This window comes from Tamandua tetradactyla, chromosome 15, assembly GCF_023851605.1.
Source record: "Tamandua tetradactyla isolate mTamTet1 chromosome 15, mTamTet1.pri, whole genome shotgun sequence".
Lineage (NCBI taxonomy): Eukaryota > Metazoa > Chordata > Mammalia > Pilosa > Myrmecophagidae > Tamandua > Tamandua tetradactyla.
The window spans coordinates 87,335,227-88,450,937 of NC_135341.1; the positions used below are offsets into that span (position 1 = coordinate 87,335,227).

General features: G+C 46.4%; 3 protein-coding genes, 1 long non-coding RNA gene and 1 other non-coding gene across 7 annotated transcripts; 3 read left to right on the forward strand and 2 right to left on the reverse strand.

The window, feature by feature from the left end:
- Positions 1-32,201: 32,201 nt before the first annotated feature.
- CHST2 (carbohydrate sulfotransferase 2) lies at positions 32,202-34,153 on the forward strand. Its single transcript, XM_077130321.1, has one exon. The coding sequence runs from the start codon at positions 32,202-32,204 to the stop codon at positions 33,717-33,719; it is 1,518 nt and encodes a 505-aa protein (XP_076986436.1). The 3' UTR covers positions 33,720-34,153.
- Positions 34,154-177,150: 142,997 nt separating this feature from the next.
- On the reverse strand, positions 177,151-735,377 carry SLC9A9 (solute carrier family 9 member A9). Of its 3 annotated transcripts, none has more exons than XM_077130322.1 (16): positions 734,782-735,196; positions 720,033-720,235; positions 690,935-691,012; positions 684,517-684,593; positions 584,535-584,650; positions 549,624-549,729; positions 470,256-470,394; positions 467,063-467,168; positions 442,377-442,465; positions 388,227-388,340; positions 386,492-386,603; positions 368,221-368,374; positions 288,479-288,530; positions 270,263-270,342; positions 178,921-179,026; positions 177,151-177,756 (listed from the first exon to the last, which is right to left on the reverse strand). In XM_077130322.1, the coding sequence occupies exons 1-16, from the start codon at positions 734,954-734,956 to the stop codon at positions 177,463-177,465; spliced, it is 2,001 nt and encodes a 666-aa protein (XP_076986437.1). In that variant the 5' UTR covers positions 734,957-735,196; the 3' UTR covers positions 177,151-177,462. The 3 variants fall into 3 exon arrangements, with proteins under 3 accessions (XP_076986437.1, XP_076986438.1, XP_076986439.1); XM_077130323.1 differs by lacking the exon at positions 734,782-735,196 and adding an exon at positions 731,886-732,749; XM_077130324.1 differs by lacking the exons at positions 549,624-549,729; positions 584,535-584,650 and having other exon boundaries at positions 734,782-735,377.
- On the forward strand, positions 633,071-635,749 carry LOC143657689 (uncharacterized). The gene is made up of 2 exons (XR_013162949.1): positions 633,071-634,017; positions 634,189-635,749. It is a non-coding gene; the product is annotated as an uncharacterized LOC143657689 (long non-coding RNA).
- Positions 735,378-756,468: 21,091 nt separating the features above from the next.
- LOC143658208 (U6 spliceosomal RNA) lies at positions 756,469-756,575 on the reverse strand. Its single transcript, XR_013163209.1, has one exon. It is a non-coding gene; the product is annotated as a U6 spliceosomal RNA (small nuclear RNA).
- A 68,860-nt stretch (positions 756,576-825,435) lies between these two features.
- Positions 825,436-844,919, forward strand: DIPK2A (divergent protein kinase domain 2A). Its single transcript, XM_077130325.1, has 3 exons — positions 825,436-826,092; positions 837,158-837,461; positions 842,046-844,919. Exons 1-3 carry the CDS (start codon positions 825,436-825,438, stop codon positions 842,375-842,377), a joined length of 1,293 nt encoding a protein of 430 aa, XP_076986440.1. The 3' UTR covers positions 842,378-844,919.
- The last annotated feature ends 270,792 nt before the right edge of the window (positions 844,920-1,115,711 follow it).

Consider the following 1,115,711-nt stretch of genomic DNA (forward strand, 5'->3'; position numbering starts at 1 on the left):
GCGCATAGTCTTATTGGGCTTCCCTTGTATGTGATGGATTGCTTTTCTTTTGCTGCTTTCAAGATCCTCTCTTTCTATTTGACCTCTGACATTCTGATTATTAAATGTCTTGGAGTATGTCTATTTGGATCTATTCTCTTTGGGGTATGCTGCACTTCTTGGATCTGTAATTTTAAGTCTTTCATAAGAGTTGGGAACTTTTTAATGATAATTTCCTCCATTAGTTTTTCTCCTCCTTTTCCCTTCTCTTCTCCTTCCGGGACACCCACAACACGTATATTTGTGCGCTTCATATTGTCTTTCAATTCCCTGAGTCCCTGCTCATATTTTTCCATTTTTTTCCCTATAGTTTCTGTTTCTTGTCGGATTTCAGATGTTCCATCCTCCAGTTTAGAAATCCTATGTTCTGTCTCTTGAAATCTACCATTGTAGGTTTCCATTGTTTTTTTCATCTCTTCTACTGTGTCTTTCATTCCCGTAAGTTCTGTGATTTGTTTTTTCAAACTTTCAGTTTCTTCTTTTTGTTCTTTCCTTGCTTTCTTTATATCCTCCCTCAATTCATTGATTTGGTTTTTGATGAGGTTTTCCATGTCTGTTCGTACATTCTGAATTAATTGTTTCAGCTCCTGTATGTCATTTGAATTGTTGGTTTGTTCCTTTGACTGGGCCATATCTTCAATTTTCCTAGTGTGATTTGTTATTTTTTGCTGGCATCTAGGCATTTAATTACCTTAATTAGTTTATTCTGGAGATTGCTTTCACTTCTCTTACCTAGGGTTTTCTTGCTGGATGAATTTGTTGTCTATCTGTTCTTTGACATTCCGTTGTTTAACAGAGGAGAATTTTTCAGTTCTTGTTTTCTTGCTTCTTGCCCTGCTTGTGTGGTGCCTTTCCCACACACACACTTAGGAGGGTCTACTTAGATATGATAGACCCCAGCCAGATTTTCCCAGACCAAACTGGCCTCCTATCAGGAGGAAAGAGTCACCTGCGTCGGTTTTCCCTGAGGGTGAGACCCAGCAGGTTGAAAGACTTTCCTGTGAAGTCTCTGGACTCTGTTTTTCTTATCCTGCCCAGTATGTGGCGCTTGTCTGACTGCAGGTCCCACCAGCATAAGATGATGCGGTACCTTTAACTTTGGCAGACTCTCCCTGCTGGGGGCGTGGTGGAGACAGAGGAGAGGTTGTAGGCTGGTTTTAATGGCTTCAAATTACCAAGCCCTGGTGTCTGAATTCCTTGAGGGAGGGATTACACCTGGGTGGGGCTTCACCCCTCCCCTGGGGAAGGCACAGGCTCCAGATAAGCCCCCAAAAGAGCTCACTTCTGCCTATGCCTGGGGCAGTTGCAGCCTGAAAAGTCCTGCCGCTGTATTCAGAGGCAGTCAAGCCTTTGTAGAAACACAGCCACAAAAACCTCTGTTTCCTTTTTTTTTTTCCCCTTTTTCTGTCAGTCCTGCCCCCTTTGCGCCGGGGCAAAAATGAGCAACCTCCGCTTTGATCAGGTTCACCTGAGCTGGGGGCCTATTTTTAGTAGTCAGAATTTGTTAATTAGTTCCACAATTGGCGTTTGATTGTGCCCAGTCCCTGCTGCTGGTAAAGTCCTTTCCTTTCCCCTCTGGGAAGTGGCCTGTGGGGGAGGGGCGCTGGCCGCCGCAGCTTTGGGAACTCACGGTTCTGGGGGGTGCTCGCAGCCGGTCCAGCTGGTCCAGACTGGGTTACGCTGTGTGTCCGGTCGCTGACGTGGCCCCAAGAGCCATTCTGTACTGTTTCTGGTTATTTATTAGTTATTTTGGAGGACGAACTAAAACGCGCACGTTGTTAAGCCGCCATCTTGACCCGGAAGTTTCGGCATCAGCCTTTCTTGAGTGAAGGTAACCTCTTGTTGGTGCCTTAATTTGGACATTTTCACGGGCTTAGAACTGTAAACTTGCAACTTAATAAATTCCTCTGTTAAAAGCTGTTCCATTCTGGTATATTACATTCCAGGAATTCACAAACTGAAACACAGGCTCCAGGGTTCCATGGGTCTCATATCGCACCCTGCAGCTCTATCCAAAAGAGTGAGTTTGGAGGCAGTGCCCACTGAAGAGCCAAAGTGACCTGGTCATGTTCCAGTGGTCAGAGCTACAGGTGTCCCTAGTGGCAAGGTGCTTTCATCCAGCTTTGGGGCATGGCTCGATGTGGCTGATAACTGTATAGATTTGGGACTGCAGAAACTGGCCTTGCCGAAAGCTCAGATGGGGAGACACCATGCTTGGCATAAGGAGCCTGATTTAAACATGTACGCACAGCAGTTAAAAGATAGGTTTAACTTCTTCTTTATATTTTTACTAGGGTTATGTTAAGTAACAGGTAGAATATAATTTACATACTTGCCTTGCTTTCTTTAAAAGTCTCTTTTTGTTGAAGATAGTTCCCTGGCCTGTAGAACTTTCAGAGAAAGTTCTGTAAGAACTTTCGGAGAAGCATCAGAGTAAAACAATGTAACTGACAAGGAAATTGGGGTGTTCTTGTGATGTTTGAAATTTAGAAATAACTAAAACTATAATTTGAAGCACTATACTGTTGTTTAATATTTTGCAGATCAGTAAGCAACATAAGGTTAGACATTCTCAATTTTTGTAACATTTTTTGAACATATCTTATGCAACTTATAATGCATTAAAGGAACTTTGCCATTTTTAGCACTTACTTTTTTACAAGCTGAAAGAACAAATGTTTTGCAACAGTTTGGAATATAAATATATCCTTTAGGGTTTGACCTTGAGATAGCAAAATGTCAAAGGTTGTCAGGTTTGAAACCATATTTGGTTGCTTATTTAACCAAAGTTAAGGAAAAGACAGTTCTTTTAAAAGTGAGAACACTTGATTTTTTTTAAACCAACCAAGGACATAATAAAGTCAATCTAAGTCTGAAAGAACTTAGGCCTTCTGCCTTTTACACTGACTATTCAGAAAAAACTTTTATAACCTCTTACTAAAAATGGATCAATAATTCAAAGAAACTATTACTTTAATAGAAAAAACTAAATTCTAGTTTTATATCAATATATTATTTGATAGTAAAGATTAAAACATTTATAAATAGACTTATCAAGTCTTCCTTAACTTTGACCATGATTTCCTCTTCCACAAACCTTCTATGACTTACTATATCTTTTCAGATTTTGTCCTACATTGTTTTCTTTTTTTATCCTGTACAACCAGTCATTTAGGTCAAAATTACTCTCTTTTTCCTTTTAATACAAACACATTCTTTATATCTTTCATACTTAAGTTACCAAAATAATTTTGGAAACCGTCTTTAAGCAAACATCTTACAACATACAATTACCATCGAAATCAAACTGGTCAGAATTATGCCAAATACTTAAAATATTTTAGTTAATGCATTTTGAAACAGTAATATACAATATTTTAACAAGGATTAATGGGACATATAGGTATTACATCGTTTGATTTGATTGATTTTGTGTGAATTTTGAAATCCATGAATAAATATATATATATTTTCTTTTGCATGGGCAGGCACCAGGAATCGAACCCAGGTCTCCGGCATGGCAGGTGAGAGCTCTGCCACTGTGCCACTGTGGCCCACACTTCCATGAATATATTTTGTCTTTATAATTTTGTTAACCCTTTAGTGGCATATTAGCTTTATGTCTACTACTATAAGGAGCTGAATGAGGGCACAGTGGGAGCTAGCTTCACAGAATGTATAACAGTTATCGAATAAGCATTTGAGACGGTGCCTGACGCTTTTGCCATTTGCCTCCCCATGGCTGCTTCCCTATGCCCACCCTAGCAGCCTCCTCAGCAGGTGTGGGACGCACTAGGCAGGTATGGGCTAAAGCATTTGCTTCTTGGTGACTAGGAGAAGTTTTTCCCAACATACTTAATTCCAAGGCAGAGTGTTCCCTCATAACCACAGCTTTATTTACAGGCTACTCCAAGACCTCCTGCTCTCTCCTGCTTTGCAGTCCTGTCCTAGTTATTAGAAACAGAAAGGATGGTGCTCATAAGGTCACTCAAGGTGTTTGGGGCCCTGGGGACATCTTTTGTGACTTTTTCCTTATGTCTCTGTCTGACTGGCCTAGAAAGTAGGAGACCTAATTGGAGAATTAGATCTAATTGGAGAATGGTGTTAAAGCCACGGGTGCCCCTTTGAGGGCCACAGCTCTCTGCACTGCATCCTCTGTTGGGGACAAGCAACACTACAATAAAAAATTAACTTTTTCCTTTTTAATTATGTGGTTGGTAGGTCATTCCAATTTTTTCACGAGGCATCTTAGTGGGCTGTTGACTGGAATGCTGGATCCATGGTCCACATTTCTGAAAGGAGAGAGACATGGGATACTCAGTCGTGGAGGCCTGGCATCCTGTGTGCCCATCACTGAGGAATCCCTGCAAATCCTCCTTACCCCGGGCATCTGCCTGGGAGAGAGCTAGAGCTTGTGACTTGGAGATGGGTGGCCTGAGCTAGACTCAGAGGGCTGGTGAGCTGGCTTCTCACCTAGAGCTCCAAGCCACACAGCTGCTCCTTTCTCACCCTTTGCAGAAGGGTGTTTTTTGGAAAGCTTCACTCATGACCCTATCCAGGAACCAACATGAACAGAGAGCTTGGAGAGAAGGGACTCCTGCTCCCCCATTCCTAACCCCAGGTCCCTCCTGGGGAGGAGGGTTCCCATAGGGAGGAGAGTGACAGGAGGATGTCTCTGAGAGTGCCTCCAGGCCATCTGCAGAGAAGGAGATGGAAAAGTATATGTTTTAAAATGTCTTTGGGGGCAAGTTGATAGAAAAGGACAGGCCAGGGGCAAGGAAGAATGAATATCCTCAGGGGGAGTATAAGCGCCACAGGAAGACTAGAGTGCATGTTCCACAAGGAGTTCTGAAGTGGATACTAGAGAGGAAGGAGTGGGCCATGGTTGGAGGAAGATGAAAAGGAAATAATGGGAAGAAGAGTCTCCCAAAACTGGAGGCAGAAGGGACAGAAGACACTGAGAATTCTCACTAATCATTGGTCCTGACCAAGGAGAGAGAGTCAAACTCAGGGCCCAGACAGGACTTTCCTAGAGAGAGAACCAAGGGGCTTGGCCATAGCAGGGTCTTAGATAAAGCAAAAACCAAAAAGCAGAATAAGGAAAGAGAAGACAAAGACTACTTCAGAAGATGCAGAAAGGGCAAGAGGCAGATGTGCAAGGGCTGGAAGGGGAGAAGGTCAGAAGAAGGAAATATGAATTAAGAATGTTTCTGAAGGTCAGACACGTCACAGCCCCCCAGGGGAAAACAGAAACCATAAGGAATGCAAGAACGGGGAGAATGCTGGCCAGGAAAAGAAAGATATGGAGAAAGGGCCAAGCCGTGCAGCAGGAATCAGTGTCAAGGGGCATGGGTTATGAAACATAGTTCTGTGGAAAGTGACTGTTGCTGGCTGGCTGGCCACAAGATGTAACTGGAGACAGGCATGCCAAACCAAGCCCTGCTCCAGGTTTGGAGTCTCGCCGCAAGAAAGAATTCAAGGACAAGAAAATATAGTGAAGGCCAACAGCAAGACTTACTGAAGGGAGTGTAGATGTGAAAATAAAGTGAAAGCAAACAGCAAAGTTTTATTGAAGGGGGCGTGCACACTAAAGGAATTCGCATGGGAGAGCTCAAGGGAGGGTCACGCCCTGAGTGGCACGGGCTGGCTTGTTTTGCAGGGGCTTTAGCTCACAGTAAATTTTGATTTTCCCTGGGTTCCATGACTGTTAGGTGTTCATATTGTTTCAAAAGAGTTGATTACCACCTGCGTTTGTGGCTGTTTTGTCATGCACTTGTCACATTGTTTCAGAGTTCTTTCTGTGGGCCTGGAAGGAGACTAGCGTTCAGCCTTCCTGGTCTAGTGATGTCCTTTCAGGACCGGGTGGAGAACTCGTGGTCGTAGCCCAGATGCCCCATTCTCTCCTGCCTCAGGTTCACTGTGGCAGGTTCCCCTTCTTGAGTATGTTCCACAGTTAACAAAAAAACAACAGAAAGCTAACAAATAAAAATCTTCCAGGCATATACAAAGGCGACCAGGACATTTGTTAAGGGGTTAAGAAAAACTATCCTATTGCCAATTTCTCCCAGTATTTATTATTCACTATCCAGGAAGGTACCCATTTTCCTGTCACTTTTTCCCTCCTGTTAAAGGAGAAATATCAAAGAGGCCTGACGTATTAACATGCATCTGGAACTGAGAGTTTAGTTTTTACTTGCCCATTGCAAATATTCAAGCAGGGTAAAAGGCTATGCAGCAATAAATGCTCTCCTTAGCCACTCCCGGTAGCCACCACTGTGGGTCTGGATTTGCTGGAGATGGTCTCTGCACCCACAAACGCGCACTACAGAGCCTCCCCAGGAAACCGTATGCCTGGCAGACATTAGTGACCCATTTCAGTAGGGCTAAGGACTTTGTGCTCGGTAGTACGAGACCATTTTTTAAGTATTTTGGAAATGACCATCCTGGTTGTCACGCAGGGTTTTATGTATAAGATGAAACACATAATAAACAGTGTTTGCATTTTATTAGATATCTGTATCTATATATCTAATGGACTCAAACTCTACCCCTTGTTCTCTATACTTTTAAAAAAATTATATATCCTGGAGACTGTTCCACCATGCTCCAAAAGACCTACCATATTTTTTGGAAACCATGAAATCCTAGAAGTGGATTTTTTGGTCCAATTGAAGATGTATTCTGGCATTGACAAACTGCCCTCAAAGAGTTATCTGCACAATTGTGAGAGGGCTTGTTCCCAGTCGAAACTGATGGTTTTATTATTACAACAGGCAACGAAGCCTCACAAATGACAGGCACCCACTCCCGTCCATCCATCCACACCAGGGCTGAGAGAACTGGTGTCCCACTGTTAGCCTAGTGACAATAGCCCTGTCCTCGGCAGTCTCAATCTGCTAAATGCCAGAGTGATTTGTTTAAATTAGACACGTCTCTTTTCTGCACCATCCATCTGTCTTCTTTGGGTACAGTCATCGTCCCAACCCTAACTGTTCCTTTAACGGTTGGTTTAGGTTCCTTGTTACTCAAGCGAGTACTATGCAATGGGTTGGTTTAAACAATGGAAATTTATTCGCTTCCAGTTTTGAGGCTAGGCGAAGTCCAAATCAAGGTGTCATCAGAGCGACGTTTTCTTCCTGAAGACTGGCATTCTGGGGCTGGCTGCTGGCGACCCTTGTCCCCGGTTCCCCTGGGGCTGGCAGCTGGTGACCCTTGTCCCTGGTTCCCCTGCCCATGGCAGCCTCCACCTTCTCTTCTGGTTCCACTGACTTTCAGCTTCTGGCTGCCTCCTCTGTGCCTTTTTCTCTCTCAGTGACCTTCCCTCTATGGCCATCAGTAACTGGATTGAGACCCATCCTGGGTCACATCTTGCTTCATCAGAGGGTCCTATTTACAAGGGTCCAGACGCCCAGGAGTGGATTACGTGTAAGGGCACCAAACCATCACAGACGTGAGCAATCCTGTGGCGCTGACCCAGTAGTGAAATCTTGGACAGCTGTGCAGCTATCTGCTGCCAGACTAGACAAGGGAATGCCTCTGAGAGCTTCGTGGAGGTTTTTTTTCCTAGAGTAAACTATTCCAAGAAGTCTAAGTCAAAATTTTAACAAGCAGCATGCTTTTTAAAAAATTGAAAAAATTTTAAAAGTAATTGAAGGAGTCACTGCTGCAGTAGGGAAGCAAGACGGTGCATGAGAATATAACACTGGGCTGGAATAGCTCTTTCAGTTGAGCTCGGTACCAAGATCAAGTCCTAGAAAACGTGTTCCGAGTCCTCTGCGGGAAACCCAGGCCTCCTGGGGTGCTGGCTGCACAGGGAAGCACAGAACCACTGTGTGCTCCTTTCACTTTGCTGGCTGTCTGGGTGTCGGTAGCACTGGGGAGGGTCCCTCCCCATATGGCAACAGTCTCCTCTTCTCTGGAACCCCTTTAAATAAAGTCCCCAGGTCAACAGAGGTGGCAGCCCTCCCCCAAGTCCTTATGTCTTTTAAGTCTCAGAGTTGAAGCTTACATTTCTGAGGCTGCAAAAATGCCCAACTCAGGGTATCAACAGGCAGTGCTTTTCCGGAGCCCGGCACAAGGCGACCTCGGCCCCCCGTCACCGGCTCCACATGGCGACGTCTGCTGGGCTCCGCCTTTGCTCTGGGTTTTGTGGCTTCCAGACCTGGCTTCAGTGGCTTCCTCTCTGTTGCTGTGGCTTCTCTCTGTCTTCTCCCAGCTTTGCTGGCTTTTCTCTCTGAGCTTTTCTGGGGCCTTTTTTTCTGTGTCTTTTATCCTCTTGTATCACAGAAAGGTCTTACTTTTAATGTAGTCAAATGTATATGTTCTAGTTTGCTAGCTGCTGGAATGCAACTCACCAGAGACGGGCTGGCTTTCAATAAAAAGGGATTTATTTAGTTGAGGTATAGTTCTTCAGAGGAAAGGCAGCTAACTTTCAACCGAGGTTCTTTCTTACGTGGGAAGGCACAGGGTGATCTCTGCTGGCCTTCTCTCCAGGCCTCTGGGTTCCAACAACTTTCCCTGGGGTGATTCCTTTCTGCATTTCCAAAGGCCTGGGCTGAGCTGCGAGTGCTGAGATGAGGTGTGCTGAGCTGCTTGGGCTGTGCTGCGTTGAGCTCCCTTATTTAAGCACCAGCCAGTTAAACCAAACATCATTCATTGCAGTAGGCATGCCTCCTAGCCGCTGCAGATGTAATCAGCAACAAATGAGGTTCACGTACCATTGGTTCGTATCCACAGCAATATAACTAGGCATCTTCACTTGGCCAAGTTGACAACTGAATCTAACTACCACAGTATAGTTTTCCTCTCCTTGGTTAGTGCTCTTTGTATATTACTTAAAAACTTCTTTCCCTGATCATGATGATGAATATGCAACTATGTGATGATATTGTGAATTACTGATTATATATGTAAAATGGAATGATCAAAAGTTAAGAATGTTTGCATTCATTTGGTGTTTTTTGGTACTTAAAAAATAATTTAAAAATTAATAAAAAAACTTTCCCTCTTGAGATCTTTAAGCTAGTCTCCTACATTATCTTCTAAAATCGTTACTGTCCTACCTTTCCACTGAGACTGATAACTTAGTTGGAACTGACCTTTGTGTATAGTGTGAGGTACTTGTCTGATGCCATTTCTCCATGTGGACACCCAATTTCCAAGCACTGTTTATTGAAAGCCTTCCTCTGTCCCATCCTTCTGCAGAGTCCGTGTTGCCACAGCTCAGTGTCCATATCGTATAATATTATATATGTCATATTATAATATTCTGAAAAGGCGCTGTGAGTGAGTCGGTGCCCAGTCCAGTCTAGGCCGCCGTCCCTGCCCATCCTGCGGCCACATCACATCCTCTCAGCTGTGACATGTGAGACCAGGATTTGATGCCGGGAAGATGGAGTCCGCCCACTTGTCCTCCTCGAACGTTCTCGTGGCTGCTCTTAGCCCTCTGCACTATCTACTGGCCGGCGCTTCGAGTCAGTGCTTGGGTTGGTCCAAATAACCACACTTGTCATTTGCAGAAGCGGAAACTTCTGAGCAGGATATTTTTAAGGATCTTGGCACATTGCAGTAAATGCTCTTCTTGAAAAGTGAGACCAGTGCGTACTCCCCCAGGCAGGGCGGGGCGAGGTTTCAGTGGTAAAGGATGACAGATGTGCTTTGAGATTTAATTTGGGCGGGAATATAATGTTGACATCATGACTCAGCTCCTCAAAAATATACATCAAATATATGAGCCTTAATATGTTTTGGCTTTTGAGTAGGTAAAAGTGCCATGCCTAATGTCAAACAGAATGTACGTTTTCTCATCATTGAAACTGCATGTGTGGTACCTGAATTAAGAAAATAATTTATTACATGATATTCTGAAAAGAAGGTATAAATACACTTAAAGGCAAGGCTGGTGTTTTATAAGTTCTTTTTAACTTTTTTTAAATTGTATAGTATAACATATATACAAAGCAAAGAAATAAAAAAGCAATGATTTTCAAAGCACTCTTCAACAAGTAGTTACAGGACAGATCCCAGAGTTTGTCATGGGCTACCATATCATCCTCTTAGATTTTTCCTTCTAGCTGCTCCAGAATATAGGAGGCCAGAGGGCTAAATATTTTTTTAATCACCACAACTGACTTTTTTCATCCTTTTTTTTTTGTGTGTGAAAAATAACATATTTACGAAAAAGGAGGACAGTGCAATGCCTGCCATGCTGGAGACCTGGGTTTGATTCCTGGTGCCTCCCCATGCAAAAAAAAAAAAAAAAAAAAAAAAAAGCAATAAATTTCAAAGCACATCACCACAATTACTTATATATATAACTATCTTTATAATACACTAGATCTATACATTCTTTTCCCTTTTTCTCTTTGTATTCTTTAAATTACCCTTCATGGTACTCTTCAATTCTCTGCCCTCCTCTAGACCTCCCTCTCCTGTCTTTTTTTTCAGCCAGAAGAACTCCTTTTAGTATTTCTTATTGATTCTTTCAGTACTTCTTTTTCTGTGAAAATTTTAATCTGTCCCTCAATTTTGAAGGACAGTTTGGCTGGGTACAGAATTCTTGGCTGGAATCTTTCAGGATCTTGACTATATCATATCTCTGCCTTCTCACCTCTAGGGTGCTACTTGAGTAGTCTGAACTCAGTTTTATTTGATTTCCTTGTGTACTGGTTTGAAAGGGTGTATGCCCCCTAGAAAAGCCATGTTTTAATCAAAATCCCATTTCATAAAGGTATTCAATACTGTATGTTTGAAACTGTAATCAGATCATCTTCCTGGATGATATGATTTAGTCAAAGGTGGTCGTTAAACTGGATTAGGTGATGATATGTCTCCACTCATTTGGGTCTTGATTAGTTTTTGGAGTCCTATAAAAGAGGAAACATTTTGGAGAATGGGAGATTCAGAGAGAGCAGAGAATGCTGCAGCACCACGAAGCACCACCACCCAGTGACCTTTGGAGTTGAAGAAGGAAAATGCTTCCCGGGGAGCTTCATGAAACTGGAAGCCAGGAGAGAAAGCTAGCAGCCGTGTTCGCCATGTGCCCTTCCAGACAAGAGAGAACCCTGACTGTGTTCACCATGTGCCTTCTCACTTGAGAGAGAAATCCTGAACGTCATTGACCTTCTTGAATCAAGATATCTTTCTCTAGATGCCGTAGCATGAACATTTCTATAGACTTGTAATTGGGACATTTTCTTGGCCTTAGAACTGTAAATTAGAAACTTATTAAATTCCCCATTTTAAAAGCCATTCCATTTTTGGTATATTGCATTCTAGCAGCTAGCAAACTAGAACACCTTGTATGTAGTAGATTGTTTTTCTCTTGCCACTTTTAGAATTTTCTCTTTAACATTTGACAGACTGATTAGTGTGTGTCTTAGGGAAGGCCTATTTGAATTTATTCTGTTTGGAGTTCTTTGGGCTTCTTTGACTTGTATATTTAAGTCCTTTATGAGAGTTGGGAAGTTTTCCCCCATTATATCCTCAACTACTCTTCCTACTAGCCCTTTACTCCTCTCTTCTCCTTCTGGGACACCATTGATTCTTATATTTGTGTGCTTTGTTGTGTCATCATTTCCCTGAGTTCCCATTCAGTTTTTTCCATCTTTTTTGCCATTTGCTGCTTTGAGTCTTCAAAGTCAGTTATCCTGTCCTCTATATCACTTATTCTTTCTTCTGTCTCTTCAAATCTGGTGTTCTGTGCCTCGAGTTATTTGGTCAACAGGGTCTTTAATCTCTGTCATTTCTGCTATTTTTCTATTTATTCTTTCAAATTCCTCTTTGTGCTCTTCTACTGTCTTCTTGATCTCTTTTATGTCATTTTCTATCCCACTTACTTTATTGAGTAGAGTTGTATGAACATCGTTGATTAGTTGTTCCAATGTCTGTGTCTCCTCTGGTGTTTTAATTTGTTCATTAGGCAGGCGATATCTGTCTGCATTGTGATATGCTCAGTGAGCTTCTGCTGTCTTCATGGCATGTAAATGTCTTGATGGATTTCCTTTGGGAGTTGATTTCTTTCAGTAGTTTAAAGCCTTGTGTTTGCGGGATGGTTGTACAGCAGGGAGCAGGGCACGGGGTGGAGCACTCAGTGCAATGATTTGTTTCAGGCGCAGGTTGGGGATGATACGCTGCTGCTTGTGAAAGTGGGCGCCCAGCGGCGGGGGAGGATGTAGCTGTGTGGGTGCACCTGTCTGGAGGGTGTAACCCTGGTGGGTGCTGGTCTAAGGCATGGGGCCCTTTGTGAGCAGGCGTGGAGCTGTGGCAGCAGGTCAGCGTTATGCCTTTGTGGATTGGGGGCAGCTGTGAACCGTCTGCACAGGTCGGCACTTTCTCAGAGCTGGGAAGTGAGGCTGAGGGCTGTGCACATACACGGTTCTAGGACTGCTGTAAAGTGCAGTTCCCAGAGCTGAGTGATGTGATTGGGGGTCCGTGTGCATGCGTGGGCCTGGGAGTGCCATAAACGGATGTGCTGAGCTCAGGGAGGGTGGGGTGAGGCTGTGCGACACTGTGGGAGGGGGGGTCGGGGGTAGCCTGGATATGGAGGTCAGTGCCCTCAGCCTTTATGCGCTGGCAACAGCCTGCAGTGAACAGGGAGGGGGAGGCAGTGCTCAGGAGGGGTGCAGGAGAGGTGGGCTGGGCTGCACTTGGGGTGGGTGGGGGGCAGTATGTGCACTGGGGGCTGGTGGGGTGGGTGCGCCTGGAGCGCCGGGAATGGGAGCGGGTGACGGGGCTCGGGTGTGTGGGGTTTGAGGTGAGTTGCCAGTCACAGGGCTGCACTGGTGAGGGTAGCGCACCCAAGGAATGCAGCCTGGCTTACTTTCTAGTCCCGCACTCCTGTCCGTGCTCTCCCGCGGGCTCCGTGCCTCTGCACCAGGCTCCAGCTTTCTGCCTCTCACTTCCTCGGCCTCTGCAACCAGGGCTGCCGCACTCCTGAATTGCTGCCTCAGTCGCCCTCCTGTCCCTTCTCTAACTTTTTGTGGAGCAGGGCTAATCTCCAGCTCATCTATTCGGCCATCTATCCACAAGTCCGACCTTGTTTTATAAGTTCTTAACTATAAAACCTAGCAACAAAAGTAAACTGTGTGTGTATGTGTGTGTATAGTTTATACAAGCATTTCAAAAGAATTCTCGGATTCTGGGTACATGGGGTTTGTTGGTGTCTTTTGCAATACGCATGATCCAGGAATGGAAATATTTACCATTAATATGAAAACAGTCGTGTTGTGAGCTGGAGCCGGAGCTGCAGGTGTGCAGAACTGGTTTGGGTGCCTAACCAGAAATGCAAACCTCTGGGGTCAAGGGAAGGAGACTGGAGGATTAATATCGGACATTCAACCCTACACCAAGACCCGAACTGAGAAACCCACTTCGTTCTCCTCGCCTGTACAGAGTGTGACCTGACATGAATGAAAGGGGTGACCGGGCGCATGCACGATGGAAAGTGCAATAAACGAACAAGAACTCCACTTCTCTCTCCGTCGATGAGCATTCTCACCACACTCAGACCACATGCTGGTCAGGTGCTGCTTATGTGGATTGTGTGGCCGGAACTTATCGCATTGGGGAAGGAACTCATAGAGTGAAATTTATATTATACGAGGGACTGAGCCACTTAATGGGGCAGTTAAACAGTGAAAAGTTGCAAAACCAATTTTACAGCCAGAATGCTTGTGCGTTCCTTCATTCGTTCACTCAGTGCACGCCTCGTGCAATACACGCCTCGTGCAAATCACCTGTGTTAAGTCCCGAAGTGCTTTTAAAGGGGTCTGTGATGGGCAACAAAATGTTCAGACTGATTTCTTACACATTAGTATGTCTACCTTTTAATTGAAACATCATCTGTTAAAATATGGTCCTTGTTTTTGAGAAATTTTTAATTTGGGTGTTGTGTTTCTGTAGGAAACCTAACAGTCATGGTATTGGAGATAGTTTTTAGGGTAATGAAAAATTATTTTCAATTTTAGTCCTAGGCTTGTCTGTCTTTAACATTTTCTAATATTTGTTAATCCCACGTGCCCCTCGCCCACCTCCTTTTTTTAAAAAAAAACACAGAACAGGTCTAAGCCTTTAATGGATTATCATCTGACTGGAATTTGATCACTTCCTTTTGTTTTGTTACATTTAATTTTGTTACTTTTCATTTCTAGAGCATGGTAATAGTTTCCCATTTATGGTGGTGATATAGAATCTCTATTTTAAATAAGCAATAAATGTAGGTTTGGTCTTGAACAGTGAGCCAGATAAAAAGAAATATGAAATAAACAATAGGAAACTGATATTAGCACCTGGTAAAAAAGAAAAGTGAAAGTGGTGGCTGAAGGAATGAGTTTAGGGAACCGCACACAAAGAGAAATAAAACACGCATGTGCGTCTCTGTAATAAGCATGAAACACAGGGTTTGCTGCCTCTTCCTCCAGTAGTAATTAAGGAAGGCTCCTTGGAGGTTTTCAGCCTGGTTTTCTCTGGGTGGAGAATGGCATCGGAACAAGGGGCCTTCCATATGGGGGAAATGACTGAGGCCGAGGGCCATCTTGTGTGCTGCCACCCCTGGGGCTCCCCAGTTTGAGTGTGCAACAGGACCAGCTGGAGGGTGTGTCCACCATGCTGATTCCCTGGCGGTAAGGCTTCAGTGGGTAGGAGAATGCAGGAGTGTTTCCATCTCACTTTGAAAAGTCCTTGGACCTCAATTTGAGAAACTCTGAATCTAGAGAATAAACACAGGGCTGGAGGTCAGCAAGCCCTGAGCCCCGAGTCAGCGTTCTCTTTGTGGTCAAGAACTTGCAATAGAGCTGGGTTGCTTGCAGGCTCCTCGGTTCCTCTGGGCAGTCAGTGCCTTCTCTCAGATCACGTCTCTCACATTGCCCACGAGGCTCACAGATTTGCCACCAGCCAGGTGGAATTTCTATAGGAAGGATTGGGACGAGAATTCTTGGATGTGGGAGGATGGAGAGGGGAAACCTTTTCTGCATTCTCTCCTTCTGCTTTCTCTATCAGTTTACGGGGTTAAGGCATTCAGGCATTCAGAAGATGTTTCCATTCTTTGTCGGGAGATTATAAGTGCTAGTATCTGTAAGTTGCTTTGGAACTAAACCGTGATTGTGCAAGCAGATGATATTATCTGTCTTCTACTGACAGTAAGAAGCAGCAATGTGGGGTGTCCTGCAGGTAAATAAAGACTCTGTGAATCGGGAGGAACCACAGGGTTAGACTAAATATGAGCTCCAAATGCACACACTGCAGCTTCAGCACTTTGCCTTAAACTACCAGATGGATAATATTCTGTTAGGGGATGAGATTCCGGGTTATTTAAAAGGATGTGAAAGATCGCTGACCCAGGCTGGTGCAGTGGGCAAGCTGTGGGTGCATCTGCAGCTATTGAGCACAGATTTCCAAGGGCTTCCAGTGGAACATAAGTAAACAATTGCCTGCCCGAGTAACGAGGGAGTTTCGCAAGGGCTGTAAACCCCCGAGCTGATGGCAGCATGGCTGGCCAAGTAGAGACGCTTACAGATAGGATGTCATCTGGCCAACACGAACTGAGCGGCACCATCTCTCCTGGGGTCCTCTCCAACGTGGCACTCCAGGCAGAAATGCCGATGTGAGAGAGATGCAGCGCCAACGTGAACGGTGCACAAGTGTGAAGACGTTGTGGACAGAACCACAGGAGCCAGGGGTCCGAACGCTTCAGAGCAGTGCCTTGCATATTAATTGAGGAGAATTAATATTCACCATAGGGAAAGGGCTTCCTTCCACCATTGGTGACTTTTTCCGTCAGGTGCAGAACTACGCGCTAGGATGTGCATATCAGATGTGTGCTTTTTGCATACAGGGGCCAGGCTGGCCATGGCTGGATTTTCCCCTGCATTCTCCAATAACGAGCATAATGCAATAACTGAAACCACAGATCTCAAGACCATCCACCAGTCTCTATGTCACCGGAGGAGTGGATGTTGGGAAAAAAGAAACAAAATATCCATCATGAAAATGATGGAAAAATCAATCTGGGTGAACCAGGTGCTTGTCATAAAAATCAAAACAGATGGAATCTCGGTACAATAAATTCCCAATTCTTTATGTTGTACTGAAATTTCATCAAGTCAATTAGATGCTGAAATAAATGACAAATGGGTCTTGGTTGGAGATAAAACAATGCATTTTCACAGGAGGGCTAGGGATTAAGATATTTGTTGAATTTGGACTTTGACCTATGGCATTAAAATGTAGATTGTCTCCCAAAAACTGTAAATGGGGCACAGATTTGCACAATAGACTTTTTTGCATAACAAATTGTGTCCCAATAATGAAATCATGCATAAAAATAGACAGCTAACAAGGCAAAGGAAAAGGAACAGTTCAACATATCAACAAAACATTTTGTGCTGTAAAAATGAAAGTGGCAGAAACTGAGCCTGAGTTCAAGGTTGCCGCTTTGAAGTGAGGAGAATGACGTGTCACGTCATGACTGGGGAAACAGAAATCTGTAGAAGGACGAGAATGCATCATCTGAAAACTAATGAGACATTACATTTTGAGCCAGAAGTGCATCCAACTGAGCCAAAGTATACAGAGTTGACAGAAACCTGAAAATTTGGAATGTGGGCACCGTGCTAGAAGGTGAAAGCAAGAAACAGCCTGATAGTCAAGTTAGAGAAGATGCAGAAGGAAAGAGTCTAGACTGAGAGCTGCTTCCTTTCTCCAGTTCCCCCCGTTGGATTTTCTATCCCACGACTGTCAAAACAATCATGTATGAAATTGTACATTAAACTTCATTCACCGATCATCAGAGAAATGACACACATAAGCATAGAGGTCAGCTGTGGGAAATGACTGTGTCTTTGCATAATCGTTCATTGCTAGGTTACAATAATAGAGGTAAAAGTGTTAGAACAGAATTTCCTTTCGTGTGTGGCTACATGTACCCATGTAACCGAGAAGTTAGGGTTTAACAAATGATTATGACAACTGAATCATTATATAGATATTTCTTTTTACTTTGTGGTGTATCAAAATGGCCAGAAGGAGATACCTGAAATTGCTGAACTGTGCTCCACTCGCCTTTTGATAATGATTGCATATAACTACATTCAATCTTGTAAACTTGTGATCTTAAAAATCCTTGTGACTGACCCTTACTTGTGCCCCTTTTATCTGGTTTTTCAACTTCAGAGTCTTATCATCACAAAAGGCAACCCCCTAGTGTCGCTGAAGGAAGCTGAGTCAGCTCATGACTAACCATGATTTGTTCTTGTAATGGTGAGCTTAGTTCTAGCATAGCTCCGCTCCCATCGCTGCCAAAAGTGGGCTTTGTAATGGTAACAATTCCACGTCCCATAACAGCTTTGAACTCCTGAGACTCAGGGAGACAGAGTTTCAGGCTGGTAGGTCTCTGATCTGCTTTACACTAAGCAATAAATTCTCTCTCTCTCTCTGAAATCCCTGTGTCTCAGGAAATGGTCATTTGAGCACATTGGGCCGAGAACCCACCTACTTTGATCCTATCAATCTGGTGGTCCCAGAAGGGACAAAGGGGCCCAACCAGCAAGAAGAGCAACTGCCCAGGGTTCTGGGCCCCAGCGGGACAGGTAAACCGGGCGTTTTGTGGCTGCTGGCCTCTTATCCAGGGCTCGGCACCGACATCTGATGGGACGGGTAGACCATCAAAGGAAAAGTGGTTGGGAGGTTTGTGTTCTGTGGACACGGACCTGAGGTCCCCCCACGCTCCCAGGATGACCCCTGCACCCTGCTGTCATCGGGGTCCCCGGCAGTACAGGGTCCAAGGCCCTGCCCTGAGGTGGACTGCCAAGTGTAGTCCTGGAAAAGAAGTAACCCAACAATTAATTGATATTTAATGAAATTAAGTATGCCTGTTTAGCTGTTAATTGGTGTGTTACTTAAGTGTAGTAAGTGTTTTAATGCCTGCTTAAGTGTTAACTGGTGTGTTTGGTCTAGTTATTAATTGATGTCACTTAAATATGTAAGTGCTAAGTGTCTGTTAACATTGTTAGTTGGTGTGTTATTGCATATTGTTCAGGTGTCCCTAATTTCCGAATGAATTTTGATTACTAAAATTCATCAAAATTGGAGATTCTAATTCTAATAGCATTCCCAAATGTAGTTGGGCTGTATTTTGAAAAACTGGAAAGATTTTAGTTATGAGCTTATGAAAAAACAAATAGCTTATTTTTGTAACAGTCTAGCCTCAGAATGATTTAGAATCAGGGAAAAAATGACCTGAAAATGGTGCTATAGGAAAGGACACTGTATTACAGTTAGAGTTGTTCTGCAAAAGAGCAGAAATGGGTTGAGATGAGGTACAGTCAGTCCTTTACTTGTCCCTCTCAAAAGTCTATTTCTCTATTTATGTTTTGTGTGTGTGACTAACTTTCTATTTGTGTCTGTCTGCTGTTCACTGTATATTTTCATATCTCTGGCTAGTAATAGCAAATTAACACATATTTCTTGAAGAGCTGTGTCCACTTCCCTTAAAGGTAAATCAGCAGTCCTGGAGTCCCCCTCCCTCCCCCACACACAAAAGAAAAGTCATCCAGGCACCAGGGTTCAAAGCCTTAGTTTTTGTAATGACTATAAAGAAACCTGGGCATCAGAAAGAAACCGCCCTCTGAAATTCTCCAAAATTAGGGCTGCCTTAGGAAAATGGAAAAGACTTTTTCCAATTATCCAGGTCTTAGCTTTAGATGAAATAAATCCAGTAACTGGAAACAATGAAAAGAAAGGCATAGGAACTCTCATCAATACTGAGGCCACCATAGGGATCTTACCTCCCACTACTCTCCTTTAACATTCTTATAAACAGGTTCGGCAGACCAGGCCTCATACTTTTTGCCTCACCTGTCCTGCCCCCAGGCCTAACCAGCTAAGGCAGCCGTGGGGGAGGGGCTGGGTGCAGAGAGGTGGGGGAGGGGCTGGGTGCAGACAGGTGGGGGAGAGTGGGCTTGATTTAGAATTCTTCCTACTGGGTCTGGAGATTAGAAATGGTGGACACAGAGGAAATGCTTTGGAATAGACCATGTTTGTTCTGAAAGAATTCCCCACTTAAAATTATTATTTTTTCCAATAATACTGTTGCAATAACAACTGTAGGAAACAAAACATTTTTAAAAGGTAGTCTTAGTACAGGGGTAATTGAATAGTGCTCATTTGAATCTACTACACACTCCAGAAAGGACTACGTCATTTTAATCCATTCTTGTGGGGACAGATATATTGTTGGGTGGGACCTTTTGATTGGGTTCTTTCCATGGAGATGTGACCCACCCCATTAAAGTGGGTCTTAAACCCCTTTCTGGAGTCCTTTAAGAGTGTTCATCGAGAAAGAGAGCTCAGAAAAATGCCCCAGGAGAAGCTAAGGGAGAAAGATATGCCCAGAGACATTCTGGAGACAGCCACTGAGCCCAGGAGCCCAGAGAGAACCAGCAGATGTCACCAGCCACCTTCCCGTGTGACAGAGGATCCCGGATGCCATGGGCCTTTCTTCAGTGAAGGTATCCTCTTGTTGATGCCTTAGTTTGGATATTTTTATGGCCTTAGAACTGTAAATTTGTAACCTAACAAATCTCATTTGTAAAAGCAAATCCACTTTGGTATATTGCATTCCAGCAGCATTAGAAAATTGAAACATGGAATATGATATAATTGCTGAATTTCAGCAAGTGAAAGAAAATGCTCTGGAGAGTTATGGAAAAATTTCCCTGGATTTATGCTTAGGAAAAATTAAACAATTGTAGTATATTTTCCAGAGCTTGATAGTCAATGTATTTTTAAGGTTGTTCATAATTTTAGGATACCATGAAAATAAGGGAATAAAACAAAGCAAATACAGCTAGAAAAAAATGCTGTGACAAACTTGTCCTAGTCCTGTTTTTATGATGACTTTTTCAATCAAACAAATACAATTTTATTCTACTTAAGTATGTTCTCAAATTTACTGATAAAATAAACTAGCATTCATTTAGATCTGCTAGATATTTATTATGGTAAAAAGAACTGTAAGTTTGTGCTTAATTGTTATTATTCTGACAAATTATTTTAAAAATAATTATGTTTTGTAAGATGTTTAAAGATAACATCAAAGATCTTTTTTGTTAACTTACAGTATGCAGGTAGGTAAAATATACAAGATGTGCTTTGTTACAAAAAGTGTGTAGTTTTATCCTTGAGAATGTGTGGGACAAAGCCTGAGTGAATATGGAAAGTTGTAGAAGGTTTGTGAAAGTGAATTTTGTTTGTGGTAGTCGTTACACTGACTACAAGTCCGAATGGATATGGGAATTTGTAGAAGGTTTGTGAAAGTGAATTCTGCGTGTCACAGTTAATGCTGACCAAAATTTGATAGACCTGGTTATAATTTTTTTTAAAAAGCTTTTGTGTCAAACTGTGTCATCATACAAACCTAGAGTATAGTTTTCTCTCTGTTAAAATAATGTGGATTGTTGGTCTGCTCTTACTGAAAGATTATAAAAAGTTTTTTTTAACCATCTCAGTGTTCTGTCTAGAACATGATGATTATGTTCCACCTGTTAACTAGTATAACCCTAGTAAATGTGTAAAGGTGAGACAGGACAAAACTTCTGCTGTTTTTTGGTTGATGACCCCAGTATAAATCAACTGTCAAATGTTTTTATTTCTGAGATTAGCTTCATTTAGAAAATGATGATAAGAAAATTAGGGCCTAGATTGTAAGCTCTGACAGCAGTCACATTTATTCCTGACCTTTAACTGTTACTTCTAAATTCTGACAAAAATGCTGGACTGTTTGTGTATAACCTGATAGTTCCCTGGAACTTTGGGTGTCTGTGTGACACCTGAGACTCACAGTCAGAGTTCTATAGCTCTGAAAGTCGACACTGCTCCATACAGCAACTGTTAAAGAAGCTAAAATAGAGATCATTCAATTAAAGACATGAATGAAGCTGACTAAGGTAAATCAGAACACAGGATAAAGGATGCTATTTTAAAACTTCAACTTCTGCATGAGACCAAAAGAAGACTTGTTTTATTCAAAATTTAAATTTTCTATAGTAGACTAATTTAACCTGTTTAGTCAGTTTATTTAAACAACCTAATTATATGGAACCCAGAATAGGGAATGAGATCTTGATGTTCTGTACAGGTTAATGAAATGCCCTGATGCATTTCACAGTATTTTGGGCAGAAAATGAAAAAGCATTTGCAAAGTACTGGAGAAAAAAAATGTGAACTATAAAAATTCCCCACCTGGGGAATTCCTGCTGTTCTCTTAAGCAACAGAAGCTCCCAATTTAATAAGCCAAGCCCTTGATCTTGAGGTTTGCCCTTATAAAACCTACATCTGTAGCGGCAAAGCTAAGCCTACTTATAATTAAGGCCTAAGCGTCACTGCCACAGAACCTCTTTTGTTTCTCAGATGTGGTTACTCTAAGCCAAACTCTGCAGATAAACTCATTACCCTCCTCCTACATGGGACATGACTTCTAGGGGTGAAAGTCTCCTTGGCACGGGGGACATGACTTCCATGGATGATCCTGGCCCTGGCATCATAGGATTGGCAATGCTTTCTTGACCAAAATGGGGAAAAGAAATAAAGCAAAATGAAGTTTCAGTGGCAAGGAAATGTCAAATAGAGTTGAAAGGTTTTTCTGGAGGTTACCCTGGTATAAGCTTCATACATTGCAAATAGTCACAGCCAGAAGTATTCCTGAAAACCCTAAGGAATACCCTGGGCTCTATCTAAGATTCTATACAAATTTTACTACTTAAGTTTATTTTTCAGAAACTTAAAGCCTCAGGATTGTTCCTATGCCAGATAAGTCCTGAAACCCAGAGGTACCAGTCTTTCTGAGAACATCAACTGGTTTCCTTCCTCCACCCCATAATGTCGATGCCCCTTTTCAGCATGAACAAATTAGAATGGTCATCACTCAGATACCCCTGAAGATTGAGAGAAAGATCAAATGAGAGGGAGGTGGGGTAACTGAGAGGTTAGGATTCAACAAATGGCTATGGTTGCTGAATCACTGTATAGACATTTCTTTGGCCAAAAGGAAATACCTGACATTGCTAAAATGTAATCCAGTTGCCTTGATCTTCGATAATGATTGTCTATCATTATCTTGTGACTTTGTGATTGCAAAAAACCTTGTGACTGACACCCTCTTTGTCTGGTTTTTCAACTTTAGAGTCTTAAAATCACAAGACAACCCCCTAGTGCCATTGAAGGAAGGTGAGTCAGCTCAGAACCAACCATCGACTTGTTCTTATAATGGTTAGCTTAGTCCTAACCATTTAGAAATAGCAGCTGCATAGACTAGTTTTTGTAATGGTAACAATTCCATCTCCCCTTGTTTAAATCTATAAAAACCTTGAACTCCTTAGACTCAGAGATTTTTAGGCCTATAGACCACATGATTTCCTGCCTTTTGCCTAGCAATGACTATGTCTCTCTTTGACAGTGTCTCAGGAATTGACCGGCCTTTGACCGGTATCACTATGAGTCTTGTGACATGCCAGGAGAACTTTTCTTTCTTCAGAAGGAGCCAATGTCACAGTGCATTCCATATATTCCAAGTATAATTAAGTGCTGCTATAATTTATTTTTCTTTCTGCCTAATGTAAGCAATGTATTTCTGTTGCTTTTTAAATATGGAAGTTGAGAATGATGGACTAATTCTGAGAATCTGTTGGCACTGTTTTATTTATTTTTGCGCAAAGTGCAGACCTTTGTTAAGTTGTGTAGATTGTGTCCCCACAAACGGCTGTAGTGGAGGGAGGGAGTGGTTCTGAAAACCAGCCTGCATCTGTTCACAAGCTGTGCACCCGGGCACGGAGTGGCATCCAGAGAGGGGCATCTCTTTCTAATTTGCACAAACGCACTACATGGACTAGCAGTCGCCCTAGAAAAAGCCTCCACTACCCATCTGTATTAGTTGGGGATCTCTAGAGGAACAGAACCCACAGAAGAGGTTGTATACATGAGATGTATAAAGGTGCCTCACGCAACCGTGGGGACGGAAGAGTCCAGAATCTGCAGGGCAGGCTGTGAGGCTGGCTTCTCTGAGGAAGGGTCTGGAGGACTCCACAGGAGAGGCTCACTGGCTGGAGAAGAGGTAAAAATTCTCTTTTCCCTTAAAAGTCTTCAACGATTGGATTCTCTAGTCTGTGAAAGACACTCCCTTAGTTGATGGCAGATGTAATCAGCCTCAGATGCAATCAACTGACTGATGATTTAATACACCAGCCTTTTGGTTTATCCACTGGCCATGACATATCCTTGCAGCAATGGTCAGGCCAGTGCTCGCCTGACCAGACAACTGGGCACCATCACCTGGCCAAGCTGACACTGGAGCCTGACCATCACACCACCTGTAACCCATGAAGCAGGGAGGGGAGAGCGGTCCACCCGGCTGCACGACGCCGAGTGTAAAGCAGGGAGGGGAGAGCGGTCCACCCGGCTGCACAACACCGAGTGCAGGCCCAGCCCAGAGTGGCCGCTCCAGCATACACAGGTCACTCAGGGATCTGGGCAAGATGCATCTCCTGAGGCTGGAGGTCTGGGGCCTGAGAATCTGCATTTCTGAAAACTCTCAGATGACGATGGTTTGGCTGACCCACTGACAGTGGGTCCTAGTCTCGAAGGAACGTCCACCGGGCTCTGGCTGCCCCTTCCCGCCGGTCGCAGAGACCGTGACAACGTGGTGCCGACAAATGACAGCCCAAACACGCTGAAGTGACCCTCTGTGGCAGGGGTTTTCAGTGCGGTTACTGGACCAGCAGTTCAGCCTTCCTGGGAACTGGGGGGAAATCTAAATTCTCAGGCCCCCCCCCCCCCCCAGGCCTCCTGGATCAGAAATGCTGGAGGCGGCGCCCGGGAGCCTGTGTTTTCACAAGGGATCCCGGTGATTCTGACACACAGCCTTGCTGTGCTCTGGAGTCATATGGAGAACTTGAGAGAAATACTGATTCCCGTGGGCGCACCACGCCAGCCTTCCGCAAACGGAACATGGTGGTGGGGCCTGGGCGTGTGCAACTCTGCGATGCTGAATCCCACAGAGGGCTGTAAGCAAGGCCGGCCTGCGGCCACACTGGGGGACAGGCGCTCCCCGAGAGCACCACTGTTAGGTGGTGACGTACTGGGTGAAGCAGTGCCCGAACCGACATACTTCTCGGTGACGTCTTTGTTGAATTGCAGTTCTCTACTTGCCCGCCAGCGACTGCTGCCTTCCCATCCGCGGGCCTCTCCCATCCTCAGGAGCAGCTGGCTGTTGATGAGTGCGGAGGGCAAGCGCGGGTGATGCCCAGCCTTTCCACCAACGGGACGTCTGTTTAATTCGTGTCAGGGTCCCCCAGGGGCCCAGGGGCTGTAAGTCCGCGATAAGGCAGCGGTGGAAGCCCGGAAGCGCACAGAGCGCCCGGGCCGGTGCCTGCGCCCTGCTTATTGGACCTCGGGTGTGGGCCCCACCCCCACTCCCTTCCCATCCACCTCTTTGCTCCCTCAAACCCCCCTTTCCTACAAACCTGAACCAGAACCCCAGAAAAAAGCCCTCCCTAAACCCAATCCCCAGATGACTTAGGGGTAAAGAAGGTGATGGCGCACCACCCTTCCTTCTTGTAGGTTTGGGTTCTTACCTGCTTCATCCCCCCAAGGGAAGGAGGCCCTCAGCCCTGGGCCCAGCCTGGGTCGGGGCAGGACTCACTACAGCTAACCCCGCCCCCAGGGCTGTGCCCTGCTCCCTACCAGGAGCTCTCAGGCTTTGCCTGGCCACTGTATGGGGGCAGCTGTCAAAAGCCTCACAGATGGGGAAACTGAGGCTCAAAGAGATCATGAGTTACAGTCCAAGGACAGACACCTAGTAAATAAGCTTGTAGGGAATCCTAGGTCTGATTCCAAATTCTGTGCACAACCCACTATATCTTGTTTCTAAATTTTGAGGAACTTGATTCCTTCTATCAATAAAGAAAGGGTTTTCCAGGTGACAGCCTTTTGTTAGATACTGTGCTACGTGAGGTCTGAGTCACACTGAAGTCATGGGATGTCACAGTGGCCGTCCCTTTTTTGATTAAAACAGAATTCCATTACAGCAGAGCCCACGGATGTCCCATGGAGTTTCCCACTAATGTGACGTTATCTCCGCTTCCTCATGACAGCTGATTTTGGTGACTGGTGCTTATTTTTAAACGTGTTTCTGAGTATGGACTAGAACACAGGTGCTAAAGCTTCTCCAGGCTTTCAAATGTTGTGTTTCAAAATGCCCTGAGGATTATCTTTCCAGAAGGGTCAGGACCAGATGGCAGAGAGTTCCAGGCGTCTGGAGCAGGGCGGGGTGGGGGCAGCCCTCTTTGTGAGCTGCTTCGGGAGCCCTGTCATCTCCAACGCCCAGCTGCTCAGGGCCGGGCCCCCCCCGAGACAACAGCTCTGCACTGAAGGGGAGTCCCCGTGACAGTAACTTCAGGCCTGGCGGGAGGGGCAGTGAGTGGTGAGAGCAGGGAATCCCGACTTCAACCCTCCTTTAGTGTGCCCCAAATTCTTGAGTCGTGGAAATTGAGGGGGAAAGCCAGCGGCAAAGCAAATGATTTCCAAAATGCTTGAAGACTGTTTTCTAGCTGAGGATGGAACAGGACACAGCTTTTACTGATGTGGAGACGCAGAAAGAGATGACAGGGAGTGGATCACCCTTTTCCAGGCAGTAGTTTCTCCAAGAAGCCTTTTCTAGAAGTTAACCATCTCTACCCACCTTGGCATGCTAAATACCGCACACAACATGCTGAGATCTAGCAGCAGGTCAGATCATCAGGTGGTGGGGCACAGACTGTACCAAGCGTCTTTACGGAACTGAACACTGACATCACGCCACAAGGCTGCATCAAGTGGGCTTCCCCTAGCTCTGCTGTGTTCTGTGCTAGGCTGTAGAGATGGATTTAAGGACACAATCCGCTTTCTATACCACATGCCTTTTTATAAGGACCCACATTCAGTCAACACATATTTATTGAGCACTCGGATTCCAGACACTGTCCTAGGACTGGGAACACAGCAGCAGACATCACATGAATGGTGCTTACAATAAAAGTTTTCTTGGTTTTCCTGCATCAGGCAAATGTCTCATTAAACCAACAAACAAAAACCTCTTGTCTTTCTCTTTCTCTTTATCTCACATCCTTACTATCTTTTTAAAAAAGGGGAGGGCTATAATTAAATAATAAGAGACCAGCAGGCCCTCAGGCCCAGGGTCAGGAGACACTGACGATGGACGTGGTTTCTGGAAGTAAACCTGCCTAGGAAGGTGTCCTAGTTAGTGCGAGGGCAGCCCCGGCAGCGGCCGTGATAGTCTGGGAGGTGTGAGGGGTGAGGTCTCGGGTGGGGCTCCATAGGGTGGCTTGCTGGCTTGACATCGGAATCTAAAGGCAGGACTCAAAGAGAAAGCACGGCCTTGAGGGCAGATGGAGACCCAGTGGGCACACAGGAGGAGCTCAGTACATGCAGTTTACGCGAATGAATGGATGAATGACGGGCCCTTCCGAGGAGGGCACAGCTGTCAGCCCAGCTCGGGTGGCACACTCACCCGCCTCTGGGGGAGAGGAGGTGCCAGCCCCCCGAGCCCCCCGAGGTCACACACAACGGGGGATGTAGTTCAGACACTGGTACCAAAGAGAGGGGGGTGGGTGCTGGGCTGGCAGACCCCACAGGATGCCTGTCCAGGGAGGGGCACTGAGGACGGCAGGCGTAAGGAGGGGTTGGAGCGGCCACGCTGCCGGCAACATCTCCTGCTCCACTGCACTTGCCCCTGTCTTCTACGGCCGGGCGAAAGACTGCAGAAAAGCCCCAAGGCTCTGCGGCCAACCTTCAAGGCTGGGGTGTGATCCAGGTAGCACACAGCAGGGCGGGTTGGAGAAGGTGAGGACGCAGAAGATGCACTTCCGGGGGGGGCGGTTTGGGCAGGAGAGCTGCGTTTAAACAGAGGCAGCAGCAGGACGCTGGTTTGGTAAATAGCTACGTGTGTTCTTACAGAAGCCATGCTGCCTTGACGCTGTTATGCGTCCCAGAAAACACCATGTTCTTTTAATCCAATCCTGTGGGTGCAGACCTACTGTGGCTGGGACCTTCTGATGAGGTTGTTTCCATGGAGATGTGGCCCACCCAACTCAAGGTGGGTCTCACTCCTTTACCAGAGCCCTTTATGAGAGGATAAAAGATGAGCAGTTTTGGAGAGAGCTCAGAGACGCTGTGGAGGGCTGAGAGAGACACCCTGGAGATGCGGTGAGACTCCTCCAAGGACACAGAAAATGCCACTGGAGTCAGAAGCTGACAGCCTGGGACCTGGAGCCCTGTGCCTTCCAGGGACAGAGGTGTCTCCGCTGCCAGTGGCCTTTCTTCAGAGTTAACGTATTGTCCTGTTGATGCCTTAATTTGGACATTTTCATGCGTTAAAACTGTAAATGTGTCAACTAATAAATTCCTATGGTAGAACCCTGCCCATTTCTAGTATATTGCATTCCAGCACCTTTAGCAAACCGAGATGTAAACCGATCACGTTTCTCCAATTAACACATTGCTTTCTAAAGTCTAGCGTTAAGGAACCCCCTTCGGGCACTGTAAACCAGGCAAGCACACCCCGGTCAGGAGGGCTTTGTGATTCAGGAGCTTCAACCCTATGAGCCGCTTTCTGTTCTTTCAACACAGCTGCCTCATCGCCAACTCGGGGCCTGAACACTTGCCGTTGCATCAGCATTGTCCCCCAGTTTTCACATAACTGCCTCTCATTCTTTGTAAGGGTCACCTCCCAATTTAAACTAGCCACCCCCAGACATTCTCTAAACATTCCTCTATTTTGTTTTCTTCATAGCATTTGCATTCTCTAAAATAATCTTATTTTGCTTGTGTGCAATCTGAATGTCTCCCATCTAGAGTTTAAATTCCATGCGGGTAGGGACAAGACCTGTTTCACTGGTGCATCCTGCAGGGTTAAAGCAGCACCTGACACCTGGTAGGTGCTTACTAGATATTTATTGATATTAGGTCATCCTTACATTCCTGAGATAAACCCAACTCAGTCACAGCATGTATCTGTATCTATATAAATCACTGAAAAGGACCTATACCTTTTCTTCTATGAAATACACCACCAGCTACTATTTCCTTAGAACGAGTTGGGGGAATGTTCTCTAGTAAAGTTTAAATAAGATATAAATGATCTGGTCCTTTTGATTTTGGTAGGACCAAAACTTAAACCCTTCTGGGCCTATTGTTTTTCAAATGGAAACATTTCAAATTATTGCTTTAGTTCTTAAAAATCTTAAGATTATTCAGGCTATTTCTTTTTGAGACAGTTATTGGCAATTTTTTTTTCTCAGAACTTGACCATTTCCATTTAAGTTAAAATCCGCTGTTTAAAATTAAGTATCGAGTTTGCCTTGCGAGGGTCCTACCCTGTGTGATGGGCTCATGAGTTTTCATTACGTTATTTAAAACTATAGAAAGTAAAGAAGGGGCACATTTGGACTAATGACAGTAGAGTATCCTAAATCAAGGATTATGGGTAATCCAGTTCTTTACACTCAAGCCCGCTGGAAACACGAAGCTGTCGAAACTATGTGTGAGTGATTTATGCTGGTGCCTGGCGGTGCCCAGCTCTCTGTGCATCTTCAGGCAGGGTGTTAAGGCAGGCGCTGCTGCGGCGGCAGCCCACTCTGCCCGAGACGCTGGGAGAAGGTGGCAGGAGGCTCCCTCTACGGACTGGTACCGGGCCCACAGCCACATGTGAGGTGACCTCCCTCACCTGTCCAGAATAATCAAAGCCCCAGGCTGGGTCCCACCAGCAGCTCTGTTCCACATCAGAGGCCGCGAGAAGGGAGAGATGGGGGGGGGGCACCCTGAAAAAGACCCTGACTCACAAGGAAGTCAATAGAGAGCTGAAGTTGAGGATAGCCCCAAGGCGTGGCCTGGTCCCCTGCAAATGGAGTTATCATTTGACCTCTTATATGCCTGGGCCCTTGCTATGTGCAAACCGTAAGTGGATCAAAATGAAAGGGAATTTCAAACAAATACAGGCAGGATGGCATTGTCAAGTTTTTGGATGTCACTATTTGTAACAAAGTTTGGAATTCGCCATAACACTGTTGCAAAATGGTAAAATATTTGCAAGCAAGAAAGTGGGGACGCAGGAACCTGTCACTTAATGCCAGCTGAGCACTCACAGCTGAGCACACAGTGGGCCGGTGGCAAACGGATTTACTATTTTGTCAACTCCAGGAAAGTGGGACCAAATTGCAGCTAAAATTCTTTCTATGCAAACAATTGTTTTAAAAAGGGTACTCCCATCATATAGCTGCAATTCACACGCTTTCCCGGAGGAACAAAGCCCGAGTCTAAATTTAAAATGTTCGAAATTATTTTTCTTAGTATCATGCTGGATTATCAGCGTTGAGATTTTCCTGCTTCATCAGCCATGCAATGAGCAGCATAACTTGAGTTTTGGGAGGAAAGAGCAGAAGATAGAAGAGGCAGGAATATTTGGGACAGCTGGGGAAGGGAGGTGGGCGGATCCAGAAATGGAAAGGTGAAAGTCACTCAACTAGGCTCCGCCACTTTCGCGCGTGCCCGGAGATGTAAAACGCCTGCCTGCGGTGATGGCGCCCACAGGTCCTTGCTCGCTGTGGTGAAAGCTGTACCTACGATTCTAGTTCTACCCCTCCCTCCACTTGCCTCTTCTGTCTTAGAAACGCCCGTTCCTTGCGCTTGATCAGCACCACAGGGGAGCAAACGAGCTGAAATCTACCCTAAGACTCAAAGATTTTTCTGGGAAACGGGACTAAATCAAGTTCTGTGAACATTTTCTACCCTTTAACTAAATCCATACGAGTCAAGTTGCTTTCCAAAAGTCCTTAATGACGCAAACTGCAACATTTTAAATTTAGAAGGCTCCTCCGACTGACAGAGGTTGCCCAAAATAGTACAAAGATAAGTTCACAGTAACTTCGGTTGTCAAACTTCTAAACATGCATTGGGGCCGCAGAAAACGCACCCACCGTCCCGCGCACCGGGCGGGCCGTTCAGCTGCCCGCGCAGGCCGCAGCCCCGGGCCAGCACAAGTGTCCTCATTACAGGTGAACTTGACGCCGTAGCGGGGGGGGGGGGGGGGGGGGGGGGGGGGGAGCGAGACCTTTCCTCATTACCTGAGGCGGGGGAGGGGGGAGGGAGCGAGACCTTTCCTCATTACCTGAGGCGGGGGAGGGGGAAGGGAGAGAGACCTTTCCTCATTACCTGAGGCGGGGGAGGGGGGAGGGAGAGAGACCTTTCCTCATTACCTGAGGCGGGGGAGGGGGGAGGGAGAGAGAGAGGGGGAGAGAGAGAAAAACACTTTAACCCAAACCAAACAGAAAATGACTTTCCACTTCCAACAGTGTTTCCTTTGGGATCAAGTCCTTTGATCTCATCTCTAAAACCAAGAAGCAAGACAAGTATTTTACTGTAGAGAAGAACAAAAAGTTGTCCCCCACCCCTTCGCCCCGGACGTCAAGCGCGGCGGACGCATTATTACGAGCCCGAGAAGGGGGGGACATGGAGGGGAGCGAAATAAAACCCGAGCGGCTCTGCCCTGAGGCGGGTGGCCGGGACACCCCGTGGGGAAACGTAATCGTCTTCTTTGGGCCCGGGGTCAGGAAAATTTATGGCTTCCTCGGTGAGGGAGAAGCCGCCGGCCGGGCCTTGGCGGCCGAACGGGGCGCCCCGCGGCCTCTTCGCGCTCCCGAGCGCGGGGGCGCCCACGGCTGTCGCGGGGGCCCGGCGTCACGAGGCCGGAGTAGAGCAATTTCGGCCCAGCCTGGAGCGCCGACCCCGGCCGGGAGCAGCAGCGCGGGGCCGCCAGCGGCAGCCGCACGCACAAGCCAAGGGTCTCGGCGGCTGCGGCGCGCGAGCGCTCGGGGCCCCGCGTCGGCGCCTGGGCGCTTTGGAGCGGGAGCGCACGGAGGGCGGTGCCGCCGCAGACCCGGCCCCGCATCCCCCGGCCGGAGGGCGGTGGCGGGCGCGGGGCGGGCGGAGGCGGAGGGAGAGGGGCGGAGGGGAGGAGCCGCTGCGACGGACGGCGGCGCGCACCAACCCGGCGCGGGCAGGCGGGAGCCGCGCAGCGGCTGGCTGGAGCGCGCGGCGGCCGCCCGCGTAGGGGGAGGCGGGTAGCATCCTCCTCCCGTGCGCCGCGCTCGCTCGGCGGCGGCGGCTGCTTCCTCCACCCGACTCCCTCGCTGGCCAGGAGGGGAACGCGTCGGGGACGGCGCGGGCAGGGCGGCGCTGCGGGCCGGCCTCCTCCGCCCGGGCGGGTTTTGGCAGGGTCCCTACGGGCCGGTCGGAGGCGGCGGAACGGCGGGCACAGCGGGCGCAGCCCGCCCGGGCATCCTCACCGTGATGGAAGCCGCGGCCGCCGCGGGCTCGCGTTGCTGCGGGTCCAGCTTGGCCGCCGCGGAGACGGGAAGATTCGCCGCGCGGAGGCCGAGGGCGCGAGAGGCAGAGCGGCTTTGCCCGGGGCTGGGTCCGGCCTGAGCGCCCTCCCTGCACGCCACCCCCAGCCGGCTGGGCCCTCCGGAGCGCCCGAGCGCCGGCGAGGGAGGAAGCTGCGGTCCCAGGAGCGCGGGGGCGCGGCCGGTGGAGCCGGGACGCGCCGGTTCTTGGCCAAGTGCGGACCAGGGTGCCGGGCCCGGTGAAAGTTTCCGTCCCCGAGCCGCAGGGCGTCCGCGGCCCAGAAACTCTGCCCAAGGCTTGGGCTGCCTCGGGCCGGTGTGTCCCGTGACCCGCTCGGAGGGGCGAGGGCGCCCCAAATCGAGGGACGAGTGACAGCCGCGCGGACTGTCGGGCCGTGATCCGGGGCGTGCCCGCGGCTCCAGGTGAGCGGGGTGGCCCGGCCGACCCGAGGATGGGCGTTCCTTCGGCGGAGGTGGGCGGGCTGAGGAGGAGGGTCGGGGCGCCCCCGCTCACTCCGTTCCCCCTCGCAGGTCCTTCCCGGAGCCGCTGCCATGGGAGAGCCAATCCGGGGCGCCGGGGACCAGCCGCCGCCGCCGCCGCGCCCGCCTCGGAGCCGCGGCCCAAGCCCCCGCGCCCGCAGCCGGCCCGCAGCGTCCCCGGCCCGGGCCGCCAGGCCCCCTCCGCCGCGCGGTCGGCCGGGGCCGCGGTCCCTGTGATGAGCCGCAGCCCGCCGCGAGCCCTGCCCCCGGGCGCGCCGCCCCGGCTGCTCCCCGCCGCGCCCGCCTCCGCGCCGCGCGCCCTGCTCCCGCCGTGGCCCCGGCGCCCGGGCCGCCGCTGGCCCGCGTCCGCGCTCGGGATGAAGGTGTTCCGCAGGAAGGCGCTGGTGCTGTGCGCGGGCTACGCGCTGCTGCTGCTCCTCACCATGCTCAACCTCCTGGACTACAAGTGGCACAAGGAGCCGCTGCAGCAGTGCGGCCCCGACAGGCCGCCCCCGGCCGCGCCGCCGCGCGCGCACGCCCACCCGGACGCCCGCGGCCCGCCCCGCCCGCCGGCCGCTGCCGTCGGCGCACCCCGGGTGGGGGTCGCAGGGGCCCCCGCGGGCAACGGCAGCCGGGGCGGCGGCGGCAAGCGGCAGTTGGTGTACGTGTTCACCACGTGGCGCTCGGGCTCCTCCTTTTTCGGGGAGCTCTTCAACCAGAACCCCGAAGTGTTCTTCCTCTACGAGCCGGTGTGGCACGTGTGGCAGAAGCTGTACCCGGGGGACGCGGTTTCACTGCAGGGGGCGGCGCGGGACATGCTGAGCGCTCTCTACCGCTGCGACCTGTCCGTCTTCCAGCTGTACAGCCCCGCGGGCAGCGGCGGGCGCAACCTCACCACGCTGGGCATCTTCGGCGCTGCCACCAACAAGGTGGTGTGCTCCTCCCCGCTCTGCCCCGCCTACCGCAAGGAGGTCGTGGGGCTGGTGGACGACCGCGTGTGCAAGAAGTGCCCCCCGCAGCGCCTGGCGCGCTTCGAAGAGGAGTGCCGCAAGTACCGCACGCTGGTCATCAAAGGCGTGCGCGTTTTCGACGTTGCAGTCCTGGCCCCACTGCTGCGCGACCCCGCCCTGGACCTCAAGGTCATCCACCTGGTGCGCGACCCCCGCGCCGTGGCCAGCTCGCGCATCCGCTCGCGCCACGGTCTCATCCGCGAGAGCCTGCAGGTGGTGCGCAGCCGGGACCCGCGCGCCCACCGCATGCCCTTCCTGGAGGCCGCGGGCCACAAGCTGGGCGCCAAGAAGGAGGGCCTGGGCGGCCCGGCCGACTACCACGCGCTCGGCGCCATGGAGGTCATCTGCAGCAGCATGGCCAAGACGCTGCAGACCGCGCTGCGGCCGCCCGACTGGCTGCAGGGCCACTACCTGGTGGTGCGGTACGAGGACCTGGTGGGGGACCCGGTGAAGACCCTGCGGAGGGTGTACGACTTCGTGGGGCTGCTGGTGAGCCCCGAGATGGAGCAGTTCGCCCTCAACATGACCAGCGGCTCCGGCTCCTCCTCCAAGCCCTTCGTGGTGTCGGCACGGAATGCCACGCAGGCCGCCAGCGCCTGGCGCACGGCCCTCACCTTCCAGCAGATCAGACAGGTGGAGGAGTTTTGCTCCCAGCCCATGGCCGTCCTGGGCTACGAGCGGGTCAGCAGCCCGGAGGAGGTCAAGGACCTCAGCAAGACTCTGCTCCGGCAGCCCCGGCTCTGAGAGTGGCCCCGGGGAGACCTGCGCCCCGGGTAGACACCCACGCAGGCACTGTGGTGTGTGCAGGCAAGCAGACACGGCCCGGACCCGAACAGAGGAAGCCCACTGCTCTGTCATAGATGTATCATGTAAATAAGCGCACAGACACTTGTTGTCAGTGTTCTGAGTCGTTGAATTTCAAGGACGGCCACAGCACACACATCGTGTGTGTGGAAAAGGCAAGACTGGAAAGTTGTGACTAGCCGCCCTTCCTCCCTCTTCCTGCCTTTTCTTCCTCCCCTCTCCGCCCATTCTGACCCTCTCCTCACCTCCCTTCCATTTTCAGGTGGGATGCTGATGAAATCAAGTTGCGGTAGCCCAGATCTTGTTTACAAACTTTTTGTGGTATCTGTGAATATGTAAAAGAATCATTTGGATGTTGGGGGGGGGTGGGGTGGGCAGTGAAGGGAGAGAACGTGGTTAAGGAGAAAAAGCCCCATTGGGCATGGCAAAACAAGGAGGCATTCATCCAAAAGAGACTTTCGTGTAAAAAGCAAAGGTTACATGTGAGTATTAATAAAGAAGATAAGAGATAATATTCATTTTTATATCTGCAGCCATGGCTCTGGGTTACCTGTGTCACTCCTGTGAAGCTGCAGACGGAACTGACTTTCCACCCCCCCCCCACTCTGTCTGATTCCTGGAGGATCGTTACCATGGCAGGGGTGGGGTTGGGGGTGCTTCTGACTCTTTGATAAGAACCAGGGAGTTGTTTTCTCACAAATAACCCCCAGCTTGCCTGGTGTCCATTTCTGGGCTTGGGAACAAATCTGCAAGTTTAAAGGCAAAATCTAAGCAGGGCAGTGGAGGGAAAAGCACACAGCACTGTGCTGTTCAACTGTGAGTCCAGAAAGGAGGAGGCAACCCCTTGAGAGGTGAAGGCATGCGGGGCTGACCGCTGCTGAGCTGGGGACGGGGGACCTCGGAGCACTGGCCGATGTTTTGGTGCTGAGCTTAGGTCAGAAAAAAACTTTTAAAAATAAAAATAGGTAATTAAGGAAAGTTCTGATGATCAGAACCCAAACCTCAAAAATTGTTCGGGACATATTGTGGGTGATGAAGCCACGTCTTTAGTTAGAAAAGTGGCAGAGGTATGTGTTTTCTGCCCCTGACACAGCGGGCGGGCATCTGAAAGCAGGGAGGTTTTATCTGAGAACCTAAGGGCCCTGGCAGGCTTTCCCTCTTCTCCCTCACCTTCCATCCAAATTAGTGCACGAGAGAATGTGAACTTAGAAGGATTTACTTGGGACACCTGTGGGTCTTGTTGTTTTTTATCGAGCTTCCTAAAAATAAATTCACAAAGGAAATAACATGCTTCAGGCAGAATAAGTCAGAATAGACCAAGAGCTTCCTTTAGATGTGAAAATGAATTATGGGGGAGAGGAAAAGATGAAATTTGAGTTAGTGTGTAGGATTTTGAGATGTGATATTTTGGGAGAAAAGTGTAGAATTTTCCTACGGTGGCAATGGTGTGGCTGCTGAGCCCATTTTGAATTGAAGCATTCTGCAGAATTTTATATTACAATAAATTATGAAGCTGGAATAGGAACAAGAGACTGTGGTTATATATTACGTTGCGAGTGTAAGTTCAACATCCTCATGGTTTTATTTAACTGTAATTTATTGTATCTCTGAAGCCCAACATGTACAGGATAAATGCTGAGGATTTGTATTGGGGGGGGACTAATGATGAAAAATAATACGTAGGAAAATATTTTAATATGAGATTACTCTAAAGTATGCAATTAAAGTATAATGTAAAATCTAACTACACTGTTAAGGATTTCAAGATGAAGCAGACAGGTTAAAAAAATATATCAGCTGATTTTATCATCTACAATGATTGTTTCTTAATTTACTAAGAGTTTTTTTGTTTGTTTATTAAGCCACATTGCAGTTATAACACATTGATCATGCTTTCCATGATATTTTCGTGGCAGCTCCTAATGCTGAATTATCTTCAGCAGCAGTAGAATATCTATAATAGCTTTAATTTAAAAATACTTTAAACTTAAATGAACAAAGTAAATATTTATGTTGAAAGACTATAGATGAAACAGGCTTAGAGGAAATTAGGACAGCATCATTAAAAAGCAACCACTCTGAATAAAATGACCATTTGAAAACAAATTTCATGTGGCACTTAATCACAGTAAAATTCATGCCTAGGTTTTAGATGGAAGGATTTCTAAGCAGTTGAATTCATTCTTGTCTCAGTATAACTGAAGACTTTAATTGCATTAAAGTAGAATGACAATGTTTTTGGCTCTTGTACTTAAAAATAATATTAGCTGCTATGTGAAGTCCTTGTAGCCTGCAGAGCCCTCCTGGCCTCTGCTCAGATAACATTTTAAGCAAAGCATCCAGAGTTCCCCTCTTGTTCCCTTTGAACAGTTTCCTCCTGTAGTCCCCTCCCCCTTTTTAGCCCCCCCTTTTTTGGGTGGCAGCTATGTTCTCTCCATGCCACCACTCCTGTGCTTTGTGATTTGAAAAGGTGAATTGTTGCTCCTGTAGATTAGTGCTTTGCTGCCTTCTAGGAAAGCGAGACGGGTGGTGTTTCCACTAAAGCCGAGACGGGCCTATCAGTGGCCTTCAGCCTCTGCAGCTTAGAGGAGGAGAGAAGCAGTTTTGGGCGGTCACAGGCTTCTTGCAGCCCCTGGGGTAAGCAGAGCTGTGCCATGCCGGGTAGCAGCAGAGCCTGTGACCGGTTCTAAGGCAGCTAATATGAAAGTGATCCTTTCACCTCTCCCAGCCTGGCAGTGTGTCTGTCAGCAGGAAGAAATACCCTTCCGAGCAGGTGATCAGAGAGATGTTTATTCTCAGCTTCTGCTCAGTAGGTAGCACATCTGACTTGCCCTTTTGGCTTTGCCATGCCTTGTTGAGCAGAAAGCCTTTCAATGGAACATACACAGCGCGTCGGTCAGCGGATATGCGTTTGGAGCAAGGCAGGGGCGCAGGGTCCGGCTGGGTGCCTGGGTTGCCAGGAGCTCGGGCCTCTCAAAGGCCCCGTTCAGACTGGCCCGTGGGCACCTGGCAGCCGGGCCTGGGGCAAGTCGGTGAGCATCAGCTTGCAGCATGCAGTGTGTGCTTGATGAACACATTAAATAAAGTGAATGAAATAAGTAACTGTCAGATTTTGAAAATGCTCAAAAGGCACCAGTGGAAGGCATGTCAGCCTTTGGGCGAAGAGGCCAGGCTGTCTGCCTGAGGTGCCCAGGGAGGTGGCCTGCAGCTCTGTGCAAGGTGGGAGGTGGGCAGTAGGAGCACCCACAGGATTTCCAGGGAGGTAGGCACAGACCCGTGCTGCCTCCTCAACTAGAAGGAGAAATGCAAACTGTCTGAACAGAGAGTTTCCAAATGAGGGTTAGGGTTTTCCCTGTCTGTCTTCCCGTGGCATTGGCGACGTAAGGGCAGGGACCAGGGCACAGCTGACGCGAGGGCGCGGCCAGGTGCGCAGGGAGGCTGTGCAGCCGTGGACAGCGGAGGCGTGGATGGGTGTGCCCCGGGTGCCGTGAACGTGCAGTCCAGAGGGCAACGAGGGTCCTGGGCACAGGGGTGTCACTTCAGGGAGTTTGTCTGCCCTGGAGGCTGGAGGCAATGGCGCTGCCAGGCCCTGTGCTTCCCTGCCCCTGCCCGGCCTGGGCTTCCATGCCCCGCATTTCTGTGTCACGCAGAGTACAGTTGTGGCTTAACGATGCTGTCACTTTCAAATGAGTGTGAATCGGGCTGAGGTCATTAAGCTAATATTCCCTGAGCCCTGAGCAGTGAAATAAAGAGCATTTGTAAACCTGGTCGCTAGAGATGCCTTCGGCAAGACCCAGAGGTAGAGGAAAAGGCATGTCTGGAAAAGAGAGCATCAGTAGCAGCTGAGGGGTGGGGCAGTGGGGTGCCTCTTTGATCTCAGGCCTCCTGAGAGTGATGCTCAGTTATTATATCAGGAACTGTGACAGTTCTATGAGGGCCCAATGTGGACAGGTAGTAAAGGAAACTGTGATTTGAGGGATGGCTTAGCAGGTGCGATGAGGTCCCGAGGGGGAGATGCAGTTTACAGAGCCCTTTTGTCATTTACCTCGAAGAGGGCCTTTTCAAATCGGTCATGGCTAAAAAAAGGAATTTGTTCACATACTGTCCCTCCTTCCTGGGCATCCCAGCTGCTGCTTTTGCTGTTCAAGTAGGAGCCACTGAGCTGCTCCAGAACAGGCTTTGGTATGAGTCTTTAATAATTGAAATTACTGTGCTTGACTTTTATTACATCTGATGCAATTCTGCACACACTTAATCAGATTATGCTAAGGAAATTGTTAAATTCTGCATAACACATTAAGTTTGGAGATTGGGAAACTTTATGAAGTGGTATTGGCGGGTGGCATGGTTTATAAGCTTGAAGGAGCCTCGTAGGACTAGGAGCCTTTGCACTTGGTGAAACAGGGTGGCCGGGGCCGAGTCTTCACTTTCGGGTGACACATGCCTCTGCAATCAGATGTCAGAGGTGTGTCTGGAAGCCTGAGCCTTCAGGTGGTTGATGCCACCCTGCCCAGCGAACGGCCGGGAGAATGATCCCTGTCACCAAAAGCTGTGCTCAGAGCCATTCCGCAATGGCTTGTGTCCCGAGCACGTAGACAGGGATTGACAGAGGTTTACCTTGAAGCCCTTTGTTCTCCAGGAAGTAGCAGCTATTTAATTTGCAGGGCTTAGTGCAAAATGAAAATGTGGTGCTCCTTTGTTCAAAAATTACTGAACATTTCGAGGCAGCAGCAGCAGAGCATTAGACCAAGTGCATGGGGCCTCATGGGACCGCATGGGGTGCAAACCCATGAAGCTGGTCCTGCTTCTCACAATGCTTAGGTTCAGGCAAGAGCAGACACGATGTGCTACAAATTCCTGGAAGACGGGCATTAAGGTGTGAGTTATTTATGTAGCCATAATTAGATAAATCCTAAAGAGATGGGTGCACTTTGTATGAAGAATTCTAAGAGGGTGGGTGCCCAGGTGACAGGTCATCTTTGGTGCCTGCAGTGTGACTGACCATGCCCTTTTGATCCCTGGGGTAGTTGGAGGACACCCAGGACAGACCCTGGGAGGCACCGAGCCGTGGCGAGCCATGCTGCGATCCGTTCACACCAACAGATCTGCCATCTTCCCTTTGGATAGAAAGCGCAGGCTCCTTGTCCTTAGCACGCGGATGCTGGCATGACCTGTTAGTGATATTTTCCCTTTCCGTCTGGAACCAGGGTGGGACTCTGCCCCGATTTGCTTGATGTGTAATAGAAAGATTTCATCCACTGAAAAACAAAAGGTCAAGTGACACTGAACTTGAGGAGTAAAGATACTCTCTCTGCTAAGCAAACTGGCGGGCTCCTCTTTATGATAGGCAGACTCAGCTAAGATGACTTTTATTATAGATTGGCTATGTCCCCTTGTCCTGTGCATGACAGTTCTCCAGCTTCTCCTGCCCCTTTCCCTGCCTCCCTACTCCTTCTCTGCTTTGCAATAGCTACTCATTATCTAAGGTGCTAGATCTTTTTGAAGCTTTAATGTATGAGCCCTGCTCCAAGATGCAGACCTGCCTCTCTGTCTCTACTCCCTCTGCGGCCTCAGCACGAGATCTAGCAACCAGTGTCACTGCAGATGGGGATTATTTGTTTACAGGCTGCTTCCCCTTCCCAGGCTGGCTCCTTCTGGGGGCGGGGCCTGGATCTCGTTTGTGTGCACATGCCACCTCTCGGGAGCAAAATGGTGTTTCATAAAAGGGTGGGAGACACATGACATAGCCCCTGGCAGCCCGAGCAGAAGGATGGGGGCAGGACATTGCCAAAGAGCCTTTGGAGTTGGTGGCCTGTACCTCCCAGGGGGGCACAGAGGAGGCTGAGAGAGCAGGGCAGATCGATGTGGGTGACAACAACGCCCGTGGAAGGTCTCGATGGGGTCTTTCCATTTTAGTGTTTGTAAAAGAGAAATAGTAAATGGGAGGTCAGAAGAGAATGATAACAATTGAATTACAGTCAATAAGGAAGGAGACAGTTTTGAAAGGGCTGAGTAGGAAAGTATATCATTGGAAAGTACATTTGGTTTTGACAAGCAGAGATCCCCTTTTAACCATTTCAGAGATGGGAATTTTTCAAGAAACAAAACAGAGGTTTAAGTATTACATTTCCATATTCAAATGTCCCAAGCACTCAGTCTCTAGAACTGACTTAATTCCTGGGAGGCCTTAAACTATTCAATGTTTTCATGTTCAGCATCTTCCGATAAGGATGGTATAGGTTATTCCTTTTTAAAAGAAAAATAGAATTTCCTTTCTGAGATTATGGCATTCGTATTTATGGTTTTAGCCCTGTTACTTAACCCAGTTCTGCTTGATGGTGAGAGCAGAACTTCCCAAGGATGTGAATTCTCAGTTCAATTTATTTAGGTTAAGTCTTTGCTGCACAAAGCTTTTCATTTATATTTCCACACTTCCCAAGTGACTTCTCAGTGTGTAGAGCTCTTTATAACTCTCACCATTTTCAGTTCACCTTCAAACGTCCTATGTAGCAATGGGGACGATGGGGATGGTGGTGATGGTGGTGGTGATGATGATGATGGTGATGATGGTGATGGTGATGGCGGTGATGGTGATGGCGGTGATGGCGATGGTGGTGATGGTGGTGGTGATGGCGATGATGGCGATGGTGATGATGGTGATGGTGGTGATGGTAATGGTGGTGGTGGTGGTGATGGTGGTGGTGGTGGTGATGGTGGTGGTGGTGATGGTGGTGGTGGTGGTGGTGGTGGTGGTGGTGATGGTGATGGTGGTGGTGGTGGTGATGGTGATGATGGTGGTGGTGATGGCGATGATGGCGATGGTGGTGATGGTGGTGGTGATGGCGATGATGGTGATGGTGATGATGGTGATGGTGGTGATGATGGTGATGGTGATGGTGACAGTGGTGACGGTGATGGTGGTGATGGTGATGGTGATGGTGACAGTGGTGACGGTGATGGTGGTGATGATGGTGATGGTGATGGCGGTGATGGCGATGGTGATGATGGTGATGGTGGTGATGGTGATGGTGGTGGTGATGGCAATGATGGCGATGGTGATGATGGTGATGGTGGTGATGGTGATGATGGTGGTGGTGATGGCGATGATGGCGATGGTGATGATGGTGATGGTGGTGATGGTGATGGTGGTGGTGGTGGTGATGGTGATGGTGGTGGTGATGGCGATGATGGCAGTGATGGCGGTGATGGCGATGATGGCGATGGTGATGATGGTGATGGTGGTGATGGTGGTGATGGTGATGGTGACAGTGGTGACGGTGATGGTGGTGATGATGGTGATGATGGTGATGGTGGTGGTGGTGGTGGTGGTGGTGGTGGTGATGGTGGTGATGATGGTGATGGTGATGGTGGTGATGATGGTGATGGTGATGGCGGTGATGGCGATGGTGATGATGGTGATGGTGGTGATGGTGGTGATGATGGTGGTGGTGATGGTGGTGATGGTGGTGATGGTGATGGTGACAGTGGTGACGGTGATGACGGTGATGATGGTGATGATGATGATGGTGATGATGGTGATGATGACTATACCATAGTTTAACCTTTGTAAAGCATTTGTTATGTGTTGGTCACTGTGCAAAACCCTTTAGATGCATGATTCCATCGGATTCTGCCCGCAATCCTTTGGAATATGTATTGTCTTCATTTTACAGAGGGGAACTACAAGGTTAGACAGGGTAGGTAGTTTTCCTAAGTCATACAGTTAGTAAGTGGCAAAGCTTCTTTCTTTTTGCCTGGTACCTCAGAGATCACAGTGTTTCTGTTTAAGGGATACCAACAAAATATTGAGCCCTTTTGTCCCAGCCCAAGGCTTTCTGAGAAATTCATCCTGAATGCTTGGGGCCATAGGCCTTCTGCCAGGGAACAGGTGCCAGCAGCATCTTTAGAGATGTATCTTCTTGTGCAGCAGAAGGCAATAAATAAATGTTCCTTTGAGTGCTGTTGGTCGAAATTCCTCTCACGATGGCCATTGTTTAGTAACACATTGGAATAGGCCATTTTGGTGGTGGAAAGATGTATAAAACCTGAGCAGGAGTCTCAGGGGTTGGGAGAAAGCGCTTGAAAGGAGTGAGGAGGAAGAGGTAAAGGGATGAACAAGAGGGAAAAAGCAACATGACAGGATGTAGGAGAGAGACAGCGGCCTCCTCAGAACAGAATGACCAATGACAAGGCACGTTGGTGCCTGGCATGGAGTGCCCCTGCTGCCCTCTAGTAAAGCTACTGCCACCCTCATCTGGAGCAGGTGGGTCTTGGGTGGTGAAAGGATCAGGGTCATACTGATTAGATGACGGGCAAAACTGGGCCAGTGCCTGCAGGAGGTGAAACTCAGTAGAGTGGCGGTGGCAAACTCATTGGATGCAGGACCTCTGAGGTTGAGTGTTGGTTTACCCCAGGAGTCCCTGGAGTTGGCTGAGTGGAGGGGAGTTTCTCTCCAACTGTGAGATGGGATTCTAGGCAATCTTATTTTGATTTTGAAGGGCAAGGTGGCCCTGTGAGCTCAAGGACCAGAGGGTGCCTGGGAGGCTGATACATGGCTTGTAATGCCACAGGCTGTGCAGGTGGGAACTCTAACAAGGAGCAGGGGGCAGGTGGAGGGTTAGGAAGTGGAGGCACGCAATAAAAGCTGATGTCATGAATACATGGGGAAAACGAAGTTCAGAGAGGCTGAAAGATGTCCTCAGGGTCCCAATCCCACCTGGCAGAAGGATAAACTAGAACTCGCAGCCCCTGACTTCTGATTGTGGATTCTGGCATGTTCTTACCCTAAGACCTTTTACTTCCTTAGTTTCTACCAGTCTTTTGGACACTCCAGCATTTGTCACTGTCCTTAGGGAATGCACTGGGGTCAGAGGGGTGCTCTTTGGTATTCTGGTCAAGCTTCAGTAGGAGATGAGGCTGAAACGAAAGCAGACAGCTGAGTTTCTGGGTGGTCTCAGAATGCCTTTCTATTAGGCATCAGGAAAGGTTCTTTGGTTGCAAAACTGATTCAACTAGATTGAGCAAAACAGGAAGTTAACTGGAAAAGGTGTGAGGAGCCCATAGAACTGACGAGCCAGGAAAGAAGCTGATTTCTTCCTTTCTTTCTTCTTTCTGTATTCTCTCTCTCTTTTTCTCTTTCTGTGCTGGTTTGAAAGGATATATGTACCCTAGAAAAGCCATGTTTTAATCCTAATCCCATTTTGTAAAGGCAGCTCTTTCTTCTAATCCCTATTCAGTATTGAATGTTTGAAACTGTAGTTAGATCTTCTCCCTGGAGATGTGATTTAATCATGAATGCTTGTTAAACTCGCTTAGCTGGAGGCATGTCTCCACCCATTTAGGTGGGTGTTGATTAGTTTCTGGAGTCCTATAAAAGAGGATACATTTTGAAGAATGAGAGAGATTTGGAGAGAGTAGAGAATGCTGTAGCACCATGAAGCAGAGTCTGCCAGCCAGCGACCTTTGGAGATGAAGAATGAAAATGCCTCTTGGGAGTTTCATGAAACAGGTAGCCAGGAGAAGAAGCTAGCAAATGATGCTGTGTTCGCCATGTGCCCTTCCACTTGGGAGAGAAACCCTGAACTTCATCAGCCTTCTTGAACCAAGGTATCTTTCCCTGGATGCCTTAGATTGGACATTTCTATAGACTTGTTTTAATTTGGATATTTTCTTGGCCTTAGAACTGTAAACTAGCAACTCATTAAATTCCCCCTTTTAAAAGCCATTCTGTTTCTGGTATATTGCATTCCGGCAGCTAGCAAACTGGAACACTTTCTTTCTTTTTTTCTCTTTTCTTCTTTCTTTCTCTCTTCTTTCCTCTTTCTCCCTCCTTCTTTCATTTTTCCTTTCCCTCTCCCTATCCTCTGTCTTCCTTGCTTCACACATTTGGAACTTAAAGTCCTGGAAGAGAGAGATGGGCTGAGTAAATTGGGCTGGGTGCCTATTCCTGGGCACTGGGCAGGGCCCCTGGACTGCAGTCCCATCCACCTGCACACAGTGAGGGGATGTGGTTGCCCAAAAGAAAGTCAGAGTGTTTTATCAAAAGAAGGAAGAGTGGATGCCAGGCGCTCTCAAACCAATGAATGTTCTCGATATTCATTTATACAATTTACTATCATTCTTTCATTACCTTAAATAATTAATGCTGCAGTCTCGTGAGTGCGCTCCATGCCAGGCGGTTCACTCTGCATCGCTGTGTTAAATGTGGGCAGAGGCACACTCATCAGCTATACCTCTATGTGTGCTGGACACAAATAAGACCATTCACTTATTCAGTTTTAAGTAATGCAGATAAACGGTACTCATGAAATTAATGTAGTGAGAGTCACGTAGACGGTGTATTTTGTGATGTGCTTTTCCTTCAGGTTTTAATAATGAAGCCATCTTGCACATCTATAATGCTTTGTACCTACCTGGAACGGCACACACTGCTGGCGTCCCACCCGCGGTGCTCTCTCCTTCTCTCTCACTCACGGAACCTTAATTTTGTTCAGGGAGGCAATGTGCTCAGCCCAGAATACCCCTCAGCCTCCCTTGCAGGTAGGAATGGTCATGTGTCAGCCGGTGAGATGTGAGTGTCATGCAGAGGCCCATCCCATGCAATGAAAAATTTCCTGCTCCAAACGCCAACAGTGGTTCTTCAGCAAATACTGAGCTACATAAGCCAAAGAGAAAGAGGTATACAACGGCTCAGAACCGGGAGTGAGACTGGCCCATAATGATACACAGTAAATGCTGGATGGTAGTCATGTCACCGTCACCGTCACCATCACTGGCATCGTTGCTATTTTGGGCATTTATGGGTATAATGAATATAAAGGTTGCTTGATTTTCTCTAGCTGCTGCTTTGGGGAAAGGTGGAAATGATGGCTAGTTGAGGACGGGTAGTGAACAGGGAAATGTAGGAAGGACACCTGATGGGCACTCTCATGAGAGCAAAGGTTGTCATACATGTGGGGAGGGTTGTGGCAGGACATGGTGGTCAGGATCTGAGGTGGTACAGATACTGGTCAATGACTAGGGTGGTTGAGGGTCCCCCACACGGGCACTGAACCTATGGAGAATGGGTCAGGGGTCACGGTGGAGAGGAAGTCATCAAGCTAGGCTTAACTCTTCAGGTTAGTCCCTGGTGTTTGAAGATGACGCCATCTCCCACCGCTTGTTGGGTCTCCTCATGTCCCAACGCACAAGCCGGCCCGTTATCTCATCAGTATGTCATGCCTGTGGAAGCTTCTGTTTCAGCCCACGCCAGTGTCTCCTTTTTCTTTAAGCACAAGTTAGCACTCAGCTGCACAGACTGGCTTCAGATTATTTGCTGTGTGTCAATCTGGTCTGTTTGCCAACTTAACTTTTAATCTCAGGAGTGATTGAAGCACAGTTTTTACTGCAGGAACCTTGGAAATAGTGAAAGAAACATTTCTGGAGTGACTGATGCACAGCACGGCTGGGGTGGGGTGGGGTGGGGTGGGGAAGGGTGGGTCACAGGGCCCTTGGAACCCTTCACTGGTCTCTTCCACACTGGCTGCCATGTGTCTTTGCTCTGTGGCTGGAGACTTCCTTCTCTGAGTGTATGTGTACGTCGTGTGCAAATGCGTGTGCGTATTTCTACTCATGCTGATCATTCGCATTCATCAGGCACCCGTGTCCTTCCTGTTGTCACCTCCCGCACGTGCTTTGATCACCTTTCGGTTTCGGCTGCCCAGTACCCAACCTCTGACGTCCTGTTGAGAATCGTGCCTCCAGTTCCCTGGCGCGTGTGGCCGTGCTGGAGCTGAGGTCGCGTGGCCTCTAGGCCTTCCCATCTTGGCCAGAGTCTGCCTCTGCTGGGTCCACAGTCATGGGTCCTGGCCTGCGCCCAGGAGCCAGTTAGAGCGGTGAGGGCCTGAGCCTCTCCTGGACGGCTGGGCTGGGCGGCGCGTCTGCTGAACGGGAGAAGCTGTAAGCACCGCCTCACTGTGACTCCAGGAGGGAGCCCAGCTACAGGGAACAGCTGAAAGATGGGGGGCAGGGGAGAGAGAAACTGGGTTCGGGTGACGTCGTTTCAGGCCTGTTCCACACCTGCAGTCAGCCCTACCCCAGGCTTTGCATTTTCCAGTTATTTCTCTCTTTGCTTGACCAACTTTGGGCTTTTGCTTCCTCGTAAACCAAGGACCCTGAGACTGTGGCACCTAGCCAGTGTATCGTCAGCGCTCGCTGCTGTGACACGACAGCCTCTCGACGCAGTGCCCTCGTCTTATCACCTTTCTGCCCCAATGGTGATAAGACACCGCGTCTCTTTAACTGGGAATGGAAAGATCTGGAGCTCACGTCACAGCACTGTCATTCAAAGTGGGGTCCTCAAGCCAGCAGGTCGCTGTACCCTGAGCCTGCTGACTCAGAACTAGCAAGACCCTCAGGTGACCTGTGCGTCTGCTAAAGCTTGAGAAGGGCTGTTTGCTGGCCCCTCTGGCCATCCGCATTTTGCAAACGTCCACCCTGGAGCGGTGGAGCCCTGCACGAGAGTGCCATCTCAGTTTAGGTCCCATCAGTAGTGGGCAGCTGGCCTGCTGATTCTGTAAGTGGATAGGTAAAGGTGCTCGGGAAGCCAGGTGTGCTGTCTGCAGAGGGTCCAGCCCCAGGTGAGGGAAGTGAGGGAGCCCCAGGCTTCGCCATGCCTGCACCCCTGGAACCACACCTGACAGTTTGTTGGAGGAACAAGGGCTTGTGTACTTGTGATTCTGCCCCCAACCGCGGGACTCCCCTTAGGTGGGGAGCTGGCGGAGGCTCAGAGCAGCCCGAACCCATCACGGTCTGGGGGTGCCACAGGGCAAATGAGTTCCAGGCTTCTACCCTGCAGCAGTGTAGCCACTGACTGACCCCAAAGTTTGGTTTTTAGAGTCTTCTTGCATACCTAATATTAGGAGGGTTAAAGGTAGGCAAGCACTTCATAAACGAGGGAAAAGATTCCCATAATATTCCCATCACTTAGCTTTAATTTCAGGGGATGAGAAGGTTTGGCTTGTCAGATGCCCTAAGAATTATATTAGCTATAAATGACACTGTGGGTCTTGTTCTTTTTAAATTTATTTCTGCTCACCCCATTTAATGAGGATGTATTTCTACCCTAAGAGTTTTATACCCAATGGTAAAACATGAATTTTGAATGACTTCATAAAGACAGATCCTATATGCAGGTTTTTATACATGCGTATGTGTCATATAACCTGAGAAAAAATGATTTGCACAACTTTTGAATGACGTGGGGCAAAAAAATGAGTCGCTTCTTTTTGGTAAGTTAATAATTTGTTTAAAAATGGACATTAGGAGACTTGAGGCTGAGGGCAGGAGAGGAGGGCGCCTGCAGCCCTGGAGCCTGGCTTGGACTCTGGAAGTGGGATGGTGGCTGACTCAGGTCTGTGGAGATGTGTCTCTGGAATTGCCAGTCTCAACCCCAGGCTTTTCAACTCACCTGAAACCATGCCATCCCTGGGGCCGTGCTTTCTTTCAGCCCTCCCCCCTGCAGTCCTTCTTACCCCCGAGCCGCAGCCCCTGTAGATTTGCCCAGCTGATGCCTGGGTCATTTTGTACAGCAGTTGTTACAAAGTGGAATCCAGCAGGTGATGGTGATTTGTCGGCCTCCGTTGAGTGTGATATCTTAGCCACTCTGTGCCTTGCATATACTTGATCCTCACGGGAGCCCTCTCGGCGGCCACCCCCCACATCCCATTTACCAACAGGGCTCAGAGAGGTAGAGTAAGGTGCCTGAGGTCACAGAGCTTGGATCGGTTGAGCCAGGCGCTCTCACTGTGGAGCCCAAGCTCTTAACAACTGTGTTAGTTAGATTCAGTTGTCAACTTGGCCAGGTGAGCATACCTAGTCTTGTTGCTGCGGACATAAGCCAACGGTATGTGAACCTCATCTGTTGCCAATTACATCTGCAGTCAGCTAGGAGGCGTGTCTGCTGCAATGAGTGATGTTTGACTTAATTGGGTGGTGCTTAAATGAGAGAATGCAATGTAGCACAGCCTAGCAGCTCGGCATTCCTCATCTCAGCACTTGCAGCTCAGCCCAGGCCTTTGGAGATGCAGAAAGAAGTCACCCCGGGGAAAGTTGTTGGAACCCAGGGGCCTGGAGAGAAGACCAGCAGAGACCATCTTGTGCCTTCCACGTAAGAAAGAACCTCAGTGGAAAGTTAGCTGCCTTTCCTCTGAAGAACCAACAAAATAAATCCCCTTTTATTAAAAGCCAATCCATCTCTGGTGTGATGCATTCCGGCAGCTAGCAAACTAGAACAACAACCAACTTTACTTACCACCCAAAGAGTTTCTACATGTGCTTTTTTTTTTTTTTACAATGACATGGCTGTTGTCTGTTAAGTTAAAAACCTAGAATGGGCCTGTTTATTTGCCAGGAAGAGGAAATGATCACACAAATCCTTTAAGTGTGGGTCATTACTTTGGGAAACGTGTTCTTTTTCTCAGGTTTTTTTTTTTTTTTAACCCTGCAAGTTATCTAATCCAAAGAGCCAATTAGGATCTACTTTTAATTTAAAACATCATCTTCCATCATCCATATTTTGAATCAAACGAACAGTTTTAATAGAAACATTCTGTCTGGGTCTATGGGGAAAGCAATTATTTCCATTTTGGTGCTACTTTGAATCAGCTGACGTGGAATAATTTAAGAGGACCTATTACCTGTTTTCATAATTGGAAGTGCAACCAGGGAGCTCGGCAACCCCACTGTTGACAAAGATGCACATTTAAAACTTGTAACACATAGAGATCGCTTTTTAGGGATTGGGGCCTCCGGGCACCACGACGATATCCTGTGATGTTCAGAGTGGTCATCTCCTGTGGTGTTAACCACTGATGCACAGGGGCGCGGCCAGCGCTTGTGCGTTTGTAACGGCAATTACTGTTTCCCACGACAGCACTGCGTCCGCGCGGCAGGAGGCGGCTGCATGCACAGGCTCAGTTACGCATCAGCTCCGGCCTGCAGAGCAACCTGTAAGAGGCAGCAAGCCAGGGGGCTGCTGATTTAGTCTTCCAGTTGGCCGGAGACATCACAGACTGGTACCCACCAAAGACCCAGAGCGGTCTGTGGGATTTTTAACTTCCTCATGCAAGAGTTCTTGGGTGCCCCTTAACTGTCACCAAATATTCGGGGAAAGCACTGTACCTTCCCCTTCTATTTCTATTCCATGAAACGCTGTCATTTACCAGCTGGGCACAACTCTGAACTAACCCTATTTTGCTACTGATTTATATGGCTGGCTAGAAAATGAAATGAGCTGGAACCCCTAGTTTGGGCCAACTCTTTCAATGCCTGACATTTGGATATTGAAATAACTGTAACTCTTCCTTCCTAGACAAACAAAAACATAATCCACAAACATGTTTAAAACTCTGATTTGGAAGTGAGCAAAATGACATTAAGCAAGGAAATTACGGTGAGACAGATCTAAGACTGGCAATAAAATTAGTTAGGATTAGGCTTTCTTTAACATCTCAGCAAATGGTAACTTCCGTTTATTATTCCATCTGAGCTGATATTTTTCTCTCCTTTCTCCTTCAAACCAACAAAACAAACCCTGAATCCACAAATATATATTTAAGGACTCTGATTTGGAACTAATGGAAATGGTATTAAGCACATAAATTTTGTGTTTTAGTTAAAATGCCCTTTCTTTTTGATTCATGCAACTGTACCTACAGCTCGCAGGGCACCAAAGAGAAATTAATTAATCTGGAAAAAAAAATATCAAAGGCTTTTAACATTAAACAGCCTTTGCATGTTCATAAGCCATCTGTGCTGTGACTTCACCCGCCAGCGCCCTGACGTTGCCACACTAGCTGTCCTTGCTAAGGACGGTGGGCAGGTGCCCGGCTGAGTGCAGAGGCAGCAGCCGGCCTGGTGTTTTGCTGAGAGAGGCCCTGTGAGCGGCCTGGGCTCAGCTCAGCCAGGCCTCAGCTCAAGTCAAGGGCAGGGCAAGCATTCCCAGGGGCCTGTGGAGGTACAACATCGGATTTCTTCCTTCCCTGAGCACTGGGTCTGATTTCACTGGTACCTTCTAGCCCACGTACCTTGGTCCAGGTTGGGGCAGTTATATTTATGCCAAGGATATTTTTCCACTGGGCAAAACAACAGTAGCTGGGAAATTCAAGTTAGACTCTGAAAGGTATATACTCAATAAATAATTCAGCAGAAGCGTACAGAGCAGTAGTTTTCAGGGACACAGGCATCTTCTCTGCCCTTCCTCCCAGAGCATGCACTGTGGAAGGGACAGCCCCACACGCATCGCAGAGGCAGCGTGACAGGTGCCAGGGCAGGCGCCTTCTGGACACTTGGGGTGCACAGTGGAGGAGGAGCCGACCCTGGCTGGATGGGGTCGTGCAGCCAAGAGCTCCCTTTTCTCCCGGTGGGGTCCGGCCAGGGCACCAGGTACAGGGCAGGTGGGCAGAGGCCCAGGAGAAGCGCAGTAGGACTGGGTGTGTAGGGATCGTGAGCCACGAAGCTGGAGCGGCAGGGGGGCTGCTGCTGGGCTCCCCGACCAGTATTCTCACATCTTGTGGTGTCGAATCGCCAGGCTTCAGCGAGCACGTGGCTGCCGAGAACAAAGACTACATTTCCCAGCCTCCCTTGCAGTGGGGCGTGGCCGGTGTGCAGGTTCTGGCCAATGAGGAGTGTGCAGAGGCGGTGGGCGTGTCCTCCGTCCCCGCCCCTCCTGCTTCCCGCTGGCTGTTGGCAGGGGCGCCCTGGCCTGTGGGGTGGCCCCGCCTGGGCCTGGGCACTGGGGGTCCCTCAGCAGGGACTGTCACACTCATGTGGGCGTGTAGAAAAATGAACTCGCTCTTGTTTAAATTCCTGGTAGTTTGGGTTTCTGACAGCCACGTATCTGTATCCAAGGTCAGCAGGAAGCTAAGCCCGGCCAGGCCCTTCCCTCTGGCCCCCGGCGAGCTGGCAGGGCAGAGCCCGCTCACAAGGCTGGGGTGCAGGGCCGACCTAGCCGGGCCGAGCCCCCCGCTCATGGCTCTGCATTACAGAAAGGGGGTTTACCAGGCTTTGTAAGCGGGGCACGAGGAAGAATAATGATGAAGATGATGGTCAGAGCAGGCGACCTTCGCCGAGGGCTTTCTCTGTGCTGGGCGCTGTGCTGCGGACTTTGGTGTTCTTTCATGCAGTCCCCACGAGAGCCCTCTGACCTCGCCAGCTCGTGGAGGAGGAAAAGGGGCGGTAAGTCATTTGTCCAGAGCCCCGTCATGAAGCAGTTGGAAGGGGCTGGGGAGCACCTGTGGGTCTGTGTAGGCAAGTGTGGCCAATGGTGTGGCTGAGGTGGGCAGTGGGGCGCAGGCACCGGGCAGTGCCTCAACCCTCGTGCCCTCGGGCCCCTGCACGCTGTTGGGGGCAGACGGCACACGGTCTGGTCTCTGCACAGCTCGTTCCGATCATCCGCTGCCTCCCGATTGCCAGCTCCAGGAGCAACCCTAACCAGAACCAATAAAAAGTTTTTCTTTACTTTTTAATGCTTCATTTTGGAATAATTTCAGACTTACAAAGAGCAGCAAAAATAATGCAAAAAATTCCCATATGCTCTTCACCCAGCTTCCCCAAATGTTGACATCTTCTGTAGCCACAGTAAAGTGATAAGAATCAGAAAATGGGCACTGATGCCAGGCTACCATATAGCCTGGCGACCTCATTCACATTTCACCGGCTGCTCTCTAATGTCCGTTTTCTGGTCAGGATCCGATTCATGATCCCACGTTGCATTTAGTTGTGATGTCCTCTTAGACTCCTTGAATCTGTGACAGCTCAAGCCTCAGTGTTGGTCTTTCATGACCTGGACACTTTACAAGAGAACTTACTGGTCAGTTATTCTGCAGAATGTCCCTCAGTTCAGGTTTGCCTGATGTTTTATGATGATTAAATTCAGGTTATGCATTTTTGGCAAGAACGCCATGGAAGTGACTTTGTGTTCTCCTCAGTGTACCTATTGGGAGGCACATGGCTTTGACTTGTCCTATAGCTGGTAATATTAGCTTTGATAACTTGGTTAAACTAGGCTTGACTGGTTTCTCCATTGGAAAGCTACTATTTCCCCCATTGTAATTAACAAGTATTTAATGGGGAGATACTCTGAGACCATATAAATATCCTGTTTTCATCATTTTTGTGCTCAATCATTTTAGCACCCATTGATAATTCTTGCCTGGAACAATTATTACTGTGGTACTTGTCAAATGATAATTCTCTATTTCTGTCATTCCTCTACATTTATTAGTTGGAATTCTACTGCAAGGAAGAGCTTTCTCTTCTTTCTCTTGTTTATTTGTTTATATCAGTATGGATGAATAGATTTTATTTTATCCTGTGGGTAATTAGTTATAACCATAATTATTTATTTTGTGGCTCCAGTTGTCTGAGCTTTGGCCAGTTGGTTCCTGTGCCATTTTGACATATCTCCATGATTTCTTAAACATTTCTTACTTTTTTTGGCACCAGGAGAGAGTTTACTTTGTACTTTCCCTTCCCTGTCCTGGAATCAGCCTTTTTCTCAAAAGAGCCCTGATTCCTTTTAGTGGAGAATGTATTTAGAAATTAAATCTGGGAGCTACAGCTATTCATTTAACCAGAACAATTTTAAGTCTTAATACAAGAGGGCTTAGGTTGTGTTGTCATTTTTTATTCTTTCCTTCTCAGTTTCTTCTTTATTTTTATGGTCTGTGAGGTATCAAGACAAGCTACTGTTCTACAGAACTATCAGTGTGTATATTTATTTTTATTTACTGTGTTCCAGTAAACATTTGTTGACTATTTACTGCTCTAATTATTCATCCTCCTATACATGAGTACCAGAATTTATTGCTGCTAGAGCTGAGATGAGAACAGGTTATTGATAATCTAACTGGTTATATACTCGTATGATTTGGTGTGAGTAGACTATGCCTCTTCAATTACCTATCAACTTGGCCCATTTGCTCAAGCTACAGGCCAATTCAGTGGAACAAAAAAATCAGCTTGGCTAGTTGCTTGGCATTGCTAGACTCTAATTACCTAACTACATTGTTCATTTTTCAAACAATTGTGCTGTTTTATAGAGACAGCTTTAGTTAGAAATTTAATTTCCCAGTCGGTAATACATTTTCTGAGATGGCTGCATCATATCAAAGCTCAGGGTTTCTAATAATTCAGAACACCCAAGCCCTGAGGGGTGTCATGGAATTATATGCATAGCCAACAGGTAATTTATGAGTTCCAAAGTCAAGTCTCTCATTGCAGAAGCTAATCTGTTCTGTTTCGGTGAAGGATGTCTCTATTTCATTTTCATTGGATTCTTCATCAAATCGCTGTATAGATCAAACAGGAGTTTAGTGAGAAATCCTTGGAAGAGGATTCAATCATGTTGATTTAGCCAACAATTTCCCACATGGGTAATGCAGTTATATGAATCAAAGCATCCAGTTCTTCTTATTGAAGAAGTCAAAGGCTTTTCTACATTGTGTTTGATGAGTTTGGTGGCAAATGATAGATTAAGAAGGAAAAATGCAAGATTTCTATAGAGAGAGGAGAATTAGGAATTCTATATATTCTTCTCATAAAAATGCTTTTTTTTTTGTTTTTGCAGTGGATCATAATCAGTTCCCCAAAAGATAAGCAGCTTCTGAAATGCTGAAACAATCAAAGCTGGGCTTTTATTATAAAAGTAGTTACTACCTGAATAGGATGTGTTCTGGCCCAGACCGTGCAGAGGTGGGCTGGGGCTGCTGTGAGACTGATAACATGACAGGCAAAGAGACAGACATGGGTTTATCGGGACTTATGAACAGGAGAAGTTCTCCAGTGGCAGCTCTCTGGACATTAGCGCCCACAAGGGATGGGGGAACAAGGAGTCATGAATGATTTTAGAACAAAGACATTCCATATGGCATGAGGCCATCAGGTCTCTAGCAGAATCACTGAAGGGGCCTAGGACCTGATGCTTTACTAAGATTACTGTTTCAATCTAAGATTAAATCAATGCATCTTACACCCGTGGTTACATCTTCTCCTCCACCCCCCCGCACCCCCCTCCCTGGGGACACTGTTTACTGTCTTGACCTTTGTCCTTGGCCAAAGCAGGTCCATTCTGGGCCGTTTAGGAGGGGCTGGGCTCTAGGTGCCACAGATGTTATCAGACTTTACTGGCATCGTCCTTCCAAACAGAAGGACAACCCCAGCAGGCTTGGTAGGTACATCCAGGTATCTCTAGGGCTTCCTGTGGGTCTCAAGAGATTGCTTCAGCAGTAGAGTGCTTCTTAAAGTAGTTCTGCTTTTATAATTGTGCTCTGAAATATTAAGACCACGCCAAATCTTCCAGCCCAGCTTCTCAAGGTACAACAGGCTACTGGTTTGAAATCACTTGAGAGCATCAGTTCGTCATCCAGAGCTCCTGATGGAGGGAAAGTCAAATTCTCTCACCCTAGCACAGAGAGCCCTGTCTTCCTGTTTGGTGCCCACGGCCCCAGCCAATGGTCCTCAGCTCCAGCTCTCCTTCACAGGTCACCCTCGAGAGTAGAGATTGTTGCCCTCAAGAGAAGTATGGGCTGAGGAAGACGCCAAGCTGACCCAGATCAATGGAGTTGGCAACAGGGCATGCGATTCCTCGGTGTTTGTTAAAAACCTACAACCTGGTGTTTTCCAAATGGCTTTCCAGGAACCCTCTCCCACCTCCTTTGAGTCCATGAATGCATTGTTGCTGTTAGTAATTGCCTCGAAGGGTTCAAGAGAGAGTTCTGTAGACCAGTTCTTGTCTGCAAAGACAGTGCTGAAATCTTCCTACTCTCTGGAGATCCCGTGCCCATGTTATCCATTTTCTCTCTGGGAGACATGCCTGTGCTCAGCCCTGGGGAGCGAGACCATCTGTTTAAGGAATGCCGCGGTATGAAGATCCACGACATGGGACACTTTGGTGGAGAAGGGAATGGGCCATGGCACAGACCCCTCAGGGCCCTGGTGCTTGCAGTGACCTCAGCCTGGAAAGCCCTTCCCGAGTTTTCTGCCTGGCTATTTGCCTCTTGCCATTCGGACCTCAGATTGAGCAAACCCTCTTAAGAGAGCCTTCCCTAATTGCACAGGCACCCTCTTTCCCACTCCCGGTTTTATTTTCTTCATAATACCCATCATTATCTGATATTATTTCGAACGGGAATGCTGAGTCCGGGTGGGAACGGGAATGCTGAGTCTGCATCGGAACGGGAATGCTGAGTCCGGGTGGGAACGGGAATGCTGAGTCCAGGTAGGAACAGGAATGCTGAGTCCGAGTGGAAACGGGAATGCTGAGTCCAGGTGGGAACGGGAATGTTGAGTCCGAGTGGAAACGGGAATGCTGAGTCCGGGTGGGAACGGGAATGCTGAGTCCAGGTAGGAACAGGAATGCTGAGTCCGAGTGGAAACGGGAATGCTGAGTCCGAGTGGAAACGGGAATGCTGAGTCCAGGTGGGAACGGGAATGCTGAGTCCGAGTGGGAACGGGAATGCTGAGTCCAGGTGGGAACAGGAATGCTGAGTCCGAGTGGAAACGGGAATGCTGAGTCCAGGTGGGAACGGGAATGCTGAGTCCGAGTGGGAACGGGAATGCTGAGTCCGAGTGGGAACGGGAATGCTGAGTCCAGGTGGGAACGGGAATGCTGAGTCCGAGTGGAAACGGGAATGCTGAGTCCAGGTGGGAACGGGAATGCTGAGTCCAGGTGGGAACGGGAATGCTGAGTCCGAGTGGGAACGGGAATGCTGAGTCCAGGTGGGAACAGGAATGCTGAGTCCGAGTGGAAACGGGAATGCTGAGTCCAGGTGGGAACGGGAATGCTGAGTCCGAGTGGGAACGGGAATGCTGAGTCCGAGTGGAAACGGGAATGCTGAGTCCAGGTGGGAACGGGAATGCTGAGTCCGAGTGGGAACGGGAATGCTGAGTCCAGGTGGGAACGGGAATGCTGAGTCCAGGTAGGAACAGGAATGCTGAGTCCGAGTGGAAACGGGAATGCTGAGTCCAGGTGGGAACGGGAATGCTGAGTCCGAGTGGGAACGGGAATGCTGAGTCCAGGTGGAAACAGGAATGCTGAGTCCGAGTGGAAACGGGAATGCTGAGTCCAGGTGGGAACGGGAATGCTGAGTCCGAGTGGGAACGGGAATGCTGAGTCCGAGTGGAAACGGGAATGCTGATTCCGAGTGGGAACGGGAATGCTGAGTCTGAGTGGGAACGGGAATGCTGAGTCCAGGTGGGAACGGGAATGCTGAGTCCAGGTAGGAACAGGAATGCTGAGTCCGAGTGGAAATGGGAATGCTGAGTCCAGGTGGGAACGGGAATGCTGAGTCCAGGTGGGAACGGGAATGCTGAGTCCAGGTGGGAACGGGAATGCTGAGTCCGAGTGGAAACGGGAATGCTGAGTCCAGGTGGGAACGGGAATGCTGAGTCCAGGTGGGAACGGGAATGCTGAGTCCGAGTGGGAACGGGAATGCTGAGTCCAGGTGGGAACGGGAATGCTGAGTCCGAGTGGAAACGGGAATGCTGAGTCCAGGTGGGAACGGGAATGCTGAGTCCAGGTGGGAACGGGAATGCTGAGTCCGAGTGGGAACGGGAATGCTGAGTCCAGGTGGGAACAGGAATGCTGAGTCCGAGTGGAAACGGGAATGCTGAGTCCAGGTGGGAACGGGAATGCTGAGTCCGAGTGGGAACGGGAATGCTGAGTCCGAGTGGAAACGGGAATGCTGAGTCCAGGTGGGAACGGGAATGCTGAGTCCGAGTGGGAACGGGAATGCTGAGTCCAGGTGGGAATGGGAATGCTGAGTCCAGGTAGGAACAGGAATGCTGAGTCCGAGTGGAAACGGGAATGCTGAGTCCAGGTGGGAACGGGAATGCTGAGTCCGAGTGGGAACGGGAATGCTGAGTCCAGGTGGGAACAGGAATGCTGAGTCCGAGTGGAAACGGGAATGCTGAGTCCAGGTGGGAACGGGAATGCTGAGTCCGAGTGGGAACGGGAATGCTGAGTCCGAGTGGAAACGGGAATGCTGAGTCCAGGTGGGAACGGGAATGCTGAGTCCGAGTGGGAACGGGAATGCTGAGTCCAGGTGGGAACGGGAATGCTGAGTCCAGGTAGGAACAGGAATGCTGAGTCCGAGTGGAAATGGGAATGCTGAGTCCAGGTGGGAACGGGAATGCTGAGTCCAGGTGGGAACGGGAATGCTGAGTCCGAGTGGGAACGGGAATGCTGAGTCCAGGTGGGAACAGGAATGCTGAGTCCGAGTGGAAACGGGAATGCTGAGTCCAGGTGGGAACGGGAATGCTGAGTCCGAGTGGGAACGGGAATGCTGAGTCCAGGTGGGAACGGGAATGCTGAGTCCAGGTGGGAACGGGAATGCTGAGTCCGAGTGGGAACGGGAATACTGAGTCCGAGTGGAAACGGGAATGCTGAGTCCAGGTAGGAACGGGAATGCTGAGTCCGAGTGGAAACGGGAATGTTGAGTCCGAGTGGGAACAGGAATGCTGAGTCCGGGTGGGAACGGGAATGCTGAGTCCGCATTAGGACAGGGCTGTGGCGCCTGCATCAGTCACTGCCTGAAGCTCCCAACCTCTCCTGCAGCAACAGCGCATGGCGGCCCTCGCTGGCCAGTGCTTTTGGGGACACTTCTCAACTGTAGTCTACATATCCTCACGGCTGTCTGTCTTCTGGAATCTCATTACTATTATCCCCTCTTTGGAAAGGTTGGAAAACATGGATGGGGTGGCCAGTGCAGAGCCATTTGCCTCTTATCTTTGCAGTCTTCTTCCCCAGCTGAACACTATATAAGCCAAGCAGTTGCAGGGTCCAGGCCAGGAAGCTGTCAGCCATGTGGGAGTGTGCTTCACTCTAAGTCATCCCCTAATGTGGGGGTGTAGGTGGAGGTCTGCTTGACTCAAAAATTCTGGGGCTGATGCTGCCTCAGTGGGGCAGAGAGGCGTCGTACGATTCGGCTGCCTTGCTGTGCTGTGGCAGATGCCTGCCATCTGACACCTCTCTCCTTGCTTATCTCTCCCTCCCCACCCCAATTAATATTGTGAAAGGGCAGTATTTATGCAATACTGCATGCCGAGAGGCCTTTTGCTCCTAATTTAGGCTATTAAAATGCCATTAAGAATTGCACAGCACATTTCAGCACTATTTTCCTTCGTTATTTCTTATTGAAGAACAACCATGTGGAAAGGAATGCAGTTTGTTTCCGTGCAAAGTGGGGCTCATTTTTCAGGGAGGTTTATGATGCGCGCTGGGGGAATTGATGACGCCCAGACTCCACTGCCCCGTCCAGACATGGAGTTAGCACACACGATTTCTTCCTGATTTTGTTCAGCAAAGATAAGTATAATCAACATGAACATTCCAAGGCATCTATTTTACATATTTGGCTGAATAAATCATCGTGGCCCCTTCATGGGAGACAAACTTCATGTCGACCATGGAGTGTTTTGCAGCCTGTGATGTTTTTATTCTTAAAAATAAAGGAAGATTCCTTTTCAATAAAGCATCACGTTTACTGTACTATGCAAACACCTCGTCAGAGGTTCCGTCTGTCACTCCCACATAAAGCTGGTCATCCGGAGACCAGCTCACATGTCCAGCTCACATGCCACAGGAAACTTTTCATGAATATATAGACTACATGCAGGGCTTGTTATTTTTGAAATTTTGGCCCAATTTACATTTTTTAGCTATTAAAGCACACACAGTTTGATGTTGGCTTTGACCTTTTAAATTGCTACAAGTAAATCTTGGGCTAAAAGCATGGAGAGTGTGAATAATTATATTTTGTGAAAGAAGCAGGTTATGTGCACAGGGGGTGACTGCACTTACGGTAATGTGTCTCTTAGACACGTTTCGATGCTAGATACGGTGTAAACAAGAAAAACAGTATTTTTTTTTAATCGAAAAGTGCACTTTGCTTGTGGATGGCTGCTTTGCAAATAAGCTGCTCCTGGGAACAATCCTTTGCCTCGCTTTCGTCCCTGTGAGGGGGGTTCTCCTCGACACCCACCCACAGGCTCCCTTTATGGTTCCGTGGGAAGTCAGAGCTCCTTTAGGCAAAGTCCTGCTGACCTCTGAAGGGAGGCCAATATTGCCTGCCCTGCCCTGTCACCTACCTGAGGTGGGTGGAAGCGGCTCCTCTGGGACTCTCCACTTCCAGTTAGAGGGGACAGAAATACACTTGCCGAGTGCCAGCCCCAGGCCCCAGGCTTTACATCCTTTAGCTCCCACAGCCCCCCACCACACTGGGGCATACACCACCCACACCCATTTTACTCACAGGAAAACGGAAGTCAGAAGTTATTCCCAGGTGGTGGCAGGCAGGAGAGGTGGACCCGGATCTGACTTGAGACACTGGACCAGGCTCCAAGCATGGGGACAGGCCGGCTGTCCTCTCAGGGGTTCCACCATCCAGCCTGAACGAGGAAGAGAGCAGACAGCCCAGAAATTCCAAAATCCTGGAGTCCAGGGGAATATGTTATGCAGAGGATGATGCTTTCTCCTTGGGGACAAGACACCAACCGTGAAAACTCATGAGTTGTGATTTTTTAAAAAATTTATTTTATTTTATTTTTTTTAAATACCAAAAACACGTAACAAATGCAAACATCCATAAGTTGTGATTATTAAATAAATCAACTGATTTGAAACACATACAGGTGTGGCATCCCCCAGAGGCAAACCTATGCCAGGGTGGGCTTATTCCAATGATGCTGTCAGGGCCCATAACACATGTCTCCGTTCCTCCCCCTCCATCCTGTGCTGGGCATTGAAGCGCCTCTTTGGTAGAAATGGAGGAAAATGCACAGGGTTTAGTGTCCTAAGATGATGGTTCAAACCTACTGTTTCGGTTTACTAAAGCTGCTGGAATGCAATATACCAGAAATAGATTGTCTTTTACAAAGGGGATTTATTACAAGTTTATAGTCGAAGGCCATGAAAATGTCCAAATTAAGGTGCCAACCAGATGACACCTGGACTCTGAAGAAAGCATCTGGAACGCCTCTGCCAGCAGGGAAGGCATGTGGCTGCATCTGCTGGTCCTTGCTCCCTCTTTGAATTCCATCTCTTAGCTTCTCTTAGCTCTCTCCAGGTTCTAGGTCCTCCAGGGTCCTTGCTTGGTGTCTCCAGGGACATTTCTATCTGTCCTTTCTCCAAAAATGTCTCTCTGTTAAAGGACTCCAATAAGTGGATTAAGACCCACCTTGAATGGGCGTGGTCACATCTCCATGGAAACCATCTAATCAAAGGACCCCACCCAATGATGGGTTTGCCCCCTTGAGACTGGATTAAAAGAACATGGCTTTGCTGGGGTACAAAACAGATTCAAACCAGCGCACCTGAGTTCCACTGACAGCACGTTAAATTACTTTGGGCCATTTACTTGTAGGCTGACTTTTCACTTCTGCCTCTGTGAAATGGAAGCAATCATTGCTCCGTCATCAGCTGAGTGTCTCCAATGCGGTCTGTTTCCAATGTTGGTCTTTATCTTTTGAAGGTGGGTTTCATTTTTGGAAGGGAGCTAAGAGCCGACTTTGGGAAGGAACTATGAATAAGGCGGTTGGTGTGTCTGCAAGATGCCAGGCAGTTTGACACCATCTGAGCACCGAGTGCCGGTGCTGGTTTCCTTGTGTGATTTGTGAACTGGCTCTGAGGCAGTTTCCAAAGTGGTTTCCTCATTGGCATAATTGTTGGGAGAAGTGTAGTGTCTTGACTCATTGGGATGGAAAAGTTCTGTTTCTAATACTCTTTTATGAGCCATCTGATGCCTTATGGGACTTGATTTCCTTAGAGACCATTGTTGAGTGTTTACTATTGTTTATTCTTGTAAGGCCTTGGCCGGGGTCCTTGGGTACTTAATCCATTCACGATATGGTGAAACTTGATGGGATATCAGTCGGGGTACAAACCCTGTTCCTTACTCCTTATGCCACGGCCTTCGACAGTTCACTGAAACTCTTGCTGCTTCAGTTTCTGAAAGCAAAAATGGGAAAATGTTACCTTTTTTGCAGGATTGTTGGAATGGTCAGGAATAATTCATGAAAAGTGTCCAGCACACTGCTGGTATGAAGTGGGTATGCAAAAAATTGGTAGCTGATGGGTTGTGGTAAAATGACTTCTGTCATCATTTACGTTCCTTGAGCAGAAAATGATAACCATTTCGACAGTTGGGTTTAAAAACTATGTAACAGCAGTCAAAAACATTCAACAAGCTAAGACTCTCTCGAGCATTTAGGGGCTCTAATACAGTTTTTAATAATCATTTACCAATGCCTATTTTGTGGCCAACGAATGAAGCATTGAAAGAGATCTGGGGTCACTGGAAGCAGTGGGAAAGTGAGCTCCCAGAGGGGCAGGGAGAGAAAGCTTGCAAAGGGAGGGTAATTGAAGACCCAAATAAGAACTCTAGTGTGTCCCCATGTTACTGTGCCAGGAACAGGAGACAGGTGCTGCGATAACCCAATCCACCGTGTCTTCGTCTGCCAGGACTGCCGTGACAGTACCACAAACTGGTTGGCTTAGGCGACAAGAACTTACTGCCTCATGGTTTTGGAGGCTAGAAAATCCCAAACCAAGGTGTCAGCAGGGCCATGCTTTCTCCAGCGTCTGTGGCGTTCAGTGGCAGCCCCGCGCCGTCCCCTGGCCCGGTGGCAGCCCCATTCTGTCCCCTGGCCCGGTGGCAGCCCGGCTCCGTCCCCTGCCAGCTCTCCCGGGCTTCTGCTGACAGCTGACTTCTCCAAGCCCAGTGTCCATTTCCTTTGTGTCTGAGCATTTCACCCGCATGGGCTAAGAATCTCCGATTCAGTTAGGCCTCATCTAAATAGGCTTTTCAAAGACCCTAGCCTTCAGTGAGTCTACCACCACATCTTCAAAGGTGCAGTTCAGAGATGGCTTCGTACCCACAGGAGCGTGGACTGAGACTTGAAGGTGTCTTTGGGGGAGGAGGGACACCCACCAAAGTGAAAATGAAAACGATAAATGAGATGATAACAGCATTTACCTCATAGGATTGCTGCAAAGTTGAAATCGATTCGTATATGTAAAGTACTTAGAATCATTCAATAAATATTTGCTTAAAAAAATCACTAGACCGGGAGGTGTGAGGGTGGCTCAGTGGTAGAAATCTCGCCTGCCCTGTGGGAGACCCGGGTTCGATTCCCGGCCCATGCACTTCCCAAAAACAAACAAGCAAGCAACCAAACAGAAAACAAAACAAAAAAATTCAACAAATGGTGCTGCAGTAACGGGATACTCGCACAGAAAACAATGAAATGTGACCCCACCATACAGCATCCAAAAAAAGAAATCACTGGACTGGGAGTTATTGAACATCTGCTGTGGCTCAGGGGACAGTGCTGGCCGTGCCCTTACTTACCCTCATCACGTTTTTAGGCATGTCACATGTTCAACAGAAGCACCATGAATTAAAACAAAGAAGGAAAGGAAACGCGGAATGAGTTAGGAGGGTGGCCAAGAGATGCTTCTCTGCGAAAGTGACGTTTGACGTGAGAAAGTGATGTTTGCCGTGACATATGCTGAACTCAGGGTGCTCTTATATCAGAGGTTGGAGGGAGAGAAAGTCTAACTTTCAGTAGAGTTTCAGACCTGGGACACAGTCACATCGTCCTGTGGTCAGACTATGATACAACAGAAATATTCTGTTGTTCCACAGTCATCCTTTTAATGGAATTGATATTGGGTAATTATGGGAACAAGTGATAGCCACAAATTATGTGGCTGAAGGGAAAAATTAGATGCACGTTCTACACTTTTATTATTATTATTTTAAAATTTATTTTTGTTTGATTTGTTCTACACTTTAGGAGTGTTGTTTGCCTTGTGCACCCACCTGATAATTCTAATTCTGGTTAGACCCATTTGATAGATTTGGAAAACTGAGTTACTGACAAGACAAACCTATATACAAACTTATTACCAGTACACATTTGTACATTAATATAAAATACCAGTGTTCTTTAGACAGCTGTCCAAACTCGGCAGCTGACAATGTTTGCACTGAATGGCAGAGTCTGCTACTTGTGTGGGCTGCTGCTTGTGGTTGCATATGGCACGGTTGGCCCAACTCTTACGGTGGCCCTGCTTGGTGCCTACCCAATATATAGTTCACCTTAATAACAGAAAGGTGATTTTGTTGGCAATAGATCCCATTAAAAACATACACTTCTCCAGACTCCCTTGCAGCTATGATTGGCCATGTGACAGCATTCTAGTCACTGAGTTATAAACAGAACATTTCCAGAGATTTTTGGAAGAGCATTTGCTTTGGGGTACAAATGCTACCCAGATGTGGATGTGAGCTCGAAAGTGCAACAGCTTTTTGGAACCATGAAGCAACAATCATGAGACTGGAGGCTTAAAATACGAGCCTGGGTGAGTAGAAAGAAGAGAAGAGCCTAGAGTCCGGATGCCAGTGTTAATCTCTGAGCTGCTGAGCCCCCGAGTGCCTCTCATGCAAGGCCAGTAAATCCTTGTCCATTTAAGTCCCCGACAGTCAGGCTTTCTGTTGTCTGCTGCTGAACACATTTCTAACTAATACGCACAGCTTCTGCAGCAATGGGCTAGCAGATATATACAAATTTCCACTTTTTGAAATAGGCACTCGATTTCAGGTAAAAACAGAGAGTATATGAGCAGACAATGGAAACAACATATAGTCTAGTTCTCTGTAGAACTTCCTGGAGCAAAGAAATTCGAATATTTCTCCCTCCAAAGTAAAGAGGGCCATGTGGAGAGAGCAGGGGTGAAATGCAGATGTAACTATGACACTTATGAACTGCTCTCGCCCATGCAAATCATCTCCCTCCAGTCCCTGGTCCAATAAACATTAGTTATGTCCTAAATCAAGAGATGCCAATACCACATACCTGTGGTTAAAAAAATAAAATGAATTGGACCTCTCCAGAGACATTTTGCTGTCACGTGTGCTTTGGCAACCACTGTCTGGCTGCAGGAAAACTTGCTGTCTAAATTCCTTGTTGTGCAAAAGAGATTTTTTTTCTTTGTATCCAACCTCATTTTTCTCACCCTTTGTCCTTGTGTTGTTTACGGGGCGCAGCTGAGGAGCGGGTTGCAGAGGCACATTTCACCATATGTTTCATAAGTTTTATGACCCGCAATTGAATTTGCTTTTTATTCCCTGGGCAGGCTGAAGCGCTCCTTTCTGGGCTGTAACCCTTCAGCCGGCCCGGGCAGGACCTTCTATAAAAATTCAAAGTGGGCAGGCGCTGTTCACTGCCGACGCATTTGTTGGCAAATGCCATCGTCCGCCAGGATCTGGGCTCTCAGGGAATGACGCAAGGGCGGCAGGTCGCCTGGAGAGCGGGCGGTGGCAGGCAGGGTGTGTGGCGCAGGCCCCTGGGGGCCCGCCTGCCTGGGTGGGGCCTCGCTGCCCCCTGGCCTGCTTGTTCTCAGAGCCCAGATCTTCAGCCTCTCAGCTGGTTCTGAGAGCGGCCAGCGTCTTCCCAAAGCCCTCCCCGCCCCCATACCTCTAGATCCAGTCGGGCCCCCCACCTCCAAATGGACAGCAGCTCATTACCGACCTGGCTGGACGCTACATACTCGGGAGTAAGTGGGGTGGGGGGTCGTGCCGGCCTAGGTAACTGCCCCCCGACCCGCCCTGCCACGTCCCCACTTGGCCCTCTGCACACTGGCTTCCAGCTATTCACTCCGTGTGCTTTGCATTCACTCGCTGTGCTTTGCAGAGATGTAGGCAGGTAAGCTGGGTCTGCTGTGTGCTTTGCTCTGTGACGTGGTTTTACAGTGAACAATTCGTCTTGCAGCTCTTTCCATGAAGGCGTATTTTTTTCTTTTAATGGCTGCATAGTATTCCATGCCATACTTTATTTAGCCTCTTTTCTTTTGGAGTTTATAATTCTTTACTAGTAGAAAAACTGCCCCAATGAACACCCACGTGTATTCATTACTTTGCTCAGATATAAATTTTTTTTTTCTAGAATAGATTGGGCTTTTTTTCTAGAACGGAATTTCTGGCTTGAATGTTATTTACAGCTTTGATCTATGCCATCCAACAATTTTCTAAAAGGCTTCACCGATTTACTACTTCTCTGACAGAGGGGCCTAGAGCTCAGTCGTCTAACGGCTTCACAGACACTGAATTCCCCTTTCACTTAAAGTGGCTGCGCGTGGGTGTGATTTCCTGCAGCAGGGCCCTGCCGGGTGCACCTGCCACGCTCCCACTGCGCCTTTGCGCAAAGCGCGGCAGTCCACGCGGAACCCCGGTGGTTTCCCTCAAGCCCCGCCTTTCCCCGAGAACCAGGCACAGCTGCCCTGGCCTCTGGCGTCGGGAGTGACGCAGCCTGCTCTCTGGCTCTCCAGACTTCTGTCCTTCCCTGTTTGGTCCACGGGATTTGTGCCTTCCTGGTTCATTCTGGAGTGTCCCCCATTGCCTGCTTTCACCTGCCGGGCCCCCCTCCGGCCCCCAGACCCTTCCCTCTTCCAGAGGGGGTGGGGGGCAGCTCTCCCCCCGTCCTCCCCCCCACGTCAGCCTTTGGCTGCTTTGTGCTCCAGCACACACGGTCCTGGGTTTGAATTGAGATGACACTTGATTATATCAGAATTCAGAGCCTTTGGGTAACTGCCCCACACGCCTGTATTTTGTTCCGATCCAGATTATAAAACCTTTTTTTTTTTACATGGGCAGGCACAGGAATCGAACCCGGGTCCTCTGGCATCACAGGCAAGCATTCTTGCCTGCTGAGCCACTGTGGCCCGCTCCCGATCCAGATTATAAAGCCTTGATTTAAAAGGCACCCTATTTTGTTTTCATTTTGAATTCTAAAAGGTTCAAAAAGAAAAAGGCTATTTATTGACTACCTACCATGGATAAAGTACTTTCTTAAGTACTTGTTTCATTTCCACAATAACCCTGAAAAGATGCGTTCATATTTTCAGAGGGAGGGCATTACATTGCAGAGACATGAAGCAGCTTTGCCCAGCCGGGTTCCCCTGATTCAAACTCAGGCCTCGTCACTCTCCATCGGGCCGCGTCCGCCCGAAGGGTGCTGGCTGATACGCGCTCGGGGCCTCTGTGTTCCCGGCGGCTGGAGCTGAGTATTTCTTGGATAATGACAATGTGCCTTCTTTGCCCAGAAAGCTGAGGTTTTGGAAACACCTGCCCCAAAGTATTTACGCTGTGTGCTTATTTTCCTCTTTAGATACTTAAAAATGCACTTTTTATTCCTGGAGGCTGCCCATGCCAAAAAAATAAAAAATACATTTTTATTTTGAGATAATTTTAGACTTACAGAAAGGTTGCAAAAATAGTACAGAGGGTCCCACATACCCTCTCCCCAGCTTTCCTAAATAACGTAGTTATGAACAATAAGAAATTGACCTTGGTACGGCACTGTTAACTAAACCATAGATTATATTAGGATTTTCCAAGTTTTCCCACTAGTGTCTCTCCTTCCTCTGTTCCAGGACTCAGTTCTGAATGGCACATTTTGCACTTACGCATCGCGTCTCCTGATCTATGATAATTTCTTGGGTTTTCTTTGTTTTTCCTGACCCTGACAGTTTTAAAGGGTCCTCACGAGGTATTTTGTAGAATATTCCTCAGCTTGGATTTATGAGAGTTTCTCCCGATTAGACTGGAGTTGTGAATTTTGCACACTTTTCAGGGGGTTCTGTGACATCCTAACATCACATCACTGAGACAGCAACCTTGATCATTTGGCTGAAGTGGTTTCTCTGCTGTAAAATTTTTCCTTTTGAAATTAATAAATATTTATTTTGGCAGAGAGAGATGGAGATTATGCAAATATCTTGCTTCTCTTTAAGTCATCATACATTAATTTCAGCATCCATCGATGGATCTGGTCTCCAGCACTTATTACTGGGGTGTTGCAATTTTGCACATTCCTTCTACATTATTTAATTAGATTTTTTCTATAAAGGAGTGTTGTCCTTTCTGTTTATTTGTTTATGTATTTCATGCACTCAATCATCCATCTATCACAATAGGGACACAGTATATTTATTTTATTGTTTGGGTTATAATCCAGTATGATTGCTACTTATTTTGTTGCTCAGACTGTTCTAGCTTTTGCCATCGGGATCTCTTTCATATCGGCTCCTGTGGCCTTCAGCATCACCCTCGCCACCTTTTAAAATAATCTCTTTACTTTCTGGCATCACAAAATGCTCCAAGATCATCTTTTTTTTTTTTAATTTATTTTTTTATTGTGAAAAATAACAATATATACAAAAAAGTCATAAATTTCAAAGCACATTGCAACTGTTATTGGACAGATTTCAGAGTTTGGTATGGGTTATGGTTCCACGATTTTATGTTTTCCCTTTTGGTTGCCCTAAAACACTGGAGACTAAAAGAAATATCAATATAATGATTCAGCAGTCATACTCATTAGTTAAATCCTATCTTCTCTGTTATAACCCTACCTTCTCCTTTGATCTCTCTCCCAGTCTTTAAGGCTGTGTTGGAAAGGGGTGTCCATAATATGGGATGGGGGTGGGACTAGGCGATGCTCTGGAGCGGCTGACCCGATGGGTGTCAGGATGTCTCTGGCTTAGGACCCATCTGGAGGTTGTAGGTTTTGGGAAAGTGATCTTAGTGCATGGAAACTTTGTAGAATCTTAGATGAAGCCCTAGGTGTTCTTAACGGTTGGCAAGAATGGTGCTGGTTGGGGCTTAGCAAACCCTGATAATTCTATCTAGCTGAAGCTTGTGTAACTAAGTAGCCTCCAGAGTAGCTTGTCAACTCAATTTGAACTCTCTCAGCCACTGATACCTTATTACACTTCTTTTCCCAGGCTCATCCTGGGGTCCTCTCCCATGCCACCAGGGAGACTTTCACCCCTGGATGGGGGGGGGGGGCAATGATTTTTCTTGCAGAGTTGGGCTTAGAGAAAGTCCACATCTGCGCAACAACAGAGTCCTCTGGAATTAATTCTTAGGCGTAACTCTAAGTAGGCTGATCTTCTCCACTACCTACGTAAGCGTCACAAGAATAAGCCTCAAGATCAAGGGCTTGGCCTATTGGGTTGGGGGTCCCTAATGTTTAAGACAGTATCAGGGGTTTCCCCAGTGGTAAAGTTTAATAGTTCTATATATTTTCTCCCTTCCCTTGGGGGACTTTGCCAATGCTTTTAAAATTATCTTCTCAACATCCTCTGGGATGTATCCAGGCATTATACTAAGTCATACAGAGTTACAAACCCTCTTTCCCATCTGGGCTCCCTGTGTTCGGGTTGCTTAAATGATCTCTCCAGACGGCTGAGTTAGATTATGTGCTACAGGAAATTTAGGTTTCAAACAGAATAAACCTCTCTTCCTTTGGTCTAATGGGGTAGGTGAAGTTCTAAATACAGACGATGTCCTCCTTACCCCTGCCCTTTGATTTACCTTAGTCTTGACCTTATCAGCTTTGTTCTTATTTCTCATTGAACCCTGATCTCTTTTTCAACTCCAACAGTTGCTGTGTGTGGCAATGCTAACCTTCAGAACTACAGAACCCCTACTCTGAGTCTTAGGTGTCACACAAATGGCCAAAGTTCCAGGGAAATACCAGGTTATACACACAGAGCACAGCTTCTCAGAATCTAGAAATAACAATTACAACTCTGATAAATGCGACTGCTATAAGAGCTTGCAGTCTAGGCCCCAATTTTCTTATAAGTGTTTTCTAAATGAGACCATATGATATTTACTCTTTCATGTCTGCCAAACTTTGCATCATGTAACGACCCACAGGCTCATTCACAACGTTGCATGCCTCATGACTTCATTCCTTCCCGTGGCAGCACAATCACACGTGTACACCACAGTTCGCGGTCCTACTTCTCAGTCGGTGCCTCCTTCAGCACTTGCATCCATGGGGCATCATCCATAATGCCTGCAGTCAACAGTCCCCGTCTCATGCTATCCCACTTAGAGGTACAGTCATCAACACCCTCAATTTTAGACGGTTTTCATCGCTCCCAAGAGACTAATAACCTATCAACACGCCCTCACCAAATAGAAAATCCCAACCTCCCCTTACCTCTTGTCCTCTGTCCCCCCGACCCCATTATCTACCCCTGGTCTTGCCGTGGTACCGCTGATGTTTTCCTGTTAACTGTGGCCCATAGCATGCAATCAGAGTTCTCCCCCTGTGCCCCGATATTATAAACTCTTTGTACAAGATTCATGCCTTTGACGTAGTTCAGGCAAGAACTTATTTATGTGTGCGGTGTCATTTGGTGGGACACACGGCTCTGTACAACCCCTTGCAACCATGTTCGCCTTCGGCATGGTAATCTTGCTTACATACCCACGGCTGACCAGCCTTCCCTCTGCCTTTCCCCTTATGTTTAAGTTCAGCCTCCTTGTCCAAGCGCATCTTATATTTCCCTGCCCACCCCCGGATCAGTTTCTTCTCCAAGGAGTTCTGGTTCCATTTGCGGGAGACTGTTACGTGGAACCTAAGAATGGGTCACTCGCTGTGCTCATTGTTACTGGATTGCTGTGGCTGCGAGACCCTCTCAGCTGGACAGGTGCGGGTATAAGAACCCATGGGTCTATGTGTATTTATTTCTCTGTTCATGTAGCTGTATAAACATGAGACATGAGCATGAGTTCACATTGCTACCTGAGGCTCTGAGCCAACACCACAGGTTTATTCTAGCCTTTCCCCCTTTCCTTCTTTGTAATTTCTTTCCCTAACAGAAAGGCCCGGGTTCTCATTTTCTAGAGTGTTTTTACCGATATGTTCAATGCTGTTATAGGTACAAAGTAATTTCAGAATTGCTAACTCAATACTTGTATGAGAAACAAGTTTACCAATTAGAGTTCAGGGTCTAGGTGCAGTCCTTTTGTCTTCAGCCTCATAGGATCCAGTTTAGATACTGTTTCTTGAAGTTTTTGGTTCCAGATTTCCTTTCTTCCTCACCTTTGTCCGTGTGGATGTGTCATACATCCGTGACACCGTTAGATCCATCTGTCGCATGGCCAGCGGGATGAAGTGTGTGAGGCTCAGGGGGCGTGAGCAGGGCCTTTGAGAAGCAGGAGCCAAGCTGGAATTTGTGCACTGGTGAGTGAAGCCCACCAGCCTCACCACTCCACTCTCCAGGACAGACCAGGCTTCTTGTTTCCTGGTGCCAGTGACTCGGGACCAAGTTTTGTCCACAGGGGTCAGGTCAGAGGGCTCATTGCATCACGTCCCCCCAGCTGGCCACCTGCCACAGGACATAAGCCCATGGGCTTCAAGGATGAGTAGCTGGGAAAGGTTTGAGTCGTGCAGGAACAGAGGATTTCAGGACAGTGAAGCGAGGCAGAGACCCTACAAAATGAGAGCTTATTCCCTTACCTCCTTGTCTCTTGAAACAGCCCCCATTTCCCCACTCCTTAGGCCTCCCAGGTGAGTCACCTCCTGATTCCCACAGTGGGTTCTGATGCTGCGGTTCACCAGTGCAAAAGGTGCCTGCGTCAACCAACCTGAGATTCAGTTAGGATTCTTCGGTCGTAGGCAACAGAAAACAGCAGTAGCTAGTTTAAACAGAAAGGAAACAAGTGGTGGTGAGTAGGAGGTTGGCCGCAGGATTGACAGAGAAGCTTCTGGGTCCTGTTTCAGACTCAGGGACTGGGAAACTCTGGGGAGCTCCTGAGCCGTCAGCATGAAACCATCTGCTGAAACCTCTCCTTGCATCTCTCCACGCGGGACATTTCCTGGGATTGTCGAACCTGGGGCCACTTGCCCACCTCTGGGCTGGGGGAAGGCAGAGCACCTTGAGTAGAGACCCACTGCTGGGAAGGGGTGGCGAGCCCCAGAAGGCAGATGCCATCGCACTCTGTGATGTACTCATCTTCATGCAGCCCATTGTCGGCACCAAGTTTATTCATCAATAAGGAAGTGAAGCAATTACATTCAGCCAGTGGTGTTAACTTCAGGCCCCATCTTGCTGCCAGGGGTGGGCGAGATGGCGATGAGTGGCCTGGCTTTGGTACTGTCCCAGCAGGCTGTTCCTCAAGGCGGTGTGACGCCCGCGGTCAGACCGGGCGGCTGGAATGTCCATCTAGCCTCCCTCGAGCCAGCCTTTCACTGGGCAGCTGCGCTATTTGCTTGAAGTCCTGGGGTTTTCCGGATTTCCCCTTTGATGAAATCCTCCAATAAAATCCAAATAGAAATTAGATTGACTGTGAGAGGCAGCTTAACACAATACCAAACTTAACAGAAATGGCTTTGGAGTTAGAAAGACCAGAGTTCACATCCTGGTGTGGCCACTCACCTGCCGTGAGTTGTTCGATGTCAGCTGACATCTCCAGGCCTCAGGACCGCACCTGTAAGGGCTCTGGGCACGAGCTGTGGCGTCAGACACCTGGGTGGAGTTCCTGGGCCATACCCCTCACCACGTGACCGAGCCAGGTGTCTTTTCATCTATTTCTTACCTGTAAAATGGGGTGGGGGCAGGAATTCCCTCCAAGTCTTGATTTGAGACTCACGTGAGACCATTTACATGACCGGCCCGTGTTTTTATGATCCCAGAGTTTCCTCGAGGACCACGTGAGCGCTTGTATATGGGGTGCGGGGCGTAGGGCCTGCCCAGTGCTCAGCCCTTAATAAACGCTGCCAGTGTTAAGTGGCTTAACTGCGGCTGGTAAGTTATCTGTGCTTTTCTCCCTTTGTGCGGATGACTGAGTCCCTCTGTAGCGACATATATATGTTGAGCAAATTGCCTTGTGCCTGGTGAGAGAATTGCTTTGCGGTTTTTCCTTCCGAGCACCCCGGAAGATTCCAAAGATCGGAGGAGACGTTCGGAAAAAATGTTTATAAACCATTTGATTCAACAATGTAACGTCCTCTTGAGTTACCAAAAGGGTGAGCTTTGACCTTAATGATAAGACTCTATTCATTTTTAACATTTAATCATTTAAATAAGGAGAACAGCAATTGCACAGTGCTTTGTGTGAAAGCTTGAGTTCTTTGTCCCAAAGTTCCCAGAGCTGTGCTGAGGCTTTCACTTTGCCTTGGAGACAGACATTTGACGGTGCTGTGCCCCCAGGGGCAGCCTATGGATGCCATGCATGTGGGTTTTTTTTATTTATTGTTTTTATTATTTTTATTTTTGGGTGCATGGCCTAGGAATCGAGCCTGGGTCCCCCACCTTAAAGGCGGGGAGTCTAACCACTGAACCACCTGCATGCCTGTGGCTTCAACGCTGCACCCTTCCTTGACAACCGGTCAGAGCAGCCCCTCCTCCACCTGCACTGTGTCCTCTTCATTACTTGTTCTGCCATGCGGCTTATACATGGCTTCTGAATCCGGGGACACTGCCCCCCGTTCTCATTATTTCCGTGTGGATTATTTCCTACTCTCAGTGAAATCACTCCATCATCTCCTCTCAGGGATGTGGTATTTTTTAAAATACATATTTTTATTGAGAAGTCTTTACACACATATGGTCCATACATGGTGAACAATCAGTGGCTCACAGCATCATCACGTAGTTGTGTATTCATCGCCACGGTCATTTTTAGAACATTTGCAGCACTCCAGAAAAAGAAAGAAAAAAAAGAAAAAACTCATACATCCCATACCCCTTACCACTCCTTCTTATTGACCACTAGTATTTCCATCTACCCAATTTTTTACCTTTTATCCCCCTATTTTTTGTTTATTATCTTTCTTTTTTTACTCATCTTTCAATACCGCGGACAAAAGGAGTATCAGACACAAGGTTTTCACAATCCCACAGTCACATTGTAAAGCTAAGTAGCTACACAGCTGTCTTCAAGAAACAAGGCTGCTGGAACACAGCTCTACAGTTTCAGGCAGTTCCCTCCAGCCTCTCCACTACTCTTTAAAAGGGGATATTTATATAATGCATAAGAATAACCTCCAGGAGAACCTCTAGACTCGATTTGAAATCTCTGAGCCACTGACACTTTCCTTTGTCTCATTTCTCTCTTCCCCCTTTCAGTCAAAAAGGCTTTCTCAGTCCTTTGATGCCGGGTCCCGGCTCACCCTGGGAGTTCTGTCCCACGTTGCCAGGGAGGTTTACACCCCTGGGAGTCAGGGACAGGCCATGTTGAAGTATTAATTTAACTTCTCATTAAGTGTGCACTGCCCCTTGTGCGTGGGGGGTGGGCTCCCTGCCTCTTTGTCCCCCCATCGCCCCAGGTCCCTGCGAGTAGCTGTGTCTCTGGCCCGCTGAGACTTGGCCAGTGTGGGCTCCCCCACCCCCCGCAGCTCAGCTCCACGACCTCATGGGGTCTGGTGAGACTGGCCTTTTAGTTCTCCAGAACAGCTTCTCAGGGTCTCCCCTGGAGCCTCCTCACCTGACTGTGCCCACTGCGCAGTCCTCAGTCCCTTGCATTCCCTTTGTCATGTCGATGACAAAGCTACAGTTTTCTGGCAACTTCTAGTTTACAAAGTGACTCGCGTGCTGTCTGCGCAGAGCCTCATCTTGCCTGTGGGAGGGGGCAGAGCGTCTCCACGGGGTCCAGTCTGAGTCGTGTGCACAGGCGAGCAGGGCCTGCGACCCTGAAAGTTCCCGGGATGGTCCGTGACCTGCAGCCCACACGGACAGCCCAGGCTGTCCACGCTGCACAGCGAGATGTGTGACCCGAGAGGTGCAGTGCGTAATGGAAGTACATTTGTGGAATGTAATTTTTTGGGATTTTAAAATGTAAAAACTGTTGCTGTTGAGCATATGTCATTGAAATCATCGAAGTTAGAGAAGTGTGTGATGTGACTCTGGGGTGGTTAAGGAGGAACCTGGAACGTGAGCGAGTTGAGAGAGAAGTCTCAGGGCTCTGAAGTGCAGAGCTTGGCCTTGAACTCAAGTCTCCGGGCTGACTCGGGCTCTTTTTGTTCTGAGGGACTCTCACCATCACTTCACACCTCTCTGCTTCCATAAATGCACGTTGTCCGTTTCCTTAATTCCCGAGTGCTGCATAGGAGACTTTTTCCCACTGAAATTCTGCTAATTTTGCAAAATAAACCCTGTATTAGATGTCTACTTTGAATCTCTCCAAATAGTAAACTGGGGGCTTTAGGGAATTTTGTGTTGTGGGAGAAATGTCATTGTATTCGTGAGGATACACACATTTTAAATTTTGTTCCAGAATTATTTGACAGTTTTAAAACTCCTTGAGATGAATTCCTTTTAGTTTAAAAAATCCACCGTTCTTCTGCTCATCCGCAGTACCCCCTAGTTACTCCAGTGTAGGGACCACAAACCAATGCAGAGAGCTGGAAAAGCTGGCTGCCAATCTCTACGGGAGAGAGCAAAGACACTGCTCATGATGGGGAAACTGAGGCAGGACCTGGAGACCGCTCATGGAAAGCAAAGTGTCTTGAACCAGCGATGGGGGCAGAGTGCCCCACTGTTCGACAGAATACTTGTGTTTCCATCCAAAGAAAGCAGTTGTTGAGCACCTACTGTATATGTGGGGTGGTATTGTACTTGGAGGTATAAACAAATTTAAGACCTGGCTTCTGCTGACTTAAAAGAAATATTGTAGGGAAGAGAAGGACAGGCTTGTGAGTTGACCAAGGCTCAATTAGAAAATGATGCAAATTGGTATGAGACCCACCATGGCCGTAACTAAATTCATTTTCTGAACGCAACTGGAGTTGGAAAGGTGTGATTGAGGAAGAGTAGGATTGTTGGGACGTCTTTCCTGGGGGACGTGGAGTCCAAGTGGGTCTCTGAGGGATGGAGGCCGTATAGGGCTATGTTTGCAGGTGGGGTCTTTGTAATCAGGTGCACCTGGGTGTGAGGTACACCTCATCTCAGGGCTCGGCTCACCTGGGTAGGGCACCTCGTCTTTCTGAGCCCCAGTTTCCTAATCTGTAAATCAGGAAGAGGCATGACAAGGAGGTTGTGCTGGTTTGAAAGGGTTTATGTACCCTAGAGAAGCCATGAGTTAATCCTAAGCAATCTTGTGGGAGCAGCTGTTTCTCTTAATCCTTATTTAGTGCTATAGGTTGGACACTTGAGTAGGTCATCTCTGTGGAGATGTGCCTCAATCAACGTGGGTATTAAACTTGATTGGATAGAGGCCTGTCTCCTCTCATTCTATGTGAGTCTTGATAACTTTACTGGAATCCTATAAAAGAAGAAACATTTTGGAAAAAGAGTGATTCAGAGAGAGAACAGAGCAGAATGACATAGCCACGAGAAGCAGAGTCCACCAGCCACCGACCTTTGAAGACGAAGAAGGAAAATGTCTCCTGGGGAGCTTCATGCAACAGGAAGCCAGGAGGGAAAGCTAGCAGATGACGCCGTGTTTGCCATGTGCCCTTCCAGCTGAGAGAGAAACCCTGAACTTCATCGGCCTTTTTGAAGCAAGGTATCTTTCCCTGGATGCTTAGATTGGACATTTCTATAGACTTGTTTTAATTTGGATATTTTCTTGGCCTTAGAACTTTAAACTAGCAACTTATTAATTTCCCCTTTTTAAAAGCCATTCTGTTTCTGGTACATTGCATTCTGGCAGCTCGCAAGCTAGAACAGATGTGGAGAAGATCAAAGGAGAAAACATGGTAATTTGACGAAGTGTCAAATTATTTCAGTGGAGGAAAAGACTGTGTTTTTTATTTTAATTTAATTTATTTTATTTTTTAAATGCCAAAAAAACACCAAAAAAATGCAAACATTCCTATTTTGATCACTCCGTTCTACATATATAATCAGTAATTCACAATATCATCACATAGTTGCATACCATCACTGTAATCATTTCTTGGAACATTTGCATCTATTCACAAAAAGAAATAAAACAAAAACAGAAAAAAAATTTATACATACCACGCCCCTTACCCCTTCCTTTCATTGATCACTAGCATTTCAAGCTAAATTTATTTTAACATTTGTTCTCCCTATTATTTATTTTTATTCCATATGTTCTACTCTTCTGTTGATATAGTAGCTAAAAGGAGCATCAGACAATCACAAGTCACACTGTGAAAGCTATGTCAAAAGCAAGGTTTTGACAATCACACAGTCACACTGTGAAAGCTATGTCATTATACAATCATCTTCAAGAAACATGGCTACTGGAACACAGCTCTACATTTTCAGGCAGTTCCCTCCAGCCTCTCCATTACATCTTGAATAACAAGGTGATATCTACTTAATGCGTAAGAATAACCTTCAGGATAACCTCTCGACTCTGTTTGGAATCTCTCAGCCATTGACACTTTGGCTCATTTCATTCTTCCCTCTTTTGGTTGAGAAGGTTTTCTCAATCCCTTGATGCTGATTCTCAGCTCATTCTAGGGTTTTTCTCAATCCCTTGATGCTGAGTCTCAGCTCATTCTAGGGTTTTTCTCAATCCCTTGATGCTGAGTCTTAGCTCATTCTCGGATTTCTGTCCCACGTTGCCAGGAAGGTCCACACCCCCGGGAGTCATGTCCCATGTAGACAGGGGGAGAGTGGTGAGACTGCTTGTTGTGTTGGCTGGAGAGAGAGGCCACATCTGAGCAACAAAAGGGGTTCTCTTGGGGGTGACTCTTAGGCCTAATTTTAAATAGGCTTGAGCTATCCTTTGTGGGGTTAAGTTTCATATGAACAAACCCCAAGACTGGGGGCTCAGCCTATAGTTTTGGTTGTCCACACTGCTCATGAGAATATCAAGAATTCAACTTGGGGAAGTTGAATTTTCCCCCATTCTCACCATTTCCTGAAGGGGACTTTGCAAATACTTTTTTATTCACTGTTCAAATCACTCTGGGATTTATTGGGGCATCACTCTGGACAAACCAACAAAATCTCATGTCCTATTCAAGGTTCCATGTACTTATGGTGTTCAGTTAAGCTGTCTACATAAGTTATATCAGGAAATGCACTAGTCAAAATATAAATTTTGTACCAAATAAACATTTTTTTGCTTTAGTCTCACACATAGGTCAAAATTTAAAAATATTAATTACCATCTATTTTCAGCACCCTGCAGTAATGACATTCCTTTGTTCTTCCTCATGCAAAAACATTTTTAAAATTTGTACATTGTTCATTGTACTCTAGGCATTCCTAGATTACACCATCTCAATCTTTACCATCTATCTTTCTTTCTGATTTCATTTATGTCCCCAGTCCTCCTCCCTCTATCATTCTCACATGCAGCTTCATTCAGTGTTTTAACATAATTGCATTACAGTTAGGTAGTGTTGTGCTTTCCATTTCTGAGTTTTTATATTCAGTCCTGTTGCACAGTCTGTATCCCTTCGGCTCCAATTACCCAGTATCTCACCCTATTTCTATCTCCTGATGGTCTCTGTTACCAACGAAATATTCCAAGTATATTCACTAATGTCAGTTCATGTCAGTGAGACCATACCATGTTTGTCCTTTTGTTTCTGGCTATTCCCACTCAGCATAATGTCCTTAAGGTTCATCCATGTTGTTACATACTTCATAACTTTATTCTGAAAAAACCATGTTTTAACAAACGGGGTTGGAACAACTGGCCATCCATACGGGAGAAAAATGAGCCTCAACACCTATGTCAGTCCATATGCAAAAATTAATTTGAGATTGATCAAAGATATAATACATAAAAATCAGAGCCTTAAAGCTTCCAAAAGGAAGCACAGGAGAAATCTTGTTGATCTTGGAGTTAGCAAAGACTTCTTGATAGGAACATGGAAGGCATGAACCATAAAGATAAAACTCATAAATTAGACTGCATCAAAATTAAAATTTGTGCTCATCAAAAGACGCTGTTAAGAATATAAAACAGCAAAACAGACTGGGAGAATATATTCATAATGTATATAACTGACAAAAGACTTGTATCCAGAAAATACAAAGAAACCCTTTTACAATTCAATAAGGAGACAAACAACCCAATAAAACCATGGGCAAAAGATCTGAACAAAAACCTTACAAAAGAGGATGTATGAATGGACAACAAATGACACGGAAAAATAGTCAATGTGTTTATTCATCAGGAGACAGCAAATGAAACTACAGTAAGAAACTACTCCACAGTCATGAGAATGACTAAAATTAAAACTATGGGTGATACCAAGTGGTAGAGCGGCCACGACATTCAGACGCTATCGGCGGGCATTCAAGTGGCACAAGCTCTTTGGGAAGCCGTGTGGCAGTTTCTTATAACATTAAACTTACCTCTACGCTGTGACTCGGCCATTAAACTCGTAGGTGTTTCTCCAGGAGAAATGGAGACACGTGTCCACAAAAGCACTTGGACAAGAGTGTTCCCAGCAGTCTCAGCCGTGACTCCCTGAGGTGGAAGCCAGCCCGCTGGCCGGTGAAGGGAGGAGCACACAGTGTGTCTTCATAGAGCTGAAGCCTCGGCAATAAAAAGGAACAAACTGCTGGTACATGAAACAACATGGGAGAGCCTCATTATGCTGAGTGGGAGAAATCAGACGTGAAGCAGCACGTCCTGCCTGGTTCCGCTTATACTGAACACTGGGACCGGCCAACCTAATGTACAGGGATAGAAATCAGAACAGTGGCTGCTCTGTGGGTGGGAACTGATCGTCAAAACACATCCAGATGAACACGTAAGGGAGGGCTGTGTATTTTATTCTATGTAAATTAATCATAAATAAAAAAAAAGACAGCATAGGCAGTGCACCGTGTATGGTAACTTTTGGCAGTGGCAGCAGTGGGTGTGGCAGGTGTGGATGACACCTCCTGGGTTTAGTTTTGTCCTCAGACCACTAAACCAGGGGCTCTGTTGACCATCTCCCTTGCCTGGCAGGTCCCGTGGTGTGCACGTGGGACTGTTCCAGTTTGCAAGTTGCCAGAATGCGATATACCAGAAAGGGAAAGGTTTTTAAAAAGGGAATTTAATAAGTTACAAGTTTACAGTTCTAAGCCTATAAAAATGTCCAAACTAAGGCATCCTAGAAAAGATACCTTACTTCAAGAGAGGCTGATGGGTCAGGAACACTCTGTTCGCTGGGTAGTCACATGACTGGCATCTGCTGGTCCCCTGCTCCTGGGCTCCGTTGCTTTCAGCCTCTGTTCCTGTGGGTGCTCCTCACTTTGCTTCTCTGGGACTGGCTTTCATCTCTTGGCTTCCCTTGGCTCTCTCCAGGTTCTGGCTTGCTTAACATCTCATGGCGACGTCTGCTGGGCTCCAAGCATCTCCTAACATCCGTGCCTCTGTTCTCTGCCTATCGGCTCTGCTCTGAAGTTTCTGTTGGTTCTCTCTCTGTCATTTCTGACTCTCTCTAAAATGTTTCCTCTTTGAAAGGATTCCAGTAAATTGACCAAGACCCCCCTGGAACGGGAGGAGTCACATCTCCATCTAATCAAAAGGCCATACCCACAACTGAGCATGTCACATCTCCATGGAGAATATCTAACCAGAAGTTTCTAACCTACAGTAGTGAATCAGGATTAAAAGAAATGACTGCTCCCACAAAATTGGATCAGAAATAAAACATGGCTTTTCTGGGGTACATGACACTTTCAAACTGGCACAGGGACTCTTGGCAGATGTTAGGATATTTTCATTCTCCTGCTCTCATGGATTCACCTTGCCAGGACAGTTCATCTGGAGAGCACTTCAGAAATAAAAAATTGGGCCATTGATGCTTCCTGAGTTCTTATTTTATGCATTCTCTGTCTGTTTCTCTCTTTCTGTGTCTGTCTGTCTTTCTCTCTTACAAGCACACACACTCCCACACATACACTCATGACCTCTCTCTTTTCTAACTCCCCTCTGCTTCAGCCCTCCCCTTCCCTTCCCTCTTTTCTATTTATCACCTTTATCCTACCTTATTCCAAAGCCAATTTAATGAAACTTATAAATAAAAACACATATCAACCACTGAGCAAATTGGTATAAGAAATCAAAGTAAACCCGAAGCCACTAAGGAACACCCACTGTTTGGCCCTGGGTCCTTGCTAGAGACGGTCTGTAGGTTTGTCTCTGAGCTCCTGGCCATGACCGCCAGAAGAGAAACATGGCCAATCACTAAGCAGACCACAGAGCAGAGCCGCCCAAAGCAGCTTCCTGAGCTCACATCCTTTCCTTGGAGCCCCAGGTTTTCCACTTATCTGCTTAAATAGTGGGTTTGGGGCGAGGAGGGAAGGATCTGGAGAATTGTTTTGCTCTTGGCTCATTTTCTTTGCAAGGAGGCATGGAGGGTTTCCCTCTGGAGGTGAGCAGCACTGGGGCTCTCCCGCCAGCTGAGATGGCGCCATTTGTCTTCCCAGTTCCCCTTGTCCGCTGTGTGGGCCAGCCTGTCCCACCACCCCCCGTTCATCCTCACACTGTTTTCTGCAATTTCAGTTTGGATGCCAACACCTTTCCTTGAGTTATGATCTGAATGGCGCACCCCAGCAGAGGTCTCTTTCTCCTTGGCTGTTTTTCTTTTATAATAGTAGACTTGCTTTTCCCCCTTCCCCTTCCCAGAGTTATTTTAGACTCTTACCCCTCTGAAGAGTTTTAGCTGTAGCTATCAAGTGCATGGATGCAGGCGTTTGTTTTAGATGGAGAGCCCTCTTCCACTGGCCCTGGGAAGAATGAGCTTCCTCAGTGCCAGCTGATGCTGGTCTTGCACTGTTATAGACCTACCTTCTCCGGGTCTTAAAGAGTCACTTTCCCTCAGAGTCTGCTGCTCGGTAGGTGGACACGAGATTTTCAGAGCGCCCACTGGGATTAAATCTCAACTTCCGAGTGGGGCAGCTGCTTGTAGAGTCAAGGAAACATGGATTGCAGGTTTCTTCTGGACTGGCTCGTGGCGGGAGCTTGTGCAAGTCCTGTGAGCTTTCTCGGCTGCCTCTTCCACAGTGTAATTGAGGAAATCACTTCAGAAGGCCGTTGTTGAGGTCAGACCGGAGAGAACATTTGAAAGTGCTTTAAAAATCTGATCTATCATCTGAGAGGATGGTGTAGTAGCCCATGACAAACTCTGGGATCTGTCCTGTAACTACTTGTTGAAGAGTGCTTTGAAAACGATCACTTTTTTCTTTTTTTGCTTTGTATATATGTTATATTATACAATTAAAAATGTTTAAAAAATTTGATTTATTAAATTATAACTCTGCCATGGAGAGGACAAGAAGGAAATATATTTTGTAAATTTGATCAACAGCTTTGAATTTACAGGTTGTATTCAACAACTTGGTAGGGGGACAAAATAATTATGAAACATATTTCCTGTCCTCAGGAATTTCAGATAGAGTTTGAAGATTGTAAATGTAAAATGTAAAACATCTACTCCTCCCTACCTAAAGTTTTTTTTCTTTTAGTCTGAAGGTTTTGAGGCCAATTTTGTTTCTTGATCTTTCCTTCTTTAATTAGTTAGCTGTTTCTTCCTGACATTGGAATCTAGACATTCCCCAAATACCTCATATCTTTCCTGACTTAAATGGTATGTTTTAGATAACGAGGGTTATGTAACTCATCACATTTCCCTTTTTGCTCTGGCTACCAGGAACCTCAGAGCTACTTCGACTGCTTAGTTCAGAAAACCATGATTAGCAATGAAAATCCAGGTGGTTGAAACACTTCCTTCTCAGTTCTTTCTTCCACTGGAGGTCCTGTTTTGGTTTGCATTTTAATATATTTCATTTGGTGTGTGTTTTTGCAGATCCCTTTTGGGGATAGAAAAGTGTATAAATAACACCAACAAAAAACCTTTCCTATGGGAAAAAATGCATCTTGGCTTCTAATTCAGGTTGTGAGGAGAATCTCTCCTCCTGCCTCAGCGGTTGATAAAAGAGCTCCCTGGAAATATAAAACAGCTGTAGCAACCAAGGGCTCCCACTGAAGGAATGAGGTACTGGGTGGGAGGCACTAGCCACAGCGTGAGGATGAGTTTTGGGCTGGTTCCTCCATGCCAGCCTAGAAGGATCTGCTCAAGCAGACACCCTGGTTGTCATTTTTAGGTAAATGTACAGTCAGTGCTCGGTTCTCCACTGCTTCCCAGACCTCAGTGTGCACTGGAGTCCCCTGGGGATCTTTTTAATTGGAGATTCTGATTTATTAGGACTGGGCTGCTGTCTGAGCATCTGCGGTTCATGTTTGAAGAGCAAGAACTTTACAAGTCACTCAACCCAATCTGTTAAATGGATGAATCTAACTTGTCCATGAGTCAGACGATGATTTCAGAACTGACTATATCTCTAGCCATATCTTCTCTGAAGAATCCTAATTCTGCACAGTCCCTAATTTCCACCTACCTGCTGAGCATCTTCACCTAGAAATTTATCTCTTTAGCATGTCCAGATAAACCTCCTTTCTTTCTTCCCTTCCCTCCTGGCCCACATCGCATTCTGGAGTCTGTTCCCAGAGAGAGTAGACTGTGAGCTGTGATACCGTTGGCCGCGAGTTGTCTTCCCAGGGTGAGAGGTGGATAGCTTCTACCTTCCCAGGGACCCAGGAGCCCACAGGGCCTGGTGCCCATTGGGTGCTTCTTAGATGCCTGTGGACTGATTGACGTGTGTTTTGGTTTGCCCAAACTGATGAAATGCAGTATTCCAGGAATGGGTTGGCATTTAACAAGGAGGATTTACTAGCTTACAAGTTCACAGTTAAAAGGCCATGAAAATGTCCAGATTAAGGCACTGATGGGATGATGCCTCCTCCCCAAGACCGACCACGGGTGGCCCTCAGCCGGTCCTTCTGGCCGGGTCTCGTTGCTCTCAGCTTTTGTCTTCTTCAGTGGTTTCCTCTCTGTTTTCTGTGTGTCCTCTCTTTTAGCTTCTGTCCCTCTTAGCTTCTCCGGGGCTCTGTTCTGTCCCGCCTTGGGCACTCCTCAATTAAAATGACCTAATCAAAAGGTCCCACCCACAATGGGTCTGCACCCTCAGGAACGTACGAAGAGAACATGCTGTTTCCCAGGGTGCATAACAGCTTCAAACCATCGCAGCTTGTGATGCTGAGCATTTTCGAAAATCGAGGAGACACTAGGAAACTGACAGCATTGGCTCCTCTTCATCAACCACTCCTTGATTACAGAGGCAAAGGCAGAGGCCAACGTATGTGGCACCAATCCCAGTCCATCAATAAATCACTGTGAAGATTGAGATTCTTCTCAAGAAATCAAGATGTGAAGAGGTGTATGTGTGTGCAGGCACTGGTGAGTTTGGGTCAGTCTTTCAGGCAGTCCCCCTGATGCTGATTTATCGCACACTGGGCTACAGAGACTGAAGGTGATCTTAGCCCAAGGACTGTGGTTGGAGAAAGCCATAAGGTGCCACGTGGGAGTTGTGTATGAAGCCACATAGCTCCCCATGCCACATGCTCTCTGCTGTGGCCCTTTTCCACTCTCCTGATGCTCCATCACTTTCCTTCCTGCTTCTGCAATTAACCAGAATTTCTTGCCTGTCCATATAAAATACATAAAACTTAACACTGGCATCTTAGAATTTACATATCTGCATACATAGACAGACTTCTTTCTATTGAGTTATCCCCTTGGACTAAGAGTCTAGTGCCTGAGTAAAGGAAGTCCTCCATTTATGTTCTAAAACAGCAGTTGTGAGGTGTGTCAAGTTTGCCAATCGTATAGTCTAAAAAATAAATTGGGCAGATTTAGGAGTTTCTTTGCAGTCATGTCATCCTCAATGACTTGCACTTGATATGATCTTGTGAGTGAGTGGAGGGAAATGTTTCATTCCAATCAGTGAGTGGCGACTTGTGTACATACCCCACGTCGAATGGCGCGCCTTCTATTTTGGAGTTTCATTTTTTTTTTTTTTATTTTTTTATTTTTTTATTAACGGAAAGAAAAAAAAAAGAAATTAACACAACATTTAGAAATCATACCATTCTACATATGCACTCAGTAATTCTTAACATCATCACATAGATGCATGATCATTGTTTCTTAGTACATTTGCATCGGTTTAGAGGAACTAGCAACACAACAGAAAAAGATATAAAATGTTACTATAAAGAAAAGAAATAAAAGTAGTAGTAATAGTAAAAAACAACAACAACAAACAAACCAACAAGCAAACAAAAACAAAAAAAACCCTATAGCTCAGATGCAGCTTCATTCAGTATTTTAACATGATTACTTTACAATTAGGTATTATTGTGCTGTCCATTTTTGAGTTTTTGTATCTAGTCCTGTTGCACAGTCTGTATCCCTTCAGCTTCAATTACCCATTGTCTTACCCTGTTTCTAACTCCTGCTGAACTCTGTTACCAATGACATATTTCAAGTTTATTCTCGAATGTCCGTTCACATCAGTGGGACCATACAGTATTTGTCCTTTAGTTTTTGGCTGGATTCACTCAGCATAATATTCTCTAGGTCCATCCATGTTATTACATGGTTCATAAGTTTATCTTGTCTTAAAGCTGCATAATATTCCATCGTATGTATATACCACAGTTTGTTTAGCCACTCTTCTGTTGATGGAGATTTTGGCTGTTTCCATCTCTTTGCAATTGTAAATAACGCTGCTATAAACATTGGTGTGCAAATGTCCGTTTGTGTCTTTGCCCTTAAGTCCTTTGAGTAGATACCTAGCAATGGTATTGCTGGGTCGTATGGCAATTCTATATTCAGCTTTTTGAGGAACCGCCAAACTGCCTTCCACAGTGGTTGCACCATTTGACATTCCCACCAACAGTGAATAAGTGTGCCTCTTTCTCCGCATCCTCTCCAGCACTTGTCATTTTCTGTTTTGTTGATAATGGCTGGAGTTTCATTTAAAGCCCCAAAGCTGACAACCCTTAGCATAGCTTCCTGGGGAGCCTCTGCTCGCAGCACCCCAGCAGCACCTGCTAAAGAGGTGGCCAAATTGGCCAGGCCATCCTTTGGCCCAACAACCTCTTCAAGCTTGTGTAAAGAGAAGCCTAGAAATTTAAGGGCATCCTTAAGGAACTTTAAGGATGGAGAGAACTTTAGCTCTTCCTTCCACCCCAAGAGCAGAGGCTTCCCCAGGGAACCTGCCTTGGATCACAAAAGCAGCTCTCAGCTGGCAGGTTCGCCAACCCTCCTCCACCCCCCTTTCCATGCCCCCACGGTGGGAGGGGATGGGCGGAGGAGGGGAAGGCAGGAGAGGGCAGTGGACGCACGGCTGCTGTCCACCCTCATTTTGCTCCGGGTTGAGCTGGGCGTGGGCTGGCGCTGAGGCAGGGGGACCTAAGCACTGAATTGTCTGGGACCGAGCATGAGTCTCGATGACACAAATGGGCTTGTTCTTAGATGACAGTGACTGGGAAATTCAGGATCCGCCTTGGAGGTTGTCGAGGGGTAGAGAAGGGAGACCCGGCAGGGTGGTGGGTGGTGGCGGGTAAGAATAAAACTGGCTCCTGTTTGAATTCCATTGGTGTTCTGACCTTTCAATTTGCTGGCTGCCCACAGACCCGTGGGTGCCCCGTGGGAGGGTGTCCACCCGTGACCTCCACCTGTCCCGGGTCTCAGGGGAAGAGGGACTTTTGGGCTCGATCCTCTTTATCTCCCAGCCCTGGGCCTCAGGAGTGATGTGAGTGCTCAGAGGCCTGGTTCCAAGACGTGCCCTGGGCAGGTGTTCTGATAGTGTCTCCCTTGAGACGTGTTTCTTTGGATTAGCAAACAGTCTTTTGCCTTTAGGAAGTTTTTGATTGAAACACAACTATTTCCAGGAGGACATCACCACTCAGTGACTTTGGGCTGATTGTCTGAAGGGACCAAGTCCCCACCCCTGCTCAGAGGCCTGCAGAGGCTCCCTAGTGCCTGTGTACTTAAGTCTGAACAACCAGGCCTGGGAGCTGGTCCCGTGCCCCTGTTCTGGTGTGGGCACCTCCCCAATTCTCCCCCCACTCCTGGGTTGTGACAGCCCTCCCGCAGTCAGCTCACCCCTCAACACGCAGCTTGCTTCCTGCTTACACGTCTGTCACTCTGCTCTCCCCAGCTCCACCTTTTAAAAGTCTATGCGTTGGGCTGGATGCAGATGCCACCTCCCTGTGGTCTTCCTTCAGGGAAGACTGCCCTCAGGAGTTCAAGAGAGGTGAAGTCTCAGCAGCTCATTAAGGCAAGCACAGCACTTCAAACAGTGGTTTTGAAGTTTCTTAATTGACATCTCTCACTTCATCCTTCCCTCCCCCATGAGCTCCTCCCTGCCCCCTCCCCTGCTGGCTCCCAGGCTTTCTGCAGGAGTTGCCTTAGGGACTTGGCTGGTGGGAACTCGCCCCCACCTTCCCCCATTAGTAAAGGTCAAGGCCTTTAGGGCTCCTGCTCCCATCATCTCGTAGCTTTGTCAGGACGCAATTCTAGTAGAGCACTTCCTGCCAGCCTTGGCATTTCCTGCGCGGCTCCCTTGATGAAGGGAATGCTTCCTGGCAGCCCCTTCACTGGGCGAACACATTCTACGCCATGCAGAATCCTTTGCACGTTGTAGGTGCTTAGCAAATGTTTGGTGAAGGACAAGTCTGCGAGGCCTTAACCAATAGAAACAAAACTCCAGGGGGACGCGAAGTCAGAGTGAAAGCAGAGCAGTACCAAGAGGTGGAGGTGGAGGGCGAGGGCCCAGGACCAGCCTCCGTCGGCCGCCGTCTTGCCTGGGCTGGACCTGAGCCAGCGCGCCCCGTCCCTGCTCACGCGGGGCCCCAGATACCCGCCCTGGAGGAGCCCCACGACCTGCTGGTTCTGCCTCATCAGGCACACTCAGGCGTGTGTGTCTGTGGTGCAAGAGGGGCAGGCAGCACAGGTGAGGGGGCAAGCTGCAGTTTCAATCACTCATTTCAGTGTGTGAGGAAGAGGGTTGTGTTTTCAGAGCATTTCCCCTGGTGACGAACTTCATGTCCCTAAAGCACAGGTCCAAGACATGACCACCTTTCTTGGCTGCTGGGCAAAATGTAACAAATCATCGCGTTCAGACCAGAAAACACAGGAGTCACACCGGTGTTTCCAGGATTAAATCCTCCCTCTTCCATGCAGCCCTCCTGGATGCCTCCCTCACAGAACAGGCCATAGTACTCAGTACCTGATGCTCTTGCTTATAGTGTCTTCTTAATTTTAGTTCATTTCCTTAAAAATATAACTTCTGTCTTCCATTTACTCAAGTCTTATCTCCTCTGCTGCTTCCTTTTGTTCTTATCACATGAAACAAAGTGTCAAGCATGTAAGAGGAGCTCAACAATGGGTCGTGACTCCCTCATGAGACTTGCTAGGGCGTGGATGCCGCAGGGGGTGGTGTTTAGGGGTGTAGGGAAGGAATTTTGGAAAATCATTTCCAAAGACCGAGTGTGCAAATATTAGTGGAAGTGACCGCTCTCCAGCGACCTCAGGAGCTTTCGGCAGATCAACAGACCTTTACAGAAATAAACCACAAGTGGCTGCAAAACACAAAAGTTCACATCGCATCCGGTGTGACTCTGAGAAATTTCTGCAGCATGAGGAAGTCCGCTGCCCTCGACCTGAACTTGAGCATTCTGTAGGAATTTGGGGTCTGCAAAATGCTCATAACATTGCCGACAGAGTTATGTTCTTATCCATAAATCACAGCTGAAACTAGAGGAGCCGACTGAATGACAGCAGAGAAAAATCTCCGCAGAGATAGGGTACGTGTGTGTACGTGCGTGCGTATTCATCTGTCTGTCATCTAGCTACCTAGATGCGGATATCGGTGTGCAGGTAGGTGTGTGTATTTGTGTAAATAGTTATCAAAGTAATTGGCAACTTCATTTCCATTTTTAAATCACGTTTCTGCTAAGAAAAAACAAATTGGGATGTAGCTTAGCAAAAAACAAAAAATATGGAGAATAATCGAACTGTTTCTTAAACAGTTTTCTTGTATAATGAGCGTCCTAGTCATTTTTGCCAATGAAAGTGTTTTCATAGTCTCAGAGTGAGAACCCGAGACAGCCTCCCATCGGGACCAGCGTCCCTGCCAGGGCGTGCTCCCTGGGGGTCAGGGCGTGCTCCCATAGGGTCAGGGTGTGCTCCCTTAGGGTCAGGGCATGCTCCCTTAGGGTCAGGGTGTGCCCCCTTGGAGTCAGGGCATGCTCCCTGGGGGTCAGGGCGTGCTCCCTTAGGGTCAGGGTGTGCCCCCTTGGAGTCAGGGCATGCTCCCTGGGGGTCAGGACGTGTTCCCTTAGGGTCAGGGCGTGCTCCCTAGGGGCAGGGTGTGCTCCCTAGGGGTCAGGGCGTGCTCCCTTGGGGTCAGGGTGTGCTCCCTAGGGGTCAGGGTGTGCTCCCTTGGGGTCAGGGTGTGCTCCCTAGGGGTCAGGGTGTGCTCCCTTGGGGTCAGGGTGTGCTCCCTAGGGGTCAGGGCGTGCTCCCTTGGGGTCAGGGTGTGCTCCCTAGGGGTCAGGGTGTGCTCCCTTGGGGTCAGGGTGTGCTCCCTAGGGGTCAGGGCATGCTCCCTTGGGGTCAGGGTGTGCTCCCTTAGGGCCAGGGCATGCTCCCTTAGGGTCAGGGTGTGCTTCCTTAGGCCCCTGGTCTTTAGTGAGTTCTTAACTCTGCCAGCCCCCCAGGCCGCCGCAGCCCCCCTGACCCCACCCTGCCCCGAGCTTGCTGTTAGCGCAGGATCAGCCTCCTGACAGACATTCCAGAAATGCGCCTTGATATTCCTAACTCAACAAGCTAAGGCGACCTCGCAGTATCACTCCTTAGCAATGTGTGCATTCGCCCTCACCACCCTCCGGTCCTGAGTCCGCGCTCACTTATCTACCTGTCCCGACGGCCCTGCCTGTGAAATATTCCCCCTTTGATTGCTGCCCTCGAGCTCAGCTCACACCTGTTCTTGCCTGCCCAGGCCATGGCGACAAGTAGCCATCTGCTCTCAATTCCCTCTCAAACCACCCAAGCTGCCCCCGAAGCCTTTCCTACAGTGTGGCTCAAATTATGGCCCTCTCCCTCAAAAACTTTTGCTGGGCACCCCCTTCCTACTGCATCTGTCTCCACCAGAAACCCTTCAGACTCATTTTCTGCAACTCTCTCCGCCCTCTGCCTCTGGTAGAACCCCCAGGCAACTCACTATCACTCAATCACATGTTCACTTTCACCCCTCTGTGCCTTTACCCTATCTGCTCCAGGAAGACAACAAAGAAATGTTCTGTAACCTCCCCACCCCCCTCCCCAGCATCACTCTTCCTTTGAGATCTTTTTAAATGACTTTTTCCAGGCTGCACAGAGACTTTGTTTACCTTTCTATCTCTCCCTGGCATCAAACTTTGAGCTCATAGAAGGCAGGACCTTGTCATTTTATTTTTGTTTATTCAGGTTCAGCTTAGTGATGGATATATGTTGAATCTGTTCTGTACCCCAGAAAAGCCATGTTCTTTTCATCCGGTCTCGTGGGGGCAGACCTGTTGTTGGGTGGGACCTTTTGATGTGGTTGTTTCCATAGAGATGTGACCCACCCATTCAAGGTGGGTCTTAATCCACTTGTTGCAGTCCTTGAAGGGAGAGCATTTTTGGAGAGAGCTCTGAGCTGAGAGAAGCTAAGAGAAAGAAAATGCTCCAGGAGAAGTTAGAAGAACCCACAGGAACTGAGAGAGCCATTCTGAAACCAACCCAGGAGAGAAGGGCCAGCAGACATCGCTAGGTGCCTTCCCACATTTCCTAGTTTGCTAGCTGCCGGAATGCGATATACCAGAAATGCAATGGCTTTTAAAAAGCAGAATTCAATAGGTTGCAAGTTTACAGTTCTAGGGCTATGAAAGTGTCTAAATTAAGGCACAGGAGGTTACCTTCACTTGAAAAAGGCCGATGAAGCTCAGGGTTTCTCTCTCACTGGGAAGGCAAGTGGCAACATCTGCTAACTTTCTCTCCTGGCTTCTTGTATCAAGCAGGGGGCATTTTCCTTCCTCATCTTCAGAGGTCTCTGCCTGTGTGTGCTCTATTGCTCTAAAGCTTTTTCCAAAATGGTTCCCTCTTGAAGGGCTCCAGTGAGCAACCCCACCTTGACTGGGTGGAGAAACATCTCCATGGAAACCATCTAATCAAAAGTTACCACCCACAATTGGGCATGTCACATCTCCATGGAAATAATGAAAAAGCTCCCACCCAGCAATACTGAATGAGGATTAGAGAACTTGACTTTTCTGGGGTCCACCATAGATTAAACCAGGACATCAGGTGACAGAGGAACCCTGATGCCATCGACCTTTCTTCAGTGAAGGTATCCTCTTGTTGATGCCTTAGTTTGAACATTTTTATGGCCTTCGAATGTAGATTTGTAACCTAATGAATTCCCTTTGTAAAAGCCAATCCATTTCTGTCTGCTGTATTGCATTCTGGAAGTTTTAGCAAACCAAAACTAGTGCTCGATAAATTCTTGTTGAATAAATGAATTGGCACCTTTGTTGTGAATCTTTTTTTGACCCTCCAAGGCAAACTTATTGCCTCATTAATGCAACTATAACATTTTTATATATTTCCTAAGGTTTTTCTCTTTGTATTTAGTCCCAGAGATTTTCTACAATGTGTATTGGTATGTTTTCTTTGTGTTTGTACTGCTTGGGGCTCGAGGGGCCCTTGAATCTGTGGCCTGTTGCCTTTTGTCCACTTTGGAAATTTCTTGGTCATTATTTCCTCCAATACTGCTCTGTCCCTTTTTTCCCTGCTTGCTTTTTGGGATTCCAGTTCTATTTTTGTTAGACCTATCTACTTGCAGTCTTTTTCTATCTTTTGTCTGGACAATTTCTACTGTACTAACTACCAGATTACTAGGCCCTTCTCTCACTGTGTCTAATTGTCTGTTATATCTATCTATTGAATCTTAATTACCAATATTTATCAGTTTTAGGATTTCTATTAGATTCTTTTTTATATATATATGGATTCCAATTCTCTGGTGAAATTCTCCATCTTATCTATTTTCTTTAATTTACTGATCACAGCTGTTTTAAAGTATTTCAATAATTCTTGGGTCTCTCTGGAGGGTCTGTTTCTATTGTCTATTTTTTCTCTTGGCCTTGTTATATCTAGTAACTTTTCTATTGAATGCCAGACATTATGTATAAAAAATTGCAGCAGTTATAGATAGTGCTTTTTTTCTCCAGAGATAATTTATTTTACTCTCCCAGCACTCTGTCACTGCTGACAGCTCTGCCTGCTTTCTCATAGTCTTAGAGATCTTTCTCTGCTTCTCTATAGGTGCTTTTCATGAGTTACCAAATCACTCAAGGGGAAAAAGTGGGTCAGATGGTGGGGACTCTTCTCTGTCTCTTCTCTTTCCTGGATCTCGGCCCCTTAAGTCCTGCAGTCTCAGTAGCCCTGAGCTACACTTTCTGTGTTGCCAGTTCTGTGAGACGGTAAAAACTCTGCTCAGGTTTTGTCTCTTGGCACCTGCTTTCTGCTTGTGTTCTTTCACCCCTCGGCGCCTTTACCTTCTGTGCCTCCAGGAAGACAACAAAGAAATGTTCTGCAGCCTCCCCTTCCCCCTCCCGTAGCATCATGCTTCTTTTGAGATCTTTTTAAATGACCATTTCCAGGCTGCACAGAGACTTTGTTTACATTTCTGTCTCTCCCTGGCATCAGACTTTGAGCTCATAGAAGGCAGGACCTTGCCATTTTTTATCTTTGTTTACTAAGACTTTCCATATATGCCCCTTACGAATCAGCACATGCCTTGAGAAGAAATTTGGTATAGAACGTTGGACTCACTCAGGGAGTTTTCCCAACCCTTCAAATCTTGGCTTCCTCGATAGACTCAGTGTCTTCAAACATACATATTTTTTCCATTTAATGACATTTTTATAGTTTCTCAGTGGGAAGACTGGTTTGCTATAAGTTGAGTGTGCCACAGCTGGACGTTGGAGTCAGTGACTTCTATTATATTACTTTCTTCTACTACAAAAGCTGGGTATGTTTTATTCTCCCCTTTATGAGTCCAATTTATTATTCCATTTATATTTTATAAAATACTAATATGTTTGTTTAACAGATATTTCTTGAGCATCTCTATGGGCCAGATGCTGAGGCTAGGGCATTGAATAAGACGGACAAGGTCTCAGCTGTGGCAGATGTGTGCTAGTTGGAAAGAGCAGAAATAAGGAGGTGTGTAGAAAACTAAAGTAGAGTGCTGGGATGGAGAACGGGGGGCTGCTTACGGCACTCCCTAGGGGCATGATCTCTAAGGTGAGCTCTACCTGGCAAGGAAAAGTCAGCCACCAGAAGGCCTGGGAATTCCCCGGAGAGGGAGGAGAGAAACAAGGACCCAGTGTGTTTGCTAAAGCGGATTAATTTTGTGAGATTCCAAATTCAAATTTGCAACATAAGTTTTTTTTTTTTTTAAATTTCAGAGAACATTACTTTATACACTTTGAAACTTAAAAATTTTGCTAAATAATTGCCTCTGAGTTATAAGTGTGTGCTGCACATGAGGTACTTAACTCAGGTAGGAGTCATGAATATTATTTATGGATCCTGAAAAAGTCAAGACTGCTGTAGTAGGTACACTCTGGTGGCCAGCCTCACTCGCTGGCAGGGAGAGCGGAATCAAGTCTTTCTTTCCATTCAGAGACAGTAACTGTTTCTTTTCCTTACCTTTAAGTCTTTATTCGTATATGCAAACATGCTATTTTTTTTTTTTTGCTTGACAATCAAATTAATGACATGGTTTCCGTGAGCTTATGGTATTTTTATTAGTTCTCTGTATCAGTCAGGGTCCGAGCAAAGTGCAGACTCCAATGCACTTAGTTCTGCAAAGAAGAGCTGCCCCAAGGGGTGGGAAGGGCGCCCCCCCCCCCCCGCAGGTGCTGAGGCCCCAGGGGTGGGAGGGTGGGGGGCCCGCAGGTGCTGAGGCTCCCGGAGGCCCCGCAGGGAGCCCGCCCCTGGGGGGTGGGAGTGGTCGCTTCAGCCCCCAGCGCCTGGCACAGGAAGAACCTTCCTAGACCCTTCCTTCCTCCTTCCTCGTCCTGCGCGTCCCCTCGGGCCACCAGGGCACCCGCCGCTGGTGGAGCTGGTAACAGCCGGTGTCGGCCTCGGGGGACGGGCCTCACGGACCAGGACCACGGCTGGGGCTGGTGAGGGGCACAGACAGGGCAGCGACACGGGCTGGCTCCCGAGGCGCCGCGTCTGCGCCCCTGTCGTGCCCGGTGCCACCGCCGCGATTCCGCGTGGAGGAGCCGCTCGGGCGTCGGCGCGCGTCTGCAGCCTGGGAGCGGGTCGCAGCAGCACGTCTAACCAAGCTACGCGCCCTGCTCCACGGGGGCGCACGGCACTCGCCTTGCAGGAAGGGCCCGGCCTGGCCTGCAGCCGGGGGACGCTGCGACGCGGACTAAGGTCCGTCATTAGTGTGAACCCATCCTGTGGCTTCCTCCCCTGGTCCGGGGTCAGCAGGGCTTGTGTGATGAAAAGTGACTGTCGCAAACTGAGGATAAAGAACCCGAAGGGTTTTCAGTCATCCGCCCTATCTTCAAGGGCAGAACGTAACTTTTAGGAAAGTTGAAATTGGTCTGGGATTATATGAGGACCCGAGGAAACGTGGGGTGGAAGGGGGATTCTGAGACAGTCTTAAGGCCTTTTGTGGGTGGCAGGAGGAGACAGTCCTGGAGAGAGAGTGACACCAAAGGAGAGGTCAGGGAGCGGGCTGAGCCTTGGCGTTCTCCAGGGATAGTTGTTCACGCCCACACACGCTGCTCAATCCAGACGGGCTCTGGAAATGTGTTTGGTGACGAGGGCTGGTGACACGGGTGACCACGCGATGTCACGACACAGGAGCAAGGATGGTTTCAGTCCAGCAATTTAAAATAGCGAAACCTTTACATTCACGTCCCAGCTACACAGACACACCCATGTGTGCTTGTCCGCCCACGAAACACACGAGCATGTGCACAAGTCCCTGTCCCCACGCCCAGAGCTTTCATGTCCTGAGGCAAAGTTGCCTTAAGTCCGCAGGTGATATTTTTCTCGAAAATATCCCAGACTGAATCATCTCTCATTTATATATCTGAACATTGTGTATTTTTCATTCTATAATATTTTTTATTCTTGTCTAACTTAAATTTCCGTAGTTTCTTTTCACATTGCTTAGTCGGGGAAGGGTTAAGGGATACGTCGTATTGGTTCAGAGGATGCAGCACTATTTTATTCCTGAGAGCTTGAAATGATTTGGGTCACAGACCACTTTTCAACAGTTTAGTTGGTATTTACCATTCTATATGCTTTATGGACTTTAACTCGTCTAAATCTCATAGCAACGCTGGGAAGTAGGTACTACTATTATTATCTTCCAGATTATACATGTGGGAAGCTAAGATCGTGCACAAGGAGGCTAAACAGCTAGCACTAGGCACAGGGTACAGCAGTACAGGAAGCTGTACTCAAACCCTGCAAGCCTGGCTGCAGCATCTCTGTGCTGAACCAACAGGCCAGGCTGGCTGTCTAGAGTGGAGATGTGAGTTTATGGTAATTCCATTGCCTTGGGGTTCAGAGACCCATATTATGAATTGAAGTGTGTTCTAGTTTGCAAGCTGCCAGAATGTGATATACCAAAAATGGAATGGCTCTTAAAAAAGGGAATTGATGAAGTTGAAAGTTTACAGTTCTAAGGCTGTGAAAATGTCCTGATGAAGGCAAGGCTATAAAAATGTCCAAATTAAGGCATCCAGGAAAAGATACCTTGCTTCAAGAAGGCTGAAGATGTTTGGGACTTCCCTTTCAGCTGGAAAGGCACATGGGACATCTGCTAACTTTCTCTCCAGTGGCTTCCCCGGGGCTCTGTTAGTTCTAGTGACTGTGTGGGCTCTAAAACTTTCTCCAAAGTGGTTCCCTCGTAAAGGGCCCCAGTAAGTGACCCCACCTTGAATGGGTGGAGACACATCTCCATTGACATTAACTAATCAAAATTATCGCCCACAATTGGGTGGGTTACATTTTCATGGAAACAATCAAAAAGCTCCTCCCCAGCAGTAGTGAAGGAGGGTTAAAGGACATGGCTTTTTTGGGGTCCACAACAGATTCAAACTGGCACAAAGTGTCTACCAGACTTTTAAGCCAACATTTTCAAATGTGCCCAGGATTTAAGTCCTCACCTTAAAATTTGTTGGTTAGGATGTCACCATAAGAAAACTCACTAATGTTTCTTTAGGTAACGAAAGGAAAGGATCTAACTTAGCATTTCCCAAAATGTGTTCACTGCAGAAATGCTCCCTATAAAAAAGGTTTCCATCATCAAATAATGTTTGGAGAGTATCACGGGCTATATCCATGTATCTGAGATTCGCGCCATACACATTAAAGGTACTGAAAAGGCCTGTTGAAAAGAAACTTGTTTAACTTTTTCTAACCATGTGTTTACCAAATTAAATTGACCAAAGAATTATTTTTTTCACTACACACTTATTAACACTTGACAATTTTGCACTGGTTCCTTAGAAATCAAGGCATAGCTTGGAGATTTCTAGAAGGCAAGTAAAAAGTGAAGAGTGCCCCCCCCCCCAAAAAATTAAAAAGGCCAGTAAAAGAAATAGGGATGCGGATTCTTGATACTGTTTGCTTGTTTGTTGGCTTGTTTGCCTGCGTGGTCTACCCCCACCTTCAAAACTCTGCAACAATCTGCTGAACTCGTATTTCCCATCGTTGGATAGTGTTGTCTTTCCTGCTCTTAGGCAGCTGTAGGAGTGAGTCCGGGAAGGACGGTGAGGCGCCTGCCCGGCCCTCCTGTACGCGGTGGGACGTCTCCCCATGTGAGCCCCAGTCTGTCTGACATTTCAGAGTGATTTCTGAATGCTCATGAAGGGCAGCTTCTAAATCCAGCTCTGGTGAGAAGCTGTCGCGTATGTGAGAGGCACAGCGGCGGGTGCCCACGGCTGTGTGGAAGGGTGGGCGCCACACACACGGAGACAGGGTCCGGGAGAGTGCGAGGACAGGGGGCGCTTGGCGAGGGGGTTCATTCTTCATCCGAGGCTGTGGGGCGCTCACCGTCAAGCCCCGATTTATCTTCCTCTGGGCTTCCCGACCACACTCTGAGAGTGTGACTGAGAACCTAGTATTCCCTCTTCCCTGCCATCTCACACACACACACACACACACACGCACACACACACACGCACATACAAACACACAGCCTCACCAGGAGCGTGCGTCAGGTGTGTGTGACACAAGGGCTCCATATTTCTGGGGGCCGCTGCTGTCGGCACTGTGGCCTGCTGGGCTCCCCCCTCCCCGCCCCGGGGCAACCCCCTCCCCCCAGCTCCCCTGGGCCCTGCCTGCTGGGCGCCTCTGGGCCATGCTGCACAGTGCCCAGAGATGCATGGAGAGCACCGTTGGCCTCCCACAGCGTTGTTGCTTGGGACTCACTCCCTGGGTCGGGACCCCCAGGGGCTCCTGGGGACCCGGGCCTCAGGGCTCTTGCAGCCTCGTTTCAATCTCCTGCGAGACGTGAGGGCTGCAGGGAGGAGGCTGCTCTCTGGAGGTAAAATTGTGACCTGTGCAAAATGAACTCTCTCCCACGGCCCCTGAGGACCATTTAGTAAATGACCCTCACAGGTCGCACCACCGCCCTGGGGTCCTGGAAGATGGAGCTGATGTCACACGGGTGAGCAGTTTCCTCCCTGAGAACATGGGAGCCTGCACAGGGCGCTGGCGTCGGGTGGCGGGGCCGGTGCTGCTTGGCTGAGGGTCTGCAGGACAGGGCGAGCCTGCCTGAGCTACCCCGGAGCGTTGGAATCGGGACTGGTCCCTGGAGCTTCTGGAAGGGCTCAGGAGGGTTCCTGCGGATTCTACAACTGAATTCCTAACCAAAATTGGCCAAAGTGACATTAACAAGTACAACAATAACTGTTTACTTAGCTCCTATCAAGTTGTGGCAAAATGGAAGGTAACTCATATATAGTATGCCATTTAATTTAGCAGCAACCTCTCTAAGGTAGGTTTTTAAATATTGTTATGTTATGGAAAAAATGAACCTTTAGGGGGGTGAAACCCCAGGTTCAAGGCCGTGCACTTAGAACACAATTCAATGAGGGTTCAAATTCATTAATTTATTCAACAAATATTTATGTGTCAGGTAGTGTTCCAGATGCTCGGGATAGAGCAGGGAACAAAACCCCAAAAGGTGAATAAGGTATATCAGATATGAGATGAGATGTAGATAAGATGAGAAGTGTAATAGAGGAAAAAAAAGCAGGGAATGACAGTTCTGCTTTATATGGGAAGACATCAGGGGCGTCCTACGGGAAGACATCAGGGGCGTCCTACGGGAAGACATCAGGGGCGTCCTCTAAGACATCAGGGGCGTCCTCTAAGACATCAGGGGCGTCCTACGGGAAGACATCAGGGGTGTCCTACGGGAAGACATCAGGGGCGTCCTACGGGAAGACATCAGGGGCGTCCTACGGGAAGGCATCAGGGGCGTCCTACGGGAAGACATCAGGGGTGTCCTACGGGAAGACATCAGGGGCGTCCTACGGGAAGACATCAGGGGCGTCCTACGGGAAGGCATCAGGGGCGTCCTACGGGAAGACATCAGGGGCGTCCTCTAAGACATCAGGGGCGTCCTCTAAGACATCAGGGGCATCCTACGGGAAGACATCAGGGGCGTCCTACGGGAAGGCATCAGGGGTGTCCTCTAAGACATCAGGGGCGTCCTACGGGAAGACATCAGGGGCGTCCTACGGGAAGACATCAGGGGTGTCCTCTAAGACATCAGGGGCGTCCTACGGGAAGACATCAGGGGCGTCCTACGGGAAGACATCAGGGGCGTCCTACGGGAAGGCATCAGGGGCGTCCTACGGGAAGACATCAGGGGCGTCCTCTAAGACATCAGGGGCGTCCTACGGGAAGACATCAGGGGCGTCCTACGGGAAGGCATCAGGGGCGTCCTACGGGAAGACATCAGGGGCGTCCTCTAAGACATCAGGGGCGTCCTACGGGAAGGCATCAGGGGCGTCCTACGGGAAGACATCAGGGGCGTCCTACGGGAAGACATCAGGGGCGTCCTCTAAGACATCAGGGGCGTCCTCTAAGACATCAGGGGCATCCTACGGGAAGACATCAGGGGTGTCCTACGGGAAGGCATCAGGGGTGTCCTCTAAGACATCAGGGGCGTCCTACGGGAAGACATCAGGGGCGTCCTACGGGAAGACATCAGGGGCGTCCTCTAAGACATCAGGGGCGTCCTCTAAGACATCAGGGGCATCCTACGGGAAGACATCAGGGGCGTCCTACGGGAAGGCATCAGGGATGTCCTCTAAGACATCAGGGGCGTCCTCTAAGACATCAGGGGCGTCCTACGGGAAGACATCAGGGGTGTCCTCTAAGACATCAGGGGCGTCCTACGGGAAGACATCAGGGGCGTCCTACGGGAAGACATCAGGGGCGTCCTACGGGAAGGCATCAGGGGCGTCCTACGGGAAGACATCAGGGCGTCCTACGGGAAGACATCAGGGGCGTCCTCTAAGACATCAGGGGCGTCCTCTAAGACATCAGGGGCATCCTACGGGAAGACATCAGGGGCGTCCTCTAAGACATCAGGGGCGTCCTCTAAGACATCAGGGGCATCCTACGGGAAGACATCAGGGGCGTCCTACGGGAAGGCATCAGGGGTGTCCTCTAAGACATCAGGGGCGTCCTCTAAGACATCAGGGGCGTCCTACGGGAAGACATCAGGGGCGTCCTACGGGAAGACATCAGGGGTGTCCTCTAAGACATCAGGGGCGTCCTACGGGAAGACATCAGGGGCGTCCTCTAAGACATCAGGGGCGTCCTCTAAGACATCAGGGGCGTCCTACGGGAAGACATCAGGGGCGTCCTCTAAGACATCAGGGGCGTCCTCTAAGACATCAGGGGCATCCTACGGGAAGACATCAGGGGCGTCCTACGGGAAGGCATCAGGGGTGTCCTCTAAGACATCAGGGGCGTCCTCTAAGACATCAGGGGCGTCCTACGGGAAGACATCAGGGGCGTCCTACGGGAAGACATCAGGGGTGTCCTCTAAGATATCAGGGGCGTCCTACGGGAAGACATCAGGGGCGTCCTACGGGAAGACATCAGGGGCGTCCTACGGGAAGGCATCAGGGGCGTCCTACGGGAAGACATCAGGGCGTCCTCTAAGACATCAGGGGTGTCCTACGGGAAGACATCAGGGGCGTCCTCTAAGACATGGTGACTTTGGAGTAGGAAGATGAAGGGAGTATTGGAGCAAGCCATGTGCATATTGCAGAAGCAAGGAAACAGTAGGTGCAAAAGCCCTGGGGTGACAGCATGCTTGGAGGGGTCAAGGAAGCAGCAGACAAGTGTGACTGGAGCAGAATGGGTAAGGGGGGAGAGAAGGAGGTGAGGTCAGATGGACGGCCAGGTTATGGATGACTTTATAGGGCACTCTAAGGACTGTGGTACTTACTCTGATTGCCAAGGAGGCTGTTTGGAGCATCCTAGCAGAGGCATGGTGTTGGTCTGCTTACACATTTCAAAGCTTATGTGTTGAGGATAGACTGGAAGGGGGCAAAGGCAGAAGTTAAAAGACCCACTAGAAGGCTATGGCCATAATCTGGGCATGAGATGATAGCAGCTGGGACCAGAGTGACAGCAACACGAGTAGGGAGTGTTCTGAATGCAGGGTCTGTAGGGTTTGCTGACTTACTGGATTTGACCTGGGAAACTGGATGGATGCCATTGTCATATACTAGGATAGGAGAGACTATAGGAGGAGCAGCTGTGGGGTCGGGGGTGGATCAGGAGTTTGGTTTAGGGTTAGTTAAGGGGAGATGCCAATTAGACAGCCAAGTGGCAAGACTGAGTAGGTAGATGTACATACTGGAGTGGAGTCTGGAGCGTGGGGCAGAGGTCTGGGCTGGAAATAACAAAAACGATGGATTCCCCATTGTGTTTTAAACCACAAGCCAGATAATATCACAAATAAGTGAATGTGAACACAGAAGAGAAGAAGTTAAGAGGACGTTCCCTGGAGAACACCGGGAAAGTCAGGGAGATGAGATGGAAGCAGCACAGAAGACAGAAGAGAAGTGCAGTCAGGAGAAGGACCAAGGGCGGGTGGTGTCCTGGAAACCAAGTGGTGATGCAAGGACAGGTGTGACCACCTGGTGACGCGCTGCTGGCAGATCCAGTCGGATGAGGATGGGAATTGACCATAGGATCCATCATTCAACAAGAACAAATGGATAAATTCAGTCCACAGAGCTGTTTGGGCAAAGTGGTGGGGCTGAGAGCCTGATCAGAGTAGGTTCAAAAGAGACAAGAACGGGAGGAATTGGAGACAGTGGGTATTAAAAATTCCTGCGAAAAGTTTTGCTGTGAAGTGGAGCAGAGTACTGACATGATGGCCAGAGTGGAGAGTGGAGTTATGGGGTTTGTTATCTTAAAGAGAGCTGAAATTAGGACAAGTTTAGGTGCTGATATGAATGATTTAGTAATGAAAGACAAATGATGATGCAGGAAAGATGGGAGAAATGTGGAGTAACATCCTTGAAAAGGCAAAAAGGGTAGGAATAATCTTGTACAAAAGAAGAGTTGGTCTGAGAAGCGTGGGCAAGTTATAGAAGGTGGTAGAAAGAAAGCACAGGATATGGGATCAGGTGCCCGGGATTTGAAGCTGCTCTCGCCATGGCAGCATGGGGAAATCCTCTTCTGGTGGAGCGCCTGTTCTCAGGGAGATGGAAGCAAGGTCATCAGTAGAGAGGACGGATAGAAAGGAGGCACTGGAAGCTGGAAGAGGAAGGAGAGGGTGAAATCTAGGAGAGTAGGAAATGAACGGCCTTGTGAAATGCAGCAGGGGTGGTGTGTGACACAAAAGGATATAGAGAATGCTCTTCAATTTAGAAGGACACCAGTCTGCATAGTTGTATGTTTACCTCCAGCCACGGGCAGTTTGAGGGCAGGTGCTGATCAAGTGGAGGGCCAGACTTAATTAAGGCTGTGATTTTTCCAGATGCATAAGAAGGAAGGAGAGAAGTTGAAGGAAGTGATTATAATGGTGAAACATAGATTCGAAACTGGGAGGAGGGAAGTGAGCACATGGATAATATAAACGAAAAGCTCGATATGTTTTAGATATGGATAGGCCCAAAGAATTGTGGTCAGGCTACCAGAGGGAATGAGGATGAGGGTGAATCGTAGCTAGGCAATGCGAGGATTCAAACTGAGAGTATGAAGACCAGGAAGTTATCGATGCTAACACGGTTTGGGACGTGACCATGTGAACTGGTGGTTGAAGCAGGTCAGTGATGGGGAAGGAGGAACAGATCATTGGAGGGAGAGAAGTTAGGAATCGAGAAGCCAGAGCATTGGAAGTTTCATTAACATGGATTTTTTTTCTTTAACTATTTTTATTGAGCTAGCTTCATGCACAGACAGATCAACATGGATCTTGACATCACAAGTGCTGGTTTGTGTTTGTCTCTGAACTAGCTAAAAGTAGCAAAGAATGTGGGCATGTGGCCCAGCATCTGGAGATGACTGCAGCAAGGTGGGTAGCGGGTGGTGGAGTCCGATGGCATGCCATTCAAAATGGGGGATTGTAGGGAGAGGGGAGGTGTCAGTGAGGGGCCAGCAGGCTGTGCACTCCACCTCCAGGCCTGATGGGGGCTGTAAGGACAGTGTGTTCGGCCTTCCTTTACTACCCTACACAATTCAACATTGACCCCAGTCTTGTATACATGTTCTGTCAAACAAGAGCCCAGGCCACCTCGGAGAGCAATTTAGGCATCATCCTGCATAAGTCAGGATAGGCTAGGGTTTGCTGCAGTAACAAATTACCACCCAAATCTTAGCAGATTAAGCTTATTTACTGTTCACACAAAAGCCATTTTGGGTCCGAGCAGCCATCTGTCATGTGGACCCGGCAGCCTCTTGGAGCTTGTGGTTGCACTGTCCCAAATGAGATCTCTCCCGGCAGCATTGCACCAGGACAGAGGAGACGGGGGAATTACAGAGGGGCTTTTCACTGCCTCTGCTCCTAAGTGACATATTTCACCTCTACTCATGTCTCTTCAGTCAGAACTGGTCACACACCCAACAGGATGGCAGCAGGGATTCCTCTGTGCGCCCACAGCTCCCTCTGCACCCTCTATCACAGAACCTGCATTTTAGTGTTAAAACTATGTTTCTGTGCCTGTCCTCTCCCCAAGACCATGGGGAACAAAGGACTGCCTCTAACTCATCTTTGTATCTCTGGTGCCCAGCTCAAGTCCCAGACACATAATACCATAAAAATATGTATGAATTGAACTACTCCAACTGACTGATGCAGGATGACATACGAGGCAAATGAAACCCAAAAGATGAGTGAATTCAGAGAGGGGAAGCAACTGACCTGAGATTATCCAATAAGAACTAAAACAAAACCCAGTAGAGTTGAGGTTTTCACCTCCAGCAGTGCCACCAAGTGCTGTGAGTGGGGGGGGGGGCACCTGGCTGAGCCCATGTCCAGTTCTGTGCCCCTGTGTCCACGCTGTGCTTTCTCAGATAAAGCAGGGGACTTTTCTTCCTATAAAGCACTGTGTGCTAATCAAACCATGTACCTGGTGGGGCTGCATCTACCAGAAGGGGTGTCTTCTTCTAATCTACACCGAGGTACCTTAAAGGTTTGTGATGGTTCCTCTTCTTTCCATGGGAAATGCCAAACACCTGGTTCCCTTTAATCGCCCAGGGTTGGCGACCCGGCCTCTACGCCCTGCAGGAGAGTAATCATCCTTAGGGCTTCCATGGATGGGTCGTAGATGGATGCTTCATTCTTCACCCCTCCAGTGACATGTAGATTAGCAGAATAGCCCCCACTCTATCTCCTTCGCTACATTTTCAAACTTGCAAAGGGCAGTGATTCGCCCAGCATACGAATCCTGAGGAGGCCCCTGTCCGTCCTCCAGACCCACTCACTGCTTTGAACCTCAAGAATGGACAGCTGGTCGCCGGCCATCTCACTTTCCTCTTGTGACGCTTCCCGGACAGATCCCATTGTGGACCATGGATCCTTTGTCTTAACCCTTAATCACAGGCAAGCTCTCATCGAATGCTCACTTATCCCCACATCGCTCAGGCCGTCTGCCGTCTGACCCTTCTTCCAATTCTCTTCATCTGTTCAAACACTTCCGCTGGGCCCTTTGGACCCATCAGTCAATTCTCAACTCTGTCCCTGAATGCTCCTTTTACCTTCCTGTTCCAGCTGGAACCTGGCTCTCCCAGGACGCTGCTCCCCCCGCAGAGCTCTTGAGTAGGGGCTTTTGATTTCATATCCCATGGACCTTAAGGCTTGAAAAATGGGTGTCTCTTCCTCACTCCCCTTTGCTACTTCTAATTAATCATTTCTTGCTTTCCACTTCAAAGACCTCAGCGCCTTTGAAGTACATCGTCAGATGTTCCCACCTGCTACCTCGCTGCTGTCATCACTGACCTCGGCCCTCGGTGCCCCCAGCGCCTGCTTTGCTCTCTGTCTCCACTGCCAATGGCGAGAAGAGTCAGCATGTTTTGAGTCCTCTTTCTGCCCCTGGTGTTCTTGCAAGCACTCAGAAAGCATCATTTTGTTTAACTACGGCAATATTCTGAGATAGGTACAATTGTCCTCATTTTACAGGTAGGCTCACTCAGATGCAGGAAGGTTTTAGTCCTTGGCCCAACATCAACCACAGACCGTGAGAACTGGAGGTGCAGTCTGGCTCCAGAGCTTATGCCCTCAAACACCACATTAAATTGTTTATGTGTCACTGTTCCTGGCAACAGTAACGCTCATCAGGGTTCCATCTGACACTCTGGCCTCTCTCTTCCTTAACCTCCTTGGTTCCTCTGCTTTACCAAAGCTGCCCATTCCACTGGTCATACCCGTGATCTTGTCACTATTTATAGTGGCATCATCTCAAAATAGTAATTTCAAGTCTCCCACTGTCTGGCATCACCTTCTCTCTTTCTGATTCTCCTACTATTGTACTCCCACTTCAGACGTTCCTTAGCCTTATGGAAACCTCAAATCTAACAACTCCATTGACCCTGCTATTGTCCCCTGATATCCTCATTTCCTCTTAGTGGAAGGCAGGAACAAGATGAAGGAGCGCAGGTTACTTCCTGTTTCAGTTATATAATGCTGTGTAACAAATTGCCCCAAAGCTTAGTAGTTCAAAACAGCTATTTTATTTGCTCATGATTCTGGGGGTCAGACATTTGGGCAGGGCTTGGCTAGAAGGTTCTTCTGCTCCACATGCATCACTTGGGGTCCCTCATGAGGCTGGTTGTGGTCAGATTGTGGCTAAGATCGGCACACCCATGATGACTCCGTTCACATGTCTGGAACCTTGATGAGGCTGGCCCCCACTGTCTCTGTGGACTACCCCTCCCCGTCACCCGCTTCCTCCCTCTCCCCTCCCCCCACTGCCAAACTGAGGCCTCACTACAGGCATATAGCTCAGGCTTCTTTTCATACCTGGAGCTCAAGGATAAGCATTCCAACTGCCAAAAGAAGAATCTGGAGATCTCCTAAGATCTTGCTTCAGAAATTACACAGCATCATTTTTGCAGTCTTCTGTTTGTAAAAACAAGACACGAGGTCAGTCTAGATCTAAAGGGAGAAGAATTAGACCCCAGGATAACACGTAAAAGTGCATGTGGAGGGGTGTGAGCAGAGCTCAGTGGTAGAAGCCTCACCTGCCATGCAGGAGACTCAGGTTTGATTCCTGGCCCATGCACTTCCCAAACAAACAAACAAACAAGCAAACAAACGAACGAAAAACCAAACAAAAATTCAACATATGGTGCTGCTATAGGGGATACTTACATGGAAAAAGAATGAAATGTGACCCCCGCCATACAGCACACAAGGGAAAATAAAAGCGTGTGGAATGGGAGATATTGCTGCAGATATCCTGGAAAACTCAGTCTGTGGTGATGCCGTGCGTAATTCTTCCTTCGCAAACATCTGTACGTCCTCGCTGCTCTCTTCCCCTGGTCTTGTCATTCTCATGACCTTGGAAAACCTAACTATCAATTTATTCCATGCCTAAATATGAAAGTTTAATGTTTTTTTGAAGATATATCACACAACTTTCCCAAATATTCTCACTTTAAAAATTATTACCATTACTACCATGAATCTCAAATCATCTCTGAGGACTGTTCGATGACCTTAACACAATTTCCTGATATTGTCTCTTTCCCACTCTTAGGCAGGACCATTTCACACCTCTTCTCCCTCCTTAAATCCCCCAAAACATTCCATCTTCCCCCCTGAGTTGGGGTTGGCTTTGCTTCACCCTAGAAAAATAGACATCTAAGAACGCCCTCATTTCCCCACCATCATAGCCATGTCTCTGCACTCACACACTTCGCCCTCCATCCTGTGGCACTGTCTCCCATCCAGGTCAGCCCACCACGCATGCAAGGCATCCTCCATCCTTTCTCACCTTAGCAAAGACGTCATTCCTGCAGTTATCTCTCCTCTCTCCATTCTCTCTCTCTTTATTGCTTCATTACCATTACATACAAATGGGTCTTTATATTACCTATCTTAAACAAAACAAAGCATTTCGTTGACTCTCTGTCCCTATGCAACTACCAAGACACTTCTTTGCTTCCCTTCACGTAATTCCTCAGAAGAGATAGCTGTCCTTCCTAATCTAATTTCTTGCCTCTTCTTCCATTCAATTCACTCCAATTGAGTTTCTGTCCCCCCTTTTCCACTGAAATTGCTCTTATCTCACTGAAGCCATCGGTCAGCTCTATGCCTTCATGTGCCCTGACCTTCGGGGTCCAATGTATCTGAGCCCTCTCTCCTTCTTATCCTGTCTTGGTTTTAGTGACACCATCATTTCCCTGGTTTACTTCCCACCTCACCAGCCACTCCTGACTCTGCTGGTTTTCTCTCCCCTACAGGATTTCCAAATGTTGGCATCTTCTCAGTTATTTTCTGGGAAGTTCTTCTTGTCTGTATTTACACTTTCTTCTTGGTGATCACATCTAACCCTAATGCCTTAAATGCAATTTATACTCTGGTGGCTTCTAAATATTATCTCTAGTGAGAATTTTTCTCCTGAACTCCAGACGTGCACATCTTCATATTTCTATGTGGATGGCTAATAGGCATCTCAAACTTAACGTGACTGAAGCAGGACAATGGATTTTGGCATCTATTTCCCTCCCCAAACAGCTGCTCCTCAAGGGCACACTTGAGTGAAGGGCACCATTATCCATTCAGTTCTTCTGGTCAAAAATCTAGCAGCAGCAGTGGATCTCTTGCTTTTCTCCATGCTTCCCATCCATCCATCCATCTTAAAATTCTTCTACTCCACCTCCAAATATATCCTAAATATAGATATGATTTTCCATCTTGATGGCCATCATCATAGTCTAAGCCACTAGAACACCTCCTGGCTGCTTGCTCTACTTTCACTTTTGCCTGGTTACAACTTATTCTTTTCATAGCAGTAAGAGTCAACTTACTAGCAAACATCAGCTCATAGCCTGCTCCCCACCCCTGCCCCCGTTTAACACCTTTTATGACCTTGGATTTCAACTTAACAAAATTCAAATTCTTACTCATGGCCTGAAAGAACCAGCAAGACCTGACCCCTGGCAAACTTCCTGAACTCAATCCTTCTAGCTACCCCTTGCCCAGACCGTTCCAACCAGCTGGCCTTCTTTCTGGTCCAGCTCCCTCCAGTCTTAGGGCTTTGGGTGTGATTCTTCTTGTGTTGAATCCTTAGTCCCCAAATCTTTGCATGGCGACTTCTCATCACTCCTATCTCAGGTCAAATGTCATCTCCTCCCAGAGTTTTTATCATCCCAGATAAGGTAGATTTCACACCCCCCCTTGAGGACATTTTATCATATAATATCCCATTTTCTTCAAAGGCATCACTATCTGAAATTGGCTTACTCATTAAATTGTTTCTGTGTTTCCTGTCATCTCCCCCACCATAATGTCACTTTTTTGAGGGCAAGGACGTTATGCTGTTAATACATAGACAAGGCCTGTACGTTCTCTGCTGGTGGGACCAGTGCCCTTTGATTTAAGTATAATTGCTCTGCATGTTATAATGAATTCAAACATATGAGAAGAAAATTCAAATAGTATCAAGACATAAATAAAAAGTAAAATTACCCTTCCTTCTGTCCCCCACACCTCTTCTTCCGAGCCCTTCTCCCAAGAAGTAAGTTGGCTTTGGAAGTTGTAGAGTCTAGCTCGTTAGCATCGTTCTACTCCTCTCCTCTCAATTTCTAAAGCTATGTTATTGTTTAAAATGCTATCTATTGGTTAGTTTTATTACTGTGATTAGCATACTTAAGCCACTATTTTTTTGATTTCCATCATATAAGAAGAAAAACTGTGTATCTCCTACACTTCCTTCCTCTATTTTCCAGTCCCTCCTCTCTCAGCTTTGGCCGGTACTCTTACATGATCAAGGTTTATTACATCCATATTCTGATCTGTAACTATAATTAAGTCTTCTCTGCTTTGATGATAGGTTGGTTTCTTAAAATTGAATACCATTAAATAGCAATTGGAAATTGTGATTATGTAAATATTATTCAGTGGAGAACCAAGTAGTTTGATTAGACTTGTACAGAAGGGAAAAAAATCCTAAATCACTAAATCTGTCACTCAAAGGAGAACGCTCCAAACTTCAAGGTCAAATGGATTCTAGGTTTTCTACTCCATATACCTTCACTTCTCAAAATCATACATTTTAATTGGCTTTAATTTGACATGTGACATTTCTTGACAAGTTTGTTTCCTCTTTTCCAACATCTCTAATTGCCTCCCTTTTTCTTGTGGATACCAAATTTAAAATAATAAAAATAAACTTTTTAGAGAACTTACTAAGAGCAAGTTACTAAATATTTTGTGTGTGTTATCTCATTTAACACCTGCAGTGATCCGATGATATAGAAGTTATTTTATACCCTCCTTTCAAACAAGAAAACCTAGCCTAGAGAGTGTAAGGAATTGCTCAAGGTCACATAAATATTTTTTTATTTGAACCAGACACTCTGATTTTGTAGGCTGTGATTTCAACCATGTTGCAATGTCTTGGCCCATGTTGATTAGTATATTTTCAAGCTTCTTAGTAATAGTGTTATTGAAGTGAATCTATCTTTTTAGTTGAAGACCTTTCTGGAGGATTTCTGACTTCCTGTTTTGATTTGACCTTCCAGTTTTGGTACTGCTGCATTGCTGTCATCTTGAGATTTTATTGCATTGCACTTCTCATTTGGTCTGCATAGCTTCCTCTTTCTTTGATTTTATTTAAATTTTTGCTGCTATACAATGATAAGTACGTTTTTCAGAAAGGGTAACTGGGAAGAAAAATTTACATATTCTTGTGTGCTTGAAAATGTTATTGTATTCTCATGATTGATGGTTTGATTAGCTATAGAATTTAAGCTGAAAATAATCTTCCACCCAAATTTTGAAGGTGTTGCTTCATTCTCTTCTAGTGTTCAATGCGTTTGATGAGAAATCTGATGCCAGTTCCTTTGTAGATAACTATTTTTTTCCTCTCTGAAAGTTTTATGGTCTTCTCCCTTTTCTTTTTTAGATGTTTCAAAATTTCCTGAGGCTATGTTTAGATATGAGTCTTTGTGCTTAGCATTTGTGGGTCCAAGATTTCTGCTTGCTTCGGCTCTAGGACATTTTCTTCGATGATTTCTTTTTTCGCTTCTTCTCAAACTCATTAGATTAGTATTGTAATTCCTAGAGTGAAGTTAGAGCAACTGTATCTCTATGTTTTTCACTTTTCCTTTTTTATTTCTACTTCCTGTCTTTTTTTTTTTCTTTACTTTTAATCTATGATCATTGTCTTGACTATCCATTGATTTTTCATTTGGCAATTATATTTTAATTTCCAAATGGTTTTATTTATTTTTCTGTACCATGTTTAAGTATCCTGTTCTATCCTTTTTTGGTGCGGAAACCTGGGATTGAACCACCTATTCTATTTTGATGGATGCGTTCTCTTTTCAAATCTGTAAATGTCCTTAGTAATCAGTTACTTTGTTTGCCTTAAAGGTTCTCCTTCATGCTGTTGATGTTCCTCAAATGTTTGTTGAGCCTTGGTTGCTTGTTCTTATTTGTATTAAAATGATTAGATTGATTTATGTGCTCCACTAAGCTAGCTTTCTTCTGTAGATAAACAGATTTGTTTCTGAAACACATTTCACCACCCTTCTCTTCTCCAACAATGCCAAAATAGAGTGGACTTTACTATGGGGCACCAGCATCTTCATGAGAACCTTTAGCATTCTTAAGGCAAATATTCAGTACCTTTATAGAACAGAACTCTGGCTTTCTGTGGAGGCCAATAGGTGGCTGCCATGGACTCTAATATGTGTGGAAGTGGAGGGGTAGAGGAGATCTGGTTTACCTGTTTTGTATACAGTCCTTTAATCAATTACTCTGATTATAACCCTAAACATCTTTTATTTTGAATTTTGCCTTCTGAACTTTTCCATTCTGAGCTTGGAGACCGTGATGGTCAAGATTGTGTATCAACTTGTCCAGATTATGGTGTCCAGTTGTTTGGTCACGTCAAGCCCTGGTCTGATTGTTATTGTGACCACAGTTCATGGACTTAAATCGTCAGTATGCTGATTGCATCTGATTACAGCTACAATCAGTTGAGCACATTGTCTTCAATAGTGAGAGAATCTCATCCAATCAATTGAAGGCCTTAGAAGGAGAAGTGGTGACTTCAGCAGTCAGGAAAGAGAATTTCCATCTCTACTCCAGCCAGCTTCTCCTGAGGAATTCATCGAAAACCTTCATTGAAGTTCCCAGCTTGTAGTCTGTCCTAAGGAATTTGGACTTGCCTATCCCCATAGTTGCGTGGAATAATTTTTATAAAATCCCATAATATTTATAGATATCTTCTGTCAGTTCTGTTTCCTTGGAGAACCCTGACTAATGCAGAGACTCTAGAGGTATCTCCTCCAGAAAGAATGGCTCCAACTTCTGCCTGAGCCTTATCTTCTTTGCCTTCTGAGATGCAGTTTCCTATGCACTGATTTATCCCCCAATAGAACTACATCTACTTTTTTAAAAAGTGCATTTTTAATTAGGTTGTTTGTCTTTTTGTTGTTGGATAATAGTATTTCTTTATATATTCTGGATATTAAACACTTATTGGATATGTGTTTTCTAAATATTTTCTACCATTCTGTAGGTTGTCTTTTTACTTTCTTGATGAAGTCCTTTGATGCACAAAACTTTCACAATCTAATGAAGTCTCATATATCTTTTATTTTCTTGCTCATGCTTTTGGTGCAAAATCTAAGAAACCACTGTCGAACACAAGAGCCTGAAAATGCTACCTTATGTTTTCTTCTAGGAGTTTTATAATTATGGTTCTTATATTTAGGTCTTTGATCCATTTTGAGTTGATCTATTTTGTATATGGTGTGAGGTAGGGGTGCATGATCATTCTTTTGTGTATCAACAGCCAGGTTTCCAGCACCATTTGTTGAAGAGACTGTTTGTTTCCAGTTGAGTGGATTTGGCATCCTTGCCAAAAATCAGTTGGCCACAGATGTGACAGTATATTTCTGGAATTTCAATTTGATTCCATTGGTCTATGTGTCTGTCCTTGTGCCCCTACCATGCTGTTTTGATTACTATAGCTTTGTGATAAGTTTCAAATTTAAGAAGTGTGAGTCCTCCAAGTTTGCTCTTTTTCAAGATGCTTTTGGGATCCCATACTTTCTGTATAAGTTTATGACTAGCTTTCCCATTTCTGCAAAGAAGGCTATTGGAATTTTGATTGGGATTGTGTTGACTCTGTAAACTGCTTTGGTCAGAATTGACAGCTTAATGATATTTAGTTCTCCAATCCATGAAAATGATTTAGGTCTTCTTTGATTTCTTTCAGCAATGTTTTGTAGCTTCCCAAATACAAATCCTTTACATCCCTGGTTAAGTTTACTTTTAGATATTTGATTCTTTTAGTTGCTATTGTAAATGGATATTTTTTCCTTGATTCCCTCTTCTGATTGTTCATTATTAGTGTATAGAAACATTACTTATTTTTGCATGTTGATCTTGAACCCTATCGCTTTGCTGAATTCATTTATTGGCTCTGATAGCTTTGTTGTGGATTTTTTCAGGGTGTTCTATATATTGGATCATGTTGTCTATAAATAGGGAAAGTTTTACTTCTTCCTTTCCCGTGTCTATGCCTTTTACTCCTTGCTTCCTTATTCTTTTCTATAAGCTTCAGAATTATTTAATCATAGTCTTTCATACCTCCAATTCTACTGAACTTTTGTTTGGGGGTTGTATTCAGCCTATAAATTAATTTGAAGAGAACCAAAATCTTTATACTATTTAGGCTTCCTAACACAACATGAACTATCTTTAAAAAAAAATATATATATATATATAGTCAGTAAAATATCTGCATGTAATATCTTTAATAAATCCCTAAAATCTTTCAGAAGTGTGGTTTGGTATAAACAGGTCTGGGCCAGGAACCAGGAAATCTGAATTCTTGTCCTAGCTCTGCCACCAATTGGCAATTGAACTTGGACAGTGGACACCCTTGGGCCTCAGTGTTTCCACCTGCCAAATGGGGACGTCTTGATTAGGAGTTCTGTAAAAGCCCTTATGGCAACAGAGTGTGTCTATGAATCATGATGCAAAATTCATACAGCAAACGGTGTCCACAGGAGAAGACCACGGTGCCATCTTCACCAGTGTTCTCAGAACATGGGGTGAATACACCCACCTACTGCTCCCCAGAGGAAAGCCTCTTAGAGACATAACTGTGGACTTGATTCCACTTCTTACATTTTCCAGCTCTCAGTGCTGTGATAAAAACAGATATATAGCTTTAAACCACCCCACAAGGCCGTTGTTGCAGTTCTAAAGCAGGGGTGAGATGTGTACTGCCCGTGGGAGGAGGTGGGCCTCATGCTGAAGGCATGAAGCTGCAGGCACTGTTACCATTTTGCAAAGCTCCAGGGATGCCAAACAAAAGGAAGAATGGCTTTGAAGGCTCCTGCCATTTCTTCTTAAGGATTAGGAGGAAAACGAGGCTTCTAAGAGCATGACCAAGCATTTAATACCCTCTTGAAACCCACAAAACAAAAACACAATCATCTTCATCTCATGATTAAAAAAAACAAAACCCACAAAGGACAGTGGCTTTGCCTGATCCCGTTAATTGGATTATAAAGCTTAGAAGGAAATTCTCTTGCAGCAAAGTGGCCAGAGTTTTATAGCTGGGAAAGAATAATTCAGAGCAGAGCTTCAGGTCTACCCAAGACATTTCATCCCCAGAAATATGGGGATGGATTTTGACATCTTAAATGGTTTTAATCTGCACAACTTTTCCTACCGCTTTTGAAACAATTCCATTTCAAGAACAATGGAAGCTCAAACTCGGTTTGGTGCTAGCCATTAATAGCTGTCATTTGGATGAATATTTTTGAAAGCTTTGTTTTTTTCATTGTCACAAAAAAAGTGAACTGGTGATGCATAAGCTAAATGTATGAAAAGAAGAGCTTAATATATGGCAGATAAAAACACAGCACACATGGAAGGAATGTATTATGGACATAAGCCATAAAAAATGTTTTAAATTCCTTTTGGTGTTAAGATACAGCATAAGAAACCAGTCAATTTCTGGGAAGTTACTTGAGGCACTTTGCATATAGAATGTTTATTGCAGGATGGCAGCTGTGACCTGGAATGCGTGGAGTCACTTCTTGTGAACGCTGCCTCCCGTCTCTGTCCAGCTGACAGCATCTGGAGGGCGTGGTCTTGCTGCTTTAAGAAAAACGATTTACGGGGTGGACAGACATTATCTGCTCCCCCCCCCCCGACGCCTCTGTACTGTAACTTCATCTGCAGCTGGCCTGCACTGTACGGCTGGAGGTTTGTGGCTGCCACGTCCTTTTGATGTTTTCAATATCAAGAGAAATATGTTTTTGCTTCCAGTCTCAGAAACCTTTTTTTTCAAAGGCGCCATGGCATAAATTCACCTCGTTTGTGCACACTGAGATCCTTTCCCAGCTGGCCCGGGAAGCATTTAATCATGCAAGAGGGAGGGGGCTTCGTGTGGGCAGAAGAGTCATGAAAATGCTGTGAAAACGGCAAGCACAGAGAGGGAGCATAATAAGCCACATTTAAAAACCAACAGGCAGAGAGGGGCGAGGGGGGCTTAATGGTAGAATTCTCCCCTGCCATGCGGGAGACCCAGGTTCAATTCCCCATCCATGCACTTCCCCCCCAAAGAAACAAACAAACAAACAAAAAGTTCAACAACTGGTGCTGCTATAACGGGATACTCACATGGAAAAAGAATGAAACGTGGCCCCGGCCATGCAGCATATAAAAAAACCCAACCTGATCATTTTCTCTGACCTCACCCCTTTCCTATGCCCAGCAGGGGCAGGCACCCCTGTGAGGCCGGCTCCTGCCCCCCACCTGCCCCCACTGCCCCTTGGGGTACCCTTGGGAGCAGAGCCCAACCCCCACTGCTGATCCCATCACCACCCCCCCCCAGCTTCTCTGGCCTCCTGTGGGCTGCAGCTCCAGGCTGGGATGGTGCTTGCTGGTGCTTCTGGGGATCTGGGTGGGGGGTGCTGGCTACTGCCCCCCAGGCCTGGGGCAGTCCACAGGAAGTGAATGGGCTTCACAGGTTCTGCGGAAGGCCGGCCCCCTCTTCCCAGCCTGTACAGACAGAATTCTCCCACAGATGGACTCTCCTGTCTCCTTCTGTCTTTCTGTCTTGCCCTGTGTCCTCTTCCCTCTCCTCTGTGACAACGTCATTATCTTCCTTTCTCCCCTCTTACTCTAGAAGGCAGCAGATGGGGAGAGGGTTTCGGAGGAAGACCAAACATCACATACCCATTGAGAGATCATTTCAGAATTTTCTAAAATGAATCATGGTTGCATGGCCAGGAGAAAATGTCCCTGGGGTTTTGAGAGTAGGGATGCTGCTGTTTGCACTTTAATCAATATTAAAGAGACAAAGACTCCCCAGCAGAGAGCTGCTTTAGCAGTCGAGTCTATTCAGTAAATAGTGCCCACCTGGATGAGCAGTGCCAGAGAGCTCCTTCTTTTGTGCGTGCATGTAATTACTTGTCATTGTATCTAAATGTCACATCTGGCAGAGCTTATCTTCCTTCAGACATTCACAACAGCATCCACGATGGGATTGCCAACAGGAGATTGCTCGGCTCTGGAAAGAATCGTTTTAATGGTACAATATTAAGAGCATGAGACTTTCCCCTTCCTTTAAAAACATGTGGGCAAAGGAAACCAGAAGGGCAACGTCCCGAAGAAGGCATCCGGGTGTGCAGCCTGCTGGCTGCGTCCCTCTGCAGGAATGACGCGCCAGGACAGGGCGCCCTCAGAGGCGTGAGCCGAGCGTTGTCAGGGTTCAGCCATCTGTAGCACTGACTGGAGAAGCCAGCTGCGGGGTTCCAAGAGCAAACAGAGCTCTGGAACCCGCTGGCTAAATACCTTCTCTTTACCGTGCCATCCACCGCAGTTTGACTTTGGGTCAACCACCCTCTCTCCCACCTTCATCTCAGCCTGAGAAAGTCTGTCGAGGTAGAAAGCTGCAGCCAGCCTCGGCAGCTCATCGCAGAGAGGTCTGTCAGTAACCTAGCAACAAGGCAGCAGAAGCAGCCTCGTGCTGTTTAATTTTTCGATTAATGAGATGATAGTCACAACATTTTGCATTTAAACGGCACAGTCTCCAGGGCCCTGTAGCCTGCTGTGAATAAAGAATCTGGATGTGCAGGAGCCTACCCCCCCCAGGGACGGGTGGCCCCACATTACAGATGGGTAAACTAGAGCCAAACGTTTCCCGCAAGTGGCAGAGAAGCTTACAGAAGGAATTGCCAACCAATGGGGCATTCTGAAGAAAGGGAGAGGCCCACCGGGCCTCTGTTTCCCCCCATGGAAACGTACGACACCCAGGGGGCAGAGACTGTGTGTTCTTTATCTGTTTTGAAAAGTGCTGGCCTTATGGATTGCTAAATTATAAATGAAATCAATGGGTCTGTCTTATAGCCTCACTGCTGACCCAGGAAATCAACTACAGGAGAAGTTCATAAGACCTTGTTCGTTTTCTAAAAGTGTGCTTATTTTGTGATTGTTTTCCGAAAATGTAATTCATTTTGTAGCCGAAGACAGATATTGTTATTTTTCTACTTCTCCTTTGCCAACAGTGGTGGTTTGAAGAATGGCCATGTGGGGTAGAAGGAGGGGTGAAGGGGAGAATGGGGGTGAATGGGGAGAATGGGGGAGAATGGGGGTGGAGGGAAGGATGGGGGTGGAGGGGAGGATGGGAGGAATGGGGGTGGAGGGGAGGATGGGGGGTGGAGGGGAGAATGGGGGTGAAGGGGAGAATGGGGGTGAAGGGGAGAATGGGGGTGAAGGGGAGAATGGGGGAGAATGGGGGTGGAGGGGAGGATGGGGGGTGGAGGGGAGGATGGGGGGTGGAGGGGAGGATGGGGGTGGAGGGGAGAATGGGGGTGGAGGGGAGGATGGGGGTGGAGGGGAGAATGGGGGTGAAGGGGAGAATGGGGGTGAATGGGGAGAATGGGGGAGAATGGGGGTGGAGGGAAGGATGGGGGTGGAGGGGAGGATGGGGGTGGAGGGGAGAATGGGGGTGAAGGGGAGAATGGGGGTGAATGGGGAGAATGGGGGAGAATGGGGGTGGAGGGAAGGATGGGGGGTGGAGGGGAGGATGGGAGGAATGGGGGTGGAGGGGAGGATGGGGGGTGGAGGGGAGAATGGGGGTGAAGGGGAGAATGGGGGTGAAGGGGAGAATGGGGGTGAAGGGGAGAATGGGGGAGAATGGGGGTGGAGGGGAGGATGGGGGGTGGAGGGGAGGATGGGGGGTGGAGGGGAGGATGGGGGTGGAGGGGAGAATGGGGGTGAAGGGGAGAATGGGGGTGAAGGGGAGAATGGGGGAGAATGGGGGTGGAGGGGAGGATGGGGGTGGAGGGGAGGATGGGGGTGGAGGGGAGAATGGGGGTGAAGGGGAGAATGGGGGTGAAGGGGAGAATGGGGGTGAAGGGGAGAATGGGGGAGAATGGGGGTGGAGGGGAGGATGGGGGTGGAGGGGAGGATGGGGGTGGAGGGGAGAATGGGGGTGAAGGGGAGAATGGGGGTGAAGGGGAGAATGGGGGAGAATGGGGGTGGAGGGGAGGATGGGGGTGGAGGGGAGGATGGGGGTGGAGGGGAGGATGGGGGTGGAGGGGAGAATGGGGGTGAAGGGGAGAATGGGGGTGAAGGGGAGAATGGGGGAGAATGGGGGTGGAGGGGAGGATGGGGGGTGGAGGGGAGAATGGGGGTGGAGGGGAGGATGGGGGTGGAGGGGAGAATGGGGGTGAAGGGGAGAATGGGGGAGAATGGGGGTGGAGGGGAGGATGGGGGGTGGAGGGGAGAATGGGGGTGGAGGGGAGAATGGGGGTGAACGGGAGAATGGGGGAGAATGGGGGTGGAGGGGAGAAGGGGGGCAGAGGGAAGGAGAGGGGCGGGAGCTTAACGTGCACAGGAGGTTGACTAGGTTGGATTTACATGTGAGGAGATGGGCAGAGGTGACAGGGCGGACATGGTGAGTGGAATTGCAGCACTGAATTAGGAGGGTGACTGTGATTGAAAGGGGAGGTTTAGAGTTGAGTATGTCACTAGAAGAAAAGCTAGAGGATAAAACACAGGATGCATAACACACGAATCCCTGGTGGGTGGTGGCTGTGACTGATAGTGCAAATACAAAATGCTCTTTCATGAACTGGAACAATCCACGTCGCTATTACAAGGAGTTAATTATCAAGGGGTCTATGGGAACAAATGCACCTACTGGAAATATGGGCTCTAGTTGTTGGCAACATTTTAATATTCTTTCATCAGCAGTAACACATGTACAGCACTGATGCTAAGTGTCAATAATGGGGGAGGCTTAAGGGGTATGGTATGGGATTTTGTGTGTATGTTTTGTTTTTGAGTAATGAAAAATGCTCTAAAATTGAGTGTGGTGATGAATGCATAGCCATGGGATGATACTGTAAGCCGCTGATTGTATACTTTGGATGAATTGCATGATATATGAATATATTTCACCAAAACTGCTGAAGATACTGGCCACAAATTCTCTCCCTACTTCCATTGAGAGATGGGGTCTTTGTACCCTCCTGTAGAGTGTAAGTGGGATTGTGACTGATTCAACCAATAGAATATGGTCAAAGCTGATGCCACGTGAGTGGCAAGGCTGAGTCACAAATGGTGACACAGCTTCCATCGTGCTCACGGGAACACTCGCATCTGGGGCTCAGGACAGTCATGTAAGCGTGAGGTTGATGTGCTGTGGGGAAGCCCAGGTCACATCAAGAGGCCGTAGGCAGGAACTCTGGAGAACCGTCCCAGCTGAGCCCAGCCTCTGAGTCATTTCCGCCCAGGCACCAGACGTGCGAGTGAAGAGGCCTCCAGGCGATTCTTCTGGGGTGGAATAATTCATGGAAGCCCCACTCACGATGAAACAGATACTGGCCATCTCCAAATTGTCTGTGGGTACAAGTGAACCATTACCGTTTCATGCCACTAACTTTAAGGAAATTTCCCGAGCAACAACACAACTGGAGCACCGTGGCAGGGCCCCAGCTGTCCACCCTCTGCATTCATCCCCAGGCTGAGGCCCTTCCTCAGCTCCTGAGGGTGGGCTCTGACTTATCTAGGACCGCCGTGGTGTAGACTGGGCGCGGTCATGAGGGACATGTCTGTCCAATAAGGTGAGTGCAGAAGTTTGTTGGGGCTGCTTTTGGGAAAGTTGCAGAGCTGGGTGGTTCTCAGGGCTACTTTTGCGTGTTGTCTGCACATGATACCCACACCTGCGGTGCCCGTCCTCGGTCTACTGGGGGAGTGAGCGGCCCAAGAGGACTCGCCGCCAAGGTGGGCAGGGCAGGAAGGAGGCTTGAGAAGCTGCGCCTTGATGGTGCTCAACACTGAGCCACCGAATGAAGCAATCTTGGAACTCCCTGTCTTTGGACTTCTCATTATGTAACATAATCTCCTCATTGTTTTATTCTTTTCACATTGGGTCTCCTAAGGGCTTTAGCCAAAATCTCTAAGCAGTCCTTGATGTTTCAGAGCACAGACAGGTTTTGGTTCTAAAGATCTTGGTTCAAATCTTGGTTCTGCTACTTACTAGCTATGAAGCTTCGAGTTGCTCTGACCCTCAGTTTCTTCATCTATATAATTAAGAGAAGGATGTTTTCGTCATTGGATTCTTGGGAAGGTGAAATCTTTCACTCAACACGTATTTGCTGAGTGTCTTTGATGTGCTGGCACCTTCTTTCCACGTTGGGGAAATAACTTCCAACCCTTACGGTGCTTAGATTTTAATGAAGGAGACAGACAGTAAGTAAAAGAGCAAGAGAATCTCAGATGGCGGCAAAGGTTAATGAAAAGAGGTATGTAAAATGCTCAGCACCGGGCCTGACACACAGAAAGCAGTCAGTAAGGACTATTTCCTTTTTTATAAATGTTAATAGCATTGTAGTCACCATCAGGAAAAGGACAAAGTACTTGAAGCTTGCTTTGGCGGGTACTGGTCTGAAGTTTACTCCCTCAGGATCGGGAATTGGCTCCTTCCTGTGCTCCACCCCTCCGGAAGAGTGGAGACAGTGAGTGACTGTCCAGGAGTGGGCTCCGAGGGAAGGCGTCACCCTCGGGCAGCGGGCAGGGGGAGGCGTGCAGGGTCAGCAGGCACCGGGGCTCGTCAGGAAACCCCACGCCTGTCCGTGGCCGCGCCAGCTGTGAGGTGGGTGGACGGGCCTCTCAGAGTCCATTCCCCGAGGTCACGCGTTGAGTTGTGGGCGGGCTCGGCTTACTCTGCGGCTAGTTCAGGCGCTGCAGCACCGGGTAAGCAGGCTAAATACCTGAGTTTTTGAAGGAAGGTATTGACCATGCTTTTGTAAAGTATCTTTAAACGTAATGGGGTCCAAGGAAGATTGATAAATGAAATGTCATGGTTCCCAACCCCAAAGGGCAGGGGAAATTCTATGAGGTGATCCTCTTCTGAGCCCCACCGTCCGCAGAGCCTGAGTGATCGTTTTGCATTGTCTTATTCCTCTGTTAAGGTGTTCAATTACTCTTTCCTTTTCCTTTTTCCTGATATTTCACAGCTCGTCAATGATTTGAAGGGCTGAAGAGCAGTTGGATACCTGCCCCCACGTCTAGCGGAGAGCCCGGGCTGAGGGGCCTCCCGGCCGGGTGCTGCCGGGCAGAGCCCAGGTTCCGCTGCTCGGACCTGGCCAGCCTGAAGCCTAAATGCCCTCCGCTCACGTTGCCGCACCCTGAGCTGGATGGCTTGCAGCGGAGGTGTTTGGGTTGCTGCTGCCAAGCCCACAGGCCAAAAGAATAAGCGGTGTCTGCTCAGCCCTGGCTTCTGGGCTCTTGAGAAGCCAGCTGCATAGCTGTCACGTCTGAGGGCTGGGCCATGGCCACTCAGCGGTGCAGTGCCACCTCCAGAAACGCACACACAAACTGTGTGTGTGTGTGCACACACTTGCTTCTGCTCACAGCAGTATTTCCTGGAGCTCAGGATGGCATGCTTCCTGGGAGACCGTCCTGTTCCGAGAGCTCCCTGCAACCTGGCAGAGGATCACAGCTGAGTCACTATGGGTGCCCGAGCCCTGGGCCCAGCTGGCATGGGGTGGAGGGGCCCCTCAGTGCCGTCCTTCGGGGGGGGTGGTCTGTTAGGAAGATGAGTGGTTGCCAGCAGGTCCCCTTCCTGTCTCCCCAACTTCATCTCTTCCCTCTTTTGTCTATTGAGAAACTACTTGGGTTCCTGGTTAGGTCTAGGTTTGAAAGCCACATTTGTCATTTAGCCACTGTTTGACCTTGGGTAAGTTATTTAACGTCTCTGAGACTTTTTTTCATCCCATGGAAATAAAAACCATGCTCAGCAAACAGGACTGTCGGAAGGACTCAACGAGCCCACGCACAGCTCCGTGCCCAGTGGATGTCTCGTTTTAGACGTCCCCTTGAGAACGCGAGTGTTGCATCACATCCTGGGACACATGAGTGCTTATTGCTGGGCGCTCTCTCATCACTTCGTGACAATTAAAGCAGGGATGACAGGAATTAATAGAGAAGATCAGATAGGTGAGAGAGAATCTTGTAGGAAATGGGTGATAGCCACAAAGTTATGGATTTTCTCACCTTGTAGCTTCCTCTGGGGTCAGGCCTTTTAGGAAAAATTACTTTTTTTCCCCATCCAATTCTAAGGTACACACTTTTGTCACAGTTTAATATCTCGGAATTTTAAATTCATTTTACAACTGATGGCATTTATATTTATGATTGGCTTTTTTTAATGGTGTGAAATAAGAGTGTACCTTTCATTGATGGCGCCCTCGTTTTGATGCAGGTGATAATACTTTTTATAAACAGTGTCACCTTAGGAATCTGGGGATCTTCTTACGGGACTCTTAGAACCGTCCTCTCCACTGCGGGAACCATTAGCACCTGTGGGTTTTGTGAGGTGCCACAGTGTAAAATACTTGCTAGATTTTGAAGACTTAGTAAGAAAAGAAAGAATGTTAAAATATCTCATTGGTAATTTTTTAGCTGATTACATGTTGAAATGTTATTATTTTGGAAATTTTGGGTTAAATAAACTGTATCATTTTAAATCGATTTCACCTACTTTCCTTCTTTAAAATGGCTGCTCGAAATGGAAACGTTCCCAGGCAGCGTGCATTACATCTCTCCTAGGAAGCGCTGCCTTGTCGCGAGGACCCTGGAGAAGGGGAGGGGTCCCCAACCTAAGATGCGGTTCAGATGCTGAGGCTGAGTAAGCCACCCCCCATCAGGGAGTGCCAGGAGCACAGTGACTTGCCTAAGGAGGCTTTCGAGGAGAGCAGGGTGGACCCCAGGCAGGACATGACCCCACGAACTTGGGGTGGGTGGGGGGTCCCGCGTACACTGGCAGACGCCTTCTAGGTTTGAAAAGGGGGAGCTCCCCAGCTTGCTGATCAGCTCTCCCACATGTGAACGAAAGGGGAAGAGCGAGGGGCGGGCTTCAGAGTTGTCAGCAAACATCCAAAATCCGAGTCTGGGTTGCATTTCCCTTGCCTTTACTGATGGGGTGCAGACGCCGAAGTGGCGTGACCTGCCCGAGGCCCTGCAGCAGCGGCAGCTCCCGGAGAGGAGATCCCCCTCATTCCCGCGTCTCAGGGCAAGACACCCTGAAGGACAGAGGACTCTCCCCCAGGGCAGCGCTGACCCCTGGCACTGTGCCGGGGAGGGGGGCGGGGTGGTGGGCAGGCTGGCCTCAGCCCCAAGCCGACTTGGCCCTTGGTTGCTGACAAGCTGGCTCAGGAAAGTGACTTGAAAAGCAAATACTAATGCAACATAAAATAAAAGGAAGTCAAGAGTCCAAAGAAAGCAAAAAGCAGCCCCTGGGAACTGAGTGGGCATTGTGTGCTTGCATCTTTGGACGTTGAAGAGGCTTTGAATGGAACCAGGAGGCTCACAGACCTGCATTTTGCTGGAGGATTAAAAACTTCCAGACAGGTTATTGGTCCAGGGACAGAGGTCTCGCATTGCAGGAGCAGAGCTTAGATGCTTTCAAAAGAAAGAGAAATAAACTTAAACTTACTGGGGTTCATGTCAGTATTCCAGGAGAGTCGCTGGGACAGTACAGCGTGTACCTGGCTACCTACAAACACTCTGGGGACGGGATCGGCTCTAAACCCGATTCTTTTTCTGGCTCTCGGCTTCTCTGGCGTGTCAGTGTTTTCTGTTTATCACGCAAAAATAAATCTGCATTTGTTCTGATCTTTCTGGGTGTTTTTTTCCTCCTTGGAAACAGAACAGCCTACTTAGTAGAAGTTACTTTGGACAAAGTCTGGAATAATTAATCACCAGTTTCAGCAGAGTCACTGGGACCCTAGAGCACTCTGCCTGATGCTTTCCAGTAGGAGGGACTGGGATTTGCTGATCCAGAGCTCTTCCTAAGCTCGCTGCAGCGCATCCATACGATGAAGTGCTACTCAGCAGTCAAAAGAAATGAGTTGCTGGTAAATACAACAAAATGAATGAGTCACAACAGCAGTATTCTAAGTGGAAGAAGCCAAACCCCAAAGAATACCTATTGCATGATTCCATTTATAGGAATTTCTAAAAAAGGCAAAACATTTTTTCTAACTGAAGTCACAAAAACTATTTTTCCCATCAAAGTTTATGTTACATGTACAGATGGAACCCTATAACATATCCACAGTAAGCAATAAAATTGGACAATGTGTGACTCATAATGTATTCATTGCCTTAATATACACAGTTATTGATATATCACTGTTGACCAAGTATAACACTTTTGAAATGAAGACAGATATTTAAATACATCACTTAATTATGAATAAAATTGAATAAATAAAACATTTGACTTAGATAAATGGTGAAAGAAAAAACTTAACAATAAAAATATATATGACTGTCCTAATTTGCTAGCTACCAGAAACAGAATGGCTCTTAAAAAGGGGGAATTTATTAAATTGCAAAGTTTACAGTTCTAAGGCCATGAAAATGTCCCAATTAAAGCAAGTCTATAAAAATGTCCAAATTAAGGTGCCAACAAGAGGTTACGTTCACTCAAGAAAGGCCGAGGACATTCAGGGTTTCTCTCTCAACTGGAAAGGCGCATGGCGAACATGGTGACGTCTGCTGGCTTCCTCGCCAGGCCTCTTGCTTTCATGAAGCTCCCTCAGGTGCATTTTCCCTCTTCATCTCCAAAGGTCATTGGCTGGTGGACTCTGGAGTTCTCATGGCTCTCTCATCCATTCTAAAAAGGACTCTCTCCAAAATGCTTCCTCTTTGAAAGGATTCCAGTAATCTAATCAAGATCCACCTGGAATGGGTGGCACCACATCTCCCACAATCGGGCTGAGTCACATCTCCATGGAGATAATCTAATCAAGTCTCCAACTTAAAGCGCTGGATAGGAATTAAAAGAAAAGGCTGCCTCCACATGACGGATTACGATTAAAACATGGCTTTTCTAGGGTACACAATCCTTTCAAACCAGCACATTTTACCCTTTGGACCCTAAAAATGATGTTTTTTTTTCCCATATACATAATATATTAATTACATCACAGTATCAGAAAGCCTTAAACCATTTCAGTAACAATATAAATACAATACAATGTTAAATGACAAAGACTTTCCTCTAAATGCCAGATATTCATTCTGCGATCTTTATTCATTTAGTCCTTTGCTCAACTGGCATTTATCCTGCAGTTATTGTATGCAAAGCAGAAATGAGCAAGATAAAATTATTGCATCACTATAAGTTGAAAATAGAGGCAAATAAGCATATGCTTAAAAAAGCATGATTTTAAAAAGTTCCATATGTGTTGTATAATAGATACATTCAGAAGCTCTTATGAGAATAGAGAAGAGGTCGCGTTAAAATCTGTTGGGATGGGCAGGCCACGGTGGCTCAGCAGGCAGAGTTCTTGCCTGCCATGCTGGAGACTCAGCTTTCATTCCTGGTGCCTGCCCATGTATTAACAAAAATCTGTTGGGAGGAGAAAGAGTTTAGGTGGTGGGGAGGGAAGTAAGTGGAGAAAGGTTTTAAAGAGGAGCTACTGGCTACATTTGATTTGAGTCTTGAGAACGATGAGTTCGTTTACCTGTTGATGGGAGAGGCCTTCCAAGCAGAAGTGGCAGATGGAAGTGTCAGGCCTTGAGTGACATGCTGTGCTCTTTACTGTGAGATCAGTTTGAAGGGGAAGCTTTTGGTGGGAACAAGGAGCACCACCTGCTTTTACCAGGATTGCTTAAAGACAACAAACAAAAAGAGCTCCTCCTACTCCATGGCCAGCAAGAGAATTTAATAACTGTTTGCACACCAGCCTGCCATTGTGTGACATGTGGGCCACGATGGACATACAAAGGTGAGAGCCGTGGATAAGACTTGGTTTCTGATACTGAGCTCAGAACAGTCTCCTGTTTGGTTCTGTTTTGAACTGTGTGGGGGGAAGTGACTTATGTTTAAATAATTCCAACTTATGTCATGGCAAGTACCCATGCCAGGCCTGGGGTAAGGCAGTGCCACAGTTGTGATGTCATCTCTACCGATTCTGTTGTTTCCTTAACTGAGATGTTTTCTGCTTGGAGAGGAGCTCTGTCACCCATCTTTTATTTTCTTTCTTTCTTTTTTTTTTACATGGGCAGGCACCAGGAATTGAATCCGGGTCCTCTGGCATGGCAGGCAAGCATTCTTCCCTACTGAGCCAACCCATCTTTTCTTTGATAACCAATTTACTAAGTTTTTGGACTTAAACGAACAATAAGCATTCTTTCAATCATTAACAAAATAATGTTTCTCTAAATATTTGCACACTACCTTACACAATGGATACATGACAACTCAGGAATTTGAGAAGCTATTCCCTGCCTTCCAGGATTATTAAACAGTTAATTTTTATGAGTCTGATGCATTAGATTCTCTGGAATGCTCTGAACACTCTGAGAAGAGGACAAAACACACAGAATATCACAGTGACTGCAGAACTTATTATTATTGCTCTAACACTATGGATTTTAATACTTTATTTTTTATCCGTATCTGCGACCTCATTGTCACTCCTCTTCTCCCTGGGGTAGCAGTAATTTTACTGCACCAAGTAGGGTGTCTTGTTCTCAGTTGCACCAGCTGATCTGTGGTCTGGTTTTCAAAGTTCAAGATAATTTAAACCAGATCCCCAGTCCTTTGGCTGGCCCACTTTTTAATTTGTTTCCCTTGCTACATCCGGAGAATTTAGGCTTTTGAGGCTTTCAGTGTTTCTAAGCTTGTTTTTTACATTGTCCTGCCATTATTGTATGTTTTCCAGGTTTTTTAGGTATTATTTATGCTTTCCTAGTATTGCATGGTTAACAAGGCCCCTAGAGGCTGAAGTTGGGGTTGGGGATTGAATCGCGTACCCCACAGTAGACACATTCTGGCCTTAATCCACATCCCTGTGACTGTGACCCGTCTGCAAATAGGACTTTTGAGGATATTATTATTAGTTAATGTGTGGGCTCATTTGTGATAGGCCCTTCAAAGGCCCTGTTTGGTGAGGCCAAATCGAAGCAGGATGGACCTTAATCCATATGACTGGAGTCTTGATAAGCAAAGGAAATTGGACGCAGAATCAGAAGCTGGAAGTCAGATGCAGCCAGACAGGGAGGCAGCCGGACAGGGAGGCAGCCGGACAGGGGGCAGCCGGACAGGGAGGCAGCCGGACAGGGAGGTAGCCGGACAGGGAGGCAGCCGGACAGGGAGGTAGCCGGACAGGGAGGCAGCCGGACAGGGAGGCAGCTGGACAGGGAGGCAGCCGGACAGGGGGCAGCCGGACAGGGAGGCAGCCAGACAGGGGGCAGCCGGACAGGGGGCAGCCGGACAGGGAGGCAGCCGGACAGGGAGGCAGCTGGACAGGGAGGCAGCCGGACAGGGGGCAGCCGGACAGGGAGGCAGCGTGCGACGTGATGGGGGGTCAGGGACCGCAAGAACCGAGGCACCATGGAGAAATCTTGGCCTGTCAAGACCTTGATTTTGCACTTCAGCCTCGGAAACCGTGGGACAGTGAATGTCTACTGTTTGAAACTACCAGTGGGTGGGATTTGTCATAACAGCCATGGCAACTGAGACACCTAGAAAATTGCCTTCTTTGTTCTCTATAGAGGATGCTGTGACGTGACTGCCAGCTGACCCCTTCTGAGTAGATGAGCTTACTCCCTGCTCTAGTTTGCTAGCTGCCAGAACACGATATACCAGAAACAGAATGGCTTTTAAAAAGGGAAATATATTAAGTTGCAAGTTTACATGTTCTAAGGCAACAAAAATGTCCAAATTAAATCAAGGCTATAGAAATGTCCAATTTAAGGTATCAGGGAGAGATACCTTGGTTCAAGAAGGCTGATGACATTCAGGGTCTCTCTCAACTGGAAAGGCATGTGGTGAACACAGTGTCATCTGCTGGCTTTCTCTCCAGGCTTCTTGTTTCATGAAGCTCCCCTGGGGGAGTTTTCCTTCTTCAGCTCCAAAGGTCTCTGGCTGTGTGGATTCTGGTGGCTCTGAAACTCTCTCCAAAATGGTTCCCTCTTAAAGGTCTCCAGTAAGCAACCTCACCTTGAATGGCTGGAGATACTTCTCCATGGAAACTGTCTAATCAAAAGTTACCACCCACAGTTGGGTGGGTCACATCGCCATGGAAGCAATAAAAAAGCTCCCACCCAGCACTATTGAAAGGGGATTAAAGAACATGGCTTTTCTTTATCTTTTCACAGATACAAACCAGCACACTCCCCCAGTGGCCAGGCACCTTGCCTGCTAATAGCTTTTAGTCCGGCCCTTCTCCACAGACTTTCCTTGGCTAAAGAGAGCTGCCTTACCCCAGCAACTGGTCAATGCGGGGGTACAGAGGCCCAACGATTGGCTTCAATTTGAGACACCTCTGGAGAAACATTCTGGTTCCAGAGCTCCCTGTGGGGTTGGTGAGGCCCCGGTTACAGCAGCATCACTGCCCAGCTTCCCCTCGCTCCATCTGCTTCTTGTCCTGCTCCCAGGTGTCAGCACCCCCCAGCACCCCCCAGCCAGAGTGTGTGCCCAGGGTGCCCACCTGTGAAGACGGGTGCCAGGCGCAGTCTAAGAGGAGTGTCCTGAGAGTTCACCCCTGGTACGTGGCGGAGTGCAATTGTCAAAACTGTCATTGGTGGTGAACTTAGAGGGTGGAGAGGGACTCACTGGCAGGTATGATCTCTCAGGCATGTGAGAGGTTCAGGGAAAAGAGTAATTTTTAGGGTTGTGGAATTGGATGGTTGTTGATGGGAGTTATCAAGGTATTGGAGAGGAAGGGCTGAGGGTGGTTGCGGCAGTCAGGTTCAGGTGCCAGCTTGGCTAGGTGACAGTACCCAGGTGTTCTGATGCTGTGGACTTCAATCATCAGCACGTGAACTTCATCCATGGCTGATTCCACCTGTGGTTGGCTAAGGGGGTGCCTTCCCCGATGAGTGAGCCTTCAAAAGTCAGGTGAGACGAGCACTCAGAACAGCTCAGCACAGCCAGGACAACTCAGCTCAGAGCTCAGAGCAACTCAGACCCAGATGTTTGGAGATACACAAAGGAATCACCCTGGGGAAAGCCTCTCGAATGCAGAAGCCAGGAGAGAAGGCCAGCAGATGTCTCTGTGCCTTTTCATGTGATGGAGAAACTCAGAGGAAAGCCAGCTGTCTATCCTCTGAGAAACTGTAAATTTGTAACTAAATAAATGCCCTTATAAAAGCCAGTCCATCTCTGGTATGTTGCATCCGGCAGCTTTGGCAAAATAAAGCAGTGGTCAATCTCCAATTTAAGGTGAAGTGTGAAAACCAGAGCTTTCTTGGCAGTGTACAGAGAAACTTTCATTTTCTGCAGCAAAAGGGCAAAAAAAGCTTAGCATTAGGTGTAGTACTTAGTTATAAGGATGATGGTGCTCTCAGGGAAGATGAATTCCCAAACCTGGCAAGTCTGCCACACCAACATCAGGGTGGTGATGAGGACAGCAGGGGACTCTGGGACTTGGGCTAGGGTTGGCAGGGTCTATGGAATTTAAAATCTTAATCCCTAGAGTGTCCTGAACTCTTCGAGCCTGTAGAAAAAGCAAACTCCTTTAAGAACTTGTGCATCTCCTTTCTTGAAGACAAGGCAGAGGTCTCTGCCTGGCAAGAGAACCCTTGCCTTCATCCGCACCACCCCCAGACTCCATCTTCACCTCTTCTCCTGGTCACCAGACCAATAACTAGAGTGAAGTCCTCACATAACCTTGCCAGAGAAAGGATGGACCTGCTAAGGAAGGACAGGAAGCTGGAGGCGCTGGCCAACGTGTGGTAAATGGAGCGGGAGGAGTATGAATGAAATGCTGGATCAAGGGTGAGTGGAATGAAAGTCGCTTAAAGCAGAGTTTATCAGTATGGGAGTGCTCTCCTAGTCTCCGTGTTTAACACCTTGATAAGGACCCTAGCAGGTAGCACATTGCCCTGGAAGCTTGGGGAAAGTGCTGGCCACACCAAGTAAAGTAGAAATCCTGGAACTGCTGTGGTCGATGGGTAGAAGGGATCAAAGCTTCAGAGAAGTAAGCATGTGGAGTGGATACACCGTATAGGGTAAAACTCACCAACTAACTGTGTTCCATGGAGCGCCAGAAGATCCTTCTGCTCAATAAAGCCTCAGGAGTGAGCTGGTAAGAGGACAACCAGTGTCCCCGAGTTCCGTGGTGGCTGTGGGCTGAAGGCCGGGGCTGACAGTGGAGACGCTCCTTCAGTAATGAGTCCGCCAGCAGCAATGGGGACGATAGGATCCTGGTGGGGGCACTTCACTGTTAGACATGAGGAGGGCACAGTCATCGTAATTAATGGCAAAATCAAAGTGGCAGTCAGGGCTTGACCCACTGAGAGCTAGGGAGTGGCGAATAGAATCAGCTTCCCCATAGGCAAGATAGATGGGCAGCCAACAAAGGATTATCTGATCCATACAATCAAAAAGATTCAAGGATTGATTCTTAGGAGATTGAGAGCCACCACTCCAATAAAAATCCACAATGTCTCTTGCCCAGTTTCCAGAGCTGAACCGGTTTTTGGACTTGGAACTTGACGATGAGGGAAGGACCCCCACCGCCCCAGGGGAAGGACCACGTACTACCATGGCAGGCGAATATGTAAAGATTCCTCCCAGCCTTCCCCCAGGGGCCTCCCGCCATTTACCCAGTGAACTGTTCACTAGGGTGAGGGGAATGACCAGGCATTTCAAGGGTTGTGGGAAACAGGGTCTGAGTTGATGTTAATACCTGGGCTCTTGAAGCATCCGCGTGGCCTCCTCTTGGATGCCCTAGTTCCAGCTCAGAGTACACTCGGTCCGTGGACTTATCTGTACTTCATTTCCCTGGAGCAGACATACTTTGATAATTGTCAGAACTCCTGTATGGGTTCCTTGGTTTTAAAGCTCAGAGCTATTCTAGTGGGGACAGCCACGTGGAAGCCTTTGGAGATGTCCTCTTCATGGTCAAATAGCTGCTCTGGTGGCCCTAATGAGCCGTGCCTCCCAGTACTGAAGTCGTGCAGTCCCCTCCTGCACTGGATCTAGGCTTGGGAAAATGGACATTAGAGGCACAATGCAAGCAAAGGCTTAACGAGGTCTGCACAGAGAGGCGCGTTTTCTTGGAACGCTTGCTCCTGGGATCCAGCTGCCATGCAGAGAAGCCCGCGCTAACTGCAAGGAGACAGAGGCACCAGGTGGAGAGAAAGATCCCAGCCTTCCAACCGCTTCTGCTAAGATCACAAACCTGCGGTTGGCATTCCAGCTCCGGCTGCTACCTGACTGCTTCCACGTGAGTGACCACGAGCCAGACTAGGATAACGACCCAGCTAAGCCCCAGTTAAATAATGGCCATGCTAATGATAAAGGCGCAGCTGTTTTAAGCCACTATATTTTGTTATTCAAGATCAGATAACTGAAACAATTGTAAATAAAAAACTTCATCTTGAATGGCAGATGTTAATATCCTGGTAAGGACCTAAAGAATGCAGGGGAGGTATCTGCCTTCCTTTCCCCATTTAACTCAGCAGTGTGGCCCCTATGTGATGGCCACAGTGGACTGTCACAGACTCCATCACGTGGTTGGGCCCAATCGAAGCTGCTGTGCCAGATGCAGTATCATTATGAGAGCAAATTAACGTAACATCAGGCATGTGGCATGTGGCCATTGATGTGTCATAGCAGAGCAGTTCTCCTTCACTTATAGGCGATATTATCGGCTCTCCTGTACCCTGTTATAATATAGTTTGAAGAAATCTGGACCGTCTGCACTATCTCAGAATTCTGCAGAGTATCTCACTGGCCCACGATATCAACGACCTTGTGCTAATTGGACCAGATATGCACGAAGTGGCAAGTATGTCAGCAGCCTTGGTGAAGCGTTTGTGCTCCAGATGGTGAGAGATGAACCTCAAGAAGTTCAAGAACTGGCTACATTAGTGACGCTCGTAGTGTTACTGTTGTCTGGGGTATGGATGCCAGACATCCATTTCAAAAGAATGGACAAATTTATCTTGGACAGCCTACTTTCAATGTGGGAGCATACTTATGCATTTCACACTAGGGAATATGGTTTTCATCCATTTACTGAGTCACATGGAAGGCTGCCAGCTTTGAGTGGGGCCCAGAGTGAGAAAGGGCTGGGTGTGTCCTAGGCTGCAGTGTAAGCAGTTACATACTTGGGCCATATGATACAGCAGGTGTTATAGCATTAGAGATACCGATGGTGGGAAAAGATGTAATGTGTAGTTTATGACAAGCCCCACAGGAGAATCACAATATAGACCCTCAGGCTGTGAAACAAGGCTCTATGGCTAGCAGCAGAGAATATATAAAACAGCTCCTGGTGTGCTAGAGGGCTCAGGTAGAGATGGAATATGTGATCATAGGACACTAAGTTGCAGTGGGGTCAGAACTGCCCATCATGAGCTGGGTTCTCCCAGACCCACCACGTCATGAGGTCAGGTGAGTGCAGAGCAGTCCTGTATGGGACAGAGGTGGGACACGGGTAGGGCCTGAGGCACAAATAAGCTACACAAGCAGGTGGCCTAGAGCCCCATTCATCTATCACATGCAGCAGAACCCTGCTCTTTCCTTACTCTGATGCCCTCATTAGGGGATCCCTTTTGACCAGCCGACAAAGGAAAAAGAGCTAAGATTTCTTCAGGGTGAGTAGGCTTAGTAAGTGGGTACAGACCAAAATGTGTTGTTTCTCCCCTACAGCCCCATTTACGGGTGGTGCTAAAAAACAGAAGTGAGCAGAAATCGTCCCAATAGGTAAAGCATTGAATGCATCTAATCATCCATGCTGAAGAAGGAGAAATGCCCAAGGTAAGACTATGAATGGATGCCTGGAAAATGTTGCATGACTTGGCTGGTTGGCTAGGGGCCTGGCAGGAAAAAGCCTGAAGATAGGACAAGGAGATCTGCAAAACAGGGGAGTGGTTAAAAAGCAAGAAGACCTTTGTAACATGAGTTAATGCTGACCAGGGAACCTCCCGTGGAAGAGGCACCGGACAACCAGGAAGACAGAATGACTTGGCCGGCACTCACCGGCCAGTATATGGATGGAGTAGCCACGGTGGCCGAGATGGGATACACATGGGCCTGGTCACATGGCCGTCCACTTTCAAAGGCTGACCTAGCTACTGCCACTACCGAATGCCCAACCTGTTGGCAATAGAGAGCATTGCTGAGTCTCCAGTACGGTACCATCCCTTGCTGTCCAGGTGACAACCTCGCTGCTTCCACTCTAGAAGAGGGAGAAGTAATTCACTTTGACTGGAATTGACACCTTGCAGATTTAGGTTTGCCTTCCTATGGGGCCTCAGCCCTCCTATGTGTTTTATCCATTGACATGGGATCCAGCAGCACGTCTCACTGGACCAAGGCTTACTCAACAGCAGAGGAAGTATGCCAGTGGGCACATAACCATGGGGCCCCTCGTCCTTTTATGCACTGCACCCTCCAAGAAGGTTATAGTCTGAGACAGCAATAATTCATCCTTTTGAAGGCATAGCTGTGGTGCTAGCTTGGAGGTAATACCCTGAAAAGATAGGACACCATCCTCCAGCATGGAGCACAGACCGTAAATCAACAGCTGCTGTATGGCACTGTATCCCCAGTAGGTGCAACACATGTGTCTGGAGAGCAGAGGATGCAGGCAGGAGTGGCCCGTTCACCACTGCTGTCATGGACACATCTGGGGAATTTTTGCTTCTCTCTTCACAACTTTAGATCTATAGGCCCTGAAAATTTCCCCTGGTGGACACTAGATGAGTCCCATGAAACTTAGGTATAGCTTCACATTGAGCTCCTTGTACCAAGAGACTAGCAAGTAAGGAAAATAGTTTCCATTATGACAATTAATTGACGAAGATAATCAGGAGATAGGACAGTTGTTGCCCTTTGGGTGCAAGAAGAGGTATGTTTGGCACTAAAGGATCCAATAGGGTGTCTCTTATATGACTAATTTTGAGGGTACATGGTCAATTGTTTCATCGTGGGCTGAGAAGAGAATGGTAACCAGGAATTTAGATTGCTCACAGAGCAGGGAACTCTAGATTGTCAGAGGAGCCAGCTGAGAGCGCAGGAGTCTAGAACTGGTAGCAAAGGGGGGAGATTTGAGTGTCGATGGCGGCTCAGGTGACTGGTTATCCCCGTTTGCCTAAGACTGCCCTGGTTTAAGCCCCAGAAGTCTTGCACTGGGGCCCTGAGTCTGGGTGAAGTGGAATAATCAGTCACCCTGCTTACAACCTTGAGACCACCTGCAGTGATGGGGCGATAAGTGCCTCCCGCTAAGCTTCCTCTTGCTAGTTTCCTCTAGAAAACAGACCAACCAGGACCCAGGAGGGGCTACTTCCTGATGAGGTGAACTTCTAGTGTGAAGCGAAGGGCTCTGAGTGGTGCAAGAGCGGCTTGCCATGAGCGCCATCTTGCACCCAGGTGGCTCCTTCAGGCTCGAAGAACTCACCCCTGAGAAACGCTGCATGCCGTGTCTCTCAGTGGTCCCTTTCCAGTTACGCCTACCTCCTAGGATGTAGCCTGGCCTAGGGACTGATCGATGAAGGAGTGGTAAAGCCTGGCCCGCTGCTCGGTTTGGGGCATCTGATGGCCATTCCTACTTCATCAGTGCCCACGGGATTGGCAGAGGCCTTACTTGCAAATGCGTCTTATCTCAGCTGCTTCCATGGTCCTGTTTCTCTCATTCCCGTATTGGAATTGTTCCCAAGAACATGCTGCAGTAAGCACTGCCGGCCAGCCTCCATCGCAGCGCCTGCTTCCGGGGACGGCTGGCCTATCGGAGCCCGTGGCGGCAGGTCTGCGACGCGTCGGTGGGCAGCCCTCAGGGCGCCTCGGCCCCTGGTCGCCGTGCCCGCCGCTGGCGCTGCGCCAGCCTTCCTGGGCTTGCTTTAGTTTCTTTCTTTCCCAAAATTTCTCGGCCTCCTACAACTTCTTTTCTTATGTTCACTATTTCCTGCCAATCCAGGTTAAGAAAAAAAGTAGATGTATTTTCTTCACAAACCCAAAAATGTATAAAGAAGAAAAAATACTCAAAATAAAGCTCTTAAGCCATAAAATTAAGCATAATTTACTGTTTTTCACATTTCTTTTGTATTAAACTGTCTTTCTGAATATATATGAACATTTTTGCTAGAGAATTATTGATAATTCATGGTCTTTCACACACCCACACTAACTTTTCTCAATCAACATAAATTGTCTCAGTCTATGATCAGATTGTCCCAACTTGACCAGCTGGAGTCTCTTCACACGGGCTCCTCTTACTTTTACTATGGACCCTAACATTATCCTGGCTTATTCCAGGCCACCGAGTGAGCTTTCTTCTCCATATGACATGGGTCCTGCTATGCTTCAGGACTCCTGGCTCCTCCTATAACCCCACAGTTGCCTACTAGGGGTCACACTGAGTTGGTGGCTGGCAAGATGCAGCTGCTGCTGTTGGGCCATTTTCAGAAGTGACAGCCTGGAGAAGACAAAGTCGTGATCTTATGCTGATGTTTCCAGATTGGTATTCCATGGTGTCGCTCCTTCTTTATTCATGGTACCAGGCTCTACTGATCACTAAAGCCTTCTACCGATGTGGCATTTTTGTTTAATTTTTAATGACAACTACTCTATTGTTACCCAATTTTAAGATGCAGAAACTGAGGTCTTACAAGTTTAAGTGCCTTGCCTGAGGCCAGAAACACAAGTCACTGGACAGGATTGCATCCCATCTTTTCTATTTCCAGGGTGAAATGCACCCTGTGAATGCTGGAACACCGTCCCTCTGTTCCAGCCAGCTTACCTCTTCGCTAAAATTCAACTTTGCTCTCATCTCCTGAGCTTGTTTTAGCCTGGCTCCCTCCTTTCTAGGAACATAAGTTGAAATGATTTTCCGACAGCCGTGCTTAAGTGTGGTGAGAACACCTCAGACCTCCCTGGTGGGGCTTGGGGTAGTGGTCAGAGATGGCAGAACTGCTGCTGGTGTTTTTCCGACCAATTGGTTCGAAAGCTAAGATTTGCCACATATTTTGTTAAAAGCTGCTGCATCAGTTATAATCAATTCTTAGCTGTGTAATCAGGATCTTTCATCCAGGAAACATGTCCAGAAATGGCCGGGATCACATAGCAATGTATATTAAATATTTTGTGATAGGATATCTTATCCTCCCTTTATTAAGACACTTAAGCCGGTACATTTTTTGGTGTTTTCCTAGCCCACTGTAACAATGTGCTTTCTTAGAGAGCTACAGCTCTGCCCACACGGATGTAGTCCTGGAAGAAATGTTTGTTCCACCTGATTTTGCTTCTTTGGCACCAGTTCATTGGAGCAAGTTGGAAACCTGACCCAAAATGAGCTGACCAGATCTTTTTCTCCTGGGAAATTGTACCTGAGATTAAGAGAGAGCCCAGTTAAGAAGGAATGAAGTTGTGAGGCATGCAACTAGGTGAATGAATTTTACAGACAGTATGTTGTATATAATGTCAGAAACAAAAAAACAAATATTATCATGCCTCAGTCATACAGACTAACTATAGTGTACAAACTCAGAACTGAAGTCGAGAGCGTGGATTATCAGGTTGGGCCTACTGTGAAGGGTCCTAGAATGCAAGCTCTTACAGCAGTTATATATATTCAGGAGTTGTAACTGATATTTCTAAATTCTGTGATACTGAGCTATTTGTGTATAACCTCTCAGTTCCCTGGAACTTTGGGTATTTATATGACACCTGAGACTCAGAGTTAGGGCTCTGAAGCTAAGCAAGTCAGCAGGACCCCATTTAGCAACTGTTAAAAAAGCTGAAGAAGTGATCAGATTTCATCTAGAGATATGAATGAAGCTGATCTGGGTAGGACTAAGGTAAACCAAAATACTGGGTAAAGGACGATACAACCCGTTATTTTCAAACTTCAACTTCTGTGTGAGACCAAAGGGAAAGATTTATATTTTGGGTAGCACATTATCTACTTTAACTTGTATGGTAAGTTTACTTGAACACCATAATTACACGGAATATTGAATAGGGCATGAGATCTTGCTGGTTTGTAGAGGCCAGTGTGATGTCCTGATATAACCCAGAGTAATTTGTGCAGAGAATAAAAAAGTATTTGCAAAGTCCTCTTGGGGAGCTGGGGAGAAAGGGGGAAATAGTCAACTTCCCCATCTGGGGAATTCCTGAGATTCTCACAAGCAGTGGGAACAACCAATTCAATAGGCTGAGCCCTCAGTCTTGGAGTTTGTCCCTGTGAAGCTTATTCCTGCAAAGGACAGGCTAAGTCTACTGATAATTATGCCCAAGAGTCACTCCTGGAGAGCCTCTTTTGTTGTTCAGATGTGGCCTCTCTCTCTAAGCCAGCTCAGCAGGTGAACTCCCTGCCCTTCCCCCTACATGGGACATGCCTCCCAGGGGTGTAAATCTCTCTGGCAACGTGGGACAGGACTCCCAGGATGAGTTGGGACCCAGCATCAAGGGGTTGAGAAAACCTTCTTGACCAAAAAGGGGAAGAGAGAAATGGGACAAAATTAAGTCCCAGTGGCTGAAAGATTTCAAACAGAGTCAGGAGTTTATCCTGGAGATTATTCTTATGCATTACACAGATATCCCCTTTTTAGTTTATGGTGTTTTGGAGTGGCTGGAGGGAAATACCTGAAACCATTGAACTGTGTTCCAGTAGCCTTGAATCTTGAAGAAGATTGTGTAATTATATAGCTTTTCACAATGTGACTGTATGATTGTGAAAATCTTGTGTCTGATGCTCCTTTTATCCAGGATATGGACAGATTCATTCAAAAGGATTAAAAGCAAATAAAATAGAGAGAGATAAAGGTAAAAATGAGGTAGATTGAAATACTGTGGGCCAATGAGAGGAACGGGTATGAGTTCTTTTTTTTCTTCTTTTTATTTCTTTCCTGAAGTGATGCAAATGTTCTAAAAATGGTCATGGCGATGAATACACAATGATGTGATGATATTGTCAGCCATTGGTTGTATAATATGATTGGACTGTATGTGTGTGAATATTTCTCAATGAAAATATATATAAAAAAGAGAAGAGAGACAGAGTGTGCCCAGTCAGTCTGGGCTGGTCCTTTGAGGAGAGAAGGGCATCTGTGGAGCTCTTACGTTCACCTCCTGCTCATGAGTGCAGAGAGCCATGGAAGGCTGACTGCAGAGGGAGCAGAGAAGTAGATTGCCAGAGAGCTTTCCGCTGTTGGCATTTACCTCCCATGGTCCCATTTTCCTTTCACCGTTCTGAGAGGCCCCTACATCCTCACAAGTGCTTTTGTTTCCTCTTTAAGCCAACTCGAGTTATTTCCTGTTATTTACAACCAAAGCGACTTAACCAAGACATGGGCTCTGTGGCCTGCACATATTTCTGGTGCCAGCAGGCTGCTGTATGAATCTCCTGACCTTCTCTCTCTTGTCCCCACACCCTGTCCCCTGCCGTCTGTCTCTCTCTCTCTCTCACTTTTCTCCCAAATCTGCATTATGACTGTGCATCCAGGTTACAGAGGATCCCTATTTCGACCCAAAGACTTTCTTGACAAGAATCCCATAGCTACAGCTCTCAGCTTTGAGGGGTGAGATAGGCTGGAGGGCACACCTCCCCAAATGCAGCTCATGACCTATTATCTGGCAAAAATAGGCCGGATCAGTGTCCTGCCCTGAAAGCAGCCCTCTCAGTTAAGCGCGCTTGTCTATTTCCATTTACATGGCCATCAGCAGCCCCTTTTACAGAACAGTACCCAGAAGGCGAAGGGAAACTAGGTGGCTGGTGGTCCTTCCTGTGCTGTCTCATCCTTCTTCAAGATTCCTTAATACAGGAGGAGAGAGACTTGACAGTGCTTCTGCCCCTCAGTCAAAGGGAATTAAACTGCAAGGGGTTGGCTTAAATATATCCGACAAATCTCTATTCAAATTCAAATGCTCTTGTTTGTCCAGGCAAAGGGAAGACAACCCAAACTTCAGTACAGCCCAACTTTTCAGAAATTTGGAAATGGTTTGATAAACTGTCATACATGCATACTTTAGATAGTTAAGACAAAATCGTAAAGCAATGGTTTGCAGTGATGTATGTACGGGAAGAACTCTAGCTGCAGCAGAGGCTGTTCATTGCCCTGGATGCCTGTAAGGTCAGCCCTTTCCATGATTTCTAACCGGGCACTTCACGGCCAGCGGAGAAGACTAGCTTTCCTACCACCCTTTGCAGCAAGTTTGTAGCCATGTACCAGGTCCTGGAATGAGCAATGGGGGCTCGTGAGATGGACACCTTCTGTGATGAGTTCTTAAGAAGAGAGGCATATCCTTTCTTCCTCTTTCCTCCATCCCTTGGAATGTGGTTGGGATGGCAAACCCTCTTAGGCCTTGTGGATGTGGGATGGAGGCTGGGAAGATGCCTGACCAGGTCGATGGAGGTTGAATGCCTGGCTCACTGGGTGGGGCGGAGACCCAGAGGGCCTTGGGCCATCAGCTTGGGGCCTTTAGGCCAGACAGAAGGAAACCTACGTCTTGCTAATTTGGATCTCTCTCAGCTGCAGCCAATCTTAAAGCCTAATTAGTATCTTTTTCCTTTTTATTGATAAATCTTAACATACAAACATTCTTAACTTAAAAACATTCCATACATGGTGTGCAATCAATGGCTCACAATAGTATCACATAGTTGTATATTTGTCACCATGATCACTTTTTAGACGATTTGCATCTCTCCAGGAAAAGAAATAAAAAGAAAAATGAAAAAAGCTCATACATACCATACCCCTTACCCCTCCCTCTCATTGACCACTTGTATTTCCATCTACATAATTTATTTTAACTTTTGTCCCCCTATTATTTGTTTATTTATTTATTTTAGGTGCATGGTCCAGGAATCAAACCTGGGTCTCCTGCATGGAAAGCAAGCATTCTACCACTGAGCCATCTTTGCATCTCTTGTTTATTTTTTTATCCATATTTTTAACTAGCTTTTCCTTACTCTAGATAAAAGAAGAACCAGATACAAGGTTTTCACCATCACACAGTCACATTGTAAAAGCTATATCATTATACAATCATCTTCAAGAATCAAGGCTATTGGAACACAGCTCTACAGTTTCAGGTACTTCCCTCTAGCTTCTCCAATACACCATAAACTAAAAAGGGATATCTATATAATGCATAAGAATAACTTCCAGGATAACTTCTCGACTCTTTTTGAAATCTCTCAGCCACTGACACTCTATTTTGTATCATTTTCCCCTTCTGGTCAAGAAGGTTTTCTCAATCCCTTGATGCTGCGCCCTGGCTCATTCCAGGGTTTCTGTCCCACATTGCCAGGGTGGTTTACATCCCTAGGAGTCATGTCCCATGTAGGGAGAGGGCAGTGAGTTCACCTGCCCAGTTGGCTTAGAGAGAGAGGACACATCTGAGCAACAAAAGAGGTTCTCTGGGGGTGACTCTTAGGACTTAGCCTACCCTTTGCAAGAATAAGTTTCATAGGCGTGAACCCCAAGATTGACGCCTTTGGTTGTTCCCACTGCTTGTGAGAATATTAGGAATTCTCCAAATGGGAAAGTTGAGCTTTTCCTCCTTTCTCCCCAGTACCCCAAGGGAACCTTGCCAACACTTCTTTATTGTCTGCCCAAATTACTCTGGGATTTATCGAAACATCATACTAACCTGGACAAACCAACAAAACCTCTCCTATTCAAGATTCCATGTACTCATGGTGTTCAACTAAACCGACCGTACACGTTAAATTAGGGAATGCACTACCCAAAATACACATTTTGCACTAAATAAACATCTCTCCCTTTGGTCTCACGCAGAAGTTGAAGCATAAAAATATGACGATATCAAATCCTTTACCCTGTTTAATTGATATCTTAGGTAAGTAAGGAAAAGAGATTTATAATGTGCATAGTGTGATATTTTAAAAAATTGGTGAAAGGAAGACTCTACCTTTTACTTAGATATGCATACTTAGATATACGAGGATACGCACATATCCTTGTAAATGTTTAAATGATCACAAGGAAAAGTGGGAAAGTAGATGGCTGTGCTATTAACTTTGATTTCTCAGGAGTTAGGTGGGGAGAGGACATTCATATTTTTCTTTCAGCGTATTTTTCTGTTGTTGCTTGATTTATTAAAACAATCAAAAATATTTTTTTAATTTACAGAAAAAATATTATGAGTCTTCCCAAATGAGAGCCACTGGCGTGGGGGAGCCCGTCTAGCTGGGGCAGGTGGGGGCTCAGCAGCTGACCCCCAGCGCGGGATGTGTGGGGGAGGGGCCCGCGTGCCCACGATGTTGGCGTGGGTCATCCTTCCGGACGTGTGTCTAGACAGGAGTCCTCCTGGTCTCACGCGGTTAGGTAAAGGCTAACGGGGAAGACGGATGATTTGTATTAAAGAAGAAGAACCACTGCATTTTGCACAAAGTTGTCCCTACATTTGCTTCCGCTGTGGAGCAAACTGTGGGAAGCAGGAGATGGCACGAGTGGGGGAAACAAATCAACTGTGGGAAGACATGCCTTGGTGACTCCTGGTCAACTGCCTGCATGGTCAGAGCTCGGGTGGCAGGGTCAGGGAGCCTGCGTTTACGGCACACAGTGGCACAGAGACACAGTGACACAGCGACAGAGGCACAGCAACACAGAGACAGAGTGACACAAAGACACAGCGAGACAGCGGCACAGAGACACAGTGACACAGTGACACAGCAGCACAGCGACACAGACACAGTGGCACAGTGCCGTCGCCCCCTTGCCCCCTTGCCCCCAGGGTGCACAGTTACCCATTCGTGATACTGCTGCAGATGGAAATGAATATTTGGAAACCACAGGGGGAAAGCTTCCAAATGCCTTTTCTAAGCAGTTGTTCAGAAAAATATTGTTTTCACACTCCACTGTACCTCCTTATTTCTCTGATGGAAGAAGTGAATACCACAACTGGAGTGTGCCAAAGTTTGAATCTGCACTATTTATTGAGCCTAGGAGCCATTTAAAATAGTCCCTCCACTTTACCAAAGAAAGGGAAACCAACGACGTCCTTTGCTTCCCCTTACTGTAGTGAGGCAGAAAAGAAATCAGTGGGAAGGGAAGCATGTGGCCTAGGCACGTTTGGAGCAGAGTCTCCTCCAGGACCAAAATAAAGACTCAGAAGAGCATTAAACAAATGAGAAGTGACAGCCTCAATGTGACGTTGGCCAAGGTGTCCTGGCATGGTAGAGAGATGGGCTTTGGAACCAGGTAGCTCTGGGTTAATTAACTCTAGAGTAATAGGATGTTCCAATAAAACTTTTTTTTTGGTACCAGCATCGAGTAGGTCCTCAAGACAATAACACTGACTAACACTCCTAAGTGAGGTGTGAGAGCACCACACACGGCTTCAAAGGATGTGCCAGCACCACACCCCTCAGCCACCAGAAGGAACAAAGGGATTGAGTAGAGAGTGGAGGAGAACTTCTGTTTGGGAAGTTGGGGCAGTTTTCCTTGACCACATATCCAGGGAAAAGGGCTTTGATGGGCCCACCCAGAGAGCTTGACGTGTGTCCTAATGACCGCTGGCTGGTGATGCTCGGGGAATTGAAGGGCCGAGAGGCTGTGGTCGCCGAGCTGCTCCGACAGAGGCGCAAGCCAGATGACCGTCACTCCCACACCGACTGAGCTGAGAGAACATGTTCCCTTTAGCCTCGATGCTGTCCCTGAAGGAGCTGATGGCGGGGCTGTCTCAGACGCCATCCCAAAGGGCTGCCCAGAGAGCCCAGGCAACCTGGCAGAGAATGCCGCTGGGACCACTGGACCCAATTTCAGGGGAGATGCCACAACCTCCCCAGACGCGCCTCAAAACGAAGACTGAGTTATACAGGGCCGCCAGGCCTAGGCAGCAGGACGGGGGGGTCTGACCGCTAAGGGGGACTTGCAGAGCTGCGTAGACACGATGCTCACACAGTCTGACTGCGTAGACTGATGCCCTGCAGTCACAGGGTAAGATGTGGCCTCAGCATTAAGGCGAGGCCGGGCGTCTCAGCCAGAGGCTGCCTGGCAGGAGAGGTCGGGGCACAGGGAAAGCCGCCACTGTCCGCCCTCTTCAAGGGCTGCAGCATGTACCCTCACTCGGAGCAGGAGCCATGGAGGGTGCAAGGGGTACGGAGAGCAGGGCGCCCCCATGCAGCCTCGGTGGGACTTCCTCAACCCCGCGGGCCTTACGGGGTACTTGTCTGTGACACCAGCTCCAAGGGCAGAGTCTTTCGAGAGTGTCAACCAGGCCGGATGGAAGTCATATTCTTACTCTCATCAGTAAACAATGCTGACAAGTGGGTACAACCCACCCCCAAATTCTCAGGCACGTGGTTATAAAGTAACAATACTATTAATCTGTTCATTTCGCCTTGACCAGGAGTGGGTGCCCTGCTTTATTGGGTAAAACAGTTCAGGCTTCTCCCAGGTGTGCTGGGATTAATCTTGGCGCATCAACTCATGACGGTCTCTGTCTCGTAAGAACATTCCTGCCCGTTCCTTCTCCTTGCTCTTTAACCCTAGGGGAGGTGGAAGCAGCCAGAGGAACAGAAGAGAACATAGGGTCAAAACAGAGAAAGAGAAGGACAGTTGGGACACACCTATACCTTTCTCAAAGCAAGCCTGACCTGCGGGCCAGGAAGATTTAATTCTATATGAAGTTACAACTTCTAACTATTAAAAAGGATTAGATATTTAAATTATTGTGCTGAGATTTTCATTGACTGGAAGTAGCTGGAAAACTTTGTAATTAACACTGAAGGACCATGAAACCAAAGGAATGATCTGAAATGTCATCTTGTGGGCAGAGGAAACATTAAACCTGCAAACAGGCTTGAATGGGCAGGGGAGAAAATTATCCATCTGTTAATTATGTCACATGAGTTGGATTCTTTTACTATATTGCTTATGTAAGATAATAAAAGTAAAATGGGATGAGTGCTAAGGAATGGCCCAGCAATTTGGAGTTGTTTAAAAGAAATAAGTAGATAGCTAGGTAAGCAGATGAGGGGAAACTTCCCTTCCCCTCCCACCAAACCTAACTAAAAACAAGCACTGGAGTCTTTTTATTTGCTCAGAGTAAGACGTTTACAGACTTGGTTTGGTATGGGATGAAGGAAAACAGCTTCAGAGACCAGGGTCACAGGTTTAAACCTGGTTTGCAGGGCTGAGAAGGGAAAGCGCTCCTGGGGCCCAGTGAGTGAGGCCAGTGACTGCTGCTCTCCAGCCCCTTCCAGTCAGTCTGGGACAACGTGACTCCATCCCGCCCTTTGGATGAGGGCAGAAGGCGGGAAGCCTCCGAGAGACCTGGCTCTTAAAGTCCCCTGGGCAGAACCTCCAGATTCCTCCTTTGCTGCATCCATGCCCTTTACTGCCAGGTGTTCAGGGTGGGGCAGACAGAAGACGGAGGTTCTCCTGGCCTGCACAGGACTTTGCATAAGCAAGTCAAGCTGCTGAAGTGTTGGGCTATTCTATGGGTTAAACTATCCTGACTAATACATGGAAGCTAGGAAGAAAAGAAGGAGCAGGAACAAGGAACAGTTTTCACAAAGGTCTGAAGGAGGAATTGGTGTTTCTTTTAGATCTATACTTGTTGGAGAGAAGAGGGAATAAGGAAAGAGAGTAGAAATGACATTAAATAACTCTACGGTTGCATTAAAAAAAGTTCAGTAAAAATGAAGAGCATATATACAGAAATGTACGCAGATCTTAAGTACATAGCTAGAGAAATATTCATAACCAAACACAACTGTGACCAGCACACAGATCAGAAACAAAACCTGGGATCCCAGAAGCTTCCCCCACGGCCGTCAGCCTCGGGCCTGCAGGCCTGCACACCATCCTCACCCGCAGAGCATGGCTTCACCTCGGCCTCATCCTGCTCACTGGTTAGAAAACAGTGGGGAAAAGATGATTCTCTCTCCTATCTCCAGTTAAGTTTCCATAGTATCCAGAAATGTAGAGCTTCTCGAAATTTCTTAATTTTTCTAGTTGTTCCTAACAAGTAGGAAAAAAAAACATAAGTAAATGGAATAAAATAATTATCAAACTGAGCTTAATTTTTAGTGAATTTTATTTCAATTTCATTTTCTTTGAAAAAATATTATACATTTTCATCTGTTCCTAAAAAAATTGTAAAAATGAGTTACACAGTCGATCCTCGTCATCTGTGGATTCTGTATTTGTGAGTTCATCTACTCATTAAAATTCACCTGTAACCCAAAATTAATACCTGCAGTACTTTGGAGGTCATTTGCAGACATGCATAGAGTGGTGAAAAATTCAAGTCGTCTGCACGTTCCCAGCAGAGGCCAATCAAGGTGGTGCTCTGCCTGGTGTTTCAGCTCTCACATTGTGAACAAGTGTCCTTTGCAAGATGTGGTTAGTGACACATTTTCACATGTGCTTGTGTTCGTAAGTGTGAAAAGGCTGTGATGTGCCCTAAGAGAAGAGGCACGAGGTAGAAGAGTTTGGTTCAAGCTGGGTTCCCATGCTGCTGGCTGGGCGCTCCATGCTAACGATGCAACAATACATGTTAGACATGGTGTCTGGACAGAAACACCCATGTAATAGCATCATGCATCCATCTGTTGTGACCAGATGTGCAGAGGCACCTACCCTGGTCATTCCCCTAGGCTCGCCAATGGGTCAGTATTTGCTAATTCCACATTCACAGCAACTTCATAGAACATTAACTACCATAAGCAATGAGAATCAACCGTGTGTGTTACCATGAAGAACATCTTATCACAACTTTAATAGTAGATATTTTACTAAGTGTGTGGTTTGAAACTGTTATGTACCCCAGAAAAGCCATGTTCTTTTTCCTAATTCAGTCTTGTGGGGGCAGGCCTATTGTTTGGGTGGGGTTCTTTTTTACTGTTTCCGTGGAGATGTGACCCACGTCATTTGAATAGGCTGTTCCCATAAAGATGTGACTCTTCCCATCTGTGGTGGGTTTTAATCTGCTTCCTGGAGTCCTTTAAGAGGGAACGCTTTGGGAAAAGCTCAGAGCTGACACAGACAGAGATGTTTGGAGATGTAGAAGGAAAATGCCCCTGGGGAAGCTGTTTGAAACCAGGAACTAAAAGACCAGGAGATGCCAGCCACCTGCCGTCCCAGCTGACAGACGTGTTTGGGCCCCATTGGTCTTACTTGAGTCGAGGTCTATTTCCCTGGATGCCTCAGTTTGGACATATGTATGGCCTTAGAACTGTAAACTTGGAACTAAATAAATCCCCTTTATAAAAGACAACCCATTTCTGGCATGTTGCATTCTGACAGCATTAGAAAACTAAAACACTAGGCAAATTGTATGGTCATAATCTAATAAAATTAAAAACCCATGTGATGTATATGGGGAGGTAAGGGGTATATGAGAACTTTGTACTTCATACCTGATGTTTCTATAAACCTGCATCTGCTCAAATAAATAAATAAACAAATAAAAACATGCTGAAAAGTAACGAAAAAATAGTCACTACATAGAGCAAAAGAATAAATAGATGGTACTTGAATACAATTGGAAATACAAATAATTTGCCATCTGAAGTCAGAGCAAATGCTATTCTCAGAGAAAAATTCATAGGCTTATGAATTTTATGTTTAGTTTAAAGATAAATGTTTATAAGGTAAACTTTAGTTTAGTTTAAAGATAAACGTTGCCCATGTGAACAAATTAGATAAAAACAACCACGAAATAAACAAGGAAGAGAGAATTATCATCGTTCGTCAATTTGGAGACCCACCTTGTCCTTATTTTTGACATCAGTGGAATCAGAATGTGTCCTGAATTTCGGTTGACCACGTGTCCGTGGGACAAAGTTGTCAAGGTGCGAGCATGTGCGATGCTGGCTTGTCCTTCCTGGTGGCGTGACTGAGCCCCGGCACGTCAGCCAAGAACCCCTGGAGCGCTGTCTGAGGAGGGACTGTGAAAGCCGGTGGCTGTGTGAGACACTTCCAATAAGGACCCAGCCCAGGCACTTCCAGAACGGGACTCAACAGTGTGCAAGAAAATCTTGGAAGCCACGGTGGAGCACTCTTTTAAGAGAGGCCGGATGACCAGCACTGAGGACAGCACCGTGTGGGGAAAATGAACATGGATGATCGAGTCAACCAGTGATTCAAAAGAATTGGACTCTCGATGAGAAGGTAATTAAGAATAACTTAAAGCAATTTATTTTGACTGTATTTCTTTTTATGGATGCATGAGAGAGATATTAAAATTTATGCCTAAATCAATCTTAAAAGTGCTTTCAATAAGTACAAAATAAGCATTCTAAGTGATGAGAAAGCCTATGTCTTAGTTTATGGGAAAGTGTTCTGCTTTTCTTAGGGGTATCCAAAATAATGATGAAATGTGAAAATACAGTCCAAAGCTGAAGTTAATGAAAAAGGAAACTAAAAGAGTAGATGCATAAATCAATATAAAATCTGATTTTTTGAAAAGATTATAAATGTAAAGCTTTCATGAGCCAGGTTAAGGAAAAAAAGCCTGAAAGCAAAACTAAACAAGATTAAGAGTAGATAAGAGAGAGCCATGGACACATAAGGCAGAGGCTGAAACAGTAGCAGAACATTATATGAAACTCTGGCAACCCAAGGTCAAGACCAGGGGTTAGCAAACTTTGTCTTTAAAGGGCCAGGCAGTAAATGTTTCAGACTTTGTGAGCCAGGACACAAAATCAAAGATGATGTATAGAAACTTATATCACCATTTAAAATGCAACCATTAAAATTTTTTTTGAAATATTCTTAGCTCTAGGGCTGTAGAAAAATTGGTAGTGAGCTGGACTTGTCTTGTGAGCCATTGTTTGCTAACCTCTGTCCTGGAAGAAAAGAATGATTTCCCAAATAATTTCCCAAATTGATCCAAGAAGAAGTGAAAAGTTTGAATAGAACAATAAAAGATGAAATTAGGAAAGCACTTGAAGATCTACCAGTACAAAGGGCGCCAGGAATGGATGATTTCACAGCTGAATACTATTTAATACTTTCAAGAACAGATACTGTCAGTGTAATTTAAACTATCTCCAATCATCGAAGATGACAATCCCCCAGGTTCATTTAGTGAAGCAGCCTAACAGTTAACGCCAGACTATATTTTGCAGCAAAGTACACAAAACCTATATTGTGAACAGACATAGCTGCAAAAGTTAAAAGTAAAGTAATAGCCAAGTATCAAATCAGTGCTACATTATAACAAAGAGGAAAGGCAAAGTTAGCCAATATCAGAAAGTTTATTAATATAATTCATTATATCAACAAATTAAGAGAAAAACCACATGATCAGCATAATCACGCTTCATAGGAATTTGATTTTTTTTTTAAATCCCTTTGTCATTCCTATTAAAAAAACTCTAAGTAGATGGTAATAAAAGAAAGCTACTTAAATATAGTTAAGATTATTTTTGGGAAAAAACCTAGGAAATAGTCTAAATACTGAGATGCTAAAAGCAATACAATGCAATTCAGGAAATAGACACTGATGCCAACTGCTACCTTTATTGTTTACTACTGGGCTGGAGGGTCTGACAAATGTGCTAAGACAAACCACCAAATAACATGTATAAACATTGGAGAAAAAAGAACTAAACTAATCACACGAGTCTACATCTAGAAAAAACAGGAAACGCTAGTCTTAAATATTACTAGAATTATGAAAGTTTAGTTATGTGGCTGGACACTGGCTTTTCTTTATTCTAGAAGGAAGAACTTAGAAGTGGAAACGGGGAAACATTGCATTTATAATACCAACGCAAATTCTAAAGTATGACTAAGAAAGAACCTGCATGAATTAACTACAATATCAAGCGGAAAGGTGTAAAACATCATCTGAATGAGTGGAGAAATAGCCCATTCCTGGATGGAAAGCGTTATTAACATAAGAATTAATTATGTTACTATTACTATATTAACTTAATTCAATTTCAGTTAGAATGCCGATGAGGGCTTTTTTTTTGGGGGGGGGATAACTTATTATGATCCCTAATTTTGCATGGAGGAAAAAAAATCCTGTAACAGCCAATCAACGTGCAAAAGGAAGCACAGCGAGTGAGTCCTGGAACGCACCAGGAAGCGCCGCGGGAAGCCTGCGTGAGCTCGGGACACCCCAGCAGGTGCACGGTCCACAGTAGGTCCTACTTTACGTGAGAATTTGGACATGTAAAAGTGGTATTGAGATTCGGTGGAGGAGCAGTGATTTATTTAAGAAATAATGTGAGCACAGTAGCCTAGCCATTGCCAAGAAAGTTAAGGTGGATTCTTATCTTGTATCATTTACGAAAACGGACGAGCGGATGGAGGCTGTGCGTCTTTCCGGCCTGACGCACCTGCGCACCTCCAGCGGCCGTGTCCCAAGTCTTCCCGGGAGGAAGGGGCCGCGGGGGGCACAGCCCAGCACCTCTGCCGGGCAGCGGGCAGCGAAGGTCTGAGACGTGGTGAAGACGGGGCGATGGTGGGGTCGGCTGAGGAGGGACAGGCATCCACGTCCCTGCGTCTGTCCAGGGCTGGGTCAGTGCTGCTGCTGGACATGTCCTCAGAGGCTTTGCCGAGGCTTTGGGCAGGCCTGCCCACTGCCCCCTGCCCACTGCGCCCTGCCCACTGCGCCCTGCCCACTGCGCCCTGCCCCCTGCGCTCTGCCCCCTGCCCCCTGCCCACTGCGACCTGCCCCCTGCGCTCTGGCCCCTGCCCACTGCACCCTGCCCCCTGCCCACTGCGCCCTGCCCCCTGCTCACTGCCCCCTGACCCCTGCGCCCTGTTCCCTGCCCCCTGCACCTTGCACCCTGTCCCCTGCGCCATGCACCCTGCGCCCTGTCCCCTGCCCCCTGCCCCCTGTGCCCTGCCCTGCCCCCTGCCCCCTGCCCCCTGTGTCCTGCTCCCTGTCCCCTGCCCCTGCCCCCACCTCCTGCACCCTGCGCCCTGCCCCTGCCTCCTGCGCACTGCCCCCTGTCCCCTGTGCCCAGCCCCCTGCCCCCTACCCCCTGCCTCCTGCCTCCACCCCCTGCCCCCTGCCTCCTGCCCCCTGCCCCCTGCGCCCTGCCCCTGTGCCCTGCCCCCTGCCCCTGCACCCTGTCCCCTGTCCCCTGCTTCCTGCTCCCTGCCCCCTGCATCCTGCCCCCTGTCCCCTGCCCCCTGCCCCCTGTGCCCTGCCCTGCCCCCTGCCCCCTGTCCCCTGCCCCCTGTGCCCTGCTCCCTGTCCCCTGCCCCTGCCCCCGCCTCCTGCACCCTGCACCCTGCCCCTGCCTCCTGCGCACTGCCCCCTGCCCCCTGTGCCCAGCCCCCTGCCCCCTACCCCCTGCCTCCTGCCCCCACCCCCTGCCCCCTGCCCCCTGCCTCCTGCCCCCTGCCCCCTGCGCCCTGCCCCCTGCCCCTGTGCCCTGCCCCCTGCCCCTGCACCCTGTCCCCTGTCCCCTGCTTCCTGCTCCCTGCCCCCTGCACCCTGCACCCTGTCCCTTGCGCCCTGCCCCCTGCTTCCTGTGCCCTGCCCCCTGCCCCCCGCCCTGCTCTTCGCCCGCCACCCACTCTTCTCTCTGCTCACTGGGCGTCCAGGTGAGCCCTGGGCCTGGCCGTCCTGGGGGCAGCACCAGGGCAGGCTTAGCTTAGGGGCCGCTGGCCATGGCCAGCCTGGGTCTGGGTCTGTGGGGTGTGCAGGGCTGCTGTTTTCTGCTGGGGGGAGCACTGGGAGGGACTGCTAAGGCATCCACTGGGGGTCCGCTGGAAGGGCTACTGGGGGCTGCTGGGGGACTGCTGGGGGCGCCCCCTGTCCTGAACAAAGGTGGGGTGCGGAAAGCGTCTCTGCCCTGCTCAGGGATGGGGCAGGCGGCTGATCTCAGAACCTGAAGGAGAAACTTAGCTGCAGAAGCCAGGCTGTGCTGGGGGCTGTCCGAGACAAAGCCCTCCTAGAACTTTCTAAGCTGCTGTGGGGGTTTTCCCAGGCCTGGGTGGGCCCAAGAGGCTCTAGCAGCTGCAGCCCCATCTCGCTAACCAGCTGCGGCCTGGAGAGCTCCCCAGGGGTGCAGTGGTCAAGGGGACTGAGGGAAGGAAGGCGGTTCTGGGGTCCCACAGCCCTGCTCTCAAGCTCCCCTGAACTACTCACTGCCTTGGCAGCTGGTCTCTTTCACCATGTGATGAGTGTGGCACCTCACAGAGCTGCCAGCAAGGGTGAATATTGGACCCCATCATCTGCCCCACAACTTGTCCCCCTCCCGGGGTTCTGTAATCCCGGGGTATCTTTAGCATCATTTGTACAGTGTATATTTATTATGTTACATTTTCATGGTTTTCTCAACTAGACCGTAAGCTTCTTGAGGACACGCCAGCCCAGGCAAGACTTTTTTCTTTAGGATAAAGTGTTCTCCATCTTCCCCATTTTCACTTGATTTTGATGAGACCAGTTTTCCTCCTGTGCACAGGCCCTGGTCCCGTTTCACCCGTGTCCTTCCCAATACGTACCCTCCCCGTTAAATAAGCCCCTCTTGTTGGACGTTAAATGAGCCCCTCTTGTTGGACAGACCCCCACAGAGGTGGACTGACTGGCCCAGTGCTGACCTGGACCTTCACACCCCTCACTATAGAGTCTGTACGTCTTTGGGGTCATTCCATGCGGGAGCTTCAAGACTCCCAGAAGCGGAGTTGACATTATAGCCCCAGCAGGGAGGTGGGCAATTTTAGCTGCCAGGAACAGAAAGCCCAACTAGTAACGATGGACTAAACAATAAAGACGCTTAGGATCTCATGTAACCAGAAGCCATTCCCTAGGCCTGGCTGATAAAGTGGCTCAGCGATGCCATCCAGGACTCATGTCCTCTCCATCCTCCTTCCCTGCCATCTGCAGTGTGTACCTTGGTTCTTCCATTAGCCCCATGTGGTTTTCAGATGGCTGTAGTATCTCCAGCGTCCCCCAGCCAGGAGGCAGGAAACAGATGTCTTCTCAGGCATCTTCCGTAAAGCTCCCAGAAGCCTTCTCCGTATCTTCCATTCCTATCCCATCCCATCTCATTGGTCAGAACTGGTTCCATGCCCACCCCTCAAACAGCCAGCGGAAAGGAGAAGAGATCATCTTGTTGGGTTTGATAATGAAGAGTCCCTCAAATGGAAAAAGGCCAAGTCACCCCTGAAATACAAGGCTCCCTAAGCCTGAACCAAGTCATGGTTTACCTGATGGCAGGAAGGACAGGGTAGGGGACTGCACCTGCTCTAGTGCAGGTGTCACTTAGATACTCAGAAACTATCTGTTTCTAATCAAAGTGTGCAAGTGGCTACCTGTGACATGAAATATTCTCAAGCACTGTGAAGAGAGCTTATGTGCTCTCCTTGGTGAGAGTTATTCTGGAATACTATATTGCATCTAACCCAAGAAACTGCTAGGTATAAGTGACACCATTATGTTATGAACTTCTAAGAAAGAGGGTTCTTTGAAACTCGGACATGGTATCTCAGCAGTAGCTCTGTGTGACCCCTGGGTCTGTAATTCTACTCTCTTGCTGCTTTGAATTTCCTTGTCTCTTCTAAGGGTTCAGCCATGACTCTGCTTTCAGTTGCATTGCTCAAAGTGGGACAAAGGGAACAGCTTCATGTTCTGGTGAATTTCCTCTTTCTTGTTTTTGTTTTGGGTTTAGGAAAACCCTTGGTGGTTGTTTGGTGAGAGAGTATGGAATGACAGTTGTTCCTGTAACAACATATATTTGCCTCACAAATGTCAATTTTACGTCCTTGTTCGCCTGTTTTCTGTGTATACAATGGCTCTTTGTCTGAGGGCAGAGCTATAGAGGAGTCTTTTGAGGACATCTTAAACAGCCTCGAACCCCAACACGCATCGCCTCAACCGTGCATTGAACTGATCGAAAGGAGGCCATAGGAACAAGCCTGCCAATGGCAGCAGAGGCAGCAACAGCTATTCCGTTGCTGTCTTGTTCCAAGACACATCTTGATTTGAAAGATGTTAGCATGTGGGGGAGAAACGTCTTAGAATTGATGAAATATAGGATGGTTGAACAGTGTGATGCAGCTACCGATGGCGTCAGTCCTTCAGTGACGCCCGGGAGAGTGCTGGATGCTCAGAGGGCAGGGAAGGCAGGGTGGCAGGCGGCAGGGGGCAGGGGCCAGGGCAGCAGGGGGCAGGGCGGCAGGGGACAGAGGGGTAGGGGGCCAGGGTGGCAGGGGGCCAGGGGGCAGGGCGGCGGGGGGGCAGAGGGGTAGGGGGCCAGGGCGGCAGGGGGCCAGGGGGCAAGGCGGCGGGGGCAGGGAGGTGGGAGCAGGGGCCAGGGCAGCAGGGGGCAGAGGGGTAGGGGGCAGGGGGGCAGGGGCCAGGGCAGCAGGGGGCAGAGGGGTAGGGGGGAAGGGGGGCAGGGGGGCAGGGGGCAGGGGGCAGGGCAGCAAGGCAGCAGGGAGGCAAGGAAGGGAGGGGGGCAGGGGGCAGGGGCTCGTTCTAATTAGATCAGAGAAACAGGAACCACTGCTCTTTGCTGAGCTCGTTGTTCAACATGAGTGGTCACCGCTGGCACTTGTAATTTTCTTATTGCTAATTGGACAAATGCTTGTGTCATCTGTCATTTCCTGCATTTGTTTTCTGCTTCACTGCACTCTTTGCCAGGGCAACAAGATTCTGTGAGAAGAAAGAAGTGAGAGAGCGAGAGAGCCAGTGAGTGAGCCTGGGCAGTCTTCTGTCCAGTGAAGAAAAACACTCACTTAAAAAGAAGTTGTTCCTGGGACGCAGGGATCCCCCAGCCTGAGGCCGCAGCAGGGACAGCACAGGCTCTGCGGCTTCCCTGCTGGGAGCACCGGCCGCCTCGCTGGACCCGAGGGCGCTCAGGCTGGCTGGGCTGGGGCTGACCCTGCAGACGGGAAACAGCCAGGCCCAGGCCAGACCACCGAGGAGGAGCAGATTTTCAGGCAAAAAGAAAAAACAGAGAGAGAGAGAAGAGGGCACCATGCATAAGAACCATCCTGCGTGATGTCAAGGAAGTGAAAAGGGACTTTCTTTTTTGATGATTTGCTGAAGAAAATAAGCCCTTTTGGCAAAGTTCCATCCGCCTTGAAGTTTGTTGTTCTTCAGCATTTTGGTCCCTGCCCCCCCCCCCCCACCCCCCCACCCCCCCCACCCCCCCACCCCCCCACCCCCCCACCTCCCCACCCCCCCACCCCCCACACCCCCCACCGCAGAGGCCCCCCACGGGGCGCGGAGCCTGCTGGGCTGTGAGTGGCTGGGCCAGCTGCAGGGTCAGCTGCGGGCAGGAGCTGCTGGCCGGCAGCCCTTCCCCTGACCTTCCCCTGACCTTCCCCTGACCTTCCCCTAGCCCTTCCCCGCACCCCTTCTCCGCGGCCCTCTGCACCCCGCGCTGTCCCCCGACTGTGGGCGGATTTCTTGAGATCCATCTTCTTACTTCCCCCAGCCTCCAAGACGGTTTGCGTTTTCCTCTAATATTTGCATTTTAAAATTTCACCTCTTTTCCTGGAAACCAGCAGAGGAAAGGACATGTTTTTATTTATTTATTTTGCAGACAGTCTGGGGTAGGGCCGCGCAGCCGCATGTGCGTGGGGCAAAGCCCGTCCCTTCCTCGCGAAAGCGGCCCTGGGCGCGGCCGCCCCGTCTGGGCTCGCGTCTCCGGAAGCGGGGCTGGGATGGGCGCCCCTCCCGGGGCTGCGTCCAGGCTGAAATGGGGCCTCGGGCTCGTCCTTCAGGCCGGAGCGTGGGGGGTTCAGTTCCTCAGCGGCCCTGCAGGTCGCGTCCCCGCCGAGGCAGGACTGTGCCCTGACCCGTGGTGACCGCGCCCACCGCCTCCTGACCCCTGCCCACCGCCAGGCCTCTCTTCCCAGCCCGCGGTTTGCAAACCCGCGTGCCTACAGCGCCCGCCCGCTCACCCCCTCACCCCTCTCTACCCACGTCCGGGGGCTCCCCACGCGCGTGCCTGCCCGCCTCGCCTCCCTCCCCTGTCCGGGGCCCTGAGCCCTGGCGTCAGGAGCGGTCCCAACCCGCCTCCCGGCTTCCCTCCCCTCCCGCTCTCATCCTCTCTGCCCTCTGGGGATCTCACCTCCTCTCCGCAGGCTGCCTGAGCCCTACACCAGCTCCACCTCCTCCACGCCTGCCAGCCTTCCCCCATGCCCTCCGCTCTCGGCTCTCCTCGCCCTGCTCTGCCCTCAGGTTCTCCGCATTGCAGCCATCTCCACAGACTTGCACCCCTCCCTGAATGCTGGGCCCTTTAGCTTTGCATAGACTCCTCCCTCTCTGAAATGCACATTCCCTAATTTTTTTGTTGGGTTATTCATTTCTTCGTGAGTCAGCTCAGGGGCTACTTCCACAAACCCTTTCTCACTCTGCTCCTGGGATCTGGGGAGGCACCCCCTGTTGCGTCCGAGGCATTCCCTAATCACAACCCTTAGCACTCTGAATGCCAGGAATGGGTTTTAGCTCTGGCTCTACCATGCCCAGCCTCCAGTGGCACCCAAAAGAAGTCCAATAAATGCGTCCTGAAAGTGTGAGTGGGAGAAGAAAGGAAGCACTGCATGAGACGTAACCATCGCTTGATGGGAACGCACCTGGGGGTAGATGGTCTTCCAAGGCAGGGTCACACGTGGCAGGGTCACATGTGGCAGGGTCCACACGTGGCAGGTCCACACGTGGCAGGGTCACACGTGGCAGGGTCACACGTGGCAGGGTCACACGTGGCAGCGTCCACACGTGGCAGGGTCACACGTGGCAGGGTCACACGTGGCAGGGGTCACACGTGGCAGCGTCCACACGTGGCAGGGTCACACGTGGCAGGGTCACACGTGGCAGGGTCACACGTGGCAGGGTCCACACGTGGCAGGGTCACACGTGGCAGGGTCACACGTGGCAGGGTCACACGTGGCAGCGTCCACACGTGGCAGGGTCACACGTGGCAGGGTCACACGTGGCAGGGGTCACACGTGGCAGGGTCACACGTGGCAGGGGTCACACGTGGCAGGGTCCACACGTGGCAGGGTCACACGTGGCAGGGGTCACACGTGGCAGGGTCACACGTGGCAGGGTCCACACGTGGCAGGGTCACACGTGGCAGGGTCCACACGTGGCAGGGTCCACACGTGGCAGGGTCACACGTGGCAGGGTCCACACGTGGCAGGGTCCACACGTGGCAGGGTCACACGTGGCAGGGTCCACACGTGGCAGGGTCCACACGTGGCAGGGTCACAGGGCTTCCACGCTAGGCGGTGAGTGACCCGTGTGCCATTGCCGTTACGTGCACAGGACAGGGCTCCAGCCGCTCACTCCCTCTCCAGAGTGAAAACGGCATTACCTCCAGGGCCAGTTCGGAAGCTGAGCTTGGTATGGACAGGGGTGTGAGAGGGCCGGCTGGGGACTGTCTTGGGCTCAGGCCTGTCAGCCCGCCTGGCGTCGTGAGGGCGGCGCAGTTACCAGGAACAGGAGTTGCCCGGAGTTGACCCTGAGCTACCACTGCAGCCCTGGGATAGCACCCGCCAGCTTCCGGTAGGAACCTCCGGGCAGGTCACTTGCTTAACAAGATCTTAGCCAGCTGAGTTACTAGGGCTTTCCACTTAGGACTTTAAAGAGACAGGGAGAGGAAAGAATTAAGAGCGCAGTGTAGAGAGAATCAAGTACAGCTTTCATCCAGAAGACACATTACAAAATAGATGCACAAAGATCCTACATATGCTAGAGCCTCCTTACAGGTCAACATCTGGTATTAATTTGCAGTTTGTGAAATGTGGAGCCAGCTAGGATTAGGGGTGTGAGTTCCAGGCCCTAGTTAGATTCTCTTCTTCCATGCTGCTGGCCCTGATCCATGACAGTGTCCCGTGGTGACGAGTCCCTCACGGATCCGTGCTGGCTCACTGCACATGTGTGTGCCATTCTTCACAGAAGCCACAGCCAGGTTACAAGGAGTTCCCTGTCTTTTACACGGCACCACGTACAGTTCTGTCTTTCAGGTTGATCGGTAGCTTTTCACTTGGCCATTTACTCCTGCTCTCACATGTCGAGGTGGCGCCCCAAGCCCACACTTGGTGCTGGAGGGATTTTTTTTTTCCTCCAGCAAATGCCTTCTGCAGACACCTGCCCCTGCCCCGTTTCTGTGACATATCTGTGAAGAAGGACAAATAACTTCCCAGTTTCGTCTGGGTGGGTTTTGTGAATCCCGCTAGATTTAAAGAGGGAAAGAGGAAGGAGAATAACTTCAGGCTTGTGTGTGCCTCAAAGCGCTCCCCTTCACGCACAACGTCTTCACTCTTTGTGTCCATGAACAGTCACTCCCCACCACATGAGCTGTCCATGAAAACAGGCCATTTGCTCTCTCACTGGGTTTGGCTGTGATTGAAGAATCCTTGTGAGATGACTGATACCAGAGTTGGTCATTTAATTCACACGTGCATGGTGTAGCGTGAAGATGGCAGTGGAGGCCCGTTGATGGGTCAGCCAGGACCTAAGATGGCGACCACGCCATGAGGCTGGGCTGGGCCTCAGCCGGACAGGAGGACAACTAGACGCGGACTGTGACCTGGGCGTTATTGGAGCCAGCTACGTTCAGAAGGGACTGGTGACTGTACTGGATTTTATAAATGTGTAAGTGGTAGATTCAAGCCAGTGCCGTCAGGGAGCCCTCTTCCCTTTAATAGGCGAGAAGAGTGGCCATTGGAAGGTGACTTCTTACCCATGACATCTCTGTTAGTCAGGATTCTCTAGAGAAACAGAACCACAGCAGAGACCTGCAGACATGAGACGTATCAAAGTGTCTCATGCACCCGTGGAGAAGGAAGAGTCCAGAATCGGCAGGGCAGGCCGTGAGGCTGGGGGCTCTGAGGAGGGGTCTGGACGGACTCCACAGGAGAGGCTGGCTGGCTGGAGGAGCAGGGAAAGGGGCCCTCTTCTTCCCCTGAGGACCCTCTAGGGGCCACTCCTGACGGTCAGTCTGCACCTTGACGGAATATATCTCTTTGGCGATACCAGACTTGGTATCTCCGCCCCGAGACCAAGCTGGGACGAGCCTGCCAGCAGTGTGGTCTTTGGATTCCCCCCATTCTGTACCCCAGGCCTGCCTCTTCCCTCTTGTGCCCCAGACTCTGCTGTCAGACTGAGTACAATGCGATTGATTAGGATTCTTCTTTTTAAATTACAATTACAGCTCGGTTTTGTTTCTTTGAAATTACACTCTGGTCCCCTTGATTGGAGTTTGAATGTTCCCAGTCTCTTCAATAACACGTTCCAATCTTGTGGTTTTTATTTCCACAGATGGCTGGACTCATGCATTATGTATGGGGTTTACTGGTGATGTCTCAGGGGACAACTTTATTTGAAGTGTTTGCTGGGAACCCTGGCCACCCCCTGTCCTGCCCACACGTGTGCCCTGGCCATCTCACCCTCAGGGGGGCTGCCTGCTCTTCTCATGGAAATCCCACCCACAGGCAGGCAGAGGTGTACAAGGGGGTCAGAGAAACAGGTTTGCATGTTTCCTCCCAGATTCCTGAAGGGAGAGGGACTGTTAAGTGTTGAAATTAGGTTAAAACTGTTAAAAGCATATAAACGGCTTCACATCTTGAGAAACACGGGTTGTGGTTCTTTTTGTTCTGCCACAGTGCAACCCCCCCCCCCCCCCGCCGTGTTTTTCATCATTCTAGAACAGAAAAACAAAAACCAACGTGACACTTGAATGCGGTTTAGTGGATGGTGATGCTTTGGTCACAACATCTCCATCTTCATTGTAATGTTGCCAGCTCAGCTTTGCTTCACTTCAGCGCCCGTCATTCTCCTCTCCCTTCAGTGCTTATTTCTGCTATGGTTGGTTGTGATTTCTTACTTGTAATTGTGCTTAGTTGAAAACGATGCCAGAACAATTGTCCTCTGTCTCCTGGCATTCTTCAGAGGCTGTGTGTGTACGATGGCTTCTGCGTTCTCTCTCTTCTCTGTCTCCTCTCTCATTATCACCAGCTTTTCCTTCATCTGGTTCACAGATTCCTGGGAGAGGCTGAGGAGGGATCGTTCACGTCCCAGAAGGAGGAAGAGCAACTGCACAGGCTTATCACCGCATCACGGTCTTCCCGCTGGCCCTCGCCCGCACCCAGCTCCCTCCAAACACCTTAGTTATACACCGTACGGGTTAAACTCTCGTCCTGTCTCCCAGAGAGCCTGCATTTGTTCAGAGGCCTTCACTCCCAGCCGCCTTCCCACAGAGGTCTCTCTGTCCTCTTCTGCAGCTGGGCCGTCGAGCTCCAGCCCTTGGACTTGACCTGCGCTCTGGAGGAGCGGCCCAGTGTGGGGGATGCATCAGTGGGCCGAGGACAAGGGATGGAGGAGAGTTTATCCCTCAGCCCTGGGACTCTTTTGAGATTAAAGGCACTCTAAGTGCTTGTGAAATGCTGATGCGTGGAGAGAAAGAGGCAATAATTCCCTTCCCCTTTCCAGGTCGCCTGAGAAGGCCACGTCTAGACGGGGTTAGAGGGAGCAGCTACTATTGAAACAAGTTTGGAAAATGACTAGAGGTCATTTTGATTGAGCTGCTGTGTATTTTTTTCTTTTTAAGGTGCCTGGGTCACTGCTTATAGGTCCATCCTTGTTTCTTCTTTCTTATAACAGGCGTGTTTTTTGGGGCTGTTGTGGACTGGAAAGTATTAGTATTTTTCTTTAACTTCAGGTGGAAAGCCTCCTCTCTCTGTTCCTGGGCCGACTGTCCAGAGTACTTGGTATAAACGAATTTATCATAGGTTTGGAAAGTCACTTCCAGGGATGGAGTTGTCTGCACTACAGTTTGTTTCTTGAAAATCCGGACATCTTACTCTGACATTAAAGATGTGGTGTTTCAGCTCCCACGTGAGAGGTTCAACCTATTCAAGACCTCGACTCTGCCCCTGGGGCACATCACCTGAGCAACCCAGCCGAATGATGGATTATAGAAATAGTCTCCACTGGCATGCAACGTCAAGAAGTAAAAAAAAAAAGTCTTATCACCCATTTAAAAAAATTCCATGACCCCCTTTCCTCTTGAAAGCGAGAACATTTTGGTGAGTAAAAGGACAGAAGATTTATTGTCCACTCTTTGTATGACATGTTGAAAAACTATACGTGGTGGCCACAATTTGATATGATATGCATCTTTTAAACATTAAATCCAGACCCTGGCTTAAAATGCCATCTAAATGTCAATGATTCCCATAAAAGGGAAATGCCTGGTGTAGTCTGTGCTGAGGAGGATGAGACAGAGGTAGGTAGAGCAGGGCTGCCTCTGATGGGACTGCCCCAGTGAGGCCCAGCCTCGATCAGCAGGTGCCCAAGGGACTCACAGATGCCTGTGCTAAACAAATGCTTACTGTCTTGTGTCACTGAGATTTTGTAGCTGTTTTTTATGTAGCAATAGCTGACCAAAATACCCTATTTCTCTCCTGCAGTCTTGAGAGTCCATTTTAATGACAGCAGCTGGGTGATACTTTTAGATGGCAGAGTTTGTCAGTTACTTGCTGTGACCAATGACATTTGGTTCCCATTTCAGTATGAGTAAACCAAAGTCCTTACGAGAACTTACATGGAATGCCCCTTTCCTCCTACTCATTTCCTTTCCGATTGATCTCATCTTCCACAACTCTTCCCGTCGCTCGCTCTACTCTCACCACTACTGTTTCCTGGCTATCCTTGGACATGTCAGGCAAGCCTGGAAGCCCTGTAGACATCTCCATGGTCGACTTCCTTGCCTTTGTCAAGTCTTTGCTCAAACGTCATCTTCCCATAGAAGCTTCCCTGGTCATCCTTATTTAAAATCCTAAACTCTGTACCACCCCCCACCCTACAGTCTCAGCTTCCCTCACTCTGCTCTATGGCACTGCATCCCCATCAGTTGGTGACATACAATATGATTTACTTACCTAGGTTCATTCTTAAAGTTGGTCATCTTCTGCTAGCATGCAAGCTTTACGAGGGCAGGGATCGTCTTTGTGCTCATGGATGCGTCCCAAGTACCTGGAGCAGGGCTAGGCATATTGTAGTCATTTATTAAAAATTTGTTGAATAAATAAGGGTAAAAGGTATCTTGGTGACCACCAAGTTCTCTCTGAATAAAAGTGGTGTGTAGATGGACATTTTTAGTTGTCTGATAAAGACCTTTCTGGCCACCCAACAATATTTGGTCAGTATGATCCTAAAGCACCTTTCTGGGTCTAACTTATTGGGCACAAAACAATTATTTTCTAAATGGTAAGTCTTCTCTGTAGCAAGGGCTTTTAGCAACAAAGAGAACAAAAATTATAGAGCAGTTTTAAAACCTCATTTATCAATCATGTGACAGCCTAGAGCGGATATATATTCTATTAATTGGTAGCATTGTTCAATAGAAAAAATGAAATACCAGCTAGCAAATACATATGATCTCAGCTCTTAACCTCTATGTGTCCTAGAGCTCATGCTTGTTTTCCCTCTGTGCATACTGTTTATAATTAAAAGTTTCTTAAACTTTTTGGCATATGTGTAACCCGACCATTTTTGCCAATAGGTATACATCTTTTGCAGCTTGTGACTCTTCATACAATTTGCATCAAATTTGTTGATTTTGCACTGTTGAGTTTAATTTTGGTTAGCTGGGGCAAAAGGAACCTTGTCATACATGGGCAAATTTTTAAAAACTTTAAAACTTTGAACTTCAAAAACATAGAGGGATTTCTGTGAAAACTACAGTTACTATTGCATTTCAGATGTGTGGCATGACTGCGGACAAATGGTTTTGTTGCTTTATCTCTGAGACCACTGAAGTGCCTGCAGACCCCTTGAGAGGCAGCTAAAGAGCACCTGTTAACTGGTCCCAAACCTGAGGATGCACTTCTGGCCCCTTGTCCTCAGCTGTGGTCCAGTGACCAGCAGGTCAGTGTGGCCTGGAATGGTGACCCTCAGGCCTCACCTCGGACCTTCTGAATCTCAATCCTCCTTTCATCAAAGACCTCAGGGAATTCGAATACATACTGAAGTTTGAGAGGCATCGCTGTGGCCAGCCGTTTCCAAGGAAGATGGTTAGCAAAGGGTTTGCTTGCACTCTCAAAGGAGGGTCCTGCTCTGCAGCCCCGTAAGGACGGCAGTAAACCCCAATTTAACAGGCAGCCCTTGGCCGAGTCAGTCTGCTCCTCTCCATTTCTAGCTGCGCAGACTGTGGGGTCTGGGGTGGGGGGAGGGAAGGGGGGCGGGCTCTTGGTTAAGGTTTCCCCGGGAAAGGGACACAGAGACCCACAGCCAAGGTTGGCCCAAATTTTGATGCAGTTCTCATCTTTGCAGCCAGTGATATGAAAAGGAAACAATTTGAAGTGATTTGGCCGAAGATGTTACATGGTCATGGGGGCCTGACGACAACAGTTATTTTTTTCTTCTTTTATCCAGGCAGCAGCTGTGGCTCCCTATAAATGATATCCCAAACGCATTGCTTGCCAGGGATTCAGAACTTGATGATTCGCAGGTTTTTGAGTTGGTGTGTGTATGACGGGGCAGTGGGCTTGGCACAGCATGCAGTTACACCCCGGGGTCCAGAATTGGAATCTAAAGCCATCCTCATCACTTGCAGTTCCTTTTAACCCTTGTACTCCTTATTGCCCCGTGCAAATACGACAAGTTTGTTCTTTCCACAGGCCCTACTCCCTTTTGTCTTCACAGCCTCTTCTCCCTTCCCCTGGGCAGTCCTCCCTGAATTGCCACATTTTGAAATCTTTCACAGCTCCTCCCAACCGTCAGTTCCTTAGGAAACCGCTGATGGGTTTCTGCAACCAGATGCCATCTCTTCTTCCTGGGAAGGCCCTGCAGGCTACTGTTTTCAACCCTGGTGGTACATTGGACTCACCTGCGGAGCCTAAAACACCCCCCATGGGGGGCCACGGTGTGAACCCCAAACCTGCCTCAGCCAGCGTGGAAGGCGGCCGGGCCCACCCCGGCTGCTCCCTTCTGCTCCGCAGGTGGCTGTTGTCCTCCGTGGCCTGACCTTGGGGAACCCCATGAATCTGTGAGGCGCTGTCTGGCTCCCACCACTGGGCTGCCGAGGGCTCTAGTGCCCCAGCAGACGTGCCGCAGCCGGCAGAGTGGGAGCAGAGGCCCCGGGGTACACATCCGGCTCCCCCTTCCCTCTGCCGTGGATCGATCCAGTGGTCCTCAGCTGGGGGTGATAGCTCTGTGTTCTGGTTCCATGGACGTAAGCCAGGGCTCATAGTGGGAAGTTCCCGGGGTGGTAGTGAGGATGAAACTTCATACACGGAAGAGTGGGGCCCACACCATAGGGTTAAATAACAGTTTTCCTTTTGTCATGTTTCGATTTCCCATCTAGAGATGACGCCAGACACGATCAGGCTCTGCCCAGCTGGGGCTTCATTCCATTCATTTCTGTTTAAATGCTCTCCGTCCACCATGTGAGGAGGGGAGAAGGGGCTTCAAGGGAGGGGTGACTGAATTTCCCTGAGGGCTGCCTGCAGACCAAGACTGCTGAGCTTCACCACACGCCCTGAACTGTGTTAGGTCATGTGATGGGGGGATGGCGGGGGGGCGCGGAGGTGTGGGGACTGGCCAGCTCAGCGCTGCCGCTCAGCTCGTCTCGTCCCCCCTTTACCACCGTCGACTTGGGGAGCCCCTCTTGCCTGCCTGCTGATGGTGATGACGAGTCGGCCTGGTGGATGAGGCAGTGAGGGGCCAAGACGTCGGCGAGAGAGCTGCTCCCTGGACCCTGGCATTGCCCCTTCTGCTCCGTCTACGGCACAGATGCCAGCTCGCCCGTCCAGGGGCCGACACCGGCAGCTTCTCACCTGCATCACCAGCCACGAAACAGGAGGGTTTCAAGTCTGCTGAGCTAAATGAAGAAAAGGATGACGCCCGATGTTGAGAGGCATGTGAGACAGGTGAGCTTCTTATTCCCTTACCCCCACCCCCAGCTGAGGCCAAGAGCTGGCCTGGCCCGAGTGGTGAGTGGACCTGAAAGCCCCTTTGCTAATCTGACAGATGCTTCAGGCTTTTGCCTCGGGGCCCTCCTTGTCACCACCATTTCCCCCTGCGTGTGCCCTCAGGGAGGAAGGGCAGGAGATCGGACCGTGAGAAAATCAAGACCTAGCACGGAATGTGTTTTTATGAAACAAATCCCTGAAGGGCTCTTCTCAAAGGCATTTGACTTTATCCAACAATTTCTCTGTTTCGTTTCTTCCCTGTGAATGTTCCCCTTGCCTCCGCGCGAACCCTGATTCCCGTCTCTCCGTCTGTCTCGTCTGTCTCGACCCCTCCCTACTTTTGGTGGGCATGGCTTCCAAGGCCCCCTGAGAAGGGTGCACGCGGTGAAAGCATTTTGGTATGTGCTGCTCCATAAATACCTTTATCCCACACTCACACCTGGCTGATAGTATTCCTGGGTATAGAATTCTAGGCTGGAAATCATTTTCCCTCAGAAAGTAGAAGGCATTGCCCTAATGCTTTCTGGTTTCCAGTATTACCGTTGAGAAATCTGATGCCATCCTTATTCCATACCCCTCATCTGTGATGGCCCCTCCTTCTCCACCAGAAATCTTTTAGGTTCTTCCTGTCCCTCAGGGTCCTAGCTTGTAGAGTGGTACTCTTTGAAGTGTGTCTTTTTATCTTTAATGGTTTAATCTTGAGACTCATATATTTCAGGTGTTGGAATACACACAAACACATACATGTATATATATAGCAAATATTTAAGATAATTAAAATAGAAATAATTGTAAAAATAATTTCTTCCTCTCTGTTTTTTTGTTTCCTCTTTCTGGGACTCAAAGTATTCTGATATTTGATCTCTGATCTGATCCCCTATTTTTTCCTCTTTACCTTCTATTTTGCATTCATTCTTTTAAATTCTTTTTGGAGTATATCCTCAAATTTCTCTTCTAGATAGAAAATTTTAAATTTCTGCTCTCTAAGTTTTAATTTTTAAGAACTCATTTTTGTTCTCTGAATGTTTTATAGCACCCTATTCTTTTTCCAGGGATACAATAGCTTTTCTTATCTCTCTGAAGATATTAATTCTAAAATTTTTGAGCATTTCTTCTGTTCTTTGTATTATGTTGGTTTCTTCTGAGTTTTAAAAAAAGTTTTAATTTCTGTCTTTCATATATGAGGCTCTCCATAATTGTCTGTTGATTCTTTGCTGTTCATTTATATTCCAGAGTAAGGCAATAAAAAAGCGAGTTAGCAGCTTGTCAAATGGAAGCATTCACTCCAAGGTAGTGCAGAGTACCTGCCATGTTTATCTTGATGTGTTAGTCACGGTTTGCCAGAGAAACAGAACCGACAGGACTGTATAGGTAGAGACAGGGACGATGGGTGGATTTATAAGGGGGAATTGTTTCACACAGTCATGGGGATTGGCAAGTCCAAATTCCGTTGCACAGACCCGAAGCTGAAAACTTTGATAAAGGTAATTCTGAAATCTGGCATGTCTGAACTCTGTTAGGCAGGCCACAAGCTGGAAACTCAAGTGAAGGTGAATTTGTCTTCCCCAGAAGAAGCTGGCTCTTTGAAATTCTTCTTTTTGACTGTGGAAAGCCTTAGTTCTGCCTTAAGACCTCTAACTGATCAGATGAGGAGATTCCTGCCCTGCCCCGCCATTGCTGAGGGAAATTTCCTGTGTGGATGTAGATGAGATCAGCTGACTACAGATGCTACAAAATACCCTCCTGGCTACAATCAGGCTAGGGCTTGTTCGACCAAACAGCTGGGTCCCATAACCTCCCCAAGCTGACACACGAAATTAACCATTACAGGTGGCGATCTCAATTGCTGAGGCCTGTTCAGTTTTCGAGAGTTTCTTGATAGTTTATTGCCAGTCTTCTCTGAACTGGTCAGATGAAGATACCACCTATGTCAGTGCAGAAAGGTTATCCCTTCTCACTGCAGTCTCCATTCTTCCTCATTATTCTATGGACGCTGTTTTGGCAAAGTCACCAATGAAATCCTTAATCAAATATCCAAAGCATAGTTTATATTTTCATCTTACTTAAGCTATCTGCTACCTTTCATGCTATTGACCACTCTGTCTCCTTCATTGCCCTTTTTTCTTGGACATCACTCTCTTGTGAGTCTTCTTTCTGACCATTTCTTCTCAGTTTCCTTGGCTGCATCCTCTTTCTTTGTCCATCCACTTTTCAGTTCTCTGCCTTATTCCCTCATTCATCTCATTGTCAGTAGTGCTCCCCTAGGCGTGTGTGAAACAGAATCACCTATGGTGCCTTTTGAAGAAAAACAGGCATGCACGGTTAGAAGTTCTGACACTGTGCTCTTGGGGAAGGCAAAGCAAAAACTCTGGGCAGGAGGCAGATGATGGCGATGTGAGTTATATGGCATTTGAAAACTCTTCAGTGAGTCCATGTGCACATCTTCCCCTCCAAATACATATCTGAAGCCTAGACTTTTCACCTAAACTTCACGCAGATCACATCGTACACCCCAGTGACTCTGTCATAGGAACCTCAGTCTCAGCATGTTCAAAACGGAATTCGGTGGCTTTTCCCCAAACTGTTTCTCCTTCCAATTCCTTATCTCTGTGAATGGCACAAAACCAATCATTGCCCTCTCATCTGTGGACAATTGATCTTTGAAAAGGCGGTCAAGCCATCCCCGCTGGGATAGAGCAGCCTCTTCAATGAACGGTATGTGGGGAAATGGACATCCATATGGAAAAGAATGAAAGAGGATCCATATTAACTCAAAATAGATCAAAGACCTAACTAGATATTAGAACTAAGACCATAGCACTTGTAAAAGAAAATGTAGGAAAATATCTTATTTCTAGATATTTCTTATTTCTCTCTGTATATATATCTTATTTCTAAGTCTAAAATATCTAGACCTTACACCCAAAGTGTAAGCAATGACAAAAGAAATAGATGAATGGGAACTCTTTAAAATTAAAAGCTTTTGTTCATCAACATCTTTTTCAGGAGACTAGAAAGGTGGTCTATGTGATGGGAGACAATATTTGGAAACCACATATCAGATAAGGGTTTAATATTCAGAATATATAAAGAGATTCTGCAATTTAACCATGAAAAGACAAACAACCCAATTTAAAAATGGGCAAAAGACATGAAGAGACTCTTCTCAGAAGAGGAAATGCAAATGGCTGAAAGGCTCATGAAAGGATGCTCAGCTTCCCTGGCTATTAGGGAAATGCAAATCAAAACCACAGTGAGATATCACCTCATACCCACCAGAATGGCCTTAAAAAACAAAACAAAACAAAACCCAGAAAATAACAAGTGCTGAGAGGATGTGGAGATAGAGGCACGCTTTTCCCCTGTCAGTGGGAATGTAAAATGGTACAACCCCTGTGGAGGGCAGTTTGATGGCTCCTCTCCTCAGAAAGCTAATTATAGAATTGCTGTATGATCCAGCATTCCCATTGCTAGGTACCTTATCAGAGGACATGAAGGCAAGGACACAAACAGACATTTGCACACCAATGTTTATAGCAGCATTATTTACAATTGCCAAGAGATAGAAGCAGCCCAAATGTACATCAACAGATGAGTGGCTAAACAAGCTGTGATATCTACATACGATGGAATATTATGCAGCTGTAAGACAGAATAAAGTCATGAAGCATGTAACAACGTGGATGGACCTTGAGGACATTATACTGAGTGAGATTAGCCAGAAACAAATGGACAAATACTGTATGTTCTTACTGATATGAGCTAACATTAATGAGCGAACCTGGAGAATTTCAGTTAAGAACACAGGTTATCAGGAGACAAAAATAGGGTAGAGATTGGTGCTGAAGGAATACAGATTGTGCAACAGGACTGACTGTAAAAACTTAAGAATAGATAGTACAATATTACCTGACTGTAGCACAATAATATAAATACTGAATGAAGCTGAATGTATGATAGAGGAAAAATGATGATGATTAAATGTACAAAGGAAGAAATGTTTTTGCATGAGAAGGAACAAATGAATGTCAATATTGCCGGGTGTTGAAAATAGGAAAATGGGAAAAAATACAATCAATACAAGGGAAGGTCTGTAGTCAACAGTAACATTGTAATATGCTTCCTTGGAATGTGACAAAGGCATCATGCCAAAACTAAATGTCAGTAGGTGGAAGGCATGGGGGAGGGGGAGGGATTCTTTGTGGAAGAAAAAGAAATGTCTTCAAATAGATTATGGTGGTGAAGGCACAGCTATACACTTAGGTTGGATTGTATGATGTCTGAATAAAACTTTAAAAATGAACAGAGAAACAAGTGAGAGAGAAAGTGCAGAGAAAGAGCTGTACCTATTCTATCTGCAGGGAAGCTGAGAGGGTCAGCCCTCAGAGGGCAGGGTGGTGGGTCCACAGGAGGCCAGGGGTGGGGCTGCCATGTGATCCTGCAGCCCCGCTGCTCAGTCTATACCTGGAGGAACTGAGTGTGGGGACAGAAATGGACATTTGCACACTGGTGTTTATGGTGTTAGTGTTTGTGATCCACAATGGATGGAGGTGGCCTAAGGGGAAACTATGGTGTTTACATACAACGGACTACTGAGTGGCTGCAAGAAGGAATGAAGTTGTGAGGCATGCAACTAGATGAATGAACCTTAAGGACAGTGTGTTGAATGAAATGTCAGGAACAAAAAGACAAATATTTTCATGCCTCAATCCTATGGACTAACTATAATATAAAAACTTGGTGAACTGAAGTCGAGAGTGTGGGCTATCAGGTTGGGGCCTATTGTAAAGAGTTCTAGATTCTAAGCTCTTACAGCACTCACAGTTGTGATTTATTTCTAAGATGCTGAGCTCTTTGTTTATAACCTGGTTATTCCCAGAAATTTCGGGTTTTTATGTGACTCCTGAGACTCAGAGTTAGAGCTTTGAATCTATGAAAATCAGCAGTACTCCATGCGGGAACTGTTTAAAAAGTTAAAAACTGGATCAGACTTCAAGCAGAGCTATGAAAGAAGCTGATCTGGATAGGACTAAGGCAGAGCAGAATACAGGGTAAAGGATGATATCGTCCATATTTTAAAACTTCAACCTTTGTGTGAGACTAAAGGGAGAGATGTTTATGTGGTGCAAAATTTATATTCTGGGTTGTGCATTTCCTAATTTAACCTCTATGGTTAGTGTCAGGTCTCAGAAAAAGAACTTTACATATAAAATGGACTGCGTGACCTGGGGCCCCCTGGCTTCTTTCAGCTTCTTTGACAGGCCCTGATGAGGTAACAGGATAGAGAAGCACAGACGTGCTGATGCCCCAGCCACCGGAAGGTCACTGAAGCAAGGCCAGATAACCAGAGGCGTGAGGTCATGGCCGGTCCTGCCTGATAACCCCTGGCGGTGTCTGCAACTGCACGTCACACCTCCCCTCCCAGCGTGGTTTTTTCCCTTTAAAAATCAGGCTCTCAGAAACAGAGCAGGAGCCATTTTCTTTCCTTTTTGCTGGCAGGTTCCCTGGCTCCCACCTGCTTTCTCCCTGCTTTCTCCCCTCAATAAATCTGCTAAGCTCCAACTCACTGTCCTGCACGGATTCCTTATTGACTCCACACCTAACAGTCAGTTTAGTTGAACACATAAGTTCATGGAATCTTGAACATGGTGTGAGACTTTGTTGGTTTGCCCAGGTTTGTGTGATGCCCTTTTATATCCCGGAGTGATTTGGGCAGTGAATGAAGATATTTTTGTAAGGTCTCCTTGGGGCACTGGAGAGAAGAAGAAATACTCAACTTCCCATTTGAAGAATTTCTTACATTCTTGTAAGCAGTGGAAAGAACCAAATCAATAGGCCAAGCCCTCTATCTTGGGATTCACCCCTATGAAACTTATTCCTGCAAAGGATAAGCTAAGCCTACTTAAACTTTGTCCTAAGAGTCACCCCCAGAGAACTTCTTTTGTTGCTTAGATGTGGCCTCTCTCTCTAAGCCAGCTTGGCAGGTGAACTCACTTCCCTCCCTATTACACGGGACACGACTCCCAGGGGTGTAAATCTCCCTGACAACACGGGACAGAAATCGCAGGATGAGCTGGGACCCAGCATCAAGGGGTTGAGAAAGCCTTGTTGACCAAAAGGGGAGAGAGAAATGAGACAAAATAAATGTTCAGTGGCTGAGAGATTCCAAACAGAGTTGGGAGGCTATCCTGAAGGTTATTCTTATGCATTATATAGATATCCCTTTTTAGTTTATGGTGTATTGGAGTGGCTGGAGGGAAGTACCTGAAACTGTTTAGCTGTGTTCCAATAACCTTGTTTCTTGAAGACGATTGTATAAAGATACGACTTTTACAATGTGACTGTGGGATTGTGAAAACCTTGTGTCTGTTACTCCTTTTATCTAGGATATGGTCGGATGAGTAAAAAAATATGGTTAAAAATAAATAATAATAGGGTAGATGGAAATATTAGTGGCCAATGAGAGGGAGGGGTAAGGGGTATGGAATGTAGGAGTTTTTTATTTTTCTGGAGTTATGCAAATGTTGTAAAAAACGATCATGGTGATGAATATACAACCATGTGATAATATTGTGAGCCATTGATTGAATACTATATATATGGAATATTTGTGTGCTAAGATTTATCAATAAAATATATTTAAAAAGCTGTATAGTTATACAATCATCTTCAAGAATCAAGTCTATTTGATTACAACTTAACAGTTTTAGGTATTTCCCGCTAGCTACTCTAATACACTCTGCTTTATTATTATTATTATTTCTTTCCTTTTATTTGCTTTGGGTTTAAATTTGTTCTTTTTTGCCTTTCTTAATTATGTGAACACTTATTTCAAAACCAAGCTTATAATGCTATAATGTTGCATTTTCATTACTGCTTAGGTCAAAATATTTTTAATTTTTGGTTATAATCATTTTGACTCCTGGGCTATTTGAAAGTGTGTGGTTTAGTCCCAAATATTTGGGATCTCTATTTTTATCTTATTGTTATTCTAATTTATTCTTATTGCTTCTAATTTAATTCCGTTTTGGCCAGAGAATGTATTCTGTAAGGTTTCAGCCCCTTGAAATGTGATGCGGCTCTTTTGTGACTCCAGCTGGTCTATCTTGCTAAACATTCCACGGCTACGTGAAAAAAACACGTGCTCTGCAACTGTTTGAGCAACACCAAATAACTGCAGAATAGTTAGTGCAGTGTTCAGTAAATGTCAATTACGTCAAGTTGATGTTTGTATACTTTTTTCATCAGTTATTGATCAAAGTGTCCAACTGTAATTGAGGATTTGTGTCTTTACGGCATATAGAATTCTGGTTTTACATTTTTTTTCTTTAAGCCCTTTGAAAATATTATTCCACTTTATTATTATTATTATTTTACTGGTCTCCATCGTTTCTGATTAGAAGTCAGTGGTCATTTTTTTTTTTTGTCTCCGCAAACAGAATACAATACTTTTTTCCTCTGGCTCCTTTTAAGGTTTTCTCTTTCTCTTTAGTTTCAGCAGTTTGACTGTTATGTCTAGGGTGTTTTTCTTTGTATTTATCCTGATTTGAGTTCTGAGCGTCTTTGGATGACAGTCTTATCAAATTTGGGACATACTCAGTCATTATTTATTCAAACATTTTAAATTCTCCGTGTCCCCCCGTGGTCTTTCTAGGACTGCGGTTTCCTGTATGTTAGACTTTACATTTCTTCCTTACGTCACATGGGCACTGTCTATTTTATTCCTGTTTCCTGTGTTCTACCAGCTGGGTAATGTCTATTGACCTTCAAGCCCACCGTCGCTTCCTTCTGGGGGTCCCATCTCCCCTTAAGCCAACCAGGGAGTATTTTCCCTTATTGATTATGCTTTCTGGAAGGCAGTTTGCCAGTTCCTCAGGAAGCTAAGTATAGAGTGGCCATATGACCCAGCAATCCCATCGCTAGGCATCTACTCAGAGGACATGAGGGCAAGGACACAAAGGACATTTGCACACCGATGTTTACAGCAGCATTATTTATGAGTGCCAAGAGAAGGAAACAGCTCAAATATCCATCAATGGACAAGTGGCTCAACAAGCTGTGGTATATACATACAATAGAATATTATGCAGCTTTAAGACAGAATAAAGTCATGAAACACATAACAATGTGGTTGAATCTTGATGACATTATGCTGAGTGAAATTAGCCAGAGACAAAGGACAAAATAGTATGTATGGTCTCACTAATATGAATTAACATTAATGAGTGAACCCTGGGGATTAAAGTCAAGAGCACAGGTTATCAGGAGATAGAAATAAGGTAGAGATTGGGCATTTAGTGCTGAAGGAACAGAAACTGTGCATCAGGACTGATTGTAGAAATTCAGAAATGGATAGCACAACACTAGGTGATGGTGGCACAATAGCAAAGATGATCTGAATAGAGAATAAAGCTGAGTGTGAGTGTGGCTGAGGAGGAGGGCTGGGGGCACATATGACACCAGAAGGAAAGAGAGAGGATAAAGTCTGAGATGGTATAACTTAGGAATGCTTTGAGTGGACAGTAATGGTGGTTAAACATACAACTATAAGAATATTTTTGCATGAGGGAGAACAAACGAATGTCAGCATTGCAAGAATGAATTGATGTAAACAGTTCAAGGTGTCGATAATGGACGGTTTACAGAAAAAAGTACAGTCACTGCAAGCTGGGGTCACAGTCAACAGTAACAGTGCAATGTACTCCCACTGATGGAACAAGGCATTGTGACCCAGCTAAAGGTCAACAGGTCAGGGATGTGGTGGGGGGCGTGGGATATGCGAAGGAAAAGTAAACGTCTTCAGGGAGATTGTTGTGGCAGAGGCATGGCTATGTAATTACACCAAGAAGCTTTGATTTTTCACTTAGGTTGGATTGCATGATGTGCAAATAAAACTATTTAAAAATGAGCAGAGAGAAACAAGTGCTGGAAAAAATGTGGAGAGAGAGATGTACGTATTCACTGTTGGTAGGGAAGCTGAGAGGTGCAGCCCTTGGAGGGCAGGGTGGTGGGTCCACAGGAGGGAGCTGGGGTTGCCAAAGGATCCTGCAAACCCCGTTGCTCAGTCTATACCCAGAGGAGCTGAGTGTGGGGACACGAATGGATTTTTGCACACTTGTGTTTACTGCGGCAGTGTTCATGATCCACAATGAATGGAGGTGCCCTAAGGGTACAAGGACTGAGGGATGGACAATGGACCACTGAGCAGCTGCAGGAAGGAATGAAGCTGTGAGGATGCAATGAGGTGAATGAACCTCAAGGACTGTATGTTAAATGAAATGTCAGGAAAAAAAGACAAATATTTTCATGCCTCACTCATATGGACTAGCTATAATACACCCAGAGAACTGAAGTCGAGGGCATGGGCTATCAGGCTGGGGCCCGCTGTGAAGGGTCCTAGACCGTGAGCTCTTACAGCAGTCACGTGTATTCAGGAGGTGTAACTGTTATTTCTAAATTCTGAGTGATTGCACTATTGTGTACAGCCTGGTTGTTTCCAGAAACGTTGGTTATTTATGTGACTCCTGAGACTCAGAGTTAGAGTTCTGAAGCTATAAAAGTCAGCATTCCCCACACAGCAACTGTTCAAAACGCTGAGAGAGACTTTGAGTAGAGTTATGAAAGAAGCCGAGCCGGTGGAGCAGAACACAGGGTAAAAGATGATATCGTCCATATCTTAAACTTCAACTTCTCTGTGAGATCAGAGGGAGAAATGTTTATTTGATGCAAAATTTATATTTTGTAGTACATTACCTGATTTAACTTGTATAGTCAGTTTATTTGAATACCATAATACATGGAATCTTTTTTTTTTTTTAACATGCGCAGGCACCGAGAATCGAACCCAGGTCCTCTGGCATTGCAGGCAAGCATTCCTGCCTGCTGAGCCACCATGGCCCACCCAATACATGGAATCTTGAATAGGGCATGAGATCTGGTTGGTTTGTACTGGTTAGTGTGATGCCTTGACAGATCCCAGAATAATTTGGGCAGAGAATAAAACAAAGTCCCCTTGGGGGACTAGAGAGAAATGAGGAAATATTCAACTTCCGCGTCTGGGGAATCTCACAAGCAGTGCGAACAACCAAATGTATAGGTCAGCCCTCAATTTTGGGCTTTGCCCGTCTGAAGCTTATTCCTGCAAAGGACAGGCTAAGCCTACTTATAATTATGCATATGCATCACCCCCAGAGAACCTCTCTTGTTGCTCAGATGTGGCCTCTCCCTCTCATGACACGGCATGTGAACTCACTGCCCTCCCCCTACGTGGCACATGACTCCCAGGGGTGTAAACCTCCCTGGCAGCGTGGGACAGAACTCCCGGCATGAGCCAAATCCTGGCGTCAAGGGATTGAGAAAGCCTTCTTAACCAAAAGGGGGAAGAGAGAAATGAGACAAAATAAAGTTTTAGTAGCTGAGAGATTTCAAACAGAGGTAAGAGGTTATCCTGGAGGTTATTCTTATCATTATATAGATATCCCTTTTTAGTTTATGGTGTATTGGAGTAGTTGAAGGGAAGTATCTGAAACTGTAGAGTTGTGTTCCCGTAGCCTTGATTCTTGAAGGTGATTGTATAAAGGTATAACTTCTACAGTGTGATTGTGGGATTGTGAAAACTTTGTGTCTGAAGCTCCATTTATGCAGGGTATGAACAGATGAGTAAAAAAATAGGGATAAAAATAACTAAATAATAGGGAGATAAGGGGTAAAGAAACAATTGTGTAGATTGAATTACTTGTGGTCAATGAGAGGGAGGGGTATGGGGTATGGGATGTATGAGTTTTTCTTTTTATATCTTTTTCTGTAGTGCTGCAGATGTTCTAAAAATGATCATGGTGATGAATGCACAACTATGTGATGACATTGTGAGCCACTGATCATACACTTTGGATGGTCTGCATGTATGTGGATATTTTTCAATAAGAATATGAAACAAATATAAAAATAAAACAGTGTGCTTGGTATGATTCCAATTTGTGAAATAATGAAAATTAAATGTATACCCCTTAAAAGACTGAAAATACATGATTTGTAACATTATTTATGGGTGATTGAATTATGTCACTTTCATTTTTTTAGTTCTCATATTTTAATTTTATTACAAATGGCTCCCATCAACCTGCTATACTTTTGTAATCAAAATAAAGATGCTGAAAAACATTAAAAACAAAATGACCGTCATGTAAACCTTCAATTTGGGCTCATCCTTTCCTGGCCCAGTCAATCGCTGCGGACTTCTGCAGGCCCCTGAGACTGACCTGGCCCCGGCCCCTCCCTGCCGTCCCCCTGGTGGCCCCTCGGCACCCCTGACCTGGGCTGCTGCAACACCACTTGCAGCTGCCGCACCGCCCCCAGGCTCTCTTGCCCTCCTCTCCCCACTGTCCACGCAATTATCTTCTCGGCTTTAAACACTCAGTAGCTTCCGGTTCTCCCCTGCTCATGGCCTGACTCCTCAGTTTGGTCTACACTGCCAGTGCTGTCTCTTATTCTTCCATTTTCCCACCCCAAACACACCTGGTACCGTAGCCAGGTGGAATAAATTACAGTTCCTTGTCCGTGCCAGGCGGCTCCCGCCCCTCTGCCTTTGCGGTGCTGGGTGCTGGGACCTTCGCCTGGACCACCCTTCCATGCTCAGTCACCCAGCCCGCTCCAGGGCCAGCCCCGGGCACACCTGCCGGGCACAGCCTCCTCCTCTTCCTGGATCTCACTCAAGTGTGACCTCTGGTTGACCACGCCTTCTTCCCCCTCCTCCGACCGAAAACCAGGGCCGCCCTCACAACTGACCACTTCTTTGTATCATCCTTCTTTAACTTAGACACAATTCAGTGCCAGTGTCTATATTACTTCACTTACTTGTATTTTCATACCTTTCAGTTTATTTTAATACACAGCAAATACAATAATACGGTGTCATTGTAAAAGTGTAAAATAATATAAACTAAAAGGAACCTTTGAGTCAGCCTTCCTAATCCTACTCACCTTTCTGTTATCAACTTGCTATAGATCCTTCCAGAATATTTTTTCCACTAATGACGTGCCTTGAAATCGTTCCAGGTGAATGCGCACAGTCTGACCTCAGGCTTTCCAGCCGCTGTGGAACATTCTCTGGTATGGGTCTCCTGTGGCTGGTTAAACTCCTACTATTGATGGATATTTTGGTTGTTTCCAATATTTTGGACAGTTATATATACAGTGAATACCCCTTTTTTTTTGTTTTTATACCTCTTTAGTTACATGTGACAACTATTTCTTTTCTACAGAAATACCTAAAAATAGGTATTCTGGGTAGAATTATATACATTTGATTCTTCAGATTATTTGTATTTACTAGTTTTTTTTTCCTTTTTTCATGCATTGGTAAGAGTTCTTAGTGTTTAAAGAATTATACTTACTCAGATACATCCATACACACGTGTGTATATATATATTTTCTCTCCCAGTTGATTTTTTGTTTATAATTTTGTTTTTTGTCAGAGGTTTCATATTTTTATGTGATCAAATTTATCATTCTTTGTTGGTTTATGTCTTTCATAGAAGACCTTCACAGACCAAGGTAATTTACTTAATATTTTTTTTCTTGCTATCCTATTCTTTTGATGTTAATGTTATGTTTAAATTAATTGGAGTTTATTCTGTGTGTGTAAGAGGACCTTATCTAATTCTCTTTCTTTTCCAAATGGAAGGCCAATTGGCCTAACCAATTTATTGAGTACCATAACTCTCTACCCCCAAATTGAAATGCCATCTTTTATGAACTACATTTTAAAATACGTTCATATGTCTTTGTCCATACTCATCAGACTGTCTGGCTCTCTTTGCTATCTTGGTTACCATTGAGTTTCCATATATTTTGATATCTAAGAGGGACCACCTTTATTTCTTAGGCTTTGTGTCTTGTCCTACATGGTATTTGATAGATAGGACTGAATCGCATTTGACTTTGAATTTCAAAGCCTTGTTATGTAGTTTGCATCCACAAGTGTTAAATGATGTAAATGAATAAACCCAGAAGCTATCTGTGCTTCTTTTTCTCACTGCAGTTGCTGCTAAAAGACTTTGTATTCTTAAGACTTCAAAAAGATCATGGTGAAAAATACCAACTTCCCAGATTTTATTCCATCTTTTATTATAGCCCAGAACTTTCACCGAATTATTTCATAAAAGTCTTATTACTTACTTTGTTTTTGAATAAAAAATGCATGCACAGTGGACAAAACTCAGAAGATGCAAAAGCGAAGTCAAGTTCTTGAGAGGCACCACGTCACCAGTGCCCCCATAACTTCTGGGTGCCATCAGCTGTGCCCGCACCTGCAGTCTTCAGCCCACAGTGTGCCTTGGCGATCATGCGATGGCTATGGCCCGACTTATTTAACCAGGTTGGCGATTAAGTTGTTTCAATAAATAGCCTTTACGTGTATAATTTCTCACAGATCTAGAGTAAAAGTCCTACACATGACACTGGTGAGTAAGGGGCATTTATATTTTCAGTTTTGATATATATATTGGATTACCCTCCAAGAAGTTTCTAGAGACTTCACGGATGAAGCGTTTGATGACATCTGCCACCAGTCATCAGACTCGCTCAGACAAGTGCGAGTACCAGCAGGGACACCACAGAGGCTGCAGCAGCGTCCCTGATGGAGTGGAGGTGTATGTGTGTGCGTGTGTGTGCGCGTGCGTGTGTGCGCGCGTGCGTGTGTGTGCGCGTGCGTGTGTGTGCGTGTGCGTGTGTGCGCGCGTGCGTGTGTGTGCGCGTGCGTGTGTGTGCGTGTGCGTGTGTGCGCGCGTGCGTGTGTGTGCGCGTGCGTGTGTGTGCGCGCGTGCAGGTGGTGAGCTCAGGAAAGAATCCCAAGTCCCTTAGTTCATGAGAGTCCTGTTTAAACCTCTGATAATCAGTGGACGCATTACTGGTTTGAATAAAGCCCTTTTGCCTTTATTATTCATCAGAAACTGGCCGAAAAGAACAGGCTTGAGCTTCGTAGTTCTGATGCTCCTAATCAAAGTGCGGGGCATTTTTTCAGATTATAAATCCTTCACAACAGGAGCATGAAGAGGATTTGGTTTTAGGGATTGCTGACGGGGACAGGAGCTTCTGCTCCGGTCTGGGGCTGATTCAGAGAGAAGGAGGTGGTGATGGCATCTTGAATCTGGAAGGCGGTAGGCAGGGGACAATTTCCTCATCCTCAGGACGCCTGCCCACTCGGGGTCAACCGGGTCAAAGGGGCAGCCCCACCTAGAGACCCCCTTCCCTGTTTCCCTTGTTAGTGATGGCTCAGGTTGTTCGGCTGGAAGGACACTTTTTCTGAGCAGGAAGAGGGCTTTGCTGGGGGATGGGGGTGGGGCAGATGGCTAATTCCGGATCCCCTCTTCGGGTCTTGGCGCTGATGTTAGACTGTGTGCCCTCCCCTCCCCACCCACCTCAGCTCCATCTGGGGTGATATCCCCTTCCCTTCTCTCGACTCCTGCAACCTTGGTCTTGTATTTTTTTTGCGGGTGGGGGGCAGGGAGGGTGGTTCTCCTTTTTCCTGGTGTGTCTTTCTCCACAGACGGAAAGAAAGTAAACCCCCAATTCTCAACTCTTTCTTCCACATGAAGGGGCAGAGATGAGATGAACCTTTACTTTCCGCCTTTCCTTCCTTTCTCCTCCCGTATCTGAACCCCTTCCTGGGTTTATGGCCCCTGCGGTGGACAGGGAGGAGGCTGTCCCCTCCCGCCTGACTCAGTCCGCTTTTCCGGGGCCTGCCCCATCCTGCGCTCCTCTTATGCCCCTCCTGTGCCCTTCCTCTTCGGACCCCAGGACCTTTGCACGCCCGGCCTCAGCCAGCACTTGGAGTATCAGAGCTCAGAGCTGCTGGCTGGCAAGAAAAAAGTCAATGCCTGCAATAAAGCATTTGCCAACACCACGGCGCCTTATAATGAACATTTAGGATTCAGTCAAATCAGAAAAGTTGGTGCTTCGCCATTTGCTGTGTTTTCCTGGGGTGGTCCGTCTATCCTTACGGTCTCCCCGGATTCTCCAGTTTGGAAAGCCGCAAGGTGCGCGGCGCTGCGCCGCGTGCGTTTGAGGCCCGGGACGCGACCAGCGCCCCGCACCCCGCCCCACCCATGCGCCCAGGCGCGGAGCCTGCGCTCTAGAGTCGACCCCCGGGGAGCCCGTGTCCCTGCGGCCCAGGGGCCTAGGCCTCGCGACTGGACTCAAAGCCGTGCAGTTGGTCTTGGGAGTGTGGGGCGCAGGGAGCTGCCCTGGGGCGTGGGTGCGGCCGGCACAGGGACCCCATCCGTGTCTATGCCGCGTGCGCGCCGCTCCCGGCCGGCCACGTGTGCCTCTCCCGCACAGTCTCTCAGAGCCCGGGAGCAACTCGCGCGGGGAAAGACGGCCAGGCGCGCTGTGCAGGTGGAAGCGCGCGTGGGGCGGGGAAGCCATCGGCGCTCCGGAAAGGGGCCGTGGAAAGCGCTCTGCACCACCCGGGCGCACCGCGTGGCCCGCTAGGCCGTAAAAACACACAACCCACCACTTACTAAAACCTGGACCTTCCGCTCAGCTGAGTAGCGACATTTAACACTCAGAAGCAATTGTTTCTTAAAAAAAAAAAAAAAATTCAACTTTCTTTAATGAAGAGAATACATTCGGAAATGCAAGCGAAGGGCCGGGGGAGCCATGTGCAGAGAGGATGCCCCGTGCAGAACCAAGCACAGATGTTTCGTCTGGTAGCAGTTAGGACCCTCCGTCCCCTGTCCACCTGTCCCTCCCTCCCCCCTTCCCCTTCCCCATTCATTAATAAAAATGGCTGCTGTCAAAACAATTAAATTCAGCTGCGTAATAGAGAGGCGTGATGATAAATTCCGGTTTCTCCAGACACAGAGGATGCGCGCGGCTGCGTTGGCTGCTCCCCGCGGGTTTTGCGCTCACATCACATTTTCCAGCCGCGGCTCGCGGCCCCCGGGCGCGTCTTGGCTCCCCAGGCCTGGGGAGGCCAGCTGACCGTGCTGGGGTTGACCGGGAGTGGACTCCAGCCTGAGCGCATAGCTGCCGAGGCCCAGGTCCCCCTCGTGCATGCTGTCCAGCCCGGGGGCCTGGGGTGACGCTTTCGGATCCGGTGTCGCAGGGGGCCCGAGGGCCGAGGCGGCCGCCTCCTGGAAGCCCAGGGCCAGCTCGTCCTGGCTCACGATGCACTCGGCGTCCTCCTCTTTCAGCTGCTCCTGGACGGGGAGGAGAGACAGACCCTTCACAGGAAGGCAGAACCGCAGTGGCGCGCCGGGCAGGACAGTGGGGGCCCCCAGCCTTTGCCTACCTGCCCCGTCTAGCCGTGACTGCACTTCCCACCCCAGGAGACCGCGGGGGCCCCTGGGGAGTCAGCGCCCAAGACCCACTGCGCAACCGGAGCCTGGGGAGGGGGGCAGTGGGGAGCGGCTGGGGGTCCCGGACCCCCTCCGTTATGGGAGGAGGGGGGAGAGCGGGGGCATTCGGGCAAGTTAGCAGGCTCCCGGGACATCAGAGCAGAGCAGCTCCCAAGGCTGTTTTCCCAACAGCCTTGGGAATCACAGCATTGCGTGTTTTACTTTAAACGCTGTCCTCACAGCCTGTTCCCTGGGCTGGGTGGCCCGAGCCTAGGATGGGTGCAGTCCCTGGAGAACACTGGCGAAAGCACCTGTATCTGGTGCAGCTTCCTCACACCGGGCTGCCCGATGGAGAGGGCTGAGGCTCAGCGCCCCTGCCCTGGGTCCTGGGGGGGACAGGCAAATTAGGTGTCGGGGAAAACTGCTGGGGGGCTGTACTGGGTATCAGAATGACCTGGAGGGCTTGTTAAGGCACAGGCTGCAGGGCACCAAACCCAGAGGTTCTGGGGTGGGTCCTGGGAATTTGCATTGACACGTTCCCTGGGGATGCGCTGGACAGGGGACCTCAGTCTGAGAGCCACTGCCTGTGGGGATGTGCCTGAGCACAACAGACACCTGGCTTCCCTAGGCTTATGGGAGAGGGTGGCTGACCGGTGACCTCACAAGCCACCGCCCACTCTCGGACCGCGCTTGTCTCCAGTTCCCTGACCTCCGATTTGTGGTCATGATTCTAATTGCTTCTCAGCACTTTTTATTCAACTCCCTTGAGCTATAAAGCACAGGCCTAATATTCAAAATCTCCAAACACAGCAGTTTCTGAGGACACATTACTTCTTTTATGTTTTCTAAGTCCATTTTATAGTTAAAAATACTGGTTATAATAAACACATTGCATATTTAAAAGAAGAATAAACCTAGATCAGCAACAGCGGAGAAGAGGAGATAAATGCTCCTTGGTGCAGTGAATTTTAGAAAAGGTTTCTTCCTGAGGGGGCAGTCCCGGCCCCCCTGGGGACGTGTACTCACCCCGTAGGCTCGGGGGCTGGTGAGCAGCCTGGAAAGTGGGTGGCACCATTCAGGTAGCGTGGTGGTCAGCGGAGGGCCGGAATGGGTTAAGATCGGCTTCAGGTACCTGGGAGGCCAGTTAAGGAAGACTCGCCAGAGGGGCCAGGGCTGAAGCGTCAGCCTCCCACCCGGCAGGAGCCTTTGCGTACAGCACAGGGGGCAGTCCTGTTCACCTTTAAATCCCCTTCTCTGTCACCTGGGGAGCGATTTGGCCGGCAAAACCGCCCCCTCCCTCCCTCCTGGTAGCTTTCACCAGGAGCGATGGCGACTGGACCTTGAAGCCGAGAGAGAAGCGCTTTCAGGGTCCCTCTGCCAGCCCAGCCCCCTTCCACGTCTCATCTGCTTAGAAAATGCGTTTTTAAGAATCACCTTAAACAATAGCATAAAAGATTGTGCTTTCCTAAAACTGCACACACAGCTTAAACCACCAGTAATTTTCACAAAGAAGGCAGAGGTATTTCATAAAACGTTGACTAGTTTTAGAGCTGGGTAGTGAGTACAGGTTGTTTTCCAAAATACTTTATTTTCAGTATTCAACACAGTCACTTTAGACTTCATACATCAATGCATCGCTATATAAAATTATGTTAATAAGCCTGTGCCCGCTTGATTCTATTGTCTAGCACCTGTCTTCCTCATCTTTTCATCCCAAAGCCCTCTAAGTTAAAAGAAAAACCTGTTCAGCTAAAGCCATTATGTTTCCCGCCAATCTATCAATAATGAAATCCCCAGAGGCTGCCACAGATTGCCTTACTTTATTTTTTTCTCAAAGAAAGGAGAGGAATTATTTCACCATGCCATCAGAAATGACTTTTAAGCTTTATATTATTTCCTCTGTTGGAGACTATTTCACCTCATCAACTCTCTGAAAAGCTATCATAAATAAGGAAAGAGGAAAAATGGAAAGCAGTGAATGCTGGCCAGCATGTGGAGACCTGCAGCCCCACCCCCGGCCCCCAGGCCCCGGGAAGATCTTGGAGGTGGTTCCACTGGAGCCTTTCGTGGTGGGGCAGCCCCACTCCGGTCCCTCTGGCTACTAAGGCCCCAGCAAGGCAGCAGCAGAGTGGAGGACCATCAAGGCACGGCCTCAGGGTGCTGTGAACAGAGGACCCGAAATGACGCTCGAGTCTGTAATTCCATCTCTGCCCAGGTACAGGTTGAGGTTCAGAGCCTGGCATTTGCAGTGACATCTTGTAATTGTATCTACAAATCTGAAAAGCCTGGAATGGTCCTCCATTCATTTTCATTACAGACGGTTATTTCCTCCATCCTAGGGCTGAAGAAAGTGAGGCCTAAATAATTGAAAGTTTCTCTTTGCTGTTTGAATCCACCATTGTCATCCCTGGCAGAGAAGAATGTGTCAGGGCAGGATTATGCGTGGGGGCCAGGTGGGTTCTGTGGAGGGAAAACCCCAGGCTTCACCGATGTGGGTGAGCTGCATACCCTCTCAGGCAGGGCACACCAGGACACAGGAGCTCGTTAGATTTATGGGACACAAAGGTCAGTGAAAAATGCTTTCTTAAGGAGGTGAAGTAGACAAGACATGTACAACTGATGTGAAAATCAAGTACAGTCCAGCCTATTTTATTTCCAGATGGAAAAGTGACAGTAAGTAAGCAACATTTTTAGAAATGTCATAGAGAAAAAGGAAGAGGTCTGTTAAGACCTGGGAGACTGCCATAGTTTGAGGATCTCAGGATGCTAAAACATAAAAATGCCAAAATAATGTCACGAACATAAAATGCAAATTTAGAGTTTTGTTACGTACATTTCTTCTTTTAATCCTGAGAATATATCTCTTTGACTCTATGTAGAATGTTACTGGAGCTAGTAATTAAAAGTTAAACTGGCACCTTTTTGTGCCTGTCAAGCCTGGACAAAATGGCCATTTGACCCCACGTGGACGGGCTTTGGGACAGTGGAAAGGCTCTGTCACTTTACAGATGTGACCTGTGGCCCCTCTGAGCCTAACAACATACATGCATAGAAGTGGCTTGTAAACTTAACGTGCGATACAAATGATACTTACTTTTTTATTGTTACTCATTTTCTGAGCAAGACAGTTTCAGAAGAAACTGGAATGTCAGTAACTGTTCAAATAATGGCAGAGAAATGATACTGAGGGAAAGGTGAGAGAACAGCATTTCAGGTATTTGGTGTAGCTTTGGGATTTACAGATTATTTAGTGGGTAGGAAGATGTAAGCTACCCCTACACTGAAAATAGCAAATTGGGTTAAACATTGTAGTACAGTGTGTTATCCTGAGGTGGTGGGGGTCGTGGGGCAAATGGGGGTGCTGGGAAGCAGGCGGTGCAGTCTTGTCTGTTCTGGCATCTCTGTAGCTGCGAGTTGAAGGAATGCGGCCCACCCTGTGCGGCTGTGAATGGAACGTGCAGGGAAGGTCCGTCCATAGCCACGGGAGATGTGGGCAGAGGCTGCCCTCTCCAACATCTTGGCTGCCTAGGGCTTGCCGTACATTAGGTACTCAAGGATGACTGTCTAACTTATAGCATAGGAGAATGTTAGGAGGTGTTCTGAGTGATGGAAGTAAACACTGGGTACCTGTGCTGTGGGAAAACGAAGGGAGCAGGTTATCACTGCAGAATGAGGGTTCCCTGAGGATAAAAGGCTCAGAAAGGTCAAGTTGAAGGTGGAATTCCTGGGCTTGAGTTACTGACAGAGAGAACAAGGAGCAGTGTAGGAACCACATAAAACTCAGGGCATTTAAAAATAACTTTGTTCCATTCACTTAGTCATTTGTTCCTTCATTCACTCACATGTTTTTTTTTAGTATGCCAAACTGCTGAGATAAAGAGACAAGGTATTCAGGCTGGGAAACTGGAAATCAGCAATTCCATTATAGAACTGTCTCCATACTGTGCTCAGCTTGAGGGCAAGGCCGTCTCGTTCAGCTGGATAGAGAGCTTGGGAGGGTTTAGATGCACGAGAAGTAGTTGTTGAATTAGAAGAGATGGACTGAGCGAGGGTAGGTAAATGGCTCAAGACCTCCCTGCCAGCCAGTTATTGGCAGAGCTGGGCCGGAGACCAGGGACGCTTCCCCGAGAGAGAGAGAGAAGGAGAGAGAGAGAGAGAGAGAGAGAGAGAGAGAGAGAGAGAGAGAGACGTACAGGGAGCAGCCAGAAGTGAAAGCCAGCGGAACCCGGAAGAGAAGGGGGAAGCCAGGCGCCGCCACGTGCACTGCCGCGGGACAGGGAGCCCAGGGTCAAGGCTGGCCGGCAGCCAGCCCCGGAGCACATCTTCAGGGGGAAAGCATTGCCTTCAGGACGGACTTTCCTGGCCTTGAAACCGTGAGCCAATAAATTTCCATTGTTTAAGCCAACCCATCGCATGGCATCTGCTTTGGCAGCCAGAAAACGAAGACACTCAGCGATCTCTGGTAAGTGGCTGGATATCCAGGGTTCCTTGAATTATTAAAAAAGGAAGAAAACTCTTTGGATCTTAAAAAAAAGAAAATCCAACTGCAAATTTTTCAAAATATACTATCTTCCCCATCAGCTTCTAATATTTGTTTGGAAAGGAAGATTCCATGTTGGGTATTTTTGGTGCTGCTTGTTTAGCTTCTTGAATAACCTAGAAATGTGTCAAGACAAAATGTTAAGCTCGGGAGTGGGGAGAGAAAAGCAACGATGACTTTTCTTGTCTTTAAAGAGCATCAGTTTGAGAACAGCCATGTGGCCCAGGAGAGTAAGTGAAAGCTGCAGCTATGCCCCACATGTAACGTGTGAAATAGGAAAGACAATTGGCAGATGCGTTTTTTTCCTTTGGACTGAGCTATCAGCAGGTCCAAAGCTAAATTTAGTGCTGAACTGAACTAACATCTAAACTACCTGTTAACATTGATTCCCCACCCCCTCTCTTTTGTTTGTTGGTTTCTGTTTCGCTCATTTTAAATCATCAGGTTTTGTCTCTTGTAAGTTGCCAAATCCAACAGGTGCATCTCTCGCTCACGCCCAGCTTTGTGTGAGGTGGTCTCGGGTAGGGTGGTGAGAAGCAAAAACTCCCAGCAGAAGTCCATGTCTGCAAACGGACACAGATCTTTCCAGGGAAGTGAGCTCCACCGCCGCACTCCACCCTTTCCTCTGTCCCTCCTCAAAAGTCTGACCTGAGAGTCTTCTGGCGCTATCGTCTATCTTAGCTGTCTCCAAGCTTGCCTGATGCTGAAGCTCATCTGAGTCATCTGCAGAAATAAAGATTTCATCTCCTCCGCTGTAGATGCTACTTCAGCAGGTCACAGCAGTGGCCTGGGACTCTGCATTTTTAGCCTTTACCTCTGGCGACTCTGGTGATCAGGCGTGCCTGGAACACAGCGTTCTTTCTCCAGAATCCTGCCCTGTGCCTGAGATTCAAATCCTAAAAAGGATGGCAAGTTAGGGCACAAGGCCATCACTTTTAGAGTGAGGGTAGCTGTAATGTGACCCCATCGTGTCTGGAGCCCAGACCCATCTGAAGGTACCTGCAGCCTGCCTGAGATGGGTCAGCGCTTGGCTCACGGGGTGAATGCGTGATTCCATCACATCTGGGAGTGGCTTAGCGAAGCCTCTCATCTCAGCTTCTCCAGGAAGACTTTGCGCCTCTTGGGAGAATTTGTATATATTTGTATGTATAAGCTTGATAAATGGTCTTGCTATGAGGATAAAATGCTTGCCAGTACACAGCTGTGTAAAGAAGGAAAGCACATTTGTCTCTGTACAGAGTTCTCAGAAACACTCCCCACTCCCACACTCTTTCCTTTATGAAGCGTTTCCACATGTCTTATTTTATCTTTACAACCACAGGGTGGGTGACATATTCCCATTTTATCGATCAAGAAATGTGTAAACAGATGGCTTTTCAACCATCTTCTAATCTATTCTTGCCTCCATTGCCAGAGTGCTTTTTAGCTTCCAGTGCCAGCTCGCCACCAGAAACAGCCAGGGACCCCCGCCAGGTGGATGGGAAGGAGAGGTGACCCTGGCGGTGGGGCCCACGGCTCTCCGAGCCCGCGCAGTCCTACAGAATTACCAGCTGCCACTTGCTGTCAGCTCGCTGGGTTACCACACAGACCCCGCGAAGCACCCTAACTGAAGGCACTCCAGAGTGTGTACAGCCCTTTGGGTACCAACATTCAAACCACACCCTTTATGCATCTCCTAGAAAATGCAGCCTAAGACAGCGGGAGTGTCCTCGCTCTTCCCTTTGGAGGTGTCAGATTTTGTCACTGAAGACTTGCCATCTTGTCTTCGCGGCTAAGTACGAGTCGAGCCATTTTGCCAAGCTGGTGCTTAGGATTCTGGGCAGAGACGTCTTTAAGAGCTTAACCAGAGAGCCTTCTTCTTTAAGTTGTTTAATCTTGCTGTCCTCTTCGGCCCAAGGGAGGAATTCCGACTCTGCACCAGATGGGCACTTGCAGAGAATGTGTCTGGGTGTGGAATCCTGCCTTTGCAGCAGCCACTTTATTTCTAGGAGGAGCTATCAAGATGGCACTTTCTCCCAGGCCAGTCATCAAGTTCAGCTTATAAAACAAGGGAAAAAGGCAGGGGTGGTGCGATGGTGGCTTAGTGACAGAATTCTCGTCTGCTGTGCCTGAGACCTGGGTTCGATGCCTGGGACCTGCCCGTGCAGTAATTGGGTTCAATACTTTATAACTAAGAAGTTTAGTGAGCCTATGCTGTTTTGAGTATAAATTAATGCTACTAGAAAAAACAAACAAAAAGTAAACAAAGAAAAGGCAGAAACACTCTCCTTTATTCCTAATGAGGTATTCTCTCTCTCTCCCCAGCCCCCTCCCCAACTCTTTCTTTCTCTCCCTGTGTCTTTGTCTCTCTTTCTCTCACCCCCACTTTGGTCTTTGTCTTTGTTTCTGTTCCTCCCTCCCTCCCTCCCTTCTTTCCTCTCTCTCTCCCTTCCCGCCCCCCACACACCCCTCTTCAGTTGACAATCCTAAACTGTACCATCTGAAGGAGAAGTTGCCACAGGAACCGGCAGCAGCAGAAATGAAGTGATAAATGCCCGCGCAAGAGCGCGCCAGGAGGGAGGGGGCGGCGGGGGTGGGTGGGGGTGGGGGCGGGGCGGGGGTGCCCCTCAGCCCCCGCTCTGAGCTTTCTCGCAGGTCCCTTCGGGGGCGGGGCGCTCACCCTCAGGACCCCCCCCCCCCCCCAGCCTTTGCAGACTGCCTTGGCCAAAATGCTCCAGTGCAGTGTTTCCGTGGCAACGCGCCCTTACACCGGGCAGCCTCATCTCCTTGTCTGGAAGCTAATTGTTTACCTCTCCAGCTCCCTCTCTAGACTCTCAGCTCCTTAAGGGCAAGAGCTGTCTTATTATTTTTAAAAAATCTTTTTTATTGTAAAAGGAGACAGAGATAGAAAACCCCACGAACCAAACGCGCAGCCTCGCAGGTTCTGTCCAGGCGAACTCATCCCGCGCCCGGAAGCTGAACTTCGCCGCTGCCCGGGAAGCCCTCCGGGTCCTATCCCAGGGACCGTCCCCTCCCCCAGGTGGCCAGGCACTCATTTTTATACTAATCACTTACTCAGTTTACAGTATAGTGTTTTTTTTTTTAAATCCAAATGTGCACCCCTGGACACTACAGTGTAGTCTTGCTCATTTAAAAACGTGTTATGGCTTCTAACCTCTTTTGACCTGTAGGTCTCTCCTCCATTCTTTTCATTTCCTTACAAGAAGCTGGTTTGTTTGGCCTGGAGTTTCCCACAGTCAGGTTTGTGTTCCCTGCACACTCATGTGTGGCTCACAGCTCCCCGCGTGGGTCTGCCCGTGGCATTTCCGCAGAGGACAGACAGCTGGACTCAGAGAGTGGCTCAGACTCACAGCCGGTGGTACAGGAAAGGCAGGATAAAGGCTCCAGGCTTCCCCTCCATCAGTTCATCACTCTGAAGATGACTGGCTCTTTGGTTAAATATCATTATGAACTAATGGATTTAAAAGTCTTTGCAATTATCATCTTTATTGAAGCTCACACGGACCCATCTTTGGTCAGTTAGTGTTTTTCCATGCTGGCTCCTGAGTCCTTTTGACGTGATGCTAGTATTTTTTTTAGTGCAATTTTATTGAGATATAATCACACACCCTACAAGCCATCTGAAGTGCACAGGGGTACACAGTACCATCGCATAGTTTTACATACATAACCATGATCAATTTTAGAATATTTTTATTACTCTAGAAAATAAATAAAAATAAAAAACAAAAGCCCAGTCATCCCATACCCCTTACTTTGCTCCCTATTATTGACCCTAGTATTTGGGTGGTACATCTGTTACTGTTGATAAAGGCTGTTGAGACATCACTGTCAACTGTGGTCCACAGATGATGTGAGTGTCTTTGACAGCTTTCCTATTGTTTGTGTGACACGTTGTTCTAGGCACATCTTGTATATTTCCTGTCTCAGACTTGGAACCACCTATTTCTCCAAAATGCCCTGGGTTCTTCTCTTGAAAAATGGTATTTCAAGGACTGGACCCTGGACCCTGTAAGCTGTCAGGGGCTGTAACCATTTCACACAGGCTTTATCTCCCTTAAAAAAAAGGTGTTTGGGCGCCGGTTGCTCTGAATGTTACCCCAACAGGAGTTAGTGATTTCTGCAGCACTATTATAATTGATCCCACTTATATCACGACACTGAACAAAGCAGATGTTTCCAAGAAAAATATCTCAAAAGTTAATAAGAATCCAAAAAGAAAAATTGATGGTGAAGCAATGCAATTATCAGAGAAAGGGGCTAGAAATGTAACTGAAAAAATTAAAAAACACTCAAGCATCTGTGGTCTGAAGGAAAAACAAAGTATACCAATCTGAAACAGATAAAGACAACATCCAACAAGAGAAAAACCTGGAAGCCTCTTTCAAAGAGTAGCAGAGTATTCACAATCTATGATGGAATTTAATAATAGCAATTTTGAGTAACAATATTAAGGAAAACAAATCCAATATCATCTCAACTGTCTGAAGAAAAGATTGCTACAACTGTGTGAAACACTGGGAGTCCCTCCTAAACAGAAGAAAATCCAGCTAATTGTCAAATCCACTGAAAATGGAAAGGGCAAAGCACAGAGCTAATGAAGAAGGTCTGGCAATATTGCGGGCGGACCATGGACCCAAGGAGAAGTGTCCTTATAAGATCAGGAGAAGAAAAGACAGAGAAAAGGTCATTGAAGATGAGCGGCAACTGGAGTGATGTAGCCACAAGGGAAAAGGCAAGAAGAGCCCCTGCCCAGAGCTTTCAGAGGGAGCATGGGCCTGCCCACACTTTGATTTCTGAATTCTGCCCTCCAAAGCTATCAGCAAATAAATTTTGTTCTTTTAAGTCACCTACACACAAAGCCCTGATTTGTAGCATTTTCCAGTTTCAATGGTGTTTTAGTTTGTTAAAGCTGCTGGGATGTAATATAGCAGAAATGGGTTGGATTTATAAAGGGGATTTATTAAGTTACAGTCTTACAGCTCGAAGGCCATAAAAATGACCAAACTAAGGCATCCAGATAAAGATACCTTGGGAAAGGGCTGACGATGTGCAGGGTTTCTCTGTTGGCCGGGAAGGCGCATGGTGAACATGGAGACGTCTGCTAGCTTCCTCTCCAGGCTTCTTGTTTCATGAAGCTCCCCCAGGGGCGTTTTCTGTCTTCATCTCCAAAGATCTCTGGCTGTGTGGACTCTGTTGGTTCTGAAGCTTTTGCCAAGATGGTTCCCTCTTAAAAGGTTCCAGTAAGTGACCATGCGTTGAATGGGTGGAGACACATCTCCATGGAAACCACCTAACCAAAAGTTGCCCCCGCAATTGGGTGGGTCACATCTCCATGGCAACAACTTAATAAAAACATACCACCCAGCACCACTGAACGAGGATTAAAGAACGTGGCTTTCCCAGGGCCCACGTATGACCTTAACCCTCCCACCGGGGATGAGCGGTCAAGCTGCCAGCGCGAAGTCCCCGGATGTGACGACATTTGCCCAGCTGGCTGCCCAGCTGCTACAAGCCGGCATCAGTATTTCACGAACTCCCACAGACACTTCCAATACAAGTTCAGGAGTCTGTGATTCTCAAGGACAAAGGAAGTGCAGAATTAGATTATTCCATAATGCCTCTTTGGTTTTGTCCTATATTACACACGTGGTCATCTCAGAATACCAATACTGGCCTTTCTACCATAATTACTGAAACAATGAAAATATCTTCATTCTGACTGCCCAGTGAAACGAGGGAAGTGCAGTAAAGCTGTCGGCGGCTGAACTACAGCTGCATGGCCAGGATATGTGGCCATTGCCTTCCAGGTCTCCCCCGGGTCCCCACTCAGCCCCCTGCTCTGTAGGCCCCTGTATATTCACTGCTCACCTCCAGGCCGTGCCAGTGTCCCTCGAGTCACTTTGACTGTCTGAAGCTTGTTTTTTACTAGTTTTCTCAGGAATGCTCATAGGAATAGTATTCTCTGTGTGTGCATGTAGTGATAACAGTTTTGCCCTCTACGCTTTGAAAGTCAGTTTTACTGGACATACAACTCTGGGCTCATAATTTCTTTGAGTCTCTTAAATATGTTATTCCATTTTATTTTGACATAAAGAGTTGCTCCTGAGAAGTCTAATGAAAATAGAATTTTCTTTCCCCTGTAAATCACATAAATTTTCCCCTAGATGTCCAAAGGACTTATCTTTTTTCTTAAACCTTCATTAATTTTACTAAAACTTGTCTGGCGTTGGTTGTTCAGGGTTGGTGTGCTCAGGTTTGTGTGTGCTCTTTCGATGAGTAGTTTCAAATCTTTTTTTATTTCAGAAAAGTTTTCTTGAATTACAGTTTTTAGTATTTGCTTTGTTTTATTGCTTTTCTTTTCTTCAGGGACTCCTGTTTTCTGGATATTTACTCTTTGCCCATCTGCAATATTTTGTCACTTTCCCTCAACTTCTTTTCATCTTTCTTCGTTTCTTTTTGATTACATTTTTTTCTTCCTCTTCGCCTTCTAGTTCTCTCAGGGCATTTATCTGTTGTGTTTATTTGCTCTTAGTCTTTATTTCTGAAGTGATTGGTTTTTCTTTTCTTTTTACTTCTTTCAGGAGTTCCTGAGATTTTCTAATTCTTGTTTGTCTTGTTCTTTCACGTCTCGGATCATCTTTTTAATGTCTTTTTAATTTGTTTTGGTGTAATACCTTATACTTTTGATCTGTTTTATGGACAGTCTTTCTGGTATGCTGTAGGAATAGTATTCTGTTACTTATTCTCCTTTTTCCTTATGATACCTCTGTCTGGGATTTGGCATCTATTCTTTCTGTTGTCCGTTTTTATGTGAAATTAGTTTTTCTGAACTCACAGAAGAGGCGGGGCCGGGAGTCACTCCCCCCCCCCCCCCACTTCACCCCGAGTTCCCTCCCCATGGGTCCCGGGCTGCGCTGGGTGTGGTGTCTGCCTCCTGAGCTCTCCTGGGCCGCTGCTCTCCCGGCTGACCTGGATCTTGCCGTTTTTTGGTCACTATGATCTCTGTCCCACTCTGTTTGGATTCCACTCCAGGCAGTTTGCCCTCAGCGTAGGGCCCTGCTCTGGAAGGAGGGAAGCCGTGGGGCATCCACTTTTAGAGCTCAGGAGGGCCTTGGCCGCCAGCGCCCCTGCAGCGCCCCTGCCCCCAGGGCCCTCACTGGCATGTAGTGGAGTAGCAGAACTCGCCCCTGCCAGGACTCCAGGCTCAGTGCTCCTTTTCCCAAAGGGGCTCAGGGATATTCCATCAGATACTGAGGATCTCTCTCACCTATTCAGACGCGCCCATGGCTTCCCTTTTCCTCCTGCACAGACGCATGGGCTATTGGCGACGGAACGTGGTGTTTGTGGGGATATCTTGTCCCTAGTTTTGTTGTGTGCCCATGGGGTTTTGTTTTGTCATCTAATTGCTTGGCCGGTTTTTACGAGAGGATGTGGCCTGGTTGGAAGACAATGCTGGTGATGCCACTGCCGCTTCTCAGAATCCTTCAGGAACTGCATTTTATTAGAAATGTTACCCTTCATGATGAGTGCCATTATTAAAGAACGAGGACATGGTCTGTTAAGATTTTTAAACTGCGTCTTTGGGAGCCGCCTCAGCTGACTAGCGACTGTCCATGATTCGAACTATGTAGCCGAGAATTAGAAACGGGCTTCAAATGAGGCCCTCAGCCTTCTCTGGCCACTGATAGACAAGGAAGGTCTTTCTAGCTATTCCCAGATCCCTGTATCTACCAAAATACGTTACAGATTTGTATCTTTGCATTCTCTGTTTTCACTGCCTGGAACAGCCTTCCTCTCTGTCTTTCTGGGAAGGTCTATTAATTCTTTGAAGCCTGTGGCATAGATTGCTATTTGCCTGCCCAGTATGCAGTCTCTCTCTCCTCCTTACAACAGACACTCTGGTCTTTTGGGGTGTTCTATTTCTTCAGCAGATTGGGGTGACCAGTGAAAAGGAACTTGTTGAGGGGGACTTCTAGAGAAGCTCCTTAGAGAGAGCATCCCTCTGTCCTCCTCTCCTCTGCCTGGGACTTGAATGCCCTGTCTGGAGCTCCAGCAGCCATTCTGGTGTCATGAGGTAAACATAAGGAAAAAGATAGGAGGACAAGGGAATACTACGACATGGTGATGCCTCATTCTCAGCTGCACATTGTCTAATATCAGAATTTTTTTACATGACATAAAAACCTATTTCAACTAAACCATTGTGATTTGGATTTTTTCAGTTACATGCAGCCAGACATAATCCTAGTGGCTACATGCATTCACGTAGTTTTCCCTGTTCCACAACTAGATAAAATATTTCACTGGGGCTCCCACAAGACTTCATTCTGACCTCTCCATTTATATTTATCATAATATCTCAGAGTTATTTGTGTATTCTGAATTATTTGACTATCATCTTCTCAGTTGTTAGACGGGTTGCTCCTTCAGAGAAGCATATGTCTCATTCCCCTTGTATCTGAAGTCCTTAAAGCCTGGAGAGTCTTCTCAGCCCATGTTTGCTGAATTACATTGTGACTTGAAAGGGACTCAGGGCTTTCTGTTAATATGCAGATTCTTTTGGGGAAGGCTGTCACCTGAGACCTGTGCCTTATTTGGGGTTTAGCTGGCGGGAATCAAGCCTGGAGAAATGACAGGGGTGGTGGTTCAGGAGAGGGGGAGGCTGGCACGGCCTGGAAGGAGAGTGGGAGAGGCCCTGCTGTGCACTCTCCCCTCTGTGGATTCCCCTAGGGCAGCTCTTGTTAACTGCTGAGTTCTCCCGCACACAAAGCCTCCCCCGAGGGGTCTGAGAGCAGCCCCTGCATGGGTGAGCCTTCGCCTGCCTCCTGCGCTGCGGGGCGAGCCTTCTCTCTGGGCAGCGGGTATCGCAGATAACCAGCTCCTTGCACAGAGCTGCGAGCCCCCTGCTTGTCCTCACGCTGTCCCCCCAAACCACTTAGGAAGCGTCTGGCACTCTTGGACTGCAGGATTGAATGAGGCGTGTTTGGGTAATATGTCTTTGGGCCCAAAGCCCTCAGGTCCTCAGTGCAAAGCCCTTCTGGGCTGGGGAGAAAGCCCGCCTTCACCCTTGAGTGACGCACGGGTGCAGGAGAGACAGCGCTGCCCGCAGCACCCACCCACACGCGTCTCGGTCGGGAGCTCACGCCACGCGCTCCGAGGGGGGCGTAGAGGCCACGGAAACTGCCCTGTGGATGAAAACCGCTCAGAAACGTTATCGCCAAGGACAAATACTGTCCTCTGGCTAAACAAAACCACTAGATGGCAAATTATTCCTCATGATATGGTTGTTCTCTCCTTGTAAAAATAATAAAAAGATATTATTATACATTTGCTGCGTGTGTTTGTGGGCTCGTTTTAATAAACAGTCCCTCGGTCTTTTTTGTAAGTTGCAGGTCTGAACACTTGAGCCAAATGTTTCCCGTCCGTGGCGGGAGCTGTCCCGCCTGCCACAGAGGAGAACGCACCGAGTCTTGATACAGTTTCTCTCTCCTAAATCAAACCTTCCATTTGCCACGATTCTCTACCATTGCCTCGTAGCTGGGAGTGGACAGCTGAGCGGACTGGGGGTGTGTTCATTCTTTAAAGTGACATGATGTGGCACTTGCATTCCCAAATGATAATTGTTCTTTTCTCCTTGCTAATATCCAATGGCTGCTAGTAGTTCCGTGAAAGATTCATTTAATGCTAGCTCCAGAAATTTCTGTAGGATTTGGCTCTCGGCCTTTTTGGAACCCAGTTTGAAGTCAACCTCAGGAACCGGGAAGGCTGAATTGATTGTGGCCTTCAGTCAAAACCCCTCTCTAAACGTCTAGCAGTATGAAGAATGTTCCCTCATTTATATCCTTTCTCTACCAGCAGCGGGCAGGGGTGGGAAGCATTGGCAGTTTCTCAGGAACCTGAGTAATTTGAGGATATTTCCAGCTCAAGCTGAACCTTAGAGATGGGAATTTGATGAGGAAAAGGAGTCTTAGGAGATTTCCACCTCAGCCTAGCAGGATCTTGGCCTTTAGACATCTCTGGACATGTAAGACGTCATCAAAGCGTGCAGGAGGCCGTGCCTGGCGTGGGTCCTGCAAGCCGGCCGAGCTCTCGGGTCTTGGGGCTTCCTCCCTCCTGCCCCCCGCCCACCCCAGTGTGGCTTGCAGAGGCCGGCACCCATGGTCTCCGCCGGGGCCAGCACAACTTCCTGCGGACACACTGAGTGATGCCAAGCGCCCTCTGGCACCGTGAGGTTCAAATGCCCTCGCGTTCCTGCTGCTCAGCCACTAATGGGGCAGGGAAGCTCAGCGCGCGGGTCCGAACGCTGCTGCCAGCCCTGTGGACACGTCCTGCTACTTCTACTCCTTGATTCCAAATTCTATAGTGTCCTACCTTCCCGATCTAGGTTAGACCAAAGCCAGCTGTCTCATGTGCCTGAGCCCCCGCTCCGCAGTGCAGAATTTGTGGTGCCCAACATTTACGGAACACCGTGTCTGCTTGTCGGATTGCAGAACACACCGCGTGGACCATCTCCTTCAGCCCTGTGAGGCCACTTTACCATCACCCGTTTTGTAGGTAAGAAAACGGAGGCACAGAGAGGTGAAGGACCAGCCTGCGGCCACACAGCCAGGAAGCGGTACAGGCCGGATTCAAGTTCAGGCTGCAGCAGGGCCGCTGATTCCCTCCCTCTGCTCTGGAGCTGAGGACGGGTCGGGTGGCCTGGCCTCGGAGGACACAGTGGAGGTGCCGGTCCGAGTCCCCTTCACCGCCCCGAGTCCCCTTCATACCCCGAGTCCCCTTCACTACTCTGAGTCCCCTTCACTACTCTGAGTCCCCTTCACTACTCTGAGTCCCCTTCATGCCCCGAGTCCCCTTCACCGCCCTGAGTTCCTTTACCGCCCCGAGTCCCTTCACTGCCCCGAGTCCCTTTCCTGCCCGGAGTCCCCTTCATGCCCGAGTCCCCTTCACGACTCTGAGTCCGCTTCACGCCCCGAGTCCCCTTCACCGCCCCGAGTCCCCTTCCCGCCCCGAGTCCCTTTACCGCCCCGAGTCCCCTTCCTGCCCCGAGTCCCCTTCCCGCCCCGAGTCCCTTTACCGCCCCGAGTCCCTTCACCGCCCCGAGTCCCCTTCCCGCCCCGAGTCCCCTTCATGCCCGAGTCCCCTTCACTGCATCCTCCGAGGCTCTGGGCATCGGGCGCACCTGCAGCCGGCCGAACCCGGGGACGGGGCTCCTGGGCTGGGCTGGGGGCAGGGCCGGCCACAGCGCACATGACAATATTTGCCCTGGGGGACTGGCTGGGATTGTAACATCTCATCCCACAGGTCTGCAGTGTCCTTGAGGAAAAAGAAGGGAAGGTGAGGAGAACAGGGAGACAATCAAGAGCAACCGGCGTCTCTCATCCCTTCCCCTTTCTTCCACTGAAAGTTCTGGGGCTCTAGCTGTGCGCTGGTCGTCGGGGCGTTTGGGGAGCTGAACCCGCAGCTGAGGCTAGATGAGATGCGGCTTGTGGCCCCGAGCCAAGGTGAGGCTGGACTCCAGGGGCGGCCAGACAGCCAGAACCGGGACTTCTCCTTCACCCAGCACAAGGGGGGTCAGCGACGGCCAAGAGCTGTTGATTTCGGCAGCTGGGGGATTTTATATTCCACGTATCATCTGCTTGTGATTTTCTCCTAACTGAGCCCTGCTTTCCTGGTGCCGCTTTGAAAAGGAGGTGCACGCCTGCTTTGGAGGCAGCAGTGGCGGGAAAGGGTGGGGGTCTCAGGGGCTTCTCAGGGGCTGTCTGGGAGTTCCTGCGAGGCCCGGGCTGGATGGACAGTGCTGGTGGCCGCAGAGACCCTGCCACCTTCCTGAGGACTTCGAGGAGGCCAAGCCAAGTGCTCCAGCGCTCCCTCCATTGCTTCCGTGGGCTGCAAGTCCTTGCCGCCACCCAGAGCCCCAGCAGTGAGTCTGGCATTGTGGAGTGGCCAAGGTGGCCCGGTGTAGGTGCCGCCATTTATGCCCCTCCCAGCTCCCCCCTGCTTCCACCTGGGCCTCGTGGAGTGTTGGCACTCAGGCCACCACTGTACCGCATTGCAACATGGAGAGAAACTCTTTCCCCGTGGACTCTCTCAGGCCACCGCTGCACCGCATTGCACCGTGGAGAGAAACTCTTTCCCTGTGGACTCTTCCCTGTTCGGGGACATGGCTCTAGATCTAGATCTGGAAAGCAGTCTTACCAGATTTCAATTTCTGCAAACAGTCATCAGAACATCACGTTTGGTGTTCTCCCCAAGAAGAAAACAACTGAGGCTCACTTTAGACTCTTTGGTTGGATAATCCACACGCCTGCAGACAGATGACACCCGGTACCGCGGCAGCTCACCTTTGAGGCATTTTAGCCTGTGCAATTAGAAATCTTAAAGCACAGTGAGGTTCCCCTATTTTTGGATCTCACAAGGAGTGTGCCAGCAAATTGTCCACTTCCCAGGCTCTGCTGCCCTGGGGTGGTGTGTGCTGCGAGCAGGGCTGCCCAGGCGTGTCCAGCAAGGCAGCTGACAGGCAGCCAGCACTGACCAGGAGGAAGCAGCCACACTGATAACATCTTCTATTTCGGACTTGACTTTTGCCTTGGCCAACTCACACCTTGGGCAAAAGTTTTTGCTTTGCCAATTTAGGAACTTGCTAATAAACCGGTATTTATTTGATGATTTGAAAAATGGCTTTTGAAGGGGCAGATATCAAAAAGTGTTATGACTCTCCCCTCTTTTGTCTGCCGGCCCGCCGCGCGCGCGGCGCCCACGCCCCGCAGCAGTGGACCCGCCCGCCCTCCTCTCCCCTCTTCCGCCTTCACCAGCTCCTCCGCCACCAGCCTCGACAGCCTTGCCACCCTCACCTTTCCTCCTCCAGAACAGCTACTGGGGGAGTGGAGATAATACAGAGCAGCTCCCGGAGCCACGAGGGAGATCAAAGGGACGGCGTACCCCATCCTGGAACGGCTGACTATCTGGGAGAACCAGCTCCGGTGAGATCACCAAGGGGCACGGGCTTTCCTGGGTGGGACGGCAAGCGACCGGAGTCCCTCCCTTCCACCTTCCCAGGCCAGCTGGTAGAATTGGACAGGCGGTCCCCTTAGGCCGCGGCGGCTGGTGCCCCCACCACGCGAGGCCCCCTGGACCAACTGAGAGAGTTGGGTCGGAAATCCCCAGACAACTGAGAACAGTGACCGGGGGATCCCTTCCAAACACGTGACTCCCCCGTCCGGCTGGGAACAGTGCACTCTCCCGGGCTACGACAGCTGGCGCCCTCCCGCCACGCTTGGTGCCCCGGGCCGACTAGCTAATTCGGCCGGACGCTCTCCTGTGATGCGGCGGCCGACGACCCTCCCCGCATTCGGAACCCCAGGCCGGCTGGGATTCTTGCAAGATGTTTCAGCTGCCGAACCTCCCCTACGGCAAGAATTTTCCAGAGTTAAAGGACCCACAGCAACTTTCACTGGTGGAACCCGTAGACAAACGTGTGCCACGAGTGCCACCTACTTGGCAGGATAAGAAAAACAGAACCCAGAGATTTTACAGAAAAATCTTACAACCTGTGGGGTCCAACACTCAGGGAAATCTGACTAAATGCCCAGACGCCAGCAGAAGATAACGGATCACGCTCAGAAAATTGAACATATGGCCCAGTCAAACGAACAAACCAATAGTTCAAATGAGATACAGGAGCTGAAACGACTAATGCTGAATATACGAACAGAAATGGAAAACCTCTTCAAAAACGAAATCGATAAATTGAGGGAGGACATGAAGAAGACATGGGCTGAACATAAAGAAGAAATAGAAAAACTGTAAAAACAAATCACAGAACTTATGGAAGTGAAAGATAAAGTAGAAAAGATGGAAAAAACAATGGATACCTACAATGACAGATTTAAAGACACAGAAGATAGAATTAGTGATTTGGAGGATGAAACATCTGAATTCCAAAAAGAAACAGAAACTATCCGGAAAAGAATGGAAAAATTTGAACAAGGTATCAGGGAACTCAAGGACAATATGAACCGTACAAATATATGTGAAGTGGGTGTCCCAGAAGGAGAAGAGATGGGAAAAGGAGGAGAAAAACTAATGGAAGAAATTATCACTGAAAATTTCCCAACTCTTATGAAAGACATAAAATTACAGATCCAAGAAGTGCAGCGCACCCCAAAGAGATTAGACACAAATAGGCATTCCCCAAGACACTAACTAGTTAGAATGTCAGAGGTCAAAGAGAAAGAGAGGATCTTGAAAGCAGCGAGAGAGAAGCAATCCATCACATACAAGGGAAACCCAATAAGACTATGTGTAGATTTCTCAGCAGAAACCATGGAAGCTAGAAGACAGTGGGATGATATATTTAAGTTACTAAAAGAGAAAAACTGCCAGCCAAGACTCCTATATCCAGCAAAATTGTCCTTCAAAAATGAGGGAGAAATTAAAACATTCTCAGACAAAAAGTCACTGAGAGAATTTGTGACCAAGAGACCAGCTCTGCAAGAAATACTAAAGGAAGCACTAGAGTCAGATACAAAAAGATAGAAGAGAGAGGCATGGAGAAAAGTGTAGGAAGAAGGAAAGTCAGATATGATATATATAATACAAAAGGCAAAATGGTAGAGGAAAATATTATCCAAACAGTAATAACTCTAAATGTTAATGGACTGAATTCCCCAATCAAAAGACATAGACTGGCAGAATGGATTAAAAAACAAGATCCTTCTATATGCTGTCTACAGGAAACACATCTTAGACCCAAAGATAAATATAGGTTGAAAGTGAAAGGTTGGGAAAAGATATTTCATGCAAATAACAACCAGAAAATAGCAGGAGTGGCTATACTAATATCCAACAAGTTAGACTTCAAATGTAAAACAGTTAAAAGAGACAAAGAAGGACACTATATACTATTAAAAGGAACAATCAAGCAAGAAGACATAACAATCATAAATATTTACGCACCAAACCAGAATGCCCCAAATCACATGAGGAATACACTGCAAACACTGAAAAGGGAAATAGACACATATACCATAATAGTTGGAGACTTCAATTCACCACTCTCATCAATGGACAGAACATCTAGACAGAGGATCAATAAAGAAATAGAGAATCTGAATATTACTATAAATGAGCTAGACTTAACAGACATTTATAGGACATTACATCCCACAACAGCAGGATACACCTTTTTTTCAAGTGCTCATGGATCATTCTCGAAGATAGACCATATACTGGGTCACAAAGCAAGTCTTAACAAATTTAAAAAGATTGAAATCATACACAACACTTTCTTGGATCATAAAGGAATGAAGTTGGAAATCAATAATAGGCGGAGTGCCAGAAAATTCATAAATACATGGAGGCTCAACAACACACTCTTAAACAACAAGTGGGTCAAAGAAGAAATTGCAAGAGAAATTAGTAAATACCTAGAGACAAATGAAAATGAAGACACAACATATCAAAACTTATGGGACACAGCAAAGGCAGTGCTAAGAGGGAAATTTATTGCCCTGAATGCCTTTATCAGAAAAGAAGAAAAGGCAAAAATGCAGGAATTAACTGTCCACTTGGAAGAGCTGGAGAAAGAACAGCAAACTAATCCCAAAGCAAGCAAAAGGAAAGAAATAACAAAGATTAGAGCAGAAATAAATGAAATTGAAAACATGAAAACAATAGAGAAAATCAATAAGACCAGAAGTTGGTTCTATGAGAAAATCAATAATATTGATGGGCCCTTAGCAAGATTGACAAAAAGAAGAAGAGAGAGGATGCAAATAAATAAGATTAGAAATGGAAGAGGAGACATAACTACTGACCTCACAGAAATAAAGGAGGTAATAACAGGATACTATGAACAACTTTACGCTAATAAATACAACAATTTAGATGAAGTGGACGGGTTCCTGGAAAGACATGAACAACCAACTTTGACTCAAGAAGAAATAGACGACCTCAACAAACCAATCACAAGTAAAGAGATTGAATTAGTTATTCAAAAGCTCCCTAAAAAGAAAAGTCCAGGACCAGACGGCTTCACATGTGAATTCTATCAAACATTCCAGAAAGAATTAGTACCTACTCTCCTCAAACTCTTCAACATAATCGAAGTGGAGGGAAAACTACCTAATTCATTCTATGAAGCCAACATCACCCTCATACCAAAACCAGGCAAAGATATTACAAAAAAAGAAAACTACAGACCAATCTCTCTAATGAATACAGATGCAAAAATCCTCAATAAAATTCTAGCAAATCGTATCCAACAACACATTAAAAGAATTATACAACATGACCAAGTAGGATTCATCCCAGGTATGCAAGGATGGTTCAACATAAGAAAATCAATTAATGTAATACACCATATCAACAAATCAAAGCAGAAAAATCACATGATCATCTCAATTGATGCAGAGAAGGCATTTGACAAGATTCAACATCCTTTCCTGCTGAAAACACTTCAAAAGATAGGAATACAAGGGAACTTCCTTAAAATGATAGAGGGAATATATGAAAAACCCACAGCTAATATCATCCTCAATGGGGAAAAATTGAAAACTTTCCCCATAAGATCAGGAACAAGACAAGGATGTCCACTATCACCACTATTATTCAACATTGTGTTGGAAGTTCTAGCCAGAGCAATTAGGCAAGAAAAAGAAATACAAGGCATCAAAATTGGAAAGGAAGAAGTAAAACTATCACTGTTTGCAGACGATATGATACTATACGTAGAAAACCCAGAAAAATCCACAACAAAATTACTAGAGCTAATAAATGAGTACAGCAAAGTAGCAGGCTACAAGATCAACATTAAAAAATCTGTAGCTTTTCTATACACTAGTAATGAACAAGCTGAGGTGGAAATCAAGAAACGAATCCCATTTACAATCGCAACTAAAAGAATAAAATACCTAGGAATAAATTTAACTAAAGAGACAAAAAACCTATATAAAGAAAACTACAAAAAACTGCTAAAAGAAATCACAGAAGACCTAAATAGATGGAAGGGCATACCGTGTTCATGGATTGGAAGACTAAATATAATTAAGATGTCAATCCTACCTAAACTGATCTACAGATTCACTGCAATACCAATCAAAATCCCAACAACTTATTTTTCAGAATTAGAAAAACCAATAAGCAAATTTATCTGGAAGGGCAGGTTGCCCCGAATTGCTAAAAACATCTTGAGGAAAAAAAACGAAGCTGGAGGTCTAGCGATGCTGGACTTTAAGGCATATTATGAAGCCACAGTGGTCAAAACAGCATGGTATTGGCATAAAGATAGATATATCGACCAATGGAATTGAATAGAGTGCTCAGATATAGACCCTCTCTTCTATGGACATTTGATCTTTGATAAGGCAGTCAAGCCAACTCACCTGGGACAGAACAGTCTCTTCAATAAATGGTGCCTAGAGAACTGGATATCCATAAGTAAAAGAATGAAAGAAGACCCGTATCTCACACCTTATACAAAAATTAACTCAAAATGGATCAAAGATCTAAACATTAGGTCTAAGACCATAAAACAGTTAGAGGAAAATGTAGGGAGATATCTTACGAATCTTACAACTGGAGGCTGTTTTATGGACCTTAAACCTAAAGCAAGAGCACTGAAGAAATAAATAAATAAATGGGAGTTCCTCAAAATTAAACACTTTTGTGCATCAAAGAACTTCATCAAGAAAGTAGAAAGACAGCCTACACAATGGTAGACAATATTTGGAAATGACATATCAGATAAAGGTCTAGTATCCAGAATTTATAAAGAGATTGTTCAACTCAACAACAAAAAGACAGCCAACCCAATTACAAAATGGGAAAAAGACTTGAACAGACACCTACCAGAAGAAGAAATACGGATGGCCAAGAGGCACATGAAGAGATGCTCAATGTCCCTGGCCATTAGAGAAATGCAAATCAAAACCACAATGAGATATCATCTCACACCCACCAGAATGGCCATTATCAACAAAACAAAATGACAAGTGCTGAAGAGGATGCGGAGAAAGAGGCACACTTATCCACTGTTGGTGGGAATGTCAAATGCTGCAACCACTGTGGAAGGCAGTTTGGCGGTTCCTCAAAAAACTGAATATAGAATTGCCACACGACCCAGCAATACCATTGCTAGGTATCTACTCAAAGGACTTAAGGGCAAAGACACAAACGGACATTTGCACACCAATGTTTATAGCAGCATTATTTTCAATTGCAAAGAGATGGAAACAGCCAAAATGTCCATCAACAGACGAGTGGCTAAACAAACTGTGGTATATACATACGATGGAATATTATGCAGCTTTAAGACAGAATAAACTTATGAAGCATGTAATAACATGGATGGACCTAGAGAACATTATGCTGAGTGAGTCTAGCCAAAAACTAAAGGACAAATACTGTATGGTCCCACTGATGTGAACCGACATTCGAGAACAAACTTGGAATGTGTCATTGGTAAGAGTCCAGTAGGAGTTAGAAACAGGGTAAGATAATGGGTATTGGAGCTGAAGGGATACAGACTGTGCAACAGGACTAGATACAAAAACTCAAAAATGGACAGCGCAATAATACCTAATTGTAAAGTAATCATGTTAAAACACTGAATGAAGCTGCATCTGAGCGATAGGGTTTTTTTTGTTTTTGTTTGCTTGTTTGTTTGTTTGTTGTTGTTGTTTTTTACTATTATTACTACTTTTATTTCTTTTCTTTATATTAACATTTTATATCTTTTTCTGTTGTGTTGCTAGTTCCTCTAAACCGATGCAAATGTACTAAGAAACGATGATCATGCATCTATGTGATGATGTTAAGAATTACTGAGTGCATATGTAGAACGGTATGATTTCTAAATGTTGTGTTAATTTCTTTTTTTTTTCTTTCCGTTAATAAAAAAAAAAAGTGTTATGAACTAGAGAGAAAAAAATAAAAATTCTTTTATGTCTTCCTCACACTCTGGGAACGTCCCAGCCAGGACTGGCCATCGGGCGTCCCCTGAGATTCCGAGCAGCGTATCTCGGCGTCACAGGTTCCTGAGAGTGGGAGAGAGACAGGCCGCAGATTGTCCATTGTTTCTGAGTTGTCCTTGTGAATTCTCGTTCCTGTCTCACCATGCAGGAGCTGACCGTGTAGCTATTCCCTCAGGGTTTGGAGTCCCTCCTGCACTAGTCACACAGGCCAGCACAGTCATTTTCCTATTTTCTGCTCAGTGCCTTGTCCTTCGGTGGTACTGGAATGATGGAGAATGAGTTTATAGCGTCTTTGCCACTACAGACCTTTGTGCTTTAATTAGAACTAGAGTCTGGGCTAAGAGGAGCATTTGCATGAAGTGAAGTGAAGGAGATTTGAGATTTTATATATATATATATGTATCCCCAGAGATGAACTATCTGATTCTCCAGTGAGTCTCATTTACTCTGCATGCCTGCTTATGCCCAGGTGCAGCTCTGCAGTTGATTCTGGCCTGGGCCACAGACATGTCTTCCGGAAAAAACAAATTTAGGCTTTTGATCAATTTGTCTTTATTCAGAAGAGCTGAAATGGATTGGTCATTGCTTCTACTGCTGACAACAGTTCAGCAGGAAAATATGGAACATTTCCTTCTGAACGGAATTGTAGTGAATTGAGAACTAAAGAGCTTATGGAAAATAGCTTTCAAATGATTATTTTTGTTTGCGTAAATGCTTGATTATGGTGATTGTAATTCTAGCTATACACAAAGAGAACATGGGAGAAAAGCTAAACTTGGGCTCCCTTTATAACAAAAGCCAAAGAATACATCACACTTTAGAAAACTCCGATGCCCATAGGGTTCTTGGGACTGCTAAGTAAAAACATAAGCATACAGTCATGTTCTACTTGTTTGCATTTTCAGGGACAAAAGTTCTCTTCTAGACATCTTTTAAAAAGTTGAATTTTCAAGTTCATGAAGTAAAAAGCTAGAGTAGGGGTCCCCAGGGGCTCGGTGACGGTGGGGAGTGAGGGGTTACGCTTTATCGGCGTGGAGTTTCTGTGTGGCGACCGGGAGCTCTGGGAAGGGGGCTGGCGATGGGGCACCACCCTGTCAGGCTAAGTCACACCACTGAATTGCATTTTTGAAAGTGGTTAAAATGGGAAATTTTGGGTTGGAAATGTTACTGGAATAAAAATCTTAAAAAGGTGCATGGGTGGTTCAGTGGTAGAATACCCGCCTTCCACACGGGAGGCCGGGGTTCCATCCCCACGCCATGCACCCAAAAAAAAAAACAACAAAAAAATTTGTTTTAGAGTCTGAAATTGGCCCTGGTTGCTGGGACGACCGAGGAGATGAGGTTTGCATGCCCCTGCTCTGTGGGCAATGGCTGGCTTCTGGGGCCACATGGGTGCCCCTGGGGTGGACGCCGGCGGCAGAGGCCCTGCCTGCCCCACCACCTCATTCCTGTCCCCGGGTGGCTGCAGGGGGGCAGCTGCGTCCTGCTGCTGAGGGGACGCCCCCGCCATGGCACCGTGCTCCCCTGAGGGAACGTCCCCTTGCTCTTTGCTTGGGACGATGGTTACATGCGCGTGGTCACTTTATACTCAGAAACATGGACGCCCCGGCCCTGACGCCAGAGATGGGGGTTGAGTGGGAGCCTCAGGGCACCTAGGAAGCCCGGGCTGCCGGGCTGGGCTCGACGTGCTCTGGTGGGAGGCAGAGCCCTCCCCTTGTCCTGTCCACTGGGCTGACCCTGTGAGGGGCTCAGGGGCCAGCGGAGGCGGAGTGACTTTCAGCCTGGCCCAGCTGGGAACGCCGGCACCCTCGGCTCTGCTCGGCTGGGGGTCTGCGCTCCGGGGGGCAGGAGGTGCACGCCGGTCACCACCTCCCACGACAGCACCCAGGTGGCCTGCTGCACCCGACTCCCTGTTTGTTTCGCTCAGCTTCAACGATGTTTCTGAATCTGTTTTTATGGCCCTTTGTCTCTGCCCTTTCAGGTCTCAATGCTCTGGAAAAGGCCGAGGGCTCTCGGAGACACAGCAGGACACTTCCCATGTGTCCTGGTCAGAACTGGACCGTGTCATAAGATTCCACAAGGGCTCCGTGCACTGGGGTAGCGCTCCAGAAACCCACAACCTGCAGATGGGTCCCTGGTCCAGATCTAAGTCCTAAAATGCAGAGGGCCCAGCCTCTCCAGAACATCAGCTAGTTCCATCCCCCTATACCATATTATCGACAGCCCCTTCCAACATGAAAAAGTTAGAATTGCCATAGTCCAAATACCCCTTACACGTGGGAGAAAGATCAAAGGTCATGGCGGAGTTAAACAGAGAACAAGGGCTAACAAATGAGTATGATTGCTGAATCATTATACTGATATTTCTTTTAGTCTCCAGTATCTTAGAGTAGCTAGAAGTAAAAACTAAAATTATGGAATTGCAACCCATACCAAACTCTAAAATCTGTTCTACAACTAGTTGTTGTGCTGTGCTTTGAAATTTATTGCTTTTTCGTATATATGTTATTTTTCACAAAAAAGAAAAAAGGAAATTGATTGTGATGATAAAAAAATATTTATTCTTTCTAGCCTCCTATATTCAGGAGCAACTAAGAGGATGGCATTGTGGCCTATGGCAAATCTGGGATCTGTCCTGTAACTACTTGTTGGAGAATGCTTTGAAAACTGTTGTTTTATTTCTTTCTTTGATTCGTTATACTATACAATAAAGAAAAGTTAAAAAAAAAGAAAAAAACCCAAAAAAACAGTTGGCCATAGATGTATGGGTTTATTTCAGAACTCTCAATCTGATTCCACCGTCTGTATGTCTGTCCTTGTGCCAGGTCTATGCTGTTTTGATTACTGTAGTTTTGTAATAAATTTTAAAGTCAGGAAAAAAAAACCGGATCCGGTCCCCCCTCCCCCCTACTTCCAGCCCCACGCCTCCACAAGCCACCCTCCCCTCTTCTTCCTTGAGCCCTAGGTGTGACCTCCAGTGTTCGCCTCCCTTCCTCGCCACGGTACCTCGGTCACCTGCTCCTGCCTGTTTCACCTGCCTCAGACCCTCCTGCCGGCTTCTGTACACCCAGCCCCTGCCGGTACCCCTGCGCCTGCACCTGGTGGCTCCAACAGCCTCCTCCCGGGGCCTCCGGCTCTTTTGACCCAATCCACCGCCCCAGCTCCATCCCATTCAGAGTGGCTCTTCCCCAGTGTAGACGGGATCACGGCACAGCCTTGCTTACTGCACCCCCGAGGCTTTCCCTGGGCCTCAGCGGGGCTCCCGGCTCCTGGGTGCAAAGCAGCGGCCTCCTCACGACCCATCTCCTGCCCGCTCCTCCTCGCTGCACCTGCCGCATCTTCTCTCCCCCTACCCTTTGCATCTGCTGTTCCCTCTGCCTGAATGCTGATCCCTCCACTGGGGGGGGGGCGTGTCCTCATTAGGAGAGGAGGACACCCAGACACCCAGACACAGGGGAGGCCGCGTGAAGGTGGAGGCGGGCAGTGGGCTGCTGCAGGACAGGTTGGCGGCCTCTGGAGGCTGGAGAGTGGTGAGAAAGGGGCCCCTTGGGGATGCTCCACCAGAGGGAGCCCCCCACCCCCCCACAGCCTACACCTGATTCCACTTCTAGCCTCTGGATCCGCAAGGGGATTCATTTCTACTGCCTTGAAATAACAAGTTTGGGGTGATTTGTTACATCACCCCTGGGGAACTAATACAGTCCTCAGTATCTTATATAAAAGACTGAAGGCGAAGGCACGATGGAGGCTGAAAACAACGAGAATCTGTCACGTGGTGCAGACGTGAGGGTCTGAGGGGGCCTCTGCCTGCAGACCCCGCCGGCAGCCTCCCCTGTCTGGGCCTTGGTGTTGAGGCCCCTTTGCCTCCCACCCCCCCCGGCCGTCAGTCTCTGCCCAGCACAGACAAGGATGTGCCACTGTAGCATGTGGGCGGGTCTGAAAGGATCATTGCCCTAGAAAAGCCATGTGTCCATCTGATCCATCTCGTGGAGGCAGCGCGTCTTCTAATCCCTACGCGGCACGGCACGTGGGAAACCTGAATAGATGATCTCTACAGAGATGTGGCGTGCCCAACTGTGGGTGTTAACCTTTGATTAGAGGGAGATGGGACTCCACCCATTCCAGGTGGGTCTTGGTTAGTTTACTGGAATCCTACAAAAGAGGAGGCATTTTGGAGAAAGCTCACAGCCATGAGAGCCCACGCAGCCAGAGACCATCAGAGATGAAGGAGGAAAACGCCCCTGGGAGAGCTTCATGAAACAAGAAGCCTGAGACAAAGCGAGCAGATGTCGCCATGTGCCTTTCCAGTTGAGAGAGAAACCCTGAACTTCACTGGCCTTTCTCGAGTGAAAGTAACCTCTTGATGGTGCCTTAATTTGGACATTTTTATAGACTTGCTTTAATTGGGACATTTTCATGGCCTTAAAACTGTAAACTTGCAACTTAATAAATTCCCCCTTACAAAAGCCGTTCTGTTTCTGGTATATCACGTTCCAGCAGCTAGCAAATGAGAACACTTGCTAACACCCCCAAAGGTCTGAATTCCAGAGCGATCCAGTGAAATGAAGCAGAGCAGCATGCTCCAAAATGTGCCCCATGAAAGACAAGTTCCTCAGGATGCTAATAGATGTTAGGCATTAAATGGGTTCTGGGCCCAGATGAGTCACGGAGAGGCAGCCTATTTCTTTACTGCTGTGGTCTTTCTGAGCAGCGTGAAGCGAGCAGATGCTGCAGAACCTGTCCCCGTTACCTCCCCATCTGCTGGACCCCACGTCCCGTGGAAGCCATTTGAGAATCAGTGAAGTCATATGGCCCACACATCTGCAGGCAGTGGAGGGGCCAGCCCAGGGCCAGGCGCACAGCTGACACCCAGAGGCTCTTTGCTGCCCTTGGCCTGGGAGGCGTCCCTGGGGGGTAGAGGGTGGGGTGGGGGGCCACGGGAACCCTGCCAGGCCAGCGCTGAGGAGGCTCGGGTCTAGGCAGGACTCGAAGGGAGAGCGACGTGGAAGATGGTGAGGGGGAAGGGCGCCTCTTGCAGCCCGCCTCCCCCCCAGGCACCCCTCCTAGTGTGGAGGGCCAGGACCAATCAGTCAGGCCCAAGCAGGGAAAGCACCCCCACATTGGGGTTGAATGTCCCCGAGAGTTAAACAATAACCAACGTTAGGAAACTGAGAGAACGGGATGTGTTTTGGCAACAGCTAACGGCATTTTTCCGCTTCTATGATACGCTTACTTGCTAGCAACTGCAAAACCACAACATGATTTTAGCCTTTATAAGCACACCTAGAAAACCTCTGGGGGCTGCTCTCTGAATCTTCCTTCTTAGAGGTTTCTGAGGCAGTAGCTAAACTGCCAAGTTCATGCGGCCTAACTTCAGCCATCGGCACTTGCCTCGGGTGGATTCTGCTGACTCAGATTCCTTCTGGTCTCGAAGGAGAGCAGCTTGAGCAGTAAAAGTCCAGGCCAGGGTTTAATCTGGGCAGGCGCCTGCCCACTGCCGACCTCCCAGCACACTTCTCACCCTGCCCCTTGTGAGGCTGCTCTGATCACGTGCCAGAGCAACTGCCGTCTCGTGCAGCCGCAGGGGTGCCAGGGCCCTCGGGGCAGCTCCCAGGAAGGAAGAAGATAAAGCTCCTGGGCTCGAAGCATCAGGGAAGCACAGCGCAAACCCAAATATAAAACTACCCAGTAGTGGAGGAAGGAAAATACAATCGAAGTTAAATCCAGCCCCCTCAGAGCAGATTTAAAAGGTCTGCCTTGAAGAATTTTAGTAGGGTTACTAAACAGTTGATTTTTTTCCCCTGAGATACCATTTCTTCTTGCAAATTAATTGCATATCCTTCTTTCCTGCTGTACCCCTATTGCTTTAAAAGGAGAAAAAGTCAGGCAATGTCACAGTGAGATTCTGCTGCTGAGCCGATATGAGCCTCACATGATGAGTCCAGCTGCAGAGATTGTTGCCTCCTCTGCTCCAGGCCGGAAGGTGTGGGATCTCCACACGCTCTGTCCGCTCTACGAGCCACCCACCTCTCGGTGCCCTCCTGGTTGTGCCGGTTTGAAGGGATTATGTACTCAGAAAATCGATGTTTTAATCCTGATCCAATCTTGTGGGGGCAGCCATGCCTTTTAATCCTAATTCAATGCTGTGGGTGGGAAGCTCTTGATTAGATTATCTCCATGGAGATGTGACACGCCCAATTGTGGGTCTGACCTTTGGAGTAGAAGGAGATCAGATTCCACCCATTGTAGGTGAGACTTGATTAGTTTACTGGAGTCCTTTAAAAGAGGACACACTTTGAGAGAGTCAGAGAAAACAGAGCCAACAGAAACCTCAGAGCAGAGCTGACACAGATGCTGACCCATGGGGAACAGAGACATGGGTGTTTGGAGATGCTTGGAGCCCAGCAGACGACGCCATGAGATGTTAGCAAGCCAGAACCTGGAGAGAGCCAAGGGAAGCCAAGAGATGAAAGCCAGCCCCAGAGAAGCAAAGTGAGGAGCCCTCACAGGAACAGAGGCTGAGAGCAACGGAGCCCAGGAGCAGGGGACCAGCAGATGCAGCCACGTGACTTCTCACCTGACAGAGGCGTTCCTGACCCATCGGCCTTGTTTGAATTAAGGTTATCACCCCTTGGATGCCTTTGTTTGGACATTTCTATAGGATTTAGAACTGTAAACCTGTAACTTACTAAGTCCCCTTATAAAAGCCGTCCCAGCTCTGGTGTTCTGTGTTTGGGCAGCCAGTAGACTCACACGCTGGCCCCACCTGCCGCAACCAGAACGGCAGGCCTGAGCCAGCTGCTGGAACGCCAGAGGCCACTGCACTGAGCACCTGGGAGCAGGGGCGAGGCAGAGCCAGAGGCCCCAGTGCGGTCTCCACACGTGAGGAAGATGACCCTGCGGCCACCCCCCGCCGGGTCACACTCGGCCTCAGGTGCATTCGGGGCTGCCCGGACGTGCAGCCAGATGTGTTCCCCAAGCCTGTGCTGCTACAGGGCTGTTTGGGCTTCTGAACTGGGCTCACACAATCATGTCTTCGGTACAGACGGGTAAACTGAGGACCGAGTGCAGATTCCTGCGCGCCAAGCCCCTGGAGCACGCCGGGGCCCGGGCTCTGCCCACGGCACACTGCCTACCCTGGCCGCCTGGCCTTGCACTTCCCTGGGCAGCCCTCGAGGCTGGGGGACGGCCACGGCAATGGAAGGGGCAGGGTGGCCTGGAGGACCCGTCTCCCTGCCTGCCCTGGCATTCCATTACTCTAGGCAAATCCACGTCCTGCTGCTGAAAACGGGGTCCCTTCTGAGTGCACCCCTCGAGGTCTGCCCCTCTGGGCCGTCCGAAAGGCAGGACGCCGGTGCGGGTGGACCAGGTGGTGCATCTGCACGCCCAGGCCCTGCCTCCTGAGGCCACTGCCCTGCTGCAGCAAGGTGGGTCTGACAGAGACCACCCTAGCCCCCAGCCCCTCCCCCCAAAAAAGACGGGGGGACCACTAGAGACGGAGCCGGGGCTGATTCCTGACTCCCCAGGTGGGGACAAGAACCAGAAGTCCCCAGAGGCAGATGTGAAGCCCGACTTCCCTCCCTCCCTCCCTTCCTTTTTAGTTTGGGGGAGGAATCCTGTAAATGAAATGAGAATCGAAAGTGAGCCGTGCAGCCCTGGTGGCCGTGTGGGCACAAATGCCTCCCCCATCTGTCTTTATACTGTAGCGAGTTTAGGATACATAGTATCGCGTTCCTCATCCCTACATCTCCATGCTTCTATCAGTTCATAAATAAAAGACACAGCCACTGGGGTAGAATGTGTCACTTGTCTGCAAGATCCCTCCCGCAGGGGTCGTCCCGCCCGGGGAGCTGCACTGCCTGCGGGGACCGAGGTGCGGGTGGGGTGTCCCCGTGACCCCTCGTTCCTACATTAGTGCAGCACCTCCAGCTTCGCGCCGCCAGAGTCCATGCTGCGTGCACACAGCTAGCAGTCACTCCTTGCAATGCTTTTGGCCACGGGGAGGGGAGATCGATCTACCCTGTTTATCATGCCATGGCCATTTCTCTGTGGCACACGGGGGCATTGTCCCGGTGCCGCCCCCCCCCCCCCCCCGCCCAGTGCCTCTGGAGCAGAACCTTGGAGGTGGGCCTTGAGGTGGCCCTCAGAGGGCAGGTCACCCCCTGTTGCTGGACACAGCCTGAAACTGGGGCTGGCGGCTGCGAGTCTTAGGGTGTCACTGTCAATCACAGGAGCTGGTCGGAGCCTTGCTTGGCCTGGAATGGGAAGTTCCTGGGTGAGGTGACACCAGAGCCCTGGGCATCCTCAGAATCAGAGGTTGGTCTGCTGAGCACAAGGGGATTGCACAGCACGGTTCCCACAGCGCCCGCGTGCTAGGGAGCCCGCCTTTCCCGGAAGCCAGTGTGCGGATGCTCCCGCAACCCTGCAGGCCGCAGGCACCGCTGAAGACAAACAATCTACCCGCGCAGAGAGTAAAAACAGCCAAGATGAGTTTCATAAACCCGCCTTCTCACACACATCTGTAAAAACAAATAGAACAGATACGATGAGCTGATGGAACACAAATTCATATAAAATATTGTGGAATGCACTCAGCCAAGCCAGGCTCTGGGTGCATTGAGAATAATTCTGTTTCTGGTAAACTAAATTACAAAAGGTTGGATAAAAAAAAAATCAGTGGGCTAGTATTTATGTTCCATTTTAATCTAGGGGCTCTAGTAACGTCTACTGGCCAAATACGGTATTGATTTTTCATTGCTGTGGGATTCACTTAACCTCAACCAAAACGAAACAAAACCGAACCCAAATTGCGGCGCGCAGCCGGTGGTGTTCCCGGTGGGAGAGGCCCCTGCGGCGCTGTGGGGGGCGCAGGCGGAGCCGGGTTTGTCCGCTTCACCTGCTAACACCTTCTCTGGTGCAAGCCCCACATCCTGGCGGCTACTTCCAAGGACGATGACCACATGCCCACGAGAGAGCAACAAGGAAACCCAGAAACCTCGTCAAAGGGGCTGCTTCAGACAGAGTTAGAAGCTCCAGTTTCTAGAGCACACCACGTTTTTCAGGGAAGCACGGGGATCCTAAGTGGGGCACCCAAACGATGGAAGAGAAGAAATTCACAGACCAGGGAGGGCAGGGGTGGCGCTGGCAGGCCTGTGCATGGTAATTCTCATAACTGCCTCATTTAAATTTAAACTGCCTTGACTTTGTAATTCACACATCAGTGCCACCGTTTTGCAGATGAAAAGAGTGCTCAGAGAGGTTAAGCCTTCTGCTCGAGGTCACACAGCTCCTGCCGAGCAGCACTGGTCTTCCAACATAGGTGAGCCACATTCATGCTCTTTCTATGTGTGGCTCATGGAAGAAACAGAGAAAAAGTACGTTTAAAATAACACTGTAGCACTAACATTTACAACCTCAATTAATCTTCATGACTTCAAAAATTTTCACCTACAAAATGAAGATGCTGACTAGAAAATAATTGAGGTCCTATCTGTGCAACATTTTCTGATGTGGTGTCACTGGTTTAGGGAAAGGGGAGGTTACCCTCTGGCAGTTTGTGAGCTGAATTTGGTTTGCAGTTACATTTTGCTTGGTCTGTCCAATTGATAACATTTTTTAGGCAACATATAACAACAACCACAAAAGAGGAAATTCATAAGAGTATGAACTTTGTTTCTCCTGAGAAATCAGAAGATCTGACAAAGTAATGCCCCTGGTTCTAAGCAGTAGCTGCTCATTTAGATGGTTCTGGAATTCTCCACTTTGTAATAGTCCCCATCAACCCTGGTACACCCCTGAGGATAAAGCTAAATGTCAATTGCTTTTACTTGTTTGTTTTCCTTAAATCTGGCAGGTCCTGTCATTGGCACTGCCAAGAGATTTTTAATTGTTTTCAGACCATTTCCAACAGTCCTGCCATCACATGGCACCATCTTTTCATAATAAAAAGTGGAACAGAGAGTGGGAATGTGTGCAAGAGCTCCTGTCCCCCCACCAGCTGGTCACAGGACCCTCCTCTGCCGAGCGAGGCGTGTGGGCCCCCCACTTCCTGGTGTGTGGCACCATTTTGAATCTTTCGTTATCATCCTGTGCAAAGTGCTCCTTGTTTCAAGAGCCTGTAACACTTACTAACATGTGTCACAGCCACCACGGCTGCAAACCATTCTTCCTGGCTTTTACCCCAGAGCCAGCCGTGGTGGCTGTGAATGTGCCTGGCAGGGGCAGCAGGAAATGGAACTTGCAGTCCTAACAGTGACAACTGAATGTGCACCTTTGGGCTGGTCACAGGTTTGCCGAGAGGCCTCTGCTGGACTCAGCCTCAAGCAGGCGGGGAACAGTGAACTGGCCACCTCGGCCCTCTGCAGTAGGCCAGGAGGTGCCCATGGAGATCACGGACCTGCATTTTGGCAAAAAAAATTATTCAGCCTGGGGGGCTCTTGACCCACGCGGGGTGGGAAAGGCCGAGGCGACATTTTTGACTGGCCTCTGAGGCTCTCCAGGGCTGGCGTTGGTCCTGAGGGTCGGGAGGGCGGCCGCCTTCTCGAGGCGCAGGCCAGTCACGGGGGTCCCCTGTGTGGACAGACGCGGTGACCAGGAGCTGCGTTCGGAGGGCGCAGGGCAGGGCTGGGACGAGCAGACAGGCTGTGAGGTGTGCAGCTTAGACACACGGCCCGGGCTGACCCGGACCTGCGCCCGCCTCCTCCTCACCGCGGTGGCCACGGCCCTGACTGCTGGGTGGGGGACGGCGTCGCCCACTTTCTCTTGGGCATTTGTTTCCCTAGTTCTGGGTGTGGCAAAGAGGCTCTCTGGTCTTCTGAAGAGCCAAGGTCGGGCTCCCAGAAGAGCTTTTGCAACGCTAGCCCTGCTCTGGCGCCGATGCTGCCGGCGAAGAGTAGATGCAAAGGGTTTCGAGCATGTGTCAGCACGGCTGGACCATTGCGCCCTCTGGGGCTGGTCTAGGCTGATGGGCACAGAGGGCCTCCGCCCAGGGCTAGCCCCAAAGACCCAGGAGTGGCCGGTGGTCGGCACTCAGGGCCTTGTGCAGGTGCCCTGGCTACAGCAGCCTGCCGGAGTTCTGGGGTGGCCCCAGACGCTGGGCGTGTTTGCACGTGTCTTCAGCCCTGGGCCACCACTGTCGCTCTGTGAGCTGAGTTACTCCATCTCTCTGGGCCTCAGTTTCCTGCTTCCCCAAACGGGGACCACGTGTGGAATGGAACTCTGGGTGAGCAGAGCCCCGGCCCGGTGTCTGGACACAGTAAGGACTCGAGATATTTCAGTTCTCTTTTCCTCTCTGACTGCCCCTGTTTCCACCCCAGCAGAAGGGGTTGAATGCACGGGAAGAGTGTTTATTATTTTATTTGTCATCCACCATTTCTTTTTCATTTCTAACACATTACTGCTCTTTCCTGGGAAGTACACAAGGCTGTAAGATGATGAAATCAGCATGTAAATTTCAGCTTCTTTGAAAGCTAAGCCCCTTAAGAAGCCTTATTTGCAGAGAAGCCACAGCTGTAGTGGGCCTTCGGCACAGCAGCCGAGAAGCCCCAGCAGGACCATCCCAGTGGTCCTTGAATTAGGAGTGTCAGCGTCGCCTGATGGCGTCACGCTGCAGGCTGAGCCCTGGGACGGGCAGGGTGCGGCCTGCAGGTTCGCGTTCCCTGCGCGGTCCCAGATGCTGTCTCTGCTCCCGGGCTGGGGACACACTCAGAGACCCTCCGCTCGGTGGAAGGAGGTGTGCAGGTGACTGGACACCTGGGTTCTGGGCTGCATGACTGCGGGCAGGTCACTTAACCCCAGGAGACCCAGCTTTGCTGTAGTCTGGTGAATGCGCCAACAGCATAATTCAGGGAAAGTATAGTTTAGAGCAGTTTCCTGACCCTTTTCTTGCAGTTGTTCCCCCCACCCCCCTCCCCCACTAGGCTGATGGAGGGCCTGGCAGGGGAGGGCCTGGGGGGGAGGGGGGAGGCAGGGACCAGCACATCCGCAGCCTGCCCAGAGTGCCCAGCGCACAGGCAGGGAAGGCCTGAGCAAGTGGCTAGGAGGATGTGTTCTCTGGCCCGGGAGACCGAGGCCAAGTCCAGAGGCCACCTGCCTGCATGGCCGGCTGCCAGCTCACCTGTCCCAGCCTCAGCTCGGCCATCTGAGAGCCGGGCACAGCTTTCGCACCCATGTGCAGGGCTGCGGGACGCCGGAGCCATCACAGAGAAATGCCGGGGGAGGTTACCCAGCCGGTCGCGCCCCCAGCCGCAGAACCCTGCGGGTCACTGTGTGTGGCCCCACCCGCCCTAACTGGAGGCGGGGGATAAACCTCTTCAGTATCTGGACATGTAATCTCTTTCTCTTGGAGGGGGAAGTGCTGTAAAATAGTAATTCTCAAACTTCATTGTGCGCACAAAACCTGGGGGCCTGGTTAAAACCCAGATTCTGGTCCAGTGAGCCCGGCTGTGGCCTGAGAGTCTGCATTTCTGAGCAGCTCCCCACTTGCCCCATGGGCCACCCCTGAGAGGCTGCACTGCCCGGGGTGGGGCGCAAGCCCAGCTGCACCTCGCCATCGCCTGAGGACCTTCTTCCACGCCCAGCCCAGCCCCCAACCCAAGCCAATCACAGTCTTGGTGGTGGGGCACCCAAGCAGCAGCGATGCCTGATACCCCCCCACCCCCCGTAACTCCAGCCTGCTCACGCGTTTGGGAATCAGCGTTCTGCAACACTGGCTCTCAAATTGGCTGAGAATTGGGGGGGCTTTAAAACCTAATGATACTTGGGTCCCACCCCCAGAAACTCTGATTAAACCTGGGGTGCTCCTTCAGTTTCAAAAGCTTTTCTAGGTGATTCTAAGGAGCAACAACATTTGAGACCCACAGCTCTGGAGTATGGCACTGGGAGAAGCTGCGCTGAATTGTATTCCAGAAGCTGGAAGTTGTTACTGTCCCTTCCGATGGATGCCTTTTCCCAAGGAATTTTACACTGAAACGTGGCCAAAATAAGAACATTAAAAAAATGCAAACCCCTGTTTATTATCTGTTTTCCGGAAGCCGGGCTGTCCAGTAGCTCAGGAACTGGCCCAGGAGAGCATTCGGCCCCCATCCTCTCTGCACCGTCTGCTGTGTGACCTCGGAGGCTCCGTGGTTAGGTTTCCACATTTCCTCATTTGCAAAAGTCGGCTAATCCTACGAAGTGACCACTCGACGGGCCTACGGTCAGATGTGACTTCAAAAACGTCCCTGCCGCGTGGGCCTCCACCATGTTCTGATTTGCAGACTAAATTTAGACATTTATGCAAAACGTACAATTTGCAATCCTTGAAAATCTGTCACATTTACACTATAGTCCTCTCTCTCTTTTAATGGTGCCGATTGCTTCCTGTTCCAGTCACACAAAGTTAAGGCTTAACACATCCCAGCGACGCAAGGAAATCAGCAAGAGTGAGGAAATGACCTTTTCAAAGCTGTGGTGAGAAGACCAGCCCGCCAGGACTAGTCTTTTCTCCCGTGGACAAGGCCATCTATTTTTGAGGCCGAGGAGCTGAAGAGAACTTGGCTTAGGGCCATGGGGACAAACAGGACGTAGGCAGAGGCGAGGAGTAGCTGGGACACGGGGATCCTGCCTTTCGGGGAAGGATGAAGCAGAGGCTCCTAGAGTGGTGGGTTTTAACCCGGAGCAGCTCAGAGCCACGGGAGAGCTCAGCGGGCACACAGAGGCCAGACTGGGGAAGGAGGATTGGGTTTTGCCAAGTTCCCCCGGTGATTCTGGCACTGACCAAAGTTGGAGAACCAGTATTCTGGAGTACTCAGCTTTCCCTTGTGCCCGCCGCCGGTCCCAGTTAATGTCTTCCCAAAGGAAAAGAGTCAGGTTGGCTTCTCCTGGTATGCATCACACTGGCTGCTGTTGGCTTTCAAGCCACCAAAAATCCAGTTGGTGGAGTGTTCTTGGAAGGCCGAAGGAGGACGCTCTTTGCAGGGCTGCAGGAGGGAGAGGAAGAGATGCTGCTTCCTCCTTGGGGAGCTGCCCCCACTCCCAGAATGAATGAGATGAAGTGGGGGCACCCACCCGCTGGCCCTGGATGCCCCAGGGTGGTGTGGGGCAGAGCGGGGCTGAGTCCTGTCCTGACCTCAGTCTGCTCGGACTCTCAAGAGGCTGGACAGGGGCTCCCAGACCTATTGTGACCCCCCGCTCCCCTGGGCACAGCTGGCTGCCCTGGGACTCTGGGTAGCAAGTGGGGGTGTGGGGTGAGGGCCTGGAGCTTTTGTGGTCTGTGGGGGGGATTGAGAGGAAGGGGAGGGCTGGCAGCCCACGCTGCTCTGGGGGTTGCCTGTATTTTGGCTTTTGTGAAATGGGCTTTTATGGTTTTCATTAGCACTTGTCAAACGAAATTGAGTGGGTGTTTGAGAAATGCCTGCTGAAGAAATGAGTAAAGGAAGTGCTAGAAAGATAAAAAATCAGGTAGCACAGAAGAGTCAAAGCATGCCAGAAAAAAGAGGGGAGAAGTGGGTGAAAATAAGCATGATGGAAATAAAGATGAGGGGAGATGCCGAGGAGCACTGAAGAAATGAAGTCCCAGGATGAGAAGACTTGCGGGGGTGGGGCAGGATGAGGCAGCCAGAGAAGAAATCGAAGACGACAGGAGGGAAAAAAAGAAGGGCAGTGATGGAACACGTGAGAAGTGGAGATAAAGGGAGACCAGGGAAGAGCCGGGAAGGGGGGAAGGGGTGGGGGTAGGATGGGGGGCGGGAAGGAGGGAGGAGCGGGAAGTTGCCCCGGGCTGCCCAACTCCTGCCAAGAAGAAGTGACTGCATCCTTGGGGACCAACTCCGGCCCAAGAGTGGCAGGAGGGGAGAGACAGCCAAGCCGTACGTGGGGCCCACCGGTTTCTGGAATTGGCCGTCTCCAAACCTCAGGGTCCTCGAGTTCTCAGCTCTCCTGTGGGTGTGCAGGGCTCTACCCCGCTTCAGCCCCCGAAGCCCCGGCCCCTGCGGTGGCACAGGCAGCCCCTTGGCAGCCGCCCCGCCCGCCCCATCCTGCCCGTCTGCCGAGGCCGCCCGGCTGCAGGCGTTTCCCTTCCAGACTTCCAGGCCCTTCCGTCTGCTGGGCCCCGCGGCTCCCGGGCTGCTCCTGTCCGCCGCCCCCAGGGCCACGCAGCCCATTCACCATGTTGGCCAGACCAGCAGGGAAGGGGCCTGGGAGGCGCAGGGCGGGTGAGAGGGAGGCGCAGCCAATGCCCGGCCACCTTCTGGCAAACCACATGGCAGGGCGAGTGTCCCTGCACACTCTGACACCAGCTCGGCTGAGGGTCACAGAATGGAATTTCATAGGCCCTGGTCTCCTTTCTGTTTCCCAGGCTGAGAGGAAGTTACTGTCAAGCAGGGGGATGGCCGGAGGGCCTTAAAATCCCCAACGTGAGGCTGGCGGCCTGGACCACCTGGTCCTGCACCCCTGGTGAGCCGCCGGGGACCCCGTGCTGGGGCCGAGCCTGGACGGGCCTGGGCTGAGCGTGGCGGCCACGGGCGCAGGTGGGGGGGCCGTGTGCCTGACTCCCGAGCCCAGGTGTGAGCGCTCACTGCCCGGGGTGGGGGCACACCAGGCCAAGACAGGGTGCCCAGGCTCGTTTCCACATGGTGAGGTCCTGGCAGCGTTCGGGCTGGTTGAGGACGTGACTTCAGGTGGACAGACTTGATAAAGGTCCAGCAGAAGCGGTTCATGAAGGAGCCCCCAGGTCTCGCCCCAGAGAAGCCAATGAATGACCGTCATCACCGCTGACCAGGCAGAGGCTGTCTGACATCTCTCCCAGCAGAGACAGTGTGAGCCATAGTGACTCTTCACAAAATGTCCCCTCTGACTTCCAGAATCCGTCTCCTTTAGTGCTTCTTTTTAGTAGGTTGGTTTCCCACTCTCCCAGGCCTTCGAGAGTACTCCTATTAAAATCTAAGTCCAGCGGCCTTAAATGCCTTCGGTTTAACCCACAAATCTTTCCAAGGGGTGACGCAAGCCCGCACGCCCTGAGGTGAGCAGGACCCCCACCCCCACCCCCACATGTGCAGTGTGGCGATCGCAGGGGCCACCTGTGAGGGACCCCAACCCTGCTTGCAACGTGGGGTCCACCAATTTATTGATTAAGAGCTTTAAGAAGGTATGTGATCTGGTCCTGGACCAGACACCAAAATGCCAATGAATCTTTTGGATGAGGAGACGTATTCCCTTTTGCTTCACGCAGGCAGGGAGCGAGCAGGCGCAGCCACCCATGACAGCTGTTTGTTCAAGATCTGCCTCCAACAGGTGTGGGCCGCCTGTGGGGGCCAGGGCAGGAGGCTGGCGGCGGCTCATCGGGGAGCCCGTGGGGCATGTCTTCTTTGGGCAGGCGACCCCGTTCCTCCTTCTTAAACCCCGGCCTGGGTCACAGTCACTCTGCTGGGCTGACGGTCGGAGCAGACGCCCTGAGTGCAGCTCTGTATACTCTGCTCGTTTGTTCTGGGCAATCACACACGGCAGGTGTGCTGGATTGGAAGGACAGCGCACCCCAGAAAAGACACACTTAATCCTAATTCAGTCTTGCCGGGACAACTGCTTCGTTTGATCCCTATTCAGCGCTCTATGGTGGAAACTCGATTAGATTATCTTCATGGAGATGTGACGCACTCGATTGTGGGCATTAACTGTTCTTTTAAGAAAACCAACACTACACTTAGAGCCGCCCACAATGGGTGCGCTAGTTCTTAGCCACAAGCATATTTAAACGAAGTATCCATATAACCATTGTAAAGCCTATTGGCACAGTAAGTTTCATAAACTGATTTAAAATTAAGGCAACAAGATAAAAATCTATATATTCAGAAAGCAAAGTTCTTAAATTCAAAGTATTAAACACTAACTTAGATACCATTTGATCATCTATTAAAACCGGGAATGTTCTCAAAACATCAAGTAGAAAGTTCTTAGAAATATCTGCATTGCTATAATAATGACCTATGTTACCTAAAGATACAGATATTTTTACAATGAACATATGGAAGTCTTAACCACCTAAAATGGATACTTTAGTTATCCACAGGCATATTAAAAAATGTCTAAGTAATCATCATAAAGCCTGTTTGTACAAGATGTTTCATAAACAAATTTAAAATTAAAGAAAGAAAGGAAAAAAATCTATAGGTACAGATATCAGAGTTACTAGAATTCTAGTTATTAAATAGTATCTTAAATACCATTTTATTAACTATCAAAACTGTGTGCATTCTCAAAATATCAAGTAAAAAGTTACACAAATATCAACTTTGCTATAGTAGTGACTATGTGACTAAATATTTTCAAATTTTTGATTCCAGGAATTTATTATCTAATATTACTGTAACTGCTCATAGTTTTTTAAAAACCATTTTTTAGTATACAAAGAAAAGAAAGAAAAACAGCTATAGTTTTCAAAGCACACCTCAACAAGCAGCTACAGACCAGTTCCCAGAGTTTGCCATGGGCTGCCATGCCCTCAACTCAGACTTTGATTAGAGGGAGATGTGGCTCCACCCATTCCACGTGGGTCTTGATTTGTTCACTGGAATCCTTTAGAAGGGGAAGCATTTTGGAAAGAGTCCCCCATTTCACAATGACAAGTGCCACAGCCCACGCAACCAGAGACCCTGGAGATAAAGAAGGAAAACACCCCTGGGGGAGCTTCCTGAAGCAGGAGGCCTGGAGAGGAAGCCAGGAGACATCGCCATGTTCTCCACGTGCCTTTCCATTGAGAGAGAAACCCTGAACATCGTCAGCCTTCTGGAACCAAGGTATCTTTCCCTGGATGCCTTAGATTGGACATTTCTGTAGCCTTGCTTTAATCTTGAAATTTTCACGGCCTTAGAACATGTAAACTTGCAACTTTTTCAATTCCGCTTTTTGAAAGCTGTTCCATTTCTGGTATATTGCATTCTGGCAGCTTGAAACGAGAACAGTAGGTGATACCGCTCTACCCATTTTGCAGCTGAGAAACTGAGGCTCAGTGAAATTTAGTGAATTGACAGAGTGACACAACTCATAGGTGGTGGAAGTTAGGACTGGAATCAGTCGTGTCCTCAACGTTCGAGACAAGACTTCATAAAAGTTGACAACTCCTTGGGTTTCTTACTGTGTGACAAGGATGCTTCCTATTTCTGGATGGGGAGAAAAAGCCCAGGGACGGGGCTGCCTCTCAAAATATACATAACTCTAGCTGAATAGTCTCAAAGGAAATTTTTTGGCAAATTTGATGGGTCTAGCAATAATGGTCAGTTCTGTTTCAGGGCCTTGATCAAAACTAACTGCCCATCACTCATCTCACAAAAAGAATGACTGAAGATAAGAAGTGTGTATCTACAGGACTTGAGTCCTAGAACTGTCTCCTCGGTTTCTTGCTCAGCTGTCAGGTGATGGAGAAGAAGGCTAGCTGTTTGCCAAATTTGGGTTTGTTTGAGAACGGACAAAACAGACCAATAAAACCTCCTCCTGTGATATGTTCTATGAATTGTTCTTCTCTCTCTCTCTGTGCATGACCTGAAAATCATAGAGATGGAATTTCTTTAAAACGTTTTCTAAAATGTGAGACTGACAAATATGGACATGATTTTCCTTACTCTCCCGCTCTTCTCCCCAAATGGACAAGACTTTAATGTGCCACGTGGGTGGCAGGGGGGCTGTGGCACAGGCGCTGAGCGGGCAGGCGGGGGCTGATGGCTGATGATCGAGGGGCCCCTGCAGGCTGAGCTCCTGCACCTCTCTTCGGCCCTTGATGGCTCGCCCTGTGGCGGCAGCTGGAAGCCAGGGTGGACTCCAGGCCCTGTGGCCTCCTGCCCCCAGCCCACTGCCCGGCACTGCCCACCACCTCCAGCGAGGGTGGCACCTGTACCCCCCAGACCTGTTGTGAGAATTAAATGAGTTAACACACGTGGAAGGCGGTAAGCACGGTGCCTGGCACGCAGTGAGCACGCAACAGCTAACTGTTCTTCTATGCTGAGCGGTCCCTCTCCCCAGGCCCGTGGGCTCCCCGGAAGGCCCAGGCCATGTGTTGTTTCGAGCGGCCAGCGCCTCGGAGAGTGAAGACACCTGGGCGAGCTCGTCACCACCGGCTGGGCAGGGGTTTAAAGCCACCCCCGGTCCAGGTCATGGCTTCTCCTACCCAGGGATTGTCACAGCCAGAGCTCCCTCCTGCCCCTTTCTGCCCAGCAGAGCCAGAGGATGGGCCTGAAGGTGGGCGCAATGCCGGGGTCCCTGGACAAGGCCCCACCCCGGGCCTCTGCCCCCACCGCCCCCTGCTCCTCTGCTCCCCTCCAACCCTGGGCCTCTGTGCTCTGGGCCCCACGCACAGCTCTGCTCTCCCTGCATCTCTCCACAGCCTGGGAACATGCTGTTCCTGTGCCTGGTCACCCCGTGTATCCTGCAGCTGCCCCAGGGAGGCTGCTCCACTGCCTTTCTGGGGGATACTGCCCGCGCCCCTCTCCTTCCCCCGCAACGCGCATGTATCTTGGCTAGTGAGCAGGGTCGGCCCAGGGGACCCCAGAGCAGGCGATGCCTGCTCCCCCTGGCTGCGAGCAGGAACCCTGTGCAGGGCAGCTGGCGAGCGCTACCGTTCCCCATCCTCACACCACAGCTTGGCCAGGAGCGCAGGGGGCCCAGCCTGCCCGGGGAGGCTTCACGCACAGGGACGGAGTCGAACGGAGGTGCAGTGAGACGTGCAGTAGGCCCTGGGGAGCTGCCGGCGTTGCCTCTGTGCCCTCTCACCCTGCCTGTGACCCTGTGGGCGGAGCACTGCACCCCTTATTCTTCACACAAGGACAGCCACGCCCAGCACAGCAAGCTGATGACCCTTGAGCTGCCTCTGGGGCTCTCTGCACCCCACTGTCCCCTCCCAGCTGTGCCCACTGTCCCCTCCTGGCCGTGTCCACTGTCCCCTCCTGGCCGTGTCCACTGTCTCCTCCTGGCCATGCCCACTGTCCCCTCCTGGCCGTGTCCACTGTCCCCTCCCAGCCATGCCCACTGTCCCCTCCTGGCCGTGTCCACTGTCCCCTCCCAGCCATGCCCACTGTCCCCTCCTGGCCGTGTCCACTGTCCCCTCCCGGCCATGCCCACTGTCCCCTCCTGGCCGTGTCCACTGTCTCCTCCTGGCCGTGCCCGCTGTCCCTTCCTTGTCATGTCCACTGTCGCCTCCTGGCCGTGCCCGCTCTCCCCTCCTTGTCATGTCCACTATCCCCTCCTGGCTGTGCCCACTGTCCTCTCCTGGCCATGCCCATTGTCTCCGTCCTGCTTGGGTTCTGATCGTGGCTGTCAGCCTGCCTGTTCCCAGGCACCTCTGCTCTAGTCGTGGTCTCCCATCTGCCCCTGGGGTGTCCTGACTTTGGGCATGGCCCCTGGGCAGTGGCCTTGATTAGGGCTGGGCGAGCTCAGCATCCCTTGCTTGGCAGTGAGGTGACCCATTTATCTTGGCTTGCCTGGGACTGTTCTGGCTTCGGCACTGAGAGGCCCCATCCCAGGAGCGCCTGAGTCCAGGCAAAGCGGGACAGTGTTCCAGGTTGGCAGCACCTCCCAGAGCCCAGCAGCTCTGTCGGGGAGACCCCACAGGAGCCCGAAAGCTAGTTCTCGGTCTTCCCGGCACGGACACCTGGATTCTGACGCGATGGCACGTCAGCCTCCCCAGTCTCAGTGTCCCCTGCAGGCCTCGCTGCCACGCTCACCAGTGCACCTGTGTCGGCCACCTCGGTGCAAGGCCGTCGGTCCTGCTGAAAGCAGCCTCTCCTTCCCTGTGCTTACTGAGGGTCTAGTTGGCCTTCAAATCCTCTCATGTCCAAGATTCTCTCCCTCCAACCCTGAATACAGAAGCCAAGGGTTTGGCGAGCACGTCTAGACGCCAAAGGCCAGCCTGCTGCACACGGGGCAGGTGAGGCATGGGGGAGGGCCGCAGGGCGTGCAGGGAGGTGGGCAGGTGGCTGACCCTCACCCCCTCCTCTCCTAGCCCAGCAAACACTGCAGGCGCCTTAACAATTGTGCTTTGCCACTGTGCTTCCCTGAAATTTTTCTCATAAAAATAAAAAGGCAATAGAAAAACAAACAGAAAACTTTTTCTTTGGATTTGTGATGTGATTCCTTCCTGCATCCTGCCTTCCTCAGCAAACCGGGCTGCCTGGCCTGGCCGGGTCTCCCGAGTCCCTCCCTGGTGTCCACATAGGCAGGAGTCTTCTCTCTCCTCACGTGCAGACATGAGTTCCAGATCCTCTCTTCTGTTTTTATCGCACTGTAGGGTGAATAAGCAGATCTTCCTTTAAACGCACATCTTCTTAACCTTTAGTTTCCCTCTGCTGGGACTATCCAATCATTCCCTTGGAAGAGAAGGCTGGAAGGAGGGAAGGAATGTTCTCCTGCTCCAGGTGGGGCCCACGAGCCAGCCTGGCAGGCAGCTGAGCATGTGTCTGGTAGAGACAGAGGGAGGGAGGGAGGGAGGAAAAAGTCTTTCTCTTCCTAGAAACCCTGTACCAACACTTCCTGAGATAAGGACCAGCCTTTTCAGTTCCAGGGAGCAGCTCCTCTTGGGGAGCTCGCGTGCCCTCCAAGGCATCTCACAGCCCTGGCTCGGGACCCAGCTAAGCGTGTCCTGCTTCAGGAGGGACAAGGACTGGGGGTTATACTTTTAGGCTCTACCTTAGTTTAACCCAAATTGCTTCTGCTGTGCTGTTCCTCATCGAGAGCAGCGCCCGACTCGACGGGAGGGGTTTGTGTTTTGCTCTGTTTTGTGCTCGGTGTTCACCGAGCTCGAGGGCAGCCCGCTGTGGCCTCTGTTTTCACGCAGCTTAGGAAGGAAACTCCAGAAGGCGTATGCTCGAAGGAACTGTGATTTCCAGCCAGTTCCACTCTGCCTGGGGGTGAGGTTTTGTAAACTAAGGGCAGATCCAGTAGGCAGTTTCTTCCTTTTTCACAGGCCTGTGTAATCATCTCCTTTCTAGGAGAAAGTTGTGTAAATCAGGGTCTGCTATGAATTTTCAACTGGTGTCAGACCAACTCCAGAGTTGGGGGGCCTGGAGTGGAAAGCTGGGGTGGTGTGGCCTTTTACAAAAGAAGACCAGAAAGTAGTAGTTTAGTTTGGTTTTATTTAATCCCAGTTTAGAATCCAACTTTGTACCAATTTCAGACACAGATTCTTCTGCCTCCTGCCTCCCAGCCTGACGAGGGGAAGAGTGCTCGTCGCCGAGCATTTGACAATCATTGCAAAGCAGGTGCAGGCAGAAGGGGCAGGGCTGCTGGCTGCAGGGTGGCACATGCAGACAGAGCACGAGAACCAGGGACTCCAGAAAGTGTCACGTGCTCATGAGACTTTGCAAACACTAGTAAGCCCGAGGGGGTCATAATTTTTTTTTCTTGCACGGGCAGGCACCGGGAATCGAACCCGGGTCTCTGGCATGGCAAGTGAGAACTCTGCCGCTGAGCCACCATCGCACTGCCCAAGGTGGGCATAAGTTTTTATTCCCAGAAAAGTAGAATGAAAATGTAAGTTCTAGAAAAATACTTTGGGCTTAAAATCATCCAGAGCTAAGAGTGTCCCCGGGTCAGACTGGATGGCTTCTCTGGAAGGATGTGGGTGTCCCGTGGCCACTCACATTGGAGGTCAGGGGATGGGCGCCTAGAAGGGCCAAGTGGCTTCCCAAGGGGCGAGCAGGGGAGGGCCTCAGTGGGAGCACCAGGGACACTTCCACATCCCCTTCCGCGGAGACTAAAACCGGCTTCTTGTCCCGTCCCGTCAGCGGGAGTCGGCGGTCCTGGCTTTCTGAGCAAGTCCACTGCAGGCCAGCTGGCCGTGGGTCAGCCGCGTGGGCAGGGCGACCTGGTCTGCCGGGCACGCCGCTCCGGGGGGCGCCTGCCGAGCGCGGACAGAAGGGAGCGGCCTCAGTGGGCCGAAAGGACGCCGGGAGACCCCTGATGGCCTGAGCCAGGACACGGCCACCCTCAACCAGAGCGCCGTACTTCATCGTCTGGGCCAGGGGACGAGCTTCCTGGTGGCGAGGCGCAGTGGCGCATTAGTTCTCACAGGGTCAGAACAGCCTTCACTAGGACACGCGCGGGTCTGCCTTCCCTGCTGACGGGCCGTTCTCCTCGGCTAGTCAGGAAATTAAATGAACAGAAACGTTTAAATATCGAGCTTTTATCACACATCGGTTCGGCACGTAAGTGTTGACGAGGCCTTTGCAGTGTCACCGCAGGTGGGCCCAGCACTTGTTTTGAGACGTGTGTGTATGGTCCCGTTTTTACAGATAAGGAAACTGAGAGCCTAACGCGCAATTAAGGCAGTGGCAGAAGTGGGCCTTAAACCCAGGACGTCTCGGTCCAATTCCTAATTCTCTTTCTACTCCACCACATTTAATTTCTCTAGGCCACAAGAAATTCTTCTCTATTGAAACAGGAAAGTAAACGTCACTCCTGGGCAGGACAGGTGCTTCTCCCATGGGTAACTACACTTTCTGCCCCCCACCCAGGAAAAAGAATGGATTATTTCATAAGCATTGGAATTACAGTTCAGTGACCGGAAAAGAACTTAGATGCAAAATACACCATAAGCAAAATTAAATTCTAGATAAACATTAAATTACAGTAACAAAAATGTTAAAAAGAACAACAGAACTCTGATGGAGAGCAAACATTGAAAAGCACCAAAAGAAACAAACAAAAATACACGTGGCCATATAGAGACTTAAAGCTTCTGTGTGTTCAAAGAAAATGACCAAAATAATAGTTAAACAATATAGCAAACAGCTCATACAAAATAACAATAGGAATCCTGATCATAATACATGGACAAAAGTCAAGAACAGACAAAACTCACAAAATAAGTGAAGCTAAAAAATGCTGAGGGATATTCAAGTACACCAGAGCCTAAGTCAGCATCGAATCACCGCGGCTAATCTACTAGATAAAACCTGAAGAGCACAGACCTGACGTGGCCGCGGGGTTCGCATCGGCATGCAAACCCGCAACGTTAACGAGCTGAGGGCTGCAGGGCACCCTTGCCTGCCGGGTCCGGCTCTGAGTCCTTTCCATCACAGAACAACCCGCGCGGGGGAGGCTGTCAGTTCACTCCACAGCAAAAACCAATCGCAGGAAGGCTAAGGACTGAGAGACAGGAGGACGCCAGCCTCCCCGGGGGAGACGGGGTGGGGCTGGGGCTCAAGAGCTCACTGGTTGCAGTTTTTAAAAAATTGTGAAATATATATACAAAGGAGCAATACATTTTGAAGCACACCACAACAGTGGTTATAGAACAGATTTCTGAGTTTGGTATGGGTCAAATGCCACAATTTTAGGTTTTCACTTCCAGCTGCTCTAAGATACTAGAGGCTAAAATAAATATCAGTATAATGATTCAGCAATCATACTCATTTGTTAACCCTACCTTCTCTGTACGACTCCACTGCCACCTTTGATCTTTCTCCCACTCTTTAGGGGTGTCTGGACTGTGCCCATTCTAACTTTCTCATGCTGGAAGGGGCGGCCGGTAATAAGGGATGGGGGATGTAGCTGGTTGTGTTCTGGAGAGGCTGGGCCTCTGGGTTCCAGGACCCATCTGGACCAGGGACCCACCCAGAGGCTGCAGGTTTCTGGAGAGTTACCCCAGTGCATGGAACCTTGTGGGATCTCAGCTCGAGCCCTGGGTGCTCTTGAGGGAGGAACCACGTTTTTTATCTTGAAGAACAAAAGAGAATAACAGGGAGGACTGGACCAAGTAAAGCATGTTAGAAGCAGTGATATATCGAGTTTTGTTACATAAAATAAAACTATTGGGAAAAAGTCTCTCCTCTTTGTAAGAACAGAGGACGTGCATCTGCTGTGGAGGGGAAAGCGGGTGTTCTGAGCGTCCTTTTGTCTCCTCCCTGCGCCCCTGCTCACTCCACTCCACGCTCACGGACGCCCCACGGAACCGTCATGAGAACGACGAGCGAGGATGCCAACCGTATTTCAGTTTCTCTGAGATCTTCCTAAACTCAGTCTTCGAACATATTTCGAATATACATTACACTTCCCTACCCACTGGGAAAAAACCTGAGTTAATCCTTTTGAGGGATGAAATACGTTCTGTTTGTCCACCAGAAAGTGAAATAAAAAGCACGAAACCCTGATCCATGGAAGGACAAGTCTGAAGGCTGCCAGTTTTGTCTGTGAAATCTTTTTAAGTCACAGAGAATAAAAAGTTCTAGGAAAGTACTCAGCCGCCCTCTCCCTGGTGGAGGGTTTGGTCCAGCTTTTGTCACTGAACCAGAAGTGGTGTGTGCCTGTCAGGGTGGGGTTGGAATGCAGGGCGACAGGGATTGCCCACCGGCCAGTCCGAAGGCACAGGAACGAACTCTGCAGGAAAAGAGAAGTGGTTTCCGAGCAGAGCCACAAAAGCTCCTCTACAGAAGGCTGGTCCTGCTGTTTCAGAGGCGTGCGTGCTTGTCTGGAATGAGCTTTCCCTTCCGAATCCATCCCCAGAGGGGGCTGGGGGCTCCTGCCCCACACCGGGGCCTGTGCCCAGCCTTCCCAGCCTGGGCAGCCGCTCGCCAGGCCCCAGCAGGCCCCGGGGCCCATCACCCTGCCTTTCTGTCCGGTAATGAAGATCTACTCTGCTTCATGCCTCTGACAGAGAAGTAAGACTCTTTCCCTGCCTGCAGCTACTTCTTCCTCCAGGCAGTTACCACACCGCCTGGGAAGCCTTCTCACTCTCGATGCTGTCCCTCCTGCCACAGTGGCGGGCCACCGCCTCCTCTGCCCTCGGTGCCGCTGTCACTGCTTCCCACACCGCCAGACAGGTGGGAGCGGGAGTCACCCCCGGATCCTGTTCCCAAGGGCTCAGACCAAGAAGCGGTCTGTGCTGTGCAGCGAACCCCACTGCTGGCGCAAAGAGCCCAGCAACCCTCCACCCCAGAGAACAGGCTCTTCTTTAAACATGCTCCACCTTTCTTTCCAAATGCCCTACTTCGGAGTCTCTCTTCTGGGCAAGTGCGCTAACTTCTTGACTTTGGTGAAGCTATAGTATGGAATGTTCCACGAGAAAAAGAACACAGGCTGCGGGGGTTAAGCCAACAACAACATAGAAGGAACCGGTCACCTGCAGTGGACCAGCACCTAGTCGAGGACGCACAGGCCATCAGGGCCACCCCTGGGAGCCCTTCAAAGTAGGCTTGGCCGCTGCTGCTTCTGCAGCTGAGGACGCGGGACCTCAGGGGGTTACCTGACCTGTCAGGTGGAGAGTTGTGGCTCAGGGGCTTACCCAACCTGTCAGGTGGAGAGCTGCGGCTCAGGCGTGGCTGAGTGCAAAGCTCCAGGGCAGCGGCTCCTCAGGGCAGGTGGGGGACCCCATGGGGGCAGGGTCCTTCCTGACGGCTCCTCCTGTCCCCTCCTCTTCCTCTTCCCCGATGCCACAGGCACGCAGCGTGACAGGTGATCAGTGAGCACAGCCAGGCCTGCCCTGGACCTGCGAGGAGCAGGAGGAGCCCAGGGCAGCCCCTCGGCCCTGACCCCGCAGCCACCGCAGCAAACCCAACTCTGAGGCCCGTCTGTCTCCAGCTGTCGCCCTGCTCTCTCCCCGGAGCCCCAAGGTTTGATGCTCTCCCGGCCTCCTCCCCGAGGCTGCAGGGTTATTCCTATGGTGCAGGCGGAGAAACGTGTGTCCTGAGAGCAGCGGAGGAACGTTTGTGAACACCGAGCCACACTGACCATCTTTTGACCTTCTGGCTTTTGGGAAGGTTTGGGTCGTTCCCCTCCTCCCCTCTGGGTGGAGGCAAGGCAGCTCTCTCTTCCTTCGCCCGCCCTGGGGCAAGCCCTGGCTGAGCCGCTGGCCGCTCCTGGGAAGGTGCATTCCACTTTGATTCCACACTTGCTGGGCAGAGCCCATCTCCGATGGGTGGCGAGGCCAGGCCCAGTGCTGAGCTGGCCGTGGCACCTCCACGTGCCTCTTCGTGGGCCGAGGGTGTAGGTGTGTGGGGGTGGGGTGGAGAGGGAGTTCAGGGGTCCCCTTTGGAGGAGACCACAGGTGGAGGTCCGAGCACCTCCCCATGGCTCCTGTATGGTGACCTTTTTAAGCCCCTGTCTCCCCCTGGACCTTGTGTAAGAACAGGGTCTGTCTTCTCAGATCCATCCCAGCTGAACAGCTTGTTAGCACAAAGTAGGTGTTCAATAAATGCGTGCTGGATGAACGGAAGGACAAACACTGCTGCCTCATGCAGTGCACACTCCTTGGGGCTGAGAACCTGAGTTACTCTATTTCGTCTGACGTTGGTTCCCGGGCTCCTGCCTGCTCCCTCTCCTCCCGGTGCCCTCGGACCCTTCCTTCTCGGACCCGGGGTCATGGTAAGGCTCTGCCTTTGAGCACAAAAGGAGCGTCTGACAGGCTTGGAGGCGGGAGGATGGTTTGAATGACAGCTTTCCAGGGCTTGCAGGGGACCCAGCGACACAGAGCAGCTGTTTCTACTTAGGATGATTGGCAGGTGTCACTACAAATGAGCCCAGTGTTGAGAACAGAACACCATGGAAACAGACCCTTCCAGACCTGGCCACGGCCCGTGGATGGAAGGAAAGGAGTTTCTCCAGCTGACGACCAAGGAGACGTCTTTCGGTCCTGTTGTCTTGTGGCCGCAGTCCCCTGCTGTGGGGTGACTGGCCGGGAGCAAGTGCTCCAGAGCTTTCTGCAGAGCTGGAGGGAAGGTCGGCCCACGCCAGGGCCCGGAGGCGGCACGCAGCAGCGATGCGGCCTCACAGCGTCCAGCCCTCAGCCAGGAGCTGGCGGGCAGTGCTGGTCCCTGAGCCCTTCCACACCTGGGAAATGGGACGTAAAACACGGTTCGGTTTTCGAAATGTTCTCTCAAGAGAGCTGAGTCTAATTTTCAGAAACAAATACCCCCAAGGCATGATACTCAGGGAAATCCAGAGGCCTGTGGTCATTCATGTCCACACAACTGGGCCGGCCTAGAAGAAAGCCTGAGACGGGAGAAAAATCAAAGAAAGAAAGTCAATTTTGGGGAATAAATTAAATTTAAAATGCATCAGCTGTGGGTCCAGCACAGACAAGCAGCAGTACATCTTCTGGTCATCTAACCAATGGAAGCCACATCTTGTTCCCATTAGCTGGGCACACAGTGCCGGTGCTGATGGCTCTAAAATCAGATCTCTGCGAAGGTTTCGGCAGCCCACCCTGAGAGGGCCGGAGGTGGGTGGGGCGGCGGCCAGTGCAGGTCCCATCGGGCCGGTTCCCTTGTGTGCTGCCCGGAAGGCCTGCGTTCCAGGAGTGGACGTGCTGCGGTGGCCTCGACCGCCCCGAGCTCAGCGTCCAGCATGAGAGCACGTGCCCGGTCCACGCCAAACGTCCCTCAAAAACTGGGAAGTGCTGCCTGGTACTTTCCAGCCGAGGTTTTTATTTTCTTTCTACCCCCAACCCCCCCCACACCTAGTTTTCCTAAAAACCATGTGTCCGGATCTTGGAAGAGGACCCCTCCCAAACGGCAGCACCCCCAGGAGGGCTGCGAGTCGCCGGCAGGCCCAGCAGACACGAGTCCACGCAGCAGTGGCCCTGGGAACGAGTCTTTCCAATGGCTCGGACACAGGCGTCACGCTGATTTTGAGGAAATACTTGCAGCCTGGGTCTGCCTTATCCACCCACTTTGGGCATGTAAATATGAAGTCAGGCATCTGGGCACAACCCTGCCCAACAGGCATGGGTGAAAAATAAGACCATGGGGAAAACGGACCCTTCGGGAGCGCAGCTGAGCAGCAGGGTGTAGTGGACACAGCGGGGAAGGAGTAGAGGACGACATGACAACATTAAGGGCAAATTCTCGTGGAGAACCGAAAGCACTTGCCAGCCTGACGGCACCTCACTCTCCCATCAACCCACTGGGAAGCTGCTGTCGTCAGTTCCAGCAAACCAGATGAGTAAACTGAGGCCCCGAGAGGTCCAGGGGCTCGCCCAGGACCACCCTGATGGGAAGGGCTGGGGACAGGTCCAGTCTCAGCTCTGACCCGAGGGACAGCGTGAGGATTAAATTAGACAGTGCCTGGAAAGTGCTAGAAGTGCTGAAAGAGCAGCCCTTGCTGAGCATTAACCATCGTTACCCACACAGGTGATGTCTGCAGGCCTCTCCCAAGAGAAAAAGAAACGTTCTGCCCTCCATCAGTCAACCTACTACGCCCTCCACGCTGAAAGACCCTTACTGTCCCTCTGCAGGAGAGAGGGACAGAGGGACGAGGCGGGGACGTGCCTGCTCCCTCTGACCCCCCAGGCCACACCAGCTGTGAGCAGCCAGAGTGAGCTTGTGTGGGGAGCCCGCCCCGGTCCTCCCTGGCCCTCCCCTGGCCCGCCCCCAACCCTCCCTGGGGCCTAGGAGCTGCCCTTCTGCAAAACAGCCCGTGACAGCGCCCAGGGGCCCACGGCAGAGCAGACTGACCTCACTGCCCCTCGCGCTCTCAGACTGACGTGTCAGTGCTGCCAAGACTACCAGACTTCCTAGCTCAAAATCCTCCCATCCCCGCCCCAGCAGGAGGGCAGGACGTCCAGCGGGCAAGGCGAGGTGGATGAGCCACCTTCCACCAAGCTTCCCAGGACGCGACCCTCCTGCCCCCGGCACAAGCAGACGTCTGTTTCACTTCTTTTTAAAGAAAGCAGCATCTATGCACTTCATTCTTTTTAGAGGGTGGAAATGCCGTGTCCCATTTCCCTCCTTCTCTCCCCATTCCAATCTCTTTCCACACCTCTGCCCCAAGGTGGGATTTCTGAAAGAGTGTTACAATCCAGCAGGGGGATGACTGCTGATATATATTCTTCTTCCTATTTTTTAGATGATTTTTAAAATTATTCATATAGCATATATTCTATCCAGAAACCTCTTTTCAATTTTTATTATTTCTCAATCTACTTTCAAAAACTAACCCTATGTTGTTTGACCATTGACTAATAAACGTTCCCAAATGCATTTTACCCATTTTTCAACAAATCAAGGCTGAGGTATTTTGAAGGGAAGATGAGACATAAACAAATTAAAATGTATTAGCAAAAGCCGTCATCACTGCAATCCTGAAAAAAGAGAGACGAGCTGGCACTACTGTATCATTTCTTTCAGGAACCCAAAGTAACATTCAGTTGACTCTGTGAGGTAATCATGAGAGAAATGTCAGTAGGTGCGTTTTTCCCAGACGGAAACAGGGGGACGTGGTTTGCTTGTGCAGAAGGCACAGTCTAGTCAAGTGAACTTGGAAGCACATACTGACCTCAAAGTTAGCAAACAAATATAAGAACCAATTGTCCTGAAGCGTGAATGGACCCAAATAAAACAGAACGGCCCCCCAGCGACGAGTGGCGGCCCTGAGGATGGAGCACATGCCCTGGTTTGCTGAAGTCCCATTATCTCCCCTTGACATGGTGTGGCGCTCAGTACACCCCTGCCAGACCCGGTCCTGCCGCCTTCCTGCGTTTATGTACCGCTGCCTACACAAGGCTCGATGTACAGGTGTGTCATCTGTGACCAAGAGTCAGGGCAAAAAGAGTGAGAGCCAGGAGATGCTAACGGGAATAGAAGGCGTCTTGGGAGAGATGTGCTTGAGCTCGTCCCTACGAGAGAGGAGCTGATGAAGGCTGGAGGGAAGGAAGTGGAGAGGGATAGGTTGGGACCACACTGAACAAAAGTGGATGGTATCTGATTTTATCTATCGCTAGCTTTGGGTTCTGGGGAAAATCCCTTAACTTGATTTTGATTTCTTATAATAAACAACTTCAATTTCTTATGATAAACGTCAGCTAAAAAAGAAAAAACACCCACTGTGATAGTGAAGTTTACATGTCAATTTGGCTAGGGGTTGGTGTCCAGTTGTTTGGTGAAGCAAGCACTGGGCTACTGCTTACTGTGAGACTATTTCATGAACTTAAATCAGTAGTAAATTGGTTGCATCTATGGCTGACTGCATCTACAATCAACTGAGCAGACTGCCTTCGGCAACAAGAGAATCTCATCCAATCAGGAGAAGGCTTTAAGGGGAGGTGTGATGACTTCAGCAGTCAGAAGAGAGAATTTCCATCTCTACCTCAGCCAGCTTCTCCTGGGGAATTCATTGAAAACCTTTGCTGAGTTCCCAGCTTGCAGCCTGCCCTATGGAATTTGGACTTGCCCATGCCCCAGTTACATGAGATAATTCTTACAAAAACCTCATCCTATTTACAGACATCTCCTCTCCCTTGCAAGCACTGAGTAATCTCCCCACCATGCAGGGATACTGGAAGCTGTCACAGATTTGTCCTCGCAAGTGGCACCTGATAAACTGGAAGCCCAGTCAGTGGGGGTGTGATGGGAACTCAGCCCCTGGGAGCCCACCCCTGTGGGCTGGCACCAGGGTCCAGGGCCACAGCCTGCCCGGGCTCTCTTCCTAGGTGCCAGGCGGACATTCTTTTTGACCTTGGCAAAACCCCCTCGACTGTTGCCTTGTGTTTCCCAACAGGAGCTAATAACATGCACCTACAGGGTTTGGAGTGGATTAATCAGCTAATGTTCGTCAAGTGCTTTGAAGGTCAGCGCTACCTCCTGTGAGAGCTTTCCGTTACTGTTTATGAGTGGTCAGTTCCCCTAGAAAAAGAGGCTGCCTCGCCAGGGCAGGGGCTGCTTCCCATCGGATGGAAATGTTTTCATCTGTCAGAAGAAAGAGTTTCGTTTAAACAGCTGGGCATATTTTTTCTGGAAACAGCCTCTGTGAATTGGCAAAAAGGCTGCAACTCCCAGAGTATTACTGCCATTTGTCTTTTCCCCAGGCTGACACCTGCAGCCTGTTATAAGCCACAGACTTTTAAAAGATGGACGGTGCTGGGGGGAGAGGCGCGTGGGGCAGGCGACAGAGCGCTGCGGATTTCTGCAGAGACTGCAGTCTAATCCCCTCGCAGGGAACATCCACAGGGCTGTCAGGGCACAATGCGGGCAGAGGGCACAGAGGCCAGGAGGGCGAAGGGCAAGCACCTTAGCACCGAGGTCTTCCATCCTCCTGACTCCGATACAGGGTTGGCAGTCCTCAGCTTCCCCCAGGCTTCCCGGCTGGGCGGGCTGCTGTGCTCACAGGTGGCCTCTAAATGCCCGTCGCTTGCCCTTTGGGGATCTGCGGTTCTCGGCCACCGGGCTGGCCTCTTCAGAGGAGCTGGAGCGGTGGATTTTACCACTGTCCACGTCACCTGTCTGCCTGCTCAAGCCTGTCTCTCTCCACTGCACCTCGAGCTCCATGAGTGCCGGCACCGCGTCTGCCCGATGTGCTAAGTTCCTGGACCAGGCTCGGTGCATTGCAGCTGCTCAGCACGTCCGGTGGACTGGACACAGTCACGCCAACGAACCAGATTCCCATCTAGAGAAGGGGAGTGTGCATGCCTGAAGGGTCCGAGAGGCTCCGGGGAAGGCGGCGAGGCCCTTCTCATCTGTGCTTGGAGGCTCAGTTGACTTATTGCCTCCACTGCGGAGCAAGGAAGCATGTTTGTACTCAAAGCCGAGAGGGAGGGCAACGCGGGCTGTGTGGGGCCTTCCCTATGTGCCGAGGAGGTGCTGGTCCTCCCGCCCCCCCAGTCCTCAGAGCTGGCCACCTGAAGCCTCTCACCATCCAGGGGCATGTCCCGAAGTGCTCGCTGGCTACACACTCCCAGCCGGACGGGCTGCCCTTCGTTTTGGGGCTTCCCGGGTACTTTGCATGCTCTGCAGTCTCGTCCAGTGGGACCGAGGGGGCAGCTGTGGGCCAGCTACACCAGAACATTTTCCCCCACGTGAGCTGCAGGCCCGAAGAACCTGAGATGGTTCAGCCACTGCATCGGCGTATATTCCTTCTCATAACTGAGCATTGAAAAATTCAACTCAAATACTATAGAATGTCCATTGCTCCTGGTTCTGAGTTTTGGCTCTGTAAGGAAGCTTCTCCTCACGCTGGAATAGTGGTTCTGAAGCTAATCCACAGGACAGGTCCTCGGAGGCTCAGATGCCAGCCATGGCCTCTTGCCCCAGGCAGGTGCTCACCCCGGGGCGTTTGGGTGGTGTCTTTAGGCCGCTGCATGTGACCTCGGAAGTCCTGCCCTGCCCGGGCTGCATCTTCTCCCTCAGCTCCACATGCCAAAGGGGGAAGCGTTGTCACTCTTTCTCTTTCCTACTTCTCAGAACAGGGGGAGAGTGGCAGAGCCAAAGCCTCTGATTTGAGGGGAGACAGTGGCGGAGCCCCAATCTTTTGGCTGACCTCATCTGCCTCTTTTTTTTAGACAGCTTGCCAGGGAAAGAGGAGGTTGGCAGATGGCCCTGGCTGGACTCTGTCCTTACCGGCTGGTCATTTAATCTCCCTAAACCCCAGATTCCCCACACTTAGGAAGTACTGTCTCTGCAAGGACTGAGTAAAAAAAAATATATGCAAGTAAAACACTCAATGCGTGCTTAATCAGTGAGAGTTTGAGTCCCAGGAAGGGCCTAAAATATGGTCTTATTATTTGTTAATAGATCTGTGGAGCAGAGTCAACTACTTCTCTCTAATTCCCTCATCCTCCATAATCCCAAACTGCGAGGATGCTGTGAGCAGGAGCTCCTGAGGACACGACAGAAGCTTCCGGAAAGCCGTGGCCAGTTTCACTGGGCACATCCCATTGGGCTCTTTGGAAGCCCAGGGCCTCAGGCCAATCGGCTTTATTAGCAGCTGCATCAACAGGACCAGGTAACAGGCATGGACTAGCTGTTGGTATCCATTTGTAGCTGCTCAAAGCAAGTCCTGCAGTCTCGGACTGTGCCTTTGGGATGAGCTCAGGGCATGCGTGGAGGGACGGGCCGGACAGCACTTGTTCATGGATCAGATGTGCACATGCACCCTCCGTAAACAGCCATCGCAACAGCCCTGGTTTGCTGCATCGCTGCAGGGGGTCTTTATCTGTCTTTTTGTGGCTGAAGCGCCAATGACACTTGGCACTGGTTTTCTATTCACGCAGGCAACTGCTCTGTGGGTGCTTTATGCAGTTGGTTCTATGTGAATATTCGTAGAAAATTCCATAAAATGATGTTAGCAATAATGGAAGAAAAATTCTGCAAATCTCGGCTATGCGGTAAAAGGAGGTTCTGACAATCTTTGGACTCTATTACTGGAGAAACGAACAATTTGAAGGGCTTGGGGGGAACAATAAGAAGAAATTTCTGCCTATGGCCACTCCATCCTCTGCTGGCCTTGCTGGGAATCTTTGTCACCAGGCCCCACACGGTGTCCGGAACCCACTCTGCTGAGCTTCTAGGCCTGGCAGGCACATCCGACGTGACCAGGTGTCAGCACCCAGGCAGGGACACGCTTTTTTGGCAAGCCAAGTGACTTTCTCCTCTGGAGGAAGCAGGACTGACCCTCTGGGCAGCACTGGAGAAGACCACTAGACTGAACTGTGGAAACAGACCTCCATGAGGTGCTGCCCCTGACAGGTGGCCCTGTTGGGCTTTTCTTAGAAGACTTGCTTTCCCACTCCCTGAAATCATTCATTTTCATTCTCTGTCCTCTAGCCTCCCCAGCTGATGACCGGATCAATACGCTACTGAAAATATAGAGGTGCCATCATGTAGTAGATGGGCGGCTGCGCTAGGCTGCGGGAGAAGCCGGCGGCCTCCACAGGAGTGCAAGTTTCTGGAAAGTTTCTCTTGTTGGAAGCACTTGGAGAAGGAAAGCAAGGAGCAGTCAAGGGCACCATGAGCTGAGACCTGGAGCTGACGACACGCGACACTCACAGGCAAGATGCCCGGGCCACCGAGCAGAAATCATGGAACCAGAATATGCAGTTGGAAAGTAGGATGTGGACCTAAATACCCAGGAGCTCCCCCATCGGTTAGACTGGTAAAAAATTTAGTGCAGATGGAATATATAATTCCCGTGGACTGGTGGGTACATGAGCAAACTGGGGTTAGCAAAATTAATAGAACATTAAAATTGTACTTTAAGAGCTAAGACATCTAATGATGTCCAAAGAAATTACGAAGTTTCCACAGCCACCAGGACAAACATATGACTGATTTTAATGGATCTCAAATTTGTCTTAAAGCAACAACCTTCTGCTCATTGTTTCACGGTGCGGACACACCCACACATGAGGTCAAAGAATTCCAGCTGATAAACATCACCTGGACATTTGTAGGAATATATTTAATATATATATGCCCATCAGGTTTTCAGGCTACGGCAGGAAAAATGCAGCACCATTATTTTTTCTCCTATCAAGGCACTCTCATGTGAGCATAAACCTGGAGTACTCACAGTAGAATTCAGGTTCACAGATGAAGGCATGGCAAGAAGTGTCAGATTGCTGTGGGAGGATACGGTGTCTGAAAGCTCATTTCAAGAATGAAAAACGCAGATGGCATCCTTCATCTACTTGCTCCGTGAAAGAACTGCAGTTTAAGTGGTTTAAAGCAGCAGGAACTATGAATAGTGTCGCACATTGTGTTGATGTTTGAAGCACTGGGGTTGATAACTATGAGCAGCATCAAAAATATGTTCAAGATTGTTTTGATACCCGTATTTCTAATTAAAAAGTTGGGGGTGTCAGTGGATTTTTGTTGAACGTCGTCCCTGTGTGTTACATGTAACAGACCTGCTAAATATTTGTTTGCAGTCTTTGTTTAACAAACCATGCATTTACATTTAAGTGAAACCAACAAAAAGGAAATAGGTGTAAGGTTGCGTGATTCTGAGATTAACGTTAGTCTTAAAAGGTAAATAAAATACGGAAAATAAGAAATACATACAGTTCCCACCCTCAAACTTGCAGACCTGCCTCCCTTGCCCTCTGCTCCTACCTCCTTCTTCTCACACCTGCTTGTCTCCCCCTCAAAGCCCAGCCGACCCCATGGGCTCTCCATTCCTCTCTCACACCTTTGCCGGGGCCTCCGTTTTGGCTCTCCCCGCTGCGCTCTCCCTCCCTGCTGCAGGCGACGCACCCAGCGCAGGGCTCTGCAGGACACCGCAGGCTCTGTCGGCACCCGTCCTCAGCTCCCTCTACTTGGGGGCCCATGTTCTCCCTTTCCCTTAGACTCCAGCCACGCCCTCCCCTCCACGTCCTTACTTGCAGCCTCTTCCCCCTTTGCCCCCCCCCCGCCCCCGTGGCCGTGCGGGACCTGCCCTGGCCAAGGCCGCCAACGCGTGGGTGCTGGGCAGAAGGAGGCTCTCGGGTCTCCCAGCAGCCAGCGGGCACCCTGGTCCACGCTGCGCCCTGAGCTCTCAGCACCCTGCGTGCGCCACCCCCCCACGACACCCGGGCCCTGTGCACTGCTGCCCCCAGCTGGGCTCAACAGCGTCCCTGAGGTCCACCTGGGGTCTCCGAGACGAGAGCTCTGGGCGCGTCCCCACCCCGCTGCCGGGCACAGCTCGGCTTGGGTGTGAGCCGTCTGGGTGTGAGAGCGGCTCTGCCTTCCTAGGGGGGTGAACTGAGAGCGAGGCGGGGATCCCGGGGGAAGACACCTAATTGCAGATACAGCTGGGCTCTGGAAGCCCCCACCCCGCGCCCACCCTCTGCCCTAAGTGGCCCCGCTCAGGTCGCAGCGCTGGGGTCAGCCCTGGCTCCTCCTTCCCCTCGCCCCACCCCCAGGCCTGGGACCCCCGTGCAGCCCAGAGCCCAGTGCACCCCAAGCCCTGCCCCTCCAGCCCCCAGGCCGGCCGCCTCGTCTCTCGCCTGCACCTGCGCCACAGCCCCGACCTGGGCCCCAGACACAAGCTGGCCCCCTGCACTCCCCCACCCCGCAGCTGGCGGGATCCGCAAAAGGGAGGGGAGATCCCGTGACCCCCCTGCTTAAAACTCTTTGGTGGGGTCACTTAGTTAAAAGTCCACACTCCTCACCCTGGCTCGCCTGTCCCTGCTTGCCTCCCTGAACTCCCGGGATCTCCCGCCTTCACACCCACTGTCTCCCACACCACCAGTCCTCTCTGTCCCTGAACCCTAAAGATCTGTCTCCCCCAGGCTTTGCTCCTTCTGCCAGGAGCCTCTCCCAGCCCCTCAGGTGCTGGTTTCTTCTCATTTTCAGTCTCAGCGCCCCAAGGCGCTGCCCTCAGTCCTCCTCTAAAGGTGCGTGTCCCTCTGTGGTCACTCTCCACGGCCCCTATGGTGACCGTGCCGTGCAGCTGTCCCTCAGCGCCTTTCTGCTCCCCTTCCTCACTGGACTCTAGACTGTGTGCGTCGTGCCAGCAGGGCCGTCCTTTAGCTCCAGCACCCAGGTCAGTGCCTGGTGCTTGGTCCTAAACAATGGTTTGCTGAATCAATGATGCATTATATCTCTGTGCACTTAAAACTGAGGGTTGTGTGTGTCTGTCACGGCCGTTTTCTCTTGCTTTGTCCTCCTGGTTCTTGCAGATGGTCATCGAGGCCAGTGGTACCCCTTGTGCGGAAACAGTAATTTCCTTCCCACAGTCCTTGACCCAGTTCACAGGGTAATGGGCTCAGACACCAGGTTCTCAGGAGCACCCAACCGAAAAGCTCAGAAATGATTCTCTCAAGCATTCTGAGAGTATGGGGCTGGGGGGCTGGAAACATATTCCTCATGAGAATCAGCTGGAAATCCCTCGTAGAAGCTCGCTCAGACAGAAAAGAACGCGGAAGGAAGTCTAAATGTTCCAAAATGGCAAATGACAAATCTGAGAGCCAAACTTCCTCTCTTAAACAACCACTACCTCTCACAAATACAGGAAAAAATCTATAAAAGTAGACGTGGGGGAAATGAGCAGTAAAGGAATTTTCCTCCCGACTCTGGGGAAAACGGGAAAACCAGCTTAGACTGTGGCCCAATAGAGGAGAGCGGAGGAGTCCCTCAGCACGTGCCGTTTGGAGCAAATACGGATTTCAATTCAAGAAGAAAAGAAGAAATAGCTTTTCTCTGGTTTCTCTTTTCCATCTCCTCTTAAACTACTACTAGTAGATTTTGATTTCATTTCCGTGAGGATTTTCCTGCTTCCTGATCATTTGAACGTAATTGATTCCTAATCCCTGAAGCCCCCTGACCATATGCCCGTCCCACACGAGTCTCTTCTTCCACAGACATCATCTGTCTATGGAGACACAGACGCATCCCTCCAGCACCCTTCCCTTTCAACGCACTTGGGGATATAATTTGGGAATAGCAGGACTTGCTGACACTAGCACCTCGGGGAGTGAGTTTGTACACTGGTCAAGGCCATGGCTGGAGCTGCCGATTTTCCAGGCTATCTGAGGAAAAATCAAGTACACCCAGTAATTTATTTTTATTTTTTTTATGAGGAACAGTACCAATTCTTCCGCATTCTTTCCAAACTCTCTGAGAACTAAACAGTCCAATCCCCAGCTTCCACGTTCCAGCAGAAGCTGTAAATTTGCATCATAAGACAGTCTCACTAAGGAAATAAATGTTCTGAAAGTCTCCACCCTTCCTGCCTGTGACGCCAACCGGGCGAGTTTGTGCGCAGCTGATGGCTTATTCTGGAGGCACAAGTGCTGGCCTCTTTCCCTAACGACAGGTATTTTAATCAGGAATAGACAGAGCTCTAGAAATTAGAATCGGAGCACCCTTGGAATGCTACCGAGTAGTTTGCAATCCCCTTGGTTTTATGATCTCTGGTGACAGCAGAGATCGTCTCAATGAACTACCGTGGGCAGCCTGAGCACACGGCAGCGGTCACTGTCGCGTCTCAGGTGACCTTGTCCCACCAGCTTACCGGGATGTGGCGACCACGCTGCAGTCTCCACGCCCCTCAGCATCTTCAACGCCTCCCCTTCCCGACCTCCTTAACTCGAAACCCAGGCGGCAGCAAAGCCCAGCAGGCTGCCACCTCCTTTGTCAGACCTGCCGACCCTCCACCTGGAACTCATTTCCATCACCCCTTAATCCCCGTGGTGAGACGCTCGCCTTCTCCTGGCGTCCCGTCTCCAGGCACAGGCTCTGCCTTCACCATCACCAGCTGTCACTAGCTGCTCCAAGCTTGTTCTTCCTGATTGCTTGATTCCTCCCCCATATCCTGCTTGTTATGGACCCCAAAGACTGGGTTTTCTTCTCTGTTAAGGCCACCAGCCTTTGTCGGCAAAGGCTTTTCTTTCTTTGAGCTGTAAAATATTGCACTGCCAACTTTGCCTGTCCACTTTCTGTCCACTTAAGGATCTTGCCAAAGGGCTCTGAGAACAGGAATTCACTGCCTGCTGCGGGCCCCAGACTCTCCACCCCAGCTAACCTTTGCCCCTGGACCTTGCCTGCTGGTAGGGAAAGGGCATGAAGTCAATCAAAAGAATCCAACGATCTGAGGATGGGAGACCCAGCTCGCCTCAACCCCAGCACTGCGCTGCCGCGTACCACCCTCGGCAAATCCGGCGGGCTAAAGGATGCTGACCAAGCACAGCCTTACATGGGTCATTCGTTGTAGGGTGAGGGCGGGCAGGTGTGTGTGTGCATGTGGGGTGGACATGGCAGCAGGGAGCTGGTGGGTGAGGGCAGAGGAGAGGACGGGCACCAGGGCCAGGACAGGCTACTCAGCAGCGCCCGGGGGGACAAAATAGCCAAAAGAAAAAAAGTCTTAGGGCAAGTAAAGGGCCCTCTGTGTTGACAGCATGAAGTGTGAAATCATTAATAAGCAAAGCAATTTTGATTTCCTATTGAGTCTTAGGGGGGTGAGCCGACTGGTCACCCTGTTTCCCAGGGCAGCGCGCGGGTGCCGGCACCTACTCTGCGCTCCTCCTGCTGGCCCTTTCTCTGCCCCTGGGGACGCGCTCCTTGCAGTGCCGGCGGGGCCTGGTTTCTGTTGTTTTAACCCGCCCGGCGGCCCAGCAGTCCCGTTTCTGCGTGCGGCGGTCCCCCTCCCCATAAGGGACTCTGGGCGGCGTGGGTGCTGCGCCCTGCTCTGCACCCCTCCAAACGCCTCGCCCTGCGTGGGCCTCGCCCCCCTCGCCTGGCTTGGCGACTGGTTCTGGACCTGGCTCTGACCCGGGTTTTTCCTCCATCACACGAGAAGGGGGATAATTAGGACAAAAGAGTGAGGAAAACGCTCCCGGATACTCACACGTGCAGTGCACGGAAAGCGGGCTTTGGGCGCACGGGGGGGAGGCAGGTGGCGAGCCAGGGCGCCTGTGCCATGACGGAGATCAGAGCGGCTGCAGCACGGGACGAGCCCTGTGCAGCCCGACTGCGTGTCAGAGCGGCAGGACCTCAGGGCACGAGCGTGTACAAACAGAGCCTCATACACTGGAAGCTGAGAGGCTTGTGAGTAGAATAAACCGAGTCCTCTTATCTTAAATCCAGTACCAAGTGGTAGCGAGTGGACTCGATTCACTCCCCAAGTTGCACGTCCAGCAGTGCACCAGGGGCTGGAAGGGAGAGTCTCAGCCCCTCCCAGGATGGTGCCTGGTAGTGAGCTAAGCAGGTCTGAACTGTGGAACCAATGGGCCTGGAAATACCACTTCCTCATTAATCTTCCGTTAAAAGTACTCAGGTAAGTGTTTTGGATATTATTTGGAGAATGTCTCTTGAATCAAAAATTTATTTTCAGTGGCAAATGTTTCAGGGCATGGTTAGCTACATTTTTCTGGGTGTCAAACACACGTTGTTTCCTGAAAATCATAACATAGCTTCCTTCTGTTCTTAGCAGGAGTGACATAAATACGGATGTAACCCATTCTCTTGTTTCCACAATGCGTAACTGCATTATAGCAAATGTCAATAGCAAATTAACTATCCCTTTGAATGTTTCAAATATGACTTTTAATTAAGCATATTAACCTGATGTATCATCGTTTGAGCCGCAGCTAAAATAAGATTATCTGCACTTTAAACTTCTGGATGCCTGTGGAACATGAAAAGGACTTTATGAGGCTTGCATTAATGCATATTTCATTATAATGTAATTCAATATTAGATATTCCGCTTATGTATAGAGCCAAAGTGGTTTCTGCTCTGTAGCAATGCCTTTTTTTTTTTTTTTTTTTTTTTAGAGAGAGGGAGGAAGGGAAGGAAAGACAGAGAAGGAAGGAAGGATGGAAGGAAGAAAGGGAAACATCTTTAAACATTTTCTTGTTTTATTATATTTTGTTTGTTTGTTTGTTTTTTACATGGGCTGGGGCCGGGAATCGAACCGAGGTCCTCCGGCATGGCAGGCAAGCACTCTTGCCCGCTGAGCCACCGCGGCCCGCCCCAATGCCTTTTTTAAATGAGTAAACCATAAAGAATCTGGAAAGCTTAACTGTTTGTGAATCTCAGCACTGCTTCCTTTCGGTTGAGATCTCACCTTTAGTTAATGGTCATGTTTCAGAGGGGATGGAATGAGAAAGGATGGGGGTGACGTCTGTTTTTTACAGCACTGACCGATTAGAGATACTCTGCGGTGAGCACTGCTCCTTTACCCAGGAGCCGGCTGGGCAGCTTTGCCGCACCGAGCAGCTGCTGGCATGCGTCGCTCTCGAGAGGCCCCTGAAGGGGCTGGTGAGCTGCTGTGACCACGAGCATGAGCCCACGTGCAACACGAAGGTGTGAAGGAGCCCCGGAGCCGAGTGCATGGGCCCTGCACGCCGCCACAAAGTCTCCTACACCATATTTCCAGGAGACCTGCCACCATTTTTCTAGCTTCCCGAGTTCCTTCTAAGTCAATGCTAGCATTCAATTATTTCCTGTTCACTCAGGAAGAAAATAGGCCTCAAGACTGAAAGGAAAAGCTGCTGTGGGGAGTGGGTCTCCAGATGGAAGTTTTCCAGCAGACTGTGGTTTGTGACTCAGAATGAGCCCAGATTCCTGGGCCATACGGGCGGCAGCAGAGCTGTAGAAACGGATCCAGCCACTCAGCAGACAACTCCCGAGGGCCTACTATGTGCCAGTTACTGGCTGAGTACCGGGGAAATCAAGACGAGTAAGGGGTACTTTGTGTCACCAGGAAGTCCACTCATCCACCCACTCATTTGTTCAACAAACATTTACTGAGCATCCTGCACTGCCAGGTACTGTACTGCAAATATTAGGGGAATTAGATGTGTAAACACAGTGTAAATTACCGCCTGGTGTGACAAGTTCAGTTGTAAAAATCAGGAGGAAATGCTGTGCGAGCATAGAGGTGGAAGGAGGGAGCAGCCTTAGCGATCCTTGCAGTAAAGGTGACATTCAGCCTGAATCCTGAGGAAGGGTCAGGGGGAAATGGGGAGAACGGACGGCAAGGCCATTCCAGGCAGCGGGGAGGGCGTGAGCAAAGTCACGGAGTTCAAGTTTCGCGATGAGAGGAAAAATAAGAAGTCGAATGTGGGTGTAGCTGCAGAAAATGCAGCTGGAGAAATCACCCGTGCAGGGTGCCAGAGCTTTGACCTTATTCCGTACGGAGGGAGTGGCAATCCCACGAATGCTGGACCTGTGCCACCAGGATCCCTGTCTGCACGGGGCCCCGGGAAGCCACCAGCAAACCTCAGGACAGGCGGGCCTGCTACAGGCAGAGGAAGCAAACCGAGGTTTTCCCACAGGGTAATTAACGACAAGACTAGATATAAGGATTAAGGAGAGTCTTTTCCCAAATGTGGATAGGGAGAATCTTGAATCAAGAAAACGAGTAAGAAACGGCTTAACTGTTTAAGTTGGTGACTCTCCACCCTGGCTGCACATCGCAGGTCCTGGGAGGCTTGTGGAGACCAGCTGTGCTCAGCCACACCCCAGACCCATTAATTCAGAAGCTTAAAAACAACGGCCCAGGGCCCACGAGCACAGGGGAGCGCCTCGTGTCTGGTGTCTCCTAGCGGCACAGTCGTTCCACAGAAGGTTTTACCCTCCAGGTCACCTGGGCTTGGGGAGAAGGAAGGTGACCTGGGCAAGGAGGCCTTTTCTCTTTCCTCAAGCAGTACTGACAACCCGGCTTTCTCAAGGGGCTTGTCTGCTGACTCTGCACAGATCCATACTTCATTCAATTTTCCAAATACGTATTGATAACCCCCGACTTATAAATGTGGTCACCAGGTCCCAGAGACTCTAAGTAACTTGCTTATGACCCTAAGGCAATCTGATGCCAGAAGTTGCGTCCTTTCCCCGACTCAGTGTTGCTCGCAGGGCTGTTGTGGGAACCACACGAGACAGGAAATAGGAGAAAGGGCCGTTGGATTGTGCTGCTGCACTCGGGCTTGATCCACTCACTCCCGGATCTGCAAAGCCCCGGCCTCCCACTGTGAATCAGGTCGGGGGGGCGCCTGTGGCCCAGGAGATGGCCGGGGAGCTGGTGGGGGCTGGGCATTTCCCTCCGGTCAGCACAGTCCCTCCCAGCAGCCAGGACTGTGACCCCTGTCACCACACAGCACTAAGAAATGCTAAGCCTTTGGAGGCATGGTGGCTCATTTTAAATGTCCTTTTGCAAATTCTTCTAGAACTAAGGTTTGTTTCCCCAGTTGCTGTTTAACAACAAAGCAATGCTCCATGCTGCCTAATTATCTGGAGTGTTCTAGAACTCATAGGTAGGAAACTAGCGGTGGCAGGAGTATTCTCAAGAGAGAATAACTTCTTACTGGGCCTAAAGCCTTAATTCTGGAATTCGTGCACACAGCCAAGGCAGATGTCACAGCGGCACCTGCGATGGGTGTTTCACTGGCTGGAACTCACGCGCAAGCCGCTGGCTGCTCTGCGGCCATGAACTGGGCACAGAGAGGCCCGCTGTAGCCAGGCGAGCCTCAGCACTTGTCCTGCCAGGAGAGGATGCACAGTGAGGTGCACGAGAGAGAGAGAACCCCGAACTGGAGTCTACCGCTTTCAACCATCGGATGGTATTAATCCTGGCAATGGAGTTACGGAAGGGGTGTTTTATTGGTGTTTTGATTTATTCTCTTATGCATTTCCTTAACTTCTGCTTTTTGAAAATGTGTGGTTGGAAGGAGACCCTGGAACTGGGTTCTGTGGGGCCCCTGGATTCCTTGTGGGGGAGGGGCGGGCTCCGTGGACGTCCCGGGGACAAGGTGGGCGAAGAGGGCTGAACTCTAGATTGCAGGCCTTCCATCCTCTCTTCAACCAGCGTCGTTTTGCTCTTATTAATTTCACATTGAAAACAAATCTGCTGCAGCTGTTTTGTCTAATGGGGTGAAGAACACCCCATTAGAGGTAAGACCCCGGAGCAGCACACTTGCATATGCCGTCTATAGGACTTCTTGCAATCTTACTTGTCGGGAAATGCAGTTTTGTCTGGAAACAAGTAGCCAGAGCGTAGCAGAAAATATTGTCACAAAGCCCGTGAACTTGACTCAGGAATCCGGATCGACCGTCAGGCCCTAAATCCATGGCCAATGGGCTGAAAATGGGCTTAGAGATAGTCTCTGAGTTCACAGTACCAGCAGAGGCCACTGGAAGCGGACGTCCTGGGGGGCGAGGAGGCCACAGCGGGAGGCAAATCAGCTTTAACTGCCCACTGTTGGGGACACTGTCCCAGGGTGGGTGCGGGCGGGACACTGGAATCGGAGAGAGTTGTGTTCACGACGCAGTTTGGCCCTCTTCTTGCTTTGTGACTTTAAGCCTCAATGTTCTCATCGGAAATGGCCATATCGGCCATACCTGACCCATGCTGTTCCTGTGCAGATGACACGAAATCATCATGTGAAGTACCCGCCAGAGCCACAGAAAACGAAGGCTCAGGAATGACAGCTCTGGTGCGAAGTGACCTTGAGCTATTTTACGTACAAGCCCCAATTCTTGAGGGCGTCAGAGCATCGTGACTATGCATAATAACTAACGCAAAATGGTAACTCCACATCACAAAAATATGCCAAGTTATGCCTAATAAGGCAGAAGACTACATAATACATTTCAGAAAACTTTTCAAAAACATCATGTTCAAAATAAAAACCACTTGAACAAACTAGCTTTAGTTATCTGGAAAACTGACACAAGTAGAACCTTGTTATGGCACTGGTCATGTGTGCTATGGCGTTCCTTTCATTAAGTTCATTAAAAAACTCCAAATTAGATGACTAAACTACAAGTAACTTATATATATATATATATATATATAGCTTCATGGGCAGGCACTGGGAATCAAACCTGGGTCTCCGGGCACGGCAGGTGAGAACACTGCCACTGAGCCACCGTGGCCCACCCTAACCTTTATATTTTAAGGAAGGGTATTTATAGACTGTAGGGGAGAGAATATTGTAGGGGAGAGGATGTTGTAGGGGAGAGGATATTGTAACTTTGCTATCAAATTGTAGTCCCCGCAGTGAGCACAGCTGTTGACACTGCTCTCATCTCCATGACTGGCCCTGTTCCCGTGGGTGGGTGCTGGCAGCTCGGATAGATTAGAACCTCCTGTCCCCCCATACCCTCTACCTATTAAGTGTGGTCACTGGCCTTCCTGGGGCTTTACCACCTCCCCTAAATTGTATTTTGGTACCTGTGCTCTACCTGGATGTCACCTGTGCCCTGCCTGGATGTCACCTGATAGAGATCACCTGAAATGAAATGATGCAAAGTGCCTACTTCCGAAGAGTTGACGAGAAGCTGTCCACTCCTGTTTCCTGCTCATTTATTGTATCTGAACGACTGGGTGGCAGTTTTGCAGAACTTCTGGGCTTCCCCAAACTCTTGTGTCCACCTGCCACAGCAGGTGCCCTCTGGGACTCTTAAACACAGAGATTCCCTGGTCCTTCCTGCAGGCTGTCTAAGCCAGAATCTTCAGGGGTGGGGCCAGTGAACCAAATCGGAGCTGCCTCCAGGCTTGCAACCCTCGAGGTAGAGGCAGCATGACAAATCCGGGTGCAGGTGCTTGGGGAACCAAAGAATGGTGCGGGAAATCCCCAGCCTTGCCTCCGAGCTCCTTTCCACCTGGACCTGTGCCTTCCTTGTTGGAGGAGCCTCTCCCTGGGTTCTCTGAAAGTCAAAGCCCATTGCTGCTTCTTCTCGGAGCCAAGAAAACCAGCCGCGGCCTCAAGAAGGAGAGTCACACGCGTTTAGCTTTGCTATCCTTGAGGAAGATGGTGAAAGAAGCAAAGCGGATGCCTGAATGCCAATCACGTCAATTTTGTATTTGAGACTAACATGGATGACCCTTTAACTAAAACGTTAGTTACTTAGGCTCATTTGTATTTGGGGAGATGTGAGACAGGCACCCTGGTAGCACAGGGGAGAGCTGGCCCTGTTGTCAGAATGGTCCTGGAAAGTTTGGAGAAAGAAAGGAAAGGCTTCTCATCTCACTGCGATGCGTCTGTTACAGCTGCCCACCAGTTGTGCCTGTGCGTTTTGAGAGGCTTCATTACAAATGCAACTAAATCCTGTTTTCTGTCTGTTTCCATTTGCATTAAGACTGTAGCACAGCGAAGGGCATCGTGAACATTTTTGGTCTGATTTGGTCATTGTGTCTTTCTACTCTGGCCTGAAAATCCGGACAGGTGGGCAGGTCGGTGCTGCAGTTAACAAACGTCCTGAATGGGGGGAGGGCACCAGATGGGGGGGTGAGAGAGCTGGTCAGCTAGGCTTCACCGTTCATTTCTGATCTGACTCATTCCCAGCTATCTCTGTGCTCACATCTTGGGACACCAGGCAAATACAGTTCAATGATTCTTTAGAAACAGTGATGCATGCCAGACCAGGTGAGGGCCTTACAGGTACACCTCTGCCAAGGGGCTCTCTGCCCACGGGGTCTCTGCTCAGGACCTCTGTTCACAGGGCCTCTGCTCAGGACCTCTGTTCACGGGGCCTCTGGCCAGGGGGCCTCTGCCCACGGGGCCTCTGCTCACCGGCCTCTGCCCACGGGGCCTCTGCTCAGGACCTCTGCCCACGGGGCCTCTGCTCACGGGCCTCTGCCCACGGGGCCTCTGCTCAGGACCTCTGCCCACAGGGCCTCTGCCCACGGGGCCTCTGCTCAGGACCTCTGCCCAGGGGGTCTCTGCCCACGGGGCCTCTGCCCACGGGGCCTCTGCTCACGGGCCTCTGCTCACGGGGCCTCTGCTCAGGTCCTCTGCTCACGGGGCCTCTGCCCATGGGGTCTCTGCTCAAGGGGCTTGAGGAAGGGTCAGAACGGCCCAGGGAGCATCTTCAGCTTTGCGAGAAGACAGGGCGACCAGCCTGAGGGCTATATATCTAAGCTGCAGGGTTATTAACGCCACCAGGCATGTGGGCAGGTGCTTGGCGGTGTACCATCGTCACTATACTTTCCCCCACTTTTAAGATTAGAAAACCGAGATTAGAAAAGGTTAGACAATTTGCCCAAATAGTCAGTTATTAAGAGAAGGAGCCAGGAGTTTGAACCCATGTGTTTTCAATCCAAAGTCCTTTCACATTCCACAGCATCCCACACAGCCTTTAACTTGCGACATGAACGAATGCTATGTGAGCTGGGATGTCTTCCCTTCTCTTCTCTGTCGGACGTTGTTGGCTCATGAGGGATTTATAGCCAAGGGCTGGTCCAGAACGCCGCGGCCCTTCAGATTCCATAACTTAAATCTCCTTCGTGCCTCCCACACCAGGCTCTGTGTGCATCAGCAGCCTAAGGGATGGAAGTTTGGCTTCCCCACACTTCTCCCTGCCACCGATGGTTTCACTCTCAGTCATTATTAATAATTATTTGCAAGTCCCCCAGGAATCCGCTTTGCCGTAACTCACACTCACTTCATCAGCGTTGCCTTCAGCGTGGAGGGTCATCCTGTGCTCCGTGGACAGGGGCCCTCACCTCCTTCCCGGCTAGTCTACACTGGCTGTCATCTCTTCCTCTCGTAATTAATTGCACTTCGCACAGCTGCACATAAGCAGAGTGGTGGGAGGGAAGAGACATAGCTGCCCGCTGTCCTGCTCACCTACTCAGCTCAAGCCTTGGATGAGGATTTTCTCTGCTTGAGTCCCGGGCTGCTCAGTTCTCACCCAGTGGATGGCATTCCTTTTTCCTCTTCCCTCTGCTTTGTTTGCATCGTCCCCTCTCATATCTCTGTGCTACTTTGTTCTCCTAATATGAGTTAATTACCCTTCAGAGCCTTTTCACTGATGCTCTTAAGGCTTTCCATCACATGATATTGCCACATCATTCACAACTGCTTTAGTGCTGGTGAACAATAGTTATTAGCAAAAGAGCAGACTGCTGAGGTGTATTTCGGAGTTCTCGATCGTCAGGCCTGCTCTGGGGCTTTTCGTTCACATCCGCAGTCAATTCTAATCACGGGTGCCTGTGAACCCACTGTTTTCTGACAATTATGAATAGGACTCTGGGAGTGACAACTGTTTCTGTAAAAGGGAGATGTCGGCTGGACTCTGGGGTGTGCGATGCTCAATTACATCTCTCAAGGACTGTTAACTGATGCAGGAAAAAGGAATGGGGCCAAAGACCAATGTATGAGAAAAATCTCAACAGCAGTTAGGACGCAATACAGGAACTCTTTTCACATCACGATGTTGTAAACAAACTAATAAGTGACTTGGAATCATGTTGACTAAGTTCACATTCGAGGCCCTTTGTATTATTACCCCACGCTACATCTCCTGGGCACCCTTATTCGTTGTCACCCAACAAACTACAATTTCATGCTTGAAAGGCCTAATAAAGCCTTATATTCCAGATTCTGCGCACAGCCATGCCAAGCCACAGAAGTTAAGTGGAAAGCAAATGAATGAGTAAAACAGTGGGCAGAGGTTGAAAGAGAACTGCCATTACCGACTTGAAATGACACAAGTCTCTTCTTGGGATGCGTGAGTTTCTGCTATCGTTTAACTACAGGTCCATTTTGATTACTTGCTGAGCCAACATCTCCTTGAGGTGCTAATAAGTGGTTGGAACTTCTCAATGGAAAGCCAGATGGGCCCCTCAATCCCAGCCATTTTGTAGCTGGTAGAGTCCTTTGAAGGCTCTCTCAGGGAAGTTTCATTTCAGGCCACTGACAGCTTGCCTGTGGCTCTCTGTATCATCTTCAGCATTTCTGCTGGAAAGAGCGCACCAGCTCCCTGCCCTTTCTCAGATACAATTCATGTGAACTGTTTGCCTTTACCATGTCATCTGCATTTCAGAGTACACTCAGCAAAGGTCCCTTGCTCAGGCCTTATCCTCACTATCACCAATGGTTCTCTTAAGACCCAGATAAACCTGTCTCCAGACACCTTCTCATTTGCTCTTTCTAAGATGACAGTAGGAATGGCTGGTTACTAGGAATGAAAAGAGGGAAGATGGGGAATCCATCGAAATATGTCAGTTGTCCTTATTTGAAGGCTTTCTTCATTTGAGAAGAGCCTAACTTTCACATATTTTGGGCAGTGAGGGTCATTTAAACGTCATCATTTGCAGGTAGAAGAATCAAAATTAAAGCTGAAAATGATGCTTAGGTATAAGAAAATTCTTAAGACTACCTCTCCCGCATCCTTTAGTTTGAAAAGTCTTTGTCTAAATGCCTTTGTTGCTTACCAGTAAAAACAATCAATTCTTTTCTCTGGGTTTATCTCAGGATAGCATTACTTTGGCATGATTAGGTGTCAATTTACTTTAATTAAGGTCTTTTTTCTTTTTTACTATTCTTTAGCACTTCTATTATGTAGGTTCTTGGAGCTGAGGGCTTAAGGGTGCCTAGCGCTCATGAACATTTGGTCATGGGAACATAAATCTGAGATGGGTTCAGCTGGGGGGCCTCAAATGCCTGGAGTTAAAGATTTATGGCATTTTAGGTGGTTTGAGTGGTGCAGAATAAAGTTTACGAATCACAGTTGTCCACTCATAAATGGAATGAGATGCAGAGGAGAGCAGGAGAAGGAGCCTAGGTTGTGGCTGTACGATGCAGATTTAGACGGAAGAAGGAAATGTAGGAGGACTCTCCACAATAGTCATTGTTGGGTGTGTGTGAATTTAAACACAGTTTGCAGGAGATGATGAGGTGCTTTCTACGTGTGATGAGTAGGGAAGCTGTGGGCAAAGTGGCTGGGGAGAGATAGCAAGAGGAATAACAGTAGGTTCAGATACTAATTTGGGAATTAAAATTCCTAAGGAATTTCTGAACCCTGCTCAAGTAAATGGAAAATTTATTTCTTTACCAAAACTATTCCAAGAAGCAAACGCATAAAAGGGTGCTGGGGATTGAAACCTTTCACAAGTGATGCGATGTATTAAAATAGAAAAACAAGAGCATGAATTGATCATGTTTTCTTCATATGCTTACTGACATGGACAGGGGTGCATCCAGATTTTGTGGGGCCTGAAGGTACTCAGCTGGGAGGCTCCCCCTTAACCGCAGGAATGCATGTTGTGAATGTAAGTAAGCCCAGGCCCCTGAGCAGGGCTCCTGCCAGTGAAGGGCCCTGAAACCTGAGCTGCACGGGTCTCAGTGACTCCTCTCTGCGGGTGGAGCTGTGCTATGAGGACACCTCAGCAGGTGAGCCGTGAGGGTCAGAGACCGTTCCACACCACGTGGCCATGGGCAAAGAGCATGGCTTCTGTCCTGCAACTGCATCAGCCAGGCAGAGGCAAATGTGGACACCATAGTTCTAAGCACCACAGCTTAGCGAGCACACCTGAGTGTTTGCCGCCAGGACAGAGACTGTGCTGTGGGCTCCTTACGGAAAGGCCTTCTCCACGAACCAAACACCAGACCTTCTGCTTCCTTGTGACCAGCAGACCCTGATCCAGAACTTTCTGGGCCGGAAGATTCCTCTCATGAAGCTCACTGCGGACATGTTCCTGTTGATTACTGACCAGCTCAGATTTAAAACACCCCACCCAACGCCACCCTCTGTGCAGCAACTAGAGCAACCTAAGGTACTAGTAAAATTACCTTCCAAGCCAAACAGCTACCCAGAACCGAATCTGTCAAGCTCCACTGAGCAACTTGTTATAAATCAGGCTCTTGTAGACATAGAGACACACCCCTGTGGCCGTGCCCAAGGAGTCTGAAGATGAACTGCAAAGATTCCTCCCGGGTGATGTATTTGATCACGCAGTTTGGGTAGGGTGTGAGTCGTGTGTGCAAGTGCAGACACGTACAGCATACACACACACACTCAACATGTGTCTCCTCCTGAAAGGTTATTCCTTCATTGCATCTTATCTGTCTGAACAAATTGTCAAAACAATCCTCGAATGCTTGATAATATAATCCTCAAATGCTAGTAATATAAAAATGACTGTAATAACAGAGGTGCCACCATTACCGTCCTTGGCACCGGCACTTTTACTGTTTCTCAAATCTGCAACTGGCCTATTTTCTAGTCTTTATTCCTTTATTCACTGAAGTGACTGAGAAGGGCAGTTTGGGTGCCTGGAGGAGGAGAAAATGGTTTTGACCTTAATAGATGGTCTGACTGTGCCGTGCATCCCATAGACTTAATACTAGAAGAGGCTGTGGGTGTGTTTTTCCTGCGTCTCTTCCTCTTTATTGTGATGGTGACTAATTGTGTGGGATCACGTGCACACAAGCACGCGTGTGATGGGAAACGTTTAATTCCCCTTGATCTTTTTTTCATTGTGTGTGGAGGCAAGAGCAAGAGGACATTCTTTTAAAATTCTTTCCTTTTTCTAGGCAAAGTATGGGAATAGAAGGTGAGAGTGAGTCAATTCTCAGAATAAGATGCTCTACCAAGATGTAAAGAGGGAAAAAAAGTCATTTTCAATAGCCTGGAGAGAACTGCCACAGTCAGGGGTCGATCAAATCAATGACATGGCTTCAGAATGTGGTATTGGCTTCAGCAAGAAAATACCATAGAGAGCTGACTGCAGGAGTCTCTGTCGTGTCTGCCAAAATGGATTTAAAGTTTCTACTGGAATTTGGAGTGGTGGGAGGATGGCATATTTACCATCGATTCTTCTGATGGTGCCAAAGATGATTCATTGTTATGTATAAAAAGAAGCACTTTGTCTGCTGTTCATGCATCAAACATGACAGAGGAGATACATTTTCTCCTAGGATATTTATCCAGCATTCCTGCCTCAGAAGCATGGAGGGCCCATGAGTTCCCAAACAAGGAGTCTCTATCTGGGGCACGAGCCCCTTAAGGCGTCTCGCTGCCTACCTGAGCAGCGTTCTACCTGAGCTTTCAGCAAGGTGTAATGGCCAGTGGTTTGAACAGCCTGCGAGTTGTGGCACTCGTGGCTTTACCCATCGAAACCATGTGATGCCCAGAATAATTATGATTCTAGCCTTGGGGCAGGAAGTTATTTAAGTGAAAGATTATTTACAAAGGGAACAGCAGGAGTGAGAATCATGTAAATTAGATTCATTAAATGGACAGATTCACTCAGTTCATTTTAGGACAATTTATGCCAGTTCTCTCTGATGTCATCTGTTCAGGTTAATAATTAGCCATGCTTATTATAAACTGACAGAGGTTCCTTTGTGTAATGGCAGAAGGAAGCACATTATTTGTGAAAGCTCCTATGAATACTGAGCTCTCAATATGGGTACAATGGTTTATTTGCAAATGCAACTCTTATTTTCCCAATGACTCAATATGCTGATGCATTTAGCACCATATTTCCAGGAGGCTTTAAGAAAGAATAGATTTCTCTTTACTAGGATATAAACAGTCAGGACCAAAAGAGAATAGAGTGATATGTTCATTCTAAATCTGTCATGCTTTCTGCTCAGAACTAAAGAGAGTATCTTTCAAGTACATTGAGACACATCTCTCTCATGGGTTAAGTTATAGATCTCTTGAGAAATATAACATGATGATGCCAATTTACAAGATTTTGTGAATAGAAAGTTAACTTTAAAACTGTTTTACAACTCCAAGAATGTAAGACATGTAAGGCAGGCACGTACATAAGAAGGTAAGACACTGCTCCACTTAGACTTTTTGAAATTTCTGCTTTAGCTTCAATTCTTTATGTGTCTCAGTTCCATATGATTTAGTGACTCTGAGCTTGAGAAGGAAACAAGAATGATGCCCACTATTGATGTTGCTTCTCTTTAAAAACACAAAATGTTTCCTGGTATGTAATTGTTCTTTTTTTGAATACGTGTTCTCCTACAGTATTTTACACTTACATCATTTCCCCATTTATAATTCTTTATTGTTTCAGTGTTTTTTTTTTTTTAAATAAAGTGTTATGTAGTTCTTTAAAAGATTTCAGCCAAATCAAAACGCTTGTAACATTCTAGACTATGAAGGCTGATAATAAATGGTGAAGGTTGTAAAGTTGCTGAGAGATGATTTACAAAGTGGATGAGGGAGAGGGTACCTGGGTTGGCCCCTGAGCTTTACATTTCTGTAACAAAGTGGAGGAAACCCTGCACAGGGAGCACTGCCCGACTGCCCGCCGTGAGGTTTGGAAGGAAATTCTTGGGTCTGGTTTTGGACATATTGGCTAGTAGCTGTCTTTCAGGTATTCAAGTGGAGACAATATGCAAATTGCATCTATGTCTGTGGATTGACAGTGTATACATTTGATTCATGTTTGTTTCTGTGCGATTTCAATCCGACAGTATTGGAGTCTGACAGATGGAGACACTTGGGGTTAGGGCCTTGGATAAAACCTTAACTCCAGCCTTTAAAGGACGAAGGAAGATAAGCTGAGAATTAATGGCCAGAGAAGGAGGAGGGAACTCAGAGAGCTTAGGGAAGACAAGGGAAAGAGAATTGTAAGAAGAAGGAAGCAATCAATGCTATTATATGCTGCTAAAAAGACATTTCAGAAAAGAACTGAAGAAAGTCCATCTGTTTTATAGGTATGGAGTCCACTGTTGATCTAACAAGCTGGTTGAGGTACAAGACAGAAATAAGTGGGTTGAGCGCTGAGTGGGAGGAGAACTAATGGAGACACGAGTCCAGGGAACTTCTGTGAGAAGTTTGGCTAGGTAGGAAAGAGGCAGACAATAGGTCAAGGGGTTGTAAGATGAATGTCAGTTTTTATTTATGTCATTGTTGTTAAATGGTTAAGACTTACACATTCTAACAGCCAAATCCAAGGACCTATTTGAGAAGTAATGGTTGACTGTAGAAGACCAAGAATTGGGAGGGATGTGAGTCAAAGAACAGATGAGGAGATCTGAAGGAAAAGAGAAGGTATGGAAGGAGGCTAGGCTTGAGGTTTGGTGGCTCCATGGGAGGAGATGCCATCTGATCACTTCTAGAGTCTCTAGGAGTAGGAGCTAAGGTCACTGTTGAGAGTGGGTGGGAGGTTGTAGGGTTGGAGGTTTGAGGAGAGGGATGTAGGTCTGAAAAAGTAACTGAGGTTACAAGTGTCCAGAGAATTGAAATAGGATAGTTGGGCGATACCTAGAGTTGGCAATCAAGAATTTATATCCACTGGCATGTGATCTCTCCAGCGGAGCTTGGCAATGCCCCCCAAAAGAGAACTGGGCTCCCCACTGCTGTGGGTTTTGCAAGAAGGGTGCACCAAAAATATGATGGACTAAGGAACCTGGAGGGTTTGTAAGAATGTTATTGAAATGACAGAGCATAGAATTCAATCTGGATAAGCAGGAAAGTGAGGAAAGAAAGGACAGATGTTAGTGAAGTGGAGTCTCCGTCAGGTGGAGGAAGAGTCTCATCTATTCACAGGCCATCTTTACTAGAGTTGGTCTACAGCAGGGAAAAATGTCTAGTTCAAAAGTTATAAATCATTAAAGCCACTTAATATAAGGAATTTTTTTTTTTGATGAAGCATAAGGGCAAAAGAGAATTAAGTCCATTTTTAACAACTCTCCCAAATTGGCAGGAGGGCCCAAGCACGGACAAAACAAATTCCAAAGACAAGCCCAAGCTTATATATATTCTCATCTGAATATAGATCTCTCTGTATGTACCAGTTGAACCCCTCAGCATAATGAACTTGAAAAAAAACAGCTCTATCCTTTTCATTCATTGTGTACAAAGAACTTATAGTCCAGTTAGGGAAAATGGAAGAGGAAGATGAAACCATAGTTTTATTCAGAGGAGAAACTCATTTAATTTTTCTGTTATTCTCAGCAAAATGAATGCTGACCTAATTGCTAGAGAAAACAGATTCTTAATGTTGCAAAAAAACAAACTTTAAAACAATAATTTTAAAGCCTCTTTTCTTTTTCTGTACAGAAATACTATTTTTCTTAAAACCTTTGGATAAAATGAAAAGGGAAATAAATAAAACACTAGCTATGCAGAAAAAAAGAGGGAAAAGTGTCAAAGAACTTTTACACCCAAACTCCACAAAACTGTTCAGATGACTATTGTCCATTTCCTTCCAGAGTGGTAAGTAAAGTCACCAGCAAGGGCCAGTCTGTAACTCCCTCCCCGCCCCCCAGAAAGGAAAATGATTAGTTATTCCAGAGAAGCAAATGGAAGCAAATGGAATTTTCTCTCAGCAACTGAGCCTCAAATAAACAAGATGCACGTGGCTGTGTAAGGCCGGCCTCTGTGGACGTGGACGAAGCAGGACTGGAGTCCCGGGCTGTGCCCAGCTAAGAGTCCAGGGGTCCACTTTCCTTGGATGCTCCACAACCCCCAGCAGTGGTTCCGCTTAGACAGGGGGTCCTGCTGCTCGTGGAGTCGAGGCAGAGGTAAGTCCTAACCCAGGCGTCCCCAAGGTGCTGCTTTCTCCCCGCGCTGCTCCCTCCGGGGCTGGCTGCCGGCGACCCTTGACTTGTCCCATGGCACGTGGTAGCCTCTCTCCGCCTTCCCCTTCTCCTCTGGTTCCGCTGATTTCAGCTCATGGCTGCCCCCTCTGTGGCTGTCTCTCCCTCTGTCTGGGTTTCATTCTGCTTAGAAAGGTCCCGGAGCTGGGATTCGGGACCACTGGACGGGGTGGGCTGCACCTTGGCTGAAGCGCCCTTACCCAAAGGCCCTCTACATGGGCTCACCCGCAGACCTGGCCAGCGTTCCGGCACGTGCCTTGCTGGGGCGCACACAGCTTCCAGCCGTCACGCTGTGAGATGACGGGTAACAGTTGTCCAGCAAGGAACCCGAGGGGTATTTCACCACTGGACTCGGCCACGTTCGGGCTCAGCAACTTTCACAGGCATGACAGCCATCACCTAGAGCCGTCCTGGGGACAGGCTCATGCCCGGTTTCATCAGATGGTGGGTGTGGGAAGGGCAGGAGTAAACTGTGCTTGTCTGATCAAGTGTGTGGTTAGAAGGCCAAAGGGGAAAACCAAGAAGGGCACTCAAAGGAAACACACAGTGAGGAGTGAAAATGAAAGTCAAACTCCCCCAAAGAGGAGTTGTTAGAGGAAACTGCAGACATTTTTGTCTAATACTGGGAATAAAATGGAAACTACATCTGTCTGAGGGCCAGAGCTAATCAGACAAGGTCAGGAAGGGCCCTGGGGGGGACACAGGAAGATTCCTGGGGGGGGGGGCGTGGGAAGGGCTCTGGGGGATGGAGGCGTGGGAAGGGCCCTGGGGGGAGTGGGTGTGGGAAGATTCCTGGGGGGGGGCCTGGGAAGGGCCCTGGGGGAGGGGGTGTGGGAAGATTCCTGGGGGGGGGGCGTGGGAAGGGCTCTGGGGGGGGCATGGGAAGGACCCTGGGGGAGGAGGGCATGGGAAGAGCCCTGGGGGAGGGGGCACAGGAAGAGCCCTGGGGGAGGGGGCACAGGAAGGGCCCTGGGGGAGGGCTCCTATTCTGAGCTCTGTGTTTGGTGCCTGCTTCTCTGAGCCGTGTTTCCTCTCTGTAAAGTGGGAACGTGGCCTGCCCTGTGCTGTGACAGCCACCGCCACGCTGGCCAGCCTTCCTCTCCCATCAGTAGCCATTTACTGATGCAAGATACCTATCTTCCCAACCTTTCTGCTAATACTGGACGTGTATTTTATAAATGATTGTGCCTTGAAAGGATTGCTCCACACCAAGATGATGAAGAATATCTGTAAGACGGCATTCAGATTAAAGAGATGCATAAAAAGATGAGCTCGTGCCTGCCCAGAGACAGGAAGGTGCCTCCTTTGCTTCTGTCCGAAATGAAGTAAAAGCAGGGCTCGCTGGAGAGTGGCTGAGGGCAAACAGCCGCTGACCGCAGCACGCTTGCCGGACTTTCCATTCATTCTAAATAAACGATTTTATTTACTTTCTTTCGTTCTCCCATATACTTCCTGTGATTGAATCCCTGGAAGTACATAACTGGCATATTAACTTCCTGGGGGCCTAAGAAAGCACCTTTATTTATGATATGTCATATAACGATAAGAACCATTAGATGACAACTACACCACGTTTCTGAGAAATAGACTCCAGGTGTGTAACTGAGAGCCAAGCATCTATCTCTCTCCTGTTTTCATATAAAGCCAGGCAAAAATACCCTTGTTTATACAAGTGGATTTTGTTTGGTCAACAAGAGGCCAAGTTCTTGTGGAATCATTTGTTGAAGGGGATCCCTTGTGCAGTATGGTTTTGATTGAAAGCTTAAATAAACATGAAAGCCTGAAAATTGAGCTCCACGCCCTGGGCCTGTTGGGAAGGGAGAACTCTGCATGGGCCTTGGGCAGGGGAGCCGCCCCTACTTGGGTAAGGGGCAGCTGGTGGCACCTTCCTCTCTCTGCAGCTGAGGAAAGCCAGGCTTGGGGACTGGCCCCATCTCATGTGGTGAGCAAGCCGGGGCCAAAACCCAGAGCTTCTGACTGGTCATCTTGCTGCCTTGGGGCCCTGGGGTCCAAGCTGTGCTCTACATCATGACCGCTGCTTAGCGGGAACACGCCTGACGTCTCACCTAAACAACAGGTGACCTGACGCTTACACGCAATGAGGGACGAGAGGGCAGTTTATTTTAATGGCCAGATGGGCGCTCACGGGGCCGGAGGGGGCAGCTGCCCCTGACCTCTGCTGGCTGCGGCCGGGGGCCCCGCCCTCCCCCTCCCCTCTGGAGCAGCATATGGAATAGTCCCACCTCCTGTGCCTGTTCCAGGTGGGAGACACGTGCAGGACACGATGGCATTCTAGCCCCTTCCGAGCAGGAAGAAAGGTCAAGGTCGCGTTGCCTGAAGATCTTGTGGCTGGGCTTAGGGGTGTGTGCTAAGGGGAGGGTCCTGAGCCCCTCTGCTCGCGCAGAAGCAGGGGCTGACCTGGGTGTCCCTCCCCGCAGGGCACTGAAGGGTGTGGGGCACAGCCAGGCGTGGACCCGAGTAACTACAGTGCAGCCGCCTCTTACCCAGGGCCTGTGCCCTGGACCTGTCCCCAGGGCCTGTCCCCTGGGCCTATTCCCTGGGCCTGTACCCTTGGGCTGTCCCCAGGCCGTGCTGCGACCCCCACCCCCCGGCCATGCTGCCCCCTGGCAGTGCTGTCCCCTCCCCCACCCTGTGCTGCCCCCCGGCTGTGCTGTCCCCCGCCCCGCCCCCCGCGGCCGTGCTGCGGCTCAGCCTTTCTGAAACAGGACGCCGTGTCATGGCTGCCCCTACCTACAAATCGACCGGCTGCTCATTCTCTATGAACCACGGCCAGGCACCTCCACCTAACACTCTGAATCGTTACAGATTTCCTTAAACTTCCTTCTTCAGTTCCCTGCTCTCCAACAGCCAAGCCTGAAGGTGCCAAGGGACAAACCTCACTTGACCCAAGTCCAGAGAGTGCTTTCCTGCATCTCCACCTAGAAAACGTTCACCCACACACGGTGCACGTGTTGGGTCCTCCCTGTTTTCACACTCGGTGCCTCCGGCTGCTCCCTCCGAGAATCCGGGTCCCATGTGGCACGTGCGGGTGGGGTGCTCACCTTGCCCGTGAGTGGGCAGCAGGAGAGGCGGGAGGGCCCCAGGGTCAACATCTGAGGGCTGCACACATCCAGGTGTGACAACGCCTTTTGGTGGCAACCCCCACTGACACGGCGTCTATATCACAACTGCAGTGGGTAGCACACACGCCGCACACGGCAGGACTGGTCATAAAACAGCGCTGACTTCTAACGCTGCAATGCTCCTTCCTATCTTCTCACGTCTGCCTTCATGTAATTAAAAAGTGCAGGTTGAAAATTGATTTTGAGAAGCACTGGGTCCTGATCGCAGCTTGAGACTCTGCTTTAAACAGTATCTGTCTCTTTTAAATGTCCAGGGCAATATTTTAAAGATTTGCAAGAGACTGAACTAGAAAGGCCCGTGTTGTGGATGTCATCCGAGAAACACGAGCGTCCTTGCAGAGGGCAGGAAGGCCTCAGGCTGGAGACCCTCAGCTTGTCCGGGCGGGAAGGGCGAGGACAGGGGTCCTGCCGGGCTGACGGCTGAGGAGGGAGCGTCCAGTCCGCGCTGGGGCATGTGCAAGAGTGGGTTTGGGGGAGCTAGAGGTGGGGGAGGCGCATTTGTGGACCGAGAGGAGACTCATGTGCTTTCCAGATGCTTGAGGGTGGCAGGGAGTCAGCTAGGATTTAAGAACGATAAAGAGGTAGCAGCATTCCTTTATGCTCAGCGAGTCTGAGAACCTCCAGGCCCGTAAAGCTGTCACTGGACTTAGTGTCAGTTCAACTTTATGAAGCACTTGACGTTTGCGAAGTGCTGGCACAATGACCAATTACCATAATGTCCCTCTCCTGGGCATTTCCGTCCAGGGGAGCCCCCAGGACTTCACACCAGGTGTAGAAGGAAAGACCAAGTGGGGAAAAAATTGGTCAAACTAGGGACAGGTCAGCGGCCCAGGGGAAGCCGGGCCTGGGGCTGGGGGTTCTAGCTGGGGTGCCTGGGTGCCCCCTCTGCCTCAGCACCCGGGGGCTAAGGGAGAGAAGCGCCCCGGCCACTGCCGGCCACCGTGCAGGGAGCCCCCGAGCAGCGCGTGTCCGCGTGAAGAGGTGAAGGGGAGACGGAGGCCGGCCCCCAGTGCCCGTGTCCGGAGAGAGGGGGAAGGTGAGGGAGGGGGTGTCGGGGTGGCTGGGAAAGGAGGAAAGGGACGAAGTGTCCGCTCTCCGGTGCCAGCTATTCGGTGTGAGGGGCAGGCGCGCCTAGGCCTGCGGGGGCAGGAAACCAGTCTGGCCGCGTCTAGAACACAGGCCAGTGAAACCTACAAATCCGGGGATTTCGGGGAATTTCAGGGAAATGGCTTCAAGGGATGCTGAAGGCAATGGCTTGAGGGTGTGTCTGTTTCCCTTGGAGAGGCCAGCTCTGGGCTTCTCCCCGGGCACCACTGCTCAGGCCCCCGGAGGCTGCGTGGTCCAGGAACGCGCCCTTTGTCCTTGAAGAAAGAGCAGATTTTTCTTTGAAGCTGAATTTTTTTTTGATGCTTAATCTAATTGAAGTTGAATTTAATTCAAACATTTCCTGTTAGATTAATTAAAACCTCTGCCAGAAATTCTCATTTTCCTGACCATGAGTCGGAAGGTGCCGGGAGCGGAGTGGACAGACCTACTTGGCCTCAGTTATCTGGGCCCACCCTGGCAGTGACCCCAAGGGAAACTTTTTTTAGTGGAAATTTAAGGCTCAATCTCAATGAAATGATACATTTCTATTTTAACACATTTACATTTTGGACCACATACTGGGTGTTCCAAAATACCTTCCAAATTAGAATGAGAACCTTCTTGTCCTCATTTTGTTTTTCACTGTAGAAAACTCGTGGGTACTTTCCAAAACGACTGCGCAGGGTTGTTTCAGTTCACTGTTCCCGTGGCACGCCTGTCCACCTTCCCCAGCCACACGCCATCCCCATGGCAGCGAGCGATACGCGCGGCTCTGCGCCCACAGCACCCGGCAGCCACCTGCGCCGGCCGAGGCAAGCCGCCCGACTGCGCACCTGGGACTGCCCACGCTGCCACGCCCAGCTCCGCGCCCCGCCCAGCTCAGCGCCCCGCCCGGCTCCGCACCCCGCTCAGCTCCGTGCCCCGCCCAGCTCAGCGCCCCGCCCGGCTCCGCGCTCCACCCTGCCCCGCGCCCCGCCCTACCTCGCGCCCCGCCCAGCTCCGCGCCCCGCCCAGCTCCGCGCCCCGCGTGACAGTCACTCAAACTTAGGCCGTTCTCCTACCCGTCCCTGTGCCCAATTTGTGCCTTTGCGCTGTTTGCGTGGACCCCAGACCCTCCATCCTAGGCCCCCACCCCAGGCCCCCCACCCCAAGCCCCACCCCCAGACTCTGCTCCTTGCACACTCGCCCTCTCTTCTCACCCAAGGTTACATCTTTGCGGCTTCCCCAGGCTCCACTCTGGCTGTCTGGCCCCTTCCCCCTGGCCTCCCGGCACTCTGGGCTTCAGGAGGGTCTGGGGTGGCGGTGGGCTCGCAGCCTCCATAGGGGCTGGTGTCCCTGGGCAGCCGCCGCTTCCTGCTGGCCTCCGTAGCTTTGAAGCTAAAAGGCACACTTAGGTGTTGTCTAGGGAAGAAATATTAAAACTAAACCCACTTAAAGAGATTGGAGAATATTTTTCATCGAGCGCTTTTTTTCTTTTTTTCTGGGGGAGGAAATGTAACTCGACCCAGTTCAGGAACAGTCAGCCTGTAGGTCCCGCTGTGCCCATCACACGGATGCACGGGACTGCTGGGACACACCGCAGTGAGCTCAGATGCATCGTCTGAGTCACCACTAAAAATGTATGATGAATGCCAAGGGAGAGCGTTCGGATTGCGCTCGGCGTCGGGAGGCCACGTCCCGGCCTTCGCTTTGTGGGCTCCTCACGGTTCCCTGGAGACGCCTCCTCTCTCTCCTTCCAGCGGTCGGCGCACCCAGCAGGCACCTGCCCTGGCCCCCTGTCCTCGGTCCACGCCACGCCTGCACGAGGACCCGCCCCCACCTGCCTCCCTCTGCTCCCAGCGCCCTTCCTTCCTTCTCATTACTTAATCTCACTTACGGAATCCCAGTTTCTCCGTGGGCTCTCCCCACGTGCCTGGAAGAACACATCTATTTCTCTGACAAGCTCTCCCTCCATTAACCACCAGCTAACTCATCCCTTTGCTCCCTCGTATTTAGAGCTGGGCTGACGTGCTCCGAAGGCTCGGCCACCACCGGCCCGTGAAGCAGACCTGCGCCAGCACAGGGCTGTGGCCGCCGTCCTCCCGAGCGCCGGGTGCCGCGGCCTCACGCACGGATGCGCGGAGGAGCTGCCCACTACGGCGTCCGCTGAGGCTGTGGGAGGCCAGCACCGGGCCGGTGGCTCATGATCGTGCTGGCGGCCTGCGAAGACCTACAGCTGAGGAAGGGTAGCCAAGGCGCAACTAAAGAAAACTTAGCCCAAAAACTCGTTTTCCCATGGAGAAGCAATGTCAAAATGAAATTCAATACTGGCAACAGGAAGATAATACGTCTTACTGTCTTTTTCCTTCTCCTTTTTAAAATAAAATGATTCAATACCAACCTAGAAATCTTCAAATATAACACCACACTGCTAATGACAAAACACCGTGGCTTCACCGGAAAGGTGCAATGGAAAGATTTCCTTTATCATGGGAAGACACAGGAGGAATAATTTTCATCAAAGGCTTGCAGCGCTTCCATTGTGGAACAAAAAAATTGCTGCACTTCTCTATCAAATCAAAATTGCTGTCTGTGGTGTAATTTCCAGGAAAATAACCATGCGATGGGGGACTATAACTTAAAAAATTCATATATGGATCAATCAACCGCATGTGCAGACCAGGGACAAACAAAGAACAGCCTAACACCCAGAGACACCAGCTTACTCAAGATCAAACACGAATTCCATATGATTTATAGCTTAATAAACCTTCCATTTATTAAGACTTTGTTATGGTAATAGAATATGGCTGCTGCAACTAAAATTATTACAAATGTGTAAAATAATGGAAACGTTGGTCACTTAGAGATAATAAATGGCTATGAATGAGACTACTAAATGTATTACATGATGCTTCTATTTAAGAGACCAACAGGTAGTGATAATAAAACTAATACTTATTGAGCACTGTTCTAAGTGCTTTAAATTAATTCATGTCATCCTCAAAACAAATCTATGAGGTTCTATTGTCCCCATTTTGCAGTTGAGAGACTGAGCACAGGGAGGCTAAATAACTTCCCTAAAATTACACAGCATGTAAGTTGATGGACCTGCAATAGCAAATCCATATATCCTGACCAAGGAACCAGACAGCTATTTGATTAAAACCAATAATGGAATGTGCAAGTGTGTCTTTATAAAATACGTAAGTTCATGAAAAGGCATTTGAAAGTCAGAAATTTTACAACAGAACTGTACTGGAGACCAGGCTGTGTGAGAATCTGCTCACGGCCTGCCCTGGCACCCAGGACAGAGGCTGGACATCATCGGGCTCTTAAGGAGCATTTAACAAACAAATGACTGAAAATGAATGAGGTGCTTCTAAGAGAGCGTTCTGCACAGTGTTCAATTGATGGTTTTTGAACTGGAGTTAAGGAATTTATTTTGTGACTCTATCAGGGGAGGAATCACCTTGTGATTTTTTGTTTGCATAAATCCAGATTTTCAAAGTATTTGCTTCAAGTGAAGATGAAATGCAAGAGCATTCTCATTTAATAGAAATGTTATTGGCGTCTCTATAGGGGTAAAAGCAAAAGAATCCCGGGCTCGCTGCAGAAAACCCCGTTTTTGTCATGGGACGCACAGCTGTTTACGCTCACCGGGGGGACCCATCATGTTCAGGCAACACCTCACAAAACCAGCTCACCACCACTTGTCAGGGCCTTGGAGGAGTTTTTCCTTTACTAGAGAAGTTGTACGCTGACAGAACGAGCGTGCCTTAAACCCAGGATCCCCACACTGCAATGCATTCAGGCCAGAGGCTCTGGCCCGGCTTAGCTGTTTGAACTATGTTTTGGCTCAGAGAAGCGAGGGGACGAGTGACCGTCAGCAGGAAGGTGTTTCAATATCTAACCCACTTTTCTGTTGGATTTCGCCGAAGCAGAGGTTAGTATTTACCATTCCCATTACACGGAGACCCACGTGACGACCTGGACAAAACTTCCAGGGGCGGCTGAGGTCCCCTGCAGTGGTTCCACCACAAAGTCGTGGGGACGGAGAGAGGCGGTGCCTGCTCTGAGTGACTTTGACTCGCACTCCCTTGGGTGAAAACTCTTGCCTGATCGACAGGGTCTTTCCGCCCGGCACCCGTGAAGACAAGGGCCCAGTGGACAGGAGGCACAGCCCACGTCTCAGTGCCCACCCCGCCTTCCCCGCTGCCGCCCAGGAGCCTGCATGGCCGCGCCCGGCTCAGGTCTGCTCAGAGCGCTCCGACACAGGTCGCTGTCTGTAGTCGTTTACTGTTTGTTCAGGGTCACGTGCGGGTGTGTTCTGAAACCGTGGCGTGGGTAACACCCACCTCACAGGTGCGGGCGTCCCTCCCCACCTGATTGGGACAGATGGGTGTTGGCGGAGGCCCACAAGGAAGTCTCCCCCATGAACTCTGGGGAGGCCAGTGATGTAAGGGGACATGGCGCATGACTCATTTCATGGGGACAAAAATAAAGACCTCACGCGGGACCCCATGCCTACTTCGTGAGCTGCTGGACCCTCAGTAATTAACTATATTGCCTGCACATAGTAGGCATGCAACAAAGTGCCACTGGCCATGGGGCATCTCACGTGCATCTTAGGCTGCCCTCCCGCCTGCTACTGGACGAGAATTACCCCCAGGCCAGCCTTGTCAAGCCTTTGATGAGCCTCCAGGGAATCTGCCGTGTTGAAACTACAAACCGCAGGCAGGCACACTCACAACATCACACGTGTCGTGAAGCCGCCCCGCCGGTGAGGGCCCTCCCTGGGACCAGCAGATCCTCAGAGGACTTGGCTCCGCCCTCGCGGACGTGTGCCAGCCCCAAGCCCACCCGGATCCTGGGACGGGCCTTCTCCCCACTCTGGGCGCAGGTTCCCTCATTTATAAGAAGGGGCCACGGTGCTAACATCCTTGTTCCTTTGAGAGCTTCTCGTAAAGCAAACTTGAGTCACTCCCAAGGCCACAGCACTCGCCCAGTAAATAATTCATGGTGCTTCCGCTGGCCAGAACAGGGAACGCTGCAATGCAGCTCCCTCATTTACAATGGAAATCTCTGCTCCCAGTAATCACATCCACGATTTAAAATAAGCATGACTGAGTGTTACATAATGAGTTCTGCCAAGCTTTAGGAGGGGAATTTGTCTTTCCTTCCTCCCGAGACTAGAGCACTACATTTAAACCCTTGGTGCTGCTGACCAGGTGGGACGAGCTGAGGTCATGAGGGCTGTCCCGGCCCGGCCCCTAGTGTCCCTGCATCCCGCTGTGGGACAGGAGTGCCTCTGGCACCTGCCACTTTCCTTGCCTGACTCTTCAAGACGGAGGACGCTTGAGTTGCAGCCGCAGCCCGGCATCCTGCCTTTGAGTTTTGTCGGTGTGAATACAAACCAGAAAACACCAGCGAGCCTCTCAGATGGGAAGGAAGCCTCAGCCACGTGGCTTCGGGTAATTCTGCTCCCGTGTCAGCTTGCCAATCCATTGTCATCTTTGTGCTTTCCTTACACTTATGTAAAATGTTGGCAACCGCATGATATTTTCAGGTGATGCCGGTCTACGGGAAGTACTACAGATGATTTTAGGCTTCCCTTTTTATTTTGGAAAAGATCTTTTTTATCCTGTGTCATTCCCATTTATAGGATTAACATATACGCATGCTTAAGGAGAGAGATAATACATGACGGAATGGAAGGAAACTCTAGGAAGCAAACAGTCCAGCAGGCTCATTAGTTACCTATGAACGAGGCCACACGCGTCCCCAAGTGAGCTGTAACCTTGTGATGGTACCCAAGTAATTAGACCTGATGTCTTAAAATCCAAACAAGGGGCATCAGTTTCTGCTTCTGACCTCCTGTTCTAAGAGGTTGTTTGTGAGGGAGATAAGGATCTAAAGGTTTGAGTTTGGAACTAATAAGATCAACACACGATTGGAGAAGAGATGTATCCAAAGTCAGGCGGGTGGAGAAGGAGCTGCGAGCCGAGCCGGCTGGGTGTGCCGTGGGGGTTGCGTGAATAAACCCAAGGAAGAGCAGAGTAGCCAGGGGAAGGCTGACCTCGGAGGCCACAGGGCCCACGCTTGCGGGGAGCGGGCAGCGAGCGCCGAGGCTGGGGGCAGGCATCTGCCTGGGGGTCCCTGGGGTGCCAGGGGCAGCTGTGAGAGCCCCCTCGCGTTTACCTGCTCTGCCCTGTCCTGCTTTCAGACCCACTTAGCTGCCTTCTGACCACTGATAGGATTTCCCGCTCCATCCATCTCTGCAGCGAGTGCACACTGGATAGAGGAACTTCGATTGCTTGGTTCACCATCTAGTCAACAAGGCCCATGGGCGGCTCGCTGCCCAGGCCCCACTCTGCGCCCTGAGCTCACACCACTGAGGGGAGCACAGCCCGGCCCCCAGCCTCTCGACACAAACAGTTAAAGCTCAGAGCGCGGCAGGGGGGCTCACGTGATATTCAAGAGGTAAATCCGGGAAGGGGTGAGGCCGTGTTTTGGGCTCACAAGGAATCGAATCTAATCTAAACACAGAGCAGGAAGGGAGGCTGGTGGCCGGTGAGGGACGCTCGGGCAGAGGGCACGGTCTGCAGGCCCTGGGCGGTCGGAGCAGAGGGGGAGGGGCCCAGGAAGGAGGCGAGGCCAGAGGGACCCCAGGCGTCGGCATGCTCTTGCGCCTTCGCACCTCTGGGAAAGGAAGGTGCTGGTTTGGGAATTGTGGGGCCTGGTCTAAACCTCTGCCTCCCCTGACCATGACAGGGGTGAGTCCACGTCTATGACACTGAACCGTCCTGGAGGCTTTGGCTCTGCCAACTCTGTGCCCCTGAAAAGCTGAAGACACAACTCCAGATCCCTCAGTGGTGGTGTTCTCGGGTGACCAGCCAGGAGCCCAGAGATTTCTGGAGATGTCTGAGATGTGAGCCTTGTACTATCTAACACAAGGAGTCATGATTACTCGCTGCTTCAGTGGTGACTTTATGAACATATCAAGACACAGCACTTTCCATCTAGAGTAAGGGACATCGTGGAGATAGGGTTGTCAATGACAAAGCACATTTAAATATTTTACGATGCCTCATCTGCATGATGAAATTTTACTGAAATGAAAGTTGAGCAGCTCCAAACTATGTAATCAATTTCTTTCAGCCTCATGACAATGTTTTCTTGGCCCAGGTCAGGTACCCTGACCCAGGCTGGGGGTCCTCCCTGCGTGGGCGCACACCACCTGGACTTTGGACAGTAGTATGACCGTAAATGCCAAGGGGACAATTTGTCTCTAAAAATCAGATTTATCAAGAGGTCACCGGTCAACCTGGTAGGCTTGCTGTCCTGTGGGCATAAATTCAGAGCACTGAATTTATGAAACAAAACCCCATTGTCTAAGTGAAAACATGTCTGCAGTGAGGACAGCACAGCAGTTTCTAGAACGAACACACTGGAAGACACATTACCACCAGAGGAGGTATTACTGAGAGTGTAAATCTGTTTTCCCTTTCGCGAGGCTATCCATATCACAGGTAAAGAAACCCCTGGTGAAAAGTGAGGTGAAAACTATGACATCATCTGAATTTAGTGTCACTACTCTAAGCTAAAAATTAGTGTGAGTGTCCCCTTTCATTTTCCAAGTTTAATTTTTTTCACTTCTCTTCATTGGAGAGCCCTCTTCAGAGCACTGTCAGAGTTTGTACAAGTACATCTTTTACCTCTGTTCTGCTATATCGTTTTCTTGCAGGTCAGATCATTGCAACCAATCAGGCTTTAGGTTTACTCCTTAGCCAATTTTTAAAACTTCGTATAAATGTGGTTTTCAGATACTGGTAAGCAATGGAAGCATCAAACTCTGTTTTCACAGGAGCTGTCACATGGACGACTTAGCCCTATGAACAAGCTTACTTTAGAGAGACCAGGAAGGCTTCTGGTAATTAATGAGATACCAGAACCTCCAATTAATGGCCAAGACACACTGCTTTCAACTTATGCTGTCCATCAAAGCTCAGGGTTGAGCGAGACAAGTTATCTGGCCATGGGTAAGAGAGCCATGAAAAACAGAACTGAAACCTTGGGAAACCTGGACCTTCCTTATCAACATTTTGCAATTCTGGAGTGCTCTATTTTTGCAGAATTGCTTCATAATTCTCACATGGGTTTCTTTTGCTTATCTCTGCAATATTCAATTGGCCACTCTCTTTGCTTCTTTCTTATTTTTTCTTCCTGTTCCCCACGGTCATTCTTCTAACTTGTTTTCTTTTCTGTCCTCCTGTGAATTCCCTGTATCTCTCCTGCCTCCTCACTGCTCTCCATTTTACCTCCTCTTCTTCACTGATACTTTGAGTTTTTTCTCCCTGTCTTAATACTGTTCTCCCACTGATCGGTTGTGGCCTTAGTCATTCATTGCCTTGGCACTTAAAATCACCCAGCGACTACACTTTTTCCCTGAAGGCAGAGGGGTTTGGGACTGTGGCTGATTAGCTACAGAGACCCGACGCATTCAGTTTTCAGCTCAGCCCTTTCCTTTTTTCCACGGTGCCTTTTGCTTGGGATTAGAAATGGACCGCTTACAGCAGCACACAACGGCAAAGAACCCCAGGCCTGATTCTCAGCCCTTCAAATCACATGCAAGGCGGGTCTGAGCCGCCCTGTTTACAATGATCGCCAGGATTTAAAAATTGCCCTTCGGTGGGAAAAAGCTCACTCAAGTCTGCCTAGAGAACAGAGTAGTGCTGCTTTGTGATACGATGGCTCCGACCCACTCTCCTCTTCGTTCTTCCCCAGGGTGAGACAAAAGCACACAAAGGTGTCCCTGAGAAGAGAGGGTAGGAGCTCTGTCTGGGTCACAAAGACTGCCAAGGCTACCGCGCCAACTCGACCGGAAAAGGCTGGGCTTCCCAAAGGGAAGGCCGCGGAATAACTCGGTTCTTCAGGACTACACGGATTTGCCACCTGGCATTGGAAGACAGTAGACTGCCCTAGAAACACAAAACACCTTTTGATCCCGAGAGCGTTCTCACCTAAGTATGGACTACACCGTTTTTAATTTTCTGAAATCATTCTTCAAGCACGGCTATGAATTGCTTTACCTGGGTGTGTTTCCTGCAGGGCGGGTGTGCAGGTGCTAGTGACCCAGCCCTTGCACTTGCAGCCGTTCCCGGCCTCGCAGCAGCCGCCGCGAGCCATCACAATCAAAGGATACTTATGGTCAAAGCCGTACCACACCCTGAAGAGCCATGCACTCTCGGTTTTCGTCGTGCTTTTATCCACGCTGTTTGCTTCCTGCAGAGAACAACAGAAGAAGCCACTGGGTAAATGCTAGAACACATTTTGATATTGAAATACGTGTCAAATCAAATTAAATTGAACTACATCTGAAGAAACTTTCAAGGCGTGGGCATTTTCATCCAAAGAGCGAAGCAGTTGTCAGGCAAATGGACTCCGAGATCTTAGTGGGGGGAAGAGACTCTTGTGACATAATGCAACATTTACTTTTCTTAATGATCCCAATTTTATTGAACAGCTAAGAAAAGCCAATTTTTGACATCAGTAAAAAGTGATATTTCTGTCCGATTGCTGCAGAGGGAATTTTGCAGTTTATGTCTGTCAAATTACGATGGCATTTATTTATGGGTTACCAAATGGCCAGGAGTAGAGGGATGAGAGCAGCCTAATAATCGTTACTCTAATAGTCACTCGTTTTCCTTTTGGCAGATCACCACCAGAAGCTACGGTTAGTTTTTGATATCTTCCTGCTTAGAATAATTGGATGCGCCTGTCCCCCAACCCCTCCCTACCCCCTCCCACCCCAAGAGGGCCACAGAGGGGAGGAAGGAGAAAAGGAATTAAGGAAAAAGAGAAAGTATTCGGTGAGTGTTTATGTGGGCACAGAAGAGGAAAACAAGAAAAAAAGGTGAAATATTTTGTGAATTCTGGGGACAAATGATACTGAACATTGCAGTCTGGTAAGGAGGCTATTCAGCACATTTTAAACTCCTTTTGTGTATCCCATTTTGCATGTTAAGAGAAGACAATTCCAAGCTTCACTCAGTTGTCATTGTTCCTAGCACGGAGAGCATTTATATCGTAATGCGGACTTGTTGCTTTGCTTGGGCCTGCATTTCCCAGTGCATCTCCTGAACCGCAGTGTGGGTCTGCGGTCCGGTGACCAAGTGGATGTTCTTCACTGAGCGTGACGACACGCAGAGACGATGGCCAGCCACGGGCTGCACAGCTGGCGCCCAGTTAGCCCAGGATGATCTGCTTTCATTCTATTTTATTGTATCATATTTTATATTATATTACATCCTATCCTATCCTATCATGCCATACCATATGCACCGACTTTTTGCCCTTTCCCGGCCAGTTCCATTCTTGGTTCATGATGGCTAGTTGAACACAGAAGGCTGTGCACTGTGCCCTGTGAAACATTTATGTACCACGGATGCTGCAGTTCTGTCCCTCACAAATGAAACGGGAGTACAAGAAAGTAATGCATGGTCCATTTTTATTAAGCAATTTATCCTTTGTCTAAAATGGCTGAAACATTTAATTCCCAATGAAACTAAAACCCAAGCCGGCAGACCTATCACTGATTGTCCTACGCTCTCTGACTTTTACACCCTGTGCCCGTTCCCAAAGCTTCCCTGGTGTGACTGTTCTACACGATGGAACGGGAAGGAAAGCTTCAACAACGCTCAACGGCTCTCTTCAATGCAGGCCTTTTCAGACACTTTGATTTATAAATGACCCTGTAAATTATAAATTTGGAGAGCATCGTAAAACTTCAAGAGGGAAATGTTTTTCAAACTTACTTATCCATGAAACCCATTCTTCATTCCCAGTTCCCCTCTGTGAGACACCAATGGTCTTTTCATGGAATGTAGAATTCTGCAGAATGCTGTTTTCCAGTAAAGCTGGAGTGCCATCCTTGTTATAGAGCTAGAATCTATTCATCATGTTTCTCCAGGAACGATACCAGGGTGTCTGGTGCAGTTTCCTTCTCTGCATCTTTTGCAAAGATGGCACATTTGCACAATCCCTGCTGTACACAGTGTTTCCTTCACCACCTTTGCAAGTTGCTTCGGTGTTGCTGTGTCCCCAACAGGCACAGTATGTTGGGGTTCAGGTGCGAGAAAAAACTCGCTCACGCTGAACTCAGCTGGTTGAGAAAAGCTCTGGGACAAACAGCAGGGATTTTCTTCTTCTTTTCCTTAGGAATGAGAAGGACCTGGGGGATTTTACCCATCGACAGGCACAGGTAATTTCTGATAGGTGATCGTATCTACCGATGATGTGACTGTAATTGAGGAAAGTGGATGACGAAGACTGTCATCCAATTACTGTTTTGTCTGCTTGTTAAACGACAGGCTGGGAGTGCAGCCAGAGCTCATCCTGCAGCCAGAAGCCCGGGCTGCTAGGTCCAGCCTGCAGCACGTGGCTGAGTGACGCTCTCTCTGGTCACTGAGTCTTCCCGGTCACCAGCTCCGCCCGGCTGATTCACAGATCAGGACCCAGAGACGCGCTGGGAAGGGAAGACAAGGGCCCAAGGACCAAAACCAGAGCGGAACCCAGGACTGCTGGACCCCAGAGACTTCGTGCTGTTATTTTCTAACTCGGTCTTTAAATTCTCAAAAGCAGGAAATTCTGGAACAGGCCACGTGGCCCTGTGGGGCTGCAGTTTCCTTGCCTGTAAAATTGGCTGCAGTCATTGGACTGTCTGGTCATCAAAGTTCTAATCATTTGAAAATATCGAGTTCATATTCATTTCAACAGAGTAAGAGCTAACATTTCTTAAACCTTCGTGATGTGCCAGACATGAAGTGTGTTCTGTACATTAACTCATTTAATTCTCAGAATAATTTGCTCCAATCTGTTCTATTGCTAGTCCTGTTCTACTTACATGGGGAAACAGAGGCAATGGAGGCACAGAGTTTTCCAAGCACACGTGTGGCCCCTTAGCCACTGAGATGCCTCTCTTTGGGATGTGACTCCTGGGGGTGAGTGGGGAGCAAAGCAGGATGGAGGGGTGTCTGAAAAGAGGGACAGGTCAGGACATGGGGGTGCCAGCGCAGGCCAAGACAGAGAAGTCACAGACCCTGCGGCTGTAATGAAATGCGAGGCCCCCTGAGTGGGGCGAGCTGCGGGGGGCTCTGAGAGTGTCCCTGTAGAAATGTAACTTCGCGGCTAGGAACTTCTTTGGCCTTCTGCAAACTGGTTCCAAGGATTCCCCCGTCTTAGAAATCCTGCCAGCCTTCCCTTCTCTGTTTCTTCTCCTGAGTAGTTTTTATTTCCTAGGTTAATCCTGCAGTACGCACAAGTTCTCCTTAAAGTGCACACACTCTACTTCTAGCAAACTTTCCAGGGATAGTTTTGTCTGCCAATGGAAGCAATACATATTAGGTGGCATTTTGGGAAAATGTTGACTCCTGGAATCTTTTATTTTTTTAACTTTATTTTACTTGGGAGACTGGAGATGTTATTCCTTTCACTACTCTAGAGACAGATAAACTGTACTCCAGTTAGAATAACACATTCGTGGAGCACGTTTTCCCTGATGGTGGAAATACCACTGGTAACCCAGCAATGATCTTTCTGCAATCCTAGATAAAATGTCCAGTGTATACCTTAAATATCTATTGGCCCACTTCTGGATCTGTTCATTTATTTCTCTTAGGTTACTGATGACTTAATAACTCAGTTATGAAAGTCCATCAATAAATGCGTGGAAATAAATGCGCTCCTCTGGTGTGTGCGCTGCTTGTGTGCTGGGGGTTGGAGCTGGACATGCCGGGGTGGGGGGGGACACCGGGACAGGGACAGGGAAGGCAGTGGCGAGGTGGCCTGGAGAGCTGGCCCTTGGGAAGGTCCAGACAGGCAGACCACGGCAGGTGGCAGGGCCACCTGGAGGTAGGGACATGCTGGTCCCCAGGGACGGTTGGTGTGAGCAGCGTCCAGAACTTGGTGGCACTTTCTTTCTCGCCAGCAGCATTTCTCCTCACCCGGAGTTTCCTTCCCTGGAGGGTGTCCTGGAGGAGGGCACGCTGGAGCAAACAGGAGATCCAGACCCTGAATGCCGAGCTCCGCGATCCGACTTGCCACTGGGTGACGCGACCACACCGCGAGCAGCCCCACGCCTGAGGTCGCAGCTGTAAGTGGGAACAGGAGAGCCAAGGGCGTCGAGACTCAACCGTCATTTGCCCTCGGTACTTCCGAGAAGCAGAACGTTTGATGTGTCTGAGATTTCTGTTTATTATCCTCGATTCTGGGAAAATTTTTAAAAGATTGGGGCATTTGATAGCTTTCTTTTTTCTCCTGACGCGAAGGGACTAGACCTGAGGTTGGGAAGCGACTGAGCACAGCAGGGGCTGGGTGGTGGCCTGCCAGGCGTCTCCCCGACCCTTAGCACCTGTCCAGGGAGGGAATCAGAGGAAAAGCACAAGGACCTTCTTTATTTTCTGCTTATTCGAATCCCTGAGAGAAGACAAAAGGCTCTGGTCAGAAATCTCTGAGAACAAGACTCTGAAGCAAGAAGGGATTGTTTGGCTGTAGTAAAAGGGAACTAAGCAAATGTAAATACATTCCTCTGTCAGCTTGAAAACCTGGGCCCTCTGTTAAGCGGCCACCACGTGGGATCGCTCTTCGTTTCAGCAGGAAGAGTCCATGTTCGTGATTAGTGGAAGGTGCATGGAACGATAACAAGGACAAATAATTATCATATCCACCTTAGTTCCAAAGCACTTTTTAAAATATTAAGTGTGAATGGAATTTGATAGAAGTACTTTGGTCCTATCAACTTCCCACAACTTGCAGTACGTTTATGTAGTAACTTCAACTTGATTGCCTTTATTTTCTAATTACCGAGAAGAGGAACAGCTTCTGTGCCTCTAAAGAGAAGGATTTCTGGGTTTTGAAGAGGGAGCATTGTATGGCTAAGTGTCAAATAGCTAATTTTTTTTTTGAATTTTCAGCTTAAAAGGCAAATCATTTATTCTTGGCCTCTACATAGAAAGTACTTTATATTAAAATATTTTTACTTTCCCCACACCAAGATAAATGCATAAATGTTCCCTAAAAGAAACAGTCAGAAAATGCATGCTTAGGGGAAAGAATGAAGGAGCAAACCAGTCAAGGATGGGTAACTGTTACAACAATCCACGAACATCACAGATACGCCACGAGGTGCCCTAGGCTCACGGTTTAGGAAACCACAGGGAAGGGCCTGCTTTAGACAACTGCCTGTGTCCAAAATCCACATTCACCCAGGGAAAAGTACATAGCTTGGTCAAAATAAATACAATGTAAATCTGTGGTGTCTTTAAAATGTAGGTGTGCAAGTTCTTTGATATGCCTCCTTCTTGCAGGCAGAGCCCAGTTCCCCTCCTGATCGTGTGTGCATGTTGTGAGTTATTCCTGACCAGTTACTGTGGCACAAGGAGATGGGCTGTCCTGAGAGGAGGTCAGAAAATGGCCTTGTGCCTTCCTCTCGGCTCTGAGGGAAGTCAGGGGCCAGCTCAGGAGAACCCTCGGGCAGCGCTGCGGAGAGGTCAGTGTGCTGAGGAGCTGAGGCCTCCCCCCACAGAGCCACGTGGGGGTCCGTCCCGGAAGTGGCCCTTCAGATGACACGGACTGGTGACATCTTCACTGCAGCTGCTTCAGATACTCCGGATCAGAAACATTGGGTCAAGTGGCTTTCAATCTCCTGTCCCATAGAAACAGCGAGATCATAAATGTTTGTCATTTTGAGCCACTGTGCTTCGGGAAGGCTTGTTATACAGAAGTTGACAGCTAACATAACTGTGTACTGGAATCGTAAGTTCTCATGCACATGGCATCGGGTAGGAGTTGGGATGAGGTAATAAAATGAGGTGGCATGACATGCTTTTGTTTTGTATAGTTGTTTACAATTTACAAAGTGTTTTCACAAAGGTACCATATTTGAGGCAGAGAAGACATTTTTTTCCCTTAAAAATATATAAAAATTTTTCTTTGTGCAATATGTCCATGCTGCAGAGAGAAGATTGAGTACAAACATATGAAATGATGGCAGGAGGAAGTCCTCATCATCTGGGTTTACCTCCTTCACTATATTTTTAACTATTGCCTGATTTATCATATAATTTAGTTACTTTGGTAACTTTCACATACATGCATACCTACATACACATACATGCACACATATCCTAAAGGAAAATTCATCTTGGAACCAGAGATGATGGACGATCCTATGCCCAGGTGACAGCCCCAAACCACAAATACCGTAGCAGATGAGTTTCATGTCTAGACTTGTGGCTCTGGTATGCAGTATTCTGTATTTATTTTTTATTTCTCTAGAAAACCACTTAAATCACTTTCAAAATATATAATGGGGACTCCTCATGGAATAACTGTTATCAGACCTTCTCTGAAATGACTAATATTATGTGTTAAGTTAGTATGCTGTGGTGTCCAATTTGGTCAAATACTCATCTATGTGTTTTGTGGGTGAAGATATTTTTTAGAGGTAGTTAAAATCTGCAGTCAGTTACCTCTGACGACCTTTGATAAAGTGGTTGGTACACATCCCATCAGCTGAAAGCCTTAAGAGCAAAAACAGGTTTCCTGGAGAAGAAGGAATTCTGCCTCAAGACTAGAACAATATCAACTCCTTCTGAGTTTCCATGTTGCGAATCTCTTACAGATTTCACTCAAGGCTGCAATGTCAGATCTCGCCTTGAATTTCCAGGCTGTCAGCCTGCCCCACGGATTTCAGATTCACCACCCTGCAACTGTCTGAGCCAATTCCTTAAAAAAGTCTCTTTATGGACACACACGCACATGCACACACACATGCACACACATGTGCACATGTCCTCTTGGTTCTGTTTCTCTGCAGAATCCTGACTGATAACAGTCGTCCTCCATAAACAGCCATAAAATTGGACAAAATATACGAAACAGAGCTTTCAGGCATTGGGCAACTCCCAGGAAAGGGCTGTGATCCTTGCAAGGGGGGAAACAAGTCTGGGAGACTCAGTCTCCTTTCCCACTTTCAGTGCAGAACGGGCAGCGGCCACTGGCAGCTGGGTGTGGCCGCAGTGGCGGCAGCTGTCAGGGCAGTGCACCCTGCGGACGGAGCTGGGCAGGGCCCAGGGGTCCATGTGGATGTTTCCCTCAGCATCTTGGCAGGGGAATGGGCTGCACAGGCACAAGGGGAGGCTCACGGGTCCGGCAGAGAGCGACTGTCATGAAGTGAGAAATAAAGGGAGTAGCCAGAGGTTGCACAGTGCAGGGATACACTGGCCTTTGGACCAGAGAGAGCTGAGCCTGAGCTGTGCAGCTGAGCCACAGAAAAAAGCATGATTTGTGAGTGAGACACAGAAAAATGTCCGCACACCAAGACTAAGGACAAATGGAAATGGATCAGTCCTAGTGAGCTTAAAGCCAGACCCTGAGAATTTTAACTATCTGACGGAACAAAATTCAGTTACATTTCTAGCACCACAACATACTCCAAACTGCCCACACTGTCACATTTATAAAGTTCAGTGCGTAAGCAAAGGGTGATAGTCGAGGAATACAAAGGAAAGTATGACTACAATCAAAGGAAAAAGTAATCTGTAGAAGCAGACCCAGAGGTGATCCAATGTTGGAATTAAGCTTAGGGCTTTAAAACAGCCATAAAGTATATGTTAAAAAGGTGGGTGCAGTGCATGAATGGATGGGGAGTCTAAGGAGAGAAATATACACTGCATAAAAAAAGAACAAAATAGATATTCTAGAACCAAAAAGTACAATATCTAATACAAAATACTCCCTGGATGGCTTGAGAGGGAGAAACTGACAGTGGGCTTGAAAAGGGATCAATAAATATTATCCAGTTTGTAGAACACAGGAAATAAGAATAAAATAGAACATGCCCCTGTGACATAAGGAAGAAATATAAAGTCTAATATATATGAAACTGGAGTCCTAGAAAGACCACGGGGGGAACATGGAGAATTTAAAATGTTCGAATAAATAATGACTGAATATTTCCCAAATTTGATGAAGACTGTCATCCAAAGACACCTGGAACTCAAATCAGGACAAATACAAAGAAAAACACCCTAGACATAAGAGTCAAACTGCTGAAACTAAAGAGAGAGAGAAAAAAGGAAAAAAAGGTAGCGTTATGTTTGAGGAGACAAAAAAAAAAACAGAACAAGACCACTGACTGCTCATCAGAAACAATGGAAACTAGTAAAATAGTAATAATAATAGTAAAAAGGACTAATATTTTCAAAGTGCTTAAAGAAACAAAAACCTGTCAATCAGAATTCTATATGCAATAAAGACAGACAAATCCTTAATTACAGTTGGACACTTTGATCAGTAACTTATGGAATAAGTATACAAATATGAACTTGATGTAACTGACATTTACACTGCACTAACTATTCTGCAGTTATTTGGTGTTGCTCAAACAGTTGCAGAATGTGCAATTTTTCACGTACACGTGGAATGTTCAGCAAGATAGACCAGCTGGTATCATAAAAGAGCCTCAGCACATTTCAAGGGGGTGAAATCTTACAAACTATATTCTCTGACCAAAACAGAATTGAATTAGAAGCCAATAACAATAAGATAAAAATAGAAATCCCAAATGTCTGGAATTAAACTGCACACTTTCAAATAACTCAGGGGTCAAAAGCATTATAACAAAACACTTAAAATATTTTGACCTAAATGGTAATAAAATGCAACATTATAGCATCATAAGCTTGGTTTAGAAAATAAATAGGGCTTGAAATTAATGATCTAAGTAAGATTAATGACCTAAATAAGAAAGAAACAAAAAGAACAAATTAAACCCAAAGTAAATAAAAGGAAAGAAATAATAATAAAGCACAGTGTATTGGAGAAGCTAGAGGAAAATACCTGAAACTGTTGAACTGTAATCCAATAGATTTGATTCCTGAAGATGATTGTATAATTATCCAGCTTTTAAGGTGTGACCATGCGACTGTGAAAAGTTTATGACTGACACTCCCTTTATCCAGTGTAAGGAGAGAAGAGTAAGAAAAAAAAAGACAAAAAATAATAATATGGGGAGGGGTCATGGGATGTTTGGGCTGGCCTTTTTCACCTTTTTTTAAATTTTTATTCTTATATTTATTTTTTTGAAGTAATAAAAATGTTCAAAAAATCGATTGTGATGAATGATGATACTGTGAACCACTGATTGTCAATCTGGATGATTAAATGGTATGTGAACATATAATATTTCTCAATAAAATTGCATTACAAAAATAAAAAAAACAATAAAGCACAGAACAATGAAATAGAGCCCTAGAAAACAACAGAGAAAATTAACAAAGCCAAAAGTCAGTCCTTTAAAAAGTTAATGACATTTATAAATCCCCATGAAAACAAATCAGGAATAAAAGAGAAAACACAAATTACCAATAACCGGAATGAAAGAAAAGATAGCGTTGCAGATCTTACAGATCTTACAGACATTAAATGGGGTAAGGGAAATTAAGAAAAATTTTACACTGACAAATCAACAACATACATGAAACAGACAAACGCCTTGAAAAATACAATTTACCAAAGCTGGCAAGAAATAGAAAATATAAATAGATTGATATCTATTAAAGAAATTAAATTTGTAATTAAAAAACTCCTTAGAAACAAAGTTCCTGACCTTGGGCGGTTTTACTGGTGAAACCTATAAAAGAGAACTCTCATGCCGACCCCCGACAAGGGCATGCCAAGAAAAGGAAAGTGTAGCCCAATGTCCCTTCTGAATGTAGACTGCATGGAAAACGAGGTTTCCTGGGATGATGGAAATGCTCTGCATCTTCATAGGGTATGGGTTGTACAGATTTTTGCATTTGTCAAGACTCAACAAACTTTGTGCAATATATGAATAAATAAATGAAGGATTGAAATAATGGAAAACTCAAGCCATTTTCCCAAGTCTCAGAGTCATTTTGCAGTGGAGCGTCCCTTTGCTTTCACCCTAGCCACACTGCATTTTTGAGATTGAGATGGGCAGAAATGGTATCACCTTGCACATGAAGGAAATCCATGGCATTGTCAGTTGCTACTAACCAAAGTTTAAAGGTGACCTAGGTGCTGAAAACATTAAAATAGAACACAGAAATTCATCTACCCATGCTCAGAGTCCACATAAGTCAACTGGTCTCACTAATTTCCTCTTGCTCTCTACAGTCTTATACTTTCCACAATAGTCAGTGTGGGACTTTTCAAATGCAAATCAGATTTACCACTCACCTACTCAAAACCTTCTAACAGCTTCCCACTGAACTCACTATAAAGTTTACCTTGGGTATCAAGGCCCAAATGATCTACATGGTAGATTAGTTGCATTAAAGGTCCCAAATTTTCAGCCCTTTCTATATCCATGGCTTTTCCCATGTAACTTTGCAGCCCTTTTGGACTAAATAGGAGCTATCTACGTATACATCTCTTCTCAAGGCTTAGTCCTGGCTCAGCATAGCACTGGACTGTTGTCTTGGGAAAGTTTCTTTAATTCTTTGAACTTCAGTTTCATCACCTATAAAATGGGGTAGATGCCTTGACTAGTCAAGGTAACAATTAAATATAATAATAAATATAAATCACCTGATATATAAAAAGTATTCAATAAATTATAACTGTCACCTCTCTCCCTATTATTTCTGCTTCTTCGACTGGGTACTTGTAGAAATTATTAGTAAGATAAATGTGCAATTTAGTCCCATGCAGGAAGAAGTTAGCATGAAGTGAGCTGCTTTTGGATGTACAAACCATGGGAAACAAATTTACTGTTGGCCAAAGGTAGACCTAAGATACTTGCTCTGAAATATGCATTTTGTTTTTTGCAAAATACCATTAGTTACAATGTAACACACACAAAACTCTCAAGTGGATCTGATCAATGGCAGCACCTATGTGATGGTTAATTTCATTTGCTAACTTGGGGAGATTATGGTGTCCATTTGTGGGTTAAGTGAGCACCAGCGGAGGGTTACTGTGAGCGCATTTTGTAGATGGATTTAATCCTTAGTCAATAAATTGCATCTATGGCTGACTTCACCTATAATTAACAAAACAGCACGCTCTCAGTGGTGAGGAAGTTTTCCTCATCCAATCAGTTGGGGATTGTCCTAGCCTCCAGGTTGCCATGACAAATACCCCAGAACGGGTTGCTTTAAACAACGGGCATTTATTGGCCCGTGGTTTTTGAGGTTAGAAGTTCAAAACGGAGGTGTCAGCAAGGTAACGCTTTCTCCCTGAAGGGTGTGGCATTGTGGAACTGGTTGTCATTAATCCTTGGGCTCCGCGGTGTTCCTGTCATGTCGCAATGCATTTGGCAATGTCCTCTCCCCTCCTCTAGCTTTCGGCTCTGTTCACTTCTGCCTCCTGGCCCCTTTCCGTGGCGTTTTTATACAAGGGCTCCCGTTATAGGATTAAGGCCCAGCCTGAGTCAGTGGGCCACAGCTTAGCCAAAAATAACCTCTTTAAAAGATCCTATTTACAATGGTTTCACACTGACAGGAATGGATTCAGATTAAGAACATTTTTTTCTGGGGTATATAACTCAATCTGTCAGAGGTCTTAATGTGAGAATGGAGGATTTCTGAAGTTAGAAAGAATTTCTGCTGTTTGTCAGCCAGCCAGTTTCTCCTGGGGAAGACAACCTCTCGGTCACTGGAGTTTTCACCTCTGGCCTACCCACCAGAGTTCAGACGTCTCAGTCCCCACAGTCACGTGGTCTGTCCCACCACAGGCGACTCTCTCTCTCTCCACATGTAGATACGTGAGCACATGTACTCCAGCAAAACATTCTTACTCTTAATCCACCCCTGTGGGCCTGAGCCCATTGTAGGAAGGACTTTGTGATGAGGCCACCTCCGTTCAGGTGGGGCCCACCTCAGTCAGGATGGGTCTCAGTCCTATTACTCGAGTCTTTTATAAACGGAGTGAAATTCAGACAGAGAGAGGGAGAGAACGTCAGAGCAGGAAGATGAGGTTAACGGAGCCCGGAAGAGAAGGGAGAGGCCAGGAGAGGCTGCCATGTGCACTGTGAAGGGACAAGCTGAAGACCAAGCTTCCCCAGAGGCAGGTCACGGAATGCTCCCCGCCTTTGAGGAGAAAGCATCACCTTGGTGGTGCCTTAATGTGCACTTTGTTTTTTAGTTTCAAAACTGTGAGCAAATAAATCCCCATTGTTTAAACCAACCCTGCTCATGCTATTTGCTAGAGAAGCCTTGGAAACTAGGAAAATATAACACGTATTAGTCAGCGTTCTCTAGAGAAACCGAACCAATGGGAGATATCCGTAATATAAAATTTATAAAAGTGTCTCATGCAACTGGGATGCAGGAGTCCAAAACCTGCAGGACAGGCTGGGGGGCTGACAACTCTGAGGAAGGGTCTGGATGAACTCCACCAGAGAGGCTCGCCGGCTGAAGCGGCAGCGAAAATTCTTTTTTCCCTTAAAAGCCTTCAACTGATTGGATCAATTCAATTGATTGGAATATCTCATTTGCAGGAGATATTCCCGTAGTTATCGCAGATGTAATCAGCCACAGCTGGGATCAACAGACTGAGGATTTAATGCAGCAGCCTTTTGGTCTATCACCCACATGAAATATCCATGCAGCAATGGTCAGGTCAGCGCCGGGGACAGACAACCGGACACCATTGCCCGGCCAAGTTCACACCTGAACGCAACCATCACAAAACATGCATCTGTTCTGCTTCTCTGGATAACCCTGGCTAATATAGCCTAATACCCTAATATGCCTAAATTCTACTTCTGAAATATTTGTAGGTGGAGCGGCGTGGCCTCTACCTTCTGGGAGACCGACCCCAACAGTACAGCAGCAGTGAGCGAAGCAGGACAACTGCCCATAAGTGCTACATCTGCGGGACGAGTATGTGGGGTCCATTAGACTGTTCTCTATAAATTTATTAGGAATACTCGAAAATATTCACAATAAAAAATTAAAGTTGTAGTTCATGAACAGGTCATCGGTTCATCTGCTAATTAACCTCTTTTCTTCCTGAGCCTGCTTGTGTTTCCAACCCCAGCAACCTCTGGTAACCACGAGTAATAAGTATGCATTGTGCAGAAAAACAAATAGTTTTATTCTTTCCCAGACGGCCTCTTCCGGCCTTTACTCTGGGTTCCGGCTGTCTGGGAGTTGGCAGGCAAGTCCTGTCCACCTTCCTTACAGCCGTGGCATGTTTACACGTACTTTGTTGCATGCCTTCTCAACCTGAGTCTTTTTTATGGAAAAACCCTAATTCCTTTCATGCTCATCCCTCCGGCAGCAGCTCTCTCTGCTCAGTCTCCGACATCGCCTTCTCTGAACCTCTCTCAGCTCCACCGTGACCTCCTTGCACCACAGTGACCACAGCTGACCTGCCAGGTTACCTGCGAACTTAAACGACAATCAGAGCCAGCTCCCCAATGAAGGAGCTATCGGAAGCAAAATAAATCAGCATTAAGAGAGCATGCAGGGAAACAAGCATAGCTTTAAAAAATGAAACTGTGTTAAGGAAGGTGGAAATTAGCCTTGTAACAGTTGGCAGGGTGGAGGTGGGAGAGAAATGAGTTGTTAAAAAGGGTTGATGAAGATGCCATCACTTCCAAACTCCACACCTCCAAGATTACCCATCACAGATGCAATAAAATCAAACAATATAGGGCCGATGATGAGGCCCCTCCACCTCCCCGCCTCCTCTCTATTGCCCCAGCTCATGCACTCCGGCCTCCGTGGCTCCTGCTGTTGCACCTTGACCACTGCGACCCCCGGCCAGTGGCTGACTCGCTCTTCTCCCAGATCCTGTCTGGCCTCTGCTCTACCCCACTCCCTCAGACGCCTCCCTCCACCACACTGCATCCTCTCACCTGCCCTACTGTTATTTCTCCCTGTACGGATTGAGTCATTTCCCCAACGACAACTTTGAGGCTCACCACCCCGTCCTGAGATGTGAACTCGTCTGTAAATAGGACCCTCAAGGCCCTATTACTATGAGGCCACACTGAGTTGAGGGCGGGCCTGGATCCACTCTGCCGGAGTCCTCACGAGCAGAGGACACTGGGCACAGCAGCAGCAGGAGACAGAGCCACGGGTCAGGTGGCAGAGGTGGAGCATGAGTGATGGAATGCTGGTGAGCCACAGAACGGTGCACATTTGGAGGAAAGAAGGGCCTGTTCACACCTTGATTTTGCACTTCTAGTTTTCCAAACCGTGAGACAATAAGTTCCTGTTGTTTAAGCCAACCAGTCTGTGGTGTTTATTTCAGCAGCCTAGGCAAATAAGGCACTCTCTGAATTTATAGTATGTGGTTGTGAATACCCTTTTATTACCAGAATATAAGCTCTGTGAAGGTGAGGATTTTGAATTGGCAACTGCGGCATCCTGACACCTAGATTTGGGTCTGACAAGCGCAGGTGCCAATCATGACCTGTTGCATGCACGCATGAATGAATGAACTCATGCACAGATGCATGCATACTGGTTAAGACTGTGGTTTCTGTAACCAGACTGTCTGGTTCAAATTCCAACTCTGCCAGCTGTGTGCTTTTGGACAAGTTTTTCTTTTAAATTTTTGTATATGCAGCTTCCTTATTTGTAAACTGGGGATAATAATTGCACTCCCTCATAGCACTATTTGGGAATTAAATGAGTTAATACAGAGAAGGTTCTTAGAACAGCGTCAAGAAAAATTGTCAGTGCTCAACAAATAGGATGATCATGACACTGCGGAAATGGAAAAAGAGAGGCCACAGTTGTCTGGGGGATATTAAGAGTGTGATGCCATTTACATGCTAAATAAAGACGTACCAGGCAGAAAAGGAAAACCGTGACATTACTAGGTAGTCACAGCTACATGCTCCTATTTCCAAAATGTTACCTCACTTTCCACAAACAGAGAAAGAAGAAACTCATTAAAAAATAGGCACAGGTAATTGTATATGTGTTACCGGACAAAGGCCGTGCATTCTTTTACCTGCTGCACTCAAATGACCAATTCCTGAGACCACAGGGTTTCAAAGAGAGAAAAGTGTTTATTACCAGGCCCGTAGCGGGAGAGCAGATGCCTAGCGGTCCAAAATCTGTCTCCCCAAATGGCAGTAATTTTGATAGTTTTATAGAATTAGAAGATGGGCAGGTTTAGGGTAATGAGCACAGGGGCCCCAGATGATGACATCAGAGGTGATTTAAATGCTGAGCATATGTGGATTACATGCTTAGTCACAGGCCTTTACATGACGATGGGTGTGAGTTGGGTATTATAGTGAGGAGCAGGTGGCTTGTAGGTTACAGGCTGAGCTACTGCGCACATCGGGTGGGCCCGCTGTGGTTCGGTCCAGTCTCGGTTACCAAGGTAACTGGACCTGGGGTGGGTTAGTTCTGGGCTGACCAGGACCCTCCATGAATAAACATTAGGGGCTGTCATTAGTGATGCCAAGACTCTAAAGGTGAAAAACTGGGTAACTGAGTACAGATGAAGGTCAGTCCCAAGGTTTTTACAATCCCAGGGGCAGAAGAAAAGGGTTACACAACCATTATCAGAGATCAAGGCAGCTGGGTAACAGTTGAGAGATTTCAGGAATTTCCCTCTGTCTATTCCAGTATACCAGAAAGCAAAAAGGAGTATCTATATAACGACTCAATAATCAAAATCTTCCCTTAAGTCCTGATTTCTCAGTTACAAACATTTATTCTTGAATTTGAGAGTGTAAGAGCAGTAATTTCCATAACATCCTGCAAAATTTTGTAGGTTTTGGTAAATGAGAATAGGGTCCTTCCTTTTTTTTTTTTTCTTTTTAGGTTGACCAATACTAAAATTATACTATTTGTAAATGTAAATTCAGTTTAATAAATGCAAACCAAGTGGAAACAGTCAACCCTCCTAAGAATTAAGGTTATGCTGTGCAGTCTGACAGAGCAGCACAAGCTGAGAACAAGCAGAGTTGCCAGGCAAAATGAGGGCAGAAAGGCTGTGACACACGGTTTGGAAAGTACCAAAAAATACTTTCATGCAGGTCAAGTGGCAGACACACGGACACGCTGTGGTTTGTTAATTCTGGCCAGACCCCAGGCTTTTCCGTACCAGACATTCAGGTAAGAATTACTTCAAGGAGTGGGAAAAACTTCTTTCTGAAATATGACTATTTCGGTAGTTAAACGTTATTGCAAATAAGAACATTTCCAGGATGCATCTTACAAATAAAATTATTAAGCAGCAGAAGATCAGTAGGAACTATGAAAATTAGATTAAAGCTAGTTACTTAACATTTATATAGTTTTTATTGTGTTCCTTACATGGAGCCCAAAGTGAAACATTTATTTAAAAATATAGTGTCCTGGGAAATTTTGCACTGCTTAAGGGTTGATTTTTTTCCCTCTAATGATATGAACTCAGTATACTACTGATTATTAGTTTCTCTCCCTGATTTTGGCAGACAGTTTACTTGTGCTTTGGCTACAACAAGTACATAAGATTTATTTGTGATCTGCTTATTCAGGATTCTTTTTATCCCTCTGGCTTTGGCTTTCTGCTTTATATATATATATATATATATATATATATATATATATATATATTTATTTTACTGAATTTTAAACTTCTTTAAAAATCTATTTTGCTCTATTTTATCATGCCAGATGGTGGTATAAGCTGCCGTGAGTCCTTTGTAGAACGAGATGGATTTGGCTTCATGAATCAAGTCGGGTAGTTTTCATAAACACAGTTTGCCTGGATTCTAACGACAACCTGGAGAGGCACACCTCATCATCACTCACAGTTTTACAGGTAAGGAAACGGAGGTTTAAAACATGTGAAAAACTTTCGCAAGACAAGACAGCAATTAAATAGCAAAATCAAGAGCAGAAACCAGGTTCCCTGACTGCAGATACCACGCAGGGTTTACTGCACTACCCTGCTTATCCCATTTCCCTACAAAGACACTGTCCATGGCTGTCAATAGAGTTATTACTGAATTAAAATGGTGAACTTTTTTTTTTTGTTTTAAAGTACCACGTGAATGAGCTAAAATTAAAAAAAAATTTTAATTAACAAAGGAAGGACTTAGGCCACTGAGAAATATTACCAATAACTACACATGGTTGCATGAAGATTTCCTTTGATGAATTTTCTTGTTCTCTTTTTTTTTCCTTTTAAAGGAAAAGATACAGGAGAAGGATAGAATTAGATAAAAGTCCTGCTTGCAGGAAGGGGGCTGGATTAGTTGTCCTACAGAGGATGGAAATGTGTTTTAAGCAGCAGCTGCTGCCAGGCCCCGCTAACTTCTCAGCCCGGTGTGAGATGGGGAGCTTTCTTCCTTCTGCTCCCCAAGGTTCCCGGGCTGCCACCCCCTGGGCGGCCCCTCAGGGCTCTGTCCTGCAGTGAGTGTTCCCCGGGCCGTGAAATCGTGTCCTTAAAATACACGCAACACAAAAATTTAAAGTATTTGTGAGCCAGAATCATCACCTGCTTTGTCTCCTGCCCTTTCTGCCAAGCAGAGTGAGTCCTTCCTGTTTTTTTATATCTGTGTGAACCAGCAAAACAGCGTCTTTCCCAGCACACTAACCTGGGGTGCCTCCTGGGGAGACTCATTGGAAAACACAGAAAAAAAAGAGAATTGGATCCTCTTTAAATCTCAATACGGACATAACATAATTCATTAAGCAACATCACTTAAGATATTGCCATGTCTGCCTACCTACAATTTCAGCAAAAGAGGCAACAATAGATGCTTTGAAGTACTGAATTAAAAATGACTAATGCAAACTTGCCAATGTCAGACTTGACTCTGATATTAGGTTCAAGTTCAGAGTTTGGAGAAACTTTTCCCGGGAGAAATGCACATAGCTCTGAGCAGTTTTCCTGAAGGTTTTTCTGGCCGCTGCAGACAACGGCTGCTCGGTTAAGTCAGCAATGGCTCACCCAGTCTCTTTGTATTTTTACCCATTTCTATTTCTATACACGTATATCTGATCATTGAGAAGCCGTGCAGGAGAACCAGCTCCGTTTACTGTGTGCCCACCATCCGCTGGCCCACTGTTAAACCTTTTTATAAAATAAGCAAGCTGAGGCCAGGAGGGTTTGAATAAATGCCGCCAGAGGTCCCCCGCTGGCGCGATCCTGGGCAGGGGTCAGCCCCGGCGTGGCCCCTTCCTAGGCGGATCCTGCCCATGTGTGGGGCTCCCGCACTTTCTGCTGCCTCAGAGGCTGCGGGTGCGAGCTCGTCCCAGGCGCCCTTGTGCTAATGCACTAAAGCTATTGAGCAGTCCCCATTCCCACGTGTTTTCTAGTCTTCTGCTTGGTTTAAGAGCAGAGGCTCCTGTATAAAAAGGGCCTCTGGCCGTGTGCCGGACAAACAGACAGAACAGGAAGGAAACTGTCAGGTGCGGGGTCTCTGACTTGCCTGCTGTGAGGTCGCCTCCTGCTTCACACCCTCAGCCGGGTCCACGCCAACCCTGTTAAAGAAGACGGGAAACGGTGAGTGCCTCGGGTGGACAAGACCTTCTCGTGGGCCAGGTTACCTGGCCCCAGCACCTCGGGAATCAGAGGAAACGTCTGGCACAAAACCATCCTCCCACCCCTGCATCCAAAGAACCTGAAATAGATGTATGGTCACAGGAGAGCTTGCAGAGCTGGACCTCAGCCCGGTGGGGGAGGCCGAGCACGGGCAGCTGCTCCCGGGGCTCCTGCCCTACCAGGAGCAGGAGCCGAGAACTGCAGTCGGGAGGGAAGGCAACCTGTGTCCTCGCAGGGCCCACGGACCGCTTGGTCCTGGAATGTTCGAGCCCAGCCCCCGAGCAGGCTGCCCGAGCAGCAGACCCCATCCTTGTCCAGAGGCTCACATGGCTGCTGACAGGGGGGTTCAGGTGAGTGCGGCCGAGGCTTAGGCGACTTGGGGGAGCGCCTCTTTAAGAATGCAAAGATACAAGCATAAAGTTAGGTATGGACATGACTTTTTAGAAGGAGAAAATAAGTCACAAAAATTTACCAATTTTTTTTTTAAGCTGGCACATGCAGCAAATATCTCAAAGTCCACAGAAAAGCCACATATTTTAATTAACTGCCTGACACACTCTAGAATAACTTTTTCCTCTGCAATTTTGGCTGTGCGTTTTGATAGCCTTTTCATATGATAATGGTTTTGCATTAGTGAGACTAGAAAGCCGGAGCATTCTTTCCTTGTGCAAGACTCATCAAAATTATGGATGGGTGGGAAGCCCGAAAGCGCTTCTTCCCCACAGACAGCCCAGATTGCTGGCTGCGGTACTGCTACAGGTGAATGCCCCCAAACTCAGGAATTCCAGTAAATTCCATCGGATGCGACTCCCGTGCCACGTGCAGTGAGTTCACAGGTGTCCCTGCCGCACCACTGAGGATATTCCCGAAGGAAAATCAGCTGTTTCCACCCGGCACCAAACAGAACTGAGTCTGCTGCTTTGAACGTTACCCATCCCATGGCTGGAGAATCCCCCAGACCAGCTTCGGGCCCAGGGCCCTTCCCGCTCGTTTCCGTTGCCCGGAGATGTCCCAGGGGCATCCCACGGCCCCGCAGTCCGCACTGCTCCCGCATCCTGCAGATGGCTGGACACCAACAGCGGCCAGAGCTCAGCCAGCCCAGGCCGCACGCGCCCCAGCTACTTTCCCCCCACCCCCCACCCCGTGCTCCAGCTCCTTCCCCAATGCCCCCTATGCGCCCCAGCTCCTTCCCCGACACACCCCATGTGCCCCAGCCTCCTTCCCCGACGCCCCCCACGCGCCCCAGCTCCTTCCCCGACGCCCCCCACGCACCCCAGCCTCCTCTCCCGAAGCCCCCCACGCGCCCCAGCCCCCTTCCCTGATGGCCCCCAAGTGCCCCAACTTCCTTCCTGGGGCCGCCTGCCAGGAAATGGGGCGTACAGAAGTCGTTTCCTGAGACACTCAGGGCCCCACGTGCGAGGCGGTGCTGGGGTTCTCACTGAACGCGAGCCTTCCTCCCTCTCCCCAGCGGCCAGGGCAGCGGAGGCACGATGGGCGCGGGTTACGGCCCCACTTTCTTGGGGCGCTCCTGGAAGAGCACCCCCAAGGCCCCGCCCCGTCCGCCCCGCCCCGATACGGCGTGCAACACCCTGCCATGCCCACCACACCTGCCACGCCTGCCACGCCCCGCCAGGCGCGCAGCACCCCGCCATGCCCACATCGCCAGCCACGCGCGCAGCACCCTGCCCTGCCCACGTCGCCTGGCCACGCCCCTTCACACTGATTTCACCCATTTCCAGCTCCGCTGGGCCAAAGCAGGAGGACCCCCACGTCCACCGGTTCTCGCCCTTACAGGCACGCAGTCAGGGAGTTTAACGAGAAAAAAATTTTACTGTAATTTAAGTGCTCTGAAGGCAAGTCACAGAGGAGCGTTACCATCTTTCGCTTGCAATTTTACTGCTCTGATAAAAGTCCTGCCGAATTAAAGTCCTGCGGAATTATATGTCCATTCCCGGTCTCCTCAGACAGGGCGGGGAGGACACGCTGACCCTTACTGGGGGCTCGGGATGCCGCTGGCCTCATAAAGGCTGACGCTCGCTGCGCTGCTGCACTTTCCTAGAGGTGCAGGAAGTTATGCCCACATTAAACGGTCCCTGGCTGCTATTTTCTTCTTTTTAAAAATTCTCATATCTGCCAGTTAGTTGACTTGATTTCCTGGCTGGGACACTGTGTCAACACATTGTCCCTCATATTTCTCCCATCTTCCTAATTCAGTCTAGGACCGGATAATCTGATAACCAAATTTAATACATTTTCTTTTTAGTTTATATAATTAAAAAAATAAAATTCAAATATTATGGAAGAATCTACAATAAATAAAATGCAGTTCTCTGCCTCTGAGGGCAATTTTCTGCATTTTCTTGGTTGATATAGAAAATGATGTTGACATGCATGGCACATTTACACAGTCTCCCTGGGGTTATGCAAACACGCCAGCTGCATCTGCGTCTTTCTTTCCTGTTCAGGAAAGCGCGTCAGAGTTTGAAAGTGACATTATTTTGAATTCACTCACATCTATGCATGAGAGATCATTCACGTACTTTGGTTGTGGGTGGTTGTTAGAAGACACAATGTCACCCTCGCTTGTGATGACACTGTCTGTTGTAGCTCTGCAGGTGAGATCACAGATGTGCGGGACAAAGCTCAGCCTCCTGAAGTGATTCCCAAGGCCCTGTAGCATCTTTCCCTCCGCTTTGAGCTGCCTTTTCTGATTCTTTGATCCGGACACGGCTTTAGGTCTGGTAGCTGCCTTGCCCTGCTCGCGCGTGGGCATGCCTTCCCCACGGACTGGATGTCCTCTCTGCAAACTCACCCACCGCCCTGACCTTCCACGCAGTAGCCCTCCTCTCTCGCTCCCCGGCCTGGACCACATGTCCTGGAGCCCTTCCGTGGGTAGTTCCCCCATCGCCTGATGTTTCTGCGGACTGAGACAGGAAGTACCTGTGCCTCTCCTCCCAGACCGAAGCCTTTCTGTGGGCACCTGAGACTGTCCCTCTCTGTCCATGCCAAACCCCAGTCCCCTGTGTGCACCTGTCTGGTTGTGCCCGGTCCTGCCTGACACGCCAGCCCTGCTGGACCCCCTGTGAGCGCTGACAAGTGAACCCATGGCCCTGCGCCGTGTCCCTGCCTGAGCCCAGCTCTCCACGTCAGCCCACTGGGGTCGTATCAGAGCCCACTTCTCAGGGGTATGCTGAGGGCTAAATGAATTAACACCTGTGAAGTGGTCAGCTTGGAACCTGGTGTGTGGTAAATACTCAAGAAGTATTGGCAGCTATTGTTGAAATTATTATTTTTATTATTATCAGTACTTTCTATCCATGGGGTCAGAGCTGAGCCCTGTCTCGCTTGATTGTGCACCAATTTTAGAGATAAAACCTCCTGGTCTCTAATTGACTCCATAGCAGCAACTGCAGCACAGCAGCCGGGAGAGGCCAGGGAGTTCCTGTTTCATAATAAACATCATTTCTATTTAAGGAAGGCCCAGCTTCCCAGGCTGGAATTCATAATTTATTAATAAGCTGGTGGTGAGGGAGAGGAAGAAAGAGGGAAAGGAGGGTGTCTGAAGAGCAAGGGAAAGGGAGGATCAGGGCAGAGCTAAACAGAAAGAGAGTGGAGAGAAGAAGGGTGAAAAGGAAATAACTGAAGAGAGAAATAAAGGGCCTGCATTATCATAAAGAATGGGTGCAGGTAGGATGATAAGTAACTGCAAAAGTGCCTGTGACCTTAGAAATGGGAAACCCAGTGGGGCTGGCTGGACCACCACACAGATCGAGAAAACATAGAGAAACAAAAGCCGGTGAGGATTAAAATGCAACAAAAAAAGCTGGTTAAAGTTTCATAGGCTGTTTTGCATTTCTGATGTACCTTTTAATTTTAAGCAAGTTGAGCGCTGCTGTAAGTGAGCTTTGCACGCATTCCCAGCTGTGCCCTCCGCCTCTCACTCCAGGCTCCTCGTTTACAGTGAGCTTCCAGCGCCATGTTTGGAGAAAAACACTTCCCTTGTGCACCATAACCCGCCCCTCCCCATCCCGCTTCCATTCTTCAGTGAGTTTTAGTAGACATTAAAACCTCAGGATGCTCCCATATCCAACCAGGGAGGAAAAGAAAGCTCAGACTTTGGGGTTTTTGTCGAGGGAAAGCAAGGTAAGTAACTAACAGAAGGTTCACTTTTCCCATTGCAGCCAACAAAATCCATTCTGATCCTTATCGCTTAGCACCTCCAGAAAGGCAGAGAAATATTACCAGGGCTTCATTCCATTGTGCGGGTTTCAATAGCCCTAGGTGAGCTTTTGATGCTTCCGAGCCCCCTGCTGACGGGGGCTGGGTGGTGGGGGAGGGTGAATGATTTCCTCTAAGGATGATAGTTGATGGCCAAGTGTGAAATAGGACGTTTCTGGGAAGGGAAGAGAGACTGGATGTTGAGTGCGTAAATACCGTGGGACATGAAGGCGCCTGAAGGGGCGGCTGCCTTCGGCTTGGGGACCGTGTGCCCCCAGGGGCTGAAACCTGGGGCTTCACCCCAGCTCCAGATCAACTGAATAAACATTAGTGGAGCTGGTGCATGACCAGAGTTACCCAAATACAGTTGACCATTTGAATTTCTAAATGTGTTTTGGAAAAAAAGGAAATGGACTAAAGTAAGTGGAAACACACACCTTAGTTCTCTTGTGATTTCTGTGTGGCGGAGTCGCTGGAAGCATGGACCTGAAACCAGCCTACGTGGGTTCAGTTTCATTCCTATCACTTATGAGCTATGTAACTTTGGGACAAAGTACCTAATCTCTCCACATCTGAGTTTTCTACACTGTAAATGGGGATAAGCATGTTCCCACCTTGGGGGTTATTATAAAGATACATGAGTCTGTAAAGCCTTGGCTGTCACTTAGAAAGCGCTCAGAAATTAGCCGTGGTGGTTGTTGCTGTTGTGATTATTAGGGAGAAATTGATGTACCTTAGAATGAGTGGTAAGTACACTCCAGGTGAAAGTCAAGAGTGGATTTTCCATCTCTTACGTCATACTCTAATATAAATGGCCTTGCTGCGTAAATGAGTGTAGTAAACGTTTACCAAGCATTACTCTGGCCTGCTCTGTGGCAGAGGCTGGGGTGGGAAGGTCAGAGACAGGACTGCTGCCTCACTGACCCCAGGTCTAGCAGGGAAGGCAGACAGTGTGAATAGAGAAGTACAGTGTGACGTGACAAGCACTGCAAACAGAGTTATCTGAACACACCGAGAAAGAGCCCAGTGGAGACCGGCTACAGAGGGACTGAGTGCGTTTCCCAGTGGCCGGGCACTGAGAATGAGGAGGAGCTCCCTGCGGACCAGGCTGAGCACATAGCACGGCAAAGGCACAGAGGTTTAAAGAATCAAGTCGATTTGGAACATTGCAAATAGCTCCGTGTGGCTGGGCTGTGAGGGCTTTGCAAGGTGATGGGGGCAGATTTGCTTTGGGTGAGACCAGACGGTAAGTGGAGGCCAAATTATGAAGGATTGTGAATGCTACACGTACTTTTTGTCTTCTGCAGGAAGTAGGGGATGAAATAACTAGATTTTTGTTCTAGAAAGATCACTGGCGGCATATATTGCAATATTGAGAAACTAGAGGCATGGAAGTCATTTGGTAGACTATTGCAGTGGTTCGACCAAGAATCTGTTAGGGTCCCAACTTACATAGTCCTGATGGAGAGGAAGAGAGAGATTTGGAAGGGGGACTGGTACATGACAGGCTGATTGCAGGGTGAAGGAGAGAACAGTGCTGAGATGTCTCTAAGTTTCTAGGCAGGGCACTAGAAGGGCTTGCCCCGCCATTAACCACATTAAGAAGGACAAGCAAGGGTGGGGATCATCCCCCAGAAACATACTATTAGAAAGATGGAGCTGGAGCTCAGGGTTAGTAGGGAATGAGTGAAGCAAGATTCGTTCTGTACGTTCTTACAACTCAAGAAAAATAGGCCCTCCTCCTCAAAAGTTTTAGCTATTTGCCAGTCTAAAGTGAAGGTTGAATTTAAGGGGTGATGGGTTAGTGGACTAGAAATACTCACAGAGGCTGCAGAAGGGTGCGGCATCTTTGAAGAAAGTTTGAGCATCTGGTGTAAGGTGGGCTGTAGAAAGGCAGGTGGGAAAGAGGCCCTGGAGAGTAGATTACCGTAATCTTAGAGAGAAGTGAACATCTGCTAGATGAAAGCTGTGGCACTGGGAGTAGAAAATTTAGATTTGGATTAATAAGCCTTTGATGGGATAGTAGCACATGGGAGTTGCTCAAATTAAGTCAATGTGGGCTTAGTATCGGTAAAAACAACAGCCCCCCCACCCCAGTACTCTATCCTTGGGACTACTTGAGTGGCGAATGATGAATTACATTAGAGATATTTTGAGTCCCTTGGTCAGCAGCTGGATAGGTGGTTTTGTATTTCTATAAGAACACCAGTTTCAGAGCACAAAGGTTCATGTGCACTGAGAGGAGTACTTGGAGATACTGACTTGGAGAGACGGGAGTAATAAAATGACAGATCTGCCCATGACGGGAAAGAAGAAAGGGAGGCTCTATAATCTGAGGACACGAAGGATGTGACACAATTGTGAGGCCTCCACAGGACGGTAAACATGCGACTGGACATGATGCTGAGGCACAGCTGACCCTCTGGATTCCACCAGGGCGTGATGCAGTGTCACCAGCTGGGTCACATCATTGCAGGAGTCTAATTATTTATCAAATTGAAGGCAGAGTGAACACGAAGGTGGCCTAAGAGGCTCCAGGGTGCCATACCCCCACAGAAACTTTGAACAACTAGCAAAAAATTGTCAGAGCAGCTTCCTCAGAACTCTGGAAAACAGTTAATGGGTTGCAGTAACTGGGCAAGTGCTGCATGAACAAAGCACAGCTTAAGAAAGGAAGGCGGAGCTCATGGAGCCCTTGCAGGCCCGTGCCTCACCCCTCTGCCTCCCCTGAGTGGAGTGGAGCCAGCCTGCACTCCCGTTGCGGGTTCCTGCCCTGTTTCATAGGGAGCAGAGTTATCCCCGGGCACACTCTGTGAGGCCTGGGTCTCAAGGCCAATCTGTATGAGAGACTGAGTCAGGGAGCTCATCATGGGTTTACTATCCCAGAGCTTGTCCTGCGGGCACAGAAACAACGTAGGAAATAATTAAGTCAATGCGACCCGGTACAAAGGACTAACTGCATTAAATCATATACTGGAGCACCCAGGAGGGGTGAAATTCTGTTTCATTGGGGGTAGAGGGAGTGCTCAAATGGGGAAATTCCAAAGGCCCTGAGCAAGCACAAGGGCAGACAAGAATCTCCACAAAGGATCAGGTAAGAGAGAAAGGACCCCGATTAACGTTCACTTCTGTTGATCTTCTTGCAAGGAACGCTAAGCTCTGAACAGAGCCAATCTGCAAACACTGTGTAAGGAGATTTTGCTTTGTGCTGTTGTTGTTACCTCCTGGCACTCCAGGACATCTTTGTCATATAACTAGCTAGATAAAAACCTTGAGGAACAGACAGCTCAGGGAATAATCCCAGAGTTAACTCTTTCAAGTATTAATATGTACAAGGCACAAAAAAGATCACAAGACAAATAAGCAACAAAAAAGGAAATGATGGCCCGTCTAAAGAAACAAGACAAAAATCCAGAAACCACCAATGAAGAGAACAAGGCTTTGGACACACTGGACAAAGACTTCTTCTTAAAAAAGATCCTCAGTATGGCCAAGGAGATCAAGGAAAACATGGAGAAAGAACTAAAGAATATCAGGAAAACAATGAATGAACAATATGAGATCTCAATAAAAATTTTTAAAGGGAACCAAATATTTTGGTTGAAGTTGGAGTTGAAGGCAGCAGTAATCAAAGGAAAAAATTTCCTAGAGGGTTCTGACAGTAGATTGGAGCTGGCAGAAGAAAGAGTCGGGGATCTAGATGGCCATTCAGTGAAACGATTCAGGCTGAGGAGCAGGAAAAACAAAGAATTTTAAAAAAGCAAGTAGGGCCTAAGAGACTTGTGGGACACCACCAAGCCGACCCATATACACGTACGGACGTTTCAGAAGGAGAGAAAAAGAGAAAGGGGCAGAAGCCTTATTCAAAGAAATAACGGCAGAAAACCTCTCACATGTAATGAAGCACCTGAATATGCATATTCAAGACGCCCAACAAACACCAGACAGGATAAACTCAAAGAGAACAAAGCCTGACACATAAGAAACAAACGGTCAAATGTCAAGGACAAGTAGAGAATTTGAAACCTGAAAGAGACATAACATAATATCCCCTGTGATGTACAAGGGAGTCCCAATAAGATTAATTAGCAATTTCTCACCAGAAACCATGGAAGCAACAAGGCAGTGGGTTGAGAGAAAGTAGCTGCCAACCAAGAATTTTATATCTGGTGAAACTTCCTTTCTAAAACTTCCAAAATGAAGACGCGATTAAGACACTCCCAGGTAAACACAACTGAGGGAGTTCGACCTGCCCTGCAAGCAGCATTAAGGGAATTCCTCAGACCGAAACGAAAGGACACTGGACAGTGGTTCAGAGAGGCATAGAAAGATAAAAATCTCTGGTAGTGGTAACCACTTGAGTGATTATAAATGCCAGTATATTATATTGTATTTTTTTAGTATGTAACTCCACTTCTTAATTCTAATATGTTTGTTCTAAAATTCAAATGTATATAAAGTAATGATGAATCTATGATTTTGGACACAGACTGTATAAATACATACAACAAAAAGCTTCGGGAATGGAGGGTTATAGGAATAATGTATGTGTATGTGTTAAAGTTAATTTGGTGTCAAATCAAATGCTATTGTTATAGATTTAGGAAGTTAAATTTAAGCTCCAGGTAAACATAAAGGAAACATATAAAAAATATATATATAGGAAGAAAAGATAAGGTTTTCAAAATGGTACCATATAAAAAATAAAATAAATATTGAAGTAGGCATTAATGGAAGTATTGTGACCAAAAAGAAGGTATAAGACTTACAAAGACAAAATAGCAAAATGGCAGGAAAAAAGTCCTGAATTATCAGTAGTTACTAAATGTAAATAAATTAAACTCTACTATGTAAAGGTACAGATTTGCAGACTGAGTACAAAAATGTAGCTCAACAATATGCTGCTTAAAGAGACTCACCTTAGAATCAAGACACAAGTAAGTTGAAAGTCAAAGGATAAAAAAATATATATACCTGCAAGTAGTAATCAAAAAATATCTGGGGATCTATACTAATATCAGATAAAATACAGTTTAAGTCAAAAACTGTTACTAGAGACCAAGACAATCATTGTCAACTAATAAAGGGGCCAATTCAACAAGAAAACATTCGGAATCCAAAACCACGTTAAAAAAATTTTAGGCACCACCATTAAGTGGGATTTATTCCAGGTACGAAAGGATGGTTCAATACAAGAAAAATAAATTAATGTAATACACCACTGTGCTGGTTTGAAGTTGTTATAAACCCCAGAAAAGCCATGTTATTTTTCTTGATCCAATCTTGTGGGGCAGCCATGTTTCTTTTAATCCTCACTCAGTATTGTGGGATGGAAACTTTAGCTTGTTTCCATGAAGATGTAACACACCCAGTTGTGCATGGGAACTTTTTATTAGATGGAGATGTGATCTCACCCATTCCAGGTGGGTCTTGATTAGTTTGCTGGAGTATTTAAAAGAGGAAGCATTTTGGAGAAACTCAGAAGGGACAGAGCCAACAAGAGACCTGGAAGTTTGGAGATGCAGAACAAAAATGTCCCCAGGGAAGCAGTTTGAGACCAGAAGCCAAGGGACCAGCAGATGCCAGCCATGTGCCTTCCCAGCTGACAGAGGTGCTCTGGACCCATCGGCCTTTCTTTAGTCAAGGTATCTTTCCCTGAATGCCCTAATTTGGACATTTTTATGACCTTAGAACTGTAAACTTATAACTTAGTAAATTCCCTTATAAAAGCCATTCCGTTTCTGGTATATTGAATTCTGGCAGCATTTAACAAACAGAACAACCACATTAAAAAAAAAAACATGATCATCTCAATTGACACAGAAATGGCAGTTGACAAAATCTGACACCTCTTCTTGATAAGAAACAGTTTCATAACTAGGAATAGAAGGAAGCTTCTTCAACAGGATAAATGGCCTATATGAAAAACTGACTGCTAACATAATACTCAGGTGATGAAAAACTGAAATCTCTCCCTCTAAAATCAGTAACAAGGATGCTACGATGGTCAGTTTCATGTGTCACCTTGGCCAAGTGGTGGTGCCCGGTAGTCTGGTTGGGCAAGCACTGGCCTGTCTGTTGCTATGAGGACATTTCATAGAATTAAATCATGACCACGCTGGTGGCATCCACAGCTGACTGCATTTGCAATCAACTGAGGGGAGTGTCTTCCTAATCTAATCACCAGAAGGCTTTTAAGGAAGATTCAGAAGAGACGGTCTCACTCTCTGCTTCAGCCAGCCAGCCTCTCTTGAGAGTTCACTGAAGATCTTCATTGGAGCTGCCAGCTTGTGGCTTGTCCTACAGACCTTGGACTCTACATGCCCATGATTACAGGAGACACTTATAAATTTCATATTTACAGATATCTCCTACTGATTCTGTTTCGCCAGAGAACCCTAGCTAATATAGATGCCCACTGGAAGTTCTAGCCAGAGCCATTAGGCAAGAGAAAGAAACAAAAGTCATCCAAATTGAAAAGGAAGAAGTGAAACTTGCCTTATTTACTATTCACATGATCCTGAAAAATCCACAGCAGATGTATAAAAGCTAATAAATGAATTGAGCAAAGTGTCAGGGTACAAAATGAACTTGCAAAAATCAGAGTGTTTCTGTACACTAGTAATAAACAATCTGAAGAGGAGATGAAGAAAAAAATTCTATTTACAGTATTAACTAAAAGATCAAATATCTAGGGAAAAAAAATCTAAGGCTGTAAAGAAAACTATACAGAAAACTACAAACCATTGTTGAGAGAAATCATAGAGGATCTAAACAAATGCAAGGACATTCTGTGTTCATGGATTGGAAGACTGAATATTCTTAAGATGTCAGTTATACCCAAAGTAATTTACAGATTCAATGCAATCCCAATCAAAATTCCAGTAGCCTTCTTTGGAACTAGAAAAGCCAATTGTGAAATTTGTATCAAAGCTTAAGGAACCCTGAATAGACAATGCCATCTTGAAAAAAAGAAGAGAGACATTGGAGGACTCAGGCTTAAAAGTTATTACAAAGCCACAGTAATGGAAACAGTGTGGTACTGGCACAAAGACCAGCATATAGACCAGTGGAATCAAATTGGGAGTTCAGAACTACACCCTCACATCTATTGAGTGAATGCAACTGATTTTCCACAGGTATCCCAAGGCCAGGCAATTGGGAAAGAGTAGTCTGTTCAACAAATGGTGCTGGGAAAATTGGGTCTCCATATGCCAAAGAATGAAGGGGGGACCCTTACCTAATACCATATACAAAAATCAATTCAAAATGGATCAATGGCCTAATTATATGAGTCAGAAATATCAAATTCCTAGGAGAAAATGTAGGGAAGCATCTTCAGATCTGGTATTAGGCAGGCTTTTTTAGACTTTATACCCAAAGCATAAGCAATAAAAAAAAAAAAGCAGGTAAGTGGGACCTCATCAAAATTAAAAACTGTTGTGCAAAAAAAAAGACTTTATCATGTAAGTAAAAAAGTTAACCTACAGATTGGAAGAAAATATTTGGAAACCACTCATCTGATAAGGGTTTAACATCCAGAATATATCAAGAATCCTGTAACTCAACAACAAAAAGTCAAACTACCCAATTAAAAAAGACTTGAATAGACATTTCTCTAAAGAAGGTATACAAATGGTCTAAAAGCACATAAAACAACGCTCAATATCATTAGCCACTAGAGAAATGCAAATCAAAATCACATGCGCTACCATTTCACAACCACTGGAATGGCTACTATTAAAAAGATGGACAATTGCGTTGGAGAGGATGTGAGGAAATAGTGACACTCACTCACTGCAGATGGGAACGTAAAATGGTGAAGCCACTGTGGAAGACAGTTTGGCGGCTCCTCAGAAAGTTAAATATCAAACTACCGTATGACCTGCTATCCCACTTCTTGGTATATGTCCCAAAGAACTGAAAGCAGGGACTCAAACAGGTATTTACACACTGATGTTCATGGTGACATTATTCACAATTGCCAAAAGAGGGAAACAGCTCAAGTGTCCCTCAGCCAACGAACAGATAAAGAAAATGTGGTGTATACAGACAATAGATTATTATTCAGCCATAAAAAGGAAAGAAGTTCTGATACATGTGACAAGGTGTTCTAGTTTGCTAGCTGCCGGAATGCAACACACCAGAGACGGATTGACTTTTAATAAAAGGGGATTTATTTTGTTGGTTCTTCAGAGGAAAGGCAGCTAACTTTCCACTGAGGTTCTTTCTTATGTGGAAGGCACAGGATGGTCTCTGCTGGTCTTCTCTCCAGGGTTCCAACAACTTTCCCCGGGGTGACTTCTTTCTGCATCTCCAAAGGCCTGGGCTGAGCTGCCAGTGCTGAGATGAGGTATGCCGAGCTGCTAGGCTGTGCTACCTTGCGTTCTCTCATTTAAGCACCAGCCAATTAAGACAAACGTCACTCACTGCAGCAGACACGCCTCCTAGCCAACTGCAGATGTAATTAGCAACAGATGAGATTCACCTACCATTGGCTCATGTCCACAGCAACAGAACTAGGTGCCTTCACCTGGCCAAGTTGACAACTGAATCTAATAACATACAAGGTGAATAAACTTTGAATACATCATGTTGAGTGAAATAAGTGAGATACAAAAGGATAAATATTGCATGAGCTCACTGATGTGAAATAATTAGAATAAGCAAATTCATAGAGTCAGAAACTAGAATACAGATTTCCAGCAGCTGGGGTGGGGCAGGGACTGGGGAGCTTCTATTTGGAGTGATGGAAATGGTTTGTTAATGGATAATAGTGATGCTATTAGCAGCACTGAAATATATAGTTGACTAGGATTAAAAAGGGAAACTTCAGTTGTATACATGTTGCTAGAGTAAAGATGTAAAAACGTAGGACCACACACCACAGTGATTCCAAATGTAAAGTATGGACCACAGTTAATAGCACAATTAAATATTGTTCTTTCATCGCCATAACAAAGTTGCCACTCTACTGCAAGATGTAAATGATGGAGGGATTTATGTGAACTCTATATTTTTCGGCATGGCTTTTCTGTCAACTCATAACCTCTTTTTTAAAATTGTATTAAAAAACTGAAACCAGATGGATCAGGGATTCATCTAACATTCCTGCCCTGGTACCCCGAGGCCGCATGACATTGCTTTTCTCCCCAGGATTAATGAGGTGGACAGATCCCATTGGAGACCACCAGGCTGGCCCCTCTTGAACCCTCTGCTGGCACCGTTGACTGAAAGTGCTGGGTGACAGCTACAAGGGGCAGGTGGCATCATCTTTAGGAGGCAGAGTGCCTGCGTAGGCTGTCCTACCACTGGTGTGACCGGAAGAAACTGTGCTTCGGCTTCCTCCTCTGTAAGACGGGCACGTGAACAGTGGATGTCTTGGGGGTTGGGGATATATAAGGTCAAAGGGGCACAGCACAGGGCCTGGCACCCAGGAAGTGATCGGACATGGTGGTAGCTGTTTTGGATGGGCTGATTGCTGATGTGTTTGCTACTTGCCCCTTTTGGATAATTGTGGACATCTCTAGCAAAGCAGTTATATTTTATGCTTCCTCACCAGGTCAGAAAACAGATTTTACTGCCGACACCCAGGCCCCAGGCGGGTTCATGTGGAGGGGAGACTGTGGTGTGGAGCGACCAGGAGGGGCAGGCAGGTTCTCGATGCACAGGGAACCGGGGCCCAGCACTTAACACGCCTGGCCATTCGGAAGTATATTTGGGGAAGTATAAACACGCCAAAAACATGATGTTCTTTGAAAGATAAACACCAATAAACAAGCACACGTCACAGTCACAAACGCAGCTCTACATCCTGTTCTTCATGCTTGTCAAAACTTCCCCTGAGTTTGAAGAGTTTGGTTCTGCCAGGATGACAGAGCTAACCAAGGCTGCAGATGAGAGTCAGTTAGAGACCGGATGGAGAATGCATGGGCGGACTCATTTCTTTTGACCTCAGCACAAGCACATGGACACCGTTTGATGGGAAGACAGATGTGACAGCTTATCAAGTCATCTGGTCTTGGGGCAGTGAGGGATCTATCAGAGCCCAGCCTTCCAGGTGGATTAGCGAGTTTACATCCCAGTGTGTGACCAGGTGGGTGTCTTCTCAATGTCAGCGTGAAGACGCTGTACAGGGTAAATAAGAAAGAGTTTCTTATGGAATCTACAGTAGTTGTAGAATTCTACTGTATGTGTTGGTATGAAAAGCAAAGCGGTTAAAATAAATCCCAGCCTGGGGTCTTAGCAAGTGGAAAGCCTAAAACTGAAAGCTATTTTGGCTACTTCACAGTCAAAAGAACAGGCTACTATGACAATGCCAGAAACACTTCCTCTCTTACTGCAAAGTATCCCAAGTTCTAGAAATAGATACAAGATACTCTAGGTGGAGCTGGGGCAAAAATCCCAGATTTCCTTTAAAGATCACGCTTGGTCTGCACGGCTGAGTGGAAAGCCTGAAAGGGAAGCAGCCTGTTGGAACCGTGCTCTCTTGATGCAAGGAACAGATTCTTCCTATGAGAAATCATCTACTAAACTCAAGAGTGGGCTGTGACAATTGGCAGTAAACACACGGCACAGTCATTTAGAGAACCCTCTAACTCCTCTACCCAATCATGCAGGAGAAACTTTGACCCAGCCTAAGCAAACGAGGACCAGGAGATCTTCACGTGGAAAGATGCCCTGAAGAGAATCCTAAGAAGGATTCTTAGGAATCCTTTGCAAAATTGATGGAGATTTACCTACAAAACAACTAATGCAAAATGTAAAATTCCAGTGGTTTGTTCGGAATCCTACATCTCAAATTGGCTTTCCCTGTTAGCAGGGCAGTTACTCTATAAGACATTTTGAGAAAGGTACTTTCCCAAATAATGACCTTCTCTAAGTGCTAATGCCTGAACTTACTTGGCATGGGATAAAGAATTTCATTCCCCATTAAAAATCAGACTTAAAAGGTGAAGATTTGGGAGAGGTAATATTTGGACTTATATCACACCAGGTACAAGTGACTCAGTGAAAGAATCAGATTTACTTCTGAGGGACAGAGGTGAGAACAAAAGCCCAAGGGCATAGGCATGCTGGAGGAGGGAAAAGGAGGCAGAGGGACGAAAAGGCAGCTGGAGGCATAAAGTTATAATGGTAGCAGCTACAATGTACTGAGGGCTTACAGAGCACTGGGTGATAATCATGTGTTATTAAAGGATATGGAGGCGGGGAAGGGGATGTGAAGTTGCTGCTGTAACACCATGGATTTTATTAATGAAAAACAAAAAAAGGGAGAAAGAGTTAGAACCCACACATTTAAGTTAGTCATTCAAAAAGCACTTGAGTTGAGTTCCACAAATAAGTATGAGTGCTGAATCATTATACTGGTATTTATTTTAGCCTCCAGTACCTAGAGCCGCTAGAAGTAAAAACCTAAAATTGTGGGGCTGTAACCCATACCAAGCTCTGAAATCTGTTTTACAATTAATTGCTGCACTGTACTTTGCAATGTGTTGCTTTTATGTATATATGTTATTTAAAGAGAAGGCGGAACATAACAGAGAAGATAGGATTTAACAAATGAGTGTGACTGCTGAATCATTATGTTGCTATTTCTGTTGGTCTCTAGTGCCTTGGAGCAGCTAGAAGAAAAAATGAAAAATCATGGAACTGTAACCCACACCAAACTTTAAAATCTGCTCCTTATTTAACTGTAAAAATATTTGGAAATTTATTTATTTGTATACATGCTATATTTCACAATAAAAAAAAGTTAGAAAAAAGTGCTTGAAACTGGGCTGTATAATAATTTTCATCATAAAATTTGTTGCTTTTAGCTATTCTTCACCAACATCTTACAGTTGGTGCAGAATTATTAACTATGTGGACTTAAAACGTGAAAAAGTCGCCAAAGAAAATTGTTTCACTAAGACTAATAAATCACTAAAATTAAAACATCTTTGGGATAACTAATAGCTGCCAACACCATTATTTAAGAACACAATTGGAAGTAGATGGTTTGTCATAATCTCCACAAACTGACAACTGGAATATTATTTTTCCTTTGAGGTGAGTAACACTTTGTAAGGTCACAAGATGCTGTTAATAATTAATGCCCGGCTTTGGGATATACATATATATAATCTCATACATTTAATGAAAAACCTTCTTCCCTCTTCCCAGGGGAGAGTTCAGTCAGAAATACCAGTAATAATATTGCAAAATTTTGGTTTTTGCTAAAAATGAATAAATATCTTAATTGCAAAAGGAAAATTGACAGGAAGAGATAATGGGTAGGCTAGGAAATTGCTACTGCATGACTCATCAAAAGAGAAGAAAATCATTTGAGCTTCCTGCTGAGAGGGATTCAACTAAATCACTAGAAAAATAATGCAGTTCTCTGGCCAAATCAGCTGCTATTAACAATGGCATTGGAGCACAGGCTTGCACTGTTGTGTAAAAGTAAAATGAATATTTAAATTTTAAAAAAGTGGAAGAGCTCATGGTTAGTGCTAGAACTACACAGAAAACTGCACCTTGATTTCTGAATCGAGGGTTTAAAGTCAGGAAAACTAAAGGGAGTTGAGAATTGATGAAAATGCTACTGGGAAGAAGAAAGGAAGAGACGAAAGGAGTGGATAAAATCTGCTATAAAACAGGTTCTCAAATTATCGTGGAGCCTACAGAAAGCACACAGTATGGGAACAGAATTAGCATCAATTTGGCAGAAAATGAAATAATGAGAGCTGAGTAGATGGTCATGGGTGATGTAACACTCAGGCTTTTTCAGCCTATCATTTCCGGAAGATAACTGTGGCAGCTTTAACAACGTGGGATACACGCTGATAGTGTTCCCAACACCACACCCAGGCTCTAAAACGAAACAGCAGTTAGGTCGGGTGGACTTCTTCATTTATTTCTTCTTTCCCTCTTTCCCTCCCTCTCACACGGGTTTAAGATATATTTTGACAATTATTGCATGTTAGATATTTTGGTAGATACAAAAAGGATGTTATGTCAGATTCGTCCAAGGAGTAACTATTTTTTATTTCCTTGAATCTAAAATGCCATCAATTATAAGATATAACGTTGTCTTCTATATCTCTAAGAAGAAATTTTGCCAATTATATTTGTGACACAATTGATTACAAGACACACCTTGATCTCAGAGACGTCAAGTTGTGAAAAATGTTCATGTTAGAATCTCTGAGATACCTACACAAAGTAATAAAACTCCAGGGTTCAGTAACAATGCCAGACTGCAAAACATACTAGCATCTGGACATTTCACATATGATTAGTATATTAATTGACCTATCCTTGGAAGAAAAGTTCAAAGAGATATTTTGAAATCTTTTAACAAAATGTTCTTTTAATACTAATGTATTAAATAAGTCATTCATTCCAGGTGGACCACAGTGGCGCAGTGACAGAGATCTCGGCTGCCATTGCGGAGACCCGGGTTCGATTCCCAGTGACTGCCCGTGCAAAAAATAAAGGTAAATTATGTTTTAATTCTATTGCAAGCAACTCCAAGTCACTGGGTGAAATTAGGGCTCAGAATAGGGTGAGACGAGAAAGCTGTGAACTCTCCAGGGCCAGACAAGAGAAAAATGTCAGCATGGCGCTCAGAGGGAGTGTCACCTTACGTGGCATGTCAGAGGCACCCCACCTGCATTGCCGTCATCTTGACTCGAGATGAGAGAACAACTCACAGGGGTTTTTGCTACCACACTCCTGGAACTTCAGGAGCTGTGCCGGCTGTTTCCATTCCCCCTCTAGATCTGTTCTCCCTGCTTCTTTACACTGTCCCAGGCTTTGGGATGCTGGCCAGGGCTCTCTAGGGAAGCAAGCTGACATTATAGTGTGAGATAATATTATGAGATTTTTCATAGGAATTGGGTCACGTGACTGTGGCGATGGGCAAGTTTGAATCTCACTGGGTCAGCAAGGCGGGAAGGGCGATGAAGGTTTTCTATGGATTCCCCAGGAGAAGCTGGCTGAGGTAGAGGTGGAAATTAACCCTAACCCTAACCAAAGCCTCTACTCTTAGTAAGCAACTCCTTTTCTTTTTTCCTTACAGCTACTGTCTGGGTTCTGGTGAATACTCCCTGTCCCCACCCCTTCAGGGACAGGCAAGTCACTGGCTCTAGCGTGGGTTACTGGGCCATCATTAGTTGGCTTTCTTAAACCCACATCTTTGTAAGCAGTCCTTCTATTAATGCTCTTTAAATCACCCCTTTTGAAGGTGCCACTTGTTTCCTGGCTGGGCCGTGAGTGTTCAGTTACTCTCTTCTGTAAGCACGCCACTCCAGGAAGGGCTCCCTCGGGCAGGAAACTTTGCAGCACTTGAAATTTCTTAGGGAACTCCAGAATATCACAAACAAATCTTTTTAAAAACAGTTTTTTCCAAGCCTTCAAGTTAGGATTGTGTTTTTTACTGTTTCTCTAAATCCACAAATATCCGTGCCCAACTTGCTATAAACTGTAGCTCTAGGGTAGGGCAGATTTTAACAGGGACTTCGCGTATAAGCCTTGATATCTGCCAACTGCAGATGGTAGAACCTAAGTGGGAAAGACGAGTGTGCAGGACAGAATCCACTCGGGACCCCCAAAGGCGAAACGTGCTTTGTTCCATTCCCCAGTGTAGGTTATTGAATTCCATACAGACATGGCGTCCTCAGAAGTCTTTCTGGAAGCTGCAAGTGTGCCTTGTTGAAGCAGTGATGTGGCTCTCGCCATCTCCGAATAACCTGGACCCTGCTGCTGGGTGCGGCGAAGACGTTCACTGCAGGCTTAGAACCGTGAGTGGAAGGGACCTCAGGTCACCTGCCAGCGTCCCAGCACAGGTGAGGCTGCTGACAGCCACAGGCATTGGCTAACTCACTAGAGTCTACAAGCTAATAAGTAATGCAATCAGGACTTCAGTCGTTACCCCTCCAATGTTGCACGTTCCTCACCTGACATAAAGTAAGATAAGGGAGGTTATGAAACTTTTTTTTATCCTTTGTTGGGAATGGACTTTGAAGAGAAGTGTAGGAAGTGAAGGAAAGACTGACATGTAGAAATTAATGGAAAATACTTGTGACTAGAGGTGTCAGTATATAGTAATGCAGAGTAACTGAAATTTGGAAACAATATTGCTAGTGTGGTGTAATATGTCTTGAACACTAGTAATTCACGTAACGCTTTTGTGATTATCTTCACACAATTGAAGGCCATTTATACCATTAGTTAGTTCTATAAGATTTTTCTTAAGTTTTTTCTCTTCAATTTTGTCAGTTACTCTTTCATGGGGGGGGTGGTGGTCTATTGTTAAGTGCATATATGTTTATAATTGTGATATGTTCCTGATGAATTGATCTTTTTATCATTATAACATGTCTATTTCTGTCTGTAGTAACATGTTTTTTTTTCTTACAGGTTATTTTATCTGATATTAATATAGCTACTCCAGCTCCCTTTTCGTCACTGTTTGCTTGGCACATCTCTCTCCATCACTTTTCTTCCAGCCTATTTGTATCTTGGAATCTAAAGTATGTCTCTTATAGACAGCATATGTTGTATCTTGTTCTTTTATCCAATCTTATGGTCTTTGCCTTTTTTAAAAAAGTAGTTTTATCAAGATATATTCACACACCATACAATCCATCCAAAATGAACAATCAGTGGCTTAGAGAATAATCACAGAGTTGTGCATTCATCACCACAATCAATTTTAGAACATTTTCATTACTACAAAAAGCAAGTCCCATACCCTTTATACTCTTGTATTACTGACCCTTAGCATTGGTGTGGTACCTTTGTTCCCACTGATGAAATAATATAATATTACTGTTAAGGACAGTCCATAGTTTGCATTAGGTGCATTTTCCCCATCCATCACCCTATCATTAACAAGCTGTAATAGTTACGTATCTCTGTCCTAGTTCATGAAAGAACGTTCTTGTATTGTACTAGTAACCACAGCCATCATCCACGACAGTGTTCACTGGATCAGATGGTCCCATGTCCAGCTTTACTTCTAGTGACATAAACGATCCTAAACTTTCCCTTTCAACCGCCATCACACATTTCAGCCTGTTAATTACACTCACGATAATGTGCTACTATTGCCTCAATCCCTTTCCAGACATTCACAATCAGCCTAATTAAAAATTCTGCACAAGTTAAGCATGAGCTCCCCAGCCTCTAACCTCATTCTATCTTCTGATAACTTATATTTGAGATTTTAGCTCTACGAATTTGCCTACTAGAATTAGTTCATATTAGTGAGATGATGCAATCCTTATCCTTTTACGCCTGGCTCATTTCCCTCAACACAACGTCTTCAAGCTTCATCCATGTTACAAGCTCAGGACTTCTTTCCTCCTCACAGCTGACTAGCAGTGCCTTGTGTGTAACCACGTCTGGATGATCCACGCATCAGCTGGTGGGCACTTGGATTGTTTCCGTCTTTTGGCCACTGTGAACAATGCTGCAGAGACTAACAGAGTGGACGTCTGCTCATTCCTGCTTTCAGTTTTCCTGGTTATACACCTAGAAGCAGGATTGCGGGTCTGATAGCAATTCTACGCTTACCTTCCTGAGGAACCGCGTTCCACAGCGACTGCACCACTGGACACTCCCATTTACACTCAGCGAATGAGCGCTCCTATTCTCCACATCTCTCCAACACTTGCAGATTTTTATCTTTCAGTACTAGCATTCTAGTAGTTGTGAAATGATGTCTCATTGTGGTTTTGAGTTGCATTTCCCTAAAACTAGTGATGTTTCATGTGCTTTTTAGACATTCGTATTTCCTCTTTGGAAAAAATGTCTATTCAAGTCTTTTGCCCATGTTTTGATCAGGTCGTTTGTTTTTTTTATCATTGAATTGTAGGACTTCTTTAAATATCCTGGATATTAAACCCTTATCTTATCAGATTTGTTTTCCAAATATTTTCTCCCATTGATATGCTGCCTTTTCACTTTCTTGACAAAGTCCTTGGAAGCACAAAATTATTTAATTTTGAGGAGGTATCATTTAACTATTTTTTCTTTCATTGCTTGTGTTTGGGTGAAAATCTAAGAAATCATTATACTACAAGATTTTGAAAACACTTTACTATATTTTCTTTTAGGAGTTTTATGGTACTGGCTCTTATATTTAGGTCTTTGAGCGATTTTGAATTAATTTTTGTATAGGGTCTGAGACAGGGGTCCTCCTTCATTCTTTTGGATATAGATATCCAGTTCTCCCAGCACCATTGTTGAAGAGACTGATCTGTCCCAGTTGAGTGGAGTTGATAGCCTTGTCAAAAATCAACTGACCATAGATAGGAGGGTCTATTTATGAACTCTCAATTTGATTGCATTGGTAAATGCACCCATCTTTATGCCATTACATGCTGTTTTGACTGCTGTAGCTTTGTAACATGATTTAAGTTCAGGAAGTGTGAGCACCCTGACTTCATTCTTCTGTTTGAAGATGTTTTTGGCTACGTAGGGACTCTTGCCCTTCCAGAAACATTTGATAACTGGCTTTTCTACTTCTGGGAAGTAGGATGTTAGAATTTTGATTGGGTGTGTTGAATCTTGTATTAGTTAGGGTTCTCTAGAGAAACAGAACCAACAGGGAACACTTGCAAATATAAAATTTATGAAAGTGTCTCACGTGACTGTAGGAACGCAGAGTCCAAAATCCACAGGGCAGGCTGCGAAGCCGATGACTCCAATGGATGGCTGGGATGAACTCCACAGGAGAGGCTCACCAGCCAAAGCAGGAATGCAACCTGTCTCCTCTGAGTCCTCCTTAAAAGGCTTCCCATGATTGGATTTAGCATCACTAATTGCAGAAGACACTCCCCTTTGGCTGATTACAAATGGAATCAGCTGTGGATGTAGCTAACGTGATCATGACCTAATCCAATGGAATGTCCTCATTGCAACAGACAGGCCAGCGCTTGCCCAATCAGATGAACAGGTACCACAACTTGGCCAAGTTGACACCTGTCCCTAACCATGACAAATCTGTAAATCAATTTGAATTAGAATTGAGATCTAAGTGACATTTAGTCTTCCAATCCATGAACATGGATCCTTCTTACATTTAGTTAGGTCTTCTTTGATTTCTTTTAGCAATGTTTGATAGTTTTCTGTGTACAGGCCCTTTATATCCTTGGCTAGATTTAGTTCAAGATATTTGTTTCTTTTTGTTGCTATTGTAAATGGAATTATTTTCTTGATTTCCTTCTCAGACAGCTCATTATTACTGTATAGAAACACTACTGATTTTTACATGTTGATCTTGTATTAAGTCAATTTGCTGGACTCGTCTGTTAACTTCAGTACCTTTTATGTATTTTGGGGGATGTTCTATAGATAGCATCATGTCACCTGCAAAGAGTGAAAGTTTTACTTCTTCCTTTCTAACTTTGATGCATTTTATTTCTTTTTCTTGCCTACCTGCTCTACCTAGAACTTCTAGTGCAATGTTGAATGAATAACAGTGGTGACGGTACACATCCTTCTATTTTTCCAGGTCTTGGAGGAAAGTTTACAGTCTTTCATTTCTGAATATGATGTTGGCTGTGGGTTTTTCATGTATACTCTTTGACATGTTGAGGAAATTTCCTTCTTGTACTACCTTTCAAAGTGTCTTTATCAAGGAAGGATGCTGGATTTTGTCAAAGGCTTCTTCTGCATCAATTAAGATGATCATGTAGTTTCCCCCTTTGATTTGTTAATGTGGTGCATTATATTAACTGATTTTCTTTCTCTGAACCACCCTTGCATACACTGGCTAAAACTCACTTGGTCATAGTGTATCATTCTTTTCGTGTGCTGTTGGATTCAACTTGCAAATATTTTGTTGAGGATTTTTACACCTATATCCACTAGAGAGATTGGTTTTGTAATTTTCTTTTCTTGTAATATCTTTGGTATTAGGATGATACTGGCTTCATAGAATGAGTTAGGCAGTGTTCTCTCTTCTTCAATCTTTTTTGGGACAGTTTGAGCAGGATTGGCATTAATTCCTCTTGGAATGTTTGGTAGAATGCGCCAGTGAGGCCATCCGGTCCTGGACTTTTCCTTGTTGGGAGGGTTTAGATGACTGATTCAATCCCTGTACTTGTAATTGGCCTATTGGGGTCTTCTGTTACTTGTAGAGTAAGTAAAAGTTGTTTGTGTATTTCTAGGAATCTGTACATTTCATCTCAGTTGCGTAATATACTGTTCTTAGTATCCTCTTAGGATCCTTTTTATTTTTGTGGGTTCCATAGTAATGTCCCCACTCTCATTCCTGGTTTTGTATTAGTTGCATCTTCTTTGGTTTTTGTCACTGTCAGTCTAGCTAAGAGTTTGGCAATTTTATTGATTTTTTCAAATAACCAATTTTTGGTTTTGTTGATTCTATTTTTTATTCTCAATTTCATTTATTTGTGCTCTATTCTTTGTTATTTCTTTCCTTCTGCTTGCTTTTGGGTGAGTTTTTTTTTTTCTTTCTTTTCTTTTTCTATTTCCTTCAGTTGTGCAGTTAGGTCTTTGATTTTAGCTCTTTCTTCTTCTTAAATACAGACATTTAGGGCTTAAATTTCCATCTCAGCATTGCCTTTGCTTCATCCCCTAAGTTTTGATATGTGTTCTTATTTTCATTTGTCTTGATATTTACTGATTTCTTTTGCAATTCCTTCTTTAACCCACTGATTGCTTTAGAATGCATTGTTTAACCGCCATATATTTGTGTATTTTTCAGTTCCCTAATGTTATTGATTTCCATCTTCATTCCATTATGGTCAGAGAAAGTGCTTTGTATAATTTCAGTCTTTTAAAAACTGTTGAGATATGTTCTGTGCCCCAACATGTGCTCTATCCTGGAGAATGATCATTGAGCACTTGAAAAGAATGTGTACCTGCAGTTTTGGGGTGAAATGTTCTGTATATGTCTGTGAGGTCTATAGTTCATTTATCATTGTGCTGGGTTGAAACTGTTTATGTACCCCAGAAAAACCATGTTTTTCTAATCTGATATTGTGGGGGAAGACCTGTTGTGGGTGAGGCCTCTTGATTAAGTTGTTTCCATGGAGATGTGACTCACCCAATTTGGGTGTGGTTTTTGATTAGGTTGTTTCCATGGAGATGTGACCCACCCAGTTGGGTGTGATGTTGATTAGATTGTTTCCATGGAGATGTGACCCACCCAATTCAAGGTAAGTCCTAATCACTTTTACTGGAGTCCTCTATAAAAGGCAGAAAACATGGAGAGAGCGCAGAAGCAACACAAGGAAGAGAGAGATGAACCCAAGATACAGATGTCTGGAGATGCCAGAAGCTGAGAGAGTCATGTGAAAGCGGAACCAGGAGAGAAGGACGGCAGACACAGCTATGTGCCCTCCCACGTGATGGAGGAACCCAGACGCCAGCTTCCTTTCCTCCAGGAAGGTATCCTCTTGTTGGTGCCTTAATTTGGACATTTTCATGGCCTTAGCACTGTAAATTTGTAGCCTAATAGATCCCCTTTGTAAAAGGCAGTCCATTTCTAGTATATTGCATTTTGGCAGCTTTAGCAAACTGGAACAATCATTTTGGTTCAAGTTGTCTGTTTTCTTATTGATTCTAAATGTCTAGATGTTCTATCTAGTGATGAAAGTGGTGTATGGAAGTTTCCATCTATATCTCTATTTCTCCCTTTGGCTTTGCCAATGTTTGCCTCATGAATTTTGGAGCACCCTGGTTGGGTGCATACATTTGTATGATAATTATTTCTTTTTAGTGTATTTCTGCTTTTATTATTATATAGCAACTTTATCTCTTCTAACAATTTTGTATTTACATTCTATTTTGTCTGCTATTAGTATAGCTATCCCAACTCTTTTTGGTTACTTTTTGTGTGGAATATCTGTTTCCAACCTTTCACTTTCAATCTGTTGTGTCCTTGGGTTTAAGGTGAGCCTTTTGTGTACAGCATATAGATGGGTCACATTTTATCCATTCTACAAATCTGTATCTTTTGATTGGGTAGTTTAATACATTAACATTCAATGACGTTACTGTATAGGCAGAGCTTCCATCATTTTATCTTTTGGTGTTTATATATCATATCTGAATTTTGTCTCTGTTTTTACCCTTTTAGTTAGTCACCCTTACTGATAATCTTCATGTATACACTCTTCTGTCTTCTCTATCTATCCTGCAAAGCTCCCTTTAGTATTTCTTGTGAGACAGATCTTTTGGTTGGCAAACTCTCTCAGTTTCTGTTTTCTCTGAATATTTTAAACTCTCCCTTATTCTTCAAGGATAGTTTTGACAGATAAAGAAAATTTGGTTGGCAGTTTTCCTCTTTCTGTGTCTTAAAAATATATTATACTGCCTTCTGATCTCCATGGTTTCTAATAAGAGATTAGACCCCAGCCTTTTGTGCCTCCCTTGTATGTAATGAATTGCTTTTCTGTTATGCTTTCAGGAGTCTGTCCTTATTTTTGGCATTTGTCATTTTGATTAGTATGTGTCTCAGAGTAGGTTTATTAGGATTTACTCTGTTTGGAGTACATTGTGATTCTTGAATATGTATATTATGTTCCTCATAAGAGTTGGGAAATTTTGGCTATTATTTCCTCAAATATTCTTTCTGAACTTTTGCCCTTTTCTTTTCCTTCTAGGATGCCCATCACACATGTGTTTGTGTGCTTTGTTCTGTGCTTCAAATCTCTGAGCCCCTGCTCAATTTTCCCCATGCTTTTCTCTTTTCTTCTGTCTGTAAGATTTCAACTGTCCCATCTTTTAGCTCACTGCTTCTTTCTTTCTTTCGTGTTTAAATCTGTTGTTGTATGCTTTTAGTGCATTTTTATCTTTTCTATTGTGTCTTTCATTGGCATCATTTCTGTTGTTTCTTTTTATATATTCAAATTCTTCCTGTGACACTCACACAGTCTCTTGTTCACATTCTTTATCTCTGTAGCCATAGTTTCCTTCTTCTCTTTGAATTGATTTAGGAGATTTGTTTGAATATCTTTGATTAGTTATTCCAAATTCTGTGTCTCTTCTTAAGTTTTAGTTTGTTCCTTTGATTGGGTTATATCTTAATCTTTCTTTGTATGGCTTGCCAATTTTTTTTCTGGTGTGTAGGCATCTGATTATCTAGATGAGTTGACTCTGGAGGTCACTTTCTCTCTGTTGCCTAAGGTCTCCTTGTTGATTGGCTTTGTGCTGAGGCTCTTATTTGACACTTGGTTCAACTTACTCTAGATCTTTATAATAGCTCGTGTTTAACTGATTAGATTTTTTCAACTCTTATTCATCTAATTCTTGCCCTGTATATACAGTACAACTAAAACACTTGCTTTCAGCTTCTTGTTCCCATGGGTTGTGTGCTCACTCTCGCTCTCTCTTCATTCCATTTATAAAGGACTCCAGAAAGAGAATGAAGACCCACCCTGGGCCATGCCTTAACTGAAGTCATCTCATCTAAAGGTCCTACTTATAGTAGGTTTAAACCCACAAGAATGGATTAGATTCAAGAACATGATTTTCTGGGATACTACAGTTCCAAAACTCTCCAATGGGGAAAAAACCCACATGATTATCTCAATTGAGGCATATAAGGCATTTGACTAAATCCAGCATTCCTTTTTAATAAAAAAACATAGAAAACTAGAGATAGAAGGAAATTCCCATAATTTCCCAATATGAAAAACACACTGCTGGCATTATATTCAATGATGAAAGGCTGAAAGCTTTCCCTCTAATGTCAGTAACAATACAAGGATGCCCACTGTCACCACTGTTAATCAACATTTAAGAAAAAGGTATATGAGTCATCCGAATTGGAAAGGAAGAAGTAAAACATTCCCTATTTGTTGACAACATAATGCTATATCCAAAAAATCCACAAGAAAGTTAAGAGAGCTAAAAACTTAATTCAGTCTAGTGGAAGGGTACACAATCAACACCCAAAATCAGTAGTGATCTCTACATTAGTAACGAACAACCAGAAAAAGAAACCAAGAAAAAACTCCATTTACAATAGCACCTAAAAGAATCAAATATCTAGGAATCAATTTAACCAAAGATTTGAAGGACGTGTGTACAGAAAACAATACCCATTGCTGAAAGAACTCAAACAAGACCTAAATAAATGGAAGGACATTCCATGTGAATGGATTAAAAGAGTAAATACTGTTAAGGTGTCAGTTTACCCAAAGTAATTTACAAATTCAATGCAATCCCAATTTAAATTACAAAATCTTCTTTGCACAAATGGAAAAGGCCACCATCAGATTTATATGGAAGGATAAAGAGTCCCAAATAGACAAAACCATCTTGAAAGAGAAGGAAGACATTGGAGGACTCATGTTTCCCTATCTTAAAACTTATTACAAAGCCACAATAATGAAAAGGCATGGCATTGCCACAAAGACAGGCATATAGACCAATGGAACTGAATTGAGAACTCAGAAACAAACCCTCACATTTATGGCCTATTGATTTTTATTTTCCTTTTTTTCATTAATTAAAAAAATTAATAACAAACAAAACATTAAGATATCATTCCATTCTACATATACAATCAGTAATTCTTAATATCATCACATAGTTGCATATTCATCATTTCTTAGAACATTTGCATCGATTTAGAAAAAGAAATAAAAAGACAACAGAAAAAGAAATAAAACGATAACAGAGAAAATAAGATTATACATACCATATCCCTTACCCCTCACTTCCATTTACCACTAGCATTTCAAACTAAATTTATTTTAACATTTGTTCCCCCTATTATTTATTTTTATCCCATATGTTCTACTCTTCTGTTGATATAGTAGATAAAAGGAGCATCAGACACAAGGTTTTCACATTCACAGAGTCTCATTGTGAAAGCTATATCATTGTTCAATCATTATCAAGAAACATGGCTACTGGAACACAGCTCTACATTTTCAGGCAGTTCCCTCCAGCCTCTCCACTACATCTTGAACAACAAGGTGATATCTACTTAATGCGTAAGGATAACCTCCAGGATATCCTCTCGACTCTGTTTGGAATCTCTCAGCCATTGACACTTAGTCTCATTTCACTCTTCCCCCTTTGGTCGAGAAGGTTCTCTCAATCTCTTGATGTTAATTCTCAGCTCATTCTAGGGTTTTTCTCAGTCCCTTGATGCTGAGTCTCAGCTCATTCCAGGATCTCTGTCCACGTTGCCAGGAAGATCCACACCCCTGGGACTCATGTCCCACGCAGAGAGGGGGAGGGTGGTGAGACTGCTCGTTGTGTTGGCTGGAGAGAGAGGTATGGCCTATTGATTTTTGACAAGTGGGCAAAGACCACTCAACTGGGAAAGGATGTCTCCTCAACAAATGGTGCATATATTTTTATAATTATGTTTTCTTGTTGAATTGACCCCTTTATCAGATATAGTGACTGTCGTTGTCCTTAGTAACATTTTTTGGTTTAAATTCTACTTTATCTGATATTAATGTAAATACCCTAGATGTTTTGTGGTTACTACTTACATGGTATATATACTTTTCATATTTTACTTTCAACCTACTTGTATCTTTGATTTTAAGGTGACTCTCTTTAAGCAGCATATTGCTGAGTTATATTTTCATACCCATTCTGCCAATCTCTACCTTTTCACTGGAGAGCTTAATCCATTTACATTTAAAGTAACTATATCGATACTGCAGAACTTTCTTCTGCCATTTTGTTATTTTGTCTTTGTAAGTCTTATACTTGTGTGTCCTGGAATAATTTGTGTGTGCGTGTGTATGTATCCCAGAATAATTCCATTAATGCTTACGTTCATATTTATTTAATTTTTTGTTTTGTGTCATTTTGAATTTCTTCTCATCACTTTTGGCATGTATTTTTCATATATTTCCTTTGTGATTACCAGGGAGCTTAAATTTAACATACTAAATCTATAACCATCACATTTGATTAGATTACAAAATAACTTCAATAGCGTGTACATACAAAGTTCGTACACCCTTCCGTCTCCCCATAATTTGTACCTTTTACAAAGTACATTTATCCATTGTATGTCCCAAACCATGGATTTATCATTACATTTTATGCATCTGAATTTTAGCTACTGTTGGAAATAAGTAGTGAAGTTGCATACTAAAAAATATAATACAATGGTATTGGAATTTATAACTACCCTAATTCTCACCTTTACCAGAGGTCTTTATTTCTTTATGCCCCTTTGAACTGCTGTCTAGTGTCCTTTCATTTCAGTCTGAGGAACTTCTTTTAGCATTGCTTGTACGGCAGACCCAGTGGAAATGAACACCCTCAGTTTTGTTTTTCTCGGTCTGTATTAATTTCTCCCACATTTTGGAAAGAAAACCTCACCTGAGATATAATTATTGTTTGGCAGCCATCTTCTGTTAGAACTTTGAGCGTTTCAACCCACTATCTTCTTGTCTCCATGTTTTCTGATGAGATAGCTGCACTTAATCTAATTTTGACTTTCTTGCATATAACATGTTGCTTTTCCTTTGCAGCTGTCAGAATTCTCTCCTTGCCCTTTATATTCAGCAAATTTTTCCAAATGTGAGGGGTGTATTTTTCTTTAAGGTTACCCTGTTAAGTGTTTGCTGGGATTTTTGGATGTGTATATTCATATCCTTCATTGAATTTAGGAAGTTTCCTGCCATTATTTCTTTGACTGGGCTTTTTGCCCTTTCTCTCTTCTCCTTCTGAGACTTTCCTGTGTGCATACTGGTTTGCCTGAGGGGGTCCCAACAGGTCTCTTATGCTCTCATTGCTTTAAAAACATTTTTAATTTCTTCTCCTCAGCTTGAATCATTTCAAATACCTTGTCTTCTAGATCAATGATTCTTTCTTCTGTCAGCTCCAATTTGCTGTTGAACTCTCTAGGACATTTTTTTAATTTTACTTATTGTTCTCAACTCCAGTACTCTGTTTGATTCCTTTTTAAATTTTTTCTTTATTGACTGTCATATTGTTCCTTCGTTGCTTTTTTGATATCCTTTATTTCTGGCTGTATATTTCCCTTCATCTCCGGAGCACACTGACTCTTTTCCTGCTACCCTGTAGTTCTTTCTCTGTATTTTCCTTTTTCTCCTTTATGCTGAAGACGGTTCTTCAAAGCCTTTGTCCAGAGTGCCCGCATCTGGTCTTCCTCGTTGATGCTTCCTGGATTTCTGTCCTTCTCCTTTAGATGAGCCATTACTTCCTTCTACTTTGCTTGTTTTGTAATCTTTTGCTACACACTGTACATTTTATTATTTTAAAATGTTAACTCTGGATTTTATTCCTTGAGATATCTATTTCTTGAGTTTGTATCCAGCTAGTGATATGACAGAAATTTTCTTGAGTGTCAGGAGCTAATGAATCCAAGCCAACCTAAGCAAAAGACAGCTTCGCTCCTTTGCAGACTGGCACTGCTCTGGCTGTGTGCTGCATCGGGCTCAGCATCCTACCAGGAGGATCTGCCCAAGGAAGCGCAGCGCACAGGGCCGCCCCTGTCCGTCTGGACCTGGGTCATGCTCTGGGCTTCTGCTTACTGGTGGTCTTAGGAGTTCCCCACGGACAGGAGCAGGCAGGCCCCTCTGCTTCCCAGAAAGCAGGCCTTCTCCCTCTCCCGCTGTTCTTCAGGATTAAAGGCAGGATGGCTTGCCCCAGGCTGCTCACTGCCATTGTTTCTTACACTGCCTCTGTTGTCTCAAGCCACTTTTGCATAGAGGTCAAATTCTTGGATGGGGGTGGGGGGAGGCATACCTGAGAGGAGTTCCCCTGGTCAGTTTTCCCAGGCCAGCAAGGCCAGGCCCTGGAAAGGGAGTGTTGGCCAGTCCAAAATGCCCTGGAAAGGGAGTGCTGGCCGGTCCAAAATGCCCTGGAAAGGGAGTGCTGGCTGGATCCAAAATGCCCTGGAAAGGGAGTGCTGGCTGGATCCAAAATGCCCTGGAAAGGGAGTGCTGGTTGGATCCAAAACTCCTGGCAAAGGGAAGAGGGAGGGGCCGTATAGGCACCAGGGGCTTCTCCATGGTTCCCCAAAGCTGTGTTTTCTTGTCTCAGCACCTGCCCACCAAACCCAGCTCTTCAATCCCCCTCCGCAGCTCTGAGGAAGTGTACCTGCTTTAGTCTCTTATGCCTTTTTCTGGAGGAGGGATCTGGAGCAGTGGCTACCCTCAGAGCCGGGACACCAGAGATTTGAAGTAGCTAATCAAAAGTGACGATCAATCATGAGACTGCAGCCCCTACCCTGCTCCGGCACCAGTGGACATCCACAAGCTGTGCCAGGGGTCAGACCCTGCTGCCTGCCGCGGGAGTGGGGGATGCGCCACATAACCTTGGACACAAAGCACCATTTACGGGTATTTACCATAATTTACCAGCCTCTTCCTCTCCTCCTCTGGATGCCGTTCAGTGTCCTCTAGACTCTGGAGCTTCAAAACAGCTGATTGGGTAAGTTCTCCCCTATTTAATAATTGGACAGGTTTATTCCTGGGGCTTCTTACTCTGGCATCTTCCCACAATTCCTCATATAAGAAATTGTTTTTTAAATTAATTAAGAGAAGAAAAGAGAACAGATAAATAATTTTGGTGTCTTTTGGCTGCCATCGTTACCTTTACCAGTGATCTTTATTTTTTATGTGAATGTGAGTTACTGTCTGGTGTCACTTCCTTTGAGCTTGAAGAATTTCCTTTAGTTTTTCTCATAAGTTAAGCCTGCTTGCACTAAACTCTGTCTCTTTTAGCTGGGAAAATCTTTATTTCGTTTTCACTTTTGAAGGCTAGCTTTGCTGGATATAGAATTTGGGGTGGCATATCACTAGTCCTCGGGGTCCCCCACGGCAGCACCTCTGCCCTGGAGTGTGAACTGGCTGCGGGATTAGTCCCCAGTATTTCTTGTCTGCTGCACCTGACGTAGAACCTGTGCTCTCTGGACAGGAAAGGGAGTGTCATTCTTCTCAGCTCTGCCTGGAACAGTTCTCCTCCAACACACAACTCAACGGGAGGGCGTATGAGAACTAGCCGCCTGCCCCTCCCAGGGTGAAGCTGCAGCCCGGGGACTGGGGGCTGGGGGGCGTGCAGGCCCCTGTCTCTCTGCCTCTACCCTGGCACTGAGCGTCTGCGGGCAGAGTGGGGTCATGGCGGGGAGGGAGACGCTTGCTCTGGCTCAAATACGAGCAACTACTGCTGTTTTTACTAAAACTGAATAGATTTTCTTGAATAGATGCTCCTCTGTTTTCTGTATGCCTTCAGAACATTTTCAAGAGGATTTAAATGTTTGTGTTTAGTGATTTTCCCCATTTAAATCGCTCTTTTACTCAGGGGGTTATACACAGTTAGTTTGGAAGTCCTACTCATTTTGCTTTTTACAAGTTTTGTTTTATCCTAAGCCAGAATATCTGTGAAATAATGGTTTAATGTGCTAGCTATTTATTTTAACACCCCTAGACCACGAGGTCCTCTGGACCCAATTTTTGTTTTTCACTTTCTTTTTCGGGTAGGTTTATTGTGAGGATTGCTATTTTATGATTTTTTAAATTCTTTCTATAAGTGTTCCAAAGCACAAAGAGAAATCTTACTTATTTTAGGAAATAAAATAAAACTAATTTTGTCTTTAAATTACCACTTAGGTCCGCTGGACCCTTTTACAAATCAAAGCTATATTATGGGACTTTATTGACCTTATTTTTCTATATATTGAAACAATTTGCTATTTCATCATCCTAGAAATTATACCGTCATTAACTTATTACTTATTTCCAACAATGCCCAAAAGTCTAAATTAATAATAATATAAAAAGACCGATGGGGTCACCTGGATACAATAGTGAAATATCATGACTATTTTATCATCCTTCAATTTTCCGATTTTATATTCTTCCAAGTATTTCATTATCTATGGAAAAGGTAATAAAGAAGAGAGGTAACATTTTCTTTGTAGTCTGCTTTTACCTTTCACTGAAGATAGATCAGAATTCAGAAATTTTCATTTCTCACCTGTTCTGATTTGCCAAAGCTACCAGAATGCAACGTACCAGAAATAGGTTGGCTTTTACAATGGGGATTTATCAGCTTACAAATCCATATTTCTAAGGCTGTGAAAGGGCCTAAATCAAGGCCTCAACAAGATGATACGTTCTCTGAAGAAAGGCTTCTGGCATCTGGGTCTCCTCTGTCACGTGGGAAGGCACATGGCTGCTCCGTCTCTCCTGGTTTTGTCGCTTTCAGCTTCTGGCTTCAGCGGCTCTCTCAGTCTCTGTGGATGTTTCTTCATCTCTCAGCTTCTCTGGGGCTCCTCTGAGCTCTGTTTTTCTCTGCCTTTATCCTCTCATAAAGGATTTCAGTACAAGGATTAAGAACCTCCTGGAATGGGGTGGGTCACATCTCAACTGAAATAATCTAACCAAAAGATACCACCCACAAAAGGTCTGTGCCCACAGGAGTGGATTAAAAGAACGTGGTTTTTTCTGGGGTACGTAGCAGCACCAAACCAATACATCAGCCATACTGGCAAAACGAAGAATATCGACAAAGGAAGACATTTCACAGTTATCGGAAAAGGAGACAAGGAAACTTTATACTCTAATAGTGCTGGTCAAATTCATTGTATTAGCAAAATCTCAGTCCTTGACTCTTCAGATGACAATATCCTATTAATTTTTTTTTAAACTCAAGAATGTATGATTGAACAAAATATTTCTAAGAGCAAAAAGGAAATACGGAATTCTCATCCAGTTAATGATTGAATAGGAAGAACTTTATCATGTAATATTTTGTGACAAGAACTGGGACCATTGCACTTTACTAAAAGATCAAGCACCATTACGTTCCATCTTTTACAATGTGGCTGAGCCAAAGTTTACTTGAGATGATTTGTGAGCGGATAAGTGCTGAATCAGGTATTTACATAAAGAAGATTGGAAGAAAATTAAAACAATTTAATAGACTCCTTATTCTAATTGCTCTTTTTAAATCTAAAATTGAAAATGTTTTATAATATGGAACTAAGAAGATAGCTTTCTCTTCAACAAAATTACAGTCATTTAAAGTTGAGAAAATTCTTTAAATATTGCAATTTGATAATACAAGAAGAAGAGCCAGAAGGAAGGACAAGCTAGAGCCTCTCAGCAAAGGATTTGAAATTTGTACTAAGTATTTACAAAAGGGCTCAGTTCCAGGTTCATGCAAGATAGTCAAAGAGTAATTAGCTGCATTTAGAGGATGTTATCCATGACAGATGTGCGTGAGTGTGCGTGAGTGTGTGTGTGTGTGTGTGTGTGTGTGTGTGTGTGAGAGAGAGAGAGAGAGAGAGAGAGAGATAGAGCAGAAAAATATAGAATTAAAATTTGGGTTTCTTCTGTTCAGATTCTTATTAAAATTTTGAATATTGTTACTTTTCTGTATCCTTATTCTTAGTTTTGAAAATCACTTGCAAAATATTAAAAAAAAAATAAAAGTTAAGAAGAGAGTTTTGGACCTAGATAGCAAACAGTGACGACTACATTTCCTGGCATATAGAGTGTTAAGAAATCAATACATAACTAAAAATGTTTGAAGTTCATTAGTGTGGGGCAGGATACGGTGGCGCAGTGGCAGAGTTCTTGTCTGCCGTGCCAGAGACCCGGGTTCGGTTCCCGGTACCTGCCCATATAAAAAAAAAAGTTCATTAGTGTCCAACCTAAAGCAACCCCGCGTCCACGTAACCCACACCTCGGGCACGGGGGAGCGGCGAGCACTGATGGTTTGGGAGCAGGGTGACCTGGGCTTGAATTTTGGCCCTTTTAGCCATGTGACCTTGGACAAGGGACATCACCTCTATGAACCCTCATTTCTTCATCTATAAAGACAGGGTGATAAAACCCATTCTGCGGAGTTTGTATAATATTCAGTGATGAACATTTACTAGAATACAGCATAGTTCCTAGAATACAGCAGGTACTGTGTAACCGTGTGTTTTCTCCTTCTTTCCTCTCGGGTATCAGCCATCTTTGGTGAGGAATATTTGCATGACTACATTATGACTAATGGACAAATATGTCTAGCCCAAAAAAAAGATTTCAAAACAGAAGAATAGTACATTTTTGTTTGCTTGTTTCTTAAAAGCATACAACCAAGTGAAAAGAAACACAACTTGGTAGATAAACAAGGTGAAGGGTGTTTATACAAGGTTCAAAGAGGAATGAAAGGGTTATATTCTGAGAGCATCATACTCACTTCCAGGTTAGAGAGAGGCCTTGAGGGTCTTTCTTAACATCTAGTACTTTTGGGATCTTCAGTGCTTCATGTATCTGTTGAAGTTTACATTTTTTGAACACAAGACATCTGATTATTTCTTGGTTTCCCTGTTGATGATTTCATTGCCAAGGAAATGAAAGCTAGCCCAGGGTTCATTCCAATGCTGATCCCAGGTTATGGCTTACGCTCCATTCAAGAAAAGGGGGGTCAGGACAGGGAATGACTTTAAACGATGAGTTTAGGTTAAGGTGACCTAAAGCAATGTGCTGGCCAAGCTTTAACGTGTAAGCATCTGAAGACCTTGTTGAAGGAAGATTCCAGCTCAGTAGACGTGGGTTGGGCCCGAGATCCCACATTCCTAACAAACTTTCAGGTGGGTGCAGCTGGTCTCTGGCTCACAGGTGAGGAACTGCAGTCACGTGGCCCAGGCCCTGCTTTGACCGAGCGAAGGCGCTGAGCAGAGTGGATGTGGTTAAGGAGCCTGTCTGGGGACAAGGCTGATGACAATGTCAACACTGCAGCCTTTGCATGTTTAATTTGTCACCAAAGAAAACATTAAAACATGAAGAGATTCCCGCCATGGTGGTCACCTCTTCAACCAATGACACCACCTGAAACAGCCTTGAGTTCTAAGCAGAGCGTTTTTTCAGAAATCCGGAACTTTCCTAAGTCAGATGAACTTCTCCACATCCAATTCCCCATGACTCAAATCCGAAACTGTCTCCTTTGGAACATGATTAAAAGTTCATTTTCAGCTAATGCAAAGAGACGAAAACACCAGTACAGATGAGAAGAGTAATCTTAGCACATGGGGCTGGTGGGGGATGGAAGGCAGCACCTAAATTTCCTAATTGGTACTTTTATTAACTCCACAGAGATAGACTCAGCTTTAAAAAAGATAAAAATCAGGCCATTTTGCTGTCGTTTTACTTGAACTGCTAATGAGCATCACCAGCCAGGAAAGATGAGAACTGACTTTACGAAAGATCTGCATAAAAACAAAAAAGAAAAAGAAGCTATCCCTAGGTGTATTTTGACAACTTCCTATAAATGAGGCTAGTTAATTCTTGGCTCAGGAATGCTCATTTTCTCTAGTGACTGTATCAGTGGTTCTCAGAAATGCTGTTCTTTGGGTGTCTATATTTTCCTTGGTCATAAATAGGCCTTATTTGGACGCGAGGTCAGCCTGTGTGCTCGTATTCCCTTCACACTAACGGCATTAACTCCAGGCACTGGGGCTTCACTGTAAATGATGGGATGACCTATTTCTTTCGACTGAGAAGTGGCGGGTGTAAAATTAGTTATCTGACCTTCAATGGCTTGAACCTGGGAGAACGTATTTTGGGGCGCTGCAGAGGCATTCTCAGATGCAGGACGGGCCTGAGGTCTCCATATGGTAGGCAGGCTGCAGAGGCATGGGAGAAGACACACCTCGTCCAGAACAATGGGTTGGCCCCTCAGTTGTTTCACACCCACCAGCAGTGCTCCAGAAGGTTTGATTAAAATCAGCGGCCAGTATTCCAGGTTCCCATCCAGTCACAGTCTAAGCCTTGTCACCAAGAACTAAGTCAACATGGCACAAATCAGTGGTGGGGTTTTATGCAAATATACGTTGCCTAAAGCTATCATTCTGCATCAAAGACAAAATCAAGAGAGCATAAGCAGAGAGACAGGATAGAAGACATTCTTTCTAGAATGTGGCCCCATCACAACGAAACACCATCACTGACCTACTACTTTTCCTAGAAGCTACATAGGAAGATAGCTGTGACGGGTCAGTTGTAGTGTCAGCTTGGCCAAGTGATGGTGCCCAGTTGCCTGGTCAGGTGAGCACTGACCTGAGCATTGCTGCAAGGGTATTTCATGGCTGTTTGATAAATTGGAAGGCTGGTGTATTAATCACCAGTCAGTTGATTGCCTCTGTGGCTGATTACATCTGGGATCAACTAAGTTGTGTCTCCCACAAAGAGATAATCCAGTGAGTTGAAGGCTTTTAAGGAAGAAGAGAGACTCTTTACCTGCTTTTCCAGCCAGCCTCTCCTGTGGAGTCCGTCCAGACCCTTCCTCGGAGCCGCCAGCCTCACGGCCTGCCCTGCTGTTTCTGGACTCTTCCATTCCCACGGTTGCATGAGACACTTCATACATCTCATGTTTACAGGACTCTCCTGTGGTTCTGTTTCTCTAGAGAACCTTGACTAACACAATAACTTTACATGGGCACGAGGCCATTTGTTACCAGATTTGTTTGAGAGAGTTATCTGAATATTAGAAAATCTGAACCGGTGCATCTTTTGTTTGCTTTCTAAGACCTAGACCCCTCAGTGGCATGTTGCTGGTGTCCTAGTCTGCCAGGGCTGCTGTCATAGACACCACACGCTGGGTGGCATAAGTGGCTGGCATTTATTCTATCACAGTTTTGGAGTCTAGATGTCCAAAATCGAGGCGTTGCCAAGGCTGTGCTTTTCCTGGCGACGGGCACACTCTGGTGCTGCTGCCATGGGGTCCCCCACTTGCGACTCCGCCTCGTCACAGGGCGAGCTGCCTCCTCGGTGTCCTGTGGCTTCCTCCAACCTCTGGTTTCAATGGCGTGACAGTGTCAGAACCTCCTTTGTTTAAAAGAACCCCAGTCATGTGGATTCAGGCTCATTCTGTTTAATTTGGCCTCATCTAAATAGGATCTTTAGAGATACTATTTAAAAAAAGAGTGCACACTTAGCTTACAAAAGCATCTTCAAAAGTCTATTTACAAATGGGTTTGCACACACAGGATGGTGGGTGAAGACCTGAACGTGGTTTTATGGGGAAAATGATTCAACACTGGGGTGCTGGGGTGCAGTGGTCGGGGGGCGGGGAGGATGAAGAAAACTTAAATTGAGCTGAAGTGCGAAAGCCTTATATGATAGTCCCTGAGCCACAACTGTGAGGCTGTGTTGAGTTACTCAGGAGTGTCCCTGGAGAAGCACTCCTGTTTCCTGACCAGAACAGTGAGTAAATAACGAGGCCTGGCTGAGGAAATGCTGAGCTTTCCTGCCGCCCCCCGCCCCTCCCCCCCAACTCCTAGCGCAGCCCCTGTGAACCATAGGAGAGGAGCGGCTTGGAGGGGGTGCAGTCCTTGACTTTTCTGGGAATCGGCCTATAGTAAACAGGTAACTCTTTGCTTCTTTGTCACCTGGGGACACCTTCCTGTCACCTCCTGGGGCAACATGGGAGTCCGGGCTGACTCAGGCATGTACCAAGCAGGTGCTCACCCCATGCAGGCATCCCAGACCCCGTACATTCAAAACTGAGCGTCTTATCTTCCCCCGAAAACATCTAGATTCCAAAATTCAAACTCTTATTCACCTTTGACTCTTCCATTTTCTCACGTAGTACTTCCTGCTCATCCTGGTTCCCAGACAACTTCTGAACTCCTCTCTTCCTTTTTGATTCAGATACTTCTCTACACCTGGCCTCCGTCACCTCGCTGCAGGATTATTTCCACCTTTTATCCCATGTCCTTGCTGCCAGAATTGTCTCCTTTTGCACTTTGCTATTCTTTTTCTAATTTTTTAAGTTTAATACTTAAGTTTAATTTCTATTCTTCCTTTATTTTCATTTTAATTTTTCTAAAATAATGAAGGCATTTAAGGTTACACATTTCCCTTTAAGTAGAGCTTTAGCTGTGTCCTGTAACTTCAGCATGAAATGTTTTCATTTTTGTTACTGCCTGGGTAATTTTTACTTTTAGTTTGGATTTCCTTTTAATCAACAAGGTTATTTAAAGTAATTTTTCTTAATTTTCAAGTAATTACATTTTTTGGCAGTCTTTTATTGCTGATGATTTATAGTATCATTGGATTATAATTAGAGAATAGGGCCTATAAAATTACTTTCTTTTGTCCTTTCAAATGAAAGAAAGAAACTTTGGCTGGGTGTACGATTATTGGGTCATAATCATTTTTTCTTAATAACCCTTTTTTAATAGGTGGTATTCCAATGTTCTCTAGATTATAGTTGCAGTGGGTTGAATAGTGTCCCCCCAAATTCATGTCTACCTGGAACCTCAGAATGTGGCTTTATTTAGAATTAGGGTCCTTTTGATGCTATTCATTAAGGATCTTGAGATGTCCTTATGAAAAGAGGAGAGATACAGAGAGACGCACAGAGACCATAGGCCACGAGCGGACGGAGGAAGGGATAGAAGTGGAGCTGTCAGAAGTCAGAGAGTACCGTCACCTCCAGAAACTGGGAGAGGCAAGGTGGGATTTTCTCCTAGAACCTCCGAGGGACTACTGCCTGCCGACCCTGCCCAGACTTCCAGTCTCCAGAAGTACAGAGGAGATTTAAGCCCCCCGGTTTTTGGTACTTTGTCGTCAGCCCTAGGAAACTAATACGGTGACGTTTCAGATGGTGAGAAAGTAACCTGACATTTCTGTTGGAAAGTTTCTAAAGTTTTCTTTCCATCTTCGAAATTCAGAAATTTCACCAGAATCTATGTCCGTCCTCCCTCTCTCAGTTTGTCCCCTTAGGGACCCAGTGGCCCTTTTAATCTGAGCAAGCAAGGATTTTTTCAGTTTAGAAAATGTTCTCTTCTATTATTTGCTTAATTATTACTTTCCATGCCCCTGTTACTTTGTTCCCATTGCTAACACAGCAGAGCCTCTGGGTTTGACCTCTAAATGGCTTCTCTTTTCCCACGTGATTTTTATTTGGGGGGCAAATTCACCATGTCTTTAGATATTTCTTTAATTTGATTCTCCAGAACACAAATTCTATTTTCAGCAGTGAGAATTCATTTTAAAAAATTTAACTATTGGATTTCCAAAATTATGAGTTATAGTAAGACTTTTTTTTGCTCTAATTATATCTCTTTGACCTAATTACTTTTATTAACGTCTCCTCCCTCACTTCTATTAGTTTCTGCTCTCAGTGGAGCTGCCTGCTGAGTTGATCAGTGGGTCTTTTTCCCTCTGGCTCCACAGTCCCCTTAAGTGGGTCGTACACTCCTATCACCTGCTTGCCTCCGTGTGCTCCCCTGATGCCTGCACAGGGCAGCCCGTGGGAACGGCTCTCCCAGGGGTGACGGAGCAGGGGCAGAAGGTGTGGCGTGACTGTTTCCGCGGCCTGCTGGCCAGCGAGGAGGCAAACGGCTGCCACTCTGCTGAGGCCCAGATGGGGTCTTCTGACAGAGGGGTCCGGTCTGGCTCAGCAGGGGGGCCTCGTTGAGACGGTATGACTTCGTGACTGCTTCAGGTTCCATTCTCAGTAGTCGGGAGAGACAAAGCTCCTTTCCAAGGGGACAGAAAGAATCTGCTAGATGGGTTCCTTCAAAGAGCCACAAAGTCCACGGCCTTGTTCTTGAGAAAAGATGAGGCTCCTTCCTGCGGTTGGCTACTAGATTTTGCTGAGCGCCATGTTCCTGCCCTGCTCTCCCTTTGATGCACCTCCTGGCATCTGCCTGCAGCCTCACTTCTGTTGACTCCAGAGGCAGAACTGAAAAGTGCTGGTTACAGGGGCCGTGCTTTCTCCCTGGAAGCCTCTTCTCAGAGTGCAGCTCTCTTCTGACAGCTCAAGCATGACAGCCCAGCACTCTCAGTAACTCCCCATTTCCTTCAGCACCACATCTAAATCTCAGGCCCTTTGGGTTGAGCCCTCCTTGGGCTGGGTCCATCTGACTGGGCCACGTCCCTGTTCTCTCCAGGCCCGCCTCTGCAGCCTCTGCACCATCTCAGACCCACACCCGGCTCCCCCGTCCTGTGCACACCCCACCCCTTCATGTGGGATTCCCATCCTGCTCCCTGCTCTGACCTGTGGAACCCTTTCCACCTCTTACAGGGAGGCCAGCAGGGATTTCTTCTCCCCCCATCAGTGCCTCCACAGCTACCTGCTCGTTCCTCAGTGGCGGCACCTTATCCAGACTGCCTCTTCTTAGGTCACCGGTATCCTGTCCACCCTCCCACCCCATGCCCGAAAGGCCTGGTTCATCTCGCCGCTCCCTGCGGGCGGCCCGGCTCTGTGGACAAAGCAGTTGAACTGAATACTGTGGATGAGCCTGAGCTTTGGCCCGTGAAGCTCTGACTGGAGTTTGAAAGAGGAGCCGTGGCCCTGCGCACGGAGGAACTGAGGCCGCCACCTTTCCAGAAAGCCCCCGAAACCCACAGGAAGAGCTTCCCGTCTGTCCCCCGATCCACAGCGGTGTGGCCAGACAGGGCGTGACCGAGGGTGGAGTTCCAGGACCAGCGGCGGGCACGGCAGTCCCGTCCCCAGGTGGTGTGGGCCACGGTCAAGCACAGCCGTGCCAGAGAAACCCAGTCCAGGAACGGGCGATGCATCAACAGGCTCGTCTTAGGTGGACCTTAAACAGATGAGCTCGGAGGAGGGAACGCCTCTGACGCTTCAGGAAGTGGGAAAAGCGGCGTCCTGCTGAGAGATGCTCCAGGTGCAGAGGTGGCAGGGGCGGGAGCCTCAGTCCTGGGGCAGGCGTGGGGTGATGTCCACGGCACTCGCTGTGAGGTAGCGAAGCCGACCCCCCAGAGGGGAGACCACCCGGGTCTGGGCAGGTGGGAGCAGCCGTGTTGGGGGGAGGGTACGGGAGGGAAAGAGCCAGGGCCTCCGCCTCGCCCACGGCCACCCAGCTGCGGCGCTGAGAAATCAGCAGAGAAACGCTGCCCAGGGCCTGGCCGGAGCTCCGTGACGGTCCCTTGCTCTGGGGCCCCTCTGAGGAGGCCGGTGTCAGGGGCCACTCTGCTGGCTCCGGAAGCCATGCTGAAAGTCCGAAACACAGCCTTCCCCAGGCGAGAACACACAGCAGCTCCTCCCGGCAAGGGGCCTGCTGCTCACTTTAAAACTACATCGAGCAGGCTGTTACTTTAAGTGGATCCCGTAAAGACAAGGGCCAGTGCCTGCCCGGGCCGGACACTTAGCAGGTCCTGGAAATGTGTGCGGAAAGTGGAAGAGTCAGGTAGAGAAACAAAAAAGTTTCTTTTTGGCCTTTGTGTCATTTATTTTTTCGACTACATTCCAATTCTTGTCTTCCTCTTCACAAGCCCCCTCAAGGCTTAAACATTGCATGAATGTGTGTGTGTGTGTGTGCGCGCGCGTGTGTGTGTGTGTGCGCGCGCGTGTGTGTGTGCGCGCGTGTGCATGTGTGCATGTGTGCATGTGCATATGCACATCAGAGCCTGCAGGTTGCTGATGGAACCATTTCTTGGGAGAAGCTAGACTGCAAAGAGGTCAAACGCCAGCTCATTTGGGTTTATTCCCCAAGCCTTGTGCTGTCTCTTGGGGAGGACATGGAGGAGAGTGAAGGAGAGACAGTTATTTTACCAGGATAAGGTGCAAGGATGCCGGTGTGCTGGTGTTGGCCATCCACTCCAAAGGGAGATGCTGACAGTGCAGAGAAGAGGCAGATGGTAGGAGGTTCCTGAGAGGCAGGAGGGGATGGGACCCAGAGCTGGTGGAGCGCTCGCCTTAGGGACAAGGAGGAGTGGAGTTTTCTGCTGGCTCAGGAGGCTCTTTCCACGCTGGGTGACCCCAACGCACTGCTCTCAGGGTTCTGAAAACGCCCCTTATGGATTCTCCCCACGCAGCCATAGACTGCGGACGCTCAGCCTGTACTGTCCAGAGGCCAGGACAACGGGAGAACCACAGAGGATGGAGCAGCCAGGATTTTGTAGCTTTCGCTCCCTAGTTCAAGGAGTGTCATTGCCTGTGCTTTTTGAGCTTCCTTGATGCTTTAGTTTGCTAAAGTTGCTAACATGCAGATACCATAAAATGGGTTGTTTTTACGATGGCGTTTTATTAGTTTATAAGTGTTCAGTTCTGACACCGTGAAAATGTCCAAATCTGGGCATCATCAGGATGGTGCCTCCTTCCTGCAGACAGGCTGCTGGTGGCCCAGCACTCCTCTGTCACGTGGGAAGGCACATGGTGGCATCTGCTGGGCTTGCCCTCCTCTTCCAGGTTTTGTTGTTTCTGGCTGCTGGCATCAGTGGCTTCCTCTCTGTTGCTGTGACACTTTCCCTCAGCTTCGTGTCTGTCTCTAACCTCTGTATATTTCTCCCTCTGCATTTCATCCTCTTATAAAGGACTCGAGTAAGGGGATTAAGGTCCCCCTGGGGCAGCCTCCACTGAAACAACCCAATTGAAAGGTCTCACCCACAGTAGGTCTCTGCCCAGAGGGATGGGTCAGCTTTAAGAAGATGATCTGGAGTTCCTAAGGCTTCAAACTACCATATCTGCTGTGCCGTTCTACTACTGGACTAATTTCGTCTAATCTTCCCAAGAGAGAATCAGACCAGCAGGAGAGTCTGTTCCGAGCACTGAGAGGCTGACATGGAAATTGAAGATTTATCTTCTTCCTGCATCTGCTTCCCGGTCCTCAAGGTGAGGCTGTGACGGTAAAGAATTCAGTCTCTGGAACCAGACCCCTTGGGTTCAGCCTTTCTAGTCTTGGTACTAAAGCGCTCATGCTTTCCTTTTCTCAGCTGTCATACACCATGTGGAGATAATACCACCTGCCTCATAGGCTTGCGGGTGAAAATCAAGAAAGTTTATACTTATGAAAGTTTTATATGTAAATATACTTGGCAATGGTGAATGCTCAGGGTTTACAGGCCCTCTTCCTTGAGCTCATCAACAAGAGGCAGATGGAGATTCCCAGAGCACCACGTGGGAACTGGGGCCTTGGCACATGCTTCCAACAGAAGGTGCTTCCTGATTACATTGGAAGAAGGCGGGAGCCAGCGAAGATGGCTGCAGGTCTGGTGGTGGGAGAGCAGAGGCTCAGCCTGTTTTCTCAATGAGTGCGAAACAAGGCAGCCCCTAAAGGCCCGCGGGGAGTGGGGGGGGGTGTCTATGGGAGGTTTGTGAAGGACAGACAAGGCAGGACTTAGAGGAGAATGAACCTTCTAGAGAAACCTAGTAAGCTTGCTGAGCAATGCTGAGTGCCAACACTCAGGAGCCCAGGTGCAGCAGGGGGAAGGCGCCCAGGTGAGGCAGGGAAGGCGCCCAGGTGAGGCAGGGAAGGAGCCCAGGTGTGGCAGGGGAAGGAGCCCAGGTGTGGCAGGGGAAGGCGCCCAAGTGAGGCAGGGAAGGAGCCCAGGTGCGGCAGGAGGAAGGAGCCCAGGTGTGGCAGGGGGAAGGCGCCCAGGTGTGGCAGGGGGAAGGCGCCCAAGTGAGGCAGGGAAGGAGCCCAGGTGTGGCAGGGGGAAGGCGCCCAAGTGAGGCAGGGAAGGAGCCCAGGTGAGGCAGGGGGAAGGAGCCCAGGTGTGGCAGGGGAAGGCGCCCAAGTGAGGCAGGGAAGGAGCCCAGGTGCGGCAGGAGGAAGGAGCCCAGGTGTGGCAGGGGGAAGGCGCCCAGGTGAGGCAGGGAAGGAGCCCAGGTGTGGCAGGGGGAAGGCGCCCAGGTGAGGCAGGGAAGGGAGCCCAGGTGAGGCAGGGGGAAGGCGGAGCTGCTTTCAGACCGATCGTCCTCGCTTGTGCAGATGTGGGCCCACAGTGCACTGAAGTCTGCTTTTACACCACAACATGTGCGCCGATTTTTTTTTTCATAACACTTTATGTGAATGATGAAGAGAACTGAATGAGAGGGTTCTCACCTTGTTGCAGCTACATTTTCATCTCCTGGTCCCTCTCCCCTGAGATTGCATGTGCATGGCCAGCTTGTTTGTGCAGGGCTCTGGTCAAAGCTTCCATGTCCTCGGTGCACGTGGCTTTGGGAGCTGCGCTTTCTTGTCCTCACCCAACTGAGCTTCACGCCAGTCTGTGCAGAAGGCTGGTGACGGCCATAGCCAGGGCCAGCGTGGTGGAAGCCCCTGCTGTCGGCCAGGCCTGGCCTAGGCGCTCTGCCTGTCCTCACTCACTCCCTCCTGACTGCACCCCCACCTCACAGGTAGGGCCCTCACAGGTAGGGCTTAGGTGTCTCCCCTGAGATCGCACAGGAAGTGTCAGGTGCAGGGTTTGCCTGGGCAGCCTACCTCTGGGGCCTACGCTTTGTGCCTCTGTATTTCTCTAACGCAGCCTTGAAAAGCAGCTTTGTTATTTATTCTGTTTATTATTTGTATTTATAATAAATACTTTTTATTGAAGAGGAAAGCCAAGACTGAGAGACTCTGTCTCTCTAGAAGACCTACTTGTTTTTAATGTTGTTGATAGGCCCTGCCTACCTCTGACTGTGCCGTCTCCTTTCCTTCCTATTTCTTTACCTCCTTCCTCCCCGCATCACTCAGGAACAACGTGACCAGCGGCACCCCCAGCCACCCGGATGGCCAGCCGACCTCTACTCCTGCAGGGCTGCCTCGTCTCGGCACGAGTGAAACAAAGACAAAAACACTCTCACTGTACTCCCAGGTCTCAGGGCCAGACAAACATACAGGCAAATTCTAACAAAGAATACAGGCAACCCCGAGTCACCAGGTCTTGTGAACAACAAGCCACAGGAAGAGGCAAAACAGGTCAATGGTGCTGAATTTATTTCTGCTGCAGTGGGGAGTCTTTAGTCCCTGGGCGGGTGCCAGCTCGTCTGGTTCTACTGGAGCCACCTCAGGCCCCAGCATCGTGCTGCTGGGCTTCCCCAGCCCAGGGAGCCTGGGACGCAGGGCTGAAGCTGAGGTTCACAGCTACATTCTCACAATGTTGATTTGTCTTGTGGTCCAAATGGAACATGGCCAGGGGTCCGCAAATGAAGTGGAGTTCCTGTTTCTTGTGACTGGGCTGAACAGAAAGAAGGCGGAGGCGGTGGGGCCTCTCACAGATTGGATTCGAGTGGGACCCGCTGTTTACTGGCTGGGCAGCCAAGCCGTACTTCCCTAATTTATGAAAGGGAGAAAGTAATACTTCCCTTGCAGAGATGTTGTACGAATTAGGAATGACTTCGTAAAGTTCCAAGTACAGTAGCCATTTGATGATTATCACACAGTTAAACCTGTATGACAAAACATTTTCTTAAATGATGTTCTCTGTCATTGGAATAGCCTTTTATCCCTCTTAGTTCTGACAGCCAAAATCTCACCTTGGTAGGATTCAAAAAGGTTGAAAATGCCATAAAATTGCAACTTATTGTTATACTGAACTGCTATCTTTGGAAAGTTATCAGTGACCTGTATATAAGAGATTACAGCAGCGTCTTAACTTGGGGTGGACTCTCTATTACTCTATATAGGTACAAGTCTAGTTATTATTATTATTACTATTATTACTTAATGATGAGGAGGAGAAAGGTGAAGGGGAAAATTATTCATCGATCGTTTCTATCTAGGAAGCACTGTGTAGGTGGTTTTGCATGTATTTATATATCACAACCATCCTGGGAGCTTGGTGATAGAGTTTTTCACATTTTAAAGATGAAGAAACAAGGCTCAGAGAAGCTGAATCATTAGCTCAAGGCTGCACAGCCAGAGAGTGTCAGGGTCAGCGTGGCCCAGACCCTGTGCTCTGTCCCTGTCCTGGATGGCTCCTGAAGCTGTCCCTGTGATCGGAGCTGATTTACAGACGAAGAACAGCAAATCCAGTGCTATTCTGTGACCTGTGCCAGGGGACACAGGCAGGCAGCTATTGAAGAGGGGAGCCAAGGCCGAACCCCCACTCTCTAAAGGCCAGGCCAGTTTTTCTCCTGTTCTCTGAGCCCTCTGGGGCAGACAGCATAGCGGCAGAGTGAGAACACAGGTTTATTGGTGTCAGAGAAGGGCCTTACAGGTGTGGGAAGGGAACAAAGAAGAACAGACGTTGTGATGGTGTTGGCCTAGAGTCGGACAGGAATACATATGCGCGCACATGCGTCCGTCATAGGTGTGAACATGCAGGTGAGCTCCTTTCTCTCCCCTCACCCTCCTGTGCACACACACAATTCCAGCTCTACTGAGAGGAACTTGAAGCTGCAAGGAGCCTGCTTCTTGGCTGTAAAGCACCATCCTCCACAGAGAGGAACCGGAGCTCCCAGAGAATGGCTGATGGCAGAGCTGGAGCAGGGAAGGCACAAGGGGAGGCTGAAACATCTTTTGGAGCCAATTAACAAATAAATGCTCCCAAGATGATGGGAACATGTCGAAAGGGGAGAGCAGGCGGTTCAAAGAAGCCTCCGCTAGCCAAACTGAAGACAATTTGAACATCAAAATAAATACCGGTAGTGTCAGATTATCAGCATAGGATACAATAGAAAACCATGAGTCCATGCTGACCCAAATAAAAATGTGAATGGTTTGGAGCTGATGAAGGCCAGCATATCTATGCAGCTGCAAATACCTTCCCAGAGAATGCTTATTGATTATGGAGGGAAAGAGAGCGACTTCAGAGTGGAGACACTTGGTTGACACCATTTCAGCTGAGCGATTAAAGTGAAGATTATTAATGACGGGACAAATCCAAATTGTGTGCTGCCCAAGAGATGCAATGAGAAGAACCCAGAGTCACTGCTGTGATATCCCTGCTAGGATGCAAAACTTCAATCTAATCATGAACAAATACTAGACAGACCCCGAATGAAGGGCCTCCAGCAAGCTTTCTGTAATCTTCAAAATTATCAGAGTCATGACAGTTAAGGAAAGACCAGGAACGGATGTGGATTAAAGGGGACGGACAACACTGCAGGTAAGCCCCCGGAGCAAGGTTACTCTGAACACAGCCTTCTGCTTTGAAGGTCATTATTGGAACAGCTGGCAAAGCTTCAGTGGGGTCTGAGGATTACTTGGGAGTCATGCTGTGAATGTGAAGCTCCTGTGGGGGGGGGGGGGTTGGCAGTTTTGGAGAAGAATGACCTCTTTTCTTTATCAGGTTCCTGCACTAAAGTACGTGCAGGTGATGGAGCATCGAGGGGATCACTCTCCAGTGGTGTAGGAAAAATAGTGTTGTACTTGCCATTTGACAGTATTGTGTTATACTTGAATTTTATTTGTAAGTTTGATATTTCAAAATAAAAAGTTATCTCCCTCCTTGTCGAAAACCTCAAGCCAAACAACAACAGAAAGGAACACAGGTATAGCAGACTGGTTAGACACACACGAGGCTCTGGGTTTGAATTCTGGCTTTGCCACTTTCTAGCTACGCAAATTTAGGCTTATTTGTGCTTTACTTACAAAGCCTGTAAAATGGGAATAACTGCACTGTCATAGGTTCCTTGTGAACGTAATGAGCTGACAAACGTCAAGTGCTTATACTCGTGGCCCACCTTCTCCTCAGAGCGTGTGCCAGGGACAAAGGTCCTGGGACCCTTTCTGACTTGTTCAGAAGAATATAATTCAGCAGAAAGCCTCCGCTCTGTGGTCAGTCTTATTATGGTTGTAGATTTTAAAAGCAGAGGAAGTTTATATGACATCGTTGGATCCACATCCTTAATTTCGGTGCAGGGTCCAAGGAGACTTAGAGTTTCTTTATATAATCATTATATCAGGCTGAAATTCTGTTAGGAACAATCTCGGCATTAGGAGGAAGAAGAGGTGATAATCACATTGACAGGATCTCTTAAGCAGTTTAAATATATACATGCGTGGTCTATTACAAAGCATTAAAGTGTGTCCACTATCAACAGTGGCTAATTCAATTAAAAATGGGCCTTCCTAATTGAAATTAAAACAAGGTTCTGATTGGAAAGGAGAAAGACAGACCTTTGCTGATTCTTTGAATGTTTCCTTTTCTGCCCTTTGGATATTTTCTATCAGGCTACAGTAAAACAACAGAGTTGCGGATTCGGTTGGGGTTGGGGAGTAAAGGCAATATTTTGCAAGCCATCTGTCAATGCATGTTATTTTTTTGGTTCCTCTCCACTAATCAAATTCAGGTTCAAGAGCCCCAAGCTATTTTCCAGGGAGCTCCTGCCAACATGAGAGCAGATGACCTCTGAGAAAGCCTCTCTGCGCTCCCATTTGACATTCTCTGAACATGTTACTTTGAAACATTTTAGAAGGTTCACAATGACCGTTACTAATATGACAAAACAGGCCCCACCCCAACTCATAGAAAAGGCTGAGAAACTTCAGCTGGGGCCCAGCTGGAGAGCAAGTCCCACTGCAATATGTCCCTCTTCCAAACTACAGAGCAAGGCTCTTTTATACTTTTTTCTCAAAAGGGACAGAATTTTTGATGCACCTTCCAGATTCCATTTTTATCAGTGACATAATGGTGTCAACTCTGTGAAGGGGAGAAAGAGGAACAGGCAGCAACTGGTATTACATCGTTAAGTGCCCAAGAATCAATTACATCCTTGCTGAGACAAGAGGCAATTTTCCCATTTAAACTTCACAGATGTACAGACTGGGAAATTATTGTTGGGTTGTTGCTTCCTTTATTATAATTAACAATTAAAAAACCCATGTTATAATGTCATTAGCTGTTTACTGGCTATTACTGGTACAGATCGTAGCCGGGACTTTACTTTCAAGGAGATGAACTACGAAGGAAGTATTTTAATCAGCCCCCTTGGTATTCAGCCGCTGGCGTAGAAACATTCTGGCCCCTTACAATTAAGACACCAGAAAATTTCCACACTGCTCTAGCTTTAGAAGAAGCATCTTGTGGAAACCTTTCCATTTCCTTTCTTAAAATACCCAGCTCAGAGTTCATTGATTCCCCATTTTTGGGAAATATGGTAGCAATTTTCTTATTTTATCTTATCTTGATGTAGGCTCATCTTCTTACTATTTTACCATCTTTCTCAAATACACACACGTGCAGCAGGCCAGAGAAACACCATCTAGTAGACCTTTTGTGACAAACCGTGGGGACCACCTGTTCGCAGGCAGCTGGTCATTTAGGTAATAAGCAAGACCATGGTGGACAAAAGTACCAGAAAGGGAAATTGTCAGGGGGAATAAAAGGTGAGTGAGCATAACTGTAAGAATGAACGCATACAGGGTGCTACGTGCCGGGCACTGTTGAAAGTGCTGGGTGCTCTGCTGACGTAGTGACATCTAATCCTCCGAGGAGCCTCTGAGCTCGTGCCCATTAAAATCTACAGGGGACAGAAGCACAGGTGGCGTGAGGAGCTGAGGGACTAGCCTTGGCCGTGCCCAGGGCGGTGGCAGAGCTGGGACCAAGGCCAGGCAGCACCCCGAGTCCAGGCGGCGCCCCGAGGCCAGGCGGCGTCCCGAGTCCACGCCTCCAGCTATGTCCAGTGGCCTGGTCTCTACGAAGCATTATGGTGGCAACTAAAGCACAGTCTAATCCGTTTTTGTTTTTGGTTTTTTTAAATCCATCAAAACGAAGTAAAAGAGGCTTGAAAAGCAACTTCTTCATATCCTGATTGACAGTCGGCACTGACTGGATTCCTGGAGCAAGTGCCGTTGGCTTGCTGTGTGCCAGGCTAAGGCATGGAGCCGTCTAAACGCCCAGAAAATACCCAGGCACATGGCGGGCACGGCTTATATTGAACACGTTTGTGCACAAAACAGGTGATCGGAGTCCCCCTTACCTCGCTACGTGTTCTCAGATTCAACATCTAAGAAAAACTACCCCCACAGTTTGCCACATAAATTAAACTATTTTTAAAAATATATTTAAGCCATTTAAAAAAATATTTGAAACTCCTCTTGGAGCTTCTTCCTGTGAGAGTGGAATACATTTTATCTAACAGGTATCAAGTGAGACATTGCTTACTTTACCTGATCCTTTAATAAGTAGGCATTGCGGCAACTTACAAGGAAAACGAGAGCTCTGCGGGGCCCAGGGCGCAGGGCGGGTAAAACACAGCTCCAGAGGCTGCCGGCTGGAGCACAGGTCACACTCAGGGTAGTGGGCGGGACCGCGAGGGGCCTGGGAGCCGGTGGGGGCCGCCGGTGCTGTTGGTGGGATCTCTAAGCAGTGACACCTTGAAAGTGGGGAGCTACGACCACGCCCCCCGGGCAGCTGGGGGGAGGTGTGCCCGTGGGGAGGGCATGCAGGGGGCAGTGAAGGCAGGAGGCGCAGAGGCACCCATCACTGCCTGGGACAGCCCTGCAGCCGGCCTAAGCCCACAGGCCACTCGCCTTTGCAGACATTTCCTGACGCCTGTCGGGGGGTCCCCAGGGGATTGGAGCCGTCCCCTGTCCCCAGTGAGCTGGCAGCGTGTGAGGCAGCAACTGTCTACCACCCACCCCCCGACACCTGCCTCCTGCTTACCGAGTGCCCGGAGGCCGGGCTGATTTAAGACCTCGGGCGCTGGGCACCCACGCTGCACCTGCCCCTGCCTTTTCTGGGGGACGTAGTGGGAACGGGACCCTGTCTGGCCCCGGGGGTCTGCAGTCTAACCCCTCCTCCATCCATCCGGCGACCCCAACTACACCAGCTGTATTAGCAGGCAGAGGGGAGCTAGTCACCGAATAAAGGAAGAATAAGAACTAAAACAGGGCCTCGTTAGAACCACATTCCCAGTCCATGCAGAAAAGTGCGCGCGTGATCCCAGGTTTTGGAGAACTCTACAAAGAAAGACGCTGTGACGAAGAGCAGGCTGCATGGGCATTGGCGTTGGAACGGCTCTCCTGTCCCCATGACCAGCTGGCTGACCATCCCCCAATTTTATACCTACTGAAGGCACTTCTCAAGGCGGGACTATGACCAAAGAATCAGAATCCAAGACACGATCCAATCGGGCCAGTGGCTCTGACGGGTTCCCTCCATTGTGAAGCTGCACCTCTGGCCTAGTAACTTTCCTTTCTCTGAAATTAACAACGAATATTAGCAATAAATATAGCCTTTGGGCTGTCAGAACTTTTTGTGCAAATTTAGATGGGCTTGATCATGGGATTCGATCTAGATAGATTTGCTCTTCATGGAACAGTAGGAAATTTATATGGCAGCTGCAGATATTCCCTCCTTTTAATCAAATGTGTCAGAGCAACACAAGCTCTGCTTGGCTTTGTGACTTTTCTCGAGGGATGGGTGCTGCGCCCTTTGGAGGGCTTTATCTCACAAACGACATGGAGATTTATTTACTTTTATTCAAAAATATTGTGGTAAACATTTTTTATTGTGTGTTTCAACATTTTTTGCTTATCTCCTAGATGGGAAAGTACGTGATAGCTGATAGGCATTTCAGCAGGAGATTCATTACTCAGGCGGTTTTCCATTTTCAGATAGAAATGAGTAGAAATTATCCAATTTCTCTTTCTATAATAATGTCCAATACACTTAGTGTCCAATTTCACGCTGTCCCTTGATTTATAGCATTTGCCGGATTAACTGTGATTTGCTGGTATTATTGAAGGCTGGGCGTCCCTTAACCATTTCGTCACCTGGGGACAGGTCTGGGGACCCGCGCCGGGGATAACCCTGCCTGACTCTTGAAGATGCTCCAGAAAGCACTGTGTTTTATCCTTGTTACTTGCGTCCAGCTTGTCCCTCCCTGTCCTGAAGCTTGAGGGGGTATGCGAATACTTGAAGCAGCAGGAGATTCTGAGAGCCTAATAAAACCCACTGGAAAGTCAGGTGGGGGCAAGGAGCTGCTTGGCCGCGGTGTCGATAGCTTGCAGCTCAGACCACCCAATGCGCCGTCACTCTGTGCGCCACGTTGCTCCGAGGGCACCTTCCCACGAGTGGCGGGTAGCACGTGGGCTTTGCCACTTACTGGCTGTGTGACCTTGAGCCAGCTACTCAATCTCTCTGGGCCGTTTCTTATTTTTAAAACGGCGACAGTAAGACGACAGAAGATAAAGTACATGGCGTATGTCGTACTAGGCAATGACCTCCCCTGTCCAGTGAGCTTCCCTCAATTTAGATAATGTTTCCAACTCCCTTCAAGTCCCTGCCCCATTCCCAAGGCTTCTCTGACACCTGCTCAGTGACGTCTTCCCACGCCCAGTGGCCCTTACCCTCTGAGTAGGTGATGCCACGCTGACATGCCGATGCAGAGACAGGCTCTGCAAATAGATTGAGTCACTGAGGTCAAATTGAGTCATTTGTGTTTCTTTGGTTTCTTACAGAGTGTAGCTGCTTCATATCTAATTAGTGGCTGATGACTTAAAAAGAAAAAGAGAGAGAGGCAGAGAGGAAAAAGAATGGCCTCTTAGGTTATCTTTTTGCTGAGTTATAATTTGTTGTTCAGCCTTCATTATGCCAGCGCCTTCTCTAGCCCCCTGCACTGAGACGCGCCCTCATGGAGGAGTGTCCTGTAGTTTTCCTTCCCAGTTTTTCTGTTATGCGGTAATTTTCCTTTCTGGCATCCTATTGCAACTGCCAACCACCTCAGCCTCCGGCTGCCGACCCATGCAGTCTGAGGCCCCGGTTGAAAGAGAAACCCTCGCTACTCCTTATTTATCCAGAATCCTACCGATTCCGCCTCTGAGACCCCTCGCTCCCACCTGCTCCCTCGGGCCCACTGTGCTCCCCCAGGCCACACCTCAGCTTTTTCTTACCTGGACCCGACCCCGTAAGCGTCCATCTCTCCCCACCCTGACCCACACCAAGGTTTGCTGCCTGCTCCACCTGACTCAGGTGTGACTCCCTGCTCCACCTGACTCAGGTGTGACTCCCTGCTCCACCTGAGTCAGGTGTGACTCCCACCAGGTTGCCCTCAGCTCCACAGCTCACTGCAGAATTGCCCTCTTCCCACCGATCTGGTGCCCAGGACCCTCCACCCCCTGCCCTCTCCCCATGCCCTGTGTTCCAGCCTAACCCAAGTGTATGGCTCCTTCCCCCAGCCCTGCCGGCCTCTACTCTCCTGCCCCACCCTGCAGGCCTGGACACTGTCCTATCTCAGGCCTGGCCCCTGGGCTCTTCTCTTGGCCTTTGAGCTTCCCCGTCCTTGAGCAGGGGCCAAGTGCCTTCCCCTTACATCCCTAAGACCAGGTCAAGACTCCTCCTCTTGAGGGCAGAACTCATGAGTATTTGTCTCAGATTTTTAAGAAATGTCTTTTTTTTCCCATTATAAACCCAAAGTACTTGAATCTCTGGTTGGAGGGAAGATGTTCACGGACAGAAAGTGAGAGCTTGAGCCCAATAGCCTCATACTTTTTTGGTGAAGAAGATAGCAAAACCAAGATTTTGAATTAAGAGTTTTAGGTAAACTTGGTAAGAAAAGCTATAATGCAGTGGCCAATGAGAGGGAGGGGTGAGGGGTATGGGATATATGAGTTTTTTCTTTTTCCTTTTTATTTCTTTTTCTGGAGTGATGCAAATGGTCTAAAAAATGATGATGGTGATGAACACACAGCGATGTGATGATGTTGTGAGCCACGCATTGTACACTACGTATAGAACGTGTGAGTAAAGATTTGTCAATAAGAGTTTTTTTATAAAAAGCTATAATAATTTATTCCAAGTCCAGTAAAATTCTTAGTTTCCATATTTCCATTTCCAGTTCTAATTCTATGGCACACTATGCTCTTACCAAAAATCTGCAGACTGATTACAGAAAATTCTGGAAAATGTGGAAAGTAAGTGCCAAGGAGAATCCCCTCACCTGGGGTCTACCTGCTGCTTGAGGCAGCAGACTTTCAGTACCTCCCCTGGAAGGACGAACGGATGAAGTCAAGCTTCTCAGGAGCGGGCAAGCCTCGGAAGGGTTGGTCGGGGGGGCGGCAAGCCTAGGCGGGTTCCAGGAGCCCAGGGGAGTGTGGGGGGTTTCGGGGGGACAGAAGTGCATCGGGTCCTCTTCCCAAGGCCCTCGGTGTGAGGGCTTCTCGGCACACAGAAATCCTTTCCTCTGCTCTGCTCGTCACTAACACGCCGGGAGGCTAACAGGGTTATGCCCGAGACAGGACTGCTCAGCACGCTGACATCCTTTGTGCCTCTCCCTTCCGGAGGGACACGCTAGGGCCCAGGGCAGGAAGGGAAGCCAAGACCCTGCCGGCGAGCCTCGGGGCTGAGCCAGCTTTGATGCCTGCTCAGCGTAGCGGTCTCCCAGGTCCAGCCGCGAGTCTCCCCACCCTCCCTTGCACCCTCCCCAGGGCAGGCCTTCCTTGCCTTCCCCTAGTCCTTCTCTGGCCTCCCGTTTTAGTTCTCTAGGCTATCCAAGCAAATACCATGCAGTGCGTCAACTTCAACAGTTGGAGTTTGCTAGCTTACAGTCGTGAGGCTAAAGAAAGTCTAGTCGAGGCAACATCAAGGCCATGGGGCAAGTTCACGGGGACATGTCCTCGTCTCCTCTTTTCTTCCAGATCTCGTTTCACCTCCTGCTCCCTGTGGCCTTTTCTTGTCTCTACCTGAGCTTCATTTCTCATAAAAGATTCCAGTAATAGGGTCAAGACCCATCCTGATAGAGGTGAGACACACCTTCGCTGAAGCAACCTCACCAAAAGGTCCCACTTGTGATGGGTTTATACCCACGGGAATGGGTTCCATTTATGAACTTGTTCCAACCACACAGTCTTCAGCTGCTGTGGACCGAGCACCGCCAACCTGTCCTCCCCGCGTCTCTGCAGACACCAGTGCCGTGGGCTCCCGTGACGTGGGCAGAGGAGGGTTGCAGCCCAGCGGAAGCTCACGCCGAGCCCACTGGGGAGAGCACTGGGGGGTGGGTAGGGGCCTAGGGCCGGCAGGTCAGAATGACCTCCTTCCCGCACACGCCGCCCCCCCCACCTCAGGTGGCCTAATAAGCCAGACCCTCCACCCATGAAACTGACCACGAGAGTGCTCAGTGTGTGAACGAGGCCCTGTCGCCCATCACTGACCACGAAACATTTTGAGGCCTTCAGCTGGAAAGTGCTATAAATGCAAAGCGGCCTCAGCTGGCTCATGCTCAGCCCGTCAGCAAATGCTAGGTGAGTCACAATCCTGTTTCAAGGAGCCCCTTCCAATGTGGTCAGATGATTTGTGAAAATCAGAGCAAAATCAAGTCCCTCTCCCCTTGCTCTTCTTCCCGGGGCTGTCGTGTGGCACTGACTTCCCGCATTCCCTGCCTTGCCCCCCCACCTTCTGCTGGGGGCCACCTGCACCCCCCAGAAGGCACAGGCTGCTCCCGTAGCACACTCACCCTCGGCCAGGTGGGCCTGTGCCAGGACAGGCAGCAGTGGGTGCAGGAGGCCGGGGAAGGGCTGGGCAAGGGGCGCCCAGCGGGGCCACCCCAGCGCCCTTGGGCTGTGGGGCACTCAGTCCCCTCTGAGGCTCTGAGGTGCTGTCTGAGCTACAGAGCTGACAGCCAGTCCAGGGAGCAGCTCCTCTCTGCTCTAGGAACGAGGCCCGAGGCACCTCAACAGGCGGGAAAGTAGGTCAGGTTAAATTCTCCGCGCTGCAAAGCGTCCTGGTTAAATGACGGGAGGGCTGTCACGACACCACTGCTGGCGGCTCGAGGCTAGAAGGACAGCCTGCTCCCGGCTGACCGACTGCAGGCGGGGACCAGCAGAGCACTTCACTTACCAGAAACGTCTATTCTGCTCAGAGAAGACAAAGAGCCTTCAGGAGTGTTCACGAAATAATTTCCATCCAAAGCCAGGCCAGAAACACAGAGCATGACCGGTACAGAGAGAGGTCAAGGCCAGGGGCACGTGGAGGTGCGCGGTCTTCAGGTTAAATGGCCAGGCTCTCCTGTGGCCACCGGACAATTACAGAGGGCAGCTGTTAGCTCGGCATTTCCTTTTTCAATGGTAAATCAATGGATCCTTCATTTTCACTAAATTGTTTTCTTGCCCTCCAGGGAAAATATGACACAAGCATAATGCAGAGGCAGAAAGGAAAGGCCAGGCTGGGACAAAACATTTAATTAAATCCCCTTTTACAAAACCTTCCTTCAGTGTGATAAGTGGGTGAGGCCGAATGTGCTTGTACAGGCGAAACAATTAACCAGGTCGTGACGGCTAATGACAGGCGGGTCCATTGCAGGTGGTGAAGCGCCTGCTGCTTGTCGTGAGCGTGCTGGGCGGGGGGCCCAGCGGCTTCACAGAGACGTCGCACCCCTGCGCTCGGCCCCCCCATGGAGCAGTGGTCAGCGTGCGAGGGGCAGTGCCCGGCTTCCGTGCTTAGGGGGCAGGTGGACAAGGTTCTCCTGGTATCCTGTGGGTGTGTGTAAGTGCGCACATGCGTGTGGCAGGGCTGGGAAGCAGAGGAGGAGTGGAGTGAGTGTGAGGAGAGCTATAGAAGGACGCTTCCTCTGTCTGGTCCCCAGACATGTCCATCCTGCAGTCTGAGAAATCATCTCATTCGGCCTTTCCCAGGCCAGCTGGTCACAAATCACCTGGAGAATGTTTTAGAAACCTGGTTCCCTTGGCCCCGACTGGGACAGAGCAACCAGGATTGCCTAAGGGGGGTGGGGTGCTGTTTCACGAAGGTGCCCGGCCTGGGACGACCCCCAGGGCTTGGGGCCTCCCGGCGCTGCCCCGGTGGACGCGGTGGCTTGAGGCACGCGGTGCTGAGCTGCAGAGGGGCAGGGTCGCGGCTCCACAGCCCGCAGCCCCCAGGCCCCCGAGACGCTGCCCAGTGCCCGCCGCCCGGGCCTGCGGGACTGTCGCTGCTGAGACCTCTGACTGACGCAGCCGTTCCCGGCTGCACTCAGGCCCGCTGGGGTCGAGCCCGGCGCTGTTCGTATCATAAGACGCCGCTTGCGATAGCCTTGCTAGGGTCATCCATCTGCTGATTTGGTCAAACCGAATAAGTATCCAATTCGTCCGCAGTCAACGCGCGGGCCCGCCCACTGTGTGTCCCACAGCTGCGGGTGACCGGGGCAGAGGCCCACAGCACTGGCTGTGCTGGAGAGTCACCCGGCCCGGGGAGCACGGCCAGAGGAAGACGCACGAGCCGGAGGAAGACGCACGAGCCGGAGGCCCTGCACGTGCTGGGCACTCCTGGGGGCCCTTCGCTCTGGGAGCCCCCGTGGGCCCTCCACACAGACCTGCTGCCAGAGGGGAAATGCCCATTTTACAGGTAACAAAGAGAGGTGCAGGAACGGGGGCTACCTGCCTACAGTCACGTGGCTAAGAAGACCCAGGGATGGGAAGCCTGCTGCTGGGTCCCAAGCCCATCCCACCGCTGTCCAGCCCATGCTGCCTCTGGCTAAGCTAGCTGTTCTTTAGAGTCCACTGTGGACCCAGAACCAAGGGTAAGGGGTCAGGGAAGGGCCCATGAAGGAGAAGTCTCCAGAGATGAGCACCTGGTGGAAGGGGCATAAAGCAGGAGAACTGGGGCCCCAACCAGCCTGCGAGGTGCCTGGAGGAGGCTCAGAGGCTCACCTGTTCATGCCTGCAGCCAGGTGGTTTTCAGCATGTCTGATCTGTTCTCCCAACCAGGCGCCAAACCCCTTGAGACCATGACCTCCTTCCCTGGAGCACCCAACAGACAGACAGAGATGGGGACAGAGAGCACCGGCTCCTGGGCTCTGAGAGAAGGGGACTGGGGCAGTCTGACTTTGCCCTAACACCTCCCTCTGGGCTTTACATGAAGCCGCTGCTGCATGGGCTCCGGAGTTCAGAGCCCACCCGGTGGGCTTCCCTGTGCAGCAGAATTCACCAGCGCAAGCAGCATCGTCTTCATGCTCGCTTAAACCACATTCAAACTGCACTTCTGCAGGGAAGGGGAGCTAAGATGCAGCAAAGGGCACAGGAAACGAGGGCAACGTGGGCTGATGAGAGCCGAGAATGTATGCTACTTCTGTTTACGACTTTCCTCTGTGGGGGAGACCCGGGAAGGATGTTACAATCTCTGAAAGGCCAGCAATCTCATAGTGTTTCCTGGAGGAAACTGAAAGGCCCTTCCAGGCGTTCTGATGGTTTCTTCAACAGCCGCTCTGTGACCGCTGCTCGCACCCAGCGTGGTGCCCCTGTTGTTGGTTGTCGGTGGACTGGACACACACTCCACCAGGTCCCGGGGGCTGCCAGGGAAAGGAGCAGTGGGGCTGGGGGAGGTAGCTGACCGCCCAGCGCGGGTCTTCACTGAACACAGCGATACTCCTTCTGGAATGAGCACAATTCTGGAATGGTCACGCTTATGGCAGACGCCACCACACTGCTAGGGGAGTCATTCCACAGAGCCTGGTCACAGAACTGGAGATTTAAATGTGACAACCTGTCACTGTTCCTGTGAATTCTATTTATTGACTCAAGGCCAGCTCCGTCTTGTGATGTTGGGAATTCTGTCCATGTTTGTGTGTCACCCTTCCACGTGGGCCTGGCTTCTCCAGCGCCTCGTGCTGATAGAGATGTTCTTGTGGATACAGTTTCTTCCTTTTCCTTTCTCGAGTTTTCTACCCTTCCCCTCCCCTCCATCAAAACCTACCCATCCTGGTACCACTTCCTCTGGCCCCAGCTTTCAGTTGACTCAAGTGGCAAACGGTAATTGATAATCTTATCTGTATTCATGAAAACGTGGGAAGAACTAAAACCCATTTCAGTTCTTACCCCAACCCCGTCCCCTCCACTTGGTGGTGAAATATCTATTTAAAGGGTGCTCTTTGGAGACTCGAAGGGTGTTTCAGGCCAGGTGAGGTGGAGCCCTGCCAGGGAAGGGGGGAGTATATTGTGATCAACTGGGACCCTCACAAAAACCTCAGCATGAACATTTTTAGCATCAAGCTAGCATTCCCACTGGGTCAGATACCTAAATACATATTCACAGCCACATTCTAATTAGCTCTCAATCTCTCTACTTTTATAAAGGACCCAAGGGTTAGTCAAAGGTATTCAGCCAAGTAAACATATTCATCTCTCAAGCACTAGGACAACTCAAGATTGTGATTGCTAATTTCATGTGAGACAATATTTTTACTTTTTCCCACCAGAAAGAAACCTTGTCATCTTTCAATGCTTGGATTATAATGCAGTATTGTGTGCCAGGTGGGGTGTGCCTGGGACTTTCCCGTGGCCAGCCTCTCTATAGTGCCTTCTCTTGGAGGTCCCCACTCAGCCCTATTCGCTCAGGTAGTGCCTTATTCAACACACTCTTCAAAATTTCCTCTAGGCAGGAGGTCATTTACTCATCCATCCATCCATCCACCCACCTGTCTGCCCACATGTCCACTCATCACCTGTCCATCCATCCACCCACCCGTCTGCCCACATGTCCACTCATCACCTGTCCATCCACCCATCCATCCACCCACCTGCCTGCCCACATGTCCACTCATCACCTGTCCATCCACCCATCCATCCACCCACCTGCCTGCCCACATGTCCACTCATCACCTGTCCATCCATCCACCCACCCGTCTGCCCACATGTCCACTCATCACCTGTCCATCCATCCATCCATCCACCCACCCGTCTGCCCACATGTCCACTCATCACCTGTCCATCCATCCACCCACCCGTCTGCCCACATGTCCACTCATCACCTGTCCATCCATCCATCCATCCACCCACCCGTCTGCCCACATGTCCACTCATCACCTGTCCATCCATCCATCCATCCACCTACCCACCCGTCTGCCCACATGTCCACTCATCACCTGTCCATCCATCCATCCGTCCACCTATCCAACCATTTTTCCAACCATCATTTTATCAAATCAGGCCACTGTGACTTCCTCGCTCAAAGATCTTCAAATAGTTTACCATCACACTCAGGATAAATCCAACTCCTTGCCCCAGCTAACAAGCTCATGATTATTTTTCCTACAACTCTGCACTGTTCTCACTCTGCTCTGATCACACTGACCTTCGTGTGTTCCTTGAAGGCATTTTTGCTCACTATTCCTTCTGCTTATAATCTTCTTCATTGAGACACTCTAACAAAAAGTCATGTCCTTAAAAAAGTTTTCCTTCCTAAAAGATTCCACACTGTCACCTCACCCTACTCTACTTTTTAGGCCCAGCACTTACGTGAGATCATCACTGGAAAATCACAGACATCACCTCTTCTCCACCTGTCACTCCCACTGCAACGTAAGCTTCACAAAAGTGGGAACTTGTCTTCTGCTATATCCCCGGAACCCAGAGAAACGCTGGTTACATAGTAGGCATTCAGGAGTAGTTACTAAATAAACAAATAAATGAGTGCATGCTGGCAGTGTGCACTATATGACCCCATTTTACAGGTGAGAAAGCTGAGAGCCCTGCCTAGGTCTGACGCCAAGGCCGGTGTGCTTTATCCCTAACCTCCATTGTCTGCACCTGCCCACTGGGCTCCGAAGACAGGGGGGCTCAATCCCGCCCTCAGGGACCGGCTCACAGGCCACCGGAGGGGGGCCCCAACAGTAAGCAGACAATCACATCAAGGAGTAATCAGTACCTAGAAACGGCCCAGAGGAGGGAGTGAATACTTAACGCCTATGAATCTGATGTGGACAGAAAAGTTTTCCCAGTCAAAACGGAAAGGCCACTCGGGTGGGCGATCAGCAGGTGCCAAGGCCCCGGGGCGGGAAGGGCACCCCGAGGCTGGCACAGGTGGGAGGGCAGGTAGGGCTGCAGAGGCAGGGGCGGGCACAACGCAGTGCTGCCCCCTGAGTGCAATGAGGACTGAAAGTGGCCATTTTATAGAACCTGGCATGATGAACTGTCATTTAAGCCATGTAAAGGACGGCTGAGAACTTCAGTTTCCATCCCTGGGAAAGAAAGACGTTTTTGAATCCTGCGTAAACCTTTCTGGCTGCACAGACACACTATAGCACAAAACGAGACACCCCTTCAGGTTAGAGAGAAGGGCAGAGGGGGTACTGTTGGAAAAGACTGCATTTTAGAAGCAAGGTTTCAAGTAATTTGTATCACCACATGTTTTCCATTTATGATTTCTCAAAGCCAAAACAAGGGCGTCTGTGCTGCTCGCACATGTGCCCCCCCCACTGCCAAGGCGAACATCTTTTTAAGGCATAACCTCATTTGCTGTTCCTCTAATTGCCGCTGTGTAATGCTCTATCTATGTTAATTACTGTTCTAATGGGCTGCCCGTGCCCCGAGGTGCTCTGTGAGGGACGCCAGTTAGGAAGTGAATAAGCAGGGAAACCTGCAAACCCGCAGGTGAGGAGCCCCCTCCCCCAAACCTGCGTCCAACGAGTGCTTTGCTTTCCGGCCGGGCACCGAGCGCTCTGAGCAGCGGCCTCTCTTTCTCTCTAAGTGTCGAGACTGAGGTGTGATGACCGCGGTCACACCCTGGGAAGGGAGGCGACACCCCTACAGGCTCTCTGCTCGCACGCCTGAGCGTGAGCGCACATTCTCAGTGAGCCTTCAAAAGTAACAACAGCCCTAATGAAGGCAAAAGTAGAGCTTTTCCACTTAGCGCTAGGAGCAAGTGAATTGTGCTTCTCTTGGCCAGGAAACAAATTCCACAGCCCTTCACCCGGGCAGGTCACCCTCAGCCGTGCACTAGCCACATTCTCGGCTTAACACACTCAGAAGCGGTGGGTTGGCTCTGAGTTTCCTTCCTTGAAGCCTCTGGGGTAATAACTTAACGCCCCTCCACTCGGCCCCCACCCTGGCTTTTATTTCCTCATTTAAGCACAGGCAAGGGCAAAACAATAGATGAAATTTCATAAAACAGTAGAGATTACGCCTACATGTTTTTACTGACTTCCTAAAAACACTCTGGAATCGGCTCCAACTGTGTTTATAAATGAAAAAGGAAACGGGGCTCGACACCCCAGCCGCAAAATTCTTTGGTCCTGAATTGGCCCGGTGCCTCGATTTCCTTTTCACAAACAGGGTCAGGTTGTGAGGCCAGCTGGTCACAGGCGAGGCTCGGCCTCCCCTAGTCTCAGGCCCACGGCGTCAACGCAGCGGCCACATTCCCACTAAGCCGGACGCTTCGGGGGCCCCAGGGGGGCAGGACAGGCTCGGGAGAGTGAGAGAGGACAAGGTTACCAGGTTGCCCCCTCCCCACTGCACACACACCCTCGCACGCGTGCACGCGTGTGCACACACACACACACACACACACACACAACTGTCTCTTCAGACTCCCACCTGGGAGCTGCATCCGGTGCCTTTGTATAACAGCCGATTTTTAAAAACTCCTCTGTCCATGTCCAATCACGGAAACAATTTCTCTCCAGTAATAACTATGTTCAGTTGCACATGTAATAATGGAGTCAGAATTTCATCCAAAGTGGATCCCTTCATCGGCCTGAGCTTGCTGCAAGGGGCCGGGAACTCGGGTCAAATTCTTTCTTTTGAACCTTTTGCCCCCTCCTCCCCCATCCCACTCCCACTTGCTAGCTTGGCTTCTCCAGGGTTGGGGGGGAGTGGAAGGAGACGACGTAAGTGGGCGAGAAAGGCTGCATTTGACGGGCACAGCCATGGCGGATGCTGAAAGCTGACCCATGTGGGCAATGGTGAGAGCTCTTCGGAGACCCAGCCAGCCCTGGGTTGTCTAGAAGCTGCGGTCTCCTGCGTGGACTGTGCACATCACCCACTCCGGCCCCTGCACATCTGACTGTGCCCCTGACTTTTTTCTCCTGGGATTCCCCATCCCTCCAGGTGACAATTTGGGGCAGGGTCTAAGACAACTCCCTCCAGACTCCGTCTATCATGCTACACATCAGTCAGTAAGAAGCCCACTTCTTAGATGTGCCTTGGGTGGAAATTTAGCAACTTCCCAAACCGTGGCTCTCACTCTGCTGTCACAGGCCGCTTCAGCCAGCGTCTGACCTTTCAGGTTTCTCAGGTGTGAGCCGGGCCCCAGTTCACCGGGCCCCCCACACTCCTGAGGGCAAACTGGTCACTGTTCTCCCCAAAGCCCCTCTCATAGGCTTAACATGGGGGACAAGAGAACTGCTACCCGCTTCTCGTGGGAGGTGGGACCCCATGGAATATGTGTAGACACGACATATACCATGTCAAGCAGAAACTTTTACAGGCACCGAGAAGTTTCTGCCCTCTTGCTCCTGGCTTCTGCCACAAAAGCACAGCATGTTCCAGGTAAGGCTGCTCCCTTAGTCTGGGCATAATAATGAGAAAAGAAATGGCACAGAGACCTGCCCCACCTGCAGCCAAACCAAGTCATGAAAAGCTGCGATGCCAATGAGTAAGGACCAGTCACACAGCCCCGGGCCGACTCCCAGCTCTTCTGTAACACGAATATGGAATACATCTTTGTGGTTGAAAATCACTGAGATTTGAGGGCTTTTGTTTCTGCAGCAAATACTGCCTTATACACTGGCAAAAGAGTGCCTGGGGCGGGGGGGGGGGGGCGTTAGGAAAAGGAGAAGAAGTGTGTCTTAGAAGCTGAGTGAAGAAGCATTTCAAGCAGGAAGGAGGATCCACTGTGTATAAGGCTTCGGGAGTCCAAAGGAGACGGAAAGTGGGGCTTGACCACTGGATTTAGTCACGTGGAGGGGAGAATGGAGGCTAATGAGAACAGCCTTGGTGGAACGGTGGAAGCCATGCCTGACGAGAGTAGGTCAAGAGAGAGTGCACCTGTAGACACTGGGTAAATAACTCTTTTGAAGGGGGAGTCAGAAAATGGGGCTGTAGGTGGAGGTGGATTTGGAGGCAAGAGACATTTTTTTAAAGATGAAAATCATTATATGGGATTTTAACATTATCCAGTGAAGAGGACAAAATGATGATACGAGAGAGAAGTGAGACCACTGCTGCAGTGTTTGTCAAGAAGTGAGAGAAGCTGGACCTAACACACACACAGAGTGTGGGACAGAGCCAGGCCTGCGTGCCCATCCCGACACCAGGGAAGGCGGAGATTAACCGCTCTGAGTCAGGAGATAGGTAGCTCTGGTGGGGACATAGGAAACCATCTTCTGATTGCTTTTAATCTCTTAGTTAATTGGGAAGCAAGGTCACCAGCTGAAGGAGAAGACTGAGGAGGAGGTGGTGGGGGTTGCGGAGGGAAGAGAAGACAGAACTTGTTGTCTAGCAAAGTGGGAGAGTGAACGGGCTGGGATCTTGAGAAGACTGACAGGCTCTGATGCCTACTACACGCCAGGCGGGCCGGCAGCTGGGGGCCAACGGGTGGAGACCCAGAGCTCATCCTCGGAGCCTGTGGTCTCAGGTGGAGCAGGGCTGCCTTCAGATACATGCACGGGCGCTGTGAGGAGCCACCTGTGAAGAGCGGAGGTAAGGGATGGCGACGGGAGCACAACGCCGGAAAGGAAGCATTCCAACTCGGAGCTGGGGAAGCTGCTTCTCAGAGGCCACAACTGACTTAGACAAGAGGGAGAAGCAGGAGTCATTTAAAGGTGAAGGGAAAAGGCCATCCTGGCAGAGAGAGACGCCTGTGCTGAGGGGGCAGCATGGCATGTTGGGTGGAAATGAGATTATGTCAGCGTGGGTGAGGAATAGGGGTGTGTGTGTGTGCTTGTGTGTGTGCACACACAGACTCATGTGCACCTGTTTCTGGAAGGAGGCTGTATAGGAGACCAAGCAAGTCCCAGAGATACATATGCCGAACCACGATCAGCAGCGTTCTATGTTCCCACTTCCGTCTGACGTGCCCCGTGTACCTGAAGCCATCTCCTTCCCCGCCCCGCCTGGGGGCCCCGCCACTTGTAAATGTACTTAGTAGAAACCCAAAACACAATATTGCCGTTTATGTTTACAGTGTGCATTAGAAGCCATGGGACACTGAACAGTTCCAACTCAAGGAGAGATTAATTGTGAAGATGGAAACACAGGCCGGATTTCCATGTCACTTTGGTGTCCTCCTGAGTTACACAGACTAGTGACTGAAAAAAAAAAAAAGCCTAGCCAAATGTTTGTGTTAAGGATTGGATACAGAAATAATAAGTAAAACAAAACAAAAAACATCAAAATCCACCCTTTCACGTTATTAGTTTACTCCTGCAGTTTTGTGTTTCCTTTGTTCTGAACAGAAAAAATTCTCTGTCTGAAAACCACTGCCTCAGAGTTGGCCTTGAAGAAAGGAAACAGGGCAAATCCTGGTTTGTCAATTCCCTGTGCAGCTTCTGTTTAGAATGGTTTGCTGTCAGCAGACCCTAAAGGGGACCCTGACAACTTCCTACTAAAACATTTTTCTGAAGTCCCAGAAAAGGCACACTTCTCCAAAACCACTGAAAACAAAAAAATAGCAGACAACAAGGGTTACAATCTCATAGAAGTCTTCAATAATTAGAAGGCTGATGGAGCTCTTTTGAGAAAAGCCACCAATGACCTGTCCCTACCCAGCCTTCTAAATAGAGCTTATTTGTCTGTCTGTAGGATGGCAAAAACACGTTTTGTCCATGGCCCTGGGGCCCACCCAATTTGGAGAACTTACGTTGATGACAATAAAAAATTTGTATGAGTATTACTTGTTAAGACAGATTTAAACTCTAACTCCTACTTCTTCATACAGCTGGAGGCTGACTTTCTAGAAAATAAAAAGGCAAAAACTCATAGTGCAGGGTGCAAGGAGAGGGCCAGCGGTGTGGTGACAGCTGCACACAGGCAGGGATTGCTGTCTCTTCTGTCCTGTGCTCTACCCGGTGGCTGGCACAGGGCAGAAGCTCCAGAAACATTTGTTGAATAGACTGAATGAATGAAAGAAAGGGTGTGGGACACAGGTTGGCCTTTGCGATGGCACACTGCATCCTCACCCTAGGAGGAGACATGAGCCATCAGGAAACCGTGAGGGGCAGAAGGGGACATGCCCAGGAGCTAAGTCAGATGGGTTCAGAAAACTAGGCGGTGGGGACAGCAGAGAAACCTTGCCAGGGCAGAGCTTCATGGGTGGATATTTGCTCGATCCTGGGGACCGGGTCATAGGTGTAACACGTGGGTCTGCTAGTCAGGGCTCTGGGAAAGGTGATGGGCAGTGAGGGGCCAGCCACAGGCCACACACCTGCCTGCTGGCAAATACAGAGTCCAGGGGGATGTCTCTGCTTTCAAAGACAAGGAAATCACAACTGCGCTTAGGAACACGCTCCACAGAGTGAGGAAATGGGAACCCTTCCCTTAGAAGACACATAAGGAAGTTTTAGAAAACCTTTAGGCATCTTGAAAAACATGCAATTATCCTAGACTCCAAGAGGCAGGCTGGAAAGTCACCAAGGAAAGCATGGCTTACACTGCCCATGCTTAAATTAATCCAACCTCACTGGAAGGCAACTTGGCAGAATATATTTTGAGCTTTAAAAAAAGATTCTCCCCTTTGACTCCCTGATCTCATTTTTAAGAATCTAACCTAGGAAAAAATAACCAGAGAAACAAATATTTTTATACATGGATGAAATGGTCACAGGATCACTTATAATAATATATACTTATTCTAGTCTAATATATTCTCATGACAACTTGGAGGAAAAAACTTAACAACAGGTCCGAATTTTGTAAAAATAATTATTTCCCCAAAAGTCTATAGTCTTAAAAAAGTACTTCAGGAGCATTTTATTTCAAAAATAATTTCCCAATGTTTATATAATAATCATATTATTTTATGCTCACAAAATTAAACATTTGCTTAAATGCATGGCAGTGGTTTATGAAAAATAGAATTAATAATACTGGGTCAGGCATATCCATTTTTTCCGTTTCCTTTGAGGATCCCATCAAAGCGACAAAAATACTCTGCAAAAAGGAGCAGATCCATGGCAACGGTGAATTTAAAAAAAGAAAAGGGGAAGGGGCGGTTGGATGACTTTGATGGCAGACCAGAGTGAGGTGCAGTCCACAGGGCAGCGGCTGCGGTGGGGAGGGGAGCCGCAGCTGGGAGAGCCCCCGGGGGGCAGGCCGGGGCAGCAGGTGGGGCCCGGCGGCCCGGGAGGGGTGGGAGGGAGGGAGGGCACCCCCGGACCCGCCTGCCTCACCCTGCCCGCACCTCAGCGGAGCTTTCTACACAAAGGAAATTAGCCGGGTGGGGACCCCAGTGTGGGGCTGTGTCTGAGGAGGAGGAGAGGAGAAGGCTGGAGGGGAAATGAGACAAGCTCTGGGTCTGAACTGAAGCCCCCAGACTAGAGAAAGGCAGCCAGAGCTCCCCGAGAAGTGTGCTAGTGGCAAAGCGGCTGAACCGTCATCTCCAAACGGGTGTCGCTTCATTACTGACCAGTCGTCCTACGCGTGGCCAATCCAGGGCCCGGAAGAGTGGAACCCCTTCCCCATAACAATAAATAAAAAGGGGAGAAGAGAGATGCTCTTCCAGCGTCCCTCTGGGGTTCTTGCAAACAGATCTCTGCGCTGAGTGCCATGGCTCTGTGCTGAAGCAAGCTTCTGCCCCTAATGGGCAATTCCCTGTCTTATGCAATTTCTACGAAGTGACTCCGTGGTAGAATCCAGCACTTATTTTTTAAAACTCCAGCTTAAATCCCATATTTTGGCTATGTAATTGATCTTTAGGGTAGATGTGAAATGGGAGTTTTATTGCAACTCTTTGGATTTTACATAGTAATTTTTCTTAAGCAATTTCATTAAGGTTTAAAATGTGTATTAGCACGTAAAAGATTATTATAGCTTAAAGAATATGATTTTTTTCTGGAGAGAAGGTAAGGAGTCCTATTAAGGGATGTTGACCACAACACCGAAATCTGTTTCAAGCCTCGCCCTCTGACTGCTCCCTGATAACTGAAACGAACAGGGGAAATACTGCCTGGTACTGACAAACATGGCTTTTCTATGTTGCTTCCACTTTTCATTTTAGGATTCCACATTACCAGGCCCAGGAGATAGAAGAGTAAACCTCTAAGGGAGATAGGACCATTTTAAGTTGAATTTCTTGGCTGGGAAAGACCTACCAGACAAGTGCAGGCATGCCAACATTAATATCAGAGTGAAATTTAAAATAAAAAACATTAAATGGTGCGAGAACACTACATAGGCATAAAAGGCAAGTTTGAAGTTTCTGTAGCTCTCATAAAATACTGTATCTCAATTAACACACATACGCACACACACACACATATACATATATATAATTAAACATGCAAATCCTTGATTACCAAAAAAATTATACGTACCTCTTTCAGAGTCTGATACATCTATTAAATTGTAGGTAAGGATATAAAGAATTTGAATAACATAATCAAGAAACTCCATTTAACAGACACCTTCAGAACTTTTCTTCTTAAAAATAGCAAAAGAGAGGGCGAGGGTAGTTCAGTGGTAGAATTCTCACCTGCCATGCAGGAGACCTGGGTCTGATTCCCGGTCCACGCACTTCCCAAACAAACAAAGAAACCAACAAAAACCAACAAACAAAAAATTCAACAAATGGTGTTGCAATAATGGGATACGTGCCTGGAAAAAGAATGAAATGTGACCCTGCCATACAGCATTCAATTAAAAAAAAAAAGCAAATATGTATTTTTTCCCAAATTTGTCACATGCTTAGTCACTAAGAAGATCTTATATTTTAAAAAGTAGAGTACTTACAGGTTGTAGTCTTGTAATTCAATAAATTAGAAATAATTTTAAAATGACCAAAAATTATAATCATCTTGAAATTAAAAAATTCTCTAACAGAGAGAAATTAAAACTGAAATGACCTCGAATGTAATAATTGAATCAGGCCAGGATCATTAATGGATGCTAAATACATCAGGGAGAAGGTGGTTGGAAACAGGATTTCACACAGTACCCATCTATGGCCCTACAGGTAACAACTAATTGCAAAGCTAGAAATGCACGCTGACAAGTGAACTCGCCGCTGTAACTGTGTGTTCAGACTGGGCATTCCCAACAGCTGGGCAGCCTGACCCTATAAGCCTGCTGATGTGAGACGCACGTTATTAACCATATATCACCAACAGAATATTTTTGCCAAAAATGTTCAACCTGAATCTCAAGGCTGAATCTAATTTCTAGTGTACAGGAAACACAGTAGAGAGAAGAACATATTCATTGATGCTGAGAAAGCAAAACAAATCCAGGATGTGGAATAGTCTAGAAAACAACTGACCTGGTTTCTTCTAAAAGATATGTCATGAAAAAAATTTAGAGGTGGGGAAACTGACTAAAAAGACTAAAAAGAAGGATAACTAAATGCAATACAGACCCTGATTGGATCCTGAATTATTGAAAAAAAAATATTTTATAGATTTTTTTTCAGTAATTGGGAAAATTTGAATACGTACTAATATTAATGGTACTGTTAATTATTTTAAATTTTATCAGGCATGATAATGGCATTTTTGTTATGTTAAAGAATGTCCTTGTTCTTAGAAGATATATTTAGGTAAGAAGTGCATGATGTCTCCCTGCACTGGTTTGAATTTGAGGACCCCAAAAAGCCCTTTAATCCTCATTCAGTATTGCTGGGTGGGAGCTTTTAAATTATCCATGGAGATGTGACCCATCCAATTGTGGGTGGTAACCATTGATTAGATGGTTTCCATGGAGATGCGTCTCCGCCCATTCCAGGCGGGGTTGCTTACTGGAGCCTTTGAAGAGGGAACTATTTGGAAAGAGCTTTAGAGCTCACACAGCCAGAGTTGAAAATAAAGAAAGGAAATGCCCCTGGGGGAGTGTCATGAAACAAGAAGCCTGGAGAGAAAGCTGGCAGATGTAGCCATGTTCGCCATGTGCCTTTCCAGTTGAGAGAGAAACCCTGAACTTCACTGGCTTTCTTGAACCAAAGTATCTTTCCCTGGATGCCTTAGATTGGACATTTCTATAGCCTTGCTTTAGTTGCGACATTTTCACGGCCTTAGAACTGTGGACTTACAACTTAATAAATTCATCCTTTTAGAAACCGTTCTGTTTCTGGTATATTGTATTTTGCCAGCTAGCAAACTAGAACACTCCCCTTACAGTCAAATGATTCAGAAAAAAAAAAGAATACATAAAATACTTCATTTAAATATATTTAATATATAGGCCTATTGAGAGAAATTGAGAAAGCAAAATTGGCAAGGTATTTTAATAATGGGCAAAACGGGATGAAGGGTGCATGGGTATTCATTCTACGAGGCTGAAACATGAAATTGCCAAAACTTGATCATTCATGAGCTACAAAACAGCAATTTTATACTTGGATAAACCAGTTCCAGTAAGAGATATTGGGTAGGTCATTAAAATCCTACTATTTACAACCAGCTTCCAAAGCATTGCCTGTTCAGTGCCTGGGTTTTGTTGAAATCCCCTGGGGAGTTTTGCTCTTTGCGCCTGAGCTCAGGACCCAAGTTTGGGTCTGCCTCTGCTGCCCCGTCCCAGCGTCGGAGTGGTCACAGCATTGTCCACTCTGTCCTGCATGTCCCCACTCGCGTCCAGCCTGGGATGTGGGCAGGGGCCTGCCCTGCAGTTTCTTTCCTAAAGCCTTCTCTATCCTCTCTAGGGTCAGCTTGGGGGTGAGCCCCAAAGTCTACACACAGCTTCATGGGTTTGAGTTCCTTCTTCTCCACAAATTCTTCCATACTTGCTGACTCCCCAAAGCCCCCTTTTCTGGGCTTCTGGATAAAAGGCCAGGGGTCTGGTCTCCCTCACATGGCTGCACATTCCCCATGCTGGTGCCAGACCCAAGGACCAGCGGTGGAGGGGCGAAGGGCTCAGCCAGCACGGGGATCCCCCCCGGCAGAGGCCTCTCCTCTGGGGGAGTGGGAGGGTCTGCCTGCTGTGTTGTGTTGCCGCGCTGCTGCGGGACCACTGGATGAACGAAGAAAACAACCACAGAAAACTCGGGATGCCCCCTCTTCTGAGCCATAGGAGTCCCCTTTTCTGCCTCCTGTACTAGAAACAGAGAATTTCTCCTGGAGTTCTTCCTTTCTCCCTTTGCATTGCCTTGACTTGGGCCAAGGGATCCCAAGGGGAAGAATGGAAAATTCACCGCTGTTTTGGGAGAACTCCAAGTTCTGGTTTCATTCCCTCATCTTGTGACTACCAGGCAACCCCCTCTGCAGCCTTTATAGTCAGCCCCACCCATCGCATTTACAATCACCTCACTCTCAGACGTCAGTTACCTAAAGTAAAGATATGCCTATTAAAGTAAGTTATGTAAATTGGATCGTATTTTATGGCACTGTAATAAATCTTTCTCCTATGAGCAGGGCATCCACTGTGTGGGAGACTCATTAAGTGGGTGCAGCCGCTGGCACTGCCATCCTCAGCAGCACATCGGAGAGGATGGGTAAGAAGGAGGCTGGCGGATGACAGCTGGCATTGTGGAGATAAAAACTGCCATCTCTACAGCTGGGAAGATTCTGCACGTAGAAAGCAAAATAAATAACCTAGATGGCACTGGAAGCAAATGTGGCAACCGGTAATTCAAAACACTTGTTATATACCTAGTATATTTTATGTCAACAACAGGTTACTGCAGTTATCTGGTATCTCTAATATTTTTACATGTCAAACAAAATTGATTCAAACAATTAACATCTGGATTTATGAGATACTTTTAGAAGAACCTCAGGAAAACAGAACAATTTTAAATGGGGGTTGGGGATAGGGAATATAAAGTATAATTTATTGGTTTTCCATGTTTCATAGAAGATAGCATCTCTCGCGCCTGTCCCTCGCAACAAAACGATCCGGACTATACAATCTGATACACAATCAATACAAAATAATAACATTGACACAAATCAATAAAATGGTGCAAATTAAATATTGGAAAAGTTGATAAGCAAATATATTGAGAAGGAAATACAGGCATGCTCAAGAAACGATCTTGCTGGGCGGCTGGATGAATCTAATGCTTTCTGAGAGCATATTTCTTTAAGAAGTTTATCGTTTCGAATGCAGGAATTGGCGCTGCCTGTAAAATTGATGAATCCAGCTACCACACAAAATGAACTAAGCCCTCTAGAGACTATTTCTATTTTCCATTTAAGCTGAGCTTTCACAAATACAATTAATTAATAACAGTGTATATGCATGTGTATATAAACATATACCTTGGGTAACAGAAAAGCGCTTGGATGAGAAAAGGTTTACGTGCCCTCCCCACTACCTGGGACATGACATCCGGGGGTGAAAGTTTCTCTGGCAACATGGGAGATGACTCCCAGGGATGAATCCAGACCTGACACTGTGGGATCAACAATTCCATCCAGACCAAAACGTCTGCTCTTACGCAAGCTTCAGGCAGACCTTGCTACCTGCCATAACCTGCCAACCCACAACCAGGACCATTCCAGCCAATCCTAAAGAACACCTAGGGCAATATATAAGATTCCGCAAGGATTCCAGGTACTAGAGAAACTTTCCAGAAACCTACAACCTCCAGATGGGTCCCTGGACCAGATAAGCCCTGAAACCTAGCCCGGCCTCTTCAGAACATCAGATAGTTCCATCTTCCTACCCCATATCCGTGACAGATCCTTCCAATATCAAAAAATTCAGATTTCTTTTTAGATTTTCCATAGCCCAAACAACCCAAAGAGAGATATGGAAAGATCAAAGGTGATGGTGGAATTATACATAGAGGACAGGACTTAACAAATGAATATGAATGCTGAATCATTAAATTGATATCTCTTTTAGTCTCCAGTATTTTAGAGCAGCTAGAAGTAAACCTAAAATTGTGAAACTGTAACCCATGCCAAAGTCTGAAATATGCTCTACTACTAATTGTGGTGCTGTGCTTTGAAATTTATTGCTTTTTTGTATATATGTTATTGTTCACAAAAAAGAAGGAAAAAAGTTGATTGTGATGCTAAAAAAGTATTTAAGCTCTCTAGCCTCCTATATTTTGGAGCAGCTTAAAGGAAAAATATGAGAGGATGGTCTGGTAGCCCATGACAGACTCTGGGATCTGTCCTGTAACCGCTTGTTGAAGAGTGCTTTGAAAACTATTGCTTTTTTATTTCTTTGCCTTGTATATATGTTATACTGCACATTACAAAATGTTTTAAAAAAAAGGCGTCTGCCTGCAAGCAGGTGTGTTTAACTCTGCTACCATTAAGATTAAAAGCTACTACTGAATGTTCTTTATCTCTGCTTGTATCTCCACGGCAGCTGTTAATAAAAACTTTGTGACCAGTGGGTATAAATGATAAAGAAAGTATTCTGGGATAGGTATAAACAGAATTTTAATATTCCACTGGAGCACTGACCGTGGGGGTGCTGCCCTCCCTGAGGGCCCTTCCCCAGCACTGGGCACAGGCCAGGGGCCAGTCGTGCTGCTGCTGCCTCGGGGAGAGGCTGCACGCAGGCTGGTTTGGGGTCCTGAATGTGGCTGGGGGTGTGTGTGAAGGTGATGAGGGGCACATGGGGGGGTGTCCTTGCTGAAGTCCAAGTCCCTCACCCGGCCACTTTGGGTCAGGGCTGGCCCGGCAGAGAGAACACCTGTCCGAGGGATTTCTTTGCTGCGTGAGCAAGTCAGTGCGCGTGAGGGATGAGGGCTTCCTGCCTGTGCCTCGCAGTCCTGCCCTGGGAGCCCCTCTGCCCCCCCAGAGCCCTGTGCACCTCGGGGCAGTGGGCGTGGGCAGCTCGCGGGGCCAGGCCGGACACACGCACTGGTCAGTCACAGGCCCGTTCCGGGGGCCTGGCTGCTGCTGTTGGCTCCATAGCCCACGGGGGCAGGAACCGGGGGGCTTCTCCAGACCCCCCGACCCTACTAGCTAGCTGCCGTTATCGTCCCCAAGGCACCGGGAGGCCATGAACCGGCACCCCACTAACCGAGACCTGGCTCCGAGAGGGAACCCACAAATCCTGGCTGTTACTTTTAGAGACTTTTGGACGTCCCCAAATCTGGAAGCATAGAGGGCATCTCTGGAAGATGCAATGCACTTAGTAAGGTCCTCTGGAAGATGCAGTGCTTTCCATGCTACACTCTGCTATTCTGAGGAATAGCGCCGCTCTCTGGGGGAGCCCGGGGTCTGCATGGTGGCAGGGGCTCCAGCCTCATGCGCTGTCCAATGACAGCTGCTTAGCTCCACGTGGTACCCAAAACCGAGGATGGGGTACTGCCCACGTGCTGATCATCTGGTGCCATGCTGGTGAGCCCACCCTGTCCCCCCTGCCTTCCGGTCCCTGTCACTCTGTCCCCTGCCGTCCTGTCCCTGCTGGCCTCTGATGCCTATTTGTAAGCCCGTGTGGTTATTTGGCGGCTGACCCTGTTGACCCGCCTCTGCAGGTCAGAGCCCCACCTTTGCTCTCCTTTGCTCCCCAGCTGGCAGTATGGCTAGCACTGCAGCCTGGGGCCGGGAGCCCTTACTGACCACCAGGGCAGTCCGCGGGACAGACAGGGTCAGATCCTCATTGCTAGACCGTTCTGCTCCTTTTTATGTGAAAACCTCCAAAGTAAGTTTGGAAGAGTCCTTTTCTTTTTCTATAGAATTTTAAGAAACAAAGGTCTGTGATCTATTTCAAATACTGCATTAATTTGTTTTATTATCATTTTCAAAGAAAATAAAACAACTTCAGGGCAAAAACTTGAAACGGTGCTTAGGACAGGATTAGTAAATGAAGAATTTGTTTCATGTATAAAGATCATTCTGAGTCACTCTAAGCCCAGGAAGATTGCTGTTTTAAACTCATTTCCATCCAAATATCAGTCATATTAACACTATCAATATTTACCTAATACAGACCATTTTATTCTCTTCCCACTGGGTAGTGTTTGGCAAATTGTATAGGGATTAGAAAACAACTCAAGTACATATGTAATAGTTTAAGAGACAACAATTGGAGAATTTAAAAAAGAAATAGAGACAGGAAGGCCATATAAAGTATATAAACAAATCATATACCAAACAAGAATATTTGGGTTCATTCAGTATCACATTTGGATTCCTGCCCCTCGGTTTCCTCACTTCTATCATTTTATTAAAGCTCCAATTTACTTACATTCTGGTATTTTATGGAAAGAATCTGACATGAAAGTTGGTTAATGAGATGTTGCTCTCTAAACAAGCAAAGGCTAATACAGTTTAAGTGATGGGCACCTCTGAGTTTCTAGTTTGGTAACGTTTTGAACCATAACAGGGAAGAGGAGCATATGATGGCATCAGCATAATACCACTGTACCAAATTCATGCCGTGTGTGTGCACGCGTGTGTTTACACAAACCCTAACTTAGGGGCCTATTCTATTACGTTCATTCTCTTATGTCCTATTTTCCTCCTACTGATCAATAAATGATGACCCTTCCTTCCATGGTGAACCTCCCTGTGCTACTGGCACTGAGGAATTTACATTGCAGGGTCACCCAACTCTGCAAATGAAACCATTGCCCTCCCCCCTATGTGGGACATGACATCAGGGGTGAAAGTCTCCCTGGCAGCATGGGAGATGACTCCCAGGGATAAGCCTGGCCCTGGCACCATGAGATCAACAATTCCATCCTGACCAAAAGGGGGGAAAGAAGTGGAACTAATAAAGTATCAGTGGCAGAGAGTTCAAATAGAGTCGAGAGGCTACTCTGGAGATCGCTCTTATGCAAACTTCAGTTAGACCCTGCTCCCTATCATAACCTGCCAAACTCCAAACAGGACCTCTCCAGCCAATCCTAAAGAACACCTAGGGCAATATATAAGATTCCACAAGGGTTCTAGGCACTAGAGTAACTTTCCAGAAACCCACAACCTCCAGATGGGTCCCTGAAATGCAGGGGGGCCAGCCCTTCCAGAACATCAGCTAGTTCCATCCCCCATTCCCATATTATCAACAGCCCCTTCCAACAAGAAAAAGTTAGAATGGGCATAGCCCAAATACCCCTAAAGAGTGGGAGAAAGATCAAAGGTGATGGTGGAGTTATTCAGAGAACGTCAGGTTTAACAAACAAGTAGGATTGCTGAAACATTATATTGGTATCTCTTTTAGTCTCTAGTATCTTAGAGCAGCTGAAGTAAAAACCTAAAATTGTGGAATTGCAACCTATACCAAACTCTGAAATCTCTTCTACAACTAATTGTTGTGATGCGCTTTGAAATGTATTGCTTTTTTGTATATATGTTACTTTTCACAAAAAAGAAAAAAATATACATTTCTTCTGGCCTTCAGTGTTTTGAAGCTGCTAAAAGGAAAAATCTGAAATAGTAGAATGGCAACCCATAACAAACTCTGATATCTGTTCTGTATCTACTTGTTGAAGTATACGTTGAAAACCACTGTTGTTTTCTTTTTTCCTTTGTATACATGTTATATTTAACAATAACAAACATTAAAAGTAAACTGCAGGCTCACGCATGCCTGGGTGGGACAACCCAGCTGCATCCGGCTGTGGCTCGCATTGGCCCTTCTCCACCCAGAGGTAAGACACTCGAGCAGCGGCTCTCCAGGTGTGGTTCCTGGGCCAGGGCACCAGGTTACTGGGACATTCTCCTGTCTCAGCGCAGACCTCCTGGATCGCAGGCTCTGGGGGTGGTTCCGGCGACTGGGTCTTAGTGAGCCCTCAGAGAGGCTTGAGAGCCAGTGGTCAGCACCTGGTCTCGCTGCCCTGTCCATCCGCCTGGGTTGACTTCCTGGGCATACCCAGACCTAGGAACTCCCGTTCTCCCCTCTGGCTTCCTCATGCCTGGGTCCTTGGCCTCAGAGCCCTACTCTAGGTGCCAGCTGAGAGCTCAACCTTGCCCTTTAGTCTGGGGTGCTGTCATCTTTCTCTAACATTCCCCTGCCCTGCCTTTAACCCTCTTCCACCTCGGTTGGTGGCCAAGCCTGTGCCGAGTCACTTGGGCCACTGGACTACCCACTGAGCCTCTCGATGACCAGGCAGTCCCATGCTGTGTCCACCATCATGGTACGGGATGGGCTGGCCTGCAGGCACCTTGCCCCTGGACACGGATGATGGCATCCCTCTCTTTCCTCCTCAGGCCATGTCCTGCAGCCTGGGCAATTGTCCTTGGCTGTCTAAGGCCCTGCTCCAGCCCTCTCTTCTCCCCATGACCCAGGAGGCTGTGTATGCTGTGACACTATCTGAAGCCAGTGGGTGCCTTTGGAAAATGCTGTGAGAGTGACACAAGCATTTTGATAAAGGGCCAACTCTAAAGAAAGACGACAATGGAAAGCAAGTTATATTTGAATTACTTAAAGGAGATGGCTGACATCACTAATTTCAGGCTGTGAAAGGTTTACTCTACCTGAGAGGGCATTCAATACTTTTATCGGGAGGGTTTCACTGACCTCCGGCTTTGCTTTCCAAGCCCTAATTTTCCATGCACGGATCCACCTACTGAATTTTATTTTCCAGAAACCTGAACACACCACCATCTTCCTGACAGGTCACTGGGGGCCCAGGGCTCAGCTGGGAATGCAGTGTGTGCTCAGCCACAGAGCTGACCCACGGGCACTGCGAAAGAAATCGCAGGCCACGTTATATGCCCAGAAAATAATTCAGCAAGCATTTCAAAACCCTTCATTTACCTTTGCTCAAAACCCTTTTCTATGCTTAGTAACATTCACATCTTCAGGAAATGCTTTTACTCCTTGAGTTTGGTTTAATGCATCTCCACTTGGCCAGGCTTAAGCAAAAACTTTCTTATACTGCACATGTCATGAGCCCTGTTTCTGTGCTCGCCTTATCATATGGGTAGAAAACCATCAGTAAGTGCCTACAAAAACCACTTGTGTCTGTGGTTGTATTCATCCATGCCCTCTGACGCAATGATTTATTCAGTGCCTGCTCTGGGCCCGGCACCACCATCCCTGTGGGTATGAGATGCTCTTGGAAGACTGATCCCGGCTGGGTGGCCTGCTGTTCCGTAAGAGGTGGTGGCATGGGGGGCTTTTCAGAGAATGGGCAGGACCAGGAGAGCCCTGTGGTCCCCAAGATGCACGGATTTGAAAATAAAATATTATTCACCTAAAGCACTGCTACACGGTGGGATCAAAAATGAGGATTCAGGTGAAAGAAACACTTAAGTCAACAGCATTTTAAGAAACCTTGAGCAGCTCTCCGAATTGGCACATGTTTGTGAAGTCGGTCGCCCCAGCACCAGGGTCCTTGCGGTGAGCTCAGGGCACTGCCTGTTGTCCCTGGAAGTTCCTACGCTGTGCCTGAAGCACCCCATGTGGCTGAGCAGCTACTCATTAAACATTTTAAAGTCATTCCTATGCGCCTAGTTCTGTCCTAAGTGCTGTCAAGGATTAAAAACGAACCAAACAAAACAGCCCCAAAGGCAGAAGATGACATCTCACCTCAGATGCCTACAAGCTTTCACTTTCTCCTTGATACTCCAGCGTCCTCTGAACAAATCCTACTGGACTGAAATTCTACTGGACTGTGAGTCTCTTGAGGACAAGACCCATGTTGTCCTCATTTTTGTAAACCCCACGGCATATCGGAGTGTACGCAGTAAATGTTGTCAAACGCAAGACAGAATAGATAAGCGCATTCCTGAGCATGGACAGACCCAACGAGCCTCATCCTGGGTTTCCAGGGCGCTTGGGAAAGCGGGTCCGGTTGGTGTTGGGTCATAACCGACTCATCCGGGGAGGAGTGAGGGTGAGCGGCGCCCCAGGGAGAGGGGTGCACACAGCTGACCCCCCCCCCAGGGAGAGGGGTGCACACAGCTGACCCCCCCCCCCAGGAAGAGGGGTGCACACAGCTGACCCCCCCCCCCCCCAGGGAGAGGGATGCACACAGTTGACCCCCCCCCCCAGAGGCGGTGCACGCAGCCGCCCTGTACTCTGGCCCACAGCCCCTCTCCACGCCCCCCGGGTACGCGGCGGACCTGATCTGCAGCCACGCGAGCATCGGGGTCGTGCCTCCTCCGAACACCCAGACGGTGCAGAAGACGAGCAGCAGCGCCGTGGAGAACATCATCTGCTGCGGCTGCGACTCGGTGTCCCGGATCGCCAGGGCGAAAGCGATGGCGCCGCGCAGGCCTGCGGAGGAAGCGAGACGAGAATAACCAACGGGCCCGCCCCGACCGCTCCATCGCTGTCTTCCCAGTTTGCTAACACGGTTAATGTTTTTAAATTTAACTTTCTATTCTGGACCATCGTAGCTGACACTGAGGCATTAGCAGCGCTGCAGAGACGCTGGTGGCACTCCGCTTCCGCGGAGACGGGCTGCGAGGCCACAGTGCGCTGCCTCCACGGGACGCGGCCTGGTACCGCCAGGGTGCCCGACGTCTCCACCCAGGACCCTCACGCTGACAGCCGCGCTCCTCTCCCTCCGGTCCTGGCCCCTTCCGCAGTTCCCCACCACCACTGATCTGTCCAGCATTTCTGCAACTTCTGGACCATTCTACTTACAAATATGTCAGGCAAGAAGGAGCCTTGGAAATTAATAAATAAATATCGGAACATTATTCTGCATGGGTACAACTCTTTCTAAAAGTCTATACTCTCGACCAACCTGTCAGAACTCCCTTTTTTCCTTCTTTAATAACTTGGTATGCTAATTGAATTTTTACAGATACATAGGAAATACATCTGCAAGAAGATGCATTTTTAAAACCTCCAAATATTAAAACTTCAAGTCAAAGTGTAATGACACTAATAAAAACAGAAATGTAGACTCTGAAAAACGGTAAAAAACCAGTTAGGAGACGAAAAGAGTCAAAGTGGAAGGTCCCTTTCTGGTGCCCAACGCTGGCAAGACATTTATCTGTTGTTATCAAGTAACAAGGCAAATAACAGTTGTAGCGACAGCAAATGTAAGTCAGAGAGGGAGTGGCTTGGTTACTTTTACGGGAAGGTTTAAATCACATTCATGTGATTTCAGTGGCCTACTTTTAAATTTACTCTAGCATCCAGCTTTCTCGTTTTCCAAACCTTTAGTTACACATTAAATGAATTTTAAAAATTGGATTCACAGTAGAATGAGGAAACCTATAACCAGCCCCGGGTTTCTGACTTAATACGCTGGGATTGTCCCGGAGCGCGGCAGCTCCAGCTCCAGTGCTGACCCACGGGGGCTTAGCACGCTCTGCCCAAAACAAGGGGGCTTCAGAGTAAGAGAGGAACATTCATGCCAATTATAAAATACCTTCCAGGAGCAAATGTAACAGGGTAGAGAAATTGTTCTAAATCTCCATGTAGACAAGAAAGTGGCCTAGAGATAAGGAAGATAACATTTGAGGTAGATATTAAAAAAAAAAAACAAGCTCTCAGAGCTTCTGCGCACTGCCATGGAAAGGTCCCCCACTGCCCATACACGCTGCCATGGAGAGGCCCCCACTGCCCATGCACACTGTCATGGAAAGGTCCCCACTGCCCATGCACGCTGCCATGGAGAGGCCCCCACTACCCATGCACACTGCCATGGAGAGGCCCCCACTGCCCATGCACACTGTCATGGAAAGGTCCCCCACTGCCCATGCACACTGTCATGGAAAGGTCCCCACTGCCCATGCACACTGTCATGGAAAGGTCCCCACTGCCCATGCACGCTGCCATGGAAAGGTCCCCCACTGCCCATGCACGCTGCCATGGAAAGTTCCCCACTGCCCATGAATGCTGCCATGGAAAGGCGCACGCTGCCATGGAAAGGTCCCCACTGCCCATGCACACTGTCATGGAAAGGTCCCCACTGCCCATGCACACTGTCATGGAAAGGTCCCCACTGCCCATGCACGCTGCCATGGAAAGGTCCCCCACTGCCCATGCACGCTGCCATGGAAAGTTCCCCACTGCCCATGAATGCTGCCATGGAAAGGCGCACGCTGCCATGGAAAGGTCCCCACTGCCCATGCACACTGTCATGGAAAGGTCCCCACTGCCCAAGCACGCTGCCATGGAGAGGTCCCCACTGCCCATGCACACTGTCATGGAAAGGTCCCCACTGCCCATGCACGCTGCCATGGAGAGGCCCCCACTACCCATGCACACTGTCATGGAAAGGTCCCCCACTGCCCACGCACACTGTCACTGGGGACAAAGAGTGCGGTTATTAATAACCCTTAGCACTGGGGAATGTTTTAATAATGCTCTCTCCAGGAAATACAAATGGTGCCATCAGTGAGTGGAAACGCGAAGGGAACAGTCTGTCCCGGACTCATGTACCTGAGAACTTACAGGTCAGAGTAAGGCTCCTGGCAGTGCCTAATCAAAGCACCTGATTGAGGATGGAAGGAGACCTTTTCATTTTCTCTTTTCCTCAAGCTCATATTTCTGGAAATGTCCGTAAAGCAGCAGTACTCCAAATTAGGTGGTGAGTAGTAGGTGATGAGACTGTAAGGTTTTCTTGTTATTATTATGACTATTAATAGTTTTTGACGTTTTGAAGTTTTGTGAAAAGGAGAAGATTTGTAAAAAGGAGAAGAATATAAATTGGGATAAAAAATAAAACTTTTTATGGTATGCTTCTTGGAAACTCTTTCATGTTAGCAAGGGCAAGGAAGCATGCAATCATTAATCTTCCTAAACCTGTTCAATAATATATTGTTATCATGTTAAACTGTATAACTGTGCTCTTAAATCTAAATTATTAATACATGAGCAGTTTTGATTTAAAAATCTACTCAGAAGATATCTGCCATTCTGACTTCTAAAAATATAGAAATTCTGTGCATAAACCGCGCTGTATTTACAGAGAGGCAATGTAGAGATCTCTGGAAAGAAATGGGAAAGTGCAACAACTGCTTTATATTTGGAGGGTGAAAAAATGCTGCGTCTCAGGGCCAACCCCCCAGCTGTGGACAAGAGGGTACGTTCTCTCTCACCCCTCCCCCAGAGAACATGGAGAGAGGATGTCTTTGGAGCTGGCATGTGTGGCATGTGCCACATGTGAGAAGGCGTGGCGGCAGGGGAGCACGGAGAAGCTGCTAAATGGACAAAGGGCAGCTAATTTGGAGTCCAGATAGGAAGCGCATTGCCTATGCACTCTCATCCTTTATAAAACCCAAAGTTTTCTAGCATGTTTTGAAGTGTAGACAAATATCAGACCAATAGCTGTTCATTGCCCCACTCCATACGTGCATATTGGCCACCTCTGCAGAGGCCCCGTGCGCACGGGTCCTATCTTCTGAGCACCAGGGATTTGGGAAACACCGGACTTCTAGATGTTAATAAATTGCTTTAGACCACCAGCAAAATACTAGAAATGAAAATTTAAGATTGATTTAAGGATTCTTGTTTTACCAAAACACCTACCATATGACTTAGAAATTCAGGAAATCTAGAATCCATTGTTAAAACGTGTGTTGTTTTTGTTTTCTTATGGGTAGTCTGACTGCTGGATTTACTTTTTCTTTTTTTCTCTTTGTTTTAGCCACTAATAGAAATAATTTTCTAATTTTGGGGTTGATAGACTATATACCATTTCATTTTAGATGGGTTAACCATGTAGAGATTTTGATGTATTGTACATGCACAGTGGGAAATCATCTTGGGGAATAAAGGAATTACCTGCAATTAAATGTGGTTTCATTTAAAATTGGCCTTGAAGGAATTCTTGTGTTAATTATGCTGGCATTCTGTTCATAACAACAGAACACTATTGAACCAAGGAGAGCTTCGCTGTGGAAAACACACAGCTTCCCGTTTATCTTTAAAGGGTCAAGGTGAGGCTTTTAGTCAGTTTTAATGCTGTGAATGTGTTCTGAATGGGTGACCATCAGGTGTTTAAATCACAGGATTGAGGGTACTCCTTAGGACATCTTACTCAAGGTGTGACGCCACAGGCAAATGGTGTAAACTGAGCTCTCACTGGGTGCAACGGGGAGGATGTTTGGGCTGTTCCATTCCAGGGTCCACTGTCCTGTGAAAGCGGCTCCCTTAAAAGGTGGAGCGTGATAAGCTGGAGTGGGTGCTCCGAGTGCAAGCAGATGGGGACAAAGGTAAGACCCCCGAGTCTCATTGGGGCTCACAGCGCCATCATCCCCCCCAGATATGCCGTGTTTGGGGCGCTGAGATCAAAGGTGGTAAAGAAGAGCCTGCCTACGTGGTTTTCCCCGCCTGAATTGTCTTCTCCCACTCAAATTCTCGCCAGTTCTTTCCCTCATAACCCTCACCGGCATTCAATCCCAACAGGTTTTCCAAGCGCCGCTGAGACACTGCTTCCTCCAGGAAGCCTCCTTTGATGCCCAGCAGGATGGGGCCGCCTGCTCGCCCTGTCTGAGCACTCACCACCTCATATTGTCACCGGCTGCTCCGTTTATCCACAACTCCTAGCACAGTGCCAAGCATCCAGTGGGCGCTCAACAAGTGTTTGTTGAATGAATTGGTGAATCTTCTGATTTTTCATGAGGCCAGAGGACATTTGGAAAAGTGATGGCTACCTCCCTATGGAATGGTGACAGTTTCTGCAGGTTCAGCTTCTGCCTTCTATTATTTGAGACCCTCCAAGTGCCGCGCTGTGAGCCCGGGGCCCAGGGCTCTGTTCTCAGGCTTGCCCCCAACACACTGCCCGGTCATCCACAGGCCGCCTCCTCCGGATCTCCGCTGCCTCCTCTGTGAGTGGAGCCGTCTGTGCCAGACTCGTGGTCTCAGTGAGGTGCGCACGCCAGGAGCACGGGGGAGCTTAGACATGTCCCATCACCCCTCACTCATCCAGCCTCCTGGAGCGGCAGATGCTGAGTTACAGGGAACACAGGGGAAGCCAACGACCGGGCGAGATGTGACCCCAAGCTCTTTTCACTCCCCCTGCACCACCCTGGTCCACGGGGCCTCCCGGCCTGACTGTGCTGCTAGATGCCGTGGGCCCTTGTCCTTCCAGGCTGCCCCTCCCCACCCCACGTGCTCGGGACAGCTTGGCCCCACCAGGCTTGGTGAGGCCATGCCCCGCCTGGGCCCACTGACCTCTTCTTCTCCACTGGACACTGTCCACATCAGCAGGGCAGCCTGCCCTCTTCCCATAAATGGCAGTTTTCCTTGCCTCTGTCACTGTTACATTGTCAACGCTCAGCTTCCCCTCTTCAGGAATTCTGCCTTCCCTTCAGGCTTCTCCAAACCGGACCCCTTCGAACCCCCTTCCCACCTCTATCCCACCCTCTCAAGCTCTCCTGGATTGCCCAGTCCACATAATTTTCCTTTTCTTAGAGATCCTACGAAACATATTGCTCATGCCACTTGTATTAAGAAATTATAAACTGAGGTGACTCAGTGATTTCTTGTGGTCTGTCCACTCCCCCCAACTCTTAATCTTTTAAAAGGTAGAAATTATATCCTCCTTGAGCAATTCGTATCTCTCCCATAGTGATCAGAGCGTGAAACTGCAAATGCAGTCGTTTCAGACCGTCTGGATATGAGGCAGTGATGTTTGCACAGTTATTCATTCATTCATTCAGACTCCAGGGCACAGAAACAAATAGAGACAGTCCCTGCCTTAAAGAAGCTTCTCAATCAGTCAGAAACAATAAAACGTAGACATATACTATGTAAGGTGCTAAGGGATAGAGAGTTAAGATAGAGAGTTGAGGGTGTGAGTGTGTGTGTGTGAGTGTGTGTGGTACAGGGTGGCTGGGAAGGCCTCCCTGTTAGGTGGTATCCGAACAGAGACCTGAGTGGAACATGGGAGAGGCCACGTGGGTGTCTGGAAGAATCGCAGTTCAGGCTGAGGGAACAGAAGGTGCAAAGGCTGTCCCGGGGGCCCAAGGGCTGGAGCGGAATGAATGGGTGCTACAGAGGCAGATCTCACCGACCCTTGTAGGTCTAACAAAGACTTAATTTTGGTCTGAGCTGGAAAGCTTGGGAGGTGAGTAGGGACGTGATCTGCTCTGGGCTTACCAGGATCACTCTGGCTTCGACACAGAGAAGAGATTCCCAGGCCAGAGGTAGGGGCCAGTGAGGAGGCTGCGGCGTTAGTCCAGGCAAGAAGTGAGAGTGGACCAGACCTGCGTGCCAGACAACGCTGGGAGTGGCTGGTGCTGGGTGCCTGTCAAAGGTAGGTGATGTTGGTGGATGGGTTGGGTGAGGGTGGGAGAAGACACAGGGTTTCCATGGGGGCCTGAGCAGCAGGAGAAATGGGGGAAGTGGTGAGGAGAGCGGGACTGGGCGCATGCGGTGGGGAGAGCGGGACGGGGCGCATGCAGCGGGGAGAGCAGGACTGGGCGCATGCGGCGGGGAGAGCGGGACTGGGCGCATGCGGCAGGGAGAGCAGGACTGGGCGCATGAGGAGGATGGAGAGTTATGCAGGGTCGTAAGAAGTCTGAGCTCTGTTGTCACCCAGGCGGAGAGGTGGAGCCGGCGGCTGGTCTGGGTTAAGGGGAGTTTAGGGCCTTTTTACTGGAGAGTGGGAAGACAGAAGCCCAGTTTGGAGTTTGAAAAGTGCAGGAAGGTGAGTTTCCTGTAGACCAGTTTTGGTTTTGCCGCTGCTACCCCTCTTGCCTGCTGCCAGGCTGTCCCTTGGCTGGACTTCCCTCAACATCTCAGTCCCCGGACAGGTGGGTCCTGACCATCCAGTCTAAGTGCCACCCATAACCTGGTGCCTTCCATGTGTCTTTCATTGTCCTTATCACCATCTGCAACATCATGTTTATTTTTTAATTTTTAAGACACTTCTTCCTCCAACAGGAAGCGAGCTCCCTGGGGCATCCCCTCAGCAGGCGTTCCTTCAGCAGTGCCTGGATGCATACATGAACGCATAAGGAAGTGGTCACATTGGGGATTTGAAAGCACACCTGGAACCCAAAAGGAAGGGAGCAGTAGACAGACTGGAGTGCAGAACTGGCCATGAGATGGTACACCATCCTCTCCCAAAGAACTGGCCTGTAGCTGAGTGGCCCTGTGGTCTCCTTCATCTGGGACATAATCCTTTACATTCCCCATTTCCTTTCACTCCAAAACTGTTAGGGGGTTGATCCCAAAGACTTAACACAGTTTTATCATTAATCTGGTAAATCAAGCCCTGTTTTGGGTCTCTAATTGAATTACATATTGCTTTTACCCTTACCAAAGTACCACAACCTTGCAAAAGGTAACTGCTTTCAGCAAAAAATGTCAGCCTGATTTCAAAATACATTTTCTAGAATAGTGCAAACTTGCTGAGCAGTTCCATTTTCAGTTCAACATCATTTTATCACACACAGGTGAAGCCAACAGATTGTTTCAGTGGGAAAACCTTCCACATTAAAAAATAGATTGAGTTTTTCTGGGAACTAAGTCTGTGTTAGACTAGGAGAATTTTCTTTCCTTCATCTCTCTTCCTGAACTTGAATCATTTAAAATTAAAACCACTGAGGAGGAATGCAAGCTTAGCTTGTATATTTATATATATTTATGCATAAAATGCAGTTTGTTTTGAAGCCTGGGGTAGCCAGGGAAGGTGATTATAAATAGGATAAGCTCAGTTGCAGCAGCCCCGAAGTCAACATTCACAGGTGCCTCGGTTTACTTTCATGGATAAGATGGATGGAAGTGGTGGTAAACTGTGGATAATCTTTACCAGTAGGTAACTGGAGTCTTCAAAAGAGCACACCAAGGGTAAGGCTAACAGGCTAGAGATCAAGAAAGGTCAGCATTCTGTGAACAGCAAACTCAACTTAAGCAAGGTTGTGTTCCAAATGACAACTTAATAAGTTTCCCATTCAGAGCAGTCAGTCTCTACTGAGCACTTTTGCCCTCCACAGGATATCTGGCCCCGTCTGGAGACGGTTCTAGTTGTCACAAGAAGGGGAGTGTGATGGCCACCCAGCGAGCAGAGGCCGGGGATTCTGCGAAACATCCTGCAGCGCACTGGCCAGCCCAACAGCGAGACTATCTGCCCTACACGTCAAGAGTTGTGGAGCTTGAGAAATCCTGGGTTAGACGCTGTAGCGCATTTTCCACAGAAGCTACATACTCAATGGTGACAGCATCGCTGCTGGAGAGGACTATTTCAGTAGAGAGGCCATGCGGCCACTAAAATCCATTTAACCCTCGGTGGTGTATACAGCCAGGTGTGACCATGCGGCATTCTCATGGGTGAGTGAGGCCAGAAGTGACCAGAAGTGGGACAGGGCTTTCCAGAAGTGGCGGCTCCTGTGCCCGCTCCCTCCTGGACCCTCCCCATCGACTCCGTGTAAATCGTAATGGGTCCCTATCGCAGTGATTCCTAAACTCAAACTACATGAGAACCCCCGGCAGGCTTATTCAAACGTGGATCACTGGACTCCGCTCTCAGAGTCTGAGCCCTTATTCTGGGGAGGGGGTGGGGGGCACAGAATTTGCATTGCTAACAGGTTTCCAGGTGATGCTGAAACTGCTGCTGGTCCAGGAATGGCCCACCTAGAGCCCCTCCCAGGGAGTTCTGAAGCCACGAGATGGACGTCTCGGAATTTCTGGTGGAGAAGAGACGCCGTCCACCCCTCCCTGGTCAGCGTCAGCCTGGACTGGGACATGACCCAGTGCTGTGATTAGGCCACTGAATTTGGGGGTCTACGTGTCAGAGAAGCTTACACCACCCTCCACATTTACCTAAATTTGGGTTTTATCATCCTTGTTGAATATTTAATCCATAATGGACCTCAAAATTCATAGTTTGGAGTAAGAGTTTGAGTTTTTAAGGAAAGGGGAGAAGAAAATTTCCTTCCCCTTTCCTAGGAAAAAGATCAATTCCAGGAAACATTTTGGAACGGGTACTTTGCCTTTTGACCCCTACCGCAAGTTTTGCCAGGTCTCCTCTCTCTTTGCCCCTTTCTCTGAATCTCAGACATCTGAAGCCCTCATTTTGCTCTACGCATTCCCAGACTACCCTAATCTACTTTGGACTTTTCCAGTCAAACTCCATTTTCCTCAGACAACTGAAAGGAAGAAAACAATCAGAAGAACTTTGTTGAGGAAACATAGCACACAAGCCTGCCTGAGGGCCGTGCATTTAAAAATTCTCGTTAAGGCCCGTGCTCTCATGCCCGTGGTCTCAGGGGCACTTGCGGAACTTGCAACAGCTCCGGGAAAGGGCAGTGAAACCTTTCCAGGAAAGGCTGCAACTTACAGGCAGGGTGCCTTCCTCAGCACCTCCCGCTTCCCTCGGCAGGGAACCATGGGCCCTCTGAAAATTCCTGATGCTGTTAAAAAAAAACCAGACACCTTTCAGGCTGGGGCGGTGGGGGGTTGGGAGGTGGGGCTGGGGAACCTGTTCGTTCTTATCGAGGTTTGGTCAGTATAGGAAGGACTTGGCTGCCCAACGTGGCAGTGACAAACGGCTGATAAATTACTTAAGGCACCGATGGAAATTGAGCACAAGGCATTTTTAAATGCAGCTGCTTTTTGCTCATTTGCACATCTAACTTCCTTGAGTCATCCTCAGTGACTTCTAAGCTGCGTCCCTAGAACCTAAGTGTTTAGGAGAGCAGAATTAGAAAGATTTGTGCTGGGCACAGATAAACTTTGCTTTGAACCTGGTTCACTAGAGTTGACAGTTCTCCAAGGTTTTGACTATTCAGTGCCAAAAGAAGCAGACAAATTAGAGAGTAAATTCAGGAAGAAAATGGGGAAAAATAATGTCGTCCATTTGTCTGCTTCAATGGACAGGTTAATTTGGTAAAAACTGTACCAATCAGATATCCCAAGTTGTGGCTTCTGGACATCCTGAAAAACCTAAGTGTTTTTCACCTAGGGAAGTCCCTGAATTAAATGATAACATGATTTATTTTCCTGTACTCGGACACTAGCTGAGGGCAGGCAGAGGGCACAGCACTCTGCCCCGTCTCTTTCCGTCACTCAGTGTCTCTCAGACGCAATGTGCTCTGGCCGGCCACACAGACAGGACAGTCCAGCCCGCCACAATGTCTCGCCACTTTCTCACTCTCAGTAACTAATGAGATGTCACATTTCACATGTGTCAAGGGTAAAATCCCGGAGGGGCGATGACACATTTCTCTCACAAAGGCGGGACTTGGAGTTCCTCGGTTTTGATTCATGAACTACTGCCAGGAATCAGGCACTGCTGGGGCCAGGAGCAGCGTCTCGACACAGTCATCAGAGGGAGGGGCAGGGAGGCGGGTCCCACACGTCTGTCCTCCACAGGCATGCTGCCTGCATGGGCAGGCCGTGTGCCCGGCAGTGACAGTCAGTCAAGCCTTCTTGGGAATGAAAACTGTAATTTCTGATGGGAGGTTTTCCTGAGAGCGGTGCTGAGTTGATGAGTTGTGTGTCTGTGGAAGCACGAAGCCTTGTCATCCGTGGTGGTCAGAGAAAGTGACGGTGACTCCTCTTTGTGGAGGGTCCCCCAGGTGGCGGGCCCTGGGCTGGGCATTTACATACATTTTCCCAATCAGTTTACATGTCGTCCATCTAAGGTGAGTCTTCTTACCCACTGTCCAGTCTAGAGACTGAGGTCTGGAGAGGGTTAGTTTACCAAGTGGCTGAGCATGCTTCAAAGCCTGAACTCGGTGCACTGTGCCAAAACAGTAGTTTCTGGTTAGAAAATATCGAGGTGTGCCAAACAGCAAAACCTAATTTGCTGCTTAAAAATGCCAGAGCTAGTAATTCTTATTGTACGTTTATTTTGGAACTAACTGAAGAACGATAACGTTTTACTCTGATAATAAGAAAAAACAACTCTGTGGGGCTGGCCCCAGTTCTAAGCTATTTTTCAGCTGCTCTGAATTCATCATAATCACATAAGCTTTTCTCAGCATTAAAAACTCAGAGTACTTACTGGGACCTGCCCTATGGGTCTACTGTTTTTTGTCTGCTTTTTCACAGCAATGCAGCTTGTGGTTATTCATTATCTAAGCCAACTTTTTCGGTGACGGCTTGACGCCCTGGCTGAAGCATTTTCGGGATTCATTTCCTGGGTAGGCTGGTGAGCCCCGTCCCCTTCAGAGACCTCAGAAGACTACTTTCGGTGGCCACTAGGGGCACTAATTCCTTGCCACGGAGGGAGCCACGTGAGAGTGACGGGGCTCAGTGGACGCTCTTCTCTGGTGGAGAAAAAGTCCTGAGGCCGCCCCGTTCACTAGTTCTAGTGGCCCTGTTCCTAGAAAGGAAGAGCGAGCAACCCAGTGAATTGTACAAGCTATGGAGGAACCCATTGCTAATGGGAGCCATGTAACTTTGCAACTCAAAGTACCAGGGCAGGAAGGAGACGCAGTCGGGGAGAGGGAGAGGAAACGAGGATTCTTGGCCAAGACATGTTTGATAGCCCCTGCTTCAGCCCACAGGGTGGCCGCTGCCAGCTGTCTCTCTGGAAGCATGAACAAGGAAGAGAGAAGAGAAGGAAGAGCTTACTGCTTTGGGGGACTCAGACTCCTAGAGAACCCTGAAGGTGCTTGTCATGGGTTGAATTGTGTCCCCCAGAAACACATGTTGGGGTCCCAGTCCCCAGCACCTCAGAACGTGACCTCATTTTGAATGAGGTTGTGGCTGATGCGATCAGGCGAGTGAAGAAGAGGCCATGCAGGGATAGGCTGGGGTCCCACCCCAATGCAACTGGTGTCTTCACAGAAAGGAGAGACAACACACACACACGCACACGCACACACACGCGCACACACACGTCAGCCATGCTCCTGTGATGGCAGAAATGGAGTTGTGCCACAGGACAAGAACCACCAGGAATTGCCCCACTTCCAGCAGCCGGGAGCGATGCAGGGGGGCGCGGCGCTGGAGTCTGATTTGGGGCTTCTGCCCTCCGGGGCTGTGAGACAATAAATTTCGGATATTTTGAGCCACCTAGCTTGGGGGACTGTGCTATGGCAGCCCTAGAGAACGCCTCTTAAGAAATCCTTCTTCCTAAGCTTAAAGCTAGTGCGAGCCCGGTTCTTGGTTCACACTTGGCACATGTAAAGATCTCAAGGTTTTAAATTAAATCTAAGGTTTTAGCTGGAAGACAAACACAGCCCCAAACACAATGCAAGCAGAGTTTTAAAAAATATTCTCAGGTCCAAATGCTATTTTTAAGAAAGTGTTAACAATGTTTCCTGATATCAACATTGCAGGGAAGAATTTTTAACCAGAAGTGAGAAGGTAAAAAATGTTTTCTTTCATTAAAAAAATAATAAAAAGGTCTTCATTTGTTGATCTCTTTCCCAGAAGTACTGTGGCCAGCTCCCGTCCGTGGGCTCTGCTGTGGCCCAGGGAGGTCCCAAGGCTGCTGGAGAGGGAACGGGGGCTCCCTAAGAGGCAGCCTGAGTGACAGAGGGTTTTAGCTGGTGGACAGTGGGGTCAGCCATCGCTCGTTCACCTCTTCATCCGCCAAGTGTCTGTGGTGCTTCTCCTCTGTTTCAAGTGGCAGGCCGGGTGCTGGGGCACAGCGGGCACCGGCCGATGAGCATTTGCCCCGCACAGCTTCCGGCCCTGAGGGTGGTCGGGAGGTCAGCAGTGCGCGGTGATGCCTCGGCGACAGGAGACGTCCTGAGGGCTGGCAGAATGGACCCCCGTGCAGGACTGAGGAGATGCAGAGGCTTCCTAGTGGAAGGACGCCGAGGTGTGTGCATGCAGGAAGGATCCGGGCAGGGGCACAGCCTGACTGCATGGGCGGGGGCACGGCTGTACCCACTCAAGTTGGAGAGAGACAGTTATGGCGAACGGTGCCACCTGACTGGATGGCAGGTGCAGGCACGGGGCGCAAAACTGCTGTCCAGCAGTGCCTAGAGCCAAGCAGGAGGTGTTGGGATGGGTTGGAGAGGGAGGCTCAGCAGCGAGGACATGAATGGCTGCTGTGTCGGGGACGTGTTTCTCAAACTTCAGTGTGCGCACGAATCGCCTGGGGACCTTGTTGGAATGCTCAGTGTTTGGATTCAGAATTTCCAGGGAGCTCCCATGTGATGCTGAAACTGCTGGTCCAGGGACCACACTTTCGGGTCCCAAGATCTAAAGGGTGGAAGTGCTCCTTTTCCATGCTGGCTGCCACTGGCGGGGGGCAGGCCTCTTGGCTTGCTGGGGTGCCACTGGCCTGGGCGGGCACAGGCGCAGGTTCCTCAAACAGTGACCTTCAAGTTCAGTGTTTCCCTTTATGTCCTTCATGCTGTGACTGTGCGGCCGGATAAGGCCCCTTGAGGGGTTAGAGTCCACAGCTGGCTCCTGACCAGGCTGCTGGGTGGGTCCCCGAAAGGCCCAGGGAAGGCGGCCGAGATTCTCCAAGGAACAGGCCTTCCCGGGGCTGCAGGAGCTGGCGCTCGGTGGGCTCGGACAGGGGCCACGTTCTCCCAGCTGGATGGAAAGGAAAGCGAAGGCTAATGGGACATTGTTCACAGTTGTTTCTCATCCCTGCCTCTCTCCTAATCCTTTGGTGCCGGCAGCTATTTGAATGTTAACGATTGCTGGCGGACAGCAAAAGGAACAAGGAACAGCGCTACCAGCAAAGCCTGGTAATGGTTTTCCAGCTGTGTGAGCTCCGAGCTGAAGCTTGTCCCTGCCCTTTGGTCACATTTTCCTGGCAGACTCTTTCCAGTCGCTTTCCTGAGTGGGCTGCAGAGCCGCCGTGTCTGAGGTCCAGTGCTCTGTCCCTGCTGCCTGGCACCTCCAGCCTGCCCAGGGCCCCCTCAGCTCCCCTCCTGTCCCGAGAAGCACAGCGGCTCTGACCGGCCGCCCTGTAGCCCCCAGCCACAGCTCCCCACTCAGGTGGTCTCAGGAAGGCTGCCGGGCTCAGTGGGGCTTGGCATTTCTCCTCCTTCCAACAACTCCCAGCTGATTTAGTTTTAAATTAAATAAAAATTGCAGCGCACGGATTTGAATAAGGGCAGGAGGCCTGATCCTTCGCAGCGCATCTCCTTCCTTGATGCAAACCACAGAGCGCTTCGGTTTCGAGGGGGCTGAGGGCTGGGGGGTTGCTGCTCACCACGGCCCGCGCTCAGGGCCAGCTTCCCCGAAGCCCCTCGTGCTGGTGCCTCATGGCCACCGGAGCTGGGACAGCCTCCCAGCCTTGGCTTTAAAGAAGGGCTCAAGACGTGTCAGGGTAAACGTCCCTGGTGGCCTCTGCACCGCACCTGCGCGACCGAGAACAGGTTCTGCATCACTGAAGCTTCCCACGATGCCAGGCAGACCCCTGACCCTGCCCTCACGTCCTCGTCTTCATGTGCCGAGGCGTCGGGTGTGTTGATTAGCAAAGTCTTTAAGAAGTAAATCGAGGGGCATCTATGACGGGTGAGAAATTCAACCTGACTGTGCTCTGTTGAATTGCCTCTGGCGGGACAGGCTGCAGGGGTAGGGGGTGTGTGGGGGTGTCAGGTGGGGGGCACAGCGGTGGGGCCGGCAGCGGGGTTGTCTACCAACAACAGAGCTTCTCTCCAAAACGTCACTGAACCCGAGCCGCCTGCACAGCCCCAGCCCCTGCTCCCGCTCTCACCGCCCACCCCTGCCACCCCCCGACGACAGCGGTAAGCAGCTGGGTCCCTTCTTTTCCCTCCGGATGTGCCCAGGTGGAGGCAGGTCTGCTCTAGGTTTTGTGAGGCCTCCTGAGCTTATTCATTTCGGGAACAGCCTTCAGGCAAAATACCAGGAAAGTAGCTTACAGGCTCCACGGTCTGGGAAGGGTCCTGTGTAATGGCGATCAGAAGCTTCAACCTCACTCACGCCACCGTGACTCTGCTTCTGTTTGGACGGTCTCACCCGCTCTTCTCCTACCCTGGGCCAAGAGTGTGTGCAAGGTGGGGGTGAAGGAAATGGAGAAAGATGTATCCAGTGGAAGGTGTAACTGACTAAGGCAGAAATTTCAGGTTTTTGTCTGCTGGGTCTCTGAACTTCTCAAACGCAGCATCTTGGGTGCACGAAGCTCAGGCTGAATCGAAGCTGTTTTCGGGTCCCAAACCTCCTAAGAGCCTGGCCCACGTCTCTGTCTCTGTTGAGCCAAGCACTTATCCAATAAAGTGCATCCATAAATGTCTTCTAAATGCATAACTAGATGATTGCCAGTGTATAAATCAACTCCCACTCCCACTTTAGATGGTCATTGTTGCTTAGATTTTCCAAGGGACGCGTCGCCAAATGTATCTTGAGCTCTGCAAACAAGGCTCCATCCGAGTCCATTAGTGACACAGCCAGATTCCACCAGTGAACTGCTGAAGTCACGCTTCTTACTGGAGCACCGAAAACGCTCTAGGCGTAATTAAGAACACTGGACTACATTAAGGGTGACACATCCTTTAAGGGACTGGCTTTTCCTTCTGGTTTTCTCACGTGCTGTTCTCACACACCCAGGAAAGGTCAGAGTGTTATTTGACCTGCTCTGTTATTCCTCCTCTGGTTTATGCTACCTTAAGCGGACCTATTAAATTCTTCATTTCCTGACAAATACATTGAAAACTGAGGTATAACAGTTCAGAATTCATGCAGGCTATCAAAGCTGAGTCTGGGGCATTCCCTTTTGAGGAAAACGCCAAGGGCCTGTGGTGAACTCACCGATCCTTAGTGCATAAGGAGGGACGAGCGGGCACAGTGGGGTGCAGAGGGCTCGTCCGTGTGCTCGGTTTGTTGTGAATTGAAAAGGGTTTGGTTTGCACGAGCATGTGTGAGACGTGCCGGGGTTGGCCTGGGTTAGGAAGGACGGGGCTTTACTTTAACTTTTATTCTCATGACTGTGAGGGTAAATTCCAGGCAGCATCTGGTGGGTGAGAAGCCTCTAAACCCGAAGTCAGGAGACCTGGATCCAAGTCTCGATTTCATCTCTGATCGGTTGTGAAATTATGAGCGAGATACTCAAACTCAGTGTTCATTTTGAGGTGCACAAACAGACCTATAATGCCTGATCTGTCCATCCCAGCTATGAGTCTCCAGACGGTTCCAATGTAAGGTCTCAGAAAGGTGTAGAGGGACTTCAGAGTTGTAGCATTTATGATCCCTTTACATAATCATGTAACATTGCATTCTGCTCATCTTAAAGCTAAGAAGGCAGCTTTATCTTGGAAAGTACAATGTTCTTTCCTCCTTTCCAAGGAGCATCATCAATATTATTGACTTCTAATAAGAATGATATTAAAAATATAAAGTAATCCAATCTCTTTGTTGTTTAGGTTTATTTCAATGTGGAAAGTGCATGAAACAAAAACCTAGTCAAATAAACAAAAGGAAGCCCACTTTGGCTCAAGGTGACTGCAGCCCTCGAGGTCAGGCTGCTGAAAGAATAAGAGTGAATGCCTCTACGCCTGGCCGGTGACGTGGACACCGGACGTGGAAGGCAGCAGGTGCCATTCTCTGGACACAGCAGTCATATGAATGCAGGTACCTCGAAAAGCTGGCCTGCTGGTCTTGTTCATGATTGGGACTAGATGATGGGTGTTCCTATGATTTAAACTAATAATGCCAACTCCATCAACGTGGTGGAGTTCGTATGTCTCTTCTGGAGGGTGGAGATGCTTTAGAATAGGGCCAGAAAGTAAATATTTTAGACACTGCAGATCCTACGGTCTCTACTGCAACTACTCAACTTTGCTGGTAGAGCGGGAAAGCAGCCACAGACAATGTGGAAACAGAGAGGGGACAGCTGTGGTCCAACATTATTGACAATAACAGTCCCAGGCCGGGTTTGGCTTGAGGGCCATTGACTGCCGGCCCTAGAATGTGTTAGACAGTCATAAAGACATCACCAAACTGTGGGGCCCCGCACGCCTCCCGGCTGTTACCATAATGCTGGTGTCTTTCGGTTCTTCAGGCAGCTCCAAACCTACACCTGAGCAACCACAGAGCGGCCCAAACCCCGGAGAAGCTATCAACCATTTGGGCGTAGACTTCACATCCCAACACGGCTATAAAAACCTTGCACCCTTCCCAAAGCATTCTTCAAGTAAAGCCTAAAACGCAGCATTCTAGTTCTGAAAATAGGCACTGGGTTCCAAAGTAAAGCTGCAGAAGTTTTGCCGAGAGATGTGCTTTCCAATTTCTAAAAATGCTTTGCCGAAGCGCAACACAGAGCTGATTTCCTAATTACGAGTGACCGGTTTTGTCTTTTGCTTTCCCCAAAACCAAAGTTCACTGCTGTTCTAAGTGGAAGTTCGTCTAGTGGTCTAGATCTAGTTATCTTCTTTATTGCTGTCTCACACCAGCACATCTGGAAATGTAGGGAAGCCCTGTGAGAGGACTTCAGACAGTTATTTTTAACGTTGGCTCTCCCTTTACCCACACTTCAATAAATCATTCATCTGCAACGTGGGAGCTGTCCCCCTTTACTGTGAGGACCGAGCTAGGGTGGAAATGCAGGTGAAATAACCTTGTGTTCCCAAAGTGCTTCTGGGAACGTGGATTATAGGAGTGTTGGTCGGCTGTGGGTGGAATCTCAACAGACCTGGGCTCGGGGATGAGCTTGTCCTTGGCCAAGTGACTTAGCCTCTCTGAGATGCTGAACCCCAGTGTCTCCAGCTACAAACTAGGTCAGTATCTGCTTCATCGGACTGAAACATAGCAAATAGTGGGCATTCAATAAATAAAAAATGTTAGTTTCTCTTACTTTTTCCACATTCCCCTATGTGCTCCAAATTATATTTGCTTGCTCTGTTCTGCTAGCAGATTTTTCCCTTCCTCTATCTTCCATGAGCTGCCTCTGAGCGGACTGTGAGTGCCACACAGAGAGGCAGTAAGAGAAAGGTCCTGGACAAAGAGAGACTGACGGCACGGACACTGGACAGAAAGAAACTGCAGTCCCCGAGGCAGTTTAACTTCATTCACTCGTTGTCTCTTGGGAAGGAGCCTTCAGATATGGCTGAGGCCACCAGGACATGAGCTTTTTGGGAGCAGAGGCCTTGTCAGTTTTCTCAATTACTGCCTACAAGGGCTCTGGCACCTGGCAAGTGTCAATTAATATTTGAGCAGACTTAGGAATGACCTGCTTTTGAATAAACCTTGAGAAGCTCCTGAGGAGGGGCCGGGGAAGGAGTAGGCTTCCTTGGAGAAGGCACTTTCAAGTGGGACAAGGATGGCAGCATTTGCACACTGCATCTCGAAGCCCACACTTTGTCAGATGATAGCTGAAATCTCCCGATACGACAGCCCAAGTTCCAGGTGTTGGCCTCAAGACCTTTCTAACAAGGCTTCCTGTAGCTTTCCCTTTCCTTCTGGAAAGAGAAGTCCTGCTGTTGCTGAGAACTTACAGGTGCCCGGACAGCACGGGCACACAGAGGCCACATCCCCCAGAAAGTCTGGGAGCCCTGGACGGTTCTCCCTGGGGTCTGAGAGCGTGCACCACACACAGTTGAGGGAACCTACCCGAGAACATCATCACGTGCTGGAAATTCCAGGGGATCTTCTGTTTCCGGCCCAGATTCAGGAGGAAGGAGAGAGGATAGATGTTGCAGGCTCTGGCAACAAAAATCGCTAGCTGTGGATGGGCGCAGGGCAGTGTTGAGGAAATTGTTGCTGCAATAAGATGAGAGCCCTAAAGCTTAAAAATCCTCTAGCTATTATGACTCAGAAAGCAGAATAAGCATATCAATACAGGTACGCTCAACTTGCTTCCAAAACGCATATGTTAATGCCACTTCCCTTCCAGACATAATAGAGAACTCTGCCTTTCTCTGAACATATCTTGGTTTAAAGCTGTTAACCCAATGCCATTTTAATCACTGTAAATTTTCCTGTCCCATTTGGGTTACTGACGGCTGACTCTCTCCTCAATTCCACCGTGAAATGTGAGGCAGAGACGGTTGAGAAGATGTGGCATTATCTTCTCAAGAAGCACTTTAAAAAGGATAAATGTACTTCTGCGCATGATTATCATCTTATTATCCACCAGTTTATACTCTATCTGGCAAGCTTTGCTTATTTTTTTTTTCTTTTAGTGGATTTAATTTTGAGAGGACTTGCTGGTCTAAACGTATAATACAACTTCTGCTTCAAGAAGCATTTTACTAAAATCCAGGTTTTACCGGTTAAAAAGCCTATGGAAATACTGGTGGCATCCATCTCTCCTGTCATCTTTGACTCCTTCCCTGATGGACTGTGTATTCTGAGCTCTCTGGGAAAAGGGAGCTTCTTCTTAGATTAAAATTTGCATACAATTTGAGGATTCAGCTGAATGCTCGGTGAAAAGAGGGCGAAAAGTGAATCCAGGCACGTGGGATGGGGTTTAGAGTGTGGGTGGAGTCCCCTGGCTGCTAAGATGGTCTTTCTGCAGTCAGAGGGCCACCTGCTCATTTCCCAAGTGGGAAGAAGGACAGGGCTTCTGTCAATCTTCCGACTGTCCTTGGAAATATCCCCAGCGGCCCAATAGCCTATGGATAGATGGGTTTCCACTAAGGTTGCCTCGTGCCCAGGCCGAGAGGCAGGAAGGCCCCGGTACTTAAAATGTGGTCTAGATTTTCTCGGTCCTTGGATGTCTCGGCAAGGGGGGATCTTATTAAAATAAATGGAAAGGTGGAATCTTATTAAAATAAATCTACAGGTGTGTGAGATTAATACTGTTGAAAGCACATTCATCATGTTAATTTCATTTGACCTTTACTCTCTCAATCTTATTTTCAAAAAACTCCCTGGATAAAAAAATATTACCACCTTTCAATGCAAACATTTTCAAAGCTCAATAATTCTGACTGCCCATTAGAGGGTATAATTTTGATACCCTCTAACGCAGAGTAAATCTATTTGTCAATGAAGAGCGGATTGCCATAATTGTTCATGTATATTATTCATTATTTTGGTTAATATGAATACTTGAAAAATGTCATTCCCTTTTTAAGCTTTTTCTTCTTTATCCTCCTAAATATTTTCTTATGTCTTTAGTATATGTTTAATCCAAAACTATATATATAAACTATATATTGAGCACTTAATAAAGGCTCCCATTTCTTGGGGTGCTTTTTCTCCCCTGGCTTGGAATTACCTGCCTACTTTGACGTCGAGCTTTACGTTGAACCCGAGAAAATGACTTCAGCAGTTTAACAAAACAACCAGGGAAGTGAGTGGGGTCCCCCCTGGGCGGCCCACGCCCCGTCGGAGAGGATACAAAGGCTCCGAGGATGAAAAGGGCATTGAAGACGTGATTCTGGAACGTGAAGAGCGCCAGGCCCATGTAGCAGAAGATGACGTTCTCGGCCAGAAAGTTCATCACTTCAAACAGCTGCAAACAGAACAGAAGTAAAAGCCACGCGTTATGTCCCGGGTGGGTTCACTCTCCGCGCTCGCCTGACGAGGGCCGGCCCTCCTGGGTGCTGCCCGCGGGGCCTCCCCGGCTCTCCTGGGTGCTGCCTGCGGGGCCTCCCCAGCTCTCCTGGGTGCTGCCCGCGGCCCCCCCCCCCACCCCCTGCCCGCGGGCCTCCCCCCCGGCTCTCCTCGGGTGCTGCCCGCGGCCCCCCCCACTGGCTCTCCTGGGTGCTGCCCGCGGCCCCCCCCCCGGCTCTCCTGGGTGCTGCCCAGGGCCCCCCCCCCCGGCTCTCCTCGGGTGCTGCCCATGGCCCCCCCCCCCCAGCTCTCCTGGGTGCTGCCCGCAGGGCTCGCCGGCTCTCCTCGGGTGCTGCCCACGGCCCCTCCCCCCCGGCTCTCCTGGGTGCTGCCCGCGGCCCCCCCCACCCCCGGCTCTCCTCGGGTGCTGCCCACAGGCCCCCCCCCCCCGGCTCTCCTGGGTGCTGCCCGCGGGGCCCCCCGGCTGTGCAGGCTCCCAGGTGCCGCAAACGGGCACCCGCTCCTGCCGCACCTGGCTGGTCTTGACAACGCGGCCTCTCCGTGGGACAATTCTTACCAAGATGACAAAACATTCTCTGTCAAGAAACTGAAGCCACATGCTTTGCTGGAGGTGCACAAGTGTTTGACCAGGAGAGCCCTCAGCCCCAGCCTCTGCAGACCTGCATTCTAACAGCCTTAAACAAATGATTTGTCCCGAGCAGGCAGGGCAAACTCGGAGAAGTTGGAAAGTTGGAATAAGGCTGGATGAAGATACTATTTCCACACTAGAATAATCAGTATATTTCAAACTTCAGACAATGAGACTCATTAAATTGACGGATGTAGCATATCCATTGAATGTCTACAATTTCTAGCTGGTAACAAGAAAATGATTAATGCCAGGCGTCAGTTTATGTCATGAGAAGACAGGAGACACATCATCTTCAGTCAGAAGAGCAGGTGATAACATGCTATGCAGAGAGATACCCTGAGATCATTAACTAAACAATTTAAATTGACCATGAAACACATTCTCCAACTGCAGCTCGAAAGTAAGATTTGTCCAGGGCCTACAACAAAGGCAGATTTGGAAGAGACTTCATGCTCCAGACATTTCATCTGAAAGTTTCTGAAACGTCATTCTGACCTGCATAAATCATCACATTGGGTAAAATTCTTGGGTTGGATTTCTCTTGGCTTTTTCAGGACTCACTATTTTTTTCGGGTAACGCATTTGCAGCCCCATAAATAACACCTGATACAAGCAGAATCTTGCCAGAGGCATTATTCAAAACCAGTAATAGAAAGAAAGGATTAGAAAAGACAGAGCTCCTTTTGGGGCACTCATTGCAAATTCTAGGGCCATCATCTAAACAAATACTGGCACCCAGATACCCAAAGAAAACCTGGAAACAGGGAGGTAGGATGGGGAACAGTTTTCTATCTCATTACATCTTTACTTTCTTAAAAAGTGAATTTGGCTGCCTAGCTTTTCACATTAAAGAAACAAATGTCCACGCTCAACTCCTTGGCCCCTCCCTGTCCCGAGGTGGATTCCTGGTCTCCAGGGCACTCAGGTGGGAGTGGACACTTCTGCCCCCTGGGTCCAGGCAGCCCCTTCTTAGTGGCCCATCCTGATTCCCCTCCGGGGGTGCCACCACTTCACCCCACCCCCGGCTCTCTCTCCCACAACTCAGAGGAGGAAATGCAGTTTAGGGCTAAACCTCTCAGATCATGGGACAGCCAGAACCTGCCTTTCTCTGGCCAGTGGGTTGGGTTTGGGAAGGGGTGTGACACATTCAGAGCCAGAGAAACTCCTTGAGGCGTCTGCAAGCAACGCCAGACGAATGCGCCCACCTCCTCACGGGGAGAGGATGGGAGACGTGGCCGGGGAGCGGCTGCAACCACTCTGTGAGCAGAGAGAAACGTGGTCTGAGAGAGGGCCTTGCCTGAGCACGCAGGGCTCAGTCTTCCCCGGTCAGCCCCTTCTCGGGAGGACCTGCCTCAGACATCTGAATGGAAGACACTAAGAAACCACTTTTCGATTTTAGGCCAGCTTCTGTCACTTAAATAATACTTTCTCCTTTACAGTCCTGCAGTAGTTAAAAAACACCATTCAGTTCCATACAGATTATTTTTAAAAGGGACGTAGGGTCAACTTTTGTATGTATTTCAGAAATAAAAAGTCCATTTCCCTCCTTCCCACCCAGTTTCACGCCATTCCTCACCTTAAAGGGAGAAGAAAAGTACATGAAGAGAGTCAGTTTTTTTGCTGTTGGGATATGATGGGAATTTGTTCTACTAATTTTACCTGAAACTCATGGTTTTACATATTTAATCTGAGAGATTTGCTTCCCTCTGATAACCCAGGATTTTAACTTCACTTAATCATTAAGCTTATTGAACTCCCTGACATAGACCCAAATTACAAGTAACTTTATACACACATTGGACAAAAGTCCTATTTTGTGCTTAAGTCTGTTTCTGAATGCACCCTTTGTTCTTATTATTTTCCTTTTTTGTGCCAATTGTACACCTTTTAAAATTAATATAGATCCATGTTTCCTGACCTACTTTAGCTGGAATTCTTCCTGGTTCTAGGTTCATGTTTTCAAAAAATGTTTTTATTGAGATTAAGTCATCTAGGAAAGTACATAAATCATATGTTCACAGTTCAAGATAAAGCATAGGATGTCGTCAGCACCCAAGCCCACTCTTGCTCCCTTCCAGGAGGCTCGTCCATCCCATCGTAAGCACTGATAGCACTTCCATGACCACAAGTGAGCTCTTCTTGTTTCTGTTTCATATGAATGGAATTGTACAATAGATACTCTTTTTTTTTGCTTTTTTTATTTTGTTCTCTTCATCGATTTTCAAATATTAAAATAATTTAATGTTATTAGAATAATTCTTACTTGGTCATGATTATTATCTTTTTTAACATAAACCACTGGATTTTACTTTCTGTAATTTTGTTTAGGATTTTGTGCTTATGTTATGAAAGACTGGCCTAAAACTCCCTCTTGTCTCGTCTTGACCAGGTTGTGGTGTTTGTGTTGCTCACGTCTCACAGAACAGGCTGAGAGTGTTCCCTGTTCTCTTCCTTAAATGCTGAGAAGACTTATGGGCTTGGAAGTTTCTTTGTAGGAAGATTTTAGTTAAACATACAATTATTTTAATAAATACAAGATTAGTCATATTTTCTTTTTTAACTTGGGCAGGGACTGAGAAATAAACCCTCTATTTATTTATTTATTTATTTAATTTCTTTACATGGGCAGACACTGGGAATTGAACCCGGGTCTCTGACATGGCAGGCAAGAACCTGCCACTGAGCCACCGAGGCCTGCCCAGAATCTATTTGTTTTTGTATTAGGTTTAGTGAGCGGTATTTTTCACAGAATTTGTCCATTCCATCTAAGTTTTTGTATTTGTTGGCATCAGTTCTTAATAGCCTCAATATTTGTAGGGTTTGCAGTCAGTCTTTCCCGACTACCTTTACTTGGCATTCTTCGTCTTTCCTTTTGCATTCTTGATGAATCTTGCTAGGGAGGATTTTCTTAGTTTCCTGGCTACAATCACAAATTCCCAAAACTAGGCTGGTTTAAACAGTGGGAATTTATTGGCACACAGTTTTGGGGCTAGAACTCCAAAATCGAGGCATCATGGAGGTGACGGCTTGTCCCCAAATGCTGTGGGGCTCTTGGGGAGGGCTCTGGGCCCCTGGCTTTCCCTGCGCAGCTGTGGTGGCGGCATTCCTTCCTTCCTTCCTTCCCACTGACCCCCAGCTTCTCACTTCCTTACTGCGACCCTCACCCCTTCTCTACAAGGCCTAAAGCGATTGGATTACATCCCACCCTGCCCCGGCGGGCCACACCTCAACTAAAACCGCACCTTACCTGGGGCTCCATCCACGGGACGGATTCCGGTTCAACTGGAATCTCAACTAGGTCGTCAGTTTTATGAATGCTTCCAAGAAGCTTGGTTGATTTTTCTGTCTTGCCCTTTATTTTTCCTATTTCATTCATCTCTCTCTTATCTTTACGTTTTCATACCTTCAACACGCTTCAGTTTCAAGTTGTTTTATCCAGTACTGTGGTCCTTCCAACTCCTGACTGCCTTGACTCCTTGTCAGTCCCTTCAAACATGTGCATTCTCAATTTCTCCTTAATTTTATTATTACTTTCTGAAGGAGAGTTGTTCGGATGTCAACAATCCCTGTTGTTCTCTGTTTATTTTTCCAGATGAAACTTAGTATCATTTTGTTAATTCCCTCTTCTTTTTTTTCTTGTAGTATTTTATTTTGCGCAACCCAGAAAATATTATGTTAATTTTAGAGAGCTATGTTATAATATTGTAGGGGGAAAATATAATTTTATAAATACATTTCTTTCAGTTCATATGATATCTGTATCTATTCTTGACTGCAAAAGGTATTTAAGGTTATTTGATATTTTTAGTCATGTCTTATATAAAATGATTTATACCTGTTTCTTAATTCTTCATTTAGAATTATTTAGAAAATATTTCAGAAAAAATTGGGTAACTATTTGGGATAAAAAAACAAAAACCAAAGATGGATTTCTAACTCCTCCTTATGCCAAAATAAATTCTAGATGAAACAATTTAAATGTGAAAACAAACAAACAAGCAAACCAAAAAACCCCAAAACAATGAATGTATTCCAAAAACTGCCAGTAATTTTTTAATGTGGGTTTAGGTTTATTGTCATGAAAAGATGTGATGATTCATATATTTAAGCCTTCATTTACTTTAAAAATATTTATTGAACACTTACTGTGTACTTAGTAATGTACTAGTTTCTGGTGATGACAAAATAAAATATTTTCACTCATTAAAAACCCAAACAAACAGAAATGCACAGCCTCTGCTCCTCTCCTAATTCTAGCCAGGTGGGTTTCATAGTCAAGCTTTCACCCGCATCTCCCGGCAGTTTCCAGCCTCCTGGGGGCATGGACTCAGCTTCCCCAAGCACAGGAGCCAATTCCATAAAACGAACATCTTAAACACACAGATGCACATATAAACACACATATGCACACACAAACACACATATGCACACACACAAACACACATGCACACGCAAACACACAATGCACGCACAAACACATATGCATACACACAAGCACATATGCACATGCACAAACATACGTACACACAAATGTGCATATGCACACACAAACATGCATATGCACACACCAACACACACAAACGCATGCACACACAAACACACATATGCACACACAAACATGCACACAAACACATATGCATACACAAACACACATATGCACACACAAGCACACATATGCACACACGTAACCTGCTGGTTCTTTTTCTCAGGAGGAACCCCTTGACATACATGAGGTGGGAGAGAATTTCATTATAGGACAGGGCGACAAGAACTGAGAAACGGGTATCAATTATTTTATATAAGATATGACTAAAAATATCAAATAATTTAAAGTACCTTTTATAATCAAGAACAGATACAGAAGATCATATGAACAGAGAGAAATGTATTTACAAAGCGTCTTACCTACCCGTGGTGGCACCAAGAGCAGCATAGCAAGGGACGTCCGCTGGGCCCCGAGAGCCGTCGCAGCTGGAAGAGGGAGTGCAGGGCAGCGGCTATCACCAGGCCAGGAGGCCAGCCTTCTGTGCAGCGCACCTCACAAGCCTGCATTGGGCTGGGGGGCCTGGGGGCAGCGGGCAGACCCCGCATGCCCTGTGGACCCTGCAGTGCTGCTCCGTCCACTGGGCTGGCCTCTCTCCACCGTGTGGGTTCCGTGGCCTGCCTTCTCGTTTTCTCCCCTGTGGTGGCTTTCTCTCCTCCTATTTTGGACAGCTCTTCTCTTTCCTCTGTTGTCAGCTCTTTTCTCTCCTTCTCAGTCCTGAACACTCGTGTAAGCTGCATTGTTCCAGCCTTCCCTGTTTCCAGCAATTTCAATGGCAAAAAAAAAATCGTGTCCTGGGGGCAAGGAAGGTGCTCTCTTCAGTGCAGTCCTGACCTCGTCACAGAGAAACCTCGTGTGAAGTCCCACACGGTCCCGTCACGCCTATGTTAGACCCATTGTACTGAAATGGCTAAACGCCCTCTGGTACCGTCATATAACGGCAGACATTTTAACAATTCTATATGTATTGATAGAGCAAGATACCCAAGATCTCTTGTTAAATAATAAAAAGCAAGTTGGAGAAATAAAGTATAGATTAATGTACATAAGAATCCATCTGAGTGCATTTACATGTCCATACACAGATAACTTTTACTTTTCACCTTACAGGCATCTGTATTACTTAAATTTTTAAGAATATGAGTATATATTACTTTCATTGTTTAAAAGCTAAATTAAATAAGAAACAAAAATTTTAAAGTAGACTAAAATCTTTCCAAATGTTTGTCTTTGTTTAACCCTGCTTCAGCTGCAATTCTTAATCTTTTTACTTTTAGAAAGTTATGAAGCCATTTTACCTATTTCTAGGTTTGTTTTTAAAAGTTTTAAGTATGAAAAAACACAAAGAACAAAAACCTACTTAGCTTTTTGTGGAACATGCTTTTCAGAGATCCCTCTCTTTGTACATCCATAAATGTAGAGACAACGTGCATGACGGGACGTACATCTGACCGTACCACTTGCCCAATTTATTTTCATCAATTCAGTAACATTTCAGAAGCCCCTTTCCACGCCACGAATTACGAATCTACTGTGCGTTTCTAATGGCAGCACAATATCCCCTGCATCTTCCTACGGAATGTCATTCAGTGTCCTGATTATAGGACTCGTGGTTGTTCCCAGATTCCCCCCTAAAAAACAATGCTCTGTGAGCATCCTGGCACAGAGCCCCCTCCCCGTTTCCATCATGACTCCTTGGGTAAAATCCCTGGACATGGGTTTCTTCAGCCCGAAGGCATATACTAATTCCCCTTTTCAGCATCCTATGGGTCTGCCCTCCCGAAAGAAGGAACCAACTTACCTTTCTCCTGAGGGTACAGAGTTGCCCTTTCCCGCACCCTCTTGCCAATGTTAGTTTTATCAATTTCTAAAGACCTCTGGCAAACTGATAGACTCATTTATTTTCAATGATAGATGGCTGTTTGCATGTTTAAAAAGGTTCCCCCCCCCAGGGAAGTAGCAGCACCGATCAAGCACTCCTGTTTACATTGGTATCAGCATTCCTCTGCATGAACAGACCTTATAATAATTTTCTTCTTGGGCCAATTGATAGAAATCTGTAGGCAAATTCAACTTTGTGTTTCACAAGAGAAAATCTCTTGAAGACGGTTTCGAAGGAGACTCTACAGCAAGTCCCCACGCGGCCCAGCCGCTCGCCAGGGCTCCTCGGTCTGGCCCAGAGTCAATCCCTGAGGGGATATTTTTGCTTGGTTTATTTATCAATTGGGGGGTGGTTAAAAATTTAAAATAAAAATCTCTAACACCCCTCCAACCGAATAATTATTATAATACATCTCAAATGACCCAGTTCACTATTCAAAATGAAGAGCCTCGAATCTACTTCCTCTTCACGCTGGGTCAATGAGAAATAACTTGACCCAACATTTTATTTTCTAGTACAGTAAACAACATTTCTTTTGTTTCCATTAATTCACAGCTTGTGATTATTTGGATGGAACCCAGGTTAAAAGTAAATTTTGCTTAGCAAAAAAGCTTTCTTTCAAGGAAAAAAGGAAATTAGTGCAAACAAGACTGGAGAAATATTTAAACTGTGTAAGAGGACATCTGGGTTAAAGCACTCTTTAAGTTCACGGAAACATTCACATGTTAATGAAGAAACTTACTCTGGTCAGCAAACCTTGTTTTCTGGAGTCTCTTAGATTCAGGCTGAGTTATTTACTGTATTTACTAGACATAATATTTAAAGAAAAATAAGTCTCACATCTATTTTATACTATATGTTTACCACTAATTCTGATGGACTTTTCCCTCCTATTTGCAGGAAAGAATGAAATGTTTCTATGTTATTATGGTTCATGTGGAGAATTATTACAACAGTTGAATATACCCTAACAGTAATTAAATTCACATGAATTCTGTGATGTGGCTTTGATTTAGCTTAGACTTTGAGACAATCTGTCGACTTGCATCTATTTCTCCAAGAAGTGCACTGAAATTCATTTCAACCAGTGTGTTAAAGTACTTAACAAAACCAGAGGAAAAATTAAACGAATTTTACCACAGGATTAATTGTGTTCTGCTTTTATTTTATTTTGTTTAAAAAATGTGTCTTTATTCCTAACTGAGCGTTTTTTTCACAGAATAGCTCAGATTTTATATATATACACTATGGAGGTATGCCATGGCTATTTTTAACAGCTGGCATATAGGGGAATACTTTCATTCCAGTGTTTGGGAATTTGTAAACATCCCAGTGAATTCTGTTGAAACATGAATGTCTGCTCCTGGGGGTCTGAGGGGGGCGCCAGGAAAGGCGTTTGAGATGAACCAGTCAGCGTCCTTTGGGGGCAGCGGAAGCCCCGGTGGCTGTGCTGTGCTGAAGGCCTGTGACCCTCGCCAGGACATGCCCGGGGAGCCGTGCCCCCAGGGTGCTGAAGCTGGCGTGCCCAGGTGGCACGGGCGCAGGCCCTCCAGAGTCACGGCGTGTGGCAATAACACCAATACCACGACTTCTGAATTAGTAATACCAGCGGGACGCCTATATTTTAGGACCTAAGTTAGTGCTAGGGAATATTTAAAGGGCTTTCTCTTACTTTTTGAAAAAAAAAAAAAGACATTATACAGCAACAAAACCAACAGTTGGGTAACTTTATTCCAATTTGACATTTGTGAACTTATCCAAGTAAAAGCCAGGAATGGAAGAGCGAGCTGCCCTGGCTCCACCCAAACCCTAAGCCCCCAGCAGACGCCAGGGCCCGCCGCAGTGAGATGTTTGTTAGTATGTGAGGACATGGACTGTTTTAGAGTTTGCTAGGGCTATTTTCCTACAGACGTCTTGTCTGATCATCAGGGCAGTTCTGGACTTGGCAGGGAAGAGATCTGTGACTGACACATTCTCTCCCGGTAAAGAAACCCCAAAGGTAAATTCCTTCCTACCCAACCAGCGGAAGCAATAAGGATGGCTTGGCATGGAGAGTTATCCTCTGCCAGGTGTCTATTTTCCCACCCACCCATCCACACCAAACTCCACCCCCCCGCACCAAAAATAAACTTAAAAACACAGAAATTAAAATCAAAGCTCCTGCTATGTATTTATAGCTTCAAGACAAGGCTCCTTTCTGGACTCTGCACTGTGCCCGAAAGTACCAGGTGATGATGGCACAGCCTCTTACATGGCCGACTGTGAGAAAACCTTCTTGGCATGTGGACGTCCTGACCTGCGGGGCTCTGAGCTCAGTCTTCAGGCTGTTTGGGCTTGTAGGGCGCAGAGGAGCCCCCTCGAGTGCACAGAGAGTGGCCTCTTGGTCATGGATTCCTGTGTTTGAAAATTCTCGAGCTCCCTCAGCATTTCTGCCTGCGACGCAACCCCCTCCAATCCCTGTATCTCACTGTCTGCTTTTAAACATAATTTTAATTTTTAGAAACATGAGCATTTCAAAAGCACAGCAAATAACGAACACAGCAAACACAGCTTAGAAAGATGAATAGGCATCATTAAGTAAAGTTAATACAGGAAATAAATACAGTTACAGCTATAAGGAATTGAGCCTCATTAAGCTGAATAAATACTGAATAAATACTGTAGCCAGACTTTCTTGAAATCCTCCAGCTTATAACTTAAGGGAAGGTTATTTTCTCTGAATCTGCTAAATTACTTTAGCCAATAAGCACTGATAATAGTCTTCTTCTTTCTGGAGGTTCCCCACTTTTGTTTCTTCTTTGATTTCTTTTTTCTTTTTTTGCTAATAAAATGAAAGTCAGTATACGGTTTTATTAGGTCACATTTAAGTTAATATCGTATCGAGTCAAGATTAGCTTCTCATGTCTGCAATTTCTCAGAGTGCTTATTACCGTGATATTGATCAGAAATAAAGGTCTTCAAACACGACTGGCCTCAGATCTATTTCAATGCATTTAAACATGCGTGCACACACCCCGACACCCAAACCCCACGCGGTTTAGAATCGCACGTTTTAAGGCTCGCGCCACTGCGAGTGTAGCCGAGAACCCAGCCCAGGCCGACTGCTCCAGTGCTCCTGCCCAGGGCTGCCTCATGGCCGCCCCTTCCCACACTCCCCAGGGACGCAGACGGCATCTGCACCGCTCTAAACGGGGGCAAATCCTTCCTTAGGTTGAGCTGACATCTGGCTCTTTATCACTGGAAGCCACTTCTCCTGCTTCTACTGTTTTGGGTCCATGGAAAATAAACCCAGCAGGATATCATTTTATTTCAGGCTACTTTGCTCTAACAGCAGAGAGGGGCTTTCCAGCCAAACCGTGGCAGTAGCGGCAATGAACTGGACAGTGCCGGCAGCCTCAGCCCTTCCCTCGCTCGTTCTGCTGGTCTTGAAAGGAAGCTCTGCTGGATCTAGAGAACTGCCCAGTCTGGAGAGGTATGGTAATCCGAGTTACATTCAAATAAGTGCTCCCACAAAGGCAGCTTCTCAATAAATCTAACCGTGCGGACCCGTAGAAAAAAATTAGAGTCATGGAATAACATAATTAGTTTCTCTGTAGTTTTTCAAAAAAATACTAGTAAAGAAAATTACCTTGTTGAAGCAACATATTTTCTTTGTGGAAATTAAAATAATGCTTAAAAATCCTTTAATAAATAACCGAAGAGAAACACTGATACTAATGTTAGGCACCGGCATGAAAAATTCACACATTAAAAAAAAAAGGTTAATCTTTCTTTTCTTTAACTTTTTTCATTTAGCTTGCTTAATCTCTTTTCTTATTAATCTTGTGTGCCTTTTTATATTTTTAATTAGCCTACGCTAAATTCTTTCTTGAGTGGGAGTAAGAAGAATATGCACAAATAAAAATGGAAGATATCTAAAGAGATCATTTTTCCATTACTTAATAAATGCCCACATCCCAGCCCTTGACAGTCACTGAATAACCGCCCCACGCCATGCGGCTGAGCACGCATCCACCGCAGGAACCTGTGCCCTCTCCGCACTGAGCTTTACCATGCCAACAGACAGACTCCTGAGCCCCACTCTCCTGGGACGTGTCTGACCTCCCCGTGTCCTCTCATTTCCCTGATCGAAGAGTTGCAAACTAAAATACCAAGGCTTGAGAACGTTATTTACGATCAGCTGTTTCACAAAGAAATGCTTAAGACCGTCAGGACAAATGGGAAGCACTGCAATTAAAGCAGAATTAATGCAAAAGGGCTTTTGCCTCCAGTGTTTTAGAGTCGGAAGTTGCCATCTGGAAAAGACACTGACTTGGGTCGCCAGCTTCAAGATCGCAAGAGTTTCCTTGCTTCATGTTCTGGAACTGCGAATAAACACTGTTCCCTATCGTAATGCATTTGTCAGGTGTAAATTCCTTTGATGAACTTTCTAAATTTGTTAATTTTCTACCTTATAATTTTGTATTTTATATTCTACTGTGATGGTACAATAGTAATTAGAATTTTTCAGGCACTCTGGAGGACAAATTAAACTAATTTGCCATCTAACCTACTCAAAGTTTCAACTTTTCCATTTATTCAGAGTCACCTTTTAGGCAATATCTGGGGGTAAATATTTCACAATCCAGAAGGTAAGGGAGCACAGATGTTTCTCTTGTATATACCAATATAATTTAAGTCGAATACAGGTAGAAAACACTCAACTTCACACTATATGTAAACAGTAACGTTCAAAACCTTAATTTTTGTTCTCCTCGTGGAGAACAATTTTTGTTCTCCGGGTGGGCAGACTTAGTTGACAAAAGAAAGAAAAATTACAACAAAGGGTTACACATCATTTTCATTATGCAAAAAGGTTTTGCATTCAGCTTTTGAACTGTGGTAAAGCAGGCTCCGGGAAGACACACACCACAGCATTTGAAACTTAGAGTAGAACATTGGTTCTGCTGGGCATGATGAGAAATGGGACAGAGTGAAAGCATCTATAAATCTGAGACATCAGTGAAAATGAGAGACAAAATATATGACATTTGAGTCATGCTATTCAATTGAAGAACAGCTATCAAATGATTTTAATGAAGGCAGGAATATCAATAAATCAACAGCTGATGAAAATTGTTCGCTTGACCTGTTCCTTTGTAACAGCCAGTTCAAACATAGTGAATGTAGATTGTCAGTAACCATAGTGGATTCCAGAGAACTCTTAATTTAAACCGACTGACTTTGTTGAGTTTTCTTATTCAATGAAATTTATAAAGCCCTGCTCCACAAAGCTTTTTTGTATTGAAGCTACTGCATATCTCAACAATATAGGCAAAATGTCAAAAATTATGAATTGCCACAGTACTAGAATATATTTCTTTTTGTTTCCAAGGAAGGCAGTTATATTTTCACATAAAAATCATGCATGCATAAATCAATTTCAAATGCAAGCTTTAGCTTTGACTTATTTTAGGTGGTGTGGGGCTAATTTATTCTTGTTCCAAATTGTTTAGGTACTTCAAAGTTACCCTCCCAATGCCTCAGGAAGTCCTCTGGGGGTATTATGTGTACACATGACAATTCTAAAACACTAGTTCATAGTCCAAACAAAGAATATACATGTATAGAGGGGAATATCTATAGATATTCACCAGAAGCTGTTAATCAACCTTCATTCTCTAGTCTAACCCTCAAATTCTTCTGTAAAACATACTAATTCCTTCTGCACACTTAATGCCGATGGCTAATGGGATAGTCTCCAGGGTTCCCAAGAAACCAGCTTCCATGACATGAATTTTATGCCTCAAGAAAGTCAACTAAGTGTTTTCACAAATATGTTTATTATGCTTTCAATTGGCATTTGTAAGTATGTAATTTAACTATTTAAATGAATTAAATATGCGGAAGGAAGAGTTGATGTTTCTGCAAACCTGAGTCAAATATAGCAGAAAAGTTGCAATTAAGTTGAGTTGCTTAGAAAATGCCACTTAATTAGCTGACAGCAGGACAACTGAAAAATTTTGCTAAAATATATAAACCTCACGGTTTCTTAACTCATATTGCTTTGCCAATTACTTTAAGTTCTTGGCTCCAAACCAGAAACAGAAACTGGAAATACTGGCTGATATATTTTGAGTGTGCTTTGCACAAGAAAGATGACCCAGAACTCTAATATTCAAAGGAAAAGCCTCGACTCTTCAGCAAAAGATTGGCAAAGAATATGCATTTATATATTTAACGTGAAAATGAAATGTCGGGGGTATTTAAGTCATTTCAAAAACGATTTCGCATTTTAACTAACTTTTCTGTTAATTGACCACTTCTGATCACGTGTTAAATAGCGTACTAAGACTCTGAGTGTGTGCTCCTTCTCTATTTTGACTATTTTATTTTTTAATGTAATATTTCTATTTGGTTCTTTCAATGACTTCTAGTATCTGTTTTTTTTTTTTTTTGAAGGTGTGGACTTATTTAATATTCTCTCTGATAGATATTTCCACACTGGAAATTACATCTCCCTGGTTGTGAACCAGGAAATTTAAGAGCACCAGGTGCAAGAGGTTGAGATGCTTAATGCTTCCCCATCTTTTTTTTTTTTTTTTTTTTCTAGTACCTGTTTTGTATTACTAATACCCGGCTTTTTTTCTCTTTAAGGATACTAACTGCAGCTATTTTAAACTCCTGGTTCCAGGAATTCTGCTTCTATGTGGTTCCGCTTTCGGGCTCTCCCTCGGAGTGTGCATTCATTGAGTACGTGGTCAGTTTGGCCCGGGAGCAGTGTCTTCCCGGCGTCTCTCCGTTGGCAGAGTGGACGAGGCAGGGCCGTGGTGACAATGTCGGTGTCACTCCCGCTGATTTTCAGCCGAGGGGAAGGACTGAGCTCCGGGCTGGAGAGAGCCCTCAGCACCAGCAAGTGCTTGACCACTCGCGTCCGGCCAGTCTCCTGGGCAACTCCTCTGTGGATTCACCTTCTAATCCTTCTCTTGAAGCATTGCTGGAACAGACAAGCCCCTAAGGTGTCTTCCGTCAGCACCAGGGCTTCAAGGCCCTAGAGATGGAGAAGTGGATGCCCAAGGGCAAGCCCCTGGCCAACCTGCGTCTCCTTCATCAAGGCCTTCACTGCCCCGGCCTGTCCGTGGGCCCCACAGTGGATGCCACAGGTGTGGCTGTGGGAGAGCAGGTTGGAAGGTAGAATCTCCTCCTCAGCCTCTCCTGCCACCTCTGCTGGCTGCTCTCCAGGCTGTGACCATCCTCCATACCACTTCAGGACAATCCCTGGACTCTTCAGGCATTTCGTATAGTTTTTTTAAAATTATTTTCTCAGCTCCATGGTTTCCTCTCAGTCATATAGTTTCCTTAGGGTTGGTTTGGGAGCCAGCAGCTGAAGCTAGTTTGCACTCTCGTAGGAACCAGAGCCCTGATCTGGTTGGTTTCTTTCTTGCACAGGCAGGCTCCGGGAATGAAAACCGGGTCTCCAGTATGGCAGGTGAGAATTCTGCCACTGAGCCACCGTGGCCCGCCTTGGAGCCCTGATTTTTGAATCCCGTTTTGAAGTTGGGTTGCTGACTGAGAAAGAGGACCGAGGGATTCTCCTTCCTGGGGGGATGTGCTGAGTTTACTTTGAGACCGACTGCAGTCCTGGGCGGGACTGTGGGACTGAAGGTCGTATGTGAAGCATCACTGGTGGCACGTGACTCCAGCAGGGCAGCTCCAGGTAAGCTGGGAATACGACGGGCCAAGTCCCCAGCCTCTCTGGGACGCGGCACCTCCCCCCATTCTGTGGGTAAAACGATCATACCTTTCACATTTTTTGCCTCTTTCCAATTTTCAGATACTTGTTCTTCTGTCTTCTTCCAAGTATAATTGTACTTTTCCACTGGATGTCCTATTTTTAGTTTAGGAAACCACCCAAAGAGAACTCCTTCTCTCTTCTGCACAGATGCTGAATATCCTAGAAGCTCACCTTCTGGTAAATCAAGCTGGATACTCAAAAAATGGGAAAGTTACAAACAGTTTCCTAAAGAAGATAGGCAGACGAGGCAAAACTAGTAGTCTCTAAACTTCGCAAGCCCCAGACCACATTTGTGGTGCTTGTCACAGTAATTCAGCTCCTACTAGAGCCTGACATACCGCAGTACTCCATCAGTATCTGCTGAGTGAATAAAATGATTAAAAAGGGAACTTCAGGAAACAGTTTGGTGGCACTGCAAATATATTCACCTTTGGCATTTGGGAATATGTAATAAAGTATAGGATGTATAACCTTGTACTGAACAATTCCACTTTTTGGAATTTTCCCTAAGGAAGTATAAGACAAGTAAAAATAGATTTATATCCTGGGTTTCACTGCTTAAAATAGAAAAGATAAAAAACAACCAAAGTATATTTCAATAGGAAAATATTTAAAATAAATGATTTTAAAGAGATTAAACCTCTAAAGGCTCACAGCTACATATGATATTTCATATTGTTGTATTCCCCCTTTTGTTTTTTTATGTGTTTTTTTCATTTTTTTTCACTTTTATTTTTACTGTGCTTCTCTTTCTTGCCCTTAAGTCCAATCATGTTTGATTTTTAAAAATTTTTTTTTAATTTAAGAAAACAGACAATACACTTAGAACCACCAAAATGGATATCTTAGGAGAGAAATGAGACAAAACAAAGTGTCAGTGGCTGAGAGATTCCAAACAGAGTCGAGAGGTTCTCCTGGAGGTTATTCTTATGCATTATATAGATACCCCTGTTTAGTTTATGGTGTGTTAGAGAGGCTGGAGGGGAGTGCCTGAAACTGAAGAGCTGTGTTCGGTACCCACGTTTCTTGAAGATGATTGTATAATGATACAGTGTTCACAATGTGACTGTGTGATTGTGAAAACCTTGTTCTGATGCTCCTTTTATCTATGATATGGACAGATGAGTAAAAAACATGGATAAAAAATAAACAAATAATAGGGGGAAAAGGTTTAAATTGGGTAGATTGATATTACTGGAGGTCAATGAGCTGGAGGGGTAAGGGGCATGGCATGTACGGGTTTTTTCTTTTTTCCTTCTCTTGCTGGAGTGATGCAAATGTTCAAAAAAATGATCATGGTGATGAATACACACCTATATGATGATGTTATGAGCCACTGATTGTAACCATGTCAAGAATGTTCATATGTCAAGAATGTTCATATGTCTGTTGGTTGTTTATAATAAAAATATTTTAAAAACTGCAAAGCTCTCAGGAAAGTTTAATAAACTTTCTACTCTGGGTAATCCTTCAACTAGTTACTAATTCAACCAAAAGTCTTTGCTTTGAGACCATATTCTCCACCTGTTCACAAGGTCAGCATGAGAACCCCTGGGTGCAGAGAAGCCCCAATTCACAACCTCCATACTTTCCTGACAGAACAGTCCAAGTAATAAAAACCCTGTCAAGGAAGGAAATGAAGCACTTCTGAGATCCAGGTCTTACAATTTCCTGCTTATTCTTCTCAACGTACACAAGCCACCTCTTTAATGCCCCACGCTGGAGCCTCAGCTGGAAACAGCATGAAGTCAAATGGTCTGTGGTTTTCTAAAAACTACCTTCTTTGCTTCTTGTGAAAATCCTTCAGAATCATTTCTGTCCTCCTCGCACCCTCAACCACCTTGGTTCTCCTTGCCCCAATCTATTTCTCCCCACAAGCTCCCATCTCAGTACTGATATTACCATCCAACCAAGTGCCCAGCCCCAAACTCAGGAGTCATCTTTGAGCCATCTCTGTCTCTCATCCCATATTCCAATCACCAGCAAATTCTACTGGCTCTGACGTCAGATATGTCCTACATCGGTTCATTTTTCTCTTAATTGCCAGCAGCCTCGCCCAAACCATCCAGCCTCCTAAACTGCTGTGTCCCATTCTAGATTCCCTAAACTTCATACTTCACCCCATGGCTGTGTGAAGTCAGATCATTCTACTTCTTTCCTTAAAACCCTCCAATGATCCACACTTCTTTCCGTGGCCATAAAGCCCTGAATGTCTTGACCCCTTTGCCTCTTCAGTCTTATCACATACCATGGTCCCCAACACTCACTCAGCTACTCAAGCCTTCTTTTTGTTCTTCAAAAACCCCACCAAATTCTAGCCTACCTTAGAGCCTTTTCACTAGTCCCCTCTGCCTAGAACACTCTTCTCCAGCCCTTTGCGTGGTCTCCTCATCGTTCAGGTTTCAGCTCCTTAGAGGTCAGTCCTGATTACCCCACTGAAGTCGCTGTCGGCTTCCCTCATCACGTTCCTCCTACTGTTGGCATGTACTTGTCATGATTCAAAATTACCCTGCCTGTTTTACTTTTGTCTCCCCCTTAGTAGACTATAAATTTCATGAGTGTACATATGAAAAAAAAGAGCCACCAAAAATGGATATCTTTAGTTAATTTAACCATAGGTATATTTTAATAAAGTATCCACATAATCATTGTAAAGCTTGTGTTTGCGCAGTAAGTTTCATAAACCAATTTAAAATTGAGGCAACAAGGAAAAAATCTACATATTCAGTAGCAAAGTTCTTAAATTCTAAGTATTAAACACTAACTTAGATACCATTTGATCAGTTGTCAAAACTGTGAATGTTCTCAAAATATCAAGTAGAAATTCTTACAAATATCTGCATTGCTATAGTAATGATCTATGTTACCAAATACTTCTCTGATTTTAGGAAAATATTTAACGATTAACATATGGAAATCTTAGCCACCTAAAATGATATCTTAGTTAGCTTATCCATAGGCAAATTTAAAAAATATCTAAGTAATCATCATAGAGCCTGTTTGTACTATATGTTTCATGAACAAATTTAAAATTAAAGCAAGAAAGGAAAAAAATCTATAAATGCAGATAGAGTTACTTAAATTCTAAATTAAACAGTATCTTAAATGCCATTTGTTAACTATCAAAATTGTGTGTGTTCTCAAAATACCAAGTAAAAACTTATCACAAATATCAACTTTGCTATAGTGGTGAGTTATGTTACTAAATATTTTCAAATTTTTGATTTTAGGTATTTTTAATATTACTATAACTGCCTATAGTTTTTTTAAAACCATTTTTAGTTTAAAACATAACACGCACTTACAAAGAAAAGAAAGAAAAACAGTAATAATTTTCAAAGCACACCTCAACAAGCAGCTCCCAGACCAGCTCCCAGAGTTTGTTGTGGGCCACCATGACCTCATCTCAGATTTTTCCTTCTAGCTGCTCCAAATTACTGGCAACTTTATCAGAGTCATAATAATGGAATCATATAGTACCTGTCCTTTTGTGTCTGACTTATTTTACTCAGCATTATGTCCTCAAGGTTCATCTACATTGTCATATGTTTCAGAACATCATTTTGTCTAAATGCTGCATAAAATGTATGCATATATCACATTTTGTTTATCCACTCATCTGCTGATGGCTGCCTGGACTGTTTCCATCTCTTGGCAATTATGAATAATACCACTATGAACATTGGTGTGCAAATGTCTGTTTGTGTCACTGCCCTCAACTTTTCTGGCTATAGGCCAAGTACTGGTATTACTGGGTCATAGGGCAATTTAACATTTAGTTTTCTGAGGAATCAGCAAACTGATTTCCACAGTGGCTAAACCATTTTACAATCCCACCAGCAGTGAATGTATTCCAATTTCTCTGTATCCTCTGCAATATTTATAGTTTCCTGCTTATTTAAAAGCAGCCATTCTTACAGGTGTGAGGTGATATCTCATTGTCATCTTAATTTGCACTTCTCTTAGCCAATGAAGATGAGCATCTCTTCATCTACTTTTTAGCCATCCTATTTGCTCCTCAGAAAACTGCCTATTCATATGCTCTGCACATTTTGTAATTGGGTTGTTTGTTATTTGGTTGGGGATATCAAGTCTTTATCCAACATGTGGTTTCCAAATATTTTCTTCCATCTAATTGGCTACCTCTTCACCTTTTTAACAAAGTCGTTGGAGGCACAGAAGCTCTTGATCTTAAGGAGTTCCCATTTGTCTATTTTTTCTTTCACAGCTTTTGCTTTTGGTATAAAGCTTAAGAAACTACCTTCTATAACTAGATATTGAAGATGTTTCCCTACAGTTTTTTTCACGAAGTTTTATGGTACTGGCTCTTACATTCAGGTCTTTGATCCATTTTGAATTAATTTTTGTATAGGATGTAAGGTAGGGTTCCTCTTTCATTCTTTTGGTTATTGATATCCCATTCACCCATGCCCATTTATTGAAAAGACTATTCTGTCCCAATTCAGTGGATTTGGGGGCCATATTGAAGATCAAATGTCCATAAATTTGGTGGTCAATCTCTGCACTCTTGATTCTATTCCACTGGTCAGCCCTTCTGCTTTGTGCCAGTACCATGCTGTTTTGACCACTGTGGCTTTATAGTAAGCTTTGCAGCCAGGAAGTGATAGTTTTCCCACTTCGCTCTTCTTTTTTTCAGGATATCTTTAGCTATTCAAGGTCTCTTTTCCTTCCATATAAATTTGATAACTAGCTTTTCCAAATCTTCAAAGTAGGTTGTTGGGATTTTTATTGGTATTGCATTGAATCTGTAGATCAGTTTGGATAGAATTTCAATGATATTCAACTTTCCTATCCATGAGCATGGAATATCTTTTCATCTATTTAGGTCACCTTTTATTTCTTTTAGCAATTTTTTTTGTAATTTTCTGTGTCTAAGTCCTTGACATCCATGGTTAGGCTTAATCCTAGATATCTAGATATCTAATCTTCTGGTTGCTATTCTGAATGGATTTTTTTCCTTTGTTGTCACCTCAGAGAGGTCATTGTTTGTGTATAGAAACATTACAGATTTTTGTACATTAATCTTGTATCCTGCCACTTTGCTGAATTTGTTTATTAGCTCAAGTAGTTTTACTGTAGATTTCTTTTTTTTTTTTTTTAAGTATAGGGTCATGTCATCTGCAAATAATGAAAGTTTTACTTCTTTCCTTCCTGTTTGGATGCCTTTTATTTCTTCCTCCTTCTAATTGCTCCAGCTAGTATTTCTAATACATCATTGAATAATAGTGGTGACAGTGGGCATCTTTGTCTTGTACCTGATCTCGAGGGGAATGCTTTCAATTTCTCACCATTAAGTATGATGCTGGCTATGGGTTTTTCATATATGCCCTTAATGATATTGAGAAAATTCCCTTCTATGCCTAACTTTTGAAGTGTTTTTTTTTTTTAATCAGGAAAGGATGCTGGATTTTGTCAAATGCTTTTCCAGCCTCAAATGATATGATCATGCGATTTTTCCCTTTCAATTAGTTAATGTGCTGTATTATGTTGATTGATTTTCTTATGTTGAACCACCCTTGCAATCTTGTTATGAATCCCATATGATCATGATGTATAATTCTTTTAATGTGGTGATTTGCTAGTATTTTGTTAAGAATTTTCGTATCTATATTCATTAGGGAGATTGGTCTATAGTTTCCTTTTCTTATATTATCTTTATCCAATTTTGGTATTAGAGTGATGTTAGCTTCATAAAATAAGTTAGGCAGCGTTCATTTTTCTTTATTTTTTGGAAGAGTTTGAGCAGGATTGGTGTCAGTTCTTTTTGAAAAGTTTGATAAAATTCTACTGAATTTTATCAGTAGAATTTGAAGCCATCAGGTCCTGGGCTTTTTTTTGTGGAAAGATTCTTGATGACTGATTGGATCTCTTTACTTTTAATTAGTTTGTTGAGTTCTTCTATTTCTTCTCAAGTCAGTGTAGGTAACTTGTGTGCTTCTAGGAATTTGTCCATTTCATCTAAGTTATCTAGCTTGTTGTCACATAGTTGTTCATAATATTCTCTGATGGTTTTTTAAAAATGTCTTAATGATCTGTGGTAACAACCCCCTCTCATATCTGATTTTATTTATTTGTGTCCTCTCTCTTTTCTTCTTTGTTAGTCTAGCTAGGGGACCATCAATTTTATTAATTTTCTCAAAGAACCAACTTTGAGTTTTTTTGATTCTTTCTATTGTTTTATTGTTCTCCAGTTTGTTTATTTATGCTTTAGTCTTTATTATTTCTCTTCTTTTATTTGCTTTGGGGTTAGTTTGCTGTTCTTTCTCTAAATCTCCAGGTGAGCATTTAAATCCTCAAGTTTTGCTTGTTCTTCTTTTCTAATATAGGCACTTAGGGCAATAAATTTCCCTCTTAGCACTGCCTTGCTACATCCCATAAGTTTTGATATGTTGTGTTCTCATTATCGTTTGTCTCCCAATATTTACTGATTTCTCTAGCAATTTCTTCCTTGATCCACTGATTATTTAACAGAGTGTTGTTAATCTCAACATATTTGTGAGAGCTCTGGGCTTTGGTGATTATTAATTGCTTTGTATAATTTCAATCTCATTAAATTTGTTGTGACCAGAGAAAGTGCTTTGTATAATTTCAATCTTATTAAATTTATAAAGATTTAGTTTATGTCACAGTATATGGTCTATCCTAGAGAATATTCCATGTGCACTAGAGAAGAATGTGTATTCTGGTGTTTTGGGATGTAATGATCTATATATGTCTATTAGATCTAATTCATTTATCTTGTTGTTTAGGTTCTCTACTTCCTTTTAACCTTCTGTGTGGTTGTTCTGTCTATAGTGGAGAGTGGTGTATTGAAGTCTCCCACTATTACTCACGATATGTCTATAGCTCCCTTTAGTTTTTCCAATATGTGCCTCATGTACTTTGGAGCTCCTTGATTGGGAGCATACACATTTATGATTGTTATTTCTTCTTGGTGAATTGTCCCTTTTATTAACATGTAATGTCCTTCTTTGTCTCTTTTGGCATCTTTACATTTTGTCTTCTGCTTTCTTTTGGTTACAGCTTGCATAGAAGATCTTTTCCCATCCTTTCATTTTCAATCTAACTGTGTCCTTGAGTCTAAGATGCACCTCTTATAAACCAATATAGATGGAGTATGTTTTTTGATCCAGTTTGTCAGTCTGTATCTTTTAATTGGTGAGTTTAGTCCAGTAACATTAAGGTAAAAGCAGTTCTTGATTCTACCATCTTGTCCTTTAGTTTTTATTTTTCAGATTTATATATTATTTTCCTTCTATCTTTTCCTTTAAATACCTTTACTCATATTCTTCAGTTCTGTGCCCTCCTCCAGACCTCCCTCTCGTGCCTTTTTTTTTTAATCAGCTGACAGGGCTTCCTTTAGTATTTCTTGTAGGGCTGGTTTCTTGTTGACTAGTTCTCTCAATCTTTATCTTTGAAGATTTTAATTTCTCCCTCAATTTTGAAGGATAGCTTGGCTGGATAAAGAATTCTTGGTTGAAAGCCTTTCTCCTTCAGGATCTTAAAAATATTGTACCACTGCCTTCTTGCTTCCATGGTGCCTGTTGAGTAGTCTGCAGTCAGTCTTTTGTGTTTTCCCTTGTGTGTAGTAGACTGCTTTTCTTGTGCTGCTTTCAGGACTTTCTGTTTCTCCTCAACAAAGACAGGTTCACTGTCTCTGGGGAGAAAGCATCACCTAGATGATGTCTTGATTTTGGACTTCTCCTTTTCTCAAAACTGTGAGTGAAAAAAATTCCCATTGAGTAAGCCAACTTAGCGGTGGTCTTTGTTTTAGCAGCTGGGAAACTAATATAGACTGAATCAGCCCATTAATCAGAATAAAAAATAGCTTAGAAACCATTATTTGGATCTTAATTCCAATTAATTCACAAATATTTATTGACTGTCTACTTTGTGCAAAGACTATGCTAGCCACGGGGGATACAATAATGAACAAAGCACAACCCTTGCCTTCAAGCAGTAAAGTCAAATAAAGGGACTAAGAGTTATGCAGACATGTCCAGCTCCTGATGCAGACGCCACACGCCCTCCCACCATGGTGGGCATTTAACTGGCCCCAACTCTCTGTCTCCCAGCTTGTGGGAACAGTCGAGGTCCACCTCCACACGGCAAATGTGTCACCACTTATAACCTCTTCTCTTAGTCCCTGATGTAGGAGAAAGACCCGAAGCTGCCAGCACGCCCACCAAGTATAACAAGTTTTCAAGATGAGAAAGGAGTGGGCACATTCAGGGTGGTGAGGAAATACCAGACCTGCTGCAGACCTTGTGCCACTCAACACTACTCCCGTATCTACCGAAGCCACGGCACAACCTTCCCCCATGCCATTATAATCACCACACTGGAAACCTACAAGAGTATAAGAAAGCACAAGAGGAAGTATGCTCAAAATTCCCACAAAACACACTTTAAAACATTACTTTGAAAAACAGAGAAAGAGAAACAGGAAGAAGAGACAAAGTATGTTAGTTTCTCATTAGGCCCACTGTCAACCTCTTGTTACACATCTGCTTCTCATCATGCCTGTCCCGATGTCTGCTGGGTCCTGGGCTGTTAGTTATTTTCATACAGGACCTACACAACGAGGTCACTTCCAGTCCCCGAAGTCCATGTGGAGAAAAAGGGAAAATGTCAGTAATTAACCAGCTATTGGGGAGACACAGATTCAGCACCTCCTGAAACATGTACAAATTCCTGGTTTACAGATTTCAGGAGTGACTAGCAAAGAGGACAGCATTTACGTTTTTTCCAGGTATCTTTGATTTATTACAAAATAAGGTCATCTTTGCTTCCAAAGTACATGACTTTAAAAGACAGAGAAAAATTGACTTGCAAACTGAAGTGAAAAAATGTAGATAAATAAGTGACATTTTCCTTTTTCAAAACTCCAAAGCCTGGGAGAACTTTACATTTTCTTTAGTTTTTGGGAAATAAATGAAAAAATAAAAATTACTATATAATTCACTTTATCCAATCTCAAAACTAACCCCAGTAACCACACCTGCTCATGCCTTGTACCTCTTAGGATCTTCTGATACTTAATGTGGAATCATGAAAAGAAAGTGTTAAATTGAAAGACACAGCTTGAATCCCAACTCTTTGGGTGCAAGCTGTGGGAATTTGAGAAAACGGAGATTTCACTCCATCCCCCGTAAAAGCAGGGAATTTAATGCCTACTGCACAAGGAGGCTGTGATGTAAAACTTGTAGCAGACATGAGGGGCTCAGCCAAGGTTAATGGTTATGGGTACATAGTTCAGTAATGCCCTCAGTGTCCAGCACTTAGGGATGTTCAGTTATAAAGTTTTGAAAAAAAATAAATTAGGAGACATTGGATATATTGTCTATAGCTAATGTGAGCAGGTATGATGATGTGACAAAAACACTGATGGTACACGCACATTTATTTATCTTTAGAGCCACCGCTTAGGCTGTATGAAAAAAAGAAAAGAGTCCAAGTCAGACTTCCCTCTACTCAAGTGAAAGAAATCTAATGGTGAGGATGTATTTCTTTGACAAACCGCAAGGACGTGATTTGGGGCCCTTTCTGCCTGTTTAACGCCTTAGCAGAGCAGATGGGAGTGTGAGAAGGGAAGACCCAGGAAGTAAGACGAAGGTCAAGAAGACTTTCTCAAAGAAACCAAGAGGGGGTTGAAAGAACGGACGGGTTGTCCCCAGCGCAAAGGAGAATGTGAGGAGAAACAGCTAGAAGAGCCGGAGTTTGAAGGTCCCAGGGAAGAGTGGGTGCTGTGGTCTCTGATGCCACTGGGACAGGCGGGGGAAAGTGCGGGGGCTGAGCTGAGACAGGGATGAACTCTCTGCGGTCAACGTCCAGCTGAAGGTGAGGCTGCTGCGTGGAGACGTTCAGATGGAGGAGAACGGGAGTCAGCTTGGGTGGACCAGAGAGACCGGTGTGGCCATACCCTCTCCTTAGGGTGTCGATGGCGGTTTTGAAATGCTCGACAGTCAACAATGCCGCTTATGCACATATTACTGAAACAAGCGCCTTGAATTATCTACACCAATCACTTGGACTGACCATCATTACAACAAATTAATGGGATCCGATTACTCGAGACCCTACCCCCGTGCTCAACCAGGATGAACAAAGCATGCTGAACACTATACAGATACCAAAAAAGTTGTCATTCTGTGAAAAATATGGGCTACTTGTTTTAAAAAATGCCAAACGAAGATGCAGTTAACTTAGGAACTCGCTTCTTGTATTTTTAAACCCAATGGGAAATGTCCTTTCTGTATTTTCATGACTGTCATTTAAATGAACACAAGCCCATAATGGAAAGGCCTGGTCTTGCACGGCGAGCCCAGAGGTGCTGGTGAGCGCTGTTATAGGCTCGACAACCACCCCGCGTGACGCAGGCATCAGTGCACCCGTGCTTCAGATGACATGTCTGTGCATCAGAAAGGTCAAGTGACGTAATCAAGGTCACAAATAAGTGACAAGTGAGGATGCTAAATTTGGCTTTTTCTGCTTCTGCATCTTTCTGAATCTCACCCTGGAAATCTTGCGATCTTCTCTTTGCTCTGTGAACCTCCTGGGGGGAGGAGTTCATGGTTTACTCTGGGAATTAGCATGCAAAGGTCACCGCGACCTTGGAGTATATTTCGGAGACTGTGAGTATGGAGGGACATTTTATCCCTTTAAAACATACCCTCTCACTTAGTGACTGTCAATGAGTTGCTGTGAGATGTTATTTAAATTGCTGCATAAATAAGAGAGAATGAACTTCTAAACGTCTACAGGTTGTGAGAGAAGAGAAACAGATGGGATCCAGATGCATTTATCCGGCCAGTAATGACAAAAGAAAGAAGAGGAATTAGAATTGACAGGAAAATGTTTTGGTAATAAGTCACAGAGGGAAAAGCAGGATACAAAATAGTACATAGAGTTTATTCTTCACTAAATTAAAACAGCTAAGAAAGACTGGGATGAAAAATGCCAAAATAGTAACAGGTTTTCAGTGGTTGCCTTTACCTAACAGGGTTGGTTTTTTTTTTTTTTGTCTCATTCTGTTTTATATTTACCCATATACTGTAAGAATTGTTAGTTTTATAAACAGGAAAAAATTAACTAAATCAAAGCCACTGTGGAAACCTTTTGGCAGGTGGCTGTGATGTCTGAGCCTTTCGAATCCACCAACCCTCACACCCCGAAGTCCTGGTCACCTGGGGTGGCGGCCACCAGGAGACGTCTGCACCTGGGCTGTCCAGCTCAGAGCTTCGGTTCCCTGTGTCGCCCTAAGGGTGCAAAGGAGCCACCCGGGGGGCCTAAGGAGCCGGCTGCACCCGGGCATTTGGGAGAAAGAAAACTCCAGTGCTTGCTGTGACAAGGACGACTCCTCTTCCTCCTCCTCTTCCTCTTCCTCTCTCCTCCTCCTCCCTGTGTGTTAGCATCTCTGCCCCTGCAGGTACTTTAAAAGAACAAAGAGCCCCTCGGAGCCCCGCACACCCCCCCAGCCTTGTTGCCTCGGCCTCCTCTCAGCTCACCTGGAGCCATCAATTACATCTCTAAGAAGACCGAGAACAATTTATTCAGCTTCAATGTGCTGAGAGGAAAACCTCCTATTTGGTAACATTAATTCTTGAAGCCGATTCAAAAACAATTTTCATTTTTTGCCAGGCTTTGGGGCTTTGAAAGATATTAATGTGGACAGTCTTTGAAATATTGGAACTTGGCAGCCGTTAGAAGGGCCCTGAACTGTTGAAATAACGTGTATCAAGCTTCTTGTGGGGTTAGGGCTTGGGCGCCCCGGTGCGTATGGGCGGGCACAGAGGTGAGCGATGCCGTCTTCTTCCTTTTTGGGGGGCGGTGGGGTGTGTGCGCGTGGGCCGGGAACCAGACGTGGTCTCCAGCTTGCAGGCGAGCTTTCTACCACACAACAGCCCATGCACCCTGCTGCCTTCATTTTAAAGCCTGTCCGCTCCCTAATATGGATCAGGTATTTCCTATTTTAGGGTAAGTTTGTGCATCTCTGGTTGTGATGTGCCCCCTGTGCCGTCTTAGACACTTAGAATTGCAAGAATGTCAACAGCGACAAGAGTTCAATGGCACGTCTGCGCTTGTCTCTTCCCTTGGACAGATTTCATTTGTTTATTTTTATTTTCTTCTTTATCATTTTTTTCACAGGTATCATGAGTGCTTGCACTGCTGTTTTTTTTTAGGCCTTACCGTAAGAATAAAACATCATTTTAACTGAGCACATGAACCGTACCCAACATGGGCGGTGCCGACATGGCTGAAGCGTCTGGTAGGGGACAAGGCTGGACATCTTGCGATTCTTTACTAGAATTTTCTGTTGGTTCAGAAGAGTAAAAATCAGGGAACATCACACTAAGCCGAAGTAGCTGGGTCGGCTGTTCTCCTTTACTTGCCTAGCTGTCTTCTGTCATGCACTACGTCTTCAGCAGTACTGTACCAGACTGTGTCAGACCCCATGCACTAAAGGCAATCCCATCGACCGCGCTCCATCCATTTTCCCTCTTGTCCTGCAAAACACACTGATGTGCCGACGCTACTCTGCCATGCACGGATAAAGGCCAGACACCTGAGCGTGGGACTCAGGCGCCAGGACCACCTGCTCTGCCTGACCCAGCTCTCCGCAGGCCTCCCAGGAGTGGGCAGCAGAGTCAAGGCACCCATCCTACAGGAGCAGGGGAGCAGGCAGGGGTGAGGGGTGGGTCCAGCAGGCCTGAGGGGGCACACCTGGGACAGGTGAGGGCAATGCCTCAGGGGAGGGCAGGGCTGTGGCTGGCCAGGTCTAACTGGTCACAACTGAAAGTAGGCACTTGGGGTATGGGTGAGAAAACCCTTCCATTGCGTTTTCTTTGCAAGCCATTTCTGCTGGTGGATTTTATGGAACCACAGAGGGTGTGTTTGCTTTGGGATCAGCTTCTGTTGGTTGGTGCAGGTCCTGCCCCACACTTGGGGCGCTGTGACCTTGGCAAGGTTACTTTGCTTCTCTGTGCCCTCTGCCCCTCGGTGAAATGAAGATGAGAACAGAATCTGCCTCATAGAATTACTAGAAGGATTAAACAAGTTCATGCATGCATCTGCATGTTGTAGGCTCCTCAGTAGATCTTACCTATTATTTTGTCATCATGACAATTTTGGATGTTTTCCTTGGACATTTAAGAAATAGGAAAGCACAGAAACAGAATCTGCCTATGGCACAGTGGTGGGGGGACCAGTTAGCTCCACTTCATGGGGGCCTCTCCCTGCTTCAGCACTCAAAGTTCTGTGTCCGGTAACCCCTACAGGTCCTGGCAAAAAGCAGGGCAGCTGGTCCCCCAGCCGCGAGAGTGGGAGCTCTTTATAAACAGAACATCGAGCTGTTATCAGCAGAGTTCTGGTTGAATCAATGTCAAACATCAGCAGTCATATGGCCCAACTTAATAAAAAGCCCCCACGTGGCTAGGAAGGGCTAAGAAGAAGAAGGGGCTTCTAAATTTTGATTTTCCTCCAGATCATTTTTGTCCCTGTAGCTCAAAAGAAGGAAAAGGCAGCAAACACCTCTGAATGCTTACCGCATGCCAGGTGCCGGATTAGCTGGTGGGTCAATTGTTTTTTCTCTTGACTGCCCCTCAGGACCATTGGTCAGGAGAATCAACATGAAAAGATGGAAACAAGAGCAAGTACCAGCATTATCTGCAAGAGGAAAATGATAAAACCGGACGGAGAGAACACACAGCATGGTAAAGGAGAGGAGGGACCCCAGTTGGAGGTGGGAGGAGACGGTGGGGGGCAGCCAGGCCGGGGCGCTGTGCGGGTCCAGACGCCTGAGCAGCCGGGGTGGGGGGTGGGCAGAGGCCCAGCCCAGCCCCCGCAGCAGGAATCAGCCTGTTGAGGGCGGGAAAGGCCTCCGGAAGGGGCCGACTGCAAAACACAGAAACGGTCATGAAAAACATACCTTAAAAAAATAGAAAAAAAAGATTTCGGAGAGGAAAAAGTCCAAGTTCATGTTGGCTTCTGGAAAGGCCCAAATAGTTTTTAATTCATCTGAAGCATTTTGGCTCCATTCCTACCAGAAACCTGTAACTGTCTGTGACATGTGATCCTCTCCTAGGGCTTCTGAAACAGGGGCGTCGGGCAGCTGTGTCTGGGGCAGGCGTCCTGTGAAAGGGCTGTGGGGGTGTGGGGCGGACCCAGGTCTGCTTCATACAGTGGTCGAACTGAATGTGTCAGATTAGGGAGTTTTGAGAAAATCTCTTGACAACTTGAAGCGAAGTTGAGCACAGGGAGAACAGAAGTCGGGGTTTACCATTTCGGGAGCCCTGACGCATCCCGGGCCTCTGAGGGTCGGAGAAGCCAGAGAGGCTGCTGTGCGGGTGCTGCTCACCGCCAAACGGGGGCTCGTGAGCCCAAGGTCGGGACTGGGCACGACGCCCAGGGCTGCCGGTCTAGCAAATTTGGCAAAAGAGCAGATTGGCAAAGAAGCATCCCATTTTGTTTCTGGGTTTCAGGCGGGAGGTGAGGGGCCCCCCCGAGAGTCCAGGCTGGAGGAGTGAGGAGGCGGAGCCGGGGCTGGCGGCTGCCTGGTCCCGAATCACATCACCTGCCTGAGCGCAGTGGCAGCTGCAGGCCCAGGCAGGGGGGCTCCTGTGGCCAGAGTGGACTGTGGGGTCTGTGGCTAATAAATAGGACGCGGTGAATAAGCAAACGAGGCATTCAAGATACACAAATACGAAGCTGGTGAGTGAGCCACCCCAGCCGATGGGAAGGCGCGTGCCCGCCTCCTTAACCCTGCAGCCGCTGCCCCGGGAGAGGAGAGCGGCGAGGGTGACGGGCAGGCAGCTGTGGGGCCTCGCGTGGCTGAGCCGGCCGCCCGCCTCTCCCCATGGGTCTGGTTTTGCCCGTTCACTGAAGGGTTGCCCGGCCGCGCTCCGGGACCTGCTTGTGTTGACCTGTGCGCTTTCAGCACTTGACTTGGGGGGACAAAATAACCCCTTTCCAGGCCAGAGGCTTGAACACAAGATGTTCCTGCAGGCCCACAGGCCAGCACTCAGAAGACACAACAAAGCCACACCACAAAACGAAGTGTGACATGGACACCACCTGCTGTGAACCACAAACGCTGCATCATAACTCACGCATGTGAAGTCCTTTTATCCCCACAGCCACCTTTTTCACCCCACAGCAGCTACTTTGTGAGGAAGGAACACGTGGCCAGCGCTGACACATATTCCGGCCCTGGAGCAGGGTCTTCATTGCTCACGTACAGGTGGGCTCAGCTCACCAGCCCTCAGCCCTCAGAGCTCAGATGCTTCCTCAGCCAGGAAACCCACACCAGGGCCCCAGATGTCTGCATCCCTGACCTCTGCTCTTCACTCCTTGGAGACCCTGGGGAACGCAGCTGAGTCTTAGTTCTTTGGGTTCACAGAAGGGGCTAAGGGAAGTTTTCCATGTTTGGGGACAGGGACTCGGATGAGGGACAGAGGGACCCACCAGGGAGGTTGTGGGCACCCCCACCCCCCGCAGAGGCCAAGGCCGGGAGAGGCGTCAGGCGGGGGGCGCCTGCCATACGGAGCTTTCGGAAAGGGGGGTCTGTGCAAACCTTCCTGTGCTCCTTCTCCTCCACACCTGAGTCCCTCACGCCCCGTGAAACACAGCATGTGGGTATAAACTGAGAGAAGCGGTATGAAAATGCTGGAAGGACCCGGCTGTCACTAAGCAACAGGACAGCGCTCGTCCAGCCAAGTGGGCCGATGCTGGAACCGCAGAGCCACCCATCACACGGCTGAGAGGGAAGCTGGTGGCACAGCATCTTGTGAGGCGGCAGTGAGGACCCAAGGCGCCCCAGGAGTCCCTGAGCTCAGCAGGAGGGGAGACGGTCCCGACATCCTTTGCTTTCCTCAGCCTCCTTCTCTCAAGCACAGGGTTAAGGGCACCAAGGTGACGTGATATGCTAGAGCAGCACAGGCGGACGAAGAAGCAGAGGGGGGCTCTGTCTCATCTTAAACCAGACATTAAGATTTGCAAAAATGGTAAAATAACTCAAGTTATTTATGTTAACATGTCATGGTTTGTTATTATTTTAAAATAAATTAATATGTTTCTCTTTATTAAATTTCTAAAAGCCTCATTTACAATTTTAATATGATAAACAGTGACACGTGTAATCATGGTGTGCAGGTGAATGTTTAACAACTGCCCCCTCGGGGTGGCGGGGCCCTGCTTTGCAGTGTTTGATTTCCCACCACGTCTGATTTCAAGCTACCAACAGGAAGTCCTGACTGTGGATTTGAGAAGAGACGTGCACACTGGCTCTCCCGAGCTGGTTCTAGCTGGCTCTAGCACGCCAAACCAGGTGTGATGCATTTAAACATAAGCACTTTGGGGACTTCAATCATTTTAAAGATGTCCTGAAAGCAAACAGTTTGAGAACCATTGATACACAACTTAATTACATTAAATATATATATACACATGCATGTAGGAAAGTTCTGGAAGGAAATGCACCAAACTCTAATAGAGGTTACCTCTAGGGTAGGGACATTTAAATTTTACTTTACAAACTTTTGCACTGCTTGATTTTTATTAAAAAAAAAAAGCATGAAACTCAAATCGAAGACGTCAAAGAATAGAAATCCATTTTAAGGTCTAGAATTTGCTCACAGAACTCTTAGCCTCAGTTTCCAAATTGATAAAATGCTTCTGGTATAGGCTGGTTTGAGTAATAGGTTTCCTGGCCCCAGAACTCTGTGATTTGGTGATATTCCCACTCATCCTAGTTACTCTTCTCTTGTATAATTACTTTGGGATGGCAGGGAAGAGGAGGGCAACGAGGAAGAGGGCATGCTGCGCCAGGAACAATGAACAATTGTTTAAACTAATCAGTCAGTGAGTCTCCGAATATTTATTGAACACCACCATGAGCCAGGAACTCTGCATCGGAGATACGTAAAAGAGGAAATAAAACCATTTGAAGAAAGACGGAAGGACATCCTGCAGCCAGAGTGCATTTAAAGAAATGCAAATAGAATGCTGCTGTGCCCCAGTTTAAACCCCTCCGTGGTCTCCCATTGCTCAGAAAAGACCCGATGCTGTGACGGACGGTGGGTCCTCCCTCTGCCTCGCCATGTCACCTTGGTTGGCCACCTGGGCCCCCAGGAGCTCTCCTGCACCTGGCCTCTGCCCGCATCGCCCTCTCTCTTCCTGATGCTTTTTGCTTGCGCGGACCTGGGGCGTCTCTAGCTCTCAGCTGCAGGGTTTCCCCCAAATGCCTCCTCCTCTGACCCCCATCTGGGCGGGGCCTTTGTCTCCTAACCCCAGAGCCCCACCTTACTCTTCCTTGAGCAGCAGTGCCAGGCATGGGCTCCAACCAGGGCAGGCCCACCTGCAGTGGGGTGGGTGCGGCGCTTCTCAGCTGCCCGCAGGTGTAAACTGAGCAGCCACCCTGGGCGCGCACATTGCTGGTCGCTGCACGGGACGTGTGAGCAGAGCTGTGCTGCCGCCTCCCCAGGCTGGCACCGCGCGGCTGGCGGCGGTCGGTGCCCGAGGGCAGCTGGGTCTCCATCCGGTCAGTGCCGCCCGCCCGGCCTCGCAGTCCCCACGGAGCCTGGGACTGGCCTAGACACACATGGGATAATTCAGAACTTGCCTTCTCTGGCTTCGGGGAGGCCCAGCCAGGTTTTAATAAGTTACAGAGTGGTAGCTGCAGCCCCAGAAGAGAGACCTCTGATAGGACGGACACCTTGAGGTCTGGACACGGCACTGAGGGAGGCTGAACAGACAGATGCCATCCACGTGTGAGCACGCCCAGTGCGAAGCAGAGCAAAGCTGACCTCTGTTGTGCCGCTGCACAGCCGTGAAAAGAGCTCTACAGCTTTAAATGTCAGGCATCTCAGAATCATTTGGAAGTGGAGATATTTTTAAAAATGTGCCTGGGAGAGGGAGAAAAAGCATTCGAAGCAGACCATTGTTGCAAACACGCTTCTGTCAGGGAAAGGTCTTTGGAGCTAAAGCGAAGTGGCATTTCTTTGTTAATGAGGCGAACATTCATGAAGAGCTATTATGCATAATTTTCAAAAAATAATAATGTAGATCTCTCTTTTAATGCAAAAAATGTCTGGGTTTAGTCCACCTAGCCTATTATCTAAAATATAATACAAGTTCTAACATAAGCATCTATGAATAAATTGAGTCATATCCTGCAAGTTGGAGCAATTCATAAAGCTATGGCAAAAGATTTTCTTGTTAAAGATTTCATATGGTGAAAAGTGAGCATAATAATCACCTCACCCAGATTTCACTTAAAAGCAGTTGTTTATGGGAATTAATCCCTCTTTACACATTGAAAATGAATTCACTTATCAGGAGATACTGTGACACTCAAGATTAGTTCACAGTAATTAAAAGGTGAAAATGTTTCAACGATCAGGTAAATCTGGAAGTCAAAGGAATAAAAAAATCATTTGATGTTGCTTTATAAAATTTCGAATGAAATTCTAAAATGATTTAAAATGATATGTGGCTTTTGTCCAGCAGAGTCACAAACCAAATCATCTCTCTGGTCACCTAAGTCCGAATTTGAGACGTAAAGCGTGACTTTGTGCAGTTTGGCGGACTTACAAAAAGTGAGTGCTTCACTGCTTTTCTCCAAAGGGCTGCGGTGCAGTCTGACATCCCGTGGTAACACTCTCTCCCGGAGCTCCACTTTGGGACCTTTCCAGGCTGCCCTGCACTGCTGCTCCCATGGGCAGGCGAGGGTGTGGACGGCTTTGCCCCTTGGCAGGCAGACCTCTGGCTCCCGTGGGGGTCCAGGCAGCCAGTGCCCCCAGGTCCTTCCGTCTGCAGAGCTCGGGCCTCCTCCTGGACCACCCACAGCACAGTGGGACGGACTCGCCCACCCGAGTCCCAGGTGCCGCCCCACAGGGCAGCTGTCGGAGCTTCTGTACCCAACCACGTGGCTGCACAGCGGGACGTCTTGAACTGGGCAGATGAGCCGGGATGTGGAGTGCGGGGGTCAGGAAGATGCATTTGGGGTAAATACGTTCGGTTTGGCTTGAGGTTTTCTTTGAATTGCAACCCTACTGCAGTCATTTGGAAACTAAGGTGCACTTAATGCTTTTCTTTAAAAAGGAAAAAAAAGCTAAAAAAAAAAAGTGCAGTCACTTTTTGTGCTTTCTGACATAAGCTGAAGCTCCTGAGGCAGTTTAAAATCAAAATCAACTTTCTCTTCAAATAAATTCCTGGATTAAGCCCTTTGGAAAAAAAGTGATAGCAAAAGAAACTCTGATTGTGTACATCATCAGACTGCTCAGGCTGACAATAGAAATGAAACCAGCCTTCTCCAAAGGCAGATCTAAAACCCACCCCTGTATGCCACCACTTAAATCATAATCCTCCACCAAAGGCAATATTCTGGAGAGAATTAATCACGTAAAGCACGTGAAAGTGTTGAGAAGGCACTTCATATATTTATGTTCAAGTCTAAGTAAAATTAAACTATTGATGAACATACAGATTGGAGCAAGTTTTAAAGACAGCTTAAAACACTTTGCGCTATTCTGTCACGGAAGCTGGGAAACTTTCTATACCACAAAATCCACGAGCGTGTATCATTTCTCAACAGGAAATAGCATAGTAAAAGCAGAAGCCCAGAGTCAGGTTTTGTCCTTTCACTTTCCACCAGTAATACCTGGGTGGTATGTGTTCACATCTAGTAATGAATTTACATCCATTTCCCCCCTTAATTTATTAAAAAAACATTCTATGATCAGCTTGAAATAAAGCATTGAAATATACTTCGGGGAACAACATCTTTCTTTATTACTGAGTAGTGGAATAGTATCTCTCTTGTGGTCATATGGGCACTTAGTAGACTTTTGACTTAGGACTGATTAAAAATGTGTCCTTTGGAGGGGAGGGAGTCAATGAGTAAAATAAGGTATTCTAAGTCACAAGCTCTTGAGAATGCTGAAGAACCTAAAATTGCCAACACAAACATGTACAACATTTGCACATAGATTATAACTTTAAATACACATTTGATTGCTCTTTCACATTTATATATAAATCAATTACATTTCCCTCATCCTCTTCACAGATCATATAAATGACCAGAGCTTGCCTTTCCCACAGCTTCTGAGCAAAGACGTGACAGCATTCCTCCAGAGCCACTGTGATAGAGAAGCTGAGTAAAATCACTGGAATTCAGGAGACACCTCCTCAGCCGATGAGGTTAGAGATTTAATTTCAGTATCTCAACCCTCCAGAGGGCTGGCCCTAGAGGACCACCTTGGCTGGTGCTCCTAACCACGCAGGTGGAGAACCTGCGCCCTTCCCCAGAACCGAGTCCTGTGTGGTGTAGGTTAGTACAGGTCAGTGTAGATCCCACACTCAGCAAACCCTACTGTATTCCATGAACTTCATCCCCTGCACATCACCTTGTGAAATCAAGACGGGAAGATGAGATCGCGCTGTGGGATGCTTTAATCGCCGACTGGAGAGGGGTGGCAGGTGGTGAGATGGGAGGAGAGCACACACGGCGCCAGTTCCGTCCATGGTCCTCACCCATCTCCACACGGGCGTGGACCCCCCGACAGCCCCGGTTCCTCCCGCGGAGCAGAGCCGAGCGAGCACCTAACTCACCGGGTATTGCCAGGGGGATTAAGCAGACTAGTAACCACCAATAAAATCTGCATGTTACCAAGTTGCGGATGGAAGCAGTGAGAGTGGATGCCGGGAACCAGGTCGTCCTGACCGAACCCCCATTTCCTCTGTGGCGGGACAGTTTCCCAGGCTGCGCCCCCTGTGATGAGGCTGTGACCCTCCCACCGCAGACCCCAGTGCGGCTTTCGGAGGTGCTGGCGGCCCCGCTGCTCTCTTTAGTCTGGCAGTGTCCCGAATCTGAGACTTATTTGGGTAATATCTCCAAAACATCCCAATCTGTGACTGTAAACTGTTTACACAAACACCCAGACCTTGAAGGTTCTGAGTCCTCACTGAGCAGGGTGGAAACGGCCCCCGCGCCTTCCTCTTCCCTTACCTGCTACTGGGAACACAAAGGGGGCTCGTGAGAGACGCTGAAGCGTCGCTGCCATCAGGGTTGCTGGCCCTGCCGCCCTAAGGAAATCCGTCTGCAGAAGACGCTCCGCATGGAGACGCTGCCCCGGGGGCCCAGCGGGCAGCCTGCGACCCAGCTCCCCCCTGCCAGCGTCCCGGGTGCTCCGCGTCCCACAGTCCACCCGCCGGCCCTGCCTTCCCGGAACCTTCCAGATTCTCCCCCCGGGCACCCGCTGGGCCGGCCGAGGCAGAGTTCACCCAACGCTGTCGCCCAGGCCCGCCCAGCACCGGCAAATCCGGACCCCGGGACGTGGGGACGCGCCTCGCGCTGTGCCAGGCAGCCAGGCCCAAGGACAGCCTCTCGGGAGCCTCGAGGGCCCGGGACCCCATCGTTCCAGCGGGGCCCTCCCGGCGCCTCAGGCCAGGCCGCTGCTTTCGGCCAAGCTGCCCCCGCTGTCCTCGCTCCGCCCCCGCTGCTGTCGGTGGCCACCATCATTCCCGGGTCGTCCCCTCCCGGGGCACCGGCCTGGCTCGCGTTGCCGCACTTGTTTCTCTGCAGCCACCAGGCAGCGCCTCCCGCCCGGTGCTCAGTCCTTGGAAAGGCGGTTCCCTAGGAGGTCACTGGGCACCCACTCAGGACCTTTCCAGGTGGCCGCCCGGTGCTCTGGGAAGACGGAGCCGCCCAGCTCAGTCTCCTGTCCCCAGGGAAGGCCACTGTCTCCCGAGCACGGAGATGGCTTCCGAAGGCCACGCCCCCTCCCAGCACCCGCCCAGGACGCTGACCCTCAGGCCTGCCGGCCGCCTTCCCACTCACAACACCTTCCCGCTGGGCCGTGGCCCCGTCTGCACTCTGACCTCCTCCATCAGCCCCCCGCACACGGCGGTCACTGCAGGGCGGGGCCCAGTGACGGGTCCAGTTCCAGCCCCTTCCCTTGGCTGTCTGGCCTCGGACCAACCAGGAGTCAGGGTGGATACCTTGCCAGGGCCTGGGAACTGTCCTGAGTCTTTACTGAGGTATTTTCTGTCCAGAACCCAGGGGAGACCCTTAGGGGTGGCTGCCTTACCTACCGGCCAGGTACGTGAGCGCCAGCAGCAGCCCTCCATTAGGCTAATGTTCAGCAGTGCCAACGACGGAGGAACTGTGCCCTTAAAATCAGAATGTTTTCCCCCAGAACGACAGGGGGCCTCAGAGTCTTCCAGTCTCTTATACTTGGATGAAACAAAAGACCCTCGAGACCACCTGCCCCAACTTGGCACTATTAAAAGCAATCCAAGAATCAACCAATAAACCAACACAAAGGGGAAGAGTAGTGATGCTTTCCTAAGAGGGCAGCAACCATTATTAATTCATGCCAGAAAGAGCACAGTAATTTCATAAAAATGAATCACTACAACAACAGCCTGCACCCACCATGTGAGAATGAACACCTGCACAGGGTCATAAAAAGTCAGTCCTTTCCCTGCGGCACCAGGGAGACCCCCGGGGCTGCTCACTCGCGTCGTGTTGACCACCCGGAACCTGCAGGGCCTCCACCTGCCCGAGGCCAGCACTCAGGACACTGAAACCCTGCAGGTCTCAGGTCACAGGCCAGCTCTGAGCCCCTCTCTTAGCCTTCTCCTGGTTGGCCGAGAGAGCTTTTACACAGGCCCTGCATTGTAGATCCCCACATTTCTAACAGAGCAGCAACTTTTAGAAAGGAAAAGCAAGGCAGAGGATGGGACGAGGGCTGGGGTATGAAGCCATCATCTGGGAAACCCAAAATAACACTTTCTGCAGATGTGAGTCCAAGACCCTATTTTCACAGATCTCTGGACAAAGACCAGTTGTGTAAATCCAATTGCTTACAGTGGCTAAGAAAAGAAGGTTGGATGTGCTTTCCCAACAGAATCATTCCTTTATTTCCAGTCAGGTATCTTTGGCCCTCCAGTCTGTCCTTGAAAATTTAATTTGACTGGCACAAGGTACACTATACAGAGGGAGAAGAAATACATTGTAAAGCATGGTATATCACAGCTTGGAACCAATGGGAAAATCTATCAGAAATAGCTTGTTAGCTGGATTTTCACAGAGAAAGCAGGTCCATGATCACAGATATTCCTCTCTCCCTCAGGGACAGATTGGTCACTGCTGGCGCCAGAAAGTTCTTTTTCAATACAACCCAGAACAATTGCCTTAAGTGACTTTCTTAAAACTGAACGGTTACTTTCACTTGGATTTCTCTCTCAGGTACTCTATTCAGAGCTCTGTGTCATATATCTGCTGATGAGATTCTTTGGATTTTTGAGCGATGCCTCCAGAAGCAATTCAATTTCTCTCCTGAAGCTATTGCACAAAGGATTCACATTTTATTAAATCCATTTGCTGCATCTTTCAAGGCCATCAAGAAAATGACATCCTTAAATTAGGCAACATTCTTTAACAAACACACACTTGGGCACACATATTCAGCCTTGGTGTTTTCTGTGCGGCATCAATAAAATTTAATTAAAATGAGTAGAAAATTACAGTAATTTCCACTTATCATCCCCAAATACCATTATGGGACTAAAGCCCTTCATACCTGCACCTATCAAACAGGGCGATAAAATGTAATGAGCTATTAAAGGGGGCTGTGCCGTTGCCATCCTTAGAAAATTTAAAGTAATAATGGGCAGCCATCTGTCTTGAATGTCATCAAAGCAGGGACCAAGCCAGCTGATCTCTTAAATCCTGTTCAAATAAATTGTTCCATTATGCATCTAATCATACCCATACGTAGAAGGTATGTTGATATCCAAGCATTAACGATGGTGCTTTTGGTTTTCTAAAAGTGAAAGAAATGAGAAAGCAAAGCAAGAAAGAAAGGAAGGAAGAATGGAAGCAAGTCATCTCTTGGCAGGGTTGAAATTCTACCTACTTAAAAAGAATATGAAGCTGCTGTTGTAGCATAAAGACAATAAAGAAAACTAAATTTCAGAAGATGCTGAAAGAGGTAAGTTTATTTTGGAGGAGGCTTTCAAAGATAAAAATGAAAAGTCAAGAGAAGGCTCTGTAATCACCTCTGGAAAGAAATTTGGAGGTGAATTAGCAGGGGCCACAAAGAAGGTGTCTCCTATTGGATCAGACAGGATCCTTTCCTAAAGATAGGCTTGGGAGGAGACTCTGATACAGAGCCTTTTATGATGGCAGGAAGACGCAGCAGAGGGAAAAACAACAACAATTCTCAATCACTCTTAGCTACACGGGACACTCATGAATCCTAAAGAAAGAGGGAGCCAACAGCAGCAAAATGGAATAAAATACCGCGTAGAAGATAAAGAAGTGAGTGGGACAGAAGATGAGAGAGCACCAAGGCTGGGGTGAAAAAGACAGGACACTCCAGGCTCTATGTATGGAGGCCCTGGCTGGTCAGCGGTGAGGCTGAGGACAAAGGGAAGGGGTGGTGGTCAGCAGGGACAGGGGCACTGGGGATCACTGCCCGCCATTAAAGAGGATGAGCAAAAGAAAAGAAACCCGAGGAGAGGTCAAAGGATGGGATACTGATAAAAGGAGAAAGCAAAGAAATAGAAATGAGAAAACAGTAGTCGAATGGATAAATATACCCAAGTACTCTTTCTTAAATTGATCAGTAAAATATGCCTAGTTCAGCAAGCATCATAAAGTAAAAAAGGGAAAAACACATACACATCAATTTTACAAGTTAAGGTCTGTAATTGGAGACGTGAAAATGATGTTAAAAAAACAATAACAGGTCACAGCACATAACTCTATTCTTTGTGTGACCCTGAACGTATTCTTATCTTCTCTAAGGCTTGTAAAATCTGACAGTATTTACCGCATGGATTTTTTTTGATGACTGTTAATTGGGATAATTTATGGGAAATATATCTTTTAGTGCCTGGCACAATACTGTGTCAGAAATTGTTATTACAAACATTTAAAAGCAATCTGGAGATAAAGGATGGTTTACCAGAAAAGTATGCATGGTCAACATTGACTGGAGAAGTAGAAAATGTTCAACCATGAAAGAAACGGAAACAATTACTAAATAATTACTCCCAAAAAAGGCACCAGCTCCTGTGTAGGCTTAAGGTAGGTCCACAAATTAAGCTCCTTTCAACAGATGGAACTTAATTCCCTCCTGTAATGAAGAAATCGGGATTTAAGGGATGATTTTGATTACTGGATCATTATATAAACCTTCCTTTTTGCATTCTGGCATATTGGAATAATCAGGGAAATACCTGAAACCTCTAAATTATTATCTAGCTGCCTGGATCTCTGATAATGATTGTATAGCCTTTTTCTTCTGTCCTAGTGATTGTAAAAACCATGTGACGGATGAACCTTCATTTGTACCCAGTTTTTCAACTTCGGAGTTTTGTGATTACTAAAGATAGCCCTAATGTTTATTCAAGAACGATCTTGGGTCCTCCAGGAGCTAACCCATCCCCAGTCCAAAGTTACCTTGATAACCGAGACTGGACCGAACCACAGTGGGCCCACCTGATGTGCGCAGTAGCTCAGCCTGTAACTCACAAGTCACCTGCACCTCATCCCGCCATTCTCTTCCGTACATTCTGTGACTAAGCTGTAATCCGTCTGCACGTGCGCCACACTCAGCTCCCCTCTAAGGACATCCTGTGGGGACCCTGTGCCCATCCTAAACCCTGCCCACCTTCTCTCTAGTAAATCTACCCAAACGACTGCAGTTTAAGGGCTGCTGGGCCATCTGCTCTCCTACTACATGTGTAGTAATAAACTCTTCTCTCTCTGAAACCCTGTGTCTCAGGAATTGGTCATTGAGTGCATCAGACAAAAGGACCCACGGCCTTTGTCTGGTAACAGTCCACTGAATGTGGACTGGCCTTGGAGACTCGCCTCTGACAAACAGAATATGGTGGAAATGACAGCATGTGACCTCAGAGACCAGCTTCTCAAAAGCCCTGCTGCTTCTGTCTTGCCCCTCTGCCTCTGGAACCCTTTGCTCTGGGGGAAGTCAGCTTCCTAGTGGCGAGGACACCCAGGCAGCTCTCGAGGCACGCGTGGTGAGGACGTGAGCCGTGGGCTGAGCCCTCCTGGAAGAGCACCTCCAGCCTCCGTCCAGGCTTAAGAGACGGAAACTCTGCCCAGCAGTCTGTCCGCAACCTCAGGAGCCAACCCGAGCCAGAAAAAAACAAACAGCTAAGCGCATGTTCCTATGTTCCCTGGCCTTCTGAAACAGTGAAATAGTAAGCTCGTTGCTTTAAGTTTTGGGGCAATTTGCTGCAATGCAGCAGATGACTAATATGCCAAATACTGCTTGTAAAGGTGGCAAATGAGTATTCTTGCTGGCAGGGTGTATCGCCTGAGCACCAGTCTATGTCCAGGACCCTAGACTGGAAAACTGGCTCTAACCTTCAAGGAAGTCACCCAAACTTCTTGGCCGAGGGTTTTCACCAATAAAATTCCAGGTTTAGAAATTTATCTCTATAGTCCCACCAGCCCTGCAACTTTTTTGACTTTAGGGCTTAAAATTCTCAACTGCACTTATATGCGACCATAAGACAAGTACAGATGTGCAGTTAAGAGAGCAGCATAGATTTAATTGATAACTTACAGCCAACTGTAGCTTCGGTAGGGAAAACATTTTACATGAGTAAATTTCAAGGGGAAGCACAGTCATGTCTGACCTATCTCTATTTCTCACCGCAATACTGGCCCCTGGAGGTTCTGATACTGAGGGCACTGAGCAGTCATCTGTGCCCCCATCCTGATGCGGGGGCTGTGGACTCAGGCTTCCTGGTTAGGGGAGGGCCCACCCGCATCCATTCTTTCTGGGCACTGAAAGTACAGGGTGTCCTTGCCTTGATGTGCGAGCTCCACTCTCATCAGCATTTAAAAGGGAACACTTATTAGCCGAACTACTAAGTGTCCTTTATGCAGTATAATGAGGTTCATTGAAAAGAATCACCAGCTTAGCGAAGGAGAAATTTAAACACTTTGCCATCATTTATAAATTCAACCCTTCTAGGATAGTATTTTTAAAGCTACTTTGAATGAAGGGAAGAAGAAAAGGGGCTGAAATCTTGACAAAAGAAATGTAATTAGAGTAAAAGAAAAAAATGGCCTTTTTATGCTCCATGAAGCTATCTTTGATCTCACTTCTCCGAAGCCAGGGAGGCTGGGGCACTGCTGCTCAGGATGTGCCCTCCCTACTGTGCCTCGGAGCAGGGAACTGGGATGGAACATGACCGCTTTTGTTAAAAATGACAGAGGAAAAATGCACAAAATCATAATCAAAAACTACTGTAATGCAAATCAATAAAGCTGAGACACACGGCAGGAAACTCACACAAGTAATGGAACTGAACTTGATCTTTCTTTCAGGATCTCAGAATTACCCTAGACATTTGGTTTATGCGTCGACCTTAAATTTAAATTAATGCATTATATCAGAGTTCAATAAAACCATTAATTAGCATATATTGTCCTCCACTCTGTTTTTTTATCTTGGAATGTTAATGGTCATAATTCATTCATTCATTAATTCATCAAGAACTTACTGAGCTCCTAAGTTTAAAGCTAAACAAAATGGGAAATTTCCATAAACATTTCATAGAGATTGTGACATTCCCAGTGAGTAGAAGGGACAAAAATATGTCTAGAGCAAGTTGAGATAAATTTAGATGTTAGACATGTAAGTAATTTATCAACGGTAAGGGCAGTAAGCAGCTGGACTGATCCCAAGCACTGAGATGGATGCAGGACAATTGGTAAGTCTGTTCATCAACTATACCTTAGACCTCAGAGACAGCCAAGAATGCTTCTGATTCCAAATGATCTTTTTTTTCAGTTCTCCCTCAGCAAAACAAACACCATATGCTTTGTAAGGCACAAATCTAATTATCATCATCACCCCGTGCCTAAAAGCCCTAAGTGACTTTTAGCTTTACAGGATACAGATCTCCTAAACTTAGTAACATAAGGTCTCCTCAGACTCACCTTTCCATCCTTAATTCTCAGCTCTGTCCCACATATTTCCCTTCCCTCACCCCCAGTCTACACCCCATCGTACACCACCAGGCTTCTACCCACCTCCCCTCCCCAGACAACCCCGGCTCTGGTTACATTGAACCATTTCTTTGTTTCTGAGACTTGTCAAGCTCTTTCTTATTTCTGTGCTTTTTATATTCTGCTCCCCTTTGTTTTCATCCTCCACTTTTTTTGCATGATTATCTCCTAATAATCCTTATATCCAACTCCAAAACACCCAACCCCCAAATCAGCTTGCTTCCCATGAACACCTTGCCTTGAGGAAGCAATGACTTGGTTTGGTTCCCATGACAAGTTGTGTATCCCTCTGTTAACAACTGACACATGGAGTTGGAGTGTGTGCATGTGTGGGCCTGCGTGTGTGCGCAACCCTTGCCAATTTGGGGATGTCTTGAGGGCAGCAACCATGATTTGCCTTTGTCTCCCTAGCTTCTGGCATGGTTCCTGCCATATAACTGCCAAGCCATTAGTGCATACAGAATACTGCTTGAATCGAGAATCTGGAACCCCCTGAGTCAGCTCAAGGGAGGCTGAGTGAGTCCTTTCCACCCTAATGCCACAGGCAAGTCTTGGAAAAAGCCATTGTATCTGTGTACATCAGAGCAAAGGGTTTTCCTAGGAAGAGCCTCTTTTACCCCTGTGTGAACTAGAGATTCTATTTATTAATTGCCTCTTTCTTGGATTTGATTTGGCATCGTATTAAAATGGTCTGCTCAGTGATGTGACTTCTAGATCAATGGTGAATTCTGATCCTTTCCCTTATCTCCATGCATTACAGAAAGTGATCCCTGTCCTATCCTAGTCTGGAAGAAGGAACTAAATGAATATCTTATGTTCCATGTTAAGTTACAGGATACTAGTGCTAGATCATGGGCCTTTAAAAACCAGTCATTTAGTTCAATTGTTCATTTTACAGATGAGGAAACTGAGGCACATAGATGTCAAATGACTTATCCAAGGCCCTTCTATGATAGTTGAGATGGGGGCAAAACCCAGCTCCCTGGATTCTCAGCCAAGTGATTTTTCCATCACATCTTCTTGCTTTTCCTACATGCAACACTCTTTCCTTGAATTTTCTTACAAAGTCATGCAAAGCACATCCAATTTGACTCCCATTGTCTTTTTTATGGGAAAGTTAAATTTGGATTTGCATTGCTGCTTTTCCATTCAATGGTGATAAACACTAAAAATATCTCAGGGAATGGAAATAAAATAAGCATCTGGAAAGAATGTGCTGTAATGAAGATGTCATTGTTTGTCCATGAATGCTAGCCCAAAAGTCTGGCCTTCCAAAAGCAAATGGGTGAGAACATCTATGTCCACCTGAACCTGTGTTTCAACAATAAATTAAAATGCTGCTGAAACTGGTAGATTGTAAGAAGCACTGGAATCGAATATAAGAAAAATGAGTAGGAGTTCTGGGAACATGGCCGACTGGAGTAGCTCGAGGTTGGCCCTGCTCCAAGGAAAAGTTAGAGAAGGGACAGGAGGGCGACTGAGATGGCAATTCGTGCGTGGGGCTGACCTGGGAGAACCTTCTGCGTCACATAGGGCGGCCTTAGTTGCAAAAGCTGAGAAACTGAGAAGCCCAAATCTGGGCCCTGGTGTGCAGGCGCGGAGCCCACAGGAGTGCACGGACAGGAACACGGGACTAGGAAGTAAGCCAGGGTGCCTTCTTGGGCGTGCTACCCTCACCAGCACAGCCCCGTGACTGGCGACTCACCTCACAACCCACTTACTGGAACCCCATTACCCGCTCCCATTCCCGTGCTCCAGGCGCCCCCACCCCACCAGCCCCCAGTGCACGTAGCTGCCCCACCCCCCCACCCCAAGTGCAGCCCAGCCCACCTCTCCTGCTCCCCTCCCGAGCACTGCCTCCTCCTCCCTGTGCCCTGCAGGCTGCTGCCAGCGCTTAAAGGCTGAGGGCACTGACCTCCATACCCAGGCTACCCCTACCCGCCCCCCCCCCCCCACAGTGTCTCACAGCCTCACCCCGCCCTCCCTGAGCTCAGCACATCCCTTTACGGCACTCCCAGGCCCACGCATGTGCACCGGCCCCCAATCACGTCACTCAGCTCTGGGAACCGCACTTTACAGAAGTCCTAGAACAGCACGTGCACAGCCCTCAGCCTCACTTCCCAGCTCTGAGAAAGTGCCGACCTGCGCAGCCGGGTCACATCTGCCCTCAGCCCATGCAGGCACAATGGTGACCCGATGCCATAGGTCTGTGCACGTGCACAAAATCCCCGCACCCTAGACCAGCACACACCAGGGTTACGTCCCCCAGACCGGTGCACCCGCACAGCTACACCCTCCCTGGCCACTGGGCGCCCACATTCACAAGCATCAGCGTAACATCCCCAACCTGCACCCAGACCTGCCCTGAAACAAATCACCGCACTGTTGTGCCCTGCCCCATATCCTGCATCCTGCTTCACATCCACCCCACAAACACAGGCCTTAGACTACTGAAAGAAATCAACTCCCAGAGTGAATCAAGCAAGATATTTACATGCACTGAAAACAACAATAGATTATTAAGCATATCACAACGCAGACAGAGTTAGCCCAGCCTAATGACCAAATTAAAACACCAGAAAAGACACAGATGCTGGAACAACTAATCAAAGATGTCATATAACTCTACTTAATAAAATAAGTGAGATGGCTAATGACATAAAGGAGATCAAGAAGACAGTAGAAGAGCATGAAGACGAATTTGAAAGAAAAAAATAGAGAAATAATAGACATCACAGAGATTAAAGACTCTGTTGACCAAATAAAAAACATACTAGAGACACACAACATCAGATTTGAAGAGATAAAAGAAAGAATAAGTGATTTAGAGGACAGGATAACTGATTTCAAACACTCAAAACAGCAAATGGCAAAAAAAGATGGAAAAATTTGAATTGGATCTCAGGGAAATGATGGACAAAACAAAGCGTGCAAATAAAAGAATCACTGGTGTCCCAGAAGGAGAAGAGAGGAGTAAAGGGCTAGGAGGATAAGTTGAGGATATAACGGGGGGAAACTTCCCAACCCTCATAAAGGACATAAATATACAAGTCAAAGCAGCCCAACGAACTCCAAACTGAATAAATCCAAATAGGCCTTCCCCAAGACACATACTAATCAGTCTCTCAAATGTTGAAGAGAAAATCCTGAAAGTGGCAAGAGAAAAACAATTTACTACAGACAAAGAAAACCACATAAGACTGAGTTCAGACTATTCAAATAGCACCCTGGAGGTGAGAAGGCAGTGGTATGATATATTTAAGATCCTGAAAGAGAAAGTCTTCCAGTCAAGAATTCTGTACCCAGCCAAATTGTCCTTTAAAATTGAGGGAGAGATTAAAATTTTCAGAGACAAACAAATCCTGAAAGCATTTGTCAACAAGAGACTGGCTCTACAAGAAATACTAAATGGAGTTCTGCCTGTTGAAAAGAAAGACAGGAGAGGGATGTTTGGAGGAGGGCACAGAATTGAAGAGCACCAGTAAGAGTAACCAAAAGGATAAAAAGAGAAAGCAGGAAAAGAATATATATTTCTACCAAATAAAACAAAAAAGATAAGATGGTGGATTCAAGAAACGCCTTTTTGATAATAACTTTGAATGTTAATAGACTAAATTTACCAATTAAAAGATACAGATTGGCAGGATGGATTAAGAATCATAATTCAGCTATATGCTGCTTACCAGAGACTCATCTTAGACACAAGGACACAAATAGATTAAGTGTGAAAGGATGGAAAAGATTTTCCATGCAAGTTATAACCAAAAGAAAGCAGGAGTAGCTATACTAATATCAGACAAAATAGACTTTAAATGTGAAGACATCATAAGAGACAAAGAAGGGCTCTATATACTAATTAAAGGGTCAATTCACCAAGAAGATACAATAATCATAAATGTTTATGCTCCCAATCAAGGAGCTCCAAAGTACATGAGACAGACATTGGCAAAACTGAAGGGAGCGTTAGATCTTTCAACAATGACGTCAACACACCACTCCACTCTCCTCTATAGACAGAACAACCAGACAGAAGATCAACAAGGAAATAGAGAAGTTAAATAATGTGATAAATGAATTAGACCTAACAGACATATATAAGTCACTGAACCCCAAAACACAAGGATACACATTCTTCTCTAGTGCTCATGGAACATTCTCCAGGATAGATCATATGCTGGGACACAAAACAGGTCTTTATAAATTTAAAAACATTAAAATTATTCAAAGCAATTTCTCTGATCACAATGGAATGAAGCTGGAAATGAATAACCACCAAGGAACCAGATCATTCACATATATGGAGGTTAAATAACACACACTCAAACAACCAGTGGGTCAAAGAATAAATTGCTAGAGAAATTGGTAGCTAGCTGGAGATGAATGAAAATGAGAATACAATTTATCAGAACTTATGGGATGCAGCAAAGGCTGTGCTGAGAGGGAAATTTATTGCCAGAGATGCCTATATTAATAAACAAGAAAGAGTAAAAATCGAGGACTTAACTGCTCACCTGGAAGAACTTGAGAAAGAACAGCAAACTAACCCCAAAGCAAACAGAAGAGAAATAACAAAGATTAAAGCAGAATTAAATGAATGGGAAAATAAAAGAACAATAGGAAAAATCAATAAAACCAAAAGGTGGTTCTTTGAGAAAATCAATAAAATTGATGGGCCGTTAGCAAGACTGACAAAGAAAAAAAATAGAGAGGACGCAAATAAACAAAATCTGAAATAAGATAAATGACTAATGATCTGACTTAGCTGAAAGCATAATACTGATATCTGGATATTTACTCCTTCACTCATTGAAGGATTACGTATAAATGATGCTTATCCCCATTGCTGCTACTATCCTCTCTACTAGTCAGAAAATATTTAGTAGGAAGCTATGTAATTTGAACCAGAAAGTCAGAAAATTTGCTTGTTACCTATAAGCCCTGGCAGGCCCTTTAACCCACCATCTTCTCTTTACTGTGTCATTCCCATCGGCATACCGAAGAACTGTTAATATCCCTCCCGCAGTAAAAGTAAAAGAGGCTATTTCCTTTGACCCCATTTTTTCCTCTCCAGCTATGGGCTGGTTTTGGCTCCCCTTCACAGTGAAACTCCTTTGAAAGCCTGTCTTCGATATCTTTTCTCGCCATTCTCTCTTGACCCCAATGCCAGTGGGCGCGGCTCCCTGCTGTTCCATCGCTGTGCCCCTCACTCATGTCACCAGCAGCACTTACACACTCTCCTTCCTTGACCTTTCAGCAGCACTTACGCACAACTCATCACTCTCCTCCTTGAGGCGCTCTCTTCCTTGACTTCCAGGACCCTGCACTTCCCTAGGCTTCCTGTCGCACACTGGCCACTGCCTCTCAGTCTCCTTACGTCCAGACCTCCTAACCCTGAAGAGCTGTGGGGGCTCTTCATTATCACTGCCTTAGGGGTCGCGCCGGTTTCACGTTTTCCATGTGATCTCCATACTAATTACTCCCCAAATTATATTTGCAACCTGGACTTCTCTCTACTCCTGCATTTTATGCCCAGCTGGCCTCTCAACAGCTCTGCTGGCTGGCTAACACACACCTCAAACGTAGTGAGGCAGTGCTGGATTCCCCCAAACCTTCTCCTCTTCTTCAGCTGACATATGGCGCCCCCAGTCTTTTAAAACCTAAGTGTTATCACGTTGTTCCTCTACCTAAAGTCTCCGCCGCTTTCTCACCTCTCTCAGCCCCTGTAGCCTGAGCCGCTTCACTGCTTGGTAGCGTTTCTCATGCCTGGCCTCGCTTCATTCCCCAGGCCGCAGAGTCATCCTGCCTCAGGAGACACTGAGACTGTTGTCCCCCAAAACTGAAGCTCTGCTCCAGACGTCCCCAGGGCTGCTTCACTTACCCCTTCTCCCTGCAACCCTCCTGCCCACTCTACCTGGAGTCGCAGCCCTGCCTTCCGAGGGGCACATTTCCCAGCTCTCTTCCCTGCTCTACTGTCAGCCTTACACCCGACCATGAACACATTATCTATTTCACTTATTTACCTTGATTACTAAAGCCCCTTACTAGAAACTCTTTTTTGTTCACTGTTGTATCCCCAGCACTGTGGCAACTGGCCAGCACAAGGTAGTTTCTTAAAAAATATTTGTTCAGTGAATGAAGGTAACTAGTGACAATGTAAGGGCCACCTGTACGTTAGAAAGGTGAGTAAAAAGTAAACCAGCACTTCACACATGTTAGGGTGCAATGAACGTCAGTTACTCACATGCTCACATGCAACAGATACCAAGAGTATCTGTTGGGAACAATTTTAAATTGGGAACTGCACGGCAAGAAGGAGAAATCCAGCTAAAAGGGATGGCATGGGTTGGGCCACGGTGGCTCAGTGGCAGAGTTCTCGCCTGCCATGATGGAGCCCCAGGTTCGATTCCCAGTGCCTGCCCATGCAAAAAAAAAAAAAAAGGGATGGCATGGAAGTGCAAACTTCTGCCAGCCAGCCTCAGTGCAGGTGAAGACGTCTGGTGGAAACACGCTCAAGTTTGGTCCTGACAACGGGTGCCCAGGCTCACCTCGCAGGGGAGGGGGCAGGGGGTGGCAGCAGTGCGGACGGGTGTGGGCAGGCTCAGGGGTCTCCCTGCAGTTTTCGGAGCACTCTAGGCTTCATATCTTGTGTGCTGGCCCCTCATGCCACCTCGACTGGCCCAGTAGCTCTCAGTCTCGAGGCAAGAGACGGCACTTTCAGAATCTGTATCTCTAGGACTAGATGGCTCAGCCCAAAGCAAGAAACGCTGAGTTCAGGGAAAGATCCTGGGCATTTGTTCATATGCTCTTTAATAGGATTTTTTGTTCTTCAAAGTACAGATCCACTTGGAAGGTAACAGCCTCAGAGTGTCTCTATCGTGCTGCTTCATCCCTAATACACGGTGATATCATGTGCTTTTTCACAGGTTGGAGCAAAATTTAATTCACCTACATCCAGAGGGGGCATTATCAGTTAAGAAACATATTGTAAAATGAAAACGCAATTTTACAAAAGGCATTATAGTTCCTGAAGCTATAAAGAATATATAATTCTCAAAAGCCTTTGTGTCCAGATACAGCTATTTGATTAGCTAGTACAGACACAGCCCATGAATAAAAATTCCTTAGTAAATCATATTTCCATTGGATTTTATAGCACAAAGTTGATTTACAGGGACTTTTCCTAGACTTCACTAACTGACCTCCCACGCTCCCATTATTCAGACCTGGGAACAAAGACAAAGAGTCTTGTCCCTCTTCCCTCCTGGTCGTGTGGACACAGTGTGGGGAGAAGCTCTGTAACCATGTGTGACATCACATGCTACTTCTCAAACCTTTCTCCCTGTCAGAGAGGAAAGAGTCGCCTCCTCTATAATATATGCCTGCATTTTTCTTTGCCACTGATTTCCCACCAGGCATTTGAGCTCTGCCTGCAAGCCTGGCCGCCTCCGTGGCCGAGGGCCTCTGACCTGTGAGGTTGAGGTTGGGTAAAGGGCACAGTCTTACAGCTTTCCAAACGGTGACCTCAGATTCCAGAAACTGCAGTGTGGATGTGTGAGAATACATGCCTGCACATACATGTACGTATGCATAAACATGCATATATGTATCAGGCATGTGCGTATTATGAGATAGGAAAATAAAGAGAAGATGCCAGCTTCTGATAGAAAGAAAAGGAATGAGGGAAGGGATGGAAAGGGAAGGGAATTGGTACTCCTTAAGCTGCTACTAAGAACCAGACACAAAGTGAGAGGGAAATGGGGGAAACTGGGGTGGGGGTGGGAAGGTGCAGTTATCTCAATGTTAAAGAACAGGAGGAACTTGTAAAAATCTCCTTCCTTAAAGGAGAGGGCTATAAACATGAACGCTGGCAGCCGTCAGGGAGGCATGTCCAGGCATTCAGGGGAAGCACCGCAGGCTGTGGGGCACTGGTTTCTGGCTCTGTCTCCCCGAGGTGCTGGGGCTGCTGCCTCATCATGCAGTGAGTTATCTTTGAAGTTCTGCTGAGCGGTCTAGATAGCATGACTGAAATGTGCAAGTCCCTAAATAGGGTTGAGCTTCCCAGAATACAAATGCTCAGAGGATCAAACAAGGTGTGGCTCAAATAGTCCCAGGCATTTCCTTTTAAACCCTAGAGAACAGTGGTGGTTTTAGTAATTAAAAGGATCCCAGAAGGCTATACATACTGATGACTATATGAGTGTGTGTGTGTGTGTGTGTATATATGATTCCTTAGAATTCTGTAGATTAAGTCTTGTGATTCCTCTGACGCATTGAGGTGATAGGCAGAGGGAAGGGTGACCTTGCAGAGTACACGGGTAGGTGGGCGGCAAGGTGAGGTCTGGTTAAGTACGGATGTGGCAGAGAGATGGATGGAAGCAACAGCCGTTTTGGAAACCTAACACAAGCCTGCAGGAACTCCTGTTTAGGAATTCCTCGTGAATTATGGGTCTTGTTTAGATGTTGCTTTTGCTTTCTCCATTCCCTCAGCCCCAACATCATATTAGATGTTCTCAGTATCATTGGACTTATTCTAGGCACTTCTCTAGCACCATTTGCATTTTGGGATAGGTTGGAAAATTTGGCTCAAGTTGCTCATCATATCTTACATCCGTGGTCCCTGCCAGATAATTTGTTTTCTCATGGTGGGCAGAGAACCCGTTCAGCTTCTTGATTCTGGACTTGGCCATATGCTTTTCTTTGGCAAGTAGAATGTTTCTGGAGATATGATGCAAGCATGGGCTGATGTGAGCTTGCACACTGGACTTGCTCTTTTCCCGGAAGAATGGAGGCACAAGGCACTGGCCAAGATGCCCCTGTGAACAGAGCCCCCAGCAAACCCTCAGACAAATAAGTGAGGCCAGCTGGGACGAGCACACCCTCAGCCTAGCCCTTCTAAAACAGCTGAACCCTGCAGATGTGTGACAAAGAAGTTTTTTTGTTGTTGTCTGCCACTTGGGCTGTGTTGCAGTTTATTCCACAGCAAAAGCTAACTGGTAAGTGCCATTCAATCGACTCTCCTAATTCTGCTAGAGTGCTATTTCTAAAATAGAATTCTGACAATCCTAAAACCACCCCAGTGACTCTCCATTACCCATAGAATGAAGTTTAAACTCCTTCACAAGCACATGAGTCTTTTCAGGAACTGGCCTTTGGTTACTCAAACACTGTACCCTATTAGTTTTCAGCCCTAAACCAGTTACTAGGCACACTGAACTACCTACAAGGCTTCAACGGACTGCTTCAGAGAATTTTGTCTATGCTACTCCTTTGGCCTAAGATGACTTTCCTGCTAAATTCTTAGCCCCTCTCCCAACTTGAACCCACATCTTTACCTAAGTAACTTCTATTTGCATTTCAAGTCCAGGTCAGGTGTCACCTCTGGAAACTTTCCCGACTACCACTGTGGGAGGACATGTTCCCCAGTACCCTATACAGTTACACCCATCACAGCCTCATCACACGGGTCCACAGTTACACCCATCACAGCCTCATCACACGGGTCCACAGTTACACCCATCACAGCCTCATCACACGGGTCCACAGTTACACCCATCACAACCTCATCACACGGGTCCACAGTTACACCCATCACAGCCTCATCACACGGGTCCACAGTTACACCCATCACAACCTCATCACACGGGTCCACAGTTCCACCCATCACAGCCTCATCACACGGGTCCACAGTTACACCCATCACAGCCTCATTACACGGGTCCATAGTTCCACCCATCACAGCCTCATCACACGGGTCCACAGTTCCACCCATCACAGCCTCATCACACGGGTCCACAGTTACACCCATCACAGCCTCATCACACGGGTCCACAGTTACACCCATCACAGCCTCATCACACGGGTCCACAGTTACACCCATCACAGCCTCATCACACGGGTCCACAGTTACACCCATCACAGCCTCATCACACGGGTCCACAGTTACACCCATCACAGTCTCATCACAAGGGTCCACAGTTACACCTCATCACAGTCTCATCACAAGGGTCCACAGTTACACCCATCACAGCCTCATCACATGAGTCCACAGTTACACCCATCACAGCCTCATCACATGAGTCCACAGTTACACCTCATCACAGTCTCATCACAAGGGTCCACAGTTACACCCATCACAGCCTCATCACATGAGTCCACAGTTACACCCATCACAGTCTCATTACATGGGTCCACAGTTACACCTCATCACAGTCTCATCACAAGGGTCCACAGTTACACCCATCACAGCCTCATCACATGAGTCCACAGTTACACCCATCACAGCCTCATCACAAGGGTCCACAGTTATACCCTCACAGTCTCATCACAAGGGTCCACAGTTACACCCATCACAACCTCATCACAAGGGTCCACAGTTATACCCTCACAGTCTCATCACAAGGGTCCACAGTTACACCCATCACAGTCTCATCACACGGGTCCACAGTTAATTGTCTGTTACACATTTTTATCCTCACCATCGAACGTGATAATGAAAGTTTGGAAGGCAGAGTCATATCCTGTCTGTTTCTGTGAGCCTAGAGTGAACATGCAGAAGCAAATGCTTGTGGAAGGAGTTGATGTCTGCCTGTGTGCCCATATGCAAACAGATGTGCTCCATAGGGGGGACACCTCGTGCTTGTGCGACAACTAGCAGTTGAGTTTGTTGGAAGAAAACACCCAATTAAAAACCAAGCATTGCTTCCTTATTCGTCTTCACCTCTTCCTTTCCATGTAACTACCCAATTTCACAGGCTTCCTAATGCTCTTAGATGTAAGTGACTGTGAATTATTACTGACTCTGTGCTTTCATCATCCAGACTGACAGTCTGTTATCCCTGTCTGTCAGGAGGGAGGGACGAGCATAATTCTATTTTTGCTTACCAAGAGAACTGTTAATGGTTACCCTGGAGGGAAAAAATCTCTCTAGACATAATGAACCAATAATGAAGCCTTAAGCTTATTTTTTTTTTACTAATGAAATTCTTTCCAAGTGCACAGCCAGAATTGCTACATAACCATTACCATGTGAAAAGAGACGAAGTCTGTAGTGATGCTTTTCCCTTTACCTGTTTGGTCCTCATTTTGGAGTCCAGTGAGAGATTGTTGTAGGTATAATGTGCCTGTGTGACTCCACAGAAGAGAACAGCAACTATCCCTGAAATTAAAAAGAAAGACCAGTCAAAACCAATTTTCTTTTCTAAATCCATGGGTAGGTTATCCCTCCTTGAAAACGAAATTGGTATTAGTAGAGTTAAAATGACTAATAATCAGTAGATTCCTCCTGTGTCCAAATGATCCCCAGCCACCCTCGGAGGTAAATGGACAAAAGACCGTATAGTCAACTCTGGACCTCTCACAGCTGGGACAACCCTTCAATAAATTTACTCTAAATGCTGGTGCATTGACGCAAAGGCATGCTTTCCACCGTGTACCGTGAGAAGGCTCACATCATACCGTAGTTCAGTGTTAAGAGTCATGAGTCACAACCCTAAAACAATGACCAGGGATTTTTTGGCCCTGCCAATGCTTCTACTTGCGAAGCAGGAGAGAGAAGCCCTTGTTTGCTCCTAAACCTCCTTGGCAAGCCTGAGCGCTCCATCTTCTGCAGTGGAATGATCCACTGATCAGGGCACACACTTCCTGGAGGTAAGCTGGGTTCCTCCCACCAGCAAGCGGGCCATCAGCTCTCCTACCGGGCTGCAGCCCTGTCTCCTAAACCACCACTGGACCCAGCTGTAAAGCTGCAGAAGACACAGGAGCACCGAGGCTGCAAGGCACAGAGGCGCAGCAACCTTGCTACAAATGTGATGTTTGCCCCTGGATGTGTTATTCTCTGTTCTTTTGCCCCTGGGTGGGGGTGGGAGTGGAGTGGGGGCTCCACTCCACCTCAGAAAAAAGATTAGAGTAATTATGGAAAATTGGGTATAGAGGAGGGCTTTGGGAGGAAACATAAGATGTAAATATTCTGCAACTGAGACCAAGGGGATTGAATGGAATTTTAAGGAGCAGAATCTTTCCAACTAAAAACACTCATAAATTAAATGCTGATGATTCTTAAGAGTATAGAGATATGTGAGTTGCATATTGACATGTCAAATGAGGCTGCAATAAAGAATTTTAAAGTACCAAGTCTATTTTTTCTTATATAGAGTGCATGCTTTTACTCAGATGTCGGTTATTTTTCTGGCTGGCATTTGATAAAATATTGCTAAGACCTTTTTTACATAATAGAAGTACAGAGACATTTATTTTATTTATTTCCTTTTACTATTATACTTCAAAACTTTAAACCAAAAGAATAAAAACGAGGGAATTTTGTTAAGAAATACATATTCAGCAAGCATTTCTACAGATTTTTTATAACTGTTCAATTTCTTTGCCTCTCTTCAAAAATTCTTAGGGAAAATGCTTATAAAATATTATAATTTACCCTTCAAAAGAATTTCTATTAAAAAACAACCACTATCAGGGAAACTTTTAGGGTGCTAAAGCTTCTCAAGTACCTCAAGGCACTAGAAGATTGCTGTGCATGCTGCTTTGTCATCAAATGTTTCTCTTTATTTATTTAAACAGGTGATTTTTTCTGTTTCTGCCAGTTCTGTAGCCTGACACAGGTTTTCCCGGGTGAGGTTTGCTGACCCTTGCACTGTCCAGGAACCGTTTTGACTACATATTGATCCGTGGAGTAGTGGGGTGGGGTGGGGTGGGGAGGAGAGTGACTGGATTCATCTCAAGAACAGAAACAGGCAACAGAGAAATTCCACAAAGGACAGGGAAGAGGATGAAGACTGGCCAGACCCCTGCTGTGCGCCAGGGACTGTAGAGTTTCATTCATTCGCATCATCTTATGTAGTGCATTGTTTTATCATCTCACAGCAGGTGCACCACGATTAACTGACCCTTTTACCATGTTCCCCTCTTCAGCGTGCCATCTCCAATCTCCTTGCTGCTCAGGCCAAAGTACCGGGCTCACCCTCCACTCTTCCCCTCCCACTTTCCCCAGCAATCCTGTTGGCTTATCCTTCAGCACCTATGTGGTACCCAGCCACGCCGCAACACCTCCACCTCTAGCGCGTCCCTTGTGCGGATCATAGAGACAATCTCCCTTTCCTGCTTTGCCCACCAGGCCCCCATCCCGCCCCCACCCCCAGTCAATTCTCCACCCAGCAATAGTGATTCTTTTCAAACAACTCAGCCGTGTCAGCCCCTGCTCAAAATTTTCTAATGGGTTCCCCTGGCTTAAAAGTCCCTGTGTGGTCCGTTCCTGCTCCCTCTTTGTCCCGTGCCTGCCCCTCCTGCCAGCTCCGCCTTGCCACACATGCACCAGCACGGCCGCTGCGGGTGCCCTGCACTTCTGGGACCAACAGCTTGGAAGGTCTTTGCCAGCTGTCCCCGTCTTCTGCACCTACCTGATGTACAGCATCGAAGAGCCCTTCTCTCGCCTCTGTAAAGTATCCCCTCTCAGCATTCTCTTCCTGCCTACCCTGCTTGGTTCTCCTCCACACCATCTCCAGCCACCTAACACTTTATACATTCATGTGTTTGTTTTCCGTCTCCCTGCCCTTCTCTTTGAGGGGACTCATGGGTGCCTAACCCTGACAGCCAAATTGGGAATGCACGGGCACTCAGAGAAGTGGAATAAATGCACCGACATCCTGATCCCATGTTACAAGAAACTGAAGTGGTTTTTTTAAGGTCACCTTGAAGTGGCAGAGCTGAGATTCAAATTTAGGATGTCTGGCTCCAGAATTCGGCAGACTGTGCTTTTCTGCCCCGTAGACCGTCTGCGAGTGTTTGAAGGTGAACTTCAGCCGTCCGAGAGCATCATTTCCGAGATCTCGGGAAAATAGCCAGAGGTATAATGGCGAAGACAAGACACCTGAGCTGGCTCCTCAGGTGAAGCCTTCCCTCCAGCGCCTCGTCGCCCTGTGTTGTCCTAACACAACGAGAGGCCGTGTCCCTCTAAACACAGCTTCAGTTTTGTGTCCCACAAGCAATGGTGAAGAGCGTGCCCAGGTGGCCAGAGGCTTGGTGTTGTGATTCAAACAAAACAGAGTCGCTCTGGGCCTTTGCATGCACCATCCTAACCACAGGGCTTCCTGATTCCTTCATTTGCATACATTACTGTAATTAGCACCATTTTAACATTTTAAAATATCTTATCTTAAATACATGTGTTATCTACACAACTCTCTACCATCGACACAGATTCAAAGTGGACAGTTTCTGTGTTGCAAATGTACATTTCAGCTGTTATTACTCTACCTACCCCCGTCTCCTGGTACTGGCTGTGCCCTGACAACTCTCTTAAATACTCTGGATTTCAGCAACTCAGGTGTGAAAGGAGGGAGGGCAAGTGCTCCTTGTGGCAGCGGGCACACTGGTGCCTCAGCTCCGAACCCACCTGTGACGGTGAGGGTCTGGTGCCAACCTGGCCAGGTGACGGTGCCCAGTCGTGGTGTCAAGCGCGCGCCGGCCTGACCGTGGCTGCAGGATATTCCGTGGCTGGTTGATCTGCGGGCAGGCTGGGGGACGAACCATCAGTCAGTGACGGTATCTGAGGCTGGCTGCAGCTGCCATCAATGAAGGTGCCAACAAGATAATCAGCTGAAGGTTTTTAAGGGAGAAGAGCGGCTTTCACTGCTTCCTCAGCCAGCGAGCCTCTCCTGTGGGTTTCATCCAGACCCTTCATCGGAGCCGCCAGCCTCATGGCCTGCTCTGCGGGTTTTGGACTCTTCCATTCTCATAGATACATCAGGCACCTTTATAAACCTTGTATTTGCAGATCTTTCCTGTCGGTCCTGTTTTGCTGGACAACCCTGGCTAACACACCATCCCGGAGCTCTGTGATCCTGGGGCCAAGTCTCTGCAAATCCCATTTTTGCTTTGCCAGTGGCTCCCTGTTGGGCTGTCACTACGGGGAACCAGAGAGACAGGGAGGCAGGAAGGGACCTGCTCCTTCCCATTAGCCTGCAGATTCCCTCGGCTTCATCCCAGCCATGGCCCTGCAGCCTGGTTCTGACCAGGGCTCCAACCTTGTCTTTTGCTGTTGGTTTTACCCCTGCACTTCCAGGACTGCCTCATGGCACCCCTGCGAGAGCAGGAGAGGGTAGGGTCCTCTCCCAGGACACTGAGAGTCTCTTCCCTTGGCTCCCCAGTCCACGCTTGCACTTGCTCTCTGCAACTGCATTACCTCTGTGTGACTCGAGTGGCCCCCTTTTCCTTTTTGGCTCTCCACCATTTGTTAAACCAATTTCCTACACTAAACTTGGTCTGTAAAATAGCCAGGGTGGTTTCTGTTTTGCTGACAGAACTCTGACGGCTACTCTCTTGCAGCTCACTTCTCCTTCTAAATTTTGGTAGTTCTTTGGACTCAATGAAGGTTTGTCATTTGGGAATAAGATCCAGCCTGCATCCTCTCCATTTTAACTGGGAAAGTGGAGGAGCTTTCCACTTTCTAGCAGCTGAGACACTGTGTGAAATCCCAGGGGACTGGACTTCAGTTCTTTCCAAGTGATGTGAGTGTGAGCCTTAGGTGGGGACAAATGGCTGGAGGAGAAAGTCAGACCAGCCTAATGCAGAGGCATGGCCCAGGCTTGGGCATGTGTTTCCCAATTCCCAATCCCCAAAATTTTGGCAAATGATCTATCCAAAATGCAAGAGCTCTCCAACGGCGGAGTGGTTGCCGGGAAGTGTGAGAAGCTCTCCGTCATCTGGACCGTCTGGGTTGACTGATCCTCTCTCAGGGCTGTAGTAAAAAGGAGTCCTTCATAAGGTACAAGTTTGGATTTCTCCTAATTCCATGGGTCTGCATTTTCCTATACGTTTTATTATTAATCCACTAAAATCAACAGACTGACTAGTTCCCTTAATTTAGGCTGTTTTTTGTTTGTTTTTAGCTTAGGCCAAGGAAATAATATTGGATCCAAATCAACCCTTTAGATGTTTTGAATAGAGGTAACCTAACTCTTAAAAAATAAAGACAAGATAAACTTACTGACTTTTAAATATTCTTGGTAATACTGACAGACAACTCTTTTCAAGTAAAAATTTTAAACCTATGTCATTACCATACCCTGTAAATGAAGTTCATTTTTTTCAAATAAGGTACAGGATTTAAAAATGAACTTAAAGGGCAGGCCACAGTGGCTCAGCAGGCAGAGTTCTCACCTGCCATGCTGGAGACCTGGGTTTGATTCCCGGTGCCTGCCCATGAAAACAAAACAAAATAAAAAAAACTTAAAAGTTTTCTGTGTAGAAAAGAATATTTTGAAAACTCTAGACAGCAAATTTTCCAGTCAAAGGACATTGAACATGGTGAATTTTTTTATTTCCGTGGTCTAAGCAGCAGGGTTTGTGTTAGGGGTATGGTTAGGGTTAGGGGTTAGGGTTAGGGTTCTACCACTGTCTTCTGCATACCTCAGAAGCCACCTGACCACATCCAGAAGTTCAAAGTAGCCCAAGAATCTGTGGCTTAACCCGATGAGGGAAGAGAGGTTTCAGCCCTCTGACCAGCACTTTGGTACTAAGTATCCTCTCACCTTGTTGTGGCTTGGCCCTGGCCTTAGACAGTTCAAAGGAGCCTTTCTCCCACTCTCACACCTTTAGGACCTAGCTACAAGTAGAAGACAGTTCCGTAGGACTCAAAAAGTTTTTGTTATCGTTTTATTTTGGCTTATAAATATCTTTTTGCTAACTTAAAAAAATAATTATATTTTTGTGCTTTATTCTCCATTTTTCTTTACAGGATTTCCAGGAGTAGCAGGTTCTATGAAGTAATTTTAGTTTCAGGGATTGCTTATCCATCAAGGATGTTTGAAATGTTTTCAATTTTTCTCTATTTTAATTATTTATTACTTATATTTAATCCCAGCAGAACTAGACTCTGAAAGAAATTACTCATATGAGATAAAATTAAGAATTTCGTTTACCATCAAATAGTTAAAACACACTTTTGTTTCTGCCCCTGAAAAGAAACAGACCACATCTTTTGATCTTGACATTACAAAAGTGGAAATTAATAATAATAAACAAAAGCATACCTAAATCCATGTATGCATTTGGGATTTTAGAATAATTTCATTTCAATAAAATTGGGGTTGATGATGAGATCATATTTGAAATTTAATATTACAAAAAGTTATGGGGATGTAAAAAAAAAAGTTATGGGGAAAAGCCAAATAATTATTTAGAGGAAAATTCATAGCCTTACGTGCATTTTGCTAAAGACAAAACAGCTTGAGAAGAAATGGACGATTTCTTCGAGAAGCTAGATAAGAGACATAAAACATGGACTAAAATGAACTAGAATAAAAAACTTAATAAAGAAAAATGGGAAAAATAGTGAAAGAGAACATACAAAAAAAGCAGACAGTCAATAAAATTAAGACCAGCGAGGGCCATGGCCCTCAGACCCTGGGCAGCTCAGGCCTCTTCCTTCCTGGCTGCGGGTGTGAAGTGGGCCATGCTGGGCGATGAGGTCCCCTCTCTAAGATTCGATTTCCTCTCTGGATAGCTCCCCCTGCCCCACAGGGCTGCTGAGAGCATGAAACAAGATGACAGGTGGTATAATGCTTTATAAACTAGACGCTGATAAGTACAATGTTTTCCTACAATTACTAGAAGATGAAAAGAACAAATCATAATAGGAAGAGTAACTTGGAGAAGCTCATTCCAGGGATAAGCACGGTGACAAGGACAACCATCCTATTCAACTCGTTCCTGGGGGCTGAAATGCAAAGCATCTAGCACGGGCCACACATCCTATGCCCTAGTCAGTGTCTTCTGTCTTCACTTCCCCTTAGCTACTGCATGGAGAAAAGCAAGTGAAAATGTGCTCCTTCCAGCAATCCGAATTCAGACCATTATCAGCCACACCACACTGGAGGCATTGCAGGTCTTTGAATTGGCCCGGGGAAATGTGATTCACCCACTCCAGTAAGCCATTGAGGTAGAGCAGGGTCCCGGCTATGGGCACACGAGGGCGAGACCTCAAGCAGCTCAGGTCTCTGGTCAGATAACGGGACACAAAGACACCTGATACCAGGTGAGACACAATGGGTGGCAAGAAGATAAGAACTCTGAGAGGGAGAAATGTATTTCCGGTTGGCAATGATAGAGAGGTGAGGAAAGTTTTCCTGAAGGATGTAAGGCATGTTGGTCCTGAAAGATGAAAGGAATTTGGGGGTGTAAGGTGAGGGCTAGAAAATTCAGTGTGAGCAAAAGGAGACTGTGCTGCATCTCCTGGGAACCTGTACTTTGTCAGTTAGTTCACTTTGGGTATTGATCTGTTACAGGTGAGGGAATAAACACATATGGAATCAATTAATTACCATTTTCCTAAATACAAAACTTAGCAGACCCAACAAATATACTCAAGGCAAAGTTCTCATATTATTAGAAGTATTAAAGCATTTATCTGGCATGTTTTATTAATTATAATATTGATAAAAATTGGAAATATGGAGCATCTAGTAGGTCTATCTATTGCTGGCAAAACATCATCTCTCTTTCCCAGCAAACATGAAATCTGATTATTCTGTCTCCGTCTGTGCTGGAAAAATAAGCAGTCTTTGAGTGCAACTATGTTACACATCTAAGACCTTGGATTCAGGTTGCATTTATGGGGTCCTATGGCAGTGCACACATCTGGGGCCACTTGGTGTGTAGGAGCTAAAAATATCTGGAACCTAAAATAAATAAGGAGGTCTGAGAGAAATCAGGTAGTGGACTAAAGAAAATAAGAGGACACATTTCTGACTGATGTTTGTGCATACGATTGCCTTTCAGTGTTTCCCCAGTGGGATTTCAGTGGTGGGTGAAGCCCCGGTGGACTGGCTGCAGGGACTCATTTACGCAATTTTTCAACAAGAACTAGAACCAACACTTTTTGACACCAGCTAAAAGAGCCGCTTTTGAGAGTCCATAAAGAGGCACACAGTTCAATTCAAATTAATTGGCAGGCAAAGAAATTTAGGAAACAGCATGAGGAGGTCCACAGTTCTTTGGGAAAAATAAAGATTCCATTGGTAAGTAAATTCTTTCCAGAGAGTACAAGTTTCAGAGGACAATGAACGCCTTTTGGTTTGGAAGAGGGCCACTTGCACTCTTCTCCACGATTACCACTCGGAAAGCACCATGCTCACCAAATACTGTATATGTGTTACCTGACAAAGGCCGTGGATTCTTTTGCCGAATGCACTCAATAACCACTTCCTGCGACACCAGGGTTTCAGAGAGAGAAAGAGCTTATTATTAGGGCTGTAGTAGGAGAGCAGATGGGCTAGTGACCCAAAGTCTGTCTCCCTGAACTGCAGTAATTCTGATAGTTTTATTAGAGAAAAGAGGCACAGGGTTTAGGATAAAGAGCGCAGGGGCCCCAGATGATGTAGTTGGGGGGGTCTAGTTATTGAGCATGGGCAGCTTAATTACATGTTTAGTCGCAGGTGAAAAAACAGCAGAGTATTCTAATCAGGTAAAGGTGTCCTGTAGGTGAGATCTAAGCTACTGCACATGTCAGGTGGGCCCACCGTGGTTAGGTCCGGCCTCCATTAAGAAGAGAACTCTGGACTTGGGGTGACTTACTTCTGGGTGTACCCCAAACCCTTCATTAATAAGCCTTAGGGCTGTCTTTCATGATCCTAGGACTCTAAAGTTAAACCACTGGATAAATGGGTACAAATGAAAGTTAGTCACAAGGTTTTTACAATCATGGGCACAAGATAAAGGCTATGCAATCATGATCAGAAATCAAGGCAGGTGGATTTCAGTTCAGAGATTTCAGGTATTTCCCTCCATCTATTCTAATACACTTGGAAAGTAAAAGGAAATATCTACATACTGATTCAATAATTACAATCATGTGTTAATTCCTAACCACAGTTACATGTATATTTACATCCTTCCATGATCAAGGTTCAATGTGTGATGGTGAATTTTACACACACACACACATACATATATAAGCATTATCTTGCAGTTGGAGGCTTGGGATCCATCTGGTTTTAGTCCTGACACTTAAATAGTTGGATGATTGCAATTTAAATACATTCCCTGGTCCACTGTTTCCTCCCCAATAAAACAAGGAAAATGGGTCGCATTAGCGGCCTTCAAAGTGCAAGACACCCCACCGAGGAACAGAAGAAAACAGAAGAGCGTCATAGGTTTTAATTAGTATTTTTCTGTATTGTAAATACATATGAGGACACTTGCAGACAAAAGGAAAATAAATGTACATGTATGGAGGTGCATAATAAACTATTCTCTGCTTTTTCACCAACTAGGGTATGTAATAAGAAATTCTGGCCATCCCTACTCTAGATGACCTCGAAATACCTTCCAATTTCAAACATCTGTGGCATGAATGATTCACTCTCTACATTTGTTTCGAGGCCTGCATATAGAGTTGAAGGATTGCAGGGGTTCCACAGTGCCTCGCTGAATTTCTGTCAACTAAACTGCCCAGTGTCTCCCTCTCGACCCAGGGCTTCCCCAGGCAAGATTTACAGCCTGCTTCTGGGAACCGTCTCTGACCAGTAATTGCCTGGCAGATACAGGGGCTCAAATGCAGCATTTTCAAAGGAATGAATCTGTACTGTAAGAAATGTGCATCTGTTTTGAAAAGAGAAAGCAGGGCTTAGTTTTTGATCCTCACATCCAAACAGTAGCAGGGGCCATTTTCTTCTAACATTTAAATTCTCTTATTCGAGAAGATTGTCACCTAAAGTCTGTGCTACTGATAACACTATTCACCAGTTCTCTTCTCATTAAAAGTTGATGAAGCCTTCAGCTACAGAAGCTGAAAAATAAATGCCTGTCACATGCAGCATGATTTTCTTTGACATTAAATGCAGATTTGAGGGGTTTCTAAGACTGAGAATATTGCATTTTTGGAAAGGAACTATTGATTTTATCATTAGAACACAGAAAGAGAATGAGTAAGAAAGAAAAGAAATGTGCCCAGCTCCTTGACTGTACTCTGAGAGGTTTTAAGGTTGATGGGCTATTTTTCCATGCTACACTTCCATTTATTTTTGATCTAGTAAAAAGAGACATTTCTGATGGGCTTCCAACTACTGCCACTAAAAATGAACCTGGAACTAGGAAGTCAAAAATTTAATGAAATGGAAATCTCCTTTAGGGAACATGAAAGAATCCAAGTTTCCAAAAAGTACAATTATTGTCTAGTTCACCATATTTGGCAACCCTATAGTGGGCAAATTAGTCAAGATATGTGGAATATGAGAATAAAGAAAACAGCCCCAGTCTACGTTTATTCCTGGTTTCCCCAATGCAGAGAATAGACATGCATTTCAAAGAGTGAATTCATGTTTAAGTTCCAGGGTTTCTAAACTTCCATTTAAAATAAAATCCCTGTGTAGATTCTTCATAATTTAGTAGTGAGTATTGATACAAATTAATCTGTAACCTGGAAAAGAACAAACATAAAGTCCTTTTTTCTTAGATCCCTGGCTTTCCACCGCAAATGCTGGTTTTCATCAGGCTTACCACCCTGCCTTGTCTCTTCAGTTTTCATTTCCTTGGAATCAGCTAAGACATTTATCCTTATGCTGCCCAAGTCTCTAACTGATCAGCAGCTTTGCCCCAGAAGCGCCTGCCCAGAGCCTACTTGTCCTTTCCAGATGGCTGTTCCCCACTTGTGTAGAATCTAGAAGGTTCCTAAACGAACTGACTGTGTCTCCTTGTCCACTACACCCACCCGCATCCCGTTCTGATCTCCAAGGACCCAGGATCAAATCAATCCCGTCTGGATAGAGGGGCATGCACATCATCCTTGACTCCCCTTTCTCCCTCATCTTTATGCTTACTGCTCGTGTCGCCTACCTTGTGACGATTTTCAATACGCTTGTGAAGAATATGGGTTCTTGAGAAAGAAAGAACAATTTTGAACTTTCCCTTTTTCTCCATGGCTCCCAGCACCACGAGTAGATGTTAAATAATGTCGGAAAACATTTACAATGAAGAAAGCAGGCATACATTTGTCCAGTACTCAGATTACATGTGCAAGGTTGGTTGAATATTGAAATGATGAGCTATTGGTTCAAGTCAGTGCAGGTGTGAGTTAATGAGCTACTGTGCAAGGAGATGGATTTGCACCTGTGTTTACTGAGATGGCACCCAGGCATGTTTGCCCTTGGGTCAGTGTGTTGGTTAACTAATTCCCTTCAAGATTTTGGGGGCCTTTTACTATAGCCGGCATCTCCAAAATTTTGAATCTCCAGATTTTATTTTTAGTTTGGAAAACACTCAGCACAACTCATTTGTTAGTGAATCCACCAGACTAAGCTGGGTTTACATGACCCTATCCACATGAAAGCAGGGCCAGTTTCAAGCTAAGAGCTGTTAGCTGATGACCTGCTCTTAAATGCTAAAACTGGCTAGATTTGTTTTGTGAAACAATTCAAACTACATCCTCTCCTGGTGATTCGTTTCATTTACTAGCTCCAGAAACACATTTCAGTACTGCGATGTATCAGGGGCAAGCCGAGTCGAATGCACACATTTCTGAGCTAGAAGCCTTCTCAAGAATTTCAGACCCATCTTTTGCCAAACTGAGAGATGATACGGAGATAAGTAATGAGCTGACTGACTTAAATCAGGTGAGGTCTCAACACATCCATGACTAGCCATTTCACTTGGCAATCTCTCCTCTTTTCCTATTGTTATAAAAGAAAGACTTTCCCAAGTTCTCCTTTTCCTGCTTGCTTATTCTTCAAAAGCCTGTCAAGAGTTGATCTGATGAATAGGCCGGACCTGAGTCTCCAAGTGTCAGCTTTTCCTTGCCATGATGATGTAACCGGGCACTTGTCATTAGAGACTCACAGAGAAACAGGTTTGGGTGATGGGATTGAGACAGATCAGCCCTTTATGTTGTGTTTGATGCCTGTGTGCTGAGCTTCTCTTTCTTTCAGACAGCCTGGTCAATTCCTCTGTGAATGAACCAGAGTGTCACTTGGTTTTATCCTTCTATGTTTAAATTTTTTTTCTGAGTCTTTCATTCTCTAGTATCAGATTACAAAGTCCGACAGAATTAGTTAATAGGGTTTTTTCCCCTTCAGATTCTAAATCTTTATTTTCTTAGATGGAAATCATACTAAGATGAGTAAATGGTAGGCTCTACTGTTAAATTTTTGGATGAGAAAATGAGGTATGCCAATGGATCCCTCCTCCCCATCCTTTCCCTACAACAGATATAAAACATGCCCCAGGAATCTAAAAATGGAAGCTGCCTTATTATAGCAGTGCCTGGAAGCAGGGGACTCATTAGATGCAACGTGAACGTTGCCATGAGAAATCTTACTCTTCGGTGTTTAATGACAGCCGCTGGAAGTTTGCTTCCGGCAAAAGCCTGACCCCACAAAGTCTCAGCTGGGAAACAGATTATAAAAATGAATTTTTGAACAACCTTTCCAGCTGTGCTTTTTGGTTATCTTTATAAACTGAAAAGCAGCTTCGATGACAGGCTTCAATCCATTAGAAATTTTGCTATAAATAATACTGCAGAATTATTTTCAATACTCAATTTGAAATAATGGCTCAATAACCTAATGACTTTTAGAAAAAAGGTCACTGCATAAGAAGAATTCCACCTGACAGGAAATTAGGTATGTCTGTGCAGCAGCGCCTCATACGGAGAAGACCTCAGGGTGATGTATTTTCTCAAAAGCCCCATTCTGTCTGTGTATAAATGTCCCCCATTAAACAATAATAAAGTCCTTTTGCACGAACAGTGGGGAAAGTGGAGGTACCAGTTAATAGGATGACTTATTCCAAGCCGCCAGCAATCAGCAGAAGGGCCAGAGAGTGCCAGCCTCTCTACCCCTCCATGGCTGATTGTGTAAGTAGGACAGTCACATCCTACACACCCTCTCCTTTCTCTGCTCTCCCAGCTTGCAAGGCTTCCCCAAAGCCCGTTCCTACCTGCACACGTCCTCTCCCTGGAAAGCTCTCTTCTCCCCTGCATTTTACATTCATCCTTGCCTTCCCAAATCAAAGTTTTCTCAAACTGCACTTGTATATTTCCAATAACCGAGAACCCGACTCATGGGTAATAGAAATGCCATCCTTCATTCGCATGCCTATAAGCACTGGTTTCCGCCAAACTGAGTTCTTTTATGTGACTATTGAACATTTGCAGGTGCAATTTCCAAGAGACTGAAACGAGGTGGCTGCAAATGTGGCCCTTGAAGTAAAAGATGATCAAAATAAATCAAATGATCATCATCAAATTAGTAACAACTGGAAGTGAAATCAGAAGATGGGGTAATGAGCAATCCTCCCCCCTCCCCCACTGAAGTGTTCATAATGAATCTTATAAGAAGCCAAATTAAAAAGGATAATGAACATGGTGCAGACTGTTTTTAAAAGCTTGATTCTATTTGCCTGTCTCTCAGGATGCACCTGGCATGAGCTGGTCTCAAGTATCCTGGCCAGGGGGCCGTGTTGTCTTTGAGCCTCTCCTTCCTTCCGACGTGTCACCATGTTAGGAGGGTTCTTCTGCTGAAATACCTCATCGATTATTCCTTCCATTGTACCATCTAGGTTTCTTTGTTTGAGAGCAATAGAAACCAACTCTGGCTAACCTAACAGAAAGGGATTTCGTGGACCAGTGTTTCAGTTCTCAGAAAGGGGGCACCGGGGCAGCTCAGATGCAGGTGGCAGGAACAGACAGTCTCAACAGGCTCTCCAGAAAGTTCACATCCGCGGTACAGAGTGTCTAGTTGCCCTGACTTTAGATGTCCTCATACCACCTTGATTAGGAGATGGTATCAGGTAGCAAGTGTCTATGCAACACCAGGACATGTTTACCAATGGAAGTGAGAACAGATGTTGGGCAGCCAGACGCAATCCATGCCCACCACATTTCTCTAGACAGGGGTCTTGCCTCCTCATGTCTACATGCCCTTATTTTAACTTAATAATTGGAAAAATGAAGTTGCTCATTAATAAAATTTATGCTGCATCCTTCAGTTGGTCTATGGATCTGTTCTAGAATATCCTGACCAGTGGACATATAGAAGCTTCAGGAATATCATCAGGGGAAGGACACTCATCACCTTGGAAAGCAGGCTGTCAGTCATTTTTTTGAAATATTCCTTTTGCTGAGCTACAATCATGCACTTCATCGCTCAGTGTATTTACTGAGTATCGTCGATGCTTCAGCCACTTTCCTGGGGCTGAGCAGGTGTCACGGCCTGACAGTCTAATATGCCCTCTGTCCATCAGTCTTAATCCTACACCTCAGCTCCTGTCCTGCACTCCAGAGCTATAGAGTAAGTCCAATAGCATATTAAAATCGAGATGCAAATACAAAATTAATAACGGATTAGAGACTGTAATGAAAGAATTTCCATTCATTACAGCACCCAAAAATACAAAATAGCTTAAAAAGACACTTCACAAGAAATTTGTAGGTTCAGTTGAAGACAACTATAAAAATTTACTGAAGTCCATAAAAGAAGACTCGAGTAAATGGAGTGACACAATATGCTCTTGGATGGGAAGACTCAATATTATAAAAACATTTCTTTTCCTCAAATTAATCTAAAAAATTAATGCAACCACAATCATAATCCTAAAGTTATGTTTGGAACCTAAGAAAGTTATTCTCAAGTCCATCTGGAATAATAAATATCTGAGTATAGTACAAGCTTTTGAAATTAAGGGAGGGAGGACTCAATTGCTAGATATTCAAATAAATTGTGAAGGTGAAATAATGAAAGTGGAGAAGATCCACGGCTCTGCGGAACCAGAGAAAGTCCAGAGCATATATGTACTTGCATTGACAAATACGCATAAACATATTTTAAATTTGTAGGGAAAGATTGAAGGGTGTCAGGACAAGTGGATAACCAGGGGAGGGAGGAAATCAAGTCCCTGCTATACCCAGCACGTCATACTAAAACAAATTCCAGATGGATTCCAAATGAAAAACTAAACCAGACAATTATTGAAAGAAAGTATACATTATCGTTAATAAAATTTTGAGCTTTCTCAGCAGAACCAAGAAAGGAGGAAATAAACTTAGCCATATAAAATTTGAACATGTCTACATCAATCCGTTTCTTTACTCAAACTGTAAAATATTTAAAACATATATTGAAAAATTAAAGATTATTTATAGCCTACATGAAAATCTAAAATTAATTTTCTTAATTAATAAAAAGCTCCTAAAATTCAATGTGACAAAGGTAAGCATCTCAGTAGGAAAAAAAAAGGACAAAGGGCATAAGAGGTAGCACACTAAAGAAGAAATACAAATAACCAATGACAAGTAATTAAAATGCTTGTCTTCACTAACAATATAATAATGCAAATTAGGATGAAACGGAACTTGATGAATATCAAATTAGCAGCTATTAATAAGATTAGGATTGTGAAGATGTAAATGAATGAGTGCTTGCTTACATTGTTGTGGGATGTACAAAGGGATACAAACTTTTTAGAGGACAATTTGAACACATTTCTCTCAAATCTTAACATTTTAGTCTTCTTCTTAGCCCAGAAATGTTATTTTTAGCAGTTGTAGGAAAAAAAAATCCATACGTTTAGCTGTAAGGATTATCATTGCAATAATATTAATAATATTAAACCGTAAACAATCAAAAGGCAGGCAGATTAAATTATGGCAAATCCACATAATGCAGAGGTAGAGGCGACAGTAGCACGTGCCCGTGAAAATAATTGATGGTGCTGAAATGTGCGTCAGTACGGTGGCAGGGGACGTTCTGAGTCATGCATGTCATCAGAAGGAAGGCAGGAGAGTAAAACATAGGAATGTATAACATGCATCTTGGGGTGGACAATGTCTGTGATTAACTGTACAAATACAAAAAAGCTCTTTCATGAACTAGAGCAGAGATTCGAAGCTATTACACAGAGTTACTAATAGAGGGGCATACAAGAAAAAATGTACCTATTTCAAACTACGGACTTCAGTGGCCAGGACTATTTTATCACTCCTTTGTCAGCAGTAGCACATGTACCACACCAATACCATAGATCAATAATGGGGGGAGGAATAAGGCATATGGGGGGATTTGGGTTTTCTTTTTTACTTTTATTTCTTTCCTGGAGTAATGAAAATGTTCCAAATTTGATCCCGGGCTGTAGGCACAACTATGAGATGATGCTGTGAGCCAGTGTCTGTACACTTTGGATGGTTTCTATGGCGTGCGAATAAATCCCAATAAAACTGCACTACAATTTATAATACTACAGAAGTATATTTAATGTAATGAAAAATATTCACCGAAAATTGTTGAGTGCAAAAAGCAAGTTATTAAAAAATAAGAAAATCATAATGACATATTTGTATATATATTGTATGCATATATGCAGTTAAAGTATATATGTGTATATGTATATAATTAGATAGGTACAGCAAAATATGAAGAATATTTATTAAGGGCCAGCAATAATGGGCAATAAAGATCATTCTAATTTTATTTCACTTCTGTGAATCTGGATTTTCTTAATTTTCTACAATGATTTGTATCACTATGCTATTAAGTAAGGAAAAAATAGAAAATAGCTCTTTAAAAACAGGTTTACTTTGTTTAAAGCAGCAATCTTTTGTTTTCCTTCTTCAAATGAAATCCTAAGTGAAAATCCAATGCATGGCACCAATCAAAGGGTGGGTTTGCATGCAGTAGGGAGCACAGGCTGTACAAGAAGAAATAGACTCTGCACATATTCAGTCCTGGAACCTCAGTTCCAATGTTATTTGAAAACTGAGCCTTTGCAGGCGTAACTGGTTAAGATGAATCCATTCCGTGGGGTGGGGTGGGGTGCTGACTCAGTGACTGGTGTCCTAGTAGGGGGAGAAAAGAGATACGCAGATGGACTCACAGAGAGAACTCCCGTGACAGCCGGGCAGAGACTGGAGAAGGATGCCCGAGGCTGTTGGCAATGGCCGGAAGATAAGAAAAGTCACGGAACACCTTGTCCCCTTGTACCTCCAAGCACACCAGCCCTGCTGCAGGTGATTTCAGACCCCTGGCCTTCAGAACTGTGAGAGAAAGAATTTCTGTGGTTTAAGCCACCCGGTTTGGGGTGCTGTGTTTCAGCAGTCCTGGGAGGCAAATGTGCAGGTCTAGGGCACCCCCCCCCCTTGCATGGAGGGCTTCCTGGAGTCACCCCTTTGAAATGCCACAGCTTTGGGGACATCTTCCCAGTGGCAGAGCCTCATGTCCAGGGGACTTCCCTGTCCTCTATGTAGTGCCGTGCCAGAGACCCCCGTCAGCCACATGGCTGCTGGCTCGACAGGCAACTCATAAACTCTGTAGTCGCCTGTTTTATTTTACTTTTCTCTATTCATTGTTGCAGATCCATTTATTAAGCATCTTTTAAACAGTTTTCTAGATCTCAGCTTCCCATCAGAATAATTTACCTGTGGACTGGAACCAGAAGGCTTTCATCACCACCTTGAAATGCCCTCACAGAAGTATAACCATAAACCCTAACTTCAGATGCCACTGAGATGGACACGGGAAGTGAAGACATGAGGAAGGGGCTTCCATTATCTTGAACCTATTACCAATACATCGTCCACTATTGCATCCAAAGGCCTTTACATAAGGATGCATGTGATAAATTCCTCTAAAATTTTAGTACCAGAAAAAAAGTTTACCCATTTTTATAAAAAAGTATGGCTTCTCTTTATGATGCTGGATTATTCATATATAATTCTTCATGCTTCTGTTTCAGCCTTGGCTGCCAGAAAGTTTGGAGCTACATTTATGGTCAAAGCACAACCACACGTACAGTAATAATACTGAATGTTAATGGATTAAACTCCCCAATCAAAAGACATAGACTGGCAGAATGGATTAACAAACAGGACCCATCTATATGCTGTCTACAGGAAACACATCTTAGACCCAAAGATAAACATAGGTTAAAAGTGAAAGGTTGGGAAAAGATATTTCATGCAAATAACAATCAGAAAAGAGCAGGAGTAACTATACTAATATCCAACAAATTAGACTTCAAATGTAAAACAGTTAAAAGAGACAAAGAAGGATACTATATATTAATAAAAAGGAATAACTCAGCATGAAGACATAACAGTCATAAACATTTATGCACCGAACCAGAGTGCTTCAAAATACATGTGGCAAACACTGAAAACACTGAAAAGAGAAATAGACACATCTACCATAATAGTTGGAGACTTCAATTCCCCACTCTCATCAATGGACAGAACATCTAGACAGAGGATCAATAAAGAAACAGAGAATTTGAACAATACAGTGGGTCAAGGAAGAAATTACAAGAGAAATCAGTAAATATCTCAAGGCAAATGAAAATGAAAACACAACATATCAAAACTTATGGGATGCAGCAAAGGCAGTGTTAAGAGGGAAATTTATTGCCCTAAATGCCTGTATCAAAAAAGAAGGAAGGGCAAAAATACAGAAATTAACTGTCCATTTGGAAGAACTAGAGAAAGAACAGCAAACTAACCCCAAAGCAAGCAAAAGGAAAGAAATAACAAAGATTAGAGCAGAAATAAATGAAATTGAGAACATGAAAACAATTGAGAAAATCAATAAAACCAGAAGCTGGTTCTATGAGAAAATCAATAAGATTGATGGACCCTTAGCAAGATTGACAAAAAGAAGAAGAGAGAGGATGCAAATAAATAAGATCAGAAATGGAAGAGGAGACATAACCACTGACCCCGCAAAAATAAAGGAAGTAATGACAGGATACTATGAACAACTTTATGCTAATAAATACAACAATGTAGATGAAATGGACAACTTCCTAGAAAGGCATGAACAACCAACTGTGACTCGAGAAGAAATAGATGACCTCAACAAGCCAATCATGAGTAAAGAAATTGAATCAGTCATTAAGAATCTCCCCAAAAAGAAAAGTTCAGGACCAGATGGCTTCACATGTGAATTCTACCAAACATTCCAGAAAGAATTAGTACCAATCCTGCTCAAACTCTTCCAAAAAATTGAAGAAGAGGGAAAGTTACCTAATTCATTCTATGAAGCCAACATCACCCTCATACCGAAGCCAGACAAAGATATTACAAAAAAAGAAAACTACAGACCAATCTCCCTAATGAATATAGATGCAAAAATCCTCGACAAAATTCTAGCAAATTGAATTCAGCAACACATTGAAAGAATTATACATCATGACCAAGTAGGATTCATCCCAGGTATGCAAAGATGGTTCAACATAAGAAAATCAATTAATGTAATACACCATATCAACAAATCAAAGCAGAAAAACCACATGATCTTCTCGATTGATGCAGAAAAGGCATTTGACAAAATTCAATATTCTTTTCTGTTGAAAACACTTCAAAGATAGGAATAGAAGGGAACTTCCTTAAAATGATAAAGGGAATATATGAAAAACCCACAGCTAACATCATCCTCAATGGGGAAAAACTGAAAACTTTTCCCCTAAGATCAGGAACAAGACAAGGATGTCCACTATCACCACTGTTATTCAAGATTGTGTTGGAAGTTCTAGCCAGAGCAATTAGACAAGAAAAAGAAATACAAGGCATCAAAATTGGAAAGGAAGAAGTAAAACTCTACAGATGATATGATACTATATGTCAAAAACCCCGAAAAACCCACAGCAAAACCACTAGAGCTAATAAATAAGTACAGCAAAGTGGTAGGTTACAAGATCAACACTCAAAAATCTGTAGTGTTTCTATACACTAGTAATGAACAATCTGAGGGGGAAATCAAGAAACGAATTCCATTTACAATTGCAACTGAAAGAATAAAATACTTAGGAATAAATTTAACTGAGAGACAAAAGACCTATACAAAGCAAACTACAAGAAACTGTTAAAAGAAATCACAGAAGACCTAAATAGATGGAAGGGCATACTGTGTTCAGGGATTGGAAGACTAAATATAGTTAAGATGTCAATTCTACCTAAATTGATTTACAGATTCAATGCAATACCAATCAAAATACCAACAACTTGCTTTTGAGAAATAGGAAAACCAATAACCAAATTTATCTGGAGGGACAGGGTGCCCCGAATAGCTAAAAGTATCCTGAGGAAAAAAAATGAAGTTGGAGGTCTCAAGCTACCTGACTTTAAGGAATACTATGAAGCTATGGTGACCAAAACAGCATGGTACTGGTATAAAGGTAGATATATTGACCAATGGAATTGAATAGAGTGTTCAGATATAGACCTTCTCATCTACGGACAATTGATCTTTGATAAGGCAGTCAAGCCAATTCACCTGGGACAGAACAGTCTCTTCAATAAATGTTGCCTAGAGAACTGGATATCCATATGCAAAAGAATGAAAGAGGACCCATATCTCGCACTCTATACAAAAGTTAACTCAAAATGGATCAAAGACCTAAACATTAGGTCTAAGACCACAAAACTGTTAGAAGAAAATGTAGGGAAATATCTTATAAATCTTATACTTGGAGGCGGTTTTATAGACCTTACACCCAAAGCAAGAGCACTGAAGAAATAAATAAATAAATGGGAACTCCTCAATATTAAACACTTTTGCGCATCAAAGAACTTCATCAAGAAAGTAAAATGACAGCTTACACAATGGGAGACAATATTTGGAAATGACATATCAGATAAAGGTCTAGTATCCAGAATTTATAAAGAGATTTTTCAACTCAACAACAAAAAGACAGCCAATCCAATAACAAAACGGGAAAAAGACTTGAACAGACACTTCTCAGAAGAGGAAATACAAATGGCCAAAAGGCACATGAAGAAATGTTCAACTTCCCTAGCCATTAGAAAAATGCAAATCAAAACCACAATGAAATATCATCTCACACCCATCAGAATGGCCATTATCAACAAAACAGAAAATGACAAGTGCTGGAGAGGATGTGGAGAAAGAGGCACACTTATTCACTGTTGTGGGAATGTCAAATGGTACAACTGCTGTGGAAGGCAGTTTGGCGGTTCCTCAAAAAGCTGAATATAGAATTGCCATATGACCCAGCAATACCATTGCTAGGTATCTACTCAAAGGACATAAGGGCAAAGACACAAACAGACATTTGCACACCAATGTTTATAGCAGCATTATTTACAATTGCAAAGAGATAGAAATGGCCAAAATGTCCATCAACAGACGAGTGGCTAAACAAACTGTGGTATATACATACGATGGAATATTATGCAGCTGTAAGACAGAATAAAGTTATGAAGTATGTAACAACATGGATGGGCCTTGAGAACATTATGCTGAGTGAGATTAGCCAGAAACAAAAGGACAAATACTATATGGTCTCACTGATATGAATTGACATTAGTGAATAAACTTGGAGAATTTCGTTGGTAACAGAGACCATCGGGAGATAGAAATAGGGTAAGATATTGGGTAATTGGAGCTGAAAGTATACAGATTGTGCAACAGGACTGAATATAAAAACTCAGAAATGAACAGCACCATACTACCTAACTGTAATATAATTACGTTAAAACACTGAATGAAACTACATGCAAGAATGATAGAGGGAGGAGGGCTGGGGGCATCAATGAAATCAGAAAGAAAGATAGATGATAAAGATTGAGATGGTATAATCTAGGAATGCCTAGAGTGCATAATAATAGTGACTCAATGTATAATTTTTAAAAATGTTTTTGCATGGGGAAGAACAAAGGAAAGTCATTACTGCAGGGTGCTGAAAATAGATGGTAATTAATATTTTAAAATTTCACCTTATATGTGAGACTAAAGCAAAAAATGTTTATGTGATATAAAATCTATATTTTGACTAGTGCATTTTCTAATATAACTTATGTAGATAGCTTGATTGAACACCATAAGTACTTGGAATCTCGGGTAGGACATGAGATTTTGTTGGTTTGTCCAGAGTGATGCCCCGATGAATCCCAGAGTGATTTGATCAGTGACTGGAAAAGTATTTGCAAAGTCCCTTTCGGGGAATGGTGAGAACGGGGAGAAATTCAACTTCCCCAAGTTGAATTCTTGATATTCTCACAAGCAGTGTGGACACACCAAAGCTTTAGGCTGAGCCCCCAGTCTTGGGGTTTGTTGATATGAAACTTAACCCCACAAACAATAGATCAAGTCTACTTAAAATTTAGGCCTAAGAGTCACCCCCAAGAGAGCCTCTTTTGTTGCTCAGATGTGGACTCTGTCTCCAGCCAACACAACAAGCAATCTCTCCCCCTCCCCCTGGCTACGTGGGACATGACTCCCAGGGGTGTGGACCTTCCTGGCAACGTGGGACAGAAATCCTAGAATGAGCTGAGACTCAGCATCAAGGGATTGAGAAACACCCTAGAATAAGCTGAGAATTAACATCAAGGGATTGAGAGAACCTTCTCAACCAAAAGGGGGAAGAGTGAAATGAGACAAAGTGTCAATGGCTGAGAGAGTCCAAACAGAGTGGAGAGGTTATCTGGGAGGTTATTCTTATGCAATAAGCAGTTATCACTTTGTTATTCAAGATGTAATGGAGAAGCTGGATGGAACTGCCTGAAAATGTAGAGCTGTGTTCCAGTAGCCATGTTTCTTGATGATGATTGAATAATGATACAGCTTTCACAATGTGACTGTGCGATTGTGAAAACCTTGTGTCTGACGCTCCTTTTATCTACCTTGTCAACAGACAAGTAGAACATATGGAATAAAAATAAATAATGGGGGGGAATGTTAAAATAAATTTAGTTTGAAATGCTAGTGATCAATGAAAGCGAAGGATAAGGGGTATGGTAGGTAGAATCTTTTCTGTTTTCGTTTTATTTCTTTTTTTGTTGTCTTTTTATTTCTTTTTCTGAATTGATGAATATGCAACTATGATGATATTGTGAATTACTGATTATATATGAAGAACGGAATGATCACATGTTAATGTTTTTGTTTGTTGTCAAATTTTTTAAATTAATAAATAAATTTAAACAAGCAAACAAAACAAAAAACAAAAAAGCACAACCAAAGACAGCAGCTCAAGTCTGCATAAAAACTACCCCAGAGCATTGAGTGTTTACCCTCAAGATGGCCCTGTGATACATGCGCCTCCTTGATGAGTTGTCTCAAATCCTATTTGGAAATAGGCGAGGATTAAATTGTAAACAAACAAATAAAAACATAAGTAATTTGGACTAAAAAGGCTTGGTCTTCGGCTACAGAAGGGGCTCCTAGAGACTCTGATGTCAGACCCCACCCGGGCATGTGTCTAAACCTGCATTCTGCAGATGACACGTTCCTGGGCATGGGCCTTTCCGACACCCAGGCCCACTGCCTTTGCCCACCCCACACTGCTGCTGGGCAGAGGGGCTCCACGAGCCTCAAATAAGGACCCGTTTCACAGGGACGGTGAGAGAGTAAGGTGCCAATAAACTTTCCACGGGCCGTTCCCTTTACAGGAGTCAGCAAAACGACCTTGTGAAATGACCAGTATGCAAAAAGACAATTTTCACACATGGACACGAGTAGTGCTTGGACAGGGTGTGTGTGTGTGTGTGTGTGTGTGTGTGTGTGTGTGTGTGTGTGTGTGTGTGTGTTTATTACAACGTTCAGCAGGAGACTAAAAATATTAGCTGAGCTAAGACAACTCTTTATCTTCCTGGAAGGTCACGTATTTATTCCCATTGTTAATCTTACTGAGGTCATTTTACACGTTCCACGTGGCCCGGGCACATAACGTGGAGGAAACGGAACACGCCTCCCAGGCCAGGCCTCCCCAAGTGCATGCAGGGCCCCCGGGGGGTTTCTGGAACTGCAACAGGGCCCTGCCCTGGCGTTGGGGCCAGCCGCGCCCACGGGGGCTCCAGCCGGCAGGGCTGAGGCAACACCACGAGGGGCGGGTGTTGGTCCGGTCTCCCGCGAGGCCCGTGGGCGCACCTGGCCCCGCTTCTCGGCCCCGAGTCGGATAAGCCCCGGCTTCCCGGAGGGCGCAAGGCCGGCCCGGGACTCCTGCCAACACCTCCCTGCTCTTGGGCCCGCCCCGTACCCCGCGGTGGAATCCCACCCAAGGCGTTGCTGGGCGCTCTGCGACTTCAGTCCCAGTCCCGCGTGGCTGTGGGGCTGGGGCATGACTGTCTCCCTCCCTCAGTCTCCGCGTGGCTCCCGTGGGCGACCACAGTGGGCGGCGGGCATCGCCGGGGGTGGGCAACGCGGGGGGCGGGCATCACGGGGGAGTGGGCATCGCGGGGGGCGGGCACCGCGGGGAGGCGAGCGGCCACGCTGGGCAGAGGGCAGCTTAGTGCTGACCCCGGGCGCGGCGCCACTCCCCAGCCCCCAGGGCCGGCCGCCCCCTCGGGGCCCTGCACGGACTCTCGCCCGACGCCCGCGCCTCGAGTTCTGGCCCCGCAGCCAACCGACGCGGCTGGAGGCGCTCGCATCCCCCCCAAAGCCCCGTGGGCGGCCTCGCGTAGGCCAGGCCGTGTGTGGACTCAGTGGCCCTCACAATCGGCGGCGGAGAAGAGGGGACAGCACCGGAGACTTGTGTTCAGCGTTCCGTGCAGAATGGACCGCGGGGCCCGTCCCTCCGGGCAGTGGCCGCGTCCTGACCCGCGCGACTCGGCGAGAGACCCCCGCGCGCTACCGGGCTCACATCACGCTCCCCCCCCCCCCCAGCCCACACTCACTCATGTGCCCGCACCCGCTTACCCCCGCGCACCGCCGCGCACTCCCGCGCACTCCTGCTCACCCCCGCGCACTCCCGCGCACCCCCGCGCACCCCCGCGCACCCCCGCGCCCGCGCACCCGCTCGCACTGACCTGTGAGGCCGGCGGCCTCGGCGCACAGGAAGGCGCTCCAGGACAGCAGGAAGAGCAGGCCGGTCTCCAGCAGCGGGAACTCGCACAGCTTGGTGAACTTGGTCAGGTGAGGCGGCGTTAAGGACCACAGCGCTGACCGCGGCCTGGCCGAGGGTCTGCTAACGGGGTCCGCAGGCCGCACCCCAGAGCCGGGGCGCCAGGACCGGGGCCGAGGCGGGGGCAAGGCCCAGGAGAACCAGGCCGGGCCGGGCGGCTGCCCTGGACCTCGCCCGCAGGGCCCCGGCTCCCGGGAGGGCCGCACGCCCCTGCCGGGGAAGGCTGCCTGGGGTAGCGGCCGAGGGGAAGGCGAGGCGCCGTTTGCGGGCAGCGTGCACCGGCCCGGAGGCCGCCTGGTCAGCACTGCGTCAGTTGCAGACAGGACAAAGGGACCGTGCTCCAAGTAGGCAGAGGTCGGGTGTGGGCGAGGACCAGGAATGGTGACAGACGGGAGAGGGATTCACTGTGCTGGGCCCCACCCGTTTGCGCCTCCAGGGCAGGCTCCACGTGCCCGAAGAGACCTCAGCAGTGGGGCGAGCAGCAGCTTGGCCATGGGGTGCAAGCCCAGCCCTGCCCTGCCAGCACTGGCTGTGTGGTTCCAGGCAGCCAGCTCGCCACTGTGACCCTCACGCCTGTTTTCTCTGAACCGTCTATAGGAACACTGCCTACTCTGCTTGTGGGTGGAGGAAATGAGATGTGGAGACTGCTGTGTAAACGTCTACAAGCACACAATTCCGAGAGACAAAATTCTGTGGGGTTGGGAGTAGAAGCCTTGGGAGCAGACCACCTGGGTTCAAGTTCACTGCCTAAGGTAGACGAGTCTCTTGACCTCTCTGTGCCTCTAATTCCCCACCAGAAATGGGGATAATAATGCAGAGGCGAGCAAACCAGCTAGTATGTGTTAAGTACTCAGAATAGTACCTGGTACACCTGCAGCAAGTGATATGTTTTTCTATTAATGTGATTTAAAGTAACTTGTTCTGTAAAATGTCTTTATTGGAAATTGAACCAGTACGGATCTGGAAGCATCTGCAGGAAAAAGTGGACTGCCCTCAGAAAGCTTTATTTCTGGGGACTTTGCTCCTCCGAGTTCTCTCTTCTAATTTATTTTATACAAAGGGCTCAGGCCAGTTTGAGTAACAGGATCTCACTGGCGATAGGGCAGTCTTTCCTTTCAACCCCTTCCAGAGAGCAGTTCCGTCGTGGGTCAATTCCCAAGCCCAGGTCCAGAACCCAGGGGCCTACAACCTGAAGAGCCTTTGCCTCGATTGGACCAGGTACTGAAGTTGTCACGCTGGGTGGGATGGTGACATGCACCAGCCCAGCTCACAGCCTGGGTTTGTGATCGCAAGATAAAGCCATCAGTGCTGAGTGACCTGCCCATGCGGCTGAACCCGAGCCCCTCTCCTGTCTCGACATCCTTTCTTCCCCATCTAATCCAATCTCCTGGCAGATTTCTCATCTTCAAGAATTTTTCCCCTTCTCTTATCAAATTGTTTCCTTATGAATTCGTAACTTCCACATCTAATCCAACCTTCCTAGCAGACTTCCGATCTCCAGGAATTTTTCCCCTCTCTTACGGAATTGTTTCCTTGTGAGTCCGTAGCTTCCCCTCACATCAGAGACAGGTTTGTTCTGACTTCAGTGGCTCCGCCGGGCACAGGCTCTGGGCTGAAGAGCCTGAGTTGGAGCCCCCCCGGCTGTGTGACATTCTGGTGGTTCTGCCTTTGCCAAGTTGTTTAATCTTTTTGTGTCCAAGTTGCTTCATCTCTAAAATTTGGATAATAACGGTATATACCTCCCCGCATTTTTGTAAAAGCTGAAATAAGCCAGGCAAAGTGTGTAGGGTAATGCTGGCATGTACAAGTTCTCAGCACATGTGAGATGAAGAGGTCACTGTTAAGTTCATTAGGACTGATGTGCAACCCCAGGCTGAGCCACCTCGGCCTCTGTGAGCCTGTTTCCTTATGTGCGAAATGCAGATAAGAACAGCTGTGCTCATAGGTTTGATTAGGATGAGCGATATATACAGAGACCCAGGCACATGGCACACATTCCCTGAATGTTTCTGTCATCATCATAACTCTAAACAACATGTGACCTTCATCATAGTGCCACCTAATAATTAAGGGGCGATAGGGAAGAGTGACCTGGCTTCTTTTCTTTTTAAGGCCAATTCTAGCACTGCATATCTGAAGACTATCAAGTCTTAAAATGTGCCAGCAAGAAAAAGCAAGGGCATCAGTACTGGCCATTAGAGATTCAAAAGGAAGAACCAAGGATCCAAGGTCAGGAGTAAGACAGGGTGGACTGGGGGTGACCGAGAGGGTGTGCTTAGCTCGTTTTCACACTTGTTGGCTTCTGACTCACAGGGTAGGCCCAGGGCAAAGTTCTCTGTGGGTTAAACAAGTACTCAAAGCTGCTCGTAGAGGGACTGCGAACAGAAACGATGTGTTTTTCACATCTGGGCAGCTGTATCGTCATATCCCTTCTTTTGTAGTAGGGGTGGGGAAAGGGTAGAGGTCCAAGAGGGCAGAAGAGGAGGGTCCTCAGGTTGAGACCGGCCTGGAGGCTGCTCGCTTGCAGCAGTCAATGCAGAAGAGCTGGGGAAAGCCGGGTCCACGCCAAGTGAGCACTGAACAGACGCCATGGACAGAAGCAGGGCAAAGGGTCAATCCCCAGAGCCACTGGGAGCAGAGAGAGAGCGAGGAGACGAAAGGGGTCTGGGCCAGCAAAAGAAAGGGCAAAATGTTGGGGCTCTTTTTTCACGAAGATCTGCCCAGAGATTGATCGAGCAGCTGCTAAAAGCCTACATTCTGTTAAGGGTTTCTAAGAAGAGTCTGAAGATAAAAACACAGCAAACACGGACTGCCTCCCACTAGTGACAAGTTTGGAGAGACAAGTGACACACTCCTGAGACTAAGAGCCTCACAGAAAGTGACACTCCAGTGAGGATGGGCCGTTGTGTCTGGAATGATACAGGCATCGTTTCTCGACAGACTCCTGGCCACCGTTATGATTCTGAAGATAATTTGGGGAGCAGGATTTACATGCCGAGTGGGACTTGGCTGGCCCCTGGCCACCACAGTACACGGGGACCAGCCTCAGGACCATGGCGGCCCAGGTCTCGGGACCACCACACACACACAAAGGATATGAGTGCTGTGACGACCGCGTAGGCCGACCCCATGGCAAACGAGCCAGCGAAGATCGCCAGGAAGTTCCCCGCGCTCTGAAAGAATGCCGCCGCGTCGAATGCATTTGGGTTCTCCTTGGGGCTGTAAATGGATATAGAACTGCGAAAAGAAGAGGGTGAAGACGGTGAGTCCAAACACCAGAGCCCAGAACTCAGTCACCTCCCTGGGGAAAGCACCTTGTCCCAGTGGGAAGAGTTTACAGGAACCCCTCGGGGTGGGGAAGGCAGAGGTTTAGCAGTAGAGCGTGTTCCCCTTCCTTACAGTCCAGTCCCAGGGGACCCATTCATTGCTGCCAGTCAGTAAACATTTTTATATTGGCGGAGTTGTAAAGAATATTGTTTCTGAGCAAACAAGGCATGAAAGCATGGGAGGTGTGTAAGAGTCTGCTGAGAAGACAGATAACTGTAAATTATTTAGTGACCATATGTCTTCAGCTCTGTTATATATTCACAAATGCTCCTGATAAAAAGTGCACTTTTATGGCCTGTGCACAAATGGGTGATACAAATCATTGCGTGCTCAAAGTATTCTGCTGTGATCTTGTCATAAACCGCGCAGCATCCCTCTTCTCCAGTGTAGCCCTTCAGGAACAGCCCCAAAGGTGTTTGGAGCGCCCCAGTTTCATCCCCAGGGAGCAACTAAGCCCTCATTTTCCCATGGAAACAAATGGCAGCAGCTGCCCAATGTCATCTTTTATGTCCCAGTTCTGGTGGCTGTCGGTAGATTTATTTCCATACAGAAAAAAATCAATCCACCAGTAGGCAGTCTGTTCGCTTAAATATTTTTGAGGATGTCATATGTGCTATTTTTTACCAGGGCTTCGAATCCCAGTGTGTTAATATCAAGGACAAGGAACATCCTATTTTAGGAAATAACTCTGTATAGTAGCATTAAAATGAGCAGATGTTTTAGAACCAGTAGCTTTTGGGAGTCCAGTGAAGTAAAGTTTCAGATTTTTTGTTGTTGTTCTTGCAGTTTTTATTTAAATACGTGAAGTCTTTAAAACTAATCAGGAAAAAAATCAAGATTTGGCAATGGGTTCTGGAAGGGAAGTGGTAGCAGTGTAGAGAGCAGAAAGTTCACTAGACACACTCACAGATTAGCCTGGTTTTACACAGATGCAAACGCATCTTCTTTGGCTTGGATGATAAGAGCATTTTAACTCTCTGACCCGCCTTTTTGTATCCACAGACTAGCTGAGAGACCGTGGGGGAGCAGATTCCGTTCTCCTGCAGCGAGGTCTGCGGCATGAAAGAGCAAGTTTTAAATGTTCTTAGCTGTTGCCTTGGCTCTTTGACCCCAAAGCAGGCCACATGCTTCTGTTTTGACCCTGTAATTGGATAAGGAGGGTAAATGTGGATCTTCAATGCAATCCTGAAATTTATGCGAGAAAAGAACTGCCTTTGAAGTGCTTTTCTTTTTGTAAAATTGTGATTTGTAGAAAAAAAAAGAAAGAAAGAGAAGAAAACCCACATTTGGATCCTTTGTATCCAGCAGTCCTGGGAAAGCGGGGTTTCAAAGTCCACGGTCCTTAGGAAACCTGGGGCCCCAGAGGCGAAGCTTGTAGGGCTTCTCCTCCGCGTTCACCAGCACATTCCTTCATTTCAGTGAAGAACAGAAGCGGTGAGAAAACACGCATCTGCATCCTGCCTTCCAAGCAATGGTTTTTGCATAGTGACACAAGTTTGTAAATAATTCTCCTCAACTGGGAGGCTGCAACCTGTAATGTGGCCCTCAGACCATGGGGGTGTGTGTGTGGGGGGCCAGACCAGCAGAGGGGAAATCACTCGGAGCCTTAAACTGCATGCCGAGTATATGTAAAGCCCTCACATTTACACAACACAGTCCTCTCTCACCTACACTATAATTCCATCCGATCCTATAACATCTCTAGGAGATAAACAGGGGGGATTGTTATCTCTTCTTTCCTTCATTTTTTTGGGGGTTGGGGTGGGGTTAGTAAGAGAAACTCAGGATCAGAGAAATGTCCAAGACTCACAGCTACTAAGTTCAAAGTGTAGGTCTCGTGTTTCTTCGTGAAGAAAGCGATACTGTTGGGGGGAAGACAGCCTGCAAGAAGGTGGGTGAGTGACGGTGTTGAATCGACTGTAGAGGCAAGGGCAGTGCTGACAGCGCGTCTTTCATTTCCAGGTCTGGGATGGAACACGGCAGCCCTTGTCTGTGCACGAGGGTGAGAGCAGAGCCCTTGGCGTAGGGCAGCGACAGCCTCCCCTCCCGCCCACCAGCAGGGAGGGCTCCTGGACCCTGAGCTTCTGCTGGTCCCGGCCCGGGTCTTGTTTCTCCTTGGACGTCCAGGACACAGCCTGGTGCCCCACACAGGTCCTGTGTGGACGCTGGAGAACACAAAGGCCAGGCAAAGGCCACGGACTCTTCTGCCCGACGTGCTCAGTGACCACTTCCTGAGACCCCAGGGTTTCAAAGAGAGAAACAGTTTATTACCAGGTGTGTCGTAGAGAAGAGGTGGCCTAGCGACCCAGAATCTGTCTCCGCGAACTGCAGTAGTTCTGATAGCTTTATTAGAGAAAAGATGCACAGGGTTTGGGATAATGAGCACAGGGGCCCCAGATGGTGTAACTAGAGGTGACTTAATTAGAGCAGGCGCAGGTTGGTTACCTGCCTAGTCACAGGACGCATGTAAGAAGATGGCAGCCTTCATATGGCGATGGGTTTGGGTTTTGGTATTATAATGAGGAGCAGGTGACTTGCAGATTACAGTCTAAGCGACTGCGCATGCCAGGTGGGCCCACTGTGGTTAGGTCCAGTCTCGGTTACCAAGGTAACTGGACCTGGGGTGGGTTAGTTCTGGGCTGGCCAGGACCCTTGTTAATAAACATTAGGGGCTGTCTTTAGTGATCACAAGACTCTAAAGTTGAAAAACTGGATAACTGGAGCAAATGTAGGTTAGTCACAAGGTTTTTACAATCCCAGGGACAGAAGATAAGTCTATACAATCATTAGCAGAGATCAAGGCAGCTGGATTATAATTTACAGATGTAGGCATTTCCCTCTGTCTACTCCAATATACCAGGAAGCAAACAGGAGTATCTATATAACAATTCAGTAATCAAAATCTTCCCTTAAATCCTAATTTCTCTGTTACAATTGGAGGCAGGTTGATTGGACAATAGGAGGGAAAGAAGGAAGAACTGCAGGAAGGAGGCTTGCAATGCTAGTTGTCTCTTGAAATTACCCATCATTCACAAAGCTTTTTTATTTAGGTCATCAATCCCAGCCTAACAGTGACCTTGATCTTCTTAACAATGTGTCAACAAATGGACATGTATGGCTGTGTGGTCTTGGGCATGCTATTTAATCACACACAGATTCAGGTTCATCATCTGTAAAATGGAGATAGCAGCTTTTACCCCCAAGCCATGTAGTGAGGATATGAGATAGATTTAAGACTCATATATATATATCTTGTGAGCTTTTGGCCCACTCACTGAATGCTTATTATGTGCACTCAAAATAACCACTCACTGAATGCGATCATCATCATCATCATCAACTGCTCAGGGTTTCCACAAGCCCCCCAGTGATGAGGGGAGTCTGCGCGCGGCACTGCACTGGCCTGCCTCTCACCGTGGGCAGGCGGGGTCTTTCCCAGCACCCTGGGCCCCGAGGCTGCTGGAGAGGAGCTGGTCGCTTTTACATGGGGACAGCAGGGTGTTGGGGGAGGAAAGCGCCTGGCCAGGCAGGCAGTCCGGGAAACAGTCACTGGACCCAGGCTACAGGACTGCCCTAGGTGGCGCGGGGCTCGCGGCTGGGTGGGTGGAGGTCGGGGCTAGGCGGGAGGAGCATCCTCAGCAGCCTGGGAAGGAATCCGCTCCCAGGCAAGGGCCAGGCCGGGCGCTCAGCTTCAGCTGCATCTTCTCCCATATTTAGTGAAGGACATTCTACCGGCAAAGTCCTCTGGCTTCTGGTGAGGAGTGAAGCCAAGGAAGGAGAAGCCCTAGGGCCCTAGCGCATTTCCCCACATTTTAGGAAGTTGTTCCTCCAGGCTCTAACCCCTAACAAACTAGACTTAGTTAGACTCTAGACTCCAAGACTCTCTGGTTTGGGCTCTAGCATGAGACCCCTGGATTGGGAAACAACAACTGCAGAGGGTATTTTCTTTGGAAACAGATGGGTGTGTAGCATCTCCACTCCGACACGAGGGAGGGATATCATTGTTATGGCAAGTTTGTTCCGTTGGACTTGAAGAGAAAACCACCCCTCCCTGCCCCAAGGGAGATTCTCGGTCTACCGGGTGTGTATGCTGGAGGGGACCCGGTCTCTGCTGACCGCTGCGGTGGTGGTTCTTGGGACACCACTCTGGAAAGAACTGTTTGTAGTACACACTGGTGAAGTGGGACCTACAATCCCCAAATTTCTGGTAAGGAATTTTTGCGTTGGATGGAACCAATGTCCTAGAAAATGATATGACCTGAAATAGATAGTGGTGTTTAAATATGCATCTCATAAATTGGAAATAAGTCTGAGCTACTGAGTCGTTCTGTTCAGGAATAGATTATTCAGCAAATATCTGTTTGGCGATAGTGTCTTGTATCCATTCTCAGAAATAAACACATGCAGTCTCTTTTATTAACATTTCGAAATGGATGAAATATCCTAAATTCCTTTGATGAAAGTAAGGGGGTGAGCACTTTGTTCACTGCACTGATTGTGATTCACAGACACCATTGTGACTCCAGTGTCTCAACAACCCACCTTTCCACAGGTGACACTCCTTCAGGCGGTGGCCTCCCAGCTTAGCTACTTCAGCAGGAGCGAAGAATCTGGAATCTGAAGTCTGGGTGCAAATTTTGGATCTGCCCTTACTGGCTTCATGACCTTGACTGAGCAAGTTACTTCTCTGTCCCTCGGTTTCCTTTAGAATAAGGATGAGAGTCACAGGGCCCGTGGCACAGGATTGCATGAGCACATGTGTTTATGAAGCACTGAAATGGTGCTAGACAAGCATCCTTCTGCCACCAGCACGCCCGTGCTTTCTCTTAAACGGGGGCCTGGTTTAGCTCTGAAAGTGTGTCTCAGACTAGATGACCGGTCAGCACCTCAACCCAAACAGGGCCAAGACCCCATAACCTGTCCCCCCAGCATTCTGACCGACTGGCCCCCAAGGTAGGACTTCTGGGTCACAGGGGTCATGTGAGCTTGTAATTGTTTTGTACGGCATGCCTGGCACTCAGTAAGTGCTCAGTAAACAGCGATGGAGGAGGAGGAGGGATTAGGATTGGGAAGGAGGAGAGGAAGAGGAGGAGGTGCGGTGATGCTGAGGGTGAAAACGAGGTCACAGGTGTGGGAATCACTCCATAAACGACACCACCAGTGCCGCCAGCTCTGTGACGGTCCCTCTTCCTGAGTCATCTCTCTCCCGATTATGACAAATTTCTTTGAGATCACCCAGTAGTGGTCAAACATCAGTGTCCGCTCCTATCCGTGACCGTCACTGCTAGATATTTTGTCCCACAATTACTCACAGCACCTGCCCAGCGACCTCAGACCCCTGTGGCGGTTCTTCGGCAGTAACACCCTCTCCTGACTGTGCGCCCAGCTCCCCGCGCCCACTGGCCGGCCTGTCACCTGACGGGGACAGCCTTGCTTCTCCCCCAGCCCCCCTCACTTCCTTTGTTAGGATGAAACCAGTGTCGTGTTTTAAAGGAAAGACTTGAGCAAACACACTGGATATCTTTTAGGATTTCTATGAAACTAATCATTAATGAGAAAAAGATTACAATAGCCAAGGGTATACAAAAGGACCTTCCATTGTCTTTTCCACATGTTTAAGCCCTAATAAAAAGTTTTTAACTACTGACACAATGTTTGTGGAGAAGTTCTTGATTGTTAGAATATAAATGAGTTTTCCCCAATTGCTTCCAACTGTACTATATTGAATCCGTTTTTGTGCTGGGTAAGTAGCTCTGTTAATGATGTCTTGGTCAAATTCTATTATTTCATTTCTTTCAGTTATTGAAACAGTGCAGTCCAGCTTAAAACCTAAATCTTCAAAGCAGGATTCCTCCCCACCCTCGGCAGCATCACCAGGGCAGTGGGGAGCAGGGCCTGGGAGCGGGGGAGAGGGGCTGCACTCTTCCCCCTCCTGGGCGCTGGATCTCCAGGTGTTAGGGTCAGGGAGGAGGGTGGGGGGCTCTCTGCCAGGGCTCCCCTCTTGGTCCCTCTCCTGGAAGCATCTGTTGACTTGGTGGGACCTCCCACTTCTATTTTGTGGCAACCCCCCTCCAGGGTGCAGCTCATTTTCCACCAGCCCTGCCAGCTGCACCTTCCTTTTTACCGTGGCTTGGATCCATGGCCACTGGGCAGCTCAATGACTCTGCCCCTCTTTAAACCTCCCATCCATGGGCGACAGAGCAGGGCGCTGGGTGGGCTCGCGCCTCCTACCCCCAGATACGCCAGCCAGGGACCCTCAGTCCCCGAGCACCTGTGCACTCCCACAGTCCCAGGAGACTCAGCCAAGACTCTGACTGACGTCCTCAGCTCCCCTGGCGCTCCCTCAGCTGGGAAGGAGCTGGCAGCCCCGCCTTTTTGCAGGTAGCCTGTCTTCTCTGAAGACCCCCGCCCAGGCCCCTTTGCCCGGCTCCAGGAGAGGAAGGCACTCTCTGGGGAGGGGCTCAGCCTCACTCCACAAACCCTGCTCCCTCCCAGGGTAGGGCCCACTCACTTTTCAGATGAGGAGGCTGCAAAAGGGGTAGGGGTGGGGACTGAAGGAAATGATACCAATTCTGTTGCTAATTAATAAGCAGATGGGCCCAGGCTGCTGTTCTTTTTAGTCTAGAGCTATTTAGCGACTTTTGCTTTCAGCTGTGAGTTCTAATTCCAGTCTGGAAAATGCTCCCAAGGACACAAGACACATTTCAAGGAGAAACAACAGAGAGGGACAATGAAAATGTTTAAAGGTTGTTCTATTAGTCGGGCCTGAGTATCACTGGTAAGAAACAAACAGAAGAAAAAATAATTACAGTGCTGTTTTGTGTTTAAAATTCTTTATCCCTAAAGAAAAAGACAGAGAGAGAAACAAGTGGGTCTTTATCTATTATTTATCTTTTAATAATGGTACCAACCTGCCCTTTCTTGGAGAACTTGCTTAATTATGAATAAGGAATTGATTTTTATGGGGCCGAGAGTTGTGTCTGCACACTGGAATTCACTCTGGTATCTGCTTGTCCACTATTTTGGTTTATGTTCTGCCAAAGGCTGATGAAGCTCTGTGAAGAGACCCTGCTGTAAAGCAGGATGACGCCAGGGGTTGGGGGCACTGGGAGAGCTGCCTCTTAATCACTAGGGCCCTGCCCGAAGTTGGCCCAGCTGGAGCCCTCAAGGTGTCACTTCCCGAAGGGCAGTGACTGCTGGGTGGAGAGGCGTGTATCCGAGTCAGAGATTCACTCTCAGTTTCTGGGAGACCGTTTGCTTTGATGACTGCTCCCTAAGAACCCAAGTTCATTCCAGAGAGTGAACGGCCCCCAGCACGTTTCCCAGATTTTTGAAAAATATTGTTTTGCCATTTTAATGTCAGGCACACCAGAAAAAGACAGTGGGATTCTGCGGGAACATGAGTTGGTGGGTCACGAACGCTTCCAGACTAATTCCATCTCGGGATGAATGAAGTCTGGGTGGGGTTATTCCTTCAACAATTTACTGATCACATACTAAGTGCAGATGTCGTTCTGGACACTGAAGAGACAGCCAGGAGCATAGCAAAGCTCCTGACCTCATGTTCCTTACATTCTAGTGGAGAAGACATGAAATAAATAACAGAGCAGATAAATGCATGATTTAATGGCAAGAGATGAAAGCGGAATGTGAGAAAACAAAGCCGCAGGAAGGGACAGGATAGTGACAAGCACAGCTTTAGTTAGCGTGGTCAGGAAGACCTCTTGGAAAAACATTAAGTGGGGTCTTGAATGAAGTGAAATTTATCTGTTTGAAGCAAGAAGTACCTTCTGATCCTGAGGCAGTGACCTCAGTGGGTCTGAGGAGCGGCGAGCGGGCATGTGGGCTGGGGGAGGTGAGTGAGGGGCAGGCAGGGCTGCAGGAGGCCAGGGCCTTGTCAGGCCTTGAAGGTCATGGTTAGGATGTGGGATTACTTGCAGGGGTGAAAGGGCAGCCCCTGGAGAGAGATGGTGCAGACCATTCCAGGTGAAGCTGGAGGAGACAACAAGGCCCCGTGTGCTCCAAGGCTGGAGCAGGCCAGGCCACCCGTCTGGATTCTGTCATCTGGAGGAGTCCTGACGGCCACAGAGGACTGCAGGACAAGGAGAAGGAGCCTGAGGAGGACAGCTGAAGGAAGGACTAGAAGGAAGGCTAGGTGGATTTAGCAGGTACAGCTGCAGCTGCATTTGCAGGATGATCACACGGAGGGAGGACTCGCCTCGTTTTGTGTTTCCAGAAGGCGCCAATGTCCCAAGGAAAGAACATCCCAGGGAGACAGGCTTCAACCTCTTACTCTATTTCAGAACTGGAAAATGGAGTGGGCGCTCTAAAAGGGTAGTAGTTCTCTGTCATTAGAGATACTTAACTGTAGAGTGAACGAATTACCTGCTGGGTGTGTTGGAGGAAACCTGTGCCCCACGTCCCTGGTAATGAGACCTCAAAGTCTTGCTCCCTCTAGAGTCATGGACCTGGTGTCTGGTTTCCAGCTTCCTCCAGGCACTGCAGGAGAGGGATGAAGTTTCCCGGGCTTCCTGGGCCAGCTCAAATCCCACTTTTTACTTTCTCAGGGCTGCTGTGACAAATGCCACAAACTGGTTGGCTTAAAACAAGAGAAATTTGTTCTTTCACAGTTCAGGAGGTCAGACGTCAGGCATCGAGTGTCTCCAGGCCATGCTTCCTCAGAAGCCTGAGAGACAACCCTCCCCTCTTCTGCCTCTGGGCTGGCGGCCCTCCTTGGAGCGCCCAGGCTGGTGGCTGCATCGCTCTGATCTCTGCGTTGTGGTCACCGGGGCTCTCCCTGCATGTCTGTGTCTCCAGGTCCAAATCCCCGCTTCTTGGTTGGCTCTCGGGCCCATTCTCATCCAGCCTGACCTCTTAGCCTGATTACATCGGCGAAGACCCTATTTCCAAATAGGGTCAGGTTTACAGTTCTGGTGGGCATGAACTTGGGGGGCTGTATTCCATGCAGTCCACTTGCCACGGATAGCGTGAGCAGGAATCGTCCCTCCACAGGGGATGCACCGAGGGCTTAGTCTGAGCCAGGCTGATAATGACATCAAGAACGGGTACAGATTTCAGCACCCAAAGCAGCCTTTGACAGGTTCCTAAGTGGCTCTGGCCCATTAAGTTCCAAAGGTGACAAAGAGAGCTCTGAGTTTAAAATTGGTTAAAAGGGAAGAAGAGTTAAAGGAGGTTTGTTATGAATTATATGTGCGTTTTCTTTGAAAGGAGATCTTAAATTACTTTGCAATTTAGTCTGAAAAGGCCTGTCAGAATTGAATTAGTCTGTGGGCTTTGAGAATTTTTCTCTTACACCTAATATTGAAAGGAAAGTGAATTTGAGATAGTACCAAAGATAAAAGTAACTTGCAAATATTCTTATTTCTTTTTCTTTTTAAAGCAGAATAAGGAATTTGAGTCCCACTACTGTGAGTCTATTCATTTAAAAGAGAGAATAATTCTCAGGATCTAAGGGGAATTGTGACCCTTTGGCCAACTTTTCAGTCCCTTTTATCCTCACTAATGAAATCTTAGCTCCAAAGGGTGCTGTGATATGTGAAATTTTTAGTCGTAATAGTTAATACGACGAAATGGAGAAGTAGGTTAATAGCCACTAAAGATGGAAATCTACCTAGAATTAAAATCCAATCATAAACAGGTGCAGGCAAGACCAGAAACTAACTCTCAAAGTGAAAACAGAAAATAAGGTCGGGTTCTCAAATATTTTATGAGCACTCCAATGCTTATGTTAGCTGTAGACAGCATTGTGGTTTGCTTATTATATGTCTGCTCTGTGAAGCACTGTGCTAAGCATTTTTATGAGCATTATCTTACTTAATCCTCACAGTAACTCTCTGAAGGAGGGCCCATTATTATTTCCATTTACAGTTGAGGAAACTGTGGTGTAGAGAGATAAAGTAACTTTATATATTTCACCCAACTTAATTCTTCCAACAATCTAATGATGGAGATATTGTCCTTACTTTACAGATAAATGACTCAGGAAGGTTGATGAACTTGCCAAAGCTTTCCACCTGCTAGTAAATTGAGCAGTGGGATTTGGTTGGCTCTCCCTGATGTGTGGCCTGGCTACGATGCTCGCTAGGGGCTGGGGCACTGGGTCTGTCACGTGGGCATACACCCAGATAAACAGCTCCACAAGTACTTCCCCATCACAGGACTGAAGCAAAGACCACCTTTGGAGGGGAAAGGTCTGAGAAATTCCAGTCCTACTTTGCAAGGACAAAAAATTTTTCAATGCATCCATTGCAACATGAGGCATTTTGCTAACACCCAAGAACAATTTACATGCTGGGATTGCTTAATGGAGACGTTCTCTTCCTTACTGAATTTTAATATGAAACTATATGCCATGTGTCCCACTGCAAAGCTATTATGGACCCCAGAAAAGCCATGTTCTTTAATCCTGGTCAATATTGCCGGGTGGGATATTTTTTATTGTTTCGGTGAAGATGTGACCCACCCAATTATGGGTGGTAACTTTTGATTAGATGGTTTCTATGGAGACATGTCTCCACCCATTCAAGGTGGGGTCACTTACTTGAATTCTTTAAGAGGGAAGCATTTTTGAAAAAGCTTCAGAACCGACAGAGCTCACCAGCCAGAGAGTCTTGAAAATGAAGAAAGAAAACGCCCTCAGGGAACCCACCGAAGAAGCCTGGAGAGAAAGCCAGCCGACATCTCCACGTGCTTTTCCAGCTAAGGGGGAAGTTCTTAGCATCACTGGCCTTCTCGAGCCAAGGTATGTCTCCTTGGGTGCCTTGGTTTGGACATTTTTATAGTCTTGCCTTAATTTGGACATTTTCATAGCCTTAGAACTGTAAACTTGCAACTTAATAATTTCCCCTGTTAAAAATCCATTCTGTTTCTGGTATATGGCATTCAGGCAGCTTTGACACACGAAGTCACCACGTCTCGTGGCTCTCCTACCAACACCCACATCCCAGCTGGTCATTCTTCCTCTGGTGACAACTGTCCTTCTGCATTAATTATCTTCCTCTGCCTCAGTGTCTTCGTCTGAAAATGGGGATGAGAACAATGATGCCCCCTCCAGAGAGTGGGGATTAAATGTGTTTACAAGAGACAATGCTTAGGACACTATCTTGGACAGAGAAAAAGGACTGCACAAATGTTAGTTGTTGTTACTGCTGTTTACATTAATATTGTGGGGATGATTCCATATCTTTCACCATTTGCACAAAAGAAGTAAAAACAAAAACAAAAACTCTGAGCTCTACTTATAAGAATAAAGAGGCATTTAAGTATTCCAACTAATCTATCAGAACCTTATGATACTGTTCTGGGGCAAAATGAGCAATAAACTCACAGATAGATCAAATACTGAGTTCATCCTTTCTTTAATGAGGCCCGTGGAACCGGAGCTTTTGGGAAAGTATCAAATGGGGATGCATGCTGGCTGTAAGCAAGTGCCAAACACCAAAGATGCAGGGTTTCCTGCAAATCCGTCGCGCTGAGCTTCTAGCAGCCTTGCTGGGGAAGGGGACACCACAGTAGATGTCCCGCAGAAACCCCGCTGCGGTGCCCGAAGGAGAATAAACGCTGCCTGAACAGAGGGTGCCCACGAACCTGTGTGGAATCGTGGGTTCACAACCGTTAAGGAGAAAACACGAAACCAAAGGAGTTTGCTTTCCTGGCGCTCTCCGGTTCACAGCTCACCGCATGCCGCACGGAGGGCAGGAGGAAGCAACGACAGGCGTTCGCTGGTTTGGGGCTGCGCAGCTTCACATGCGCTGCGTGCTGAGGGCGGCGGGTGCAGCCAAAGGAAATGCTTGTTTCCACGGGCTTCGCACAGGCCATGGGTGCCCTCCTCACGCGCTGCCCTGAAGCCCCCGTAGACAGACCCACCTCCTCTTAGGGACAGCTGCGGGGGCGGCCTGATGGCGTCCCACCTGCTGACAGGCCATCTCTCAGGAAATACCTGCACGGGTCACCTCACTCCCACAGACCCTCTCCCTTCCACCCCTCCATGTATTTGCAATCAAGTGAACATCTGGGCCCCAAATCACAATTCAGGTTAATTAAGAACTTGCATTCATCTGTTTAGTGTTGCAGATCATTTCACTCGCGTTCAAGGTTATCTTTGGGAGTGAAGCACTAAGTTTCCTTAGACTATCACCTCTTACCCCGGCAGTTGGCACCACCACAAAGTTCAGTTTTGTGTGCGAAGCAATATTTGTTACGGACCAACAAATATTTCCAAAGGGGGTTCTGCTTCCACAACTATGCTTGTAAAATCCCATTACACGTTTCCAGTGGTTGCAATAGAGCTGGGATCACAGTCTGCTGGAGCTGCTGTCACCACTCAGCCGGGGACGATGTGGACTCAAGCCACATTTAAATCTCAAGCCAGAAACATTTTGAAAGAGCCGAGAGAGTCCCAACTCTGCGCCTCACGCCACAGGTCACAAGGCCCAGCGGGGCAGCAGGTTCCCTCGTGAGTACCTGGAGGCACTGGGAAGGCCGAGGCTGGGGCGCGGGCCTGGGGGTGACCCATCGTCCCTCAATGCACGGGGGAGCCTCCTTCCTTTCCACCAGATGCTCGCCGTGGGCCCAGGAACCCTCAGAAGACTGGACGAGGGGTTCACAGACACTGACAGGCCGGGGCAGCAGTGGCCGAAGGAGAGGCCTACCCTGACTTGCGAAAGGGACACGCAGGGCCAGTGAGGACCTACGTGGCCCCTCGTGGGAGCATCGTAGGGCACCGACCCTGCGCCCTGGACCACACCTTCTGGGGCTCCCCTGGCCATCGGGGGCTGCCCTGGGCATGGGGACACGCAGGCAGTGGATAGCAGGTCCCACGGGGCAGCTCCAGACCCCAAGCCCAGGCGAACAGGACAGCGAGGCTGCGAGGTGGTATCACACGCGTGAGATGGGCAGAGGTACAACTCCGTGCTGACACCACCCAGCCTGGGTGCATGTCCGGGCTCGACCCGACCCTCCATGTCATTTGGGTGCTAAGTCTATTGATTCAACACGTGCATGTCCCGTGGCCCAGACCCGGCGTCCACCCCTCCGGCTGCGGTTCTGCTGCTTGGCTCCGCCACAGGCCCCAGCGGCTCACAGGGCCCAGGGCAAGAGGGACAAACAGCGGGTGCCCCCAGGAACGCGGTGGGGGAAATACTCCTTGAGAACTAGGGCATGAAACAAGTGACCCACTGGTAATAAAGCATCTGGGATGCAGAGGATGTCTTGTGAGATGGATTAAAACTAGAGACTTCTTCACATGGTGGCTGAGAAGGGGAGAGCGAGGCAGCCAAGCCAGTGGCGGAGGGAGCAGGCCACACAGGTAGCCGGGCAGGTAGCCGGGCAGGTAGCCGGGCAGGTAGCAGGGCGAGGCTCCTTCTGGCTGGTTCCCGCCCCCCCTTCCCACCTGTGATGTGTGTGCGTGTACAGCAGCAGTTGCGGCCCGGTTTGCCTGTATTGTCCCTCCATCTGCCTAAAGGGTGTGTAACTCGTGTGTACTGCCCTCAGGGGACTGCATTAGAGATAAATTGCAAATTCTATGGGCGAAAGGACAGAATTCAATCATGATACTTCACTAGCTCCTCTAAATGATCTATATTCATTAGAATTTTACTGAAACCTCCTCCCACCTTCTTGGAAAAGTCAGCTTTTAAAAATGCCGCAGGTCCATTGTTAGAGAGCATCCACATGGAAACGGGTGAGAGGAAAGAAGGCAAATGCCATTTAAATAAAAGAGTAAAAAGGACGATGGCTCCTTTCAGAGGCAATAGGTGTGTGTGTGTGTGTAACGGGGTAAAGGAACAAGGACAGAGGAGATAGAAATAGATTTTGAAAATCTTATGCTGAGAAAAAGCAAAATCCCTGTTTCTATTTAGGAAAAGTCTGCTTTGTCACTTAATGCTAATTCTTGGTCCCTAGCTAATGATTAGCTGTAATCATCAGGTGGAGTTTGGTGAGTAAGTCAAGATTATGGCACCTTGACTTCCTATGAAATGCGAAGGCCTCATTAACTTCTAGCACAAAAAAAGTACGAACATCCCTATAACCCAAACCGGAATCTGGGTACTATAACAGAACAAGTGTCTCTGACTTCTCAGCCGTGGGTCACCTGTCAATCCCTGACTTTGGCAAAGCCACTCAGCAGTGAAGAGAGAGTGGTTATTGGTTCCCTTAAAGTGCTTACAGTGAACATGTTCAGTCCTTAAAATCCTGGATTTAAAAGAACTTAATAAGTAAATTCCCAAAATGATGAGAAAAAAAAATCTTTTGAAACCACAAAAAAACTACCAAAATATAAAAAGAGTTTGTTGGTAAGTTGAGTGATCACTCTGCGCAGTGCCAATTTGATTTTTAAGTCTTAAATACTGAGTCTGAAAAGCATATATAAAGACATTCCTTGCTCATGGACAGGAAGGTTAAATATAGTTAAGGTGTCGATTCTACCCAAAGTGATCTACAGATTCAACACACTACCAATCGAAATTTCAACAACCTACTTTGAAGACTTGGAAGAGCTAGTTACCAAATTCATCTGGAAGGGAAAGAGACCCCAAATAGTTAAAAGCATCCTTAAAAAGAAGAACAAAGTGGGAGGATTAACACTTTCTGGTTTTGAAACTTATTATAAAGCCACACTGGTCAAAACAGCGCACTGATCAATGGAATTGAATCACAAGTGCAGAAACAGACCACCAAATCTATGGTCAACTGATTTTTGACAAGGCCCCCAAATCCACTGAACTAGTATAAAATAGTCTTTTCAGTAAATGCGCATGGGAGAACTGGATATCAATAGCCGAAAGGATGAAAGAGGACCCCCATCTTACACCCCACACAAAAATTAACTTAAAGTGGATCAAACACCTAAATATAAGAACTAGCACCATAAAGCCTTTAGAAGAAAATGTAGGGAAATATCTTCAAGACCTAGTAATAGGAGGCAGCTTCCTCAACTTTACACCCAAAGCACAGGCAACAAAAGAAAACATAGATAAATGGGAACTCTTCAAAATCAAATGCTTCTGTACCTCGAAAGACTTTTTCAAAAAGGTGAAGAGGCAGCCAACTCAATGGGAGAAAATATTTGGAAATCACACATCAGAAAAAGGTTTGATTTCCTGTATATAAAAAATATCATCCAACTCAACAACAGAAGAAAGCACCCAATTATAAAATGAGCTTAAGATATGAACAGGCATTTCTGTGAAGAGCAAATACAGATGGCTCAAAAGCACATGAAGAGATGCTCATTCTCACTGGCTATAAGGGAAATGCAGATCAAGACGACAATGAGATACCACCTCACAGCTATAAGAATGGCTGCTATTAAACAAACAGGAAATTATAAATGTTGGAGAGGATGTGGAGAAACTGGGACACTTATGCACTGTGGTAGGAATGCCTAACGGTGCAGTCACTGTGGAAGACTGCTTGGTGGTTCCTTAGGAAACTAAATATCGGTTGCCCTATGACCCAGCACTAGCACTACTTGGTATATACCCAGAAGAGCTGAAAGCAACGACACAAACAGACATTTGCACACCAATGCCCATAGCAGCATTATTCACAGTTGCCAAAAGATGGAAACAAGCCACATGCCCATCAACAGATGAGTGGGTCAACAAAATGCGGTATATACATGTGATGGAATATTACGCAGCAGTAAGACAAAATGATGTCCTGAAGCACATGACAAGATGGATGAGCCTTGAGGACATAATGCTGAGTGAAATAAGCCAAACACAAAAGGATAGATACTGTATGATTCCACTTTTATGACCATGGTGGCTGAAGGATGCATTGACTGAGAAGTAGATTGGCAAACTATGGTGTGTACATATGATTAGATATTGTGCTGTTACAAAAAGGAACGAAGTTGTGAGGCATGCAACATTATGGATGAACCTGTGGGACATTTGGTGAGGCAAAATAAGCCAGAAACAGAAGAGTAATTATTGTATGGTCTCCTTTAGAAAATGCTTATAAGAAAACAGGGGCCTAGATTATAAGTTCTTGTAGCAGTCACATTTAGTCTGGAGTGGTAATTGCCATTTCTAGATTTTGAGTGGCTGTTTTATATATGTATAACCTGGCATTATAGAGATAAAATAGAAACTGATCATGTTGGGATTAAGGTAATTCAGAATACAGGAGTAAGGAAGACATTGTCTATATTTTAGAACCACACATACCCTTTAAGACCAAAGGAAGAAAGGTTTATTTTGTCCAGAAACTAAGTTTTCTGTAGCACATAATCTCACTCAACCTGTCTGGACAGCTCATTTAAACAATTGAAACCCAGGGATCCAGAATGAGAAAGAAAACACCTTTAATCCTGTATAGCTTAAAGTAACGCCTGGACACATCCTAGAATATTGTTGGCAGATAATCAAAAAGTATTGGCAAAGTCCCTTGAGGGATGGGAGAAAAAATATGCAACTATTAAACTTCACCATCAGGAAAACCCAATACCCTGTCAAACTTTAGGGACACCCAAATCAATAGGCCATGCCCTCCATCATGAGGCTTACTCTTGTGAAGCTTATGTAGGTAGCAGAGAAGCTTAGACTACCTATAGGCATGCCTAAAATTACTTCTGGAGGAAGTAATTGTTGCTCAGATGTGGCCTCAGTCTCTTTAAGCCCAACTCTGCAAGTGAAATCATTGCTCTCCCCCCTACATGGGACATGACATCCAGGGGTGAAAGTCTCCCTGGCGACATGGGAGACGACTCCCAGGGGTGAATCCAGGCCTGGCACCAGGGGATCAACAATTCCATTGTGACCAAAAGGGGAAAAAGAAGTGTAATTAATTAAGTATCAGTGGCAGGGAGAGTTCAAATAGAGTTGAGAGGCTACTTTGGAGGTCACTCTTATGCAAGCTTCAGGTAGACCTTGCTACCTATCATAACTTGCCAAACCCCAACCAAAACCTCCAGCCAATCCTAAAGAATACCTAGGGCAATATATAAGATTCTACAAAGGAGACTTCCTGGAAGATGGCGGCTTAGTAAGACGCGCGGATCTTAGTTTCTTCTCCAGGACACCTACTAGGGGAGTAGAAACGATACAGAAAGCGCCCAAAGCCACAACAGAGATAAAAAAGACAGCGTACCCCAACCTGGAACGGCTGGCTGGCTGAGAGAAGCAGCTTGGGTGAGATCGCCAAGGCGCGCGGGCCTTACTGGGCGGGGTGGCAAGCGGCCGGAGTTACTCCCTTCCCCCTTCCCGGGCCGGCTGGGAGAATTGGAGAGGTGGTCCCCTGAAACCAAGGCGGCTGGCGCCCACACCACGCGCAGCCCCCGGACCAACTGAGAGAATTGGATTGGAAACCCCCAGGCCGCGGAGAACGGTGACGGGTGCGGGAGGCCCCTTCCAAACCCGTGACTCCCGGGGAACGTGCACTCTCTCGGGCGGGCCGCTGCCGCTGGCGCCCTCCCGCCACGCTTGTTGCCCAGGGCCGACTAGGAAATTCGGACGGGTTCTTTCCCTGGCTGCGGCGACCAGCAACCCTCCCTGCGTTCGGACCCCGGGCCGGCACAAGCCGCTTCGGCTAGCGAACCCCCAGGACGGCGAGAGTTTTCCAAAGTTTAAGGTCCCACAGCACCTTTTACTGGTGGGACCTGCAGACAAACGTGTGCCACGAGCGCCACCTACTGGGCAGGATAAGAAAAACAGAACCCAGAGATTTCACAGAAAAATCTTCCAAACTTTTGGATCCAATACCCAGGGAAATCTGTCTAAATGCGCAGACGCCAACAGAAGATAACGGATCACGCTCAAATAATTGAAAATATGGCCCAGTCAAAGGAACAAACCAATAGTTCAAATGAGATACAGGAGCTGAGACAACTAATGCTAAATATACGAACAGAAATGGAAAACCTCTTCAAAAACGAAATCGATAAATTGAGGGAGGACATGAAGAAGACATGGGCTGAACATAAAGAAGAAATAGAAAAACTGAAAAAGGAAATCACAGAACTTATGGAAGTGAAGGACAAAGTAGAAAAGATAGAAAAAACAATGGATACCTACAATGATAGATTCAAAGAGACAGAAGATAGAATTAGTGATTTGGAGGATGGAACATCTGAATTCCAAAAAGAAACAGAAACTATCGGGAAAAGAATGGAAAAATTTGAACAGGGTATCAGGGAACTCAAGGACAATATGAACCGCACAAATATACATGTTGTGGGTGTCCCAGAAGGAGAAGAGAAGGGAAAAGGAGGAGAAAAACTAATGGAAGAAATTTTCACTGAAAATTTCCCAACTCTTATGAAAGACCTAAAATTACAGATCCAAGAAGTGCAGCGCACCCCAAAGAGATTAGACCCAAATAGGCGTTCTCCAAGACACTTACTAGTTAGAATGTCAGAGGTCAAAGAGAAAGAGAGGATCTTGAAAGCAGCAAGAGAAAAACAATCCATCACATACAAGGGAAACCCAATAAGACTATGTGTAGATTTCTCAGCAGAAACCATGGAGGCTAGAAGACAGTGGGATGATATATTTAAATTACTAAAAGAGAAAAACTGCCAACCAAGACTCCTATATCCAGCAAAATTGTCCTTCAAAAATGAGAGAGAAATTAAAACATTCTCAGACAAAAAGTCACTGAGAGAATTTGTGACCAAGAGACCAGCTCTGCAAGAAATACTAAAGGGAGCACTAGAGTCAGAACCAAAAAGACAGAAGAGAGAGGTATGGAGAAGAGTGTAGAAAGAAGGAAAGTCAGATATGATATATATATAATACAAAAGGCAAAATGGCAGAGGAAAATATTATCCAAACAGTAATAACACTAAATGTTAATGGACTGAATTCCCCAATCAAAAGACATAGATTGGCAGAATGGATTAAAAAACAGGATCCTTCTATATGCTGTCTACAGGAAACACATCTTAGACCCAAAGATAAACATAGATTGAAAGTGAAAGGTTGGGAAAAGATATTTCATGCAAATAACAACCAGAAAATAGCAGGAGTGGCTATACTAATATCCAACAAGTTAGACTTCAAATGTAAAACAGTTAAAAGAGACAAAGAAGGACACTATATACTAATAAAAGGAACAATTAAACAAGAAGACATAACAATCATAAATATTTATGCACTGAACCAGAATGCCCCAAAATACGTGAGGAATACACTGCAAACACTGAAAAGGGAAATAGACACAAATACCATAATACTTGGAGACTTCAATTCCCCACTCTCATCAATGGACAGAACATCTAGACAGAGGATCAATAAAGAAATAGAGAATCTGAATATTACCATAAATGAGCTAGACTTAACAGACATTTATAGGACATTACATCCCACAACAGCAGGATACACCTTTTTCTCAAGTGCTCATGGATCATTCTCAAAGATAGACCATATGCTGGGTCACAAAGCAAGTCTTAACAAATTTAAAAAGATTGAAATCATACACAACACTTTCTCGGATCATAAAGGAATGAAGTTGGAAATCAATAATAGGCAGAATGCCAGAAAATTCACAAATACCTGGAGGCTCAACAACACACTCTTAAACAACGAGTGGGTCAAAGAAGAAATTGCAAGAGAAATTAGTAAATACCTCGAGGCAAATGAAAATGAAAACACAACATATCAAAACTTATGGGATGCAGCAAAGGCAGTGCTAAGAGGGAAATTTATTGCCCTAAATGCCTATATCAGAAAAGAAGAAAAGGCAAAAATGCAGGAATTAACTGTTCAATTGGAAGAACTGGAGAAAGAACAGCAAACTAATCCCAAAGCAAGCAAAAGGAAAGAAATAACAAAGATCAGAGCAGAAATAAATGAAATTGAAAATATGAAAACAATAGAGAAAATCAATAAGGCCAGAAGTTGGTTCTATGAGAAAATCAATAAGATTGATGGGCCCTTAGCAAGATTGACAAAAAGAAGAAGAGAGAGGATGCAAATAAATAAGATCAGAAATGGAAGAGGAGACATAACTACTGACCTCACAGAAATAAAGGAGGTAATAACAGGATACTATGAACAACTTTACGCTAATAAATACAACAATTTAGAGAAAATGGACGGGTTCCTGGAAAGACATGAACAACCAACTTTGACTCAAGAAGAAATAGATGACCTCAACAAACCAATCACAAGTAAAGAAATTGAATTAGTCATTCAAAAGCTTCCTAAAAAGAAAAGTCCAGGACCAGATGGCTTCACATGTGAATTCTACCAAACGTTCCAGAAAGAATTAGTACCAATTCTCTTCAAACTCTTCAAAAAAATCGAAGTGGAGGGAAAACTACCTAATTCATTCTATGAAGCCAACATCACCCTCATACCAAAACCAGGCAAAGATATTACAAAAAAAGAAAACTACAGACCAATCTCTCTAATGAATACAGATGCAAAAATCCTCAATAAAATTCTAGCAAATCGAATCCAGCAGCACACTAAAAGAGCTATACATCATGACCAAGTAGGATTCATCCCAGGTATGCAAGGATGGTTCAACATAAGAAAATCAATTAATGTAATACACCATATCAACAAATCAAAGCAGAAAAATCACATGATCATCTCAATTGATGCAGAGAAGGCATTCGACAAGATTCAACATCCTTTCCTGTTGAAAACACTTCAAAAGATAGGAATACAAGGGAACTTCCTTAAAATGATAGAGGGAATATATGAAAAACCCACAGCTAATATCATCCTCAATGGGGAAAAATTGAAAACTTTCCCCCTAAGATCAGGAACAAGACAAGGATGTCCACTATCACCACTATTATTCAACATTGTGTTGGAGGTTCTAGCCAGAGCAATTAGACAAGAAAAAGAAATACAAGGCATCAAAATTGGAAAGGAAGAAGTAAAACTATCACTGTTTGCAGACGATATGATACTATACGTCGAAAACCCGGAAAAATCCACAACAAAACTACTAGAGCTAATAAATGAGTACAGCAAAGTAGCAGGTTACAAGATCAACATTCAAAAATCTGTAGCATTTCTATACACTAGTAATGAACAAGCTGAGGGGGAAATCAAGAAACGAATCCCATTTACAATTGCAACTAAAAGAATAAAATACCTAGGAATAAATTTAACTAAAGAGACAAAAAGCTATATAAAGAAAACTACAAAAAACTGCTAAAAGAAATCACAGAAGACCTAAATAGATGGAAGGGCATACCGTGTTCATGGATTGGAAGACTAAATATAGTTAAGATGTCAATCCTACCTAAATTGATTTACAGATTCAATGCAATACCAATCAAAATCCCAACAACTTATTTTTCAGAAATAGAAAAACCAATAAGCAAATTTATCTGGAAGGGCAGGGTGCCCCGAATTGCTAAAAACATCTTGAGGAAAAAAAACGAAGCTGGAGGTCTCGCGCTGCCTGACTTTAAGGCATATTATGAAGCCACAGTGGTCAAAACAGCATGGTATTGGCATAAAGATAGATATATCGACCAATGGAATCGAATAGAGTGCTCAGATATAGACCCTCTCATCTATGGACATTTGATCTTTGATAAGGCAATCAAGCCAAATCACCTGGGACAGAGCAGTCTCTTCAATAAATGGTGCCTAGAGAACTGGATATCCATATGCAAAAGAATGAAAGAAGACCCATCTCTCACACCCTATACAAAAGTTAACTCAAAATGGATCAAAGATCTAAACATTAGGTCTAAGACCATAAAACAGTTAGAGGAAAATGTTGGGAGATATCTTATGGATCTTACAACTGGAGGCGGTTTTATGGACCTTAAACCTAAAGCAAGAGCACTGAAGAAGGAAATAAATAAATGGGAACTCCTCAAAATTAAACACTTTTGTGCATCAAAGAACTTCATCAAGAAAGTAGAAAGACAGCCTTCACAATGGGAGACAATATTTGGAAATGATATATCAGATAAAGGTCTAGTATCCAGAATTTATAAAGAGATTGTTCATCTCAACAACAAAAAGACAGCCAACCCAATTACAAAATGGGAAAAAGACTTTAACAGACACCTCTCAGAAGAGGAAATACGGATGGCCAAGAGGCACATGAAGAGATGCTCAATGTCCCTGGCCATTAGAGAAATGCAAATCAAAACCACAATGAGATATCATCTCACACCCACCAGAATGGCCATTATCAACAAAACAGAAAATGACAAGTGCTGGAGAGGATGCGGAGAAAGAGGCACACTTATCCACTGTTGGTGGGAATGTCAAAGGGTGCAACCACTGTGGAAGGCAGTTTGGTGGTTCCTCAAAAAGCTGAATATAGAATTGCCATACGACCCAGCAATACCATTGCTAGGTATCTACTCAAAGGACTTAAGGGCAAAGACACAAACGGACATTTGCACACCAATGTTTATAGCAGCATTATTTACAATTGCAAAGAGATGGAAACAGCCAAAATCTCCATCAACAGAAGAGTGGCTAAACAAACTGTGGTATATACATACGATGGAATATTATGCAGCTTTAAGACAAGATAAACTTATGAACCATGTAATAACATGGATGGACCTAGAGAATATTATGCTGAGTGAATCCAGCCAAAAACTAAAGGACAAATACTGTATGGTCCCACTGATGTGAACGGACATTCGAGAATAAACTTGAAATATGTCATTGGTAACAGAGTTCAGCAGGAGTTAGAAACAGGGTAAGACAATGGGTAATTGAAGCTGAAGGGATACAGACTGTGCAACAGGACTAGATACAAAAACTCAAAAATGGACAGCACAATAATACCTAATTGTAAAGTAATCATGTTAAAACACTGAATGAAGCTGCATCTGAGCTATAGGTTTTTGTTTTGTTTTGTTTTGTTTTGTTTTGATTTTACTATTATTACTTTTATTTTTTTCTCTATATTAACATTCTATATCTTTTTCGGTTATGTTGCTAGTTCTTCTAAACCAATGCAAATGTACTAAGAAATGATGATCATGCATCTATGTGATGATGTCAAGAATTAATGATTGCATATGTAGAATGGTATGATCTCTAAATGTTGGGTTAATTTCTTTTTTTCCGTTAATTAAAAAAAAAAAAAATAGAGAAGGGATAATTGGAGCTGAAGGGATACAGACTGTACAACGGGACTGGATATAAAAACTCAGAAATGGACAGCACAATACTACCCAATTGTAATGCAATTATGTTAAAACACTGAATGAAGCTGCATGTGAGGTATAGGTTTTTTGTTTTTGTTTTTTTTGTTTTTTTTTCTTTCTATTATTGTTTTAATTCTTATTCTGTTGTCTTTTTATTTCTTTTTCTAAATCTATGCAAATGTACTAAGAAATGATGAATATGCAACTATGTGATGTTATTAAGAATTACTGATTGTACATGTAGATTGGAATGATTTCTAATTGTTTTGTTAATTCTTTTTTTAATTAATAAAAAAAAAATAAATAAATAAAAAAAAAGATTCTACAAAGGTTCCATGCACTAAGGTGACTTTACAGAAACCTACAACCTCTAGATGGTCCCTGGACAAGATAGGCCCTGAAACCTAGTCTAACTTCTGCAGAACATCAGCTAGTTCCATCCCCCAATCCCATATTATCAACAGCCCCTTCCAACATGAAAAAGTTAGAATGAGCGTAGCCCAAATACCCCTAAAGAGTGGGAGAAAGATCAAAGGTGATGGTGGAGTTAAACAGAGAAAGTTGGGTTTAACAAATGAGTTTGACTGCTGAATCATTATATTGTTGTTTCTTTTACTCTCCAGTATCTTAGAACAGCTAGAAGTAACAACCTAAAATTGTGGAATTGCAACCCATACCAAACTCTGAGATCTGTTCTACAGCTAATTGTTGTGCTTTGGTTTGAAATTTATTACTTTTTTGTATATATATATATATTTTTGTGTATATATATATGTATATATATATTTAATATATAAAAATATATATTATTTTTCACACACAAAAAAAGGTCAATTGTGATGATAAAATAATGTATTCCTTCTAGCCTCCTATATTCTGGAGCAGCTAGAAGGAAAAATCTGAGAGGATGGTATGGTAGCCCATGACAGACTCTGGGATCTGTCCTGTAACTACTTGTTGAAGAGTGCTTTGAAAACTATTGCCTTTTTCTTTCTTTGCTTTGTACATATGTTACACTATACAATGAAAAAGTTAAAAAAAAAAAAAAAGCATATATGATCTGGTTCTGCCAAATGTTCATTGTGAAAATTCTCTTGGACTTGGTCTTCTACATTGCAGTGCTAGCTTCCATTCGTTGAGGTCTCTCATGCTTCAGACCCATGATGTACGTTTTACAAATGCAGCAGCCCCATAGGTAGATCATATTACAAGGGGAAATTGGAGAAACTGAGGCAGTTAAGCAATGTGTTCAAAGTCACAGGGCTGGCAAATGGCAGAGCTGGCCTTAAATCCGAGCTGATCTGGTTCCAAAGCTCCTGTCTTGGCCTCATCTCTCTCGCTGGCCCCACAAATGAATTTAACATTAGCAGGTCTTTGCATCAGTGAACAGTTACACGTGAGGTCGTGCTGGGTGAACGCTCACTCTCCAGCCTCCACTGGTCCTTACAGCGCCAAGTGTAACATCGGCACATTTCTGAATGTCTTTCCTTAGGGGTTTGTTTTAATAGCAAACCAGGAAAAACAACAACTGTGGCCCCCTAAGGGCTCTCCCGCCAGAGAAGCACTTTTGGGACTGAGAAGGCCCAGGACTCGCCTTCCCCAGACCTTCCCTTAGGCTTAAACAGTGTTTGTGTTTGAAAGGTGGAGTGTTTGGCTTTTTATCTGGCAGGAAGCAGCCTATCTGTCCTCGGTGACTACTAAGGTTTACAGATAATTAAAACATCATTTCTCAGTCAGAGTGGAATGCACCTCCAAAGGAAGACTCCTGGGGGCCAAGGAGGGAAGCAGTATGTGAGGACTTCAGCACACCTGGGAAGAGTTCTCCTGCATACCTGATTCGTGCTTCACAACACGGAGGGTGTGGAGTGGGGGCTCTGCGCAACCCATTTAGTTTCCGTCTGCTGAAACAAATACCGCACAAAGGGTGGGCCCAGCCACGGGAATTCAGTGCTCACCCTTTCTGGAGCTAGGAAGCTTCCTTTCCCCTGAGGCGGGCGGCTCCCGGCCACTGGCCACCTCTGGGTGCCTTGGCGATGCCCTCTGCTCCCTGCCGGCCCAGCTTCCTGCAGCATCTCCTGGCTCCTGCGGGGACCCCTCCCACGACATGTGGGCCCCCCCTCACCAAAGCCATCACTGGCCCTTTTCCGTGGCGGCTGGCGCACACAGGAAGGGGCGAGGACTGGTTTCTGGGGCCCATCGCTGTGGACCGCCGCGCAGCCCCAGTCCTCGCCGTGTCCCGGGCAGCCTGTGGCATGGTGGCCGGGCCATCCCTGCCGAGCCACCAGCCTGCTCGGGGGCCCGGCTCCCTGGGTCGGGGCAGGGCCAGTAGTGGAGCCCACTCGTCCACGGGAAGCTAATTAGGTGCCTTGGGTGCCCCCGGCGAGCCCTTCTCTGCTCCCTCCACAGCTGCCCGAGGCCACCGCGTTCTGGTAACAGAAGGGTTCTGATGAGGTCGAAGCTCATCTCCCTGCCTTGTTCTTTCCTGTGTCCTTCCTACGTCAGGATTTAAATAAACATGTTCTCCATCCTTGCCTAGGAGCATGAAAATAAAAGTCTTACAGAGTTCCGTCCCCTTTGAGTCTCGCAGCTAGGATCTGATGAAATTCCACGGACACACAGTCAGGGGTGGGGAGTGCACACACACGGATCAGGGTGGGGAGTGCACACACACGGTCAGGGTGGAGAGTGCACACACGGATCAGGGATGGGGAGTGCACACACGGATCAGGGGTGGGGAGTGCACACACGGTCAGGGTGGGGAGTGCACACACACGGATCAGGGTGGGGAGTGCACACACGGTCAGGGTGGGGAGTGCACACATGGTCAGGGTGGGGAGTGCACACACACGGTCAGGGTGGGGAGTGCACACACGGTCAGGGTGGGGAGTGCACACACACGGTCAGGGTGGGGAGTGCACACACACGGTCAGGGTGGGGAGTGCACACACGGTCAGGGTGGGGAGTGCACACATGGTCAGGGTGGGGAGTGCACACACCGACCAGGGGCATGGGGAAGAGTGCGCAAACCACAAGCGTGAGTTCCCCAAGCAATCCCCGCAGGTCTGGAGGGGCTCCATTGACAGAAGCCGAGCCTGAGCCAGAACGAGGTGGCCCTGGTGACAAGCGCTGTGAATGCCGCGAGGACGCCGTCCGTGGCCCCATGGCGGAGCATGGGCGGGCCACTCTGACTGGGCTCCCTGCCCACCACGCCCGCTCCAGCAGGCTGCACTGGCTCACAGTAGAGTGAAGCAGTCCCTGACCGCTGGCCGGAAGGGGGAAAGGCTTTGTCGTCTGCCCGAGCAGGATGGCATGGTGCCTTCCTGCACATCTCCTACAGCCCAGGGCGGAGACTGGCCCAGGCTGCACGGCCTCTCCTGAGTGAGGAGATGAAACAACGCGGACACCATATCCCCTACCAATGCTGGGATGAAATGTGATTTTGGTGGCAAAATACATGCTCTAAAGCTTTAAGTCCACAACTAAAAAAATATGGAATAATTTTTATTGAAGTGATTTGAACCTTGTGAGAGATAAATCAGATACAAATCCTGATCTCATTTCAACACACACGAACGCACACTCAGTATCCACATGCTCACACTACACCCAAATCATCTCATCAGGTGTCAGGGTTGTTCGGAAGTGAGCAAAGGACTTTGGTTTTGATGGATATTTGTGCAACGCTTAAGGCTTGTTTATCGGATGTTTAAGGGACCACAGCTTTCTTAGGTTTTATTATTTCCATAAGTTACCCAACTTTTGACATCACATTTCCCTTTTCTCATAGCTAAGGGGTTCCTGCGGAATGATCTGGCTGCTTCCAATAAGGCTGCGGGGTCATTTCAATGATGTGACATTGTGCTCACAGTGGAAAAAACTGAGTGTAAAGCATCTCCTCACCCAGTGTCATGGTTGAGTTCATGTGTCAACTTGACCAAGTTGTGGTACCTGTTTATCTGATTGGGCAAGTACTGGACTGTCTGTTGCAATGAGGACATTTCATAGGATTAGATCATGATCACGTCAGCTGCATCCACAGCAGATTCCATTTGTAATCAGCCAAAGGGGAGTGTCTTCTACAATTAGTGATGCTAAATCTAATCACGGGAAGCCTTTTAAGGAGGACTCAGAGGAGATAGGCCCCATTCCTGCTTTGGTTGGTGAGCCTCCCCTGTGGAGTTCATCCAGACCCTCCATCAGAGTTGTCGGCTTCACAGCCTGCCCTGTGGATTTTGGACTCTGTGTTCCTGCAGTCACGTGAGACACTTTTATAAATTTTATATTTGCAAGTGTTCCCTGTTGATTCTGTTTCTCTAGAGAACCCTAACTAATACATCTTGGTACCAGGAGTGGTTCTTAAGGAACAGAATCTTAAAAATGGGTTTTTATGAATGGTTTTCTACTCTGACTGGGCTCAGAGACACTAAGGACTCTGATTCCCGTAATCAGAATGACACTCCCAATCCATGGAGTGAGTTGGCAAAGGAGATAGTCAAAATATCATCATTCGATTCTCCTAATGCTTCGCTTGTACAAAGCCAGACTCTGGGGGATAATGTTTTTGATATCTTTACAGACTTTTGTAGAAATAAGAGTTATAGAGATGTTGGTTGGTTGTTGTTAGATACACTGGCTACATTAAGGGGTGAAAGGGATGGGCTTAAGGCTTCAAATGAGAAGCTTAAGTGCTGTGTGAAAGATGTAGACGTTTCTATGAGTGTTCTGAAGGAAAATCTTATTTCCTGTAGCCGTAGACTTGAGATCTCTGAAAATCAAACTCAGAATCTTATTGTTAGAGTAGCAACTTTACAACGTAAACTGAAATCTCAGTCTTGTGTGGTGTCTGCCGTTAAAGTGAGGCCATTGATTGGAAAGGAGTGGGACCCTGAAAAATGGGATGGTGACATATGGATTGATAATGATGTTGGGGGTGAGGTTGAAACCCTAGACCATGCTGAACCTTCTTTAGATAACCCTGTAATAGTCTGCCCTGAGAGCATAACCGCCCTACCTCCAGCCTGCCTTGAGTAGTTGGCCTCCCAACCTCCTCCTGAAGAGATTAGCCCTAGAGTGATTAATCCTGTTTCACCAAATGAAACTGCAAATGAAGGCCCTGAAGTAAATGGCTTGCAAGATATTTCTAATTCTTTTCATGACCCACCCCCACCACCCCTCATTTCTTCCAGACCTAAAACTAGACTAAAGTCCCAACAGGCCCCTAAAGGAGAGGTGCAAAGTATCACACATGAGGAGGTATGTTATACTCCAAAAGAACTGTGTGAGTTTTCCAATTTATATAGACAGAAATCAGGGGAATATGTGTGGCAATGGATTTTAAAAGTGTGGGATAATGGTGGGAGGAATATAAGGCTGGATCAGGCTGAATTTATTGATATGGGCTCACTAAGTAGAGATTCTGCATTCAATGTTATAGCTCGAGCAGTTAGAAAAGGTGTTAACAGCTTGTTTGGGTGGTTGGTTGAAACATGGATCAAAAGGTGGCCAACATTACCCGAGGTTGAAATGCCAGAACTGCCCTGGTATAATGTAGATGAGGGGATCCAGAGGCTTAGAGAGATTGGAATGTTAGAGTGGATTTATCATGCAAAACCTGCTCTTACACCCCAGGAATGTCCAGAGGATGCACCTTTTACCAGAACAGTAAGAAATAAATTTGTGAGACTAGCACCATCATCCCTAAAGAGCTCTGTGGTTGCACTTCTCTGTAGGTCAGATATTACTGTAGGAACTGATGTCACTGAGCTGAAATCCTTAAACACAAAGGGGATGACAGGATCCCGAGTTGGCAGAAGCCAGGTGGCAGCACTTACTCACCAAAGACAGGGTAGACGTGGCTATTATAATAGACAGCAAACTCAAAGGAGGCGTCAAAATTATATGACATGCAGAGATTTGTGGCATTGGCTAGTAAATCATGGGGTACCTAGAAATACAATAGAAGGGCAGTCTACTAAATTCTTGTTGGAGCTGTATAAACAAAAGAGTTCTAGGTCAAGAGAACAGAAGTCTAACCTGAATTACAAAAACACAGAGTCACGGCCCCTTAATCAATTTCCAGACTTGAAACAGTTTATAGACCCTGAGCCCCTTGAATGAAGGGGAGGCCAGGTCCCTATGGGGGAGAAACCTGTTACACTGCCACAAATTTATACTGTTAACCTTCCTCTAAGTCTTCCCCAAGGAGACTGATGGTCTTTTATGAGGGTAACTGTGCACTGGGGAAATGGAAATGATCAGATATTTCGGGGATTATTAGACACTGGTTCAGAAGTGACATTAATTCCTAGGGGACCCAACACATCACTCTGGACCACCAGTCAGAGTGGGGGCTTATGGAGGCCAGGTGATCAATGGAGTATTAGCTCAGGTCCATCTCACAGTGGGTCCAGTGGGCCCCTGGACCCATCCTGCAGTTATTTCCCCAATTCCAGAATGTATAATTGGCATAGACATACTGAGCAACTGGCAGAATCCCCACATTGGTTATCTAACTCGTGCAGTGAGGGCTATTATGGTGGAAAGGCCAAGTGGAAGCCACTAGAACTGCCCCTACCAAGCAAAATAGTAAATCAGAAGCAATACCATATTCCTGGAGGGACTGCAGAGATTACTGCCACTCTTAAGGACTTGAAGGATGCAGGGGTGGTGATTCCCACCACATCCCCGTTCAACTCTCCTATTTGGCTTGTGCAGAGAACAGATGGGTCTTGAAGGATGACAGTGGATTATCGTGAGCTCAACCAGGTGGTAACTCCAATTGCAGCTGCTGTTCCAGATGTAGTATCATTGCTTGAGCAAATCAATACATCCCCTGGTACCTGGTATGCAGCTATTGATCTGGCAAATGCTTTTTTCTCAATAGCTATTAGTAAGGACCACCAGAAACAGTTTGCTTTCAGCTGGCAAGGTCAGCAATATACTTTCACTGTCCTACCTGAGGGATACATCAACTCTCCAGCCCTATGTCATAATCTTGTTCGCAGAGACCTTGATCATTTCTGCCTCCCACAAGATATCACACTGGTCCATTATATTGATGATATCACGTTGATTGGATCTCGTGAGCAAGAAGAAGCAACTACTCTAGATTTACTGGTAAGGCATTTGCGAGTCAGAGGATGGGAGATAAATCCAACAAAAATACAGGGGCCTTCCACCTCAGTAAAATTTCTAGGTGTCCAGTGGTGTGGGACATGTCGAGATATCCCTTCTAAGGTGAAGGATAAGTTGCTGCATTTGGCCCCTCCCACAACCAAAAAAGAGGCATAATGCCTAATTGGTCTTTTTGGATTTTGGCGACAACATATTCCTCATTTGGGTGTGCTACTCCGGCCCATTTATCGAGTGACCAGAAAAGCTGCTAATTTTGAGTGGGGACGTGAACAAGAGGAGGCTCTGCAACAGGTCCAGGCTGCTGTGCAAGCTGCTCTGCCACTTGGGCCATATGACCCAGCAGATCCAATGGTGCTGGAAGTGTCAGTGGCAAATAGAGATGCTGTCTGGAGCCTTTGGCAGGCCCCTATAGGAGAATCACAACGCAGACCCTTAGGATTTTGGAGCAAAGCCTTACCATCTGCTGCAGATAACTACTCTCCTTTTGAGAAACAGCTTTTGGCCTGCTACTGGGCCTTAGGAGAGACTGAACGCTTAACCATGGGCCACCATGTTACCATGAGACCTGAATTGCCTATCATGAGTTGGGTGTTGTCTGACCCACCAAACCATAAAGTTGGACATGCACAGCAGCACTCTATTATAAAATGGAAATGGTATATACGAGACAGAGCCAGAGCAGGTCCTGAAGGCACAAGTAAGTTACATGAAGAACTGGCACAAATTCCCATGGTTTCCACTCCTGCCACATTACCTTCTCTTTCCCAGACCAGAGCTATGGCCTCCTGGGGAGTTCCTTAGAGTGAATTGACTGAGGAAGAGAAAACTCGGGCCTGGTTTACAGATTGTTCAGCACGATATGCAGGTACCACCCGAAAGTGGACAACTGCAGCATTACCACCCCTTTCTGGGGTGTCCTTGAAGGACAGTGGTGAGGGGAAATCCTCCCAGTGGGCAGAACTTCGAGCAGTGCACCTGGTTGTTCATTTTGCTTGGAAGGAAAACTGGTCAGAGATGCATTTGTATACTGACTCATGGGCTGTTGCTAATGGTTTGGCTGGATGGTCAGGGACTTGGAAAGACCATAATTAGAAAATTGGTGACAAAGAGGTCTGGGGAAGAAGTATGTGGATAGACCTTTCTGAGTGGGCTAAAAACATGAAGATATTTGTATCCCATGTGAATGCACACCAGAGGGTGACTTTAGCAGAGGAAGATTTTAATAATCAAGTGGATAAGATGACCTGTTCTGTGGATACTAGTCAGCCTCTTTCCCCAGCAACTCCTGTCATTGCCCAAAGGGCTCATGAACAAAGTGGTCATGGTGGTAGGGATGGAGGTTATGCATGGGCTCAGCAACATGGACTTTCACTCACCAAGGCTGACCTGACTACAGCCACTGCTGAGTGCCCAGTCTGCCAGCAGCAGAGACCCACACTCAGCCCCCAATATGGCACTCTTCCCCGAGGTGACCAGCCAGCTACATGGTAGCAGGTTGATTACATTGGACCACTCCCTTCATGGAAGGGGCAGCGATTTGTTCTAACTGGAATAGACACATACTCTGGATATGGGTTTGCTTTCCCTGCATGCAATGCTTCCGCCAAAACTACTATCCGTGGGCTTACAGAATGCCTTATCCATCATCATGGTATTCCACATAGCATTGCTTCGGATCAAGGAACACACTTCACAGCAAATGAACTGCGGGAATGGGCACATGCTCATGGAATTCTCTGGTCTTACCATGTTCCCCATCATCCAGAAGCTGCTGGATTGATAGAACGGTGGAATAGCCTTTTGAAAACTCAATTACGGTGCCAACTAGGTGGCAATGCCTTGAAAGGCTGGGGTAATGTTCTCCAGGAAGCTGTATATGCTCTGAATCAGCGTCCACTGTATGGTGCTGTTTCTCCCATAGCCAGGATCCATGGGTCCAGGAACCAAGGGGTGGAAATGGGTGTGGTGCCACTCACTATTACTCCTAGTGATCCACTAGGAAAATTTTTGCTTCCTGTCCCTGCTACCCTGAGTTCTGCTGGTCTACAGGTTTTATTTCCAAAATGGGGTGTGCTTCCTCCAGGAGAAACAACAGTGATACCACTGAACTGGAAGTTAAGATTGCCACCTGGTCACTTTGGGCTACTTATGCATCTGGATCAACAAGCCAAGAAGAGGATTACATTATTCTGGGGTAATTGACCCTGACTATCAGAAAGAAGTAGGACTGCAACTACATAATGGAGGTAAAGAAGAGTTTTCTTGGAGTATAGGAGATCCCCTAGGGCGTCTATTAGTACTACCATGCCCTGTGATTAAAATCAGTGGAAAACTACAACAACACAATCCAGGCAGGACTACTAATGGCTCTAAAACTTCAGGAATGAAGGTTTGCGTCACCCCACCAGGCAAAGAACCATGGCCAGCTGAAGTGCTTGCTGAGGGTAAAGGGAACATGGAATGGGTAGTGGAAGAAGGAAGAGATAAATATGAACTTCGACCACGTGATCAGTTACAGAAACGAGGACTGTAATGCTGTTTTGTTCATGTTTTCCTATTTAGTTGTAAGATATCAAGTTTAAGAATGAATGTTGCCTAAGGATTTGCACCTTATTCTGGAGAGATTTATTGTGTTTCCAGTTATATGCAGGACAGTTGAGTATTGTCAGGTAAAAGAAAAAATGTGTGCTTTATTGTTTTCATTTGGAAATTAAGTATGGTCTAAGGTGATATATATATAGGTGCCAAGTTGACAAGGGGTGGACTGTCATGGTTAGGGACAGGTGTCAACTTGGCCAAGTTGTGGTACCTGTTTATCTGATTGGGCAAGTGCTGGCCTGTCTGTTGCAGTGAGGGCATTTCATAGAATTAAATCGTGATCACGCCAGCTGCATCCACAGCTGATTCCATTTGTAATCAGCCAAGGGGAAGTGTCTTCTGCAATGAGTGATACTTAATCTAATCATGGGAAACCATTTAAGGAGGACTCAGAGGAGACAGGTTCCCTTCCTGCTTCGGCTGGTGAGCCTCTCCTGTGGAGTTCATCCTGACCATCCATCAGAGTCGTCGGCTTCACAGCCTGCCCTGTGGATTTGGACTCTGCATTCCTGCGGTCACGTGAGACACTTTTATAAATTTTATATTTGCAAATGTTCCCTGTTGATTCTATTTCTCTAGAGAACCCTAACTAATACATCCACAAATGGAGTCTTGAACACACATCATGGAAGATCTTTTCTAGCCTTCTTCATTCCCCTTCTTAACATCTGCAAAATGGAAGAAAGCTCTGAAGCCTTTAGTACGAGCTCGTTAAAGCTGTCACTAACCTCGGAGCTGACTGAAGGGGACACGTAGTGGGCACTCAAACTTGTCTAAGTCACTCACTGCTCCCGGAGCAAATTGTCGCCAAAGCCCCCCTTGGAGGGTCAGTGAGGCTCAAAGGGAGGAGGCGCCTGGCCACCGCTGGGCTGCCCGGGGACGCGGCAGGAACCGCTTCAATCAACGCCCCAGTTGTCGCAGCTGCACTCAGTGTCCTTCTGTGGGGGGCATGGGGGTCCGGGGTGAAGGACAGCCGTCCTCCCCGGACTCATCCCGAGAGCTGGTACCAGCTGGATTTTTCTCAGAAGTCTCCGCTTCTGCCTCTCAAGCCCCTGAGCGTCCCTGTCCCCTTGTACATTTCTTTGAACATATCCTCATGCTTTTTTCTGTTGTAACATGGAAACGTTAGTGGAGGAAAATCCACGCTGGTGGAAGGAAGGGCTGCATTATTCTGAGAGCACAGCTCTCTTCACCAATACCAGCGTCACTGCCACTGCTCGGTAATAAGTGGCTGCAGCAGTTGCCACGGAGATTTTCATTTTTAAAAAATGTATCCACACAAAGACAGCCAGGCGGCACCCCAAAGCAAGCCCAGATGTAGTGATGCTCCTGCCTTTTGCCGAAAAGAGGGGACACGGCTGTAAGTCCGGGTGGAACCAAGGAGAAACCAAAAGGGTGTCCTGACACTGCACCCGGGGACCTCAGGGAGGGTCGATGCCAGCCCACGGCGGTTCCATTTCTGAGCAGCTTCCTCAGGCACGTCGGCGCTGTGTACAGAACTTCCCCCAGTAGTCGCCCCTTTGCCCTGGTTCAGAGCATGGAAGGACCTCCTGGTCCCCAAAACCCCACCTGCTGCCCCAGGACTGCCCTGTCCACCTGAGGGCCAGTGCGCCCACCTGCACCTCATTAGATCACTGCCAGGGGGCCAGACACCGGCTAAGACCTTTCCCTCGTTCCAGCAAGCAGAAGCGCCACCTGCCTCGCCTGCTGTGTCCCCAGGGCAGTGATCAGTTGTCCCTTGTAGGGACACCAGCGGGGCCAGGGGACTGCTGTGAGCTCGGCTCCCCTGCTGGACGATGCCATGTCTCAGGGAGTGGAGCTCATGTGTGTGTGTGTGTGTGAGCACACGGGGCCTGCTTGTTTCACACGCCCTGATCTGCATGCCAAGCCAGATGCTAGAAGTCGTGCCTGATTCCACGAAGGACAGGGTAGGAGGGAGCTACGAGCCTGACAGGTTGGTGCCTTCGGCCCTCGTGCTGTCACGTTAGTGCCCTGCACACGGTGCCTCGTGGGACCGCAGGGCACAGGGCCACATGCCCCTGGGAATAGGCCCCAGAAGAAATTGAGCATATTGTTTGACCTGCCAGCACCCCCGTGCCCCTTCCCCATTGTACATCAACATGTAAGTCTTCAAGAAAACACAATTATGCTTCTGGATTTCTTCATATTTCACCAAACAATCAGTTACAGCTATTTTGTGGTTACTGAAGGCATGGAATTATAAATAGTAGAAACCGCTGAATTCCCGGGGATCTAATAAGAATGGGAGTCTGCTCGTAAAGCACAGGTGATTGTTCTCAAGGCCTGAATGATCATTAACCCTCGTGCTGGAGCTCGTGGTCAGATGCAAGGGTTCCGGACGTGACCTGCAGGCAGTCCAGGGGGCTGGAGGGCGTTGTGCCCTGAGTGACCGCCTGTGCTACGAACTTGCAAAATATCACTTCGCTCCTTTTTCACAGTTGTGATGCAAATAGTGCTACTAGTTAACCCCAGGAGCAGAGCGAACGGTCCAGACTTTCTCAAGGCGCTGTGAAGGGTTAAAATCGCTTACATAACTCTCCTTCTTGCCTATGTTTTTCCTTTTTTCAAAAAAATTGAAAAATAAAATAAGCGTCATAAGGCCCCTACGAAATCAAGTGTCTTCAAAATATTTCATCTGCCTTCTCATCACCTCTTAAAATAAGAAGCCAAAGGAAAGATGAAGAATGAAAACCATGCAGCTCATGGGTTAACTGTGCAAACGGTCGCTTCTTGGCCTCCTGCCCCCCAGCCCAGTGCTGCTTCTAGAGCGTCTGCTCCCTGTGGGCAGCAGGGACCGAGAGGGGCTCCCCACACACTGATGAGACCCCCACAAGTGCGCTGGGGACAGACAGCGGACCAAGGCACCCTTGTTCGTCAGCTGTGGACGCCACCACCAGGAGGCCAGTCCTGGCAGTCCGTGGCCACCCAGGTCCTCTGCCCAGGTGCCCCGGAGGTGAGAAGTGGTCCCCGGAGGGTGTCACAGCCTCAGGATGCGCCGCGGGGTGAGCCCAGGGGCGTCCCCACGGCAGGCCGCAACCCCTCCCAGGTGCTGTCCGCCCCGTGGGGTCCCCCCCAGGCTCAGGGAAGAGATCCCAGGGCTGCACCCAGCCAGGGCTCAGCGGGGCCAACGGGACCAAGCAGGCGAGTGTGCCCTACTTTACAGCCCTGCTTTCCTTCGTGTGTGTGTGTGTGTGTGTGTGCACGCGTGCAAACTTATATAAATCTAAAATGTCCTTTCTTATCCTTTCTCAAACACTCAGTTCAGTTGTGTTAATCCCCGTCGCAGAGCTGTGCCCCTGCTGGACGACGTGTTCTAAGGGAGTGTAAGGAGGCGGTGAGGCGCGAGGATGCAGGTGAGCAGCACGCTGCGAGTGTGCCCGTTTGTGCATGCCTCCTTCTCACACCTGGAAAGCTGGGGGGAGGGGGCAGGTCTGAATAACGAGAAGAGGGGACTCATTTTCCAAAATATCTTTTCTTTGGTGAGACTCTCTCCACTGGGGCTCACGTTCACTCACTCAGTGGGGTTCCCTGAGTGCCCGGTGCCTGGCGCGGCTGCAGGGGTGGGACATGGGCAGGTGAGCCTGGGCAGGCATGAGGGCAGGGAAAAGACAACGAATAGTGAACCAGCATCTGCTGAGGGGGGAGCTGTGTGTGCCCCTCCAGTAACAGGATTTACGATTGAGTTTAGAACAGGAAAGTGACTTCACAGGCGACATCTCACTGGAGCTCCATCATATCCTACGACGGGTTTGCACACGTGGAGGCTGTGCCTGGGGGGGTGACTGGCCACGTTCATTCCAGCAGGTGGGGCAGGGTTTGAATTCAGGACGGCGATCTCCAAAACCTCGCTCTGCCACTGTGTGGCCCACACCCGAGGGTGAGGTTTAAAATGTGTTCACCTCAGCACAGTTTCTAATCCACTGATCGTTCTACAAATCCGTACGTTCGGCCCCGTCCCTGGTGCTGATTTGCAGCCGTTCAGTTTTGAGTAAAGCACTGCTTTCAGATTAAGTTCACTGTACAGAATCTGCTGGAAGGTGATTTGAGTCATTAGCAGTTGGAAGGCCTACCCACTTTTCCATCTGGGCCACTAAATAACTCACCCAGACAGGGCCGGCGGGCGTGGGGATTCAGAAGGTGGCGTGGGCCCTTCGCTCTGGGAGTTTATAATCTCCGAGAACAGCCGGGCGCGGCACCGGGTGTAGGACAAGTGGGTGTCCAGGACGGTCAGGGGTGCAGGGAGGACAGGGAACTTTGTGGAATGGGCCCTGTGCTTGCATCTCACTCTCTGTCTTTCCCCTGTGCCCGCACATTCCCACGTGCCTGCGAGGCAGCAGGGCCACCGTGGGGACAGAAGCGCTGGAGGCGGCTCTGGGGACTGAGCAAGCTGGGCTCCGGCCTAGCAGGCAGCGCGGGCAGCAGCAGGAGCAGTCCTTCCCTCGGCCCGGGGCCATGGACGCGCTCAGTGGATGCACAGCACCCACCCCCCTTGGTCACTGTGGCGGGTCACTGCATTTCCCTCCTCCAGCTGGCGCACCGCACACAGGGGTGAGGATCCCACCCTCTGGATTGCTCAGCGGCTCCTGAGAGCCCTCGGCTAAGGCTGACGGGAAGGCCTTGGGGACCGCCAAGGGTTATGTCGTCCTTCTCCCCGAAGGGACTCTCTACAGCAGCTGTCAGACGGACACTCTGCCACACAGGCCCCTCACTGTCCCGTTCACAGACGGGGGACGCCAGTCCTCCAGTGAAGTTCTCTGCTCAGTGGACGTCAGAGTGCAGACCAGGCTGGCCAGTCCACAAGTCCCCGTGCCCAGCGACCCCACCAGCCACCTCCAGGGGCTACTGGTTTACCTAAACCTCGGAGGGGGCCTTGCAGCCCGGCCCTGCGAGCCTCGGGGGTGCTCCATCGGAGGGGACGCGGCCCCCGCATCCCCGAGCCGCTCCTGCAGCCCTCCCTGGAGGACCCCCTTCCCCACGGCACCCCTCACTGCACTTACCCCCACTCCTGCCCCTCTCCCTGCGCCCCTCCCCCCTCCTCCCACTGCACCCACTCCCTGCTGCTCCCCAGGACGCCTCCCGCTGCATTTCCGGCTCGTGCACCCAGGTCCTCCTCGCCTTTTCCTCGTATTTGGTGTCAATTCCTAGCCAATGCCATTCTTCAATTTTTTTTTTTAAAGTATGATTCCTGACTCTTTCCTCAGCCTCAACAGCATCACACAACAGGTGAACTGCGCCGTTGCTCTATTTAATGTTTCCAAAGTCAGGGGAAGAGAGGCGGCTGCCTGACCCTCCTGTACCAGTGAGACGGGGAACTCCTTCCCAGGCAGCTAGACACAGGCTGGGGGGCTGGCCCCCCTAAGAGGTCCCCGCCGTGACACCCAGTCCCACCAGCTCAGCTGCTCAAAGCACCAACTTCCAAAGGACTTAGCTAGTTCTCAGCACCTCTCTAACTTCTTAGAAATTCTTATCACGTAAGTACATGGCTTTAATTCAATTTAATAATAATCATTATTGTGTCTCTTCTAATTAATATTGCATTCTTTTTAAATATTTTCATAATTTCTTTCAAAAGGCTATAGGAAACACAGGCACAAAAGGAGCAAGTTTTCATATTGTACAAAATGAGAGAGACTGAATCTGTTTTTCCTGACTGAACATGACATTGGATCTTAGGTCTGCAATACTGGGTGCATTCCTTAGCCCCCCTGTAAAATAGGGGTGGTAATACTACCTCATTTTCTCTGAAGGAGTCTCTTTAATATTATAAATGGTTCCTCTCCTTCAGTTTCAGTTCTGTCCCAGAGGGTCATTTCAGATGCAATCCTACTAAAATCAGACATTGGAAATGGCATTTCAAAGACCTGTGGCTGAGAACGCCCTGTCCAAGTGTGGAGTTACAGGCTGTGCAGCCAGGGCTTCCCCTCCCACAGGCTACGTGCCCAAACTGCACTCTCGAACCCTTTCAGTATTTGAGTGCATTCAGAGGTCTTTGAGGGGACTGCTGACTCCAGAGGGAAAGAAATGGCACAGAGTATACATTTTCCTTGTGTCACCTTGAACAGGGGGTGTGTAGACCACACATCGGAAGTGCGAGGGGACTCATAAAGCGCCTGGCCATGGAACATCCTCCTGGAGCAGCCCAGCTCCGGGGTGGTCCCAACGGCCCCCACTGTGTGCATTCACAGCCCCCCCTGGTCCCTCCACGCCGCACAGGACTGGTCCGTGTGACCAACAGCATGTGGCAGAAGTGAGCCTCGTGTCTCTGAGGTGCGGCTGAAGTGTCCCTCTGCTTCCATGGTGGTGGCTCTCTTGCTTCCTTGCATTTTCTCTCTTGGCTCGCGTGCCCTGGGGGAGGAAGGCCCACGGAGAAGGCCCTGCAGTGGGAGCAGCAGCCATGCAGGGCTGTGGAGGTGACCCCCAGTCCCCGTGAGGCTTTGGGGACCACGGCCCTGGCTACCGCCTGACCGCTGCCTCCTGAAGCTGAACGCCAGGCCACTGTCAGGTAACAACTGTTGGCCGTTTTCAAAGCTTTGGGGTCGCTAACGTTGTCACTTAAGCTGTAATGGCGTCTCAGATCAGATGGTCAGGAATACTGAACTCAGACATCTGAAATGGCATTTCAAACACCTGTGGCTGAGAACGCCCTGCCCAAGTGCAGAGTTAAAGGGTTTACACCCAGGGCTTCCCCGCTGTCTGCGGCACCTTCGCAGGGCTTTGCCCCGTTAGGAATGAGGGCTTTGGGTTCCTTAGGTTCAGTTTCTACAGGGCCTGACTTGAGAAGTTCTGTTTGAAGAATGTCTCTGCATCTTTCCTAAAACTATACTCAAGGACGCTGTCCTCTAGGCCACCCTTTGGGCTACTTCGCACGGAGGTCAAGAAAAATCTGAAAGTGATTTGTGTGCTTTCTTTGCTGGCTTTTTTATCTACTTCCCTTTTCACTTTACTGCCAGGAGGCTCTGAACAAAACCTGGTGCTATATGTAGATTCTAATTTGTGCCAGATGCCTTTTTTTTTTCTTCATGTGATAGAGGTCTTACTTTCTGTTACTTTCAGTTTCCTTTTTGAATAAAATATTTCTCAGCTCTTCAGGCCAACCTAAGTCCTTTGTGGAAGTAAGTCCTTTAGACACTGTGGACTTGCCGAGTGCCAGCTGCACGCTGAGCGGGCGCCAGGCTCCGGGGTGCAAAGACGAATAAGATGAGAAGCAGGGCCTGCTCCTAAGAAGGTGAGGATGCACGGATGAGCAGCTGCAGGGGCAGTCAGCGATAAAACCTGGTGACAAACAAGCTCTCTTGGGAACAGCAGCAGGGCGAGAGAATGCTGTGGAGAGAACATGCTTCTGACCTGGAACGGCAGCCAGCTCCAGTCCCGACAGAGAGGCTGGGGGTACTGTGTGCTTACAGAGTTGTCCCGGCCAAGGTGGGGAGTCTGGTGTGGCCAAAGGGATGGCGGAATGGAGGTGGAAGTGTGTGGGTTTGCAGATCAAAACCATTTAAACCCTTCAGAGTATTTTGGGAGCACAGTTCATTGGAAGAGATTGCAGCACAATAAAGGCTATTTTGCTACATTAGCACTGACCAAATTAATAAATAGCTAACCTACCAGGGGTTATGATGCGATTGAAATGCAGTTTATAGCACTGCCACTCAGCTGTGATACTGCTGAATTCTTGCAAAACTAGAAAGAAGGAATAATTTAGAAGAGGAAACACGCCCAACTCTTATTCATTACTCACAGATTCTGTCAAGTTTCCAGTGGAAACAAGAGCTAGAGAGAGTTCTGGAAGCCCTGCTCCCAGTGAGCTCACTAAAGCATGCAAAGTTGCAAACGCACCAAGGCAAAGCAAAAGTACAACCCTCTTCTCTGCCTCTTCAACCATTCTGGAACCCACCCTGTTCACATTTGCTACGACTGGTCTAAACGTTTTCTTTACAGGTCCACAGATCACCCCCCCCAAACACAGCTTCTTTTGGAGTACATCACAAGATCAGCATCCGACCTCGGTGTGTTAAAGAGGGACCGACATGCTAAGGGTCCAACTAGCAGAGTCATCATCCCTTTACATATTTATTAGGCTCGTAGGTGTGACTTATTCCACAGCACTCCATGAGTGTTTCTGCTTTTTTAGACTGGCGTTTGCTGGACCACACCTTTGCTGGAGAGGCAGCAGCTGCCTGTGGAAATAAAGAGAGCTTTGGGGGCACAGGCATTCTGGAGTCAGCAGACTAATCAGGTCTGGCACAGAGTGGCAGTGTGGGAATATCCACTTTTCTGGGTGATTTTGTTTGTTTTCAAGAGAAGCTGAGAATCCGAATCATTATTTGAAATTTGCCAATTTTTAAATGTTGGCAACTTATATCAAAGACTTAACTGTGGTGTGGATTAAACAAAACGCACCTGCAGGAGGCATCCGACCCTGGCCCACAGCGTGTAGCTTCTCTGCAAACAGTCACAGTAGCAGAGATTATCTTTGGCTCATATTAAAGGAACTGCACAAAAGCCACTTCTAAGACTTCTCAATTGTTTTCAATAACTTGATGAGATGATTTTGGTGCTGAGAGCAGGGCAGGTACAGTGCCCTCAGAAGCTCACTCACAGGGGATTCTAGCAACAGGTACGGCTAATCGGATAACGAATTTTCCCTGGTATAAATGCGTGCAAATTTATGTGCACATTAAAACAACTCTGTGAACTGAACCCTCAAGGGTAAGAAATCCTCAAGGGTAAGAAACAAAGGGAAAATTCAAGGCAAGATGATAAGATCCAGTAGATGCTATGAAAACACAACCTTTTGCCCTGAATAGTATAAATGGATGTGGTTAAAAGGAGAAATTGTAGGTTGTACATAGGTTACTAGATCAAATATTTTTTTAAAAAAAACTTTGCAAAACATGATTTTGTGTGCTTTCTTTAACTGACCTGGAGAACCATATAAACCAAAATAATTCTCTTTTTTACTCTACCTTTGTTTCACATGAAACTAAGAATCAAAAATTGTGAAAACGGATAAAAACTTTTTTATCTTCTCCTACCGTGAGGGAGATGCAGAAAATGAATGATAAAAAAAGGAACAACTAGCACCATAAAAAATAGAAATAGCAGCACAATCTGAAAGACTCTCCAAAATGGGTGCATTTAAAATGATTAAGGATATGTTAAAAATAAATAGAAAGCATAATGAAAATACAGAGCTACAGCCAATTTGAAAAAAGAACAAACCAAAATCTATAGGCAATAAAATTTAAAAACTTAGTTGGGACAGTTAAGAAGAGAATTAGAAAATATTATCTGAAGAAATCACCTAGAACACAGGTAAACAGAAGGGAAATATGAAAGAGCTTTAAGAGGACTGCAGAGAAAACTGAAAATTTTCTAACATACATTAATAGGTTTTTCATAAGAAAGGAGAGATGAGGCAGATGTAATATTCTAAAAATTTTTTTGTGGAATTGAAGAATCATATCAAGTACTGAGTGGAATAAAGTAAAATTAATACATAAACTTGCTGTAGTCACACTGAATAATTACAATATATGAAGAGAAAATAAAAATCAGCCAGAGATAAAGGCAGCTGCCTAATAAATGAATAACAATTACAGAGCATATTTTAAATCCAATAACCACAGAATCCAAAATTAAATTTTCTACTACCTCTAAAGTTTTGAGGAAATATATTTGTCAACTTTGAGCTCTATACCCAGATGAATGATCTGTAAAAAACAAGGATGAAATACAGAGAAATTTTAGCAGAAGGCTGAGATGACTCACTAACTACAAGCCCCTGGTTAAGAGAACCATTAAAGGAGAAACTCCAGAAAGAAAAAAACCGAACACTCAGCAAGGGCAAGAGGCAATGCCTAGCACAGGTGCCGTTAGACATCCAGATACAACAAAATAAGCACAATTTTCAAAAAAATTTTATTAATAAAACCAATCAGCATACAATATGAACATTCCTTTTTTATCACACAGTTGCATATTCATCATCATGATCATTTCTTAGAATATTTGCATCAATTCAGAAAAAGAATTAAAACGAAAACAGACAAAAATTCATTCATACCACACTCCTTACCCCTCCCTTTCATTGATCACTAGCATTTCAATCTAAATTTATTTTAACATTTGTTCCCCCTATTATATATTTTTATTCCATATGTTCTACTCGTCTGTTGTTAGGGTAGATAAAAGGAGCATCAGACACAAGGTTTTCACAATCACACAGTCACATTATTGTGAAAGCTATATCATTATACAATCATCATCAAGAAACATGGCTACTGGAACACAGCTCTACATTTCAGGCACTTCCCTCCAGCCTCTCTGTTATGCCTTAACTAAAATGATAAGCACTAATTTTAAAAATAAAAATGATCATTTAATGGTCAAAACCAAGGAGGAACTAAAATATTAGGCAATTAATTGCATGAATGATAGGAAGGGGTAGAAAGAGATAAAGATAAAGTATTTTAATTTCTCTGAACTGTCCAAGACGATGCAAGAGATATTTATTTTAGACTTTGTTAACATTTAAGGCAATGACTAAAAGGATAGAAGAAATTAGAATGAGTCATTTCACATGAGTGGAACAACAACAGCCCAAAGGGACATAGAGAACTCGATAGTCAATCAAAACAACAGGCAGAGGAAAAGCATTTGCACTGAAAGCACAGAATAAGGTGCTTTCGATAGAGTGCTATAAATAGATGTAGGTGTGGATACAGGTAGGAATTCTCACGTGAGTAGGAGATATGTACAAGGCTGTTCGCATGGCATTTCTATAATGTGGAAATATGGCAACAAGTTTAGGAGAAAGAGCAGCAGAATGGTCAAATAAATTATGATGTATCCTATCATGTAATATGGCATAGCAGTTAACATGACTGAGTCATATCTACATTTACCAAAATGAATAAATTGTTAAAACAGCTGTGAATGGAGAAAGCAAGTTCTAAAAGGATAATCTAATAGACATCACAAACTGGCTGTCTAAAAGTCATTAATACCCGTCCCCTTTTACTCCAGTGTCTGTCTCTACTAAGGAAGCTGAAAAGCTAAAATATTTAACTTGTTGTCCTGTCTTGTAGCAAGAGGTGCATCAGACGAGTGAAAACTCTGGGAGTCTTTCTCTTCCCAAATAAAAAGATGAAATTCAACAAGTGGAAGACTTGGGCCCTTTGTCCTCCCTCTTTGCCCTCCCTGCATCTGACCTCCCAAGGGTTAGAAGCCAACTTGCAACCAGAGGTCAGACGTGACATCTGAGTATGGTGAAGCAGGACCCCATGTAACATCTCTGCCACTTTTGATGACATCAATGGGCTACTGTACCCCACGGGACCACCTTTCCCTAGACTTCTTGTTATTTGAGACAAATAGCACTAGTAATTATTAAATACCCTGCAGAAGGACTTTTTTATTATTTGCAGCTGAATGTAATCTAGTCAATATAAGTAAGTACATTATGATATCATTTACGTGAATTTGAAAACCCCCCAAATGTAGATATTATTTACAACACTTAGGGCATGTTAAAAAAGGAGTCTAGAAGGCATAAAATTGACCTTAGGATAGTGGGTACCTGGGGGTGGGGGTGGGGAGGTCGGTGAAGTGAGTTAGAAGGAAGGAGTATGTTTCAGTTTGCTAAAGCTGCTGGAATGTAAGATACCAGAAATGGATTGGCTTCTACAAAGAGATATATTAAGTTACAAGTTCACAGGTCTAAAGTCATGAAAATGTCTCATTAAGGCATCCAGGGAAATGTACTTTGACTCTGAAGAAAGGCTGATGACGTGTGGGGTTTCCCTATCACAAAGAAGGCACACGGGGACATCCTTCTCTCTCAGCTCCTGATTCCAGTAGCTTCTCTCTAAGTGTCTTGGCTTCTCTGAGCAGTCTCTGTGTTTCACTCTCAGCATTTCCAGATGCCTGTGTCTTGGGTTCATCTCTCTGTTCTCTGTTGCCTCTGAGCTCTCTCTATGCTTTCTGCCTTTTATTCTCTTCATGGAGGACTCCAGGAAAAGGATTGAGGCCCATTTTGAGTGGGCGGAGACACATATCCATGGGTACAACCAAATCAAAAGGCCCTACGCACAAGTGGATGGGGTCACATCTCCATGGGAAAAAACCCAATCAAAAGATCCCACCCGAGAAACAATATGGAACTATTAAACTCTCCCACCAGGGAATCCCCTGATACACTGTCGAACATGAGGGACACCCAAATCAATAGGCCAAGCCCTTGATGCTAAGGCTTTTTCTTGTGAAGCTTGTGTAAGTAGCAGAGAAGCTTAGACTACCTATAGGCATGCCTAAGAGTCACTTCTGGAGGACCTCTGTTGTTGCTCAGATGTGGCCTCAGTCTCTCCGAGCCAACTCTGCAAGTGAAATCATTGCCCTCCCCTCTGTGTGGGACATGACATCCAGGGGTGAAAGTCTCCCTGGTGGCATGGGAGAGGACTCCCAGGGATGAGTCTAGCCCTGGCACCATGGGATCAACAATGCCATCCTGACCAAAAGGGAGAAAATAATTGTAACAAATAAGGTTTCAGTGGTTGGGAGTTCAAATAGTTGGGAGGCCACTCTGGAGGTCACTCTTATGCACACTTCAGCTAGACATTGCTACCTACCATAACTTGCCAAATCCCAATCAAAATCATCCCTGCCAATCCTAAAGAACATCTAGGATATTATATAAGGTTCTATAAAGGTTCCACAGTCTAGGGTAACTTTCCAGAAAACTACAAGCTCCAGATGGGTCCCTGGTCCAGGCTAGTGCTGAAATGCAGAGGGGCCAGCCTCTCCAGAACATCAGCTCCTTCCAATATGAAAACGTCAGATTTGGAATAGCCCAAATACCCTTAAAGAGTGAGAGAAAGGTCAAAGGTGATGGAGTTATACAGAGAAGGTCAGCTTTGACAAATGAGTATGAGTGCTGAATCAGTATATTGACATTATTTTAGCCTAATAATTTTAGTTATTGTAACCCATACCAAACTCTGAAATCTGTTCTACAACCAATTGTTGCAATGTACTTTGAAACCTATTACTTTTTTGTATATATGTTATTTTTCACAAAAGAGAAAAAAAAAGAAAAGGAAGAGTATAATAGAGAAGATAGGATTTAACAAATGCATATGACTGCTGAATCAATATATTGATATTTCTTTTGGTCTCCAGTGTCTTGGAGCAGCTAGAAGATAAAGTGAAAAACCGTGGAACTATAACCCATGCCAAACTTTAAAATCTCTTGTGTAACTACTTGTTAAAATGTGCTTGGAAATTTATTGCTCTTTTGTATATATGTTATATTTCAGAATAAAAAAAGTTAAAAAAAAAAAAAGATCCCACACATAATAACCTGTCCCTGCACGGTTGGATTGGAAGAGTGTGGCTTTTCTGGGGTACGGGGGATTTTCAGACCAGCACAGAGTATGAAAGAAATGGCTGGGACCACAACTGCTGCAGCAGTTTTATTCTTTTAAGAAGAGTTATCAAGTAAACAATAATCTTAAAAAAAAATTCTTAGTAACAGGTACATGGTTTTCTCTGCATACTTGTGTGTAGCTGACTTTTAAAAGTTTTCTCTAAAGCAACAGCAAAAAAATGTTGACATGAATGCAAAACCTGCAGTTATCTCTGATGGAACAGGGTCACAGCACTCGCTGTGTGTGGATATGGTTCTGTAACTTCCTTATCTGGCCCATTTCTGCGTCCAGTGAGTTCCTTAGAGCAGGGCGGGAGGTAAGGCCGTTCCCCCTCGACCTGTGCTGCATGCAGGTCAGCTGCAACCACAGCTGATGACCTAAAAGAACAGAGAGCTGGGAAACCTTTATGTTGCAACAGGTTAAGAAAATAAAAATTCTGGGGAGAGTGTTCCAAGAACCTCAGCTGACTGCATCTAAAGAATGTGGGCAGGAGAACCTAACAGTTGGTGCTGGGAATCAGTTAGGCCAAGATACGGAATGATGACAAGCTTGAAGAATTCTCACTCCTGGGCCAATCTGCCACAGGGTAGTCTAGCCGGGTATCAATAGTTTTTCAATTATATTTAAAATCTCTTTACACAATCTAGCATTTGGGCAGCAAGCTAGCCAGTATTGTAGCTATTAATTTTTAACGAAATTTTATCTATATAAGATATATATTCTTATTACCATTTATTTGGATTTTTTTCAGATTTCGTGCTCCCATAAATTTGCTGACTAGTGCCTTGTTATTCTTGCATGTCAAACTTTCCAGATGAACTTTAGCATCATTTTGTCAAGTTTAAAATATCCAGTCTGACTCTCTGAGCAGCCAGCCACTGTCACATACTCCACTGCCACAGGATTTTCACTGTCTTGAGAAGCTGCACCAGGGAGGGTGTGGACTGGGGAAGCAGGCACAGGGAAGGAGAAATGGGATGCAATGCTGAACGAAGCAGGTTAAATGAGAGGCCAAATAATGACCTATGACAACCCTGGTCCTATTCCACAAGACTGCTGGATCAATTTATATCTCCTGTTCGGGAAACCTTATCTGGGGAAACTGACTGATTGCCAGAGACTGAGATTTGGAGGCCCAGCCAAAGAAAGGGCAGGTACCCTACCATGAGGCTCACCAGTCGACAAGCCCAGACCTTCTCATCCACTCAACACCACTGTCTTCTCGGGCATTTTTGTTCCCTGCTCTTACATGCGGAGAATCATCTAACCATCTCCATAGCATGAAGGAAAAACACGGAACAAAACAGATAAAAACAATTTGGAGAAAATAGAATCAGTTTAAACTTCCAAAACTATACCAATATTTTCACAGACAAGAGAAGATATTGTATAAGGAAATAAGAATAGAGGACTAGAAAGAGAAACATTCTTTTTCTCAAAAAAAGAGAGCTTTTAGAAATCAAAAATACCATCCTTGAAATTTAAATTTCAATTAAAGGTTTATGTGATAAAGCTGAGGAAATCTCCCAGAAGGGAGATTAGTTATAGAGGTAGACAAGTAGGTAGGTAACAGGTAGATAAATAGATTTTCAGATGGCTATAGATTAAGAACTGAAAAGTAGAAGAGAAAAGATAAGAAATGAAAGGATCAGGTCAGTGGGTTGAACATCTTAATATCAATGGAGTTCCATAAAAAGGGAAGAAAGAGTAGATGAAATGATCAAGGAAATAGTATGAGAAAATTTCCCAGACTGCAAGATAGGAATTTCTAAATTGAAGAGAGTGGCTATAAAACTATGAGAATAAATGAGTTGTTGATGGGAACATGCTATGAGAGAAAAAGAGCTGGGGACAGAGACTTAAGGCTCATTTGCTAGTGTGATCAGGAGAAAGAGATACAAGAAGACACAACACCAAAGAGGGAAGCTGAGGAGAGAGAGATGGAGATTCGGTCGTGCAGTGTGGGAATGAATTAAGTGTGGAGAATCCTTAGAGGAAGGAGGTTAAACAGTTCTTGACACTTCAGAGAAGAACAAGCCTGAGCACGTAAAAAAGGCAGTCCAAACAGCATAAAAGGAGTGGAGCAGCAGTATGTACAGGTGTGAGAAAGGAGAGCAGTGCAATTCATTTACTAGTTTTGGAGATGTGAAGAAGGAAAATAGATTAATTGTAAAAGCATACAGCAGGGACAAGTGAAGAAAGGGGAAATATGGGCATATCTCAAAAGAGAAATAAGGAGATGATACAGAAGAAGAGATTCAAGATAATAGTCAAAGAGATGATTTAGAAACCAAGGCTTAAAATGGACACAAAGAAATGGGGAGTCTGAGTGAAAGTGTTCACTGTAACAAGAAAGAGAGATCATTTCTCTGAGAGTGGAGAAAAGATTAAGAAGATGAAGGGAGGAATAATGATATGTTAAGTTCTTGTGATGGTGTTAAGAGTTCATCTATAAGAGATGACATGGTTTTCCTCTCCATCAGAGCCTAAGTCAACGCTTGAAGGAGAAAACCAGAAGGAGGGGAGAAGAATTGGAGGTTTAAGGAGCAGGAGATGTATCTGAAATATGCTAAATGGTGGGTGATTTGGCGCTCTGTGCCCCAGAAAAACATGTTCTTAAACTTCCCATTTCTCCTAGTGTGAACTCAGTGTAGGTGGGACCTTTTGATGAGGTGACTTCAGTTAAAGGTGACCTAGAGCAATCAGGACGGGTTCTTCATTATATTACTGGCAGAGCGAAATTCAGAGAGAGAGAGAAGGTGAGAGTCAGTGGAACCCCGAAGAGAAGGGTGAGTCCAGGAGAGGCACCGTGTGCCCTGTCACCATGAGGACCTCCCACAGCCAGCCCGAGAAGGCCGGTCTTCGGGAAGAAAGCGTTGCCTCAATGACACCTTGGTTTGGACTTCCCCTAGCCTCAAAACTGTGAGCCGCGACATTCCACTGTTGAAGCCGACCCCTCGCGTGGCATTTGCTTGAGCGGCCAGGGAACTAAAACACACAGTAGGACGCCTGGAGGAGAGGGGGGTGAGCAAAGACTGCTGAGCCTGGCATCTGCAGCCAACATCTCCAATGGGGACACCCCAGGGACTGGGTGGTAAAAGCGATTAGCTCGCAAGCAACTTGTTCAATAAGGCAATTTAGTCAGAAGAATGAATTTCCAAAAATTATCATCAACGCATTTTTTTTTCATGAATAGATAATTTGGATGTTCGTTTGGTTAAAAGTTTTATGTGCTTTAGAATTTTTTTTGTAAATTTCCAGAATATTTTTCTTTCATTTTTCCTTTCTTTGGTTTTCAATTCATGTTTTTGGTGATTATGTCTGTATCCATTGGAATAGCAAAAAATTATCAAAGAACAGTTGGAAAAAACACCTAATACCGACAATGGGAGACATAACTGTAGGTTCTTAAACACTAAGTAGGACGTAATACTATTTCTGAGAAAAGGTATAATGTATAATTTATGTCTATGCACGTGGGGGGAAGTCACAGATGTGCGCGTGGGGATGCTGGCGGCGCTGTCTCTAAGTAGGCTGGGCCCAGTGCTGACTTTTAATGTACTCCTTTCTGCTTGTCTACAATTCGTAGCATTCTTCTAAAGGACATAATTAGCTTTATTGAAAGATAGAAAGCAATAAAAATGCCCAAAAAAGAAAAAAATACTAACATTGTTTGGACTAGGGTTCTTTGCGTTTTGTCTTTAATAAAGTTTGGGTTAATTCTTTGTTGAGTGTCTGCTCAGCTGCCAGGCCTGCTCTTCGTTCTCCTAATACACCATCTCATACCTTTAAACAAGTTATAAAATCACAGTACAGTGAATAGAGATATCCGTTTTTAACCAATTTTTACCCTTAATCTATTAAAAACATTTCCAAATAAGCAAGGCAGGCATGATCCCTAATCATGGAGTAATTAGCTTTTTTCTTAAATTAACAGATTTTTGAACATTCATTCCCCATGTATTCCAAAGAAACATCAACCAAAAATCAAAAACAAAACCAGAACAGAGATGCTTAAAGAAGAAAAAACATGATAAAGCTGATCTGTAGCAGCTTACTAATACATGAAGGAAAAAACCCCAGAGGTGCAATATTCATTTGTGAAAAAAACAATTGATGGATTAATGGCTTGGTGGAGTGTGTCTGCCGTCCACTGCTTTCCCAGCTGCTCTAAACCCAGTCCTGCTCTGTATAATTAGGACGGCTTCCTGGCTTTGCAGCCGAGAGGAAGAGTGTGGAGCGGCTGAGCGTAGGTCCAGGGCTCCAATGTCACATGCCCCATGCTGAGCGCCCGAGACAGGGCAGGCAGGGCCACTTGTAGACGACAGCTCGGGGCCGGTCGTGGCTGTTGGAAGCATCTGGAAATGAGACCTGAGCGTGGGCCACAGTTCACCGCCCCCCACCCCCGCCCCGGCCTGGGGTGGCTCAGGGTGCTTCCCTTAATTCTTCTTCTTCTTTTATATGTGGGAAATCTTAGCTCATTTTTTTTCTTTTTTTGTGATAAACAACATATACACACACAAAAAAGCAATAGATTTCAAAGCACAGCACAACAATTAGTTGTAAAACAGATTTCAGATTTTGGTATGGGTTACGATGCCACAATTTCAGGTTTTTCCTTCTAGTTGCTTCGACACTGGAGACTAAAAGAAATATTAGTCGTGCTCATTTGTTAAACTCTGCCTTCTCTGTATAACTCCACCATCACCTTTGATCTTTCTATCCCTCTCTTTACGGGTAGTTGGGCTGTGGCCATTCTAAATTTTTCATGTTGCAAGGGGCTGTCGATAATATGGGATGGGAGGATGGAACTCGCTGATGCTCTGGAGAGGCTGGGCCTCTAGGTTTCAGGACTTATCTAGTCCAGGGTCCCATCTGGAGGCTGTAGTTTTCTGGAAAGTTCTGGAAAGTACACGGTGGTTCCCTGAATCCTGGCAGGGGCCTCCTACGATGGGGACAGGCCACCTACAAGACGCCTGGCGGAAAGCAGAGGTTCACAGCTGCTGGTCCGAGGTGATTCCAAGGCGCCCAACAGTGCTATATGCGCTTCCAAACGCCCTTTCTCACCCCCCCTTTGTTTAGAGCAAAACTCACCCAAAGTACCTGCAGCTCATCTGAGCTGATTTGAAAAAGTGTGGACGGGACTTCCCAGTTGGTTTGCCCCAACTTACATTTTCATACATCCCTGAAGGCAAGCTGCAACACCACTCACGGAAATGTTCCTGTCTGCTACCCAGAGGGGACTACTGTGCATTCAACTGGAATAGTACAAAATAGACAAAAGGAATTACCTCAATAGCAACTTACTTAAAGAACTGCCTTAGAAGCCGGAAGCATTTTAAGAAAGCTAATGGGTCCAATATGGATTTTTTTCCTCTAATGCCAAAAAAAGAAAAAAGAAAAAAATAACACAGCAGGGGCTGAAATATGTGACAAACAATTTGGAGACAGCTGTGCTGATTGCAATAGTCTCCCAATAATATACTGCTTGCATTCTCTTCTCAGTTTGATTCCTCGATTCCAGGAAGCATTGAAAAGACACAAAACATTTTCTTATGGCAAGCTGCTTGTAACATGATCAGATACCTTCCTTTCTGTATTGCTGTGCTGTCCTTGGAATCAAATGATTTGTCTAACTCAGGAGGGTCTGAGGTATGCTTTCCTCTCTCCTTCCCTCCTGCCCTTTTCTTTCTTTCTTTCTAAGAAACATCTTAGAATTGAGAAGTATGGAAGAAGAATTCCAAATATTAATAGAGAGTGGTTACTTTCCTGGCAGTTACAGACATTAACTTACTGAAAAGGAAATTAGGTATAGAATCATGAGGAATTGGGTAAAGGATCTATAATTTTATTTATTTATTTATTTTATTTTATTTTTTACATGGGCAGGCACCGGGACTCGAACCCGGGTCCTCGGGCTTGGCAGGCAAGCATTCTTACCTGCTGAGCCACTGTGGCCCGCCCAGGATCTATAATTTTAATGTGCTCAGGGTTCTGGCAATCAGAGTCTTCAAAGCAGGTGCAAACTTCTCAAATTTTGCTATTGACTTTTATGACCACAGTCACAAAACCTTCCACAAATACTAAGCTCTTACTGACATGCTGTATAGGATTTTTGGTGATTTTTAGCTTTGTTTACATTTTTAAAATTTCACCAGCCCTTAGTTTTCACATAAGCTATGATGGTAGAGTTGCAATTTTCTTTCTTTTGTCTTTTTATAATCCGCCATCTAAACGGCCCACCGGCATCCCTTTTTACACTTCTCACTGAATTGTAGCACTACTTTTAACACAAGCTTGTGTGCACGCGTGTCCATGCGTTGTTTCTTAGTGCTCCATTTCACTCATCTGAACTTTTATTCTTGCACTGCTACCACATTGCAGTAATTATGATAACTTGATAAAGAATAACACTTTTCAATCCCTGGTTGTACAAATTCTTTGCCATTATTCTTTCTTTTAAAAAATGGTCTTGCATGTTTTCATACTTCCTTCGTTCTTCCACATGAAAGTTAAATAATATTATCCAATTGAAAAAATGGTCATATGGTTTTATGGGGGAATTGCAGTACATTTAAAAATTAATCTGGGGAAAATGAGCATCTCTTAATACTGAGTTTTTCTCTCTAAGAGCAGAGCATGTCTCTTCTCCATTCAAAATTTACAGCTTCCTTCCTACAGGCTCTGCCTCTGCTGCCAGGTGCCACCTGCTCCTACCAGGCATGGCAGTGGTCAGCCCCTGAGTGGGCCTGGGCCTGTCACCTGTGGGAACTGTCCCCACAGCACGCGGCCTGGGCTGGTCAGCCCCTGAGTGAGCCTGGGCCTGTCACCTGTGGGAGCCGTCCCCACGGCACGTGACCTGGGCTGGTTGGTGGCGCTGCTCTGGGCCAACCCTCTCAGCATCCCCTCACTCATCGGTGGGCTGCCTCACATCCCTGCTGACCCTCCTCTCCTCCTAGCCTTGCTCCCGTCTCCCAGCAAGCTGCATATTTCAGTCTCGAGTGCGTCCTCCATCATTGCAGCCTCTTTTCTAATGAGCAGAGCATGTTCAGAGGCCCCTCCAGCTCGGGAGAAAATAGACTGTGCAGAGCTCTCCCTTCAGATTCCAGGCACTTTAATCCACAGTCCTCCAGCAGACAATAGAGTATATCTTACCGATTGCCTAATAAAAAGAGGAGAAATTGCTCTCTGAATGGTCCATAATTGGATCGTGGCTTTTCTCGCAGGGCATTCAATGGGGGTTGGTATCCAGGCTGATTTAAGGGTTTGTGTCTCTTTATTAGCAAGAGAAAGATGTAAACCACAGTTAGGGCATCGCAAACTTTCCATGGCCGGTGGGACCATCTATTCAGAGTCCACCCTTACCGGGAAGCTTTTATGTGCAAACTGTGCTACTTAGGTAATTATACGGTGATCTCGGCTTGTAAAAAGACAGCCTCGAGCCCACAAATGTTAAATACAAAAAAAAATAAAGGCCAGGAAAACTTAAGTTCATGTATTAAAATTCTCACAGAAGATGATTCAGAGTCAATAATAATAGCAAAATAAATACAGCCATCGTTTGTTGAGCTCTTATCACACACAAGGTGATGTAAGCAGTTTATCATTTTGACTTTCCAACAACTGTATGAGGGATTCGTCATCATTCCCATTTTACAGATGAGGAAAACAGCAGCTTAGGAAGATTAAGTTCCTTCTCCAAGGTCGCCACTGTAAGTGACAGAAGGAGGAATCCAATAGGCAGGTACTAACTTACAAGTCCGGGGACTGGAAAGCATGGCACCCTGCCTCCCCCCTTCCTCACCATCTTCACGAATTCTGAGTTCGGAGAAGTGTGGTTATTGGGCTTTATAATGTAAACCATATTAGAAATGACATATTAGAAATTGGGAGGTTGCTAGAAGCGCAAACACTTGGACCTGAAATTTAAGGAGGAAAAATGAAGACTATAAAAGTAACACACAAACATGCCAAAAAAAAAAAAAACTGGGGAAACTGAGCAAAGAGGCAAATAGCTCTGTACACCCCTTAAGAGCCTCTGAGGTTATTACTCAATTAGAAAGGGAAAGAAAAAGGCCTAATTATTTATACTCTATTCCACTTAAAAGTATCAAGAAGTTTCCCAGAGGCCCTTAGGGATGGAGGGTTAGGAATCACCACCTCAAGTTGGCTTCACAGACAGAAGCGATGGAGGGACACAAAATGCCAGGGTTGGCCCAGCCGATGCTGGTCATTGGCGGAGCTGAGCGAGGCTCGGCAGTCCTGGCCTGGGTGATGTCTCTCAGGAAGTTTCCCATGAATGTGGATAAAGAAAAATTATCTTGTTGTGTGACACTGTTAAATCAACCATCTGCATTTTCTATCAATGACTTCTTTTTTGCATGACAAATTGCATATTCTGTAAGTGTCTGCCTGAGAAATGACCATGATCTCAGTGTAAAGGCAGAGAGAGGAGGCCGTGTGGTGGGCATGCTTAGGGGCAGGTGCAGCTCAGGAGAAGTCCCCTTCTGCAGGTGGCATTGGAAAGGGTCCGACTGGCTTCCAAGGCAGGCGTCATGAGTTGGGGATGATGGGTGCCAAGGCTAAAGGAGGATAAGGCACTGCATACAACGCAGCGTGGTGTGCTGAGAGGGACAGCAGGAAATGATGGGGTGACCGCGTGGGAGCCAGCGGCCACCCTAGGCCCCTGCCCGGCCTGTCACCTGTTTGTCCAAGTTACGTGTTTCTGGGACACGGCACGTTCATTCATTTACATGGTCTACGGCCACTTTTGTGCTTTTATGAGGTGGAAGCTTACACTGTTCATAATCTGGGTTTTTAGAGGAAAAGGCTCACCAACCTCCAGCTCAGAGCAGAGGCAGGCAGAGGAGCCTGTTGCATGTGACGGCTCCTTGGCCTGATCTAATTGCCGTGCTTCATTTGCCTGTACACTGTGCTTTTGTCTGCTGGGTTTATGGAAAAGTGAAATATTTTCAATGCTGAAAAATTAAGAGAGTTCACATTCTTTGAAAAATCCAGATTTCTAGTTCCCCCTGAAAAATCGAAGGGCCTATCAGTTTTGGAGCTACTTTTCTACACAGCAAAAATTGGATGGAGCTCAGAAGCATCATTCATCTTCAGACAGAGTGTGAGTTCTTGATTTTTCCATGATCTTCCTATTCCCTCCCTGCCACCTCACTCCTCGGTCTGCTCAGCCCTGTCGGAATCTGCACTCACCAACTCCAGAAGACACTGGACAGGAAGGCGCAGCAGGGGCAGCCCAGTGAAGGCCCAGGACTGACTCGGACCCTGAGCTGGGGGGCCACGGCTCTGCCCTGACAGCTCAGCCGCTTCAAGAAGCCTGTGTGGGCAGCAGGAGGGCAGAGTGAAGACAGGAGAGATGGGAGGCAGCGAGGGACGCTCGGAGGCTTTGGAAGGAGCCCAGGCAGGACTGAATAAGGCCTTCACTGCCGAGGGAGCGAAGAGAGAAATGGACCCTACGAGTATGCACTGGCCGTCAAGGGCACAGCTGGACTGAGAGGCAAAGAGAGACGAGAAAGGCCAGAGCTGACAGCACCACCCTTTGTGGGATGCTGGGGACAAGGGCCTCGGCCCCCAGGGGGACCGGCACCTGCCTCCTCTGGCCAGCATGACCCATGGCCTAGGGCTGCATGTGCCGGCAGCTGGACTGGGATGCGGGGGCTTCGACCTGAGGAGTGCAGGGAGGCGGGGTGGGGGGCCAGGGAGCCGGCCAAGGGGCATTTGGAGTCAGGGCCCTGGACCTCCCGATAGGGACAGGACGAGAGAGCCTCCAGGGGTGCAGGGCCAGTCGGGAGCTGGGGGCCAGGGTGCGTCCAGGTCTGGATGGACAGACAGAGGACGGTGCGGGCCCCACCTGCCTCCTCCCCGTCTCCCCAGTTCTGTCTCCAAGACGAAGGGTGGCTCCCGACGGGGGTGGGGGTGGAGCGGCTGCGCCGGGCCGTTGGCAGCACGGGGGGCCCCTGCTCTGCCCAGCCGCCCAGGCCCGCGCGCAAGTCGGCCTCCCTGTGGACGGGCCTCGTGGGCCTCCAGCCCCGGCCCTGCTCCCACCACTGAGACCTGCGCCCGCCGTGAGCGGGACAGAGGTTATCCCAAGGAAACAGGGTGTGCAGCGGACTTTGCTTTCAACTTGACTCCGTGTGCTCCAAGTGGAGGCTGAGGACGCCCGGGCCTAGGCCACTGGCCTGAGGAGACACTGGAAGGGGCTACAAAACCACGACGCCTGCCTTCTGAGACCATGACAGCCCCCCAGCCGGGTCACCACAATGGCGAAAGGAATCGTACAGAAGCGAAGATGTGTCCTCAGCAAGTCCCAGGCCTCTCCCTGGTGCGTTCAGAGGAGCCGCTAAAGCAATCTCCCAAGCCCGGTGTTTTATGAGCTTTAGAGAGACTGAAGAACGTCCACAGACAGCAGCTTGGAGACACCAGGGAGAACAAGGAGGTTCAAAGAAAACGCAGGATGTGCCGTCACTGTAAAGAACACACCGTTTCTGAGGCAGAACCCCACACCACTCAGCCTTTCAGAGGATTGTCATTTTCTGTGCACAGAAAGAAAAAGCATTTCCAAACAGTATTAGAAATGCTAACATTTCTAATATTTTTAGAGAGGAAGCTAACTGAAAGCAAACTGGAAAAATTATGCGTGTCGGATAAAAAAGGGATTTTCAAATTTGCAAAAATTTACATTTTATACATATTGCACACATTGTTTTCGTGCAGAGTATTTGACAACTAACATCTTGGCAGACCCTTTACTTAGTGTGATGCCTGTGCACAGCATTTCGCATGGCCCCAGAAAAGGATTCATCCTGTGACGTCATGCGGTGTCAATCCTGAGGAAAAGCCCCCAAATCTGCGTCTTACCCGGACAGAGCGTGGAGTAAGAGGATAAACTGGTCGCCTTGAATGTCTTCCCTGCCAGCTGACTCGGGAAGGCCACCCCAAGGCCAGCGGCCTGGGGACCACCTGAGATGAGGCATGTCCAGGAACGGCCTGGTCTTCTCCCGTGTCTTGGCAACCTCTGGCCCAGCCAGAAGCAGCGGCTGGACCACAAACACCATTTTGATGGCGCTTTACGGTTTTCGAAGACCCCACCTCCTAAGTCTTCACAAAAGCTGCCAGCTGCATTTGCTAATGACCGCAGTCCGCATCAAATAGGAAGTAGCTCGCCCAGGGTCCCCAGGAAGTGGCCGAGGTGGGGCACCTCCTCTTCCCTCTGCACCCCTGGTCACAGCTCTGCCTCGGCCACACGGCCAGCAGGGAGGCGTGGGAGCCCCCACTCCCCGTCAGCAGCCCCTGCCTCTGACAGTCACGACATGGCCCTGCAGTTCATTTTCTTCTCTTTGTAGAACCTCTTTTTCTGATACTCACTCCATTGATCTCACTTAAAATTGTCCCAGGTGTCTGAGCAGCGGACCCACTAACAAGTATTTTGGGTAGGTAGTTTAACTCCCCGAATCTCCAGTTTTCTCAACTATTAGATGGAGATAATAAGTATATATCGTATTGTTTTCGTGGGAGGCTCATCAGATGAGGCGATATATGTAAATCACTAGCACTAAACACATGGTAAACAGTCATCAAATGTTAAAATTTAAAAATTGGCACGAAGCTGCTAATGGACAACCTTGGCTGGAGAAGGACATTCATTTCTCTAATTATTCTGTGACCTTCTAGGAGGGCTGGCAGTTACTCACTCACTCTATGCGACGTCTTAAAAGGAACTTGCTCTTGCTTAGAATGGGAGCAACTGGAGGGTGGAAACTATCCCCTACGGGACAGACGGCTGTCTGTGGAGGGGTGGAAAGATTACGAGGTAGAGTAGCACACGACTCACTCTATAATACTAATCGTTAAGATACAGGCATGCATTTGAGTCATTCAAATTGGTTATTTTTGTAAGACTTGGCTGAACTATGAAATTGTTGGTCATCTGGCCAACACTCTCATTTTATAGACAAGGAAAACAGGCCCAAACAGTATGCAAATATGTCTTTGGAATGTCATAATCAAAACAATTTTACTTTCTCCAAGATTAATAAATTCAAATTTTCATATGTCCAACAAAAGTAGCAGCTCAGTTAAATATTTCTCTTTTGTCGTAAAGATGAAAACAGACATAAATATCATCAATAGAGGAGCTTCACTATTGATGTTTTTCCAACTGAAGTCTCTTTTTAGGTAAATTCATGACCATCTCTCTGTTTCCTCTGGAACAACTCCATGTGGAGAAGTCACTTTTGTGGCAGCATTATCAAAGTGAAAAGGGAATGCTTTTTTAAAATGTAACCAACTACAATCAGTCATCGCTTAGGGGGAAGCACAGGCCTAAAGGAACAAATGTCCTGCCTACTCAGCTCACCAATCAATCATTGGACAGTCGATGACTAAGCTTGACAGCTCACCTGCTCTCTCCACTGCCCACACACCAAATATGCATGAGTGTCTACTACACAGGGAGCTGTGCTGGGCGATGGAGATACACAGATGGCTAAGACGGATGTGGCCTGCCCCTATGGGGCTTACGATATAGGTGGGGGCAACGGAGGACACACGAATAAACAAACAAGTAATTAAATAAGTACAAATTGTGGTAAGTGCTATGATGAGAGAGCGGTAATGAGAGTTACCAGCATTCAAGTTACTTGTACTAAAAAAATGATCTGAAGTTCAAACTTATACTGGCATCTGAATACTTATTTATTAAATCTGGAAACCTCACCAGTAATAGAAAATAGGTCTGAGTTTGGGTGCGTGTGTTACGAGGTAGGGGAGAACTACTGATAGAATGGCAGACAGATCTTACCACAGAAAAGTCATTGAAACTGTGAGATGTCCATTTGTCTAAAAATGCTCACCGAGGACCTCAGAGGAGCCAGATGCCAGGCACGGGTGTGCCAGTGGTGAGCAGGACAGAAGCCTGTCCTGCCGTAAGTCTCACGGAACAGCTGGGGATGTCAGACCAAGGCAGCAGTGAAATCATATTTAGCAGGAGGATGAAAGATAATCCTCCTAAATCACACATATTTCCTCAGCTGCTCAATAAAAAAAAAAGTGTGCATTTTTGATGATTTCAGCAACCACTTATCCTAACCTTGGCCAGGGGGAAAAAAAGGAGTTGGCAGAAAGTCTTCCGCTCTCCTTTACAATAATTGTCTTTGGATCATCCATCAATAAGGTGTCTCAGATCAATGAGAAGTAAATGAACTCTCTACAGAGATTTCAGTCTCATTTAAATAACTCCTCAAACCAGTTAGCTCAAGTGGGAATAAAAGGGCAAAACACACAAAACAACAACAGGATCAGTTGACTGAGCCTCTGTGTCCCGAGAGCAGCAGAAATATTCTCAAAGTGAGAATGGACACAATTCTAGCAATATGGCTATCTTCTGGAAAGTTCCAGGATAACCACAAATACCTTAAACTCCAGTGAGTTGTCCGTTTGCTCTGAACATATTGGTATGTTTTGGGGAAAGAAGTGATTCTCGTAAGCGCACAAAGGCATTCGTTCTGCCACAGTCCTGCCTTGGCCACTGTCTATGAGGTTTTTTTCAGAGAACATCCATTTCATTAATGATAATGCAGTTCGTGGGGGAAAATGAGCAGAGATTGGCTTTTAAGTCTTGGGTTGAGTTTATTATGTGAAAATTTAAGAGGAAAAAATGAAATTCTGATTTACAGCTTATTTTTTAATTTTCTCATTTGAACAAACTAAAATTTTAATTCATATTCCAATGTATTTTATGAACATTACAGGCTTTGCTTAAAGTACGTTTCTTTGAAAATGGTCTTACCTAAGATTATTCAATGATGACTGGCCTAAAATAAAATCTGATAGGATGATAGTAGAATGATAACTTAGTAATTCAGAGAGCGGTCATATCAAGCTAATATTACATACTTGTGGCAGTCCATTCCTCCAGCCTATTGATATCTTTTGGGATCTCAATATTTCTTTCAATGTATTTTCTATACATCTCAGATTCATATCAATTGCCTATCAGTTGCAAATTGGACAAGCCTTCAGTCTTCCTCTGGAGCTCATCATTAATACAAATATTAAACGAAGTCCCCAAAAGAGCCCTCTGCCAAGCTACTAGAAATATCTGGCTTTTATTGCTACATAAATCAATACCCAATTATTCAAGTTTGCTTTCCCCTAACTTTCCATATTAGTTCCCAAGTTTCTGATGAGAGGCATAAATCCAAAGAAAATTTAGTAGGGATTAAAAATAATCCCTGCATTTGGGTCAAAAGCTCTAATGCACTTTTGGAACTGAAGAAGCAAACTGGCTCACAGGAGAGCTACTGGGGTGGACAGCAGAATCAGAGCCTCATGTGAAATGGAAGTAGGGATTTGCAGAAGATAAAACATTTAATTCTTTTTGATAGTTTTTTTTTTTTCAAATATGTAGAGGGCTTCTCTATGAAAGAGAGGTTACTCTCGTTCAACGCTGAGGGGAGCAAATTCACACTGCCCAGGATTGCCCGGGTGTGTGAAGACAGCCAAGTCAACTCTTCCTTTGCCTCCTTTCTTAGATTCATGAGCACAAGAAACAGTGCATTTCCTCTGAGCCTTTCCATTATAAAACCACTATGCAAACTCAATAATCCATGGCAAATGACCCCTGGCCTCAGTTTTTGGACAACACATGACTCATTGGAGGCCTTGCCTGGATTGATTAAGGGGGGAGGGGGTGCAGTCACTTCTTAACACCAGCTGGTCACTGCCAGGGCAGATGGACTGACGCTGTCCCAATATTACTAGATGTTCTAGTTTCCTCAAAGGAAACCAGAAATCTGGATTTTTATGTTAACTCTCTTTATTGTTAAATCTGGGGGGAAAATTCAAATATTTCTAGAAAACACTTAGTCTATCAATGCTGGGCAGGCATCACAGAACGCAGACTGCCGGTTCCCACTAGCTTCCCAGGCGCTGGGCAGGACCGATGGCTGGCAGGCCCAGGCAAGCAGGGAGAAAGGGACAGGAAGAAAGAACCCACTGCCCCTAAAGCTGTCTCCTTCCTGGGAGACCATGGAGGGAGCACTGGAGGAACGCCTCAGAAGGCTGGCCCGTCCACGCCTCACTCTGAGAGTGGACACTTCCACACAAAGCTTTCTCTGGGAGTTCAAGGAATGGAATCAATGATCGCTGGAAGGTTCTTGAGCATGTTTGAGAAGGAGGTTGCATCCTCAGCCTTGCAAAATGATTAGCATTTGGAGGCAGATGATTTGGGAAGGCATTGCTGGCTGATGCAACAGCAGAAACCAGAGTAAAGGTGGAAAGTAGAATGGCCTGAGATGGGCATAGCAATGAAAGATGCTAATGAAAGCGGACGGTTTATGGCAAGTAAACCACCGGCTCGCAGACTGGCCACCTTAGCTATGCTTGGTTCTCACTCTGTTAAAAATTAAAATTGGCCTAAGTGCTTTTGGAGGCCATGCACCCTCACTTGGGGTGAGCACCCCACTTCCTGAGGGCTTGTGACTTGAGTGTCGTTAATTTACATAACCTGCGTGGCTCCTGGACTACCTGCTCTCCAACCCCTGGCAAAAATTTTGTTTATATAACATATTTTCCTGCTCAAGTTCACTGTGCATAAATCTGACTTCTCTTTAACATTCTCATACACTTAGGAATTTGGAATCTCACATAAAAAATAACCGAAATGGAAATTTTTCTGGGTTTGATTTGTAGCTAAAGAAAAGTTTCATTTACATTTTCTGAAGCCTACAAATTGGATGATACATCTTTCTTTCATATTTGGATGGTTTGATAAGCTTTCTCCACAGTGTGGGAAACAGATGTACTGTTCCACAAACCTGAACACAACTCTGAGCAAGGGTCTTAGGCCTGCACTGGGTCTGGTTGCAGAGCAACTGATTGAGCTGCCAACCTTTTAAAGTATTGACTGGTTGGCCAAAGATTTCAATATTTAACCCATTATTCTGGTATCATGGACACATCCATTCCTAGGGTTTTGCTCTCACAGTTTACAACTAGGTTTTGTTGTCATGTAAATACCTTATACTGGTATAAACCTTTTATAAGCACCTTCCCATGGGCTCCTCAGCATATATCCATACCTTCATTCATCGGTAGAACTACAAATAATAGAGGGCCAGCTAGTACACCAGTGGCAGGTGCTCAGGTTACAGCAGTAGCACAACTCAAAACTTCTATTATGTGAGTAGATGAGATATTTTTATTCCAATTAAGCATGTATTTATTAATTAAATCATTTTTATTATAGAATAAAACAAGAATAACTCTAATCATTAAAGATTAAGGCACTGCAAAAGTATATAGTGTAAAAAGGCAAAATGGCATTCCTTTACACTTATATGCACTTATATACAAATGTTATTATTTTGTAAAAATGAGATTATGCAATAGATGTTTTGCAGAAACTTTATTTTCTAACTTAAAAGTATCTTGAGATTTTTCCATGTATATACCTTTGAAGGATGCCATAGCTTTCTATTGTTTGTATGTAACACAATACATTTAATCCCCTTCCTTATTGTTAGGCTGTTTGCTTTTTCTCCTGTCACAATGATGCAATGTATATGTATCTTTGTCTATATAAGTAAATATTCATTGAGGTAGATGACTAGAAGTAACTTTGATGGGTCAAAAGATATGCACATTTAAAAAAGAAAAAGGATATGCACACGTGCTGGCTTGAAGCTGTTATGTACCCCAGAGAAGATATGCCCTCTTTTCTTGATCTAGTCTTGTGGGGGTAACCATGTTTCCTTTAATCCTGATTCAATATGGTAGGGTGGAACTCTTGACTAGGCGGTTTCCATGGATACGCGACACAATCAACTGTGGGTGTGGCCTTTTGATTGGATGGAGATGTGACTGTGCCCATTCAAGGTGGGTCTTGATTAGTTTACTGGAGTCCTTTAAAAGGGGGAACATTTTGGAGAAACCTCAGCTGCAGATGCTTGGAGAACAGCTATTTCAGAGCTGACCTAGACACAGACATTTGGAGATGCCTGGGGTGCCAACAGAGAGAGAGATGCCTAGGTACAGATGGTGGAGATGCAGAGCCAGCAGACGTCACCATGTGCCTTCCCATGAGATGCTAAGCAAGCCAGAACCCAAAGTTGTGTCTAGAGGGGCTAAGTGAAGGCCCACAGATGCTTAGAGAAACTACTGGCATCAGAAGCTGGAAGCAATGGAACCAGGAACAAAGACCAGCAGATGCCAACCACGTGCCTTCCCTTGTGGCAGACATTGGCCTTTCTTGCTCAAGGTATCTTTCTCTGGATGCCTTAGTTTGGATATTTTTTTTGCCTTAGAACTATAAACAATAAATTCTCTTTTTAGAAGCCATTCCATTTCTGGTATACTGCATTTCCAGTAGTATTTTGCAAACCAAAACAGCATGTTTAAAATTTTGGCTAATAATGACAAAGCTCCAAATTTCAAAAAGTGTATAAGCTGCCTGATTTTCTTCATTCTTGACAACACTAAATATGAATAAACTATTTAAATCTTGTGATTTACATATATAAAAAATGTCTTACTTTATTTCCCTGTTTATTAAGTAAACTTCATTTTATACTTGACTTATATATACATACAAACCTACATATACATTTACACACACACATATATAGCTATTAATTACATGTTCATATTTTTTACCCAATTTTCAATTGCATTGTATTCTCACATTTATTTGTTGGTGCTCTTTGTGTATTCAAGACAATGTAATTGTCAACTGTGTTGCAAATATCTTCTTCTAGTCTGCCATTTGTTTTCTAAGTATTTATCTTTTTAAACTTGTGTATAGTTAGAGTGGTTAATTTTTTTATTTACTGATTTTAGCTTTTGAGTCTTATTTAGGAAGACTGTTAATATTCCAACATTATAGAAATGGCTTCTAACATTTTCAGAATTTTTTCTTAATATGTACTTATATCACCCCTCTTGAGTTTCTTTTAGGAATTGTGTGAATTAGGCTTTTAGCTTTTCCCTAAAGGAATAACCCATTGTCCCATAGTGCTTATTACAACATCCATCTGTTGTGTTTATAATGGAAGGACAGTTTGGCTTGGGGGTTCGCATTATTTTCCTCAGAAATGAATATGAGCTGCTTTTCCATCTCCCGACATTGCATGTCACTCGGCTCAAGTCCTGGGCCCGTCTGATCATTTCTGCTCTCGCGAGGGAGCTGCATTTTCTGTCTGGATGCCTCCAATGTTCTTTATTTAACCTTGAAATTCAGTGACTTTACAACATTATTTCATAGAGCAGAAGATTCCAAATGAAATCTTCCTGAAATACAGTGGGCCCTTTAAGTTTTTCAAACCAATTATTGTATTCTTTCAGGATAATATTATTCTATGGTGTTTTTGAATATTCTTCACGTTTTCTCCTCAGAATACCCATCTGCCTATCATCCATTTCTGTCATATTCTCTGCGGTCATTAGTATATGTTTGTTCCTTTTTTACTTTGCTTTGTGTTATTTACTCAAGCTCATCTTCTATATCCCTAACAATGTTTTCAGAGAACTTCATTCTACCTTTGCTCCTTTGAAAGTGTTGTTGAACTTTTTAGTGGTGTTATTTCTTTGCCGGTTTGTCTCCTAAGCTCTGCCAGGACATTTTTAAATCCTCTTGCTTATTTTATGTCTCTTCTATGAAATCTTGAATCTCTTCTCCAAGCATTTTTGTTTGCTTGATATTTAGGGAGAGAGAGAGAGAGATCCATATTATTTGCAAATTCTTCAAGATAATGGAGAACTCTAAATTTCTGTAATACTTCAGTAAATTTGTTTGGGGATTGCAGATCCTTCATTGGCTTAAATTTCTTTCCTCCACTCTTTTTTAAAAATGTAGTTTGTATTTCTGATGAACATGGCTTATTTCCTCCTCTTTGGTTATTACCTATTTTTAAATGGAACTGGCTATTTATTGAAGAATAGTATGGAGAAAGCGGTGACATAGGGTGGTGTAAGCTGAAGCAGACTATAGTTTTAAGTTGGGTTTTATTCTGTTTATCCATTTTTGCATAAGAAACCACCCAAAACTTAGTGGCGACAACAGCAATCATTTATTTTGCTCACAAATCAGCAGTGTGGCAGGGTTCAATACGCTTAGCTCATTTCTCCCCATATGGCTTTAGCTAGAGGAGCTCTAATGGGGCTGGAAGATTCACTTCAGAGATGGACCCTCCCCATGGCTGGCCAGTCTCGCTGGCTGCTGGTCCCTCTTCAAGTGGACTTGCCCCAGTGTGATTGGCTCCCTCACAGCATGGCGGCTGATTCTAAGAGTGAGTGCCCCGAGACACAGGACACACTGGCTGCCGGCTTATGAGGGCTCAGAGACTGGAACAGTGCCCATTCCTCCACAGTTGTAAGGTCTAGGTTCAAAGGGAGGGAACACAGGCCCCCACCCCTTGATGGGAGTAGAGTAAAAGGATGGGGGCTGTACTTTAAAACAGCCACAGGATTATCTGCTTCAAGCATCTGTCACCAAATCTGTTATTTCCTTTCTGCGGGGAATACATCATTTTGCAGTTCATTGCATTCCAATTGACATGGCATAGAGCGAAGCCCCATAAGTTACAGATGAATTATGTTTTGATTTGGAAATTGCTGCCATCCCTCTCCACCCAAATAACCTCTAGCAGCAGGCCTGGCTAGGAAATGTGGCTCGTGATGGTTTCTCCCTCATCTGCCATTTTGAAGACAATTCCCCACCCCACCCCCATTTTTATGGCCCATCCATCGACTTTGTGCTCTAGACAAAGGGACATCGGCTGGTCCTTTCAGGAACGCAATGTGCTGACGGGGTGAAAGGACTGAGTCAGTTTTCAGAGAATTTCTGTATCTTGTTCAAGGTTTCACATCGTTTGGCAGAGATACTTCATACTTCAATGTTTTATGATTTATGGTTTGGAGTTACGGCTATTTTCCTACTTCATGAGCCATGAAAGTTTCATCTCTATTTCTCAATATTTCTCCTATTTTTAGTTTGTCTTGATGGAATCTGAGTAAAAAAAGAGTATCCTGTTGTCTTCAACAAATGTTCCATATGAACTATAGAATCTCTTTTTAAAAATATGTTGGGAATTTAGAAGTGAGATTCCACTACATTTACTCTGAAGGGAGAGATTATTTGGGGGAAGTTGACTCTGTTACACGATTGCGCCTTCTTCTATTCCGTGGTGGTTCTCTTCACTCATTGACACTGTCTTTTTGTCTTCTCTAAAGTGTAAGATTTTTCTTCTCAGATATCTTATTTACTGAGTAAGTCTATTTTATCTATAGTAGACTCTTAAATCCTTTTGCAAATGAAGTAATTTTCCAATGACATCTTATCATTAGCTGTAACTGAAGCATAGGGAAGCTATTGGCTTTTGCGGGTCAATATTATGTCCGGCCGATATCTGAGCTCTCTAATATTCTGTCATTTGGGGCTTTTAGATTTTCTAAGTAGTCAGTTATATCAGGTCATCTATTAATTATTTTATTTTGATTATCACAGTTTAATTCTCTATGATTTTGCTTTTAAATTCAGCTTACCCCAGTTTTATGGACACAATGGCCTTTTATATCTGCGTGAGTAAGCAGCTACACAGGTTTTGGGTTTTGCTGTCCTACAGTGTTGTTTCCCCATAAAGCTGATCTACTCTGTTTTCAAAATCTACAGCTTCAGTGTAATCTCACTTCTGAGATCCCAACAGACTTTTTTTTTAATTAGGATAGATACATATAGTAAAGCTGCCATGAAATGCGAAAACTGAGATTTGAAGCGGTTGCATGATTTACTTACTCTCAAGAAACTTTTAAGTGATGCAGAAACCACACAACCAGTCCAGCCCTCACTTCCGCAAGAAACAAAGCACATGGTATCCATGTTTGAAGCATGGTCCAAGATTAAAATATCTCACCAAAGCTTTCACTAGAATTACTGATAAAAATAAAATTGGATGCATACATATGCATATTTTTCTATTTTTCATAACTTTCAAACTTGCCAATGAAACAGATAAAAGTAGACAGTTTATAGAATTATGGACAAGGTCTGAAAATCTAGATGGTCAACAGAAACATAATTGAGAATCAACTCTGCTTAGAAGAAATTCTGAACTCCATGAAGGTAAGGTGGGGAGGTGATGGTGGGGAAGGGATAGAAATGAAAAAGGACAAACCACCAAACATATTAGGGTTAGAATTTAACTGGCAGCCTCAGATACAGCATGCTTACATGGATGGCATTAGATTGCTTGTGACCAAGTAGAGTTAAGCACCTTTAGAAAAATCACAGAAACCACACTGTGATTCCAACAGTACAGGATAATGCCCGCGATGGGGTGGTTTGGGTTTTAGGTGTCTCATTTCAAATATAGATTCACTGGACACTCACTCTGCTATCTTTTGAAATAAAAACCCATTTCTTTGTTTTCCTTCTTTAACACTATCTGCCATTCTGGCAATGAAAAAAGAATGATATATTCAGGACCCCTGGGACAGGAAAGTTGATAAGAGCTCTCGACCTCTTTCCCATAAACAACCTGTATTTTAAAGCTATTAACACAGGAGCTGGGCATCCAAAGACAGTTCATTTGCCACCCTGTGGCTGGTGAGGTCATCAGGCTTTGCAGTCAGGCTCTGGAAAATGGGCCTGAGTTCGCTCTGAAAAGCCAACCAGCTGCTCCTTCCCCAAGTTTCAATCTGATTCCCCGCGCATTACATTCTCCCATAAGGCACAGCACATAAAGCCTGCAATGAGCCTGCCATGTAAATCCATTACAGACCCCAGGAATAGAAACAGAGCACATTCTCAAGGCCAAGAGAGAGCTTTTAATTTAAACCAAAATTATTATTGCATATTGATTTGGTCCCTTGTTTCCCGGAAAAAAATGAGAACTGATTACCTGAAATAAAGGGCATTTTCTTGCTTGTTTAGAATGAGAAGTAAGGGTTAAGTGCGTTAGAGACCAAATATGCCTTTGGACTCAAAAGTCTTAACCCAGAGCTCCTGAGACTATAGAGTTTTCTTTATATATATATACACCACCCCCCCCTTTTCTTATGAAGACAGAGCCGTAGCTTTCTTTGGACACTAAAAGAAGAGCATGTCCCACCCCTAAAAGCAGTTCAACATTCATTGTCTTAGATGACAAGTGTCGCAGGCTTTGGGAATATCACCTTACGTGAGGCTAAACTCACGGGTGTTTCTTCTCACAGGTGGCTTTTCATCAACGACCTGACACCTGGTTATGAGGCCCTCTTGTCACGAAGCCACCATCGTGTGAACGTGTGCCATCTGTTACCATATAGGGAGGTGTCGCTATCACCCCCCTCCCCATCAACTATTAAAGGACATCAGATGACACAGATGCCCTCAGGAATGATGACAAACTTGCAGAGTATCAGTATAGGAGAAGGCTGGTCAGTCAAGGAAGAAACGAGAAAACCACAGGTGCAAACCCTGCATGCGACCAACCCAACCTTACACAGACAATGCCAGATTCAGCCATTCCGCCAAACTTTGAGGAGTTTTTAAATATTTTATGTGTAGAGCTGTCAAGTACTTCAAAAATGTCCCGTTGGAGAAAACACTACCTTCACAATGAAGGAGGCAGACAGACATCCAATCCAACCATCTGTCCTCTCCTGTGCCCACGCCCACCACACCACCATCTGGATATTATCTGCCTATGTGCAGGCCCATCTACGGGAAAGAACGCTTTTAGTCATATAACCATTGGGTATTTATAATGCTGGTGACAGTAATTTCCTGCAGCGGATTAATACAGTGGGTGCTGGTCATGATTTGGCTTCCCATGTGGCTTGACTCTCGGAAGAAAATGAGCTAATCACGGCAGCATCGGGGCTTTGGTCCCTGGGTCTGGTATCTGCTCCCTGGTGTCCAGCTCTGCCACAGGTGCCCATCGCCCAGCGTGCATGGCAGAGTTGCTTTGCTGTGACGGGCTCATCCAAGGCCCGGGTGAGGGAACATCATGGGCCTCCAAACGAGTGAGCCAAATTGTCACGCAAAGGCTAAACCGAATAGGAAGCTACCCAGACTCAGCCACAACATCCAGCAGAAGACAGAACTGCCTCTTCCGACTTTCTCTCAAACCTGATTTGTTGCCTACAAAACCAGCTCAAAGTCAATCATGCACATAAAAGAAAAAAATCCAAAGCATCTCCATCATAGAGCATTTCAACGACTGGTGTGGAAGAAAATGTCCCTTGCTTACCAGCCATGGAAGTTATCTCTGCCCAGGTACTGTAGAAACCTGAACAGGTGGATTCCCAGTGCAGACCATAAATCTAACAAGAGAATGTGAAACAATCAGAATAGAGTCAAAGGAGCTAATAAACAAAAAGAAAATAATGAGTTCTACTTCCACGGTTGAAGACAAGAGAGCTACAAGGAGGCGAGCCTAAAATCCTGGACAGAACTTTGGAGAGAATCCAAAGGAGATTCTTCACCAGCTTCCTAGTGCCTCAGAACCCTTTGCATCATTTTAAATTGTTAAAGAATGCCTGCAGTATCATGCCAGATATAAAGCAACTTCAGCATTTCTTATCTACATTGAAAAGGACTATCTTTTTAGTCCTTTTGTCAGATTCTTTTGCGCCATTTTCAGAAACAGATGAATATGATCACTTGAGTTAAAATTGGATTGTTTTAATAAGCAGAATTTGTGCTGCAATCTCCAATTTATACAACATCTTCTCTCCATCCACTGCACCTCAGTGTCCTTCATCTCTGAATATTGTGGTAGATTATGGAGTAACTGGCTCTACCTAGTTTTACCCTCCCCATTAATCATTATCATTAATTTCATAGTCATTTCTTATTAGATTTATTTATTGTGGCCAATGATAAATCTGTCATCCGTGTTGTTTTCTGCTGTGGGTAAACCATCGTCCTTCTCTTGTTGTTTTAAGATTTCCACTGTGGCTTTGTGGAGCTCAGGCTTCACTATGATGTATGTGGATTTGCATTAGTTTTAACTTTTCCATTGGTGCTGTTTCAATTTCTCTGTTCACTTCTGAAAAGTTGTCATCTAATACCTCTTGAATTATTGCCATGAATAGATTGTCTTTACTTTCCCCGTTTGAATCTCTTATTGATGTATTCTGGATTTTTTCATGCTATGTGCCATGTCTCTTAAGCAGTTTTTCATATTTTTTATCTGTACTGCATTTGGGTTTACCAGCTGGATTTAATCTGTGATTCATCTCAATGAGTTAGTTTTCAATGTCAATAGCCATATTTTTCATTTTGAAAAGTTCTTTTTTCATATTGTACTGTTCATTCCTAATTTTCTGGCTCCTCTATGTCTTTAGCAATTTTTAATAAGTCCATTTAGTAATCTTTCTCACATTTTTGTAATTCTTTTAGTTTCTTAGGGTGCTAGTTCTTTTAGCTTACTTTTATTTTGTGTATCTCCTGGTTTTCTTTTGTGATGTTTCTCTTTGCAAATTTTCCACGTGAGCTCATCTTTAATTAACCGCCTGCTACCACACCCCACTGCGGGATTTCCTTCTGCTTGGGCTGAGGAAGTATCATTTCATTTGGCTTTTTGGGAATGAGGAAGGGGAATGAGGCTGGGGAAGGTCTTTCAAAAGTCCTTACATTTTTTGTTAATTGACTGGTTTGCATTTCCTATGTCACAGCTGCCCGTGCCACAGCCCAGGGATTTTAATTTCTCAAATGGCAAGTTTCTTTATTGTTTCTTAAGACTGGTGGACGGAGTCTAACTAAGAGAGTATTTTGAGATTCTAAGCTTTTTTCTAAGAACTCTGCTCAAGTTCTATTACAGTGGTGAGTTTACAGACAGGGCTCTGATGTGCATCAGAAGCAGGACCCCAGCTCTGCAACCGGCGGCCAGTGGCCGAGACAGAATTAGTGTGGCTGCTGACAGCAGTGGGTTTCCACTCTTGCTTTGATTTCTCTTGGTTCCTCACACCTATGGGATTTCCTTTTTTCTCTCCAACATCAGCTTTATAATTAGGAAAGAAGTTTTGTCTCATGTGATGAAGTGTCTCCGTGTGTTTGTGGTGGCACAGGGCCCGTCTGCTTCATTTCGAGCTGCTGTTTCTGAACATCCTGCTATCATGAAGCATGGAAGTCAAGGCTGCGCAGTGTCCTTTGTGCTTGTCCTCCCGCCACCTTCTCCACAAAATTGACTGCGTTCCCTGGCCATGGGGCTGGGGGGGTGTCCAGGCCTGGTGGTCCCCGCACCTGGTGCCTTGGGGTGGTGAGCAATGACCTTGTGTGGCCCTGAGACACCAGCAGAGCCAATCTGATGCTTCTCTGAAACTCCCAGAGAATGAAGTGTTATTCCAGCCAGAACAGAAGCCTGGGGCTGCCGCAGCTACCCTCTCCTACTTCACACAGTGGGCTGTGAGGCTAGACATGCAGAGGAAGGCAAGGCTAAGGGAGAAGAAGAAACAGGAGAAAACGTGTTTGGATCCCTGAACCTCAGCATGTCCAGGGCCAACTCAACGCGGTGGGGACTTACCTTTGCTCAGGCTAACCTGAATCGGGTTTTCATTGACTGCACCTGACACGTTCACCAGTAACTTAGAAAAAGCTACAATGGAACTGAGATAAGGAACCATCCACACCTTTATTTTGGGAGGTCAATTTGACAATTTGCCTGGCGTGGAGCAAAGCGAGTGCTAAGTCCTAGGGCTGAGTTCCAGAGAAGCTGCAAGTCTGATCTGAGAGGCAAGTCTCTGAACCTGGGAGGGGACATGAGGAGCTGGGGTAGGGGAGGTGCCAGGGAATCACCAGGGAGCAGCGACCAGGGACTGGGGATGGGTGAAAACGAACCTGGCCGCAGCCACAGGGAACACACGCTGAGAGCCCCCTGACTGCCCCCAGCTCAGCCCGGCCTGCCAGCCGCTTCCAGGGGTCCCAGGCGGCCGTCCTGTCTGTGCCATGGGATGCCACCTGGTGTCCGAAAAGGGAAGCTGGTGTGGAGCTGACTGCAGGACGGGGGGCCATAAGCAAAAAGGGACCATACGTCTGTACGTAGGAGCCCAGAGTCCAAAAAAAAGGCATCCAAATAGGCAAGTTTCACGTTGATGATCAGTTTCCAAGGCAAGTATCAAAGTGATTACCTTCGGAAGGATGTGTCAGGATATAAGAGACTTATTTTTAAGTGAAAAGATTCATGAGAAATATGCTTTCTGGCTGTGATAACAGTTTTAGCTTATTTCCATCAAAAGGCACAGCCTTCTTTCTCCTCTGCGCATACAAGTGGGGTCAAATGCAGAAGCAGCAAAGCCAGCGAGGAGGACCACAGAAACCTCTCACGTACTTGAAAGGAGCAGAACGGAGACTGTTAAACATCTGTCCTCCGGACAGGTTCTAAAAAGCATGAGTGACATGTTTCCACCCACACCTGAAAGAGTACAGTAACTCACTCCCTCAGTAAATATTTGAGAAGCTACTGAATAACGAGCTGCATGCGGGGTTAGAGAGGAACACAACTGCCCTTCAAGGAGCGTGCGCCTCACTGATGGATGACGGTAGTGAGAGAAATAATGGAATTTCTTAAGTGACAAACTTTTATAACCAATCCCTACACAGCTGTATTCCCAATGAGGCTTAGAGCCAGGTTTATGGCATGTATTAAATCCCATCATGTCTGTCCTTTGAGCTGGAGTTCCCGAGGGCAGGGCTGGGCGACTCGGCCCCCACGTCCGTATCTCCATGCCCGCACGAGGTCAGGTAAACGCTGGCGCTCAGTGCATGCTTGGTGACGGGCTGGATGACGCCTTAGCCCCGTGGTCCTTGGTGTCTCACGGCCGACCGTCAACTCCTCTGTTAAACCGTCCCTAGACACACGGGTTTCTCTCACTGTCCTTCACGCCAGTGCCAGGCCTTCCCCGCCACCCCACTTAGATGACCTCACTGGTCAGAACCACTAAAGACAGCAGAACAGCCTTTAAAAAGAGAAAATCGGTGCTCCAGGTTACCTTCTCTTGAAACGATTTATATTGAGTTTCCTCGTAAGTTTTAACTTAACAGAGAATAAATGCACCTAGCATACATTTATACATCTGCGAGAGGCCACTTAACAATGTTAGATATTTTATATCTAAGAAAATTTGGAGGCTTTTTGTACACTGTGAAATTATTTCAAAGGTTGATGTTTTGGTATAATACTGGCAATATTTCTGTTTTGCAAATAAATGGCCTCAAACACCCAATAGCCTTCTGCTCTTTTGCCAGCAGAAAAAACAACAAACAAAAAACTTCAAACTTCTGCCTCTGTAATCTGCACTTAAATGAAAATTGCCAATTACCAACTGTGCTTTTAGGATGGTTTGGGTCAGAGTTAACCAGAGTCAGATCATTTATATGGAAATATAAGGAAAGAAGAAAATAAAAATTCCTATGATCCCACCCAATATTTTAATATTATATATAGATATATATGGCTAAGTTTTGTGTAACCAAAATGGAATCTTATTGTACACACCATTTAGAATTTTTCTCATTTTACCTCTATAATATATTATGAATATCTTTTCACATCAAAAATAATTTGGGGGAGATGGCAGGGCCAATCAGTTTTTAAATGACTGACTAGGATTCCATGATACTGCATTACAGTTTCCTCAATCACCTACTAAGTAAGTTGGAGAGCTCACACTTCCCAAGCCCAGGCTTACCCAGGCAGAGTCAAGCTCACTGAGTGTGCAGTTGTGGAAATTCCACAGGCAAAACATGACACTCAATTGTTGATGCAACTTGTTTTATTTCATTATTGATGGAGCTGAACTTATTTTAGTAGTTATTGGTCATTTGTGTTTCTTCTACTTATTCCTTTGTCCATTTTTCTGTTGCTATGCTTACCTTTTCTTATTGATCTCTGATATTAATAGTAATATCAGCAGCTAATGTTTATTGACTTTTATGAGCTGGGCCCCACTCTGGATGTTTTATCTGCTCCCGACCAGGGAGGGAAGGGCCAACCCTCCCTAACTCACAGACGAGGCGGCGGAGGCACACAGAAGGTAAGCTACACCAGGTAACACCACTCGTAAATGGGATCTATTAAGGAGATTGCAATTTATCACGGATGCAGGGAAGGCGACCTGCCAGCGTGTATGTTGAAAATGCTTTCCTTGGTTTCTCATTTGCCATCTAATTTTTTTTTGTAGTGGTGTGTGCCTGCTAGGATGTCTTGATGCTATTGCCGTCATATAAATGGACCTATCCTGGATGGTATTGGCTTTTAGTATTGTGTTAACCTGAAGAGGAATATTTTAAATAGATGCAATTCAAACACCTAAAAACATTTAGGTAGTACAGAAGGATGAAAAGTGATAAGTTAAATTAACTCGTCCCCCTTTGCTAAAAAATATAAATTTATCTCCTAGCCATTTATGTTTTTATTGCTTCTGATTGTTGCCCTATGACTCCAAATATCATGCACACAGCTCCATTTCTTGATTTATCAACTCCAGAAAGAATCTATTGATTTTTTACTATGACAAATGCCAAATTTTACTTCAGCTGTCCCTTCCTTTCTCTCTTCACCTCTGCTCAACTTCCACAGATAATATAATTTTGGTTGCAAGTACCATCATAACTCTAAGTAATATATTTCAACCTCTATTTCTTGAGCTCTCAATTTCTGACAGTCTGTCTTAATTAAGTGGTTTATGCCTAATGGGGCAAATCACATGTAAAAATGGTTATTCTCTATATTTCTTGGATCATAAAGTACTGTATTTATGACAGAGCACTTCACTGGAAGCAGGTCTACCTTTAGTCATTTAACGAAACCAGAGAGAGCTTTGTAAGTAGAATGAAAGATAGTGATATAATTGGTGACATAAATTGCAAGAATATTTATATTTATATGGCATAAATTACATGGATTATATAGACTGCAGAGCCTTTTCACCTGCATCGTTTTAGTTATTGCTCAGGGTTCTATAATGTATACAGAATAACTCTTAAACTTTGCAGATAAGGAAGGAAGCACAGAGAGCTGCTTTGAGTCACTCTAGTGGCCTTCTAGGATTTATCTCTCTCTCTCTCTCTTTTTTTTTTCTTTGGAGAGGGAGGGTTCTGCCCAATATTGTTCTCCCTTCCCGTGGCAATATTACCGCAGAGGAAACTGCCTTCCCACTCTCAGCACCTGTGCTTCCAGGTGGAGTCAATTATATCCCTGAATTCATGGAGCATGCGCCAATGAGTGTTCCGTCCCCATGGCCACGGGAATTAGCTCCAGGTGGGTCTGCAGCCCCACGAGAACTACAGGGTCTATTACGATTTGGGCTGGTAATGGTGGGACAGAGATTTCTCTGCTCCAGAAGAACGACGCAGCCTCTGGAGGTGCTGGCCGCCGTCTTGCGCCCAGGAGAGGAGCCAGCCACGAAGACGCTGAGACCTGGTCACGTCACTCGCCCTCCTTGAGCCATTTCTCTTCCTACTGTTCAGTTCTATGAGGCAACAGAGATTTACTTTCTGTTTACCCCCGTTTGGGTTGGTTTCCTGTCTAATATAACAGTGCACAGTTACTTTGTGACTTCAGTTCTTTTGACTTCAGAACTACTGAGTTGCCTCTAAAATTAATGTCTCATCCAGGATTCAAAAACACACACCCTTAAGACTTCCACAATATATAGTCTGCCTTCCTTCATCACCTTTTAAACAACCTTTGGACAGATCCATCATGCGGAACTCGTCCATGAGCCAGCAGGCATGTGTGTTTGGGCCTGACATTCTGTGTATACTTGAAATAGCAGGACAAATCAGAGTTAAGCTAATTTCAAAATTTTTTGTTGATGTTATTTACTAAAGGGAGTTCACACACATGCAAAAAGATTATGAGGTCACTTTCATTTTATGATGAATATTTCTAGATAGTTTTAAATTGTGGGAATACCACTCACTGCCCGGTGCTGCTATGTTTGAGAGTTGTAGCCGTCAAATTCAAGTTTAGGCCTGGTGTCTAAAATTCAGAACATATTTAGCTTAAGAAATTATTACAAGTAGCCATTTGCTTCTTAAACTAGCACAGCAAAGCTGATTTAATTTAAAATGTAGCTAAGTACTAGAGTTATATTAGAGCACAGTATTGTTATAATACTAATAATTAAAATTTTAAAATGTTAAACTCGAAGAAGATGGCTCTTAAACAAGGAGGCCGGAGGGAAGACGCCGAGAAAGCAAAGGAGAGCGTGTAGCTGTGCCTAAGGGTCTCTGCAGGCCCTGCCAAACCTGAGGGCTGTGCATGATTCAGCTTCTTTATTATACCTCACTTCCCTTGGGAATATATGGCTTTTCTTTCCTGTGGTACAAGAACAGCTTTACCATTATTCTTAGACTTCAAAACCACAGAAGGGTGGAGCTGAGAAAGGGGAAACACAAAAGCACCGCGAGTACTCTGTTTCCAACAATTTGCCATGTAGAGAGCAGATGCACTTGTAAAGGCAGGGATGCAATGCTGTGCGGTGAGGGCAGCGTGGAGGGGTCTGCAGCAGGGAGGGGGCTCAGCCTGTGGGGAGGGGGCTGAGTAAGTGCTGAGGGACTTGACTAGGCAGTAAAAGAGGCTGGAAAGGTCAACCAGAGCAGCGGCACCCCTGCGTGCACAGGTGTGGCGGCCCCACGCTGAGCTCTGTCAGGGCACATGGCCTGGCTTGGTGCAAAGGGAAAGAAAAGCGGAGAGATCATTTTTCATCTACAAGTCATGGAAAACATTTGTGTGATTTTTAAACAGGGCGTTCCTAAAGTAACTAAGAAAAAAAAATATTTGGAGGAGAGAGTGAGGAGGGAATGTTACAAGGAGAGAAAATATGAGTATGTAAGCAGATGCATGGAAAGAGATTGTCCCACATGTGGTAAATGAAGTGGATGGCGCAAGTGGGTGAGCAGCTGAGAGAGCTGGGGAGTCCAGTGCACAGACAGTTCTGCAAGGGGAGGCAGCGGTGGGCCATGCCTAGCTGTCCGGGTGCAGGGCGTGCAGGGGCATCCGCCACTCGGGAGCCCTCGGGGAGGGGCTGGTGGAGCCCAGGTGCTCCACGGGCCGGGGGGAGGCTGTGGCTTCCACAGTGTGTCATCTGGGGCCACATCCTCGTGCCCCAGGAGGGCCTTGATTCTAAGGGTCACTCTGGGCAGTGCTTGAACCCTGAAGGCCGGGAGTGCAGATCTCAGCTGGGGAGGCTCAAGGCTCATGCCAGGGAGAGGAGGCCGTCGCGCGCGTGTGAACCCGAGGTGCTCAGCGCGCACTGGGTGGGTAGCGGGGCACAGCGCGGCCCCCCGTAAGGACCACACTGACCCAGGACAGACTAGTGGCTGCATCAGATGCCCCCAGGTTTCCACAGCCATCCCAGAGGGCACGGTTTTAATGGGAAGTGACTGAGAGAGGTAGAGCTGAAAGCAGAGGGACATAACCTCCCCCGCCTGTAGCTGCGGGAATCCTCCCGAGCTAGTTTGCACTTTGGTAGCTTGGCTTTGCTTGGCCTTTTACAACTTGGTGGCTCAGGAAGTGCAAATGAGGGACCTGGCAGTTTTGCTTCATTTTAATTTTTGCTCCAAATACTCCTTCAATATTAGTCTTTCTCAGACAGAGATTCCTGACACCCCCATTTTAATTGTTCTTGGTCTTTCCTTAAAAGTGTCCTTTCGCATTTGTGAATCTGCCCTGGCTTTTGCACTCAATTTGCACTCGTTGGTATTTTCCTTCAATGCAGGAAAGACACCTCTGCGAGGCAGAGCACAGATAAGCTTATTTCAAGACTCTCACTTGAAAGTTGTGAATTTAACGGCAACTTTGGGGCGGCAGCCTTAAGAAATGTCAACTGGAAGAAAAATGAGTAACATTGCCCTGTCCGTTCCCAACTCCCCTCTGTGAGGTCTGACTTTTAAAAATCTTTTGTTACTTCACAATCCATTTTCAAATGCATCTGAAGTAATTAACACCCTGAATGGACTCCTGTCCTCATGTTTAATTATCAGATGGCTACTTTCCTTCGGGATATCTGACAGTTGCCAAAAATGTTGGTCTTAATCTAAAACCGAGCGAGACCCCTGACACAGTGAAAGCCACTGGAGTGGCATTTATGAAAAATAAATGGTGACTGTCTAAAGGGGAGGTGAGGAAAGAGCCCTACTTCTCGCAAAAAGAAAATTCTTCCAGGACGGAGGGAAGATTACATCAGGTCTCAGCTGCAATGCCATCAGCTTCGCTTGTCACGAGATGAATTAAAGATGTGCTCTTATAAAGCATTGCATTAGGATTGAGAGATAAAAAGCATTCTGAGCCTCCCGTAATAGCTCCAATTTGCCAAACTTACTATAAATACAAAGGTTACTATTAGCTTGCTATCTGGAAAATAACTTGTACAAGGAAAAAACTTAAATGACAATTGATCTGAAATGAAGTAAGCTCATTTTTGTGCATTTTAGGAGCTCCAAGTGAAGCAGCTAAATATATGTGCCAAGAAAATAAGAGCTACCCTCTGGGCAGTGAATTGTTACAGGCTGGAAGCACGAGGTCCTTTAACAGTATTAGAAATTAGGTGCCTAATGAACTGTGCCCCATATGGGAGGTTTTCTGCGGAAACAATTCTTTAAAAGGTAGAAACTGTCCACATGTCTATGACCTAAACGACATGCATGAAGGCCATCAGGAGTGACCATCAGGAGTGGCCATCAGGAGTGGCCATCAGGAGTGACCATCAGGAGTGGCCATCAGGAGTGGCCATCAGGAGTGACCATCAAGAGTGACCATCAGGAGTGGCCATCAGGAGTGACCTCTGCGTGGCAGCGCCTTCCCACAGGGTAAATGCAATGTAGGCAAAGTTCTGGTACTTACTATGTAAGGACTATGGCCACCGCGTCATTCAACACGCTCTCCCCAAACAAAAGGGCATAGAGGTCGGGGTCGACGTGCAGTTCATGGAAAATGGCCAGCACCGTCACTAGAAAGACACACACACAGGCAGGGTCAGCTGGAACAAGGCCACGGCGTCCGCTGGGTTGTGTCTACTCCTAAAGCTCTCGTTACCTGCCGATCTTCTCAAACCCATCCTCGGAACCGACACCTTTACTCAAAGCCCGCCAGGTGGGTGGCACTGCCCGGCCTCGGGAGCTCCCCGGGCTCCACGCTGCCTGCAGACAGCGAGGGGGCTTCACGCGCTGTGCCCTGCTTACCTTCTCAGCAGCATCTCCTTTTGTGCCTTCTGCCCACTCTGAATTTCCCAATTCCCTTTGCACTTTGGTGCTTTCTGCGAGAACCGAGTTTTTCCTCATCCACCTGCCACCATCTCCCCATTCTAAATGTGTAAACACACACTTCATGGTACAAAGTATATATATGCCTATTTATTCCACCTTTAACACCCTCCCGAGCATCCCCCGACCCCCTCAGCAGGCCCTCCTCACTCCTTTACGCTGTAGCATTTGGGTCAAACCACAGACCGTGTCACAGAAGGGACCGTGGGCTCCTTGGAGACCAGGCTCATCACACATAATGCAATGCTCAGCAAACATGCAGGAAGTGCTGGAAGCACAAGTGACCAAGTGGATGGGTGGATGGACAGATGGACGCTGTGGCCACAGTCCACCTCCTTGAGGGGAGCAGGGCCAGCGCCTGTGTGAAGACAGACGAGAGTGGGCTTGGAGGGCGTGTGTCCCACAGCCACTGCGTGGCCACCGTGCGCCCTGCAGGTGTGTGAGCTGCTGCCGGGTCACAGGGCAGCGAGCAGCCACAGGCGGATTACTGAGGGTCATACAAACTATTCAGTGTCTTGATATTTGTGACTGATATGTAAAGTGTGAACAGCTATCATTAGGAAAATGATCCATTGAATTCATTACCAAAGGGGGAAAATGGGTGGTTGAAATGATACTGATACAGTTTTAAAAAAAGACTGTTCTTCCCAGAGATCCCAAATAAATAATATAATGGTGTCTAAAAAATGCTACGGGAAAAGCATGTGAGCTCTAACAGCTTAGAACATGAAGCAAATAATTATTCCTGAACAGTTTTGGATACATTACACAGGGAGTTCTTTAACAGTAAGTGGGAGAGAAAAGGTCTGGTTATATAAATGAGTGTTAACAGAGAAGAAAAAAAGGCAGGTTGAGACCAGATTTTGAAGGCTCTGTAAGTGGGATCAAGAAGTTTGGAGCAGGTGCCCGTGTGGTTTGCTGGTCGGACGCTGCCTGCGGTGCAGGAGACCTGGGGTTGACACCAGCCCATGCACCCAGAAAAGGTTTCGAGCGTGTCCTGCTGCAGTGTGGCATCACGAGAGACCTTTAATCAGACGTGTAACACGATCTAGTTTGAGTTCTGGAAATAAAGCTCAGGCACCTGGGTGGAGAGCAGAGTGGACACAGGTCTGGAGACTTTCCCAATAGCTCAGGCTAGACGTGAGTTGTACCGAGACAGGAGGAGGCCTGGTTCGGACCCCCAACCTGGACCCACCTTGCATGTCCAACAGCTGCCATTGTTCCTAACACTCCCACTTGCCGGCCCCTCGCCCAACGCAGGGACACAGTGAGTCTTTTGTGGGTGAGCAAACGAGTGGTGATGTCAGAGCAAAAGAGCCAACACCCTGAGACACGTGGGGTGAGAACTGGTGGGTCTTAGTACCTGAGAGGAAGAAAGGAGGGACTCTGAGTGTGAATCTTGAGTGACTGGTAGATGGGGCTGCAGAGGAGAAATTAGTATGTTGACAAGGGAATCACACTAATGATTTTGAACATGTTGACTTAAATAGCCAGGTGGATTTCAAGTGGAAATTTCTAGAAGGAATTTGGAAATAAAAAGTTGTGTCTATACAGAGTGAAGGCAGAAGAAGGAATTTGCAGGTATTGAGCATATTCAGAGGACATGGGGAAAACACATAGAAAAAGAAGAGAGAGCGTGAGAGCTGCTCTGGGGATACTACAGCTAAGGGGTGGATGGAGAGAAAGGAACACGAAAAACACACGGCACATTTGCAGACCTGGTACTAAGCATGAACACAACGCCAGCTGGAAGCCAATGCATTATGAATTTCTGTAAACAGATTTTATTTACTAGAATGAGGAATACTGACCTCAACAACCAGATAGCAGAAACAACAGAAATAAAATGTCATGAACTGGCACGACAATTGGCTAGATCCCATTTCACCAGGCTTGCCACTGGTTTCGTTATTCTAGCTGAATAGACCCTTGATCCTAATAAGTACAATGGCAGCGATCTACTCTCCCCTGGTAGGTAACTGGTCACATTTGTCAGAGTCTGCAGCCTTTGCAGGTGGCAGGGGTTGGGGTGTGGGGGCAGCAAGCAGCTCTGCGGGGGTCTCTTTTTCCTTTGGGAGAGTAAAACAGGGCATAGGATTAAAAGCAAGAGGTTTTCATTGGGGGTTTTAATGAACAGCATTTTCCTTTTGCTAGGATTCTTTGGAATAAAAGAAAGTTAGTCTTAAACTAGAATGCCCCATCATGGAAGCTGTTTTGTTGACTTTAGGGCCTATAGCTACTTGTATTTCCAAGATCTGAGATGATCTGCAGCTCATCTTCACCCCCAGAGAGGCTTTTTGTGCCAATAAACAGGGGCATAAAACCTTGGGTTCCCTTCCCAGCTTCCCTGTCCTGATCTCTGCTTGCCCTGCGGGTAGACTTTTATTTTTTCAACGAGAGCTCTATTCCTGTAGTCATTGAATAGCCAGTTTTGTTTAAAATAGCTCTGACATTCCTACGATTCCTTTTGCACAGAAAACTGAGCTCCATTTCATAAACAATATCCCACACGAAAGAAAAAGCTATTACTTTGTGCATTCCCATCTACCCTGAGAAGAAAGGGAACAGTTTGAAATAAAGCCAGGCAGTGTGTCCTACCAGAGGGAGTATTTGCTGGGCCCACAAATGAGTTGAATAGGTGAGTCAGGAAATTAGCCACCCACTGTGCTGCTGAGCTTGGTGTTTTTAAAAACCTCATTTAATGAGCTCACTGGCAGGGTTCAATCTTCCACATAATGTCCAAGAGCTCGCCGTCGCCTTTGCAGGAGAGGATCTTGTCAAATGTCTGTGCACACGCTTGGAGGAGCCCCCCACCTTGCTGGGTCTGCAGGGAGAGCCCAGACCCCACACAATGCCTGGCGAGATGAGCCTTCCCGTGATAGCATGGGGCACACTCCAGACACCAGCAGCTAGGGAAGGCAGGAGACCTAATCTGAGTCTTCAGCCTCTGATCTTATCAGGGGATTTGGTCATTGTTGCATCTGTCTTACTTTAGCTGTGTTCATCTCCTAGTGGCAGGTTCTAATGTGCCACCTGGGGTTTGGAGCTCCTCCGACACATCCCCTCTCCCTACGTGAGTTTTTAGAGGGAGAAAAATCTACTCTGTCTGTCAAATTGATAATAAGGCCTACAAGCACATATAATCTTATGTCCAAATAGATCTACATGAAGACACAAACACACAAACTGCCCAGGTCAGGGAAGTGGAGGAGTGCCATAGCCGGGGAATGCCAGGTGTCTTTGGAGATCCCTGAGAAAAGAGTTTCCAAAGTCAAATGGTAAGGGGTGGTCTGGGGGAGAGGGTGACGAGTCGGTGGGGTGGACTGTCCTAAGAAGCTACTGCTGAAGGAACGGAGAGCAAGACAGCAATAGTCTATGGGGTGTAAAGCCAAGCGAGGCTTTCTCCTTGGCTTCTAATTTATAGATTGACAGGAACCAAGGAAAGTGGGACTGACAATAGAGAAAAAGGAATGGAAACCAGGGCCAGCCGGGAAGGGCATCTGCTGAGAGTCTGGGGAACGATGCACAAGCTTGGGACAAGACGAGGGTAGAAAATGTCCAGAGTCTGTGATGGGGACTGAATTCAAGTTACTTGAAAAAAGCTAAGGTTAAAGATAGCAGAACTTTCGATTTTTGAAGGGAAAACCCTAGCATTGCAGTAATATGATATTTTGATGAATTTCTTCATTTCAAGAGTCTTGTTCTTACTCCAGTTCTACTGTCACATCAAAACTGATCTTTCTCATCTCTTGGTAGTAACCTCACCTGGAGATAAAAACACAGGTAATGACTGTCTGACCCTGTCAGTATCTCATTGTATTTTTAAAAATGCTGTGCAGTTCATTGTTGCCATTTCTGCTGCTGGTCATTTTACGCCACCCGTTAGCAACTTCTAAGTCCTCAGGGTGACGTGGTGCCGGCCCCTTCCCTGGACTCTCCATCAGCAGCTCCCTGACCCCTATTTTCTTGGCATTTCACAAGGAATTTGAATTTCAAGTGATATTTTGACATGGCAGCTCCCAGCAGCCGGGCAGAGGGCCTGCCTGGGTGGAGGGACCCACACAGCAGCCCCCAGCCCCATCACCCTAAGGCTCCATTCAACCTTCCTGAAATGCGGCTCTCCCAGCAGAGTGTTTTCTGTGCTTTTGTTCTGCAAATGAGTATGTCTGACACTTGTCCACGACACATGGTGTGGCAGTTAGGTTCAGTTGTCAACTTGGCCAGGTGAAGGCACCTACTTCTGTTGCTGTGGACATGAGCCAATGGTACGTGAACCTTATCTGTTGCTGATTTACATCTGCAGTCGGCTAGGGTGTTTCTGTGCAATGAATGATGTTTGAGTTAATAGACTGGTGCCTAAATGAGAGACTCGGCGTAGCACAACCCAAGCAGCTCAGCCCAGGCTTTGGAGATACAGAAAGGAATCACCCCAGGGAAAGTTGTTGGAACCCAGAGGCCTGGAGAGAAGACCAGCAGAGATCACCCTGTGCCTTCCCATGTAAGAGAGAACCTCAGTGGAAAGTTAGCTGCCTTTCCTCTGAAGAACTAATGAAATAAATCCCCTTTTATTAAAAGTCAATCTGTCTCTGGTGTGTTGTATTCCGGCAGCTAGCAAACTAGAACAGATTTTGGTACCAGGAGTGGGGTGCTGCTGCGGTTTGCAAATACTAGATACATTGGAATGGTTTTTTGGATGGTTAAGGGGAAGATTTAGGAGGAACTGTGAAGAGAATGATGGAGAAGTCCTGTAGTGCGTGAAGAGACTGTTGGTGTAAATGGAACCACTGCCAGTCTGGACAAAGGGGGACACAAAAGGGACAAATTGGAGTTTCCAGAATAAGAACCATGGAAGCTCAGGTCTGAAGCCAAGAAACCTCAGCCAGGAGAGTGGACCCACCCATATACATGGAGAGGGTGAGTTTACACTGAAGGGTGAGGATGAGTCTCCCACCTTGTTGCAGTGGAAGAATCATGCAGCCTCAGGCCTTGGAGAAGGTACAGCATGCTCCTTGGGGGACTGGGGAGAGCCTGGCTGCCACCACATGGAGGGGTTGAGCGTGTGTCCTGGAAATGGCAGAGAGCCCAGGGGTGGCCCCGATTCCTGAAGAGAGTGGAGCTGAGAAAGAAGTGGTCTCCTCAACGGCCCCTGAGGTTGATTTGGAAAGAGGTGGGCCACTGCATAGGCCCTTGGAAAGGGTGGGACTGCCACTTTCTAAAGCTGAAGGATAAATGACTTTCAGACTTTGAAATCCAATGGTCTTTGTCCTACAGGTTTTCCTTCCAATTTCTCCCTATGGAAATGAAAACCTGTCTCCTGTGACTGTCCTTCCTTGGCATATTGGCACCAGACAACTTGTTTTTGAGATTCATAGGTCCACAGCCAGAAGAGAATTTGTGCCACTTTAATATCGTTTAAGGTGATGCATATAGTTGTCAAGTTGACAAGGGGTGGACATGTGGTAGTTAGGTTCAGTTGTCAGCTTGGCCCAGTGAAGGCACCTAGTTCTGTTGCTGTGGACACGAGCCAACGGTACGTGAACCTTATCTGTTGCTGATTTACATCTGCAGTCGGCTAGGAGGCGTGCCTGCTGCAATGAATGATATTTGACTTAATTGGTTGGTGCTTAAATGAGAAAGCGCAATGTAGCACAGCCCAAGCAGCTCAGCATACCTCATCTCAGCACTCACAGCTCAGCCCAGGCTTTTGGAGATGCAAAAAGGAATCACCCCAGGGAAAGTTGTTGGAACCCAGAGGCCTGGAGAGAAGGCCAGCAGAGATTACCCTGTGCCTTCCACGTAAGCAAGAACCTCAGCTGAAAGTTAGCTGCCTTTCCTCTGAAGATCTATATGTTAACTAAATAAATCCCCTTTAATTAAAAGCCAATCCATCTCTAGAGTGTTGCATTCTGGCAGCTAGCAAACTAGAGGACATGGTAAACCAAACATGTCTCGGGCTTCTGCAGCTGAAAGCACATCAGCCCTGACGGGGAGAATCTTGGCATCCTCATAAATGAGACAGTATTTTTCCATTTTAAAAAGGGTGATTATTGTATAAATGTGTTTTCTTTTTCTCAGAGAGGAAAGGGGGGAGGAAATTCTCCTGTAGCCTTTTCTACTATCTTGAAATATTGTACATAGAGATAATTCAAGAGAGGCTTTCCAGGAAAGTTGTGGTTATCTGGAATAGGCTGGAAGTTCTTTGGCGCCTAAACCTTCTCAGTGAGACTCCCAAGGAGAATCAGCACATGGGCTGGTTTTGTCAGCCAAGTTCTGCGATCATACTCCTAGAGACACGATTAGAAAACCTAAACCTCCTGAACTAGGTCAGAGAGACAACGCCAGATCTAGAAAGCTAAGCACTAGACGGGACGTCACCGAGGTCATTCTAAACTAGAAGTCACATAAGATCTCAAGAAAGATTTAACCCTCAAACACTGCAATTTAATTTTGACCATCGACGAGATATATCATTTTGGAACTGAGTTATAGCGGAGGGAACTCCAGACGCAGGTATACCTGTGCAGTCTGCGCCACGGCCCCAAATGTGGTCCTGGGAAGGTCTGCAAAGTCAAAACCATTTTCACGATAATATGAAGATGCAACCTGCCTTTTTCATTCTTATTCCTTCATGAGAATACAGAGGAATTTTCCAGAGGCTGCATGGTATACGATAGTGAAACAGAGCCAATGCAGAAGCAGATGTGAAAATCCAGCTGTCTTTTATTGCTCGTTAAAGAGATTTGCAAAAATGTAAAGTACTGCCACTCTTCCCATTAAAAATTTTTGCTTGGGAAAATGGGTTTATTTTTCATAAAATATTATGTTATACTAGTAAGAAAAGGGATTGTTGCTATTGTAAAGAAATCAACCAATTAAATAGTTTCAAATTTCTCTTTTAATTTCTAATATGGTAAATGTTGATAGATATAATACAAATGTAGAACAGCTCTTAGGGGTCCTTCCTAATTTGGAAGAATTATCAGAAAGAGGGGGACCACCATCCTAAGGCATTTGTTGTGGGTAACGAATGGACATATTTCTTATGCATCTAGAATGACACTAGCTAAAACTATCCTGAGAGAAATGAGAAAGTAGCCGCTCAACTCGTTTTCTATAGAGCTTAATTCTCTTATGGAACCGCTGGAAAAAGCTGCCTGGCTCTTAACACCCTTTGCCACACAATAATCGGTAGATTCTTTGGGCACACATGTAAAGGATTTCTAATAACTTTTAAATGAGGAAAATGATTCCTTTAAAATTAACTCCTCACGCATTTGTAGAATCACGTTTCTGTCACTGGTATCCAGGTTTCTTCGAGTGCTTTGTGGCTGAGATTGCTTCTTCAGTATATCCAGTGTATCAATTCACAGTCAAACATCCACAGTCTACATTCTTTCCCTGACTTCAGACATGGCCGAATGGTGTTTCAGAATAATTTATCCCCTGTTGCTTAAAACCTAGCAGCCAGTGAGAGGAGACAGAGGTAATCAGAGCGTGAGGAGGTTTTGCAGCAAGAAAAGAAGAATAAAGATGATATACAAAGATCAGAAAGGGAGAAATCTGGGCAGGGAATGTTTTTGGGTCCTGTATCTCGGAACTTATGGGCTGAAAGCTGCTGGCACTTTTAGCCAGTGCTTTAAAATCTTTTGCAGCAACGCCTACCACAGGGTATTCTAAAGTTAACATTAGCAAAGAACATAAGCATTTAACAAAGTCCCAATTTTCTCAGGAATGGGGTTTAATGAGCCATGGTGCAGTTTAATAGGGACTCTGTGGCAGAGCCGGTGTCTGAGCGATGATGGCTCACCCTGCCGTACGCGCCTCAGGAGCGTTACTTAAGCATTTTGCCATTTAAAAAATGAAAATGGTGGTCAAGGGGTTGCCTACACGTCGTGAAATAAAGGCAGAGAAAAGCTCAGGAGGGCCATAAGGAAACCAAAGCATGGAGGGGCCACCAAGAAAACCAACACCTGGAGATAAAACGATCAGTGACCCGTCACATGTGGCAACTGTACAGAGAGAGACAAACCAAGAAGACATGGGAGTCGTGATCACGACGCACACACAGAAATACGAGGGCCACGCAGGTTTCCGTCTTGCTGCGAAGGACATGAAGTTAGCGCACGGCTCAGGCCGCCATCTCCCCGACTGCGACAAGACCCCAAGGGACGGGAAGAGATACTTCTAGTTGCAGAGGGCAGGTGGCGGCTGGTGCGGAGCCTGTGGGGGGAGGGAAAGAAGGACACAGAGCCACCCAGGGGCCACTGCCTCCAGCCAGTGGGGCAGGCCGAGGGACCCCCGCCCCCGCCAGGTGTCCCCTTGAAATCCCCGGGACCTGTGCCTAGTTACAGTACATGCAAAAGGGGCCTTGCAAATGTAATAAAGGAACAGGCCTGAAAATGGGGAGGTTTCCTGGCATATCCGGGTGGGCCCAGCCTAACCTCAGGAGCCTTAACAGCCGGGAGGTTCCTGTAGTCAGAGTCGGGGGTGCGGGGGAAGGAGGAGGAGGAGGACGGCGGTGCAAGGGGTCTCCGTGTGAGCGAGAGTCACCTCCGTGGCCAGCTCAGAACTCGGGGCACTCACCTGCAATGGCTGGGAGGAGGCCCCCGGAGCTGAGGCGGACCCCGGCTTGTCAGCTAGCAGGAATGCAGGTCTCAGCCCCACCCTGAGATCGCGGCCCGCACAGGGTGGGAGGCCAGGCACCGCGGGTGGGCCCCGGGGTCCCTGCTGCCATCCTGGCCTGGTGGGGCCTGCAGAGAGGCCAGCCCGGGCACCCGCCTGGCCCACAGAGCGCCAGGTCACACGTCTGCGCCGCTTTCCACGCTAAGCTTGTGCGAGTCTGTTACAGCAACACGGGGAAATAATGGGCCCTGCTGCCCTCTGACAATGAGACGTACAGGCCTGCGGACGACGCCTCTGCAGCGGGAGCTTTCAGTATCTGGGGAAGTGGCTAGAGGGACGCCTCGTTCTCAGCCGTAAGCACGGCCTGCCCGCCCCAGTGCACGCGCAGAAAGGCCCCCCCTTCGATAAGCCACGTCCCACCCAGCTCTCTGCGAGCAAGGCCGCGGGTCCCCCTTCGATAAGCCACGTCCCACCCAGCTCTCTGCGAGCAAGGCCGCGGGTCCCCCTTCGATAAGCCACGTCCCACCCAGCTCTCTGCGAGCAAGGCCGCGGGTCCCCCTTCGATAAGCCACGTCCCACCCAGCTCTCTGCGAGCAAGGCCGCGGGTCTGCGAATGCAGGTGCAGCCATCCGTGTGGGGTTGCTCACCGCTCAGCACTGCACTCGCTGACTCAGAACATACTGCTCTGTGGTTCATCCAACCACCTGGTCTCCCGGCACTTATCCCTCCTGAGCCATTGCACCGAGCACAGGTGCTGTGAAGGGGTGGTGCTGAGACGGGGGTGGCACGACGCAAACCAGGGTGGAAGGCGGGCACAGTGGAGCAAGGCAGCCCGAGAAGAGTCGACCGAGAGCAAAACAGCTCCGAGGACGAAAGCAAACACTGGCCATTCGTATTTCTTATTTGAGCTTCTCTATATTTCCTACAATTTTTTACAGATTTTTTTTCTGTGTTTTTAAAATAATGAACATGCATTAGTTTTAGAATCAGAAAGAAACAAAAAAGCCGTTAAAAAATCTGGTGAAACTTAAGGAGACAAGGCTTGGCACTTGGAGTCTCTTTCCAAGGCCCAAGACGCCATGTGTGAAATCTCTGCCCAGGCCCCGCTCAGGGCTCCCCCGCCCCGGGCTTCCAGACTAGTCACCCACCTGCATGGTGCCGCTCCCGCCTCGCAAACGTTCTCCCCCGTTCCCCGCAGGAGACCAGCTCCCTGGGTTTTCTCCCTCCCCTTGGTAAACCCACTCCTTTAAGGTGGGTGTGGCCCAGGAAGGTCCCCTCCGTTCTCCCCTTCTCATTCTGCAAACTCTCCGGACAACTGGGCCTCACCCAGCCATCCTGACCTCCTGACCCTTCCTTCCCCTTCTGCGGCCACAGCCCCACACCCAGCCCTGCTAAGGCTACTCCATGTGGCGTGGTCCCAGGTGAGCCTACTGCATGGGGACAGGTCACCGACCCTAACCTGCCCTGACATCTCACTCTTGAGCCGCTGGCCTAAGGAAATGGCATCACCACCTACCCAGAGGCTTTTGTTTGCGTCTGAAAATGCTGTGATGTGTCTTATTTGCTCTGGGAAAATCTCTGTCTTTAGAGAGTGTAATATTAAGAGACACTGTGAGACGATCCACTCTCTGCAGTTGAGTAGTTTACAAGGTCATCAGGAAGAGAGAGAAAGCAGCAGTTTCTAAAGGTGCTAAGTTATACCAGGTACTGCAGCTTGAGCTAGCTCTGTCATTTCTGAAATTTCAGCTTTCTGCAGTAATCCTTCCTGGACTGGAAAATGACATAAAAATATCCACTTTCAGTTGCAGAAAAATGCATATTCATATTTGAAAGCTGCACTTTAAAAAACAACCTCCCATCAAATACCCAGCAAATATTTCAACTTCTCTTGAATTGGTCCTTTTAGAAAACATTCGGTCATCTTTTCATTCCTGGTATCAGTTTGATCGTCTCTGTATCACCAACATCTTCATAGTTCCTGGCCCACAGCGGGCGGTGAATGAATCTTTATTGAATGGATGAATGGATGAATGAACGAAGGACACCCGAGGGTCCTACATCCCATGGCCAGCTCCCCGAAGCTCAGACCCTCTCCTGCCTCTCTCGGATTCTCTCACTGGGACAGATCACTGCCCCGCGCACTCATTAACTTGACAGGCTTGTTTCAGAACCCGACTCCACTTCAGATCAAACTCAGAGGAATGCCCAAGGCGTCTTACCTGCAGCTCCCAGGTGAGAGGCCAGTCCCGGTCCTTTCCAGCCTGGGCTCCGGATTGAGGAAGCGGCTCTTCCAGGGATGCTGGTAGAGTCCGAGGACGTGTCTATTAAAGCTGCCATGCCAGCATCCCAGGCCCTGAGCAGCTCCCCGGGCCGTGGAAGTGCAGACACTGCCCTGCTCACCTGAGAGGAGGCGCCTCTTAGGTGCTGCCGGGTCACCTCACTCCCTGCTGTCCAGTCCAGGCCCTGGTATTGGCCTCAGGCAGCTAGGCTGAGCCCCAGAGGGACCCAGCCAGCCCCAGGAAACACGCCCAGAGAAACTTCCTACTGCAGCACAGCACAACATCTTCTTTAACACATACATGGAATGTAGGCTGGGTACTTTCAAAACTGAGAATGAACTGCTGTCTTCGAAACGCAGCCATTCCATCCCCCAAAACTGCGAGGGAGAGAAAGGTCTGTCAGCCCCAGCTGCTTCCCAGCTGTCCACAACACTGCGGAGTCGCTTCAAATGGTTTGTCAGTGCCTCCTTGAACACCTGTCCTCAGAGCACCTGGAGTTTTGCTTCAACCACATCCAATATCCCGAAGCGTTTATCCAGTTGGCTGCCACCTATTGTCTTCTCCAACTGCGTCTGTGGGGCTGAAGTCCCCTTAGTGGGCTCCGGTTTCTGAAGACCTTTGTGCCAGAGCCCCATTCCCAAGCCATCATGCAGCGGGGGCTCAGCTCGCAGCAGACCCGGCTTCCCCGCTGGATGGACCACGAGGAGAGAACACTGTCCGTGGTGGTTCTAGCTGACACTCTAGCTTCTCTGATCACGCGTAAGCTCGTCTTGAGGTGGAGACTTTAAGCCTTCACAGAGACCCCCCCAACAGGGTGGGGGGGCCCATGCCCTCCCCCCTTTGCTCCTGTAGCTGCCTGGGCTGCATCTTAAACCCACTGCCCTTTGCCTTCTCCACACCCCCCATTAGACCAGCAGCTTCTTGTGTGTCACCCCACCTAGCCACCCTTCAGTGTCCGGCTCACAGCAGGTATTGATTAAAAACGTCTTCAGTGAAATTGATAGTAAAATGGGAATGTGACTGTCAGGTTTCATGCTCATCCCAAACTTGACTGGCCCATCAATGTCGTGAGAAACAACTCTGATGTAGGACAAAGAATGCCGCAAATGTCTTGTGTCCCACCTCTGTCACCCAGGAGCCTTGTGGATGTACGTGGACCCCTTGAGTGTCCTGAGCCTCACTTCTCTCCAGTGGAGAACCTGGCTGTGGTGAGAATCAGACAAGACCATCGGCATGCAGGCACAGAGTTGACGGGCATCACTGGAAGATGGGCTCCAGGTAGAAAAGCCCACGTGGCGCTCTGAGTGTGTTGTTGCGTTGATCTCTACATATAGACTCAGGGGCAGCCATCGCCTTCATGGGTCAAATCAGGGTGTACTGATTTTCACAATGGCACAAATGAGCTAAAGTCAAGAGTATGTTTTGATCACTTACGTTAGTATGTTACAAAAACAAAGTCTAATAATCTATGGTAATAGAAGCCCTGGCTCTAGTTTCAATCTTTCACTGGCATTAGAAATCTTGAGAAAATCCGAAAATTTCCCAAAGCCTCAATTATTTCACCTAAAAAACAAAAACAAAACAGGTCCTCTCTATCCCAGAAAACTGTGTGAAAATAACTGAGATGCTGTGTGTGTAAGCTATTTGAGCTCTGTGAATGAGATACACAATATACATCCAAGCTGTTATTTTTATTTCTGAATAAATTTGCCCAAGAATAGAATAAATAGTGACGGTGTTTTACAGACCTAGCTTTTTGTAGAGGTTTTTAAACTGACGGGTTTTAACATGGAGTCGGGTAGTCACAGAAAGCACAGGTGATATGCTAAATGACACCGCACAGGTCTGAAAAGCAGACTCACAGTGGAAGTGGCTGGCCTGTCCGTGAGTCCCCACAAGCTGTGCCTTCGATGGGAAATGCACAGAGTCTAATATGCTCTCATGTCCTCAGAGGTGTGATTTTGTTCCCTCTGGAATTCAATGGAATTGAAAAAAGACCCTAAATTCCCTCAGGCTCCCCTTCTCCCACCGCAAATCCAATACAATTCTTTTCTGCACAGACCAGATGCTATGGGTACAGTCACCCGAGTTTTTCTACAGGTCATGGGGCATACGATTCAAGGAAATAAACCTGATATGCCATGTGAGCATTTTTTATTCAGAATATGGGTATAAAACCATCCCAACCTCTTCCTACACTGCTCAGCAGACATTAAATGGCTGTGGCCTTTGTTATCTGAGCCAGCGCTGGCCTTGAAGGAACTGCTTTGTAAATTGCAACTTGTCTCTTTTTTATCCGCACATAGAGAGGTATTCAGCTTTCTCTTGAGTTTCTGTGTAGAACACAATAACGCCAGCGATGAGAACCCGCAGACTTCGCGCAGTCTGAAGGCGAAACGAAGAGGCCAGAGCCCACAGGGTTAAACAGAACAATCGGCATGATTTTACAGAGAAGACATGATCCAAACAAAAGAAATAAGTGAAGACTACAATTAAATTCTGAAAAACAACAGTGGCGAGAGATGTGATCAAAGGGGCTGGCGGAGGGAAAAAACCTAAAAATTTAAAGCTCTTCCGATTATGACAGTGTTAGTAATCATTTCTCCCATGTTAAAAAACAATCAGGATTTGATCTGGGGAGTTCAACGACAAATGAAAAGAATGTGAGAGAGAGCCCAATGGAATCACCCTGACTGAAGAGGTTTTCTCCCAAAATAACAGTTCTGCTTTTAATTATAGGTTTTTGGATCTGTTAATCAGCCATTTTCCTCAAGGCTAAACTCTGTAAATAACAGGGAAGGAGTCACCAAAATGCCCCATTTAATTAAAATGAATTAAATTAAAAATATTTTATATACATGGCCAACCACCATCGTTTATGCAGATGCTCCCTCACGCATCTTCGGGAAGGTTTTTTCCCTTTCTTTCTGTCTTCCTCTTTTTTAACGTGCTGTGCTTCCGCGAGAGCTGCTGTGGAACGAGGAGCATATGCCTGGTAGTTAATACCTATTTTTATCAAAACAGCAGTGCAATTCGCACCTCACGCGTGCAGTGGTAACCATAGTAACCCCACATAGAAAGGGCTTTCTGATTATCAACACGATCAGAGGTCAGACAGTTCGTGGGCCTCTGGAACAGCCGCCCTGCAGCAGCGGGAAGGACAGAAGGGGCCTTGCTTTGGTTTTTTGTGTTTTTGGTTTTTTTTTTTAACATGGTTAAGGAGAATAGTGGCTGGCAAATGCTTTTATTTTAAGACGCATCCTTCCTCAACGTGTTAATGACAGAAAAGACGAAAACTCGGGCTGTCCATTCCTCCAGTGCTTCCACCTGAGTCGGCCGAGGAGCTGATAATGATTTTGCCAAGTCGGGAGTTTGCTCCGAGGGAGACCCCATCCGCTAGCTGTGCAGCAGGGAAGCTGGATCTGCGTCCATGCGGTCAGCAGAGGAGGGGTCAGTCCCTGCAGCCAGGGCCGCACCCACGGTGACTCAGGCATCCAGGGGGACCCAGGGGCGCTCCATCCTGGGGAGCCGGTGGAAACAGCAGATACGAGCAACCCAAACACAGCTCTGAGCATGCCTTTCTCGTTCATGGGTGGGTGGGCAGGGAATGGAAAGCTGCTGCCCGGGCTGACCTTTCCACCAGAGGGGCTGCGACCTGTGTGATCCAGGACGGGGGCCGCGGGAGGAGCCCTCATGCTAGATTTCGTAAGGCCCAATGCGACGACAGGTGCAGCGCCTGGAAGCACAGGGACGCTGCTCTGAGCTGTAAGGGTCTAACAGACAGCTGGTGGTACACAAAGGAGGGAAGCACGTGAGGAGAAATATAATTTGGTTATTTTTTCCTTTTGATGTCTTTACATTTGGGGACTGGATGAACAAGTAATGACATATCTCAAGGGGAAAAAGCTTCATCGTGGCCACCTGAGAAGAGAATGGATATCTGCCAATTTGATGTTCAATAATAAATAAATAAGAATGTTATGGTAGTGTTATCCAAAAATTCAATAAATGCCTCAAAAGAATTGATGGTTAGAAATAATTTATTTTTAAGTACTTAACACTTTTATAAATAATTTTCTATACAGTATTTCATTTGATCTCACAACAATCCTGCGGCAAAATGGAAGTTACTTTCTGTTTTGTTTTTACAGTACGTGTTTTGAGGTGGAAACTGAGCTTCAGAGAAGTTACCACAAATGCCTCAAAAACCGTGCTCCATGCACCCAAGTGCTCGCCTTACCTTAGGTGATAGCCACTGCCATGTCCAGCATGAAGCGTCTTCGCCCCCAACCCCCGCAGGTAGCTCTTCTCCGGGTCACACGCCCATTTCATTTTTAGTGGCAGTTCCTTTCTGGATTAAGAGTTTATGGTCTGTCCCTAACTGTTCTTCTTTTGGGCAGAGTCTCCCAGAGTGTGCTCGGATGCTCTGAGGCCCAAACAGAGGCGCTGGCGCCGCCGTCCTGGTGTCCGAGCTCTCCATGCACCTGGGGACCTGGTCTCTTAGCACCAGGGTGGTGCCCGGCACCCCACACAGTGGCTGCTGAGCATGCTGGCATGGGGAAGGGGCAGTGCGGCTGGCAGAGCCTCAGCAGAGAAAGCACTGCCCCCAGAGGCAACGTCTCCAAGGTTTCCTGGCAGTGCTTTCTACATCTCTGCAGACTCCTGGGAACCAGGACTTCGGCAGCTCACGTTCCCCAAGGAGGCAGGACGTGTGGCAGGAGAAACGTCACTTTATTACACCTATGCTAAAAAGTCAGCGCCACCCTGGAAATGGCACACATGCCCTACAAGTGCAGGGAATGGGGTTATATTTCCAACAGCCTAGAAAGCCGGCACCCCTCTGCCACCCACCAGGCGCACTCACACGTCGGTTGTTGTACCGCTCAGGTCTGGACTTGTGGCACACAGCAATAGCGTTTTCTGGAAGCTTGTTAGAAATGCAGACTCCTGGACTCTGCCTCTGAGCCCTGGGATCAGACGCTCTGGAGATGGGCCCAGCCATCTGCCCTTCAGCAAACTCTCCAGGTGAGCTTTAGGTGCCCTCAGGTTGGAGACCCCCCCAGCAGAGAGCAGGACACGACCTGGCCAACATCCAGCTCCTTGGGGAGGCCACTGGGACACTAAGGCCTGAGGAGACGTGGCTAGCACAGCCCGCCCTGCGAGCCAGGACTCAACTGGAGCCCCTGCCTCCTGCCCCCAGTAATGAAAACAGCCTGAGGTTAGGCCGCGGGTCCAGTAGAGGCCGGGAGGGCCTGGCAGAGACTTTGACTTCGCACCTACGAGCCCCTCGGCTGCCCCTTTCAGTACACGAACGAGCACCCATGTAACCAGACAGGACAACGCCTGACAGAGTTTTCTAGGTTCGGTGACCCTGAGCCGGGAGTCTCCTTGCCGAAGCCGGCACCTGCGGCTCACAGTCCTGCCACACACACACGGGGCTCTCGAAGCTTCAGCTGGGAAGCGAGTCAAGCTGCACGGCTTACGTGGACGTGCAAAGGCTTCGCATTTTGTTTTTTCACTTCGTGACGTGCACGAGATCATTATAGTTCGCGCTGTTCTTTAAGATTTCTCATTACACTTCCCAGGGATATTTTTAAAAGACTGGCTCGTTCTCTCACTTTCATGAAATTTTGAATGTTCCTTTTTCTTTTGCATATTCAAATATGCTCCCACACAGTGTGACCGCATCGCACGCTTTCTTTCTTTGATGGTAATACAACCCTTCCCTCCTTCTGACACGTCTCTCTTTTCCCCGTCTTTTCCTATCCTTCAGTCACACCCCCTTTCTACAAAAATCCACTTTCACAATCTCACATGTGCCCTGCGATTTCACTGTATCCTCATGGCCATCACACTCGTGTGCACACACACAATTTGTAACACGCCAGAACTTTCAGCTGAGGAACAAAATAAGAATAACACTTTCCGTAGTGAGAGGCTCAAGTGGAAGAATTGAGCCCCAGACCAGCGCCCCGGCTCCTGTGAGCGTCACCCCCTTTAGGGTGGGGCAGGGTCTCGGGGGGCGGGGGCTGGGGGCAGCTGCACTGCGGACGCCTCGCTGCGCTTGGCCGGGGCCCGCACGGCCGCACATGACACGGGGGCCCGCATGCCCGCACGTGACACCGGGGCATATCACCCTCCTCGCCAGCCTCAAGGATCGAGGAAGGGGCCTTCAGGGAGCCCAAGATGCCACCCGGGGCTCGGGGACAGATGAGGGAGCTGCGGCTGCTTGGCTGGGGGTCCCACGGGCTGGAGCCCGGGCCTTATAACTCGGATGGAGCTGCCTGCCTCTTCAGCGCCCCCCGCCCCGGCCTCGTAGGACTCAGAAAACGCACCTCACATGGGGTCCTTCAAGACCAGCCCGAAGGCCAGGTGTGCGTCCAGCAGGTGGGAAAGCGGTGGCCCACCGAAAAGCTACTTTAAAGGGGACAGTGGAGAGTTCCTAAGTGCCGCACTGTGAGTCCTGATTTTCAATGCACAGTGATACATATACACAAACGCAGGTATAGGTTCCTTATCTATGGGTTAACACATGGGGGGAATCATTGCTTTACATTTTTTGAATCATATTATATATATTTTTTTCTGCTTCTTGCTTTAAATAGTCAGCAAAGCCTCCTAGGAAATCTTCAGGTCAGCTGGCATACTGACAGTCCACCCTTTTCAATGCTGCATGGCATGGAGCCGCTGTCCTACAACCACCCAGGAAGGCTGTGCGATGGAAACGAACTCAGCCTCCTGTTTTCTCCCGCCACTAAACAAAAGTTGCAGTAAACATCCTTGTACATAGATCCTTACAGACCAGTGTTTTTACTCGTGAGGGACAGACTTCCAGGAGCCCGGCTGCTGGGTGATGGAGGGCACATGCCTTTTACATTATAATAGCTGTTACCAAATTGCTTTCCAAAACTCTGTTAACGATTTAAATTTCCACTAGAAATGGAAATGAGTCCACTTTTCCCTGCATCCCTGCCAGCAATGACTGTTTCTCGGTGTTACAATTGTCAGCTCGCCAGGGGTACATGATACGCTGTTCCTTTTCTCTGCATCTCTCTGACTTCGGATGGATTTGCACAGCATTTCACATTTGTGGGCCAAGCGGATTTGCTCTCCTGTGAATTGTCTTCTCATACTCTTTGTCCATGTTTTTCTGTTATCTATCACCAGACTGTCATTTTAAAGTGATCTTTATAAACTGAAGAGAGTAATACTCGGTCTTCTGTATTTAAATGGTTTTTCTCCGATGTGTCACCTGCTTACTTTGTTTCTGGCATTCTTGGCCATCTGAAAGTGTTTTGTTTGTATATAGGCAAATACTTCTCGTCTTTATGTATAGATTCTGGGCTTCGATTCTTTGTTAAGAAGGATTTTGCTACCCATATTCTGTAAGTATAGACTTTCAGATTTTCTTGCAGAAGTTTTTTTTTGTTTTATTTTTCATTTAGTTTTTAATCTTCCAAATGTATTTTTTTTTGTAAATTGTTAACTAAGTATCCACATTTATCATCTTCTAAATGGGTAGCCGGGTCAATCGTGTAGGGAGCATTTGTTAAATAAACCATGCCTTTCCCTCTGAACTGAAACACCGCCTCTTCCGTATTCTCACTGACACTGGGGTCCATCTCTGCATTCTCCATTCTTTCCCACCGGTCTCGCTATTCCAGGGTCAATGTCATATTGATTTGATTGCAATGGCTTTGTATATTTTTACCTCTGGTTAGACCGTTCCTCTCATGCTTTTATTCCCCTTTATAAACTATAAGGTAATTTTATCCAGTTCTAAGTTTTAAAGCGTTGGGCTTGCACCGGAATCGCATTCAATTTTCATGTTCAGCTGAGCACAACTGAATCTGCGTGATGGCAGTCTCGCCGCCACCAAGATGCTGCCCTCGTGCTGGCACGGCCTCTCTCCTGAAGGCCAGCGGTGGAGAGAGCCTAGAGAGAAGCATGGACTTGAGCTAACAAACAGCAGCAGAAATGACTCAGAACCCACGAGGACTCCATGGAAAAGGAACGGGGTAGGCGGGGCGGTGAGCCGTTCCAGCAAAAGGCAGCTACACGCAACAGTGGACAGAACCACCGTAACCCTAACCCTAACCCTAACCCACACAACAGTGACAAAAGGAAGTAGAAAAGCCATTTAAGCCCTGTCCTTTCAGCTCACTTGAATGTCCACAGGATGCTCACCGCCCAGCCCCTGCTGCTGACCACACAGGGGGACGGGTGTCCCTGGGGTGCTGCCAGGCAGGGGGAGAGGGCCCCTGGGGAAGGGACCGAGGACAGATGGGACTGACGGCTGCAGGCATTCTCTTTCTCTACAAATACTGGGGCTGGCGGACGCTTCCTCTCAGGCTGTGCCTCCCCCAGCCCACACACTACCACATATCTCCTGGGGACAGGATTTCTCAGGGTGAGAACCACGGGTTTAGCGAGGCGACAGCAAAGGAAGTGAGGCTCGTGTCCAGTACATATTGTCAGCTGCATGGCTGATGCTTCTAAAGGAACGTGAACAAACACTGCAAAAAACGAGGGACCTGAAGGCCACTTTTAACCACTTTAAAGAAAAAGCAACAAACAGAAAGAAAAGTATTAGAATACACATACCAAAAATGTAAAATAAGCATATTACATATAGAGGGACAGGGGACATAAAAACAATAGGAAATTCTAGGTATTAAAATACAGCAGTTGGGAAAAAGAACATAATAGATAGGATAAATGGGATAATGGATACAGCGGAGACAGGAATTAGTAAAACGGGAAATCAGATTGAGGAACTCTCCCAGCAGGAAGTAGGAATGAAAAGGTACAAATGCAGCTTTAAGAATTAAGAGACGTGAGGGACAGAAATAGAGGTGCGGCATCTAGATAAAGGTAATCCTGTCAGTAGGTTAAAATTAAAATGCAGAGAAATAAATATGTAAAGGAATAAGGGAAGGAAAACAACGTTGAACCTATAATTTTATATAGAGCTGTTCAAATTTGAGGATATAGTGAGAACATTTTCACGCCTGCCAGGCCTCAAAAAGGTATTTTACATAAAGACTTAAATTAAACGACGTTTTTGGAGGAAGTATTCAAATAAGATGAAAACTCCAGAAGCTGCTGGAAAGTTGAAGAAAATTAACAGGGATCATATAGCGTGCTAAAGTTTTGTGCTGGTTAAAAGTTAATTTAGGAAAAAATCTAGGATCACAGAAAAGAAAAAAAAGAGAAAGTACATCCATAATTAAATCTTCCCATCCTGGAACATGGTCTATCTCTTCATTTTTTTATATCTTGGTTTATGTCCATTGTAAGATTTCATATTTCTTTCATATCAAAGTTACCCTCAACTACTTGTAGTTTTGTAGATACTCTACATGTAATATTTTCTGAATCTATTTCTAGAAGCTTGTCGCTAAACACAGTGAAAATGTATTGGATTTTATATATTTATCTTATCTTCAGCCTACTCACAAAGTTATGTTTTTAATTCAGTCTTTATATTAGAGTAAAATAGCAAAAAAAAAAAGGTGTCTTTTTATGCCACTTTTTTTCTTACTGCATTTCCTGGAAACTGTGCCAGAATCTTCCACTTTCCCCTCAGGGCTGCCACCCTTGTCTCAGAGCTGCCAACTTCAGTGCTGACCACGACAGGCTCACACACGTGTGGTCAGGGCTGGGCAACAGGGAGCCCAGGAGAGATTAGGAGAGTGGAGACTGAAACCCTGGTACTTGTTTCCACTAGTTTTCCCCGAAATGTGGCCCTGTGATGGTTATTGCATCCGACGAGTGACAGACTCTGCTAACGTCCCGCCATTGGGCTCTAGTAGCTGCCCCTCCCTGTGGCCCCTCAGATGCGAGGCCTGACCCCCGGCCACGCAGTGCCCACTGCCCCAGCCTGCACTGCGCTCTGCCCGCTGGGGACGACGCTCCCCGAGGCACCCACCTGGCGTTGTCACCTAGGATGACACCAGACACGGGATTTGGGTGCAGACCTCGGGCTGTGCTCAGGCAGCCTCGCTTTATCCCCTTTCCCTGAGGGATTGTACCCGTGACACCCTGCTATGACCAGGTGGCTTGTCCTCACTGGCACATCATGGGGCTTATTCTCCAACTGGTTGGTGAATTTCTTGGTGTTAGGCCACTCTTGTTTTCATGGGATATCTTGCTTGGTTAGAGTTACTCTTCTTTCGATGCAGTTATTGACTCAGCAAATCTTCACTCATGGACCATTCTGAGGCCAATTGTGGCCCAGGCATGGGCGATACGTCACGGAACAAGGTCACCGAGCTTGGACAGCTGACATAACGATTGTGTTCGCTGGTGTTTCACTTCAGACCTCCTTATTTATCATCCTAAGTGGGGACGGTTCTGTTTTCCTATTTTATTATTACTTTTTTAGGCTTTTGTTTTGACATTATGCCATCTTCTTAATGTAAAATTGGGGATAATTTCATTTTTTTACATGATCTTCACTAGTTTAATTTTTGTCAGAATTTTCTGAACTTTAAAAGTTAGATATAATTCAGCTGGGAAGCTATCTGGGCTCCTGGTGGTCTTTCCGATCTCTTCTGTGGTAGTTGATCTATTCAGCATGTCCTTTCCAGTACCCAATCTGGTTGGGTTTTTTTGCATGGGCAGGCTCTGGGAATTGAACCTGGGTCTCCGGCATGGCAGGCGAGAACTCCTCCCATCGCACCACTCCAATCTAGTTTATTTTGGCTTTCTCTCTTTCCTCCTTAGTCAAGCTCCTGAGAATTTCACCTGTTTTCATGATCTTTGCAAAGAACTGATTTTGGAGTCTATCTATCTTTTTGCTTTTATTTTATTTTATTTTATTTTTTGCTGTTATTTTTCATTCTATCTTCCTTGGCATTTGTCTTTATAATTTTTTTCTTTCTGAAATCTTCTAGTTTATTTCATTGTTCTCTTTCTAATTTCATATGGTGAGTTCTAAATTCCTTTACATTTTGCCTTTCTTCTTTAATAATGAAGATATTTTATGCTATATATCATCTTTTGACTTTCCTTTGGTTTTTCTTCGCATACCACATATGGAAACATTTTCCTCTTTGATGCAAAAGTTATGTAGGGGCATATTTCTGAATTTTCAATCTGTTAAGATATTTTCATTCTTTTTAATTGATTTTTCTTGGATTCTTTTTTGGGGGGATTTGAAGATCTTTATTACTTGTATAAAAATGTTACATATATTTTATTATTAATAAATTAAATATTAGAAAGAATTACAAAGAAGAAAAAACGCTACTCCAAATCTTACTCTTTTCTTGTATTCTAAAGAGAGAATGTTGCCAGTAAAATATCTGCCCTTAAAAACTGCTGATGTTTTATATGTAGCTAACCATATGCTCAGTTTGTGAAGTTATCCATGGAAAGACTAGGAACTACTATTACTCTTCTCGCTGCTTAAGAAGGGTTAGGGTCTATAAACACTTCATACGTCAAGTTGAGTAGAGGCTTGTTTCAATTTCTTACTTTTAATTCTCTACTGAGTATGTATAATCCTAAAAGACCTTTATTGAAGTTGCTCACCATAATTGCATTTCTATCAAATTCTTCTTGCATTTCTAGACTTTTTTAATATTTTAAAAGTTTAAAATTTTTTAGCAACTGTGATTTTGTTGCATACACTTTTATGACTGCTAAATTTTTCCCCCAAAGATTATGTTTTATCATATATTATGCCATTCTTCATCTTATTTACTGATATTAACCTTTAATTGTACCATGTCTGATATTATTGTCACTTGCATTTTTTTGTGTTTGCATTTGCCTGGTATCTCTTGGGCTATCAATATGTTAGCAAGCTCCTTTTTTTTTTAATTACTTCTTAAGTGTGTTTTTGCAAAGCAGATAAAACTGGATTTGGTTTTTAACCAGTCAAAAGACTTTTGCCATAATAAATCCTTCTATTCAGATTTAAAAAAACTGATTCAGCTGTTAGTTGGCTAGTCTGTTTCTATGTATGTTACTCAGGCATAGTACTCTTGCTCATCCTAAATATCTTTTTTTGTGTTTAATTTCATACAGTTGAATGATATCTTGGCTAGTACAGGGTACTCGAGCTGTAGTCATTTTCTTTCTGTGCCCTGAAGAGAGTGTTCCACTGTCTTCTAACATCAGGTGTTGCAGATGAGAAGTCCAGTAGGAACCTGGTTCTTTTTATTTGTAGGCAATTATTCTTTCTGGTTTTACCATTGCAAAATTTTCTCTTCTTCCCTGTAGTTTAAGAATTTTGCCAAGATACATATTTTAGGACTTTCTCATTAATCCTGCCTGGAATTGGGTGAGATCAGATGGTTTTAGTCTGCAGCCTTGGTATCTCCATTCATCCAAACTTTGTTTCATTATCCCTGACTCTCCATCTGTAGCTTTTTCTCCTCTTAGAACTACTGTTATTCATATCCGATATCTCCTGGGTTTACCTTCCAAAGTTGTTTTCTTTTCTATGTGATTTCATCTCTTTTATGTTTTCACTCTGTGCTCTAAGAGTACTTCTCCCATTTCACCATACATGAATTCTGGCCTTGACTGCACCAATCTTTCCTTTAATTTATCTATCTGTTAAATAGATTAGTTGAAAAACCATGATGCTTATTTGCCTTGGATACTCTTAAGCATTCCTGTTAAGTTGTTTAAACTGTCTTCTGACTACTCCAGGAAGTTTCTTTGCTGGGCTGAGCTCTGTCCACTCTGACCGATCTTCTCTCAGACTTCTGGGAGGGCTCAGTGCGTTTTGACTATTCCTTGTTGTCTCATTGAGACTGAAGACTGGTTGCTGGACTATCCCTCAGGCTAGAAGTCCTAAGTGGTGGAGGGTGAGCCAGTGGGCAGGGGACAGCACGCTACCCCAGAGGCTCCCGCCCACCACCAGGGCACGAGCAGTGACTCTCCACCCTGGCTCCCATCGTGGTCCAGAGTCTCTGTGACACAAGTCCTTTCAGTGTCCATAGATTCCCAGGCCCCATCTAAAGACGTCTCTGAGGTTGGTGTCTAGGGGCTCGTGCTGCTGATGGCAGAGAAGCCCAGTGCCTGTTGCTTCTGTGGGGACACTCGAGCTCAAGGCTTCACTGTGGCTCAGCTGGACAGAGGCATCAAAAGCTTTTGGCCTTACGGAGTCAGAGTGTTCCGAGTTGGTGATAAAGGGCAAAGTGGCCAGGGAAGGGCAAGGTGTCCAGGGAAGGGCAAAGTGGCCAGGGAAGGGCACCACCTTCCCAGATCCACTGCTCACTTTCATGAATTTCAGAGCAGTTATAAAATGAATTTTCAAAATGACAATCCTAGTCATTTTCACCTCTTTAAGCCCTAGTTTGCACTTATGTAAAATAGGAATATGCAATTAAATGATTCTAAAAGTCTCTTTCAGCAAAATATCCTAAACTTCTCTTTCAAATTATACTTTATATCATCTAAACACAAAGTGGAGACATTGTCTATATCTCTGATCCAACAAAGCGGCTGTAAATACAATTTGGGAAATCTAAACACTACATTTAACGTTTGATGATATTTTAAATATTGCATTAGTTTTATTGCTGTTGGAACAAGTTACCACAATCTTAATAGCTTAAAATAATACAAATGCATTATCTTATATTTCTGTAGGGCAGGCATCTGAACTGGGTCTTATGCGTGAAAAGTAAGAAATGTGTTTCTTCCTGGATGCTCTAGAGGAGAGCCCATCTTTTCACCCTTTCCAACTTTTAGAAGCCACCACATTTCGTGGCTTGGTGGCCCTGTCCCTCATCTTCAAAGCCAGCAATGTTGCATCTTTCCGTCCCATCTTCCTCTGCCACAGGTGGGAAAGTCTTGCCTTCTAAGACCCATGTGGTTAGAGGAGGCCCACCCCGATAATCCAGAGCCATCTCCGCATTTTAAGGTCCGGTAACTAATCACATCTTCAAAGTCCTTTTTGCTAGGGACTTCGCAGATTCCTAGCCCGGGCATGAGCACATGGATGCCGCTGCGGGGCCGCCATTCTGCCTGCCACAAACATTAATGTCAACATTTTCGGTGTGATGACACTGTAGTTATGTTTAAAATGTGTGTTTGAAATGTAAATTTTTTAAGAACTGCTTTATCGACTAAGGATCCAGCTAAGTTCTGTATGTTGCTTACAGATGATATAAGGAGTGATCTGAAATAGTATTATAGGATATTTTTGCTGAAAGAATAATTCTAAGTAATAATTTGGAAGGGATGAATTAGGAAATAGTTGACATGTTGTCACCCCCAATGAAGATAATCGATTGATATAATCAGATCAGTGGATGCAGCTGAGATGGAAGGCTGATGGGGAGATTCACAACGGCAGGCGCCTAATGCAGCCTGAACCCCCGATCCCATGTGGCTTCCCTAAGAGTCGACAACCAGAGAGTGTGGCACTCGGGCATCATTCACAGCAGTGCCTGTGTAGTGTTCTTGCCAAGACAAAAGGGGCAAACCTGAATCTGATCATGCCTTACAGAAATATGAGTGACAGAAACAAGTTAAATGACACCACTAGGAAGCAAGACAAACCCAGGACATGGGACATTCTTGAAAGAAAAGGCAGGGAGAGACAGCACTGCTCTGGGCTAAAAGAATGCGTGATACGGCAATTATATGTCACGTGTGAACTTTGGCTCCTGATGAAAGGAAAAAACGCAAAAAGCAGGGAAAGTTGAATGTGGACTGAGTATTAGATGATACCAATCGAGTATGGAAAATTTTGTAGGTTACTGATGGCTTCATGGTTACTAAGGCAATGTCCATAATTTATAGATGCAGCCCCAAATACCTAAGGGTAAAATGATAATATCTGAGGTTTGCTTATGAAAAATCACTATGAAAATCAATGTAAAAACATATTCTCGTATTTTAACCAAAGTGAAATGACCACATTTCATAGATGACATGTCCAAGGTTGACCAAGAAACTCACAAATGAGTGTGATTGGTCAGGGAAGGGCTCAGCTAACTAGAACGAAGATTCGTGCAAATCCATTAATAGTACCAGGAAAACATACAAAAATATTCATGCCTCATTGCATTATGCTGATGCTAAGATAGCAGCCCACCCCGGTCCAGCTTACAAATAGTAATATTAATATAAAACCAACAAAAATAACAGTAACATGCATTATTCCATAAATCATCTAACAAACAAAGTAAGTCCCATAACCCCATTTGACACTTGTAGAAACCGAGGTCCACGTGGGTCACTTTGAAGGGGGACTCAGAAGCAGGTCTGTCCCATGCCATGGCCGGTGGTCCTAGCCAATGCCAGTATTTAATGACTGTCATATTTAGTCCATAAATATCCGCTGTGTACTGTGCAACAATCAACTGTCATTTTGTATTCTGAGGCATCTGTAGACACTTAGACAGTAGTCATTAGATATTATTTAATGTTGATGAGGCTAAAGATAAAGAAATGGGTCCTACTAAAGCACCATGTATCTGACTTGTTAAATGGAGAGTTAGAGTAATAATTTGCCTTGACTCAATTTTCAAACTTTAAACTTCACGTAAAAGCATTATGTACTGTATTTTTTTTCCAACTGGCTGCACAGTTTGTCTCTATTTACTCCATTTAGATAAATGTGGAGTCTTGATATTGAGTCTACCCAATTTAGGGCTATTAAATGTGTCGACATACTTTGAAACAGAACTAACATAATATAAATGTCAAGTTTCTTGGATCTGTGACAAGCTACATTAAACACAACAGCAATGAGCATTAAAAAAACAAGTCTGAGACTGGCAGGCTTTAAAAACTTGCAATTCATGTTCAACCAAGGAAAAAGGAACAATTGAAACACTAAGGCAGGAGTTTATTTAATCTGATTTTCTCAAGTCAGAGACTGCAGTACTTGTGATTTTGAATGGCAAATAAGGGGTATTTAAATGATACAAATATTTATTCTCACTTCTCTTTGCTTTGCCTCTGAAGTATTGGTATAAACTAGGCTAGGGTTTATTTTGTGCTGGAGCAGAAAAATAAGACTGGAAAAAGAATTTAGAGAGAAAATTTCGGACATATCAGCTCAATCTTACAAAAATAAACTGCCTGTATTTCACCAAATGCCATAATTTGTGCAGTACATTGAATCTGTGTCCAATTATTTCATCCAATTTTACATTATTGGGCTGTTTCCTAAATGGTTTATATTTTTGGTTTACCACAATTCCATTTATGTATCACTCTCTCTTTCTGGCTATACAGATATCTATTCCTCTCTCTTTCTTTCTCTATATTTCTATATGTGCAATAGAAATGCAGTGCAAGCCACATGTGTAATTTTAAATTCCTTAGTGACCACATTTTAAAAGTAAAGAGAAAGAGTTGAAACTAATTTTAATAACATATTTTATCTCAATAGTAAATGAAAATTATCATACCTATGTGCACACAATGTAAAAATTGTTGAGCTATTTTACATTCTGTTTTTTCACATTAAGTCTTTGCAATCCGGGGTGTATTCACACACTCAGCACTCGTGGGTTTGGACCACCCACACTTCGAGGGGTCATGGGCATCCTTGGCTGGGGGTCCCCTACCGAACAGGTCCTCCCGGGAGTAGCCTTATTCCTCGTTACGGACATCGGGACACCCTGGAGCAGTTCTCTTGGGAGACAACTGGCGAAGTCCATAAAGCGAGAGTCATTTCTTCTCATTTTGAGTAGTGAACTGATAACTTCGGGAGTACAAAATAGTGCAGCTGTATTTGAGATTCAGTACAGTTGGATCGTATGAAATGAAGACACTGGAATCCAAATGGGGAGCGGGGGCGGCGGACGGTGTGCGGGGTGCGGGGGCGGCGGACGGACGAGGTGGCGGAACGTGCCCACCACAAGCGATCGGGTGTGTCCTCTGGGCCCCAGGAAGCGGCGGCTTCGGGAGAAGTCAGACAAAGACAGGGGATGGGTAGGGTGTGCGCCTGGGGGACTGCTGCTGTGGCGGTGCTGGGAGGCCCTGCTGGGGGGCGAGGGGGTGGGGGGCAGGGGGGGCAGCGAGAGCAGAAGCCCTGGGGCAGCCTCAAGCCGCATCTACCCAAGGGTGAGCACATGGCCACGCCACCGTCCCCAGGTCTGTCCACACACCTTAAAGACCAATCTCTATCCTGCCACGCCACGCAAAGGGACATTCCAGACACATTAATGAAATAAAATAAACACCCAGTCCCTTGGATAGTATAAATTTACCGATCTGGGATCTAAGTAAACGAAAGTGGCAGGAGGACAGCTCATGGTCAGGGGATCCTGGAGAGGTACTGTCCACTGGTAAAATGTGGGTAGTAACTCCAGCATCTATCTCTAGTCATGGGGTACCTTTATTCTATTGCCATCCTGTCTACTTTATAGACCCATCTCCCCATTTTCCTGCTTTCCCTCTTCTGTGCCAACCTGAAGATGAGCTGACCCATTTATCTAGCCCTCCAATTCCTTCCATCTTCCCCTCCCCTGCCATTAACCTTTCGATGCCCTTCAGGGGCTCTGCCCTGCTTTATCCACTCGTTATGAAGTGTTGATAATTACTTGACATCACCAGCAAGGTCTCTGCCAGTGAGGAGGGGTGGAAATGAAGTCAATCAAATTATAGTCAAATCATCCAAACCAGAATTAAACTGAAAATTGACTGAGGAGAGTCTGAAGCATGCAGGAAGAGTTACATTTGGAGAGAAATGTGTATCTATAAAAAACAAATAGGAGGAGAACTTAGGAAGGTTTACTAAGGTTAAATGGGAAAGAATTCATTTTAAAAAGGCCAAGAAAAATCAGACCTGGAGAGCACAGTCTCGTTCATAAAATAGTGAGTCACAATAATTTAGGCAATAAATGAATAATTGTAGGGTACGATTAACTGGGTGTTTTAAGGTTGTTGAAGATCTTAAATTGCACCAATTTAGATTCAGTGTGCTCTGACATAGCAATTAGCTCGCGGTGAAAGGAGGGAATTTCAGTTCTCCCGGCCCTGGCCAGCCTCCTGGTCCTGAGGTCGCCTCCAGCATTGGTTGAACTGGGATGGCGAGCTTGGGGCTGACTTCCACTTTCTTTAAAACAAAAGCTTGCTTTCAAGCAAAAAAACTATTTGTTTCACAGGAATAAGAAACGTGAACTCGGGTGGGCCATGGTGGCTCCGCGGGCAAGAATGCTAGCCCGGGTTTGAGTCCCGGTGACTGCCCATGTGAAAAAACCACCACCAACAAAAAAAAAGTGGACTGTTAGCGGTGGAAGGATCCTAGAGCTCCAGTGGAACTTTCTCATTTTACAGATACAGAGTCAGCTTCCTCACCTGTAAAATGAAGGAGTTGAGAGAGATGAGATGGAATATCTCCCACTTCTAAGGATCCATAAACCTGGGGAGGCAAAGCGGCCACCCAAGTGACAGGGCTGGGCCAGGCCTGACCAATGTGGACTGGTTCTCAGGACTCTCTTTGTAGTTGTGAGACATTTTATGTTTTAAGAAATTAGATCAGCTCAGTTGTTTGACTTAGGCAGATGAGAAAACATTTTTCTTTTCATTTCAATCATCTTTCTTGCCTCAGGGGACATGCCCAGCCATGGGAGCAAGGCTTGGAAGCCAGCTGAGTCCTTCCCGAGAACATGGGAAGCCTAGGCTTTCAGTGTCGGGACCAGGAAGGCTTTTCCACACTCAGATTTGTGCCGTGGTGACAGAAAACGGGAACAGACCTGAGAGGCGAGTGGCCCAGCCAGGGCAGGAGAACAAGCCCCCCAACTGGAACCCTCAGGTCCAACCTGCCTGTCCCTGGGCTGCAGGAATGGAGCGAGACACCCCAGCACCAACTCGGCACCCAGACCAGCCCTCCTGGGGAAGGAGCCCCAATCCTGGACACCTCTCGGGGCCCTGAGCCTCTCCAGGCTTACCAAGGGTTCAGACCTGAGACCCTTCTCATGCCTTCTTCTTCCAGGAAACAGGTTCAACTCATCCATGATACCAATAATGCTTTCTGCCCTATACCATAAGCAAAACAAAGCAGCAGATGACAACTGGGAAAAATATGCGTATCTTAAATTTTGAAGCTAATATTAAAAGGGCTTCAAAAACTGGAAAAGTAAAACACCAACAACTCTACTGAAAAAGGGCATCTTAGGAACAGGTAGTATTCAGAAAAAAACAATGCCTATGACCTCTAAACATAAGAAAAAACATTCAACTTTACTTATAATAGCAGAAATGCTGAATCAAACCTCAGGGAGATAGCAACCTTCACTTATCACATGGGTGAAAATCCCACATGTTGACAGCATGGCGTGCTAGCACAGCACTGAGGCACAGGCACCACCATTCCTCGTTGGTGGGGTATAAAATAGTGCAAACTCTATGCAGAGGAATTTGGTATATCTAGGAAAATTACATATGCAGTTACCTTTTGACCTGCTTCTAGAAATCTTTCTCAAAGATACACGGACAAAAATGTTGAAAGCTATTAATTTCAAGGTTATTAAGTGCAAGACACCATTCATAATTACAAAAGACAATAAAGAACCCAAATGTCCAACAACAGAGGAATGGTGGAATAAACTACAGAGTACTCTGCAGCTTTAAAAGGAGAATGGGAAAAGTCTCTAAATTTTGCTAGAGTAATCTCCAAAATGCTGTTAATTAAACAAAAGCAAGATGAAGCACTGTGTGTAGCAGCATATGGGAGAGGACGTGTGTGTGCACTCACTGATTAAATGCAAAAATGGAAGGATAAAATAAAACCGACCAGAATAGCTGCAAATTTAGAATAGAAGGGACAGAGATGGAATCTAGATTTCCCTTGTTTTGTTTTTTGGTTTTTATTTTGGAATCCTATAGATCTTTAATCTAATTTGAAGACAAAAATTAAAAGCAAAATGAAACAAAGGAGCATTATTGTATATTGGCTTATCGCCTAAACCAGAGGAATTATTTCAAGTTATTTTAAATCAGATTATTTCTTATATGTATATCCATTGTGTATATCCCAAGGTTAAGAAGAGCCACGAAGAAATCTTTCCAGTAGTCATATTGCTAGAAATAATGTGTATTATAATTTTGAAAATAAACATATATAAGTAATTACATATTTAAGTAATAAGAAATTCTATAAATGTAGTAGAAAGAAGAAAAATTAAAATATGTAAATATAAATTCAAGGAGTTAAGTAAAACCCTTATAATCCAAAATTTGAACTGAAGATATTAATATGAATTTGTGATATAATATCTCTTTAAAAAAAAAGAAGAAAAGGTCTAGAAATAATGAGAAACCCAGAAACAATGAAAACCCTTAGTGTACAGACTGTGGTCTCTAAACAAAATTCCTCTAAGAAGAACCAAGGCTTCTTGGCGAAATGGCTGATTCCAGGTCACGGGCAGGAAAGTTCTAAGTTTGAAAAACTAGTTCTACCCCAAAAAACAAAAGACTACCAAGGACCACTGGGGTCAGGCCAAAAGGACACAGGATATACCTGAAGAGGTTGCCACTTGTCAACGATAGAATATTTTGATCATTAAAAAGAATAATGACACACAGGTACCTTTAAAAAGTTAAAAAAGGGCTCAGACTTCGACTAGCAATGTGAATGAAGCTGATCTGGGGAGGACTAAGGCAAATGAGAATACAGGGTAAAGGATGATATCATCCATATTTTAAAACTTCAACTTCTGTGTGAGACCAAAGGGAGAGATGTTTATGCAGTGCAAAATTTATATTATTGGTAGTGCATTTCCTAACTTAACTTGTATGGTCAGTTTAGTTGAACACAATAAGTACATGGAATCTTGAGAAGGGTGTGAGATCTTGTTGGTTTGTCCAGGTTAGTGTGATGCTCTGATGTATCCCAGAGTAATTTGGGCACAGAATAAAGAAGTATTTGCAAAGAACTGGGGAGAAAGGGGGAAATATTCAACTTCCCCATTTGGAGAATTTCTGATATTGTCACAAGCAGTGGAGGTAACCAAATCAATTGGTCAAGCCCTTGATCTTGGGGTTTGCCCCTATGAAGCTTATTCCTGCAAAGGATAGGCTAAGCTTACTTAAAATTAGACCTAAGAGTCACCCCCAGAGAACCTCTTTTGTTGCTCAGATGTGGCCTCTCTCTCTAAGCCAACACGGCAGGTGAACTCACTGCCCTCCCCACTATGTGGGACATGACTCCCAGGGGTGTAAATCTGTCTGGCAACGTGGGACAGAACTCCCAGGATAAGCCAGGACCTGACATCAAGGATTCAGAAAGTCTTCTTGACCAAAAGGGGGAAGATAGAAATGAGACAAAAAAAAGTTTCACTGGCTAAGAGATTTCAAACAGTCGAGAGGTTATCCTGGTGGTTACTCTTATGAATTATATAGATATCCCCTTTTTAGTTCATGGTGTATTGGAGTGGCTGAAAGGACGTACCTGAAACTGCTGAACTGTGTTCCAGTAGCCTTGTTTCTTGAAGACGGTTGTATAAAGTACAGTTTTTACAATGTGACTGTGGGATTGTGAAAACCTTGGGTCTGATGCTCCATGTATCCAGGGTATGGACAGATGAATAAAAATATATGGATAAAAAATAAATGAATAATGGGGGGACAAAGGGTAAAATAAATTGGGTAGATGGAAATACTAGTGGTCAATGAGAGTGAGGGGTAAGGGGTATGGGAAATATGAGTTTTTTCTGTTTTCTTTTTATTTCTTTTTCTGGAGTGCTGCAAATGTTAAATACACAGCTATGTGATATTATTGTAGGCCATGATTGTACACCATGTATGGAATGTACGTATGTGAACATTTATCAATAAAAATATTTAAAAAAGAATAATGACAGCAGTGGATGGAAACTATACTACAGGACAATCAATTGATTTGGTAAAGCACTTCTTTAAAGGAGAGTATGCGCTAATAAATGCAAAAGTTGGGACAGAATTAACTTACCCCTGTTTCATAACCTTAATTAAATAGTGGACAGTTGGTGACCAGCAATGTGTGCTAAAACCAGCAGGCGGAATGGGGAATTGTACAATGGAGGGCACAAGTGTCATGTGAGGATAATATTAAATTCCAGAGTCCAGCTGGCAGGCCTGGGAGTCTGCAAGTACCACCCGCGGCACGCGGGGTCCGTGGTGCTGGGACGGGGGCTGGTTCAAAGAAGAGGAAACAGCAACCCTGATCTTGGAGATGTCCTGGTAGTATCAGCTGTGCCTTGATGTTTGGATGGACATAAATAATTCCATAGGACATCAACATAAGATGGTCACTCTGGCCACGAGGGACCGAGACAAAAAACACCGCCATGTCATCACATCTAAACACAAAGTAACCAACCGCATCCCAACCTCAGGACTGAGCAAACACCCAGCAGTGACTCTGAGTGAACACGGATTCTGTGCCTCATGCCATTTTAGGGTCAGTCTAGCTTTGCCTCTGCCGAGATAAGATTTACTAACACACTCAAGCATGGCCCTGCCCCCCCACTTTCTGACCCTCCCCAAACCCTCTCAAATTTGCCAACATGAGCCCAAATCCTGTAATGATTCCTTTCGAACGCCCTGACACTGAGCCTCCCCCGTGCCCGTGTGTCCTCCTGGCCACAACACCTCAAAACCCCAGCTGGTCAGCCAGAAGTGGGGTGGGGTCTGTGCTGGGGAAGCCACGCAGCGAGGTGGCAGCCAGAGCCACCAACGGCAGCACCGTTCACAGGGGGACAGCGGGATGGACTGCACAGACGGTGCCCGGTGCTCCATGCAGTGACCTTCCCCGGATGGAGCCTGCCTTGGATCCAACCTCCAGCTCCCAGCCCGGATTCCAGCTCACAAGGAACAGGGGACGAATTAAAGTACTGTGCTGGATGCAACCCCCTGACCAACTGTCTCGCTTTATTCCCAAACGCCATCCCAAATGTTTCAGTGGCAGTAATACTAGGAATTGGTGGGTAAAAGAGACTAGACAGACTTGACAATTATAATGTTTGTTTGGATCCTGATTTCATAAGTTACCATGCAAATCAATAACAATATTCATAAGACAATTGGGAAAATCTGAACGTGAGAAGATTGCTGATACTATTGAAGAATTACTGTTAACTTTCTTAGTTTGTATAATTGCAATGGTTATATTTTTTAAGTATCTACAAATAAAATGATATGATGTCTGGGACTGCTGTTGCATAGCCCCATCACAGTGAGTGGGGGACGTAGATAAACAAGATTTGCCATATTTGGTCATTGCTGAAGGCTGTATGCTTTTACTATGCTCCCTATTTTTACACATGTTTAAAATGCATCATAGTGAATAATTATAAAAATATGTATATATTTTACCATTTAATTCAGTAGATTATTTTTGAAAGAAGATAGGAAAAGGATAAAAATTATGGAAGATAGCTGAAAATGCTACATGTTCTAGAGAAATAAACTAGAAAAAAAATTCAGAGTCTTTCCCATGTCTGAAATTGTTTCCTGATCCGAGCGCTTGAGAGACTAATCACCTGCTTCATTTACTAGTAATCACAAACGAACGTGTCAGCTGCATGTGACAAGGCGTAAGGAATTGTCACTACACGGCCTTTGGGGGGACACTCAATTTAAACGTTTGATGCTTCCAAGGATGAAAATGGTATTGGAACCACTACCTGGGTCTGTGGCAGACATCAGCGAACCGAAATACAAGCAGTCGGTGAAATGAAAGTCCCCGGTTCTCAGCTGGCCGGCGTAGATCATAGCCTTCACAAACCCGTACATGATCACCCTGTCGGAGAGAAAAGGAGAAGACCTTCAGTGCCGGCCGCGTCCGCGTGCGCCCGAGCTGGGGGAGCCCCGGTGACCGCGCTGCCTGAGAAACGCACGCACAAGTGACCCCCAGGCCGCGGCTCGCAGCCCGCTGGGTCTGAAACTCTCGGCTCTCGAAGAGGACGCTCTCACCAGATGTCACAACCATTCACCTGGCGAAAAGTCACACCGTTTTACAGCACACTCCCATGGAAGTGAGGAAAACTCCAAGAACATAAAAAAAGGATTGTCAGACGTGGCCCAGCGAAGTGTCCCCACAAACCCAGCTGCTACACTGACATCTGGAAATGGGCTACTTTTCAGTTTCTGCTGTTTCCTCTGCTGGGGGTGATTTTTGGGAAGGGTCTCATGTTTCGGTTCTGTCACTGCGGGGAAGGGGAAGTGGGCCCTGGGAGGGTGCTCGGTCAGCGGTCAGCTAAGGGTGGACAGATCCCTGCCTCTCCTGGGGGCACAGGGCAGGACGGCTGCGAGGCCACAGCGTGGGCAAACCCAGCACCCTGTGGATAATGAATCCTGAGATGCTCATGTCTGCACCTGGCAAGGAGAGCTGTTCACCCCACACACGGAACACAGATACCTGTTCCAGTTGTCATTTACCATTCTGGAGCATCATAAATCGCATTGAATTATTTAATTAACTGACAGATTTTCCTAAACCCCCTGTGGGGGAGGCCCAGAGATTGTTGGACCAAACCATGACATCGCGGTAAGAGTCCAAAGAACTATGGGCTGTCAGGCCCACAGGCGCATGCTTAAATAATCTCATTTATTTGAAGTTTGATTTTGAAAAAGGTTCTGAGGTGGTGAGTGTGACTGAAAGGCTGGAAATCAGATATCAGGAATCAATTCCTTCAGTGAACAAGGATGCCGAGGTTCAGATCCTGCCGAGAAAAGCTTCCCTCTGAGAGATGCCTCCCACATGCCCACGTTGCATGGCGGCCGCTGCCTGTCCCTGGCTGTCCGACCCTGGGCGGCATCAAACTCCCTGGTGTCCCTGTCATTGCTGCAGGGTTGGGGTGACAGCACAGTTGGCCGCAGCATTGTGACGAGGAGACCGGCGGGGACACTGCACCCCGGGTGTCCGGCGCGGGTAACATCGTGGTCACCACTAAACAATGGTCAAAGGGGCAGCTGCCACGACTCAGCACGTTCTAGCGCTTCGCCTGTTCTCATGGCTGCAGTCCACCTGTGACCCCGGGAGGCAGGCTGTGTTCTTACTTGCAATACACAAATGAGAAAGGTGAGCATCACAGGGTTCGGGAACACGCTGAGGGCCCCGTGTGGGGGAGGGGCTGCCCCTGCGCCTGGGCCTGCAGCCGCCCCGGCATGTCGCCAGGTCAGGATTTCTGGACATGTTCTCCTGTGACGTGCTCTCGACCACCCAGAGGTGCTTGTTCTGGGTAGCACAGAGGGACAACGGCAGAATAGCCCCGGGATAAGCAGTTCTGCCCTCCGAGTTGAGGTCCACGTCGGGTCGAGCAGGGAAACCCACCGCTACCCTGGAGGGTGTGGACCTTAGGGGAGTGGGCGGACCTGGCCCAGCCTGGAGGAACAAAGCTATCTGAGAAGGGAAGGGCCAGCAACAGGAGCTGGGAAAGCTTACACGCAGAGGGCCCTGGGAGGCCCTCGAGGCATCCCATCACCTGGCATGCATGGGTGGCTGCGTTTGTCCACTCTGTACACTTGTCCCTTCAAGAGATATTTACCCTGAGCCCCTACTGCGGGTCAGGCCCTGCACTAAGGAGCTTGAGAAACCTCCCCGAAGGACGTCCTGCCCTCACAGCGCTCATCTTGTAACAGGGAGAGGCAACAACAAGGACGCCTTTGAATCACATCTCTCGTCCGTCTCATTCTCTGATGGTCACATTCCTGTGGAAGTGCTCCTCTGCTGGCTCCATGATGCTCTCCGGCCAGCTCTGTGGTGCTCCCCGGCCAGCTCTGTGGTGCTCCCTGGCCGGCTCTGTGGTGCGTCTCTGCCAGCTCCGTGCTGCTCCGTGGCCAGCTCCTTGGTGCTCCTTTGCCGGCTCGGTGGTGCTCCCTGGCCGGCTCCATGGTCCTTGCCGGCTCCATAGTGCTCCCTGGCTGGCTCCGTAGTGCTCCTCTGCCAGCTCCATGGTGCTCCTCTGCCGGCTCCGTGCTGCTCCCTGGCCAGCTCCGTGGTGGTCAGCCGTTCAGATGTCCTGGTGCTGAGCCAACTTCACTAGCATCTTCTCTCCTTTGCGCTATGCTTCAAATACTGAGCAGCAACGCACTCCAGGCTCAACATACACCTTGTACTCTGGGACCGTGTTTCTGAAATCTCTACCTATTAGTTAGTTTTGCAGGTTATGAACCTGAGGCTTAGAGAGTAAGAGTGCTTGCTCCCCATTGCAGAATGGCTATGAAGTTGGGGAAGATAAATGTTCTATGTGTGTATATACTGCCAGCCTTGGCAAGATTCCATGAGAACTAGAGCCTCATGCACTATTGGTGGAAATGAAAATTAATAAAATCCTATGGAATCAATTTAACAATTCATTTCAAAACTATTAAAAATGTTCATATTCTACAACATTAAATTGCTTTCTAGGAATTTATACCAAGAAATTAATCCAATATGTATGAAAAGATGTGCATTAAGACCTGTTTTTTTCAAGTTTGCAATAGTGAAAAATTCAAAATAATCTAGAAGTCCTGTGACTAAATTAAGGAATGCATGTATGATTGACTAATTGAGTACAGAAAAATTAAATTGAAAAGCATTATAAAATGGTAATAAATAGTGATTTATACTTTTATAAGGACTGAGTATATATGGACATAAATATGAAAAAGGCTAGAAGGACAGAGCCCTTGGTGCTAATGTTACTACAGAATGGAATTCAACGTAACTAACTTTTTTGTTTTCCTGAATTTTTCCAGTCCTTTTAAAATATCAATAATTAAAACAACACTGAACATTAGTGAGTGCTATTATGCCACACAAAAGGCATTCATTGTGCTATTTAATCCCTATAACCCAAGAAGTTAGGTACTATAATTATCCCCTTTTTACAAATGAGAAAATGGGGTTCAGGGAAGTTGACTCACTTGCCTCAGGTCGCAGAGTCAGCTTATGAAACAGATAGATTTGAATCTGGGTAGCAATGTCAAAGAGGTCAGAAAGCTGACACACTCAACACCAATTCCATACTGTTTTTGAATTTCTTTTGAAACCAGAAAAAAACACACATGCACAGAAATTGCTTAATAAAGAAAAAAAACAGTAAGTAATTTATTTACTCCAAATCACACCTAAAATAACTCTAATTCCATTTACTTCCTTGAGATAATACAAGAATCAACCAACCAACAAACCAAACAAAACTCAAGTGTCTGATGGGGACTCAGCACAGTCATTGCTGTGCTGATAACAATGGCCACTTATAGAGGCTAATATTTACTGTGCATATATGATGCGCTGGGTGCATTTTATAAATGTCATTTATTTATACTGTTATGGTTTTCATCACTACATCATTATTAACAAAAACCAATTAGTTATGGATAAATTTACTGGGGCCCACAAAGTAACCTATTAGCAGCCCCCATGTTCCCATGCAGTGGGCCATCCCATCAGCGCTTCGCTGGGAAGCTTCCAGACGGCACAGGATACAGGGCGGGCATAGTCAGGTGGCGAAAGGGAATCCAGAGAAGTCCAGAGTGTACGATGCCATGATGGTGGCAGGCCTGAGGGAGAGGATCTCCAGAGGTCAGTCTGGCATCAGTGACCATCTGTGTTGCAGAGGTGGTCAGAAACAGGGGTCACTCAAGAAAAGAAAAATGGGGACAGCGCTGATTTCAACAACTAACCATTAGTGCCTGCCCACTGAAAACCAGAATGTGGGCACCACGGGGGATTTCAAATGGACAGCCATGACCAGCCTTCCAAGGCCAGGGTGTCACAGGAGGGCCATCGTGTCACTTACTCCAATTAGGTGACATGATGGGGACTGGAAAAAAGGCTCAGCACAATGTTGCTTACTCAACTAAGTAAGCAACACTAATGAGTGTTTATGAAGCACCACACTTTAAACTTTCATGTGCTTGTTTCACATTAGTAAAGCACCACTCCTAAATGCGTGTGCTGAAAATGCTTCCAAACAAAAAAGTTCCGGAAGGTGCAATTTCTCAGATGATTTTTAAATATGTCATCTTGATTCCAGTATCTTTTAAAAAGAATACATTAAAAAATAGCCTTCGGCACTTCCGGAGAAGATGGCGGCTTAGTAAGACGCGCGGGTCTTAGTTCCTCCTCCAGAAAAGCAACTAAAGAAACAGAAACAATACGAAACAGCTCCCGGAGCCACGACAGAGACCAAAAAGACAGCGTACCCCATTCTGGAACGGCTGAACAGGCAGGGAGAATCCGCTGCGGTGAGATACCTGAGGGGCGCGCGTTTTCCCGGCCGGGGCGGCTGGCGACTGGGGTCCCCTCCACGCATGTGGCTCCCCGGTCTGACTGGGAACGTTGGATAGCGGGGCCCTCCCGTCACGCTTGGCGTCTCGGGCCAGCTGGGCAATTTGGACCGGCACTCCCCCAAGCCGCGGCGGCCAGCGACCCCCACTCCACGCGCGTTTTCCCGGGCCAACTGCGAGATTCGGATTGGCAAGTTAAAGGAGCCACAGCATCTTTTACTGGTGGGACCCGCAGACAGACAAGCGCCACGAGCGCCGCCTACTGGGCAGGAAAAGAAAAACAGAGCCCAGAGATTTCACAGAAAAACCTTTCAACCAGCCGGGTCCCACACCCAGGGAAATCTGATCAAATGCCCAGACACCAGCAGAAAATAATGGATGACGCTCGGAAAAGTGAAAATATGGCCCAGTCAAAGGAACAAACCAATAGTTCAAATGAGATACAGGAGCTGAGACAACTAATGCTGAATATACGAACAGAAATGGAAAAACTCTTCAAAAACCAAATCAATAAATTGAGGGAGGACATGAAGAAGACATGGGCTGAACAAAAAGAAGAAATAGAAAATCTGAAAAAACAAATCACAGAACTTATGGGAGTGAAGGACAAAGAAGAAAAAATGGAAAAAACAATGGATACCTACAATGGTAGATCTAAAGAGACAGAAGCTACAATTAGTGAACTGGAGGATGGAACATCTGAATTCCAAAAAGAAACAGAAACTATAGGGAAAAGAATGGAAAAACTTGAGCAGGGGATCAGGGAACTGAATGACAATATGAAGTGCACAAATATACGTGTTGTGGGTGTCCCAGAAGGAGAAGAGAAGGGAAAAGGAGGAGAAAAACTAATGGAAGAAATTATCACTGAAAATTTCCCAACTCTTATGAAAGACCTAAAATTACAGATCCAAGAAGTGCAGCACACCCCAAAGAGAATAGACCCAAATAGGCGTTCTCCAAGACACTTACTAGTTAGAATGTCAGAGGTCAAAGAGAAAGAAAGGATCTTGAAAGCAGCAAGAGAAAAACAATCTGTCACATACAAGGGAAACCCAATAAGACTATGTGTAGATTTCTCAGCAGAAACCATGGAAGCTAGAAGACAGTGGGATGATATATTTAAATTACTAAAAGAGAAAAACTGCCAACCAAGACTTCTATATCCAGCAAAATTGTCCTTCAAAAATGAAGGAGAAATTAAAACATTTATAGACAAAAAGTCACTGAGAGAATTTGTGACCAAGAGACCAGCTCTGCAAGAAATACTAAAGGGAGCACTAGAGTCAGATACGAAAAGACAGAAGAGAGAGGTATGGAGTAAAGTGTAGAAAGAAAGAAAATCAGATATGATATATATAATACAAAAGCCAAAATGGTGGAGGAAAGTATTATCCAAACAGTAATGACACTAAAAGTTAATGGACTGAATTTCCCAATCAAAAGACATAGAATGGCAGAATGGATTACGACCCAGCAATACCACTGTTAGGTATCTACTCAAAGGACTTAAGGGCAAAGACACAGACGGACATTTGCATGCCAGTGTTTATAGCAGCATTATGTACAATTGCAAAGAGATGGAAACAGCCAAAATGTCCATCAACAGACGAGTGGCTAAACAAACTGTGGCATATACCTACAATGGAATATTATGCAGCTTTAAGACAGACTAAACTTATGAAGCATGTAATAACATGGATGGACCTAGAGAACATTATGCTGAGTGAGTCTAGCCAGGAACTAAAGGACAAATACTGTATGGTCCCACTGATGTGAACCGACATTCGAGAATCAGCTTGGAATATATCATTGGTAACAGAGACCAGCAGGAGTTAGAAACAGGGTAAGATAATGGGTAATTGGAGCTGAAGGGATACATACTGTGCAACAGGACTAGATACAAGAACTCAAAAATGGACAGCACAGTGATACCTAAGTGTAATGTAACTATGTTGGAACACTGAATGAAGCTGCACCTGAAATACAGTTTTTTGTTTGTTTGTTTGTATCTTTTGCTTTTGTTTTTTTCTTTTTCCTTTTATATATATATATATATATATATATATATATATTTTATTAGTATTATTATTTTAATTCACTTCTCTATATTAACATTCTATATCTTTTTCTGCTGTTTTGCTAGTTCTTTTCCTAAATTGATGCAAATGTACTAAGAAATGATGATCATACATCTATGTGATGATACTAAGAATTACTGAGTGCATGTGTAGAATGGAATGATTTCTAAATGTTGTGTTAATTTCTTTTCTTTTTTTTGATTAATAAAAAAAATAAAATAAAATAAAAAAATAGCCTTCACCAAGCTCTGACCATGTCTATGGTGGAAGACGTTCCCTCTTGTTGGCCAGGACAGGTGAGGGGATGTGGTCATTGGAAACACAGCTGGGTACAGTCATGTGAACTGTCAGAGCAGCCCATCCCCGCCGGTGGGAGAGCAGGACACAGCCCACTTCACAGAGTCCATGCTTCTGCGGGGAAGCCTGGCATCAAGCGGGCTCTATGATCTGCGTCTAAACTTCTGAATTCTATACCCATATATTTTCCTTTTGGTAGAAGTTTCTTTTCCCATTTTATTTGCGTGCATTTCTACTAGTTCCCTGCTATAAGAAATCACCACAAAATTGGTGGCTTAACATAACAGAAAATCACTCATGTTCCTGGAGACCAGAAGTCCAAAATCAGGGTCACCAGGTCAAAATTGAGGCATCAGCAGAGCTTCCCAACCTCTGGGGACCTTAGTGAAAAACCCATTCCTTCCACTCCAGCTTCTGATGATGACGGCATTCGTTGGCTTGTGGCTGCATCACTCCAGCCTCTGAAGCCAGCATGTTCAAATCTCTCTCTGCTCCACCTTCATATTGCCTTCTCCTCCATATGTGTCCAATCTTCTCGTGTCTTCTCCTTGTGAGGACACATGACATTGCATTTAGAGCCCACCACGTGATCCAGAATAATCTCCACTTCAACATCTTTGCCATATAAAGCAACGTTCACAGGCTCCACAGACGAGGATGATGGCATCTTGAGAAGCCATTATTCAGCCCATCACCATGTTTTATGGATAATTTAAATCTCGTATTTCCTCATATTTCAAAAGCATGAATTTAAGGGCAATATCCCACTGTAGAGGCCATAAATTCTCATGCACTCCTGCATTCATTAACATGCTAACTCATTCATTCAACATATTTGCTAAGAGTTATAGTTTCTACCATCAGGGAGCTTACCTTTTATTAAGGGTGCCAAATATTTAATAACTAACTTGCAGTTTATTATTTTAATTAACATTGTGATGAAATTTTATGGAGAGAAATAAAGGTTAGTATAAGGGTATATAACTAGGGAGACATGTCTTGGGGTTCAGAGAAGGCTTCCGTGGGCAAGTGCCATTTGGGCTGAGATCTGCAGGAGGGTAGGAGATAGGAAAGAAAGTAGTGAAGGGTGCAGCTGGAGCTGTGGAGATCTGTGCAAAGGCCCTGAGGACTGAGTGAGAAACTAAGAGGTGGCGGCCAACATAGAACATAAAGGAATAGACGGGCTGAAACCTGGTGCTGAGAGGGCCAAGGACCAGATTATTTAGGGTCCTGTAGATCATGTGAAGGATTTTGATCTTTATCTTATGAGCAAGGGGAAGGTCGGAAAGATTTTAAGACAGGCTGTATGTGTGTGTGTGTGTGTGCGTGCATGCGTGTGCACGTGCACATGCGTGCGTTTTTCCATCAGATGGAGAACACTGAAGGGGAAATTTATTCCATGGAGGAGATCACAAATTCATTTCTGGAAGTGTTGAGCTTGAGGAGCAGGTGAGACATCCAAGTGGAGAACCTGGACAGACTGTTGGTATTTGGATTGGATCTCAATGAGGGATTTGGCAGGAGACAAATTTGAGGATAGACACTGTGCGCCGGGCTGTTGCAGTTACGCATGAGAGTAGACACTGTGCACCGTGCTGTTGCAGTCATGCATGTGAATGACAGTGTCTAAAGGAGACAGAGTAGAAAAGGGCTCACAACTGAGGCCTGGGAACTCCAGCATATGGAGGTCAGACAGAGGAAGAAAAGCCTGCAGAGGTCAACCGAGAACCAGTGCACAGACATGCGAGCGAAACTCCAGAAGACTGTCCCAGAAATGAAGGGAAGAGGTGTTTTCAGGAAGAGCATAATGAAGTTGAGTGGTGCCCAAGTGGTCCATTTTATTTAGTTACTCTAAGTGGGGGGTAAAGCAAGATGAGACTGGGTCAAAGAATCTGTAGAAAATGAAAAAACTGAGAGAGGTAACATATCTAACTCTTCTGGGAAGTTTGATGGTAAGGAGGGCGTGGTATATCTTAAGACTGGAGGAGATTTGGATAAAACTTGAATTGATAGTAAAAGAGTGAGGAAGAAACTGTGAAATTCACATGTCTTAGGGGCTCACAAAGAGGAGTAAAAGAATGATAATTCTATTTTACCAAGATTAGTGACACGAGGCGGTGAGTCTGCTTTTGGGTGGTGGAATTCTACAGGGCTCAGAGGGTCCTTGTGGCCACATGACTCCAACAGGCATCAAAGGGATGATTCTTCTCTTTTGTCACTGTCTCATACTCCATTATACAAATTAAGAAGTTACTATTCTGAAAGCCTTTACAAGTCCTAATTAGAAATGCAAAGATGAGCCAGACATCTCAGGAAGGAGAGATAAGCCATAAACATAAACAGAATGCATATGGAGAAAGCTCTAAGTGTCCTGTGAGCAGAGCAGAACAAATGCCCTGAATTCACAGGAGAGGAGACGCCCTCTTACTTGAGAAATCAGGAAAGACTTTGAGAGGAAGATGGCATTTTGCTCAACCTAAAAAATATATCTAAGAAGTGAGACTAACTATAGTGTTCAATCTATAAGTTCCAACTACAGTTGTTTTTCCTGGACTTTAAAATCTTTCCTTACTGAAGATCATTCTTCTTGGAACAGTATGAAGAGTACAAATGAAACCCCGCTTTCAGCAAACTGGGGAACCACTTGCTATGTGTGCTTCTGAGGAAATGAAGGGGGAAGTCTTGTTCTAGTTGAGGTGAGGCTCCACTGTGGTTCTCACCTCAGCACCCAGTATGGGCTGTCCTGTCCCCAGGAGCCCAAGAAGCCCGTGGAAACTTCTGTTGTAGCTGACGCAGGCACTCAGATCCCACAATGCCCCTTGTCCCCTTTGGTCCCTCCTACCCTTCCCACCTCCCTCTTGACTTTGTTCCTTCTGCTTCACTAGAAGGGCAGGAAAGAAGAGGATGATGAGCCAGTTGGGTGGCCTGTGCATGTGTCAGAAGAAAATGGGGGCCAGGGGAGGCCTCCCTCCACTTTCTATGGTGACAGGTGTGCCACTGCTCAGCTCCTACATCAGTTATCTTGTACAGGGAACCAGGAAAACTGCCAACCGCCTTGCCTTTATGCTCTTCTCTTCTAAAAGGGGTAGAGGGGGGCAAGAAGGAGATGGTTCTATGGAATTTCTGTCTGCAGGCTGGAAGAATTTTAGAGGAAGGAGATGGCTCTATGGAATTTCTGTCTGCAGGTCGGAAGAATTTTAGAGGAAGGAGATGGCTCTATGGAATTTCTGTCCGCAGGCTGGAAGAACTTTAGAGGAAGGAGATGGCTCTATGGAATTTCTGTCTGCGGGCTGGAAGAATTTTAGAGGAAGGAGATGGTTCTATGGAATTTCTGTCCGCGGGCTGGAAGAATTTTAGAGGAAGGGGATGGCTCTATGGAATTTCTTCCCGCGGGTTGGAAGAATTTTAGAGGAAGGAGATGGCTCTATGGAATTTCTGTCCGCAGGCTGGAAGAATTTTAGAGGAAGGAGATGGCTCTATGGAATTTCTGTCCGCGGGCTGGAAGAATTTTAGAGGAAGGAGACGGTTCTATGGAATTTCTGTCCGCAGGCTGGAAGAATTTTAGAGGAAGGAGATGGCTCTATGGAATTTCTTCCCGCGGGTTGGAAGAATTTTAGAGGAAGGAGATGGCTCTATGGAATTTCTGTCCGCGGGCTGGAAGAATTTTAGAGGAAGGAGACGGTTCTATGGAATTTCTGTCCGCGGGCTGGAAGAATTTTAGAGGAAGGAGACGGCTCTATGGAATTTCTGTCCGCGGGCTGGAAGAATTTTAGAGGAAGGAGATGGTTCTATGGAATTTCTGTCCATGGGTCGGAAGAATTTTAGAGGAAGGAGATGGTTCTATGGAATTTCTGTCCGCAGGCTGGAAGAATTTTAGAGGAAGGAGATGGTTCTATGGAATTTCTGTCCATGGGTCGGAAGAATTTTAGAGGAAGGAGACGGCTCTATGGAATTTCTGTCCGCGGGCTGGAAGAATTTTAGAGGAAGGAGACGGTTCTATGGAATTTCTGTCCGCAGGCTGGAAGAATTTTAGACGAAGGAGATGGCTCTATGGAATTTCTGTCTGCAGGTCGGAAGAATTTTAGAGGAAGGAGACGGCTCTATGGAATTTCTGTCCGCAGGCTGGAAGAATTTTAGAGGAAGGAGATGGTTCTATGGAATTTCTGTCCGCGGGCTGGAAGAATTTTAGAGGAAGGAGATGGCTCTATGGAATTTCTGTCCGCGGGCTGGAAGAATTTTAGAGGAAGGAGATGGTTCTATGGAATTTCTGTCCATGGGTCGGAAGAATTTTAGAGGAAGGAGATGGCTCTATGGAATTTCTGTCCGCGGGCTGGAAGAATTTTAGAGGAAGGAGATGGCTCTATGGAATTTCTGTCCATGGGTCGGAAGAATTTTAGAGGAAGGAGATGGCTCTATGGAATTTCTGTCCGCGGGCTGGAAGAATTTTAGAGGAAGGAGATGGCTCTATGGAATTTCTGTCCGCGGGCTGGAAGAATTTTAGAGGAAGGAGACGGCTCTATGGAATTTCTGTCTGCAGGCTGGAAGAATTTTAGAGGAAGGAGATGGCTCTATGGAATTTCTGTCCACAGGCTGGAAGAAGAGGTGGGCAGGGAATGAGGTGGTGGCAGGATGACAGAAGGAACGGGGGGGAGGGGTCATTGTCAGGGGCAGAGATGCATGTGTTAAGGTTGGAAAATCCCATGCTAGGACATTCTACCACCCCAAAATTTATTTGCAAACACCACCACCAAGACTATTGCACTCCCACAGCTCTCTCCCTCTCTGGCCTCCACCCACTTTTTAGCTGCCAGCCAACTAGAGCATGGAACCTTGGGTCTGTCTTCTCAGGGCCTGTCACTGGGCAGGTGCTCTCTGGCCCTGTGAAGGGAAGGAGATGGTGGTAGAAATGAGATCAGATTTAGGGAATAGGGCTAGGAGAAGGAAAAGTGGGGAGAAAACTACATTTGTGGAGTCCTTACTCTGTGCTATGATAAGGCACCACGATAAGAGGTTTTCATATATTATATAATTTAAGCTTCCCACACATGCACCCAAAACAGTTGGGCAACCATCATGATTCTTATTTTACAGACAAGGAAATCTCAGTAAGTGGCAGAGAGGAATTTTAATCACATGTTCCTTTATGATTTTTAGTGTTTGGTACTAATTAGAAAATTTAATATACGTTTTGCCTTGGAAAATTTAATATACCTTTTGCCTTGGTTTCCTTAAAATCTAAAAAGCCAAGTATTGTGCTCTTTGTTTCTGGTGGAATATATTAGAAATGAATGTCACAATGGGACTAACTCTTTGAGGATTGGAAATGGTCTAGTAGACTTTCCTTTTAAGCATTTCACTTGACTGTAAGAGGGTATGGAAAGCACTATGGCTTCCATGATTTTCCCTCCCAAACAGTTCTGTATCTGGCTTCCTTTGGGACTGGAAATGGCCCCCATGTGTTTTTGAGAATGGAAAAGAAATACACCGTTGTCAGGTCCCAAGGAACAAGGTTTAGTGAGTCCATTTCCCACACTTCCGGATATCCACTTGCCTGCACACTACTCATTTTCCTGGCCCGTCCTGATGCAACACTTACCCTTGCACTTTTGTGCCAATTCCTGATCTAACAGAAGCCTATGTGTTCCCTGCAGGAAGTCAAACATTCCTTCTGTGAAGTGCTTCAAGGCTCTTGGAGGAAATGTGATGTAAATCCCAAGCATGAATGTCGAACAGACGTAAATTGCAAACATTGACATGCAATGAGATGTAGAGATAAATTGCAAGATGAACTTCACATGGGTGAGAACTTGACCAGGCATCCTAATTGTACGTCAGCTCGTATCTACTAGCTGGGAGCACAAAGACGAATTTGGGGGTGAGAAAGGATCGCTTCTGGGCCTTGAGCCAGCATAGAGCCCCCTCTGCTGCCCTCTGACCTACCTGAAGCCCACCCATGGTGTAGATGGAGGAGCAGTGAGGACAGCGCAGGACTCAGCCACACCCACTAAAGGGGCCTGCACCCCAAGTCATAACCTGCTTCGCAGAGCTCATCAGCCTGTGCCATTGTCCTGGAAGCGTGGCTCCTAAAACGTGAACTCGGCTCTTCATTTCCCTGTGTTCCCTGGGGATCCTGCCCTCTCCTCCTTTCAGAAAACCTCTCAGTGGTCACTGGGTATAATCACTGCTCTCTCACCTCCATCCCTCCCTCAGCTTGCACCCCCAGTGGCCACCCCCTGGCCCAGTTTTGAAACTCCCTCCTTTATTTCATCCAGGTCCTAAACGCTCCCCACGCATTCCTCCTGTGCCCAGCTTACCTTACTAATTTGAAGAGAGACACCAAAGATGGCTCTCGCCTAATGTCCTCTTGGTTCCTATTCCCACTCGATGCGCATGGTGCCTAGTCTGCCAGGGGTTAAGGAGTCACAAAGGTGAGTCAGAAGTGGCTTCTGTCCTCTAGGAGCCCCCACTGAAGGGGGAAGATAAGCACCCTGTGTAAGCAACTGGACCACTAAGGGAAAGCTGAAGATCAGTAAAGCCATATGGAGTTAGGAGGAGCGTGGGGGAACCACGGCGTGGGGGAAGGAGGCACGGAGGGGGGGGGTTGCCTTTACCAAGGGCAGGTGGGGTCAGATGAGCTGTGGCAGGAGGAGAGGAGGGACAGTCACTACAGGAAAAGGAGACAGGTGCCACCAAGACAACGGAGGGGCTGTGCGTGGGCTCTGAATAGCGAAGCCTGGGGATTCATTCTGGCGGCGTCTTCCACCACGCCTTGCAATCTAACCTGGTGGTTCTCAATTTTGCTGCATCCTGGAATCGCAGAGGGAGCTTTAACGACCATGATGTCCAGGCCTCAGATGAAATAAAGCAGAGTCTTGGGGGGTGGGGCCCAGCACCAGTGTTTTTAAAAGTTCCTCTGGGTTTCCAACATGCAGTCAGGTCCAGGGCCATTGCTCTGAGTCACCATCCGCGGGTGACCATGGTCGGGCCAATTACTTGGGCACCTTGTGAACAGGAGGACCCAGTCAGCACAGGGCCTGAGAGTCTGCACTTCCTAAAGCTTTCAGGTGGTGCAGCTTCTGGTCCGGGCCACGCTTCACGGGAGACTCCGAATGAGGAAGCACTAGGGAAGCACGTAGCGCAGCCTCTTTGTGCACCCCGGCTGACGGCCAACTCCTCAAGGGGCATCACTTTGCACTCACAAGTGGCACCTGACCGACAGGCACTGAATACAGGTTCACATACAAGTTGGACTTAGTGCCTGTTGCTTGGTGACTTGGTTTCCCCGCTGATTCGTGGGACAGCATGGTACTGAATAGCAGGTAGGTGTTCGCATACCATCCACCTCTCAGCTCCAATTAGAAGCTTCGTGAAGAACAAAATTAAAATTAAAAGAGCAGAAGAGAGGAAAGAATGTCTCAATCACTGACATGTCACCTATAACTCCACTGAAATGGTTGCTCTCTAGAATCAGAGGCCCACTCTTTGTCATAGGGATGGAGACGGACAATTGCTTCGGTGTCTTACCTCTGATATTGGCCATTGCAAAGTCTTACTGAGTTTTCAAAAGTGGTAAAGAGAATCCTTAAGCTTTTTTTTAATATCTTAAAATCTTAGTAAAAAAATTGTATGTTATAGGAATACTGTGCCAGTTACGTAAAACAACAGGTTTCTTTGCTTTAGGCTAAATTTTGTCAAATCAGAAGATAACATGCTGACATGAAGCTCTGAATGAAAGTATAAATGTGTGTGTATGCATGTGTCTGTGTGTAATCACACACATCTATTTATATGCATTTACATAGACACACATAAACGTGTACACACACACACATATACATATAATCTTTCATTAATAAGAAGTAGGGAAGCTTCTAAAAACTGTTTCAAACAAGAAATTCACACAGGCAAAAGCAGCAAGGGTGGGGCCTTGTGCCCTGGGCCTCTACCTTCACCTAAAGACACGCACATGAGTCCTGAGTCATCCCTGCTCACCCTTCAGGGGATGTGGGGAAACTGAGGCCCATCATTCTCCCTTCACAGATGAAGTAACTGCCACAAGGGGTTAGAGGCCAATCTTACACCACACCAGCTGTACACCCCCGTCTTCCTCATAGGGTGGGAAAAAGAAAAAACCTGGCAACAATTCAGCCCAGAACCCCTTTATTCTGGGGTACAGAAGCCAGGACCTGTTCCGCTGACCGCTGGCCAACGCCACGCTGAACCTGGCTGTGGCCGAGCCAGGCCTGGGATCACTTCCTTCTCCTGAAGAGAATTTCCAGAACTGGAAGTTTCCAGACTCACTGCGGGGTCTGGGATTTCAGAAAGGGAATAAAATAGTGATTTGAATATAACTTGCTTCATCTGTCACTCGCTGAGAAGTTCCTGTCCCTTTCGTAGTCCCTCAGGCATGTTTATTTTCTTCAGCTGTGCCATGTGAAACCCTAGAGCCAATGGCTGGTTGCAACAGAATGGAAATAACGAGAAAATGCACCTTTCTGCATTTTCCCCGATCAGATCCGTTTCCCAGCAAGTAGCAAACTCATAAATGATGTAGATGTTTGAGCATTTTTAGCTCAAATTAAGATGTTACACTATTTACTGTTTGATTGATGGCTTTAAAATACATCATCATTGTCAGTGAGGAGCCTGAACGAACAACTTATCTTGCGAGTGATGGAAATCGAACATCAATTCCTTGTCCTGATTCTTCTTTTTCAACCATGTCAATATATGTTTTGAAATCTTTTTGATCCAGAATGTAGGGCTTCAAATGACCCACTTTGCCTGTGATGCGTGGAATAAAACTTGTTACTTGAGACTCCTTTGTAGCTCAAAAGTGGGCTTCTTTTGTCATATTTCAAAACACTTTTCAGAGCAGACAGACTATTGCCATGGGCTTCTCTTCTAATCACAGAGTTTATCCACTATCAAATATAGAAGAATCATCCCGAATGTGTTAGGAAGCAAGAAAACAATGAAACATTCACTCTCATAAAATAATTACTCCCTTACAGGTCCTGAGCTTGGAGTCCGCTATCCATCTCCACCCGCCCCGAGCAGGGCAAGAATCTACTACAGAAGACACAATTCAACTTGCTAAATCACACCTCTCCCAGGTCTTGTCAGGATAGCATTTACAGTCCAGACTGCAGGGCTAGGCCTCCGTGGGGCCTGACCCGTTCGGGGAGTAGTCCCGATGAGTGCACGGCCACTTGGCCTACCCCACGCCTGCCTGCTGACGTAGGCCCCACTTCCTGCCCACTTCTCCCGCCACGTGTCCCAGGGACCAGCCACACCCTGGTAGGCACCGGACTGAAATGCAGACGGCGCTGCACCCGTCTGGCTCGTGCTATGAGTGGGCGCTGCACTGAGCTGCTGGTGGGAACTGCACTGAGCTGCTGGAGGGGACTGCACTGAGCTGTGAGTGGGCGTTGCACTGAGCTGTGAGTGGATGCTGCACCCGTCTGGCTCATGCTGTGAGTGGGCACTGCACTGAGCTGTGAGTGGATGCTGCACTGAGCTGTGAGTGGGCGCCTGCCTGCACAAGGCAAAGAACAAATGGGCCGATGGCTGATGATTTGATTCTGTAGCAACCCCATCCTTTGGGGGAACAGAGTCCCTGTTACTCACAAGGGTTATTGGATCTTTAAGGACACACCATAGAAGGAGAGAATAAGTGTCTTTTCCTTTATGAAAATGACAGAGAAAGAAGAGAGAATTGAGCTCATTTAATAAGCCATTAATACACTGTTCACTGAGCACCTACTCTGTGCCCAGCACTGTGCCCGATGGTAGGGGTGAAATGGGGAGAAAGGTAAGAGGCAGCTGCTGGAGCACACAGAGAGGGGACGGTGTTGACAATACAGTGGGGTCAGCGCCTCTGCTTCTTTCTAAGCTTTGACCCCAGGCAAGTTGGCTGTCTCCTCTTTTCCTCAGTTTCCTCCTGCAGGAAATGGCAGGAATAAGAGTATCCACTTCTCTGCGGTTACCAGAGAACCACGGCTATACAGGTCTTTAATTCTCCCACTTCTGTTGGAAAACACAAAAGGCCATTTACCATTTTACATCTCACTCAAATAATGAACAAACTGAAAAAGCTCAGCTCTGAGAACCACCAAGGGAAAACTTTAATAGATTGTTTTCCACCTAAAAACATATGTTTTCATCTAATTTCATTACAGAAATCTGCCAAGACCTCACTGGGAAGAGATGACTTGTTACTGATTCTTAGTCCCTGGAACTTGGGGCTGTGGGTGGTTTTGTTGCAAGGGTGTCGGGGTGACAGCCCTTCCCGGCACCCTGACCCCAGCACAGGGCCTTCCTGCAGAAGAGTGGCAGGTGCCCACTGAGGGTGGTGAAGGTGAGCTTGTTATAAGTCACAAACAGGGTTAGACAACCACACAAGGAAAATACTCAAACAATATGAAATTCTCAAGGTCCTGTGAAATGACAAGAGCCAGTGATAAGAGGAGACAGATCCAGGGCAAAAGGAGGAGTGGGGGAGGTGGGGGGCCACCTCCACGGAAGCACAGGGCACCCATTTGGGACACGCCAAACCCATTGTATTTAGCATTGGTCTGAGCTCTGTTAAAGTGGCTTCTTGCCCAGATACTCCATTAGGAAATTGCCCCCTGAAAATGCTGCAGAGGCTAGAAATGCACCAGATGGGCAAGAGGTGTTGGGCTGAATTTGCTGGCTGTGAGGAGTCAAGCAGCCTGGCACCAGAGCTCAGACTGGATGCCCAGATGGAAAAGGGAAGAGGAGTTGGTCTAGGAAAAAATTAAGGGGTGAACGTTACAGAGTCAGGTCAACCTATTGAAACACTGTCTCAAGAATGCAATAGGAAGTGATTGTCATGGGAGGTAGTGAGCTCTAAGGTCACTGCAAGCCCTTAAAAATGTTACGGTTTGATAGAATTTGAAGGCACATATAAAGGCATAGGCTGAGGAGAACATGGGAAGCTGTAATTGACAGTGTTTTCTAGCATTTAGTCAGTTATCAAAGCACAAATAAAAACAAGGTCGACAGTACCCAAAATAAGTTTCCAGGAAATGATTTTGTCAACTGCCAGCCTTTTCCCAACCTGATGGTAAAGTCTTCACAAATGCTTTGATTGGGTTTCGAATGAGAACAGATAAAGCTCTCCTTGTCTGTGTCGACTGTCTCAACCTTTCCAGGAGAGGGGGAGGCACTCACAAAACTCACTCAACTCCCCCAGGACTGGTTTTCACTTCCCCAGGGTGACTCTGAGCAGGGGCTTGGCAGCCTCCCCAGCGCATGGAGTGCCAGGTTTCCTGCTCTGGCTGCGAGCGGGGCTGAGGACACCCCAAATGCGCCAACTCTGAGCCAAATCCAAGAACTTACCTACAACCCTGGAGTTACTTCAGTGCCTCTTTTCTTAGTAAAGGTACCAATTTCACCCCCCAAACTGGACACATCTCTAACTCTTTACTGTGCCCTCCACCTGCAATCCCTCACTAAAAACTGCCATTTTATATCTCAATTCGTCTACTGTCCAGTGCAGGGTGACACCATAACATCTCTGATATTTCCTGGGCCCCTCAAATGCTCTTGCTGTGTCCCCTTGCTTCCCACCGATGCAGACAGAAGGGTCATTCTAAATCACAAATCTGACCATTTATCTCCATGCTTAAAACACTTGAGTCATTTCTGATTCTTTCAGGTTCAAGGCCAAAATACTTAAGGAGGTTGTGCCCTTCCAAACCCATTCTCCCCCCTTCCACACCCATTCTCCCCCCTTCCACTCTGCCCTGTACTGCGAGAAGCTGGCCTGCAGGGCTCTGTCCACGGGCTCCCTTGCTCTCTGGTGCTGGTTAGATTCCACCCACGGGGAAGGTAGGGAAGGCACTGGCAGAGGACAGGGGTGAGGTTTAGGTTGGAGTCTGTATACTTTTCTCCCTCACTTCCCTTCCCTCCCTATGTGAGTTCACTTCATCCTTCAGTCAAATGTCACTGCTCCCTTCAGGTGGTCCTGCCCACACAGCTTTCTCTCTGGGCTCTAGGAAACTCCTTCTCCTTCAGATGGGAATGATGACCCACTCATACCAGTCCTGGGATACTGAACTAGCCCCTGTAGTTTCTCTTCATCCTGACCACATGTCAGAAATGGTCCCCAACATCACCCTCTCGAGGACCCACCTGGGGGCCTCAGGCAAGATCCTCCTCATCTGAGGTTGTAAGAACCCAGAGGAAGGACACTGAGGGGCAGCCCCCTGCAAGGGTCAGTCTCACGCGGACACCGAGGGGCAGCCCCCTGTGAGGGTCAGTCTCACACGGACACCGAGGGGCAGCCCCCTGCAAGGGTCAGTCTCATGCAGACACCGAGGGGCAGCTCCCTGCGAGGGTCAGTCTCACGCGGACACCGAGGGGCAGCCCCCTGTGAGGGTCAGTCTCACGCGGACACCGAGGGGTAGCCCCCTGCGAGGGTCAGTCTCACACGGACACCGAGGGGCAGCCCCCTGCGAGGGTCAGTCTCACGCGGACACCGAGGGGCAGCCCCCTGTGAGGGTCAGTCTCACGCGGACACCAAGGGGCAGCCCCCTGCGAGGGCCAGTCTCACGTGCCACCATGGCTAAGCTGCTAGGGTACAGCACCCGATGAGCTAATCAAATATGAATCGAGGTGTGGCCACGAAGGCATTTTGTAGGCGTGGCTATCATCTGCAATCAGATTGTCATTGATAATGTGAATGGGCTTCATGCAATCACTTGAAAGACTTAAGAGCAAACAGTTTTCCCGGAGAAGAAATTCTGCCTCAAGACTGCAACATCAACTCCTGTTAGAGTTTCCAACCTGCCAGCCTGCCCTACGGATTTCAGACACGCCGGGATCTGCTTCTCTGGAGAACCCCAATGGGTACACACCGTAAGGAAGCCCGAGGAAAGTCAAAGCTAGGACCTCAGCCCAGAAGGGGATGCCGGTTCAAATGGTGGTGGCCGGGAGAGTGAGGCCAGCAATGTGGCGACCCAGGGGGAATCGGTGAGCAAGGGAAAGTGCAGATGGCAGAAGGCGAGAAAGGAGGATGGCTCGAGAGCGAGGGCGCAGGAAGTTACCGAAGCGCTTTGTGTAGCTCCCTGGGTGTGGTCTGCACGTTTGGGAGGACTGGGGGGCAGCAGCACGTTCACACACCACCAGGGAGCTCGGAAGTGGGGCAGAGAGGAAGAGGACGAAATGCAGGGTTGGAGAGGGAAGTGGGCAAAGAAATGACAACCTTTCGCTGCTTTGCCATCTGTGGCTCACAGAGCTCAGAGGTGCCTCCTCTGGTGCCTCCCAGGCTGGGGTGCCACAGTGGGGCCCCTCGACATTGCTCAGGGATGTCCTAACACTAAACATTACCACCTGCAGATACCGTATTTCTCTCACTCTGGTGTGCAGAGGCGTCACCTAGAGACCTTGTTAAAATGCGGACTCAGATCTGGGGTGAGACAGAAGATTCCGCATTTCTAGTGATTTCCTACATGGTATCGACGCTGCCAGTTAATGGACCGCACGGATCTGAGGTCTGAATTGCACACAGGCAGTCATTTCCCTGTGAGCATGGCCCCTGGCTTACATTCCTCACCTACCACAGAAGTTGAAACTGGCCATTGAGGGCTTCCAAAAACTGTTTGAATTAGTGGCGAATAATAAAAGATTATAGACTACAAGCATCTCTTGGAAAATGAGAAGATGTGGCATGCTTGGCCACCATCCCACGTGCGAGCAGTCCGGTGACGTCCTGTAGAGGGGCAGCGCCGTCAGCCTCGCTCAGCCTGAACCCCCCACGCTGTCTCACCCCTGGTGGTTCCCATCTCTCGCCTCACCTGCCCAGCCCCGCTCTGCGTGTGCGTCTGTGAAGTCGATAGACCAGTCTGAGCTGAAAAGTGCTTGTTTAACGGAAGGGTGTTTTGCTTCCAGTAAAGTTGTTTTAGCATTCAAGAGTGTTCCCCGTTTCAGGGGACCGCGCCCCCGAGGTGGAGGCTGGCGTCTGCCGGCCCACCCAGAGCCCACTGTCCGCCTGCGGAGAGGTTCAGGGACAGCCGCGCGGGCGGCACGAGGACAGGCCTGACCCCGCCGTGTGCACGCAGTGTCCTCGCGTGGTTTCGGTCGGGGGCTAATCCTGTCCAGGGACCGCCGAGCAGTCAGATGGGGAGGCAGACCCCAAACCACAGAAGCCGGCGATCACACAGGCTCTGGGGGATCACACGGGAGAGGAACGAAGGACTGAAACCAAGAAAAAACATGTAGGACACAGTGTGTCCACATGAGCCTTGCCTCAGGAACCGGGGCATGTGCGAGGCTCTGACTTGTGCGTGCATTAGGAACGACAAAACGAGGAAACATCCAGGAAGAACAGGATTCTTTTCCGCCCTGCGATCCTCAGATGGCGAGCCCGCCCGCCCTCTGCTTAGACTTGAACTGTTGGATTTTCCGTCCTCTTACCTACTTCTCTCCCCACACAGCCTCTGAGAAGACACGCAGAGGAAAATGTTTTGCTTGTCTGATTCTTTCATGTTGTTGTTAAAACACTGTCCAGGACACCAGCTGCTCACCCAGGGTGACCGTTTCTGTTCTGGACGTGGAACTGAGACGCTGGACAAAGGGTCCAGGGAGCCACGGGCAGTGAGTCGGGCAGTGTGCTGGGGTCCGGCCCAGCGCACCCCACCTCCCTGCAGCAGGGGTCCCCCAGCACCCCACCCTGCAAAGCCCTTCACGCGCGCCCCACTGGCCTGCTGGCACCCACTCAATTCGGTCTGATGCCTCGTTATTTTATCAGTGATATTGTGGGCGCACGGAGGGTCCTGTGTCCGTGCAGTGCCGGCACCCCGCCTAGTGCGCCGTGCTTGCTACAATGAGGACAGCTCCTCCCAGCCACTGCGCTGCCAGCTCAAGTCCACGGTGTAGCGTACGGCTCGCTGTGTTCTAAGGCGCAAGGACTTACTCCCGCTCTCTTCTGAGCCTTTCACGGCCCCCGAGGCCACGCAGCCTGTTCTGCAGCAGCTCCCCAGGATCAGCCGGCACCCCGACAGCTCACAATTTCCTGTTCCTCTCTCCTCTCTCCTTTTATCAAAATTTACTGAACCAGAATTCCATTCCTTTAGGATGCTGTTCTCTGAGTTACAAGGTGGAGCTGAATATAAGGGAAAGGATATCTGACTTGTCTCTGAAACGGGTTCCTCTGCAAGCACCGCTACTGCGCAGCTGTTTAGCCAGGACCCCAGCAGCCGCTCTGCACCCCAGCAGCCGCTCTGCGCTGCGAGGTAACAGAGCTAAGGGCAGTATCATGTTGACCATGCAGCGCGCAGCATGATAAACGGTATTTGAATCCTATACAAACGTTTAAAAAAATCCATGCTAATAGTGTCGAAGGCATGGATTTCTTATAGGTTCCATCAGCTCATGTCCACTTCTTGGTAGGTCACAGGACATGATGGCCAAGAGGCTCTCACCTCGGGCATTTGTTTCGTGGCAGACGAAGCTCGTGTTCGCCTCTGCAGACAGGTCCGTGGAGTCAGTCTGGGTGCGTTGTCGCCTTCTCATCCACGGCATGTCCGGGCAGGGCATGTGGCCCCTCAAGTTCCTTCCAGTCCATGGGGCCCCCTGCGGCCACGGCAGCCCACTGGCCCGTCAGGATGCTTGATGATCAAATAAACTGTAAACTCAGACTCTGCTTTACTTAGAGAAAATTCTCCTTTTGTTGCATCTTTAATAAAAACACAGATGAAACCATACATTCCTGACATATCCTTCAACTCTCAAGTAGGACCTCTTGGGAATTAGAGGAATTAAAGAAAGACTATGGGGTCGTGGGCCTTTATGTACGTTTGCCTGGATTAAGCTAGCTATTGCTTTGTTGGAGGGGCTGCTTGTTCTCCCTAACAGAGCGATGGCGAGACTCCTGAGGAGTCCCCCAAAGTCATGAGGGAGGGGGTAGCCCTGGGGGCTGCCAGATCCACAGTTTAACCTGAAAACAAAACATATGCCAATACTCGCTGAGCAATAGGACTGTCTGATCAGATTGCGCTGCTCCTTTCCTTTGTGCCTCCACACGTTGGCGCCTGCTGTTTACTCTGCGAGGACACGTCCCGCCTCTGCCACCCCGCTCTTCAGAGGCACTGAAACGGCCCTAGCACCCCTCACGCTGCCGCAGAGACCCCTCTCCCTGGGTGCCCCCTGGCCCCGCCCGCCTTCCCTGCACCTTCCCTGGCCGGACTGTGACCCATGAGGCTGCTTAGAGCAGCTGTTTATTTACTGCAGACTGGACCACAGGTGCCCAAGGGCACCCTGTGTGATTGTGTGTGTTGTCATGCACAGGGCAGCCACACAACGGGTGCTGCCTGAGGCCTTTCCCAATGAGTGAAAAAGAAGCTGCTGTGTGGTAAGATATTAAACTGTCCCCAAGTCCCCGTTCGGCCCTCTTGTCCTCCAATATGGGGTGCCACCGTGATTCTTCACTCAGCAACCCCTATATCAGCTGAAGGTGGTAATACTTTTTGCAGGCTTGGGTAAAGAGACCCAAGTTCAGTCAAAGTTCCATGCTCCACGGAATCCTATTGGCTTCCTGTGGGAGAACATCTTGCTTCTCTGCTGAGTAGATACGCAATAATAATTCAATTGAACAGATAATTAATCTACTTTTTCTCCAACACTTGGCTGTCATGCCTACCTCCAACACGTTTTCAAATGAATGTTCTAAATTAGGCCACGATTGAAATCTGTAATGATTCTGACCCAGGAGATCTGGGATGTCCGTACGTGCTCATATGCATATAATATCTGCTCATACAGTGTCCATGTATGTATGTATGCAAGTGCCACACTTGTGTTCTTTACTGAAATTGCACCACGAATATTCCAGGGGTTCCATTCATGGAATGGATGCTGGCATTCCATGAAGGCCGGGTGCTGGCAGCAGCTCCTCCCCGGGCCTCCAGCGCGCTCGGCTCATCTCCAGGAGATTGCAGAAAAGAAAAGGACAGAAAAGAAAAACCCTCGGCCCCATGGAAATCTGTCTTGTTTCTTCAAATTGTTTGTCACGGAGCAGGGGCATGGTAGTCCTGCTTTTTGATTCAACTCTGACCTGCACGGCCTCAGGAAATGGGACTCTCCTGTCGGTGTCAGAAATCAGAGAGCAGCAAGTGGAGATCAACCGAGCAAAACATTTTTCAGAAATGTTAAGGTTTGCTGTTAGATCTCACTCAGCAATCTGACTCATTGATGCCTACTGAAAACACGGCCTCTAAAAAGACTTTCCTCAGCCCAAACAGTGTTTCTACGTGCACAAATGTTCTGTTTTAAAGACCGTGCTGGAGGGAGGGATGTTGGGGGTGGGGCAGGGGGGGACCAAACTGCCTTGTCACCAGGTCTGAGCGTGGCAACGCTGTCCTTTGTCCTGAACATAAAAGGCTAAATTCCTCCCGAATTCTCGGCAGGTTCAAATGAGTGCTGTCCGCAATGAAAACTGACCGCGCCCCGGGGGAGCTGCTGCCCCACGTCTGACTTCCCGCCCCCCCCGCCGGCTGCACAGCCCCTCACGGCTCAGGCTTCTTCCTGTTCTGCCTTGTCAAAGCCCCTGGTCTTGGCTTTCTTTTCCTGTTGTTTCTGCTTCCTTGTGTGTGGTGACATTTTCTTTTCACTCCCCCACTCTTCCTAAATTTCCTTCTCATTTCTAGCCAATTTTGTCTTCAGTGGCCACTAATTGGTCTCCGTGCTGCATTTTCCAAGACTGTTTTCTGTTTATTTACCCATTCTCTATTCCTCAGGCTCAATTATTTCTGAAAATTGCTGTTTTAATATTTGTTGGGAACCAGCAGGGCTCAGGACACCACTCACTTCCCTCAGCTTTCTCCTAAACCTCGCCTTCAGATAAAAATGAGCCCCTGTGTAGTGCCCACTCCACGTCCCCGGGTCCAGCTATTGCAGACGCTGCCCATTTCCACACAACTTTCAAACTGTCATGTTTTTGCTCTCTGTCTCCTGACTGCAGTTTGGTTCTTACCCTGCTTTAGTCCCCTCCAGTCCACTCAGCTGACTTGGTTTTGGCGACCTTACAGATAAATAAACCCCACAACACATAAATCTGCTCGCAGCTTCAGCATCCGCCTTCTTTAGGTGATAAAAGTAACATATGTCCCTGGGAATGGGATTGATGGAACAAAGATGGCTTTTAGAAATCAACAAACCAATAAGCAGAAAAAAAATGTGTTCCTGAAAAGCAAGGTCAGAACAAAATCTGATGAGCAGCTACCCAGGAGGAATTCGATGCTAAACCAAGGCCAGGTGTCCTGGAAAGAGAGGCCCAGGCGTGCCACTGCCTCGAGCTTCCGTTCAGCAAGAAGCAGGGACAAAGGGCCTCAACTCCTGGTGTACAGGTCCCGGGGGTTCAAGGCGGAAGACCATTCTCATTTTTCCTGGTAATTCTAAGGAGCAAAGATTTTCTACTGAGAAAGCTGGGTGGATTGGTTGCGCTTCTGAAAATGTCTGTTTTCAGTATCATTTTCAGCCCCGTGGGAGAGATGGCTCCACGCTGGGCGCAGCCCATGGGATTCACCTCCCCTGAGAAAGCTGACATCTTAAACTTGCGGCACTTTGAGCTCTTGGACCCAGAGGGGAGAGGGGGCTGGGTCGATTATCCCGAGAGCAGCCCCGTGGCCTCACCCCCACCCAGGGGCCGTGAGATGTGGGGAGTCTCCCATCCCCCAGACTGCGGCCTCGGAATCTGCATTTTAACAAGATTCCGGGTGATGAGAGTGTTCATAAACAGGTGTTGAAAAAGCTCTCAGATATTCTTCCAACTCCCAGGTGGATTTCTTCTGGAGGTGGAAGTGTGGCCCCATCAGAGGGAAGCGGCGGAGACTTCCCCTGCAGCCCTGCTCCATCTCACTCCCTGCACGGACTGTCACCTCTGGGAGCCTACCTGCTCGGTGACCTCTGGTGTCTACCTGCTCGGTGACCTCTGGGAGCCTACCTGCTCGGTGACCTCTGGTGTCTACCTGCTCGGTGACCTCTGGTGTCTACCTGCTCGGTGACCTCTGGGGGCCTACCTGCTCGGTGACCTCTGGTGTCTACCTGCTCGGTGACCTCTGGTGTCTACCTGCTCGGTGACTTCTGGTGTCTACCTGCTCAGTGACCTCTGGTGTCTACCTGTTCGGTGACCTCTGGTGTCTACCTGCTCGTGACCTCTGGGTGCCTGCCTGCTCGTGACCTCTGGGGGCCTACCTGCTCGGTGACCTCTGGTGTCTACCTGCTCGGTGACCTCTGGTGTCTACCTGCTTGTGACCTCTGGGTGCCTGCCTGCTCGTGACCTCTGGGGGCCTACCTGCTCGGTGACCTCTGGTGTCTACCTGCTCGTGACCTCTGGGGGCCTACCTGCTCGGTGACCTCTGGTGTCTACCTGTTCGGTGACCTCTGGTGTCTACCTGCTCGTGACCTCTGGGTGCCTACCTGCTCGTGACCTCTGGGGGCCTACCTGCTCGGTGACCTCTGGTGTCTACCTGCTCAGTGACCTCTGGCGTCTACCTGCTCGGTGACCTCTGGTGTCTACCTGCTCGGTGACCTCTGGGAGCCTACCTGCTCGGTGACCTCTGGTGTCTACCTGCTCAGTGACCTCTGGGGGCCTACCTGCTCGGTGACCTCTGGTGTCTACCTGTTCGGTGACCTCTGGTGTCTACCTGCTTGTGACCTCTGGGTGCCTACCTGCTCGTGACCTCTGGGGGCCTACCTGCTCGTGACCTCTGGGGGCCTACCTGCTCGGTGACCTCTGGTGTCTACCTGCTCAGTGACCTCTGGCGTCTACCTGCTCGGTGACCTCTGGTGTCTACCTGCTCGGTGACCTCTGGGAGCCTACCTGCTCGGTGACCTCTGGTGTCTACCTGCTCAGTGACCTCTGGGGGCCTACCTGCTCGGTGACCTCTGGTGTCTACCTGTTCGGTGACCTCTGGTGTCTACCTGCTTGTGACCTCTGGGTGCCTACCTGCTCGGTGACTTCTGGTGTCTACCTGCTCAGTGACCTCTGGTGTCTACCTGTTCGGTGACCTCTGGTGTCTACCTGCTCGTGACCTCTGGGTGCCTGCCTGCTCGTGACCTCTGGGGGCCTACCTGCTCGGTGACCTCTGGTGTCTACCTGCTCGTGACCTCTGGGGGCCTACCTGCTCGGTGACCTCTGGTGTCTACCTGCTCAGTGACCTCTGGCGTCTACCTGCTCGGTGACTTCTGGTGTCTACCTGCTTGTGACCTCTGGCGTCTACCTGCTCGGTGACCTCTGGCGTCTACCTGCTCGGTGACCTCTGGTGTCTACCTGCTCGTGACCTCTGGGTGCCTACCTGCTCGTGACCTCTGGGGGCCTACCTGCTCGGTGACCTCTGGTGTCTACCTGCTCAGTGACCTCTGGCGTCTACCTGCTCGGTGACCTCTGGTGTCTACCTGCTTGTGACCTCTGGCGTCTACCTGCTCGGTGACCTCTGGCGTCTACCTGCTCGGTGACCTCTGGTGTCTACCTGCTCGTGACCTCTGGGTGCCTACCTGCTCGTGACCTCTGGGGGCCTACCTGCTCGGTGACCTCTGGTGTCTACCTGCTCGGTGACCTCTGGTGTCTACCTGCTCGTGACCTCTGGGGGCCTACCTGCTCGGTGACCTCTGGGTGCCTACCTGCTCGGTGACCTCTGGTGTCTACCTGCTCGTGACCTCTGGTGTCTACCTGCTCGTGACCTCTGGTGTCTACCTACTCGGTGACCTCTGGTGTCTACCTGCTCGGTGACCTCTGGTGTCTACCTGCTCAGTGACCTCTGGTGTCTACCTGCTCGGTGACCTCTGGGTATTTACCTGGAAAGCCCCTTGGGGAAGGCACCTGCCTGCAGGGAGTCGTGGCCACCTAGCACGGCCTCTTGTAGCTACCTCCTGACTGGAAAATATCAATGAACATCATTTTCAAAACAGAACCAAAAAATAGCTCCCTCAAATCATGCAAATTTGAAAGTAAAACCCCAATGACTGCTTCTGATGAGAAGAGTCTAATATACTGAACATTTGAAAACATTAACTTTTATGAACATCTCCGTGAGCAACACCAGACATTTCACCTGCCCCGAGGAAGTGTGGACTTGACACAAGTGGCATTGCAGGAGCTGGCGGCCACCCTGGCGGGGAAGAGGCAGGACAGGGCAGCCAAGGGCGCCTGGGGGCGCAGGTGTGGGAACCAAGCCCGGAGCTCACGCACCTGGCCTAGCTCCCCGGGCCCCGCTGGCCGCTGTCTACCCGCCACCACGGCCTGTGCGCTGGGGACCCTGGCTCTGATGGTCACTCTCCCCGCCTGCTACCAGCTGACGGCTGGGAGGCCAGGAGAGCGTCTCGTCCCTGTTCCCAGCCCGAGGGCCTCCCAAGGCCGACGCGTGTGCCGAGCAGTGGTGGCGGGGCCAGTGGGGCAACTGCCCAGGGCACCTGCAGGGCAGCTACAGACGGGTCACTCCCTAAAACCCATCACCCGGGACACTTAGCGTGGACGCTGTCACTACACGTAAGTGACGACTCCGCCCAGTGAATGTGAAAGGTCACCTGCTCGCGGTGGTGACTGTCTCACAAATATGCGATTAGGTCGCTGCTGGCCTGGGATATTTTGACCTACTCTGTGACATATCTCTTCACCAGCTAAGCCACTTGTCCGTAAAAAGGTCAACTATATGGTGAGAAGAGGGGGCAGGGAGGCGCGAACGTACACTTCTGCAGCCAGAGTTTTCAGAAGTATGGACGCAGGCCGTTAAATAAGGTGTGCAGAGCTGGTGAGCACAGCTGTGCCCCTGCTAGAACGCCCCCGGGACGAGCTGTGCTCGGGAGGGCTGACGGACGCACAGCAGCTGGCGCGGCTCCCTTTCCTCTTGCCTTGGGTGTCGAGGGAGCCGTGACAGCTCAGCAGACTCACCCTCGGGGCTCGCTGCATCCGGGGAGTAAAAGTGATCCCTGGAGGAGCAGATGGGGCGTCTGGGGGGGTGGGATGGGGGCAGATTTGAACCTGAGATCCCACCCCACAGAAGGTCACGGGCGACAAGAAGTGAATCGTGAATGGTAAGAGAAGAGGCTGCCTCCCAGTCACAGGACAAACCAGGACTTTAAAGGCCTCGAGCTTTAACACGACAAATAAACTGTAATTAACAGCGTCAGGCACATAGCAGGCAGTCCATTAAGTATTCGTCAGCTGATACCTAGAGATAAAAAGTGTCTGGGCTCTCTCCAAGCAAAGGATGCAACTGCCTGAAACCACCTCTATTCCTAACCACGGCACCTGAGCCACGGCTGCCTTGCTAACGTGAACAGTGGACGGTCACGGAAGCCTGCATCCTGACACGCTCTCGGAGAACCTACCTCGATGGAACTGCTGCTGCCGCTGAAAAACCCGCTCCGATGGCCGGGGGCGTGGCCCCGTGAATCACAAACATGAGGGAAAGGGGGGCCCGTGCCTGACATTTGCAGCACGCCACGACAGACACGTGTTTCTCTCACAACCGCGAGGCCATTCTTCGGTGAATCGCATCCTATCTGCCCGGGAAGGCTTCTGTCTCTTTACTGCCAAAACCGGACGGCCAGCAAGACCCACCTTCCACCACAAAATGGACCTTGGCTTCAAATATGGACAGTAAAGAAAGAAAAATAAGACGGCTGAGAATATGAAACACCCCATCTTACCTAGTGGTTTACCCTTCATCAAGGGAGAAAATACCTTTGCCGACAACCCCCTGCAGCGGGGCGCTGCTTTACGAGTGCCAGGGGTCTGCTCCCGGACCACCCGCCCTGCAGCATGCTCAGCCACTGTGGACATTGATTTATTCAGCAAACATTTTAATGACCCTATTTGGGTCAGGCACAGAGAAGTCACCACCTTCCCGCGCCGGCCAGGCAGACGTCACAGCGATGGTTCCCTCCACTATGCCCGCAGTGTATTTCTATTGCGTGGTTTTTAGATCTTGTCCCTCTTAGCTGCTGTGAGTTCCCTAGGCAGAGCTGCTGTTACTACGTGACTAGCAGGAAGAACCGCGTCTCCAAGGAGAGCAGCTATTCGGGGGAAGCACTGGGCAGAGCGTGAGCGAAACCAGCCCAGTTCCTGTCCCTTCACAAGCTGACAGACCAAGAGAGGAGAGAGCCGGTATATGGTTGAAATGTCTTTTGGTCACGTTAGAGCCAGCAAGCAACACATGCCGTCTCGTAATGTAAAGGTGACGTAGCCCTGCTTCCATGTTCGGGCTTCTCTGCTGGCCCCCGCTGCCTCATAACCTACTGCACAGCCCCTCGCTGCCCACCCCACCTGATCCAGGCGATTCCGGCCTCCCCACCCGACCCATCCTGCTCCCTCCGCCTGCACTGCCCTTCCTCAGGCACGTCCAGGTTGACCCCAGGCTGAGTTAAGCCCCATTCCCTGGAGCCTCCACATTTCCAACTTCTTGCCTTGGCCTTGGAATCTCACAGGTTTGCTGTGAGCTCACACTCCCGCACCTTTCAGCTGTGAGGTCTTGGATACGTTACGTGGCCTCTCTGCACTTCCATTCCTCACTGAAAACCTGGTGTAATAGTCTCACGTTGCAGAACGTGATGCGGAATGAATGACATGGTGTATGTAGAGTGCTGGCATGAAGTCAGGGCTCTCTAAATGTTAGCTTTCCATTTTAATTTCCTAGTTGCCCAAAAAGTGCCCAACGGTGGGTTAGTTTAGCAAGAGGAATTTCTCGGTTAGCTGTTCCAAAGACTAGAAAACTTGCTTCCTGCTGTGGTCAGTATGTTCCTGCTGCCCAGCCATTTTTGGGGTTTCCTTGGCTCTTCTCCTTTCTCCTCCAGGTTCTACTGACCTTCCGGCCTCTCTTCAGTCTGTCCCTCTGTCTATAAGGGACTCCACCACTCAGGTTAAAGCCTGACCTGATTAGTCGGGCCACACCTTAACTGAAGTCCCATCTGGGGAGGTCTTAGTTACAACGTCCGCACCCACCAGAATGCGGGCTAAGACCAGGAAGATGCCCAAGCTGGGGCGAGCAAGCTGATCCACGCCGCTCCCGGTCCTGCCTCCCGTGCGTCTCCTCCACTGGTCCAGGCCCCCTTGAGGGGAAGAACTTGTCCTTGTCTTTGCACTCCTGGATCTGGGCGTGTGAGAGAAACTCAATAGAAGCATAATGAATGACATCCAGACTCCCCAGGGGGGCATCAGTGCCTTTGCTGACCACAGTCCCTCTCTGCCCCTGAGTCACCTCAGGCTCCCTCTGTCCACACTACTGGGCTTCCTCCCAACCCAGTTCATGGTGATTTCTGACCTCCTAGAAGATTCTCGCCTTACCTGCCCTTTTCTTCCCGAGTTCCCTGTCTTCACTGTTCCTTCTTCTGGAATGCCTCTCCTAGGCCGGCAGCTCCCACTGCGGCTGGCCTCTTTTGCACCAGGCGTTATTGGGATAGTCACACCTCTCCCCCACCCCCATCCCAGAGATCGCCCATCAGCTTCCATTGGCCAGAATTCCATTTGCACGTCCACTCCACTGCCAACCAATGTCTGGCAGGGGCCTGGCATATGACTATGGGATTGACCTTTGCACTGTGGAAAAGGTTATCACCCATGTGGTCAGATTCATGGATAGACGGTGGAAACCTAAACAAAATAAGGGCTCTGTTAACAAGGGGGAAGAAGAGAGGACATTGGGGAGCAGGCAAAAGAGCACTCCCTGCAAGTCTAAGTTCTGAGTTCTCAAAGCTGGGCTTGCACTCTCCTGCTCCTCCCTGGGCCTGAGCAGAGTCTGTAAAAGAGTGAGAACATCGCTCCGTCCTCTTACCAACCCTAAATCACTTTCCTCTGCCTCATGATTTTCCAGCTCCACAGCTTCTCTAGCTCATCGTCCCTTGTGGGCTCAGCCTCACGCCACACTCTGGGTCAGAAGTATTCGCATGTACATGCTGCTTTCTCCTCTCGAGGACTCTTCCCATCAGGATGACCTGGAAAACAGGGTCCTGTGACAGCCAGGGGCCCTTAAGATGCGACAAAGTTACCCTTGCTGCACCCCTGACCCAGGAAATGTCCTGGAGATGATGGTCTCTCTTCTCCCTTGGTGGCCAGTTGTAGGGTCTCCTCCACATCCATTGCCCATTTCTGAGTGACCCTTCCACGTCCTTTGCCCAGGTCCCCTGTGAACCCAAACCTTCCTTCCCAAATGATGACACATCCCCATGGTCCGTTCGCTTCAGGACTGTCAAAGGATGTGCGCTGTCACTTGAAAGGGTGCTTCAGGAGCTCCTTGAAGCACTTCTCTTGCCTGCCATCTGTTCAGCCACAGCAATATGTCCAGGAACTGCCTTGACAGCTTCGTCTGGTCCACTCTCGGTGCATGGCCTGCCCAGCGGAGTTTATTTACTCAGCTCCTGTTCCTGAGCGCTGGCTCTGCTCCAGGAACCCTGTGTGCATTGGTGACTGTGAGCTGTCACTTGATGTTTTTTGGAGCGTGTGTCACTGATTCAGAGGAATGAACTTGGCGACAACAGACGGCCCAGATCTCACACCTCCAAAGGTAAGCACACTGTGCCATGAATCCAAAATACTCTGCTTTGTCTGAAACTTGGTGCGAATTCATGCCTCTCTGTCAAAAATTCACAAGCTCTCTAATTCAGCCCTCAAAATCCTATTCAGTATTTCGTCTGTAGCTACCTTATATTGTGTTGACTCTGTAATCTAATCATGGAAAAAGCAGAGTATCTGTCTACAAAGAAAAGTGGAGCAGCTCTGCAAAACTTGCCCTAAGGGACAAAGAGCTTATCCAACGCTGCCTTCAGCTGCACATGTGAGTGTTTCACTGGAACCGATGGGCCTTGCAGGTGGGGATCTCAGGACAGCTTTTTACCACCACAACCTTAACTTCTCATTAACAAAGCCATCGCTGAAATGTTTAATGTCCAATTTTACAATAGACAAGTCCATGCTTCAGTAGAGTCCATCTAAATACTTCATTAACCTCCTCCCGCCGATACCACCTGGGAATTCAAGGCACTGCTCAGTAGTGTCCTCTAAGGGAGCTTTACTTACCCACAGAAAATAATGGTGACCACTTTGTGAACTTCAGATACAGGAAACTTAGATCAGAGAAATGAAGAGTGGTAAAATGTGGCATGATTATCACCAAAGCAAGTTTAGCTTAGAACGTAATGCTGTCCCGTTGACCATGATGGACGGTACCTGGGACACTGAGCAGCGACGCTAAGGCCAAAAAGTGGTCAAACCATCAGCTGGCCTCAGCGTCGTTAATGGAGGTCTTCATTTTGCCTTCTCTCTTCGATATTTGGTTTATCTTCAAATAATCTCTTCCATGAGCTATTATTACTTCTTTCTGGTCTCACATCAGCTTTCAAGATACAATATTTTCCATCTTTGAGTTTCAAAATAGACCATGGCTAGAGTGAAAATTGGCTTTTGAAATTTTCTTAAAATTCTTATGAATATCAGAAGCAAAGGCCTTGGAAGACTCTGGACACAATGAATAGATACAGGAGAGTCAGACATCAGCTGAGCCAGCTTTTCCCGTGCCCCCGCCCTCAGCTTCAGGTCCAGACCAGACACAGTTTTCCAGGCTGTGAGGGGAGATGAGCTGGGGGTGGGGTGAAGAAGGGGGCGTCCACACTGGTGTGTCCTGGGGCCTGGGGAAGAGCTGCCACTCCCCATCACCACGGATGAGCCCCAAGTAGGCCCCAGGCGCACAGCCCCCCAGAGACGGAGCAGAGAGAGAGCTAGGGGGGGCGCACAGCGGGGCCTGAGCCAACCGTCCCGTCCCCAGGGTGACCCTGGCAGAGACAGACCAGACAGCAGCTGACCCCAAAGGCCTTGCTGAGGCAATGAGGATGCGGTGTCCCTGCTCGCAGCAAACCCCAGCTGCAGATCTAGCTGCAGATGTGGACAGAGGGTGGCGAGAGTCCACATGTCCACTTCCATCTCCCCGTGACTCCGGGGATTGAAGGAATCCCTAGGAAACGAGAAGGAGCACGCCCTGAGCTGCCTGAGGGTAGCCTGCACTGACTAAGAAAACATGGAGCTGATTTAGATTAATGCAACTGGTCAAGATTTTGTTTCTGCTCCCGCATAACGGTGATTTGAGTAATAGAGCAATAAAGGCTCATGGCTCACACAACAGAACTGCTCGACCGATTATATGCTTCTGTAATCTATAGAAAATGAAGAGAAACACAAAAATCCCAGGAGGGTGTTTATTTTTATAAACCCCTTTTCTTATTAGTTTATTTTTATTTCTTTTTTGTAAGCCTTAAAATTTTTTCCCCAAAGTAGTTTGACCTTTTCTATTATTAGAAACAAAAAAATATTGGTTATAAAAGAGAAAGAATTCACTGTAATTATCAGTTTGTGAACTTCAGAGGAATGAAACGTCAGTAAGATCCCATCCAGGACTTCCTGTCTTGTGAGATGCAGAGAGCCTGCGAGCACCTCTGCAGGTAGAGAGCAGGGAGCATGGGTCACTCATCCAGTTCCCGCCCCCACTTTTCCTTGCAACAGAACCCGAGTTCCCCAGGCAGCCTCTCTCCCTGCACTCTGGGGGTGCGCACGGCCAGTCCCAGGGTGACGGGGAGTCACCTGGGCCAGGGGGAGTGGAAGGCAAATCTGGCCAATGGAATCTGAGCAGCAATCTGTTGGGTGTGGGTAAGCATTGTGGGAGATGTTTCTCAGCTCTTAAAAGGAGACTCAAGGAAGAAGTAATCCCGTTTTGCTTCTGAATGTCAGTATGTAAGAAAGAGATACCAGGAAACTGTCAGCGACTCTGACATGAGGGGAGTCAGCTGGAGAGAAGAGATTGGAGATGGCAGAGTAGAAGGATGGAAGGAAACTGGCCTTGCTTTAAGTGCTAAGTTAACCAGTTGGGAGACCCCGAGATGTCTGCCTATTTGAGGTAGTAAATCCACTTTTCTTCCAAGCATTTTCTTTTGTGTTTGTTTCTTACCTGTGGCACCCTTGTATCGCGTACATATTAGTACATTCTACCATAATGACTGATGTACTTGTTTCCTACCCTCCAGAGGCAACTTTGACCTTCCATTATGAACACCTGAGGACGCTGACCGCGTTTTAGTTGTTTATCCTTCTATACCTAACCCAGGGCAATGAAAATGGGGGCCAATGGATTTAAGCTGAACAAAAGAATGAAGGCGCACTGCCCTACTACCTCCACTCTTGGGGTCTCATGATCAGAATAGCCACAAGAGATTTTTTGCTTGGGATCTGCGGGAAGGAAAGGGCAGCCTGCTGGAAGCCACATGCAGGCAGCCTTTTCAAGGGGTTCACAACTCAAAGGAGGGAGGGAAGGCAGAGCTGGCCCCTTTCTGGTCTTCCATTCATGAAAGCTCAGGATCCACAACAACCTCTCGTGACTTATGAGCATTTTGATCACGAAATGAAACATTCCAAAAAGAGACTCCTGGGGAGGAACCAAATTGGAGCTAAAGGAATAAGCAACCGACCAGTGGAGACACAGCAAGGAGAGCCTGTCCATTTGACTCAGTAATTTTTTAAAACTATTGATTGTTTGCATTTCTTTACAATTTTATTTTTTATCACACGGAGGGATGACCTAGTCTTCATTCGCACAACACTTAATTAGCTCTCAGCACTAGTTAAAATTTTGTTAATTTCATAGAAAAAATATAGTCATGATAGCAGATATTGCTACCGCAGACCAACGAGATACAAAAAGGAAAATGTGAGATGACAGCCTTACGGAAAGTGTCCACGACAAGCCCAAGATTTTCCTGGTGGGCCACATGTCAGGAGCAGTGAGCAGTCTCCTGCAGAGTGACTTTCCCTCATGCCTCTTGTATTGGTAGGGTTCTCTAGAGAAACAAAATCAACAGGGAACACTCGCAAATATAAAATTTATAAAAGTGTCTCACGTGACCACGGGAACACAGAGTCCAAAATCTGCAGGGCAGGCTGTGAAGCCGACGATTCCAATGGAGGGTCTGGATGAATCCACAGGAGAGGCTCGCCAGCCGAAGCAGGAAGAAAGCCTGTCTCTCCTGAATCCTCCTTATAAGGCTTCCAGTGATTAGATTAAGCATCACTCATTGCAGAAGACACGCCCCTTGGCTGATTACAAATGGAATCAGCTGTGGATGCAGCCGACATGATCATGATGTAATTCCATGAAATGTCCTCATCACAACAGACAGGCCAGCACTTGTCCAACCAGACCAACAGGTACCACTACTTGGCCAAGTTGACACACAAACCTGACCATGTCACCTCTTCTGCAGCCTCCATGCCCAGGTGGCAGCCACAAAAGCACATAGGAACGAATGTGGCCCAGTTTCCTACATTCCAGCTCCTGGGGAGTGAGTGTGTGTTCCAAGATGCTTTCAGAGCAGGTACTCTGGCATCCCTTTCTCCTTTTATTCTCTCACATTGCCAAGTCTCATTGCCAAAGGATTTTATCCTCTGAGACCCCTGAAATCTATTTTAGGGGGCTGTGGTTATTCTTAAATTGATTATGAAGTATGCAATATATTTAAAAGAATACATGAACACATACCCATGAATCTGCTACCCAGCTTAAAAATAAAATGTGACTGATACAGTGAAAGGTCCCTCCTCAGTCACCCTCTGATTTCTTTATTTCTCCAAATAGGACAATTTTCTCCAGCCTGCTCAGTAATATATTGATGTTCAAGAAATACAAACACTAGGAAATTGTCTACATTCACTCATTAATTCATTTATGCTTTCATTCAACATCAAGAGTCCAATGTGTGCAAAGCAATATGAGAGCAGTTTAACCAACCTAGCCCCCAAATTCTATAAGGTAAGCCCAAATTTTCCCAGTTTATATTCAGTTAAACAGCAATGGCTGGTTACCATCTTTAGGACAAGAACTTTCATTAGTTCAACATCATTGCTAAATCACCGTTCACCTTCTCTTCTCCAGTCTCATAAATCTCAGTCTCTTCAGTTCTCCATCTCAAAGCTCCTTCTCTAATTTCTAAACACTCCTGTGTCTCTTCTCTGGCCTTCTCCAAACTCTCCATGTCCCGCCAGGTTGCCTCTGGAACCACAGTAATGAGCAAAAATACCTACAGTTCCTGGGTAAAAATGTCAGCACTCACCGTTTATTGAGTACTTGTTATGTTCTGGCTATTGTATATGCATGTCTGTACATGGACTATATCTTATCCCATCAAAATCCTGCTGGTGAGGTGCATAGAAAATCAGAATGTAGCGTGGAGAGATTCAGTAATGCATTCAAGGTCACAGTGTTGGAAGATGAAATAAGGTCATGCTGCGTGGCCACGTACTTTATTCTGCTCTCTCCCGAGAGGCTAAAAGAAGTCCCCGGTGGAGTATCTTGAAGCTAAGGTGTGATAAAGACAACCAGATTATGAATTGTGTGTCATTTGCACTTTGATCAAGATGCATTTCTTCAATCGTGCTACAGCCCAATTGGATCTACTTAAGAAATGACAATAATTAGCATTCCCAGGGCCAAACAGAGAAGAAAGAAGAGTCTATCCAATAGGGCAATCACTGGCAAAATAAAAATGAGCACATGTGAAAACCACACTTCTTGCCCTCTTGGGAAAATAAAATTGAAAGTAAACTCTCTATTCCCGTTCCCCTAGAGGGAAAGCAATCGCTGGAATAGCTTTTGAGAACCAGCTGCCTAAATGAAAGTCTTAATGATTAAGACTTCTCCAATCAATAATGTGAAGCAGAAAAGTCGACAACGGACTGCTAAAGGCCTAAAATGAAAGGACTCCTGCCCCTTTGGGGAACTCTAGGATCTACCTTGACAAGTAATTTTTTATTCAACTCTTGCATCCTATATTTAAAAAGAAAGAGTATGAGTAAAATTAGACTTCTATTAACACTTCGGTGAGCCTGGGGAAAGTAAAGTTAAAGGTTAAGACATTTCTCATTGTCCAGCAAACACAACCAAGGGAAAGAAGTGAGTCACTGCCCAGCACAGGCCCTGGACAAGCGTTCAGGGACGGCTGACTGCGTGAATGAAGCAATGAGCCAGAGAAAAGCTAAGGAGAAAATAGGATGCTGTAAAAACATTCAATCGACAGGCTTCCTTTCTCTCAGAGTTCATGCTCACCAAATTACTAATTTGATTTCACAAATATAATAATTCCAAGTCTGGCTGAACCAAGTAGATGGCTCTCAAATACATCCACTAAAAGTATACTGTTAGTGTGTAAGATTATGGGTTTTAGAGTCAAAGAGACATGAGCTCAAATCCCTGCCATTTGCAACCTGTGTGACTTTGGGCAAGTTACTTAGCCTAAATCTCTCGTATTCTCCTTTCCATCCATCTGCTCCATCTCATGGGTTCTCATTTCTCTACTTCTTGACTGTGAAACCTTGAACATTTATGGGTTATGCAAACACCTTCCCTTGCATATTTTTAATAAGCAATGCTCTTCCAAGAATCCAGACCTTCACATATGTTATGTTCTTTTTCTGGCACCTTCCCTTTGGCTTCATGTGTTCTTAATGACTTCAGATGCGTACATCCCTGCCCCCATCCCCAACTCACCACCTCCTCCTGACATCAGATTTCACCTCTCCCCTGCTCCATCCTTCCCGTCCCTGTATCCGAACAGTTCTTCACCCGCTGCCTTACGTGTATTTGTCGATAGTCCTGTTTCTCCGACCAGTCTGCAGGCTCCAGGAAGGCGAGAACACGTCCTCTTCGCCATCCTCTCGTTATCCCATTACAGCCCCTACCACGCAGTCATCTTACAAACTTTACTGAGCACCAACTACTTGCGAGGCCCAATTCTAGGTGCTTTAATTCAGAGGTCAGCAAGGTAAGATCCTGTCATCCTACAGCTTACATTTTAGTGCCAGAGACTCAACGACTGCTGAAGAGACTCAAGCACAGCCTCAAGACGGGATTTGTGGAAATAGCTATTTGTTCCCTCTTTCCCATCACTTCACTTTTTACCTAAATTGTGGTGGTGGTTGTTTACCTAATAGTGAGAAGATGGAAGAGTGAGAAGTCTCTCCTCTTTACTCTTGCTTCTCATGACGGTCAGAATGAATGACTGCGGTAGATGACATCTGTAAGACACAGGCAGCCTAAGGCTGGCTCCTGTACACGAGGGCGGAGGCCGTTTATTGACTCACTAATCAGTTACTGAGAAAGGGGAGAGCATGATGACGGGCCAGTAATGAGACAGCTCTTCCAAGCTGCCAGCTAATCACATCTGGTTTGTAAGGTATAATCAGTTCTGCGTCAGGGGGTAGGGGACATTACGAATGTGGTTACTTCCTAAATAAATTATTTTCCACTTAATCAGACAATCATAATTGGTGTATTTGAATGAATTATTTTAATACCCTAAGGAAAGCGAAGCTCAGATATTGAGTCATTCTAATAATATTCTTTAATTAAGATATCAAGTTACAGTATTTCAGATTATTAACAATTTATGGCAATAATAACTCGATAGATTTCATGTCACATTAAAGATGTACAGGCAGTAGGTCTCATTTTAAGATTTGGTCTGGAAGGATCACGCTTTCTAGGTCTTTTACATGATTTTGCCACAAAAACAACATTTTCTGCCTCGATATTTTAATTAGTCCTTTAATTGGATTTGTCTATCTGTTCACTGAAAAATTAGGTTTTTTCTTTTTCTATTTTCTTATAACTCATTATGTTCCAGGTACATTTAATGTGCTTCCTGTTAGTCATTTGCCTTTTCGGATTTTTACCAGGATGTTGTCATAGGAATTGGAAGCATTTTTTATTTTTGGAAGACAGCAGGTAGAATAATTAGATTTGAATCACAGGAACAAATCTTTGATTCAGTATTCACTCAATAGCCAGAATAAGAATCTTAGGAAAGAGAGTCTGCATACTCCTGTGAGCTGCAAAGCTGAAGAGGACTGTGCTCATGATATATGTTAACCTCAAGTTCAAACATTTCAAGGATGAAGCTCTTATTTATTTGGTTTCTGTAAAAAACATATTTTGCTTATGAGCTATACTTATGTTTTTTTTAATGTGCTGTTGTACAGGCTGATATTTATACACTGATGTTTTATACAGGCACCCACAGAAAGCTTCACTTCCTAATATTTCCCAGCATTTATGTTGGTGTTTTCTTAATTTTACTGAAGCTTTTACTACAGAGAAGTTGGATGGTTTAGGAAAATTACTGTGCAGTCAGAATACTCATATTCTCGCCTTCCCTTGAGACCTTGTCGTCACCAACGAGGACAAGAACACTCAAACTCACTCAACACTTGAGACGTGCCACATGCTCTCTTCTCACTTTATGTGCCACAGCTCATCCAATCCTCACAAAAGCCCTATGAGATTATGTGCTGGGCTTTTAAATTTTGAGTTTTGTAAGGGATTAGCATGTATTCCCATGACCTTTGGGCTTTCCCCTTCAATCACAGGGGCTGGGTGGCCCTGGAAGGCATCCCTAAGACCCCGTTTCCACCTGGTGTGCCCATCTAGGCTGGAGGGTGGGCGGGAGCGGGGGCCACTCCTTCTCCTCTGGCCATGGCGGGTGGGCGGGGGGGGCAAGGAGGGCGGGCAGGTAGGGGGTGAGCTGGCGGGACGTGGTCTCACAGTAGGGTACTCCTTCTGCAGCCAAAGCCCGTTCCCAGAGAGGATGGCCTGCCTCGCCACTGCACCGTCCACACTGCCTTGCCAACACACTGCCTCGCCACTGCACTGGCCACACTGCCTCACCACTGCATCGTCCACACTGCTTCACCACCACACTGCTTCACCACTGCACTGTCCACACTGCCTCACCACTGCACCGTCCACACTGCCTCACCACTGCACCATTCACACTGCCTCACCATTGCACCATCCACACTGCTTCACCACTGCACCATCCACACTGCTTCACCACTGCACCGTCCACACTGCCTCACCACTGCACCATCCACACTGCCTCACCACTGCACCATTCACACTGCCTCACCACTGCACCATCCACACTGCCTCACCATTGCACCATTCACACTGCTTCACCACTGCACCATCCACACTGCTTCACCACTGCACCGTCCACACTGCCTCACCACTGCACCATCCACACTGCCTCACCACTGTACTCTCCACACTGCCTCACCACCACACTGCCTCACCACTGCACTGTCCACACTGCTTCACCACAACACTGCCTCGCCACTGCACTGTCCACACTGCTTCACCACCACACTGCCTCGCCACTGCACCATCCACACTGCCTCATCACTGCACTGTCCACACTGCCTTGCCACTGTACCATCCACACTGCCTGCTGCTGCAGCATTCACACTGCCACCAACCCTATAGTTTTGGACTCAAGTTGCAGCTTCCCCTTGAGTGGCCAGCCTGCCTGTGAACTTTAGACTGGTCAGCCCTACGGTCATGTAACAGTGTGTGTGTGTGTGTGTGTGTGTGTGTGTGTGTGTGTGTGTGTGTGTGTGTGCGCGCGCGCGCGTGCATGTGCGTGCGTATGTGTCTTTAAAACTGGTTCTCTGCAGGACCCCGACTGACACAGCCCCTGTTGTTATAATGCCCTTTGCTTGAAATCCCCAGGCTGGATCTGCTTCTCTCACTGAGTCCTTATCACTGTAGCGAAATCCTAATATCACCCCATTCCACAGGAGGCCACACACTCACCCCACCTCACACGTCACACACTCACCCCACCTCACAGGTCACACACACCCCCCACCTCTGGAGGTCAGCAGTGAGTATAGCACTCGAGCCCCTGAGAGCTGAGGTCTTCTGCATCCACTGTCTCCCCACAGGGTCCCCTCTTTAGCTCATGAAAAATGCCTTTCACATTGGCATGTTTGTGCTACTCTAATATTTATGCACTTTTACCTACTTGTGACTCAAACCATTAATAAAATGTTACTATTTGCTCTTATTTTTTATGTGCTATCTAAGGACTGTCTTTTTCATTTACACATTTTACTTGTAAGAGCTACAGGATATCCACTGTTTTTGACATGATATATTTAAACATTCCCCTAAAGTTGAACATTTAGAGGAATCCCAACTTTCACTCTTAAGTAATGCTGAAATGATGATATCTGTTTCCAATTGTTTCCCATATTTCATATTGTAGCATAAAGACAGATTCCTGAAAAATGGGCTACTTTGTCTCAGAATACAAGTTTTCTTTAAGATTTTGATATTCATATTTTAAAACACCCACCGAATGAGCCAGTAGAGCAAATTTGAGGTATGTTTCCAAACTAGACAAAATTAAAAAAAAAAAATTGAAACAGATTCTCTTCCTTTTTTTTTCTGTCCCAAATGACTTCCTCCCTCTGACACTGTGACCTGTACCAGCAACAGTCCTGTGGAAAAGGAAGTCAGACCTGAAGAGAGCACTTTCCATCCACCGGAAGATGGAGCCTGGTCGCCATGAAGGGGGGATGACAAGGACCGTGATGGCTCTTTCTTTCAATAAACTGACAGGCTAGTGTTCGCTCACTGACCTCACCTTGCCTTGTGATCAGTGACCACAATAAAATTAAGGAAACTCCAGGGTCCGAGTTTACTTTCATCTAGACACCTAAGAATGTATTTGGAGATTCTGCCGGTGATGGTGACATCCACCAGGACAGCATCTGCAGCATCAGTGTGTCCTCTGCTTCCCCCCGGCCCCGCCTGGACACCTGGGGATCAGTAGGAAATGCGGTAGACCCAGGTCTACTGAATAAGAAGCTCTGGCGAGGGGCTTGGCCACCCCTCTGAGAGGTTTCATCACCACCCCCGTGTATGCCACGGTGCCTGGTTCCTGCCACGCCCTTGGAGATCGTGACTCCTCGGTCCCTATTCCATAACGACAACGGGGACTGGGTCCGCTGGGTTTTGGCAAAGCTTTAGCACTGCCACCAGCACGCATTGAAGATGCTGTCAAAGTCCAGTTTCTTCCCAGGAGACCCTGGAGTTCTCTAGATGCACTCATTGGAAGAAGATGCTAACTGGGTGAGAAGATGGCCAAAGTATGGATTGACCGTTGCCTCACGTAGGATAAAATCATATGAAACTAAATCAGAGATAGCAGTATAGCTACCTTAGACAAAAGTCCAGAGAAAGATTTACTGTGTTGAATGGCAAAGAATGTAATTTTGGAGGATGGGAGACTGAAGTAAGATTCTCAAACAGTAGCGCATTAAAAGTAGAGTTGGGTGTGATGTAGGTGAGCACTGTGTGTCAACTAAATTGCAATTTCCCAAATGTCAGCCATTCCCCATCACTGTTAATTTTCATTAAAATGGCTCAGTTTTAAAATTAAAAATATATCTTTGTCCTAATAATATTTATGAAATAATAATATTGATAGGCTAGTTATTTTTTTTCTAGTGCACATTAAAATAAATGCATATCCTATAAAAAAGAAGTCCAGTTAAAAACCATGTCACATCCATTAGTGATATAGTTTGGTAAATGCCATCACAGGGTCCCAGGGTAGATTACAGGCTGTGACATGAGACTCTCACTATACTACAAACATATGAAATGAACTTACTGCAGGGGCTGAGCAAAAAGTGTTGACAAGTAATTTTGGAAATGAATGGAGTTTCTAAGACTCAAGACAAAACCTTTATTAACCTGCCCACGGGTTAATAAAACTGTTTTCTCTGAAGGTAAGGGTTCACAATTCTGACAGTGCTGTACATGCACATGGTGGAACTGAGCGATTAAGTGGATGGATGACGCCTGGAGGGAACTAGGTCTCTCCTGGTTGGCGTGGGAAGTGCAGCTCAGCAAGGGAGGGGGACAGAAGACCCCAGGAGGTGATGACGTAGAGGGGGAGACAACAGGAGGGCTCACATTGAATCTAATACAGAGATGGTGGCTACATACAGCAATGCTCACAGCTCTACTTACACATGCCCATGCAGGCAGCACGGACACAGTTATTTCCTCGCTCTGTCCACTGAGAGCAATGCCACTGCCCTGGCAAAGGGCACCCCGAGCACTCAGACTCTGGTTTCTAAAACCATTCTCCAAGGAAAGGAAGCAGGACTTCCCAGAGGAATGGCCGATTCGAGGACTGGGAGAGGAAACAGACAATGTGAGCCTTGGAGCAGTGTATAGTGCCAGAAACTAAGGAAGCACTAAAACAAAATAAAACAAAAAAGAAAAAAGAATGATGGGAGTATGTCAAAGGCACACGGGGGCCAATGGCTAGAACTCCCAGTGGTCCAAGTTGGAACAATTCGACCAGACAAATAAACACTTCGGATTTTTTTTTTAAAGAGAGAGGGAGGAAGGGAAGGAAAGACAGAGAAGGAAGGAAGGATGGAAGGAAGAAAGGGAAACATTTTTAAACATTTTCTTGTTTTATTATATTTTGTTTGTTTGTTTGTTTGTTTTTTTACATGGGCTGGGGCCGGGAATCGAACCGGGGTCCTCCGGCACGGCAGGCAAGCACTCTTGCCCGCTGAGCCACCGCGGCCCGCCAACACTTCGGATTTAACCCCAAAGTGTAAAATAAATATGTATGGGTCCATACTGATATAAATAAGGATCAAATAAGTTAATAAATGCAGGAGAAGAGACAACTCTCCCATGCAGAATTCCAAATTAATTACGCAGGTATCGCACCCCAAAGGCGCTCAGTGCGGCCCGCGCGCTTCCTTCCCACGCGGGCAGTGTGGGACCGGCCAGCGGGCCATGGCACAGGGCGGGACGCAGCGCAGGGACACAGCAGAACCAGCAGCGACAGACCCTGTCCACCGTGTGTGCTTTGGTTTGACATGACCTTGAAAAAGGACACTTCACCTCTGTGGTCTTGTCCCCAAACCCATCGCGCAGTCCCGAGCGGCGCTTCGGACGAGGACAACAGGGGCGGGCAGCCTGCACAGCTCCTGGCCGGGCCTCGGGGCAGGCGGCCCAAGGGGACCTCAGGGGACGTGGCAGCTAAAGGCGGTGTGGGCTGGGAGGTGGCCGCCTGGAAGGGAGAAAGGACATGAGGCAAAGTGGGGGTTGTGGACTAAACATGGACTTCCGTGCATCGTAGCATGCCAGCATGGGTTCATCAGTTGTACGAGTTCACCAACAAGTGTGAGATGTTCACAATAGAAGGAAGCGTGGGTGTATGTGTACTTGGGGACGGTATATGGGAATTCTCTGTAGAATCTGCTTACTTTTTCTGTAAATCTAAACTATTCTAAAATACAAAGTCTATTATTTTTAAAAGTTAAAAAGAAATATATATACCCCAAAACAGCCTGCTGTGCATCCCCAGGGCTTCCTCTTGAGCTCATCTCGCCAGCTTGGGCAGCACTGTGCTGGTATACGCCCATTTGGGGGGTAACGGGGTCCGCACAGGGGTGGGGGCACCTTGGCCATTTTCAAGCGGCACTGGCACATGCTGAAAATTCACATGAATGCCCAGGAACGTGCTGGTTGCTGTGCGTTGGTTTCCCGCGGCACCCCTCATTGCTTTTAGAATGTTCTTTACAGATGAGGATTCAGCCTGAATGGCTTTGGCCATGAGAAACGCCTACAGGCAGCTGGACACCGGGAGGCTTGCCAGCCTTACGCTTCGCTGGTGCAGGCTGAGCACCCAGCAGCACCTGGCCTGGAGCAGGGACCCACGCGCCCCAGGCACCGGGACACAGAACTCAAGGGGACATGCAGTCTCAAAGGCCACCGTCCCTAGTGGCCCCGGATGATGCCAGCTCTCCACGCGGCGTGAGGGTGCAGCTATGTCACAGCCGTGCCCTGGCCTTCAGGTGCACAGACTCCTGCTCAGCTGGAAAAACCCGCCACACCCTTCCCCCAGGGGACCTGGACACAGCCTTCCCATCCCCTGCCAAAGGGTCCCTTGGGGCCCACTAACAGTCCTGCACTGCCCCTCACCGGGCTCTGCAGCTGGTGTCCTCAGCTGTGCCCGCTGCCCCCCAGCCCGCTGCCAAAGCCCTCCACGGCTGAGCCACAGGAGTGGACACTCCCTTCCCCCTCCCTCCCCTCCTCTCCTCCCCTTCCCCCTCCCCCTTCCCCACCTCTCTTCCTTCTCCCCTCCTCACTCCCCCTCCCCTCTCCCCTCCCTGCTTCCTGGCTCACTGGCCTGCCAGCCCCCCATGCACTCCTCCCACCCCAAATCACTTCCTGATTTCCACATCGTCCGCCTCCATCTTATTTTGATAATTATTAGAATTCACCATTTTATGCTCAAACGGTTTAAGAGGCTTCAAAAATCTCCAGTGGTCTAATAGCTTTTTTAGTCAAAATGATTAAGTGAAAAACAGCTTTAGATGTTTCCTGAATTAGGCAAGTGAATAACGATGAAGTCTGATTAAGCAGAGAGGCAGAGAGATGGAGTGTGGACCAGGGGTGGCTCTTTGCACTCGCTGCTGACTTCCAGGGGAAGTTGCCAGTGTGGGAGGAAGGAGAGGCTGTTTCTCCGAAGTGTGTCCACTAAGGGAGACCCACCTTCAATAAGGGGGAGAAGCCGAGCCGGGCATTCCTTTGGAAACCATTCCAAGGCTAATGGCTAACGAAGGCCCATTTGTCCGACTCACCATCCTCTTTGTTGTTTACTCTTCAACTTTGAATGTCAGAAGCTTTTTAGAAAAAGCCTGACCTTTACACAAAGGAGTTTTTTCAGTTTAACCTCTAATTTAACATGATTAGCATAGAAAATTCAAGTTTGATGCTCAAGCAAAAACTTAAAGGACAGCAAGACGAGGCTTCCAAACAGAACACAGTACAGAGACTGATGAATGAAAAATACTGACTACGGGATATTTTTAAGCAACCAAGACATGTTTTTATAATAAGCTTGTCTAGCTGCAAAGCACTTACAGATACTTTTATTGTTGACGAACAGAAAAAGGCTCCAGAGAAAGAAGAGTTATGTTCAAATAACTCAAATGATCACGAATTATTCTAGCGATAGATAATTATCTCCTATAGCTAGGAGAATTATCACAGATTTATCTCTTGGTCTGTTCTCATTTTAAAGCGACACTGTATTGTTTTAAGTTCATTTTTGCTTCTGTGTCATTCTAGTTCAATAACCAGCCTAGGTTTCTGGAAAGAACAGAACAGTGAAATTGTCCTTTATGAAAACTTCAGTTGTGCACTGCGGCCTTTATGGCTTAACTCTTCAGATCACTTAAAGGCTTGGAGTAAGAGGGTGCAGATGCTTGGAATGCCAGGGCTGCTCCGTATTTTCTGGAAATTCTTTTGATCGAGGCCTTGACCTTGGGTAATTTAGATTTTGAACTCGCATATCATCCGCGGTGTCCAAGTTTACATCTATTGTATGACAGGCGCTAAGGATAAAACGTTGCTTAAGACTAACAAGGTCCTTAACTCAAGAAAATTGCATGCCAATCACAGAAAAAAGAATACAACCAAACATATGAGAACACTTTGGAGGCTGATATGATATGATATGATAAAAAAACATGACGGACTGCCTTTAGATAGGGGGTCAGATGAGTTCTCGCCAGGACAGGGACAAACAGCAGAGATGTGGATGAGAGACAGGACCAGGTAGCATGAGAAACTGCAGGAGCCAAGGCCCTGTGGCAGGAAGGAGCTTGGAGTTTCCTGGGGGAGAACGACGAGCCGTGTGGCTGGAGAACGGTGCATGGAAGAAAGAAGGAAATGAGGGGAAGCCTAAAGGTGGGAAGGGGCTAGACCAGGTCTGGCATGGCCCACCAAGGCAAAGGGGAGGAACTTTATTCCCAATAGGGAGGGAAACAGTTTGGGGGTTTTAGGCAGAGAAGGCATGGTGGAGAATGGAGTTGGGGTGCAGGTCCAGGCGTGGCTGCAGGGGGTGGGTTTGGAGGCTACTGGAGGAGCAGGCGGGAGACCACGGTAGCCGGAACTTGGCGGGTGGGGCTGGGGCACAGTCAGTTGTTCAAATGGTCGCTGTGGCTTCCCAAAACTACGCAGGGTCTCTGTTTTTTCCCTTTGGGACCTTTAACCCCAGTTCTTCAATCATAGCCCTTTGCAGCACTTATTCACATTGTATTTTCATTTTCTTAATGGTTTGTTTCTGTCTCTCTCTCGTGTGCTAAATTGTGAGTTCTCTGAAGACCTGTTTTGGATATAATTTATCTTTCCATTTCCAAACTCTAGCCCAGTGCCTGGCATCTAGCGGTTTCTCAATAAATGTCTATCGAATCTAATTAAAATGCTGAATTGAATTCAAGTGCTCTATCTCAAATTTTCAGGAAAAAAGCTTGTCATAGGGCCCTGCCAAATTGAATTCTCAAATAATTTCTCTCCAATGCAGAAAGGGTTTGCCACCTTCCTGTTAGAAATAAAAATGGAGCTACCTGGCCCATGTACTTCCCCAAAACAAACAAGCAAGCAAACAAAAATTCAACAAATGGTTCTGCGATAACAGGACATTCACATGGAAAGAGAATGAAATGTGACTCCTGCCGCGAAGCTTACACAAATAATGGTGCTAAGTAACGCAAGCAAAATCGGAGAAGCAATCGGTTTAACATCCTTGCTTTTCTCAGCCATCCGCGTCATTTTCCTCCCTAGTTATGGGGAAAAGTGATGGAATAAAACATTTTGTCACCACTGACGCGGTCTTTACGTGTCCACTGTGACCAAACGTCAGGAGTCGGTTCGTGGGGCAGAGACGGGGCTGTGCTGGGTGAAATAACGGCCTCCCTTCCCCAAGGACAGCAGCTCTCGGTCCCTGGCCGGCCGCTGCGGCTGGCATGGAGCCGGGAGGGCTGCAGACGAGCTAAGTAGCCGGTGGCGAGGTGAGCACACTGTTCGCCCGGAGGCCAGGCGGGGCCCGCGTGCAGAGGGGACGCGGCTGCCGACGCCGGAGAGACACGACGCAGCCCGCAGCCCCGCGGCTCGGACACCGACGACCGCGGGCGCCCGGCAGAGCCGAAGACGCACCGGACGAAGCTTCTGGAGGAAACACAGCCCTGATGTCACCTGTATTCTGGCCGAGCCATGCTGATTTCTGACGTTTGAGATGCCCCCTTAGGGACCTGGTCTGCGTCCCATCCTTCGTGGCCTCCTATGTCACCTCCTCGCCTACAGAAGGGGAGCACCCTGAAAGTGGGCAGGAGCTCAGCCTCCTGGGGGCCCCTGCTCTTTGGAGTCCCCGTCCCGGTCCCGGCCGCCAGGCCTTCGGGCAGGGGCGAGTGGAGCCCAGGGGTATGGCCCCCAGATGAGCCCCACCTCCTATCCAGACCGGGTCCGGATCTTCGAGGCGCACCAGGTCCTGCCTTGCAGTCCCAAGCCCGCAGGTCTTTTCCCCAGGTCGGGATGGGGGCAGGGTATGCCGGCAGCCAGGAGCCAGGACGCGCAATCCCACCGCCCCCGCCTTCTGCGTGGATTTGGAGGGCGCCACTTTGACCTGCCCTTCCGGGTCACCGTGGAGAGAGGCTTGTTCTTCCGGGGCTTGTCCTTCCAGGTCACTGCGGAGAGAGGCTTGCCCTTCCGGGTCACCGTGGAGAGAGGCTTGCCCAGGTAGAAGAGCAGCACATGGCCCCCAGCGGTCCGCGGGCTTTACTCGTCGCTTTATTCAGGTACAGGTGGGCAGCTCCCATCTCTGCCTTTGTCTGGGCCGCAGGTGGGAGGCGTGGACCTGTGGCCAGCTCTGGGCTCAGCCAGCCCACGCCCCTGACCTCCTCTCTGACCCAGCATGACGGCCGAGAGCTGCTGGAAGAGCGTTTGACTTCCTGCATCTCTTTGAGCAGATCGTATATGCGTGCCTGCAGGCGGCTGCACCCGACGGGGCCAGAGCTGACGACGGGAGGGATTGGGGCTGTGGAATGGATTCCAGGTCAAATCGGTGGTGCATTTAAATCCACGGAGCCTCAGCCGCCCCCGTCCCACTGCACTGGCCTCGGAGTCTCTCTTCTTGCCTCCATTAGCCATTTCCCGCAGAGTTGCGGGGCGAGTTTTTATCAAGAAAATTAGATCACATGACTCCCTTGCTGCAAAGTATCAGAGGGTTTATCATCACATTTTTTAAAAAGCCAAACTCTCCACCAAAGCCTGTGGTGGGGCTGCTCTCTGCTTCCCTTCCCCCGCCATCCCCTTGCTCATCTTTCTGCGGGCCCACTGACCCTCCCTCGGCTCTGTCCATCAAGCCTCTGCATCCCCCTGGAATGTGCTGCACCCACATCTCACGACTGGCTCCCTCCTGAGCACATCCCAAGTGGACGCCGATTCCTGGTCCCCATTTCCAGACACTCCATCAAGCACTGTAACTCGGGGTTTGCGTGTGTGCTCCCTCATCCGTCACCTGCTCCTCCTGGTGAAGGCGACGTCCCTGAAGGCGGGGGTCTGGCTGACTCGCTCCCTTCCATGCCTTCTGTGCCTAGCATAGTGCTTGCTCATGTTTAGTAAAATGGTACACAAAGGATTCTCCAGAAGACAAAGACAATGGACCCAGCAGAGCTGCAGTTGACAACACCCGGTGGTGAGCCAGTTTGGGTCCGGTAGGAGCGCTTCAGAACGGACAAGCACACCAAGGGACGCACACACCAGGGGACACACGTCAACATGCATCTGCTCCTCACATTGGAAGAATGCACCCCAGGTGATAAGGCACTTTAACGTCAGCTAGTCATTGTGACTCCCCCACTTAGCAGCACCCCAAATGCCTTTATGAGCGGCTAGGACCAGAGGGCTGCTGAGACCTCACTGCAGCGCCCCAGCTTGAATCTCCGTGCTTCAGCAGCTTCTCCTGCAAAACTGCAGCTTTGATTGGGCTATTGACTTTTCCTCTTTTGACACTGCATCACTGTCTCCTGCATGAAAATGTGTCATGGGACACTCCAGGGGCGAGTCCAGCTCGGGCTCACATCAGGCTCTTCTGAAGCCCAGCTGTTTTGCCTCTTCCTCTGCAGGGCATGCGCTGGTGTCCCCCTGCTGTGCCACCTCCTGCCTCAGTGACCTCCTGCCCTGTGTGGCAGGGAAGAGCTTCTCTTTCCCATCAGAGAAGGGCGGATCCCTCCGCTGGGGCTCTCAGAGCCGTAGTTACTCCACTCTCGCTGCTGTTGCTTTTTCTGCCTTGATTAAAGAGAGCCCTACAGACACCTGGTCCAGGCACAAGGCTGTGCAGAGCTCATCTCATGGAATGAGGATGGCTTATGCATGCTTCTGCCTTCGTCCATGGAGCGCGAGCCTCTTGAAGGCCAGGCCGAGCAACCATTGCTTCCCCAGCACGTGGAAGCCCATCCAGTGAGCCAATGAAGAACAATCGTGCATACGTCTAACACACACACAGATTACAACTAGCTTTCTCCTTGACTGCAGTCATTTGTTCATTCAAGGGCAGCTGCACAAGCGATGCAAGGCCACTTATGCCTAGATGGTTTTTTTTTAATGTATTCGTTTGTTTACTCCTTCCCAAACACACACATATGTACTCATGCTTTCCTCATAAAAAAAGGTTTCCAAAGTTTTAAACATGTAATATATAATGCAAAGGGTATACTTCAACTATATAAAATGGTTGAAGGGGTAAAAGAAGATGTGAAAATATAGATGGCACTAAGTAAAGGTAGGACTAAAGCTCACACTGCAGCCCCAAACACCCAACCCCCTAAAGATGCTCATAACAGTGTATTATAAGCATGTGAATATAACGTTTCATCTTCTCAAAGAAAAAGTCAGACTCACCACGAAAAGCTCCAGCACAGAAGAACTCGTAGGCTAAGAATTCCAGGTCTGGATATTTAACTAAGAATCTTTCTCTCCTTCTCAGAAAAACATGCCAGATGCCAAAGATTAACTATGCTATTTTATGGTATTCATGCTAATCGTCTTCTAATTCATTCCAAATAAAAGGCAATCTTTCGTAGACTTCAGTAACACATCCCGTAACACAGTACCAATGAGGTGGCCGCATTCTGCTGTTGGTCACTACGTAACATCTTAGAACCAGAGTGGAGGAAAAGGGCCGGTTTGGATAACACATCTGCCTTGTCTTCCCCTGATTCCAGGCTTGAGAGACTCAGTCCTTGATTTGCTTCTTACCACCGTTCTCCGAGTCAAAACTGCCCTTGAAAGGCCTTTAATTGCTACATGAGGCCCAGTTTCCCAGGGACACTGAAGTTTGAGAACCGCTGGAGAGAAAAGGAACAAAAGAAGGTCATTGTGCAGCTGTTGGGGTGTTTACATCACGCTGCCTTTCCAATACGCGGCGAGCTGGGCAGGGCCCCAGCTACGCACGTGTCCCGCCGTGCTGCTCCTAAGAGACACCCTCCATGGCCTGAATTTGTTTCGGTAGATTTATTATTGTCAGGATGAAAGCCCCCTAGCAGGGACCCAGAGAAAGAGACAGGGAGACAGAGACAGCTCATCAGCTCCTTGGTGAAGTGCAGGGCACTGCTGGCCCTGGTAATGAGGTTAAAAGTGGCCGTAAATTCAAAAAGAATACCATGAACACATCAGAGGGATAGTATTAATAATCCTATCTCCAGCTACGATAAGTTATCTCGAACTTTGTTCTGTCAATGGCACCATTAATGGTTTCCGTAAATGAAACACATTTGAGTTTTCGCCAGCATCTTCTGTAGCTTCTGTTTACTTCACAGAGTCCCAAATTTCCTTGCACTATATGTCTTTAATCCTGCAATCAAGGCTTTAACCCAAGTCCTAAGAGCTAAAAACAGGAGTTTAATTAATTAAAGCACTAATTGAACTTCCCCATTACTGATACATTAGTTCCTGCTCTGACATAAACATTAATCAAATTCGCTGAATAACGCAGCCCCTACCACCCTCACCTGGGAGGACAGGTCTGCCCGCTGCTCTGCAGAGGTGGCACGTGCCCCCCGACACCACGTGGTGTTTCCAGTAGGTGCTGATGAGGGCGCTGTGCTCCAGCACGGGGTGACAGCGCAACACAGCAGAGAGTGTAGATATATGTGTGTGTGTGTGTGTGTGTGTGTGTGTGTGTGCGCGTGTGCACACACACACATACAAACACACATACAACATTATATGTGTTCTAGACACATGCAAGTATTTGTTTTCCCCTTGAGAAGTAAACTCAAGGGAGAAAGAATCTTTCGAGGAAATAGTTTGAGGTATTTCACAAGAGCTTTTGCATTTTAATGAAGTGGGCCATTTGGATTGCAGCGGGAGGGGCAGCGGGTTTCTTTTAATGATGTGATTAGACAAATATTTATACATTTTTCCTCTGTTGAGCTTCAGGCTTCCAGTGGTGGCTGAGCGCCGGCGATCTCCTCTGCAGCCAGCAGGGCCTGGCCTGGGGAAGCCGGGACCCTCCCGGGGCCCTGGGGCCGCCCCGACTTCCTGCCAGGTGGCTTCCTTCCAGCGCCACCGCGACCCGGAGGCCGGGAGAGCGCCAGGCCGGTCCCCTTGTGCCCTGGACAGCCCCAGGCTTGGCGGGCCGCCCCGGCCCAGCTGCCCGCGCCCCAGCATCCCTCCCCAGCCGGACAGCGTGGCAGCCCCCGAGGCTGGACAGGAGCGGCGGCCTCAGCGTTGCCCCGGGGGCAGTGGGCCAGCTTGGGGCCCGGGAAGTGCGTGGCAGCTGAGGGAGGCCGGGCAGAGGTGGCCTTGGGCGCAGCAGGCCATGCCCTCCTGTCCTCATCCCGGGAGGTGACAGAGGCCCCTCTGTCACCTCTCAGATCCTCACCCAGCCCTGCGGACTCTCCCCAAAGTAGACTCACCGCAAAGATGTGTAAATAAACTACAAAGGCTCAGGAACCGCCTTCGTCCCAGGGGCAGCGTGGACACCATCCCTGCCCTTTCTGAGGAGGAAAGTGGGGTCCAGAGCCCTCGTCAACAGCGGGGCGGGGGCTACCTCTGCGCTGGTGGTGTGGGAAACGACTCAGAGTGTCTACGGAATCTGCCGCCGTCCTGCGGACTTTGCACCTTCCCCTTTGTCCCTTCACCACGGGCAGGCTCATGATTGTCCAGGCGAGTCCATGGACTTCACACATCCCTGCCCGGCCAAGCCGCGACGTGCTTTAACACGCTCACCAGTCTTTACACGGATGTGCACAGGAGAAACCTCGCAGCTGCCCCGTGGGCCTCTGAGGCGCCTGCTGGGGACGGGGACGGCAGGGGGACGCTGTAAGGAAACCTGAAAGCAAGGGCGAGAGCGTGGTCACAGCTCTAAAGACTGAGGGCTGACCCATAGGCGGCGATGTCTTTGTCCCCAGAAGCCATCCCAGGCCTGGCTGTGTGCACAGAGCTCCAGCTCGGGAGACGGCGGTTTTCAAGTTATCACCAGATGCTCTGAAAAGGGCTTTTGTGCTGAGCTTAAGGCAGCTCAGTTTAACTGGCGGTGGGTAGAGCCCTCTTAGTGCAGATAAAAACGGGAGATAAGCCCTGCTCCCACAGTCTGCTTCCCTGGGAGATGGAAAAGAACAGAAGTGCTTCTTCAGAGGCGCATTGTGGCTGAGCCTCTTGGGACCCAAGGTCTTCCCCTGGAGTTCACGTTTGCCTCCAATTACAGTTTCCTGGGTGAGGAGCCCCCTCGCCAGTGACCCTGCTCTGAAAAGCTTTGATTTATTTAAGGAGCAGGCAAGTCCACTCGCTTAGATACCCCGCCCCAGAAAACAGCTGACAAGAAGCTTAAAACCAGAGCAGGGGGAGGTTTTATTTCCATTTCTGTGGCGTCCAGGCCTTTGTCCCTTCTCTGTCCCCAGCAGCAGGACTCCAGCTCACCTCTGCTTCCAGGCGGGGCTTCACGCTCAGGTATTTTACTACATTCGGCAGGTTTTCTGCCTCCTGATCTGCTCCGAATAGGGATTTGGCCTACCTGGAAAACAGCGGTGGATGTTTCACTTGCCCACACCGAAGCGCACATGCAGTTCTGGGGACAGGTGACTCACTAGGATTCCTAGACGGCGAACACTGATTGGAAGCTCCCCCTTCCTTTCCTTCACCTGGAAATTGTGAGCCATACAGGGGTTCAGCTCTTCTCCAGACGACTGGGTGGGGGGAAGAGCAAGGCGGAGCTCTGGGGACGTCCGCAGAGACCACCCCCACCCCCAGCCGGACTCCCCCGGCCTCTGAGTCCCCAGCATCCTGCCCGAGCACCTGTTCCCGTGATCGGCGCCTCAGCGCAGCCAGCGGCCCCCGCAGTTCTGACACATGCAGAGCCGAGCCCACGCTCACCGTCAGCGTCCATGAGCTGACACGCTGCTGGCTCCCCACTGCAGGTTGGGGGCTACCTGTCCAGCCCACTCGGGACTTACGCTTCAGTGGACCCCAGCCTCGCTAAGGTCACTTGCTTACCAGGGCTGGCCATAAGGACCGATAATAACTATAAATGTAGGGAAGGGTTTTGAATTTAATTTTCTAATTCTTTACATGGAGAGGGGAAGAGAAGGGCAAAGGAGAAACCACCTGCTCAAAGGAGGGATCAACAGGCGTGTGGGAACTTCCCCTCCAGCCAGCGAAATCTGGATGCCTCTGGATTTCTTTCTCCTTCTAGAAGTCAAGACAAGGCCTGAGGTCCAAGCACCTTCCAGAGTTTTGGGCAGGCCCTTTAAAATCACCTGTGGAAAGCTCCCAAGGAAAGGTGTGGAGAAGGGGTAACCAGCCAGTGGAATTAACCCTGAATCCACCATAGTGGAAAATCGAGAGCAAACGGGAGCTATGGAAAAATGTAGGCAGTGAGAGGATAAAGTAAGGGAAGGGCCCTTGCAGCCTGCATCAGCTCTGGGACTTTCCCCTGTTCTCATCCCTCTCAACAGGAATAAGGTTTTGGGTTGGGAAGTACTGCCAGGACTACTTTCTATTCTTCCTTTGTCAGGGTTTTCCTTTCCACGCTCCCAGCAAGTACATTTTGCCAGGGGTGTGCTTTCTCATGCATGAAGGGCTTCAAGATGGCTTGCTCTGAAAAGCATCTGCAGACAATGCTTGGGAAATGTGCTAGCCCTGCCGTCCAACTGCCTTATGGACACGGAGGCCTCAGTGGGCCTCTGTGGAGAACAGACTTTCCCCTGTGCGAGTGACCACCGAAAAGGACCAGCCAGATGAAAGCGGCAACCAGGAGAGGAAAGTGACAAGAGGGAAAAAAGAGAAATGCAAACTGAGCCCGAATTCCTGAGACAAAGCCCAAGAAAAAGACAAAAGCTTCTGGAGATGTTCCAAAGGAAAACTGGTTATGCAGAAGTTCCTCCAGGAAAGGGATATTCTATTTGAGGATTAAACAAGGGTGGGTGGTAAAGACAGCCCAGGAGCTCCAGCATCAAAGGGGCCCCAGGGTGCCAGGGCCCTGCCTGCTCAGGTGCTTTACGTGATGGCAAGTCCTTCCCTTGCTTTACAAGGCAACATCCAGTTCTGCCACGGAGAAGCCCAAGGGCGCTTGGCTTGGTTTACGGCACCTGGACAAATGGTCATTTTCAGGGGAGCTGATGTTTCAGGGAATTATAAGAGCTGCACTTGAGTGATTTACAGCCCATCAAACCTTGCTATGGACATATAATCTCATAACCACTATTTGCGAGCGCAGAGCTGTGTGCACGATGGGTGATTTAATGAGCTCCAGTCATTCCGAGAGGGCACAAAGGGCTGGCAGGCTGCTCCCCAGCTGTCCCCAAGCCACCTCCAAATGGAACTCCAGACAATGTCCACTCTATCAGCAGGGCCCAATGCCTCAGTTTCCCTAAGGTGATCCCGTTGGGACGCACACTGGCATTCGCGCTTGTAGACTTGGTGATTGGAGACACCGGCTGCCTGACCCCATGTGTCCTCAGGTGCTCAGCTGGTTCCAGGCCCCTCAGAGCCAGGAGGGCAAAACGGGACACCCAAGCCACAGGAAAAGCAGGAGATGCCTACCTCGGCCTGTCTCCTGGATCACGGAAATTCAATGTAAAATTTACAAGAGCTTCTTTTATGAATGCGAGCTTGTCAGAGCTCTATTAGGAGCAATAGGGCTCAAATCATTGGAGAAATATTTATTGTAAGGCTCCTATGGAGCCACACATATTGTCTGATAAAACCGTCAGGGGGCAGATAGAGAGAAATATGGTAGGATTGCTAAAAATCACTGAAAACAAATGTCATGCTCATTATTCACCAAAAAGTGTTTGCAGTCATTTAAAATACACTGTCATAATATATATCTAGAATGCCAACTATTATCTATAATATATATGAAAATATATCTGCGTGTTTGTATGCGTGTGTGTGTGTATAATTTTTAAATTATAGGGAGATGGTTGGAGAGAATTGTGTTAGGTATCAAGCAGTAAATTTCTCTTTGGTCTTCCTAGAAAAAGAAAGAGAAGTAAGGACAAGACACGTGTGAAGGACACCATATGACCGCTGGGGAATCCTGGCAGCTGAGGTTCCGGCAGGGAATGTGCTCTGGGCAGGCCTGGGCCCACCCTCCCCTCCCGATGCCTCCCGCCGGGTCGCCCCCCACACCACGTGAAGGGTAGGCGCCCACCCCTCAGCCCTCACAGTGTCTCGTAAAGAGAAAGTTCCTAGGGACCCTTCTGTGCCCGTGGTCACAAATCAGGGAGGTGAGCGCTGCGGTCCCATAACTAGGCGTCAGGGCTCAGGGAAGAAGGCGTCCTCTTCACAGGGCAGTGGAGGCAGCTGGGCTGTATAAATCCTGGAAATAAATCAGTTAAAGCCCCTGGCTCACCAGGCAACGGCTTTAGTGCGGAAAAAAAGGGGTACTCTTTCGGCATAACCACAAACCATCGAATTCTAGTACCACTTTTTTAGTGTGCTTTCTTCAAAATATCGATGCCTCAAATTGCCTGACAAACTGGTGTCACCAGGCATCTGCCTTGGGATCTTTTTTTTTTTTTTTTTTTTTTTTTTTTAAAGACAGAGAGAAGGAAGGAAGGATAGAAGGAAGGAAGAGAGGAAGAAAGGGAAACATCTTTTTAAACATTTTCTTGTTTTATTGTATTTTGTTTCTCCGTTTTTCGTTACATGGGCTGGGGCCGGGAATCGAACCGAGGTCCTCCGGCATAGCAGGCAAGCACTTTGCCCGCTGAGCCACCGCGGCCCGCCCTGCCTTGGGATCTTTTCCTTACACTCAGCAAGCTCAGCAGGTCCACGAGCTCTCCAAGAGCAGGGGTCGCTTCTCTCCGCTGGCCCGTGAGAGCCCAGAGCCAGCGCGCTGGTCTGCCCAATTGGAAGGGTCTGCGCTCTACTTTTGTAGCAATAAATACAGGCAGGCTGAGACTTCAGGAAGAGTTACACTATAAGAAGACATGCAATAAAAGATTTTCAGACTGCAAATTCAGCTCAAGAGATTGGTCTCTCCAAATAACAGTGTACGTCTCCTTTTATTGGGCAATGAGAATTACATAGTCCATTCTTCAGCTTATCCAAGGAAACTCTGAGTTAAGTTAAATGTTTGACTGAAGTAACAAATCAATCCTGGTAGCTCTAGTCCTTTTAATTGACCTCTTATGTAGTTCTGTTTCTATTTTCAATTGTCCTGTGTCTGTAACCTCCCTCAAAGCCCTTTAGAAAAAGCATAAATCATGTGTAAACAAATGTACAAAACAAAAATACTTTTTGTCGAGTCCTGGGTGAATTGTAGGCTGAACGAGCAAAGCCCCTGCGGGCACCGAGGGAAGCTGGGAAGCAACAACTTCCTATAATGTCCAGGAACTACCACGTGGCAGGGCAAATGGCCCGCCAATCCCAGAGGGCAGTCAGCCGAGCCGATGCAGGAAAGGACTCGAGCATGCCTTCCTTTCCAGTGACACAGACGTGTGACCCAGACTTCAAGTCGCCAGGCAGCTCAAACGTCTTCATGTCCTGCGGGCACTGTCAGTGAGCGAGGCAGGACCACGGGAGGAGGGGCCCATGGGGACATTGAGAATGCACCCCCCACCCCACTGTTTGAAGTGAAATTTTTATAAAATATGCTCCAGGCCTAGCAGATCCCTCTGTTGGCCATCACCAGTGGCTCCATGGCCAGTTGGTGGCCCCTGACCTGGCTAATCCTGATATTTCACCCCACTGCTGTTTCTCACTGGTGGAACTGCTGGCACGTGGGCTTGGGAAATTCTTCTGTGAGCAGCAGGTCCCTGAGCATTACCACATCCAGCGTCGCTGGTTGCCCAGGGACCAAATGCCGTGGCCCCTTTCCACAGCCAAAAGCATCCCTGCACCTTCTCTCCCTGGGGAGAGCCAGCGCGTCTCGTCCCGTCACTCACCTTCTCCGTCTTCCGACACCCCCACAGCTCTCGTTATACTTTTGGATCTTCACAAAAGAGATGCAGCACTATTTCAGGATTCCAGAAGGACAGGCTCGTAGGAGCCCCTCCCTCCATCTTACGCTGGATTAGAAAGCCAACCCAGGGAGTGCTGGCAGGAGGCAGGCAGATAATGAGATGAAGGGGAAGAGAAGGGGTCAGATGCATTCATGCAGTCATGAGGCAGACGGCACAGCCAAGGACGTCTGCAGAGGGGAGGCAGGAGCCCTGAACTCTGCCACCACTACACCCTTCCTCACAGCTGCTCCCTCGCATCCTCTCCCAACACCTGGAGCCTTCCCAGGATGCCCAATTTGAGAAACTCTGCATTTCTGTCTTTGGTCCCTAAGTAAAGGTAGAATCCTGCCGTAACAACTACCACTTATAATACCCAGTTCTATGTAATGAGGCCACTGCCAACTCATTTTCCGGAGTCCACGGTAACCCCAGGTTACTCTTATGGGTAGAATTAGCCTCGTTAAATGAAACACTCAGGTAGGATGGCTGTGTCCCTGAGTCCTGCTCATTCACCAGTCAGCCTATTTACGTGCCTGTTGACCCAGCGCTGTGCTCATGCACAGAAATTACTTTGGATGATCACAAGGGGCAATATCTTAGCAAGTCCGGCACTGATTCTCAAAGCAAGGCTTCTTCGCTGTTCCCTGGAGTGGACAGGGCCGGCTGCCTCTGGACACCCAGTGGCTGCATTCTGGCTCATGGGCAGAAGCCTCACATCTTACAGATGGAAGAAGGTCTCAGGGACGTGAAGACAGAATCTGTCTGAACTTGAGGTTATTAAGAAAGAAGAGAAAATGAGGCAAGGGTAATAGAATGTAGGTGCCAGACAATTTCAGAATTCAAAGTGGAGGCCAGGCACAGACCTGCACGGCCAGGTGGACGTCTGAGGGCAGGGAAGGGCAGGAGCTGTGACAGATGCTGAGCTCGGTTCCAGCAGACCTTGCTTGACTAAGTAATCCTGCACATTTTTTAGAACATCTGCACCTCTTAACAATATTGACAATATCAACAATTAATATTTCCAGGTGAAGATATTGGGGCATTGTATTGATAACTTTGCACAGACTGACTCTTATCTTCTCATCATAGGGGCACCTCCATTTTACAGGTGAAGAAACTGACATAGGATGGCAGCATTTGCCAAGTCACGTGGGTGCAAAGGGGAGAAGTGGGGAACTGAATGTGGACAAGTGGTTCTAGACCCCCGCTTTTAACCAAGAGAAGGCGCAGCCTCCCACCACGCCTGGCGCGCTCTGATATTGTTTGGACAACACATCCTTTGAGAACTCCACGGCGTCCCCAAGGACGCCCCCAGAAACCTTGGGTGTCCCTCCCTCCCTGGGCAGAGCCGTTCTGGGAAGGTGGACACCTGGCCTGGCACTAACCCACTTCGATTTCCTCCCCCAAGCCCAGAGAATTTGGGATTGGGTAGAAATTAGCCATCAGTTGGATAGTTGTTTTGTTTTTCGCTGAGAAACGGTCAGCACCGAGGCTGTAGGACGTCCGCCTCTTCCCCCGAGGCCTGCCGAGAGGCAGAAGGAGGGGCCCGGCGGGGGGACACAGGAAAGGTCCAGAGCAAGTTCTTCCTCACTCGGGGAGGGCTCCCAGCCACCATTCCAGACCCTGCTGAGGCCAGGTCCTGCCCGGGATGGGCTTCAGTGGACACCCTCCGTCCTCAGAGCAAACACTCCTCCCTCTCGGCTAAGCTGGTCTGAGCTGGTGTCTGTCATTTATTATCAAAGGATTGTAACTAAAGTACCACCGAGAATCCGTGACGCGGCTCTCCCCATGCGTGTTTACCGTCCCACATGCTTATCGACATTTCATCAACATTTTCTGTCTTCTTTCTGATAAAGGACCTTTTCCTAAGTCCTACTGAGATCTAGTCTTAGAATAACGATAATTCCGAGGTACTGGTAACCCCCCTCCTACCTGGGAACGAGGAAATCCAACCAACCCCCAATTGGGGTCTCTACGCCCAACCTCCAGCCTTTACTGTGGCCATTTTGGCCCCTTCCCCCGAGCCCTGGGCAGTGAGGACATGGAGGTCATGTCCTGTCCTGTGCTGCCCGCTGAGTCCTCCCAGAAGCCCCCTGAAGAGACTCCATCTCCTCATGCGCTTGTTATTGCTGGAAATACAGAGAGGACAGTAAATATCTGCTTTATGGAAACAGCTTTAAAGTAATAATCACCATAATGACTACTTTATCACATCAAATATCATAAATATCCTTTTATTTTGTAAAGTAGCCTTCAATTTGAATGGTGGTGCTATTTTGATAGTTTACCAATTTCATTAAAGCAGAATTCTAGGGGAATCCTTAATAAATAAAATGGCCCCTGATGGAAACAACTTCTATATTCCCACATAATATTTCACAAGGGGCTGCTGTGTTAGTGTAATGAGCCTGTGACTTAACTGGGGAGGTGAAGTGAGGATTCTACCTGTGATTATTTTCTCACGTCGGTCTGCAGATGAACACACATGGAACAAGGGGACTGCCTTCTCCACTCCCCTCGTTTATAGGCTGGGATGCTGCTACAGGGCAGGGTCCCAGGAGGAGTCGCCCAGCTGCAGTGGGTCTGGGTGTTGCTGACCGTCCCGATGGAAAGCTCAGGCTCGTCCTCACCTCAGGAGGGCCTTGTGTTGCCTTACAGGCCTTCTGACCTCAGGAGGCAGGTGCACACCTGAGGAGCGGAGGTGGGCTCAGGTGAAGGAGCAGGAACAGCCATGGGGGGCTGGGTCCTGGGGAGGGAGCCCTCTTTCCTCTCTGTCATGGGCTGCCCTGTGTGTTTGGTGCCACTTGTAGAAAGAGGGGATCGGGCTCTTGCTTCTAAGCATTTCTTGACATGCTGGAGCATCCTTAGATGCCTCCGTAAGACGCAGCCAACCCGCCCCACCCCCACCAGGGCTCTCGTGGTTTCTTCTCCGACCGCCCTGTGGGCGGACCTGGAAATCCACGTCCCCTTTCTGAGTCAGTTCCCAGCCTGGGCCTCAGAGCCAGGTAAAGTGGAAGTGCAGGAGACCCAGGCGACAGCGACAGCCAGACACCCACAGCGTCACCAAAGCGAGAGCAGCTCTCCAGAGCCCCGGAAACTGACAGCCTTCCACTCGTTTTCACCTTGACTCCATCTCACTCATCTCTCAACAAACAAACGTCCAGCGGACAGGATCCAGCCATCTGATTTTTGGCAAATGCCTTTCTAAAGAGATCAGTTCAGATAACTGATGTGCGATTAAGTCACCGCAGTTATAAAGGAAGGAGAAGCACCGAGCGCCTGCATCCTTTTGTGTAATGAAATACTAGCCCGGGTTTTACACTCTTGCTTTCCAGTCAATTCAGACTCCTGTGATAGGTGTTACTGAAAACCTCTGAAGGGCTTGTTTGTACATGCCAGATTTTCTTTAATATACCTGCTGACAAATAAGTCTACTCCGCAATCTTTCAAAAGAAAAGAGCCATAAAATGAAGCGGAAAGCAAAATAAAATGTTTTCCCATTTCTTCATTTGGGGCCCAGACTGGACGTGGCTCAGGATCCCCCCCTAGTGGACTTTCAGCGCCATCACAGCTGCCGGGAAACCGCGGCACGGGGGTACCGGGAGCCCCAGGTCCGGGGGACGCCTGTTCTTCCGTACACAGGTGTGCACGAGGGCCTGAGGTGGGAAGGCCGCGCTGCTGCCTCCGTCTGGGAGGACCCTTGTCGTCTGTCCTGTTCCCGGCAGGTCTCTCTCTGCCAAGGCGTCCGACCCTCCAAATGCCATTCCTGGCCACGTCCTCGGCGGGCCATTGGGTTCACCCCTTCCTCTCCCAGCGCCTTTTAAAACCCCACCCTGGTGGGGAGGGCAAGGGAGAGGAGCGACTGGCCATTTGTGACCTAGTTATTCGCTCTTACAGGAAGTCAGATGGGGAGACTGTCGGTGGTCCTGCTGTGGGTATGGGGGCGCACGGGCAGCCGCAGGGCGCACCGCGGGCCGGGGACACCCTGACGTCTGCGCGGCGCCCCAAGACTCACCCGCGGCCCGGTGCCGTCTCCCGACAGGTCCCGCCCGGCCCCATCCTCGGGACCCCGGGGCGCACAACCACCCGCTGCGGGGGAACAGCGAAGGATTCCTTCTCCCCATTTCCCGCCTGCTCGGCACGATGTCTGCGTTTTATTTTAGGCTCCCTGGTTCATCGCCCATAAACCGAGACAGCAGCCCCGCCCCTCCCCAGGTCGAGCCCTGTTACCCTGCCAGGGCGCCAGGCGAGAGGACAGGCCCGTCCAGGGTGCAGGGGGTCTCCTGTTGTCACTCTGCTGCTCCGTGGCAGCCAGCCCCTTTGTCCTGACCGGCACATCACATGTGGTAAATAAATGCCTACTAAATGAATTAAGTGGCATTTAATTTTTATAACTGTTCTTCACTATAAATAAACAAACACCATCAAATGTGAGTTGGTGCTAAACAGTGCAATCGAGGACACACTAAACCTGTGGTCACTAAAGTAGGTCAGTGTGCCCATCACCGTGGACCCTGTACGGCCAAAGTCAGTATTTTGGTCACGTCAGACTTGCATTTTTCCTTAGGGTGGTGGGGGACGCCTGCACCCATGGTCCCAGGTCCTCCCCCTGCCACCCCTCTCCCAGGAACTTTTCAGGGTCCCCCCTCTGGCTCAGGCCTCAGTTGTGTGGCTTCCGTGACCCAAAACAGGAGCAGACATGGCTCAAGAGGAGACGTGGGCCAGACCGTACATGCGTCCTCCTCTCTCACACTTCTGCCATACCTGCGAGGGCGTGCCCGGCAGGCCAGCCTGGGACGCGTGACATGCGGTCAGTGACTCTCGCCCCCTCTGCCACTGCTGGGCGAGTGAGGAGGCCAGCTGACGGGAGGCCCACTGCAGAGCAGAGCTAAACGACAGGGCCTGCCGCTGCCCTGAGCAGCTGATGTCGTGCTGTTTGTATTTTCTGCATGGACAGCACTGGGAAGCGGGAACTCTAACGCTGCACCGCCGTGGCCCGCCCCGTGCCAGTTTATCATGCAGCATTGTCGAGGCACTAGAGGCTGACAGAGGACGCAGCCAACTTTTGACATGGCTGGAGGAGGCCGGGGAGGTTCCGACTGGACAGTGGTGAACTGTAAGCAAAGGGGAAGCACAGTTCGGGCAAAAGCTCTAGGAAGGCAGGGCCAGAGGGAATGAAAGTGAAGGGGTCATGCTCAGGAGAGGCTGGTACTTTGAGGGAGAAAGTTTGATAGGATCTAAGGCCAAACCGCAAGCCTAGACTCAGAATAAACACATTTAGCTAATACATATGGTGGGAAGGAGATACCGGGGTGGAAGGAAGGTAACCAAGCAGGGGTTTCCTTCACTCCACATTCGGAGAGGCTGATGGCCTCAGCCGTCTCGGAATGAATTGCAAATGCAACTGTTTCTACAACCCGGCCTCAGCTTTCTCAGCTGTAAGTGAAGAGCAGACTGGCAGAGTGCTGCACCCCTGCACACACCTGGAATTCTATTATTGCAGTGTGCTCCGTTACGGTCCTGGGAAATGAGCTGTAACAGCGTGGCCGCCACGCCTGCCGCCTGGAGCACGGAGACCTCATCAGTGCGGGACTCCACCACCATCAGGGCTGCCCAGCCTGGAAAACTCCTCATGGGAATTATGGTGATAATACGGCCAGGGTGGTGAGAACACTGGGATGGAAGGACACACACCTCGCCTGCATCTCCAGATCCCAGTGACAGTGTGTGCAGATGGAGGTTCAAAGAGACCACCATGGCTGAACTTCCTGCACAGCTCTCCTGCCATGGTGCCGCTGGGCAGGACTCGCAGCAACAGCGGCAGCTGGGGTGAGTGTCCACCTGCCCTTGGACGCGCCGCACCAGTAAGCTGCTCGCCCTCCCCCTCCCCAGAGATGTGGGAAGGACCCGCCCCGTAGACCACATGGTAAGACACAGGGTGTGTGTGCGAGTGTGTGCACGTGTGCACGTGCATTCATGCGTGCGTGTGTGCACGGGTGTTTGTGTGCGTATGCGTGTGCATGTGTGAGTGTGCGCACAGGTGTGTGCGTGCGTGTACGAGTGCGCGCGCGTGTGCACGTGCATTCATGCGTGTGTGTGCGCACAGGTGCACGGGTGCTTGTGTGCGTATGCGTGTGCATGTGTGAGTGTGTGCACAGGTGTGCGCACGCGTGTGTGAGTGCGCGCGCGTGTGCACGTGCATTCATGCGTGCGTGTGTGCATGGGTACATGGGTGCTTGTGTGCGTATGCGTGTGCATGTGTGAGTGTGTGCACAGGTGTGTGCGTGCGTGTGCGAGTGCGCGCGCGTGAGCATGTGCATTCATGCGTGTGTGTGTGCACGGGTACATGGGTGCTTGTGTGCGTACGTGTGTGCATGTGTGAGTGTGTGCACAGGTGTGTGCGTGCGTGTGCGAGTGTGTGTGCGTGTGTGCGTGCATGAGCAGACAGACATGTCTGAGAACAGGAAAGTGAACCAATGAGTTGATTTCCAGGGGATATTATCAGACCGTCGCGTTCCGGGAGGTGAACTGGGGAAACCTGCTCGACCTTGGCTAGAAGACAAGCTCCCCTGGCCGGGGCCCGCTCCTCACATCGCAGGCTTTGAACAAACATTTTCTCTGGTCTCTACTTTTTTGTAACAAAGAAACTTCAGTGCAATCCTGCCACTCTCTGAAGCGAACGGCGCACCTTTTCACGGTAAGCGTGAGTTCTCCTGGTCTCACAGCAGGTTTTTTAAAAGAATGCACGTTTCCATGAACGTTCAGAAACAGCAGCCAATTTCCTCAACGGACGGTCTGTTCAGACGTGGTTTCCCAACCACCCCTAACACCCCACGCATTTCTATGACTCCTCCTCGTATGCCTCCTGATGATAAAGCTGACCTACTGCGCTGGACGTCACCAGTTAGGCAGCGAGCACGCCTTTCCAGCCTCTCCCTCCCTCAGAATTTTGTTAAACATTTTCTTGAAGAGTGTTGAGAGCCCTCTAACGTGTGCGCCGCTTGTCACCGAGCGGGCACCAGGCCTTTAGAGGGAGATGGGTGACGGCCATCGTGACCCCAGCCACTCCGCCTTGATTGTCCAGCTTTCTCTCCAGCCCCTTTCCCCTCACATCCTTCCCACTGGCTCTTCCTCTTGCTTTCGTACAACCCTCACTGGCACCTGCCAGACGCTTGGGGCACACAGGTGAGGATTTGGGGCACACAGGTGAGGATTTGGGGTACACAGGTGAGGGTTCTCCGCCAGGTTACAGATGGTGAGAAAGGTTTGCTCTGCTTTTTAAGTGCGTGAATGGTTATTCTCTCAGGCCAGGTGTACAGGATGAGCAGCACAGCTCATCTACACAGGGGTAGGACCCATTTAGGGTCCCAAAGAGCTCCGTTAGGTAAAAGAGCTCCTTACTGTGCCAGCCAGGAGACGCGGGTTCTGCTTGGAGAGGCTCCAGGGGTGTGCGCTGCTGAGCAAGGAAGGCTGAAGGAACTGCTGGGCAAATGACTCAGACAATAGAGCTCTGGGACGATGTCTCCACTCAGCAAAATGCGAGACTGGTGGAGGGAAGCAGAACTGCTTGGAAAAGTTTCTGCCTAACATTAGTTTTTAGAAAACACGAATGGTCTTTTACCACTCCACAGCAGTTAGGATAAACACTCGCATTTCATCACCTTGACAAAAATGTCCACCATTAAATATGAAGAGTTAAAAAATTGATGGGGTCTTTTAGTCTGTTGGAAGAGGTGAAGCATAGATTAGCGGTTAGGAGCTTTCACTCGGGTTCCCCATTTGTTAACTGTGAGACTTTTGCTAAGACACGGAGGTTTTCCAAGCCTCGATTTCCTCTTCAGTAGACGTAGTGAAAACAACATGACAAGGACTAAAGGAGAAAATGTGTGTAAAATACTTAGTAACTGGTACCTAGCGGATAGTAAATATTACTACCAGTCACTCCTAGTGGTGATGATTACTACTAGCAATGATTACTACTAGTAATACTAGCAACACACGCGTGGTCTCCTCAGCCCCAGCTGCACTGAACCAGCTTTGGCCCTGCAGCACGTTTCCCACTCACAGAGAAGCACCTGCCCCTCCAGCCCCGCAGGTCCCTGCGACCCTGACCGGACGCGGGAAACAAGCCTACTAATTTGTAATTCCATGTGAACTAAGGAGTAAAAAGTACCCACAAACACACAAAAATATAGCACCAAGTTAGGCCAGTACTGATGCGAAAAGGTGGCACTCAAAAAAAAAGGTCGGTGAAATACAGCAAATCTGTGCTGGATAAATAACACGAGTTGTTTATCCCTGGCTGCAACCCCAAACCTTCCCCTTCCCTAATGTGACACCAAGATGGATGATGTCTCCACGCAGTGCACACATCCTTGAATGCAGGGACAAAATAGGGCGACGGTATGTGAAATGCCCAGGGCGCTGGCTGCAGCTGTGACCCTTCCTCTCCTGGGCAAGGGAAGATGTATCTGGATGCAAGTCACCATGCATGCTTTAGGACAGACTAGGATTCATGTTAACTACTTCAAAAATGCAAATAATCTTCTCATTAACTTTATCCTTTGTAATAAATTACTTGTACATATTTTTTGAATAGGAGCATTCAGCATCATAAATATATGAATTCTCTATAAATTTATCTATCAATTTAATTAAATCCTAATAAAAACATCTAGGTCTGGATGATTTGGTGTGATTCAAATCAAGGCGATCCTTAAATTAATATTGAAAATAAATAAACAAGAATAATTGGGAATCTCTGGGGGGGGGAGGTGCAGGAAAGAAACTCTAGCCCTATCAAATAGAAAAACATTTTACAGGTAGACTATTTAAGATAATAAAGTACTGGTACCTAAGAGAAGAAAATCAATACAACAGAGTACAACATAAACAAGAATAGATTCAAATGTCTGAGAATGTATATAACAAGAATGGTATTTTAAATCAATGGGTGAAAGATGGATCAATGAACAGTGCTATGGGAACAAGTGGGTAATTATTGGGATGTGAGTGTGAGGTCACAGTGGAGCTCCACACAGAAACTTTTATACCAGATAGTATAGAGAGATCAAATAATTGATCCAAACACAAGCAAAAAAAATTATGAAAGCATATGAAGAAAACAAGGGAAAAAAAATTCAGACTGGGCTAGCTTTTCCAAGAATGATCTAAACTCCACAAAAGAAAGGTTGATAATATCTATTATATGAAAGAACATATTTCAAAAAAAAAGTACCATAAAAAATGAAAAATGGAGGAAAGTGCTTGCAACTCACACCACACAGGGCTAGCCTCCTTGATATATAAAAAGCCCCTACCATCCAGTAAGAAAAAGACAAAATACATAAAACATATCACAAAGACCATTCACCCAAAGGAATTATAAATGGCGCTTAAATTATGATACTCAATCTTACTCACAATAAAGAAATAAAAATGAAAACTAAAAAAGATAACATTTTTCAACTATCAAAATAACAAAGATAAAAAATTTGTAGAGGTGAAAGGTCCTCCCTGCATGGTTCTACCTTGAGCCTTACTTGAGAGCAAACAATGATAGAAAGGAGCAAGGAGCTGTCCCACTAGGCCTGAGGTGAGCGAGTGACAAGAGCCTGCGGGACGCAGGGGAAGGAGGCTTCCCAAGTACAACACACGTTCGCCGAGTCCAGGAGTGTTAAGATGCAGTCGCGCCTCGTGATATTTATTTCCTTTTTGTGACACTTCGGGTGGGATCATGATTTGATTGTAAGTAGAATATGATGTTTCCCAGAGAAGGGCAGTGACTGAGGAAGTAGGGTGGACAAAGCTTGCGCTCCCAGATCACTCACATACCTGGTACTCCTGCACACACAGCCGCCGGCACAGACACACGCCTCGGACTCGTGGAAGACGCGCCGTTGGGGAAAGACTTGGGAGTCAAGCTCAAGGACAGCTGAAGATGGCGAGTGAGGAGTTCTCTCCTGTTCCATCTCCGCCTCCTTGTAACTGAAACGCCAGGAAGCTCCTTAATTATGACCCGGGACTTGGTGGCCAACTGGGGTAGACTCGATTACGGAGACGCTGCGTTTCCCGCCTGCTCCTGTCGGCTTTCCCTGCCACCTGGCTGTGAAGCGGACGGCGACCTCGCAGACTCTTCTCTTCTTGCTGCCATTGGGGCCGGCCGAGGAGGCGTCCACGCGCGCTTCTGGCTCACCAGGGAGTCGAGGAGTGGCCGCGCCCTCTCCCGAATCAGGGGAGCTGAGCCTCCCTTCCGGACCCGCCTCCGGGCGGGCAGCAGGGACGGGACAGGGAGACACCCTTCGAGGGTCCCGGGACATGGGTGGGGGTGGGGGTGGGGTGCAGCAGACTCTTTCTCCTGGGCACCGACACGGCCAGGCTGCTGGCAGCCCCGGGAGGCCCGACTGCCAGGGACAAGGGGGGACACGGAGACCAAGCCTCTGCAGGCCAGTGCCGCAGCCCAGCCGCCAGCCAGCACCGTGACGGCTGTCCCCGGCGCCTGCTGCTCCAAGCCTCTTGGGACTGGGCGCAATCCCATAGAAGGCGCTTTCGTTTCAGCCGCCAGCACAGGGTAGCCCCAAAATGGAAAAGGATTTTAGTTATATGGAACAAAACCAAAATCGTACGGTTTGTACGCTCAGGCTGGTGGATTAAACCGGGTCTAAATACGGACCTTTTGGAGGGAAGTTTCTGGTTGGAAAGACCTCAGATCCCAGGTTCAGGCAGGGGCAGCGTGCTGGGCGGGGGCAGACTTGGTGAGCATTTCTGGGTGCCCCTGCCCCACTGTGCCCCAAGGGGAAGCAGTCCGAGGCGGGTGGAGGGTGTCCCCAGGTCATGGGAGCCCCCGGGGCCCTTTAGGGGCTACTCATCTAACAGAGGGCCTCTGCCACGCCCATGAGGGTGAGCGAGTGGGGCGGTGGCACCCAGGACCGGGCATCAGGAACAGGTCCCAGGGCTGTGACCAGAAACATGGCATTGCTGCCCCCACGGAAATTCTACCCGGCAGCTCCAACTCCGCGAGCGTGGCGTCAGTTCCGCCTTTCCACCTCAAATTCCAGAGAACACTGACCTCTGGAGAAATACTGAAACGAGTTGATTGTAACTATGTTAAAGGGTAATACTTTGAAATTATCATCACCGAGGACCACAGTGGGTTTTAACAGTTTTGTTCTTTTTTCCCCTCTTAACATGGAGCACCATACGCTGCCCAGGCCACCAGCTGCATCAGGCGGAGGGCTTGTGCTGGCCAGGGCGGCTGCGCTAACCTTCGTGGGACCGTGTCATGTGCTGCCACGTGGCTGCCGGCAGGCTCTCCGCCTGGCATGGGGACCCTGCTTCGTGGCGCCTGCTGGCGGCAGTGGCGTCGATATTCCCACAACGACCAATTCCAAGCCGCCACCGCGAGGTCCCTGCACACAGAGGCGGGATGGCGCAGGCAGGAGCTGGCACTCGTTCCCAGCATGCGGCGGATGCGAGGAGCACACACGCCTCGGCAGCTGGATGCCGGCAGAACAGGAGAGAGCTAGGAAGGGTGAGCTTTGAGGATGTACTTTATCTTTAAAATACCTTACGCACATGCTGACATAATTTAATTTTTAACAATGCCCATGTTTAATAACCAGCTGGGTTGGCCTCGCAAGGCCACATGGGCGGGTCCAGCCTCTACCACCTGGGGGACACGTTACAAATGTTTGGTCAATTAATTAGTTAATTAAGAGTGCCCATGAGCACCTAAAGTTTTCCAAATGAAAATGCAATAAAAGCCCAGGTTAGTTGCTTAGTCAAGGAAGAGTGTCGTGGGGAGAGCCCACAAAGGGCCACCCGGCGTTGCTGGCGTCCCGGAGAATAAATCTGTGCATGGTCACCTGGTCTTCGGGGTCTGCACCCCCACCCAGTGGTGGGGTTGTAGATGGCACCCCAGGAAAGAGCGGTGGGTCCGTTGTGGCCTTTCTGGGGGGGTTTCTCAGCTGGACGAGCGCTCAGCAGGGAGGCGCACAGTGCCCCCACCCCAGCCGGCTATGTCAGGTGGTTTGGGCAATGCAGCCGGAGCCCCAGCCCCAGCTCGTCCCGTTCCCCACTGTGCCCTGCAGCATGGCCCATGGGCTCTCCAGACTGGGTTTACCCAGCAGGGACCTGAGGGTGCCGCCACCCCCAGCTCTCAGGGTGCACAGGGCCAGGCGGCTTATTGTTAGGACGCAGCACATCATGGGTGCGCTGTCACCTCTGGTGAGGCAGCGCAGTGCTGTAAGGGACAGTAGGTCCATCACGATGTACGTCACTTATCATAAAAAGTGGAAAAAGTCAGACAATTTTTAGAAGCCCAAAGTTGAACCAAATAACTATTTGATCATTTTCTAATTCTAGAAGGTTTCAGGTTTTATGCACATTTGCTTGCTCTGAGCCCCACAAACAGACCAGCTTCTTACTTGGGCCAGCTCACCCCAAAGCGAGGTGAAAATCCCCCATGTGCCCCCCTCTCTCTCGGACCCTGTCCCCTGCACACACACACACACACACACACACACACACACACACACGCCTGCTTGCCTCACTCTGCTCTCAGCTTTCCTGCTCCACGAGCCCCCTGCCTGTCCACACGGGTCCTCCTGCTGGGGTGGATGCTCCCAGGCCATAGCTGACCTTCACGCCAGGGCCCAGGCAATGGCCCCGTCCAGCTGCCACCCCTCCGGCCCCGCCCAGCGGACCCCGACCCCCATAGGGCTCTCGGCAGCAGGGACGCAGATGCGCTGAGCGCACGGGCAGGAGGCGGCCAGCGGACCGAGCCTAGAGCCTCAGCCTGGGGAAGTGGGGGCCGCGCCGGTCTGAATTCAGGGTCAGTGGGGCTCCAGAAACGATGAGCATGTAGTTTCCGCGGCTTAGTCGATGGCCGATGATTAATACCATTAAAGAGTTCCCTTCTTTCAAAAGAGAGTGAGCCGCGCCAAACCGCGCGCCATCCCCGGGCAGATCCGCTGTCACCTAGAGCCGCTCTGGCCTCGAAGAGCTGTCGGGCCTCCCCTCGGGCCGAAGTCTGCTTCTACATAAACGCCAGGAAAAAGAACAGCCCCGCGGAGCCGGCTCGGAGGGGTGACACGGACCCCACCCATTCCCCAGGAGAGGGCACCGCGGAGGAGCCGGGCGGCGTCCGTGACCGTGGGGGACGGCCTCCTCCCTCGGCCCTGGCAGGGGTCCCTGTGCCCAGCCGGGACAGCTGCCCTCCACCTGGCCGCCACCCGGGCGGGCGCCAACACCCCCTCCTCACACGTCTGGGCTCCCCCGATTCAGATATCTACAAATCAGTTTACCAAAATGGCGTTTCACATCTGCCTATGGAAGCACACCTTTTTTAAAGTCCCAACTTTTCTCTCCACTAGGCAACGAGATTGTAACATTGAAACGAGGTTCTAACACTGAAATTGTCTTGAAATTCAGATTTTCCAAAATACACTGGGGCCTCCCAGCAGCCACATCTTGGCTCCTGCTCTGTGCGCCATGAGCAGCTGGAAGGCAAGGGCGTAGCTCCACCGGTTTGTTTTCTGTTCTGAGGTTGCTTTATAGGCAAATCCGTGGGACAATGGCGCTATTTACACGTCCTTAATAAAATCTGCCACCTTCAACATTTAAAGGTAAGTTCTTGCAAACTAAAGCACTATAATTTTTTTCCCCTAATTTACTTTTTTTTCTGCTTTCCCAAACCTTGGATTTATTCATAATGTTGGCAGTTTGTCAGGATTCTAATACTTTGAACTAAAAAACTACCTATTATTCCCCTCCCTAGAAAGTTAGATGTATAAATTTCATGCACAGCACTCTCGATCTCCGGGCCGGCCCAGACCTTCCCTCCACCTGCGAGTCCAGGTTGTGCTTGGACATTTCTCCTGGCGAGCTGATGCTCCTGGAGGGCTGGATGGGCTCACACCGCGCAGCTGCAGACCATGAAAAAGCACGAGAGCTGGACAGCAAGGCATGGCGGCGAAAACAGAACTCTAAAGCATTGCAATGTCGACTCTTCCATGCTAAGAGAAGAAATTTATAATATTCCCTTCCTTTCTCTGAAAGGAGAGCATGGGCAGTAAGCCATTTAAAATAGAAGCGATTTTCCGTAACTCTAAATTATCCTACGGATTCATGAATTTTCATAAACTACCCAGTTGTGTGGGGGAATTATAATTCAAAGTGATAAAACAAAAAAGATTCATAAATATTATTAGATGTTGAGAGAAAAAATCTGACAGAATCTAAAAAGAGGGGGTTACTTTTCTAGGTCAGAATTCTTTTTAATCCCAAGCAGTATTTTAAAACGATATTTTATTTCTCTGTCCACAGAGGCGCAGCTCACACATAACACGGTTGGAATATTATCTCAACTGAGGAAACTGTGTCCCTCCACATGTTTCATTATTTTTAGAAAGATGATAAATTCTGAACACCTTTCATCATAAGAGCAAAGAATTTTGCAAATTCACTTATGAAAGTGTCAAAATACATTCTCAGTGAAGGAATTATCCTGGGCGGAAGCAGAGAATGTAGAATATTCAGGAGCCCATCAGACAGGTTGGCCTGGGCCTCCGGGAACCCGGGGGTGCTGCCTCTTCCTGGCACATTCTCCCTAGGAGCTCCCAGGCTGTGCAGCTCCAGCCAAGGGCTTGGGGGCCGGATACCTCAAGTCGGCAGTGCTGAGCCCTGCAAGGTTTCATTCAAAACCAGACAGGGGAGTTACCTGAGGCCCCCTGCCCAGACCACCTAACCCACATGCCCAGTATTGAACTGCCTCCTGCTCTCTGACTCCACTAAAAGAAAGTTTGAACCAAAGCTTACCTGGGCCAGGATAATTTTTATCAAAAATCTCTTTTAAGAAAAAAAATAACATTCCTTAAAACATTAGTGGAATTGAGAATTGCTCTGAAGAACCAGCTAGTTACCTAGTGAACTTTAACTATTTTTTTTTTTACCCATAACCAAAAGTTGATTCCTTCACCAGTCTCTCTTCTTAAAGGAAATGCCCCTGCATGGGTGCACTTTTGAAGGGACTCCTTGAGTGCTGCTTCTCAAACACTATGGGGAAGGAGTGCTTTTTTTTGTTTTAACTATGATTACTACTTCCAAGCTATTGTCAACTATACTTTGGTACAATGCAGTAAAAAAGAAATGCTTGATAACTGACATTTTTATGACACACAAAAGATAAGCCAAATTTTTATTATTAGATTCAACAGACATCAAAACTCTTCCCAGCTGCTCTGAACGTCCCCAGATGCTCTCTCTCTGGGCTGGACTTGCTCTCCATGGGCCAGCTGACCCAGCTCCAGGATCAGCCCCAGCTGCAGACAGCACTGGGAGTGAAGGTACTTCATCCCTTGTAGCAGAATTGCAATAAAACTTTGACATGTGCTCCTGACTCAATTGTTTGAAGAGTTTTATTGGAAATTATTTGTGCTAGTTTGCAAGCTGCCAAGTGCAATATACTGGAACAGGAATGGCTTTTAAAAAGGGAATTTAATAAGTAACAAGTTTACAGTTCTAAGCCTATAAAAATGTCTAAACTAAGGCACCCAGAAAAAGATACTTTAACTCAAGAAAGGCTGGTGAGTCAGGAACGCCTCTGTCAGCTGGGTAGTCACATGACTGGCATCTGCTGGTCCCCTGCTCCTGGGCTCCATTGCTTTCAGCCTCTGTTCCTGTGGGGGCTCCTCACTTTGCTTCTCTGGGGCTGGCTTTCATCTCTGGGCTTCCCTTGGCTCTCTCCAGGTTCTGGCTTGCTTAACATCTCATGGCGATGTCTGCTGGGCTCCAAGCATCTCCAAACACCCATGTCTCTGTTCCCCAAGTGTCTGTATCTGTGTCAGTTCTGCTATGAAACTTCTGTTGGCTCTGAGTCCTCTGGCATTTCTGGCTCTTTCCAAAATGTTTCCTCTTTTAAAGGACACCAGTAAACTAATCAAGACCCACGGGTGGAGTCACTGGGATGGGTGGAGTCACAACTCCATCTAATCAAACGTTCACACCCACAGTTGGGTCAAGTACATTTCATCCTGTGGTGCTTTAAAACAAAAATCCCATGACTAGTGCTGAGTGCTGGATTCTTTAGGATAGGAGGGGTGGAAAAGAGAATGACTGCGGAACTCTGGAGAAATGCCTAACCAAGGTTTCCTTGTCACCTCACCCAACCAGTGGGCAGAGAGGAAGAAAAAAGGAAGTTTGGAAATCATCTGGCAACTGTGAAAGAAAATACCTTTAAAAATAGCTGTATTTTCCTAATCAGATATATGAAAAATTAGCTAACTTTAACAGGAATAGAAGAAAAGTCTTTGGATATATTTCTGTACTTTTTCCCTGCAAGAAAACTAATTTCCTTACAAAACATTATTCTCTGGAAGTATCCAAACTAAACTGCATATCAGGGGAAGAAATGTATTAGTTAACCCTAAAGAATGATTAGGAATACAGTTTCTGAAAACCATAATTTTTGCTGCAATTGAGTGAGTTGTTCTGGCTTACCTGCATACTCAGTGTACATAATTTTCTCTGTAGATTACCTAAATAGACTTCTCCAAAATTCCATGAACTATTACCAACACTGGTAATTGACCAGTTGACCTTTCCAATGACATAAAGTTATACTTTCTGTGTCCTAAGCAATTTGCACTGGATTTTCCTTTATTTTTGGATCTTGCTCAGGGATGTCTTTTGGGGAAGTTTCATATCCCAGGAGGCTTGATGGAAAATCATTTATGTTAAAGATCTAAGTGTGTGTGTGTGTGTGTGTGTGTGTGTGTGTGTGTACATATGTGGTGCTATAATTATTTATCTCCACTCTCATAAGCCTACTGTAAGTCAGGTTCTACTCACACCTCTCTCAGACTCTGCTTGCTGTACTGAATGATTAATAGAGGGAAGGGACTGGAGGGTGGGCTGTAGATCAGGGAAGAGACCCTAAAATTAAATGAAATAGGTATTATTCCCCGTTTTGACAAATAATAACCAAAGGTGTTTGACAAAGTAATTTAACGTCTCTAAAACTCAGTTTTCTTATTCATAAAATAGGATAATTCCTGCCCCTACCTATTTCACATGTTACTGTGAAGTACAAATATGATAACCCATGTGAAAATATTCTGGGAAGAGGGTGAAGAGCTATGGAAATCGTGCATTTTGCCCATTTTTCTAACATTAGAGTAACTTTCCTACGTAAATGATTCGGCCATGTTGAAGAGAAACTTTTCCTTGGAGCACGGACATCCACGAGAAGCCACCTACGTCCTCTTAAATGCGTCTCATTCTCATAAATGCATCTCCTGTACTCATGGGATACTGCTCACCTTTCCTGCACTCTTAATTTCTCTCTGCGGGGATGAGGCCATCACTGCATTTCACCCTGTGAAACACGGAGGATAACTGGTTAAATAGTCGGGTTGTTAATCTCTGGGAGATCTTACACTTGTAACCCAGAATAGACACCTCTTCGCTGTGAAGGCCACATTTTGACGGTCATGAAGGCAGTTCCTCCGCATGTGTTAGGAGCCATAGATTTGCCTGGATAGAGGAAAGCCCAGTGACAGGATAACAAAATATACAAAGTCGATGGAAAACAAAACGCACAGGTGAGCTCTGAAAGAAATGACATGTAAGATCCAAACAGAAAAAACAGCTGATGAAGTAATGGTATTTGGAGGGAAGAAAATGCTGGGACATGACATGCAACAGAAAAATGTAACGAGGAGGTTATTTATGGTCCTGGCCATTGAGAAAATGTCAGAAATGTGCTGACTGAGCCACAGTCCATCAGGGATTGGAAATAAAGTGTGATCACTCTCATCAAAAGCATCTGTCCGATCATGACTTTGTCAATAGTGCAGCTTTGATATTTAAAGAGGAGAAGCAAAACTCTAGGAGGGCCAATAGATGCATTCTGTAAAACAGAGAAATAAGGTTAAACATGACCAGTTAAGAAAGCTCGGCCTTCACAGCACATATTCTCTGGGACTGGGAGGCCGCCACCACCCTGAATTCAGCTTTCAGTGATGTTACCAGGGTCCCCTGAGACAGTGGCAGAGATACAACTGCACAAGGGTCATTGCCAAAATGTTCAACCAATGTGCTTCCCCTAAAAGGAAGAGGAACCAGTAACATGGTATTGTTTGCAGACTGGGGAAAAAGAAGGATTCTGGGAACAGAGGTTCCAAGAAAAATCCAGTTAAAATCAAATTAAATTCGTATAGTTGTAGAAACCATGTTTACATCTTGGAGGAATAAGAAGTGGGTTCAAGACATGTAAGTAGGAGGTCGGTGGGCAGGAATGTATGAGAATAGAGATTAGAGTGCCCATCACACCGTCGCGATGACCCTCGAGGGTCCACCTGTCCACGGAAGCTGAAGCAATGGCGTCATCATGCATTCATGGCCCTGCTGATAATGAGGTTTGCCACTGGAAATCTTCTACGTGCAGTGGGAATTAGCAGGCCAGGATGAAACAGAGCAGTCAAGCATCTCGGTGTGGTAGATAGGATGGACTTCAATTCACTTCACTGGGACCATTTCATTTCAACGACATCACGGTGTAATTGCCAGCTCAGGTTGAGCAGCGTCCACGCCGGCAGTGTGGAAGCCCTTCGGCCGGAATGCTGGGCATTTCTCACTGAGATGGCTCTGGCTGGCCAACGGGAGCCACGGATTACTGTCTACATGACAAATAAGCCGTATTTGACTCAGACACTGCACAGCCATGGGCTGCCATATAAACTTGTGGGTGTGAATGATAACATTAATTGACTGGGTTTAGTTTCAGTGATGTCTGGGTAAAATGGATTAAATGTGGTAAAAACCATCTCCTTTCCTGTAATCTGTCCTTGCCAAATCTTAAGCATTAAGTATTCCTAGCAGGGTTGGGAGTATGGCAGAGCAAACTTTAGTGAGCCAACGAATGGCTCGAGCCCCCTTGTCAATAGGAGTTTCAGACTCGGCAGGTGTGGCTTGCCGTTAGCGCCAGGCACTGCCAGTCCAGCCCACAGCCTTCGTGAAAGGTTAGCAACGAGGCTCTGGACTCACTTACACCTGGAAAAGTTGCTTGAGCGATCTGAGCCTCAGGAGTCTCATCTGTAAAATGGGAACAAAGTAAGGAACTCCCTCTACTATTTGTGGCAAAAATTAAATGCAGAATGGCCAGTTCAGTACCAGGCACAAAATACATGCACACTCAGAGCACACATAAAGCTAGTTCTTAACAGTTTTGTTGTTACCACGATCTCTTTGTCAACAAAAGGATATGCATATCTCATGCCTCTTTGTTAATTCTTTGAATCACATGTCAGCATAATCATTGACACAAACCAAAAGCAAGGTGGTAAACCCTAGGAGGTAAACCCTACAGAGCGCCTGAGGCAGGGGTGGGAGGGGGCGGTGCACCGTGCCCCAACGGTGCTGTATTCCAGTCAAATCCAAAGCAGGCTCATGGCTAAAGCGAGAAAACTGATGGTCACACATGCCGGCTGCTATCACTGAATCTCATCCACAACCAGCCATGCACTGTCAGTCCCACCACCCGACACCTCCCAGGGCAGCCAGCTAGCCTGCCTGCCCCCTCCGCCTCCTCACCTCCTAACGGCTCGCTTGCATCCTGCCTGGATCCCTCACCTGCATTTGCCATGTTCCGGTTAGAGCGACATTTAAAATGTGCATCTCCCCTGCCTGGCGTCCTGAGTGTCCAGAAGCCATCTGAACCTGTGACACGGGCCCAGCAGAGGCTCCGCCATGCCAGGGCTGGGCAGACACCACTCCCTCCGCCTGGAGACTCTTCCCCCGAATGTGAAGCTCTTAGGTTGGGAATAACTTCCCCACATTGGACATCATCTCTCCAACAGCCTCTCCCACCCCGAGTGCCCTCCCACTGCCCTCCCCTCCCCGTCACAGCCTTGGTCACCCAGACTCGCCCCGGCCTCTGCTAGTCCAGCCCTGCCCGCACCCCAGCTGCACGTCTCCCCGCGTCGGCGGCCCCCGTGAGTGCAGGCCTCCCTCACACCCCAAACGCCGGGATCGCTTTCTTGTTTACCAAGACTGTTAAATGACAGCACTTGGAGGATGAAGAGCTGACAATAACACTATGTTTGATTTTATTTAATTAATTTATTTATTTTGGGGTGCAAGGTCCGGGAATCGAGCCCAGTTCTCCCACATGAAAGGTGAGCATTCTACCACTGAACCTCCCGTGCTCCCCGCAATAACACTTTCTAATATAATACATCATACTATTTATAACAATGTGATATCCTTATGATATGCTGCAAGACACAGAGTGAAAACTTTCTATCCTTTCTGAAAGACAAAAACCATACAGAAATGTCCCGTTTCAAGGGCAGAAAGGCCCAACATCATAAAGATGTCAGGTCTCCCCAAAGTGATTATAGACTTCCAGCAATTCCAGTCAGCATCCCAACAGGGTGAGCAAAAGAATTCCATGATTCCCCTGTAGCCCCTACCAAACTTTAAACTCTGACCCATAACTACTTGTTAAAATATACTTGGAAATTTATTGGTTTCTTTGCATATATTATATTTCACAATAAAAAAAAAGACTAAAAAAAAAAAATTGAAACCTGACCAACATAGTAATTTTTAAACAACAACATTGCTTAAAAATAGTGGAAATCCACTCCCCCTGCCATTTGCCTTGTTTATCCTATTAGATGTCAAGATTTGATTACAAAAACGCAGTAGTAATTAAAACAGTGTCTTCACACGCTAGACCAATGCCCGCGAGGGCTCTGCCTGCACTGGGCGTTACTGAGGTTGAGTGGCGAGGTGGCTGTCGCATGCTTCTGGAAGGGGCCCTGGGTGTCACACGTTCCATCGCGGGACAGCTGCCTGGAGAAGCGTCCGGCAGACACGGTTGGCGCCCGGCACAGGCCCAGTCTCGGGGGGACGCAACCCCGCACCCCGCTGCTGGGACAGGGGATGGAGTGTGGAATAGTGACTCACTGAGAATTGTCAAGGAAAACGCACCAACTGCATCCAAAACCATAGCATGGACAAAGCTTAGAGAAATGAGTGGAAAAAATCAAATGGCTGGGCCAGGTGGAGTGATGTGCTGTCTTTTAAAGCTCCAGGGTGTGCAGGAATGTGGAAACACTGTAACTAGACTTGAGAGAGTGGGGGGTGGGGACGGGGAGGGGCAGGAGGGGAGAGGTGCACACAGGTGGGTCTACACTTCGGAAATGTCATACTCATGCTTTGGTGAAGGATCCATGGATTTCTACTCTTTAGTTATGCTTCAAAAGATACATACATACTACATAATTATTTTTGGTTTCAAATATCACCTATTTCTAAATGACTCAAATAGATGCTTTGGCATGATATTTACCTTCTAAATTATTTTATCAGAACCTCTTCATTTAAGTCCAGGAAAAGCGCAGTGAGGGCTGGTGGCATGGGTTCTGCAACATCACAGGCTCCCATCACCCCAAAGTGCCGCTGTTCCCTAAGTGCCCACCCCAGCCAGGCACGCTCGGCGCACACCCGGCCCGGTGCACACCCGGCACAACACTCCAGGCAGGGGCGTGAGCCGTGGCAGGCGCCCCCTCCGCAGAGGCACTGCTGCACTGACACAGGAGCCACTGCAATTCCACGTTCTCTGCATGGCTGGAGGTGAAAAGAGCAACTGAAATTCTCAGTAGAAATAAAACATTTCCACCTTCCCCACTCTACCTGGACGAGGCTCAGTGTGGGCTTAGTGTTCCGTGAAGACTCTTTGCCTCAGTAGATAAAAAGCTTAGTGAGTTGTGCCTCCTGCCTCATTCTTCCTTGAGCTTTCTGTGTGTTTTTCCTCAAAATGTTTATATCCAAACCACAACATACAAGACATTTCTTAGTAACTGGAGTCGTCAGGGCAAAAATTCTCTGTACACCTGGTTGGGGGATGTCAGGAAGCGGAACGCAGTGAGTTGGCTCCATACATGCAACTTGATCCTCTAGCTTATTTTTCCTCCGTCACCTCAGGTTTCATGCAGGTTCTGAGGTCCGCTTTCTAAACTGAGCTCTCACCCTGGTATCTTTGAAGACATCTTAAAGTTTCTTCCCGTAGTAGACCATTTGCCCAGAAGGTGGCAGGCCAATTTCTGACATCTCTGGACGCATATCCCTTTGTCTCTATCAGGACCTGGAGTCTATTTCCCCACCTTCAGGCTCGGCTACCCATGTGATAATTCGACACACCATGCAGCAGAAGTGGCGCTGCATGACTTCCTGCCTTGGGCATCAAAAGGCCCCGCGCTTCGCTTCCTGCTCCTGGAACGCTGCCCTGAGTCCACCACGTGGAGAAGCACCCCTACCTACAGGGAGAGGAGATGCTCCACTGAGCCGAGGTCAGCCAGACCACCTAAACCCCCAGAGCAGTTCTCCAACAGCCAGGACCAACCACCAGACGTGACAGCAAGGCCATTTAACACACCCAGCCCTGGACAGGCAGCTAGACGGCTGTGGTCACAGGGACGACATCCCACAAGAGCCTCAGAAGAACCGCCCAGAGGAGTCCAACCCAAGCTGCTGAGCCACAGAGCTGCGAACAAATGAGACGGTGGTTGATTTAAGCCACTAAGTCTGGTGGTGGTTGGTTACACAGCAATGGGTAACTGGTATACCTCCCTTATTTTCTTTTAACCTTTCATCTGAATGCCACTGGTGTGTGTGTGTGTGTGTGTGTGTGTGTGTGTGTGTGTGTGTGCTCACATGTAGGAGATGAGCCATATTTACAGTACCTCTTCTACCAGACTTTAAGTTGAGAAACAGTTTTCATTTGTCCCTCAGGGTACTGGAGAACGAAGTTGAACTGGGTGATTCTAAGGCTTGAATATTTCATTGAAAAGGAATCCCATAGTTAGAATCCTAAGGATACACTGTCCAGTTAAATGTAAATTTTCTCTCAGGACACAGTACTTTTCATCTACTCTTACACATTTTTCTTTTATTAATAAACATTCTATTTTTTTTCACCTCAACAATCTCAACGTCATTTTTTTTCTTCTATTGACTTTCAACATTTTTTATCATGGAGTTAGGTTTCTTTGCTTTGCTCTTTGATTCCCTTAGAACTTGTCGCTTTTTCTCTGTTCTGTCCAACCCCTCTCTTTCCTGACATCATCAAGGCTGGGACCGAAGGAGGAGGTCGGTGAATATGCACAGACCCATGTGGCTCTGATGAGTTTGTCTCCTTTACCTACAATCACCTCTCTAGTGTTCTCCACGGCCCTCCTTTCTTTCTCTCTTACACTTCATCCTCCTCCTGCTGACAGAAATGCAGCCCGGGTGTGCTGCGATACGGATACAAGATGCCACAGCGTGGAGCAGCTTGGGCTGCACTTGACAGATCAGAGATTGTGCTTTCTTATTTGGCTGTGTCAGGGCAATGGCATATTTAGTTTTCTCTTTGACACCAGTGACAGCTATTACTGTGCCAGCTCAGAAGCCAGAGAGCAAAGGAAGGCACAGAGCAGGCAGGGGCCTCCTAGCAGTTTCAGTCCAGCGCCCCTGCTGTGTGCAGCCCCCGAGGTGGGGTCACGGCACACTGCGGCCAGACACAGGCCCACAGGCACAAGAAAGAGCAGGCGTGGGGGCAGCGGAGCAGAGGGGCAGAGCGGGGCTCTAAGGCTGGCGAGAGCAAACCCAGGGCTCCTGGAACAAGCACCCTTAGCACTTCTGCCTCTGCTGCCAGTGTGAGTCGCTCTTATTAGAACACACAGAGAGACAGAAGGAGCAGAGCTTCCCTGAAATGCAAGTGCAATCAAGCAGAGCTTCATAAATCTATTAAATTGCCCTTCTGCTTCTTTCCCTTTAATTTTCTTTTTAACATAATTAATATGTGCAAGAGAACATACAGGAGGTATACACAGTCATAAACTAAAATAAAATACTGACTACCTGGAAACATACCCCACCCAAGAGCCAGACACTGCCAAGAACTGAGACCTTCCCTGTCTTTCTTTCAGCCTATTCTTCAGTCTCTTCCCCCAAGTGACCACTTCCCTGAAGTATGCGTTTTAATTCCCTCACTTACTAAACTCACCCACATGTGCCGTCATGCCTATGCACGTGTGTGCCTAAATGACAGTTTCATTCGGTCTTTCACAAACACTATGAAATGACGTCATTCCACACAGAGTTTCGCAGGCCTCGACTTACACTATTGGTTACGCAGTTTGTTTTTAATATTCAACCTGCTTTCGCAGATGACTTTATTTCATTGCTTTTCTCTGCTGTGTAATATTATACTACGTGAATTTACTTGCCTAGTCTCCTTTTCATGGAATCTGGGTTTTTTCAAGAGTTCTGCTATTATGAACAGTGTTGCTACAAATACCCTTAAACAAGTCGCCTGTGCACAGGTGTGAGTGATTTTCTAAGGAATATACTCAGAAATAAACTTATATGTAAATAAATATATATGAAGTAGATGAAACTATATTTATAAATTTAAAAATTATATATTCAAAGATATATATGTTGGAGTAAATTTATAAGAAAGCATAAAGAACCAATATTAGATAAGGCAAGAAAATACAGATAAATTGAATTTCATCAAAATTAAAAATTTTTGTGCATCAAAGGACTTTATCAAGAAAGTGAAAATGCCACTTACGGATATTTGCCAATCATGTATATGGTAAGGTTTAATATTCAGAATAGAGAACTCCTACAATTCAGTAACAAAAAGACAAACAACACAATTTGAAAATGGGCAAAGGACTTGAGATGACCTTTCTCCAAAGAAGATATACACAAGACCAATAAGTATAGGAAAAGATGCTCAGCATTGTTAACCATTAGTGAAATGCAAATTAAAACCCCAGAGAAAGAGCACTTCACATCCACTAAAATGGCTATTTTTAAAAAATAGTAACAAGTGATGGAGAGGATGTGGAAAACTTGGAACCCTCATGTACTGCTATTGGGAATGCAAAACGGAGCAGCCACTTTGGCAAACAGTCTGCCATATGAAAGAGCAATTCTACTCCTAGGTATATACACAGAAGAACTGAGAACAGGACTTAAACAGACGCTTGCACACTAATATTCATAACAGCATTATTTAAAACAACTCAGTGTTAGAAACAACCGTAATATCCATCAACAGATGAATGAATAAACAAAATTTGGCATATCCAAACAATCGACTGTGATTCAGTCATGGAAAGGAATGAGGTTCTAATACATCTACACTGTCAATGAAACTTTAAAACAGTATGCTTGAATAAGCCACTCACAAAAGGACAACTATACGTGAGTCTACTTACGGAAATATCTAGAATAGGCAAGTTCATTGAAACAGAAAGGAGATTAGAGGTTACCAGGTATATTAGTTAGGGTTCTCCAGAGACACAGAACAGACATATATAATTTAATGAAACATATATATATATTGTTATAAGATTTAGTATAGGAATTGGCTCATGCAACCATGGAGATTGGCAAGTCTCAATTCCATAGGGCAGGCCTCAAGTTGGAAACTCTGATGAAGGTGAAGCTGAATTCCCCATGTAGCTGACTGGCTGAAGCAGACCCAAGGATTCTCTTTTCTGACTTCTCAGATTCTCAGTTCTGGCTTTAAGACCTCGAGCTGATTGGATAAGGAAACTCTTCTCTCTGCAGGGCACAATCTATGACTGATGCAATCAAGAGCTCACAGATGCTAGTCCATGCCCAAAATGTTCCCCCGAAACTATCAGGCTAGAGTTCGCTTGACCAACAACCAGATACCAGAACCAAACGACACAAGACATTAACCATCACATCAGGAATTGAACAGAGTGGGGAATGGGAAGTTATTGCTTAAAGCATAGGCAGTTTCTGTTTGGGGCAATGAGAAAGTTTTGGAAATAGATACTGATGATGGTTGCACAATGTTCTGAGTGCACCTAATGCCACTGGGTAGGACAATTTAAAAAATGGTTGAAATCACAAATTTTACAGTATATATTTTTCATAGAAAAATAATTAAAATAGGCAAGGAATTCTGAAGAAGAATATCTTTTATGTTTTATGCTATAAGAGATAAAGACTTGGTATGAAGCTATAGGAATTAGCGTAGTGTGATATCAGTATAGGGTTAGATTATAAACCAATCAAATAGACTCAAGAGTCCAGAAACAGAAACCACTACACATAGTTGAGGAGGCATTGCAGATTCTGGGGAAAGATCAGCAAGTGATATTATAATAATTGGCCATCCCTAGGAAGAAAAATAATAATTGGATGTTGTTCTAGTTTGCAAGCTGCCAGAATGTGATATACCAGAAACAAAATGGTTTTTAAAAAGGGGAATTTATTAAGTTGCTAGTTTACAGTTCTAAGGTCATGAAAATGTCCAAATTAATGCAAGGCTATGAAATGTCCAAATTAAGGCACTGACAAGAGGTTACCTTCACTCAAGAAAGGCTGATGAAGTTCAGGGACTCTCTCTCAGTTGGAAAGGCACATGGTGAATGTGGCAATATCTGCTAGTTTCCTCTCCAGGCTTCTTGTTTCATGAAGCTCCCCTGGGGGCATTTCCCTTTTTCATCTTCAAAGGTCTCTGGCTGTGTGGACTCTAGAGCTTTCCAAAATAGTTCTCTCTTAAAGGGTTCCAGTAAGCAAGCCCACCTTGAATGGGTGGAGACACATTGCCATGGAAACCATCTAATCGAATGGTCCCAGTCACAATTGGGTGGGCCACATTTATATGGAAACAATAAAAAAGATTCCTCCCAGCAATACTGAATGAGGATTAAAGGACATGGCTTTTCTGGGGTCCATAATAGCTTCAAACCAGCACAGATGTCTATTTCACATAATATACAGAATTCAGTTCCAAAAGATTGACTGAATATAAAAGGCAAAACTTAAAACATGGTAAAAGAAAATATAAGAAAATATTTTTCTGATCCTGGGGGTAGGAAGGGATTTATTAAACAAGAAACAAAAATGCTAACCATGGAAAACAAGATTTATAAGTTACACTACATTAAACTTAAACACTTCTGTTTATTATTAAAAGGTACCTGCAATAAAGTTGAAACACAGGCGACAAACTGAAGTTAAAATATAAGCTACAAACTAGGGAACAATATTTACAACAAATATAACTGAAAATGGATGATATTATAGAAAATATAAAGAACTCAGAAAATTAATGAAAATATTTTTAAAACAACTCAATAGAAAAGTAGATTAAAATCTTGAATAGGTATCTTATGAAAATATAATCAACCTCATTAATAATTAGGGAAGTACAAATGAAGACTACAATAAAAGTTCATTTTGCAACTACTAGACTGGTGAAAATGAAGAGTTGGAGAGGATGTGGGTCAACAGGGACTTACAAGCATTGCTGGGGTGGGGTGGGGGGCAGAATTGGTACCATCCCTTTGGGAAACAATTTGTCATTGTTTTGTAAGAGTGAATCCATATACCCTATCCCAGCAATTCCACTCTTCCATATATATTCAGATCGCCATCAAACCTGGTGACACAGACAAATCCATAATAACCGGGTTATTGTTAATTCATTACAGCACCTAATAAAATAACAGTGTGCGTATTTCCTGACTTTACGGGTGCCGGTCTGCCTGCTAGAGCACCCCTCCCTCCTCACCAAGCTGCTGACAGCTGACATCCTCTCTGCCCCAAGTGTTTCTTTGCTCAGGATCTTAAAAAACAGTAATTCTTTGCCTTTATGGATGACAGCTCCCCTGAGAATCTGATGAAATGGTGAAATCTGTGCAGATATTTCCCCATTTACAGATAGTTCAAGAGGATTTTACAGATAGTTCAGGAGGGTTCACTGTCTCCTGAAACCGTCCTGTGCTTCAGTCACAGAAACCCACCAGAGGCCCTGCTCCCTGGTTGAGAATCCATCTCCAAGCCATTCTCTTTCCGTGGCTGGCGCCCAAGGCATGAACTTTCACCCATCCGTCATCAAGGAGTGCACGACTTCAGGTTTGGGTTCTAAGCTAGCAAATGGGTCTCTTCTTCCAGGTTCTGGAGTCAGGATTTTAAAGCTCCTGAGCTTCACGATAACTTCCCTTTCTTCAGGACAGAACAACAACCACTTCAGAAGTAGCCCCAAGGGCATTTAGGTGTGAAGGTCCCAGGGGTCAGGTGCCAGGCACAAAGGCACAGGAAGCACACCCACCAGGCCCCTTCACACCTGTGTCTCCTGGACACATTGGCAGGGATGTGGGGCACAGTTCTGTCGTGTGTTGCAGCAAAGAACCCAACAGGAGAATCAGCACCCAAGGAACAAGTATGAATAATATAAACAACCTCATATTTGAAAATCTAGATTTTTCTGAGACATTAGGAATCCAGCAATTCTAACCAAGTAAATGGATTCATGCCATCCCTCCAAATATTTCCAGTAAGAAAAAAATAGGTTCCAGTTTGCATTAGATTTGCAGTTAATTCTTAAATATTCATATTTTTCATAGTTTCCATGAAGCTACAATGATATATGCAAGAAATTGAAATAATTCAGAGCTTGATTTGTCTCACAAACAAAATGATTAATTATAAAACTACAGGAATTATAAAATACATTACAAGGAGGAGGAATTCTAAGAGCATGAGTTCTAGAGTCAGACTGACTCTGCCACTCACTACCGGTTACTGACTGTGTGCCTGCGGGCAACTCTCAATCTCAGGGTCCTCGTCTTTGAACTGAGGGTGCAAATAGCACCCTAGGGGTGTCGTGAAATAAAATAAAATAATACATGAAAAGAAGCTGAGGTTGATGCCACACACACGTGGAGAATTTTAGAATGAGTTCTTATAATTAATACCCCACTTTTGGTAATTTAGATCTCTCTGTCTTTCTCCAAATATTTTTGAAATTGTGAAATTTGTTTTAACTCCTCATTATCAGAGAAACTAAACGAAAATCATTTTCATTGCTTAAAGGAAAACACCCTGTGGAGACAAAGGAATAATTTCCATAATGGAGGAGCTGGATAGAGAAATATTTCAAAAACATGGTGGGTTTTCAGAAGGAGATATATTTAAGGTAATATTTCTTAAGTGATAAAATTGGAGGAGGTAGTTGAATACTTTAAAAATAGTTCATCATTAAAACTATATATATTTCTCTGATTTTATTGCCAGAAAGGATATTGTTAAAATTTCCCATATAATATGAAATCTGGTTTACATCTAATGTTTGAAATGAAGTGAATAAAGCTTAATTATTTGTTCATTCATATGAACCTGAAGATCACAATTCCTATACAGTCTCATGAGTTCAGCTCTAAAAGCTACCTGTGGGTTGCCTAGATAGAAACCTACAGCAGACATGCTTCCTCTTTGAGACAGAAAGGATGTAGATTAATCCTAGGTCCCATTTATCTGAGTTTCATTCTTGCCCCACAATCATTTGCAGTAGGCGTCACATTCTTATGAATTTCTAACCCTGGGCTTCAGGCCATCTATCAGCTGACCGCCAGCACATCAGTCATCACATCCGCTCTCACTGCCCAGCGATACAGAAACAGGCGCCATGTTCCCCACCCCCAACAGGACAGATGCCCTCGATGGCAGGGAAACATCCCTCCATCCCATCCTTCCCCATTAAATGACTTTCAGATCCACCTGCCTATGAAGTTTTTCTGAGCCTGAACTGACTGTGCGGAGTCTCTCCTCTTGCCCATGCCATGCAAGAATGGGTCTATCTACATAAACCAAGATGGTCTCTCTTCCCTTAAAAATGTTAATTCCTTTTGGTGAATTCCAAGATCAAGACCCCCACTTAGTGAATATTGATTGACTCACATATTTATTTTTAGTAATGAGATGTAGCCAACATAAGTAAAGCTGTTTTTTGGCATTAAGAATCTGATTTTGGGCCGCGCGGCGCCCACGCCCCGCAGCAGCCGAGCCGCCTGCCCTCCTTCTCCCCTCTCTTTCTCCGCCGGCCCGCCGCGCGGCGCCCACGCCCCGCAGCAGCCGAGCCACCCGCCCTCCTTCTCCCCTCTTCCCCCTCCTGCTCCGGCTGCTCTCCAACCACCACGGTGCCCTCTTCCCCTGCCTTCACCGTGCTCCTCCGCCACCAGCCTCGACAGCCTTGCCGCCCTCACCTTTCCTCCTCCAGAACAGCTACTGGGGGAGTGGAGATAATACAGAGCAGCTCCCGGAGCCACGAGGGAGATCAAAGGGACGGCGTACCCCATCCTGGAACGGCTGACTATCTGGGAGAACCAGCTCCGGTGAGATCACCAAGGGGCACGGGCTTTCCTGGGTGGGACGGCAAGCGACCGGAGTCCCTCCCTTCCTCCTTCCCAGGCCAGCTGGCAGAATTGGACAGGCGGTCCCCTTAGGCCGCGGCGGCTGGTGCCCCCACCACACGAGGCCCCCCGGAACAACTGAGATAGTTGGGTCGGAAATCCCCAGACTGCGGAGAACAGTGACCGGGGGATCCCTTCCAAACACGTGACTCCCCCGTTGGCTGGGAACAGTGCACTCTCCCGGGCTGCGACAGCTGGCGCCCTCCCGCCACGCTTGGTGCCCTGGGCCGACTGGCTAATTTGGCCGGACGCTCTCCTGTGCTGCGACGGCCGGCGACCCTCCCCGCGTTTGGAACCCCGGGCCGGCTGGCATTCTTCCAAGACGCTTCGGTTGCCGAACCTCCCCTACAGCGAGAGTTTTCCAGAGTTGAGGGACCCACAGCAACTTTCGCTGGTGGAACCCACAGACAGGCGTGTGCCACGAGCGCCACCTACTGGGCAGGATAAGAAAAACAGAACCCAGAGATTGCACAGAAAAATCTTTCAACCTGTGGGGTCGAACACCCAGGGAAATCTGACTAAATGCCCAGACGCCAGCAGAAGATAACGGATCACGCTCAGAAAATTGAACATATGTCCCAGTCAAACGAAGAAACCAATAGTTCAAATGAGATACAGGAGCTGAAACAACTAATGCTGAATATACGAACAGAAATGGAAAACCTCTTCAAAAACGAAATCGATAAATTGAGGGAGGACATGAAGAAGACATGGGCTGAACATAAAGAAGAAATAGAAAAACTGAAAAAACAAATCACAGAACTTATGGAAGTGAAAGATAAAGTAGAAAAGATGGAAAAAACAATGGATACCTATAATGACAGATTTAAAGAAACAGAAGATAGAATTAGTGATTTGAAGGATGAAACATCTGAATTCCAAAAAGAAACAGAAACTATCCAGAAAAGAATGGAAAAATTTGAACAAGGTATCAGGGAACTCAAGGACAATGTGAACCGTACAAATATACGTGTAGTGGGTATCCCAGAAGGAGAAGAGAAGGGAAAAGGAGGAGAAAAACTAATGGAAGAAATTATCACTGAAAATTTCCCAACTCTTATGAAAGACCTAAAATTACAGATCCAAGAAGTGCAGTGCACCCCAAAGAGATTAGACACAAATAGGCGTTCCCCAAGACACTTACTAGTTAGAATGTCAGAGGTCAAAGAGAAAGAGAGGATCTTGAAGGCAGCGAGAGAAAAACAATCCGTCACATACAAGGGAAACCCAATAAGACTATGTGTAGATTTCTCAGCAGAAACCATGGAAGCTAGAAGACAGTGGGATGATATATTTAAATTACTAAAAGAGAAAAACTGCCAGCCAAGACTCCTATATCCAGCAAAATTGTCCTTCAAAAATGAGGGAGAAATTAAAACATTCTCAGACAAAAAGTCACTAAGAGAATTTGTGACCAAGAGACCAGCTCTGCAAGAAATACTAAAGGAAGCACTAGAGTCAGATACAAAAAGACAGAAGAGAGAGACATGGAGAAAAGTGTAGAAAGAAGGAAAGTCAGATATGATATATATAATACAAAAGGCAAAATGGTAGAGGAAAATATTATCCAAACAGTAATAACTCTAAATGAAAATGGACTGAATTCCCCAATTAAAAGACATAGACTGGGGCGGGCCGCGGTGGCTCAGCGGGCAAGAGTGCTTGCCTGCCATGCCGGAGGACCCCGGTTCGATTCCCGGCCCCAGCCCATGTAAAAAACAAACAAACAAACAAAATATAATAAAATAAGAAAATGTCTAAAGATGTTTCCCTTTCTTCCTCCCTTCCTTCCTTCTCTGTCTTTCTTTCTTTCCTTCCCTTCCTCCCTCTCTCTCTAAAAAAAAAAAAAAAAAAAAAGACATAGACTGGCAGAATGGATTAAAAAACAGGATCCTTCTATATGCTGTCTACAGGAAACACATCTTAGACCCAAAGATAAATATAGGTTGAAAGTGAAAGGTTGGGAAAAGATATTTCATGCAAACAACAACCAGAAAAGAGCAGGAGTGGCTATACTAATATCCAACAAATTAGACTTCAAATGTAAAACAGTTAAAAGAGACAAAGAAGGACACTATATACTATTAAAAGGAACAATTAAGCAAGAAGACATAACAATCATAAATATTTACGCACCAAACCAGAATGCCCCAAAATACGTGAGGAATACACTGCAAACACTGAAGAGGGAAATAGACACATATACCATAATAGTTGGAGACTTCAATTCACCACTCTCATCAATGGACAGAACATCTACACAGAGGATCAATAAAGAAATAGAGAACCTGAATATTACTATAAATGAACTTGACTTAACAGACATTTATAGGACATTACATCCCACAACAGCAGGATACACCTTTTTTTCAAGTGCTCATGGATCATTCTCAAAGATAGACCATATGCTGGGTCACAAAGCAAGTCTTAACAAATTTAAAAATATTGAAATCATACACAACACTTTCTCGGATCATAAAGGAATGAAGTTGGAAATCAATAATAGGCGGAGGGCCAGAAAATTCATAAATACATGGAGGCTCAACAACACACTCTTAAACAACAAGTGGGTCAAAGAAGAAATTGCAAGAGAAATTAGTAAATACCTAGAGGCAAATGAAAATGAAGACACAACATATCAAAACTTATGGGACGCAGCAAAGGCAGTGCTAAGAGGGAAATTTATTGCCCTAAATGCCTTTATCAGAAAAGAAGAAAAGGCAAAAATGCAGGAATTAACTGTCCACTTGGAAGAAGTGGAGAAAGAACAGCAAACTAATCCCAAAGCAAGCAAAAGGAAAGAAATAACAAAGATTAGAGCAGAAATAAATGAAATTGAAAACATGAAAACAATAGAGAAAATCAATAAGACCAGAAGTTGGTTCTATGAGAAAATCAACAAGATTGATGGGCCCTTAGCAAGATTGACAAAAAGAAGAAGAGAGAGGATGCAAATAAATAAGATTAGAAATGAAAGAGGAGACATAACTACTGACCTCACAGAAATAAAGGAGGTAATAACAGGATACTATGAACAACTTTACGCTAATAAATACAACAATTTAGAAGAAATGGACAGGTTCCTGGAAAGACATGAACAACCAACTTTGACTCAAGAAGAAATAGACGACCTCAACAAACCAATCACAAGTAAAGAGATTGAATTAGTTATTCAAAAGCTCCCTAAAAAGAAAAGTCCAGGACCAGACGGCTTCATATGTGAATTCTATCAAACATTCCAGAAAGAATTAGTACCTACTCTCCTCAAACTCTTCAACATAATCGAAGCGGAGGGAAAACTACCTAATTCATTCTATGAAGCCAACATCACCCTCATACCAAAACCAGGCAAAGATATTACAAAAAAAGAAAACTACAGACCAATCTCTCTAATGAATACAGATGCAAAAATCCTCAACAAAATTCTAGCAAATCGTATCCAACAACACATTAAAAGAATTATACATCATGACCAAGTAGGATTCATCCCAGGTATGCAAGGATGGTTCAACATAAGAAAATCAATTAATGTAATACACCATATCAACAAATCAAGCAGAAAAATCACATGATCATCTCAATTGATGCAGAGAAGGCATTCGACAAGATTCAACATCCTTTCCTGCTGAAAACACTTCAAAAGATAGGAATACAAGGGAACTTCCTTAAAATGATAGAGGGAATATATGAAAAACCCACAGCTAATATCATCCTCAATGGGGAAAAATTGAAAACTTTCCCCCTAAGATCAGGAACAAGACAAGGATGTCCACTATCACCACTATTATTCAACATTGTGTTGGAAGTTCTAGCCAGAGCAATTAGGCAAGAAAAAGAAATACAAGGCATCAAAATTGGAAAGGAAGAAGTAAAACTATCACTGTTTGCAGACGATATGATACTATATGTAGAAAACCCAGAAAAATCCACAACAAAATTACTAGAGCTAGTAAATGAGTACAGCAAAGTAGCAGGCTACAAGATCAACATTCAAAAATCTGTAGCTTTTCTATACACTAGTAATGAACAAGCTGAGGCGGAAATCAAGAAACGAATCCCATTTACAATCGCAACTAAAAGAATAAAATACCTAGGAATAAATTTAACCAAAGAGACAAAAAACCTATATAAAGAAAACTACAAAAAACTGTTAAAAGAAATCACAGAAGACCTAAATAGATGGAAGGGCATACCGTGTTCATGGATTGGAAGACTAAATATAGTTAAGATGTCAAGCCTACCTAAATTGATTTACAGATTCAATGCAATACCAATCAAAATCCCAACAACTTATTTTTCAGAAATAGAAAAACCAATAAGCAAATTTATCTGGAAGGGCAGGGTACCCCGAATTGCTAAAAACATCTTGAGGAAAAAAAACGAAGCTGGAGGTCTCGCGCTGCCTGACTTTAAGGCATATTATGAAGCCACAGTGGTCAAAACAGCATGGTATTGGCATAAAGATAGATATATCGACCAATGGAATCGAATAGAGTGTTCAGATATAGACCCTCTCATCTATGGATATTTGATCTTTGATAAGGCAGTCAAGCCAACTCACCTGGGACAGAACAGTCTCTTCAATAAATGGTGCCTAGAGAACTGGATATCCATATGCAAAAGAATGAAAGAAGACCCATCTCTCACACCCTATACAAAAGTTAACTCAAAATGGATCAAAGATCTAAACATTAGGTCTAAGACCATAAAACAGTTAGAGGAAAATGTTGGGAGATATCTTATGGATCTTACAACTGGAGGTGGTTTTATGGACCTTAAACCTAAAGCAAGAACACTGAAGAAGGAAATAAATAAATGGGAGCTCCTCAAAATTAAACACTTTTGTGCATCAGAGAACTTCATCAAGAAAGTAGAAAGACAGCCTACACAATGGGAGACAATATTTGGAAATGATATATCAGATAAAGGTCTAGTATCCAGAATTTATAAAGAGATTATTCAACTCAACAACAAAAAGACAGCCAACCCAATTACAAAATGGGAAAAAGACTTAAACAGACACCTACCAGAAGAAGAAATATGGATGGCCAAGAGGCACATGAAGAGATGCTCAATGTCCCTGGCCATTAGAGAAATGCAAATCAAAACCACAATGAGATATCATCTCACACCCACCAGAATGGCCATTATCAACAAAACAGAAAATGACAAGTGCTGGAGAGGATGCGGAGAAAGAGGCACACTTATCCACTGTTGGTGGGAATGTCAAAGGGTGCAACCACTGTAGAAGGCAGTTTGGCGGTTCCTCAAAAAGCTGAATATAGAATTGCCATACGACCCAGCAATACCATTGCTAGGTATCTACTCAAAGGACTTAAGGGCAAAGACACAAACGGACATTTGCACACCAATGTTTATAGCAGCGTTATTTACAATTGCAAAGAGATGGAAACAGCCAAAATCTCCATCAACAGAAGAGTGGCTAAACAAACTGTGGTATATACATATGATGGAATATTATGCAGCTTTAAGACAAGATAAACTTATGAACCATGTAATAACATGGATGGACCTAGAGAATATTATGCTGAGTGAATCCAGCCAAAAACTAAAGGACAAATACTGTATGGTCCCACTGATGTGAACGGACATTCGAGAATAAACTTGAAATATGTCATTGGTAACAGAGTTCAGCAGGAGTTAGAAACAGGGTAAGACAATGGGTAATTGAAGCTGAAGGGATACAGACTGTGCAACAGGACTAGATACAAAAACTCAAAAATGGACAGCACAATAATACCTAATTGTAAAGTAATCATGTTAAAATACTGAATGAAGCTGCATCTGAGCTATAGGGTTTTTTTTGTTTTTGTTTGCTTGTTGGTTTGTTTGTTGTTGTTGTTTTTTACTATTACTACTACTTTTATTTCTTTTCTTTATATTAACATTTTATATCTTTTTCTGTTGTGTTGCTAGTTCCTCTAAACCGATGCAAATGTACTAAGAAACAATGATCATGCATCTATGTGATGATGTTAAGAATTACTGAGTGCATATGTAGAATGGTATGATTTCTAAATGTTGTGTTAATTTCTTTTTTTTTTCTTTCTTTCCGTTAATAAAAAAAAATAAAAAATAAAAAAATAAAAATAAAAAAAAAAAAAAGAATCTGATTTTGAAAACCAAAGAGGAAGAAAGGAAGGAAGGAAGCAAGCAAGCAAGGAAGGAAGGAAGGAAGAAGAAAGGGAGAGAGAGAGAGAGCGAAGGACACAAGTGCTAAAGAAGTGTGGAGCAGAGGTCGATCTTGTCAATGCTGGTGGGGAGGTAGAGTGGTGCGACCCTCCAGAGGGTAATGTAATGGATCCACAGGAGAGTAAATATAGGGTCGTCACAGGATTAGATGATCCCATTACTAAGAATATACTCAGAAAAGCTGAAAGTAGGACAAAATAGGCATTTGCACACCAATGTTTATGGCAGAATTATCCATGAGAGCCAAAGGATGGAGGTGGCCAAAGGGTCCATCGACTGAGAAGCAAAGGGCAAGCTGTGATATGGACACATGATGGAATATTGTGAAGCTACTGGAAGGTGTGAAGTCATAAGACATGCAATGAGGTGAATGAACCTTGTCAACATTATGTTGGGTAAAATAAAGCCAGAAAAAGAAAGGACAAATACTATATGGTCTCACTTAGAAAATACTTATAAGAAAACTCGGGCCTAGATTGTAAGCTCTTACAGTAGTCACACGTATTCCTGAATTTTAAGTGTTATTTATAAATTCTGAGATGCTATGCTCTTTGTGCATAACTTGGAAATTCCCTGGATCTGTAGGTAGGTACTTGTGTGACACCTAAGGCAGAGTTAGAGTTCTACAGCTCTGAAAGTCAGCATTACCCCATATGACAATTGTCAAAGAAGATGAAATAGAGATCAAACTTCAATTATAGATGTGAGCAAAGCTGATCTGGTTGGGATCAGAATACAGGGTAAAGGATGATATTGTCTGTGTTTTAAAACTTCAGCTTTTGTGTGAGAAGAGATGTTTACTCTGTCCAAAAGAGATGTTTATTCTGTCCAAAATTGAAATTTTCTGTAGCACAGTATCTAAATTAACCAATCTGGTTGGTTTATTTAAACAATCTAAGTACATGGAACCTAGAACAGAGAATGATGATTCTTTGTAGCTTAATGTAATACCATGATATAGTTCTAGAGTATTTTGAGAAGATAATAAAAAAGTATTTGCAAAGTCCCTTGAAGTAGTGGAGAAAAAATATGGGATTATTAAACTTCCCCATGTGGGAAATTCCTCATATTCTTTCAGGCACTGGGGACTCCCAATTAAATAAGCCAAGCCTTCAAACTTGAGACTGGTCATTAAGAAACTTGTTTCTATAATGGTAAGCTAAGCCTGGTTATAAACACGCCTAAAAGTTATACCAAGAGAACACCTTTTGCTGCTCAGATGTGGCCTGTCTCTAAGCCAAACTCCACGAATAAACTCATTACCCTCCCCGCTATGTGGGACATGTCTTCCAGGGGTGTAAGTCTCTCTGGCAACATGGGACATGACTCCCAGGGATGAGTCTGGCCCTGGCATCATGGGATCTAGAATGCCTGCTTGACCAAAAGGGGGAACATAAATGTAACAAAATAAGGTTTCAGTGGCTAGAAGAGTTCAAATAGAGCTGATAGGTCATTCTGGGGGTTACTCTTATGTAAGCCCAATATTACAAATTGCTCAGTATGCCAAGACCCAGCCATTCTACTCCTGAAGACCTAAAGAAAACCCAAGACTCTAAGACTCTATAAAAGTTTTACTTATTAAGTTTATTTTTCAAAAACTTAAAACCTCCAGATTGTTCCTATGCCAGATAAGCCCTGAAACGTAGAGGTACAAGTCTCCCCCAGAATAGCAACCACTTGCATTCTTCACTTCATAATGTGGACACCCTTTTCAGCATGAAGAAGTTACAACGGTCATAGCCCAAATATCCCTGAAGATGGAAAGAAAGATCAAATGAGAGGGGGGAGTTGTGACATAGAAGTTAGGATTTAACAAAGGATTATGACTACTGACTCATTACACAGATATTTCTGTTTCACTTTCTAGCGTATTAGAACAGCCAGAAGGAAATAGCTGACACTGGGGAACTGTAACCCATACTAAACTCTGAAATTTGCTCTATAACTAGTTGGTAAACTGTATATTGAAATTTATTACTTTTCTGTATAGATGCTATATTTCACTATAAAAAATGTTAAAATATAAACTAAAGTAAAGAATCTGACTTTGGAGCCCGACTGCTGAGTTACTATGGTGGACTGAATGCTGCCCCCACAGACAGGATCCAACCCCAGCCCCAGCGAATGGGTGTGAACTCATTTGCATATCAGACCTTTGAAGACTCTGTTTGGATGAGGCCAAATTGAGCAGGGCAGGGCTGAAGTCATTGTTAGCAAAGGAAATTCAGACACAGTCAGGTCCTAGAAGCCAGAGGAGAAGACAGAAAGAGACAGATTTCCATGTGATGGGCGTAGAGATACAGCCACCACGAGAACACAGCAGACTTCAGAAAAGTCATGGCCTCTGATACTTCGGTGTTGGATATCAAGCCTCCAGAAACTGTGAGACAACAAATTCCTGCTGGTTAAGCCAACCAGTTTGTGGTGTTTCTCATAGTCATTTGGGGAAATGGAGTTAGTCACCAATCCCAGTTCTCCAACTTACACAGTGTTTCTCTCTCTAAACCTCAGCTGTCTAATTGTTGAAAGAAGGTAATAATAGTTTCCACTAAATAGGATTATTTTGAGGTTTAAATGAGATGATCCATGTAAAGTATTTAGAACATGTCATGGCACTTTTTGAGCTCTCAATAAATGGTTTTTATTATTCTTATCACCATTAATTTGTCAGAAAACTGTAATTGATCATTTTCTAAGGCTCGAGTTTAACTCACATAATGGACTCATAAAGTTATGAAAGGGCCAATTTGGCCTGAATTTAAGAACGTGCCTCTCCCTTTAGAAGTTCTGAAATTGTATCTTAAAATCTACAGCATAAAATAAAATTTTGCTTAGCATTCTGGAATATATAAAACAATTAGTCTCGCCAATATTTTTTCCTCATTTCTGCCCATAAGACAAATGTACGTTCACCCATCTCCTCCTGGTTACTAAATCAAATTCAGGTTCACATTCTACAATTCTTATACCACCTGATCTCTGTGTATTGGACACTGTTGACCAGCCCACCTCCTCTTCTCTTGACCAGAACACCTCCCCTGCTGATTTTATCCCCATCTCTCAGCTTCAACACTTTCGGGCCTTTCTGCAAGCACCTCTTTCCTTTCTTCAAAAGCACTGTTCCTAGGTCCCTTTTCCTCTCACTCCACATGCCCTCTCTGCATGACCTCATTCTTTCCCAGGATTTCAACAAGCCACGACTCCATGGCCACTTTTGCAGCCACAGCCTGAATCCAGCATTTCCATCTTGGTCTATGGAAATCATCTCTCACATGATCCCTGGCCACTGTTTCCCCCACACTGAGCTGATCTAGGCTTGAATTCTAGAATCAATAAATATTTAGCAAAGAAATCAGTGCAAAATTCCCCTGCTTTCAGATACCAGTGACAACATCTCCCAACAGCACCTTGGCCTTCTAGCAACACACCCTGACTGCTTCCTAAGAGAAGGGCTGGATAAGTGAATATTGCACGCTTTTAGCTTAAGTTTCTTGGGTTAAATTATAACATCTGTAGGCAGTAAAATTAATGGTAGACTTGGCTGTATGAGACAATTTAATACATCTACAATATCACATGCAGAGTAGCTGAACTTTTTTTCAGCAAGGCAGCTCAATTTTATTGAATAAAACTGTAAGCAAAATTGGATTGGTTCACTTCCCAGTGCCTGCCCATGCCAAAAAAGAAAAATTGGATTGGCTCCACCATTTGTAACCATATTTTGCTTTATGATGAAGTGCAAAGCAGAGTTTGTATATTTAGATTTAGGGCTCAGCAACACAACCAATAAAATATAATGATAAAAGTCTTCATTATTCAGTGTATTGACCAAAATGCCATGCAAGAATCAAACAACTCTGCTGGTATCTGGAGATGTATGTTTCAGACAGACTGTTCTCTCGTAAGCTTCCCTTTAGAAATGAAAGCTTTGATATTACTATTGTACCCCACAAGTGGAAGTAGAATCCTACAAAGAAGATGGCAGCAGGAGTGCAAAAGATGGCAGAAGGTATTGTGCGTATCATCACTACTTAAGCCAAATAAAGAATGCAATGTGTTTCATATAACTCAAGTCAAGGTATCCAGATTTCCTAAACCAGAAGTCCAAAACTCACAGAGAAAACCTGACAATGTAATTCCAGTTTGCTTTGATTTGAAGCTCTGTGTTTGTCGAAAGACACATAAGCCTTGGAACTGAGTCAGAAAAAAATGTGTAAAAGTAGGATAAACTGAGAAAACATAGACAATTCACCCAACCAACATGAGTCCAAGAAATGTGAGATTCTTCCCACAGACCCAACAGCCAGCAGGAACTCGGGCTCCAAATGTCACTTACCCTATGACGATGCAGGAGATGGCAGTTCCCAAGAAGGCATACGTTAAAATAGATCCCAAGTTTCGGAAAAAGTGTCTCTGGGGAGAAAAAAAAAATCATACAGTGCATTAGCATTTTTCTTAGTAGAGCAGGAAATAAAAACTAATATATATATTGTGATATCAACATGGCCATGTAAGACATCCCCTGGAAAAGCCTCCTTTCAGAAACAACTAATAAAAGGTCAAATCCCACTTGCTGGGAACTCTGGAGGATGATAAGATGGGAGAAGGGCTCCACAAATGCTCAACTGAAGAACAAGGCAGACCCCGACCTGCTGGCCTGGCCCACACCCACACTAAGAGGCGCACAGAGGGGCGTGGCCCAGGCAACCCCCCAACACGGATGTGGGCCATAGAGCCACTCACAGCACCGAGTCAGAGCCCGATTCTTCCAGGCTCAGGGACAAGTCTGCAGAGACCCAGGGCACAGCAGACGCACAAAAGGGCCTCCAGGAAGCAAAAGAGATCACAGCAGGCGCGTGGGCAAGAGGGGCACATATTTAACCCAGTCTCTGCTTGCTGGATCACCTAAATGAAAAAAAGGGACTTTTTCGAACACTGACTGTGGTAGTTAGATTCAGGTGCCAACTTGGTCAGGTGAAGGTGCCTTGTTATATTGCTTTGGACATGAGCCGATGGCATGTGAACCTCATCTGTTGCTGATTACATCTGCAGTCGGCTAGGAGGTGTGCCTGCTGCAATGAAGGATGTTTGACTTAATTGGCTGGTACTTAAATGAGAGAGGTCAATGTAGCACAGCCCAAGAAGCTCAGCATACCTCATCTCAGCACTCGCAGCTCAGCCCAGGCCTTTGGAGATGCAGAGAGGAATCACCCCAGGGAAAGTTGTTGGAACCCAGAGGCCTGGAGAGAAGACCAGCAGAGATTGCCCTGTGCCTTCCCATGTCAGAAAGAACCTCAGTTGAAATTTAGCTGCCTTTCCTCTGAAGAACTATACGTTAACTAAATAAATCCCTTTTTACTGAAAGCCAGTCCGTCTCTGGTGTGTTGCATTCTGGCAGCTAGCAAACTAGAACACTGACCCATCAGGCTCCTGGGTCAGAAACCTTGATGGGGAAATAACTCGAGTCAGTAAATCCCCGAAGAGGGAAAAAATAGGGGAGAACTGAACTGCTGTAAGGCAGGACAGGTCCTAGGACTATAAAGTATGATGAAAAGGGGTCATTGAGTGAGGGAAACAAACAAGTCATAGGCCCTGGGGAGAAAATTCTGCAGAAAACAAAAAGGAACAGATCAGGATTCCTGGATAAGGCACTGAGGAAAGGAAGCTTTCTCCTGGAGGTGAAGCCATCACACATGAAATGGCAATCTTAGCTGTACTGCATGTCTAGGCAAGAAACAGGTACAGTAAACCAGAGAACATCTGAAGAGTCAAACGTGGGTTACTCTAAGTTGCACCAAACATGAAAGAAGGGACTCAACACATGGCCTACCTTCAACAAAACCTTAGGCAAGAGGGAGAAACTGACCTTCAGATTTCACACATCAAAATATCATATACCCAGACATAAGCAAAAAATTCCAAGCCATGCCAAGAAACAGGAAGATACAGCACAGTCAAGGGAACAAATTCGAACTTCAGAGGAGATACAGAATTTGGAACAGCTAATCAAAGATGTTCAAACAAATCTCCAAAGTCGATTTAGGGATATGAAGGAAAATATAGATAGAAATAAACTAACTGTAGATATTGAGCTAAAGGATATTGAGGCAATGTATGAGCAAAAAGAAGAATTAGGAAGTTTGCAAAGAAACAAAAAAGAAGTTATGGGGATGAGAAGCACAATAATGGTGATTAAAAATACACTAGAGGCATACAACAATGAATTTGAACAGGCAGAATAAACAATCAAAAAAACTAGAAGACATTGAAATCATGCAGACAGAAGAACAGATAGAGAAAAGAACAGAAAATACTTGAGCAGTGTCTGTGGGATTTGAATGACAGCATAAAATGTGCCCACATACTCATCATGGGAGTCCCAGAAAGAGAAGAGAAGGGAAAAGGGGCAGAAAGAATATTTAAGGAAATAGCAGCTGAAAATTTCCCAACTCATATGAAAGACATAAATATAAATGTCAAGCTTTTTTCCTCTTGCTTGCTTTTTTTAAAGAGCAGATCAGTGATTTGGGAGTCGTTTAATACAATACAGAGAACCTACGGGGAAAACTACAAAATGCACTGGATACCTCTGCCAGTGCCCTTTTCTTGTGGTCACAATCAGGACAAATTTCTTTTTATGTTACTTTTATTTAGGGTGTAAATCAAAGCCGTTGGCTTGACCATGATACACAACCATTTGTGAAATGCTTTTCATAAGTAACGCTGCACATTAAAACACTGGAAACTGAATGTATGTGCTGATTTGTATACTTGACGTAATAGAGTAAATACTGTATTTTGACGTAGAGGAATGGGGCTATTTCCAGGCAGGAAGAGAAAAACTTCCAGCCAGGGGCTTTATACTGATCATAAGATGTCTTCCTGTCCCTTTCTCCTTGCCACAGGCCACGGCAGGTCCTCAGGGCTCACCACCAGACAAACCTCAGTCGCAGCTAGAAGACCTTCCTTGGAAGGAACTAATGGAAAGGAACTCGCAAGGTGAGATTTGACCTTTGTTTTCAAATAAGTGGTCTGAGTTTTTCTTCTTAAAGGAACAGTGTGAGTTTGTTATATCTATCTATCTATCTATCTATCTATCTATCTATCTATCTATCTATCTATCTATCTATCTATCTAAATCATCGCGGGTTGCAGGTTTCAGGTGGAGTCCAGCACTTCCTTTGCACACAGGCATGAGAACAGGCCGGAGTGCTCTGCTGGTGCCTGATGGCGGCACCCCCGTGCCAGCCCCCAGCACAGTCCCCAGGTCGGGACAGCGAGTGTCCCCAGGGCTGCAGACTTGGCCACGTGTCCTGCATTGCTTCCCACTGGGCACAGCTCCAGGACGGAAAACTGCCTCCTGCAGCCAAACAGCAACCTCACGCTCCCCACAGCCAAATAGCCTGCAGGCCCTTGGAAGAGAATTCCCATCCTCAGGCAGCCGGCCCTCCAGGCACCCTGGCTCAGGCTGGGAAGGAGAGAGAAGAGACAGGGCTCCCACCCGTGCAGCCCCCTCTGCCGTTGCCCCCTCGCTGCCCCCGTGCTGCTGAACCCCTCTGCTGTCTCACACTTCATGAAAAATAAACACAAAATGGTTCAAAGACCTAAATATTAGAACCAGGACATAAAATTCCTAGGAGAAAACGTAAGGAAGCATCTTCAGGAACTTTGCTAGGCAGTGGTTTCTCAGCCTTTACAGCTAAAGCATGAACAACGGAGGAAAAATAAGAAAATAGGACCTCACCCAAATTAAAAAAACTTTTGTGCATCAAGGACAAAAATGAAGTGACAACTTGCTCAATGGGAGAAAGTATTTGGAAACCATATATCTGATAAGGGTTTACTATACAGAATATATAAAGAGACCTTACAACTCAGCAATAAAGACAAACAACTCAATTTTAAAATGGTCAACGGACTTGAATAGGCATTTCTCCAAAGTCTACCTGCAAATGGTTAAAAACAAATTAAAATATACTCAATATCATTAGCTACTCAGAAAACGCAAATCAAAACCGCAATGAGGTGCCATTTCACACTCATTAGAATGACAACTATTTAAAAAAGAAACCCAGAAAATAACAAGTGTTGGAGGGGATGTGGGGAGATAGGAACCACTTCATCACTAATGGGAATGTAGGATGGTGCAGGCGCTGTGGAAGACAGCTTGGTGGTTCCTCTGTAAGTTAGGTATAGAATTATCACATGAACTGGCCAGCCCACTTCTGGGTATATACTCAAAGGATGAAAGCAGAAACTTAAATAGAGATTTACACACTAATGCTCCTGGCAGCATTATTCACAACTGCCAAAAACTGGAAGCAACCCAAATATCCATCATCTGGTAAATGGATAAACAAAGCGTAGTAACTGCACACAATGGACTGTTACTCAGCCTTAAAAAGGAGCGGAGTTCTGGTGCCTGTGGCAGCCCAGATGAACCCGGGAAGCACCACGTTGCGTGAAATAAGCCAGACCCAACAGACAAGCACCGTAGGATCTCACCGCTGTGAAACACTTAGGACAAGCTCACAAAGTCAGACTCCAGCATGTCTGGGGTCTGGGGTGGGGGCTAGGAAAGGGAGTTAGTATCTAAACTGTGCAGGTTCTATTTCTATTCTTGACTGTGAAGTGTTTACAATGCAGAGTAGGGATGTAGCACAGCATTAGGAGGACAATCAACAGTGCTGAATTGTGAAGTGAATGTGGTTAAAAGGGAAAATCTTAGATTGCATGTATGTTACTAGAATAAAACTAAATAAAATAAAATCATTGCTTGTATGACACAGTGAACCTATTTTAAATGACGGACCACAGTTAATTGTACAATTATAAAAAAGTTCTTTCGTGAATTGTAATGAATGCACAACCCTTAAAACAAGATGTTACCTGGATTGCATGTGACAGGAATTCTGCAATTTAGGCATGATTTTTCTTAAACCGACAAGTTCTCTAATAAAAAAAAGTAATGTATGCATTTCACAGTCCCATCTCTCCCTTACTATTTAGGCACATTTTGTGCTTGGAGCCTTAGTTCCTGGCTGTAGCATGTACGGGTGCACTGCAGGGGACAGAGCAGGAAAGGATGCACCGGGAGATGAGAAGGGAAGGGGGAAAGAGACAAGTGCCAGGACAGACTGGACATGGCACGGGAGGAAGGGATTGGGGCTATTTCCAGACAGGAAATTAACAGAGGGGTGATTAACAGAGGACGTACTTTTCAAGAAGTTTTCTTCTCACTGGAATCCCTGGAGCATATCTAAAAACACTGCTCTAAAAGACAGAAGTTGCCTTGTGACTTTTCTTGGAGCTCTGAATTGTATGTCTCCTGAGCGTGACTTAGCAAGACTCGGCAACCTGTCACGGCTCATTTTAATGGATCCGACATGGGATGGTGCCTAGGACTGGGTCTGGGATGGCCTGGAAAAAGCCAGCCTTCAGAACAGTCCCAAATGCTGCCTGGCAAAGCACCTTTGCAGTTCTTTAAGTGGGGTCTGCGTGGCCAGAACTGACAGCGAGAGGAAGTCCGGAGAGCAGAAAAGAAGGTCTGATGAAGCAGCTGCCTGGCTGCCGGCGGAGACTGTCCCAAGGCCGCACATCTCGGGGTGAGGCTGGCAGAAGAAAGCAGTCCTGCCTCTGCACCCCAAAGCCCTCAGCCAGAGCGTCACTCTGCAGCACAGGCAGTGACAGCACTGCACTACAGCAAATCACTAATTCACGAAGGGCATGCATTTGGGCTATGTCTAAGTATTGCCAGACAAGTGGATAGAAACAGCAAAGCTGAATTTTTTCTGTCTGTATCGGGAGCTGAATATCAGGAAAGCATTCTTGCGTTTTCACCCTGATGGATGAGCCCAACTTAAATTAACAAGCAAACCCTGTGGTTACCCATTACTAGAACAGCACTCACTTCCCAATAGAAATATAATGCAAGCCACGTACATCAATTTTTAATTTTCCAGTAGCCACGTTAAAATAAGTAAATAACAAATGTGGAATGAATTTTCACAATGTTTTATTTAATCCAAGTTATCCAAAATATCACTTTGACATGAAAGCAATATAAAACATGGCTGAAATATCTTACATTCTTTTTTTATTTTTTAATTTTATTATTTTAAATACCAAAAACCACCAAACAAAGGTTGTGAAAACCTTATGTCTGATGCTCCTTTTATCTACCTTGTCAACAGACGAGTAGAACATATGGAATAAAAATAAATAATAGGGGGAACAAATGTTAAAATAAATTTAGTTTGAAATGCTAGTTATCAATGAGAGGGAGGGGTAAGGGGTATGGTATGTATAATTTTTTTTCTGTTTTCATTTTATTTCTTTTTCTGAATAGATGCAAATGTTCCAAGAAATGATCATGATGATGAATATGCAACTATGTGATGATATTGTGAATTACTGATTATATATGTAGAACGGAATGATCAAAACAGGAATGTTTTCATTCTTTTTTTACTTGAAGTCTTAAAAATTTGGTATGTCTATCACAATTAAAGCACATCTTGATTCAGATTCATGACATTTCAAATGCTCAGCAGCTCATATGCCTAGCTGACAGTGTATCAGACAGAACAAATTTAGAAGAATTACAAGGATGTCAGGTTTGAATTGGTGTTACATAATCTAAGATAATAATATTCTTACAAAGACCTAAGTTCATAAAGTAACTGGTTCTCCCTTAGTGATAGTAAAATTCTCCACTTAATGATCAAGGAAAAAATGTACCGCTCTATACTTACCTTCTTTAGGCTATATCCTGCATGAAATATAATCGGTGGCAGTAAAACATTGAAGAAGATTTCCGGATCAAATGTCATCTGCCAGGAAAGACAAAGTGCAGTTAGAACAATTGTCCTTGGGGCTATTGAACAATGTGTTTTAAAGCAACTTAACTTTGCTAAGGTTGGATGAGGCATAGTAACATAATACTAAATTAACAGAGGTGAAACTAGGAGAAAAATGCAAATGTATGAATTCATTAATGCAGTCTAACTGTAAAGTTGTACGTTAAGAGTGAAATCCATCCTACAGCTAACAGGAAAGCAAATCCTCACAGAGACTTCTCTGGGCAAAGAAAACGTTCCCATTTATTATAGTTCATTCATACTTTAAATGTTTTCATTTTTTTTTCTAGCAAAAGGAATTAGTAGGTCTCAATTATTTTCACTTCTGGCCAGCATATATTTAAAATTTTCCCAAAATACAATTTTTTTTTAAATCTTTTTTTTTTTTTCACATGGGCAGGCACCGGGAATCAAACCTGGGTCCTCTGGCATGGCAGGCGAGCACTCTTGCCTGCTGAGCCACCGTGGCCCGTGCCAAAGTACAATTTTTAGGGGAATTTGGTCTTGGTGGGCCCTATTTTACCCCATTCCAAAGATGATTTGGTGGAAAAACAAAAATGTGAAAATGTTTTTTTTCCTAGTATTTGTGTATTGAGTTTTACTTAAATTAAAAAACAAAAAACAAAAAACTTGCCCAGAAAAATAAGAATAACTTGGTGTGAAGTGCAATGAAATGAGGTGTAGAAATTCTTGAAGCCAGTATCAGCTATTTGGTGAAATTATAATCTGAAAACAAAACTCAATCTTTGAAGATTTCCCAGACTTACCCCCTTCTCTCTCTACTTCTCTCTACCCCTTTCTTTTCTCACTGTCTTTCTGTCTCTCATGCACACACGTGCACACACGCGCACACACACACACACGCAGAGAAACGCCATGCACTGTCACCACTCGTGCCTTCTTACCACCACACTCACAAGTCTCCCTGAGGGCAGACTCACGCCATCCCTTCCTACCTCTGTGCTCTCTCATGCCTGAGATCTCTTCGCACTCCCCTAGCCCCTTCCCAGCAGCGTGTTCATGACAGCCCTCGTGTCAGCACTGGTTTGTCCTTCACCATGTCTCCGTGAAACCGGGAATTTCTCTGTCTTAGTCAATTCCACCTTGACCCCTCCCCCTGCCCTGTGCCTAGCCCATGCTCATGAAATATTTGCTGTGTTGGATTAAGAAAGATCAATTACTTCTAATAGTCCAATCTATTAAACCAAAATGACTTATGCTTATCCCCGTCACTGTAAGTAAGGACTAGTTGAATAAAAGCTCACAAGGTCCTCCCTCGGCAGAGCCGTCCACTCTGGGTTGGGTGGGCGCGGTCTCCGGGTCCCTCTCCCTGCCCTTCTGGCCACCTGCCCGCCCTGCCCACCTGCTGCCCTCCCTCCTGTCCCCGTCATGAACGCAGGCGCTTGTCCCAGCCACAGCCCGAGGTCACCCAGATCCCTGGCATGCGTGACCCCTCCCAGTCCCCTTCTGGGGCTTGAGGCCGTGCTCTTAGGGGAACTCTTGCCCCACCAGCTCCCCAGGCCAGTACGTGGGGACCCAAATCCAGGGAAAAGGAGATCTGATGAGCCAGTCCGCCCCGGCCTGGCAGGTGCACACACTGGCTGACTTGGTGGACACCGATTCCTGGTGCCCATAGCAGGGGAGAGGCCCGGCCGGTGCATCCCTCTCTCCCTCTCTCCTGGGGGAGCTGGAGCTGAGGCCAAGTTCCTGAGCTTGGAGTGCTGTGTGCACACACCTCTGCATCCACCTCTCCTTTCAGTGTTCACTGAAAACAAATACTCTACACAAAGTAGAGGGACGGATGAAGGAAATGAGCTTGTGGCCTGGCCCGGCTCTCACTGGGCCGACCTCACGCTTCTCTGTCTCTACTGTTCCCTGTGTGCTGCGCTGGCTTCTCCTACTCAAGAGTAAATGACTACCGCTAAGCGTGTGCCGCTATTCTCACCTGTCCCTCCACGTAGCAGCTGGTTCACTACCTGACAGGCATATGCTGCTGTTTGTTAACTGATCAGAGAGCACGCTTGGGAAATCCTCAGCACAGGAACATTTCTCATCTCTCACATGCCTGCCCCGGCTTACCAGAAACTATGACTACCAAACACCCGGGGAGGTCAGCTGAGAGAAGGAAAGATGTTTCTGAGCTCGGGCTTCTCTGTCCGGTCCCGCATGGGTGTCTCATGCAGCGGGCCTACATAACAGACTGGACAAGGGGTCATCTAGTCCACTGGCATGGTCGTGAGCTCATTTGCTCCAGGTTGAACGCTAGGTGCTGGAGAGCAAATGGTGAATAAGTCCATTTCACAGAGAAGTAAACCGAGGCACAGAGAGGTTTTGAGTTGTCAAAATCAGCAGATGGCGGGCCTGGAGTACAAACCCAGGTGAGCTGGGGCTCCCTGGCCTCACTTGTGTCCGTATACCCTCTAACATCCTGCGTCTCTTGAAAAGGAGGGGGAACCACTTCCATCCTGCCATCACAGAGCTCACGTTGGCTTCTTAAGTCTTCCTCTAGCCCACACCTTGCCATCCTTGGGGAGAATTTTCTTAGAAGTCGTAAACAAACCTGGTTGCTCGCTAGGTATGTGACTTTAAACCACCATCCTTAGTGTCATTTTCTTTAAAACTGGGTAGAGACTAAATGGGAAATTCATTTATTAACAAAATAGTCATAAAGACGGTCATGGTGCCAGGACCTGTGCTAGACATCACAGGCAGGCAGGTGAGCAAGGCAGTGTCCCTTCCCAGGGAGCTGTGAACACAGATTAAACCAACCAACTAACTAATACACTGACCAGCAGCCATTCTGTGGGCTGTGAGAGCTCTGAAGGAAACATCCCAGGGCTGCCCCACGGGAAGACGAGGCGGGACTAGGTTTAGAGGTGGGGACCCCTCTGGGAGACAGTGGCATTTAGCCGAGATCCCGACGCAGGGAAGGGCCGCGCAGGGACCTGACGAGGGAGGCCCCCGGGGGAGGTGCGAAGGCAGAACAGGGTCAAAGCCTGGTGAGAGGAGGGAGCTGACGAGGGTGGCGCGGGGCGCTGTGGGGGGACGCCGAGTGCAAAGGTGGGGAGGTGGAGCGGGGAGGGCAGGGCTGCGCACGCTTCGGGAGGCCCGTGGGCGACGGCTGCGTGTCCCAGGTGAGCGGCCCGGGTCGGAGGCAGAGAGCAGAGCGCAGCCCCTCGGCCGCGGAGACGGAACGGGCAGTTGACGGGTTAGATGTCAGGGATTATGGGAAAGTAAGCAATCACTTCCAGATTTCTGGTTTTTGGTTAAGTAAGAAGGCTCAAAAGCAGTGCTTGCTAAAGAGTAGCTGCGCAATAAGTTTTCTCCTCGCTTGCACATATTCTGACGTTCTAGAAAAGGTACTACTTACAGACACGTTTAAGCTGCAGTCAAGTCTTGTAACATGGCTCCTTCAAAACCCTTAATGAAGTTCCTTTGGATCCAGTAATCCACCCAATATGGAAAAAATGCTGATTTGGCCATTCCATATATAAAACCAACGTTCACATTACATTATTTTCAGGAAATCAGTGTAACTCTACTAGGTTTCGTGTTTGATGATTTTTTCTGGGTCTTAATACACCTGACCTTTGGTCCACAAATTCTGGAGCGGCCTTTGGTCAGAACCGATGTCCCACCTGCCCTTTGGCGCCCACCGTGACCTGTCGGCTTCCGGGACCCCGGACCGGTGCCGTGGAGTGAGACCCTCCTGCTCCGCGAAATGAGAGAGGAGCCGAGGAGAAAATGTGCAGGGCTGCAGGTCCCGGGGTGTGAGGAAACCAGGAGGGTCTCTAGGTCGTTTTGGGGAAGCGCGCATCGGTGGATCGGGGGAGAGCGGGTGGGGCCGGTGCCTGGGATCCCTGGGTGGGCTGCAGAGTATTGGGGACGTGCGACAGGAGGGAACTGACCTCCCGGCTCCAGCCTGCCCAGCTGCTGCGGAAACTGCCCCACGTGGTTGCGATGGGCAGCGCCTGCAGGGAGCCTGGGGGCCAGTGACTGTCCACCTTGGGGCGGGCCTGGGGGTGGGGAGGGATCACCTTTCGGATGCAGGAATAGCCAGCTGCAGACGTGGCGTCCAGCAGGCCCCCCAGCGCTGCTCATCAGCGGATCACCTACATGCTGCTTGGCTCCCCAGTCCCCAGCAGAGCCCCACCCTCGGGCTCCCTGGTGGAGCACACCCTGCTGAGCGATGCCCCCCCCCCCCCAGGTACAGCGGCCCCCTGCTGAGCACGCCAACCTGGAGTTTCTCAGGCCAGAACGGGCGGGGCAGAGGGAGGCGGAGCCCACCATCGCCATCTGCTGGCGAGAAGGGGTAGTGCAGGCAAGCTAACTCGCCTGCCTAGGTCTTTATTTTTATTTTTTCTTACTATTTTTTTCTTTTCCCCCTTTTTAAAGTATATTCTTTCTGCACATTTTTATTAGTACTATAGTTGTTTTTAATCATTTTTTATTTTTATAGCTATTTTATATTTTTATTAATTTCTATTTTTCATTTCACATATTTTTTATTATTCCATTTCATTTATTTTTATTATTACTATTTTTCTTTTAAATTTTCTCTCCCTTTAGTGGGCACGAGCTTGACTTAACTCCCAGTTTATCCGGGGGTTTCTCATTTTGATTCCGGGGCCTACTATTCTTGAGGTGTATTTTGTTTGGTTCTTGTTTTTGTATTTCATGTTTTCATTGTATTATTATTTTATTACTATCTCTTTGTTTTGTTCTTTTATTGTGTGTGTGTATAGGCTGGCAGGCATTCTGCGCCTGAAGTCCCCCTGCACCCTGGCCTAGCTTACAATAGACCCTCAGGTTGAACTGTATCCCCTACATGAGATCCGAACCTTGATTTGATGGAGAGTAACTGACATGGTGCAACAGGAAACGTTCTGCAAAATCCAAGTAAATACATAACTTTAGAAGAGTGAAATACACCAACTTACAAAATAACCATATTAAGATAATCAAATACCCTGAAAACCACAGAAAATGACAAAGCACAAGAAAATCTAAGCAGAAATGGCCCAGCCAAATGACCAAATCAGAATTCCAGAGGAAATGCAGAATATGGAACAACTACTTTATAAACAACTTTATAAACAAGGATGTTTATAAAGAAATAAAGGATATCAGTAAGACACTAAAAGAGCATAAAGAAGAATTCAGGAGGTTAAATAGAAAATTGGCAGATCTCACAGAAATGAAACATACAGTAGAACAAATAAAAAATATATTGGAGACACATGATGGCAGATTCGAAGAAGCGGAAGGAAGAATAAGTGAGCTAGAAGATAGAACAATAGAACTAGAGTGCACAAAAGAACAAATGGCAAGAAAGATGGGGAAAATGCAGCTGGATCTTAGGGAAATAATGGACCAGGGGCGCTGAAATATAAGAACCACTGGTGTCCCATAAGGAGAAGAGAAGAACAAAGGGCTGGGAAAGTTAGTTGAAGATATAATTGGAGAAAACTTCCCAGCCCTTATAAAAGACATGAAATATGCACATCAAAGAGGCTCAGTGAACTCCAAATAGAATAAATCTGAACATGCCCAATCCAAGACACATACTAAATAGGCTGTCAAGTGTTGAAGAGGAACAAAGTCCTGAAAGCAGCATGAGAAAAGCCATCTACTACATACAAGGGAAAACACATAAGACTGACTGCAGACTACTCAACAGGCACCATGGAAACAAGAAGGCAGTGGTATGATATATTTAAGATCCTGAATGAGAAAGGCTTTCAACCAAGAATTCTTTATCCAACCAAGTTATCCTTCAAAATTGAGGGAGAGACAATGAAAGATTGAGAGATCTAGTTCACAAGAGACCAGTCCTATAAGAAATACTAAAGGAAACCCTGTTAGCTGATAAAAAAAAGACAGGAGAGGGAGGTCTGGTAGAGGGCACATAACTGAAGAATTTGAGTAAAGGTAATTTAAAAGAAAAAAGAGAGAGAAGGGAAATAATATATAGATCTGACAAATAAAAACTATAGGACAAAATGGTAGAGTCAAAAACCAGTTTTACAGTAATTACTTTGTTAATAGACTAAATTCATCAGTTAAAAAATATAGATTGGCAGAATGGATCAAAAAACATTTTCCATCTATATGCTGTTTACAAGAGAGGCATCTTAGACCCAAGGGCACAGTTAGATTGAAAGTGAAAGGATGGAGAAAGATCTTCTATACAAGCTGTAACCAAAAGAAAGCAGGAGTAGCTATACTAATATCAGACAAAATAGACATTAAATGTAAAGCTGTCATAAGAGACAAAGAAGGGGGTGGGCCATGGTGGCTCAGCAGGCAAGGATGCTTGCCTGCCATGCCAGAGGACCCGGGTTCGTTTCCTGGTGCCTGCCCATGTTAAAAAAAAAAAAGAGAGACAAAGAAGGACACTACATACTAATAAAATAAATAATTCACCAGGAAGAAATAACAACCATAAATGTGTATGCTCCCAATCAAGGAGCTCCAAAATACATGAGGCAGACATTGGAAAAACTGAAGGGAGCTATAGACATATCACCAGTAATAGTGGGAGACTTCAATACATCATTCTCCGTTATAGACAGAACAACCACACAGAGGATCCACAAGGAAGCAGAGAACCTAAACAATAAGATAAATGAATTAGATCTAATAGATATATTAAGATCATTACATCCCAAAACACCAGGATATACATTCTTCTCTAGTGCACATGGAATGTTTGCCAGGACAGATCATATGCTGGGAAACAAACTTAGTCTTTATAAATTTAATAAGATTGAAATTATACAAAGCACTTTCTCTGGTCATGACAGAATAAAGTTGGAAATTAATAATCACCAAAGAACCAGAGCTTGCACAAATATATGGAGATTAAACTACATACTCTTAAATATTTAGTGGATCAAGGAAGACATTGCTAGAGAAATCAATAAATGTCTGGAGATGAATGATAATGAGAATACAACATATCAAAACTTATGGGATGTGGCAAAGGCAGTGCCGAGAGGGAAATTTATTGCCTGATATGCCTATATTAAAAAACCAAGAATGACCAAAACATGAGGATTTAATTGCTCAACTGGAGAATTTAGAGAAAGAACAGCAAACTAACTGCAAAGCAAATAAAAGAGAAATAATAAAGACTAAAGCAGAAATAAACAAACTGGAGAACAGTAAAACAATAGAAAGAACCAACAAAACTAAAAGTTGGTTCTTTTAGAAAATCAATAAAATTGATGACCCCCTAGCTAGACTAACAGAAAAAAAAGAGATAGGACACAAATAAGTAAAATCAGAAGTGAGACAGGAGTCATTACCACAGACCATGAAGAAATAAAAAAAATCATAACAGAATATTACGAACAACTATATGCCAACACATTAGATGAAATGGACAATTCCTAGAAACACACAAATTACCTTTACTGACTCAAGAAGAAACAGATCTCAACAAACCAATCACAAGTTAAGAGATCTAATCAGTCATCAAAAATCTTCCCCAAGAAAAAGCCCAGGACCTTTGATAAGGCCCCTGATCTACTGAATTGGGATGGACGAGTCTTTCCAATAAATGGGCGTGGTAGAACTGGATTTCAATAGCCAAATGAAAACCTATACCCTATACAAAAATTAATTCAAAATAGATTAAAGGCCTAACTGTAAGCACCTGTACCATAAAACTTCTAGAAGAAACTGTAGGGAAACATCTTCATGATACAGTGATAGGAGTTAGCTTCTTAAAGTTTACACCTAAAGCACAAGTTGCAAAAGAAGAAATAGAGAAATGGGAACTCCTTAAGAACAAGAGCTTCTGTGCCTCAAAGGACTTTGTTAAAAAGGTGAAGAGGCAGCCAACTCAATGGGAGAAAACATTTGGAAACCACATATCAGATTAAGGCTGTATGCATAAAAAGATTATACAGCTCAACAACAAAATAACAAACAACCCAAATATAAAATGTGCAAAGGAAATGAATAGGCACTTTTCTGAAGAGCAAATAATCTGTATTTACCATCTGGGCTGAAAAGCATATGAAGAACTGCTCATCTTCATTGGCTATAAGGGAAACTCGAATCAAGACTACAGTGAGGTATCACCTCACACCTGTAAGAATGGCTGCTACTGTACAAACAGGAAACCATAAATGTTGGAGAAGATATGGAGAAAATGGAACACTTATTCACTGCTGGTGGGAATGTACAATGGTGCAGCTGCTGTGGAAGTCAGTTTGGTATTCCTCAGAAAAATAAATATTGAATTGTTTTATGACCCGGTGTGCTGGTTGGAAAGGATTATGTACCCTCGAAAAGCCATGTGGTAATCCTGACCCAATCTTGTTGGAGTAGCCATTTCTTTTAATCCCTGTTCAGCACTTTAGGTTTGAGACTTGATTAAATTATCTGCATGGAGATGTAACTCACCCAATTGTGTGTATTAATTAAAGGGAGATGTGACCCCACTCATTCCAGGTGGGCCTTGATCAGTTTGCTGGAACCCTTTAGAATAGGAAACAGTTTTAGAAAGGGCCCTGAAGCAGAGAGACCTTCGGCCCTGAAGAAGGAAAACACCCTTGGGGGGTCTTCCTGAAACAAGAAGACTGGAGAGAAAGCCAGCCGACATCACCGTGTTCACCATGTGCCTTTCCAGTTGAGAGAGAAACCCTGAATGTCATCGGTCTTTCTTGAGTGAAGGTAACCTCTTGCTGGTGCCTTAATTTGAACATTTGTATAGACTTGCTTTAATTAGGACATTTTCATGGCCTTAGAACTGTAAACTTGCAACTTAATAAATTCCCCCTTAAAAAGCCACTCCATTCATGTTATATTGCATTCTAGTAGCTACCAAACTAGAACACCTGGCAGTACCAATACTCAGTGTGTACTCAGAAGAGTTGAGGGAAGTGACACGAACAGACATTTGCACATCAATGTTCACAGTGGCACTATTCACAATTGCTAAGAGATGGAAACAATCCAAGTGACCATCAACAGATGAGTGGATAAACAAAAGGTGGTGTATATATGTACGATGGAATATTATGTAGCATTTAGACAAAATGATATCTCGAAACATATGACAACATGGACGAAACTTAACGACATAATGCTGAGTGAAATAAGTCAGACACAAAAGGACAGATACTGTATGATTCTGTTATTATGACTCTGGTTATAGCTGCCAGTGTTTTGGAGCAGCTAGAAGGAAAAATCTGAGATGACTGAATGGTAGCCCACAACAAACTCGGGGACCCGTTCTGCAGCTGCTTGTTGAAGTGTGCTTTGAAAATTATTGCTTTTTCCTTTCTTTTCTCTGTGTGTGTGTGCATATATATATATATAATATATATATTATATATATATATTATATATATATACACAACAACAACAGAAATGGTAAAAAACAAACAAACAAAACTATAGGTAGATATAGGAATATTGGATAAAATAAATTCCTGAAATCAAAAATTTGAAAATGTGTCGCAACATAGCTCACTACCATAACAAAATTGATATTTGTAATAAATTTCTTGAGAATGCACACAGTTTTGATAGTTAATCAAATGGTGTTTAAGATAGTGTTTAATATTTAGAATCTAAGAAACTCTGATATCTGTATCTATAGATTTTTTTCCTTCCTTGCTTTAAGTATGAATTGGTTTATGAACCATATTGTATATACAGGCTTTACGATGATTACTTAGATACCTTATTTAAATATGGCTATGGATAAACTAAGATATTCATTTTAGGTAGTTAAGATTTTCATATGAAAATTGTAAAAATATTTGTTTCTTCATATTTACCTGAAATCAGGAAAATATTTGGTAACATAGCAACTATATGTTCATATTTACCTGAAATCAGGAAAATGTTTGGTAACTATAGCAATGCAGATATTTGTAAGAACTTTCTACTTGATATTGTGAGAACATTCAGAGTTTTGACAGTTAATCCAATAGTATTTAAGTTAGTGCTTAATATTTAAACTTTAAGAACTTTGCTATCTGAACTTGTAGATTTTTTCCTTGTTGCCTTAATATTAAATTGGTTTAGGAAACTTACTGTGCAAATAGGCTTTACAACGATTATATGGTACTTTATTTCAATATGCCTATGGTTAAGCTAACTAAGATATCCATTATTGGTGGTTCTAAGTGTATTGTTTGTTTTCTTAAATAAAAATATTAAAAAAAAAACTCAAAAAAAAAACTGATGCAGTAAGTTAAGGGAAAAACAAATCCCTTCAGCTCACATCTAAGTTGTCCTCTTGTGTAAATCAGCTGGAACTGATTGACCTGCGTGTAAGGTAAGCGCGCACGTGCACACACACACACACACACACACACACACACACACACACACACACACACACACACACACAGCCGAGCTGCCTGCATTCAGACCACCAGCTCTTTCACTTGGGCAGTTCCCTAATCTCTCAGCACTTCAGTTTCTTTTTTAAAACTGGGATCATAATGCACTTAATTCATAAGGCAGCTATGAAGATTAAGTGAATCAGTGTTTGTAAAGCCTGTGCAGTACTGCCTGGCACCCAGTAAGTACTTTATGTAAAAAAAAAAATTTTTTTTCAGCCAGACTATTTGGAAAACTTTTCCCAATGCCAGGAACTACAGAAGGTTACAACTATGTAAAATGTGGGCAAAAGTTTTAATTTTCCTTCCAAATTTACTCTCTTTTCTGAAGTTATCAGAAACACCATTATGGACCTGTTTTTATGAGACCTCGGAGAGACTATCAATGGCATAGTTCAAAGTTTTCACAGAGATCCATTTCTGAGTGCTGGAGGGATGAAAAGATGCAGCTGCAATCATCAGAAAGGGAGAGACCCAGTGGCGCAGCAGTGTGGACAGAAAATCCCTTGCCTCAGCAGTTTTTCTGCAAAAATTGGGCTAATCACACAACCAGCACATTTCAGTAATCAGCCTGCCCCGTTCCCTGCTGGGAGGCTGGCTGACATGCTATTGGTTTCTATGTCTGGAGCAGCCGGAGGAGCTGGCGGGCTGAGAATGGTATGCAGCATACAAGGATTTATTTGTATATACAAGACAGATTCGTGTTTCCTTCAGACTTGCTGCGAGCTTAGGAACTGCTAACTCACAGTTCTGGGAGTAACTCCAAACCAGGCGATTCCTCAGAAATGTCTGGAGCTGCCACTGCACAGACCTCCAGATGGTGGCTCCACATGTCACAGTCCTCGGATGCAGTGTTCAAACTCCCTAGAAGGGAGGCTGCTTTTAAGGCTCCCGTTGTTAAAACTCTGCCACTGTAACTCGAGGGGAAAAAATCCAAGAAAGGGCTGAATGAAAGAGCAGAAGGATAAAACTGCCCCAGCTAAAGCCATGTCATCTCTTTTAAGACAAAGCTCACAAACCATGAGTGTCCCACAGATTTTCTGAGAGGATGGAAATGGTCACCACCATGAGTGCTGTCGGACACGGTGGCCACTAGGCACACAAGCTACTGCACGCCTGAGCTTCAGCCATGCGGCTGAGGAGCTGGACTCTTAATACCTGTGGAGAGTGGACATTCAGGAGCACTTTCACAGACAGTGACTAGAGTTTAAAATTCATCCCATCCCCATGGTGGACTGAATTATGTGCCCTGATATAGACACGGGCCTGCTCTTGACCCACACTGCCCTGGTAGTACTCGATGAGGGGTTAGATGGTCTACTGCACTCGATGAGGGGTTAGACGGTCTACTGTACTAGATGAGGGGTTAGATGGTCTACTGTACTTGATGAGGGGGTTAGATGGTCTACTGCACTCGATGAGGGGTTAGATGGTCTACTGCACTCGATGAGGGGTTAGACGGTCTACTGTACTCGATGAGGGGGTTAGATGGTCTACTGCACTAGATGAGGGGTTAGATGGTCTACTGCACTCGATGAGGGGTTAGACGGTCTACTGCACTCGATGAGGGGTTAGACGGTCTACTGTAGTAGATGAGGGGTTAGACGGTCTACTGCACTAGATGAGGGGTTAGATGGTCTACTGTACTCGATGAGGGGTTAGATGGCCTACTGTAGTAGATGAGGGGTTAGACGGTCTACTGTACTCGATGAGGGGTTAGATGGTCTACTGTACTCGATGAGGGGTTAGATGGTCTACTGCACTCGAGGGGTTAGATGGTCTACTGTACTCGAGGGGTTAGATGGTCTACTGTACTCGATGAGGGGTTAGATGGTCTACTGTACTCGATGAGGGGGTTAGATGGTCTACTGTACTAGATGAGGGGTTAGATGGTCTACTGCACTCGATGAGGGGTTAGATGGTCTACTGTACTAGATGGTGGGGTTAGATGGTCTACTGTACTAGATGAGGGGTTAGATGGTCTACTGTACTAGATGAGGGGTTAGATGGTCTACTGCACTAGATGGTGGGGTTAGATGGTCTACTGTACTAGATGAGGGGTTAGACGGTCTACTGTACTCGATGAGGGGGTTAGATGGTCTACTGCACTAGATGAGGGGTTAGATGGTCTACTGTACTCGATGAGGGGTTAGATGGTCTACTGCACTCGAGGGGTTAGATGGTCTACTGTACTAGATGGTGGGGTTAGATGGTCTACTGTACTCGAGGGGTTACATGGTCTACTGCACTAGATGAGGGGTTAGATGGTCTACTGCACTCGAGGGGTTAGATGGTCTACTGTACTCGAGGGGTTACATGGTCTACTGTACTTGATGAGGAGTTAGATGGTCTACTGTACTCGATGAGGGGTTAGACGGTCTACTGCACTAGATGAGGGGTTAGATGGTCTACTGTACTTGATGAGGGGCTAGATGGTCTACTGTACTAGATGGTGGGGTTAGATGGTCTACTGCACTAGATGGTGGGGTTAGATGGTCTACTGTACTAGATGAGGGGTTAGATGGTCTACTGTACTCGATGAGGGGGTTAGATGGCCTACTGTACTAGATGAGGGGGGGGTCACTGAAGCAGCCCACCTGGTAGAGGAGACTTTAAGAGGTAAGTATTATATAAGCTGTGTGAAAGATGTGATATTTTAAAATACTGGGACTCAATTCCTAAAATACCATGTCATCTAGGGAAGAAAAAAGCATCAGTCTGCTCACAAGGATGCAGCAGATCTTAAATATCATCTCACCAGTGCGTGGCTAGGACTGTCCTGGTGTGATGCTCACAAAGGTCATCACTGGAAAGCTTCTCACACTGGGGAGTAGATGTGTGAGGGGTCCTGAGTTCATCAGAAGGGCTACAGACACAAAATTTCCCTGGGCCTGAGTACTAAGGCATCCAATGACTCAATATAACTTATTTGGAAAGAAATATCAGGGTTCTACTGAATTACTAAATAAATTAGCCACTAAAATAACTGCCTAGTGGGGAACTCTAATTTATGTGGCATATTCCTTCCAAAAAGGTCTTTCAAAAACATTGTCTCATCAACTCTGACAACATTCCTGAGTCATAGCTGGTAAATGTAATCATCCCCATTTTCCAGGGACCGGGGGAGAAATTAATGACATGCTCAGCGTCAATCACCATGACAGGCGTATCACGGGGAATGGGATGTACAGCATGGGCAAATTAAATGTGTGCTATCCAACGGAACGCCAGACTAATAACTTAAAATAAGACTTCAAAGGAGTTGGACTGAGAAATAGGCTTGCTTTATTTTGGCAATTCCTGATGCCTTAAAATAATAAAAGCTATTAGCACAATAATGGTTTCAAACATCTTCAATTCTTTGTTCATTAAAAATTTAACAAACCTCTTCTCTGCTGCAGAGAAGTCAAAGATATATGATGCACAGCCAGATTCCATGAAGGTTATAGTCCAAGAAAGGAAAGGGTCTGTGCAACTTCAGGACAAGCACTGGGACACGCTCTAATCAGAGTTCTCTGGGACACCACCCTGGGCTTATTGCTGACCCTACAGCTCGGCTTGATGTTGATGTGGCATGAGCTGGGTTTTAAGGGATGAGTAGGAGTCTGTCCATGGGGCATCAGTGTACAGAGGCATGCTTCTTTACCTCCCTGGGGTAAGTGAGCCAGGGTTCAGCAAGCCACAGAGGAAACTGGCGGCTCCCTGAAGCTTCGGATGTACTTAGTAACAAGTCATTTAAATACTTAAAATATAACAAATATATATGTATATGTATTTTTAATATCAACAGAAGACTTCAAAGGAAATGCTTTGGGGCAATCAGCTTTGGAATGCACTTGGAGGCAGCTCTGGGTGTGCATTTTCTTTCCTTTGCCCTAAGTTATGCTTTAGCTTAAGAATCACTGAGGTGACAAAAATAACAGTAGACTCAGAATATTGAATGAAAAATATACCACTTTCTGATTAGATGACCTTGGTGTATTTATTACACTGACCTCAGTTTTCTCATTTGCAAAATGGGCATGCAACCCCAGCCTCCTAGAGTTGCTTCTGAGGATAAAATGTAACAGTGGACTTAACCAGCCCCACTTAGTACCCAGCCCTGACATTTCCCTCAAAGGAGTTCACTGTGCCTAAAACTAAAGGAAAGAAACCGCGGAAGCAACGATGTGGGGCCGGAAGGCATCGGGTGCCATGGGGAACAGGAGACAGCTCAGGGTCCTTGCAGGCAGAGGGAGCTAAGAGCCCACAGCGGACACTGCCCAGGTGGAGGGCCTCCCTCTGACCTGTTGCAGATGGAGTTCAATTACACTTGCTCAAACATGGAGAAACGTTGAGATCTGTTTTAAACAAATAGGATTAACTAATAAAACATTGGCGACTGGGAGTAAAAGTTGGCACAACCTCTAAGAAGGCTAATTTGGCAGAGAGACCAAACCTGAAGTGCCTCATCTGAGAATTCATCTGCAGATACGCTTGCACACGTGTGGCGTGGCAGAAGCACAGTAGCGTTTGCCACAGGCAAGCGGCCGGGAACAGACGTAAAGCAGTGGGGATGGCTGCCGCACGGGGGTCAAACCAATACCGGAGGGCCCAGGAAACAGCAGAGCGCGCACCTGTCGGGAGGCATGCGGTCCCCGCCTGTGAACGCACCTGGCCGCGCTCTACATGGTGTTGCTGAGTCTAAAGAGCCGGATGCCGAGTGGCAGGTGCACCCGGGGCGGCAGGAATCCTGTGGGCTCAGCCTCCTGGGCAGACGCTGGACCCGACGCTGTGCGGCCAGCGGGATGTGGACGGAGGTGCTGAGCGTCACCCCCAGCCCGGGCGCACAGCCCCAGGGGCTCTCCCACGCCCCCGGACCTCTCGCCTGTGGTCTCTGAAGTCCCAGGGGCCAGCGTGGAGCCACCAGGGCTGGAGAAGACCCGGCGCCCCTACAGCACAAAGACCGGTGCGGAGGAGACACCAGCGGGAAGTAACCCTGCTGTCCGAGTCACTGAGGTTTCTGGATGGTTGTTAAAGCTTTTGGCTATTCTGGGATCTGTGTAATAAAAGCGGCATAAGATATTCCCGTCTGCACACAGTTTGGCCGTTGGTTGCCTCTGGGGGGCTGATGGCAGCAGGGGGTGGCAGGAGATCTCCCTGTGTGCGGGGGACTGGGGAGCCCCCGCCCTGGCTGCACATCTCCACAGAGCGGTCCACTGCTCAGAGCAGCGCGTTCCGCGTTTGCTCCCACGGCGACACACACAGAAAACGAAATGACGATGACGGGTCAGGGGACAAACTGGGGGGACTCGAGTCCAGGTGAGGCTGCTCATGGCCGGAGGCTATGGGGGAGCCTCTGCTCCCTCCTGACCCAAAGTGGCAGAATTAAGGACCCTGTGAGGCACCTGGCACCCCTGCGCCCACCGGCAGGGTCGCCATCCTGAGCCTGGGCCCACAAGACAAGGGCCCCCAGGGAGAAGGCCCTGGGGAGGGGACAGGCAGCACAGGGGAGGGGAAGCTCAGGGCCGGGGAAGCGCAGAGGGGAGGGGGAGCAGGAAAGAGATGGGTCCTCACTGCAGGGCTGCCACATCCACCCGATAAAAACACAGGACACCTGTCTAATGCGAATTTCAGATAAGCCACAAATGAGTTTTTAGAATACTGTCTTTGTCGCACATGTGGCACATGACTTAAACTAGAAAATCATTCATTGTGCCTTAGAAATTCACACTGAACCGCGTGTCCTGTGTTCTTCCTGGCACTCCCACCCTGGTGTGAACTGCTGAAAACAGGTAAGCATTTGAGGAACAAGGCAAAGTCCTTTCAATTTCATAACATGGGAGTTGCTATGGATTCTCATTTACCATCAACCGAGAAGCAGGTACAGGAGGTAAGGCAGTGAGTGCCAGGAAGGTGGCACCCCAGGGGGGTTGGGGGGTGACAGAAATTGGGGAGCAGGGCAGCAGTCGAGTCACTTTCAGGGACCTAATAAATGGTTCTGGGATGAGACAGGGATGGAGGAGAGGGAAAACCAAAGGACAAAGGCCACAGGGAGGAAGGAGGGAGGAGAGGACATCAGAAAATAGAGTGGTAAGGGCAAAAATAAATAGGATGTGCTAAATAAGTGAAGGAAGTTGTGCTGGTTTGGAGCTATTATGTACACAGAAAAGCCATGTTTTAATCTTGATCCAATCCTGTGGGAGCAGTCATTACTTTTATTTCTGATTCAATACTGTAGATTGTAAACCTTTGTTTAGATTATATTCATGAGATGTGACACACCCAACTGTGGGTGTGACCACTGATTTGATGGAGATGTGACTCACTCATTCAGGTGGGTCTGGATTGGTTTACTGGAATCCTTTAAAAGGGGAAACATTTTGCAGAGTCAGAAATGACAAAGAGAGTCAACAGGAACTTCAGAGCAGAGCTGACACAGATGCTGACCCATGGAGAACAGAGACATGGGTGTTTGGAGATGCTTGGAGCCCAACAGACGTTGCCATGAGATGTTAAGCAAGCCAGAACCTGGAGAGAGCCAAGGGAAGCCAAGAGATGAAAGCCAGCCCCAGAGAAGGAAAGTGAGGAACCCCCAAAGGAAGAGAGGCTGAAAGCAACGGAGCCCAGGAGCAGGGGACCAGCAGATGCCAGCCACGTGACTTCCCAGCTGACAGAGGCTTTCCTGACCCATTGGACTTCCTTGAATAAATCTTCCCTGGATGCCTTAGTCTGGACATTTTTATAGACTTAGAACTAAGACATGTAACTTATTAAATTCCTTTTTTAAAAGCCATTCCAGTTCCGGTATATCACATTCTGGCAGCTTACAAACTCACGCAGATGTTAAAGAAAGTGTAACAGCAGCAAAAAGGCAGAAAGAATTAAGGTTGCAAAGTGGAGGGGAGAAACCCTTCCTGACACATTCAGACCAGTGCACCTGCCCATTCATTGTGGCTCTTCCCCCAGAGGCGCCTGCAGAGCCGGGCTTGGGATGGACACTCATAGAGAGACAGGCTGTCCCCCAGGACCCACCAGGGCAGGGGTCTGCCAAGCAAGCTCTGCGTGCCCAGCTCCACAGAGGGGTGGCCGTGAGGGGGCACTGGGGCAGGGGAGAGGCATGGGGGGGGACGCAGGGAGCTCAGAAAGCCATGCTTCTGTTTTCCGGTCTCTGCCCGAGCAGTTTTAATTTCTCGCCTTTTAGTCCTGTGAGTCTGCCTCTTTTCTTTGAGTGGAGAGCCCCTCTGCTGAAAAGCTGTGATGACACTGTCCCCCAGAGACAGCATGGCCACCAGGGCTACCCAGAGCAGCACTCTTTCTCATGTTTGCTTCCAACAATTTTAAAATGTTGCATCGGAGGTGAAGCTCCTACTTCCCCACTTCCCCAGAGGGATTTGATGCGTGAAGTTACAGAGCACCCTTTCCTTCCATGAACGCATTCTTACATTTCACAGATCTGTATCCACAGACAATAATTAGCATTATGTGTGCATTTTTAAAATGTACACACATTTTAGAAGTACCGTTTTGCACTCCAGTTTTCACATTCAACATTGTTCTTGAGATTTACCCACACTTATTGATACATGTGGATCTTCCCCATTCACTTAAACTGTTTGATGGCATTTTATTGGATAAATACATCATGATCTGTCTTTTCCATGCTTATATTGATGGGCAAGTAGGTAGTCTCCAGACTTTCACTACTGCTGAAATGAACACAAGGCTGCTCCTCCTATAACACTGCTGGCATCTGTGAGCATTTAGGGGCCGTCTGTCCACGTAGCTTCCAGCACCAGGGCCCGGCTCCCGCACCCCTCACCCTTTCCCTCGGTGCTTCTGTTGAAGAATTTGGCCTTCATGGCAACAGGCAAATGGGGATTCCTCTCCCCCCAGAAGGCTGCAGTGACCCAATCACCCCCATCGACGACGGGGGCAGACCCTGCCCTGCCACGGACAGCATCTGCCCCTGGTCACCAACCCTGGCCCATAACCCATCACGGCTGACCGCCGGGCGGACGCTCTGATTCCCCATCAGGGATGTTTCCAAGTGACCTGGGTGGCATCCGGGGAAGCTGACCCTATGGCAAGGCACACCGCTGGCATTACCATCCTGGCCTCCCCCTGCTCCCAGCGCCTGCCCAGACCCACACGGCTCACTGCGGCCCCAGAGTTTCTGGAACTTTCTCAATCTGGAGGCATGTTGGTGGTCGAGATGAAAAAGGCAGTAGAAATCCTGAAATGAAGTCTTTGTCCACATGTGCGTGAGGCTCTCTGGGGAAAATGCTTAGAACTGGAACCTCTGGGCGCTGACGTATTTGCTTCTTCAACTTGAGTAGACATTGCCTAAATTACTTTGAAGTGGTTATACCAATCTACACCCCACAGCAGCATATAAGAATATTTCCCCACATTCTAGCCAATACTTTATAGTGACAGAATTTCTAATTCTTGCTTCTCTGACAGGCATGAAATGATATTACATTACTATTTACTCTGCATTTCTCATTCTTCATGAATGAACATACTTTGTTTAGTCACCTTTTGTGATATCATTTTAGTGAATTTTCTGATAGGATCTGTGCCAGTTTGAATCTGTGGTGGACCCCAGAAAAGCCATGTCCTTTAACCCTCATTCATCATTGCTGGGTGGAAACTGGATTAGAATTTCTCCATGGAGATGTGACTCACCCAATTGTGGGTATTAACCTTTGATTAGAGGGAAATGTGAGGCCACCCATTCCAGGTGGGTCTTGATTAGTTTATTGGAATCCTTTAAAAGAGAAAACATTCTGGAGAAAGCTTCAGAATGGCAGAGCTATGAGAACCACAGAATCCACACAGCCAGAGACCTTTGGAGATGAAGAAGGAAAATGGCCCTGGGGGAGCCTCATGAAACAAGAAGCCTGGAGAGAAAGCTGGCAGACACCGCCATGTTCACCATGTGCCTCTCCAGTGGAGAGAGAAACCCTGAACTTCATCGGCCTTTCTTGAGTGAAGGTAACCTCTTGTCGGTGCCTTAATTTGGACATTTTTATAGACTTGCTTTAATTGGGACATTTTCTTGGCCTTAGAACTGTAAACTTGCAACTTAATAAATTCCCCCTAACAGGAGCCATTCTGTTTCTGGTACATCACATTCCAGCAGCTAGCAAACTAGAATAGTATCCTTTCCTCGGTGTTGTGGACTGACTCCCGTCCCCCACACAGACATGTTCAAACCCTAAGCCTACCCCTGATGTGAACCCATTTGTTAGTAGGAACTCTGAAGATGGTATTAATTAAGCTGAGGCCCAGCTGAGTCAGGGCAGGCCTTAGTCCAGTGTGACTGGGGTCCTTGTAAGCAGAGGACGTGTGGACACAGCAGGAGTACAGGCAGAAGGACAGATGTCCACGTGATGGAACACATGCTGAGCAAACCACCACCAGGACACTTCAGCCTTCGGAGAGAGCAGGCTCCTGCCAGCGCCCTGACTGTGGACAGCTGGCCTCTGCAAACTGTGGGACGGTGAATCCCATCGCCTAGGACACCTGAGTGTGACGTGGGTTAGAGCAGCCAGGCAAACCAAGACACTTGGAGTGACTCTTCTTGTTGACAAGCCCTTTACATACTCAGCTTACTAATCCGTTTTGGTTATTTAAGATTTCAAATATATTCTCCTAGGCTCATCACCTCTTGCAACATTTTTAACTTTGTCTTTTAACTTTGTTTATGCTGTCTTTTTTCATGCAAAATTTTAATATTTTAATGTAGTCAAATTTCTTCTTTTTTTTTTACCTTATGATTCAAGCTTTTGGTGACTTCTTTGAAAAATCTTTCCCTATCCTGATATACTAAAGATACTTCCTCCTAAGGTTTTATAATTTGCTTCCTGCAGTTAGGTCTTTAAGTCATCTCAAATCTGTTTGTCATATGATGTGAAATAGGGATGCAGTTCATTTTCTCCACATAATTAGCAACTTGTCAGAGGAAAATTATAGGTATTTAATAATTTGTCCTCTCCTTACCGATTTTGGTTGGCTCTTCTGTCATTTGTCCAGTGCTTTTACAAAGATCCACAGGCACTTATCCTAATAAATATTTGATATCTATTATCTGATTTCTAGTCTGTTCAATAATTCAAAATTTAAGAAAAGCTTTATGTAGGCAGATTATTCACTGCAGCATTATTTATGGTAGTGAAAATAGAGAAACAACCCCCAAACTGAGCACATGTATATTGATTATACTGTGATTTTTAAAAGCCTGGGAACTTATGATAGTAAGTCGATAAAACAAGTTTAAAAGTTTTAGAAATCATCTGACTTAAACTACAAAGGAAAAAACACACATATAACACACCTACATGGAAATTAAGCAAAATTTACAGTGGCCACCTCATGTTGTGGGATTATTTGGATCCTTCCTTTTTTTTTTTTTTTCAACTCTCCTACCATTCTCAAAAGTTAAAATTTTATGAAGTTATATCACAATGTAATAGGACCACTAATAAAACTCTTATTTTTAAAGCAACCCTCTGGACTTTATCTCAGCCTTGACCAATCTTTGTATTGACGGTGAGTGAAACAGCACTTTCTAATCCCCCAGAGTACGCCAAAGTGCCCCAGCGCCCGGCGTCTGCTCTGTGCCTCACAGTTTTCTGGGCTCCCACGGGCCTTCCCAGGCCTCAGCCCCTGCGTGTGTCAGTGCGTTGCCATCCCGAGGCTCACCCGGGAGCCGTGTGCAGGGGCCACACGCATGGCAGGTGTGCTTGCGGAGACGTGAGCCAAGCAGCTGACTTAAAATTTACGAGATGATTTTTAAAGATATGCTACACTCACCTAAAAAACTGTGCATTAAAACAACACAAAACTTCCCCCATCGTGCCCAAGCAAGACCTCCACCCTGGGGGGAGATGCAGGATCAGAGCAGATGTGCATGGGGTGGGGAGGCAGCAGAGTGACAGCGCACTGACAGCCAGCACCTCTTCCCTCGTTGCGTCTTCAAAACAACCTTCTAGACTAGGTATCGCTGGTCTCTGTTCTATATCTTGGAAAAATTGAGCTCACACACGTGACCTTGTCCAAAGTTTCAACACTAGGTGTGGAGAGAGGGGATCTGGCCCCTGTGGAGCTGAAGATGTCACATGCAAGGTCTGCGCTGAAGATGTGAAGCTCTAACAGTGGAATTTCAAGGGGCAGCTCCGTGGTGTGCGGGAATGGTCTCTCCAGGATTTGGTGAGGAGCCCGGACTGTTCACATTTGACAACTTCTGTCATGTAAACACTCCCGCCCATCTCAAGTTTCACCCCTGGTGTCACATTCCCGAAGGTTTGATAATCAGCTGTCAGGAGTCAGGGAGGGTGAGGCACCCCCGCCACTCCACCGCACACTCTTACTCCAAACAGGCGGTCAGTCGTCACTCAGGCACTTGGCACAAACTCTCCTAGAGGTCCCCACTCTATGGTGGTGTAGGTGGACAGTGCGGCCTGACCAAGACTGACCTCTCCCCCCACCGGACTGGCCTCTCCCCCCACTGGACTGGCCTCATCCCCCCCACCCCCCGAGGTTCCGGGGGAAGCAGGAGCACCCATGGCCAGGAGGCGGCAGGCGCTGGCACAGCGAGCTGGAGAAGGGAGCACCTGGGCACAGCTCTTCTCGCCACCTGCCCGCAGGCGCCGCCGGCCCGTCCCCATCCCCGTTCCCCGGCCCTAATAATCTAGAGGCGCTGCGGGGAGGCAGCTACAGCTGTCCCCCATCCCGCCCTGCCCACCCCGACTCTAGCCCACCCCAGCCTGGGCTTAAGGCTCTGTGGACTGATGATCACAAATGCCGCTGGAGTGTGGCCGCGCGGGTCCTTCGGGGCGTGGGTCCCAAGGAAGCTCAGCAACCCCTCAAGTCACACAAGGCCTGGGCTGCCTCCCCTGTGCACACGGGGCCCCGAGGCTGAGACAGTGTTAACGGTTTCAGAAAAGAGCAGCATTTTAAAAGAAAGATGTTTTTTTTTAAAAAGTTAAACAAAATAGACTATAAGGAACTATCCTGGACTCTCCACACAGGCCTGGGGACACAGCGCGCCGTTCCCATGTCCCCACGCCCTTCCGTGCCATCCCCGCGTCCCGTGCCACCCCCGCGTCGCGTGCCATCCCTGCGCTCCTTCCTGCTCACCGTGCATGAGCACAGCACTATAACTTTTCCAAGACTCAGTGCAGGGAAAACAAGTCGGGGAAATCGAGGCATTGGGTTGCCAAGTCCCGGCCCACGGGGGAGCCTTGCCCCGCGCCCGGGCCCCGCGGCCACGGCTCTCGCTGCTCCTTTCCCGGTGCGTGTCTCGAGGACTTTGCGCAGACAGACGTCTGTGCTGACAGCACCCATGTTTCACTCGCGCTGCCCTTGCAGGACCTAAACCCAGAGTGGGGTGTCCAGCAAGTGTCCAGGAAATAACGACTCGCCAGATGACTAAATGAAAGAAAACGTTAAAACCTAAGACAAAGTTTCTTTAAAATCTTGGGACACTTCCGAGGTCATCTCACAGACAAGTTTTCTGCGAAGTTGCACATGGGTGGAAGAAGACAGCTGAGACAAGTTTTACCTTTCTTTAAAAACGTTATTCTTAATGAAAAACAGCTCTCAACTTATGTTTCCAATGCAACAGCCAAGACTGTTTAAATCCCCTTTGCCACGTTTGAGGGGCTCCAGTGCCATCTCAGGAGGTAGAGCCGGGGCTTGTCAGGAGAAACACAAACCATGATGCCCCTTCTCGGCAGAGTGAGGAAATACTCACTAGCATCTTACCAGTGCCACTGCAAACCCGGCATGTTGACTTCTCCTCATGATGCTTGCTTTCTCTCAGTGTGCCTACCACAGTCTTAAGGGAAGTTTCTTTCCATTACTTTATTTTATTTATCCTCCCCAAGAGTGTCCTGGTGCTAGCTGCACACACTGGGGTCGTGGTCCAGTGGCTACCTCCGCTTAAGCTGTTCTGGCCTCTGTAGTCAGAATAATCACGTAAATGGAAAGACTGCGGAGTTTATAAATAAATACATTTGAATTAAAACTCTGAACCACAAAAAGTCAAAATCATTATTTAAAAAATTGGACAAGGAGAGAAAAATAAGGACACTGACACGTTAATGCTGCAAATAAAACTATTTTTAAAATTCATGTGATGTGCTGTTTTTATAAGGGCTTCCAGAAGTTATCTCTAAAATACACAGTATTGTACAAAACTGACATTAGCTCCATTGACCTATTTGCAGCCTCGTGAGTCTCTTTATTGAAACAAAACAGGACAGATTACTCAGCAGTGGGACTTAGTTCAAAATAACTTCCCTCACCAAGTGATATACTGTCACTTGCCACACAGGAAGTGAAGAGCTAGCAAAATTTTCACTGAGTTGGTTCCTCTGGACCTTTAGGTTATGGTCAGCTGATTTATGAATGTTAGGAAGTATGAATATAGCTGCGGTCACGACTGTTTCAGAACTTACTGGGTCTGCAGGACCTTTCCAGCCGAATGGCCTGCTGCGTCTTCGAACTCAATATGGTAAAAACACAGCGCATTAAATCAACGATGAATAAATTAGTGATGGGGTAGATTGATTCTCTCATGTATCAGTTTCAAACCATACTTTCAAGTCCCCCCTACAAATGATCCCCTTTCCTAATTTCTTCCAGCACCCCTTTTTCCACTCTCTGCTGTTCTGTGAGCTCACGTGACTAGGACAGCATACGCCGTCTCCCCTTCCTTCCGCTGCCAAGTCGGTCCAGAACCCACGGATTCTTTCTCCTTTCTCCCCCTCTGTCTGCTGGATGCTGTCCAAACGTAGCTCCACCTGCCTCTGGCTTTTGCTCTCTGCCCTGGATGCGGCAGCCTGACGGTCCCTTGGCTGTTTGCCAATAGAACACGAGAACCTTCTACCTGCCTAATGCAAATCGAGTGGGCATTGCCCAACCTGCCGGCCAGGGCCTCCACCAGCCAGCTCTTTCCCTGCTTCCACCTCTTCTTCTCCCTTCTGTGCTCCAACACACTGGGGAAGCTTGCCTTTCCCCGAATATTCTCTACCCCCTTTCCCACCTCCACAGCATGCCTCCCCCTCTGCCAGAACGTCTCCCCAATCCTCACATAGCACCCCAACACCACCAGAGCTCTACCGCCTTTGCCTATCACCCCTAACAAGAAATAGTATTATCCCCTACGCCTGCCAGCAGAGCTTGATCTATTCCTTCGATGCCTGCCCTGCAGTGTTATCTGTTCATTCACCCTCACTGTGTCCCCCGCTAACCAGGGATTCTTGACCATGTCTTATTTCAGAGTCAGAACTCAGTGCCCTGCTGCTGATGCTCAGTTTGTTTGCTGGAAGGATGAATGACTAAATGAATGAATGATGGCGAAGGTCCTTTTAGCAGCTGCTCTCCAAAAGCAAGCTTTGCACTTCCTGTTGACATGAAATTCAGAAAGGCTTGGGAGACATCTATTTTCATATTCCTAAATATTACATGATAACATCTGTAAAAACCACTGTGTGACAGAAAGTAGGCCCCAAAAGACTAAAGATATCTAAAGATGCATGTAGACCTACAGAGGGATTGAACAAATGGTGTTGGAAGCACTGACTGGCCAGAGGCAGAGTCACATGGTCTAGTTTTTACTCTCTCAGAAGGTTGAATTCATGATATGCACCTATTATATGAAAGTACATTATTTTCATCAAACTTGAAGTGAAAATATTTTTTCTCTTCTATACTTTTATCTGCATTGAGCACTGAACAGAGCAGGTTTGGCATATGTTATTTCCTGAAATTCTAAATGACTCTGCCTGAAAGCACAGAACACTGCTGCTTATATAAACACCAACCACTTCACATTTTCCAGTTTCATACTTTCTTATTGGAAGGAACTCACGGAGCCATCAAGGCCAGCCTGTTTCCAGGGACGGCAGTGCCCACCCATCCCAGAAACACTCGTGCTCTTACAAACCTCCCAACAGGAGATCACACAGCATGGCAATTCGTTCCAGCCCCTCCAAGTCCTGGATTAGGAATTTCACCAAGCCTCTAAACGACATTTTTCCAGAGGAAAACCTATTTTCTCCATCCTACTTTTGGAGACACAGACAAATCCTCTCTGTAATGTGCGCCACGGGGATTTGTCGTCTGCTAAGGCTTCCGCCCTCTTCCCGCAGGCCTGGCTGGGCCCCTCTGGCCACCACACATCTCCCGTCCCCCCAGCTGCGAGAGCCCATGTGTCTGTCCCAGAGGCCCTACCCTCTCTTCCCAGGGGCCCTAAGGGAGCCTGGGTACAGCAGCGTGGACTGTGATGAACCGCTCACCACTGAGGGTCAAGGGCTGAGGCTTGGACCAGCAGAGGCTCCCTGGCTCCACCGAGCAGTTTCCGTGGAAATGAACTCACCGTCTGCGGGCCCGCATCCAAGCTCAGGGCACACTTCGGGTGTTGCAAGCACTAGGCTTCCTGCATTCCATGCCCTCCGTCCAGCTCACTGGGCACAGAGGCAAACGCCACAGGACGGACAGGCATGGCCAACAGGAGGGTACTGGGCACAGTTCTGAGCTAGGGGACCATCAGCAGCACAGCAGCAAGTGTTCAGCTTTCTGGTGCTGGTGTCGGTGGGTCTCAGGGCACGCGGGCTCATGCGCCCGCCTCCTGCCTCCTGTGACTCTGGGCCACGGCATAACTAGAACCCCATGCTCAGGAGGTCCGGCCAGCAGGCTCACACAATGAGAGTGTGGATTCAGACCAAGGACACCTCGTCTCTGCTGCCCACCTCAATCCCCCAAGCCCTGGCGATAACTTGCCAACACTGCATCTTTCTCTCCGATGTGACCCACCAGACCCTCAGCTTTCACCCATTCACTGATTCACTCATCTAGGGCCTGCTACGTGTCAGGCACCGTGTTTGGAGATACGTGGTTGATAAAAAGGCATGGGCCCTGCTCTTGTGCAGCTCAGCCTACTGGGCCACAAAGGGTGTAAGGGTGCTGAAAACAAGCAGAGACATGCACAATGTCGCGTGGTGCTCAGTGCTGCAGAAAGAGAGAAAACCAAGATAAAGTGAGCGAAATCGGAAAGGCTTCTCTGCAGAGCTGCTGCTTCAAGCCAAGACTCTGGGGGTAAAAAGGAGGCTGACTTTAGAGGGCAGGAGTAAAAGCATCTTGGGCAAAAAAGAATGATGCGTGTAGGGTCCTAAACAAACACACGGGACACTTGGCCTTTTGAAGGCACAGAACAAAAGGGGTGGTGGGTGCAAGGTATGAGGAGTGCGGGAGGCATGGGGCAGCCACCTTCCCCAGGGCCGCCTCTCCTCGGGGAGGGCTTACAACAGAGGTTCCCAAACTCTTCTGCATGTGAGAATCGTGAGAAACAGGCCACACCCAAATCCAGTGAAAACACAAATTAGGGGCTGAACCACAGACCTCAGGAATTTTGACGCTCCTGAAGTGATTCCAAAGTATATACAAGTTTGGGAACCAACAACTGAAATCAATACTCATGCCCCAGTTGCTGCTTTCACTCACCACAAAATGATGAGGTTCGGTGTGGTCAGCTCCTTCTAAGCTAGGGGCTGTCCATGTGCAGGTCAGGCCACTGCCCACCTCTGTCTCTAATCTTCTTCCCCTCCCCCGGCTCCACCCTGGGCTCCCTGTTCCCCATCCAGGCCTGAAGCCCTGGACCCTCCTTAGACTCTTCCCCCATCCTCACCTGGCTCACCTGGCTCAGCTGAGGCCTCCCGGCCTCCCCATCCCTCACCCTTTCCCCTGGCCACCACGCTTTGCGACTCCCCACCCCTCCCATCCTGCGCTAAGCACCTTTCTAGACTCATTTCCTTCTGCCTATCCAAACAACAGCCACCCTTCAAAGCCCTCTGAAGCCCCACCTCCTCCAGGAAGCCTACCTAGCAAAACAGGATGCACTCGAGGCATCCAAAGTCTGCTGGGCCTTCGTGTGCAGAGCACAGAACCTGCCTCAGGGAGGAGCCAGAGTAGCCCCAGCAATTTAGACATTTCTCCAACCTCACCTGCATTCTTTCAAATGCAAACACTTAGGTGTGGCTGCGGATAAAGGAATCAGGATGTCAATAATGTAATAACGAAATTACTGATGAGTCATTTATTGGCAATCTTGGTAGAGAACAAAATTGTCAAAGGAAAAGGGGTAATTATCAGCAGCCTTGGGGTCGACCTGCTTGGAGAAATAGTGCTGCTTGGAAATGCTTTGAAATCAAGCATTGATCAAGATAAAAAGGGGCAGGAGAGTGAGGGGAGAAAAACCTTTAATCTACAACCAAACTGAAACTGAAGTATGTCTTCTAAATTATAATCCCATGTTGTTTACAAGGTCATTTTTTAAATTATGTATTTCAAGATTGGTAATTTTTATTATCCATGTAGCAGAAAGGATCAAAGGGAGAGATAATCCAAAACAGCAGACACTTCAGAAGTTGCTCCTATTTATTTCAGACACACATTATTTAATTTGCTTTTTATGTGCTTCAATTTACCTTCCTAACTAAATATCACTTAGGCTAAGTATAATTAGTTTGGTTTTCCTGAGCGCTCACCAGATGCTAAAAGGAAGTTCATCTAGAAACGTGCTGGTGGAAGATAATGTGGAAACAATTACTATGAATTGCACAGAGAATCCTGAATTAGGAAAATATGGCAGACCAAGTACCTACACTCCTGCCCCAAATGCTTAAAATGGAAAAAAAAAACAAATCCACTTTCAAAAGAAAGCTAAATCCGTATGGGATGAAAGTGATAAAATTCACCTCAATAATATCAAGGAAGTTCTTCAGTCTGACCCAAAAGGGTCTGGAATGAGTCATGTAAAATTCTCGTTCTTAGCATGTACCAGACAATATGAGAAAAGCTTGGAAAACTTTTTCCTTAACCAAGAACGCACTCATTCCAAGATTGATCAAGCAACCACAAGAGGTAACCTCATTTGTTTGTAACCCAGAGTCTAGAGATCAGAAGGAAGCGTTCCTTCCAATAACTGAAGTGGTGTACAAATTTTCAATAATAAAACTATTTTTTAAACTAACAACTTCACAAGTCTTCTTTTTCTAAAAGTGATGGAGTCACAAGCTATCCAGGTAGACTGCGTGCCTGTGCATTTACCAACAGCCAAGTGGCCGGTGTGCCGTCCTGGCAGCCAAAAACTAGTCATCCCAGATCGAAGTTTGCAGGTGAACATGCCTCTTTGTTCCCTCCATTCTCCCTTTGGCTCAAGGGAGCGTTGAGCCCGGCAGTCAGCTGGCAGCACACACACCGGCAGTTAAAACACTCATGTGAAAACTTGGTTCAGGTGTCATGAAAGGTAAAATCAGCTGAGTCATCATCTTTTCCCTAAAGTATCTGCAGCTTACAAAACAATTATATTACTACCTCCACCACCCACTGCTGCCAGAGTCTAGGAAAAAATGCACACAAAGAAACTCACACAGCTGAGCCTCCAATAAGAGCGTAATTCAAGATGCCAGCCCCATAGTTAACAAAGGGGACCCAACTGTGTAGAACTGTAAAAGGACATAGGGGTGTGTATGTGTGTGTGTGTGTGTGTGTGAAAGCATCACACACAGAGGATCATATTTGATGCCATCGTTTAAACTGGAAAACAAGCAAACAGGACCAGTCAGGATTCTTACCTTTTCTAGTACAGCGTTGCCTTGGTGGGGACTGATGTTGTGCTGGCTTATTTCCCTTTTGTATTTATATTCATAGACTTGGTCAGTGATATTGATCAGCAGAGTTGATGGACTGAAGGCCAGTTTCCCACAGTCATAGACAGTTCCACTCTCCATATCAGTTGGTGCTGTAGCATATCGTAAAATTAATCCCATTATGAGTCCTAAAAGAAAGAATAGATCATTGCACTGGAGGAAAGCAGGCTGCACTATTCAGTACTGGATGCTTTTAGACATATGATTTGGAACCTGTAGAAGTGGCGGAGAAAGGCTTAAGTCACTGCCCAGTTAGGAAAAGTGTTCACTCTTCCATAGACAGCACTTCGAAGACTAATGTGTTGCTAGAACATCTGTAGTGCACGCGTTGCTTGAACCCCCTTCTAACGGACCTGCGAGTCTCGGGGAGGTGAGCTACCCACCTCTTCCACCCACCGAGTTCGTCAGGACAACCCTCGCTGCTGTGAGCTGCTGAACAGTTAAGCCCATCAGGAGGTGGGACTCCCCTGGAGGACGTTTCTGGTCCGCAGACTGGCACGTGGCCTAAGTTAGCCCATGCAGACTCAGAGGAGGCACCTGTGCTCAGTGGTTGAAGGGAGAGGGGGGTTTGCCGGCACTCTCCCTCAGGATGAGATCAAGGCCATGTGTCTCTCCAGGTTTTGCTGTCAGGTTCATCTCTTGTGACCTTCAAAGCCAACACGCTGCACAGGGAAGGGTTGTGATGCAGGGAGAACCTGAGTCCCGGGTCCAGTCAGTGACCCACTGCATCAACCTCCCACCACTGCCTAGCTGTATGTAGACTTGGGTTATGGGAGATAATGTGTTCTCTACCTTCTCTAACAATTTTGAATCAGGTTTCTGTTTATGAGCAGACAAATGTGTTTTAATGACACACTGTTCCTTTTAGTGAAGGGGTGAATACGAGTGAGAACCCTTGACTTCTCAAGGTCATTGCTTTTTTAGGATGCTCATGGTGACCTGATAACTGTGGACTCTTAGTATTATATATGTATTAAGTAGCAGCCAAGGACCTTCAGAAATTTAAACATCCTTCCATTTAGATAAATGACCCACAGTTCAGTCTTTGAAGCATCAAATGAGGAGGTTTTGCTACTTTCATGGGAATTCAGTCACCTAATAATGCTTCATTTATTAATAAAATATTTTGGGTGTGTATTTGGTTCCAGACAAATTTACGGTTTAGAAAAGTATTAAAAAGGTCCCAGCGCCACAGGAGCTCAAGTTTGTACAAGTGAAGACCATAAGCCAACAATTATAATCCAGCATGACACAGGCTGTACCAGCTGGTAGGTGCTGTGCGTTCTACGGGGCGGGGAGGAGGGAGCAGGGAGGGGGAGGGGAGGGGAGGTTATGCCGTGGCCGAAGGTTCTGGACCCGCTTGGCCGCACCCCAAGGGTGGAGAGGAGTCACCGCTGGGCTGAGGGCACAGGGCTGCTGGGACCCGGCCTCCCGGCCTGCCTGAGGAGTAGCAGCCGGGAAACCCTCGTCTGTCAGAGGCCAGAGAGGCCAGACACCCACCCGCGGCCTCGGATGCCCTTCCAGCGCCAGCACGTCCCCTCTGGGCTGTGGCCGCATGCTGACCCTGCCTGAAGTGTGCAGTGAGCGCACGCAAGCACGGTGACGCGCACGCAGGTGCCAGGTAAAGCAGGATTACTAGTAGGCAGAAGTTGCTAACGGGAGGTTTTGTTTAACCACCCACACAGACGTACAGGAGAGAGAAAGCACCAGTGAACTGTGCGCAGAAGGAGAGCGGGTGACCTCTGTCATGACACTGAACACAGACACCCCTCCTGCTGGCAGACCCGAGATGCGCCAGCCTGCCAGGCAAGGGGCCCAGCCCGCTTCCAGGCTGTGGTCCCCACAGGCGCTGCGCAGAGATCCGCCCCAGGGCCAGATGGCGGCGTCACCCTCTGCGGGTATGGAGGCAGTGGCAGGCAGGCGCCCTGGTCCAGACGCATGCCCTGCCCCACAAGGCGTGGCACCACGGCACGGGGGCTGCTCTCGCCCTGACCTCTCCCAGCAGCGCCCAGGCCCCACGAAGTTGGGCAGCCGACTTCATCCCGAAAGCACTCGCTGTCCTACAAGGTTCACCTCCCCGAGGGGACCTTCTCGGATGGCACCTGGGCTGGCCGAGCTCCCTCATCCTTGGTTCTCAGGGCACCTCCCGCGCGGACCCCACGCGGCAGGGTCCAGCTTTGCACCGTCCACGTGGCTTAGCGCCGCAGAGGCCTCACCTCGTGCCTCCCCCAGGCCCTGCCCCCCCACAGGCAGAGACGACGGGACTCGCCGCATCTCCTCTTCTCCAGGGCGCCCAACACCTCAGGAGGAAATCTGGCCCAACTTTCTCCAAGCCCACATCTCTCTCGGAGTCAAGAAGAGAAAGATCCTCCGACATTATGTAGTTGCCAGCGACAACCATTTTTAAGTGCTCGTATGTGAAGATGTCACGGTGTCAAGGTCCTTGCAAAGCTCTCAGTGCGGCCAGCACAGAGCAGGCGCCCTGCTGCTTGTGGGGTCAGGGGGGCAGGGAGGGGGAGACGTCAGTCAACACGCAGACAAGGAGCACTTAGGAGCGTGCGCCTCGCCTCCTGGGCTGGCTTTCACTCCATTATCGACACTCCCTCTGCTTCCATGTCACAGGCAGGTAAGGCTTTATTTTAGGACTTATGTGAGTTATAAAAATGAGTGCAATATGGCCCCACCCCTAGAATATTAAAGTGTCTTAGTCCTGCAGCCCCCTTCTTCCTGCCCAGTCCTGCTCTCCTCATTTCCAGGAAGGATAGGGTGCAGCCTCCTTTGATTAGTTGTAAGTCTTTTAGTATATCCAACCTGCGTTTTATAAGCACTTCTCCTCACATTTATCAGCAGTCATTTTACACGATGCTGAAGCATTTTCCTAAAGGGGCCGAAGCATGTTACTTAGAGGAATTAAGATGGGGATTTACTTTTCAAAAAATGTTTCTTAAATGAAACAGATAAAATGAGTTTTAAAACATGACAGAGTTAAAATCCCTTTGGCTGTGTTCAAAATGGCACTTGTGTTTACACACTGTCATACGCAGTGCCACGCTGTCTCGCACAACCCCAGCAGGCTCCCTTCATACTTCCTGTCTACAGGGATGGTGCCCCTGGAAATGCACAACGCTTTGAGCCCGATTATGCACAGGAATCTAATCCGACTATTACCAGGGTATATGTTTAAATGTCGACATGATATTGGAGAGAATTTAGGAGGCTAAAGCACACGCAGATTGTAGAACTGAATTTTGTGGTTCCTTCAATCCCAGCGCCCTCACTGGCTATGAAGAATAACCTAGATGTATGAGTCATTGTCCCTTCCCTAAAACAGGAATGCAGACCCTCAAACGATATGACATTATGCGATGTTTCAGCCCGAAGAGTGGATCAGACACTGAAGACTGCAGTTCAGCATCCATGAGCCCCTCAGCCGTCTACCCCCCTGCTCCCCACGGGCAGGTGCACAGAGGAGCCGACCTCACTCCCAGCTCCGGGGATGCCCCCATCCCCTGCTAATTGCTTCCAGAATGGGTATGCGACCCTGTTCTGGTCAAGAAGAGATAAAGGCAACTTTCTGGGGAGCGTCTTAGAAAAGTTTTCTCATCCTAAGCAATAGACCCAGGAGAGACGAGCTCTTGTCTTTACCTAGCTCTCCTGGGTCCACTGGGACGCCAGGAACTGACGTGGCCACCACAGCTGCTGGACCATGAGGGCGGAACTGCGGATAGCAGAGGAAAGTTCCTGCATCCTTGATGCCACCAGCAGGCTGCTGAGTCCTCCCTCCTGAAGGCTGCTCTTCTCTGGACTTCCAGAGCTAAGAGATAATAAAGATCCCTCTTGCAGTCAGGATTTTTGCCCCTTGCAGCTGAATGCATCCTAACAGATTTGAAAGTTTGTTTGTTTTATAAGTGAATGTACAAAGTCCTAAGAGAGCCTAAGGAGAGACCAAATGACCCAACCCCTACCCCCAACATTTTGGGGGAGCTCTTTACAGAGGAGGTTCTTAAGGATGAGAAGGAGTTTTCCAGGAAGAGAAGACTGGTGGGTTTTCTAGGTAGCAGCCCAAGGAAATAGACGCGCGTGGTCCTAAAGCGGCATCTCAAGCAACTCGGGGTGGCTGGCTATGCCAGCTAAGAAAAAGGGTCCTGGCACAGTAGGTAAGCTGCGTGTTCAGGAAGGAGGGGAGTCAATGAGAAGGTCTTAATAACTGAATAAGCGCCTTGCTAGGAGGCAGATTTGCTCTATTTAGGACAGAGAAAACAGCACCTGGAGACAATCACCTGAAGAAAGAAAAAGAGAATTTAAGTACAATGAGAGTATAGACAGGAAGTTAACATTAAAACTAGTTTATAGTTGTGGGAGGGGCAGTTTAGAACATCTAAGCTGAGTGATGTCAAGGTTAATGGGAAAAGAATGAAACTCAAAGAAGGATGTTTGCATTAGCCAGGTTGTCTAGAGAAACAGAACCTCAGGAGAGATCTCGTGTGATGGGGATGGAAGGTCCAGAATGCGCAGGGCAGGCCGTGAGGTGGCAGCTCCCATGAGGGTCCGGACGGACTCCGCAGGAGAGGCTCGCTGGCTGGAGAAGCAGTGGAAGGTCTCTCTTCTCCCTTAAAAGTCCTCAGCTGATTGGATTCTCTCATTGTGGGAGCCGCAGCTTCGTGGATGGCAGCTGCAACCAGCCTCAGATGCCGTCACTGACTGATGGTTAATCCCCAGCCTGCCCGCAGATCAACCAGTCACAGAACCTCCTGCAGCCACGGCCAGGCCAGCGCTCGCCTGACCCGACAACTGGGCACCGTCACCTGGCCAAGGCGACCCCAGGACCTCACTGTCAAGTGTCGTTTACTGTTTTTAGGATTTTTTATAGGAGGAGACGCTCCAAGCAGTGAATCAGTCACACAGATTCAGAGAATATTAGTGCAGGGTTCCAATATGGGAGTGGACAAGCGGGGCAGGGCATGACAAGCACTCTAAGGAGACCAAGTCAGTGAACAAGTCTCACCCGTCTGTTGGCGAGCACTCACAAACAGCAGACTCTAACTGGCGATTCCAAAATTTTACCCTTTTTATTTGATATTTATTTGCCACTCTCCAAACTTATGTAAGTCTTTGTCAGAATATGGATTTAGCGAGATGATATGGGTTTGAATTTCAAAGTTCCACATGTATTTTCTAACATTTCTTTCTTGGAAGTTTAGTTTTATCCCGGATTTAGTCAGGGAGGGACTGAAAGTAAAAACACACACTGCCGCTGCTATCTCAGGGCCTTTATTCTTTCTCTGCTCCCATAACTCTCGCTGACTCAGAGGGCGGGAGGGAGGGGTGCTGCTAACAGACACGCTGTTTGATTGCTCTGAACGGCTCTCTGTTAACCTGTGCTGGGGATGGAAAGAGTCCCGGGATGAAGTCCCGCCAGGTAGCCTGGCATGAGATGGCTCCATTGTCTACTCCAACGTGGGAAGTGGTCCATCAAGCCGCTCCACCCTCGCCCTCTCATTCAAAGTTCCTGTCCTCTTATTGGGCAGGGTCACGATATGGGAAAGGACAAAAAAAGAAGAGGGGGAAAGGTGCCCGGCACCCACCCATCCTGGGCACAAAGCCAGCACCTGACCCCACACTCACTCACTCACTTGCTTCACGGGACTCGGGGTTCCTGCCGTGGCCCCCCACCATTGCACTGCAGAGAGCTGCTGTCCTCGGGAAATGTCTCTGCCACCAGCTCACACTTAGCGACCACCCTTCCCTGCCGGCATCTTAGGAAGTTGTTCTAGTTTGCTCACTGCCAGAATGTGATACACCAGAAATGGAATAGCTTTTAAAATGGGGAATTTAACAAGTTGCAAGTTTACAGATCTAAGGCTGTGAAATTGTCCAAATTAAAACAAGTCTGTAGAAATGTCCATTCTAAGGCATCCAGGGAAGATACCTTGGTTCAAGAAGGCCAGTGATGTTCAGCATTTCCCTCTCCGCTGAAAGGCACATGGCGAACACAGCGACGTCTGCTGGCTTCCTCTCCAGGCTTCTTGTGTCATGAAGCTCCCCCAGGGGCATTTTCCTTCTTCATCTCCAAAGGTCGCTGGCTGGTGGACTCTGGTTCTCTGTCCTCCTGTCGTGGTTCGGAGGCTCTCTCCTCATCCTCAGAAGGCACTCTCTCCAAAATAGCTTCTCTGTTATAGGATTCCAGCAAACCAACAAGACCCACATAGAATGGGTGGAGACCCGCCTCCATCCAATCAAGTTAAATACCCACAGTTGGGTGAGTCGCAGCTCCGTGGAGATAACCTCATCAAGTTTCCAACCTACAGTGCTGGATAGGGATTAGAAGAATTGGCTGCTCCCATAAGATTGATTAGGATTAAATCACGGCTTTTCTAGGGTACATAAATCCTTTCAAACCAGCATAGACGTTTACAGAAGACACTTAGACATATCTAACTACATATGTCCTGACAAAAACAAATGATTTCTTTATGCAAGACAGTCTATTTTTATCTCCCAAACCTGAGGTGGGGCTTTAGAAAGTATGATGAATAGTGAACGAGGAAGGGGTTCCCCAAGTTCCCTCTCCACCGCAGAGGGTGATGAGTGAGAAGGAGGAAGAAAAGGGTCAAATAAAATAGAGGTTCTCGGAACTGCATGTTTATTTTATTCTCCTAGTGAAGGTGTTTTCAGGCTCCAGGGTATCAGAGGGTTGTTACAACAGATCGCTGAACCTCGCCCCAGGGTTTCTGAACCTCTAGTCAGAGCCCAAGAATTTGCATTTCTAACAGTTCCTGGTGGGCTGCTGCCAGTCCGAGCCCCCTGCCCTACAGTGCGGCCGTCTCAGACCATACTTCCTCTTCCTGCGGCCCCAGAGCCCAGAGACATCCCTCAGGATTCCGCTCTCTGCCGCTCTCACAAAATTAAATCAGTTCCACCCACCTGTGAGCAGGTCCCCTTCTGCCGGTAGCTGCTGCGCCCCGGGGGCCGGGACCTCCGCCCGCTCCCCACATTGCGAGCCCCTCGTCCCGCATGGACAGCATCTGTTACATGAGAGCAGCCCTTCCAGGGCCACAGGGGGAGGCAGGTGAGAGGATGGGGCCTCCCGTCCTGGGCTTGAGGACCGTCCTCTCAGTTCTCAGCAAGCTCCTCTGTGTCTCCCAGTCTCCATTTCCTCCCCTGTAACATGCAAATGGTCATCCCACCTGGTCCTGCAGACACAGCCAGGGCCTGGGAGGCCAGTGCAAGCCCGAGGCCCAGCTCAGACGTGTAGGTGCTGATTTTGGTCAAGTTCATGAAACTTTGGTGCCTCAGTTTCCCTATCTATAAACTGGCTACTGTGAGGAGTAAACGAGTTATACATATACTTAGAACCACACAGTTCACCAGTAAATGCCATTGTTTTAGTATTTTTATTATATTTCACCTTTATGACTTCAGAGACATTTTACGGATCCAGTCCTCCATGCCCACTTCCGTAACCATAGGATTTTCACTGAATTCAAATACCACAGCCCGCATGAAGGAGGCAACTCGTACACCCATTTCCTTGATGTGCACATTTGGGTGGGGTGTTTGGACCTCCGGGGGAGAACTCCCTCCAGCCACTGGAGGAACTCAGGGAAAGGGCTTTCTCTATTGTTCCTTTGGGATTCAGAAGCACAGCAGGATAGAAAGGGATTATTTTATTAAAATCAATTTTAAAAAATCTAGAGAGAGCAACTGCCCCCATTTCCTACATGATTTCACCCTTTTTCTGCAAATGCATCATAGCATGGAAACTCTTGCCCTGGTCTCTGAAGTTCATTATAATCAAGCATTTTACAACAAGAGACAGAGCAAATTTAGTGTTCTGTGCACCTATTCCAAATTGCCTTCCTTGTGGGGCCTTCAGATTAAACCAGAGCCACTCTGCTAAGGTCCACGCCCTCAGCCCACCAGCCGAGTCCTGAGCACGTGGCCAGCCCTCCATGCACAGCTGCTCTACCTTGTTCTCCTCGTTTTCGGACGTGAATGCAACAAGATTTACTGAGCGCACGTTACAAAGTCAGAGCAGTGCCTGAAAAGACTCAGAGTGGGAAAAAACGCAACTATGATTCTAGGAGAAAGGACTGGGTGTCATCAGAGGTTGTGAGTTCCAGGCATGAACCACTGCCGGCAGCAGGGGAGGCCGAAGGTCCCTGGCGGGTGAAGTCAGCCTGGACTTAGGGTCCTGAGGAATCACAAACCACTGCTGCTGGAAGGGGGCCTGGTGATGAAGACTTCATTTCTTCCTCACTTTACAGAGAGGGCAACTGGAAGACGAGAGGTGCAGTCACACGTACCAAGTGATGCCTCTGCTTACGGAAAGAGCAGGACTAAAACCCGAATCCCAAGAAGGGGTCAGTGCTTGTTCCCTAAAGCATGCCGCGCTTCAGTGAGTCAAGAGCCTCAGAAGGACCTTCCAGGAAGGGGGGCGGTGAGGAGAGGGGGAAGCACCTGCACAGACCAGGCCGTCCAGGAGTTCATGGGCAGGGGCAACTGGACAGGGGAAAGGACCACAGCAGGCCCAGCACCACCGACTTTATCCTAAGGAATCTCAAGCAAGTGCCAAGATGGAATTGATGCCTTTAAATATATTTCCAGAAATAGAGCTTTTAAAAAAGACCTAAATAAATGGAAAGACATTCCACGTTCATGGATTAGAAGACTAAATATTGTGAAGATGTCAAAACTACCAAAAGTAATTTATAGATTTAATGCAATCCCAATAAAAATTCCAGCAACCTTCTTTGTAGAAAGGGAAAAGTCAATCATCAAATTTTTGTGGAAGAGTAAGGGGCCCAAATAGCCTAAGATATCTTGAAAATGAAGAATGTTGAAGCTCATATGTCCCGATCTTAGAACTTATTATGGAGTCACAGTCACATCAGAACAGCATGGCACTGGCACAAGGCAATGGTTTCTTAGACTTTTATACCCAAAGTACAAGAAGGTACAAAAGAAAAAAATATATAAATAAGACCTCGTCAAAATTAAAAACTTTTGTTCCTCAAAGGATTTTATCATGAGAGTAAAACGACAATGTACACAATAGGAGAAAATATTTGAAAACTACATATCTGATAAAGGATTAATATCCAGAATATATAAAGAAATCCTTCAACTTAACAACAAAAAGACAAATAACTCCATTTAAAAATGAGCAAAAGACTTGAATAGACATCTCTCCAAAGAAGATCTACGAGTGGCGGGAAAGCACATGGAAAGACGCTCAACATCATCAGCTCTCAGGGAAATGCAAATCAAAACCACGAAGAGATACCATTCCACACCCATTAGAGTGGCTGGCATTTTTTAAAACTGGAAAATAGCAGGTGTTGGAGAGGATGCCGAGAAATAGGAACACGCATTCATTGCAGGTGGGAATGTAAAACGGTGCAGTCGCTGTGGAAGACAGTTTGGTGGTTCCTCAGAAAGCTAAGTGTGGCACTGCCACGTGACCCAGCAATCTCACTGCTAGATACACCCAAAGAATTGAAAGCAGGGACTCAAACAGATATTTGCAGACCAGTGTTCTAACTGGCGTTACCCAAAATCGCCAAACGATGGAAACAGCCCAAGTATCCATGAACTCATGAATGGATAAATAAAATGTCGCATAAGCCTGCAGTGGAATATTATTCAGCCAAAAGAAGGAATGCAGTCCTGGTATTCCCGACAACACGGATGAACCCCGAAGACATTAAGTTGAGTGAAATAAGCCAGACACAAAAGGACAAATTTTCTATGATCTCACTGTGAGACAGTTAGAACAAGCAAACTCATCGAGTCAGAACTGAGGATGTAGCTGCCATGGCATGGGGTGGGAACGGGGAACGGGAAGTTAAGGCTAAAGGGTGCAGGCTCCTGTGCGGAATGAGGGAACTGCTCTGGTACTGGACGGTGGTGAAGGCGGCACACACTGTGAACGCAGGTAACAGCACTGAAGTACGGATATCTGAATGCGATTAAAAGGGAAATGTTCGAGTATGTAGATGGTAACAGAGTACCATTTAAAAAAATCCATGAAACCATACTATGCAAACAGTGACCCCTGAGTTAAACCATGGACTTCAATTAATATGCATTATAAATATGCGTTCTCATAAACTGTGACAAATGATCCACAGCAAGGTGTTGGCGACAGGGTGTTACACGGGAATCCTGTATTTTGTGCATGATTGTTCTGTAAACCGACAACTTCTCTAATAAAAAAACAGGAAAATAACTTGGTGATTCACTGTGTGACTTTTTTCTTTAAATCTTGAAAAAATTGCCGCTGACTATTAAATTGGTCCCATCAAATGTAAGTATACCCTGCATATCAGAAAATGCCTTAATATGATTTAGTTTAACAAATTCAAAATCTAAAGCAATTTAAAATTTCCTTACTACTCTCTAAACAATAAGCAAAATTTCCAGGAGACGGGACCAGGTATTGTAAAGCCATGAAATCAAAGGTAGAATTCTTAAGAGGTTTAAATTGCTCCTTCCTTGAGCTCAGAGGCCAGCCCTCAAGGGCAGGACATTCAAGTGGCCTTTAAAGTGCGGACCACCTGTGATATGCTGCGGAATTCTTGATGCTGGCAGAGAACAAGGAGGAATTCTTCTTTTGTGAACAACGAGTAAGGGATGCAGGGTCCTAAGTGAGCAGTGCTAAGTGCACCAGCTGCTGTCAATCAATATTTCGACCATTAATAGCCATTTAAGCTTTTAGTCCAATTTAAATGAACATCACTGTTCTCGTTTGCTAGCTGCCGGAATGCAACACACCAGAGACGGATTGGCTTTTAATAAAAGGGGATTTATTTTGTTGGTTCTTCAGAGGAAAGGCAGCTAACTTTCCACTGAGGTTCTTTCTTATGTGGAAGGCACAGGATGGTGTCTGCTGGTCTTCTCTCCAGGCCCCTGGGTTCCAACAACTTTCCCCGGGGTGATTTCTTTCTCCATCTCCAAAGGCCCAGGCTGAGCTGCAAGTGCTGAGATGAGGAATGCCAAGCTGCTTAGGCTGTGCTACATTGCGTTCTCTCATTTAAGCACCAGCCAATTAAGTCAAATTTCACTCATTGCAGCAGACACACCTCCTAGCTGACTGCAGATGTAATTGGCAACAGATGAGGTTCACGTACTGTTGGCTTATGTCCGCAGCAACAAGATTAGGTATGCTCACCTGGCCAAGTTGACAACTGAATCTAACTAACACAATCACCATGGCTTAAATTCTAAACCAGAAATGGATTCTCCTCCTTCAATTTCGAAATAATGGAGCCATACAACGTCGTGAGAGACAACTACCCATTACTGCTCCTGGTGATGTTATGGTGATGCCACTGATGTTTAAAGGCATCCTATGGCCCATAATAATAAGAGAATAACTATTTTTCAATTAATGGATTATGTGTACTTGGAGTATCGGATTTATTCTCACTCAACACAGTTGAAGACCACACATGATTTTTCTCGTCTCCACAAACCTTCACATGATTATAAGGTTAACAACAGTAACTGTAAAAGAGCAGTTAAATGCTCCGTTCAATCACTTTTCACCCCAATTTACTCTAATTAGGCATTTTGTCTGCCCCCAATTCCTAGAAATTTTGGATTCCCAGGTACATTGACAAAAATCAATTGCGTTTTGGAAGGACACTTGACCCGTGTCAGTGGAAGCACAGCAGGACGGCAGATGGTGGCTGGGCACTACAGGAAACTTGGTGCTTGAGAAAAATGTTTATGGTTCTCAACACAGAGGCAAATGACACATTCCAAAGTACTCACCAAGAGCCAGAGCAGTGCTAAGTCCAGAGAGGAAATGTCAGTCACGGTCACTGATAAGCATTAGGTACAGGATGGTAAAAGATGTCTCGCTATGAATACTTGCATGTCTTCAGGATGGGGAGAACAGAATTACAATTTGCTCTTAAAAGTTATCTCCTTTAAAAAACTTTTACAAGTTTATGCTTTAAATACAGTTTATTTTTTTCCCTACTGATTATCACCATCAGGAAGCATGTGTCCCTCTGACTGACGAAAGCATTTGTCCAGGTTTTTCCTGAAGCTCCATTCTTTTGGACTTCCTAGAAAAAGGACGCACCTCGCTGGTCCTGAGGCATAAACAGCTTGAGGGAGCATCTGGGTGCCAGACTCATCCTCTCTCCAGAAATCACTGAAAAAATTACTTATAGTTAAATAGCTGGTACATCCTGTAGTAGAGGGATGGAGGCTGAGCCCCTGCACAGCCGTTGTCTATTTCCAAGCCTTGCCTTCCTCATCTGTAAAGTGAGGGTGCTGAACTTTTAATTTCTAGGGCTGCTTCCCTGTCTGTGAAGTCCAACTGGCTGGGCAACCGTGTCACGTGACTTTCCCCTCATCACTACCAAGCGTTACTGTTAGGACGCCCCGAATTTTGTAGCTTTGGACTATTTTATCACACTGACAGAAAGTCCCCAGCAAACATTCTGGACATAACATTTAGGTCACTCCTAGGGAAGACGTAAGGTACTTCCAACGCCATCCAGTGGGCTGTTGTCAGGGGCCATCAGCGAGAGCCTTGGGACACGCACGGGCCACGGGGGAGCACGCGGGTGCGGCCACAGCCGTGCACCAGGTCTGGGAATCACTTCACTTCTCGGGGATACAGCCCCTGCCTCTGTGAAACGAGGGGCTAGAACAGGTCAGCTTTCAGTGCCCCTTAAATCCCAGCAATGATGATTCCATGACAACAAAAACATGAAGCAACACTAAAGTATGTCTTTTCATTATTTAAATAGTGAAAGCTAATTCAGTGGTGCTCAAAGTAAGGCACTGCCTATATATACATATACACGTGAGTTAACAAAATCTGTGTCATCCTTTTACGTTGCACATTGTTTTGGAACTTGCTCTCAATAACATCAGCATTAAAAAATGCATGAAAAGACAGATCAAATGGGTCCAGTCAACCCAATCTCTATGAACCTTAAGCCTAAACTGCCTTAGGAACAGAAATTTAGAGAAACATCACCTCAACAGACCACTGTTCTAATATTTTATGATTTCCTTCACAATTCAAATATATTTCATGGAGTTTACGAGGCTTAAAAGTATTGTGGAATTTTTCAAGTATATAAAGTAAAAGTTGTATTTATGTACTGCCCATACATAATAACAATAATTTCGTTACCAAAATTTAATCAGTTTCACAAGGTAATGTCCACATCACAGGTAACCTGCAATTGGATGATTCATAAACCAATCGATTTTAGGACTGTGAAGAAATTGCACCCTCTAACACAAGTTTGTAATCTTCTGACTCTGTGCTGTTTTGCTAAATCATATGGAGCCCTGTAATGCCAAGAATGACATCGCGTTTGGCCTCTCAGATTACATCCTCTCTGCTTGTTGATTATTTATGAGTGAACTCAAGAGGAAGCCTCGTTGATGGAGGACCAGAGCCTGGAACTTTCTATCAGAAAGCACCACTTCCTTTCTGTTCTTCTCTTCAACCTGATTGTCATGTTTGTTCTTTTGTCTTAAATGACAGTTTTGCTGTGTGCTTTAAGGCCCTTGAAAGAAAGGAACGTAACTCACAACTAGCAAAAAGAAACGACACTGCTTAGCCAGAAACTTCTGTCTTTTGGTTTGAGACTCTCACGGTGGGTGGCAGCTAAGCACCGGAGTTTCAGATCCTTAACTCTGGGGTCAACGCAAAAATGTGCATTTCTCCTGTCCCTGAATGCCAGGCGCATGCAAGAGCTTTATATGAGGGAAGCCCAAATACAAAAATATACTCTTTTCTATGAATTACAGCAGTGCTTCACCTGTGTCCATTTGTTCCAAAGTTCCTATCGGTTATCCAGCTGCGATGAGAGTGGTGAAGTGAGCGAGCACGTCAGTAATTCAATTTTAGCAGTACCTGGGTCTTACACTTGACTTTAAAAAGTGAGAAAATAGACTGGGTAATCTCTTTATATTTTATCAAACTTTCTGAAATGGAATGAGGTAGTAAATTGCATAGAAAGAGCAATACCTCGAGGGGTTCAAGACCTTCAACAAATGCATTTACAATCTTTGGGCTCCAAAAAACATAAGAGATATGTAGAAAATAATAATCATAGTTATAGTATTAATAATAACACATTTAAAAGTCTGAAACCAGCCTGAGAAATGAAAGGTACTGCATAAAAAAACCTCATGTGTGTGCCATAAGAAAATAGAACATTGCCCACATAATTTGAACGAATTTGGATGCAGTTATTCCAGTGGGAAGGGGGGATGCATCTCTGCAAGACTTTTCTTCTCGACCCTAGCTGATGTTATTCCTAGAGTTTTCCAATGCTCTTCGGACTGCCTTGTGCAAGAAAGCTGCGCTCTGTGACATCTCTGCACAGTGTCACTATAAAAACAAACAGCTCACCCTGCCCGGCTCTCCCACAGGACAATGGACCTGCCTCTGTCAACAGACGAGCATTGTGCGCCGCCCGAGAGCGTTACCGGGACTCTCACGCTGTGACAAGGCACATCCCGGAGGCTTGCTTGGAAAGGGCTGGGAGCTCACTACGCTGCAGCACCTCTCATCAGGTCCTGACAGCTCAGGCGGCACATTTTCTCCCGTTTCGGTACTTGGCCATCTAAGCGCAAGTCTCTAACTACGCCAAGCAACACGTTTCCCGTCATCCCACAACTGCACACTCACCGTACACCATCGCTCCTCCAGTTTCATGCAAGAAGCGACATCGATGGTTTTTAAACAGCCAGATGGTCAAAATGGTAAGGATGAGCAGAAAATTAAAGACGAGCAGCTCCACGGCTCCCTGGCGCTGAAACTGGTACTCCTCCTTGCCCGACGTAAACCTTGGCCGTCTCTCCATTCTTCGGGCCGCTCAGACCGAAGCCTGGCTAGGGCTGCCTGGTAAAGGGCTGCCCGAGGCGCTGTGGCTGCTTGAAATTTCAGGAGAAGCGCTGCCCCTGAACTCGCTCCTTCCCGCGCCTTCTGCCCCGGCTTAGGATTCAGCTGGCTTCTCCCTGCAGCTTCCTGTTTCTCTCTTAAAGCAGCCGCGCGGCTTTTCCACCGCGCGCCCTGTCATCACGGCCTGGCAGGCAGACACGCTCCTGGGGCCCCACGTTTGCAAGGCGGGTCTGAGCTCTGGATGCACGGTCTCATCATTTCAAACGTGTCTTCCTAAAACCAGCTAACTGGTGAGTTGTAGAAAATACTGAAAAAGATCACCTTAGAGCAGCAACATTGTTTTCTCGGTTCAGAAGCCAGTTCCCAAATCAGAACCTCAGCATGCAGAGAGCTCTTTCCTCTCCAGCCAGAGCCTGCGGATGGGGTGGGGGTGATAGCTCTGGACTGATCCAAAATGATTTCACAAGGATCTTTTTTTTTAAGTTGAGAAGCAAGAAAGAATTTGATGGGTGACTCTGCTTTTTCCTTTTTATACTTAGTAGTCGCAGGGCATCATTTAAACTCCAAACCAGTTGTTTTTCTTTTTAACAAGAGAAAAATGAAAGCCAAAGACGAAAAGAACACCCTGCCCCCACCTCCACAGCTGTGGTGTTTGGATATGTTAACTCAAAAAAGAAAAGATTCTAAACACACATTTTTGAAGGAAAAAGAAAACAAAAATGCATCCTCAGCAGTGCCACGTGCTTGGATTTCTCGCTGTGTATCTTCTGTGCACATCCTGGAATCACAGACATCATGGCAGGCCACAGCCCCCTCTGGCCAGGCACAAAGCAGCGTTGCTCATTGAGGACTGGCTGTGCCCCCGGGATGGAAGGTTCCAGAACCCCCGGCTCTATTGCAACACTGAGAGCTCCTCCCTGGGCCACTTAGCAGGCCGGGCCAGTTTGATTTCATGCTTGTAAGCTTTAGGAGCAAGCTCAACGCAATACTATAATGACAGACTCTGTTTCTCTGTTAGCAAGTGTTATAACTTTTTTGCACATAACAGTGCAATCCTGTCTATAATGGGATTAGATAGCTCCGAGGTTTAGTGAGTTTTCTCATTTCATGATATCATTATAACTTAGGTATATTAATCATCAAGTGTCCCCAACCTTGACAGAATTAGCATTCAGTTTATAAATACAATGTCAATATTTATTGACTAAGGTGGGCCCCAAAATGTCCTTAAAGGATCCTATTTGCCATCTAAACTAGAGCTCAAATATGTAAATACTCTTTTGAGCTAAATAACTTTTCAAAAACAGCATCATTCACAGAGAAAGTCTGCCGACTGCTTGCTATAAAACTCTGCTGTTTCAGCTTCTTTCTGCAACTTTCGAAGTCGATTTCCGCTCTGGGTTTAACTTCGCGGGGAGCATCAAGTGCACTGCAGATGCTCCCTAACACACGACCCTTTCTGGCAGGCGTGTGTGATGACTAATTTACAAACTGCTCTGAAACCTGTCAGCCAATCCTTGCAAGCAGTCTGTGGAGCTTTGCAGGCAGGTTCCACCTTTATAATTTTGCAACTCCACAGGTTTAGTCTTGAGTTGTTAGATTTACAAGATAACTAAATTCGAAACCTGACAGCTTCCTGTTCATTTATTCAACACCACCATTGACTTATATTGGTGTTCTTTAGTCGCCATCATTCCTTCTGGGGAGAACAAGCTCTCTTTGGTTGTATTATTATGACATACAGTTCCACCCTCTTACCCAATGATGTGAAAGAGGCCCATAAAGTGTTTTGATTAGACTCTCATTTTTAATGTTCTAAATTTGATGTCAGCATATTCAAATCTGTATGTTTCACATTTTTTAAAAATCACACACATGAATTTTCTTGAAAAACCTCTTAAGATCTAACCCACTGGGCCTTCTCCCCTATGTGCCTCACTGTTAGGGTTGTGCAGCTGCCTGGCTGCATGGCTGTGTGGCTGTGTGGCTGGGTGGCTGTGTGGCTGCATGGCTTCCTGGCTGTGTGACTGCATGGCTGCATGGCTGTGTGGCTGCCTGGCTGCATGGCTGTGTAGCTGCATGGCTGCATGGCTGTGTGACTGCGTGGCTGCATGGCTGTGTGGCTGCCTGGCTGCCTGGCTGTGTGGCTGCGTGGCTGCCTGGCTGTGTGGCTGCCTGGCTGCATGGCTGTGTGGCTGCCTGGCTGCATGGCTGTGTGGCTGCCTGGCTGCATGGCTGTGTGACTACATGGCTGCATGGCTGTGTGGCTGCCTGGCTGCATGGCTGTGTGGCTGTGTGGCTGTGTGGCTGCATAGCTGTGTGGCTGTGTGGCTGCATGGCTGCATGGCTGTGTGGCTGCATGGCTGCATGGCTGTGTGGCTGCATGGCTGTGTGGCTATGTGGCTGTGTGGCTGCATGGCTGTGTGGCTGCCTGGCTGCATGGCTGCATGGTTGCATGGCTGCATGGCTGTGTGGCTGTGTGGCTGCATGGCTTCCTGGCTGTGTGACTGCATGGCTGCATGGCTGTGTGGCTGCCTGGCTGCCTGGTTGTGTGGCTGCATGGCTGCATGGCTGTGTGACTGCATGGCTGCATGGCTGTGTGGCTGCCTGGCTGCCTGGCTGTGTGGCTGCGTGGCTGCCTGGCTGTGTGGCTGCCTGGCTGCATGGCTGTGTGGCTGCCTGGCTACATGGCTGTGTGACTACATGGCTGCATGGCTGTATGGCTGCCTGGCTGCATGGCTGTGTGGCTGTGTGGCTGTGTGGCTGCATGGCTGCATGGCTGTGTGGCTGCATGGCTGCATGGCTGCGTGGCTGTGTGGCTGTGTGGCTGCATGGCTGCGTGGCTGCGTGGCTGTGTGGCTGCATGGCTGTGTGGCTATGTGGCTGTGTGGCTGCATGGCTGTGTGGCTGCCTGGCTGCATGGCTGCATGGTTGCGTGGCTGCGTGGCTGTGTGGCTGTGTGGCTGCGGGGCTGCTCCCTTTACAGTTGGCCTGGGGCAGGCCCTGCCCACCCCACTGATGCCCCCACTGAAGTCATCGGAATGGGAGGGCCCCCAGTGAGACCCCACCATTCCCTCATGCTGAGGTGGAAGCTGAGGAGAACAGGGACCCAAGGAGACTTCTCTGGTTCTTTCTCAGAGAAGTAATTAAATCCTATCTTGGAGGATTTTTCCCTGAATATCATTGTATTTTTGACATAATAAAACTAAGAAAATGAAGTAGAAATGTTATTGATAGGGCCTTCCCTCTGGACCAGGAAATATGCTTGGGAATTTAGTTTAGTCTAATTTATCTTTGTTAGAACCCTTTGCAGACGAGTGACTGGCGGCTCAGGGAGCACTGCTGGTGTGACCCTCGGGGAACACTGCTGATGTGTCCCTCTGGCACTGATGATGCATCCCTTGGGGAGCACTGGTGAGGTGTCCCCCAGAGAGCATTTGTGAGGTGTCCCTTGGGGAGTGCTGGTCCCTTGGGGAGCACTGTTGATGTCTCCCTTGGGGAGCACTAGATCCTCAGGGAGCACGGCTGATGTGTCCCTAGGGGAGCACTGGTGATGTGTCCCTAGGGGAGTATTAGTTCCTCAGAGAGCACTGGTGATGTGTCCCTAGGAGGGCACAGCTGATGTGTCCTGGGTGTAGAGCCAGTGGGAGTTGGACTTGCAGGTGTAGTTTATTTACAGGTGGAGTTTAGGTGCCTTGAGGTAGCATTTCAGCTCAGGTGATTAACTCCTCCCAGTTTGTCCAGGACTTCCTTGGTTTTGACACTGGAAGTCCTGTGTCCCAGGATACTGGCTATCCCCGGCAGACCAGGGCAGGGGGTCACCTGACAGCCAAGGCGCCCCAGACTCCCCAGTCCTGTCCTGACAGAGGTGCTGGCCTTTGTGAGATGCCGAAGGAGACACTCACCTAAAGTGGGGCATTGGTTAGAAACCGGGGTGCTAGCTTCCTTCTCTGTGTCACCCTCCCTGCGAGGGGGGGGCCTAGGGACCTTCGGTGTCTTCCCTTCAACGCTCTTTCTAAACAGTTCATGACTAGAAGCTCTGCGTTCCCCCTTTCTCTGCTGCTCCTGTTTATTTCTCTTCTGTTTGCACTTCGTGAGGAATTTGGGGAGGAAGACTCTGATGCTATCATCGTTCCACAAACGTCGCAGCGTGCCTAGTTTAAAATGATTTCTGACCCAAGCAAAACAAAACAAGAAGTCCAAAAATGTAAAATTCCGCCACTTGCTCTGACCAAGCCTGGGAAACGGTGCGCAGGGGAAGGCGGCATACGCTGACGGTACCCCTGCCTAGTTATTCCTTTCTGTACTCGTTTACTTTTTAACGTGTTTTTAAATGATTTCTTCTGTTAAATTGGTTTTATGTTTTCTGAGATGGAAGCAAAGGTTTGAAAGCAACTGGAAAGTCTTCACAGGAAACAGATATACTCTGTATTTTTTAAAAATAGCTACTTTTTTTTGCATGGTTAATTGGTCTGAGTGACATTTTGCTAAACCTTATAAAAGCACGGAGTGCTGGGTCCACGCGGCTTCTAATGAAAAATTTTGAGATGGGGCCTGAGATCTGCATTTTGTGCAAGTTCCTCAGTGTCGCTGCGGCTGCTGCTTCAGGGAGAGCATCTGAGAACCGCTGTGGGAAACACTTCGCAGGGATCATCTCAGTGAGTCCTCAATACCTTCTGTGACATCCTACACCAAGTCTGCACAGGCCAAAACAATTTAACAAGTAGAGGCAGGAACTCCATTCAACCACGAAGCAAATGAGCCTCAGTTTCTCACATTAAAATTAAGAAATGTGATCACAGTATTTAACAGCAAGTGGCAGGACACATCATTACTTGAAATTGCCTAGATTTTCAAGAAAAGGAGATTAAAAAAAAAAACAAACCAGGTTAAGTCCATATACTGCTCTTTACGTAAAAGAATAATTGTTTTATAAGAAAAGGTAAAATAATGATTCATGCAAATACAAAATGAACACATCAGAGATATTATTTAACTAAATTGGTTTGGAAACAAACAAAACGTTAGAATTGGTTTGAAATAGAATTTATTGAGAGGATGCATGCACAGGTCATAAAATAAACTTACGAAGAGAGGCAGAACTGGTTTTTCTACAGTAGGCTGGGATATAGCTACTTTTTTTCCCACAGGACAGAATTCATTTGCATATCTGTAGACAAAAATCCCATCTACTGCTTCCAGTTACGGCTCAAAGGTGCAACACCATGTCCCAGAACGCTGAGCAGTGTTCTCCAGATAAGGCATGGTTTTCCCTTAAAAACAGTCGATGTTTTTGGTCTATGTGAAAGCTTTTCATAATTTCCATGACACAAGGTAAAAGTGTTTTCCACCCTCTGTCTTATTTGATCTAGACAGTGACTCCGTGGAGGGAGCTGAGGAGAGAGCTGAGGCCCGGCCACGCCTCCCAGCCAGAGGAGAAAGTCCCCACCCCACGTCCCCACACCCCAAGGCCCCGCCGCCCTGCGCCTGACAGGGCCAGCCTACACTGTGCCCCTCACCTGGCCCGGCCCCCTCACCCGGCCCGGCGCCCCTCACCCGGCCCGGCGCCCTCACCTGTCCCCGGCCCCCTCACCTGTCCCCGGCCCCCTCACCCGGCCCGGCCCCCTCACCTGTCCCCGGCCCCCTCACCCGGCCCGGCCCCCTCACCTGTCCCCGGCCCCCTCACCTGTCCCCGGCCCCCTCACCCGGCCCGGTGCCCCTCACCTGTCCCCGGCCCCCTCACCTGTCCCCGGCCCCCTCACCCGGCCCGGCGCCCCTCACCTGTCCCCGGAGCCCCCACCTGGCCCCAGCACTAAAGCCATAGCTTGTGGGATGTGGTAAGAACAATGCAAGCCTCTAAGTTTTGTGATGCTCTTGAATCTCGTGGCAAGCCGCTTCTTCAGCTCTCCTTGGAGGGGAGAGAGGGGTAATGGCTCTTCGATGCCCGTCTTGAGGCACTAAGAGAACTCTGCACTCTACACACAAAGCCCCGAGCTGGATTGTGCCCGCTCTTCTCTCTTGGCTCGGTCAGCTACTACAACAAGGACTGATGTTCTCGTTTTCTAGCTTTTCCAGTGAAGGGAAACTTGCTCTTTACTCCGTAGGCTGCCGGGCTGCTGAAATGCAGTGTACCAGAAATGGGGCAGCTTTACGGACAGGCCCCTGTTGGCGTAGGAGCTTCTGTGAGCGCGTAGCTCCGAGGCCGTGACAACGTTCCCCGAGGGTGTCACCAGGCATTGCTTCCTCCCCGGAGACCAGCTGCTGGGGGTCCTGGACCCTCTGCCGAGGACACGCCACGGCGGCCTCGCGGGCACCCCTTCTGTTGTGGGTTCCGCTGCTGGCAGCTTCTGTGCCTCCCTCTGCCTCTCTGGATCTCGCCGTCCCGTGAGGGACTGCAGGACGAGGGTGGCAGCCCTCCCTGATGGAGGCGGCACATTCGACCTTAGGATCCTACTGACCCAAGACCTTGCGTTTGGGGGGGGCACCCCTGCAGGATCAGCCCCCATAGGCACATTCTTTTTTGGGGTCCAGCATGCCCCAAACCTCCACACTGTGGTTTAGTAAGCCAAATGGCCTCTCTGCACAAAAACCAGGAAATCCATTTTTCAGAACTAATACTTAAAGGCTTACTGTAGCCTAATCTAGCCTCCATTCCATCCGTATTTTATAGGTTCTGTGCACTTTGAAACTTTAATAACTTAATTTATAGGTACGCTTGAAACTTTTCTTAAGCAGCACCTAAGCTGAATTTTATTTACCCTTAGGGCAATTACATTACATATTACACTCTGCGATGTGCAGGAAGGCTGCCTTGGATAAGAGGGTAAATTGTGTCCTAAGGCCTGAAGTTAAAACGCTCTATCACCTGTGGAGAGGAAACTCAATTTGCTTTAAACTGTCCTTTTCAGACGATGTGAGCATGCCTAAAGTGTACGTTTTAAATTAAAAACTTAAACACCACATACAGATGGTGTGAAGAACGTGTAACTCGGCATATCCCACATACCCCAGGCCTGCCTTCCGATACGTATCGAATCCATAAAACCGAGAACCCATTTCCATCCAGACCAACAAGTTGTGAAGGATGTCACCAGACGACGTGATTTTATTTCTGTAAAAACATCCTACATGACTGTGGAAGTGACAACAAACTAACAAAGCAAAACGGAGCTCACAATAGCAGAGCTTTTTCTGTAGCCCCATATATTGATCTAACCCTTCGTTACTTTAGCTAGGTGTGGATACCTAAAGAATGAAAATTATTTTATTCAGTTAGAAAATGTATTTATCTAAATAACCCATTCTCACTTCAAATCCCAGGTGAAGGAAGGACTATTCTCTCATAATATAATCAGGGCCTGTAAACCTCAATTAAAGCTGTAGCAGATGCTGTTGTGAGAGCTGTTGAAAAGCCTCTTTCAGAGTCTCCTATGCCACCAGAAATTACTAAAAATCTAGATGAGGATGAACGTTTGCTCACCCTTAGTATTCTTGCTGAAAAGTAAATTTAAAGAGTTCTCGATAGGTGCCTCTGGGCTTCAAAACTTGAAAGACTGTAAAAAACACACAATTTAAATGTTAAATGAAGAATCTTAAAAAAAAACAAACAGAAATATTTTCCTAACTGTACTTCGAACATACTTAAGCCTTGTCTAAAACACTATAATCTTGAGAAACGTCAAATTTGGAAGAAGAGCGAATAGATCGCCAGCAATATGAAGTTTACGCAGTGTGGACTCCACCGGAGTTGACTCTCGCAGGTGCCCCCCACGTGGCAGTAGAGCTGCTCTGCGGGAGACACGTGGCCCAAACCCCAGCTCCTGTGTCCAGCATCTCAAGGGAAGGAGAATGAGACCGAGTCACCCTCGTGGTTCTCTGGGGGCAGGACTGACCCCCTGCAGGGGAAAGCAGCGCCGTGTCCCAGCTGCCCACTCCGCTCTCTCGAGGGGCCTCTGTTGAGGGGGGCCAGAATGCACTCAGTTCGCCTTACCTCCAGCACGCAGCGAGGGCTGGGTGTTCACCCCCACTCAGTCGTCTTTCCTTAAGTTTTGTTGATCTACACCGGGCAACTAGTGAGCCCCATGTGCTGGCTGAAAAGGGCTCAAAACATACACTATAAAAAAACATTAAAAAGCCCCAATTTGAATATTGATTCTTTGATTATTGAATTACAAAAGAAAACATTTGACTTCAAAATCCAAGTCCCCTTCCAAATTCTTCCTGTCTTTACTTTCTGATTATTGGATCGCTCTCACTACGGTAGGGCTGGGGCAGAGCCGACAGCTGTCCCGCTCTCCATCGGGGACCCTGGAGCTCCTGCAGCCTCTGAGCCACTGCCAGGCTGAGGGAACCCAGCCACAGGCTCTGCATGCGGACCCAGGCACCCAGGGCCCACTGCGTTCCCTCCGCCGCGCCAGGGACCCAGGGCCCACTGCGTTCCCTCCGCCGCGCCAGGGACCCAGGGCCCACTGCGTTCCCTCCGCCGCGCCAGGGACCCAGGGCCCACTGCGTTCCCTCCGCCGCGCCAGGCACCCAGGGCCCACTGCGTTCCCTCCGCCGCGCCAGGCACCCACGTCTCACTGCGTTCCCTCCGCCGCGCCAGGCACCCAGGGCCCACTGCGTTCCCTCCGCCGCGCCAGGGACCCAGGGCCCACTGCGTTCCCTCCGCCGCGCCAGGGACCCAGGGCCCACTGCGTTCCCTCCGCCGCGCCAGGGACCCAGGGCCCACTGCGTTCCCTCCGCCGCGCCAGGCACCCAGGGCCCACTGCGTTCCCTCCGCCGCGCCAGGCACCCACGTCTCACTGCGTTCCCTCCGCCGCGCCAGGCACCCAGGGCCCACTGCGTTCCCTCCGCCGCGCCAGGCACCCACGTCTCACTGCGTTCCCTCCGCCGCGCCAGGCACCCAGGGCCCACTGCGTTCCCTCCGCCGCGCCAGGCACCCACGTCTCACTGCGTTCCCTCCGCCGCGCCAGGCACCCAGGGCCCACTGCGTTCCCTCCGCCGCGCCAGGCACCCACGTCTCACTGCATTCCCTCCGCCGCGCCAGGGACCCAGGGCCCACTGCGTTCCCTCCGCCACTCCAGGGACCCAGGGTCACTGCAGGCTCCAACGCTACAGCTTAGAAAGCACACGCGCACCCCCAGTGCCGCTGAGTAGCTGTCCCCAGTAGCAGGGCCAGTCCTGAGAGGGCAGCAGGACAGTCCAGCCCCACGTCTGAGTGGCATCCACGGAACATGGCGGGCAGTTTATCCCAGGGTACCGTGGGGACCGCAGTTAGAGAAGTGCCCTCAGCAAACCCTAACTGAAGCGGCGGCGGGTATTTCTGAGTGGGGATGTCCATGCTCTCTGTCATGTGCTTTTCCCCCATCTTGTCTCTCCTCGACGTTTCAGTCATCACAGCCTCGAACACCTCGCCCATCCCACTGGCGGGAGAACGATTCTTTCCGCTGCATCTTTTCCCCCAGCAGTGGGATGTGACCCTAAAGTTCTATTTCCGTTTGTTTACCCATGAGTTCTGCAGGCTCAACAGAGTTCTGTGTGTTTTCCTCCCGGATCAAAGCTCCTGGCTTCCTTTCCCTTGAAGGCCAAACATTTGCTGCGGGGTCCCTGACATGCAATGAGTGGAGTCTGGGTCAGTGGGACGCGTGCACTCGCCTTCCTCACCCCCGGGGTGGGAAATCCCCCCTGCCCACCAGATTGCCTGGAATTTGTCTCTTTCGGAGTTTATCTCTTTTGCTTCACGTTTCTGACACCTGTGCTCAGAGTCCTCACCCGCGTGCGTTTCCTGGGTCTTTTCCTCAGAACCGCAGTTTTATTAGCCTTGCTGTCTGAAATGACTGGCTCATCCTCAAGTGCTTTGCACAATGTTTGACGCGTTCTCTGCTCATCTTCCCACTTCTTCCATCACGAACGCTGCCCAGCTTTTCTGAAACCGCCCGGTGCAGCCTTCTCCACAAGGTTTCCCAGGGTTGTCTCCTTAGTGCCACTTGAAGAGAGGGCACGTCTCAGAACACTGGAGAGGAAATGCCGGGTTTATTCAACAAGTGAATAGCAAGGAAAAAAGATGCAAGGAAACCTAAAGGACCCCTCAGTCAAATGCAGTGTGAGAGCCTTATTTGGGTCCTGATTCAAACAAACCGATTGATTTTTCTTGTTTTCAGAGGCAAATATGAAACAATGGAGCTATCTGAACGATGACCACATATTACATAACATGAAGCAGTTGTTACTATTTTAGATGTGAAATGGTACTGTGGTTAAATTAAAAAAACAATCCTGACTTTTTTGAGATAATACAGATGAAATCATATGATGTTGGGATTTACTTTAAAATACCCCACAGGTGGCGGGGGGCACGGGGAGGTACAGATGGACAGGGTTGGCCGGACAGTCATTGCTCCTGATGCTGAGAGATGGGCACGGGAAACTTCGACACGCCATTTTCTCTCCTTTTATGTGTGTTCGGAAATTTTCATAATAGAAACGTTGAAAAGAAGACAAGAAAAGTCAAAAGCCTCTCTCACCAGTTTTCTTGACCCCTCTTCTCGCTGGAGCGACCCTCCATAGCTCTCCTGACCTCACCGCCTTCATGTGACCTCTTTGAGTCCTTCAAACCCTCCAAAATCTTAATCCCTAAAGCATCTCCATTTCTCCCAGTCCATCTTTCCACATGGGAACCCAGAATTTCTCTAAAGGAGAAAGCTCTTTCTCTGCCCCTGTCTTCCATCTCAAGGCATCTGCCTCCCTCTTTCTGCCACTTTTTTCTTCTGTTGCTATTCTGGTAGCAAGAATACGCCTCCTTGAAACTGCTTTCTTTCCCCAGAACATCACTAAGCAAACCCAATTCCTGATGACTGAGTGTGCTAGGCAGAAATCTTTAAAAAGTTCTTCTAATCCTTCACTTCATAATACAGTTTTGTTTTAGCCTCTTATTCAGCTTAAAAATGGGATCCATCCCCTGCAGAAGGGCCTACCCCCCCTTTCTCTATCCCACCACCTTCCCTGGGTAAAACCACAGGCAGAATCTCGGAAGCCCACACGCGAGCAGACTCTGTCACGAACCCAGGGCAGAGCCAGCTGAAGACTTTGTGGTGGGGACAGGGTCGGCCAGGAATCCAAACCTCAGAAACCCAAAGACCCTCTGCCCATGATACAGTCTAAGGGAAGATGGGTCAGACCCTGGGGCGGCTGCTGCACGGCTGCCTGCCGCTGCCCGGCGCCTACGGCCTGAAGACCAGAACTTGCCTACCGGGGTTCTGTGTCCGGGGGAGACCCCATCACCTTCACAGTCTCGAGTTCTGATATCAGACCTGGCTGAGAAGCATGGGGACAGCAACAAGATGCGCTGAAAGCAGTATTCCTTTTTCCCAAACTGCCTAAAAAGTATCAAATAGTGCAGACAGCTTTTCTGGGTGGACTTAACTGGAGCTCTGTTTCTGACTGTCCCTGTGCCCGATGCATCAGCTGTGGCCCAAACCAACCCCCAGGCCCTGCCCCAGATCCCCGGTGTCCCAGCGTGGCCTCTGCTGCCCAGGGGCCCAGCTCACACACAGGCTTGTTTCCCGGCTAATGCATTAGTTTGGGAGATCTAAACTCTCCTCTGCTTCCGGCAAGGGCACTGTCTGATGGAGTAAACACAAAGAATACACTGCCAGCTGTGTCAGGGGCTTGCTGGGCTTCTGACAAATCCTGCTGGAGGAGGCAGATTGGGCCCCACACTTCCTGAGACTCAGAATCTGTACGTTAACTTGGGGGTGTGTCCACTCGCCCCACCAGCTGCCAGGACCCACGTGGGCAACGCACAGCGTCCCCAGCCTGAACTGCACAGCATCCCCAGCTTGCACCACATGCCATCTCCAGCCTGCACGGTATGCCATCCCCAGCTTGCACTGCAAACTCTCTCCAGCCTGCACTGAACATATCCCCAGCCTGCACTGCACACTGTCCCCATACCACACTGCATGCCATCAGTGGCTTGCACTGCACAGTGTCCCCAGCCTGCACTGCACAGTGTCCCCAGCCTTCACTGCAGTGTCCCCAACCTGCACTGCACAGTGTCCCCAGCCTGCACTGCAGTGTCCCTAGCCTGCACTGCACAGTGTCCCCAGCCTGCACTGCGGTGTCCCCAGCCTGCACTGCACAGTGTCCCCAGCCTGCACTGCACAGTGTCCCCAGCCTGCACTGCAGTGTCCCTAGCCTGCACTGCACAGTGTACCCAGCCTGCACTGCACAGCGTCCCCAACAGGGCTGAGAGAGAACGAGCAGGGACTCTGCCTGAGGAAGGGCCTTTGCCAGGTGGGCCGCGGCATGGCCACCCTGACCTTGAGCTCGGAGGCTCGAGGAAGGAGCGGGGACACCTCCCTCTCTCGGAGCACAGTCCCTCCAGCTCAGCATGACCCAGGGAATGCTGCGTTTTTCAGGAGGGGGGGTGGGGCACACGCCCCCTCCCGGACTGTTCTGAGAGGGTGGGAGTGTTGGCCAATGTGCCCTTCTCTTCCGGGCAAGGTCCGACTGTCTGGAGAGGAGACATTTCCCCCCACAACTCGTAGGTCTGAGGTTTTAAAGTCGGGGAGACTACATGGGGAAGGCCAGAAATTCAAGCGAATCGCTGCCTCAGAGAGAGTTATAAATTTCAAAAGTTTTCCCTACAAAACATCCCAGAGGGATTTACTGTGGATATTCAATAATGTAACTGGTATCTTTGCATAGTAATATTTCTACCAAAATCGCCCAACCCCCAAGCCTCTCGCCCGCTCTAGCGGGGCTTGCCTGCACGTGGACCCCCGCGCTGTATCTGCACACCGCAGTGCCTCCACCGCCTGGTTCCCAAGGTCAGGCCTCCGGACCCGCGATGTCAGCACCGCGTGGAGGCCGGGCAGGCCCCACCCAGCGCCACAGCGCCAGGAACTCGAGAAACAGGCCCCGAGTTCCATGTTCACAGCCCCGAGAGGATCTTGATGCCCACTCATGTTTGGGAACTGCTGGTGCGAGAGGTGACCTGAGGGACGCCTGAATGAGGGAGCAACAGGTGACTCAGGTGAGAAAGTGAGTGGAGCCAACATGCAGACACAACCGTCGTACAGGCCGGGTTAAAACAAACGCTGAAGTTCTGGGGTAAATAACTGCTGCACACACCAAGGCTTCGGGAGGACGATTCTTTAACCCAGAGATGGATAAATCAGATGCTGACAGGACCTTCTTTGAGAAACAGCTGTGTGGAGCCATGTCTGTGGTTTGTTCTCTGTCTTTCACCACGCAGAGGGGCGGCGAGCCTCCTGCTTGTTCTGGGGTGTTCTGTCACTCTGCTCCCCTCCATGCCCTCCGCCCTTCCCTGTGTCAGCCCCAAGCCTGCAGCCTCTCGGGGAGCATCTGCTCCATTCTCGTGTCCTGGCCCCCATTTGTAATGGGGTCCCACGGTCACAGGGCAGGTGGATACGAAGGCAGCACACCTGTGTGGACTTCAGCTCGCCAGGTGGCTGTTGGGGTCAGGCACAGGCACCCGCCCTGCCGTGCACCGGAGGTCCCGGGTCTCAGAGGAACTCGGGGCATGTGGAGACCTGGCTCCGGACTGCCCTCTGGTTAGCAGACCCTCAGCCTTTGCAGCCGCTCCTCTCCTGCTCACGCTGGCTTTCTGTGGGACCCCGGTCTGCTGCTGAGCCCCCACCCCCTCCTCGGTTCACCTGGTCCTCCCCCGCCCGGTCACTGGCACTGCCCTTCCCGGAGGCGTGACTGGTTCCAGGTGGGCACTTGTTCCTCCTGAGCATCTGCCTCTCGGGACGTGGGCCCTGCGGGGGCCGGGCGATGAGCTGACAGAGAAGGCCTGAACAGCGGTCACTCAGCATCCCTGGGGGACGGGGCTGCTGCCCCAGGGCCCGGCTGTCCCCCCGTGGCCCCCAGGCCACCCCGAGGCCCGGCCGTGTTCCCCCATCCCCCAGGCTGGTGGCGCAGCGGGTCCTTCACGGCCTCTCCAGACAGAAACAGCAGCGAGCATTTATTGCTGCTGCATTATCCCTTTTCATCCCCCCCATCCCCGAGTGAATATCCTCATTTGCCACAAGAAGACATTCACTGTGGAAGGAGAGCAACTTGCCAAGTCCCCTCAGCCGGGCAGAGGTGAAGGGACCGGAGAGCCCGGCTCCAGAGGCCGCCCCCCCCAGTGCCCCAAACTGGGTTTGAAGAGAAACCTAAATGAGCAACGTAGACTTAAGTCGTTTGGGTAGTTCTGCTTGAATTTTTTTTTTTCTTTTCCCCTCTGTGATCTCATATCATGTCCATTTTATTAAATCAGAATTTGGATAGAAGGTCTTAAAATACGTACATTTATTCTTGAAAATAACATCATTAATTAAAGGTCAAATGTCTGTTTTCATCAAACAAACCATGATTAAAGTTGCCAGGGCATTTTCTCGGGATGAAGCAGCACATTTCTGAATGAATTTCTGAATATTAATTATTCGTTGCTTCCTTCTTTAAGAGTGAGCACAAACCCACTAGATTGTTATATTTCATTTGCCCCTGTGTTTTCAACAGTTACTGAAGAAAGAACCAACCTCTCACTGCCCACACGGATGCACACCAGGAAGAGAGCAGAGGGTCCTGCCGTCATCTCTGTTGTGTCAGACCTGGGTGAGAATCTCAACGCACAAATAAACTCAAGTTCATGCCTGGGAAGAGAGGTTCTTTCCTCGTTCTCTTCAAACAGTGTTGGGCATAAAGACATTTTACTTACGAGTATAGGAGTTCTATGTGATTAACTGAACATTCATTTGAACCTATATATAAAGTAAATTTTTAACGTACTAGAGGCTTCCTTGGGCTGTGTCCTGCCCTGCATGTTAAACTTAGAGGGAAAAGCCAATTCACGTGGAGCTGCCAGGCTTTTGGACTTTTCGGTCTGAGTCTGCCATGGCACATGGTATCTCTAAAAAAGTCTTTGAAGAACCTTCTGTCTTCATTTCTTCCCTTATAAAAAGATATTTTACAGTCTAGTAGAGAAATTCTGAGGGTTAAATATCGAATGATGGCAAAGCACTCTCCAAGTACTAAGTGGGGTTATTAATAATAGAGGAGAAGCAAGCTTCATCTGAGTGGTTGGAGGGAATATGAGGCATATTTATTTCACTCATTTATCATCACAGTGAAACTTCCTCTACTTTGAGCTACTCAGAAAACATCTGACTACTTCCTTTTAAAACCTAGCCCTAACCCTAATTCTTTTGAAAGTTTTCAAAATATTTTCACACCAGCCATCCTGTAAGAGCCCTAGAGAAACTCCAAGAGGTACAGATAACAAATCATGTACGGATGAGGCTGCAAGGAATAGAAAACCCTACATGCGGTTGCCTAAGCAAATGGGGGGTTATTATTATCACTTAAGGAGAAGCCCCGGGGTAAGGAGCGCAGGGCAGAGGCAGGGGCTCAGCAGGACCACCACGGCTCCAGGTTCCTGCTGTCTGTTCCCTCTACTGTCCTTGGTGATGAGTTAGCTTGTCACCGCACATTCACAAATGGCTGCCATGGCTCCAGATACCAGATTTATCTTCAAGGCAGGCGCATCAGAGGGAATTAGCCCTACTAACTACATCTGTTCCTTTATCGGGAAAACAAAAGCTTTCTATAAACTACCCTAAGCAGATTTTCTCCAGAGCTGGGTCAAGAGAGGCCAGCAATGCATGTGTCGAGCTTTCCAGGCTCTAAGAAGGGAGGTGACAAGAGAGAAGGGGTTGAGAAAGGCTTTAGGGAAGCTCAATGCTACTGTTGATGAAGAAACGGAGGCACTAAAAAGTCAACTTTTGAGAGAAGAGGCAAAACAAAAGCCAACTTTTTAAGGTAGCATGGCAGAGATTCAATCAGATCTGAATCTCTCTGCTCAAGTGAAAATACATGAGAATAACTTGTAGCGTAATCTAACGTGTGTGATTAGGTGTGACCAGGCTGAGGTGTCCTGTGTGCTTACACATGTGGTCCCGGCAGAAGGGCTCCCCCTATGTATTTCTGAATTCTGTTTGCTCTTGTTTTTAAGGAATTGTTCTTTATCAGCAGTCTCAGCACAGTCTACTCCTTCCTCTTCTTCTGTTCCATTAGGAAAAGCCGCTCGTCAAGTTTGTGCTGAACCCAGAAAAGCCTGCTCTTTTCACCCATTCTTGTGGGCACAGATCCCTTGGGTGGGGCCTCTTGATGAGGTTGTTTCCCTGGAGAAGTGACCCACCCCATTCAAGGTGGGTGTTAGTCCTTTTACTGGAGTCCTCTAAGAGGAGAATAAAGACAGAAAACAGAGAGACAGAGACAGAGAACAGAGAGATGAAACATAGTGAAGGATGCAGAGAGAGAAACTCCCCAGAGATGCCAAGAGACGACCTGCAGAACACAGAGCTCAGAGACTGTCCCCAGAGACACAGGCAAGGACACATGGAACCTAAACACAATAGAACCCAAGAGTCATGGACCCGCGGATGCCTTCCCATGTGACGGAGGAACCCAGGTGCCATCAGCCTTTCTTCAGGGCAGCTCTCCTCTTGTGGACACCTTGATTTGGACATTTCCATGGCCTTAGAATTACAGCTTGTAACTTATTAAATCTCCATTGGTAAAAGTCAACCCACTTCTGGCCTATTGCATTTCTGCAGCTTTAGCAACCCAGAGCAAAGGCACGCGGATTTAGTTGAAGACGTGAGTTATTCGACAGAGTTCTCCTGTGGGGCATCAGTTCCGTGGCTCCCTTGCTGAATCTGTCAGAGTCTGACTACAAGAGAGAGAGCTGGAAAAGAGGCTGTGCAGGGAGTTGGGTACGTAGGTAATTGTTGGAGGGGCCAGGGGACGGGGGTCCAGAAATGACCTCTTCACCAACAGCATGGAAAACCCTGCCAGGAGGGCTGCCACCTTGGACATTTCAGGATGTGAGAATTCAGGAGATGGCTTCAAACACTCTGCGGATGGAGAGGTCAGGAAGCCGCAGGCACTGCCTTCGCTGTCACGGCGCCTCTCCACGCACGTCGGAGTTGTGTTTGTCTAGATTTCTGCTCCAGAAAATCTCAAATTCCTCCCAGTTATGTTTGCCGGTGAAGGCCGTGCAGGAGGGCAGCCCCTGGTTCTCGTCCACCTCGAAGACCCTACCGAAGTGCATCCGGTTGGCAGAGCCTAACTCATGGTCAGATCCCCAGCTGGCAGAAGTTTGGGAAAGGTGGGCCTTGGCTTTCCAGCCTCTGCAGGATGTGGGGCATGCTTGGAGGGGATGGAATTGACGCCGTGTGCTCATCGCCCACATTGATAGCACTGCCTTCTGCAGTAGCCAGAGTTCTCTACGGAGTCCACAGAAGATCCATCCATCTATCTGTCTATCATGGAAATATCTTGAGATTTGTATAAGAATTGTCTCATGTGACTGTGGGTATGGGCAAGTTCAAACTCCACAGGGCAGGCCCCAGGCTGGGAACTCTGATGAATGCCCAGGAGTAGTGGCCGGTGTTAGGTCCGGGGATTAAGGGAGGCCTCTATGGCTGGAATCATGATGTCACTCCGGAACGGGAGGTGAACCGTTACAATCAAGGTCTTTGCCCAGCAAACATCTATTCACAGACATCTAACCACCTGCTGCTCAGCCCACTAGCATAATAATCCTTTGTTTAATGTGCCGCCCCTTTCATGTCATCACCTGACCCCTGCCCTTAATAACTGCACTCACCAAAGCCCGTGTGCGGACTCACCTCACTCCCTCTTGGGCTCGGTGAACTCTGCCTGGGAGCGCAGCCAATAAAGCATGCTCATTTACAATCATTTCGTCTGCTTTCCTTTCTCTCAAATACCTCATATCTCAAAACCTTTTGGCCAGCTGAAACACAGGTGGAAATTCCCTCTTCTGACTGCTGAAGTGTTCACTTTTCCTTTTCAGGCCTTTGACTGATTGAAAGAGATGCCTCTCATTGCTGAAGGCAATCTCCTTGGTTGATTGTAGATGCAATCAGGCATAGATGCAATCAACTTATTGACGATTAAGTCCATAAAATAGCCTCATAGTAACAACCAGGCCAGTGCTTGCGTCACCAAACAGCTGGACACCATCCCCTGGCCAAGCTGACACATGCACTTAAACATCACACCTTCCCTCCCAAACACGGATGAGAGACGGGTCTGAAGGTTTGGCAATACAAGCGGTTTCCCACCAGCATCTAATTTGTGGTCATGACTTACCCACATGCCTGAATTTAATGGGCTCTAAAGCCTACTGAAGACGGCTTCACTCAAGATAAATGACCCAGGATATCAAAACTGGCATCTTGTGTACAAAGACGATAGTCATTGTCGTGACTCATAGAGGACCCGCTTTGCCCCAGACGCTGTTGTAAGTGCTTTACGTGAACTAATTCGTTGAAAAGCACAGCAACCCTATATGGCAAGAACTGCTACTGAATCCTCAGAGGTGAGGAAATTGAGGCATGTGGGTCGCGTCATCTGCTCAGGCTCCTGGAGGTGGCCGAGCTGGGCCTGGGTTTGCACAGGCGATGGGACTGCAGTCAAGACCCTAACAACCACGGTGCGTTTCTGCTCCACAGAAGAAGCTCAGACGTTGAGCCATGCGGGCCACTCTGCCTTCCCCAGTCCCCTTTCTGAGTGACATTGGGGACTGCGGGCTCCCTAATCAATGGCTCTGGAATACTGCTAGGGGAAGAACCCCAGATGGTCCTGATGTAAGAATTTCTGCTCAAACAATCCTGTTTGCCACTGATTTCTCTCATAAAATTAGAGCTTGAGATTGTCTCTGAAATAGAAATTCATACCTGAAGCAATACATTGCTTTTACCAGCGTTACCCAAAGCCACACACATAGGGTCACAGTTTCCCCGACTCAGGAGAGAGACTGGAGAGTCACCTTTGGGGCCAAATATTACAGGGCCTGTCCTCAGCCATGAGCAACTGGCCTGAGGTTGTGCCTAGGATATTTAAACTGGACATGAGGCAAAGAGGCTTCACTCTTCTTGGGTGGCCAGACTGTGGATTGTGAGGCAGGGAAGCCGAATGGTCTGAGATGGTGGTACCCAGGAGGAGAACTGAGCAGGGATGGCCGAGCACTGACCGGGAGAGAAGGAATCCCAGCAGAAACCAGACTCAGGGTTAGTTGCACTTGAGCCCCAGCTACACTCCTACTTTATTTCACGAATGTACTCCAGAGGTCGTCCTCGAAACTTCCAAAAATGTCTTCTCTGTTCTAGTTAGTTATTGCTCTGTGACTAACCACCCACGATCTAGCGGCTTAAAACAACATGAATCAGTTTGTTCATGAATCTGCAATTTGGGCAGAGCTGGGAAGGATGGCTTTCTCTGGCCCTCAGCGTCAAAGGGGGTGGTGTGAAGGCGAAGTGGGGGGGCTGCAGGCACTGTGAGCTGGACCACACGCCTCCACGGCTCACGTGGGTGACCGTGGGCTGGACCTTGGCTGGGGGAGCAGGGCACCCTTACACACCTTTCTGGGGCTGCTTGGCTCTTCCCACGTGGAGACAGGGCTCAAGGGCAAGCATCCCTACCCCTTCTGGATTTAGCCTTGGAAATCGCGCGTTACCTCCACCGCGGCCACGGGCCCAGAACCAAGGGGAGCAGCGAGGCCAGGCTGTAAGAGGAGCGTGGGATGGGAGCTACTGATGAAGCTGGCTTTGGCGAACGTAGCTGCCTCTTTAAGGTGATGCTGTGTTACTTAAAATAAAAGTGCTTGGGTGCACGGGGAGTTCAGTGGTAGAATGCTCGCCTTGCGTGCAGGAGACCTGGGTTCAATTCCCAGACCATGCACCCCAAAAATAAAGAAATAAAAGCACTTATTACTTACAGTCAAGACTGCTGTTAATTTTTAAAATAGACAATACGTTTGTATGGTTCAAAGTTTAAACTGCTAATAAGCGTGTGTGCCTCTGTGTGTGTAACTGCTAATAAGCGTGTGTGCCTCTGTGTGTGTAGAACTATGTGGAAAGGCTCCCTTCCTCTGTATCTCCCCATCTAGTCCCGCTCTGTGGGTGCAGCACCTAGGGTCAGTTTCCTGCGTGTCCTTCCGAGACACCATCATGCTTTTATAAGCTGACGCTGCGTATGCATGTAAACCTCTCCTTCCACCCGCCTGCATGAATGCAAGCTCCCGCTTCAGTACTTCGCTTTTCCCACTGGTGTTTAGAGCTCATTGTGCATCTTTATGGACACGTTTCCAGTTTTCTAAACCCTGCTCAGTATTCCAGTGTAGGAGCTGCCACACTTCTGTGACCGGCAACCTACTGAAAGACGTGTAAGGCCGTTTCCAAAAAGCACGATTACAAACAGCACAGCAATAAATAACCTTCTATATACATCACTGTGCATGTGTGTGAGTGCATTTATAGGATGAATTTCCAGGGAGTGGAATTTATGGACTAAAAACTGTACACATTGGCAACTTTGATAGATTTTGCAAACCTCATCACCTATTTTGAGAATGTCTGTTTTCCAACATGCTCCTGACACAGGTGTTAGAGTTTCTGATGAATTTATGGGTTTGAAATGGCATAGCTGAGCAATTTGCATTTCTCTCATTATGAATGGTGCTGGGCATCTCTTTATAGGAAAGAAACATTTACATATCCTTTTCTTTGAACTGTTGGTTCATCTCCTTTGACCCCCAAAGGGTGCTTTGAGAGCAAAAGCTTCATTTTTATTACTACGATAACTGTTGTTATTACTGTTTAGTTCCTCTGCAGTGACTCAGCTTTGTCTCACCAGGAGACCTAAACCCCTCCTAAAGGCAGGCAGGGCATAGGCTGTGGGTGGGCAGGACCTCGCCATGACGGGCCTCAGAGGAGAGGACGGTTCTTTACGGAATGTTTTGGTTTGCTAAGGCTCCTGGAATGCAACACATCAGAGATGATTGGCTTTTAATAAGGGGATCTATTTAGTTACAAATTCATAGTTCTTCAGCGGAAAGGCAGCTGGCTGTCATCTGAGTTTCTCAGGACAACGTCTGCCGGCCTTCTCTCCTGGTTTCTGGGTTCCAGCAGCTTTCGCCGGGCGATTCCTTTCTTCATCTCCAAACATCTGGGCTGAGCTGCAAGTGCTGAGCTGAGGTGTGCTGACCTCTCTCCTTAAAGCCTCCAGCTAATTAAATTAAACCCTCACTCAGTGCAGAAGGCACTCTGCTTAGCTAACTGCAGATGTGATCAGCCATGGACGAAGCCCACATGCTGCTGTTTTAAATCCACAGCAACAGGCGGACAACCGTCCCCCGGCCACGGCGACTCCTCAACTTGACCGCACCACAGACGGTGCTTGATTTTCACTTATTTCATGAGTTTCAAAAGGTTAAACATAAAGTCTGAGTGCACCAGTGATAGGAGGATTTTCTTTATTTTCAGTAACAAGGAAAATTGGGACCGACACCGTGACAAGCATTCGGAAGAGACAGGAGATCGAGCTGGAGGAAGCTTTCCCGCCACAGCTCGGGCTCGAGGCAGACGAGACTGTTTTTTTTTAAATATGGAACGCTTCATGACTTTGTGTGTCATCCTTGTGCAGGGGCCGTGCTAATCTGCTCTGTATCGTTCCAATTTTAGTATATGTGCTGCCGAAGCGAGCACCAGACGAGGCTTCTTAAAGGATGCTTCTATCGAGCCCTGCGGAGTGAGAGAACCTCCAGATTCACAGGGCGAGGGCTGTGTGCTGTCACCTGTCAGGAAGATCTTCTGAGGAACATTTTACTCTGGTGATAACACCTGGGGAACATGACCCTGGTCGGTTTGTCTTTTCATTTGTACTCACTTTTGAATGTTTCCAAGCCAGAAAAAAGTGTAATTATAGGACAGGATAGTTTTAACTCCCAATCACCAGCTAAAGATGTAGTCAGGGCGCTCTGTGGCATGAGCTTGAGCCTGGGGGAAGGAGAAGGAGCTGTGGGTGCAAACCAGGGTGTGGGCAGCCCCCCGCCAGGCTGTGCTACGCCTGCCCGACGGGTCTTCTCTGGTGCGGGGGGCAGCGGCACACATGAGTAAACATTCTGTGCCAAATGCAGAGACCGCACAGGCAGCCCACGTGACCTCTGGACCATCCCTGTCCCTTGTGCTGCCACGCGCGGGGATGTGCTTGCAGCCGGCCAGCGAACCGGGCCCACGCGAGCTGGGCAGTGCGCACTCACTGTGCTTTACAGCCCTGCCCCGTGACGGCCTCACGGAGGGGAGCCAGGCGCTGTGCAAGCTCAGTCTGCAGACAGAACGGCAGCCTTGAGAGTGTACAAGCCGAAGAAAGCTAATGAGGTGAGGCTGCACCCCACGGAATAAGGAGGAGCACGGACGGCTTCCCACTGGGCCTGAGGAAAGCACGTCCAGGGGCCCAGATCTGTGCACACAAAGGGGTGTGTCACCAAGAACAGCCGGCCTCAGGGCCCCCGCGACGGATTAAACCACAGGTTTGCTTCCACATCACCCGGTCACCGAGCTCCCTGTGCAGGGGGGACCGCAGATTGCTAAGGGGGGCAGCTCCGAGGGAATGACCCGCCGGCCCCTGGGCGCCCCTCTCTCCCCACCTTCACCGCAGCATGTGCCCGCGGCAGCTGGGAGCCAGGAGACCTGGGGTTCCCTCCCTCCACACCCCCGTAAGGGTCCCCTGAGGCCCGGAGCCCTGAATATCAGAGGGAGTGGTCGGCTCAGAGGTCAGAGCTGGGCCGAGGGTGGGTGGGGGACCGGGGAGGGCCGCGGAGCCGCAACGGGGGCCCTTGGAGGGGCAACCGCCAGCCGGCCAGGGCCGCGTCTGATAAGCCCCACGTCCTTCCCGTGGTTCTCCTGCTACTTTCTTTCCAATCCGGGGAAGGCACAAACCGGTAACAGCTGCACTTAAGAGTTGCTTGGATTTGTTTTTTCTCTGAATAGTCTGGCCTGTCAGCAGATCTCTCCAATATTTCAAAGCTGGGTTTTTCCACATCAAGAGCCATGAGGAAGAGAAACCACAGAGCTCGGGAAGAGAGAACCTTTTCAGGATGGGAGGAACCGAGCTGGTTAAGGTCCCCCTGAGGCCCAGCAGAGAGCAGGCCTGGGACACACGAGTCACTGGGTCAAGTGCCTGCAGCCCGCGGAGACGCCTGGGGACGGCAGCGGGGTCGGGGGGCAGCCTGGGGGACATGGCCATTGCAGCAGGCCACGAAGCAGCAGCCAAGGGTCCCCAACACCACAGGAGAGGGCAGGCCTGGGGGACTGGGGGGCAGCCCTGGGGAGAGGGGGTCAAAGCCAGGGGAAGTGGGGAAAGGGGGGAAGGCCTGGGGGAAGGGGTCAGGGGAGACCTGCGGTTTAAGGAAGGGGCCACAGTGAGGGACCCCAGCTAGGGGCAGTGGCGAAATCCACGGGCAGCTGGCCTTGACACCCACAGGTATGGGCATGAGACTGCGTCTCTCTGAGCCTCTGCTTCCTTTTCTGCGCCCGGCTCCCAGCTGGGCTGAGCGTCCAGAAGCTACTATTCCTTGGATCCTTAGAGCACTGCTTTGCATGGGGTGTGGGCTGGGGGGCAGCCAGGCATTAGGCGTGTCAGCTGCAAACACAGCCCCATTGCCAGGTGGGACCTGCCTCCCCCCACCCGTGGGATCCATCCCCAGTGACCAGGGCTAGAGACATTCCAGACAGTGGCGACACAAAGTGAGACGCTACCAGGAGCAGGCAGGAGCCAGCGGCTCTTCCCAGGGCGGCTCATAAACCACACCCCCAGGTTTCTATCATGTCCCAGACCAGGAGGAAAAGGAAGCAACCCTGAGAGACCCCAAGCAATTACCCAAAAGGTGCTGTTCAAACTGGGTGAGATGAAGACAGCTTTACCTGACAAAGTAAAATATATATGTTTTTACCATCAAAAGGCCTACGAGGGGCAGAGTACAGTGGGACCAGCCACAGAAAATAAGAGTGACCCCTTCCACACACACGGGAGGCACTAAGGAGTAACTTCCATCTTGCTGGGTGGACGCCTGGCCTGGCTTTGCACTAGACTGAATTGCAATGACTCGAGCCCTGTGCATGTCTGATTTGTTAATCAACCCACTCGTCCTTACCTGTCGGAGGTGCTCATGACCTCCAGCATTCACTGAGCAGCTTCTCCACCAATCACAATGATTTGTCTTAATAAATCTCATATTTTTTCTGATTCTAAACATACATTGTATAAAATTTGAAAATTAGACAAAGCAGAAAGGCAAAAATTTAAATCACAAGTTATCCCACTAACAGGAAATAAGCACGGTTAACACTGTGTGGAACTTACTACAAATTTTTATGTAGGCATATGTGTGTATTATTCAGGATCACATGAGAGCTAAAAATGTTTATTTTTTTGCTTTTTAATAAAGCATTATATTATGCACATTTTCCTAAGAATTATCTAGAAATGAGAATTCGTGTATCATCTTAAGGTCTCCATATCATTCATCACGTGATTAAAAAAGTACTAGACCTTTCATCTGTTGTTGGACTTAGTTTATGTTCAGTATTATTGTAATGAACTCCTTTTACCTAAATCAGTTAGCATACCATATTCTAGGTTTCTAGAATTTAATTGTCTTTAAAAGGTAGGAACTTCACATTCTTATTTACAAATTACTTCCAAAAAAGCTGTCTAAATTGGTGCTGCTACAAGACATGTATGCTCTTCTCTTTATCAGCTAGTCAGCAAAGAATGATATCCTCTCTTTTAAAATCTCTGCAAATGTCCCTGGTGAAAGCATTCAGTATAATTAAATCTGATTTGTTAGTGACTTTTTTCCCATGTGGTCATTGGACATTTGTATTTATATTGCTGTCAACTGTCTGTCTATGGGGTGGTTTTCTTTCAGTCACGCAGCATTAAATCATTCATCACAAGTATTTGGTGAGAGTCGGCTCTGTCCTAGGGGCTGGGGTGTAGCCATAAACAGCCTCGCCCTCCTGGAGCTTGGGGAGACAAAAAATAAGGACTCAACTGTGTCAATTTGACTAGGTTAGGGCGCCCGCTGTTTGATGAAGCAAGTTCGGGCCTGACTGTTTCTGTGAGCGCACTGCAGAGGCGGATCTGCCCGTGGGACTAATTGATGCAATCTGGAGCTGATTGCATCTACAATCAACAAAGGAGATTGCACTCAGCACTGAGGGAAGGCGCTTCACCAATCCGTGGGCGGTCCTAAAGCTAGACCTGAGGACTCGAGAGGTCGGAAGGAATTTCTGCTCGACTTTCACCAGCCGGCTTCTCCCGGGGAATTCACTGAGTTTCTAACTTGTGGCGTGTCCTGTAAAACTGAGACTTGCCAGTCCCCACGATCACATTTATTCCTGTAATAAACCTGGTAGTGTTTACAGCGTGTGTGTGTACGTGTGTGTGTGTGTGCGTGTGTGTGTGCGTGTGTGTGTGCGTGTGTGTGTGTGCATGTGTGTCCACCATCAGGCCTATTTCTCTGGAAAATTGTAACTAATACAACCAAACGAACTTCATGTGATGTCAGGACACACAAGGACTAGAACAAAAGCTGGGAGCTGGGGAGTCTGGCATTGCTTAGAGTCGGGCGGTCGGGGAAGAATCCCCTGCGGAGGCGACCTTCACGCCCAGGCCTGAGGACCCCGGAGCCTCACAGGGGCGGCAGGTGACGGGACAGGGGCGGGAGACGACCGCACCCAACGCAGCGCCAACTGCGGCCACCTCACTCATGCCACACTTCCCCAGAGACCGTGGCTGGCGCAGTGGACTCAACAACGAGCCAAGGTTTCCTTCAGGCTCCCCAGGAAACCGGTGACATCGCCACAGTCGCCTCACGTGTCCTCACGTGGCGTGTCTTTTACTGCCACCGGGAATGGGACACTTTTCTAAGTGTGTCATCTAAAAGGCCGACCGGGAGAATTGGCTGACCTTTTATGTTTCATATCATACCTGCTGACGGACAGTTCTGTGGCCGGGCGCAGTGTTCAGGATGGGGACGCTCTGGGGTGTCTGTCCCGGGGCTTCTGCAGGTGGGACAGGGCGTGCAGGAAGCCAGCTCTGTCCCCTTCTCTGCACCGAGGCCTGGCTCCGTGTGTCCAGCAGGCCCCTTGGCCCCCCTCGATCCCCCCCAGCCCCCCTCGGCCTCCCCCTGCCCCCAACACCCTCACCCCCAGGCCCCCCCTCACCCCTGCCCTCGGCAGTGCAGGGTACCGGGAAGCGGGCTCCCTCCTTGCACACGGCTGCACGCCTTCCTGGGGATCCTGTGGAAGTGGTGTCTGGGGGCGCCTCCCACGACACTGCACTGCTGAGGGACGAAGAGAACGCCACGGCCTCAGTCTCCCTCTGTGGCACCCGCCCGGGCCCAGTGACCCAGCTCGGCCCTGGTGACTCTGTCCCCGCGGGGAGGGGACTGCATCGCAGGCTGCCACCACCCGCAGCCTGTTCACAGCTGCACGGGGCCTGCCGGCACCCAGGAAGCCAGTCCTCGGCTGCAGAAGCCGGGAGAGCTGCTGTGTGGCAGGGTCACTATTCATTCTTTTTCCATGTGAGTATCCCACTATTGCAGCACCATTTGTTGAATTTTTGTTGGTTTGTTTGTTTTTTTGTCTGTTTGTTTGGGCAGTGCACAGGCCGGGCATTGAACCCAGGTCTCCCTCATGGCAGGCGAGAATGAGAGTGAGTCACCCTCGCACCCCCTCTTGCTGAGTTTGAAAAACATCACTTTTAATTTAAAAACTCCCGAGTGTATTACGTGCCATGGTCTTAACGATAAAGCACCCACGGATGCTGAGCGAGCAGGGACGGTGAAGCCACTCAAAAGCCAGCCTTCCTCTAAGCCACGTTCGTACGACGTAGCACCTCGTGCTCGCACAAACTTTTCTCGTGTTGTCTGGATTCTCAGTTTTGTGCTAAATAAACATACACTTATCCTGCAGTAGTTTCTGCACTCTCTATTCGAAGTGCAGGAAGGAGCAGCCACACCCCGCTGAGCCCTGGGGGGCCTCCGAGACGCAGCCTCCAAGGACCCACGTGGACAGTGAAGGCGTCCCCAGCAGACACAGCCCCCGGGGGGGCCTCCACGAAGGAACCAGAGCGCAGAAGGGACGCATTCCGTGAGAGGCAGAGATGGAGGCTCCTGGCTACATGGGGAGGTGATGACCCGCCTGGGGTCAAGCTCGGACCTGAGTTGCCGTGGGGAAGCACGTTTCCCTGCAGAGCTCTTTTTTGGTTGAATCTCACTGGAACTTCCCTGACCTCAGCCTTGATGTCCTTGGAGCTCATTGTGACCCCACAGATCAGCTTCCCCATGGGGTTTGGGGGTCCACAGCCGGGATTCAGCCACGTCCTGCACTCTGGAAATGGGGGGTGGGCTCAGGAGCAGCTCTGCACCCACAGCCTCCCAAGGGAGAGCCCACCCTGAAGCCAACGGGGCCAGCCACGGAAGCTCCGCTCTGCCCCGAGGGCGCCAAGCCTGGGTGGGCTGGCTGCCGGCCCGTGCACTGGTCCCCGGGCCCCAGGCTGCGACTCCCGTCACCAAAGTAAAGGCCCTAGGGCTTTGGGCGTGCGCCCACCTGAACTACAACCTGCAACGTTTGAAGTGTTCATTTTCAGTTTCAAGAAGGTGAAACCGTGACTCTCATACAAGTACTGTGTGCATGGGTTCAGATTACTTTAAATCGCTAGTGCGGGAACCAGCAGGATGAAAGAGCTGGTTCCAAGAAGACTATGAAATACTGATATCCAGAGTCTAAGGAGAAAAGAATGCTGGGTTCTTGCAGAGTTAGATGACACAGCGGTCAATGGGCAACAGGCAGGAAAACTTCTCTACGGGACAGACACCATTCGTAGTGCGTCTGTCTCCTCCCAGTTAACTTCCAACTTTGCAGAGGCTGAGCCCTAACCCAGGTAACTACAGAGTCACCCCAAGCTTCCAGCCCCCTAAGCCAGGCTCCATTGTGGAGTTCTTCAACCATGGCCTGGGGACGCTGTGGTCAGATGGTCCTCACCGGGGTGGGTGCTGCGCCGCGTGGCCTGCTGGGCAGCCCCCTTGACCCACTGGATGCCAGAAGCCCCTCGGCCTTGTGCAGTGGTTACAAATGTCTCTGGACACTGGCAGAGGTCCTCCGGGTTGAAATGCACGCTGGCCAACAACCACTGGAGCACGACTCGGAAAAGGGGTCTTTTTTGCCTTATTCACCAGTTTTGGCTAATGTTTCCTAATACGTTCAGAAAAGGTGTGGGGCAGGGGTCGCACTCCTGCTTCCTTTAGAGCAGAGCGCCGGGCAGACCCGGAATCCTCGGCGCGTGTAGCACAACGGGAGTCACAACGTGTTTGTGTCTTTACTTGGTGACTTTCTGTCGCCCCGGCTTGTGAGAAGGTCACGTAGCCACGGCTCCCGGGGGAAACAGACTCCGGGACCCCCAGGATGCACACGCCCGCAAATTTATAAACATGTACCTGTACGTGAGATTCTACAGGAATCACCTCCTGTGACTGTGGGGCGGGCGGGTGCGTGTGGCATGGGCGGGCAGCCAGCGGGGACTCGGTGCAGGGGACAGACAATCCCATGACTGGCTGCCGGCCCAGGTGGAGACAGACGTTCTCTCTTCCGACTGCTGAAGCCGCCAGCCCTCCTTTCACGGCCCTCAAACGACTGGACGAGACGCCCCCGGTTGCCGGAGGCAGTCCCCACAGTCAGCAGGAGATGCGGTCCACCACAGGAGCCATCTGTCTACAGATGACTTGAGTCCACGAAACGCCCTTGTCATAACCATTAGACAGGGCTTGCCTGGCCGGATGACCGGACGCCGTCACCTGGCCACGCCGTCACCTGGCCAAGCCGTCACCTGGCCAAGCCGTCACAGGGACACGGTGCCGGGAGCACGGAAGACACTCAGTGCAGGAAGGCAGGAACCTTGGGGGTCCCAGGTCCTCGGCCCAGGTGAGGTGTGGGGAGGGGCGTGTGGAGAGGCAGGGCCTGAGGGGACACAGCCCCCCCGGCGTCCCCAGGGGGGTCTGAAGGCCACGGCCAGGGACGAGGGCTGAGTGGGCAGGGAGAGGGTGCAGTGGGCGCTGTGGTGCATTAGACCACAGGGTGCTGGGCCTGGGGGGATGCTGCCGGCCTGTGAGGGGCTGCCCCGGGGACGGTCCACGGTGGCATTGAGGGTCAGGGACCTGGAGGCAGAAACGGTACAATTCCTGGTTCCCGGCTGATGCGCTCAACCTCTCTGAGTTCTCAATTTCTCCGTCTATGAAATGGGGATGAAATAGTACCAGCCTCACGGCATTGGAGATTAAATGAAAATATATGCAAAGCCTGGAAAAGGCTCTGACATATAATAAATCCCTATGTTTCAGCCAAAAAAGGACAAAACCTGAAACCGCAGCGCAGGGATGACAGTAGAGCTGACTCAGACGCGCCTCCGTGCACCACACCCCTTGCTGTCGATGAAAGTTTAAGGTCCAGCTGTGCTTTTACGGCAGAAAAAAGCCAATCCTTTTATATATTTGTGTTCAAATTAAAATTGTGTGGCCATACCTGCTGCGTAGCTGGAGTCACACACCTTTGATCCCAGCTACCGGCTACGTGTGGGGCCAGTCCCCAGGGCACCTGGAGGTCACTCGGGTCACTCAGCGTGGCCTTTCCGAAGGGGCCCACATTTCCATCTCCATTTCTGCTGCCTCAGGAGCGCCGTCATGGACACGGCCGGGGACAGTTCCACCCATGAAGCAAGCAAGGAGCCACTTAGTCAGGGCCCAGCCTGGCAGGTCCTGCCCAGAGCCCCGGCGTCCACACGGCCTGGGTCACCATGCTGTCAGAGCAGGGCGGCCGCACTTCTCCCGGCTGTGACCCTCACTGCCAGTAATGGGTAAGCCTTATTTATATCACCCTCTTATTCCGTTTTCAGCTCCTTTAAATATAGCAGCCATTTCCTCCTATCTTTCTGTGGAAATGGCCATCAAGGAATTCAGAAAACAGACATCATTTTTGGCTATTCTTCAGACAGTAAAGAACAGGCCAAAGGCAGAACAAGGTATAATTTTGAAAGGAATGGAGCAAAGCGTCACATGACACACTCCAGATATTTCGGAGAATTCCCTGAATGTTTCCCAGAAGAAACTTTGTCCTAGAAAAACACTTCATTTGAGTAACATTGGAAAAGTCTCATTTTTTATGATGCTTGGATGGAAAACACCTCTAATTGAGAACACTTGTTTTAACTGTCTTGGCATATACAAAGCCGCCTTTTGTTTGGGAGGTCTGGGGAACAGTAATAATTTTTGCAAAGGATTTATTTCTGCCTGTTGCTTAGGCGTCAAAGCGTTTATAGCAAATGCTGCTGCAGTAAGGCCCCAAGGTCAAAGGCAGGTGGACGCATGCTGAGTGGACAGCCAGGACACCTTCTCCCTAGCTCAGGGCGCCGCCACCTGCCGGGGCATTCGGGTGGGTGGAGGTTGGTGTCCTGGGTGCAGCCTCAGGCCGTGCTGCTCCTGCCCCCACCCTCTTCCAGGGGTAATTAATGAGGCTCCGTTTTCTCTTCTGAGATGCCTTCCCTGCAGCCTGGGACATATTCACAGGTCAGGGGCTCACAATTAAGAAATTACAGAGAGAAGGTTTAATACCTTAAGCCAATTTCTAGCTAGCAACCGAGTGAATGATGCATATAGGAATTTTAGAGATAGACTGAGATGTGCAAGAATTGCTTAAAGCAAATTAAATCCTTCACTTCATCTATCAGAGCTGTTGGGAAATTCAACCTCAGGATTATGAGGCCTGCTCACAGGAGAGCTCACGCAGAGAGGAAGGTCCTCTTGGAGTTCAGCCCCTCTTCCTATGGCCATTAGAAAGTCCTCAGCGTCCCGGGAAGCCAGGGCCTCTGCATTCCCTTGGGCCAGGGCTGGAGCCACTGATGTGGCCATTCCCTGACCTCTTCCCCGGACACCTGGGCAGCCTCAGGTCTCCACGGACTCCTGACCTCTTCCTGGTGGGGGGAAATTGTTGACCTTTTTTAAGCTGCTTCAGAAATACTCTTTGGACCCCACCTCTTTCCCATGTTAACATGTGGTTCCTCCACCAGCAGGGTCCGTGTTGCCAGGGAACGCGTTGGCGATGCCAGTTCTCAGGCCCCAGAGCTACCGGCTCAGAAACCCTGAGGGTGGGGTGGGCACGCGATCTGTGCCCTAACAGATGCCCAGGTGATTCTTCCCAGCACAGCACACTTAGTGAGCTCAGACTTCTGAGAACAAACCCAGGAAAAGGGAGTCATCAGAGAACCGCTCTTCTCACCTGTAATATCTCACCTTCTCACCCCTACTTAAGGGAAGGAGGAAGTTTGGCTACATTCAAAATGAACATGAAACATAAACCGTAAGTATCTCTCATCTTTTCTGATTGTTCTATGACAAGGAAAGGAAAACAATCTCTTCATACATCTTTTCGTAAACTATCCTGTCCTGTAAGGGTTAAGTGAATGATAACGGATTTCTGAGAGTGGGGTTCCAGGAACATGGCTGTATGGTAGAGGCGCAGGGGCCTGGGGTCAGGGGTTAGGGGTCAGGGTCCAGGAATGGGATCAGGAACAGGACGAGAGATGAAGGAATATGCCACATCAAGGACGGGCAGGACGAATTACATTTCTCTGGGCCGTGGACCTCTAGGGAATGGGGTCCGCAAGATCTCCATTTCCAAACAGGAGGCCGTTTGTGAGGTGCTGACGGTGGGGTGACCTACACTGCTCATCTGACCCGCTGCAAGCCTGGGGAGCACTTAGTGTCCCAGAGGCTGTGGCAGGCCCTGGCGGTGTCCCCTCCCACAGCAAGGGGGCTGTGCCTGGGCAAACGGCCATCGTGCTGGAGGCGACCATCTCCAGCCGCCTTTGCACCTAGATGTGGCCAAAGGGGTGTGAGCAGAAGTGGCTGTAAAGCAAAGCACACAGCTTCCAGCCTCCTCTCCACCTTCCTTTCCACCAGCTGGAACAGTGAGGGTGAGGGTGAGGAGGAAGGAAGGGCTCCTGGGAGCCCCTGTGGGGCACAATGACTCACAGTCCATCTCAGACCATTAGGGGAGAGAATTTTCCTTAAATACTGGTTTGTTCAGTTTCATTGTTAGAGCAACTTATGTTTTTACCAAAACTAACGTGGAAACCAAGAGCCCGTGTGAAGGTCGAGGCTACAATTCCCTGAAGCCACATAGGCCCAAAGCCCCCCACGTCTGGCTCTCAGGAGGTGCCCCCTCCTGGCTCCTGGGGGGTGCGGCACCGTTAGGGGCTGTTGGGACAAGAGTCGCCCAGAGTCTCACACGATAATCTGCACGAGAGCCCCGAGCCCTGGGCTGCTGCCCTCCAGCCGGGTATGAGCCACAGCAGTTAAAGCCAAACAGGAATCTCCACAAGGATGACAGAAACAATTGTTGCCTGTACAGTCTCGCCCCAGTGATCTGCAGAGAGGAATCACACTCACTACTGTTTTCCAAACAGAAATCTGAGACACGCACAGACAGGCGTGGACAGGTGAACTCTTCTTTTAACCAGTTGGATGAGACATCAGAATTGCTACACTGCAATGGCGCACAAGGAAACAAACCCCATGGCCACAATATAGAGGGAATGAATACAAAGTAGCTCTTTATTTAGTCTCTAAATAATGTTTCTCAAAGTACCTACTAGCCCAAAATGTTAATAATAGATGTGCGTGGGTAATATGGAAACTCTGTACTTTCTGCCTGATTTTTCTGTAAACCCACACCTGCTCTGATAACTTTTTAAAGGCATCTGTGTAGCTTAATGAGGCCTCCACGCCCATTAGCTGAACATTGTTTAAGGCTTACTATAGGAGAGGAATTGTGTTAAACACAAATTCAAAGGTACCAGCAAAAGCATGAATAAATGTATAGGGGAGAGAGAGTGTGAGGAAAAGGATGCTTAGGTTTCCATGAAATGGCCATTGAGGAGCCAAAACTTGCACGGGTCCCTGCCTAACGCTGCCACATGGGTGGCTGCTGTGAGATTTAAATGACATCACGTGCATGAACATGGAACATTAAGTGGCCTCCAGAGGAAGCCATTCCCTTTCTTCAGACCTTATAACGTAGTGTTTAACATTTCTGAAATAAACTCAAAAATTCCTTGTTGCTGATTTATCCTGTCATAAGATGTGTTTTGTGCTTGCGTGGGCTCACATGCCTTCATCCAGAGCAGGAAAAGAGCTCGGTGTCTCACAAACCGAAGACGAGGCGCTGTGCGGGGTTCCAGGGTCTCAGCACTGTCCTGGCTCTGGGCTCTCCCAACACCACACGACGTGCGACGAGAACCTACGGGCCTGGGGGTGGAGGCCGGAAGCCAGCAATCCTCGGGCTCCTTGGCTTTTCTTGTCATATGGCAATGTCCTCTCCTCCCCTTCCCTGCTCCATTGACGTCTGGCTCCTGGCGCCTTGCCGTGACTTGCTCTCTCTCTATGAATGAATTTCTTCTGTTTATAAATGACTCCCGTAACCCGGCAGTTGGTCCACACCTCAGCTACACCTGCCACCTTTGATGGGTCCTATTCACAATGGGATCATATCCATAGGAATCCAAACTAAGACTTTGGGGTACACAACTCAAGCCATCAGATGCAAATGAGAAAATTCCACTCTGGTTACTTAAGCTGAAAACTGGTTTATTGGAAAGAAACCCAGTAGTTTATAGACTCCACAGAGAGCTCAGAATGGTTGCCCATGTCCTTTCCCAGCCATGGGCGCAGTCTCACAATGTCACCGCTCGCAGGGCTGCCTCAGGGCACCCAATGCATCCTTCGATGATCTCCAGTGGTCCCCTCAAGTGTCTGCTGGTACCAGAGCTTCCTGTGTCACCCCTGACCTGCCTGGCCACTGGCCGGGCTGCCCGAGGTGGCTCATGTGGGTTATATGATGAAAACCTCAGGGCACAGCATGGCAGGGGAATTTGGGACACAAAATGTTTAGGGGGTTGGGATCAAGAGAACTGGGCGAGGGTCTGAGAGTGGCCTGAGGTGACCAGGAGAGCTGGTTGAGCATGCGGCGCCCTGGGCTCCTGGTGCGTGGAGGTTTTTGTAGCACTGAGGGACATACTGAGAGGGGACAAGTATTGGGTGGTGTTGTGGCACCTTAGGTAACATGAGAAAGGTGCGGGTTATAAATTCTCACCCTTCCCACATCCTGAGCATGTGCGAGCCTCTGGAAATGCCCATTTCTGTGCCACAAGAGCCCTTCCGCCTGCGTGGAGCTGGGAGCAGGAATTGCTCCAGCTTCCCCTCCCTGCTTCCTGCTGGGCAGGACCCTGTCTCCCATGACTGCAGCCCCGGATTCCCCTGCTCTCCACCTGAGCTGGCTCTCAGGGACAGACTGGAAGCCCCGCTTGGTGCCTGCAGCCCCAGACCCAGAGGTGCTGCCGGACGATACCCAGTACACTGAAGTGCACGGGATCAGACTGCAGAATCAGTCCAATCACTTGGTGGAGAGAGTGAACGTGACACAGAGCCCTCCAACTGCGCAAATGCTGGGGTACGCCTTGGAGTCAGCCGCCACCTCTGCCGCGGTGCACGTCCTTGGGTCTCAGCCGGCCCGGAGGAGCAGCTGAGCCGGGCGATGGCACCCACGAGCACGCGAGGAGTGGCCTTGGTGCTCAGCAGGGCAGAGGCCTCCCCCTGGTACACGGGGGGACGAGCCGGCGCGTGCACAGAAGCAGCAGCTCTAGGCGGGCAGGCAGAGGGACAAGATCAAAAGAAAATAAGCGGAGAAATAATTGTGAGAGAAAATCCCAAGCCAGCCCTGCTGGAATGAAAGTGGATCAGAAAATTTGCCATTAGAGCCTACAATCCTGCAGTCACAGCTATTTATTCTACAACACTGTTTCTCTGAGTTAGTCTAGACATTGTCCGAAAAAAAGAAAGAAAACAAAAACCAAACCACAGTTGTTCCAGCAGGGGTCTCTCTCTGCACACGTTATGCCAAAAAATCTTAAAAGTTCTGGAATATTTTTGTCTTGTTTATCCTTCTTAATATGTAAATGGATGTGGTTGCAAAATATGTCAAAACTCTTTTTTTCATACTAAAAAACACGGAAAGGGTATAATATAATGTTCCATTCCTTCATCTGGGAGCTGATTAACACTATGTGATAATTCATCAAGCAATACACTTAGGATTTATGCACTTTTGTGTGTGTATATGTTATGCTTGAAGAAAACATTTATTTTTTAAAGAAGTAATCACTAATTTGACTTCTGGCATGGTTCCTTTTTTTGCTGGTTTCATTTTTCATGATTAGAACACAATGGGGATGGGCTGTTTTATTTATGTATTTCATTTAGTTTTATACACATTTTATGAATAATTATGCTTGGTGCGTGTGTTGGTAAGGGAATAGGGGAGCATTTAAGCATAGCTAAAATGTTCAAAAGAAAAATGGACCTTGTTGGAGAGTGAAGATTGTCACTTGGCATTGATTATTTTTTTTAACTTTTTAAATTGTGTAATTTAACATAAACAAAGTAACAGCTAGAGCAATATGCGAATGTTTGACACAGTATCAGGGTCTCCCCAGTGGTAAAGTTTAATACTTTCATATTTTTTCTCCCATCTTTCAAGGGACTTTGCCAATATTATTTTTTTGCACGGGCAGGCACCGGGAATCAAGCCCAGGTCTCTAGCAGGCGAGAACTCTGCCACTGAGCCACCATCACCCTGCCCTGCCAATACTTTTTGATCATCTGCTTAATATACTCTGAGATGTATCCAGACATTACATTAAACTATACAGGATTAAAGGCCCTCATTCTTATTCTGGGCTCCTGGTGTTTGGGTTCTTTAAAAGATCTATCCAGACAGGCTGAGTTAGATTATGTGCTACAGAAAATTTAGGTTCTGGACAAAATAAACATCTCTTCCTTTGGTTTCAAAAAGTAGATGAGGTTCTAAAATATAGACAGTGTCTTCATTACCTGTGTTCTAAATTACCTTAATCCCGACCTCATCAGCTTCACTCCTATCTTTAAATAGCAGATTATACTTACATAAAACAGTCTCTCAAAGCTAGAAATAATAATTATTGCTCCGGACTAAATGTGACTGCTATAAGCACGTACAATCTAGGCTCCTCAGTTAGGTCATTTCTTGTGTATAGAATCGTTACGGATTTTTGCATGTTAATTTCATACCCCGCCACCTTGCTGAATTTGTTTATTCACTGAAGTAACTTTGTCGTAGCTTTCTTAGGATTGTCCAAGTACAGTATCGTGTCATCTGCTCATAATGAAATTTTTACTTCTTCCTTTCCAATTTGGATGCCTTTTATTTCTTTTTCCTGCCTAATTCCTCTTGCTAGAATTTCTGGCACAATGTTGAATAATAGTGGTGACAGAGGGCATCCTTGTCTCATTCCCTACTTTAGGGGGAAAGTTTTCAGTCTCTCTCCATTGACTATAACACTAGCTATGGGCTTGTCGTATATGCCCGTTTTCCAATTGAGGAATTTACCTACCTTTTCAAGTCTATTTTTTTTTTATCAGAAAAGGATGCTGAATGCTTTTTCAGCACCAGCCAAGATGATTATGTGATTTTTCCCTTTCAATTTGTTAATGTGCTGTATTACATTAATTAATTTTTCTTGCATTGAACCATCCTTGCATTCTTGGTATAAACCCCACTTGGTCATGGTGTATAATTCTTTTAATGTGTTGTTGGATTTGATTTGCTATTATTTTGTTGAGAACTTTTGCATCTATGCTCATTAAGAAGATCGGCCTGTAATTTTCCTTTCTTATAGCATCTTTACCCAGTTTTGGTATTAAATTGATGCTAGTTTTGTAAAATGAGTTAGGTAGTGTTCCTTTTTTTCCTCAATTTTTGGGAAAAGTTTGAGCAGGATTGGTGTTATTTCTTTTTGGAATGTTTGATAAAATTCCCCTGTGGAGCCATCTGATCCTGGGCTTCTCTTTGTAGGAAGATTTTTGATGACTGATTGAAACTATTCACTTGTGATTGGTTTGTTGAGATCTTCTATTTCTTCTTTATTCAGTGTAGCTTTTTCATGTGTTTCCAGGAATTTGTCCATTTCATCTAAGTTGTCTAGTTTGTTGGCATATAGTTGTTCAAAGTATCGTCTTGTGATTTTTTTTATTTCTTCAGGGTCCATGGTAATGCACCCTTTCTAATTTCCGATTTTGTTTATTTGCATCCTCTCTTATTTTCTTTGTCAGTTTTGCTAGTGGCCCATCAATTTTGTTGACTTTCTTGAACCAACTTTTGGTTTTATCAATTCTTTCTATTGTTCTCCCATTCATTTAATTCTGCTTTAATCTTTGTCATTTCTCTTCTTCTATTTGCTTTGGGTTATTTTGCTGTTCTTTCTCAAGTTCCTCCAGGTGAGCAGTTAAGGTCTTGATTTTTATATTTCTTCTTTTTTTAATATAGGCATTTAAGGCAATAAATTTCCCTCTCAGCATAGCCTTTGCACATCCCATAAGTTCTGATAAGTTGTATTCTCATTTTCATTTGTCTCCAGATACCTACTGATTTCCCTAGCAATTTCTTCTTTGACCCATTTGTTGTTTAAGAGTGTGTTATTTAATCTCCATATATCTGTGAAAGTTCTCATTCTTTGGTGGTTATTCATTTCCAGCTTCATTCCATTGTGATCAGAGAAAGCGCTTTGAACAATTTCAGTATTTTTACATTTATAAAGACATGTTTTGTGCCCCAGCATATGATCTACCCTGGAATTTGTTCCATGAGCACTAGAGAAGAAAGTACATCCCAGTGTTTTGGGGTGTAATGACCTATATATGTCAGTTAGGTCTAGTTCATTTATCAAATTGTTTTCTCTATTTCCTTGCTGATCCCCTGTCTGGTTGTCTATCTATAGATGAGAGTGGTGTATTGAAGTCTCCTGCTATTATTGTTGAAACACCTATTGGTCATTTCAGTTTTTCCAATGTTCGTCTCACATACTTTGGAGTTCCTTGATTAGGAGAATACACATTTATGGTTATTTCTTGGTGAATTGTCCCTTTCATTAATATATAGTGTCCTTCTTTATCTCTTATGATGTCTTTAAATTTAAAGTCTATTTTATCTGATATTAGTATAGCTACTCCTGCTTTATTTTGGTTATAGCTTGCATGGAACATCTTTTCCTATCCTTTTGCTTTCAACCTACTTCTACCCTTATGTCTGAGATGAGTCTTTTGTAAGTGGCATATAGCTGGATTATATTTCTTAATCCATTCTGCCAATCTTTAAGATGTGAATTTAGTTCATTAACATTCAAAGTTGCTACTGTAAGGGCATTTTGTGAACCCACCTTCTTATCCTTTTTATTTTATTTGTCAGATCTATATATTCTTTTCCATCTTTATCTGTTTATTCTTTAAGTTACCCTTACTGGTACTCTTTAACTCTATGCCCTCTTCCAGACCTCCCTCTCTTGTCTTTTTTAATTTGCACCTTGCAGATCTCTCCCTCAGTTTTGAACGACAATTTGGCTGGGTATAGAATTCTTTGCTGGATGCCTTTCTCTTTCCGGGTCTTAAATATATCATACCACTGCCTTCTCACCTCTATGGTGCCAGTTGAGTAGTCTGAACTCAGTCTTACGTGGTTTCCCTTGTATGTAGTAGATTGTTTTCCTCCTGCTGCTTTGAGGATTTTCTCCTCTTCAGAATTTGACAGATTGATTAGTATGTGTCTTGGGGAAAGCCTATTTGGATTTACTCTGTTTGGAGTTCATTGGGCTTCTTTGACTTGTATATTTATGTACTCTATAAGGGTTGGGACATTTTCCCCCATTATAATCCTCAACTAACCCTTCTAGCCCTTTACTCCTCTCTTCTCCTTCTGGGACACCAGTGATTCTTATATTTGCACGCTTTGTTTTGTCCATCATTTCTCTGAGATCCCATTTAAATTTTTCCATCTTTTTTGCCATTTGCTGTTTTGAGTGTTTGAAATCAGTTGTCCTGTCCTCTGCTTCACTTATTCTCTCTTTTGCCTCTTCAGGTATCCTGTTGTTTGTTTCTAGTATGTTTGTTACTTGGTCTACAGAATTTTTAATGCCTGCGATATCTGGTATTTTTCTATTTATTCTCTCTAATTCCTCTTTATGCTCTTCTAGTGTCTTCCTGATCTCCTTTATGTCATTAGCCATCCCATTTATTTTATTGAGTAGAGTTATATTAACATCTTTGATTAGTTGTTCCAATCTCTGTGTCTTCCCTGATGTTTTAATTTGGTCACTAGGCAGGGCTATATCTGTCTACATTGTGATATGCTTAGTGATTGTTGCTTTCACGGCATGTAACTATCTTGATTGGTTTACTTCGGGAGTTCACTTCCTTGAGTAATCTAAAGCCTTGTGTTTGTGGGATGGATGCGGAGCAGGGCAGGGCGGGGTGGGGGGTGGGTGGGACCCAACAGTGCAGTGATGCGTTGCAGCGCAGGTATAGGCTCGGGCTGGGGATACTACACTGGTGCCTGTGAGCCTTGGCGCCCAGTGGCAGGGGAGGATGCAGCTGTGCTGAGTGAGGGGGCCCAGTAGGAGGGGCCTGGGGGGGTGGGTCTAGGGTGCAGGGCGCTCATGCACATGTGCAGAGCTCGGGCAGCGCGTCTGTCTTCTGCCTGCATGGGCTGGGGACAGATGTGACCTGGCTGCACAGGTCAGCGCTTGCCCAGAGCTGGGGAGTGTGACTGGGGCCCTGCGCATGCATGGGTCTGGGGCTGCTGTTGGCGGGTGTACCCGCAGGCAGCGCCCCTGGGGACCGGGTGGGGCCGTGCGATGGCGTGGGCTGGGGGCAGTGTAGCCTGGGAATGGAGGTCCGCGCTTGCAGCCTTTTTGCGCAGGCGATCACCTGCAGGAGGCGGGGAGGGGGAGGGGGTTGTGGGGCGGGGCCCTTGGAGTATGGGGGTGTGTGGGGGTGGCAGGTTTAGGGGTTCAGGGGTGTGGGGTGCGGGGCCGCGCTGGGGAGGGCGGCGCGTCCAAGGAGTGCGGCCTGGCTTCCTCCCGGTCCCGTCTCCCCTGCTCTCCTGAGGGCTCCGCGCCTCCGGTGTGGCGGTTCGCAGCAGCTGGACGGTGCCCGGGTCTCTGGTCCAGGTGCTCAGCTTCTGCAGCCAGGGCCGCCCTGTGTGGTGCAGAGACCCTCCCGGGTCACTCACACCCTGCAGTCGCCGTCCCGTGGCCGCGTCCCTCTCAGCTGCTCCTTGGAGCAGGGGTGACCCCAGCCCATCCTGTCCCGCCGTCTTCCCGGCAGCCTGGGCCCAGACAAGGCTGTGCCTCCCGGGCGGCGGGCTTGTGGGCGGCTCCCGAAGGCCGCCGGACCCCGGTGCTCGCGGCTGGGCCTGCACGCGCGGTGGGGACGGGTGGGCGGCGCCTCCAGCCACTGAGCGCGTCCCCCTGGCGCCAGGGCTGGGCCTCCCCCGCCGCCGCGGCCGCGGAGTCTGGCCCGGAGACAGTGCCCCGAGCGCCTCGCCCAGTCCGTGCAGGCGGAAAACACCAGGCTGAGAGCCCGGCCTGGCCGGTCATTTCCCTAGAAAGGGCCTGTCCGCGCCCGCCCCGCGCTCCGCGCCCCCGCCTGCTGGTTTTCCCTCCTGTGCGCACGCCAAGCTCTCCTCGCTTCATTTCTGCTTTATTTCCTCCTGAGCACACCTGTCACCTTCTCCTGCTGCCATCTTCATTCTCTCCTTAATCTCTCATATCCGAAAATCATTTCAGAAATGAGAAAAGAATGTATCAATATTTTAGGACACTTTCTAACAAACTACATATTTTCCCTTCACAAATACTAATACCGGGCCATTAAAGCCTTCACCTCGGTCTGGCCACTAATACAACAGAAAATACTAAGTGAAAATATTTTATTCCATTTGACATTGCCACTTTTTAATAGTATTAATTGCCTTAGTTCTCTCATGGAAAAAATCCATTAGGATGCTTGAATCAAGGAAACATACGTCTGTATTAGACCAATTGCAGTATCCTTGTCTGAAGCAGATGTTGTCCTAAAAGGAAAATCCACATGTCGATGTGGAGCCTCTGAGCGCCAAACACACAAGAACTCCAGTACAGGACGCCACCCGAACACGCCACACATTGGCTCATGCTTCCTTTCTCTATCGGGGTCTATTTCTAAACATGCCTTCGGCATTAATACTGGACCTTTAACATGCCAAGTGCAACCATCTCCAGGCTGTTTAATGAATACCACAAATCCTTTTCATCTGCTACATCTTTCAGCTTCATTTAGGAGCTCTCCTGCCTCCCACCTCGGGCTCTGCTTTGCTTCCAGACCCCTTTCTCTCCCCTCACCTGTGGGACCTGTGCACGCTCATGCCTCCCGTCCGTGGGACCTGTGCACGCTCGTCCCTCCCATCCGTGGGACCTGTGCACGCTCGTCCCTCCCATCCGTGGGACCTGTGCACGCTCGTCCCTCCCGTCCGTGCGACCTGTGCACGCTCGTCCCTCCCGTCCGTGTGACCTGTGCACGCTTATCCCTCTTGTCTGTGGGACTTGTGCACACTCATCCCTGTCATCTGTGGGACCTGTGCACGTTCGTCCCTCTCATCTGTGGGACCTGTGCATACTCATCTCTCTTGTCTGTGGGACTTGTGCACACTCATCCCTCTCATCTGTTTGTTTTATGCATGCTCATCTCTCTCATCTGTGGGACCTGTGCACGCTCATCCCTCTCATCTGTGGGATTTATACACGCTCATCTCTCTCGTCTGTGGGACTTGTGTGTTCTCGACTCTCTTGTCTGTGGGGCCTGTGCACACTTACTCCTCTCATCTGTGGGAGTTGTGCATGCTCAGCTCTCTCGTCTGTGGGACATGTGCACGCTCATCCCTTTGGTCTGTGGGACTTTTGCACGCTCATTCCTCCCATTTGTGGACTTTTGCATGCTTAACTCTCTTTGCTCTGTCCCTTGCTTCATCCTCATGTCCATTTTGGCCTCCGCCTTTTTCCCCTCACAGACTTCTTTGGTTCCGGCTGATGATTTAAGATGCTTTTTCTTTCACTTCTGAGTGGTTCCTGTTGTCATAATGATTCCTGATGGTTGTAAAGCTGCCCCGGCACCCGGTTGCTATAATGATGCCATGAGCCAAGAGTGCTGGGGACACATGAGGAGGGCGTGAATCTCCACCTGCCTGTGGGACAGACCACTGGAGACACTCCTGACCTAATAGTGCTCATACAGAACCCTAAAACTCGCGTCCGTAAACGTGTGGGCGGCCCAGACTCAGGAATTGAAACACTGAGACACTGACACTTACATTTTCACCCCCTGGGAAACCCCCTCCCTTCCCTGTCTTGGCTTACCCTCCCTTCCTACTCATTAAGTATTAATAATTTCATAAAAATTTTAAATATTATAAATGTTGAATGCTTTGGGTTTTACAGACACTGATTTCTGGAAATATCCCCAAATAAAGGAACTATGGACTATCCTATGCATATTATCCGTATTTTGTCCTGGAGCACCAGAGCACCAGGAGGAAAATGACACATCCTTGGAATTCTTTCTGATCCTTTGTTGTTGTTATAGCTTTTTTTATGGCCAAGAAAGTATAGAGAAATGTATAGTTATCTTCATCCTTCCAGGCACTGGAAAAAAGAGGGGTGCTATTTTGCTTCGGCCGAGCCCCTCCCCAGTCTGTGGAGCTGGGCAGCTGCCACCGTCCACTCTGGTCTCCCCCCCTGTGCCGATGCCCACCGAGGAAGGACCTTTCTGGTAACACATCTCCTACATAAAGGGCCAGATGAGGGCTCAAAAGCTGACCAGAAAGAGGAGGAACCCGTGGCACTTGTCAGCGTGTGCCCCAGCACAAGCCGTGAGAACCCTGAAGTCTGCCCTGGAGCGGGCAGGCGACCGGCTCGTTCATTGAACCCTACGTTTGCTTCCACCACCGGTTTCCATGAAGACGACCTCAAGTCATCTCAGCAGATGCGAGACCCCATCGCATGCGGAGAAAATAGTATCAGTGTGTTTTATTACCAGTGCATAACTTTACGAAAGCCGCAGAGTGTAGCCCTCTGAAATTGAGAGCTCCTAGGGAATGCCAAGGGAGATGAGGTGCTGCTTAGGAATAGCATGAAAAGTAGTTTCTAGTTATTTTAGTTTTTCCAATTGTGCTACAAAACCAGCTAATTTTCATTATTATCGCAGTGTTATTATTGTTATTAATGATAATAGTAATAGCTTCCTATTGTGTGCCAGGCATTGTGCTAAGTGAGTCACAGAGTGAGTCACATCTGTCTCGCTTAATCTCACTCCAAACTGGAAAGAAGAGAAACTAACATATAGGGAAACTGAGGGGCTAAGGAGTGAGGAAACTTGCTTTCTGGGACACATTTTCAGTGTCCTTTATAGCTCAAGAATTTAAACTGAAACCACAGCTCAAGCCAAGAGCAGCCTGAGTTATGCTGCAGGAATCACAGGGCTGACCCTCCTTTAGGTGCAGACGTGCCGAAATCAAAACACCACAACAAACTATGTGGACAACTGCCGTGAATGCATCTTATCTTTACTGTGACTGATGGGTTTGTTTCTTAAAATAGCTAGACAGTGACCCAGCACTCTCCCAAGGTGAGCGAGGAATAATGTGGCCAGAGAAGAGCAAATGACTTTTATGAAAATTTCAGTGATTTGGGACTGGATGTAATTATTCAGGAGACCGTCAAACCTGGGAATGTAGAAACTTTGATCTCCGAATGCTGCCGCTTTGAGAGTGAGTTGCTGGAGACACATGTGTGTGTGTGTGTAGAGAGAGAGAGAGAAAGTGAAAGAGAGTGATGGTAGTAAACCGATTCAAGAGGAATTGTGCCTGCTGCTGTATTTTGTAATTCGACTACTCATTGTTTGAGTAATAGATTCAAAACTGTTCACCATCGAATCCTAACCAGTTTTAGGACAACCCCCATGGCCGGTGGGCGTATGAGATGATGAGCTGCTCTTACAGTTTACTGCCATTACTCTCTTTCACTTTTTCTTTCTCTCTCTCTGCACACATTTGTCTTTGAAGATGCTCACCTGACACCGAGCTTCTCCATGGAAGCGTGAGGACTCTCTCTTGCCTAGAGGGGCCCACTGGGAGGACGGGAGATTGCATTTTAGGGCAGCCCGGAGGGGCCCAGGTGGACCTGGACTCTGAGGAGAGGCCCATGGGCCCCGTCACCCTGGGGGCTGTGGCCCCGCCTCCCCAGCACCCTGCAGGGCCCCCACCTGTGGAATCTTCCTCGTCCCAGGTCTCAGGTTGTCGGGGTAGTTTTTAGGACACACTAACTGCTCCACTCAGAGGCAGAGGCATGAGCCTCCGCGAGTGACAAGCGGCCAGTGGGCAGATGGCCTGGGGACAGTAGGAAAAGGACGGTGGGGACTCGGGGACCTGCCTGCTCATCCCAAGTGTCTTGTCAGGTCGATTAGTGCGTCTTTCTGGCCCTCAGCCTCTTCTGTAGATTTAGGGGTGTTTTGGAAAGAGTGTGGCTGCACCTCCACAACTCCTCCTGGGGCTGCAGGCACATCTCTGCCCCTCGGACAAGGCTGCTGCCCATGTCCCCAGGGCTGTGACCATCACACAGTCAAGGAAGGACAGGCAGAGGCCGGGGTCTTCTTGCTTCACACCCTGACATCTCAGAGCGTTAAAGATCTTACGTGCCCCGCTTGTGGACAAAGCGTTTGAGGTGACTTATGAAGATGTGTAACAGACAAGATAAAATAAATCCATGAAGTACATTAAGTTCTAGCACATCAAATGCAAACACGTGGCAAACGCAGGAGGGAAAGATGATAAATTACCAAATCCACTGTCTCTAAGTCCTGTGTGTGGTGGGGTGGAGCTAGGGGAGGAGACGGCGTGAAATGCTCAGGACAGTCACGTCATCATGGAGGGGGGGAGAAATGCATTCCAAGGAGGAAATTGTGACACACGTAGTCGTTCTCATCTGGGATGTGCTCTTCTAATATTCAAAATTCAGAGCCCCTGGTTCTGATTCAGTAACTTTGCATCTATGCCTTTGAGAGGAGCTTCAGGGAGTTCAGATGCAGTCGAGTCCATGGACATCGTTTGGGGACACACTCTACAATAAACATGATGATATGTGTTACGATTACAAGCCCGGCTTGTAATCAGGCTCATGGCCCAGGGGGTTCGCTCCCCTCGGCAGTGCAGCCCCTCTTCCAGCACTGTCCTTCAGCTGGGCTCGCAGAGGGGACCAGAGTCCCTGGAGCAGAGAGTTAGCAGGAATCTGCCAGATGGTCACAGCACGTGGTCAGGATGTTGGGAGTCCCCTCAGGGGGCTTTACTGAGAGGCCTTTCTGTCATCTTCGCCCTGAGAAGTGACCGGCCCGGGAAGGGCAGCACTGGGGCAGGCCAGGGGCCAGGGGCAAAATACTCATGCCTCGGAAGTTATCGTGTACACACTTGCAGGGCTCGTGGTTTACCATCTGACCACAGCTGGACTTCTGCCTCTCGGGACAGGAGTGCCTGGAAGAGTGAGGGCTTCTCTGTGCAGTGTGCGCGAATTCAGCCCCACAGTGCCCATGGTGGACTAGCCTCTGCCACGGCACATGTTCCAGGGGATAAAGGGGACCGGAAACCCACTAAACCTCCAGGCCCAGAGGCAGGTGGAATAGAAAGAGACATGCGTGCCTTAAAAGAGGTTTTCCCAAGTCTGATCTGAAAAAGAACATATTTTGAGTGATGTGACTCAGGCATCCATTGGAGAGAAAGTTTCAATTCTGATAAAATGTTTGAACAATTCCTTGAGAACATTTTAATAGAGTTAAGATTTGCTCGGATAAACCAAGTGACCTGGTGGTCTTTTAACAGACATTCCTCGCTTTTTGCATCTGCTTGACAATCAGCCTCTTTTTCACTATAAAATGTTCTTGCCAAGAGAGAGTCTTGAAATCAGCCTACTAGGGGCCCTTCCCGAGGTTGGAGTAAAATTTTGATGTACCCTTGTAACTAAATTGGCTGAAACGCCTTTAACCCTGTAATGGGAAACGCGAAAGAGTGTGATAGAAGTCAGCAGGAAAACTTGGGGCGCTTTGAATTTCTGGACTGTTCGTGGGTCGGGGCGGGGTTGGGGAAGGGTCCCTCCAGAAAAGGCACCTAAACTGAGCACTAGGAGAGGCTGGGGACCGGTGTCTGGGCCTCCTGCTCCCACGCCTGCACCCGAGCCTGGGCGGTGCCTGGGCCACCCGCGGGCTCCCGTTTGCAAGGCACGCTGCCCTCCGCCGGGACGTGGCGCATCAGCACCGCCCACAGCGGTTCTCCCCCAGGACCGCGGCCCTCCTGCCTCCCCTCGGGTGGGAGGGTACGCGGCTCCAGGTGCCCCCCAGGACTCAGCTCCAGGTGCAGCTGGGGGCTCGCCCCTCCTGAGGCCCTGCCCACTCCCGCTGTGGTTTGCACCCCCAGCCCGGCGCGCGCCCTCAGCCCCTGGCCCGGCCCTGCCCTGGGGACCCAGCCCAGCACCTCGCGGGGGAGGCGCGGGCGGACCCGCCGCGGGCTGAAGGGGCTAGCTCTGGGCGGGGCCTCCATCGGTGTCGCCGGGGCCACAAACGCAGAACGGCGGTTCAGCGTCAATCTCAGACGGCAAATGGGGTTCGGTATCAGCGCGGCCCAAATACCGCGTGGGGCGCGTCTACGCCATGAGGAGCCACGCGGGGTTCCCATTCCGGGATTCACCCGGCACCCTGTGCTCCATCTGGCACCCCCGGGAGACCCAGACACACTGGGGGCTTCCCTGAGGAACAGTTTGGCTCCCATGGGAGGTCGCCGGGGCCAGGGGGCTGTGGGCGGCCACCTGCACGCGTGGGGCCAGGCGCGCGGGCGACGGAGCTGCCGGGCGGTGGGGACAGGGGTCCCCACACACGGGCTGGAAGCGGACCGGCCATAAGAGGACACCGAGCTGCAGGCAGGGCCCCACCCCACGCCAGGCGGATCCCGCCACAGTGCGATGCCCCTTTTCCCAGCCAAACACGCAGCCCCCGGGCGAGGCGCAGGAAGGCCCCGGCCTGGGCCTGTGCGCTGGGGACTCAGCCACGGTGGGCCCCGCTCGCCCGGTCCTGGGCAGGCCCCACTGGGGAGGGCAGGCCCGCTGCCCCCAGGAGTGGCACGGTGCCGGCAAGGGGCCGGGGAAGAGCAAATCCCTGACCTCACTCTCTCCACGCGTCTTCTTTCCTGGGCAGAACTTGCAGGTCAGACGAGCCAGCCACAAGGCAGCCCCCCAATGGCCACACTGCCCCATGGCCACAGCCATACTGCCCCACGGCCACGCCCCCCCATGGCCACACTGCCCCATGGCCACAGCCATACTGCCCCACGGCCACGCCCCCCCATGGCCACACTGCCCCATGGCCACAGCCATACTGCCCCACGACCACGCTGCCCCACGACCACGCTGCCCCACGACCACACTGCCCCACGGTGAGTGGGCCCCCGAGCCCCTGCCCGGAGCCAGCGAACCCCACGCTGTGCCTCCGAGAGCGCGCAGGGCCGCCTCCCGCCCGCAGCTGCGCGCCGGACGCCGGTGGTTTGCGCTCGCCGGTGGGAGAACCTGGGCTAGGAGCCGTGGCTGCCCCGGGCTGGAGAAGCGGGTTCGTAGCAGGTGGATCTGGGGTTCCTGGGGACACCACGACCTGGGGACAAAACGGAGTCTGCAAAAGCTATAGAATAGAATTGCCCTGTGCTATGGGCCTGGGCAGAGAGGGCTGTGGGGTATGGCTGGACCTTCCGGAGACCTGGGCACAGGGACCCCTGCTGCCCGCTGATGCCAAGGAGTCGGTTTCCGCAGAGGCGGGGGTTGTGTGCCCGCTCCAGCCGCCGCCGGCAGCTCAGACGGAAGCACACGCCCCCGTGGTCCTCACAGCATGCTCCAGCAGCCCCGGGGGGCTGAATTGGGCTGTAGATGAAATAGTCAAATACCTTCAATATTGAGCTTATCAGTTTAATCATGCAATCATATTTGAAATCCCACCTGGCATGGCACCTATATGATACTGTTTTCTAAAACACAGCCTCCCCCGCCCAGGTCTTTCAGTTCGCATTTGACAGGGCTGCCCTTGTCATCAACAGAGCTCCTGTTGAGTCCTCTGACAGTTTTCCAGAGGAAAAGTTCACTTCTTTTTAACTCCTTTGAAACATGGCATTTAAAAAATCCAGTCGGGCTGCTTTTACTGAAATTTCACCCACCGCTGGAAGGTCTCGCTTGCTGTTTGTGTTCTTCGTAGTGTAACTACTTAATGTGTGACTTATAAACGTGACCTTTAGGTCTTATTTACAATGTCATTCAACACTTGCAATGAGAGGTTGTACTTGGGGATAATGACTGGAGCTGAGTTGAATTTCTTTGCCTCCTTTTTTGTAACCAGTTCTCTGGGGTGACCTTTATAAACCACTGAAATTTACATTGATTGAGGCTGTTTCAGGTGAACCTTCCCAAAACAGCTCTTTATCATTCAACATGAAATCATTGAAAGAATGCCCTATAACCTGAGATTTTAATTTAAGGTGACTTTAGTTTGGAGAGGGATAATAATTTTGAAGAAAAAAACACTCACTGTATGTACAAAATATAGGCAACTGTCCCTGAATTGGGAATTATCATAACAATGAAAACAGCAGCTAGCATCTGCTCCTCTGTAGTCAGATGCCTCTTTCAGCTGATGCACGCATGTGGACGCTCTGCAGCCCCATTGTCATTGTTTGGCAGATAAGGACACTGACCATTCCCAACACTTGTGGTACCAGCTGTGGAGGGCCAGGTACCACCAGGTGCCATGGGGACGCAGGCTCAGGGTGCAGTGGGGACTTTCAGCACGTATCCCTCTGCTACTGCCCAAAGAAAGAGTCCGGAAAGGACAGCCATCTCCTGTCACTTGCACAGCAGCATCCAAAGGAGCTGGGGGAGGGACCCTGCCTGGCCAGTCTCCTGGGGTGGCTGAGAGCCCTCAGGTCAGGGAGGGCAGGCAGCACTCTGCAACCCACTTCACACAGAAGAAGAGAGACCAATCTGTGCCCTCTGAGTGCGGTTTCTGCCCACCCTGTGAGGAGGGACCTGCCACCGCAAGCTCCTGAGAAGCATCTGGGCTGTTCCTTCCCAGTCTCCGGTGTAGGGTCTGGTCAGGCCTTTTTATTAAACGTAGCATCCCCCACCTCCACAGGGTATGGAAAGGCCCACAAGAGAAAAGGGTGCAGGAGTCAGCTGGCCTTTTAGCAAGTGCTCCTGACCGTCCCAGGGGAGGGGGCCGGTGAGGTCTGTCCAGCGGCCGCTGCATTGGTTTGCTAAAGCTGCCAGAATGCAATATACCAGAACCACAACAGCTTTTAAAAGGAAATCTATTACAAGTTTACAGCTCTAAGTCCCCAAAAAATGTCCAAACCAAGGTATCCAGGGGAAGACACCTTGACTGAAGAAAGGTTGATGGGCCAGGAGCACCTCTGTCAGCTGGGGAGGCTCGTGGCTGGCATCTGCTGGTCCTTTGGCTTTTGGTTTCAAACAGCTTCCCTGGGGGTGTTTCCTTTCTACAACTCCAAACGTCTGGGTCTCAGGTTGACTCTGAAACTGCTGTTCTCAAGGCATTTGCTTGTGAGCTTTCTTCAGAATGTTTCCCCCTTTAAAGGACTCCAGTAAGCTCATCAAGACCCACCTGGGATGGGTGTCACATCTCCATCTGATCAAAAGGTCACACCCGCAACTGAGTGGGTCCATCTCCACGGAAACAATCTCATCTAAGGTTCCCACCCTATAATATTGAATCAGGACTAAAGGACACGGCTTTTCTGGGGTGCACAGCACTTTCTAACTGGAACACCTGTTTTTCACAGGTATCTGTGATTTGCCTAACACCAGTTGTTAAAATTTTCCTCTCATTGTGCAAATATTAATTATATCATTTACTCTTCATAACAGGACAAATATTAGCTCTATTTTACAGATGAAGAAACTGAGGTTCAAAGAAATTTGACGGCTTGTTTAGCATCTCATGCCTGGTCAACGAGGGAGTTGGGTCAAGTCTAGCCAAGCATTTATTTCTTAAAATAAAATAAAGTCAAAATACAGTGACTCAGTTAATGGCCTATAATTAAGAAGATGTTTTTCTAGCCATTAGCTCGTCAATATAAAAAGAAGTTTAGGTATTCCTTCATTACCTTAAATTTTCAAATAATCCTCAGAATTCTTTTCAAAGCCCTTCCCTTTTTTTTATCCTATGATATCCATTTATCACCAAATTCAAGGGTCTACATAATCATTTTCTCTCAATATCTTATTTTCACATTTTTAAAGAATTTGTGTCTATACTGAAATTAGAAATCACCCATGTGATACTTGCTTATTTTTTAAACAAGCATGGCACATCATTTAAAGGGTGTCACTCCCAGCAGGTGTTTGTTTCTTGAGAGACACTGAAGCAGAGGATTAGATTCTCCAGACTCTCAAGAGGGCTGGTCGGCAAGGGGAAAACACTCAGACAGGAGACGTGCTGTCCTTGTCCAGGGACTGCAGCTCGGCCACCAGGCGGGGTCTGCAGGGGCTGGGCCAGGCCTGAAGACATGCGGGGAGCAGCAGCTGGGTAGAGACTGGTTTTCCCACCAGCTGCTCCAACTGTGGGGCGGGAGGGAAGGAGCAGCTGTTGATAGGTGGGGGGTGGGAGTGGGGGAGGGGACTGCTGCGGATGCACGCTGGGCAATCACGGTGCCGCCCCTTTGAGAAAACTCATAACTAGTGGGCACATTATTCTTCAAGTCCGTTAGTAGTTTCTTTGGGTCTTCTTCCATGCGGAGGAGAAAGTTTGACTTTGTGCACAAGTCCCTTTCTTGTAAGAGAGAGCTCGCAGAGGAGGGGGCCGAGTTCCTCGGGGGGAGACTGGCTGGAGCTCCTCTGGGGTGAGACCACCCTTTTCAGGGCCCCGTACTCGGCACTTGTTCTCATCCAGGGTGATAAGGTCCGAGCAAGCCTCTTGGTTTTTAAGATGAACCTGAGCTAGAGGAAGACACCAGAAGGCTGATGGTTGGTGCCTAAGAAAAACTCTGCCTCAGAGACCGGAACGAAGCCCAAACACTCCCAGAAGCCACTCATTCACTCCCATTCGCCATAAGAAGCCGCAGGCACAGGCAGCAGAAAGGACCCGAACCATATTTGTCTCCCTGTAGGTGAGCCCGTGTGAGCAGCCGAATGAGGAGAAGCCCCTTGGTGGAGAGGGAATCAGCTCAAGCAGAAGCACTAACTCAAGTCGCAGACAGGGATGGTCTTGGTTTAGAGAAGAAACCTTTGAAGTCCATTGGCTGCAGCCCAGCTCTCACAGCAGCTCTAGGACTCACCTGCAGGGAGACACCCCGATGTCCTCCCGCAGGTTGAGACTGTGCTTCTGGGTGGAGCGGGCTCTACCTTAGTGGCACAGTCTTTCTTTAGACCTGGTGACTCCATCAGTCTGCAGAGCAAACCCAGCTGTCTTTCCAGTGACTCTGCTATGTTCCCGATTAGTCTCTCTCCTTTGATCTTCAAGCTTGACTGCCAAGAAGAAATCTTGTTGCCTTTACCCTACACCTCCCTGATTCTTGTACTGCAGGTTCTGAGAAAACACTACCATTCCCTTCAAAATCACAGGGCTATAATTTGTGTGAGAAGCTATGCAGCCAATCAATCATTCCTAAAAGGAATTCTTCCCTGAATTTTTCTATCTCCATTTTGTTTAATTTTAAAGACTCTACACAACCTAAATAGACTTCAAGATCCAAAATCAGAAAGACATTCTATCTTGAAGGCTGAGTTTTTGAACATTAGTAGATTATCAGAAGACTGAGAGAAGACACTTCATAAGTTCTCCAGTCAATACCACACGTTGCTCACTTTCAGCATTTTCAAATTAACAGTAAATTCTTCCCGAGACTTTCTTCATTGCAGGGTTCAGATGGAATTCCAGCACGTCATCTGCTTATCTGGCTTATTTGTTGTATTTGCATTTTGTTTTGCAGTAAGACTAAGAAAACTCAAATGTGCGTGGGGTATGTTTCAGCTCTGCGCTCCCCAAGGAAACCTCAGGATTTCCCATCAGTGCAATCTCCACTCTGTGTGCCCTGAAAAAGGCAGGCTGGGAAAGTGGTGCCCTGCCGATGTGTGCTTTGGGCCTATTTCCATGGTATTCCACAATCTAATTGATAATGCATACAGTCCTTCCCTACCGATTCTGATTAATTATTCATTCATAAGTATTTATTGAGTGTCTATACCGAATCAAGTACTACGTTAGATACCAGCCATAAAATAGACAATAATGACATTTCTATCTAGGGTTAGTGTCTACAATTTTTTAAAACCATGCACTGCTTATCAGAAAAAAGGCAATATTCCTGCTAAGTATAGGTATTTATAAATTACATACATGTCTTTCTGTACTGATATCTTATGTATTTATGGGAATTCATTAAACTATCCATTTTTAAATGAATGAGTTTTTTAAATTAACAAAAAGATCTAATATTTTCTCCTCACACTCTACTGACAGATGTGCCAAGCAGTCAAGATGTGTGCACCAAGCTTTGGCACCGCTGGGCCTATTCACCAACGTTTAATACGTTTGCTGTTAATATTTAAATAGTGAATTTGTAAAGTGAAAGTGTATTCATTGAACTATTTTACAGGTAATTATACCTCTTTCAAAATGTAACATGAAATTAAGAATTATAAATCAATGTAAGAAAACAACTTAGCCCAGTTTCAGTTCCTGGAACCTGCCCATGTCAAAAAAAAGAAGACTTTGGCATATAAAGAAAAAAAAAAAAGAAAAACAAAATAAAAAGAATTTAAAAATAAGAAAACAACTTTGGAAGAAATATATTTTTCTTCAAACTTCTGAAATTCCCCAAGAACAATATTATGTTATGTTTATAGTTTCATAATTTGAATAATATATAGGGCATAAACTGAGTATCCCAGCTTGACATTCTAACTGCAAGTATGAAGATTTTATCTCATTGTTTTATTTCTTTACCTTTGTACTAACCAATGTGAATTTACTTTAGTGGCATGCCAGGATACATAAACTGTAGTCACTCAATAGTGACTAATAATTTTGATTCTTTACTGTTTTTTTCTTTAGTAAGTAATAGAATTGTTGTTTGCTATTTTAATCCATCTTGTTGCTACACGAATAGTTTTTAACAGCATTTTGGAAGATGAATTAAAAGGCAGTGTAACACATCCAATTGCTGAAGATGCCTTGGGTGAAGGGACATATCTTGTCATTTTAGAGATCCTAGAATCTTATGTTTATAAACGCATATGTGATCTATTTGTTTCTGCAAGTCCATAAGGTTTGCAAGAGAGAAAGAAGGGATGGTGCATGGAAAATTAGTATTTTCCCCAAGATTACAATGGAATAGAATGGTTGTGGTAGAAAGAGAGAAAACAACTTCTAGGGACATCTCAGGAATTCCCAGAGCCTTACTTTAGATCTAATATAGACTAAGGTATTTTAAGTTGGAAATGAAAAATTTAGCTCGAATGAATATTATCATCTGGACTATTTTTTTTTTTAATGAATAGCTGTGTTTGAGATTTCTTCATAAGAGTAATGAATTTCACATCCTTTTCTTTAATTTTTATTTTTTATTATGAAATATAACATATATACAAAAAAGTGATAAATATCAGAGCACACCACAACCATTAGCTATAGAACACATTTCAGAGTTTGGTATGGGTTATAGTTCCACAATTTTTCATTTTATTTTTAGCTGCTCTAAGACACTGGAGACCAAAAAAAAAATACCAAATATAAAGATTCTGCAGTCTTACTTATTTACTAAATCCTATCTTCTCTGTTATAACTCCTCCCTCTCCTTTCATCTTTCTCCCAATTTTTAGGGGTATTTGTTCTATGCCCATTCTAACTTTTTCATGTTGAAAAGGGCTGTCAAAAATATAGAATAGGGGATGGAACTAGTTGATGTTCTGGAGGGGCTGGCCCCTCTGCATTTCAGGACTTATCTGGCCTAAGAACACATCTGGAGTTTGTAGGTTTTTGGGAACTAATCTTGGTGTGCATTGGGACCTTTGTAGAATCGCAGGTGGAGACCCAGGTGTTCTTTAGGGTTTCCAGGAGTGGTTTTGATTGGGGTTTGGCAAACCGTGGTGATTAGCAATGTCCAGCTGAAGCTCGCATGAGAGCAGCCTCCAGAGTGGCCTCTCGAATCTATTTGAACTCTCTCAGCCACGGATACTTTATCTTGTTCCAATTCTTTTTCTCTTTTGGTCAGGAAGGTGTTGTCCATCCCACAGTGCCAGGGCCAGGCTCATCCCTGGGGGTACTCTCCCACGTCTCCAGGGAGACTTTCACCCCTGGATGTCATGTCCCACGTAAGGGGGAGGGCAATGGTTTCACTTGGAGAGCTGGGCTTAGAGCCTCTGAGCAACAGCAGAGGTCCTCCGGAAGTAACTCTTAGGCATGCCTACAGGTAGGGCAAGCCTCTCTGCTACCTACATAAGCTTCACAAGAACAAGCCTCAAGATCAAGGGCTTGGCCCTATCAGGGCTTTCCCTGGTGGGAAAGTTTAATAGTTCTATATTTTTTTCTCCTACCCCTCAAGGAAGCTGACTGATACTTTTGAATTATCTGCTCAACGTACTCTGGCGTGTATCCGGGCATTACATTAAGTTGTACAGGATTAGAGAACCTCATTCCTGTTCTGGTCTCCACGAGCTTGGGTTGTTCAAATGATCTACCCAGACAGGCTGAGTTAGATATGTGCTACAGAAAATTTAGGTTTTGGACCAAATAAACCTCTCTTCCTTTGGTCTCACAGAGCAGGCGAAGTTCTAAACTATGGATGATGTCCTCCCTAATCCCACATCCTTCTGAATGGAGAAAAACCGGCGTGTAGAGGCAGGTCTGGCTGCTCCTGTGTTGTGGGCACAGCACCCATCCGGGGAAGGGAGCTTCCTGCAGGTTTGTCCACTACAGAATTGTACCTGTGAATGATGAGGCCGGGCGGCCAGGGGGGCTGCAGTGTGTGACTGGGGCAGAGAATTTTGTCTCTGCTCGCCCAGGCTCTGCTTTTCTAACCTTTCCTCGCTGGAACTTTCCCTTTCCGCTAGGCCCACCCGACCCATAGCGTCCTGCTCCCCACCTCCCACAGAGACCTTCTCAGGGACAACTGACCAAGGCGCCCTCGGGGAGGCATGGAGAGGCCGTGCTCATTTCTACAGGGATTGCACCGGAGACGAAAGAACACATCTCTAAGGAGGAGATGCTTTTGGCAAAAGTCTTTCCCGGCCGCCAACCGCCCCGGCTTGAGCACTGGCCCCGTGTGCAGTGGGCTCTAGACTGATGAGCAGGGCTGAGCTGGAGCAGGTGTCTGGAAAGCCTTTGAGAAATGTGAATCAGCCGAAACTGTCACTTGAGGAAATAAGTACCGCCGGGCGGCTGCACTTTCTCCCCAAACGTCGTTGCTGACGATTTTATCTGAGGTCACGGTATCTCTGCTTTTGCCCGTTCTCAGAAGGCGCTGGGAGGGGGTTTGCTCCTGCGGTGCTGCCTGAAAGCCCAGGGGTCAGAGGCTATGGGTCACGGGGGCCAGACTCCCGCCCCACCCGGGCGCGTTGGGCCCCAGCCCTCCCTGTGGGGCGAGCCCATCTGTAAATGGGAGCCTGGAGGAGGCCACTGCGGAAGGTGAAGCCACGCTGCATCAGGGCGGGCCTCCGGCCAGAGCGACCCGGTCCTTCTAGGAGGAGCTGGCGGTGGCGGCTGCAGCGGGGCGGCGGACGGCCGAGGCGGGGAGGCGGCGGGTCCCCCCATGCGCTGCGGGCTCCAGGGCGGCAGGGCACGACCAGCACCCCGGTTTTGGACTCCGAGCCCCCAGACCCGTGAGACACGGAGATGCCCACGCTGCGCACCCGCGGCCGTGCGCACCCGCTACCCTCCGCCCAGGCGGCTCCCCGCGGCGCGTGCCTTCCTGCAGCAGCGCTGTCCCCTCCGTCCGCATGACTCCGCCCCTGTCGATTGGGTGCGGGGCACTGGCGGGCCAGGAGCTCCTCCCGGGGGGCTTAACCTGAGCGGGTGCTGAGGCTGCGGGGCAGCACCCCCGGGGCTCCATGCTGCCCACCTTGGCCAGAGCTCCGCTGCAGGGGGCTGGCGGCTGACGAGCCGCAGGCGTTCCGGGATTCCTGAGGCCTCCCTGGGGTTCGCTGCTCTGGGGGTCCGGGCTTGGGGACCCCAGTGACCAGGTAGGACAGCCAGTCTTTTTCTTTCTTTCCTTTTTTTTTTTTTTTGCATGGGCAGCACCGGGAAGCGAACCCGGGGCTCCCGCATGGTAGGCGGGACTCTGCCATTGCGCTGCCGTCACACTGTCCGGCCCATCATTTTTAAAGCTCCTTTGAGCTGGATTCTGGTGAGGACGTGCTTCCCAGAGAGTGGTTCTGGGAATAAGTGCAGCAAAATGCCGCAGGACATGGGTGACAGTGCAGATTCCGGGGTCTCAGGCCTGACGGGCAAGGGCCTCTGGAAGGCTGGAGCTGGAGCTAACGGTAAATATTAACATCTGCTCATCGGCAGGGCCATGAGACCTCAGGACTGGGCTCGCAGCGGCGGCTCCACGCAGGGGGCCTCAGGGCAAGGTGACACTTGACATTTTGCTTTTACTTTGTTTGGCCACAGTGTCCACCCCCCCACCTCCGCCTCCTGCCAGCCTTTGGGTGCACATTTGTCAAAGTGGGGGGTGGGGGAGGGGTGTGACTGGCAGGAGGACCAGGAGGTCAAGGAACCGTCTGCCCCCTGCACCTGCTTGGCCTTCTTTTTGGCAATGACGTGAGCTCTGTTTAACATTTAGACTTAAATTTGTCACAAGAAGAAGTATTAGCCACAGATGAAAGTTTAAGCGCTGGTATGCTGTCATTTTTTAGCAGCTAGTTTTTTGCCAAGTAAATTTGTACTGTAATTTTCTCAAGTTTTGACTAAAACATTCCATTATTGTGATTTCACATTGAAATTAGATGATTAAAATGAACCACTGAAACATAGATGGCATAATTAGCATAATAAATAAACAAGTTTGGGTTGTTTAAAGAAGTTTTCTATAAATTTCATTGCCTGTTTCTGCACCCTTCTTTAAACAAATAAAAGTAACGCTTAAGTGGAAAACATTTCACTTCAGCATGTGTTCAGGAAAGCAATGACTCAGCATATTCAATAAAAGCCCATTTTGAAGACAGAACTTGAAGTAACTAAGGAGACTGGAAGAAAATCAGTTAATAGATCGAATTAGAGGGAATTGTGAGGCAACAGAGCAAAGGAAAATACTGGGCATCCCCGAGACCCTTAGAATGGCTTAAATCTTCCCTATAAAAGTTGGAAGAAATAGTTCTATGCGACTAGTTTTCTCCTTCAGGCCAGGCCTAGGCAAAATCAGTTTACTTTTGTGCTTCTGCGGTCCCTAGCTCACTCTGGGCAGATGTTAAGAGGGATGCAACTCCCCTCGCACAACGACGGCCGAGGCAGCACTTCCGATGCTGTGACAAATAGAAAGTGAACTTGAACGGTGTGGCAGGTTGCTGGCTGCCCCCTAACTCTACTTCCCGTTCCTTTCTCAGCAGTCTGGTGTACTGGGCTCCACTTCCCAGCCGGCTCTGGGCCTGGTGTGGCTTGTGATTCAATGTAGGCCAAAGGGACGGGCGTGGAAGTAATGTTTGCCCCTCCTAGGCACCGGCTTTGAAGCCGCGAGGATGCCCCCCCGACTCCCTGCTCCCTTCTCCCTGCGGCTGGACTGCGGACATGCAACAGGCCAGCCTCACCCACCTTGGAGGTCACCCTGTCGAAGGCAGAAGGGCCCTTTGCTGCACGCGCCTGCTCATTGCTCACCACGCAAAGTGTGTTCAGATACCTTCAACCCACAGGCAAACGTCTCCATCGCGCTCCTCGAAGCTCGGAGGCGCCCACTGCGCACTGAGGCCATAAAGGAAAAGAAAGCACTGGCCCTGTCCCAGAGCGTTTGTGATCTAAGTAAGGAGGCAGACAACTCACCTAAACATTATCAACGAAGAAGTGATAACCAGATATATATGGTGGTGTGCTGGTAAGCGTCTTAACAACTGGCTTTCTGGGGGACGAAGCCTGGGTGTAGCTTTTTCTCATTTCCATGGGGTAAACCCCTACCGCTGCCCCCTGTCCCCCCACGGCGCCAGATCAGGTGCCTGGACAGCGGCTCTCGGGGCCCCCACAGCAGCTGCTCAGCTCAGTGCTGCCGAACCCCTGGCCGGGGGCAGGTGATTTCTGCGGGAGCCTCAAGCCATGGGGTTTTTACAGGAATTCACTCTACTGAGCATCTGCCCGAAATCAGGTATGATGTTAGATATTAGAAACATGCAAAAATGACTAATGGTTGTCTCTAATCTGGCAGGTTTATAATCCAGAGGGGGTGGGATTCAGGGTCATAAATTACTGTGAGCAGCATCGTCCAGCGTGAGAGGACGGGAAACCGAGGAAGCAGCAGGAGGATGGACTGCACATACCACAGGCCTGCAGGGCATCCGAGGAGGTGGCAGTGGAGTGGAGTGGACCGTCCACGCTGCGGAAGAGGCCCTCACTCTCAAGTGCTGCTGTGACCCGACGCCAGCAGCTACACTTGGAAACCGACACAAATCAAGTTTATCAGAAGTTTGGGAGAACACCTTGTTAGTAATTTTCCTTATAAATATAATCTTTTCAAAGACAAGGAGTTTAGATAACCAATATTCAAATCACCTGACAGGTACAAATAGTGGCAATTTTGCTAATGATTAAAACCAAACATATTCGTACCTTATGCCAGCATTTCCCAAATGAAGTACCATGGAATGTTAATAAATCACATGTAACAGAAGAGTTGGGAGATCTTTATAATAAACTTGGGGAATATTTAGTGAAGAAAGTTAAACGGGTCATTGCAGTACTTCTCCGAGCCTTTAGTATGTTGTATTCCCCTAAGTGTAGAATATAAGATGTCCACATTTTTTTGGAGATTCATAAAATCAGTGTTTCAAAAAGCATACCTCAAAAAAATACAAAAGTACAAATGGCCTGTTAACAGAATTTTAGAACAATTTTTTTTCAAGAACAGACTTTGTAAACACATATCTAGCCAAACCAGAGACATCTTTAATTAGCGTTAAAATAACATGAAAAAAAAAATCTTTATAACTATCAATGTCCTTTAGTTCTGTTTCATCATTTCCCAATTATATCATAGGTGGTATAATGCCTGGCAATTTAGAGTAGTGTTTAAACTAAGATGGCATATAAATATTAAACCATTTGTTTGAAAGACCTCGTGGCATTTGGTGAGGTGGATGGACCAACCTGTTTGCACAAGTCTTGGTCATCACCTGTGTCAAGGTTGGCTTTATGGACAGTGAATTATCTTCATGGTGCAGGTGCCAGAACAGCTCTTTGTCCTCATTTTCTATAGGACTGTGTTTGGTTCCTTCCTTTCTTTCAAAGGCATTTCTTGAAGTCCTCTGATAAAGGAAATTCTACTTTGTGGGTTTGTTAACACTCAGCAGAGATTCAGATCTTTTCTAAGTGAGGATCATCAGGTGTGGAAGCAGTAAGCTTCAGCGTGGAGGAGAGGGGAGACCCGTGCACAGTGTGGGATGCCTTGGGAGACAGCAGGCCAGGGTTCACAGGTAGTGAGGTACCTGTGTCTGGGAGGCACCTTCACGGTTGGAAGAGTTTCTTTCCTCCTGGCCTCTCCTATCCTGCTGTTGTCACCCAAAGGCCCAAGGGTTGTCACAGTCTGTTAAGGTCAGCTTCCAGGAGGTGGGCGGTGGGGGCGGGGAGGACAGAGGTGGAGGGCAGGGAGGTGGTGGCCAGTCAGCATGCTCAGCACATCTTCAACATCAACTGGATGGTGACAGGTGCCGCCATTTTGAAGTTTCCTCTCCCTAATCTCTGATGACATACATGTTTTTATTAACCAAAATAGAGTGTATCTGGTATCTTCAGTGCATTCAGACCAATCAAGTGCAGCCCACTGCTGCTGGTTTTTGTAAATAAAATGTTATTGGGATGGTGCCACATCTGTTTGCTCTATAAAGCCTAAAATACTTCCTCTCTCACCTTGGATAGAAAAAGTTTGCTCAACCCTGGTAGAGACAGTCCTTTTTCTTTCCATTCTCATTTTCTAGAATGCTTTGAAAGTGACTTAAAGTTTATATTTTGGAATTAGATTTTCTCTGTGAAAAGATTCAGGTAATTTTACACTAAAAAACAAATTATAGTTGTCTGCATAATAGCTAGACTCGCACATGCAGCTAAAAAGTAGGAAAATAAAATGAGTTTGTTTTGAAAATATCTTTTTTTAAGACTACAAACATCTGGATGTTTCCCAAGACATCTGGAACACTGACTGATTGACTCATTTACATTTAACCAGGTGCAATTTATAAATACTGGAGGTAAGGAATAAGCATTCAAGATAAAAATAATAAAAAGTTGATGTAACAGCTTTGTACAAAATACTTCTAATGTTAAATAACATCTTTCTTGCTTTTTAAAAGTGCACCATGAGGTGTAAACAAGTTTATAACTCTTGGAGATTTTGGAGAGCCTAAAGAACATGATATTGTCTCTTTCACTTTTCTCTTTCTTTTCTTTGGTTGCACATCACTGTATTTTCATTGAGCGACAGATGATAACATCTGTGTGTTGTTATAAAAAAGCCTCAAAACTCAGAGTAAACAGTTTATTTTTCAGTTATTAGACAGCAGGAGTGATGGGAGTGTTCGGCTCTTAGCATTTAAAGTGAAACACCGTTTGGCTTTGATGCCTTAGCATCAGCATGGCCCCTGGTAGGAGACACCAACTGAGCCGCAGGCTGTGGTGAAATTGGGGGGAAAGGCGCGGCAGCTTTGCAGGCAGATCAGGGTTCTCCTGCTGTCCCAGTGACTTTCTAGGTTGTTGCCTAAGTCTCGGCTCCATAAAACGCGATCCTATTCTTCCTGGGTATGTGGTAAGATGAGCGCCTGATGATGAATGACGATAAAGCAAGTGCCCCCGTCTGTGGACTTGCCCCCTGCCCAGTCCCCATGCTCAGCACACCCTGCGCCTGCTTCCCGTGGTCCGCACGAGGCCCTCCGGGGGCCGCTGCTGCTGTCCCTGCTGAGCAGTGACCATCCTGCTGTCCGTGCTGCGGGTGACCATCCGACCGTCCCGCTCACAAATTCCCTGCCAAGCAGCCGCCCCGACTCCGCCGCCCTGCCCTGCCTGCACGTGTGCCTGAAGCCTGGCGTCTGGGGAGACAGGTACCCGTGTCTGCTGTTACAGGTTAGGAGAGTGAGGTGGGAGCGGTTAACCAGTCGGCCAAAGTTGCACCGCTAGGAAGAGGCAGAGCTGGGGTCAGAAGCCAGGTAGAGCCCCCTGCCCCTGCCTTGAACCCCCAGGCCCCTCAGCAGGCTAGCGGGCTGCTGCCATCATCACAGCTTCCAGGTGGAAACACAAACCCATGCTCTAAAAGGAATCACCCACACACGTGTGAAACCTGACAAACAGAAGTAGGGAATAGTAAATCATCTTAAATACAGTCTCCTGAACTGAAAGCACCCAGCTTTGTACTGAATTGCTGAGTAAATATGAGAAGGACTAAAGGCTGGCTAGAGCTAAGTTTTCACACCTGCATCCACTTCCCAGGACAATCCTTCTGGAAATACAATTTGCAATTTTTAGTCCAAAGTTACATTCACATCTGCATCAGATATCTCAGAGACTGTGTGTTGCTGAGAATTGACAAAGCTTGGAACTATGGCATGCCAACCTCTAAAAAAGTAAGACACAATAATAATGTTTATGAAAGATATGGTGCCAGCCAGCACTCCTTGTTGGAAAAATCAATGTGAGTTCCAATGTTCTTATATCCTCGCTGCAGCCTGTTTCCCTGAAAGAAGTACAGAAAATGTACAGCTTGCCTGACCTCGCCTTGACTGAAACAGCCTCAGAATCACAAGATAAATGGATTAGAGTTCCTGTTTTTACAGACTTATTTCTCTTCTGATTTCTTTGGTTTTGTTTTGCTTGGGCTATCCATCACCAGAATTAGGAATGACTGCTAAAATTTCTGCCAAAATAATTACATATAACCAGGAAAATTGCTACAAAAGTTTAGTTTTTATTATAACACTCAGACAAGTTTTGAAGAAAATGTTTTCATTTCAAGGACAATGTTCAAATAAAATCAAACTGCTGAACTCTAAGCAATACCCAACTTTACCGAATGCTTAGAGGAAGCCATTTGCCAATTCTTCATAAAGCTCAGGGTCCAGTCCCGACTGTACAATCCAGATAAAAAGATGTTAGAAAGGTGAAAAGCTAGCATCAGCCTTGCCTGTTATGTATTTTCATCACTCCATTCTTTCCAACCCCATCACTGACCATAACTGATTCTTCGGGTGACCCACTCAATGGAAAATTTCTGAGCATGCTGCCTGGTGCAGCTTGCAAAGGACAGACAAACTTTATGGGCCCTTTAAGAAAAAGGCATTGTCCTTGGGGTTTCTGCTTGCCGTGATCAATTATTAACTGATCTGTTCCAATAATCTTATTTTTCCAGCACTGAAAAATTCATTACTGTCACTTAAATTTAGTTTTAGCTGGTAAATATAATGCAGAGCACGTAAGTAGGAGGGTAAGTATGGTCTCTCATCTGAGGGTGTGCTCTCTTTCTCACGCTGTCTAGGGGTGTGGGGAGGATTCAGGACACAGGGCTGTGACAAGCCCCAGATTCAGAGGCCATTTATTTCATTAGTTTTTTTTCGCATGGGCAGGCACCGGGAATTGAACCCGGGTCTCTGGCATGGCAGGCAAGAATTCATTGAGTTTTAAAAACACTGAGATTTCCTTATTTCTACATTGGGGTATGAGGTTTGATAGCTAAAAAACAGATACTGAAAAATTTAAATTCTAAGTTCATTTGGAAAATCTATAATGTAAAAGAAGAGCTCATGTCATTTTCATGATTACTTTATTAACAAGCTTTAAAAGGCCAAGTTAAATCCATTCCTGAGGATAACAGACTTCTGTGGTAATTCTGACTAGGTGAAGACAGTAGAGATTAAATTACGGACACTCAATTATTTTAAATATTTTAATACATGCTGATTTTTATAAGAGAACCCTAACTGTTCCCTCATCAGCAGGTATGGAAGCAGGATGCCCAGTTAAATTTGAATCTCAGATAAGCAACAATTGCTTTTTTTGTATAAGTATGTCACATGTAACATTTGGGATATACATTACTAAAAATTTTTCCTTGTTAATCAAAATTTCAAATTTAACTGGATGTTCTGTATTTCTATTTACTCTATCTGGCAACCCTTTCACTAGCTCTAACCATCTGAATGGCTTTCAGTGATGCTCAGGAGTTCAACTGACCATCAAAACTCTACCTTCATTCATTCATTCACTCACTGAGCCATGCATTTAACACACGTATGAATACTTTCGACGCTCTTCTCAGCATCAGAGACACCCGTGCTCATGAAATGTGCTACGATTACTGGCATCACACATAGAAAACTCTGAAATTAAAGACAGGCTGAGCAGCAGTCTTGGCTCTTCTTTATGTGAAGCTCTGTTATATATCACCACTCACTTGTTTTAGTTCTACACAATCACCCAAGATCAATGGTCCCCAGCTTGCCTGTCTGTGGATGCCCAGCTGGGCAGCTTCAGCGCCATGCTGAGCTGGCCTCACGGCCTCAAAGGTTCTGAATCACTTGTGCTGGAGGTGGCCTGGCCAGGAGGCTTTAAAATCCCCCCAGGCCAACGCTGAGAACCACTGCTATAAACAGAGAGAAATGAGCCGTCTTAGCCCTTAGCTGGCGGTGCTGGTCCCTGCCACCAGGTGTGCCGATGTGTGGCTGATTGACTCAGCCTAGCCGCTCTCTTCAGAGAAGCAAATGGGCGTATGCTTTTACTTGACTAAGATTTTCCCAGAGCAATAGAACTCTCTGTTAAACTAGCACTACACATTTAAAACTAAGCCATTTTCTGTCAATGTTTAAACTATGAATATTTAAATGAATGCATTCATCCTTTATTCAAAAATGCTTTTTTCTGCCTAGGCGTGGGTCCCCCAAGCAGGGACTGGAGATACAGCCACAAAGAAGACAAAGCCCCCTTCCTGCAGGGGGGCAGGAAATTAATACGGGAGCAAAAATAAATGAACACCTGCTGTGGTAGATGTAATGACGCACCCCAGTAGAAGCACACTGTCCATCTGAGCTCACAGTCCCGGGGGAAGGGTCCCTCGGTGATAGGGCCTCTTGGAGGCGTCATTTTAAATTAAGGTGCAGCCCAGCTGCGTGAACCGGGTCCTAATCTGGAATACTGGAGGCTTCCACAAGAAGAAGAGATTCAGGCAGAGCGCGACAAGACATGGGGAGGAGCCAGGAGAGAAAGGAGCAGACCTCGTCATGTGCCGTGAGACAGGGATGCAAGTCGAGGGGCTCAGGTCCACCACAGTCGGCCCGAGATGCGCGGCCTCTGAGGGGAAGCCTCGCCTCGCGGATGCCTTGGCCTGGATTCTCACCAGCCTCCACGCTGGGAGCCAGTGGGTTCCCGTTGCCCCGCCGGCCTGTGGGCCTCGCCGTGGCTCCCTGGAGCCCTGGACGTGCTGGGAGCGGCAGTGACTTGAGCCGGGGTGGGGGCGGCAGGGCGATCCAGGAGCCGCTGGGTCAGGGTTTATGTGTAAAGTTGTCCAACACGACCTGCTGATAGAGTGGATGCAGGGCGTGACGGGAAGAGGAAATAAGGGTGTCTTGGGTTTTGATTCAAGCACCTGGTGCCGTCTACTAAGATGAAAGTGGACTGCGGCTCCTGGAATGGTGTGGACAGGGCTGGGCCCTTGCCAAGCTCCCCTTTGACCCCCGAGAGCCCGAGGCCCCTGGAGGGGTTAGAGGGTGGGAAGGTGCCTCACGGTTACTGGGAGGTGAGGTGCATAACAGGGGGTGCCACGACCAAGCCAACCAGAGGCATCGTCGGTGGAACCAAAGATATCTTACATAATAAAGGGACTTTGTTCCTACTGGAGGTGCATCAGCGAGGGTTCCCTAGGGAAACAGAATCGGCAGGAGAGATCTGCAAATATAAATTTATAGAAGTGTCTCACGACCGTGGGAGTGTAAAAGCCCCAGGTCCGAGGACAGGCCACGAGCTGGCAGCTCCAATGAAGGTCCACAGTGAACTCTCAGGAGAGGCCAGCTGGCTGAAGCAGGAAGAGTGATCGTCTCTTCTGAATCCTTCTTAAAAGCCTTCCAATGATTGGATTAAGCATCACTCATTGCAGAAGACACTCCCCTTACCTGACCGCAAATACTGTGGATGCAGCCAGCGTGGTCAAGAGTTAAGTCCATGAAACGTCCTCACTGCAACAGACAGGCCAGCGTTTGCCCGACCAGCTGACCGGGCACCACCACTGGACAAGTTGACCCCTGAGCCTGACGTTACAGGAGGGGACCAGGCTGTGTTAGGTCCTTTGTAGGTGGACCACTGTCTGGATGAGTCCTCAGCTGGGGCCGAGGCAGAGCACTCGCTGGGGAGACTCCTGTTGCCCCAGCAGCTGTCCCTAACTGCCAGGGACCCCGGGAGGCCAGGAAGGGACGAGAGGCAGCAGCACTGCCTCCAGGTGAACAAATGCTCATGGTCTTCACACGCACACATACACACGCACACACACATGCACAATGCGCACACACACACACGAGCACGAGCACACACACATGCATAATTGTGCACACAAATGCACAATGTGCACACACGTGTACACATGAGCACGAGCATACACACATGCATAATCGTGCACACACATGCACAATGCACACACACACGCACATGTGAGCACGAGCACACACATGCATAATCATGCACATAAATGCAGAATGCACACACATGTACACGTGAGCACGAGCACACACACATGCATAATCGTGCACATACATGCACACGTGTGCACACAATGCACAGAGGCCTCTTGCACAGAAAGAGAACACAGGTGAGTGTGATACGGACTCTCCCAGCGAGCAGCCCCAAGCAGGAGCCCGTGGGTGGGTGTGCGAGGGTGACTGCAGCTTCCCCTGAGGTGCTTCAGCCCTGCCTGAGCCCAGAGCCCCGGCTGGGGGGGCCACACACCCCAAAGTAGCATTTCATCCGGGCGTGCAGACCCACGGGCGTGGGGGGCAGGGAGGAGCTAAATAACCCAAAGGAAACTTACAAAGGAACAGAACATCCTTCATTTTGTCACCAGGGACGTGGTGAAGACTGATATTTTAGGGCAGTTCAATCACTCTCTGAAACTAAAATGGGGTGTTAACTGCTGAAACCACATTTTAATACGTCAGTGTAACTCAGGACTTTATCAGCAGCTACGGCCACCAGACAATCTGTTAAGAAACACCCTACAAATGCCCCAGCCACAAATTCTTTAGGCCTCTAAGGGGAGGAACGAGACAACCCCATCTTGTGAAAAAGAAACTCATGAGATGACATCTGTGTTCAAGGAGAGATTTGAAAATGGTTTTAGGAGACCCAGTTAGAAACAGGAACGGACACCAGGCATTAGTGGCTATTCATGCTTAGAAGATCATGAGGAGGCAGAGCTTAGCCGAGACTTTACCCAGAAGAGCCACAAAACGGCCCTATGCCAAGAGCAAGTAAACAACACAGAAAACAGTTATCCGGATCAAGAAAAGGATCAGATATCCATTATTTTCCAGAAAAACTTGTTGAAGAGGCTATCCTTTCTACTACCGAATTACTTTGACACCTCTGTCAAAAGTGAACCTGCGGGTCTACTTTTGGAGTCTCTATTTTGTTCGCTTGATTTATGCAAACTTTTCTTATAACAAACTTGATCAACACAGATTTATAGCACCTGCCACGCAGGTACTGGGAATCCTACAACTTGTAACTCTTTTTAAAAATTGTGTTTGCTATTCTAAGTACCCTACATCTTCACAACATTTTTAAAAATCAGCTTGTCAGTTATTACAAAAAATGTCTGCTGGTAGTTTCAATGGATTTCATTAAATCTATGAATCAGGTGGGCCACGGTGGTGCAGTGGCAGAGTTCTCACCTGCCATGCCGGAGACCCAGGTTCGATTCCCAGTGCCTGCCCATGCAAAAAAAAATATATATAGATAGATAGATAGATAGATGTGAGAATCAATTTGAGAATTGATATTGTAATGGGATTGAGTTTCCTAATCCACAAACATGGTATATTCATCCATTTATTTAGGTCTCCTATAATTTCTTTCAGTGACTTTCTGTAGTTTTCAGGTAGGGGTCTTACATGTGCTCTTTTAAAAAGTACTTTGTGTTTTGCGATGCTACTGTAAGTGGTATTTTTAAAATTTAATTTTCCAATTGTTCATTGCTTTTACATGTAAATATAACTGATTTTTATATAAACTGTGACTTTGTTCTAGTTCTAGTAATTATTTTCACAAATTCCATATGGGACCATGTCATCTGGGAATAAAGACAGTTTTTCCTTTCCAATTTGTATGCCTTTTATTTCTTTTTCTTCCAACATTGCACTCTATGGTTATGATTAGAGACAGTGTGAGCAAATATCTTTGTTTTTCCCAGCCTTGGGGGAAAGCATTGTCTTTTATCATTAAGAATAAAATGGACTGTTCGTTTTCTGTATCAGATTTTAGCACGTGTTCTTTTATTCCTAGTTTGGAAAGACTCCGTTTTCCTTTTTTCTCTTCTTTGGTGTTAAGTGAAACACTTTTGAATTTTGTCAAATTATTTTCATGTATCTATTGACATGATCATATGGAGTTTCTCCTTTTCGTATTAATAGGAATTACATTGATTTAGTTATGAAAGTTGAACCAATCGTGCTTTTCTGGAATAAACTCCACTTTGGCAAAGAGATGTTATTTTATGCGTGGTCAAATCCGATTTACAATACTTCAGTAAGGACCTCTGCTGCTCTGTTTGTGAGGATGGTGGTGCGTGATTTTGTTTACTCGTAATGTCTCTGTTGGGTTGAAGGGCAGGCGGGTACTGCTGGCCTCACAACGAGTTGGGAAGGGCTTTATGTTGGTTTGAAACTGTTACGTATCCCAGAAAGGTCATGTTCTTCTAACCCTGATCTGATATTGTAAGGTGGGACCCCTTGATTAGGTTGTTTCCATGGAGATGTGGCACGCCCAGCTGTGGGTGTGGCCTTTTGGTCGGATGGAGATGGGACTCCACCCATTCCAGGTGGGTCTTCATTAGTTTACTGGAGTCCTTTAAAAGGGAGGCATTCTGGAGAAAGCTGAGATGCAGACACTGGAGATGCAGAGGGAACTGCCAGAAGGACCCATAGTACCTGCGAGAGCCGTTTAAAGCCAGAAGCTGGGAGAGGAGCCAGCAGATGTTGTTGTTCCTTCCCATGAGACGCTAAGCAAGCTGGAGTTCTGCCCAGAGGAGCTAAGTGTGGGCCCACAGATGCCCGGAGAGGAGCCAGTGGACTCAGAGGTACAAAGCAGTCAACTGGAAGCAGGGACCTGGACCCCAGCCTTCCCAGGGGACAGACCCCAGATGCCCGGAGAGGAGCCAGTGGACTCGGAGGCACAAAGCAGTCAACCGGAAGCAGCGACCCGGACCCCAGCCTTCCCAGGGGACAGACCCCAGATGCCTGGAGAGGAGCCAGTGGACTCGGAGGCACAGAGCAGTCAACCCGGACCCCAGCCTTCCCAGGGGACAGACCCCAGATGCCTGGAGAGGAGCCAGTAGACTCGGAGGCACAAAGCAGTCAACCAGAAGCAGCGACCCGGACCCCAGCCTTCCCAGGGGACAGACCCCAGATGCCTGGAGAGGAGCCAGTGGACTCGGAGGCACAAAGCAGTCAACTGGAAGCAGCGACCCGGACCCCAGCCTTCCCAGGGGACAGACCCCAGATGCCTGGAGAGGAGCCAGTGGACTCGGAGGCACAGAGCAGTCAACTGGAAGCAGGGACCTGGACCCCAGCCTTCCCAGGGGACAGACCCCAGATGCCCGGAGAGGAACCAGTGGACTCGGAGGCACAGAGCAGTCAACCCGGACCCCAGCCTTCCCAGGGGACAGACCCCAGATGCCCGGAGAGGAGCCAGTGGACTCGGAGGCACAGAGCAGTCAACTGGAAGCAGGGACCCGGACCCCAGCCTTCCCAGGGGACAGACCCCAGATGCCTGGAGAGGAGCCAGTGGACTCGGAGGCACAGAGCAGTCAACTGGAAGCAGGGACCCGGACCCCAGCCTTCCCAGGGGACAGACCCCAGATGCCTGGAGAGGAGCCAGTGGACTCGGAGGCACAGAGCAGTCAACTGGAAGCAGGGACCCGGACCCCAGCCTTCCCAGGGGACAGACCCCAGATGCCCGGAGAGGAGCCAGTGGACTCGGAGGCACAAAGCAGTCAACCAGAAGCAGGGACCCGGACCCCAGCCTTCCCAGGAGACAGACCCCTGGACGCCAGCAGGCCTTTCTTCAGGGCCAGTGTTTTCTCTGGATGCCTCAGTTTGGACGTTTTTAAGGCCTTGGAACTTGGAACTCCATAAATCGTCTTTGTGAAAGGCTTTCCTTTTCTGGTAAATCGCATTCCAGCAGCTTTAGCAAAACAAAACAGGTTTCATCACTGTTTCCTGAAGGACTTTACATAGTCACAGTGGTGTTACTTTTTTCTTTAGAGCCTGAACTTGCTGTCCAACCATCTGGGCCTGGTGTTTCATTTTGGGGAAGTTTATGAATTATGAAATATATTTCTTTAATCAGCATATGGTTATGCAAATGTTTATTTCTTCCTTTTGCCAATTTTGTTAATCTGGCCTTTCCAGGAATTTTATATTTCACCCAAGTGATCAAATTTTGGGGCAAAATACTTATTTATTAGATTTTCAATGTATATAGAATCTGTGTCTATGTCTTTCCTTTCATGCCTAATTTTGATAATTTGTGTTTTCTTTGTCTTGAACCACCTAGTGAGAGGTTTATCCTTTTTATTGAGCTTTGAAAAAACACATCTTTTTGTTCAATTATTTATTCTACTGTTTATTTTCTATTTAATTCATTATTGTATCCATCACTTTTTTGTTTTTACTTATTTTGGGTTTAATGAATTTTTCTAGCTTTTTAAAATAGATTGTTCAAAATAGTTTGATCATTAATTTTAAACCCTTCTTTTCTAATATTAGCATTTGAAGCCATTCACCTCTAAACATTGTTTTAATTGCACCCTACAAATTTTGCTGTGTTGTGTTTTCATTTTCATTCAGTTCAAAATATTTTCTTGTTTCTTAGGTGATTTATTCATTGAAGCATGAATTATGTAGACATGTACAGTTTAATTTCCAAATATTTAAGCATTTTTTCCAGGTATATTTTTGTTATTTTTTTCTAATTTAATTTCATTGTGGTTAAATAATACACATTATATGATTATGATCATTTTACATGTATCGGGACTTACTTTTTGGCTCAGCATTTGATTTATCATGATGAATATTCCTTGCATATCAGAAAGAATTTGCGTTCTCTCTTTGTTGGATGTAGTTTTACAGGCTGCGTCGCTGCACTGCACATCGCAGGAGCACAGGCTCAGCACAGAGGCTTTCAGCAAATGACTGCGGCATTACCTTAGCACCTGGGGTTCAGAAGAGCAGGGGACCGTCATGGCCAGTGTCCCGGGAAGGCCGGACTGCCTGGTCAGAGTCGGTAGACAGCGAGGCCCCAGGAAGCCTTCACGTCAGAGGTGAGAGGTGGCTGTGCTGCCTGGGCACTTACCCAGGCTGGGCCCCCCACTGCTTCCTGCCCGCGCTGTGGTTCCTGGTCTCCGGGTTGAAGGTCTGCCAGCCCTTTTCATCACACCTCCAACCTCCAGGTGGTGGAAAGGAAACATGGAGCAGGGTCAGGGCAGTGGCTGCAGAGTGGTGTCCATCCACCTGCTCTTGACCACCCTCCTCCACAACCTCATCCCACCCCCCAGCCTGGGGCCCTCAGCAGGTGTGCGGTGAAGTGGGGAGACCTGTAGCCCTGGCCCGGCAGGAGGGGTCACCTCTGCAGACCCCACCCCAGGGGACCGTCCTAGTCATGGCCGCTGCAGCCCGTGGCTCGCCCTCTCTGCTTCCCTGGGGATTTTTAATCTCCTTTCTGTGTCTTGACACACTTTTAATGCCTTCGGTGTGTTTGTGTCCAGTCCTCCCCGTTCTGCCTCCACTGGGGCAGCGACCGCGCAGGAGGTGGAGGGCGCACACAGGTCCTGGCTGGGTCAGGGGAAGTTCAAGGCCACGTGAGGATCACACTGCGCTTTGGCTCGGGAGTCTAAGGACTGGCTGCGCCCAGGAGGGGCTCATGTCACGAGCTCAGCAACACACGGGGCTGTCTGTGCCCTCTCCCAGCCAGCGCGGGGAGGAGCTACTCAAAGAGGCAGATCTAGAACCTAAGCTTTTCCAAAGATGATCATTTGGAAACTTGGCTGAGTCGTTGGCCCCCTTCCTTGCTTCAGAAGTCGTTGTGTCCTGTGCTTGTCCAGGCTGTGGAGAAGGCTGTGCAGTGTCAGCTCTGTCCAGGGCATAGATGAAGGGCTTCTGGTGTTTGTTCAAACACAAGGCAGGGGAGAGTGCACCCACAGGCAGGGAGAGTGCACCCACAGGTGGGGAGAGTGCACACACAGGCAGGGAGAGTGCACCCACAGGCAGGGTGAGTGCTCCCACAGGCAGGGTGAGTGCACCCACAGGCGGGGAGAGCGTTCCCACAGGCAGGGAGAGTGCTCCCACAGGTGGGGAGAGTGCACCCACAGGCAGGGTGAGTGCTCCCACAGGCAGGGTGAGTGTACCCACAGGCGGGGAGAGTGCACCCACAGGCAGGGAGAGTGCACCCACAGGCGGGGAGAGTGCACCCACAGGCGAGGTGAGTGCTCCCACAGGCAGGGTGAGTGCACCCATAGGCAGGGAGAGTGCACCCACAGGCGGGGAGAGTGCACCCACAGGCGAGGTGAGTGTTCCCACAGGCAGGGTGAGTGCACCCATAGGCAGGGAGAGTGCACCCACAGGCAGGGAGAGTGCACCCACAGGCAGGGTGAGTGCTCCCACAGGCAGGGTGAGTGCACCCACAGGCAGGGAGAGTGCACCCACAGGCAGGGAGAGTGCACCCACAGGCAGGGTGAGTGCTCCCACAGGCAGGGTGAGTGCACCCACAGGCAGGGAGAGTGCACCCACAGGCAGGGGAGAGTGCACACACAGGCAGGGGAGAGTGAACCCACAGGCAGGGTGAGTACACCCACAGGCAGGGAGAGTGCACCTACAGACAGGGAGAGTACACACAGGCAGGGGGAGTGCACACACAGGTGGGTGAGTGCACACACAGGTGGGGAGAGTGCACCCACAGGCGAGGTGAGTGCTCCCACAGGCGGGGTGAGTGCACCCACAGGTGGGGAGAGTGCACACACAGGCAGGGTGAGTGCTCCCACAGGCAGGGTGAGTGCACCCACAGGCAGGGAGAGTGCACCTACAGGCAGGGAGAGTACACACAGGCAGGGGGAGTGCACACACAGGTGGGTGAGTGCACACACAGGCGGGGAGAGTGCACCCACAGGCGGGGAGAGTGCACACACAGGCAGGGAAGAGTGCACCCACAGGTGGGGAGAGTGCACACACAGGCAGGGTGGGTGCTCCCACAGGCAGGGGGAGTGCACCCACTTGCCTCCAGTGTGCATCTCAGGCTCTGCTTTCTGGACTGTGACCCCATGTCCCTGGACTTCTAGGCCTCCTGTCACCCTCCCCCTCCCCCTGCAGCGTTAACCTCCTAACCTCCTAGGAATCATGTGGAGGGTGGAGCAGGGTTAAAAGCAGGTGATCCCCTGTAAATGGCGCAAGGATGCCCCAAGTGCTATGTCCTTGGTACTCTTTCCGGGCCAATCCCTTCTGTGTGTCAGGACGACTGTGCCGCAAAGCCAGGCTTCCCCTGCTGCCCTGTCCCCTCTCTTCCAGGGAGTGGCTGAGTTCAGCTTCCAGAGGACGAGTAAGGTGGTCAGAGTGGTCAGAGTCGATGTGTTGAGGCTCCTTCTTCAGGCAGGCACTGAAGTCCCCGCCATGCTGGCTGCCCGTGGGTAAGGGGGACATGGCAGGTCCATCCCATTCCGTAAGCCCTGGCCTCACTGAGTGAGGTGCAGTGAGGTGGCATCCTTGGCCAGAGGAGATGTCGTCTGGGCACCCAGAGGGGTGGCGAAGCCACTCTTCCAACGCCTTCCATGTAACTGCACCTGCCCAACAAACTGGAAAGGCAGGCCGTGGCCTGAGCAGGCTCCACAGTGACCATGGAGAAGGATACACGTGGGGTGCTGGGAGGGGCCCATGGAGCCGTGGTACACGTGGGGTGCTGGGAGGGGCCCATGGAGCCCACCTGCCGTGGGCAGCTGGGTGCAGGCCGTGGCCTGAGCAGGCTCCACAGTGACCACGGAGGAGGACACATGTGGGGTGCTGGGAGGGGCCCATGGAGCCGTGGCAGCCAGGTGCAGACCTCTGGGAACAGCTCCTCAATGCCCTTTGTCAGCTCTGCTTGTCGTGGCATCTTTTAGGTTGGTAAATGGCAGGTTAGGCCTGTTTTAATGAAAGAGGTACTTGGTGTTCCCAGATCCGTCATTTCGTGGTGATATAATTCCCACGTCCATTTCAGTGGTGAATGCAACCAGTGACAGAAGCCACCCCATAGGCAATTCAGACATTTCACGGATGTCACCACAGGTACGTTCATTATCCTCACCCTATGTCCCTCTCCTGGGAAGATCTGCAGCTTTGCAGGTGTGAAAAGTAGCTCATATGCATCCTTGATCAGTGACGTTCATCACCATAAATGACATAGATGTGCCCTTCCATGTGTCAAAAGTCCCTGCCCGCGTGGGGGAAACTTTGACTCAAGCATCACATTCCATCCATGAACTGACCAGCTGCTAAGCTGCTGGTGATAGCCCACAGCTCAGGGGACAGGTACATAGGGTGCTTCGGTGTTCTGGAGCTAAGTGGGCTGCTTGCAGTTCAGCCCAGTGGACACCCTTTCCAGTGCCAGAGATGGTACATAGTCCACGCGAGGAAGGGGAGACTGGGGCGCTGCTCAGCGGATGCCAGATGGCTTCACTTTGGTGACCCATCAGTGAACCAGGCTGGGTCTCCAAGAGGCGAAGGCTGGGAAGGAAGGCCCTCACCTGGTGTTGCAGTACCATTGTTGAGAGGCACCTCCACCCACTCCTGTAAATGTGTCACTCCCTGGAGTCCAGACAAGCTGTCCTGAATACACCACTTCCATTTGAGGATGCTCTGCTGCTGACACTGCCTGGAGAGGTGATCCGATTACCCAGTGCCCAGGGCAGGATGGGGCTTTCTGGCCTCAGGAGGACCTGAGAGCTCTCAGGGATTCTCTCTGTTTCTACCAGGGCCCAGTAGGACACTAGAAATTGCCTCACAAAGGGAGAGTAGCTCTGTGCTGAATCTGAGCACTTCCTGGCTTAGAAGCCCAGGAGTATGTGAGTTCTCGTTTCTCCCACCTTCTGCCGGAGACATCAGTTGGCATGGTTCTGGGTGGCACAAAGCTACAGCTCAACCGGAGATGCAGGCTTTAAAGGTCCTAGAGGAAAGGCAGCTGAAATGACCACTGTTACATCTCACAGGGCCTGTTCCTTCTCTGTTCCCCATTGGGAGGTACCTGCTTTCCACGTCACCTGATATAAGGGTTCCAGGAGGATACTGAGATGAGGAACATGCTGGTGTCAATACGCATACAGCCTGGCCAACCACTGGGCCTCCTTTCTGGAGGTGGGTGACTTTAGGGACAGTCATTTGCCCCATACCAGGCCAGGGGCATATGCTACCCAAGAAGGTGACCTGCTCGGCTGGGCCTTATATTGTGCCAGAATCTATGGCCCAGTGGTATGACCAAAGCCCAGCTAGCTGTGCGGGCAGCCCCTGGGTGGCTTGGTTTCCTGCTCTGGCCCACCAGTGTGGTATCATCAGTATAAGGGGGCTCCTGGAGTCCTACGGGCAGGAGCACTGGACTCAAATCCGCCCCACCTGCCGCTGGGAGGGAGGGAGCGGCCTCCATGGCACATGGTGAAGGTGCAGTAAAGGCCTTGCCACCCTCCTGGAGCGGGATGGAGAAAAAGGCATTTGTCACTTCAACGATGGCACAGCAAACACTGACGAGGACACTGTGGCTTCTGTGGGAGACACAATGTTGGGGACCACGGATGCGAAAGTGGCACTCGTGCTTTCAGACCCCGACCGTTCACAGTCAGCCGCCCCTTTCACTGGCTGCTCTGGGCTAGTGTAGGCAGAGGACACCGCAGGCTGTCCTTTGTGGGTGCAGGTGTGTCTTTTTCCCCACTAGGGAGGCGAGATTGCTGCTGCTGGACAGCGTGGTGAGGAGATGGGAGTGCTGGGGGTGCCGGGTCCGTCAACGCCCAACTATGAGGGCCAGAATTTGTTGGAATTGCAGAGTATATCCTCACAAGTGCAGTGGTGCAAGATATCCATTCCTACAAAGCATTCCCTGGATGGGGATATGACCGAAGGGGTGGCCAGAGGGCCAGAGGGACCAGCCCTCAGGGTTGCAGTGACCCTGTCACAAAAACTCCCAGTGTGTTTGCCTGGAATAGTGACCTGGAGCTTTGCCATAAAGGTTTGCTTACAGTCTCCAAATTGCATGCTCACCGGAGCTTAGTGCTTCCAGTGCCTCGGTGGTGGGTGGTCCCTGGCTCCCCCCGTGACCCACTTCTGATTTACTCAAGTCTGGGTAAAGAGGTTCCTCTCAGGGGCTGGGTTCCTTCATTAAGACTGAAGGAGAGGCAGAGCTGTAGACCCTCCCCCTCCCCTACTGCCCTGATCTGGGAACTGTGAAAAGGGAATTGGGCACGGGCAGGGTGTGCTTGTTGAATCTGTGCCCCTCCTCCTAGTTTACGTTTTCCCCACAGTTCTGTGGAGCCATCTGCAGGGTCTTTTGGGGCCTCCTGCTCCAGGAGCCGCAAGAGCACAGCTCGGTGAGTGGGGCACCCAGACGAGTGGGTTGCTGCTGACCCAGCCCGTGGGCTTTAGGGCTTGCTCGAATCCGAGGCATGCCCCCACAGCCCACCCGCCTGGCTCCCCAGCCTGGTGCCATGGCAGCTATCCCCCAGCCCGGTGCCCCGTCCCAAGGAGGGATGGAGGATAAAGCCACTCAGTCGTGTCTCCCATGGGAAGCCCTGGGTGAGGACCAAAACCAGCCTGTCACCCCACCTGGGGTCGGGTGGGCTTTTGAATAGAGACCTCAATGTCCTGCCACAACATGGAGAACTGGTGAGGCTCTAAGTTCTTCAGGCAGGGGACTCAATAACCTCATTACTCCAAGACTGAAACGGAGTTTGGGGAAGGTTCCCCAGGGTGGGTTATGCCTTCGTGGGCCTGTTTAGGATCCAGTCAACGGTTGCAGCTGTGCCATGCCCGGCTGCAGTGTGTCTGCAGCAGCTGCACAGTCATCCTTTCCCTCCTTCTCAGCTCCAATTGACTAGGGTTTGCTGGAGGATGGGGTCGGATGTGCGGCAGCTGAGACTTTCCCCTTAGCCAGGTCGACCAGGACAGTCATTGCACCCTCATCGTGAAGTTGGGACAGCCACAGAGATCTGGCTTCTGCCCGTACCCGTCTTTCATACCCTGTACCTCCTCTGGAAAAGCTCACACTTTTGTTTTCACCTCCGGTTCCCCATCTTTGGTTCCAATAGTGTCCTGAATAATGACTGACCTCACGCCAACCTCAAGATCAGTCTGCGCAGCCCGAGTGATTCCAGAACAAGAGCAGATATGACCCTTGAATCAAGGAAGTATGTGCCAGGTGGCAGAACACGCAGCTCCACTGATGTCAGCATGGAACCCACAGCCAGCTCCCTGGCACTCCTGGGAGAGATTTCCAAAGGCCCAGTTACCCCTGTCTCTCCCCCCGAGGACAGACAGCACAGCCTCGGTTCCCAGCCGTGAGCTGGTAGCTCTACCCAGAAGCCCTGAGTCTGGTGATGCCCAAGGTGCTCCCATGCGGAAGGAGTGGAGGAAAACAATGACCAAGACGTCAGCCCACTCTGTCCTTTCCCGTGCGCCCTGCTCGCTGTGCCGAAACCTGTGGAATTGCTACGCAGCGCATCGTGGGAACACAGGCCCAGGCACAGCAGGAACTCTCAGCAAATGACTCCTTTATTACTCATGCAGCACAAAGGGCCCAAAAGAGCAAGGGAGAAATCCCATCATCGCTGGCCTCCCAGGGAGTCCCAACTGCTCAGGTCAGTGTTGGCGGATGGCAGCTCCACATGCCCTGCTTTGTGTCAGACATACAGGAAAGTCTGTGCTGCCCAGGAGGGCCTCTTCCCCAGGGAAGTGTCCTGCCCCTGGGGCCTTCCTGCCCGGGTGAATATCTGGGGCTGCTTGTTCCGGGTTTCAAGGTCTGGTCGGGCCTCTCATGATACCTAACACCCCCCACCCCAAGCTGTGAAATGGAGATGCACTGAAACATCGAAGGGGGGTGGGGAGTGGGAGCTCGGTGCAGGCTGGGAGACGCCGCTGAGTGTGTGCCCACACCTTCCCCAGCAGCTTCCAAATTTCAATTAGGTCAAGCAGGCTGGTGCCTTCATGTGCTATATAAGTGGAGTGGCTTCTGTCCACATAAAACATGTTACTGAAAGAGCTCTGTTGATGCCTCCAACTGCAATTGTGGATTTATTTCATTTTTCTTTCATTTCTCTTGGTTTCTGCTTCAGACATTTTGAAGCTCTGTTACTGGGTGTGTACACATTTACGTTTGTTAAGTCCTCTTGAATTGACCCTTGACTCACCATGAGAAACACTCTACTTAGGTAATATTGTTGGAATTGAAGTCGTCTTTATGTGATATTGATAAAGCCACTTCAGCGTTTTTGTGACAAAAATGTATCCGTCTTTTTACATAAGGTGATTTTTGTGGACCCCACAAGAGTTTGTCATTGTCTTTTAATTGAGTTTTTAGAACATTGTATACATCCACATTTCCATTTAGCATTATTATTACTATTTTTGCATGGGCAGGCACCGGGAATCACACGCGGGTCTCTGGCATGGCAGGTGAGAACTCTGCCAGTGAGCCACCATGGCCCGCCCTAGCATTATTTTTATTCAAATTGAAAAGTATCCTTTAACAATTCTTGTGGAGTAGGACTGTTAGTCATACATCTTCTTAGCTTTGGCTGAAAATGTCTTTATTTTGCCTTCATTTTTGAAGAATATTTTCAGTAGATATAGAATTTAATTATAGTTTTTCTCTGTCATCAATTTGAAGACGTGTTATCATTGCCTTCCAGCTTACAATGTTTTGGATAAGTCTCATTCTGCTGAATGTAAAATGTCCTTTTTTCTCTGGCTACTTTAAAAATTTTCTCTGTATCAATAATTTTCAGCAGTTTGATTTGTAGTATGCTTTGATGTGATTTTGTGTTGTTCTGCTGGAGTTTACTGAGCTTCTTGGAGGTGTGGGTATATAGTTTTCATTAAATTTGGAAAATATTTGACCATTATTTCATTCAAAATTTTCCATTCCTCCTCCTTCTGGGACACCATTTATACTCATGTTAGACCACTTGACACTGTACCCTAACTCAGTGGGTGTTCATTTATTTTCAGCCACTTTTGTTTGATGTTCTAGTTTTTTTGGGTTTTTTGGGGGGCTGCATTGTCTGGGAATGAAACCCGGGTCTCCTGCATGGAAGGCGAGCATTCTACCACTGAACCACCCAAGCACGCTGATGCTCTGGTTTTAATTGCTGATTTCAAGTTCACTCACCTTTTATTTTGAAAGGTCCAATCTGCTGTCAAGCCCACCCTGTGATTTTATTTCCTTTTGGATGTCATTTTTCTAAGTTCTCAATGTTTACTTTAGTTTTTTTAAAATATCTTTTCTTTCATTCATTTTCATGCTTTTCTCTAAATACCTAAAGTTTTTATCTTTATAATAGCTATTTTAAAGAAGTCATCTGTTAATTTCATATTTTTTTAATAGGCTGGCTTTTATTGATGTATTTGACCTGCTCAACGTTTTTAAAAAGCTTTGTGAGAGGCTAGAATATGCACAATAGAGAGCTGGATTAACCCTTTCACTAAAGGTGGGACCTTTTTGGGGTCTCTATTGAATGCGTTGAGGGCTCAACCATGTCTCTCCACTCTGCTGGTCTGAACTCAGACTCGGCTTTCCCTATTCTGTATTTGTGCTCTCCCTAGTAGCTCTTTGTCTGGTACTGTGGTCTTCTAATGCTGCCAGTATGCAGTATGCCACAAATGGGTTGGCTTTTTTTTGGGGGGGGGGTGTATGGTCTAGGAATCGAAGCCAGGTCTCCCTCATGGAAGGCGGGCATTCTAACCACTGAACTACCCATTGGGTTGGCTTTTATTATAGGGATTTATTAAGTTACAAGTTTACAGTTCTAAAACCATAAAAATGTTCAAACTAAGGCATCCAGAGAAAGACACCCTGACTCAAGATAGGCCAATACATCCAGAACCCCTCTGTCAGCTGGGAAGGCACGTGGCTGGTGTCTGCTGGTCCTTTGGCCTCTGGTTTCAGACAGCTTCCCTGGGGGCGTTTTCCTTCTGCATCTTCAAATGTCTCTGCATCGGCTCTGAGCTTTTTCCAACATGCGTTCCTCTTCAAGGACTCTAGTAAATGGATTAAGATTGAACTTGAATGGGCAGAGACACATCTCCATGGAAACCACCTAATTAAAAAGTACCACCCACAATTTCACATCTCCATGGAATTAACTTAATCAGAAAGATCCCACCATACAATATTAAATCAGGATTAAAGAACATGGCTTTTCTGGGGTACATGACAGTTTCAAACCAGTTCATTTGGTTTTGTGGCAAATCACCCTAAACATGAGCAGCTTAATATCCAGCCAAAGACTCAAGGTGATGCAAAGTCAGATTCCTGGATCCCTTTTCTGCATAATGGTTTCTTCTCTGGTACACTACCCCACAAGTAACAAGAATCTCATCTTCCCCATTCTGCAACATGTCTCAACTGAGGAAGACTCTTTACTTTGATAGGGTTCTCCCTTCTTGCTCTGTAGATGGTAAAGTGCCTCCAGTTAGGAATACAGAATGATTTTAGGACTTAATTCATTTGTCTTCCTTCTTTTCCTTCCCAGTCTTACACTGCCTGTTTCCCAAAGTCTGAAAACAGTTGTTTCCTATATTTTGTCCAATTTTTAAATCGTTTATGGTGGGAGCACAAGTCCAGTACTTGTTACTCTATTTGTTATCAGAAGAGAAATTGCCATACCACCTGATTTCACTTCATTTTAAAATCTTTTTATTGTAAAATAAAATAATAGAAAAACATACAAAATAAAATGTAGCTCATAAAGAAAAAAAACAAAAACAAACAAAAAGAAAATGTAGCTTGGCGAATCATTATAAGGTTAAATATCCTGCTGGCCAAGAAACAGAGCTTTGCTGGCCACCCCCGAAGCCCTTCTGTGTGTCTTTCTCCAATCACAGCCCCTCACCCGTATCCAACATCGTGACTTTTATAACATTCATTTCCTTGTGTATTTTATAGTTTCATCATGCAAGTGGGCATCCTTGGACACTTCTGTTTAGGCTTGCTCATTTTTATTAACTTGAATTGTTTTTTAAGTCTCTTTCAATGTTCAGGAGTCCCTTCCATCCCTTTCTTTTCCTCGTAATTTATCTGTTAAGAAACTCACAATATGAATTCTGCTGATTCTGTACCATGGTGCAGTTCAATATGATCTTCTGTTTTCTACATTTCCTGAAAATTGCAGGATCCAGAAGTTTTTGGCAAGACTATAATCACTGTTCCTTCATCTGAAGGCACCTAATAACATGTTTTCATGCTATTTTGATAGCAGCCATTGGTGCTCAATATCTAGATTACTTTATTTGTGGTTGTAAAGTAGTGGAATCCTGATGTTTTTATTTATTACCTGGAATAATTTCATAAGAAGTCAGTCTCATGTCTAATATTTACCAAGTGCTACACTTCCTTTAGAGGAGAGAGAATATTTGCTTCTTTCCTTTTCTAAAGGTTTTTAAAGATGATTTATGGCTGAATTAATTTCCTATGCCTGCTGTAACAAATCACCACAAACTTGGTGTTAAAAACAACAGGCACTTACTCACTTTCAGTTCTGAAGGCTAAGACTCTGAAATAAGACCACAAAGCTGAAATCACGGTTGCCAGTGGGGCTAGCTCCCTCCAGATGCTCTAGGGAAGAATGTTTTCTTGGCTTTTTCAGGATCTAGTTTATTACTGCATTCCTGGGCTCATGGACCCTTCCGCCATCTCTGAAGTCAGCAATATGACATCTTCTCCGACTCTGCTGCCCTTTGCTTCCTCCATACAGCTTTCTTCTCTTCTGTTTGTAGTCAGAACCCCCTCTAACTCTCTCTCACAAGGATACTCGTGATTACATTTAGGACCAACCTGAATAATTCAGGGTAGTTTTCCCATCTCAAGATCCTTAAATTTATCACATGTGCAAAAAGCCTATTTCCTTGTACAGTAACATTCCAAGTTTCCTGGAATTAGGAACAGGATATATTTAGGGGCCACTGTTCAGCCTATTGCAGTGACCAATGAGGTTTTAAAAAAATACTATTTAACATATTTGAGTATGTACTTCTAGTGCGGCTTCATTGCCTGGGGGGTTATTCTGTTCCTTAGTGTCATTTTCTTATGGCTACTTGGTGTGATGTTTGACCTCAACAGTTTTCTGGTGCTCATTTTTATATGAATTTAATTTTCATGACTTGTTAGAAGATCTGGTTAAAATCTGGTTAATTTTTAACATGCTCCCTGCTCTGTTTTCATATAATATTAAAACTATGCTGGCATGCTTAGTCTAGTTCCCGGCTCAGTTTCTTCCTTTTATCTGACCTTTTTTCCTTCATTTCATTGATCCTATTCTAAACAATTTAAATTCATCCACATAGTTTCTTCTCAACATGAGGCCCTTTTTTGGAAGGGGTCATAAAATGTCAGCTTTGCGAGTCTGTGGGAATGAGTTGGTTCCAGCCCCTTTAGGACTCACTATTGGAATATGCAAAACTCTTCCAGGTTCAGCTGCTTTTCCCAAAATCTCTTGCCACACTTTCCACTGCGTGACTTGGAGTTTGTGTGGGTCCTTCTGCTCTGGGTCCCGATGACGCCGCCTCACTTCCCTCTGGTTTTCGCTGCACAGACACTCACTAAGACACAGGCCTTGGGGCTATTGGTAGTTTGTGGCCCCTTGCTTGCAGTTGGGTGCTTGCCTTCTTGTTTGTAAATACTGCTTGTTTTGTTTTGTTATCCAGTTGCAGTGTTTGTTTTCACGTGGGGATTCAAAGGATCTTAAAGCTATGTGTTCATGTCTGCCACCATCTTTCCAGAATTCCAAGTCATTGAAATGATAATCTCATAATAACATAAAAAATGTTAACTAGATATTAGAGAGCTGATGGGCTATAGCAAGAACAGCGACTATCACCAAACTAGCAACTGTCACACCTGGGGCGGGGAGCCAGGAGGGTGCCGCTTGGCTGCTGATGAACCTTCTGGTCTCAGGCGAGCAGACTCGTATCAGGACCCAGCCCCGTGAGGAGCAGACGCAGCGGGCAGGGGCTGGCGGTGGTCACCCTGCACAGCAGAGGGTGGCGAGAGGTATGTCACAACAGCATGACTGCCGGGGGACGCTTACTCGGGTAATGCTAATAGAAACAGGAAGCAGATGGTATACAAAAAGGTGACTAAGTTCTTTTTTTCCTTCTTCCTTCCTGCCTTTGATCACCCTTTAGTACACCCTATCGACAGAACTCAAGAGAGAGCAAGGTGGCAAAGCTGAAATATTATTTGCAGCATTCCAGCTCAATTACATCTCAAAGATGGTGTATTAGCTAGGGTTCCCTAGAGAAACAGTATCAGCAGGAGATCTGTAAATATAAAATTTATAAAACTGCCTCACGTAACCATGGCGACGCAAGAGTCCAAGGTCTGTAGAGCAGGCCACAAGCAGGCAGCTCCAGTGAGGGTCCCCCACGAACTGTCAGGAGAGGCTGGCTGTTCTGCTTTGCTAGCTGCTGGAATGCAACACACCAGAGACGGACTGGCTTTTAATAAAAGGGGATTTATTTCATTAGTTCTTCAGAGGAAAGGCAGCTAACTTTCAATTGAGGTTCTTTCTTATGCAGGAAGGCACAGGGTGATCTCTGCTGGTCTTCCCTCCAGACCTCTGGGTTCTAACAACTTTTCCCAGGGTGATTTCTTTCTGTATCTCCAAAGGCCTGGGCTGAGCTGCGAGTGCTGAGATGAGGTATGCTGAGCTGCTTGGGCTGTGCTGCATTGAGCTCACTCATTTAAGCATCCAACCAATTAAATCAAACGTCATTCATTGCAGCAGGCACGCCTCCTAGCCGACAGCAGATGTAATGAGCAACAGATGAGGGTCACGTACCATTGACTCATGTCCACAGCAACAGAACTAGGTGCCTTTACCTGGCCAAGTTGACACCTGAACCTAACTACCACACTGGCTGAAGCAGAAAGAGTGACTGTCTCTCCTGAATCTTCCTAGAAAGACCTCCGGTGATTAGATTGTGTCACTCATTGCAGAAGAAGCTCCCCTTATCTGACTGCAATGCAGTCAGCTGTGGATGCAGCCAATGTGGTCATAATTTAAGTCCATGAAATGTCCTCATAGCAACAGACAGGCCAGCGCCTGCCTGACCAGACAACCGGGTGCCACCACCTGGTTAAGCTGACACGAACCTGCCCACCACAGCATTGAGTCTGTTTTGTGAACCCCTCGTTCTCCTGGCAACTCTAATTAGATTACACTTGATGGTAGTATCTTTACAGTCACTTCTTCAAAATTGGAAATCTTATTTACTTACCTACAGAGTTTTGTAAGTCCTTTTGCAAGAAAAACACAAACGATGTAAGAAAAACACAAAAGGTGACATTTCCCCTCCAGGATTTTGAACACCAAATACTCAGTACGCCCACGTACAAAGCGTCACTGGCTTCTCCCAGCTGTGGATGGTATAACGAGCCCAGTCACAGGCTGAAGACCATGGTAGATGCCCCACCCACACGTGGTTTCCACGAAGGAATCTCAGTGAAGATATCTGAGTTAGAAAGAAGTCAAAGCTTTAGTTGCCCAGAAGGATTTTTTTTAATGCTCTGAACAGAGCAACTGCTTTTCTCCAAGCTTTCTGGCATGCTTGCACAGAGAAGAAAATACTTGGAGCTGTCGGTTGAGGCTGCCATCATCCAGCAGAGGTGCCAGGAACAGCATTTTTACAGCAAGTGGTTGCTCTCTGCAGAGGTGGGAAGTGAGACTAAGGACAAAATAGGCTGACAAAGGAGAGAGAAACAAAATGCTCCTTGCACACACAGCCTACTGTCCTAAAAGGAGTCATATCAAGGCAAAGGTACTAATGTCTGTAGCTATAGGAATTTCTTCTTTGCTTATGGTACTTAATACTTGCTTACATCTCAGTATTTATCACAAACATATAATAAAATTGGTATGTATAGATCTGTCTCCTCTGAGAGCCCCAATAAATATATCCCTTAGAATGTTGGAGTACTTGGTTGAAATTAAATAATGAGCACTTTCAGAATGTATGTCAACTTATAAATTAAATAATGATAATGTTAATGTACATAGGTGTAGATATTTTGGGTTAACCTTTCAAAAGATCTTAACAACTGGATATATAAGTGACCTATTTGAAATGAAATGGTATGCATTTTTTTGTCTTTGCATACATTATTTTCTCTTCTGGAATGTAAATGGGAAAAGAAAACCAGTTTTAAAAATTTACTGAGCAACAGAAAAATGTACCTCACTATGTAACACTGAATATTAATCTGAATTAATATAAAACATGAATTATAAGGTTGCAATTATATTTGAGCTAATTATCATTATTCTCACCAAGTCAAAAAACTTTTTTATTCGATTATCTCAAGCAAAATCATGGTGATTATGAGTCTGACAAGTCTATTTTTAGATCTACTGATCAACTGTTTGACACTAAATCTGTCCTAGAAAATATCTGTGTTTAAAACATGTATAAAAGACGTGTTTAAAATTCTTTGAAACACTGAGCAACTTTTAAAAAAGCAACAAACCTCTAATCACAAAACCTGTCCTTCAGGTACATCTCCTAATACATATATACATTCAATAATTAACATTACCTAATAGAAAAGTTGCAATTAACACTCAAGGTAGTGTGAATTTTAGGCATTTTAGTCAGAAACAAGGGAAAAGACTCCATTTCGTGGGAAAATGACCATGTGGCTCTTTTCATTAGACTAAGAATGATGTATAATATGACTTATATTTTGATAGAACAGATTTCCACAACCAAGTCAGGTTTAGAAACACAAAGCGGCCACTGAAGAAAGTGGATGGGAGGTGCTGATTGTACCACATCTTCCTCCTGGGTTTCCCACTTTCAGGAAATGGCACTTCTTCCAGGTCCGAGGACAAAACCCGTACAGTGATCCCTGATGCTTCCCTTTCTCTCACATCCAAACCTCAAGCAAACTCTGTTATCTCTGAAATATACTCAGGATGAACCACTGCTTTCCAGTATTCCTGCTATGACCCATCATTTCTAGCTGGGATTATTGCAATAATATTTAATCCTAAAGCATTCATTCCTTCATTTGTCCATCCATCTACCTGTCCAACAAATACTAACAGAACAACCACTTACACCAGACACTGTTCTAGTAACAAAAGTACTGGGGAGTTGCCCTTTTGGCCTTTACACAATGCCTCTGACCTACTGAATCTTACTATGGTGTGTTATCCCAGGAAATAACTCCTTGAGGCACCAGAGTCAATTTTGAGAAAATAATTCTAAAGATTAGGTAAGGGAATCATTTTCCAAATCAGGATTCTAATGCTTTGTTTCCAACTAAACTGAGGAACTAAGGTGATCATTAAGAACATTTTGATGACAGATCACTGTTTCAGTTTGCAAAGCTGCGGGAATGCAATATACCAGGTTGGCTTTTATAAAGGGGATTTTTAAAGTTACAAGTTTGCAGTTCTAAGGCTACAAAAACGTCCAAACTAAGGCATCCAGAGATGGATACCTTGACTCTGAAGCAAGGCCGATTGATGTCTGTCCCGTGGGAAGCATGGCTGGTGTCTCCTGGTCCTTTGCTCCCAGGCTGTGCTGCCTCCAGCTTCTCATCCCCAGGGCTTTGTATGCTGGCTCTCCAGGCATCTCCAAACGCCTGTTCCTGCGCTTTCTCCCAAACGTCTCCCTGGGCCAACTCTTTTAAGGACTCCAGTAAACTAATTAAGACACACCTTGAATGGATGGGGCCACACCTCCATGGAGATAAGCTAATCAAAAGAACCCCCCCAGAACTGCGTGTCACGTCTGCACCGGAACAACCTCTTCAAAGGTTCCACTCCGGACAGTGGCTCCGACTCCACAAGACTGGATTAGGGTTAAAAGAACACGGCTTTTCTGAGGTTTCACACCAGCACAATCACCATCAGTAAATGACTTTTGGCATATAACGCAGAAGAAATAAAAACTAAAGGAATTAAAGGAATTGAGTGACGATGTTGTATCAATACTTTTTATTTCTCTCAACTTAAATGAACAAGATGTTTTGACCTTTACATATCTAAACATGAAAAATACAGAACTGATTTTGAACTCTATCAGATTTTAGCAATAAATAATATTCACCTGTAGGTAATTAAGGTAAATGATAAAAGTCTGACCTCATCGAGCAATGCATTTCAACAATATATTACTTTCTATATTTAATACGTAAAAATTGTGGTATTATTTTCATTAAGTATACACTAATAATGGTTGTAATGAGTTAAGAAACAATCTCTGATTAGCATTAAGATTGGAGCATCATTATCACTGGATATGAAATAAATTTAAACATATACATTTTTGTTGCAGGAAAGCATAACCAATGAAAGACTTCCTCCTGAACACACACTATATCACAGAACTCTTCAGGGCAGGGTTTCTTCCCAGGGCAGTTAAACCTTGGCTGTTGTGGGCCGTCCTGTACAATGCTGGGTGTCCCGCAACACTGTGGCCTCTTCCTGCTGGACGCCAGTAGCAGCCTCCACTGGGCTAGGACCCGAACTGTCTCCAGACACTGCTGAATGGCCGCGGGGTGGCAAACGTGTCCAGCTGAGACTCACTGCTGTGCCGGGATAGCAACACAATGCAACACTTTCGAGGACTAAAGAGCTCTTCACTGTTGCAAAATGGATGATGGTACGTATCAAAACACTATGTATGGTGTTTACTATCATCGGACACATTTAAGAGCGAAATAATAGCTATTTACTGTAAAATGGCATTTCACAATGCACTGGAAATTGCATTTTGTCGTTATTTAAATTTACGGTGGAGACTTTTGGGTGTTAGCTTACATCCCACCGGCTGAAGCACCCTGCAATTCACGGTGCAGGTGGGAAATGGCCATCCACACTCACTGGTCTTTTTCCAAACCGTAACAGGATACTCTAGAGCACCCTGAGTTTACCTCGCATGGCTTTAAATTGTTTTTCCCCTTTTGAGGGATGTATTAAATTCTTCAAGGCTGTCTTTCCAGATATGTCTAGAAAACATAGCTGAAAAGAACGACAGGGCTCTGAAACAAACGTGAAATATTTAGATACAACGCAAATATTTCTCAAATTTCATGTGTAGAGACTAGCAGCATTTTCCCCTCTATTCCTTAAACGACACCGATTCACCTCCAAGGACTGGGGGTGGAGGGCCGCTCCACAGGGCCCCGCTTGCAGCGGCGCGGTCTCTCCTGACCCCGGCTCCTAAGCAGCCGGTCCCGACGCCGGGCTCCCGGCGTCCCCGCCTGCAGCAGGAAGGCCGAAGGGACCCGCCACTGCGGGGCAGGACGCACGTTCGCTGCTCCAAAGCCCGTCCACACGGCCCACGGCGAAGGAACACGCGCGGGCCGGGCAGCGGCGCCGGCGCAGACCCGCAGCTCGGCGGCCTCGGGGGCGCTGGACCGCAGCCCTGACCCCGCTCCGGCCGCCGCAGTGTGCAGCCGCTGGGCGCCTCTACAGAGCCCTGAAGGCGTTTCGGGTGTACCCGGACCAAGCGCTGACCCCTGTGGGTGAGCGTCCACGGGGCGCCCGCCCCGAACTGGAGCTGAACGCACCCGCCGGACGCGGACATGCAGGGTAGCGCCTGCCCTTCCAGGGCGGACCGCACCGGGAGGACACGGGCGGAGGGCTGCGGACGCGGCGGGGACGCCCCGAGTGGCGGGCAGGGACCTGCGGAGACCAGGTCGGTGGCCCAGGAACTCCTGCAGCCGCCACCGCCTCGGCCGGGAGCCACCTGGTTAACTGCTGTCCCCGCGCCCACGGCCCCCTGTGCTCAACCACACCAGCCCCCGAGCAGCCCCGTGGGCGCGTCTGCAGAGACCGGGCCCGAGAGGAGCCCGCGTGGACGGGCAGACTGCGTGGAAAGGCCGCACACGTGCAAGGGCAGCCCTCGTGGAAGCGGAGCCCTCGTGGAAGCGGAGGCCGGGTGGAAGGGCAACCCGCGTGGAAGGGCAGCCCTCGCGGAATGGGAACCCGCGTGGAAGGGGAGCCCTTGTGGAAGGGCAGACCCCGTGGAAATAAAGCCCGCACGAAAGGCAGCCCGCGTGAAGCGGAGCCCGCGTGGAATTGCGACGCCGCGGCCTCGGGCCGTCTCCAGGAAACTTCCTTGGGGCAGGGAGCGGCTGCGGGGCCCGGGCGGGGGGCCTCCCCGCGCAGTGAGCATGGCGCGCGGGCTCTCTTCCTTCCACTTTCCCTTTATCACGGCGTCTGAAGACGCGCCTCCCCGCCCACCCGGGACACTGACGATGTCCCCACGGACTGGACAGCCAACGCGGAGGCCCCGCCCGGCCCCACACATGCTTTTCCCACAGACCGCCGCCAGACCCCGCCCCCGCGGCGAGGCGCGCGACCGCCACCAAGCACGCCCCAGGCCCCGCCCGACGGGGAGGCGCGCGACCGTCACCAAACGCGCCTCAGGCCACACCCCCGCCGCGAAGCGCGCGACCTCCAACAAGCGCGCCCCAGGCCCCGCCCCCACCACGAAGCAGGCGACTTCCGCCAAGCGCGCCCCAGGCCCCGCCCTCACGGAGAGGCCCGCGACCGCGACCAAGCGCGCCTCAGGCCCCGCCCCCACCGCGAAGCACGCGAGCTCCGCCAAGCGCGCCTCAGGCCCCGCCCCCAGGGCGAGGCCCGCGACCGCGGCCAAGCGCGCCTCAGGCCCCGCCCCCGCCGCGAAGCACGCGAGCTCCGCCAAGCGCGCCTCAGGCCCCGCCCCTAGGGCGAGGCCCGCGACCGCGGCCAAGCGCGCCTCAGGCCCCGCCCCCAGGGCGAGGCGCGCGAGCTCCTCTGGACAAGCCTCAGGCCCCGCCCCGACCGCGGAGCCCGTCCCGCCCGCCCCCATTACGAGCTGCGCCTCAGGTTCCGCTCGCACCGCGACCTCCTATCAGGCGGACTTCTGGCTCGCACCGCCCCCAGTCGCTCCTTTGGCCCTGCCCCGACCGCGAGTGGCGCCTCAGGCCCCGCCCCTAACGCGAGGCGCGCACGCTCACACAGATCACTCCTCCCGTGCGCCCCGCCCCCGGGCGCGCGCCCAGCGCACTCCAGGCGCGGAGAGCGTCGCCCCGCCCGCCCGGCCCCGCCTCGCACGCCTGCGGACTGCGCTAGGATTCCCCACTTCATTTCTTGTCCTCTTTCCTCCCGGAAAGGACCATTTCCACATAGTAACACACAGACCCGGGCAAAACTCGAGAAGCATAAGAGGTTATGGTGAAAACTCCTTACACCGCTGGGTAGATCCCGCCCCCTCCAGAAGATCTAGCCCCGCCCCAACGGAGGCCCCGCCCCCGAGCCGCCTCAGGAGTTCCGCTGACGCTTTCCGGGAGGCGCGTCACGCGCAAGCCCCGCCCCGCCGGGCCCGCTCTTGCCCCCGCGCTGACGCCTTCCGGGTAGCCCCGCCCCGCCGGCCCCGCCCCCGCCGGCCCCGCCCCCTTCAGGAGAATCGGCGGAGGCGAGCAGGACGCGCCGACGCCTGCTCCTCACCGCGTTGCTACACTGTCGCACCCTTTGGGGACGCGGCCGTGCAGCCCCGGTCCTCCTCCTCGGCCCCTCCTGCAGCGGCCCAGCCAGCAGCGCGTGCGCGTGCGCGCGACCGTCGAGCCCGCCCCCTCCCGCCCCCTCTCCCCGCTACCCCCCCTCCCCGCGCCCCTATAACTTGGCGGCCGTGGAGGCGGCGCCGGCGGAGGCGCAGGGCGGGGCGCTGCGAGGAGGAGCCCTGAGTTGTGGAGACTAGCGCCGGGGGAAGTCGCGCCCGCCGCCGGCTCCGTCCCGCGCCCCCGCGGCCTCTCGCGCTCGCCGGGGCCCCTGCCCGCCGCGGTCCGGGCGCGGGGCGGCGCGGGCGGGCGGGATGTGGCGCCTGGTGCCGCCCAAGCTGGGCCGCCTGTCCCGCTCGCTGAAGCTGGCGGCGCTGGGCAGCGTGCTGGTGCTCGTGGCGCTGCACTCACCGTCGCTGCTCGCGTCCTGGCAGCGCAACGCGCTGGCCGACCGGCGCTTCCTGCAGCTCAATAAGTGCCCGGCGTGCTTCGGCACGAGCTGGTGCCGCCGCTTCCTGGGCGGGCAGCTGGCCTTCGAGGCGTGGGGCCGTCTGCGCCTGCTGGACGCGCTCAACGTGAAGAACGTGTACTTCGCGCAGCTCGGCGAGCCCCGCGAGGCCGGCCGCCGCCGCGTGGTGCTCAAGCGCCTGGGCTCGCAGCGCGAGCTGGCGCAGCTGGACCAGAGCATCTGCAAGCGGGCCACCGGCCGGCCGCGCTGCGACCTGCTGCAGGCTATGCCGCGCACTGAGTTCGCGCGCCTCAACGGCGACGTGCGGCTGCTGACGCCCGAGGCGGTGGAGGGCTGGTCGGACCTGGTGCACTGCCCCTCGCAGCGCCTGCTCGACCGCCTGGTGCGCCGCTACGCCGAGACGCGCGACTCGGGCAGCTTCCTGCTGCGCAACCTCAAGGACGCCGAGCGCATGCAGCTGCTGCTCACGCTGGCCTTCAACCCCGAGCCGCTCGTGCTACAGGTGGGCGCGCGGCGGGCGCGGGGCGGCCAACCGGACCGGGGGGAATCCGCCGCGCCGGGCGCCCTGCGTCTCAGTGCCGAGCCGCCAGCCGCGGGGCGCGCTTCGCGGCCGACGTCCACCGCCCTGTTCTTCCACTGCCCCACGCGGGGCTACCCCACTGTCCTGTGCTTCCTTTGCCCCACGCCCTTGCACTGCCCCAAGCGAGGCTTCCCCGCTCCCCGCCTCTCCATTGTGCCCCGCGGGGCTCCCCCACTGAGCTGCCCTTCCATTGCACCCCGTGGGGCTCCCCCGCTCCCTACCCTACCACTGTACCGCGCCCTTCCGCGGTCCACCACGGGGCTACCCCGCTCCCCGCCCCTTAGTACCCCCCGCGGGTTTCCCCCACCACTCTGCCCTTTCATTGCCCCACGCGGGGCTCCCTTGCTCCCTGCCCCTCCACTGCCCCCCACGAGAGTCCCCCGCTCCCCGCTGCTCCACTACGCCCCACGGGGCTCCCCTGCTTCCCGCCCCTCCACTGCACCCCGGTGAGGATTCCTTGCTCCCGGCCCCTCCACTGTCCCCCTCGGGGCTCCCTCGGTCCCCACCCTTCCACTGTCCCCATCGGGATCCCACCTCCGCCCGCCCTTCTGCAGCCCCCGTCCTGCCCCCCCTTTCCTGCCCGCGGACTCCCCAAGGTGTTTGCAGGGCCCCCTTCCGCCCTCATCGCCCCGCACATCCCCGCGCGCCGGCCGGGCTTAGACCCACTGCCTCGCGGTCATCCGGGCAAGTAATTGGGGGACAAATCGAAGAAAATAAGGTCGGAGCAAGGGGCAGTGGTCAAGGGCAGATCGTCCAAAGACTTGATGTGGGTGGGATGGTACCGAGAAGGTGGAGGAGGAGGAGGAAGTGCGGCGGCGCCCGGCGGGGCTCGCGGGAGGCCGGAGCTGACCCGGGTCCAGGCGCTGCCCGACAGGGAGACGAGGTCCCCTTGTTCTGCCCCTCATGACTGTCCTGGAGATGAAACGTGCCTTCTCAGGGCCTGGGTTGGTGACAGCCGCCCTGGAACAGACGTGGTCAGCTCGGGGGTAGCTCGTCGGCCTGGCCGGAGCGGTGTCCTGCTCGCGCCGGTCCTCCCCGGTCCTCCCGGGTAACCGCGGAGAAGCTTCCTTCGCTTTTCCCTCGGGTTCTGCGGTATTTCAAATGCGAGCAGGAAGAGAGGCTAACAGCCCATCGCAGGTGCCGTGGGCATGCCGGGTGCCCTCTCCGCGCTCCCAGCGCTGACCCTGGGTCGGAGGGGTTGGCAGGGTGGTTTGGTTTTTCTCCCAGTTTTTATTCCAAAGTGTAGCGATGGGAATGGTCAATATTTATTACTTTCTCCAGTTGTCTGCTGACCAGTTTAGCTGCAGAAACCAGCTTCATTTGATTAGTTCAGCTAAATTTTAACACAACATTTGCTTCATAAACAACACTTTTAGTGCTTTTTAAGGTATTAGTGTGTTAGTTTTAGATGCAGATTGTACGTTGAATTCTGCTTTCAGGTATGTAATGTGTTAATTTTAGGTTGCAGATTGTATATTAAATACTGCTTATTTCCTAACAGTGAATACTGTATGAAACAGATTAGGCTTCCCTAGAAGAAATTCATTTTATTTAGTAAATTCCAAAACTAGTCAGTGTTTAAATGTCAAATCTTTATTTATCATGAATACACACGTAAATTGAATTTTTCCCCCATTTAGGCCTTTCCTATTTGAGAAAGACAAATCATGTTTTTATTTTTATTTTTTATATGTTCAGGAGCTCTGTCCTTGGAGAAAGCTGTAGCCCAGTAGTTTGCTGAAGTAGATAGTCTGTCAAATTCTCTGAAAACTGATATTTGGTAAGGAGCAAGCTCTGTTAGTGTTTTGCGAAACAAATGTGCATTCCCTGCACTTAAAACACTGCCAGTTTAAAGAAGGGTTTTTACCAGGTAATTGAGTACAGATGCATTAGAAACCAATGTTCAATATTAGAATTAGTATTACAAGAACCTAATATACCCAGTACTTTATAAGTACAGTCCTGACAACTGCAAATGAGAAACTTCAGCAATTGATTGATTACACTTGTTTTTTTGAAGTTAGACATTATCTTGGCATTTTCAGTTTATTTTATACTTGAGATAGTGGAGTGTGCTTATATTTTGTTTACTTTTTAACTTTCCCTCACTTAACTTTCCATTCTTCATCTGTTTTCATCTTTAGTGCTAAACAGTAACTTAAAAAAATTACAACTATTTTATTGTAACAAACGAAATGATTGGTTTGCTTTGTGAGTAGCTAGATGGGTTAAAGGATGAAAGTTTGATTTTCTTATATGAAGAAAAGTATGTGTCAAAACTGTAGACTGTGATGTTTGTAAATTTAGTTTTAACTTAGGCAATCCATTTCAGAGGAATAGTACTAATACTTTATAGCTAAGTGTATACTGTATGGAATGCACATTTGGACTGGTTGGGATCAGGCATTCATATTGTAATGTTGATTTTTTTTTACCTGATAAACAAGTAGAATAAGAAGGCTTACTTTCAAATCCATAAGAGGTTTTCATAGAATTTCTATAAGGACCACTTGATTCTTGTAAAAGCTAGTCAGTATGAACAATCTAATTTGCAGTTTGGTGATGTTAGAGAACTACTAAAATTAAAGGGAACTGAAAATTCTGTAATCAGGTACAAAGATGTACAAGTTAAATCATGATAATTTTGTTAGACATACCTATACAGATTTTAGCATTTATTTAGGCATCGTAAGCTCTTTAGGGCTGTTTATGGTTGTATTGGAATATTGATTGGTAATGGTAGAAAAACTGTCACTCACATTTTCCTCTCCATTTATTTATATTTTGATTCATGTATATTTAAAAACGTTTTCTAGGGTAGAGGTGTGTGTGTTTTACAGCTTAAAGAGGAACTCTCCCTTTTTTTTTTTTTCCAGGAGAGGGAGCTACTCCGGGAATTTTGGGACAGTTGATTTTTCTTGTACAGTTCTGTCTAAAAATTAACTATTTGGGGGAAAAATCCTTTTTAACTTACCTATCAAACAATTCTTCACAACAGTTGCAACTCAGTAAATATGGTTCCAAAGTAAAAGAGTTTCTGTTGTTAAGGTACTAAAGAAAGTTCTTTTCCTGTTCTGGAAAATTGCATATATTTTTAGTCTTTTAAACTTAGCTCTTCTGATTTTAAGAAATAGTTCAAAAATAGTGGTTTCTATTCTGTTCTTAAAAGGAGGCATAGATGTAATATCTGTAAAATGTGTGCACACATACCTTAATTGTGGCTATATAGATTTGTAAAATAGATTTCTCAATGTGAAGTGTTATGGGCAAATAACTCTCTTCCTGTTGTTGGATAAGTAGCTTATCTAACTTTAATGAAAGTTGTTCTACAGTAGGATAATTGTCTTGTAAAAAATATATATATAAACATCAAGCAACAAGATAATGCCAGCAAATTCTTTCATCTTTTACTCCGATTTCTTTCTTTCTCACATTTCTGTGTCACTGAGAGATGAATTAAATGCCGAGTATGTGTACATGTGAAAAAAAATTGAAACAAGGGTGATTTTGTTGATTTCACATTATATAACATTCTTGGAATACTAAACAATTGAGGTGTTGAACTATGTGGCAAAATAAGTTTTCTGTTTTGTAAAAAGCTTGTTCTACTGATAAATTTTGTATTTGTAGTTTTTCTGTTAATTTCCAGGTGTGTGTGTGTGTGTGTGTGTGCGTGCGCGCGCGTGTGAGAGGGAGAATGTGAGTTTCCTGAAGCCCAGTTTGTCTTCTGACTTTTTGCCTCGGAGATTGTAATAATTGTCTTGTTTATAGCAAGTGAATAAAAAATTGGCTTTTTATTGAGAGGAAGTAGACATTTGTTTTCTGTATGTAGAACTTTATCTTCAGTTTTCTGAATCGTGGTTTCAGTAGGGTTTCCTCCAACTACAGCGTGTATTGCCTCACAGAGGGGTTTAGGCGGTCGCTGGGTTTTGCAGATGCGTGCACATTACACGCTGCAGCCGGGCCTGGGCGTGGTGAGGACTCCGTCTTGGCTCCGAGGTGAGGTGAAGGTGACTTTGGGCCCCGGTCGAAAGTTTGCTCAGGTGTGCTGAGGCTCTTGGGGTGACGGGTCACTGTGAAAGCAGCAGTGACTGTGTCGGCCACGCCAGTGCTTAGCCCTCCCTGCAGTGAGGGAGGGCCTTTTAGAAAACCTGAATGCAATGTTTCTGTTCTTGTAATTTCTACCGGAAAAGAATGTTTCTCTGAAGTGCACTGCCTAAAATATAGATTTGGGGGTCAGCTAAAGGTGCTGGCCGCTTCCTCGTTGGGTTCCCTCCGACAGGTGCAGTCGTGTTCGTGGGCCCGCTTCCTCGGAAGGGACACCGCGTGAAATCCTCTCCGTGTGGGGGGACGCCGTGGCCCCGCCGCTGCTGGCCTGCTGGGGCAGGACCCTGGTGGTCGAACTGTAGGGGCCCCGCGCCTCCCTGCCCACACCCGCCCTGCCGGTCTCTGTGCACCTGGAGTCCGAGCAGAGCGGCCCTGAGGGGGAGCGCGTGGCGCGGCGTGTCGGGGGTGCATCGTGGGGGCTGTGAGGGGCGTCCGCTGCGGTGGCCTCCTGCACAGCTGCTGCGGAGGGAGGACCTCCTGCATTTAGGGTGCAGGGTGGGCTGCAGGCGGGGGAACGGGCGCAGGGAGTGCGCTTTTGTCTGATAAATTGATAAGCTTAAGTTTAGAGATTTTCTTACTTTATTGTTTTTTCATGTTAGGTTTCATTGACACTTCTGACACTTGTGCGTCTTTCATGAAACTTAACTCCAAAGTAAAGAAATAAAACCGCTCTCCTAACTTCAGTCCAAAGCCAGAAGGGGCTACTGCGCCTGTGCTTCGGAGAGCCCCTAGGAAGAGCTGGCCCACTTTCAGGGAGCAGCACTGGGGCCAGGCAGGGGGTGCTGCAGAGAGGGAGCCCCAGCGGGGAGGGCAGCGGGGCAGGGCTGGGTGGGGACTGGCTGGTGCTCAGGCCGCTGCGAGGTGGGGCACAGGCGAGGGCCCCTACCCACGGGGCCCCCGCCTGCCTGGCTCCCCACCTACCTGGCCCCCCCCGCCCGCCCGGGCCCTTCCCAAGGAGCCCCCTGGAGAGGGCAGGTGCTTTGGCAGGGCCAGGTGTGTGGAATGGGGGTGAGGGCAGGGCAGGAGTTCGGGGGGCTTCCCAGTGGTTGAGAGAGGGGGGCTGGGGGGCTGCTTTTCTGGGGTGAAGTGCTGCAACAAGGGGGCAGACAGTAGATTTTGGATGCAGAGCCGACAAGATTGGCTGATGTGTTAGGTGATGAGAAGAGGGAAAATGAAGCTCACCTAGGTGTGGCCTGAGCGCCTGAGCCGACGCTGCCCCTCTGCCGTGAGGAGTGGGCCTGCATGGGGCGTGGCCTGTACGGGGCGTGGCCAGCACAGGGAGGGGCCTGCACAAAGCGTGGGCCTACAGGGGGCATGGCCTACATGGGGCGTGGCCTGCACGGGTGTGGGCCTACATGGGGTGTGGCCTGAACAGGGAGGGGCCTACATGGGGCGTGGCCTGAACAGGGAGGGGCCTGTACAGAGCGTGGGCCTACACGGGGCATGGCCTACACGGGGCGTGGTCTGCACGGGCATGGGCCTACACGGGGTGTGGCCTGAAAAGGGAGGGGCCTACGTGGGGCGTGGTCTGCATGGGGCGTGGCCTGGACAGGGAGGGGCTTGCATGGGGCGTGTCCTGCACAGGGAGTGGGCCTGCACAGGGAGTGGGTCTGCACAGAGCGTGGGCCTACATGGGGCATGGGCCTACACGGGGCGTGGGCCTACACGGGGCGTGGCCTACACGGGGTGTGGCCTGCACGGGGGTGGGCCTACACGGGGCGTGTCCTGAACAGGGAGGGGCCTGTAAGGGGCGTGGCCTGCACAGGGCGTGGGCCTGCACGGGGCGTGGTCCTGCTCAGAACGTGGCCTGCGCTGGCAGCCGGGGTTCTGCTGGTCCAGGGTGTAAAGCCAGGTGGCTGGAGAGGTGCTCGGCCCCTGGTCTTTGCAGGGCCTTGTGAGCTGAGATGCTGTTTGAAAGGAACCAGAGAAGTCGGTGCTGTCCACGTGTCATAAAGAGGCGCATCTTGCCTGAAGCGAGGCGGGGAGCATTAGGTTATTGGGTTAGGTTATTGGGTCCAAAAGAAGCCTTTGTTTATTTCTTTGGAATTTTGTTTTTACTGGGGGCATGTGATTGAGTATGGTGCTCGTCGGTGTACATTTCAACCTAGCGACGTGGCTCACGCTGCTGGTGTGAAAACAGGCAGTAGGTAAGGAGGCTAGGTTGAGACTAGTTTAATGGATGCATATTTCATGACAAATCTGGAAGGCAAGTGATTTTGGGAGGGGCATTTCTTAAGCTATTTCTTCTAGAAGATTATTTATTTCTGTAAATTTAGGTCCATTTTATTGTTGATGTGCTTTGACATTGGTTTCCAATTTTAGATACAGTTGTTGGATATGATTTTCAGCAAAATATCATAACCTTGCTGTTTTCAAGGCATTGCTTAATAATGTTGGAATTATTTCCTTGACACAGAAATCTTGAGATTAAAATTCTACAGTGTTTGCAATAGATTTTGGCCTCTCCTTGCCACTTATAAATCACGAAGCTGAGGTCTTACAGGAATTGTAGCAGAAATTAGGTAACCCTTATCTTAGTGATTTTACTCTTTTTGCCCTGTAGGCATTTCATAAACGGTGAACGCATTAGTCCATCCACAGAACAGTTGACTAACCTCATTGAGTAGCTGTTATAATGTGTGTAACTACAATGGGATGCCGTTCATATTTGGGCTTTAAAAAATAATCTTAAAACTTAAATTGAACTTGGCATTTTCTGTACTTTGGATAACATTTACTTTCTAAGAGTGTGCTCAAGTGGAAATTTTTTGGCTTTTTTTTGCACAAAAATGCCAGTTTTGTGGAAAACCTAATAACTAGGTTTTAAATCATATGTTCTGGTTATGAGTAGATTTTAAAAGTTATTGTATGCTAGGAATTTCTCTATTTTTTAAAATCAGTCTTGCATGGTAACTTGTTCTGTATTCGTTTAATCTCTTTAGTAAACTGCAAAATTATGTTTCCCTTTAATGGAATGTTGTGAGGTAATGAACGGTAGTAAAATATTTTCTATCTCTTGGATGAAAGCAATTGTGAGCTTTAAAATTTATTATATAGGGCGGGCCACGGTTGCTTAGTGGCAGAGTTCTCACCTGCCATGCTGGAGACCCGGGTTCAATTCCCAGTGCCTGCCCATGTTAAAAAAAAAAAAAAAAATTTACAACATAAACCCGTCTTTTAATGTTTGGTCACATTAAGAAAAAAAGGTAATTGAACACAAGCACTTTTGAAGTTGACCTTTTTATTATTTTTTAGTATTTTTATTGACAAATCATGCACACACATTCCGTGTATGGTGTGCTGTCAGCGGCTCACAGTATTGTCACATAGCTGTGTTAGTCATCACCATGATCATTTTTTACAACATTTGCATCACTCCAGAAAAAGAAATAAAAAGAAAAAGCTCATACATACAAGCTTATCCCTCCCTCTCATTGACCACTAGTATTTCCATCTACCCAATTTATTTTACCCCTTATCCCCCCTATTATTTATTTTTTGCCCATATGTTGTTTACTCATCTGAACCATACCCTGGATAAAAGGAGCATCAGACACAAAGTTTTCACAATCGAGCAATCACATTGTAAAAGCTATATCTTTATACATTGGCTTCAAGAAACATGCTTACTGGAATACAGATCTACAGTTTCAGGCACTTCCCTCCAGCCACTCCACTACACCATAAACTGAAAAGGGGATATCTATATAATGCATAAGAATAACCTCCAGGATAACCTCTCGACTCTGTTTGAAATCTCTCAGCCACTGACATTTTATTTTGAAGTTGATCTTATTTTAATCGATCAATCTCATGCCATTCTTTAGGTAAGAAAATAACAAATAAAACCAAAAGGTGCCTTTTTGTGCATCCTGATTCATGCGTCCATGTCTCCTTTCTCCTGGTGGCTGCGACGTGTAGACTAAACTGGCCCTGCCACCTGGCAGGACCGTAGCTGCTTATCCCAGCGTGTTTTTAAAGCGCGGCTCCTTGGATGGCGTTGGGAACCACAGGGTACGAGTTGATTCCAACTTGTAGTATATGGTGAAGTTTTGATGTGTTTGGTTTTCGTAGCCCAGAGACCTTTTGAGGAGCTGGTCTTCTGCTCCCTGTGTGTGCAGACCCCCTGTTTCTCTGCACGACGGTAGCTGTTTCCCAGCTCTGAGCAGTTTCTGACTTGAGTACGAACCTGGGGTGTGCACTGCCCTGTCCCAGCCTGTGCGTTGTTCTCATCCTCTAGAGCCCAGCTCACCTTGGCCATGCAGACTGATATAGGCCCCTGTCTTCTTTCTGGGCGCTGTCCCTCTCCCTGATGAGGAACTCGGAGCGCATTTACATGTGCCTGTGTGTGTTCAATAACCAGCTTCCCAGTTCCCGGGCACAGGGGGCCCGGGGGTGAGCACCGCGCTGTCCGTAACTGCTCACTTGGCATTTCACAGCAGAGCTAGGCTAGATCTAGGGGTTCTGAATTCACAGTCTGTATTCTTTTCCCTCCACAGTCACTCTCTCAGCCCTTTTATCCAGCTGCTTATAACAGTCAGTGACATGTGGTCTAAACTGCAATGCCTTATCTGCAATTCCAAAATTTAAAAATCCCGTAGAAAAATAGATTTTCTAAGATTTTTAAAAAGAAAAAAGTGTTTGAATTGATGTGAGGCAGTTTATGAGATCTTAATCCATCCCACTCCGGGTGGACGATCTCATTGTCCACCTAATGGATAATGCAGTCTAATTGGTTTGCTTCTAGGGTGTATCACAGACTCTTGTAACAAGTACTATGTAGTATGTGTTTTAATACCCTAAAATCTCAGAAGTGTTGAATTCTGAAAACACAAGGATGTTGAATTGAAGGGTCTTATTATACAGACTTGATTTTTTCAAAGGGGTTACAGTGATTGGTCAGAATGTCTTCTGAACCCAGCAGGAGCTGGCCTCTTCCTAGTGTGGCTTCACCCGAAGGACGCTGTAGGCTGGTAAAAAAAAAAAAAAAAAAGAGCAGGTACCTTCCGCTTCTAAAACGCTTTGACTTCATATCCCCTTTACTGACCATATGAAATACAAGGCCGTTTAGTTTTGATCTACGTGGATTAATAGTTATCTCAGCATTTGGAATTTGCTTTGTGGTACTTACCTAAATGAATGAAAGACACATTACAATGATGAGTGTACGTGTGTACATGTGACCAGGTTTTTAATTTCTTGCATTTTTACTGTTCCTGGATGTCCTACACACTTCTCAGGGCATTGAGTATATAGTTGGATGACTGATTTGTACATGCCACTGAAATCAGAAATGAGTAGAGGGCAGGGGGATGTGTCTCTAACTTAGTGCTTCCTGGCTGTTTGGTAGGTGTTCAGTATTTGTAATGGCATTTCAGTGGATGATAAGAAATAAGCACATCTCTTGATGAATGTCTGGACTTCTTGTTTAACCGACTTAAATTGAAAGTATGAAAGTGTTTTATATAAGCAGTTCTGTAAAGTAATATTCAATTTACAAAACACATTTCATACCTTTTTCCCTTTGCTCATTCACTTGCTCTGGTGAATCTAGGGGTCAAATATTTTTGCAGCTACACTGATGTTGAACTTTGCTATAGTAACACAGCTAGTGAGATGCAGAGGTAGAAGTGGCCTCAAAATGTTTTATTTGTAGTGAAACTCTATAAGACATCTTCTTTGGGTTGTCTTTAGCTTAATTTTTTTAAAAAAAATAGAGCAATAGAAAATTGAATGTAAATTAATATTTAATTTTTAAAAACCTGACATACGTTATTTTATGACATACACTCAAGCCTGTTTAAAAACCCTGAACAATGAAGTGGAATGCCTTCAAGCTGTTCAGAATTGAAACTGTTCTAAGTTGAAAGGCTCTTTCCTTCAATTGAAAAGTATTTGAAAAAGGACACAAATGAAAATGGTTAGAGATGAAGGATGAAATTTAGTTCTAAAAATCTTTTTTGTCTTTAAGTTGATATTATTTAGATTTTAGGATTTTCTAAAGCTCAGGGTAAAAATAATACCGGTTTTCTTAAGGGTCCCAGAATAAAAGCCTCATTCTCGTGTTTTTACTCTGCGTAGATGGTTGAGTGTTTAGCAGTGGCAGCAGGCTACGCATACTCTCTGGGGTCTTGTTTTATAGTTGCAATGCTGTCTTCTCCGTCTGCTGTCACTCCTCTGCAGTAGTTATGTAAGCGGTATCTTGGAATTGTTTCCCCAACTCAGGGAGGGGTGACAGCAGAGGCACGGGCTCGTAGAACAGGTCTCTTCTGGTCACTGATCCTGGCCAGACCGAGCTGTTACAGGGTCACGTCCGGTGTTCGCTCCGCGCCCATCACGCGGTCCTGAGCGTTGGCACCCAGGGCTCGGGCCAAGCCCTGTTGCTGCCCCTGTGCTGGAGTGCCTGGTCCGGGGTCCCGGGACGAGTCGGCTGTAGGTGATAACACTCTCACTAGTGGCAAAACCCACTAGGAACCGTTTCTCAGAGTAGAAGAATAAATCATTTTGAGGCCGAGCCAGGGAGGGCAAGAGCAGAAAAGACGGGCCCAGCAGCGCAGGAAGGGAGGCAGCCTTGGGACCGCGGTGCTGGGCGGCGGGCGTGTCCCCTGCAGGCCTGGGGGCGCGGCCGGACTCCTCCCTGCCCACGTGGACTCGGTGACCCTAGCAGCCGCGCCGCGGGGACCCGTGTCACTTCTCAGTGACTGATGACTCGGGTGGAGCTCACTACTTAGTGTGGTCCGTAGTGATGACTCGGGAGACGAGGTCGACCTCTGATGATCACTGTCGCCGGTGGGAGAATCCCCGGCGAGAACGAGAGCAGCTGGGGGGTGTCGAGGGGTCTTCGTGGGAGTCTCACGATACTGGGAACCTTCTCTTGCAGAGTTTCCCGTCCGATGAAGGCTGGCCGTTTGCGAAATACCTGGGAGCCTGTGGGAGAATGGTGGCCGTGAGCTACGTGGGGGAGGAGCTCTGGAGCTACTTCCACGCGCCGTGGGAGAAGCGCGTGGACCTCGCCTGGCAGCTGATGGAGATCGCCGAGCAGCTCACCAACAACGACTTCGAGTTCGCGCTCTACCTCCTGGATGTCAGCTTCGACAACTTTGCCGTCGGCCCGAGGGACGGCAAGGTCATCGTCGTGGACGCCGAGAACGTGCTGGTCGCCGACAAAAGGCTGATCAGACAAAGTAAGTGTGTGACGGCGGCGGCGTTCCTGCCCCACCCCCGCTGTCAGTGTGTCCACGCGCGTGAACGACCTGCGACCTTTTACCCTCAGTCTCTGCAGTGATGGCGTTGTTTTCATTTTTAACCAATTGGGTGATTGGCTGCACTGCAGATCTGACTTGGTTTGACATTCTGATGATTACTTCTTACCCAAAACTTTGCTCTCCATTTATTTGAGAGCTTTTCATGGGACCCTGTGGGCAGGGTGGCTGAGGTGTTTTGAAAATGACGTGCCATAGGAATTTCAGAGTCGGGGATAAGGCGTGTAGTTCTCTAAACCATCCAGCTAGGAAAAGAAATGGAAGGGTTGTTGCTCGATGGCGCAGGTCTTTGTTTTTAATCCCCTCCTTCCCTCCTGAGGATCCCTTGATAAATGCAGACCAAAGATGGGTGGTGCCTGGGGAATGCAGCAGATGTGACAGTCGAGTCGGCTGGCATTTAATGTTTGCTTGGTCCCAGCAGGAGCCTGCCCAGTACCTGGTTTCCCCAGTGCTCAGAAACACTGTCTGATGGCCTCTTGATCAGCCTCAAAGCTCATGGTGCGAGGAGTGAGTGCCTGCCCCTGTGTTCCGTTTCCCCGCTCTCCTGCATCTGCGAATGCTGTAGCCCCCACAGCAGGCTTTTCTTTAAGTTTTTGGAGCAAGTAATATAAAAGGAAAATAAACAAAAAAAGAAAAAATAAAAAGTTCTTAAAGAACTTGCTGCAGGGCGGGCCGCGGTGGCTCAGCGGGCAAAGTGCTTGCCTGCTATGCCGGAGGACCTCGGTTCGGTTCCCGGCCCCAGCCCATGTAACAAAAAACGGAGAAACAGAATACAATAAAACAAGAAAGTGTTTAAAAATGTTTCCCTTTCTTCCTTCCTTCCTTCCTTCTATCCTTCCTTCCTTCTCTCTGTCTTTCCTTTAAAAAAAAAAAAAAAAAAAAAAAAAAAAAAAAAAAAAAAAAAAGAACTTGCTGCATCCGTTATCTTCTTCAGCGCCCCACCCTCCTTGGTACCACATCGACTCCTTCCCCCTCCCATGGACAGTACATACGAGAACCCTCCCCCAAAACAAAACAGTGTCCAGCTGCCCTTAAAGTTACTACTGCATCTACTGCTTTTCCTTGCCTCGCGACTGTGTTTTTTTTATTTTTATTTTTATTGACCAAGCTTCACACACAGACATTCCACACATGGTGTACAATCAGCGGCCCACAGTATCATCGCACAGTTGTGTATTTATCACCATTATCATATTTTAGAACATTTCTATGACTCCAGAAAAAGAAATAAAAAGAAAAAGGGAAAAAAAACTCATACATCCCAAGCCCCTTGTTCTAGTTTGCCAGCTGCCAGAGTGCAATATACCAGAAATGGAATGGCTTTTAAAAGGGGAATTTAATAAGTTACTAGTTTACAGTTCTAAGGCTGAGAAAATGTCCAGTCAAAGGCATCCATCCAGGAAGATACCTTGGTTCAAGAAGGCCGATGAAGTTCAGGGTTCCTCTCTCATCTGGAAGGGCACATGGCGAACATGGCGTCATCTGCTAGTTTCTTCTCCTGGCTTCCTGTTTCATGAAGCCTCCCTGGGAGGCGTTTTCTTTCTTCATCTCCAGATGTCACTGGCTGGTGGCTCCGCATCTCGTTGCTATGTCGTTCTGCTTTGCTCTCTCTGAAACTGTTTCATTCTCCAAAACTTTTCCCCTTTTATAGGACTCCAGAAACTTATCAAGACCCACCCAAATGAGTGGAGACATGTCATCACCTAATCCAGCTTTACAACCACTCTTCATTAAATCACATCTCCAGGGAGATGATCTGATTACAGTTTCAAACATACAATATTGAATAGGGATTATTCTGCCTTTACAAAATGGGATTTTGATGAAAACATGGCTTTTCTAGGGGACATACATCCTTTCAAACCAGCACACCCCTTACCCCTCCCTCTCATTGACCACTAACCTTTCCATCTACTCAGTTTATTGTACCCCTTATCCCCCCTATTATTAATTTATTTTTAATCCATTTTTTTTTTCTCATCTGTCCATATCCTGGATAAAAGGAGCATCAGATGCAAGGTTTTCACAATCATACAGTCACATTGTAAAAGTTATGTCGTTATACAGTTATCTTAAAAAATTAAGACTACTGGAACACAGCTCAACAGTTTCAGGTATTTGCCTCCAGCCACTCCAATACACCATAAACTAAACAGGGCTATCTATTTAATGCATAAGAATAACCTCCAGGATAACCTCTTGACTCTGTTTGAAATCTCTCAGCCAGTGAAACTTTACTTTGTCTCATTTCTCTCTTCCCCCCTTTTGGTTAAGAAGGCTTTCTCAATCTGTTGATGCCAGGTCCTGGCTCATCCCGGGAATTCTGTCCCATGTTGCCAGGAAGGTCCACACCCCTGGGAGTCATGTCCCACATAGAGGGGGAGGGCAGTGAGTTTACTCGTCGTGTTGGCTGGGAAAGACAGGCCACATCTGAGCAATAAAGGAGGTTCTCTTGGGGGTGACTCTTAGGCCTAATTTCAAGTGGGCTTAGCCTGTCCTTTGCACAGATAAGTTTCATAGAGGGGAACCCCAAGATCGAGGGTTCAGCCTATTGATTTGGTTGTCTCCGCTGCTTGTGAGAATATTAGAAATTCTCCAAATGAAGAAGGTGAATATTCCCTTCTTTCTCCCCAGTCTCCCAAGGGGACTTTGCAAATACTTCCTTGTTCATTACCAAAATTACTCTGGGATATGTCAGGACATCGTCCTAACTTGGACAAACCAACAAAATCTCATGTCCTACTCAGGATTCCATGCACTTATGGTGTTCAACTAAACTGACCCTACAAGTTAAATTAGGAAATGCACAACCCAGCCTCAGCTGTTTTTAGAAGTGGTGCTCACTCTGTTGCCCTCGCCCCCTGGGCCCCCATTCCTTCCTCATTCCTGTGAGCACCACTTACGAGTTTGCCTTGACCTTAGCAACACCCAAGTGGCAAATTCATGATGTGTCTTGAACTAGTAACAACTTCTTAAAATTCTTTCTTCCTTTGGCTTTCCTCAACTGCTCACACAGTTCCATTTAAAATAAATAAATCTCGTCTTGTCACCCCCTGCTTGATGCTTTTAATGGACTGGCTGCTGCTCTAGGAACCTGAGCGCCTCACCGTGGTGTAGGTGAGTGGCTTGGCCCTACTCGACTTCATTTTTAATGTTCCTCTGTCCGTTGCCCGAGGGTGCTCCAGCTCCAGCGGCCTTCTGCTCTGTGAATGAGCCCTTCCTCCCACAGTTCCCTCCACGGCCTCATCTCTCCTCCGCGGTCAGCTGGCTGCTTCCCTCCAAGCCTCAGCTCAGTGCTGTCTCCTAAGACACCTCCCCTGACCCTCAGGTCTCACAGGAGAGAGGTCTGTTTCCCTCATCAATCTTTCTGCTGTTGGAAACTGCTGCTCCCTTCCTAGCTTTTTTTTTTACAGTTTATGATATATGTCTGTTTACTTGCGTAATGGTCTGTTTTACACTTGAGTGTAAGCCAGTACCATATATCATCTGTTTTGTTTATTTTATACCCTTGTCTGTCCCAGAGTAGACCTTCAAATAATTATTTACTAAATGAATGAATTTCTTTCATTTCTTTCACTGGCCTCTCCTCTCCCAATGCCTTCAGTCTCAAGGGTCCACCCTTGTTTTTTTCCTTCGCTGTGAACATATTTTCCTACACAGGTTTATTCATTCCTTTGACTTGATCAAGCAAATACCTGCTGCTGCGTTTTAAACATGTGGACTGTACCTCTGACCTCAAAGTCACAGGTTCCACGTCCGTATGTCTAGTTGCATCTCGGACGCTCCTGTCACCTCCTAGCTGCTGTGTGTTTACTTTCTTTATTTTAACCTTCGGCCGGTTGAGCCGTGTCACTGTTACTCGTGTCTGCTGTTCATCCTGCTAGAACTTTAGACTTGACTCATGCACCCACCTGTCCATTTTGTCACAGGTGTTCCTCCACTCTGGCTTTTCTTTCTGAACCTTCTTTAGTTGCTGTTACCATCTTAGTCCCTCCACTCTGCAGCCCAGAGATGCCTTTTCTGTGACATAAACCACAGTCATCACCACGTGAGGGGCGGCGTCCTTCCCTAGCCCATGTAGTGCTGTCGCACACTCCACCCACAGTGATTGCCTCCAGGTGTCCAGGATGAGCTGGACCAGCCCCTTAGTCCGTGCCTTTGTGAGACCTGGATCAGATGGTCTCTGCAGCCTGGGTGGCTCCGTGCGGGGTGCTGCTGACCTCCGCAGTGCCCTGTTGTGTCATGTCACACGTCTGTGTGGTACGTTCACATATGATGGAAAGTCCCCCGCTAGCCTGACCCTTCCACAGTTGGAACCACATCTGACCCTTCTGTCCGGCAGTGCTGGGGTCCAGTGTTTCTGTGAATTACTGTGTCTAGTCGTACATTATAATACAAGCTTAAGAACAGATGCTGTTATGTTAATTAGTGAAATGTTACATTTTTGGAAGCAATGTAAACACTGTTTTAAATTCTATTTTTCTTTCTGCTTTCCTCCTTTCACAGACAAACCTGAAAACTGGGACGTGTGGTATGAAAGCAAATTTGATGGCTGTGATAAGGAGGCTTGCTTATCATTTTCAAAAGAAATCCTCTGTGCGCGTGTCACTGTGGACCACAACTACTACGCTGTTTGTCAGAACCTCTTATCCAGACATGCCACCTGGCGCGGCACCTCTGGGGGGCTCCTGCATGACCCGCCAAGTGACATCGCCAAAGGGGGCCGACTCGAGGCCCTGCTGGATGAGTGTGCCAACCCGAAGACGCGCTACGGCAGGTTCCAGGCTGCAAGAGAGCTGCGGGAATACCTAGCACAGTTAAGTAACAACGTCAGGTAGTCCACGACGGACTCGCTTTCTTTCCCCTTCTTCGTTTAAATAGCACTGGCTAAGATGAAACCACCAAAAACTATGTGGAGGAACAGCATTCGGAAGTATTACATTTGGAGAATGATAAATTTGCACTGATAGATCTTATGTTAATGTGCATTAAAATGAGACATGACTTCACAGATCACATGATGCTTCTGCAAATAAATATGTTCTTACATTTTGGAGACTTGAGCTGTCATTGACTGTTTTACCCCCCAAGAATGCCTGAGTGGATCAGTGAATATTGTTATGCTGTTGGAAATGAGTCTGATAGCTGCTTTGGCTTGTGTATCAAAGGGTACTTGGCACTTGACATAGTTTGCATTGCTGTTATGATTTTGTGAATCTCTTGCATTTACTTTGGATGTCAAGTTAGATTGGTCTGTTTTATAGGCCACTTTTTTTCCCTTTAACGCATGGGGTTTTTCCATTTTTATGTTTTTTATTAAATTTTATACATTCAGGTTATAGTTAATTTACATTTTGACTAGTTTTCATTCAGTGCTTTGTGGTACGTGTTTACTGCTAGGTCAGGATTCCCAGGTTTTACTGTCTTTTTTTTCTGAAAGCTGAATATTTTCTTATGTAAATACTTTTTCCCTTCCCTCTGTGGTATGGCCACTGCATGAGGTCCTTTCAGGTTATTTAAGTTACATCTTTTTATTCCAGCAATCACAGGTGTAGACTACACATGGAGATTGGCATATGTTGCAAATTGCATTTGTTCTCTACTAAAGGCTCTAAGGGAGGATGCTAGCAATCTACACCCTGACGTGAATTTTGGTTCAAAAAATATATATAACCCCATACTTTAAAAATGCTAACTAGTCCAATATATAGTAATGCGTATGCCAAAGAAATATTTGACCTAGTCCCACAGTCAGATTTTAAAATAGAATTGGTCGCCGACTTGCTCTTCTTATCCCTCTTGGGATACCTTTAATTCTTTCCTTCCTAATCTCATATCTCCCTGGTTGTTACTGTTAAAAAGCTAAGCTACTGCTTTCAAAAATATATAACTTAGGGATAGAGCCTGTCTTTTATTCATTGATAGTTTTGCAAAATGAAGATGGTAGTCCGTGATCAATGAACTAGAAATTTCTGCTCTAAAATGGTTCGGCCACTCTGCCTCCACCTTGGTCTTCCTTGCGTGATTGTTAATCTGAGCATCACATCATCAGATCTTAGGTATGTGGATGAAAGAGTAATGTCAGCGTGGAATTTGTGGGCCGTTTAAAAGATGTTGCGGTACATCAGTTACCTGTCATTTAACGAAGGTAATATTTTTCTGTTTGAAGTTGTTATTTTTGTTTACAGTAGAGTCTGATGCGGCGTGCAGTGTTTATTTATACACTGACCTTATTTTAAATTGGAAAGTGATTAAAGTCTGCATAACCAAAGCCAGGTTTTTTTCTTTTTTATTCATTCAGCAACTATTTTTTGAGTATCACTTCTGTGCCAGGTACATTACTAGCTGCTACATACCATCTGAACATGACACGGTTAAGTAACTTTACAATGATTATCTAAATATTACTGTAGGTATTTCTGAAGTTTAATTAAAATTAATTAAATTAGGTGCTGTGTTCATGCTCTTTTACCATTGTGTTGGAAATTCTGTCTGTATCATCTGAAACGAGGTTGCTACCAAACAGCAGGATGAGATCAATAAAATTAATCTCAATTTAAAAACTAGAGGAGCGAAGGTTAAGAGTGCTCCATTATAAAATCTATTTATGCATTGTGTTAATTTTTACGCTAGCATATTACATATGCCATCTAGCCCTCAATGAAATGTTTAAGTGCTAAGAATTTTATTAAGCTGACTTTTTACAACTTCAGAAAACTTTTGAGAGGACTAGATAAAATTATTTGTCAAACATTTGCCTTTTACTCAAAACATCAAATAAAATATGCATTCTCAAAATGGAGCACCTTTTATATTTGAAAAGTATTCATTATAAACCTTTGAATGCCAGTCACAGAGGGGTTGTCTGTCAGTGATTTAGCAAACATTTAACTCACTTTATTGGAAGAGTGACTGTGGTTGCACAAGAGGACGAGAGAAAACACTGCCAGCAGCGACTGCTGCTCAAGGTCGTCTCTGTAACCACCATTTCTCTCCATGAGATTAATATGTGTGATGTCTCTCACCTTTGAAAAAGGTTGAGGAGAAGATAGTAAAAGAATTAGAAATTAAAAATTACAGGGAAAAATATGTATGTGAAAAGCAATAAATATTTTGTTCACTTTGCTATCAAGATGTTCACTATCAGATATTTATTATACAGCAGCAATTTATATTTTTAATCATTGCCCATTAATAGACGCAGTAAAATATTTTTGAATCAGACATTTGGGGTTTGTATGTGCATTAAAATTGTCTTTTGTACCGTAAGTTACTGTTTAATTTGAATATTTTATCAGAACTGTCTCCCTGTGCCTTTATAATATGAAGTTGTTTCTACAGCTTTTAATGATCTTAATAAAGAATACTTTAAGAATCACACTTTTCAGACTATCTGTTAACTTCAAATATCCAGATTTTACTTGAGTGGAAAGTGAGGTGGTAGATGAGATTTTGTTATAATTTTTGGGAACTTTCTGTTTGGCTTAAGTTGTGTGTGTGTTTTGTTTTTCTGTAATAGTGATTTTTTTTTGTTTTTAGCTTTGACCTGCTGTGTTAGGGTTCTCCGGAGAAACGGAACAGACGTGTAAGTGGATATGTAAATATTACGAGCTTTATTGGAAGAATGGGCTCTCATGACCATGGAGATAGCCAGTTCTGTTACCAGAGGGCAGGCCACAAATCAGGAACTCCGACGAAGGTTTTGATGAACTCCCCAGGAGATGCTGGCTGGCTGGCTAAAGTGATTTTAGAAATTCTTCTTTCTGGCTGTGGAAGTCACCAGTTGTCCCTTTGACCCCCTTCACGTGACCGGATGAGATTTCTCCGTGCTGACTGCAGTCACATTGTTGATTGTAGAGGTGTCAGTCGACCAGTGGCTTAAACTCATGAAAGATCCTTGCAGCCAACAGTCAGGTTTGCTTGGCCAAACAACTAGATACCATAACCTACCCAAGTTGACACATGAAATTCCCTCTCACAGCTACTAAATAGGATTTTAAAAAAAACTTCATTATAGAAGTTTTGTGTAATTCTGTAGATACCAACTTCAAAATTTAGCATCATGTGGCTAAGCTTGTTTTATCTTGCCTACTTGTCTCCAAGCAAATCTGAGATATCTGTTATTTTTTTCATGTGTACATATTAGGCATTTTCCTCCCAATAAAACCATGCTGTTTTGCATCTAAAAATTAAACAGTAATCTCTCAATTTCACCAAGGCAGGAAAGTTCTTAAATTCTACTGGGGTTTTCTCAACTGTGCGGAGTCCTACAGTGGTGATTCCATCCTAAGTATCCAGCGCTTATGAATGGCTTGCCAAAAAAAAAAAAAAGAACTTGAATCTGGTCAAATTCTATGGGATAAATGACAGTTTTGTTTAACAAGTAGGAAGGGAAAGTAGGGGGCCTTTACAATAAAAGAGTAAAACAGTCTTAAGTAATACATCAACTTAATGCAATGTGTTGCCTTTGTTTGTATTCTGATTTGAATAAATCAACTTGAGAAAAAAGTTGAGATGGAAATTTGAATACCAACAGAATAATAAGTGAATGAGTATCTTGAGGTAATCTCCTCTACTTTAATTTTGTAATTGCTTTAATATGTAGAAGAACCATAAAATTATCAATTCCATACTAAGTAAATTATGGTTTACATTTAACTGTAAATTAAATCATAAATAAGAACATTTTAGCATTCTTACTTTAGGGTAGCTTTTTCTTTTAAGAGGTTATTTGCCCATGGTCACAAAAATGGGTTGTAGCAGACTAGGCTCAACGCTGATTCTCTCATTTTACTTCTGCATTCTTTCTAACATACCAGATGCAACTTTTAGGAACCACAAGTGTATACATGAAGGCAACAGAATATAAATATGATTGTAAAATTCATGTACATTTCATCAACTATTGGAAATTAGGGGAAGGGAAGTTTGCAGAAGCTCATGGATGTTTATTTTATATTTTGGATTATAATCTAATACTTATTTTAATAAAGAAATAACAGTGTTGTTTTATTAATTAAGTGTTAGATTTGGCCACTGGGAGCTCTTCAAGTTGGTTTCTATGTGCCTTAGCTTGTCCCCATCATTTTGTTTCTAGAACATTCCCTTACTTCCTGGTACTCCAGGATGCCCCAGTTTCATCTTAGGTAGTTCCTGCCCTGCTGTAGAATCAGTCACTCTGCCAGGGAAGGCCCCTCTAGGTGGAGAAGGGCACAGAAAGCACGGGCGGGGCCCTGGCTGTGCACGTGAGCTCTGGGGCACCTTTGCTTCTAGGCCCCTGCAGTGGACAGAGCTGGGAAATAATATGAGCGTGTGCTAATATATGTTTACACACAGCTGTAATTATATCTCCATCCATCTTTATCTGTATTAAAAGTAAACATGAATTCATATTCATATCTCCAAATCTATCCATTACAACAAAGTTCACTCTAGCCTTCCTCTCTTGTTTCCTGTAACCTCCTCCTGCAGCAGGGCCATCAGTTCTTCCTCGTGGAGCCTCAGTATACATGAACAGCAATTTCAGAACTGGTAGCCCATATTCTCATGGGAAATGACTTCACAAATCTGAGTACAGTGTTTATGTCTTTAATCTTACAATTTCCATTAAAACTTTATTTTCCAAAGTTACTTAGGACCTTTATTTTTAACGCTGGGTTTATTTATTTGAAGCTGGCATTCCAGGTGTACGTGAAGGAAAATGCTTTCGAGACATCATGGTAGATTGTTTAAAAAGTTGGCCACGTTAACTCCTCCCTTCTTGTACACAAGTCCCTTTGCAGTGTGAATTTCCCCTCCTCTCATCAAGAAGCAGATGCAGTTTCCCTTACACCTTGAATCTGGGGTTGGTCTCGCTGGTTGCTTTGGCCGTTAGAAGGTGGCAGACATGGTGTGACTTGCAGACCTGGGCACCAAGAAGACTTGCAGTTTCTGCTCTTGGCCCATCACTGTCACCCTGTGAGTCACAGCCCAGCTGACAGGTATACCCACTGCCAGCTATGACAGTGAGGGCTTCCGAGGCCATTCTGTCTCTGTTGAGCCACTATAATACCTTCAACCCCACGCATGATCCCAGGCAAGAACGACAGAAGAGCTGCCCAGCTGAACCAGGGTAAATTGTTGGCCCGCTGAAACATGAGCAAGTAAAGTGGGGGTGGCGTTATGCTTGTTTTTTTAAGCCATTGGATTTTGGGATATTTAATTTGTGCAGCAATAGGTAAATGATACAGACATTGGCCAGTTTTTTTTTTTTTAATATTTAATGACGTTCCATCCCTTACCCTACCGAAATGTTTAGAATGTTCCCAATACACTGTATCAGAGCAGCCAATCTAATTCTGAACCTGGATCTTTAGAACATCAAAGGGTAGCTAAGGTTCCATCTGTGTAAACGGATAACAAGTTAAAGCTTCCAACTCAGCATTTCCTCAGTCGTCATGACCTTCCTGCTGCTCTTTATAAATTTAGTTCTAATTTCTTGATTCAGCTTAAAATGGAAGCTACCCACTCTTTCTGATTCTTTCCTTTTTTTTTTTTTGACTTTCAGTTTTGGATAGATTATGTATTTTTTGCATCTTTTGATGTGATGCTTTTAATGTTTTTCTCTAGTATCAACATGGTGTCCAAGATAATGCTGACATAGAGCTTCTTAGGGAGACATTGTCTCCTCTCCAGTTTCGGGGACCGCCTGATGGTATCAGACCATGTTCCCTGACAGAGGGACTGCCATCCTGTGTGAAGAACCATAAAATGTAGGCAATATCTGGATTATGGGCACCACCACCTAAGAGATGAAAAGACGGTCATAGAAAGAAGTAGTTGTGCTGCTCTTTAGTAGAGATGATTGATGTTTCAGGAGATTACAGCAGAGACCTTTAAAAACACACAATTCATTTCCCCTTTTTTAGAATTTAGGGACAAATGGATGACAGAAGTTGAGTGCAGTAGTCTCTGCAGTTATGGTAAACAGTGGAAAACTGCAGAAACCTCCTGTGGATTCCCATTATATATGGCAGGTAAATACACACCCATTCTGACTGGTACAGTGGCCGTTCTTCCTATAAGCCCCAGGGCACTCCTGCAGGAGGCCCCCCCTGGGAACTGCACTACTTTGAAAAACCCAGTTTGAAGATCATCCATCCATGACCCCATTGGGGGAGAAAAAGACAGTAGGATACTATGAGCAATGTTATGCCAACAAATTAGACAATGTAGAAGAAATGGGCAATTTCTTAGAAACATGTGAAAAACTTACACTAACTTGAGAAGAAATAGAAGACCTCAACAAACCAATCACAAGTGAATAGACTGAATCAGTCACCAAAAACCTCCAACAAAGAAAAGCCCAGGACCAGATGGCTTCACAGGTGAGTTCTACCAGTCATCCCCAAAAGAAGTAATACTAATCCTGTTAAAACGCTTCTAAGAAATTGAAGAGGAAGAAACACTACCTAACATACTCTATGAAGCCAAAATCACCCTAATACCAAAGATTAAGGAAAAGATAAAGATTACAAGAAAAGGAAATTACAGAAGAATCTCTCTAATGAATATAGGTACTAAAATCCTCAACAAAATACTTGCAAATTGAATCCAATAGCACATTAAGTGAATTATACACCATGACCAAGTAGGTTTTATTCCAGGTATGCAAGGGTGGTCCAACACAAGAAAATTAATGTAATGCACCCCATTAACAAGTCAAAAAGGGAAAATGCATGAGCATCTTGATTGATGCAGAAAAGGTATTTTATAAAGTTATCTTTTCTTGATAAAAACACCTCAAAAGGTAGGAATTGAAGGAAACTTTCTCAACATGATAAAGGGTGTATATGACAAACCCACAGCTAACAGCATCCTCAGTGGGGAAAGACTGAAAGAAAGCTTTCCTCCTAAGATCAGGAACAGTAAGGATGCTTACAGACATCACTTTTATTCAACGTTGTGCTAGAAGTTCTAACTAGAGCAGTTAGACAAGAAAAAGAAATACATGGCACCCAAATTGGAAAGGAAGAAGTAAAACTCACACTGTTTGTGAATGACATGATCCTATATTTAGAAAGTCCCCCAAAATCTACAACAAAGCTACTAGAGCTAGTAAATGAGTTCAACAAAGTAGCAGGATACAAGATCAATACACAAAAATCTATAGCATTCCTCTTCATGAGTAATGAGCAATCTGAGGAGGAAACCAGTTTTTAAAAATTCCATTCATAATAGCAACTAAAAGAATCAAATATCTAGGAATAAATGTAAAGGACCTATATTCAGAAAACTACAATACATTGCTAAAAGAAATCAAAGAAGACCTAAGTAAATGGCAGGACATTCCATGTTCGAGGATCGTAAGGCTAAGTTTGTTAAAATGTCAATTCTATCCAAATTGATATACAAATTCAATAAAATACCAATTAAAGTTCCAATAACCAAATTTGAAGAAATGGAAAAGCTAATTATCAAATTTATTTGGAAAGGTAAGGGACTTCAGATAGCCTAAAAACTTGAAAAAAGTAGAATGAAGTGGGAGGACTCAACATTTCTGACTTTAAAGCCTATTTCAAAGCTACAGTGGTTCAGACAGCACAGTACTGGCATAAAGTTGACATACTGATCAATGAAATTGAATAGAGAGTTCAGAAATAGACCCTCAGATCTATGACCAATTGATTTTTTTTTCCTTTGGCATGGACAGATTCCGGGAATTAAACCCAGGTCTTTGACATGGCAGGCACGAATTCTGCCACTGAGCCACCATTGCATCACTGCCAATTGATTTTTGACAAGGCTCCCACGTCCACTCAACTGGGACAGAAAAGTCTCTAAAATAAATAAATGGTGCTGGGAGAACTGGTTATCCACATCCAAAAGAATGAAAGAGGACCCCTATCTCACACCCTATATGAAAATTAACCAAAATGGATCAAAGACCTAAATATAAGAGCCAGTACCATAAAACTCCTAGAAGAAAATGTAGGAAGACATCTTCAAGATCTAGTGATAGCCAGTGGTTTCTTAGAGCTTACATTCAAAGCAGAAGCAATGAAATAAAAAATAAATAAATGGGACTTCCTCAAAACTGAATACTTTTGCACTTCAAAGGACTTTTTCAAAAGGGTGAAAGGCAGCCAACTCAATGGGGAAACCACGTATCTGATAAGGGTTTGATATCCAGAATATATAAAGAAATCCTACAACTCAATGATTAAAAACAAGTAATCCAATTTAAAAATGAGAAAAAGACATGAATAGACATTTTTCCAAAGAGGAAATACAAATGGCTAAAAGACACATGAAAAGATGTCCAACTTCACTAGCTATTAGGGAAATGCAATTCAGAACCACAATGAGCTGTGTACTAGATGGACCACTAATAGACAAACAGGAAACGACAAGTGTTGGAGAGGATGTGGAGAAATGGGCACACTTATTCTCTGCTGCTGGGAACGTAAAATGGAACAGCCACTATGGAAGACAATTTGGTGGTTCCACAGGAAGCTAAGTCTGGAACTGCCACATGATCTGATAATCCCACTACTAGGTATATACCCAGGAGAACTGAAAGCGTGGACATAAACAGACATTTGCACTCCAATGTTCATAGTGATATTATTCACAATTGCCCAAAGATAGAAACAGCCGAAATGTCCATCAACCAATGAACGGATAAAGAAAATGTGGTTTACACATGCGATGGATCACAATTCATCAGTGAGAGGAATGAAGTCCTAAAGCACATGGCAACATGGATGAACCTTGAGGACATTATATTAAGTGAAATAAGTCAGGACAAAAGGACAAATATTGCATTATCTCACTAATATGAACTAATTATAATAAACTCATAGACATAAAATCTAGAATATAGGTTACCAGGAGATAGAATGAGGGTAGAGAATGGGGAGTGGATGCTTAATGTGTGCAGAATTTTTATTAGGTTGAATTTAGATGTTTGGAAATGGACGGAGGCGATGGAAGCACATTATGGTCAGTGTAATTAACAGCACCAAATTATGGGCGTGAATGTGGTTGAAGGGGGAAGTTTGCACTTGTGCAAGTCACTGGAAGGAAAGCTAGAGGTTAAAACATGGGACTGTGTAACAGTGAACCCTTGGTGGATGATAACTATGATTAATAGTACAAATATAAAAATGTATCTTCATTAGCTTGGTCAGTTGTAAATCACTATTACAAGGAGTTAATAACAGAGGTATGTGGGAAAAATGCACCTACTGCAAACCATGGGCTGTAATTAGCAGTAATGTTTTAATATTATTTCATCAAGAATGACAAGTGGAGACTTCCGGAGAAGATGGCGGCTTAGTAAGACGCGCGGGTCTTAGTTCCTCCTCCAGAAAAGCAACTAAAGAAACAGAAACAATACGAAACAGCTCCCGGAGTCACGACAGAGACCAAAAAGACAGCGTACCCCATTCTGGAACGGCTGAACGGGCAGGGAGAATCTGCTGCGGTGAGATACCCGAGGGGCGCGCGTTTTCCCAGCCGGGGCGGCTGGCGACTGGGGTCCCCTCCACGCACGTGGCTCCCCGGTCTGACTGGGAACGTTGGATAGCGGGGCCCTCCCATCACGCTTGGCGTTTCGGGCCAGCTGGGCAATTAGGACCGGCACTCTCCCAAGCCGCGGCGGCCAGCGACCCCCGCCTCCATGCGCGGTTTCCCGGGCCGACTGCCGTGCAGACAGACGAGCGCCACGAGCACCACCTACTGGGCAGGAAAAGAAAAACAGAGCCCAGAGATTTCACAGAAAAAGCTTTCAACCAGCTGGGTCCCACACCCAGGGAAATCTGATCAAATGCCCAGACACCAGCAGAAAATAATGGATGACGCTTGGAAAATTGAAGATATGGCCCAGTCAAAGGAACAAACCAATAGTTCAAATGAGATACAGGAGCTGAGACAACTAATGCTGAATATACGAACAGAAATGGAAAAACTCTTCAAAAACCAAATCAATAAATTGAGGGAGGACATGAAGAAGACATGGGCTGAACAAAAAGAAGAAATAGAAAGTCTGAAAAAACAAATCACAGAACTTATGGGAGTGAAGGACAAAGAAGAAAAAATGGAAAAAACAATGGATACCTACAATGGTAGATCTAAAGAGACAGAAGCTACAATTAGTGAACTGGAGGATGGAACATCTGAATTCCAAAAAGAAACAGAAACTATAGGGAAAAGAATGGAAAAACTTGAGCAGGGGATCAGGGAACTGAATGACAATATGAAGCGCACAAATATACGTGTTGTGGGTGTCCCAGAAGGAGAAGAGAAGGGAAAAGGAGGAGAAAAACTAATGGAAGAAATTATCACTGAAAATTTCCCAACTCTTATGAAAGACCTAAATTTGCAGATCCAAGAAGTGCAGCGCACCCCAAAGAGAATAGACCCAAATAGGCATTCTCCAAGACACTTACTAGTTAGAATGTCAGAGGTCAAAGAGAAAGAGAGGATCTTGAAAGCAGCAAGAGAAAAACAATCTGTCACATACAAGGGAAACCCAATAAGACTATGTGTAGATTTCTCAGCAGAAACCATGGAAGCTAGAAGACAGTGGGATGATATATTTAAATTACTCAAAGAGAAAAACTGCCAACCAAGACTCCTATATCCAGCAAAATTGTCCTTCAAAAATGAAGGAGAAATTAAAACATTTATAGACAAAAAGTCACCGAGAAAATTTGTGACCAAGAGACCAGCTCTGCAAGAAATACTAAAGGGAGCACTAGAGTCAGATACGAAAAGACAGAAGAGAGAGGTATGGAGTAAAGTGTAGAAAGAAGGAAAATCAGATATGATATATATAATACAAAAGCCAAAATGGTAGAGGAAAATATTATCCAAACAGTAATAACACTAAAAGTTAATGGACTGAATTTCCCAATCAAAAGACATAGAATGGCAGAATGGATTACGACCCAGCAATACCACTGCTAGGTATCTACTCAAGGGACTTAAGGGCAAAGACACAGACGGACATTTGCACACCAGTGTTTATAGCAGCATTATCTACAATTGCAAAGAGATGGAAACAGCCAAAATGTTCATCAACAGACGAGTGGCTAAACAAACCGTGGCGTATACCTACGATGGAATATTATGCAGCTTTAAGACAGACTAAACTTATGAAGCATGTAATAACATGGATGGACCTAGAGAACATTATGCTGAGTGAGTCTAGCCAAAAACTAAAGGACAAATACTGTAAGGTCCCACTGATGTGAACTGACATTTGAGAATCAGCTTGGAATATGTCATTGGTAACAGAGACCAGCAGGAGTTAGAAACAGGGTAAGATAATGGGTAATTGGAGCTGAAGGGATACAGACTGTGCAACAGGACTAGATACAAAAACTCAAAAATGGACAGCACAATAATACCTAAGTGTAATGTAACTAGGTTGGAACACTGAATGAAGCTGCACCTGAAATATGGTTTTTTGTTTGTTTGTGTGTGTGTTTGTATCTTTTGTTTTTGTTTTTTTTCTTTTTCCTTTTTATATATATATATTTTATTAGTATTATTATTTTAATTCTCTTCTCTATATTAACATTCTATATCTTTTTCTGCTGTTTTGCTAGTTCTTTTCCTAAATCGATGCAAATGTACTAAGAAATGATGATCATACATCTATGTGATGATACTAAGAATTACTGAGTGCATTTGTAGAATGGAATGATTTCTAAATGTTGTGTTAATTTCTTTTCTTTTTTTTGATTAATAAAAAAATTTAAAAAAAAAAAAAAAAAAAAAAAAGAATGACAAGTGTACCACACAAATGCTAGGGCTCAATAATAGGGGTGGGGATATTTTTGTTTTTGTTTTTGAGTGATAAAAATGTTTTAAAATTTATTGAGGTGATGAATGTACAGTTATGTAATGACACTGTGAGTCACTGATTGTTTGCTTTGGATGAATTGTTTGGTGTGTAAATTGTCTCAATAAAACTGCAAAAAATCAACTGGCTATGAATTATGTAAATATCAGGACCAAAACTCTAGTTGTTTATGCAATGAGTCAGGTCTTTTTTTAAATCTAATCTTATGCAGAGAAATCTTTCTGGAAATTCCAGCATTGAAGCCGGTGGCTGTCCACAAGCGTGACACGGTGCCCTCCCATCCCGCTCCCGGGGCCATGGTGGAAGTTTGTGGGTTCCAGTTGCCATAGTGATGGGGAATCGGGGCAGGAGTAGAACTCCTGAAATTCCTACATAGTAAAAATTGCACCCCACCTGTCAGACATCCAAGGAAGGGAAAATTCTACCCAGAACTATTTTTGAGCCTAGAACCTAACTCCATGTTTAAAAAATTTTGTATGCTGTATGCTGGGGTCACATTTCATTCCTTTTCCATGTGAGCATCCCCTGATTGCAGTACCACTTATTGAATTTTAGTTTGTGTGGTTCTTTGTTTGTTTGCTTGCTGGTTGGTTTTTTGGGAAGTACATGGGCCGGGAATAGCACTCGGCCTCCCGCAGGGAGGGTGAGAATTCAACACCGAGCCCCCAGAATTCAACTCCCAGCCCCAAGAACACAGCTCCATTTTACATATGAATAGAGTATATTTTTGTTATTGATTTTTCCAAGGAGATAACTATTGTGAAAATTGAGGGAGGATTGAACTTTGTTTCATTCTGGAATCTAAGCAAGAGTTGTTCACCATTTCGGAAAATTGCTTAATAGACGGTAACACCATAAATTATGTCTGAATTGTCAATAAAACACACCTGTGCCACTCTGCATTTTTAGCTCTCATATTCATAGCAATTCCATCTATACATACAAATCTATTTTGCCCTAATTTCAAAATATCAAACAGAAAGAAAATGGTTAACTGGATATCATTCTACTTTTCTTATACCTAAACATTCAATAAAGTAGGTTAAATGCCTGACTTCAGTATGTTTTCTACTGAAGTTGTAACCAAGCACTTATGTATTGAAATACAGTACATAGAATTTGCTTGTAAATGCCTTTCCTTGACTCTCTCCTTTATAACAAGCTATGGACTTACTCTGAGTATATAGGAAGTATTTTCTAGGATAATAGTTTCATAAGATAGTAAAGGGGTATTACAGAATATGTGTAATAAAATGGAGCGTTGGGCTAAAAAGATTCGGAATCACTGATTGCTTCTCTGCTTTTCTGCATTCTTTACCTAGAAACAGCAGGAAAGCTTAAGTACATTCAAAAGAGCTTGGAATACCATCTATCTCCATTCTGCCTCTTAGTCTGAATTCAGCGCACCTCCTTCCCCAGCCCGCCCCACATCACCTGTGAATCTGGGGTCGCCCTGGGACCCCGAGAAAGTAGAGCAGAGCAGTTCCTGCAGTGGCCCTGCAAGGGTGGGCACCGCTAGTCCCCTGCCCTCACACCGCGCGCCCACCTCTCGTCCAATGCCCTCGCACTCATTCATCTTTCACGGTTCACTCCGTGTCATCAATACATAAGGATCTGGTTTCTTTCTTTTGTGTTGCCCATTTTATTTAGCTAGGATAAAATGGGTGTGCTTTTTATACCTATTGTAGTAGGATGACGAGTGGTAAAAAGAAATAATAAAACATACGCATGAAGGAATATTTAGATGAAAAAAATCGAGATTTATCTAATTTCTAATGGCAACCCCAGTGAAAATCTAATTTAGAATGTATTAAAGCATCATTACATTTCTTACTTAATTCTAATATGCTTTTTGTCAGGCAAGTTTTTCTCAAATACAGATAATTCAGTCTTGTTTTTGAAGAAAATGATTTGTCCACCCTTCACTGAATTCGTAACACTAAGCTCTGAATTATAAATATGCTGTTGCCATCTCTAAAATCTAGGTGAATTTGGCAATCATGGGCAAAATTGTGAAGCTCTCTAGATCTTTGGCAATATTTGTTATTTGACAAGATGTCCAGGTTGCCAAAAACATAACCAAGGAGTTTGGTCTCCGGAGAAAAAGATACATGTTACCCCTTCAGAGAAGAAACATTTCCCCCTCTTTTTAAGTAAACTATTCAGTAGTTCAAATTCCACTTCAAATTCACAGCAATTATTTCTAAGTATTTTTTTTTAGTGAAACTAGCACTAACTGTTTTAATTAAGAAGCATTAACTTAGTATCTTTTTTTGGGTCCCTTCTATGGGAATAAAAAAAGTGATTATAAATACTATGAAGTCAAGCCATCAGGTTTATTTTCATCCTTCATGTATGGTTTTAATAAAATCCCAAAGCCGAATTTTGACAACAAATGAAAGTAATGTTCATATCTGTTTTGTGTTTCCTTTTAAAATACTCTCAAGTTACACCTCAGGAAATGATCCATCAGATATGCTCAGCCTTGAGTTTGCCATCTCGGGTTATATTTAGTGCTACTGGCAAAGGATTTTCTGGATCTGCAGATCTGCCAACTTTGTTAAATTTTTTTGGCAAAATTTTTTTCTGTGTGATATTTGTTTCCTCTTGGCAAGTTTCTGACAACTTGAAGCTTTTAAAAATATATGTCTCTGATGTGATCTTCAATACTTGTCTGGTACCATTTTATTTTTTGACACTAAAAAGCTAGCACATACCAGGCCTTGAGCTGAAAAAAATGTATACTCTTGCATGTTGCCACATTTTAGAGGTTGTCCTCATTTTTGGAGGGCATTTCTATTTGTGGATGAATGTACCATATATGAAATACTGGGAAGAGAAGAGTTGCGGCCAGAGGAACTCATCCATCATCTAATCACCACCTAGCTTCAATGAGGCCAGGAAGAACTACTGGAACAGTTCTTAGCCCGACTGTTTCCCAATAAGAGATGGCTGAAAAATCATGCTTAGAGGAGGATAAAGGTCTAATCTGAAAAAGCGGGATACATTCAATGCTTTTGGTTTTGTTTTTTGTCTGTTTACATTTTAAGTCCTCAGAAGCAAGTTCTTTCTCACCATTTTAAAGTGATTTAAGAGGACATAAGTAGGACTGTCTTATTGCAAGTAAGCATTAGTTTGCAAGTTCCAAGTGAAAGTTTCCCGTTGTCGAACTCTTTCTGAGAGATATAGAGGCATATTCTGCAGTGGTTTGTTCGTATGCATCCTATTGCTTGTACACTTGCATCAGCACTGAGTGTGAAGTGATTATTGCATTTATATTGCACTACACTGTCCAAAATAAAAATCATTATGCACATTTGACTATTTAAATGAGTTGAAATCAAATAAAGTTAAAGATTCAGTCTCTCTGTCATACCAGCCACATTTTAAGAGCTCAGTAGCCACAGTGGCTCTTTTAAACCTCACTTGGACACTCTGTCTTTCCCGCTTTGCTGGAAAACAATACAGAGCTTGATGGATATGGGGGATCTTTACTTTGCCTTTTTCTTTGCTTCACCATTGAAAGTAATCTTTTCCATTTAAAATGTATTTTAGCCACATTATTAAAGGTCGGATAAATATTTTTTTCCCCTCTGAGCAGCTGCTTTGCAAATAAACATGCACCCTGGGTCAGCAGTGAGGTTCTTCGAAAGGAAAAGAATGACTAGAATCTGCTTACACTCTCTGCTGAGAAAAAGTTCCCATTGTGTGCTTTTCTGCACAGTAGGCCAGGAAGCAGTCCTTGACCAGAGTGTCTGATGTGGTTTCCATGTGGACTCTGGCCTTAAAAGAGCTCTTTCTTTTCTTCTGTCTGATAATGTTCCAGATATAAGTTCTGTCTGGACCCAACTTTCAGCTCCTTCACTGCCACGATGGCGCTGAACCGCAGGGCATAATCTTTTCCTTTTTGAGGCTGGTTCAAGCCTGGAGGATAAGAAAATGCTTCATCCTTAAGGTTGAACGAGCCCTTTGGATTCCAGAGTTAGATGTTCCTTGCTGAGAGCCACCACAGCATCTCCCCAGTGACTCCAGCTTTGCCAAGGGTGAAACCTCACAGTGGAGACTGGGCTTATCCCTGCTGACTAAGCTCGAACCCCTGCTTTCTGCTGTGACATAAGTGGGGCAACTGTGGAGCAAGTTGAGGGCTATGCATTCTCAGGTCATGTTTGGGCACCTTGCCTAAATCTTTAAAAATTTCAGCTTGCAACATCATAACTCAAAGCACTGAATTTTAAATGTAGGGCATTTACCAAGTTTTAGAGAAAATATTTGGGTGCCAGCATATTTACGATTGAGTCCCTTCTTTACCATGGATGAGCTAAGTAATCTTGGACAAATCGCCCCAAATCTTTGGTTTTCAGCTTTCTCCACTTAAAAGAAAGTAGAACTAAATTATTCCTAAGGACGTTTTCAGCTGTAGTTTCCTATCATTTCAGCTGATATAATTTTACTGTGGCATTCACACTAAAACACCATATTTTAGACATTCTTGAGAATTCCTTGTCGTACTGGAGTGATAAAAAACACCTCTCATTGGATAAGTTATATTGAACAAGTCACTGAAAAGTTGTTAAATATTTAAAATTTATTCTCTCAAAATATATGCAGCCCTTAAGGAACTGGGAGTCCATCCGGGCGGTGGGAAATGGATGCGCGGACAGAGAGTGCGAGGCAGGGTGAGCTGGTTTCAGAAGGTGCAGGAGGACATGATGTGCTTTGTCAGCTGTGATGAGTGGGTCATAGCAGCATTTGTAAGAAATGTGTTGACACAGAAAGTAAGACCAAGGGCTAAAATTCTCCTCAGACCGAGTGTTCTCACGCTGTCCTGCAGTGATTTTGGTAGCTGACTGAAAAGTATCTGCCTTTGTGAAATTTGTGTTTGTGCATGTGGCCAGTTTGCTGGGCGTGGGGGTGGCATTGCACAGTTGTGGGTGACAACTTTCTTCTAAAGAAGTACGATTATCTAGAATTTGAGAAAGTTTTGTTTTATTTATAGGTGTTCCTTTTTATTTATTTATTGTTTTACATGGGCAGGCACCAGGATGGGAGTCAAACCCGGGTCCTCTGGCATGGCAGGCGAGCGCTCTTGCCTGCTGAGCCACCGTGGCCTGCCCAGGGGCCTCTTTTTAAAACTTTATAAAAGTATCTTTCTTTTGGGCCTTCTTCAAAGTCTTTAAATAGCTATGCATCCATTAGATCTTTTGGGGGCGAGGCTTGAATGCTTTATTAAAATTAAGAAAACCTTATAGGAAATTCAAATTTTACTTTTGTTGATTATATTATTTTCACTGGCAATTTAATTCTTTTATATGTAAAATGATTGCCCACTATTAAGACTTGTATTGTGTCCACCAGAAAGATGTCAAGTTCCAGTCCCTAGGACTTACGGCCATTGCAAATAGAATTAGGCAAATTACAGGAGGCCACACTGACTGGTGTGGGGTGGGCCTCAGTCCAACGGGACTGGTGTCCTCATAAGAAAAGAAAATCTGGACACAGGCAGACAGACAGAGGGGATGCCGTGTGGAAACCGAGGCAGAGAGCACCTATATGCCATGCCCATTGCTTCCTGGAGTTGCCAGAAAGCAGGAGTGGGGCGTGGAACAGATTCTTCCATAGAGTTTGGAAGTAGTCACAACTTGACTTCAGACTTTCAGTCTCCAGACCTGTGTGACTATAAATTTCTGTTGTTTCAAACCACCCAGTTTATGGTACTTTGTTTTGGCAGCTCTAGGAAACTACAACACCCACTTAGTATAATCGAGAAAAATATGAAATTGGCTAGGTGATTGGTTTGCAGTAACATTCATGTCTAAAATGATTCTTAAAATAATGTTCTTTGGTTTTCATCTACATTTATGCATCTTGAAGTATTGTTACACATGTATGTTAAGCATTAGAGAAATTAGTGATGGTTACACTTAACGAGAGACAGTAATGCCAAGTTAACAATATATGGACAGAGCAATATTCTGATGATGCTTTTAATCCACAGGAATTTAAAGTTTTGCAGCCAAAATCCATATTCTTGGATAGATCACCACCTGTCAGGCTGTGATTTCCTGTCTGCTTTACATCGATTCTGTACTTGGTTTGCTCTTCAGTCTTAGGGTTCTCTCAATCTTGTCTAACAGTCTTAATCAGATGGATCAATGGAACATCAAGCCAGTAAGCCGCATCTCACCGAATGATTCTCAGATGGCTGGTGGAAAAGTTCATCTGTTATTTGGTGACAGACCATATCTCTATGATGGGGATTCAAGCAATGGTGTCTTTTCCAATCGTCCACATCACATTTTTGATCAGTGATTAGAATTCCAATAATCAGTTCATCTCTGGTAGCTCAGCTCCACACACAGCCTCACCATTGACACCACAGGACAGCAAATCAGCCTCGAATTTGGAGCAAAAGTCTCTTAACTCTGCTATTGAGGAAAAGCAGATCCTTACTCTAAGCATTCCCTTTAGGACCGGACCATTCCAGGGCCAGAGTGAAGACGTGGTTTTAATTCCCAGGTTCTCTACGAATAGTCTAATGCTTTTCTATTAGATTTTAGACTCACTAAGGCTATCAGATTTTGCTCAAATATTGGTAAAGCAAAATTATATCCACATTCGAAATAGGACATAAATGTTTCCCTGGGGGAAAGTTGCATTGAATGAAACGATAGCATTACATTGGTTTATTCTGCTCCATGGCACACGTTTTGTCATCTCATGTGCTGTGTATTTTAGTGGTTTATTTGTTTATTGTCACTTGCCCCCTCCCCCCCGGAGTGCACCCTCACGAGGACAGAGATTTTCATTTATTTCGCTTATTGTTTTATCCCAACTGGCTGGAAGGAACCCAAGCAATAGCTGTTGAGTGAAGGAAGGAATGACTGGATGAATGAGAAAATAAACTCTAGAATTTTAAAAGACTATGATTTGCTATTCTGTATTTAAAACAAGCCTCGAATATGTAGTTACTCTTGTTACCTTGCATCCAAATAACCAGAAGTCTCAAACCAGGAAGTTTGTGCATACTTGTATTTTACTCTTACGATAAATATAGAATCAAATGCATCAAGAATCTGGGGATTAAGGCCAGATGATCATTGCTATATAATAAAAAATTATATTTAAAGTCAAATAAAAAAATTCTCATTGTTTCTGTAATGCATTGTAAGATGTTCTATAAGAGACACAAGAGTTTAAGATATAATCCTTTACTTCAAAGATTGCCTCATCTTCTTGGAGTGACGTTCTGTAGTATCCTAAAATAATCCTTAAAGAAAAAAGTGTGGGCAGTATTGCTTTGATTTAAAACATGTTATATTACATTCTTGTTCTTTCTTAGCTGTCTTTTCCTGGTCGAGTCAACAACGGTCAGATAAGTGCATTTACACAGTACAGAAGCGGCTGCGGCATCCCCCAGTCTGTCAGGCGGCATGTCACAAAACGGGCCGGCCTCCTGCCTTGAAAGCAGACAATCCCGTTTGTGTACAGAGTGGGCGTGTGGGGCAGAAAACTGAAGTTACTAGATTGTTCCATTACACAACCATGATGGGCTTTAGACGCCACCATGTGAACACATGACATCTTCGACGTCTCCTCGTATATACTTGAGATTGGGGTTTCCGTTAGACAATGTTTTTGCTTGTCTAAAAAGAGTTTGTTTATTTTTTAATTAAAAATATGCATTGGCACAGTTAAATCAAATGTAGAAGGATTGTTAAATAAGCTCAGAAATAGTAACCATGGATCATTTGTTGAAATTAGGAAGAGACTTAAAATTCTGAATCTTCCCAACAATCGTTTGTTTCTAACAATTTTCTCGTGTACTGAAATTGTTCTGTAGAGGTACGACTGATGATGGCTGCTGTTAAGGCAGAACTTGTGTTCACATGAAACCTTATTCTCAGAAAGAATAGACTCCAAATTATTTTTTAGACATATAGTTTCCAGTGTTTCTTTCCCTGCAAGGTTTTAGCCTCTGTACCTGATTTTGCTTTAATTATATCTGTACATGAGATTAAAATTGATGCATGCTCCAATATCTGCTGAATATGCTGAACAAATTAAGAAGTGGGAAGGAAAATGTGATATTTCTTTCACACACTATTACTGATCCAAGAGCATGAATACTTTGCTCTGATAGGGCCCCATTTAGAGAATTTTAATATATCAAGGCAAATATTATATTTGTGTAGTTAAAATATTTACAGGAAAAAAATAAGCAATGGGACTCAGATGTTAAAGTGAACATTAAGGAAAATATGCAGACATGACAGACCCCAGGAAAATTAACACATTATTTTCAGCAGGTACAGCCACCAGATGAAAGTTATAATATAAATAGAATTTGTACAATTTGGGCTAGATGCTGCCAGTGTTGTATTTGGAAAACAGCATGAGCCACAAGCATTTAAAAAATAGCAGGCTGCCTAGGGAAGTTTCTCTGCCATCAGGAAGAAAATGCCTGGGAAAGCCTCCCAGGTGCACTCATTCATCATTATAGCAAATCTCGGGGTGCACAGTTCAGAAGTGGCATTGAATAGAGGTGCTTCCGTGATGGAGGGAAAAGTAGAGAGGGGTTAATGGTTTATATGCTTTGATGGCAAACAACAGAGAGTAAGTAATTCAAGCTGGTTTATTTAAAAATGTATTTATAATAATAATAAAATATATATTAATATATTATATAAATATGAATATATAAATATACTAATAACAGGAATGTGGCCAGCCTTTGGGAATGGAGTGAATCCAAGGACTGGAGAATACGTGTTTCTTTGTCTCGCATGGCTTGTCTCAGTTGCTGGCTGTAAGTATGCACTGAGCTGAGAGGAGACACCTGCGGGAAGGCACCTAGAGGTCATTTCTGCATGGACGTGTAGGGTAAATGAGGTTCTGGAGTCTCGATTGTCAGCTTGCAGCTCGATTGTCTGGGGCAGCGCCCTCCTTAGACAGACCTGGGGAACCCCTGGGCGTGCATCAGCATGGGGGGAGTTTGATATTTAGATCAGAGGGGGCGTGGCAGGGCAGCGCAGCACGTGAGAGTCCTGGGACCAGAGCCTGGGGGGCAGAATCTCCAGGACAAGACTGGAGCCCTGACTAAGGGGGCCCAAGGCCATACCTTGTCCTTTCTGCCCGTCGGATTGGGAGAGGCTTCTGCGTGGGCTTCTGATACCAGTCGATTCGCGTCGCAGCTCAGCCATCACCCCTCAGACAGACCTTCCCGACCATCTTTAAAGGAATCACCACGCACCTTATTCCAGGCATTTGTAATAAATTAACCTACTTTATCTCCTTTAAAGCACTTATTCTTCTGAAGTTATCTTATTAATTTATCATCTCGCCTTCCCCTGCCCTTCATGACATCAGAGGGCTTTTCCAGCTGGCTCTTCTTTGTGTCTCTAACACCTAGCACAGAACAGGCACACAGTAGAGGTCACCACTGCAGACCTGGAGCTAAGAGCAGTGTGTAACACTAGAGCTGGGAGATGGCATGATCTAGAGCCAAGTGAGGACTGCTCCCGTTCTAACGGGGCAGAATCCGCTCTACCATTTTGCTGGGGCCTAAATGTTCTTATTTATCACACCCATGCGTCAGTGAGGTTGGGGCATCAGGACTTACCAGGCGGTTTGGCTTCCCATCTCACTCTAGGACGGGGGCTTGTGTGCTTGGAGTGCAAATGGGCCTTGGGACACATCTGACCTGGGAGAAGGCGCAACTCCCGGACTCAAGGGGCAGTCGGGGGTGTGCAGTGAGGTCACTGGAGGGAGGAAGTGGCCGCAGCTACTATGCCGGGTTCCTGACAGGGAATTCGTTGTTGTTGTTATTGTTAATGATGTGAGAATTTACTTTTGGTCATCTATACAGATTCGAAGGACACAAATTAGAATCTATGAAAGAATAGGCTATCTGCAGTTAAATCTGAGTATTGATGTTGGGATGGCATGCTTTTCTCGTAGTTTATTCACAGGCTTTTGATATTGTGGGACGCAAGGTAAGCTAAGTATATAGTTTTCCTTTCTCTTGATTTTGTCTGTGTTTCTGAAGAACATGCCTCAGGAAAAGATAGAAATGTATTTCCATTTTAACAAGAGAGTTTCTCAGAGGAGGCAATTGGAGTAAAGTTTAGAAGGGAGTGAAACTGGTCAGTCTAAGCATTAACTTTTTCACTAGAACGTTAACTAAATGGTAGATTCTGGTAACGTTGCATATATTACAAGAAATTGAATTACCCTGCAGTTAATTTATTCTGGAATGGTCATATTTTAAAATGTTTTGCCCTAAGAATAAACTTGGCTTTGCACAACCAGCAAACACTGCTTTCTAAGTATCAAGTTTCAGCAATCTCAGACTAAACAAAATAAGTCTGACTGGGAACTTGTGGCTTTCACCACAGCCTATTTTCACTGTATTTATGAATCTATTATTTATATCCTATCTTGGGAGAAATTAAGTAATGCAATTAAAGGTCACTTATTTTACAAAATTTTAGAGAAGATTTTAGCTCACCTTCCTCCTGAGTTCTTCTCTTAGGAAAATGTGCAATTGGAGTTGTATGTGCTGCCCAGGGCTGGTGTGAGAACACAGCAGGCTGCACATTCACAGAAAATTGTCAGGAACTGATCCCATTTCTGTGTCCTCGTTCCAAGCTTCTACCGAATCCACGCGGGGTGAATCCCTGCAGACCTTTTGGGAAAACCCAACTCTCATACAGAAGAGTGGGCTTCTCTTAATGGTGCATTTCCCTCAGGTCAAGATATTCCAGGGTCCCAGTGAAGGTGGGGCCTGGGGAGACAGGAAATTAGTTAGCATGGCTGTCCGAATGTCCATCCCACAGAAGGAAGGATGTTGGTTCCTTTAGGTTCCTTTCTCTCCCAACTCTACCATTTCCAAATCAGATTTCCTTCAAAATCCTCTTTCTAGACTGTTGCTTCTATCCAAGATAGAATAACAAGGATGGAATTTACCCTCTGGCATGCATGACACAAACCAGAAACAACAGAAAATACATGGAACAATGGTTTACAATTCACTGGACACTGGGCAATGAAAGAGAGTGATCCCTGTGAGATGTTAACACATGAAGCGAGTCCTACTATTGCTTATTTTGTTGTCTTGAGAGAGTTTACAGACTGTAGCACAGGCAAGGGGAACTGAAGCAGGGGAAAGTGGACTTCTCCAGATAAGAAGATACTGCTGAGAGTCCAGAAAGATCAAAGTGGCTACAGTTCACAGGGCTGAGAGAGCTGCACACAGAGAATCTCAAGAGATCTGCAGGGGTCCCCCTCAGGTATTCAGTGGAGTATTAATCAATATATACCTGAGCAGAATCTACCCAAGGCTGGGGGAAAAGCCATCATAAAACTATCACAGGGAATAGAAACTGGTGTTCACACAGTGCCTAGAAGAGGACCTGAACCCACTAGCCAGCCTGAAAAGAACATCGTAATTCACAGAGCACTGGGCAAGTACCCACTAACATCTTGTTTCAGTGGTCCAGAATAATTTCCTAGCCCTAAACTAAATTCTGCTCTGGTCTCACCTAACAAATCTTTAAAGCAAGATCCAAAACAAAGATCTACCTTTATCAAGTAACTTAGGTGGTTTGAAGAAGAAAGCTCAAGAATGCTTATAGGAGTACAGCAATATACAATACCTAAAATTATAAAATTCACAATGTCTGCTATCCAATCAAAGATTACTAGGCACTTGGAAAAGCAGGAAAATATGATCCATTGTGATAGCAAGCACCAATCAATTGAAACTGACTCAGAACTTGTCAAGATATGGACATTAAAACAGCTATTAACAAAAGCTAAACAGAATATATTTGAAAGACCCAAATCAAACTTCTGGAGATGAAAGCTACCATGAGAGATTCAAAAATAGACTGAATAGAATTATTAGTAGATAAGATATTACGAAGAAAAAAAATTAGTGAACTTGAAGACAAAACAATAGAAACTGTCCAAAATAAACCTTAGAGGGATAAAGAACACAAAAGTGAAGAAATCCGAGAGCATCAGTGGGTTTTGGGAAAACTTCAAGGAGTATAATATGCTAGAATTGAAGCCTCTGAAGAGAAGAGGTTATAAAAAATATTTGAACAAATGACAGTGGACAATTTTTCAGATATGTATATGAAATATCGCATAATGTGTGAAACTTTCAACCCACAGATCATTGATGCACAAGAAAAGAAGAAAACTAGTCCCATCATACTTAAATTACCTAAATTACCTAAAACAAGTGATAAAGAGAAAATCTTGAACACAGCCAGAAGAGAAAAAGAAATATATTATGTACATATAAATAAACATGAGGCTTTCAGCATTTTACTTGTCAGCAAAGATACAAGACACATATGTCTGCTCCAGTATGGACATTTTAGAAGGAAAGAGAAAAGCCTAACTTAATAGTAGGTGGCATGTTGTCTATGTAGAAAATCTTTTGAAATTTACTACGAAAGCTGATACAACCACTCCGTTTGGTAAAGTTATAGTATACAAGACCATTAGACAAAATTTAATTGTATTCCTTATACATATAACAATGAACAATTGGAAACAGAAAAATTTTAAATACCATTTAAAATAGCCTCAGAGATCAGCAAGTCTTATGAATAAATCTGACAAAATACGTGCAGGGCCCACTTAATTAAAACCACCAAAAATTGACAAGTCCTAAATAAGTGAACAGATATACACCTTATTCATGAAAGATATAATATGGTTAAGATGCCAATTCTCCTGAAATGATCTATAGATTCAATGCACATCCAAACAGGCTTTCTCGTCTTAATCGTTAAGCTGGGTCTAAAATTCATGTGGAAAACCAAAGCATCTAAAGCGGACAAAGCATTTTGAAAAAGATTATATTTGCAGTATTGACTCTACCTTATTTTAAGACTTATTATAAATCTACAGTAATTAATATAGTGATATTGGTGTAAAGATAAACAATTATATCCATTATCGAAAGAGTCCAAAAAAAGATAAACAATTATATCCATTATCAAAACAGAGTCCAAAAATATACCCAAGTATATGCAGACAAGTGATATTTAAAATTCAGTCTTATATTTTGAGGTCAGCGTGCAGTTAAAATGAATAACACAGAGAGACTCTTGTGCACTCTTCACACAGCTCCCCCAGTAACATCACGCGGATCATAAACTATCACAACCCCAATATTCATGGCTATTGGCAGTCACAACCCAAAACATTCCCATCACATCAAGCTTCTTCCCTCACGTTGACCTTTTAGAGCCATGTACTTCCTGCCCCCACATCCCTGTAACCCCTGGAAATCACCAAATGGCTCTCCTTATGTATAATTTGTCATTTAAAGAATAGTAAATAAGTGAAAGCATATCGTGTGTCACCATTTGGGAATGACTTTTTCCACTCAGCATAACCCTGGAGATTCATCCAGTTTCTCCATGTATCGATAGTGTCTTCCTTTTTATTGATGGGCAGAATTCCATGCTAGGGGTGTTTCCATTCCCCTGTTGCACAAACTGATGTACCATTGTTCAAACATTCAGCTGCTGAAGGACACCTGGGTTGCTTGCCGTTTGCGGTTATTATGAATAGACTGCTATAAACTTTCATGTATGAGTTTTGTGTGAGTGTAGTCTTCATTTGTCTGGGATAAATATTCAGGAGTACAATTACTTGATCATGGGGTAATTTCATGTCCAGTATTTTTTTTTTTTTGTATGTTGTATGCCCGTGGTCATATTTCATTCTTTTCCCATGCAAGTATCCCATTATTGCAGCACCACTTGTTGAATTTTTGTTTGTTTGTTATTTCTTTCTTTGTTTTCTTGTTTGTTTGTTTTGGGGATGTGCATGGGCCGGGCATGTTTAGTGTTTTAAGAAGCCACCAAGAGTGACCTCATTGACATGGTGACATATGCATCCCCTGAATACACCTCTCCAGAGGGCCAGTGAATCAAAGGACAAATCCCACCTGCTTAGAGTGCTGGAGAATGGTAGATACTGGAGAAGGACTCCACAAATGCTGAATTGATGAAAAGGAAAAGTATTAAGTAGGAAATTTCCTCGTGGACCCAGCAGTCCCTTTCCTGTCCTGTCACTCAGTCCCGTGTCTCCTGCAAGTTGCTCAGGGGCAGTGTCCTGGGTAGCTCCTGCCACAGTCAAGGACTACAGAGTTAGAATTCTACATGGACGCAGGCCCAGGAAACCAAGTCCACAGAGGCCCGGGGGAACCCCAGACCCCTGAGGAGCACTGCCTACAAAGGGCCCCCCAGGCAGGGGAAGGAAAGAGAGATTGCAGTGGAAAGGCTGGTGAATGCTGACTCCCTCAGTCTGGGTTCTTTCGGCTGGACCACCTAAATACAAAATGAACTTATTTGGGGGTGACCCACTGTTTCAGTTTGCTAAAGCTGCCAGAATGCAATATACAAAAAATGGGTTGGCTTTCACAATAAGGATTTATTAGTTTACAAATTTACAGTTCTCAGGCCATGAAAATGTCCCAATTAAGGCGTCAACAAAAGGATACCTTCTCCGAAGAAAGGCTGCTGGCATCCGGGGTTCCTCCATCACAATGGAAGGTATGTGGCAGCATCTGCCAGCCCTGCGTGCCAGGTGTGGTTGCTTTCAGCCTCTGATCCCAGGGGCTTTCTCTCTCAGCATCTGGGAGTCCTTGCTTAGCATCTCTGGGGCAGTTCTCCCTAAGTTCTGTCTCTCTCAGTGTTTCTTCTTTTTATCCTCTCATATAGGGCCCCAGTAAAGGATTAGGATCCACATCAAATTGGGTGGGTCACATCTCAATTGAAACACCCTAATCAAAAGGTCCCACCCACAAAAGGTCTGCACCCAAGACTGGATTAAAAGGACATGGCCTTTTCTGGGGTACAGAACAGCTCAAAGCTACCACACCCACCTTTCTGGACTGACTCCATCTGGTCCTCTGGTGTGGATACCCTGAGAGGGAAGGAACTGGAGGCAGAAAAGCCTCACAAGGAGAAAAAATGGAACTTTGGTAAGGCAGGAGGATCCCAGAATTGAAAAGTGTGAGGGAAATGGGGTACGGAGTGAGGGAGAGAATTTAAACAAACTAGAGAGAAAATTTTTCACAAAAACAAACAGAACAGATCAAGATTTATGAGGGAACAGGGGAAAGGAAGCTTTCTGGTTTCTCTGTCTGTGGATTTTTCTCTAAACTTCTCTGGGTGTTTCTTTGAATTTTGTCTCTTAGTTTCTGTATGTGTTTTATCTTCTCATAATTCTCCAGTAAGAGGATTAAGACTCACCCTAAATCTCAGTTGAAATAACCTAATCAAAAGGTCCCACCTACAGCAGATTTGCACCCACAGGATTGGATGAAAAGAACATGGCCTTTTCTGGGGTACAAAACAGCTCCAAACTTCCAAAGTTGTACAATACAAAGAAAGTGTTTAAAAATATATACAGAAACAGAAATGATAAAGGGATTAGTCAGATACATCACAAAAGATTAACCTATACAGAAAACAAGGCTGCAATAAAGGAAAAGAGAGACAAAGAAAAAGATATAACATATAAAAACCAAAGGATAAATGGCTGAAGCATTCCTCCCTTTACGGTAATAACACTGAATGTTAATGGATTAAACTCCACAATTAAAAGACACAGAGTGGCAGGATGGATAAAAAAGAATGATCCCACTCTACGTTGTTTACAAGAGACTCACCTTACACCCAAAGACACTAAGAGGCTGAAAATCAAAGGTTAGAAAAAGATATTCCATGCAGGGCGGGCCGCGGTGGCTCAGCGGGCAGAGTGCTTGCCTGCTATGCCGGAGGACCTCGGTTCGATTCCCGGCCCCAGCCCATGTAACGAAAACGGAGAAACAAAATACAATAAAACAAGAAAATGTTTAAAAGATGTTTCCCTTTCTTCCTCTCTTCCTTCCTTCTATCCTTCCTTCCTTCTCTCTGTCTTTCCTTTATAAAAAAAAAAAAAAAAAAAAAAAAAAAGATATTCCATGCAAATAGAAACCGAAAAAAAAAAGAGTTGGGGTAACTGTATTAATATCTGACAAAATAGACTTTAAATCAAAAACTGTTATAAGAGACAAAGAACGGCACTATATATTAATTAAGAGAGCAATGCACCAAGAAGAAATAATAATCATAAGTGTTTGCACACCTAACCATGGTGCCCCAAAATAAATGAGGTAAATGCTAGCAAAACTGGAGGGAGAAATAGACACCTCTACAAAAAGAGTTGGAGACTTCAGAATACTACTTTCATGAAAAGATAGAACATCTGGACAGAATATCAATAAGGAAACACAGAACTTGCTTCTGTCATCAAAAAGTTTGCATTCCACCATACTATTTCCAGCAGCATCCATTCTTTCCCTCCTTCCTTACCTTCCCCCAGGCATGGCCTGCCAACTGGGGCCCTTCCACCTGCTTGCATTGCTGCATCTCGCCCACAGTGTTTTCAAAATTATCAGTTGTGTTTGATTAAATGCTTCTTTTCTGGTAGATCATTCTTTTCTCCACTCTACAGTTATAATAAAAGAAAAGATCTGAAATAACTTCTGAAGTATGTAAATTAAAATTCATAGAGATGTTAAACATATTTCATCTAATTCAAAGTAGCTCTTAAAATTATGTGCTGAAAATGGGATTTATTTTATGTGTCCTTGTTTTAAAATGACGATCTCAGCCCGTACTGGACACTGACACCTCAGTGGAATTTATGATTTCGAACTGATTGTATCACTCTCCAGTGCTGCAGTCGCCATATGTTTTCCTTTCCCAGGGGAGCAAGGATCTGAGACCCGAGGGGTTGCTGCACAGGGTTTTCCTTTTCTTAATACTTCTGCTCTAGAATACACCCAAAATGAATAGTGTATGATTACACAAAGTTCCTGGGAAGTAGTTTTCCTTTGTCATTTTCATCTCTATCACATGAAGAACAGTGAAAACTAATCTTTATTAATCACATCCTTCAGATTGCATTTTAAGAGTATTTCAGGGGTTTCATTTGTATCAGGCTGTCCGTATTAAGCATTTGTATAATTTTTATATAAAGTCTTTTGTAGATTATCATTAACTATTAATGCATATTTGTAGAGTGTATTCATTTTTCGTTCTGTTCCTGAGACCCCTCAGAAGACAGGTTTACTGTAGGTCCTCATGGCTCCAACCGCAGCTCTCAGACCTGCTGGAGCAGACGCTGCGGAAGCTGCTGGTCAGCACGGGGATGCAGAAGCCAGAGGACCCGAAGGAAAGAGGCCAGCCTGCCCCAGCAGACACACACGGGCTGGCTCTTCATTCCACCAGTTCCAACTTTGGTGACCTTTGAAGTTTAACATCTCAGGGTTCAGGCATCTTGGGGATAAACTGAATGATAAATGTTGACCTTGAAGGGTTGCTGTAAAAACTAGCTGAGAGGCTTCCAGTGAGCACAGTAAATGCTGCCCCTCTCCTTGGGTGGGGCCAGTGGTCATGCGTGCCTGTGGCTGGCATGTCCTCAGGGACTAGAGACCCTTTGGTGTCAGTAGACAAACCTGCACCCTTTTCAGAAACAGTATACAGGGGAGAGAGGTTAAACCTGGCCAATCTCAAGTATATTATGCTTAACATTTTGCCCTTTTACTCTAATAGTGAATAGGTGAGATCACCTCAGAGAAACTGATGCTAGTTTAAAAATACCACGCATGCCCCCATTCCAAAAAACTAGTATTGGAAGTGATTGGCAGAAAACCTTCGTTTCGTGGTGATTTTCCCTCAAAGTTTCAGGAAGTTGAGTGATCTTTCTAAAAATAAAAGAAATATAAATACATAAATGGGAAAAAATTATTAGGATGAAATAGTTTCAGTATGCTGGGTCCCGCTCACTAATCTTGTTGAGAAGTTAAGCTTACAGGTAGCATACAAGTGACAGCAATGATAGGGAAAAGTAACTAGAGGAATATAAATAGGAAAACTAAGGCAATGGAGAGGAGTAGGTAAGTGAGAACTCTCAAACGGCTCTTTTCCTTCTCCTTCAGCCCACACCAACAATACCCACTTAAGAAAGCAAAAATAGTGTCCAGGGCATCACACGTTGGTCTGCCACAGTAATCATTTCTTCCTTTTTTCTGGCTAATAGTCTCCTCTTCCCCTCTTTAAAATAGACATCTTCCTTAGTCCTGCTAGCCATGGATGCCAGGGGAAGGAAACCTTTCTCTCGCTTTCAGGGCCTGGCCTCCCAGGCTTAAATAGTCCCTTTTCTTTGTTAAGGAGATTGGTTCAGAAATGGGCATGTGTGACCCACTCTGGGCCAAGACACATGAGGGAAGGCTTGCCAAGGGGTTCTGGGGAGGGAGAGCGCCTTGCTTTTTGGAAAGGTCAGTGAGAAGGGGTAGTCTGACTTCCTCTGGTCTTTTAGGGTGCAGACAAAGAGCCCAGAAGTGCCACAGCTATTTTCCCACCATGCAAATGCGAATCTAAGGATGAAATTAATACACAGTGGAGAGCCCATTTGAGGGAACTACAGAAATATGGCACTGGATCACTGCCTTTCTCCAAGCCTGTAATATGCCTTCCTTTGGATTTCCAGGTATGTAAGCCAATCCATAGCCTCATCTGAGACAGCTTAAGTACTGCATCTGGCTAATACCAGTAAACTAATGAATCATTAAAAATGCTGATTTCCAACATATTGGATTTCTCACGTGTTGGCACAGTTGACATGGTGCACCAACATGCTAACTGAGTTACGGTAAGACCTTTAAGATCATGGCAGAGGGTAGAGGAAGATCAGGAATTTGGTACCTTGGGAAAACAGTTCTGAAAAGGTAACTGAAGTCCTGTCTGAAGCCAGCATCATTAATTTGGGGGGTGATTAAACCATCACATGGATGTCTTTTTTTTTTGCATGGGCAGGCTCTGGGAATCGAACTCAGGTCTCTGGCACGGCACACAAGAATTCTGCCACTGAGCCACTGCCTTGCACTAATGTCTCACTGATTCACCTTTTTTGGGGGTGTGTGACTTTTTTTTTTAAATTTCCATGTGGGCTTGTATTTATCTGCATTAGAGACTGAGAAGAAACATCATGAATAGTATATAAGAGAGCTAGACAAACTCTATGAAATTAATCGTACTGTAGATGATGGGATCTGAATAATACTGAGAGTTATAGCAAAGTTATAACTTTAGGAGTTATAGGAGGGAATTTTTTATAAATGGGTTTAATGCAATGTTGAATTTAGGTGCAATAGCATTTTTTCTTTTTAATTTTAGGTGCAATAGCATTTTAAGACTAGGTTTGCTAACAGTTATTTTAAAAGGATATAATTTGTCATCAAATTGTGGAAATAGAATCACACTGATATTTTCCATGATATGAAAACAACCTGTCTTGATTTTTCAATATCCGAGGTAATTTCCAAAATAGGGAGGGGAGAGCACAGCACCACATTACTTAGTTATCCTGAACTGACTTTGAAATACTCCTTTGAATTTTATATATAAATCTTCTTAATGAGAATATGATAAGAAGCTCATTGATGTAGAATAAATGTAACATCATTTGCAATGGAAGTTTTTGAAAATATATGCATATATATTTTTTGAATGAATGAATAACTGAATGTAATTTACTTTCACCCTCATCTCAGTAAACACTTCAGCTACTGATCTACCCAAGGATTGTCCATATGCTGAAGATGGTGATTCTACAAACCCTGGTGAGAACTCTTCACATTACTTTATTGTCAGACTCCACTGTGCACTCTAGTTCCACATCTCTTCTTCCATCTGCTGATAGACTATTACCACATTCATGTCCCAATATCAGCTCAAACTTGGATATTCCAAATTAAACTTCCCTTTCATCTAAATTTTCTTCCCATCTCCCTGCTTCTCTTTTCAGCTGGTGGCATACTTTCCTCCCAGTCACTAAAGAATGTGTCCGTGAGTCATTGTTGACTTTCTCCTTTCCAGTATCTGTCCTATTTAATTAGCCAATGGAGTTCTAATCTTTTTAGAATATCCCTTCCTCTCTAGATACACTAGTTCAGTCATTGTTGTTATAGACATGTAACTCTTAACCTGGATTTTATTTATTCCTATTTCAGTTTGTACTACATGCTTTTGCCAGATTAATCTTTTTACAACGCTGCTTTCATTATGGCTTACCATGTCTTGGGAACTTACAGTAACTATTGCTTGAAGCTTAAAATTGAATTTGAATATCATCCAAGTCTCTTGTCATCGGTTTAATATTATTTAGAAAATTCTCCTTTTAAGTTTCTTCAGAATATACTCTCTGTATAGCTGGTTTGGCCTCTGACGTGTACTAGACATGCACTCTTGCATGCTGTCTCTGCTTCTGTGGTCACCCTCACCAGAGAGACCCACGCTCAGACCCTTCTCCATCTCATCCCTCCTCTTGCTCCTTCACCTTCACTCTGCTGCTAGATCCCAGGACCATGCTGTGCTTTCTTCCAATCCAGCTAAGGCCAGTCTCTGTGTGTGCATATTTATGACTATCTCAGTTCACAATTATTCCTCTTTGAAGGAGCATAACCCCAGGGCCAAACTGTTTGCTATTGCCTCAATTGTTTAAAGTTATAAAATCAGATATCAGCATTCTGTAGTCTGAGGGGAGTGAGCCTGTGGGGTCCCATCTCTGGCTGGCCATGGGCAATTGGTAGCTCTGCCCTTCTGATGAGTGGAAGCCAAGATGTCATTTCTCCTCACTTGGGCGCATGGTAAACTTGGTGGGTTACCTGCCGACTGTGGCTTTCCTCTTTGTGGCTTCATAGGAATTTCGCTAATGGAAATTGATAATTAAATGTTGACTTAAAATTTTCTTCCTTATGTTCAGGGGCATTGTGGTTGTAGTCTCTACCTTGTAGTTGGAGAATCCTTGAAGACAATTTTAAATGATATTTAGAAAAAGGGTGTTATATCTGGATACTGTTACAACAGATGGAAAAGGCAGAAGAAAACCTTATGTATAATAATATTTTGAATATGTCAAGATATATCTACTCAAAAGAGACCTGACTATTAACTCTGATAGTGGTCATAATGGGCAGTGGTGTTATGAGAAACCGTGATGTCTTTGAACATACTATTTAGTGCGCTCCAAAATGTCTGTAATGAACAAGAATTACTCATACAATCAAACAAAAAGAAAAACTAAGTTCAAAATATTTCTTTTAACTCTCTCCCTTTATTCAACCCTTGGTGACAGCCATAAGGAAGTAGCAAGAATCCTTCATACTATCATGTAACATGGTGTCGGACTCCTCCACTTTGTCCTCATACTTCTACCGCTTTCTATCCCAAGTGACACAAGAGCATAGTCTAGAACTTCACATAACTGCTGTTCTTTATCGTGAGTTCTTAGGTAAGTCAGCGATCCCACTTCCTATAATCCATCTCAAAGATACACGGGCAAAAAGCAGAAAATACATGACACAGGGCTATTCTGGAAAGAGTCAAGACTATTTGCAGTCAAAAATGACAAGGAAAAAGCAAAAATGTTTATCACCTAGAGACAGATCAAGAAAATTATGATGCATCTATACAATAAAGTTAGCTGCAGATGTTTCAGGGAATGAGTAATATTTCTATATACTTCTATGTACCAATTTTGGGATATATTGTTCAGCTGAAAAAAAAGTGATGCAAGAAAGCCACACTTAATATCAGTCTTTTATATAGAAAGGAAGTATGCAAATACATATGCCAACATATATAAAAGAAAAAATGATGGGCAAACCATTACAAAATGATTACCTTTAAAGAGAATCTAGTAGAAGGGACAGAAAGGTGACTTGTTCAATGTATCTTATTTTGTAATTTGATTTTGAAGACATGTAAATATGCCACCTGTGCTGGTTTGAAAGGATTATGCACCCCAGAAAAGCCAGGTGTTAATCCTAATCCAATCCTGTGGAGGCAGTCTTTCTTTAGATCCCTATTCAATGCTGCATGTTGGAAACTTGATTAGTTATCTCCATGGAGGTGTGACTCACCTAATTGTGGGTATTAACCTTTCATTAGAGGGAGATGTGACTCCACTCATTCCAAGTGGGTCTTGATTAGTTTACTGGAGCCCTTTAAAAGAGGAGACATTTTGGAAAAGGCTTGAGTTTCTGAGAGAGCAGAGCTATAGAGCAGAGTCACCAGAACCACAGAGCCCACACAGCCCCAGAGACCTTTCTAGATGAAGAAGGAAAATGCCGCTGGGAGAGCTTCATGAAACAAGAAGCCTGGAGAGAAAGCTAGCAGATGTCGCCATGTTTGCCATGTGCCTTCCCAGTTGAGAGAGACTCTGAACTTCATCGGCCTTCCTTAAGTGAAGGTAACCTCTTGATGATGCCTTAATTTGGACATTTTTATAGACTTGTTTTAATTTGGAGATTTTCGTGGTCTTAAAACTGTAAACTTTTAACTTATTAAATTCTCCCTTTTAAAAGCTATTCTGTTTCTAGTATATTGCGTTCCAGCAGCTAGCAAACTAGAACACCACCTAATTATAAAATAAAACTAAATCTTAAGAAGGGCAATTTTTAAAAATGAAAAACAAAATGAAACCAGCTGTGCCAGATTGCAAGTTTTGTGTACCCCAGAAAAGCCACATTTTAATCCTGATTCAGTCTTGTGGGGGAAGTCATTTCTTTTCATCCTGATTCAGTATTGTATGTGGAAACCTTTGATGAGGTTACCTCCACAGAGATGTGGCACGCCCAGTTGGGGGTGTGACCTTCTGATTCAATGGAGATGTGACTCCTTCCAGGTGGGTCTTGATTAGTTTGCTGGAATCCTTTAAAAGAGGAAATATTTTGGAGAGAGTCAGAAATGACAGAGCTGACAGAGCCCAGAGCTGAAGCAGATGCCCAGATATTTGGAGATGTTTGGAGCCCAGCAGATGTTGTCATGTGCCTTCCCATGAGGTGTTAAGCTAGCCAGAACCTAGAGAGAGCCAAGGGAAGCCAAGAGATGAAAGCCAGCCCCAGAGAAGCAAAGTAAGGAGCCCTCACAGGAGCAGAGGCTGAAAGCAACGGAGCCCAGGAACAGGGGACCAGCAGATGCCAGCCACGTGACTACCCAGCTGACAGAGGCATTCCTGACCCATCAGACTTTCTTGAATTAAGGTTATCTTTACCTGGATGCTTTAGTTTGGACATTTTCATAGGCTTAGAACTGTAAACTTTTACCTTAATAAATTTCCTTTTTAAAAGCTGTTCCCTTTCTGATACATCACATTCCGGCAGCTAGCAAACTAGAACACAGGTGAACCCAAATGTATATACAGCTGATGGCAAAACCACACAGAGAGGAAATGTCTTCAAAACACAGTAATTTGACATTATATCCCTAGTGGGATATACCTCGTGGATGAGAGAGCAGGAAAAAAGTAAGAGTCATCTTAAACCATTTTCAGTAATGATATTGTTAGTATTGCTACTCGAGACTGCTGTAGGTGTACTGTGTGATTAAAAAATGCATAATTTTGTGATATTATAATTCCTTCATTCTTGATTTTGAGAATTGGAATGCTCAAAGTGGGATAAAGGAGATTCTGATGAATAAACATGAGGTTAAGTAAAAACTCTATATCCTGATTTTGAATAACAAGTATTGGGATGGACTTATGATGCATGTCATCTTAAAAAAAGATCTATCTTTCCCTCCCCTGCTTATCCATCTCTATTTATCAATTTGATAATCTATCTATAGATCTATTCTATCATCTATCTGTATTTTGTGTCCATCTAGGTAACTATACACCTGCCCATCTATCTATTGCTGGCTCTAAGGAAAAGACCTAGACTAACTTGGTCACCATGATGCTTAATACCAAACTGCGGTCTTTAAATACCCTTCCACACCAGAAGGAAGCAGGACTTTGGGTTAGAAATGGCTGATTCCAGGTTGAACAGAGCAATAAACAAGATGAACATGGAGCAACACGGCACATGGAAAAGCTGTCAGTCGGTGCCACAGTATTGCCAAAATGACTCACGGCTAACTTAAAGAGGCTGCTGCTGGGCAAAGAAGGGAAAATTTGAACTTCCACAAGGATAATAACTAATAATAAAACACATTAAATGTGTTTAAATCCATAAGCTAATAATGACATGCAAAAAGTATTAATTGGTTAACATTTGGGTGATGCTAACGAACCAGTTCATAATTTTGGAAACTGGGAAATAAAGAAAAAGAAGCAATAATTTATGCTACCTTTCCAAATAGTAGATGGCAGGATGTTTATAGAATTATTTCAGCTAATAAATGAAGAAAGAATGATAGTGCTAGAATATCAATCAGCATTTGCAAACCTTGATACATTAATGGATCTGAGTATTTATCATCTATGGCAGCTAACATTGTAAAAAAGGAAAACAACTAAATATTATTTGTCACTCACAAAGTAATCTTGCCTAAACCAAAATTGAACCCGAATCTAATCAAGGCTCAAAGGGGAGTTCTTAACCTCATAGACCCTCAAAAGTTTAATGGATAGAATTCAGTGTGCCTGTGACATCGTTATTTTTACTAACTTCTAATTGAACTTTAATATTTCTTTCTAATTACAAATATAGCTACAAACCATTGAAGTATGGGTGGAAATTATGGCTATTGCAAATAGACCATTACTGATATTTTCACATTACATTTCATTGCAGATCACCCAAAATATTGTAGTTGATACACATGTTATTCGATCTTGTCACTCAAGGCATGCATATTGCATCATTCATTTTCTTATTACATATTTTGATAATTGTGTATCAATATAATTGGGTTGTTTTGTAATCTTGTTAATTTTATTATACATGTAAAACATTATTATAAGAATTGGATTCAGGCAAAAAGGAGGTTGAGATTCCCCTCTGGACCCAGCTACCAGGTTATGGGCAATTCAGAGGACACAAGAACACATTAAAAGATGCCAAGGGGATGCAGTCAGGAAAACCCAGGCTTAGTAAAATTTACAGAACAAATCACCTAAGTTTTACACAAACAAATTAAAAGGAATTTAAAAAAAAGGTTAGGGGAGGTAGAAGGAGACTTATGAATTAAAAAGTCTTAAAGACATATCTAACAGTTGCAATGTGTAGGCCTTAATTGTAACCTCAGTCAAACAGACTGTAAAAACAAGCATTTGTAATACTTATAAAACAATGGCAATTTCAACACTCACAATGCATTTGGTTATATATTTTTTTACATGTGAGAATTGTATTTTGATTATATTTTCCTTTTAAAGAGTCTTTATCATTTAGAGATATGTACTCAAATATTTGTGGAGGAAATGACACAATCCTGAGGTTTGCTTCAGAATAATCCTGGAAGAGGGCATGGCCAGTGGTAGTAGGAAAGGAGATGAGTTTGTGACTGTGAAGTTGGGTCATGCGCCTACAGGACCTCATTTTACTATTCTATTTACTTTTGTATTTACTTTTGATGTGTATTGGTTTGCTAAAGCTGCCAGACTGCAATATATTAGAAACAGAATGGCTTTTAAAAAGGAAATTTATTACTTTACAAGTTTACAGATCTAAGGCCATGAAAATGTCCTAATTAAGGCACCAGAAGGAGGTTACCTTTGCTCAGGAAAGGCCGATGCCCCCCAGAATGCCTCTGTCAGCTGGGAAGGCACGTGGTGATACCTGCCGGCTTTCTCTTCCTGCTCCTCGTTTCGTATGGAGTCCACTGGGGCATTTTCGTTCCTCATCTCCAAAGGTCTCTGGCTGTGTGGACTCTAAAGCTTTTTCTGAAATGGTTCCTTCTTAAAGGACTCCAGTAAGCAGCCCCACCTTGAATGGGTGGAGACACATCTCTATGGAAACCACCTAATCAAAAGGACCACGCACAATTGGGTGGGTCACCTCTGTATGGAAACAATAAGAAAGATCCAACCTAATGATATTGAATTAGAATTAAAAAATGCAACTTTTCTGGGGTACACAACAGTTTAAAACCAGCACAGTATATGACTGAAATTTTCTGTATAAAAAGATAAAGAAAGTCTTTAATCAGATTATTCTTCCCTACTTTAGTCCAGATCAAACCAATGGGGGTGATGGAAGGGGAACGCTCTCCTTCCAGCTACATTAGAAACACTGCCGGAGGGTCCCGGTCAGGGCTGAGTCTTCCTGGAAGAGTCGTAACAGGAAGACAAGGTAATAAAGCTCTGCGGATGAAGCTGTATGCCCAGAGTCTCACAGTTAGTTGCTGATAGAGCTGAGATGCATCCGGTGTTCAGATAGAAAATGGCATGTTTCTTACACCACCCACTCAAATGAGTTGGAGTCTTGACAATGGAATGCCTGGCTCACTATTAAAATTTTACTTTGCATCAGTATTTATTTTCAAATAGTGATTGAAATGCCTTCTATCTTTTGATGATTATCAAATGAAAACCTCAGCCCTGATATTGCCCCGAATCCCAGATTTGTATCCCAGTTGCCTGCTAGAACTCAGGGCTTAGCATCCAACATGCACCTCAAAGAGTTCTTGATTTCCTTCCTCCGTGAGGTATGTGCATCTGTCCATCCATCTTCTCCTCAGTTAGCAGCGCTATAACGTACCCATTTTCTAGGTCAAAAATTTCGAGTCATCTTTGATTCTTCTTTTATCAGGCCTTCTATAAATTGAATCCATTGACAAATCCTCAGTCCTACATTCAAATAAATATTCTAAGTCCCATGACTTTTCATTAATTTCTCAACGACTCTCCCATCTAAGTGCTATTTCTACCTAGCTATAGCAAAACCCATACTCCACTTCCCGTACCGCTCTTGCACCCCTTGAGTCTCCATTGAGTAGTTAATATGATCATTTTAACTCAACTGCTTACAAATCTCCAATGGTTACACTAACTGTTCTGTAATTCAGACTCCTGACTGCAGCCTCGGAGACCCTGCCTGGATCCCCTTCTCTTAGCATCCTTGTCTTTATAAGTTACCACCAGGCTACATCACTTGCTCCTACACACTGGAAACTTGCCCCACTCAGGGATTTGTTGTCCCCTTTGCTCAGAATTTCCTTGCCTTAGATTGTCACTGGACTGTCTCCTTATCATGTACATCTCTGCTTGAACATCCTTTCCTCATTATTTCTTTTGTTTTCCATAATGCCTATCATTCTCTGCAGTTAAATTATGTTACACACATATCGGCCTCGCTAATGAGAATGTAAGCTTCTGGAGGGCAGGGTCCTTCCCTTCTTCAACAACAAACCCTCAGTTCCAGGACAGCGCCTTACTCATCGTAGGAACTCAGTAAATGGATTTATCTGTGTGAGATGAGACTAAGTAACGGACAGAAGCCAAAAGGGGAGGTAGTGAAGAGGAAATGGAAAGAAGGAAGGAGTGGTACTCGCACATGTTTCGCCACAGCTGAGAGTGAGCGCAGCTGAGCATCACACAATGGTGTTTGACACACCACCAGATCTGCCCAATGACACTGCCTTCTAGATCCCAAGTCACTGTTCCCGTGTTTCCATAGCTCTCCAAGGGTGTGAGTGTGTGTGTGTGTGTGTACACAAGCGTGTGTGTAGGTGGCTGTTCCCAAAATAATATTTAATAAATATTAAATTGATGAATTGGAGGAGAAAATCAAAGGAGTAGAACAAATCTAAGATGTCTGGCTGGAAATCCCAAACTCTTTTGACCATACTGAATTCTCTTTCCAACTAAACATATTTTTCTATTTTTAGGGAAGTCATACTGTATTTTTTAAACCATATTTTTAGTGGGATGTAAGAAAATAACTCCTAAGTGTTCTGTAAAATTTACTGAATTAAGAATCCGATACCTGCTGCTTTTTTTTGGAAGGTATTAAACACGAAGGAGAGATAGGAGATGAAAGTATTCATTAAGTTTTATCATATGGAAAGACTGATAAATGCAATATAGAAATTATTTTACTTTACATATCTAAAGTTAAGAAAGGATGTAACAGAAGCAACTTTTAAAAACAAGTAGTTTTGTTTTGTTTTTTAGTTTGTACTTATTATGATTAAATTTTTTAATGTTCGGAGAGAGAGAATACTATAACAAGTACCCATATACTCACTACTTAGATTTTTACAGTTTTTAAAAACTTCTTTCGTATTTGCTTCATCTGTTCTTTCTGAAGTCTTTTAAAAATTTTTTATGCAATTTTATTGGGCTATAATCACATATAATCACCCAAAATATACAATCAATAGCTGACAGTATCATCAATAGTTGTGTGTTCATCACCACAATAAATTTTAGAACATTTTCATTACTCCAAAAATAAAACTAGAATTAAAGAAGAATACCCAAAACATTCCATACTTCTTATCCCCCACACCCCCCATTCTTTATTTATTTTTTGGTCTTTATTTTCTTACTCATCTGTTTCTGAAGCCTTTTAAATTAAATTATGAACATCATGACATTTAGTCCCTAAAGACTTCAGAATGCATTTCTTAAAAATAAGGACAGTTACCCACATAACTATGATTCTACCATCACAACTAAAAATATAATAATTGCCTTATATTCTCTAGTACTGCATCCATATTCAGATTTGCCATCTTCTCCCCCAAATATTGTTTATAGCCATTTACTAAAACCAGGATCCTAAGAAGGGATAGACACTGCCTTTGGTGGTCAGGCATCTTACACATTTCCATGTAGAAACCTCTCCCTGCTTCCTCGCCCTTTAACATCCTCACCTCGCCGGGCCGTGGCTGGTGCATGAGTTGGGGCCAACTGCCATGTCCAGCAATCTGCTTTCTAAAATTTTAAGCTGCTTCCTGGTGATGCTGTTTTAACTTCTTCTACTTCCTGTTTGTATGTAAACTAGAAGTTAAATCTTAAAGTGTAATTACCTTCAGGTTGTGCATTTTTGGTGTGAAAACTTCATGATCTCCTTCGATTTTGGGGTCCTTCTGGGGTAAAACCACTGAGGCCAAATCCCTCCTTTGACTCAAGAGGGCCCAGCCATACCCGTCCCTGCAAAAGACTCCGCCACACCACCAAAAAGCTTAATTTGAAGACACTCCTGTTTTTGAAAAATAGTCCTCTAGGTTGGTTCATATCTAAATACGCTTAATTTTAGAAATCCCTTGGGGTATGTGAAAAACACCCTTGACTTTGAAATACGGCCACCTCAAGTCAGCTTCTGAGAATGAAGACTAGAGACACTCCATTAGGCCACACGGCTCAGTTGAGTAATTTTCCTTCAAATATAAAACCCCAAATTCTTTTGAAATTTTCTTTCCCCTTCTGCTAAATAAAAATATTGGCGGGTCCCATTCGCGCTGTGGGACTGTGACTGTTTCCCTTGCGGCCCCGCACGCGGCCGCGCGCTCCGTCTCTCGATCCGGCGACCCCAGTGGGCTCTGCGGGCTTGGCTGGGCCGCGTCTCGAGCTGCGCCTTCTGCCAACCTAAAGTGACCGCTCTCGCCGTGCCGGGCTCGTGAACCAGTGCCTGGGTGTTTGCCAGCTCGTAAACCTGGCAGTGGAGCTCGCGCTGCCCGTATTTGTGCTGCGACTTTTCCCGCTCACTTTAAATTCCAGGCAAAAACGGGAACTCTTTAATGTCTCTTTGGGAAGTACTTAAATATTCCTTTTGAGCTTCGGACTCTGGGCACGCGGACTTTCTGAGGTATTTATATGAAAGTTGCTACAGCTTATGCAAGTTAAATAAAATGAAGATTTAAATGAATGCCTTTATCCATAATCAATGGCATGCATTTTCTATCACTGTCATTGGGCACCATTGGCTGATCCATGAAATGTACACTAGATTCACTGATATTTTAGTAACACTTCAGAATGTAATCCAGGATGTGGCCACTGCCTCCTTATCTATGATATTTTTAGTGACATTATCGTTGGAAGCTGTTATGTGTTTAAATAAGGGGAGAGTGGGCTGATTATGCACTTAGTGTCCAACTCAGTAAATTTAAATCTCAACACGCTTTTGCCTTTAGGTTATTTTTGCAATAGAGAAAATATACTCTTTTAAAGATGCATTGTTTGAAAAAGAAAAAAAAAAGAGTTAGAAATACTAGAAGGGCAGACAAAGAAGAAGGTAGAAATAGAAACTGCTTTATTTTTCCGGGTTATGAGGAATCTGCTTTCCTTTTTAGAATGGTCTAGGACTGCAGAGGATTATATAGGGCATGTTCTCCAAGCTGTTATACAGCTTCATTTCTCCATGAGCTCTTAAGCTAGAAGCCAAAACAATGTTTTTCTGGGCCTAAGTGCATTGCTTGATCTTGCAAAGCTTATCCCATGGTCTGCTAGGTTCCAACGGCAATGGTTGGCAACGAGATAATATTTATTTATATAGAAAATAAATTTACAACAGGGTGCAAAAAGCATGTGAGCCCCTCACACCAGCTTTAAAAAATTCGTAGTAAAACCATACAAATGTTTTAGTTTCTTCGAGAGAATGCTTTTTCCACACACACTATTCACAGCTCAGGCACATTCCTGCGAACATATACACGTTCCTTTGACTCCAAGGTACGTGAGTGCTTGGAAGCATCCTTTTGGGTGCTTCTTGCCGTCCAATATGAACCAGAGGATTCTTAGTCCAAGAGCTTGTTTAAAAGCTTGCTGCTTTCCTTGAAATCGATTGATGGCAAATGTTGAAATTATTTGCTTAAAGCAAGTCCTGTGTACCAGTTAAATGATTTATATATTTCACCATCGAAGAACAGTGAAAGAAATTTCCACTGCATTTTTTGGTGACCTTGATAGCTGATGTGTTAATAACATTTCAGACTGAGGATTTGCAGCAGGCTTCGTGCCCAGAGCTCTGCAGTAAATTACTGCTGCATTGCAGATCACAGTTAAGTTCCTTAAAAAAACACCAGCACTCTCAGGTCCTTTTGGGCATTTGACGCTCAGGGTGCTGCATTTTGGAAGAGTCATCCTTATAGATGTAATTTAATGTGATTCATAAATATGGTTTGCACCAAAGACATAGAGAGGGAATTAATCTCCTTTATGATGAAGTCGGCTGTGTTGAAACTGTGGAAAGCAAAGCTCAGTGTGTGGTCAGGTTTGACAAATGCCTATACACAACTTTCACTTCCACACCTAAATAAAGGTAGACAGCGTGGCAAGGAGCAACATTTCTGAGGCTTTCCAATTATGTCTTGCCTCCTTTTTGCCCTCACTCCTTAAGTCAAAACCTCCCTGTTCTCTGTACTTTCAACTCTGGCAAAACAGGAAAATCCAACAACTTTCACTTATACAAACTTGTCTATTTGACTGACTACTTTTTTTTCCTACTTTTTATTTTGAAATAATTTCAAGTGTACAGGAAAAATGCAAAACTAATACAGAAACATTTCCTAGAACTCCAATCCCCCTACCCAGATACAGATACCCTGGTTTACCAACTTTGCCACATTTCTTACACCATCCTGCCTCTATCCCTATTTATCTAGCTCAGCTACCCATCCATCTATCTGCCCATCAGTTTTCTAAATCTTTGAAGGTAGGTTGCATACATCTTACTCTTCTAACACTTAGCAATTCAATGTACATTTTCTGAGAATAAAAATGCTCACTTATACTCCCCCCTTAAGTACGGCTATCAAGTCAAGACGTTTAACATTGATATAAAGAACACACTGATTACTTGTTGATGAGCAGCTCATGCGGTGCCAATCTGTGCACTGAATTTGGCCAGCAGACCTGTGCTCTGTGTCTTCTGTTTTTGTCCCATGCAAGTGTTTTGTTTCGTTTATTAGTTTTAATGAATTGGTTCCCACCATGTAAAACTTTAAAGACTTTACACAGAGATCAGGGTTAGCTTCTCTCTTGAAGAAGCTCTTGCACTGTTTGTAACGTTCCAAATTTTCCCCAAGCCGCCATCAGCAGGAGCTGGGAAACGTCTGTCCCTGCAAGCAGGGCAGGTCCTCCCCTCCTCCCCTCCCCTCCCCCTTCTCCCCTCCTCCCTTCCCCCTCCCCCTTCTCCCCTCCTCTCTCCCCCTCCCTCTCCCCCGATGCAGGATCCTTGGCTAAGTCACTTGCTGGCCCCTGTGGGAAAAGATTTTGGTTTCCCCTTAAAAGATGGTCCAATTTCCAGAAGCAAGTGTGTAAGAGGCGAAAGGCCACTTAAAAAGGGTCAAGGCCCTGGAGTTCCCCCTACACAAGGGAGAGGAAGGGCGAGGGGGAGGGCCGGGGGGAGGGCGAGGGGAGAGGAAGAGGGGGGAGGGCTGGGGGCCGGTGATGCTGACCTTCCCCCTAGAACACCCTCCTGGTCCCTGCACGCCGCACTCCTAGGGGTCACCCTCACGTAGGAGGCCGAGAGGGATGAAGCTGCGTGGTCATCGTGGAGACCCCATGCCGCCCCTGACGGCTCCGCGGTGGGCCGCGTCCACCCAACCCGCCCACGGCTCGCCTCCCTCTGCTTTAGGGTTGGCATTTGGGCTTCTCCCTTAGCACCACTCCCCCTCCTCGTTGGCTGAGTCATGTGTATGTTTGCCAGAAGATGTGATGCGATTTTATTACTATTTTGACATATTTTTATTCCATGTGTCATATCTTTACCCTCCTACCTGAAGTTCTGACGCCAACACCTCGGGCTTTTGTATTTCTGCGCTGCTGTGGGGCAGCTGACGGCTCAGCGTGTCGCCGGGATGCGTCCCTCCGGGAGCCGGCGTGTCCCCGTGGGCCGGGCTGCCGCCCGTGGAAGCAGGCGTGCAGGGGCGCCCCTATTTTCACAGACTTTGTTCGTGCAATCTGTCCCTGGCGCGTTCCTTCAGAGGGAAGTAAGAGAAACGCATTTCCTGTGCCTGACAGCGGGTTTTACTTCTGAACTGCCCACTGTCCCGTGCGCAGCCCCGCGCACCGCTGCCGCGTCTGCCTCCGGAGCGGCCACCGCGCGGCCTGGCCCTGGGTTCTCCTGGGGCTGGGCAGGGGCTGCAGACCGGCGCGCTTCCCTCGGCGCTGCCCAGCGGGGCTCTCCAGCCGGCCTGGCTGCGATCCGTGGCAGTGGGATTCTAGCCGTCTGGTCCTCGTCGGGGCGCGCGGGACAGGAACCGCGTCCTAAAGGCGCGGGCAGCGCCTTGCCGGGAGCTGAGGCCGACGGAGGCAGCCGGGCGTGCTCCGGCCCAGAGGCTGCGGGGCCCCGGGCAGCTGAGGGCGACGGAACCGAGCGGGCACGGAGAGCTGCAGAGGGGTCGGGGCCGGGGCGCGGGCCGGAGGGGCAGCGCAGCCCAGGGCAGGCCGAGAGGCGCCCCCCGCCCAGCCCCGGGGCCGCGGGTTCTCGCCCCCTCCGCCGGCCGCCCCGCGCCCACCCGCAGGCACACTCGCCCGAGGCCCGGGCCGCCCACCTAGGCCCTCGGACCCCAGGGCTCCCAGGCTCAGCGTGAGTAAGAGTTTTTACACTGATGGCGACAAGTGGACAGTTACATTTATACGCAATTACAATGTAAATACAAGTTCATCTGAGTAAAACTGATTTTTTGGACTGCATTTCCTTAAACCGTGGGTATCATATTGTATTTATGACGAAGAAATTATGTTCTCAAGTCAGCACAAATGAAATTATCCTATGAAATCCCTTAAATGGCCCATAAAATAGGAGTTTATGTGGTTTTGTATATAGAGGCCAGCACAGTAATTCTTGTACACACTGTCTGCAATCCTCTGAATTAGACTAAATTGAATAGAAGGAATTTTAACTGCACATATCTGGACCTTCAAACTACTCAGGTTCTGTAATAACTCTAAAGCCCGGCTCAGAGGTGAGCAGGGCATAGAAGATATTTCAGGATCGTTCCTACCTGCCTGCACATTTACTCCATTCTGACTTAATAACAGGCCCCTATAACATATGACATTCAAAAATATTGTTTGTGGTTGTGAAAATTAAACGGGCTCATACTTTTACAAGCATTTGGAACTTTTTCTACAATTTTCCTTGTATACATCACACTCTTTTCCGTCCTCACCAGCCTCCTCTTCCAGCATGTATCTGGGTTTCCCAGCCTGACCTCTCCCCACGCCCTAGCACTGGCCCCAAAGTTAACCGCTGACTCGGTATTTACTTGTGGGTCCCTTGAGGGTACCTCAGAGCCACCCAGTGCCCCCCCCCCCCCAGCACCACCTTCTGTGGCCACCACACAAATAAATGTGAACGCGGTGATGACACGGCCTCTGGACGCCACACCGGATAAGTCTTCTAGAAAGCTGCCAGAAGTTTCCCCTGACCTCTTTTTCTCCCCATATCCTTCCTGCATTCACTCAAAAGTCAAGACTGTTGAAATACCAGATGAACTGGTCTTCCTGCATCCGAAGCCTTCTCACCTGCACCAGCTCTTCTGATGCCAGAGACCAGGCCATTTCTCAGCTTAGAAGCTGAGACTGCAGCCCGGAGGTCTCCACATACCGTGCATGGCCCCCTCAGCCCTAACCCAGGCCTACCTTTCAAGTTTAATTCTTGCCCCCCATGGGATTCTGGGCTTCCTGTCCTTCGCTTTGATCAAGGAGAAATACCCTGCTATGCATGTCTGTTCGGTAAAGGAGCAGCCCCTTTGAAGACCCAGCTCAGATGCCTTGAAGATTTGCCTTGAAGCAGTGACACCTTGAAAGTTTCCCAGAGCACTGGGTCAGGAGTATCCATCCCTGTTGTTCTGTACTGCACACTTTATTTAACATCTCTGTTGATTTGGATTCTACTTGCCTTCTATCATAGATGCTTGTGCCTTTGTCTTAATTCTCACAAAAGGGTCTATCGGTCTACCTATCACCTATCTAATGACTATCTATTTATCTACCTGTCTATCTATCTATCACCTAGCACACACTCACACACACACTTACACAAGCCAAACCAGGCACGCTCTGTTCATCTTCTTATTAGCTGCAGAGCTCAAAACAGTGTCTTAAATATAGTAAATGCTTAAAAGAAAATATTGGTAACGTCTTTGACCTCTGGGATTGCAACCTGCCAAAAGAAATAATCTGATACCTGAAACATCAGGTGGAAAGAAAACGGTTTACTTTAGGCAGCACAATGAGAACTGGACTTTTAATAATAGTAGTTTAGAGAAAATCATGATGAAAACAGAACAATGTCCCGTTCGTTGTGGGATCCAGAGAATTAAGAAGAAATATTAGTGCTCAGTGGTCTTCTGGCAGGACATGGTAATTCTCAACCTACATGTGTCTGAGTTCAGGGACCCACCTATTTCTGCAGAGCCCTCAAAGCACCAGGGTCAGCTGTTAGCTCAGGCAGAACGAATATTTGCAGAAAATGAAAAAAAAAATCTGATTATAACATCATACACATCTAGTGCGGAAAGAAACAGGAAATACAATACAGATAGGTAAAAATGTTCAAAGAATTTCTCTCAGAATCATCACATTCACATATAGTCACTACTGCTATGTTGGCATTTGTGTTTCCAATCACATTTTTTCTGCACGTGCATGGATTTGGAGGAAGAGGTTGGATGCCAAAACTCTCCCACTTGGGCTACATAATGTCAAGGCTCAGAAAGGGCAAGTGTTCAATTATTCATTGATTTTTATAAGGTTTTATTATTAAAAAATTCTGAATATATGCAAAAGCGGTCCGAGTAGTATATGGAGCCACATGCCCAACTTTGATCATTTCCATCTCACGGCCACTCATGTGTCCTCTCTGCTCTCCCCCCTTTCTTGGCGACTGCACTGCTTGGAAACAAACCCTGGATAGTGGGATGTGTTCCACACGGTAAGGGTTAAAGCACAGCCACAAAACATCATCATCTATAAATATGATTAACAATATTCCTCATTGTCATATAAATTCAGTCAGTGTTCACATTTCCGAGTGTCCGATAAATGTCAAGCATTTTCAGTATTTTTTATTTGAATCAAATCTACACATTATGATTGATGTAATTTTAAGCCTCTCAATGTTTGAGTTTCATCTCCTTTCTCTCCTTTTTTTTCCTTGTGACTTAGGTGTTGAAGAAGCAGTCCTGGAAATTCTTATAGTAAGCTGTTTATTCATTTAGATTCAAATAAAGCTCCCAGGATGAAAGCCGTGTCAGACTTAATGCGGGGTGTACAAGTATTAGACTTTATAGGTAGGTATAATTGGTACATCATTTTCAGTGTTTGAAGGATGATTTTTGCATGTTGAAATTTCTTTGGCATTAAAAGTATATCCATATCATCTGAACTTTCAAACACAAATTTGTGAGCTTTTCCAGAAAATATATTAGAAGGGTCTTTTGCTTTAATGGAGTAACATATACCACTGTGCCAAATCTCTGGAGGTGCTTGCAGGTAAATCCAATGCTATAGCTTTAAAGTAAATAATAAGCATAGTTTGTATTTTTTTTTTTTTTTTGGTAGGTTTGCTTAAGCACAAAACAAAGCAGTACAAAACCAACAAAAAAACAGCAAGAAGAGAATAAATGTTACTGTTGGAAAAGCACAGTTGTGCTGAAAGTCTCAAAGGTGTTGCACGTTGTGTCCTTGGGCTTCTTTTGCTTGTTGATTCATTTTTCAAAGAGCAGAGATGGGCTCGTGCCGGCTCGTGTGACAGGGTTCGTTGTCAGTTTACATGGAGAACGGGGGAAGAACAGAGGGTTTTCGGTGCAATCGTTCTTTTGGAACGGCTATATGGTCAGAACTCACTGAAGCATAGCAATTGTCCTGCAGTTGACCTACACAGTTCTGGGGAGGTCAACTGTGCTCTCAGAGGTCCGTAATCTAGAAAGCAGGGATGCGCAGTACAATGACCCATTAAGCCCTGTGCTGGCTCGAAAATGATATGTCCCTCAGAAAAGCATGTTCTCTTAATCCTCATTCAGTATAGTTTAGGGTGGAACCCTTTGATTAGATTGTTTCCATGGAGATACAGTCCACTCAATTGTGGGTGTGACCTTTTGATTAGCTGGAGCTGTGACTCCACCCATTTAAGATTGTCTTGACTATGTTACTGGAGTCCTTAAAAGGCATTTTGGAGAGAGTTTAGAACCAACAGAGCTGAAACAGACAGAGCCGACAGCATGAGACCCAGATGTTTGGAGATGCTTGGGACCCAGCAGACATTGCCATGTCCCTTTGCATGAGAAGCTAAGCAAGCCAGAATGTGGAGGGAGCCAAGGGAAGCTGAGAGATGAAAGCCAGCCCTGAAGGAGCTAAGTGAGGTGTGCCCCAGGAACAGAGGCTGAAAGTAAAGGAGCAAGGGACCAGCAGATGCCAGCCACGTGCCTCCCCAGCTGACAGAGGTGTTCCAGATGGCATCATCCTTTCTTGAGTGACGATAACCTCTTGTTGGTGCCTTATTTTGGACATTTTCATGGCCTTAGAACTGTTAATTTGTAACATTATAAATTCCCTTTTTAAAAGTCATTCCATTTCTGGTATACTGCATTCTGGCAGCTTTAGCAAACCAAAATGAACCCCATCTCTGCTTACATTTCTCTGAGTCTCCCAGTTGACTTCTCTTTCCTTCCTTTCTCTCAGTGTCATGGGGCTTGGTGCCCTGTGGCTTCTACTATCTCATGCCTCCTACAAACCCATAGCTTCTTCTTCAGCTTTCCCTCTGGATCTCTGAGTCTACCTGTACTTCTGATGCTGCTACCAACTCTCCATGTGCTTCATGTTCCAACCCCCTTCAGAGATTCTGAGTCAGGTTTTCCTCATTGTCTTTGTCTTGCAGAGTATGAGAACCAGGCGTCTTAGTTTGCCAGGGCTGCCACGACAAATACACACATGTTAGCTTAACAACAGGAAGTGGTTGTGCCCAGTTTTGGAGGCTGGAAGTCCAAGGTCTTGGCAGGTCAGGCTTTTTGTGTAGCATTCTGGTTCTGGCTTGCTTCAGCCCTTGGCAGTCCCTGGCTTGTATCTCTGCCCCTGTTACACAGTAATCCGCCTCTCCTTGTGTCTGCTCCTCTGATCTCTGCTCACTTCGCTGAATAACTGCCCCATATCTCCTTTGCCTTATAAGGAACTCAAGTCTTCTGTATTGCAACCCACCCTGATTCAGTTTGACCCACAATAATCCCACACCTTAACTAACAACATCTCCAAAGGTCTTATTTACAAATGGGTTCAGACCTACAAAAATGCAGATTAAGACTTGGATATGGGCTACATGATTCAATCCCCAATGCCAGGAAAGTATTCTTCATTTTTTTTAACATTCTGGGTGAATCCCTCTTTCCATATTCCCTAGCTTGGCCAGTGATTTGAATTCTCTGAATCACAAACCTGTGAGTTATCCTTTCTCTCATCTCAACTAACAAATTGGTCACCAAGTCCCATTGTAAAGGGCTTCCGACTCCACCTTCTCGTCCTCCTTGGCCATCCCCTATTTTCTTCTCCTAGGATTGTCACGTCACACCCCTAATAGTCTCCCAGTCTCTAGATTCTTCCTTCAACCAGAGTGATCTTCCAACACTACATTCTTTCAAAGTGTTCTTTTGCTTTCTTTCAAACTTTTTTCTAGGGGGGGTGGTGTCTCTTCCTTGTTTATGAGATAAAGTCTAAATTCCTTAAAATGCCCTACAAGCTTCTTCACAAATCATCCCCACACCCTCCCCAGCCTCATTTCCCACTATCCTCCCCCCATGGAACTTATTTTCCACCACTAGACTTATTATCAGCCCCAAAACATATTATTGCCTTTCATTCATCTTTTTTGCACCGGTTATACTCCCTGAAATAGCAACACCTTCCACCTCCCTTCTCCATCTATTCTATTCTACTGTCCTTCAAGGCAAAACTAAAGGTCATCTCCTCAGGGATTCCCCAGGATGAAGGAACTGCGGTCTTTCCATAATATTTGCCTCTGTGAAACGCAAATCCCATTGTTCTGTTGTCGTTTATTCTGTGGCTGTTTCCATCACTGCTGTGGTGTGTTTTCAGGTTGTCCTCTTGGACAGCCTCCCCTGGAGAGGACAGGCCTGGCACACAGTAGGCTGTCACTTAGATGAGTGATTGCTGTGCCATAATAACTGTGAAATCACTCCTTTTGTTTAGTATTGAAAACTCCATGTTTCTCTTAAGGATACAAGATTATTGAGGCATCAGTTCTGGAAAACCTTCCTTGCAGGAGATGGAATTGCTGCCAGTTAAGTGGGAATCCTTGGTCAGAAGGGAGTCCACTCTGCTGAACTCTGCCAGGCGCCCAGCCCGCAGTTCCCACTGGAGCCGCTGCTTGGCAGGACAGTCTCCTGCTTTAATATGAGTGGAAAGTTACCGCTTTCTGATGAGGAAAAAGAGCCACAGGGACTTTGTCATCTGAGAAGCTGCAGCAGCAGACCCTGAATGAGGAAAATCACAAAAATTATTCCTTGACTTTAAATATTCATGAGCAATGATTACAAGATCCTTCAAGAGTCTCAATGCCAAGTCGCCCTGAAGTCTTTCTCCAGAGTCTGTCCTCTTTCCTGCTTTACACCTCCAGGGTAATTGTCCTATTACCCATCAGGGAGGGAGAAAGATGGTTTCAAAATAAACAACCCTCCCCACTTTTAATAGCCCTTTAATAACTTTTCAAATAGCCCTTTCATTTTTCCATGTAAAAATGACAATTTGAGTTCTTCAAATAACTGATTTTGTCAGCAGTGCTACTCTGCTTATATAACTGTTAAAACCATAAAAATAAATAACCATCAGAGACTGCAGCGTGATTCACTTTCTTTTCATGGAGACAGTTTCCTGTGATAATTATACAGCCTGACTGCTAGGTTTGAATTTTGGTTCTAAAACTCAACTAACTGTGTGACCCTATCCAAGCTTCATGGTCTCTCTGTGCTTCAGTTTCCTTATCTGTAACATAGGGTTATAATACCTACTTCAACACAAAGTGAGGATTAAATGAATTGTTATTTATAAATTGCTTAGAACAAAACTCAACAAATACTTTTTTTCTATTCTCTTTTAGACAATTTTATATTAGCTTTTCTTTTTCTATGCATCATTAGGGACTCATTGTTTTTAAGATTTAATGTATGTCAGCACACTTCAGTCAATTTTATCCCCTTCTAGTATTCAGATGTTCACAGCTTTGCTCAAAGGAAGCCCCATTTAGATAGGCTCTGGTGTTGTTTTGACATGATTTCATAAACTTTGAAAATCTTCTTACTTTCTGGCACAATATGCTGAACTCCATTCACCTTGTAACTTCCTCTTCCAGGCATAGCATTAGCCGTTTCTAGAGGAGTCTGGGAAAATTAACATTGGAGACTGGAATCTGGTGCAAGAGTGCATTGTGGAAGTAACATTACTTCTGGACCATTTCATCCACAGAGCTGGAAAACATGTTAAAAAAAAAATCCTGTAAAGGCATAAGGCAATCTTGATATTTTCAATCCCATTCTAACTATCTATCAAGTGTTCTTTAATTTTTGATTCTAAAATATTGCCTCTTTTTTGCTTATGCTATGTGATAAATAGTATGCTGTATATGTTATAGAATCCTAGATTCCTAACAGATTAAACATAATCATCCCTTTACTTTACTAATGATACTATAGTTCGAAGATAAAACCACATTAATATAAATAATAAAACTACTAGAATGAGATTCCAACATTTCTAGATATTTTCTTTTCTTTTTAAACTGCATTACTCTAAGAAATTGTGCTAGAGATTATATAGCCTCTGCATGCCTATATAATTACTTATGTGATGGATAGTGTGCCAGTTTGAAAATATTATGCACCCTGGAAAAGCCATGTTTTAATCTTGATCCAATCTTGTGGGGGCAGCCATTTATTTTATTCCTGATTCAATATTGTAGTGCAAAAGTTTTGATTAGGTTGTCTGCACAGAGATTTGGTATGCCCAATTGTGGGTGTGACTTTTGATGAGATGGAGATGTGACTCCACCCATTCAAGGTGGGTCTTACTTAGATTACCATAGCCTTTTAAAAAGGGAGCATTTTGGAGAAGCTTCAGAGCTGATGCAGATGCTTGGAGAAAGTTCCTTCAGAGCTGGCAGAGACATGGATGTTTGGAGATGTAGGGCCCAGCAGATGTCCCTACGTGCCTTCCCACGAAATATTAAGCAAGCCAGAGCCCAGAGTTGTGTCCTGGAGGACCTCAGTGAGGGCCCACAGATGCTTAGAGAGGAAACCATGGGCATCAGAAGCTGGGAGCAATGGAAACTGAAACAAGGACCAACAGAAGTTGGCCACACAACTTCCCAGCTGACAGAGGTGTTCTGGATGGCATTAGCCTTTCTTGAGTGAAGGTAACCCTTTGTTGGTCCCTTAATTTGGACATTTTCATGGACTTAGAACTGTAAACTTGCCACTTAATAAATTTTTATTTAATAAAAAGTCATTTCATTTCTGGCATATTGCATTCTGCAGCTTAATAAACTAATACAGACAGTTTAGTTCAATTGTTTACATTAGGTTTCAATTAGTGCACCTTGACAGTCCATCACGAATAATCCGAATTCTTGAGACTGGAGCTTTGAGCTGGTGGTGTTCTTGGTGGTTTACTGTGACGCCAGGAAAGATGAGGCCCTGCTCCACCTCGAGAGGAGATACAGCACAAATAGCTCAGTCTTCAAAGTTCTGAACATTATCCATAGTAACACCGTTTCTTTCATGAAAATATGTAAGTACATGCCTATTATATATATATTTTAATATAGCAGCATTTCATTTCTTATAATACTTGTACCTGTGTATTTTTATATATTTAGCTATGTATATTTTAACTCTGCTAAATGGTCTCCTGATCTTTCAAACTTTTGAATTTATTTTACTTCCTTCTTTGTGCTGCAAACTCTTTTTCATTTTATAATATATAAAGTTCCCTTATCAACTCAATGCTTCATGCCTTATATTGTTATACCAAGGTTTATGTCATATTAATCTAATTCTCCCAATTAGTATCATGTTGTCCTGTGCCAAAGTCTTTCAATTTTGCTCTAGGGACATTAAGGCATTAACTCTTATGTTGTAATACATGTAATTATGAAAGAGTGAGACATGCATATATATGCTTTTGGGGTTTTGACTGAAATAATTGGTCAAGAACAAACTTACTACATATAATAGTGGTATCCTTAGTTTAATAATAGATAAATCTAATGTACAATATCATTTTTCAGAAGGCTTTGGATAAATACAAATAGATATTTCCTTAATACTTATGAATTCATACTTCTAAAATACAACTAAGAATTTTACAAAATATATAGAAATAACATGAATTGATTTAAAAATAATAAGTGGGGCTTCTGCTTTCCTCACCTCTGTCTTTGCAAGAGTGCCCACATGTCCTTTTACATAGGTTCTTAACATATTTTCTGCCTGCTTATTCTCTGTGCTGTGCCCTTGGATTCTCTCTTACAACATGGCCAAGAATGTGGAAGCTGAAATCTGATACCATACTTCGGTGAGCCAGTCAGGAGTGAGCTCTCTTCTCTGACTGTTAGAACTGGGAGTCCCTCCGGTTTAAGTCCAGGGGAATTGAGTACTTTCCAATGGGAGTGTCTCCCCCTGAAAGCCAGAAGTGAAGTTCACAGGGTAAGTGAAAGCTCCGGCTATCCTGACTGGAGTAACCTGAGCCTGTAAGAGCTGGCATTTTGGTTTGCTAAACTGTCAAATGCTATGTACCAGAAATGGAATGGCTTTTAAAAAGGAAAATTTATTATGTCACAAGTTTACAGTTCTAAGGCCATAGAAATGTCCAAACTAAGGCATCCAGAAAGATATTTTAACTCCAAAGAAAGGCCTATGTCTGTCTCATGGGAAGGCATGTGACTGGCACCTGCTGGTCCTTATTCCCAGTTCTGTTGCTTCCAGCTTATGATGCCAGTAGTTTCCTCTCTAAGCATCTGTGGGCCTTCACGTAGCCCCTCCAGGACATAACTCTGGGTGCTGGCTTACTTAGCACCTCATGGGAAAGCACATGGTGACATCTGCTGGATTCGGCCTCTCCAAACGCTTCTGTCTAGGCATCTCTCTCTCTGTTGGCACTCCAAGCATCTCCATGTCTGCATCTGTGTCAGCTCTGAAATAGCAGTTTAGCTTTTGCCAGCTCTTTCAGCTCCTGGCATCTCCTGGGGCTTCTGCATTTCCAAACATCTGTGTCTGTGTCTCTATCTGAGGTTTCTCCAAAACGTTTCCCTTTTAAAGGACTCTAGTAAGGTAATCAAGACCAAACTGGGTGGAGTCACACGTCCATCTAACCAAAAGGTCACACCTAAAATTGAGCAGGTCAATCTCCATGGAAGCAATCCAATCAAAAGCTTCCACCCTGAACAATAGGTCTGGCTCCACAAGATTGGGTTAGGAAAGAAAACATCCTTTTTGGGGGTAAAAACCATTTCAAATCAGCACAGCTGATAAACCCCCTGTTCATCTCAAAATGGACCCAGAGTACCTCTTGCTGTTTGCTCACTCATGGTATGATTCTGATGACCAGCTCCTCACTTTTTCTCTCTTGATTTTTCCATGTTTTCATCCACTGCTGTGTCTTCTAGTCCCAGCGTGTTCTGCTGTTTGCCCTCTCGAAGGTGTCGCCCAGTGGAGGAAGAGACCTTTGGCTGGGGAGAATAAAAAAGCTGTTGGGTGTGCATTCACTTTCTTCAAAAACAGGAGGAAAAAGCTCCACTGTAAGGATGGAGAAAGCCTCACTCCTGGCCCTGTCTTACACTATAGCCATCCCTAAATGCCTCTGAGTGCCTAAAAAGCATACTAAGCCATGATTTTAAAAGGAGCCTGATTTCCTTGCAGCACGTTCATCCCTCTAGCTCAATTATGGCAACACCCAGGGCTGGTAGCCAGGAAATCCACTCCCTAAAATTTCATTGTGGATAGCAGATCCTTTCTAGTCTCTTAAGCAATAATCTAGGCAGTACGTTAAGAGCACAAATGCTTCTAGAAAGACAAGTGGGTCATCTCAGCCATTTTGGGGTGGTGCTGGGCACCCTTCTCCTGAGTCTTCAAGGACCCTGAGGATGCCCTGGGACAGGGAGCCTGAGCCAGTGTCCCAAGGGGTCAGCACCCAGAATGCAGGCCAGCACCCTGGGACTGCAGCTCCGGGAAGGAAGTCTGCCTTTTTCTTCTCTCTCCTTAGAAATGGGTAGTGCTCCCAACCCCGACACCCAACGTGGCCCACAAACAAGACTCTCACCCAAACCCTATCTTACAATTAAATCTATTTTGTCAGAAGGAAGAAAAGTGGCAAAAATTCCTTCCATGCAGCTCTTCATAGCCTCATAGCAGAACAGACCCATTAAAGGCTCTTGCAAATTGTGTTGTGCCCACAGGACTGCCAAGAACTTTTTCCTCATAACTCTTCTTCACGGAAGGAGGAAACTATTTTAAACAACCTTCCTTCATAGCACTTCCCACCTCCTGAATCCTCACCGAGCCTCTATTAAAACCCATGGTGGCCAAATAAAAGCTTCTCTTCTGGTTTTGCTCTCTTTTTAGCCTCGGGGAATAGGAGACTTAGAGGAATGTCCCGGGAGGGTGTCCTGGACCACCTGGGGTCGGCGGGCGCCCCCACCTCAGGAGCGGAGGTCTAGACTCACCCAGGAGGAGTGTCCTGGGGATGCCCTGCAGCCTCACCCCCCCATGCCCCTGGGTGATGGGGTGGGCAGGGAGGAAAATACCCAGCTCTGCAGCACTGGCACATGACATGGTCACATGGGTGCAAATAAGGCTCCTCTTTTGTTCCTTTTCCAGAGAAAATGGGAAATGGTAACAGCCAATATGTGCTGAGAGATGGGGAAGCATAGCCCTCCAGTGGGACTCTCAGTTACAATACCATTGACCATCCTGTAAAGGACAGGGAAAGTGGTCAGAAAGGCCCTATGTCCAGATGTTCTTGGCTCTCTAGGGAGACAAAGACCTGAGAGGGAGGTGAAGCTTGTATTATGCCCAAGACTTAATTTCCACTAAAGGAAAACACCTCTTTGCTAAAGGGCATGGAAAAATGTGCCACCAAGCCAGTTAATTGTAATAAGCTAAGGGAAATCACTCAGGAGAAAGAGGAAAGTCCGGCTCTGTTCCAGGGCAGGCTAGTTACTTAAAACACTACTAATGTAAGTGCACATTCCTGGCAGTGTCACATTCTGCTGGGTACTCATTTCATCAGCCAGCCTGCCCTGACATTCAGAGAAAGCTGCAAAGCTCTCCGTGGGCACAGAAACTCCCACTAATGGCCTGTTAGAAACAGCCTTTTCTGTCTTTAACAATTGGGACTAAGCCAAGGAGGAGAAGAAGGCAAAGAGGTAAGCAACAGACGTAAGCAGACTCAGCTTACTGCAGTCTCTGTCAACACATCGGCCTCTAGAGGTCACATGAATCATGGCTTCAAGCCTCAAGAACCTTGCTTCAACTGTGGGTCAGAGGACCACTGGTGGAAAGAGTGTCAGAAACCTCGAGGCTACTCTTGAACTCGGGACCCCCCAGGGCCTTACCCCAGAGGCCACCACCATCAGCGCTGGGCCCACCCAGGACTGCAGCATCTCCTGAAAGATGGGGGCAGGATGGCCCCTGGAGCCCTGCTCGCAGCAGGTGAAGAAGGCTGGAGGTGCTCGAGGCAGTTTATGGTCTGCTGACTTCACATCTGACCATCGACCTAGAGGACTTAGGGTGACACTTGATACGGCAGGTAAGATTATTAATTCCTTAATTAGCGCCAGAACCACTCTGCTCACTCTGGACTGACCTCCACGCAAACTTGCCAAGTTATGGGGTTTGACAGTAAAGCCAAAATTAAAGCCGTCAACCCCCCTGTCCTTTGTGGGCTCCAGGACGCTCTGGTGTCCCATCAACCTCTCCTCGTCCCCGCCAGAGAGGAACTGTCCTCACTTCTTGGGGACCACCTGAAGACCAACAGTGTTTACCCCCTGTTTGCCCTGAGGCCCCACCAAATCAAGGACTCTTAGCCACCGCCATTAAAAAAAAAAAATCCTTGAGCAAATAGACCCATGTGTACGGGATGAAGCCATCCTGGGGTGAGCCAGCCGAGAAACCCAATCTGCATTCAGATCAAGTCTGGTGTAAACTTTCCCCATCAAAGGAAACATCTGTTTAAGTAGGGAAGTCAAAAGCCCCCTGCCAGAGCTGCAGCCCCGGAAGTCAGCGTAGCTGTGCAAAAAACCAGTTAAAGCAACCAGGACCGAGATCAGGTCTCAGGGAGGGAGAAATGACGCCAGTCTGGCTGGGACTGAGGGAAGTCAGAACACAGGGTAAAAGATGATAGTGTGCACTCAAGACCTTCACCTACTGCAGGAGACCACAGGCAGAGAGGGCTCCAGGGGGCAGAGAGGGCTCCAGGGGGCAGAGAGGGCTCCAGGGGGCAGAGAGGGCTCCAGGGGGCAGAGAGGTTCATTGTATCTAGAACCTAAATTTTCTATATCACGCAATCAAAACCAACCTGTCCGGAGAGCTCATTTAAACAACCCAAACTGACATGCAGAACAGGAAAAAGGTCTTGGAATTCTGTACAGCCTGATGTCACACCTGGATGCATCTAAAATATGGTGGGCTGGTAATTAAAAAGTGCTGGTAGAGCCCCTGAGGGTCCAAAGAGGAAAACCATGGGGAACTATTAAACTTTCCCATCTGGGTAACACCAGGTACCCTCTCAACCACTGGGGACCCCTAGGAAAATAGACCAAGCCTTGGACTCTGAGGCTTGCCCTTGTGAAACTTATTTTTGGAGAAGCTAGGATGACCCATAATGAGGCTGTGTTAGTTAGATTCAGTTGTCAACTTGGCCAGGTGAGCATACCTAGTCTTGTTGCTGCGGACATAAGCCAATGGTACGTGAACCTCATCTGTTGCCAATTACATCTGCAGTCGGCTAGGAGGCGTGTCTGCTGCAATGAGTGACGTTTGACTTAATTGGCTGGTGCTTAAATGAGAGATTGCAATGTAGCACAGCCTAAGCAGCTCGGCATTCCTCATCTCAGCACTTGCAGCTCAGCCCAGGCCTTTGGAGATGCAGAAAGAAGTCACCCAGGGGAAAGTTGTTGGAACCCAGCGGCCTGGAGAGAAGGCCAGCAGAGACCATCCTGTGCCTTCCACATGAGAAAGAACCTCAGTGGAAAGTTAGCTACCTTTCCTCTGAAGAACCAACAAAATAAATTCCCTTTTATTGAAAGCCAATCCATCTCTGGTGTGTTGCATTCCGGCAGCTAGCAAACTAGAACAGAGGCCAAGGAGTTACCTCCAGGAAACTTCTTTTGTGGCTCAGATGTGCCCTCTCTCTCTCTAAGCCCAACCCTGCAAGGAAAATCATTGCCCTCCCTGTGATGTGGTAGGTGACATGCAGGGGTGAAAGTCTCCCTGCCAACGTGGAGTGTGACCCCTGGGGAAAGTCTAACCCTGACACCCTGGGATTGACAACGCCTTCCGGACCAAAAGGGGGAAAGAGGTATAATAAATGAAGACATCAGAGGCCAAGAGAGATCAGATAGAGTCAAGAGGCTATTCTGGAGGCTGCTCGTATGCAAGCTTCAGGTAGGCAGTGCTGATTGCCATGGTTTGCCAGCCCCAACAGACATCACTCCTGTTAACTCTTAAGAACACCTGTGGCTTGAACTGAGGCTCTATAGAAGTTTCATGCACGAAGTTTGCTTTCTGGGACCTACAGTTTCCAGAGGTTTCCAGGCCACATAAATCCTGAAACCCAGAGGGACCAGCCTCGCCAAGATTATCAACCAATTGCATCCCCCTTTCTTTTACTGTCAGCAACCCTTCTCTACATGAAAAAGTCACAATGGGCACTGCCTAAGGATCCCTATAGATTGGGAGAAGAATAAGAGGAGAAGGGAGACTTATAACAGAGAAAATGGATTTAAGAAATGAGGATGGCTGCTGAATCACTACATAAATATTCCTTCTGGTCTCCAGTGTTTTGGAGCAGCTAGAAGGAAAAATATGAAATAGTGGAATAGTAGCCCATGACAAACTCAAATCTGTTCTGTAACTACTTGTTGAAGTGCTGTTGAAAATTATTGCTTTTTCTTTCTTTGCTTTATATATACACATTATATTTCATAATTAAAAACGTTAAAAAAAAAAAGCCTCCAGCCAATTACAAAAACTCTGTAAAAACCACCTCCTACTCCCGGGTCCTGGTTCTCAGACTCACATTTTTTTTTTGGATGTGGTATGGCAGGGTCACATTTCATTTTTTTTCCATGTGAGTATCCCATTATTGCAGTACCATTTTGTTGACTGTTTTGTTGTCGTTGTTTGTTTGTTTTGTTGGTTTCTTTTCTTTTGTTTTGTTTTTGCAAGTGCATGGGCCAGGAATCGAACCTGGGTCTCCCGCATGGCAGGCAAGAATTCTACCACTGAACTATCCTTGCAGCCCCCTCAAACTTACATTTTAAGGATGTATTTTTGTATCCCTCTTTGCCCCGACTCTCAATACCTATTTGATTTTTTGTAAATGCAATTTTATTGAGACCCATTTGCTTTTAAATGGCAAAAACTTAAAGACAAAATTCCTGCCCAATTCACTTAAACAGTGCTGCCCCCAAGGGCTTTGAAATAATCCTTTAAGAATGCCTTAACCACATAACTTACCCCCAATTGCATCAAAGTTCAGTCTTACATGATATCAACTTCGTGAACTAACATATTCCTAATATCAAAGTAAAGTTTATTTGTTGTGCATAGGGAAAGTTGCAGAAAGTCTAAGAAAGTGAATTTTGCAATCCATTGCTGACTACAGACTCTTAATAAATATGGAAAATGATGAAAAGTTCAATAAGGTAAATTTTATTTATTGTCAGTGCTGACTGCAAGAAGTTATAGAGTTTATAAAGATGACTTTTTTCTGTTATAGTCAATGCTGCTCTCAATTCAACTGCTGTTGATGAAAAGTTAAAGAGAAGTTTTCCTTAACTATTTGGGTATTTTGTCTAAAAGATAAAAGCTTCATATCATATCAAAATAATATCTCTATTGATGTTTATGTTGACTTTATCATCCTTTATTTCAGAAGACAAGTCTTCTCACTCTTAAAGGAAAATTTACCAAAAAAATGTGTTCTTTCACCTTTGTAAAAGGCAGGTGCTAAAATAGTTTAACATATTACATGAAAAGGTGTTTAAGAACTATTACAATAATTAAAAGAAAATTTCTATCCTTCAGTTAACATAAAATTTGTCATAGAATTAGAAATTGTATAAAATCCTAAAAACTTAACAATGTTCTCACTGTCCATGTAATAACCTATTACTTATCTGTATAATAACCAAATTTACTTGTCAGTTACACTACTTTAAGTCTCCTTTAAAAGTACACGGGGTCAGCTATAGGTCAGAACTTCATCTTCAACAAAAAGAACTTTAAAAGATAAACAAGGCAGGTATATAAATTATGTTTTACCTGTTAATTAACATAACCCTAGTAAATGTGCAAAGGTAAAACAGGACAAAAACTTCTGCTATAATTTGTCAAATACTGTTTTACAAAAAATAAAATAAAGCTAAAAGTAGCTTCATTGACCTAAAAACAAAGAAAGCAATTGTCAGCCAAACTACAGTGAAGCCGAGGCCTTCCCCCAGGGACTGAAGTACAGAAAGCAAAACTAAGTGCTTTCCTCTAGAACGAGAAAAAATGCACCAGGCCCTGCCTTCCTGGTCCTGCAGGCTCACGCAGCAGTGTAGGAAAGCGAGGCTGGCTTCCAACTGAGCACCACGAGAAACCTCATCTCCTCAACGCCGCGCTCCTGCCCGCAGAGGTGGCTGTGATGTATTGCCCTGGCCATCGAAGCCATCCCAACGTTTCTCAGGGGAATAACGGGGGGCACAGCAGCCAAAGCACAGCCCGATCCATCAAGTCCCTTCCCAGCCTCCTTCCTGCACCCTGAGCTCGCTGCAGCACCCCCAGTCTTGGACCCGAGGGAGGGGTTCCCGCCCTCTCTGCAGCCCCAGTTGGCTAGGGCAATCCCTTAGGATTAGGGGAGTTACAGCTTCCGAGGGGAAGAGGCAGGGTTGGAATTAGGGCGCAGCTGGCTAGGCACAGGGCAAACCCCAAAAGTGGCCATTCCTCAAGGAGGTACTCAGAGGAGAGAGAAGGCACACAGCACCTGGAGTCCCCCCCCCAGTGCTCCGTCCACTACCAGGCACCCCCTGGAGAGTGGGGGGCGGGCCCCGGAAGCGTGGGGGGCGGGGTTACTCCAGCTGGCAATAACACAGGCGCGCACCGTGGCCCGCCATGCCCGTCGCCCGCCTTACTCACCTGTTAGCCATGGTGCTCGCGTGACCTCTTACAGGGCTTCTTAACAGAGGATCTGCCTGCTTAGAGAAATGATAAATGGGAAACGGGTATGCATTTATCCTCGAGAAATGCAAAGGAAAACTTTTCCAGGGTTCATACACTTTTCAGGTGCTCTGGGTCCAGTTAGAACCACACCATACATAAAGGACATCTGGGTTTACAGCGATAACACATCTCAATCGCAATTCATGTCAAAGGAAATCCTTTCTTTTACTGATATTTACCTAAAGCTTTAGCTCTTTAGTTTTAGTACAGAAGTTCAAATTCTTGAATGGAAACAAATATGCTGTGCTCCAGATTTCAAATTTTGTATCCTGTAATAATTGCACTTCCAACTGTAGAATGCAATACAAAGCTATATTTTTTTTTTTTTTTTTTTTTTTTTTTTTTTTTTTTTAAAGGAAAGACAGAGAGAAGGAAGGAAGGATAGAAGGAAGGAAGGGAAACATTTTTAAACATTTTCTTGTATTCTGTTTCTCCGTTTTTGTTACATGGGCTGGGGCCGGGAATCGAACCGAGGTCCTCCGGCATAGCAGGCAAGCACTTTGCCCGCTGAGCCACCGCGGCCCGCCCCAAAGCTATATTTTTAAATTAAGCTAAACCAATAGACGTTTCATTTCTATTAGATAATGTTTTAATCAAATTTGAAATGTAAAGATATCAAGGTTTAATGCTAACATAGTTTAAAACATACCTCTCATATCAATATATTGTATTTAACTATTAATGAGGGAACCACCCGGATGGCAAAACAGGGTCAAAGGAGTGTTCGAAAAAGAATGCAGAATAAAAGAGCTAAATTAGGTATGAAATGGTGCAGTAAAGCTTTAAGATCTGGGGTTCTGTTTTCTACAGGGCAGAAATCATTTACCAGATCAAAATGGCTTATAACTGATCAATTTTCCACAAGTTAGTAACTAACTTCGTAGAGTCTGGACGTTAACCAGTGGCCAATAGGAAGTCAACAGAGAATTGTCCTTTCGCCTGCTGACGCTGGGCAGTTCCAGCATGGCGAGCACAGAAGTAGTCGTCCTTTTGCCTTATTTCCATGTATTGAATACATTTTTCCTAGAAAAGGGCATTTAATTAAAGATATCCTCAAGCTTGCCATAATATTTTGCAAATAAAAATGAGACGACCTTTACTATTTTATTAAAGGAGGAGTGATTAGGTCATCCTCTTAGCTAGTTTTCTAGAATTTATCTTGCTTTTTGCAGATCCTAAACTGGCACCCCTTTCCTCTCCTCCCTTTTTTTTTTCACTTTAAGAGCCTGGCTCAAGCTCCAGATTATTGTCAGATTTTTAGTTTGTGGCTGGTCCTTATCAGCACAAAGATATTTTTTTCTTTTAGTACTTAAGACTTAGCTAGGGAAAAAATTGGAACTTTGTTATAATTTTCTAGTCTCATTCACAGATTTTTGGCATCATCCTTTCTTTCTGGTTAAAAACCAACTGCTATATTCAATCAAAATGTTCACATATATTGAACACATTTTATACTTTGTAACCATGTACATTCAGTTATGGACATTTTAGGTGGTAGGCTGGCTGGAGTGCACTTTTCCAAACAGACTGCTCTTAAGGCTCTTACACTGTTTGCAAATCCACTGTTTTGATAACATGTTTGTAACCACCCGAGGTTTGTTATTTTAAGATAACAGTCCTGTCACCTGGTAAGGGGAGAGAACACCAGGACCTGAGGTGGTCTAAAGCCGACAGCCTTACAGTCCTGCCTGCTCGGATTCCAGCGCCTGCTGGCTGCCGCCTGAGGTCTAGAAAGTTGCCTGCCCACGGGTCATTCCGATCTTTCAGTTAGTTAGAGGCGAAGGGTGGCGCGGAGGAATTGATTTCTGTGAAATGGACGTTTCCTGGGATTCGTCCCAGCTCTGGCCTTTTGAGCCCCTGCGGTTTCGGCGCCTCCTTCCCCGGGGGTTGCGCAGACATTCTTGGCATCCCTGCGGGGAGCAACCTCGCAGGAGAGGGCACGGCGGGCGCCGCGGCTGTGGCCCTCCCGTGTCCACGCACGGCCTGTCCCCAACGGGCCTGGGGGCTCCGGCCACGGTTTCTTTAGAGGCTTGTCTCCAAACTGCCTCCCTGTTTCCCGCCCCCCCCCCCCCCGCCCCCCGTACTTGGCTTTTGCAGGCTCTCCCGGTTTCGGGGGAGTGGCTGTTAAATCTGACCCTTTTGTGGGGGTCCTCGGGGACTTCCAGGCGTCTCTAGGTGACTCGGTTCACGCTGACCCCGCGGCCGCTATGGGACACCTTAGGTCACGTCCGTGCGAGTCACCCAGGGTGGGGGGACACTTGGGTCACCTCTGTAGCGAGTCACCCAGGGTGGGGGACACTTGGGTCATGTCCGAGGAGTCACCCAGGGTGGGGGGACACTTGGGTCATGTCCGAGGAGTCACCCAGGGTGGGGGGACACTTGGGTCACCTCTGTAGCGAGTCACTCAGGGTGGGGAGACACTTGGGTCATGTCCGAGGAGTCACCCAGGGTGGGGGGACACTTGGGTCATGTCCGAGGAGTCACCCAGGGTGGGGGGACACTTGGGTCATGTCCGAGGAGTCACCCAGGGTGGGGGGACACTTGGGTCACCTCTGTAGCGAGTCATTCAGGGTGGGGGGACACGGGTCATGTCCGAGGAGAGTCACCCAGGGTGGGCGCGGGGCAGAACATGGCTGTGCAGCGCTGAAGCGTCCCCATCCTGACTGTTGGACAGAGGGTCGATTTTGCACAGATGTGAAAATAGGCTACTTTGAAAAAATAATTTATGAAATCTTCCAACAAAAAGTTAAATAGCGGGGAGAGGAAGCAGAGGGTGGGCAGAAGGCAGCAAGCAGAGGGAAGAACCCGCTATAGGCCCCGCTCCCGTCCCCGCCCGCGGGGCCCGCTCTGCAGACAGCGCCCAGAAACTTCACGGGGGGCGCTCCACAGCCTGTGGCCCGTCTCTTCTCTTGGGGTCCCTCCTGCCTCAGGTCCCATCAGCGGAGCAGCTGGGCAGCCGGGGTGGGGGTGGGGGTGGGGGGGCCTGCGGGAAGTGGGGAGACCCAGGGCAGCAGGGAGAGGCTTGCCGGCTTCCTACACTACTTCATTCGAGGAGGCGCGATATGTATAGTCATTTTAGGCCGGCTGGAATATCATTAAACACCATTTATTTCCCCAGCGAACATTAGTTCTAGTCATCGGTATCAAATATGATGGTGCAGATTTCGGTAGGGGCATTCGAGGCACTGACCAGACCCCTGTGCAGTGTGACTGTCTGGTTGGGGTCTTCGCACCACCGAGAACCAGGTGGGCTGAGCTGATCCACACACGCCCCTGGTTCTGCTCAGAGGGAGTCATCCTGGGTGGCCCCACCGCTCCGAGAGCCGGCGTGGAGGTCAGGGCACAAGTCACCTCTGACCCCAGCATGGCTTGTTAGATTCCTCTGTCACACCAGAGCAGCCTGGACACATATTTTCATAAAACAGATCCTGCTTTTAATATTTTTACCCTTTTTTCCCCCTACTATTACTTCTGCATAGATTTAACTTACGCATCCGGGTAGTATTCATAAAGTAAAATATTATTATAGAAGCGTTTATGTGATGGGAAATCAGTCATTCAAGCCCTAGGAAGAATTTAAATCCCATTATATCAAAGTTACAATTTTTCATGCTTGTGCAGAGCATTTTCTTAAAGGGACCGATTAAGAACAGTTTGGAGAAAATCATGTTGTGATGTGTTTAGAACTGTGCCGTTTCTGAGAAAGGAGAATTTCAGCCTTGAGAATGCAGCTTTGAAAATATAGAAGGATAAATTCTCAGATGATGCTTTCCTCAAAATACTTGGTGAAAGTGAAGCATGAACATGACTGAAAAAATTCAAAGCTATTGAAGTGAAAAGATGAAGCAAAAATGGGGAATCTCTTTTTTTTTTTTTTTTTACATGGGCAGGCACCAGGGATCAAACCCGGGTCCTCTGGCATGCAGGCAAGCGTTCTTGCCTGCTGAGCCACTGTGGCCTGCCCAAAAGTAGAGAATCTTAAACTTTAGACATTAATGTTCAATAAAATTTTAACTTTAAAGCAGTTTTAGAATTGCAGAAGCATTACTAGAATAATGCAGTGTTCCCATTTTCCCCATGCCCAGTGTTTCCTATGATTGCTATCTTACATTAGCATGTGCATCTATTATAATTAATAAACCAATTTTAATACATTATTATTAATTAAAGTCTACGTTTTACTCATATTTGCTTAGTTTTTGCCTAACGCCCTTTTTCTGTTCTGGGCTCTAGGAAGGCACATGCCTCCAGTTCTCAGCTTCCCTTAGGTTCCTTGGCTGTGGCAGTTTCCTTGTTTTTGATGACCTTGGGGTTTTGAGGAGTATGGCTTGGGTATTTTGCAGACTATCCTTCAACTGGGATTTCGTTGATGTTTTTCTTACGGTTGGACTGGGCTATGGGTTTTTGGGAGGTAAACCACAGAGATGACGTGCCATTTCATCACAGCCAGTGAAGGGTTCATACTTTCACTACACTGTGGTCAGTTGAATTTTGTTCCCCATTTTGGACTTATGTTCTTCATTTCAGCCTCTGTTCTTTTGGGTATGAATCCAGTTGTGCTGGTTTGAAAGGAAGTATGCCCCCTAAGAAAAGCCGTGTTTTAAAATAAATCCCATTTCATAAAGGTAGAATAATCTCTACTCAATGCTGTATGTTTGAAACTAATGAGATCATCTCCCTGGTTGATGTGATTTAGTCAAGAATGGTTGTTAAACTGGATTAGGGGACGACATGTCTCCACCCATTTGGGTGGGTCTTGATTGGTTTATTGGAGTCCTATAAAAGAGGAAATATTTTGGAGAATGAGAGATTCAGAGAGAGCAGAGAATGCTGCAGCACCATGAAGCAGAGAGTCCACCAGCCAGTGACCTTTGGAGATGAAGAAGGAAAACACCTCCTGGGGAGCTTCATGAAACCGGAAGCCAGGAGAGAAAGCTAGCAGATGACACCGTATTGGCCATGTGCCCTTCCAGCTGAGAGAGAAGCCCTGACTGTGTTCACCATGTGCCCTTCCACTTGAGAGAGAAACCCTGAACTTCGTTGGCCTTCTTGAACCAAGGTATCTTTCCCTGGATGCCTTAAATTGGACATTTCTATAGACTTGTTTTGATTGGGACATTTTCTTGGCCTTAGAACTGTAAACTAGCAACTCATTAAATTCCCCTTTTTAAAAGCCATTCCATTTCTGGTATGTTGCATTCCGGCAGCTAGCAAACTGGAACACCAGTATAAATAGGACCTCTTGAAGATGTTATTTTTAGTTGAGGTGTGGCCCAGCCGAATGAGAAGGGACCTCAGTCTGAGTCAGTGGGGTCCTTCATCAGTGGGAGAAATTCAGGTGCAGAAGGAGACACAGCCGTGGGGAAGTCAATGGAACCTGGAAGGGAAAGGAGACGATGTCACCATGCGGCAGGAAATCCAAGGAGCACAAGGAATGCTGGACAGAGTGCTAGGAGGAAGCAGCCTTGGACTGCGGCCTCTGAAACCATGAGTAGTAAATTCCCTTTGTTCAAGACAAACCACCATGCAGCGCTTGTCACGGCAGCCTGGGAAGCTGGCGCGATGATGCCGTCCTTGGCGCTGACCTTCATTACGTGTCGGATGTGCTCTTCGCCAGGTCTCTCCATGGGGGGGGGGGGTTGCTCCTTTCTTCCCCTTTCTATCCTACATTCTGTGTAAGGAAGCCAGTATGTGCAGCCCACACTTAGAGAATCGTAAACCCTTTAAGCTATAAAAGTCATGCAGAAAACCAGGGAAATGGACACACAGGAGTGTCCATATGCACCATTCATTAGCTGATTTTTTTTAGCTATGAGCATCTCTAAAAAAAATTTCCATGGCCGCAGTTTGGTTTCCACAACACGATGGTCACATCTGCAGGTATTCCTTGGTGCTGATATGCAATCATCTGTTCCACGTCCACTAAGGGTCATACACATAGAGACCCAGAACACTGGAGCCCAACAACACAGGTGTGCAGTGAGACAACAGGTGGGCCATGAGATGGCATAGGTGTGCAGTGAGCCAACACAGGTGTGTAGGGAAGACAGCACAGGTGTTCAATGAGATGACACAGATGTGCAATGAGATGACAGGTGTGCTGTGAGATGGCACAGGTGTGCAGGGAGGACAGCACAGGTGTGCAGTGAGACAGCCCCGGCTCTGTGCAGACACACTTGGGAGATGCTGCTTGCCTCCCTGCATGTCTTGAGTCTCCACCAAGTTGTGACGTGGAGAGCATCACCTATTTGCTAATCCTGCCCTCTACTTTTATAGAGAAAAATGCAAGGCAGGATATATTTAGAATTTATTTAATACATTTCAGGGTGTGTCATAGATGCAGGCCAGATTTCAGCTGGTTCTCTGGTTAAATGATGAATTGAGAAAATCTTTGACATGTGTTCATTCTATACTTTCTTGAGAGCCAGATTTTACTTTTTAAGAAACTATGTTATGCAATATTAGATAATGAACCTTGTTTATACTTCAATGCTACTTTAAGATCCCTAAATGCACTTTGATTATGCTATTTTAGCCTAATTTTATTTTCTCTGTAATGTGATTTTTTGTAGCACAGTATTATGTGAGATGTTCTTCTTTATTTAAAACTGTTAACCTGAATATGTGCTTAATCTGAATTTTTCTCACCCTATTATGTTTGGGGAAAATGTGAATTTATTGTAATTGGAAAATGCAATTGGAATACTCCAAATACTAAAATCATTAGGTGAACCTTCACAACATTATTGGATTTAGTTTCTATACTGGGGTGTGATGGTGACGTCCTGGTGTCAACTTGGCCAAGTGATGGTGCCTAGTAAACACTGGCCTGACTGTTGCAAGGATATTTCGTGGCTGGCTGATAAACCAGAAGGCTGGCATATTAATCATCAGTAAGAAAAAAAAAGTTATTCAGCAGGTAAAGGTGGCTCCGCAGGCAGAGTTCTCCCCTGCCATGCCAGAGACCTGGGTTCAATTCCTGGTGCCTGCCCATTCAAAAAAATAAAAAAACTTATTAATCATGGGTCAGTTGATTGCATCTGAGGCTGGTTACATCTGTGATCAGCTAAGGCATGTGCCCCACAACGAGGCCATCCAATCAGCTGAAGACTTTTAAGGGAGAAGAGAGACCTTCCACTGCTTCTCCAGCCAGCGAGCCTCTCCTGCCGAGTCCGTCCGGACCCTCATGAGAGCCGCCAGGCTCACAGCCTGCCCTGCGCATTCTGTACTCTTCCATCCCCAGGTTGCGTGAGACACTTTATACATCGCATGCTACAGACCTCTCCTGTGGGTTCTGTTCCTCTAGAGACCCCTGACCAACTTGGGGTTTGGCTTTACTCAGAGGTCAGCAAACTATGGCCTATGGGTCAAATCTGGCCTCTCACATGTTTTTGTTAATACGGTTTTCTTGGCTAACAGGCACATTCATGCTTTCAGATGTTGTGCTTTTGTGCCACAAGGCAGTGTGTAGTTGTGAAGGAGAACACATTGCCTGCAGGCATGAAAACATGTACCAACTGGCATCTAGCAGAGCCAGCTGACTGTGCCCTCCCATCCTGTGTGTGGCTTCCCACCCGCGTGGGCAGTGGTCTCTTCACCAGCAGGTGGAGGGTACTGAGCAGCAAAACACCCTCTAAGAGCAGTCACTGTTTTTCTGTTTTGTAATGGAAATACTTTAAAAGGCCTAATCTACCACTAATATTTTATTGATCAACCTAAATATTTACTTTATTTAAGTAAATACATTTTGAACTTCTCATTCATCTGCTAGTTTTATGTAATAAAACCTTCTAAAATACTTGCATTATACTATTGACAATTGGTTCTGAGTCATAAAATATTTTAATAGTTCACTCTGGTAAATAATTGCTTGGGCATATAATGGCTTATGCTGAGTTGAGGAGTAAAGAATGCTTCTGTCATTTTACTGTCATCCCACTTTCTGAAGAAGTAATGTAGGTAGTGAATTTTTGGACTTTATTTGTAAAGATGTATTTTGGTAAGTGGGTTTTGGAGCAGAACAGATCAGATTTCATATCACTGCAAGATTAAAGGAGAAATACATGTCCTCAGATATTCCATATGGAACATCTTTTATTTTCATGAATTGGCAATTTTCAGAAAGGAAGAACTTGGGCATGATATAATTGAAAAAAAAAAGGCAATTTCTGAAAATGCCATGTCTTTACATTTCAGTAATACTGATGGTTCATTTCCAAAGTGCTTAAGCCAATCTCTGACTATACTTCTTACTTCCAATTTTTATAAAAATGCATAAGTGATTCTGTTGGCTCTTGTCCTTTAGTCTATTGAAATCTTCCTGTTCTCGGTCCTGGGCTGTGTCTTCTTAACAGATTCTCACCCAGGTTTTCCTGGTGCCCGTGAATTGAGTGATGTTAAAGTAAACAGGAAGAATCACGGGGAAATGAGCTTGACCTATTCGTTCTCCTTTCTGCCTTTGTGTCTGACCAGAACCGCGGATGTGATAGAAACATAACGCATGCTCCTCACGGGTGGCGGAGGGCATCTGCAGCCACTCTGCTTGTTAGAGCTGCTCGTGGGCTGTGGGGCTGCCCTCACTGACCGGCGGTCACTGGAGCTTCAGGCTGCAACAGGCAAGTGCTGTCCTCCCAGGCTCTAAGGTCACAGGTTTCTACCGTAGTGGACTTCTCACTTGCATCAGCTCCGCGGTTCCTTTCTTTCCTATCTGAGCAGGTTGCTGGTGGGAGGCTAAGCGTCCACCCCAGGATTCTAGCTCAAAGCCTGGGTTTTAGAGAGTTGGTTGGGTTTATATAACTTCCTGGCACATATTTGCCGTGTGACATTACATAACTAATTTTCTGCCTGTTCTTTCCAAGCCAGAGCCTTGGCATTGGCTGGGAGTCATCATGACAATTTGAAGCCACACGGGTGCCTGGGATTTTGTGTGATGAGCACATCAGCTTCTAAGGCTGCTCATCTGCGGACTCATAATCAAGGTTGCAGGAAGACCCTCATATTGCTTGTTCTTGCCCAGGGTTTGCCACTTAAACTTCAAATTTAAGCTGAGATTTTTAATCTCAGCAATTTTTGCACTCAGGGAGAAGGAAATGGTGGACTCCTAAACACGGAACTGTAGAAGGCACCTCATGCACCTTGGAAGTAGTTCGGAGAGGAAGAGATTGGTCTGTGTGTGCAGGACCCTGTGCCCCTACCCTGGGATTTGGCCCCACGCATCCTGTCAACATCGCAAAACCAGACAGTACTTTTGTTTGCCTAATTGGGAAAGTTAGGCGATGCTTTTCTAAGTAATCATTGGAAAAATCATTAGGATAATTAGGATAATCTTTGTTCAAAGAAGCAAATGTAGGAGATGTAATCAGAATCATGCTAGTGGGTTAATGAGGAAATCCTAGGCAAATATTCTCCTTTTCTCTGATTTCCACTCTGGTAGTCCTCTTATTTTTCATTGCCTAATAATATGGTTCACTTTGTGTTGACTTGATTTGTTCTTTCTGTTCTGATTGAAATTTAACCCAAGAAAGAGACAGGGTATTCTCACTCAGCTTACAGCATTCCCCAGGGGCAAATGCATCCCAAACTGGGGACCGGTGGTCTCCCTTGTTGGTACAACGGCACTGGATCAGGGAATGCAACCTTTAAGATGGTCAACTTTTAAATCTCTTCTAACCCATGAATATGAATATTTATGGAGTTTAAAATAATGACCATAAAGAGCATCTTAATGTTATGTTATAAATGATACTTGAACTTGACAATAACAAAGCCTAAATTACACAAGAATTAAAAATACAATGACAGGCAATTTTCTAAAGTCAATGATACAGGCCAGCCCTAAATTGAAGGTTACTTAGATAAGGGGAACTTGGCAAGCTTGCAGATACTGTGTTTGAGTTTTGTTCCTGTCAGAGAACTCTGAAAGGTGCCAGGTTTAATGGAATTTAGATAAAGACATTCTCATTTCGGCTGAAAGTTGAACATTCCTTCGTGTCTGATTCATTGCAGTAATATTGTCAAGTCTGATAGAATTTCAGAAGCACTTCAATATTTTTAACAGTCTCAGTTCCTGAGCAAAGCTGTCACAGAGTCTCAGTCTGGGGTTTGGAGAAATGAGGAGAGTCATAGTCTCTCCAGGCAGGTGAACCTGAGAGGTGCTCAATGATGGAAATATCCAGTATAATAACAGCCAAGAGCAAAAGTGAAACAGCTGACATAGGTGCATTGGGTGGTGCCAATGTGTTGGGATTTAAGGAATCTGGAGAATGCCCTCTTTGCTCCAAAATCTCTCCCTGTCCTTAGATTGCTCCTGGGAGCATGTTAGAAATGCAGACTATCAGATTCCGCCCCACTCCCCTGGAGTCAGAATCAGCATTTAAATCACATTTAGTGTGACTCCTGTGCATGTTATGTGCTTCTTTTGCCAAAGGCCTGTTCAAGCAAAATGGGCTTCTGGCACCTGCCAAGGTCGTGGGCAGACCTGGAGGATGCCTTCTCTGCAGGCTGAGTCCTCCAGCCAAACTGAGACTTGGATTCACTTTTCAGCAATGTCATTTCTACTAGCAGTTATTTTAGGAGAGAGAAAGAAAATTAAACCTTGTCTATTGCTGTAGATGAGGGTGTCTTTGAACTGTCAGAAAGAAGAGTCAATATCTGTTAGGGACCGAATCATATCCCCACAGCATCTTCAATAATGGTTGGGTAGAGGCTGAGAATTGCAACAGTAGGAAATTTAGAGGTGAATGTGGCAGAGCTCAGGTCTTTATCATCATAAAAGCTTAGGGAAGGTTACTGACTACATTGGGGGATGGTTAATACATTTTAGGTTCTATAGTAGGTTGGGAGAATTTTGTATCAGGGATGATTTTTAAAATGTGAAGGAGAAGCTCTTTTTTTTTTCCTTCAATCATTTTCAATACAAAGACACAAAGTCAGAGTCCGCTTATGTGTATTATGAAAAGCAAACATTGTAAACAGTTTGTGAATGACAGAATCTCGTCAGTGGGAAAGCATTCTTGAGAAGGCTGGCACAGGGACTGGCTAAGAAGTTAGAGCAGCTGTTTGCTGGGGAGTAGCTGAAGATAAGGTTGCTCCCCATGAGCATTATGGGCATACATGAGCCATAGACTTCACACCAGAGATTATGGAGATGGTGCTTCCTGCCAGGTGCCCTGCTAACGCTAGTGATTAATACCATGATCATTTCCTGCCCTCATGTTGCTGAAGAGAAGACAACTAACCATAGGACAAGCCAGCCTGGGGTGTCATGATGAAGGAACACAATACCTTGCATTTTATCAGCAGAAACAAGTCAAAGTGGACCGGAGAATGGAGGTAATTGGAGTGCGGGTTTGTGTGTGCGTGTGTGTATGTGACAGAGAGAAAGGAGGAAACAATTCACCAGATGTAGGAGTAACAAGGTTATTGCTGCCTGGCAGTACTTGGGATGTGCCATTTAGAACCTGGCACAGTCCTTGTTTCAGTATTTGGCCTTCTTTGGAGTTCTACGACCAGACCTTTCTCGTTTGCTACCCGAGAACTCTTAGTAAATTGGCTTGCAAAAACACCAGCTGTAGTATTCAAGTTCTTCTTTTGCTTGGTTCCTTGTTGCCAAAGACTCAGTGGGGGGTTAGTAATATGATTTTTAAATATTTTAATGCTTTGCAAGGTGTTTAGTTTTAGCATGACTGATAAAAACAAAAGTTAGCAAATCACCTCTATACTGTACTCAGTTGATTAATTGATTTGAGGCTTAGCACCTTAAGTTGCAGATAGAAGTAGTTAGTTGTTGAGATCAAAGCTGGCCTCGGGCAACATTTAGGTGAGAGTCCCTGCTGCCTGGGGCTCTGAGCGTCAAAGCTCACGGGTTCTGCATGTGAAAACCCCTGGCAGTTGCTTCACTTACAGACTTTCTGGTGCTACAACCCACTGAGTTTTCTTAAGCATGGTCTTGACTTCATCTCCATCAACAAAACCTAGCTTTTTTGGTTTAATTTCTGTTGGTCTCAGGCTAATTTTACTGATTTTTGTAAACTAAGAGAAGTCAACCATTTTATTACTGCTATTATTTTTACTTCCAGATAGCAGAATTATATTTAAATACCATTGCTTTTATCTTTAAAGGAGCCAGTAAGGTGGAAATTTCAGACACAGTGAGAGAAAAGCCTTTAGCGAGTTATTTCCTGTAGGGAGTGTGGTTTCCTATTCCAGAAGTAGCAAAATGGTGGCTGGACCTGGTCCATAGACTTTTGTTGTTTGTTTCGCCCTCACAGTTTTTTTTTATTCTTAAACATTAATTGCCTATATATGCACTTGGAGATTATGAATAAAGGCCTGAAATTCTGACCTCTCTTGATAAATCAGAAGCGCTAGCTTCACTTGATCCACGTTCGCTCCTGCCACAAGTCTCCCAGCGCTGAGTGATCGCTGTCCTTCCGGCTGAGTCTGACCCTCTTACTTTTTATGCAGGTCTGCTTTTCTCATGTTCTCTACTTTCTTAACACTGGTGTAACCAAGAATGAAGAGTTAACAAATAATCATGACTGAATCATTATGTAGATGCCTTTTTCCTACTTTCTAGCATATTGTAGAATAGCCAAAAGGAAGTACCTAAAATTACTGAAGTTCTCTGAATATTAACCAAGATGCCTTGATGGTTGATAATGGTTTTGTAACTATATAACCTTTTTCTCATGATTGTAAAAATCTTTTAACTGGCCCCACTTGTACTCCATTATACTGTTTTACAACTTTGAGTCTTACTATCACAAAGACAACCCCTTAATGCTTATTAATGAAGGAACTCAGAACTACCCCTCCCCAACTCCCAAGCTACCTTACTCACTGAAGCTAGGTCTTATCAAAATTGGCTTGCCTTTGAGTGACCCATACTCATCATACTAAAATTCGCCCCATCATCATTTCAAGGCCACCATTTTCTCCCATGGGTCCTGTGACTGAGTGTGTAATTGATCCGCAAATGCTCGATGGTTAGGTCATCTCTAACTTTGTCATCTTGAGCCATTCTATCACTATCCTAAACCTGCCTCTCCTTGGATATCCTATAAACCTGCCAGAGTTCCTGTAGGGCAGGGAGCCAGAATGTAGGTCCACAGGCACCTGTTCTCCTTGCCCCGTCCCCATGAGGGTGTCCTTCTCCTTTGACATCCTGGTGTCTTGGATTGGCTCTTAGGTGCATCAGGCAGAGAAGCCTGTGTTTGGTCGGAGCCACTTACGGACATTTGGGTCTGGGACGTCTGGCCCGGCAATCTGCATATGGGCCTGCTCCAGATTTAAGGAATAAGTAAAGCTAAAGAACAAACAGCGCCAAACTAAAATTTTATACATCTACCAGCTCATCAATAATAATTAAAAAGTCTTTTGGATTTAATAAATTGGCAAAGTCTTTAAAAAAAAAATCACAGATAAGTCCTTTTATTTCTATCACTGAAATTAACCATTAAGTAGAAAGTAGGCAATTTTGTCCATTGAGAAAGATTATCACATTTTGCAGATGTCCTTTATAGGTCCATTGGAAACAACTCATAGTAATAAGAGGAGATGCTGAGTAAGTTGTCTTTACAAATCCACTATAATCCGCTAATAATCCACTATAATGAAAACCTCCAGAAACTTAAATGTTGAAAATGCTATTTAGCAAAATTGAAATCTGTCAGACTGAAAGGTAGATATTTAACCTTTCTTAGGAATTGAGGATAAAGTCAGGTATAAAGAAAAAATGATAGCCTTTAAGAAGGAGGTTGTAATATTACTAAGCAAGTTATTCTACAACCATAGCTTGTGGTAACATCTGCCTTCCATTAGAGAGGCGTAAATATATTCCTGTGCCATCGCATTGATTTTCCTAATTAGCATTTGTGATTAAAGTTATCACAAAACTGATAAACTTATAACTGTGAATTGTTTAAGTTCTTGTTTCATTGTGGAATTTACTTTTGAAACAACAAAGCAGATTAAAAAGGATAACCTTTGTTTATGGTAGACTGAAGTAGAACCTGTAAGTATTGCTAGAGAAATTTGAGGGTGGACAGGTGGACAGAAAAGAGAAAAATGCATATGAATATCCTCGAGAGGTGTGGTGTTTACAAATCACTGACAGTTACAACTCTTAATTCCAAAGGCAAAAGTTTGAATTTTCTGATCTTAAAATTTGTTTCATGTATCTGCCGTGACTTTAGCCATGTGGTTTTCACTGTTTCTTCAATCCAAGAATAAAAAGGCAGGCATCTCTTTGTGGTGTGTGTGTGTGTGTGTGTGTGTGTGTGTGTTGGGGGAGTGATGTGCAGCAAAGAGTTCTATTTTCTGTGACTTTTTTATTGTAAATTTTCTGTAAGTAGATGCTGTCTTTTATCACAAACTTGCAATTCTGGTTTTAAAAGCCTGATCGCACAGCTAGAGGTAGATTTTTTTTTAAGCAAGCTGAGTGGCCCACCCCAGGCTGGAAACTCGAGGCCCATTAAACACTTACTCTCTGTTTCTCTCTGGCTTTTTAGCTGGAAGCTGTTAACCAGATCTGCCCCTCCTTCCCCAAGCGCGGACTTGATAGGCGTCCACTTAAGAGTTGGGCTTTGAAACCAGGATCCTAGCTCAATTTTTGTCCTTTTCTTTCTGTGTTTATCAGTTTCATTTACACCACTTTAGAAAGAAAGGGTTACAGACATTTAACTTCAGGGGGGAGTTTTGGTCTTTTTTTCATCTAGCTAGCAGTTTCTGTAGCAGAATCAGCTAAAGAAATGGAAATGCAGGTCTGTTGGCTCTTTATCCTGCGGTCCTGGGGTTCAGAGAGGCAGGAGGACCTGGCTTCATGGGCTTAGGATCTGATGCACGTAAGAAACTTGGAGAATTTCCTCCCAGTATTTCCCTCTGACCACCCCATGGATCATTCATTCTCTCCCATTTTTTTTTGCTCATAATCTAAACCTATTTTATTTAAAAAGAAACAAACTCAGATCAGTGTTTTCCATGTCGATCCTAAAAAAAGTCTTGGATTGGCCAGACACATCGATTGAAATTTCTGTTTGAATTGTGAAAATTGGTTTTTCTGTCACTAGAACTCTAAGGAGATTGAGAGGTACGTGGGCGGCATCATGGTTTTCTATTTCTTAAAGTATTCTACCATAAATTAGTAGAAATATTGAAAATAAATTTTTAAAATAAGAAAACAGAAACCATCCATAATCTCACACATAGATAAATTTGATACATAGTTTTAAGTATATTTTATGTGGGACTTTTATTTTATTTTTAACAAAATTTGAAATCATACTATATGCTTTGCTAGCTTGCTTTTTAAAAATTGACATTTTATCATGAAAATTTTCCTGTATTCTTGTGTATTTCTCAAAAACATTTTGAATGCCTGAATAGCATCCCATTTATAGTACAAATGCTGGCCACCTATTTTCAGTCATTTAGGTTGTTTCCAGTATTTTCCTATTATAAATAGTCCAGTGACAACTTTTTTCCCTAATGATTTCCAAGGCCCCTCTCCTTCCTTGGAGTAAACTCCCAGAAGCAGAGTGACTGGAATTGTTCTCACTAAACACCGGTGTGGTCCAGGCCGCCCATGCCTGGGACCAAGGACTCACTTTCTTCCCTTACTGCTGCCTCCTCAGCACAGCTGCGCCCACGGCACCTTGTTTCTCCACAGGTCAGCAATTTCAGCAATTTCAGCAGGGTGTTCTCACAGAGAGAGACAGAGAGCGGAGGGATGAAACCAGACACAGATGTCGGAAGAATGAAGCCCAGAGACGGCCGGAGAAGCTAAGTGAGGCCCACTTGGCTCTATCAGGAGCTGGGAGAGCCATCTGGAAGGAGAGGCCAGGCGAGAAGGACACTGCCCTGTGCCTTCCACGTGGCAGAGCAACCCGCCGCCTTCGGCCTTTCTTCAGAGTTGAGGTGTGTTTCTCTGGATGCCTTAATAAGACATTTTCTCAGCCTTAGAACTGTGAACTTGCAACTTAAGAAATCCCCTTTGAAAAGCCATTCTATTTCTGGTGTGTTGCATTCCTGCAGCCTTAGCAAACCGAAGCAGTGTCTCTAAGGGTTTTACTGTACCACAAACCTTATTTCTGTGCTAAGCTCTGCTCCACTTCCAGACCTTCATTGGCTGTTCCTCTTCTCTGCATGCTGTTCCCAGCCCCAGGTCCCTGCCGCACATGCTCCAGCCATCTCTCCCTCTCTTCAGCAGCCTGCCGACTCAGGTCTTCTCTGGACCCATCTCCATGCTCCATGGCTAGGTCAGATCTTCTCGTTCTTCACTCTCAGAGCAACCTCCGCATTTCCATTGTGACACTTATCAGAGATGATTGTGTAGCCATTTGTAAAATAATGTAATACTTGTTTTCCCTACTAGATTGTAAACTGTTGATAGGTGAGATTTGAATGGCTTGCTCCCCCTCCAGCCTGTACCGAGTACCCTTTTCCTGTTGGAGCTCAGCAAATTTATCAAAAGCAACTGAGTTAGTTTATACGGCCAGATGCTCTTTCAGAAACATTGCAACCAATTACCGTTCCGCCAGCTATTCATAGGTGCATTCGCTTTCCTGAAGCCTTCACCAACTTAATGCAAGAAAAATGGTTTTATTTCCTTTGAATTTATAATTTCATTAGGATAAAAGTTGACCTTTTAAAGATGTGTATTGATTATTCTTTTGTGAACTGTCCTATATCTTTTTTTATTGGAATACTTATCTTGTATTATAGGATTTGGGGTTGTTCACATGTTAAGAGTACCCATCTTTTGCTAATGTGTTATAGATATGTCCCTGACTTCTCTTTTATGACTTTTAAATTTTGTTTAAGTTATTGTTATGATATTCGGGAAGTTTTGATTTTTGTTATTCACTCTATCATTTATTTTATGACTTTTACCTTTATTTTGAAAGAACATTTTATTGTGACAACACACACAAATTGTAGAGCAAACATAAAATTTGTCATTTTAACCATCTGTGAAGTGCTTGGTTCAGCGGCATCACAGCCACAGCGCTGCGCTTCCCTCACCTCCGTCCACCACCGACACTTTCCATCACCCAGACAGACGCTTTGCAGCCAGAGTGGCAACTCCCCAGCCCCTCCTGGCAGCCTAATTTGCTTAATTTTAGAAACTTCAAATAAGTGGAATCATATATCTGTCCTTTTCTGCCTGGCTTATCTCACATGGTGTCATGTTTTCAAGGTTCATCCATGTTGCAGCAGATGTTAGCACTTCATTCCTTTTTTAATATCTGAATAATATTCTATTTGTGTACATACCACATTTTATTTATGCATTCAGTGGTTGTAGGACACTTGGGTTGTTTCAACCTTTTTGCTATGGTTACTAATGCTTCTGTGAATTTTGCAGTACATGTATTTTTTTGAGTGAGTCCCAACTTTCAATTCTTTTGCACATATACTTAGCAGTGGAATTTTGGGTCATGTGATAGTTCTGTGTTAAAGTTTTTGAAGAACTGCCAGGTGGTTTTCCACAGAGGCTGCACACTTTTACATTCCCACCCACAGTGCATCCTTGCTGATGCTTGTTATTTTGTTTTTATTTTAATAGTTGGCTTAGTGGGTGTGAAGTTTCATCTTTGTTTTTATTCTTAGAAAGCTTTTACCTTCCCTTTTGAGTTGCTAAAGCTGCCAGAATGCAATACCAGAAATGGATTGGCTTTTACAAAGAGAAATTTATTAAGTTACAGGTTTATAGTTCTAAGGCCATAAAAATGTCCAAACTAAGGGATCCAGAGAAATACCTTGACTCAAGAAAGGGCTAACGGTGTTGGGGGTCTCTCTCTCAGCTGGGAAGGCACATGGTGACCTCTGCCAGCTTTCTCTGGGGAGAGAAATCACCTTCTCATTTTAAATGGCTTCCCCAAGGGCGTTTTCTTTCTTCCTCTCCACAGGTCTCTGTCACTGTTGACTCTGAAGCTTTTTCTGAAATGGTCCCCTCTTAAAAGGCTCTAGTAAGTGATCCCACCTTGAATGGGTGGAGACACATCTCCATGGAAACCACCTAATCAAAAGTTACCACCCACAATTGGGTGGGTCACATCTCCATGGAAACAATGTAATCAAAAAGATCCTACCCTACAATATTAAATCACGATTAAAGAACAGGATTTTCTGGGATACATAATAGTTTCAAACTGGCACACCTTCATATGAGTGTACTCACCTAGTTTTTTTCTTGTTGCTTTCCATTAAAGATAAAATATCTTACTCTTTTCCATCTAAATTTTACTTTGGTGAATTTTACTTTTCTCATATATATATATATACACGAGAAAAAATATATATAAATGTACATATATATTTAAGAAGAAAGCAATACTTTACCTGTTGAAAGAATATTAAATACTAAGAACATCAAGCATATAAAGTTTTTTCTTTAATGAGTTAACCCAAGTTGTTCTCTGTAGCTGTCTCGATTAAAGGTGGTGTGTGTGCATATGGAGTGAGAGAGGGAGAGACAGAGAGAGAAAAACTCTGCCTACTTCCCTGCCTCGTGTCCCTTACCGCCTCCCTGCCATCGCCCTGACGATGACTCCATATTGCCACCACGTGCTGTGCGTGAATCATTCGTGACACCTGGCTGTAATAGTCACTTTTATTTTGAGCAATACGTGACAATGCTCAAAGCACTTGTATGCCATTTTCTTCTTCATACCCCAAATAACTCACTGCGTTTGGAAGACCAGGTATTATTAACCTATTTTGTGGATACAGAAGACAAGCAAGCTCAATATGCTTGTTTAATTAGCACAGCGATTAGATGGTGGGTTTGAGATTAAAATTTGGGTCTGTTTAGTTCTTGGTGCAATATTCTTATATTCATGGATAATTAAGGTAGCCTCCTGTTGACCTGGCTTTTGTTGTTGATGTCCTGAATTGTGAAGGAGCTTGCTTACGTTTCAGTTTGTATTCATTTTGTGTAGCTGAAACATTTACTAACTTTTTTCTTAACCCCCTGATTTGAGATTGAGGACAATAGTCAGCGCCACAGCAATGCATAAAAGGTTCGTTTGATTACAGTAGAATAGATTCAATATTTTCCAAATTTTGTTTCTCTTCTCAGCATTTTCCCTAAATGGCATTGGCTCCCACACCTCCCTGGGGCCCCTGGTCTCACGGAGTTTGGCAAAAAGCCTGTTAAGGTGAAAGGTTAAAGTCAAAGGTGCGGCCCTGAGCCCCTGGGTTCCCACCGCATACCCAGCCCTTTAAAACCGAAGACAGCCTCCTCGAAGATTGGACAGAAAACTTCGTATTTCTAATAACACTGCTATTTCTTACAGGCTAGTACCTTTTTGTCCCAAACTTCTTGACTGGGAACTTACATTTTTCTGTATTTCTGGCGTCTTGTAACCTGTCGTTCTTTTTGGATGGCTGTTCTAGGTGTTGCAGAGTCAAGCAGCATTTATGTTTTAACCTCAGCCGGCTTAGAGTTGAGAGATCGAAGGGCACAAATGATGAAAGACTCACTTGCTGTGGACGTAATGAACCAAGCAAAATGAAACCTCCCAAGGATAAAGCTAAACTCTTACCTTTTATCTTTTAGGTACAGGCTTGTGCCACATCTGATTTTCTTGCCATGAGCCAAAAATAAGCCAGGGTAAGGAGATAAGTTTGCATGAAGAAGGAAAAAAACGTGCGTGTGTTTCTGAGGGTGTTGAGTCTCAGCCCAGAGGGTGTTGAGTCTCAGCCCAGACGTGGGTTTCGGTGTTCCTAAGCTTTCTCTTTTGAGGATAATGTGTGTTTAAATGTCCTTTTCAGTCTTAATGAGCATTGAGTGTGTTTTCGTTCTTGGATTTAAAGGTTGGTTTCTCATAGTTTATAGCACGCTTTTAGAGGTGGGATCTGAAACTTCTTTTAATAACAGGACTTATGGAAATATTTATATCGAGTTTCAGAGGATGACTCAGATATTCTAAGGGATTAAACACTCTCTATATGGATCTTTCTAGGTTTAAAAATAATGATAGCAATTCTTATTTTTGTTATAATTCCATGGCAACACACTGAAAGAGTCTAGCCAAGGCATCTGAAACTAGAAAATGACCTTTTCTTATCTGCCTTAAAGAGTTTAATTATTTTTATAGGTGACTTTTAAAACTAAATAACCGGCACATTACCAAAATGTTTACTGCAGAAATTTTGGAAACTTTAAATATTTGTAATGAAGGAAATGAACATAACACTATCACTCAGGGGTCAACCTTTATTTTTCTATGTTGTTTTTTAGTCTTTTCTCCCTGTTTGTACACAAATAAATTTAAAACATTTGGATCCACCCTAAATTTTAATTTTCTTTTCTTCCCTTCAATATTATACAGTGTTTCTTTTTATAATGATATCCGGTATTCCTCTCGAATAGAGAAAGTGTACTGACCAAGGGCCAAGTAAACTTAATGCAAAATTACAGAAACATGGAAAACAACTATTGCCAAGAAATCCTTCTTTGGATATGACTTTAGTTGCTATAAGGAGCCCAGTCTGTATCAGTGCTCAGAAATATTAGATGAATAGTGAATTTAATATATGAAAAAAATGGGCTAAAGGAATGAGGATCCCTGTTTTCACCTCTTTTCCCTCCATATGTTATTTTGGGTTCTTCTGAGACGCAGATATCAAAATGGGATTAGACTACGCGAAATATATGGGGGGAAATACCTTTGCAGGGTGAGGGGGAAGGAGCCCGAGGAGGCTGGGAGCAATCAGTCTCACACAGGGCTGACCACGGTGAAGGAGAGGGAGGAGGAAAGACAGCTGGAAAGAGAGAGGCTCTGACTGTGGCAGCTCTCAGCGTCTCAGCAGGAAGCCCTCCAATTGAAGGTGTTCAACCGAGGAGCTCTGCATCTTGCAGGGAGGAGCTGGTCTCAGTGCTCCAGGCTCACTCCTGCCCTGGTGTGAAGGCAGCAGTGGCTCTGCGGCTCAGACCTGGACCTCCAGTGGACAATGTTCCCTGCAGCAGGAGAGCTCAGCCGTGCATCTTCATGGTCGCCACACGCCAAATGTCCTCCTCACTGGAGAAACCAATACAGACCCTCCCATTCTTCCAGCCTACAAGTCTTAGAGTCATAGTTACTTTGCAAGTCTTTTTGACTTTTTATTAACTGGCTTTCAATTATTTTGAAGTGTGTAATCAATGCTACAGTGGAGATATAGAACAATGTTGCCCCCCCAACATTTCCCCACACCCCATGTCGTCCCCTCCTCCAGCCCCAGCTCCTGAGGTCGGACTGCCTCCTGCCTCTACAGTTTGGCCTCTTTCAGCATATCATGTAAATGGTATCATACAACGTGTCGTCTTTTTCAGACCTGGCATCTTTTATCAGCATAATGCATTTTGCTTTTATATATCTGTTTGTTTTAAGTTTATTTTATTTACACGTGTGCATTTCAGATTTATCCATGTTGCACGTATCAGGAATTTGTTCCTTGTATTCAGCTGAATGGATGTGTCACGGCTTGTTCAGGCTTTCATCAGTTGAAGAGTATTTGAGTTTTGGGCAACTATGAATAGTCACATATAGGTTTCTATGTGAACATAAGTATTTGTTCCTCTTGGATAAATACCCGTGAGTGGGTTTGCGGGGTCTTATGGTAACTGGATGTGGAAATTTAAGAGGCCCATGAAACGACTGTCGACAGGGGCCCTGCATTTTGCCTCCCCGTTACGACGTGTGAGCACTCCATTTGCTCCCCATCCTCCTGGGCCTTTTGAGAGGAGGAGTGTCAGCCGTCCCCTTGTGTTCACTGCAGTGTGACTCATCCAGGTCCCCAGAGTCTCAGTCAATTCCGAATACCCGTTTCATCCCGCATGGTGGTCAAGGAATTGAGGGACCTGCGAGGATTGGGAAGCACGGCCAGGCCCCAGTGCAGCCCTCCAGGGGGCTCACAGGGCCACTGCACGTGCTTAGGAGGTGGGGTCTCCCAGGGCTCAGGGGTGGCCCGCAGAGCGAACAACAACGGATCCGATTGGGGTGGCCGAGGCGAGCCCTGGCTGAGAAGGAGCAGCAACTTGGCGGACGGGCCGCAGTGAAGTCATGTTAACCCTCTTTTCCCAATGTGGACAGCCTGGTATACTCAGTCAGGACAGATGGATCGTGCATGGACAGAGCTCATGAGAGGCAAGGGACGGACCTGTGGTGAAGGAGTGTGTTCTAGTTTCCTAGGTTGCTTACAGCGAAAGCACAAAATGGGTTTGGCTTAAACAACGGAAATTTTTTCACTTATGGTCAGAGCCCAGGGAAAATGCCCAAACCGAGGCGTCATCACAGGGATGCCTTCTTCCTGAAGACCAGCTGCCGCTGACCCACGGCTCCCCCGGCACACGGCAAGGCATCCGCTGGTCTCTCCCTTCTCTTCTGGGTGCTATTGGTTTCAGCTTCTTGCTTCCCTGGCTTTCTGTCTCTCTCCAAATGCATTTGGCTTATAAAGGACTCAGGTAATAGGATTCAGCCCATCCTGAGTGAGCTGGGTCCCACCTTAACTGTTCACCTCATCAAAAGATCCAACCGACAGTGGGTTCATACCCACAAGGATGGGTCAGATGGGAGGACGTGTTTTTCTGGGGTACTTACAGCTCTGGACCACAACAGGGTAGGACAGGGATATTAATTACATAGAAGATGACAAGTTTTCATGGCACCAAATTTATATAAAACTCCATTCCCAGATTACATCAATTCCCACTGCTGTGTAGTAAAGAGAATGGGCTTCAGTTAGCAGCATCTGTTCGTAGCCTCAACCGAGTTATTACATTAGTGACTTGGAAGAGTCTTTAGGAAGGCAAACACGATTTGGTAATTACAGCGAGCCTCTCCACAATTTAATTGGTGGTCCTGGCTTAGTGTTGAGTGTGTGCTAATCTGAACTCATGATGTGGGTTAAGTAATTCAGGGATTTTAAAGTACAGTAGAGGTTCTCAATATTGTCTACATGTTTTTATCTCCTGGAAAGATTTCAGGAAGTAATCATGTCTGTGCCCCATCTTAGAGATTTTGACTTAATTGGTCTGGGATTTTTAAATCATGCCCTGTATTATCTGAATGTGCAGCCAGAACTGAGAGTACCTTTTAGTGGTTCTTTAAAGCAGTGATTCTCAATATTTTTGACAAGGGTAGGGGGTACTTTTGATTAAGTGCAGAATTATTGCATTTCGTCATTGCAGCACTTACACACGCTGGTAGCATATTCTGGGTCTTCACTTTGCCAATGGGACAGCGGGAAAATGTCACCTTCTTTATTTTCACCTGGTAGATGCAATTCCTGGGAAGGGAGGCAGCTTGTCTGCGCCCAAGAAAGGGATTAAGGGTGCATGGGTATTTCAAAAAAGGCTCTCTGGTGTTTCAACTATCTATTCCTGTGCAACGGACTACCCCAAAACTTAGTGGCTTAAAACAACAACAGTTGAATGTCTTGTACCGCTGGGGGCTGGTGGGCTGGTTCCCTTGCAGGTCCCAGGGGAGCTGAACTGCACAAGGCAAGTGCACCCACGACGGCGCAGCGTCAGCTTGCACCCCACTGGGCTGGGCCCAGGACTCACACTGGCAGGAGGCTGTGCAGAAGGCGGGAGCTTTGCTGGCCACAGTCAGTCAGTACCCCTCATTGAGTGGGGTCGCCACAGCTTCTTTTCATGGTGTCTGATGGCCAGAAGGGGAAAGCAGAAGCTGCCAGCTCACTGAAGACCTATGCCTCAAAGCCGCCCAGCACCACTTCTCTCATTTTTGTTGGTCAAAGCACGCCACGGACCCAGCCAGTTGAAATGGAGACAGACAGCAGCCTGTCGAGAGGAGGGGCACAGACACATGTGGGAAAGGCCACAGGAGGGGATGGAGGGCTGCAGCCACCACAGGAAACACTCTCCCACACCAGGGGACTCTGATGCCTCCCTGGGACTCAGCCACTGCCCTGGGAAGGAGCAGTGTGGACGTGCCATCTCAGTGCCATTCTGCATTGGTCTCTGTGTGTCAGCTTTGCACTGCGCGTGGGGACCAGAGCTCAGTGGGTGGGAACTGCCACGGGAACGCCACCATGGCAACATGTCTGTAAACTCTGTGTCAAGGCTCTGTAGGCAGAAACCACCCCACCAAACATCTGCTTCTGGGCTGGCTGGCTGTTATATAACTTACAAATGTACTTTTCACATAAGAAGATGGGTAGGGAGCTGCTCACCCAACAGTCGTAGGGAATTTGTTTTGAGTTGCCCTTACTCATTCACCTGCAGCCTTCTGCTGATACTCCTTGTGTACCACCAAGCACAGTTAGGAGGCCGCTCCCTCGGCTAGCTGCGGGCGGGCTCAGCTGCACAGGGCAGCCCGCCCACGGAGGTCTGCCTCTGTGCCTTCATGTCACGAGCATCAGAGCGGCGTGGGGAAGGGGACCGAGCCCAGGCTCTGGTTCTGCCTCCACTGCCAAGGTGTGGAGTGACCGTGGCCAGGCCAGGGAAAGGACCCTGAATTTCCATGTTCTTGGTTGTAAGTTTGCAACACATACCCTAGTGTTGTGAAAACCAGTGAAATAACCTGCGTGGCTGCTGGCAATTGCAGTACCAGCCAGAGCAGGTTAGCAGCCCATGTCCAGGCCAAGCAAACCAGCATCATGGCCTGGGAGTGCAGGTCTGATACTGAGTGATCACACCTAAAAGGAATTTCCAGGTGGTTTTTCCACTTGAACTTGGCCTCTACTCACTGTGATTAAGTCATGACAGCAATTGCTGCCGTGGATACTAAAACAAGTGACATCTGGTGGCACTGCTAAATGCGTAATTAAAATAAGCAAATGAAAGAATGGAAAGCATTTTATAAAATCTTCTCTTACCATTCAGCACAGGCCCATTGATTTCGTTGTTTATCTGGTGTGAATGCCAGTTTCTCAATTTGATTGGTTAGCCTTTTTTTCCTTTTACAACTTCAATTTGCTAACATACATACAACATCAAAGTTCCCATTTTAGCCCCTTTCAGGTATGCAATGCAGTGGTATTACTTGCTCTCACCGGGCTGGGTTTCCATCACCGCTGTCCGTGACCGGAGCTTCTCCATCAAGCCAAGCCGCTTCTCTGCGCCCCTGAGCAGAAGGACCTGCCTCCAGCCCACCTGGCCCGCCCTGCACGGCTTAGTTGCGGGGGAGAAACTGGCCCTCCTGAGCCTGTACCAGCCCCTGATTAAGATTCGGTGACAATCAAGATCTATAACTTACTGCGTGAAACGTGGCACTCTCTTCTCCTACCCTGTACGTGACATTTAGGCAGCCATGTCGTGGGAGAACTGACGGGGCTGTGACCAGCATCGTTTGCTCAATGTAGAGAGGGGCTGCTTGCTTCTGGGGTGCTCGTTGGTGGGAGCGTTGTCACGAGTGACGTCAGGACTGACAAACTGGGTGTCCGCAGAAAGCTCTGTACCCCTTTTGGGCAGCTCGTACCCCTCTGCAGCCGTACCCCTGATGTCCTACTCGACAGGTGTCTGGAAGAGAAATAGTAGATACATTTAAATCAATTTCCTTATCCCAGGGAGAAGTTGGAGACCCAGCCTTGGTTCTCATTTCAGCTGTGGGCTGCATTTCTTTCTCTTTAGGCTCCTTTATAGGTGGAATCCAGCTTTCTGGAAAATGGATGGAACAAGTGTTTTTTTTTTTTTTTTCAGTAAGAGCAAATGTTACTTGAGGAGTTGGTATGGTGTGGGTAATTTACATCTGTGGGGCTTCACCTGATAAGATGGTGAGAATACATGACTCCCTCATATGGTAACTGGCTAAGGGTGCCAGAGGGGAAAGCAGGGGCATTTAGACCCCATGGTGAGGTCTCATATTCCAGATTATTCTGTGCCCCACGGTGGGCCACAGCTGCGCATTTTGAGAACATCTTCGTGTTGTTTTGGTTTTGTTTGAGATGCCATCCATTTCTTGTCCCTTTCCTGCAGTGAATATCTAATAAATGCCATGACAATTTGTGCTTGAGCTGAGAAAGGACATGCCAAATGAAACTTCCTGAGGCTAATTCCATTATCAAATTCAGAGTCTAATTACGAGTCCAGTTATATTTAATGGTCTGGATAGCAGTGTTTTTCTGCAGAAGTGTAAGTGTCGCTTTACTCAGTAGTTTTTAAGGCAAGGATATTGTGAGAAATTCAAAGCTTGTAGAATCCCAGAAAAAATGGCACAAATGCTTCTTGTCTGGACCTGTATAGTCACCAGGTCTTGGGAAGGAAAGACGTGTTAGAATAGCTTTTCCAACAAATAAATAATAAAGAGGCGTGTGCGTGCATGAGTGCGTGCACGTTTGATGCTGTGGAAATAATGGAGAAATTCACTTGATCATAATTCTAGACTCTCCTCATTTCCTTTGAGGAAATGGGGGAAGGAGTGAGCATCAGACTGTCAGAATCGCTTCTCAGTGGAAGGCCCCAGGCCGTGGGGACGCACTGGAGTTACACGCACCGTGAACTTGTGCTCACGCCCAGTCCTTGCTTCACGTCTGATTTCGGGTGGGGAAGGAAAGCTTGGTCATGAAATCCATCCTTCTCCCCTGTGTCTTCTTTGGGTGAAACAGTTTAGAATCAGCAGCCCGTGGAGCCTGTGACGCATCATGAAATGTGGTAATTAGATTTTGTAGAAAGACGTTGCAAGGAACGAGATGATAGATATAAAGACGCTGTCAGCCCCTAAGGAGGAAGCTGCTACTGGAGTAGGTTTCTTATATGTCTGGATGTCTCGCCTTTCCTGGCTTTAAACTTCATGGTTATGCAGGATTAATTAAGGAATGTGACCTTGTTAGATTTGTTTTTATTAAACGTTCAATTATAAATATATTAAAAAAAATTGCCCACAATGGAAAGTCAATTCAATAAGTTTAGGGATTAATTTTGAATGATATAACAGGAGAATCTGGTAGAATTCATGTTTTATTCCACCATTGCTGAGGTGACACTGGACAGGAATGCCCAGAATGTCAGCGAGTAGTTACAGCACGTGACGGGTGGGCGCAGGGCGGTCACGGCACGTGACGGGTGGGCGCAGGGCGGTCACGGCACGTGACGGGTGGGGCCTGGGCGGTCACGGCCCGTATACGGGTGGGCGCAGGGCGGTCACGGCCCGTGACGGGTGGGCGCAGGGCGGTCACGGCACGTGACGGGTGGGGGCTGGGCGGTCACAGCACGTGACGGGTGGGGGTTCCAGGTGGTCACGGCACGTGACGGGTGGGGGCTGGGCGGTCACGGCACGTGACGGGTGGGCGCAGGGCGGTCACGGCACGTGACGGGTGGGGGCTGGGCGGTCACGGCACGTGACGGGTGGGCGCAGGGCGGTCACGGCACGTGACGGGTGGGGCAGGGCGGTCACGGCACGTGACGGGTGGGCGCAGGGCGGTCACGGCACGTGACGGGTGGGGCAGGGCGGTCACGGCACGTGACGGGTGGGGGCTGGGCGGTCACGGCACGTGACGGGTGGGTGCAGGGCGGTCACGGCACGTGAAGGGTGGGGCAGGGCGGTCACAGCATGTGACGGGTGGGCTCCGGGTTGTCACAGCACGTGATGAGTGGGCTCCGGGTTGTCACAGCATGTGATGAGTGGGCTCTGGGAGGTCAGGCCTCCAGCATTGGCTAGCTGGCTAGCTTTGGACAACTTATGCAATTTTTCTGAACCTCAATTTCTCAGTTGTACAAACGAGGATAATTCTGTCCTCTCCAGGCTAAAGTGGCTGCCGGCTGGAAGCACCTGGGATGGGCGTGCCCAGGTGTGCACCGTAGGCCTTCCTGCTCCATCCCACGTGGGGCCGAGTCGCTCTAGTCCAGCAGAATTTGAAGGAATGCAGCAGAGCTGCAAAGACGTGACATTTAAACCAGGAAAAAAGCCTTTCCAAATTCACTTTACTTCGTAGGAGATTGTCCAGAATCACAGAGAACATTTAATTGTTGAGTTTCCTTAAGAAAATAATTACATTAAGGAGAAAAAATGAAGGATTCCATTTTAGTCCTGCCGAATGCACATTAGAATTTACCCTTTATGATTTTGCGTATTCTCAATGCGCTTTTTTCTTTTCTGTTACTCAGAATAATAAATATTGGGAAGTCAGAGGAAGTCAGTGTTTAAACGTTCTCTTTTGTACTGGGATGCTGATTCAGGTTCTGATTAATATGCTTATTTCCAGGAAGGCAAACAGATCTAATTCAAGAGATAAAGGGCAGAACCCTAACAGAAAACTGCCATGTGAGAGCAGAATTTTCCATTTATATACCGTAACTTATTTCATCTTTCAAATTAGTATAGTCTTTGAAACATCAATATTTGATGAAGTCCCAAGAGGCAAATTTTAGATACAATGTATACCTGGCAGAATGATTTATATATGATATATACAATTATATAAATATATGTCATTTTCTCTAAAATGGAAATTTTCAGCTTTTGTAAGAAAGGTTATCTTTTTTCTTGACCCCGCCTTCCTTTATTTATATTTTCCTATAATAGCATTTCTGTAAATTTAATCAGGCTGCATCTGTTCCCTGAAAGTAATGGACTAGTGCAATTAAATGTATGGCCATTGATTTATTACATCACTCATAAGCCTTAACTTCATTCCCTTTATCTCTCCTAAGAGTCCACCAAAGGGGAGGTATCACAGGAAGAGCAGTATTTGGAATTTGTAGACTTTGGGTTTGGGTGGGAGACACTGAAGTGTGATGTCTCTTGCGAAGCTTCTTGTGTGCAGATCCAGGAGAACATAAAGCCAAGCCGAATCCTTACTCATCATTGAAAATCATTTACTTATTTACTGAGGAATATGAAGAAGAAAGGACCGTGTTTTATTTTTTCATGGTGCTTGTCTAAACCTTAGAATATGTGTCATATAACTCTTCCTTTAGAAAAAGAGACACAGTATTTTTTTAGACTGTTGCCGCTGAAGGGTTATTAATAATTATTTATTCCCACCCTCTCTAATCAGTGCTAGTACTGGGCCTCAGAGGGCTGGTGTGGCTTGCTCCAGGGCATGACGTTAGCCAGTGACAGAGCCGAGGGCAGTTCAGGAGACCTCGCCAGCACTCCTTCCATGGCCCAGTCCAGCTTAGAGTGGGGATTAGAGGAGCATGTGGGCAAGGCTGTCTCGCTTCATGGGGAAATTCATATTAATCGGAGGGAGAATGTATGGTTTGCTGTGTCCTTGGAGAAAGGTATTTTTTTCTGGAGTTAGGTAAAACAAAGGCTCTGATCTGTAAAAATGTCAGCTCCTTCATTCAACATCTATTTAACAAGCCTCAATTTCACGTCTCATGCACTCCAGGGCTGGAAGAGTTAAGGCTAAAAAATCAGTGCCAAGACCCTCAAGGTGCTATGGACTCAGCACTGGCCCCCAGCGTCAGGGCAAGAAGAGCTACTGAGACTATGCACATTAGTCTCCAGTGTCTTGGAGGAGCTAGAGGGAAAAACCTGGGATCGTAGAACTGTATCCTATATCAAATTTTGAAATGGGTTTTATAACTACTTGTTAGGGTCTACTTTGAAGCTGGTTGCTTTTTTGTATATATGTTATATTTCACAATAAAAGAAATAATTGAAAAAAGAATATGCCAAAAAAACCCCTAAACTAAACCAACTAATTATCTTGGTTTTCTAAAAAGTAAGAATGACGTTAGGTTTATGAAACACTTAGTATACAGATCAAGCCGCGCCTTTGAATGATTTATAAATCACTGTCGGTTGTCCTCACTATCTGCAGCCCATGCTTGTGAATTGGTTTACTTGCTGAAGGCCGAAACCCGAAGCCAATGCTTGGCGAGGCTTTCCTGGTCCCTTGTGGACACAGGCAAGGTGCTGGGAACTGGGGGTCCCGCCCGCCACCTTCCCAGCTGAGGCTCGATGGCCACCCCGCCTGCTTGTCCTGCTCTCACTGTGGTGGTGAGTTCTCGTGTCCTGCTCACTGCCCTGTTTTCATACTTTCTAGTGTTTGTTAGTTATTTCACCGCCCTCTGCCTGCCCCAGTGCAGCACTGACATGCTGTCTGGAGCTCTAAGCACATGTAGTGACACGGCTTACAGGGTAAAGGCCTTTGTGGTTCTCTCAGACATGCGTTCCAGCACTGCCGGCCATGAGTTCAATGCAGTGAGTCAATAATACGCATGAAGGGAGGTGTCTTTAAACAGAAACACACATAAAACGATGTCAGGTATTGATTGGCTGATGAAAATGTTGTGACCCAGGCACGCTGGAGCCTACTGTGTTTCCCTGGGTAAGGTGTTCACGGGGACTTTCTAGAGCATAGTTACAGCAAAAAACAGCAACTGAACTTGCATTAGAGAGGGACATGACAGGGGCGTTCATCAAAAATATTCAGAGATACCATATGGCAAGAGATAGATAAGTCTGGTGAGTTTGGAGACGAGGGTGGGGAGATATTTTTCATGAATTGATTTTCAACTGAGTGGGGGAAGCTCCCATAGCATGACATATATATATATACATGCTTTGCCCTATTGTTTTTGAGAGATATGACATTTACTTTCAATTTCATTATGGATGGTGAGATTTTGGTTTATTACCAAGAGCTGGAGAACAAATAATAATGAGAAAGAGCTATTAGGCGAGGCTTAGAGGAAAGAAATGGACTTTGGAATCAGCTATTACAATGTTCACACTTTGCTCTATCCTTTGGGGGCTGGTAATCTGGTCACTTCCCTTCAATTCATTTAACTTTAGTTTCTTTGTTCTTCCTGTTTCAATGGAGATCACCACAACAGCTTGGGAAGGTCAGAGTGAAAACTGAATTGGAATAAAGTGTCTGAACACGTCCAAACAGTGCCTGCCAGATGCCAGAAGAGTCAGTAAACACTGCTGGCTTTCCTCTGAAATAAGACATCTTGAGGGTTAAATACACATCCTAATGTGAAACCTTCCAAGGATTAAAATTCCATATGCACCCTTCAGTTCTCTTGACTTTGCCTCAAGATATTAACTGTGACTGTTGACATCTTGATAAGATCTTCATATTTGTTTCATAATGAAGTACACAGTAAAACTGGCAGCATTGCAGTGGGATGTAAAAATCTATTATGGATTAAAAATGAGTTGAGAGCTTCATGAAACAAGGGAGAGGAAAAGGTAAGTCACAGCATGAAAAGAAATTAATTGTACAACATCCTCACCTTCTACCCTGGGACTTGAAATGTTCATATTTTCAAAGAACATTCTGACAAGCAGGGCTGACTGACAAGCCAGTAAATGTACCAGATGATAAATTATTTAGTCAGGGCAAAGATGAGAAAGGAGCGTCAAAGAATCCCAGAACATACTAAATAGGTTAGATAATTGTGGAACAAACGTAGTTAATTGAGCAAAATGACAGCGGGTGAAGTTCAACATAGGGAAGTGTGAAGTAGGTGCCCTGAAGAAGGCGATTTAAATTCCTTGTGCACACGGTGTGTCCCTAACTGATTGCAAAACCTCTCAGGGGACCCAACTAACAGGCTCTGAGGGTCATTTCTAGGAGAGTTGCCTGTCACATGAAACCTTCCATGGAGTGAAAGAGCACTTTCTTATGAAGTTATCATCTAAATGTTTAGAACATATTTGTGTTCAGCGTAGCGCATCACAGAGAGAGTAGGAAAGTTCCTAGAAAGTGGCTGGTGGAACTGGGGACAGGGAGGTGGGAGGGGACACATGGCAGCCCACAGCCCAGCCCCCCCTAAATGGCCCAGAATGGACTTGCTTTGGCCAAGGACAAAGGTCAAGACAGTAAACAGCCTCTCCAGAGGCAGGAAACTATAACCGCAGATGTAAGATGCATCGATTGAATCTTAGTCTGAAACACTAATTTCAGTGAAACCCCTTCAGTGATTCTGCTAGAGACCTGATTGCCTCACGCCATATGGAATGTCTTTGTTCTAAAATCATTCATGACTCCTTGTTCCCCCATCCCTGGTGGGCGCTAATGTCCAGCACGCCGCCATGGGGCACTTCTCCTGTTTGTAAGTCCCGATGAGCCCATGCCTGCCTCAGTGTCTGGCATGTTCTTTTGGTCTTTCAGCTGCCCCAGCTCTTGCTCTGTATGAATGCTGTCTGGGCCCAAGCAGAAAAAAACAGATTTTTAAAATATTGAGCATGTACCAAGCTCTGGGGTACCATGATGAATTGCATTATTTTTCTCAGTTTTTGCCACTCCCTGTATCCAAGCCCTTTGCCTTGTGGCTTGACAGTTTCTCCTTCTAAAAGCAGGTATCTTCCATGTCCCAGAGATGTTGGTTTTGCCATGTGGCTTGCTTTAGCTAATAGAACTTTAGCAGACGTGATATGAATTGATGCTTGAAGTATGCTTGTGCAGATGGGTATGTCCTCTTGTGTTTCTGCCATTTCTGTGAGATGGACAGGCCTGGGGCAGTCACTGGGCTTCAGAGAAGGAGTGTTCCTTGTCAACCACTGGGCTTGTGTAGCTCTCTGCTATATAACACTTTGTTCCATTAGCAGTGAATTGATACATTCAGAATATTTGTTTATTGTTATCTCACTTAATTCTCACAATATCCCCTTTTGATAGAATATTTTCCTCCCTTTTATAGTTAGGGAAACTCAGGTTCCAAGTGGTTAAATGACTTACTAAGGTCATATGGTGTTCTAGTTTGCTAGCTGCCGGAATGCAACACACCAGAGACGGATTGGCTTTTAATAAAAGGGGATTTATTTTGTTGGTTCTTCAGAGGAAAGGCAGCTAACTTTCCACTGAGGCTCTTTTCTTACGTGGAAGGCACAGGATGGTCTCTGCTGGTCTTCTCTCCAGGCCCCTGGGTTCCAACAACTTTCCCCGGGGTGATTTCTTTCTCCACCTCCAAGGGCCCGGGCTGAGCTGCAAGTGCTGAGATGAGGAATGCCAAGCTGCTAGACTGTGCTACATTGCGTTCTCTCATTTAAGCACAAGCCAATTAAGTTAAACGTCACTCATTGCAGCAGACACGCCTCCTAGCCGACTGCGGATGTAATTAGCAACAGATGAGATTCACCTACCATTGGCTCATGTCCACAGCAACAGAACTAGGTGCTTTCACCTGGCCAAGTTGACAACTGAATCTAACTACCACATGTCCACCCCTTGTCAACTTGGCAGCTACTCACATCATCTTAAACAGGTGCAAAATATTCTCTTCTGGCTGTGGACCTGTGAATCTCAAAATAAGTCCGGTGCCAATATGCAAAGAAGGATAGTCAAAGGATACAGATTTTCATTTCCATAGGGAGAAATTGGAAGGAAGATCTGCAGGCAAACACCATTGGATTTCCAAGTCTGAAAGTCATTTATCCTTCGGCTGTAGAAAGCGGCAGTCCCACCCCTTCCAAGGGCCTATGCAGTGGCCGGCCTCTTTCCAACTCAACCTCGGGGAACATCAAGGAGACCACCTCTGGGCTCCACTCTCTCCAGGCATCAGGGCCACCCCTGGGCTCTCTGCCATTTCTGGGGCGCACGCTCAACCCCTCCACATGGTGGCAGCCAGGCTCTCCCAGTCCCCCAAGGAGCGTGCTACGCCTTTTCCAAGGCCCGAGGCTGCACAACTATTCCACTGCAATGAGAGGGGAGACTCATCCTCGCCCTTCAGGGTAAACTCACCCTCTCCACACATACAAGTGGGTCCACTCTCCTGGCCGAGGTTTCTTGGCTTCAGACCCGAACTTCCACGGTTCTCACTCTGCGAACTCCAATCTCTCCCCCTTGTGTCCTCCTTTGTCAAGATTGGCGGTGGTTCCATTTACACCAACAGTCTCTTCAAGCCCTCCAGGACTTCTCCATCAATCTCTTCACAGTTCCTCCAGAGTCTTCCCCTTAGCCATCCAAAACACCGTTCCAACAGATCTGGCATTTGCAAACCGCAGCAGCACCCCACTCTCCGGTACCAACTCTGTTCTGGTTTGCTAGCTGCCGGAATGCAACACACCAGAGACGGATTGGCTTTTAATAAAAGGGGATTTATTTTGTTGGTTCTTCAGAGGAAAGGCAGCTAACTTTCCACTGAGGTTCTTTCTTACGTGGAAGGCACAGGATGGTCTCTGCTGGTCTTCTCTCCAGGCCCCTGGGTTCCAACAACTTTCCCCGGGGTGATTTCTTTCTCCACCTCCAAGGGCCCGGGCTGAGCTGCAAGTGCTGAGATGAGGAATGCCAAGCTGCTAGACTGTGCTACATTGCGTTCTCTCATTTAAGCACAAGCCAATTAAGTTAAACGTCACTCATTGCAGCAGACACGCCTCCTAGCCGACTGCGGATGTAATTAGCAACAGATGAGATTCACCTACCATTGGCTCATGTCCACAGCAACAGAACTAGGTGCTTTCACCTGGCCAAGTTGACAACTGAATCTAACTACCACATATGGTGATAATGAATGGCATCACTGGTATTTAAACCTGGCTCTGACTAGTTCTAAAACCTGTGTTTTCATTATGCTGTGTCCCTTCCAGGAGACACAGGGGATTAGAACGCTATGGGGAGACGGTTCTTCTGGAAGAATCGCTTTAGACTAGGCTCAGTTATCAGGCTGTCTCCTGCTGATGCTCCAGAACTGGGGTCCACAACCTCACCTGACCCAGTGACCCTTCCATCATCTCACCTAACCCAGTGACCCCTCCATCAGCTCACCTGACCCAGTGACCCCTTCCATCAATGTCACCTGACCCAGTGACCCCAGTGTAACTGTGGAAAAGAGGAATTCAGTGCTCCTGGACAATTTCTTAGCCAGATGGAAGTGAGGTTGATGGAAGGGGTCACTGGGTCAGGTGAGATGATGGAAGGGTCACCGGGTCAGGTGAGATGATGGAAGGATCACTGGGTCAGATGAATTGATGGAAGGATCACTGGGCCAGGTGAGCTGATGGAAGGGGTCACTGGGTCAGGTGAGATGATGGGAGAGTCACTGGGTCAGGTGAGGTGATGGAAGGGGTCACTGGGTCAGGTGAGATGGTGGAAGGGTCACTGGGTCAGGTGAGATGATGGAAGCGTCACTGGGTCAGGTGAGATGATGGAAGCATCACTGGGTCAGGTGAGATGATGGAAGAATCACTGGGTCAGGTGAGATGATGGGAGAGTCACTGGGTCAGGTGAGGTGATGGAAGGGGTCACTGGGTCAGGTGAGATGATGGAAGGGTCACTGGGTCAGGTGAGATGATGGAAGCATCACTGGGTCAGGTGAGATGATGGAAGCACCACTGGGTCAGGTGAGTTGATAGAAGAGTCACTGGGTCAGGTGAGTTGATGGAAGAGTCACTGGGTCAGGTGAGTTGATGGAAGGGTCACTGGGTCTCCCTGGTCCCTGTGACCTGCCGTTCTCTTGATCTTCATAGTTTCTCCCATATCCACATAGCTCTGGGAGGGTCTCCCTAATCTCAGGCCCCTTAGTAGAACCCAAAAGGCTCCCTTCAGAATAGCTGGGGAAGAAAACAGCCCACCGATTTCAGAGGACTCGTGGGATTTGTATCTGATGGGTCATCCCTGTAGGCTATTCCAGCCTAATTATAGCTAATTTCAGCAAAATAAGTGTGAAGCCTGCAACATAGAAATGACCACGTTATTTGCTTTGGTCTATTATGTTTTGGTTGTATTTGACCTAAAATCTTAGGTTTCTCAATTCTAAATTGAATAAAAGTGATTCTTTTTCGGCTTCCTATATTTGATATAGCATTTTTTTTGGTTGGGGTCAAGGGACAAGAGTCTGCAAACAAGTATTAAACCGTAAATTTTAAACTGAAGTCACAGTTCTAATTCCTGGTGACAGAGTTAATTTAACAGGACGATCAGGTATTGTTGAAGTTCAGGTTTTATATCTTGGCACTTTTCTCTCCCAGAGGTTTTCTTCACACTCAGAAAGATTTCCTTTAAGAGTATGGAGACCTGTTCCCGAAGATGACAGGTATAATAAATGCCTCACGGTTTGTCATTGGACATATAAAGACTTGAAATAACTGAGTCTTACATTGTGCCCCATTGGAGTTTTGTGAGGTGTGATTTTTTTGTCAGTGTAAGCGCTTTTGAAATAAAGCTCTTTTGCTAGAGTCATTTATGTTAAAAACATCTTTTCAAATTACAGACTTTAAATTGCAATTTGCTTTTGTATTTCCCTTTTTACTGTTTTTCTTTTCTGTTTATAGAAGTAGTATATGCTCATTGTAGAAAATTGGACTAACACAAAAGAAGCATTAAAAATAAAATTTACTCATATGTTCACAGTGCAGACAGAATAACTGATATTTTGATTGTTTTCCACTTCTTTTTTCTACAAACCAAACAGTACTGCATTTTTCCCACCTGACATTTCCTGAGTGTTTTCGTGTCTTTATAAACTAATGCTTGTCTATTATTCTCTCCTATGAATAAAATAACTTATCTAACATTGTCATATATTCTTGGCATTTAGGTCGTATGTACTTTTTTTTCCTCCATCAATACTTTTTTATGTAAATCTTTGTTTATAGCTTTTGTAGATTTTGTATGTGGGGTAGAATACTGGATTCTTAGAAATGGGTCAAAGGGTATGAAGTCTTTTAAAACCTTTGCTATATATTGCTCAATCTATTGTTTTTGGAAAGTTTTAAATAATTTGTACTCTAAGCAGCAGTCAGTGAGTGTACCCGTAATAATAAATATTTATTGAGAGCTTATTATGTGCTGGCCCCTCCTCGAAGCATTTTCTGTTCAGTCCATCTTACAGGGGGCAGTTGGATGGTGGGCTGGGCACTTGGCCTGAGATCACACTGCAGGTAAGTGTGGAACTTAGATTTCCCACATCACAATACTAAGGCCGTGAAATCCCTTTGACTTTACGTTCAAAAGATGGAATGGCACAGATGGGAAATGAATAGAACTCACTGAGTGCCTCAATCACAGTGAGACTTGTTTTGTTACATTTGTGTTTCATGTGTGTGTATGTGTGTGTGTATTTGTGTGTCTGCAGATATGTTCCGGGTCATCATGTAAAATGTGGGTCATAGTCGAGACAGTTTGGAAGCCACTCTGTTATACCACGCCTCTCGGTGTCACCACACTCAGACCAGCACTGGTTGGCCCAACTTTTATAAAAGAAATCCGTGCACATCATCATAGGAGATACTTCCTGATGCCTCTAAATTATTATGGACTTTTTTCTAGAATATGAAATCCTAGAATATGAACTCCTGTCCTGTATTTCCCAGGGTGATGTGTTCTTGGTGTCCCCTCTCGATTCCCTGTTGATCATTTTCCCCTTGTTCTGTGTTCGGAGGGGCTTATCTTCATAGAATGACTTGGTGGGCACCTTTGCTGCCTGGTTGCCAAGGATTTAGCCAGTGGGACTACCAGGAGAGATTGGAGGGTGGGGAGGGCCATCTGGGCTCCTCTCTCCCAGTTCATTTTTGCTGGGATGTGGGTTGGGAGTGGCGGCTTTTCCCTACTGAAGCCTGTGGTTTATGTGCCAGTTTGAAACATTAGGTACCCCAGGTAAGCCATGCTTTAATCCTGATCCAGTCTTGTGGGGCCAGACCTAATGTTTAGGGTGGAAACCTTTGATTGGGTTTTTCCATGGAGACTGACCCACTCAGTTCTGGGTGTGACCTGTTGATTGGATTGTTTCCATGGAGACGTGACACACCCAACTCTGGGTGTGAACTTTTGATTAGATGGAGATGTGACCTCGCCTATTTAAGTGGGTCTTGATGAGTCTACTGGAGTCTTTAAAAGGGAAAACATTTTGGAGAGAGCTCAGAAGCGGCAGAGCAGAGATAGCCAACAGGAGTCCCAGACGTTTAGAGATGCAGAAAGAAAATGCCCCTGAGAACCTGTGTAAAACCGGAATCCAAAAGGCCAGCAGATGCCAGCCTCATGCCTTCCCAATGACAGAGGTGTTCCAGATGCACTCAGCCTTTTCTGAGTCAAGGTATCCTTCCCTGGATGCCTTAGTTTGGACATTTTTATGGCCTGAGAACTGTAAATTTGTAACTTAATAAATTCCCTTTTTAGAAGCTGTTCCAAGCTTGGTATATTGTGTTACGGCCACATTTAACAAACCCAAACAGCTTATGTCAGGCAGCTCTTTCCAGCCACAGCTCCTGCTTCTCTAGACATCTTGGTGGTCAACTTCCCTCCTTTCCTAGCTCTGGGTGCTGCATCAGCCTCTGTTGGGTTCCCTAAGATTAGCCCTACCTTTTAAGGTTGTCTTCAGTCCCCCTTTTGTGGGGAGGGGGCTCTCTGTTTCCTTCCAGGACCTAGACTGGTGCACCTGGCATGAGGTGAGTCAGCCCATTTCACAACAGGGCATATAAGTGAAACTTTTTGTTAACCTGACTCTGTCCTTGCATGATAGCTTGTGACATGGTGCATACTACTGCCCCTTCCTCGGCTACCACCTTGTTCAGGCCACTGCACCCCCCTGCTAGGTCATCCTGCTATCCAGACTCAGTAAGCTCAGGCCATGCCAGGCTCAGAAGCCCCTGAGGGGTTACAGAACATCACCGATGAAGGATGCCTTCATCTGAGAGGAAACGGGCTCCAGAGAGACTGAGTAATTCCCGTGATGTGAAATAGCTGGTGAGGTATCCCACCTCTTATTCTAGAGTTCTTTTCATCCGGTCCCACCATCTCGAGAACTTTCTTAGTGGTTAAGTAACACCAAATCCTTAGCAGCAACCTGAGGCCCTCACCATGGGCCTCCTGCTTACACGTGTAGCTCCCGTCCCCGCCTCCCTGACCTTGTGGCTCCACCTGCATGGCCTGCGCCATTCTCCCCACCGACAGCAGCCTCTCGCTCCCCCCACCTCTCTCCTCTCACCCCCCTGCCTCTCTCCTCTTGCCACCCCTCATCTCTCCTCTCGCCCCCCACCTCTCTCCTCTCACCCTCCCCACCTCTCTCCTCTCAAATGCACCCACCTCTACCATCTGAAAGTTCTTACAATTCAAAGCCAAGATGTAATCTGGCCACTTCCTTCAGGTCTCTCTTGAAGCTCGGCATTGAAATGCCCTGTGTTCTGCCCTCCAGATCGCAAAGCGTGTGTATGCACTGTGGTTATCACTTCATAGTAATATAAATTTTACATAAAAGTGTAGATTTCAGCTCCCTACTAAGTTCTGTGCTTCTAAAGGGAAAAGCCACGGGCTTCTTAATCCGTTTCCTTCGCAGCACACAGAACACAGCATTACCCGTAGCTCAGGGTCATGAGATATTGTTTTCATAAATAAAGCCATCTGTTTAGAGGTATATTAATTATAATTATATGCACAAACAGTCCAATAATTTCAAAATTGTTACTAAATTAATTCTTAAGATGATCTATTAGAGTATGAGAAGAAAATATTAGAATTGTATTTTTCTCTTACTGTTTTTTAAAATTGCCATATCTTCTATAGGTTTTCTAACTCATTCCTGAAGAGGTACATGCATATAAGTTACATGTGGATATATGTATTAGGAGCCATAAAGCATAAAAAGTTACCTGCCCAGCTGCAGTGGGACGCGTGGGGAGGGATTCCACTCCTGGCAGCGGCTGGCCCGCCCACAGCGGATGCGCTCCTGAGTAGCTGTCGCTCAGGTCAGAGCGGGGCTGCTGCCCAGTAGCCGGAGCAGATGTTAGGAGCCTTGTCTGAACTGCAGTCCCAGTTCCCATTTAAAGAAAGAACACAATAGCTTTCCTTTGGGGTCAAAAATTTTACTTACATATTCTTTTAAATTTAAAAAACCTATTTTTTCCTTGATAGAAATGCACATCGCACTTTTTTCCCAACTTACTGTTACATGTTATGGGATAGATATTGAAGTAACTTCTTTCTTTTAAACAATAAGTTATCAAATCATAGCAAGCTAAAAGTGCATTTAACTTTGAATAGTCAATACATCCATATAGTTAAATACTAAAAATAGGAAAGAATTCACAGTGAAAACATTTTTCTCCCAAGTCAGTCCCCCAGGGGTCAAATCCTGTTCCCCACTGCGCTCAGGGTTGTCGGTTCCTCCTTAGCCTTTGGGAGGCATTTTATGTAAGTACAAGAACTACTAGGACATCGTTTCCTCCTTTTCATGCACAAATGACATCCTGCTATGCGCATTCCTTCGGCTGGTGCTTGTCTGAGGTATTCCCACGTCAGGCAGTGGAGCACCTCCTGTCTTCCTCTGTTTCCCTCGGCTCCATACTACTCCTCTGAACTGCTGCAGCGTACTTGATACTTTCCAACCAGTTTTCCGTTGATGGGCATTTGTGTTTCCAGTCTGTCTTTTCTGTTTGTTTGTTTTTTTGATAATGCTGCGGTGCATCACCTCGTCAGCACAGTGGCACCTGTAGGAGAATTTCCCCAGTGCATCTCCGGCAGGTCCGAGGATGGGGCACCCGTCACCTGGAAGCGACAGCCAGTGGCCCCCGTGCGCCATCCCGGGGCCCGAGTCCCGGCTCCCGAGTCCCGGAGGGGGCTGTGGCCGGGCTGCTGGCAGCTTTGCCCCTGGAGGCAGCACAGACGTCTGGCTCTTCACTGGTCTGCCTGGCTCTGCTGTTAGGATTGAGGCTGAGCCGTTTCACGTGTCTAAGAACTATTTCCATTTCTTCCATCAGGGTCTGCTTCTTCTGGAACTTCGTCCACTTTTTTCTATTTGACTTTATTTTTCCATTCCAATTTGAAACAATTTCCAAATTTCTTTCTTGATTTTGTACATATGTGTAATATATGCAAAATCACCCATTTTTCCCCAGTTTTTTTCTATTCATCACAGTTGTATCTGAAACACTTTACAGCATTAAACTGCCAATTTACTGAATTTTGGTCAAAATAAAAACAATTTAACTAAAGGAAAGAAAATTTTGGAGAAAAAGGAAAGTTTCCATCACGGATAATTTATAGTAGATTGCAGAGTAATACACGAATTTATGAAATTCCTTATTTTACAAACGAGGACACCGTGGCTCAGAGGCTGAGCGTCACAGCCAGCACACAAGGCTGCAGAACACCGGTAAGTTCTGACACCAACTGTCTGTCACCGCATCCCTTCACAGGCTTCCAGCAGCAGCTCGGTTCAGTCATGGCTCTGCCCAGAGTCCGGCTCCTGAGATGGACAGCACAGACCTTCCCAGCTCTTCCCACCCAGACACCAGCCTCAAGTCTGACAGCCACGCAGCACCCAGGCACATGGATGGCTGCACACTTGGGGGCCCCCACCCCTGCCTCAGGTTGACGATGTACTGGGACAGCTCCCAGAGCTCACTAAAAGAGCTATGCTTACAATTAGTGTTATTATAGTGAGAAGGATGCAAGTAAGAAGAGACCTATGGAGCAAGGTCTGGGAGGGCGTGAGCACCAGCTTGTGTCCACTCCACCTGGCATCAGAACATGCAGTTCTTCTGGCAGCAAGGTGCTTTCTCCATTGTGGAAGCGCACCCAGGCCTGACTATGCAGAATGCATATGGCGTCTCATTGCACAGCTGTGTTTGGTGGACTCAATGTCCATGCAGTTGAACTCAACCTCCAGGGCCCCTTCCCTCCAGGGTCAGGGGGGTCTGCTCTGCGTGTGGCCAGCCCCCTACCCTCCTACCGTGACCAGTGAGGCTGACGCTATTCTCCGTCAGTCGTCTTGTCAGCGTATGTATGATCAGGTGAGGTCCTTGAGCCACCGAGATAGCCGAAGACACTCCCTCATGGGAAACCCCAGAGACGTAGAGGACCTGTCCCTGGGACTGCGGACAGAGGCCAAACACGCCCCATTTACCCGCGTCACTCACAGCTCCCGTAGTGGTAGCTGCCAGCTCAAGACCACTCCGCCCTTCCCTGGGGCAGATGCTAACGCTCTGCGTGTCGGCCCTCCCTCAGCGGCCAGCGCTAATCCCGACGGGTCTCAGTCAATTACGATGCCCCACTCCTTCTGCCATAAGTGACCAGTTAAGAAGGGGCATGTGAATTAATAGTGGCCAGTGAAAGGGAGGGAAGCTCTGCTGAGGGGCTTCTTAAAGGTTTTCTGGCTCATGAAGCGGGTCACATAGGATGGACGCCGTCCTTTATTCACCCCCAGCTGCTCATGCTTATTGGGACTTCCTGCCCTGAGCTGAGGTCTGCGTGGACGGGGGCTGCCTCGCTGAGCCCGATGGAGTGGACTGACTCAGTGCTGTCTAACTGAGAGAATCCAGACACAAATCCTCTACACTGAGCCAAGTGGAGTTCCGAATATGCTGTGTTCTTTTCACACACATATCAGAAGTGAAAACCGAATCATTTTCATGGAGAACAATGTTGGAAAACTTTCTTTTACCCAGGATAAAAGAAAAATTAACTTAAATGAAATGCAAGATTCTCTTTAGACTAAGTATAATCTGAGTGTGGACCCACTTTCTGCAATGAGTTTACCACATTCTGATGCTCACGCTGTCTAATAACCATTTTTTCATCTTAGTTTCTTCCATTTTCTACTCTATTTCCTTTCCCCTTGAATTTCTAAACGATTGGAAAAGTTCTTGTGCTTGAACTTACATTATGTAGTAATACGATTCTAACATTCTGAAGTTTGCTTTTCTTGGATCATCATAAATTTTCCTTTATATTCATAAATCTAAAATAACTCCTATTACATTTAACCTCATCTATATACATAGTTTCTTATAAACTGTTATGCATGAAACCAAATTTAACTATCAGAAGAACGAAACCTAACTGGTGTGCATGTGAGGTGATTCTGATGCCAGAATTAGTTCCAAAATTCACAAAATCTACCCAAAGAAGTAGGGATTTAAATACTCTGTCTGCTACTCAGTTCACACACACACAAATTTTGGAAACCCTACATTTCTTTCAACTGAGGAAGCGGGTTTAAAGGCTGTTTGAAGGTTGTCTTCCTTATGATTCCACACCTCTTCAGGCAGGCTAAATTACTTGCTTTTTTATGGAAATAACTTTCTAAACTGTGTGGAAAAGATTTGCCTGTTTGCTAGAGGTACTCGTGACGCTGAAGTTAAGATGATGCTGACATTCTGATTTGGAGCTCGCGCGCTGTGAACCAGCCTCGTGCACCCTCGTCCTTCTGCTGCTCCTTTTGGTGTGATGTAAAACAACAGCCCCTGCACAGCACTCCAGGCCCCCCATTTGCGGCCTCAATTTTCCTTTCCAACCTATTTCCATTATCTGTCTTCATCTATCCGTTGTGCCAGGAATCCTGAATTAATGTGTACGGTTTTCCTCTAGGAACTCCTCTCCTCTCCTCGCCACTGTTTGGTACGACGCCTGTGCTGGAAGCGTGAATCCAGTGCCCCTGCCTGCGATCGCACCTTCCCTGTGGAATCTTCTAGAATGCCCCATTTCTCTGCTCTCAACCCAGCTGGCAGTATTGCTCCTTATTCTGAACTTCCCTAGCATTTTTCCTTTGCCTATTTAAAAAAACAAATTGATGCCTTGTATTTAGCTTTACTTTTTAAACTGTATTTTTCTTCTGGCTACTTTTCCATGCTTGTCAAATATTTCTAAATGTGCAAGTATGGCTTTTACGTGGAAATATCCATATGATCTTGAATTCTCTGACTAGATTCTAAGCTCCTTGAAGGAATTTTCATATTTGTTTTATTTTCAAAACTCTTTAGTAGTGCCAGCACTAACAGAGAGCCTTGCCCATCAGGCAGAGCAGATATTTTTAGATTAAATAAATACATTGGATGTCTTGCCATATTTCCCTCACACCAGCTTTCCAGCTTGCTTGTATGTGCACATATCAACTCGACCAGCCATCAGGAAGTCTCAGAAATGTTCCCTTGGAGTTGGGAAGCAGTCAATCACCCCTTACAGGTCTTCAAAGCAGAAAGCATGTCAATTACCAGGTAATTTTTTTTGGAGTAAATACAGCTACTGACCGTGCTAGCCACAGGAGGATTCAACAGTTAAAAGTTGGATTCTCTTTCTTCTAAGTCACTGTCCCATCTCAGAGCCACATGCTCCCGAGAGACTGTGGCAGAATAAGACACCAAGGAGTCACATGTTACCGAATGTTATTAATTTTTTAATATGTAACAGTTATTTTGCTTTGCACTGCACTAAGGCTAGTGTACTTTCACTGAAGAAATTTTCTTATTTCTGTAGTCATGTAAGTCTTTTCTAGATTGCCAGTTTCTCCAGGGTAAGACTCCTCACGTGCCCTCATGGCGGCTGAGGTCCTCCCGGGAGCAGCAGCCGGAAGGTCAGCCGAGGCCACGGCTGTGCAGGGGACAGGGGGACGCGGAGGAGGAGGCGGGAAGATGCTTCCGACACCTGTGCACGGAGGGTGCAGCAGACTGGGGGGGCTGATGGGAAGGAAGAGCAGGGGGTGCGGTGCCGCCTTGAGATGTCTGGGCTGAACCAGTGGGAAACCGGTACGGGCGGGGGGGTTCACCTGTGCAGGAGGGCGGGGGCTCCTGGGGGGGGGAGCGCCGCTGAGGCCTGAGGGCCCTGAGGTGTCCTCAGGGTGCTTGGCTGCCTGCACTGCCCCCGGCCTCTCCTCCCCGTGGGACCTGAGGCTCCTGTAGCAACACCGGGACTTGCAGAGAGTGCAGTTTTGTCTAAGAAAATCAGGCCCCGCCGACCGCATTGAGAGCTTTTAGTGTACCCCATGGGCTCTACCAGCGGACACGCTGTGGCCCGTTCACCTACGGGCAGGTCTTTCCGTGAATGAGCTTTGCTCATAATCAGAGAATTAGCGTAAGTGACGACTTTGCATTTTTCCCAATATACATCTATCCAAGTGCCTTTGCAGTTTGCTGGCACATTGTTGAGTGTGAATGGCTAAATAGTTCTCTAAACTTGGACTATGCCTCTCTGACCCTGATTAAAAATACTGGCAAACTTAACTATGGGTTGAAACCTACATTCTGAAATCTAAAGGCTGAAAATAACAAACCCGACTTGCTGGCCTGTGTCACTGCTGCCCCGCTGGGCTCTGCGGGGCAGGCGTTGGGCCTGTGCGCGCACCCTGGGCTCCGTGGGGCAGGCGTTGGGCATGTGCGCTCACCCTGAGCTCTGCGGGGCAGGCGTTGGGCCTGTGCACGCACCCTGAGCTCTGCAGGGCAGGCGTCAGGCGTTGGGCATGTGCGCGCACCCTGAGCTCTGCAGGGCAGGTGCTGTTCTCCAGCTGGTCCAGATGAGAAAGCTGACGCTCGACATGGTGTCCCTCTCAAGTCAGGGGACCCTCTAGAAAACGGCAGGGCATGGAACGGAGCTTCAGCCTGCCCCCTTCGCAGGCAGGGGTTTCTCCATTGACCAAATGCTTCACTTAATGTTTTTCACATCACTGATTATATACACAGGTTAAAATTTTAGATCCACATAAGAAAGGAAGAGGACAGGGAGCTAACTTTTATTGTCTTGCTTGGACTATATAATTTCAAGTAATTTAAATTTGAAATTGGCAATCGCTTCAATTCATAGCACACAGAATTTAACTGGAGAATATTAGCAAGACTTATGGCAAAGAAAGACATTTAGAGTGGCTAGGGGGCATATAAATGAAACAAATGCATATTATTAATTATGGTCAAAAGACCTAGCTGTATTTTTCATTTCCTGTTAGCGTAAAGCTTTGGATATTTTCTCTTCCTTTAACAGTTTAATATATTTCTGTCTACTAATAGGTCAACAGAAGCATTTCCTAGGAATCCACAAGTTTGTAGTATTAAATACTGTTGGTGTTTAATGGAAATTAAGAATGCTGTGCAGAGTGTTAAATGGAAGTTGTTACTTTAGATTTTTAATACTCTGCTCAAAAATTATGTTTTTGAAATGTTTCTTTTTTGGTGTTGTTATGGTGACAATGGCATTTTGAAAATTGTGGATGATTAGTAATGTCTTAATATTTTTATTATGAAATAATTAAACCACAATGAACAAGGATAGTGAATACATAATGAGCACCTGTGTACCCACCACACAACTCTGTCAAATTCTTACATTTCGCCTTTCTTGCTTCGTGTCGTTTCTTCAAGAATGACAGGTACGGTGGAAGTTTTGTTTGTAATCTTCCAGATCTCATTTTCCTCCCTCATTTCTAAAGATGTGACTTCTGTCATGAATTTGGTGCTTTTTTATTCTCATTTGCATTTTTCTTCTCTCTCTCAAGAAATGTATGAGTATGTATATTTAGAGTATATATAGTGAGTGTACATATGTGTGCATGCACATACATAAACTCTCACTCATAATTATATAACATGTTGCGTGCTTTCAAAATTCGTGTAAATTATATCAGACTGCACATTATGTTTCTTAGATTTATCTGTTTTGATGCATGATACATAACACGTGAGGCAGTCATTCATTTTACCTGCTGTGTGATACACAATCGAAGGAATATTCAATACCCTGTAATTTTCATGATTATAAACAATGCTGTCAAATTCATTCTTTCATACGTGTCTTGTTCACAGATGAGAGTTTCTCTAGGTTGTAGAACAAAAATGGAACTGCTGGTTTGAAGGGCATGTGTCTCTTAACTTCTCTAAATAACACAAAGTTTTCTCCAAAGTAATTGTATCATGCAGGGCATGAATTACATTTTTTCACATTTTTCTTATCACAAAAATGGTCACAGATTTGAAAAACGTTTCTAATCAGTGTATATGAAATAGCATTATATTTTCTTAATTGATTTTCTTGATTACTGGAAGATATTGAACATTTTTTACATGTTTATTGGTCACTAAGCTTTTCCTTCTGTGAATTGCCTGTTATACTTTGCCCATTTTTTTATTGGTTTCTTTGTCTTTTTTCTTTTTGTCAATATGAAGAAATTCTTTAAATGTGGATATTGCTTCTTCATTATTTCATTACAAATATTTTTTTCCAGGCTATTGTTGTCTTTGAACTTTGATTATGGTTCCTTTCACTAAATCAGAGTTTACTTTTGATGTAACTGAATTTATCAATTTTCCTTTATAGCTTATACTTTTTATTGTGTTTAGTAAATCCTTCTCTACCTTGAAGCCATAAAAATATTCTACATATTTTTCTAAATTTTAAAAAGTTTTCCATTTTTGCATTGAAGTCTTTAATCCATCTAGAATTAATTTTTGAAGCTAACTGAACAGAAATCTTTCTTATTTTTGTCTATATATAGATATTTGTCTCAGCATGACTTATTGAATAGTCTTTCCCACTGATTTTTATGTTATATATTTCTGCACTACCAAATATTGAGTTTCTCTGTATGTTTGAGTCAGTCACTACTTTCTATTTGGGTTCCATTCATTTAATTTTCTACTCTTGTGCTAATACATCTTTGACTTAATTACTATCTAATATCTGGTTGGGTATCCTGCCACTTAGTTCTTCAAAACTGATTCCTGGACTCATTTTCTTCCATGTGAATTTTATTACTAGCTTGACAATTATATTAAAATCTCTCTTCAGATATTAAATTTTCTTTAAATGATTAATTTTGTGAGAATAATATTTTAACATGATTGAGTCTTCACATTCATGAACATGGTATATCTCTCCAATGATTTAAATCTTTTCTAAGAATATTGTTTGATCATCTTTCGTAACTTTCTCCATATTTTTCACATTATTTTTTGTTGCTTTTTTTAAGATTTATGTTATTATGAATAGAGCCCTTTTTGTTATTACATTTTAAAATTGGTATTACTTGTGTGTGGCTAGACATCCTCTCCTTTTCTCTTAGTAAGAAATCCCCTGATCTGTAGCTGGAAACGGGGTTGTCTGGACAAATACCATGTTTCCCAGCTGCCCTTGCAGTGGGGGTCTGGCCAAGGGGTTGTAAGTGGATGTGTTCTGTAAGATTCTGGGGCAGTGCCCTTAAAAGAAGGACTCATGCCCCTCTTTGTCAGCTCCCCCGTCCTACTGGTTAGAATAAGGATGTGGTGAGTGACGCATTAAACATATGTTTAAGGTCCTGTTTAAATGCACTTCTTACAAACTTTGGATCTTTGCTTTCTTTTGATGATAACCTGAAACATTAAGATTGAGATGGCCCTCCTCCTTCATTTGGAAAACATACTGCTGACTTTGATGTGAAATATTTATTTAGTATTTTCAAATCTATGTTCTTACATAAGACAGATACATATTTTCATTTATTGTGTCGTCATTATGCAATTGTGGTGTTCAGGTTGTACTGGCATTCCAAAATGAGTTAGGTAGTTTTCTCTCTTTTTCTGGTCCATGAAAAATTTTTATAAGATTGACAATTTTTTACATAACTGTCTAAGCTTGGTGTCTGCTGGTGGAAAAAACGTCTTTACTGACTACATGTCATTAATGGTTATTGATTTGCCCCAGATTTTCTCACTTTTCACATATCACTTTCATTGGGGCTGGGAAGGGGAGCACCCCACTGCTGGTGGGTCTGTCCTGCCTTTCAGGGTTTGCTGATCTCAGTAACCTCCACCACTCACCTCCTTCTGGAACACTAGGAGGGTTTGGAGCTGCCTCTCTTCTGTGGCTGGAAGGACCAAACAGGGTCACACCCCTTCCCTTTGTATCTCTATCTTAGTCTTACCAAGATTGGTATTCCACATGGCAGGTAGGAGAAGTTATCTTTACTGGATGGCTGGTTCAGGTATTCTCAGACATTCTGTTGCATCTCAGGTAATTTATAATACATGTTGAAGGAGGTCCCTTGGTGGTGCTTCCCTTTCCTTGTGACTTCCTCCTCTATGCTCAGATTCTCCACTATCCCCAGTACCCCTTTTCTCTTCATCTGAAAATACCCCTTCTTAAAGAAAAGACCTGGCCCCCTAGATCATTTCCTTCTTCTCTCATTTAAAGAACTGTGCTGTATTGCAGATGGAAGAAGTAACATTTCAGTCTTATGGGCTGGAGATGTAGATTCTCCAGCTGAAGTTTTCCTTTGGAAATAATCTGTGGATCAGCGACTCAAACTTTATTCCTATTAAAGGAAGTTTGGTTTTCAGAATAAAACTTTAATGTTGCTGGAGAGGGGAAGGAGGAAGCAGAATTAAATCAATAATGAGAACTTAGCCTTGCACTAGGGAATGCAAGTAAATATCATGTAAGTGAGGAGCTTTCAGATCTTCCCCCTGCTCATCCGGAAGTCCACCTGCCTCACGAAAGGTCGTCATTAACTTCCAGCAACTGTGCTTTTCCACTCTGAAAGGTTTGGTCCTGATTAAACTATTTGGTGTCAACTGTCCACTTATTGGCTGTTACTTTTTTTTTTTTTAATAAGAACCTTTGTTCTCCAGATTTCCAGAAAGTATGAGCAGCAAATTATCAATAATGAAATTGTTGGTGATGGTCTTAAATATGTATTGAGTTCTTCTAGTCCCATGCCAAGAGTTTTTTATGCATTACTTTAATTCTCACAACCACCTTATATGCTACAATTATTTTTTCCATTTTATAGATGAGAAAGTTGTAGTTTAGCTGATCAAGAAACTCATTCAAGATCACACAACTGTAAGTGGTAGAACGATATCCAAGCCCGAGTCTAATTTCAGAGACCACTTTCTTGGCCAAAAGGGAACTTGTTCCATATACAACAGGCAGCCTATCATCCCTTGTGAGAGGCAAATCTCTGCCTTAAAACTAAATTTCCATTTCCTGATGGGGGAACAATCTGAATTGAGCAGCTCCAACTCTATAACCCCTGAGACTCTCCACGGAGGTGGCCATAACTACCCCATGCTGTTCTGGGAGAGCCCTGTCTTCTCTGGAGAGTTCCACCCCTGAGACAGTTGTCATGAAGAATCACACACACTTCAGTCAATACTGAAGGAAAGCATGAGAAAAGCAAATGAAGAAGACATCTTCATTGCTTTTCTCCTGAGCTGTGGGTTGCTATATATTTTTGCCCACCTCATCTGGGAAGCCAGTTCCCAGCTTTAGCTGCAACAAGATGAGACCTGACATCCCCCCAGGGGGCTACTCTCACTTGGGCTGCTTTTGGTTTAAGAGAGCTCGGCCTGCTGCCCACCAAGGGCCTCCCACTAAGCTGAATTTCCAGTGTGGGAGCCTGGTCTTCCTCCAGCAGTTGGCCAGAATCTGGTGATGAACACAGGAATGAGCTGCAGGGGCCTTATTCGTTTGTTAAGCTGCTGGAACACAATATACCAGAAGTTGAATGACTTTTAAAAGAGGGAATTTATTAAGTTGCAAATTTATAGTTCTAAGGTTGTGAATGTGTCCTGATTAAGGCACCCACAAGAGGTGACCTTCACTCAAGGAGGGCTGATGCCATCTGGGACACCTCTGCCAGCTGGGAAGGCACCTGGCTGGCATCTGCTGGTCCCTGTTCCGGGTTCCATCACTTCCAGCGTCTGATGCCTGTGGTTTCCTCTCTAAGGAAGTGTGGGCCTTCACTCTGCTCCTCCCAGATCTTTTCTGCCTCCTTGTGCATTTCGGAGACCTTGAGTAAGTTCCGAATCTGGTCTTGCCTTCTTCTAGGGTTGTGGTGAGGGACGTATGGCAGGCCCTGAAACACCAAATGCAAGCACTCAGTTCATGATTAACAGGCTTCATTGCTCTCAGCCTTTACTGAGCTTTGATCTCCGGTGATGACACAGATGAGACCCACGAGTGCCAGATGAGGTGATGAAGTGAAGGTGCTCAGAGTATGTGAAGGACTATCCACACGGAAGGTGTCGTAATAAAGATGACAGCTCAGCTCGCGGCCCGCCTGCAAGACTGAGTGAAGGCTCATCCAAACACAGACACCAGTGGGGATGGGGGCCTTAGGGCGCAGGTCCCGGGGCCCCAGCCTTCACCCCTGCAGGGCTGTGAGTTCTGGCACATTCTGCAGCTCCAACTCCCACTTGCACATTCAGCCCTAGACCCTGAGGTCAGCCTTCCCCCGTCCTCTCCCCTTCCTTTCCCTCCTTCCTTCCCTACCCAATTTCTCTCCCCCTTCCTTCCCTCCTTCCTTCATCTTCCCTCCCTCTCCTCCTTTGCAAGTATTTTTTTGAGTGCCAATAATGTGTCAGGCAGGGTGGGGATTCAATAGTGAACAAGTCCCTGCTCTCGTATTACCTTAAAAATAAGCCCCACACCCCTTGACAGTCACCCCCAATCCCCCCCCAACTACCCCAGACAACCTCGAATCTACTCTCTCCTCTAAGGATTTTTCATGTAGGTAGAATTATACAGCATGTGGTCTTCTGACACTGACTTCACTCAAAATGTTTTCAAGGTTGGTCCATGTTGTAGCATGTGTCATTACTTCATCCTGTTTTATTGCTGACTAATATCCCTTTGTGTGAATATATTACTTGTATTTATCTATTCATCTACTGACGGACATTTGGGTTGTTTCTACTTTTCATCTATTTTGATAATGTGTTCTGGACATTTGTGCACAGGTTTTTGCACGGACATGTTTTCACTGCTCTCGGGTGCATACCTAGGACCAGAGTTGCTGGATCATATGTTATCTCCATGTCTAACTTTGAGGAACTGCCAGACTGTTTTGAGAGCAGCTGCACAGTTTTGCATTCACCAGCAGTGCACCAGGGTTCCGATGTTTCCAAATCCTCACCAACACTTGCTATCATTTGTCTTTTTTTATTAAAGCCAAACTGGTACTTGTATACCAAACATCCAGCTATGTTTATCTTACAGTAAAAGATTATAAATAAAAATATTTTGATTTATATTTCCCTCATGGCTGAGATGAGCATCTTTTCATGACTTGTTGGCCTTTGTATATCTTCTTTGGAGAAACGTCTATTCAGGTCCTTTGCCCATTTTTAATTGGGTTATTTGTCATTTTAGTATTTATCTTTAAATAAGCCATTTTTGAAGGGACAAGAAAGTTTACCAATATACCTGAATCTCATGCTTCTGTGATAAACCTCCAGTCCAGCTCTCCAAGGCTGTGCTGGGGCAGCATCGGCACAGGGGCGTGGGGCAGGGCACAGGGACGGGCTGAACCGTGGGTTTGGGGCCGGGACTCTGGGGAACGTCGGAATTCCGAGTGGACTGTTCGTTTATTCTGAACATTTGAAGCAGTGTCTGTGCATCAGTATCGGGGGCACCTCTGCGCACGAACGTCACCTGAGTGATGATGTCTTGATGCCGACGTCGGTAACTTTTGAAAGTAAATCGGGCCCGTGTTCCAGACAATATTCCTGCAAAATTTGCTGCTTCTTTAGAAGATGTGTGTCTCACCCACCTGATTCACTGGATCATGTTGTCTGCCGGGTCCCTGTAGGCACTTATTCTCTCCTTCCTGGCCCCCAACCTGTGTGACCTACCCACTGTTAACAATTGGAAGGATACTCTTTCTGACTCTAAGATGGCACCGAGTTCCTTCCAAGGTAGCCTTCAGTTTGAGCAGGTTGATCTAGGGGGCAGAATTTGTTCTGGGGAGGGAAGTGCATTTTGTTGGGAAAACACAATAATGGGACAAGTGCCTGTGCAAAAGTAAAACTCAGGGCTCAAATGGATGGAAAGCTGGAGACCAAGAAGAGACAGAAATCACTCTGCATAGCAAAGCGACAGTTATTTTCAGTATTTCCAAGGCTACACAAATGCAAGGAAAGGTTATGCATTGCAGAAACCCTTGAACTTGAGAAAACAGAAGATGTGAGGAAAGAGATTGAGAAGAGGCCCCAGAAGTGCAGAGGAGATTCTTGGGGATCCTGGAGATTAGGAAGGATGCAACTAGGATAAGAAGGTTCCTTTGCAAAGAACGCCTTGTGGACTTTCAAAGCAGTGTCTGGCACCTAGTAGTCATTCTCAAACTGTCCTCTGGGCTGAGCTGAAATGACCCATTGTTTGCAGTTCTTCAGTGAAGATGTATTGCACAAAACAATGTTTCATTAGTGGCAGTCGAGGGGCTGAAGAGGGAAGACTGTCCGTGCATCAGGCCACATGGTGGGGGCACCAGGACTATTCTGGGGCAGGCACGGGAGCCTCTAGAGGACTGAGCTGTGAGCAGTCAGGTGTGGCCGGAAGCCTTGGACAGTGTGTGAGCCCCATTGTCCCCTGAAAGTTCCCCAAGCTACGGGCTCCAGGCAATGCATTGTTCGAACTGAATGTTTAAAGGAAAGGGATAAAGAAACTTTGGAGAACTTGGGAACATCCAGGTAAAACCCAGATGAGCTGAGATTTGTTCATGTAATTTCACAACCTGTTTTTTAAAATTAATATTCATTCATTTCTTAATTCTTACCTGTATTATTATTTATTATGTGTAGCCATTTATTATAGTTATTAACTATACTATATGATACAGGTATTAATTATAATACATAATATTCATATATTGAACATATTTATTGAAAGCTACTACATGTCACACTCTTTTCCAAGTGCCAGGGACAGAGAAATTGACAATAAGCACAGATGCCTGTTCTCTGGGAATCACAGTCAGAGCATGCCGGTACACCACGCCGTCTCACATGGCTGTGCAATGTTCCATTGGGTGATGCAATTTATTCCACCAATCACCTGTTGATGAACATTTAACCTTACGTTTTTCCAATTTTCTTTGCTATCAAAAATGAATACTGTGGAGAATGGAGGGGAGAGATCTAAGGAATGCTAGGGGACTCAGATTCCACCATTTTTTGTTTTTCTGAACATTTCTGTGTCCCACTGCACTTCTGCTTCCTGCCGTGCACACGTTCTCCTGACACGTCACAGAAGCTTCTCTGAACCCAGGTGGGCAGAGAGCACTGATTCCTGCCGGCTGTCCGTGGGTCTGTCTGCCGGCCTGCCTGTGTCTGTCTGCCGGCTGTCCGTGGGTCTGTCTGCCGCCCCACAACAGACCCACAGACAGGCCACAGACAGACCCACGAACAGGCTGGCAGACAGACTCAAGGACAGGCCTGGCAGACAGACCCATGGACAGGGTCCATGGGTCCATGGGTCTGTCTGCTGGCTGTAGGCTCTCGGCTGGCGGAGTATAACTGAAAGCAGCTTCCCTGGCACACTGCGGGCTTCCCGCTCTGCTTGCTGCCATAACAGGAAGTCTGTGCTCTCACAGCGAATCTCAGGCTCTGCAGCCAGAGCAGCCGTCTTCAATCTAAAACTTTTAATTTTATTATTTGTCAGTAATTTTTATTTGAAGGGTTCTCAAATTTGCCAAAAAGTTGCCAGTACAGTACAAAAAACTTTGTTTTTCTCCAAACCCCTTGTGTGTATGTTGGTGCAGGTGCTCCACCCTCTCTGAACATCTCAGCACGTGATTCCTGCAGACTAGAATATTCTCACAGCGGTCACAACGCAGCCCCCACGGGGAAAGCTAACACGGGCCTAAGTTAACACTTAATCCTCAGATCCCACTTGACTTGCCAAAGGCTCTGGTTCAGACCCATCGCTGCATTTAGTTATCGCGTTCCTCCCCTTCAGTCTGGGAGAATTCCTCCATCTTTGCTTTCCTGTCATGACTCTGGTTTTATAGACCACAGGCCAGCTGTTTTGTAGGATTTCCCTCAGCCTGAGGTGGTCTTTGGTTTTCTCATGATTAGATTTAGGTTGTGCCCTCTGGCAGGAATGTCTCAGAAGGAATGTTTTGCTTTTCCCTTATTGGGCGGCACAGGATTTCGATGTGTCACACATCTAATTGATGTTCATTTGGTCAGTTGATTAAGGCCGTGTCTGTGTGCCTTCTCCACCCCGGAACTGTTCTTTTTCTTTTGTAATTAGTAAGTGTTGTGTGTGGAGGCATATTAAGACTCTGTAAATACTCTATTTCTTATCAAACATTCAACTTATTCATTTATGTATTCATATAGTGTTCGATTCATGGTTTCCTACTTTATTTAATGGGTTTTAATTCACTGCATTATTTATTTTGATCCTCAAATTGTCTTAGAGGAGATCAGTCGTAGCCCCTTCTAATTCACAGTCTAAAACTCCTAATCCATACTCTATATTGGCCTCCTCTCTCCACGTGTAACAAATTCTGTACAGTACTGGTGCGATCTTTTATTATTCATTTGTGAGCAAAGGCTGCTTTCTCCCCACGGACAAATTTTCTTCACTTCTGTCCCAGAAACCTTGGGTGAGTGCCCACATTTAGGCACTGCTGTCAGGGTAGCAATTCTCTCGGCCGTTGCCAATCTCATTCCCCCATATTCTTTATCATGTATACGTTCAATGCTCTTTAAGATAATTAAAATATTTTAGTATCTGAGTGCTGAGATCTGTTAATCATGTTTCAGTCTATTATGGAATAATCAGCTTTTCATCTGCTGCTCCCCAGGCTTGGAAATATTTACAGTATTTATGCACAAGTTTGCCTCCAGCTATCTCAATGGAGAGGTTGAGTTTACCTTTACCAGTAGCGTTCTTAGGAACTAGGAGAGTTCAAGGAAGAAGGCTGGGTTAGAAACCATTACAAGAGAGCAAATGGGCCTTCCCCCTCTCTGAATATTTTTCGGTGGGTTAAATGGATATAAAACTCTTTTAGTGACATATTGTTAGTAAAAGCAGATGATAGTCATGATGGAGGGAATTTTATAATGATAAACAAAACCCATCCCCAATCCTTAGGGGAACTTTGTGGGATAGCTGCCTTGCTCAGTGTGGGGTGGGTTTTAGGGACATGCTGACCTGCTCAGTGGAGAGGTATCATCTAGCCCTGCTGCAGAAGCCAGCAGGACCGTGCCTGCCCTTCCAACTGTCCCCCACATTCTCCCGTCTTCTTTGCTTGTCAGGCTTCTCTGCTTTCCAACTCTTCCCCTGTGCTGTGCATTTGCTCTCAAGCTTGTGTGCACACCAGAGTCATCCAGGTGGTTTGTTAAAACCCAGCTGGCCAGGCCCAGGCCGACAGGTTCTCGTTCCATAGCCTTGAGTGGGGCCAAAGAATCTGCATTTCTAACGCATTTCCAGGTGCTGCTGCTGCTTCCAGGTGCTGCTGCTGAGAACCACTGCTCCAGACAGTCCACCCATCCTGTGTACCCAGGCCACACTCTGATCATTTATTATTATCATTTTCTACCTTTCTTTCATGGGACACCATTCCCCACCATCTCCACCCTTTAAAACTCAATGCTCTTTCTCCTTCGTAGCTTATTTCAAATGTGTTTCATCTGCGAAGCTTTTTCTAATCTCTGTGACCCCAATCCATCCCAACACCTGGCTCCACCCTTCCCGGAGCCCCTCCGCTGCTCCGATTGTGGCTTGTGCTTTTCTCTTATTACCTCCTTAACGAGGGTGGACAGAGCCCTACTTATTCTTTCATCCTTTCAAATCGGTTCTCAGAAAGCCTATTGCAGACCCCTCAAGTGGGGTCCAAGTATGCAGCTCCATCACGGCACTGCTCGGCTCTTTCTTCCACCCCTGTTTGTACAAGACCTGCCCTGACCGCGGGAGGTGCAGCATGTCCGTCTCCCAGGTTTTCTTTTCTGGTGCCGGCGTGTGTCTGACCTCCCGTATTAAAAGGCACTATTGTTCAGTGGCTTGTGAACTGCAGTTCTCTGCTTGAGCATCATGCTTAATCCTTTCTAAAACACTGCAACAGAAATGGCGATGGCTTTTAAATAAGCCAAATGTAATTAGAAACACTTGGTGCTAAAATTTGATTTTTTTTTCTGTGAGAGAAGCTCTGTCCCATTCTTTCTGTCGCCAGTTCCACCCTATGCTCAATCCTGGCTCTTGTTTTCTGGCCATTTCACTCTGTCAGTCATTGAATCCGGAGGCTGAATGCCCAGAGATTTCATTTCTCATGGCAGCAGGTGGCTGGGGGCAGCTACCCAGCCAATTACCAGGGAAGTCTAAAAAGCTAATGATGCCTGAGGCATTCTCCTGGGAGGGGCTCTGGGGGTCCCTTCTCTGAAAGCTGTTTCTGGCCATAGTGTGACATGGCGCATGCCCTCCGCTCACACAATTCCCCTAAAGGAGGATGAACTTGGGAGTTTCCTTGGAGATGGCTTTTCCCAGAGTTTGAATATTTGCTCTTTTACCACCTTTCTTCAGAAAGGCAAATTGCCAGGTTATTACACAGGGTTAGCTTCTTGTTACCTAATAAGAAAAAATGCTCCCTAGACTGTTACTGTGGGAAACAATTAGAAATAATATTTTTCAAACACTGCTTAAAATTATGTCACCTATATTTTGTAGCTAACATCTTTAAGGCAGGCAAAATACACATTTTATTTGGAAGCTAGCCACAGATTTTTTTCTTAAGAAAATTTGTTTAAAGTTGTTTCACAGTTTATTCGAAGCAAGATTAGTAATCTTTGTTTACCTCTTGTCACCTACCCCCCAAATGACAGGACTTTCCTTCGAATAGAAACTGGAGCCGGTTTACAGCCAATCACAGCTTCCCACGTGAGCTGTGGCCTCAGAAAACGTTCCCAGGGTCAGGAAGCCCAATTTGGAAGGCCTCAGATGCCTTTTCAGTGCAATAAAGCTATTTCTACCCACAATTGGTACCAAATATTTTTTTCTTCGTCTTTTATTTAAAGAGTTTGGAGAGAATAACATGGTCTGATTCTAAGAAGTTTTAAAAAGTTGTTTCTTATACTTACTATAGAGGGTCTGTTTACAAAGACATAAAGAAAGCATATCTACACATAAACGGGACTGGCTGAAGAATGATAAAGGGAGGGATGTGGAAAGCAAAAAGGGGCTGAAAAGACGCATCCCCACCTGAGAGGCCCCTGCGCGGTGCTCTCCTGGTCCCAGGCTGCGCAGCCCCGGCAGCGGGGGGCAGAGGGGGCTGCAGGCCTGGTAAGCGGGAGAGGAAGAAGGGGTTTGGACGCAATTCCTGGAGGCCCAGTGACAGCCCGCGTGCGGGTGCGGGTGCGCACAGAGAAGCGTCGGCGGGGGGCGGCGGGGGCATGAGCGTGGGCCGTGATTTCCCCTGGGTTGGGCACAGGCTGCGGCTGCCTGGACCGCACGAGGGCCGGCCTCCCGCCACGGGCGCGGCTCAGCTCACTGCCCCGAGGAAATGAAATGAAGGCCGGTGCAGGACCCTGGTCGCGTCACGGGCCTGGGCGGCTGGGCCGGCCTCCGCGCTCTCCCTGGGGCTCCGTGGCTTCCAGCTTCTGGCTCGGGGGCTCCCGGGCGTGCCTGTGGCCCCCTGTGTTTGCTGAGTGGCCTCTCTTGGCTCCGGGCTGCTCGTCTCAGTCTGTCCTTCACAAAGGTCACGGGGGGACCTCAGAGCCTGTGGGACAGCTCAGCTGGAAGAACCTGCGGGGGCGTCCCTCCATGGGGTGCACCCCGGGGGTGGTCAGCGTCCAGGGCAGGGAGGGGTCCCGCGCCAGGCCGGTGCCGATGGCCGCGCCCCCTCCCCCCCGGGCCCCCCAGGTCCCCGCGCTCTTTGCTGGTGGCAGCTGGACGTGGCCTTGGGGAAACGCTCGGCTGCTCCCTTACCGTCCCACGGACGCTCCTTCAGCGTCAAGGCGGCTCCGACGGGCTCTCCCGGAGGCCGAACACGCCCCCTTCCTGGTGGGCAGGTGGAGGGTTTGGTATCAGGTGTGCACCGCCCGCAGGCCAGGTACAGTCGGGAGCAGCTACGCTGGGGGCGTCTTGGTGGGAATGAGGGTCTGTTCCTTCCTCCGCGTTTTTCTTTAAATGTTTGTAATTCGTTCCCGACGGCCACGAAAGGAATAACCAAAAACTCTCGTATGAGGCTCCGCTCCCTACCCACGTTTTGAACTCGTCAGCAGCCACCTGCCAGAAAAGGTGGGCTCGGGCCAGGGGGCGGCCCGGGGCACCTGCAGCCGGGCGGGGCCACCGCAGCGCTCCACGCCCCGCGCTCGCCCTGGGCCTGCGTGACCTCGGACAGGGCAGTGACATCTCTTGATTTCGGGTTTTCTCATTTGTAAAGGCGAGTGTCACCGACTGCAGGGCGGTTCTAGGGTGAAACGTGAATGCTGGGCTTCGAGCACTGCTCCTGGGCTTCACCACCTCTCCAGTGACGCCGCTTCCCTTCCCCTCTCCGTTATGGTGTCTGTATCAGTGGCAGAAATCCAGGATTCGTTCTGTTTTCATTTTTCTGGTTTCGGCCGTCGGGCCACTGCCAGTTGGCTCCTATATCCCTGAACCGCCCCGGACACTGAGAGTTTTTTTCCCACTCTCTTACTTTCTGACATTTCAAGATGCCTCCACTTAATCTATTTCCAGTCCCCGTCCAAGAATCACCTATTTCTCCAAGGAGCCTTTAAAATTAGAAACAAAGATCAGCTTGTTAGGCTGCTCATGTGGATATGACCAGACTTTAATTTCAGATTTTCAGAAAAGATGACAAGGCAGTACGGAGAATTCCTGTAACCTCGCATCCGTTTCCACTGTCATCCACACCTTATACGAGGGCAGCACATTTCGTATAAAGAATGAATTTATGTGGATTTCTTTAGTTTTTATCTGATGTCCTTGTTTCTTCTAGTTCCCATCCAGGACCCATCCTGCCTGCACTGACATGTCTTCTTGGGCTCCTCAGCCCCTCCTTGCACTCCTGGGGAATACCAGCGGGCACTTTGCAGGATGCCCCCGTGGGGGATTTGTCTGGGTTTTTTCTCGTAATCAGGCTGGGATTGTGTGCTCTGGGGCAGAAGATCAGATGCCAACAAAGGTGCATGCTGCCACCCTCACCTGTCACAGCATGTCGTCAGGCGCCCCCACTGTCACCTTGCCCTCCCCAGGCTGTAGTCTCGGGAACTAAGTCTCTGGACGCTGCCTGCACCTTGGGGCTGCCGAGTCCAGCACCCTCTCCTCAAGGGTCCTGTATCTATATTAATTATTTGGAATTATTCAGTATGGCATCTTTAGTAGATTTTTTTTTCTGATCTGTATTCTTTAGTACTAGAAATGAAATACCCCCTTAAAATTGGGTGAAAATTAAATTAAGCAAGTATATACTCTTAGACTCATTCGATAATCAGGACGATTTATAATAGATTTACTTTTAACGTGATGTTACTTACCTCTCAGGTATGAAACTTGTGGTAATGTAACAAGCTTTGTTCTTTTTATCCTACTTGAATACTCTTAAATGCCACTATTTAAGTTTAAATACATAAGGAATATCACTACTAATTAAAGGTTGTTTTCATCTTTAATATATCTCTTAATTTCTACATGAAGAAACATTTCTGCATTTTCCAATGGTTGAGTAGGGAAAATTGGGCTCTGGTTTTATTTTAAAAAATAACTGGCTGCTAAAAACACAAGGCAAACTAGACATAGAGTGAAGAGTGCATTTTTCATGGTAATTGCTAGGTTGTTTCCTAATAAATGGCAGAGCTGCACAGTATCGCATTTAGTATGAAAATGCATAGAAGCTGAGAAGACTTTCAGGTTAAAAGGAAAACAAAATGCTCCCTGGGGTTTTAATCACTAATTACAGGTCTATAAATAACCATCTCTTGGATCCAGAAGACATTTGGTCTCCTGGGTCTGATGGAGTTTGGCATATGGCTTGCCAGGCTTCTCTCCTCTTTCCCTTTGTGAGCTGCTTAAAGTGACTGGAGATGTCAGACGTGAAGACAGGTGGTGAAAATATTCAGGGGAAAACACAGAAGGCAATTATCTGGATTTGCCAGCAGTTCTATGTAGTGGCCTCAAGGAGTTGACCCAGCGCTATATTTAGGTTTTGCAAGATGGCGGGGCACAGCGCACCGTGTATCCGAGGCTCTCGTTTTCTGAGTAATGATTGTGTTTTCATTCAAAGGGTTTATAGCGGTTTGTTGCAGCACCTGGCCCATGCCATGTAAAAAGGGGACCTCAACTAGATGTTGAGAAATACTCACTGAAAAAGAAATTTCAACACAGAGGAAAGTGTAGCTATTTCTCTCTTTTCAGCAAAGATTTCTATGCATTTCAATGTCAGCAACACTTTAATATATCTTGATAATGAGCTTGGGCATTTTAAAATCTAATATGTATAACCTGAATAAATCTTTGTGTGGTTATCTGCCAGTGTTTGTACTTCTTGACTTATATATCATTGATCTGGGTCACAAAGGGTCCTGCCTATTTTGAAGCCCCTGACCACTCTGCGATTGTTATCTCTTTCCTACCATATTTGAAGGAGAATTAACACCCAGATGTTAGTTATGTTGCGTATTTTGACAGAATCTAAATTCATATAAAGCATAATTAGGTTAATTTTGAGGCACTCCCAGGAGAGTCAGAAAATCTCTTCATCTTGTGCTCCGAAGGGTTTGGTGGTTGAACGTCTGTGAGTTAAAAGTTTCCCTCCAATCAGAAAATAATACAATTCCCTTACTTCATAAAGTTCAATCCCCCCCCCCGCCAAGTTGCTCAAAGTAACATTTCTGTATTTTCCAATGGTTGGAAATACATTATTCATATTATTTCATTATTCCATATTATTTGAAGGTGGACCAGAGTGTAACTTTTGATTTTTTACATCATTTAGTAGAAAGGAGCTGAGGCACGAGAGTTTTAAGTCAATAGGTTTGTTATAGACCAAGTGTTTTGTATTTTAATCCATGGCTCATTCTACCAGAATCTCACACCAAGACACTGAAAACTCTAAAAGATTTGAGTTGCAGTAGTGAACTTCTAAAACACTCTCTTCTCTCACCACACCCTAGACCTTCAACTTTTAAAAAGGCAACAAGAAAAACTAGTTGACCAAGCAAAGCTAAATTTTTGAGACCTTCTGCAGTAAAGGAGAAACTCACTTGACAGCCTTAGCAGTGTCACAGAAGGGAGGGAGGGGAATCAGGTAAGATATTTTGAGTGTTTTAGGAGTTGTGATGGTTGATTTCTAAGGAGGGTTGTGTTAGCCAGGGTTCTCTAGAGAAACGGAACCATCAGGAACAGAGCTGCAAATATGAGATGTATAAAGTTTTCTCATGCAACAGTGGGAATGGAACAGTCTAAAATCCATAGGGCAGGCTGTGAAGCTGATGGCTCTGACACACCACAGGAGAGTCTTGCTGGCTGTAGAAGCAGCGAAAGAGTCTCTCCTCTTCCTCAAAAATATTCAACTGATTGTGTTAACCTGTTGGTGGTGGCATGCCTTAGTTGATCACAGATGCAACCAGCTTCAGATGCAATCAACTGACTGAAGATTTAATGCACCAGTCTTCCTGTTTATCAACCAGCCACGGAATATCCTGCAGCCATGGTCAGGCCAGTGCTCGCCTGAGCAGACAACTGGACACCATCACCTGGCCGGGTTGACACCAGAACCCACCGATCACAGGGGGTGTCTTACAAAGAGAGGAGCTGCTTGGGATTGGACAGAGGTATGATATAGTCATTTTGGGTAGGTAGATGTGTCAAGTCAAGGTACGGAAGCATGTCTTAAACAAGCTATTAACCTTAGTGAGAAAGCTATTTAGTTGCTTCCATAGTCTTGTTTTCCAGGAGCAAGTATTTCCTTGAGCAATTAGCTGAATTATTTTATGTGTGTTCTCATTACTGTTTAAGGGAAAGGTAAATATGCCTGTTCCCGGCACTGTTTAACACAGGTACAGGGATTATGTTGGCTTCGGTTCTCAGTATACACGCCTCCAAACTCTCAGCAAGTCTTGTGGGCGTCACTCCAAACCCGACTGCAACCACCACAGGTTAATCACTGTCATCTCTCACCTGGACTACATTAATTATCTCCAAATGGTTTTTCCGGCTGCTTCTCTTTCTCTACAAATCATTCTCTATTTAATTGCCAGATTGATCACCTTTGTTCTTTAGTTTACTTGTTTATTTCCCTTCCTTATAGAATAGAAGCGGGACCTCTGCCTTGTTTAATTCTATATTTCCAGTGCTGAGAAATATAGAATTATATTTAAGTATTTAGTATTTGCTTTGCGCATACTGAATACTTAAAAACATTTGTTTTGCTGTCTTGGTAGAGGTTTAGGGAAATACTCTCATACGTTACAGATATAAGTGCAAATTGGTATAATTTGGCAATATAGATTAGATTGGAAACATTCGTACTCTTTGCAGCAATTCTACTTCTAGGTGTTTATCCCATAGCTACATCTGGACATGAGCAAAATCAGATTTGGATAAAGATCCTCATGGTAGATAAAGGGGTTAACATCGCAGGCCCGATGTCAACTTAGAAGGGCTTGGTTGCCAGGTTCGCCTTTAGCTGGCATCTAGGAACTCGCCAGACAAGCAGTTTTCTAACTGGTAGGAAGCTTTCCCTGGAAGCTTTGTTTGCCCAGTGCGCCTGGCAGCTGCTCTCCTGGGATTCTGGAGTTTTGGTGGCTGTTGGGCAGAGAGTTTCTACGTGACCCGTGTGACAACACTGCCCATGCACTGCATTTCTGCTCTGAAGAAAGGCTCATTTTTGGTGCGTCCCTCCCTGGGGGAGAACCAAAAGCAGCGTACATGCGGTTTTCCTTGACTCCACTTGTGTTCTTTTTACTCTGCTCTGTACCTTTCACTGTCATGAACTTTCACTGGGCTGTAGCTAACTCCCGGGTCCTGGGAGAACTTCTGGTGAACTTCAGGCCTGGGGGCTCTGAAACATCCACTGGAAATTGCTTCAATAGGAAAATATTGAAAGCAAGGACAATATCCATGAATAGGTACCTAATTGTGACGCCCACCACAGAAAGAATGCCCAGCAGTGCTCCTCTGTGAAGCCTATGGAGTGACTGGAAAATCTCTTATTAAGAGACAAGGGGGGTTTCAGTGGCTGGCATGACGTCTGCTGCCATTTGTGCACACACACAAATATTTATAAGTGTATGGGCCATCACTGGAAACACGTTGGAGAAATAGTACGACATATACCATTTATTAGATATATTATGATAGAGAAAGGTGGATTCCTCCTAAGAGAGTGAAGGGGAAGTGGAAGGAAAAAGAGGTTTCATGTATCTCTCCTACTATATTGGCTACTAGTCACACATAGCAATTTAAACTAAGTTTTAAATTTTAAAATGAAATGAGCCCAGTTTCTCAGCTTCACTAGCCCCATTTGAAGTCCTTAGTGGTGTTGGGATAGCTGCTGCCACGTCCGGCAGCGCCGATGCACAGAGGGCATGGTGTCATGGGAAGGTGTCCTAGACGGCGTGCATCTTACACTATCCTTGTTTGCCATTTGATTTCAATACCATCTACATGTCTCATTATTCAAAAACTAAAACAAAATAAAATATTAGTTGAATGAACGATTCATGTTGATGGAAAATTTCTCTATTACCAGACTATTCTGAGAATCTCAATAAATAAGACCTAGCCACCCATTTCTATGGTAGAAATTTACATTTAGTTAGGGGAGGCAAGGTGAATAGCAGCTTTATATTTTCAGTACCTTTTCATAAAGCAGCTCTCCAGCCGAGGGGCCGAGCCAATTCCATGTCTTGGAAACGAGCCGATTTGCCAGGGCCAGCCTGAGTGATGCCAGGCCTCGCCTCCGCGTTGAGTCCCAGCAAAGGTGCCCTGAGCGTCTGGCGAGCTCTGAGCTACCAGCGGAGTAAAACCAGACCCCTTGTGTCCCTTCCCTCCTGCTCTCTTTCCCTCAGTAAAGAGGGAACAAAAAATGAATTGTAATCCATTTTATCTGCTTGAGTAAGGAGATGTCAGCAAGACTGCTGTTAGCACTTTTACGTTTCAGGTCAATGTTTATTAAGTTCTCACTGACTAATAAACTGCCTTGACCCTTGCAATCCTGGCAGTCTAAAAGGGGAGAGGGGGAAGTGAGCAGCTCAGGTTGCCATACTGCCGTTTACTGGTGCCAGTGTGAAGGTTTGCACAAGGAACAACAGGACATAGAGAAGGGCTGCCCGAATCCAGGACATTTCCCGGTATGGGGAGGGGGTACTCCAGGAGCATCGATATCCTCGCACAGACAAGACGGGGAAAGAGTATGTGTTTTGGGGAGCCCCGCCGTCAGTGAGTCCTCTTATAGCCCAAACAGCAGCTAGAAAACAGGGCAAGAAGAGACTAGAAAGGCAAATGAGAGCCAGGCGGTGGGACGCCTTGTACAGGTTGATGGGTCTGTAGGGCGTGGGGAGCCATGCAAGGACTTTATGGGGAAGGCGTCAGATACTGTGGATGTGTCTGGATTTAGAGATGCAAAGCTGGGGGAGGTGACCCCCTAGGGGGTTGTTTCCACAGCTCAAAGGCCAATGAAAGCCTTTTCAGTTAGTGTAGTCTGGTGGTGTTTCTCCCTTCCCTGTCACACTTTTCCACTTTCGTTCTTGTGTTTCCTGAAGTTTCTCCAAATAAGCTATTTGAACCCAAGTCCTTGTCTCAGGGCCTGATACCAGGAAAGTCCAAAGTAAGGAAAGATGTGATCAGTAAAATCAAATGCTGCACCAGGGGACCAGCAAGGTGAGAAATGTAATTCTCCCTTGCGTCCTCAGTTGTCAGTCACCAGTTACTTCTGTCAAAGCAGTTTTGCTGAAGCTGAGGGCACAGAATCCAGGTTGTGGAGACTAAGGAGTGGTTGTGAGGTGAAGAAGAGGAAAAGCAAGTATAGATGAAGCTTCCAAAAGTTTGGCAAGCTGTATCATGGTAGCTAGAAGGGGTGGCTAGAAGGGGACACAGATTCAAGGGTGGAATGTTCCAGAACAGCAGTGTTTATGGTGGGCATTCCAGGTAATGCTACAGTCCCGTCTCTTATCAACTGTGGGAGGAGGGCAGACAGATGGACAGAGGGAGGTATTGGCAGCATTAAATTGTCTTCCTGGATCCAGCCACGTCTGAAGCTTCCAGGTTCCCCACTCCTGCCAATCGACGTTTAAGTTGTGCGTTTACTCTCCATTTTGCTTGAGTTAGACTAACTGGGGTTTCTGTTACCTGTAAATTTTCAGTAGTACAACCTTTCTTATCTAGGTCTAATTGGAATAAATTTCCATTTTTATAATATGCACATGTGTGCACACGCGCACACACACACAAACACACATTCTAAGAAACTGCTGAAAGGAAGAAAGTAGCAGTAGGGAGGAAGTGGTTTAAGACAGAAAGCCAAAAGAGGATAGTTCACGAAACGAGGCCCTATTGGGAGGATTACTCATAAGTATTTTTTTTCTAACATTTTATAGAAATTTATCACAAGTAGTAAAGTTGCAGAACCTGTAGTTAGCAACCATATCTCAATCACTTTCTATTTTTGCCTTACCACGTATCTCACTTTTCCATCCACTAGCAACACATCTTGCTTTTGATGCATTTCAAAATGAGCTGCAGATGTTAGTACGTGTCACCTCCAAATGCTAGGTTTCCAAACGTGTTCACAGCTGTAAGTATCTAATTGATATATGTATATATAAACCTTCCATACCTGTTTTTCTAATTAATCTAAGGAAATGAATTTTACTGATTTTTTTAAATTAAAGCATGTCCCACAATTAAAAAAAAAAGGAAGAACAACTAAAGAGACAGCAGCAATGAAATGCAATCCATGAGCCTGGATGGGACCCAGCCAGGGAGGAGAAGAAGCTCAAAGAGATGCATGAAAAAACTAGTATCCATCCTGAAAGCTTTGTGTCAATGCTCAGTTGCTTGAATTTGATACATGTGCTTAAGGTGGTTACGTGAGTGAGTGCCCTCTTCTTAGGAGACGCTCATGCCAGCGTTCAGAAAAATGGATAGATAGACGAATATATAGATGGAATTATATGGCAAATGAGGCACAAAGTGAAAATTGGTGTATCTGAGTGTGTGGGGGGTATGCTGGAGTTCTTTGTACGGAGTTTGTAGTATTTTGGTAACTGTCCTGTAAGTTTGAACGTATTTCAAAATAAAAAGTTAAAAAAAGTAAAGTATGGTTATTATCATTTTAAAGCATGTTTTCCCTCATACTTCAGAGTATGGTCTATTAAAAAACTTCCTGAGAAATACAAATGAAGCTTATTGAAGTAGGTTTTATATGTTGCTTTATGGAAAAATTATAAATAGTCGTGCATGAGGATATGAGATTTGATATATGTCTACTGTGCCTTGAAAATCAGTTGCATTCCAACACCTATTGCTTTGCTCCATTGTCAGCAGCCTTACAAATGACCAGGCATGTGTTTCAGTTAGTATCCTCTGTGGCAGAATGCTGATTCTGGAAGGCATTATGAGTTCAGGCCAACTGAAGCTTTGGTTTTGTAGCAAAGGCTGGTAGAAGAAATTTTTGAGAAAATATAGTTTATATATTCCCTATAGATAAATATTGCATACAAGGATCCACACTGGCCCTTGCAGTGTGTCCAAATACTCTGTTCTCTCTGTGTTCTAAATCCTTGCTCTCTGAGTTTAATTTCTGGAGAAATCTTGATTTCTTGGTCTGGTATCATTTGCTAAATTGCTGTTGAACAGTCTCAGTGACCCAGCGGTCCATCATCGACCCCTCTTCCGACTTCACAAGGACGCTGAACAGTGGCCCTATGTATTCCGTCGGTGGTGGCCACAGGCCTGGGCTGCACAGTGGCAGTGTGGGGCTGCCAATAAATGCGAGCCTGGTAGGTTCACGTCGCTCACAGCCCTGTGATTTTTAGATGAGTCATATTTGTCATGTACCTTATCATCTTCTTTCCTATGAAAAGGGTGAACAAAAATGCCCCACTGATTGGACATACATAAACCATTTTTCCTGAGAAAAGGTGCAGCAGAGTTTTTCAGGATCTGGAATGTTGCCTTTTCTTTTTTCTGGGGTCTATTCCACTAGCTGTGCTCAGTATCCTACTCTCTCCTTCTTATGGGGCTTTGCCAGCACAGATGTCCTTTCTCTTCTGACTGAATGCATACCGAGCCTCAAAGCAGCTCCTGGGGCAAGGGTGGTCCCCTCCTGACACATGACATGAGAATGTTAGGGCCAAAAGGAGGTTAGGAAAGGTCCCCAAGGCCACTGAATAGTAAGTGATTCCACCCCAGCCGTTAGCCCCACTGCTGCTCAGGGTGGGCTGCTGATGCCCACTCTTCTGTCTGCTGACTTACACCCATTCTCTTGACTTCATTTTCTTTCTCTCAGATCTGCCCAATCCTCTCTGCCCTGTAGATTGGAGAACACCTGTCTCTCGCTGGTGTTACTTAAAATGCCTCCCAAACAGCCTCCCACTTCCAGATTTGTCTTGTCCGACCCATCTCGCAGTCCGTGATGATGATGGTCATGCTGAAGCTCAAATCTAATCACATGAATCGCTCTGCTTCAAATCCTTCAATGGCTTCCTGGTGTTTTCAACCCAAAATCCGTATCTATAAGAAGGCTTAAGATCTGAATTTTGTCAAATCTACCCCTTCAGTTTCATCTCTGGCCATTTTCCATTTGCTGTTTGACCTGCCACTTGGTCCCAAATGTCTATGGCTTTCTCCTGTTTCAAGTTTTCTTTAAAGTCTCTCTCTTTTTTTTCTCTTCCTGGAAAGTTCTTGCCCCCAGCCTCCGTTAGCTTGGTCTCATTTTAGACCCCACTCCTGGAAGCCATCCCTTGACCACCTACATGTGGGTCACGTGGCATTCTGTGCACTCGTACAGCAAGCCGCGGGCACGCCATTCTGCTCTCTAATTCCTCACTCACTCTTGCCTCCCCATTAGACTATGTCTTGTCCACACGTCCAATGTCCGATGGTGAATATTCATTAAATATTGTTCAATAACTGGGTGAATGGCAAGAATCTTAGAAACCGATGGATTACACTTAAACGTGTCTCTAAATGCATTCTAGTTGGTTTCGTGATGCTTCTGGGTCTCTTCACTTACAAAATGGGATTATCACAATTCTAATACACGTCTATGCTGATGACACAAAATTTAGGGAGCACAGATTCTGCCTCTCAAAACCTAGACTCATTATTAAAGGACAATTGTATTAAATGCTTTGTGGAAATTTATATGCCTCTTATTTTTATATAATTTTTTATCTTATGTTTTGAAAATGTGTTGGTTTAGAGTGAAAGACAGACTAGTTGGAAGTGTGTTGGTTTTGTCTGTATAATAAAACCTGGATCCTATAGTTTTTCAATTGGTAATTCACAGGAAGAAATGACTATAGTTGTGTCAGCATGGCGGACGGGAACATTTTACATATAGAACAATGATTCAAAGGAATGAATTTATGTCAGCATGGCGGACGGGAACATTTTACGTATAGAACAATGATTCAAAGGAATGAATTTATGAAAAGAAATTACCCCATGGATTATTTTTATTTTGTTTCAAGAACTAGAGAATACATAACAAAGTTTCTATTTATTGTATTTGTGCCTATAGCTCTTGATTTGCTCCTTCCCTCCACGAGCAGATTTATTTTTTCTTGAGAAGCACTAGTTCAGAGCTGCTTTCCTTTTTACACTGTTCACTCTTAACACTATTACCTGTGCTAGGATTTTTAGTGTTTTGGCTTTTTTATGACTTTTATAATTTATATCTGATTTCTTGAATGGCCAGTAGAAGCTTTACCACTAGACTGCATCCATTTGGAAATCACTACATATATAAGTCAGGATGTTGAGTTATGCTAAGCTATATCTGTGGCTTCAAATAACCAGGCTGATTTCTCACTCAATAATCTCTCCAGGGAGTTCAGTTCATCATAACATCTAGGAACCCAGGTGGAGAGAGCAGCTGCCCATCTTGAATGTGGCCAGTCATTATACCAACAGGAAAAAGAAAGCATCTTCCACAGACCATGAAATGCCCTGGTCTGGAAATGACATGCTTCATTTGAGTTCATGACTCATTGGCCAAAATAGTCACGGGCTCCAGCACAGAGGGGCCAAGGATCTCTCATAAGGTGGAGATTTGGGTGCACTTGGTAAACTATGCCCACAACTGCCTCAGTGTGTCTCTGATGTCTTCATCCCATGGAGATTTGACTTCCAATAGTTCTTGTGAACAACCTTATGGGCATTCTCAAAGGCAGTTCTTATTACTATTAACCCAGATCCCAAGAAGACGCTATCCTCACTCTCTTTGCTAATGGCCCTCTGCAAAGACATGGGGTCCTCGGGCTGTATCCTTAGAGGGGTCCTGAGATGCCTGTCCCTGCGGGGTCCCTGCCACACTCACCTGCAGCTCTGGCCTGGGACTGGCTTTGCCATTTCTGCTCATAAAGCTGTCACTTTCACTGCTGGTCCATCACACCCAGTTCCTAAGAAACCGTCGTTTCCTGGGTCTATGAATGGAGACTCTGGTAATTTTGGGACATAGAATTCTAAACTTGTTTACATTACCTTAAGAAAATACCTCCTGAGCCTGCCCTGTACCTCCTGGGGTCATAGGGAGAGACCAGCAAGAGCCGGGGGAGGGGGGGGGCACAGAAGGCACAGCTGATGAAAGGGGTTCCACTCCAGAGGTTCTCCGCAGGCCCATGAGCCAGCCATGCCATGCAGCTTTCCTGCTAGGCATTGTGCATTTGCCTGCTTATTCAGGAATGCATGGCTGGATCAGCTTTCATTGATAGGAATTTTAAGGTGTTTTTTTGTGGCTGCCATCTTACTTTTGGGGCAGCACCCAACATTGAAGGTGGGAAAACAGATTTATTTTGGGCAATCTGGTTACTTGCACTCCAAATGTGAATGGCAATTGACTTATTATAGGTATTTTCACAAAACCATCTTTAATTAATAGGACCTAGATGAACCATGGCTTTAAACAGTTTTTAGACATGTTTAGTTGCAGACATTGCTCCAAATTGAAAAGGGGAAGGCCAGCTTTTGAAATTCCCCATGCTATATTATGGACCTTTCTTGCAAAACAATGGTCTTTACAATGCCCCACCCCACCCCTTTTTATAATCATGAGATGAGAATTTTAAATATTGAGTATCCTTCTGAGCTCCATACTAGTGTTCTAAAGGTCTTAAATAACTAATCATATCACCTATAAATACAGGGAGTCAATGTAGAAAAAAACTGACCTCAGGAAGAGGCTGCTATGGGTAAATCTTTGCAAAAATTCTTTTTCTTTTTTCCAAACAGAACCTTAAATTAAATTTGGAGCATGGAGCACAGTATAATGGTGACAGCAGCTTGCCTGCTGCCTACCAAAAGTTGAATTGTGTGTCAGGAATGATAATTACCAGCGCTCAAGCAGAGAGAACGATCTAACTCTGTCCTGATTACTAATTAATCTGATGCTTCACAGCATTTAGGTCAGTGACCCTGTTCCAGCCGCAGAAGTTACAGAAGGATGGCTAAGGGTTAAAGGACATTCGGGCTTCCCACCTCCCCAAAGGAAGGATGACGGCAATCTTAAAACAGTTCTTTGCTAGGTTGGTATTTTTTAAATTTTAATTAATTAATTTATTTATTCTGGGGGGCACTGTCTCCTTCTCACAGAAGCAGAATTCAACACAGAGAGAGTGTGGCCATCTGAGCCCCAGGCCTGAATTATAGATGCTAGCCTCTGAAGGATTCCCAAGGACATTTTACTCCACCTCCATGTGAGAAACAAGTCAGGCTCATCTCAATAGATACCCGTTGTCATTTAAAGGATTTAGACTCTGTCTTCAGTTAATACATGCTCATTGGTGACGATTTGGAAAATCTGGAAAACAAAGAAGAAAAATCACATGTAATGCCACTGCCTTATATTTTGGTATCTATTTTCCATATACTTTATTTCTGTATTGATAGATCAATTTATTAAGTCACACTGACCCTTTTCTTCTATAATCTGATATTTTATTAACACTTTCGTGCCATTACATTTATTTTGTCCTATGACTTATGATCACTGGGTGGTATTCATTTGAAGAAATGTACAAAAATATATTTATCAGTGCCCTACTATTGGACATTTGGATTGATTCTAATCCTTTACTCCTCTAACATTCCAAGAAACTTCCTTTTACATAAATATTCGTGTTCATCTCTAGATAATTCCTTAGGGTAAATGGTTAGAAATCGAGTTAGTGGGAAAAGGATATACATATTTTAGAAGAGTTTTGACATATGGATAAATTGCTACGCAGAAAGATGGTGTCACTTTTTGTGACTACCAGCAAGGTACAAGGTGGCCTCTTTCCCAGCGCCCAGCAATGCCGAATGTAACGGTCATGCAGTCTTTCGCAGTGGATAGGTAGAGCTGTGCTGTCTCAATTTGCATTGCTTTGCTTTCTATTTGAATATTTGTCAGGAATTTCTATGGATTCTTTTTTGAGTTGTCTACTAATGTTCTTTTCCTATTTTTCCTTTGGGTTGTTTAACTTTTCTTATTGATTAGTAGAGAGTTCTTAATATGCCAAGGGTATGAGCCTCTTCATTTTATATACTGCATGTTTTTGTTCTAGTCTGTCGTTTACTCTAGAAGTTCTTTTACCTTTCATGTGCCTTGGAATGAGCGTGGACCAAAATATAAATATATTTATATAAATGTATGTTTATATATTTATTCTGTGATGTGTATTAATCTGTGAAACGTGCTTGGGGAGAGTAGGGTAGGGACAGTGAGGAGGAAGAAACAAGACAAATTGGATGAAATTTTGTATTCCAGCTCTGCCAAGTTGAAAATTTTATGATACCACCACTTCCTAATTCTGTTCTAATTACCGCATATAATCAAGCCATATGGGTCCTTTTTTGATGTATATTTTGGGCAGGCATTACCACTGCTTATTAAGTCACAGTACTACAAATTCAGGGTTAATTTTCTTTTAATGAAGAAACTTCTGCAAGAGCCCCAGGGTTTTTTTTTTCTTCTGTTAAGCTGTTATGAACCACTTCCATTTAAAATCCACCAATAGCGTTAACGAGCTAGGCCTGCCGCTTTCTTAGAAGTGTAGTGAATGGATGACCTTGCGTCAAAAATGGGGCACACAGTTAGAGGTACTGAGGTCTTCCTTCTGACTTTGAGCCCACCTGACTTTTCCACCACGCGCGTGGGCGCACGCAGGCTGTGGGATGCAGGGTAGCCAGCTCGTGACTCTTCCACCACAGGCCTGGGCACATGCAGGCTGTGGGATGCAGGGCAGTTGGCTCGACTTTTCCACCACGCGCGTGGGCGCACGCAGGCTGTGGGATGCAGGGTAGCCAGCTCGTGACTCTTCCACCACAGGCCTGGGCACATGCAGGCTGTGGGATGCAGGGCAGTTGGCTCGACTTTTCCACCACGCGCGTGAGCGCACGCAGGCTGTGACATGCAGTGCAGTCAGCTGTGGCTGCCCGTCCTTAGAAGAGTAAGCTTCCAGGCCAGCTGTCCGCAGTGGCATCTGGTTTTCAGGGGACATGGCAGTTCTCACAGTCAGGTTTGGGGATTCTGTATCCCTAAGTGGGATACATTTCTAGTTAGATATAGCGGCCCGGGCCGCGCCGGAGCTCTGCGCTTGTGAGGGAAGAGCAGCTGCAGCCGATGACCTGGCTCTGTGCCGTGGGAGGGCGGGAGCTCCACGGGGCCAGGGCCCCCAGGCTTGGAGGAAAATTTTTCTGTCATTTAAGGAAAAGTACATATCATGCATCTAGAAACTGGCATTTCCTGCAGAAAATGTTAATTAGGAGCCGTTGCTCCAGGCTGTTTCTGGTCAACGTGCCTGGTCTCTGTTCATTCTCGTCTTGAAAGCTCCACGCTAGAGCCGCTGTCCCGCCCGGCCAGTCTCGCGTGGGGGTGTGGAGGGTGCCCCAGCCCAGCAGCGCCAGCTTTGGCAACAAGCTTTCTATTTGCTTATAAATGCCACAGTTTCTGTATTAATTAATCCTCATTACACCCTGAGAAGCAAAGTTACCTCGTCCTCCTGACGAGGAAAGGGAGGCGCAGAGACGCGGAACCAGCGCCAAGCTCTCACGTGGGGAGGCGGAGGCGGGAACCAGGAGGTGGGAGGTGGGGGCTGGGAGGTGGGAGGCGGGAACCAGGAGGTGGCGGGGGGGGGGGGGGGGGGGGGGGCTGGGAGCTAGGAGGTGAGAGCAGAATGAGCGTCTGTGTCCCAGGCGTGGTTACTGTCAGCAGTGAGTGGACTCAAAAGGCAGGTGGTGAAGCCACCTGGGGCAGACTCAGTGGGCCCAGGGGTCAGCTGGAGAGGCCTATGGTATCTTAAGCAGATGTGGGGCAGGCATGGGGGGCTGTGTGCTCCCCCTCAGCAGCAGATGCAGGGGCACCCGGCCATGAGGGGACCCAGCGAGGAGGAGGAGGGACGGGGGGGAGGGGCACAAACATACCTGCCAGCCCTCACCAGAGCTTCGAGGCCGTGTCCATCTCTGCCATATACAGACTGCCAACTTGGGGAAGGAAGGGCGAGGAGAGTGATCACAGAACCACGCCTGTGACCTCAGCACACGGTAAACGTTGCTGTGGTTGAGGGTACTGGGTGTATCTAAAATTGAGTGTGTTCTCTGCCTCCATGGATGAGTCGCCGGGGTGCCCGAATCTCTAACAGACAAGGAAAAGGAGCAAGGCTTTCTCTGCGAGTCTGAGTGTGGTGTAAGTACCCAAAAGGCTGGAATTATTTTTTTTCCTGTGCATTTAAAGTATTGGAGTATATTCTTGTCAGCATCCATTCGGGAAAAATAAAGCATAGCTGTACCATGATTTTCCTCTAACCAGAGGGAAGTATGTCCCCACTGAAATTATGTGTATTTTTTATTTTCTACGTAAAATTACTCTACTTTCAACTCAATTCTTTTAAGATCAACTGCATTTTCTAAGAAACTGACCATTAGAACACAGGTGTGCTGGCACTTCGTCCAGGAGTGCTGGCATGTCGTCCAGGTGCGGCTGCCATGCAGCTCAGCTGTGCAGGACTCTGGCCCCGTGGAAAAGCAGGTGACACTCTCAAGCTGACGGGTCCTCGCGTCATGTTTTGGAGGCTCGTGCAGAACCTACCAGAAGTACCGAACTGCAGCCCGGGGCCCAGACAGTCTCGGTGTCAATGTTTTGATGTTACAGGGCTGTGGTCTCGGGATTTTGGGACTTGGGTAAAGGCTTTCCTGTACCCAGGGGCTCATTTCCTCGTAGGGTGTATGGACCATATCTTAGGCCACTGAGTACCAGCTTCGCCAGGACCATCTCTGGTATTATTTACTTAATATTTTTCTTTAAACTGGCTCAATATTTTTATTTAAATACATCTGTTTAGAAAGGAAAAATTTATGATTATCATACACCGTTAAAAATACTTTGCCCTAATAGAGGGTCATAATCAAAACAGTGATTTAACACGGAACGAACTCCTGTGCTCACTTGAGGCTCTGAATTAATAGCCTGGCCTCCTGTTTTCATGAAGAGAGATTGGCAGATGTCTAAAAAGTGTTCCAGGCCTAACCAGCACGGGCTGAGACTTCCTGCTTGGTCTATATAGGACAGAAAAGGGGTCAAAACGGCACTGATGCCGTGGGACCCAGAGCCCCGGTGCCACTGGGACCCATCTGCCAGATGACCTGAAATCACCCGAGGGCATTTCCTCCACTCCCGTGGAAAACTGATAGAGGATACAGCGCTCACGCTGTCCGCCTCGCACGGCCAGGGGCTGGGGCAGGCCGGCACCGGGGCAGCTCCTCCTCCTCCGGAGCAAACCCGCGGCGGCCGCCCACCGCTGCCCTCGCCCGCCTTTCTTTTCTTTACTTTATGATGAAGTTTGCGAACTTCGAGGGAAAACGTGGACAATTCTCGTCTGAGTGCTGCAGACATGGACAAGGCGCCCAGCTTTGAGGACAGCGGCGGGGCTGGTCAGGGGCCCTAAACCGAACGTGCGGGAGCCTGCTGGGGACACCTGGGCGCTGGAGACGCGGGGGCCGCGCGGTTGCCTGAGGCTGCGGTGACCAATGACCACAAACCTCCTGCTCTGACCGACACGAGGTGGCTCTCGTGGTTGTGGATGACAAAGTCTGACCTCAGTTCCAAGGGACAAATCAAGGTGTCGCGAGGGCTGCGCGCCCTCAGGATGCTCTGAGGGCGAAGCTCTCCCTTCTTCATCCAACGCCTCCAGCCCCGCCCCGCCAGCCCCGCCCCTCCCGACCACGCCCCGCCCCTCCAGCCCCGCCCCTCCCGACCACGCCCCATCCCTCCCGACCACGCCCCACCCCTCCAGCCCCGCCCCTCCCGAACACGCCCCACCCCTCCGACCACGCCCTGCCCCTCCAGCCCCGCCCCTCCCGAACACGCCCCGCCCCTCCCGACCACGCCCCGCCCCGCCAGCCCTGTCCCTCCCGACCACGCCCTGCCCCTCAAGCCCCGCCCCTCCCGACCACGCCCCACCCCGCCAGCCCTGCCCCTCCCGACCACGCCCTGCCCTTCCAGCCACGCCCCTCCCAACCACGCCCCGCCCCTCCAGCCCCGCCCCTCCCGACCACGCCCCGCCCCTCCCGACCACGCCCTGCCCCGCCAGCCCCGCCCCTCCCGACCACGCCCCGCCCATGGTCCCTCAGGCCGGCCACTCAGTGCTCGAGCCATCGCCCCCTTCCCCCCACCCCCACACACTCGCCCTCCCCCCCCAGCAGGACACCCGGATCGGCCCATCTGGACGACTCAGGACCCTCTCCCGAGTAAGAGAACGTCCGTGGGCTCCGGGGGTGCGTGGGTGCACTGCGCGGGTGGGGCGGGCTCAGCCTGCCCTGGGAGGACGGTCACTTGCGCCGGACGGGGAGCGAGGTGCGGCCGCAGCCCGGGACCGAGGGCTCAGCGCTGTCATGGGTCACCCCGATAGCCACCTCGTGAGGCCTTTGGCCCGCATTTCACCGACGAGGAAAGGGCAGGAGCCACCCTGACCGCTGGCCCGACGTCCCCGAGCGGCGCGTGGCAGGGGCTGCAGCAGCGCGGCCTTCCCGGCCCCAGGACGCTGTGCCGCGCGGCCCGCCTCACCTGGCCCCTCCGGCGACCCTGGCCCAGCTGCTCCGGGAGACGACAGGACAGAGGACCCGACACCGCGCAGACTTGGGGTGAGCGTGCAGCTCCTCAGACAAGAGGGAGAGGGGAGGCGCCTGGAGGCCACAGCACAGCCGCACCGCCCAGCGCCCGGAGCCGTCTGTCTGTCTCTAGAGGGGCGGCGGCCCGCAGCCCCCCGCCCGTGCCCTTCGGGGCCCTTTAGTGGGTGCAGCTGCGCGTGGTGGCCCCGCGCTCACCCCACGGGTCTGTGGGGCAGCTCTACCCAGTCGGTGTCACTGGGGGCCGGTCACCAGGACACTTCCTAGCCCCTTCCCAAGGTCTCCGCTTAGGGCAAGAGTGTGTCCTTCCAGTTGAAATTAGAAAGCTCATGGCCATAGGATCCCTTTACCACCACCTGGTTGGGGGTTTCTTATCACCTGTGTCAGGGGCTGAGTTGAAGGAGGAAGATGGCCAGGCACTATTCCCCACAGACCAGAGGTGTCCAGACTGGGCGATTCCACCTAGGCTTGGCCTCTGACCCGGGGCGCCTGTGGAGGCCCGGACAGGGCTGGAGGCAGGGAAACAGGTCACAGGTGTGCCCACGGAAGAGAGCGTGGGGCATTGTGCTGGTTTGAAAGGAAGTGTGCCCCCTAAGAAAAGCCATGTTTTAATATAAACCCCATTTCTTAAAGGTAGAATAGTCTCTATTCAATACTATATGTTTGAAACTGTAATGAGATCATCTCCCTGGTTGATGTGATTTAGTCAAGAATGGTTGTTAAACTGGATTAGGGGACGACATGTCTTCACCCATTTGGGTCGGTCTTGATTGGTTTATTGGAGTCCTATAAAGGAGGAAATATTTTGGAGAATGAGAGACTCAGAGAGAGCAGAGAATGCTGCAGCACCACGAAGCAGAGAGTCCACCAGCCAGTGACCTTTGGAGATGAAGAAGGAAAATGCCTCCCGGGGAGCTTCATGAAATAGGAAGCCAGGAGAGAAAGCGAGCAGGTGACGCCATGGTCGCCATTTGCCCTTCCAGCTGAGAGAGAAGCCCTGACTGTGTTCGCCATGTGCCTTCTCACTTGAGAGAGAAACCCTGAACTTCATCAGCCTTCTTGAACCAAGGTATCTTTCCCTGGATGCCTTTGATTGGATATTTCTATAGACTTGTTATAATTGGGACATTTTCTTGGCCTTAGAACTGTAAACCAGCAACTCATTAAATTCTCCCTTTTAAAAGCCATTCCATTTCTGGTATATTGCATTCCAGCAGCTAGCAAACTAGAACAGGCATTGTGTTACAGATAAGTACACTTCAGTGACCACGTGGTTATTTCTGCAGACCTGAGTCTAAAACACACAAACAAGCAGATTTTGGTCAGACTTCACAGAGGAAGAGCAGACTTCTTCCCCCAGGTTCTGAGCGGGCTTTGGAAGCAGTCCCCTTTCCCCACAGGCCCACACAGCTCTGCGTCTGTCCTGACTCGAGTGGGTTGAGCTTGTTGTGTCACTGCTTGGCCACTGCAGACATGGCTGCACAGAAGGGCTGCTGTGGGCAGTTTAGCGGGAGTGCTGATCCACAGTGCCAGTGAGTGCTGAGTCCACAGTGCCAGTGAGTGCTGAGTCCACAGTGCCAGAGTCCACGGGAATTAGATCCAGGGGCATAATAAGGCAAGCCCATCACCCCAGTCCTGGCCATGAGAGTTCTCCCCTCCAAGTGTGCCTTTGCAGAGTTAACGATTTAGGTTAAATTAGTTCAGAACACAAGAGAGCAATTTTCATTTGTAAAAGGGATTAGTTTTTCCTTCTTCTCCTACTTAGGCTATAACAACAATCGAAATGCCATGGGATTCCATTTTTAAATGGTTCACTAATACAAATAATAATAAGAAAGGAAAGCTATTTGGGTGATACTGAACAGAGTGTGACCAAGGCATTATAGTAACTGTAGGTAATACATTCCAGCTCTTAATTTGCGTTGCTGGTGCATTAACTGCTTTTCAGAAGTCTGCAGAGGTGGACTGAGCATGGCCATGAGGTCCCTTTCTCCAGAAGGGCAGCAGGGGACTGTGGTCAGTTCCTCCAGCGTGTCCCAGGGCTGTGCAGAAGGGACCCAGGAGAAGAAATGGTCTTTGACTTAGAATAATTTATATCCCTAGTGCACCTTCACCTGTATAACATTTGGCTGAACGTTTGATACTGGGGAAACGGTTACTCATGCTGTAAAATCTAATCAAATGGGTTTCATGGTAATGAACGACTCAGGTTTAATGAATTTTTCTTTAAATGCGAAGTTAATGTCCTATTTTAGAATTACTTTTGTCCAGTGAGCATTTAAGTGAGTGATCACTCACATAAATATTATATGGAGTCTTTCAGCGACACCAGGAAAATGAAGATAAAGTGTCGGTTCCTCATTTCCACCTGTTTAAAAAGCACAATTACTAAAAATAAGCACTATGGGCACTCTAGCACGTGGAGCCAGTTCCTACCTTTCTGTGCTCGGTGGTTTCTGGAGGAACTTGTGTGGTCTGTGGTTGCCACCTGCTCCTGTGGTCATGCATTAATAACATCTGACCAAGTGTGAAGACATGCTGGGGCCATCTGCCGTCAGCCATCCCAGGATGTGTTTCAGCTTCCCTAAGTAGGACTCTGATGAGCTACGTGGCTCCGTGCTCAATCCGTGGCCATCCTACTGAGCTGCATGGCCCAGTTATTTTGACAACGGAATTCAGTCTCATCTCAGTTACACCGGAACTCCTTCATCTGTGGGTAGTGGGTACGGCTCTAGCTACTGTATATAAATTCAGTGAAAACCAGGAGCTCTCTTCTCTGTTTGTATAGTAATAGGATGTCAGATAATAGTTTTGTGTGCATCTCCATGTTTTGGATATGGCTCCCAAAACTGAGAAAGAGAAGTGTCAAGAACCTCCACCTTCTAAAACCAACTGGATTCTCTTTTCTCCATGCCAATCCCTCGCCTTCCACTCCCTCCACCGTACGATGACCATTACTCGCTCTGCCACAACAGGGACCACTGCTTGCTTCTTGAGGATTTCTTTAAGCTCAGGGCTGTTGATGCTAAGGAAGCTAGAGCTGGCTACAGGATTCTGAATACCTTAGCATTCAGTTATTTTGTAACCATCCCCAGTAGACTTGAAAGATTTCTTTAATGGTGGACTTTTTAACAACCGTGCAGATAATATCGCTTTAACATTTTCAATAAATTTTTGGTCTTCCAATGGCAAATCTGAGCACACTTATAATTCACCCCTTCCTTTCACACTGCTACCAGAGAGAAACTCGTATCACAAATCGAAATGTGAAATATTAAACTGGATAACTATTCCAGAATTTGCAGCTAGTATAGTTAAACATGGGAATGTTTTTAAATTAAAATAGGAGGTTGTTCTCTTGTACCTTGAAGTAACTAACTTCCTTGCTAGTTTTCAGATGAACAGACATTCATTTCTCTTCTGCCTTTAATAAAGCAAATGCAGTTACTGCTAACAAACCTGAATGACCAGCAATGTTAATTCTGGAATAAAATGTGAATCTGAAGTGCATTTCAATAGGGAAATTGATTTAATAAGTACATATTTAACTTAAAAAATCTGGATGAAATATTCTAGCCTTCTATACATTCACTTCTTGATAAATATCCGTGAATTGCTAAAACAAATTGAAATTCCACTCTCGTCTTCAAACAAGCACAAAAAGCCTTTGGTATCAGATTCCTGCTTAATATTTGAAAATGTTGAAGACATATTTTGTTGAAAGAGACAGTGGAAACATGTTACCTAGGTTACATGAATTTATCATCAAAAATATTAAATGGATCTTTTAAAAGCATATAATCCCCTCCTCTCCCAATTTACGTTTATCTGAAGTCTTTTGCCAATTTGATGATTTCTTCATTACATCACTCATATTTTTATATCAAAGGGAAAACATATTTTCAAGAGAGTTATTGCCCCTCTTCTGTAAAGATGTGATGCTTTATTTATAACATATCATTCTTACCATAGGGGACTAGGGAAAGTAATCAGGCTTTCTTTGAAAGTGGTTAGAATAGAAATGGAAGCCATAGCTTGGACTTTTTACTAATATATTAAATTCCTATGAAGCAACTTAAATTCACATGACAAGAGAGGTAACACGAAGTAAGGAAAAGGATATAAAGGATGTGTTTTTTCTTTTTTTTTTTTTGGCATGGGCAGGCACTGGGAATCGAACCCAGGTCTCCAGCATGGCAGGCGAGAACTCTGTCGGCTGAGCCACCGTGGCCCACCCAAGGGTGTGGCTTTTGAAGTGAAACAGGTTTGCCCCTGTACTCCAGTTCTCTCTTCCACCTCGGCGGACACTTGGCTGGTGAATCCCATTCCCAGCACAAATCCCACACCCCTTCCCATCCTCCTCTGCTCCCCCCAGCTTCCCTCGGAGGCACCCAGAAGTCAGATGCGAGCTTTGCCAGCCTTGCATCCAACCAGGCTGAGTGACCCAGTTCTCGCCAAGAAGCTGAAAGGAGAAAGCTCCAGGGCATTTCTAGGAAATCTTTTCCTAAGGAAGAGAGCCACAGAAGCAGAAAGTGGTTTCTCTTTGCCGGCACCCCTCTTTCCTCCTCGCTTGGGGCTATAAGTGGGTGACGTGGCAGGGACCCTCTTCTGATGGAGAGAAGGGACGAGAAGACGCAGACCCACAGGCCCGGGGCCCCGCCTTGCTGAGGCAGTAACCCAGCCCTTGAATTACTGTTTTCAGATTCCCTCTCTATTGATAAAAATACTTTCATTTTTCATAGCTGTGATAGGTTGACTTGTGCACCCCAGGAAGAAAAAAAAAAGCATGTTCTTAATCCATTCCTGTGGATGTGAACCCATTATAAATAGGATCTTTTGAAGATGTAATTTTAGTGAAAGTGTGGCCCAATGGAATGGGGTTGTGCCTTCATCCCGTTACTGCAGGCATTATGAAAAGAAAGCATCCTGGAGAAAAAGGACTGGCGGTCAAGGAACCTGGGAGAGAAAGAAGACATGGCCACGTGCATTGCCATGTGAAAGAAAAACCAAGACCCACGTGCCACTGGCAGGCAGCCCCAGAACAGTCTTTTGGAAGAAAGCATCTTCTATCTCAAAACCATAAGCCCATAATACCCCCTGTTTGGCCAGCCCATTGTATGGTGTTTGGTCTAGCAGCTGAGGAACTAAGACCGCAGCCAAAGCACCCTCACAGATGCACTACTTTTCCTATGATGCGTAAATGATGCAACTTCTCTGAGCTTCAGTTTCCTTTCTGTAATGGACATTATAGTACCTTACCTATGGTTTGTGCTTGTTTCGTATGTATTAAGCTATTAATGTATTTGAACAGACTTACACGTCATAGAAACTCAATTATAAATAGCTCTTTCTCATTATATTGTTTGGAGCTTTGTTGCCTTAACAAACTTGAGGAAGACAGAATTTAATTAAGCTCTACTATTTTTCCAAAACTGACCCAAAATGTTTCAATGTATGCTTTTTCAGTTAATTCTTACAATAAATCTACAAGGAAGATATTATTTTCCATTATAAGACAAGGAAACAGAGATTTAGAAATAGAGACTGTTCCAAGATCACGTTTTGAATATGCGAGAGCTGGTGTTTGTTCCCTAAAGATAATCCTAAATGACTTGGGGTTTAGCAAGACTCTAAGCCAGGGCAGTAAGAAGGTATCAAACTAGAAAAGGAGCAGATTTCAAACTCAGAGAAGCTTGAGACAAGTGCATAGATGAATGCTGAGAGTTCTGAAATGTGTAAATATGTATCTCAGGACACCAGTGGGAAGTAGAGAGAAGGATTTGGGCAGAGACTGAGAGGGGATATAAGAAATTCCTGGGAAATAGGAGCCAAGGATAAAGGTTCAGAGAAATGGGTAGGGCTGGTGGCAGACTCCCATGCCTTCCCAAGCTAAGATGGTAAAATGCAAGAGTGAATCTGGTAGAAGCAAGACAAAAATGGATGGAGGGAATGGGCAACTGGAGAGAGTAATATCCCAGCCAAAGGCATTGAACAAATTTAAAACACTGCTGACCTAAGAAGACATGTCGGTGGAGAGTGGCTACTGGTTTGGAATCTGGGAGATAATGCTGCCGAAATTAGGAGCCCAGGTTGCAAGTAACTTCAAAGCCCCAGTTATTTTCCTTGTCAGCGTTCAGTTACTCTTTTAGTCATTTGGTGGTCGCCTGGTAACGTCATCTGGGGTCTTTGTGGCAGGTTCCTTGCCTGGTGCTGGGGTTGTTAGACTCCCAAACAGAAGAGAACATGGTCCCTGTCCTCAAAACCCCCACATTTATTAGTTATGACGTACTTGACAGACCACTGGGAGCACATCGGAGCACCGACGAGAGAGCACCTGGGCCTGAATCTGCTGGAAGGGACCAGAGGAGGCTTCCCAGAGGAAGTGAGCTTTACTGAGGCTTTAAGGATAGATAGGATTTTGCTTTTGCTATTTTGTATAAGGTGGAGGGAGGTCGTTGAAGTGGGAAATGTTAAGGAGAAGGAACTGCTGAATGACTAGATGATAACAATTTAAATTTATAGTTAGGTTTGTGACTTTGATACATGAATCAAAGGAAAGAGTGCAAAGGTCAAGTGACATGAAAACAGGGTAAGGAGGCATAAAGCAAGAGAAGAAAGCAGGGCCAGATAATAAAGGTCTGTTATGGCAAATTAAGGCATTTATTCTTTCTTCTGGGTATTTGAAGGATTTTAGCTAGGAAAATACATGGGTAAATTTGCATTTAGAAGGATAATGTTGCCTGTCTGTGGAGGGTGGTATGTAAGGAGTAAAATTACAGACAGGGAGCCTTTAGCATGGATGAAATGTGGTGGGGATTGAAATGGGGAATGGGAAAGAAGGTGGCTGACAGCAGAAACAGGGAGTGACAGTGATGAGCCGTGACAGTTGATTAGGAAAGGCAGGTGGGAGAAGGGTAGAGCTCCAGGGTAGTTGTAAAGCCCCAGGAGTTGTGGGTGGGGCCCTGTTTCCACATCTAGCAGCCCCCCAGGTGATGCAGAGGCTGGAGAACCACTGGTCTGGGGGACTTGCAGTTTTCTGCCTTGGAGGGGTGATGGTCTCTCCACACTTGAGAAGTTGAGGCAAGCACTGAATTGGCAGCACATCATAGTGAGCTCTTCTAGTGAAACCCAGGGGCCCTGTCACAACAGTGTTTTCCAGAGCACAAAATAAAGGACATGCAAGTGCAGAGGTAACGCACTGATTAAGTTTTAAACATTTGCTGAAAATCAAAACATTATACATATTGTATCAAAGCAAGTCGGCATACAGTAGGGTCATGATTTTCCAAGTCTCTGTTTCTAATATGGTCTGAGATCAAAAGATTTTTAACATGAAACAACTTTATTTTCCATGAATGATAGAGCAATTGAGGTGAAGGGAACCTCATAATATAAACTTCTGTCATGAGGAATGTAGGATAATCTGGAGGGATGGTACAAAGACGTTTCTTTGTACTATTTGTCCTAACAAGAATTTATAAGCAAGCAAGCAATAGAATCACATAACAAAATCACACCCTGTAGAAAAATACTTTTTATAAGGAAATATAGGAGATACTATTTTCTCAAAAGAGAATGCTAGAGATAAAATTGGGCTGGAAAATGATAAATAATCCCATTATTTCCTGAGGCTTTTTATAGTTTTCTGCTGCACTCATAGTGTCCTCAGCCCATTGATTCCGGTTTTTGGCTAGTTAGGTCCACCTGGCTTTGGGCTGCTGAGAGTGGTGTCTTTAAAAATTAGTTCCTAAGACCTCCTGTCACACCACCAGACTGACTGAAATCAGAATTTCGTGGAATCAAGCTCGGAATCCTTATTATTAACAACTTCCCACAGGATCCATACTCACTCTGAAGTTTGAGAATCACTAGCATGGACATTTGGCTTTCCAGGAGAAAGGTTTTCTTCTCTCAAAAGAGTGCTTATATTTATGTCCATCTATTTCACTGCGACTACACCTTGTCTCTCCCTTTTTTTTTCTGTATTAGAGAAGTTGTGGGTTTACAGAACAATCATGCAGAAAAATGCAGCACTCCCACAGACCACCCTACTATTAACACCTTGCACTGGTGTGGAATGTGTGTTACAATCGATGACAGAACACTTTTATAGTTAGGCTATTAACAATGGTCCTTAGTCTAAATAGGGTTCATTGTTTGTATAGTAGTTTAATGAAGTTTTTGAATTTTTTATTCTGCTGCCACATATAGAATCTAACATTTCCCCTTTTAATCACATTGAGACACATATTGCTAATTACATTCACAGTGTTGTGCTGCCTTCACCACCACCCATTACCAAAGCATTTCCATCATTCCAAATAGGAGCGCTGCACATTTTAAGACTTGACTCTCCATTACCTCTCCCCATCCCAGCCCTTGATCCTATATTCTAGATTCTGACTCTATGAGTTTGCTAATTCTAATTGTTTCAAAATGGTGAGATCGTACAATATTTGTGTTTTTGTTTCTGGTTTATTTTGCTCAACATGATGTCCTTAAGGTTCATTTATGTTGTCACAGGTACCAGGACTTCATAACTTCTTACGACTGAAGAACATTCCATTGGGTGTATATACCACACTGTATCTACCCATTCAGTGGCAGATGGATATCTGGGTTCCTTCCATCTTTTGGCAATCGTGAATAATACTGCAGGAACATTGGTGTGCAAGTATCTGTTTCGATCCCTCCTTCAATTCTTTTGGGTAATTTACCTAGTACTGGGATTGTTGGGTCATGGTAGTTCTCTATGTAGCTTTCTGAGGAACTGCCAAACTGTCCTTTAAAGCAGCTGGACCATTTTACATCACCACCAGCAGTGAGAGTGTGCCTATTTCTCTGCATCCTCACCAACACTTGCTATTTTCCATTTTTTTAAATAGCAGTTGTTCTCATGGGTGTAAAATGATATCTCGTGATTTTGCTTTGCATTTCCCTTATGGCAAATGATACTGTGCATCATTTCTTGTACTTTCTGGCCATTTGCATTCCTTCTTAGCAGAGCTTTCTATTCAAAGTCTTTTCCCTGTTTTTAAAATTGGCTTATTTTGATGTTAAATTGAAGAATATCTTTATATATTCTGGATATTAAACTTTATTGGATATGTGGTCTCCAAATATTGTTTTCCTATTGTGTGGGTTGTCGCTTGAGTTTCATGATAAAGTCCTTGGAGGCACAAAAGTTTTTAATTTTGGTGAGATCCCATTTACCTATTTTTTCTTTGGTTGCTTGTGCTTTGGGTATAAAGTCTAAGAAACCGTTGCCTGACAAAGGCCTTGAAGATGCTTTCCTATGTTTTATTGTGGGAGTTTGATAGCTCTGGCTCTTTTATTTAGGTTTTCATTGGTTGGTGGACATGGGTTGATTTTCATGTAAAGGGTGAGATTTTGTGTAAAGTTTATCAAATGGAGATCCAGTTTTCCTAGCACCGTTTGTAGAAGAGACTGTTCTTTCTCAATTGAGTGGTCTTTGATGCCTTTGGTGATAAACTGGTTTATGTGAGGGTTGATTTCTGAGCTCTCAGTTTGATTCCATTGTTCTGCATGTCTGTCCTTACACCAGGGCCATGCTGTTTTTATTACTATGGCTTTGTAATAAGGTTTAGGGTTGAGAAGTGTGAGTTCTCTGACTTTGTTCCTCTTTTTCAAAATGGCTTTGGCTGTTTGGGCCCCTTACCCCTCCATATAAATCTGATAATTGACTTTTCCATTTCTGAAAAGAAGGTTGTTGGAATTTTGGCAGGAATTGTGTTGAATCTATAAATTGCTTTGGGGAGAATTGACTTCTTAGTGATACTTAGTCTTCCAATCCATGAAGAGGGAATGTCCTTCAATTTATTTAGGCCTATAAGAAATTTCTTTCAGTAATATTTTATAGTCTTCCATGTATAAATAATTTATATCCTTGGTTAGATTTATTTCTAGATATTACTTTAGTTATTATTGCAAATAGAATTTTTTTCCTGATTTCTTCTTCTACTTGCTCATTGCTTGTGTATAATGAAAACTGCTGAGTGTGGATCTTGCACCATAACCACTTTGCTGAACTCATTTATTAATCTAGGAACTTTGTTGTAATTTTTTCAGGATTTTATGCAAATAGGATTATATCATATGCAATCAGGGAAGTGTAACTACTTCCTTTCTAATTTGAGCGCCTTTTATTTCTTTTTCTTGCCTAGTTGCTCTGAGAGTTTCTAGTGCAATGTTGGATAGCAGTGGTGACAGTGGGCTTCCTTGTCTCACTCCAGATTTTAGAGGGAAAGCTTTCTGTCTTTCACCATTAAGTACGATGTTAGCTATGGGCTTTCCATATATACCCTTTATCACAATGAGGGGGTTTCCTTCTACTCCTTGCATTTTAAGTGTTTTTATCAAGAAGAGGTGCTGGATAGAAAAACCAATAAGCAAATTTATCTGGAAGGGCAGGGTGCCCCAAATTGCTAAAAACATCTTGAGGAAAAAAAATGAAGCTGGAGGTCCCACGCTGCCTGACTTTAAGGCATATTATGAAGCCACAGTGGTCAAAACAGCATGATATTGGCATAAAGATAGATATATCGACCAATGGAATCGAATAGAGTGCTCAGATACAGACCCTCTCATCTATGGACATTTGATCTTTGATAAGGCAGTCAAGCCAACTCACCTGGGACAGAACAGTCTCTTCAATAAATGGTGCCTAGAGAACTGGATATCCATATGGAAAAGAATGAAAGAAGACCCATATCTCACACCCTATACAAAAATTAACTCAAAATGGATCAAAGATCTAAACATTAGGTCTAAGACCATAAAACAGTTAGAGGAAAATGTAGGGAGATATCTTATGAAACTTACAATTGGAGGCGGTTTTATGGACCTTAAACCTAAAGCAAGAGCACTGAAGAAGGAAATAAATAAATGGGAGCTCCTCAAAATTAAACACTTTTGTGCATCAAAGAACTTCATCAAGAAAGTAGAAAGACAGCCTACACAATGGGAGACAATATTTGGAAATGACATATCAGATAAAGGTCTAGTATCCAGAATTTGTAAAGAGATTGTTCAATTCAACAACAAAAAGACAGCCAACCCAATTACAAAATGGGAAAAAGACTTGAACAGACACCTATCAGAAGAGGAAATACAAATGGCCAAAAGGCACATGAAGAGATGCTCAGTGTCCCTGGCCATTAGAGAAATGCAAATCAAAACCACAATGAGATATCATCTCACACCCACCAGAATGGCCATTATCAACAAAACAGAAAATGACAAGTGCTGGAGAGGATGCGGTGAAAGAGGCACACTTATCCACTGTTGGTGGGAATGTCAAATGGTGCAACCACTGTGGAAGGCAGTTTGGCGGTTCCTCAAAAAGCTGAATATAGAATTGCCATATGATCCAGCAATACCATTGCTGGGTATCTACTCAAAAGACTTAAGGGCAAAGACACAAATGGACATTTGCACACCAATGTTTATAGCAGCATTATTTACAATTGCAAAGAGATGGAAACAGCCAAAATGTCCATCAACAGACGAGTGGCTAAACAAACTGTGGTATATACATACGATGGAATATTATGCAGCTTTAAGACAGGATAAACTTATGGAGCATGTAATAACATGGATGGACCTAGAGAACATTATGCTGAGTGAGTCTAGCCAAAAACTAAAGGACAAATACTGTATGGTCCCACTGATGTGAACGGACATTCAAGAATAAACTTGGAATATGTCATTGGTAACAGAGTCCAGCAGGAGTTAGAAACAGGGTAAGATAATGGGTAATTGGAGCTGAAGGGATACAGACTATGCAACAGGACTAGATACAAAAACTCAAAAATGACAGCACAATAATACCTAATTGTAAAGTAATCATGTTAAAACACTGAATGAAGCTGCATCTGAGCTATAGGTTTTGTTTTTTCTTTTTTTTTTTACTATTATTATTACTTTTATTTTTTTCTCTATATTAACATTCTATATTTTTTTCTGTTGTGTTGCTAGTTCTTCTAAACCGATGCAAATGTACTAAGAAACGATGATCATGCATCTATGTGATGATGTTAAGAATTACTGATTGCGTATGTAGAATGGTATGATTTCTAAATGTTGGGTTAATTTCTTTTTTTCCATTAATTAATAAAAAAAAAGAAGAGGTGCTGGATTTTGTCAAATGCCTTTTCTGTGTCAGTTGAGATGATCAAGTGTTTTGTTTTTCTTTCCTTCATTGTGTTAAGGTGGTGTTTTATATTAATTGATTTTCTTATGTTGAACCAACCTTGCATACCAGGGATGAATGTCACTTGATCATGGTGTGTAATTACCATTGCCTCTTAACTGGCAGTTGCAGTACATATTTATCTCAGCCCACAAATTTAGGTGCTTAAGAAATGAAATCTCCCTTCCTCTGTCACTTCTTTTTCTCCATCTCTCTTGCTTTCTGTCCACCTTAGATGAGTGGATAGATCATTAGATTATTATGACCCTGTCCCTCTAGACCATTAGCTCTTACCTTTACAATGACACGGGCCCTTCTGGCAGTCTGGGAAGCCAATTGCAGAATAATGTTTTTCAATACACTGAGTACATAGAAGTGCAGATGCAGTACATCGATTAAATTTTAAATATTTGATGAAAACTTAGACTCTTATAAAATTTTATAAAAACCTGTGGTAGAGTAATGCATATGAATTCATTAAAAACAAGACCTGGGAGGAGTCTGATGAGTACCGTGATTTTGTAGCAATGAGCAGAAATGATCTTTTTGAGATGTCTGCAGAAACTATCATGAGATATGAAGGTGTCTGATTACTATTGGTGACAGATTCTGACTTACTACTTGGTCTTTAGCCTATTTTCATGATTGAAAAAGAAATAAATATCAGTTAGAAGTTGGTGAAAATGAAGTTGTGTTTTTTTCCCTAAGTTCTAACAGCAGGTTTTGAACTCCTGCTCTGGAGTGTTGGAAACGTAATCACAGTAAGTTCCTTCCGTGGCGTTGCATACAAGTTCTGGGGCTTGTCTCGTGCCAGGGAGTTTGTTCTGGAATCCTCTGGTTGTCCATGGATCTCTCCTAGTCAGTTCATGTAAGCTGCCGCTTGGTCAGTCTTAGTTTTCTTTCAAAGATCTTCTTTGTTCATCAGTTCCTTCTGTCTTCTTCCAGGCCACTCTGGGAGACAGCAGAGTCCTTCTGCCTTCTTGTGTCATGATGGGGCAGAGAGAATGTTCTGTGCAGTCTGGTGTCCAGTGGGCCCAGGCACATTGCACCGCCATGCTTCCTCTGGGGACTGCCTCCTCACCTGAGCTCTGCCTGCAACAGCTTCCCTGTACTCTGGCCTCATACAAACATGCGCCTGTTCTCTCTGTTACTATAGCAGGGGTGAGGTGGGGGGTGGGGGGTGGTGGATCCTGCGTCAGTGCTCTTAGCATTTAAAACCTTCATGCTTGCCTTTTCTCTCTCTTGTACATCATCGAATTAGAATTCTTTGTGGGAATTCTTGTGGGAGGAGGAAGGAAAGTCATTAAATACCATTCTAAATATACTTTCTCTGAGTCCTCCCTATGCCCTTATCTTTTAAAACACTTTGGCTTTGCTGTTTCTGCTATCTGCTATTCCCTAGGTAAAGATTAGGAAAATCCCAGGAGAAGACCAAAAAGCGAGCATATCTAATGTTAGAGTTCGGGTCACCTACGATAACGAAAAGGACCCCAAACCCAGTGGCCTGAGTGAAATGGAGGTTTATTTCCTGTCGCATGTGGAAGGGAGTGTCCCGCCGTCAGGGTGGCTCTGCCTTGCATGCTCACTCAGGACTTGGTGTGTTCCCGTCTTGTCCTTTGCTCTCCACCAGGTGTGGTTGGAGCTGGTCTCACAGGGGGTGGGGAGCAGAGCAGAAGCACGGATCTCATTTTAGGCAAGTGGCACAGCGTTGCTCATGACATTCGACGGATACACTGTTGGTGAGACCGCTGCCACGTGGTGACCCCTGTGTGCCAGGGGCCTGTGCAGTGTGGTCTCCACGAGGCAATCATGGACCCAGCTAACACGCCCGTCTGAAGAAGGGGGACTGGATTTTGGAGGAACAGTGGTGCACTTCCTTCATATCTTTTTTCCTTCTATTTTTGGCAAGCCACCTCTCTAGACGTTATCCTGAAGATTTGGCTCAAGTCATGTGGTTTTCCCAGACCTGAACAATATTATTACGAGTCCATTTTCTTGAGGGTTGAGGAGACGCCTGGGCAAGGCCTTATGCTGTGTTCACTGCTAAGTTTAAGAAGCATCTGGGCTTGTGGGGACGGGTGAATTTCCTGATGGACGTCTGCGTGCAGGGGAGAGCCTCCCTGGGGTTCTCATCCTGCGACCAGAAGCTGGACGGCGAGGTTGGCCTGTCATGAGGCTGTCCATCGGAAGGGCGCAGTGGAGCTGATGCAGGCCAGGGGTTGGTCCTACCTCCTCCATGTCTGGGTCCAAGACATGCCGTTTTTCTTTGGGGTGGGGGTCATTCCACTAATTTTTAACATATATGGGAGAACGGACCCCCCTGCTGTGCTATAACCACTGCAGTGTTACCCTTTGTAGGCCTAGGAGCCCGTGCAGGGCTGTGGACTCTGAGGAGCTCCAGGTAGAAGCGACACAAGGTGGCCTGGCTGCTTGGTGGGGCTGTGAGTGGCAGGACGAGCATTCTGCCTCAGAGACCCCCACCAGCAGGGAGGTGCTGCAGCCAGGAGGTCACCGGGTGGAAATTTTAAGGAGAATTTCTAAAAACTGAGCAGTTCAAGACCAGGCTGGTCACTGAGCCCAAGTGACACCCTCCTGGGACTTCCTGAACCAGTGGCCAGTGCTTTTGCTGAGCTTGGTAGGGGCAGTATCAGGACAATGTAGCTTCCATAAGAGGGAAACTTACCTGCTTCCAGGAGGTGCAGAACTGTCTCCTTTGTTGTTAAAAAAAAAGGACGCCTACTTGATAAGCTCCATGTTTTAAAACTCTGTAATTAAAAACTGAAACTCTTTTATGCTTTAAATTTACTAATTGATGTTAAACAATATTTCCCCATTTTATCCTGGACACTTTAATCAATCTGAATATGAAGAGAAGGGACTCTGCTTTAAGGTGAGACAGTATGCATTAATAATTACAACCAGATCTAGAAAAACAGACTCAGCATAAATAATCTTCCCTCCTTTGATTACTCACACTTTGCATTCTTCCTTTAGTTCATCATATTCACCCTTTTATTGTAAATTTGGCTTATAGATTGTTGAAGTTGGACAATATCTCTGAGAAGAATAAGTTATAAATGAGGAAATATGCTGTCCAAAGGGTTTAAGTGAAGACCTCAGAGCACACAGCTCCTTACCCCCTATATTAGATTCCAGCGTCCTTGGGGCAGGCGTGGGGCTCCCTGACCTGCCATGCTCTGTGCTGCACAGCCCAGTGCCTTGCTCATCGTGTGAGTTTCCTAGATGGTAAAAGAAATACCACACCTTGGGTTGACTTAACAACAGGAACTTCTGGCTCATGGTTTCAGAGGCTAGGAGTCCTGCTTCCTCCTCTGTACCCCCCAGTTGGCCGGTAATGTTTAGGTTCCTTGGATTTTCTGTCACATGGCAGTGCACATGGAGGCATCTTTTCCTTTCTCTTCCAGGCCCCATGGATACCCAGCTCCTGGCTATTCCCTGTGGATATAAGGAATATATGCGTCTCTCTCCATGTGCAATTTCCTTCGTTTAAAAGAGCTTCCACCGTATTGGTTTAAGGCCCAGTCTCCTTCAGTTTGGGAGCAACTCAACTAATGACACCTCCAGAGCTCCCAACTACAACTGGGTTCCCACCCTCAGAGTGGGGGTTGGACCTGAACATGCCTTTTGTGGGGGACAGGATGCAAATCCACTGAAGCTAGCTAAACCAAAACTTACGTGAAATGAATTTTCTATCAGAAAATAGAAATAGCACTAAAATCTTGTTAGAAGTCATATCTGAATTTAAAGGGCCATCTCTGTTTAAGAAAACAGGACTTGGAATCATCCTCAGTTGGTGAAATTTAACAAACCATCCTATTTAATGAATATTAATGAGTTATTGCTATGTGCCAGGCATCTTTCCAAGTGATTTACACATATTAATTCCCCTAGTCTGCATAATAGCCGGATTATCACCCTCAGCTTACAGATGAGGGAAGTAAGGTATGGGGAGGCCAATTTCGCCCACATCTCGCAGAGCTGGGCCGCCAGCCCAGGCCGCTGGCTCCGAGCTGCTGGCTGTGGACCCGGTAAGGAGCTGACTTGGGTTACGGAGTCCGTTTGGTTTGACTGATGAGGAGCCCGGCCTGGACACCCCTGACATTGCTTTCTCTTTTCTTCCGGGCGATTTCTCTTTTCCTCCGGGCAATTTCTCTTTTCCTCATTGCTCAAGTACAAGGTTTCCTCTGGTGACTCCTGCAGCCTCAGCACGAGCACTGCATGAGGCTCCGAGAAGGCAGCGCCGCCCGCCGACACGTCTCCATGCCTGTGTCAGCACAGGACCCACCACGACCCGACGTGGTCCGCGGCGAGATCTGGACTCACGCCCAGCGGAGACTTTGGGTGCAGCCAGCAGGGCTGGAAGCCGGGTGGCCTTGCTGACGCTGCTCGCCAGGCTTCAGCGGCTGTGGCTGGGGAGAAAGTGAAGTTCCCTCACCGCCTGGCAGCCAAGGTTGAAACTTCTGCTCTGTGTCTTGCAGAGTTGGTCATTCATTCTGGGAAAAGGATGGAACTTCAAGCCTTAGATTTATGTCCTTAAATAACTTCTCTCATCCAAGACTGAAACGAAGTACAAAAGTGGTTAAGTTGTCATTTTGTACTTGCCAGAGAACAGAGAAGTGACTGGAACAACTCTCCTTAAAAGGAAAACTACTCATTTCCAAAGCCTTTACTGAGATGATTGCTTTACTCAAATTTCAGATTTTCCCAGTAAGATACTTAAACTAGCCAGCAACTCTTGGCTCAGATTGGAACTGTTTTATCTTAATAACATGTGGAGATTCAACAGTAGAAAACTGAAAGTTTTTATTCCTCAAATGTAACCTGCAGCTGGTATTTAGTGGGCGAGACTGAGAACAGCTTAGGAAGTGAATACTCAAAGCCTAAAAAATAACCTTTAAAGTGATCTTTGTTGTGATTTTCATGATATGCTGACTTTCAATATTTTTATTTTAGCCCTTTTGAATTCCTAGACTGCTGCGAATTGATCAGTGTAAAGAAAGGTGGTTTACATTAAGGTGCAGGAATTTCTTGGCAGTTGGACGAACTGCTTGTAATCTGCCTGGTTGTTTCACAGAAATTCAATCATGGATCATCGTTTCTGATTATAAAAGGTAATTCCATTTCTAATAGCAGCATAATTGTATACTGTTTAAATCAACTCTGAAGTAATATTGGAACAAGATCAGATTCTGAGGTTAAAATAGGTGTCTTGGGACATTTTCAAGGCTTTGATGACAAAAGCAAACCTTCTGGGATTTATAGCCTGAGAGGTTTTCATTCAATTCAGAAACAAGTTAAATGAAAGACTTGATCAGAAAAGTGCATCTATCAACAATATGTGGGCTCACACATTTACTATAAATTTTCAAGATCAAACTGTACATTGAATTCCAATGTATACCAGATACTATATTGCACAATGTGAATGAGATAGTTCTGACCTCAAGAACTTTACAAACTGGATTCATCTGGAGAATTATTACACTTAAAAAATATCTTTTGGGGGCCATGGATCCTGAGTTTGTTAGTATTAGACTCAACCGAGTAGCAGAAAAGCCAAAATAACTGTGGATTAAACTAGGTAGCATTAATTTCTCCTTTGTAGAAGCTTCCATGTCGTTACTGCTGCAGGATTCTTGGAGGTCATCTTCAACACTCGACTTCCACCTCATAGTCTCAGCCCAGCCGTCATGTGCTGCCTCAGCCAGAAGGAAGGAGGCTGGAGGATGTCCCTTGTCTTTACCTAGTAACGGCTGCCTGGGGACACCTCGTACACGGGAGGCTGTGGCAGGACCTTTTCTCTGACATGGCTGTTCTCCACTAACAAAGGAGGGAAGAATGGATATTAGGAGGGCTGCCCATCATCCTTTATGACACAGATGCCTTTGAGAATCTTAAAAACTAAGCCCCTCTTTTAATAAGAAGTCGGAGGTTTGGTGGCCTTGCTTCCCCCGGCCAGGGTCCCAGGAACGCGAACGTTTGGAGGTGGTGGTGGGTGCCACCAGCGCCATCGGGAAGCAGGTCTGAGCTGGAGTGAGGAGTGCGAGAGAGTCTTCAGTGGGAGACCCCGTGGGAACAGGAGGTGGGGGTGGATGTGGCAGACAGCTGTGCAGACCTCAGAACGTCTCTGCTAACCCAGTGCAAGCTTTGGGGAAAGACAGCTTGTCCCAGGGTCTCACCTGGGCAGAAAGGGCCCTTACCCAGTCATCGGCTTGGGGCTTTTCTGACTAAGGGGGATCTTGGCTGGAATGCTGGGGGTCTCGAGAAGCTCAGCGCTGCAAGCTGCCCACTAGTCACTCTACAGCTGGGCAGCGAGTCCTGTTTTGAAGGAACCAGAGTGCTGCCTCTTCATTTCTGTCACGATCACTTACGGTCCAGAGGGTTAAATTACCGTAAGAACATCGAAGCCTGCGGTGGGTGTTAATGTCACTATTGTGACCTTAATTGTTAGTCTGTGTTCACGTTGAAATTCTTGATTTCTCCCCTTTTTTCAACTCGTCTGTTGAATTCATGATAAAGCCATTTATCCTGCCACCTGACTCAGTCAGTTTGGAAATTTGTAATGAATGGCTCAAGAAAGTGAGACACTTTCTTGTCTCTCACTCTTGAATGAAGACGTGGAGCAGAAGCTGCTGTGACATGGCCTCTGCCCCATGCTCCCAGAGAGTGGTTCTCGCTGGCCCACGGCGTGGGTCGTGGGCACTTCTGGGCACGTCCAGGGGTGGCCATTGGTCAGGCTGGAGCTGCGTGCCCAGACTCAGGGAGGAAGGGGGCTGAGTGTACCCCAGGAATGGCTGCACAGCACCTGGGTTATTTAAAATGGTCACAGTGAAGCCTTGACTATAGTGGAAGACCAGCTCCCCTTCCATCAGGTGTTCAGGATTATTCCCACAACTTAATCCCTAGGAGTTGTGTCACAATTACAAAGTCACGAGCTAATTGTGGTGTCGCTTATCCAGTGTCAGGAAAGCCTCCATCATGCAACGTGGCAGCTGTCCAGTGAAAATGCGGACTTGAGATAGCCAATGTCATCTCTTCTTTAAAAATTATTAATGCACCTCAAGTGCCTAATGTTACTTACATCTTCAGTTCACAGCCTATTATCTCATCGTACTATATAACGCCTCGTTCTTGATTTATTTTTACTTCTGTCATATTAACCGCAGGTCCAGTCCTCTCCTCAGCATGGCCATTCCCTCTAAAATGTCTGAGACACGCCCTTAAACACACCTGGGTCTTTGTGAAATGAGTATGGTTGTTTCATGTGTACCTGTATTTCAGCCTTCCAAAATCATTGTGCTGTAGGTCTCTTTCTCTCAATTTCTTTTCAACTTAGGACCATGTTGTTAAGTTATGCTCTTCTGTGGGACGTCTAGTTCTGTGCTGCCTGAGATTCTGTAGTATTTCCTCAGCATTTCGCTGACCTTTCCCTCGAGAGGGAGAGCCTGTGACCCCGCGCCCTACTGCTGCTGTCAGGCTGCCCATAGCCATGTCACCTGAGATTTAATCCCCGACTCCAAATGCAAAAGCTTCAAGCCCGCTGGAATATTAGGTTTTACCTCGATATTCTTTTTTCTTAGAAGCTGCTCAGTGATCTTAATATATTCTCAGAATGAGAACTGCAAACCTGCTGGAACAGCACATGAAGTTGCCAGCATAGTGGTTCTGCATGGGGAGGGTTTGCTCCCACCTCAGGGGACATCGGGCAGTGCCCATGTCGTGATCACCGTGGCTCTGGGTGGGGGGCCGAGGAGATGCTGCTCTGAGAGCAGGGGAAGCCGGGCCTGCGCTGAGCATCTCACGGTGCGGGCAGCCCCCCACCTAAAAGAGCTGTTCAGTCCACTGGGCTACTACTGCCAAGTTGAAGAGGAACTCTCTGGAAGAACCATTTTCAGTCCACAGCTGCCTTCCCATCACTGTTTACATTCTTTGAGATTTGATCTGGTTTGATTTCCCTCTTTCCGCTTCTATGCTATACTATTACACCGCATTCCTCATTTGCCCTGCTTAATTGAATGGTCCAGTTTTTAAATTGGCATTTGACCTCTGCTTCTGTTTCTTTCCTTGAGCCATGGCCACCTGTTTAGATTGGGTTCAGTTCTTGGCAAGTACCATCTGCACACCTACAGCCAGTTCACACTTCACAAGCTGACTTGACTCTCTCCGAATTCTCCTCCGTCCTCGGCATAAAGGAGAAGGATCTCGTGACACACATTATTAACTTGACATTCTGATTCACACCTCTGTGAAGTCAGTGCCAGTTCATAAGTAATGTCCATTCTCCACTCCTACCTTACGCAGCTGTAATCTGGGTGGAATAAGAAAAATGCTAAATTTCTATCCTTTCAGTCGGTGGAAGGAGGTAGGCAGGAGTTGTTGGGTGGGTCTTCAAAATATTCCTTAGAAAGAAGATGGGCAACTCTCCCACCATCATGTCCCCTTCCGCCCTCCATGCCCTTCCTACTTATTTCTTCTTGGAATCTGGATGTCATTGGAGGCCCAACAACCATTTTGGATGATGACACAAACTCGATGGTAGAAGTGTGTTTAAGAATAGTGGGGGTGAAAGGGAGAATGAGTTTGCAACCACTATACCAGCCCTGCTTCTCGTCTCTGAACTTACTTCATGTGAGAGAGAAATAATACTCCATCTTATTTCATTATAGTGTGAGCTTAACTCATGTGAGTCCCCCTAGACAGAGGAAGTGCCTTCAGTCTGCAGGTAAAATAAAGTCTTTGAGCCTAGAAAACTAAACGCTAGGTTCATGGAAGTAGGCATTCCTCTGTGAAGCCTCCCCCTAGCTCTTCCAGGTAATGCAGAGACTCTGATCTCACCTGTCTGCAAGTCTCAAGAGTCATCATTTAGATGCCTTCCATATGAGCTATCCACCCATGAAGCCATCTTTAAAAAAATATATATTTCTGAAGTTGTTAGCCGTATACATTCAAGATTAGGATGTATTATTTTCTTGAAGATGTTGGCAAGAAGTGATGTCTAGTGGTCTGGGAAAGACACTGACCTTCAAATCCGGAAAAGTGCCAAAGTTCCAAATTGACAGAGGAAAATGGTCAAGAATTACTGGTTTTAAAAGACCATTCCAGAGGAAAGACATCATTTTCTCTTAGATGCCATTTTAAAATTGTTTTTTTTTTGTGTGTGTGTGGCATTTAAAGAACATGTGAACTTTCTTCAAGGAAGCCAAAAAAACCCAGTGTTCAGCTGGGCCAACAGATGTGCCAAGTCTTTGATTAAACTCCTACTGGGTGATTAATGGGTTAACATTGCGGCTTGTTCTGTCCTATAAAGAGTCTAAGGATGTGCTGTGGGTGTGGCTGCATCTAGTTCTGTTCTCTGTTACGGGAGGGGCTGGCCATCGTGGTGAAGGTCGTGGAGAACCATGAAGCCCAAGGTGACTCTGGGCTTCTCCTCCACTATGGAATTATTTTCATGGCACTGGCTGAACAATGGCATTGTCAGAACCCATCTCACCCAGAGATGCGAAAAGTTAACATGTCGGCTGGATGACTGACCTCCTGGTGACCTCCAGACTCCGTAAGGTGAAGGGGTGCCAGTCCTCCTCAGGATCCTGAAGCGGACCCAACTGATGCACTTGGAATAACAGTTCAGCAGCTTGAGAGTGGGACGTACACTCACGGAGCAGAGGTCATGCCAGATCCAGGTCTGGTGGCATCACAGGAGCTGGGGGAGGCTGGAATCCACTGCCCCTCGTCCCTGGGAGTTTTGAGGCTACAGTCAGCTGTCTGAGGAGTGAACTTTCATTCCCCTGTGACCTGAAGCCCTGGGTCAGGCCCAGTGCTCGGTGCTCTCACCAGGAATGCGTCAGACTGAGCCACCTTGAGCCCTAATATGTTGTCCCTCCCAATATCTCTAGACCCCTTGGAGAGTTGGGTTTCCCTGAGTCACTTTAGCTTCGTGTCCTGACTTCTAGAATTACCTTTTCTGCTCTGAATTTCATGTATAGCTCCTTTTCTCTTAGCATCTCAAGGCTGGATGTTATTTCCATCCTTTTATTCCCTAAGTACAATGAAACATACCATGGCTAGCAGCCTTAACTGAAAGTTCGGGGTTACAGAAAAGAATTAATAGCAGCCCTAGAGTGCAAACCTTTTATAATCAAGGCTTGTCCCTTCAACTTTGGCTCCATCCTTGGTCCTTCTGTCAGGCCCCTCTGACCTCATCGCATGCCCCATTTTCTCTGGGGTCTCCTCTGCTCTTCCCTACAGCACTACTGACAGCAGGCTCCCTGTGTAAGGACATGCCAGATCTCGGCCACACAATGTAAGCCCGAAGGCAATTTGTGGACACAAAGATTTACTTTTTCCTAGAGGTTCTTGATCCCAAGTTAATTAAGGAACGCATAGTGGTGTTCATTAAAGAGAGATGGACTTTCGCCCAGCCCTCTGCTCCATTTCATCTGAATCTCAGCTTTATATAGGAATTAGTCTCAAGATGAGCATTACCCTGGAAGAGATAAGGCATGAGTGTGAAGTCACTCTAAGGCATAAAATATGGAAAACAGATTAGGATGGGGATAAAACCTCATTGAAAGAAACAAATTTTGTCAACAAGTGTATGAAAACGTTTCCTATGGTATCATGTGGTTTGAGGCCAGTCCTGGAAGAGAACTGTGACTTCAGAAACTTGCTATGACTTTGAATTCTTACTAGGGTAATTTTATTTCCATTTTATAGGACATGTGTATTCAGATAGTTTCAGATGCCTGGAGAAAAATATTAGAAATGAAGGTTTGGAACATTTCCTTTCAAGGAAAATTCTTGTGCTGTTATAGTCTGTTTTGGGAAAAGTTACTTATGACGGAACGATTGGGAGAATTTGAGGAAAACTGCTTAGTGTTCCAGTATAGAACTGAGGGTGGGGTTTGAAAGGGCAGAGTTAGCAAATCATCATGACATTTTAAATAAATTATAAAAGCACTTCCATCATATAAAAGAATATTCTCGGAATCAAGGAGAGTTGCTCTTGAGAGTGTTTTTTGGCTTTGACTGCAGTTCCGTGAAGCAGGCAGCCATTTCTGAGACCCTCCCCGCGGACGCAGCAGCTGCTGGTTTGGTCCCCAGGGTCTGCAGGGAAGAGGAATGGGGGTTGACAGGGCAGGCGTGGCGGCTTGGAGAGGCCAGTGCGGCAAGCAGGAAGCGGCCTGTGGGTTGGACGGCGCGACCCTTCCCTGCTGCGTCTGTAATTCCGTTCCCAAAGGAGGGTGGCGAGGAAGGGGAAAGAGCGCGGCTCCCGCCCTGGGCTGCCCTCTGTGCTCAGGACGGCACACGCAGACTCGAGGCCGCGGGGCGGCTTCCCTGTGCCCGGGGAGAAGAGGGCCAATGCCGGACGCGGCCCTTCCTCTCTCAGCCAGTCTCCCATGCTGGACATCTCCCGAGGCCCAGGTCTTTCCCCGGGAAGTGCTGCCCCCAGCCCCGCACGGCCCGCCCTGGGCTCCTGACACGTGCGGTACGGGGCGAAACCTAAACGCCCCGCGCGGCGCACCCATCCGGGCAGGTCTGATCCGGGACCCATCCACGTAGGTCTGATCCGGGATCCGTCCACGCAGGTCTGATCCGGGACCCGTCCACGCAGGTCTGATCCGGGACCTGTCCACGCAGGTCTGATCCGGGACCTGTCCACGCAGGTCTGATCCGGGACCTGTCCACACAGGTCTGATCCGCGGACCGTCCACACAGGTCTGATCCGGGACCTGTCCACGCAGGTCTGATCCGGGACCTGTCCACGCAGGTCTGATCCGGGACCCGTCCACGCAGGTCTGATCCGGGACCCGTCCACGTAGGTCTGATCCGGGACCCGTCCACACAGGTCTGATCCGGGACCCGTCCACGCAGGTCTGATCCGGGACCTGTTCACGCAGGTCTGATCCGGGACCGTCCACGCAGGTCTGATCCGCGGACCGTCCACGCAGGTCTGATCCGGGACCCGTCCACGCAGGTCTGATCCGGGACCCGTCCACGCAGGTCTGATCCGGGACCCGTCCACGCAGGTCTGATCCGGGACCCGTCCACACAGGTCTGATCCGGGACCTGTCCACACAGGTCTGATCCGCGGACCGTCCACACAGGTCTGATCCGGGACCTGTTCACGCAGGTCTGATCCGGGACCGTCCACACAGGTCTGATCCGCAGACCGTCCACGCAGGTCTGATCCGCGGACCGTCCACGCAGGTCTGATCTGGGACCCGTCCACACAGGTCTGATCCGGGACCTGTCCACGCAGGTCTGATCCGGGACCTGTCCACGCAGGTCTGATCCGGGACCCGTCCACGCAGGTCTGATCCACGACCCGTCCACGCAGGTCTGATCCGGGACCTGTCCGGGCAGGTCTGATCCGGGACCCGTCCACGCAGGTCTGATCCACGACCCGTCCACGCAGGTTTGATCCGGGACCCGTCCACGCAGGTCTGATCCAGGACCCGTCCACACAGGTCTGATCCACGGACCGTCCACGCAGGTCTGATCTGCGAGTTCCCCTCCCCGCATTTGGCGCTTTGGACCGGCACCCTGCCCTCCTGAGCCCCGCCACCCCTCGCACACACCCGCCTGGCCGGCGCTGTCCCCACACTCTCCAGCCTTGGCTCGAGGGCACCGGTGCCCCCCTTGTGTGCAGATGTCCCCCACTGCCTGGCCATCACCCTGTGACCCCTGCCCTGGCACAAGCCCGCAGGCGCCTGAGAATGGCGTCCACACGCTTAATGAGAATTCAGTGAGAATACGTAGAACTGAACAGTGTGTGACGGGCAACACTCAGTAACTGGGAGTTCTGATCAGGACCTCGGGTGGTAATACGTGCTCAGTTGCGTGTGTGTGAACATAGCGTAGTGTGAGAAGAAAAATGGCCCCACCTTCTCCCCAACTTTGTTCCTCTGATTTTACCTCCCGATGGCATTAACAGTCAGGCACCGCAGAGCATGCCCCCCCTTGTCCTTTCTGTGCCCTGAGTCACCCCACTGTCCCCTCTGCTGTCTGTGCTTCAGCCCCTCTGAACTTCCCTCTTCTGCCCTGGGTCCTGGGAACTGTGTTGAACCACCCGACGATGCTCACACTTCACCCGTTTTGACGACCTAAGAACTGCAGTTGCACATGGCTCAGCACAGTGAAAGCGCTGCCCTCTGCTGAGGCTGCCTCCTCCCTGCTCTGGTCTGCCAGCTGCTGGGATGCAGTGTACCAGGAATGGGACGGCTTTTAAAGAGGGGAGTTTAATGGGTTGCTAGTTTACAGTTCTAAGGCCGAGAAAATGTTCCAGTTAAAACAAGTCTATAGAAATGTCCAATCTAAGGCAACCAAGATACCTTGGTTCAAGAAGGCCGATGAAGTTCAGGGTTTCTCTCTCAAATGAGAAGGCACATGGCAAACAGGGTCAGGGTTCCTCTCTCAGCTGGGAGGGCACATGACGAACATGGCATCATCTGCTAGCTTCTTCTCCTGGCTTCCTGCTTCATGAAGCTCCCTGGGAGGTGTTTTCCTTCTTCATCTCCAAAGGTCACTGGCTGGTGGACTCTGCTTCTCGTGGCTATGTCGTTCTGCTCTCTCTGAATCTCTCATTCTCCAAAATGTTCCCTCTTTTATAGGATTCCAGAAACTTCTCAAGACCCACCCAAATGGGTGGAGGGAGACATGTCGTCACCTAATCCAGCTTAACGACCACTCTTGATTAAATCACATCTCCAGGGAGATGATCTGATTATAGTTTCAAACATACAGTATTGAATAGGGATTATTTTGCTTTTACAAAATGGGATTTTGATGAAAACATGGCTTTTCTAGGGGACATACATCCTTTCAAACCAGCACACTCCCTACAGCTTGCCTGGTTCAGATCTCAGATTAAATTTCATTCCCACAGGCAGCACTATCTCTCCATCCCCAGACCCGACCTGCCTCCCGTGACACTGCCACGTGCGTTAAGCCCATCCTGCGAGCCCACACGTGCGTGATTGTTCAGTCCCTGTTCACCTCCGTCCCTCAGGGCTGTAAGCGTCATGAGGGAGGGTTATGTCTGTTATCTCATAACTTGATGCCCCATGCACTGCGCAGCGCGCATCGTGCCAGTCAGTATTGCAGAAAGAGCAGATGGCCTAGAGCCTGCCCGGGAGACGCCCGAGGCTGGTGTGGAGGGAGGAGCAGCCTTCAGAGGGCCTGAGAGCGAGGACCGGCAAACTAGTCGTGCGCAGTGCCGCCTCACACAGGCCATGGTTCCCGAGCCTCAGTTTCCTCTCCTGAAGCGAGGACACCTACCTGCCAGCAGAGCTACAAGAGGAAGAACAACCTGCACCAACACTGGCCCAGGGCCGGCCGCAGCAGGCATGCAGGGACCGCTGCCCCATCTCTGTGGGGTTCCCTTGGCACGGGCCTCAGCTGGCACCTGGGGGGGACCTGCTGCGCTGGGAGTCCCCGTGGAGGAAGAATCGGTACAAGAAGCATGACCCATGACACCTGCTACTCACAGCCCAGAGGCGTGTCTGAGTAAGAGCTGCCCCTCGGCTCTCTCTGCGCCCCCTTCCTCTTGTGCCCAAGCCCCGTGGGCAGTGGGGCAGCCCGAAGGTGTTCTAGTGAGAATGTGAGTAACTTTACGAAAGGCCTGTGTCAGGGCCTGTTTCGTATTTCTGTAACAGCATACAGTGAGCACGCGGGAGACACACTTTGCTATTTTGCAGGAGAACAAAGTGCACGTCTGGACTCTCAGTGCTCGGTGGCCGGTAGTGACCGGAGATGGCAGGCCTCCTGAACTGGTGGGCCTTCCTTCCTGGCAGGAAGGGCACTTCAGCAGCTGCGTCCAGGTGGGAGCAGACATTTTCCACAGCATCTCCCAGAAGCACGTTGGCTTTCTTTCCGGGTGGACAGAGTCCAGCGTGAACAGGGAAGGGCACAGAGGCAGAGTGACCAGGATGCGTACTGTTGACACCGTTCTTTGGGGCTGGTGCTTTTACCAGCTATTTTAGGACATCTGGGACAGGGCAAGGCCTGCAGCCAGAGAAGCCCCCAGATCAAACTCAGTTCTGTCAGTTACCATGCATTTAATCTTGTTTCATGAGTTTAGCTTCTGCGTTATGAAGTGGTGATCATTGTATTATTCTACAGGAAGATTTTGCAGATTAAATAACATGAAGTATGAAGCACTTGCCATCTAGTCTGGTGGGCAGTGAGCATGTTTATTGAATTGATGGGCTAGAGAGCAAGAATTATGGCTTTTTGCCAGCTGCACCATCAACTGCTTGTGTCCATTTCCGCACGGCTTTACTAACTGCTGACTGACGGGACTGAGCTCTCACAGAAAGTCGATCCCACTGATTTTTCTGATCCACATCTGCCTTGTCTGGACAGTGATGTACTCTGTTTTTCCATTTGCTTTGTAATGCACAGGTGGTAGGTTGTGTGCTGGTGCATCAGCGCCAAGGCAGCATTTGGGGTGACTCCAGAATGGGGTCCCACCGCACTGTTATACTGAACCAGTGAGACCGTGCCTCAGTGACGTTTTCCAGAGGCGCTCTGGCCTCATTTCTAGGGCAAACTTGGGATCTTGGTCAACCATTTATTCTATATTGGGCCAATTTCTTTATTCACAAAAGAGATAGTACTGGGGTGGAAGAGATGAATTAAAAAGAAAAAAGCATTGGCTCAGCGTAAGAGGTAGGCAATCTTGAATGAAACTTGTTGGTTTACCCTGAGCTGGATCCTTGAGCTTTAGCAAATGTTGAGCTTGTAATAAAATAAGTTATAAAAAAACTAATTGGCACCTTGAGTTATTTTTCTCTGATCGGTAGTCTTCCTAAGGCAACAAGAGGGTTTAAGTCGTACTTCCTCCCAAGGTTTGATCTCTGCTTGTGCTTGAAGGAGAATGAGTGACTTCTGCGTTCTGGGCTGAACAAGGAAAAGTTTTAAGGGCGGTAAAGATGACCCAAAGTACAGGAGACAATTCGGTGTCCACTTCCGCACGGCTTTAATAACTGCTGACTGACGGGACTGAGCCACATTCGGTGGCATTTTATGTTCTCAGGGGAGTTGCACTGCTCAAGAGGTTGGTTTTCAAACACCGAGAAGGAAAACTGAAGAGTTGAAGGGGGCGGCAGTGAAGGCCGGGACACAGCACCCCGGTGGCGACAGGCCTTGAAGGAATGCTCCTCTGAGGTCATGTGTCGCCTTGGCAGGTGACGGTGTCCAGTCGTTAGGTCAGCCAAGCACAGCTTGATTGTTCCTGGGAAGTTATTTTGTGGACTAAATCTTCAGTAAGTTGATTTTGTCTATGGCTGATGACATCTACAATGAACTGACAAGATTGTCTTTAACAATTAGAGAAGTCCTATCCAATCAGTTAAGGAAGAAACAAACAAAAAACAAAATGAGAAATGATGATTTCAGTGGTCAGAAGAGAGGTTTTCCGTCTCTACTTCAGCCAGCCAGCTTCTCCGGGGGTGTTCACTGAAAACCATCATCAGATGCCTCCTGCCCTATGGAATTTGGACTCGTGCCTCCCCGCAGTCATGTGACATAATTTTTATAAAACCCCATACTATTGGCAGATCTCTCCTGTCGGTCCTGCTTTCCTAGAGAACCCTGGCTAATGCAAGTGCATACGTGGGAGGAGCCACGAGACCCAGCGAGGTGGCCCGTGGGGGAGGCTTGGTGGAGAGTGGGCAGAGGCACTGCCCTAGAGGGCTGTACAGGCTTTCTTGAGTGGCATCTCTGTCAGTCGTGGCTGACACCGCACCTCGGTTTTCATTTCGTACACCAAGGTCCTAGGGCAACTGAAGCAAGGATGAGGGAACTGTGGAAATTTATGATGTTAGAAGTATTATTGACCTCGGTCAACAGATGCAAGATTTTAGTCAATTTGTAAAAGGAAACGTGACGGGTTTTGCACATGGAGGGCTCTTACCTGTCTGCCTCATTCTGGGGTAAAAGCTTCTCCCCCAGTAAGCCGTCCGCATACCTAAATGGGGGCCACTCGTGCTGTTGATGAGAAAGTTTTACGAAAACACAGAACTGGCAAAATATCAAATCAGCATATTAAACAGTCTAAGTATTCATTAGTGGCGAATGGATAAAGCATGAAATTTTGCACCATGGAATTTGATGCCAGTTTTTCTCAAACTTTGGTACGCATCCAGATCATCCAGGAATCTTGTTAAAGTAGAAATTCTGATTCTGTTGGTCTGAGATGGTCCTGCGATTCTGCATTTCCAACAGGCCCCCACTTGTTTATGTTGCTGATGCATGGATGCAACTTTGAGTTAGCCAGGTACTTACTATCCAGCAGTTAAAAAGAACCAGAGCTACACCTGTCAAGGTATTTATTTCTCAAAACATAAAATGTGTAGGTGAAGACGCAAGTTGAAAATGTATCTGTAGGGTATGATATGACTTATATAAATTTAAAATAATGCAAAACAACATTTCATACTGTTTATCGATGCATGAGACATGTACAGTGTGAGTATAAAAACAAGCATAAGAATGATAAACATCAAATGCAAAACAGTGGTTAATTTCGGGGAAGATGGAGTAGAGAGGGATTGATACAATTACATGGGGCGCTTCAGTATTATCTGTAAAGTTTAATTTTGAAGCTTGGTGGTGGATACAAAAGTGTGCATTACATTATCTTTCATAGTTTTGTATTTCAACATTAGGACTTAAAGAAATTTATGTGTTTTAATTCAATGGTCCAGTAGAAATTCTATACAAAAATTTGAGCCCTTTTCCTTATTATCTTTTGCTTTTGAGTTGAAGAATAATTACAGCTGATTTTACTCCTTGGAGAAAGGGAGTAAAACATAGTTAAGGGTACTACATTTGAAAAAGACAATGAAATTTGTTTAATAAGAAGTATGACATTTTCTTAAGTATCTTTAGCAGTGGTTTCTGGTTTTTCTCTATGATAGGTAATTCCATGCATACTTCATTGTTAACATTTAAAATTTGCCAAAGAATAAATGTTGGCATTCTGTTCAAAGAGGAGCTCCTCACACGTTGGAGGGTGTTACGTAAAAGTATACATAGTTTATCATTAGCTATGTGTGACATTATATACCTACGAGGAAATGTTTTCTGTTCAGGCATTCTATTTTTTTTCTAATGGAAATGAATGAAGGGCTAGGGATATTAGTGAATAGAAAGTAATGCCACAGAACCTACAAGAGGTAAATGGACTAAAGACTCATAGAATTCTCACAAAAGAGGAAATGTAAGTAATATACAAGTGTCTAGAGTTATGCTTAAGCTCATTAGTCCCAGAAAGTGCACATTAGAGCAACTATGAATACTAATTCATAGAACAACCAGAACAGCTATGAATAATCTCTGTTCATTTAATTAGCAAAATGTCTTTTGTTTAAAGCTGTCAGTAACATTTAGTCCAGCTGAGGATGTGGTAATATGGGCACTTTTATTTGTTATCAGCATTAAAATAAGTTGTAACATTTCCGAACACTATTTTGACAATATGTGCCAAGGGTTTTAAAAATGTTTGTATTGCATACCGGAAAAGCTCTTTAAAGAGTTTTATCTGAAATTCAGAAAAAATATGTATACATATATTTTCATCGTTATATTTCCTGTGGCGGTGGATGTTTTGAAATGAGCTGTTTGTTTGGAGGGTGCGGGAGGAAGCTGTGGGATGGCGCTGTATGCGAAGGCGCCTTGCTGAGGGAAAGTCTAGGCGGGGCGGCGCCGTGGGTGCGGGGCCTGAGCAGGGAGAGGGAAGGGAGGGTGGTGGAGGCGCCCCGAGCTGCTCTGCACCCGGGCGCGTCCTGCTGGGTGCGGGGCGGGGGAGGGCCTGCCTTGGAGGGAAGCCCTGGCGCGGTGCCCCAGGCCCTGGCCAGCCGGGAGAGCTGGGAGGAGCAGACCCGAAGGTAGAGCCGGGCTGCACGTGCCCTGGTGGGAGAATGGGGAGAGCCGTGACGTCGGCTGCGCGTGGCCGGGTGCACTACAGGACGCGACGAGCAGGCCCCTTGGCGAGTTGACACAGTGAAGGTCAGTGGGTGCCGTGGGCCACCTGAGCACCCGATGGACGTGGTCACCGGATGCAGCCAGGCGGCCCCTCCGCGTTCGCGGGGCCTGAGTCTTCAGCTGGAGCCCTGGCGCGCGGACGAGAGAACACGGCCCAGCGCCCAGGGCCCCGTGGGGGGCGGAGGCGCCTCGGCCCAGGCAGGGCGCGCCAAGCTGCTGCCAGGAAGAGGCCCGAGGGCGCTGGCCTTGGGGCCTGGGCGCCCGGGACACGCTCCTGGGTTTCGTGCCGGTGTTACCTCCCCTTAACGCATTGGCCCCTGCGCACGCGGGTAGTGCGGTTTTAACTTATGCACGTAGGTAGGGTGATGCGTACAAATGTATCACACACACACACACACACACACACATTGTGATTGCAACTTTAGAAAATAGCCTAGATCTATGAAGAGAAATAAATTCAAGATATTCACTCAAAATATTTCCTAAAATATTCACATAATTTTCTTATAATGTGGAATTGTGGAAAATATTTTCCCTTCCCTTTTTTCCACTTTTCAAATTTATTCTGATTGCTTTCAAAATAGATAAACTGAGGAAGATTTTTTTAACTGAGGGAAAAAGGAATTTATTTTAACCTCCTATGTTTAAAATCTTTTTTCTCAACATTTCTGTGCCTGTTTTATATTTTACAAGCAGAATCTATACTGTAAGGTGTGAAGAAATTAACTCCTAGCTGCTGACACTAATTACAGAAAGCAGCGGTGCAGGGAGCTGGGTGTAAAGAGGCAAAAGGATCACAACAAAGGAAATAATGCATAAAGGTAAAATGCCCTCCGGATGGATAGGGCAGAAATTTAGGAGAAATTGAAGCTTACATTTTAGCATACAATATTTTTCTTTAAAAAAAACACACCAATTTTTGCCATTTTAAAAATTAAAATCAACTCTGACTTTTTTTTATATATAAATCAGAATGTAAGGGACTTATACATTATTAACATGGGAAAATCTCGACCATCTGCCCCGTGACCCGCTAGGTGTCTGCACTACGCCCTGGGCCGCGACCTCCACCCCAGCCCCCCTAGCACGTGGTGGGGGGTCTGCGGGCCCCAGAGCTCTGCCCCCCACGTGCCCCCGCCCGCGGCTGGCGCTGCTGACCAGGTGGCCGCTCAGCCCGGCAGGGTCTCCAGGTCTGCCCTGGGGGATCGGGGTCCACGTCACACCCTCGCGAGACGAGCCCGTTCAGCACAGCCACGCGTGCACGCGACCCCGAGCGCACAGCAGCTGGCACTGTCACTGAAAGTCTTCTCTCGTAAACATCCTGCCGCCAAGTTAACAAATGGTAAAATCCAGTAGGTTCTCTTTCCAAAACCCGCCTGCTTGTCTAAAATCAGCGCAGTCGCCCGGCCTGCGGCGCCGGGGTCCCACGGGCAGCCGTCCTTCGCGTGGTCGGGCCCTGCGACCCTGCAGGGGTTCCTGCGGGATGTGGCGGTGGGTTCTGCCCCAACGAGAAGAGGGGCCTCTGTGTCCCGTCTCCGAATGCGCTCCCGCTGGGTCCCGGCGGCCGGGGGCACAGGGTTTGGCCCCGGTGGCGGAGGAAACCTGCGCGGCTGTCCTTGTCGGGCCGGCTCTGCGCTGGGACACGAGGCCACACGCGGACTCGCCGTGCTTCTTAAACGGCTGGCAGTTGTCACGACGTGCTGGCCTGCGGGCTTAAAATAGCTGGACACCATGCACCTGCTTCATCATCTGCTTGTCTCATTTCATTCGTGATGAACAGGAAATGGCCTAGATTCCCTCAATGCCATAAACATGCCAACAAATGTCTAACGGATGTTCTCTAGAATGATCCTTAATATTGTGGAAAATTCAGCAGACTTGCGCTGAACTTGCAAAGCCCCAGAGACAGCGGCGAGGGGACTGCTTGGCGCTGGCGCGTGGGGCAGCGCACAGGGCGGTGACCAGCGGGACCCACGGCAGCTTCTTGCGTCCCGCGTGATTCCCTTGTTCTAGTGCTTTCCTTGTCCAGGACGACCTGAGTCGGGTCAGCAATGCCAGGCTTTGGCTGTGTGGAAACCTAGCCAAGAGAAAAAGGTTGATTTGGTCTCTCCCTTCCCAGCCTCTTCATACTTGAGCCATGACTGCAGCATTTCTGTAAGCTGCGTCCACGTTTAGTTTCTAAGTTAATTCCTGCCTGGCAGTAACACTTTTTATTTCAGTGCTGCTTATCTTTCATGTGTACCCATGTTGGAAGGATGACTGCTCCCCCTGTGGGGACACGGCAGCATGCCACCTGCCCTCTGGTCCCCTGAGTCTGGGGCCAGTTGCCATGGCTTGGGAAGGACACACACAGGCCATGCCCACATCAGTCGTGCAGAGCTGGGCACACAGGGGTGCGCCGTGACTGGACACACGTGGACTGCTCTGAGATCCTTCTAACTCAAAGAATTCGGGACACCCCCGTGCCCTGGCCTTCACACTGAGGAGATAATTCATCTTCGACCCCCTGGTCAGGATTTTCCGTCATCACTTCAGAACTCCGTGACGCAGACCTAAGGGGGCTGGCTGCCGACCAGTTAGATCCTGTACCGTGCACCCTCCCCCCAAAAGCAGTGAATCAGAGGACGATGCTGAGCCCACAGTTAATGCTGAGGCATGGTGGGAACGGGTGAGGGCTCTGCGTGGGCCTGGCGAGGTCTGCGCCTGCTGCCCCCACCCAGGGGCTGAGGCACTGGCCAGCTGACCCTCCGCGCAGCTCAGTAGTGGTGATGCCGACCTAATAATAACAGTACCTGTCCTGTGGATGGACGTGAAATCACGTAAAGTGCCCGAAATAGCAGAAGGAACTGCTCAAAGGTTAATTCCCGTGCCCATTTGATAAGAAAATAATGGATTCATTAATTGGCCTTGATCATTACATTTTAATTTTGGGAGTGAAGCTGTTCGCAGAATTTTTAAATACTATTTTTCCTAACACTTCTACACATTCACAGTTTTTGAGCAGCGTTTCCTTTGAAACTATGTTTTTTTTATGGCTTAAACCTTCGTATTTAACCTGAAGGATCCCTGGAAAATCCTAGTCCATGGGTGGTCTAAACCGGACTGTTTGAGATGAGACTGCTTATTTCTGAGATAATTCAGTAACACTCCTGTTCTGACTTCCCGCCCTGGACAGTGTCATATTTTACAACGGCCGAGTGAAATATGCTGATGGGAAAGCAGGGGCACCTCAGTGAGAACAAAGCGGCCTTCCCACGGACTGCCTGCACGAGTGAGGCCCCCGCAGTCTGGCCACCTGAGTGAGGCCCCTGCGGACTGACCACGTGGGAGGCCCCTGCAGACTGACCACGCGCAGGAGGCCCCTGCAGACTGACCACGTGGGAGGCCCCTGCGGACTGACCACCCGAGTGAGGCCCCTGCAGACTGACCACGTGGGAGGCCCCTGCAGACTGACCACGTGGGAGGCCCCTGCAGACTGACCACGTGGGAGGCCCCTGTGGACTGACCACGTGGGAGGCCCTTGCAGACTGACCATGCGCAGGAGGCCCCTGCAGACTGACCACCCGAGTGAGGCCCCTGCAGACTGACCACGTGGGAGGCCCCTGCAGACTGACCATGTGGGAGGCCCCTGCAGACTGACCACGTGGGATGCCCCTACGGACTGACCACGCACAGGAGGCCCCTGCAGACTGACCATGTGGGAGGCCCCTGCAGACTGACCACGCGCAGGAGGCCCCTGCAGACTGACCACGTGGGAGGCCCCTGCAGACTGACCACGTGGGAGGCCCCTGCAGACTGACCATGCGCAGGAGGCCCCTGCAGACTGTCCACATGGGAGGCCCCTGCAGACTGACCACGTGGGAGGCCCCTGCAGACTGACCACGTGGGATGCCCCTGCGGACTGACCACGCACAGGAGGCCCCTGCGGACTGACCACGCACAGGAGGCCCCTGCAGACTGACCACGTGGGAGGCCCCTGCAGACTGACCACGCGCAGGAGGCCCCTGCAGACTGACCACGTGGGAGGCCCCTGCAGACTGACCATGCGCAGGAGGCCCCTGCAGACTGTCCACGTGGGAGGCCCCTGCAGACTGACCACGTGGGAGGCCCCTGCAGACTGACCACGCACAGGAGGCCCCTGCAGACTGACCACGTGGGAGGCCCCTGCAGACTGACCACGTGGGAGGCCCCTGCAGACTGACCACATGCAGGAGGCCCCTGCAGTCTGGCCACCCGAGTGAGGCCCCTGCAGACTGACCACGCACAGGAGGCCCCTGAAGACTGACCACGTGGGAGGCCCCTGCGGACTGACCACGTGGGAGGCTCCTGCGGACTGACCACGTGGGAGGCCCCTGCAGACTGACCACGTGGGAGGCCCCTGCAGACTGACCACGTGGGAGGCTCCTGCGGACTGACCACGTGGGAGGCCCCTGCAGACTGACCACGTGGGAGGCCCCTGCAGACTGACCACGTGGGAGGCCCCTGCAGACTGACCACGTGGGAGGCCCCTGCAGACTGACCACGTGGGAGGCCCCTGCAGACTGACCATGCGCAGGAGGCCCCTGCAGACTGACCATGTGGGAGGCCCCTGCAGACTGTCCATGCGGGAGGCCCCTGCAAAGTGTCCACACAGCCCACTGCAGTTATTTGGCCACAGGTGGGGTTTGAACCAGCGACAGAGAAGCCTGTGACGTCCACTTCCCGATGCAGGACTCACATCTGTGTTTCAGAACAAACTGCAGGGCCACTTGGACCACACTGGGGCTCAGGATATGGACGTCTTCTTGATTTTGGACATCACACATATTGGAGTCGGAGAAAGGGTGGATTCATGCCCTCAGAAGCCTCGAGTTTTGTGATTTTAATACATTCCTTGCCCTACCTCCCAGGATATTTACAAAGAGATGCATTTAGGATCTCTCTGCTCATTTTCTTAGAATATCCATGCTCAGATTTGGCTGCAGAATGAAATTACCTGGGGAATTAAAAAAATCCTGATACCCGGATTCATAATTGGAACTTCTGGGCTGGGCACTGCGTCCATAGGTTTTAAAGCTCTCCAGGTGCTTCCAGAGTCCTGTCCAGATTCATTTCCACCTTAGAAGACCAATCATTTGCCAGTTTTCAACCTGACTGAACATTAGAGTTACCTGGGGAACCTGGTAAAATTATCTGTGCCAAAAACACCCTTGGGTGTTCTGATTTATTCGTCTGGGAGTTTTCCCTTTTAGACAACAGGTTCCATGTAGTTCTCATTACAGCTAAACCCACGGCTTTGATCCTGAGTGCAATGTCTCCTTTCCTTGCCTCTGAGATCTCTGGATGGCACTTGGATAATCAGTTCCCAAGTTTCATTTTATTTTATCAAATGCTTTTACCTTCCACTTCCGTACAAATATTCACATGATTTAAAAACAAAAACAAAAGGAAAAGATGATGTTGTACCCAAAAGAAATGATTATAAAGGGAGCACTATTATTTCAAGAAACCAAAATGTCTTAAAAGTATGACACCCAACACCCACAACCATGAGCTTTTGGGCATTTACAGCACCAGGAGCGGTGGGGAAGGTTCTGTGCATTGTCTCGTTTAAACCACGCAGCAGTCTTAGGAGATAATGTCGCATTGCTGCCAGTTTGAAAGTCAGAAAACTGAAGCTATGCTGAGACTTTTTAATTTCCACAGTCATAGACCTACCAAGTGGCAGTGTCAGAAACCATAAAGGGTCTGACATTTTCCTGACTTGTAAGCTAACACATCAGCCTTCCCAAATTTCTTTAGTGTCAGCAGAAGGTAGCGACTCTGGAATCAGAGGACAGGGCAGGCAGCCTGAGTCTCCGGCTCCCTTGCGTCCCTCCCACCTCTTGGCCCGGGGGCAGTGGGGACAGCACAGCTGAGGGGGCTCTGGTTTAGGAGTCACAGTCTTGTTGGCGGGCTGCACACAAACTCGTCCAATCTTTGCCGCAGATGGAGACATTATCGTATTATGCTGGACAGCAAACAGATACGCCTGCTTTCTGAGAGGCGCACACACGCTATCTCTATTCTCCAGCGCTGGTCACTAAACCAGCATCTTGAAAAGCTAGTCCAGAGCTGCAGCCAGCAGTGCTGGAAGACAGCCAGACGCGTGGGAGGCAGGAGGAGAATGCCGTCTAGACTGTGTCACATCTGGGCGCAGATGCTTGACTCTAGGCCGTGCCATTCACCCAGTGCAGCTTTTCCAGGGTGAACCGGAGCGAGGAGTCAGGAGGGAAGTATGGGGGATGACGTTTACATGGGGGTACAGTGGGAGCTGGGGAAATAGGTGGTGCTGTTGAGAATCTGTAACTAGTTACAGACTGTTTCCATTTTCCGTATGGTAGCTGCTGATTTAAGGAAATGAATCACCTTTACCAGGGCTGATCTTCCTTTGGTTTTTCTTCAGCTTTAGTCTCTGGGGTTACCTTTATTCTCTCCCTTATTGACGACACCTTCAGCAGTGCAGACGCTGAGTCTGTGTTTTCTGCTAGAACACCATGCAAAGACGTGAGGTTTAGCCTTCCTCCAGGATATAATGACTCTCTTCACAGCCGCAGTGAAAATAGTACGTTATCATCAGTACATTATTGAGACATGACCAGATGGTGAGGCATGTAATTGCATTATTTCTATATGAAATGTCATTTTACATGGTCAATCCTTGAATAAACATTTGGAGTGTAACACTATAAATGTGGAATACTACTACTATAATATCAGATAGTGTGTGTATTATCTCTTTTAAAAAGGCAGCTATAAGAATGTGCTTCCATCAGTTGCAGCAAGTGCAGCACCCCAATGCAAGGTGTTAGTAACAAGGTGGGTGCTCGTTTGTAGCTGTTACAGGCCCGAGGAAAGGTCACATTCTTTCAACCCACTCCTGTGCGTGCAGAACTTTGAGCTATTGTGGGTGGGACCTCGTGATTGGGTTGTTTCAGTGGAGATATGGCCGCCCCAGTTCACGGGATCTTACTCCTTCACTGGAGTCATTTAAGAGAGCTTAGAGAGAGAAGAACCAACATGAGATTGGAGGGCGCTCATGGAGAAAAGCCCCAGCGGAGTTGAGAGAGGACACACACAGCCTTGGAAGGCCGCTGGAACCAGCAGCTGGAGGCACTGAGGCTGGGAGCTGTGGCCAGCAGATCCCAGCCGTGGGCCTTGCCGGCAGACAGAGGAACCCGGGGCACCTGCAGCCTCTGTCTTCAGAGGAGGAATCGTCCTGTTGATGCCTTCACAGTCTTAAACACTGTACATCTGCAAAGCTAATAAACCGGCTTTGTTAAAAACCAGTCCATTTCTGGTATATTGCATTTCAGCAATTTTAGCAAACTCTAAGAGTTGGTGTATGGAAAGCCTGTATTTTATGCATGATTGTCCTGTGAACCTACAACTTCTCTAATTAAATAAATAAATAATGAATAATAAATAAATAAATAAATAATTAAATGCATCAGGCAACCCCCTCCCCACATACACTAGCAAATTTTGAAGCCTGTTTCTTAAGTATTTATAGAATGTAAGGTGGACGGGTGTCCTATATGACCTGATAACACTTTTGTGGAAAAATTGAGCAGAGCACCAAGAGAAAACACCTTTGATACATCAAGGCCACATGCACTCTAATATCAACTGGACAACTTTCCTAAATATATTATCTAAAAGTCCAATAATGGGATATAAACTTAAATTGTGCATACACGGACATAGCATGAATTATATTGGTTTAAGATGTAAAGTGTCTGAAACTTCATTTATGAGTGGCACAGAGGGGTTCACAGAGTGCTTTGCTGGCTTCCTACCCTTGTGAGAACAGCCAATAATTATCTTAATAACTTCTGAAATGATCTACAAGTAATTCAAATTGATGACAACCTGAGTGGTGCCAAAAGACTTGGCAGGAAGTCAGAGACTTCTTTGAACAAGACATTTGTGCTGACCTGCACTGTAACTCGGTATGATCTGATTTGACTGAAGTATAACATTAGGCATCTAGTACGAAATTGGTAGCATCGTTCTCTCTAAGCCATCAACGTGAAAAAATAGGTATGGCTCTGAACTATATGTGTTGAAAGGGTTTCATTTTCTTCTAGCTATCTACCAGTTTAACATGAGACCATTAATATGGAACCACTGGCTTCTGAAATGAGTGGGATATACCCAGAGGGATCTTCTTTGAAGCTTCACCATCCAGAGATAGTGAGCTGACTGATACATGGCTGGGAGTTGAAAGCAGAGATGAAGTTTCGCCCAGTTATATTTCCCTGTGGAGCTATGACTTAGAGAAACCTATTCCTGAATTTTAAGTATCATTATTTTCAGGATTATTAGTCCCAACTGTTTCCATTCCTAGCTTTTATTGAAGAGGAAAAGATAATCTGATTATTGACTTGAAACCGTTCCTATCACAGTCTTGGTCACTTGATTACTTCTGTAAGTGTGCCAACTTAATGAATCGCTGCCAAGTAGTAAATTGACGTCATTGTGGCATTCGGGATGGGTGGCACTTCTTCATCCTGCCTCCCCCCTGTGGTGATGTGACAGTGTGTCACCTTCTCATTTCAACGTGCATGACATGTATCAAGCTTTCCTATTTCTTGACAATCTTCTTTTCATTGATGGTTTCATTCTGAATTTCTTTTTTTCAGGAAAATTTTTCTACTTTTAGCTGCTGAACAAGATGCTATTAATATTAGAGATGTTCTGAAAAGAAGCTAGTTCCTAAAATCTGTTTATTAATTTTACTTAACTATTAAACACATATTGACTGGAAATTTACTCCCAACCAGCAGAGAACTGAATGTTGCAGATAAAGAAATGAATTGTGCCTGGTTCTTGCAATTGAGGAGCTTATGGACCTGCCTGTCTCAGAAGAAGTTTCAGCTCTCTTGGTTGAGTAAATCACTTAGAATTTTTTATTAGCTGGTATAAGTATGAGTTTCCTAAAATTGGGAATAAAACTGTCTGAAGCATCTTAGTTTAAATACATTCATTTATTTTTCTGAACTTTCATGAAATCCTGATAAAATGACACTAGATGAATTGAAAAAATAAGTTCATAGTGAAAACAAGAATAGAAAGAAGACTATAACAGACAAAAGCTTAAACCAAATTTTAAATTCTGGAAAGTTTATGGGTGGCAATTGACTTGTCAAATGACAGAAATCTGAAGTCTCTTTGCCACATAGGAGATCCAGAAGAACCAAGTGAATTTGTTGTATGGATGCCTGGAAAGGCTCAGGTGATGGTGGCGTCAGGTGCCACAGGACCCAGGATGGAGGGTGGGAAGGGAAGGAAACTGGATGATCAGTAGAGTCTTTAAAAATTTCAGCTGGACCACCAGATCCTGTCCCTGACCTCATTCAACCATGTTGTGTGATCTCACACAACCTTTTTCTCGCCAAAGAAGAAAAATGGAGTAAAATTTATTCCTTAAAGTGATTGAGTCAGAAAAGACCTGATTTGGGGAATATTGAACACATCTGAGGATAGCCATGCCAAAACTAGAGAAATTAAATGAAAGTCTACATACAACATTGTGAAATCCATAAATGATCATTCCCCTACTTGATTCCCAGAATGTTTTCAGCTGGGCCATTACCCTGAGCAAGAGGCTGGAACATTTCTTTCTCAGGAAACTGATTAGCCTAAGAGGAAAGCCTTACATGTTGAATTTGGGGTCCCCAGTGAAATGACTAGGTTCTAATTTCATCATGCTACAATAAAATCCACCAATTGACACAATTAATCCTGTAGACAGAGCTTGCATTCACCACTCTTGTGCCGTTTCCTTAATTATGAACGTACAGCCAAGAATTGCTAGCTTTGAGAAAATCAATATGAGGGAGAGGAAGAGAGGGAAGGTGAAAGCAAGAGAGTGAGAGGAGGGGGACAGAGAGAAGAAACTCTGAAGATTAACACAGGGAGGGGATCCTCACATGTGCACACACACACACACATGTGGTAATAAAAATCCTCATAGAGACTGTATTCATGCAACAAGAACAAGGACTGTAAAATAAAGAGCAGTTAAATAACACGGAAGAGCTCTTAGAAATGAAAAATGGCAGCATGAATTAAAAAATAGAATGGGGGAGTTGTAAGATGCATTTGAAAATCCTTCCAATACTTACAATGAAAAGAGTTGAGATGAATTAACAATGATCAATATGAGTTTTTTAACATACAAGCAATAAGAATTCCAGAAGAAGACAAAAAAACGTGATGGGAGCAGTTCATCAGAATATAGTATGACAAGATTTCTCAGAATCTTCAGATTGAAAAGCCCACCCAGTGTCCGGCAAAAAATATCAAATGACCAACAAAGTTTTTATCTGACTATTTCAGATCATCAGGGATGACAAGGAGAACTTTTAGAACTCAAAGTTTCAAAAAAAAAATCTTAACTCCACATATAAATGGAGTAAGAATCAATATGGCATTGGATTGCTCAATAATAATACAGAATCTAGAACAGGGATGGGCAAATTATGGCCTGTTTTGGAAAACAGTCATGCCCATTTGCATACGTAGCTTCTATAGATGGTTTTCCAGCTAACGACAGCAGAGTTGAGAAGTTTCAAGAGAGATTGTATGGCCTGCAAAACCTAAAAATTTAATATCTGGTCCCTTATAGAAAATAACTTGCTGAACTAGAAGACAAGTGAGCATACCTTCAAAGTTATGAGAAAATATGATGAACAATTGATACATTGTTACCCAGTTACAAAATAAATTGATTATGAATGTAGAATTATAACATTTTCAGGCTTGCAAAATCTCAAGCATTTTACTTCCCAAGCACCGTTTCTCAGGATGCTACAAAAAAAAGATGATGGGGATTCACAAAGAAACTCATGAAAACAAATTTTAGGATGATATCTATAGATCAAACAGTCCAATTTGATATAGGAAGATCGAGGGTTATTCCCATCAATAAATGATAATTGGTAAAATACCTGACAAATGGGCGGTGTGCTGGTGACTCAGTGACAGGGTTCTTGCCTGCCACGCCCTGGACCCGGGTTTGATTCCCAGGGCCTGCCCGTGCAAAAAAAAATACCTGATAAGTGTAATTAAAGAAGAATTGGAGCACTTGGGATGAATTGGTGTTGGGTATATATACATATTAAAGCAAATTAAGGAAGCCACAGTTTGTACAAGAAAGAAAATATAATCAGAATACTTAGCGGCATAACTGTGAAGCATGTTTACCTGGTAATAATTTAAGTGCCTAATGGTTGTCTAGTACAAAAGGGTGACGTAACTGTATTTGGGCTGACAGAAGTGTGTGTGTGTGTGTGTGCGCGCACACATGCACACCTGTGTATTGGGGATCACACATTAGGGAGTGAATCTTCCTCTTCCATGCAAGAATTAATAATTGATAACCTTCTGAAGTATGGATGTAAATACTCTAAGAAATATGTAAAAGAGATGGAAGTAGTTGCTTCTTAAGAACAAGAATCAGTAGCTGGCAAGGAGGATCAGGAGTGGGGAGTTATGGTCCAGAAGACAGCTCTTTGTTTCTTTATTATAAGGCTAATATATTCTTTATTTTTAGGCTTTGAACCTCTACCACTTTCACAATAATGAAAATAAAATATTAATAAAGAAAATAGAAATCTGCAGGCTGGCCATTTAATAATTTGAGTCTATTTGAAATTCTTTAATTTTTAGCTTTCATGTACAAAATCAGATGTTCATGAATGTTGACATTTTTTCAGGGTGAAATGTCACTATTGTGCAGATAAAAATTTGCCCCATTTTCATTGCACACAGCTATTTCAGAATGAAGGAACAAATCTGAATCACTGAAAATTTTAAAATGGTTCATCTCCCTAGAAACAGGTTAAATATTCAGGGGAAAGTGGTGAAATAATTCCTTTACAGCAGCTCCAGCAATCTATAATAAGGCCAGTCATAACAAAGATTTTCAGAATGTAAAACTAACTTTCAGGCAGATGGTTTAATGCCAGAATAAAGTTAATAATCCACAATTGTAAGAGATGAGGATAAACATAAAAATGATAGATATGAAAACCTGCCATTAGATTGAAAGATTAACCTGGCCTACGATTTGGGAATATCAGCTACATTCCCAGAGAGGGAACTAAATGCAGAGTGAGAAATAATAACTGCTACACCTTTTATGCAAAATTAATAATATACTTCCACTGGCGATCATGATCTAGAAGCAATGCGTATTTTATAGAGGGACAATCACACCTACCAGAAGAAATCTTTGCCTCAAGTGCATAGTTGGAACTAGAACCAAAAGTTCAGTGATGTTCTTGCTAAAATTCATGGGACTATGGTAGTGCTCTCAGAACAATTAGAAGTATAGTTCAGTTCTATTTCAAAGAAGAATAGAAATTTATGCAGAATTTAATACCTTTATTTTTGGCCAGTCTAATAAAATTATGAGAACTGTGCAGTTTTAAGACTTGCTTTCCCCAAGGCTTGGAGGAAGCAATTAAAATGATAAAGAATAAAATATTCTATATATGCAAAATAGTGGACAATGATAGTTAATGAATATCAAACTGTAGAAAAGGAAGTTACATTGGATTTTAGAGTTCCAGCTTGCTGGCTTTGTCAGAGGTTAAGGTTGTGCTTGTTAAGTAGATAAAGCAGATGTGAGTTTCTGCTCAGGTCCCAGCTGCTGGTGCTGGGGGTGGTGAGCCCATCTGTAAACAGACCTGAGAAGGTGTTACTAGTTAAGGGCGCCCAGACTGAGTGAGGGTGAGACCTTATCCGATATGGATGAAGTGCTCATAAGCAAAGGAATTGAACATAGAAAGAGAAGCCACAGGAGAAACAAAAAGCTGGAAACCAGTGAATGTGAAAGAGAAAGGAGATGTTCCCACTTGACAAAAATGCTAAGGAGTCCCAAAGATTGTGGGTCACCGGGAAGGTACTGACCTGGGAAGCAAACCTTCTGGCCTCTTAAATTACGGGCCAATAAATTCCTATTGTTAAGCCAACCCATTGCATGGTGTTTGTTTTAGCTGCTAGGAAACTAGAATATGGCCCAACTTTCGGGTGCAACACTGGGGTTTCTCAGTAAACTGCAGGAGCGGCTTTATTCATATGCATAGCCTTTATTTCTGGCTTGAGTTTCTCCCTCAAATTCCCATGCAGTCTCCTACCATAACAAGGTAGGTGGAAGACAGGAAATTACGAAGCTACCCCCTCATCTTTTTTTGCTCTCTTATTATAAGTTTGTTTATTAAAAAATTGTATTAAAAATAATTTAATTGAAAAATAGTTTGTCAAAGAGATTTTACAGTGATGTTAGGAAAGGAATTTGGATACTGAAAATAGAAAAAGCACAGAAAATACCTACCACAACCTTTCGCCTTTGTGGATGCTGAGACCCTCTTTTCCCCCATTTCCAGCCTAGCACAGTGCACCTATAACGTACACAACCAGTGCTACGCTGCTTTACCTGTATCATCATACCTGGAAGAAATGATGACACAAGGCAGGGACTCATAACAATTGATGTGAAATAGCTCATGGTTTGACCACATGTTTGGAAAAGCAGAAGGAATATACAATTGGAAAATAGTGACAAGAAGATTTGGAAGAGAAATGTAGATGAATCTCTCTAGAAAAGCCTCCAAATGCTTACCTAAGAGTCTCCATTGTAAAAATGTTCCTAATGATCAGGTGGGCAGGCTGTCCACTCTGCATTTCATAGGCCATCTACCATAGCTGTCTTGACGTCTCTTCAGTGGTCATGTGCACAAAGCAGTCACAGGAGGATGGAGTCCACACGAGGCTCAAAAGCATATACTTTTCCCCAAATCCAGCTGCCTACCACCGCTCTAAGTGTCCACTTTGCCAGGAGCAGCTACTCACCGGAGGGCTCCCTATGGTCTCATGGTCCTCTGGCCATCAGGCCATCTGGCCATCTGGCCATTGACCACACAGGGACTGTAAGCAATTTTATACTTACTGGGGTAGATATCGATTCTGGATTTGTATTTGTTGTCTCTTCCCATGATGATTCTATGTAGCAGTACAATTCCTTGTATCCGTTTATTGTCTCCGACGAGGAAATTTGATTTAAGCTGAGGCAGTAAAGCGACAGGCTTGTGTCCGTGGGATTGGCTGTAGCTTTAAAATGCTTGACTCAGCGCTGGAGGATTTAGTTATGGTTCTATTTGGCAGACATCATCTTGTGAAGTTTGGTGTTTTCCCTAATGTCAGGAAACATAGGTTCAAGAATGAAGGAAAATAAGTAGAGTGGGAGTGATGTTTGCTTTCCAACACTATGACTCATGCTATTGAAACTCTAGAGCTTTGTTTTCAGCTGGGGAGTACTTCCACCAGGGAACACAGAAATGGGTCCATTGCAGTGGACGGTGGAGTGCCGCCTAGTGACTTTAGATTTATTACATGACAAGAGAATTGTGAGAAGCAGAAATATGGCATTAATGGGATTATTGACCCTATTTTGAAGGGGAAATAGGGTTTTTGTTATGAAATGGGACAGGGAAGTAGGTGGTAGGAACCTGAGAGACTGTTAGGGGTGTCGAGTTGTTTTAGTATGGCTAGAAATAACAATGGGTGTAAAACAATATTACAATTACATGCACAGGGCTGCAAGGCACCCGGATCTCTTAGAATGAAAGTTGGGATTACATCACAAGGGAAATGACCTATGCCAGCTGGAATGCTTGCTAAAAGGCATGAGACTTTGAGTAGATAGTAAGAAAGGAAGAGAAAACAGCTTCCTGAACAGTAGCAGAAACTATAGTATTACCATTTACCATTATTTTCTTCTTCGTGTGATATCTTCATGTCTTTATTATTGAATCAATATCTCGCCTCATATTTTTTCATTACTCTAATATTTTATGAAGCATGTCATGGTCATCATGAAGTTTTCCATTTAGTTTCTAGGCTGTAAAAGATTGAAATGGGATGATGAAGGAAATAGAAGAGGAAAAGAACAATGACAGAAAATGTGGACTTGCATCTGGATGAACTTCGGTTGTCTCTTTGGGGAAAACAGATGAGTTTTGGTTAGACACAGACACTGTTAGAAGTGTACATGTGACTGTTTGGGTTATGGATATTGTTCGGTGAAATGGACTATAGTGGAATTTGTTGTTCATTTGTTGTCCAGCTCTTTTTACCAGCACCCTGATTTCACCTTGATTTCTGCCCTTCTTTTCATGGGTCACACCCTCTCTCAGCCAAGGAACAACACATTTCCCAAGTTAGGTCAGTTTGATGGTGTGGCAGATTAAAAGTTATGCACCCCAGAAGAAATCATATTCTTAGGCTTAACCCGCAATCCTGTGGGTGTGAACTCGTTTTAAATAGGACCTTTTGGAGATGTCATTTTTAGTTAAAGTGTGGCTGAGTGAATCAGGATGGGTTTTAATCTCTAATTCTGGAGGGTTTATGAAAAAGAGAAAGTTACCGGGAGAAGCCAGAAGCCACAAGCCTGCAGGGACCCAGAAGAGAAAGGAGAGGACATTACCATGTGAAGGGAAAGCCAAGGGATGCCAAGGATTGCTGACAAGGCAGCACCAGAGTGAAAGCAAGGCTCCTAACATCTGAAAATGTGAGACAATGAGTTCCACTGTTTAAATGAACCTGCTGTGTGGGATTTGTCAGAGCAGCTTAGGAATGATGCTAGAAGCCTTCTTCAAGCTATGAACCAGCACAACTGGCTGTGTTTGGGAGTCGATTTCATCTTGTCTGTGGTGCATTGACTGTTCTGTCCATGTCACAACACAACTGGGTATCTACACAATCCACAATAGCCCCGTCATCTTCAAACTATGTCGTGAGACTCCAATAACCTTCTAAAAACCTCTTGCTTAAGTCAATGAGTGTATTTCTGTTGCTTGCAATTACTTGAGGATATAGAAGCAAAAAGGTGTAGAGAGTTCAGGCAAGCATGAAAGATACTGGACAGTATGAACCATTTAAGGGTCATGGAAAATAGTCACATTTAAATAGCAGGAGATGTACAGGAGACTGCTGACCACACCTCCTAACTCCTAATGGCACTGGGTATGCTAGGAGGTACAGACTGCACACAAGAAGGCCAAAAGGGAGGCTTGGTGGTTTGATGAAGGGCTGTAACACTGTGAAAGCTGGTGGATGGAAAATTCTGCAAAGTGTTTAAAGGTAATTCCAGTTGAGTTTGGGCATGGAGAAAAGGAACTGGGAAGAAACTAAGTTTGAGAGGATTTCATTAGGCTAGTCACTAATTCTTATTAAAGTAAGTATTAAAAATATCCCTGAGAAGATAAAAAGGCTCTTAATAAGCCTACTTAAGTTACAGTTTGTATGAAAATGAAAAGAGCAGGTATCTTAAAGTACATTGAAAATATATGAAGAATCATTCAAAGGCATTAATTTTATTATTATTATATGACTATGGTGATGGTTATTTAAATCCAGTCACTTTGATTCATGCAATTTTCTCTTTGAATTATTACTTCTTTAAATTTCCAGATGAAAAATGATTCTATAAGTCACTGGATATGGTAATCTAAAACATTCTTTTTTACTGGGGAGTTAAAAATATAGCAACAGGAAAAGGTCTACTGACTTTATGGTTTATGATATGAATATATGCCCTTTACAAGAATTTTTATTTTACAGATGCATTTTGAATTTCCCTTGCCTATTGAGTCCTTTGGAGAAAAACGATGGGTATGATGGCACATCAGTGAACGTGGAATCAGAAAACCTGGAATCAAAGCTCAGCTGCACATCTCCTTGAGCCCACTCAGCCACAGTATTCTTTACTTTGTAAGGGGAATAAATATCCCTACTCTCAGTGTTGCGACCATCATTAAATGAGACATTGTAAATGAAAATATTTGCGAAACATAAAGCAGCAGTAGTGAGCAATTATCATTAATAATTAATAGAGGTTTTTTTTAGTGTATTTCAGCTTATCTTTCAGAACACTAGCCAAAGTAAGAGAACATGCATTCTTTCATTCAACAAATATTTTTAAGTGATTACTGTGTGTCTAACAGTATTTAGGTACTAAAGGTCGATCAGTAAACAAAACAAACAAGGTTTCTATTGTCATGAAATTTATTCTAGCAGCCAGACAGAGAAACAAGATGTAAATAAATGAGAAAAAGATGATTTCTGATTTTTTTTATATTGACAATGCAATAAAACATAATGATGTGAAATAGGGTCATTGGGAAAGTTAATTTAGTTTGCATTTCCAACCCCAAAGGAGGGCTGTAAGAATAAAACAAGGGAGCCAACAGCAGAAATAGAAAATATGGCCATGGACACATTAAGTAGGTGTGGCAAGTAAAAACATGGCATTCAAAGGAGAGGTTCAGGCTTGTGCTGTATATTTGAGTTTTCAGCTGTGGAAATTGTCTTGATCCATTGAAAAGCGTGAGAGCATCTACTGAGCAAATACATTAAGAAAAATGGACACAGTCTCAGGGATGCTACCTGGAGAGCTCAGGTATTTAGGTCCTGGTAGAAGAGGCTTGCAAAAGAGTCTGAGACTGAAATGACTGGGGGCTCAGGAAGAAATGTCAAAGTGTGACGTTTCGGGACAAGAGATGAGAGTGTTTTGAGAAGGAATATGTGATTAGCTTGTAAATATCTGAGAGCTTGAATATTATGTGGAAAGAACTGTGATGACCTGATTTAGCCATTTGAAGGCCATCAGCGACCCCTAGGAGAGCAGTTCTGATGGAGTGCTAGTCGTGGAAGGCAGATTAGCTGAATAGAAATTGAAGAAAATTAGACTATAATAGGACATGAAAACTCACTTTCCAAGATTCCAAGAAATGGAGGCAGAAGAAGTCAGGTTGAAAAATTACTGAGAAATGAGAAACTGGGCAGCATGCATGGACAGTGTTGAAGAAAAGTTGAGGTACACTGAGAAAGATCTGTGCCTCTTACCTGCAGGAGAAGTGGTTCCTGGTTCCTGGAGATAGAGGGGACTGGTTAAGTTTCTAGCATGTGCCAAGCTATTTCCAGATGTTGCATTTAATTTCTATAATCCTATGGGATACAGTGGAGCTCCCCTAGTGAATTGATTTGTAAGATGAAAGGGACATGTGCACAAAATCTAACAGGCCAACTTAACTGTCAGTATTTTAACAAAATATATACTCCTCCTCCCTCTACTACAATGAGCAAAGAGAGAAAGATTTCAGACACATAAAAAGATGGAACCAATTCGAACAAGCAGCTCAATCTTAGGCATCCACGAATTTGACTTCCTATGGAAGAGAGCTCCTGCAAAAATCAAGAGAACTTTAAAATTCTAATTGTTGGATAGTGGTGAACAGCACAAGCCTTTGTTTAGAGATCAGGACCCAAACCTGGCTCTGACACTGAATGTTTCAGAGAATTTGCATGGGCCTTCCTGACCCATGCATTTGGCCCTAACTTTGTGGCTCCTCCCAGTAAGGGAGCAGGTGCAGCTCCGCACTCCTTGACCTTCAGGTCAGCCATGCTGCTTGCATCATTTATGATGTCCCAGTTCCTAGCTTAGGCTTTAAGAGACCTTGCATGCGTCCACTTGTCCCTTTGCATCCTCTCCATCATTGAAAGATGACCATGTTTGAGTTCACTGGTAGCAGGAGAGGGAGAGATACAGGAAACCAAGTCGAAACACCTTAAAAAAGCCCACCTAGATCAGCCAACCTCTGCCAACTCTCAGACACATGAGTGAGCCATCATTGCAAGATGACCACTGTTGAAAGATGACCATGCTTGAATTAGTTCGCTGGTTCCAGGAGAGGCAGAGATATGTGAAAGTGAGTTGAAGCACCTAGCTAAGCCCACCTCGATCAGTCAGCCTCCATCCAACTCTCAGACATGAGTGGGCCCAGCCAGAGGAACAGAGATGCTCTGTTGAGCCCACCCAAGCCAGCCTGTCTTTGTGATGTCATTAAAGCTTCAAAAACCCCAGGTTTCCCACATAGTAATCATGAATAATCTAAAGGTATAATACATGCAAATAATAGGGGACTAGTAGGAATTTAATAAAATTACCTAATAATGCAGGAAACCAAGAATTTAATCTGTTATTTTTATTATTAAATTATTAAAAATATTATTCCCAATAAGTTTGAGAGAAACTTTTTGCTTTGGAGATGACAAATGCAATTACCAAATAGGAGATGCAACAAAGGTAGTGAGTAAAATGTTGTATGTTGAAGAAAAATCTAATTTAATTATTTTGCACCAAATTTAAATTAAAATAAAAAATTCAGAGAAAAAGCATGATGAAAAGAGCAAAATAAAAAACCCAAAAGGTTATAAAGATCAATTCTGTAGGTCCAAAATATATAAAATAGAAATTCCAGAAGTCAAGAAATAAGGTGACCAAAAAATCCATCAAATACATAGTAAATTAGTTGACCCAAAAAGATTCAAATCTGCAGCATTAGAGGGCTCACTAGAGAGCAGGCACTTTCTTTCAGCTTTTGTTATGAAGAGTTGCAAGCCTGTCCAACTAGAAAGACCATCAACCGGCTACGGTTACCGGCCTTTGGCCTATCTTGTTCCGTCTACACCCAAACCAATTCCTTCCTCCTGGCTTATTTAGAAGCAAATCCCGGACAGCATACCATCTTACCAGAGGTATTTCAGTTTTTATATTTAAACTGGATAAAAATTGAGTTGACACTATCTCTTTAGTATCAACAAATATCAAATCCATTGTTTAAATTCTAATTCTGTTTCTTAAATGTTACAATTTGTTTAATTCAGAATTCAAATAAGGTCTTCACATAGCAAATGATTAACATGACTCTTAAGTGACTTTTATAGGTTCCCCATTCAATATCTCTCTTTGTTGTTTGTTTGTTGTTCTGCAATTATTCGTTGAAGAAACCGTGTTATTTCTCCTGGAGTTTTCCAGTCAGAATTTTTCAAATTACATTCCTGTGGCGCTGAATAATAGGTCCTTCTAAACCACTCTATTTCCTAAATGTTAATATTTGGATCATAAGACTTGACTAGAAAAATGTTTAGTTTTTGTTTGCTTTTTGGCACCAGACACACATGTCTAGGTGTTTGCCTCCTTATGGTATTAGGAGCAATCGATAATCGATACCTAGATCCACCACAGGCTGAGAAATGGTGATGTTCTAATTCTTTCATTCATTCCTCATTCATTCATGAGAATACTTCTCTAAGAGAAATCACCCTTCATTATTATCTCGTTACCCAGTGGTATAGGTTTGCAAGCAGAATAGATGTTTGATTCTTCTCATTTTTACTAGTTTTCAAAATTAGAGTTGGTTTATGAGTAGACTGTGTGCTTAGTTTTTTTTATAACATCATATGAATTTATGGATTTAAACATTAATACTATGTTTTAAACAGCTGTATTTATCTTATTGATTAATCAGATTTTCTATTTTAGGCCAGTGTGAGCCTCTTCAAGCTGGATCACGAGCCCTTTTGGCATGCCCTCATACTCTTTCAGAGCTTCCTAGCTATGTGGGCATGAAAAGTATACTACACCCATATTTTAAAATTCCTGCTGCAGATGTGTAATTAACCATTTCTCCAAGGAGCCTAGGATCCTTTTAGTTCCTTTTTTTTTCTTCAGTGATTTTTTTTATTGATAAACAATCATCCAAAATGTACAATCAGTTGTTCACAATATCATCATAAAGCTGTGCATTCATCACTGCAATAGATTTTTGAACATTTTCATCACTCCAAAAACAATAAAAATGAAAAGTAAACAAGAACTTTATCCCCTATTGTTTATTTTTTTTGTCTTTTTTTTCTCATCTGCCCATACACAGGATAAAGGGAGTGACAGTCACAAGATTTTTACACTCACATGGACACAACTTAAGCTCTACAGTTTTCAATCACCTTCGAGAATCAAGGCTATTGGATTACAGTTCAACAGTTTCAGTTATTTCTCTCTAGCTACTCCAATTCATCAAAAACTGAAAGAAGATATCTATATACTGCATAAAAATAACCTCCAGAAAGACCTCTCAACTCTATTTGAAATCTCTCAGCCAGTGAAACTTTATTTTGTTTCATTTATCTTCCCCCTTTTAGTCAAGAAGACTTTCTCATTTCCACAATGCCAGGGCCAGGCTCATCCCCAGGAGTCCTGCCCCACGTTGCCAGGGAGGTTTACCCTGCTGGGAGTCAAGTCCCATATAGTGGGGAGGGCAGTGAGCTCACCTACAGAGTGGGCTTAGAGAGAGAGGCCACATCTGAGCTACAGAAGAGGGTCTCTGGGGGTGACTCTTAGGCCTAATTTCAAGTAGGCTTAGCCTGTCCTTTGCAGGAATAAGTTTTGTAGGGGTGAAGCCCAGGATCAAGGGTCCGGACCCTCACATTGGAGGTCCCTCATGCTTGTCAGAATATCAGAGCTTCCCAGGTGGGGAATTTTATTAGTTTCATTTTTTTCCTTTTCCCTCAGGGGGACTTTGCGGATACTTTTTAATCTTCTGCCCAGCTTATGCTGGGATGTATTGGGGCATCACACCAATCTGTACAAACCAACAAGCTCTCACTCCCTATTTAAGGTTCCATGTAATTATGGTGTTTGAATAAGCGGAACATACAAGTTATAATAGACAGTGTGCTACTGAAAAATACAAGTACTCCACCAAATAAACATCCCTTCTTTTGGGATCCCTCCAGCTCACACAGAAGCTGAAGTTTTAAAATTTAGTCATTATCATCGTTTACCCTTTCTGCTGATTTACCTTAGTCCTACCCAACTCAGCTTCATTTGTATCTCTAATTGCAGTCTGATCTCTTTTTCAGTGTTTTAAATAGTGGCTGTAAGGGGTAATGCTGACTTTCCTAGCTGCAGAACTCTAGCTCTGAGTCTCAGGTGTCACGCAAATACCCGAAGTTCCATGGAATTAACAGATCATACACAAATTGTTCAGCATCTCAGAATTTAGAAATAACAGCTAAAAGTCTGGAATAGGTGTGACTGCTTTAAGAGCTAACAATCTAGGGGCCTTTACAATAGGCCCCAACCTGATAATCTGTGCCCTGGAATTCGATTCTCAGAGTGTGCACATTGTAGTCAGCCCATTTCAATGAAACATTATAATATTTGTCTTTTCGTTTCTGGCTTATTCTCTCAACCTACTGTCCTCAAGATTCATTCTCCTCGTTGGGTGCCCCACCACTTCATTCCTTCTTGCAGCTGCGCAGTATCCCATTGTATGTCCACAGCACAGTAACCCCTTCCGGTCTTCAGCAGATGTACCCTCAGGCCACTCCACCCATTGTGGATCCTGAACACTGCCGCCAAGAGCAGCAGTGTGCAAGTGTCCAGGCCTGTCCCCACTCTCAGTCCCTCCGAGTGTGCACCTAATGACGAGGTTGCAGGGCCCTATGGCAGCCCCACCCTGAGCCTTCTGGGGAGCCACCACACTGCCCTCCAAGGGCTGCCCCATTCTGCATGTGTATGAACCATTCTACAGTCTATACATGTATGTATGATGGAATATTACGCAGCTGCAAGATGCAGTAAAGTCATGAAGCATGGAAAAACATGGATGAACCTTAAGGACAATGTGTTGAGTGAAATTAGCCAGAAACAAAAAGACAAATACTGAATGGTCTCACTGATATGAACTAGTATTAATGAGTGAACTTGACAGTTAAAGTGGAGCATTCAGGTTATCAGGAGATAGAAAGAGGGTGGAGATTGGGCATTTGATGCTGAAGGAATACAGAATGTTCAACAGAACTGCCCCTTGAAAAGATCCAGAAATGGATACCACAATGCTCTCTGGTGGTAGCAAAATACTGTAAGTACATGGAAATTTTAGTTCGAGTGGGAGTTAATATATAGTGACCACAATCTGGGTGCTAAGAGCATTAATTACTATTCAGAATTGGGAAATGTTTTGTTTTTTTTTTGTATGCTGTATAGCAGGGTCACAATTCATTATTTTTCCATTTGAGTATCCTGTTATTGCAGCACCATTTGTTGAATTTTTGTTTTGTTTTTTGTTTGTTTGTTTGCTTTGCTTGTTTGTTTGTTTGGGAAGTGCATGGACCAGGGATCGAACCCGGGTCTCCCGTGTGGCATTGTTGAATTTTTGTTTTGTTTTTTGTTTGTTTGCTTGCTTTGCTTGTTTGTTTGGGAAGTGCATGGACCAGGGATCGAACCCGGGTCTCCCACGTGGCAGGTGAGAATTCTACCACTGAACTGCTTGCGCCCCCTACAGAGCTTTTAACATATCCATTGTAACATTGCAGTTGTATCTCATTTTTCTCGTGCTGAATATACAGGTTCTCAGTAACACGGGGAATCATAGAGTTAGAATATTGTAGAGTGTTCATTTGTTTTGTGCATGTACACCCAGGCAGATTCAGACTAATAATACCAACACTTCAACTGCAATAGGATTACTAAAAATTAAGTTTTTAATTTTTTTTAATTCAAGGCATATATCAGGCTAGGAATGTACATATTACTGTTCTTTTAAGTCCCTTGGAAAATCTCTGTGCCATATACTAAATGTACATTTAGATTCCTTCTTAAAATTTTCAGTTTTTAGGGATTGCTTTAGAATAATTTCATTTATTATTATGCACAATATGTAAACTAGATATAGCCACGAAATTTAGATTCTATCCCTCTTGTCCCTTTGTATTCTTTCTCTCCTCTCTAGGAGGCTGCACTTCAAATATCATGGTTGTTTTCTTCAGATAAGAAGCTATGAATTCACATGCATATCACTCCTGTTTTGAGCTAAGTGATAGCATTCCATATGGGATTTTGCCCACCATGCTTTTCAAGTTAACTATATATTTGAGGAGTTACTCCATATCCATATTAGCATAGAGAAATTATTTCTCATTCCATTCTCAGAGTTGCAAGGCACTTTACTTCTACGGATGTATCCAAAGATTTTTTTTTTCAGGGAAATCGTGGGTATACAGAAAATTCACACAGAAACTTAGACGATAGTCTGTAGGGTTCATTGTGTTGTATGGGCCTGTAGTTTCCTTTAAACAAATTTTTATTCTAGTAACATATCTACACCCTAAAAATTTCCCTTTTAACCACGTTAATTACATTCGCAATGCTGTGCTGCCCTCACCATCCATTACGAAGGCTTTCCGTTGCCCAACAGAAACTGTCCATCGTGAGCCGTGGCTCCCTAGTCCCCCCCTGGGATCCTGAATTCTACCTTCTGACTCTGAGCTTGCTTATTCTAATGATTTCATATCGGTGAGAGCATATAATAGTTGTCTTTTTGCATCTGGTTTATTTCACTCAGCAGGAAGTCTTCAAGGTGCATTCAGGTTGTTGCATGTATTAGCACTTCATTCCTTTTTAAAATATATATATATATATATTTATTTATGCATACTGTTAAAACTAACATACATACAAAAAAGCAATAAATTTCAAAGCACACCAGAACGATTAGTTGTAGATGAGATTTCAGGGTATGGTGTGGGTTGCAATTCCACAATTTTAGGTTATTCCTCCTAGTTACTCTAAGACATTGGAGACTAAAGTAAATATAATGATTCAGCAGTCACATGCATTTGCTAAATTCTGTCTTCGCTGTTATAATAGAGGTTCGGGGTCTTAGAGCTCTGCCCAGTTTGACTTTTTCATGTTGGAAAGGGCTGTTGATAAAATGGGGAGAGTGGGGTGGAACTAATTCTTGTTCTGGAGAGACTGGGCCCTCTGCATTTTAGGACATATCTGGTCCAGGGACCCACCTGGAGGTTGTAAGTTTCTGGAAAATTACCCTAGTGCATGGGACCTTTGTAGAATCTTATAGGATTGGCAGGAATGGTTTTGGTTGGGGGTTGGCATGCAAGAATATGTAGTAATGTCTACCTGAAGCTTGTGTATGAGTGACCTCCAGAGTAGCCTCTTGACTGTTTGAACTCTCTCAGCCACTGATACCTTATTTGTTACACTTCTTTTCCTCCTTTTGATCAGGAAGACATTGTCAATCCCATGGTGCCGGGGCCAGGCTCATCCCTGGGAGTCATATCTCACCTTGCCAGGGAGACTTCTACCTCTGGACATCATGTCCCATGTAGAGGTGAGGGTAATTCACTTACAGAGTTGGGCTTAGAGAGAGAGAGGCCACATCTGAGCAACAGAAGAGGTCCTTTGGAAATAACTCTTAGGCGTAACTACAAGTGGGCTAAGCTTCTCTGCTACATACATAACTTCACAAGAGCAAGCCTCTTGAGACAGTTTTAGGGGTTTCACCAGTGGTAGAGTTTAATAGTTCCATATTTTTTCTTCCATCCCTCAAGCAACTTTGCCAGTACTTTTTAATTACCTGCTCAACATACTCTGGGATATATCTGGGTATTGCATTAAGCTATTCAGAATTACAAGCCCTCTTTCCCGTTCTTGGCTCCCTGTGTTTGGGTTGTTTAAATGACCTATGCAGACTGGTTGGGGTAGATTGTGTGCTACAGAAAATTTAGGTTTGGGATAGAATAAACCTTGCTTCCTTTGGTCTCGTAGGGTAAATGAAGTGCTAAAATACAGACAATGTCCTCCTTACCCCCTATTCTGATTTACTTTAGTCCCAACCTGATTGTCTTCATTCTTTTTTATTTTTTTTCAACATGGGCAGGCACTAGGAAGCAAACCCAAGTAAGTCTCTAGCATGGCAGGCGAGAACTCTGCCTGCTGAGCCACCATGGCCTACCCTTCATTCTTATCTCTAATTTTTCAGTTTCTTCACGAGTTGCTGTGTGTGGCAATGCTGACCTTCAAAGCTGCAGAACCCCCACTCTGAGTCTTAGGTGTCACACAGGTAACCAAAGTTCCAGGGAAACACCAGGCTATACATATGTAGCACAGCCTCTCAGACTCTAGGCATGACAGTTACAGCTCCAGACTGAATGTGATGCTCTAAGAGCTTACAGTCTAGGCCCCAATTTTCTTTTAAATATTTTCCAAATTAGACCATTCGATATTTACTCTTTTCTTCCTGGCTTACTTTTCATCACATAATATCCCACAGGTTCATTCACCATGTTGCATGCCTCTTGACTTCATACTTTCTGTACAAGCACATTATTCAACCGTGTGTATATACCACAGTTCGCCATTCTAATTCTCAGTCTGTGTGCCCTTCAGCCACTTCCGTTACTGGGCATCGTGTATAATGTCAAAAGTGAACAGTCCATTTCACATTATGCTCACTTGGTGGTATAATCATCAACACTCTCAATTTCAGACAATTTTCATTGCTCCCAAGAGCAAGGAAACCTCCCCTTAAATCTTGTCCCTCCCTCCATTATCTACCCCTGCTGCTGCTGTGGTACTTTGATGTTTCCTTGTTAAACTTAGCCCATAGTATGCAATAGAAGTTTTCTCCCCATACCCCGAAATTATAAACTCTTTGTACTAAGATTCATGCCATTGAAGTAGTTCATGTGAGAACTTATTTACGTTCATAGTGTTCACTGGTGGGACACATGGCACTACACAAACCCTGTCAATTACGTTCACCTTCAATGTAGCAATGTGACTTATAGACCCACTAATGAACTGCCTTCACTTCTATCCATTCCCTTACATTAGATAACTGATCACCCGTCTCTAGCTTCTGTGTTGCTCTAGGTCCCCTAAATTCTGTATCATAAGCCTCTGATTTTACCTTTCCCATGGTCATAAAAGTAGAGTCACACAGTAACTATTCTTTTGTGTCCAGCTTATTTCACTCAGCATTGTATCCTCAAGGCTCATGCTCATCCATCTTGTCATGTGCTTCAGGACATCATGTTGTCTTACGGTTGTATAATATTCCATCGTATGTATATACCATGTTTTGTTAATCCACTCGAATGTTGATGGGCACTTGGATTGTTTCCATTTCTTTGCAATTGTGAATAATGCTGCCATGAACACTGGTGTGTAAATGTCTGCTTGTGTCATTGCTTTCTGCTCTTCTGGGTATATTTCAAGAAGTGGTATTTCCAGGTCATAGGGCAACACAATATTTAGTTTTCTGAAGAACTGCCAGACTGTCTACCGTAGTGGCTTCACCATTATACATTCCCACCAGCAGTGCATGTGTCCCCATTTCTCCACATCCTCTCCAACATTTTTCATTTCTTGTTGGTTTAATAGCAGCCATTCTTACAGGTGTGAGGTGGTATCTCATTGTAGTCTTGATCTACTTTTCTGTTATAGCCAGTGAAAATGAGCATCTCTTCATATGCTTTTAAGCCGTCTGTATTTGCTCTTTGGAAAAATGTCTGTTCATATCTTTAATCAATTTTATAATTGGGTCATTTTTCTTTTGTTGTTGAGTTGTATGATTTCTTTCTGTATGCAAGACATCAAACCTTTATCCAATACATGATGTCCAAATATTTTCTCCCATTGAGTTGGCTGCCTCTTCACCTTTTTGACAAAGCCCTTTGAGGCACAGAAGCATTTGATTTTGAGGAGTTCCCAGTTTTCTAGTTTTTCTTTCATTGTTTATGCTTTGGGTGTAAAGCTCAAGATGCTTCCTCCCATAACTCGGCTTGAAGATATTTCCTTATATTTTCTTCGAGGAGTTTTATGATACTGGGTGGGGGTGCTTGTGCATGAGGTCAGGAGGCAGGGTGTGTGGCAGGAATGTGCAGTGAGTACCTGTTGGGGAAGGGACCTGGCACGGCTCAGGTGCGTGGGGCATGGTGAGGGTCATGGGTCACGGGGTGAGGGGGGTGTGAGGGGCAGTGTACTTGGCTTAGTTCCTAGTCTCCGTCTCCCAGCCCGTGCACTCCTGAGGACTCTGGGCCTCTGTCTGGAAAGGATGCCACAGTCTCTTTGCACTCACTGGGTGGTCTCTGGTGCTCTGTACCTCAGTCCCTCAGCTTTTCCAACCAGGGGTCCCCACGTGGTGTAGAAGACACTCCCAGGTCACTTGTACCCTGGAATCAGTTGTTGCCCTGGTTGTTGTTTTCTGTCCCTTCTCTAGCTGATCCTTGGGAGGGACGAATTTGGCCTTTCTTATTCCACCATCTTCCCAGAAGCTACTTCATTCCTTTTTATGGCTGAATAATATTCCATTTCATGTATGTACCATTTTTGTTCATTCATTATCTGCTGATGGACTCTTGTGTTGCTTCCACCTTTTGGCAGTTGTGAACAATGCCACTATGAGCAATAGTGTGCAATGTCAAGTTGAGTCCCTGCTTTCAATCCTTTTAGGTAAATACCTAGAAGTGGGATTGCCAGGTCATATCGTAATCCTATACTTGACTTTCTGAGGACCATCAGACTGTTTTCCCCCGTGACTGTACTATTTTACACTCTCACCAACAGTGAATGAGTGTTCTTATTTCTCCAAATCCTCTCCAACACTTATTTTCCTTTTTTTTTTAATAGCAACCATTCTAATAAGTTTGAAATGGTATCTTGTTGTGGTTTTGATTTGCATTTCCCTGATGGCTGATAATGTTGAACATCTTTTCATGTACTTGTGGCCATTTGTATATTTTCTTTTGAGAAATATCTATTCAAGTCTTTGCCCATTTTTTGTTTGGATTGTTTCTCTTTTTGTTATTGTGTTATAGCATTTCTTTTTGTATTCTGGATATTAAGCCCTTATCAGATATGTGGTTTCTAAATATTTACTCTCCTCATGTAGGTTGTTGTTTTAATTTCATGAAGTACTTTGATGCAAAATTTTAAAAATTTGATGAAGTCTCATTCATCTATTTCTTATTCTGTTGCTTGTGCTTCTGGTGTAGTATAAGAAACCATTGCCTGACATAAGGTCCTGAAGATGCCTCCCTACTTTTTCTTCTACAAGTTTTATAGTACTTGTACTCCACCACTTTGCTGATTTGGATTATTAACTCAAAGAGTGTAGTTGTGGATTTTTCAGGATTTTCTGTATAGAGGTGTTTTGGTTTCTTAGGCTGATTAAAGCAAAACCATGACATGGGTTCAGCGTAAACAACAGGAATTCATTCATTTGCCATTAGAATCCGGAAAATTGTCCAGATAAAGGCATCAGCAAGGCGATACTTCTTTCCAAAGACTGGCTGCCAGGGGTCCATGGCTTCTATGCCAAATGGCATGGCATATGGCGGTGTCTACTGTCTCTCACTCCTCTTCCATGTTACATTGATTTCAGCTTCCTGACCAGTGGTGTTCTCCCTCCTCTCTATTCATTCTTTTTATAAAGGGCTCCAGTAATAGGATTAAGTCCCATCCTGAATGAGGAAGTCACACCATAAGTGAAGTAGCCTCATCAAAAGACCCTACTTACAATGGGTTTGCACCACCAAGCATGGATATCTAAGAACATGTCTTTCTGGGTTGCACACAGCTTCAAATTGTCGCCATAAGATCATGCCATGTACAAATTGGGAGAGTTTACTTCTTCTTTTCCAGTTTGGATGACTTTTATTTCTTTATCTTGAGAAATTGCTCTGGCTAGAACTTCCAGTATAAGTGTGAATAACAGTGATGACAGGGGGCATTTTTGCCATGTTCCTGTTCTCAGAGTGAAAGCTCTCAGGCTTTCATTATTGAGTATAATGTTAGTTGAGGGTTTTTTCATATATGATATTTATCATGCTGAGGAAGTTTCTTTATATTCCTAGTTTTCTAAGACGCTTTATCAAGAGTGGGTCCTAGATTTTGTCAAATGTCTTTTCTGCACCAGTTGAGATGATCATGTAGTTTATTTTTCTTTCATTTAATAAAGGTATTGTATTATGTTACTTGATTTTCTCTTGTTGAACTACACTTGCATAGCTGGGCTAAATCCAACTTAATAATGATGTATAAACAATACTTTTAATATACTGTTGGATTATGTTTGCTAATATTTTACTAAGGATTTTTACATCTACATTTATAAGAAATATTGGTCTATAGTTTCTTTTTTGTGGTATCTTTATCTGGTTTTGATATTAGTGTGGTACAGGCCTTTGAATGAGCTCAAAAGTATTATCTCTTTCATTTTTGGAAGTGTTTGAGCAGGATTGGCTTTAATTCTTAGAATGTGTGGTACAATTAATCCCTGAAGTTATCTGGTCCTGGTCTTTTCTTTGTTGGGAGATTTTTGAGTACTGGTACAGTCTTTTTACTTTTTATTGATCAATTGAGATGTTTCTTCTTTAGGCAATGCAGGTAGTTGGGTGTTTTATGTTCATCTAGTTTACCTAATTTGTCAGTAAACAGTTGTTCACAGAATGTTCTTAAAATCTTTTATATTTCTATGGGTTGGTAGTACTTTCTCAGTTTTCATTTCTGATTATAGTTATTTGAATTCTCTCTTTTCTTTTGTCAGACTAGTGATTTTATTGATCTTTTCAAGAAACCAACTTTTGGTTTTATTTTTTCTATTGTTTTTTGTTCTCTATTTCATTAATTGCCTCTCTTATCTGTATTTCCTTTCTTCTCCTCACTTTGATTTAGCTTGCTCTTTTTTTTCTAGATGATCCAGTTGTATGGTTAGATTTCGGATCTGTGGTCTTTTTTAAATGTCATTCTTTAGAGCTATACATTTCCTTATCAGCCCTACCTTTGCTGCATCCCATAAGTTTCTGTTTGTTACATTTTTGTTTTCATTCCCTTCAAGATATTTCCTAATTTCTCTTGTGAGTTTGTCTTTTACTCATTGGTTGTTTAAGAGGTATTTTTTTTTATATCCACAAATTTGTGAATTTTCCAGTTCTCTCTCCATTATTGATTTGTAACTTCATTACCTTGTGGTGAGGGAAAATACATTGTTTGAGCTCAATTTTTTTAATTTATTGAGACTCATTTTATGACCTAATATATGGTCTTTCATGGAGAATGATCCATGTATATTAGAGAAGAATTTGTATTCTGCTGCTTTGGCTGAAATGTTCGATATATGTCTGTTATGTCTAGCTGTTTTGTAGTATTTTTCAAGTTTTCTACTTCCTTACTGACCTTCTCTCTAAATGTTCTACCCATTATTGAAAGTGGTATATTGGAGTCCCCTATTAATGTACAGCCATCTGTATCTCCCTTCAAATATGTCAATGACTGCTTCAGATGTTTTAGGGCTCTCCCAAAAGGTGCATATATATTCACAATTGTTGTCTTCTTGTCATATTGACCTCTTTATCAATATATAGTGACCTTATTTTTCACTCATAATGGCTGTTTACTTAAAGTCTATTTTGTCTGGTATTAGTGCAGCTAACCCAGCTGTCCTACATTTACTATTTTCATGGCATCTTGTTTCCATCCTCTCATTTTCAACCTACGTGTGTCTTTGAATTTAAGGTAAATCTCTTGTAAACAGCATGTATTTGGATCATACTTTTAAATCTGATCTTCTAATCTCTGCCTTTTGACTGGAGCATTTAATCCATTTACTTTTAAAGAAGCTATTCCTACTGTAGGACTTTCTTCTGCCGTTTTGCTATATGGTCTTTGTAAGCCTTATGCTCCTTTTTGCCCCTCAATTCTTCCATTAATGTCTCTTTCCATATTTATTTCATTTTTTATATATTGTACCATTTTAAATCCCTTCTAATTTCTTTCTGCAAATATCTTTTATGTAGTTTCTTTGTGGTTACCATGGAGCTTAAATTTAACATCCTAAATCTATAACAATCATGTTTAATTTGGTACCGACTTAACTTTAATAGCATACATGCAAAGTTTTCTGTACCCTTCTGTCCCCCCACCTTTTTGTTCTACTTGCTACAAATTATATCCTCATATATTATATGTCTAAGCCATAGATTTATCATTATGCTATTATGTATTTGCATTTAAAAAACCTGTGAAAAGTAAAAAGTGGAGTCACATGACGAAAGATACAATGCAATAGTACTGACATTTATAATTATCCACATGGTTACTTTTACTGGAGATTGTTAATTCTTTCTGCTGTTCCAATCCGTTACTCAGTGTCCTTTCCTTTCAGTCTGAAGGACTTGCTTTAACTTACTTACCAGGCAGGTCTAATGGTGACAAATTCACTCAGTTTTTGCTTATTCAAGAATGTCTCTTTCTTCCTCATTTTTGAAAGAAAATCTCACTGGATGCAAACTTCTTGGTTTTAATTGTTTTATTTCAGCACTTAATATTTCATCCCACTGATTTCTTGCCTTCAGTGCTTACTCTTATTGGAGCTACATTGTACGTAACACAGTGCTTTTCTCCTGCAGCGTTCAGTACGCTCCCTTGTCCTTGGCATTTGTCAGTTTGATTTTATGTGTCTGGATGTTGTTGTCTTTGAGTTTACCTGTTTGGGGTTCATTAGAATTCTTGAATGTGCATATTCATGTGTTCTGCTACATTTGGGAAATTTTCTGCCATTGCTTCTTTGAGCATTCCTTCTTCCCATTTCTGTTTCTTCTCCTTCAGGCAGTACTGTGCTCTGTGTATTGGTGCACTTAATGGTGCCCCACACGTCTCCTAGTCTCAGATCATTTCTTTTCATTCTGTTCTTCAGCCTGAATCATTTTAATTGTCTTATCTATGAGTTCAATTATTCCTTCTTATTTTTTCTTCTGCCTGCCCCAATTTGCTATTGAAATTCTCCAGGAAATTTTCAATTTCAATTATTGTGGTATTCAACTCCAGTATTTCTGTTTGGTTCCTTAATTTTTTTTTCTGCTTCTTTATTGAGATTCCATTATTTTTTATTCATTGTTTTCCTGATATCTTTTAGTTATTTCTCTGTGTTTTCCTTTATCTCCTTTAGCAAAATGAGGATCATTTAAAAAAATTTTTCTCTGGTGTCTTCAAAACGTGGTCCTTTGCAGTAATGGTTTCTGGATTTATGTCTTATTCCTTTGGATGGACCATCATATATCATTTCTTTGTTTATATTGTAGTATTTTGTTGCACATTATACTTTCATACTTTATAGTGTTAAGTCTAGGCTTTAGTCCCTGAGATGTCTGTTTCTTAAGTTTGTGTTCAGTTATTGTTATGACACAGATTTTCTTAAGCACCAGGAGCTAATAAAACAAACACACACATAAAAACACCTTTCACAGTCTTTGAAAATTGGCTCTACATTGGCTGGTGCCTCCTTCAGAGTTTAGTTTTCCTATCAAGAATATAAGCTCCAGGCAAATGCAAAGTACAATATCTTCTCTATCTATTTGGAACCTGCATTTTGTTCTGAGCTCCTGCTTTCTGGTTACCTTGGAAATTCCCTCAATTACAGAAATTTGAATGCCTCCTCTACCTTCTGATAAACATTTTGTGCTTTCTGTATGTGTTAGAACAGGTAATCCTTTGTCCTAGTCTTCTATGACTTAATTGTTTCTTAAGCAGTTAGCTGTCACATGCTGCTTCTGTCAGTAGGGCAAGTTCTGGAAGGGTGAGTCAGGAACAGGTTTCCTGGTTCAGCCTTCCTGGCCACAGCCTGATAGAGCGACATGTACATAAATGCACCACAGCATGTGCATTGGGCTGTTCTACCTCCTCTGGAATAGAGCCCGGGATGCACAGTGGGAACAAGTCGGCTCCTTACTGTGCAGTGAGTGGGCAGGGGAGGGGCCAGCCCAGGTAACAAGCAAGCTTCTCTTACTGGTTTTTATTTTTTTGCATGGGCAGGCACTGGGAATTGAACCTGGGTCTCTGGTATGGCAGGTGAGAACTCTGCCTGCTGATCCACTGTGGCCCACCCTTCTCTGACTGTTCTAAAGCCATGTTTTCTTGATTTGGCACTTGCCCAGTTACTGCAACCTTCTAATTGTTAAATGAAAATCTGAGGATGATGTCTCTGCCAGTTTTTTCTAGTTGTGCAAAGACTCTGTGTCTTGCACCACCATCTTGGTTGGCTGGAAACCCACTGTGTTTTATAATTAGCTCTACTGCAGGACATCGAGTTCTATAAGGTAATCACATCACAATGAATAACCTTGTGCACGTGACTTCATATTTTTGCTAGAGCATCTTTGAAAAAATTCTTAGAAGTGGAATTTCTGGCCAGAGGTATTACATATATACTTTCACTTGCTGTTACAAATTATTTGCCACAGAAGCTGGTTATATATTGTGTATTTAGAAGAGCAATAAATAAGAGTTTGTTCCCCATTGCCTTTCTAATAGAGAATATTGTCAGCTTTCAAATGTTAGTATAAGGCAAAATTTTTCAAAATGACATATCTAGAAGATATCTTAGCAAAAACTGAATTTTGAGAACAAACAGAAAATCTGCCCACATTTCTTGTGAGTGGCAAGACCCTTTTCGTCTTAGCCTCACCTAACTAAAACAGGTTACCTATCAAAAAGTTTAGAAAAAAACAAAATGGGATACCATTTGATTTCTCCACAGCATTAAATTATCAGATGCAGGAAAACATTGAAATAGTTTTTTTTAAAAGTTTTACCTGTATAAGCTATAAAATTAGATTTTATATGTGAAGGCTATATGAAGAAATTTTAGACAGGAAAACATTTAAAAAGTAAACAAGTCAAATACTTTTCCTGGAAAAATTGCTTGAGAGCCTTCTCCAGCTACTTAATAAATGAAACCAAATAAATGTCTTAGCTATAGGAAGATTGGAATATTGAAAAAAATACTTAAAATAATTATTAAATAATACAAATAATACAAAATATTATTTTTAAGATATGAAGCTAAATGAAAAATAAAATGATTTCAATTTAATATCTTGAGATTATTTTAATAAAATCTGAGTTGAATGTGGAAAGAAGTAAATATGGACTAAATTTCTTATCCTGCTAAGGAGAGATTCAATCGTTTGTTTTCCAGTTTTGATGGTTTAAATATGTAAAAGTTCAACTAAATTAATTCAAAGTTGAGCATGAAAATGAAAACATTAAACTACTGAGAAAAACAAGTTAAGAAATCTTGAGCAGTATTACAAAGGAGAAGTAAAAGACGAAAGTGAAGTCTTAACAGAAAATAAGACAAAAGAAAGAATTCATGCTATTTATGTCTGACATATCTAAGACAAAAATAATTCATAGAGGAAGGTTAAAATAAAGGCATACATACCAGGAATAGCAGATATCTGTTATATTTTCTGGTTATCGAGCATTTTTGAAAACTTTCCTATGTTTGGAGAATTTAGCACTTACATATTCTGCCTCTTTGGAATAAAAGCCCGAAATGAGACTTCGCCAGCCTGTCCTGCAGCTGGACCACAAGACATGGCGAGGCCAACCTGAGCTCGCTGGTGCAGGCAGGAGGGTTCCCGAAGCTCCCCTCCCGCTGCGCATACCAGGCCGCGAGCTGCCGTGTGGCTCTCGAGGTTGCAGGGCTGCCCAGACTGAGTTCTCGCACGCGCATGTCATCAGTGTCAGCTGCAGGAACATTCCCATCGCTGATGGTTGCAGACCCTGGCCTCGAGTGCTCAGTGCCGATGGCAGCTGTTTCCTCACTGGGTCAATTCTGCTATGCGGTTTTGGACATTGAGTCACCCTTTCTCCTGTTCCACCTGAAGAGCTCTCAGCCATCCTTGTCTTCATAGTAAATTCACTGGCTTCTCAAACCAACAGATTTAGCTTTTTCTATTTGTTTGTTTGCTACCAATAGCCTGATAGATATAGATACTGATCCCGGAGATCATTGCAGAAAATGGGAACTCGGGCAAGTGGGGGGTGTCTGGAATTGGTTCTCTGGACTGATTGGGACTGACAGCCCTGAAATCCAGCCTAACTGGATTACTATGAACAGGTCATGCACACCGTGGGACACCCTCTAAATTCCACCACAGTCCCCACATTGATGCACTCAGAGATGAGTCCTTTGGGGAACCAGTGGCCCCAGCAACAGAATCTTATGCAGGGACAAAAGGAATTAAAGGATGATAGAGTCAGTGCTGGCTTCTAACTGCATTTGGCTACTTAAAGAAAAAGAATTACAAACTCAGAGTCCAAGGTGCTTGGTTCAAGAAAACGGAAAACATAGAATTTCTTTATTTGAAAAAATTACCATACCAGTTGGGTGTATAGAGCTGAGATAGATGGAAACCAAACTTAACTATCGATCCGGTGCAATTACATTTGCAACTTCGTCAGGTCTCGTGTGAAAGTTAGGGTGCTGATTGGGGAAGAATTGGACCCCAAGAACTGAGACCCTGGGGAGGATTGGATGACCTAGAAGAGGAGAATAAGCCCTGCCTTCCTTGTCAGAAGGAGTGGCATCTTCTACGCTGTCCGACGATTGGGTTCAAGTTTGCCGGCAGATCCTGTAATGACATTTCCAGTTCTCCGTACATGTCACCAAAATCTGCTAACCTAACCATTTTCTTTTTATCCTTACCATTTTTAAATCTGTAACTAGGGTCAAATCCTGGTGTGCCTCTGAGGACCAGTTTCAAAGTTAAGCCCAAGAAAAGCAACAGCAAAGAGTAAATAATATTTCCTAACTTATGTTATCAAAATCTTAGAATAATATGTGGTTTTGAGGGTGATAATCCTTGGTGGGATTTTGACACTTGAGAATGCTGACTGAATTTATTAATATGTGTTCATTTGCAAGAGAATCAGTGTTCAGTAGAGCTGGCTTGTGCATCAGAGAATGGTTTGTTTGCTCAATTGGTTGGCAAATACCTGTATTCAACAGTGGTGGGTTGAGATGAGGTATAGTGCAGAAGAAGGAATCTCACGATTCCGTAGCTATGAATTTAAGAAGCATTGCTCAAGTAAAGCACATTCATCCAACTAATGGGTTTCCCAAAGCTTGTGGCAATTGGTGAGGAGATGGATGCAGTCATCGGAGTGGCTGGAGTCACATGGGTTGATGACGGTGGGTAATTGGTTATTGATCCTTAGCCCTGAAAAAGATGAGAAGTCGGCCAAGATCCTTCTTGAATTTTATAACTAAAATGAAACAGGGGAACAGATACCTATCTTAGCAGTTAGGTTTTTCCATCCAAATCTCAGATTTAGTCTGTCCATAGAACGGGAGGCCCTTAAAGAGAGGAGCCTTTCATGAGGGAGGATCTGGTGAAAATCTCACAACCACATGTTACAGAACCCTGAAAGGGGTATGTGCCGTTTACAAGAGTAATGACGCTTTGGGAAAGGAGACATTACAGACCTTTTATAGGAAACTGACTCTGAGCAGACATAAATCCCTCAATGCCAGAACAACGTTTTTGGGCATCAGTCAGAATAGAGACTTATGTGAGTCAATAAAAGAGTTTTTGATCCAATTAAACTTAATGGACAGATCACTGGTACCTCAAACCATTATATGACTATTTTCCAGGTTTTGTGTATATAGTAGAAACAATTTACTTAGCAAACGGTAGAATTACCATGATGATATCCAAAAGTCTTTGAGTGATAATGATTATTGTACCAGTAACCATGTAGAAATCCCTGGAGTTTCACCTTCTACCAAAATTGAAAACCAAAAGCAAGTCTCTTACCAAAAGAACTTGGTAAATTAAATGCAAAATACGTGTCAGATGACTGGCACTACCTACATTACATGAAAACAGAGGGCCTGGTGTCCTCAGTGAGATTTCTGGGGCCCAGTAGCCTGGGACATTCTGGAAAATCTCTGCAAATGTGAACAAACTGCTGTGACTTGAAGCAGCATTTATTATAGATTGTGAGTTCTACTCTTTTAACCATTGTTTATTTATGGGTAAATTTCTGGAAAATCATTGCTATGAGGAAGATTGAGCTAACTAGATCTGAGCTTGGAGAAAAATTAACTGTAAGAGCAGAGTTTAGAGTGGGGACAGTTGCACCATTGAAGCAAACTCAGAATATAATAACCTTAAGTAAATGTGATCCAGAAGCAATGTTGACAGGCCCAATTTGATTGTGACAGGATTTTAGCTGGCATTGATATCCTACAATTAAGGTGTCATTAAATTCTTCTTGACACATTTTGCCATACACAATAACAAAATTCCACAAGTAAAGTCTCAGAGCAGGGCCCTGACCTGAGAACCAGGAAAGGAGAGCTGGAGCTTCTCTGAGACTCAGATACATACTGTGAACAATGAAGGAGGAAATAGCAGGGTTGGTTTTAGAGTGAGCTGTGGAAGGTGGCTAATTTATAATGGATACATTGCTAGGGAATAAAACTTTTTAGTTTGCTAAAATTGCCAGAATGCAACACACCAGAGATGATTGGCTTTTAATAAGGGGATTTATTTAGTTACAAATTTACGGTTCTTCAGAGAAAAGGCAGCTAGCTTTCCTCTGAGTTTCTCTGTCAGGTGGAAAGGCACAGGGTGGCATCTGCTCGCCTTCTCTCCTGGCTTCTGGGTTCTATCAGCTTGCCCCAGGACGATTCCTTTCTGCACCTCCTGAGCTCAGGTGTGCTGAGCAGCTGAGCGCTCTTCTGACCTCTCTCTTTTAAGCCTCCAGCTAATTAAATTAAAGGTCACTCACTGCCGAAGGCACTCCCTTAGCCAACTGCAGCTGTAACCAGCATAGATGGGTTTCCCATGCTGACGATTCAAGTCCACAGAACCATGAGGCACCATCACCTGGCCAAGACAACGCCTGAACTTCCTAACACAACGCACTTGGATCAGCTTTCAGCAGAAGTACCATAAACTTTGAGTAGTCTTCAGGTAAACCACCTAGCATTATGAAGCACAGTCAGACAAATTAGCTCCTTTTCTTAGGACTATATTCTAATCACTTGGGGTAATGTGTTCAATTTTATGCCCTATTCACATATATGCATATGGTTCAGCTTCCTCCACTGAACACTACTAAAATTTGACTTCTTTAATTTGAGACTTTTGACAGTTTGGAAAGGAATAGAATGGAAGTTAACATTAAGACATACCTTTAATTAAAAAAATTAATATATGGGTGGACAATAGTGGCTCTGTGGCATAATTCTCGCCTGCCATGCCAGAGACCTGGGTTTGATTCCCGGAGCCTGCCCATGCCAAAATAATAATAATAATAATAATAATAATATAAAGAGAATTGAAAAAAAACTAATGAAACAGATGCTCATAAACTTCCTTCAAAATTAAGCAGAGGTTAATATGTTACTTTTAGTATTTGATATTTTTTTCAAAAATTAATATTGCATATATATTGGATGTCCCACCTTTATTTTTTCAGTCCTTCAATCTTCTCTCACTCCAGAGATAATCCTAATGTGAAGTTTTGGGTGTTATTTCACATATATATATATATATCCACAAACAGTACACTGTTATTATGCGTGCTTGCAAATGTACATATTCTTCTGCCAACTAATTTTTCCATGTTTCCTTTGCTTGTTTCCGAGGTTGCTGTATGAACCCCTAGCTCGGTCATTATGTCTAAGGTGTGTACCTTCATTGCATAACCATGATAAGAACCAAGGTTATTTATGTTTCTCTCCATGAGAAACAGATTGTTCACTTTTTCGTTTTTACTAATAGTGTCACAATAGTTTTGAACTTGTCTCCTGGTGCACTTGTAAAGTTTCTTTAGGGCAGACACCAAGAACTGATATTGCCAAAATAGTTTCCAAAGCAATGGAGAAATCTACATCCTTCTTTTGCACTGTATTTTCACCAGCACTTGCTATTAACTGATATATACATTTTTTTCTAATCTATTTCGGAATGCTGTTGTTTTAACTTGCAATTTCTAATCTATTTCGGAATGCTGTTGTTTTAACTTGCAATTAACAGTCTCATTTCATTGTCCCATGTATTTCTTTTAGTAAGGGGAAAATAATTTGTCATATGTCAAACTCACACATATGTGTGGGTCTATTTCTAGACTCTAATCTATTCCACTGATTGATTGGCCCATTTTTGTTCTAGTATCACATTTTTAGGAATGTCATATGACTTTATAAGGCATCATAGTAACCAATATGGTGAGGTCCAAATTTTTATTTCTCTTAAAAATTATCATGGCTATTTTTAATACTTTATATTTTCTGTGAATTTAAAAATCACATTGTTAAATTATACATGATTATTTTTAGAATTTTGAATGGGATAACATTGATTTTTTTACATCAATGTGGGGACATTTGCCGTTCTTATGAAAATGTTTCTTCCCATACTTGAAATTGATAGAAATCTCTTTTAACTGAAATAATTTTTATGATTTGTGTCTTTTTTTAATTTATGAGTCTTACAATATCATATTAGTCCATTGTTAAGCAACTTATAGTCTTTGTTGCTTTTTTAAATGGTAACTTTTCAAAACTTACGCTATTTATGGCTGTTGTAGAAACATATTTGACTTTGTATCTTACCACCTGGTAGTTTGTTGATTCTCTTCTGGGCATTGCGATTAGAAGTATTGTCTGCAACTAATATGAGTTTTGATTCTTTTCCAGCCCTACATTGGGTTGGCCTGTATGGAGTTATTAGCATTTGACTGGTTTTGACCTACAAAAATGTTAATTTCATATGATTCAATAAAATACTTTTAAATTATTTACTCATCTTAATTGTGCTGGCTGGGAATTCTCATACCATGTTAAATGTATGCTATGATAGTGGGCAGTCTTGGTTATTTTCTTATTTTGATGTTTCAAATATTCCAACACTGTATGCATTTTCTATTGCTGCATAACAATTTATCAAAAACAGAGGTTTACGCAATATTCACTTACTATCTCACAGCTTCTTTAGAGCTGGTGTGTGGGTACAGCTTAGCACGGAGCTCTGAAAAGGTCTCCCAGGGCTGAGACCAGTGTGCTCGTTGGGCTGTTATCTGCTTCTAGGCCCCCCTGAGCTGTTGGCATCAGAAGAGTTCTTGACGCTTCATCAGAGACAGAGGCAGGCGAGGGCCTCTGCTGCGGGGGCTCCTCTCACCACTAGACCCTCTTTGAAAAGACTCATCTGATTTAGAGGAACTTGGAGTTAGGTGATTAGGGACTTTATAGCTGTACAATACCCTTCTCACGGATTCCTGCCACTCCCAAGGCTGTAGGGTACACACGGCATGGAGCCTCCAGGCGGAGGCTCGGGGCACCCCATGAGGGCCTGGGCAGAACCCACCAGGAAATGAGAGGCCTGCGAAGGACTTTACCCAGCCGTCCTTCCCGCAAAGCAGTTCCTACAGGTGGTACAGTCCTGTTTCAAAATAACTCCGCATTTCATCTTGCTCAGAATTTCTATTTGGCAAGTCTCCAAATCTGATGGTTATCATTATTATTTTCATGTTGTCTTTTTGAAAAATAGTGTTTCAACTTCTTTTATGGCATCGAACATTTTATTACTTATCCCAGAGCAACAATTATTCACCTGTGATGCACAGAACCCTGCAGGTTCTTGGCACAGTTGGTGAGGTCAAAACTGTTTTCATCATGAAACTAGAACATCATTTGCCTTTTTCCTGATGTTGAAATTGCACTGATATTCCGAGAGTAGTGGTGGATAAAACCACTGGCAATTTTGCACCCATCAAGGCGGAGGAACTAAACCCTAGCACCAGCAATCATGTCCTTTCCTCAGCACTGCTCTCACAGGGAGAAAACCAGCCAGTTCCACTTGGCTACCTTTGATCAAGCAGTAAAAAATTTTAATTTCATTACTTTGACTCTTGAGCACATATCCTTAGATATTTTGCATGACAAAATGAAAGGTACACATGAAGCATTTTTGCTGCCTCTCAGAATATGACAGTTTTCTCAGGAAAACATGTGTGCTGGAATTGTGAGGTGGGGGAGCCACTTTTGAAATGGCCTGCCATTTTTACATGAAAGAATGAATAATGGCAGAAAAACTGTAGTTAATCAGTCTTGGGTATATGGTGACATTTTCTTGCAAATGAATTAAGCAAGCCTGTCACTTGAAGGAAAACAACTGTTAGAAGCTGTTGTCAATGAAAAAAAATGAGCTTTCAAGAGAAAATTAGAAATATGGAGAACTTATAATTGCTGTTAGCTTGAAAGCTTCCCAATATTTAAAAACTTTTTTGATTAAATCAATGGTGTTATCAATGATCCATATTTGATGCTGTGTAATGCACAATTGCACAACCCAGTAAGTCAGTATTTCTCATGATCAGTGAATGAATGCTGATGCAAAATTTTGCACAGTTAAAGATGCATTCAAAATGAAAGTGCAAGGCAGACAAATGGTTTTAATGTAATGGTATGAAAAGCTTGTTTGCTATAGTTTCAATTCCTCACTATAACTGACTTTTAAGAAACTACCACTTAGGAAGTTTTGGCATCATATCAAGGAAGAGTATTCACAATTATCTAAAAGGTTATTAAAATGGTCCTCCTTTTTCCTTGCACTGTATTAAATACTAACTTGAAATGCATGTTGATTTGAAGGTATAAAACTTCTAGAGGAAAACAGAGGAGCGATTTTTTTATGACCTTGAGTTAAGCAAAGAGTTCCCACAAACACTCAGACCATGAACATGAATTTGATAGATTGGATTTCATCAAAATTTGAAATTCTGGTCTTTGAAAGACATTGTTGAATAAATAAAAAGACAAGCCACAGACTGTGATACAATATTTGTAAAACACATATCTGATAATACCCATGCATGGTGTATAGTCAGTGGCTCACAATATCATCACATAGTTGTATATTCAGCATCATAATCATTTTTAGGAAATTTGTATCACTCCAGAAAAAAGAAATAAAAAGAAAAAAGAAAAACACCTCATACATTCCATGCCCCTAACCCCTCCCTTTCATTGACCACTAATATTTCAATCCACTCAATTTATTTTACCCCTTATCCCCCTTATTATTTATTTATTTTCCATATAGTTTGCTATTAGGAGTTTTTTATGACACTGTCTACCATGTTGATTTTTCTACTGGCTATAAAGAAAGGATCAGGAACAATAATTAATTTGCTAAGGAGTGTATTTGTAATTCAGTGGAAACAACTGTTTTAGGCACTTGAGAATAAGTGCATTTGCTGTTCTAAGGAGCACTCATCTTTATTACTCCTATTTATTGAAATCGATGATTAAGAATATTTGTGGTCTGCATTGAGTCATTGAAGATACTTGATAGTAAAAAAAAAGCCACAAAAGAAACTGAAATAAGGCAAAACAAAACAAATATTCCATAATTGAGATTTATCACCTTCCAAAATTGGTGAAGATTTACAGAGTTATATTTGTACAAAGAAGATAACTTAAAAAGAATTTAGTTTCAACACTTGAATCAACTTGGCAATAGTCATCTGTTTAAGGATGCAGCGTTTCATTCTGCCTTCCCTCTAGTGATGAACAGAATGGAAAAGTGTTTCAATCATAACATTTAGACATTCATCTAATTCCATGGAGTGCTATCCTTTGTTCTTTACTAAATTCACAGCCAAGACAGCTTTTCTTTTCTTTCTTTCTTTCTTTTTTTTTGGTATGGGATAAAATTTCCAGTAATATTGGAAGGGAAAGAGGCTATTCATTATAACAATGCATTTTGAGGTTTTATTGTTGCAGAATTCTTAGCCATGCCTAACAGACTAGACTGAAATTGATAGCCTACATTTTATACTGCTTGATGTAATTTTCGCCAAATAGACTTTTCCCCAATAAGTCAGAATAGAAGCCATTTTATGATCCAGTAGCAAACATCATAAATGGAGATGGTGTGGGCTTCCTGAGTTTTCAGTGCATTCTGGGAAACCACCACAGCTTGGCAACGTCTCTTTGTGGTTCCTTTTTAGTGCACAACCTCACTCCATATAATAAAAATGAAACCAAATTCATTTGGGCTCAGACTGTTTGTTACTTTATTTAATTTTCACTTTGGCACGCGGCCTGTGCAGCTTTCACAGGGCGGATGTGGTTTTGGAAGAACTCACAAACCCAACGTGGTGAATGGCTTCCACGGCAGAGACGAGCGCAGCAGTTTCACCGTGTCCGTGCTTAGCTCCTCCTGTCTTTGGTCTCGCCATATGGAAAGACTCACAAGGCGGCCGCCCGCTATGAGAAGACCTTTCCGTGGGTTCTGAGATAACTGCCCTCAGGTTGCTGCGACGCAAAGGCACGGGCAGAGTGAATACTGTTAAAACCGACTTCTTGATGGCCGGAGGGAAGAAAGTTGGGGATGTATTTTCCACTCCAAAGATTCACTAACCGGGGCTCGGGTTGTTCTGCAGGGTAGAGAGCAGATGACGTAGTGTCAGCATCTGGGAAAATCCGGAAGGAGTTAGAGTTTTTGAAACTGGCTGGTGCTACCGGCGGGGTGCCCTGGAGAGAGGGCGGCATGTGAGCTCAGAGGCCTTGGCCTGCAAACTGCACTGGTACCTCCTTCCAGGGCTTTGTAAGGATTCATTGGCAAGATGTGTTGGTTCCCAACTTTACTCACGTATCACGTGAAGAGTTTTTAATGCCATATCTAGGTTCTCTTTGCATTATTACTATATTTGCTTAATCCATCTTAATTAATGCTATGCTTTTTTTTTTCTTTAACTTATTGTTTTTTTGGTCTCATCCCAAAGCAATATTTCAAAAATTTGATGCACTGGCTATATTTTTCTATTACACTTTAAATGGATGTGAAATCATCTCCTGCACATTCTGGACAAGGCTGGCATGACAGCAGGTGATCCTTCCCACCAAGACCTGAAACGTCCTCCTTCTGTCCCCACCGGGCTGGAGGCCACAAGGAGGCAGGAGCTCTCGTCCGCCTTATCTCCTCACGTCCTTTCTACCTCGGACAGAGTCTGGCATCCAGCGTTCTGGGAATGACGGTGGGGCTCACTCATGGTGTGCTGGAGGGGGTTAGTGGGTGCAGGTCCCACGCTGCCACACCCAGGGCCGCCCGCTGGCTGGGGGCCGGGACCCCCGAGGGCCCACGCCTGGGTATTGGGCCTCCTCATAATGCTGTGGAAATCTCTAGAATTTAAGTTGGATTAAGTATTCTGATTATCATCGCACCTCTCCTCCGCCCAATTCTCACATGCACACACATGCACACACATGCACACACACACGTGCGCACACACTCATACACACACACACATGCTGCCAAGGTTCTAGGCTCGCCTGTGTGAAGGGAAATCAGCCGAGGCCGCGCAGCCCCCGGGTCCTGCAGGCTGGTGGGGCCCGTGGGGGGCCTGGGCCGGGAGCCCTGTGAGAGGGTGAGCGCGTCGTCTTCTCCTTCCTTCTCTTGCTCCCAGGACGTGGCTCCGGTGTGTCCCCAGGGCAGCCTCGCCATCACTGCTCACTGCGTGACATTGCGGCACACGTCCTCACGGCTTGGTGACTCGGGACCCCCGGAGGAGCAGGTCAGGCGTCGCGTGGTGGCGGTGCCCAGCGGCCTGGGGTCTCACGTCCTGTGGAGTGCACGGGCCCCGGGCCAGCCGCCAGGACCAGCCGCCCAGCCGTCACTTTCCTGTTGAACCTGATGAATGCACAAATGAATACTTGCAGTTTGTGAAAGAATAAATGGCTGAAGAAGTTTCACAAGTTGCTTCCTGTTCAATAATGTGAAATGAAGAAATCTCAGAAAAGTAATAAACCACAAGCCAAGTTGTGGGCATTTTTAAGGGATGACTTGTTCTAGAAGACCAAATGTCCAGGATGAGTGACACCTACTTTTAAAGCATTTTTTCCCTTTTGACAAAGCACTCTCTAAAAAGGTGACCTACTTCTCTGACTTATTAAGGCTACTGTACCCAATTTAATGTTGTCCTGAATAGCTATGGGCAAAAACAACATTTCAAAAATAATTAAAATGAGAAATAGATCTAAAGAGTTCAGGGACCTTCTTTTAGGCCATTTTTGCTTGGCTATAAAAATAATTTGTGTAGCCAAGGGACACACCCACAAAACCCACCTGTGATGCGCGGCCTGCTTTTCCCCACACTGGACACCTCCCCCCACCATCCCCTGGCTGTCCTTGGTATAACTCTATTGTTGGGAGGTTACCAGGGCCAGGGCTGACCACGGGGAGCCCCGCCTGGTGTGAGGAACAGCGCTGAGGGCCGCATCGCGTCTGCCCAGGACTAGACTGTCCACGACACATGAAAGTAGCTACAGCTAACGGTGTTTAAAATACAAATGTTTTTATTCTTACTGTATCTATTAATAGCAAAAAATGATTTTTTGAAATTGGGCATTAAAAGCCATGTCCATAGGATGAATTTTATGATAAATTATACAGAGAAATGCTCAGTGTTTATCAAGCGAATACAGCAGGTTACAAACATTATGTGCAATCTGATGCTCTTTCTGTTGGACAGACGCTCATGGGGGCTTTATTATAAATCCCCACTGTACCTGGCACAGGCTAGAGGAGTGTGGCCCCCTCAGGGCCTTTAAGCCCACTCTCTGGTCACCTGCTCCTGACAGCTCTGCCTTCCTGATCCCCTGCACTGACAGCGACGATACCAAAGGCCCATCCACACCAGTGCAGCTCCATCTGCTTCTCAGTCGCACTTCAGTTTGTCTTCAGAACAGCCCTGTGCTGGTGTGAATGTGTGGGTGGGCCCCAGAAAAGCCATGTCCTTTAATCCTCATTCACTATTGCTGGGTGGGAGCTTTCTTATTGTTTCCATGGAGATAGGACCCACCCAGTCGTGGGTGGTAGCATTTGATTAGATGGTTTCCATGGAGATGTGTCTCCACCTTTCACGGTGGGGTTGCTTCCTGGAGCCCTTTAAGAGGGAACCATTTTGGAAAAAGCTACAGAGTCCACCAGTCAGTGACCTTTGGAGATGAAGAAGGAAAACACCCCCAGTGAAGCTTCATGAAACAAGAAGCCAGGAGAGAAAGCTAGCAGATGTCACCATGTTCACCATGTGCCTTTCCAGTTGAAAGAGAAACCCTGAAATTCATCGGCCTTCTTGAGCCAAGGTGTCTTTCCCTGGATGCCTTAGATTAGACATTTCTAATGTTTTAATTGGGACATTTTCACAGCCTTTGAACACGTAAGCTAGCAACTTACTAAATTCCCTTTTCCAAAAGCCATGCTGGTTTTGTATATTGCATTCCAGCAGCTAGCAAACCAGAACAAACCTCATGAGGCACTTACCACTCTTACCTCCCCATTACAGCTGAGTAAACTGAGGCACAGGGAAGTGAAGTGTCTTGTTCAATCTATGATGGAGCAAAGCCAGATTTGAGCTCAGAGTGCCCTGTTGGGGTCCAGCCCTTACCCCTAGGTTGCAGTGTGGAGCCACTGTCCTGCCTTGTCCTCAGATATCTCCTCCTCCCTCACGTGTCCTGCTTCCCTCACCTGCTCCATTCCTTCTGTGTGCTTCTCTGTCAGGGAAGGACGGGATGCTGACAGTAAAGACAAGTTACTCAGTCAACCAATAACCTTAATTTTATGCACACTATTAAACCAACAGTTCTAGGCAGAGGAATATTTATAATAGCTGCACTGTCCCTTTCATTTAGAAAAGGAGTAAGTCTTCTCTTGCCAGTTTAGGGCCTCTTCGTGTTTAATCCAGGTCTGGGAGGCTCTGGTCACTGGGTGGCTGCAGATGCAGCAGTAGCAAAGGCTGCAGTACTCCCTTCCATTTGCTCACCTCGCGGGAGGCCTTACCTGAGTGTCTGGCGCCTCCAGGGATCACCTTCTGGAAGCCCCAGGTCTGAAGACAATGGATGTGGGCGGAATGAGCTGTCTCAGGGCCTAGAGAGCCGCAGGGTAAGTGGTGGGGGCCCCAAGCAGCCCTGCAGCACCTGGGCCATTACCCACACTCTCCCCGGCACCCAGACAGCGCTGGGCTGCTGGCCACCCCCAGGATGAGCCCGGTGCCTCAGGCTGACCTGCTCCACTGGAGGCCAGGCTCACGAAGCCAGTCTCCACCGGGCAGGAGGGCGCGTCCACGCGGGCCACGGCGCAGAGTCTTGGAGAGGACCGGCTGTACTTCTTGTCTGCCCTCACGCCACCTGTCACCCTCTCACTGAAGGTGCTCACCCAGGAGTGGTTGTTTTTCATCAAGACAGACGACCAAAGGTGGCTGCATAGGTATTTTGAAGGAGCTAGAAAGGGGGGAAAGTGACTTCCAACGGAGGAGCTTACTCTCACTGCTTTCCCACGGTTTCCAAAATGAAAGAAATGACAAGCACTTAACCTCAGACTCTGGGGCAGCGGGAGGTGACGTCCTGGGGTGAAAACAGCCCCGGCCCTTTGACTGGGTTCCTTTTGTGATCCCAGTGTGTCACCTTCGATCAGCCCTGGCCCACGCACGTGCTGGCAGTGACTCAGTTTTGACAGTTTTAGTGATGCTCATCCTTGCAGTGTATTGTCACTCATATACCGACAAAAAGAAATGGAATTTGCTATGTATAAGTCCCCCAGGGAAGGGAAGGAAGCTCTTGCAGCAAAATCCTTCATACTATTTTAAGTTCATCGATTCTTTACTGGGCCAGGAACCATTTCTAAGTGATGGGAAAAAGTTTTAACATCAAATTATATTAAGAAGCATTTTAAAAGAAAACCAGTGGAAGATTTTATAATGTCAGCTGTCAATCCTTTAAGTGTGCACAGACTTACCATAGAAATATTGGAGAAAGCATTTATGTATACATGTTCTGCTCCTCCCGAGAAATGGCTGTTCTATGCATTTTTGTCTATTTATGCTCCCAGAGAGCCAGGACCCCACGAGGCTAAGGACCCCAAGCGCCACCAGCACTGACCGGCACAGTGCCCATAAACACTGAGGAAGCCAGTCACCCTGGAGACACCTGCCCTTTAGTGTAGCTTCACAAGGGCTGCGGAAGATGTTGTTTTAATAAAGCAGGTACCGGGTGCCTCGTCCATTGGTCGAGCCCGAGACGCAATCTCAGGGCTGGCACCAGGCTGGGCACCCACCAGCGCCACCGACATTAGCCCTGGAACAGTGGGAGCAGGCGTCACTGCTCAGGCCCACAGTTGTATTTTCTCCACCCCATTCCATCCATCTCAGCTTGAGTTCTCTAATTTTATTTGGGCAGCATTTGACAAGCTTAGCGCAAAGGGGTACGTATAATCTGTTGCATCTTAAATGTCTTACCAAATAGGTGAAGTGTCTGACAAGTATTCCAGCTTCATGTGTGTTTGTAGCCTGAGAGTCTCCTGATTGGACTTTCACTGTTTTTCAAGCAAACTGTGAGCATGTAGGCCCCTGGTCCTTTACTAGAATGCCCAGATGTTCTTTTGTGTTTACCCACCTTTTCCTCCTTCATGGTCCAGCTTGAGCGCCACCCTCTCCGGAGCTTCCCGAGCAAACCGGGGGCTCCCTGTTTCATCACACAAATGCACATACGTTCCCAGAGTGTATGTGATTCATTGTTATAGTTTTGTTAGCTGACTTTGTCTATCTCTTCCACTGACCGCAAATTACTCGAGTGCCGGGAGCATTTCTTCTCTACATCTGTTTCTTACACAGAGAGTAAATGCACAGGAATTGCATACGTGGAGAGAAGAGCCGGACATGGCCGAACGAAAGGTTTACGGAGGGCGTGATGTCTTTGACCTCGTAGGAAAGAGTTAAGCAGCCTCTGGTCTTGGTGACAGGTCACTCCTGCTGCCTCCACATCTCTGGCTGGTAAATAGTGAAGTCAATGAGCCTGAAAAAAATGCTCTGCTCTCATGGTTGATTTCATTATGATGTTTCTATTATTTATTCAAAAGTAATTTGAGGGAATTCACAATAAAAAATAAAGATACAATTAAATGAACAACAAACAAACATGAAAACAAAAATGAAACATTGAGAGCCAAATAATAAAAGTGGGCAGAGGAAAAGAAACCTTAAAAGCTTGGCTTAATTAAGGTGGTCTCTTGTAGGATTCCTAGAAGGAAACATTGAAAATCTCTGGGCACAATGTCTGTGACGTAATTGAGCCAAAAGTCCTTAGGGCAGTTTTGGGAGGCACCAGATTAATTGGCTTGCACATTCCACAAGCATTAATAGAATCAGTTGGATTTTCATGACCTGCATAGAAAGCAAATACTGAGGTCTCTAGTAAATACCTCAAGTGGAGGTATTCTGAGCTGTTGCTAGAACTTTCCTCTATATATAGCCCTTATTTAATGGATTGCCAGCTGCAGGGCTGATAGTATTGAATTTTGAAAGGAAAGGAGACCTAAGTAATGAATCTGTGATCCGTAGGGCCTAGAAATCCGTTCGTAATAGCCTTCAGGTGTAGGAAAATGTTTGGCACTCTTCCCACGTGCATAACGACAAAGGTAGGAGGGAAGGCTTTCACACTGCTGGCAGAACAAAAGAGTTCCTTAACTGTCCATTCCCAACTAGCTGAAGTAAAATACAAAGTGAAGGAGGGGGAGGGGGGTGTTTACAAGGAATTAGTGGAATTTCGCCACAGCGAAGGGCAGCTGTGGGTCCAGAGCTGAAAGGCCAGAGACACAGATCCCTCCAACTCTCCCTGGCCACTCCTACCTCCACCTCTGCCTCTCCCCTACCTCCATCTCTGCTTCTCAACCCATCGGCTTCTCCCTATGGTTTTCTTTGCCGATCCCCTTTCTGTTGTACATGCGTAGACTAAAACGTCAACTCGAGGCATGTCCCCCCATTTCCCACCTTCAGATGTCCTTAAGAGCTCAGTGCCAGCAGGGAAGTGACTTGAGTCGCTGAGTCTGACCCTACCCTCGTAGGGCAGAGGATCCAATTGGGTGAGTTTGGGTGCGTTTCTGTGGTAATTGAACCAAAGTTGGGAAAAGAAGCAGCATCCTAGAGGCTGATAGCTGGACAGGGGTTTTAGGGAAAGGGGCAGAGGCTGGACACCATCCAAAGAGATGTCCGCTACAAATGTAGAGAATTACATGAACTAAAGGACCACATCTGTGGCAGTGAAGGCCACGTGAGGACTTAACTTTTGGAAATCAGCTTTTATTTCCTCTCTTGCTATGAAAGATGATATTTTGTGCCTTGCTTGATCATAGCAACATTCCATAGAAGCACTGAGGCGGGTCACCACTGCAGAAAGCAGGAGTAATTGCTTCTCTAATCATTTCTACGCATTTGTCTCAACAAAAGAAGTATCTGATTATAACGATTAATGATTTTCATAATGGATGCCATTTCTTCTTGGGGGCATCTGTCAGTATAATGTCAGTATGACATTATACCCTCAGCCACTGTAATCATATGTTTTTAACCCACCTAAAATGATGCACATATTGCACCGGTTCCTCTGAGCCACCCACAATGAAAACCGTCATTGGTGAGGGGCAGCGGCCCCTTCCGCAATGCGACCTCACAGGTGTGACACCCAGAGGCCCTGCGGGAATGTGCAGGTGTCGTGAGGGTCCACACTTTTAAAATGACATGTATCTGTTTGTCAGACTAACCTGCACAAGCACATTTAAAAAATTGCTTCCAGATACATTTCTTGCTTCTTTTTCTCCTTTCATGTTTTAAGTGATAACTTTTTACGTTAGGCTGTGACCGTCTTCATTACGCTTCGGTCCCGACATCAGTGGCCCCAGGAATTTAGCCAAGGAAACAGCAAAACCCACTGGTAAGCGGCGCCACTGGGGGCTGGTGCGCCCTGGGGCTGGAGGGAGCCTGCTCTAGCCACCTCCGTGGCAATGTGAGACTCTGATAGCCCTACGTTTAGTTTTTTTATGTTTCTGTTGCTATTGAAAATTTTGTGAAGCTTCTTTATTGTACTTCTTGTTCAATGTCTGATCTCATTTCGAGGAGCTCGGTGATGATGTCTCCACTCTCCTCTCGTGTCAGCACCACACGGTGGGTGCCCAGCACATGCCTGCTGAAGGTCATGCTGAAACCTGTAAAAAGATGTCCTGAGTTTCTAATAAGGCCCGTTAAAGCCCAGCTTAACCTAGAACACCAGAGCACATAGCTTCTTCTGCCTCCTCCTGCCCCTTCCTCGCCACCCCTTTGGGATGGAGTCTACACAGGTAGGTGTCCCACTTTGGGAGTGGGGAGGGGACAGGGTGGGGAGCCCCTGTGGCCCAGCGTGGGCTGGCAGGGTCTCGAGGGTGAGGAAGGCTTCTGTCCATGTGGGAGTAGACCTGAGCAAGGTGAGGGGAGCACATGGAGGGGGACCTGTTTCAGGGTCCGAGTGAGCAGGGTGGGGGGCCTTCGTGGGGGGGTGGCTTAGGGAGGCACAGGCCCTGTGAATTAAGAGAACATCCTGGCTGCTCCCTAAGTCCTGGATAGAGAGACATATGGAGGCAGAGATGGCATGTTGGTTATCTATGGAGAGATTACTCAAACTAGTACTATATTAGAGGACATGGAGTCAGCCTCTCCCTGTTGGAGAAGGGAGTTACAGACACAGCAAGGGCTAAACCCAGAGTGAACCCCGTGGATTGGAATTGGCATGAATGCTGTGAACTCGTAGTTTTTCATGTGGGTAGACAGAAAGCTGTAGACACAAACACAGCTCTATGTTTATAAAAGCACTGGGCACGGTATGTGGGTGTGTCGGTGCAGTCATCATGAGTGTAAGACATAATGTCCTCACTCTGTGCACTGATGTCACTGCAACAATACCCCTGAAAACAAAGATCACACTCTCTGCATAGTATCTGGCTTCTAAATACCATTTTCCATCGGAAGACTCATTAAAGAGACCCAAGGCTCCTTTTGGGAATGCGCTCCCACAGTTGGGGCAGGGCAAGTTTGCTAAGTCCGAAGGCAGGGACTCAGATGTCAGCTTTGGCTTCCCACGGCCCAAACCAGAGAAAACAGCGGCATGTGCTCACTTGGTGTCTCTGTATCACATGTTAAAATGTTTTCATCACTATTCCATTTGTCATGGTGATCTGTGGGCTTTAATGTTATGATTGTGATTGGTTTGAGGTGCCACAAACCCTGCCATACGTGGTGATGAACTTGAGAAACGAGTGTGTCCTTGCTGCTCCGCTGACTGGCCGTTACCCCTCGCTGTTCCCTGGGACACATGATATTGACATTAGGCCAATTACTAACCTTACAATCACCTGTAAGCATTTAAGTGGAAGTAAGAGTCACACATCTCTCACTCTACATGAAAAGCTAGTAATGACAGTGTTACTGAGGGAGGCAGGTTGAAAGCTGAGATAGATGGAAAGTTCGGCCTCCTGTGCAGGTTAGCCAAGCTGTGGATGCAGAAGAAAAGTTCTTAAAGGAAATTAAAGTGCTACTCCAGTGAACACATGAATGATAAGAAAGTAAAACAGCATTATTGCTGATATGCAGAAAGTTTCACTGGTCTGGAGAGAAGATCAAACCAGCCACAACTTTCCCTTAAGCCAAAGCCTAATCCAGAGCAAGCCCCTAACTCTCTTCAATTCCAACAAGGCCGAGGAAGATGAGGAAGCTGCAGGAGAGATTGAAGCCAGCAGAGGTTGATGAATCAGAGTTAAGGAGAGAAGTCACCATGTAATATAAGCACCCAGGGAAGCAGCAAGTGGGGATGTAGAAGCTGTGGCAAGTCATCCGGCAGATCTAGCTGGGAAAACTGATGAAGGGAACTACACTAAACCACAATTTTCATCATAGAGAAGGCAGCTTTATATAGGAAGAAGAGACCATCCAGGCCTTTCATTGCTAGAGAGGATAAGTCAATGCCTGGCTTCAACGCTCCAAAAAGACCAGCTGACTCTCTCTCGTTAGGGCCTAACACCGACAGTAACTTTTACGTTGAAGCCAGGGCTCGTTTACCATCTGTAAAATCCTAGGCCCCTTAAGCATTATTCCAAACCTCTGCCTGTGCTCTGCAAATGGAGCAACAAAGCCTGCATGGCAGCACGTCTGTTTGCAGCATGGCTTGAAGTCTACTGTTGAGACCTACTGCTCAGAAAAAAGATTCCCTGCAGAATATTATGGCTCAACAACACACTGGGTCACCAAAGAGCTCTGATGGAGATGTACAATGAAATTAATGTTTCCTTGCCTGCTGACACAACATCCATTTTGTAGTCCATGGATTAAAGTGTTATTTCAACGTTCAGGTCTTCTTATTTAAGAAATACATTTTGTAAGGCCATACTGCCATAGACAGGGATTCCTCTGGTGGATCTGAGCGCTGTAACTTTCTGGAAAGGATTTGCCATTCTAGAGCCATTCTTGAATCATGGGAAGAGGTCATCACGTCAGCGTTAATGGGTTTGGAAGAAGTGATTCCAATGCTGATGGATGACTCTGAGGGGTTCGAGACTTCAGTGGTGGACACTAACCACAGATGTGGTGGAAACACGGGAGAACGGAACTAGAGTGGAGCCCGAAGGCAGGACTTACTACTGCAACCTCAGGGCCCAACTTCAGCGGGTAAAGCGTGGTTCCTTATGGATCAGCAAACAAACCCAGTTCTTGAGATGGAGCCCAGTCTTAGTGAAGATGCTGTGAACATTGCTGAAACGATAACCAAACATTTAGAATATACATAAACGTAGCTGATAAGGCAGAGGCAGAGTTTGAAAGGACTGATTCCAATTTTGAAATATGTTCTACTATGGGTAAAAAGCTATCAAACAGCATCACATGCTACAGAAATCTTCTGTGAAAGGGAGATTCAATCAATGTGGCAAACTTCATTGTTGTCTTATTTTAAGAAATTGCGCAGCTGCCCCAACCTTTAGCAACCACCCCTTAGTCAGTCAGCAGCTTTCCTTATCCTTGGAAGGCCCTTCACCAGCAAAAGGATTACAACTTGCTGAAGACTCAGATGAAGGTTAGAATGGTTTAGCAAAAAAATTGTGTTTTTTATCAAGGCATGTACCTTGTTTTTTTAGACAGAATGCATTGTAAACTGAATAGACTATATTAGAGTATAACATAACTTTCCTATGCACTGGGAAACCAAAAACTCATGGGACTCACTTGATTGAGATATTTGTTCTCTTGTGCTAGAACTGAACCTGCAGTATCTCTGAGGTAGGCCTGTTTTACAGAATGATTTTAATTGCTTAGGACTGATCGAATAAAATAGGAAACCATGAGTCACGCTGAAATAATTAAATAAATGAATAAACCAGAAGTCTGATGAGAAACAGGATATTTAAATAGTTTTTAAGTGCCTCCTCTCAATATAATTATAAAGTAATTTCACTTGACAGATCCCATGCCAGGCACTGCCAAGGTGTGTGTATTTATTACCCAGGGAAATAAAAATTAGGTTCGAATTGTTATAGCAGACGATGCATGACACTGCTTCTCTTATAACGTCAAATCAATCCAAAGGGCAGGGCACTGTACAGATTCACTTACCTGTAACCTATGAAGGTGTCAAGATTCTCAACATCAAGGACAGAGTGAGAACTATTCCAGACTGAAGGAGTCTAAGCATTGCTGAGAAGTAACTGCACGTATAGTTTTGGACAAGTTCATTTTGCTGTAAAGGACAGTATTGGGACAATTAGAGAAATTTGAATGTGTCTGAATATTAGATGGTATTATTATATTAGTGTTAATTTCCTGAATCGATGGTTTTAATATGATTACGCATAAGAATATGCAATTAAGGATTCAAGAAATGATGGGACATGACATCAGCAGCAACTTACTCAAATAATACAGGAGAAAAAAGGACTTCACACTGTGCTTCCAGGTTTTCTGTGAGTTTGCCATTGTTTAAAAATTGCTAAAAAGAAAAAGAAATCAGTGAGTTCAGTATATGAAAATGTGAACAAATTGTTTAACATACATTTTGAAGATTATTGCTGTAAACTTTGAAGTTCATCAAGGTTTCTACTTACAAAATATTCTTAGACTCTTAATACATTAAAAAAAAGTTATTCTCTTTTATAAACCTACAAGTGACAAATAGAAATTGTGTTCTCTGAAATAATATTACAATTGGCAGAAAGTATTTTTTTCTTCAAGTGATAGAGAATTGGAGCCATGTGCAATTCTCTGGGAGGACATTCTTTTAGATTTGCATTATATTTTGGTGGATTCCATTTGAAATAGGATTTGTCATCAGTATTCTGATTTTCTGATAATAATTTATCCCACTCTTGATGAGTTAAAAGCCTCACTTTAAACATCAGCTACTTTTCTGGGCTGCAGGATATGTATAGGAAAACAAGAGTTTTGTTTCTTTACTAAATGGTCCTAAAATTGTTGCTTCTCTTCCTTTCCTACTTCCCCCTTCTTTTCCTTTGTTTCCTTCTTGCATTTTTCTTGCAAAAAAAACTTTCTAATAGAACGATTCTTGTAGCATGTATTGTGTTAGGCACTGTGTGGCAGAGTCAAATAACATAGGATTAATTTGAAAGAATCACAGTCACAGTGGAAATGAAAGAGAATACAAATTGCATTGTATTAAGGATTGTGATGGAGATACTTGAAAAAGTCAGAGGAGAAGCAGTTTAATCATCTGGCCAAGTGGAGAGCGAGGTGTAGATGTGACAGCCTCAGGTAGGAGGTGAACTGAGTGGTGAATGTCAAGCATGCTAGAAAAATAAATGATTAACTAATGAAGTAGGAAGAAGGAATTAATACAGATAAAAGTCAAAATATGTAGAGAATAAAAGTCATACTGATCAATGAAAACAATAAATGGCAAAATTACTCAATATTTACTAAGTCTAATCAAGGGGGGGAAATCATTAATAAAAAAATACAGAAAAGAAGAAATGGGAATATATTCAGAACAGTAGAGCTTGAAGGAATTAAAATAATATTTGCAGATTTGGACCAATAAATTTATCACTCTAGATGTAAAAATTATTTGTCTAAGGAAATGTAAATTAACAGCCATGATTCAACAAGAAGTAGAAAACATAAAGGCATCATAACCATAGATGAAATTGAAAATGTAGGCAGGGCTCTCTCTCTAGAAAGGAACTAGTGTCAGATGACTTACTGTCTCATGTTTTAGTAATTCTCCCACACGATGAAAAAAGTTGGGAAGCTATTATATTGACTTTCTAAGGCCATCTTTAGAGTGATACTAAAACAGTATGACTTTAATACAAAAAGGGCAAACTTCTAGTAGCGTTCTAATTACAAACAGAGAGAGATGCAAAAACTCTAAATTGTTAGCAAGGAAAATGCATCAAAGTTGAAGATATGACTAAGTAGGGATTGTCTCAAGAATTTCAGACTTTCCATCATTTCTAACACAATTTCCTATAAAAGTATATTAAAGAGGGAAAATATCATATTATTATTTCAGTTGTTGACCCTCAAAAACATTTAGTAACCTCCAATACCAATTCATGTTAAAAGTCTCCATGTGGAGCAGAAAGGAAGTCCCCGGGCATGCTGGAGTGGCCCGTCAGCTCTCCACAGCCAGCCTCCAAATGGTGTCACTTTTGAAGCATTCTTCAAGTTAGGAATAAGACAGAGACACTGCCTATCACTGCAGCTATTCAACATGGCAGAAAAGGATGAACAATAAATCTAATGAGAAAAAAGAAAGAACTGCTGGAAAGGAAGGGGCAACGGTTGTTAATTGTAGACGGTATGATAGCTTCAGTAGAAACCACAGAGATGTAACAGGCAAGTGCTTAAGGCCAGTGAAATGTAAACAGGGTATTAGAACCAAAAGGTCTAGATTTATTTTGACCAGGAGAAGGACCACTGTAAATGAAGCCACTCCAGGGTTAGACTCTCTTTGGCCAGGTGGCAAAAATCATCAATTTCATATTGGAAAGCATTATTAGGCATTTATTCTGGGGGAGCTCAAATTATAGCATGAGAAGTCACTCGTTATTTTTAGAAATGAAGATTCTATGGGTTTGTGTCATTACTTGGAAAAAAGTTTCTTTAAGAAAATAGGACAGTTCCAGGGGCCAGCAGATTTGCTGATCCTACAAAGCATCTACTTTCAGTATCCTCTTCTGCTTTCATTTGTGTATGCAAAATCATCACACATACTCAAATGTCTACGAACTCACATTCTTTACTTGCACTGAGTTCCATTCTCTTTCTACATGCAGGCCTTCTTTCTGAGTGGTAGAAATTCTTATTGTCATCATTACTTTCATGCATTATTAAATCCTTTATGAGCCATTGAGCCACGCTTTCAGCAGGGGCATTAACTCAGCATGATACTTACAATAGAAAGTACTCAATTCACAGTGGCAAAAAATATATCACAAATGATGAAGAAATTCATCAAAAGAGGTAAAAGTATATTCTGTGATTGAAGAATAGAGAAGAATTGTTCACCATGCCTCTATACTACGCGCAGCAACTTTTCAGAAGGTGATGATTATTGTAAACGAAACAAGGTTTCTGTGAAAATAAAAATAAAATTGCATCATAGGTTTCTGAAATGTTGTTAACATAATCATGTCATTGTTTTTGTCTTGAAACTTCCAAATTATCTGCAAACTACTTGATTGGTCTCTGTGGGCCACCCGTCATTTGGGGAGTGTCTGCTCTGATGGCGGAAGAGGGGAGGTGAAGGGGGGGAGGGGGGAAGTGAGGAGGGGAAGGGGGAAGGGGAGAGGGGGGAGGGGAGGAGAGGAGGGGAAGGGAGGCAGGCTGTAGGGTTCCGGTGACACGGAAGCAGAGAGCAGGGAGAAGCTCTTCTTCCAGGTCTGTGCCCAAGGAGAGGCTCAACGCCACTTCGGGCACCGAGTCCATGCTTGTGGCTTTTCTCTGACTTGACCATAGTTGAAGGACTTTTAATTGGTGTCAAAGTCCAAAAGAATTGGTGGGGACGACGGTGCTTTAGTAGCCAGAGGGGTGGACAAACAGAACTTTGTTCACTGTGAAATCTTCTTTTCAAACTACCTACATCTTCTCTCTCTTTCTCTGTTTGCAAAAGGAAAAATCTTCAGCCAAAAGGGAATTTTCCAACAACATTGTCCAAAAATGCTAAATCTACTTCATTTTGTTATTACAAAAATCAAGAAAAAAATCTCTTTGGGTTGATTTAGTATGATACTTGATACTTTTAGACAAAGGAAAGCAAACAGAAACCTTCAAATGTCTTAGGAAAATAGTGAAACTTGCTGTCTGATAAAGGTGCTTGGCTCCTGGCTTCTGTGCATTTGACACAGCATGTAATTATTCGGATATGCAAAATCCAATGAAAGTAGATGCATGGGTGTGAGTGGTTGCAGAGTCTCCTTCATGAGGCTGTATGGATGATTCCCTTCACAGACCTCATGCTTTCTTGGTTTTGAAGTGAAAATAGCTGGTATTTCCAGCTTGGACTCAATCACAGCTTTCTAATGCATTTTCTTGATTTTTCCTGAATCTTGACCTGATTCAGGGCAGCCTGTATTCCTTTCCCGTGTGCAGAAAGCAGAGGAAAAGGCGCAGGAGGCACGCTTCCTCTGTGCATCAGGTTTTCAGTCAGCTGCTTTAGCTCAAGCATTTGCACTGAAATGGGAAGGTCATTAGTTCCCAGCAGTCACAGCGGCCTGCCTTCCCACAGCCTGGGGGAGGTGAGGTGGGAGGCTTGGCAGGGGGAGGGGCATGGTAGGGGTGGAGGGCAGGGTGGGGCAGGTTGGGGGCAGGGTGGGGGACTGCGACCCCCCACCTCTACTACCAGGTGGGCCCCAAGGCAGGGCCAGGTGGAGAGGCTGGCCCAGGCTGGCACTGGGATGAGAGGGGCCAGGCCATACCAGCCTCATAGGGACATTAAACACAACCTTAGAAATTGCTTATCCCAAGAAGAAGAAAATCAAATTCATAGGCTGGCAGATTTCTGTTTCTTATTTTGGGCTTGATGGATTTTCCATAATTGTGCAAAACATTTTAACATGTGTTATCTTTTCCTTAAGTTTGGTTTTCCTTTTGATTTGGCATTTCTGAGTAGAGATAATAGCTGTCAATTTATGGTAAAGTTTTAATTGTAATGGCCAAGTTATTTCATTTGAATTTAAAAATCGTGATCTACTGAGTCTTTAATGCATTTGTGAAGGAGTTAAAAATGCAGGATTGCAATGCACAGCTTGAAATCCTCATGGCTTGTTTATACGTATTGTGTTAATAAGGCTCAATTCAAGATATGGAGAACAAGTTAAAGCATGTGGATGTCCTATTACTTAGCCTTGATGTGAGGAATATTAATGTAGAGATTTAAGACAAATCAGAAATAAGAATGAAATTGCTTTTTTAACTTTTTAAATGACATAATATAACATATATACAAAGCAAAGGAAGAAGAAAGCGATACTTTTCCAAGCATTTTTCAACAAGTAGTTGCAGGACAGGTCCCAGATTCTCATGGCAGTGTGCCCTTGACAGTAGTAACTAAGAAAACTCTTGTTACATTGTTATTAGTTTCTCTGTACTTTTCCAAACTTCTGATTAGTTTCAATTAAGTTAAAATGTAATTATGTTTCTATTAAAGTATTCAGAGCTAACAGAATAAAAAAGTGTTTCTCCCATAATCAGAGCTACTGTTTTGCCTGGAGAAAACCTTTTTGGGGGCTATTTGTGATTTCAAATTCAAAGCCAATGACAAACACTCATGGCTGGACCCTGTTGGCGCTTTTATTTCTTTGGCTGGACTCGTTGGGACTATTTGAGGGAGGCTATGGGCACTGACTGTCCACCATGGTTTTATAGAACATCCACTCACGGTTTAGACAGTGGTCTGCAGGCGGTAGGAGGTGAAAACGTGCAGGGCCCTGAGGTGGGGGTGGGGGGCTCCGTCACCCCTAACCCTTGGCATGGGGGGGGTGCAGATGTGAGGCTGTGAGACACTCGGGGCTGCAGACATGCCTGGTCAGGGTCCGAGGGCATTGGCAGGCACGTGGCCCCCACGGCAGAGCTGAGAGAGGGGCTTGCCGTCAAGGAAGGGGCCCGTTATAAAGAACTCTGCACGGGGCTGTAATCTTATCTATTTCAGCAGGGTGGCTTGTTCAGTGTAAATCAGCGGACCGGTGGATCGTGCATTCTCCCGTCCCCACACTGGCTTGCAGGTATCTGCCCTGCACCGCAGAGGCCAGTGGAGCTGGGAGTCACCAAGGAGCCACGTGAGCGCCCGCAGGAAGCCCAGGGAGCACGTCCAGTCCATCAGTACCGTGGGACCAGCCCACGCGGGGCGCGGCTCCGAACTCAAGGGCCCATGCAAACCCCGCGGAGGGGCATCGCCCCCACATCGCGGCCGGTCCCCCGTGGTTCTGCGTGGCTGAGACCCGGCGCCCCGAGATCCTGCATTCCCAACAGGCCGCAGGGGAGGCGGACGCTGCGTCTGGAGCCACCGTTCCATGGCCCTCCGGAGGGACCCTCCGGGGAAGAGCTGTCCCACGAGGTGTCTGCTCGGGTGGAGGTTTGTCTTTCCTGTGCAGCTCATCAGAACAAACTAACATGTTTTGTTATGTCCCTGCCAGATGCGCCTGCAATTATTTTCATGCTTGCAGTGTGTTATATACACAAAAAATGTGTATAACATGGAAAAAATACTCACACACCTGCACATATATTTACATACCTGTAAAAACACACAAAGGTTACTTTCTCTCCCCCTCACTATGTCTAAAATACAGTTTTATGCTGGATGTGTTCGAATTCTGCCAAACTCCTAAATACCTTAGAGGGGTTGAATTTGAAGTATGAGATGGTGGCCAGGAAAGTGTTGGAGTTGAAGGAAAATTGCTAAGGTTTTGATGGCAATTTTCTCAGCTTCATCTTAGGGACCAATCATCGGTTTTTGCAGAGAGAATTGGGAGGGAAATTCATAGGAAGCCTTCATATCCCTTAAACTCAGTGTCCTTTCGTGGAAGTGTCTCAGCACTGTGACATTCTAACCTGTTTCCCACCTGCTGAACCACAGCTCCCTGTGAGAAGTAACTGGTTTGACTCATCTAGGTGTTGTGATTTGCTCATCACTGCCTGTGATCCCTGGCAGCAGCAGGACTTCACGTGCATAGCTGTTGGTGGGCCCCGAGATCTGGGAAGCCCCTGGCATCGGGCTGGGGTGCAGTGGGGGGGTGGGGGCGTGTGTCTGGGCTTCCCGGCTGTGTGAGCCCTGCCCGAGCACAACGCTCACTCTCTCTCTCTTCCTCTAGGCCCTGCCGCCCGCACTTGGATGGGGCGCTTTACACTTGGGGTCCCTATGAGCAGGGGCTTCCAGCCAGGAGGCTCTCAGGGTGCAGAGGTGCCAGACGGGGCCGCCCGGGCTGCTGCAGCTCCTGCCATCTGGAACCAGTGTGGCAAACAGTTGTGACTCCAGGTATTTGGAAGATTGCCTGATTTTATTCTCAGCATGGCTTTGGTATTTTAGGTGTGGCAAATTACTGCCTATATTTGAATGTTCGACACCATATTGCCACTGAAAAGCTATTCTATGTTTATCTTGCTCAGAAGCTGTAAGTGTACGATGGCCATGGAATTGTAGGTGTGTGCACAGAGTGTGGGCTTTAAGAGGCAAAGATTACAATTGTGCAGAGGCAGAGAAAGGTTCAAAAAGTAGGTGACACACGGATGGGTTACAATCACCCATGTATTGTTTTAACAGCGATATGTGCACTAGTTGTGATTTTGTGAAGCTGTGTATGTGCCCTGGAGAATCGGGGTCTTGGAGCTGCTCCACTCCTGCAGCTGTGCATCTCCTGAGGGCGGGCCTCCCGGGTAGGGGCTTCAGGTGCGGCTGCCCCAGGTGGGTCCATCCCCCGACGGGAATCCTTCATAAGAGGACGAAGCCCACATGGAGCTCAGCTCAGCCAGAGCCGGGAGGGCACACACGAGCTGAGAGCAGCCCCAGAGCCAGGGAGGAAGCCACAAGCCAGAAGCTGGAAGCAGCGAAACCCGGAGAGGAGACCCAGCCCGGTGGCCACCACGTGTCCTGCCGTGTGATGGGGCTGTCCACCGGCCTCTGGGGAGGCCGTGATTTGTAAGTTCTCAGGGCCTCTGAACTGTGAGCTTGTGAGCTCATAAATTCCCACTGCTAAACTGCCAGCCTGCTGCTGGTGTGTTGTATTTTGGTTGCTTTAGTGAACTAAAACACTTGTAAAATACTCAATGCATTTATTGATTGTATGTGGAAGTATTTAGTGTATATTTTTCCCAAAACTTTATTTTTTAACTTAGAACTATATCATGGACAGATGTATAGGTTGATAAATACAGCTATACCTCATTCGTTTGAACGGTGGTCTGATTCTTTTACGGATGAACTCTGATTTAACCAGCCTCCTGCTATCGGAGGCTGTTGCCTTCCGTTTGGTGCTTTAGGAGATGACACTGCAGCGAATGTGGGTACGTTTGTCCTTGTGCACGTGGGGGGTGTGTCTAAAAGATAAGATTCCACCAAAATTTCTGGGTTAATATGTGTAAACATTTGGAATTGTGATTGTTACTATTTGTCCTTTAAAATCTTTTTACCAATTTAGACTTGCACCAACAAATTTTGAGAGTGACTTTTTTCACCTCTTCACCCGTTAATGAGACATGATGATGAATGATGACTGGTATAGAAAAGATATTTCAATTCACATGTATGTCATTGCATTGAAGTTGCCATCTTTCCATAAGTTTTTAGTTATTTGCATTTCTTCCTCCTTGTAGTACCTTTTTGCACCTGTCAATTATAAAAATTATTCTCCTAAATCATGTCCCATTACTTGTGTAGTTCTGTTTTCATGGTTAGAGCATTAAGCCTTCTGGAGTCTATTTTGGAATAAGGCATGAGGCAGGGGTCTAATTTTATTTTCAAAAAAATTGTAAATTCTCCCAACATGGATTAAATCATTGACCCACTAATTTGAATGACCATCACTATAACATATATGTATGTCAGTGTCTGGGCTATCTTCCACTCTACTTGAGTAAGAAACCTCCCAGCTGACTTCTTCAGTGTGGCATGGATTGTAGGGAGTGAAAATTCTCCTGCAGAAACAGTGGTGTGTGCAAAGGTCCCGTGGCAGGGGCAGTGTGCTTCAAGGAATGCAAAATTTTTAGTGTGGTTGGAGTTTTAAGTTTAGGAAAACGATTTCAAGCATTGTCAGAAAGTCCACATCAAAACCAATTAAAAACTATTGTAAATAAAACACTAGCCCCCAAAAGAAGCAACAGTTTAGGAAAACGATTTCAAGCATTGTCAGAAAGTCCACATCAAAACCAATTAAAAACTATTGTAAGTAAAACACTAGCCCCCAAAAGAAGCAACACTTTACCTGTCCTGATGTCCTTACCTGGATGTATGTCAGTCCTTAACTGCATTGTATAAAAGGGGAGAGGTGTAAGTGCAGCATTTTAAGACACAGTGCCCTTTAACTCATTTTTGTTAGCTTTTCAAGGGAAATAATTTTATCATCTGTATGTTTGCAGTTTATATTTCTCTGTTTGGGATGAAGAAATGCTGTGAGAAAAATATTCTAGGATTTCAGTGTCCACAAATAATCACCTCGAATGTTACATTCAGTATTCTAATGAGAAAACCCCTTTCAAACTTACTATTGTCTTTATTATTTGTTTATTTATTTAATTTAAGAAAACAAACAATACACTTATAACCACCAACAATGGATATCCCAGCTGCCTTAACCAGAGGCATATTTAAATAAAGTTCTCATATCATCATTGTAAAGCCTGCGATACTTGCCATTGTTTTTAAAGATTCTAAGCACAAGAGTGTTTGACAGTGGAAGAGAAGGCATCCATGCAGACAGAAATTACATGCTGCCGTCTGTCATTAATCTTACCGGCTCGGTGGTGACGTTTTGCAGTGTAGAGTGAAAGCAAACACAAGGTCCTGCGTGCCCAAACACGCCCAAGCCCTGTGCGCTAGCACTAATCTTCCCGCTGTGACTGTCAACCACAGTCATTTCTCATGATGAGAAGGCCATTTCTTTTTTACACTCCCCTTTTCCGATTTCCCCCCTGTATGTGCCCAGTTAGCTGCAGGCAGGAAAAACACCTTTAAAAGTTATTTCGACTTAAATCAGCATCACTTCCAAGGCTCGATCATTAAAATATAATTGAAATGTCCTAATGCTTATTTCTGAACCAGTGATTGAAATGCACGTATCTCCATGTGATTAAGTTTTGCTGTCATGCTGCCCCACGTAAATGTTATTCCATACTTTTTAGTAGACACAATGTCCTTCTCCGCAACTCCAAAATAATCACTGAAAGGAATTTGCTTTTTTTTACGTGGGACGGTTGAGTGCATCAGGGTGCTCCCCTTCCCACTCACAGGGCTGTGACTCGGCTCACCGAGGGAACAGGACGGGGCGGGGGGGTGGGGAGAGCGCCCGGGCTCGGGGTCCTGCCCTGGAGTAAAGCACTGCGGCACAGCCGGGGAGACTGGGACACGGTTCCCGCCCAGGGGAGACTGGGACACGGTTCCCGCCCACTGGGGCCAGGCCTGAAGGGAGTGCACAGTCTGGGCCGGGAACACGTAATCGAGTCAACAGAAAGGCTGAGCACGGGAGGGACGCCCTCCCAACAGCCGCTCCGCTGAGCACCCACAAGGGTCCTCTCCGGTTTGGCTATTATTTCAACCCTCCCCTGGGTGCTGCTGGCTCACAGCCCTTCGATCTTGATATGTAGAAGCCCAGCCTCGGGGTGCCCGTGATTTTCTGTCGCGCGTGGGGTGTACCAGTTGGCGCCGCCGGCCGGAGAAGCCCAGCTATTGCTCTGAATCTGCTTCTTCAAGAAAATTTCTCCTGGATTTGGACGTGAGAAATCTGTGATGAGTTTCTTTCCAAAAATTATCATTCTTGTTACTATTATTATTATTTGCTAGTGGAATCAGAAAGGTATCAGAGATCTGCCTTCTCAATATCGAGGTGCTTTGAGAGCCCAGAGGAGACAAACACGCAACTGAAACTACAAAACAACAAAACCTGCAAAAAGACTTCTCAAAGAACACGAGACCCAGAGAGTCAAGCTGCAGTTTGCGGGGGAGGTTTGGGGAGTTGACGTGCCTGAGGCCGCTGCACGCCTCTCTATCGATGACACCAAGGTGAGCCGGCCTAGCATTTTCTGTTGTCTGGAAAAGTACTAGAACCTTGTCAACTATGGAAGCGTGAACACGGACATGGCAGAAAAAGGAAAACTATAGTTTTAAGTATAATGGCGCATGTTGGAAACGCAGATCGGCAAACATACGGGGTGCTGGCAGCTGGACAGATGCACTCACAGCCGTCTGCTTCTCAGAGGTTATCCTGGCAATCTCTGTAGCAACACCAGTGACTCACAGGTGTGGGCTGATGATTCCCAGCGAGCGCTGGGGAGGGTGGCGGGGCAGACAGGCAGCACTCAGGTCTGCTGTGAGCTCCGGTTCACTGTTCTGCTGGTACATGACCTCAGCACGGTCCACATGTCAGTATTTCACCATGATGGCTGCGGCTGTTCCTTCATGCTAGTAACTCCTCCAATTTTATTCACCAGGTCGCACTCATTTTTTGCCTTGAGAATTAATTTGGCATCATGTCCTCCCCTGGATGTGTGAGATGTGAAGAACCAGTGAAGGTCTCTTCTCCCGTGGGCTGTGCCCCCCAAGCGCAGAGACCTGGTTGGCGATCTCGGGCTCTCCTTGCCTTTCTCATTCCCTGTAAGACTCCCTGGAAGTTCTGAGAGCTCCAGCATGTCTCTGAGCATCTCGGATGCAGTTCCTCTAAGAACTCACATACGCAGAAAGTCATTTTGTTTAGCCATAAATCAAAATATTGATTAGTCTGATGCATTACGTATTGATTCCTTATGTCAATTTTTCATCTAAAATACTAAATGTTAAGCAGTTACAATATGTCAAAGAAAGGATGGCACTGCGAGGATATGAGTAGACGGCTCTGTGGATGAGAATGGAAAGCAGCCCAGCTCTTCGAAGCTGCCCCTCGGCAGCGCCCACCCCATTTCACGTGCATGGGTCCTCGGACTGCCCAACTCTCCCCGCTCCTCTTCCAGGATACCTTCCGGTCTATCCTCTGTAGAAATATCACATGTTCATAAGGCTACCTTAATCACAGGATTGTTTGTGTTAGAGAAAAACTGAAAGCAAACTAAATGACAATCAACAGGAAAATGGTAAAATAAATGTTGGAAATGCTGTAGTATGTAATACCATGCAGCTATTTTTAAAAATGAGGTACTTCTACAAGAAAACATGTCCATGACATATTTGTAAGTTTAAAAGATTAAACTTATTTCAGAAAAGTATGCATGCATAATCTTATTTTTCGTAAAAAAAATTACACATTTAATTGAATATGTGAATGCATACAAAATGTGGAAGGATTCAAAGCAAACTCTTTGCATGATGGCCTCTGGAGGTGATACAGGGTAAGGAGAGAAATTGCCCTGTTTTCACATATGCCGGCTGTTGTCTGAATGTTTGTCAAACCTGTGTTACTTTAGTAGTTCAGTGGAAGGTTGGGGTGGAGGAAGAAACCACAAATATCCAGTATGAAGTCTTGAATTCCACATGCAGCTTCCTGAGTTATTCTGTGTCTCCATTTGCAGGATGTGGAATTTCCTGCTTCTCAGGCCACTTTTTCTTTGGGTGACCTGGAGGAAAAATTAGCCTCGCAGGTCCCTAGCTTCCTCTTTGAAGGAAGTGGGCTTCATAAGAGAGCCCTTCGGGTTTTTTTGGAAGAGCTGTGATTTTATAGTTCTTTAGGAAGAACCCAACAGTAAAACATTCTTAATCCAGCAGAAGAGTTTCCACTGGAAATGCGGTTCTCTGTTCCGTGTTTGGGGACCTCGCCTTCTCGGTGGTTTCTGTGAGTCCTTGGTTGCCCATCTCAGGTCCTGTTTCAAGACTTCTACAACCAAGTCCCCAACATCCACATGTTAAAATCACAGCGTCCACATCTTCCAACCAAAACCCATTTTCTGACTTCACTGACACCCTGTTGCACTGTGTGGATGTTCCTGGACAAATAGCCCTGCCTTGGAAGTCCGCAGCCCCAACAGCCCATGCTTGGGGGACAAGCAAGGGTAGGCATCCCCATGTGTCATGGTCCTGGGATGAGGATCGCGGGGTCCCGGCAGAGGGGCTGGGAGGAGGGGAGAGTCCAGCCGACCGGGCTGACCGCGTCGAGTGTGAACGGGGGTGAGTGCAGGCTGGGCGGGGCTGCCGTCTGCTCCCCGGTGCAGCATTCAGAGCCCCTGGCCCGCGGCCCGAGCGGTGCAGGGGTTTAAAGTGGGTGGTCTGTCTGGGAGGGTGGCTGGGCGGGGAGGCGCATGCTGTGACCCTGTCTCCAGGGTGGGGAGCTGAGCTCAGGCTCTGTGACCACAGGAGCAGCTGGAGGCACCTGCGTCCAGGGCTTGCCCTGCTCGCGGCCTCAAGCCTCCGATCACACTCCTGCCCCAGCGTGGGCAGAAGTCCTGGCCGGCTGCATGGGCGTGAGCTCAGGGCCCTGGGCCAAGTCTGCACAGTGAAATCCTGGGAAGGCGCAGGTGTCAGCCCGAAGCCTGACGATGCACAGGTACACGTGGCCATGAGTGACACTGGCCATTCGTTCCCACCAGGCACCTCTTCTGCACAGACCAGTCCTGGGGCAGCTGGGAACTCACAAAGTGACAGCCTTAGACCCTCACCTGCCCCTGCTGCAGAATGACAAGCAGGTCGAGTAACTGAAAAGGCAGCCGTCCTGCCACAGGGTCTTGTCCCAAAGAGTCTGTGGACCCGAGAGGCATTTTTCTACACCCGGGCACCCCAGTGAGCTGGGCTGACTCCCCTGGATGCCCTGCCATGCCGGGAACCCTGGGTGGGGAACCCACCACAGGTAAAGGCTTTCTGGTGAAACTGCCCAACTCTCTGGTGTTCATCAGTGCTTGAATCTCAACTGACAGCTCCTTCATGTTCAGCGTTTCTTCTATGAGCGGCTTTTCTGATGTCAAACGAGCAAAGAATTGGAGGCAGCAACTCTACAAGTGAAATCATTGCCTCCTCCCATGTGGGACATGACATCCAGGGGTGAAAGTCTCCCTGGTGACATGGGAGAGGACTCACAGGGATGAATCTGACCCTGGCACCATGGGATCAACAATTCCATCCTGACCAAAAAGGGGAAAAGAACTGTAATTAGTAAAGTATCAGTGGCAGAGAGAGTTCAGAGTTGAGAGGGTACTCTGGAGGTTGCTCTTACACAAGCTTCAGTTAGACCTTGCTACCTATCATAACCTGCCAACCCCCAACCAGGACCATTCCAGCCAATCCTAAAGAACACCTCGGGCAATATATATGATTCTACAAAAGTTCCATGTACTAGGGTAACCTTCCAGAAACCTACAACCTCCAGATGGGTCCCTGGTCCAGACAAGTCCTGAAGCCCAGCCCAGCTTCTCCAGAACATCAGATAGTTCCATTCCCCTACCCATATTATTGACCGCCCCTTCCACCATGAAAAAGTTAGAATGGGCATGGCCCCAGTACTCCTAAAGAGTATGAGAAAGATCAAAGTTGATGGTGGAGTTATACAGAGAAAGTAGGGTTTAACAAACAAATATGATTGCTGAACCATTAAATTGATACTTCTTTTAGTCTCAGTATCTTAGAACAGCTAGAAATAAAAACCTAAAATGGTGGGATTTCAACCTTTACCAAATTCTGAAATATGTTCTACAACTAATTGTTGTGATATACTTTGAAATGTATCGCTTTTTTATATATGTTATTTATCATGAAAAAGAAAAAACAAAGAAGGAAGAATATAACAGAGGAGATAAGCTTTCACAAAGGAGTATGACTGCTGAATCATTATATTGATATTTCTGCTGGTCTCCAGTGTCTTGGAGCAGCTAGAAGAAAAACAAAAAATTGTGGAACTGTAACCCATACCAAACTTTAAAATCTGTTCCATAACTACTTGTTAAACTGTACTTGGAAATTTATTGCTTTTTTGAATATATGTTATAGTTCACAACTGAAAAAAAACATGGAAAAAAAAAGAACTGGAGGTGGCTCAGCTCACCCACTAACACCTGCCACTTGTTAATCTGTTAAGCAGGCTACCCAGGGACAACTTATTTCCTTTTGTCTCAAAATGTTTGGCCTTCGCTTCCCCTTGTCTATGTGTAGCCTTAATCTAATTTTGGTTTTGATCTGATCTGCTGACCCTGAACTTGTGAGAAATCCCCATGTCCAAGGTCCTCAGTCCCACGAGGTCTCAGCCTGGGTCTGCAGAAATGTTCTGGGTTTGGTGGATGCTCTGAAAGGTTGCGCTCCCAGCTAGTCCGCTCATCAGAATCACCTGGAAAGTGGAAAGAAAGAGAATCAAATCAGAACATCAGAATACTAACTCAAGCATGCCAACTGGCATTTTCTAAGGAAAAACATACGAAAGCCTGTGTTTTAAATGAGCGTCCCCAAGTGACTTTATGTAACTAGCTTCACAGCAAGATGAGGGCTGACATTTGGGCGTAGATCGTCTGCTGTTCATCACAAAACCCATGGATGAAACCAAAAGACAGATATTTCCAGGAGTTGGAATGCTTTCAACTCTTTTGGCTATGTAGTGGGATTGTCACACCATATGGTAATTCTATTTGTAACTTTTCTAGGAACCATTAAACTGTCTTCCACAACAGCTAGAAAATTTTGCATCACCACCAACAATGAGCAGATGTTCCTATTTCTCCACATCCTCTCCAACACTTTTAATTTTCTTTTTTCTTTTTTGATAGTAGCCATTCTAGTGGGTATGAAATACTATCTCATTGTTGATTTGATTTGCATTTCCCTGATGGCTAATGATGTTGAGCATCTTTTCATATGCTTTGTATGCATTTGCATATCTTCTTTGGAGAGATGTTTATTCAAGTCTCTCTTGCCCATTTTTAAATTAGTCCTTTTTGTTTTTAAGTTGAAAGATTTCGTTATGTATTCTAGATTGTAAACCTTTATTGGATATGTGGTTTTCAAATATTTTCTTGCAATATGTAGGTTGTTGTTTTACTTTCATGATAAAGTCCTTCAAGGCACAAAAGCTTTTAATTTTGATGAGGTTCCATTTATCTGTTTTTTCTTTTCTTGCTTGGGTTTTGGGTGTAAAGTCTAAGAAACATTCCTTACTAAAAAAATTTGAAGATGCTTCCCTATGTTTTCTTCTAGGAGTTTGATAGTTCTGGCTCTTTGATCCATTTTGAATTGACTTTTGTATAAGGTGTGAGGTAGGGGACCACCTTCATTCTTTTGCAAGTGGATATCCAGTTTTCCCAGCACCATTTGTTGAAAAGAATATTCTTTCCCAATTGAGTGGTTTTTGTTCCCTCATCAAAAATCATTTGGCCATAAATGTGAAGGTTGATTTCTGAGCTCTTGATTCTATTGCATTGGTCTATATGTCTGTCCTTGTGACAGTAGCATGCTGTTTCGATTACTGTGGCATTATAATAAGTTTTAAAATTAGGAAGTATGAGTCCTCCAACTTCAATTTTCTTTTTCAGAATGGCTTTGGCTATTCAGGGTCCCTTCCCCTCCCAGATGGATGTGATGATTTGCTTTTTCATTTCTGCAAAGAAGTTGTTAGGATTTTGATTGAGATTTTATGAATCTACACATTGCTTTGGGTAGTATCAACGTCTTAACAATATTTAGTTTTCTATTCCATGAATGCAGAATGTCTTTCAATTTATTTAAGTCTTCTTTTATTTCATTTAGCAATGTTTGTAGCATTCCCCATACAAGTCCTTTACATCTTTGGCTAAATTTATGCCTAAATATTTGATTCTTTTAGTTGCTGTGCAAATGGGTTTTTTTGTTGTTGTTTGATTTCTTCTTCCAGATGTTCAGTGCTTATGTACAGAAATACTACTGATTTTTGGGTGTTGATTTTGCACCTCACCACTTTGCTGAATTCATATTAGCTCTAAGAGCTTTGTTGTATATCTTTCAGGATTTCCTGCATATAGAATCACGTTATATGCAAATAGGGGGCGTTTTACCTCTTTGCTAATTTGGATCCCTTTTGTTTGCCCTTCTTGCCTAACTGCTCAACTGCTCTAGCACAATGTTGAATAATGGTGGTGATGGTGGGCATCCTTGTTTTGTTATAGACCATAGTGGGAAAGCTTTCAGCTTTCACCATTGAGTATGATGTTTGCTGTGAGTTTTTCGTAGATGCCCTTTATCATGTTGAGGAAATCTCCTTTGATTCCTTTCTTTTGAAGTGTTTTTATTAAGAAATAATTCTGGATTTTGTCAACTGCTTTTTCCACATCAACTGAGATAATTGTGTGCTTTTTCCCCTTTGATATTTTAATGTGGGGTATTATGTCATTGACTTTTTTTGTGTAGAGTGGCACTTGCATACCTTGGATAAAATCTGCTTGATCATGATGTATAATTCTTTTTTTTTTAAAACTTTTTTTATTAATTAAAAAAATTAACAAACGAAACATTAAGATATCATTCCATTCTACATATACAATCAGTAATTCTTAATATCATCACATAGTTGCATATTCATCATTTCTTAGAACATTTGCATCGATTTAAAAAAAGAAATAAAAAGACAACAGAAAAAGAAATAAAATGATAATAGAGAAAAAAAAGATTATACATACCATACCCCTTACCCCTCGCTTTCATTTACCACTAGCATTTCAAACTAAATTTATTTTAACATTTGTTCCCCCATATTATTTATTTTTATTCCATATGTTCTACTCTTCTGTTGATATAGTAGCTAAAAGGAGCATCAGACATAAGGTTTTCACATTCACAGAGTCTCATTGTGAAAGCTATATCATTGTTCAATCATCATCAAGAAACATGGCTGATGTATAATTCTTTTAATATGCTGTTTGATTTGATTTGCAAGTATTTTGTTGAGTATTTTTCATCTATTTTCTTTAGAGAAATTGGTCTTTAATTTTCTTTTCTGGTAGTGTCTTTATCGGACTTTGGTAGTAGGATGGTGTTGACTGCATAGAATGAGTTAAGCAGTGTTCCCCCCTCTACAAGTTTTTGGAAGAGTTTGACCAGGATTGGTATTAATTCCTAGAATAACTGGTATAATTGACTTATGAACCCATCTGTTTCGGGGCTGTTCCTTGTTGGGAGGTTTCTGATGACTGATTCAATCTATTTACTTGTAAGTGGTTTGTCAAGATATTCTATTTCTCCAAGAGTCAGTCTAGGTTGTTTGTATGTTTCTAGGAAATTGTCCACTTTAAGTTGGCTAGTTTGTTGGCATACAGATGTTCATAGTATCATCTTTTTTATTTCTGTGATGTCAATAGTAATTCCTCCCTTTCCTTTCTGATTTTATTTATTTACATCTTCTCTCTTTTTTCCCTTGTCAGTCTGCTAATAGTTTGTCAATTTCATTGATCTTCTCAAAGAACCATTTTTTCAGTAGATCCTATTGAAAATTTCATTGAGTTTTTATTCTGAATTTCATTCATTTCTGCTATAATATTTATAATTTCTTTCCTTCTACTTGTGGAATTAGTTTGATGTTCTTTGTCTACTTCCTCCAGGTTTGCAGGTGTCTTTATTTTCTTTTTCTTTTTTTAGCTCTTTCTTCTTTCCTAATGATGGGATTTAGGGCCCTAAGTTTCCCTGTCAACACTACCTTCACTGCATCCCATAAGTTTTGATATGTTCTGTTCTTATTTTCATTTGTCTCCAGATATTTACTGACTTCTCTTGCAATTTTTTCATTGACCTACTGATTGAATGTGTTGTTTAATTTCCATATACTTGTGGATTTTCTGGTTCTCTGCCTGTTATTAAGCTCCAGCTTTGTCAGAGAGGGTGCTTTGTTTAATTTCAAACTTTGCAAATGTAATTGACGCCTGTTTTGTGAACTAACGTGTGGTCTGTCCTGGAGAGTGGTCCATGAGTACCCAAGAAGCACATATATCCTGCTGTTTGGGGTACGGTATTGTGTTAATGTCTGTTGGGTCTAGTTCATTTATCATACTATTCAAGCTCTCTGTTTCCTTATTGATCTTCTGTCTAGATGGTCCATCTAGTGATGAGAACGATGTATTGAGTCTCCAACTATTATTGTAGAGATGCCTCCTTCTCCTTCAGTTTTGCCAATGTTTTTTTGCCTCATGTATTTTTGGGCACCCTGTTTAGGTGTACAAATATTTATGATTGTTATTTCTTCTTGGTGTATTGTCCCTTTCAGTAATCCTTTTTTCTCTCTTATAAAAGTTTTTCACTTAAACTCTGTTTTATCCAGTATTAGTAGAGCTGTCCCAGCTCTTTTTGGCTACTGCTTGTGTGGATTAGATATTTTTTTCCAACCTTTCAGTTTCAACCTATCGGTGTCCTTGTGTTTACTGTGAGTCTCTTGTAGACAGCCATGCGTGGTCCTGCTTTTCATCCATTCTGCCAGACTGGTATTTTGATAATACATTACCATTCGATGATATTACCCTTTAGGCCGTATTTACTTCAACCAGTTTATCCTTCAGTTTTTATATGTCATATCTTGGTTTTGCTTCTCTTTTTACCTATTTAATTAACCTTACTGATAATCTTCATTCCTACCTTCTCCTCCAAACCTCTAACTCCTGTTTCTTCCTTTTCGGCTTGCAGAACTTTCTCAGCATTTCTTGTAGGTCTGGCCTCCTGTGATGAACTCTTTCAGTGTCTGTTTATCTGTGAATATTTAAAACTTTCCCTCATTTTTCAAGGACAGTTTTGCTGGATAAAGAATTTTGGTCTGGCAGTTTTTCTCTTTCAGTATCTTAAAATACCATTTTGCTTTCATGTTTTCTGATGAGAAATCATCACATAATCTTGTTGCATTTCCCTTGTATGTGACAAATCTCTTTTCTCTTGCTGCTTTCAGTATTCTCTCCTTATCTTTTTTTGTCTGTTTGCTTGACATTCTGATTAGTATGTGTCTTGGAGAAGGCAGGATTTATTCTGAGTGGAGTACATTGGGCTTCTTGAGCAAATGTATTTATGTCCTTCATAAGAGTTGGGAAAATTTCAAACATTATTTCCTCAGATATTCTTTCTGCCCTCTTTCCCCTCTCTTCTTCTGGGGCACTGATGTGTATCTTTGTGTCCTTTGTGCTATTGTTCAAATTCCTGAGGCCCTGATTGATTTTTCCATTCTTTTATCTATCTGTTCTTCTATCTGCAAGATTTCACATGTCCTGTCTTCTAGTTCACTGATTCTTTCTTCTGTTCAAATCTGCTTGTGTTAGTCAGGATTCTCGAAGGAAGCAGAATTGACAGGAGATATCTGTTAGTATTATGAAACTTTATAGAAGTGCCTCATGCAACTGTGGGGATGCAAAAGTCCAAATTCTGTAGGGCAAGCTGCTCTAATGAAGGTTTTCATGCATTCCCCAGGAGAAGCTGACCACTAAAGTAGAGATGAAAATTCTCTCTTCTGACTAATGAAGTCATCGCTTCTCCCTTTAAAGCCTTCAACTGATTGGATTAAATGTCTCTCATTGCTGAAGGTGCTGTCTTTCACTGATTTTAATCAGCAATAAATGCAATCAACTTATTGATGATTTATTTACGTCTACAGAATGTTCTTGCAGTAATAGTAAGGCCAATGCTTGCCTGACCAGACAATGGTACCATCTCCTGGCCAAGCTGACACATGGAACTGATCGCCACGTTACTGGGGTGTGCCTCTAGTGTGTTTTAATCTCTTCTATTTTGTCTTTCATTCCCATCATTTTTTTTTTTATGTTTCCAAATTCTAATTTGTGTTCACAGAGTGTCTTCTTGATATCCTTTATCTCTTTACCCATATTTTCCTTCATTTCCTTACATTGATTTAGGAGATTTGTTTGAACATCTTTGATTAGCTATTCAAAATTCTGCATCTCCTCTAAAGTTCTAATTTGACCCTTTGACTGGGCCAAATCTTCCTGTACCTTAATAAGGCTTGTGAGTTTTTGCCTGTGTCTAGGCATCTCGATGAGTCACTCTGAAGATCAGTTTCTCACTTTTGCCTAGGGTTTTCTTGTTGACTGTCTTTGTGCTAAGGCACTTCCTTGACACTTGGTTCAACTTGTTATGGACCTTTAGAAAGGCTGATGTTTAACTGCTCAGATTTTTTTAGCTCTTCTTCATCAGATTCTTGCCCTGGATTTAAGGTACAGTTTCTGAGATTGAACTATTTGTGCAGTTGTTTCACTTCCAGGAGAAAGCTTCCTTGACTCTGTTCTTTTCCAGGAATCTGTTGTTTTTATGTTTGCCTCCATAGTTTTTCACACTCCTTTCATTGTCTCTAGCTGCATTTGCCTGGAAGCCAAATTCTGAGAGGAAGCTTGCCCCAGAGAGCATGTTCCCAAGTCAGTATTTCCCAGTCAGAGCAGGGCCAGGAACCCACGGAGGTGGAGACAGGTTCCAAGAGTTCCTGAGGAGGAGACCCAGAAAGACCACAGACGTCTCTCTGACTGCCCCCCACACCTGTGCTCCACTGGCCTGCCCAGCAGATGGTGCTTTTCAGCAAACTGCTCCCTGCACTGCTGAGCTGGTGCTGTGCCTTTGAGGCTCAACTGCCTCCCCGCCAGGGGCAGGGGGGAAACTGAGGCTGCAGCTGCTTTTTGCTCTGGGTTGGTTGAAGCTGTGGCTGCCCCAGAACTAAGACCCAACATTCCAAATTCTCTAATCAGAAGATGGGACTGGTGCTCAGCCATGCTCCATCTCCTAGACTTGGGGACTACAGTTTGGTGCAGATTTGAATGGTACTTTTTACCATTTTCCACTCTATATGATCTTTCTCTCTGTCTCTCTCGCACCATCTCCCCCTTTATCGACCCACCCATTTATCTACCTGCTTGTACAGACATGTGAGAAAAGGAAAACACACACATACTCACACACCACCTGGGCTGTTCCCAAGCTCAGTTATCTGAGGGGCACACGAGAAAGCATCATGTAGAGGCTCTCATATATCAGGGAAATTCTCAAATAAGCTGCTTCCTACACATGCTTTCTGGACGGAGCGGTTCTGTGAAGACTGTTTTACTGTGGAGGTGCTGCTGAGTTATCGGAAGTCTTCCGAGAATGACAATGTGTGTACAGAGGAAGGCAGGAGAAACCACTTCGGCCACCTGTGCACCCAAAACAGAAATCCCTTTACAATTTGGGCACTTTACCCCTGCTTAGCTGCCACCAGGGATGTGAAACTCACTCTCTTATGAGAGGCGCAGTCCCTTTTTCATCAGTGGTTCTACTTGTAAGTGCTGTTCTTATGCTCTATCAGAATTTGCATCTATAACATCCACTCACTGGCCTTTGGTCTGTTCTCTGGAGTCTCACAAATGACTTCAATCATTCTTTCAAAGAATAGCATATCAAATATTTGAACATAATTCTCATTACTGTCTCCATTAAGTTATTTCTCCACATGCTAAACATCTCATTTCTTCAACAACTCTTCATACATCCTCTTTTCTAGACCACTTCCCTTCCCTTTTGTAGTGCTTTGAGGTCATTTGATTTGTCACTATACAACCTCAAAATATCATATTGAACAGAGTGGCTTGTACAAAGTGGGTGAATAAATCCTGACGTAATTTAACTGAGCACCATGCCATATCCAGTGCCAAGTCCAGAGGGACCATTGTCACCTTTCATCTGGATGTTACACTTTTGTTAAATACAATAAAAGACTACCTTAGCTTTATTACAGGTGACAATTTAATTTAATTTTACATTTTATATTATTTCTTGGGGTACATGGGCCTGGAAATGAACACGTGTTTATAATGTAAAGTTCCCTTACCCTTTTTTCTCATAATTTCACAATTCCTTCATTTGCATTTGGTCATCTAATTTTTTTTCAATCAAAATACAAAGTTTTACAGTTTTCTTCATAGATTACACTTTGTTGACTTCATCTCATGTTTCTACACTTTTGAAGTCTCCTTGAATCTCAACACCAACACCAAAAATACTGAATTTCCCACCACCATTTGGTGCACACATGTATGTGGTTTATTGTTTGTCTTGGTTGAAAGCATTGACTCTAGGCAAAACCCACGGGCATGACGGGCTTGCAGCCTGCTCACCGCACGTGTGTGGGGCCGCGTTTGCAATGTATGTACATCTGCTCCCGCGCAAGCACCACTGGGCATCTGCGGGATTGTCCTCCACCTGCCCCTCCTTCTGTGCTTCTGGTGAGCATGCCCACTCATGGGTGGCCACGGCTGCTGCCGCTCAGCATCCCTGAGAGTGTGTTGCAGGCTCCAGGCTCTGGGCAGGCTGAGGCTGGCCTCTCCCCTTCCCGGCACAGTGGTCTGTGTCCAGGCCCTGCTGCCACCGCGCCTCGCCTGGGCCACTCAGACGCCTGGACACTTCGAGTGTCCACCAGCAGGACAGGCAGGGAAGCCCTCCCTGGAACTTTGGTGCTTTATGTGCTCCAATGTCCAACAGTTTTTAAAATGACATTGTTTGTATTAATCAGTTTCTATCACCTTTGGGTCATTCCAAGTGTCTTCTCATCCAGGGGCCGGCAACGACTCGGGGCTCATCTCATGCGAATGGCAGAAGCTCAAGAGTGCTGAGTGGAAGCCACCATGCCCCTTGCAGCCTCAGGAGACGCTGTCACTTCTGTCCACCTTTTCTTGCCCTGAATGAGTCACGTGGTCAAGGAGCATTCTCTAGCCTTGGGGAGTCATGACAAGGGCAGGGGTGGGAATCTTTGAAAGGAGATAATACAATCTTTCACATTTTTATGCAGCCTTTCCCTTCATGCTTACAGATACACCACATGAATATAGGGAGAGCAGCAGAAGTGTCCCTTTGGCAGCACCATGCTTGTTCATGTTAGAATTGCTTTATCCTTGAGACACAAAGCTTTGTGACTGAGTCAAGCCTATGTTTGTTCTTCCTAAAAGACATTTTATCTTCCTGAGAGCTTCCTGAGATGCCCAGATGTGGAAGGATCCAAGACTTCACACCCATAAAGCCAGTTTATTTATCCTCTATCTGCCTTTTTTAACCTGCTTGGAGTACTCATCCTTTCCTACCCTCAGGATGAAAGATGGAGTCGTTTTGTGACCTTTCTTGTCATGCCCAGATAGCAAAACTGTGTCCAGTCATTACTGTATTTCAGGGTAGCCCCATTTCAGTAACTAGTATGTCCAGTCCAGCGTAAAACCCGAACAGCAGACTTCATTCTCTTTTTCCGCTTTGGGTCTGCCCTGGGCTGCAGGGACCACATGGCCATGTCTTCATTTCTCACCTAGTCTCTAGCCGTCCTCACCAGGTGGGCTGGTACCCCAGGTTTGGAAGCAAGTAAAGAGGAGAGGTAGGGGTGAGAAAGTTTGTCTTTGGCTTGGAGTCATGAAACCAGCCACGTGTCTCTCCTGGCTGTGGCGGGTGTGGAAAGCTAACTGGACTCCTTGCCATGGTGAGAGCCCTCCTGCAGGTGGCTGCTTACGGCTGATGCATCCCAGCCAGCCACCACATCCTGCTGCCCTCGCCCTACCCCGGGAAGATGCCGGGCAGGCGGCCCCATGCTGCTCCCACGTTCGGATCTCGGAAGCACACGCATGCCCTTGGCCTGCTGTCTGTGGCAATGAAGGCGTTTTCTACATATCTCCCCTTCTTCCCTTCCACAAAGGGCTTCAGTCAGCGCCTTTCCAAAAGTGAACCAGGAATCACTTTACAATAAGCTCCAAACTCCAAGGCTTCTGCAGGAAGCCCCCTCAAGTGGCTGGAGGTAAGAGGAAAGGATTCCCCAAGGCAGGAAGTGGGGGCTGCAGAGAGGAAGGGGTACGTGAGGACCTGCTAAAGCCCACCGCCAGCTTTCTCCAGAGAAACTCGCTTTGCGATGACTGCTGCACATCCTGGGCCCTCCCTTCTAAGTCCTCATTCCATACGGGAATGTGGAGGTGCCTGCCGTGCACTGCTGGGTCCTCTGTCTGTCAACCCAGAATCACCAGCCCTTTCGAACCTGATGGACTTCAAAGGTCTAACAAATGAGAAAACCAGATTTCAGAGAAGTTAAGTAATTGCCCCGAGATCATACACAGCCTTTGGTATAAATGCAGTCAAGCAATGTACAATCTGTGGTATAATTACTGTCTCTTTAATCAAATTTAGCATACCTAAAATGGGATAAAAATTATATAACAGAACTGGCAGGCTAATAGAAATTGCAAAGGCTACATGAGTTGTGTGAAATGCATGTAGTAGAAGGTGGCAAGACAATTGCTCTTTCCTCTTCCTCTTCCTTCTTCAACTTTGCATTCCACTTCATTTTCCTCTTTCTCTGAAGGCCCACTGGGCTGATATCAAGAACACAAGCAAACAAAACCGAATGTGCCATGAGTCACCAAAGAAACTGGCAAAAACGATCTTTAAAATGTAAACTCTAATGGTGCCAAAGGATGCCCAGCGAGACTCTTCCTCCCCCTGGCGAGCTTCCAAGTGACACAACCCGAGCCCCCTCTGTCCCAGCAGCAACAACGGGGGAACTCACGGTGCTCCCGGAGGCCGGCAGGTTCAAGGAAATCATGGGCTGTCTGTCCAGCGGGACACGACATCGCAGCTCAAGTCACACGGAAATATAAACATGTGCTAAGTGAAAAGAAAACAAATTTTAAAACGAGTATAGTGTGACAATTTTCTAACTAAAAATTAGATCTAGTTTAATATATTTTTTTCTGGAAGAAAAAGCTAGAAGTTAGGAATACCACTGGCGATCTTTGGATGAGAGGCGACTGGTCGTGTTTATTTTACTTTTATACTTATTTGTATTTTTCACACTCCCTAGGATGAACTTTTTTTCCTGCGCTAGAAGCACCGGAGAGGAGTGGCTGTGAAGATGAGCTGGTGCTGAGATCTAGAGCACGCTTTGCAGGGCGGCGCCGTGCAGCCTGAGAAAGGCCGGCCCCACGGGGTGCAGAGCGCCGTGCCCCCAGCCGCCCAGTCCCGCGCAAGAGAAGCGAGGTGGCCTTGGGTGCACAGGCTTTCTTGGCAGGACAGGCGGTCCCGCCCGGGCTGCCCCACGGCTCCGCAGGAGGCGGTGGTGGAATGATGCCAGTGACCTGACGGGAGAATCACGGGGTCGTCTAAGCCGGTGACCCAGCGCCCGCCGCCTGCGAGGAACACATCTCCCCACTCACCTCCTCTCCGAAAGGGCGGCCGGAACGATCGGTGGAGACGCGGGAACTCCGTGGCCCGGTGCAGGTGCGCGCTGGCCTCGGGCTCTCCAGGGAACCCCCCTTACCCCATTCAAAGGGCATCCAGGCTGCAGGCAGCGCCACTTCCCACACCCGGGAGCGGCTGGGCGGGTTGGCCGGGGACCTCCGCAGCCGGGGACCTCCGCAGCTGGGACATGGGCAGCCGGGGACATGGGCAGCCGGGGACATGGGCAGCCGGGGACATCTGCAGCTGGGCAAGCCCCGCACCCCGAAAGGCCGAGTAAGGTCCCCGCACTGACTCAAGTTCAAATATTCCTGGTGCTAAGGAACCAAGGCATCGGAGGTGTCTGAATTTCAAGGGATTTCCTTTAAACAAATAAAAGTTGAAAAATTGAATTTGTAATAAAATTTAAAAATATATTTCCAAATGCAGACCAGGAATGGAAACTACTGACACGAGGGAATAGAACCCCACTTTCCTCAGCCTCTCAGGTGCGTTACGCGCGTGTAGGGGACTCTTTGGGAGAGGAGGGCGAGCTGGACGCGTGCTTCACCCTGAGCCCTGAACAGCAACCCGAGCTGGCGCTGTCACCTGGCTGACCGTGTCCTGCAACACGGACGCGGCTGGTCGAGAAGCTGGGGGGGGGGGGGCTCTTGGAAAGAAGCCATCGTGGCCCCAGTGTCCCACCAGGTGGCTGTGGTGGCCCCGTGGCCCCCTAGGAAGGCGGGCGGCGGGCAGAGAAGGCGGGCGGCGGGCAGAGCCGCGGGACAACCCAGCCTCAGTGTATTTCCCGCATACACACCCCTCCTCTGTTTAAAGATCCGTCACACGGGGAGTGAACGCAAAGACCACCGGACCAGGGCAGCTAGTGGGGAGACGCGGGCGGGCTCCCTATCGTCCGTCTCCACTGCCTCCGCCGCCGCGTGCAGGGCAGAGCAGTGTGGGGCCCCAGGACCAGGAAAGGGGGACACGAAATTCAGCCGGGAGACAAGCAACCCTAGTAGGAAAGGGGCCCGGCAAGAATGGCACTAGAGAGCCCACGTCTCACCTGCAGGGCGCTTTCTCAGCCGAGGGCGAGCTCCAGAGCCGCAAGGCCAGCGCGGCAGGGCGGACGGAGAAGGGTGACGGGCGCTGAGCACGCGCGGATGCCCGTTGGCCCCGCGGGTCTAAATGGACCCCTAACTATTAAACCAAAGCCTCAGCCAGCAGCCGCCAGAGACCCAGGCTGAAAGGCCCAGGAGGGCGAAGCAGTGGTGAAGCTTCCACTGACAACAATTGCTCTGCTTTCAGCTAAACGGCTCCGAGTGCATCAACATATCAATTTTAGGACTAAATTCATTAATATGCTTTCCAAACAAAGTGGCTTTTAAAAAAGTCAGAAAAATCTACAACCTTCCTTCGTATAATAAGTAGCTTTAACCAATTTCAGATTTAGGGAATTGAAGTAATAGTCCCCATTAAAATCCCTTAATATTGTCACGACTTAGGGCATCCTGTTGCTTTGCAGACTTATCATACGAAACAAATGCGTCAGCCACGGATCCGTTAGAGTGAGGGGCCGATGTAGTTAAAGTGGACAATATTCTGGGTCCCCTAGATTTATGTTCACATTCATGGTGATTAAATATTACTTACATGCTTACATCCCTTGAAATACTAGAGGAAAAATAATAATTTCAAAAGGTATTCTTAGCTTCTACTATGATGGCATTAATCAAAGATGTCAGTGATATTAAAGAATTGCATATTTTTAAATGGTGTTTCTCCCTAAAGGAAAGAAAATCTGTTTTAAAAGCATTGTGAATGCTTTAATTCCACTAAGAATTCTTTGAGCTTTCAAGGAGAAATAAATTACAAAAAGACAAATCACTTTTGATAACCAGAGTCCAGTTAAGGTCTTATTAAAGTATGCCTCATTAGTTAATAATGTGCAAAAGTATTAATTTTAGTGAACTGCATGACTGTTTGATGCATCCTAAAGGCTCTTCCCTTTGGTCGTACAAAGTGCTTTTGATAAAGGAAGAGAATTCCTGCCACAGTATATTTTTATCACTGAGACATAAATGGACGTTTTCCAGGTTTTAATTGAAAATATGTTAATTCTTCATGCTTTCAGATTTCAGGGGAGATGTGATTGCCAGGATAAAAACAGAGAAAATGCAGGACTTCCTATGCTCTTAAAAACCCAAAGCTGCTCCTGTTTCATCATTCAGATGAAGACAGGAACTATATTCTTTGATGGGATGTTTTCACGGATAGATGGTTAGGTTTTTGGAAAGTCTTATCAGATGCCCTACATTATGCTACTTCTATGTATTTCAACCTGTGGTTAAGCTAATAAAGATAGTTAAGGTCAGATGTAGTAAAATTCCTCACTCATTTTAAAAATTTAAATGCTATGCATAAACAACCGAAACCAATTCACAATATTCTGGTGTTTCAGGATTATTGAGGTTTTGAAATATAACTTTTGAAATATAATTTTTTTAAATTGGAGATACACAGCTGTATAATAATAACCTCAAATTTGAAGAGCTTTATGATGCTGATCAATCTGTGCTTTGTAGTAAACAGTGGGTAAAATAATGCATGGAAACATCTGAAGTCTGGGTTTTCTTTCTCATCAGAAGCAGAAGGGAGAGACTGGGAGAATTGTGAGGTGCTTGACAGAAAATGCCTCGATTGCTCTGAAGTGACTGTTGGTAGAAATAAGGATGCTGAATGTTCTTCAGATGAGGCCTTAAAAGGAAACATTGGATGTGTTACTGGAAACGGGAGAAAAGGCAATTCTTATTTTAAAGGAGCAGAGAACTTGGAAAAATTGAGTTCCAATATCAGATGGAAGGCAGAGTTTGAGAATGATGAACTTGTATATTTAGCTGAGGTTTCCAAGCTAAATGTGGTAAGTGCAGCCCAATTTCTCCTTGAAGACTCTAGCAAAATGTGAGAGGAAAAGGATAAGCTGAGAATTGAAATCCTGGACACAAAGAAACCAGAAATTGATATGCTGGAAAATTCTGAACTTTTAGAAAGTAAGTCCCCAGAGAGTTATGCTCCATGTGAGGGTTTAACAGATCATGCAACCAGTCAGCAGTTTCCAGGGAAGTCAGGATCGGAAATGCAGTTATCCAGGAAGGATTTTTGGAAAGTTATTTTCTCCAATGGTTTGGAGCCCTGGGTACTACATGTGAAACTGACAAGTTATTGTTTACAAAATCTGCATGAACAGAACCACTACCTGCCTGGAGTGAAAGGGACAGGAAAGGGACATACTGAAGGAACAGTGTCTTCAAGGGCAGAGCCATGGAAGCTGGAGTATTGACCTAAGACATTTTTTCAAGCTAAGAGAGTGGTCTGACCCATGTGTGTGGAAAGAGTCAGCCCTGGTGCAGAGAATGGACTTTCCACCCTCACTGTTCACCTAGAGTCTGGCCACCACTTCAGCCTATTTTCTGCAGATTGTGCAGGGTCTGGCTGTCACCCCCAAGCTTGGAGAAGATGAACCATTCACCCAGTGTTTGGGGAGGTCATGGCTGCTGCACATGCAGTTGGGAAGGGTGGAGCTGCTGCTGCATGACTCTCAAACCTTGAAATCTAACAGTAGATTTCAGAATTGAAATTCAGGCTTTCAGAATTGTTTGGGGCCTCTTACCCCTGTTTTCCTTCCAGTCTCCCCTGTGGGAGTGGAAATGTTTATCCTCTGCCTGTCCCTCTGCTGTATATTGGAGGCAGATAATGTACTCTCTGGTTTCACAGGACCACATATGGGAACTGTTGCCCAGAACTGACCACACCTATAATCAGTTTTGATAGGACTTTGTACTTAGTCTTGTCACTGGTTGACTTAAGGCTTTGGGGATATTGTGATGGAATGAATGCATTTCACATATAGAAGGAACATGTCATTTGGGGGTCCAGAGGGTGGAGTGTGGTGGTTCAAAGTTATATGTACTCAACAGAAACATGTTCCTAAATTTAGTCCTTTTCTGCGGGTATGGACCCATTGGCGGTAGGATTTTTTGATGAGGCTCCTGAGTTAAGGTATGCCCCACCTCAATCTGAATGGGTCCTAATCCTCTTACCTGAGTCCTTTATAAGAGAATGAAATTCAGACAAGGGAGAGAAAGCCACCCAAGCAATATGATGAAATTAATGAAACCTGGAAGGAAAGGAAGAAGCCAGCAGATACTGCCATGTGCCAGGATCTCCCCCAGCTGGTCTTCAGGAAGGAAGCGTCTCCCTGATGATGCCGTGATTTGGACATTTTCATGGCCTCATAATGGTAAACTAATAAATTTACATAGTTTTAGCTGACCCGCTTCATGTTGTTGCTTAGAGCAGCCTAGGAAACTAGAACAGTTTGTCACAAGAACCCCCCAACACACACCTACTCCAGGGGCCATAGTTGTAAGTTGAGGGAGGGGTGGGTAACACGGGGGCTGCAGATACTTGCTTGAAAAGCTTGTTTGCTCCTCTGACCCTGGTCATGTCCAGTCTGCCGTTGCTGCTTGTCCCTTAAGACCCACTGCTCCTGAGCTTACCCAGCATTATGACGAGGCGGGTCAGGCTGAACCCAGCTCACGATTGCAGCCTTGGCTGAAGCATTTGTGATGTCCCACGATCAGGAGGTCAGATGGCCCAGGTATATTTGGACTAGTTTGTGCCAGCTGTGAAGAGAATTAAATAGATTTAAGGCAAGACTATAAACACATATTGTTGTCCATTCCATGTGAGTATTTCTGATCTTCTGTTCTCAAAGCAAAGGAAAGAAACATAATCAACAGTTCGGTGGCTGAACCCCTAGGTGCTTGAGGCTGAATCAGTCTCCTCTGGTAAGGATGGGCAGCCAGCACAGCGTTCCATCCCCAGGGGCACATCTCCTTTCTCTCTCTCTCTCTCTCTCTCTCCCTCTCTCCCTCCCTCCCTCCCTCTCTCTCTATCTCTCCCTCCCTCATTCCCTGCCTCCCTTCCTTCCTTTCTTTTTTTTTATCTTTTAATCTGTTATTTTGTCATTTCTAAAAAATTGTCTTCATTTTTTTTAAATAATGCATAAAATTTCCTACTTTAAACATTTCCGGGGGTGCACAGGTATTTCAGTGGTAGAATCTCACCTAACATGCGAGAGACTGGGTTCGATTCCTGGCGCATGCACGTCCCCCCTGCCCCCTGCCCCAAATATTCAACAAATGGTGCTGCAGTGATGGGGCATGCACATGGAAAAAGAATGAAATGTGACCCTCCGTACAACAAACAAAACAAAATGCAACACTTCCACGTGTATAATTCAGTAACATTAGTTACCTTCGCAATATTGGGCTGTCATCACCAAGATGATCATCAAAACTTTTCATCACCCAGACAGAAATTCTGCATCCATTAAGCATTTACTGCCCTATCCCCCCACTGGCAGCTGGTAACCTATAATCTACTTTCTGTCTCTATTCACTTGCTTATTGCGGGTATTTTATATACGTGAAGTCGAACAATACCTGTCTTTGGTGTTTGGCTTATTTCACTCAGCAGAATGTATTCAAGATGCATCCATATTGTAGCATGTATCAGAACCTTGTTCCTTTTTATTGCTGAATACTACTTTGTTTTATGAATATATGCATTTTGTACATCCAGTCATCTGGATATTTGGTCTGCTCCTACCTTTTTTTTTTTTTTTCTTATTCAATGCCCTAGATATTCTTTAGGATTTGCAGGAATGGTTTTGGTTGGTCTTTGGCAAGTTATGATAGCAGCAATATCTAACTGAAGCATGGATAAGAGTGACCTCCAGGGTAGCCTCTTGACTCTATTTGAACTCTCTCAGCCACTATGCCTTATTTGTTATACTTCTTTTCCCCCTTTTTGGTCAGGATGGTATGGTTAATCCCATGGTTCCAGGGCCAGACTCATCCCTGGAGGTCATCTCCCATGCCGCCAGGGAGACTTTTAGTCCTGGATGTCATTCCCCACATAATGGGGAGAGGAATGATTTCACTTGCAGAGTTGGGCTTAGAGAAAGACCACACCTGAGCAACAAAAGAGGTCCTCTGGAGGTGACTCCTAGGCATGCATATAGAGGCTATATTTCTCCACTACATACATAAGAGTCACAAGAGTATTAAAATTTTTTTTAAATGTTAACTCTGTGATTTAGACCCTGGACAGTCTATTTTTTGAGTGTGTATTAACTGAGTGACTGACAGAGATTTTGTTGAATGCCAGGAGCTAACAAAATGAAACAAACCAAGACCAAAAAAAAAACAAAACACTTTTCCCATCTTTGCAGTTTGGCTTTGCATTAGACAAGGCTGTCCTTCAGAGTTCAGCTCTCCTATCAAGAATATCATCCCAAGGCAAATTCAAAATGTAGGGTCTCCCCTTATCTTCTGAGCCTGTGCCTTGTCCTGGGCTTCTGTCTGCTAATGGCCTCAGGAGTTCCCTTATTAACAAGAGAATGAATACTCCTTCTAAGCCCTTGGAAATAGACCTTCCCCCTCTCCTGGGGGCTCCACCACAGGAGTGAAAGCAGATAAGCCCTTGCCCAGGCCACTTGACTAAATTATTTCTTACACCACTTTTGCTGTCCAAGCTGCTTTTTCCTGGTGGTCAAATTTTGGAAAGAGGGGAAAAGCAGATAGGAGTTTCCTTGGTCAGTTTATCCCAGCTGGAAAGTGGCTAGGGACTCACATGGGGAGCACTGGACAGCTCCACACTGCTCTAGAGAAGGGATGAGGGAGAGTCAGTAAAGAATCCAGAAGCTTCTCCAATGAATTTTTTTATAAGCATTTTTTTATTAATTAAAGAAAAAAAAATTAACACAACATTTGGAAATCATTCCATTCTACATATGCAATCAGTAATTCTTAACATCATCACATAGACGCATGATCATCATTTCTTAGCACATTTGCATCGATTTAGGAAAAGAGCTATCAAAACAACAGAAAAAGATATAGAATGTTAATATAGAGAAAAAATAAAAATAATAATAGTAAAAAAAAAGACACAAACAAACAAACAAACAGACAAACAAAAAAAAACCCTATAGCTCAGATGCAGCTTCATTCAGTGTTTTAACATGATTACTTTACAATTAGGCATTATCGTGCTGTCCATTTTTGAGTTTTTGTATCTAGACCTGTTGCACAGTCTGTATCCCTTCAGCTCCAATTACCCATTATCTTACCCTGTTTCTAATTCCTGCTGGTCTTTGTTACCAATGACATATTCCAAGTTTATTCTCAAATGTCGGTTCACATCACTGGGACCATACAGTATTTGTCCTTTAGTTTTTGGCTAGACTCACTCAGCATAATGTTCTCTAGGTCCATCCATGTTATTACATGCTTCATAAGTTTATTCTGTCTTAAAGCTGCATAATATTCCATCGTATGTATATACCACAGTTTGTTTAGCCACTCGTCTGTTGATGGACATTTTGGCTGTTTCCATCTCTTTGCAATTGTAAATAACGCTGCTATAAACATTGGTGTGCAAATGTCCGTTTGTGTCTTTGCCCTTAAGTCCTTTGAGTAGATACCTAGCAATGGTATTGCTGGGTCGTGTGGCAATTCTATATTCAGCTTTTTGAGGAACCGCCAAACTGCCTTCCACAGTGGTTGCACCATTTGACATTCCCACCAACAGTGGATAAGTGTGCCTCTTTCTCTGCATCCTCTCCAGCACTTGTCATTTTCTGTTTTGTTGATAATGGCCATTCTGGTGGGTGTGAGATGATATCTCATTGTGGTTTTGATTTGCATTTCTCTAATGGCCAGGGACATTGAGCATCTCTTCATGTGCCTTTTGGCCATTTGTATTTCCTCGTCTGATAGGTGTCTGTTCAAGTCTTTTTCCCATTTTGTAATTGGGTTGGCTGTCTTTTTGTTGTTGAGTTGAACAATCTCTTTACAAATTCTGGATACTAGACCTTTATCTGATGTGTCGTTTCCAAATATTGTCTCCCATTGTGTAGGCTGTCTTTCTACTTTCTTGCTGAAGTTCTTTGATGCACAAAAGTGTTTAATTTTGAGGAGCTCCCCTTTATTTATTTCTTTCTTCAGTGCTCTTGCTTTAGGTTTAAGGTCCATAAAACTGCCTCCAATTGTAAGTTTCATAAGATATCTCCCAACATTTTCCTCTAACTGTTTTATGGTCTTAGACCTAATGTTTAGATCTTTCATCCATTTTGAGTTAACTTTTGTATAGGGTGTGAGATACAGGTTCTCTTTCATTCTTTTGCATATGGATATCCAGTTCTCTAGGCACCATTTATTGAAGAGACTGTTCTGTCCCAGGTGAGTTGGCTTGATTGCCTTATCAAAGATCAAATGTCCATAGATGAGAGGGTCTATATCTGAGCACTCTATTCGATTCCATTGGTCGATATATCTATCTTTATGCCAATACCATGCTGTTTTGACCACTGTGGCTTCATAATATGCCTTAAAGTCTGGCAGCGTGAGACCTCCAGCTTCGTTTTTTTTCCTCAAGAAACTTTTAGCAATTCGGGGCACCCTGCCCTTTCAGATAAATTTGCTTATTGGTTTTTCTAATTCTGAAAAGTAAGTTGTTGGGACTTTGATTGGTATTGCGTTGAATCTGTAAATCAATTTAGGTAGGATTGACATCTTAACTATATTTAGTCTTCCAATCCATGAACACGGTATGCCCTTCCATCTACTTAGGTCTTCTGTGATTTCTTTTAACAGTTTTTTGTAGTTTTCTTTGTATAGGTTTTTTGTCTCTTTAGTTAAATTTATTCCTAGGTATTTTACTCTTTTAGTTACAATTGTAAATGGGATTCGTTTCTTGATTTCCCCCTCAGCTTGTTCATTACTAGTGTATAGAAATGCTACAGATTTTTGAATGTTGATCTTGTAACCTGCTACTTTGCTGTACTCATTTATTAGCTCTAGTAGTTTTGTTGTGGATTTTTCCGGGTTTTCGACGTATAGTATCATATCGTCTGCAAACAGTGATAGTTTTACTTCTTCCTTTCCAATTTTGATGCCTTGTATTTCTTTTTCTTGTCTAATTGCTCTGGCTAGAACCTCCAACACGATGTTGAATAACAGTGGTGATAGTGGACATCCTTGTCTTGTTCCTGATCTTAGGGGGAAAGTTTTCAATTTTTCCCCATTGAGGATGATATTAGCTGTGGGTTTTTCATATATTCCCTCTATCATTTTAAGGAAGTTCCCTTGTATTCCTATCTTTTGAAGTGTTTTCAACAGGAAAGGATGTTGAATCTTGTCAAATGCCTTCTCTGCATCAATTGAGATGATCATGTGATTTTTCTGCTTTGATTTGTTGATATGGTGTATTACATTAATTGATTTTCTTATGTTGAACCATCCTTGCATACCTGGGATGAATCCTACTTGGTCATGATGTATAATTCTTCTAATGTGTTCTTGGATTCAATTTGCTAGAATTTTATTGAGGATTTTTGCATCTGTATTCATTAGAGAGATTGGCCTGTAGTTTTTTTTTTTTTTTGTAATATCTTTGCCTGGTTTTGGTATGAGGGTGATGTTGGCTTCATAGAATGAATTAGGTAGCTTTCCCTCCACTTCGATTTTTTTGAAGAGTTTGAGGAGAGTTGGTACTAATTCTTTCTGGAATGTTTGATAAAATTCACATGTGAAGCCGTCTGGTCCTGGACTTCTCTTTTTAGGAAGCTTTTGAATGACTAATTCAATTTCTTTACTTGTGATTGGTTTGTTGAAGTCATCTATTTCTTCTTGAGTCAAAGTTGGTTGTTCATGTCTTTCCAGGAACCCATCCATTTCATCTAAATTGTTGGATTTATTAGCATAAAGTTGTTCATAGTATCCTATTATTACCTCCTTTATTTCTGTGACGTCAGTGTTTATGTCTCCTCTTCCATTTCTGATCTTATTTATTTGCATCCTCTCTCTTCTTCTTTTTGTCAATCTTGCTAAGGGCCCATCAATCTTATTGATTTTCTCATAGAACCAACTTCTGGTCTTATTGATTTTCTCTATTGTTTTCATGTTTTCAATTTCATTTATTTCTGCTCTAATCTTTGTTATTTCTTTCTTTTTGCTTGCTTTGGGGTTAGTTTGCTGTTCTTTCTCCAGTTCTTCCAAGTGGACAGTTAATTCCTGCATTTTTGCCTTTTCTTCTTTTCTGATATAGGCATTTAGGGCAATAAATTTCCCTCTTAGCACTGCCTTTGCTGCGTCTCATAGGTTTTGATAGGTTGTGTTTTCATTTTCATTCACCTTGAGGTATTTGCTAATTTCTCTTGCAATTTCTTCTTTGACCCACTCATTGTTTAAGAGTGTGTTGTTGAGCCTCCACATATTTGTGAATTTTCTGGCACTCCATCTATTATTGATTTCCAACTTCATTCCTTTATGATCCGAGAAAGTGTTGTGTATGATTTCAATCTGTTTAAATTTGTTAAGACTTGCTTTGTGACCCAGCATATGGTCTATCTTTGAGAATGATCCATGAGCACTTGAGAAAAAGGTATATCCTGCTGTTGTGGGATGTAATGTCCTATAAATGTCTGTTAAGTCTAGCTCATTTATAGTAATATTCAGATTCTCTATTTCTTTATTGATCCTCTGTTTAGATGTTCTGTCCATTGATGGGAGTGGTGAATTGAAGTGTCCAACTATTATGGTATATGTGTCTATTTCCCTTTTCAGTGTTTGCAGTGTATTCCTCCCGTATTTTGGGGAATTCTGGTTTGGTGCATAAATATTTATGATTGTTATGTCTTCTTGTTGAATTGTTCCTTTTATTAGTAGATAGTGTCCTTCTTTGTCTCTTTTAACTGTTTTACATTTGAAGTCTAATTTGTTGGATATTAGTATAGCTATCCTGCTCTTTTCTGGTTGTTATTTGCATGAAATATCTTTTCCCAACCTTTCACTTTCAACCTATGTTTATCTTTGGGTCTAAGATGTGTTTCCTGTAGACAGCATATAGAAGGATCCTGTATTTTAATCCATTCTGCCAGTCTATGTCTTTTGATTGGGGAATTCAGTCCATTAACATTTAGTGTTATTACTGTTTGGATAATATTTTCCTCTACCATTTTGCCTTTTGTATTATATATATCATATCTGATTTTCCTTCTTTCTACAGTCTTCTCCATACCTCTCTCTTCTGTCTTTTTGTATCTGACTCTAGTGCTCCCTTTAGTATTTCTTGCAGAGCTGGTCTCTTTCCCTATAGTTTCTGTTTCTTTTTGGAATTCAGATGTTCCATCCTCCAATTCACTAATTCTAGCTTCTGTCTCTTTAAATCTACCATTGTAGGTATCCATTGTTTTTTCCAGCTTTTCTACTTTGTCCTTCACTCCCATAAGTTCTGTGATTTGTTTTTTCAGTTTTTCTATTTCTTCTTTTTGTTCAGCCCATATCTTCTTCATGTCCTCCCTCAATTTATCGATTTGGTTTTTGAAGAGGTTTTCCATTTCTGTTTGTATATTCAGCATTAGTTGTCTCAGCTCCTGTATCCCATTTGAACTATTGGGCTGCTCCTTTGACTGGGCCATATCTTCAATTTTCTGAGTGTGATCCGTTATCTTCTGCTGGCGTCTGGACATTTAATCAGATTTCCCTGGGTGTGAGACCCAGCAGGTTGAAAGATTTTTCTGTGAAATCTCTGGGCTCTGTTTTTCTTATCCTGCCCAGTAGGTGGCGCTCGTGGCGCTCATCTGTCTGTGGGTCCCACCAGTAAAAGATGCTGTGGCCCCTTTAACTTTGGAAAACTCTCGCTGTGGGGGGGGTCGCCAGCCGAACCGGCTTGGGCGAGTGCCTATGCAAATTTCCCAGCCAGTCCGGGGTGCCAAGCGTGGTGGGGGGGCGCCAGCTGCCACGGCTTGGGGAAGTGTCTATCCACCGTTCCCAGCCGGACCGGGAAGCCACGTGTTTGGAAGGGACCCCGGTCGCCGTTCTCTGTGGCTTGGGGATCTCCGATCCAATTCTCCCAGCTGGTCCGGGGATCTGTGTACGGGGAGGGTCGCCGGCCTCCATGGCTTGGGGGAGCACCTGTCCAAATTTCCCAGCCGGCCCGGGGCGCCAAGCATGGTGGGGGGGCGCCGGCCTCCATGGCTTGGGCGAGCGCCTGTCCAAATTTCCCAGCCGGCCCCGGGCACCAAGCATGGCAGGAGGGCACCAGCCGCCGTGGCTTGGGGGAGTGCCTATCCACTGTTCCCAGCTGGACCGGGAAGCCACGTGTTTGGAAGGGACCCCGGTCGCCGTTCTTCGCAGCTTGGGGATCTCCGATCCAAGTCTCCCAGCTGGTCCGAGGGGCCGCATGTTGTGGGGGGGGACACCAGCCGCCGCGGCTTGAGGGGACCACCTGTCCAATTCTCCCAGCCGGCCTGGGAAGGAGGGAGGGAGGGACTCCAGCCGCCTGCCGCCCCGGCCCGGGGAAGCCCATGCCCCTCGGCTATCTCACCGGAGCGGGTTCTCCCAGCCAGTCAGCCGTTCCAGAATGGGATACGCTGTCTTCTTGGTCTCTGTCGTGGCTCCGGGAGCTGTTCTGTATCGTTTCTACTTCCCTAGTAGCTGTTCTGGAGGAGGAACTAAGACCCGTGCGTCTTACTAAGCCGCCATCTTCTCTGGAAGTCTCCTGCTCCTACCTTTTGATGACTACACATAACGCAGCTATGAACACTGCTGCATACACATCTGTTTGTGTCCCTGCTTTAATTATATACTTAGAGGCAAGATTTCTGGATCATATGATAATTCTTTAACTTCTTGAAGAATTGCTGCACTGTTTTCCAGAGCAACTGCACCATTTTGCATTTCCACAATGTGCAAGTGTTCCTACTTCTTCACATCCTCTTCAACACTTGTTAATTATCTTTTTTTTAATAGCCATCATAGGGGGTGTAGAGTAGGATTTCTTTTTTGCTTTATTTGAATTTCCTTATGCCTAATGATGTTGAGCATCTTTTCATGTGCTCATTGACCATTTGTCCATCCTTGGAGAAATGTCTATTCAAGCCCTTTGCTCGTTCCTAATTGGGTCTCATCTTTCTTATCAAGTTGTGGCAGTTCTTTATATAGTCTGGATATTAAATTCTTATCAGATATGTGATTTCCAAATATTTTCTCCCAATCTGTAGCTCATCCTTTTTCTTTTAATGCTGAAGTCCTTTGATGCACAAAGTTTTTAGTTGTTACCTCATTTTGTTTTTGTTAATTATGCATTTGGTGTCAAGTGTCTATGAATCTGTCATCTGGCACAAGTTCTTGAAGGTTTTCCCTTATGGTTTTTTTTAAGAGTTTTATGGTGTGATCTCTTACTTTTATGTCCTTGATTCATTTGAGATAATTTTTGTACATTAATTTTGTATGAAGTAGGCATCCAACTTCATCTTTTTTCAAGTGGATATCTAGGTTTTTCCAGCACCATTTCTTGAAGAGACCATTTTTTACCCATTGACTGCATTTGACACCTTTGTTGAAAATCAACAGGTCATAGAACATGTCATTTTGCTTCTGAACTCTTAATTCTATGCCTTTGGTCTGTCTGTCTGTCCTTATGCAAGTATCACACTGTTTGATGACTTTGGCTTTGTATTAAGTTTAAAAATCAGGATGTGTGAGTCCTCCAACTTTCTTTTTCTTTTTCAAGGTCATTTAGACTATTTGAGGTCTCTTGCAATTTCATATGAATTTGACAATTGTCTTCTCCATTTCTGTATAAAATGCTCCCGGATTGTTGATTGGCCTTGTTTTGGGGAGTACTGACATCTCATTAATATTAAGATTTTCAATTCATGAACATGGGATGTTTTTCTACTTCTTTAGGTCTTCTCTAATTTCTTTCTGGAAAGTTTTATAGTTTTCATTGTACATGTATTTTATAATTTTGGTTAAATTCATTGCTAGATATATGTTTAGGTACTATTGTAAATTGATTTGTTTTCTTGATTTCCTTTTTGGATTGTACAGAAATACAACTCACTTTGAATGTTTATCTTCTATCCTGTCACTTTGCTAAGTTCGTGAATTAGCTCTATTAGCTTTGTTATGGATTAATTTGGATTTTCTATATACATTCATACAGAATCATGTCCCACATGAATATGTATTGTTTTACTTCTTTCTTTTCAATTTTGATGCCTTTTCTTCATGCTCTTGCTGTAGCAGGAATTTCTGGTGCAAAGGTTTAATAGCCCTATTGGGTTTAAGGAGAAATAGTTTAAGGAGAAATGGAGTCCACCACACTTTATCTTACATTGTTAAGTGTGGCACTAATTTTTTTGCCTTCCTCCTTCAAATATATTCTTCTTGACTGATAGTCTTTTTTTTTGGAGGGGAGGTGGTTAGTGTGGTGTGGGCAGCTTCAGAGGCTTCTACTTGCTCCTGGTCACTATAATTTTTCTCCCAATAGTCAAGGGACCATTATGGGAATTCTGACCACTGCTAAATATGTCCACCCCTCTACGTTTACATTTACTGACCATAGAATAATCACCACAGTGGAGCCATGGCGAGCGAGACTGAGGCCAGCTAATAGCTAAGTATGAAGTGTCCCCCCCAGCACTGTAACAAAATCCAGAACAGAACCTGGCTCAGATAAATGCTCAAAACATTTGTCAAATGAATGGGTGAATGGCCTCTTTTCTGCTTTATTTCCTAAACTGCCTTTACGGTATACTTATATAAAAGACTTATAAAGAATTCTGACTAATGGACCCAGGTAGCACACAGCACCCGCGGCAGACAGGTGTCCCAGGGGGCTGGGACCAGCAGATGGAAGGCTCTCCCAAGGCCAGGCTAGTGCCTCTTTCTCGCTCCTCGTGTATTGCTTAAGTCTTTTTCCTTCTTCTCACTTAAGACGTCCTTGGTCTCCTTTTTGCGTGCAAGTGGCAGAAGGAAGAGGGCTGGCCCCCTTCTCGATTGGCATCACCTCTGTACAAATTCCTGGGGAAGAGAGAATAATTTGGACCAGGTGCTCATCTTATTCTAACTGTCTCTGGCCAGACTTGCAGGGCCACATTTTCAGACCTGGCCATGAGACCCTTTTCTTGGGGATGGAAGCAGGTCTCAGAAGATGGAGTCCACAGTAAGCTGAGCGTGCATCACAGAAACCTCCCCCACCTGTTCCGTTTAGTTCTCCTCTCTCCCCTCTCTGACTGCGGTTCTCTGAATATTGCAGGAAGTTCTTGATTGATAATTTCCTTAACGCTTTTTCAGGTTTACTGCTATGGACGCACAGAGCAAGATTATAAATGTGAATCCCACTTCAAATAATGTTCTAATCACTTTGTTCATGGGTAGTAATGTCACCTATTATAGAAAATACACTTTTTCATCTGCAGTTATTTTCACCAAGAGGTATTCACAGTGAATTCTCTTAAATGAAACAGAAATGTGCCAACACGAGTCTGTGCAGGGTTTAGGGCAGTGCACTTAGCACATGTCAGGAAGAATAATCCTTATGATTCTTAACACTCAGTCGTCGATCCTGAAAACTAGACCCTTCGCTGTAAACCAGGACTTCTTTAGATATGGTTCCCTCGCCTAATCCTCCCTTCTCTGTAAGTTTATCCACTCACCACTCTCAGTGCTGGGTTTCCGTGGCAGCAGGAGGAAACTAAGCTGGGCCCACACATTGCAGGGTGCCAGTATCTTCTGTTTGATTTTTTTTAACCCCTCTTTGGCATAGCATTTACTTATACCTTATCTTAACTTCCAGTCATCATCCCTAAAGCAAAAGTAGGGTGCCAGACCTGACTGTGGAAAATTCCTTCTTTCAAAAGATAAGAAAACACTGTCGACCTGCCAACCACACAGAAGCCCGTGGTCTTCAGCAGCTCAGTTATTTGGTTTCTCCAATGCCAGCTTCCTTTGGTGCGGCCTCATCGGGAGCTCCCTGGGAAGGAGCGTGGGTCCCGGGACAGGGCGGGGGGACAGCTGCCTGGAACGGCACCTTCCGGTCGAGCCCCACCGCTCTCCTCTGAAGGGGCTGTTTCATCCTCACCCACTCTGGCGTCGCAGGTGCCAACAACCTGCTACAGTTGTGACGTGTCCCTGGAATTTTCAAGTGGGGCCTGAACGGGTTGTGGGGAGACGGAAATAGAAAGAGCAATGTCAGAACCTGCTCTGAGACATCCCCTCTTCTGCAGCGTCATGCTGTATACACACAACAGATATTCCCTTTCCTGAGAGTTTCCTTTCAGTGCCGACTGCTCTCCTTATCCTGGCTTTCTAGAATTTGGCTGTAGCTGAGTTTTGGGTTTTTTTTTTTTTCACGTGGGCAGGCACCCGGACTCAAACCCGGGTCTCCAGCATGGCAGGTGAGAACTCTGCCACAGAGCCACCGTGGCCCACCTGTGGCTGAGTTTTAATACACCAAATTATAGGCTTCTACTCCTTCTTCCATTTTGTACTCAATTATTTTCCAGTCATTCCTGTCATTTCTGGTTCTATTCCTTTTGTGCCTCATGAAATAGTTCTCCTGTTTGCTTCATGGAATTTATTTTTGTTGAAATACGTGAATGTGGTTTTTGTGATTCTTGTAACTTACACCAGGGCTTTGCCTGTATATATTTTTTCATATACTCATACCTTATTAAATCTCCCTTTTGAAGCCAGTTCCTTAATTTGATAATTAACATGCTCTCCTTAAAAACAGTAACATTTTCTGGTGTAACTGAAGTCACATATACTCACCGTTAAGTACCGAATCTGTGCATGGATTTCATTCTCACCTGGTAAACAGTACTCAGAAGACTTTATAGATATACCTTCTTCCTTAGAGTTCAGATCTCAGATTGATGATATTTTATTAGTAGTATTCACTGACATTTTCCCACTTTATTCCTTACACTCTTTTTCAGACAAATGCTAGAAATATGTCATGTATTTTATAGTTAGCAAAACTGTGGGATATACTAATCAGTGAGGATTCTGAAGTTATGAATAAGACTCCTGGTAAAATCTCAAAAATAAAATAGCTTTTCCAGGTTCATTCTACTTCATTTCTATACCTAGGCCAAACTTTTTCACCAATCCCAAGAGACCACAGAGTTGTTAATCAGTTGCTTTTATGAGCCAAATTGCCCTTGTTTGCCATTACTTACTAGAAATTGAAAAGGACATATACACTCATATACAATTACATATTATATATTTCATATAGATTTCATATATTTCATGTATTAAAATCGATTTAGAATAGAAAATGCTTTCAGTAATTGCTTACTTTTAAATAATTGAGAATTTAAAATCTCATGTGTCTGCAAGGAAGCTATGTGTCTGTGTGAAAAGACCTCACAAGTGAGGTGTGGCTTTCCCACACTCTGCTCGGCCCCCAGCTCCCCCCTCTGACACTGTCTCTGTAGGTCTGGTTACTGTTTCGAAAACTGGGATTTAGACAGAAATACCGCACATGTGACAGTGCTGGGCAGGCCGGCTGACGAGGCCACAGAAGTTAGGGGACCTGGCTAGCGGAAGGGCAGGAACCCCTTCAGAGCCCCAGTGGTAACCCCAGTCCCTGCCCCTCACCCCAACCTAAAACCATGAACTTGCTGCTCAGTCTTTCTGCTGATGCACAGATTTCAACGTTCTGTCCCTGCTGTGGCAACACCCTCTAAAGCCAGAGCATTTCCCCCGGGGAGGCCTAGAGAAGGGGTCCCAGGCCGGGAAGGCTGAGATAGAAAGCTGGGGACCTGCGCTTGGCGATTTCTGCCCCCGAGAAGTCCTCTGTAGTGTGCCCTGACCTCAGATGAACTCGCTCAGTCGGAATTCTGATGAGAGGCGACCACTTCCGGGAGAGGAGGGCGGAGCGGATGTGCCGGGGCAGCTTGTGGCCGCAGACCACAGCTGTCCTGTCCGCTGGGTCATCACCCTTGTTTCCATCTGCGCTTTGGCCAGAGAGCTGTGCTGTTCTCTGCCCTGCTTCATCATAAACATTCTGTTTCGACGGAGGATTTTTGCTTGTTGCAATTTTCTTCTTTAGTGTAGAAACAGGAACACGACAATGAGGACATTGTATTCTGGGTGGAGTGTTTTGGAAACTTTGTGTGTGTGTGCGTGTGTGTGTGCACGTGCGTGTGTGTGCATGTGCGTGCGTGTGTGTGTGTGTATGCATGCGTGTTCTGCCTTAGAAGAAAACTGCAATGAAGACCCATTTACGTGCCGGCTTCTGAGTAGCTTTTATTTGTGGTTTCCTTGTCCTCCAGGATTATTCTCTCTACATTTTTTTTAACATGGGCAGGCACTGGGAACCAAACCCAGGTCTCAGGCGTGGAGGGCGAGACCTCTGCCACTGAGCCACTGTGGCCCGCCCAATTCTCTCTACATTTCAAGCTTTGTCAGTTTTTATTTACTTCTCTATTTTAGGATGAAGTTTCTGGCTTTGAGGGGTGTAAATCAGATCATTAGCAATTATTAAAAACTGCAGGAAGCAAATGAAAATTTGTTGACTTTACTAATACTCATTTTCCTTTGTGTTTGCTTTAGTTGGCAAAAGCTGCTGAAATGCAGATGACATAAAATGTGTTGGCTTTTACGATGGAGACTTATTTAGTTGACAAGCTTACAGCTCTGAGGGCCTGAAGGTGTGCAAATCCAGGTGTCATCGGGACGATGCTCTCCTCCTGGCAACAGGCTGCAGGTGGCCCTGGGCCCCTTTGCTCCCAGCCAGGCGCAGGCAGCCTCTGCTGGGCTCCCCCTTCACTCCTGGTTTCTTGCTTTCAGCTTCTGGCGACTTCACCAGTGCCTTTTTTTCTCAGCATCTGCATCTTTCTCTCTCTGTTTCAACCTCTTAGAAAGGACTTCAGTTAGGGGATGAAGAACCACCTAGAATGAGGTGGGTCACATCTTAAATTAGGACCTTCCTCACCAAAACACCGTACCTGCAACGGTTCCACACCAATGAGAATGGACTGAATTTAAGAGCATGATTTTCTGGGGTGCATACAACTTCAAATTACCACGAAAATCGAGACAGAATTCTATGTCTCTCTACTATGTGAAGCTGTTCATTTTTTTTTAATCTAAATTTTATACCTTACTAAATTTTTCCCCTACATGATTTGCTGGTTTCTTAGAATATCATGGTAAAATCCCTCCTTCTGAAGGCTGACCTCTCGGTTTCTTGTTGCAGGGTGATGCGTCCATGGGAGGGTCTGCCAGACACGGGTCGGGGCTTGCTGGACCATTTTATCCTAAAGACCTGTGTCGCGCTGCAGCGTTGTGGGATTTTTAAACGTCCTTGATTATTTTTTTTATATCTATCTTCTCTGATCTCTTATTTCATCCTTCATATCCGTTCATCTTTCTTCTGTACTTTCTTTACTTTTGTCCTTTTGACCTTTTACCTGGGAGAATTCTTCGGCTTCCAGTTCTGTGACTTTACTCCATTCTATTTAGCCCATCTGCTAATTTCATTTTGAAAATCGTATTTTGTAAAATATAAGTTGCCTAGCTGTTTTCTTTTCTTAAATGCACTATTGTCCCAACTCTCTCTGAAGATACCAATGGCTTGTTAGGGTACTTAGTTTATTATTGTCACCCTGTGCAGCAGGAGGGGAGGCTTGTTCGTTGTGTGCGTCTGTCTTTCCCGGAGTTTTTCCTGAGTGCACATGGTGAACTGCAGTCCTCTGCTCACACTTGCGTCCGATACCCCTGTCCCCTGTCGCCGGATGTCATCCACCAGAGGTTCTTCCAGCCCATGAAGTGCTGGGTGGGATGCGCAGCTGCATGGCTTTCATCCAGAGTAGTTTAAACAGTGAACCCAAGTGTAAACCAGAGGGCATGGTTGATAGTAGAACTACAGAAATGCTCTTTCATGAATTATTGCAAATGTAGCACACTAATACAAGGTGCTAATAACAGGGTGGTATATGGGAACTCCGTATTTTATGCATGATTTTTCTTTACACTTACAATTTCTCTAATAAAAATAATAGTAATAAACCTAGGTGGAACACTGCCCTGCCTCTTAATCCCTTCCTGACTGCTGTGCTTCAGGGACAAACGCTTCCGCTGCCAGCTGCTCGGCACAAATGTGCAAGTAGAAAGGAGCCCAACGCCGCAAGCACGTCTCCCAATTCCTCCAATTTCCTGGAGGCCTCTCATGAATCCTGAAAACAATACCTCAAAGTCTGAGATATCCCTGGCGCAAACAAGCACGCTAGTAACAACAAGTAGACCAAATTAATCATGCAAATAACATTTAAAAATTTTAATTTTCTCTTGCCCACGCCCCAGCGGCCTGCACTATGGGTAACGCCCTCTGCCCCTCCCCCTGGCAGGGTCTCCAGGAAGCCCCGCCCCCGCCCCACCCTGGCCCCAGCTCATGGCCCCGCCCCCAGCTCACGGCCCCGCCGCCTGGCGTCCCACCCGGCCCCCTGCTCGCGGCCCCGTCCCCAGCTCGCTGTCATCGGGGCCTTTCCCAGCCTCCCATTGGCTGCCACCACACTTCTTCCTGGGGTGGGGTGGGGTGGGGGGCGGGGGGACCTTGGGGGGTGCAGGCTGCGGGGGCGTGGGTGTGAGCTAACGTTTAAAAAATTATTTCCATGATTGATTTTGTTTACTCGTGGTTACTGGAGTGTTTATTTGCTTATGTATTAGAAACGTGTGATCGCCGTCTTCATCTAAGAAGTGCTTATTCAATGACGCAGTCGCTATCGTGTGTGGTTTCAACGTTTGCAAAGGGTTTTGGAACTGACTGGTCACGTGCAATGAGCTCTTGTTTCTCTGCATTTTTCAGAGATGTAGACGATTGTGGTTGTAAATCGCTTCCTCTTCTCATCATGCAACAGATGAGAAGATTTCATCTGTTTTAAGATTTTAAGATTTCAAATCTATATTGAATAATCTCCGTAATAAAGTCTCTATTAATCCACTAACGGGAATGTTTCAATATAAAGAATTAGTGTTGAGCTAAGCAGAGCTGTTCTCTTTTCAAACCAGAATGATTTCTAAATTTAGTATTTAAGAAACTGCATATTTCTCAAGCAGCATTTTATAATGCAGCTCACATAGAAAATTTAGGAACCAAGTCACTTCTTCATTACGAATCAATGAAAATGTGTCATTAATAAATCCCCAAAATCACTGGCCCGTGAAAGAACAAGTTACAACAAGTTGCAGTCGCTTCTGAAATAAACCAAGGCCGTCTCTTTGACAAGTGGTTTTCTTTCTGAGAGTTGAGCGATGAGTCCAGGTTTTCCCTTTTGTCTTGTCCTGATGAGACAGAGCGACATGTGAACCTGTCTAACAGGCTCTGTCCTGTGCTGGTACAGTGGACACTGCTGGAGCAGCTCCCAGATGTTTTTGATAAATAGGCTTGAGACGAACATCCTAAACATATGAGCTAGTGGATGCTGTGTTCACAGGTTAAGTCCACTCATGGACTTTTACTCATTCCAGGACCTAATATTCTGTTGCAAGTCAAGATATTTTTGGCTTTTTTGCATGCATCTCCAAAATCCTGTCCAGGTGGAAATACTCAGAAATGAAGCAGAGAAATATAGCCTCCTAATGGCCCTTGGGTTTCCTGCCAGAGACAACGCACCACTGCAAGGAAAAGATGATTAAGCAGAAGGAAATGCCTCTATTAGTGGATGTCCTTAATTGACGCTGTGATGGTTATTAACTATATTAATTTCTCTCAAAACTTGAAAATATTTATTTCTGAGGTGCAAGAGCATGCTGTGTGATTTCCTCAGATCTACAAAGTACGTTAAGACAATGAGCTCATTAGCAGCTTCTTTCATGGCTTAAACCACCGGTGGCTTTCAGGGAGGGGCTTGGAGAAGGAGGTGGTCAAGACCTGGATGCTGAAGGGGTCCGTGGCTGTCAGGCTCAGGCCGGGTGGGTGGGACCCAGGGTCACTCATGTCTGCTGAAGGGGTCCATCATTGTAAGGCTCAGGCCGAGTGGGACTGAGGGTCACTCATATCTGCTGAAGGGGTCCGTCCCTGTCAGGCCCAGGCTGGGTGGGACTGAGGGTCACTCATGTCTGCTGAAGGGGTCCGTCCCTGTCAGGCCCAGGCCGGGTGGGACCCAGGGTCACTCATGTCTGCTGAAGGGGTCCGTCCCTGTCAGGCCCAGGCAGGCTGGGTAGGACCCAGGGTCACTCATGTCTGCTGAAGGGGTCCGTCCCTGTCAGGCCCAGGCCGGGTGGGACCCAGGGTCACTCATGTCTGCTGAAGGGGTCCGTCCCTGTCAGGCCCAGGCAGGCCGGGTAGGACCCAGGGTCACTCATGTCTGCTGAAGGGGTCCGTGGCTGTCAGGCCCAGGCCGGGTGGGACCCAGGGTCACTCATATCTGACCACGAAGCAGGACCTGGAGGAGAAAGTCTGGTCTGTGGCCTGCAGTCAGGCTGGCTTCCCTGAGGAAAAGGGAGCTTTCTGTGAAACAGAAAAAGGAAACAGAAGTCATTGTGGAGGAATCTGACCTCAAACAATCGAAGAATATGATAAATCACACTTGAATGGAAACCCAAGTGGCTAATGAGACCCAAGGAGAAAGGAGCTGGTCCCTTACGGCTCTAAATGCTATTTGCAAAATAAACCCCATCATAAAATCATGACTCTGTTGTCTGCTTTCTTGGAACCAAAAGGAGAACACAAGAATAATCTGTTAAAACT

Coding starts and splice junctions, on each gene's coding strand:
- CHST2 (XM_077130321.1), top strand. CDS start 32,202: ATGAGCCGCAGCCCGCCGCGAGCCCTGCCCCCGGGCGCGCCGCCCCGG.
- DIPK2A (XM_077130325.1), top strand. CDS start 825,436: ATGTGGCGCCTGGTGCCGCCCAAGCTGGGCCGCCTGTCCCGCTCGCTG. Junction 826,093..837,157: donor CCGAGCCGCTCGTGCTACAG/GTGGGCGCGCGG, acceptor CTTCTCTTGCAG/AGTTTCCCGTCCGATGAAGG. Junction 837,462..842,045: donor CAAAAGGCTGATCAGACAAA/GTAAGTGTGTGA, acceptor CTCCTTTCACAG/ACAAACCTGAAAACTGGGAC.
- SLC9A9 (XM_077130322.1), bottom strand. CDS start 734,956: ATGGAGAGACGGCCAAGGTTTACGTCGGGCAAGGAGGAGTACCAGTTT. Junction 584,651..684,516: donor ATCTCCTGCATCGTCATAGG/GTAAGTGACATT, acceptor TCTCTCCGACAG/GGTGATCATGTACGGGTTTG. Junction 177,757..178,920: donor CCAGCCCCCGAGCCTACGGG/GTGAGTACACGT, acceptor CTCCCCGTCCAG/GAGCAGCTGAAAGAGGAGGA.